This window comes from Callospermophilus lateralis, chromosome 10 (assembly GCF_048772815.1).
Source record: "Callospermophilus lateralis isolate mCalLat2 chromosome 10, mCalLat2.hap1, whole genome shotgun sequence".
Taxonomy (NCBI): domain Eukaryota; kingdom Metazoa; phylum Chordata; class Mammalia; order Rodentia; family Sciuridae; genus Callospermophilus; species Callospermophilus lateralis.
Genome location: NC_135314.1, coordinates 54081644 through 55235076, shown reverse-complemented (window position 1 = coordinate 55235076; position 1153433 = coordinate 54081644). Strand labels below are relative to the sequence as shown.

The window sequence follows — 1153433 nt, the reverse complement described above, 5'->3', positions numbered from 1 at the left end:
AGGAAGGGTTCTATGCTGAGCTAGACAAAGGTAGGCCAAAACCAAACGGAATGTACCAGGACTTCCTCAAAAACGAACATGTCAAAATGTCAGTTAAGAAGCAGTTCAGGTATGGCACTGGACACTTACTGCCTTAATGACATTGTTTATCTTATAGGGTTTAGAATGCATGCCAGAGTCACCTAGTGGGAAAAATGACCCAGATGGTTGTAGTCAGCTCAAGCAGGATCTCCACACTCCCCTCCTCCAAATTTGCAAGCACTTAATAATTTGACTTATTCTGAAGCAGGAATCTATGGGGAGTAGGTGGGTTTGGGCAGCCCCCAACAGTAGTGCATCCTGTTGGTGTTATGGAGGCAAAGGGCTGGAGGGATACCAGGAAAGGTGAAGGAGCAGGGTCACCTCTCTGTGCCAGGATTCTGCCTGCCTTCCTTCCTCCCCAGCACTTGTCAGTCTATAGAAAAACCTAGGAGGGCCCTTGGAAAAGAAGGCCCAGGAAGGAAGGGAGCCTCAGGATGCTGCTGAACAGTCACTCTGGAGCTTTGGCTCCGGTCTGGCTCAAGGTCCCTCTCTTCCCTGGGTTTGCCATCCTTCCACTTTCTGCAGGTGTGGGGGCCACCCTGCCCATGGGCTCAGCATCCTCTCTCAGCCTTGAGTAAAGGGGGTATTGGACTGACATCACAGGCCACGCACTGTGTGAAGCAAGTGGCCTTCACCTTCGCTCGGCAAAGAAATGCTTCAGCTCTGGACTTGAGTGTTACCCAATGGGATTGGGCAACCACCTTTGAAACCTTATCCCCTGCCTTATTTGGTGTAGAATATTCTATCGAATGTCTTTCCCCTATAAATAGAGCGATTCTGGGTATACTCGCTCTCTTGCCAACTTGGAAGAGGACCCTTGAGGTTGCAGAGCAGTCCCACCCTCAATCTGAGAATCCCATGTCCATGTGTTGCAGGATTTCTTCACCGTTTTCTTAGTTTAATGTTGCAGCCAGTTCCCTTGAACCCATTTCATCTTGTCAGCACAGGTCAGTGACAAGATGCAGGGACCTGGCCCCATAGGGGTGAGCTGAAGGGACAGGTACAGAGGATACTAAGCAAGGAGGGCCCTTGGATTCTGAGGACACAGATGCAAGCGAACTCTGAGAACCTGCCCAGGCCTGGCTGCTAAGCACAGTCCCTGCTCCTCTCACACAGGGTAGGGGAACCATCCATGGCCTGGTTCTCCTGGGAAAACATTAGCTCTGAGCCTGGACTGTTTTTTAGCCAATTGGAGGAGAGAGAAGGAGAAGGGTGCTTCTGTGGATGTCCTGCCCTTCCACACAGGGGCCAGAATATATCCCCTAAGGACAAGGAGCAGGGAACACTGTAGAGTGGAGGGGCAGTGAAGATCACCACAACCACACCATCCACAGTTTCTGCCGGGGCCAGAGGCAGTCACCGTCACCCTTCTGGCTCCGGGCCATTCACCATAGACTCAAGTCCCTTATTGAGAAGCCCAATCCTCCCCCAAGTGACACAGCCTAGAAAAATGAGGTTTGAGCCAATCTGCTTTATCCACTCTCTGCTCCAGGTTCTGCATTTGAGATGTGAGTTTGTAGTTCTTTCTAATTACTCCCATCAACACCATCTGCCTCCTCTGGCCAGAACCCAAGGCCTGGCAAACAGCATCATGGATTTCCAGTGTTCCTTCCACTCAGCACCGAGAGAAGCGACCAGGTGTACAGAGAAGCAATGAGGAGGTTGGCTCCTCATGCCACAGGACAGAAGGTGGGCTTTTCCCATTCAATTTGCAGGTTGGCTACTTCAGCTAGAGGGAGGACCAATTCCTATTCCAGGGTAAAGTTGAGATCTGAATGATAAACCAGTCAGGATAACCACTAGGACAAGAGTAACAATAGATTTACAACCTACATGAGATAGGTGGTGACTGCAGACATTGCTGGAATGATCACAATCACAGCCTTTGTCTAGACATACTTGAACCTTGCTTCTGCCACACTGCTGGGTGACCTTGGGTGCCTTACTTAATTTCTCTAAACTGCAATTTCCCCATTTGTAAATCCATTTTGCAGGGTTGGGTGATTAGAGGCAACCTCAAAAATCTAACACACAGTTGATATTCATAACATCCAGTACACTGTAACAGTGACAAGCAAAGTAATTTTCAACAATGCTTTGCACATATCCAGCCCTCAATAAATAGTAACTACAATCATGCCACCCAGAACAACATTTTGGTCAATAACTGTGTATATGAGATTGTTCCATAATATTATAGCAAAGCTAGAACATTCCTTTCACTTGGTATCACTGTATCTGTCATAACACCAGAGTTCAATGAGTTATATGAGGATGATTGTTATATGTTTGGGGTGATGCTGGTGTACACAAACCTACTGTGCCTCCAGTCATATAAAAGTATAGTGCATATGATGATGTATAGTGCTTAATACTTGATTCTGGTAACAAATATAATTATGTCTACATATTTACTATGCTTTTTATCATTATTTAAAAGTACACTCATACTTTTAAAATTTTACTGTAAAACTGAATACCACGTTATAGTGACAACAACATCATATGTCTCACATTTACGTCCCTTGAATGTATCATTTTTTTCTTGTGCTTGATTTAATCTGTTGTTTTGTACATCGTGGCCCTGGAAGCAACAGGGTATCCCATGTACACACCACACTGCCTAAGTCTGTCAAAGGCTGTACCACTTAGGTTTGGGTAAGTACATTCTATGATGTTGGCACAACGATGAAAAAACAACTGACAACCATTTCTTAGAAGATATCCCTGTAATTAAGTGTTACAGGACTGCATTAATAGTCAATTGTAATATGATGATGAAGAATCTGAGTATCACATTCTCTTAAATATTGTGGTTCATTTAAATATTGCAGCAATCACAAATGACAGATTAATTCAAGCCTTTAAATTAAATTATTTTTGTCAGTGATTACTAGACTAACAGTTACTACATTATAATAACAATTGATTAGACAATAAGCACTGCCTCATCTTTCCAAATTCTGGCTTACTGTTAGCACACGACAATATGTCTAGATTGCAGTGTCAGAAATAGAAGGGAACCTAAACCATTTGGTCCACTTCCTTATTTTGCAGATGAAACAACCAGGGCTCAGAGACCAGAGCAAAGATCTCTCATTTGTAAAGGACAGATAACAGGTCATGGGCTAGGCGCAGTGGTTACACCTGTAATCTCAATAGTTGGGAGGCTGAGGCAGGATGATTGTGAGTTTAAAGGCCCCAAGCAATTCAGTGAGACCCTGTCTCAAAATAAAAAATAAAATAAGAGAGAACAGGTCATGACAATCTAAAAGGGTAAGCCCCAGTGTAAAGCTGATTGTGGTATGTGTATATAAAAGCAAGGAAACTCATTTTGCAAAAGGATGCACCAAGAGGAATTTTGAAAAATGCAGTCGTTAAGTTGATTGACGAAAGGCTACCTGGGGAGAGTAATGCTACCAAAACAGTTTTTATTTAAAATTAACACCTACCTACTGATTTAATAATTTATGATAATTAAATCTCACTATATATTCAGTGAGTAAAAGTCCTTATTGTACTGTAATACCTGAAACTGAGTGTTTAAATACACTTGCTAAAAAGACTTCTCATATGATTCTGTATGTACCATGAGGTGAATGATACTGATTTATTGAATAAATGTCTGTTTTTAGAAAAAAAAAAGATTGCACTTCAACTTTGCAACATTCTGAGATATTTTATAACGCTGTTTTGTTGATGGAAAATCTGAGGCTCAAAGACCTAGTGACTTGCTCTGGTCATGCTACAGTTTGGACATGGTTTGAGTGTGTCCCTAGGGTTCATGTGTGAGGAGTTTGATCCCTAGTGTGGCAGTGGTGACAGGTGGTGGGGCCTTTAAGAGGTGGCACCTAGGTCACTGGAAGAACAGCCCTTGGAAGGAATTAAGGAAGTACTTGTGAGACCCCTGAATCCTGAAAGAGCAAGTCATTCAAAGACTGAGCTCTATCTCCAAATCACTCTCTGGTTTCCTGTTTCAGGATGTGAACTCTTCCTGTTACAAGTATTCCCACCCTTGTGACACCATCCACTGTTAGGCCCTCAACAAAGGTCAAACCAATGGGGCCACCTGATCTTAGACTTCAAACCTCTAAATCTGTGAGCTGAATAAAACTCTATTCTTTACAAAGTTAGACTGCCTCAGATATTTCATTATAATAACACAAAACTGACTAATATAGGCCATATAGTCAATAAAGCTGAACTAGAATCTAGTCCTTTTGAACTCTAGATCCTGGTTCAATTCAGTAATTTGCTCAGGAATAATTTATAAAAAGACATTAAATTTTATTATAATAAACACCATGCCAGCAAGAAATTTCCAGTATTTGTTGAAATTCTCTTAGATTTCATTGTCATGATATCTAATGAATACAAATTTGACTAATATAGTCAATACCTAGTCCAGGAAATGCCCCATATATTTGTCCTAAACGAATGGGTGACTTCATTTCAATCCCTTATGCCTAAGGGAGAGGCCGTTCATGCATAATAGCCTGTCTCTGGCAATCTGCACAGGGTTGACACCACCATCAGCACAGTCTCTCCCCACACACAGAGCTCAGACCACATTTAGAGATCATTGCTTCTGCTCACACCCAGGAATCTCTGTATCCTTCCCCAAACCTGCTGCTTTCTCTAGGTTCTCCTGCCCTCTCTTCCCACAGGCTGGGCACAAGCCCAGCCCCCACCTTGGGTGCTGCATGAAAAGTGTCAGGAGAAAATTGTGGTAGTGTGACAAGCCCTGATTTCCACACACTATTAGTCCCCTGCTCTCTCCACCAGTCTGCAGTGTGAGTGAGAAACAATGGCTTAGTGTTTTCTGGAATTTACCTAGGGTGGTAGAGGGCTGCCAACTTGAGCAGCCAGGTTTATCAGTCCAAGGACAGAAAGTCAGGCTCAGGCACATCCTGCTCTCCTCCAGCCTCTGCACTCTCCATGCCAGACAGCTGCTGTTTCTACCACCCAGCCCCATCCAGTCCCACCAGGGGTAGGGGTACAGAGAGCCAGCCTCTCTGAAGTTCCTCCAGGATTTGTTGGTACCCGTCTCAGGTCCTTTGTGGAGGAGAATTACATACCCCAGAAACCTGGAATATCACAACTAGGAGGGACCTTTGGAACTATCTAATCTAACCTCCATCCCCATAGGGGTGCAGCTGTGTGATCTTTGGGGAATTGTGAGGCTGCCTCATTCTGGGACATCAACTTTACTCAAAGATTTGGGGGAAGCATTTTTATATTAAAATCAATCCATTCATTTTATTGTAAAGAATGCCAACTGTAAGTCAAATTTATGAATAAATGTAAGAATGTAAAGAAATGTTTTCTCCAAGCTGCTTCAGGCTGCAACCCGAGCCCCACTCCCAGAACACATGCTTTTTCCTCTGTGGCCCAACGGGCAAAGCTGGAGAAGCCCTGCTCTAATCCAACCCTTCTGTTTTACAGAAAGGTCTGGACGAGTGAAGGGACTGTGAATCACATGTCTATTGTCCCAGTAAAAATAACCCATTTATTAAATGTTGACTGAAGCTATCTCTGCAGGTAACTTAGGGTTTTACCTAAGTTCACTTTAGTTCACTTTTACCTAAGTTCACTTTTATTTTCAAAGGAACTCCAGAAGATAGGTATTGATTTCATTTTAAAGATAAGGGAAAGACTCAGAAGTTAAACTGAAATCTCAAAGCTAATAGTAATAACTACTTGTGAGACCCCTGAATCCTGAGAGAGCTAGTCATTCAAAGAGTGACCAACCACATTTGAACCCAGATCTTTTGACTCCGCAGGTTCAGATCGTTGGTAGCAATTCACATTGTTGAAGATACTATGAGGACTGGAGCTGAGTGGACTGGAGTCCAAGGTCCTGGTGGTTTGTCCTGGCTCAACCACTAGGCCACATACAGCTATAGAACTCAAAGGGACTTTAGCTCACCTTCTCAGTTCACAGATAAGAAAGCTGAGGCCTAAGCTTAAGACCAGAGCCACCAATTTTTAGGGACAAGGTCTGTTAACAGGGGGGGGTCTGGGGAAGTGTCCTAACTCTCTGTCCCCCTGGGTGCACTGGCACACAATGCACACTTCCCTCTTTAGATGGCAGCTGAAACGCTCAACCTCTTGCCAGTGAGCAGAGCAACGGGTGCTAGGGACCTCATCTGACCATCTCAGTTGCTCTGCCTGAGACAGAGTGACAGTCTGCTAATGATGAGCTACGCCTGGTGTGCCAGGAAGTAGAACATACACACAGCAGCCACAAGCCAGTCCTGAAAGCATGCACAACCCTCAGCAAGGAAATTCCAGAAGTTTGTTAATTTCTGTGGTTTACATCTATAGAACGTCTTCCTCCAGACACTGCATGCTTATGTCCCTGATGTCTAAGAGCTTACTCCCCAGCCAGACAAGGTCAGCTGAGATAGCAGGGCTCCCTCTTGACCCTAAGAAGGGCCTACACTATCTGAATTCCAAGTTGTTCACTTGGACCAATCAAGCCAGGTGCATCAGGTTTGTGCTCTCGGGATAGCCTGGAGAATGAGGGCCTAAGGCCAGACACACACACCGTCTGTGTCTGTCCACCACCAGGTGTTTGCTGAGTGCCCCTAAGGTAGTAAAGAGCATAAATAGGTGAAAGGTTAAATAGAGTGTGGCAGATGCTCCCTTCTCCCACAGTGACATAAAATTCTTCAGGAAGAGCCAGGACACCCCCCTTATCTCCCAACCTCATTCTGCTCAGATTCCTATTTGTTCCCATAATCTACACTCTGCCCCCCATCCCCCCACATGCACCATAACTACCCTCCCCTCTCCCCTGCCCTTCCAAACTAGGGTAGCTGCTCCTTGGATGAAGGGTTCAATCTGTAGTCTCCTGCAGGTGACAAGCAGGGCTGGCATTCTCAGGGCTGGCCTCCTCAGGGCTGGAGTTGGTTTTGCTGGAATTCTCAGGCCCCCATCTAAACTGGCCCAGGGCCTTGGTGCACAGTCCTCACTGCTCCATTTCTGACTCCCGCCTAGGGGAGCAGCGGTGGAGCTGTGAGAGGACAAATTAAGGTCAAATACAAGATGAGAAAATGATTGCTGCCTTCAAGCGCTTATTGACTATCCAGCACCTGCTGTGCCAATCAAGAGTCCAGGATTCTTCCAGACCAAGACCAAGGGCATCAGGCCAATGGGAGGGAAGACTCACAGCATTCCAGGGTGAAGGGACAGGAGTCAGAGAAAGCAGAGACTTGGGGAGCAGCCTTGGGTGGGGATATACTCCTCATTTTGCCGCTGAGGAGGGCCCTGGACATCAGGAACCTATTGGAGGAGAGCAACTATTGGAGGAGAAAGGCTTGGGAATAGAGAAAAGGGGGCTCATGGCCCCTGCTGACTTCCTCCTGGCTCTACCCCTTGATTCCACCCACACTGCCCCAAGCTGGAGCTGGTCTGCAGGTTGCTGGGGTCTCTCCTCTGCTCATAGCTAAAGCTAGTGAAGTGTACCTGGCCTCTACAGGATGTTCTCAGACTGCCCCTGGCTCTCTGTAGAGCTACCCACTAGGGGAGCTATTTGGATTTCCTCTAGACAAAAGGTCCTCTCAATAGGCTCAGGAATCCATGACTGCTGCAGTCTGTCTGGGCACAAAATCACGAGCCACTCAAGCAGGAACAAACTTTATTTCTGAACTCCACCAGCACACTCCACACACGCTCCCGGTGGGGTGGGGGGGAATGCCGAACGCCATGCCCGACACACTCCCCAACAGGAAATCCCTCCTCCGGAATTCCCTCCTACCGCTCTTCCCCAACCAATGGGAACTCTCCGGGAGTCCCAAGAGCTCCAATGTAGCAGGCCTAGGCAGACAGCAGGGGTCTAATCTCCAATTGAATGCACATCTTAACATAATCATTATCATCTCAATGGCTTGCTGGGGTCACCTTTCAACCAAAAATGCCATGCGTTATTCCTACTTGGCTATGGCTCTCAGCATCTCCCCCCTTCTGTTTAATTAAACAAGCAATGTGGCTTAGGGACCATGCCTGTTAGGTTGTCCAATACAACACATGACACCTCTGACCTGTCCTTTGTGCTCTGTGGGTAGGTATCTGAACCCACCTGAGCTCCAGATGTGATGCCTATGGCAGGGCTGGCTGGGAGTTCAGTCAGATCCCCTGCTGGCCTGATGGGACCTCATGATGGTCCGAAGTTGGAGGCCCTTCCACATCATGTCCTGCCTGCCTCTCTCCAAAAGGATTCCCTCAAGTTCCAGTGCCTCGGAGGGTGGCCTGTGTGTTGCTAACATCTGCTCCTCACCATCAGCAACATGGCAACCACAGGGATGGACCTATTTTCTCCTTCAACAGTCTGATTTTTTTTAGCAGTTCTGCCTGTCTCTTCGTCTTCAGACTTTATGGAAGACACTGATGAAGCTAACAGGGTCCACTTCTTCACTTCTGGCTGTTGAGAAAGAAAATGGGGACCTTGGGAGCCTAGAAGAGAAGGTCTAGAGAAACTCAATGGCCCACCCTGGGCACAGCACATCATCAGGAGGGTATTAAGGAACCTCAGCTCACAGGTGTTACTCAACTGGCTCCCAGTAGTGGGAGACAGGACCTGTCCTCTTCCCACTCTCTCTCTGACACAGAAAGCCACTTGCATAAGTCCTTTCCCACAGAAGGCTCCATCAGCTGTTAGGGCAAGGAGACAGGATGATACAGGGTTGCCAGGGAGGTGAAGGGCTGCTGTTTAGTATTAGCGGGGCACATACTCGACCTGGGAGCATAGACCTCAAGGACATGGTTCAACTTCAGGGAACTTGGAGTCCAACTGGAGAAACCAGATTAATGAAAGAGGAAAAAAAAAATGGAGCCCTAGAGGTGAGGAGAGTGGGATCTAGTAGGACAATATCCTGTTCACAGGCCCTAAAACTCTTCATGTTTTTCTACCCAATCCTGACATTCTGCTGAGGCCACTACTAATGTAAAAGCAGTAGTTCATTTTTTAGCCTTCAGGCTTTCAAGAGTGTGGCATTTATGGGATGTAAATGCTGTCTCTCCCCCACAGTAACAAGATTGGTAGAGGACTCTTAAGAGAAGTATGGTGCTTACCATTCCTACAAAGCTTTAAAATATCAATTCTAGTTGGCAGAACATTTTCTTTCAGGCAACATAGGGAAGCTTCTACCTGGGGGATAGAGCAGCCACTCGCAGGCCTCTCCAGGTGTGACCGATTAGGCTTATTTATATCTCTATAAAAACATCTATTAAATTCATAATGGAGGGGCTGGGGTTGTAGCTCAGTGGTACAGCACTTGCCTCGTACATGTGAGGCCCTGGGTTCAATCCTCGGTACCAAATAAATAAATAAAAAGATAATTTTTAAAAATTCACAATGGAGGTGCTGGGGTTGTGGCTCAGTGGTAGAGTTATTGCCTAGTATGTGTGAGGCACTAGGTTCGACCCTCAGTACCACATATAAATAAATAAATTAAATAAAGATATTAAAAATTCAAAATGGACTTTTAATTATTACCCTCTATTTCTAGTTACATAGTATTTAGCAGAATGCTATTATCTGGAGCTTTTATCTTTAATGCTTAATGTAAGGAACCCATTTTAATCTTACTTTTTTTTTTTTTAATCATGAGTCAATTCAAGACTTTTCTTAGAGAAAGCAGCTGCAGCATGGGACTTCTCAGAGTCCAGCATTTGAGAGAGATTCAGGGCACCCACAATGAAAAACTCTGGGCCTCAACTCTGCTTCTTTTATACCTATTAATTGGGGATGGTTTCCATATTAATGGCCTCATCCCTTTCTGTTTCTGGGTCCAAGTGCAAAAGTGACTGTATTATTGATGGTACCCAATCCCCATAGCGCAGCTAAAATCCAAGGAGGAGCAGGTGGGCACCATCTTGCTTATACAGCTTCAGTTTAAGCCTTCCTCTGGTACTTCCTCCCTCATTACAAGTTCCCCTACTCCAGGAAGCTGTGCTTGGCATCAGGTATGCTCTGATCTTTGCAGGTTCCTGTCAATTCGATGTATAGCCTGGCCTCCAAAGTACAGTGGAGCAATGCTTCCTCCTTTTCTCTAAGCTACAGACTTAAAATAGCATCCAGGCCCCCGGTGGTGGCACATGTCTATAATCCTATCCGCTCAGGAGGCTCAATCAGGAAGATTCTAAGTTCAAGGCCAGCCTCACCAATTTAGTGAGGCCCTAAAGTAATTTAGTAAGACCCACTCTCAAAATTTAAAAACTAAAAATTCACTGGTGATGCAGCTCTGTGGTAAAGCACCCTAGGTTCAATCCCCAATATATAAAAAAAAATTACCTTAAAAATAGTATCCAGGTGCCACAAGGTAATTTCTTGCTTAAGTTCAGGAAAAGACAAAGACAGTCTGCCTCAACACTCAGCACCTGCACCCCTCAACCAACTAACAGAATGAAACATCTACAAAAATCTAGATATCTCTTTACACTAGCAATCCTGGCAGCACTAGTCTGTTGGTTCAGATACATGGTTAGCTGCACAGGTCTGGCTCCTCTACTGACTGGGAACTAAACTGAGCTGAGACTGGCTGCAAGCAGATGCGACCTACAGGTCCTTTGGCTCTTCCCTCCCAGTCCTCCCAAGATGTCCAGGCAGGCATCTTGGGGCACTCAGGGTCAGATCAGTCCTCCAGGGGGCACAATTCCATCTCACTTTTCTTGCAAGTTGAACCTAGGCTAGGCTCCCAGGCTGGTTCATGGATGGTCAACATGGCACTGTGTTCATTATGGGTGACAGGGTCAATAGAACAGAGGGTAGCATCAAGAAGTAAACAGTGCCATAGGCTAAGCCCCCATCTGCTTGAAGTGCTCATCTACCCTTTGAGCTGAATTTTGCAGGAGCCATGCCAGACTTCCCCATTAGAAGTCAAGAACTTCTGCAGGGAGAAGTGCTTCAAGGTCGCCAACAGGGGACAACTCAGCTGGCAAACTATTTACTCTTATTGCTTCTGCTCAGTGGAAATTTTAATGATTATGTATCACGGGTCTGTGGCAGGTAAAGAAGGAAGCAAGAGGAAAAAGGATCTCCTGGGTCAGAGACGGATATGAATTTTAGATTCATTCTGGGGCAGCTTAGAAATAACCACCTTGGTTCTCTTCCATCCACTCAGGAGGCATAGCTGTACCTTCTACTATACCTGGGCCACTTCTTCATCAGACTGGGTCTACCTCAGCTTCTGAACCCAGGGGTTCTCTATACTGAGTTATATCCTCAGCCCCCCCACCTTTTTATTTTTTATTTTGAGACAGGATCTCACTAAGTTGCTGAGACAGGCCTCAAACTTGAAATCCTCCTGCCTCAACCTCTCAAGTAACTGGAATTACAGGCATCTGCCACCACATCCAGCTACCATTTACCATTTTATTCATATAGATTCATGTACATATGTATAAATAATGTATATATGTGAAAAGTGTATATGCATATATTTCAAGTCTTTTGTACTGGAAAAAAAATTTTGTACATACATTATCACTGGCTTTATTTTCCATGTTTTTTTTTCAAGCAACCACAAACTTTTTCCCAGATACAGAACACTTTTTATAAATTTTATTTTCAATGACTATATAATATTACACTGAGCAGATCAACCTTAATTCCTTCAATCAATTCCATTATCAAACTATTATTTGTTTCATTAAAACAAATAATACTGCAAGTCAATGTTTCATAAACAGAATTCTTCCAGATTATTTCCCCAAGATATATTTCAAAATTTTTTATTTATGAGTCAAAGCATATGAAATTTTTATGGTTCTTGAATCTGGGTTCTTTTTAAAATTTTTTTTAGTTGTAGATGAAAACAATACCTTTATTTTATTTATTTATTTTCATGTGGTGTTGAGGGTTGAACCCAGGGCCTCACATATGCAAGGCAAGCGCTCTACCACTGAGCCACAACCCCAAAAGGAATCTTGATCTCTGTCAACCTACCTAAAGCTAACTCATGTTAAATATTTCTCCCAAATATTTTACTCTCCTTTCTCAGCTCTAGTTTGTGCTTGGTCTCTTTGATCCTGTGCCAGGGTTGGGTAAGGGATCCCCAGGCACTTTAAAGGGATGCACGCTTAGATACCCAACCAAGTGAGGCAAGACCTTGGAAGTGAGGCAAGCATTGAGCAAGACAGGAAAGCATCCAAATCTGAGAAGTCATGAAGTTCAAAACAGCTGTTGTTATCAAACAAAACAGAGGCCTCTGCCCTCTCCTATAAAATTCTGCCAGCGGAGGCAGCTGAAGCATGGATTCCAGAGTCTCTTCCACCCTGCTGGAACCTGCTCCAACCTCAAGGTCCATCTCTTCTCTAAGGACTTCCCAGGAGGATACATGAGCTGCTAATGTCTTACCTAAGACCAGGGTTCACAAGCACCTGCCACGATAAAGTTCCCACCAAGTCATAACAAGTAAGAAAAACGGGGACAGCAAAAAAAGGGTCTTCTACAGCTCAGTGCCCATAACTTAGAGGCTATCCTTCCATCATGCTAAGTGAAGTAAACCTGTCCCCCAAAAGTCAAAGGTCTAGTGTTTTCTCTGATGCGCACAAGCTAACCCACAATAAAGAGGGCAGGGTAAAAAAAAAAAAATAGAAGAAAAATCAGTGAAGCAGACAAAGGGGAATGAAGGGAAGGGAGGAGGGAACTAACTGTCTTATGTACATATGTGAATATACCACAGTGAATCTCACCATCATGTAATCCACAAGACACTAATTAAAAAAAAATACTATAAGTAAGCAGCAGGAAGATCAGTAGAATAGAGGGAACAGAACATGGGGTAGGAGGAAGGGAGGGGAAGGGGAAGTACTGGGGACTGAATTAGAACAAAATGTATTTCATGTTTTTATGTCAAAATGAATTCTATTGTCATGTATAACTCTAAAGAACCAATAAAAAACATTTTGTACCATAAAAGGTTTATTCTTAATGAAAGAAAACAGAAGATAGCAGAGACTGGAAACAGATTTCTACTGTTAACAATAAGTTCTTTCTATTTTTCAAAAGAATCTAATGTGTCATCCTTAATTTCCCTGTTTCATTAGAATTCTAAGATAAAGACTTCTTATGTTTTATTTAAATGTCATGAAAGACAAAAGACATCTTCCCTTACTGGACAAAAACACTTATAAATCAATCAATAAATAATGGTACACATCCCACTCAAAAAAGAGAAAAGTAAAAGGCACAGGAAGTCCAGATATAAAAGATGGTTAGGGCTGAGGTTGTGGCTCAGTGGTAGAGCACTTGCCTAGCATGTGCGTGGCCCGGGTTTGATCCTCAGCACCACATAAAAATAAATAAATAAAATAAAGTAATAGAATTTAATGTTTAAAAAAATAAATAAATAAAATAAAATAAAAGATGGTTAACTTCAATGTTTTCTTCTTCTTCTTCTTCTTCTTCTTCTTCTTCTTCTTCTTCTTCTTCTTCTTCTTCTTCTTCCTCCTCTTCTTCTTCTTCTTTTAAATATTTATTTTTTAGTTGTAGTTGGACACAATATCTTTATTTTATTTATTTATTTTTATGTGGTGCTGAGGATCGAACCCAGGGCCTCGATCGTGCTAGGTGAGCGCTCTACTGCTGAGCCACAATCCCAGCCCCTATTTTATTTTTATTTTTTATACTAGGAATTGAACCCAGAGGCACTTAACCACTGAGCCACATCCCCAACATATATTTGAATTTTATTTAGAGACATGGTCTTGCTGAGTTGCTTAGGGCCTCCCAAGTTGCTGAGGCTGGCTTTGAACTCACAATACTCCTGCCTCAGCCTCCCTAGCCACTGGGATTACTGTTGTGTGCCACCATGCCCAGCTTAACTTCAATTTGTAAACCCTGAATTCAGAGCTTACTCCAGATGGTTTTTAAATTTTAGAATAATAAATTCTAATTTTAAGAAATCTAAAATAATGATAATAATAATAGCTGTCTTTGTATCTAACTTTATGGACTTCATGCTTTTGGGAATTAATATGTTCTTTTGTTTATTTGTAAAAATGTCAAGGCTTTGTTTAAAGTTTGCTGTTCATCACATATTTTTCAAGAGCTCACTACTTTTAGGTGCTGTTCTGGTCCTTGGAGGTGAAGCAGTGAACAGGCAAAGCCACGGTTCTGACAGCTGAGGCTCTGCTCCCTGGCTGCAGTGCTGTGGGCAGTGCTGGGGTTGCTCTGTCTTTAGACTTCTGTGGCAGAGACTTCCCAGTCTGTACTCATTACACATTGGCCGAGGATAGGGTGATATCAGACACCAACAGTTCCTGAGGGGATAGGGGAGCATGTGCACACACAGCAGCTGCCATATGTATGCATGTAGGGCAGTGTGGAATGGGGGCTGAAGTCAACCAGCTCTGTCCCACACTGCCTGGCTTCTAATCCTGGCTCTGCTATGGAATCATCAGCAAATTCTTTAATCTCCTTTAGTCTGCATCTTTAATTATAGGATGGGGAGGGTGATGATTAGTTAGTTTTCCATTACTCTAACAAGACACCTCCTGGGTACTTATGAAGAAATGAGGTGTTTCAGCTCAGTTTTGGAGGCTGATAGTCTAAACAGCATGAAGCTTGCTCTGGTAAGGACCAAAGTTCACTGCTAGCACTGAGATTTAAATGGAATGTTGTACAGATTTAATATCAATGGTGCAGATAAAATAATGTTATGGTGGATGGCATCGCAACAGTAGGAGCATACACAGGAGGGGGAGACACATTACAAGACAGGAAGCCAGAGAGTAAGAAAGGAATAGTCTTGCAATCCCCTGCTAGGTCCCACATCTTAAGGCCCCATCACTTCTTAAACTGCCTCACTGGGGAATAAGTTTCCAACATGAATCCTTGCAAACCACACTCAAACCATATGCAAGACATAGCAGATGGCAGTAGCACTTGCCTCAAGAGGTTGTGAGAACTAAAGCCCTGAGCACTCTGGAGTGCTAGCTGGAGCATTAACAACTATAGTATCCACTGGATGCTAAATAACCAGCTATTTGGTGACTGTGTCAACCTTAAACCAGATGGAAAGGTCCACAGTCTGGAGAGACAAAGTGAAATTGAAGATCCCTTTGACTGGCCAGGGAAAGTTAAAGATATAACAGGGAAATTTTCATTTGTACATAAAAGAGGGGAGAAAAAGTACACAGACTTTCTCTTCCTTCTCCATTGATGTCAATAACAGAAATATGGCAAAATGCTCCTGCCGAATCCATATTGCTCTAATGAGCATATGCCAGAACTCAACCACAAGTGGCCAGGCTGCGCTGAGGAGGAAGAGTTGGGGGGCAAAAGCACACAGTTCAGGGACTCTCCTAAAGTATAGATATGCCACAGACAGAAAATTTCCAGTACCACAGAGAACTTGAGAGTTAAAAAGTCTGAAGGAGGCTGGAGTGGGAAACAGAGCATGGGCCACGACCAGCAGAAGGAAAAGGCCCAGTTCGCTGCTAGCCCTGGGATTTAAATGGAATGTTGTACAGATTTAATATCAGTGGTGCAGATAAAATAATGTCAGCAGACTGGATAATTAAAGCTTTTTGGCTCTCTTCTTCACTCTCTCACATTCTGGAGGGATGTTGAAAGAGAAAGGAGATGGGTCCAAAAACCAAGAATTCCTCTGAGTTCTAAGTGTATTTTTAGTGATTCCTGACATCTGGAATAGCAGAGACATTATTTCAGGATCAGCTCCTGACCATGCCCTTTACACTGGGCTAAGCATTACTTTTCAAAACTCTTTGATGAGATCGTAATTCTTTTAAAGAAATGCACAGGCTAATTAAGACCACATTGGGGGAGTCATTTGCTTCCAACAGACGATGTTTCTGGCTGAGTGGAATAGATGCCATTAAGTCAACTGCCACTGGTCCTATTCCTCACCATCTCCCCAAATTCCTCTCCCAACCAGTCCAGGGTCCCTCCCTGGACCTGCAGCTGGACCTGATCTGCTCAGCTCCAGACTGGAGCTGCCCACCACCAGGGGAGTTTCCATGGGGCCACAGCCAGGTCACTGCAGAAAGGCTGGACCCAACCACCTGTTCCCACTGGCTTTTTAAAGCTTGGGCCACTTGACAAGGAAAGAATGAATCACAGAACCACAGATAACAGTAGATAACAGTTAAGAGACATTGGAAATTTGCTAACTCAACCTCCCACCCAGGTCAGGAATCCTGTTCTGTTCCAAACTGGGCAACACTGGGCCTGGGGTGTACATGGGGAATGGCTAAGCCAGGCCCTGAGGATGGCAGCAGGGAAGGGATCAAAACCAGCAGGGTTAAGGCAGGACTTGGTCAAGATCCTGGAGATTCCCATGAGACAAAGTAGGCCTGGGAGTGCAAGGAGTGGGATCCCTTGGGAGGCAGCTGAGACTAACTCTTCTAGACACCTTTGATGGGCCCCGATTCCCAGAGGTGAGACACCCTCCACACACACACAGGAACCCTCTCTGTGCAGGTCTGACCCACAGAGTACCTAAGGTCCCCAGAGAAGACAGAAAGGGATGGCAGGGGAAGGAGCTCAGGCCACTGTGTCAGCAGGGTCATCTTTCTTAGGAAAAATCTAAAGTGGCCTCATTCAGGTCTCCTCCTCTATTGTCTAGCTCCTGCAGGGAGTAGAAACAGAGGTACTTACTGTCAGGACCTTAACAGATCCTAGCCCTACGAGGTAATAACCAAGAAAATCCTGCATGAGGAGGTACTTACACTTAAGCACCTCATTCCCACACCATATCAGGGAGCATTAAATTACTTAGAACGTTATTTTTTTTGCTGAACATAACATGTCTCCTCCTCAAAGGCTCCAATTTTGCCTCCTGCAGTCATGAAGAATAAACCTACTCTTCTATAAGACATGTCTACAAATATTTGAAGTCAGTCCTCACTTATCCTTTATCTTTCTGCAGACTAAACACAGCCCTTCAACTATTCCAACTTGGCATGGTTTCCAAATCCTTGCACATCCTCTGGGCACATACTAGTTTGACCATGACCCCCTTGCTGTGACCCTAAGGACTAAAGAAAGAACATAACAGTACAGTGAGTGGTTCAGTGCATGGACTTAAGCCCTGGCTGTGTCACTCAGTGTCCTCAGCAGCACAGGATCATCTTGGTTGTAAGCATTAAATAAATCCATTCCTAGAGAATGCTCAGAACTATACTTGGTGCCTGATAAGAATCTAACTAAGTCTTAGCTATTTCATAGCACAATGGTAAGATATTCCTAGTGCACCCCAAAATCCTCCAGCCAAATATTCTAGTTCCATTACTCACCAGTTTCCTTACTGACAAAACAACAATAAATGGGACCACTACCTATAGAGATTTAGGAATTTAGTGGAGTAAGAAATGAGAAGTCTCCTGGTCAGGACCTGGTCCTTGCCTAACAAGGATGCAGTAAACATTAGATTCCTCTCCCTTTCTATTGGGGGAAAGGGATGACTGTTAAGAGACCATGTTCATGGGTCTTTTACAATTCTGTATGTTACAAGCAGAGGTACTGATTCTTTATTCCAGACTCCCTTTTCAAAAATATTTGTATAGCTGGGCACAATGGCACATACCTGGAATCCCGTCTACTTGGGAGGCTGAGGCCAGAGAATCATAAGTTCAAGGCAATAAACAGGACAGGGTACGTAGCTAAGTGGTAGAGCATCCCTGGGTTCAATTCCAAGTGCCACCAAGTAAGAAATAAATTTAAATATGTATATATTTGCATAGCAAACAGCCTGGGAAGTGAAAGATGCTCCAACTAGAAATGTATCCCTCTAAATGGACCAAGGGCAGGTGTGCTCCCTGTCCATTAAAAAAGAATCAAGTTCCCTAAGCTCAGGATTTCTCCCCAGTATATAGGTGTCACCTGACTCTCTGTGTCAACTACGGGGTGGGAACTCAAAGAACCAATACAAGATACTCTGGTAGCTATGGGCTGGGGTTGTGGCTCAGCGATGGAGAGCTTGCCTAGCACGTGTGAGGCCCTGGGTTCGATCCTTAGCACCACATAAAAATAAATAAATAAAGATATTGTGTCCAACTACAACTAAAAAATAATTTTAAAAAAAGATAGTCTGGTAGTTATACTGTTGTGAATCATAAAATGCCTCATCTCTAAGCCATGAGTCTCATCTCCTGCCAGCTTCAAAGGCAGGTTAACTCCTTAGCTTGCAAGTAAGTGAAATCTCAGTTTCTTCACAGCTATTAACAATAACTATAGAAAAGATAGTAGTAGGGCTGGGGTCGTGGCTGAGTGGTAGAGCGCTCGCCTAGCACTCGTGAGACCCTGGGTTCGATCCTCAGCACCACATAAAAATAAATAAATAAAATAAAAGATATTGTGTCCACCTACAACTAAAAAAATAAAATAAAAGACAGTAGTAAATCAACTTCCTCACTCTAGTCCTTATCTTAAATGTCATCAACCCCATCACATCTTGTCTGTGTTTAGTTGATTTTATAAAATCCAAAGTAAAGGATTTTATACTTATTTATTCATGTTCATCTTCATCTTGATTTTAATCTAAGGTCCCAATCATTTAAGGTCCTTTTAAGGCTTTTGGCATGGGAGGTGCATCTTTTAAACTTGAAGTGCCCCTTTTTAAAGTTTCTTCTGAGATGCACAGATCGCTGTCTCCCTCCTGCATTCCTTTGACCAGACCAGACAGACCCTCCTTTTAAATCTAGATTCTCACCCATGGCATCAGATGCCTGGTTTGTACTGTGTAACTCATAACAAGTTTGAACCTTCCTTTGGTTTGTGGGCAAGAGGCCTACAAGTTCAAACATTATCCATCCTCTCCTCATTCTTTACCAGGGGCACTGAGCAGGCCTCTCATACTGACAACCCCACCCGACAAAAGGCAGAGATGCATGACCTGAAGAGTATGACATGGCTGACGGCCACCGGACACCAGAAGAGGTGAGGTGGATAGCCAGGGCCTTCCAGGAAATCTGGCCTAGGTTGTTAACGCTATACCCACAGCAAGCCAAGAGCTGAGATGCAGCTGTGTGAATGGGGCAGGGAAGTGCAGGCGCTGCCAGACGTACCAGGAACAGGAGGGAACAGTTAGGGACAATGTTAAGAAATGCACTGCAGTGGGAGGCTGGTAGATGCAGAAATTGCTGTGGCTCCACATTTTCCTCAGATGCCAGGAATTAGTGGGATCTGAGCAGCACCCTGACATCACCACCACCCCTGTGACTCATTGCTAGATCAAGGACGTGTGGGTGTTCAACTCTACCTTATAGATACCCACAGACTACTCTGCTAAGCTACCAGTGACTTGCAGTTTTCTCCCTTGGGTACTTTCTTGTTTTCTGTAATTATCCTCCCCTCTATAAAGTTGGATATATCTAGGTCTCCGCATCTGGTATTAAACTATAACTTATGATTCTTTTTCAAAAATAAACAAAAATAAATAGGCCAATAAAATCTCTTGAACTAAAAGTCTTTGCTATTATTCATCTTTTCAGTGTTTTGGTTTTTATTTTTAGATTTTACTGTTTAAAGATTTCTTACAATATTTTTAAGCATAGCAGGGTATCCCAAGACCTCAACATCTGGTCATAAGTTACTTGCAGAACTGTAGCATAGTTTTCTTTCTTTTGAAAAATAATTAATCTGAGATGGCTTTAATGGATAGCAAATAAATAAAAACAGCTTTAATCTAGACATAGTTTCAGCAGTAAGATTGGGCTTTATCAGGTCCTGTGATCAGGGATCATCTGGAAAAGTTTAGTAATTAGGTTCCAAAGAAAACTCCAGGGGATGGACCCTTGGCCTGTGAGATTATTACCAGCTTAAGCTCGGTGGGGCCTAACCTCATCCCACACCCAGAATCTCCTTTGTTAGTAGAGGGCTCTCAACTGCTGTCCTGCCTTCCCCAAGATGGCCTTCCACCTCTTCAAAGCCCCTACAAGTGTCATAACCAGAAATTATTCTTTTGATTTCCTATGATACAATGTGTCCTCTGGTATCACACTTCCATGTAAGAGCAAGACAGGACCCAAATCTTATCCCAATTTCCAGAAAACTCATCTCTTTCCATGTATAGATTAATTGTCATTTTGCCCAATCTGAGGGGTTGCTTTGCAGAGAATAAAGAATAGAATTCTACTGTTGTATCAATCAATGAATATTCAATAATCCTTCAGATCAGAGCCATATGAACACATTTAAGGGACCCAAAGTTTCTTCAGTTAGAATTTGACTCTTTATTGGATACTTTCCTACTCCTCCATCTGACTTCTCTGTCACCAACCCTTCTACTAGTAGTCTGAACATGACCAAGCTCTTCTACCCAGATTGAGATTAGTCTTGTCCTTTCTTATCAGCCCTGTCCCCACAAACCCTTGATGGACAACTCTAAAATTAGAAGAAGTGTCACTTTCGGCCTCAACTTTATACTGCAGAACTGTTCAAGTGAAGTGGTTAAGTCACAGCTTTGAGTGGCTTCTAGTGCAAACAGGAGAAGAGTAAAAATCGTCCCTGGACTCAAAGAGGTTCCAGTCTAATGGGGAACACAAGGCCCACAGGTGGACAGAAACAGATGCACAGGCACAGTCGCTCAACCCCTCCTCTGAATCTTCTTCCTTTGGTTTCTGGGATGTCACACTCTCCTCTTTTCCTCCTCCTGGCCTCCACATGACTGGTATGCTCATTCCTGAGGTAATCAAGTCCAGACTCATGGTTTTATGTGCCAAGTTCAGGCTGGGGATTCCCATATGCAACTCCTATCCCAGGCTCCCACTGACCTCCAGAACATCACACCCAGTTGCCTATTCCACGTCTCCACTGGAAATAAGATATAGCAGAACCCTCCATCTTCTCCAGTCAAACACGCTCTTCTTGTAGTATTTCCCACCCAACAGAAGGCACCACCCTCCACCCAAATGCTCAGGATGAGTGCCATCCTGCTCCTCTCTCTCTCTCGCCCACTTCCCAACCAACAGCTGGTTCTACCTTCAATCTGATGTTCTCACCTCCATTGCCACCAGCCACCAAGCAACCAGACTGATACTACAGTGGCCTCTCTTCTCCCCATCCACTTCCCTCCCCTCCAGCCAGTTCCCAAACAGCAGTCAGATCAAGACACTACTCAGCACCCTCCAATGGCTGCCTACTATCTGAAGAATAAAGCCCAACTCCTTTCCATGGTCCACAAGGGAGCCAACTGGGTAGGAAGGAGGGAGGGAGAAAGGAAGCCAAATCAGAGACAGACATGCAAAAGGGAACGTGACATGGGAGTACCTGGGAAGAGTTCATCATCCCAAAGATAAGCTTCCTTGTGTGGAAACAGGGAAGCATCCTAAAGATGACAATGGGTGGCCTACTGCACCAAACTCATGTCCTATTAAGCCCTTCCTTACCCCTCCACTCACGCTCGCTGGCCTACTTGCTGTTCCTCCAACCACACCAAGCTCATCCTGCTTCTGGGCCTCTGCAACTGCCAGACCCTCTGTCTGAAGGAAATCTCCCTCCAGATCTTCTCAAAGCCACTCACTCACCTCATTCTGTACTCTAATCACCTATGGCCCCCACAGAGAGGCCTTTCTCCACTACTTGACCATCGTAGATAAATAACCCTCTGCCTCTGCTCTGTTCTTCACAGAACATTACTGTCCTCTTCTCCCACTAGAAAGAAAATTACATGAGAGAAGGGACCTTTCCTCACTCGTCACTCAAAGAGGACTTGGTGAATGACCGGATGCCAGGTCTGATAGAACGCTATGTCATGTTAACCACAGTGATGGCAGTTATATTCTTTTCTGAAGAGATGGTTACAGTATTGATGAAGGTCCTAATGCCCACCTTTTAAATATATATGACCAAGCCAGGCAAGGTAGCACACTAATATCAGCTACTTGGGAGGCTGAGGCAAGAGGATCACAAGTGTGAAGCCAGCCTGGGCAAGTTAATGAGACCCTGTCTCAAAATAAAATAAAAAGAACTGATGCAGCTCAATGGTAGAGCACCCCTGATTTCAATCCACACATTGGCAAAAAGAGATGATCAAGCACCATATTTAATTACAAGTTATATATCAAACAAATAACGATCTCTAAAATACATATGCTTTGTAACTGGGGAGGTAAGAGTGGCAGAGGGCTCGACTAGCATGCACAAGGTCCTGGTTTAATTCCATAACTCCCCCAAATTTTTTTAAATTAAAATATCACAGCATAGAGGCACATACCTGTAATCCCAGCAACTCAGGAGGCCTAGGTCAGAGTATCTCAAGTTCAAGGTCAGCCTGGGCAACTTAGCAAGACCCTGTAAGAAAACAAAAAATGGCTGGAGTTATAGAGCACTCCTGAGTTCAACCCCCAGTACCACACACACACTCAAAAATTAAATTAAGTTAAAAAATTAAATACATGTGCTTTCATGAGAAAGAGAACAGCACTGAAGCATATATAAATATAGTTTGATGTGGTATGGTATCACAACTGAGTGTTCAAAGTTATTAAGTCCAAAGCAGAGATGAACCTCTTCATTATGGCCACAAAATTTAGACAGGAGATTTTCACAGGTGTCTCTGAACATACACATGGAGGAGACTAAAGATTACATTCTCTTTAAGATGCCTAAAGGAATGTCTATGACTATCAAGGAATGTCTGTGACTTGCTAAGGGTTCTGCTTTGCCTGGGAATAGCCCATCAGCTCAGACCTGAAGGGAATCAGAGAAGAGCATGAGTTTTAGCTGCCTCTGCACTGTGAAGGGTGGCTCCTGGACCTTGCTTCTGTTGCTCTGTTCCCTCCTTGAAGCAGAGAAAAAGGTGCTGGACAATTCCTGCAGTCCCCTTGGCTGCTAGGTTTTACAGCTGAAGTCATTTGCATATATGTACTTCTTTTCCTCCTTGCAAATTTCCCTGTCCCCAGCATAATGCTAGTGACTGAATAGAGAGGACACTGCATGGCCCACGCATCAGCACCACAGGCACCAACTTCATTCTAATTTTAGCTTCAGCAAACCTGCCCTTTTTAATGAAAAAAAAAAAATTGCACTGATCTTCCCAACCTTTGACCTTGCACCTCAGCCGCTCCAGGGTCACAAAGCCTTAAGGTTTTCCTTTAAAGGATGCCTTTCTCGCATATACAGAGTTTGCTTTGGTCCAGCTCTTCCCAGACACAGGGTTCTAAAGTGAAGCCCCCATCTCAGCCACACAGCTGCATTTTTCTCCTTTATCAGTCACTTTAGAGTCCAACTTCACAATCACTTTTAAAAAGCCTTTTAACTTCACAGGATTTATTTCCTTAACAAAAGAACAGAACCTACACACAAAGTTTGTGTTTCAAAGCAACCTAAGAAGCTGTTCTCACATCAGTGATGGGGCCACAGTTGAAAGCGGGTTTAGAATCCTGGGGAAAACATTTAGCATCATTACTCTTTTTTTTTTTTTTTTAAATCACAATCCATACTTTCTTTTACTAATTCCCATCTATCCTTCTCCCCCTGCTCTTCTCACTTTCTTGGCTTCAATGGAATTGGTTCTGGCCTGCCTATCTCCTTTGCAGTGACAGAGAACAGAGACCCTAGGCTGACACTGGCCAAGGATCCCTGGAGTCCTATAATGGTGAGACCCTAGGAAGGGGGTGAGGGTGGCGAAGGGAACTGTTCATCTCCCTCACAAGCAAAAGCTACAAAAAGCAATGGATATAGTCCTCCTAAATACACATAAGAAATCTCAAAGATGTCTCCCATTCTTGAAATATCATTTAGAATATTTGCCAACACACAGCTGCCCAAAGAAGGTGCCATCTTCATTCAACAGGCTCACTCCATGTCTGTTATCACAGGAAACTCCTCACTGGACAGAGGAAGATGACTGTGACTGTGAGGCAGTGCCTGTGGGAGCTCTTGGTCACATCCTGGAAGAACTAAGCCCCACAGAATCAGATGTAGTAATGGGACCAAATAACAGGGTTCTGCCTATGCTCCAAACCCAAAGAAGCCTGCTCTGAGTTCAGCAGAGCAGCAGGAGAGGAGGTTTCCTCAGTGTGGAAGGATGGAGGGCCACATCTTAGCAGTGTGAACAGTCTCTAGCAGGGACCAGGGCACCCAGCAGGCACTTAATCTTTGTCCTGACTTACCCAATGGCTGTTCCCACCGACTTCACCAGTTCTAGAGTTCTGACCAGCTAAGCTGAGGTCAACAGATAATGCTGCCTTCACCCCCACCTCTCTGGGCAGCTGGCTAGGTGGCATATGAGGGCACTGCTCTCTCCAGACTCCCCAGGGTGCTGGAAGGAAGAATGGTGCACAACAGAACTTTAACTGACCACTCACCAATGTCTTCTCTGCTGTTTGTTGTGGCAACTGGGTTGGGAAGCCAGGAAAGACGTCCTAAGGTCTGCTTCCTGCCCTGGAGTCTGCTTCCCGGGGCTCAGGGAGTGCCTGAGACTGCTTTGAACTGCGGCAGAGGCAGCGACTCAGGAGCCACCTGGGTGGGAAGGAGGGCAAGAAGAAATAAGGAAAGCAAAACCAAATTGAGCAGACATGCAAAAGGGATGTGGGAGTGGCCAGGGGGAGTACATTGTTCCTGAGACAGGCTGTGTAGAACCAGGGAAATGTCCCAAAGGTGATAATAGGTGGCTTTTATTACCATGTGGGGGGTTAAAGGTTTGGAGTTTCAGAACAGTAGTTACAAGGAGAACCAGAACAAGATGCTTTTCTCCCCCACTGAGGACAGACACAGAACTGTGGAAGGCAGTGCTCAGGATAGGTGGGGAGTTTGGGGAGTGGCCCTGGCAGGGGTGAGGGAGGAAGGTCCTGGGAAGCACCTGGGAACTACCTCCCTACAGGTGAGAGGGGCAGTGTAAGTAGGTGCCTGGCAGGCCTTCTGGAAGGAGTTGCCTTTTAGGCAGTCAGGAGGCTGGCTCCGGTGATATGACCAGGGGAACTAAAAGGGTAGGAAGAAAATACCCACACTCTGGGAGAGAACTGTCCTCAGAGATGAGTGACTCTCCACCCTCACTGTCCCTAGGGCTTAGCTCATGTCCTCTGTTTCCCCAGAACCCACACTCTGGCAGCCCACAGGGTCCACCCACTCTACCCAGCCTTCTGAGTTCCCCCTCCTCTCTTCAGACACTTCTGCTTCTTTCTGGAGGCAAGTCTCACTTCTTAAGGGGGAAACAAATAACTGCAGTAAATAGTAAAAACCTTTTCTCATAAGAGCAAATGACTCGTTTCTGAGCATTTGCGGCTTGTTTCTACCCTTCCAGAAGGTGTGTTGATTTGTGAAGCACAGTTTGCAAACCCAAAGGGAATCCAGCTCTCACAATGGCATTTCAGCAAGGAGACTTTCAGAACGAAAGGTCCTTACAGGATTCCCTAATAAAATACACAGGAGGCCTAGAGGGTGGAACTTCTTGGCTCAGAGTGGTGGCTTCCCTCCACATTTTGAGGCACACTTTAAAGAGGAACTGGAAGTGCTGGGCTCTTGGTGGAGAGGTGGGGTAGGACAGAATTACTCCCTTACAGTCCACTACCTTGATATCTTTTCCAACTGACAGTAACAGCAGAAAGCTAATCCCAGGAGCACCAGTCCTGTCTGGACCCAGTGACGCCCTTGAATCTATCTGGCTACAGGACCGAGTGGGAGCTAAAGCAGGGTGGGTACTTATATAAGGAAGGTTTCTGCTACTTCTGGACTATACCAGGCAGTCCCCATGAGGCTTCTCTTGGCCTTGAAGACAAAGGTCAAGCTCCGTTTCAGTTGCTGTCACTCTCTTCAATGATTCTCCACGCCCAGTGAGAGCTCTTAGTTCCTTGCCCTGACTCCACCTCCAACATGAGTACACCTGGCATCTCAGCCTCATTGGCCACATTTCCATGACCTGCCAGCCAGAGGTGCCTCCTGGCCTATTGCTCCTCCTATCCTCAGACCCACAACCCTGCTCTCTATTCACACAGGGGGACATGGGAGCTCTGACAGACCTACTCTTTGGGTGAACTTACCTGTACTATGAACCCTTTGTAGAACCTTTCTGTTTTTCAAAAGGTTTTAAATCATTGACAAGAAAGCACAAAACTATGGATTATTTGGAAATTATAACTGTATGAAAGCTGAGAAAATATGCAAAATGGTTTTCTATGCTAATTTTGCAACCTATCAAGCATTACATCTAGCCCCAAGATCTCTGACACTAACAGCAAACAAAAGAACAGCACAAGTTGCATAATTCTCCTGATCCAACAAAGATGCAAAGCCTCTTCCTCAGGAAACAGCCATCCAGTGCTAACATCCAAAGACCTCTCTACAAAGGGGAAACTGAACATCACATTGCACAATCCCACCTACTGGGTTTTCAGAAAGAAACATTTACTGTTTGATTCCTTTTAAAGTCAAAATCTGAAAATATTAAAACATGGATGGAAGGCAATGGTTTGGGCAAAGGTCTCATGGCTTAATACAAATCTTGTGGTTCTCAGTGGAAACTTGTCCTGCCCTCACCACCCATCCTGTTGAGGGTGGGGGGTATGAGTGGATGGAGGTGGAGAGGTCATAGGGCACTGGGATATGTGGTGGAACTGACTGTCATGATTTGAGGACAGGGTGAAGGGGGCTTAATGACCTACATTAAACAGAATGTTCATTATAAAGAACTGTCTTTCCTCAAATGCTAATAATACTCCTGCAAAGAAACACTGGGAGAGGAATCAGTAATTAGCATGACTCTTTCAATGCTTCCTCTTACATGCCAATTAAGCCTTTGCAGGGATTTGACAGAAGTGACCACAAGAATGTCTGCTCTGAGAAGTGTAGATGAGATGCCAGGTTTCTGATGTGTCGGGCCTGATAGTGGTAAAGTGCATATTGTCTTAGGAGGGAGGAAGAAGCCTGGCAGGCATTGCTGGCTGGATAGAAAACTGAACAAAGGTGTGCTATAGACATGCCCGTGTTAAGAAACACACCTCTCCTGACTTTTATTTCTTAACAGGTCAAAATGAGGTCCCATCTGCACATTGATATATCACAGAAGAAGCAATTTTTTCTAGAGTAATGGTTCTCAAAGTCAGATACCTAATGAGTGTTACCTGGGAACATTTTAGACATGCATATTCATGGGTTCACATCAGACCTACTGAATCAGAAACTGAGGGTGGGGGCCTGCCTTTCCAGGTGACTGTGATGCAGGCTTGAGTTTGAGAACCACTGATCTAGAAAGTTTGGAGCTAAATATAGCAATCAGCCACAATAGATATTTTAGAAATGCTGCCTCACCCTTCTATTTAACTCTGAGAGGGAGAGATTGCAACAGGTCTGCCACAAGTAAATGATCCAGAGTGAAGGGCGTGAAGAGGGAGGGACTAGGAGATGAGAAATGGGGCAAAGTCTAAATTATTAGGGGCCAATCTAAGTCTCAAGTTTGATTAACCATCCTAGAAGGATTCTGCTCTAATCCAACATCTAGTTCTCTTTGAATAGACAATGCATTGACATGGTTCAAAACTGAAAAGACACACAAGGTTATACATCCACCCCTGCTCTTTGGTGACCAATGACAATGCTCCAGAGTCAACCATGTCATCAGTGTTTTCTAGAGATATGGTACAAAAAGATTCATTTTTATCTCTACTTTTCCAAATACAAATGATAACCTATTATCATTTGGACAGAAAGCTGAACTGTTCTACAAATTGCTTTTTTCACTTAATATAGATGGGGGTGGGGAGTGTTATTATATACCAGAAACATCTAGAATCATCTAGGAGAGTTCTGAATATTTAGAAACATACAATAGCCCAGAGCATGAGCATGTTTGCTGCAGAAAAGGAACCCCTGCTTGGCTACCATGTTATGATTGTGAATTTCTTAGTGTACCTCCTAGGGAATCTGTCCTTAAATTCTCAGTTTGGAGAACTCTCCACAGGCCCTACTTATATGTTGTTTCATAACAGAAAAGGTAATATGGAAATTCTCAGCTAGGTCATTAAAATACAACAATAACACTGCCAGATAACCCCAGCACCAAGTGACCAGGCATCCTAGGACATATAGGAGAGAAGCACCTGAACACTTAGCAAGAAGTGAAAGCAAAGCAACGAACTACCACTTTTTTATCTGTAAGACTAATAACTACAGCCAATATTTTGTTTTTTCTAACATAATCACAGAATTGTGTAGTCATCACCTCAATTAACTTTGGAACACCTTTATCACTTGAAAAAGAAATCCTGTACTCATTCACAGTTGCTTCCTGTAACTCCCTAAGTCCCCTATCTCTAGGCAACCACCAGTCTGCTTTGTGTTTTTATGGAATGAAGGATGCAGTTAACAGGCATTATCCAAACTGAAAAAAAAAAAAAAAGAAAGAAAGAAAGAAATGAATGAGGGAAGAAACAAAGCACCTAAGAACTACAGGATAATATCATATGATCTAATATCTATTTAACTGAAATCTCTAAAAGAAGAAAGAGAGTTTGGGGCAGAGAATGTATTTAAATAAATAATGGCTAGGAATTTTCCAAAAGCAATGAAAGTCATCAAACCACAAATCCAATAAGCTCAGAGAACTCTAAACAGTCTAGAGAGAAAACAAACACACTTAGGCACTTCATATTCCAACTACTGAAAAATCAAACACAAAGGGAACATCTTAAAAGCAATCAGAAAGGGAGGGAAAACATTACATACAGAGGAAGAAAAACAAGTATGAAGGCACACTCCTCATCTGAAATAATGCAAATCAAGAAAAAAATGACATCTTAAAAGTGCTGGAAGAAAAAACAAATGTTTATCCAGAATTATAAACTCATGAAAATATTGCCTGAAATAAAAGAGAAAGGAATATGTTTAAAAATAAATGAAAACCTAAGAAAATTTGTTACCAAGAGACTTGCATACAAGGACTGTTGAAATAAATTCTTCAGGCAGAAGGAATATACCAGACAGAGCCTGGATCTAAACAAATAAGATCTCCAGAAATGGTTGAAATGAAGATAAGTGCTAATGACATTTAAAAAAAAAAATGTTTAGTTACTCTAAAAGATAATTGGCTACAAAAAACACAGTCATAATGTACTGTGGGTTTATGGAATACATACAAGGCAAATGCAGAATGACAATATAAAAGGTAGGAAGGAAGGATTAGAGTAGAATATTCTAAGATTTTATACTATATATGAAGTGGTATATATTATTTGAAGGTAGACTGTGATGAATGGTGTATGATGAAAACACTAGAGCAAACACTGCATTTTTAAAAAGTAGAAATAATAAGCCAATAATGGTAGATCACATGAAATAATAAAATTCTCAATTAATACAAAGATAGGCAGAAAAAGAAGACAAAAAGAAAAAGAAGAGATTAAACAAAAATATGAATGACAGATTTTAATCCAACCACAATAATAATTACATTAAATAAAATGGTCTTCCAACATCAAATAAAATTAGCAGATGGGATAAAAAAACAAGACCCAATTATAGGCTGCCTACAGAAAAGCTAATTTAAATATAAAGACAGTAGGGCTGGGGATGTGGCTCAAGCGGTAGCGCGCTGGCCTGGCATGTGTGCGGCACGTTCGGTCCTCAGCACCACATACAAACAAAGATGTTGTGTCCACCGAAAACTAAAAAAAAGAATATTAAAAAATTCTCTCTCTCTCTCTCTCACACACTCTCTCTTTAAAATATATATATGAAGACAGTAATAGGTTAAAAATAAAAGGACAAAAAAAGGTATAAATGCAAACACTAAGCAAAAAAACACAACGACCCTGAAATGACTATATTAATATTCAAAGTTCAGAACAAGGAATATCACCAGGAATATAGAATATCTTCATAATGATCAAAAGGTCAATTAAATAAGAAAGAATAACTGTCCAAATATGGATGCATTTAACACAGGTCTCCAAAACATATTATTGAAAAACTCTTAGAACTGAAAGGAAAAACTAGGAAAATCCAAAATTGTAGTTAGAAGCTTCAACACTTTCTGCCTTGGTAACTGATGAAACAAATACAGAAAGTAAGCAAGATGTAGAAGGGCTAAATTGATTCTCAGTAAATCTGACTGATTTGAAACCCATCTATCAATGCAGAATACATATTCTTTTCAAGTGCACATGTAACATTCATCAAGATAAAAAAGATTCTGGGTCACTAAACAAGTTTGAATCAAACTAAAAGAAGCAAAATAAGAGGAATTTTTTCTAATAATAATGAAATTAAACTAAAAGGAGGTTATCTGAAAAATTCCTAAAATGCTTGAAGATTAAGCAACATAATTTTAGGGGTTGGGGTGGTGGCTCAGTGATAGAGTGCTTGCCTAGCATGTATGAGACACTGGGTTCGATTCTCAGCACTGCATATAAATAAATAAAATAAAGGTCCATTGACAACTAAAAATATTTTAAAAACATAATTTTAAACAGCTCATAGGTCAAAATAAGAAGCTGCAAAGAAATATTAGAAAATATTTTAAATTGAATGAATATGAAAATACAACATTCACTTGGGGGTTGCAATGAAAGCTTAAATGGAAATTTATATCATTAAATGCATATGCTAGTAAAAAAGTAAAATCTCAATCAATGAGCTAAGGTTTCACTTCAGAAAACTAGGGGGGAAAAAAAGCAAAACTACATCCAAGTCAATCAGAAGGAAGGAAATAATAAAGATAAGGCAGAAATCAATGAAATTGAAAACAGAAAATTGATAAAACCAGAAATTTGTCCTTTGAAAATATCGATAAAATTGGTAAGCCTGTAGTCAAGCCTGTAGTCAGGAAGAGAGAGAGAAAGAGAAAACAAATTAAAATCTCAGGAATGAAAAAAGGGACATTATTACAGCTCCTACAGACATTGAAAAAATAGTAGTAGACCTCAACTGTTTCTGGCAATTGTGTGAAATCTCAAATAATACCAAACCTTATATACACTGCTTTTTTGACATATAGATTTCTGATAAAGTTTAATTTATAAATTAAGCATAAGAAATTGACAAAGCTAAATCAAACTAAAAGATAAATATTATTTTAAAATAATAAAATTAAAAACTACTATGTTAAAATGTTTGCATGTTAAAGCTATTATTAAATAAAATAAGTTACTTGAACACAAGCACTGTGATACTGGGTCAGTCAATATGACAACTGAGATGTCTACTAAGTGACTAATGGGTGGGTCGTATATACAGTGTGGTATGCTAGACAAGAGGACAGAACTGGATGATACAATTTCATCATGCTACTTAGAACAGTGCACAATTTAAATCTTACAAATTGCTTATTTCTGGAATTTTCCATTTAGTATTTTTGAAACTGTGGTTGACCTCAGGCAATTGAAACCATGGAAAGCAAAACCACAGATAAAGGGGAACTACTGTATTATGAATTAGTCTATGCCTGTAAATTTAATGATTTAGATAAAATAGTCAAATTCTTTGAAAGATACAAACTACCAAAACTCATATAAGAAGGAATATAACCTGAATTAAAGAAATTTTATGAGGTTAACATTACTTGATATGAAAATCATATAAAGACCTTACAAGGAAAAAAATACAATACAAAAATCTTCAAAAGATTAGCAAATCCAATTCAGCAATGTCAAAAAAAATACATTATTATGATGTATGGTTAATCCTGAAAATGTAAGCCTAGTCTGACATTTGGAAATCAATGTAATTCATAATACCAACTAGTTATCAAAGAAAAGTTAAGAAAGCCCTCCTATTTCACTTGCTCTTAGCTAACTTAAAAATTGCTAAATTTGGAGGTCACACATTGAGGTGATACATTACTAGTCCCCCACTAGTTTTGCTGTGGATGACACCTCTAACATGGGGGTTATTATTGTAACAGTGGCCTAGGTTACTTTTCAGGGACCTGAAGGCCACTTTTGCTGAAAACACTCTTCACTTATGTCTACAGAAAGCCCCATGAGAGACTAAAATGGTTTGAAAAGGCTTGACATCTCTGTCTCTATATTGTGTTTGTCTCCTTTGTTGCCTTAACTTTTGGGTCAAATTATACTCAGATCTGCAATGTAGATCTATTGAAGATCTGAGAAATGTTTTGTCCAAAACTATAATATAGGATTAACATGATGGAGACTTGCCATGTATGTGTGTGTGTGTGTGTGTGTGTCTTTTTTGTTGTTATTGTTTTATTTTGTTTTTATTTTTGTTTTTTTTTTCTCTCTCTCTCTCATTCTCCCTTCAAGGCTAAAGACATTTACCAGTCATCAAGACCAAAAACACCAGACCATGAAAGTAGTAAAGAGATGGAGCACCCACATTCTTGGGAAGATCTCTACTTATTCCCCGAAAAGACATGAATATTCAATAGAAATCTGCAAACATGTAACCAGTTCTGCATCAAAGTAGCCAATTCTCTATTATGATTATATTACATGTTTGAAGACTCTACCACGTGTCTATCCACTTATGCCCCATCCTCTAACATTAACATCCTCTAACCATAGAGAACTGGTTACATTTAAGTAGATTTCTGTTGAATAAAAGAAGAGTTTTACATTTCAGGCCTTGAGGCCAAGGCAGCTGCTTGCCATTTGAGGTAGTGGATTCTTAAAACTACAAATGTTCAACAGACCCTTGACAACTATCCATCAAGGATGCTGTAAGAGACCTCCAACCATAGATATAAATATCCTCGTGCTAAGAAAGAGTAGGAAAAGAAAATCCAGTTGGCTTAACTAATGTTTATTAAAAGCTAGGTAAGAAAGTAAGGGATTTATCTCCATTTAAAAAATCTAAATGCTTATCTTTATGTAGTTTCCACTGATAATTTAGTATATATATATATATATATATATATATATATATATATATATATATATATATATATATATTCCTATGATACACAACATAAAAACTCTTCCTGAATATCTCTCTCCCTAAAGAGGCTAAGTGATAGCTTAGTCCTTGCCTCACTAACATCTTCAACCATTTGTTTTCTGACCATTCTTTTCTCTCTGCTCCAAACAGACCCCAAATTAGACCTACTGCTCTTTCCATGCTATTTCTAGCCTTTCTTTCCATCAATGCTCCCAATAAGTCATCAATACCTCCTGCCCACAATTTCCTTTCCACTCACTCCTTCTTTAATGTCCTGCAATCAGCTCAGTCCTTTTATGTTCTGACCACCCACATGGTCAGAATATACTAGAGGTCATGGAGGCTAAGAATGTCATCAGGAGGACAACATTTGCACTCAAAGAGTAATAAGACTAAATTGATACAAATCATCCAAATATCAACTAGGCAGTGCCTGGGGGTACCTGGGAAAGGAGAACTCAACGTTTATTACATACCTTCCACTACTGTTATAGTAGATTATCTCCTATGACAACCATCAGAAATTCTTCCATTACTATACATTCACATCCCATTAATCCAAAATGCACTGGAAATCACAATAAATATAAGTGGATCAATTTCACCAGTTAAAAGATGATTTTATATGTATGCATATTTTGCATATAGTATATAAAATATCTATCTCTATCAATATATCCTAGTTATATACTTTTAGCAAGATGAACCTAAAACATGAAAAGATATTGACAAAAATAATTGGGAAATATATGTCAGGCAAAAACCAACAATAAAAGAGAGTAGATTAATTACAATCAGATTAATGACTTTAATGTAGTTAATCAGGAAAGAATTACTACATAATGATTAAGGAGTAAAATAAAGATGTAGAGACTATCCCTTGCATTGATTTTAGTAACAGGGACCCAGTAACAGCAACACAGTATAACAGCTCAGAATCAGACCAATTCTGCTCAATTTAATTCAATCTCATAGTTAATTATTTTTGTGAAAACATCAATATTTGTTACCACTGCAAAAAAAACTTGATTAAAGAGATAAATATGGAGCCCTATATTTGATAATTAGAAAAATATGCATTATTCTTTAAGCACATAGGAAATATTTTCAAAAATTAATCTGTAGCCAGGTGTGGTGACATATGCCTATACTCCCAGCTACTCAGGAAGCTAAGGCAGGAGGATCACTAAGTTTGAGGCCAGTCCAGGCAATGATAACTTAGTAAAACCCTGTATCAAAATTTTTAAATCTAATAAAAAGGGCTGGGGATGTAGCTCAATGGTGGGGTGCCCCTGGGTACAATACTCAATACTTAAGGGAAAAAAATTAACCTGTAAGAGGCTATGAATGCAATTCACAGCAAATTCCAATCATATAGACAAGATCAAAAGACAAGATCTACTGGTCTTGTTGGTATCATCTACCAGTATCTCACTTCTCTGAAACTCCCTAATTCATTGTTGTACTTCTTTCTTTTGACATTGCATTATGAACACTGAGTGCACTCATTCATTTATTCAGCATGTTTTTTTTTTGTTGTTTTTGTTTTTAAAGAAAGAATGAGAGAAGGAGAGAGAGAGAGAGAATTTTTTAATATTTATTCTTTAGTATTTGGCGGACACAACATCTTTGTCTGTATGTGGTGCTGAGGATCGAACCCGGGCTGCATGCATGCCAGACGGGCGCGCTACCGCTTGAGCCACATCCCCAGCCCTTCAGCACGTTTATTAAATACTTAAATTTCAGTCCTGTTTTAAACTCAGGGACACATTAATGAACAAAGCAAAACAGATGAAGATCCCACCTTGGAGGGATTTATATTCTAGTTTTACATCTTTCACTAGATTCAAACAACTTAAGGCGGGACCATATATAATAGATTTGGCTGGCTTCCAGTATACTGCTGGCTCTGGTCAGACAGGACCTACACACCCTGTAACCAAGTTCAGAGGACTTCATGGAGATGAAACCTTGTCTTGGTACTCTATGAAACATGGCTCATTAGGCAGGTATCTGGGACCGGAAGTAATGAGAGAATATAGACACCCCTCATTATTTCACTGTTAGTTATTAATTAGCTAAAGTTTCATAAGTCCATGAGTTAAGGCAGGCCAAAGTCTAGAAACCATATTGTCAAAGCAGAGAGGCAGAAGGCCAGATGGAGGTCAAAAGTACCAGAAGCAATTAAATCAGACAGAATATAAGAAACAATCGTGTCTTTTAATATGTCTTTGCAAACTGAACTGCAGTTTAAAGGGGCCACATAAGCGAAGTGACTATCCGAGTGACCACATCCTATAGGTTAACTTGGTTGAAAGGGTTCTTTTATCCTTCCCTGTGAGGTAGGAAGGAACAATCAGGCCTGAGGACATCCAAACAAGGAGAAGTACAACAAGGAGCATATGTGTAGCTTACTGCAAACAGGTTCACATTCTAACAGGAATCCGGGAAAAGTGGCTGACTTTAAAGAGATTCTGCTAAGTTTCAGAATGGCAAGTTAACAGTATACCCAAGAAAGAAAATGGCCTAAGAAAGAGAGATGCCTTCAGTTTTTGACACAGGTTTAAATAATGACTAGTTCCTTCTGCAGGGAGGTGCCTCCTTTCCAAAAGCCACATCAGTCCGGGGCGGGGAGAAAAAAAAAAAAGTGAAGGCCCCACAGTCAGGGACAGGAAGGAGGGGAGCCCCTCTCCTCCATAGTACACAATAGCTGGGACCTCCAGTGGACAATCATGGCCCCAGGAGAACCCCTCTGACCTGGTGTTTTCTGGTTTTTAAGTCTCGGTTTAAGCACTGTCACTATGGCAACAAGGCTGGGATGCTCTGCTCCATGTGAGGGGCTTATCCCTCCAAATATGCTTCTTGAATCAGCAACAAAGGAATTCGCTGAACCTCAACTAATCTCATATTCTCCTGGGAGACCTCTCTCAAAAAGCACTTTCCTTCCTTGCTCCCACACACTTCCCAGGTTACAGTCTGCATTTAGCCCGCAGCCACAGTTAGGTAGTGATCTAGGTTTACTCACATATCTGGGCCAAGCTTCCAGGAGTAGGGGATATTTATGAATGCCAGGAATTTCTAACTGGAGCCAATGATGCACCACTACTTCACTAAAGTCTGTCACTCCCAAAGACAACCATGGTGACCAAGGTAAATGGGCCCCAATCCTACTCTCTGCCACCACCAGCTGCCCTGGAGACTTGGGTCCTCCTCCTTTTATACCTAAGTCATTCACTGATTAGGCCCACTAGAACAGAAGGCTTTGGCAAGAATTCAAGAGTAATATAATTGTTACTATTCATCCAAGTATAAAAATTCTAGGTAGAAAGGGTGACATGGGAAGTGGAAAGAGTGGATCTTGTGATGAGCAACATAGCTCAAATCTACAAAGCCAGTCTTTCCAGAACAGTATTTGGCACATTGGGCCCGAGTCTCCAGTGTTTGTAATTTTTTCTTTTTTACTAAGTTATAGGACAAAAAAAGGAATATAAACTAGTTTGGAATCAACAAATGGTGAATTTACAACACTTAAGGGGTTTTCCTTCCCTTTCCCCGAGAAGGGGTTCTTCCTTGCCTGTGAGCACAGAAGGAGAGGGTCACTTTCATCTGGAACATGTTCCTCTGTAACACACTACTACCACTCTGTGTACTCACTAGGGTCTTCTGAGAACCAGCATAATCCTCAGAGCTAACCACCTGGGTAGAAGGATTATTTGTACATTTGCTTATTTATTTATTTATTTTTATTTTTTGGTACCAGGCAATGAACTCAGGGGCACTTAACAACTGACCTACATCCCAGTCATTTTTTATATTTTATTTTGAGACAGGGTCTCACTAAATAACCTAGGGCCTACTAAGTTGCTGAAGCTGGTTTTAAACTTGCAATCCTCCTGCCTCAGCCTCTAAGCCACTGGGATAACAGGCTACACCACTACACCAGGCCTCATGTGCTTATTTTTATTTTTGCTCTTGCCCTATCTAGCCAAGCACATCAAGTTTTCCATTTAGCCACATCACCCATTCATATATTTATTGAGCACCTATTGATAGCAATTGCTTTTATTTAATGGGACTTTATTCTCTGTGCATTACAATGCTTTGTATATACCCATTTAATCTTTAGACATGCAAAATCATCAAGGTTATCCTCACTTTTTAATAAACGAAATAGGGTCAGAGAAGTTCAGTGATTTCTCATAGTCACAAAGTCTAGAGCTTGAATTCAGCTATAACTTCAAAACCCATACTGTTTTATTGTAATATGATGATGCCTGTTCTTTGGCATAAAGAAGTTCTGCAACACAGGCTATGGCCATTACTGTATTTTCAACCCAGGGGCAGGGTCAGCCTAATAGCCTCTGGTAGGCCTATCTAACATCTATATATTCCTTTTCCCCTTCCACCTCAATCCTCACACTGTACTTATGGGTTCTAAAAGCCTATGGCACTCTATTATAGTCAAAAGGCACAGGGAGACCAAAGACTTAGGGGTTCCCACTGGCGTGGGTTCTGGGTCCTTTCAGTGTCCTGAGGTTTGGTAGTTTCTTATGGCTGCTGCTGCTGCTGCAGAGGCTCTGGGGAGCTGCCTGCCTGCCAAGCATATTTTTATCATTTGCAATGGTGCCCAGATCCTGTGGTATTGGCCTTGGCCTTGAAGATGGTATAATAGGCAGGAAAATGCAGAGTGTCACTTTGGAGAACTGAGAAGGTTCCAGAGTGGGAGAGGCCTCAAAGTACTGAATAAAAGAAAATTGGAGCTCATTCTCCAGAAACATGAGCAGACCCTAATCTTTCACCCACTGGTTTTGTCTCTTAGGTAATTCCCAAGAGAGCCTGGGATAGTCATAAGTCTCATTTCAGCACAGTGCTTCTCCTCACCCACACTGAAACCTCTCTTCCAGCCAGTGGGCTTCAGATAACTTCCTGTGATACTTTTACATACTTGGCATCATTTGATCCTAGGACATAGATGGGAAAGAGGTTGTCACCCCATTTTAATGAGTCTGAGACAGAGGTAGCAGCTAATAGCAGCAGAGCTGGAACTAAACCCATCCTCCTGACCTGAATCCAGTACTCTTGTTGCTCAAAGATAACCTTATTTATCACACTACCTCCAATCTGGTCTTGCCTCTGTAAAGTCTTACCTCTCCAAGTGTATTTGAACAGGGCCTCATTTTTTCACTTGAATCACTTCAACACGTAATTAGCCCCCCTACCTTCATCCTAGTCCACTGGAACCCTGTCCCCATGGCATTCTCCACTTCACTAGAGGGAGCTTCCTAAAAAGCAAATCTGATCATGTCACTTTCCCGTGGCTTGTATAGTTGACAGGATGAAATCCAAAGTCTCTAGAATGGTGTGATCTGGCCTTTGCCCACCTCACTGAATCTCATCTAATGCCACATCCTCATACACCCTAGGTGAGCCACATGCCTTCTTTCTCTGCATCTGTTGCTGATCCACTTGGAATAGCTTATTTCCACTCTATCTCCTGAACAATCATCCCCTCTATCTGCGTCATTTGTCTTAAGTTCTCCCAGAGTGCCCTCTTCCTGTCTTGTTCATAACTCTTTTATTTATTTTTTTAATTTCATTTACTCTTATTAGTTATATATGACAGCAGAATGCAATTCAATTCATATTATATAAATAGAGCACAATTTTTCATGTCTCTAGTTGAACACAAAGTAGAGTCACACCATTCATGTTTTCATATACGTACTTAGGATAATGATGTCTGTCTCATTCCATTGTCTTTCCTACTGCCATGGCACCCCATTCTCCTCCCTCCCCTTTGCCCTATCTGAAGTTCATCTATTCCTCCCATTCTCCCTGCCCCATCCCCATTATGAATCAGATTCTTATATCAGAGAGGACATTCAACATTTTTTTGGGGGGGGGATTGGCTTACTTCACTTAGCATTATATTCTCCAACTCCATCTATTTGCCTGCAAATGCCATGATTTTATTCTCTTTTAATGCTGAGTAATATTCCATTGTGTACATATATCACAGTTTCTTTATCCATTCATCTACTGAAAGGTATCTAGGTTGGATCCACAATTTAGCTATTGTGAATTGTGCTGCTATAAACATTGATGTGGCTGTGTCCCTGTAGTATGCTGTTTTTAAGTCCTTTGGGTATAAACCAAGGAATGGGATAGCTGGGTCAAATGGTGGTTCCATTTCAAGTTTTCCAAGGAACCTCCATACTGCTTTCTATATTGGCTGCACCAATTTGCAGTCCCACCAGCAATGTAAGAGTGTGCCCTTTCCCCACATCCTCATCAAAACTTATTGTTGTTTGTATTCTTAATACCTGCTAGTCAGACTGGAGTGAGATGAAAACTTAGTTTTGATTTGCATTTTTCTAATTGCTAGAGATGTTGAACATTTTTTTATATAATTGTTGATTGATTGTATGTCATCTTTTGAGAAGTATCTGTTCAGTTCCTTGGCCCACTTATTGGTTGGACTATTTGTTTGGGTTTTTTGTTTGTTTGTTTGTTTTTGGTGCTAAGATTTTTGAGTTCTTTATATATCCTAGAGATTAGTGCTCTATCTGATGTGTGTGTGGTAAAAATTTGCCCCCATTCTGTAGGCTCTCTATTCACCTCACTGATTGTTTATTTTGCTAAGAAGAAGTTTTTTAGTTTGAATCCATCCAATTATTGATTCTTGATTTTAATTCTTGCACTATAGGAGTTGTATTAAGGAAGTTGGGACCTAATCAGACATAATGGAGATTTAGGCCTACTTTTTCTTCTATTAGGTGCAGGGTCTCTGGCTTAATTCCTAGGTCCTCGATCCACTTTGAGTTGAGTTTTGTGCATAGTGAGAGATAGGGGTTAATTTCGTTTTGTTGCATTTGGATTTCCAGTTTTCCCAGCACCATTTGTTGAAGAGGCTATCTTTTCTTCCATATATGTTTTTGGCACCTTTGTCTAATATAAGATAATTGTTTGTGGGTTTGTCTCTGTGTCCTTTATTCTGTACCATTTGTCTACAAGTCTATTTTGATGCCAATATCATACTGTTTTTGTTACTATTGCTCTGTAGTATAATTTAAGGTCTGATATATTGATGCCACCTGCTTCATTCTTCTTGCTAAGGATTGCTTTAGCTATTCTGGGTCTCTTATTTTTCTGAGTGAATTTCATGACTGCTTTTTCTATTTCTATGAGGAATGTCATTGGGATTCTGGTTGGAATTGCATTAAATCTCTACAGTGCTCTTGGTAGTATGGTCATATTAACAATATTAATTCTGCCTATCCAAGAACAAGGGAGATCTTTCCATCTTCTAGTCTTCTTTAATTTCTTTCTTTAGCGTTCTGCAGTTTTTGTTTGTTTGTTTGTTTAGGCTATTGTAAATGGGGTAGTTTTCCCTATTTCTTTTTCAGAGAATTTGTCACTGATACACAGGAATGCCTTTGATTTATGGGTGTTGATTTCATATCCTGCTACCTTGCCAAATTCATTCACTAGTTCTAAAAGTTTTCTAGTGGAATTTTTGGGGTCTTCTATGTATAGAATCATATCAACAGCAAATAGAGATAATTTGAGTTCTTCTTTTCCTAGCCATATCTCTTTAATTTCTTTTGTCTGTCTAATCCTCTGGATAGTGTTTTAAGAACTATGTTAAATAGAAGTGGTGAAAGAGGGAATCCCTATCTTGTTCCAGTTTTTAGAGGGAATGCTTTCAATTTTTCTCCATTTAGAATGATGTTGGACTGGGGCTTAGCATAGATAGCTTTTATGACATTGAGATGTGTTCCTGTTATCCCTAGTTTTTCTAGTATGTTGAACATGAAGTGGTGCTGTATTTTGTTGGATGCTTTTTCTGCATCTATTGAGATGATCATATGATTCTTATTTTAAATCTATTGATGTGATGAATTACATTTATTGATTTCTGTATGTTGAATCAACCTTGCATCTTGGGATGAACCCCACTTGATCATGGTGCACTATCTTTTGGATATGTTTTTGTATTAGATTTGCCAGAATTTTATTGAGAATTTTTGCATCTATGTTCATTAGGGAAATTGGTCTGAAGTTCACTTTCTTTGATGTGTCTTTGTCTGGTTTTGGAATCAGGGTGATATTGGCCTCATAGAATGAGTTTGGAAGTGTTCCTTCTTTTTCTATTTCATGAAATAATTTGAGGAGTATTGGCATTAGTTCTTCTTTAAAGGTCTTGTGGAACTCAGCTGTGTATCCATCCAGTCCTGGACTTTTCTTCGTTGGTAGGTTTCTGATGGCTTCTTCTATTTCATTGCTTGATATTGTTCGGTTTAAATCATGTATATCATCCTGGTTCAATTTGGACAAATCATGTGACTCTAGAAATTTGTTGATGCCTTTGATATTTTCTATTTTATTGGAGTATAAATTTTCAAAATAATTTCTAACTATCTTCTGTATTTCTGTAGTGTCTGTTGTGATATTTCCTTTTTCATCACGGGTGTTAGTAATTTGAGTTTTCTCTCTCCTTCTCTTTGTTAGCATGGCTAAAGGTTTATCAATTTTACTTTTTTTTTTCAAAGAACCAACTTTTTGTTTTGTCAATTTTTTCAATTGTTTCTTTTGTTTCAATTTCATTGATTTTAGCTCTAATTTTAATTATTTCCTGTCTTCCTCTGCTTTTGGTGTTAATTTGTTCTTCTTTTTCTAGGGCTTTGAGATATAATGTTAGGTCATTTATTTGTTGACTTTTTCTTCTTTGAAGAAATGAACTCCATGCAATGAACTTTCCTCTCAGTACTGCCTTCATAGTGTCCCAGAGATTTTGATATGTTGCATCAGTGTTCTCATTTACCTCTAAGAATTTTTTAATTTCCTGTTTGATGTCTTTTGCAACCCATTGTTCATTCAATAGCATATTATTTAGTCTCCAGGTGTTGAAGTAACTTTTATTTTTTATTTTATCATTGATTTCTAATTTCTTTCCATTATGATCTGATATACTGCAGGGTAGTATCTCTACTTTTTTGTATTTGCTAAGAGTTGCTTTGTGTCATAATATATTGTCTATTTTAGAGAAGGACCCATGTGCTGCTGAGAAGAAAGTGTATTCACTTGTTGATGGATGAATATATATATAAAATATATCAGTTAAGTCTAAGTTATTGATTGTTTTACTGAGTTTTGTAGTTTCTTTGTTCAGCTTTTGTTTGGAAGAGCTACCCAGTGGTGAAAGAGGCGTGTTAAAGTCACCTAGAATTATTGTGTTGTGATCTATTTGACTCTTGAACTTAACAAGGGTTTGTTTGATGAATGTAGATGCTCCATTGTTTGGGGCATATGTATTTATAATTGTTATGTCTTGTTGATGTATGGTTCCCTTGAGCAGTATGAAATGTCCTTCTTTATCCCTTTTGATTAATTTTGGCTTGAAGTCTACTTTATTTGGAATGAGAATGAAAACACCTGCTTGTTTCCACAGTCCAGTGGGTGGTTGTTTTTTCCTAACCTTTCACCTTCAGTCTGTGGATGTCTTTTCCTATGAGATGAGTCCCTTGGAGGCAGCTTATTGTTGGGTATTTTTTAATCCAATCTGCCAGTCTACATCTTTTGATTGATGAACTTAGGCAGTCAACATTCAGGGTATTACTGAGACATTATTTATAGTATTTCCAGTCATTCTTGTTTATTTTTGGTATTTAACTGACTTGGTTTCTCCTTTGATTAGTTTTTCCTTTAGTGTAATACCTCCCTCTGCTGATTTTCATTGTTGTTTTTCATTTCCTCCTCATGGAATATTTTGCTGAGGATGTTCTACAGTGCCAGCTTTCTAGCTGTAAATTCTTTTAACTTTTTTTTTTTTTTATCATGGAAGGTTTTTATTTCATCATCAAATCTAAAGCTTAATTTTACTAGATATAAGATTCTTGGTTGACATCCATTTTCTTTCAGAGCTTGGTATATGTTGTTCCAGTATATTCTAGCTTTCAGGGTCTGGGTTGAAAACTTTGCAGATATCTTAATTGATTTCCCCCTATATATAATATGATTCCTTTCTATTATGACTTCTAAGATTCTCTCCTTGTTCTGTATGCCAGACATTTTTATTATAATGTGCCTTGGTGTGGATCTGTTGTGATTTGGTACATTTTGTGTCCTGTAAGCCTCTTGTATTTGATTTTCCAATTTATTCTTCATGTTCAGAAAATTTTCCAATATATTTCATTGAACAGATTGCTCATTCCCTTGGTTTGGAACTGTATGCCTCCCTCCCTCCCAATAACTCTTAAATTTGGTCTTTTTATGTTATCCCATATTTCTTGAACGTTCTGCTCATAGTTTCCTACCATCTTCACTGTGTGATCTACATTATTCTCGAGATTATATATCTTGTCTTTATTGTCTGAGGTCCTGTTTTCCAAGTGGTCTAATCTGTTGGTGATGCTTTCTATTGAGCTTTTAATTTAGTTTATTGTTTCTTTCATTTCAGAGATTTCTGGGGGTTTTTTTTCCAGAACCTCCACCTTCTTATTGAAGTAACTTTTTGCTTCCTGTATTTGCTTACGTAGCTCTTTATCGAAATGATCTTTTGCTGCTTGTATTTGTTCTCTGCTATCATCCTTTAATTCACAGAACATTTTAAATATGTACATTCTGAACTCCTTCTTTGTCATTTCTTCTGTTGTGCTGGTCATGGATTCTAATAAATATAGTATCTTGATTTCTTTGGGGCACCTTTTTTCCCGTTTTTTCATGTTATTCGTGTGTCCTTCTTTCTAGCACTGAGGATCCACAGCATTACTGTTTTTTACAGTTTAGGAGTATAGTGCCCCTGCAGAGTTCTAATACCTCTCCTGCCCAGCCCAAGCTGGGAGTTGCCACAATAAAAGATGGCCACCATAGAGGCGGCTGCTTTCAGAGATGTAGTGTCAAGTTGGGTAGGGGGTGCCCGGGAGGTGGTGTTGGGCAATGTTGGTGTTTAAAGATGCAGTGAGGACCCAGTGTGGGCTCTGTGCTGGCTCAGCAGGGCTGCTCTGGGCCTGCCTGTGCTCCACTCTGGCTGGCGGGGTCAGAGGGGGGGTGTCCTGGGCCTGCCTGGGCTCCGTGGGTATCGGCCTTTTTCGTATCTCTTGGAGAAGCTTTTATATATAGTCCATGTATTTCTGTGAGCTCCTTGAGGACTGTATATTATTCATCTGGGTCCCAGAATGCAAAATAGTTCCTAGGCCATACATTGGTAGGTTAATAAATAACATCTGGCTGAGGTCTGTGTGCTTGCCTTGACTATTTTCTGTGTTCTTTCTTTATACGAACACTCAGGTTTTCCTCTCCCAAGTACTTGAGGTATTTGAAGTAGGTCTTCAGACCACACCAACACGAACTCTAATTCACCCCTTTCTAACAGGATTGGTGCCATAATTATTGGAAATTTTGGTTGAAGAGTCCAGAGTCCAATTAAATCAACATGTACCAGCCAGTACTCTGTGCTAAGAATCCCTCCAAATCCTCCAACCACACAAGCAAACTTTAGAAGACAATATGGAAAGGTCAAAGGGCATAGTCCTTTCAAAATACAGTCAAAATAAATCAGTCAAATACAGCGTTGACCTCTCATAATCCAAATCCTCCAAATCCCTATAACTAATCTTTATGGACACATACAGATTTTAGACTTATCTTTTCTGGCCTTTACTATGAGACTATTTCCATACTGCTTTAGAGTACAGTCTGCATCAAACTGGTTGTTTGAAATCCCAATTGTGCCATTTACTAGCTGTGTATTTCAAATAAAGTGTCATAGAACTTCTCTTTCCCTTGGTTCTTGCTTCTAGAAAATGGAGATAACAGTACAGACACCTCATAGCATGTTGTAAACATTAAACATCTTCACAGACATTTGAAATAATGCAGACAAATCACTTAGCACACAGTAGTCTCCCACTAAATGTTAGCTAGAGTAGACCCCCCCACTCCTTTGTTAAGAGTAGTTTGGTTTTGTATTGATGCACATTATACATATCTTTCCACACTTACATACGTTAAAACAGGCAATTAAAGCTCTGATGTTTGTTTTATGTAGCTCATGGGACCCCTACACCTTCTTTAAGATTGACACATACTATTTGTACATATTTATGGGATGCATGTGTATAATTCAATTTGTGTGTACAATGTATGATAACCAAATCAGGGTAATTATCATTTTCATCTCCTGGAATATTTATCATTTCTATGTGTTGGGAATCTTTAAACTTCCTAGTTATTTTGATATATGTGATAAATTGTTATAGGCTATAATCACCTTACACGTAAGTGAGAACAAATGAGTGAGAATGTGCACTATTTGTCTTTCTGTGCCTGGCTAATTTTACGAAACATAATATCTGTGTTCCATCTGTGTGGTTGCAAATGACAGGATTTCTTACTTTTTTGTGGCTGAATAATATTTCATTGTGGGTATACACATTTTCTTTATGTAGTCTCAGTCAGACACTTTGATTGATTATTGTGAATAGTGCTACAATAAATATGGGAATGCAGATATCTATGACATAATGATTTCATTTCTTTGGATATATGTACACACACACACACACAGTAGTGGAATTGAGGATCATTTGGCAGTTTTATTTTTAGTTTTCTGAGGAATATCCATAATCATTAGCCATAATGATTGTACTCATTTATATTCTGTTAAGAGTTCCCCTTACTCCACATCCTTACCAGCATTTGTTATATTTTATCTTTTTGGTAGTAGCCATGCTAACTGGGGTGAAATGATATCTCACTATGGTTTTGATCTGCATTTCCCTGATCACTAATGATGTTAAACATTTTTCATACACTTCTTGGCCATTTGTATATCTTCTTTTTTAATTATTTTTATTTTTGTAATTGTAGATCGATAGCATACATTTATTTTATTTGTTCATTTTTATGTGGTGCTGAGGATCAAATCAGTGCCTCACATGTGCTAGGCAAGCGCTCTGCCACTGAGCTACAGCCCCAGCCCCTGTATGTCTTTTTTTGAGAAATTTTTATTTGGATCATCTACCCATTTTTAAAATTTGATTTCTTTCTTTTTTGTGAGGCTGGGCTGTTGAGTTTCTTCATTTCCTTATACGTTCTGGATATTAATCCTTGGTCAGATGTGTAGGGTGCAAATATTTTCTCCCATTCTGCAGTCTGTCTCTTCACTCCACTGATTGTTTCATTCACTGTGTAGAAGCTAGAGTAGAAGTCCTTAATAAAAGCCCCCCACTCACCAGAATCACCCTTGTAGCCAGTAATTTCTGTCCCACCCTCACAAGATGCTGACCAATGCCCCATGGTGCTAAATGCTCATATCTAAGCTGCCTCAACCTTCTGCTCTCTGCATGAGAGCTGTGTGCTTACCAAGAATCCAGCAGACTTGTCACCAAAACATTTAAGTCAATTTTATTTATTATTTAAATTGAATCGGTAAATTTACATATAATTTAAATATGATATACAGTGACTAAATGTGAATATAAAAGATTTGTTTCAGTGAAATTTGATCGATAAAGATGAAATGTTAAAAAAAAGAAAAAGAAAAGTTACTGTTGGTTTAGGTTTGGATGGCACGGCTGTAAAAAAATGAGAGAAAAATTATAAAAATTAGAGCTTTTGTGCTTCAGCTTTGCAGTTTCTATGCAGTCATATGACTCAAATGGGAAAGTGTAGAAAATGCCTTGAAGATACAGTGCAAGCAAGACAAAGAACACAAACTCCCACGGGCAGATCCAAAGGCAAAGAAAAAGTATTTCTCACAACAAAAGTTTAGAAATGACATGACATTACATATTTCAAGTCCAATTGTTTAAGGTACACATGCGTGAAGTTTTCCTCAGCTTTCTCAACTAACCAATTACTCATCAGAATCACACCTCCAACACTGTCTATTCTTTATTATATCAGACTCCAAGTCCACATGACAGGATTAAATTCTTCCAAACATATGGTTACTAAAGTTATACTGCTGAAGTCAATCCAACCTGACTCAGTCGTGTCACATGTCAGCCATTTCCAAGAATCTATTCCATGTTCAAAAGATGAAGCCATGCACAATACCAGATTTTAAAAGGATTGTACAAATATCATTATCATATGCAGAACTTCTATAACTCAAGAAGAAAAGGTCACTTATTTTAATACAAAACAAACCAAGAACAAAAACAGAAAATTCACAGATAGCTAAAAAACATGGAAATGTGCCCAACCTCCCCTAGAGGTAAGAACAAATTAACAATGGGTTAGCATTTATTGCCCATTAGATTGAAAAATGTTTAAATAACTGTTATCATCTGGTTTGGGAAGCTAGGGGAATCAAATGGTTGCCAGTAATTTTCCCCTAGGTAGTAGAAGCAATAAGTTCATACACATAATACAGTTTTAGGTGTTAGGTTCTTCAATATTTTCAGGCACAGCTGAAAAAAATTAAAATACCCCCTCAGAAAGAAGAAACTTTACTGAACTTCAAACACGATTCTGAAACTAAAATTCCAGAAACATTTTGAGCAATGGCAGCATCACTAAGTTCTCTTCACTCTCTGAAAAGAACTATTTTGAAGGACATTAGTGACTTGTACCAGGGTTAATCATGCCCCTCCTTCAGGTCTGCAGTCCCACCTCAGATGGCAGAGTGGTACCCATGTCCCTGCAGACCTGGCACTGGGCAGCCCCACAGCTGAACAGCCAGCATCGCTCTTCTCCTCAACTTCTGGTTCTTTCCCATGCTCTCTTTACAAAGCCTGGGCTGCACTTGGAGGGACGGTTTGCCTGTCACATTCTTTGATCGGGACACTGCTATGTCTCCAACCTTTCATGCTTGAAGCAGACTTGCTGGTACTTGAACCCTTATGACACCCAGAACCTGCAGTAAAATAGAAACCCAGCCCCTCAGAGGACCCCTGAGCCAAGGACATAGCGTTCTATCTATACAATGAAATGCAGATTTCCCAATAAAAGGCAAAATGCTTGACTTCAGGAGGTTGAATAGGATGGAAAATAATTCCAGCTGGTTAAATTTATGGCAGTGAAAAAAGCCCTGTCTGGGGATATTTCTTGTGTCTGAGCCCAAGATGTTGTCACCTTGCCATGGATTGTTAAAATGCTCATTCAGTGTGCTCTCATCCTCAAAGCTGTGCCCTGAAACATCCTAAATTGGTCAGTAAACACAGCAGTTTGGTCTTTCTGCCTCCTCTTCTAATATTAAGAATACTTTTGTTGAATTAGTGCCAGGGCAAAATATCCAAGAGGCCATATTTAGTTTAAAAAAAAATTGGCTGGACACTGTGATTGCATGTTAAGATCTTGAAAGAAATGTCAATAATCCTCCTTCGTGTTCCATATTTGAAAGAGGAATGCCATAAAACATAAGCCAACCAGGCTTTGATGGCCTAATAATGTAGGTTGTGGAGTGAGACTTCTGGTTTCCCACCCTCGTACCATTGCTTACCAGCTATGTGCCAATGTCAGTCTCCTGATATCTCTGTCCCTCTAATTCCCCATCTAAAACACAGGGGGACTAACAGAGCTCATGTGTGATAGTCAGCTTTCCATTACTGTAACAAATATCTGAGATGATCAGTTAACAAGAAAAGGTTTGTTTTGGCTCACAGTTAAGAAGATTTTAGTCCATGATCAGTTGGTTTTATTGTTTCCAGCCCATGACAACACATGGCAGAGCACATAGCAGATTAAAACTGTTCACCTTGTGGCCAGGAAGAGGGAAAGAGGAAGAGGAAGGGGCTGGGGCCCACTAGCTCCTTCAAGGACATGTGGACGAAGACTGGAAGACTTCCCAGGAGGCCTTGCCTCTTAAAAGTTCCACCACCTCTCAAGAGCACCAAGCTGGGACCAAGCCTTCAACACATGGACCTCCAGGGAACACAAGATCCAAGCTATAACATCACCCACTGCATAGGGTCAGCACAGGGGGCCAACTGGGTTAACACATTTAAAGTGCTGCCCCTGTGATAAAGACCCAAATGTTGGTTATTACTACTAGAAGTGAGTGAAGACGGAGGAGAGGTTGAAGGGCCTGAATGTCTGTCACAACCCACATTGAAGGCATCTATTCAAGTACTCTGCCCAAGCTGTCTTTGTCATTTCATCTATTTGGTCATTTCCATCTGGCACTTACCACAAACCCCTCTGTGACAGGAGTTTTAAGTCCTCCTATAGATACCCAGGGCTAAGCTGGCCACAGGAAACACCTACTCTCTGGTTCATGCACCTACTCACTTGTTGGCTCACTTGCTAAGTATTCATGTTGTGCCAGACAATCTTCGAGGTTCTTCAAAACACAAACCCTACCCTGAAGAAACTCAATTAGTGAAGACTGAGGAAGAGAGCCACCATAGCTCACCCTAAGCCCTGGGTGGCAGATTTCACTCCAGCCTCACTCCAGATGGGGGCATGACCTCAAAACCTTTGACATTCCTCCCATCAAGATGGGGAAGGAGACAAGTTTCCTTTGAATGTGAGCTCATAGTTTATAACTGCTTTGACCAATAGAATATGGCAGAGGCACCATGTAACTTTGAAGGCCAGGAAATAAAAGGTTGAACATCTTCTACCTGATTATCACTGACTTCCCTCCTTTCCTCTGGGAACGCTTCCTCTAGAAGCTACCCTACCATGTCCTATTCAAACTACTGACTCATAGAACCCTTGAGCATGATAAAGTGACTATTGTTTTATGCCACTAAGCGTAGGGTATTTTGTCATCAGTAATGAAGAACAACAAATCCCTATAAGAATAGGGACTACTTATGAGAGTCCCTGGGCAATAGGGGGCTGGAGCCAACAAAGAGTGACATCCCTCAAAGATTATAAGTGCTATAACTCTTTTAAATTTTTGCCCCATTTATTAAGTTTATGGTACCTTCATTTATTCAACTTTTGACGAATATATATTGAGTGCAGGTGCTATTTTAGTATTGGACTCCTCCGTCCTCAAGGAGTTTACCATTCAGTGGAGAGAACAGACAATAAGTGGGACAAGTAAAACATAAACCCTGTTGGATAGGGACTGAGGACGGGAAGAAAAACAAAAGCTGAGACAGGGGGCCTGAAGTATCAGAGGTGAGGACACAAATGATTCTAGGCTTCCCTGCCCACCCCCAACCAAGACCTCTCTGCCCTCTGGATCAGGCACATCATAGTTTTACTAGATTTTAGAGACAGTGACCAGGAAAGTCCTCCTGGAGAAGGAGGCTTGAAGAAAGTCCTGGTGGAAAGGCCTGGGAGGGAAAACACCAGGCCCATCTGGCTGTCCCCTCCTCAGCACTCTCCCCATGCCAGCTGCTCACACGCGGTCTCCAGACAAACCTCAGCACCACGCTCAGGGTCAAGGAGCTTGGGCTTCTCTAGAGCATCTAGTAGCAGTCTGCTCATTCCCCTAAAGCACTGTTTGGCAATGCGGAACAAAAGCAAAACAGAGGATCACACCTTTCAACCTGCTAGTGCTTCTCTTGGAATGTAATCCAAGCAAATGATACAACAGAGGAAATACACCATTTGGTCAAATTATAGCAGGATTACTCATAATAGTAGAATAAAACCTGTAAACCTTAACTGTGAAACAATTAAAAGAGTATTATAATAATACCTAACATTTTATGAGCATTTACTACATGCCAGGCCCCAGGCCAAGCACTTTGCTGGATCTACCTATTTAACCCTCAAAGAAATCATATCAGGTAGCTGTGGTATCCCTGTTTCTTTATAGATAAAGAGGCTTTCAGGGGCTGGGACTGTGCCTCAGTGGCAGAGCGCTTGCCTAGCACGTGTGAGGCACTGGGTTTGATCCTTAGCACCTCATAAAAATTTTAAAAAAAAAGGCATTCTGTTCATCTACAAGTACAAAAAATTTTTTTAAAGAAGCTTGTTCAAAGTCATATAATGAGGAAGTAACCAGTGACCACTATTTTATACCCTCTGCTTAGTTTGTGTCATGACTTTACTGTGGCTATTTGGTCTTGGGTGAGTTCCTTTTACTTCCCTAAACTTCAGACCATCACCTATAAAAATGGGAACAAGAGAAGAATCAAAGGATTGACAAAGATTAAATGCAAAATGTGTGAACACAATAAAGTAAACCATAGAAGTGTTATCCAAATGAAAAGTATTTATAGCCCCTCAAATGAAAACTCTGAATATCTTATACGGTAGGCCTCACTGAACCTATTTTACATGTCAAGATGGAGAGTTGAATTTCTACCTTTTATGCAACAGGGGATTAACGTTGTTTTTAGTCAGGGTATTACAAGGGAATCTGTGTTTTAAATGTTGTTTTATGGTCTAATAATAGAAGATTATCTTAGGGTTATAAAATTGGAAATGTATTTAATTCCAGATTCTCAGGCCTTATGGACTCTCTAGTAAAACCATGATGTGCCTGATCCAGGTGGCAGAGAGGTCTTGGTTGGGGGTGGGCAGGGAGGCCTAGAATCATCTGTGTCCTTAACTTACTGACTTTCTATAGGAGAGGCAGGGTCCTCATTCCCAAACAGTCCAGGGGACTAGGATCTTGCCAAGAAGAAAGCAGAGACTCCAGAATACAAGAAGAAGTGGGGTGTTCTGAAGGCAGAGATGACTCTCACTTCTCTATCACTGTTGGCCTAAGGAGGGTTGTTAGTGCTGCCAGGTCCCAGGGCCTAGCACCGTCAAATCCCAGGCAATTACATAATTGGTTCCTCCAAACAAGAACAAGCACAGCCCCACATTCCCATCCTAATGAACTTGGCTGAATAACAAAAGACAGAAGGTCCATACAACCCAAAGTATCACCCAGATCTAGCAGTCAATTCTCTTTTGCTCCAGAGTAAAATGAGGAGACTCGGTCCTTGAATTACCCCTATCTACTCTTCAGCCATAAAGCATCCAGGGAAGAAGAAAGTAACTACTACTTTCTTTCCATACCTTAGTTGTGTTAGAGGTACTTCACTATAACAAAATACCTAACATAACCAACTTAAAAAGAGAAAAAGTTTTGAAGTTTCTAGGATATGATTAGTTGGCCTTGTTGCTTTGGGCCTGTGACAAGGCAGCACATCATGCCAAAAGGATGTAAACGAGTAAAGCTGTTCACCTCATAATGAGAAAGAGAGTAGGGTCCCACAAACCCTTCAAGGGCACTCCCACAATGACCTAAAGACCTTCCACTGGCCCCACCCCTTAAAGATTCCACCAACTCCCAGTAGCAGCATCCTGGGGACCAAGCCTTTAGGTCATGGGCTTTCTGGGGTAATTCAAGCAGCATTAGTCTTCTAATGGATTTTCCCATTGGGTTTCAATTGGTTTTGTACTTCTCTGCAAACTCTTGTCCACCACTCCCTTCACCTTCCCAGTCCAGGAAAGAGTGTTGGGATGGTGGAGAACACAGTTAACAGAAGCCTCATAACAATACCATGAGGTTGTGACTATCCCCATTTTATAAGTGAGTGAACTGAAGTTCAAAGTAGCTAAATAATGTGCCCAGGTGCACCCATTTAATAAGTAGTTGAACTGGATTTAAACCCAGGTCTTTTAGCTCCAGACTCTTAAGGTAAACCCACATCCCTCCCCGCTAATCGATGAGATGGATGATTCAATCCAACTGTATAAAATCTGTTTGGCATGCTGTGTCACCTTGCCTCTATCTGATCTACGCTCCACAGACATGAAGGTCATTCAGAAACCAGACAGGCCTGGTCTTCTTGCTCTTCCCCTTCCCCTACACAGCACATCCCTTGGTAAAAAGGGCCCTCAGCCCTGGAAAGTGGCCATCAAGCCCTTTTAGAACACCAGCAGGAGGTTGGCATCAGAGGCCTGAGTTCTTGGGTCTGGCATTCATGGTCCTGACCACAATCCTCAGGAAAAGAAGAGAGTAATTAGAGGGCAGAACCCACAGACAAAACTTGAGTCCATTCCCAAAATAGCCTCTAAAATGAAAGATCTTCCTGGGACTAAAGTGACAGCACTTGAGCTCAACTCCTCCCAACCCCCATGTCCCTTATAAGTCCCGGAGGCAACCTGAGCATGGAGCTGCAGCAAAGGTGCCACCATGAGCACAGTTGTTTCCAGCCAGCCACAAATGCTCATGAGCCCTCTACTATATGCTTGATTAGAGACATGAGGTGGTACTATCACGGCCTTGCCTTGAGAAGCTCACAGCATGGTGACAACACACGGTAAGAAACAAAGACAGGGGCTGGGGATGTGGCCCAAGCAGTAGCATGCTCGCCTGGCATGCGTGCAGCCCAGGTTTGATCCTCAGCACCACATACAAACAAAGATGTTGTATCTGCCCAAAACTAAAAAATAAATATTAAAATTCTCTCTCTCTCCCTGTCTTTAAAAAAAAATAAAGAAACAAAGACAGGGCCAGATGCTCTAAACCAAGTGAACTTTATCTCAAGAATTCAATTCATCTGACTCGGTTGCTACAAATCAATGTATTTCCCCAAATTAACTGGCTAAAGCAGGGGCAGGCAAACTTTGGCCTGTGGCCCATCTTGTCTGTTTTTGTAAGTAAAGTTTTTTGGAAAACATCCATGCCCATTCATTTGCATATTCTTTATGGCTATTTTCATATTAGTGGCAAAGTTGAATTCTTGTGACAAGGATGGTACAGCCTGCTAACTCGACAATATTTACCATCTGTCTCTTTACAAAAAAAAAAAAAAAATTCACCCACCTCTAAACTATTGGGAGAGAATCCTTTCATTCATAAAACAACAGCAATTCCAGCTCCCTCTATTTTCTGCTTCTCTATCCTATAGACTATGTTGGGAGACAGATAAGCATTAAAACCTTAAACCATTAGGGCTAGCAGACCAGGCCACTGCTTCTCCTGAAGAAAACAGTCCAAGTATGACTTCTCTTCCTCCTTCCCACTAGTCTCACCCCCAGGCAGAAGCTTCAGGGCTCTATGGAAGAATCTGGCACAGGAATTTTACTAAAGCTCTCATAATAAATTCTTGGAAGTAGGAAAACTAGTTCCATACCTCTATGTGCCTCTTCCAAACCCTATTGTTCCAGAAAAGGAAAACCCTAGAGATTACTGGAAAAGAAAAAGGTCTTAAACCAATTAAGTAAGCATCCATTTTAGCAAACTAGAAAAGGAAAAGCAACTAAACCCAAAGCAAGCAAAAGAAATAATAAAGAGAATAAACCAATAAAATTAAAAACAGGAAAATAATCAAAAAAAAAATTCAATGAAACCAATAGCTGGCTCTTTGGAAGGACAATAACATTGACAAGCTCTAGCCAGATTAATCAAGAGTAAAAGAGAAGATGCAAATTATAAATATCAGGAATGAAAAAGGATTCCCAAAGAAAGACATTAAAAGTATAACAGGGGGCTGGGGATGTGGCTCAAGCGGTAGCGCTCTCGCCTGGCATGCGTGCGGCCCGGGTTCAATCCTCGGCACCACATACAGACAAAGATGTTGTGTCCGACAAATACTAAAAAATAAATATTTAAAAAAAAAAAAGTATAACAGGTACATATTCTGAACATTTATAAACATTCTCTTTAGATAAAATTACTCAAAAAATACAAACTATTGAAAATCACTCAAGAAGAAATAGATTATATAGATAGTCCTGTATTTATTAAATAACTTATTATTAAAATCATCCCACAATAAAATAAAATCTTCAAACTCAGATGGGAAATTCTACCAAAACTTAGGGGATAAATAATAACAACTTTATACAAACTCTTCCAGAAAATAGAAGGGAACACTTTCCAACTCATAAGACTACCAATACTCTGACATGAAAATTAAGACATTACAAGAAAACTATATCAATATCCTTCATGAACACAGACACCAAAAATCTAAATCTAAAAAATAATTTAAGCAAGCTGAATCCACCCAATACATAAAAAGATTAAGAATATATCATGGGCTGGGGATGTGGCTCAAGTGGTAGCACACTCGCCGAGCATGTGTAAGGTACTGGGTTTAATCCTCAGCACCACATAAAAATGAAATAAAGATATTGTGTCCACCTAAAAAACTAAAAAATAAATATTTAAAAAAATATATCATAATGACCAAATAGAGTTTATCCAGGAATTTAGGGCTGTTAAACATTTGACAAGAAGTCAATGTAAGTCAGCATAACAATAAATTAAAGCAGGGTCAGCAAACTATAACTGAGCAAAGCAAGACTCAAAGGCCAAATCCAATCTGTAGCATATTTTTGTAAATAAAGATGACTAGAATACAGCCATACCTATTCATTTGTATTTTGTCTAAGGCTGTTTTCATACACAGTGGAGAAATTAAGTCATTGAGTAGAAGAGATCTGTGAAAATTAAGTAGAGAGTTGAACAGAGATGGTACCTCCCACATATGTTAAAATATTTATTATGTGTGGCAATTATGATTTATTCTTATCTCCCACAACACATTTGACAGCAAATGTGTGGGAGTTTCCCCTTAAAACATCAAACAAGTCTCTAAGACTGCAGACACCAAATGGGAATCCTACAATTCAATTCAATTATGACACTATCTACTTGCAGTTAGCACTAGGTTCTACAAGTTAAGAGTTCAGTTTCATAAGACTATACCCACTTCAGATGCTAATCCCAAATCATGAGTCTCCATATTTCTGACTGACCACTATAAATTATGGATTCCCCAAACCCTCTCCTTGGTTCAATAATTTGCTAGAATAGCTTATAAAACTAAGCAACCCTCTTTACTTACATCTGCAGGTTTATTATAAGGGATACAACTGAGCAAAGGCCAAATGAATGAGATGAATAGGATGCATATGAGATATGCATATGAGAAGGGGTGTGTAGCTTCTATGCCCTCTCCAGGCATAATACCTTGCCGCATCTCTGTGTGCTTGCTTATCAACTTAAAAATCTCAGAACCTTCACTTAGGGTTCTTTGTAGCGGTTCCATTAAATCAGAATAATTAATTAAATAATTAGCCATTGGTTAATAACTCAGTCTTCAGCCCCTCTTCTCTTCCTGGAGGATATGGGGTAGGCCCAAAGTTCCAAATTTCTAATTATATGGCTGGTTCCTCAGACAACCAGGCCCCAACCTAAAGCTATGTAGGGGTCCTCCAAGTGTTACTTCACCAATAAAAGCTCAAATACATACATATACATCACAATTTCACACTGGCCTTTTAGGAAAACTCACAGAAGAAAAAAAAAATGTATGCTCTTCTCAACAGGTAAAAAAAGTACTTGGAAAAAATCATTATTCATTCATGATTAAAGAACAAACAAAAGGGGCCAGGGATGTAGCCTGGTGGCAGATTATGTACTTAGCATGTGCAAGGCTCTCAGTTCAATTCCCAGTACCAAAACCAAAAAGAAAACAAACAAACCTGAGAAAAGTAGGAATAGAAGCAAACTTCCTCAATCTGGTAAAGCACATTTATAAAAACTCCACATAAAGATCTAAGACTAAATGCCTGCCCCTAATATTTGAAGTAAGGCAATAATGTGTTTTTATTGTTTCAATTTAACTTTATACTAGGAGTTGTAGCCAGCACAGTAAAGCAAGAAAAATAAAAGCAAATCAAAGATATTGGATTGGAAGAAATATAACTCTTTATTCAAAGATGACATAATTATCTATGATTAAAATCTCCAAGAATCTACAAAAAAAGCTACTAGAGCTAATACAGTTTGGAAAAGTCACAAGATATGAGATCAATAAATAAAAATAAATTAAGAAAAATATGAAATAACTGCTCATGGAAATAACTTACAGATAGATAAGGGCTGAAAACTATTCTAAACTGTTCTCTGTATGCATTTTATTTATTGGCTAACTATAGTTAGATACTATTTATATTAGATCCCCATATTTTGTAGATACATATTTTGTTCCTCTTTAAATTCTTAAAAAATCCACAAAAATAATAAATCAATTGTATTATAAGTACTAGCAACAAACAACTATAAAATAGAATTTTATCAAAATTACAATTTAAAATCATACTGAAATATGAACTAAATAGCTATAAATCTGACAAAATACATTCAGTATTTATAAGCTAAAACCTACAAATCATTGATGAAGAAATCAAAGAAGACCTAAATAAGTGGAGAGATATGGGTAGGTGATTTACTGGAAGACCCAATATTAGGATGTCAATTCTCTGCAATTTAACCTATTGATTCAATGCAATACCAATGAGGGTGTTGGTTTGGCTTTGTTTGCAGTAATGGGGATTAAATCCAAGGCCTCACACAGGCTATGCAAGCACTCTACTACTGAGCTATGCCTCTAGCCTTATTTCTTTTATTTTGAGGAAGGGTTTCACTAAGTTGCCCAGGTCAGCCTAGAACATGCAGTCCCTCCTGCCTCAGCCTTCCTAGTAGCTGGGATTACCCATGTGTGCATTTGGGAGTAGCTGGGATTTCAGTTTCCAGCTAAATCAAGTATTTTATGTAGGATTTTTTGCCAAGGATAACAAGAAGATTCTAAAATTTATATAAAAGGCAAAATATCTGGAAAAGCCAAAACAATTTTTGAAAAGGAAGAAGTAAGCTAAAGAACTCAACTTTTTTTGTTTCAAAATTTATGATAAAGGTACAATAATCAAGACAGTATTGGTGGAAGGATACACTCATAAATCAATGAAAGAAAATACTCAGAAACAGACCCCCTCATACATGTTCAATTGACTTTGAACAAATGTACAAAGATAATTCAATAAGGGAAGGAGAGTCTTTCACTATGGTGAACAATTGGACATTCCTATGCAAAAACAAAACAAAACAACTTTTGCACCTTGTAACATGTAGAAATGTTAACTGAAAATATATCAGATCTAAATGTAAAATCTAAAACTGTAAAAACCTCAAAGAAAGTACTGGAAAAAACCCTAAGGACTTCATATTATATAAAAATTTCTTAGATTCAACACCAAAAGCATAATTTATTTTCTAAAATTGATAAATTGGATTTCATCAAAGTTAGAGTCTCCTGCTCTGCAACAATAGATATTGTTAAGAGAATAAAGACAAGCCACAGACAGCAGAAAATATTTGCCAACCATGCACCTGATAAGAGACTTATGTCTAAAATATAAAAATCACAGATCTGCATTTCACTTGTGATGGTGCTTACAGTTCAAGTTGTGATGGTGCTGAATTTTGTCAAAACTCAGGATCATGCACTAAAATAAGTGGATTTAACTCCATATAAATTATGCCACCTTTTAAAAAAGAGATAAAGAATCTTTAAAAATTCTATTGTGATTAAGCATTAAAAAGAAAAGTTACTGTGTACCTACATGAATAACTATTACTTGCCAAGCAATGGAATCAACAGGTAGTAAGAATTGACAAACTTATCAGAATAGAACACAGGTTTTTTAGAGGTAGGAAACATTGGAGGACTGACACAAGAGCAAGAGATGAGCCACTGAGTACTGAATATTCAGTTCTTCAAAGTTTCCAGTTAACTTTCAGAAAAGGATGCTCAACTTTTAGCAATATTGTTTACTTACAGAAAAACCAGAACCATAAGTTGAACCTAAAGGAAAATAACCCTAGCAGATGTCAGTATCTCTCAGAACCATTCTCTCAGTTCTAAAGGAGCTAAAAATGTCAAACTCATGGGCACATACAAAATTAGCCAAGGAAAACAAAGATAATAGTTTGATCTTACTTTGGACTATAGATGCAAAAAACCCAGACAAAATATTAGAAAATCAAAGCCAGCAGTGTTCTTTTTTTTAACTACACATCATGAGCAAATGTATCTCAGGAATGCAAGGATGGGTCAACATTCAAAAATCCCCAGCACAGATTATAAAAAAAGGCATTTTGTTTTGCAATCATGTGTAACTCTGACAAATAAACACAGTTTAGAAGGATCTTTATATTCTGGTTGTAACAATGATGAAGAAACTGGTATATAACATTATGAATAAAGGCATGTTACAATTTAGAAAATTTTCTTAAGTTGTGTAAACTAAAAAGAAGTGTGTTTCCTCGAAAACTATAAAGTCATATGACTCTTTCAGCCTGTGGTAATTTGGAACCAAGAAAACATGGGGATTTCAACTAATTTTTTCCTCTTCAGCTAAACTGATTAGTTTCTTAACTTTGAAGAATCATTCCTGATACACAAATCAAAGAAATAATTACATAGTAAAAAAAAATCAATTGATTCCCAACTTTGGCTGCCCTCTGAGTCACCTGGGGATGACTGTAAAACCAGAGACTCCCTGACTCCACTGATGTAGACCAGGTGAGGACTCGGAAGGCAAGGATTATTTTTCAAACAAGGATACTACAGGGATTTTGTTACCAGTCATTTCTAGAACCACTACTATGAGGAAATAAAGGCATTTGGCATGCCCCCCCTAGAAGTTTTCTCAATGTAATTATAAATATAAATTTTAGCATAAAAACTTAAATAAAAGTTAACGTTTTATAATAATATTTGATTTATCACCTTAAGAAGAATTTTACAGGGACTAATTGCTGCAGAATTTCAGAATGAGGAGGTCAGAGGCAGCCTCCATTTGGGGGAGTGCCTGACAGATGATTTGGTACCCAACTCATTCCCTGCAAACATCAAAGGATAGAACTTGTCAAAGAGGCAAGTGATTAATAATCCAGGAGAGAATGAACTCATAGTCAAAGTCAAAGAGACAGGACAGTATAAACTGGGTGAGGGACAGATCTTGTTGCTGTGGGACCCAGCAGTGTCGGGGAGACTGCTATGAGACTGGCCTTGGAATCAGATTATGAAGCCCCCTGAAGTTCAGGTTAAGTTCTTCTGTGAGAAAGAGCCACCAGAGGTTTTTGAAGGTGGAGTGACACAGCCTATCCTCTAAGATGAACAAAGCAATCAAGTGTACAATGAGTACACTTGACAGGTCATGGTTAATAGTCCAAGTGTAAGCTAGTGAAGGTCTGTCAGGAAGAACAACAATATGAAGTAAAGCCCAGGGTTTCTTTGGGATAAACAATACCCACAGGGGAGGATCTGAGTCTCTGGGCAGCTGCAACAAGCAGCCTGAAACACCACAGGTTGGAACTCCATTGGGTGCTACCTACCAGCAGCGACTGTATTAACTGCACCATGCCCACCACAAGTCACTGCTGAAACAACACAGCTTTTGGTAGTAATCAAAGGCAAACTGCAAGTGAGGACCATGTTCCTACAGACACATTCCAACAACCTGCTGCCTCCTCCTCACCATGCTAATTTCCTCAAGGAAATGATCTCTGGACACACACAGGAAAATAACAAATGGAAACTTAAACCTGGATAATGGGATAATGGAAAAGATTAGGAACAGATTAATTTTAGCTATGTTCTATGATCAGAGATGATACTTAGCTGAAAAGATGCAAAAGCTCAGGAAAAAAGTGATATGAGGTTATACCTAGCCCTAGGTAAGACATAACCGAGGAAGTGAGGTAAATGAGCAGCGCTTTCTCATGGAACAGCAGAAAGCAAAACTCTTCAAATCTTTTTTTTTTTTTTTTTTTTTTGCATTTACCCCATTTACCTCCATTTACCCCATTCACCTGTTCAATAACCTAGATGAATCGAGCACCTATAATGGCTCTGTGTGAGGACACAAAGGTGAACCATAGCCAGGAGCTCACAGCCTAGTGGACATTACACCTTAGAGCTCCATTGCAAATGAAGGTTCCTTCTTTTGCCCATAGCTTCTCCAGGTAAATACAGAGCGACTCCACTATCCACCTGCAGATGCACAAGCAAAGACCTGGAGAGACGAAATCATGCAGCAGGGGACAGTGCCAGAGCTTGGGTTCAAACCTAGGGCCTTTTCCTAGTTTTTCACACAGCATAGGAAGAATTCCATGTAGTTTAGCCCTAACGAACGAGATCAGCACTCCTGCCAGGGTTGGCAGGGTCTGCCAGACTGTTCGTCAGGGTGAAAATGTCTGTGCATTCCAGGGACAATGCTGGCCCCATTATATCAACCACAGGTTTTGAGTCTGTAAAAACTGCGGTGGGATAGGGGCGGGGATGTAGGCTGGAACTTAACAGTGGGATAGAATGTGTGATCAGACACTAGATATCCAAGGGTCCTGGAGGTAGAGAAAGGGCAGTGATCACAGAGTGGAGCCAGAAAAAGAAAAGGAAAACATCTCACAACACCCTCAGTCTAAGAGAGGACAGACAGCCTTTAAGGACTCTAGAAAGTCAGGTGAAGCACATGATGGATCCCATCTGTATCCATTCCTCTATCCTTCACCTTCCGCCTGGTTGCTATCTTCCACCAGGATATACAGATAGAATTCAGGTTGATTGACTCTATCATGCACCTTCTTAGGTTAGAGTTTCCTTCCCCATCCAATGCAATGGTAATGTGAACCTACCTCCTCCGGTCCTAATGCCCTGTGATTCCACAACCAGAAAGTGAGGTATAATAAATGAGCCACAAGACTCCCAGAATCCCAAAAATCTTATATGGGACTGAACTTTCATTCTGGCCATAGAATTGCTTCTCATTATTTTGATTCAGCATAAAATTAAAACAAATCCATTCCAGAAATATTCTGGGCAGCAGAGAGAAAACAAACCCAGAAATGAAAACCACCACCAAAATAAATCTCAGAACAAGCAGATACACATGATGGAAGTGCCACAGGGTCAAAGGTGTAGCACCAGGCTCCAGCACAGGAGGGGCTGAGAACCTTTGGACACTGTTGTAGCAAAGTGTTCTGCCCTCCTCTGTCCTGACCAATGCCCACCCTCCCTTTCTTTGAGGCAGTCCCCCGTCACTCCAGCCCCTAAGTTTCTTGCTACCCTTTAATTCTCTTAATTGAGTCTGTACCACAGAACTTGGAAATTATGTGTTGTCCCTGTTTCCTAATTACTTCATACATGTTAGCTGCTTCCCCATATAGACTCAAGGTCTCTTGGGCATAAGACCTTTGTTTTAGAATTCTCTACAGAGGTAGATGAACAGTAGGTACCTAATTATGTTTGTTGACTTATTTACAGGTCATTCCATAGACATGGAGAGCACCCAATGCATATAGTAATAGCTAGCTATTTCTTATTTTGTGCTTTTTTTTATATTAATGTTCATCTAATTTTAATAATTACTCCCCTAGTCAGATGAGGAAAGTGATATCAGCTATCAAAGGATAAAGACCACACCCAAGAACACCTAGCCAGCAAGTGAAAAGGGTAGATCTGAATCCAAGCTTGACACTAAAATTCACCTCTACCCTGCTGCTTCCTTCTGCCTGGGATCTAAAGAACTACTTTGTCCCAGAAATCCTCAATCTCTGAAAGCAAAAAAAGATAAACACATTCTTAATTATGAAAGCCCCAAACTGTAGGCATTTGATTCCTAAAGGATTATAAGAAATAACTTATGAGGTCCTGGATTAACATATTAACATCAGATCTGAGGGCCCAGAGCCAGGAAAAAACATCAAAAAGCAGATCTGAAAGAATAGAAAATCCTCTCCTCATCCCCTTTCTTTTGTCCCTGAGGGGTTTTCTGTCTCCAGAGGGCCCTGCTCTCAAGACCCAGGGGAGGAGCAGGGGTGGGCAGAAGGGGAGGGCGCAGAGGTACCAGTGGGGGATGGGACAACACTGGGAAATTTGAGAAGTAGAATAAAGACAAAAATGCCCACAGCTCCCTAGTGGGGTGCCCATTGTGAGCATTCACCCTCAAACGCCCAGGAACAGTGAGCAGGATGGCAGTGAAAAGAAGGTCATGTGAGCATCTGGAAGTCTAGCCTCCCCCAGTCCCTGAGCTTCAAACAGGGAACAATTCTTGCTGGCCTTGCTGCTGTCCCAGCCCCCCTGGCCTGGATGTCCCTGCAAATTTCCACAAGGGCTGCAGCCCTGGCATCCCATGTACACACACCAAGGCAGAAGAGATGCATCTGATGGTCTAGAGAGACTCATGTTGAGGTCTATCCACCCTGAGTATGTAAGGAGAACTGCATTTGCTCAACCTGTTAGGTCTAAACAAACAGAAAATGTGCAGCCAAAACTCAAGAAAGAATAAATAGAATTTAACTGCAGAATGGTACAGGAGGGAGAGGCCTGGCTCATGCAGCAAGCTGCTGCCCAGCACCCCACTTCATGCCTGTGTGACCAAAGGAAAGGGACAGAAAGCACATGGCATGGGAGCTCATCACTGTGGCACTGCTGTCCTCATCCTGGATTACTGCTCAGTAGGTCCTTGATTCTGTGCCTCTATGCTACCAAACAGACCTAACTTGAACCTAAGCCTTGTACAGATTTCCCAACCCCCTGCCTTGCATCCTCTGCATGTACCATTTTTTGGCCAGAGGAAAATGACTCCATACTCAGGACAATGTCTTCTGATGGGAAAGATTACTTTTAAAGGGTTGTTCTCTAAATCTCAGTACATTTGCAGAAAAAATAAGATGGGAAGCTTTTAAGAATGAATAAACTCCCAACCTGTGTTTGGTTTCAGTTCGGGCAGGGATAGCTGGGCTTCCAAGTGGCCTTAGGAAATAGTTCCCAAATATCAAGCTTTGGTCTCAGAAAGATACTGACGGAGACCCATATTCACAGGGACTCTGGACATCTACCTCCAAGCATGGCTGCATTCCCAAATTCCTACCTTATGAACCTTAAAAGGCAAAGACACACAAAGTCAATGAGTTGGATTTCACAGACTCTAGATTCATCAAAAATATGTATATGTATTTATGTTTACATTATGTATATATTTTATTGTTGTTGTTGTTATTGTTGAGATGAGTTCTCACTATGTTGTCCAGGCTGGTCTCAAACTCTTGGGCACAAGTAATCCTCTTGCCTCAGTCTCATGAATAGCTAGGACTACAGGCATGTGTCATTGCACCCAGCTGTTCATCCTGTATTTTGAGAAACAAAGCAATGAGTCATTTTAATAGACAGTGAGTCCAGGGTGACCCATTCTATTCACAATTCATGTCCAAGGTTGGAGAAGATCTACTCATCCAGGACCAAGACCTTTTCCCTACCATGAGCCCTGCAAAGGCCTTGCTCCACTCTGCACCACCTGGAGCTAGCCATCTTCTCTAACAAACCTCAGAAGAGTCCTCCCCATCTACCTGCCAGTCAGGATCCCCCTGATCTATAGTGACTCCACCTATTTACTGTGTTCCAGGGAGCAGGTGGTCTCCTGACCTTACCAGTTAGATCAGGAACTTCCCAAGGGCCTTGTCTGCTCAATATTTAATCCCCTAAAATCCAGTCCCTAGAGAAACTGTCTAATCCTGAAGGGTTCAGCAAACCTCACACAAATAAAGTTACTCCAAGGCTCTGGCCACCCTCCTCCTCAGCTAGCCAGTTACTGCACAAAAGAAACTGAACAAAGGACAATGGACTAGCACAAATCCTTCATCACAGGGAGACTGATCTCTAAGCTCATGCCTGGTGGTATATAGTTTAGATACGAGGTGTCCCTCAAAAACTCCCATGTTAGTGCAGGAATATTCAGAGATGAAATGACTGGATTATGAGAGCTATAACCTAACTAATCCATCCTCAGTTGAATGGACTGACTGGTTGGTCACTGTAGGCAGATGGGTCTTGACTGGAGGAGGTGGGTCACTGGGAGCATTCCCTGGAAGGGTACATTTTCCCTGCCGTCCCTTTCCCTTCCTCTCACTCTCACTGCTTCCTGAACCCACCATGAGGTAAGCAGCTTTCTTCCACTGGTCCCTTCTTCCCTGATGTACTGCCTGCCTCTCACTGAACCCAGAGCCATGAAGTCAGCTGTCCATGGACTGAGACCTCTGAAACCACCCCAAATAAGCTTTTTCTCCTCTAATTGTTCTTGTCATGTATTTTGGTCACTGCAACAAAAAACTCTAAAACAAGCAGCATCATTTTATGTCGTCTGTGAATGAGGGGATAGACCTATCTGTCTTGGGGAAAAGATGTTCCTAGTGTCCTGAGTCCAACCACTCCCCACCCAGAACCAACTGCTCAGGCAGACTCCTACCTGCTTGGCTCAAGGCAACCTCACCCTGGCACAGGAAGGAATATCTCATGCTGGACTAGGGCACAGTGATGCCAACAGCATCACCCTCCACATTCCCTGCTGTGTGGAGGGCAAGTAAAGAGACAAAAATGACCACACAAGAGAAAGAAGGGAAAGAATTTAAGAGAAAAGAAAAGAGGTAGTAGAGGGGAAGTGAAAAAAGTAATCAAAACAAAAATGATTCTAATAGAACTCAAAATGTTTTTTAGGAACCCAATAAGGTTATCAGAAGCACCTAGACTTCCCCCTGAAATTTGCATTGTGGATACCTAATGCTTTCACGTGTGTGTGGTAAGGGGAGAGTGTCCCTTTGTGGTCATCTCAAGCTCCTCATTTGGAAATAATTTTGACAAGTTGTGTGGTTTGGGGGGAAAAATGATTCCACCAGGACAGAGAACACAGCCCCACTTGGAAGGAGAAAGCGGCTCTCCAGTAGGCTCTGGGGGCTGGATGGGGCAACACATACTCTGCTCCTAGCATTTGGGGAAGGGAAGGATGGTGAAAGCCAGTGCCCTGAATCCTGGCACCATGCCCACTGTCCAGGTGTACCAGTGCTCTGCCCTGCTTCTTGAAGCACAATAGCTGATTTTATTCCTCAATACCCCAATGAAGAACTAGGGATATAGCACAGAGGTAGAGCAATTGCCTAGCATGTGAGGCCCTGGGTTCAATTCCCAGTTACACACACACACACACACACACACACACACACACACGGATCCAGGTCTTTCTCCTTTATGATACAGCAAGTGTCTCCCATCCCAATTTTTAAAAAAGTTCTAGAAACCCTGTCCATGACAGTCCATCTTCACATCTGCAATACCAATCCTAGAAATTCAGTCTTTTGGGTCTAAAAGGGCTCACACCTCTGGAGAATTACTTTTAACCACAACTCTCCAACTGCAATGATCTGCGAACAAGGTCCCTCCCGCAACACTGGCACCCTGGCTAAAGCAAAGAAGGCAGAGTGCGGCCAGAGGCTTGCGTGAGGAGTAAGGAGTAAGAGAGCAAGACCACAAAGTACACGTCCCAGTTTCGCCCAGGACCTCCAGATCCTGGCAACCACGGACCAACAGCCTTTGCTGCCCTATCCGTCCTCATCACATTTGGGCAGGGAGGACCTTCACGTGGCATCCCGTCCTTGTGGCCGTCGCTGGGTCTTCCTGCAAGGGGCAGGGGACAGGGAGAAGAGCCCGCTTCTCCTCCTTAATGTTAGCGGCGATTTGTACCCTTCAAAACAAATTCACCCCCTTTGGATAATTCCTATACAGACTGTCACATCGCAGTCTCCAAGTACCTTACCTCCCCCAGAGAAAACCAGGCTGCTTAGTGTCACTTAAGTCTTCCCCTCACGCCGCCAACTCCTCGCCGAACCTAGGAGGCCCTCTCAAATAGGGAAGTCGGAGAGTAGGGCCCTCGGCTTTTGGAGGGTCTCTGCCCTCACCCCAATCCTGCCCCTAGGTTATGACTCCCAGGGGCCTCGCCAGGACAAAGCACTGGGCAGGATCACTCACCCGCGCAGCCGAGGCGAACAGCAAGCGAGGCACCAGCGCTTGGCGGGCGCACCAGCTGCGGGCGCACAGCGCGGGATCCGTGCTGTCTGTGCTCGGACTGCCGACCCCGCGAGGCGGGGCGGGACTGGGGGACCCGGCGAGAAAGCAAGTCGCCCAGCGCGAAGACGCGGAGACGCTCTAGCAAGCAAGAGCGCGGCGCTTCGGGTCTAGACTCAAACTGCCGGCTGAAACTCACACGCGCTGATTTGCATGTCATTTGCATGGCGCTCGGGGAGTGGACCTGCCGCCCTCCCGTTACGCCCACCCGCGCTCTGCATCGGATTCCAGAGCGGAGGACCCCAGCACAATTCAGCGCTGGACTCGGGTGGGTCTGCCCCCGGCCCTCCCTGCCCTCCAGAGACTAGGAAGCGGGCTTTATGGGTTTTAATTTTTATTTCTGTATTTTACCCTGGAGAATCAGTAAATATAGGACAAAAGAGAAAACTATGTAGCGTAAACTTGAAATTAATTTCTTTTCTTTCCTATCAGCAACAAAAATGGACCAAGGACTAAGTAAGACTTCCTCAAAGAGATACAATTCGAGGACAAAGTATGTGAAAGACTCAATTTGATCAATTTCAAAATTAGAAATGTTACATGGTAACCCCAGCCACTCGGAAGAGCTGAGGGTGTAGCTCAGTGGTAGAGCACTTGCCTAAAATATTCAAGGCCCTGGGTTCAGTGGGAGAGTGTGAGAGAGAAAGGAAAAATAATGCATGCAGTATTGTTCAATTAAGAAAACAAAATTATGTAGACAAGATAACATAGTTCTTAAAAATGACGACTCTGAAAATGAAGACCCTACACCCTTACTTCCTAGCTGGAAAATTTTGGGCAGATTACTTAACATCTCCAATTAGATTTTCTTATCTCTAAGATAGGGATGATCTAAATGCCTCGAAGGAATAGGAGGGTTTAATGAGATACTGCAAGTAATTCATTTACACAGTGTTTAATATGCAATTACTATTAAAATTTTAATATGCAAGAATGATATAAATCTACTTACTTGAGAGGCATCCAGATGTAGGTGAGTCAAAGAGAAGGAGAAGAAGGGGCTCTCAGAAGTTAAGAGCAGAACTTCCCACCCAATTCAAAGCTAAATTTAAATATTTTTAAATTTATTTTTGGTACTGGGAATTGAACCCAAGGGTGTTTTACAACTTAGCTGCATCCCCAGACCCTTTAATTTTTATTTTTGAGTCAGTGTCTCCCCTAGCTGAGACTAATCTTGAACTTGTGATCCTCCTGCCTCTCCCTATTGCTGGAATTCAGGCGTGTACCACTGCACCAGGCTAAATTTAAATATATTTGAAGGACTTCAATCTTCTACAATTCTAACCCCAATTAAAGCTCATATTAAACCTATTTCTAGTTCCCAGTTTTGGTCAGAAGGAGCCTCTTCACTGGTTCTCCAGGATCCTGTTGGTAAGACACTAATAGTCTTGACAGTTTCCAACCCCAGGATTCCAAGCAAGTGACTGAGGTGGATGGAGTCAAGACTGGCACCAGGAGTCTGGTCCTCTGCTCCTAGCTGGTTCAGAACAACTCTGCTTTTCTCTGTTTCATGTATTAGGCCTGCATGTAAGACTTTGCAGAAAATTTAAATCCACTGTTTTAAATAGTGCAATAATATCAGCAACAGTTTAAATGTAAAAAAAAAAAAAAAAAGAACTCAAGTTATTACATTCTATTATTTTATATTCTATCTTCCTTCCCCCTTTTATTCTACTTCTGATAACCTGCACATTCTCTCTTTGCCCCCCTCACCAATCCGCTAGCACCGTGCCATGTAGACATTTGTTTTAGAAAAGTGATGGCTATCTAGGCAGGAGAGAGGACATTCTTTGAAAACACAGCACAGCAAAAATGACATTTACAAAGTTGAGCATATGTGAATCATGACTGAGAAACCTGTTGTATAAAGCAAATTGGGGTGTTTTTTATATAAGACCTATGATTTACATAAATTCTGTAAACTTAATTTTCTGCATAATGAGAATCTATAGTTAGATAATATCACCTATGGGGAAAAATAACAATTCCTTGACAGTAGAGAAAGTGGAGGGTACCTCAACCTACTTTGTAGGGTTGTTTTGAGGCCTGAAAGAGAAGATACACTGCAAAGAATATCAGCAGGGTGCATGGTATATCCAAATTTTTTACAAATAGTGAGTAGTATTGTTTAGGAGTATCAGTCCTAAATCATGCCATGCCAAACTCAATGCTGTGACTCCCAGTAGAGTAAAATACTTTCCATTTTTCTGTGCTATCTCTTTTTTGATAACCACTACCTATGTGGTTTTCATTCAGTGCCAGATTAGAGAGACCCTGAACTAAGACAAGGCCCCAGTCAGGGAGGGCCATGCATAGCAGCAGGAGAAGTGGTATAAACCTAAGTGAGTGGAGTGAACAAACCAAGGAATCTCATAGGTGAATGGAGTGGGTAATACAGATTATCTGCACTTGGTGGATCCTGATGAGGTGGGAAGTGAACCCATAGCACTTGTGAATATTCCATAAATTTTCATTCACTTTTAAAAAAACTGACTTTTATAATTGTTTATTAATGAATTCAGAAATTATTTTAATAGTTGACTATAAATATAAACAGTATGCATTTACTAATTTCTCTGACTTTAAGACATGTTGATTGCTTAATCAGTTTAGATTCTAAATTTAAAACCGCATCAGAGGTACAAATCTGGTTCTGTTGTGAAAGCATTTCTCTGTTAGTTAAGTCGTCCTTGATAATTACTGTTGGAATGTGAGAGAAACTAACCCTTGAGAACTCCACCCTTGGTTCTGTACCTTTCCTAGCCTTCCTTAGCTACTCACATGGCTTCAGCTCTTTGGCTGCCGCCAGTGACTGACTCTCCTCATGTCCTTGGACATCTCTAGTCTCTTTGCCTTCTGAGCCCCAGAACCCCACCCAGCTACTGGACTTTTTCACGTGCAATTCACATTCAATAGTGCCCTTTTCCTCTTGTCCCCATTAAACTTGCTCATGCTCCTGGCTCCCAGGTTAACAATACTGACACCCATCCAGCTGCCCAGGTTGCCTCATTCCCATTGCCTGTCAAATTTTCTACCTGCATGGATGGCAAATTCCTCTTCTCAGTTCTCACTACCACTTGCCTTAGCTGTCCCTTAGGCTATTGTGGTAGCCTTCCACGTAGGTATCCTGCTATCAATCTTGCCCCTCTAATCCATAATCTACACTACTTAGTGACAGCATGATTTTCCTCAACATCTGTTAACCCAAGTCTCCTCTGTAAGCATCAGCTGACCAAACTCCTAATCTGGTTTCTGGGCTGTTCTCTAGCTATACATCATAACATGAGCTCTAGCTTCTCACCACTTCCTGAACATGCCCTGCTAGTTCAGGACTCACTGATGACCCTTTCTCTGTGACACTAACCAAACCCCACCCGTCTTATTGAGATGCCTCTCCTTTGGCTCCAATAATGTGTGCTGAGTAAGCTGTGTGTGTATTCTCAAATAGAAAGCAAGCATCTGAGGACAAAGACTGGGTCTGTGTTTTCTATATTAGCAATAACTAGAGAGCTTGACACAAAGTGAGTATTTTCTATAATATCTGTGGAAATATATTTTTTAAAGTATTAAATGCTGTGATGGTTACTTTTAGATGTCAATTTGACTGGATTAAAGAATACCCAGAGAACTGTTAAAGCATTACTTCTGGATGTGTCTGTAAGGGAGTTTCCAAAAGAGACTGGCATGTGAGTTGGTGGTCTGAATGAGGATTCCCCTCAGTGTGTGCAGCTACCTTTCAATCAGATGGGGAGCCCAATAGAACAACAACAAACAAACAAACAAAAAGGCAGAAAAAGTTATTTCTTCTCTTTGTCTTGGGACTGAGAGACTGTCCTCATGTCCTTGGACATTAGATCTCTAGGCTTTCTGGCTTTTGAACTCTAGGGCTTATATCAGAAAATACCAGGTTTTCAGGACTTTGGTCTCACACTGAGAATTTCACCATCAGCTTCCCTGGTTCTGAAGGCTTCAGACTTGGACTGAACTGTACTATTGAAATGCCATGGTCTCTAGCTTGCCTGTTATGGGACCTAGTCTGTATAATTATGTAAGCCAATTCCCCTAATAACCCACCTCTCCTTAAATATCTATTTCTATGTCCTATTAGTTCTATCACTCTGGAAAACTCTAACTGCAAAAATAAAAAGGACACAAATGATTTCATAACAACAGAATTTATTTTTTCCTTTTATTTTTGACTAGGGGCTGTAATGGAGATTGAACCCAGAGGTACTCTACCACTGAAGCACATTTCCAGCTTTTTTTTTTTTTTTTTTTTTTTTTTTTTTTTTTTTTTTTTGAGACAGGGTCTCTCTAAATTACCTAAACTGGCCTCAAACTCAGTGATCCTCCTGCCTCAGCCTCCTGGGTAACTAGGATTATAGGTATACAACACTGTTCCAGGCAACAAAATAGAGTTTTTAAGAGACAGAGAGAAAAAATAGAAAGAAATTCTTCTTTGGGAAATGTTTGCTCTGAATTATGTCTGCATGCTTTATAATGGTTTCCTATATATCCATGTGCCCATTGGAAAAACTGGCTAGTTAGGTCAAGAATCTTCATGAGTCCTGACTTTAGGAAGTTGGCTTAAACAGTAATGTTCAGATTCCTCTTCTTTATAGGTTTTCCAGAGCTCATCTTGTCCTTCCCCCTACCTCTCAGCAAGACCATACTAAAACGGTCTTATAAAGATACATATCCACCTTTCCTTCCTAGTAATATAAGAGATATATATTCCAGTAAGTTATGAATTCCAGTGACTGGACAACCTGTCTGGAAAGTTCTTTTTTATGCTTTCATAATCATTTGTTGTTAATAAAAATCTATTCAGAATACTATAGTGACAAGAATTCTAAGTACTTATAAATAAATAAATAAATAAATTTAACAAAATAGAGGATCTATATTTTTTAAAATTTGGAAAAAAATATTAAAAGACATAAGATAGTATTTGAATAAATTGAAAGTCATACTACCATGCTCCTGGAAGAAGAAAAGACTTAATGTAAAACTTAATTCTAGACATCTTAATATATAAGTTTAATGCAAGTTCTAATTAGAATTTCAGTTGGATTTTTCTTGGAATTAAATGATTCTGGAGTTCATAAAGAGAAAGAACACAAAGAATAGCTAGTAAAAACTATTTTAAAATGTAAGGGAGAGATACCCCAATTGATTCAAATGTATGAATTGCCAAGATCATTGTAATGTCATGTGTAGCTAATAAAAAGAAATGTAAGGGAGAGAGACAGAACAAACGAAGAGGGGGGCTTACTAAAATATCTGTCATACTCTAAAGCTTGTGAATTTAAATCAACATGATACTGATAAGGAAATATAAAATATATTTGTGGAACAAAATAAACAATTATAATTATATTGGAAATTAGAAATGTTTGTGTGCCATAGTGATAATTCAATGGGAAAATTATTATTTTTAAAAAGCATCTAGACACAACCGGCTGCCCAGCTGAAAGAAAAGTGGCGGATTTAATCTTATGGTAAATTGAAAAATAAATGCTGATGAATTAAAGGTTTACACAAAAATAAAAATAATTTTAAATATAAGAAAAATATCTAGGACATTATGTATTTAACATGTAGTTTGAAGACTTTCTATCCTAAGAACCAAGGAACTATAAAAGACAGTTAAATATGACCATACACAAATAACTTTTTTGGTATGGCAAAAGATGCTATAAACAAAGTTAAAATCTATTAATACATCTGGCAAAATGTCTATGTCACTATAATCTCACAAAATCTCTTTCTGGCCAGGTGTAGTGATGCCTATAATCCAGGAACTCAGGAGGCTGAGGCAGGAGGATGACAAATTCAATACCAGTCTCAGCAACTTAGCAAGACCCTGTCTTGAAATAAAAAATAAAAAGGACTGTGGAGACAGGCGCTGTGGTGCATACCTGTAATCCCATCATCTCAGTAGGCTGAGACAGGAGGATTGTGAGTTCAAAGCCAGCCTTGGCAAAAGCAAGGTGCTAAGCAACTCAGTGAAAGTTGCTGTCTCTAACTAAACAAAATACAAAAAATAGGGCTGGGGATGTGGCTCAGTGGTCAAGTACCCCTGAGTTCAATCCCCACTACCAGAAAAAAAGACTGTGGATGTTGCTCAGTGGTAGAGAACCTCTGGGTTCAATCCCTAGTAAAACACACACACACAGAAAGATCACTTTCTGATAGTGACCGATGGTACAGTTCACATATATTTAAAGCAAGATAAATGCTTCTTGCCATTACTTGCCAATTTTCAAAATAATGAATTGTTTCCTTTGCATCCTTCAATGGCAACTTGCTTTTAAAAGATCTTTATGAAGTAATGGATTAAACTTACTTGATTTGCAGTTAAGATTTTTATTGAATCTTTCACTGTCCCATAATGATCAGTAGAAATTTTACCATGGGTATTTTTTATATTTGCCAGTGTGATAGGTATCAAGTGATTTTTATTAATTTTTTGTTACTTTCATTTTATTTCCCTGATTGCCAGTAAATTTAAGCATATTAATATGTTTCTTGGGTCTTTTGGCACTACTCATTCATAAATTGTTTTTATCCCTTACCCAACTTTCTATTCAGTTGTCTTACCAGCAATTCTGCCCCCTGGGACTCTATTCCTTAAAAATAGAAGTAGAGACACATGAGGCCTGTGAAAAGTGTTTACTATGGTGCTGGGGACTCCAAACTAGAAAGAAGTGAATGTTCACAGTAACAGATTTGGTAAATGAACCCAAACTCCTCTAGTTAACCCTTTCTTGTGAGTGATTCTGGTTTTTGCAGAAGCTGGAAAGATAAAGACATATTTCCCGGTCTCCCTCAAATCTGGGGTTCTAGACTGTGATTTAATTCACCAATCAGATGTACTAATGCATGTTGGAGAGACACATGTGGGTCTGGAGTCAAAGGTTCTGAAGGTAGCTTTTTGATCACCATAATGTAGGTACGTCTATGTGTTTCTGGAGCTAGTAGCTGAAACAGCAGCTTCTGGGGTGTGACAGAGACAGCAGTTCCCTTGGTGAGCAGGTTCTGACGGATTGTTGTGGGCGTGATACCTGGAGGTCTAGAGCCTGCTACCTGGGCTCCACTAAGGATTTGTAAGTCCCCTAGATTAAATCCCTTTCTACTTAAAAACTCTACTTTCTTTTATATACAAATTAAAAAATGGTTGAATAAATGTGTATCATATCTCCATATCATGGAATAGTAAGTAACCATTGAAAATAATAAATTAGATCCATATTAGATTACTTCCTACTCATACTCATCAAGAGTGAGTTTTATAAGGTACTTCTAAATGAGAAAATAAAAATACAAAAAAGTAATTATATGATTCAGTGTTTTATAAAACAATGATAAGCCCCCCTCCAAGGTCTGTATAAATACATGGGATTTATGTAGGATTTTATGGACATGAGGAAAAGATTAAAGTTCACACATTAGGTTTTGAATATTGATTACAGGTATAGAGCTAGGGTGAGATAAAGGAACTAATATGGAAAGAGGAGGAGAAGAGAAAATGAGTTGATGAAAAAGGATAGAAAGCATGATTGACCCTATGTATATAGAAATATTTGTATGTTCATATGTGTATGTATAAAGAATGCTAAAAGGATAATCAACTTGTTAGTTTTGAAATACAGTCTCAAGAGGGATTTATTTTCTTTATATATTTATATAATGATCACATTTTTACAATAGTATTTATTTTATAATCAAGAAAAACAGTATCTCATTGTGGAAAAGAAGAGGGGAGAGTCCTAAAATTTACCATAGTAACAAAAGCAATTAGATACTTAGGGATAAATCCTATAAAAGTTTAACAAGGTCTTTATTGGGTAAGTAAATGGAACATCGTACAATACTAATGGATTATAGATCTCAATATAATAAAGATGACATTTTTCCAAATTAACCTATAAATTCAAAATGATTCTAATAAAATCTCAAGAGCAATTTTCACAGAATTTTGTACAGCATGGACAAACTAGTCTCTGAATTCATAAAGAAGAGTAAGGATCTTTTATAGACAAGAGAGTTTTATTTTTTTATTTTTTTTAATTTAATTTAATTATTTTATTTTTAATTTTTTTCCTTTTTTTATTGGTTATACAAAACATTACATTTTTGACAAGAGAGTTTTAAAGATGAAAAAGCTGAAGAGATAACCCTCAGGTATAAAGATGTTATGAATCAGCAATAATTAAAACAGCATGGTATTGCAGAGAGAGATAATAAGTGAAACAGGCCAGAGAAAGTATAATCAGACCCAGGGGTAGAAGAGAACTTGGTGAGTGACAGAGATAACATTATATATTAGTAGAGAGGACAAGATGACAAATAAACATGTATTTCTGGATTCCTTTCAGAACCTATGCTGAAAATATTACAGAATAGGCATATAGATAACAGAATATAATTTTATAATTATAAAATTATAATTTTATAATTTTAACAGAATATAATTTTAAAACATGGAGAAACCTTTGGAAAGACAGAAAATAGATACCATAGATATATGGAAAATATCAACCTAGATGAGATGATGGTCAGGCAAAGGATGAGTTGGGGAAAAAAATCCTTTTCTTCTTCTTTAACCACCATCATTCTGGATGAGTTACTGCTCACCTCATCACTTCTATGAGTTAGAAGAAGAGCACTGCATTCAGTGTCACTGAATATATGATTAATGTTGTGGCACAACTGTAATCAGGCTGTAGGGTGCAACTGACAACAGGTACAGATCAATGTTTTGACCCTTGAGCAGTCCTCACACTTTCCCAGTCCTAAGGGAGAAAGTTCTTGAAAAAGAGTGGAGCTTAGGAGAAAAGACACAGCTAGATCAAGCCTAGACCAAAATAATGGAGCTTTCCACTCTTTGGAGTATTTCTCATCACTCCAACCACCATCATCATCATATCACACCCTCAATAAACTTATTAGAAGGAGTCTAATTTAGGATCTGGATTTCAGTTTCCTTTCCCTGGTATGCATTATATAAGCAGCAAAACCTCCCAGGGTAATGTGAGTTCATGAGGAAAATAATGATACAAATGAGGTGCACATGCTTAACAGTCTATGCTAAAGGAAGCAGACTCAATGGACCAAATAGACATGAATTTAATACATATATAATGAATATGTCCTACAAGATGAAATGTAGTACTAGAAATATGAAACAGGAACAAAAAGTATAAAGACAAACTGGTGGTAAAATCACCATTGAAATTAAGCATCATTGAAATTAATCAGCAAAATAGACATAGCTGAAGGATGAATCAGTAAGATGCAAGATCAGATCATGAAAATTTCCCTGGAAGAGCTAAGAACAGACCGAGATGAGAAGGAAAAAAAAAAAAAACTAATAATAAAGCTTTGAAGTAGAAGTGTAATAGAGATCACAGAAGGAGAGAGAAAAACAAATACTAAGAAATATTTAAAGAAATAATGACTGAGAATTTTCCACAATTAGGAAAAAAAGTAAGGCTGTTGATTTAGAGAGGTGATAAAGCACTAACGGGAAATGTTAAAAACAAAACAAAAACAAAAAAGTATATCCATTAGAGTGAAATTTAAGATAAAGTCAACAAAAACTCTCAAGACCTCTAGAGGGAAAAATCATATTACTTTCAAAACAAAAAGGATCTGCTGCATGTTGGACTTCTTAATAGTTACACTGGGAGCTATATGAAGGAAAAACGAGTTCAAACCTAAATTTTATATCAAAACTATCATACTTACATTTGCCTTCTCGTATCTTCAGTTTTGCTTTTGTTTCTGAGATGGCTTATTTTTCTGAAGTTCTGTCAACTCCTACATCATTTGCTCCTGTTCTCTCATCTTGTTCCTAAGCTCTTGCTTCTCTGCTCAGTTCTCTTGATTGCAACAAATAACTGTTCATTCAATCATGAAAATTCATGGCCAAATATTTAGTCACAATTTCTGTCTACTCTATGCCAGTATTTTTAGTTTACAGTTTTATTTTCCTGTTTTTCTTCCTTCCTTTTTTGTTTTGTTTTCACACACAAAATAGTACAGAGCCTCTGCTGGTAGTTCTTTTCTTTTGTAGGTGTGGTACTGGGAATTAAACACAATGCCCCGAGTGTGCTAGTAGTGAGCTTCATCCCCACCCCTCTAAAAAAATTTTTGGGACAGGGTCTCTAACTTGCCCAGGCTGGGCCCCAAACTTGAAATCCTCCTGCCTCAGCCTCCTAAGTAGCTGGGATTACAAATATATACAATCACATGTGGCCTCAGCTGTTCTTCCTTGATGACTTATTTATTTGAACTGGATAAGGAAGGTTTTTCTTAATCAACTATTTGCAGAGGATTTGTGCCTAAAGAAGGCTGTAATTTTCCTTAATATCTAAGTTTTGTGCATTAATTTGTTATTTACTTCTCTACATTAATTACCATCCCCCCCATACACACACACGTAAGGCCCATGGATCCTCTTCTCATTGTTACAAACTAAGGATTTAGAACTGCCCCTGTGTGTAAGCTTCCATCTTTTTTAAAAATTTATTTTTTCTAATTTGTTATATATGACAGCAGAATGCATTTCAATTCATAGCACACATAGAGCAAATTTTTTCATCTCTGGTTGTACACAGTCACATAATTTGTGTCTTCATACATGTATTTGTAATAATGATGTCCACCTCAACTACCATCTTTCCTAACCCCTGCTCCCTCCCCTTTGCCCTATCTAAAGTTCCTCCATTCCTCCCATGCCTCCCTCCCCATTTCCATTATGGATTAGCATCCTGATATCAGAGAAAACATTTGGCATCTGTTTGCGGGGGGGATTGGCTTAATTCACTTAGCATGATATTCTCCAACTCCATCCATTTACCTGAAAATGCCATGATTTTATTTTCTTTTATTGCTGAGTAATATTCCACTATGTATACATACCACAGTTCTTTATCCATTCATCTACTGAAGGGAATCTGGGTTGATTCCACAATTTAGCCTTTGTGAATTGTGCTGCTATAAACATTGATGTGGCTGTGTTCCTGTAGTATGCTATTTTTAAGTCCTTTGGGTATAAATTGAGAAGTGGGATAGCTGAGTCAAATGGTGGTTCCATTCCAAATTTTCCAAGGAATCTCCATACTGCTTTCCATATTGGTTGCACCAATTTGCAGTCCCACCAACAATGTAAGAGTGTGCCTTTCTCCCCACATCCTCGCCAACACTTATTGTCGTTTGTATTCTTAATAGCTGCCATTCTGACCAGTAATGAAATCTTTAGTTTTGGTTTGCATTTTTCTAATTGCTAGAGATGTTGAATATTTTTTCATATATTTGTTGATCGATTGTATATCATCTTCTGAGAAGTGTCTGTTCAGTTCCATGGCCCATTTATTGATTGGGTTATTTGCTTTCTTTTTGAGTTCTTTATATATCCTAGAGATCAGTGCTCTATCTGATGTGCTGGGAAAACTGGAAATCCATATGCAACAAGTTGAAATTAAGCCCCTATCTCTCACCACGCACAAAACTCAACTCAAAGTGGATCAAGGACCTAGGCATTAAACCAGAGACCCTGTGCCTCATAGAAGAAAAATAGGCCCACATCTTCATCATGTCAGATTAGGCCCCAACTTCATAAGACTCCTATAGTGCAAGAAATAAAATGAAGAATCAATAAATGGGATGGATTCAAACTAAAAAGCTTCTTCTCAGCAAAAGAAACAGTGAGGTGAATACAGAGCCTACAGAATGGGAGCAAATTTTTACTATAAACTTTCATCTTTGAGAAGTGTACTAGGCTCTTTCTGCTCTCTGGAGCCATAGCATTCCATTTCCTCTCAGAGTCACTTCTTGACAACTGCAGCTTTGGGCAGTCCTTCCAGTTATTTGGGGGCTTGGTTTTAGAGCTTTTTCTTGAGATCCCCCTCAAATGGAGCTTGTATACTTCTTGCTTTTTATAAATGAGAGGGGAGAGAGCAACTTTACATTGCAATTGTCACTTTGAAAACCCACATAAACAATCTTTTAAATGTAAAGATGAAATAAAAATATTCAAGTTCTCAGAGAGTTACTAGACAAAGATACCCCCAAATTAACATCAGAAGAAAAATAGAGTATCCAAGCTATGAGTATTATGGAAGAGACAGCAATTCAAAGCTAAAATTCTACTTGACACCAACTAGGCAGGAGTATATATCAGAGTTACGTGCCTACTTTGGGTATTAGGAGACTTCTCCTTGGAAACTTGAGTATTTTGTGCTAGAGGAGTTGTTGAGATCATGTCTTCTCATTTGGCAGGGGCTGGGGCTGTAGGTCCCTCAAAGACATTCTTTCTTAATTGCCCTTAAATGCTTAATATGTATCACATGGGAGAGAATAAATTATAAGTGAATAGTCACATAGAACATTAAGAGTCACTTAGGTCACCTGGCTTTCGATCCACTGCTATTACTCTTCTAATACACCATGTTATTCAGATGAACTTTCCCACAGACTTATCATTACTTTTAAATGTTTTATTAAAATTAATAATAAACCATGAAATTTCCTCAAAATTTTGGCAGGATATGACTACAATATAATTCTCATACCATTTCTAGGTATGTTAGGGTTTAAGAGGAGTTTTATGTGTTTAGTTATTCATTATTATCAATATCTGACTAGACACTTAGATTGGTTGGGATGTGGGCAGGGAAGAGTTGGTGACAATGGACTGCATGTATAAGTGACAAAAGATCACTAGCTTTGTAGTGGGGGAAAGGATAAAATGACAGAATGTAGCTTGTAGCTCTAAACAGCGAAGACCTATTTATTCAAATATCTATTTGAATATATAGTTTCATCTTCTACTATTTTCACCTCCCTATAAATCCTAAGACAGCAAGTATAATATTAATGACTGGTCTAAAAAAAGAGAAAGAAGAAAAAAAGATCAATCTTCTCTTCATCCATTAAGGCTATATATTTGAAAATTACTTTTCCTTTATTCCTTTCTTCTTGCCAAATCTTAAACTACTACCCTCCAAGAGGGTCTGTTCTGTTTGTTTTGGAGCAGCTCACTTTGAAAATATTTGGTTCTAGTCTCCTGTCCTACTTTAGGCCTAGAACTCAGAGCCAAGTACAGAACAGTCTGGAAAGAGTAGGATGAAAATATGTTCCTTGGCTGTGTGCTCTCCATAGAGCAGCTGATGTTTCTTGTTATACACTTGAACAAATGTGTAAGTCTGCTCCCAATCTCTTCCTGGATGGTCTATGACACTTACGTAGGTCTCCTTGGGGTCTCATGGAGAAATGAGCCTTCTTAATCTAGAGGCTAAATAGAAGGTAGTGTTGGGGTCCTGGCAACATCAGAAATCACTTTGAATGGCAGTGTCAATGGGAGAAAGGTTCATGTAACTTTATCAATTTTAATAACAAGTTTCAAAAATTCCTTTTGGTGGAATTGGCTAAGTGACAGGTAGGAAAATTGTTTTAACTAGCAGTATGCCACATTCTAAACAGATTTTCGAGAACAGTGTGTGTGTGTGTATGTGTATAAAGTAAAAGTAGAACCTTAGCTGTCCAGTGCAGTATACACATATATACAAAGACCAATTGTCATAACCTATTGTTTATAGCTTACCAAGTATTTTCGTGTTATTTTACTTAGTTCTCATGATAAATCCCAGAGGAAATCCTTTATTAGACATGGTAGAGAGAATGGCCTAGAACTAGCTTTTTATAACAGATTGGGGCCCCAAAGGTTCAAATGGTCATGGTATTCAGCTGACATAATGAGATAACATAATGAAGAAGTAGTCTGCAAGTTACAGTATCTTAAGGTGTTAGGTAGTGGCCTTAAACAAGAGTCTGAGTGTTCTTATTTGCTTCCATTTTATGTTTTATATTTCCATTATTATGGCCTTAGGAGAAGACCTGGCTTCAAGGAGACTAAGTACAGTGAGTTTGGGGTAAAATGTGAGTCCTTTTGTTAAGGATAGTTTACTACTTAGTTGATCAGAATCTAGGCCTTGAGGAAATAGCTCACATTTACTTGGACAGGACCTGGGCTCCCTGAGCTGCCCTAACATGATGCCACTCATCAATACGAATAACAATGTGAATATCATCTGGAAACCAAGCACTGTCCTAATATGATCTGTAGGATAATATGTCAGCTAAGAGAGCCATTTTTAAACATCTGTAACTAAGACTATAGAAAACGATACTTTGTATCCCACTGCAATGGAACACCTTTGAGGACAGAGAATGCCTGTCCTGTTCAGTGTGTATTTCCAGAGCCCATCATGATAGTAACTGGCACATTCCTGCTCCTTTTCTTCCCCAAGTCAGGTCCACAGAAACTGGAATTTCCTCCCCAAGGCATGTCATAAAATATACTGTAATCTTCCCCTACAACTGTCTTGGAGATGGCCATTAAAAAAATTCTCTCACCTACCTTGTCGGTTAGTAAGCAGATCATAAGACTCCCATTTCAGTCCTGCCTCATACCCAGGAGGAAGAAATACTATAGACAGGCCAAGAAGAATCTGAACAGACAGGCTTTGCTGGATTTCCCCACTCAGTCTATTAACATTATACATATCCTTTTTGTCCAACCACAGTTCTATACCCTTCAATCATATACAAAGAGGTTTCAGTAAAGCCTCAGAAGGATAAGATTGAGAGTTTCTGAACAGCTGAACACATGGAGGCTTATAGGAAGGTAAGCAAGAACTCCTACCTGTGCTTGAGGATGGTACACTCCAACTCCATGGGGACAGAAGCTCCTGCAGTCAAGGCCTATCCAGATATTGCCCTAGGTATACCTTCAGCTGGCTGTTTACTTCTATCCTTTAAAATATCATTTATAATATGTGTATGTATTTTTCTGAGCTCTATGAGTTATTTTTTGAAAAATGATCAAGTCTAAGGAAGGGGTTCCAGGAATTCCAATTCATAGCTAGTTGGTCAGAACTTCTAGAGGCCTGACTGGCCTGAAGGGCAGTCTGGTGAAACTGAGTTCTCAGTCTTTCAGTCTTTCGCTTTTATCTTCACACCGTGTCAGAACTGAACTGGATTAGAGCTATAATTCCGCACACATTTTAGGATCACAGAAGTGATCTATGTTGTGAACAAATAATAGGAGAAACACTTTATTTTCCCGCTATATCCTCAGAATTAACATAAAACACTCTTAAAATCTGCTTCTGCATATGAGTAACTATTGAAACTTGGGAGTAGAAAGATGACACAACTTTCTTCCATGCATCATTATTTTGTGTTTCTGAATTTACATATTGAAGAATTGTGGCCTATTACTACCAAATAAGAAATTAATAAATTAACTTATGAAAGCTGGAAGATAGAACACTTAAAATGCTAATGAACAATTCTGTGAATATAGTTTAGAATTCATTTACTATTTTTAGACTCCAAAAATCTCTCTCTGTAAAAGAAAAAAATCTCTTATCTGGACATATCAGAGTCCAGTGGGGTCCTTCAGAGGTTGTAACACTAACATCTAAAATGCTACCATGAAGAGACCCTGGGACCAATAAACACTCTTTAATTCTAAAGGCTGTGCAAGTGCTAAAAATAATTGTACTAAGAAGATGACTTGTACTGAGTGTTTGTGACAACTTAAGACTCAGCTTTCTAAGGGTAAAGGTGTGCTGCTTACATGGAGGAAGCTGACACTGGACAGTTAAGAAGTTCTAGTACAGAAAAGTAGAGAAACCAGGTTAGTTCATATTTATAGAACAGTGAATGTTATCAGTTAAATCCTGGGAAAAAACTGGCCCAGAAAGGCAGAATGACAACCAAGATTTACAAATTTCATTATGTTTAAAGAGAGTAAGGATAAAAAACCCAAAGATTTCTTTTTTGTTTAAAAAAAATTTTTTTTTTCAAAAGTAAAACTTAGCTGTCAGCTTTGTCAATCTGACTTTATTTTTTAAAGGCCTTAAAACACACATTCAGGGAAAAAAATTCCAAGAATTTTTAGAAACCATGTTAATTGAGAATATTATCAATGTTTTTTTTTTACAAATAACTTTATATATATGTATATATATATATATATATATATATATATATATATATATATATTTTTTTTTTTTTTTTTTGCAAAGTGGCATTAACTGGCAATTTTTCTTATAAAAGAAATGTTTATACATCTCACCAAGAGCACTGGCCTGTAGTACAGAACATTCCATACAAAAACACAATGTCATTAAGAAACACAGAGCTATCCTAAAACAGAAAAGAAATTCTAGTTTAAATGTAATAATTGTCCCCAGAGACTTTCTTCCCATTATGCTTTAAGGAACAACAAAAAAATCCTTTAACTTGAACCTTTAACCCCACAGTTAAATACTAGTAAAAGAACTCTAATTGATAAGTACTAAATTAAAATACTTTCCTAGTTATTGTCTTGGCAATTTTTAATTTCTTAAGATGACTTTTTATAAATTCCCAAGTGTCAAAATATTCCAACAGTAACTTTTTACACATAAAATTTATTATTTTATACATAATTAACAATATAAAGTTATTTTTCTACAGAAATTTAAAATATACCTTCGATATAGCCAAGTTCTAATCTTAAAAAGAGAAAATACTCAATCAATTTGCTTTTGAATTCATTTCTCTAGAAGACCAGTCCGTAAGGACTTCTGGAGCCTAGCTATGTTGGCATCCAACGCTGCTAGGCCATTTCTGAAGTCTTGTTCATCACGAGACGTAAACGTTGAAAAAGAAGAGATACTCCAGTCTGACATCAAGTCAGAATTTAAAAAGCTGCCATCACAGACAACATTGCTTTTCACTTGAACATTGGTGCTGTGACAAGCTGACAGGCCAGGACATGCAGCTTGTTCCTCTGGATCCTCAGCAGCAACAGGGATCTTACCAATTGCCTCCTTTATTTTCTTGAGGAGCTGTTTGTCTTCCGTGTCGGTTGTTCTGGAAAGTTTTTCAGGTGCATCTTCTGTTTCATTTTTTGAAGAACAAACTACAGGTACACACAGTTTATTTTCTGTTTCAGAGATAAGTGCACTATCACTGACTAGTTGTCTTGTAGCAACACTTATCTGTGGCTGGGGGGAGACTCTCTTAGAAAGTGGTAGGTTCTTCTTAGAAGGGCTTCTAGCAAAAGGAATATAAATTGTGTTATCTAAATTACATTCATCTTCTATTAAAGTCATGGTTTCACACTCAGCATCAGAATCCTGTTTTGAAAGGGTAGAAAGAATCTCAGGTGCTAATACTCTCTCCATGCCCTCAATATCACTATGTGGAGGGACTTTGGAGGGCAAAACATTTTCATAGGGTTTTTTTTCTATGGTTTTTTCATTTTTAATTGTAGAAAGTGGCTCCAAATGTGTGAAAATGTGATTTGTTTCTAACTTATTTAGGTAGCTCATAATGGAAGTGTGGGGAGGGACTGGGTCCTGTTGAAGCTGTTTATCATAAATGTTCAGAATTGATTTGGTAAGGTTATTTCCAGGCTTGCAGCAAGCAGTGTCCATACTAAGATCTGAGAGCAGCTTTGCCATACTGTTCTGTAAAGTTCTGTCAAGAAGAATTTAGTAAAGCAATTATTTTTTCTACCTGTTTCATTCATATATACATACCTTCATCTTTAAAAAGAAGGACTTGAGGCAAGGGTCTGGTTCTTACTATGAAAACTAAAAGACAAAAATTACAGGATATGCTCTGGCAAGAGTATATTAAAATAACAAAGGATGAAAGATTTTGGTTTGCATCAAATCTAATTATATCTAAAAATAAAGGCTCAGAATTTTTTTCTCTTAAGATATAGAAATGCCTTATTCCTGAGCAACACTGTAAATAAATCTTTGAGTATAAAACCATCATAATATAAGTAGGCTAAGATATAAAGCAAAATGGAAAATAAAATACTCATTTGCTATGTATTCTGTTAAAAATTATTTTTCTTGCTGGGCATGGTGGTTCACATCTACAGTCTCAGCTGCTCAGGAAGCTAAAGTAGGACGACCTGAAATTCAAGGTCATTCTGGGCAACTTAGAGAGACCCTTCCGCAAAATAAAACTTAGAGGGCTGAAGAAGTATTTCAGTTGGAAAGCACTCCTGGGTTAAGGGAAAAAAAGAAAATCTTCCATTCAAGAGATACACTCAGGATAATATTAGAACAATACTGGAATAAACAGATGGATAGAGATAATTATGTCATAATTAGGGATAAGCAACAGCTAGTTATTGGAAAAGAGTGATATAAGAAAAACCACCCAGGCTTAGAAGCTAAAAAGAAATGGAGCCAAATCCTATTGCTATCATTAGCTGTGATCTTGGGCAAGTCACTTAGCCTTTCTGAATTTCAATTTCCTCAACTGTAAAATGTAGATAATTACTTTAGAATTACAAATAAATAAGATTAAATAAAATATGAGTAAAGTGCTTAGCACAGTTTCAGTCTAAATGTGTGTTCATCTCATTTGATGACAGCTTTTATTACTCCTATTAAAACCATTTTAAAGCCTTTCGTCTATATGAATTGAATCATATGATCCTAAATATCAATGAGAAGCCAGGCATAGTGATGCACACCTATGGTCCCAGTGGCTTGGGAGGCTGAGACAGGAGGATCACGAGTATAAAGCCAGCCTCAGCAATAGCGAGGTGCTAGGCAACTCAGTGAGACCCTGTCCTAAATAAAATACAAAACAGGGCTGGTGATGTAGCTCAGTGGTTGAGTGTCCCAGGTTCAATCCCTGGTACCCATCCTCCAAAAAAAAAAAAAAAAAAAAACCATCAATGAGAAAAAGATAAACAGAGAAAAGATAGATACAAAGGATATCCACAGGTAATGAACAAAAACAAAACAAATATAACTAGTCAATAAGCATGTCTTAAAAGTTCTACTTTTTTTTTTTCCACAAATTGCTAGGCAAACACTACATCCTTGGCCTCAAACTTTTAAAAGTTTTAATGAGATAAACTCAAAATTTTAAATGTGATTTATTTTTTCCCCTTTATTTGTTTATTGAACTTAGTAAAACAAGAATTAGTCCTAGGGAATGAAACCAGGGCCTCCTGCATGCAAATACTCTACCACTAACGTCCGTTCACAGTACTTTTTACATTTTGTTTTGAGCAGGGTTTCACCAAGTTGTCAATGCTGGCCTCAAACTTGAGATCCTCCTGCCTCAGTGTCCACAGTAGCAGGGATTACAGGTGTGCACCACCAACCCCAGAATATACTATATCCTGTGACCCACAAACTTGAACTTCCAGGAATTCATCCTAGTGCTGCTATATACAAAGAGATTGTACTCAAGGACAGTTATAAAGATACTAATAATAGAAAATTGATGGATATAAACTTTAAAAAGATATTTACAATAGAAAAAATATGTATATTTGTCTATGTTTGATTTAGGTAAATTATGGATAACAGCATAACAGCTATTTTTTTTAGTTGTAGTTGGACATAATACCTTTACTTATTTTTATGTGGTACTGAGGATCGAATCCAGTGCCTCACACGTGCAAGGTGCACACTCTACCTCTAAGCAACAACCCCAGCCCACTTAACAGCTATTTTATAGTCATGTTGTAAAGAATATTTATTGATGGGAAAATGTACATTATATAAAGATAAGTTTAAAAGAGGAGGCCATAAATAAAGTGGATTTAATACCATCTTTATAAAAATAAGTAGTTAACACATGTACACATAAAATACTAAAAGGAAATCTCTATACCATTCTATATCTCTGGATATAGAATGAATGATTTTTTTCCCCTATAAAAGGGAAAGTTTGAAGGGTTGGAGGAACTATTTCACTCTGACCATGTTACCCCTCCTTCAAGCTGGTACACTGTCACACAGAGAGGAATGCCCTGGGTCCATGGTTTCTACAGTGGTAAACAAGCTGGAAGTAGATATTCAGCTTCCCCATCCAGCATCAGTGTTCTGCTTCAGGCTTCCCCAGGCCAGAAGATAAATTCAAGTCTCGGCATATCTGCGACAAGAGCATCTGGTGCCATCCAACCAGAGCTAATAGTGATGAACCTTCCCAGCATGACAGTTCTGCATACAACTTTCCTAGGCCAAAAGGAAAGTGTATCCACCCAATATGCCCATATCCATGAGGAGACCATCTAGCCTATCCACCCCCAGTGCCTGACTTATAATCCCACAAATAATCCCTTCATTCCCTAGGACTAAGATGCTCTGATTAAGGTTTTTCCAAGCCAGGAGGCAAATGTGCATCCACACATACTGTGAAGAACAGCTAAGTAGTAGAGGAGTGACCATAACCAAACTCCGAGTTCTGCATAAGGAAATGATGGCTGAAATCTTCCCCTATCTGCGGAAAGATATCAAAATCCAAGTATAGGAAACTCAGAGGTTTCCAAACCAATTCAACCCAGAGATTTGGTCAAAATCAAAGACAAAGAATTCTGAAAGAAGCAAGAGCTAACAAACATATTATCATACAAGGGAGCGATGATAAAGCTATTAGTGAATTTCTCAGCAAAATCCCTATGGACCAGGAGAGAAAAAATGGAGTAGCATACTCAAAGAACTGGAAAAAAACCCTGCTAACCAAGAATACTTTACCTAGCAAAGGTGTTATTCAGATATGAGAATAAAAAACTTCCCAAACAAACAAAAGTTAAAGGAGTTTATCACCAGGCCAGGCTTACAGAAATAACTACTAAAGGCAGTTTTTAAAGCTGAAATGAAAGGCCACTGAAAATACAAAACTCAATGATTAAAACATAACCAGATTCAGAATACTCTAGAGTAATGAAATGGTAGTGTGTAAAGCAATTTTATCTCTAATATAAAGGTTAAAAAAGACGAAACTATGCAAAACAGCTAAAGCTACAACAAGTGGTTATATTGTGTATTACAAAAATATTATATATTACAAAAAAATGTAAACATTGACATCAAAATCATAAGGGGCAGGGGAGTAAAACTGTAGTTTCTGTTTGTATGAAGCTAAGGTACTATCAGTTTAAAACAGCCTTTTATAACTATAAGATATTTTATGTTAAGCCTCATGTTTTATGTAACCACAAAACAAACCTCTACGGTAGTTATACAAAACATAAAAAGAAAGGATTCAAAGCATACCAATTCAGAAAATCATTAAATGCCAAGGAAAACAGGAAGAGAGAAAAGAAAGAATCTAAAAACTACCAGAAAAGAAATTACAGAATGGCTGTTATATGTCCATACTTATCAATTACATTTTTTAATCAAAAGGCATAGGTTGAATGGATAAAACAAATGAAAAATACTACAAGAGACTCATTTGCCAGTAAGGACAACACAAAGACTAAAAGTAAAGAATGGTAAAAAATATTTTACACAAATGGGAAAATGGAAAACAAAATAGAGCAGAGGCAGCTATAATCATATCAGACAAAATAGAATTAAGTAAAAAAAGAGACGAGGAAGGTCACTATATAACAATGAATCAACTCATCAAAAGGACATAACAATTGTAAATATATAAACACCGAATATAAGACCACCTAAATATATAAAGCAGCTATTAATCTGAAGAGACAGACTGCAATGCAATAATACTAGAGGATGTTAATACCCCTCTTTCAACAAGGGACAATTACCTAGATGGAAAATTAATATGAAAATATTAAGAGTTGAATTACACTATAGACCAAACCAAAAGGAGCTATGAAAAACATTCTAACAAACAGCAGAGAATACATATTCTTCTCTAGCAAAATGAAACATTCTCCATCTTAGATCATATGGTAGGATACAAAAAAGTTCTCAACAAATTTAAAAGAAATAAAATCTTATCAAGTACCTTTTCTGATTGCAAATAAAACTAGAAATCAATAATAGGAGAAATTTTAGAAAATTTAGAAATGTGGAAATTAAGCAAAATGTTCCTGAACAACCGGTGGGTCAAAAAAGCATCAAAAGGGAAATAAAAAAAAATATTCTGAGACAAAATGAAAACATTATATGCCAAAACTTACAGTATTCAGCAAAAGCAGTTCGTAGAGGAAAAGAAGGTATAAGAAAAAAGAGTTCAAATAATCTATTGTTCAAATGACTAGAAAAAGAGGAACCAACTAAGCCTAAAGATAGCAGATATAAGAAAAGGACAAAAATCAGAGAAAAAATAATTAAAATAGAGACTAGAAAAATAATAGAAAAAAAATCAATGAAACTAAGTTGTTTTTTTTTATAAAGATAAGTAAATAGGCAAACTCTTAGTTAGATTTACCAAGAAGAAAGAAAAAACTCAAAGTCTGAAATGAAAGAGAAGACATTACAATTGATACCACAAAAATAAAAATGATCGTAACTACTAAGAACAGTTATACCATAAATTGATAGCCTAGAATAAATAAATTCCTAGACACACCTACCAAGAGCAAATCAAGCAAAACAGAAAATCCAAATAGATCAATAACAAGAGACTGAATCTGTAATAAAAAGGCTCCCATCAAAGAAAGCCTAAGACCAGATGGTTTCACAGCTGAATTACACCAAACGTTTAAAGTAGTATTAATCCTAATACCAATCCTTCTCAAATTCTTTCAAAAACTCAAAATGGAGGAAATTTTTCCAAACTCATTTTAAAAGACTAATATTATCTTGATATCAAAGCCAAACAAGGACACTGCAAGAAAAGAAAATTACATGCCAGTATCCCTGATGAACATGGATGGCAAAATCCTCAACATAATACTAGCAAATCAAATTCAACAATACACGAAAAGAATCATTCACCATTATCAAATAAGACTTATCCCTGGGATATAAGGATAATTCAACATATGCAAATCAATAAATGTGATATACTACATTAACAAATGAAGAATAAAAACCATGATTATCTCAATTAATAAAGAAAAAGTATGTGACAGAATTCAACATCCTTGCAAGAAAAAAATCTTCAGATTAGGTACAGAAGGAAAGTATCTTAACCTAATAAAATCCATATAACCCGTATATGACAAGCCCACAGTTAATATCATACTCAATGGAGAAAAGTTGTGAAGTTTTCTTCTAAAACCAGGATGCCCACTTTCACCACAAAATAGTACTGGAAGCCCTAGCCAGAGCAATTAGGTAAGAGAAAGAAATATATATGCTTCTTGACTTTATGATGGGGTTACATCCTGATAAACCTATCTATCATAAGTTGAAAACACACTTTCATTTGGTACGAGGGATTCAATCCAGGGGTGCTTAACCACTGAGCCACATCCCCAGCTCTTGTTATTTTTTATTCAACGATTCGGTCTCTCACTAAGTTGCTTAGGGCCTCGCTCAGTTGCTGAGGCTGGCTTTGAACTTGCAATTCTCCAGCTTCAGCCTCCCAAGCCACTGGGATTACAGGCATGCACCACTATATATGGCTGAAAATGCATTTAATACCCTGGTAAACTCATGAAAAGTAAAAAATCATGAGTTGAACCACTATAAAATAAGGACTCGGGGCTGGGGATGTGGCTCAAGCGGTAGCGCGCTCGCCTGCCATGCGTGCGGCCCGGGTTCGATCCTCAGCACCACATACAAACAGAGATGTTGTGTCCGCCGAATACTAAAAAATAAATATTAAAAAATTCTCCCTCTCTCTCTCTCCCTCTCTCACTCTCTCTTTAAAAAAAATAAAAATAAAAAAATAAGGACTCCGTAAAAGTTATCCTAATACAAAGGAAGTGCTGACAATATGGACTTACATATAAAGACTTCACCAAAAAACCGTTAAAATGATAGGAAAAAAAAAATCCAGGAAAATTGCAGAACATAAAAACAATTTACAAATATCAATATTGACAGCATTCCCCCCCCCCCCCTTTTTGGTACCGGGGATTGGACCCAGGGGCACTTTACCTCTGAGCTATTTCTCTAATCCTTTTTATTTTTTACTTTAAGATAGTGTCCTGCTAATTTGTTGACAGTCTCCCTAAGTTTCTGAAGCTGACCTCAAGATTGGAATCCTTCTGCCTCAGCCTCTCAAATTGCCAGGATTGCAGGTATAAACCATTGCACCCAACTTCTTCTTCTTCTTTTTTTTTTTTTTGAGAGAGAGAGAGAGAATTTTTTCAATATTTATTTTTAGTTTTCAGCAGACACAACACCTTTGTTTTTGTATGTGGTGCTGAGGATTGAACCCAGGCCGCATGCATGCCAGGCAAGCGCGCTACCGCTTAGCCACATCCCCAGCCCTACTCCCAACTTCTTGATAGCCATTCTACACACTAACAACAAACTATCCAAAAAGAGAAATTAAGAAGACAATCTTGCTTACAATAGTAAGAAAAATATCCAAAATACTTTGGAGTGAATTTTACCAAGGAGATGAAAGACCTGTATAATAAAAACTATAGAATAATGATGAAACTTAAGAAAATACAAATAAATATAAAGATATCCCATGCTCATAAACTGGAAGAATTAATAGTTAAATGACCATACTACCCTAAGTGGTCTATAGATTCAGTACAGTCCTATCATAATTCCAATATCATTTTTCAAAGAGACAGAAAAAAAATCCTAAAATTCATATGAAACAACAAAAATAACCAAAGAAATCTGGAACAAAAGAAAAACAAAAACAAAACAAAGCTGAGGCATTAAAGTCCTGAATTTCAAAATATATTATAAAGCTACTACAAGCAAGACAAGCATGGCACTTCCCACAAAAACAGACATATCTATCAATGGAACAAGGTAGAAAGCCAGAAATAAGCCCACACATTTATAGCCAGTTGACTGCCAAGAACATACAATGATAAAAGGAGTTTCTTCAACAAATGGTTTGGGGAAAACTGGATATCCACAAACAAAAGAATGAAATTAAGCCATCTCACATACATAAATCAAATCAAAATGAGTTAAAGACTTACATCACAAAGACATCCCCTTTCACCTAAACTGTAAAACTACCAGAAAAAAAAATTAGGTAAAAAGCTTCATGTCATTGGTCTGGGCAATTCTGAGGGATATGACCTTCAGAACATGGGTAATAAACACAAAATAGACAAATGGGACTAAAAATCTTCTTCATAGTAAACAGTTAACAAGGGTGAAGAGAAATCCCAGAAGAGGAGAAAATGTTTGCAAACCATGTCTGATAAGAAGTAGACATTTCAAATACGTCAAAGACAACTCAATGACAACAAAAAATAGACAAAAGACCTGAAGAGATATTTCTCAAAAGAAAGCATGAACAGCCAACAGGTTCAAGAAAAAATGTTCAATATCACTAATCATTAGGGCAATGCAAATTTAAACTAAAATGAACTATCAATTCATACCTGTTAGTATGGCTAATATCAAAAAGATAAGAAGGGACCCCTCTACATACTGCTGGTGGGAATGTAAATTAGTATAGCCATTATGGGAAATGGTATGGAGGTTCCTCAAAAATCTAAAGTAGAACTACCATATAATCTAGCAATCTCACTTCTGGGTATATACCCGAAATAACTGAATCAACATATCTAAAAGATTACCTGTACTCCCATGATCACTGTAGCACAGCCAAGATATGGAATCAAACAAGTATCTATCAACTGATGAATGGATAAAGAAAATGTGGATATAAACACAATGAAAGGCATTCAGACTTCAAAAAGAAGGAAATTGTATCATTTGTGACAACATGGATGAAACTGGAGGACTTTATGCTAAAAAAGCATAGCACAGATGGACAAAGATCAATGATTTTACATACATGTGGAATCTAAAAATGTTTAAGGTAGACTGGGGATATAACTCAGTAGTAGAAAAATTGACTGTCACTTGTAAGACCCTAAATTCAAATTCCAGCATGGTAAAACAAAATGAACTACATTTTAAAAAATGGTTGAAATCATGATAAAAAATAGAATGGTGGTTACCAGAGGCTGGTGGAGTGGAGAGTTTGGGGGGATAGAGAAGTAAGGAGATGGGAAAGTTCCAGTTTTGACAGGAAGAATAAGTCTTTGAATTCTATCACAAGAGAGATATCACAAGATATCTATCACAAAAATTCTATCACAAGATAGACTTGAATTAACTATTATAGTGAGACATCACACTGTAGGAAATAAATATATACAATTATGATTTGTCAATTGAAATATTAATTAAAGAGAAATTAATGAGCTATAATTAGTGCCTTGTGGATATATGTAAAGGTGAGATTCACTGTGGTATATTCATATGTATTTAGGAAAGTTAGGTCAGATTCATTCCACTGTTCTTTCCTTATCCCATCCTTCCTCCCTCCCCCTCAATCCCCTTTCTCTATTCCACTGACCTTTGTAATTTGCTGGGATCCCTATGACCCTAACCCCTTATTTTGAACTAGTTTTTGTATATTAGAGAAAATACTTTCTAAGTCTAGCTTAAGCAAAGAAATATTTCTATTGACATTTCTTTCCAGACCTTAACAAAAGTGTCACCTTTGCTGTGGACAAAATCAGGGAAAGAGAGAAAGAAAGGATGACATAATAACATCAATAAAAGTTTAATCTCTGGAAATTAATAGCAGTCACTAAACTTCTGAAATTAAAACTATTTTTAATTTTTAGTTGTAGATGGACATAATACCTTCATTTTATTAATTTTATTTAGTTATGTAGTGCTGAGGATCGAACCTAGTACCCCATGCATGCTAGGCAAGTGCTCTTACCACTGAGCCACAACCCCATCCCTTTGCCTCAGAAATTAAAGGGAAAATCTCCATAAACATACGAGAATATGTAAAACTTTTAAAGGCAGCTTTTATAAGCAGCTCATTTTTATAGTACTGGGGACTGAACCCATGGCCTAATACATGCTAGACAAGCACTCTGTCACTGAACAAATACTTCCTTAGCTCTTGTTAAATTTTATTTTAAGACAGGGTCCCAGATTAGCCTTAAAAGTTGTGATCCTCCTGTCTCAGCCTCCTAAGTAGCTGGGATAACAGCATCACCATGTGTGGCTAAGCATATTGATTTTTAATGCTTAGAAAACTGGCACATCTTCATATCAAGAAATGTAATTTTTAAAATGAATTATCAGCACTTCTAAAACTGTTCTTTGAAGCTATTAAAATATGTTCTACTTACTGAAAACATTAATTTTTCTCAAATTTTAACAGTTTTATAACGTGCTATAGTAAAATCTGAAAAAAAAGTGATAAAGGTGTATTTCAAAATCACTGAAAGTGGCAAAGAGAGAAGATATTTATTTAGACATTGTATGTGTACCTTTCAATCTCATAAGTCCCCTCCAAATATCTGTGAAAGAGATTCAGAAAAATTGATAAAATCTCTTTTTCAATTATTATTTTAATTGTACAAATTTATAGGACATAATGTGATCACTTGATACATGTATACAATATATATGATCAAATCAAGGTAATTAATGTCTCCATTAATTTTTTTAAAATTTTAACTATTATGTAATAATATTTATATGATACAGTATGATATTATAATATGCATAAAATATACTAATCAAATCAGGTTGATTAATGTTTCCCTCTCCTTTCATCACTTTACATTTTAAAAACTTTTAAACTCCACTTTTCTAGTTAGAGATAGATAAAGTGTCATTTAAAACACACCCAAAAAACCTAACACCTAGCTGAGAAGGTGCATCACTACAGGGAAGAGGGACTGGGTAGATAATCATGCAAATTCACCTGTATTGTCAGACGATGCTACTTTACCTTGAAGATCAAAATGGTCACAGAAGCCCAGTCAGAGAAATGTTATTAGTTGATGAAATAACATAGGTATTCCCAAACATACTATATATCCCCAGTGTGGATGAATTTAGATACACTTAAGCTCAAAGACTATTTTTGTTTTTAAATTTAAAAGACAAAGCAAAAATTGACATTAATGTGTATACGTGGTATTTTACAACTATAAATCTTCAGAAGAATGGAGGAGTGGTACTAATGCCTATGTGCCATACTATGCTAAGCCTGCCCACCATATTTTATAATTATTTAGATGGCAGTTACTCTGACTTAATAGGTGAACTAGTAGTCATGATGTAGGATTTATGCCCAGTATAAAAAGAAGAGGTGCTTAACAGAAATGGGGGGAAAAATGACAGGAAAATTCTTCAGTCTTAAGAAAATGAGAAAAAAATAGTTGAGATTATCTTCTCCAAAGGCAGATAGTTTCTAAGAATTAATTAGTTTTTCAGTTCCTATACTTCCATGTTAGGATAAATGTGAAGAAAAGAAAGGCTCCAATTACAAGCAAACCCTTCACCATTCCTAATGAACGTTGGAAAAGGCAGACTACAAGTTATTTTGAAAGAATAAGCAAATACAAGTGTATCTTCTAAAGATCAAAGAATCCCTCATAATTGCTCATTTTTACTTAGAGAATTTGTTCCTTTACAAAATAGGAAGCAAAGCTGAGGAGGGAATTTGAAATTGGCTCAGGACCCAGTTTAGGAACCAACTATCTGGTAAAGTCAGGTAAGCTCCTTAATTTCTTTGGGCTTCCATTTATATGACTTTCTAGAATAATTACACTATTACTCTGAAAGACTGTTCTGATTTTTCTATTATCAATTTTCTTTTTGTTTGTTTGTTTGTTTGCCTTGTTTTTCTTTTTGGTACCAGGCATTGAACCCTGGGACATTTAATCACTGAGCCTCCTGGCCAGCCCTTTGTATTCTTGGAGACAGAATCTCATAAAGTTGCTTATGGTTTCACTAAGTTGCTGAGACTGGTCTTTAACTTTTAATCTTCATGTCTAAGCCTCCGTAGTCACGGGATTACAGGCATGCACCACCTCATCTGGCTTATTATCAATTGTCTAGGTAAATGAGCTACACATGTTGAATATATTTAGTCAAATTTATCCTTAAAAAATGTATCTCCCCTTTATATTTATTTAAATCACTAGAAAAAGCTTTTTGCTTGATGACATGAATATTTAACAACTGAAATAATTAAATATTTTAAGTGTGTTTTACACATATATATTTGGAATATAATATGTAAAAAATGTTTGATGAATAAGCAAATAAATCCATCCATCATCCATTTATCTCTCAGGTAAAAAATACTAAGGATTAGTTACATTAAATTAGGCATAGAGTTGTTACCAGAAAATGTATACTATTTTAGCTAAAACCAAGCCATATATAAAAGAGAAATAAAATGTTCAAATCCCAGCTTATTAACTTTCGATTAATACTTTAATTTGCAGGCCCTTGGTTTCCCCATCTGTGAAAATGCAGATATTAAAAGTTCCCTCCATAAATGAGGACAAATCAAAATAACATATTTGGGAAAGAGACGACTTTGAAAAATATCAATGTACTTCATTAATTTCTTACTTTACTTTGAAGAAAAATTGTATAGGCTAGCATTTAGAAAACTGGCCAGGGCCTAATGAATTATAATTCCACATGGACATAAGAAATGTCTTTTGTTTTTTCCAACTATTAAAATCTTTAATGAGGGCTGAGGTTGTGGCTCAGTGGTAGAATGCTCGCCTGGCACGTGTGAGGCTCTGGGTACGATCCTCAGTGCCATGTAAAAATAAATAAATAAAATAAAAGTATCGTGTCTGCCTACAACTAAAAATACATTAAAAATAAATAAAATAAAAATATTGTGTCCAGCCACAATCAACTAACTAACTAAATAAATAAATAAGCTTTAATGAGGGGCTGGGGTTATGGCTCAGTGGTAGAGTGCTTGCCTACCATGTGTGAGGCAGTGGGTTGGATTCTCAGCACCACATATAAATAAATAAAATAAACGTCCATTGACAACTAAAAAATATTTTTTTTTAAAAAAAGCTTTAATGAAATTATCCTATGAAATAAATGTAGGAAAAAAGTAGTATTTCTGTATTAACAGATTATAAATTTTAGAAGTTTAAAAATTCAAATATTAGACTATACATGTATATGCACATACATACATATATGCATACATTATTATTTAATCTATTTTTCTAAAAGTTTATAATTCAAAGTGGGTCTGTTAATTGGGAATACAATACATACTGTTTTATATTCAAAATTATCTTATATTTGGAAATATAAATTTCTAGGATCATTCAAAGACATGGTCATACCTGATGATTTTCTGGCTTAAAATAACCTCTCTTCTGGGACTTTAAACAGTTAAAAATCCAATCTTAGCAAATGTCTCAAAAGAAAACTTAATCTGCTAGGAAATGAAGGATCTTAGGAGCCACTGACAAATTCCTCATTTTATTGTCAAAATGAAGAAAATTAAGCTCAAAGAGTATAAATGAGTTACCCAAGATCATACGGCATAAGGGCTTACCATGCTAACTGCTTTTCATGAATTGTTGCTGAGTTTCTCCCAACCCTATCTATGTCCCTGCTTTACAAGAGAGGTGAGAAAGTTTAAACAATGAGCTCAAAGTCATCATCTAATATGTGGCAGAACTGAGATTTCATTCAGGACTTTGGCTTCACAGCCAGGGAGCTTACCACTTTGCTATACAGGTTGTTAGCCTCTCATCAGAGCTCATTACCTAGACTTACAGAGTCTAAAAAAGCATTTGCCCAGGTTTGGAATTTCTAAACTACCATAATTAGAACAGGAAGAAAAAATTAGAAATTAGCAAAAAAATTGAAAAAATAAGAGAAAATGATAAGGAAAAAAGGGCAGGTTTGACATTATTTTGAAGTTTATAATACATCAAATAAGAGGCCTAGGTTAGTTAAAGAAAAGCAATTTTACCTGGTTAATTCTCTCAGCCGAGTCACTTCAGCATCACGCTGACGCAGTGTTATTCCCAATATCTGATTTTCCTTTTCAGTAGTTTCTAACTTAAACCGGGAATTTTTCACATTGACCAAGGCTTCCTCCAATTCTAAAACAACAAAAGTTTCAGTTTCTCATTCCTTTCTAAAAAATCTGACTATAACAATAGCCTAAATACATACCAATTTTTATTCTTGTTATCTCAATGTCAAATTGCTGTTTATTTTCAAGAAGTGTTTGCTCTTTGTCTTTAAATATACTAGCAAATTTTTTGTTTTCATCTTTCTGATTTTCAATCACTTTTAAGAGCTCTTCATTTTTACTCTGTAGTAATTCCTGACTCTTCAGTGACTCCTGCAATTGATTTTGCAGTGACGTGTTCAATGATTGAAGGGAATACACTGCAAGACAAAATAGATTAAAAATACAAACATGGAAAAGATTTGTTTTTAGAAAAAGGCCTGGAATTTACTGATTTTGCTTAATAATGATGTGTATAAGCAGTTCTATATAAATACCAAATGTATTTTTAAAAATTGATTGGTAAAAATTATGCCTTTCTTCTTCAGTTGAAATTATGTGCATTAAATTATTTTTACCTTTTTAAATTAAAGAAAAATACATGCACAAAATAAAAAATTGAAATGCCACAAGATACCAATAGATAATACCTAATGATTCTCAAAGAAGTATCTCTCTTTTTCCCTACCTGACTCTTCTCCCAGAGGCATCATTATTAATTTTGGCTGTCTTTCTTAAAAACCTTTTGCGAATAGTATATAATCTTATATAAAATTATACATATATTTAAATATAAAAGAATTATACTATACCCAGTTTCTAACACTGCCTTTTTTCCCCCATAAGACTGTTAGGTATCAGCACATAGACTTATCATATTCTTTTTCTTAAAAACTACAGAAGTACATGGTACCATTTCATTTAGCAAACACAAGCTTCAGTCAATGTTTACCATGTATGAGACACTATATTAGAATCTGGGTACACAACAGTAAATAACATGGACATGGTCCCTGATCTCATGAAGCTAGTACTAAACAAGTAAATACAACTCAAAAGAAAAGAGAAACAAAAACAACCCAATAAAGTAAATGAATAAGAGAATAAAAAGAGAGAAGCTACTACTTAGAATGACAACCACTGATCTCCCCATTTCCATTCATGACCTTCCCTCTTTCACCTTCCTTTATCCCCCACCTTTTGTTCACAGTAGAACCAGAATGATCTATCTGAAGTTACTCTCAAGAAAACAAATACTTTCATGATATACTTGTTCTGCTGAATGCACGTATTTTTCTTATTGCTTTGTAAGAGATATTAATATATTAACAAAATTAAGCTCATGTCATATATTGCAAAAAACAAATTCCCCATTTTCTTGATGTTTTTTGAATGTACTTTGCTGTTCAGAAATCGAAAAAGAATTTTTGGAGAAAATGTTATCTGTTCCTCTGTGACATCTGCATTTACATCAGACTTTGTCCTGAGAACATTATTTTGAAAGTTCTCAATTAATAACTTCATAGCAAAGGAAACAATCAAGAACATGGAGAGCCTACCTGAATTAATCCCCAAGATATATATAAAGAAATCAAAAAGTATATCAACAACAACAACAAAAATAACCTAATTAATAAATTGGCAAAGGAACTGAACAGGCACTTCACAGAATACAAATGATTAACAAATATAAAAAAAAGTGTTCAATATTTCTAGCAATTAGAGAAATGCAAATTAAAACTACACTGAGATTTCATCTCGCACCAATCAGAATAAAAATTATAAAGAATACAAGTAACAGTAAATGTTGGTAAGGATGTGGGGAGAAGGTACAGTCATACATTGCTAATGGAACTGCAAGTTGGTGCAACCACTATGGAAAAGCAGTATGGAGACTCCTCAAAAACTTTGAATGGAACCACCATTTGACCCAGTTATCCCACTCCTCAGCATTATATCCAAAAGACCCTAAAATCAGCATACTACAGTGATGCAGCCACAATAATGTTAATAGCAGCTCAGTTCACAATGGTTAAGCTATGGAACCAACCTATGTGCCCTACAACAGATGAAGAGATAAAGAAAATGTGGTATATATACACAATGGAATATTACTCAGCCATAAAAAGAATGACTTTTACGGTAAATGAATGGAACTGGAGACTATCAATCTAAGTGAAATAAACCAATCCCAAAAAATCCAAAGGCCAAATGTTCTGATATGTGGAAACACATCAAGGGGGGCAGTGAGAATAGAAGTTCACTGGATTAGACAAAGGGGAATGAAGGGAAGGGAGGAGGATGGTAAAAAGAAAAACAGTAGAATGAACTGGACTTTACTTTCCTATGTTCACATATGAATACATCACCACTGAAACTTCACATCATGTACAACCACAAGAATGGGATCCTAATTAGAATAAGTTATACTCCACGTAGGTATAATATGTCAAAATACACTCTTCTGTCATGTGTATCTAAAAAGAACAAATAAAAAAAAAATCTAAGGAAGATAGTAGAGGAAAGGGAGGAGGGATAGGAAAGGAAAAAAAATAGAAATGATAAGGTTCTATCTAAAATGAGGGCTGGTAATAACTATTATAATAGGGGATGGTGACATAGCACAGTTGGTAGAGTGCTTGCCTTGCATGTACAAGGCCATGGGTTCAATTCCCAGACCACACACCCACACATACACGCACAGACAAAACCTATTCTAATAGGCACTGTTGACATAAAAATTTTCAGTTCCAAACTTTCATTGCTTTTTCATCCTCAATTGTATTCATCAGGAAAACAAAAAAACAAACAAAAAACCATAGGGCAGAGAGGTGGGAGGGAAAGGTAGGAGAAGGGGACTTGTAAGGATGGTGGAATGTGATAAACATCATTATCCAAAGTGCATGTACGAAGACAGGAATTGGTGTCAACATACTTTATACACAATCAGAGATATGAAAAATTGTGCTATATACGTATAATAAGAATTGTAATACATTCTGCTGTCATTTATTAAAAAAAAACCCTCGCTATTTAGGCAAGAGATTCTACAACTTTTCATTTATACCCTATGAAAATAAATCTAAACTGCGTAGTTCTTCATCAATCACAAATATTTTTCATTGACTACTGCAAGAAAGGAAATGAGGCAGGTTTTGTAGCACAAACAATGTAGTATATAACCACAGCAGGCAATAATAATAATAATAAGTCTCATTTTTTCCCTTCTAATACTATTAGTTTTTATTTCTCTATTAACCTGTGACCCATAAGGACAATTTGGTGGCTTGTGCCTGTTGTCCCAGCTACTGAGGAGGCTAAGGAGGGCGATCTCTTGAGCTTGGGAATTTAAAAAACAGCCTAAACAATATAGTTAGACTCTGTCTCAAAACAACATAAGGATAATTTAGTGATATTTGTTAAAATTGCGATTGCATATACTATTTGGCTCATCAGTTCTATTATTATAAATCTATCTTGCAAAATGCTCACATATTTGTATAAAGATAAGAATCTTTCAGGGGCTGGGGTTGTGACTCAGCAGTAGAGCACTTGTCTAGCATGTGCAAGGCCCTGGGTTCAATCCTCAGCACCACAAAAAAACAAATAAATAAAATAAAGGCATTGTGTCCAACTACAACTAAAAAAATAAATATTAAAAAAAGAAGAATTTTCATTGCATTGTTGTTTGCTTTGAGGAAAAGGGGTGAAGTATTCAGATGTCTTCCAGAAGATCTTCAATATATTATGGTAGAGCCACATAAGCAGAAAATAAGTTATCAAAGAAAAAAATCGAAAATTTATGTATTTTTATAGGAAAAAATGTTCACTATGTATAAAATGAATAAATGTAAGCTTTGAAAGAGTACATAAAGCACACACTCAATTTTTAAAAATTTGAAAGTACATATATAATTTTATTGTGCTTGGCACAATATACACCTTTAGTAGAGATGTATTACTGGGATGTAGACAGCACACTAATGTTTTATTTTCCTGCACTATTTTCTGTTTTAATATGGAGCACCATACCTATTTTTAAGTTGATTGGAAACAAAGAAAATCCACTGGACAAACTAATTTATTTTTTTAAAATCAGCATTTCCAGAGCCACTAAGATTTTAATAGTTTTAAAGTTCTTTTACCTACATTCATGGTTGCATTCCACAGGGCCAGATGTCTTTTGAGTGTTTTCTTGTTCTCTGAGTCGCTGGTTCAAAATTCTCAATTGTCTGAAAGGAAATAATGAACTATGAATTTAAGAATCCAAGCCCATTTAACAGTAAACATTATAATTATGCATACTAATGCACCAACAAAAAAATTGAGAAAAAAACAAAAGCAAACAAGACCAAACAGTGATATACAAAAACTACTCAGTAGAATAGTGGAAGTTTGGCATTTGTTTTTTGGGGATTGGCTAACTTCACTTAGCATTATCTTCTCTAACTACATCCATTTACCTACAAATGCCATGATTTTATTCTCTTTTATTGCTGAGTAATATTCCATTGTGTATATATGCCACATTTTTTTTAATCCATTCATTTGTTGAAGGGCATCTAGGTTGGTCCCACAGTTTAGCTATTGTGAATTGTGCTGCTAGAAACATTGATGTGGCTGTGTCCCTGTAGTATGCTGTTTTTCAGGCTTTGGGTATAGACGGAGGAGAGGGATAGCTGGGTCAAATGGTGGTTCCATTCCTAATTTTCCAAGAAATCTCCATAACTGCTTTCCAAATTGGCTGCACCAATTTTCAGTCCCCACCAGCACTGTATGAGTGTACCTTTTTCCTGCTAACACTTATTGTTGTTTGTATGCCTAATAGCTGCCATTCTGACTGGAGTGAGATGAAATCTTAGAGTGGTTTTGATTTGCATTTCTCTAATTGATAGGATAATGAACATTTTTTCATATATTTGTTGATTGATTGTATATCATCTTCTGAGAAGTGTCTGTTCAGGTCCTTGGCCCATTTATTGATTGGGTTGTTTTTTTTTTTTTGGTGCTTAGCTTTTTGAGATTAGTGTTCTATCTGATGTGTGAGGAGTAAAGATTTGCTCCCAAGATGAAGGCTCTCTATTCACCTCACAGATTGTTTCTTTTGCTGAGAAGAAACTTTTAGTTTGAGTTCATCCCATTTGTTTTACTTTTTATTTTTTATTTTTAGTTGTTGATGGAACTTTATTTTATTTCCTTATTTATATGTAGTGCTGGGAATCAAACCCAGCGCCTCACGCATACAAGGCAAGCGCTCTACTGCTGAGCTACAACTTTCAGCCCCCAATCCCATTTATTGATTCTTGATTTTAATTCTTATGCCACAGGAGTCTTATTAAGGAAGTTGGGGTCTAATCCCACATGATGGAAATTAGGGCCTACTTTTTCTTCTATTAGATGCAGGGTCTCTGGTTTTATTCCTAAGTCTTTGACCCATTTTGAGTTGAGTTTTAGGCATGTGAGAGATAGGGGTTTAACTTCATTTTGTTGCATATGGATTTTCATAGTGGGATAGGGAGCAGGAGCATGGACAAACTCTAGAATAGACAAACTCTAGATAGGACAGAGGGTTGGAGGGGAAGGGAGGGGGCACCGGGTTATAAATGATAATGGAATGTGATGATCATTATTATCCAAAGTACATGTATGAAGACATGAATTGATGTGAATATACTTTGTATACAACCAGAGATATGAAAAATTGTGCTTTTTACGTATTATAAGAATTCTAATGCATTCTACTATCATATATAAATAAAAAAATAGAAAAGCTGGGCAGAAAAAAAAAAGAATAGCGGAAGTTCATCTCACCTCCAAAACAAAAAAGACAAATACTGAGCAAAATAACAACAAAAACACCCTACAGCCAGGAGCCTGGGATAATTCCAGCCAGCTTAACTGCCATATCACCAGCTACTCTCTTCTTCCCTGCTTTCAGGGTTAGACTTTAAAAAAGTAATTATTCTATAAAAAGTGATATATGAAAAAATAACCCAAGATAATCTTCTAAAATGGGTGTTACACATGCTATTGCAAAATATTATGTTAAATTTTTCTCTCTCTCCCCCACCCCATTTTCTACTGTTCTCTTTCTTTTCTTTTTTGTTGTTGTTCTATTCTTTTCCCTTATATCCCTTATTGCTATTTTCTTTTTCTGCTTTCCTTCTCTGCATCTTCATTACTGTAGTCAATCATCTACTTTTTAAAAGATCAGTCACTATGAACTAGATACCTGCAGACCACTGACTACTAATAGATAACTTTCTGCTTGATGTTTGTCACACACTGGCAAAATTGGGAAACAGAAATATATGCTTCTAGTAATTTCCTTATTAGATGGAAAAGTTAATGTCTATTTAATGAGAATGTGAATAAGTAGCAACCTTGCCCAAAATGAACTTCACAACATGTAACTTTTCACCAATAGGAACATACAAAAGTGTTTACTTCTAAGAAGGCACTGCTTAAAAAAAAGAAGTTATCTCTAGCATCTTTCTAGAATAACTTACCTTGAAAATATCTGAATTAAAATATTTATTTTTGTTATTGAATCTAAAATGATAGTACCCCTACCTCATTATCATTCATGTGTATTAAATACAAAATATACAAACAACAAAGCCCAACAATGGAGTTTTAGGAGAGAAATCTAAATAATCTTTAAGTGAGAAAAGCATTCCTTAGCAAGACTCAAAATCCAGCAACCATCAAGGAAAAGAATACAGGATTTAAGTACATCAAAATTTGAAGCTTATTCTAGAATTGAAGGCTTAGAAAAAAATTCCTACCATATATATGATGGGGAAAGGGTACACAACATTTAAAGAGCTTCTACAAATATAGAAGTCAACCTAGTTAAATGTGATAAAGGACAGAATAGGCCATTCACATAAGAAATAGAAATGGTCTATAAATACTTGAAAACTGCTCAATCTGAAAATTTAAAACAAGGAAATATATTTTGATCATAGGATTGACAGAAATAAAAAGAAATAACACTTTGTTGGTGACAGAATAGGGAAATTAATGATCTCAACTAATGAGAGTCACTTTAGATAACAATTTGGCAATATTCAACAAAATGTAAAATGTTCATAATCTTTGACAAAATAATTCTACTTCTAGGTTATCTGTCCTAAGAAATAGCTGTACATGTGCAAAAGCATCTAAAACCTTGTATATATAAAGAAATATTCATTATTTAATAATGACAAGTTGGAAACACAATGTACATAATTATGGTATATACATAGACTGAAATATTAATGCACAGGCATTAAGAATAAGAAGATATCCATATACACTGATATGGAAAGATATCTCAAACACATTAATGATAAAGTGAAAAACCACAAAGTGTAAAACAACAGAATTCTGATTTTCTAAAAAGATTTTCCCTTTATAACAAAGAGTATAGAACTAGAAAAGGTAACATACACTGGTGACCCAGAACATGCTCCTTTCAGTATCTTTCAGAAAATCAGCAAGTGCCGAGGCCCTCTTACACACCAAGTGTGTAAGAGAAGCTTTGTTGACAATCTTTTTGTATGTACCTGGTCATATTCTTCTTTTCCCAAACACAGTCAATTCGTCATTCATTACAAGCCTTTCATCCTTACCCTCCTTCTCTCAACAGGATACTTTCCTATTTTCACAAAAATAATATGGTTTGAGACTGACTTTATCTGCATGCATATTAACCCTCAGTTCTTCCCTCTGGTTTCAGATAAAGAGAAGTCTCACCTGCACCCAAAATGCCATCTCCTTTTAGACTCTCAAGGACCCTGTTTCTATCCTCTTCCCTTTAGTTCTGTGTCTGCAGCTTCTCCCACTTGGCCCATTGCTATGCTTGAGATGCAAGCACAATGCAACTCCTTCCACACTGGAAGTGAAAACACTTCAGCCAGCTTAACTGCCACATCACCAGCTACTCTCTTCTTCCCTGCTTTCAGGGTTAGACTTAATTTTTCTATAAAAAGTGATATATGAAAAAATAACCCAAAATAATCTTCTAAAAATGGGTGTTACACATGGTATTGCAAAATATGTGTTAAATTAAATATACTTGATTTTAACAAAGAAAGGGAAAAACTGCTGATATTTAGGCAAATTTTTTCAATTTACTCATTTTTACATAGGTTTATTGATATAAAACTGACCTCTGATAAACTGCCAGAGTATTACTGGAGCACAGTAACAAGATCTAGAATTGAAATGTAGACTTAGAAATAATTCACTGAACACATTTTTATTGAGCTTTTACTATGGATTTAGCACTTTTATAGATACTGGAGACAACTGTAATAATAGCATGTAATTTGTTATCAGCATATAAATGGTAAATTTACCAAAAAGGTAAATTACTATACATTTTGACATATGTGATGAAACCATCACAATTAAAATATTCACCACCCTCAAGTTTTCTCATGTCCTTTTTCATAACCTCCCCTTTCTAGACAAGATTTATAGATTTTGCATTTTCCAGAATTTCATATAAATGGAATCAACATACAATGAATATTCTTATACCTGGCTTATTTACTCAGCATGATGATTTTGAGATTCAACCATTCTGTCCCATGTATCAACAATTCCTTCCTTTTTACTGTTGAGAAGTATTCTATTGTATGGACATAATACCATCTATTTATCCATTCACCTGTTGATAGACACTGGGGTTGTTTCCTCTGAATATTCATGAACAAGTTTGTAAGGATAACTTTCACTTGTCTTGAGAAACATTTAGGGATGGAATTGTTGGATCAAACAGTAGGTATATTTTAATTTCCAAGAAACTGCCAAATTGTTTTCCAAAGTAGTTGGAAAAAAAATACCATTTACTTTCCTACATACAACGTGAAAGTTCCAGTTCTTCCACAAGCTCACTAACACCTGGTATGATGTTCTGAATTTTTGTCATCCCAATGGGTGTGCCTGGTATCTCATCTTGGTTTTAATTTGCATTTTCCTAGTGATTAATGATGATAATCATCTTTTTTTGGGAGGAGGGCAGTTAGCAGGGATTGAACTCAGGGGCACTCAATCACTTAAGCCACATCTCTAGCTCTATTTTGTATTTTATTTAGAGACAGGGTCTCACTGAGTTGCTTAGTGCTTTGCCGTTGCTGAGCCTGGATTTGAACTCTCTATCCTCCTGCATCTTTTCATGTTCTTATTTGATATTCATATATCTTCTTTGGTGTAGTGTCTGTTCAAATATTTTACCCATTTTTAAACCAGATATTTAAAAACGGATAGTTTCATTATCGAGTTCTGATAGTCCTTATACTTCTAGATACAAGTTCTTTGTTAAGTGTTTTACAAATACTTTCTCTCAATTTGTTGCTTGCCTCTTCGTTTTTAGTACCTTTTGAAGAGCAAAAGTTTTAATTTTAGTGAAGTCCAATGTATGCACTTTTTCCTTTCTCTGTTTTAAAAAATCTTTGCCAACTCAAGGTAACTAGTTTTCTTTTATCATTTATTCTAGTAGTTTATTTTGAATGTTATATACGGATCTCTCCTATATTTTTTTATCTTTTCCTGGCTTTTATGACATTACTCTCTTAGCTTTCCCACTATTTCCCTTGTTGCTCCTTCTCAGGCCTCTTTCACAGGTTTCTCTTGCTGTGGTCTTCCAGTCAAGCTATTATCACCCAGCAATTCATTCTTTGCTGTGTTGTCACTCTATACCTTTTTGGTAAATTTACCATTTATATGCTGATAACAAATTACATGCTATTATTACAGTTGTCTCCAGTATCTATAAAAGTGCTAGATCCATAGTAAAAGCTCAATAAAAATGTGTTCAGTGAATTATTTCTAAGTCTACATTTCAATTCTAGATCTTGTTACTGTGCTCCAGTCTTACACATATCTCCAGATGGTCTAAATGACACATTTAGTATAGTATAAATCTTAACTCATGGGCTCTCCCATTACGTCTTCTAAATAAAAAAAATAAAGTGAAATTTAAAAAAAAATTAAACAAATCTATTCTTCTTCTACTAGCTCCCATCTGGAGGAATTATGTTACTATCTGTCAAATTATAAAGACAAGAAAATCTTAATGCCACCCATCATTTTTTTGTTCTGTGTGAGCCTACTGGTGGTCTTCTATTTGAGTTTACATTCAGGAAGTGGTCTTAAAATCTAAGTTGCCTTATAAATATTAAGGCATTTCCTAGTGTGACAGTACTTAATAATAAGTAATATCCTACCCAGCTCCCACCCAAGATATTAGTGAATGTTCCAGGGTTTTAGCGGTCAAAATAAAAGGGGCTCTACAGATATTTTATGGGTGGGGACCAGGAAAGAGAAAAATTGGTCAACTATTCCATGTCTCACATAAAATCTGTCCAATTCAAAATGCAAAAAATGCCAAGATTCCATAGAAACAATGCTTTTTTTTTTTTTTTTTAAGATGTCAATAAACTTTGAGAAAGTTCTGGGGGTCGGGGATGGGGGAGTCACTTCGGTCTACAAAAAAACATGATGTTTCCCAATGTCTAAACACAAAAAAATTTTTTTGATTGAAAATCATTTCTGAATGAGCTTATACATTCTAGTTTTATTTGTAATTATGAATGATTCCAAATAAAGATTATGAAGCAGCACAAAAATCCCTACATTGCTACTTGAAACCTCATTCTGCTAAAAGGAGCAAATTACATATCTGACCAATTCTTCATTTTTCAGTAATTTTATCTTTGAAAAGGTCAAGTGAACAACAGTGACAAGAACATTCTATATAGTCATTGCCCTTTAAGGAAAGAAGGCCTAAAAAGCTCTAGTACCAAGTCTAAAGAATTAGATTAGTCATCAATTAGCTTAATATCTTTTTAAAAAAATTAAAAATAATTGGCAGCCAATAAAATAATAAGCCTCATTTCCTTGAGTAGCTTATAAATTAGCAAAATAGTAGATTTATAAAATGCTCTAAGGAACAAAAATAAATAAGAATCACTGATATTTCCATGGTGACAATGTTAAAATACATAATATTCTGAGATTAACTTACAGTATGCTTAAGAAAACAATCCTTTGATAATCATTGCTTTAAATAATATGCATGTTTATTTTGACTGGCTTATAGTATGACTGACTCTTTCGTTTCAAATAATACACCTAAATAGTGATAGGTAAATGAATTTCCTAGTGGAGGCAATATATAAGTCAATAAATTAGAATTCTTCTCTCTAAAATCTAATTGCCTTGGATTTGAGTCTTGATTCCAACAAGAATTCAACATTTCTTAGCTATGTGATCTTGAGCAAATTACATACCGTTTGCTTTGATTTCCCCATGTATAAATGAGAATAGCAATATCTACTCATAGAACACTGTGAGGATTTAGAGATGACACATATAAAGGACAATATCCTCAGGCTGCGGTTGTGGTTCATTGGCAGAGCGCTTGCCACGTACATGTGAGGCACAAGTTCAATCCTCAGCACCACATAAAAATATTGTGTCCATGTATAACTAAAAGTAAAAAAATTTTTTTACAAAGACAATAGCCTGATCTAAATGTAGCTGCTGTTAATTACCATTATTATTTAGTCTTGGTTTTAAAAAATTAACATTGTTATAGAATCCCTTATGTCAGGACTGGTGACAGAATTTAAACTTGGCGAGTCTATCACGTATCAGATATTTTACGTACACACAAACAAGATTTCTAGAAAAATAACACTAAGAAAGTAAATCTCACTAGGTATCTCGCCTGCTTAGAATCCAATCAATAAAATTAAGCTACTCTCCAACCAAAAATCCTATTTTTTTTTTGCTTTCCAGTTTCTTAAAAAATCTGTGCAGGTCCCTAAAATCCCATGTTATACAATGATTAAAACTCCTGCAACTGTAACACTCAGGACACATTCACATTGTAGTGTTGCAGAAGCACCTGAAAGTAAATGTACTCTAATTCTCTGTGAAGTATATTAATAGACACTGGAATATTGGCCCTGATGGTCATCACCAAAAGATTCAAAATTAGGATATTATTAATATGTGGTGACTTCTTCTACATTTTGAGATAAGATCCCTGATTTACATCTTTCTTAAACAATTATTCCAAAATGTTAAGATGGTCAAAAATAAAAATAAATCCAAGAATTTAAATGAATTTTTTCCCCTAAGTTTAAATGTGATAGGGTTACATACTTACTCATATCAGGTTCTACTTTCCTTTCTAGGAATATGGAAGTCTGGAAAAATTATGTGCCTCGAACATTATGTTAGGAAGAGCCATGTACCTTGTTTTAGCCTACAAAATATTAAGTGGTCCATGGCATATAAGAATGCCCCATGGCTATATCCATATTCTCTTTTTCCTAGAAAACACACACTGATACTATGGTTTCATGAGGTAAAAGGAACCTAGATCCTGAGTCAAAAGATGAAAAAGATCTCCAGTGACCCACGACGATGTCTTGCAGTGAGGGAGAACTAAACATTTCTGTACTATGCCTCTGAGATTTAGACATATGTTACAGTAGAATAATTATCTTGTCTATACACTAAACCAGGTGACAGAGGTTTAAAAAAGGTGGAAGAAAATAGGTATTAGTAGGCAGAAGTAATGGAAAAGTTAATTAGAAAATCCTAGAAATCTTTGGGAAAAAGTGGAATACAGTAAGACAGCAAATCAATTTTTCTTATGAAGTCCTAGATTTTTCCATTGGGCACCATCATTCTAACTATGAGACATCTTTACTTACACACAAAAATATTCGAAGAGCAATTACCTTCGTAACTGAGCATTTTCACTTCTCAATGGCTGCATAGCCAGTGCTATTTCAATTTGAATATTTCTGTTTCCACTTACTGCTGGAAGCCCACATATACATGCTTCTACTTCTGTTATCAATCTCTGAATTTCTGAATCCTCTATAAGAGACAAAAGAAATGAGTAAAATTAATATTTTAAACTGATTTTGGACAAGCCCATTGGTACGTATAACTATAAAAGAAAATCTTTATAGGTATGTTCATACTTGGCTATAAATACATTTTAATTCAATTATTTATGAATTTATATACAAATCCCATTTTCCTCTTTCCTGCTTACTTAGAAAAATTCTAAAGAAATTAAATCTAGTAAATTAAAGGTTAATCTTAAATCAATAGCTTATATTTTTTCATTTGAGTCAAGGAGGACAGTAGTTTACACATATCTGCTAATTCACACTTATCAAAGGTCTATAGTGGACTTCTGAGTGCTATAGGGTTTCCTAAAATTGAATACAGTACAAACATGAAAAATTCATGTTATAAAAATTAAATGATCCTGTTATAAAAATTAATTTATTTTAGGTGACTCATTTTGCAAATACTGAGGGATGGCTTGCTAAGTTTCGTTATTTGATTTTATAAAATAGATTTAATACAGCCAGCCACAATTCTAACATTTTGGTTATTAATTGTGCATAGTAAATATTTTAAGAAGTAGCAAACAGATACAGGGGTATATTAGCTCTTTTGTCCTTTTTATTTTTGTTTCTTAATTCTCAAATTTTCTGTGGACTGGGAATATTTAAAATTACCTATTAACCAATATCAAAACATTCGATAGGTTGAAAGTATATTCAAATTACAAAAACTTATTCAACTCCACAAGCATTTTAACATCCTAATGAAAAATACATGTACACAGTAAACAACTATATCCAATCACTGAGCCATCTTCTATAGTCACTGTGGACTAACTGTGTTTGCTTATGAATTTTCAAGGGACAGACTGGGGCCTTATCCCTTCCTAGATTATAGCCTTAGTCAAATCACTTGACTCTTTTTTAAAAACTAAATTAATCTTTTAAAAAGATTAATGCATTTAAATTGACCAATAAGCATATATTTATCACATACAATATGTTTTAAAATATGTATACATTGTGGAATGGGTAGCTTTACTTCATATACTTATTTTTTGTAATGAGAACACTAGAATTCTCTTGGTAATTTTAAAGAATGCAATACATTTTTATTAACTATATTCACCATGCTGTACAATAGATCTCTTGAACTTATTCCTCCTATCTGAAATTTTGTATCCTTTGACCAGCATCTAAATTACTAACTCTTGAAGCCTGGGTCTCTTCATGGTTAAATGGAAGTGATAACAATACCTCACTGGGTAGTTCAGAAGATTAAATGAGATGCTGTTCTCCAAGCCTCAATATACTCATCTGTAAAATGGGGGAAATGATGGAACTTCACAGGGTTGCTGTGAAGATTAAATGAAGTGATTCATGAAAAATATAGCACAAGGCACAGAGTAAGTGTAAAAGAGTGATAAATAATATCATTATTACCATCATTATTATGATTAAGTATTTGGTTAGGAGAAGAGTAATAATTTGATGGTCTGAAAACACAGCAATTTTAATTTGCTAAATATGTGGCTGTTCCTGCAGTATTTTATGATTATGAGTATGTCTGTCTGCAAATGTTATATATTCAGTCATTACTTCCATAATCAATTACCATGTTTTTCATGATGACAAATTTGTAACTCATTCAAAGCAAAGCCTTACTTTGGGGGGGCGGATATATATATATGTATATATAAACATACATACATATATATATATATATATATATATATATATATATACACACACACACACACACACACATATATCTCAAATTAAATACATCCTGGCTCAAAGACATTATTTTTAAGAGAAAAATCCTAAAACCAAACTGAAAAGAGATTTGGGTTACTTCTCAAAGTGCAATTTGATGAACAATATAATAGTTATTAAAGAAATAATGGGAAGGAAATCTCTGTGTCTTTTTTAAATAGGAAAATTAAGCAATCTACTCCATGGAGTTAATCATTTTAAGGGGTCTTCTAACCACTCTAATTTTATCTCTACAAATTCTCTTTAACTGAATCTTTTCAGGATCCATTTGGATCAAATGGAATGAATACACACTTGCAAGCAAAACTTTGAATGCTTACTATTTCCCAACATGTTTCAAATTCATAGGAAGGAAGAGATCAAAACCTAAAAAAATAAGAATACCACAGAAATTTCCTTATTAGTTCAAGACATAGTTTCATGAAAAACACCACAAACTTCAGGGAAATTATTCTAAATTTGAATCATAGTTAGACAATATGACACAGCTATTTAGCATAATACCATACTATACAAAATAGGAATGGTAATAAGTATGTAGTATGAAGAAAGTACTCATCTACCTTGTTCTGCTACCAGAGCCTTGAGTTCTCTCAACAAATATTTTATAGTTCTAACTTTGTCAGCAGTCTGGTTCACATTTTTTGCCTTCTGTACATCCTTGACTGTTTTTGTATCTTGCACATGTATGTTTAAATACTTTCCTTCATTTGTGGCCTCTCCAATTTGTTCTCTGGCACATCTTTCTTCATTAGTGGCCAAGAAAGCTAGCTGTGATTGAGTGGAGCTTCGGTGTGTCTGACTGTCCGGAAGAGTTTCTTTTTCATGAGATTGAAACAGAGACATATGTGTTTGAAAACACTTTAGTAGGTCTGCTTCCTTAGGAACTCCTTGTTGTGTCAGAATCCAATTAGCAAGACTTGGCTGCTGAAATGTTGGAATAGCCGCTTTTTCAGTTTGGGGCAAGCCACATGGAACTCCAGGACTGATATTAAATGAATTCCTTGGGCCATCAGAATAGTTCACAGAGATTATTTTACTTTGTGATGCCGACTGGTTATCATCATCAGTTTGAACTTCCTGAAGCAAGGGGGAAAAAAAAAAAGCCATCAAAACTGTGAGCATTCACTTAGTGGAGGCATTAATTATAACAAACTCAAACGAAAAATATTAGAAAATAGCTTTCAAATATTAGAAACTAACTTTCTGTTATTTTCAGCTTAAAAGCAAGCTGGATTTCTCCAGTTTACAATAAAGATTCTAGTTTGCAATATGGGAACATTATAAGGTTATGACTAAAATAGATTGTTTACATACTTTAGAGGCAGCAAAAATTTGTCCACTTTTGGATCAAAACAAACATTTGCAAATTGGGAAATTGCATTGTAAGAAAATAAGCTCAAGGGGCCAGGGTTGTTGCTCAGTGGTAGAGCACTTGCCTAGCATGCGTGAGGTACTGGGTTAGATCCCTGGCACCACATAAAAATAAAAAGATGGTATTGTGCCCATCTAAAAATAAAAAAAAAAAATTTAAAAAAAGAAGCTCAAACATACAAAAAGCCTTTGCATAAATATACTTAGAGAAATATTACAGAAAAAAATTGGCTGTTACTTAAATACATATGTAGTTGGACTATAGTATATCCACAAAATACAGCATTAACTACTTATTCAGAAAAGATACAAACATGCTTATAATAAATGAAAAGCATATTTAAAGCTATAAATTTAATTATAACTCTTATTTTAAAAAGAAAGCAAGCTTAACAAACAGAAAACAAAACCTACAAAGATAATTAAATGACTCGAAAGTACTATATCAGAGTGCAGCTGTGCTTGGTTGATGGGTATGGTTGATTTCTTTTTTCTACTGATTTCTTCCCCTCATTCTCGCTATTGTTCTAAAACAAAAGGTCAAACTTTTCTAATAAAAAAATAACTTGAAAAAATAATTGTTTTTTACATACTAGCACATTAAGAATTAATAAAATTCAATATTCACTCCTAAGATGCCAATTTCTATAAGCAAACTATCACTTGTGTAATATAAAAACTGTACACACAGAATGAACCACTGGAGGGCAGGGCAGCCGCTGAGGTGACCAGGCTGGGGTAGAGGTAGAACAGCCATAACTAGAACGTGATGTTGCCTGATATTCTAAAAAGTAAGAGGAGGGAAAAGTCATTCACATATCGCATTGTTTATATAATAATGAAACAATTTAATCACAGTTTACATCCAGTATTTAAAAAACATCATTCATACTAACCAGAACCAGACTCAGTATGGCAAGGTGTAGCAGGAATTCCATTAGAACAATTCTTCGAAGCCAAGTTACTCATCATTGACATCTGAGTCTGCACATGCTCACAGAGGGCTTGGTATATTATTGGTGAATACATTCTATAATGATCTTGTATTGACCAATCTTGTGCTATGCTTGATGTGTCTCTTTCACTTCCAGCAGAAGCTTCATTAAGTATCTGCTTTTTATTATCTGAAGATACTAATGGAAAAAGGAAAAAAGTTCTTGCGATATGATTCCTCAAAAACATTTACCATAACATCTTAGGGAAAAAAAGGACTCTCAAAAGTAGTTCAATTCATCACACATTTTACAGAAGGGCTTTAGCATTATTATTCCCTAAAGAAAAACACCTGAATTATTTTTGAAAGTGGTGAATTAAGCTTTTTCCAGTCAAAAATTTATGCTAATTCTTTAATAGTCCTCACTAAATGCTCTTTGTAAAACCTCTCCTTCAATTATAATATCTGTCTTAAGGGTATTGTATTTTAAAATCCTTCACTTAGTTCCTAGTCCAGTTTATATTCTCAAGGGAAAAGGGAATAAAAAAGAATATAATAATCCTGATGCTTTAACAATTAAAAAATTAGGAGTTTTGAGATCAATCAGTAAGAGTGAACTTATACACCAAAAACAACACTTAGCAAATGCAAAAAAAAAAAAAAGATTAATTCCTTGTATCTTATCAGATCAAAATGGAATGAAATTAGAAACCAACATGATCAGACCCTACAGAAGTTATATAAACACATGGAGATTGAAAACATGGAAACTGAACAATATACTTTTTTTTAAAGTTTTCTTTTTTTTCTTTTTTGGTACTAGGGACACTTAATCACTGAGCCATATCTCCAACCCCTTTTTAAATATCTTTATTTTATTTATTTATTTTTAAATGTGGCGCTGAGGATCAAACTCAGTGCCTCACACATGCTAGGTAAGTGCTCACACTGAATCACAACTGCAGCATCCTGAGCAATACATTTTTCAATGATGAATGGGTGATAGATGAAATCAGGGGAGAAATTTAAAAATTCTTAGACTCAAACAAGAATAGTGATACAACATACCAGAACCTCTAGGACACTATGAAGGGAGTTCCAAGACGAAAATTTATAGCTATAAGTAAGTACTTACATAAGAAAATCAGAAAGATCCCAGATAAACAACCTAATGATGCATCTCAAGGCCCTTGAAAAAGAACAAACTAATTCCAAACCATTAGAAAGAAGAAAATAATAAAGATCGGAGCTGATATCAATGAAATTGAGAATGAAAAAAAAAATTCAAAGGATCAATGAAAGGGAAGAATTGGTTCTGGGGAAAAAACGAGATTTATAAGCCATTAAAATTAACTGAAAAAAAAAAGAGAGAAAATCCATTTTAATATAATTAGAGATTAAAAAAAAGGCATCACAAAAATACAGAGGATCATTAGAGACAATTTTGAAAACTTACACTTCAATAAATAGGAAAACTTAGAAGAAATGGATACATTTCTAGACAAATATGATCTACAAAACTGAATCAAGAGGAAATAAATGGAAAACCTAAACAGTCCAATAACCTGTACTGAGATAGAAGCAATAATAAAAAGCTTCCAACAAAGAAAACCCCAGGACCAGATGGATTCTCAGATGAATTCTACCAAACAAACCTTTAAAGAAGAACTAATGTCAATACTCCTCAAATTATTCCATAAGATAAAACACTACCAAAAATACATTCTAGGAAGCCAGTATCACACTCATAACAAAACCAGATAAGGACACATCAAAGAAATAAAACAACAACCCAATATCCCTGAAGAACTTAGATAAAAAATTCTTAATAACATGAGAAGAATGTACACCAGGTCCAAAGTTGGTTTTGTTCCAGATATGCAAGGATGGTCTAATATATGTAAATCAATAAATGTAATTTAACACATAAATAGAAAGACAAAAATCACAGTCATCTCAATAGATGCAGATAATGCCTTCGACAAAATTTAGCATCCATTATAATAAAAACACAGAAGAAAAGAGATAGAAAGAACCTACCTCAACATTTTAAAGGCTATATATGAAAAAAACAAAGCCAAATTCATAGTAAATGGGGAAAAACGGAAAGTATTTCCTTCAAGATCTGGGACAAGACAAGGATGTCTACTCTTAACCACTCCTATTTAATATAGTGCTAGAAATTCAAGCGACAGCAATTAGGCAAGAGAAAGAAATAAAAGGGATAAAAATAGGAAAGAAAAGTGAAATTATCACTGTTTATAATGTGATCCTATACTTAGAAGGTCCAAAAACCTACACTAAAAGACTGTTAAGCTAATAAATTTGGCAAAGTAGCAGTTTACAAAATCAACATACAAAAATCAATTAGTTTTCTATACATCAACAATGAATCTGAGAAAGAAATCAGGAAGACGATTCCATTCACAATAGCCTCAAAGAAAATAAAATACCTAGGAATAAATCTAAACGAGGAGGTGAAAGACCTCTATAAAGAAAACTGAAGAAAGAAATTGAAAAAGGGGCTGGGGCTGTAGCTCAGTGGTACAGTGCTTGCCTTGCACATGTGAGGCACTAGGTTCAATTCTCAGCACCATATAAAAATAAAGGTATTGTGTACATCTACAACTAAAAATATTAAAAAAAAAAAAAGAAAGAAAGAAATTGAAGAACTCCAAAAATGGAAAGACCTTCAATACTCATGGACAGGCAGAAATAATACTATTAAGTGGCCATACTACCAAAAAGAATATACATATTCAATGCAATCTTCATCAAAATACCAATGACATTCTTCACTGAACTAGAAAAACAGTCTTAAAACTCAATTGGAAGAATAAAAGACCCAAAATAGCCAAAGCAATTCTAAGCAAAAAAAACCAAACAAACAAAAAACAGTGCAGAAGGCATCACAATACCTGACTTTGAAATATACTACAGAGCTATAGTAACATGCATGGTACTGACATAAAAACAAACGCAGAGACCAATGGTACAATAGAAGACAAAGGGACGAAACAGTTATATGATCCTTGACAAAAGTGCCATACATAGGAGTATTTTTAAACATATGATCTTTTAAACAAATGGTACTGGGAAAACTGGTTATCCCTATGTAGAAGAATTAAACTACACCCTTATCTCTAACCCTGCACAAAAATTAACTCAAAATGGATGAAAAGATCTAGGAATTACAACAAAAACTATGCAACTCCTAGAAGAAAACACAGGGTCAACACTCCAATATCTAGGAACAGGCAAAACTTTCTCATATGTTCAGGAAATAATGCCAAAGGTTAATAAATGGGATGGCATCAAATTCAAAACCTTCTGCACAGCAAAGGAAACAATTAGGAATATAAAGAGAGAACCTACAGAATGGGAGAAAATCTTTGTAAGCTACTCTTCTGATAGAAGATTAACATCTAGAATATGTAAAGAACTCAAAAAACTTTTGCACCAATAAAATCAAATAACCCAATTAATAAATGGACAAATGAACTAAATAGATGCTTCTCAATAAAAAAAATAAAATGGTCAATACATGAAAATGTGTTCAATATCATTAACAATTAGGAAAATGCAAATAACAAATACACTGAGATTACATCTTACACCAGTCAGAATGGTAATCATCAAGAATACAAATAATAATAAATGCTGACAAGGATGTGGAAAATAAAGGAACATTTTTACACTGTTGGTGGGATTGTAAATTAGTACAGCCATTATGGAAATCAGTATGAAGGTTTCCCCAAGGACTAGAGATGAAACCATGAGCCAGCTGTATCACTCCTCAATATTCATCCTAAAGAATTAAAGCCATCATACTACAATGATACATGCATACCCATGTTTATATCATTGCAATTCACAATAGCCAAACTATGGAATCAGTGTAGGTATCCATCAATGGATGAATGGATAAAGAAAATGTGGTATATATACCCAATGGAGTTTTATTCAGTCATAAAAGAAAAATGAAATTATGTCATTTGCAGTAAAATGGATGGAACTAGATATCATTATGTCAAATTATTAAATAAGTCAAACTCAGATGGTCAAGGGTCATATGTTTTCTCTCACATGGAAACTAGAGAAGAAACAGGAAGAGGGGGAGAAATCCCATGAAAATCAGAGGGAGATTAGTACAGGAGAGGGACCAAGGGATTATAAAAAATAGAAACCTGGTATTAATAAACTAATAAATAAAAAACAAGTTTTCTATATAGTACTACTCAACAGATTGATATAAAAATCTGAATTCTACTTACCTGTCTAATAAAATGCCCTCCACAAATGTTCACAAAACAATATTAGCAGAAATGAGAGTGTTCTGGTAGATCACAGGTTATCAGAGTACAAAATAAATTTAGAAAAATACATAGCCTGTGGTAGTACCTATCAAAGCCAAACATACATATAATCTATGACACAACAATTCTACTCTCTTGTATAACCCTAACAGAAATGAGTGCCTATATCAATTTCAAAAGTTCACTTACTGAGTAACCTTGAGCAAATTGCTTAGCTTTTATTGACTTCCTCTTCCTCATTAGAAAAATGGTAATTAAAAAAGTATTTTAAGGGCTGGGGTTGTGGCTCAGTGGTAGAGTGCCTGCCTAGCACATGGAAACACTGGGTTTGATCCTCAGCACCACATAACAATAAATCAATCAAAAAAAGTATTGTGTCCATCTACAACTAAAAAAGATTTTTAAAAAAACTCTAAAAAAATATTTTAAGACTGTTGTAAGAAGTAAACACTTGCCTAGTTCTTAAATCAATGTCCAGTACACAGTAAAAATTCATTAAATGTTATAACATCAGATAGCTGCAAACTCTTAAGTAAATACTTCATTATCCATAAATATTGCTATCTGATGATAATATACCACTGAACAAGAGGTGATTAAAACCAAAAGCAGTAATTGTTATATTCACAATCTAAACAAATGAGTTACCAAAAAAAAAAAAAAAAAAAAAAAGCGCTGGTTAATAGATCCCTGTAAAGCAAGTATTACTTCTTATTACAAATATAATTTTATAATAAATTAAATGGAAAGGTACTCTTATCCAGAATATTTTAACTTTGAAATGCAATAGCTCTTATTCCTTCTTTTCATGGGGTCATTTTACAGGCTCTCATCAAGCTGAGCTACGTACAATATTATGCCTCTGCCAGCAGATGTCATCGTCCAACATAAAATTTTAACTCCAAACATACTTCTTAAAAATCAAAGTCCTCTAATAAAATGACTTATTTTGCTCCTCTAAAAACTCAGTTTGTATGAAACTCTATTGATAATGGTGAATATTTGTACATATGGTATAAAGTCTTAAAGCAAATAATCCAGGACAAGTTAGAAACCACAAATGGATATAAAAGAAATATTACATTTGAATTATTATTATACAATTTAATTTTAAAAACAAAGCAATAAAATGGGTTTGTTACTATATAAACACAAATGAAGTATATGTTCTTGCTTTTCTTAATGACACCAAAGCACCTTCCATGAAAACTTTACCTAACAGATCAGGATGACAATGTTTAATTAATGATTAGAACTCATGAGGGAGGCATTCATTTATTCAGTCCATGAAACCTTTTCAGTCCATGAATTCTAGGTGTTGTACAAGTGGTGGCCTTTTCTTGGATATATAAGCACAGGCAAGTCAGTCTTGCCACCCAAATAAAGAGCATCTAGTGCAGTTAAAAGCAACTGGATACCTATTATAATTTGAAATACAAAAGAACATCTGGCCTTGACAGGGCAATCACTGCTCAAAAGATTCTGCCTGTGTGGATTATTTCTCAAAGAGCGAGCAGATGGTCCCCAGCTTATGATGGCTCAATTTACAATTTTATTTTTTTATCTTACAATGCTATAAAGCAAGATGCATTCAGTAGAAACCATACTTCAGATTGTGAATGTTTATCTTTTCTAGGTTGTACCATATTATCTTGTGATGCTAGGCAACAGCACCAAACAGCTATAGCTCCCGGCAGCCATGCAATCATGAGGTTAAACATTTTTCAATGAATTGTGTTGCTAAGCTATGATGTTCGGTAGGCTAGGCATTTTTCTTTAAGTTATAATATTTTTAATTTACACTGGATTTATGGAAAATATACCACCACCATAGGTCAAAAAGCATCTGTATGTTATTAAAAGCATAATCACGAAAGCATTTAACAGTTATCAAATCTAAAAAGTTGTTTATTTAAGTGAAACTTTTTTGGCCAGGTGCAATGGCATAGGCCTTTAGTCTTAGCTAACTGGGAGGCTAAGACAGTAGGATCTTGAGATCAAAACCAGCCTGGGTTACACAGCAAGGTCCTCTCTCAAGAGAAAAAAAAAAAAAATTTAAAGAAAAGCACTTCATATAAGCTCAATACATTTCTCAAACTGCCTCTCTGCCTCTTTCACCAGAATGCACTGAATAGGTTTACTGACTCCACAGACATTCAAAAATCAAGTAGGTACCAGACAGAAAGTACATAAGAAGGCTGTGCCCCAGAAGACAGTTAATAAAAAAAAATAAAAAAAAAAAACCAGCAAGATGGAATATGTTAAAATTAAAATGATAGCTACTAGCTAACATGCCGAAATAGATTCCTTAAAATTCTATTTATGATTATTTCAGTTGGGAAGAGAGGTGAAAGAGAAGAATATCAGGGCTGGGGATGTGGCTCAAGCGGTAGTGCACTCGCCTGGCATGCATGCAGCCCCGGTTCGATCCTCAGCACCACATACAAACAAAGATGTTGTGTCTGCCAATAACTAAAAAATAAATATTAAAATTCTCTCTCTCTCTCTCTCTCTCTCTCTAAAAAAAGAGAGAAGAATATCACTGAGTATTAAGATAACAGAGCAAAAACCCCTACTTTACCACACATACACCAAAAAACCAAAAAATGTTCCTTTCTAGATAGCATTACAGGTTAGTAAACTGAAGAACAAGAGGAAAGGAGAATTCTCTTCTAGTGAGTTGAATTTAGGAGTAAATTAATCAATGAGACCTAATTTCTAATACTGTAACCCTAAAGAAGATTGTCCTATGGAAGTAGGTCCTTCCTTCTGATGAAGAAAGTATGGTGGGGGAAGAACAATAAGAATATTGTGTACTGATCACAGGTTAGAACTGCTGATTTGACTCTAATCCAAATAAGAATTTAATGCTAGGAGCCCAAAATGTCAGTTTTCTTTCATCTGCCACTCCAAATCCATCCTCTACTGGTCTCCATCCTGCTCTTCCAGGGATGCTGATCTATATGGATTACACTGTTAAGAGACAATTCTTCATGGGTCTCTCTTGCTCCTACACATCTTCCTGTGTATGCTGAGAAAGCAAGGTTTTTTTTTTTTTAATTTTTAATATTTTCTTATTTATTAGTTTTCGGCGGACACAACATCTTTGTTTGTATGTGGTGCTGAGGATCGAACCCAGGCTGCACGCATGCCAGGTGAGCGCGCCACCGCTTGAGCCACATCCCCAGCCCGAGAAAGCAAGGTTTTTTGACTTAAGCTCTTTACCTGGGCCAATTCTCAGGGTTGTATTTGTAGTCAGCAAACTTGAAGATGTCCCTCTGGACATATCTGCTTACTGTTTATTATCATAGTGACAGATTTCTCAAGCTCAGTGTTCCTTAGCTGCTATCCTAACCCAAAGCATGTGCAGCATGTATCTGGTTCCATCGCATTACCACCCCCTACCCCCTAATAAGGTGTTAGGGAGAACTAATGCAAATATGCTGATGGATACACTGCTTGCTATGCTATAAAAGAGTCCTTTGTCTCTGATCCAGTAACCTGTGTCCTCTTGTCAGGATTTGCGACACAATAAGACTAATTTACCAACCTGTGAGAATAAAAATCAAATTGGATAAAAATCAATCCATATCTAAGAAAGGAAGAAGAATGAAGTTAGAGTGCTTCTTCCTGCTCCCTCTTGATGAGGTAATCTTAAGCTAGTTTTGTAAGCTAGCTGCACTTCTCAAGTTAGTCTACTCTATAAACAGTATCTCCTTCTGGATCCAGTAATCTTTTGTCTCTCCTAATTCTTTAAGGCTTAGTGTTAATGACAGCTCTGCTGCTGTTGCTAGCACTAGGTAGCACAATCTCTTATGGTTTTCACTACCTGATTCATTTATTTATAATGAAACTCTCCTCAAATTATATTGGATATTGCCATCTTGTTTCTTGTTAGAACTCTGACAGAAGTCAGAATCCAACAAGTCGCTACCATGATACCCACTGTCAATCACATATTCAAATGAGAATTTCTTGAGGAAGGGTCCCCTGGAGACTGAAGGAATAGGTGCTACCAGTTCTTTCTTTATCCGTTGGGCCCCCACCCAAGGGCTTCTGTGCAAAGAGGTAAGATCAGGGTTGAGCTCATTTTTTCTTAAAAGGTCAGACAGTAAATGTATTAGGTTTAGTGGGCCAGTTTCCTGTCAAAACTCAAGTCTAACACTGAAACACAAAACCAGTCACAGAAAACACATAAATAGGGGGGTTTTGAAATGGCAAAATAGAGAAGGCTGCTTTTCTGGCTGCTACATGGCATGACCCAAATAAAGAAGATAGGCAGCTTCTTGGCAAGGGGGGTGAAAAAGCGGGGAGGTACTTTACTGGAATTTAATACTGGACATTCAAAGCAGATCAAAGACTCAGATGGTTGGTTATAATAAGAAAGAAATCCTCAATGTCACAGCCAAAGGCACCAGCCAGAGTGGTCCCTCAGCGAGCAAAGTAGAGGGACAAGGAAATTGATGGAATCTGCATTTTTAGGAGGCCTGAGTCATTGCACAATATCCGTGTGCAGGAAAGAAGCCATATATCTCCTGGCTGGTGTGGAAGACAAAGGAAGGAACCATTTAGCAGCCATGGCCTGGGGGCTGGAAGCTAAGGGACCCATTTCCTGGCTAACCCAAGTTTCATCTGAAATATAGGCCTGGCAAACCCAAAATACATGACACTTGCTATGCTACAAAAGAGTCTTTTTTGTCTCTGATCCAGTAATCTTCTGTCCTCTGTTAGGATTCATGACACAATAAGACTAATTATCAGCTTGTGAGAATAAAACTTGTGAGAACAAATTCCAGACCTCATACACATTAAGAGGGCTATACACATTAAGAGGGCTTCAGTAAGTGTGCCTAAGTGATCAGAAGAAAATCAAATGTTGAGATGGGTTTACACAGGGGAACACTAGTCGTGGCAACCCACCCAGCTCTCCCTCTCCCCATCCAAACCAGCTGCTTGTAAGACCAGCTGGGAGAGACCACCCTGCCTGGGAATTCAAAAGGGTTGGTAGGGGGACAGGAAAGATTGAGTTTGGAGACTAAACATGAGACCAAGAAACATGGGGTCCACTGGGGATGGAGTGGACTAAGAATCAGCTCCTCCACCACACAAGTAGAACCCAGGAGCGATCCCTAGGGTAGAGCCTTCCAACATGGACTAGCAAGTGCAGGGCCCTGGAGATGCACTGATTTAAAATCTCCAGACCAATTGGCATTCAGTGAAGAGCCTGGAGCCTTCCTAAACCTAAACCCTGCCTAAAGGAGTTCCACCTACAGGATTACCTCCCTCACTCCAGACACCCCACCCTGACACTGCTAAGAAGGAAAGCTGGGAATCTTTTGAATTCCAATGGAAATAATTCCTTAACTTCTCATCAAGATTTTTTTTTTCTTTTCAATGTTTGTGACCTTAATAATCCATGAACATTTATACATACTCTTTTCTTTATTTTTTTATTTCTAGCATTTTTGAAGCCAGTTGTTTTTCATGGATCAATAATTTGAGGAGTAGGATGTTTGACTATTATAGTTCAGTTTTGTTTTATACTCTTACTTTTATTTTTAATTTTTAAATTTTTTACCTTATATATTTTTTGTCTCACTTAGCTGTTTCCCTTGATTCTCTCTCTTGCTTCTGCTCACAGCCAATCTCTACTATTCTCTTTCACTCCTTTTAAATTTTTAATACTATCTTCTCACCTTCTCCCTCATAATCATCAAATCCTACATCATTCCATTCTCTCCCTGTGCAACATTTGAAATTGTAAACCCTTTTACAAACTTACTGTTTTTATTGTACTCTGATAATTTTACTCATAACTGATCATGTCATTACTGTTTATTGTCACAACTAACATTGTAGATGTCATTGCAGAAACTATTTGGTTTAATGGTATATATTGTTTGAACTGATTGTTGTTATTATTTTTCATATAACTTTATTTATTTTATTGGTGCTGAGGATTGAACCTAGTGCCTCACATGTGTTAGGCAAGCACTCTATCACTGAGCCACAACCCCAGTTCCTGTTGTTATTATTTATCTCCCTCTAAATGGTGAGGTACTGGAAACCTTCAGGTACAGATAAGTCCATAGGGTAGAAACTACTGCCTCAGATCCATACTGTTAGATGGGTAGACAAAGAAAAAACATGAAAAAGCAAGGGAACAAATTGCCTCAAACAAACCAACATACTTCAGTAACAGAATCCATTGATACTACAGTGGAAGAAATGTCAGAGAAAGAGTTTAGAATGTACATAAACTAATCTGCTAGATAAAGGACAATGTAAGGAGTAAAATCAGAGAGAAAATTCAGAAAGTGAAAGTTCACTTCAATAGAGATACAGATTCTAAAATGAAATCAGCAAAAAAAAAAAAAAAATCCTCAAAATGAAGGAATTAATAAACCAAATTAAAATTTCAATGGAATGCATCACCAGCAGACTAGACTATTTGAAAGACAGAGTTTCAGGGAATGAGAACAATATATATAATCTTGAAAATAAAGTTTACCATAGAGAAAAGATGTTAAGAGACCATGAACAGAACTTCCAAGAAATATAGGATAACCAGGAAAGACCAAACTTAAGGTTTATTGAGATAGATGAAGTCTAGGAGATACAAACCAAAGGAATGGACATGCTTTTCAATGAAATAATATTAGAAAATTTCCCAAACCTAAATAATGAAATGGAAAAATCAAATAGAGAAGGCTTACAGGACCCCAAATATATAAAATTATAACAGACCCAAACTAAGGTACATTACTATGAAAATGCCTAACATACAGAATAAGGATTGAATTTTAAAAGCTGACAGAGAAAAATAACAGGTCACATTTAAAGGGAAACACATCCAGATCTCAGCTGATCTCTCAACCCAGATCCTCAAAGCTGGGAGGTCTTGAAATAATATATACCAAGCTCTGAAAGAAAATGGATGCCAGCCAAGAATATTATACCCAGCAAAATCAAGCTTCAGAATTGCCAATGAACTAAAAACCTTCCATGATAAACAAAAGTTAAAAGAATTCACAACTAGAAAGCCTGCACTACAAAACATACTCAATAAGATACTTCATGAAGAAGAAATGAAAAACAAAAATGAAAATCAGCAAAGGAAGAAACTACACTAGACCAATAGTCAATCAAAGACGAAACTAATTCAAATTAAAAATCAGAAATAAATCAAAATAACAGGGAACAAAAATCATTTCTCAATAATAACATTGAATGTAAATGACCTAAAATAATCAATCAAAAGGCACAGACAGGGCTGGAGTAGTGGTTCAGTGGTAGAGCAATTGCCTAGCATGTGTGAGGTATGGGTTCGATTCTCAGCACCACATATAAATAAATAAAAGGTCCATAGACAACTAAAAAAAAAAAATTATTTATATATATATATATATAAAAAGGCAGATTGAATTAAAAACAAAGACTCAACAATGTACTGTCTCCAAGAGACTCACCTTATAGCAAAGACATCCACAGACTCATGGTAAAAGGATAGGAAAAAACATATCACTCACATGGATCTTGTAAACAATCAGGGATTTACATCTTCATATCATATAAAGTGGACTTCAAACCAAAATTAATCAGAAGGGACAAAGAAGGACATTTCATACTACTTAAAGGAATTATCCATCAACAAGACATAAGAATATTCATGTCCCGAATAATGGATTATCTACATACATCAAACAAACTGTTCTCAATTTCAAGAATCAAACAGACCATAACACAATAATACTGGGTGTCTAACACACCTCTTTCACCACTGAATACATTCTCCATACAAAAAGCAGCACACAGATCTTTCTCTAAAATAGATCATATCTTAGACCACAAAGCTACTCTTAGCAAATACAAAAAATACAGATAATACCTTGCATTCTATCAGATTATAATGGAATGAAATTAAAAATCAGTGATAAAATAAAAAATATAAGCTACTCTAACAATCAGATATTAAGTAATATACTGTTGAATGACTAATGGATAGCAGAAGAAATCCAGGGATGAAATAAAAAAAAAAAATACAGGTAAATGAGAATAGCAGCACAACATAGCGAAATATCTGGGACACTATGAAGGACATTATGAAGTTCTAAGAGGAAGGTTCATTTCATTGAAGTCATTCATTAAAAGAATATAAAGTCACCAAATAACCTAACATTACTCCTCCAACCCATAGAAAAAGAAGAACAAATCAACACCAAAAGCAGAAGACAGGAAATAATTAAAATCAGAACTAAACTCAATGAAATTGAAAAAAAAAAATTTTTTTTTTTTAAAAAAAGTTCAGTCTTTGAAAAAATAAATAAAATTGATAAACTCTTAGCCAAGCTAACAAAGAAAAAACTCAAATTATAAAAATACATGATGAAAAAGGAAATATCACAATGGACACAACTGAAATAAAAATGATAATAAAACTATTTTAAAAATTTATACTACAATAAAGTAGAAAAACTTGAAGACACTGACAAATTTCTAAAGACACAGGACAAACCCAAATTGAAGCAGGAGGACAGAGAAAATTTAAACAGATCAATTTCAACCAAGGAAATTGAAGACACAATCAAAAGCCTACCAACAATGGGGCAGAAAAGATGGTGAAATGAGATGGACATCATTATCCTAGGTACATGTAAGACTGCACATATGGTGCAATGCTACATTGTGTACAGAGAAATAAAAAGTTGTGATGAAATTACATACAATGAATCAAAATGCATTCTGCTATCATGTATAGCTAATTAAAATAAAATTTTTTTTAAAAAAAGGCCTACCAACAAAGAAAACACTAGGATCAGATGGATTCTCAGCCAAGTTCTTACCAGATCTTCAAAGAAGAACTAATACCAATCCTCCTGAAATTATTCCATGAAACAGAAAAGGAGGGAACTTTTCTAAACTCATTTTATGAAGCTAGTATCACCCTGATATCAAAACCAGAAAAAACACATCAAGGAAAGAAAACCTCAAACCAATATCCCTGATTAATACAGATGCAAAAATTAATAAAATACTGGCAAATCACATATAAGAACATAAAGAGTACAATATGATCGAGTGGGGTTCAAGAGAGAGTAAAAGATGATCAAGCAGGATTTATCCTCAGGATACAAGTCTGGTTCAACATAAAGGAATCAATAAACATAATTCATCATATATCAATAAACTTGAAAGATAAGAATCACATGATTATCTCAATAGATGCAGAAAAAGCATTTGACACAATATAGCTAGCATGCATTCATGTTCAAAACACTAGAAAAATTAGGGATAGTAGTAACATACCTCAATATTGTAAAAGCTATGTATGTTAAAGGCCAACATCAATCTAAATGAAGAAAAATTGAAAGCATTCCCTCTAAAAACTGGAATAAGACAAGGATGTCCTGTTTCACCACTTCTATTCAATGAAGTCCTTGACACTCTGGCAATTAGGCAGAAAAAAGAAATTAAAGGGATACAAATAGGAAAAGAAGAACTCAAACTATCCTTATTTGCTAATGACATTATTTTATACTTAGAAGATACAAAAAACTCCATCAAAAAACTTCTAAAACTCATAAACAAATTCAGCAAAATAGCAGGATATAAAATTAACACCCGGGAGGGGAAGGAGGCGGGGATAGGGAGGGTAGCAGAATACAACAGACACTAGTATTGCTCTATGTATATACGTTATATACATGGCTGTATAACCAATGTGATCCTGCAATCTGTACACGTGGAAAAATGAGAATTCATACCCCATTTGAATCAAATGTATGATATGTCAAGATCATTGTATTGTCTCGAGCAACTAATAAAAAATAAAAATTAAAAAAAAATTAACACCCATAAATCAATTACATTCCTATATACCAATGATAAATCAACTGAAAAAGAAATTAGGAAAACTATCCAATTCACAATAGCCTCAAAGGAAAAAATATTTGGTAAGCAATCTTACAAAAAAGAGGTGAAAGACCTCTACAATGAAAATTATAGAACACTGAAGAAGCCTAAAGACCTTAGAAGATAGAAGATCCCCTGTATTCTTGGATAGGCAGAATTAATATTTTCAAAATGGCCATACTACCAAAAACACTCTACAGATTCAATGCAATTTCTATTAAAATTCCAATGATGTTCTTCATAGAAATAGAGAAAGCAGTCATGAAATTCATTTGGAAAAATAAGAGATCCAGAATAGCGAAAGCAATCCATAGTTTTAAAAAAAAGTGAAGCAGGAGAATCACAATACCAAATCTTAAATTATACTACAGTAATAAAATGGCATGGTATTGGCACCAAAACAGACATGAAGACCAATGGTACAAAACAGAAGACACAGAGAAAAAGCCACATAAATACTATTAGCTCATATTAGATAAAGGTGCCATAAGCATATACTGGAGAAAAGATAGCCTATTCAATAAGTGGCGCTGGGAAAACTGGGAATCCATATGTAGCAAAATAACATTAACCCTTATCTCTCACCCTGCACAAAACTCAACTTAATGTGGATTAAGGACCTAAGCATTAGACCAGAAACCCTGCACCTACTGGAATAAAATGTAGGCCCAATGCTCCATCCTGTCAGCTTAGGAATCGAATTCCTCAATAAGACTCCTAAAACATAAGAAATAAAATCAGGAATCAATAAATGGGATAGTATCAAACTAAAAATCTTCACAATAGAGGACAATCAAAAATATGAAGAGAGCCAACAGAATTTGGGACAAAATCTTTACTACCTACCTGCACCTCAAATAAAGCATTAATGTATAACACAAAAAACTTAACACCAAAATAGCAGATAATCCACTTCAAGAAGAAATACAATTAGTCAACAAATATGCGAAAAAATATTCAACATCTCTAACAAATAAATGCAAATTAAAACTACACTGAGATTTCATCGCATACCAGTCAGAATAAAAATTAAGAATACAAGTAACAATAAATGTTGGTGAGGATGTGAGGGAAAAAGTTACACTTATATGCTACTGGTAGGACCATACATTGGCGCAAGCCTCTGGAAAGCAATATGAAGATTCCTCAGAAAACTTGGAATAGAACCACCATTTGATCCAGTTATCCTACTCCTTGGCATATACCCAAAGGACTTAAAATGAGCATACTGCAGTGACGCAGCCACATCAATGTTAATAGCAGCTCAATTCACAACAGCTAAACCATAGGAATCAACCAAGGTGCCCTACAACAGATGAATGGATAAAGAAAATGTGGTGTATATATATATACACAATGGAATATTACTGCCATAGAGAAGAATGAAATTATGGCATTTTCCAGTAAATAGATGGAATTGGAGACTATCATGCTAAGTGAAATAAGCCAATCCCAAAAAACCAGAGGCCAAATGTTCTCTCTGATAGGCAGATGCTAACACACAACAAAGTGAAGAGGGAAGAACAGAAGTTCACTGGATTAGACAAAGGAGAATGAAGGGAAGTGAGGATGGGAAAAGGAAAGACAGTAGAATGAACCAGACATAACTTTCCTGTGTTCATATTGGTCATTCATTATGGCCAACGTAACTCCACATCACATACAACCACAAGAATGGGAAGTTATAGTCCATGTAATGTGTAATATGTCAAAATACACTCTACTGTCCTATGTATCTAAAAAGAATAAAATTTTTTAAAAAAGAAAAAAACTATGAATAAATAAGCAGGACTGCATTCTAATAAAACTTTGTTCACAAAATAAAATATTATTTATAAAATAAAATTGACCATACCATGTTGACCCCTGGTTTAGACTGATGTTGTTCAGACATATAATACAAGCCATATATTATTTAAAATTCTTAGTAGCCACATTTAAAAGTGAAAAGGATAGGTAAGTTTAGTATTCATAATATTTTACATTTTAAATCAATGCAGCCAAAATATTAATATTTCAATATGTAGTACAGAGAACTGAGATGTTTTATTTTTTGTATTGGATTTTCTAAATCCAATACATATTTTACACAAAGCACATCTTAATCTGGACAACAAATTTTCATCATAAATACCTGATCTAAATTTATACCTACTGAAATTTACAGTTGAAAAAAAATAGATTCATTCACTCAAGTGATTCCAAAGATAGCTATAAATTTTATTAATTGGATCAAGCTGTTTTCAATTTTATTAATTAGGATTCAATAACATCAAAAAATTCCTTGCATTCACATTTCAAGTGTTCAACAGCTTCATGTGGCTAGTGCCTATATAGCCTCCTGAACAGGGCAGGTCAACATATGAGGCTCAAATGAATGACCTTCCAACATGGAAGGACTGAAATAAGCTGTTTTTCTTCTTTCATTCTCTAACTCATGACCATATAGAATAATATCTAGCCCTATGAATGTTTTACCTCCATTTTCTTAGCCTCTTTGCCTGGATCCTGATCTCTTAATATCCAGGGGTAGCCAGATGGTTTTCTAAATTTTATCCTTTGTACTAAATGTAAGCATGCACTGAAGTGCTGAAATTTCTGGCCCACCACAAACTGTGGAATTATTCAGAATTCTCATTGTACCCTGATTTTATCAGTACATACTCTATATACATGTTGAAATATCACGCTGTACCCTATTCATATGTACAATTACATTTTAACTAAAAAAAAAAGAAAAAAATAGAAATAGCCAGCTGTGGTGGTATGTGCCCATAATACCAGCAACTCAGAAAATTGAGGCAGGAGGATCACAAATTCAACTCCAGCCCGGGCAACTTAGCAAGACCATGTCCAAACTAAAAAGGGCTGGGGATGTAACTCAGTGGCAAAGCACTTGCCTAGATTGTACTTGGTCCTGGGTTCAATTTCCAGATTCAGAGGGAGGGAGGAAGAGAGGGAGGGAGGGAGGAAGAGAGGGAGGGAGGAAGAGAGGGAGGGAGGAAGAGAGGGAGGGAGGGAGGGAGGAAGAGAGGGAGGGAGGGAGGGAGGGAGGGAAGGAAGGAAGGAAGGAAGGAAGGAAGGAAGGAAGGAAGGAAGGAAGGAAGGAAGAAATCCTATTGTGAATACTTTATTCAATTATTATTTTGGACCACACTGTTCTATATATCTTTTTGAGAAATATAATCAAAATTTGCTTGTTCTAAACTGTTTGCTGAACTGCTACCCTTAATTAAGTCAGCAAAGTTAACCCTATGGATATAAAATACCACTGGTTGTATTAACCATCAATCACTGGCAGGCTTTCTTTTCTGTTCAACTTGGAAGGTTACCTTCTTATGTACCATAAACCTTAACTGCAGCTCAAAAAAGTTGAGTTCTGTAACCAACTTAGGATATAAACGTACAAAGTAATTTTAAAACAATTATTATTTATAAGTATATCCCTGAAAAGCAACCAATTTGTGATTATGTATGAAAACAAGTGACAGGTGAAACAAAGATAATTATACATACGCCTCCTAAATGTCATTCTGAGTTTAAATACTTTATCCTACAAACCCATAGATTCTTATCCTACTTTTCTACTTAGAAAAGTAACAATAAACAAAGTGACTACTAAGCTGTATAGTGAGAAACACAAATGCACACATATACTTAAATAAAAATATATTATTTAAATGAAAGAAAACTGCATCCTCCTGATAATTTATCAAATCCCCAGAATTAAGGATTATCTTTAATAAGAAAAAAAAAATGCTTACATGTTTCCTTCCAGACTACTGAAGGAAAAATATGTTTCTCATGTCCTTTCTTTTTAGATCCACATTTTTTGCCTTCTAAAGGTCTGGAGTTACATCTATTTTCTGAATATGCTGTTTCTGAAGCTATGAATAATTAAAACAAAATTTGTTAGCATTTATAAAAATTACTTAATTGAGAAAAGGTGATCAGGGAAGAAGCATTAAAAAAAAAATAAAACCTGAATCTTCATTTCTCAAAATGTCTCGCAGCAAAGAAGCACAACCATCAAGCCCCTGTATAGTTTCAGTCTGTAAGGAGAAAGTCATTTAAAATACATTTGTATATAAAATTATAGTGCAGAGAAAAAAATATGTATTATGCAACTTTAAATAAAATTCTTTACAAGCAATTTATTATTGGTAGAAAACATGTTTTAAAGCAATAGCCTTCCTATTTCCTCAAGGCAATTTATACTTTACCTTTGTATTTTATTTCCATTTCTAGGCTTTTACCTGAAGGCTAAGTAAAATAGTGTGTATTACAGCTGTTTGGTTTAATCTTACCTGACTTTCTGAATCAGAATGAGTGGGATAGCCAGAATTTGCATTAAAACGTGATATTTTTCTTAAATGGGTCCTAGAAAACAAGATTAACAGTGTTATAAATAATACAATTTTTCCCCCTCAAAATATGTTAGTAAGTAGTCATTTTCTTTCCACCACAGGTTGTAAAGAAAGCTTGCCTAATAATATATAACATGAATAGACATTATGAAGACTGGAAAGACTGTTAAAACACTATAATGATTGACCTGGGTAGATTTGAAAAGTTATTCCCCAGAGGATGTAAAGGAAGAGGTGCATCTAGTTTTCTGGAATAGGGAAAATGCAATCCAGCCCAAAGCTCTGAAAACTTTCTTGAGATTTCCTGAAGTTATAAACTTCTTTCTGTACTTACCCTTTCTTTCCATTTGTTAATTTAGCAGATCCAGAGTTCCTTCCTGAAGATAACACCTATGACATAATGTATTATATTATAGTAGATACACAAATACTTTTCCATCATATTTTCTATATGCTATCTTAACAAGACGTGAAATGTTATTCATATTTTTCCATTTTCCCAAGCTGAAACTCTGTACCTACCAAACAGTAAGTTCCCATCCTCTCTTCTCATCACCCCTTGAAACCACCATATTCTACTTTATATAAATTTGACTACTCTAGAGACCTCATATAAGTGAAATTATACAGTATAATGTCTTAAAGCTTCATCCATGTTGTATCATATATAAAAATTTTCCTTCCTTTATAAGGCTGAATATTTCATAGTATATGTGCAGTATTCATTCATTTTTTAAATAAATGAGATATCCTAAAAATCCACAATTATAATTTAACACTTTACAATAAATTTGCTCTACATAAAATGTGAAGCAAGCAACACATGTGTTTGTTCCTTATGCTTATTTAGACTGAAAACTGAGATATCATTTCAAACCTACTACAATTAAGTTGGAACTATACTCATAATCCCTGAACATGTTCTACATTTCCCAAATTCTTTGAAACTTAATACTTCAAGATATAGGACAGAGTTCATAACTCTGGTTCCATTTATCCACATTAAGTAGAAGGTCTAATAAGGACCAGCACATAAAAACTACCCTTCTTCTTTATCTACATTTCATTCTTTCAATCTTTCTTTTTAAACTAATATAGCAATGTTAGTTCTTCAAAAAGGTTTTATTTTAAAAGTAACATAGGTAGGCTACCTTTTATGTAGAACAAAAGGAAAAACATGCATTTGCTTTTATCTGTACCCAATAACTTCGAAGTCATGCAAGAAAACAGTTAAGTATAGTTACTTCCAGAGAGAGAAACAGGGTATCTGGGGGATAGAGTAAAAGGGGAACTTTCTATGGCATACATTAATAAATACGTATCAGATAAATATAATCTTTCAAATATAATTTAAAGACATTAAAGTCCCTAATCCTCTCCCCCTTATTCCATCCTCTAGATAGAGGTACTTCTGGCAGTTTCATTTGTGATTTGTCTTGACACGTTTACATATTTCATCCCAAGATAGCTTTGAGCAGTAACTACCAAACTTCCTGAAGTTGTATTCTATTATTTGCTTAAAAATGTACTCCCCCTTCTAATGAGAATACCTTTTTTTAAAAAATGGGTTGATAATAGTTATACCTTTTGAGATAACTTGGAATACGATGGAGGGTCATAAACCCCACAGTGAAAAATCACATCATAGAAAATACAATGCCATGTAACATAGCCCCACTGAATCCTGCATCACACTCAGGTCTTTCCCTTTGGTATATCTGTGTTGGTGTCCTGGCTGGAATAATGATACAAATCCAACCCAGGATGCTGCTATGCCCCAGATCAATTCTGAAAACAATTACCACATTTACTGCCTTTCAAAATTAAGTGGAAAAAATACACTGTCTGAAATAAATGTATGGCATAATTATATGATTATCTACAAAATATTTCTTAAAAAGAAAAACACTGACTAAAAAGAAAAATCTGGTAAAGAAAATTACCCTTAAGAAAAACACTCCAAAAGAGTATCTCTCATATTGAACATTTCCTCCCAATTCGTGGAGGTATTTTTTTATTTTGAAATAGCACAAAAAAGTCCTATATATGCTTCAATCAGATTCCACAAATTCTGACATTTTACTACATTTGCCATATTCTCAATATGTATCTACAACATTATTTCTTGTCTGAACCATTTCAGAGTAACTGCAGACAATATGCTTAAATATGCCAGGTGTGGTGACACACGCCTCTAATCCCAGCAGTTCAGGAGGCTAAGGCAAGATGATCATGAGTTCAAAGCCAGTCTCGGCAATTTAGTGTGGCCTTAAGCAACTTAGTGAGACCCTGTCTCAGAATAAAATATACAAAGGGCTGAAGATGTGACTCAGTGATTAAGCACCCCTGGGTTCAATCCCTGGTACAAAATAATATAATACATATCCAATCAAAATACTATAAATAAATATATATAAGTATATATATTTATGTGCATATAATACACACACACACACACACACACACACACACACAGACACATATATGCCTAAATATAGAATAGGTCATTCTCTAATATAATTATCAAAACCAGGAAATTAACATTGATATAGTATTACAACCTGTGATCTTATTTGCATATTGCCAATTATCCCAATACTGCCCTCTACAAAAAAACCCTGATCCATAGCTAATTCAGGATCATATTTTGCATTAAACTGTCATAGCCATAGCCCTTAGGTCTCCTTTAATGTGGAATAGTTCCCTGGATAGCCATTCATTGTCCTTTATAACCCTGATATATTCAAAGAGTAGAGGCCAGTTAGTCTGTAGAATTTCCATCTAGAAGTTTAGATGTCTGAGATGTTTTCTCAGAATCAAACTAGGTTATGCATTTTGGGCAGGAATACTACAAAGTCATTTTGGGCAGGAATACTACAAAGTCAAACATGTCATTTTTCAATACAGTATGAGCAGACATGTGATGTCAGTTTGTCCTACCACTGGCTATGTAAACTGATTATTTAAAACAGTGTCTCGGGATGGGGTTATGGCTCAGTGGTAGAGCACTTGCCTAGCATATGTGAGGCACTGGGTTCAATCCTAAGCACCACATTAAAAAATAAACAAATAAAATAAAGGTATTGTGTCCATCTATAAAAATATTTTTTAAAACAGCGTGTCTGCCAGATTTTTCACTGTAAAGTTACTATTTTTACCTTTGCAATTATTAAGCATTTTGTGAGGAAATATCTAGACACTATGTAGATATCCAATCATCAAACTTCCACCCAATTTAGCATCCACTGAGGACTCTCAATTGTCAAATGGTGATTTCTTAAAGTTTTTTATTTTTAATTTGTTCTTTTTAGTTATATATGACAGTAGAATGTATTTTGACATATTATACACACATGGAGTATAACTTCCCATTCTTGTGGTTGTACATGATGTGCCATTACACTGGTCATGAATTCATATATGAACAAAGGAAAGTTATGTCCAATTCCAAATAGTGAGGTTTTGTTTTTGTTTTTCCTTTTGGTACCTGGGGAATGAATCCAGTGGCACATAACCACTGATCCACATCTCCAGTTCTCCTTTGTATTTTATTTAGAGACAGAGTCTCACTGAGTTACTTAGGGCCTCGATAAGTTGTTGAAGCTGGCTTTGAACTGGCAGTACTCCTGCCTCAGCCTCCCCAGCCACTGGGATTACAGGTGTGTGCCACCATGCCCAGCCTTCCTAAATGATTAGTTTTTTGACATCATTCCTTCTACATTTATTAATTGGCATTTATTAGCTGAATTTCAACTAATAAATGTAGAACTAATTAGGGAAGAATTTTTCCTTGTTTCTTGTTCATTTGAATTTGTAGGCTCATGGATTCATATTTTATTCAGTGGGTTATAATCTATTATTATTAGTTATAATGATCAAAATGTGCCATATTTAGTAGTGGGAGCCTTTTCAAGTTGGTTCCTTCTTAATTTTAACAAGTCCCCATCATTTTTTTAACTGTTCCTTACCTTTTTACAACCAAGCTCATCTCTTTTTTAGACTGTCTTAAGAATATTCAATATGAGATCTACCTTAACAAAATACAGTATTGATAACTATAAGCACAATGTTGGTTAGATCTCTAGAGCTTATTCATTTTACAAAACCAAAACTTTATACCTAATGAATAGCAAGTCCCTCTTTCCCTCTTGCCCCAACCTCTGAAATCACCATTCTACTCTACTCCTGTATATTTGGCCTACACCCTGACTACTTTAGATACCTCATATGAGTGGAATCATGCAGTACTGAATCATTCAGTATTTGTCCTGGGCTAGCTTAGTTCACTTAGCAGAATGTCCTCAGGGTTCATCCTTGTTATTGCATATGGCAGGATTTCCTTCTTTTTCAGTACTGAAAAAGATTTCACTGTATGTATATGCCATATTTCCTTTATCCATTCATCTATAGATAAACATGTAGATTGTTTCTACTTCTTGGTATTGTGAATAATGAATACCAGTGTAAATATCTATTTAAGATCCTGATTTCAATTAAGATAAATACCACGAAGTAGAATTGGCTAGACCTTATAAGAGTTCTATTTAAGTTCTTTTAAGGAAACTTCATACTTTTCTATAGCAGCTGTACCATATATATTCCCAGCAATAGCTATCCATATTCTAATTTCTCAACATCCTCACCAATACTTTGTTTTGTGTTCAGTATTTAGAAACCAAGATTTAGGTACTAAATGTGCTCTTTGCTATCAGGGCCTCCAGTCTTTCTCCTATGCATTTTTTACTAAGTCATGATGACTAGATACTTGTAATTTTGATTTTTTTTTTTAGCTTTTGAATCTTTTTCTATATTAACAGTCAAAAAAGTTAATGGTGGGCTGGGTTATGGCTCAGAGGTAAAGTGCTTGCCTAGCATGCGAGAGGCACTGGATTCGATCCTCAGCACCACATGAAAATAAAATATATTGTGTCCACCTGTAACTAAAAGTAAGTTTTTTAAAAAAAAAAGTTAATGGCAACATTCCCTTGAGTAGAAGTAATATAATATGTCCTTGATTTGCTTCACATCTTTGATAATTAAAAATCAAACCTGGGGGGCTGGAGCTGTAGAGTTCAGCAGCAGAGTGCTTTCCTGACATATGTGAGGCACTGGGTTCAATCCTCAGCACCACATAAAAAATAAATAAATAAACAAATAAAATAAAAGCATTCTGTCCATCTACAATAATAAAAAATAAAATATATTTTAAAAAATCAAACTGGGTGCTGGGGCTGAGGCTCAGTGACAGAGCTCTTGCCTCACAGGTATGAGGGACTAGATTCAATCCTCAGCACCACATAAAAATAAATACATAAAAAGATATTATGTCAATTTACAACTAAAAAAAATATTTTTTAAAAAATTAAAAACCTGGGAGGACTGGGGTTGTGGCTCAGCAGTAGAGCCTTCACCTAGCATGTATGAGGCACTAGGTTCGATTCTTGGCACCACATAAAAATAAATAAATAAAATTAAAATTTTTAAAAAATCAAACCTGGAACAATCCTTTCTATATACTGAAAATAGCCTTTTTATATTTAGGATTAAAATCATAATTTCTTTGGAAAAGGTTATTAGCAGTTTAATGCCCTTGCTACAAACTGCAAAACTGCACTTAGAAGTGTCCCAAATCATAATACAGCAGCTAATCAGTTTGTTTTCACACTTACTTCCACTACTTTTCATTAAACTTTTAATTTTTCTATATGAGAATATAAGCTTTTCTTAATCATCATATTTCCTATCAAGTATAAGATAGCATTACCTTTGTAGAATAACTGGTTATATTAAAGCCTTTCCACTTAATGAACTCCCTGTCATTATTTCTGTGAAGTATAAACCTAAAATTAAGAAATTTACCTTGTCTAAAGTCATACATCTAAGAATAGTATAATGTTTAAAAGAATGGACTCTGGCTATGCGAGTCTGAATACTGTTTCCACAGTCTACCAGCTGTGTAATTAGTTAGTTGGGAAATTATTTGAATTCTCCATCCCTCAATCTCCTTATTTATAAAACAGAGATGATAACATTATTTACCTCATAAGGCTAGTATAAAAATTAAATGAGTTATTATATGTATAAAAAACTCTCATAGTATACCTGCCACATAATGAATGCTAGTTATCATCAGGATGATAACAAACTAGGTGCTTGGGGAATTAAAATTTATTGGATACATATGTCATTTGTGTGGCAGATATTTTACCAGATTTTATTTCATCTCCCCAATTCCTTGAAGCAGAATTTTACACCTATTTAATAGCAAAACGATAGGATTCTCAAAGACGCAAAAAGTACTTTGCTTACCATCATCACAATAGTGGCAGAACTGGAATCTGAATCTGATTATTGTGAATATCAAAACCATATTTTTCATCCTTGCTAAATGCACATGTTCTGAATTCATTCAATATATGAGTTCATTCATTCATTATCTGAGTTCATTAAAAAAAAATCTGTAAAAGTGGGCTGGTCTAGAAGTATTCACACTTCTAGTTTCAAGCCAAATCTTGAAAAAAGGGTGCAAGATTCACATTAATGGGGAAGACAGTAGTTTTGATAAATGAAGGAACACCAAAAACAAAACCAAATAAAGTTCTATATAGTTAAGGGAAGATCAACCTGAGCAAAGGGTCTGAGAAATAATTGATTCAATCCCTGAAAATATACAATATGCCAGGTGCTGTCCTTGACTTTGAAGATATGGAGAAAAAAATAGTCTAGAAGCAGAGGCAGACTACCAACATAGCCAGCCTGAAAAGTGGTTTGATAAGTTATTAAGGATATAAATGGGGGGCTGAAGAGCACCTAACCAATGGAGGATGCTAGGGTGTAAGGGTTCTACAGATGGTCCATGAGTTGAGGACCAGAAGATGCAAAGCGGTGATGTCAGTCTTAAAAGGGCATTCTACACAGACCAGAATGTGAAAGGGCAGCAGAGGGCCCAGAGCACTGGGATTATGTAGTTTTGAACTTGACTGGATTGGGAAAGGAGGCTGAAAAGTATAAAACATGGCAGTGTTCCCACACCAAAGAACAGGATCCACTTTGCAAAAAATGAGCTCCCGTGTTGGATTTTAAGCAGAACCATTGTATACAACGAGGAACGTATACTTGAGACACTAACCGGGAAACTTTTTTAAAAAATGTCAGCAATAGTGATGGAAGGCTGGGGTTATAGCTCAGTTGGTAGAGTGCTTGCCTAGCATACACATGGACCTGGGTTCAATCCCCAGCACCACCACACAAAAAAAAAAAAAAAAAAAATTAGTGTTGGAGGATGAGCTAACAATGGCAATAGTGGAAAAACCCAGGAGCTGGATCTGATGCGACGACTTACACAAGCAAGGAGAGATTAAGTCAAGTCACTCAACCAGCGGCGAAAGCTGGGACTCGAACCCGGCCCGACCTCAAAGCTGGCCTGAGCTCTGGAGGGCTGAGGCGACTTGCATCTCCCGACAGAACCGCTGTTAGGATGGGAGGACCAAGGGTCCCCCACTACCCAGCCTCATCATTTTCAGTGCCGCCGCGCCGTCTTGGGTTGTTGTTTTTTATTCCCCCCAAGCAGTTTTACACGCCCCCTGCCAGAGTCCTCTCAAGTCCCCGCCACCCACACAGTGGACTCCTCGAATCCACAACCCTCACCTGGCTCGGTCGGGATCCAGACCTAACCATTTCTCGCAGCCTCAGGAAATCCCAGAACCAGGGATGCGAAGCCACTCTGTAAAAAGAATTAACCGCCGCGGGTTCCCCGCCCCCTTTGGACCGCCCCCCGAGCTTCCGCTTCCGGCAACGCTCCCGCCGAACGCCGCGCTTCATAGCCTCTAGCACAGGGCGGCGACCTTTCTCTCGCCGATTGCCCGGCACCAGCGTGCGCAATAGACTCCTCCCGGCTCCACCACTCGTCACACACTGCAGTGCGTGGGAAAAGCCAACCGAATGCACGAGGGGCGGGGTCTGAGGGGCGGGGTCTGAGGGGCGGGGCGGGGCCTGAGGGCGGGGGCGGAGAGGCGTGGAGCCCAGGCTCTAGGTGGGCGGAGGAAACATCTGACAGAACTGATTGGGCAGTCTTGCTCCACAGGCTTTCAGGGGAGGACCGCGGAACCTTCACGGGTGGGGACCAAGACCAGTCAACCCCAGAGGAAGGGACTGGAGTGGGGAAAGGATGGGTTTCAGAGGTATTAGGTTCTGCTTTGAGGTTTTAGCTCTTTATTTTTAGTTCGGAACTTCGTGTGCCTTTTAAAATGATTTTGTTTTTCATATTCAATAAAAATTAAGCCTCGGTATCATTATCTTTGCGTGATTCTAATAATTTCAAATGTTGACTGTGGTCAGTGATCTCAGAATGGTGCTCATTAGTTAGGATTTTGGTTTTACTTACATATATAGTCTATTCTTATGCTGAGGCCATTACTATTAGTAAAGTATGACAGTATTCTTACCGTTGACTAACTGCACTAAATTATAATAGAGATTCGACATTGGTTTGTAAGATATTGTGTTTGGGGTTCATGTTTTAAATCAAATTGGAGAGAAATTATGTAACTCAGTGGATCCCTGTTTTTTTTAAGAGAGCTGTATTTTTTAAAATGTTAAAATTAATAAAAAGCCCAGGAACTAAAATATTTGTATCAATATATTACATACTCATTATGAGAGATTTTAGGAAACTATTTGATAAACTTGGTATTCAATTGATTATCTCTAAAATCCTATCCTTTCCTTCCCCATCTCACAGTTTTTAACATAGTCACCTTAGATTCCAGGTGGTTTTAATAATCAATTAATTAATTATTTCTGTGTGGTGCTAGGCAAGCACTCTGCCACTGAGCTACAGCCTCAGCCCTCTACGTGGTTTTTTTTTAATATTTATTTTTTAGTTGTAGTTGGACACAATACCTTTATTTTATTTATTTATATGTGGTGCTGAGGATTGAACCCAGAGCCTCACACACATGCTCTACTGCTGAGCCACAACCCCAGTGCCTCACACATGCTAGGCAAGCGCTCTGCCACTGAGCTACAGCCCCAGCTCTCTAGATGGTTTTTTTTTTTTTTTGATATTTTAATATTTATTTTTAGTTTTTAGTTTTCGGGGGACACAACATCTTTGTTTGTATGTGGTGCTGAGGATCGAACCCGGGCCGCACGCATGCAAGGCGAGTACGCTACCGCTTGAGCCACATCCCCAGCCCTCTAGATGTTTTTCTTAATTTATTTTTTTAAAACATTGATTTTTTCTTAATATATATTTGCTGTAGAAAATATAGATAAGAAAAAAGAAAAAAATCACCAGCTACCCATGTTTGGTGCATTCCCTTCCAGACCTGGGTGTATATGTATAAATTCCCTTCCCCACCTGGGTGTATATGTATAAATGTATTACAACAGTATGATATGATACATGTTACCATAATGTGTTTTAACATCTCAACATTGTTTTCTCATTAATCTACAATTATAAAATGACTGAGTAGTGTTCTATTGTTTCTCACTGTTTGGAATTGTTATTTGCTATTATAAATATCAGTGAGCTGATATCTTAAAGTAAACTCAATGAAGAGGGGAGAGAACAGTATTTTAAATAGACAGAAACAGCATGGTGTTGAATAAGAAGGACTGGAAGAGGCCCTTGTAGCTGAATATAGACAGTGAGGATGGAGATATATGTATTGTCAGACTCTGAAGTTCTCATAGGTCAAGGCTTTGAGTTATTATTCAAAAGGTAGTGGAATGTCCAAAGGTTTCAGCAGGGGCACCAGGAACTAACTGATGTTTCACAAACATGGCTGGCTGCATTGTAGAGCCAGAGTCTCCACTATGGCCCTGACCAAATCTAGTCTGCTGCCATGTTATCATTGTTGTTGTTGAGCCCATGAGGGATTGAATATCATGGCTTTTTAAAAAAGGTATAGAGGCACAAGCCTGCCATCCCAGCAACTGGGAAGGCTGACACAGTAGGGTGGCAAGTTTGAGGCTAGCCTCAGCAACTTAGCAAGATTCTAAATAAATAAATAAATAAATGAATAAATGAAGAAATAAAAGGGCTGATGATATAGCTTCTGGTTTTGTTTAGTTGATAGGAATAACTAGCAGAAGATAGGGGAGGGAGGTGAGAGAGAGATTGGGGTACTCCTCCTCTCAACCATCTGGCTGATACAGTGACTTTTGCTACTATAGCTCCTCAGGGGAGCTTTTTGGAGTCTAGCTCTCTCCTGGCTCCTAAAATATAACATCCCCCTAGTCCCTTCAGTCCAATGGGTAATAGTCTGGGTACTTCAACACCCCTTGGTAATTTCCTTGTCCACAGCTCTGTAAATCTTTTCATTATCTTCAAAATCTGGCTGTCTTCTGTTTTCTGTCAGGACCAGACTCATAGGAGACCTGGATGCCATATGAAGGCGTTGTAAGCAATGGGAAACTGGGTAGGAATGAGGAGGAAAGATGAACAGATTTGAGGAGGTGTAGGAGCTCAAATGGGTAGAATTTGGTATTAGAATTTGGAAGTAAGGCAAAGGGTAGGCATTCATTGAGGAGGGAAGCTTATAGAAACATTTTCCCCAAACATTTTATTATGGGAAAATGCAAACTAGGAAGTCATTTGGGGGCATGCTGAATTAGGGAGTGCCTTGGAAGCATCCAACAGAAGACTGAGTCAGCTACTGGGTATTTAAGTTTGGAGCCTGGCGAGGGAGTGTAGGGTACAAAACACACTTCTGTTATCTGTGGTAACCAATGCTGTAGGCTTCCAAGTTTGCCCTCAGATTATTTCCTCAAGAAAGCTTTTCCTTCTACCTCTGTCTTGCTTTGGCAAACTAATTCATGTGCCCCTAGACTATAATAGAATAACACCATTTCCACAATTACAGTTATGACTATTTGTTTGATGTCTGTCTTCCCAAGAATAATTTAATCTTGTGACAGCAAGGACTTTACCTTGTTCAGTGCAGGATCCCCAGTGCCTTGCACAACACCTTGCACATCGTAGAACTGTTTAAATCGTTTGTTAAGTAAATGAACCAACCATTGTTCGGACTGTTTTCTTGCATTGGGGCTAACAGCTACCTCAAATTCAGGTTGTCCAGGGCTAGTCCTGTGAACCTGATCTAGAAGATTAATCACTGTTATCTTGGGTGTTTAACTCCACTTGTCTATCAGGTAGGTCACTCAGCACTTTGGACCAATGACTTTTGCAATGGGCTCATCTCCAAAGTGGGAAAGTCTCTGTTCATGTTTGACGAGGTTCTGATTTAGAGAAGACAACTCAAGTTTCAAGTACATGAAAATCTAAATTTATTGCCAGAATATAAGTTTCAAAAAGAGGCTGTGGATAATGTCACATGTTGGAGGCCTGACTCAGTTCTGCTCAAAAAGATCTGACTATTCTCTTGCCTCTTTTTAAACCATTTGGTACTTTCTGGAGCTATTTCCAAACCAAAGGTTTTGGACCTTTTGAAATCATATACAAGTTTATAAGTTTTGTGATTTTTTTCCCTCAGAAAAATGCTAATGTGTACATTTCTGAAGCACATTTTTATGGAATATTATCAGAGGTGTTCAGGAACTGTTCCAAGCATTTTAGATTAAGATTCCTCTTCTAATTCAAAACTGGCCACCCACACTGGAGTGTCCAGCTCCTTCTGTTGCACAGCCCTGGTGATCCTGGAAGTTGTTGGCTAAATAGAGATGATAGGTCTCTGCTTAAACAGCATCAAGGAGAGGGGAGCAAGGAGCATAGTGAAAATGGAATTGAGCCATGATCTTTGCATTTTTCCACTGAAGCTTTAAATGTATCTTCAGTCTTCACTTTAATCAAAATAGCTTAACTTAGGAAAGAACCCACTTCTTTTTCTTTATAAAATCCTGATTTTATTGCTTCCTGAATGTTTTTCTTTTTAAAGGAGAACTACACACCATCTGTTCCAAGGATCTCAGTTTGACAGCTTAACTGGGGTCATGCTAGGATTCAGTTATTGCCAGGCAAAATAGGAAGGCCAGTGGGATGGTCTGACAAGGGTCTGTTGACAGCAAGTATCAATCTCATAAGGAAGAAACCATTTGGTACAGTGTGCCAGGTTTGTGTTAAGTGTGAAATTTAATACAGCACATGTCAGTCACTTGTTGCCCTGCAGTCCCCATGGACTTGTGCCTGACTCAAGAAGTTTCAAAAAGAGGCTGTGGATAATGTAATAATAATGATTAAAATGTTAAAACTTTTATTAAAACATCTATACAGCATACAGCAGCTGCTAATGGCTGTTTATTGTGAACACCTATGACTTCATGCCTGAGAGCCATTTTCTGGAGCAAAAGGATCAGGCTCAGGGGAATAAAAAAATGCAGAAAGTTAATGCCCCTAGAAGCAGCCCTTAGTCAATGATGGATGAAGAGTGTTCCTATTCCTCAAATTGGGATGACTCTGAGATGTCTTGTGTGCTGTATCCCAGAGTTCCCTACAGTATTGGAATCCAGGGGTAATAGCTGGACAACACACCCTTTGTGACTTTCTTCCTATCTTTTAACCTTGTTCTTCCTCATCCCTCTTCACTGCTCTTGGTATTGCCTCCAAAATAAACCATTTGCACTTGAATCCCTGTACCAGGACATTTTATGGAGTAAATCCCATACCTAGACTGGCATTAAGCATACATACAAGGCAATGAAGTTTTACCCAGATGAACCTGGATTCAAATTCTTTCTTACCAGTGACACTTAGCAAATTAATTCTCTAAGTTTGTTTCTTCATCCATAAAACGGGGGTAATGGCCCTGACTTCATAAGGTTTGATTGTCAAAAAAGTTTTGAGATGGTATGTAAAGCATTGCATACAGTGGCTCAATAAATACTGGCTGTTATTAATATAACATTTATCATATTGTTAAAATGGTAAACCCCAGTGGAGGACAAAGCTTTTTTGTAGTCTTGGAATGACTGCTGAAGCAGGTTGGTTTGGTGGATGTGCTGTGGAGGCTGTTTCTGGCAAGCACCTATGAATGAGCAACATCAATAGCTTAGAAGAAATGTTGCCACAGTGAGGAAAATGGTATATATCAAGTGTTGGCTTAGAGAAGCCATTGGCAGTGCAGCAGTCATTTTGCCGATTGAGCTTAGTTGCATCTGATGGCTGCAGAGCTATCGATAAATTCATACCTATGTCCAATACACATTTGATGGATGGAATTTCATTAGCCTTACTCTTGAGGGAATATGCTCAGGGCTACACAGATTTTCTGATTTCAATCTGCTTTTCAAAATGGACAAAGGACCTTTTTGCTTCTGTTATGATTATTAACTTAATATGATTATTTTAGAAACTTCCAGATTAGAGATACCCCACCTTTGCTCCCATCCCTTCCAACTTCTGGACAAGACTGTGTTTTAATGCCTTGGTCACAGTGAAAGAGAAACTGAGACACACCAAAAAACTGAAGGAGATTAATGGATTTTAGTCATCCTCTAATACCAGTGAATTATAGTGCCAGATTTCACCTGCAAAACGTCCCCCTTTCAAACAGCCCTAGGTCCCAGAGTGTGTAGAAATCATGGGCCACATTGGCTAGAAAGTCAGGTAGCAGACAGGATTTCTTATTGCCTACCTTTTGCAGGTGCCGCCCAATGACTCAGGGGGAAGAATTTGTTTCAGCCCCTTTGTTTCATTCTAGGTAGAAATCAAGGCCCATATAACTTCCCATCACATTCTCCTTTCATCGTAGACACTCACTAATTTCTCTCCAGTTTATATACATATATATGCCTACAAGCTAATGTAATTTTTGAGCAATAACTTTAAAAAATATTTTTAACTGTAGATGGACACAATATCTTTATTTTACTTATTATTTTATTTACTTATTTTTATGCACTGCTGAGGATTGAACTTCAGTGCTTCCCATGTGCTAAAGCCCCAGCCCTGAGTAACAGCTTTTAAAAGGAAATAGTATTACAAGTAGAAAGGACCTACCCAGACCTTGGTATGCCTGGTGTTAAGAACAATAATCACAGTTCATCTCCTCTACTTCCTTCAAGAAAGAAGACCCTTTAAGATCTAGTCAGGAGGTCTTGTACTCATGCAGGGGATTTCTCCTAGAAGGTCCCATTACATGTGTAATGTTCCAGAAAAATCAGCTGACACTGATACTTTAATACTGACAACTGGAACATTCTTGTAGTATGTCTCAGGGCCACTTACATTAAAATGATTTATGTTCATGTCTTAGTGTTAGGTCGTGAGCTCCTTGAGGGCAGAAATCAGATATGATTTATTTGTACATACCCAGCAGAGATCCCGGCTAGGGTTGCCAGGTTTAGCAAAACCAACCAACCACTAAAAAAATTATCATTTATTAGAAATTCAAATTCAACTGGGAATCCTGTATTTATCTGAAAACCTATCCCTGGCACATGGCTAGCCTCAATAAACAATGATGAATAAGTGAATGAGTGAATGACTAGCACAGGACCAGTAAATGTTGCAATAAACTGGTAAAAATGATTGACCATGTAAAAGATTATCATCTAAATTCCATCTATCAATCACAAAACATCAGAACCATGTCTGGTTAGCATTCTACCTTTCAAAATCTAAGCCTGGCTTTGACTAGAAATGTGCTTTCTATCCGTACATCATCAGCCATTTTTATTTAGTGCCCATGTGGGAAGAATACTAATCTGATATCATGTCTTGTTCTGACAGTTTTACATCTTCAGTCCACACAATTCTGATTTCATACGTTTGCCTAATTGTTTATTTGTGTGTACCAGTTGCACAAGAAAATTGACTTTGGATGGTGTATGGGGTTTAGCCATTGCGAAGTACAATCATCTCTGTATCTTCCTTTAAAATTGCCAAAACTGTGTTTTTATTCCAGCCGAACCCTGGGATTTTGGGTAAAGTCATTCACCTTGATTAAACCATCAGGACCAATTCTGTTTGGAAAAATAGATATCTGTGGTTAGTTTGTTTAACAAATAATCTTTAAAAAGATAACCTAAAAACAACTCTCTCATCCAATAGTTCTGCTTCTGCTCTGGGTCCATCACCCCTTTTTCTCTTAACTCTTAACTGCCCCTTCTCTTCTTCCTCCTCCTCCTCCTCTGGTCAAGCCTGAGCAGCAGCATCAGAGGCACCTGAAGGGATTGCTAAGACACATATTCCTGGGTCGCATCCCTAGAGTTTATGATTCCGGAGGCCCAGGGTACAGCCTGGAATTCTGCATGTCTAAAATGTTCCCAGGTGCTACTGCCTCTGCTGCTGGTTTCAAGCTCTCCAAGAATCATTGTCCCTATACCATTCTTTTCTTTCCCCTTTCTTGTTTCTTTCAGATATATATTTCACATTTCTCACAATATTTCTATGTTCTCCAATAGGTTTTCAGATAAATAGAGCATTATACTGTTTGGGGAACATCATCAGATGCTCCTTGACCTCTGATGGAGTTACATTCTGATAAACCCATAAGTTGAAAATATCACAAGTTGAGAATGCATTTCAATACACCTGACCTACTGAACGTTATAACCCAGCAGCACAGTACACTGTGGAATATCAGTTGCTTCCCTTCAGGATCACAAGCTGAATGGGAGATGGGGCTAGCTGCTGCCACCACGTGCATCATGAGGGAGCATTGAACCATATATTGCCAGCCAAGGAAAAGATCAAAATTTAAAAATTGAAGTTTAGTTTCTACTGAATGGGTGATGCTTTCTTACCATCATAAAATTTTAAAATATCATATGTCAAGCCATGGTAAGCCAGGGACCATCTGTAGGGACCACTATAACTTGGCCTATTAGATTTTTAGTTTTTTTTCCCCCAGTATTCTTACTGGGAAAAGTTTACTTACACTTCCTGTTCAATGTAGTTTAGCATTCTGCTGACATGGGATGCAGAGATTTCTCCATCCACTTCAGCAATATATGTGTAGAGAAACTGGAAGGTGCTGAAAGGGATCCGTGGAGGTCCACCATCATGGTCACTGGACAAAACTTCACACACTATCTTAAGAGTTTTGGCAATGGTCTATAAGATACATGAAGAAAGTTACTCTTCTAGGCTAGAGTTCTGAGATCAGTTTAGGTACAAGAGAGAAAACAAAAATATTGCTCTTATATAAAATGAAGTTGACTATGATTTAAGATTCTAGAAAGTTTAGCATTTTTATCCTCAAATAGCACTTAATTCATTCTAAAAACATTGATTATTGAAGGGGTATCTTTTTCTTTCCTTTCTTTGTTAGAGGGCTATTCTCAAGAAATTAAATTTACAAGCTGCTAGAAACTTATAAGTTATTTGTGACTTTAATCAGCCAATTCCTTATTAAAGATGGGGGTCATTGATTTCACAGGCTATAAAATTAGAATTAGTTCTTATTATTTCTTTCATGTCTTATTTCTAAAGGGTTGAGGTAATTTTTCCAGCCTGTTATAGTCTAATGAATTATTTGAGGAATGTCAAAGTAGGGGAGAAAAATGTAAAGGGCAATATTCTTTGGAAGACAGGAGTTCCAAATGCTAGGAAAATAGGACTGAGCATCAAGATAAAACCATTCTTCTAAACATGCAGATACATCTAAGCAGAATCATCTATATTGCATAATACTAACCCTGGTGTTGCTGGGGGGAAATGAGCAGATGATGTGCCAGTTTTAATAGAAGGTTTGCTACCAAAGCAATCACACCTTACAATGAAACTTGAACATTAAAGAATCATGTTCAGAACTGATCCTACATCTTTAAATAAATGTAGCCTTTGCATAAATTTCACAAGTAAGAGAGTTGTGAAGTGATGGGGCAAAGGAAAGGAGTGATTCAAAGAAAAGACTGTTGAGCTCTGAATTAGCAGAGATAGGTCAGCATATATATCTTGGTGGTTTACAGAAAGAGATGGTGCACAGATGCCTTACACAATTTCCAGGGAGCAGTGAAAAATCAGCCCTGCGTAGTGAACTAGGGATGAACAAATAGCCACTGTCTCTCCCATGTGCATGGCCAGTGGAGAATTGCTCTTCCTTGCAGTTGATACCCATGGTTCTACTCCTACCCTCTGCCTGAACATAACAAATGTCTAGATGGCACTTCTTTTGCTTTGGTGTGTATTACCCAGGGTGTAAGTCTGTATGTCATACAGTATGCAAAGATGTGGAAGAAAAGCCCATCCTCCTGGAGTGACAGTTTTCCTTGAAGGCAGTGAATTCAAATTTTATTTGCATTAACTAATTATTAATTTTAATTGAGTCAATATTTAAATTTCATTTCTTTCCATTTAACAAGCATTGTTATTTTATGAAATAGAATCTTCACCGTGCAATGATTTAAAAATAAAAATGATGCCAAAGAAATTTGGGGTTTGCAACAGCTGTGGCTCTGGAGGTGAAGCACAGAATGAGGCATCATTCCAGGGATTTCCACCTAAGAGAGGGGAGAGGAGGGTGGACATACATGAGGTTATCAGTGAGGATGGGACCCCATGACTGTGAGATGAGGTTAGCATGACAATGGTTTGGGGTACATTTGCAAGTATCAATGTATGTAAATTAAACTGAACTTTTTCTTTTTTCTTTTTCTTTCTTTTTTTGTGGTACTGGGGATGGAACTCCTGTGCTCAACCACTGACCTACATCCTCAGTCCTTTTTATTTTTTAATTTTTATTTTAAGACAAAGTCTTACTAAGTTGCTGAGAGTCTCACTAAACTGCAGAGTCTGGCCTCAAACTTGCAATCTTCTTGCCTCAGCCTCCTGAGTCGCTGGGATTATAGGATGTGTCACCACACCCCAGTCCTGAACTACATAATTTTTATTCACAGCTCATTCTTTTGACTTCTCTCTGCACCCCTATTTCTTTTTTCTGTCATCCTCTTCGTTGGGGTGCTGTTATGGGCTGAATTGTATCCTTCCCACTCACATGTTAAAACCATAAGCCTCAGAACCTGAGAATGTAATTATATTCCAACAAAGAACTTTTAAAAAAAGAAGTTAAAATGAAGTCCTTGGGATGGTCCCCAATTAAATATGATTGGTGTGTTTAAAAGAAGAGGGAATTAGGACACAGAGTAAGACTCTAGACATGTGGAGTCAGAGGAACACAGGGTGATGATAGTTTTTTTATAGCTATAAATATCTTTTAAAATGTGTTCTTACTAGTTGTACATGACAGTAGAATGTATTTTGACATTTTACACATATAGGGAGTATAACTTCCCATTCTTCTAGTTGTGCATGATGTGGAATTACATTGTTGATGATGGTTTTTTATAAGGCAAAGAAAGGGCCCTTGGAAGGAACCAACCCTGCTGATTCCTTGATTTTAAAACTTTTGGCTGCCAGAACTGTGAGACAATAAATTTTTGTTGTCTATACCACCCAGTCTGTGGTACTTTGTTATAGCAGCCCTTGAATACAGTGGGTGTATCATTTATTGGTTATTAAAACAAAAAACCCTCAAATTCTAAAGCTCTCATAGATTTTTAAATATTTTAAAAGATTTAATAAATGGATAAAAAAACTCTTTGGACTATAGCCTCTTTTTTTTTTTTTTTTTTTCTTTTATGTTGCTGGGGATTGAACCCAGGGCCTTGTGCATGCAAGGCAAGCACTCTATCAACTGAGCTATATCCCCAGCCCCAGACTATAGCCTTTTGATAAATTCAAACAAATCTAAAGTAAGCAGACATCTCCATTCTCATTCACAAGACTTCTCTGTGGGATAGGAATCCATTTCAGAGAGATGGCCTTAACATTTTACAAGCCTCATTTTCAAACACAGAGGCAAAAGGCCCAGAAAGGAATAGTTTGCTAACAATCGAGAAGTCATTCCTCCAAGTGAACATGATCTTCTACTCTATATGATCTATATAATCAGTCTTAGTGGAGCAGGAGGTGGCATACGCCAGCCTGGAGGAAGGAGTGAAAGGGAAGAGGGACACTGGTCTGCATGCTGAAGCTTTTGGAACCATGTGTGTTAGGTCCGGAGAGCTCCAACTGGAGTTAGTATTGTTATTACCCAGTGGAGTGAAAGTTCCTGCAATGGTCTCTTCCACAAGGAGCAAACTGCTTCTCTAGATGGCACAGAGATCAAAACTAGCCTGCAAAGGAAGGAGGAATTCCTGGCTTGTCTCTAAGGACAGCTATGTGGATTATCTAGATACAAGGCCTCCACTGGCTGGTGACATTCTGTCTTAGTCTGGGCTGCTATAACACAATATCTTAGACTAATTTATAAACAGCAGAAATTTATTGCTCACAGTTCTAGAGGCTGGGAAGTCCAAGATCAAGAGGCCAGTAGATTCAGGGGTTGGAGAGGACCCATTCCTCATGATGGTGACTCCTCACTGTGTCTTCACATGGAAGAAGGAGCAAACAGACCCCCCTCAAGCTTCTTTATAAGGCTCTAATCCCTTCCCAAAGGCTCCACAACCCCAAATACCCACACTTGGAGAGTTAGATTTCAACATATGAGTTTGGGGGGGCGGGGGATACAAAGTTTCAGACCATAGCACTGACCTAGTCCACATTTAAATTTCCAGAAATGGTCCACCATGATGCAAATGGTATAATAGTACTGATTCTTGAATTCACAGGACACTCTTTATTTACAGACTAGAACTCTAGGCCAACTTCCCCACTAGGTGCTTCTTTTATAGGTATGGTGAGTAGCAAAGTCAGATATCTCAGGATCCCTCAGAATTGGAATGGTTCACTCTTATCCAGAGGTAGGCATGAGAGTGCCTTGGTGGGAACAGAGAAGGTGGAATAGAATCTCAGAATGCTAGAGGTAAGAGAACTTCATAAAACTTTCAATCCAACCTCCTTATTTTAAAAGGGAAGTGGAAAAATATGATCACTTCATTGTTCCTCCACCCCAATTTGGGAGGCAGGTCTATCAGAGGAAAACTAGTAGCCACCTAGCAACCTAAGCACAGGAAGGGTCAGAGTGTGACTTTCCAAAGTTGCTCCTGGCTACTGTGAAGTATGAAGACAAGAGGATAACTTGGACACCTCATAAGATGGTGAGAAACATAGACTGCCAAAGCCAGGGAGCAGATGAAGACAACCTGGAAGAGATTTCAGAGGTTCCCAGCAGGAGTGACAACTGAGATGAGCCTGGGGCTGGGGTGCGGGGAGCATCATCAGACTTTGCCTAATCAGAGAGACACCAAAAACTTAAGCTGTAAGCAGTTTGTGATCAGAGGAAGGCAGGAAAGTACTAGGAGGCATGGGAACCCCTTTACTAGGCTGCTCTGAGGTCCTAAACCACCCCAGAGAGAATGGTGAGGCGAAACCTGAGAGACACAGTTACCTGTAGGCAGTTTCAATTATTGCATCAGACTAAACTCCTGGATTGAATGGAATCTACTTATCTTCCTCTTCTACCCTTTTCAGGTGGGATAAATCAAGGTCATCAGAATTAACTTTAGATAAGATAAAAAACTATACCCCACCAGAAAACAAAAACAAAACCAGAAACAAACAAACAAACAAAAACCCCACACATACATCTCTGAATATGATATGAATAAACTTGTAGGCCTGTGAGAATTTTATGTGTGATTTTAATTTTCTCTTTTGTAATTTCTTCCAATACTTGAGGTTTGGTGTCTTTTTTTTTTTGTTGTTTTTTTGGTTGGGGTGGGTGGTAGGGAAGGCACTGGGGATTGAACCCAAGCATGCTTTACCACTGAGCTATATCTCCAGTCCTTTTTATTTATTATTTTGAAACAGGGAGAGTGTTGTTAAGTTGCTGAGGCTGTCCTTGAACTTACAATTCTGCTGCCTCAGCTTCTTGGATCCCTGGGGTTTATAACAGGCATGTGCTAAAGCATCCAGCTCTTGAGCCGCCCCCCTACCCCAACACACACACAAAAGTGATATCAGTTGTGATTGACAGCTCATTTGCCCCTGCTACCTTTTCCTCTCTTCTTTGGAGGATAGTAATGTATTTGTTATATAAGGACAATAAAGAAAAAAATCAACCCTTAAGGCTCTCCTTCTCTTCTATCTAAAGAAATGATTATGATAAAGGTCACAGGGGAAACCCAAAAGTTGAACTACAGTATTTCTGCTAAATTTGCTCAGAAACAGAATGTCAAATATGTGTTCCAAGCATATTGGAGAAGAAAGAACAAGATCGTGTTTAGATGTGCTGAATAATTCAAACTACCTTTTCATACCAGTTGGTTTGGGTTGAAGTGATAATTCCCTCATTATTGCTTAAATTTGTATGTATCATTTCAGGGATAGTTTTAAAAAATGAATAATTTTGATTCTTTTTTTATTTAAGTTATCATAACAATTATTAACAAGGGTGAGTTCACATATAAGATACCTAAGCTTTAAGTATATTAAAAACTGTTTTTAGCATCTTTTGCTTCAAAACAGGAAAATAGCTTTTCTAGTTGCTAAACAAGTCAAATTTGGAAAAGGCATGAATTTGTATGAACATCCTGTATGCACAGTGATGTCATAACTGTAGTTCTAGAAATAGCCTCATCTCTCTTTGCTTGCTTTCTTATCTCTGATCATTGCATCCAATTATGTTTATCTAATAGTCATTTTCTATAATGCTACACGCCTTTTTAAAAGTCACTATTGGTATATCTTGAAGGTGTCTGGAATCTACAAGTGAGCAAGTCTTATTCTATAGCTGGCTCTTGGTTATCTCCAGGAATTATAAATGAAAGGTGTGGAGTGGGGTGAAAATAAATCTGAGGGCAATCATAAAATTTCACAAATAATTTGAACTGTCCCTAGAACCTGATGATAATTCTCTTCTCTCTCTTCTCCCATCTCCTGCTTCCAGCTGATGCATACAGAAATGCATTTCTTAATTCAGAGAGGAGGAGAAGACAAAAAGAAGCAGGCTCGTCATTAGCCCTGGAGGGGTAATAATGTGTAGATGGATTTTCCTTCCAAGTCTGGAGGAAGATTTTCCCTTAAGGAACTCAAGGGGGGTGGGGGGCTAACTTACAACTCCAAGAGAGCTGCAGGAAAGGGCTAAGAACTTCAGCCACTCGATCTCCTCCGTGAAGCGACCCACGTTCATCACACTATTAAACAGATCTGTTGGCAGATTCAACACCTTCCACATCTGAGCCAGTTCATCTGCATGGATGATCAGCCTGCCACCAACCTGCAGGGCAAGGGACAGACACAACATAAAGAATGAAGGGAAAGGTAGGAGATACCCTGATTGGCAGGTCAGTCCCCAAGTTCTGCCAGCATATGTAAAGGGGTGGGGTTGAGGGTAGGTATTAATTAGGGAGGTCAGAGGACCCTCTATGGCAGTTCTCCTTACAAGGCCTACTGAAGAGCATGCTTAGATATCATTTTATTTTAATTTTTATTATCGGTTGTTCAAAACTTTTTTAAAAATTTTTATTATTGGTTGAGATATCATTTAATATGCATATATTTTGTAACTTCAGATGTCAGAATTATATTAGAGATAGATATTTATTTTGTATTTTAATGTCTTCTGATGCTTTTTTGATTTGTTTTATTCCTAGGTTGTCCCTACATGACAGATAGGACAGACTGAAGACAAACCCAAGGCGCAAGAACTCGTTGAGACCACTAACAAGTGGTAAAATGAGAACAAGACATAGGGTCTCTTGCTTCCAAGTCTCCACTGAATTCTTTGCACTGGATCTCATTTACCTCCCATTTCCCCAGGAATGATGTGGGGAACATGGCTGATGTGTAAGGGTTGAGACTGGATGCCTAATGTTGTTTGATCTCACTCTAGAGCTCCGTCAGGCTCAATGCACAAGGAACTTGGAAGTTAAAAGGACAGGAGTGAATGACTGACTGTTGGCCAACATTGTGATGAGGGCACAGCTGCCCCAGTGCAGCCCCAACCCCTTTCCTAGCCCTCTGATTCTAATAAAACACTAAATCTCTGGAACTGAGGTCATTGGCTAAGTCAGTCCTGAATTGCCTCAGATCTCTCTGTCCAAGATCTTAGGGCAAGGAATGGTGATGCTAATCCATATTTTTTTGAGAATTGGCCAAACTACAAACTTTCTCAAGCCAATTTCTCCTCATTCATTTATCAGGCAACTTCTAGGATGACAGGGCTGGGGAGAATGTCAGGGTATTCCCTAAAAACTAGGCTATGTTTGCACTGGGGAACTACAATAAGCTCCTCCCCAAAGTGGGATGGCCGCATGTCATTGTCTTGTTGATCCATCTGGGAGACACTTTTAAGCAACTGCAGACCCATATTTTTCAGGAGAGAAGGGATTAGCACTGCACTGAGTCCCTGGACATTGTGTCAGCTTAAGGGGATCTGTGATGGCCCCATGACAAGCTAGCCCTTGGCCTATTCAACTTACCCAAGGGGACATTTACCTTCAGGGCAAGGTTTAGTGAACTTTAGGGTCCTGCTAAGTGGACAGCTGACTGGCAGAGGAACAGATGGCCTCTGTTTGTACCCAGGAGCGGCAACCTTTCCCTGCATGCCTCTTACCCGAGAATGCAGGATCTTTAACAGCTCAGGGGTGAGCTCCGCCCAGTTGGACAAAGCAACTCGCTCAGACCGCTCTCTCACTGGAGGGATCTCTCCACGGGACATAGATCCAAAATAACTGCAAGACAAAAATTAGCAGGGATAGGAAGGGCAGCAGAATAGAATAGACATTATGATTGATGTAGGTATATTCCATGTATATATTATATGTCAAAATACATTCTGCTGTCATGTATGACTAAAAAAATAATTTAAAAAGATAAAAAAAAATTTAGCAGGGTGGAGAGTGTCCCATACTTCAGCAGCCTCCAAGTTGCTTGAGGAATTTCCTCTTCCTCTCCCCCGACCCATTTTTAAGGGAAGGGGGTAGAGGAAAGAACATTTTGAAAGCATTTAGACACTGTGCTTAGTTCATTTGCATATGAGAAAAGACTAGACTGATTGTGTTACTTTAAGAAATGGAGCATGCTTAGGGTATAAAAGTTTGTTTCTAAGGATGAGGAATATTCAAACCAACTAAAGTGTGTTGTGCAATTATATTGGGGCATATTCAGTCAAGTTTTGTTTTGTTTTTCCCCAAGTCATCCCTTCTAGTGTTTCATACACAGAGGGTCATATATCCTAGGATATATATGTATAGGATATATACATGTGTACATCTGTGTTGTATCAGGCAATGGGTGGGGAAGAGAATTTGGAAGAGAACAAAAGTGATTTGCCTGAGAAAGGGGAGGGACTAGAGTAGCTCCTGGGGTAAGTAAGGAAGGGTTTCTGGCTGGGGAGAGGCCTGAGGCTTCACCAAGGAAGACAGAGAAGACTGGCAGGGCACTAAGGGAGGCTCAGGAGAGAAGACAAGCCAAAGAAAGTTTCAAGCTTAATATGATTCGCATGAAGCAAAACGCTTCTCTTTGTTTCCTCAACAATTTCAGTAAAACTATGCCTGGTCACCACTGCTTTGTGAATGAAATGGACTTTGGGGGACAATGTGGAAAATAGACTAAGTTCTATTTCAGTATTGGCATGGATGGAAAGAGGCTGTCTGCAGCAGGGAATGGGTATGAGCAGGTGACATGGTGGTTGATGCTATATGGCAGAATGTGTTCTCCATCAAAAGTCTTGTTACTGTCTATGCCTGAATCAATAACTTCTGGCCTTTATTTTCTCCAGAGAGCATGAAAAGAACAGAGTAGAAATTTTATAGCAGCTCATTTTAGGGTGAAACCATTCAATAGAGTTAACCATTGCCTGTCTCTTAAGACACAGAGCATTCAAAGCTAAAACCACATGGCCTAAAACAGCACCCTCCAGGTTCTCTCTTGGAGGATGTCAACAGGAAGGGTAGAAGAAATGCTTCAAGGGCACTTCTAACAATGTGCATGAGAACTCTCTACAGACAGGTCAGTATTGCGATGGGTATGGGTGCAGCATGACAACTGAAGTTGGGTATAACCTCAGGCTCTGTAACCAGACTTGGGTGATATAAACCGAGGGCAATGACACCATGGCACCTCATTGTACAGAAGTTACTACCCAGGTGGAGAGTAACATTCATTATTCTCAGCATTCTTCAAACATCTTTAGACTTTTTGGTGGAGCTGAGTAGATAGAGAACATGGAAATGAAGCCATAGTCATGGATTTAGTCCTCTGGGTTATTAAGCTTCATTTGAAAGTAAACAATTCTACCGTCATAAACAGTAAATTTGTATTGTCACACATGCCTACTACAGGAGAAATAATTGTATGTTCTGCTGAAATGCCTGGTAGGTAGTTTCCTCATTGACAGCAAATATGTAGGAAAATTCTTGCTTGCAATGAATTAAATACATATCTTGGAAATATTGTGTGGAGTTTTATCCTTTAAAAGGCTACAAGTTTGTAATCACATGAAACAATCTGATAAGGGCTTTTCATGTCTAAATAGGATGAAGAGTGCTCTTAGGTCATGCTCTTTTTCATTGTAGTTAAAGTACAAGCTGATTTTTCACAGATGTCTAAAAAATTTATAGCATATCATATAGTACAGGTGCTACCAGTCTACAATAGGGGAATGTTTTCTTCCATAAATGTCAGAGGCAATATTAAGAAATGTCATTTTTCTAACAATACTAGAGTAGCAAAAGAACAATAAAATGGAGTGTTAAACTATTGTATAGTATAAAACAGAGTCTCTGACTATGCTGAAAAAAAAAATCAGTCTTCTGATGCTAAAGTCCAATCTTAGAGGTAATAGATCAAATTTAGAATGGAAAACTAAACAGGATTCATTACTAGGTGAAGCAACTCTATGTCTCTTTTTATGGCACAACTAGCTCACTCTCCCCTCCATTTCTAAAAGCTTCCTCCTAGTCCAGTCAAAGAGTGCAGAACACTGGCTCAGAAACTCTGTAAGTCCCTCTTGGAAGACATTTTATACCATCTGAAAGGTGTTCACAGCTCTCCCTCCCCTTCTGCTCAGAACACCTACTCACCCCTCAGGCTGAGAACATTCTTCCTTCCCCCAACCACAGGGCTCCTCCGCAGCCTCCCTTCATCCCCCTTTCCCACTGAATTACTATTAAGGAAGTAATCATCATAGTAAAAATAGTCAGATCCAGGAGGTTTGGTTAGTTTCCAACTCCTGCCCCAAGCCCTGGTTACCCAGTTTCCAACAGGAGTGTTTGTCTAAGAAGCAATTTCATAGCTGAGAGGGTTTCTGCATAAAGCTGCTTCAGCGCAAGCCAGCAGCTATTGTGCAAGCTCCATTGACTGAGCAGGCTCTGGGGGCTCTTGGAAAAGGGGCACCTGTGCACACCGCTCACAACCAAGCCTGACCTCATCACTCTCATCTGTTGCCTTCTCCAAAATGCCTCGTGACTGTGTGGACATCTTTATGCTGAGAGAACAGATTCATTCAAAGAAATCTTAAAGAAAATAGTAATTTCCCCAAAGGTAAGATACAAAGTATCTCTAGTCTGGCTCAAGTCGTAGAGAAATGTGTCTCATTACAGGAAGGACCCAGTTTGGAAAGATCCACCCGCTCCACTCCGCGGGCCAGCTCCTGCCTCCCCCAGGTGCCCTGCCATCTAGCGGCGAGATAGGAGAACGAGGTCCAGGTTTCATCCAGGCTAATCGGCCTGGGAAATTCCGTGCTTCCCTTTTCACTGGGACAGAGGGACGGGATGCAGGCAGGGGCGGCGTGTGCTGGTGTGATGTAGAAGTCTAACTCTTGCTGTTCACACTAGGACACTTGACCTATAGCCTTGGCGTCCAGCTGCTCAGTCTAGCTCTCTTAGGGGAGGGTATCTCTCCCCATTCGATGTATTTATATGTGGATTTTAAAACATCAAAAGCAACAAGAAAACTGAAAATCTGGCATAATTTGCCAGAGATTATGCTAATCAGTCCGGACTCTCTGGCTGCAGCCATGACAACCTCAATTTTTCATGACCCTTTCTCCTCCTTTCTCTCTCCCCGAGGAGACTGGAGGTGAGAAAGGAACACGTACTCGGCAGCCCATTGGATGAGATCCTGGGGCTGGGTCCGGATGGCGGCTTTGGTAAACTGCTTCAGCAATTCCGGCAGCTCGGGCGGGATGCATATTTGCTTATCAGTCTGAGGCATTGATTGCTTGACCTATGCACAGGAGAGAAAATAAAATGGGAATCTTTGAATCATAAGATGACAGCAATCCTGAACTAGAGGTCACCCAGCCTCTGTTTGTCAGTCTCAGTATTGGGGATTCTGCTACCCCACAACACAGATGCATTCTAGAAAGTGGTTTACTAATCCTTGATTTTTGATGTAAATAATTATGTCCGTCATATAAAACATCACACTTTAAAAAGTGGACATCAACAGAAGTAAACATAATATTCCCTAATAACGTCACCCCCAAATATTGGATATCTTCTTCCCAATTTTGTTTCAATCTAACTGTATATGTGTTTGTATAAATGAAAACTGGGGTTGCACAAACCCTATTTATTCAACAGCATGTTATGAGCATCTTTCCAAGTTGCTTCAATTCTTACTAGCCAGATAAAAGTTGTAGCAAAATTTACACTCTGAATCCTCTGATTTGACATTAGGCCTTTCTAAATAAAAATAATTATTAAACAGCTATTGGACTATCTAATTGTTTTTGTTTTTAGTTGCAGATGGACACAATATCTTTATTTTATATATTCATTTTTATGTAGTTCTGAGGATTGAACCCAGAGCCTCACAAGTGCTAGGCGAGTACCCTTACCACTGAGCCAACCCTAGCCTTCTTATCTAATCTTAAGAAACAAACATTTTCACATGAAAAGTTCAAATTGAAACAAAGACAAATTGAAACAAAAAAATTTAAAGTTTATAGATGGTATATAATCCTATGCACATATGAATATAATATTATGATTCCATTTTTAATACAGAAAGGGACAAGCTAAAAATACAAAAGCTCTACCCACCACCCTTACACCTAGATTGCCAGACAAATCTCAGTAAACATACTTTTCCAATTGTCTTGCTGAATTTGCCATAGAATGAGAGAAATCTTCAAGCACCAAATAAAGTGAAGCAGAATGTAGAATAGTGACTTACTGAAGAAATGAGGGCTCACCTGAGGGCAAATGTAGAGAGCAAAAATTTGAAACTTTGAGATGCAGGGAGGAGAGAGACCAGGCCTGGCTCACAAAGAGCAAATGACTGAACTACAGCATTTTCCTTCTGGTCTAAGTTTGAGACCTTCAATGTGGAAAGGAAGGCTGGAAACATTAGCCTACAGGTAGGGGTAATCAATGAAGAACTGTCTCCTATGCTGCTTCCTGTTGGGGGAAAATAGCCTCCAAGAGTTTGTAGCTACTGATTAGATCTAGGTTTAGATTTATACCAGCCAGCAGCCTAGTTGGGAAATCCCTAGATGAGAAATTAAAGCAGTCTGAGGTTGATGGTATTTTATTCCCTTTTACTTAATGTTCTTTTATTTGGAAGTAGAGGAGGATAAATATAATGATTAATTTTAGACTTCATAAAAAGCCAAGTATGTATAAATTTTACTGTACATATGTGGCCTTGTACAAAGTATTAAAAAGTAATACTACAGGGCTGGGTTTGTGGCTCAGTGGTAGAGCACTTGCCTAGCATGTGTGAGACACTGGGTTCAATCCCCTGCACCACATAAAAATAAACAAATAAAGGTATTGTGTCCATCTACAACCAAAAAAATTAAGAATATTACAAAAGTTATATTATAAATTAATATAATCACCAAGATATGCCCCCCCACAAAAGGAGATGAGGGAGTGTAGGCAAAATGGACAAATAACATGTTAGAAAGTCCTCCCTACATGTCAGTAATCAATCAAAATAAATGGTCCTAAATGTATTAAAGTATAGAAATTATCAGACTGGATCATTAAAAATCCAGGTACTGTCACATCTGAAAAAAACCCAGAAAGACTGAAGGTAAAAATGATATAAACAGGGGCTGGGGATGTGGCTCAAGCGGTAGTGCGCTCGCCTGGCATGCGTGCGGCCCGGGTTCGATCCTCAGCACCACATACAAAGATGTTGTGTCCGCCAAATACTAAAAAATAAATATTGAAATTCTCTCTCTCTCTCCCTCTTTCTCACTCTTTCTTTAAAAAAAAAAAATGATATAAACATGCAAATAACCCAAAGAAGTTGACATTGACAAACTGATACCAGACAAAAAAGATTTTTTTAAAAGATGTAAAATTCACAGTTGGAAATCAAGAAATTCACTATATGATGATAAAAGCTTCAACTATTGAGAAGTTAGCACAATTCTCAATAAGTATGCTCCAGCCTTCACCAGGGAGGAGTCTCCAGCCTCCCCCAGGTGCCCTGCCATCTAGTGGTGAGACGGGAGAGCAAGCTACAAATATTGTTTGGGATTTGGGATCTCTCTCTCTCTCTCTCTCTCTCTCTCTCTCTCTCTCTCTCACACACACACACACACACACACACACACGCACCTTTAGTATTAAAGAGTGAATGATGATAAATACAAAACTAGAATTGGCAATTACCCCTAGCAGAAGTGATTCATCTCAATAGTGACATTGTAACTTCTAAGTTGGATGGTAACTGCTTAGATGTTTGTTTCAAAAATTTTAAACTATATTTACATTATGCATTTTGTTTTGTATATACAAAATAAAATTTTAAAATCTACTATTTACAAGTTGTTCCTCGTGACTTTACAATCCATTTATTCTAGAAAAGGGCAGGGCCTTAGTTTGTTTATATTATGTATGTGTGTGTATACATACACACATATAATATACACAATATATATTCTTTTATTGTGGTAAAACATATAGCATAAAATCGACCATTTTAGCCACTCTAAGCAGCTAGTTGAATAGTATTAGGTACATACACATTGTTGTGCAGCCATCACCATCATACTGCAGGGTGTTTTCATGATCCCATCTGAAACTTTGTACCCATTGAAAAATAACTCCCTATTCTTCCTTCTCCCTGCTCCTGGCAACCACCATTCCACCTTCTGTCTCTATGAATATAATGTTGTAGCATGTTTGAGGGGGTTCTATTTTTTTTAAAGGTTGAAGAATATTTCATTATATGTACCATTTTTTGTTTATCCGGTCACCTATCAGTGGACATTGGTTATTGCCACCTTTGGGCTATTGTAATAATGTTGCTATGAGCATAGGTGTACAGATATCCTTTTGACTTCTGCTTTCAATTCTGTTTGGTATAGACCCAGAAGTGGAATTACTGGATCATGTGGTAATTGTATTTGAATTTTTTGAGGAATTGCCATACTGTTTTCCACAGTGACTGCACCATTTTACTGTTCCCTTGTATTTTGACAGGATCATTTATTTGTTGTGCAATTAATTAATTTTTATTCTGAAGGTTGCCAAAACCTCATGTAAGTGAAAAAATGGCCCAAACCTAATTAGAGAAGCTTCCATGACAAGAATAGCAATGATAACCCTTGGTCAATATGGAGCAAAATCAAGCAAAGCCTTATTTCAGCCTGTTGCCTTTTCTGACAACTTTTCTGTGACCTCTAAACATTTGGGCAAAGACTCTCTAGTAAGTTCTTTATACCTATTTCTCAGTCCTTCTTTAACCCTTTGCATTTTTCTCCTCTGAAAAGTCATCAGTTTCCTCCATTTCTAAGCACAAGATATTATGCTAAGTATACTGTATATGCTTTCTCTTTTAATCACATATATGTGTGTGTGTGTGTGTGTGTGTGTGTGTGTGTGTATATATATATATATATATATATATATATAATTATATAGTCACCATTTTACTGATGATGAAACTAAGAAAAGGAGTAAAACTTTTGCAATGACACATAACTAAGAAGTGACAGAAGGAGAGTTTGAACACCCACACAGCCTGATGGGAGAGGTGGACTGTTAGACAAACGTTTTTTGCTATTTGAGGTCTCTCCTACTTTGATGACATATACCACCCATTCTGCACAGTGTTTCTCTGCCTCCTTCAGTAATTCTCTTTTCTTCTGCTAAGCAAGAATTAGTAAACTTCCCAGTTTTCAGCATCTGAGCTTATGTGGCTTTCCTGGAGAGCTTACATCACATCCTCCTCAGGCTTCATCTGCCACACGACTATGTTGATTATCCTCCTTTATCCATCAAATCTCTCACCTGTGCTTCCATTCCACACTTCCCATTGCCTCCAGGACACTTGGCCACTAGAATCCTTGGTTCATCTCCCAACTAAGTCTCCTTCCCACATTATTATTATTTTTTTTTCTTTTTTGCTGTGCTGGGGATTGAAAACCCAGGACCTCTCACATGCCAGGTAAATGCTGTGCCACTGAGTTACATCCCCAGACCCCAAAATTCTTTTCTGAACAAGATACCATCATTCTTTCTGTTCTTTGGCCTCAAAGCCTTGGACTCATCTTTTTTCCTCAATCTGCTGAATATCTTAATCACATTGATCTTTTCTTTGAAAAGTGTTTCCAATTCATCCCTATTTCTACTTCTATTTTTCTGGTTCATTGCCTGATCACCCATAGTAGAGCTTCCTGACTGGTATTCCTCTCTCACCTCATTTTCTGGTCCAGCCTGTCCAGGATGGCCAGATCTATCTTTAAGAGATGAGAGAGCTCCACTCACAAAACAGCATTCAGATCTGATTTTCAGGGTTCTTCGTGATTTACTCATCTCATTCTAAGCTACAAATTTTCTATTTACCAACACAAATTTCCAACACAGGCTACTCTGGCCACTTTCCAGGAAATTAAACATCAGATGTTTAACACTTTTCTCACCCACTGTTAATAGTACTCTATCCTGTTTTGGTTTCTCACTCAGCAAGTTGTTACTACTTGAAGTGCCCTATTTTCTTTCATCTATTCAACACTTATGTACCCCCAGATTTCATCTTGAGTCCATACTATTCTTTCCTAAAAAACCTGGGTAGCATCTAATATTGCTTGTAGTATACATTTTCCCATTAAATCCTATTCTGCCTTTTATTGCTCTCTAAAGCGAAGCTCCCTAGCAGTGGCCAGGAGAGAATGGGTTACAGGTGTACCATGAGAGATTGATGGTTGTAAAGTTTTTATACTGATATGAAATTTACAACCATTTTACAACCATTCACAAATTTACAACAGTTCACATTATATTTGGATGCTATCTGGCACAGTCAGTAAACTTCCAGATTTCAGTGCTTATTGTTTTGTGCTTAAGGGTTTATACATAACACCTGCCACCAGAGACGCGCGTGGAGGGCTTTCCCTTTCATCCAGCCCATTAAACCATCCAAGTCTGACTCTTGCTTTAATTGCAATGTATTTATAATCAGTGATAATCTTTGTGCATGTGTTTCAAATACTTCATTTTTCCTTTGATCTTATTTGCTCTTATTTTTCACGTCATTTTCTCCCAACAAAGCCTATGATTTGTTTTCATCATCCTCTCTTGTCTCTTATAAAAAATTAGTTTTCTTCATTTTTTTCAGTTGTGACTGAATTTATGTGGAATTTTATAATGACATTGTTTGTTTATAGAGATAAAAAATGCATCTAAAAGCAAATGATAATGGGAAACAATGTAATCAATTCAGTGGAGGAGAAGAACCACCAGAGGGGGACCTCAGATCCCACTCTGGACATCTACTCAGACATCAAAGAGAGGGAGAAGCCCTAAAACAAAAAAGATAACTACACACAAATATCCTATGAAAAAAATTCTAAATATTTTAATTATACAGCACTTGAAATTAGTAATATTTGTACGATGTTGAAAATCTAGTTTTTTAATTTTAAAATTAAATATTTCCAAATTTCCCTTTACTTACCAAATGCTTAATTTTTCAATTAATCTAGTGAATTACTTAAAAATTAATAAGAAAGGACCTTATTTTTTTTGAAAATTGGTTATAGTCAAAAGACTGATAGTCTCCTGAAGTACTTACTTTACATACATTATTTTCCACTATAATGGATAACTTAAAATTTAAAAATAAATTTCATTAATTGCTTCAGAGCTTTTTAGAGTTTCACAGAGAGTAGTCAAAATATGTTACTTATTAGTAAATGTATGAGAATTATTTCAAATATGTATTTGTTTGCCCTGTTTGTTTTGCTTTTTGTATTCTTAAATGTATTATTTTCATGGAAAAGTTATGAAATGAAAAAAAAAAAGTCACCAGGTTTCCCACTTCCTTTACTAAGTGGCTGGAAAGTGATTGGTACACTTCAGGTTCAGAGTAGAAATCCTGCTGCTGAGGAATATTCACAATTCAGTCAGGTAACAGCAAATCTAACTCCCCACACTCCTCAACATTATTTCAACACATAGAACTGGGGAGACAAAACCCCCAAGCCAACTGCCAGGCCCCAAGAAGAACCACCAGAGGGGGACCTCAGATCCCACCCCTGGACATTTAGTCATACATCAAAGAGAGAGAGAAGCCCTAAAACAAAAAAGATAACTATATACAAAGGACACCGGTATAAAAGGGAAAGGTGAATCATTCTCAACAAATGTGCAAGTTCAAGACCAATAAGTAAACAAATCTTCCCTGAAAATTCACAATCCCCCAATAAAGGATCCCACAGATATGGAAATGGATGAAATTCTAGAGAAAGTATAAAACAACTGATTATTAAAATGCTCAGTGAACTAAAAGAAGACCTATGGGATGAACTATGAGGACAAATATAGGAGATATTTCAATAAAGAAAAATATTGGAAAGAAACCTGGAAATGAAAAACACAATAAAACAATTTGAAAATACACCTGAAAGCATCACTAACAGATTAGATTGTGTAGAAAACAGAACTTCTGGTTTCAAAGTCAGAACTTCAGACTTTGAAGAATATATGAACTTGAATACTCAATATGCAATGAAAAAAATACCATGATCAGAGAATATACAAGAATATTCTGCGACAGAATAATATACCAGACAGAATAATGTCTGGGACAGTATTAACAGGAAAAAACCTTAGAGTCATTGGGATAGAAAAGCACATGGTGATAAGCCTAAAGGCATTAAGGAGATAGTAGCATAAACACTTCCCCATATGAGAAATGAGATAGACATTCACATATAGGACCCCAATAACAAATACCGTTTCCCCAGCTATTTGTTAAAAGACTATCTTTCCTCTAACATTTATCTCTACAATGACAATTATAGAAGTTTGAAAAAAAATGAAGACCTTAGAAGATGGGAAGACCTCCCATGTTCTTAAAATACATACATACACACACACACACACACACACACACACACACACACACACACACATATATATATATATATATATATATGTATTTGTAGCTGGACACAATACCTTTATTTTATTTATTTATTTATTTTTATGTGGTGCTGAGGATCGAACTAGCATGTGCTAGGCGAGCGCTCTACCTCTGAGCCACAATCCCAGCCACAATATTTTTCTTAATACTGTCAAAATAGCCATACTACCAAAAAAAAAAAATATGCAGATTCAATGCAATCCCCAACAAAATACCAATGACATTCTTTTCAGCACTAGAAAAAAACAGTCCTAAAATTTATTTGGAAGAATAAGAGACCCAGCATAGTCAAAGCAATCCTGAGCAAGAAGAGTGATTGCAGGAGGCATCACAATACCTAATCTCAAACTGTACCACAGAGCTATAGTAACAAAAACAGCATGGCATTGGTATCAAAATAGGCAAGATGATCAATGGAACAGAAGACACAGAAACAAACCCACATACAGCCATCTGATACTTTACAAAGGTGCCAAACATATATGTTGTTATCATCTTTGTATTCAATCTACTGTGATGTCACACATGTAGCTTCTGGGAAACTCCACCATACATTTTTTTTTTTTTTTAAGAAAGAGTGAGAGAGAGTGAGAAAGAGGGAGAGAGAGAGAGAGAATTTTTAAATATTTTTTAGTATTTGGCGGACACAACATCTTTGTCTGTATGTGGTGCTGAGGATCGAACCTGTGCCGCACGCATGCCAGGCGAGCGGGCTACCGCTTGAGCCACATCCCCTGCCCCCCCCTTTTTTTTTTGTACCAGGAATTGAACCCAGGAGTGTTTAACCACTGAGCCACATCCTTTTTACATGTATATTTTTTTGAGACAGGGTCTTGCCTAAGTTGCTTAGGACCTCCCTAAGTTGCTGAGACTGGCTTTGAATTCACAATCCTCCTGCCCTAGCCTCCTGAGCTGCTGGGATTACTGGTGTGCACCACCCCGCCCAGCTCCAACATACACTCTTCATAGTTTTATGATGAAAGTAATTTTGACCTGTCAGATGCCTCCCTCTCCAAAGTTTCAAGGACTTTCAGAAGTACCTAACACCACACTTGGAAACCACTACTTTGTAAAACTATTTATAAAGGTATTTACAACTACTGTCCACCAGTTTCTATCATATTGGGCTTACAGAACTAATTAAAAATCACATAATAGAAATAAAGCCAAAATGTCTCTCATAATTGCAGAACCACTCATTTTACCAAACTTCCAGTGGAATGACCCCATATCTGGGACAAAAGAAAATAGGAAAAAGGCTACTCTGGAAAAATAATATAGAAGATGTATTGACAATGCTCTGCACAAGACTAGGGAATCAAATGTTTCCTTGCAGAGTGATGCATTTGCAGATGTGAGGGCCAGCATTTAGCTAGCAGCACTAGTTAGAGTCTCTGGAGAGGAAGGCTTGGAAGAATATTACCTACCCTGCCAAAAAGTAGCAAAGTTCTACTCAAGAGGAAGTATCTAGAGTAGTTACTAAATATTGTAAAAATAAGATTTTTTAGATTCATATCATGCAAGCACAAGGGATCCTGCTGGCAGAAAGCTGTTGGGCTGGAAGGTGGGGGGCTCTACATCCTGTCTATTCTCTGCATTTTGAATCCTGAGATGCCTGTAAGACCCATAGACATGCTTGTCTGCATTTTCACCTGAAGATGTGAATTCCACCCTAAAGAATGTTAATAAAATCCAGGCTGCTGTGGTTCCATCTGTTTTTAAGTGTATGCAATGAAAGAGTTTTTGATGTTTCCTATCAAGGTATCTACCAAAGTAACAGTGGTTTTGTTTTTGTTTTTCTGGAGGCTAGGAGTTAAAAGAGGAATTTTTTAAATTTTTTCAATGATCATTACATTGCAGAGTTATTGATAAGTGTTTACTGACTTCAGAAAATTGGCCTACTTGACATTTGTAAGCACTAGAATGAATGTAATAAAAAATCACAAGGGGTGAATGAAAATATATTAAAAGTAACACTGTGTTCCATTGGATAATAGTGATGTTGTCTTGTTTGTCCTAACTGCGCTGTTTCTTTTCAGTTTATTTGCTTAATTTTTTTCTCTTCCATCACTTTTTTTTAGAGGTATTTCCCAAGGTTAAGTCCCTGGTCATCTGTGTTTATCATTTGTACTGTTTTTCTCAAATAATTTAAATAGATTTTGGTGAATGTTCCATGTGTACCTGAAAAGAAAGTCGAGTCTATAGTTATTGGGCATAATGTTTTTTATATGTACTTTTGTATATTGTATGTGTGTATGTATATCTGTATCTATTTATCTACATATCTATATATCTTTCTACCAACAGGTTTAATTATGTAGTTAAAATCTTCAAATCTTCAACATCTTTGTTTACTTTTTTTTTGTTTTCTTATTCTATTAGTAACTGAGAGAGATGTGTTAAAACCACTGTCTATGAGGTAGTTTCTGTCTATTTTAGTTGACAATTTTTGCTGGTGAAATTTTCAAGCTGTTATGAGATATATACATGTTTAGATTTTAAAGCCTATTGATTGGATTTTTATAATTATGAAATGCCCCTCTTTCATCTAACTGAACTTCTTAAAGCCAATTAGGTTTGCCAGCTTTCTTTTGTCTAATTTTTGCAAGGACTGTTTTTTGAACTTTTTCCTTTCAACTTTATTATTATTCAAAGTGTAAAAACCTGTAAAAACACACTAAAAATTTCCCAATTGGATAATTTAGTTTATTTATCCTTAAAATAATTATTAATGTATTTTTTTTTTACCTTTTTGGTTTTTGTTTTGTATTTGCCATCTGATTCTTTATTCCTTTTTCCTTGCCTTTTCTAAGCAATAAAATATTTTGAGTATTGTGATTTGTTTTTCCTCTTTATAAAGCTATACATTCTTTTTATTATCCTTTATCGATCTACCATCTTGTACCTTCAAGATTACAACATGCATTCTTCATTTATTAAGTCTACACTTAATTTTATTTTTTTAAAAAAATTTTTCTTTTAGTTGTCAATGGACCTTTATTTATTTATATGTGGTGCTGAGAATCGAACCCAGTGCCTCACACATGCTAGGTAAGCTCTCTACACTGAGCCACAAGCCCTTAATTTTATTTTTTTGAATAGGGCAAGTACTTCGTAATAATTTAACTCAATATCCCACTCTCACCTTTTGTATCATCATTTGTTTTATTCTATGTGTACTTTATTATTATTGATATATGAAATTATTATTTTTAACCATCAATATTAAACTACCTTATCCACTTTTTTACCCTTGCATTCTCCTTTCCTGATAATCAGTACTTTCTTCTGGGATGGTTTTCCTTCACACTAAATAACTAATGTTTTCTATAATTCAGTTTTTCTGGATGAAATAAATTGTCATTTTTCATTTGTCTTTTTGAAAGACATATTCATTGACTCTAGAATTTCTAGGTTATCAACATTTCCTAGTTTAAGAAAGTAATCCAATTGTCTTTTGGCTTCTACAATTTATGTTTAAAAATATGCTAATGGTCTTATTGTTGCCCCTAGGAGGGTAAATACCTTTCCCCATTTTTATGATTTTTCTATCTTTGATTTTCAACAGTCTGATTAATTATGATATGCTCACATATGATATTCTTTTATTTATCCTGCTTGGTATTCACCAAGATTTGTGGATCTTTAGGTTGATATCTTTCATCAGTTTTGAAAAGTTCTTGAGTATTACCTCCCCCAATACTGATTCTGCTCCCATTCTCTCTCTCCTTACCTTCCTTTTTTTTTTTTTTTTTTTAAACACAATGCCTTTATTTTTATGTGGTGCTGAGGATGGGACCCGGGTGCTCGATCCGGGCCCATGCTAGGCAAGTGCTTTACTGCTGAGCCACAATCCCAGCCCCTCTCCTTACCTTCTGAGACTCTGATTATAAAGACCTGTCAGTTTACTAAACATGTAGACATCAGGATCATGTATCCTGCTGTCTACATAGTGCCAAACCTATTCAATGAATTCTTAATTTCAGATGTGGTATCTTGTGTTGTAGAATATCTATTTGATTTTTTTTTTAAGAGACACAATATCTGTGCTAAAATTATATACTTTTCATCTATTTATGTATCTTTTCCCTGGGTTTTCCTGAATATATTCTTTGTAGTTATTTTAAAGTCAATGTCTAATTACTCCAATAGCCAAATTTACATGCAGCTCTCCTCTCTGATGTTTTTTTTCTTAATTGTTAGAAGAAATCTAACAGATTTTATTACCTCTTTCCTCCTTTTTTTGTGTGCCCTTTATTTTGTTTTTAAGAGGACATATCAAATATTGTGTAAAAACTAAAGAGTATTGGGGACATTTTGAATTTCAAATCTATTGTGCCAGTGCTGTAAAAAAAAGCCTTGCTGGTTTCTCTTTCACTTGGAAAACAGATTCTCTACAAGGGCCAACACATCCTCAGTATGCACACAAAGTTTGCAATTGTCTCTAAGGAAGAAAATAATTTGTAACCATTGGCTCACCTTGGGAAGTTTCTTTGTAATTTCAGTTAATCTTATCATAATTGCTACTAAAGTTTTCTGATGTCTTTACAATGTTTTGAAAGATACTATTTTGAGGTTTTTTTTTTTCCTTTCTTTTTTCACTTGCTACAGTGGGATGACTTGAACTCCTACAGCATGCCACCTGCCAGCTGGGAGGTAGATGCCTACTTTTGAAGTTTTAAACCAGAATTATATGTTGATGACTCTCAAATTACAAACTTTCAACCATGCAATAGTCCTACCCATCAGCTACCCTACTGTAGAATTCCTCTTTCTCATAAAAGCCTCCAAAAGAAACTAATTTTATTCTCTCAATTGCCTTGTTGGATGCATCATAGCCATTTTTGGTTCTTTTTTTTATTCTCTACTTCAATTCATAAAGACCTTTAAAATTTTTTATTCTCAGTTAAGAAAATAAAAAGGGATAACTTTTCAACCACCACCAGCAAGGAGGAGGCTTAACTTGTAATACAACTCACTATCTTCAATTTATATATTAGAGAATTGGATATAAAAAAGTTAAGAAGTTGGCACAAGCTGGGCACGTATCTATAATCCCAGTGGCTCAGGAGGCTGAGGAAGGAGGAACTGAGTTCAAAGACAGCATCAGCCTTTTAGTGAGGCCATAAACAACTCAGTGAGACCCTGTCTCTAAATAAAGTATAAAAAGGGTTAGTGGGGATGTGGCTCAGTGGTTAAGCAACCCTAGGTTCAATCCTTGGTACCGCCCTCCACAAAAAAAAAAAAAAAAAAAAAAAGTTGGCACAAGGTTAATAATTTATGCTAGAGTTGAACCAAGACCTATGACAATTGCTCTTTGCACACTGCCCCTCTCTGAATAAGGTAATTACACATCAACACAACTCCAATTTCAAATAGTATGTCCTCCTGTCCTCATGAATCACTTAAGTATCTTAGATAATCCCAATTGCATCACCTTGAAGTGAAACAAAAATTATGTCAGAGTATGTCTTAATTTTTTTGTCCTGAAGATATGGTCACTGTCTCTTTAACCATAGTCTATACAATTGATATAAATGCAAGGATGCCCAGCATAAAACAGGCCTAAAGGCAATCTGCACATTCAACATCTCACTTAATCCTTACAACAATCTATGCGTAGCAGGTTCTAATATCAAAAGTTCTCCAATGCCAGGAAATTGAGGCTTAGCTTTGTCAGATATTTGTTAACGATTCATGTTATTACCGCATCACTGTCAAAAACCTTTAGTGGATCTTCATTTCTTTTCTTGTTGAAATTATGTCCAGTCCATCTTTCAAGATCTCCACAATTTGCCTTATTCATATTAACTTTGCTCTTCCAAATTTAATTCACAGAAGCCTGGATCTTTCTCGTCCAAATCCATGGTCAAGACAACCCAGCATTTGGATGCCAATAGCAATATTCCTAAGAGCAATCCTGCCTGACCTTGTGCTTTTTCTGAGTAGTAGTTTTTTGGCCCTATTACTAGCCAATTTTCCAAACTTGCTTATATGTCAGGCTAGTACCACCTCTTGGAAGCCATGAGTTCTACATGGTTATTTAACAAGTGAACAGGCACCTCTCTGATTTATCCTGAGGCATGCTTATATTTCAAAGATTTCCTCCATGTTCACATCATGAACCTCAATCCCAGGGAAACATGGCTTGCTTACAGACTTCCATGTGCTCCCTGAAATTGTGCAATGTGGTTCCCTGATTTTGGGATCTGGCATATGTATTTGGTGTCACCTTAGCCTTGTCCTTCTTAAGTGTGCAATCTTTATCCTTTAAGAATGAAGTGTCAGAATACCCCACAGCATTCTCATCCTTTTACTTGTCCTTCTACTTCTCACTTAATTGTAACATTCCCATGACTTAGAAACTCAAAAGGATACATATAAAATCCTGAGAGTTGAATGTACCCTTGCTTTCCAAATAAGATCAGGACTGTATCTCCCTTGTTTCCACTGCCAATTCTGATACTCTGTACCATTACATTGTTTTTTCCCAGTACAAAATACAGGATTGCTGTCCTTCATAGCTAGATGAAGCAGAACACCCAAAGGACAGATAAAGCTCTAATAAAGAAACACTCTTGGCCATGGGACAGATCACCAGTATTCTGGTTCTGGGCTTATCTTTGACTAAATATGTGATTCTGGGAAGATCATCAATCTGATAAAACCTTATGTTTTATTAGAATTGTGCTGCATACTGGGATACAGAAATAAGTCACATACCCTGAATTCATGGCGCTTACAGGCTAGCAGAAGGTATTAAAAGCTAAATCAAATGAGGTGAGATACATGTCATGAACTCTTCACTAAATATAGGAGAAATAAAAAGAAACTCCAAGATGAGAGATCTAACTTGTCTAGAAGTAGGAGGAGATCAGAAAATACTTTTAAAAAAGTGATGACATTGGAACTGAGACTTAGGGAAACCTGGTTTGTTCATTGCTATGTCCCCAGCCTCCAGAACAGTGCCAAAAATAGGGTCAGAATTCCTTAAGCATCTATTTACTATGAGAGTAAGGAGGGAATTCCACGTGTCCAGGAGGACGAAAAGTGTCCCGTTGTCAAAAACAGTGTGTTCAGAGAACTGGAATTTTAGAGTGCTAGAGTAATGAAGGAACTGTATTTGGATCTATGGCTGGAAATACAGCCCAAAGACCAAAATGTATAAGGCCTGCTATGCCTGGTAAGGCTTTTGAATTTATGTTGAAGCCATCAGAGAAGTTTAAGCACTAGAGTCACACCATTAGATTTCAACATTAGCCTGATGTGTCAGTTAATAATTTATTGCCTCTTAGCTCCAAATTTATCCTTCATTGCTTCAGCAAAACTGGAACTAGATTCTTTAAATATTTTTCCCTTGCCAGCTGTCACGATGTTGAGCTTTGTCATTACTGGGCACTGGAGAGACACGGGAGGGAGAAGCGGTATCTTTTGCAGGTTCAGGTGTGCTGCTCTTGCTGGGCTCCCGGAGCCTGCAATTTCTCCAGTGCTGGGATCCTGCAGGGCACGGCTTCTCCAGTATCTGGTTCATGCAGTACGGGAATCTCTAATTACAGGCTCACAGTGCCCAAAGGCCAGCAGCTTCCCCTGTGATATGACTTGAGTGAGTGTCCTCCAAAGCCCATGTGTTAAATTATGGTCCCTAGGGTGGTACACTACTGGTAGAAAATGGAACCTATGAGAGATGAGGCCTAATAAAAGGTCCTTAGATTACTGAGAATATGCCTCTAAGGGGGACTGTAGGACTTCAGTCTCTTCCTCTTTTCTCTTTGCTTCATGGCTCATGAGGTGAATAGTATGGTCTACTACACATTCCTGCCATGATGTGTAGCTGTCATTAGAGGCCTAAAGCAATAAGGTCACTTTATCTTAGACTAAAACCTCTAGAATGATGAACCAAAATAAAACTTTTCTCTTTCTAAGTTGGTTGTTTCAGATATTTCATTATAGTACTGGAAAGCTAACTAACACACCCTGGTACCTCTCTTGGGAAGCATTGTAGCAGAGTGTTACCAGTGGGTGTCAAAAATGGCTTCTCTGGCATCCCAGAGAGTAGATTCTGCCTGCCCTACATCTCAGTAATTTCACTGCCTTCTAGTAAGTCCTGACCACACCCTCTGCAACAAGCTCTGGGAGAGACCCCTTTCTGGGATAATCAGTTTCAAGAGTAGTGGTTGCTCCTCATGTCTGTGATTCCTATATACTTTAGGTCTTACCTTACATCTTACTTAGCCAATCCTCTGTTACTCCAATCTCCTTAGTGTCAAAAAATTCTTTAGATTGAACCTTCCTTGTTAAAATTACTAGATGACTTCATTCTCTGTTTTGGACTCTGAAACACAAATTGACCAACAAATGGGCTGAGAGGATGAGGCCTGGTTAGGAGAACTGGAAGCACTTTGGGCAAGAACTCTCAACAGCTTCATTGCTTTGGAAGGTAATTGCAATAGGAGGTATTTAGGAGATAGAATCTACAGGAGTAGGGATAATTACTGGGAGGAAGGTTAGGGACAAGATCTAGAGTGACTCCTATTTTTCAAGCCTGGGTGATGGATGCCTGATGGTGGTACTACTGTAGAAATGTAAAACACTAAAGGAGAATCAGGTCAAATTCTCCTCCTTATGTGCCCGCCCACTTATCATCAGGAATTCTATGCATTCTTGAGTCACAAAGACATGGAATCATATACTCTTTGGGTTGGAGAAGAGCCCAAACCCAACTTTTCTTTCTTTCTTTTTTTTTTTTTTTTTTGGTCTTTAGATATTATGGGCCATTTGTTCACATCAGATTTTTAAAAATGGGAGAAAGGTCCATTTTATCTTAACATTACACTATTCCATTATTTGGTAAAGTTCTTTTTCATTCTTAAAGCTCTTGGTCTTGTAGGTCTTCTTAATCATACATTCCAGGGCTCACCTCCAATGCTTATAATAATAATACAGTAAGTTTCCTATTAGGTGAAACCTCGTGCCTCCCAATAGGGAACTGCAGGCCAACACATACTTGCTAAGTGCTGAAGAATATGGGTCTTATCAAATATCAAGTATAGGCTTGTTTCTGGAATTTCTCATTTGGTTTTATTGGTGTGCGCTAACCAGGATTTCAGCTGTAGAAATGAGAGTCTCCAGCTACATCAATGAAAGGCTCCAGAGACCAGAATCTCAGAGACAGTTTCTACAAACAGCTCTTGGAACCAAGAACCAGGCAGCAGTCTTGTTTGGGTTTGGAATATGAGGTGGTTGGTTTTGAACTTTTGCTTGGCATACATTCCCTACCTTTCACGGGTAATCCTTTCCTCGGAGCTCAGCTCATCCTTCTCTGACCTTCCCGCTGGTCCACATCACTTACCCACCTCTCCTTGGGGAGACTTAAATAACTTAATTTGTATGATTCTTTGATTACCACGTGTCTTCCAGTGATAGATTGAAAACTCCAGAGCAGAAATGGTCAGTTTCTGCTTACTATAGAATTCCAACGCCTACCCCAGTCAGTGGCTGGAACTTAGGATTCAAGATAACAGTAAAAATCAATGAATGGTATCAGTTTATAACGTGTTAGCCACATGCCCAGGGTCCTCCCATCAATCCCTCCGAAGGTATTCTTACATCCATGATACAGATGAAAAAGCAGAGGTTTGGTTCCTCACTGGGGGCTCTGAGTCCAGATTCTGTTGTGTTTCCAAATCACTGTCCTGGGTGTAAAACATCATAAAATAGGAGTTCTGCCTACGAAACACACACACATTTTGGCCAGAAGGCAATACTCTCCCACCGTCACTTTCTCATGCCCACCCCTTGCTGTGTGAGCAAAGAAGGATTCAGAATTCGGGTGGGCCCGCCGGGCAGTGCGCATCCCCCAGGGCGCTCCCTTCCTTCCACTCCCCGTCCCGGGTGGCTACCTCAGGGTCGCTCCCACAGGGGCAGTGTGGCGTCAGGCGGCACCTGGCGCTTGGCCTCAGGCGGGAGGTGCGAGGAGAGCTCCAGGGCTTGGCACCCTTGGCAGAGGGACAGCAACGAAACCTGGGCGGCGAGGGTAGCGCCAGCCAGGAGGGAGCGGAGCGGCGGGCGCGGCGGGCGCGGCGGGCGCGACCGGGCTTTGTGAGCGCTGTGCTTCGCCTGGCAACCCGCAGCCACCGCGGACGCTCACCCGCGCTCGGGACCCAGGCAACGTCACAGAGCTCCCCGACCCACCGCGCCCGCCGCGCTGGCCGCACGGTTGGGGGTCACTGCAAGCGCTCCCGCCTCGGTCTGGCGGGTCCAGAAGGCTCGGGAGGTTGGGGGCGGGGCGGGGAGGGGACGTTGGCAACCCTGGGGGAATGTGGAGCAGTTTACTGTGGGCCCGAAAGTGGAGGAGCTTATAGTGATTTTTTTTTTTTTTTTTTTTTTTGACCTGTGCAAAGTGGGCAGGTGAGGAGAAACCCTAGGGAGTAATAGCAACAAATGCCTGTTGACCTTTTTGGTTTGTGCTGGGAACTATCCTAAATGCATTGCATGTGTTAACTCTTTTCATCCTGAAAGACGCCCCAGGAGGCAAGGGTTGCTATTATCTCCATTTTCACAGATGGGAGAATTTAGCGCAGAGCATTAAGTAATTTGCCCGAGTTGACTGCTAGCAAGTGATCGGAACCGGGCTGCCTGGTCCAGATTCTTCACTCTAAGAGGGGGATGAGGCTAGAGTGGATAGGAAGAAGAGTCCAGGATGCCTGGGGACATGGGGAAAGAAGGAAAATGCCCCATAAAATGTGGTCACTGTGCTAGGGAACTTTTACAAAACGAATGGCATCAAATTCCCAAAGTAACTCTGCAGGTAGGTATTACCTTCAGATTCAGAAACAAGTTTCAAACTTTGAGTAACTTGCCTATGGTCAAACAGCCAACTCGACTCCGGGTCTATTGATTTCAAGATTGTTCTTTTTTAACTTCCCTATGGGGGAAGAAAAAACCCCTCTTGCTCTGCTACACCCTTTATCACTTCACACCCGTTTTTTAAGGTGCTCATGGCACCATCCAATCTTTCAGTCCATTTATACAATCGTGTGCATTATTCTAAATCAATGAGTTTGTTCACCTAGGGCCTTCAAAGGTTGCTCTAGTTGTACGATGAAAGCTGTTGTCTCTCCTTAAAGTAATTTCAAGCATCAGTGAGCAAGTGTGTGGGGAGCTGGGATTCAGGTTAATGTATGCAGAGGGCTTTTTACAGCTTGCAGTCATCCATTTGTAAAGGGCCCACCCTGCTGGCATTTGTCAAAGTCCTGAGGTCCTTGCACACCTGGAGAATCCTGGGTGATGTGGAGGTAGCCAGCTGTCCACAGGCAAGATCTAGGGCTGAAAGAAAACTAGTCTCATCACCTGCCTCCCCCAGGCCTATGAAGGGACCATCAGGTGATGACAGAGGCACCTGACCAGCAGGGCTTCTTCCAAGAGAAAAACATGCTCTGGCTACTGAGATCTCTTGTGTGTGTGTGCACAAGGGACGATATGCTAGTCTCTTCCTGCCTTGAAACAGACGAGAATGAATAATAACCATCTTCATGCAGAAGAAGGGGTTTATCAGGCAAAGCAGTAGCCAGCTGGAGATGGAATATGAAAAAATGGAATTTTAGTGTGACCGATTAAAATGTGAGAGGAATTTCATGATGCTGTCTGACTGAGGTGGTCTAACGTCTGTCAGATTTATTAGTCAATAAATTAACAATACAGTAAAAAGAACACTACTTCACAAGAAAATGCTAATCACAAAATTCAGGAAAATTGCTTTCTTCTAAGAGAGATGCAGGAGAAAAGGGAGGTGCACATGGGTGTGTGGTTAGTGGCTGTCTATCTCTTGGAGCTGGTAATAGTGGTTCATGGGTTTTCATTAGGCTTTAGAACTTGTGTGGATTTTTTTGGTTTTAAATTTCAAATGTTAGATTTAAGTCTTTTTTAAAAAATATTTATTTTTTAGTTGTCAGTGGACACAGTATCTTTATTTTAATATGGTGCTGAGAATCAAACCCAGGGCCTCACACATGCTAAGTGAGCACTCTACCACTGAGCCACAACCCCGCTCCCTAGATTGAAGTCTTTTCAAATAAACCTATCAAATAGGTCACACTCTTTCCCTCTGTTTTCTTGTGTTATTGAGAATACCGTATCTTTTTTTTTCATTTCATCTCATTTTTTTCCTTTTCTATTAGGTCATTCTCATCAATACACAAACATGGACTAGTTTCTCCTATCAGATTCCCTTCCATCTCTGCTCTATTTCTCTGTTCCCCTTTGTTGCAGAATTCGAGAGCTCTTTGCTGGCTTCCTCCAATTTCCCTTCTCCCAGGCTCTTGAATCATCTTAAATCAGGTTTTCATCTCCATCACTCCACTGAAATCACACTTGTCCAGATCTCCCATGACATGTCATTAAATCCAAGGTCATGTCTCAGCCTCATTTGATCTGTTGGCCACTCTCTCATGGCTTCCAGGACTCTCAGCTGGTGGTTTCTCCCCACCATTGGCTTCTCCTTCTCCGTCTCTTTGTTGGGTTTTCCCTCTTCCCTCTGCTATCTTAATCTGGGAGGGCACCCTTGGATGTCTCTTATCTGCACTTACTCTCCTTTGGATCTCATTCAGTATCATGTTTTAGATACAAATTTATGTCTCCACCTTGAACTCCATATTAGAATATCCATGTCTGCTTGATTTGACGATATCAATGATGGGCCTCCCGAACTTAACAAGTCTCCACCATATTCCCAATGTTCCTCGCCAAACAAGCTCTTCCTGACTTCTCCTTATCAGCAAATGGCAACTGTATCCTTCTAGTTGCTCAGGCTAAAAATCTTGTTATTATATCCCTATTTTTCTCTTACAGCTTACATCCAATCAGAACAAACGTTGTTGGCTCTATCTTCCAAAGGCACCCCAAATTTGAGTGCTTCCTTCACCTTCAAGATCCTGTTCTGAACAAATCTCATCTCTCATCTATACCACTGCTATGGCTTCCCAACCCATTTCCCTGTTTCTACATGTTCTTCTATGGTTAAGACTTCACACAGAGACCAGAAAACTTAAGACAAATGGTGTCAATCCTCTGTTCAGAACCCTCGGTGTCTCCCATTTTACCCCGAGTACAAGTCAAAGTGACCCACAAGGCCCTTGTACTCTCTGAACCCATTATTTTCTCCTTTTTTCCTTTCTCATTTCCCTCCAGCCACACTGGCCATGTTTCTATTCATCAGGAAGGCCTGGCCCACTACTACCTCAGGACCTTTGCACTTGCCTTTCCTCTGCCTGGACTATGACTGCTCATATATCCACATGGTTCACTCCTCTGCTCCTTCAGGATTATATCCACATGTCATCTTTTGAGGGAACCTTCTCTGACCCCTCTATTTAAAACTGAAAATAAACATCTCTTCCAGCTCTTCCCTTGCTTAACTATCACCAAATACTATCTTTTTAAAAATTTTATGTTATTAATTGTTCTGTATTCTCTCATTGGAGTGCTTGGGATTTTGTTTTTTTTTTTTTTGTTTGTTTGTTTGTTTGCTTTAAAAAAAATCACACTATTTCTGGGGCCTATACATACATGTTGAACACTGTTAATATTTGCTTCCTAAATAAAGTTTTCTCTTTTTTTCTCTCCTTCCACTTCTTTCCCTCCTGTCCTTCTTTCAAGAAGCCTTGAGGTCCATTCAGCTTTGCTTGTTCCGTATCTTAGGGGCTAAGTTGTATTTGGCCAAGTAATGACCAGAAGGTAGGGATCCTGACTGGCCTTAGTGCCACTATCATCTCCATATTATCACGCCATAGTTGGGACCTTGGCCTGGAGCTGGCCTACTTCTGAGATTTAGCTGCACAGTGTGATTTTCAGTCTCCTCTGGAGCTAGCCCACCTGGTTGCAGAGATTCCCTTCACACGTACATTAACTTTCTTTTGCTGTAGAACAAATTACCACAAATAGCAGCTTAAAACAACACAGACTTATCAGTTCTGTTTCTATGGGGCAGGAGTCTGGGTAAAGGCTAACTGGGTACTCTGCTAAGGCTGTCACTGGGCTAAAATCCAAGTGTGGCTTGCCTGTGATTTTATCTGAGGCTTGGGATTGGTTTGCATGCCCAATGGCTGTTGACAGAATCCAGTTCCTTGCAGTTGTAGAACTGAGGTGGCTGGCTCTTGCCCAAGGATTGCTCTTAGCTCCCAGAAACCACCCTTGGGTCCTAATTTCATGGCCCTCTCACAGCTCACAACATGGCTGTTCACTTTCTTCGAGGCCAGCAGAAGTGTTTGAACTTGGGGGCACTTAACCAGTGAGCCACAACCCAACCCATTTTATTTCCAATTTTGAGACAGGGTCTTTTAAGTTGCTCAGGGCCTCACTAAGTTGCTGAGGCTGGCTTTGAACTTGTGATCTCCTGCCTCAGCCTCCCCAAGTCACTGGGATTAAAAGTGCTATTGTTTCTTGTCGGTTTTAAAGGCCTACCTGGGATGATTTCCCTTTTGACTAACACAAAGCCAACTGATTAGTGATCTTAATCACATCTGAAAATTTCCTTTTGCCACATGAAATTAACCATGGGAGTGATATTCCATCCTTTTCATGGGTCCCACTCACACTCAAAGGGATGAGGTTGTCCAGGGCATGCACATCACAGGGTGGGAATCTTGAAGGCCATCTTAGAAGTCTGCCTACTACAATGTGTTTTTGTGAGGGGAAATGATAAGATCTCTCATCTCTCTTCAGAGAGATAGAACCGCTGAGATAAGAGGCACAACTACCCCTTGTGGTTTGGATCTACCTACAATGTTGCCTTTTCTCCAGCCTCCTCAGTGAGTTAACACCTCCTACAACCACTTACTTATGGAGAAAAGAGCATTTTTTTTTCCCACATTAAGTGAAAATGTTCACCTAATCAAAATCTGGTTCTTTAAGGACTCAAGGGATAAGAAAGGGAGAACATTATCCATACAGGACATAGACATGGCTCCTCCCTTGACACTCCTGTCTTCTGTGGCTGCTCTGATTCTCCTCAGGGTTGCCCTGACCCATATGGCACCTATACTTACATTAGAAAAGATGGTCCCTCAGGGCAGACATAGCCCCGTGGGTATATGACCAGGCAAGTGGGGCAGGCGGTGGACTTCAACCACTCTCATCCCTCAGAAAACTGCCTGGTTCTCCTGCCTCCAGAGCCTTCTATTTCTATTCCACATTATTCATCTTCTAAATATGCACAACACTCCTCTCCTCCCCCAACCCCCAAAAAAGAAAAAAAAAAAAAAACCCTTCAATCCTTGGCTTTTTTCTACCTCCCCTTAACTCTATCCTGTGGATGGAGGTTTTTAGTTGTCTCTCTGTGTCGATGACCCATATCCACATGAGGAGGCCAAGACTCCCTCCTCCTCTTTAGTCCCTTGTCTAAGTGCCCTGGACTCCCTTCAGACAAGTCTGCTTGGTCTTTCCCTGGCCAGTCTCAGACATTCTGAGTGCTGCCAGTTGGGACGTCCTCCTCCTTGTCATTCCACTAGGAACTTACAAATCACCCCCAGTCACTCTGCCCCGACACACACACAGCCTTTCTGCCCCTTATCTACAGAGTCAGTGCTCTTTGTCCTTTTCTTGCTCTTCCACACTGATCCAGACAACCTTAGCGTCTCCCGTCTCATGTCTGCTTCAACAATTTTCTGATCATGCTCTTTTCCTAGTGGTCTACTGTGGGCAGTTTTGTGCCTCTAGAAGACGTTTGCTAGTGACTGGTGACATTTTTGATAACCAAAACTGGGAGTGGGATGTTGTCAGCAAATAGCAGGCAGAGACCAAGGCTAAGCACAGAACAGTCAGCCCCCAAAGAATTATCACACCCAAAAAGTTACTCTGAGATGGAGAAACCCTGATCTGTGTCCATCCTCCAAGTTTCCTGAATGTTACAGCTCTCACCTCTTCTTAAGAAAATGCACTTTGTATGTATTGCTCCCTCGCTGAAAAAAAAAATTATTTCGGGCTGGGGATGTGGCTCAAGCGGTAGCGCGCTCGCCTGGCATGCGTGCGGCCCGGGTTCGATCCTCAGCACCACATACAAACAAAGATGTTGTGTCCGCCGAAAACTGAAAAATAAATATTAAAAAATTTAAAAAAAAGAAAAAAAATTATTTCCCATTTCCTATATCCACACTTCCACCTTGCCTTTCCTTTTCTGTGACAATAAATCTCCCTTTTTCCTTCAGGCCAATAGAAAAATCTCTATCTTGCGTATTGGGCTAGTCTCTAGGCTTTGTCCCTTGAGGATTCTCTATCCCTGTCTATGCCCCAGAATTGCATCTTATAGGCTCCCTTGCTCTCTGGTATCTAGTTGGATTTGGCCTAGGGAAGGTACCAGCAGGTGGCCAAAGATGAGCATTTACTCCCTGCATCCAAACCCAAACTTCCTGCCTTGCTTCTACAGTCTCAGCTTCTGTCCAGCACCCCCTCTTCCATGCGCCAGTTCTCACGAGGCTCCAGTAACATGGTTCCCTCCCTTGTCCTCTTTGGCCTGCAAGTGGTAACTGCTTTCCACCACCACTTGTTCCTGAGTTCACTCCTGTGTTGGTTTGCTAAGCTCTGCCTGCTCCTCAGTCAATATTTTCTTAGCTAAACTCTCAAGTGTGCCATCTGAGCCCTGCTACATACAGAATGATACTGTCACTTGAGGATTCTCTTCTCTTGGCTCCCATACAGAAATTGCAGTAGGGTCCACTCCCCTGTCATTCACCAAGTTCGCCCTAATAGTGCTGCAATCCATTGACAATCTAGTATTTTCTGTGTTTCACAACCACAACACAAGGTCCTGTGAGTTGGGACCATTTTACACTCTCTTGGCATGGTGCCATGCTCAGTAAATGTTCACCAATGAAAATGATGACAAGATGTATTGGAAAATTACCAGAATTCTGAAACAGAATGAATTTAGTTATTTTCATCTGTATTACTGTTATTGGAGGTGATTTTGAACTCAGTAACATTTCCAGGAGGTTTCAGATCTGGTGAAGGCCTGGGCTCTGTGACTTGAGTTTTGCCATTCAGATGTCTGGTTGTACTTATGTCCTGGTTCCTGATAGCTTTCTGTGGATTTATGGCTGCTGAATAAGGGACTCTAAGTACAACTGAGGGTTTCTATATTGTCTTCCTTCCTTGAAAGCCATATACTCTTTCTTCAAAACCCTTTGCTGCTTTCTCCTAGAGCAGATCTGCAGGGAGCAAATGTTCCACTTGCTCCCTGTCTGAAGCCTGGTGCTGCATTGTGCCCAAACACGTGCTTAATAAATGCTTTTTTGTCCTATGATTCACTTCAATAAGTTTTTATTTAAATATTTAATGATGTAAAAATTGGTATAAGTGCCTCCTTAGGGAATCTTGGGAAAGTACAGGGATGTAATCAAATGGTTTGCAAATTGTACTAATTTATTCATAACTCTAGTTTAACCCAGAGTTTTGAAAAGGGAATGTTCTCATTTCACAAAAACCTTATTCTATGGAATGAGGGGGTAATCATTCCTAAGAAAAGGGACGGGGGGAATGCCAAGTCATTGTCTAGGGTTATTGCTTCTTGGCCTTCCAGTGTGGCAATGGTTATTTGCGTGGGCAATTTAAAAAGCAATTTCTTTTGTATGCCGCTAAAAATGACTCCATTTGCCTGATTCTGCCATCAGGTTTCAGTTTAACCTCATAGTTATATTATTTTCATGCCCCAAATCCCCACCCAAGTTCTGTTCCTCTGTACCAGAATGATAGAGAAGATGAGTAGAGAGAATGGTAGGCCTTTTGGTCCACAATTCACCTTGAAGTTTCCATAGAAGGGTTTGGAAACTAGGAAACTGACATAGGCTAAGGGACTAGGGTCACATTTTGGTTTTGTGGGTCCTATGCACTTTTGCCTTCAAGGATCTCTCTTCCTTATAAAATATGAAGACATATTTTATGTCTGTGTTGGCACAACAAATACACCAGTATTACATATGAAAACACTCTGTCGACCCCTTAAAAGTGGTTAGGTCCCTATGCACTGGCTCTTCTGTGCCTAATGAAAGAATGGGGCCTGTGGATGAGTGATGGATGGAAGAAAATGTAACTTACCCCCTTCAGCAGGTCTAAAGACACCTGGGTTCTAATCTGTTTGCAATGATGCATGAGATGGGAGGTTATGATCATAAGGAAGGTGAATGGATGTTCTCCCTCTGAGAGGTTTGTGAGGTTTTAGAGGGTTAGATGGCTGTGAACTTCCCGGGTACCAGCTGCTTTCTCTCCTCCTCCTCCTTCCTCTTCTTTTTTGCCACAATGGGGGTGGGGAGGAGTGGGGATTCAACCCAGGGGGCTCTACCACTGAGTCTCATCCCCAGTTCCTTTATTTTTTTATTTTTTATTTTTTGAAAATTTGAGACAGAGTCTAAGCTCCCTAGACTGACCTCTAATTTGCAATCCTCCTGCTTTAGCTGCCTAAGTCACTCGTATCACAAGTGTGGTGTCTAGTTGGGCTTCTTATCTCTTCACCTTGTCTTAGAGTGACATCATCTTATCCACATCATACAGATGGTGTTCCAGTCCTGGAGGGCCCAAGGTGACTGTCTCATTTCACAGACAGGAACCCTGAGGCATGATGGAGATGAATGTGGATGGTTTGCTCTTCTGCAGCAGCCAAATGGGTAAACTTAATTAAAATATTTTTCTGACGATGAAAATGGTACAGGTTTATTATGAAAGTTTGGAAAATATAAGGAGTGGAGAGATTTCACAAAAATCCCAACTCCCTTCATCCCATTTCTCAGACTCAACTGCTGCTCACTGCTTCATGAGTTTGTATGAATACATGAACTATACCAGGGATAGGACAGGAGGATTCCAACTCCCAGGACCCATCCCTGCAGTGCCTGTCATGGCTGCCATTTCTTCCTGATGTCCCTTCAAATGTAAAATGGCTGGATTTTACTATGGTACCTTCTCTCAGATGCTCATAAGCTCATCTTGTTAACTGAAAAGGGCAGATTGCAAAATTTAGGCACAGTATGATCTTAGTTGTGTAGATCTTAGTTCTATATAAAACTGAGGAGAGCAATAGGCAGTTGTCAACAGTGGTATTAGTTGTCCCGCAGGCAATGGGGATGAAAGCTTTTCAGCACCAGTTCACCTCCCTGAAGGCAATTTCCTCACCTTCCTAGGAATAGTGTTGTTCCTGTTTAAAACCCTTAGAAGAGGACAAGAGGGACCGTGATGCCTCCATGCCTAAACCCCAGACCTTTGCAGGTTGCTGTCCTCGCTCATCTCCTCTGTGCCCACCCATGACAAGCGCTTTCTGCAGCCTCTCATTTGTATTCCAGACTGGCAGTGGGCTTTCCCAGCTATCCTCCCGGGAACATGATTCTATTCTCTACATAAAAGCAAAGATACAATTAAAGCTACGCATCAGAGAGCAATCAAGGGAACTAGCAACTCCACATTACTATGGAGAGGATGCTATTGAACGAGGCAGTTTCTGCAAACAGCCTCTTTTTCCTGCCGTCCCAAATGCAGAAGAGCAGCTCCTGGTGCTCTGCAGCCACTCAAGTCTGGCTCATCCGAGAGACAGGGATCTGAAGATAAAAATATGTTGTCTTCCTCAGTGGCTTGGTCCAGCATCCTATAAGTGTTTCCCTTAGTTCTTACCTACCTCTTGCCTACCACAGCATTGTCTACACCTGTTTTTCTCGATGAAGACAGAGAACATTGGCTCGTGCATTCCCATCTGCTAACCTTCCTGAGTGAAGCTGGGTGACTTGCTTTTCTGCAGCTGATTCAGCTTGTAATGCCTTGCAGCTTTCTCAGCAGCAGAAAGAGGAAACACGGATGTTTGGTTCACAGTTCCCCTTGATGATTTCATGGAAGGGCTTGGAAACTAATGAAACTGATATAGGCTTAGAGACTAAGGCCACAGTATGAGTTTCATGGACCCTCGGCATTTTTCCTTTTGGAGGCCTCTTCTCCATTAAAAATGCAAACATTTACCTTTTATGACTATGTTAGCATTAGGACAAATAATTAGTTTTTTATAAACTCAGCTTGACACTGGATGTCCTCTAAAGTATCTGCGTCAAGTCCTGAATATTAGAATAATACCAGGTTAATAAATTTTGAGTCTGAATGATACATTCAGTAATTTAGTTCAAGTAATGTTTGTTTAAGTGTCTACTATGTGCCAAGCAAACAAGAAATAGTTGAGGTGAATGCGAACCAGATCAGAGGTCCACAGCACACCTGATGCTGTGTCCAAAGGCCCCAAGTCTTCTTTTGGTTTTTAAAGTAAACTTTGACGTCACGTGAACTTGAGTCAAATTCATTATTTTGCCACTTACTGCTCATGTTACAAGGGTGAACTGCTCACCTGCCTGGGTCTCACTTTTGTTACTCACAAAATGGGGCTAATAATAGACATTTCCAAGGCTGTGGAATAAATGAAATCATTTAGGCAGAGCACAGTTCTTAAAGTAGAAGGTTTTCTGTAAATGTCACTCCATTCAGGTTTTTAAATGATTTGGTGATAGGCACATCAGAGACTTTGGGTATAATATGAAATTGATTTTTAATTTTAAAATATGAATTTTTTACGTGCAATGTTCACTTAGTGGATTCACTGTAATTCCAAATTGGCTTCCCACAAACTCAGTTTATGATTTAATTTAATATACCAGCATTCATTCATTCCTCAGTGAATATTTCTTCAGTATCTTTTATGGCACAGTCAATGCATACTTGGGGAATAAAAACCACCTTTAACGTGAGTTTGTCCAGACACGATCAAGAAAGGAAATCAGCCAGGAAGGAAATCCTGTATAAAAGGAGTTTCCAGAACAGTGGAAGACGGGCTTGGGGAAGCACAGCCGCCAGCAGACACGTCTTTCTCGAAGGCTGGCAGGAAAAATCCTAACAAACGCCTGGCTGCAGAACCCTGGGAGCTGGACTTGCTTCTCATTCTTGAATTGCATTTATTCTGGGAAGCAAGCAGAGTGCTGTGTCAATCTGCTATGAGGGAGGCAGGGTTATAAATAGAAAATGTGCTGGAAATAGGAAATAAAATGAAAGATGGCATTTTAGGCTCTCACGGCTTTCCCCCTCTTTAGCAGAGAGAGAGAAAAGCCATCCAGTTTTGGTGGAGGCAAGAAATCCAGGAGCCACTGTTTGCAGGGAAGTGGAAGGGAGGGAGGAAGCAGAAAGTATAAAAGTGGTGGAAAGTAGAGAGGTGGGAAGAACTGAGTGAGATGGGAACAGAAGGGTGGGAGGGTAAGGAGGCCCCCCTGGGCAGATGAGAGGATATCAGAGAGAAAAACCCAGCACTAGGACAAAGAGTGGAGATTTACCCAGCTGGAGAGAAACTTGAAATAGCAAGATAGTAATAACACACGACCAGCACGACAGACTGGGTAGGGAAAGAATTAAAAGGCTTAAACAGAGAAATGGAATTAAGCGGGAAGGCTGGTATGACTGTCAGATAAAAGACCCGGTCTGACCTGCAGCTCTTCCACAAAGCTCCATTCAGCCTTCCCTGAAAGTAGCCCTTGACCTTTGACCCTAAAGGGAGTACCTTGAAAAGTATTGTTGAATCTATGACAGGCTGTTCTTCCATCAGGTGTGGGAGATGTGTTTCAGCCATGGTTGAGGAAGGCTGTACCAGGAAAATCCTGGAGTCGGAGGGGAGTTCTAGTCCTTATGTTGCCATCAGCTAGACATGTGATCTTGAACAAGTCACCTGACTAATGCCTGTGAATGTAGACTCTGCCACAAACTTCCTGATATATATGTATAATATACAGAATTTTTTTTCTTTTTGTTATCTTTTGGAATTCAGGTGCATATGATTGAAATGATCCTGCCATTCATTTTGTATAACATTATCATCTATCTGTGGAAGGACCTTCTCTGTTTTTAAAAATATTTTTTTAAATTAATTCTCTTCTCCCTTTTATCTGTCACCCCCAATCTTACTGCCTTCTTCCATAGACACCCACTCTAATTCATTTAGTTTATTACTTCCAATCATCTGAAATATATTCATGTAGCTATAAGAACACCCTTACAAAAATACACAAGGCTGCTTTATGTGTGTTTGATACATAAATGGAATTGTGTTATAATTCTCATCCTGTTTTTGCTTTTTCTCTCAACTTTTTTTTTTTTTTTTTTTTTTTAGCTCAATCCAGGTTTCTCTGTGGAAATCCATTTCCTTATCCTGTTGGGTACATGCACTATGTTTTATTTGAACATTCTGACTTCTACATTCCCGGAGATGAACACTTAGGTTGCCCCCAGGAGGGTGGCAGTGAAACTACTTGGTCATACCCCATTGTGCACCCTAGGAAGAAATTCCCTAGGTTTATCAATCCAGTAGTGGGCTTGCTGGGTTTAAGGTACCCAGTTATCTTTCAGAATGGCTGCATTAGCACTGAGTGAGGGTCCTCTTTCTGCACCTATCCCCACATCCTTGCCAATGCTTAGTGATATCTGGCTCCCAAAGAATAGAGCTATGAACAACAGCTAGCTAGGAAAGGAAGTGTAGAGGATTTAGAGGAAATCATGCTGTGAATGCAGAATGAGCAGGAATAAAACAGAAAACAATTCTTGGCATGAGAGATGTCCAATAGACATCTCTAGGAATGGGCTCTCTTACAAGGACAGACACGACTGGGAAGGGGAAACCCTCCAGGTTGGGAGGATGTGTGCAGGATGCACAGGGACTGACTGCTCACCATTGGGTGGTCCTCTTCTGACTATCTGGCACTCTTTATCTCCCACCTGTCTTCACACTCTAAGAAAGAAATCTTTCCTGAACTTCTCTGGGGGTGGAAGGGGCTCTTTTAACTCTCAGCTTCTATGTCTCTCTTCTTTAACTCCCTCTTTGCCACTCAGCAAATTTATGCAATTTGATCAGTTTGGACAGATGCATACCTCCAGGGACCACCTTCATCAACACAATGAACACTTCATCCTCCCCCAAAGTTTCCTCGTACAGGTTTGCAGTTGATCCTGTCCCGTTGTTCCTAGCATCATAGAACTGTTGATCTGCTTTCTTTCACTTCAGGGAAGTTTGCATTTTCCAGAATTTAAAAAATTAAAATTATATGACATGTACTTTTTTGTGTACAGCTTTTTTCACTTAGCACAGTTAAGATTCATTTTATTGGCATATCAATAATTTGTTCCTTTTTATTGCTGAATACTATTCCATTTATGGCATTTGCTTATCTACTCACATGTTGAAAAACAACATCTGTGTTGTTTTGTTGGGGGCTATTATCAAGCTGCTAGGAATATTCATGTATACACTTTTGTGTGGACATATGCTTTATTTTTTTTTGAATAAATATTTAGAGGTTCAATGACTGGCTCATCTGTGAAGTGTTTATTTAACATTTTAAGAAATTGCTACTCTTTTCTTCAAAGAGGATGTACCATTTTACATTCTCAATAGTATTGTAACAAATTACCCAATATGTGGTATTCAGTTATATATAGCAACATACAGAAGAAAATTTAAAATCCTGAGTGGTTGGGGGCTGGGGTTGTGGCTCAGTGGCAGAGCACTTGCCTCGCACATGTGAGGCACTGGGTTCGATCCTCAGCACCACATAAAAATAAATTTTAAAAAATAAAGATATTGCATCCATCTATAACTAAAAAATATTTTTTAAAAATCCTGAGTAGTTGGTTCCCTTCTATTTAGACATTATGTAGAATGTGATTAGTTGTCACACTGAGAGCCTTAATGGAAGGCACTGTGGTAGCTCTGAAGAAACGGTGAGCAGGGGTACCAAGAGTCGATTTGGTTAAAGGAAGCAGGAAAGTTATTACTGCTCAAATACTTGGGAGGAAACAGGACTCTGAAGGGAGCCAGTATCTACCCTGGATGTTTATAATGAGCCAGGTTCTAGGGCCTCCAGCAGAAAGTGAAGGATATGATTTCACACTGATGCTGTGAAGCAGAGGAGCACAAACAGAGGTGGTACCTTGCTCGGGGGAACAAGTGCCTTCAGAGGAGGAAGAAGACCTTTCTCTCCACTTCACATAATCTCAGCGTAACTTTAACCAGGAAACACTCTGAGGAGTACAAAGCCACCTTGACCCCATGGGAGTTGGCAGCTCTGTTGGCTCCAAGAGTCACCAGCCTCAGCACAGATGTCAGTGCAGTCACAGAAAGAAGAAAAGAGATGAAACACAAGAGCCAATTTCTTCAGTGCATGAGAGATTCTCCAGAGGAATGCCCAGAAATGCAGAGGCAGAGATGGTAGCCTTAGTGTGGGTTATTGCACAAGACAGGAAATAAGGCCAGGGTAAGCTTTAGGTGCAGTTACAATGGAAATGACTGATCCCATGAAGGCTACTGTTACAGACAGCCACTAAGAAGGAGGATGTGCAGAAGGGCAAGCAAGGCACATTCCCTGATGTGTGGCCATCAATATGGGAAGAGCTGCAAAGGCATGGAGCTCTCTGAACTGCTCTGCACTGAGGATTGTTGCTTTCGGTGCTGCTTTGTAGGTGTTGGTTTACCTAAGAAGGCTAACTAGTGTCCAGATTTGGATGATATTTAAAAAGATATACTGATATCCAAGTATTATCCCATGAATTATTTAGAAACTGCAACAAGAAAATGTACTTTATAACCCAGACATCAAGAAGTCACCACTTTAATCCGGTGGTCAAACTTAGCATCACTCACAGCAGAAGCTAGATAAGATGTGTTTCTTGCTGTGATACATTATGAAGCATACTGCGTCACCTCGAAGTATTCTTGCCAAAGGTAATTAACTTGAATCTAATTAAGCTTCTAGGCCAGAACTGTCCAAAAGCTATATAACCTAAACCACATATAATTTTAAATTTTCTAGTAGCCTCTAAAAGTATAGGTAACAAAAGAAAAAAAATGGATTATAACATAGAGATGAACAATTTAAGTGCATCAAAGAACACAAAAGAGAAAAAAAGGCAAAGCATAAATCATAAATCCGAAAAAGGATTGTTATATAGAATATGTAAAGAATTCCTACAATTCAACAACAACAACAACAAAACACACTAAAAAATGGGCAAAGGACTTGAATAGACACTGGGCCACAGAAGATTTACAGATGATCAATAAGCACATGAAAAGGTGCCTAACCTAAATCACTAATCATTAGGGAAATATAAATTAAAACCATAGTGAGATCACATTCATTAAGATGGCTACTATAAAAGGGGGGGGATAGAAAATAACAAGTATTGGTGATGATGTAGAGAAATTTGAACCCTTGTGTCTTGCTAAAAGGAGTGTTAAAATGGCATAGCTGTATATGGGAAATGTCTGGCTATTCCCTCCAAAATTGAACACAAAACTACCACACAATCCAGTAGTTCCACTTCTGGGTTTTTACTCAACAGAATTGAAAGCAGGGACTCAAAAAGATATTTGAATAGTTGTGTTCATAGTAGCATTATTCTCAACAGTTAAAAGATGGAAGCAGCCCAAGGATCCATCAATAGATGGAAGAATGTGATGTATTTTTATAATGGAATATTATTCAACCTTTAAAAAAATGGAAATTTGGACACATATTACAACATGAATGAAACCTGAAAACATTATACTAGGTAAAATAATCCAGTCATAAAAAGGACAAATATTGTAAGATTTCACTTATGTGAGATACCTAGAGTTGTCAAATTGATAGAAATAGAAAGTAGAATGGTGATTGCTAGGGGCAGCGGGGAGAGAGGATGTGGAGTTAGTTTGTAATGGGTTCAGAGTTTCAGTGCCCATGACAAGCTAAAGGAGATGAAAGAAGTTGGCGGTTGTACATTAATATGAATAAAAGTACTTAATGCCATTGAGCAGAATACTTAAAAGTGGTTAAAATGGTAATTTTATGCATGTATATTTTACCACAATAAAAATAGCTATAAAAGGCATTCTTGGAACAATTGGAGATATTTGATATCCTGGAATGATTGCTTTTATTAAGTGTAATAGTATTGCGCTTATGAGTTATATACAAACAGGACAATGTTCTTATTCTTGGAAATACATTCTGAACTGCTTGAGGATAAAGTGTTGTGATATCCATGACTTACTTTCAAATGGTTCAAAACGATTAAAAACAAAAGAACTCCAAATGCACATAGGCACACACGCACACCATATACACAGATAAAGCAAATATAGCAAAATGTTGTTCATTGGTAAATCAAATCAGGAGGAGGGTATATAGGTATTCATTGGCTTATTTCTATAATTTTGCTGTATGTTTAGAAATGTTTACAGCACATATGTGGGCAGAAGGAGAAAGATAGTCAGCAGATCTCAGAAAATGCTCGAGGTCTGCCCTAAACAGGGGAAATGCCTTCTAATTCCCATGAAATTTCTAAGGACAACATATGCATAGAGAGCCATGACAAAGGCAAGTGGCTCTTTGGTGAGCTTGTGTTTGAAAGCTAAGTGCTTCTCTCTGTTAGGTGGCCTGGCAACATGGTCTAGGACAGAAGGTTACCTGTGTCTTTCCTTCTCCCTAAGCATAAACAAGTTTGGGAACTTTTTTCATGGAATGAGACTCCAAAGAGGAGCATGAGAGAAGAAAACTGAGAATGAGGTGGCTTCTGTAGCGATGCAGAGGGAAGAAGGGAGAAAGAACTGCAAAGAAAGGGGCACCACCTTGACTATGCCTGTCGGCCATGTTCAAATCTCTCCACCAAGTTGGCCAACCTCTTCCTGAGGTGCAGAGTGAGAGGTGTGGGGAGAAGGGAGACGGCTTGGATGCCTTCTCTTCCCAGAGGCAAAGTGTGGGTGGATCAAGGTCCTCAGGAGTCAGTATGTGAGGGCTACCCTCCAGCCCTCTAAGTCTCCCTTGCACTGCTCCAAACCATGTGGATGCCACTATTTTTAAAGGAATTGCACAAAGGAGAAGTTCCCACTCAGAGAGGTCAGTGCCAGGCAAAACGGTGTTGTTGCTGCCTTCCTTGAAGCCTGGTCCAACAACAAAGTACTTGACCAGAGAAGAGGTGCTTTAAGTTGGAATGTTTAGAAGCTTGGAGGGAAAAATGATGAACCCCAGTGATGAATTCCATCAAAGTGAAGGAGTCGTATGGTTATAAAGTTGGCAAAAGAAGCACAACTTATCTGAGAGCATCATATACTCCTGGTCCTTCCAAGAATGCCACCTTTCTCATTGACTTGTTTTCCATAACCTGACAAAATCAAGGTTCAGACTATAGGTATAATTCGGATCCTGTAATTTGGAATAGCATGGAGACAAAGTAACAGATCTCTTTGGCTTAAATTTTTGGCATGATTACTCTCAATTCAGCTACTTTTGCAAATTTTTTGTTAATTTTTTTTTAGTTGTAGATGGACACAATTTTAATTTTATTTGTTTTTATTTTTTATGTGGTGCTGGGGATTGAACCCAGTGCCTCATGCATGCTAGGCAAGCGCTTTACCATTGAGCCACATCCCCAGCCCCCAAATATTTTATAACAGAGATGAACTCAGAGAAAGGGCAAGGCTCTGAAGAGAGATTTTGGGGAAAGGGGATTAGAAAGTCGAAATCCTTTGAAGCAAAACAGGAAGTCTCTATCCTCCAGTTTAACGGGATGCTGGATGGTAGTCTCACACTGAATCACCATGAGTTGAACCACCTACAACTTTGCTTACAGCTTTTCCTGAAATCTGCTTTTTTGCCAACTTCCTGAAACAATCAAACCATCCTCAGTTCACAGTGAGAACTACTTTTTTTTGATGTCTCTCTGTATCTTTTCATAAATGTTTAGAAAAGAGGCAAAGCCTTTAGCTGAAATAGTTGCTTATTTTGGAGGATGTTGGCTTGGTCCGGTCAGGAATCAGTTCATCCTATGTTCCCATTACCACTTACAGTACTTCCCATCAAGGGACCTGGCATGGCGAGAGAGTGAGGCAGTTGTAAATAGATATTTTAAAAATAGACTTTGTGGCCCACCCCCATGGATTCTCATGTACTACCTTTAGAGGAATCTGACTTTCCCAACACCTTCTCAAAAAGCTGTTGAAAATCACTCTTTGTTATGAGAAATATTACCAATGTGGAGTCAGAAAGAAAGTCTGGTTGTCATTGCATCAGGGAGAGGAGGAGGAGGTGGTCGGTGCATGTTCTTGGTTCAGATATCTTTGTGACTTTGGACTATGAACTCAAACTCATACAGCACAGCCTGGACCTCAAAATACCTGGGACAGTTGCTCAGAGTGGGGTACATTGAACTTCCTTCTATTTTGGATTTTCCATCTGGAAATATAGAGCAATTATGAGAAACAGACCTGAAACACTGAAACAGACCCAGGTCCCTCAGGCCCTATCACTTCATCTTCCCACTGTCAATATCTACATCTTGGTAACTGAGGACTTTATCTAGGACCCTGGGATATCATTAGGCTCAAGACATATGGCAATTCATAAGTGCTAGAAAACAAATGTTTTCTAGCCCCTATCCCCCAGAAACATCCTTCAACAATGAATGATGGGAGATGATGGATAAATATACCAGCAACTCTGTCCTTTGGACGGGATAATCCTGAGGTGTGTATTTTATACTATTTCCCAGAGTTTTCCCACAGGATTAAGCTTTAGTTGCTTACTAGATGGTTGGCTTAATAAGTCACTTTTTATTGTCCTTCTTTCCCTCCCTGACTCACTTCCTTTCTCCCTTGTTGGTATTTCCTTAGATTATCTGCCAAGTAAACCAGTTGATCCTTATTTCGAGGTCAACTTCTAGAGAACCCCCAACTAAGACAATTCTCTAGTGTATGTTAGCACCATCAAGCACACACTGCTGGGGAGCTGCTAAATGAGAGAAATCCTTCCTCCTCCTTTTATTCCTCTGTCTTCCCATCCAAGGCAGTGCCTGTGCCCAGAGATTTGTGGGTACTGTAGGTACCATCCTCTGTATAAAGCCTGGCATGGTGAAAACCTGTTCACCTCAGGGGCATGTAAATTGTTGAATGAAGGAATATTGATCACAATGGAGAAAAAGAAGGAGAGAGAGAGAGAGAGAGAGAGAGAGAGAGAGAGAGAGATGCTATGCTTACAATGTACAAGATGTGTTATCCTTATCAAAAGTAACAACTCCCACAATCGTGTTCCATAGTGTTGTGGGAGATGCTAATAAAAAGAAATCCAAAAATAAGATTCCTGTGGTCAGAAGTTTGGGAATCACTGGATGAAGCAAAGACTATTTTATGGTAGTACTTATAAGGACTTGTAATAAGACCAAGGGCAGTGTGATTCTCTGGGAGAGGGATCCCATATATGGTGTTTTCCAAATCTCCCTGACCATAGAACTTTTGGAGAATATTCATTAATACATTTAAAACAGTTTGTGAGGTAATGGTAGAGACATTTTCCCTCTCCAAAAGGCATGTGTTTCAATCATGAATTGAATTGAATTTTGGTCTCCATCTCAGTGGTTGAAATACCTTTTTTCTGTGTGAAGCTAGACGTTAGTGCAGCTTTCGCTCCTTATTATAGTTAAGACACCTTAATCAGGAGACCCAAGCAAGTGCCTGGCCCTTGCACTCCCCAGGTTGCTTTCCCACACATTAATGTTTACAAGAACCCTGAAGATAGATCTAACAGATTTGTTTAATTGTTATTTTTTTAGTTGTAGATGATTCTTTATTTTATTTATTTATTTTTATGTGGTGCTGAGGATTGAACCCAATGCCTCACACATGCTAGGCAAATGTTCTGCCACTGAGCTACAGCCCCAACCCGTCTTACAGATCTTCACAGGCTGAGCTTCCCTAATCTGACATCTGAAGGATCCCTAAATCCAAAACTCAATGTTCAACAAATTTTGAATTTTGGAGCATTCTGGATTTTAAATTTTTGGATCAAGGATGCTTAACTAATAAAGTTTAAGAAAATATTACAAAATTTCTCCATGTATGCATGCTATGTCCAAATACATTCTACTATCCATGTCTAACTAAAAAGAACAAATTAAAAAAAAAATTTAAAGAAAATATTACAAAATTTGAAAAATACTGAAATACTTCTGGTCCCAAGAATTTTGGATAAGGGACATTATCCAAAATTATTATATTTAATAATACAGTTCTGAATCACAGTTCAGAGCTTTTCCAGGACGGCTTGGTGATAAGTACATCACTGCAGGCCAAAGGGATGTAAAATAAGCAACACGAGCTAAGGTCTCGAATTTTTTTCTCCATGGACAGAATTTTAGTTAATATAGCAGACTTTTTCAAGACTTAGGGGTTTGAGAAAGTTATTGGACCAGGCCAGGAAAGGGAAATATGAAAACACATCAAGTCTCAGAGCATGATATATAGGATCCTTCTAGGTGGTCTGTGGGCTGAGTCTATCACACACAGAAGGTAGATGACACTCTGGATAAGATCAGGGCTTCTCCCAAGCAAACTCCGGGCTTGCATTTTTGCTGTACCATTTGCCAGCTATATGACTTTGGGTGAATCACTTAAACAATCTGAACCTTAATTTCTTCATTTGTGAAACAAGAACACAAATAATATTTCTCATGGGGCTGCTATGAGGATAAAACTAGATAATGTACCTAAAACTCTTCTCATAGAAGGTGCTTGACATATAGTAGGAGTGACAGGAAAAGATAGCTATTAGCCAGGTGCTGTGGCACACACCTATAATCCCAGTGATTTGGGAGGTTGAGGCAGGAGAATTGCAAGTTTGAGGATAACTTGAGACATTTAGTGAGACCCTGCCTCAAAATTTTAAAATAAATAAATAAAAGGGCTGGGAATGTTAGTTCAGAGGTAGAGAGAGTACTTGACTAATATGCTCAAGGCCCTGTGTTCAGTCCCCAGGATTACAAAAAAAAAAAAAAAAAACGAGAGAGAGAGAGAGAGAGAGAGAGAGAGAGAGAGAGAGAGAAGAGAGAGAGAGAAAAGAAAAGAGAAGGAAGGAAGGAAGGAAGAAGGTAGCAAATATAATCATGTCTGTAACTTTTTTTGTGGCATGAATGTATTGTTGTTGTTATTATTATTATTATTTTGGCAGTACTGGGGATTGAACCCAGAGGCTTGTTAACAGGAGCAACATCCCCAGTCTTTTGTTTCAAGACAAAGTCTTGCTAAACTAGCTAAACTGGTCTCAAACTTGCAATCCTCCTCCCTCGCTTCCCTGAGTAGCTAGAATTACATATGTGTGATACCACTCCTGGTTATGAATAAAAAATTCAGCAAAAAATAGACATCGATTTTGTTGGTGTCTTATTAGAAACAGTGCTGTTTTCTAATGACTTCTAGTATACTTTCTTTTTTTTAAAAAATTTTTGGTTTTATTTTGTGTGAAAATGGGGTCTTGCAATTTTTTTCTCTCCAATAAAATAGACAGTCAATGCTCACTCCCATTTCAGCCTACCCCTGGTGGATGGGGTAACGAAAAGAACAAATTGAGAATTTGTTCTTGGGGAACCGCAAGCGAGAAACCTGAGTGTTTTTCCTTCCAGCTTTACTTGAAAAAATTTGTTGAGAAGCCCGCACTGTGGTTTTAAATGGTATTGGGATGCAGGATGCCCATCTTCTGTCCCTACCCCTAAGCTCCTGAACGTGATTTATATTTCCCTATTTTAAGCTAGTGCAGATTTATGAGACTTTAAACACCATAGTTGAAGTTATTGGAGGTTTAAAGGGATTAAGCAGGGCCAGCAGCACCTAGAGGTATGTAAGTTGTTTAAAAGATTTATCAGCATTTCCATGTTAAAACCCACTTTTTAAGAAAAAAGCAGCCGGGGTCTGAATGTATTTATTTTGGGCTAAGGTGTAAATTTTTAGGAATTTTTAGGAATTTCTCATAAATGGGGGTTGGGGGAAGTCCATCTTCTAGTATTTCTTACTTGGTTTTTCGGGCTGCCACTTGCCCCTGCCCCTTCTGTCTTTCATGAGTAGCCAGCTCTCTCTTCTCTGGGTTTCCCTTCCCTCTGTTTCTGCCCTCTCTCAAGCTTTGGTCTTTGCGTGTGTTCCTCTTTGGTCGCATAGTCATGCACTGAGCCTCTGACCCATGAACCGACCAGCAGCCCCAGGGAGCCTGGTTCTTCCTTCCTGCCCTTGACTCCTGGCTGTCCAGGGAGGGCTGCAGGGGCGGGACTGCCTCGTGGTAGGGGCGACAGATCTCCATGTTTACACCAGAGGGAGCAATGACTCCGTGGCTGAGAGGGCCTGGCTGGAGTGTCCACTGAAGGCAAAGCGCACACAGGCAGTCTGGTTTAGGAAAAACTGTTGAGTGACCTTGAAAATACGTTCAGAAAGCAAGGTAGGCACATGGCTCTGTCATATTCTACCAGTGCAGGGAAGAGCCAACATTCTTCTCATTGCCAATAATTAAGCTCATCAGCCTCCACATCTTGCCTCATAGGTTTCTTCCAAGTCCCTGCTCTGCCTACCTTCTCAAGTCAGCGTGGGTGTAAGGAACATGAACTCATTCTAATATCAGCCCGAACCAGACATCACTGGGAAGGAAATCAGAGACGCCATTCCAAAGTCAAGTAAAAATAACTGCTGTGAGCACATACTCTATGATTCCACTTAGATGAAACCCTAAAAAAGACAAATCTAAACTACGGTGACAGAAAGTAGATTGGTGGTTGCCTGGGACCAAGGGCAGTGGTTGATGGGGATGTGGCTCAAGAGAACTATCTGGGATGCTAGAAAGATGCTATGTCTTGATGGTAGTTGTGGTCACATAGGTGTATCAAATTGTAAAAACTCACTTTCATACAGTTGAAATGGGTGTAAACTATGCTTTGATTTTTAAAAGTGTATCTGCTGTGTATTCCACTCTCTCCTTCATCTCCATCAGCACAGACATCAGAGAGCTGAATCTACATCTTAGAAGGCTCCTCAATCCATGAGTGCTCAGTCAACCAGCCTGTGCTATATATCCATACAGGGCACGGATAATCCAAAGCACTCGATGAAACACTGAGTCAGTTCAATTGACTGTGACATGTTTTCTGTGCATTTTCATTCCTTGAATATAACCAGACCGACAGGGACAGCAGGGAGCAGGCAGCCAAGAAATGTGGCAGGGGAAGCCAGATTAAACAATTACAGAGGAGAGACAGCAAAAGGGTGACTGACCACACAGATGATAAAGACTTGTTGACTTTGTAATGTGAACTGTATACTGTGCAAAAATGCAAAGCAGATTTCTCATTAGAAATCAAACCAACCATACTGAATGGTCCTGGCATCTGGATAACAGGAGGTCTTCATCAATTCCATCTTTTCCATATTCCTAATTAAAATTTTGGTCTTACTTAAGCCAGGCACAGTGCCCTATTCAATCTGATGGTCAAATATCTATCTTAAAGTTGGCTAGGCTCACCCAGAGGATGATGTAAATTGATCAAGAGATGGAGTTAAGATTTAGAACATTGGATTTTTGTCCCCATTGTATGACCTTCTGGAAAATCACTTGTTCTGTTTATTTGCTCCTTTATCCAATAAAATTATTTCATACCTGCTACAAACAGGCAGTTTTCAAGATACTTGGATTTGTGGCTCTAGATGTTGCTTTTCTCATTTATAAATGCCCATTCTTGGATCCTTGAACATCCTGACTACCGTACCAGTTGTTAGCTTACTTAGACTCTGAGACCCTTAGTGTTGTGCCTCCATGATAAGACTACTAAGGAGGTATAAGAAAAAGAAATCCCCTAACTTACGCTGGTGTGTATCTTTCCAAAGGGTAGCTCCATGCCACTTAAAGCATCTTTGCCACAAGACTTCAATAGAAATAAAGTTAAGCATCTTAGTTTGCTTGAAAAACTGCCCTTAAGAAAACCTTCTAAGACAGTTTTAAAATTAATTCCTTATTGCTTCAAAGTGCAAATTCATATAGTTATAAATCAAGTGAACATTTGATCTTGTGCAGGGCAGTAGACCAAGGTTTTGGACAAGCTTTTCTTCTTGAAATGCAGTGTTTTCTGTCCTGCCTATACTGCAAGCAAAATAAAAAGTTAATAGACATATAATTGCCCCTCGTTTTAAGTCCCTCTCATAGTTGTTTTCAAGGATTTAAGATCTGCAGGGTTTTTTCAAGCCTATAAGAGCTGTTCCCTTCCAGATCATCAAACCGATTGAAGAGTCAGAGTGGGATTTAAATTCTAGTTGGCTCATTTGTAATGTGTGACCCAGGTAAATTTTTCTACCCTCTCTGTGCCCCTGTTTCTTCATCTGGACATGGGGATAATAGCATGTACTCCGAATTGTTGTGCACTTGAAATAAGATAATGGACATAAACACGGTGAAGCACGGTGCCTCACCAATATTAGGAAACCACTGGTGGTTGTTACTGAAGCCTGGCAGAAATGAAGCCTGGAGAGTGAGAAGGAAAATTCTCCACAGAATTAGAAATACTCCACTGACCCTTGGAATGGATGAACCAGAACTTCCTACCTTTGCTGAGTGAGTAGCTGCTGTAGCAGGATGGGGCCTTCAGATTGTTAAGCTCAAAAATATGCATTACGTGTCTGGGAGAATTGACAGTCTAAGAGGGAAAGTAAGTCATCCATATGCTCTTAACTCAAGAATGGCAAGTTTTTTTCTCCTTATCCTGGTGACCAGCCATAAGAGGAGTGCATTTGGAATAACAATAAAGAAAAGTCATGCCCAGCCAACTGTGATGGTCATATCAGCAGACACCAAAGTCAGATAACCTCCACCTTACCCCGGGTGGATTTGACATCACTGGACCATCTCCATTTTTGGTGCTGCTCTGCCCAATAGGTCAAAATCAGTGTCAGAACCAGGGCTGCAAACCTGAAGAGAGAGCATGGTTGCTGGTCCAAGAACAACAGTCAGCTGGCCCAGGCTCTGATTCCTGTTGGTTGGAATTCACAGCCGGCAGAACAATGGTCACATTCACAAACTGAACTTTTGCTTACTCTCCTTTTCCGAAGTCCTTCATCTTCCCTCCACACAGTCAGCCAACTGTGCTCTGAGATCTGCCGTGTTAGCACCTGCAAGTGTTGGCTGGCTTTGATTACTGTGCAGTAAAACTGAACAAAAATAATTTGAAAATTATTAAGATACAGGATGCAAATCTATTTGTAATTTCTAGGATTCCCTAAATAAAAACAAAATTTCACAATAGGCAGAGACTATAGCCTTATTTTCCACTATTTTATATCCAATAGCAAACAAAGAATTTTTCTGGGTAAACAATCAGCCTGGTTTGCACAGGATTCTCCTGATTTTAATGCTGAAAACTCCTGTGTCTCAGGATATCCCTTAGTCACAATCACCCTGGAATGACTGATCACTCCAGATTTGGCACCTAATAGATGGAATAAATTCTTGTCAATCAAAAGAAATACATAAGCTGTGGAAAGGGCAACTGGAAATAAAATGTAATACATTGGATTAGCTGCTGTGGATAGGAGTCTACCTTTAACAGACACTGATTGGAAGTTGAGTTTGGTGACACTAGCCTACTAATTTGATGATATATGGGACCAGTTTTGGGATTTTAGTACTTTCTTATTCCTGTCTCTTCTTTGGACCTTAGTTCATACATCTGGGTAACTGGTCACCAATGGGCCTCACAATTTCAAAACCATCAAAACGTGGTCAAAACAAAAGCAGGATTTCTAAAAACCTGTTTTCCTAATTTAAACTTTCTCATCTCTTCTACATCGAAGCCAGGTGTTTAAATATGATCCATAATATACACATGGGAAGGGAGGAACATTTGTCCAGTCAAAGAAATTCACAATTCTTTATTGAGTGGCTGCTCTGGGTGTTGTGCCGGTTGCTACTGAGTCTTCAAAATGAGTCCAAGAGAATTTTTGTCCTCAGCAGTTCTCAGTCTAGGAGGCTTTGTGAATAACTATACGAGAATATTGATAACAGGAAACTGATTTGATACATATACACTACTTTTTTTTTACCTTCTAAGACACATTTATTTATGAGTTTCTATAAAGATTTTTTTGTTGTTGCTTTTTAATTTGTTCTTTTTAGGTGTACACGTCAGTAAGAGTGTATTTTGACATATTATATGTACATGTATAACATTCTAATTAGGATCCCATTTTTGTGGTTGTGCATGGTGTGGATTTTCACTGATTGTATATTCATATATGAACTCTATGCTACTTTAATGATTTGAATTGCACCCTCTGGGAAACTCTGGGAGAGAGGGAGGTTGACTTTGAGACATTATGGAAGGCTTTCTTGAAGGAAGTGGAATTTTGGTGCACTTTGAAGGAATCATAGATAGGACTTCCAAAGTTGACAGTAGGATAGGGAAAGAGTGGCTTTCCAGGTAGAAGTAAGAGCATGGATATGACAATCAGTTGCATTAGGACACTCATGACATTAGCCAACTGCAGGGCCTTAACTGAATAGAGGTGATTGTTATGCTAATCCGACAAATTTAAGGCTGCTGAAACAGTTCAAGGATTACCAGTGTCCACCACCCCTCTCCTTTCCTCCTCCTCCTTCACCATCCTCAGTTTATGCCTTTGTTGCCTGAAGTTTCCAAGATCATTACTCCACCCAAAGTCCACATTTATGAACCAGAGAGGGAGAAGAAGGAAGAAGAAAGGTAGAGAAGAAAGAAGAGAGGAGAGAAAGGAAGACAGGAAGGAAGGGGGGGCAGGGCTAATTTGAGGAGGACAAAAACTTTCCCCAAATCCCTTGCAGATGTTTTCTTCAGTCATACCTCAGGATAAGAAGCAGGTTATATGGCCATCCCCAGCTGCAATGGAGTCTGGGAAGGTGAGCATTTCAGTTGGACCCACTGTCCTCCTGAATGATCCTGCATCTGTCAGTAAGGAGGCAGGGCAGATGGATTGGGGCTAGGTAGCCTGCAATGCTTGGGCCTTTGTGCAGAAGCCCAGACCTGGGAACAGGACAGGGAATGCTGTATAAAGGAAAGAATGGAAAGTAGAGTCTTGTGCCTAGAATGCGGTCAGTCATTGTATTGTATGGAAGCAGGAAAAGATGGTATGGGAGGTTTATAGGATGTGGGGAGGAGAAATCTGAAGACAATATTGGAAAAATGTGGGCCAAATATAAGAGACATGGCTTTCACCTGCCTCTTGAATTTCTCTGTAAAAGCTCAGAGCAGCCTAGATGACTCTGCTTCACATTTCATGGGATGGCATTCATTCTTTACTCTCAGCACCACCCACAGCCCCCACACCGCCCACTCATCTCACGTTATCAAGCACTTGAATAGAAGTATAAAAACACCACTTTCAAACCTACACTTGTGTATCCATGTCAGGAGAAGACGATGGAAATGCTTTATAAAGCATTTTCTTTCTAAAATTCACTTGTTAGCCATAATTCAAATTTATGTTATTATTCATACATTGATCAACTCCTTTTAATTTCCTCAACCACTAGATCGTATTAACCTTTTCACCATGACACATTGTGATTTTAGTTTTGCTATGTGCTAATCAGGAAACCCAAACAAATCTATATACAGAAACATGCTACTAATTAAAACACATATTGCATCAATTAATATAATTAATATAAATTGCTTTGCAGTTTCTTTTGTATCTTGGGGCAATTTTACATTGGTCACTCTTTAAGTTGCAGCTCTGAATGGTGTTTCTATTGTTTGAATCTTGTCTTGGTTGCATTTAGGGTGACAGTTTCTGAAGATAACTTGAAGCACAAAGAATAGTTGAAGAATCATGAGGAGCCTATTAATATTGGGGAAAATTATAACATCGTTGTTACTCTCAGTCAAGGATCATCTAACCTTTTTTTTTTCCCATACTGAGGATTGAACCCAGGAGTGCTTAACCATCCTGCCATATCCCTAGTCCTTTAAAAAGATATTTTATCTAGGGGCTGGGATTGTGGCTCAGCGGCACAGCGCTCCCCTAGCAAGGGGGGAACCCAGGTTTGATCCTCAGCACCACATAAAAATAAAGGCATTGTGTTGTGTCCATCTACACCTAAAAATATAATAAATGTTTAAAAAATATATTTTATCTAGAGACAGGGTCTTGCTGAGTTGTTCAGGGCCTCACTAAGTTGATGAGGCTGGCTTTGAACTTGCAATCCTCCTGCCTCAGCCTCTCAAGCTGCTGGTATTACAGGTGTGTGCTACTGTGCTCAGCCAGCCACTTTTTAAAGTGCCAGATAATAAATATTTTTTACTTTGCAGGCTGTTCGGTCTTTGTTGCAACTACTTAACTCTGTCTTTATTCCACAAAAGCAGACATAGACCTAAGTAAACTAATGATCATGGCTGTGTTCCCAAAGAACTTTATTTACTAGATCTTTGCTCCAAGTGAACAGCAGGGAGAGACTCCCTCCCGTGTTCTAACTCCCCCCCCCCCATCTTCTTATCACTGTCTTTCTTCCACTTTTGGCTTTATTCCTTTCTCACCCTAACTTCTCTATTTCTCACTTTCTTTTCCACATCTTGATCCTTTCTTGTCACTTGCTGCAAGACATATCCCAGGGAGTGCTTGGCAGATTCTCTTTTCCTCTTGAGATGGCATCAAGAGAAGAAGCATGACTTCTCCTTGTGTCCACTTGTTGGCAGATAGGCTCTGGGCTGCCTGGATTGTGTGTCTGGCCACCTCTTAAGTACGGGTAATTCTTCTTGGGTAGCTTAACATATGCTTTAGTTTGTTAGCTGCAGAATTCCTTCTGGCTCCCTTGGACTTGAATCTCTGAGATGACTAAGGAGATCTTTCTCTTCAAAGGTCACAACTGAGGCACAGTTGAATGCTCTTCAATCTTTTTGAGTTCCTCTACCTCTTTAGCATAGGTGAGGGCTGTCAGGGAAATGGGTTTGGAGCCTATAAGGACAACTTCCTCCAACTCTGTAGTAAATTCATACCACTTTACCTCCTGCAGACTTCCTCATTCAGGCACATTTTTTTGGTGAAGACAGGATGAGAGGCAATGGGTTTCAACCGAAGCAGGAAAGATTAAGAGTAGAGGTCAGGAAAAACTTTTGGGCTGTCACAACTGTATATCAAGCAAGGCCAGGACCAGGGGATGTTTTGGCGTTCCCTTGGAACTGTTAAAAGAACAGGACAGATTACTTCCTATCCTCACTCCAAACAGAAAATAGTGTGACAAAGGAAACAGCTTTCTGTTAGAAATTTCCTGTGCAGTTCGGACTATGGGTTGGGAATCCAGATTTGAGGCCCAAATATCTTTCCCCAGCTTCCTCTACGCAGACCAACCCTCAGGATGCTGGCTACTCACTGCAACAGGGAAGGCCGCCACCCCTCCAGTTTCTGAGTGACACTGACAGTCTTCTAGCTTCAGAGTTTTCTGTCCCTTTCTTGTTCTTTCTACTATGTCCTAGTCTTTTAAGTATGCATAGCTAGTTCCATTTTGAATAAATAAATAAATAAATAAACATTTGGAAATTTAGCCATCATGTAACAGGCTTCTTCTTTTCACAGCTAAGACTTCATGGTCAGATGATTCTGCTCCGCTGTTGCCATTCCCTTACTATATACACTGGCTCCGGACCTCCCTGTAGGGGGTTTCCATTGGCCACCTTGCTCCCTCAATACAGACTTTCCTACAATTGGCTTCTGGTCCCTCCTCTTTCTCTCATGAATATGGTTCATCACTTGCCACTTAGCCAAATCCTGTCTCCATGTCTCGGTCCCCACTGCCCCTGATTTCCTTGTGGCATCTGATGTTTTCAACCCCTGTTTGCCTCCTGACACCTTCTCATCTGGTCTCCATATGGGGCAACACATTCCAGTGTCTTGTCTGTCCCTCTGGCCTATCTCTCCTTTCAATCATCTGTTTTGTTTCTGCACCTTGCCTGGGGGGATCAGTACGCAAGCTGCTGTGGAAATTTAAGATCACAGAGCTAATCAGGTGTGGTGTTGCACACTTGTAGTCCCAGCTACTTCAGTCCATGAGTTTAAGATCAGCCTGGGCAGCATAGCAAGACTCCATCTCAAATGATCAAACAAAATAACAATAACAACAACAAAACCCTGTGCAAAACAGAAGATCACAGAGCTGAGGTCTGGGCTAGGATGGCGTTAGGGGATAGGGTGGGGAAGCAACAGATGACCTTACAAGGAAAACATTGGCTTAAAACTGAATGAATGCAGGAGAAAGAGGAGGTGGAGGAGCCCAACAAATCTCTCAGGTTGTAGTCTGTGCAATTGGAATAATAAAGTCAGGAAAGCAGGAAGAGGTGCCACTGTAAGGAAGGTTTGATTTGAATAGAAAGCAGGGCATATGAGTGGATAATTCACCCAAGGGAGAGTTAATGGAAATGGATAGAAAATCTTTTATCTCATTTTCTCTTGCTGCTTCGAGCAGCTCCTAGCTCCTTCACCAATATTTCTGCTCCTAAGTCTTCTCCCAGGCTCTATGCTGACAGTTTTAATTGCTGATTGGACATTACCGCCAGGACACCCATCATCACTTCAGACTCTTCAGGTAGGAGAGACAATGTGTGTTGCAGGGAAACTGTGTAGAAAGTGGCCCTCTGACTCATGAACTCTGGAGTCTGCTGTGTGACTGCAGGCAAGTCCTTTTACTCTCTAGTTTATAGTTTTCTCGCTCATAAAATTACATGAAGTGTGACTGGGGCTGGGGCTCAGTGGTAGAGTGCTTGCCTAGCATGTGTGAGGCACTGGGTTTAATTCTCAGTACCACCTAAAGACAAATAAATTAAATAAATGTCCATTGACAACTTAAAAATATTTTTAAAAATTAGATTAAGTAGGGCTGGAGTTGTAGTACAGTGGTAGAGCACTTGCCACGCAAGTGTGAGGCACTGCATTCAATCCTAGCACCACATAAAAACAAATAAAGGCATTGAGTCCATATGTAACTAAATTTTTTAAAAATTATATTAAGTAATATCTGTTATATTAAGTAATATCCTGTTCAACCTGCCATTGTTTTTTCCATTATGTTGTCCAGCCTAGGAGGCCTCTGGGACTCACACACCTCCCTCTTTCCTGCCTATACCTGTGGCACTCCAGGTGTAAGCCACCAACACATGCTATTACCTCCCCTTCCCTCTGCCTTTCACAGCTTTCCATTTCAGCCCACAGCCACATCCTTCTAGGCTAATTCTTTGGGTTCCAAACTCCTCCTTCCAGTTATCTGGGTTCTTTTACTTTACTAAAACACTTCTTCCAACCTGTCTTACGCTGTCCCCTCCCTCCTTGAATCATCAAAGATAGATGGAGGAAAGGGGGGTGTCTGTCAATCTCATTCAAGAGATTTTTCTAAATACTTGTGCCTGAACATCTCTCTTCTTTCCTCTACTTGGACATACTTACCACCATGTGAAAAAGTTTTCTGGGGTAATGACCCAGAAATTCCCCATTTTTAAAAAATTGCTTTTTAAAACAACTTTATTGAAGTATAATTGACATTTAGTAAATTGCACATATTTAACTGTACAATTTGACCAGTTTTGACATACGCATACATCATGACAAGATCATCCATTGACTCCAAATTTTTCTTTGTTCCTAAACCCACTCTGTCTTCCCTCCCCTCCCAGTCTCCCACTCTGGTCTTCTCCAGACTACCACTGATCTGCTTTTGTCAGTATAGATTACTTTGCTTTTCCTAGAATTTTATTAAAATGGAATAATTAAGCATATACTTTTCTTGCCTGACTTATTTCACTCAGCTAATTATATTGAGATTTATCTGAGTAGTATTCTGTTATACTAATATATCATAATTTATTTATCCAATCACTTGATGATGGATTTTTGGATTGCTTCCTGTGTTTGGCTACTATAAATGAAGTTGCTCTGAACATTTGTGAACAAGACTTTGCGTGAATATTTTATTTCTCTTGAGTAAATAACCAAAAGTGGAATGACTGGGTTACATGGTAAGTGCATGTTTAACTATTAAGAAACTGCCAAATTTTTTTCTCCAGTAGTTATGCTGTTTTCCATCCTTTCAGGAAGTATAGGAGAGTTCTAGTTCACATCCTATCCACATCTCACCAATATTTGATAGGTTGACTTTTCAATTTGATTCTAATGGATGATGGTATTTCATGATTTTAATTTGCATTTTCCTAATAACTAATAATGTTGAGCATTTTTTCTTAAGTGCTTATTTACTATCTATATATCTGCTATGGTTAATGTCTATTCAAATTGTTTTTGCCCAGTTTTTAAAGATTGGATTGTTTATTTTCTTTAAGGTTTGAGAATATTATTGTATGGTTTGTATATTCTTTGTACAGTCCTTCATTGGGTATGTGATTTTCAAAACTTTTTTCCTACTCTCTGGCTTGTTTTCTCTTTCTGTCAATAATGTCTCTTGAATAGCAGAATTTCTTAATTTTGATGAAGTCAAGTTTATTTTCTTCCTTTCTTTAAGGGATTGTGTTTTTGGTGTCCATTTCTACAAAATCTCTGGATACCCTAAGGTCACAGCAATTTTCTTTGTGGTCTTCTGGAAAGATCTATTTTGAGTTATTTTTTTGTATATGAATCCAGTTCACTTTTTTTTTGTATAGGTACATTATGATAGGCAGAATAATGTCCTCTTCCCCAAAGATGTTTATCTCTTAGTCTTCAGAACATGTGAATGTATTAGTTACATTGGGAATTAAGTTTGTGGATAGAATGGAAGTTGCTAATTAGCTAACCTTAAGATAGGGAGGTTATTCTGAATTTATCTGAGTTAGTAATCTCCAGGGCTCTTAAAAGTGGAAGAGGGAGGGGCTGGGTGTAGCTCAGTGGTAGCATGTGTGCTTAGCATGTACAAGGCTCAGGGTTCAATTAAAAAAAAGAAAAAAGGAAGAGTGACACTGCACACACTAAAAAGAGAACCAGAGAAGTGGCAGTGTGAGATGGACTTGGCCCACTTTTGCTGGGTTTGATGATGGAGGAAGGGGGACACAAGCCAAAAAATGCAGGTGGCCTCTAAAAGCTGGAAAAAGCAAGGAAACTATTTCTCCCTTAGATCCTCCAGAAAGAACACATCCCTGTTAACACCTTAATTTTAGTCCAGGAAGACCCATTTTGACTTTGGTGCTGTAACTTAGATAAGATAATAAAGCTTGTATTTTTAAAAAAAATTTAGTTTTTAGTTGTAATTGGACACAATACCTTTATTTTGTTTATTTAATTTTAAATGATGCTGAGGATCTAACCCAGGGTCTCACATGTGCTAGGTGGGTGCTCTACCATAGAGCCACAACTCTAGCCCCAGCTTGTGTTGTTTTAAGTCCCATAAAGTTAGTATATGATGGTCTTAGAAAATTACTATATTTTCAATGGAGGGGGCAGGGGATTAGCAAGGGTGGTGGAATGTGATGAACATCATTATCCAAAGTATGAAGACTCGAATTGGGTGTCAATGTACTTTATATATAAACAGAGATATGAAAAATTGTGATATATGTGTGCAATAAGAATTGTAATGCAAAACAAAAAAATATACACGTATAAAGGCATGAATTGGCGTGAACATACTCTATACACAAAGATATGAAAAATTGTACTCTATATGTGTAATAAGAATTGTAATGCATTCTGCTGTCGTATGTTTAAAAAAATAAAATCAATAAAACTAAAACAAAAGCATTATTTATAAAAATTTTCATTTTATATTGAATTCCCTTTGATATTTGTTGAAAATAGTTGAGGATACATGAACGGATCTTTTTCTGGATTACGTTTTCTTCTATTTGTCTATCTTTATACCAATACCATGTTGCCTTGATGACGTAAATGTAAAATAAATATTGAAATTGAGTAGCATAAGTCTTCTAGCTTCCTTATTTTTTTCTTAGCTGTCTCAGCTTTTCTATGTTCTTTGCATTGAACCAATTCATCAATTTCTACCAAAAAGTCTACTGGGATTTTGACTGGGATTACATTGAATCCACAGATTGATTTCAACAAAATTGCTATCTTAAGATTTTAAGTTTTTTGGTCCATGACACAGTATATCTGTTCATTTACTCAGATATTCTTCAGTTTCTTTTAGCAATGCATTATAGTTTACATGTATGGAGCTTACCTATTTTAAAAATCAGACTATGAGGCAGGCATGGTGGTAGTCACCTGTAATCCTGGCTGCTTGGGAGGCTGAGACAGGAGGATCACAAGTTTGGGCCAACCTGGGTAACACAGTGAGAGCCTGTCTCAAAATAAAATAGAAAAGGCTGGGGATGTAGCTCAGTGGTATATCACTTGCCTAGTTCTGGATTCAATCCCCAGTACCCAAAACAAACAAACAAAAATTAATCCTTCATATTTCATATTTTCCATGCTGATATAAATATTTTAAAATTTTAGATCCCAAATCTTCATTCCTAGTGTTTAGAAATTTGTTTACAGTTTTTATATTGGTCTATTATCTTGAGATCTTGCTAAACTTATTATTTCATGGAATTTGTCTAAGTAGCAATCATGTTATGTATGAATAAAGGGAGCTTTCCCTATTTGACTCAATTCTTTGGTCTCCAAAGTTTCTCTTTAATTTCTTTTTCTTAGTGCATTGGCTAAAACATTTAGTATAATGTTACATCCAGTATAATGTTTTGATGTTAGGGTAAAAGCATTCAGTCTTTGACTATTAAGTATGATGGTATGATATTAACTAGTTACTTTTTGGTAGATATCCTTTATTAAATGCAAGTTTCTTCTATTCCTATTTTGCTATGTGTTTTGATCAGATATGGATGTTGGATTTTATCAAATGCTTTTCTTGCATCTATTTAGATGATCATATGTTTTTCCTTTTAAAATATGGTACATTTGTTTCCAAAGGCTGCTGCAACAAAGTACCAGAAAGTAGGTGGCTTAAAATTATAGAAATTTATTCTGCCCTAGTTCTGGAGGCTAGAAGTCTGAAAGGTGTCTGCAGGACCATGTGCTTTCTGAGACTCTGGGTAGAATCTTTCCTCATCTCTTCCTGGTTTCTAGTGGTGCCTTTCAGTCCTCAGCATTCTTTAGCTCACAGCTGCATCCTTCCCATCTCTGCCTCTACCATGATGGCTTTTTTCACTGTGTCTCTGTTTTCCATGAAACATTTTTCTTCTCTTAAGGACACTATTAATATTGGGTTAGGCTGTACTCTAATGACCTCATCCAAACTTGATTCTACCTGCAAAAGCCTTATTTACAATAAGGTGACATTCATGGTCATCAACAGTTAGGCCCTCAGTGCATCTTTTTGGGGGCACAGTGCAACCCATAATATAAGTTACGTTGATAGATTTTCAAAATTTTTAAATCAATCTTGTATCCTTGAATAAACCCCTCTGATAATGATGCAATATCCTTTTTAATGTTATTAGATTTGATTTGCTAAAATTTTATTAAGAATTTTACGTTATGTTCACAAGGAATATCAATCTGAAGTTTTGTTGTTGTTTTCTTCTTCAATAATATTTATTTCATTTTGACTTCAGAAAACTGTTGGCCTTATAGAAATAGTTGGGAAATATTCCCTCCTCTTCACTTTTCTGGAAGAGTTTTCGTGGAAACGATATTATCCCTTCCTTAAATGTTTCATAGAATTTACCAGAAATTCCATTTTTCTTTTCTTTGGGTGGGGTGGTTAAGTAAAAACTTAATATCCTTAACAGATATATGGCTATTTATCTGTTTCTTTTTTCTTTATTAAATATACTTTTAGTTGTACATGGACATGATATCTTTATTTTTTATTTTTTAATGTGGCACTGAGAATCGAACCCAGTGCCTCACACATGCTAGGCAAGTGCTCTACCACTGAGCCACAACCCAGCCCCTATCTGTTTCTTTTTTAGTAACTTTAGTAGTTTGTGTCTTTCAAGGAATTTTTCCATTTAATGTAAATGGTCAAATTTATTGGCATAACATTGTTAAAAATATTCCCTTATTATTCTTTTTGTTTCTATTGACTCTGTGTGATGTCACGTCTCTCATTCCCGATGATAGCAATAGTTTTACTGGTAGTAATATTTTTCTTCTATATTTCCTAATCAGTCTGGCCAGAGGGTATTTTTTAAATTAATTAATTAATTTTAATTAGGTATATGTGACAGTAAAATGCATTTTGATTTATTACACACAATTACAGCACAACTTTACATTTCTATGATTGTACATGATGTAGTGTCACACCATATATGTACCTAGGGTAATGATGTACATCTCATTCTACTTTCCTGCCCCCTCCCTATCCTCCTTCCCCTCTGCCCAAAGTTCCTCCATTTTTCCCATGCCTTCCCCACTCCCCATTATGGATCAGCATCTACTTATCAGAGAGAATATTCGGCTTTTGGTTTTTTTGGAGATTGGCTTACTTTGCTTAGCATATTTTCCATCTCCATCCATTTATTTGCAAATGTCATAATTTTATTCTCTTTTAGTGCTGAGTAAATTCCTCGTGTATATATACCACAGTTTCTTTATCCATTCATCTATTGAAGGGCATCTAGGTTGATTCCACAATCTATTAGCTATTGTGAATTGAGCTGCTATAAACATTGATATGGCTATGTTACTATAGTATGATAATTTTAAGTCCTTTGGGTATAGAACAAGGAGTAGGGTAACTGGGTCAAATGGTAGTTCCATTCCAAGTTTTCTAAGGAATCTCCATACTGTTTTCCAGATTGGTTGCATCAATTCACAGTATCACCAGCAACGTATGAGTGTGCCTTTTCCCCAACATTCTTGCCAACATTTATTGTTGTGCCAGAGGTTTTTAATTCTACTGATCTTCTCAACCCACTTTTGTGTTTATTTTTCTCTTTTGTTTTCCATTTCATTGCTTTCTGCTGATATTTTTTATTTCAGTTCTCCTACTTTTGTTTTGTTGGCTCTCAAGGTAGAACAGAAGGTCATTGCCTTGAGAACTTTCTTTTCAAAACAGGGATTTAGCACTATCTATTTTCTTCTATGTACTGTTTTAGCTGCATCCCACAGATTTTTTAATGATATTTTTTCATCTTTATTCACTTTAAACTTCCTTCAATTAAGAACCCTTTGAGTTCTTAGTTGACCATGGACTATGTAGAAGTGTATTATTTAGTTCCCAAATGTTTGGGAAGTTTTCCAGATTTTTGTTTGTTTGTTATTGATTTCTACCAATAACTATTGAATGACAATAACAATTTCTATTGTTGCTAGAGAACATACTTTGTCTGATACTTTTTTTATTTTTAAAAATATTTTTTTAGTTGTAGATGAACACAATACCTTTATTTTATGTATTTATTTTTTTAATTTGGTGCTGAGAATTGAACCCAGTGCCTCACATGTACCAGGTAAACAGTCTACCACTGAGCCACAATCCCAGCTCTATATGATATTTTTGAAAACAGCTGAGGTGTAGTTTATATACCACTGAAGTATTTTAATCTTTCTAAATATACTGAGACTCGTTTTATGGCTTATTATATGACTTGCCTATGCACTTAAAAAAATGTTTTGAGTGGAGTGTTCTATAAATGTCAGTTAGGTTAAATTAGTTGATGGCATTTTTCAAATCTTCCATATCCTTACTGATGATCTGTCTCCTTATGCTATCAATTACCAAGACAGATATTAAAATCTCTGACTATAATTATGAATTTGTCTATTTCTTCTTACGGTCCTATAAGTTTTGTTTCATCTATACTAAAGCCCTATTATTAGGTACAAAACTTTCAGAATTGTTATGTCCACTTGATGAATTGAAATGTCCCTCTTTATTGCTGCTAATATTCTTATGCTGAAATCTTCTATCTGGTATTAATGTTACCATGAACATTTAACATTTTAATAGAAATTACCAAATTTCTTCTTTAAGAAGTCTGTATCATATATCTTATTCTCCCATTCTGGTCCACATCTTTTGAGATTTTGATAAGAACCTTATTCTAAACATGTAATATTTCCTGTGGATTGAGATGAGTTAACACCTTGCAAGGCCTCTGTTTGTTTATCTGCACAGTGGCAAAAGTTAAGAGCAACTGGGTATGTGGGCAGGCCATGGGTTAGGCATGGGATTAAAGGGGAAACAAGGTTTAGAAAGGCAAATGAGCAGTGTTTCCATTGTTAGAGAAGGTAGAGGCAGGGAGCATTTGGCTGCTGTAAGCCAGTTCAAGATATCAGGGTCATATGAATTAGACTTCCTGGTAGTGAACTTGGGTCTCAGAGTCACTACTGGGGTCTGATAGATATAACCAAGTTTGCAGATAGGTCTGATAGGTGTATCCAAGGTTAAAGATAAATACATTTTTCCCCCCAAAATGAGTGGGGGAAAAAAGATCATTTGTGATATTGAGTAAAGAAAATGATGAGTATGGGGAGCTGGAAAGTGTTCACTGAAAACTTGATTAATCTCAATTACTGCTAGGGTTACTTGGTGGATCTGGAAGACTCTAGGTGCTTTTTCCCCAGTAGAGAGGTAGAACAAAATTAGGTTGCTAGAGCAAACATTCGGGAGATTCTGGCTGATGGGTGGATGCCATCAACTTTAGACCAGCACTTGATTTTCCTTTTAGATTGGGCCACCACCTCTCCATCTGCCTGGGTGAGGCAGCAGCAAATAGCCCTCAACACATCACATTAAGTTCTCAGGTCTAAAGACCCTCTGTTTTGTGGGCTTTACAGTCACTAGAACTATAAACAGACTACTGACTAATTATTGTTTAATTATTGCTTAAAAACCGATTGCCACAATACAATCACGGCATTAATTACCCCATACAGCATCTGCTTTCTTTTTTTTTGCAGTCATTCCTATTCCTCCCCAGCCCCTCTCCCCACTTTAATTGAAATTCAGCTTGCTGTAACACCTCCTTTCTCAGGGCCAACTGCATTTCTTCATTCACACGGGGGAGAAGAACAAAACAGAGAAGGCCCCAGGGATTAGGGAGTTTTGACAGCTGTCCAAGAGGAGCGTTGAGATACGGCCAAGTGCGGAGGCAGGACAGAGACAAATGAGAGATCCAAGAGAGTGACAGAGGACCAGAGAGATAGGCAGGGAGACATCACAAGAGGGGTAAACTGGACAAAGAGTCGCGGAGAGGGGCAGAACTGTTGAAAAGGGCGCTGAAGCGGGGCAGGAAAAGGAGAGAGAGAGAAAGGGAGGGAAGACGGGTGGGGGGGGGGGAGAGAGAGAGAGAGAGAGAGAGAGAGAGAGAGAGAGAGAGAGAGAGAGAGAGAGAGAAGGAAATAGGAGAAATAGGGAGAGATGGTGAGGACAATCCGAGAGACTCAGCAGGGCCCGGAGACAAGGGAGCTAGCTTGTCAGGAAGAAGGGGGATGAAGTCCGGTCTCTAGGGACAGGTCAGCCCAGCTTGGGGACTGATCTGCAGATCTGAAAGAGGAGGGCGGGCAGCTTGGGGTTCCCTCACACACCTGGGAGTGGGGTGGGGCGCGGGAGGCGGCCTTGGTCCGGGGAGGAGCGCGGACAGTGCCCGCGGAGAGGCCAGGCGCGCAGCGCGGCCGCAGAGCCCCCTGCGAGCCCGGTGAGCGCCCGGCGGCCCCGCCCCCTCCGTGGCCGCCTCCTCGGCCCGGGCTTTTCCTGCGGGGCTCAGGAAGCCGGCCTAGCGCGACCGCCAACAATAGCTCGGGGCTCGGGCTCGACTCCCGGAGGGCCGGCCGCGGGGAAAAGGGCGTCCGGCCGCCGGTCGCCAGCCGCCTACAGCGAGTCCCCGGACCGGGCGGGAGCTTCAGTGGAGCTCGGCGGTGCCCGGGTCATTGTTGGCCGGGACTGAGGGAGCGGGAGCCGGGGGAGGAGCTGGAAAGACGGCGGCGGCGGGAGCCAGAGGGGGAGCCAGAGAGCGAGCGAGAGAGCGGGGAGGGAGGCAGTGAGCGAGTGAGCGGGCGAGGGAGGGAGGGAGGAGGTAGGGAGACAGGGAGGGTGGGAGGGAGGAGGAAAAATAAAGAGGAGAGAGCCGAGCAGGGCTGAACAATAGAGACAGGCAGACGGGCGAGGAGGAGAGCCAGCTGCCGCTGCTGGGGGACCGCGGGCGCCCAGGCAGCCCGGACCCCAGCCCCGGGCCCCGGCCCGGCCAGACAGCAGGCGGCCAGCGCCCCGGGGAAGGGGCACCATGGGGGAGCCAGCGGCAGGCGCCCCCAGCCCGCCGCGCGCCGCCGCCTGAGGGAGGCTCGGCGTCCCCTGCCCCAGCCCCGCCGCCCTAGCGCCCGCCCTCGAAGCCCCGCGACCGCCGGCTTGGCGGCCACGGCCGCTGCGCCCCGCGTCCTCCGCCCACCGGGCGCCGAGCCGCTCTTGGCCCCAGGTTTCGCCGGTCCCCGGTTGCCCGCTGACGCCCTCCTTCAGTCATGAACCCCCCGGAGGGGGCAGCGGAGGAAGGAGGAGCAGCCGACTCGGACGTGGACGCCTTTTTCCGGACAGGTAAGCCGGGGCAGGGCGCGGAGGCCGGGGGTGAGGGCTGTTGCCCTGGACGCGGCGTCTCGGACAAGTTTGGGGAAGGCAGGCTGTTGCTGGGGAGTGCTTGTTGGGGAGCAGTCCCCCGCGGTCGTCGGGGCTGGAGTTGCGGAGATTCTTGTTGTTACGGCAGTGGTGGTTGCGTTTTGGGGAGGGCGTGGGGGCTGGGAGCTCGCGCCCCTCGGCGTTCACCCCAGTTGCGGGAGTCTGTGTTGGGGAGGCGGGAGGCGGTCCCCTCGGGCCGCCTTCTCCCGGAGCGCGGGGATGGGGCGATGTTGGATCACTTTGCAGCGCGCCGCTCCAGCTACCGGCGTCTCCGGCCCCTCCCTCGGCTCCCGCCTTCTCCGGTGCCTGTCAGCCCGGCTTCTGGCCGCCCTGGGCCAGCACCCCTCCTCCGGCCAGGGCCCTGGGCCCTGATGTGCAAAGAGGGGCAGTGGGGACCCGGGAACGCGCAATCTGCAGACTGACAGGCAGGAGCCAGGCGGACCGGTGCGTGTGCGGAGCCAGTGTGTTGGACTTGAGAGGAAGACGGGGCAGGGAGGGCTGTGGGCACCTGGAATCTCCTTCTGGTCCCCCTCTTCTCCAGGTCTGGGAATGGATGAGCTTTTCATAAGAATCACTCGTTTCTGGAACTGTGAGTTAGCGTGCTTCTCATACACACCCACCAAATCTTTGCTTTCCTGTGATGTGTGGAACCCTGAGATACCTTTCCAGAATTTTGCTTCTCTGCCACCTCCTATGCCTGAGGTCTATAGCTCCTTCTGTTCCCTGGCTTCACAGTCCCTTCCCCAGAACAGACTGACCACCCTCATCTCCCACCACCTGTGGCCGCTTTTCTCCAGTGGCCAAGGAGTTCCCGTCTCCCTTTTACCTGTGGCTTCCACCAGATTCTCCTGTGTAGTTCCCCATCTCCCCACATGTCTGGAACCATTTTGTCTGGAGTCTTTGACCCAAGGAGTCCAATAAGTTATGGGGGCCCCACACATCTGCCCTCCCTTTGGGAAAATTGGATTAGAGGACATGAACTGGTAGGGTCAGGGGTCAATTTAGCTTTGGAGGCTGCACATCCATCTGTTTCCTAACACCATTGCCTGGAGGTCATCTCTAGGGAAGGGGGTGGGGTGCTTTGTTGGGGAGATTTGTGTCTTTGGAAGTTAACACTTAACTGACCCATATGTTCATCCTCTAGTTGGTCTGGAGAGGAAAGAACTGGAGGATAGGAGCTGAAACTAGGGCCTGGGAAACCAAAGGGAGCCACTGTCATCTTGTCCATCTCTCTGGGCTCATCCTGCCCTCCTTCCTTCCTCTCCCCCAGCCATGGATTCCATGTTCTCTCCTCACCCTTACACACACACACACACAGACACACACACACACAGAGCCCACTACCCAAAATATGGGTTCTAAAGAGGTGTCTAGCCTGAGTTTTTAACCTGGAATCTATGGAAAAGATTCTGGAGACTAACAACCAGAAATACCAAGAGGACCTAGCTGATCCCCTTGGCTTCCCAGCTGGGGCAAAAGTCTGCATTTTCTTAGTTCTGGGGGAAATTTTTGAGATGTGAACCTTCATACCTTCTTTTTCTAGATTCTACTTTCATCTTTTGGGACCCACTCCGTCTTCCTCTTTCCTACCATCCCAGCACTAGGTCCTGTCCCTGTCCCCTGGAGCTTAGTTTCTGGAGTCTTATTTATTTCTGACAAATGAGTTCACACAATTTAACATAATTAATGGCCTATAATGGTTCAATGTGTTGTTTTTCCCAAAGCCTTTCAAAATACAAAGTTTGACTTATGTTACTGGCTCAGATCACAGTAAATAGCAGACTGGGGTCAGTCTCCTGTGGGACTTCTACTCGCCATAACTTCCTATCTCCTTGGGCAGCCCTGTTGAGGGGCTGGAGTGTGGAGGGGATAGGTCTAAAGTGCTCTTAGAACAGAGGAATGTTAAATCCTCAATATATAAAGCTGGAAATGACTGATGACCTGTAACAAGTTGCAGAAGGAGGTAGGTCCAGGACTACCACACACTCTATGTGACCCTCTGTGCTCTGCTTTCTGATTCTCACTCCACTTCCAGTCTCTGAGGGTCTTGCTGGGAATTATTAGCCCTAGAAAAGCCATGTTTCTGAACTTTCTGCCTTTTGATTGCCCACCTCTGTGGAACATAGCACTATACCTGATAGTAGGTGGAATGGATTATAAACTTATTCAATTGAACAAATGAGAAACCATCAAACAGAATTTCAAAGTCTGTAACACAAGGGTTAACCCCCTTCTTTCTGGGGGAAAATTTTGCATACACAAGACTAGATTGGCAATTACTTTGTCAGAACCCTGGCACACTGTGGCTCTAATTAGGCATGTTTTAAATAATTCTATCATTTGTCATCCTCTTCTAGTTATTTTGGTATTTTAATTTTCTTGACCAACTGATTAAGTTTGATATCTCAAATCTTATTTCTCTGTATGTGCAGAGACAGACAAATCCCCCACCCCTGGCTGCTATTGTTATAGATTGATAGCTTCAGGATCATCTTCCTGGAAATTCTTTGTTCTAAGCTTGAGAAGGTGGGTTATAACTTTTAAATTTAAATTTAACTTAAAATAGTTTATTGGTCATGATTATGGGGGGAGATATGAGAACTCAGAACTGGGAATAGAAACCAATCATCTAGGACTTTTTAAACTTGATTAGGAGCCTTCTGCTGCCCAATATGCTGTGGAACACAAAAGAAATATATCAAAGTCGTTTCTTCCCTAAAAGAGCTTTTAGATTACTGCTCAGAGATTAATTAATTGTTAAATGTTAGGGTGCTATAGGTTTAAAAAGTTGACACAACTACAGAGGAGGTAGAATCTAGGGTGGCCTTTGAAGCGTGGGTCGAGAGTGTGCAAAGGCAAGGGTGTTGGAGTGTTGAGGAACCTGGGCTGACGGCTGACAGAGTGGAAGGTATAGGTGTGGAATGGGAAACACGGTTGGATAAGTACCATAAGGAATCTTGAAAGCCTAAGAGACATTCAGGGACAGTGGAGAGTCATTAGAGATCCTGGAGCAAAGATATATCATAGGAAGAGTGATGTTTGGAAAGGTTAATCTGGGGCAGTATTATTGATGAAGTAGAGAAGAAAAACAAAGATAGGGTCCAGGGAAATGCAAAATGATCCTGAGCTGAGAGGGAAGGGGCTTGGTCTGGGTTGGTGACTGAAAGGATGGGGAATCAGGGTTGACTCTGAAAGACATTTTTATAGGTGGAAATGTGGTGATTCATTGATAAACTAGTTATGCAGATAAGGAAGTAAAGCCCACAAGGAAACTGAAGTAACTGGGTTGAGAGTCAGAGGATGGACAGGGTCTCAACTAACTGAGGCCCAGTTGAGGATAGGAGCCAATTTTGCAGGGCAGATAATAATTTTTGCTTTGGACATGAAGAATTGGAGGCAGACATCCAAGAGGCATTGTTTTGTCAGGAAATGGAAATGTGGGACTCAAGGCAGGAGCATAAGCAGGAGGCTACGACTGGTGATGCTACTTTAGAAGGCCAAATACAGCTGATGCTTCCTGAATGCATCAGCTCTCAGAGGGAGGGCATGGAAGAAGAAGGGAAAGGGCTAAAGTTAGATTTGGGGGAGAAGCTTTTATTTTGGAAGTGGCAGCAAAGGAGACTTGATCCTGGAGAACCCAGGGAGTCAGCATGGGCTCTGTTGTGATGACCAGGTGCACATAGGTTGAGCAAGAAGAGTGCTGGGGCATGATCAAAAGATGACCCTGCCAGCTCCCTGTGGTGGGCACAGGGTTAAAAGAAGCACTCCTTATAGAGTGGGTATTTAAGGTAGTGAACAAGAGTCTGTTACTTGTAGGTTTTATCAGTGAAGGGAGAAACAGAAGTGTGCTAGCCAGAAAGGACATTAGTATCAAGGAGGTTTTTTTTTAAATTTATGTTTTTATTTATTTCTTTATTTTTTCAGGGTCAGAGCAGTTTTGGAAGTGCCAGGGAGAAAGCTTATAGAGGGGAAAATCTGAAGGTGCTAGAATGGTGGTTGAGTTGGACACCTGGAGAGGTGAGAAGAGTAGGTTCCACAAGTAAGAGCTAGTGAGAACAAGAGAAACCTCTTTCTTTAAGATAAAAAAAAAGGTGGATGAATAAAGATTGATGCGAGAAGATCTACCTCTACCTTTCTATAGAGCTTTGGCCTTTGAATCCAGACATTTTCAACTGGAATTTCTGCTGTTTCTTGGGCTTCTGCCAACTTTGAGCTTAGCTCTGCATGTCTTTCCAACTCCTCAAATTATCTCTTCCTCTTGACTTCCTTGATTCTGTAAGTGGCATCTTCACTCTCCAAGTTATGATGTTTAAAACTGTCTGTGAAGAATCTCTCTCCTCTAACAAACCCCTGGGATTATTTTACATAGTTAGCTCTTCCTCTCATCCACAGGACAACTGCCCCAGGGCAGATCTCATGGTGCCTCTAAGGCACCCCTCCTTCCCCCGCCCATCTTCTCATTCCTTGTCATTTGCTCCATTATCCCCACACCAATTGTACCTTTAGGCAGATTACAGTTCCTAAAGCACTACTTTCATTGTGTCACTACTTAGTTTATGAACCTACAGTGACTCCCTAGTGCTTTTAGGTTCAAGCTCATACTTCACTGTTCAATCCTTCCCACTGTTCAAGGGCATCTTGACTGGTATCCTCCTTGGTTCATCCCCCTGGTACCGCCATGTTCCTAGTTTGAGCTCTACCTTGTTCTAGGAGCTTTCACTACCAGAGGGACCACTTCTCTAAAACACTTGCTGACTATACTCATTTTCTCATTCTGTCAGTGATATTGTATTGCTCTTTAGTCCTTTCATATGTGTGGGGCTTAGCTCCTCCACTGAAGTTAAAGGTCTTTAAAACATCATATGACTTATCAGTCCTCCTTATAGAGATAAAGTAAAGATGGCAAAATATAGCACTTATGAATCTACATGAAAGTATATTTGTAGTCCTTAAACTTTTCCCTGAGGTAATAACCCCATCCCACCTCAACAGGGAAACTGAAACTATCATCATATCCAGACCATAGAGAAGGGAGATTTTAGAATAACAACCTACATTTATACCCTTTTTTTATGTGTGTGTGGGGTAAATATTATCACTCAAATCTGTGCATTGCCAGGCACCTAAAAAGGGAGGGGACTCTTACCTCCTGAGGTCTCTTTTGCAGCAAGGAAAACATTTTGTTTTGACATTATGCCCAGTGCTCCAGAAGGTAGGCAAGAAGCTTAATTCAACACTTATTGTCCTTTCTTGGTTTTCTTCCACTGCCACCCATCATGAATTGGGCATTTGATCATGCCATTTTCCAGGAACTTCCGTGAAAGTATTGAGAGAACTCTGTGGTTCTGGAAGGGGATATTGTTAATATTTCCAATTTTATACTTATATAGGCTATTTCTACATTAATATATTTTAGAACATTTAGGGCCTGGGGCTATGGCTCAGTGGTAGAGCGCTTGCCTCGCATGAGTGAGGCAGTGGGTTCAATCCTCTGCACCACATAAAAATAAATAAAATAAAGAACATAGCAGTGACATCCAGGACCACCTCTGTAAGATTTAGGAGGCTCTGGTTTATACTTGTACCACCAATGGTCAATAATTCTGTTGTTAACATTCTGTCTATTTGTATTTAATAATCCCTTAGGGATGAAAGAAGGTGTTAGGATGAACTGAATCTAAAGAAAAAAAAAAATAGGTGGAAAGAAAGATAAATCTACCTGACTGTAAATACCAATGTAACATTAGAATAGATGAGCCAGGTGTTAGTTGCCTATTGGAAAATAAACACTTCAAAGTTCCTTCTGGTTCTGGTACTTGACAGTATACTTCTGGAGATAGGCAGTGGTTCTCAACCAGTGGCAATCCTGTCCCCACCCCACCCCATGGTACATTTGGCAATGTCTGGAGATATTTTTTGATTATCACAACTTGGAGGGGACAGTTTGCTGCAGGCATCTAAGGGGTAGAGGTCAAGTGTGCTACTAAACATTTTATAATGTACAGGACAGGGAAGAATTCTCTTGTCAGAAAATGTCAATAGTGCTAAGGTTGAGAAACCCTGGCATAATTTTGGATCAGATAGGTGCAGTACTAACCAGCATAAGGTCTTGGGTAACTTACTCATCCTCAGTCTTCTGCAAAATGAAGCTTCTTTCACAGGTTGAGAGGATTAAGTAGAAAAAAGTGTGTGATGCATCTAACAGTCTCTGATACACTGTAGGAGCAAAAGAAATCCTAGTTATCTGTGTTGTTCCTGCTGTTTTAGTTATGCAGTGCACATGGTGGCACAGAGACTGGGGCATCTCGGAGGGGTGTTGGGCAGGACTTTTGACATGGGTGGGGGAAGTGCTACAGCAGCCTCGTGATGGAGGCCAGGATCCACATGTGGACTCAGAAGGCTGGGATTTGGGCCTCAGCCCTCTTTCATTTATTTGATCATTTGTTCATCAGATTATTTATCGAGTGCCTACTACAGTCAGGTACTGTGCTGGGAATGTATAAAACTATTAAAGGAAAGAATATAGAATACAAATGAAAATGGATATAAATATACCCTGTCAGAGAGCACTTGAACTTAAGGGGTTGGAAGGGGAGAAAAAAATCTGTAAAGGAGGCTGAAAAGATCAGGCAAGAACATAGGAGATGAAACTCTGCTCTGCTTATCTGAATGACTTGGGCAAGTGACTTTAAAATCTATATAAGATGAGGATAATAGTATCCCACCTCCCTCCCCTTATAGAGGTATTGAGAGATTCAAATAAGATACCTTATGTGAAAGGTCTTTATAACTTGTACAATGCTATCCAAATATATGTAGATAGTTACTTCCCAAATGAGCATTCTATTACTCTAAGTACCTCTTCTGACAAGTAGTATCTTATTTAATCTGCCCTCCATAGGATCTTTCCACTGCAGAAAGAGAAGTTCTTCTCATTTTGGTTTCCCAAGGGGACTGAATAGGCCATCTTCTTAAAACAGGTTGGGGCATTTCTGTTTTCTCTTTCTCCACAAAAGAATAAAAATGCTAGTGCCCCTTCCCTCCAGCCCTAGGCCCAGGCCTTGGGCTACATGGCTCAATGCCATCTGGAAGAGCCTAGGAAGAATGGAGTTCCTGCTTCTTGCTTCCATTGAGCCTTAGGTGGGTACAGAGAATTAGTCCCTTCTTGCTCCTTCTTTGCCTGCCCACAGTTCAGACTCCTCCTGCCACTTCTTTGTGTGTGAATGACTGGCAGCAAAATAACTAGGAAATGACTGACAGCCACGGAGCTGTTGGATCAATAGAGCTGCTTGAAATCGTGTCTGTTGGGGGAGTGAGGGAACAGAAAGAATCATCTGGGAGGACAGGAATTAATTTAGGGAGGTAAAGAAGAAACTGTTGGAGAATTAGCTTTGTCTCTTCCCCTACTACACTGTGGCATTATTAGAACACTAGCTGGAGAACATATATACAGGGCTAAACAAGGAGAAGAGTGAAAAGTGCTGGATGAGCTGTGAACTTCAGGGAATAGCTATTTATCATTGAGCTGGGACTTGAAGGATGGGTAGGCATTTGGATGGTAGGTCTTGGATGAACCTGGAGGGTGGATCTCAAAGTTAGCTGAGGGGTCTGCCTTGTACTAAAGGAGGATGCTTCTTTCTTAATACCTGGGGTGGAGGCAAGGTGGACCTGAGTGAAAGTGTTTTCCCAGGTTGGAATGGTGTGTGAACATTTGTGGCTTTTTTTGGGGGCAGCTGACCCAGAGGATGCATGTGGAGGATCAATGGGAGCTGAGACTAAAAAGGGGATGACTGCTTGCTTCATATATCAAACATTTACTAGGCTCCTAGATCAAGAAGACTTTGAATGGAGGGCCAACGAGTTTGGTCTTTCTGCAGGTGTTTTGGGAGTCTATAAAGGTTTCTAAATGTGGCAGTGGCATGATCAGGAAGAATGTGGCAGCCCTGTGGAGGGTCCTTTGGAGTGGGGGAGAGACCGCTGACCAGGGACCGATTAGTAGACCACTGTGATAGGTTAGGAGGGTCTGAACTTCAAACACCATGGTAGCAATGGAGAGGCCAGGGTAGATATGAGGGACTTTGTGAAGGTTGAGTTTATAGGACCTGGCAACTTTGTTGTAGGGGTGTTGAGGAAGAGGTAGGAGTCCAATATTATTCCAAAGTTTAGAGCCTGAATCTGGGAGGATGGAGGTGTCTTTAGTCAAAATCAAGAGTTGGGATTAGGAAAAGCAGCTGTTGGGAGGCAGGAGGAGAGGGAGGATGTGGAGAATTTGCTTTGGGACATGTTGCACTTCAGGTGTCAGTGACATAGCTAAGGGAGGTGTTGATTCAGTAGGCGGATAATGAAGGGAGTCTGTAACTTTGGAGGGAGACTAGAGCTGGAAATACAGATTTGGGAGATATCTGAAAGCAGTTGTGGCTGGTGCTATCAGAATAGATGAGATAATAAATGAAATGCTTATACAGATTTAAGGGCAGAGAGCCAAGGCAGAACTGTAGATTTTTAAGTGAAGAACTGGAGAAGAACCGGGAGAGAGCAGTACTTGGAGAAAATCAGATGATCAACAGGGTCTGATGCTGCAGGGAGTTGAGGGAGATGGAACTGAGCAAACACCACTAGTTCTAGAAACGGAGATCACTGGTAACCTTTGAAATTATAGTTTCAATCCTGTATGGGAGGTGGAATCCAAATTGCAGGGGGGAATGGAGAGTGAGTGGCTGGGGAGGAAGTGGTGGGAGTGCATATAGATGACTCTTTGGAAAGGTTTGGCTGTGAAGGGAAGGTTAAAAATAGTAAAGTAGTTGGAGATGGGGAACAAAATTGAAGGGAGTTTTTTTTTTTTTTTTTTTTTTTTTTTTTTTTTTTTTTTTAGGTAGGGAAGATATGTGAATACCTGAGGTGGGGAAGAGGGAGAAGGCAGGCACAAAAAGGAGAATTAGTGTTTAGGAAAGAGAGGAGCAATTGATTGAGGTGGATCTCAAGGTTAACCAAGGGTTCAGCTTTGGGCTGGCAGAGAATACTTCTTTCTTGGAAACTGGGAGAAAGGTGGACCTCAGTGAAGTAGTTAGCTGGCAAGGACCTTAGGGCATAATGTGCCTGACAGCTCCAGTGGAGAGAGCCTCTTCGAGAGTCAGGGGTCAGTGCTGCCATGCTTGGAGGAAGGTAGTGCAAGCTGGAAATGGGTGGGCTACTTGGTATGGATCTCTAGGCAGAGAAACTTGGAATCTAGGCAGGGGAATCCAAAGAAAACCTCTTAAGGTGGGACTGCTCTAGGCTGTAGTGTGTCTGCAGAATCACCTCCTACATAGGCTGAGTCAGAAAGACAAGTGGGGGAGGTGGTAAGTGAGGAGAAGAGAGAGGAAAGCAGACTGGAGCAGGAAGGTCTGGGAAGCCTCCTTGGGAGGGTCATCCCTGGCCATTAAGGGATCTTCCAGGATGCTATCTGCTCTTGAATTCCAGAAATCAGAAGCTGAGTAGAGGTTATGGAAGAGCCTTTTGCCCATTCTTCTCTATGAGGAGGAACACCTTACACACAAGGGAAGATGCCACGCTCTGTTGTCCCTAAGGCACTTCTTCCATCCCTTGTCTCGGGGATAAACCCGAGAACTGTCATCAAGTGAAAAGCCTCATTTCATCAAAGGCTCCTCAGGGGCCTCACACAGCCTTCCTGAGGGGTTGGGAGTAGGAATCTGGAAAGGACTGCTACCAAGGAGTGGGCTGTGGGGCACTGGGCTTATCTTCCCTAGAGCAAAAGGAGGTGGGACTTTCCTTAGGTCCCAAATCATTGAATCTTAGAACAGAAACTTACCAGCTGTGTGACTTAGTACAAGTTATAATCCCTCCAAAGTTTAGTTTCTTATCTGTAAAATGGGTAAAAAAATCCTTGCCTTTCAAGATTGCTTGATGCTTGTAAGCATACTTTGGTAGTTATATTCATATTATAAATAGTAATATATACATAATTATTAGATTACTAATTTGATGAATCCATTTTTTTCTTCGAATTATGACAATCAAGGTGCTTCAGTAAGTCCTTCCTTCCCTCACTTCACAGTGTAGAAATAGGAGGGGTATGATTTTTGAACTTGGAGTTACAGTTGCTTCAGGGCATGACAGGCAAGGACTAAGGATGTGGCTAAAATCTCTACCTTTTACATTCTTACCCTGTAGCTCAGGGACAATGGGCATCTTGTGGGGGTGGGGGTGCAGTACTGAGTTGGCAGCTGGACAGTGAGCCTAGAAGGGGGCCCAGGAAACTGACAGATGGTTAATTGGATATGACAAAAGGGGGCTGGGAGGAGGGGAGTGGGGTTCCCGAGGGATTCCTGTCTGTCTACTTACTGTCCCAGAAAGGAGGCTGTGGGGAAAGGGAGGAACAGCTCCACAAACAGTTGGGGGAAAAGATTGTCAGGAATGGATGTTGGGAGTGTGGCAGTGGAAGGAGCACTATTGGGAATAATGTCACAACTTAAGTTAGGGGAAAGTGCAACATTTTCGGTCTTTTCTCTACACCCCAGTGCACTGGCACATAACAGGCTCAGATTCTTGGGTGGAAATAGATGTTTGACTGGATATTGGAATAGTATGATTTTCTAGTTTTTCTTTTGGACCCCAATCATTGAGTTGTAACTGTGAAATATTATTCTTGATGGGAACTAGACAAAGAGCTAATCAATTTTAGCCAAATACCAGATTGTAGTGAGTGGATTTCTTTATTCTTACACTCATTCATTCAACTGTAAAACACCAGCTGTGTACCTACTAAGTGCCAGCTGGGAATATGCAGAGAAGTCAGGAGGAACCTTCATACAAGAAGGGCAGCAGTCTCGTGGGGCTGCTTGGCATGTAAGCATGAGTGCAGTACAGTCTGATGAGTGCTGTAAAGAGAACTGTGCTCTGTACGGTGAGAGTGTAGAGGAAGAGAAAAAAACCTCACCTGGATATGTGTGGGGAGAATTCTTTGAAGGCAGGATGTCTGAGCTGAAATGGATGAGAAAGTGGTACAAATAAAGACAGTATGGACTTCATTCAGCAAGTTTGGTAATAAAGTAAGTAGAAAAGCAAAATGGTAATCAAAAGGACATTTTTTGGGGGTACAGATATATTCTTTTTTTTATTAATCATAAGTGTGTTCTGTTTGTAAAATTTCAGCAAGTTGTTGACTTATATGTGCAATTTTATGTATGCATATTATACGTCAATAGAAAAATTTAAAAGGTTATCAGATCAGTTATGTTTATTACTTTTTTCAGAGTGGGAAAATCTTTGAAAGAGTCATAGGAGGAGACAGTGGTAGAAACTGAAAGTGCCAGGAGGTGGTATGAATGTGGGTAAGGTACAAGGGTGAATATCAGCTTCCTCAACAGTTGGAAAGAGCAAAGAGCCTTTCTCTTGGGTGGATGGTCACCTCTTCTCCTGTGAATATGGAAAAAGACCAGGTGATTTTCAGGTCAGATGCTAAAGCTCTAATTAAGCTGAACTCAGTCATTTTAGCAAGTGAGAGCCAAGGTCATCTGCAAGTCTGAGAGATGCTGAGAGCTGGCAAAGAGAGGAGCCAAACAGAACCATTTTCTGATGAATGAGTGAAAATTGCATGAAAGGACAATTTGTCCAGTTGAGTTCTGAGTGGGCTAGTATGCCAGGTCCTATGTGCTGCCCTGCCCTACAGGTTGTGGAGTGGGGATAAAAACATCGGACTTCTGAGTTCTTGAGTGGTGACTTGGATGAGATGTCTGGGGTTGGGGTTAGTTGTGTACACTAGCCTCTTCACAGATCCTACTGAACACCAGTAGCTCTGAGGCCTTTTGGGGGCCTTACCTTGGAAAATGTTCAAGTCTTGTTTTTTTCAGCTGTGCTTTGTCTATCTTTTGCTTTGGATTTGTCTGTGTGCTTTTCAACACCCAGTTCAGTGCTTTGCGAGAGTATTTGTTTAGTATTTGTTGGTCTGATTTTTTAAAAAAAGTTACTTATTGGTGTGTAGGCCATTTGGGAGTCTTATAATAACACAATATGCTAAGGAAATGAATCATTTTTGTGGACAGGCAATTCTACCTTGAAAAGACTTAAGAAATCAACAGCGATGTGAAATATAGCTATCTGTTCAGTCTGGAATAATCAGAAGGGACCCTATTATTACTTGCTTATAAGTATTTACATATTTCATAGACACTGAAATAATAAATAAAGGTGCACTTTCTTTTTAGAAAAACTCAAATAGGAAAGTCCCAACATGCAAGTGGACCAACTAATCAATACTGAATGAGTGTCTGGGTATGCCTTGTATTATACCAGAAACTAAGAGAACTACTAAAAGTGAGTAGAACATGGTCCTTGTCTTAGAAGAGTTTATGATCTTGGATTAGGGGGAAAAAAGCTAATTGGAGATCATTCAGAAAGGGACTTTTGTTAATGCATTGACTCATGTAATATGTATTTATTATCTATAAACTAAAAGTTTAATTTAAGTAAGTAGTAAAGATTTCAATGAAAGAGATTCATTTTTAGGTTCACCTGTATAGAATGCTTAATTTTATATGTTGACTTATTTTTTAGTATGAAGCATTATTGTAATGCTGGCTTACTGTAGAGCATTTGGAAAATATGATGAAGTATGAATTATGATAGAAAAGCCACTGTAATCTCATCACCCAGAGAGAACCCCTGTTTGCTACCTTGAAATATTTCTGTTTGGTTTTTATTTCCTATGTGTAGTCTCTCCTTTGATGCATTATTTTTAGTTATTGAATTAAGATAAAAAATAAATTGGGAGGGGACGACTTCTTTCATAAAGAAAGTCATTTTTTCCCAATTAATTTAAATGTATAATACACTAGGTTACATATATCTCATTGAGCTAAGTAAGACATCCCTAAGCCAATTAACCTTTTTATAGAGATAGTTTAGGAAGACAAAAGATCCCTTGGTTGTTTGGCAGAGTAAAGGCACTGACACTTAATTGTCATAAAAAATATTTACACGAGCCCAAAGTATGGAGTATATGGCAAAGAATGAAAACTCTTTCTCTTTCTTCCTCTCTAATGTTTAGATAAATGCAACAGATACAGGCACCTGTTGCATATACAAGTCCATGATGATACAAATGCATGGCTTTCTTATTTTATTTAACAAAAAAGAGGATTGTTCTATACCTCTTGCTCTGCAGCTTGCTTTTATCACTTTATAATTGTGGACATTTTTCCATGTCAGTACATGTAGCATTACCTCATTTGTTTTAAGAGTTGTGTTACATTCTGTTGTGGGTCTGTGCCACATTTTATTTAACTGTTCTCCTAAGGATAACCCAGATTTTCTGTGGACTAATGTTTGTTCTGGAGCATTATTTGGTCCAGACCATGCTAAGAAGGGCCACGCAGTTTTTTGATCCTTTACAAAGAAGGACAACTGTCGGGGTCAGGATATTTCCATTGCTTTTATTCATAGGAAAGAGGGAGAACAGCTAGTCCCTGTTCTCTAAAGGATAACTTTCCGTGAAATATTTAAGAATGCTTTGTTAGTGACATTTAAATGAATGATAAGAAGCTTCTCTTTGCCTCTTTTTCAGGGTGCCTGAAGTGAACTAGGAGCCAGATTTGCAGTCACAATTAGCTAAAAAAGCCACATTTGTTCTGTGGGCTCCAGTATAAGTTAATTCCAACATTGCAGTTATGTATAGAAGCACTTGAGGTTTGTGTGTGCACAAGCCATCGTCTGTGATTGCTTAGAAGAATCCAAGGATTCTTGGTTTTCAAGTCTACCCACCACTAAATAGCTCTGTGACTTGACCAAGCCAGTTAATGTGTCGGGTTTTACAGATGGGGACTCCCTTTCCTTACCTGAAGAAAGAGGTCAGCATAGTTGCCCTGCCATCTCATAGGAATACTGTGAGATAAAGTGAGGTGAAAGAAGGAAAATGCTGTGGAGAAAAATTGCTGACTAAATGAGAAGGGATGTTGTCAACTTCTCTTTCAGGGTCTCCTCTGGTTTTGAGTGTGGTTGAAAGCTGAGCTATGGGACTCAGATGGGAATGACAGCTCGCACTGTGCTTAAGGACTGTATGTTTTTTCATGTCTGGTAGGAAATTGGCAGCACTGGAGATGGAGTGAAAAGTTTCATGATATGTTCCATTTGCTTTTGGAAGAGCTGTGCATATAAGTGGAAAAGCAGCTCATCTAACTGCCCAGAATGGTCAAGGGTTTCTTTCTGCTGGGTGACAATATAGTTCAATTGCACATTTCATATTATCCAGATGTGCAAAGAAAACGTGGCTTTTAAATTTTTCTAAAGTAGAGCTAATTCATCTGTCTTTACCCAATTTTGTTAGCTTATGATATACTGTTTCTTTTCTTTTCTGGGTTATTCTCTTTTGGATGACTGTTTCTTTTAGGTAAATTACTCAAGTTGCTTAGATTTTTCTCTTGCTCCTCACTTTTCTTCCGAATATGGTTTGAGTGTGTAGAGGTGCTCATGTGCAGTTGTGTTGGTTGTGGTGGGGGCAGGAGAAGAAGGGTACCAGGAGCCAAGGTATGCTGGCTCCACTGTTTTGCTCTTTGCTTCAAGGGGCTGGTCTGGTCTGATCTCCCTAGGGGTGTTTGTGAAGGTGTGGCAGAGGTGTTGTTTTGCAGAGTTGTGCTGATATCCAGCACTAAAATTCAAGTCGTTACTATTTGCCTATGGAGTCAAGTCCCCTCACAGAGCAACCTCTTCTGCCCTGACTGTAGGCCTTTCCTTGGTCACTGACAGAGTAATATCACCAGGGAGCAAAAAGAGACGTGGATGTGAAGCTTATGGAATGCTCCCTGTGAGAGGACAGGAAGGCAGAACCCTTGCAACCAGCTTACCTAGCTAGACACCTTGGTCAGTGCCCTGGTTTTATCCACTTGTGGGTTTCATCCCACACGGATTATGGTACTGGATGGGAAAAAGCCATTCTCCTAGAAGATCCCTGCAATACTTCAGGGTACTTCAGAACCCTTAGGGTTCTCAGCTACTGTTACATCTATTGGGCTATTTCTAAAGTTGCCCGCCCCAAACCTTTGTTAGATCTTGAAGTGAGAGTGTAAACAGAAGGAGGCTGGGATCCTGCTGTCTGCTCTAGACTCAATTTTGCCCATGTTTACCAGATACCTGAGGGAGAGGGCTTTCCCCTCTTACCTTGTGGCAGGGATCTCCCCCATGTCAGAACCTCAGTGGTCTCCATCTCTGGTCTAAAATAAGCCAACTGGCCAGGTCCACCCAGCCTGGATCTTGATATGTTCATAGGAGCTTGAGAATTCAAGCTGTATACTAAAAAAATCCTATCTGAATATCAACAGTGGAACATTGACATTTTCTCTTTGCCTGCTGCTATCCTAAACTTTCCTGAGGCATATAGAGTAAGGGGGAGGTTAAATATATGTAAATTGGTGGAAAAGAGGAAAGTACATTATATTTTTAAAAATATACCCTAGTTAAAACAATAATTTTGGGAAACAGGTTTAGAAATGAGGCTTCTAAGACTGCCAGACTGCCTTCCTTGGGATTCTCACCGTTTACATGCATGTGTTTATGTGCATATAAAAATGCAAAGTCAAGGTGTTGTTGATTCTTTCAGCAAGCATTTAGGGAACACTTGGTACATAAAATGTGCTGTGGTGCAGAGGGGTGTATGGCACAGTCTCTGTGCTCAGAAGCCTCCTGGTCTTAAGAGGAATGGAGTGCTGATGGATTCTATACTGAGCTGCCCTGCAGAGACCTGCTTTCTGAGAAGCTGGCATTTTGGTCTGTTAACTATGACTAACATTGAAGGAAGGGGCCTTCACTGGGTCTGTTTTCCCCCTTACCTTGCTGGTATCTGCTTTCGGAGTCTTTTTTGCCTCCTCAAATGACTGGTTCCAGTCAGTTTTTCTGTTTTCAAATAAGGTTAACTCCTTTAACATCAGTGTAAATATGAACATATATTATTTAGAAAGGATGTGGTAAATAACATCAATTTGAATCAGTAATGGATAGAAAAGGGAAGTCAGACTTAGGGCTGTTGCTCTGTTGCTTCTGTTGTAGAGCTATTTGTACACTGTTGTCTTAACAAAAAATTTCTACTTTTTTCAACACAGGAAAGCTTCTGTGTTTATGTACTGTTCCAACTCTAGGGAACTGGGGTTCAAATCTCAGCTGTGAGTAGCGTTTCTAGTTCTGTGAAGGTGGCAGAAACTGCAAGACTGGCAAACTAGGCCAGGCCAGGCAAGTCTGGAGCAAAAATAAAGCCTCAGTGAGTGGTGGAGTCAGATGGTTGGGTTGAAGTGGAAGAACAGCGGGCTGAGTGTCAGGAGAATGGCTCTGATATCGTTCAACTTGGGCAAGTCCCTCTTCCTCTGTGAGGCCAGGGTCAATGTTGAGCTAGATGGCCTGCAGTGCATCTTTCACCCACAGTGTTCCCAGCTAAATGGACAACATGGGGGAACAGGAAAGCCAAGCAGATAGGAACCAGGGGCAAGGTGGTCTTGGGAATTTCTGTCCTGATGCTCTGGAGACTTTTTACTCATTGGAGGCCTATAGTTTCTGCATCTCAAGACTTTAGAAGTTCCCTGATACCGAAGTTCATAAATGACCCAGAATTTTTCCTTTGTGAAGAGAGGCACTGATCTCCCAGAAGGAATCATCCTGATAGTTGGCAAGTGGCCTCAAACTTTTGGCCCTTATAGTTTTTGGAAAGAAGGGCCACATTTATGGGATTTCTGGGACTGTATTAGGAAGCCTGTTCCTTTGGTTCCCACATCTGCAATTAGTGACACCCTGGTAATACTTTTTTCAGGGCCTGCCTCTCTGCCCACTCTTTCAAGGTATGAGGAGGACTAAATTACTGATCTTCCTTTTAGTCCCTGTCCTTGAAACTTTCTTCTTTTGAGTCAAGTAGAGAAGATGGTAAAAAGCAATCCCAAATCATCTTTTCCTAGAGCAGGGGCAAATCCAGCCCAACCCCATCCTCTGTAAAGGAGAGAAAGGGTAATCAAATTGCTGTCTTACTTTTACCTTTCTTTTACTTTTTCTCAAACCTTCAGAAAACTCACATTTTGGTAGAGGGAGACAAAAGAGATTTTTAAAGTACACTAAATCATTCCAGTTACATGATAGGGCCACACTAATGGCTGGCAGGGATATAATAGGGGAATGATGAAGACGATTTGGGTGGATGTGGTGGTGCTGTTAGAGTAGGGGGTTACTTGAGTGGCATTTGGAAGATGGGCGCATTATCCAGAGTGACATGGTGAGAAGGGACTTTCCTAGTAGAGGGAGAATAATGGACAAAGAGAGAGAGAGTTGAGCAAAGATCCTGGAGGATTAGAGGATTGTAGAGTGAGAGGGACTGGAGATGCATGCATGATCTTGGGTTTTCATATTCTCAGGATTTGGATTTTATCTTGTGAAGAGTTAGGGGGTTAAAAAGTATTTTAGATATTAAAGGGATAGAATAAAAATTGCAAGTTAGGCCAATTTAGGAGGTTTATAAGCTGTATCACGTTGAAAGGGGCAAAACTGGAGACAGGACTTCAAGTTAGGAAACTATTGAAACAGTTGAGGATACAAGAAATGTAATGGTAGGGGAGTCTACAGGACTTAATATTTAGTTGATGTGGAGGTTGAAGGAGAGATTGAAGTCTCAGATGACTGCCAATTTTTGGCTTAGGCTGTGGGAAAAGGTTGATGAGCTTTCACTAAGCCTGGTACCACAGGAATCACATAGGACACAGGAATATTTTTCAAGTCACTATAGCTTTCTATTGTAAAGGGATTTGACACTGCCCCTTTCTTCAAACTCTAAACATTTTGAATTTAAACACAGAAACTCCCCACACATACAGAGTGACTGATGGTTGAGCAATTATATACTTAGACAACTTTTCCCATGAGAGTAGAAGTCCGCATGCCTGTGTGCTTGCTTATATGTGCTGTGTGCATGCATGTGATGTTGTCATGCTTCGGGTGCAAATGTGTCTGCTCCGTTTATTGCACTGGGTTCTTGACACAGTATCATTTTTCAGCATTAAAATTCCCATCACCTCCCAGAAGCACTCCCTTTAGGATCCATTTCTGCTTGGCTCGGTGTACTCACACATTCCAGTGGGATTGATTTCTTGTGTCAAATTAATTTTTTCCCTTTCCAGGGAGTGTGTCTGCCATGTGCAAACTGGGGAAATCCCAAGGCCTTTTGCCAAATGCAAAGCTCAGATAGAGGGGTCATGTCAGGCTTGGGTCAAAAGTTGGCCTAGATAGCCCATACGGCCTGCATCTGGATACTTACGCTAACTTTCCCAGCATGCCTCATGACTGCTCCTAAGCAGCAGGAAAACTTGAGGCTAGGTCAAGAGGGCTGCGTAGGAGAGGCGTGGATCTGGTCAGCATCAGCTGTTGAAACACTTTTTCCTTTATGTCCATCTTCCTGTTACCGCTTTATTTAAAAGGCTATAGAAGTCTCAGGGGATAAATGGAGAATGTATTGAATGTCTATCTTTCCTAGATATTCAACTGCAGTGCAAACTTTACAGACCTCTGGGGTAGTTTTTCCTTTAGCCCCAATCCTGAAGCTTCTGTGGAAGCTTTAATTTACCCTTAGAATGTATCTTTCATCCTTCCTCAGCAGATAGCCCTAGACTCATGGTACCTAGGCAGCCAGCCTTACCACATTTGCCCAACTCCAAACAGCAGACCATGTACCTTCAGACTGTCTTCCCCCAGTTGGACTCACTGGTCAACTACCCTGCAGATGATCTGCAGTGTAGACCAGATGTGTGGTCTGACTAGACTGTGCACTGATGAACTAATTTGTATCTTGGCAGTAGAAGATTTGTGAGATATATGAAAACATCTTCCAGAGAATGGTTATGTATTCTTTTTCTATAATCTGGATTTCCAATTAGCATCTATTAATTTTAAGCTCAACTTTGTGGGTTGTATCAGTTGTTCCAACCAAACTTTCTCTAGGAGAATATCATCTGTAATCTAGCTGAATGTAACTCTTTAATTAGTACTGAAGGTTATGGCAAAAAGTTTATTCAGCTAACCATTAACCTTCAGGACCTTTGGAACTTAAGAAAGCTGGTGAATTCCTCATCCCAAATAGCAAAATGCTTTTTTTATTTGCCTTAAGAATCTTATTTTTATTTTTTTAATATATGATAGAACGTATTTTGATATATCATACATATATGGAGTATAACTTGTCATTAAACTTTCAAAGTGTGTGGTGTAACAGTTACATTTTTTGGGGAAAGGGTGTTTGGATTACATTTGCCAAAAACTTTACACAGATTAATAGCCATAATGATTTTTAGCATTTCTCAATAGATTCTGATAATTCCCATAAAATCTGATTGTAGGGACGGAGTTGTGGCTCAGTGGTAGAGTGCTTGCCTAGCATGTGTGAGGCACTGGGTTCGATTCTCAGTACCACATATAAATAAATAAAATTAAGGTCCATTGATAACTAAAAAATATTTTTAAAAAGTCTGTTTTTCAGTCAGAATAGCTGGGCTGCTAGATGGGTGCAGGGTTCACAGAGGTTTGCTGCTAGCCAGAATATTTCCTCTTCCCAGCTTCTGATGTTACCAAACATGTCTCTTGAATCCAAAAGGAGGTCATCTAATTTCTTCTTTCTACCTGGCCCAGTTTCTAAGCTCTTATAACCATCTAATTCTATCTAGTTTTTTGAGGTATTTGCTTGATTTGTTATGTATAGAGGTATTTCTCTGAGACATATTTTTAGACCATCTTAATAACTCCACCTAGAGTGTGTCTAGGCATTGAGTAAGCATGCTTGTGATTTTCTTTGTAGAGTTGTTGTTTCCCTGGGAGAAAGACCAAGGTAGCTCCCCAGATGAGGTTCTCTCTGTCAAACCCATGGTGGAGCATGTGATCATGAACTACTTAAAGTTTTCCTGATATTCCAGAGTCATAGAACTCTAGATTTGGCAGGATCTGACTGCACAAGTAGTACCATAGAATCTAGCCCTAAGTCTCTTTGCTAGAATCGAAAGGCAGTCTTTAAGATGCTGTCAAGCTTTCTGTTAGGTATTTTTTTTTTTGTGTGTGTGTGTGTGTGTGTGTGTGTGTGAGAGAGAGAGAGAGAGAGAGAGAGAGAGAGAGAGAGAGAGGGAGGGAGAGAGACAGAAAGAGAGGGGGGGGGAGGACTTTTTCTGTTCTTTTGCATTTGTTTCTGTACCCAGGTAAGTACCTTATTCATTCCTTCTAGGAGCTTCAATATGGAGGCTTTGTTCTCTGGGACTTTTCCATTTCTGGACAATTGGATTCAATTTGATCTTCCCATATATCAGCTTGAATGGTGAGAGCCTTGTGAATTCCTGGGGAGCCTTTGTGCAGGTTAAGAACAAAGGAGACAATTTATCTCTTCAAGTGTCAGGACTTTTAACCCTATGTTTTTCCTTCTCCCTTCAGGGTTGTTTGACTTTTTGCCAGACCCTGCCTTGCAAGTCCTGTGTATGCTGTAGTTGGGATGCATTTTCCAGGCATTGCTCAGCTCTTGCAAGAAAATTTGGATATGCTTATCTTTTTTTGGGTGGAAAGGAGAATTCCAAGGAAAATGATTAGTGGAAGTCTGTCCCTCTTTGAATCCAAGTAGGGACCTTCTCAAGTCTTTGGCAGTGTACCCTATGATTTCAGTGTGGTTCAAAGGGGCATGCCCCCAGACTGGAGTGGGGATCCCTGGCTGGTGCTCTCAGCTGTGCACTGGCCCTTTTATGATTTTGAGCAGGCCATTATATCTCTCGGGCCTGAGATTTTTCATTATAGTATGAGATCCTGAAATGGATAATTGCTGAGGTTTTTTCAGTCTCTAAGTCATTTTGAAAGTATATGGAACCTCCTCAGAATGCACCTAGGGGAAAGCCCTCCTCTGCTTATCTCAATTCTGTGAAAATGCTAGTCTTAGAAAGATTGTCTTATGCCTGGGAATCTCTGTTCTCAGATGTGACACACAAAATTCATAATCAACTGCCACCAGCTGGTATCTGTCCCTAGCCATTAGAAACCTAGGAACAATCCCCAGTCTTGCCAGTCTTTGGATGAGCTGTATAGAGTAAGTTCTGAGGTAGCTACACTATTCTTAGTTTATACTTTTACAGGACCCACCAAATATTTATGGGCTTCCAAGGAAAATATAGTCAACAATTTTTGGGGTAGCCACAATCTTTATATGTAACAACTGCTCTTAAACAAGATTTGTTTCCTCTCCTGGTCTGTAAAGAGGATTTTTTGAAAGGAGAAAAGTTTTGTTTGAATTGTCTCAGAACCCCCAAGTTCTCTAAATTGGATGTTTGGCAAACTGTTTTCCCTAGAGTTATCCGTCTTGGCTGGCCCTGCCAGATCCTTTCCCTTCCTGTTAGAGGGAGTTTTAACTTCCATTGATTTATTTGGCTTGGTGAGGGGCTATTGGGAGCATGACCTGATCCTCAGACTACTGCTTTATCTGGATATTGTCTCCAGGATATATCCTGGTCTTTTTTCTTAGAGTGGTCAACTCCCTACCCTCACACCATCTTCAGGTGTGAACACATTTTTCTGGAAGCTCGGTAGAGAGTGAGGAATTGGAATTGAGGGAACAGAAGCAAGATTAAAAGGTCAAGAAGTTCTCAGAGTTTATAGAATGACTGAATGTCTGAACCAGAGGAGGAAGCCAGGCCAGAGTATACCCCAAAGTCAGATTCAGGACAGCCAGGGTCAGGGATGGGGAAGGTAAAGACCAAGAAGATGAAATGGTGAAAGGTCAGTTGAGACAGGCAGTAAAACATACATTCAATAACCAGGGCATCTGCAGAGGTGAAGAAACAGAAGAGAGAGGAAACAGATGACAGTCCCAGCCACAGCAGTCCTTTGTGACTGAGGAATCACCTTCTATCCTTGCCCTCTGCATGTGCAGGTGCCAGCTCCCAAGCAGGAGGAGCCTGAGAAGGATCTGTGGAGTCGTGAGAGCACCTGGCTGGGCGCAGTTCTTGATGCTGTCAGCTGCTGTCCTTGTGCTTCTCTCCAATCAAGTCATCTTGTGAGGCTCCATCAGTTCTAGAGCTCATGGGCACTCTGTTCTCTCCCTTCAGTGAGCAAGTGTTTAAGTTTATTCCTTAAGCTTGGAGTTTCACTCTGAAGGCTCAAACTATCTGGCTACATTAAGACTTTGGGTATCCAGGTTCCCCAAAGAACATTATCCTTTAGCCCAAGGGCTTTTATATGTGTAATTTCCCTCTTTAGTTCAAGATATACAATTTATATGGGATCATCTTTCTCTTGGCTGATGCTACTTCTTTAAGTTTCTGAGTCCCTGGGCTGGATTAACTTATTTTGATGGGAGGACAGATGCTCTTTCTGGCCACAAAGAGGTTGTAAACCAAAGATGTCCATTTATCTTTTTGCTTTTATCCTTAACTAAGAGAGGCCCTTACTGTTTTCTGACCCAAACTCCCCCAGTTCCCTTTTTCTCCCCTTCACAAGCATAACAGTTTAGAAGTCACGTCTCTCCCTATGATGCCAAGAGAGCATCAGTCTTACCTGAAGCTTGGCTCAGCACTGCAGCCTTCGTAGCCTTGTCCTGCAATTGGATTTTTCTGAGAATTTCTTATTAGCCTTGATTCAGCCCCATTAAATCTGTGAGCTTCCCTCTGGAATCTGTCTTGCATCCTTTACTCACAGACTTAACACCTCCTTCAACCTTTTCCAAATTGGACCATCCAACCTCCAGGCTGAAGATGAAAGCATCTAGATTTATTATTTATTTTTTTTCTTAAACATTAAGTTAAAGTTTGCATTTTTAAGTGGCTTCTTTGAATATAATGTGAGGAACTTCACTCTGCAGTGATGGTTGTTTTGTATCTGGTTGGATCCAACTCTATTTCCACTGGATTTTTGCTTCCTTGAAATTCCCTCCTTTATCTTCTCTCGAGGCTTTCATCATGTAAAAGAAAGGGAGTGTGTAGTGCAGAGATTCCTTGGTTCTTGGTACCTTAACATCTTAGTTATTTTCTATGGCAGCTTTAATTGAAAAAAAAAATACAAGATTTGTTGATTACGTGGTTAGGTCTAAATAACTTTATGTACTCATAATGTAGTAGTCATTTGAAAATAATACACAAATAAATTGAAAAAAGTATTTTTTTGTTTTTTGATAACTTATGTATTCATGGTGTACAACATATGTTTTGAAATATATATACATGGGGGAATGGCTAAATTGAGCTAATGGACATATGCATTACTTCACATATTTATGGTGAGAACACTTAAAAGTTATCCTACTAGCAATTTTCAAGTGTACAAGACATTGTTATTAACTGTAGCTAACATGTTGTACAGTTTTTTTTTTAATTTATTCCTCCTGGCTAACTGAAATTTTGTATCCTTTGACCAACATCTCAATCTCATTTTTATTTCATTCTTAACCAACCACAGTTTCTTACTAATGAGATGTATGTGCCTGTTGGGTACTGCACAACTTCTCAGATGTTGGGATCGGATTGGATATTTCTCCCCTCATTTCCTGTTCTACATTGATTTTTGTGCTGTGCTTGCTTTTTATTATAGCAACTGCCCCCAATCTAGTTTTGCAAAGATATGATGTCATTGAAAGGAATGAGGTACAATTTAATGTAGAAACTGAGGCCTATCTTGTGCTAGAAGCTCATGGGATGTCTGACGTTTGTCAAGTATCCATGTGTTTCCCTTAAACATTTAAACATCCACTGTGACTGATCAAGCTAAGCTTGTGGTTGTGGAACCCCCTAAACTGTGGCTCATTGGCTGCGCTTACATCTCTGGAAATATTTATAGCCATCTTATATTGAATGCCCACCCTGTGTCAGGCATCATGTGAAGGGCTTTATCTACTTAGTTCTCACAATAACACCATTTTGTAGATAAAAACAAAACAAAACAACAACAACAACAACAAAAAGAATGAAAACAACCCTGAGGTTAAATTAAATGAATTGCTCCAAACCCCATGGCATGTAGGTCTGAGAGCCAGGTTTGGAAGGCTGGCAGTGTGGTGCAGAGCCACTTCTGAGTCAGGCTGCCATTCTCTTTCTGGGTGTCATCCAGCTTTTTTCCATAAAATAGCACTAAGTGCCTCTTTATTTCCTAATTCCAAATAGAATCCTTTTTGTTTGGTTCTATAAGTATTTCCAGACAAGGACACTTATTTTGAATTTGAAATTTTACTTCAAAATAAAATAATTAATTTTCTGAATGTGTTTTCAAGGACAGTATGTGGCTACATCTTTTTTAAAACTCAATTTCCATCATCCCTTCCTTCCTTCCTTCCTTCCTTCCTTCCTTCCTTCCTTCCGTACTGAGGATTGAACTCAGGGACACTGGACCACTAAGTCACATCCCCAGCCCCCCCCCCCTTTTAAAATTTTATTTTGGAGACAGGGTCTCACTGAGTTTCTTTAGTGCCTTGCTTTTGCTGAGGCTGACTGTGAACTCAGGATCCTCCTTCCTCAGCCTCTTGAGCCACTGGGATCATATGCATGAGCCAGCATGCTGGCTCCATCCCACTTTCAATATGGATGTGTTAGTATGAGTTAGGAACAGGCTTGAGGCTACCCACTTATTCTGGGCTCCACCTCTGTTGTGATTAGTGAGCTGAGCCTAGAGGCTACCAGCCATGGAGTCTGCTCCAACACTGTGTGGCTGTGGACAGGAGGCACAGACCACTTTCTGCAGCACAGTACTCATTTTAGAGAAATAGGTCACTTGTATAGAAGAACAGTTACTTCACTTACTGGGACTTGGTACTCAAAGGGCAGACAGTAGCACCAGCATCACCTGGGAGCTTATTAGAAATGCAGAGTCTCAGTATCCGCCTTGCCTGACTCAGAGTTTGCATATTAAAAAGAGCCTCAGGCAATTCATTTGCACATAAAAAACTTTTAAGCCTCTTAGTGTCTGGTTGGCTGTGTTTACTTTCAGGGACAAAGGGCATCCTTGTCCCTTAGGTTAAATATTCTACCTTGTCTTGTGTGGTCTTCAGTAGGCAGCCAAACTCCTTTGGGTTTCAGTTTGTTTGTTTGTTTGTTTGTTTTCCTCCCTTCTGTCCAATGAAGAAGTTAGACCAGATAAGTCTCTGTGGTCTCTCCCAGTTTTGTGGTTTTAGTGAAAATCTCTAAGCAATAGAGCTTTGTAACAGTTTATTACTTCTATTTATAGCCACCTTTGGGCATTTACACATTTTTAGCCTTGTGTGTTGTACCCAACTGCCAAAACCCAATCTTACCCAGAAGGTGACTTGTGGGACTACCTCAAAATCACTTGGGAATGTTGTTAAAATGCAGATTCCTGGGGCCCAGCCCAGGCTTCCTGAATTAGACTCTCTGGGGGTAGGTCCTAGAAATCCACATTTTTAAACCTCTGCCTTGGGGTGTAGGAATTAACACTTTTCTGCTACTTTTTAAATGCAAAGATCTCTACTGCTTCTCTGGTTTCTTTCTCTCTCTCTCTCTCTCTCTCTCTCTCTCTCTCTCTCTCTCTCTCTCCACATCACATACTTGGTGCCTTAGCAAAATGGAGACACAATGGAAGCAAGGAATACATTGGGAAAGGAAGCCAATTTGGAAAATGGAACACTAAATTTGTGGTAACAGCCAGTGATTCAAATGTAGGTGTCTGGAAAACATTTGAGAATGTGGGATAGAAGCACACAGTAGAGGAAAGAGATGAGCTATGTATTTGGGAGTGTCTGATTTAGAATTGGGACCAGTCAACTCACGGCATCGAGGGATGTGTAGAAAAAAGAATGAGTTACATTGAACTTAAGATGTTTCTGAATAAGGCAGCAGAGTCTCCCAGGACTGGGAGTGTGTGAGGAGTGTGGGGAGAGAGCAGAGAGGCCTTAAGTGTTCAACTTTGAAGGCTGCTGAGAGTTGGAGGGTGGGAGGGAAAAGGAATGAGACATCCAGGAAAGCTTGGAAAGATGAAGGGAGAGCCAGGACCTATCTTCTGGGAAGAGAAGAGCATGGAGGTGGCCAACAGTCAGTCTCTGAAAGGATTCAAGCATGAGGAATGAGGGCTAAGTGTTTTTAGTGGTGCCCTGTAGCCAGGTTCTGTGTGACTTAAGAGGGCAATGGGAAAAGAGGGAGAGAATGGGGACCGGCCTGTGCCTGTGGTGAGGGTACTGTCAGGGGAATCACTGGGTCACTTTGAGAGGCCTGGCCTCTCCTTGGGGAGTGGGTATTTGCCCTCTGTTCCTCCACAGTGCTTACAAGGTAGTGCTGTGAAATTACCAGCTTGGGTGGGAAGGAAGGGATGTGGGTGCCATGGAGGAAGATGATTGGTAAAGACAAACATTCTTGGCCAGTTGGCAAACATTGGGAGCAGCAAGCTGGAGGCAAACAGATGTCAGTATTTAACAAGATGTTAGGACATTTTGGAAGCAAGAAAGCCCTCTCTCAGCCCACTTCCAGGAGGGATTGGTAATTTTCTTCCTCATTTGAACTTTGTCAGCTACTTAATGTAATTCAAACACACTGTAGCTATATTTGGCAGATGGTCAACTTCTCCAGGGAGCTTGGGCTATGGACACCATGAGGCCAATGCAACAAGCATTTCTCGAGGGTGTGCCATATGTGTGGCACTGCCTTTGGTTAGTGAAGATGGGAAAGGGCTGAGCCACCCTTCAGTAGTCAGACTGTGAAGGGAGTGACGTACAAAACTCTAACAAGAGGCAGACTTATATTCTCTGTGTGCATAGTACAATTTTCTGGATGTGTGTTGTTTTCTGGTTAACTTGGTTATTAAATGAGCTACTCAAAGCAATTGGGTAACTTTTTTTTTTCCAAAAAACAAAACAAAACAAAACAAAACAAAAAAACATATACTGTACTGTGATTAGCAAGACAAAGAAGGTGATTTTGGAAGAAGTGCTAGAATTCAGTTGATTTTGAGTAACATTTGTTAAATGAATGATGTTTGACAGGGCCTGTGTTAAGGACTGAAGGTACAAAGATAAATAAGACATAGTTTTAGCCTCAGGGAACTCAGAGTCTAGAGGGGACGACAACTTTGGAAGCAGATAATTACAGCCCATGAGAATATATTCTGCAATTGGCCATCACTGAATGCTAAGGAAACATAAAAGTGGGGGGCCTAAACACAGGAGGTGATTTTGATTAAGCTTTAAGAGTAAGGAGGAGTTTAAACTGCTGAGAGCCTGTTTTTTTTTTTTTTTTTAATTAGTAAATGAGATGGTGTGATTGCTCTCAGCAGCCCTCTAGAGGCAGGACATGTGGTTTTGGTGTTTAGGGGTATGTTAAGGACCTGCAACTCCCACATAGTAGGCAGGGCAGAGTTAGATGATGCTCCCTCCTTATTGCTTTTCTCTCATCAAAGAGATCTGAAACAGAAAGTAATGACAATGACTGGTCTCCTCGTTCCCTCTCTACTTCACACACAGTGCAGCCAGGCACAGAGAGAAAATCTAAAGGTGTTTGAGAGGTGCCCCATGATGACATCTGGCCAGTGTAGGAGCTGATTAGCTGGGCTCTGAGGAAAAAAAAAACATGAAGGAAAAGAGTACAAGGATTGTTATTTTCTTTTGGGTGTTATAATCTCACAGGGGGCTCTCTTGTCTGAAAATAACCCAGCTTTGCCTTTTCTTTTCCAACAGACATTACTTAAGCTAAACATACATTGTTTTCAAGGCAAAGACATGGAGCAAATTTTGACACTTTCTTCTCCTTACTTAGTGAGCCTGCTCACCCCAGGAAGCCCCCCAACCTGTTTCTCTCTGTGGGAGCTTCCCCACTTCCTGGAGTTGCTCCTCCTGGGTATGAGCAGTGCTGTGTCTTGTGTATCTCACATGCAGCATGTTTGCAGTGGGGCCAGAACTAAGTTGTGAAGGTGGGTCTTTTCCACTCAGAAAAAACTGGTTTGCATTAGATATATAAAGAAGAAGTGGAGTGAGAGAGAAGATTCTTCATTTTCAAAGACTATTTAAGAAGAAAAAAGCATGGCAAGGAGAATGTCGCATAGTGATGATGGGGTTGGCTGCTGATGTGGGTTTAGCAGTAGCATATAAATGAAAACAGGAACAATATAGAGGAGATCAGCCTGGCCTTGTGCCAGGAGGATATGCAAATTCATGAGGGTTCTATACTTGGGGGGAAAGTTTGAGTAGAGGCTGGTTATGTTATTAAGGATTTACTGTTAATTTTATGAAGTGTGATAGTGATAATATGGCCCAAAGTATTGCACTCATATGTAAGAGATGCACATTGTAATCTTATAGGTGAAATGTCATTATATCTATAATTCACATCAAAATAATTCTGCAAAAATAATGAAGCAAATGCAGCAATAAGATAGTAATTATTAAATCTGTTTTATGGGCCATGTGGGGACTACGTTTTTTATTTCCTATATGATTAAAACATTCCTTAATAAAATATTTTTTTTAAAGTGTGCATGGAGCCACAATCCCTGGGCCCAAATTCTGGCATGTAATTTTAACCTCTGTGTATCCTTTTGTATTCTTTAAAATGGGTGGGATGATAAAAGTTCGTACTTCATAGGATTGTATGAATATTATATGACCCACAAGACGCTTAGATTGATGTCTGGTACATAAGTGCTCAATAGCTGTTTCATTATCATTACTATTATTACTAAAAAAGAAACCATGTCCAGAAGTTGAAATGTCAAGCTTAGGCTGGGGCTGAGAGAGAACAGCACTTCTCTAGAAGCTGGACAGAGGCATCCGACTGGAGTTACCTTCCAATTTAGAGTGAGTTCAGGGAAACAGGGCTGGAGATGAGCTTGATGGGGTCCTAGGGTCCCAGGAAACTCCTGTCTTTGGGAGGGTGGCCTGTGTATTGTCAGGGGAGGCTCATCTCCAAGAAGAGATTTTGAGTCACCAGCTTAGGTGGTAGAGCGGGATAGATGACAAGAAGGTTGTGTTGCTCATCTGCTCACAGAGCTGGAGTCTTGAACCATTGTGATGCTCTTCTTCTGAATAGGAAATTTTGCAGTTAGGCACAGAGAAGGGTACAGAATAGAGAGACAGCTCAGCTTCTGTCTGGAAATCCTGTCGCCCTGGAGAAAGTTCTAAGTGTGTCCAGTTGCATAGTGTAGAGATTTTAAGAGTGAATCAGTGGTTCACTGATGGGACTGGGGAGAAAATGGACTCATTAAATGTATGAGAAAGGTCTCTGCAGAAAACAGATGGCCCTGCTATGTTGAATACTCTAAGTAAGGGTTAGTAAAGGGGCTTCATAGAAAGGCATGGGCAGGGCCTAGAAAAGGGAAAGTTAATTTCCCAGTAGGTAAAGGAGTGAGATTAAGGGAGTAGCTCCCAGAATTTGCAGAAAGAGTCTGTGTGGAAGATACCTAAAGAGGAGTTGTAGCTTTGGGTTGAGGGACACAGCCAGGCCATCAGGACCCATAAGGAGATTGTGGGGAGGTAAGGGACATCCCTGTCCCTGCTTCACCCTTCTGGCTCCTTCTGATATCCTGCCAAAGTTTTCCAGTGAGTGAACCCAGCAGGGTCCTGGAAATAAATGGAGCCTTGGTGTGGTCTCTACCAGCCAGCCTTCTGTCACAGAGCTGGCTGAAGAGGGATGGAAGGGCAAATAGGAGATATCTGGTCTACCAGAAAAAAAGGAGGTCTTTCGGGGGAAAGGCGTTTTTTCCCCCGTTCTCCCTCTGTTCCTTCCCCAGCGTTGACAGAGGAGCCAGGCCATCTCTGTCCTCCACATGAGCCTCAGTAGCTTTACACAAATACCACTTCCTAAGGATTCTGTATTAGCTGTGGTGTGCAGGCTGGAAGTAGACTTTAAATCCCCAACTGGGAGATCTGGAAGGAACCAGAAGGGACATTAGAGATAATTTAGTCTATCTGACTCATTCCTTGAGATAAGAAAACCAGTTCCCAAGAGGCCAAGTGATTAGTCCACTGCTTCTTAGTGGCAGACACGGAAAGAGGAAAGAGGACGCTTGTGTCCTGGCTCTTGAAGTGATCTTTCCTTGAGGCCCTAATCCCACTCTGACCTCAGACATGAATTGGACCCTCCCCTTTCTCTCTGCATCCTTGACCTTGACTGTTCTTCCCTACCCCTTCCCATCTTGTCCTTGTTTTGATGGGAAATTATCTTGAAGCACGTGGGACATAACATTTTTACAAAAGGAAGAAAAATATCTTGAGATATGAGAGAGTTAGAGAAGGTGAGAATAGCTCTCTATTAGGAATGATCTGAGGAAGGGACAGTGTAGCATTTCCCACCTGATGCATGAGGTCGCAATGTGACATGTGATGTCACCAGGCCTTGGCAGTGTCTGCATTGAGACTGGAGGCCAAGGGCATGAAGTTGGTTTCTGAACTCCTGCTTTGGTTTTGCAGGACATGGAAGAGTCAGTAACAAGGACAAATTCATTGAAAACTGTACCTAGTATTGACTGAATTATCTTCCACATGTTTGATATAAGACTGAGCATTTCCTTTTTGGTGGGGGGCGGTACCTAGGCTTGAATTCAGGAGCACTCAACCACTGAGCCACATCCCCAGCCTTTTTTGTATTTTATTTAGAGACAGGGTCTCACTAAGTTGCTTAGCACCTTGCTTTTTTTGCTGACGCTGGTGTTGAGTTCACGATCCTCCTATCTCAGCCTCCTGAGCTGCTGGGATTACAGGTCTGCACCACCTGCCCAGCTGGAGCATTTTCATAAATATATTATTTAGTATTTAAAAATCAACTTTGTGGCCCCCATTTTAAAAATATCTTTATTTTTATTTATTTATTTTTATGTGCTGCTGAGGATCCAACCTAGGGCCTCGCACGTGCTAGGCGAGTGCTCTACCACTGAGCCACAACCCCAGCCCTATGGCCCCCATTTTTAAGGTGGAGAAACAAAGTTAGAAACTAGGAAACTGCCCAAAGTCACACAGCTATTAAATGGCAGAGCTAGGATTTGAGCCACATAGACTATATGTCTATTTCCATAGCCCGAGTTCTTTCCACTGTACTACCTGGGGGAAATAAGTTCATGGGAATCTAGTAATCATAGGAGGAAGATATACCAAGGGAACATAATTAAAATGTCTGAGAGATTGGGGGTCTCCAGAGCTGAGTCAGTGTGTATGTGTCCATCTGTGTAGTGCATAGTCAGTCCGCTGACAGTGCTAGAGAGAAACACTGCTGATCTTTTCACTGGTAGCAGGGAATAGGGCTTGCCTGAGGAAAGCAGGCAGTTTGGATTGTTGGGTGTACAGGATGAAAATAGGACTCAATCTAGAGGAAGACAAAATGAGGGAGTCCTTCATTGTGCAACATGGAGCCATTGGGTGTTTTGAGTGATGGAATGATATCATAGGGTTTCTTTAACAAAATTAATTTAGCAGTGTTTACAGTGGCTTGCAGAGTGAGTAGGGTGCACTGCTGTATCGAGGTAGACACCATTTGTAGTTGAATCTCAGAGGTTAGGGAGGTGAATTTTGCCTGGGGAATGGTTTGTAGGAAAGGTGACATTTGACTTAGGCCTAAAAGGATAAATTTCAGGAGCCAAAGTATCCCTGGAGGAGATACTGGAGAGCCTTTCTTGTTAGTCTATAATGCAAATGGGTTAGAATAGCAGACATGTATTTCATTACCACCATACTTTAAAAAGGAACACAGCAGCTTATTAAAAAATATGCACTACAACAAGATAGACTAAGAAGGTGATAAAATAGGGAAAGAGGAAGAATTAAGGTAGGAGCTGAGATGAAGATTGGATTGAGGTTAGTGCCGTCAGAGGATTTGATCCCTAAGTTCTGGGGACTTGCTCTCCAAGGCTTAGGGACAGAGACCACTATACAAAGTAGCATTTATAGATGAGGCAGTGGCAAGGCAGAGATCAGGCCCCTGGATAACAGCTGGACAAGCTTTTGTGAAGGGGTGAAGGCTGCCGTAGCAATGGCATGGTCAGAGCCTTTACTGTGTGTGTGTGTATGTGTTATGTGTGTGTATCAGTAACATGATGACTTCTGAGAAAGTTAGAGTTTTTGAGGTCTCTGCTCTGAACACCAGCTTCTGTGGTCCTGGTAAGAGGTCCAGGAAGCATCCAGGTGTGTGGTTCCCAGGTTGCTGGAGAACCTGCTAGAGCTCTCTCTTTCCTGGCTTGAGAACATGCCCTGCTCAGTCTAGATTCCAGGACGCTGCTCCAGCTGGAACCTGTACTTGAATGATTTTCAGTCCCAGGCGTAATTCATTCATATTCTATCCACTCTGCGAGGCTCCAGCATGTCCCAATGAAGAAGTCCTCCACAACCTCACTCTGGTCCCACCTCTGAGCTCTCTGAACATGTTCCACGACTTGTCATCACAAACCTCCTTTCAAATTGCTGTTTCATGTGTTTCCTATGCAGCAGATGGATGTTCAACTCTGAGAGGATGGTTGGGAATTTTTATCTGAGTCTTAATACCTATCCTAGTGTTTATGTTGTAGCAGTTAAAGAGATATAAGTTTGACCCTCCCTTTCTCTAGTACCTTGCCTCTTGTGTCCGTTTTAGTGGGTTTGTGAAGTGTAGGATAGTAAAGCACTCAACCCAATAAGGAGGTCTTTGTTTTAGATGAATCTATCATTGACTTGGATCTGTCTCTTCTCCTGTCTTTATTTTCCCACCTAGGAAACAAGAGCTTGCACTGAGTTATTGCTGAGTTCTCTTTCACATATATAATTGTTAGCTTGAAATTGTCTTAGGGATATTTCCTGCCTTGTCTGGCCTTCTCCAGCTATCATTTTTTCTCAATGTGATGATGTCTGCAAATAGTTTCTATTCATATTCAAAACTCATGTTTAAGACTCAAGAAGGCAGCATTTCCACATGAGAGGTGACTGGGAAGGGGAGGGAGGTAGCCTTGTGCCTGTTTGGACAGCATGGGGGGCATGATGTTCATGTCAGCTTGAGTATACTGGGGTGCTTGTTGATCTGACCAGCCAGGTGATACCTGTGGGTGACTTCTCTATTTTTGTCACCCATTGTAGTTGCCAAATTTTTGGAAAGTCACCCACAATAAAAGCAGCCATTGACTAAGCACTTTTCAAATGTCATCTCTAGCCAACGACTCTAAAAGTGGTGGTTACTCCCATTTATAGCTTAGAAAATCGACTCAGAGAAGGTAGGTGATTTTCCAGAAATTGTCAAAACCTAAGGCTGTCTGGCTCCAAAACTTGGGCTATTTTCATCAACATCACCTTGCAACTCAAACCTAGAAGAGAGCAGGTACATTCATGCCACAACCATGCAGGAAGGAGAATCTCCCAAACAAAAAGTGTCTCTTTAGCTAAAATTAACCCCAGGTACAGTAGTTCTTGAGCTTGAAGGATCCCCAAAAGACCACTTTAGCATATCTTCCAAACTAAGGAATCTGAGACTTGAGGAATAAGACATATTTCTATTCCAGGCTCCAAGTTTATTTCTTTTAAGGACTAAATCTGAATGTTCTTCCATGGGCTAAGACATCAGGGAAGAGAAAGAGGATATTGGCTGGGATAAATGTCACAGAAGAGGAACTGTTCCTTTTTAAGTAGTGGATATCAATTTTCTAAATACAACCTGGAAGCATGTTCCTTCTGCAAGTCTTCCTAAAGACAGCAGCTCTGTGCTCACTTCTTCCTGGACTTGTTCTATTCCGATCTGCTTCCTGAATCTGCTCTCTCTGCCTCTCTCTCTTTCTCTCTCCCTTTCTCCATCCAATTTTGCAAACTGGTCTCTTCCTGTTAATAATGTAAATGGCTGTGGCTTCATCTAGTAAATCAATCAATGCCATTGACGAGGTAGGTGCCACTGCTAATGAATACTCATTCTACTTACTAAAGAACCATGAAATAAAGTAGAAGATGAGAATTCTGGCCTGGGGGAATTTTGCTCACAGAATTGTCCTGGAGGTAACAATAAAGCCCCTTTTCTTGTCCCTGGACCTGGAAATAATAGAATTAAAAGTACTCCTGAGGGTTAAATTAGGTCCACCATACATCCCACATGGATGTGATCTGTAACTGTGAACCAGGAGATTCTGCAAATATGTGGGAAGAGAAAAGAGTCCATTAATGTGACCTGGGAGTAATCTCAGGGAAGCTGTACTGAAATGTGACTGTAATTTAGTAATGTGAAACCTAATTAATTGTACTGAGTGCAGTCTAAGGAAAACCTGTGTGCAGAAGGTGCTGATCAGCTGAGGGCACTTCTGAAAGGCAAGATAAATAAGCAGAAACTGGTAGTGCGCATTCAGGCAGTGGTCACAGACCAGGGTCCTTTGTTTCTCTGGCAGGTCCCCTTTTTCTTGGGGTAGATACATCAATGGCCTGCTGCCACTGAGCCATGATTATTGTGTGGACTTTCTTAGCCTTGATTACATGCTCACAAAAACAACTTTCTAATGATGGCTTGTCTTCCTCAGGACATCAGCCCACATTGTTCATGCTGACCTGAACACTCTAGGGCCTTGTGGCACTCATATTTTGTTGTTTTTGTTTGGCATTCAATAAATGGAGCTTCCTGGCTTATACATTAGCCTTGTGAGCTTGGTTAATATGAGTCTTCATTCAGTGATGGGCTGCTCTTAAGGTACTGACAGTCTAGTTCCAGAGAGTACACCCTTTATTTTGGCAAGTTAATCAAGGACAATGTCTTTGGTAGAGACTCTTGAAAACAGTTAATGGCTCACTTCTGTATGAACTGCAGGCTAACTGCTTGTTTCTAGGCTAACTTTCCTCAAGAATGTGCATCAGTGAGGCTGACACATAGAAGGGACTTCACAATTTATAAAATGATACACAGACAAGTCCAAACAAATGCTGCACAAGGAGATAATAAAAGGATAGCTGAGAGCCAACAGGTTGTAGAACAGAGACAGCTAGCATAAGTTACCTTTTCTTTTCTTTTCTTTTTTTTTAAAGTCGACTTTAAAAATATGTATTTACATTGAGAAAAACCAAAAAGAGATTAGATCTTCCATTTAGGAAGATGTTGTTAGTACTGAGTAATGTTTATTGAATTCTTATTATGCACTAACTACTAGCCATGCTCTTTATAAGCATCTCCACAGTTGATCTCCAGAACTGCCCTTGAAAATAGATACACTTAATTATACCTCTTTGACAAATGAGAATACAGAGCTCTGAGTTCTGTCAGCTGATAGTTAGGAGAGCCAGTATTTGAGCCCATGTACCTAGGACATTATATTAGCATGTATTTGCATTTGTAGGTGACACATAGAACTCTTTTGTACCTGCCTTCTCCAACAAAGCATTGACCTCAAGCCCAAAATGACGGAGTAAATTTCAAGGTCCTGTGATGCTATGGGATGACTGTGGAGAGAAGGTGTGTCACCCCTAGTTTTGAAGGAATGACTGACTTGGATAAGCAGAAAATGCTGGAAAAATGTTACATGGCCTCTTACCATGTGGCAGTCACCCATGTTAGAGACAGCAGAAGTAGAATAGGTAGATGGGATAGGCTATAGGGGAGTAGGGAAAGAGAGAAGGCAGGGAATGCCAAGCTTACTTATGTTTGTATTTTTATAGTCAACTCCTTGCTGTATGCCCCAAATAGAGATCCAATAACAAAAATTAACCTAAAGGAATGGGTAAATCTAATCATACTCTCTTGATTCTCTCTGGATTTATAAACCTAGAGTTGCATGAAATAAATGGGTATTGCAGGTGAAGGAAGAAGGGCTGCCTCATGGTGCGCCTGACTGGTCAGGATTTAAACAAGACTATGAACAATCTCCCTGATAGTCTAGTGAGAAGCATTTTCTGTGAGTGAAATCTGGATCTGTTCCCATTTTTCAGGCTTATGTAGTTCTGGAGCCCTTAATACTAAGCTCCAGGGAATGGAGCCCAGCATTCATCTCATCTGAGAGCAGACAAAGAAACTATCATGAAGTGGATCCCATCAAACTGAAACTCTCATCAGCTCTCAGAACCTGAAAAGACCTTCCTATCATTTCTCTAGATCAGTCTTTGTTTTTCCTGCCCAGAGGAGTATAGATCCACAGAGTAGCTCATAGTTCACTCCCTCCTACAGACTGGAAGAATGTTACAAAAGACAGTTCTAGTGCTGATACCTCAATAATCCCACTTTTTTTTTTCTCACTTCTTAATTTGTAAATGTGTCCATTTATTTATTTATTTTTTTATTTTACCTGGAGTTAAATAGTGTACAAATACTGCAGTTGGTTAATATAGCACTTAAGACTTTTAAAGTGTATACCTTCCCCTCCATTTTTTTTCTTTTTCTTCTTAAAAAGTCTTCTCTTTTTCCATCCTCACTGTTTATTCTTTCATTTTTTTTCTGGTCTCCAAGTCAATTTCCTGAAAAAGTGTTTTTCATATCATTATTCATTAATTTTTTTACAATAGTACCTTGCTAATAATTTCCTGGAAATTTATGTAAATTATAACCACAGATTCTATTTGACATTCATGTTGACTCTTTAAAAAATTCATGCTTTGCTTTTGTAAGACCCATATTGTCTCTTCTTCCAATTCATGCTTGCTTACATGCGTAGTAGACCTGTTCCTTATATCTATTCCACTTATTTTCCTGGTATGAAAATAAGAATTCTCCCTGATTCTTTCTTTATGAATGGAGCCTCTGTGGCACTCTGCCAGTGCTGGAGCACAAGTGACTTTGTAATCAGAGGTTACACATTTTGGGCAGCAGTTCTAGGATTTCACCCTTGAATTCCTTTAGGACTCCCAGGTGGATGCCATATGGTCCTGTTGATTTATTTACACCTCACTTGTCAGTCAGGTTCCCTTCACTGGTTGCAGCCTCAGTGCCGACCTCTTTCCCGTTCATTGAGGAGGGCAAGTTGGGAAGGACCTTCGTTCTCAAGGATATGTCTTATACCAGGAGCATCACCAGTTGGTTCCATTAATTCCCCATCTCATCATTTCTCTTTGGTGGAACAAAATAACATTCTGTGATTGACCTTGGCATTGGCATCCCTCAGTTTTATTTTTGGCCTGATTAATTTCCTGGGCTGTTGTTCCATTTTAACATACCATTTCTTCTCCATGTTCTCTTTGAAATTTCTATCTAGTCACGCAGGGATGCTTTTCTCTTTCAGGGTCTGCTATTTTGGGCCCTGGCCTCACCCCTTCTATCCTGGAATTCTAATACTGTATTTTAAAATAGCCTCCAGGTTTCTGTGGACTTTATAAACTTTTCAATCTCCCCTTAAAAATATCTCTCTTTCTCTCTGAAATTTGGCATTTGGGTTCAAGATATAGCTCTAGAGAGGAATTGCAGGCAGGAGCAGTATAAGCAGGGGTAGGGAGTGTTGTTTATTTTTACCAAGAGGCCCTTTGGTGATTCAGAGGGAGAGATGAGTGTGCTGTCTGGGTCAGGGTGAGCTCTGTTCCTGAGCTCTGTTCCTCTGGCAGGATCTGTACCTAGCATTCCCAAGGTTGCCAGGCCTGTGAATGTGCTCCTCTCTCTGCAGTGTGGCCTATATGCAGGTTTCTCTTCTATCCCCAACCTCCCAGAGGATGAGGGAAGTGATTGACTTGAGTATCCTGGCTTGACATGCTTCCTGAGATGAGGCCAGAATCTCTGCAGGACAGATTGAGAAAATGTAATGGCTGCAGTGCACTTGGAGATTCTGATTTTTGACATGGGAGAATTTCCAAGGAGCCAATTAGGAGGATCAAGGGAAAGTAGAACCTTTTTGGAGATATTTAGAATATCTGTGTGAACAGGAAATGCACACTAGGTAAAGCAAGGCAGTGGGAATTTGTGGGGATTCCTTCCGAAGCTTCTAGGTTAAATAAAGCTCCTGCTGGTCAGATCACTTTCTGCTCTAGCAGCAAGTGCCTGACCAGGGTTGTTAAGCTAATTGTTAAATTAGAGTGGCTGGGGATGCAAATTGCTTCATGATGGGGTTTCTCTGACTATGTCCAAGGGTGATGTCATCTGACCTTGCGCCTTCTTGGTGGGGTGGTGGGTGGCAGTGGGCAGGCCTGACATACGTGTTAATGAATTTTATCAGCTGCAGCAAGCCCCTCTTCCTCTGAGAAATCTACATCTTCCCTTGTGGGGAATTCACTGCCACTCCTCTGTGCTTCTGTTTACTATTCCTAATCCTTGAGCCTTGCAATGATGATATTTTAGATCATCTTTCCTAAGGTCTGTGAACTCATGTATCTCCAGGGCAGACATTAGCACAATGATTGAAATATTCAGGGGCAGATGAGTGGCTTTGTGTGTGTGTGTGTGTGTGTGTGTGTACTGGGGATTGAACCCAGGGCCTTGTGCATGTGAGGCAAGCACTCTACCAACTGAGCTATATCCCAGCCCCAAGTGGCAATTCTTAAGGAACAGTACGGGATGGTGGAAACTGTGACACACTCAAGGGTGGTGCCCCATCTGAGGTGGACAGCAGCTACTCAACTTCAGTTGATGGATGTCCTGTAGGAATGTTGTGGGCCCTGTGATATTTTTCTGTTCCCAGAGGGTCTTCAAATGTTTTTTTCTTGTGAAATGGCCTTTTAGGTGTGGAAGCTTATTCAATTAAAAGTGGTCAAAGTCCACTTGCAGATGAATTTGGCCCATGTGCCTCCAGTTTGCAACTTCTGCTCCAAATTCCTTGTGTTACAGATGAGGAAACTGAGATCCAAAAGCATTCAGCCTTTGGTCCAAGGTTGTAGAGAGTCAGTGAAGGAGTCAGAATTCCCACCTTGGGCCTCTACCTCCTTGGCGCTGGCTTGGGACAGGCATTCTCTGTGCTAGGGCAGGCCAGCCAGTGGAGAGTAGATCTGGATAGATGTAATTGTGTGATGACCCAGGTCACATTTTTACACCTCTGCTTTTGTGTGTGGCTGGGGCTCAAATACCTCCAATAGATGGGATACCTGATGGAGTTCCAGAGGCTTTTGTAGGGAGCAACAATGCTTAGGAGAGCTAGGGGTTGGAGGAGTAGGTTTGGAGCTCCTGAGGACTTAAAGTTGCTACATGGGTCCTACACTTCCAAATCCCCATTCTTCCAGTCTTGGGATCATCCTAGACTGTCTGTACTCTTCCTCTGGAACTCCTCAGCTCTGAACCCTCTGCCAGTCCAGCTGCCATTCTCCCATTTTAAGAGTTTCATGATATGACATTGGGACAACTGCAGTGGACTTCAAGCCTGACTGTTCCCAGTCCCTTCTTCCCCTCACTGTCTTATTAATCTTCCCTTGGACCTTGGCAGCCTCCCACTCAAAGTGGCCCTCACTGGACAAAGTAAAATTTCTTATCACGGCACCTAGGCCCTAAAGCACTGTAGCATTGCTGCCCTAGTCATCAGACTAGCCTGGCTGTGGATCCCAACTCTGCCACTTAGACACCATACACCTGGGGCATTTTTTTTTGACATCTCTGAGCCTATTTACTTTTCTGAAATAGGAAAGTTTTACCTAAAATTGTTTCAAGAAATAAATGAGATCATGAATGTAAAGCACTTAGCCTGGCACATACCCACTACTCAATTAAGGGTATATAATTTAAGGACCTCTGAGCTCTGATCCCCTGCTATCTCCTACATAGGCTTAGCTCTAGTTATTTGAACTATTTGGTAAGCTGTGTCTTTGCCCCCGTTTTCCCATTCTTTAATATCCATTCATTTTGGTGTTACCGTGTGCACTTCATATCATAGATATTTGCATATTTGCTTTGACTTCCTTACTCAGTGTGTGCTCTTTGAAGGCAGAAACTGGATTTGATTCATCCTGTACCATACCAGGCACGAGAAACCCACATGAAATTTTGCAGAATGGTCATTAACCTCAGTACAATAGCTACCTGAACTTGGGCTCCATTCTAATTTTAATTGATAATGTCTATATTTATAATAGTCTCATGGATATTTATTGGGTGCTACTATGTTTAGGGGAATCAAAGGTAAAAAGACCGGATACAGTTTAGGCCATCAAGGATCCTGCAGAATAATGGGGAAACAGGTTGTTAAAGAGCCATTGAAATATGTGTGCTAAGGATGGTGACAGGGCAGGTATAAGGCTGTGACAGGGAGGTAGGTACAGAGTGCTATCGGGGCACATGGTAGAGGCATTGCAGTCCTAACATCCTGAGGGCTTCCTGGAAGAAGAGGTATTTCACCTGGGATCAGAATGATGAATGGTACCTTGACTCAGGAACATAGTTACTGTGATGCCGCTGTGTTACCTCTCAGCTTAAAGTCTTGTTTATTTGCATTCACTTGCAAGCTCTTATTGAAACACTTCCTGAGTACCAGGTTTTCTGAAGTGATCTGTCATCTGTTGAAGATTTCTAGGGACTGAGACAAGAGTTGTTGATTGTATTCAAATTTTAAGGAGCACCCAAGCCAACAGCTGTGGGTGGAGAAGGCAAATTTTTTTTCCTTTTTTTTAAAAAAATTTCTTTTGTAGTTGAAGATGGACAGATTGCCTTTATTTTATTTGTTTATTTTTATGTGGTGCTGAGGATTGAACCTAGTGCCTTACTCATGCTAGGCAAGCACTCTGCTGTTGAGCTACAGCCCCAGCCCAGCAGGTTTTTTCTTTAAGAGGCCGGTGGGAGAGTATTCTCTTCCACTTGGGAAAAGATAATCATGTACTTTCAAGCTGTCAGGGTGGGTCCTGTTCTCTGTGTGTTTGTTGCTTGCTTCTTCATTGGCTTCAGCTGTGTGGATGCAGGGCAGGAAAGTTGGGAGTGGGAAACAACTAGGGTGCTTCTCTGGCCCTCCTGATGATGCTTCTCCCTGTGATGAGAAGAAAGATTGTAGTAGCAGATGTGACCTGCAGCTGCAGAAGAAGCAGAGGGGATTTTTGTATCAAGAGGAGATTCAGGGATCAAGAACTGTATGCAAGTCAAGAAACATGACACCAGAAAGAGGAGGCTATGGAAGATAAGGGGTCTCTATAGACCCTGTACAAAAGGAATGTACAGAGGAAGGCTTGTGGGTTAGAAATCATTGTAATGGAGTAGTGAGAAATATTTTGAGTTAAACTTACATGTTCCTTTGAAAGACTACTTTTGAACTTGTGTTCTATTTTTTTCTTTTCTTTTTTTTTAAGGATTGGAAAACTGGGCTAATTTATTTTTGACCACACCTAGCGTTTAGGATCCAGAGTCCAAGGCATCTACTGCCATCTGGTGGCAAAGTACACTACTTTGGGGATTTAGAGTCGATGGGGGTATACATTGATTGAAAATTGATTTTGCAGCTGCATTACGGAATCATAAAATATTAGTTGTTAGAGATCTTAAAGATTCTATGGTTTTTCTTCGAATGAAATCCAGCATATATTTTTTTTATAGTTTCTCACTTGAATACCTCCAATGACAGAAAGTTCATGATCTTGTTCTTCAGTTGTCATTCATTCCTATTAATTGGAATGTTTTCTATTTTCATAGAAAAAATAATTTGTGTTTATTTATCTTAGTGTTTATCTCTGGAAAATCCCATAATAAGTGTACTACCTCATCTACATAACAACCCTTCAAGTATTTGAAGGAACCTGTTTGTCTCCCTATAATCTTCTTGTCTTTAGGTTAAACCTTGGCAGTGCCTTCAGTCACTATGATGTCATGCTTTTCAGAATCCCCTAAGCTATTTATTTTATCTAGTCATGTTCTACTTTGTCAGTGTCCCTAATTTTGCTGCCAGGATTGGATCCAACACAGTGCTCCAGGCAGGATCAGTATAGCCGTCCCTGGAATTTGCAGGCTGTCCAAACACTGGACTGCTGCTGCACTCTGTGTAGCAATCTTTCCACAATGCTGACTCCTCTTAGCTTTGTGGTAACAGAAAGCTAAAGTATTTGTGCCCTCCCCTAAGTTTTTGAACTATTTTGTTTAAGCTAAAGCAACACTTTACTAAAAGACAACAAAACAAAAACAAAACAAAAGGCACCCTCCAAAAAACCCCCTTTAATTATAGTTTAATACATTCTAAATCTCAGATGTATGTATGTATGTTTGTTTGTTTGTTTTCTTTTTAATTTTTGTTCCAAGGTATTGAACCTAGGGACACTTAACCACTTACTAACATCCTCAGCCCTTTATATATTTTATTTAAAAGCAGGGTCTCACTGAGTTGCTTAGTGCCTTGTGAAGTTGCTGAAGTTGACTTTGAACTTACAAGCCTCCTGCCTCAGCCTCCCGAGCTGCTGGGATTATAGGTGTTGCTATCATGCCCAGTTCAGCCAAGACTTTTGAAACCTTTAACAATTTATTCTCTTTTGGAGGTAAGTCCTGGTTTCAGTTATTTGGACTCTTTCCAGACCTTTCTATGTATTTGCATATATCTTTATTTGCAGAAGTTTATAAACTTGTGTGTGTCTGAGGTTAACACATCATGCTTTATATATTTTACATAACTTTTTTTGTAACTTTTCTTCATGAAACCTGTCCTGGAAATCTTTTGCATTGTACATTCTCAGAATGAATATTCCAAAGTTTTCTTAGAAATTCTTCTAACATTGATTGTTTTGTTTTTGTCATACTGGGGATTGAACCAAGGGTTCTTTACCATTGAGCTACATCCCAGCCCTTTTTATTTTTTCTTTTGACACCAGGTCTTACTAAGTTGCTGAGACTGGTCTCAAACTTACAATCTTCCTGCCTTAGCTCCTTAAGTTGCTGGGATTATGTGTGCCACCACATCTGGTCCTGTTTTTTATTTTTTTAAACAATTAAAAACAGTGCTGAATGAGCATTTGTGAACAAGCATGTCTCCTTGTGCCCTTGTACAAGTGCTTCTGTAGGGTAGATACAAAAGACAGGAATTACTAGATGAGGGATATGTAGATTTTTGTTTTAAAATGTAGATCTTGGGGGCTGGGGCTGGGGCTCAGTGATAGAGAGCTTGCCTTGCACCGATGAGGCACTGGGTTCAATCCTCAGCACCACATAAAAATAAATAAAGATACTGTGTCCATCTACAACTAAAAAAAATATTTAAACAAATGTAGATCTTGGGCTGGGCCCAGTGGTGCATTGACTGTAATCCCAGCAGCTTGGGAGGCTGAGGCAGGAGGATCATGAGTTCAAAGCCAGCCTTAGCAACTTAGCAAGGCCCTAAGCAACTCAGGGAGACTATCTCTGAATAAAATACAGAAAGGGTTGAGGGTGTGGGGATGTGGCTCAGTGGTTGAGTGCTCTTGAATTCAATCCCTGGTACCAAAAAAAAAAAAAAGTAGGTTTTGGATATAAAGTTTGTCCTTATCAATTTTGAACTATTATTCGACTCTGCTGAGATATACCTACATCTTTATTTTGGTCATCTACATCAGTGTTAGGCCTGCTATATCATTTGCCCATATTATACGCTTATCTTTGATCTCATTATTTAAGGAAATGATTTTTTAAAAGAATCCAGATGTAACAATTGAGGGAGGACCAAAGCTCCTGTGTTCTCCTCTAACAAGCCCTGAAGTTTATTCACGGCAGGTGCACCGACTGTGCTCTCATTCCATTTTTTACCCTCTTATCTACAAGACTATGGTAGAGAACTTTCGTCAAAGCTTAGCAGAAATTCAGACACATGTTCTGTGACATTTTCCTGTCCATTCTAGTGGGCTTGTCATGGAGGGAAATGAGGAGAGCACACATCACCCCAGGGCAAGTGTCATTTAAAATAGATTCCTGTAACACTTTAATGAGCAATGTGTTTGTGTACCTCTGTGCAAGAGTACATTCAGTCTCAAAGATACCAGGGAGAAAATAAACTATTTATTCCCAGTTGCCCTTCTTACCTATGTGCTCCCAGTCCAGTTGGTCTCCAGGGAAACTATATCTGACGGCTGAGACTTGGCTGCCTTAGTGACAAGCTCAAGGGTTATATTTCCAAGGTGAGCCTGGCTACTTTGTCCTGCACTGACAATGGTGTACAGGGCTGTGTTCCACAGCATGCTTCCACAGGCCTGCGTCGTGTGTGTCTGTCCACACGCACCCATCCCCACGTGTAATGTTAGGTACTCAAGGTAAAAGGATGTTCTCCTGGTCTCAGGCCTTACTGATTTCCTCTGCATTTTTTAAAAAGAATGAAAATGGTGCAGAGCCAGTTTCCAGCTTACTTTTATCTGTTATTGGAATTTGTTATGAGTCTTGCTATAGATGACCCTAGTGATAGTGGGACTGGAGTCCTAGAGTGGGAGGAAGAGGGTGGAGGCAGCATGACTCTCCCCAGATTTCCCTGCAGGACAGGTGTGCAGTCACAACACAGCAGCTGTGCTCTGGAGTGCCCTTACCCACTGGGGCTGGGGACACCATTGCCCTTCTGCACGTGGCCAGGCTTGGGTTTTTCATTGAGGAAAAGATCCTGTATTCCTTCACTGTTAGGGTAACCAGGATGGAAAACATAACCTCAAGTATCTATGATGTAATCTCCAAGGGAAAAGTTGCTTCAGCTTTTTTTACTCTAAGTAGAAATTCTGTTTTCTTTTTTTCTTTCAGTGAGCCTGGGCTATCAAAGGCTTCAGGCAAAGTTACGACCAAGTAGATCTTCTCCAAAATCCCACAGGCTGCTTTACTTAGGGGTGGGGGAGTGGGGAGAGGGTGGTACCAGTTCTGCTTCAAAAGAGAAAAGTAGAGGAAACAACAAATATTCCTTTAACTCCTGGTGTTTCTTTTTTCTTTTTCCTTAGGCTAGTAAACAGCAAACTTAAAAAACGAAAAGTACTGCAGAAGGGGAGAAGTGACACAAAATGAGTTCACTGCTCCCCTTTTGCAATCTGCAATGTCACCTGACCCTGGGCAAGGCACTGAGAGGCACTTGGTGGATGGCAGGCAGGAGTGAGGTGGGACATGGAGACACACAAAGGATGAAAGGATGATTTCTGTCCCTAGGAGTTTAGAGTCTGGTGAAGACGCCTGAAGACAGCATGTGTGCAGTGAGCTGCCTAGTGCTTCTCTTGGGTGAGGTACACTTAAACTTACTAAACCACCTTATAAAGAAGAGTCCACCTTTTGTTTTTAATAGATGCAAAGCAGTCCTCAAGGGAGCCCAAGGGCTGGCTTCAAATGCAGGGATGATAAACAGCATCGGAGCTTCTGCTGCTTGGCTCAGATTGAACAGATGCACCCTAGGCCAACCTGTGTGCTTCTCTGAGACCTCCCTCTTCCTCCTGGTTGACCTCTTGCCTTGGGCAGCACTACCCATCTCCCCTTTTATCTTGAGTGACTATTAGAAGGCAGAAACTGTTCCAGAGGCTCTGAGCTCATGGAGAGCATTCTGGATGCCTATTCCTGCATGTACTCTCAGAGTCTAGGGTGTAATGCAGAATAAGCATCTTGCAAATGCTTGTTGAATGAATGAAAGCCACCCTTCACTTATTTTCCATTCATTCATTTGGTGCATATTTATTGAGTGATTCCTCTGTGCCAGGCATTATGGATGTAATAGTGATCAGGACCTGGTTGGGGAGACAGACATAGAGAGAGAACTGGAATGAAACATGGTCCTGAGGAAGTATAGGTTTGGTGGGTGCATATGCAGGGCTACCTGGCAGGGAAGGCTTCCTTGAGACCTGGAGAGTTGGTACAGACATCTAGATGAAGGCAGTGTGGGGAACAGTGCTCCAAAGCCTCAGAAGAGCACATGCAGTGGTCCAAAGGAGGAGATGGCTTAGCATAGAAAGTGAAGGCTGACCACATCTTCATACTCATGGATAACGTTAACCATAATCATGTACATACTACCTGTTGTGAGCTAGGTATTATTCTAAGCCCTTTATATTTATTAACTTATTTAAGTACTATTATTATCCTTATCTTACAGAAAACAGAGGCACAAAGGCTAAGTAATTTGTCCAGTCTCACATAGTTAGTAAGTGCTAGACTTGGCATGTGGAGGCAGTTGGCTCCAGAGTCTTGGTGGTGATAAAGGATTTAAGCACGCATGTGGGAACCCTGGCATGCTGTTGGATATGGCTAGTCCTGGTGGTAGCAGTCCATTTGGGATCTACTTAAGATTGCTAGAGCTTCTGATGAATCCTAATTATGGAGTCTGCCTTTGTCAGCAGACAATAAGACCTCTCCTTGCCTCCTTAGGGGATGGTTTTGTTTTATCCTATGAGAACAGACTGAGGGAGGAGTAACCCCCTCCTTCAGTTAAGAACAGACATGGAGCCAGGTGCCATGATGCATCCCTGTAATCCCAGCAGCTCGGGAGGTTGAGGCAGGAGGATTGTGAGTTCAAAGCCAGTCTCAGCAATTTAGCGAGCCCCTGAGCAACTCAGTGAGACTCTGTCTCTAAATAAAATACAAAAAAGGGTGGGGGGTGCTGGGGATGTGGCTCACTGGTTAAGTGATCCTGGGTTCAATCCCTGAACCATGGGTGACCAAATCACATTCTCTACTATGGATTCTCATCCCTAAATGGGGAGGAGGAGATAGAGAGTGGATCAGAACTGCCGCCCAGAAACTGGCCAGCCTCTCCCGGTGCTTGGCACTCTGTTGGGGCTACAGGTTGTGAGAGAGGGGTGAGGAAGAAGAGTGGTTGATGGCCAGTGTGGGCCCTAGTGAATGGGCCTGAAATGAGGGAGAAGTATTAATTCTGCTTTCTCTTCACCTAGTTTGGAAATCGTAGTCCGACCCTCGGTCTTCAGGGCCCTTACAGACCTGCTACAACCCCTTCCTGGGGAGGTCATGAGGGCCGAGCTGTGGTCTCTGCTTTCCAAATTCCCATCCTTTAGCAGGACTCACCATGACCACTTCCTCAGGTCCCCGCGTCCAACACAGAAGGGCATCCCCAGCAGCCTCCTCACTGCCCCGTGCCGGGGAAGAGCACACGGGCTGCACATTGGTGTTCGGAAAAATTAATGCTTTCAAGATGAGCTCCACACTGCCTTAGCACGTCTGTCTCTTTCTCTCACCAGCTGAAAGAAAAGAAGCATTCTTAGACAATTACTCCCCAAGGGAGCCCAAGGACTGGCTTTGTTTATTGAGTGTTTTTAGTTACAACACGTGAAGTTCTGGGATTTTTTTTTGGCTTCAGATTTTTTTTTCTTTCTGTTTTTGGTTATAGGGTTAGGGAAGATGAGTGAATTCCTAATTAACAGGGCACTTGGAGATTTCAAGATTGTGAAAGGCATGTTCTTACGTGGGTATTATTGTTGAGTCTTCAGGATGAGTAACTCAGTAAAATGTGGCAGATGGAACCCAGGCTCTGGGCTCACCTCAGGCCGGCATTGCACCCAGATGTTCATAGTCACTGTCTGCAGCTGTTTGGAACCATGACTCCACCTGTGCAGGGCCCCTTCCCCTTCCTCAGGCTCTCCCCATCTTCACACTGTCCTCGGATAGGCTTACCACACAATGACACAGTTATGCTCAGCCTTCACCTTCCTTAACCTGGTGTCACCTCCCACCTCCTGCAGCGCCTCACACCTGAGCGTGACACTCTGAGTAGGGATGGCAGTTTTTAAAGTGAGTCAGAATGCACTGCACAAAGGCAGGGCTGGCCGACTTGGAAGCGCCTGTGTTATGGCTCTTCCTGCTTTTACTTTGGCACATATCCCTAACAAATGGTTTCCCAGTCTAGCCTCAGAATCTTTAGCAGGAAGCTCTGGACAGCCACTGCTCCTTGATTAAAACTCAAACTTGAGATGAAACAGTTGCTATCCTTGACTAAGTCCTGCAAGGTATCTACGTAGTCGATAAATGAATGGTCTGAGAAGCTCCGAGGCTCTCACTGAAGTCTCATTAAGTTCAGGGAAAGCCCACCTGGACTCTTGTGGCAAATCAGAGATGTGGGGCAAAGTGGAGGATGGGAAGCATTTCCCTGTGACAGTGATGGAGCTCCCTCTGTGGCCACTTGAAGAGGTGGATGAGTCTAGGGTGGTGGTTCAGGCCTGTGGGCTTCCTGGAGACCATCTCACATTCCAATCCCAGGGAATTGGGAAGTCTAGAAGGAAACTGCTGTCCTGGCCCAGAGGGAGCAATCCAGTTTTCTGAAAAGATCTGAGATTTAGTCAGCCTGAATATTTAAAGGCTTTGAAAATTATCAAAGTAACAAAAGCTTATGGTTACAAATTACAACAACATAAAATTTTATAAAACACAACTCTCCAATGGCCTTCTTCCAGTCCTCGGGGATAACTACTATTAACAGCTTGATGCATAGCCTACCAGAACTCTTCCCATGCACATGGAAGTACATACTCACTCTGTGTATATCCACAAAAAAATTGGACAATTTCCAATTATTTTGAAAATTCTATTCTTCCACCCAACAATTGAGCATGGACATCCTTTCTTATCCCTACATATCAAACTACTTGTCCTAGTTAGTGGTTTCCAAGTAGCATGTAGACAGTTACAATTTATCTTACTAGTTTCTCATTGTTGGAAATTTAGGTTATGCTTTCCTTGCACCCATCCATTTACTTGCAAATGTTTTTTGTTTGTTTTGCTGTCACAGAATACTCTACAATGTGTGTAATCACAGGTACTTCAGTAGGAGAGAGGCTAGAACTGCTGAACTGAAGATTATGCATTCTAGAAATGTTGATAGGTACCTCCAAATTGATTCCTAAAAATGACATATCAATTTATTTTCCTACCAAGCTGTTCATTTGTTTTGAGAACTGGTTGCACTATGTTGCCCAGGCTGTCTTCGAACTCCTGGGCTCAAATGATCCTCCTTTCTCAGCCTATCTGGTAATTAGGACTACAGGCACATGCCACCATGCCTAGTTTCTATGTGTTTTTGCCAATCTGATAGGTAGAATGTGGCAGTCTGTTACTGTTTTAATTTGCATTTCCCGGATCATTAGTAAAGGTCAGCCTCCTTTTTCTTTTATTGATCCTTTGTATTTCCTTACCTGTGAATTGCGTGTTTATTTTCTTTGTTTATTTTTATTCAGGGTTGTTAACTTTTTCTTAATGGATTGTAGTTCTTTATAAATTAAAGGTATTAATTCTTTGTATTATATATTATTGCAAATGTGGCAAATTTTGTCTCCTAGATTGCCTTTTAATATCATGTTTTTGAAATTTATTTATCCCTTTATTCTATAAGGACTGAAAATATTTGCAAATACAACACATCTGCAATGTTCAAAAATTAATACAACATAAAGATCTTTGTATGATACTTATGCCTGTCTTCCAAACCATCTTTTCCCATAGGTAACTATTAGTAGTATGAATCCTTCCAGTGTTTCCTTTTTTTGCAAATATAAGCAAATCTGAAACTATACTTGTTTCAGTTCTTATGAAAAGGAGGTCTAGCATCCCTAATACAAAAATTTGAAACTCAAAGTCATCTACCAAAGGTTTTAGATTTTAGAGCATTTTGGATTTGGGGATTAGGGATAGATGGTCAGCCAGTAAACTCTATGAAAATGTTCCAAAATCTTTTTTTAAATTCTAATTTGTTATATATGATAGCAGAATGCATTACAATTCATATTATACATATAGAGCACAATTTTTCATCTCTCTGGTTGTACACAAAGTAGAGTCACACCATTCATGTTTTCATACATGTACTTAGGGTAATGATGACCATCTCATTCCATCATCTTCCTACCCCCATGTCCCTTCCCTCCCCCCCGTCCCCTTTGCTCTATCTAGAGTTTGTCTAATCCTCCCATGCTCCCCACCCCCAACCCCATTATGAATCAGCCTCCTTATATCAGAGAAAACATTTGGCATTTGTTTTTTTGGGATTGGCTAATTTCACTTAGCATTATATTCTCCAACTCCATCCATTTACCTGCAAATGCTATGATTTTATTCTCTTTTAATGCTGAATAGTATTCCATTGTATATATGTACCACAGAAAATGTTCCAAAATCTTAAAAACTGAAATCTGAAAGACTTTTGGTTCCAAGTATTTCAGGTAAGGGATACTCAACCTGTATATTGTTCTACGTTTTTTAATTTTTAATCCAACAATGCATCTTGAAGATCTTTTCATATCAATTCACAGAAGGCCTCACCATTCTCTTTTCGATGTTGCATAGTATTCCATCATGTGGGAATACCACAGTTCAGTGTGCTTCAAGACTTTGGTACTTTTGAATACTTTAAAAGAATATTGAAAACTGTATACCTTTATACATTAGGTTGACATTTAAATTTTTTTATGATGAGTTAAATGTTGTAAATAATATATTTTCTAGCCTGTTGCATGTGGTATATAGACTTTAAATATATTTTCTTCATAATCTTGGAACTACAGATTTACATGAATTGAAAGAGGCAAGTCTCATCAAAGCAAGCAGCCAAATCAGATGTATTCACTTCCTGTCAAAGAAAATCTGACTTCTTTTTAAAATTCAAGTGAGCATGTTAATTAGACACCCTCTGTGACAACCCTATCTTCAGAATTCTAATTCCAAGATTGGTAGACAGGTGGGTAAATAGACTAGCCATGCCTTTTGTCTTCTAGATGAAGTCAGGCACAATCCTTTTCAATACTTCTTGGTGATCTCATTCAGTCTTGGCTTTACCTGCTCTTCATGTACCACTCACTCCCTGTCCCACTTGTCTACTACACTATAAGAACCACCCCCAATCTTAGTGACTTGGAGAAGCAATTTAGCATTTCTCATGGTTATGAGGATCGACGAGGCAGTTCTGGTTCCTGCGTGTTCACCAGGCAGCGGGATGGCTGGAGGCTCCAAAGTGGCTTCTTCCCCACACTGGCCGTTGGAGCCGAGTGGCTGCTGGGACTGGCTGGGAGTCCTGCTTGCAAACAGCCACATGTTCCTTCTCTATGTGCATTAGACCTCTCACAGAATGTCAGCAAGACACCAGGAACTGTTTTATTAATTCTTGACTCCATTATTTTAAACTGCCTTCAAACATCTAGGTAGTATAGCCTAGAGATGAAAATTTAAAAAGTGTAAAATGATATACAGTGAAAAGCAATCCCCTCACTGATGTGGTCGAGCCCCCTAGTCTCCTTAGGTGATCTGTGTGCTCTTCTAGAGATTTTTAAACAATGCATACACAAGTCATTATTTCAAGCTCTCTGTCTGGTTGGGAAACCCTTTCTGCCCTAAGACTATAAAATTCTTCTTGAAGTTTTGTAGTTTGTTTCTGATGGATATCTTTGATTAGGTGTTATTGTGTACGTGACAAGAGGCCAGGGTTGATGGACTTTGAGGGACACCAAATCATTGCTGTTTACTTCATGAACGCTCCATCAGGAACTCTAAGTTTCCTATCTCCTCAGTGCTGAGGGTTATCCACATGGCTCACAGGGACATAGTCAAAAGCATTTTCATGATGAATCTCTCTTGGAACTTTCCAACCCATCATAGGCAGGAGAAAGCCAGACGAATTGGAGCAGTCAAATATTTCTACTGTCTCTTGTGGAGAGTTGTAGAAATTAGAGGAAAAGTAAGATCTAAGGATCTACCGCCTTCTGAGGGGCAGGAAGAAAGGCCTGGGAGATATGGCATGGATTGCATGAGGACCATTTGATCATCATCAGTAGCAAAGTGGACACTGTTTTTTTTTTAAGTGGTTTATCTGTCCAGATAAGTCCCATAAATTGGGAATTTCAGTCTGACCTGAGTTTGCTTACCACAGTAGGCGAATGCACTAAGGCGAATGCACTAACCTTTATTAAACACCCACTATGTTTTAGGTATAGTGCTCTGAATTTCATGTACATTATTTTGTTGTTTCCTCATGAGGAGTATTTAGTTTTTGTAAGATTGGCCTTATCTTCATACAAAAGATAAAGAATCTGAGATTTAGGGAAGTGATTTGTGCCAAGTTATTTAGTTTGCTCAAAAAAGATTTGGAATTTGAACCTAGTTGGTCTGAGTCCAAAACCTGGGCCCTTTCTCAATGCCTAGAAGGCTTAGAAATTAATAGCATAAGCATGATTATAAAAAGATTTACGGGAATTTCTGTGAATCAATTATTGTTAGGAATCATAAGAAGAATTCATTTGCTGAAAAGTAATCATTCCAATCGATTCTTTTCTTTTTGAGAATAAGAACCAAGGAAAGAGAATTCAAATTGGCTAGTGTGCAGCCAGTCTCATCACCTAGGCTGCTGTGTGTATGTGGAGGGCATTCATGAATCAGATATTCTAATTTAATAGTGGGTTGCCTTACAAAGATTACACATTTTTCAAAAAAGAAGAAAATATAGAAAAAAGTTAGCTCTAAATATATGCTAAACAAAATTTAGCCTTTCTTTGATGATACAGCGGTTTCAATCTGATCCTGTTGAACTTCACCTTTGTTATTATCAACCCTTCTCCTCACAGTGTGGTGACCCATTTTACTGGGCAGCAGTGCTGTGGGGGCTGTTGGGCAAAGATTTGGGGGGGGGGGACGGAGAAGGTCCTGGGATGAGAGAACAAGAGGGAGAGAAGCTCCACAGGAAGGCTCCCCGTGGGCAGGGTGAGGCGTGAGGTTCTAGTTGTGGTGACTAGTTAGTTAAGATTTCCACAGGGTTGAGAGATGTGAGGAACATGTAGAAGAAACAAAACCTCTTGGTGATGGTCTCCCTGACTTGAAGTGCCCTTAGGTCATGGAGTCACACTAACTCTGTGATGATTGAAGAAGCTGCCTCAATGGGAGGAGACGAAGGAGCCATGGCTGGTTGGGAGGGAAGCCTAGGAGATGATGGTGAACTCGGGGTTACCGAGGCTTTGGGTAAGGTTGCGAAGTGGTCTCTCCAGCTGTTTCCTAGCTCTCCTTTTTCTTTGGAAGGGACTCTTTGTCCTTTAGGGTGCTTTGGGGAAGGTAGCCAACCAGGTGATCATGTTCTGAGTAGGAAATGGGAGGTCAGGAGAGTGAGGTAGGGAGGGTGGAGGAAGCCCAGCTTCTGAGAATTGCCATCACTGGGATGGCCTGCTAGGGACGTGCCTGTGAAGAACTGGATGTGAAGAGAGAGAGAGTCATGGATTCTGCTCCTTGACCCTGAATATCTATTCCCACTACTGCCTCCCCAAGGCCTGGACTTCCATTTACCTTCCACTCATCTAGGGCTTTACCTTTTGCTAAAATGTAAATATTTCCCGAAGGCCTAGATAGTAAGCCCTTAGAAGAGTGGAGGTGATCTTGCTGCTTTGCCTGGGACTGAGTCTAGAGGGAACAGGGGCCCAGAATGGGTGAGCTTTATAAGGCGGAGAAGGAGGAGAGGGGTCTGGCTCTTGGGTGGGAGTGTTAGGGTGGTAGGTCCTTTGTGGTTGGAAATTCAGTGCAATTTGGGGGTTCTAGTGACTGCTGGGGGAACTAGTAATCCTCAGAGAGGGCTGGGGGGACTAGTAGTCCTGAGATTACTAGTTTTACATGTGGTTTAGAGCCCAGTGAACTAGAAGATCCTATGAAGCCTCCCCCTGCCAAGGGAGAGTTAACCATCTCAGCAGAGGTCCAAGGTGGGCAACACAAAAGCCACAGGAAAGCCTGAGCACACAGGCTAATTAGATTCCACCTTTCCCTCCTGCTGGCTGGCCTGATATTTGATGTGACATTTAAAGCCATTGTCCGGATGTGTGGTGGGACAGCGGTAGAGTGGACGCCTTCTGGAGTCTTTGCACAGAGGAGGCTGGTTTCTGTCTCTTGCTGGGCAGTGTCTCAGGCCCACCTCTGCTTTCCACAAGAGCCCCATCTAATCCTCCACCCCACCTACCTCACTCCCTGACCTCCCGTTCCCTACTCAGAACATGACCACCTGGTAGTGCCCTTCCCTATTGGACTCCTGGTGTGTACGCGGGTGGGGTAGGCTCTAGAATTCAACCAAAATAGTTAAATGAAGTCAGTGCTGAGGGTAAGAGGAGAGCAGCGACAGAGGCAGGGAGATCACCATCTCAAAATCATCTGGGGAGCTTGTTAAAAATGCAGACCTCTGAGAGTGAGGCCTGGTTATCTGCATGGATAACCAACCCTCCAAGGTGATTATGCTGCCCATTAAACTTTGAGAACCTTTGTGATAGAGAATGTGTGAGGTTAGCTGGAAGAGGCCTCCCGGGAGAGGCGGACTTGAATTTCAGTGTCTAAGTGGTATTGTTTTAGGTACTGTCCTCAGGTGTGGACCTAAGGAGCTTTTTCACCTGGGGACACTATGATGTCATAGGAGAGAATGGCAGGTGTCCATCCCATCCCCTGGGTGGTATCTCTGAGAACGTGTTGTCACTAGCTTCCCTTTGGCACTTGGTGCTAATCTCTGAGGGGACAGAAGTGCTGTGGGAGGTGGCTGAGGATGGTGTCTGCTGGAGGGTTTGGTTCATGTTGCAATTGAAGTGCAGCTTGCAGGGCAAAATGGCAGCCTGGGGGAGCCCATTTCCGCTGGTGGGGTGGGGGAAGAGTGCTATGTCTGTGGACAGTCTTCTCTCTGGTTTGCAGACACCTGAAACTGTGTGACCTCTTGTGTGACTTTCACTTGTCAGATAGCTCCCTGTGTTCGTGGGGCCAGCCAGTCTCCTGAGGGAATGGTGGTCATTTTTGTCCTGGGAGAGGAGTGGGAAAGATTTGGGATGTGATGGATTCTCTCCTCCCTCAGTGCTGCTTGCCTTCTGCTCTGTGCACTTGTGCTGGCTTTATCTGATCAGGAACACAGTGTTTTCCTGTTGGGGCGGGTGGAGAGAGGGGGAAAGAACGGTGCCAAGGGTAGGAGAAGGAGTGTCGAAGGGAGAGAAGCACGTCTCTGAGATGACACTGAGTATCCACCGAGGATCCAGACGGGCGCCTGCCCTCTGCAGTGGATGGGTGCTGCTGGCCTGCAGACATTGCCTGTCCCTGGAGAACATGTCTCTGCAGCTAGCTGGGTGGGCTGGAGGAACCATGCCAAATGGGAATGGCGGTGCTTGCTTTGACCATGGTGAAAAAAGGGGCCACTGTGGAGGCATTGTTTAAGACAAAGCGACAACAGAAACCTCCTAATAAGGCTCTGTCCTGGCCAATATCCTGTCCTTTCTAATTGCACTGCAGCTAAATGGCTACTCTGGCAGTCTCTCAGAACATTTTATTCAACTTCTAGAGGGGCTGCATTGAAAGTAAGGCTTATGAGACTCTGTGGGAGTTGGAGAAATGAGCGGTGGTGGGCTGGGGAGCACCCAGGAGCCCAGCTGGATGGGTTGAAGCCAATCTTGAGTCAAGTTCTGGGCTGAATGGGTCCCCCCTGGACTGACCCAGTGGGCAGTGCTTATGTTCTTGGGTTCACTGTGTGCGGGGGAAGTGCTTGCACCCATATTGTTCTCTATCAGTCTTTATTCCCTTTCCCCCAGAAAATGTGGCTGTGTGAAATCTTTTGCTCTTGACTGCTAGACGGAAGTGAACAGAGCCCGCTTCCTTCTCTAGGCCCAAACATGGAGCGTGGACTAGGAGCCTCAGCACCATTTGGATGCTCCGCACAGTGCCCCCTGGGGCACTGGCATTTCAGTCTCACAATCAGGTGCTCTTCCCACAGCTGTCTAGGTCTCCTGCCATGCTAGGAGCCTCTCATTTCAGATTTCTCTTGAGTTGTGTTTGGAAACATCTGTTTTGACGTTCTTATTTGGAGACATACTCTCTGGGCGGCCATGTGCTGGGGGCCAAAGGAAAAGATCAAAGTTTCTTGATTAGTAAGTGGCCACACTCAGACCCTCTACTCATCTGTGTGCCTGAGGCAGATCAGCATCTCCCTGGAGGGACCTCCAAAGGACTGCTGTTGGCAGACAGATCTGTCCCACTGTGGGGGCTTCCATCTCTCCATGAAAGATGGCCCAGCTTCCACAGGGAACTGAGCCCAGGGAACTTTTGTAGGGAGGGATAAAGACTGTACCTGGACACTATTTGACCTCATCCAAGCTGTTCAACCTCTCAGAACATGGGTTTTCTCTTCTGTAGACAGAGGAAAGTGATTCCCATCTAACAGAACTTGCAGAGCCATTAAGAGGCCCAAAGGAGATGATGGATGTGAAAGTGCTCTGTGAACTAAAAAGTACTGGCCACACTGAGTGATAGATTCTTGTTATTCACAGAAGGGGAGACTGTGGGTCACTTCTTTCTGGAGAGAGGAGGGGGGCTTTGCATTCTTGTGTTAACTGCTCGCTGGAATCTTGTCCATTTAAGGTAATAGCAAAATAATACTAACAGAGTTGGAGAGGTAGCTTCTTGGGTGGTGGTGTCTCTGCTGTATCCCAAAACTGCCCTTTGTGAAGGAACCAGGAGGTGTCAATGGGGCTGAGTAGGGGCCAGTGGGTAGAGATTGTGGCTCTGCCCACTCTTTCCCTCTACCTCCTAACTCCTACTTGCAGACATGCCCCCTCTGCCTCACTTTGAGTTCTTTAGAAATCTGTAGCCTGCCTCATCTTGGAGTTCCCAGGAAGAGTGGATGCTGAGGGAAGCCTGCTCCTGCCAGCCATGATGGAGTCCAGGAGGCTGGAAGGCCAACCTCTGTGTTAGGATGTGAGAAGCCCTTGCTGGCATGGCTTAAGCTGAACGAAACCTGCAATGATTGTGCACATGGATAGTTTTTAGGCTTGGAGAACAAGGTTGTCCCAGACTTGAGACTCCCTCAGGTTTCATTTCTCTGAGCAGAACTTTTAGCTACCAGAGTCACAGCCTCACCATGTGTATGACCAGTCTGCTATAAGAGGGGTTCTGAGGAGGGCAAGGACAGGGCACTCGGCCATCCTTCTGCAGGCCTTGCCCAGTGCCCAGGGGCAGAGGCTCCCCAGTCCATACTTCTCTCCGCCGTTAAAACCAAACCGTATGGTTCCCAGACTCCCTTTCTTGTTCATTCATTCAGTAGCAACCACGGAGCACTTGTGAAGTCCAGGTCACTATACTAAGTACTTTGGGGCACACAAAGATGAATAAAAGGCAGATGCTATCCTGATAGAATTTATGGTCAAGGAAGAAGAGACATGCCAAGGAGAAAGTGAAGTGAAATGATGAGGTGTGGAGGGGGGATCAGGGAAGGCTGCCGGTTCATGGCATCTGAGCTGGATATTGTAAAATTAGGAAGAGTTGGCCATCGTGAGACGGAGGACTGGGAATGGAGTGCACTGGCAGAAAGTGCAGGTACAGGCCCAGGAAGAGGAACCTAGGGTTAAGTGTGGGGAACTGAAGTTCTGGCATGAGAGAAAGGGTGGGAAGGCCGGAGAACCTTCTTCTGCCACAGAGTACCAGGTGCTCAGCCAGAAACGCTGTATTCCTCCTCAGAGGAGGAAGCTGGTGCTGGTAGTAAGTGGTAATCAGGATCAGAACCCAAGCCCAAGCTGTCTCTCCTCTTGTTGGATTCGTGAAGGGGTATAGGAAGAAAGGGTCTGCAGCCTTTTTCTGGGCATGGGGGACTCGCAGTCTTGGACAAGAAGTACCTCAGGAACCCAAAATGAGGCAGTTGGGCTCCCAGCCTGCTGACTGGCTCTGGAGTCTGGATGGCAAGTGTCTGGCTTCCCAAATTCTCGGTCCAGTTGGAAGAGTCAGTGGCCTCTGTGTGGGAGGCAGGGGAAGCCAGGATGGCGGGAGATACCGGAATGAAATTTAAGATTTGGCCTTGACTGTGGATTTTCATTCCCAAGACCACCTCAAACATCACTTCTTTGCAAAAGCCCTGCCTGACTCCCTCCCCCGCATCTCCGACCTCCCCTTGGGTCCATGCAGGCTCGGTCTGCACACGGCGTTGTTCTGCACTTGTTCCTTTGTTGCTGTGAAACAGGCTCCCGGCACAGTCAGCCTCTGTGTGGGAGGACTGGTGGCTGTCGTTGCAAGCAGGCAGTTGCTTAGAGCAGGCTGCGTGTGAGCCCAGCATCCAGCGATTCCGGCCTCCTCGAGTCGGTGGTGGTGGGATGAGGCTCTGCCCAGGGGACTGGCTGTGAAGGATGAGTTCAGGGTGGGATGACGGACCGCTTCTGGGACCAGTGGTATCTCTGGTATCTCCGCTTGCTCCGGCTGCTGGATCGAGGTATCCTGACTGTGTGTGTGCTCACGTGTGAGTGTGTGTGTGTGAGAGAGGGGGGGGAGAGAGAGAGAGAGAGAGAGAGAGAGAGAGAGAGAGAGAGAGAGAGAGAGAAAGAGAGAGACTGAGACTAAGATATAGAGACATAGAAAAAGATTGCAGAGAAGGGGGTGGGAACAAAAAGAAGAAGCCATGGAGCCGCTGCAAGTACCAAACCCGTGGAAAGTCAAGGAAGGCTGTGTTTGTGGGGACAGGTGTGACCCAGGGGGAAACCGGGGAGCACAGAGTCACTTGGGGAGCAGCTATATAATAGGATCACTTTTTCTGCTGGACTTCTCATTGGGTGCAGTACCTTAGTCAAAGACAAGTTAAACCCTGTCTCATCAGGCCCTCCGTGGAGCCTCTGAGAAGCTGTGAAGGAAGAATGGCACCTGTGGCAAGAAGCTGGGAGCAAGCCAGCGTCCTCCTAAACCTCAGCTCTGCCACTGACCAGCTCTGTGACCTTGGGCTGATTTGTGTGACCTTTCTGAGTTTGTTTCCCCATCTGTAAAATGGGCATGGTAGGATCTGCCTGCTGTGGTTGTTGTGGAGTTATTATTAGATTCATGCTTACAAAATGCATAGCATCATAGCTAGTATGCATAGTAGGTGCTCAGTATATTCCATGTTTCTCAACAGCACGGAACTACAGCGCCTGTCCCGAGGACAGCTGCCTGTGTCGGTTATCTGTAGAGAGACTGGTACAGAATTCGTGGTTGGTGAAAAGAAGAGAGTCAGCTTTATTCCTCGAGTTAATCTGACCTTAATGTATTTCACTGTTAATTATTAATGAGCTCAAAATCTGGAAATGTCACACAAATCCAGAAACCTATGTTAAGGAAAAGGCACTGTGAACTTTGTTTAGTAATTGATTTTTAAAAAATGTTTAATGTTATTTTTAAGATCTCTGGCTCCTTTAAGAAGTTTTGGTAATAATGAGACTAAACCCCTGATGGAAAAGATGGCCTTGGGAAAGCTCCACTGCATACCCCAAGGAATGTTAATCTCCATCAAAGGCAGTCTTAGGTGTGCCAGGAGGTCAATGCCAGGTGGAAGCAGAGAGCTTCCCAGAGAAGGAGAACCAGGCTCTTTATCGGGGAGAAATCAAAGATGGAGGAAACCAAACCAGCACATGCAGAAAGCAGTCTTTCACTAGTATTGGGAAATAGACCCGAGAGAGCCCAGACCTGGGGTGAGGTGAGGATGTTAAGAAGAGAGCCACAAATTCATAGTGGTGGATATCATAGATCGAGGAAAGGGAAGAAGACTACTCCTTTATCTGTTGACCTCTGGCAAGTAACTTAGCCTCTCTTTGCCTCCTTTCCTTCATTTGTAAGAAGAAATGATGATGAGGACAATAGTAGTCCAACCTAGAGGGGTTGCTGTAGGGGTCAAGTGAGAGGCTGTGAGTGAACACTTGTCCCAGTGCCTGGCATGAGCAAAGTACCCTTTAAATGTTAGTGTCTATTATTATTATTTTAAAAAAATTTTTTTTTAGTTGTAGTTGGACACATATCTTTATTTATTTTTATGTGGTGCTGAGGATTGAACCCAGTGCCTCACAGGTGCACAGCAGGCGCTCTACCACTGAGCCTCAGCCCCAGCCCCATTAGTGTCCATTATTAAGACAGTTAATTCTTACTCTCCTACAAACATCCTGGAAAAGAAAGGAACAGGTGGTTTTTGATAACCAGGAGCTCAGAAAGGTCCAACTCAGAATTGTTAGAGGCTTAGAGACAATTTATATTGAAATGATCCAAACTAGAATATGATGCTAATTTTAAGAAGGAATGAGATGGTAATGTATAAGTTATAATCATAACTAACCCTAACCCTAACCCTAACCCTAACCCTTGAATCTATGAATTACAAACTTGGTTCAAGTTCTGGCTGGCTCTGTTACTCTCTAGGAGCCCTTGAGTAAGTGATCCACCCTTGATTTATTAGTCTAAAAAATGGGAATATTAATAATAGTTACATGATAGAATTGGGGGGAGTGTATTATGTTAGTCCATGAAGAAGTGTCCTGCCTGGTGCGTTTATGGATTGATAGATTAACCCATCTTCCTGCTTGCCAGAACTGTGTGTTTGGTCACCATGTGTGTAATTTAATTTCAAGTTTTATGGCCTTTTATACAGTGTCTCTAGAGTTTTCCTTAATGTGAGGCTTTAGGCTAGCAGCTCCTGACTTCAGGGCCTCTGATTTCCAGTCTTCGGGGGTTGGGTGTTGATGTTCAGTTCTAGTTAATGGGTATCGGTATCGGACACGTCCAAGGTGCCTACTCCCGTTAAAGTCAAACTGGATTTTTGGATATAGCAACGCTCTTAACTAAGGGGAGCTAGAGAGTGGCAAGCTTCACAGCCTGCACCTGCTCGGGGGAAATGCTCGGTAAATACTTGTTGAACAAATGAACGCGTGTATGACGAGCCTGCCTTTTGGAGCAGTGAACAAATTTCTCTTAGATCTCTAGGGAAACAGAATTAGCTCCCTTCATCTGTTTTAGGATTTTACATCATGTTGCGCTCATCATGGTTGTGCTTATGTCATCTTGAAAGAAACAGACCTCAAGAAAGTGAGGAGGAAATAGGAGACGGGAAGAGGTGGGCAATGATGAGTTTAGCCCAGGAAATTGAAATAATCGACTGAGCTGTGTGCCAGCCTGAGTCATCCAGTTGGCTGCGAGGGGAGGATAAATGAATCTGAGACTTGACACACCTAGGAAGAGGGAGGAAACATTAGCGTACATCACGGAGCAGCAATAAACTTTACCAAAAAGTAACAGTGTGTGCCTGCTGATGGCAGACCCATCTTTCACCGCCCCATCATTGTTCAGTTAAGGGTAAGGATTTTAAAAAATAAAAGGTATTGTTCTCTAGGACTCTGCTAAGCTATAATGCAAGGATTTACGTGATAATGAACTGCCAGCTTGCTCAGACATTGTATTTTGATGATTTATTCTCATTAATAACAGATGCTGTTTCTATCGTGTGTCTCACTGGGCATTTGTCAACTCCACCGACTATGGTCTCTGCTTACAGGCATTGACTAAGGAGATGCTTGCCATCATGGGGACTGTCCCTCAAAAGTAAAGAGCTCACACAGATAGGAAACAGAAGTAATGCTGCCTGTGCTTTGGTGTATCCATGGGGACCTGACAAGTAAGGTGGGGTTTGCATTCCTGTGTTTGTATAAAGTTTTTTTTTGGTAGCGAAGGGAGAAGAGTGAAAGACTGATGCTCTTTATTCATAGAACCTCAGACAGTGTTTCCCCGGAGCAGGAACACCCACCACTGTAGCCCATGAGATGATTTGAGGTGATTTATAGATGTTGCTTGAGCTCCTCTTGCTGCTCATTGCCTGGTACAGTCTGGAGGACAGTTTATTTTGCCCAGTGCCACCTTCTGCTGGGCTGTCACCCTTGCCCTCACTCCATCCAGTCAGGCTCTCTTCAGCTGGCCTGTTTCCTCAGTTCCTGCCGCTCAGACCTGTTCTTTCTGTCCCTGCTGTTCCTTTCAAGGCCTAGCCTCATGCTACCTGCTGCCTGCACCCCCATTCCCTGGGGTTCCTCTATGATTCTCCAGCCCATCTCCAGGCTTCTACCCTTCACCGAGCCCACATCCTCTCCCCACCCTGCCCTCTGACTCTGAATGCCTTTTCCTTTCCAGAGCCACCATCTCTTCTTCTTTCATTTTCGACTTTTTATGTCATTGTGCCATCACCCCCAGTCTCCACTAGTTTCTTTTAAAAATAAATTTAAGTAAAAATAAAGTTAATTGAAAACAATACCAAAGAAATCATAGTGTAAGAGGTATGTGGAAATGGTGCAAATGGTTATACAAGGACAAAAATGACTGATGTTTGGAAAATCTAAGTGATAGGTTGAATTTATAATGTAGGTTTAGGCTGCTTATTTCTTCTTGATGCTTTGTCGGCATTCCAGTGGCTACCACAAAGTGCTTAGGACTCTGGACCAGAGAGAAATTGGTTCTCAACCCTGATGGACATTGGAATCATCTGGGAGCACTTAGAAAGAACAACGTTCACATTCTCCTTTCCAGCCCTCTCCCTAGTCAGCTGAAAGAGAATTGCTGCAGAGAGGGCTGAAGGCTGTTATCTTTGAAGAGCTCTGCAGGTGGTTCTGAGGCGGCCCAGGGCGGGGACTGCTCATTGCCATCCTTTAATATGATGCCAGAGAGTAAAGGCAGAAGACTCTGGGGCAAAATAACAAAACAATTGAGATAATCAGTCACTATGTGAGAAGAGTAAACACAGGAGTAAACATGGGAGTGCACTAAGGAACAACATGTAAAAGAACGTGGTCCTTTGGGTATAATTCATGAAACTTTCTTTAGAACAATAACCATTTGCTATCACTACTAACTAAGCCTTGACTTTCCTTCATATTCTAGGGAAATGAATTTACCTGTGTCCCAGGAGGTTGTCTGGCCCCAACTTGTTTTGGGTTTGTAACTCTCAGTTCTGGCCGCCTAGGATTTTGGACATAGGATGGTCATTTGTTATTATAGACGTCAAAACCCTTTCCTTACTTACTTAGCATAGCTCATACTAGGTTATAGGTGGGCATTGCCCATGTTCTGCTAGAATCAGAGAAAGGAAAACCTTCTATCTTCAGGAGACCTTGGAGGTAAGGAGAATTGTGTCTACAAACCTGTATGACGTTGGGCCCTACAATGGCCGGGAATTTCCTTGGGTTTTCCAGTAAGGTTCACCTCTCCCTTATTGGCCATTCTCTGTTGTCTCAACCTTCATATTTCTCAAACATTCAATGCAAGGATGGATTCTTCCCAGGTGCAGAGCAGGGTCAGAGGCAGCTGTACCACATGGCCTTGGTATCAGGGGTCCTGAACTTTGTGCTTGCCTCCTCCTTTGGTGTTATCCTTTCTGTGCTTGTGCCTCTTCCTGGCCCCTGATTCCTCTCACTGACAGGTGCCCTGTCTTTGGCTTGCTTGCTGCTCAGCTTTCTGTACAGCTCTGGCTCCTGACGAGGTCACCCATGGTATCTTTGCCTTGACCATATATACTTGTGACTCGTCCTGAGCCTGCCATGGCTCTGGCTACTCACATCTGTATGGCTTGCTCTGTTCTTGTTAACTGTTGTGTATGTGCACCCAGAGTAATATGTAGCTTCTTTGGGTCCACCTTCATGGCCTGTTCCTCCTCCTGCAGTCAGTGGGAAAACTGCACAGCATGCATATGCAAAGTGGATTGGGTGATTCTCTTGTGCTGGGATTTTTCTAATTAGAGGAGTTAGGTATCACCTTCCTGCTTGAGCTGAATATTCACATAATACAGAAAGAAGTTACTTTAACTTAGCCTCTTAACTCACAAATACCTATTATGATTATTTAATTGGCTCTTGGCACAAGATCCCTTTCCTAAAGGGATCAGTCCTCTGTTTAACAAACAGTTTGAATATAGGACCACTTGAAATACCATCACAGAAAATTTCCCTGTTGTTCCACACCAGGGCCTCCCTAGCAATTTTCACATTTTCCTGTGCTTCTTCTTGACATGCTCAAAGCTTCCCCTTCTTACAGATAATCCATCTTCCTTTTCTTCCAAACCTCTGACCCCCCGCCCCATGTCCTCCTGTAAAACCGCCTCTAGCTAATTACACCTGGTTCTGTTTGCAGATGTGAGCACTTACGTGCAAGGCCGGTGTTTAGTGATTCCCTGTGTGCTTGTGTGGTGGGTAGTAATAAGATGCACCTTGAGGAGTTGCCAGAACTGGAGGAGTTAATATGGTGCTCAGAGTGTGTGCCCTTTTCCTCCTCAATTTCTGTAGCTATTAGGAAGCTTAGTTCCTAGAGGGTCATTTCCCTTCATTGAGACTGGAGGGTGGCCCTCATTCTCATCATCTCTGTATTTTCACCTGGATATCCAGTTCAAGGTTGTATCCTAACAGGAATAACCGGCTTAGAGAATATCTGAACTCTCTAGGAAACAATTATTATCACATCATTCTTAAATTATTAAAAAGAAAATGGTAATGTTTGATAATTCAAAATATCTTGCCCCCTTTGGTCCTCTGAGATAGGCCACCTTGATTCCCATTTCACAGATGGGAAACAGGCTTATAGAGGTTAAGTACTGTGCTAAAATCACACAGTTGCTGAAGGAAAAGCCAGGATTCAGCACCCAAGACTTCCATCTAGGATGAATTGTCTCCTATACCTTCTGCATTACAGGTGGGAAGAGCTCCATCTATCTCTGTCTTCAGGTTGTGTGCTAAACTAGTCGCGAAGCCAGCTCTGCTGCCAGTAGGTGGTAGAGTATATCACTGGGGTGCCTTGTCCGTGGTGTGTGAGATCACCAGACAAGATATATCTAGGCCAAGTCCTGGGGGAAAGACACTGATAGCTGCTCTGTGAGGTCCTGGTGTGGGGTTTCCATCCAGTGGGTAGAAGTTACCACAGTGTGAGAAGAGTAAAGCGGTGTTGTGTTTGCCTAGGTATGACATGGCTTCCCAGGGCCTCTTCTTCTGTTAAGTCTTATCTACTGATTGTTGAAGGCCAAGAGCAGTGGGACAGCTGTGTCCCTAGATGGCCTTCTAGTCAGCTGAATTCCCAGGGTAAGTGATGTGTTTGTTTTCTACCTTGTGGATGGAGGTAGTTTGCCATCAAAGAAACTGTCAAAGCAAGAAATATTGTGTTCTTGCTAGTAGTAGCAGGAGTGATGGATCTACTAAGAGCTCAGGCATTCCAGGGAGCATTTAGGGTAGGAGGTAGGATTTCTGCACTCAGGCAGCTTACAATTCAACTCCTGAAAGGATCCTAAAGGATCAAGAGCTAGCAGGAACCTTTCTTGAGTCTTCTCTGGCCCCTCTATGTAATGATGGATTACCTATAAGCAGAATCACTTTAGCTCTAACAGTTATGGCTCCTTGTGGAAAATACATGCAATATATACAAAATGTCACAAGGAATTATTTCATGTTGAATTGATAAATTAGTGTCATAAATTCATAATAGAGAGAGCTAATTGAGTCTGAATAAAGGAAGAAATGCTCATTTAACACATATCTTCTGCAGACCTACTATGTGCTTTGTTTCATTTGGGGTTCTGGGAATACAGTATTGAAGAGGACAGTGCTCTTGTCTTCATGAAACTTTATAGTCTAGTTGGGGAAATGGATGATAACACAATAAGTAGTACAATTCTGTTAAGGCTTATCTAATGATTGTTGAAGGCCAAGAGCAGTGGGACAGCTGTGTCCCTAGATGGCCTTCTAATCAGCTGAATTTCCAGGGTAAATGATGTGGTAGAATAAAAAGGAGAGAACTGAGTTAAGTTCTCTTAGTAGTGCTTAATTATGAGGGCACAGAGCCAGCTCAGGGAATGGCAACTAAACTGGACCACCTAGAGCATCTGAATGGGGAGAGTTGAGGTTGGAGAGAGAGAGGGTGGGACCATTTTTGGAAGAGTCTTGCTTGTGTCACATTACAAGGAAATGGTAGTAGTGCAGTAGCATTCCTTTAAAAAAATGTATTGGTTGAATAATGCTTAAGGTTTAGGCAGCAGACTAGGTGCTGGGAATGCAAAAAAGTATATTATGGGGTGCTCATGTTTGAAGTAGAGACTCAGATGCATGAAAGAACACTACAACAAATTTTGTAAGTGAAATTAGTTAGGCCTGCATAAGAAGAGAGCATAACTCATTGCCTGAAGGAGCTGGAGAAGTATATCTTTCCAGAATGTCTTGTAGTTCAGCATTGGCATGCAGGATGAATAATAGTTTGGTGAAGAAGGTGGATGAGGCATTCTGGTCAGTAAAGCATGGGCAGAGGCACAGAGAGGGTTGAAGAAGCATGTAGCTGACAAAGAGTGGGGGCAATTAAATGTATGTGGAAGTTAAGGCACAAGAGAGGGAGAAATCTCAGGGAACTCCTGAGCACAAGAGCCCGGTGATGCCAGTAATGGTCTTGAAAGGTGAACCTGGAGGCACAAGAAGAACCACAGGAAAAGAAGACAGAAAATGAAGGGAGTGTAGGCCTATGGAAGGGAAGGACAGGGAGGATGTGGGAGATAACATTGGAGAGAGTAACAGGAATTTCTTAGTCCCCATATTTAAGAATGATGAAGTCATCCATGCTTAGGTTTGGCTGGAGGGCTGGCAACGGTTATTCTAAGTTGAAAATGGGAATTGGATGGAAAGTGTTAGCTAAGGACTTTAGAACCTTGAGTTTTTAGATCACAAAAATGTGTGCGGAGAGTTGAGGTTGGAGAGAGAGGTTCCTTCATGTAGTTGCATATATATATATCTTTGATTCTAGGGAGTGGTTAGGGTGGAAGATACATGATCTTGAGTCATCTGCCTAGAAGTGACAGTGATACTAGCTCAGGGAAAACAGTATAGAGAAAAATAAGAAGAGTGTAGACTGTTTTGGGAAAGTGTTGACATAGGAACACAGGATGAGAGAGATGATGAGAGTATTTCTCAAGGGTCAGTAGAGAGCCAGGATCAAAAACTTAATGGGGATAGAGGACAATGGGCAGTTATGGATTCCCATGTGCAGGAGATGGGCCAGTGTTGAAGGGTTTGGTGACAGAAGGCATTGTGACTACTTAACAGCATTGTTTCAGTGCCTCGATGAGGAGAAACCAGATTGCAGTGGTAGGAGGTGGTGAGGATGAGGCAGCAGCAAGCACATATTGTTTGCTTGAGAAATATGTCAGAAAATGTAAAGTAAAAATAGAATGGTGGTTGGTGGGACATGAGGGTCAGTGAGGGTTTTGTAAAGAAGGGAGGTCTGGATGTGTTTGAGACTTGGGAGGGGGCCAGGGGCAGAAGTTTAAAAATGATGAACAGAAATGGATTATTAATCTATTTAATAAATATTCATTGAGCACCAACAATAAATCTGGGCATTCCAGGCCCTATGCTGTTTGCTAGGGATATAGCATGAATAAGGCATGAAGTCTTCATGAAGTTTACATTCTAGAGAGGGAGGCAGACAATATACAAGTCAAGCAACAGTTGAATTTACAATAACAGCTTGTGGTAAGCGCTGTAAAGTGCAGCAGTGTCCTGGAGGAGGTAGGAATGGGTTGAATAAAGAGTGCAGATGGAAGTGGTAGACCGGAGGAGGGGGAACGCTTCCTCTGTTGGGAGGAAGAAAGAAGGAGTGCTTAGAAAAAGACTTTCAAGTAGAAAACAGAAAAATGAGGAAATGCAGTTCAGATGGCCTTGGTACTTTTAGCAAATAATCAGACAATGTCAAGGGCTGAGGCTGGAGAGGCAGGAGAGTTCAAGACACAGCGAGGATCCATGACTAAAACGTATGGGACAAAGGGAAGATCACCTGGATAATTTTTTTTTTTTTTTTTTTGGCTTCTGAAGAATGAACCAAGGGCTTTATACTTGCTAGCTCTACCACTGATCTCCATCCCCAACCCTGGATTCTCTATTCTCAGAGAATAGGACTGGGCTAGCTAGGATAGGACTGTCAGTATAACCAGGAGATGTGTCTCTTCTTCCTCCTCTTATACAAAGCCCTGAGCTGAGCCCCATGGGTGACCTTGAAGAGGAGGTGATCCATGCACATGGAATGGGTAATGACTGACTAATCAAGTGATCAGCATGTACTCACTATTGACTATACTGACCTTATAAGCATTTGGATCTTTAAGAATTTAGATCAAGCCAGGGAAAAGTATATATAGGATGAGAGAAAATGCAGAGCAAATACTCTGGAGATTCAGAGGAAATGAGTGATTAGAGAAAGCTAGGGATTGATTAGGTAAAAAAGTGAAATTACTGGCTCATGATATGGTATTGGGGCAAATAAGAAGTGAAGAAGTTTGTATTTATTATTCTCTTTACCTGCATAATTGTGTCCCCAGCCAAAAAAAAAAAAAAAAAAACAACTATATATATATATATATAAAATAGAGATGGAAAAGGCTTCTCATTTAAGAGTTGAGGAAACTGAGTCCTGAAGAGGTGCTTTTACTTGCCAAAGTCATATGGTTCGGTATTGAATTAACTAGATGTTAGAACAAACTCTCTCAAAGCTAAGGCCTCATTTCATCATTTTCCTCTGTGGTTTTAACCCCACTTCTAACCCCTTTTAATATACTCAGTATCCTTGATGTAGTCACTGTATGTGGAAGAATGGGCAAACTAGAGACTTCATGGGTTTGAGGAGTGTCTTGTTAGATTCAACCCTTTAAGCCTCCAAGCAAAAATTCTAAGAAGCCCCCAAATAAGGATTGTATTTCTGTCTCCATCCTTCCTTATTACTGTGAAGCCAAGTGGAGTTGGAAGTGGCATCTCCTGGCTCTCCCCTGCTACTGCAGAATCACGCTTTGAGAAGCCCAGCCCAGGGCAAGGCAGAGGAGTGTCTTCCTTATAAACCCAGGCAGAAGATTTGGCATGGGGCTTTTAATCTACATTCATGCTAAATGAAATCTGTTAGATGGGATAATGAGCTCCATATTTTATAGACTATTTTAAGCCTATCTCAAAATAAAGTACAGGGCCAGGGGTGGAGAAAGGACGTAAGTCTTGGAGACAAAATGGCATGGCTTACTCACCAGTGTTTTCATTTTAATGATCCCAACCCCAGTACAAGTCCCTCAGTGACATTGTAATGGAAACCACATTTTTTTTTCTTCTGCTGGAAGTTTTAGGATGAACACAGCCAAATGCTTTGAGACATAATTAAGGTTACAAACTCTGTATTCCTGGTAATATACAGATCTTTCATCCAGGGGTGTCTCCAGCTAGAGATAGCGTGGCTGAAACACAGTTGAAATCATACAGATAATTCTTTCTCCAGTCTCTTTTCTCCAGTCTGGCTCATCACAACTTCTCTTCTAGGTCTTCCCCACCCCCCTTCCTCTTCACTGCTGCCTCATCCACATAAATAAATAAGAATCCTGGTATTGACGCCTTCCCTGCCACAGGGAGAGAATCCCAGCTGGCTGCTGCTGTGACTGGAAGGGACTGGACCAGGCTGGTGGAGGAGCACACGTATAGCAGGAAGGGAAGCCAAGGAAGTCAGCCAACGCATGTGGGGTGCAGGAGAGGGCAGACAAGCCATGTCATCACTAGGTATAGAAGGAGGTGTGGAGGAGAATGTTCTGCACATGACAGGCTGGAAAAACCAGCTAATGGAAAGGTGTTGAGGACCTAAGAGAGCAAAGAGGCCCCTTCTGCTGAATTTGGACATGATGGGGTTGAGAACTTACTCAGGTTGGGTCTCCTATGCCTTGGAAAACTTTCAGAATTGCAAAGATAGAAGTTAAGAAACTTGGCACAGTCAGTCCACTTATATGGGCTCATTTTCCCTTTCTTAACCACATCATGAACACTTGGAATATATAAGCTAGTGAGAGGCCCCAGTACATGCAGGCACACTGTGTTTGGCCAATTGCAGTTCATCTTATCCTGGTAGGAAAGCCTTTAGTTAGCACAAGGAATAAAGAAAGGGCTAGGATATTTCCCTCTGTCTACCTTGGTTCTATACTCTGCCCCTGGGGGTGGTGATTCTGGGATTGACCAGGATGAGAAACAGACTCTGCTTGACTCCATAGAGATCACATCTCTGCTATGTTTCTCACTACCCACACACTCCACACTAATGGGCAAATAATCATGTTAATAGTATATTCTTCTGTATTACTTAGTACAATCTTTTTTTATAAAGATTTTTTTAAAGATGGACACAATCTTTTTTTAAAATTGATATATAACAGCAGAATGCATTACAACTCTTATTACATATATAGAACTCAATTTTCCACATCTCTGGTTGTATACATAGTATACTCACACCAATTCAAGGATACAATATCTTTATTTTTTAATTTATTTTTGATGTGGTGCTGAGGATCAAACCCAGTACCGCATAAGTGCAAGGCAAGCACTCTACTGCTGAGCTATAACGCCAGCCTGGACTTAGTACATTCTTAATTAACCCAATTAGCAATGAAATACCACTCTGAGTCTCAGTTTCTTCATTCGGAGAATTAAGATCATATCTATCTGTGGTAGTCATTAGTGCCATTCAGAAAACTCTTCCAGTTCTCCACCTTCAGGGTAGTGTAACCTGGTAAGATTGCACAACCTTTGGTTGTGTGACTTGCTTTGCCTAATGAAATGTAAGCAGAAGTCAGGTGTTTTATTATCAAGTGGAAGCTTTAAAGCCAGGAGGTATTATTTAATTAATTCTTCCATTGTGTTATCAATTGTAGAAGTTCTGATAAGATAAATCCTTCATTAGCCTGGGATCCTAGATGAAAATGACAGTCATTTCCTCTGTTGAGCCATGCAGAGCATATAATATGAACACATAATAATCATCTTATCTATTAAGGTATTGAGATTTTGGAATGGTTTGTCTCTATAACCTACCCAGCCTGTCTTGAATGGTTTTTAAACTTTATAAAGCTTTGTGGGGAATTGAATAAAATTGGAATACAGAATTTTTACAGTTCATATCACATAGTAGGCACTCTATAAATGATAGCTATTATATTCTATGAATATCATTTAGGATGCTTATGGCTACAGATAACTGAACCCAAACTAAAATTTACTTAATAAATTTATTTCTCTTCTTCCTTTCCTTATGTTTTTCCTTTCTTTTATTTCTCTTAAGAATTTCAGAAGTTGGAAAGTTAAATTAGAATCTCAATAAGTTCATTAGATGTTACAGTTCATCAACTTTGTAAATCTTTAGCAATTGTCTCTATTCTCTTTTCTCCTTTTGGTACGCCAGTCAATTGTATGTTGAAATTTCTCACTGTGTCTTCTACATTTCTTGTGATTGTTTCTATATATTTAATAATTTTATCTATGATGCATTCTAGATAATTTCCTCTGATCTATTGTCTAGTTTGTTAATTCTCTATTTAGCTGAGTCTAAACTGCAATTACGTAGATGAATTGTCTTCTTAATTTCAATTATTGTGTTTTTCAGTGCTAGAATGACTTTTAATTCCTTTCCAAATTACTTTTCTTAGAAAATTAAATTTCATGAAAAACTCTCAAATTATCTGAAGTTTTTGTGGTTCTGTCTCTTTTTTCCCCCAGATTTATTGAAGTATAAATGACAAATACAAATGGAATATATTTACCCTATACAGGATGTTTTAGCATATATGTGTACATTGTGAAGAAACTACCACAAATATGAACCTGTTTCTGTAGTCTGCTGTTTCTGATTGTTCTTTCTCATGGTCTTCCCTCTACCCCTTGTGTGTTATATTTGATTGTGTCCTGGTCATTATTTTATTTATTTTTTGAGTTGGGGTTTTGCTGTGTTACACATACTGGATTTGAACTCCTGGGCTCAAGGGCTCCTCCTGCTTCAGCTTCACCTTGCCCAGTTCCTGGTCACTAGTTTTGAAAAAGATTTTATGGTAATAAAAATCCCACATAATCCTCACTATTTCTTGCAGATTGGCAAATGCTCTCACGGAAAGAAAACTATTTTGTGCTCTGGGCATACCACTTTGGATTCTCAACTTCTTCAACATTTTAGCTTGGCAATTTTTGTTATTTTGTTAGCTCTCTAATGCTTTTAATAAGTTAGCTCCAGGATCCTAATTCCTTAAAGTCTAGAATAACAGCATTCTTCTGTGATGATTTTTATTTTCTTTTGACAGATCTTTGGGAATACTACCCATCTAGTTCCACTTGAACCCAAGTTGAATCTGCTTGTGATTCCTTGAACCCAGGTTATAGGCAACTGAGTTTCAAATTTGCATGACAATTGGTTTATTTTTTGGTTACCTTTACCTTGAGGTTAAGGCTCTCCTCCCCTCCTGGGAGGAAACAGGTTGGAATGGGTATTGTTTACGAGAGGCCCATAGGGGCCTCTGATTTCTGCTCCCTTCATTCTTCTTTTTCTTCCTTCTCCTCCTTCTCTTTCTCCTCCTCCTCCTATTCCTTTTCCTTCTCCTCCTTCTTTTCCTCTCCCATACTGGGGATTGAACCCAGGGGCAGTCTACCACTGAGATATATCCTCAATCCTTTTTTTTTTTTTTTAATAAGACAGAGTCTTTATAAATTGCTTAAGGCCTTGCTAAATTGCTGTGGTTGATCCTCCTGCCTCAAACTCCAGAGTTTCTGGGATTACATGTGTGTGGGCCACTGCACTTGACTCCCTTCATTCTTTCTGATTGCCAAAAGCAGAGCTTAGTTTTGCTACTGTTTCTTGGTGATTGGCAAATTCTCGCAAGGTAAAAGCTGCCCTGTGTTCTGGGCCTCTCTATATTCTCAATTCTTGTAAGTTTTAACCTAGTAGTTTTTAATTTTTATCTTATTTGTTCTTTAATGCTTTTAAGAAGATAAAAACAAACATTAAAAAACAAAGTTGTCCTCAGTGGGAAGGAAGATCCTGGTCACCTTGCCTTCTATTCCAAGGAATGCAGACCTCAGGACCACAGTTTATGCTGTCCTTCCTTTTACCATCCTTTTAGTCCAAGATGGCCACCATAACTCTGTGTTACAAACAGAAGTGACAACTGAAAGAGCCTGTTTCTTCAAGCCTGTGTTCACATAATTCTCTTCAAGAGCAAGTAAACCTTTCCCAGATGTCCTTCAGGAGATTTTTCTTTCATGGTTCAAAAACCATAATTTCACCAGTAATTCCTAAGCAAGTCACTGGAAGGGGATGTAATTTCCCAGATTAGTGTAATATAATCAGCATTTAACCTGTGAGGCTGGAAGTTCTCTTTGCTTCTCTTGAAGTGCATGGTTGCTTGATTTCTGAACAAAATGTAGGTTCTGTAAGCAGGGATGAAGGGGGAAAATGGCCACTGGGTAGAAACCAATTGTGTCTATCGTACCCTGTGCTCAGCTAGAGTTAAGGTTAGTAAGTGTAGTCATGGCTGTTGTCATGGTTGTAGGTGGGACCTGTACACTCTGAATGATGCAAGAAAATATAGAGTTAAACCTAACAAAGGATTCAGAAATACAGGGAGTATGTTCCTTGAAAAAACACTTTGTTAAAAACTATGAAAATTTGGGATAGCCTGTAACAAATTCATTTAATCAAAAATATTAAAGAATAAAATTATACAGTAGAAAGAATGACTATTGGAAATTTTTATTTATTAATGTTTTTAGTTGTAGTTGTACACAATACCTTTATTCATTCATTTATTTATTTTTTATGTGGTGCTGAGAATCCAACCCAGGATCTTGCATGTGCTAGGTGAGTGCTCTACCTACCGCTGAGCCACAACCCCAGCCCGACTATTGGAAATTTATTCACAAAACTTAATTACATTACAATTTACTTCTATAAATGCACAGTATATAAAAACAAGTGCATCTGGCCGAGCACGGTGGCGCATGCCTGTAATCCTAGAGGCTGAGGCAGGAGAGTCACGAGTTCAAAGTGAGCCTCAGCAAAAGCAAGGCACTATCTGTATAATAGTATAATAAAATAAATTAATAAAATACAAAATAGTGCTGGGTATGTGGCTCAGTGGTCAAGTGCCCCTGAGTTCAATTTCCAGTACTACCCTACCCCCCCTCCCATCCCCCACAAATAAAAACCAAATGCATCTGATCCAGGCATATGACTGTACTGGGAAAGCTGGGTCTTTCTCAGTGTTCCTAGCAGTTTTGGAAGGAAGATCATATTGAGGGTTAAGAATCCTCCTTGGAAACATGGACTTCCCTTCCCCAGGAGAGCTGGAAGGCTGTCCTTTCTCTAATATACCTACCCTTGCTACCTCAGAGCAGGGGGCATAGAAGGTGAGGCCTGAGGGTACCAAAGACAACCCTCCTGAGTGCTGGCTTACTTCTTTGCCTTCCAGAAATCAGATGGACTCCACATCCTCCCTTTGAGATAAGAGCCTCAGCAAAATTTCTCCCCAGGCCCCAGCTGGCACCTCCATAGTATCGATGCATGGAGAGGAGGTTTAATTCTGAACACTAACCTTCCACAGGTTTGAGATCCATTTCTCTTCCCTCTCGTTTCAATATATCCTTTTCCTGTGGATTTTATCTTAGAAGTTCCTCTTATTATTCTATCATTGCTCTAGATTGCTAGCTCTTAGAAGTCCCTCAAAGAAAATGCCCAGAGTAGATGCCCCAAGTAAGTCAATAATATGCATGATTTGAAACTTGGTCATGGACACCTAAGTTCAGCTGGGTTTTGGAGAGGTGGAGACGAATTGGGTGAAAGTGAATTGAAAGTACCCCTATGTGTGGATTTTGTTCCTTTTTATCATCTCCATGCTAGTTCATCCTTCAATCTCACCAGTGAAAGCTATTCATTTTTTAAAAAATATTTATTTTTTAGTTGTAGTTGGACACAAAACCTTTATTTTATTTATTTATATGTGGTGCTGAGGATCGAACCCAGTGCTTTGCATGTGCTTGGCAAGCACTCTGCCGCTGAGCCACAACCCCAGCGCCCCCCTCCCCCCCCCCCCCCCCCCCGCCCAAAAGCTATTTATTTGAATAAGTAGTATCCTTTAAAAACCAAAGAAAAACTTAATAAAATTTGGAAGTGTCAATAAACCCAATGGATGGGTTTATTTCACACATTAACTTGCTTTTTAGGCAGTATGCTTTTTAGGCAGAGGCTTTGAATCAAAAAGGCCTGGGTGAGTTCACAGCTCTGTCACTCAGCCTCTCTAGACCCCAGATTCCTCTTGCTGATAATATTGTATTTACCTCATAGCATTTGCATAAGGACTAGGTGATGTTATGTGTGTTAAATTCTCAATGTTAGCTACTTTTAACCTATGTTGCCTAAAGCCTAACTTTTGAATAAGAAGAGGGTGGTGGCATGTCAAGAGGGGACCCGAGGTCTGGAAGCCTAGGAAGGCAGGTTGTGATGGAACACATGAGGCCTGGGCTATGAGAGAGGACTTTGGAGTTGGATTGGGGGGATAGAGTCAAAAACCAACTTCCATTTGCCTTGAAGTTTAGCCTCAGGCTCTGGGGAAAAACTTCAGTCTCAGGTTGCTTCCCATACTTCATTGTTTTCAGCAGAAGTGGCACCTTTACTGTTCCTGCCTCCTCACCTTGAGGCTTCTTGCTGGGTAGCTGAGCTGTGCTTCCTCTGTGGAGCAGTTTCCCAACTAGCTGAGCCAGCCATGCTGAAGGTACTTCCTTGCTCACTGGAGTTCCTTCTCCATTAAGTAGATTAAGAGGCTGAGTGACCCAGCCCAGAATAATGAACATATTAGGCAGGCATTGAAGGCTTTAGCATTGATAATTCTTCAGGGCCTGAGCAGTATCTGCTGAGATCCATTCTATTGACTGCTTCAGGAGAGAAGGATCCAAGGGCAGAAGTAAGCATGAACCCAGAGGAGGGGCTAAGGCAGTGGGGTCCCTGGGGTTATTGCTGAAAGGGTAGAGAGTAAGCTCTGGGCAGAAATTTTAAAAGGAAGAAGGTAAGAGAAAGGGTAAGTAAGCAAAGGTGTTTGTAGTTAACTCTTCTGACTGACACGGGGACATCCCAGGCCTGAAGCAGTAGACTGGAAGAGGGCTATGTCAGAGGTCAAGTGTAGCTTCAGTCTGTACGATGGCCACTGTGGGCCTTTAAACAGGTCCTAGCCAATTCATCTGAGAGGCAAGCACCCACTGGTACCTGTTTGTTGATAAATTTGAATGGGAAGAAGGGAACTGGGTTCTGGGGAGACCACATGCTCTCTTGCAATTCCCTGGGCTCCCATCTGTCACTGAGGAGAAGAGTACTGTGCCCAAGTTTAAGGAGCTTTTTAAAATGGTGGCTTTGCGTGACGTGTGAAGACAAATGATTCTGATCTCGTGAACAGAGTGGGGAAGATGGTCTTAGCTTCCATCAGGGTTTGATCCTGTTGTAGAAGATTCCAGCAACTCAGGATGTTGGGCACTTGGAGCGCTGGGGATTTGAGAACACTGGAGCCTGCATCCTGGATCAGTTGCTGGGGTCCTTGCCAAGGACAGGCATCCTCCATCCATTGCAGGCAGCTAGAATAGAAAAGAAAGGCAGGTGTGGCTGGCAGAGTACTTCAAGAGCAGAGACGATCACCAGAGAGGTATGAGTGGCACTCCAGGACACAATGGGGTGAGACTTTTCAGGGAGTGAGATAGCACACGAGAAAAAAAATCCAATCAAAGCCACTGAAATTTGAATTTCTTCTTGCCTCAGTTAAGGGGACTTCTTGCCTATGAGTACTAGAAAACTTAAGTTACATAGGAAACTTCTTGGCCATGAAGTAGTATTCCTATTTGACAAATATCTATTGAATACTTATGCAGGCCCTGCTATGAACATGAACACGACAGAGTCTGTCTTCATGGGGGTTACAGTGAAGGGAAAGGGCACTCAGTTAGAAAGTGCTGGGAGCTGAGAAGAGGAAGTTAAGTTTGGCTGTGGACTTGGCCTTAAAGGCCTTGAAGGATAGATAGAAGCTCTGCTCATGGAGATCGAGGAAAGGGAGAGTTTAGAAAGAAGTCTTTATGTAGAGGACGTGTCTGTTATGGAATGTGTGTGTGTGTGTGTGTGTGTGTGTGTGTGTGTGTGTGTGAGAGAGAGAGAGAGAGAGAGAGAGAGAGAGAGAGAGAGAGAGAGAGAAAGGAATTTGAAATAAGGAGAGAGAAAGCTGGAAATGTTGGTTGGGTAGGTTTTATGTACCATAATAAATGCTTAGAATTGTATTTCGCAACCAATGGGCTGCCATTCGGAGATTTTGAGCAAGGGAAGTAAGTTGATCAATCCTTTCCTGCCCCTGACTGAGGTCACTTAGCAGCACGGGTATTAGGGCTACAGGCCATGATTGTTTCAACATGTTCTCTTCCTGTCCTTCTCACTGGAGCACTGGTAATTTTATTTTTACCCACATGTCTGTTTTGGGTGTGTGTCAGATTAGCAGCTCTGTGCCTCCAGTTGGAAGAGATTGTCTGTTCAAAGTGCTGGATGAGTGGGGTCTTTCTGCCACTGTCTAAGCCGTGCTGCCCATCCTGGTATTGACCTTGGCTGTGGAGGGAGCGTCCCTTGATTTAATTCTGTTTGCTTCCCTTACCTTTGTTAGCACTGTCCTGATTCTTCTGAATGACCAGGGTTCCTGCAGGGAGGTTGAGCAAGGGCAGCTTGTGGTTTGGATGTTAGCTAGGGGTTGCAACTAATAAATAAATGGTCAGTTATCTTGGGAGTGTAGGTCTTGCTTCAGCTAGATTTACCTTTATTTTATCATAACTACCAGAAGTTTTATAAGTTGAAATTGGTTTCCAGGATTAGACCCTGGTTCCAGGAACATTTCTCAGGATTGTCAACAAAGTTGGAGATGCCTTTTTCGAGATAAGATCTATTTGTCAGGATATGGTCTATAAAGAAGCAAATCCTGTGACTTAAAACTTCTGTATCCAAATGAAGATTATGGTACAGACTGATCTTAAAATGACAGTGATGTTTTAGAATATGTTATGGTGTTGTTGACTTAGTTTGTCCAGATACTGTTTTCATGAAGCCAAGGCTGTGCCCTAGCTCTCCTCGTTATACTGGTCAGAAGATGTGGTCATGGTGAGAGACCACATCTTCTGTTGCAGCTGATAATTTCTCAGTAGCATTTCCTTAGTCATACAAGAGCCTACAGATATAGCATAGATAGTACAAAAATCTAGACCTTCTCTTGAAAAAGAACCTGGCCTGTCAAAAATGGTTGTGGGTAATTTAGTTTATTAGCTCAAAGTTAAGGTGACTTATCCAAGTCATTCAGCTTATATAATGGTGTGTAAAACCAGGATTCTAACCTAGCCATTCTTATTCTAAACCTCATATCATTTTACTCCACAGTCAGGGAACTGAGATGAGACCACCTATACCCTCTAGATACCTGGAGGCAGCGCCAGAGGGATTGCTCTGTAACATCTTAGGGTTTCCTCTGGCCACCAAAGTATATTTGGCTATGACCTTAGGCCTTTTCTTTTTGGAAACAGAGTTACCTCTATTCCATTTTGAGTCCAAATTAACATCTGTTCATTGCCAAGTAGACCCCTGGAGACCTCTCTTACTCTATCTTCCAGCCCCCAATCCTCTGTTGAATTGGCTAAGGGACAGATGGAAGATCAAGTGGCAGATGGAAGATCAGATTTCAGACATTGCAGGCTTCCTTCTGATCTGCGCCAGCTCAGAGAGAGAGAAAGGGGAACTGGCTGGTGTGTGGACAAGTACATTCTGTTGACCTGCTGCCTTGTTCTGGGGGTCTTATACTAGAAATTTCTTCTATGGAGAAGAAAAACTGGTAATTTTTCCTTGAGCATATGAGAGGGAAAGAATTAAAAAATTATTTGAAATTTAAATAACTAAAACATTTATCATTTGTCGTTTCTTGGGAGGGAAGAATGAGTGTGATTTGGAAGGTGCTTGGAAAGGGTTTCCGGCCCAGAACTATTCTGATTCTGTTGGTGCCTCAGCATCTCAAACAGTTTATTCATTCCTCTTGATTAATATCACATAGGTGATTCTTTTATGAGTGCTAAAATAGTGCATCCTTCTGTTAATTTAAGATACTTCAGGAAGAAGTAGGGAACATTAAGCATGATGTGGGAGGAGTGGGAGGGAGTGGGGTAGGGGGTGTTTAGAGAGAATGGAGTGACTCAGACTTGGTGAGAGATATTCTGGGATGGCTTCCTGGAGGAGAGAAGTACTTAGCCTGATGTGGTAGCCAAGAGGGTTGTAGGTACTGTCTCTTCAGGAACTGTGGATTGAGGTATTCACCAAGTTACTCAACATTAGTCTTTAGTTTTCTCAGATAATGGAATTAGCTCTAGTAATACAAGGTTCAAAGCCATTATTAACTTATAAGCCTTTATAATTACTTTTCAGAAGCCCTTTTTACTTTAGCATAGTAAATCTTTCTCACAGTGCCAGGGATTTTAAAATTGTAGAAATGACATTTAATTATTGCAAAAGGTAAAATCCCTTTGGATTTCAAGCTTCTTGGGAAGCCACTTATTCTACCCATCCTACCTCCTCTCGGGGATCATCCAGGAAGCTTCCTTGAGGGCTAGCAACAGAGCAAAGGGCTTTCCTATAGGCTGACTGCAGAATTTTCCAGGTCCTAGAAACATTCCGTCAGGGGAGTCAAGAGACACTTCCATCTATGCCAGGACCAGATTTTGGGAGGGCTGAATGGTGGAACTCTCAGTTGGGGACAGCACAGAGGGACCACAGATGGCAGACGGCTGTGGCTGCCACTTGAAGGGGACTGATCTTGGGACTGGTGGAATGAAGGGTGGCTTTTAGTATATTCTCTGTGAAGTAAACAAGGAATGCTTTTCTTAGGATCTAGAGAACCTTTAGCAACTGAGTGAGGATTGCATCATCTCTGTGGGAAAGAGAAATGTGAGCAGTTTACAAGTGCACCACACCTCCACAGAAACCCTCTACCTGTGAGATGGGCCCTGGGTATTACTGGGACTCCTGTATATCTATGGCAGTATTGGCAAATGTTCACTTAGGCAAGATGTAAATGAGTCAGGGAGTGAGGTTTAAAATAAATAGTCATTGAATTCTAATAAAAGTAAACAAATTTTATTTCTCATTTTTATAACTATGTCTTATTTGAATGTTTATTATCCGCCAGGTTTTTCCTCAACACTGGAAATATGTCTTCTTATTTAATTTTCACAGCAATCCTGGGAGGTAGTTATAATTCTTTATAAAGCATATCTATCATCTCATTTGATTTTTTCAACAATATAGATTTCCTCATTTTACAAGAGGGAAGTGGCTGATAAGTGACAGCCTTGAGACTCAATTTATAAACTAGTTGACATTGAAACTTGAGCTCAGAGCTCTTTATTCCCATTCCATTCTCCTTTTCATGGTGCTGTATTGAGTTCCCAGCTTTCTTCCTATCCCCCTCTTATTCTAGGGAGAGTTTCTCTGAGATTCTATGTCTGGGTGTATTAGTCAGCTTTCTGTCACTTCAATGAAACACCTGAGGCAATATGTAAAGAAGAAAGGTTAGAGAGAAAAGTTTTATTTAGCTTACAGTTCTGGAGGTTCCAGTCCATTTTGGGGTGACCCCATTGCCTTGGGCATGCAGCAGTGCTTGGCAGAGCTGACTAATTGCATCTCAAGTCAGGAAGCAATGAGAAAGGGAGAGGCTGGGCTCTCAAAATCTCCCCTTCAAGGGCAGCCTCTCAACAACCCAAGGACCTCCCACAAGGCCCTACCTCTCAAAGGTTTTATCACCTTTCAGCAGTGCCACTCAGGGGCTCTTTGTGCTAAAGAGGTATCTGAGCAGGTAAGATTTTTAAGAAATATTTATGGGGTTGAGAAATGCAGGGTGAGAGGCAACAGAGAGTGGAGACTGATTGACCCCATTGGCAAAGCACTGGGGGGTGTGTCGAGGCGGTGCACAAATGTGGCCCAAGCTCCTCATTTAGAGAGAGCTGGAAGGAAAAACTCACACTTTGGAGAAGAATGAGGCCATTCCCAGTGTCTTTACATCTGTTGAGAGGACCCATGAAACAAGCAGTCACTGATGAATGGGCAGAAGTTTTCAGACCCAAGAAGATATTAAAATAAATATTTTATTGGAACAAATTATGCTGTGAATCATTAAGACAAACATAAATCTCATGAATAAGGTTTCTCTTCTTTCTCTGAATCTCGATGAAATATTTATTGAGGGAAATGAAGTCAGCTCACTGCTTTGCATGACTAAATGCCATTGCTGGCTTCCAAGAACGACTTGTTTGGGATCTGTCCTGGATCACAAGGATGGGGAAGGAAGCAGCAATACTTCCAGGTTGACTCAGCATGAGCCGGGATCAGGGCACTCAGATCTGGTAAGACTGAAGCAGAGTTTTGCATTGTGTCTGGGATAGAAAATGGGGTGTGTGTGCGTGTGTGTGTATATTATTATTATTATTATTATTATTATTGGTTATTTAATGTTGAATTTGAAGGGCCTAGAGTACTTTCTGATTTGAGGAATGGGGAGGTTGGACTTCAGGGTAAGTCTCCTGAATTTTCAAGTGGTAAACCCTGATGTATCCAAGAACTGTCTTGACTTGGGTTAATGCCTTTGTAGGTGAATACAAACACCCCAGTGCCACTCCTGAGATGCTGGTGGGTGTGCCTTGCCAGTGATAACAATGTGCTCATCAGTGGAATAGGTGGTAGGGCTCACAGATGCCCAAGGGCATTGGGAGAGCATCATCAGTCTGGATCTCACCTAGGTTGTAAAGGATATAGGCTCATCTCCCCACAGAGAAGCTCCAGTTCCCTGGCTTTCTTAGCTGTGGTTCTGTTGTCAGAACAAAGCTGGCTATTCCAGGAGATGTATTGCAAGTGGTTGAACCAAAAGACAGCATGTGTGAGTATGAGTGGCAGCAAGGCATCTGGGTGTGTGGCTTTCCTGGACTGGCTTTGGCTGTAGCTGTCTCCTTCATAGGATGGGTGACTCTGACTCCTGGGTTCAAGATCTTGGGGCAGGCAGATCCTGTGTGGGTCACATGATGGATGTGTCCTTAGGTGGTCTTGTTGTCCAAAGTCAGGCTTGCTGCTCCAGTTTCATTCTGGCTTTCTTCTTGAGGGGCACAGGTGGCTTAATCAGCCCTCGGGTTTGAAATATGACGGTGTTCCTTCCTCACACACCTGGTGCTCTGGTAGGGATAAAGTCTAGTCACGTGTTGGGGGATTGTCACTCAGGACTGAGTTGTTTTCCTTGGCCTTTAAACTCCCCATTTTCTAAATCTAGAGTGTGATTAACCATGTTAACATTTATAGTAGTGTCACTGAGTCTGATCAAGTATGTACTGAGAATTAGCCACATGCCCCAGTGCTGTGTTGTGCACTCTAGAAAATAAAGAAATGTAAACAGAGAAATCCTTGCCTTTGAAGAGACTGACAGTTCTTATGAAGAAATTAAATATGTATTTTTTCGTTCCACATAGTTACTAGTCATTTACTCAGTACCTTCTCTTAGCAGATTATAAAAGAAATCAGAAATGCTTTACCCTTAAGCTGCTTCAAAAGTCATCTTCATAATAATTTTGAAAGGTGGAGAGAAACATGAATTCTGGAGAAAGATTATTGGTGAAAGACTGTATATGATGTGAGGGTATAAACACTACTTCTATTGGTAGATCAGAGGATGGAGCCACCAGATTGAGATTTTTTAAAAAAATATTTTTTTAATTGTTGATGGACCTTTAATTTTTATTTATTCATTTATAAACAGTGCTGAGAATTGAACCTAATGCCTCACACATGCTAGGCAAGCACTCTACCATTGAGCTACCACCCCAGCCCCAGATTGAGATTTTGACCATTATGTTGTTCAATCCTCAGAACCTAGCACAATGCCTGGTACACAACAAATGCTCAGTGAATAAATGATGAATGAATGAGTGAATGTATTTTTATAGGCTGAAGTGATCAGAAGAAATGAAACTCAAGTTAGATACTTAAAAGATGATAGAATTTGAGTAACAGCTGGGAAAGCATACTGAGTTCTTCTGGGGAAATCAATGTGCCACCTCCACAGGACTCTGATGTTTATTTCTCTTTCATGTTTGTAAAATATTGTGCAAGTCAACCATGAGCATTCATCTATTTCTTACCTTCTTATCAGACCATTAGAGAAGGGTTGACTATGGGGCCGTGGCAACTGGTTGTATGATAAAGTGCAAGAAATGGTGATTTATTTCTTGTTGAAGCATTTTTATAGTCCAGGGATGCCTTTGGAGCCCTTTTGAAAGAGGCTGTGGACTGGAATTCTCCGTAAAGCCATTAATTATTGAATATGCTTTGTTGTAAAACAAAGGAGCTGCTTATAGGTGTCAGCTGTTGAAGATGCAGAGCAGTTAGTATCAGTATAAGTGCTCTTAATCACAGGCAAGCCTGTTAGCAGACACTCGGGGAGAAAGACAGGACCCTGTCTGCACATTGTTGTAGGGAGGATGGGCAATTAGTGACTTCAGATGTCACAAAGCATCCTTCTCCCTTTGGTTCTTCTGGTGCTCCCTGTTGAGCAATCCGAGATTTTAGTTATGACTCTAAGAACAAGTTTCACTGAGAGAGAATTCTGAGTCCTTCGCTTCACAAACAGTAAGGTGAGTGGTGCCAGGAAGTTTGGCTATAACGATTGTTTGCAAGTTCTCAGGTGGTGGTGCTCAAGAGAAACAGGGAGTCCTGTACAGTGGCACACACCTGTAATCCCAGCAACTTGGGAGGCTGAGGCAGGAGGATTGCAAGTTCAAAGCCAGCCTCAGCAAATTAGCAAGCAACTCACACTCTGTTTCAAAGTAAAATATAAAAAGGGTGGGGATGTGACTTAGTGGTTAAGTGCCCTTGAGTTCAATCTCTATCTATCTATCTATCTATCTATCTATCTATCTATCTATCTATCTATCTATCTATCTATATCTCGTTTTAATGATGTGTGTGGGATTCTAACTTCGAGTATGTGGTAAAGCTTGCACTGTAGTTAAGAGGGGCATTCAGTGACATTTAAACCAAATACTGATGGGCTTCGGAGTAGGCACAATCCTAGTTCAGATACTGGATTGTAAAAAGAGACATGGTCTCTACCAACAATAGCAAGAGAGTGCTTTACAGTTTCACAAATGCATTCACAGTTTTATTTCACTTGAAATCCGCAATAGCCTTGTGAGATAGGGGGGACTCCTGCAGCCTACCTTGTACAACTCCAGACATGGGACAGGAGAGCAGATCAGGGCACCATTGCAACAGAATGGTGCCGAGCTTCAACCAACACTGAAGGCTTCACTGGTTCATCCAGTCTCACTGCCCAGAAGGCAAGTTCCTCCATGACAGACAGGCATTTTTATAGATGAGGAAACTGAAGCTCAAATTCGTGAAGAGATCTGCCAAGGCTGTCCAGCTGGCAATGATCCTTGAATCAAGGACCTTGGATTGTGAGTCATCTGTTTCTGCCTTGTTATTTCATGTTGTCAGTTTGTAATCATAAAAGCAGACAGATATGCATGGCATGACACAAAATGGCAATAACATGATGACAGAAATGTCTGAGGGAGGGGAAGGCACAAGGTCAAACACAGTGTAGCGAGTAAACAGGAATTCAAGAAGCTAGTGACCCTGAACTTCATGAAAAGGGGAGGGAGCTGTGACATGGTGCTCAGAGGCTATGTGCAGCATTCCTGGAAGAGTTAGAAAACACTAGAGTTAGGCCCTCTCTTAATTATTCCTAGGCATGCAAGGGAGACCAGTGGGAGTCCAGAGGAAATACAAACACCTTGCTTTAACTTACAATGTAATCCTCCCTTCCTAGAAATGCTTTCAATACACCTTCCCATAGAAAGCAAATGACTTGGATTAATTTCCTCCACTTCTAGCCCTTGATTCCCCTGAAATCAAGGGGAAAGCACAAGAGAAGAGAAGTCAAAATCCTGGATGACTCACAACTGGGCTGTCACCTTTTCTGGTTAATTAGGACTGGGGTGATCTGGTGCTTCCACTTTGAGCAGTCCTGGCCCTGTGAGATAGAAGTACCATCTTAGTTGGGTCCTGACTCCCTAAGACAGGCGTAAAGGAAAATGACATGGCAAAAATACCCCTCAATACTCAGTAACATTCTCTTCTGACCCTAGGTTGCCCTTGGCAGCATCTCTTCTGTCTTCTTGATTTACCTTGATGTTCACTGCAGAGACATTGCGTAAAAGAGGTTCATGGTTTTAGGAATTCCTGGCTAAGACTTGTTAGACACTTCTATATTTTTGCCAGACCTCAAATTAATGATTCTGTTCTCTCTTAAAAAAATGAATTGTGAGTGAAAATTTTCTGAACTTGAAAAGACAGAAGTCAATCAGGAGGATTTTCCGGCAAGCTTCTTTTATGTTTTCCTCAAAATTATGTTAAGAAACAATGCAATATTACCCTCACCTATTTTCTCAGCCACTGTTAGTGAGGGGTATCTCCAACCATTGAACTGTTTGCAAAGTCTGAGCAAATATATGAGACCCCTTCCTGCACCCCACCACTGCTTCATCTTAGGAGAGGCTGACAGTGGAGATTTGTCTCACGACATCCCTTGGCCATTTCTTTGCTTTGTGGTGATTTGCCACCTTTTTTTTCAACCCAAGATGGTGGATAGGAATGATATCTAATTAACCCTTCCTAATCTGGGACACAAAGCTAGATTCTCCTAAAAGAGGGAGCCCAAAGTTACATGCTTGCAAGAATTTAAAGGCTACTCCCTTGCTATAACTTACGTAAATATTCTTGTGGAAATGGAATGGCTCAAGCCCTGCTGTACCATGTTCTCCAAGTGACAGTTTCATCAAGTCCATATGTTCATAGATGAAGCAATCATTGTCATGTGGCAAAGTAAGCCCCCAGCCCTCTTCAGCAGGATTGTCCAAGAGTGCTTGGCACATTCCAACCCTCAATTATTCCCATCGATTGTGAACAGATGGGCACAATACTCTTTAAGTCATAGTAAAGTGACTTGTATTTGGCCATTATCCAAGTAAAATGAAAGAAGGTGCTGTTCCATTTCTGGCTCAACTACAATATAGGATTCATAAAATAATGACCCCTGGTTAGGTAATGACAAGAGTCAAAGACTGCCCGGATGGGTACTTTTATGGTGGCAGCTCAGAGACTACCATTTGCAACTTTCAAATTGGTTACAGATTTGTGGGCTAGACTAGCCTTGTTGTTGGCTTCTTTTAATTTCCAACTCTATGGCCTCTTCATATTACATCAACTTATTAAATGTTTGATAAGACTTTTTTTCCCCCATTTCAGTTGATCCTGGTTAGGATTATTTATCAATTTAGGAAGGCTTCAATTTAAGTAGATGGTTCTGAGAATAATGTCTCTGGACCTTAAAGTTTCCCTGACATGATGGTACTGAGTGATTTTTCTTATCCCCATCCCCTTAGTGAGTTTTTTGGGCCCTGCACTCCAATATGTATTCATGGTTCTAAATGTTACCGCCTTCTCAATGTGACCCCAAACTCTCCTCTTCTAGGCTATCTATCTTGCTTAATTATCCAGCCTTGGTCACTGAGTTCTAGATTAGTTGAAACTTAGTTGTGGATGAGATCTTGGAGTCTATTTAATTTAACTTCCCACTTGAGGCATAATTTGCCTCTAGATGATATCTGAGTGATAGTAATTCATATTTTCGGTGATAGGTGCTTATAACCCCACGAGACAACTCATTTTATTGTTGGACAGATCTAATTATTAGTAAATTATTTTATGCAGTTGAAATCTGTCTTTAATTTAGATGTGTTACTGTTAGTTCAACTCCCTAGAGTAATATAGAGCCATATAATTTCATTCCTACTTGAAGTCTTTCAGATAATCGAGGGCAACAGTTATTATTATCCCTGTCTTTTTTGGCAATGTGTTATACTTTTTGGTTGACCCTATGTCTCCTTAATTTTTTTCTTCCTCTTTTACCTCATTTACTTTATTACTCTCTTTCTAAGTTTAATACAGTTAGCCTATTATAAGGCAGGCACCCTCTGCCTTATTTTGTGTCCCTTAAGAAATTTATGTTTGATGTGTACAATGTTGTAAATTACTCAATTATTACTTGGTTCCCTCAATTGATATTTATTAAGTGCTTTTGTGTGTGGCAGGTCTATGGTAGGTGCCAGTTGTAAATTACTCAATTATTACTTGGTTCCCTCAATTGATATTTATTAAGTGCTTTTGTGTGTGGCAGGTCTATGGTAGGTGCCAGGGAGACAGCAGTGACCAAGATCAACATCCTGTCCTCAGAAAGCACTTCTTGTTGATGTGTCACGCTCTGACTTTTCTCCAAGTTATCTATTACACCTGTAGTCACACTTATCAGTGGAATCAGATCAGTTCACAAACATAGAAAACCAGATGACTGGAATATTAAGACATAGATGCTTTCAACTAATGTGTGCTTGTAACTAGTGGCTGTTTTTTTTTTTGTCCCTCTCTCCATTTGTTATTTTAGGTATAATGAAAGATGTTTGTCCCTGAAAAAGATGGGTTTCCTGTAAAGATCATTTAGATATAAACTCTGAGGAAGACTCAGGTCTAAGGTGAAACTCCTGAACTGGGAAAGAAGTCTCAGCCCAATTCTATTGTACTAATAGGCAATTCAAGGGTGGCAGTTCCCCTTTGCCCCATCTGGAGGGAAGTTATTCTCTCTGAGTTGATAATACAAGGACTCAAGAAAGCCACAATAAAAATGTAAACCAGGCATCAAGAAGTAGGTGGGGGCTGGGGATGTGGCTCAAGCGGTAGCGCGATCGCCTGGCATGCGTGCGGCCCGGGTTCGATCCTCAGCACCACATACAAACTAAGATGTTGTGTCCGCCGAAAGCTAAAAAATAAAAATATTTAAAAAAATACATTCTTAAATATTAAAAAAAAAAAAAAGAAGTAGATGGTTCCTCAGGATGGGATAAGCCTACAGAGCCCTGAGAAAATTTGATTCAGGCTCCCTAAAAAATCTGGAAAAGTGAGCATGGTGGAGGGGAACATTGTAATCCAAGAAATTTCTTCATGTGGGCGGCTCTGGCATGGTACTGCAGTGTTTCCACGTGCCTCCTGCTTAGATGTTGCCTCTGCCCTCTTCAACTGGTCCTGGAGGATTCTGAGGTCTAGAGACAACTTATGGGTCTTGAGTCTCATGTGCCTGTTCCCTGTCCCTTTCTCCTCTACTCCCCAGTGCCAGTTGTCCTGTTGACTTGGTTATATCCGTGAACAGGGACAGAAACAGCTTTATAATCCAGAAAAACTATGGAGTTATTCTCAGTCATTTATATTTGACATTGAGAAAGCCAACCTACAAACTATGAGTTGTAAATTTGAGGACTATAGATGCTTATGAGCAGAACTGTGTGTAGCTCATTCACGTCAGGGTGCTTCTAAGAAAATCCCTAAAATTCATAGTTGTTGTACTCAGGCAGTTTTGTTTGAATGAGGGACTCACACCCTACCCAGGAGCACTAGCTGTCCATTTTAAATCCCAAACAGGCTTTCTCTTTTCTTGTGGCTGTTTCCTACCACTCTTAGTTTTCATTTTCAGGTTATGCAAATTCATTTTCGAACAAATAGATCCTCAAGAAGACAACTGCTATCAAAAATCTTGTTGTTTCCTAGCCAATAATATCCATTATTCTGAATTATTGATTATCCGTCATTTTGATGACCCACTGTCTCTTTGCATTATTAGTGCAGATGTCTGAAATGCCACCTGGATTTCAAAACCATTTCCCTCCAGCCTCTCTGTACCCTGTTAGAGCTGCAGCCTGACATGCCTTGATGGGCAAAGCTGTGCATTGGTAATGCTCATTTTTTCCCCTAAGGCTTCTGAGGGCAGCTCATTCAGTGCTTCCAGAACCCAGGGTGTAGAACCTGAGCCAGTGAGGATTCTGGCACAAGGAGGAGAAATCCAGGGAGGGAGCCTCCAGCACTAGGAGGTGAGCGCTTAGGTGCCATCTGAAATTCTCATTCCTCCTCTCTCTCTCTTTCTCTGGCTTCTTGCCTGAGCTTCTTAAAGCTGAATGAAAATGCAGAGCCCAGGAGGAAATATATTCTCCTCTGGCCAGCCTGGGCAAAGGTCTTATTCCACAGGAGGAAGGATTTGGGAAAGGAAGAAGAGGGGCGATGGAGTCAGGGGAGGTGACTTTGTGATGTCTAAGAAGGAATGGGGACCTTGTAGCTCAGAGACTTGGGAACAAACTTCATAGTGCTTGTATTTTTCCTGTTCCAGCCTGGCTGTTTCGGCAGGGACTTTTGCTCCTAATATTCTAAATTCTCCCGTGAGAGTTCTGTGGGTCAAAGGCCAGGCCTGGACTTGGCTTCTGAAGATACCATTTTTCCCCTGGAAGTCCTCTTTGGAGAATTGTCCTGTTTCCTGCTGCTGGACCGTCTAAACTCTTTTCTCAAAAACCAAATCCATTCTCCTCTCTAGCTTCTCTCCCACCTCCAAATTTGGCGTGGGAGTTTGGTTTCCACTGCACCTAGTAGATGATGGTATGACTGTTTCACGGACCACTACCTAAGAAGGGGGCTACTCCCAGGGGGACTAATTCCAGGGATGCCACCTACATTCTGCTGGCTGGTGGGATCTGCCTTCTGGGAACTGTTTTCAATCTGGTGGTGTAGGCTTGTTATTGTTTTAATTTAAATTTAAAAAATTATCCTTAATGGTAACAAAACTTTCTTCTTTGAATGCTAATTTGATATTTGGAAATAGTCCACCTTCATTTGGGGAAGTCTGGGAGAAAGGGAACCAAATCTGGGCAAGCTGAATGATAGTGTTTTAGTAGAAAAACAAAACAACAAACAAACAAATAAAAAGAAACAAAGGTTTGCCTATAAAGCAATGACATAGTTTGCTTTTTTTTTTTTTTTTTTTAATGACAGTGAAGGCTGTTCTCAAGAGGAAACCAAACATGTTTTTAGTGTCTGCTGAGATATGCATAGAGCCCCAGCAGGCAACTACAAGGAAGCCTTTATTTCTGTGTTCAATTCAGCAGGCCACAGGGGCTGCCTCTCCTTCAGTGATACTGTGGGGGCTGCCCAGGGCCTTCTCTGTGATTGTTGACCTACTCCTGTGCTTTACGGGGAGGGAGGAGGTAGATGAATTTGAGTTATTGCCAAGTCCCTTAATTTTCAGATATTTCGGGGAAGGGAGATTGAATAGTGAATAATTCTGCACCAGGGAGGGCTGCCCGAGGCTGGGAGATCTCACCCCGAGCCAGTGGACTTGCCTGGAACACAGGCAGAGTAGGAGACCGGACAGGGATAGGACAACATGTTCCTAGTGAAATTGCAGTGGCCTTTATCAAGTTGTTTTAAAGAGGTGCTCTTTGAAAGATTGAGGGTGTTTGAGGGCTGGAGCTTACACAGTGAGCTGTCCCTGAGGACAGTCTGGTTCCCAAGGTCCCAGCCTACTTTTCAGAACAGTGGCCCAGGACAGTAGGATTGTTAAGACAGCAGCTGAGAACTCTAGTCCCCAGCTGTGAACACCCAGGAGGTTTATTCTTGGTGAGAAAGGGGTCTTTGATGGACTGGATTAGTGGGCATTGTGAATACATCAGCCTAGCTGCTCAGGTCGGAGTCAACAAGGGCAGAAGATGGAAGGAAGGGAGCTGATGGAGACCAAGCATCGGTTACACACCTGGCATTTCCATGCATCATCTTGTGAAATACTTGAGAGTCTTTTAAAAGGGATGTTAACACTTCCCATTTTTCAGATGAGAACAAGGAGGCAGAGCTGGTGAAGCACTGGCCTGATCTCCTCCCCATGGGAGAGGAACCTTCCTACCAGGATCCTAAACATGGTGCCTTACAATGGTGTGCCCATTCCCAGAGGTTTGAATTAGTGGGATGGGCCTCACACTGGGATAATTTTCAAAGCTCCCCAGGTGATTTTAACATGCAGCCAAGGCAAACAACTTTTGTTGTGTTTAATTTCTTTTCTTTTCTGTGGTACTGGGGATAGAAGCCAGGGTCCTGAGCTATCCTAGCTAAGTAGGGGAAAGGGTCTGTGAGGTAGAGCAACTGTGAGAGTTTGGGCAGCTGCAAAGAATATGCTCAGGCAAGTGTTCTACCAATGAGTTATACTCAGCCTTAAACTGCTGTTTTAGATTGTGAGTTTTCTTCTCTCTCTCTCTCTCTCTCTCTCTCTCTCTCTCTGTGTGTGTGTGTGTGTGTGTGTGTGTGTGTGTGTGTGTGTGTGTCCAGGTGCTAAATCAGAAGTCCTCAAACTTGAGCATGCATCAGAAACACTTGAAGAAAAAATTGAAGTTTTGAGGGTTTCTGGCTTTACCCTCAAACTCTGATTTAGCAGATTTCTGGGGTGGGCACAAGAATTTTCACTTTTCATAAGTTCCCAGGTCTTCTGATGCTGCTGGTCTGGGGACCTCAGTAAGAGAACCTCTGATCCCTTTAAGAACAAGAGTAGGCACTTAACAATTGCTGAGTTTCAACAAATTGCCAAGTTCATCTAGTGAGTGGAATCAGAATCTGAAATGTATCTAGCTTACTGGTAGCAAAGCCCCCTTCCCACCATTGTCACAGCTTAGGCCAGCTCAGGGAACCTGGGAGGTGAAGTGGGTTACCTACCTAACCTCTGGGAGGAGCGTAGAGTTTGTTGGTCTCTAGAGCCTCCTCATAAGAAGAGACGATACCTGTTTTCTTCCAGCAAGCCTAGTGCCTGTTACAGACCCCAAAATTCTGGGTAGAGGTTCAAGGCAGCCAGGAGATTATTATAGAGTCCTACCCCAGGGCACAGACTAATGGTACAGGGTGTGATCTGGGGAAAGATGGTCATGGATGTCCATATCCCAGAATGTGATACAAAGCTGGGGATCCAGCTTTTTGAAGTTACACCTTGTTTGTGTCTCACAGGAAATCCAGGAGAAGCTAGGGGTGGAAATGTAACTTAGTGACATCAGAAGTAGGAACAAGGTCCTGAGGTACCCTAGTTAAGTAGGGGAAAGGGTCTGTGAGGTAGAGCAACTGTGAGAGTTTGGGCAGCTGGAAAGAATGCTCAGGGCAGGGCAGGAATGGTGTGCTCCGGGGAAAGTCAGAGGATGCTCTGCTGGCAAACACAGAGAGGATGTGGGGACATTGCCTCCCCCCCCCCCCCAGAGGGATGTGCCTGAGCAACCAGATACTTGAGTCATTTTATTCATGGTTGAACAATGAATAATAATTAAAAAAGCAACTAAAAGAGACATTTGTTTAAGTGTTCACTGTGTGCACAATACTGTTCTAGATGCTGTGGGGTTGCCAACAAATTGGTCAATGTTAAAATGCAGAGTGAGGTAAGTGCTGAATGATATGTGCAGATAGCAGGTCTTCCAGAGTAGGACAAGAGTCCTTCTGGCTGTATGGTGGGGAAGGCTTCAGGAAGAGTGAGTCCACAGTCTATAGGAGGAGTATGAGATGTACAGGGAAGTGGGGTGGGCTCCCAAAAGGAAGAGCTCATGCTGGATATGATAGAGTATTTAGGGGAGGATGGTAAGGATGTGGAAGAGAAGTGGAAGTGAATATAAGATGCCCTGTCCTGGATTATTGTCCCATCCTAGTCCCAAGCTATGAGAGATGGGACGGCTGGGGACCGCCCTGAGGACACAGGCCTCCTGGCAATGGGGTTGCTGGTAATAACTTTATAAAAGAGCTTCTCCAAGGAGACCTCACAGGCAAATTACATGTTATTTTTACCCTTTCCATAAATATTATAGGTTGGAAGAAGAGAAGGAAATCTTCTCCCTTTTAGGGAAGACTAAGGTCTAGAGAAAGGAAGGAGCTGAAAATAATGTTCTGGGGATAGGTTGGATTCAGGGGGATGGCTGAGATGGCAGGGGTGAAGGGCATAGTCTTCCCTGGACAGCACAGAGAGTGGAGGTCTGATTCTCAGAGTCCTGTGTGCAGTTTGTCTTTTTGTGGGGCTGGGAGGAAGTATGGACAACCAGGGAGATCAAAACGGCCCTGGCCAGAGCCTAAGGCTCTTTCTGGACACTCCCACTGGCCCCAACAGGCTAGTATCTCAGTTTACAAGGTCTGTCCTGAGTGCCCTGTCCTGGCACTGTGGTTTTAGGCATCCTTTCCCACAATCAATGCCATTTCTGCCCTCTCACAGTCTTCCTGTGCTCCCACCCCCACTGCTGGGCTTGGTGGAAGCTAAACATTTAATCAGAACTGCAAAATCCTCTCTCTCTGCTGGTTCACCTTGAAGACAGCAACTTTGCTGGTCTTTTACACTCCCCCTGACAAAACCATTCATGGATCCCCAAGTGTGATGTCAGCCAGATCTGACTCTAGGAGGAGGAGGGGAGAGTGTCTGAGCTTCCTGCTTTATCAGTGGAATCACCTATGAATATTTGTGCCAAGAAGAGCATTCTGTTGCCCTGGCAACTTTCTTGCATGGGTCCTGGTGCTCAGGATATCTGACATATCTCAGCATTTCACACTCAATGGACAGAGATAGAGAAGCAGATCAAAAGGTGAATCTCAATCAACGACTAGTGTCAGGCCAAAGATTAAAAGGATGAGTGGGGCCGGATATGAGATAGCTACTGAGGTCTGAAAGGATTCCTTCAGGTTCTTTTCCTCTCCTGTCGCCTCTCCCTCCGACCTTCCTTTTGCGTTCTCATCTCCCCGTTCTGTGAGGTTCCTGAGGCCTTTGACTCTTCTCATGTGCCACTCAGCCACCAGCATGAACTGGCATATCGGTGTGGGCAGAATTTTTCTTCAGTGCTGATGGGAGGTGGTGGGTCAAGGGAGGAAGAGTTGGGGTCTGAACCTGTGACTCCTAGTCTTGGCTTAGTTCCTCAGAGGGCATCCTGCTCACTGGGGAGAGCATGGCATTCACCTGCCTGGCACTTCTGTCAGGGAAAGGAAAGATGTCAACAAGAGGGAGCCCAGAGTTTGGGACTATGGTATTCTCTGATGTTGTTCATATATATGTCTGTCATGGACCCTCTAATGCAGATACAAGGTGACAGAAAGAGTCCCTTGCAAAGGCAGCTGTAAGGTGCAAGGAGGGGGAGTCTGGGGGATGCAGGAGAGCCTGTGGAAGGAGGTTGGGGCAGCTTTGTGGCCGAGAAGAGCGCTCCCTCTTCTCAGGTACCATCCATGGTGCCCACTTCCTATCCCTTTTTCTTTGTGAGAACCATACTCCTTGGATATGAAAGAGCCGCGTAATGAGGAGGCAGAGGAACTCAGAGGTTGGTGATACTCCCTTTGAGTTGTTCTTTGGAGAAAACATGCTGAGCGGGTGCGTGTGTCAGAGTCAGGGCTTATGCATGGAGTAAGTGAAGCTCCTTCAGAAACAGAATGAAGCACAGTGCCTTTTGTGGCTTCCTGTGGTGTGATCCTCTTGAGTCACACTGGGGCCAGCAGTTGAATGCATTAGCTTTCTTTATTCCATCTGCAATTCATTATGCATCTGCTCTGTGTGGCAGAGACTCTTCTGAACCACGCCCTCTTGCTTGCTGAGGACCACAGGACAGTGGGCCCTTTCCCTTGTAGGGACAGAGAGGAGAGAGGCAGAGCCTTAGAGCACAGTGAAGAGAAGGGCAAGAGGGGTTAGTGACATAGTAGGGAAGCCAGGGCACCTGGGGCTTCCCCCATGTGGGGTTTTGAGGAAGTGAGGGCATTGGAGCCAAGGATGGGGGGTAAGGTCCAACACTGCAGTTTAGAGATTGAGAGATCATGGTCATCTTTGAAGGAAAATTTCCAGGAGACTGTGGAGGCAGGAGGAAAGTCTAGATAGTCAACCGGGTGAGTTTCTGCATCGTCTGGAAGTACTTCCTGGTTTCTGACTCTCTTGGTGTATCTTGATCTCTCTTATTTTGTCTCCATGGGAGATAGGAACAGCTTTTCTGTGGTATGTTGCAGTGCTCTCTGCAGATGCCCCCCTCTGCTCCAAGTTCCACATTGTTCCCCAAATGTCCCACATTTTCACAAGGTCATTCCACATAGCAGGGTTATCTCTTCTGTGACCCCTTTTGTTTGGTGATTAGAGCTGATCCCTGGTGAAGCTGTGAAACTTGCTTTTCTAGGTTCCTTTGCCCCTCTGGTCTCTTAACTTCAGTAGCCTACCTAAACAGAGCCAGTGAATCTGGCTCCAAAATGCCCTCTACCTCTTTCTCTAGAGAATTAAAACCCTTACTTTTGCATGCAGCTGATAAACTATTGTGTACTCTTGTACTCAGAATTGGTAAGAGCTCCATAAGTAATTTCTCATAAAGTAATTTATAATTTAAAAGAAACATGTTAAACTAAAGAGGTAAATCTCTGATTGTATAATTATAGCTGCCACTAACAGACAAGTAGAGGTGATATTTGGGGGCCATGGGCAGCATTTACAGAAGAGCTCTTTTCTATTCTTGTCAGTCCTTAACTTGAGGAGTGAATTCAGTTCAAGGTGCCCCGAACCCAGCTTCAGGGGAAACATGATCAACATTTAACAAATGGAAGGGGAAACGTCCTTATTTTTTTGCACTACCCCAGAGAGTATAACTGGCCTTCTGAGCAGATGTTGATGGAGCAATTCTGTCAGTGAGAATTGAATAGTAATGGAAAATTCTTCTCTGGGTAGGGCAGGAGGTAAGTAACACTAACTGAGGCCGTCCCTTAGGCCTGCACTTGACCAGGTATTTGACCCTTCTTTGTTATTGGGAAAGGTGGGTAGTCGCTTATACTCACTCAGATTTCTGCCCAGGTCTTTCTGGCTCCAGAATCTTACCCGTGTCCTGTGTACCAAGATGCTGGTCAGGTCCCCTGTGATTTCTGTCCCTGGTGAAGGTAGATGACCTAGAGTGCAGAAGGACTGTTGTTTGGAGAGGGCAGGGGATGCAGATCTTCCAGGTTTAACCGTCTGAAAGCCCCACTCACTCTATTGATGGGAATGGTTCAGCATTGTCTCTGGGATTCTGTTTCCACCTTCCTTGTGACTTCTTTCACAGGGACATATAGTTCCCAAGATGTCCTACCTTCTCCAGGGGTTTGAAGACAAGCAGAAGACAGGATGGTGACCCTGTCTTCCCTTCCTCCAGCTTTGGTTCTTGAGCTTGAGCTTGTGATTCATGGTCATTTCATTTAGAGGTCCTAGAGAACCTTAAATAGAGCTAATATACCTCATGACTGCCTTCTCCCCCATTTTTCCCCCTGGGCCTCTGCAGTTCTGAATGTGGCATCATCACTCTCTTGGTTTGAGGCTCGGGTTAATTTGGCCCTTCTCCAGCTCCCCAGACACCCAGACTTGTCTGTTTTTGTCCTTATTGTACCCAGGAACCAGCCTGTCCTCACCATCCCTGGGGCATCCCCTAGTTCAGATTGTCCTCACCCTACACTTGCTTGTTGTTCCCCGAGTACTGCTGATTTCCTTTATTTCAACCCTCTTTTAACCATCTCTCTCCTTGGCTCAACTCAGTCAGTGGATTTTCATAACCTCTGGGTAAAGATCAGAGACCTCACCCATCAACCAGGGCTCTCTACTCCTGCCCAACCCAGCTTTCCTACACTGGTTCTCACCAGCTCTTTGTTCTCCATAAGTTGTCTTCCACAGGGCATATTTCTGCATTTTCTATTCTAGATTAGATTTTTCCTTCCCCAAATGTCCTCACCTCTCCTTCTTCCTCCCTGCCTGTCCTCTACCCATATCCTGTAAGCCCAGATCCAATTCCCTTCCTCTACAGAATCCCTTGTGGCCACTACATTCCAAAGCAACCATTTACCTATTTAAACTGTGCTATGATTTATTTATTTTCATATATATTTTTTAGTTGTTGATAGACTTAATTTTAATAAATAATTTTCACATTTTATCTCCCTGGTTGCAAATTAGTTCAGGGCAAGGACTGTTTTGTTTACCTTTGTCTTTTCTGTAGTGCTCAGCACCATAAAGGGTGTGAGTTAGTGTTGGGGCCTGGTTCTCATTCTTTTTACTTATCACGTCCTCCTTTGGGTCACAGCCAGTCCTCACCCCAGGAACTTTCCCCTCTTTTGTTAGTCCTGGCTATCTAGCCCCCATCTGCTTACTCTAATCTCCTTATACTCCCTTTACCCTCCCAGTCTCTCCACCTCACAGAACCAGTGTAGGCCTGTGGAAAGTACAGTATCTGAGCCAGGTGGCATTAGGTCTGAATTTTAGTCTTGCTGTGTGACTTTGAGCAATTTACTTAGCCTTCCTGAGGCTTGACTTTTTGAACTCTGAAAATTGGGAATCTATTCTTTATCACTAGGTAAAGGTACAGCAAATATTAGTCTCATTACGTGTCCCACATCCTACCTGGTTTTCAACCCTCCCTCTTCCATGCATTTCTTCCACTTGATATTCAACTCTGTCCTCACTGAAAACTCACAGCAGGTGTAATGCCAAGGATATCACACGTGGGAACTGGAAGTTTTGCTTAGTGTAGTTCTCCCAATTTAGGGATCTGAGGTTCAGAAATGTGGAACAACTTGCTATGGGCTTTCCAGAGTGGGCAGGTCCTGAGCCCTGTCTCACATGGAGACCTGGGTCTCAGGCAGGCATCTGTCAGTGCCCAGGCTGTCCCCTTCAGAACACCAATACATGCGCTCCTCCAAAGGGACAGGGGACTGTCACCACTCCCTGGCATCCTGCAGGATGCTGAATAAACATGGATGAGATGCTTAAGAGTATTTGGTGGTCAGCTGTGTCTATATGTGTGAGTCCTCCTCCCCTGGTGGACTATTATGTCCAGTCTTTATGCTATTCTTTGTCCCTTTTTGGTATTCAGTACAGGTATGGTTATAATACCCAAAGGTTAATTTCAGACCCCAGAGCAAGGGTTTTTCAGCAGTTCCTGGGGCTGTTCCCACAATATTCTTGCTGCCTCTGGAGAGCACGATGCTGTGGAGCATCCATTTGTGAGGGCCCCGTGGGGTGAGGCCTGTGTGTGTAGCCTTGCTGCTGCTGTGCACCACTTTGCTTCCCACTCTGTCCTCCTCCGGGCTCCCCCATTTCCGTCTCCACCCCCCACCCACTCCCTGCACCATGCTGCTCTCCCTGCTCTGGCTAAGAATAAATCATCATGGTTGCATAGCAACGAATTTGGTTTCCTTTACTCCTCCTCCTTCTTGTCTTCCTCCCACAAAAATGCCTCAGCTCTAAATTTAAGGTAGTATGTCAGGAGGTTCCATTACCACACAGATGCTTCTGAACCCCACATTGTTCCCCCATAGCAGCTGGCTTTATAAGGACAAAAACAGAATCCTTTGTTTGCTTTTCTATCATCAATGCCTAGTGTAAGTCTCAGTACTAAACACATAGTAGGTATACAATGAAATGTCAATCAAATGATGAATGAATGAATCAATCAATCATTTTCTTGGAATCCCTACAGTTGAGAGGTGCTTCTGGGAATGGGAAATGTTATTACAGACTCTGGGATGGTCTATAACTCATGTCTGTGGGCTGGTTGCCTCCCACCTCCCTTTCCCCAGCCACCTATGAAACTGATGTACCAAGAGTGAGATAGAAATTTAAGAACACAGAAAAAGACAGACTGAATCTCAAAAGAGAAGCCCCAGGAGCCATTGGAATTCAGGAAATGTCCATGAGCCTTTGAAATACAAAACAAGCATTAGTGAGCAACCCAACCCATGTTCTTAGCCAGCACCCTTGACTCATGACCTTGCCTGCAAAAGGAACATGAAGGCAATGTGCAAGCCTGGAAAAACTGGCACAAAATTGTGTAACTGCCAATTCCACCTCTAGGTCAGCCCCTAGCTACTGTCCCTCAATTAACACTCCATGTAAAGGGGTTGTGACCTCTCTCTCTGGAGATGGCCTGCATTCTCCCTTCAAAGTGTATTCCTTTCACTATCCCCAAAGTTTCTCATTCTTGAGATAGCCCACATCTCCCTTGAGTCTATTTCTGCTTTCCTAAATAAACCTTGGTCTCTGATAGGTGCATGCTATTATTATTTTCTGTTTTGAATGCCAAGGACACACCACTTGTCCTGAGTCGAGGTCCTTCTTGGACCTCTGGTGACAAAGGACACATCTTTTTTTATATCTCAAGGCCACATGGTTGTTGAGGGAACATGTTCTCTTCTTTCCGGGAAGCTGGTGGTTCACACAATCCATATAGTCTGTAGAGCTCCTTGGGAAGTTCCAGTCTAACCTGAATTCACAATTGCTGCCTTGGAAAGAACATAGTCTAAAAGGCTGGGCAGGTTACTCCTTTGGTGGTAGAAGTATGAGGCTTATTTCCATGGAAAGATGAACCTCTGAGCTTTGAAGTCAGAAGCCAGGTTTGAATCCCAGCTCTGCTGCCTACAAGCTATGTGACCCTGGAGGGGTCCCTTAACTTAGCTCATGGGTTATAAGAATTTCAGGAAGAAAACTACAAGTAAAACCTTCCAGTCTGCCAGGAAACTAAGGTACCCAAAATATGTGTTTCCCTTTCCCCTTTAAGTGGGAAGATAGAAATATCCCAGAAAATTCCTGTTAATGCTATTGATGGGAGAGCATCAATATACAGGTAGACCAGGAAAACAAAATAAAGGTAAACCAAGAGAATTGTAGCAATTTTGATATCTAAAACCTTCCAGTGAAGACTAAAAAAGCTCTAATGTACTTTTCAATAAGTTAGACCATGGCTTCCATTTTTTTTTTTTGAAAGTAGGACATATATCCTAAAGAAATAAAAAAAGCAATTTTCTATTGTAGATCAGACTCATCTGAACAATTAGAAGCTATTAGATGGTCAGGAAGGAGAGACCTGAGAAGGGTTTGTTCTGGGAGTTCTTTCCCTGGACCTAATGTATTTCCTTTTTTCTGGCTTGTAAAAATAAGCATCGGAACTCACAACTGACTGTCCAGCTGCCCTGTGTTCATCTCCTTCCAAACATCCCGGCATAGCATCCCAAATGCACTCAGTATGTGCCTCAAGGAGTGGGAAGTCCAGGGTGCTGAGGGAGAATGACAAGTTCAGCTGCTCCTAGGGGTCATGGAAAAAGGCTGGAGAGGGACAGGGCACTGGGCAGCTAAAAATAGCAGCCGCCGCCAAGGGAGCAGCCAAAGGTCAGAAGCCGTGGCAGCCCCAAGCACATATTCCTGACAGCAAATAGGAGCTCAGCTAAGCCTTTCCAGCCCCTTGGGACCAAATAGTGGATACTGCCCAATCCTGTGTGTCACCTGTACCTGGCTGCATTGGGCAGCTGGCATCTCTTCTAGGCCTGAATGTCACCTTCTCCTCATGTCCGCCCCTTCTTTGCTTTCTCTGTCCCTGTTTCCTTCAGCATTACCCATACAACATTCATTTACCAGACTTTTCACAAACCAGTCGCATCGTGTGTGGTGTGCTCAGGCCTCTGTCCTCTGGAAGTCTGCAGTCTGAGATAGCATCCTTGACTCATGGACTACCCGAAAAACAATTGAAGAGCAACCATCAAATAAACACAAAATAGATGAGATAAAGTGTCTCCATCCTGTGTGAGTTGAGGCCTATGGGATGTGTGGGGCCCTCTGGGTGTGTATTCAAGAAAGCCCAAGAATTTCTTGCCTGAGGAAGGTGAGGATAAGCTAAGATAGTGCTTTCCTAGGGACCAGTGTTCTGGGAGAGAAGAAAGCCCTCCTGTTATGGGCAAGAGGATGGAAGGGGGCTGCTTGCTGGCTAGAGCTTAAGACGGACTCTTGGGAGAAGATGCACAGCAGCTGGAGGTGAGAGGTCTGATTAGACAGGAGTGAAGACCATCTTGACATTTGCATAGGCTTCTTCCACCCATTTATCTACTCAATAGACATTTAAGGAACTCTGCTAAGTACCAGTATGGAGGAGAGGGTCTCTTAGATCAGTGGTTTTTCATCCTGGCTATACTTTGGAATTCTTTATGAAACATGAAAAATATTGACACCTGGGCTTCATCCCAGACTGATTACATTAAAAAAAACTTCTGGATTTGAGGTACAGGCATGAGTATCTTTTTTTAAAGTTCCCCAAGTAATTCTTTTGTTCATCCAGGGTAGACAACCACTTGTCTAAATGATCCCTGCGACTCCTTTATTTGACAGTGCCACTTATTGCCCCATTCTGAACGTAGCTGCCCTTACTTTCTGAGTGACGTGACCGAAGATGTGACTTATAGTCACTATGACGTAGCTGGCACTCTATGCCCAGTTCACATAGGTGCTATTGAGCAGCTATCATGTGCCCAGCATTAGAGGGACAGAGATGAGACTAACAGTATCCCCAGGAAGTAATTAATAGAAGCACTACATTTCCTTGAATGTGTATCTGGTGAGCCAGAAGCCAACTTTTCTGATGAATGGAACTTTCTGCAGTTTGTCCTATATTTTCCATCAATAGAAGGAAAACAATGACTATTATCTTCGGTATTTCAGTTACATGGAGATGAAGCAGTTAGTGAAAAAGACACAGAAGGAGAAGGGTCACAAACGAGGAGGGATACTCAGGCAGATTTTTACAAATGTGAGATCAAGTTGTCTAAGTCTTGAAAAGGTGAAAGTAAATAACATGCCTGTTTAAATACTTAGATAATCAGCAAGGCATTAAGCCCCCATGAAGCATTTGGTCCTGTGCTAGGCACACTGAACATGATCCTAGAACTCAGCATGTAGTCTAGTGAAGAATTACAATCAATAAGCAAAAAAAAAAAAAAAAAAAAAAGGTGACCTTAAGTACTTGGTTGTTAAGGTTTTACTGACTATCAGGTTGTTAGGACCTTGGAGAAAGGAGGTACTGAGCATCATTTTTATAGTGTGGTGCATTGCATGAATTTTCCAACTGTTTGTTGCCAGTCAGTAATGAAGAGGACAGAAATGGAAAGGATGCATTTAGAAATTTTACAACAATTTGCCAGAGTAATTTTAAGTCTGCTGCATCTAAAAATTTTAAAAATTAGAGTTTATATTTTATTTTAAAAATTGTACTTCTCTAGTAATGTATTTTTTATTTTCCCTCAAGTATTAGTCTATGAAAAATTTCAATTTAAAAAAAACAGAAAAACAAACTAGTTATTTGCTGCAGATTGTTTGAGAAGAATTGAACTGGGGTACCTGGAAATCAGAGATGTCCTGGCAGTCTGGAGAGAAGATGGGAAAAGGAGAGACAATCTGTGTAATACTAGGCAGGGAGTAACAGTGTGTCCTGGAAACCTAGACCTTATTCATACACAAGGGTCGAAGGCCACAAACATTTTGGTGGATGCTGGAGCTCCCCCAGCATGCTTTATATAATTTTTTAATTTCACTTTTCTCTTACAGTATTGTAATAATAGTGCCTGTTGTCATCTGCATTTTTCAGGGGCTTAAAGAGGGCAAATTATATACCCAGGCTATCACAGCTAGTGAGTAGTAGGCCTGCATTTTAGAAGCAGATGTGTTGGATTCTAGAGCTTGCTGGGGTTTCCTCTTCCTGCCGTGCAGCCTCCCCAGATAGTGGCGGGGTGGGGTGGGTAACAGGCAAAAGGCTCCACCTATCTGGACCTTCCAGAATTGGAATGAAGGATAGGCTCTGCAGATGGATCCCTATTCATGGAGCTCCATGTTGTGCTTCCAGGAAGAAGTTTGCTCTGAGGTAGGGGCAGAGTTTGAGCTTTCAGTTTTCCCATGCTTATTTTGAGCATTTGAACGGATAGACTCATCCTAGTTCAGGCCTTTCATTAGATGTTGAGCTGTCCTGTCAGAAATTCTCATCAATAGCATCTCATTCATCTATTTTATTTTATTTTTAATTTTGAAAGAATTACAGATTTGTAGAAAGCTCCAAAAAAACTTGTTGTTGGTGGGGGGGGGGCGGTCCTGTGTGCACTTCACCCAGCGTCCCCTGCTGTCAACATCTAGCACAATTATAATATAGTGTCAAAACTAAGAAATTGACACTGCAGATATAGTGCAGACTCACCCATTTATTGTTGCTCCCATATTCTGGATATCACATTTTAAGAAGAGCATTAATGACCTATGTGGAGGAGGAACAGGTGGTCAGGTTATATCTAGAAGTTCTAAGAGACTAGTGAGAGAGTCTTGTATAGACAGTCCTGTCTTAGCACCTAAAGCAGCATGAGACACATAGTTGGTTATCAATAAGTGTTTGGTTCAAAGCATAAAATATGTGTACAAACATAATGGCTGCCTTCCACATTGCTGGGCATCAAGAGTGAAGAAGGATGAGATTTATCTGTTTCCTAAAGCTCTAGGGCAGAGCTCAGGTTGGTGAATGGGGGAAGGACACAAGGGCAGCAGCCCAACCAGACGCATGGAAGAAACACTGAGTGTGTGTGTATGTGTGTGGGAGTTATCCCCTCTATCTGGAAGTGCATGGTCAGTAAATGCAAGTCTTTTCCAGTTTCTTATTTCTGAAATTCTAAGCACATGCAGCCATGGACAGAAATAGGACAAATGGGAAGATGGACCAGACTATGGTGTTCATAGAGTTATAGGCAATAGCAGAACATTCTCATGGAAGAATACCTGTAGATCTCTGAGACTGCATTTACTTTTTAAAAAAGTGATAGAAACCAGATATAAAACCCCTTCTCTTAGCTTTTCTGTATAATATGTGGAGTCTGTCCAGGGGAATACCTGGAGTTAACTGTAAAGTCAGACACTTGTCTTTTATTTCAGGCAGCTTTTGGCAACATTGGTCCTAGAGAAAATTGTGGGTGTGGATTTTGACTATAGATGACACTTTTTGTTATATTAATCAATTATTTAAATTAAAGAGCTTATTGCAATTTCTATTTCATGTTTAATCTGATTAAGTCAATCCATGTTTCACATGGATTGACTTAATCAGATTAATTCCAGGTGAAAAAGGAGAAAAAATAGGGAGAAGTTCTTAAATTAGGTCATCTGAGGTTATGATGTATTCATATATGATTATCCTATAAGGTATGAATTTAAATGATTTATGTTTCTATTTCATTCTAGTTGGCAAGGAAGACACAAACTATTCATGTCATGTGTTTTAAAAAGCTCACAAAAAGAACCCTCTCCCCTCCTTTTAATTTGGGGAATAGAGATAGGGCTAAAATTTAGTTATTGCCTGCTATATGCCAGGAGCTTTATATATATTATTTTATTAATTTTCACATTGATTCTGATGGGTAGGTATTATCATTGCTATTTTATGGCCAAGGAAATTGATGCTTAGAGCAGAGAAGTAACTGTTCTGAGGCACATATCAAGGGAAACATAGAAAGGGTTCAGAGCCAGGTCTGCTGGATGGCAGTGCCTGTGCTCATTGTGGCATTTCGTGTGGGCAACATGGGGAACCATCTCTAACAGAACCCAAGCCTACTGTGTTCATGAGTGGTGTGTCTCAAGGTGTCAGTTTCCTGTCTGTAGGAACGCCTGTTCTGATGGTAGGTGTTTCCACCTTTGCCACTGATGACCTCTCTGTAGTAGTCAGATCGGGGCATTCAAACCATTGCTCCACTCAACAAATGATCATCCCCAATCCTGCCTCCTACAACACCCGCAACCCCCACCAAGTGCCTCCATGATGCATGATTCTAAAGGTAGACCACTGTCCTTGGACTATGGCACAGTTTCTAAGTGGTCTCCTGCCCAGTGTCTAATAATAATAATAATAATAATAATGTCTATTTTTCTTTAAGTCTTAATATTGTGATCTCATTCTCAATCAGTGGTTTGGAGAGAAGCCAGGAGACCCTATGGCACAGAGGACAGAGTACTGGGCCCAATATATCTGTCCTTGTGTGACTTACTGGCTGTGTGGCTTTAAGGAGTCTTTTAATTGTCTGAGCCTCAGCTCTTTCATCACCAAAATAGTAGTAACCTTCTCTATTATCCTTTTGGGCTTAGCATGAGACTCAGATGATATTAGTATCTAGGAAACTGTAAGCTATGAGGCATGGAAGAGAATGATCCCGCCCCTGGAAAAGCCTTCCGAGGGGCTGAAAGCCAGCACACACGTCAGGGTGGGGAAGCATCAGCTTTTTCTGGCCAGCCAGACTCCTTTTCACTAGAAGCAGACTTGGTCTTGGTGTCCCCTCTTTTTCCCCGAATAGCATGGCTGTGTTTCTTGGCTTGGATCACTGAGATAATTGCTCCCAATCTTCCCTTTCCAGTGAGCACTCTGCCATTATGCCTCAACCACAGCCATTGGCTGAGGCCTTCCGCAGTTCCTGACTGGGTGGACTGTGTTCTGCTCAGCCTAATTTCTTTGCTGGTTTTATAAATATTAAGGTTGTTAATCTTCATTACAGGGTGTTAGCCAAGAATAATGGTATTAAAAATTCATATGTTAACATGGGGAAAAAGAGTAAAAAACCAAGCAAAATTGAACAATTTTGATGTTCTAAAAGCTTCCAGTGAAAACTAAAAAGCCTCTAATGTGTGTGTTCATTAAAAAGACTATGGCTTCAAATCCTTTTCTGAAAGTGGGGTATATATTCTAAATGAATAAAAGGTCAAAATTTTATTTTAGAGAAGAATATTCTGGGCAATTAGAAGCTATCAATTTTGCTGTCATTTAAAAGGTTTGGATTTGCAAGGTGGTTTTCTTTTTCTTTTTTTATATTTTTTTAGTTGTCAATGGACCTTTATTTATTTACTTATTTATATGCAGTGGTTTTCTTTTTTCTTTTCTTTTTTATTTATATATGATAGCAGAATGTATTACAATTCTTATTATACATATAGAGCACAATTTTTCATATCACTGGCTGTATACACAGTATATTCACATCAATTTGTGAATTCATACCTGTACTTTGGATAATAATGATCATCACATTCCACCATCATTAATAACCCCATGCCCCCTCTCTTCCCTCCAACCCATCTGCCCTATCTAGAGTCCGTCTATTCCTCCCACTCTCCTGCTCCCTATCCCACTATGAATCAGCCTCCTTATATCAAAGAAAAAATTTGGCATTTGTTTTTTTGGGGGATTGGCTAACTTCACTTAACATAATCTTCTCTAACTCCATCCATTTACCTGCAAATGCCATGATTTTATTCTCTTTTATTGCTGAGTAATGTTCTATTATATATATATGCCACATTTTTTAAATCCATTCATCTATTGAAGGGCATCTAGGTTGGTTCCACAGTTTAGCTATTGTGAATTGTGCTTCTATAAACATTGATGTTAAATATATATATATATTTTTAGTTGTTAATGGATCTTTGTCTATCTATCTATTTATTTATTTATATGTGATGCTGAGAATCAAACCCAGTGCCTCACATATGCTAGGCAAGTGCTCTATCAGCTCTGGTTTTCATTTTATTTTTATGCCTTCACATAGACTTTGTTCTTTAAATTTGCTCTTGTGAGTGTATTTTCTCATTACAAACTTTTTACTGAAGTGTATAACTTACATAAAGTATATAAATCCTAAGTGTACAGTTTGAGGAATTTTTACACACTAAACACACATGACAGTCAATTCACAAATAAAGAAAGGAGACATTACCAGCACCCCAGGACATTGTTCCTTCCACTCACTACTTTCTTAAGAATCATTCTGTAGTGACTTTGAACACCACAGGTGAGTTTGCCTGTTTTAAAACTTTATTCCGATGAAATGCTTGATTATATCCTGTTTTGTGTCTGTCTTCTTTTGTTCAACATTTTGTCTGTGAGATTAATCCATGTTATGTGTAGCAGTTGTATGTAATTTTCATTTCTGTATAATATTCTACTATATAAGTATAACCCAACTTATTTATTCATTTTACTGTAAAGGTATCTTGTTGTGGGGCTCTTGGGAATAGAGTTGCTGTGGCCACTCTTGTTTATGTCTAATAATGAACATATACTTAGTTTCATTGTATACTTAAGAGGAATTACAAATAAATGCTGCCAGTTACCAGTGAATACTGTCAAATATATTCCCAAGTGGTTGTAATGATTTACATCTTCACCAGCTGATAGGAGACTTCCTTTTGTTTCATGTCGTTGACAATACTTGGTATCATTTTTTTCTTCATTTTAGTTTTTGCTAGATGATAGCATCTGCTAGGTGACAATAGTGTCAAATTATGTTTATTTGTTTGTTTTTTGCATTTCCCTGATAACTAATGAGGTTGATATGTTTATTGGTCATTTGAATATTCTTTTTCGTAATGTGAATCTGCACGTTTTTGTCTCCTTTTTGCTATTAAATTGTCTTCCTTTTCCTGGTTGAGTTGTAGGAATTCTTCACGAATTCTGAATATGAGTCCTTTGTGGATTATACGGATTTTGAATATTGTTTCCCAGTCTTTTGCTTGCCTCTTTATACTCTTCTTGGCATATTTATGTATTTGTGTAGAATAATGTTCTATTAATTTTTAATAATGTCCTATTAATGTTTTATTTATTTATTCTTGGTACTGAGATTGAACTCAGGATTGCTTAACCACTGAGCCATATCCCCTTTTTATTTTTTTATTTTGAGATAGGGTCTCACTAAGTTGCTTACAGGCTCACTAAGTTGCTGAGGTTTGCCTTGAAATTGTGATCCTTCTGCCTCAGCCTCCCAAGCTGCTAGGATTATAGGCATGCACCACCACGTCTGGCTATAATTTTTTAAATTAATTAACTAATTAATTTTACAGTAGAATGCATTTTGACATATAGTACACAAATGGAGCACAACTTCTCATTTCTCTTGTTATACATGGTTCAGGGTCATCCACTAGTGTAATCATACATGTACATAGGGAAATAATGTCTGTCTCTTTCTACTGTTGGATATTATTTTTAATGTTAACCAAATTTATCAATTTTTCCTTTTAGTTCTCTTTGTGTTCTATTTAAGAAAACTTTGTTTACCCTGTTGTTTTTGTATTTGATAGCTTTATTGTTTTACTTTTTACATTAGATCAGTAATCCATTTTGAAGTGCTTTTTGTGTAGGGTGAGGGAGAAACTCTTTTTCTTCCTGTTTAGCCATCAGGCGACTGTATGTGTGGGTCTGTTTCCTGCATTAAAATTTGGAGATGACATGGAATAATTTCATATTACTTTGAGTTTGATTTACTAAATAAGTAGCTAGTCTCTTGGGATAGGCAGGGAGGACTAAGATAGGCCAGAGCAGGATCAGAGGTCTAGGAAGTTTCCAGATATGAAATCCATTGACCTATAGACTTCTCCAAGTAAAGTGACTGTAATAGAATCACGATATTAACACATAGTTAACAAACCAGGCAGTTAACTCTCCTCTCTGTTAGAGGATGTATATATCATAAGAAGTGGAATTTAGTTTGAAATCTGGTATCGCTATACCGCCTGATTCACACTTCCTGCTTAGAATTGTTTTTGCTATTCTGGGTCTTTTATTTTTCCATATGAATTTCATGATTGCTTTATCTATTTCTACAAGAAATGCCGTTGGGATTTTGATTGACATTGCATTAAACCTATAGAGAACTTTTGGTAATATCGCCATTTTGATGATGTTAGTTCTGCCTATCCATGAACAGGGTATATTTTTCCATCTTCTAAGATCTTCTTCTACTTCTCTCTTTAGGGTTCTGTAGTTTTCATTGTATAAATCTTTCACCTCTTTTGTTAGGTTGATTCCCAAGTATTTTATTTTTTTTGAGGATATTGTGAATGGAGTGTTTTTCCTCATTTCCGTTTCAGAAGTTTTGTCGCTGAGCAATAGTAACAAAAACAGCATGGTACTGGTACCAAAACAGGTGGGTGGACCAATGGTACAGAATAGAGGACACAGAGACTAATACACAAAGTTACAACTATCTTATATTTGCTAAAGGGGCTAAAAGCATGTAATGGAGGAAAGATAGCATCTTCAACAAATGGTGTTGGGAAAACTGGAAATCCATATGCAACAAAATGAAACGGAATCCCCTCCTCTCGCCATGCACAAAAGTTAACTCAAAATGGATTGAGGAGCTTGATATCAAATCAGAGACTCTGTGTCTGATAGAAGAAAAAGTTGGCTCCGATCTACATATTGTGGGGTCGGGCTCCAAATTCCTTAATAGGACACCCATAGCACAAGAGTTAATAACAAGAATCAACAAATGGAACTTACTTAAACTAAAAAGTTTTTTCTCAGCAAGAGAAACAATAAGAGAGGTAAATAGGGAGCCTACATCATGGGAACAAATTTTTACTCCTCACACTTCAGATAGAGCCCTAATATCCAGAGTATACAAAGAACTCAAAAAATTAGACAACAAGATAACAAATAACCCAATCAACAAATGGGCCAAGGACCTGAACAGACACTTCTCAGAGGAGAACATACAATCAATCAACAAGTACATGAAAAAATGCTCACCATCTCTAGCAGTCAGAGAAATGCAAATCAAAACCACCCTAAGATACCATCTCACTCCAGTAAGATTGGCAGCCATTCTGAAGTCAAACAACAACAAGTGCTGGCGAGGATGTGGGGAAAAGGGTACTCTTGTATACTGCTGGTGGGACTGCAAATTGGTGCAGCCAATTTGGAAAGCAGTATGGAGATTCCTGGGAAAGCTGGGAATGGAACCACCATTTGACCCAGCTATTGCCCTTCTCGGACTATTCCCTGAAGACCTTAAAAGAGTGTACTACAGGGATACTGCCACATCGATGTTCATAGCAGCACAATTCGCAATAGCTAGACTGTGGAACCAACCCAGATGCCCTTCAATAGATGAATGGATAAAAAAAAAAATGTGGCATTTATAAACCATGGAGTATTACGCAGCACTAAAAAATGACAAATCATGGAATTTGCAGAGAAATGGATGGCACTAGAGCAGATTATGCTAAGTGAAGCTAGTCAATCCCTAAAAAACAAATGCCAAATGTCTTCTTTGATATAATGAGAGCAACTAAGAACAGAGCAGGGAGGAAGAGCAGGAGGTAAAGATTAACATTAAACAGAGACATGAGGTGGGAGGGAAAGGGAGTGAAAAGGGAAAGTGCATGGAAATGGAAGGAGACCCTCATTGTTATACAAAATTACATATAAGAGGTTGTGAGGGGAATGGGAAAATAAACAAGGAGAGAAATGGATTACAGTAGATGGGGTAGAGAGAGAAGATGGGAGGGGAGGGGAGGGGGGATAGTAGAGGATAGGAAAGGTAGCAGAATACAACAGTTACTAATATGGCATTATGTAAAAATGTGGATGTGTAACCAATGTGATTCTGCAATCTGTATTTGGGGTAAAAATGGGAGTCCATAACCCACTTGAATCTAATGTATGAAATATGATATGTCAAGAGCTTTGTAATGTTTTGAACAACCAATAAAAAAAAGAATACAAGTAAAAAAAAAAGAAGTGGAATTTAAAGGAATACAATACCTACTTTCAATTTAATACAATTTCTCACAAGAGCCAATTGAATATGGTTGTTACTTTGTCTAATGCCAGTTCTCCTCACCGCAAGGCAAGCATTCTCTGCAAACAGGCTTGGCTCATGCCCATTTCTTGGGGTTCATCACATCTGCCTGATAGGAGTACTTAGGAATTAGACACCCAGAACATTTAATTTCTTGCTTATCTTAATTACTCTGTGGAGGGATTTTTGTTGGTGTCTAGCTGCTTCTCGCAGCCTGAAATCTTTCAGGTTTTGGAGATTCTGAAGGAGGTAGGGCTGGGAGCGCCTAAGCTAAGGAGGGTTTCCTCATATGAATGAGCACCCCTTTCCCAAGGGTCCCATCCAGTTTAAACCATGGAGGGACCTCAACTCTCTGGCAAAGCCCAGATCCATCAAGATAATATTCCTCTTCTCCATACTCACGGTGGTAGATGGAGCATACTCCTCCCTCCTAGGAAACATGGATCTGGTTCAGGCACCCTTTGGAGAGTTGCCTTCTACCTCTGCTCCTCTCTCCTGGCCCTGACCTGAAAGTCTGAGCTGCCGTCACTGGGAAACATCGTTCATTAACAAACCTCATTGGAGTAATTGCCTCTTTCTAAGTTTCCATTTGTTCAAAAAGTACAATTGAGTACCTTCTGTATACCAGAACTCAAGATCTTCCTCAAGGGAATTAGCTTACCTCTGACAGTGTCAAATGACAGTCTCTAGTTAAACTTGGGGACTGACAGAAACCTTACTTGATCATCTGACCTCAACTCTTGCCCACCCCTGTTCTCTGTTATTTCAAGCATCTCGCCTGCTTTATCTGTGCATCATGCCCCACTTCATATATCCATGTGACTTGAGATAGTCCATGTCCTGTTAACCACGGGGATGCCAACTCAGATGGCAGGTTTTGCATAGTAACATACACAAACTGGGCACTGGTGGACGCTCTGGTTACCCTACCCATGCTCTTCCACACCTTGAGATCTTCTCTGTTGCCTCAGGGTCTGCTGTCAAGCTTGGGACAGAGTGGTGCCCTGTCATTTCTGTCAGGAGGAAATATTTTTCATATAATAACACCCACATATTGGGGTCCTAGGTTCTCCCTCCTGCTTAATGACAAAAATATAACAGACACGAAGTTAGGGTCACCGTGTGATGTACTAACATTTGTCACATTTCATTTCAATCAGGAAAGCATCCTAGTCACTACAAGTCTTTGCTAGCCCAGAAGTTACATTACTTTGATCTTGTCCACTCATTTGTGTGGGAAGTTAAAGAACCTAAAATATTTCTGCTACTACTGCTACTGCTAAGTATATGTTGAATAGCTAGAGATTTTAGTTCAGGCTCTTTAGCTTCTATTCTTTTATTTTTTTATTTTTTTGAATTTTTAATATTTATTTTTTTTTTTTAGTTATCGGCGGACACAACATCTTTGTTTGTATGTGGTGCTGAGAATCGAACCCGGGCCGCACGCATGCCAGGCGAGCGCGCTACCGCTTGAGCCACCTCCCCAGCCCAATTCTTTTAAATACACATAAAAAAAAAGATTACTGTTTTGTTTGTTTTCATTTTTTATTTAATTTTTGATTAATCAATGCACGTTTAAAAACCATTGTGTATAACAGAATCACAGACTTTCAGAACACAGAGATATTAGATATCATTAGTCCAATCTTCTCATGACTAAATAATATTGTGAGATCTCTCTCCCTGGAGATATTTTTAAACATCTTTTACAATCACGGGAAGTCAGAGCTGGAAGAGAATGAAGGACTGTGCTGGGCCAGCAGTCTTTTTCTATGGACAGGAACCTGGGGCCCTGAGGAGAACTGTGCCTGGATCACATAGACGGTGCTGGGGTCAGGTCCTGGGTGTCCAGGCCCCCAGCCTGCCTAGACAAGGCTAACTCTTACCTCCAGTTCTGCTTCAAAGTTGTTACCCAGAGACAACCAGGAGTTTCTCATAGAATCTGTGAATGTGCTTGTCATGAAACATTAATCAGTGCCAGAATTTAGGGTAACATGGAAATAGTCAAAATGTCCTTTGGGCTAGAGCCATGAGTCCCAGTGGGAGTGGGCTGGGATAAGTAGTTATGTTAATAAAACCTTTCCACATTAGAAGTGTGAGTCAGATTCGATATATAAATACCATTAAGAAGTTACACACAGAGGGAGTTTAATTTTAGTCCAAATAGATCATCTGTTTGCACCCCCTTCTGAAATAGAGGCAGCAGAAGTTGTTATGTCTTTCAAATTGCATTGATCACTACCAAGAGGAAAACATCCTGGAGGAGGTCATTTTCCTTGTGGACTGCTGTCCTGGATACTGTCTGTTTCTACAAAGCTTGAGTTTCCAGAGCAACCGGGAAAGAGTCGAGAGTGTGTCTTTCTCCTCTTTGCTTTAACCCATTCAGGAAATCTCACATCAGCTCTTCCCCCTGCACGGGGGCTGTGGATCTGGGCTGGTGACGGTGCACAAAGTCCATCTGAGGAGAAGGAGACATGGAAGTCAGTCATTCTTCAGTTTCTTGGGAGCTCCCTTTCTGCTCGGGGGCTCCCTTGTTAGGAGATGTACCTGGTGGACTTCAGAAATTGATCTGCCCCCTTTATGTGACCTCCACTCTGCGGCTGCTCCTTAAGGTCTTCTCATGGATGTTTGTGGAGAAGATGAGTGTACATTACAGCCTCCATTGGGCTTGTGTCTCGTGACTGGAAGAAGCCAGATGGGAGCATTATAGGAGAGACAGCCCACCCCTCCCCGTTTAACAGGAAGACAATAGCCAGTTGTCTGGTAGACGCTATATAAAGCAGAGCTGAGCAGAGGGTCTCTTCATTATCTCTGTCCTAAGCTGCTATAGCTGTGGGAAGAAGCTGGATCTGAACCGAGAGTGTGATTCTGTTCTCCCTGGACAGGCCTTGTTCCCAAGAGGCATTCATGGGTTGATCTGCAAAGCACTCCTGAGGTCCCTTCTGCCTGTTGGGGGATTTTTATGCAAAGGGAATCTCCATTCCTGGAATTCTCTGAAAGCTCTCCCTGACATGCCCTCTGCAACTCATCAAGTTAATGGGAAGGGAGGGCTTGGAGGCCAGCCAGTATGCCCCCACCCCAGCCATGTCAGGACGGCTGTATTGATTACAGAGTCTGAGGAAGGTTATGGCAATGGATGGGGATTCACTTGGCTTTCACAAGGCCACAAGATAGTGGAGAAATAAAACTGGCCCTAGAGCCTGTCTTCTTAACTGGGCTCCCAGCCAAGGCTTCCCTGCCAACCCCCTTCCCCCCAGTGCCTATCATGCACACACAACCAGAACTAGCTTCCCTGAACACCACTTAGTCTAACTCACCAAGTGCTTAGCAACCTTAAGTGGGTTATCTTTGCCTGGACTGAAGGCCCTACAAGATCAGGTGTATATCTGCAAACAATTGCCTATACAACTTCAGCAAATTCCACTAGTCAGATGGGGCCTCCCCACAGAGCTCTGAATATCCCACACCTTTCCCCAGGTTTTCTCTTGTGTTGTTTCAACTTGTTTCCACCGGCTCAAATCTGGACGCTCCTTGAATACCTGGCTCATGCCATACTTCCCTGGCCACTGGCTTATGTAACTCTTTTTTCTTCTGAGCTTCCTACCACTTTTAAACTCATTTAGCCACATTTTGCCTTCTCTGCTCCACTAGGTGTGCAATAGCCCATCTCTGTGAAGCCCCTTGAGGGCAGGGACCTCTGTAACCTCCAACCCAGTGCTGAATGTGAGATGAGCATACACTACGGGGGTGGAGGGGGAGAGATAGATTCTTGAAACAATGAAGTCTCTCTGGACAATTTAGCATTATTTCCCTTTTGACCTGTGTTCAGGCACCCATTTTAAAGTGAGATCCAGAGGAGTTTAATGAGGGGGGTGGAAGCAGGTGTCTAGAAAGGTCTCCAGATGAATGTGTTCAAAAGCAGAATTGAGATGGATGAAGCAGGTGTTGGAGGCAAAAACAAACAAAAATCATGGAAAACAAGGAATTGAATTTGACATATCGTGGAGATGGAAGGTGAGTGTACTGGGCTTAATAAATATTCCTTGAACGTTCATGTCTACCTGGGACCCCAGAATGGGACCTTGCTTGGGAATAGGGCTTTTGCAGATAATAGTTAATGAAATAAACCCATGCTAGATGAGTGTGGCCCCGAAATTCAGTGATTAGCATCTTTATAAGAAGAGCAGAGAATGCACCGAGAAGAAGAAAGAAGCATACCTGAGTGATGTAGCTTCAAGCTAAGGAAGGCCAAAGATTTCCAGGAAACACAAGAAGTCAGGAAAGGCAAAGAAAGAATCTTTCTTGTAGTCTTCAGAGAAGGCATGGCCTTGTGGGCACCTTGATTTTGAACTTATATCCTGAATTGTGGAATAATAAATTTCTGTTGTTTTGAATCACACATTTTATGGTAACTTGTATGGCAGCCCTGGGAAACCAATGCAGTGGGGTTCACTGTATATATTAAAAATTCCAGGGAAACAAAATGATTAGATGACTGTGTGTCTCTGTTTTCAGTACTAGGACCAGCACTGAGTTTCTAATTGTGGTAAGAAATTTAAACTTGTTATTCATGATGGAATTATGACAAGAACTACATAGGGGCAAATCCACTCTTGAAAGCACCTCGTCCCTTAGGTGGAGGTGACCTATCAAATACTTGGGGCATCATGACCTTAATGGAAAGCCATGGGCAGAGCCTTCACTACTATGTGCAGGAAGAAGAAATCACACTAGATGGGGTCTATTGAGTGCTTACATTTTTATGCAGAAGAAATCTGGTTAGAATAATCACCAGGTATAGAGGAAGTATATGCAGGAGGAGGGTAATGGGGCATGCTATGGTGGTTTGTGTGAAAAGGTGCACAGAATGTGGGTAGGGTGGAAGAGGGAGAGGAGAAGGGGAAATGGTAAATGTCCTAAGCTGGTTTTTGCAGTGAGAGCTATGTAAGAAAACTGCCTTCTTTTTCTGGGACACCGAGAAGCTCTGTCTTTCAGCTAGAAGCCCATAAGAGATGGGTATGGTGGTGCATGCCTGTAATTTCAGCTACTCGGAAGTCTGAGGTAGGAGGATCATATTTTGAGGTCAGCTTTAGCAATTTAGCAAGGCCCTAGACAACTTATTGAGACCCCCACCTCAAAATAAAAAAATTCGGGCTGGGAATGTGATAAAGCACCCCTGAGTTCAATTCTTAGAACAACAACAATAACAACAACAAAAGCCCATAACATAGAGGGCAGGACAGGAGATAGTTTGACCTTTATAGCCACTCCAAAAACTTCTTTCTCTTCACAGTGTCAGAGGTGCCCAGGCATAGTGGATGCACAGTGGGAACCAAGCTGGTTCTATCCACGGTCACCTGTTCTGTGTGAGCAAGTTCATCCTCTCTCTGTTTTTTGGTACTATTTCCCTTTTATGGAGGCTTTCAGGGTTGATGTGACTATTGTGAAAAACATTTTGTAAACCTCAAAATGCTATATAATATTGTATATTGTAGTTCTCTCCAGGACTGAACAGGAATCTGGATGGAGTCCTACCCTTGGGGTTTGGGGAGGCTCACACATTGTGAGACGTAATGCAGGTTTCAGGGTGGGAGGATAGAGGTATTATGCAGATGGATGGGGGTGATGATTGCACAACAGAGTGAGTGTACTCAATGCCACCAACTTATATACTGAAAAGTAGCTAAAAAGGCAAGTTTTAATGTCTGTATCTTCCCACATTAAACAAACAAACAAACAAACAAACAAGCAACAACAAAACACTTCAAGCATTCTTCCCCTAGCTCCTGCAGAAAAGTAATACAAATACTGGATAAACTGTTATTCATGTAAATTTGACACTCCCGGTGTTACAGAACGGTTATTAACACTTTGTGGTGAGTACTCATATTTGCAGTTATTGTGAGGAATCAGCCCTGTTTACTGGGACTCAACACAATACATTATTGTTATTGCTTTTGGATGTCTCTAGAAATTCCCTCGAAAGGGGGTAAATTAGATTATAATAATTGAAATAGAAATGAACTGTAAGCTATACTCAATAACATATGATCTGAAATGACTTTGCTAGTTCTATCTCTGTCCTCAAACTTATTCTCCATCCTCAGCACTACCCTTTCTTCTTTCTCTCTTCCCTTTCATTCCCAATTTGCTCTTTATCCCAGTAGGTTAGGGTAGAAACAGATTCTCATGGCACAGAAATATATGTCTCACATCATTATCCTAGGTACATGTATGATTGCATGAATGGTGCATCTCTACACCGTGTAAAACCAGAAAATTGAAATGTTGTGCTCCATTTATGTACAATGAATTGAAATGTATTCTGCTGTCATGTACAACTAAGTAGAACAAATTTAAAAAAACACCAAAAATATAAAAAAAAATAAAAGGAAATATACATCTCATGGTCCTTGTGCATGTCACCAAAACCATTCTGTGTCCACAGACCCTATCCTCTGGCCAAGATCTGCTCCCTAAAGTGTGAGCCATATGAACACCTCCCAGATCATTTAATCCTCTGAGCCTGTGGGCATTCACATCAAAGGCTCACAGGATCACCTCCCAATTTTCTTCTTTCTCTAGCTCCAAGATGCTTTTGAAGATTAGAACCACAGGTATAAATTAACCAGGCACGGAAAGAGAAATCCTGCAGGATCCCATATCTGGAATCTGAAAAAATAGTCTCACAGATTTCATAGACCCCAAATAAAGTGTTTAAGGTTTGATGTTCAAATATTGGGACATGTATTGTGCCTCTTCCAAATCATCCCTGGAAGTGATACAGAACACCTTTAATGTAGAATGGCCCATGGTGCCAGGTGATGTTGAGTCCCACCCAGAGCCAGGCACAGCTCTTAAATGTGATGGCTGCTTGTGTTTCCAACAGGCTGCTAGGTTACTAAGAAGGGTTTGGGGGCAAGGAAAATTCAGCACCTTCTTTGTGGGCTGCTTCTTGTTGAATTTTGCTCCACAGGTTGGAGGATAAATTCCAGTCCTTCTAAGTAGGCCTTAAAAATCTGGGTGGAGTGGGCACTCCTGGAGTCTGTGGAGATTATCAGTCAAGAAGCTCATGGCCTTGAGTGGTCAGGAGAGGCAGGAGTAAGAGCCAGTGTGAAGGTGTGGGAGTCAGAAGGAACTTGCAACTCAGCTCCTTGTGGCCTTTCAACTTGAGATTCACAAAGAAAAAAAGCGATATCTCCTCACTGAAAGGTAAGAGTTTAAATCTATCTGGACTCTGAATACTATATCTATTTTAGCTCCAATGCTACATTTCCATCATATGTTTAAATCATATCTGAATTTTCATGAATCCTTGCTCTGAGGCAAAGTTGAACACCAACTTTTAGTCCTGAGGTGAGGCCTTCAGAGTGGGAATAATGCTTAGTGCCCTCTGGATGGGGCTTATCATCAGATTTATCTACAACAGAAAAGATTGTCTAGAATGTAGAGACACTAACTATAGTTTTTCCTTTTTCTCCTTAGCAAAATGGAACTTCCTTCATGCAAAGGGAAGCCCTCCTGACTGTAGGTTATTCGAGGGTGAAGAACAAACATGAGTTCCACATACCATCTAATGATACAGGCATATCTAAAGGAGACAAGATGACAGAATTCATCTTCCTGCGTGGGCAGTGCCTGCTGAGTGAAGGGAGGTTCGTGGCAAAGATGACACCAGTACCCGTGTGTAGCACTCTAAATACGCACTCCTTGAGACTGTTGTTTCTGAAGCTGCAGTATCCTCACAGGACCACAGAGGGAACAAATGCAAACTACCCACAGTTCACTTAGCTGTACTCACTACACTTTCTTCATTGATCACATGACACTGGAAGATGAGAACGATTAAGGAGGAAAAGAAAAAAAAAAGAGCATTCAATTCTGCAGCATGCTTATATGAGTGCCTAAAAATGTACCTTGGTCAGAAAGTTTCACTGAGCTGGGGCTCATACCCCAGGACTCGAAGATATGCTTGGCAAACCTCTTGTGAGGAGGTTGAACAGAAAATGGAAGCACCCATGAAGGGCAGGTAGTTGCCACAGGACTTGCCAACAGATGGTTGGCCATTCATACAGTGTGAAGGAACCATGGCTTTTGTGATAATGATATTTGAACCAGCTTTTATTTTTTTTGTTTTTTGTTTGTTTCCAGAAGCATTAGAAGTAGAATGGAACCACCATATGTGGAGTATATAAAGTTTCACAGAGAGGAAGTGGGTAAAGTATTTGTTTTGAAAAATCACCTTGCAGTAATGTAAAAACATCTCAAGAGAAAAATGTCCTCATCTAATGCTGCGTTAGGGCATGCATTTCTATAACCTAAATCTGTTGGTGAACACAAATATATTTTTTGTTGAAATTCTCCTCTTTTATTTTTTTGCAGTACTGAGGATTAAGCATGGTAGGCAAGCACTCTACCTCTGAGCTATATCCCCAGTCCTTTCTAAATTTTATTTTGAGGAAGGGGCTTACTAAGTTGCCCACAGATCTCAAGTTTGTGATCCTCCCAAGTAGCTGGAATTACAGGTGTGAACCACCATGACCAGCTTTGGAGATTCTTTGTGGATATTTACAAGCTAGATACACTTCAGAAAACAGCTATGAGAGCAAAATAGGTTCTAAAACACATAATAGTTTTTAGAATTGGATCTGCAATTCTAAAGAAGTAAGAAGAAACAGTATAGAAGTAGAAAAAGAAATGAATAAATAATACAATAGAGTACTGAACCTTACTTGGACCTTGACTCAGGAATTGAAAGAATAAATCTCATAGACATTGTAAGACTGTAGAAAAACTGGATAGGGTCCAGTAGTGTAGTTGTTTTGGGAAATTAAGACAAAACTAAAGTTATTCAAGAAAGAGGAATATCCGAGGATCTTAAAGGACTGCAAAATGTAGCTTGGAAAGACAAGCCATGTCTGGGGACCCTTATCCCTATTCCAAACCATGGTTGAGTTCTGAGTGTACTCTGAGAAGAACCTGAAACACAATTTCTGGCTGGAGAATCCTGATGGTTGTCCTGATAAATTTGGTACCTCTAAAGTCAGAAGCAACCACCGCTGGCCTAGAGGGCCTTGAGCATATTGACCTCATATTTCTGATATCCAGGCTTGTTCTGGGTCACCTTCTAAGCTCTGTCTTTTCCTCCCAAGCTTCCCTTTATATAATCTTGCTTGTGGGTCATCTGATTTTTTGATGCCTGAGAATTTGCTTCTACCTTTCCATGACCAAGCATTGGCCAAATCACTGTTTCTGTTTACTCAGTTGCAGTTATCTGCCTCCACTGGGGACTGTCTTTAGCTTTTGTAACTGACAGCCTGTTTAAATACAACCTATTCTGTGGTCATGCTGAACCACAGGAAGCACTGTCTTTTGGATTTTGCAGAACTCACCCACTTAAATGTACAGGGTCAGTTTTTATAGCTGTTGCTGCATCCACATTGGACAGTGACCTTGGCTGAGACATCCATTACCTCTGTTTCAGAAATTTATCTGGTATTTAAAATCTCCATGTGCTTCCTCCAACTTGTCCAGAGCAAAGTAAAATTAAAGACTGCATCAAGTAATGGAGAAAAGCCACATTTTGGGCCTTTGCTGCTTTATGAATCTTGGATGGTTTCAAAGGTGGCAGTATAAATGCAGATGGCACTGCTCTGCATTTGCCTGGCATAGCTTTAAAATAAGCAGTGTGTTTCAAACCTTCATTGTTGGAATGGTATTTCCAAATACAGACCCCAAAAGTCCTCAGGTGTTTGATTCTAGGATCAAGCTGGAGACTCTTCTGTGCAAATATCTCCTGTGGCATTGGAGTGGACCTTGGCTTCTGGGTCTTTTGCTTCCAACTCTTTCATTTCTGGACGCTGGTGTGAATCTACATCTTGAAATACATACCTTAACAAGAATTTCTGACCTGTAGAAAACTTGTCTTTTGTGGAACAAAAGAAACGTATGGAAATATCAAAGTATCAGAAGCAGCAGTCACTAGCGAGGTCATGAACAGAGGTCGGATAACCTGAAAAATAAAGTTCCATGTGCCAAAAGCTATATTTGATTTGTTTGGACTTTATCCTCCATTATTTTCCTCTTTTATATTGATCTTCTGAAATTTAGTGATCTTTCACTATCTGCATCATATTGTGAAAAATGCGAAGTCCAGAAATCGGACAGTGTTTCTTACTTGAGTAATAAATAGGAAGCAGCATGGTGTGGAGGAAGGAGCTTGGGTTCCTCCTCTGCCTTGGCTGCTGACCTAGTCTTTGTCATGGTATCTCTTTGCATTTCTCTCTTTATATCTGTAAAATGGGCTGGAGGACTTTCTGGGGCACCTTTCTGGCTCTAAAATTTAGCAACTCTGTATTGCTGATGGTTTCTTCTGATTGGAGTTTCTAAACCTGTCACAACTGAGAGGCCAAAGTTTAGGAGGAATGGAAAGTTATAGCTCTATTTGTAATAATGTTTAAAACTTTTCAATGCAAATGCAGATAATTAATTTATCATCATTTCCTGAACGTTTTATACTTTAAAATACTGTATTATAAAATGTAATCTCAAGAAAACCACATTTTTAAATTTTAAAATAAATGATTGTTCCTGCTTACTTGAAACCCTGCAGTGCCCCTGACCTTAAAGAGTGGTTATCAACTCTGGTCATGCATTAGCATCACTTAGCTTTAATATACCAGTGCTTGCCCTCTCACCCTTAGAAGTTTTGATCTAACTGGCCTGGCATAGGTCCTGGGTACTAGTATTTTTTTAAGAACCAAAGTTGAGAATAAGTGATCTACAATATATATTTAATTCCAAGGGCTGGTTTCTAAGGCCCGACTTTGTGTGACTCAGACCTACCCCCTCCAGACTGAGCTCATGTGATTTCCTCCCATATGCCATTTCATACTTCCTCATCTTTGCGTCTGCTATTATGGCTTGGAATGCCATTGCTCCAAGAGGCCTTGTCTTTTCTGACCCCCTCTTCCTGTACTGCAGATTTCTTAATTAGTGTAGCTCCTATAATACTTCGTAATAGCCTGCTTTGCACTCATTCTTCCTGTGCTGTAAATATTTTATCCATGATTGTAGCCATTTATATTCATAAACCTCTCACACATAACTTCTCCACACCCAAGCATCTTTCCTTTGCACCAAGAACAGCATTCGCACCTTTAACTGTGGCCTGTGTATACCTGCATGATCTGAACCTGCCCCTGGCTCAGGCGTTTCTTATGCCACTTCCTAATTGTTCACCTCATTCCAGCCTCACCAGCCTCTGTCTCTAAAGCATGCTGTGCCTCTTCTCATCTCAGAGCCTTGGCACATCTGTCCTTCTGCCTCATTTGCTTCTTTCACAATGTTCAGGCCCTGGTGCAAATGTCATCTTCCCACAGCAGCCTTTCCAAACCACCCTAAAGTAGCACATCTCCATTACACCACCATCCTTCACCCTGCTTTTATGTTCTTTATGGGACTTGGACTATCTGAAGGGATCTTGCTGTTTTGTGCACATGATTATCATAAGCCTCCCATTACTGGATTGTAGGATATATGAAGATAGGGACTTTGTCTGTCTAGTAGGGACTCAATAAATATTGAACGGATGAATGCTGTCTCCCCTGTAAGATAATGCTGTGCCCCGAGTAATGACTGGAAGAAGGTGCTCGATAAGAATTTGATGAATGAGTGGTTACCTATCAAAGACTTGTCTCTTTAACAAATAGGATGACCAAAGAGCTATAAATAACACTAATAAAAACTTGTGGTAAAAACTAATAAAAACATTTTCACTTTACTTATTAACCAGTTTTAAAAAGACAGAAAACAAATATATATTTTTTTACAAGAAAAGTATGTCTCTCCATAATTTAAAAAATCTTCTCTTTTGGGACCCCAAACTAATGGGGATTCCTTCTCTCCAGGGATCCATTTAGCAAATAGCAAAAGGAAAAAGATTCCTCTGGAAACCAATTTTGCATAGAGGCCTCAAATTTAAACAGATAACACTGCTTTCAGCTAATATGAAAGAAAAACAAATGTTTATTTGAGCATCTGAATTTGAAGGCTTTTCAAATAGGTGGCTGGACACATGAAGATGGAGAGTCTTCAAGGGCTTTAATGAACCTGGGCCCAGGGCTCCCTTAGCTCTGCCCTGCACTTTACCTCTGACCTGTGGCCCTTGTAAAATGGTTAAGGAGAAGACTAGTTAATGATGGTGGTGGTGATAGTTCTAGTTTCTTCTTCCCAGTGTGACTTTTGCCCTGGGATAACTAGAGGTAAAGAACAACTGGGAAAGTTGTCAGAAACTTTGGGAATAAGAATGGAATGGCATTGGACTCTCTAAAGAGCTCTGTCAGGTGCTCACCTGAGGAGCAAGGTGAATGGCAAGCTTGTTTCTCATCTATGGAGGGAAGGGATTGAGCTAGATGCTCTTCAGTGACTTCTCTTTTTCCAACCCAATCAGTCTATAAGCGTTTGCAAGCATTTTGTCTCTAAAGTGGTCAAAATCCAAACTGTAGGCAAAAGTAATCCTGTTAGTGTTTTATAAGGCTTTTGGCATGTATACCAGTATACTCTGTAAAATTCCATGATTCTGTTTGGTCTTCAGGACACCATGTAACAAACTGAGGTAGTAAACTACTCTTGCAGCAAAGTGTGGTAGATGCTGTGGAGCTTCATTGTCCCATGCAGTAACCACTAGCCACATGTGGCTATTAATGTTAACATGAGCTAACATATAAATTTATCTGCTCAGTTGTGTTAGCTACGTTTCAAGTGATCAAAAGGCACACATCTGCTCTCACACAGTTCCCAACAGGACAGAGAAAATATGTGCATTTCCATCATTACAGAACATTCTATTGGATATTGCTTATTTAAAGGGCATCTTGGCCTTAAGTGAGAGATATGTAGTTAGAGAGCTGCTATGGCTTCTTCCATCTTCAACAAAGACTGAATAATTCTGTGGCTTTGTATTGGGAAGATCACATTTCTGCTCTTTCTCTGCTAAAAGGTTTTTGGTCTCAGAGGTGCTGAGGCTGGTGGAGAGGGCAAAACTGTGGGAGTTTCTGTGCCTGAGGACATTGTCATTCACTCAAGAATTGAGTGAGAATAAGAGATGATGGGATGACACTGGAAAGTAATGTTAAAGAGTTACATGAGTATAAGGCATGGTGATTTTTAATGGAAAAATCATTAGGCACAAAGGCAATGCTTGGCTCCTCCTTGACTTTCATCCCTTCAAGTCAATCAAACTGAAGTTGGATCTGAAGCAGGGCAGCTGATGCTCTGCTTTGTCCATGCTCTGGGAACTAACCTGGGTTAGAAAGAATGTGGGAAAGGTTTAGGAAAGAGTAAGGAGCACTGGATTCTACTAGGAAGAGTTATGTTCACCTTGACCTTCAGAGAAAACACATGAGTATGGTTAATGGTGGTGAGACTCACAGGGAGGGCCTAGATGGATCAGAGGAACTTTGAAAACTAAAAGAAGCTCCCTAAGGAGAAACTCAGTGCCCCCACCAACTCCTGGGTAAAGACTGAGCTCAAAGGAAAGGAAAGGTGGCTCTGTCTACCCTCTCTGCATGTTTTCTGGCCAACTTTCCCTTGACTTCCTCTCATGCCCTTCATCTTGGTTTTTACTTGTCATGATAACCTAGTATATTAAATATTATAAAAAAAGGCACAACCTTTGAAGAATGTGGTAACTATAGCTACATGCCTCTGATTTGGATCAGATCTCAGTGAATCTTGGTGAAAGAGAGCTCTAGAAATGATCTGGAAGGCATCTCTTCTGTCGTCATTGTCACCCCTACCTTAAAACACATGACACTGTGCTGGGACATATAGGAAAAGTGGCAAAGGCACATACCACATCCTTGGATAGACACACACTCAAGCATAGGCAAGTATATTAGAATACATTCTAAGAAAGTGGAACGCTAAATGTTCACTCTTGAGTGGAAAGGTATAGATTTGGAGACATGTGGACCTTGGTCTAAATCCTTTTTGTTGGCTGTTTTCTTGGCCTTTGATAACCTCCATTTATCCCTATGTGACTTAGAAATAATAATGTCTTACCCTCAGGGATCTTCTAGGAATAAAATAGTGAACATGTATATGAAGGACCAGGTGAAAGACTTTTACATATTGGCTCATTTAACAGATTTTTGTCTTCCTTTTATCAGGGGTTGGTGCTATGATATGGATGAAAGTAATGGAGCAGATCTGGATATCCATGCTTAGACTCCAGGAACCATTGTATTTTACTAAGCATGCAGGCTCTCTGTGATGTTGGAATGATAGGGAAGAAATGGGGTGGATTTGGCTTACTGGGTCAGGGATGTTTTCCATAAACGACCAGGGCCTATTTCTCTTCAATCTGGAGCTGAAATTTCGGCAGCTTTAGCTTCTCTCCAGCTGTGGGCTTTACGTGCATAGGGGTTTATACTTATGGGTAATCTACAATGAACAATAAAGTGAAATCCCAGTGATTGACAGAGGGTCAGTGTATGTACTCTTAGGAGGAGCGAAGGAGGATTCTGTGTCTCCTTGGCGCCTCATGTTCAGTGAAATATTTCAATCAATGGTATTGATTGATCTCTGATGGAAATTTAGTTCTGTTAGTTCAGTTTCCTGTTTCACTTTCTAGAATACAAATGTATTTGTGTGTGTGTGTGTGTGTGTGTAGAGAGAGAGAGAGAGAGAGAGAGAGAGATCGACCTGAAAGGAGTTTGATCAATGGTAGACAATAGAAGAGCAAATAGGGAAGTGACGGGGGACAATTCTCTGGGATTCTGAGTTGCCCAGACGTGGGAGTGGGAAGAAGGAAATTAGGATTAAAGAATCATATAAAAAAATCATATTGTTTACATACAATCCAGGCCCATATTTCTGCTTATTTTAAATCATCTCTGGATTATATTTAATACTAATACAATGTAATTACTATGTAGATAGTTGTTATAATGTTTAGAGAATTATGACAAAAAAAACCTATACATGTTCATTACAGATGTCGGGTTTTTGTTTTTGTTTTCTGAATATGTTCAATTTGTGGTTGGTTGAGTCTACTGCTGCAGACCCCATGCATACAATGAGCTGACTATACTTGGGATGTACAATAAAAAACAGAAAGTGACACAGGGACCTAGTCCATCACTCTGGTCTCTAATCAACTGCATTAGGCTTCAAGACTCTCCACAGAGCCTTAGCTCCTTCTTGGCATCTCACAAAACTTTCTCTGGTGGTTTCTTTTTGAGTGTCATGGAGCCACAGGGAAGGGTCTTTCTACTTAGTTACTGCCAGAAACACAACTGGACCCCTTTTAGTTTTATAACAGCTGCATAGTCGATACATGTAAAATTCCATTTTTTTTTTTTTTTTTTTTTTTAGATTAGGAAACCAAGGCTCAGAGATATGAAGTGTCTTGCCCAGGACCTGGGCAAGACTGGTGAACACATAGCAGTGCTCCGATTAGGATCCCAGATCCAACTTTTTAGCATCAGATCATTTAGAGCCCATGTGTCAGGTTAGGAGTTTGGAATTCTTTTCAAAGGAACAGGGAGCTTTTGACTATGACCAACAGCTTGATATATGAAAGAAGACATTTTCCTCTTGAGAACACACAGAGGATTTGTAGATCAATAAAAGCAGGCTCTAAACCGCTCCCATTTTTTATGGGCCCTTGTGAAACACTTGGGTTTGGTTCTTCTTTATGCAGTCAAAACTGTTTCCTGTTTGGCTCCAGTCTTGAGGTTTTGTTTTTTTTTTCCAGCCTGCAGAGTCTCAGGGCATGAGCAACAGCAGCTGCCTTGGTTGAGATATAATTTACAGTCTTCCTCAGTCCCCACATTCTTTATACTACCCTTCTTAAGACTCAGAAATAATGAATTTGCCTATTGGGTTAATCTTCTGTAAGATGAATTGGGAAACCACTTATTTCCACATTGCCCCTTAATTCACATTTCTGCCCACCAGCCACATGCTGTGTGTGCCAGCCTCAATGGTATACCTCACATTTTGCCCTATGTTGCCACTGTTTGGGAACTTGGCTTATTGACAGCTATAATAGTGAGTTCATTGAGGACAAAGTCTTCAACTTACAGGTCTGTGATTACTCTATGCCTGCCAGCCCAGTGGGGGGCTTATAGGATATACTACATGAATATATTCAGAATGACAAGTGATTATCAGTAAGAACCTCCTAAAAGAAGTGCTTTCTAGGGGAGGATTAGGACCAAAAGAGAGTTCTCAGCTGGATAGGTGGGTGGGCATTGCTGAGAGGAGTAGGTGGGAAGGATGGATAAGTCATCTCTTGCTGTGTAACAAAATCCCAAAGCTTGGTGACTTAAAACAGCTATTTATTTGCTTACAATTCTGAGTTGGCAATTTCGGTGGGGATCAGTTGGATATGTCTTCTGTTGGTCTCCCTGGGCTGGCTCATGCAGCTGTGGACATTTGGCAGCTAGGCTGGGGCTGGGTGCTCTAAGAAGGCTTTGCTTAAATGTCTAGTGGTTGGTATTGGCTGTAGCTGGGTGTCTCTCTCTCTGATTGTTTCTTTGCGGGTCATCCTCTAGAAGACTGGACTGAGTTCCTTTACATGATGTCAGAAGGATTCCAAGAGGACAAGAGCAGAAGTGGCAAGACCTCTTAAGTTAAGCGTAGAGATCACACAGTGTCTCTTGGGCTGTATTCCATTGGTCAGAGCAAGTCACAGGCCAGCCTAGATAAAGAGGGTAGGAAATAGACTCCCCATCTCAGTGGTCAGAGGTGAAGCCAATTGCGAAGGTGTGTGCACACCAGGACAGAAGGACTTGATGTGGCCATCTTTGTAAACCAGCACCCACATGAGGACTTCTGTTTCTGTTCCTCCTGTAAGTGTAAACTGCACGCTCCTTGAGAAATTCCTGCTTATGGAGATTAAATTAGGATTTGGAATCTTATTTTCTTTATATATAAAATCAGTATGCCTATTTTGCATGACTGATTTGGGGAGTCATGCTCAGCAATGGGTGTTAATAATAAATACCCTCCAAGGGTAGCATGAACTCAAAGCCCCTCATTTAGAGCTCTTGAAGCTTTTACCTTGGCAAGCTGGCCAAACAGATCATGAGTTTCCAATAGATCATGAGCTTTTGCAGATATTCCTGTCTTATTCTGTCAAGAATGGGGCAAGCAGGGAATGTTGGGATGGTCCTCCTTGCTTATCAGGGCTGTCTGCAGGGAGCAAGAGGAACAGTTAAGAAAAACAGCCGGGAAGTCTATTCCAGATAACAAGAAATTCTGCTTGAGAGCTGGATGGAATAGCCAGAAATGACACACAGAGAGAAACTGGTCACTGTGGTCAGGGTGGGATTTGGATGTAGAAGACCCAGGCTCTGAGCCTTCTATCTTGGAGGTCTTGGGCAAACCTTTTAACTTTTCTTTATTTATAGACTAAGGACAAGAATTTTGTGAGTTTGTTGAGAAGAGGAGAAAATAATTTTGCCAAGAGCCTGGCAGAATTCCTGGAACATAGTAGATGCACAGTAAATGGTAACTTGTGGTTATTCTTAGCCCTCTTCATGCAACAAATCTGCTCCCTGTGTGCTGGGGGTATACTATCTATAGGAAGTGAGGGGGTAAGACTGTTTCATACTTCAAATGATCTACTCCCTGGGATATGATAGCTATGTCTTCAAAAATTCATGTGTCATGTGAATTTTTTTATAAACTAAATCTTATTTAATCATTGACTGACCTGATTATTGATTTCAGTGAAAGTTCATTGGAAAGTAAATGTACTAGGAGTGAGCAGAGCTGCCACCATCAGCTTCCATTGTCATTCTAATCAGGAAAGTGGTCTTCAGATTAAGTAAATAACTTGAGGTCACCACAACTAGTTAGGGACAGAGATGGGGAACCAGAATGTCTGATCCAGACTGGAAATCAAGGAAAAACATACAGCATGTAGACTAGAAGGACACACATAACATTGCAGTCAATACACAGGTGATGGAGTGGGGTTGAGACATTAGGGCATATTATTTCCTATGTTTATTTTTCAAAATTTCTATGGTGAACATAAGTAGCTTCTATAATGACTAAAATAAGCTTGATAAAGAAAAGGTGGATTTAAGAAGAAAGGTTGGGAGAACACAGCCTAAGCAATGAACTGGATCTAGATTATGGATCGAGTGTCCTAGACTAGAAGGGAAGATAGTGGACAACAGACAGACCAGATTGGCTGTAAATGCAGACTCTCTCTTAGGCTTTGAGGATGGAGTTGCCTTGCAGAAGTGATGCTTAGGTTGATCTGAGGTTGTTTGGGGGGTGGGGACTGGGTGTGGCTACACAGGGGATTGACAAACTGTGTTGATGTTTCCTCTACTTTCTTTGTCTTTTGCTTTGACCTCCTGGCCTAGTGTGGTGGGAGGAGGAATTAGGACGGAAGAGGCCAAGGTTTCCTGTCCTTTTGAATGGCCACGTGTCAGGGCCAACTAGAGAGACCAGTGCAAGGCCTCAAAAATTCCCAGCAGGGTAGGGATGAAGGTTCACTCCAGCAGGAAGAAAATACGTAAAGCTTCTTGTTACTGTGAAATGAAAAATGTTCCACTGTGTGTTATCACCAAGGAGTTCCTGAAATTCCTGTAGACTTCTGCGACTGTAAAGTGGGAATTTTTCAAAGTACATTTGTCCATTTTATGCACAAAGCTTACTTGCTTGTTAGTCACTGTCAATCTCCCCTCAGGTCTAGCCCCTCCACCAGAAACTCCCAAGTCTGGCTCTCTTCTTGGAGCCAACTGGACCCCTCCTCCACCCCAGGATCAGGCCATTGGGCAAAGTGCCCAGAAGTCAGGAATTGCAGCTGTCTCCCTGGAGAAGGGTATAAGTGCAGGATTCCCCCTGGGCCCCTGTGCATGTGGCCTGGAGTGGAATCACTGCCAGGTCCCCTCACCCACAGAGCAGGCCTGACTGGACCAGCCATCAGCAGAGCCTGTCCAGAAGACAGCCGTCTCACAGGAGGCTGGGAGTGCAGTGCGCTGGTGTGGGGGGGGTTTCCAGCTGGTATGCTCTGGGGACAGTTGCAGGTAGGAATGGAAGGTATTGCTGAGGTCTGTCCCTTGAGCAGAGAGCTCAAATTCTTTGCCTTTGCTTCTCAATCACGTGAAGAAGAAATAGGGTAAGCCACACCAGGACATACCCCTCCCCATCCCCCTGATCATGTGGAAATTCACGGTACCTCTTGTGAACAAAAGCCTGGAAGCTTCTTAGGCATTCTGTACCCTAAAAGATCTTTGCTGGGTCCTGCCTGAGACAAAGCAAAAGAGAGAGTTGTTAGAGTTGAACAAATTCCTATTTGCTTGAGGAATAGATCAGCATCTTGCTGCCACCTTTTCTGCTTGTCCTTTACCAGGTGCATTAATAAGAGAGGTACAAACCCTATTTTTCACACTGCAGGGTTAAGTATGGAAAAGTGGATAATAGAACTTTGTACCAGGATCCAAAGAGGGACAGGAATGATACATGGTTGGGAGGCAGAATTGGGCCTTTTCTCACAAGGGACCAGTATGTGTGGCCTTAGCCAAGGATAGATGGGTAGCTAGAGACTCATCCACAAGACTCTGGAGCCTGGAGGAATCTTGGCTTCCTCTGCCTTTCCTTCCTTTCTTAGTTTCAACTCTTATAGTCCCTGGCAGGGGAAGATGCTTGATGATGGCCCTGGTCCTATGCACTAGTCATCTTAAGAACTGAGAAAAAAAGTAGCAGGATTTTAACCACAGAGAGGCTTCCTTTTATGCCTAGTGTGTCTGTTTGAGGGCTTTGTGTCATCCTTCCAAGAGAAGGGGGGCACCTAGCAGGACTGATGGCCCATGGTCCTGGGCCACCTTGACTTCTAATATCATGAAAACTAATGAGGAGGGTGAGGCTATTTGTGGGCTGTGCAGCACAGGCCCAGCCCAGCCTGCGTGTGTAGCCTGGGAGGCTTCAGCTCTGTGCTTCCCACATGCCCTGTGTTGTGCACGGAGGAGGATTTGGAAAAACAGCATACTAAGTTCTATGCCATGAGGTGCTGGCAGAGCATGAGGAATGCAAGACACATACCTGGAGGTGCCAAGTGCCCAGTAGAGGAGAATGAGTACACCGTGTCCAGGTCTGCTCTCCAGTGGGGCTGTCCTGCTTACAGCCTTTGGATCTCAGTCTCCATTCTCTGTCTGCTCTGTGACCCTATCTTGTTCAACAGGTCTAAAATTAAACTAGCCTCTTCTCCCCAGGTTCACTGTCCCTCTTTTTCAGACGTGCAACCTCAGATTTCTTTGTGACTTTCCCTCTCTCCTAGTTGCCTCATCTTAATCTTTAGATCCAATATCCCTTTATACCTTCTTTCCTGTGTCCCTTCCTTCCACCCATCTCCATCTTCTTATCTCATGCATAGGCACCCTCAAAAGCCTCTTGACTAGCCTACCTGGTCCCATATTACTTCTTTATAGCTTTCCAGATCCATCTTCCTAAAACAGCAAATATTTTCAGCTGATCTCTAACCTCCTAGAGTGATGACTTAACCTGGGTCTTATCAGGGTCTCCAGGAGAAGACAGAGTAGAATGATTGAAGTCACCAGGGAACCCATCCTGCAGAGTGCCTCCTCCCACCCCAGTAGTATTTTGTGATGTGATCATTTTCAGACTCAGTGATCTCCATGAGATCACCCACATTGTGATACATTTATGATAACTTGGAAAATCCTGGGTTGGTTTCTCTCTGCCACCCAGCTGTGGCTATGGCCCTTATCCTTACCCTCTGACTGTTGTATTCTCAGGAATTTTGACTCTTTGGGATATTAACTGGAACCAAATACCCCCAGGAGGGTAAACCAGCTACTGGTACCAAAACTCAGGCATGTTCTGACAAGCCAAAGGGAGCTGATCCAAAGTGTAGAGAGAGGTGAACATGAGAAGCGAGGACTCCTGGCCCCAGCCTGGGCTCAACCCTCCATGGCATCACCTTGTGCCAAGTCACTCTTCCAGCCTAGCCTCAGGTTTTTTTCAGAGGCAAAACAAAGTCTGATTCTGTGATCTGTTTGTCTGGGTTGTTAAGTCCCCTATTTTCAAGAGAATTTGAGAAATTTCATATATCAGTTCTCTCCTTACCTCATGCCCAAAAGGCATCCTTGCGTCTTGGCTAAAAGGATTATGGAATGTAATCCGTGGGGATCATCTGATCCTACCACCTACCTGAAGGGTCTCCACATATTCATAAAGCAAAGGAGACAGGAGATTGATTTCCTGTCAGACTCCTGGGGCAGAGAGGCCCATTGGGTCCCCAGGGCTCAGAGCACTTAGTAAAGATCACCTGACTTCCCTGAGAAGAGGCAGAGGGCTTCCTCTCTTGTGAGAGGCAGATGGAAATGCCTGGGTGGACACCACTACTTGGGGCAGGTGTGCTAGTGGGCTTCCTTTGTTCTTTATCCCTTCCATTCCCTGGGACCTGGGAGTCTGTGCCCCCGCCCCCGCCACGAGTAGGATGGAGACCTTTGTGCTTGTTCAGTCTAGGGAAAGGCCGGCCACTTCTCAAACACCCAGGGCAAGGCCATTGCTTGGTGATTATGGATTTGGGCAAAGACCCCTGTTGCCCCTTGGGGCATTTTAAACACAAGCATATCCTTGATTATACCCTTAGTCAGTAAAAACATCAGGGACAACAGCTAATCAGGAGCAATGTAGGGAGTTGAGGGTCCCCAATATGTCAGGAGCTTGGGAAGGTGTCCCGAGGCCACTGAGAAGAGGATGGTGAAGTGTTGGCTGAGGGAGGGTTTGAAGTATGTTGGAGGTAACTGTATTTTAGGGGTCAGTGTCCTACAAGTTTCTAATTACCCTCTGAAGTTTTCTCAGTATCTTGGGGAGCAGCCCCAGGTAACTCCATGTATTGTGAAGTAATAGATGAGCTTTACCACAGCAAAGCAATCTAAGCCAGAGTTTCCTAATGTGGGGTCTGGACCCCTTGCATCAGCACCATCTGGGGGCTCTTTCAAAGGGCAAAGCTGGACTTACAGGTCCACACAGTGGCATCCAATGCTTATCTGATACGTGATGAGCATGTTTCCCAGCTCAAATGTGTTTTCAGGTCCACAACATATTTCTTTATTAAAGGGGTGATGTTTGAACAACACTAAGCAAATGGTAAAAAGAAAATAATTTTTCCAGAGCAAACACTTTAAAGAAATGAATGCCCAAGATACATAGCTATATGTTCCTTGTTAAGCCATGGCTTCCTCTTCATTGTTTTCCCCTAACGACAATCACAGGTATAAATCGAGACCAGGACAATGCTGAGCCTGAGCCTGGGGAGGCTGCGGGAGTGGTGTGTGCCTGGTCACTCCTGGTTTCCCAGTTGTGGCACTCTTCTTCCAGGGCTGTCCTGTGCCTCCCTTTTGGAAGGAGTGCCCCGGCTTTCTCTAACACTCTGTGCATTTCCAGACCAAGTGTCTCCAGCCCTCCAGCTCCTACCTTGAAGGCCACAGGGTTTTCCATGATGTGGGAAACAAAATCCCTCTGGGTCCCCAGAGTTTTTCCACCAGTTTACTCTCATGTTTTAGCATTTTCTTCCCTCAACTTCCATTAAGAAAAGAAAGGAGGGTATGAGTATACAGGGAACTGGCGAGAAGGTCCTTGCTGGCTCTTCAAAGAAACTCAAGTTGGAATTTTGGCTCCACTACTTACCATCTGTGTGACCTTCTGCAGGTCATAGAAAGGCCCTCAGAATCAGTTTCCTCCACAAGGGGCGATGACTTGTACAAGGACTCCCTGTAATAACTCTAGAAAACTCCAGCTCAGTGCCCAGTGCATAGTGGTTGCTCAGTAAATACCGTGCCTACCCTCCCATGCTCTTGCTCTCTTTTCCCAGACGGCTTACTTTTTCTCCTAGGCACTCCTGTCTCTCACCTCACATCCTATAGTGAACAATACCATCCTCGCTCTGTGTTTATGACTTCAACCCACCAGCGTGTTATGTCTAAGTTCATTAATAAGTGAGGTGTCAGAGCTATGCTTGTGCTTTTCTAAAAATCTACATTTATGCATAATGGTTAAACATTCCCAGGCTAGACCAACAATAATTCACCACATATCATACATTTGCAATGAAGAAAAACAAAAGAAGAGAACATTATTTTAATATAAGCATAGCAAAAACAAAGCAAAGAGGACTCCTATTTTATTTTTTTTCTGGAAAACTACTCATGATCAAAAGCAGATTAAATTAGAAGATGTGGAGGTGGGCGGTGGAAGCATTAATAGAGTCTCTGATGTTGTTTTCTGGGTGCTTTAAGGGCTTTAGAGTTGCTGCTTTTGGTTCTTTATTAGCTCTAATTTACTTCAAAATGCATGGTGCTCCCTCTCTCCTGATGCAGGTGTAAATCCCTGGCACCAATCTCACAGTTATCAGCCATGATTAGGATTATTTTTGGCTCTAAAATGGAACAAAGAAAGGAGGAGAAAGTAGAAGAGAGGAAAATAAGATTTTTTTCCTGAGTTAGTTTGGAAAGAACTGGAAGTAAAGAAGAGAGGTAAACAGGCCAAGCGTGTATATGACATGCATATGACTGCTGTGGGAACGGTGGTTACAGGGGACAGTTGGAAGGGCAAGGAGCACAGCAGCTTCCCTCTGACAGGTAAGACAGAAGAAAGTACAAAAGAGAAACCAAAGCCAGTGGGAGAGGGAGTGCTCCTGAGCATTTTAGGGCAGGATACAGCAATCTTGGGTCAGGATGAGGATCTTGCTCCAGTCTAAGTTTGGATATTTCCATTTTGGCCTTTAGTATCCCTGGAGTGCCTTTATAGTGAGTGTCCTTTTTCAGTAGGCCAATGCAATCTGATGAAAAGTATATGCAATATACAGTTATCCTAAGGGAATTAAATACAAACGTGAGATAAAAACTGATCCAGGTCAAAACAATAAGGCAGCAAATATTTGGGGACTGAGAGAAGACTTCTTGGGCAATGAATTAGTTATCTATTGCTATAAAAAATAACTCCAAACTTTATGTCTTAAAGCAGTAAACACTTGTAGTTTCTGTAGCTCAGAGGTCCAGATACATCTTCCTGGGTCCTCTGCTGTCAGGCTGCAGTCAGGTATCATCCAGGGCCAGGGTCCCATGTGAAGACTTGATGGAAGTCAGATCCACTTTTAAATTTTAAATGTGGTGTTGGCAATCCACCAGGGGTTTTTGGACCAAGGGTCTGTCTTCCTTTCTATGAGGGCCTAACATGGCATCTTGTTCCATTTAAATCATCTAGAGAGAAAGCTAGATGGAAGTCACAGGATTATGGAGTCTAACCACAGTAGTGGCACCTCATCACTTTTGTCATATTGTGTTGGTGAAGAAGTAAGTCACAAGGCCGGTGTATACTCAAGGAGGGATGGCTGGGGTGGGGGCCATCTCAGTTTCCTTGCCACAGAGAGCATTAAGATTGGACTCAGGTGTAGGGGGAGCGTGGGAGGAATAGATGGACTCTAGATAGGGCAAAGGGGAGGGAGGGGAAGGGAGGGGCAGGGGGGTAGGAAAGACGGTGGAATGAGATGGACATTATTACTCTAAGTACATGTATGAAGACACGAATGGTGTGAATATACTTTGTGTACAACCAGAGACATAAAAAATTGTGCTCTATATGTGTAATACAAATTGAAATGCATTCTGCTGTCATATATAACAAATTAGAATAAATAAATAAAAATAAATAAGACTGGACTCGTGGAGTGAGGGACCTAGTGGCCACTCTCTTGTGGCTTCACCTATGCCTCTTCAGCTGTCTCACCATCGGCCTCCAGTCCTGAAAGACGTACTTTGCGCCTGGATTCCTTGTGCTGCTCATTGTTCTGACATAGCACCTCCGTAACTGATTTTTATACTGAATATGAAACATAAAAAGAAAAAATAATGGGGAAGAAGAGCACAAAAGTTCAAAATAAGTATTTGTATTTATACATAAAGGATATTATGCACTTAATTGTATTCTCCCCAAATTCATATGTTGAAGTCCTCACACCTAGTACCTCAGAAAGTGACTGAATTTAGAGATCAAACCTTTCAAGGGGTGATTAAGTGAAAATGAGGTCCTTAGAGTGGGCCATAATCTCATCTGACTGATGGCCTTATAAGGGGGTAGGACCAAAGAGATGCCATGGGCTCATACTAGGCACAGAGGGAGAGCTATATCAGGAGGCAACAGGAGGGCAGACATCTGCAAGCCCAGGAGGGAGGCCTCAGGAAACCAACCTTATTTGCACCTTGATCTTGGACTTCTAGCCTTTAGAGCTATTGAAAAATAAACTTGGTCTGTGGTATTTTATTTTAATAATCCAAGTAACTAGTACATGGAGTATCTTTGTTTTAAAATGTTCATTAGTTTTGGGGCTGGGGTTGTGGCTCAGTGAAGAGCGCTTGCTTAGCATGTATGAGGCACTGAATTTGATTCTCAGCACTGCATATAAATTTAAAAAAAAAGGTTTATTGACAACTAAAAAAATATTTTTAAAAATGTTCATTAGTTTTGCATACATTTAATATAATAAACACCTTTGTTGTTCTAGGAACTGTGCTGGGGAGGGACTGACAGCTTAAAATATGGACCTGGATCTTACCATCATATAGGTCAAGAGGGACACAAATAAATTGGAATATAGTAGTAATAACACAATCACCCTAAGTATGTGCTGTGGGAAGAGAGGAAGGGCAATTATATATTGAGGAAATTGTGGAAATGACAGGAAAGCTGCTGCTTAGAGATGGGATGGGAGTTCTCAGGTGGAAAAGGAGGAGGAGGCTGGAAAAAGAGGCATGGAGGTTGGAAAGAGCAGTGTGAGCACTGGGACTCCAGAGACAGTCGAATCTGGATTTTAATCCAGCTCCACAATTTAGCAGCTCTGTGACCTTGGGCGAATCAGCCTCTCTGTGCCTGAATGTCTTCATCTTTATAGTGAAGTTAATTACAGTACTGCCTCATAAAGCTGTTGTAAGGATTGGATGGATTAATATGGGTGAAGAGCTTAGAAGAAAATAAGTACTATTTAATCTTTAGGTATTATAATTGCTTCTAAAATGCAAATCTTATAATGTCATTCCTGGGGGTTAAATTCCTCAGTGATTCTGTAATGATTCTGTGGGACAGATTCCAAACTCCTCAGCAGAGGCTTGTTGGCTCTCCAAACTCTCTCTTTGTCCCAGCCCTGCAGAAGGACAGTAGTGCTTGTATCCTCTCTTCTATGCATTCATGAAGACACAGGTCAATTTTCTGCTCCACTCTGAAGCTTTTCCAGGGACCCTCCTACCATCACTTCTATAGCCATCTCATGTAGATATCAATTGCATTACTTATGTTTATTTGTTTGCTCCCACAGAACAGAGACACCACAAAGGCCAGAACTATGTATTTCCCCCAAATTTTGTATCAGCATCTGATGCGTATTAGCATCCAATAAATGGTTGTTGAGTTAAGAAATGAGCAAAAAGTAATCTGTAGGTGGTAATAATAGTGTGCCTGAGACATGGACAGACATGCATGAGCCTGAAGGGAGAATTTTGAAGTGCAGGTCTATATGAATGTGCTAAAATGATGAGGAGGGGCTCACTGAGTGTAGCTAGCAATCAATTTCATTTTCCCATTCATGGAATTTAAAAAAATGCTTCAAGAAGCTACCAAAACATGACTTATGCTTATGACCAAAGCTTGTCCTACGGTTCCCTTTCTAGTTGGAAAGACACCCATCTGAACTTCATTTATTCCCTGACACTTCTGTGTTTCTCTGAAAGTTCTAATTAAAGCTCCTTATTATGGGGCTTCTGTGCTGGATTCTAGTCACTGGGCTCCCTGCAGACTGAGGGCATGCTCTCCTTAGCAGGACTGTCTGGTGCTGCCTCTTGGGTCCTATTCCTCTAGTCAGGGTCTCATCATGGGATGCCTTTGACCCAGACACAACTGGGGCATATCACTAGCACCCCTATTCCTTATTTTAGGGAGCTGCAAAGTGGACCAGGGAACAAGAGAAGAGGATCTGAGGAAGGCCAGGGCAACCCATTGGCCAAGTATTCATTCAGAGCACCTCTGTCACCCCAGCACTCAAATAGTGGTAGTGCCTCTTCCCTTGTGCCTTTCCGGTCCCTTCACCTTTTCACTGTCGAAGCCACTGATGCACTTGTTGTGACCTGCTGTATAAGCAGGTTCAGTACAGTGGGCAGATGCTGGGTGGTGCTGTTTCTGGGAGATGGAGGCAGACCTGTGGATCTGCCTGAGCCATGGGAATTGCCTGTGAGGCAGGTTTGGAGTAGCAGAGGCGGAGTCTTACATCATTAGGGCCACATTTAGTTAGTAATTTGAAATAAAGTCACCTGGCTTAAGAGCCAGCTTATGTATTATTCCTCATCAGAGGAAAAAAAAATGTGTTCTGAGGAGGATATTCGTAAGACCCTGAGGGAACGTTCCCAAAGAGGAGATGCAGGACTCCTTTGAGCAATAGCAATACTATTGGAATAATGCTGCCTCTTGAGGGGTTGCCCCGGAAGAGGACAGCACTCATAGGTATTTCATGCCACCCATCTCTTGAAAACAGTGGTTAGTACATGTTCTAGAGCCAGACTTCCTGGGTTGAGTTCTTGGTTCTTGTTATAGTATGAATGTGTCCTCTGAAAGCTATGTCTTGGAAACAATCTCCAAATTTATATAGTGTGCTGTATGGAGGTAGAACCCTGGGAGGTAATTAGGGTTAGAAATGGTCATAGAGATGGGGCTTCCATATTGGGAGGAAGGAAGGAAGACCTGAGCAAGTGTGCTTGTCTGCTGGCCGTGTAAGTCCCTTCTGTCATATTATGATGTAGCACAAAGACCGGTACTTCATGCCACCATCATGTTCTTGGACTTTCCAGCCTCCAGAACTATGAGTCAAATAAATCAGTTTTTTAAAACAAATTAGCCAGACTGTGCTTTTTTGTTTTAGCAATAGAAAATGGACTAGAACTGTTCTATTACTTCCCTTCTGTATTCCTCAGAGCTTCTGGTGTTATATGGACGTGGGGTAAAAGCACTGGCAAATGTTGTAGGTTTGTAGTAAGAATTGAATTTTAAAGATGATAGAAGCATGCTTAGCAAATGAATACCACACATTGTTTTACAAGTCTTGTTAATGTGCATTTTGCCTTTTATGAGTTTGGGGGAAAGACCTTGTTTTATACACCACTGAATCTGCAATGTCCATCCAGAACCTACTGCAAGTAGGTACCTAGATCTCTGCAAGAAGCATAGCAGCTAGAAGCATAGCAGCTTCTGTGCTCATTAGGCTGTGGCTGAGGCTAACAAACTTATTCCTTTTTCCCTAAGAGTAAAATCTCTATGAGTTCCCTTATAGAATCTCTCTGTCCAGCTGAATCCAACCCATATTTTGACCATGAAAGTAACACATTCCTTTGATGTAAGATATTTCCCTTGCCAGGCCTTACCAGTCCTTCAAGTGTGTCAGATTCCTCTTTAGTGGGTGTTTTGACAGCAGTGACTATACAGAGAGCAAGGGGACACTTACTCTCCCAGCAGGGGAGGGGCAGCACCATGGAATGATGCTGAGTGATGCTTTCAAGAAAGGGCTGGTGATTTATTTTAAGGATTGATCTTGACGACATGGCAGTATTGCCCAGATCTACCTTGGTGGAGTGGGAGCATCTTCCTGAAAAAACAGCAGTTAGGACCTACAGCATGTGTATTATGCTGTCTTTAAAAACAAACTCCTGCATAGTGGGTATGGGGTTGAGGCTCTGTATCTCTCTCCTTTCTCTGCCCCTTAAAGAAGTAAATGTCTTATATTTGGAGATGCCCACGTAACCCTCCCATTAAGCCATACTTCCAAGGTCAGAGTGAGAGGGAGACAAGGCTTCCATGTTAGGTCTGCTGAATTTGGTATCTGGGTAGAGGCTTCTGTGGTATCCTGATCACCAGCCTGACACCAAGGATGAGTGAGGAAGGCAAGGCAAGGATCTCCATCAGTGTTAGACTTTGCTCCATTGACAGAAGTTCCTAAGCCTCTGGTTTGCAGGGACATCTTCACCCAGGCTTTGGAGTCTCTGGAGATTTTCTGTGTATATGTGTGGGGTGGGGGGGAGCCATGAATGGCAGAGTAATAAGCCAGAAAACCCAGTTGTGTCTGAAGATATCTATGACAAGACATGTGGATTAATGGATAGATGAGCTATAAATGGATTACTTGCTCTGCCAATATGGAGCAAAAGAAAGGGAACAGGCCACTTTGGTCTATACCATGGAAGTAGATTTCTATTGAAAATGATTATTAGAGAATTATAAGATGGGGAAAATTCTTAAGATTTACATTTGAAGGGGAAAGAACTCAATGAATTTGTTGAAGGGTGATTACAATGTTGGAGCAGAGGAATATGGGGGGAAAGTCCTGAATATACACACTGTTACCTGTTTCCTGTTCCCAGTGGTGTGGACAGACTTGAGCTCCTCAACCCCGACTATTAGCAGACTCTCCTGGGGAAGAATTTCTGACACTTCGAAAAATGAAACAAAGTACCAACAAGCAAGCAAGCAAACAAACAAACAGTAACAACAAACTTATGCCTGGGTCCCACTCCAGAACAATTAATAAGACTCTCCAGGCTGTAGACTAAGTATCTTATTTTCACATGCAGTCAGGTTTGAGCTCACAAGGTTTAGAATAAATTTTAGTATAGCCAGAAATCACCCCAGGGACTTTTTAAAAATGGAGATTGTGGGATCTCACCTCCAGAGATTCTGATTCAGTAGGCTGGGGGCAGAGGGTGGGAATTTGCATGTTTTAAAAATTCTCCCCAGACAACTCAGATTCTGGATAGTGTTACTGGATTGGAGGATATGGACCCAGGCAGCAAGAAAATGATCATTAGGGGCTAAGGGTGGTGGAGGAGAAAAACTCTGCAGGGAAAAAGACATTTTTGAAAAGATTTCCCTTCAGAGCAAAAGCTACAGTAGTTAATATCATTATCCCCTCAGCATGGTTGGTTCTGACAGAAATTGGTGTCTAGCACTCAAGTTAGTCACTTAATTACATTTACCTTGGACTGTGCCAGCACAGGCATTAGGTCTTGTAATCAAGAGAAGGAAGTACTTAGGACAGGCAGAATGAGAGAGGATGGAGCAGGCATCCTTTGGAGGGGAGGAGTGTATTCTTTGTCGCCTGGTGTCAAGAACTGTGAAGTGTCAAGGTCTGAGATTTTACCCATGTGCAAGCTAACAAGTTAGCCTGCCACAGTTTCATGGATGCTGTCAGAAGATATAAGACTCCTGGACCAGTGATAAAGGACTTAACTACTTGTGGTAAATGGCAGCATGGGTTTCAGCATATTAGTGTTCGTTTTTCTCACCCCCAAATCCCACCAGGGCAATGCACAGGGGCCCTGGTGGAAGCTGTGCATACAGTGGCTCTTCATCAAAGCTGAGAACCCCAATCTTAGGAAACTCTAGTCTTTTAAAGAGGCTGCAAGGAGATCAGCCCAATCTTTGTCCAGAGGGAGCATTACCTTTATTATACTTGTCAGAAAATAAATCTGCCCTCTGCCTCAGAGGGAAACAATATCTCTATTTTCCAAGGCTGTTCACTACATGAATATCCTTGAAAAGATAATCTAGAATGAAAGGTGTCAGGGTCTTTGCTTATAAGTTGTGCAGAAATATGAGAGACCATGGAGAATTGCTTCCCAACACCTACTTCTGAGGTCTTCTAGCAATGGAAGCTATTCTGGTCTTGTCACGGTATATCACATGCCCCAGGTAATAACTGAACACACTGGTTAACCTTGTTGTGGCATGGAGACACTAATGAAGTTCCCACAATGTGGAAGTTTTCAATGTTATTGTGGTGATATCACTTGTGCCCTCCCAGTGTGCAATTAATTCCGGGGCTATACTAAAAGTTAGAAAAGGGACATGGAGGCAGGAGGCTCCTTCCTGTCACCACCTAATTCTTATCACTTGTTATGGTTTGGATGTGATGTGTCCCCCTAAAGCTCATGTGTGAGACAATGCAAGAAGGTGCAGAGCCTTAACCCAATCAATGAATTAATCCTCTGACAGGATTAACTGAGTGCAACTGAAGGCTGTTAGGGAGTGGCTGGAGGTTATGGGCATTGGGGGCATGGCTTTGGGGTTTGTGTTTTGTATCTAGTGAGTGGAGTCTCTCTCTGTGCTTCCTGATAAAGTGAGCTTATTCTTTCCTCCACATTCTTCCATCATGATGTTCTGCTTTACCTTAAGCTCTGAGGAATGGAACCAGCCTCCTATGGATTGAGACGTCTGAAACCATGAACCCTCAGATAACTTTTCCTCCCTTACATTTGTTCTGTCAGGTCCTTTAGTCACAGCTCCAATAAAGCTCACTGATACAACAATGAAAATTCAGATAGCAAGATTGCGTTAAAAGCAACATGTAAGGAGGAATACATATATTGCTGGTGGGGAGAAATCTCTACATATTTTGGTGACCAGAGGTGTCAAATGGTTAGGGAAAGAATAGGAAAAACCCTTTGAGATATGTAACATAAATTTATAAATAGAGCTTTACAGTTTACCAGATACTTTCCCAATCTATTTTATTTTCTCTTTTTTAGTGCATAGGTACCTAGAAAATGTGGAACATGAGACTCATTAGCACTAGCTCACATCCCACTTACTCTAGGAAGCAACTTTTGAACAGGGTCAGAAGCTGGCAAAGAGGATGGATGAAGATGAAAAGGGAAAGGAAGCGCAGAGGGCATGTGGATAGACAGCTGTGTGAAATCCCAGAAGCTAAACCATGCAGGGAGCTTCATGTAGTTGACCTTCACTCGTCTCTGAACCATGGCAGGGCTTCTGACTTTCTCCCTCAAGGAGCTGTGTGTCTGAGCACTGTCGTTTCTCTTCAAGACCCTGTCTGCTCCCCTTCCCACTCTCACCAACCCTGCCATTGCATCTGTGGGCAGGTTACTTGGAACACAGTCCAGCTTGAGGCTGAGGATTGACCAGATCACCCCTGAAGACAGCTTGGACACTGGCCAGGTGTTCCATTTATCTATTGCTGACCCCGAGACAGTGGTATAGAACACCATCATTTTGGTAGGCTCGTGGTTTGGTGGGTCAAGAATTCAGGCAGAGTACAGGAGGGTTGGCTCATCTCTGCTCTACAATAATTATGACCTCAGCTAGTTTGGCAGGGACCAGAGGGAGTAGGCTTCAACCGTTAAGGATGGCAGGGACACATGCACTGAACCATAGGTCTGGGGCTTCAGTTCTGTCTAAGGCTATAATAGAGACAGGAAAAAGAATCCCAAAGTGTTTTTCCTATTCTTGCCCTAACCATTTGACACCTCTAGTCACCAAAATATGTGGGGATTTCTCCATATATTTGAAACCATGAACCCAAAACAGCAACCAGTCAGTTCTGTTTTCCAGTGGATACCAACTGGACATTTTAAAATTCAATTCACTTCCAATACTACCTGGAGATAGTGTTAGATACTGCAGGTTAAAGCCTCAGTCCCACAGGTGGCCCCCGTCAAATGCCAGTTGCAAACCCCAAGTTATTTATAACCTATATTTCTGACTGACTGGCTAAAATGTGGAGTTCCTATGACCTCCTCGTCAGGCTCTATCAATTTGCTAGAGCAGCTCACAGAACTCAGAGAAGCACATGTACCCAGTTATTACAAAGGATTTTGCCAAAGACATATGTGAATAGCCAGATGAAGAGACATAAAGAGCAAGGGATATGAAAAGGAGTGCAAGGCTTCTTGGGTTTTTATGTAGGTTCATTTTGTAGGCATGATTGATTAAATCATTGGCCATTGGTGATCAACTAAACTTTCCACCACTCTCCCCACCCCAGAAAGTCCCAACCCACTAATTATGCCCTAGTCTTTCTGGTAATAAGGCTGTATTCTGAAGCTATCTAGGCACCCCCCTTCCTCAGCCACCAATCATCTCATTAGTATACAAAAGAACACTATTATCTTTCCAGGGATTCCATGAGTTTTAGGAGCTATATGTCAGAGAATGAGGACAAAATACTAAATATATATATTTCACAATATCACAAGCTGCATCCCTCCCTGGCACCCTCCCCATTGTATCTGCTGGGGCTGGAATGTTCAAGATGTGGTTTTCATGCCATGTCTGGTGCCTGGGCTGGAGCAGCCAGGCTGGCTGCCATTTTTCTGTATGTGGTCTCTCCACATGGCTGGCTTGGGCTTCCTTGTAGCATGGTGATCTCAGTGCAGTCAGACTCCTCTACATGGTGGTTGAGTTCCCCCAATGTTAGTGGTTTAAGAGCCCTAGGTAAAGGCTGCAAGGCCTCAGAAGTCAAAGAATGTCCCTTCTGTTGCATTATATTGGTCAAGAAAATCATTAAGTTTAACCCAGATTCAAGGGAATAGGAATTAGACTTTGTTAATGGGAGAATTAGAGAACAATTCATGACCGGGTGTACTAAACCAGGCCTGAGCAGATTAAACTATGTGTTTAACAAGTGACCCCAAGGGACTCTTGTCATCCGGAAAGCTTGATAACTTCTTGCTGTTGCAGGCTGAATTGTGTCCCCCTTAAAATTCACACATTGAAGCCCTAACCCCCATTACCTCAGGAGGTGATTATATTTGGAGACGGGGCCTTTTTTAGAGGTAATAAAGTTGAAATGAAGCCATTAGGGTAGGACCTAAAACAATATGACTATTGTCTTTATAGGAAGAGAGAATTAGATACATAGACACTGTAACCAGCCAAGAGGAAAGATCATGCGAGGCACAACAGCAAGGTGGCCATCTCTAGGCCAAGGAGAAAGCCTCAGAAGAAACCAAACTTTCTAGCATCTTCATCTCCAACTTCCAGATTCTAGAAAATATGAAGAAAAATATGGAATATTTTCCTTTTTTAATATTTATTTTTTAGTTGTAGCTTGACACAATACCTCCATTTTATTTTTATGTGCTGAGGATCAAACCCAGGGCCTTGCATGTGCTATTCGAGTGCTCTACCACTGAGCCACAACCCCAGCCTCTAGGATATTTTTCATATGCTATATGGAAGCTCCTATTGTATAAGTCCCCAGTCTGTGGCATTTTGTTTTGTCAGCCCTAGCAAACTAATACACAGTGTCAAAAGTTGAACTGTTAAACTGGAAATTGTGTTTGCCTTAAATTGTATGTGTATGAAGTATTCTCCAGAAACTTGCCAACATGTGTACAATCTATTTTAAGTATCCAACCTAATATTTACTCCTTCATACTGGCCATAGCTTGGTTTGCCTTCTGATCCATCCTCTCCTGCTGTCCAGCCCAGTGCTATTTTGTAGGGTGCCAGCCTCTGTACTTCATTACCAGGCTCCAGGACCACTGGCTCCTGGCTGATGGCCATTAGAAAGCACTGGCAGGAGTTTGAAGGGTGGAAAGAAAGGAGAAGCTCCCCACCCTGTCTAATCCCCATATATTCTGGGTGAAGAAATGAGGCTCTGCTCTTCTGGTTCTAACTTTGGCTTCTTGTAATCCCTGGGCCTCCAGCCTATCACCTGAGTAACCAGTTTCCTATTTTTAATTCCTAGAGTAACTTCTTTTCTGGTTGGATACCCTTGTTTAATATTTTCTCCTCATTTACATAACCACTTCACACCTTTCCAAACCCAAGCTCACTCCCACTAGCTCCTCTCTACAAATAGAATCCACTTTAACATTCATTCTGGAATTTCTTTGAAGTGTAATTTCTGGCATTTCCAAAAAGAAAGAAAACTAAGTGAAAAAAAATAAAAAGCAACAGTCTTTTATGGTCCTATCTTCTAGTGATAACCTTTAACCTTGGGTAGATTTCCTTTCAGTCTTTGTTTTATTTTCTGTTTTCCAACTTCTCCAATATTTTTATGCCATTTTTATACAGTTGAGTTCACAAAATGTATCTATTTTTGCAACCTATCTCTTTTAGCTTGACATTTTATCATAAGCATCTTCCCTATTTCTTTAGAACTCTTTGTAAGCATCATTTTTAACTTGCAAAAGAGACCAAAAAGGTAGAATTAGGGAGGATTCTGATTTAGAAAATTCTGTACTCCAAAAAAGTGTGCCAACTAGGTTTTGCATCTGTGTCTCTCAAATTGGTTGCACAGCAGGCTTTCACTGAGGGCTTGCAGTAGCCGTGGCACAGAGGGAGAAGGGAGAGGATCTGAGAGCAGGTAGTGACTAGAAAGCCAAGGGGACACCCGTGAGGCAATTAGAGAGACACAGAAGATAAAAAGAAATCAATTGCTGGGTGGAGTACTCCAGATAATGAGTGTAATAAAAAAAGCAGAGAGGGAGAGATCAATATGAGCTGGACTGGTCCTCCAGTCTCTTCCTGTGACATGATCAGAGTAATGAGTGAACCATGGACCTGGAGGGGAGGGAAGAACTGCCAAGGGAAGGAGGGTGTAGGCTGCAGGCTCTGGATTCTGGCAGCCCTATTCGTCCTGGCTCTGACTTCTCTACTAGCTGTGTGATGACAGGCAAGTTATATGCCTCCCTGAGCTTTTCTTTGCTCATGGTAATCATGGTTCTATCTACTTTCTGGAAGAAAATATACTATTCAAAAAAGTTATAATCTTATTTCTTCCCACCAGGATTAAAACTTTCTCCCTGGGTAACCATGGAAGTGAATAATCTTCATGAAAGCACTTGCCATTTGTTGTTACATGTAGTAAAATTCCATCGCCATGTATGGCTTGCTCTATAATAATGGGAAGTGAGTTGAATTTGCAGATGTATCTTCTGATGCATTTGAACCCAAAGGCATTGAGTCCCCTTGAAGTGTCATTTGTATGCCAGGTATTCCCAGCATTTTTTAGCCATGTGACTTCTCAGGTTTCAGTCTTGTCTTATTTCTGTTCCAGGAATAGAAGGGGTTGGGTGTGCTTACTCCAGCTCCATGGGAATAAAGGTTTGTGTGTTGGAGAGATAATGGAGTATATTTGCTAAGACACATGTTTGAGCTGGTAGATTTGAATTTTAGGAAGAGAAGGTAGTGGTGGCAGAGAGGAGGGGTTGAGAGATTGAAAAGTATGAGAACATGTGTATGTAGTTGTTGAAAATATTGCAGACCAGTACAGATGTTTGTGTCCCCAAATACTTTAGGAATCTGTTTGCAAAATTGGTTTATTACTACAAGCAGAGATTCTAGGAGAATTAGTAAGAAGGTAAAAACTTAGAAACCACATAAACACACACAGAGGTGTGAAGGCACTTTTATTATAGCTTCACATTAATGAACTTCTCTCCTGGAGCTCTGCCAAGTGGGTGAGGGCTTGCCAGACCTCCCAGGGCCTCTTCCCTCCTCCCACAGATGAACTTAACCTTTCTCAAGACATCCTATTGGATCTTCCCCTTGAGAGGCAGCCTGTTCTAACCTGATAGGCTGCTCAACTTCCCCCTTGGAAGGATCAAAGGAGGAGCACTTAGATATGATTTGTCAGTGGTGGCAAGGGGTCCTGGGGAGCTGGTTCTGACTTTCTAAGGGATATAATAAAGCATGTGGACATTTACAGCACCTCCTCCTGAGGCTCCCCTCTTTGGGCAGAATGGGAGAATTGAAGGAGTCTTTCCCTTCTCCTCCCCATGGGCCAAATGGAGCCACTCATCCTGTCCAACCAGCCTTAAAGGGAAGTTCTTAAAATACAGAGCCTCACTGAATCACTACCCTCAGATGCATTATTCCTGGGCATAGAATTGACTTTTCAGGAGCCCAACCTTACCTCCACTGCATCTACCTTACCACTCCATTGTTCAGATAACAATGAAGAGCCCGGTTTAGCAGCTGAGTGTGGGGTGCTTTGTTTATGCTTCTACACAAAAGGATAACTGCAAAGACCTGCCTACCCCCCTAAATCTAATTTCAGACACACATCCAAGTCACCTACACTCTAGCGCTCTCCTGTGACTATTTTGGTTCTTGTCTAAACTGCTTTTTTGCCTCAGGAGCAGGAGGAGCTCCACAGAGCAGAGTGGGAGGAACCTTTTATCACCAGCTTTATCCTCAGAGCTTGGGACTCCCCCCCCCCCACCTGTCCACTCTGAATAATGGAAACATGTGGGAAGGGATTAGGATGTTTCCCATGGCTTTGCTGGTCTTTTTTATTTTATTTTATTTATTTTTTAATTTACATATAATAGTGGAATGCATTACAATTCTTATTACACATATAGAGCACAATGTTTCATATCTCTGGTTGTAGGCAAAATATATTCACACCAATTTGTGTACTTTGGCTAATAATGATCATCACATTCCACCATCATTAATAACCTCATGCTCCCTCCCTTCCCCTCCAACCCCTCTGCCCTACCCAGAGTTCAAGTTCATCTATTCCTCCCATGCTCCTGCTGTCTATCCCACTATGAATTAGCCTCCTTATATTAAAGAAAACATTCAGCATTTGGTTTTTTGGGATTGGCTAATTTCACTTAGCATTATCTTCTCTAACTCCATCCATTTACCTGAAAATGCCATGATTTTTTTTATTGCTGAGTAATACTCCATTGTGTATAAATGCCACATTTTTTTATCCATTTATCTATTGAAGAACATCCAGGTTGGTTCCACAGTTTAGCTATTGTGAATTGTGCTGCTATAAACATTGAATGTGACTGTGTCCCTGTACTATGCTGTTTTTAAGTCCTTTGGGTGTAGACCGAGAAGAGGGATAGCTGGGTCAAATGGTGGTTCCATTCCCAATTTTCCAAGAAATCTCCATACTGCTTTCCACATTGGCTGCACCAATTTTCAGTCCCACCAGCACTGTGTGAGTGTACCTTTTCCCCCAACACTTATTGTTGTTTGTCTTCATAATAGCTGCCATTCTGACTGGTGGCTCCACTAGTCTTAACTGAAAACCCTGGAAATCACCCCTCAGTGATGTCTGCATGATATACATGGCCTCCTCCTGGTTGGTTCCTGATTCACTCTCTTCCTGGCCCCCATAGAGTTGTTCATCTCATTATGAGACAAACTGCAGGTAGAGTAGTTCTTCGGTAAAGTTTGTTTTAAAGACTGGTGGGGAAATAGGGCTCCGAAAACAAGTGAAATGCTCTTTTCAAGAGGGGACTTGCTGCAGTTATTATTGATAATGCTGATAGTAATGGAGACTGCTGCTGCCATTTACTGGATTGGAGAGCCTCAAATCTTGATTCAGGAATGGAAGAGAAGAGAGGAGGGCACAGTGGAGGTGGGGACAGCACTGATAGCTAGGAATTTTTTATAAGCTCACATCAAAGAAATTCCTCAGGAGCATATTGTCCTTAGGAAAAGAATTTTTTTTTTCCTGGCATATTGAAGTTGGTCTTTCTTTTCTTCATTTGTGAAGGCAGAAGTAGTTTCATATTCACCTTGGCTATTTATTTCTAAATCTTCATCTAGTTTTCTTCATTAATGGAATATATGCATAAATGATGTATAAATATATTACATAAGTATATATACAACAAAAATAAAGCCTACTATACTTTGTTTCTTTTAAAGACCTAAACACTTTGTTTGTACACATCTTTCAGTATAATTACATTTCTAGAAATTATTTTCAATAATATTCTATTTTATGGATTCATCTCGCAATGGCAACAATACTACTAGCTAATGTTTATGGAATTTTTTTTGCTGTACAGATACCTAGGAGCATACCAAGCCCTGTGCTAGCTGTCAATACTAGGAGGCAGGTGCTTGTATTGCACCCATTTCCAGGTGAGGGAATGGATGCTTAAAGAACTTCAGCAGGTTTCTATAGATCACACAATTCTTGAGGGATAGAACCAAGATTCAATCTAAGCATTCTGATTCCAGGCCCCACTCCCATAACAATGACATTGTCTGTGACGCACCCCCCATTTATTTAACTACACTCTCAGGATTCGACTTTACAATTATTTTTTGCACATATCCATGACTTCCTTAGCTAGATTTGCCTCACATTGTTCTGCTATCTTTGAAGAACATGGTATCCTGCAGACTTAGAACATGTTGAAAATTTTTGGTGTACTTGATGTTAGAATATTTGGTTTCCTGAACATCCATGACATGGGGGAAGGTGCCTGCCTTCTCCAGGTCCTTTAATCAAAACCAGCCCTCTTACTCATCAAGCCCTTGCCTCTGACCTCTGAAAGGAAACCCAGTGTGCTGGTTTATAAACAAACACCCAGAACCTGGTTTTCTTCCTCTCAGTTGATCCTAACCTGCTTTCATTCAGTTTTGTTTCCTGGATTCCAGACTTTGTACTCACACCTTGACTTTGTCCCCAGCCAGACTTGACCCTCCCTGCTGTGGGGCTTTTTCAATGCGGGCAGCATCTTTCCCATAGGTTCTCTCTTAGGTCACCTTCTGATCCAGACTAAGCATCTTCACAGTTTATTCTAATGCCATTTCCAAGGACCCACTCCTTTCTCCAGTCCTTAAGCAGAAACCTGACAAGGAAGGATTTGTTCTTGGTCCCTGTTCTAGCCCCTGAGTGTCTGAATTTTTCAGAAACCTTCTTTACTATTTCCTTGCTATACGGTTTGTCTAGGAAAGTTCTTTCCATCTGCAGATAACTCTCCTCATTATATCTTCAAGGACATTCCCCTCCATGTTCTTTTACCCTCATTCCTTCTTGTTGTTCTGCCATGTTCTCACCAAATTGCCACCTGTAGCTCTCTCCTGGTTCACACTTACCAAACAGGACATGGTTCCATGGATTCATTCTCTGCACCCAGGTTCAGCTCTGTAGGCACTGTATGATTTTTAAAAACGTTTCCTCATTTATACACACACAGAGACACAGACATATAACAGTGAGGTGTTGCTTCTTCTTTTTTTAAGCTAGATTTCAGGCTCTCTGCCACCTGGAAGAGAAAGGGTAGGTTTTCAGCGGCAGAAGGAGCTTCCCCTGGCTTACTCCTAAGGATGACCTGACCGCAGGATGTCTTGAGAGTGTAGTGCTGGGTGGAGCAGGCAGAGACCATAGATGAACCTGGGTTGACTTTGCCCTCCAAAGAAACTCTCTATTTGTGTGATCGTAGTCAAGTTCTTTAACTTCTTTATGTCTGATTTTCTTCATCTGAAACAGGGATAATATCCACTTAACAAGTTTATTGTGAAGATTAGATTTCCAGAGAGTATATGTCAAGTTCTTTGGCTTTCCACAGCTTGCTTCACCGTAAGTGTTTGGTGTTTTTCATTAAAGGGTTTGAGGTGGGAGAGATCAAGAGTCAATTTGTGTTATCACTGTTCTAAATGCTTCCCTGGAATGAGGACAAGCTGAGAGTTGCCTGGATGAGCTTCTGGGGGTTTCTGTCAGGGAGGGCAACAAAGTCATGATTTCCTCTGGACCAGTAGTTTCTATCCTGTCTCCTTGAGTGGGCTTTTGGGGAAGTCTATCCAGACCCTATAAATACACAGAAATACTGTGGATGCATGTATATGTGCCACTTACTAGGCCAAAATCTGTGGTTTTCTTCAGAGTCTCAAAAGGGTCATTGACTCCAAAAAAAAGGAATTGCTGCTCTAGAGGCTTCTGTGGCTCTGCCTCCCTTTTCACCATCAACAGTGGCTATGGAATGCAGTGAGCTGGACTGAGGGATCCACAGCAGGGCCCCCAGAATGGGTCATGGGTCCTCACTAGATTCGTGAATTACTAAGAAGACAGACATCAAGGTTGCATAATGGGTCAGTGCTTGTAGAGAGTCAGGGGCAAGGAAGGGACAGGTGCTAGGGGTCAAGGTAGTGAAGGCATGGGGCAGAGCTAAGGAAGCTGAGGAAACACTGTAAAGGCCAAGGTCAGGGAGACTTTGAAGCTGAGACCGACTGCCTGTGTGATCACTTCTGATTTCCTGAGTGGGGTGCTCGGGGTAGACCATTGACTCCTCTGTGCCTGCCTGTTCCGTGGACTCATTCTCAGCACCTAGATTCAGCTCTGTAGGCACTGTATGATTTTTTAAAACAATGCTGTATTTATACAAACCCTGAGAAACAGACATGTGACAGTGAGGTATTGCTTATTTCTTTAGCTAAGCTTTAGGCCTAAGGCTCCCAGGCTGGGCCATTTCCTATTTTCCTTCTACTCTCCTTTCTTTGCACCAAGAATCCTGCCTGCCAGAATTCTTCTTGGCTGGGAGATCCAAAATCCAGGCTTCTGAAAACTGCATCTGATAAGGGCTCATTCATTCTAGACAGAGGCTTCCCTGCGGTCTCACATAGCAAAGGGGATGGTCTCACACAGCAAAGGGGACGAGCAAGCTCTTTGGCATCTCTTTCTTAAGGGCACTAATCTCAGCCATGAGGGCTTCACCCTTATGACCCAGTTGCCTTCCAAACACCCTGCCTTCAAATACTACCACATGAGAGGGTTAGAATTTCAGCATATGAATTTTTTATTTATTCTTTTTAGATGTACATGACAGTAGAATCGGCATGAGTTTTGAGTGGACCAAAAAAAAAAAAAAAAAAAAAAAATCTAGTCTATAGCACCTGCCTTAGAGAATTGTGAGGAATACACGAGAGAATGCAGGTAAGTGACTCAGCATGTTAAATGGGAGGAGACATATCTGGAAGCCTCAGAAGCTTTTCTGCATTGGGATATATTTTTTTCACTGCTCTTCACACTGAAAGAGCAGAAGATCAAGACCCACCCCACATTATCCCTCGGGAGGATGTAAAGATCTTTTTGGTTTTGAGTCTGTGGATATACTACAGATAGATATTGGAGGTTGGTTGTACTTTGTATCTATTCATTCCCTTAACATAGAGAGCAGAATACTTAAATTTCTAGCTTCCTTTTCCCTTGGGAAAGACCACATGACATAATTCTGAGTATTGATATACAGGCAAAAGTAAGGAGAAGGTCTTTTCTTCCTGAATGAAGATAAAGCCACCCAGAGTAAAGGCCGTTTAATCTTTACCATTCTTTTCTGGTATGGGGACATGATACCAGGTGCTGCAGCCATCTTGTGACCATCTTGATATAGGCCACATGCAAGGATGGTAGAATAAGATACCAGTGAGGCCGCCCTATAGTGTCAACTCCAGACTTTTTGTTGCTTATGACGAGTAAGCACCTTACTCATCTAACCCATTTTAGCAGACCTCTCTGGATTCTCAGCCAAATGCAATCCTAACTAATGCAGGATTCTGAAGTCTAGGAAGTCCCAGCTGAACTCAGGCTCAGAGGGTGGTGGAGACACTGTGGTGTAGGCCATACCTTCCTAGTAGGAAGAACAATGGTTTTCCTTGATTCCATCTGGCTGAGCTCCTGGTCCCTCCAGTGTCTTGGCACTTCCTCTGGAGGCTTGAGCTCTGTGTGTGAGTGAGTGAGTGAGTGAGTGTGTGTGTGTGTATGTGTGTGTGTGTGTGTGTATGTATATTTCTTTAACAGAGATCACTGTTTTTTCAGAACGTTTCCCTTCCTGAAGAATCCTTTGGAAAAACAGGGATTTTAAATGCTGTCCTCATCCAATCTAAAAGCATTTATATCTCTGGGTTACCCCAGTTCTGCTGGGGTTTGTACGGGTTAGTGAGTTTGCTCCCAAAGCTCCCAGTGGGAAGGGAGGTCCAATAGTCCTGGGAGCTCCCAATCTGCTGGAGGACACCAAACAAACACATAGTAGATTTGGAGTGTTTGCTTTTTGACAGTGTTTAACTTCTAAGGATGTATAAAAAATTAAATCAGTGAATGCAGCTAAGGGAGTTGTTATAATGATGTGGCTCTTATCTTGGGGAAGAAGTGCCTTTTACCTGGGCCTGGTCCTTTTCTCTGTTTAGGCTTGGCCCTTGGAACTGTGATCAGAAGCTGCTGGAAATGAGGCCCATGCAGTTGGTGGCTAGGGCCAGCTGGTGCCTGGTGATGGGGCCAAGGGAGGCCAGGTGCTAGGGCGGAGTGGAAAGCGTTTCCTGTCACATCTCATCAGTCCCACCCTGGTCCCATCTCCTAGCTCCCTTCACTTGCAGGGAGAAACACAACAGCTTCAGGGCTAGCTCAGGTGGAAAGTCCCGTGTGTTAGACATGTTTTAGCTACACAAGTGATTTTGAAGTTTTTGACTAGAAGAAAGCCTCAGCATGAAGGTTGGAACTGCCCTCTCTGTGTGGACAAGTGGTGGCCACTCCATTCTCATCCTTTAATGAGAGGTTGGGTGACCTAGTTTCTCTGATCCCTCTGCTCTTCCTCCTCCTGGTCTCTTCTCACTCACATTTCTTACAGGCTACATTTTCACTTACTCACCTTCCCATTCCCCCATTCACAAGCCTGCCTATGGCTCTTGTGAATTTATCTACCTCCTGTGGGGTTATTTCTCTCAACAGATACAACTAAGGCCTCCACTATACTTTTGCTTCATCACCTTTTCTTCAAGACATACCTCTTTCTGTTTCTGGTAAAGAACATAGTGCTGTTCCCTTAATTCCCAGGAATCTTCCACATCTCTGAAGCTCTATGTGGTCCTCTACGGCTGTCCTGCTGCTGTCTGGCTGGCCGCATCTCATTTCCAGCGTGTTGTGCCAGCTGGCAGGCTGGCCCAGCAGTCTTAGCTTTGCTTATTTCCTTTACTCCCTCACATGTCTTGGTGGTGGCTCAAGTTCCATTAATATTTTATTTGCTGCCCCCAGGAACCTTGGTTGCATTACTCTGGGGAAATTTCCCATCCCCCTCTTATTCACTGCAGAATGTGGGCCTGGAGAGATGTTTCATTTCCCAGAAACCTGGTGTCATTTGTCATCTGCCTCCAATTAGTTGAAGCTCAGTGCAGCAGTTTGGGGGTACCAGCAACCTCCCTGACCAGGAAGGGAAAACTCCTGGGAACAGTGACAGGCTGGCTCATTATCCCTGAGCAGAGTGTCAGCCTTCTCATTAACCCATTCTCCTGGCTCTTCATTAGAGCTTTCGGCCAAGGCAGATTCTGTTTTATTGTGCCCATTTGGCAGGGCTAGAAATTAAGTCCAGGAAGCTTGTTCAGGGTCATGTAAGGAGTTGAGGGCTAAACTGAGCTAAGGCTGGAAGCTTGCTTTCTGATCACTCATGCAATGATTAGCGTCTTTTGTCAGCTACAGAGGACTGCTGGAGTCTGCTCCAGACTGCTGCTGGAGAAGGGAGTTTAAGGGACCCAGGAGCAGCTTCTATAGCTTCACATGCATTGGCTTGGATTGATGTTCCCAAAACAGAGTTAGAAAGTAAAAACAATAGTATTAGTGACCTCCCCTATGCTAGGAACTGTGATGGGTGCTTTCCTTCTCTTAATAGCCTAGAAATTCAGGACTGAGTCTTTCTGTTTCATAGATGAGAAGTCTAAGGTGCAGAGAAGTTGAGTATCTTGCCCTGCAAACATAGCTAATAAGTGGCAATTAGTCATCATCTCTTATACTCAGGGTCCTGCTGCATCTAATTGAAACCTCTTCAAACTGAAATCCCCTGTAGATCCTCTGTTTTAAGAGTTTTTCTTTTCCCTGGCTATACTTGGGTTTGTTGGTCAAACCTACTTAGGTTTCTTCTTATGATCCTTTAATTGTCATAAATATTGTTTTGCTCTTATGCTTTTATGATTCTTTCAGTTTGGTTCTGGAAAATACACGATTTCTTAGATTTATTGAATCTAAATATAAATATAGACACAAGATTCTGTGTTTTTAAAAATCTTCACCTAATTTGATGATTGGGCAGAATTGGGAACAATAGCTCTGGGCCAAAGATTAAAATAATAATAATTTCTTTATTTTTCAGATGGGATTATTCTCCACATGTGGAATGTTTACTTAAAAAGAAAAAAGTAAATGCAGGCTGACTGCCTGTAACCACTCCATAAGCTTCTTTAACCATTTTGCCACACATCAGATTGATGCATGCTCACCTAATTAAGATGTATTTTGATTCAAGAAGGTAAATCTTATGTGGTTGATCAAAGAAAAAATTCCAATAATTTATATTTGACTTTGGAATGCACCATGTGATTTTTATCTCCTGCTTTGGATTATCTGCCACTGCATTAATGTGCTAACTGCAGTTAACATGTCCACTAAAAAAAAAAAAAAGAAAAAAGAAATCCTGTTTTAGAATTTACCTCAGGTGACTTTGATGGTTCCCTCAATCCTTAGCTTAAACAAAGTCTCAAATAGCAGTTCTCCACTGCCCCATAATTTAACTGCCTCTCCACCTAAAACCAGTACTGTCCTTCCTAGTTATTTCTCATCAGCTTCTTGGGAGAATTCCATGCAGAATTGTCATAAGCTCAAGCCGTACTAGGGGAGACTACTAGGGGATACTTCTTTCTCATTCCTATGTGTCTTTGTAACATTTGCCTTTACTTTTGTAAGTTTTTATTCCCAAAATCTACAATCCAGGGGCTTTTTCCTTCTTATTCCTGCAATTTCATTAAAACTCTATTAGGACATAGTGTTGCCATACTGGTTCAGATTGGAAGGTGTAGTCAGTGATATGCTGATAATGTTTTCAAGAAGGGATAAAAGTCCTGATTGTCATGTTTGTAGCATTTGCTGATTTCCAATGTGTAAATATTCCTATAAATACAGATTTTAGGCTGGCAAAAAATACCTCAAAATGACAGTTGTTCTCAGGAGCCAGAACAAGTAGGCTCCATCCAGCACACTACCAGGTTTAGTTAACTGTTTAAGGGAGCATTCCAGGCAGCTGTGGAACTCCTGCTTAACAGTTATATGATCTTGGGCAAATCCTTTGACTTCTATGAGCTTCAGTTTCTACATTTGTGAAATGGAAATAATGATTTATCTTAAGAAAGAAGGTGAGAGATAATTGCTATTATGCTGGCATAGGCTAAGCATGAAGCAATTGATTATTCCCCCTTCCATATGAAGTAGACACAAAATAGAGGGCAGTGGAAGAGTCTGGACTTTGGGTACCATCTTTAGGAAACATCCAGTGATTTGTGGAGATGCAGCTGGAGCTAGGCAATGCAAGCAATAAAGACCAGAATTAAGATTTGGGAGACAACAATAATAGTAATTTATGTTCGTGATTGCTCTCTGAAATTTACCTGTGCATGTCAAATTCATGGCAGTAGATTAACTCTTTGGGGGAGAAAAATGGAAAGCTTGGTTAACTACTAGTAGCTAGTATCTAAGCCTTTCCAAGTTTTCCCCTCTGCTGTTCTCATTGTCCTCTTTTTCTTTGAGTTCTTCAGTGTTTGTACCCAAATCATTGTCAGATCCTTATTGCTTTTAATGAGATCATGTCTCTCTTTTATTGGATACATTAACACTAGCTTAAGATTTCAAAATGGAGATGAAAAGTCATTTCTTCAGAGTTGCCACCATTTTTCACACTGACATTTCACCAAAAATTATGTCAATAATGACAGCATTCTCTGCTTACTGATCAGCATATTTTGACAGCTGTAATAATCTGCAAATATTAGGGATAACATAATAGAATATTTCTTGCTCATGTCCTGGTTTCCATTCAGTGGCTGGGCTATTCTTAAGGGTCTTGGGGTTCTCGGCTGGAACCTTTGCTTCTAGCTATTAGAAGAGAGAGAGAGAGAGAGAGAGAGAGAGAGAGAGAGAGAGAGAGAGAGAGAGAGAATGAATATGAATGAATGAATGAATGAATATGAATGAGAATATGGAGTGATTTTAAGGGCCAGTCCTGGAAGTGGCATGTAACACTTTGTTCACATTTCATTGGTTAGAGCTGTCACATGACTGCTCCTAACTGGAGGACAGGCTGAGAAATGGTAAAAGAGTTGTATGCTTCAGAAGAGGGCATGGGCTTGTGAGCCTCTGGCCAGTCTCTCTGCATCAGCCTTACATGGACTGGTGGAAATAGCTGCCACCATGGATATAAGCCAGTCTAGGTCACCAGAGGAGATTTTTGTGCTTTTTCCTAGGGTTTTATGTTGAGAAGTACAATTTCATTCTCATGGTTAGACTGAGTTTTCTTCTAAGCCTTATTTATAGTTGTTGGGTTTGCTGTGTTACATGAATTCCCAGAACTTTCCAGGACTGGAATGTTTTGCTTGGTGTACCAGCTGGTTTCAAATCAACACTTGAAATGGGGGAAGTATTTGCTGTTGTGTTTATAATTATTGATAGTTACTAGGATTGGAGTTACATAGAACTTTTCATTTTAATTTAAGTAATTGTTTGACTTTTTAAAGTTAATTTTAGTCACTTGGCTACATGAAGAAATCTGACTTCCTGTCCCACACCAAGATTGGCACTTGGGACTCTTGAAGAGATTGGCAGAATGTCTGCTGAGTTATTGGGCTGGAAAAGACTAACAGCAGTGAAATTCATGGGACTCAGCAGAGCATCACAAAAGCAAGTTTAGTTCAGTCCAGCACCACCACCCAAAGTGAGAAGTTGTGGGGGTGGTGGTGTCACCAGAGTCCACAGCTCAGGGTCATGTGAGTCTGTGGTTCTCCACTATTCAGGCATCACTCCATTCTGGAAGGCCCCTCCAGTGACGGGGGACACAGAGTCTAAGACATCTTTCCTTCTAATCCTTGCCAAGACAGGGTCATAGCAAGGGGTGTGCAAGGTCCTAAATAGTCAGGTGGGTTTCAGAGGGTGCTAACTGCAAGGCACAGAAGAAAATTGAGGCAGAAACCCAGTGATCTGGCTATCTGGGACTTCACAAAAACTCAGGACTGGGGCTTATCACAGGCACAGCAAATATTGTATCTGAGACTGCACCAAACATAGCCAGGTCCCACCCCTGGAGAGAGAAGCTCTAGATGTGCCTTGACTAGGGTGACTTGGCTACTTGATGAGATACATCCATAGCAGAGAGGTTGTGTGTACAGGCTTTGGAATAGAATAGACCTGAATTTAAACCCTGACTTCATCCTTTCCTAGATCTGTGACTTTGGGTAAATTATTTGATTTCTCTAATCCTCAGTTTTTCATCTATTAAGTGTGGAAAATAGTATGTACCTCTGAGGGTAGGTGTGAGAATTAAACAACATAAGATACATAAAGCACTCCGGGAGCATGCACCTAGGCAGCAAGTTTTAATAAGTGGTAGCAATCATCCACCACAAAGTCCCACAAAGGCAGGAAGAACAAAACCACAGCGAGGCAGGGCTTAGGAAGGCAGGAGCTGAAATCTAGGCTCTTGTGATGCTTGATTTACAAAGCTTGTGCTTCCTGAGGTCAGCTGTCCTCAGGGGAGCTGGTCCTTGGGTGTGCCTGCTGACTTCCCCAGCTGAGCTTCCACAAACAGGTTGACTATGAGGCTGGGTACAGGCTTTCTCCACAGTTAGGTGTCTTTAAGATGGAAAGCAGGGCTATTAAGTCAGCCTACATCCTGGCCATTCAGCTTCTTTGGCATTTTCCACTTCCGGGCTTGAGGGCCTGCCCTTTCTCTTGCAACATAATTATCACACATTGTCTTTTAAGCGTATGTAAGTAGAAACTCAAAGATTCCTAAAATGGTAGGAAGGGGCTTTTCCTGTACTGGCATTCAAACTAATGGCTGGAAGGTTGAACATAAATTGCCTTGACCTTGAGCTTCAAATGCTGTGAAGTCTGGAGGGCTGCCTATTCCTTGGAAAGGGGATGGCCTTCACTTTAAGACAAGCAGGATGAATTATGAAAAGAAAGGGATGTCTTCAAGAAACTCAATTTTACAGGCCTTATACAAAAAGTTAATGGAAGGGCAGAGAACTGGACCAAAGCCAAAAGGAGGCAAGCTTGTGAACAGTAATGAGAGTGGAGGGTTTTGGCTCTCTGCTGGGGAGGATGGTGTATTATAAAGGGGGATGGAGAAGGCCAGGATGCAGGCCTGTTCTCCTGCTTCCACTATCTCCAGTCACAGGAATGTACTTCAAATTGGAAAATGAAAATAGAATATAAGATCCAGTGGCCAAGAAAGGTGAGGGGACAGTAAAAGCCCTAAATGACTATGAGTCATAGCCATGCTGGTCGTGGTGGCCTACGCCTTTAATCCCAGAGGCTTGGGAGGTTGAGGCAGGAGGATCTCCAGGTACCGAGCAACTCAGTGAGACTCTGTCTCTAAATAAAATACAAAATAGGGCTGGGGATGTGGTTCAGTGGTCAAGTGCCCCTGAGTTCAATCCCTGGTACCACCCCCTCCAAAAAAAAAAAAAAAGAGTCATAGCTATAATAACTGCCATGAAATGACTACGCATTATGTGTCACAGAGACGTCATCTGCATTGTCTCTCTGTGAAGTTGGTGTTATTAGCTTCCTTTTACATGTGTGTTTACAAAACAGAAAGAGTAAGTGTACTAGCTTCTTAGAGCTTTGGAAAATTAGAAGGTCAACTCTCCATCCATACTGCTCTGAGAGGGCTCTGCAGCCCTGGCCTGAAGGGATTTGCTTTGTGGTCACTGAGAAACCATTAAGAATCATGGAGATGGGACTGGGGCTGGGACTCCGTGGTAGAGCACTTGCCTAGCATGCATGAGGGACTGGGTTTCGGTTTGATCTCCAGCACCACTTAAAAAAAACTAAACAAAATAAAGGTATTGTGTCTATCTACAACTAAAAAAAAAAAAAAAAAAAGAAGAAGAAGAAGAATCAGAAAGGGATGAAAGTCTAGAACTTGGAAAGACAAGAATGGTGGATTTGGGAAACTGTAGTCTTGGAAGCTTGATCTTATTAACTGGCAAAATTCTAGAATCCTAGCTTTTGCATTAACTGGTTGTGTAACCTTGGGCAAATCACACAACTCCTCTGGGCTTTAATTTGTTTAATTTTGTTTTGTTTTGGCATAGGAGATTGAAGGTAGTTTATCACTGAGCTATATCCCCAGTCTTTTTTATTTTTTGAGACAGGGTCTTGCTAAATTGCTGAGGCTGGTCTTAAACTTGTGATCATCCTATAAAACACGTGCTTAAATCATATAATTTTAAAGTTTTTTTTCTAATGTATTCATCCTAGTAAGTTCCTTTAACATGTCCTGACAATTTATATTTTAGTTCTATCTCCATCAGATAAATCATTTTCACCCTTTACCAAACACCCCAGCCTTTCTTCAAAGGGCAGAGGCTTAAGAAGATGGAGTTTGGAGTAAAATAGTTGTAGGTTCAAATCTTACCTCTTATACATACAATCAGATGACCTTAAACAAATTCTATAAACCTTTTGTACCTGTTTTCTTTTCTGTAAAAATGCTGATCTTTCACATAGTTCCATTTATTTTGCAGCATTGTTTTAGGGTTACATAAACTAATATGTAGAAGACACTTAGCTCAGTGCCTAGGATTTAGCAAGCACCCTTATTTTATTGATTCTAAGATGTTTTCCCCCCAATGCACACATTTTTCCATCTCTGAAATCAGGGTGCATCTTATAGTTTATGGTGTGTGGCAGTTTAATTGGCAGCAGTTTTTTCCTTTCTTAATGGCATGTAAACTAATGATGCATTTTACAACTCATTAAATATGGTATTTCCCCAGCGTGATTCTCACCCCTGAGGTTCTCACTTCTCCTCTGGGATGCTGCCTTCCCTAACTTCTTGCAGGTCATTATCTTTTCTACAGCAAAGCAGAATTAGGGGATGGAACAGCTGGGGAGAGGACAGTCTCAGCCATCATTTTGTCTGGCTTGTTTATTTTACTGGTATTGAAAATGCAGGCCAGAGAGTGAATGAGAAATAAGAAAAGCCCCAAAGGAAACCCAGGTCTTTGGATTCTGTGTCCAAAGCTCTTTTCTACATCAACAGCACTGTTAGCATGGAACAATCTTTTAGCTATGGCTCAGTTGTTCTGTAGATGCCTGGGCCCTGGTTGAAGAGTGGGCACTTTCAAATCTACATCTGGATTTTGAGAGGAAGATTTAATCTTAGAGCTCCAAAGCTGAAATGATAGATTGTTAACTATTCCCATTTGCATGTAGAATCATAGAATTTTATAGTTGAGGGAAGATTTTTTTTTTTTTTTTTGTACCAGGGATTGAACCTTTGGACACTTAACCACTGAGCCACATCCCCAGCCCTTTTTATATTTTATTTTGAGACAGGGTCTCACTAACTTGCTTAGGGCCTCACCTCGCTAAGTTGCTGAGGCTGGTTTTGAGCTTGTGATTCTCCTGCCTCAGCCTCCCAAGCCTCTGGGATTATAGGCATGTGCCACTGCAAACAGCAAGGGGGTGGGGAGATTTTTTAATGTGGGAACTATAATGTTTTCACTTTTATAATTATCTAAATTTGTAAGGCATGCTCTCTGGAGGCAGTATATTTCTTCCCAGTTCTTGTGCCTACAATTTCAGGAGCTGACGGCATGTGGATGATTGTGTCTTAAATTGTGAATGGTTTCTGCAATTTGGCTGCTCCCAGGTTTGTACAGCTGAGACCCGTGACAAATCAGTCACACAGTCCAGACGCCTCATTGATTCATTCATTCACTCCATCACTTGGCACTTATTGGACACCTGCCATCTACCAACCACAAGCACACACATAACCTCAGCTAATTCTCACAATAGCGTTAGGAGGTTAGTTTACATGCATTTTACAGAAAGGAAAACTGAGTAATAGTAATGCTAAGTTCCTTTTTATGAGTTGGACATTGATGAATGTTTCAGATGAAGGATAGGGTAGTGCATTCCAAACCAAGAGAGAACTTTGTTGCAATAAGAAAAAATGTTTAAAACAAGAGTTGCAATATGAATTATTCTATGCAATAAGATGTGAACAAATAAAGAATAGCATGATCTATAGAAAAGAAACAGAATGTTCAATATGTACTTATTAGTGCTCAACATTAATTGTATCAGTCACTCTTAACTGAGTCAATAGGATTAAGGAAAAGTCCTTGTCTCATATATCATTAGAACTTCAGGTGTTGAAAATATCTAGTGGGTCTGCTCCTTTTCTGGCCTCTAAGTAGCTAATTTTTCTCCTTTTTGGTCTTATTTTAATGAATGCTCCTTTATAATTAAAAATCTATCTTTATTGGAAGCTTTACAACACACACACACACACACACACACACACACACACACACACACACACTCTGAGCTAATTCCCAGTCATTTATATATTTTTCTTTTCATACAGGGTCTTGTAAATTGCTGAGTATTGTCTCTAACTTGACCAGTCTCCTGAGTCACTAGGATCACAAACATACACCACTGTGCCTGGCTTATATCCAGAAATTTCTAAAACTCATTTTTTTTGCAAGGGGTGGGTACCAGGGATTGAACCCAGGGATGCTTAACCAGTAAGCCACATCACCAGCGCTTTTTAATATTTTATTTAGAGACAGGATCTCACTGAGTTGTTTAGATCCTTGCTAAGTTGCTTAGTCTGGCTTTGAACTCACCATCCTCCTGCCTCAGCCTCCCCAGTCACTGGGATTACAGGTGTGTGCCAATGCACCTGGCTTAAATTCAATTTTTTTTTATTGGCAGGAGTGTTCTTAATTAGGCTATTATGCAACCTTTTGAATGAGCAAAACAAGTGCAAACCTGTTTGCAAAGAGTTTCTTCCTCGAGGGAAATGCCCACCAGTCTTTGAGGATGTCTTGCCTTTCTGCAATTTGAGCTGCAGACTTCAAAAGCCAGTGGGCAGGTTGGCTCAGCTCAAGCATGGTAGCCTCATATAAGACACTCAGCTTTTCATTGACCCTAGAGAGGGACAGTATGAATAATCATATGTGCAAGTTTTCCATTTTTCTGTAGAAAACATTGAGTCTTTTAGCTTTGTGAAGAATTTTTTCCCGTGAGGGAACCTGAAGATTTCCCTTCTTGTCTAGGGTCCTCAGCCATCTCCCCAAGTAGCTGAGGCTCAAGGGTACTTACATGAGCCTTGGCAGTCAGTGATCAACAGTTCTGGTTCCCAATGGAAAGTTTGACCAGGTTTCAAAAGTTAATAATCAGACTTTTTGAAAAAAGATGTGAGGAGACAGAAAGTCACTTGTTTTCTTCCCTATACCTGTGTGCATAAACCAAGGAAGGCCATGTCTTTGGCTCCCCTGGGTGGCAGATGTGTTTCACGGACCTGGGTCCTTGCTGGCTGAGCCCTCATTGATTGTAACATGGGCTGTGCTTTCATTGATTCAGTTCTTGGTTATGGGGAATGGAGTACATTCCAAGGGAAACCTTGACACTGACCCTGCCCTCAGGGAACTTAATCATTTGTAGTACATTTATCTATTTAACTCCATCCTGCCAATAGGATTTTCTCCCATGATAGGCATGTTTCCTGTCTTAGCTGACCAATAATGTTAACTACTAACCACATTTAGTGTAACTCATATGACTGAGGAAGGGAATTTTACATTTAACTTGATTATTTAGAATTTCAATAGCCACACACAGCAAGTAATGAAATAGATGGCAAAGCTGGAAGCTAGCATCAGTCTATCCTGGTATCTTAATACACATGCATTGGTAGTGGGGTCCCTTCAAGCCATGTGGAGTGGAGCAGAGAATGCTTGACTGAGATGGGGGTGACAGACTCATCATGTGACTTTGAGTCTTTTACTGACTCTCAGTTTCCCTTTCTGTAAGTAAGAAACTAGAAGCTTCATAAAGACTTCTACCTCCTGATACTTTAGGTTTGATTCTGCTTTATTGCATCCCTGTTGGGGTCCCCATGGAATAGGGCATATTTCATCCGAGCCCAATATACTCAGGGAAGGATGACTGTTGCCTTTCTTCAATTCACTGAGCCTGCTGGTATGGGATATTTGTAAGACATTCAGAGTTCTTCTGGATGAAGGTAGTGGGAGAAGATGATAAGAAGACGAGGTGTTTTTGTCTGGGAGGCTGGGAAGATGTGAAGGGTGGAGGCCCAGCTTCTTCCTGGATGGTGCTCCATCACTGGGTGTGGTTATAGAGGTTTCAAGGATGCTTTTAGTTTCAAGAGAGAAAGTGGCTGATGGAGATAGGACTCTACTGTGGTTGGCATTTTGTGAAGAATTAAAAGTATTTTCCCAGGTCTGGTTCTTCTGTGTGCTGTAGTGGGTATACTGAGACAATTACATGCATAGGTATTCAGGAGGTAACTTTGGTTATTTTGACACAGACCTCTCCCCACTTTGGGAACCACGTCCCCTGGGTTCCCCAAGTGAGAACAGGAACATAGCACACAATCATCTGGCATCCTACCCCATACATACCAGGCAGACTAGTGCCTGCTAAGAGTTCAGGGTTGTGGTCGGAATATTTATGTCCTGTTACCTGAGACAGCAGGGATATGTAGGTAGGGGAAGGATGACCGGACTTCTCTGGCTGAAATCATGGACACAGGGGTCTACCTTCCCTGAGGTGGTGTGGAGGGTGAGAGGGCTTTAGCCAGAGACTAAAAGCACAGGCATGCTTCAAGTTCATATGAGTATTCCACCCATAATTGCATCCACAAAAAGGCATTATAACTCATATCTTCCTTTTGTATAAGGCTTTGCAATTTGCAAACTGATTTCCCTAAGTTGATTTGAACCATAGTGAAGCAACTTTGAAATGTCCCTTTGAGGAAGTTTTAGGTGGAGAGGATGAGGAGGTTCCCCCAAGTTGCTAAGTTCATATGAGTTGAACCCCAGTCTTCTCACTTCAAGTCTGGCATTCCTTCTGCCACCCCCAAAGACCCAGGAGCTCCATGAAGGTCATAGTCAAGAAGTGCTGGGAGAGGGCATGTCACCAAGAGTTGTGAATCCTTATCATAAGTGGATGAGACCTCCCAACAAACATCCAGCTAGAATATGGAGCATGGTAGAATGTTAGGCTGTGAAACTGGGGTTACACCCCACCAGTGTGCTATTGAGGGGAAGCTGATGGTTGCCCTCTTCTAAGTCCATAGACCTGCCCACTTCCCTTGAGCCCACCCTGGGACAGGGGCAGGAGCCTCAGTCCCAGCTTGTTGAGTGGCAGCAACAGTACTGGGAGAAGGCTGCCTGCCCTTCTATTCTGTAGGTTGTCTCTATTAAGATTTGTTTCCTTTGCTGGGCAGAAATTTTTTAGTTTGATGTAATCCCATATGTCTACTTTTGCTTCTGTTTTCTCTACTTTGGAGCATTTCCGGAAAAGAGAACTGCTTTAACATTGATTTGAATCATGACTATTTCTTTTCTTTTCTTTTGTAACTTTATTTTATTTATTTAGATGTGGTGCTGAGAATTGAACCCAGGGCCTTGCACGTGCAAGGTGAGTGCTCTACCACTGAGCCATAACCCCAGCCCCATGGTGACTGGTTCTTGATGTGGTCTTCATCTACTTTTACAACATTATAATTTTAATATATTTTGACTGTAGAAAATTAGAAAATTATAGAAAGAGTAGAAATAAGAAAATGAAGCATCCCCATAATCCCACAACATAGAAATGCATTATATATGTATATTGGATCATACCAAATCAAAATTTTAAAAGTTCTAAATGCAGCGGAGTCTCAGCAGTTTCGTTTGATTCAACCTAACCTACATGATACAGGTATTATTTTTACTTAAAATATTATATTTCTCCATGAAATTAAAAAATTACTCAAGACAAAAATTTTAATTGCTGATTGTTATTCCATTTGTACCTATCTCAAGTTTATCTAACTATTGCCTTCTGTTGGATGTTTAGGCTGTTTGCAGTTTAGGGCCACAATAAAACAGGCTGTATGAAATCTCTTATCTTCAAATATTGTCCTCATTTTCCCTTAGCTCTTTAGAATAGACCTGGGGTGGGGAGGGAGATTACCAAGTCATTTGTTATACATAGTACTATGATTGTGATTCACATTATTGAATTTCTTTCTAAAAAGATTGTAGCCATTTTACTTGTCTTAACAGGAATGGGTAACTGAATCCTTGCCAGCATTGAGGATTATTACATTTTCAAAATCTTTGTAAATTTAATGGATTTTAAACAATCTCATGGTTTAGTTTACATTTCTTTGATTACTAGTTAGGTTGATTACTTTTTCTAATGTTTATTAGTCACTTCCTTCTTTTTTGAAATGCGTATTTCTATTCTTTGTTTTTCCAATAGGAATAATATTAATAGTCTATCATATTTCTTATAAATGTTTCCCAGCTTATCATCCCCCTCCCCTTTTTTATTGGTACATTATATTTGTACATAATGGTGGGACTTTTGTTACATTTTCCACACATGAACACAATATAACAATATAACTTGCCCAATGTCATTCCTTACTATTCCCCCCAACATGGTTCTTTACTTCTACTCTACTGATCTCCCTTCAATTTTCATGAGATTCCCCCTACCACCCACCACCTTGCTTTTTTTTTTTTTTTTTTTTTTTTTTTTTTTACCTCTCTAGCTCCCTCATATGAGAGAAATCATACAACCCTTGACTTCTCAGTTTGGCTTATTTCACTTGACATAATCCTCTCAAGTGCCATCCCTTTTCCTACAGTGTCATTTGCCCTTTTAATTTTGTTCATAATCTGAGATAGAGTTTAAAATTTTATATAGATAAAGCCCTAATATTTTCCTTTCTGTTTTCTTTTAAGGCCTTTGTGCCTAAAGAATGCTTTCTCATTCAGAGATCAGTTAAATACTCATTCATATTTTCTCTTAATTTTTTAATATGTCATTTTTAAGAATTGTTTTTCTTATCTAAGATTTATTTTGATGTGTTAAAAATTAACTTGCTTTTTTTCCAAATAGTTTTCCAGTACTGTTTATTGAATACTTTATCTTTCCCTTATTGCTTTATGTTCTTCCTTTATTGTATATTAGATTTTAAAATATGCCAAATACATATTATGGCTATGTTTCAGGCTCCATTCATTTGTATGCTAATTCTTGTGTCAGTTCCACCTTTTAATAATTGTAGTTTAAAAATATATTTTAATATCTAGTAGAGCAAGCTCAACCCATTATTCATTTTTTATTTCAAAAAGATATGTAATTATTTTCATCTGTTCATTCTTCTAGATAACAGACTAGTTCAAAATCACTTTGGCACATAGTAGGTACTTAGATATTCACTTAACATATATCTGCTATTATTGATAGCTTTTAATCCAAAATTGTGTTGATTTTATTTTATTTGAGTCTTTTCAGTGACTTGCATTCCTGGAACAAACAAGAGTTGCATGTATGATAAATCTTAAAGTGATATTTAATGAAAAATGGAATTTTTTAATAGCTCATTTGGCTTTTGTTCCTTTTAGACAACTTCATCTGTGATAAACGGTAGCCATTTTTTATTTGCCACAAAATTGTATCACAGAGCAAACGAACAGCTGCATAACACAGTTGTCCTGAACTTTAAGTAAGCTTTCTTTTTAAATGATGTTTGCAGATGTTATCATAACTACAACTTAATTATTAAACTTTTAAGTGTGTGTTTTACAAAGATCTTGCATATGGAAGATTAACATAAAAAGGAGGAAATTTGCTCTTTTCCAATTATTTCAAGAAGAAAGAAGAAAAGCCTCATTCTAGATGAGAATGCTCACTGTTGATCAGTGTTCAAAGTTGGTCAATGTGGCTAAACTGACACAGGTTCTGCGTTCATCACAGTGTATGTATTGCAGTGGTGACAGTGAGACTGTAATATTTTGCTTAAGCTCATGAGTGAAAATGTGTAATGAAAAAATGTTGACATTTGAATATTAGAAATGATTAAAGAAATACGTACTATCTGAAATTAAACTTCCAGGATCCTAAAGTCAATTACTTGAAGAAATAAGATCTCAAATATTTTAGATCTCCATCTAAAATATTGTGACATCCTCATCAGTATTTCCATAATTCAAGTGGAAATAGAAGCCCCCCCCCCAAAGAACTGTGCAAGGCTAATGGGACAACTAGATTAAGCATCAGTTCTTTTAAAAAGGGGATCCTTACAGTGGACAGCCAAGGAATTACAATGGGAAATTTCCTTAAATAAAAATTTTTGACTTGATTAAAAGAAAAAAAATAAAGAAAAAGATTTTGACAGAAAAACATGAAAGAAACATTTACAAAATCAGTCATAATCCCACTTTCCAGAAACACTTACTGTGTACATGTATGTATGTGGTATGTATGTATGTATAAACAGAGTGTTTCGGATAATTTCATATATTCTATTCTTAAATCCACTTTTCCCACTGAATTATATACCCTAAAATTTCCCAAGATATTAGTTATTCTTTATTGATATTATATTTAATGGCTGCTTTGAGTGAATATATCATGGTTCATTTAACCCATCCCTTGTGATTGAACACTGAGGTTGTTTCTAATTTTTCAGTAGTATAATGTTGATAAGTACCTTAACTCCTCATCTTCATGTTATTCTTATCGTATGTGCTGTGCTTGAGCACATATGTACGTTGTCCAGAGACAAAGCAACCTCACGGCTCCTTGATCATGATAAAGGATCCTTTCTTTTCAGAAAGCTGGGAAAAACCAAAGAAGACTAGGTATCCCAGACTCCTGAATCACCTGAATTTGTAGTCTCTATTTCCTAATGCCTCTTTGTCTAGTTCTGGGTATTGAAGGACAACTTAAGTTCTCTCACATTTTTCCCTTTTTGAATCCATTCACTGACAGCCTGAAACTTCAAGGTTAAGAAAGGAAAAGAGCCACAGGGCATGGAATCTCCTTAAACTTGTTATTCTTTTGCCTTTCAGGCAGCTGTGGCCCTCCAGTGGGGCTCTGAGGTATGTTTAGAAGCAGATGTTGAAGCTACCTCATCTAGGTGGTGGCCCTGTTACCAGGATGTGATTTCAGTAGACGTGCTTTCCAGAAAACACCACCTGGACCTGTACATCTTTGTTTGAAACACACTCACAGAGGCAAGGGCACAGGATCTTGGAAAGAAGGAGTAAGGCCTGCTGCTACCAGCGGTAGCACATAGAGACTCGTGTTGGGGAAACATTGGCAGGAGATGCCCATGACCATAGTCATCTGGACACAGAAGGAGAGATGAGTGTCTAGTTGGCTGAATAGCTCAATGGCAGGCTTTCCTTTACCTCTGGGAAACTTGGCTTAGGAGAGTAGGAGTAGTAAGAAAGCTCACCAAACATCCCAGGTTGAATAGCAGAGGGAAACAATAAATAGCCAGAGTCACCACACAGATGGGTGTAAGCAGCATGGCTTAGAGATGCATGGTGGGAAGGTGAGGGTGAAGTTCTTAGTGACATTTTTCTGAGTTCACTTAAATCCACTCACTTATTTATCCACTCATTCATTCACATAATCAGTACTTATTGTGAAGCATCTACCCTGAGCAAGGCTTCATGTCGAAGATATCAAGATGAACAGGGGAAAGATAAGGAGCATTACATTTTCTTTGCATTAGCTGTGGGTCTGGAACATACAAATAGATTTTTCTCCCTTAATAACCAACCAAAGTCAGTGAAAAAGGTATTCTTATCTCAAGTAGGAAACAGAGACCCAGAGAGGCTAAGAAAGATGTCCACTGACATATGAATAATGAGTTCTGGAGTGGGGAGTCAGACTTAGTTCATCCCGAATCCAACACCTGCGCTTGACTCAACACTGTGAGCTGCCTCTTAGAATGTGCTTGTCTTGGGAGAGCTTACCATCCCCTGCAGAAGATGGCATGTTGAGCAAGTAGTCAAATAGTGTCCACATATGCCCTACTGTGGCTGCTGACTAGGAACACACAAGGAACCCAGGGCCTTGCACATGCTAGGCAAATGCTCTATTGTTAAGCTACCTCCTCAGCCCAAATAACCCCTTTCCTATCCTTTTATGACTCAGGCTCCAGGGAATCTTATTCAAAAAGTGTGCAGACCCTTCTACTGACTAACCCTGGCCAACCCAGGAGGGGTCCTGGGTCAAGTTGTCATCTTTCTGTTACCAGGGTTATTTTTAATTTGAAAGGCTTTCATGAAAGCCAGTCCAGTTTTTCTGTCCCTCAGTAACTCCATAATGAGGAAGAACCATCTCTGATAAAGCTTATCTTTAGGGTACAGGTTCTTACATACAGCCTCATTCACCTCCCACATGGTCCTCAGCTGTTGTTGTTTTTTTTTTAAATCCAAGCTAAGGAACTAAAATAATTTCATTGTTTTTTTTTTTTTTCCCTCTGCCATTGAGCCCAGTCTTGGGTCCCAGCTGAACCAGGATGATCAGAATGTGGGCCATGAGGGAGGCAGGGCTGGTGATAGAATTTTGTAGTTAGAATCCAAGGCAAGTGACAAGGTCTTGTTTTGACTTTCTTTACATCAATGGTTCTCCACAACCAAGGGAGCCATGCATGAATCCCTTTGAAAATCTTATGAAAACTAAATTTCTGAGATTCTGTCTCAGAAAAATGGACACATATGACATATGGGCAATGATATCCGTCCAGTCTCCTGAGGTTCCTGGCCCTCCCCCACCACATATGTCATGAAGGCAGGGTTAGGAGGCCTGCCTCAGTTTATGAGGTGTTCCAGGAACATGTACCTTTGTCCCCTGGTGAGCAGAGGGGAGGGTTACCTAGGCTGATATCTCCTAGCTCCTCACACTTTTCCATAGTTCTGGAGAAAAATTCATGATATATTCAAGTCATTACTGGTTTCTTGTTTAGCATTTGACACTGTTATGGTTTTTCCTAAGGAAAAGGCAGGTATCAGATGTCAAACTTTTTCCTGATCATGGCCTCTTGCCAGTTTATCTTAGATTCTGGTTATTCTAGCTCCATGGGGATGCTTTGGAGCTTATCTCTGGCAAACATTAACTCATGTATCTGTTACTCTGGGGAGGGTATAAGTCATGGGGAAAAATCCACTGTGTCTTATCTGCTCTCCTCTGTTCCTTGAGACCTACCAGGTAGACCTCAGTACTCACCACTACCTGTCCAATCCAGGACCTTGCTGATGATCCCATAATCCTTTGCATTTTCTTCTGTTACTGCTATTCACTTTTTAGGCATTTGGTTAATTATTATGTATTTGGAATTTTATGAATATCTCTTTTCCACATGTACTTGTATATTGTTTCTTACATAACATTGAAATTACATGTGGGGTATCTGTCCCCCAAACTAGAAGTCCCTTATAATCAGGAGCTCTACATTGTTTATTTTTGTACCCACAGTGATTAGAACTTTTCTTGGCTCATAGAGATTTTCAACAAATATTTTTTAAAACTAAATTTTTTAAACTATTAAAAAATTGTTTAAAACTTTAGGAATTGTTCCATGGCTAACCCATCCACATCTGATATGGTTAAGCAGTTTATATAGAAACATGTATTGGGGGGGATATATATATATTTATATATTTATATTTATATCCATCCCCATGGGGTCTCATTTTCATGGGAGTTTAGTATTTGTGTGGGATGGAGTGTATGTGCACAGACCTTTCTTTGTTGGTTACTGCAATTATTTGAAAATGATATCAAACCAACTTTTTTATTCTCTCCAATAATCTCTCATTGTCTGTGTCCTTCAAGTGCTTCTTCTCATTTGTTTATTTCTCTATTAAATCTTAACACCTCTTTCTTCTCTGCCTTCTGCCTTCTCATTTGGTTTACATATCCCAGACAGCCTAGACAGCAGCCACTCTGAGTAGCAACTTTATGCTAGTTCAGGACCAAGGACAGCAACATATATATCTTCCAAGGGTGGGAGGGTGCTTTAGTTTGCAAAGGCTTGTTCAGTAATATCATCCTTGAGTGTGTCCCTTCTCACCTACAAGCTGTACCAACAGTTCTGTAATACTGGCTATTACTTTGACCCTGATTGTTCATGTCTGACTGATATGTGCCAGCCTGTGCTTGGTATATCCCTGTGGCACTGCTTTTACCCCTGCCCATTGTGTTGAGACTGGGGGGGGGGATGTACAATTGGGGAATGAGAAATAGTGGAGGTGGGAACAGGGAGAAGCTCAAGGCTGAGGGTTGGGATGGCTCTATGGAGTGCCCAAGAGCTTGAGCTGCACAGTCATTGTTGTGGGTTTTACTGCCACACACACCTGAATTGCAGGACATGGGAAAGAGAGAGAGAGAAAAGAGATGTGTTGGAGAGGTGCTGGGTTTTTTCATATTTAGATGCCTTCCAGAGTTGCCTTCTATAAAGGCAGAACCCAAAGCCCACTCTTTAAATCATCAATTTCTTCTTTATGACCTGATTAAATTAAATACTATGGATATTCATGCTGGGAGGGAGAGGAACTGCAAGTGAGGATTCCAAGGATCAAAGTTCCACAGTATACACCTTCTGCCTATGAGCTCTTCTGTAACTCTCTCTAAATTATAATAGCAAATATATTGCTAATGTTCAGCTGGTGACCCACACGCATCACCGACAGGCTAATGTTTGAGGGCCCATCCGGGAGCAGTGGTCAATGGAACAAGAAAGACAATAAATCTTCCACCAACACCAACATCTGTGAAGTATGAGCACTTTAAATAATCTGGTCAGTTAGAAAACAGTCATCAGTTTAAAAAAAAAAGTGGTGGTAGGTGGAGAGAAGCAGTTCTGAAGTGGCCATTTTATTGTATCTGCATTGCACCCAAGGATGTCGACTTTTCTGGGAAGGAAGGGGAGGGAGAGTGAGTGAGTGAGTGAGCTTGTGTGTATTGCAGTTGAGGTCTCAATTCAAGCTAATATTAAATCTTGTGAAGAATAAACAGAAACGGTTTGCACATTAGCTGGGCTTAGAGAGGTGTTACCCACATATTTAAAGTGCTAATTATTAGTGATCTGTAATAGAGCTAATTTAGCTATGGCAAGTATTACAAACTTCTGCTCTTCAAAAGTAGCCCATTAGCTAGGACTTCATATCTAATATTGACTTTAGAAAGTTAATATTGAAATTGGCTGCGATTAGAGTTCATATGGAATCATGAGAGAGGAAGAAAGATGAAGATGGAAGTAGAAATAGGAACAGAGATAGCTCAGGAGGGGAAGAGGCACAGCAATTATTCAAACACCTTTGGGGTGGAAGACACCATTGTACTGTAGATATGGAAGACAGTCTCTGGGTCATTCCTTAAGCACCAGCTATATGGCAGGCACTGGAGAGACTAGGATAAGCATCCATTTCTTGCCTTCAAAGAGCTTAGAGTCTTGTGAAGGAGCCAGTTGTGGCTGTGAACAGTGGCACAACAGCAGGGAACATGCTGTGTGATACCCAGACAAGGCAACACCATCCCAACTCGGGGGGGTGGTGAAGCCATTAGGGAAAGCACCTGGGACTGTTTCCAGCTCACATCAGTGCAGGGCAGAAAATGTTCCTTGCAAGGAGTGAAGTTCAAATGCATGTCACAGTTGAGATAAGGTAGACATTGCTCCTCTCTAGTGTCCCTCTGGTTACCATCTCAAGTCTCCCAGCTACTGCCTCATGCAACATGCTTAGAAAAGGTCACTTCTTAGCAACTGCCAAAAGGAGAACCATTGTTGTTGTTTTGTTTTGCTCCCCATTTGCATTGAAATTAGGTTAGCAGAGGTTCCTGAATGTTCTTGACCTAGAAGTCCCTTGGCTAGGGAAGAGAACTTTATCATACCATCCCTTCTGCCTGCCTGCTGTGCAGGGGGAGAGGGGACACCACTGAGCCTGCCTGACATTTGTGGGTAGCAGTGATCAGGGACTCAGGAGTAGGCCTCGCTGCAGGTTCCCAGGTTGGGAAGAGGCATGTGGGTCTCTGCTGTATGCTGTGTTCTATTGCTGACATAAAGCTGCCCAGTAGCTTTCACTGCCAGATTTATTCCTTCCTCTCAGCACACACTTCCTGCCTTGGCGGTAGTTGTTTTAAGGAGAGCTCCAAGGAACATATTTATAGTTGCCGCAGGAGTTTTCCAACAGTCAGTTTTCTCAATAGCTCATTAGCGTCTGTAAAGAGGCGACAAGAACTTTCACCTCTATTTTTGCAAGTCCATGAGCATACAAACACACACAGCTCTTTATCTCTTGCTTTTATTACCTTTTCTTATCATTTTCTACCATTCTTGCCATGTCTCTCTCCTCTTATATCAATTTAGGAAAGAGGGGAATAAAAGATGGAGGATGAGGGGAATAAAGATCTTTACCCACTAATAAGTTCCCTACAAACCCCAGTTACACATATGTCCCAAGAGTTTTGCTCATCTGTTTTCTACACAGAAGGACCCATGCCCTTAAGTCTCTTTCCTTTATGATTCAGTCCTGTTTGGGGTCTTCATGGTCTTCTGGCCTGGCTGGCTCCCAGGAGGTAACTCAGACAAATATTCTTTCCTGCCACTCTTGAGATTTAGGGAGAAAATCAAAAGAGACAAAGTTCCAGTGCCCCTGCCCCCACATTCCACCACCAGCTTCAGGAGGAGCCATGAGTCTCAGTTTCCCTGTCTCAAACATAGAGCAAAATGTGAGCTGGAGATTGGGGACAGAGGCTACTGGGCCAAGACCTGTTCTGAGCCACATCCTTCCTCTGGGGCCAGCCAGATTCCACCCAGCTCTGGCCCTTGCACAGCCCCAGATCTCTGTGTCCTCAGAATCATGTGCAGACACCTCTTGGCCACTGCTTCCCAGGAGTCATATCACCTGCAGCCTCCTAGCCTCTTAGTCTGTTTTTCTGTTCAGCTGGTAAACTCCATCTGTGGCACTGTTTATTGGTCCCCTCCTCTCTACTTTGGCAGGTGCTGCTTCCCTTCACCTCTTGGCTCTTTCCTTGTTCAAGAGTTCATTCAAAGATACCTCCTCAGGGGAGCCTGCCTTGACAAATCACCTCCACCTCATCACACTCACCATCTTCTTGGAACTGGTGTGTGCTCAGTTTCAGTTCAATATTTTTGAGCTGCTTTTGTGTGACAGGCACTGTGATAGGTATGGGGGTATAACAATGAGTGTGACAGGGTCCTCACCCCCAAGGCTTCAGGATCAGTTAATGGAAAGTGCAATGGAAAATGTAAATGCCATTCAGGAGTGATAAGATATGGCTAGGAACAGCTCAAGTTGATGGGGAAGTCAGGGAGACTTCACAGGGAAAATGGATTAGAGATTTAGGAGGTAGAATCAACAGAACCACATGAGTGAATTGATAAATGTGCTGAAGGAGGAAGGAGGCATCCTACATGCATCTCAGGTTTCTGTTTTGGCACCTTGGTGGATAACAGCACCAATTATCAAGTTACTGTGGAATCAGAATTGCCAGGTTGGGGACAAGGTGAGGTCTTTATCAGAATCTCAGAATCTTTTTTTTTTCTTCGTCTTTAAAGAGAGAGAGAGAGAGAGAGAGAGAGAGAGAGAGAACTTTTTTAATATTTATTTTTCAGTTTTCGGTGGACACAACATCTTTATTTTATTTTTATTTGGTACTGAGGATTGAACCCAGCGCCCCACGCATGCCAGGTGAGCGCATTACAGCTTGAGCCACATCCCCAGCCCCAGAATCTCAGAATCTTACTTCATCTTTTATTTAGAGTCTGGAAGCTTCCTGGTATCAGGGGGAAATAGGAACTGGAAACTCCTAGAGGGCAGAAATTGGGTCCCCTACTCTGAGGGAGTGAATTTCATGAGATGAACACTGTGTGCTCATTAGATATAGAGCTCTTTGGATAAGGCTCCCCTCCTTTTTCTGGTTCTTATCCAGTATTGCTCAGTTTTGGAGAGTCTGCACCTGTAGAAGGAGGAGAAGATGAGCTAAAGAGGCAAAAACTGGCTTCTCTGTCCTCCAGGGCCACCTAGAGATGGCATTTTGTTCTCTTAATCATGATCAATGATGATTTTATAGTACTGAGAGTAGTTAGAGAAGGCAGAGCTTGAAGGGTATGAAGGAAGATTTGTTGTGAAATTAAAATATCTGCTGATGAAGTAGTGGCTTAATGTGCCAGATCCTGAGCAACTTGGACAGACAATTTATGAACACTCTGGCTCACAAAAAACCCAGAGTGGTCTACTATCAGTGCCCTGGAGCAGGTAAGTATCCATCTCCTAGATAGCCTTTCTATTCCAGTGCTGAATGTCAAGGATGTATTACAGGGCAAATACTGAATCTCTGGAATAGCCCTGGACAGTGGTGAGAGGTCTTCGGTAGCAGGGCAGAAGGGTTCTGAGCAGCATTAGATCTGATTTTAAAGGCCCTGTTTATACCAGGATGAAGGAGGTTCCCCCCTACCCTCCCACCCCCTGCTTCTAAGATTACTCTCTGGAACAGAAAAACATACTTTAGTACTCCAATATTTCCCCAAATGTAATGTGCACTTTGATTCACCAGGGTCCTTGTTAAGATGCAGGTTCTGACTCAGTAGGTCTAGGTTGGAACCTGAGATTCTGCGTTTTTAACAAGATCCTGGGTGTAGGCGGTGCTTATTACTTTGAGTAGCAAGCCTTTAGAACTTGCCTTTAGGAAGCCTTTCCTTTCAAAGTGGCACTGACTCACTGTTGTGCTGCAGTGCAGAGTTCTAAGAGCTCATTTGGCCAACCTCTGTTTGGGTCCAATTTTGACATCTTTTTGTTCTCAGGGTCTCATCAATTCTTCTTGAGCAATTATGTGCTAGGCCTTATTTTAGGCTTTAGTGATACTAAGACAAAATAAGAAAGGAATCCTCTTCCCAGGGGAAATCAAAGCAGAGATAGATAGACAGGCAAATAGGACAACAAACGGTTATCAGAGGCAGAACGTCACCTTGGAGGAGACCCATGCTGGAGGATCCTGGGGAGGTGGCAGTGGTAATGAATGCAAGGGGGCTCACACGCTGGATGCTCTAGGGATAGAGTGGGGAAAAAAAGACGCAGAAACCTGAGTATTGGGAAATTTGTCATCTTGTTGGTGAAACAGAGCTCAGGTCCATTTGAAACAAGATTCAAAAACTTACACAGTCATTTCTAAATGACAAATGAAGGGGGTGTGACTGACAACTGAAAGGAAATAAAGAGCAACCTATGGCTACCCTGGCAGCTTACACCTCCAAATCCCCACTCGGTAGTTTTTCTTTTCTTGTTGAAGTTAGGATGACTCTCTGAGGGAGGCTAGCATGCAGAACAAGCCACTCTGCCACCCTGGGGGATTCACTGGGTTTTCCAGACCCACAAAACCACAGACAGGGCCCTTGCCACAAGGGCCAGTTCTGCCATTCCTACTTGGGACCACACATGAGGCTGGGAGCCAGAATGAGGATGATTGGCACTTTCTAGCATGGGAAATAGTGACAAGGAAAATGTGAGGAAGAATAGGCAGCAGCAGCAGCAACTTGAGCATAACACATTTGGGGCAAGAGGAGCCAAAATGGGTCTTGGAGGAGACCCATGCTGGAGGATCCTGAGGAGGTAGCAGTGGTAATTTTTACTTCACTAATAGATGCAGAGCATTTCAACTTTGCTAATTAACAGAACAGCAGGCTTGTAATTCTGACAGCAGCAGGACATGAATAGGGTGGGATTGGCACTGAATGCCAGCGAAGCATGCCTTTGTTCTTAGAGGAAGCACAACGCCCATGACGGGTCAGGTCCACGAGGATAGCCACAGGTTTGTGTTGTTTTCCCTGATGGCAACTCCAAGAGGTAGCAAGGGGCCTGCTATTTCAACTGGCTTTTCTTTTAAAGGAGGAAGCTATTGTACCATGGATCTAGTGCTTTTGGCTTAACAGTCCTATCAAATACACCTCGTTTCAGAAATCAGAGTTGCAGTGGCCGCCTCACAAGTGTTCCATCTCTCATCTCCCACGCTGGCCACTTGTACTACCTGAAAAATGGGATGGCCTTCCCTGAGCATCCCAGTCTCAAAACTGATTCCAGGAAAAGAATGGATTTGGAAAGCCAGGGAACAGTTGTTTTATCTTCCCACAGCACACTGAGTCTCATTAAGGAATTTGATCCCAATATTTTCTTTCAAAGAAGATCAATTTGATAATCTGTCGCTCTAAAAGGCCAATAAGTGTAAAGAAAAGATTTAGAAAGTCTTAGCATGTTAGGGCTGAGTGGTACCCTGGAGATCATTGACTCAGATCACCAGTGCTTAGTGTGACAGTTGGTGCTACTGACCTTGGTACGTCACATGAGTAAGGGTTAACTTTCATTCAGTCATTTATTCTTCCATTAAATATTTATTGAACATTTACTATGAATCTATTGAGACATGTACCTGATGGTAAAAACACGTTGCTATTTTACTGGTCCTGTTTGAGTTAGAATATGCTAACAGCCGGTTTCACAAGGGCCCTGGGGGGTTGATGCATAGGATCTTCAGCCAGTGCAAATAGGTTTTATATGCAAGGTCACCAATTTCTGAGATGCTGGGCTAATTAGTTGAGCTCTACTTGGCTCTACCTAATACATCTATTATTGAAAAAAGTTATTTGTAATTCAATTTTGGGCAAATGAAAACTATTTAAATCACTAAGGGAAATTTTATTTAAAGAGACCTTGGAAAAAATCCTTTCATAATGTAAAAAATCTTATTGTTGGAAATCACTGTTACCTAGTTATGCATTTTGTAAATCTAGACACTTTGGGTTTTCTTATGGTAGGCACACAACCAGGCAGATAGCCCGGTCTGAACTGTGTGGGGAGGACTCTGTCCTGGGAATGTTTGAATAGCTCAACCCAAAACACTGACATTATGCAGAACCCGTGACTACACGTGGACAAGCTGCACAGTGGCCCTTAGGTCCTGGATCCTGGATAGAGAAGGAAGAGTTGGGGCATGAGGACTGAGGTATGAGGATGAGAGTGGGAACTTAATCCGGGGTTGTTGCCAAAATTCTCAGGTGGGTTTCTTGGAAGAGTCAATGCTTAGAAACTGAGGGGTTGGTCTATGACTCTCCTCTGTAGATTGTCAGATTTGGACCCCAAGGGAGATGCCCAGCAGACAGAGGTCCTAGAGCAGGGGATCTGTGGCCTCTGTCTATCACACAGAGCACAAACCAACTGCTTGTCTCCTGGGGTCCACCTGTGTTGTGTTCCAACTGGTGATACACAACAGATTCCAGTCACAGCTCCGGCCGTTCTCTGTGAGAATCTTGTGGGGTACTTGGGTTCCATAGGGGTCCAGTGGGCCAGCCTAGGTTTTGTATGTGTATGGAAGCTGGGTCCTTTCTTCCCACACATTTCAACCATGCCAGATTGTTCTTTGCCTCCTGAGGCCACTGTTTCTCCAGCAAATCATTATTTTCCATTTGTTTTTTGAAACCCCAGTTCTCTGCATCCAGCCCCCTAACAGGAGCTTAGCTAGACCCTAGAAAGGACTTTCTAACCAGGAAGTGTGACATAGAGAATGAGCTACAGAGTGGGCATTTCCTTCCCAGGAGCTTTTTGTATCATCATCTCCTATTTTGGACTGAACCCTTTGTGGGTGGGGAGGGGGGTGGAAGAGGAGGGATACAGAAGGGTCATTGTCATCAACTTTGCTTCCAGCTATAGGATTTTTGTGATTTACTTTTCCCATTTGTAAAATGAAACTAATGATCATTGTGCCACCAGAGTAAAAGCATAAGTAATTATTCAGGGCATTGTAATCTATCTTGATATCAGTAAACTAATCCAGCAGATATTTACTAAGCACTTACTGTGAACCAGGCACTGTGCTAGGCTCTAGAGGTATATAAATAGCTTTTTTGTTGTTTTTTGATTTTGTTTTCTGTGCTGGGGATTGAAACCATGGGTGCTCTACACCCCCAGCCCTTTTTATTTTGAGAAGGGGTCTTACTAAGCTACTTGGACCCTTTGCTAAGTTGCTGAGGCTGGAGATCTTGAACTTGTGCTCTTCCTGCCTCAGCCTCCAGAGTCACTGGGATGACAAGCATGCACTACCACACCCAACTCAAAATGCTTTTCCATCTTCAAGTTTTGCAACACCAGCAAGGCTTCCAGGGCTGACTCCAGGGCATGGGGCTTTTTAAGTGGGGTGGGAGGTGACTTGGACTGTCCCCCTCCTTGAGAAGGGCCAGGAGGGTTTGCCCCTGGTTACCCTGAGACCTGGCATCACAGGGAAGTGTCCTCTCTGTTGTGGACCCTTACCCGCATTGGCCTGGGCGGCAGGGCTTTCTGGCAGATAATGGAATGGGAGGCTGAGGGTGGGATCCAGGGGCTCAACCGGCTGGCCTTTTACCCTACTCTCCCGTTTTTGTCATCCTACAGGGTCTTTTCGGAATGATGGTTTGAAAGCTTCTGATGTCCTTCCCATCCTAAAGGAAAAAGTGGCCTTCGTGTCTGGTGAGTTTTATCAACTTTCATTTGTAAAGGACCTGGAGAAGTTCTGCAGGTACACGTGTTCAGACACTTCTCTGTGTAGTAGTAAGAGAGAAGATGGGAGTGGCCTGCCTAGAGCATCAGCTTCTTCCCTTCGAGAGGCAGATAAAGCAGGATCCTGGTTCCAGCTGGAGGTTATGGGGGACCAGACACAGGCCCATACTCACCCTCATGCCCCTTCCTGCCTCACCTGCCTGGCCTGGCCAGAGCTGCCCAGAATCTCTGAGAGAAGCTGCTGATGGAAGAGGCTTTGCTCATATTCATTTCTGAGTGGAACATGTTGAGGAGATTTAAAAAAAAAATTTCAGATATAGTGGCATACACCTGTAATCCTGGCCAGTTAGGAGGCTGAGGCCAGCCTTAGCAACTTTATGAGGTCCTAAGTGATTTAGAAAGACCCTGTCTTCAAAGTAAAAATAAAATGGAAAGGGCTGGGGATATAGCTCAGTGGTAGAACACCCTTGGATTTAATCCCTAGTGCCGATAAATAAGTAAGTAAGTAAGTAAGAAAGAAAAACTTTTTTGGCTTCTCCTTCTCCTTCTTGGCAAAGGGGATTCTTGCATGTTTGTATTTAGGTGTTTTGTTCTGACTTCCAAATATTGATTCCTGACTTTTCTCCCCCACCCATCTTGTGCACCCTACCTCTTAACATATAATTCAGGGCTCAGCAATCTTCAGCCTGTAGGATAGCCACAGATTTTTGTAAATTAAGTTTTATTGGAACCCAGCCACATGGCATTTGTTTAGGTAGTATGTGTGTTTTCCATTGGTGCTATAACAGATTGCCACACGCTTGGCAGTTCCACTTTAGACCAGCTGGATCAGAACCTCTGGCAGGGTCCGAGGTCTGGGCTGGGCTGATGGCAGTGTGAGCAGACAGGGATCCCATTTTGAGAAACACACCCAAGTGTTATGACTTGTGGGCTGAGCCTTTATTTCTGGGTTATTTTTGTTGTCTACATGGAGCGGCCCTGGAGTCAGAGTACATTCTCCTTGGCACAGAGGTTCAGTTCACAGGCATTGCTGGCCTGGCTGCTGTGCACAGCCAAAATGGAAAGGGGTGAGGAGGGGAACTGAGGAAGGGGACAATAAGCACCAGTCATCTCCTATGTCATCAGGAAGGCAAAAGACCAACGAGTCAGAATTAGGTGTGGGAGAAGAAGCAGGCATGCAACAGGATTGCAGAATCCTTTGTAGGACACTAACACATTCCTAGTAGAAGTATTATGGTGTTATTTTTCATGCCATTTTTCTGTTAGGATGACACTGACCAGGAAGCTGCATTTCCTATTAGTGTTAGTGTTGCATATCTTCTTAGGAAGTGAGTCCCCGTCACCAAACATGGGGAGGTGTAGGCTGAACAACCCCTTGGGAGGATCCTGAGCATGATTTCAGTGTGTGTGAGGCATAAGTGAGACAACCCTACCATGAACTTGGATTCAGAGTGCTTGCTGAGCATGTAGGAAGACTGCGTGGAAGTCCTGGAGACCTCTGGGCAGTGCCAAGCCCCGCATGCCTGCTGCTCCCCGCAGCCTGGGCTCAGGGGACATGGCCCATAACTCACCTTCTTCTGTTTTATGGTCCTTAGTTAACCCGAGATCCTTCCTGTCCCCTGGGTATCCTGCTGATCCTCCCTTTTCTCTCATGGGAGGTCTTTCTTCCCTGGCAGTGCCTTCCTCACACCTTCTCCTGGTTTGAACTTCTCTTCTTCTGAAGTCCGATCCTCCTACAGGAAGCCTTCCTGGATTTAATGCATAGCCTCTGATGCCATCCTGTTCTGCATCAGTTTGGAGCATATGAAGGCAGACATGGTACACTCTGACAAGGTGACCCTTGTTTGATTGTTCATGGCTCATTTTCTCCATGTGCTTTCAGTCAGGACCCTGAGGCAGGGCCAGGAAAGGAAGACCCAGCAAAAACCTTCCCAGGTAGTAGAGAATTGACTTCATGGATCTCACAGAAGCAGCATGCCAGGAAAGTAGTCAGGGATGAGGCAGGTAGAAACGGCCCAGAGCTGGAGGAAGGAGCTGGGGGATGCATAGCTCCTTTCCACGTGAGCCTAGCAGCCTAGTGAGCAGCCTGGGGTAGGCCTTGCTCAGCCATGCCTGTGAGCCAGGAGCTTTGGGGCTTAGGGAACATTGCCCTTCTGTGCCTGGGACGGGTTCTGGAGGTGTCAGGCAGTTAATGACTGGCTACGTCTAAAACATGAACAAAAATAACAACAACAAAAAGCTGTGCACCCTGAGGTTTCAGGAGACAAAACACAAAAATAAAATAAATAAACCCCAAATTAAACGATGCTGAATAACCATTGTGTTTCGTTTACGAAAAGGAAAGAACAAGGCAAGGAAGGTGGTGGGTAGAGAAACCACTGGTCGTGCTCACCCTCCCCTGCAAGCACCCCAGCTTTGGCCAGAGGAAAGCAAAGTAGCTGCCATGGCAACAAACATCTGGAGTCAGTCAGGGCAGCCCAGCCTCTTCGGCACGTGGGTGTATGTGGGTCAGGGCTGTGGCTGTCCCTCAGTGAGCTTCTGTTGTTCCTACCTTGCCGTGTGGGCCCCTTGTTCACAGCCCATGGGCTCCCTGGCCTCCCTGGCTTCCCTTCTGCTACTTTATGTCTCCCACTCACCACATCCATTGTCCCTTCCACCCCACCTGCTTTCTGGTGCAGGGCCCACCCCACCCTGGGATCTTTGTGCACATACATACCCTCCTTTGGCTACCTCCCAGGGTTCCTTTCTGCTTCCTCATCTCCCACCAACACGATTTTCTGTAGTTCCCAGGGAAACTCCATGCCACTGAACCTTATCTTTTGTACCCTGGACCCAAGTGTCTCAAAGTGTTTCCATAGAAGAGTCCCAAACAATCATTCTCAAAAAAAAAAATTATAAAAACAGAAAGAGGTTCTTGTCTTAAATAAAATTGGGAAATGCTGCATGTTAAAGCATCAGCATCACTTATCTCTGTTTTTCCTCTCTCCTTGAATAATGCAACCTGCCTAAGAAAAAAGAACAGCTCCACCCACTGGGGGCTGGACCCCTCCCCTCTTACCCACTCTGAAGCCTTGAATGTATCCATTGCCCACCTCCCTTCCGGCATAATGATTCTCTTCCTCTGTGCTCGCTCATTTCTTCCTACAGTCTTGCAAGATCTTTTCTGTTCTGGAAACTATAGGACTCCATCCTGCTGCCTCATCTTGACTCATTATCCATACTTCTGAAAGGTGGTGATTACATTTTCCCAGGCTTCCTTTCCTCACTCCCCCTCCCCTGTCATCCAGAACCTTTCCCAGCCCTGAGTTCTGAAACTCCTGTCTCTAAGGTTAGTGTAACATAAGCTTTACAGGAACAGATCAGCCAGACCTCGAAACCACCTCATCACCCTCTGCCAGTCAGAGCCTTGACTCCCCATGTTCCCATATCTCTACTTATAAGGTGTCCATAGAGGGAAAACAATAGCTGTAGCAAAAACCCACCCAAGGGTAAAAAAGCTTAGAGAGATAAGGGGAAGGCTAAGGGGGGTCAGATGCCCTCCCAGCTTTTAGGAACCCTTCCAATTAATCATTTTGCTTCCTTTTCTTTGTGTGAATGATACTTGGGAGATAGGGACCATCCCCAAAGCAGATGAGATGAAGTTGTTCATCATTACAAAGAACCAGGGCGTAGTATAGAAGGCCTTGGAGCAGGGGGCCTGGAGCTCAACTCTGAGGTGCACCTGTATGGATCCACTCTGCTGGAGGGGAGGGCTTGGTCATGCTAAGTGACTTTGACCTCATTTGACCCTTTGCCCCCTGCAGCCTCTCATTTCCTCCTCAGAGCATCCTGGGTTATTTGCCAGTATTATGGGTTGAATCTTGAATGTCTCCCCAAGCTCGTATGTTGAAGCTTTGGTCCCCAGTGCAGCAGTGTCCAGAGGTGGGGCTTTCAGAAGTGATTGGATCATGAGGGCCAGACCATCATCGGTGGAACAATCCATTGGATGGATTAATAATTGGAATGGACTATTATGAGATAGTGGGTTCTATAGGCAGGTGGGACATGACTGGAAGAAGTAGATCACTTGAGAACATGTCCTGGGGACTGTATCTTGTCCCTAGCTCCTTCTATGCCCTGCTTGTTGGCTGCTGTGAACTGAGTAGCTTTCTCCCACCTTTCTGCCATAATGTTCTGTCTCACCTCAAGCCCAGAGCAGTGGAGTCAGCCAACCATGGACTAAAACCTCTGAAACTATCAATCATCCCCAAATAAACTTCCTCCTCTAAATTGTGTTGGGTATTTTGGTCACAGAGACTAAGAGCTGACTAATACACCGAGCCTCCCTCCATTGTGTTCCTGTGATCAGAGGAAAATGTTCTCCTGAGCTCACACCTAGAAGGGCCCTGGGCCGCTCTGCTTTCCTTGTAAGAGGTCCTTCTTCAGAGGCCTGAGCATCAGGTTTCTTTCTAGCACTGATGTAGCATGTAAGCCCCTCCCCCAGCTTCCATTAGATCACTCTGGTCCCCATTCTGGGGATGTCAGCGGTTGTCTGAGATTTGGGTTGAGGGGGTATCTCTGATCAGGATGCAGAAGTGTCCTTTGTGTCATAGCCAGTGCCTCAAAGGAACATAGTCACCATACTTCAGTTTCACCCATCTGACCCTCCTGAGAAACTTGATCTGGGTTCCTAATCATGACATCCATTAATGAATAAATTTTTAAGTCATACAATAAATAGTGAATAGAAAGTCTGAAAATATAGGAAAGAAAAAACAACCATCTAGAACTCTGTCCTAATGACTACAGTGATCATCATTTTTGTATACTTCTTCTAGCATTTTCTCCCCTTCATTTGATGTTTATAAAGCATTTGTAATCCGAGTTTGTACAAATGCATTTGCACTGATTAAGACCTTGAGCATCTTTATTTCTGATAAGATTCATGTGCTTCTCCAGCAGGAGTGACAGGTGGCACCTCAGGCAGGCAGGTGGGCAGAGGTGGCTTCTGAGTTGCGTAGAAAACTTTTAGTGTCTTTTCTATGAGTCTGAAAATCTCTCTGAGGTGCTATCCTGGATGGGTGCTTTCAATGGCCTCCTCACCATGGTCACCAGTGCATTGAGAGCACTCCTGCTTCATAGAGGTCTGCAAAGAGAAGTGAAGGGAAGTGATATTTCCAAAGAACAAAGCACTTTTATCCAGCTTGTTTTCTCAGTGAGAACCATTATCATGCCCTTCTTATCTCACAAATACAGAGAGCTTTGCTCTTCAAGCTGCTTCCTCATCAGTCCTTGCAACAACTCACAATGTGCCCACTATTATTTTCATCTACTTTTTTACAGATGAGGCAGCAGAGATGTCAAAAGACTTGACCAAAGTCACACACATTACCTGCATTCAGACACTCTTGTCTTAAACTGTGACTGATTTATCTGGGCCCCACCTTGCTGTCTGTGCCAGCATTCAGACAATGTTTTTTTGTTCCCCTCTGTGGCTGACTTTCCCGGTGGTTGCTTTTCTTAAATTCCCTCCTCTTTCTCCCTGCAGGGGGCCGTGATAAACGAGGTGGACCCATCCTGACCTTCCCTGCTCGCAGCAATCATGACAGAATAAGACAGGAAGACCTGCGGAAGCTTGTGACGTATTTGGCCAGTGTGCCAAGGTAAGGTGAAGGGCAGTGGCCTGCAGGGGAGCGGGGAGCTGGGCTGATGCCAGGAAGTTGGAAGGAGCCCCTGTTTCTTGCCAGGGCCCTGGGATACATTGGATTCTAACTTTTCCTGGAACATCATTGCCCTTTGTTCACCTCATTCCCATCTTCCCCATTGTTTCTGCTGGGATTCATGAGAATGAAATGGGAGCTGGCAGTGGGAACTGTGGGCAGTGTTGAAGGTCCCAGGCTAAGAGGACTGGTCCATGCGCCTGCAACCCCAGACACTGTGGCCTGGGGCAGGGGGGTGGGAAGCTGCTGTTTACTTTTGCGCAAAGTCCCTTTGGAACTTTGGTTGATTCCACTCTGGTTTGCATAATGGATTATTTTTAGAATCTCTGGCTTGTGAATATTTTTGTGGTGCTTGGAGTTTGGGGTAAGTAATGGTGCTGATGTCACTCAGCTAGAGGTGGTTCTTGGCTCAATGTAGGTTCTGCATTTTCAGTTTCTGTTGTTATTTCTCTCTTTTTCTTTTCTATTTCCTGCATTTTAATGGGGGTAATATTGCCCCCCGATGGGTAAAAATTAGTTCCTGGGGGTAGCAAATGAATCTTAATCTTGTCTGCCTGAAGTACAGATATAAATACGGTACAGATATACAGTACATGTGTGATACAATGATTTCACTGGGTGGAGAACCTAAGGGGAGCAAAAGTCTAAAAGGCTCCTTCAGGGCAGAAAGTAATAAGGAAAGAAAGACTGAGAAAACACATTCTGGCCACAGAGGTGGGTGGCAACAGATATGCCAAGAACATGGTTTATGTCTTTAAAAAGTGAGGGAAGAGGCCTTTGACTACTTACAGAATGTGAGAGCCAGAAGGGCCCAGAGGAGCAATCTGGGCAAATAAGTATGCTGTTCTGTTTAGGGAACAGGCTGACTTGAGACTCATGGAAACAGAATCTGGAACAGAATTGTTCTAAGGACTGTGAAGTTAGGTAGGAAAGCTGAAGAACTTAGAGGGTCAGATAGTATTTGCCACTCTTCTGCCCAGCCATGGCTTTGGGAGAGAAGGGGAAATATGAAATTAACAGATAGATTAGGTGAGCTGCTCACAGGGGTCAGTGGCAGAGCTTGTCTGGAACTCAAGCCTCCTGACGCCAGTCCTTGTCCCCAATTGTTGCCTTGGCCAGCAAGGGATCTGCTCTCTGTCTCTTAGTGGGGCCAAAGCCTGTGAGGTGTTTGTTGTGGCAAATAAGAGGTGGTGCTTTGGGCTTTCAGAACCTTCATCTTGCTATTGTGCATTTTATAGGAGAATGAGTAAATTATGCAGACAAGCTATATATTCAGCTCTGCCTTTGTGAAGAGACTGTTTGTGAAGAGAATGTAGTTTTTGAATGTGCTGATTAAGTTCTTGAAGCAGGTGTCAAGTGAGGCAAGTACTACATTTCAGACAGCTACAGGGTCTGAGAAAAACATAAAGGGATTGGTGGAGGGTTATGGGCAGGTGGTAAAGGGGATTTTAAGAGCAGTCATCAAATGCTGGAAGGACGTTGAATGGAATGGTGAGCCCTGAAAAGCTCCAAACAGAAGGTTGTGAACAAACAGATGCCAAAAGGTGTCTGTTTTTTTCTTTATGATATCTACTGGGAATCAGAAAAAAATATATAAAGGGTTTTAAACTCCAGAGAAAGGGATTTGGTTATTTTCGAAGATGAACTTCTAAGATGAGTGCATGAGGCAATGAACTAAGAATATAATAGAAAATAGAAGATTTTTTGTAGGTCTTTATAGAGAAGAAATATTCCTATCTGTCTCAGAGGTAAGGAGATGGACTAAATAACCCATGATTTATCTATGTAATTTTGCAATTTAGCCATCTAGGAGCTAAACAGTTTTTAAAAGCATGTTTCCCAGGTATGCTACCAACAGGCATGGAACCAGGCACTTTCTAAAGCAATTCACAAGAGTTTCGTGGGGACCTGAAATGGACTCTTTTAGAGTCAGAAGAAATTGGAATCCCAGGAGATGTGAAGCATACGTTTTTCTGCCTTGCATGTTCATACCTGCAGCTAAGACAGGCTCATCTTTTGTTTAGAATAAAAGAGGAAAGAGTTGAAAGAACATGTTCCTTCATTGTGAGTTATTAAGCAAAGATTGGGACAAAATGAATTGGAAGCAATTTAAAAGGAAAAGATTTCTGCTGAGGTGAAGGGGAATGAAACCCAAGAGGGGCTGAGAGGAAGGACATGAAAACAAAGGAGAAACAGTACATCATCACTGTTCTAGTCGGCTTTCTCATTGCTTCGACCCAACCAGCACAACTGTAGAAAGGAGGAAAACTTTATTAGAGGGCTCACAGTTTCAGAGGTCTTAGTCCACAGAATGCTGGCTGCATTCCATGGGGCTTGAGGTGAGGCTGAACATCATGGTGGAAGAGTGTGGCAGAGGGAAGCAGCTCACATGGTGATCAGAAAGCAGAAAGAGAGAGACTCCACTTGCCAGATACAAGTATAAATGCAAACCCACACCCCAATTCCCACCCCCTCCAGCTACACTCTACTACTTCAGTTACCACTCAGTTAATCCCTATCAGGGGACTAAATCACTGATTGGGTTAAGACTCTTACAACCCAATCATTTCTCCTCTGAACCTTCTTGCATTGTCTCACACATGTGCTTTTGGGAGACATCTCACATCCAAACCATAACAATAACTGAAGGGGCATTCTGCACGCAGGCTCTCTGTTTCTCAGACAGGCTTCTTCCCTGGCATTGGCAGGGGAAGCAAGAATGCTGTTGTCACTGGGTGTGGTGGTGCACATCTGTAATCCCAGATAGTTTGGAGGCTGAGTTCAAGGCCAGCCTGTGCACTTTAGTGAGACCCTGTCTCAAAATAAAAGTTTAAAAGGTCTAGGAATATAGCTCAGTTGAACCTGAGTTCAATTCCCAGTCTGGAAAAGAAAGAGAGAAAACAGGGGAGTGAGGAAAGAGGGGGGGTGGAGAGAGAGAGGGGGGGGGAGGGAGAGAGAGAGAGAGAAGAAGGAGGAGGAGGAGGAGGAGGAGGAGGAGGGGGAGGGGGAGGAAAAGAAAGAAGAAGAAATTAGTGATCACTCCCAGTAGGAACAATCGATCTGTGATGCCTGCTGCCTCCCTCTGAGGGACTTGTATTCACCAGATGTGTGAGTGCCTGGTTGGCCGAAATCTATGAACTCGTCATGTCCACCAGTCACTTTCTATTTCTGTTGGCCTCCAGTTCCCAGACAACAACTCATGGAAACAGAATCTGAAGCAGAATTATTCTACAATAAACTTTGGTGGGAAAACTGAAGACCTGAGAAGGTCAGATGGTGTTTGCAACTTTTCTGTCTAACCAGGGCTTTTGGAGAGAGGGGAACTCTGAAAATGAACAGTTAGGTCAGGTGGATGATTTTGATAAGAAGAAATTATTTATTCTGGGTCATGGCCTGGGATGTTTAAAGGACAGGCTTCTTTTTAAAGGTGAAATATTTACTGTGGACTGGTGTAATCAAGTCTGTGGGTGACATTTGGTATTCATTTATTCATGTACTTATTTATTATTCATTTAACAAATATTCAGCACTTCTGTGTGTCAGGTAGATTGAGGCTTCATGGTAAGCAGGGAGAGACATTTTGAGGGAATTAGGGAAAACCTGGATATTTCCCTACACAGTGCCAAACCAGCAACAGCTCAGGGTAGCACAGGATGTGACTGCACTGGTAGCACAGGAGATGAGTCAGTCAGAAAACCCACTGGTGAGGACAGTGTGTGATGAAAGAGGCTCTTGGGATCTAAGGAGCCAGCCTGCATGATGACAAACTATTTTGATAATTTCTAAATGAATAGGAAGAAGTAGCCCTACTATCTGCTGTGCAGAGCAACCTTGTGTGGCCCACCAAATTCAAGTCTGCTGTGTTCAATAGCCCCATGGACCATTTAGAGTACTGTCAGACAAGAAGTGCGTTGAGGAACCCGCAAGGGAGGTTTGCTGCGGGCGTGAATATGGAAAAGTAAAGGAATTCCTGTCTTCAGATGTCAGGAGAGGTGTCCTGAAAGGAGCGGGTTGGCATGGTCTCTGTTGCATCCATGAATAGAAGGAAAAGGTCCAGATTCAGAGGTGAAGAAAGAATCTGCCTCTAGAGAGATGTGCATCAGCAGCACCGCTGCCTCCAGTCCTGTCTCTGAAGAGTGCATGGCCCTCTGTTAGGGATGCCTTAGAAAGAAATCCTCCATTCAGTTGGAGCGGGGATTAGTATTTTCAAAGTCTCTATGTTGCTGTGGCATTGGAAAAAGCATACATAATAAAATCCAGGACTTCGAATTAAAATATTTACCTCCACAGACACACCCCTTCTCAGGCTCCCTAATAACTTACAGCTTGGGATTCTGTCTTCACATTCAGTCTTAAGAGAACTGCTTTTTTTCTTGGACTCTGAGTGGGAATTTGGGGGAGTTACCTAGGATCAGGGATCATGCCAGGCTGTAACAGTTTGGATCAGTCCTGAGTTAGTTTTTTTTTTTTTAAATTTTTATTTGTTTTATTAGTTACGCATGACAGCACAGTGACCGACATATCATACATTTGAATCAGATGGGATATAATTTCTCATGTTTTTGAGTGTACAGGTTGCAGAATCATATTGGTCATGCAGTCACATATATATACACACAGTAATAATAATGTCTGTTTCATTCTACTATCCTTCCTATCTCCCCAACCCCTCCCCTCCCCTCCCATCACTTCTTTCTACCTAATCTAAGGTAACACTATTCTTTTTTTTTTCTCTCACATCTTCACACATGTATTTTGTATAATGATGAGTTAGTTTTTCAGGGTCCATCTCGTCCTGAGATGTCTCCCTTTTGCCTTCCCTGTCTTTCTCCTGATGAGTCTGAAAATTCACGTCCTCGTCCTTACCTTTTAGCATTTTTTTTCTGAGGAATTACAGAATATTCGGGTAGGAAAAGACATTTAATCTTCTAATTCAACTTCCCCTTTATTTACTCAATTCAACAAATATTTATTGAGTGTGTACTATAAGCCAGATCCTGGATAGGTATCTTGACGAGTTCTCATGTTAAATTTCCTGATTGTCATCTGTCCTACACTTACCTAACTTTTTTTTTTTTTTGGTCCTTCGGACCTCCTATCTGCTTGTAGTTACTTGTATGTGAAAGGCATGAAAAGGAAATACTGTGATACAATCAACTGATGAATATCCCTAGAAATTGAAAGAAAGGCTAGCAAATCCATCCCAAGAGTAAACATGTGCCCAGGCATAGCTCTCAGTGTGGAATATTAGGAGTTGACCATATGCTTGAAATTGGAATTTCTCACAAGCACTCATCTTATTATCTACATCTAGTTAAGAAAGCCTGAGGTGTTTTTATTGCATTGAATCTCTCCTCTTCATCATCACTGTTATCCTGCTTTGTCACGATCATCTTTCTGCTGCTCCTAAGGGCACCAATTGATGTATCTGCCACTTAACTCTGCTCTTTGCTGTGTTGCTGAGATGCTGAGTGTTCTGTCAAGGAATGCTGGTGTCATATCGGTGAGTTAAGATGACAAGAAATTAGGATGGGTTATTCTGTAATGCCAATCAAACCAAGGTGCCTTTATTTGCAGCTTATTATTTGATAACATTTGCTCTTGTTCTACTGATTCTAGCAAAAGATAATTTGGGCTTATAGCCAGAACTGTCTTTGTGCTTTATCAAAAAAAAAAAAAAAAAAAAAAAAAGAATAAGGAGAGAGCCAGAAAGACAGTTAAAAGAAGAGGAGGTTAAAAACAAAACAAAACCAAAAAAAACCAAAAAAACAAAACACAAGGGTTTCCTCTCATAGTTTTCAGCATGAGAAAGCCTGAACCATCCAAACTGTCATCGTCAAATGTGTCTCGTTGTTAGGGCCTGTGGAGTTGTGCTGTTGGTACCCTGCCTTTTGTTCTGGGACCATCAATTAAAAGGAGGAAATTGGGAGGAATCAAGGTGTAGAAGGGCCAGAAAATAAGATCAGGGAGAACACTGAGGTCGTGTTGTTATATTTGCATTTGCCTAAAACTTAGATCTTTTAAAAAACATTTTTAACCTCGTTTGTTACCTCTGCATGGAGAGTTTCTATTTTCCATTACAGTTTCCACATTTTACACACGTTTCTCAGCAATACCAGTTAAGTGTCCCTATTGTTAGTTGTACATAACACCAGCCCTGAGGAGCAAATAGTGTTCTACTACACAGCTAAGGAACATAAAATCACAATAGAAACTGCCAATGTTAGTTATCACCTTCCTTAGAGTCACACTGATCTTTGCAGTAAAGGGTAGACAGACATCTTAATATAGAGGAGGATTCTAGGCTTCCAGCCCAAGCTCCAGCACTCTGCGTCAGGGAATGCATGGCCATACAACCTGGGTAGTTTGAGAAGACTTTAACTGAGCATCAATTTATCATGATGTGGGCAGATACAGGGAAACTAGTAAGGCTGGAAACAGCATGGGGTCAGGGGATGAGGGGGAGATAAGAGCCCTTCTAGGCCTGAGGGAGCAGGGTGAGGATAAGATCCTCCAGTATGGAGGGAGAGGATTGCTGTGTGAGAGGCACAGGACGGGAGCTGTGGGCTTTGGTGGGAGATGCTGCTGGCTCATGGTGACTTCTGGGTCAGGGCAGGGGACTCAATGTCCTGACCTCACTGTCTGACTGGTCTCTAGCCTCCTGTCATTGTTTGTCACTGACTGCACAACAGGGGAGTTTGCATTAGTCCCTCGGGGCCCCAGGGTAGTAGGGAGAGGTTGGAGGATAACTTCTGAGGTACAAAAGAAGATACTTGGCCCAGAGTGAGACCTTGGGCATATTACTGATTCTAAGTTCAATATTCTAATTTTTAATTTGGGAAAATAATGTCTGTCTCACAGAGGGTTGTGAAGAAATCATCTAATAATCTCTTTTGTATAAAGGAGCATAATAATAGTAATAATAATAACAACAACAGCAGCAATTATACACATCTGCAGAGCAATATTTTCTACATAGGAAGGAATAGATGTAATGTATATGAAAGTTACAAAGCATAATAATAAGATGAGTGCTTGTGAGTTTGTCTCCAACTTGGGAGGCAGAGCATCACCCCCATCCTTGATGCTACCCAGGACTTTACCCTGTCAGCCTCTTCCTTAGAAATAATCACTATCCCGTTTTATGTTTACCTTTCTCTTGCCTTTTGTTTTTTTGGATTTAGTTTGCCATTTATTTTCATAAACAATATATTATTTGGTTTTGCTTGTTTTTGAGTTTTATAAAAATTATATTGTACAATATATAATTTTCTATGACTAGATTTGTTGACATATTGTGATAGGCAATAACCATAGATGAATCTTCAAACATAATTTTTAATAAAAAAAGCTTATCTTTTGACTTTAAGGGCTCACAACCAAATTATTAATAGAAGATTAATATGGTACTAAAATGTTTCTTGAGAAGTTTCTCTTAGTTAACTCAAATGAGGAAAATTGATCATGACTACTTTTTTCAATACTTTGAATAGATGTTGTAATTGATATCGATATCAGAGAACAAGTGAAGTTCTTTTTAATCTATTAATGATTACTGTTCAGTAAGATAAAAGATGTCAAATCCTTACACAGTGCCAGGCACAACCATCATTGGTTGGCTTCTCCTTCAGTGGTCTGAGGAGTTTGCATGCTGAAATGCAGGGTGGAGCCCAGTGCTGTGGCCTGCAGCTCACTGCACATCCTGCATTATTGTTGACTGGGAATGGAGAGGCTTCCAAAGGGAGGCACTCTGAGCAGAGGTTGGAAGTAGAAGGGGTAGGAGCAGAGCAGGAAGAGGAAGGGCTCAGGAAGTCTGAGTGTGAATTAGGGGAGATTAGAGAGTTTGCAAGTTAAGTTCCCAAAACCCAGGGTAACAGAAGCATGGTATCTTTGGGGGACGTGGCAGAAAGTCAGGTAAGAATTTCATGGATCTTGTTAAGAAGATTTACTAATGGGGAATAAAGAATAGTTGAAGAGCTTTGAAGCAGGAGAATAACAAAATTGCATTTTGTAAGATTCATCCAGTAGCTGAGTGGAAGATGGGCTAGTGAAGGCTAGGAAATGGTCGCAATACTGTAGGTTAAAGATAGTAATATGGCTAGTATTGTTGGTCACTTACTGGACCAGTTTTATAGTGCCTGAGCTTTAGAATCTCCCAGGCTAGGATTCTTTTAGCTTTCCTACACTAATATGGGCCCTCACAAGACCACACATTGGTGTTCAGAGCTGACATGATATCTAGAAAAGGCTAGAGTGTTTTGCCTTGGTGACTTTGTTTTCGCTCTGGATGTATTTCAGCTCCTTGGCTGGTGGTGTAGTCAGCCCCTGGCTTGGCGGGGCTGGATGCCTTACCTGGCTCCCTTCTGGGAAAGTCGGGCCCCCGTGGAGTTAGCCTCTGGGCAGCAATGTTGAAGGAGGTGAGCTTAGCCTTTCAATTCTCTTTCAGCCTGCCTGAGCCTACCCCTCACCAGGAGCAGGCTGATTAGGAAGCTGAAGTGTCTGGTGTCACCTTGATTAGGTAAACTCCAATATGTCAGGTGAAATAAGATCCTGTGTGCTCAGGCCTTTCTGAAGTTCATCCTAGGTAATCAGGATGATTTAAATTTAGCTGGGATTCACTTGGCTGTGATGTTGGAAATAAGACAGTTCCTTGAATGTAAATGCTGAGAGACAGCCTAGCACGGGGGTGGGGTGGGGTGGGGGGGGATGTGTTTTTCACTTGGTGGGTTCTAGATTTGGGTCTGTTTCTCTCTTCCCCATTATATGTTAATTTTCAACACATTTTCACTAGTCATTGGTTGGGTCTTATGTACCCTTCACTGGTATTTGGGATTGTGTATTTTTTCCAGGCATATATTACATACTGATGCTTCATGTTATGATGCTAGTTTTGTACAGAAATTGCCTTTATGATAGGCACTTCTGGCAGTTTAAGTATGCTGCCACCAAGTGGTGGAGTACTTCAGTTCAGCTGTCTAAGAAGACAGGATGAGTTGTCAGAAGCTCCAAACAGTAATGTTCTGTCCTGATCTCATTAAATCTGCTGTTTTCTGGTTTTACTTTTAAAATTTTTATTGAAACATTGGAATTTAAGTAACTGTAGGTGATGATTATTAATTTTCAACTATAAAATGTGTTTAATAAATCTTTCTCAGAAATTTGTAGTAAATGTTAAATAAAATAATGCTAATGACAGTGGTTAGCCTAGGTATGCAACAGTTTCCAGTCAAAAGTGGGAATTTTATGATTGTTATCAGAATAAGTTCCAGGCTGCTCACTGAAAAAAAAAAAAAATTTCTCTGGCTTGTCGTCAGAGAAAATGCCCGTTTATTGAGGCAGCTCTGCATATTTATAGAGCTGGGGGTGGTTTGACAGTTATGACAGTTTAATGGTTGAAGGGTTTCACAGTTGGCATGGGGTGCTTTCTGATTGGTGGGTAAGGATCATGTGAGCCAGCAGGGCTAGTGTGATTGGTGGGTAAGGATCATGTGAGCCAGCAGGGCTAGTGTGATTGGTGGGTAAGGATCATGTGAGCCAGCAGGGCTACTCTGATTGGTGGGTAAGGATCATGTGAGCCAGCAGGGCTAGTCTGATTGGTGGGTAAGGATCATGTGAGCCAGCAGGGCTAGTGTGATTGGTGGGTAAGGATCATGTGAGCCAGCAGGGCTAGTGTGATTGGTGGGTAAGGATCATGTGAGCCAGCAGGGCTAGTCTGATTGGTGGGTAAGGATCATGTGAGCCAGCAGGGCTCATCATTGGACGGCTCTCGGGGGATGGGGAAGTTAGTCTTTGGAGCTGGGGCAACTCCCAACACTCACTGCTTGAAGGCCAATATTTGGGGGACAGGAGTTGGTAGGAAGGAATCAGGTTTATTCAAGGACTGGCATGTTGAGAGGATGGAGGGATGTTGACCTCAAAGCTCCATCCTCAAACACTCAGGTTGCAAAGGGCTTTTATGGGGCAGAGAGGTACAAGAAGACAATGGACAGGAAAGTTGTGTGCTAGTAGGGTCTTCATCATCTAAGGTATGTGTAACTTCCCCTCACCTCCCAGCCAGAATATCACAATTGACCTTGACCTTGACCTCCCAGAACTTGTTACTTTTCTGTGAGTTAAGCCTCACACTAATTTACATGCTTTGTGTCCATTGATACACTGAACTGAAGTCTGAGAAGGGCATCACCAAGGTCACTAGGTTCTGTAAATCAAAAGAAATTTTATTTAGCAGTCAACAATGTCAGGCAAATGGAAAGAGGACATAATCTTTCCAAAAGGATCAGAGACAGGAGGTGAAAGTGACTCTGCAAAGGAACTTTTGAAGGGGCAGCCTTGTTACCTAATGATGCTATTTTTTTGGGGGGGGATGCTTAAATGTGGCATGTATATAATAATTCTTACCTTTCTTTTATAAAATCAAATATTTTTCAATCTCAAAACAAAAACAAACAAAAAACTGGGTTTGTCTTCAGTCTTGGGGGTATTGAAGTCATGGTGCCCCCCCCATGATTACCTCTCAGAACTCCCACTGCCTCCCGCAACATTTTCATCAGCCACAAACATTAAAGATAAAAGTCTTAATTTGTCTTTTCAAACCATTCTGTTCAAACACTGTTTTCTTTCTGTGAACATGAGAGATGAGAACATAAGGAAACCACGGCTGCCCAGGGCTCTGCTGCAGAGTATGAGTGGCCAGCGCTCGCGGCACCCCCCACCCCCAGCTCACCACTGTCCCCACTGAAGGAAGAATGTCTCCCCATGCCCACTCTACCCATCTCCTCTCTTCTGGAACTGCTTTAGAGGAAAAGTGTTCTGAAATTCTTTCTTAAATGTCTAGCATTATTACCTAAGAAAAACAAATAATTTAAACAAAATTTGAAAAAGACTTTTGAATCTAGAAAACTCCTCATGTTGTGGGGAGGGTCTGTCTCTTGTGAGATAAGATTGTCCACAGAGCTTTCTGATAGGCAGTAAACCTTTCAGGGGTAGGAATGGGGGCTCTTATTTCTTGCCTCTGAGTTTGCAGAGCACCACTTTGCTAGTCGGTAGAATTCAGCTAGGATGGGAGCTCCCCAAGGAGAAAGGTCAGGGCTTCACCCCCAGGTTCCTAAGGGCCAGTACCAGTGAATCCTTTTCAGATGTGAAGTCACTGAGGCCATACTGAGGTCTCCTTCTGGATGTCCTCCTTCCTCTGTAAGGGGCTGTATGCACAGCTCTGTGACAGAGAGGGAGCCTGAGCCCTCTGCTGAGGATGAAGTGTCCAGGGCCTTGTGAGGGAGCAGGAGTGGCTTTCCTTTCACCAAGGACGTGTATTCCTGTTTCTCAAGTATGACCACCAATTCTGGAACCCAGACAGGAGCACTTTGTCAGCCACAATGACTCAGCAAGGACAAATCTGTTTCTGGATAATTTACTGATGCAATCCAAGCCTGTGTCCCGATGACCCTGGTCCTTCTTTCCATTTCTCTTAAGACTCCAGCTCTCCTGACCCCCACTTGTGCTAGGTCTCTTGAGGATCAGTCTTGGTTTTGAGAGCTTCTCAAAAATTCCAAAATTGGTACATTTTTCTCCCTCTTATCTCTCAGACTGTTCTGTCCCAGCTGGAATTTTATCTGTTCCCATCACTAGTCCTTAGTTCACGTGCAGGTTTTGGCCTGGTGCCTGAGGCAAGGTCTGGGTGCTGTGACTTGCCCCACCCTGGTTCCCTGCACTGGAAGAGAATGTCCTTGATTGCCAGACAGTGGGCTGTTTTCTCTGCAGGAAATTCAGGCTTCCAACTCACTGACTGCAGAGAATCTCTGTGTTATGGGATGTGCAGGAGGGTAAGGCCATTCCTCACCCTCACCTACCTCTGACCATGATGGAGTACTCTATTAGGGCCATGGCAAATTGGCCCAGGTTTAATTCTGTGGACACACAGGACAGTTATTTAGTTCTCACACACACCAACCCAGAGGGGAATGGCCAAATGATCCTGTGGCTTTTTAGACTGTCCTTAAACTTGCAGACTCATGAGGGTGATAGTGTTATGCCAGATTCATGGGACCCCAATAGACCTCCAGGAGCTGAATCCAATGCAATCACACAAGAGTCTTTATTGCAGGCTTGAGCCTGGACTCACAACCAGCGGTCATTCCTGACACAGCGGTCCCAGGGAGTGAGTCCCGGTCCTTTGCCAGTGAAATTTTGTAAGTTTTGGGGGATACTGTGAATACTGGGGATACTGTCACGACATCACACAGCAAATCATTCCATACCGCGGGAAAATCAAACATCAACTCTTAACATTGATTAGCACATTCAATGGCCAGAACAAGTAGGGTAGGGGTGATTGGTTAGAACAAGAGGGGGATTCCTTTGAACTGATTGGTTTAGGCCACGAGGGGTGTATGTGCTAAACTACATGGTTTCCCAACATGTTATCAACCACCATAAACTATTGGGGAGTCATCTGGCATTCCAGGTATTTTCCCTGTCTCATGCTGATTGGTGCTTGCTAGGGGGGTTGCTATGGGTCCTCACCTAGCCTGACTGAGTCAAGGACACCTGCGCTGCAGATCTCTCCTGTTATTTGTAGACAAACAACTCAGCAGGGTGGGTATGTGCTTAGGAGTGCTTTGTGAGTTTTTCCAAGGATAAGGGTCACACCCACTTCCTTGGACAGGCTTTGCTTGGAGGTAGAGGCTGGTTTCTCAAAAATGGAGTCCCATCAGTTTCTCAATAGGGTACCAATTCTTACTTGGACTTAATCCAAGATCATTTATTAGAGGTAAAATCTGACCTGGAGGTAAAGGAAGGAGGTGGATTAGAATCCTGGAGTTTAAGGTAGTAAGGAGTTATAGAGGTTATGAGGTCAGCCCCTTCACTTTGAAAGAGCAGAGTCCTATCCAGAGGAGTGTGGTGCTGTGTCCAGGGCCAACCAGCTAGTGGTGTTGCTGCAGCCTAGTACCAATCCTGAGCTCTCTGCAACCTCTGACATGGACAGAGCCTATGAACCAGTAGGGTCCCCAGAGCAGCACATGGGGGTCAGGGCCTCCCTGGTGTCAAGGGCAAAGGAATTTTTCTATCAACACAGAGCTTTCAGATTCTCTAAGACAGCTATTCAGGGGAATAGCATTTTTAAAAATCTGATTTTGAGCAAAGACCCAGAGCCCACAATGCCAATCCTTCCTGTTCCATTTCAAGTTCTAAATATGCACGCCCTCACTGATCCCCTCACCCTCTTCTGCTCTCCTTGACATCTCTTGCTGTTCCCAGGGTCCCTCATCAGTTCTCTTGGCCAGAACAACTTTGGCTAGCTGTCAAACAGAAGGCAGACTGGTTACAGGATGAGGATCACCTGCGCTGAACTGGTTTGTGAAGTCCAGTCAGTGGTCATGCCCTGGAAAGTGACTTTGCATTAGGTATGGTGTGACCAGCATTGGTGGATATATTTGTGCATGTGCCTGTGTACACTGCAAGCAGAGGACTCGGGCTTTCAAGAGGGTGATGACTATTTAAGGAGAAACAGGAAGAAGGGAGCAGAGGAAGCCTATGCAGGCTATCCTGAGGGCAACTTCCTGGAGGGTTCCACCTGCCTCCCAAGAAATTGGAGCCTAGCTGAAGGGCCAGGAGGAGCGGGTGGATCTGCGAGATGGCAGGGAGAGGTGGGGATGGGGCAAGAGGAGAGGCATTGGAGATGGATGCAGAGATCTTGTAAGGGTCCGGCGAAGCATCAGAGAAAGAGACCACCAAGAGACTGCTCATGCAATTGCAGAAGGGGATTTATTGGGGATCTATTCCAGTGCACTGGGGCTCCCGGCCCACTCTAGAAGGGAGAGCAGCCAAGAGCCCTGGGCAGGGGTTGAGCAGTGCTTAAGTACACTTTTTGAGGAGGGCGGGGGCTTTGCATACATCAGAACAAATCATCATGAGGCATGGGAAAATTGAACAACAATTCTGAGACATGATTAGCACATTCATTGGCGGGAACAGGTTGGGCAGGGGTGATTGGTCACTCCTAAGTGGGGTACACATTCAAACTGATTGGTTTTGGGCCCTGAATGCCTACGTGCCAGGCTACACAGGGTCCTAGGTTATTAAACAACCAGAGAGTCAGTGGGAATATTTACTGGGCAGTTCGGGTATTGTCCTAACAGCTACAGGAATTTCAGGTTTTGGGGGTAGCAGAGGAACTTAACAATACCTGATCCTTTACTTTTTAACTCAGGCCTTGCAGCTTAGAAACTTTACAATGCCCGGTCTTTTACACTTTAACTTTTACACTTTAACTTCGATTTCTTTTACCCTTACAATCTGTTGTGAGATTTTAGGGCTTTGGACCTCACTTTATGACTACTCCTGGGAATGCTGGCTAGAACCGTGTTCTCAGTTAACACTTCACCATGCCTTGGGGGGTGGGGAGAAATGGCTACATCCCTGCTTTGTAACAGAGGGTTTTTGTTTGTTTTAACAGCCTCATTTGGGTATCATTGGGTAGCCAATTTTAAAGAGGTAGAAAACACCAACCTTTCTCATCTGGTCTCTGCTTAGGTTTTCCTGGGTATCTGACCAGGGCAACAGTTGGGTTTGCTTCTGGCAAACTCAAAGGTAGGAACTGGCTAGGGTTAGTTCCTAGACCTGGAAATGGGCAAACAGATGTCCAAGCTCTAGCTCTTTAATGGTACCTAACCATGGCTGTATGTTAAAATCACCAGGGGGAACTTTAAACTATTGAGGCCAACCCCAGGCCTTCTAATCACAATCTCCCCACTTCACAGAGGAGGAATTGGGGTTTGGATAGAGGGCAAAACATTCCCTTGTACTGCCCCACCTCCCACTCTGGCCCTGACTTCTCAAGTCAGAAGAGAGGAGGCAATAAAAAAAAAAAAGAGTTGTTAAAAAAGAGTAGAAACTCTAAGGAGGCTGCTTCCAAGGTGTTCTTTTTACCACTTGTTGTTATACCAGTTAGAAAGCTCAAAACAGGTGCTAATGTGTCCTTAACACTTTTCTTCAACACCTGCTGGTTTCTGGTTGCTTAAGAAAGTGGGTGTGGTCTGATGGGGCAATCAGCAGAGAGCTGCCAACACCATTAGAACAGTAATGCAGAGCCCAAAGCAGGTTAAGGTGGATCAGGAGATCCTATAGAAAAGGTTCTCCATGCATTTGGGAAAGGTGTAAGAATTCCAAAACAAATGGAGTCAGGGGAATCATTTTTTTCCTCAGAATTCCAGGGACCTTTTTTATTTATGTTTTGTCCTGGGGATTGAACCCAGCGGCACTTAACCACTGAGCCACATCCCAACACTGTTTTATTGTATTTTATTTAGAGGCAGGGTCTTGCTAAATTGCTTTGGTTCTTGCTAATTTGCTGAGGCTGGCTTGAACTCATGATCCTCCTGCCTCAGCCTCCAGAGCCACTGGGATTACAGACTTACTCCACCTGGCTCCAGGGACCATTCTTCCTCCTCAAATTCTGACCTGAGAATTCAGCTTATGAAAAGATTTAAAGAAGCACAGGTATAGTACAGCTAGGACAAAAAGCCAAGTGATAAAAACACTTGTTTGAAGTTATTTATTTTTTCTTCTTTTCCTGATCAGTGCTGGTTATGAACAGTCTCCTAGTGGTAAAGTCTGCCCAAGGGACTAGAGGTGTGGCTCAGTGATAGAGCACTTGCCCCACATGCAGGATACCCAGGACTGAAAAACTAAAATAAAACCCAGGAGCCATGGGTAAGACTTTTTCAGATCTTCCCCAATATTGTCCTGCACTGTTGGTCTAGCCTGTACCTGTAGGACTAGAACAACACAGTGGCATGGCCTATGCTGCCCTTATTTAATGGGGAGTCCTTAACTTACCTTGTCCCTCCTCTCTGACACTTGGTCCTCAATGACCAGACTATCCTTCTACTCCAGTGTTAAATTTGTCCCCATCCCTGGACAATTTATTGAATAGGTCTGATTTGAAGGTTCAATCTGCTCCATCCTAGTCTAAGGGGCCTTCCTGGGCTCCCACACTGGGCTTCTGACACCCCCAGCCCAACATTCTGCAAACCTCAGCTAGCACCAAGTGAAGTAGACCCCAGCAGTGCACACTAAGGAGGTAAGCAGAAATCCTTGTCTGTTCAACTGATCTGCTGGAGCGGGACATGTCGTGGATCTTTGCTCCTACACTTACCATCGGGATGGATCCATATTATATTTATTACAGCATCTGTTTCTAGTGAGGATCTGCTAGACATTCATAGAAATGGCAAATCTCAGGTTGCATCACAGGAGCTGGGACAAAAAGGGTCAGGCCATGTCTCTGCTGCCCGAGCCCAGTGGAAACCATTAGGATGGTGCTCATTCCTGAAGTGGGGTGCTAGTACTCGCCCAGGATATACTGGGCTGCCAAGCCAGATTACTGGATGCCTGCTTCTTCAAGGAGGGTTTTTTTCCTATCAGTTCTAGAGTGTTCATTGCCTAATTAAAAGCCTGGAGAAAAGCAGTGGAAACTTGAATGTCTGGCCCAGATGTCCAAGATACTCAGCAAATGCTAAACAGGTTTCTTCCCTCCTCTGGACTTGCTGCCTTTGACTGAAACGTGGGGTTGGGAAAGACTAGCAAGCATAAGCACTAAGGTTCCTCCAAGCTCAAATGTTCTCTGCCTTTGTGTGACAAGATGACATAGTACTCTCACACACAGATCCTGGAGTAAACAGACCTAGATTCAAATCCTGATTTTTCTTCTTTTATATGACTAAGAATGTTATTTAACCTCATGAACCTCAGTTTTCTTAACTATAGGGTGGGATAACCATAACTCTACCTGTGAAGGATAAATAAGATATTTCATATAAAATGCTTACCATACATAAAGCCCCAGGTGCTCAGTACAAGTTAGCTTTTATCATTAACATATGAATATGTCCCGTTTTTTTCATATAAAGAACTTCTCCAAGTTTCAGTGGTTTGGCTCTCAGTTGATATCTTTCTAACTTTAGGTTTTGAGGTCTTGGAGATTTAGAGCTCTGGCCCACCTGAAGCTGTTAGTCTCCTGCTTTCTGATGAACATCACTATTTCTGCCTCCTCCCTAGCCAAGGAGTAGCCAGGACACTATCTGTCTTTCACTACAGGGCCTTTGCATAGGCTGTTGCTCTGCCTGAAGCTTCTGGTGTTCTCTTAGATTCTTCACATAGTTTAGGTGTCTGCTTAAATGTCAGCTTCTTGTGTAGCCTATCCTGACCACCTGACAAGTTCCTAAGATATCATAACTTACATTTATGTTTAGCTACTATCTTGTGTCCATCTCTCTTTTCAGAATGTAACCTTCATGTTTGTCTTGCCCACATTTATATCCCCAGGGCCTAGTAGTTGGACAGCCCAAAAGTCAATGCTCAATAAATATTTGTTGGATGAATAAAGTAATGGATAATATGGTGCATTTGTGTTACACCATATTATTTACTAGGTACCTTCGCAACTAGGTTCTCCTTTGGAAACTACATAAAGTCTCTGTAGGGATAGAGATTGAACAGCTAGAACCTGGCTGTAGTTTCTTCCCTGGTCAGGTAAACACAGGGTTATGGTGATGCATAGGCAGAGCCCTTAGCCCAGTATAGGATGAGTGGGCAGAAGGGAATAAATCTTTAGGAGAGGACTTCTTGGAAGAAGAGGCTTATGAGTTGAGCTTTAGGATATAGTTAATATTATCTAGGCAAAGATGGGGTTCAGTGGGCAAGCACAAAGGTCTAAAGGAATGAGAGGGCAAAGTCCCTCTCAAAGTTTAGTTTAGCATGAATAATATGTTGCCTGTTTTAGATAGAGGAGTTCAGAGAAGATAGGGAAGATCAGAGATGAAGAAAAGGTAGTTATTAGGATCCAGTCTTTTGGTCAGACACTGGGAGTATCCAGGTGGCTCACTAAAATGGCCAGGATAGAATCCAGGGAGATAGTTTGAGCTTTGCTTGGCAGGGACCTGGGAAGGATTCCAGGGGCGGGGACTGGGAGGGGAACTAGAAGGAAGTGACACTTGGCTCCCTGAAACCAGACTGTATCAAGGACGAAGCCCTGGCCTGGGGTTGTCACTAATGGGTTCTCAGCCTTCCTGTCCAAGACCCAGAGTGACCTGTGGCTTGAGGCACTGGTGCCCTAGTCACTACTCTCCCAGCTGATGCATTTGAGTCTTCGAGTGTGTGAAACAGGGCTGGGATAGTAATGGCAGCCAAGACAGAAGTCAAATGCCAAAATCAACAAGTTGTGGAAGTGTGTGAGCAAGCGGGGACTGGGTTGCAGAGTGGAGGGTTTAAGCCTCTTTCAAAGACACAAGAGAGCATGACAACAACAGCAGTTGCCTCTTATAATGCCACCTGGGATGTGTTTCACTGGTGGGCTGCTAAACTGTGATCTCTGGCATGGGAGGCCACCATGAATAAAAAGGGTCAGTTGTCTCAGGCCTGTTCATTAGTTCCTCACCCACTTACCCACTGAGGCCCTGCGTAGCTGGATTCATCAGACCTGGGGCCAGTCCCCACAGAGTTCACAGTAGCCCATTTGGTCAAGAGATGAATATAGGGGTAACATACGTGGACAGACCTAAGACACCCCTAGACACACCCAGGATTTGCCCAGAAGTTTGAGGTGAAGCTGTCAGGCAGACATGCTGAGCAGAAATCCAGTGATTTCATGGCCATTTAGCAGTGGAGAGGGAACCCTGGGATTGCATCTTCATGCAGCATCTGATTGAGTCCAGTAAGCCACACTGGGAGGGCATCTGCTACACCCTTAGGGGAAAGCCTCCCCTGACCAAGTGAGGAGGAGCTCAGTCTATGCAAAAAGAACCACAGATATTGACTCCCAGGGCAGAAATCTCCCCAACCCCAGGCTTGCAATAAATGATTCCATTCTCCAGTAAATGAGAATATGAGGCTATGGAGGGAGAAAATCACTCACATTTTCCACAGGCTCCTGGATAGTGTGCTTATTGGGTTCACCTTGCAAATATTCTAACTTGTTTCATTGTTGTGCTGTCTGATATGGTTGTACATGACCCGCTGTTTATCAATGCGTATCCTAGCATCTGATTTAAGCAAAACGAGGATTATTAATCTCTCACAAACACACCTAAGAGATGAAGTGTCTGAATGATGGGGGAGACTCCTGGGCCTCATCTCAAAACAATTTTCATCAGAATATTTGGAAGTTGTCCCCCAAATCAGCATTTTAAAATAAGCATCCTAGGTGATAATGAAAGTCACTAAAATTTGAGAAACATCCACATAAAGTGGTGAAAATGCTTTTTTCAATATAGTACATGCTTGCCGAGTGAAAGCAGTCCTGGTGACATTTAATGAACAAAAGTGTAAATGGTCTAGAATTGAGTACAAGAAACAGCTGATCAATCATCCGGTCATTCAGAATATACGTTTATGACTGCCGGGCTCCAGAGCCCTAGAGAGTCTATGAAACAGTTCACGGCTCAGTTCGAAGGGACTGTGATTTATCACTCAGGGTGAGAAGCTGACCAAGGGGGCCCAGAGGACCAAGCCCCAGCTGGGAAGCAGTGGGGCAGGGTGAGGGCGGGTGGAGGGAGCCATGGCTTCCCTCTGTCCCCCTCTCAGGGACAGGTGGGCAAGGGAGACACTCATTTCTCTTTCTCCTTTGAGGAAGACGTGAAGGCCTGCTGCTCCACACGCCACTTTCCTGTGCTCCCATCCCCACCATGCACAGTGCAAAATTCTGCCCCTGAAAATTTGGCTTATAAGTATCTTTTAAAAGGTCAATCACTTAAAGGGCAAAGGAGGGCCACCTGTTAGTTATGTTCCAGTATAAATTGATTTCCTAAAACTGCCCCATCTGAGTGAGGAGAGAGGCGGGCTGGGGATGGGAGTCCTGCAAGGCTCAGGTAGCCCTGGAGCACCTGGCAGACCGCATGGCTTCTGGAGTCAGGGAAAGGGGGTCAGGGGCTGTCAGTGCACCAGAAGCAGTCTCTGCTGACTTTGATTTCTTTTTCATTGTCCCAGAGATCAACTAGCATGACTGCTTCTCTGCTTCAACATTAATTCCATCTCCACTTCCCACTAAAACTGCCCTGACCCCCGGGACTGGGACCTCTCAGGTGCCAGGTGCAGTGGTTCTGCTCTCATTATGACCTCCCCCTCCACTGCGGCTCCTCCTAGAAAAGCTCTCCTCCCTTGTTTCTTGGATTTCATTCCCACCCTGGTTCTCTCTAACCTCTGTGTTTTGTCTTCAGGCTCATCTCCTTTCTTCTCTCTTCTCTTAAACATTGATATTCCTGCCAGTTCTGTCCTTGACTCAGAAGATGGTTCTTTTCCTCTGCTTTATTTCTGTCAGGTGATCTCACCCACTTCTGGGCACATCAGCTTGTGCCTGTTCATGGATTTATTCATTCCTCAAATATCAGGCACTGTGCGATTCCAAAAATCAGAATGTGCAGCCCAGGTTTCTCTTGTCATCTCTAGATCATATATCAAATTACCTTCAGAATTTCACCTATGTTCAAAATAGATCCTTTATATTAGTATTTATAACATACAATAAAAATAACTATCCTAGGCTGTGTGCGTGTGTGTTTTTTTTTTTTTGGGGGGGGTGCAGCAGATGATTTATTAAAGGCGTGCTTTCCAGGAGAAATTCGTAGAGAGTAAGAGAAGCAAAATGGGGAAGAAGATGGACCAAGCAAGGATGTGGCCTCAGAGTCTTGCTGTAGCTTCACTGGGGACCTGGGCAGACTCTGAGCATACATCACACTTCAGAGTCTCTCTGCCATGAGGAAGTGGGGCCAGGCTTCATGACACCTGTGTAAGAGAGGCACTCTCAGCCCTGGGGTAGGGTGGTAACTGCCTGGCTCTCTGCTGAAGAAATAGTGCCATCACCCAAAGGCAGGTTTCAGAGAGAATGGCAGGTATAAGCTGGCAGGTACAATATGCAAGGAGCTAGAGAATGAAATGGTCAATAAAGGGACCCTGGGAGGGATATCAGCAGCAGCTAAGACTGATGTACCACAGACTGTGTGGCACCATTTGGATGCTTTCTGTATATTAACAAACTTAACCTTAAAGGCAGCCCCTTAAGGCAGTTACAATTCTTATTCACATTTTATAGTGAGGGAATTGAGGCCCATAGAGATTAAAAGTAATGTGCATAAGGGATTTGCAACAGTGAATGGTGGAGCTGGGTTCAGATGGAGGGAGTTTGGTTCTAGTATCCACACCCTGAACTGCTGCCTCTACCTCCTCAGTGGGTTGAGTCTTCCTACGCATCAGGCACCATATGGCACTGGGAATCCAGCAGTAAAATGAACACAAAAAATCCCTGCCCTCATTGAGGTTACTTCCCGGTGAGGAAAGATGAACAACAAATGAATAAAATATATTATCCAGATGGTAATAAGTGCTAAGGAGATGATAAATTAGGGGAGGAGGGGGCAGGGAGTACCAAATGACGGTAACAGTTTTAATCAGGAGGACTTCACTGAGCAGTCATTTTAGCAAGAACTCAAAGGAGAAAGTTTCTCTGCTTCTATTCTCACCACTCTTTTGGGTTGATCCAATCAACTCTCCTGCTCAGCTGAAGGGTGTTCTTTCCATGGTACCTGATTGTGTCTCTTACCTGGTGGCACAACCTTTAGGGGTTCCTCATTGCCTTTAGGAAAATCCAGCACTCCCACCTTGGCATACAAGTGGGTCCTGATTTGAAGCCTGCTGCCCCTCTAAGCCTTTTCTCTTGCAAGACCTGATTTAACATTGTGGTGCTTGGAACAAGAGAACAAAAAGGAAGCCCATTTACCTTTTCTCTGAATATTTAAAATTAATGTAGCAAGCTAACAAACTGTTAAATAAAACATGCTCTGTCCTTCTACCTTGAAAAATCTATCCTTGTAGCAACCTATGAGGCCATCTTCAATTTAGACTGATTGGATTCCTCTGAGTCCCATGCCAAAGCGTAGCAGCACAGGGGATCAGCCCCAGCTTGCACTCCATCTGCCTTCTCTGCCTACTCCCCAGTCTATCATACATGGCAGGGCCTCATGCCTGCATTTGGACACTCCAGCTCACACATCTTTCTAGTTACGTACTTGCAAATAGCCCATTGCCACCCCTATGCCTAGGGGTACATCTACTGGTGGTGCTAGTTGCCCTTGGGGATTGGATCCTGGAAAGAGGTGTTCATGAACCCAGGAAGTAGGCTAAGGGCCCTTTGGGCTGAGAATTTTAGAATTTCAGGTTCTAAAAGCCTGGTTTAGAAGGGGAAATGGGGAAGATGTGTAGCATAGATCTCCATGGCCTCAGCAGGGTGTATGCAGAGAAAGGCTGGAGCCCCAAACAGGGCTAGCACCAAGAGCAGCATGTGTCATTCTCTGCTTCTTATTCATGTGCCTGAACCAATGTGAGATGCTTAAACTTCCTTCATCTTCTTTTGTTTCTTTGGTTTTGTGATTTTGCACTGATTGCAGAATGGAGGTCATTCCCCAGGACTTCCTTTGCCCTAGCTTCTTTCATCTCTTGTGAGCTCCCTCAACTAATCTCCTCATTGCTGACCCCCAATGCCTGACTCCAAACACTACAGTCACACGTAGTGTTTGTGTGGTGGGTATGGAGTGATAAAGGAACCTGAGCATGGGTTTAAGTCTGCTGTGCTTGGCCACTTCCTAGTCATATGACTTTAAGTGAATGTTGTGCTTCAGTTTCATTTTTCTCTAATGGAGATAATCATTCCTAACTTATAAGGTTACTGTGATGATTAAATTAAATAATATATGGTATCACCCACAGTCCCTGGCATAGAGTAAGCAAGTGGTAAAGTTGTCTCCCCTCCCTCATCTATTTCTCTTTCCTGAAACCAGACACACCAAAAGCACCTGGGGAGATTAGGCTGTTTCCCCAGAAAGAAGCTAATTGGATTAGTTCTCAGCATTCAGGCTCTAGGCCTCTTTCTCCCTTGCCTGAGTTAGTGTGAACTTTCTGGAGAATGTTAGTACCTCATTTCTACTTTCAGTTGTCAGAAATGGTTAGTTAATAGTGTGTAACCTGCTACTGACAGCCACATTTAGATGTTAGGATAGTCAACTTCCAGGATTGGAAGTGACACTGAGTATCCATTTTTGAGGACATAGATTTCACATCTCAGAACAATATGATAACAGATGGAGCCTGAGGAACAGGGCAATGAATAAGACCCTTTCTCTAAAGCTGGGCAGAGTCCACAGTCACCTGGCAGTCCACTTACCTGATGTGAGTGGGTGTGCAACAGATGTGAGTCAGGAGAAACTAAACTCACTCACTGAGAAGAGCCTAGAAACCTCTCTAGAAAAAATGGATAAATGAACCGATTCACAAAAGAAATAATTGTGGGCTGATATACTATAGCTGGTAATCAAAGACAAATTTAAATAAAATGCAATGTTTTTTCTTAGAAATAGACAAAGATTTTAAAAATTCAGTGACGGTGCTGGGGTACTTTCAAACATTGCTGGTACATGAAAGTTGATACATTGTCTTATAAATCAATAATGACAATGACTGTGTAACAGTTTCAGAGAAGCTTTAGATATGAGAAAAAAGCTGTATGTTACAGTGCAAAGTAAACCAATATGTAGTCTGAATACTGTATTCACAAAAATGATTGAGAGGACATAGGCCAGAGTATTATAAACTCCTACCACTAGCATCTCTTATGTAGGTTTTTTAATATTTTAGCTTTATGTAGTTTCAGATATTCCTGTTATAATGGGAGATAAATGCTGTAATTTAAGCAAAAGTCACATTGCTTCAGACAACAGGGCAGAGAACATTATGAATGGAAGACCTCGGCCACTTGTGGATTCACTGAGCGTCAGAGAAGGAGAAGAGGCAACTCATTTCCTTTGGGATGCAGAATTTGGGAGAAGCAGTGTCAGCTTTACTCTCCACTGGAGAGAATCCCAGCACCTGGGGAATTTCCTAACTGAGAGCTCGAGCGTGTGTGTGTGTGTGTGTGTGTGTGTGTGTGAGAGAGAGAAAGAGAGAGAGAGAGACATCAACAGTTAAACGAGCTGCAACCTATCCATTTATTTTATAAAATCAAAGCATAAACTCTCTTCTATTATTGTTACTGGTTGAGATTTACTAATGAAGGCTGAAAAGAAGTTTTTGTCCCCTTTTGTGGCTTAAATCCTCCAACTATAGTGTCATCCCTAGTGGCTATCCACCACTGTTATGTGGTGGGCACATCTGAGGGACACGTAATACACACAGTGGTTTAAACAAGCACCATCTAGGAAATAGGGAATTAGGTGAAAGACCCCAAGGAAATACTACACTAGTACTTATATGAAATGTGAATTCACCAAAGTCTACTTGGACTTACAAATTAAATAGGTATATTAAGTAAACCAGAAATAAGAGAAGGAAAACTCCCTAACTACCAAAATGTAGACTTTCTTCCCAAAATGAGATATGATAGCTCTTTTGAGCTTCATTTTCTGCTTTCTGTTTTCAGGAGCTTTAGTCAGGGTTTAAGTATTTAAATAAACTTTGCTACTGGATATGTTACAGAGCAACATCTTGACATACTTAGTCTGCTTCTATCTTGGTTTTCAAGATGGTCCCTGTCACTTCAGCCGGCCTGAATTTTGAGAGTCACATTCCCCACCCCAAATCCTAAAACTGCACATTTTCATGCCCAAGTCTTGCAGTAGGGGAACAAGAGACAGAGAAGCAGCTCAGCATCCACCTGTTCCTTCAGCCCCAACCTTGCTCTCTGAGTGGTTGTAATGACTCAGAAATCTGGTTTTTGTAAAGTTGACATGTATTTTGAACCACAGGTAATACATCTTAAATAACAGTGATGGCAAATACATGTTATCAGCAGTTTGTGTGCTGTCCCTAATCAATTGGCAGAACCATCCTAGAGCCCTTTATTGAAAAGGATTCTGTGGCCCAGTTTGTCTTCAGCAGTGAAGAGTAGTGGTGTCTTCTACAGATGTGGACACACTGGGAAGAAGAGCATTCCTGCTGAGGATGTTCCATCTCAGATTTAAGGGTCAGCAGTGTCTCTGTCTTTAGAGAATTTGAATGCAAATGGAGAAAATATGATTCATCCTAGGAAGGAGAAGGAGACAAATTAAAAGGGAAATAAAATTGAATATGAATACACAAATGATAGACATCCCAACAAGGAAATGGACTCTAAGGAAGGTTATTATTTGCTAAGTGCAGGCAGAAGGCTGAAGGTCAGTGGGATTAGTTTAGAAAGGTTTTTGGAGGTAGTACATTTTGATCTGGGTCAGAGACCCAGTATGAGGTTGGAATGCTGGTACAAGGTAAGGAGAATGCAGGTTCCCAGGTGCTTTTTGTCTATGTGCTATTCATTCATTCATTCATTCATTCATTTATTCATTTATTTTTGGTACTGGGGATTGAACCCAGGGATGCTTTACCACTGTGTTACATCCCCAATCCTTTTAATTTTTTATTGTGAGACAAGGTCTCACTAAGTTGCTGAGTCTAAGTTGCTGAGGCTGGTCTTGAACTTACCATCCTCCTGCCTCAGCCTCCTGAGTTGTTGAGATTACAGGCCTGCACTTCTGTGCCATGTCTACCTGAGGACTCTAAAGTCTCAGGTGCCCAGAGTGACATGCCTGACCTCTGACCTCCCCACAGTGAGGACGTGTGCAAACGTGGCTTCACCGTCATCATCGACATGCGGGGCTCCAAGTGGGACCTCATCAAGCCCCTCCTCAAAACGCTACAGGAAGCCTTTCCAGCTGAGATCCATGTGGCCCTCATTATCAAACCCGACAACTTCTGGCAGAAACAGAAGACCAACTTTGGCAGCTCCAAATTCATCTTTGAGGTAAGCCTGACTTCTTTTCTACCTCCCCTTCCCTCTACTCTGCCTGCCACTCACGCTTTTCTCACTTCTCCTTTCTCAATTACCCTACAATATCCAAGATGTCAAGGGCTGAGAATTCAGGATTCCTTGGCCTCCTTGGCCTTATCAGATGGAGCCTGGCTGGGTAGGAACAAGAGGTTCAAGTGATGGTGCCAAGTGTACAGCATTATAGGACAATCCCATGGTGGTGGCATGACACTGGAATAAAAGCAGTGTTGCAATTGTGTCAAAAGCTGTTACAAGTTTATGTTCGTTGATCTAGTAATTCTTCCTCTAGGAAAAGATTCTTTTTTAAAAAATTTCTTACATACATGACAATAGTAAAAGGCCAAACAAAAAGGTGAAAAAGCTTATTAAAATTAAAACCTAAAATTGTCTACAAAGATGTTCATCATAGTATTTTACATGAATAAATAAGGACATATCCACATATCCACATATGTAATACATTAGTATATGCATGTATATATAGGTTGTAGCCCAACTTAATTTTGGCAATATTAATACACAAATATTATGAAACCATTAAAATATTAATTAGAAAATATCACAAAATGTTCATGCTATATTGTTTTTAAAAAGGCAGGTTATAAAACACTATGGGCTGTATAATTTGGAATTTGTTTTCTAACTATGGAGAATACTGAGATGTGTGAAAATATTTAGCAGTGGTCTATTCTAGGTAGCTGGATAATGGGTGATTTTTATTTTCTTCATTTTTTTAAGGATTGTACATTACTTCTATAATCAGGGAAAACATTGTTACAAATTTTTAAGAATCTCTTGAGAATTATTAATAATAACACATCAGATTAAATCAAAGATTTAAACATCCTTGTTCCAGCCAAATTTGAGCTGTTCCCATTTAAAATGCTGGTTCTCATCTGTAAGGAGATGAAGTGTGTACATATGTGCACATGCAGGTTGTAAAGGCATCACCACTTTTACTCTTTCAGCCATTTCCCATTCCAGACTGTTGTTCCCAGAAGTGGGAGTACCTGTATGTGGAGTGGTGGCCCCAGTTGGCTGCAATTTGAGCACAATATCCTGACACTTGACTGAGGAAGTTCTCACTCTCTGTAAATAGAAAGAAGTTTGTCTGGGTATAAAAAACAGTTACTACCATAGTCTCCCAGCACCTTACTGAATGCTAGGAGTCCAGTAAGGAAATGCTTTTAATATTTTTGGGTTGTTTATACAGAGGTGCTAACAATAAGCTTATGAATTTATAAACTGAAGAGACTGAAAATAATTATTTTCAGCTGGGTGCACTGGCACATGCCTGTAATCCCCATGGCTCCAGAGACTGAGGCAGGTGGTTCGCAAATTCAAAGCCAGCCTCAGCAAAAGTGAGGTTCTAAGCAACTCAGTGAGACTCTAAATAAAATACAAAATAGGGCTGGGGATGTGGCTCACTGCTCGAGTGCCCCTGATTTCAATCCCCAGTACATGTCCCCCAACCCCGCAAAAGATTATTTTCAGGAAGTTTTGAAATTTTTGCTCAGTGTAGCTGCCCTACACCTCCCATCACCTATAACTTCTTCACCCTAAATTCAGCAAACTTGTCTCTGCCTCCTAAAGAAAAGATACAGGACAAGATAGCTCAGGACTTCTCACTCAGGAAAATAATTGTAAATGCTATCTTAGAAACAGCAAAAAATGAATTCCTACCACAGACTGAGGCAACAAGACATACAGGGATGAGAGTACAGCATTGTTCAACAGCAGATACTTAATGAATAACTGGTGAGTATAATCATGGGGATTTCCTGGGAGTGGTAAATTCAAAGGGAAAAGTCCTATAGAATAGGGTTTCTCAAAGCTTAATGAACACAGATCCCCTAGGAATCTTGCTACTTCAAGACCAAGTAGGTCTGGAGCAGGCCCTGAGATTCTGCATTTCTGAAAAGCCCAAGTGATACCAGTGCTGCTGGTCCAAAGGCCATCTAGAGCAGCAGGGCTTTTAATTCTGATGCACTTTAGAATCAAGAAGCTTTAAAAAACTACCCTGCCCAAGCTCTAGTCCAATTAAATAAGAATTTCTAGGGGTAAGTTGTTTGTTTCCTCAAACTCCTTCTCAGGGAATTATAATGAGCAGTCAGGTTTGAGAAGCACTATTCCAGAGCAGCCCTCCTTCCTATGGTAGCTCCTTCCTGTGTCTCAGGAGGTAGATAGAGGGAAAAGGAAGAAGAGAAAATGCTCAGAGAATAGCAAGACAGAGACAAACTACTTTCACAGGTTCAAGCCATGATGAATCCATCAGATCATCATGGTGAATGCCAATGGGCCTGGAGCAGGTACTCCACACCTGTGAATTTACACTGACACACTTAATCCCAACAAGTTATATGGGGAAAGTAGTACAGGTTGAGTACCCCTTATCTGAAATGCTTGGGACCAGAAGTGCTTCAGATTCCAGAGTTTTTCAGATTTTGGAATATTTGCATAGACTTTACTGTTTGAGCCTCCTTAATCTGAAAATCTGAAATCCAGAATGTTCCAAAATCCATTTCAATTTTGGGTTTCAGATTAGCTTCTCAACCTGATTTTTTCTCTGTTAGAGAGGATACTGAGGCTCTGGAGGCTTAAATAGCTTGCCTCATCATGTAGTTAGTAAGTATAGGGAACTCCAAACCCAGATATTTCTTTTATAGCCTCTTTGCCAGAGGGCAGCAAAGTCCAAAGCCTTATGGGAAGGAAAAGATATTTACTGATGACTGGGTGGCTACCTGCACTGTGATTTGCTGGGGACACTCTGCTTCCTTGAAACAAACATTCTCCACTCTGTTCTCCAAAAGCTTATAGGAATGGCATAGAAAACTCAGTGCCTGGAACCTCTCCTCTGTTGCCCAGCCCTCGTTTTGTTCACTGTGCCAGTCTGACAGGAAAAGCCTCAAAGCTGACCCCAGCCTGATGCAGGAAAATGGACTATGAAATCTTTGCAATCCAAGTACCAAGTACTGACCCACATTGCTTAACCCAGCCATGATAATGCCCTGGCCGCACAGGCCTGGGTCTTACAGCTATAGAAAACTGACCCCCCCCCCCCATACATGGGGTCAATTTTCCTTCCAGCTTTTGCTTCTAGTATCTGAAGCCCTGATATGGTAGACTCAGGGTGGAGAGGAGGGAAGAGGAAGAGACCAGGATCACAAAGTTAGGCTTTCTTTAGATGTGAATGTAGGCAGGTAGAAAGGCTTATTGAGGCAGTCTGCTGTCAGGTTACACCACTGACCCTGGCTGATCCTGTGGCTCCTTAAGGGTGGGCTCCACAGTGTCCCACTTGTCTCTTCCTAGGCAAGCTGTGGTCATTGTTATGTGGACTTACCTAGTCCTTTCCCCTTGCCTTCCCCTCTTCCTGCCTATTTCTGCCCTGGTCTTCCCTGTTCTCCACATCTTCCCACATCACTGAGACTCCCACTCTGTGTCTGCCTCTTCCAGACGAGCATGGTGTCTGTGGAGGGCCTCACAAAGCTGGTGGACCCCTCCCAGCTCACGGAGGAATTTGATGGCTCCTTGGACTACAACCACGAGGAGTGGATTGAGCTGCGGCTCTCCCTGGAGGAGTTCTTCAACAGCGCGGTCCACCTACTCTCGCGCCTTGAGGACCTGCAGGAGATGCTTGCCCGCAAGGAGTTCCCCGTGGACGTGGAGGGCTCTCGGCGGCTCATTGACGAGCACACGCAGCTCAAGAAAAAGGTGCTGAAGGCCCCTGTGGAGGAGCTGGACCGGGAAGGGCAGCGGCTGCTGCAGTGCATCCGCTGCAGTGACGGCTTCTCAGGGCGCAACTGTATCCCCGGCAGTGCCGACTTCCAGAGCCTCGTGCCCAAGATCACCAGCCTCCTGGATAAGCTGCACTCCACCCGGCAGCACCTGCACCAGATGTGGCACGTGCGCAAGCTCAAGCTGGACCAGTGCTTCCAGCTACGACTCTTCGAGCAGGATGCAGAGAAGGTAGGAACCGAGGCCAAGCCCAAGCTGTAGTGCACTGGGGCATAGCTGCTTAGACAAATTGATGGAGGTTGCCGATCCACCTCTGATTAATGACGGGAGAAGTTTTGTTGAAAACTTTTTTTTTAAATGTGCCTATTAGTTTTAGCTGGTGTAAATTTATTTCTATGTTATATTTGGCCATTGATCACTGATTATTCGTAGGGCTTACCCTTGTATAGTACTTATTATGTGCCAGGTGCTGTTCTAAGCACTGTGTTAATTAATTCCTTTTAATCCTCTCAAAACTCCTAGAGGTAGGTGGATTAACATTATTCCATTTTACAGGTGAAGAAACTGAGAGGTTAATTCCCCAAGCTCTGAAGTGCTGTCTGGCTGCAGAGTCCATGCTCTTACCCACTGTTAGACACTACCCCTCTGCATGCCTGCACTTGCTGGTTCAAGCCTGCTGAGCAGCAAAAACAACAATACTAGCAGTGGCCACTGTAACATTAATTAGTGACTATTGTCCTGCAATATACTTTGCTACTTACAAAGCACGTTCACATGTGGAGTCTTATTTAATCTCCACAGTCCTTCATTCCCTGTGAGGCAGGTGGTGCCGTCTTGACACATAGGGAAGCTAACGTTCTTTGATCTTCTGCCTGCAATGGCAGACCTGATGTGCATCCAGTACCCACTCAGCCCCCAGTCGCCAGCTTCTCTGTCCATACCTCTTCTTTCTGGAGCACTTTCTCAAGTAAGATATCATTTTCCTAACAGCAAATTTTCAAAGCTTTCCCCTTATCAGGAAAAAATAAGATACGAGAAAGTGAAAAAGAAAATGGCATCTAGTGTGTCTTTGCTGAGGACACAAAAATATCTTCTCTTCAAGCTAAAGAGGAGAAAGAAGAGTTTCCTATTGTATACCCTTTAAGAAGAGTAAAACAGGCTCTCTTCTATCAGTTTTCTGGGTGTGACTTATAGTTATTGCACCATCCTGTTCTTAGGAATACCATGGCATCTCTCAGTAACTTATGAATTTTACAAACAGTATCTGATACGATGCTTTTGTGTCTTTTAAGTTCTAGGTCTTTTATTTTATTTAGATTTTTAAAAGATTACATATTGATTGATTTCATTTACTTACTTCAGCAGTGCTAGGGATGGAACCCAGGGCCTTGTGCCCCAGCAGGTACTCAACCACTGAGCTACATCCCTAACCCCTCTCTAGGTATTTTAAACTGATAAAATCAAGATATAAAACTTTCCATATAATTACAATCCTAACTTATATATAACAGGAAGAAATCTATGACAATGTTAATAGTCTTGAGATCCATAGAGCATGTTTATAGTTAATTTCTCTGTGTAAATTTTGTGCTTTCTAATCTTATAATTTATGAATACAAGAAAATCAATATATGTAGTTTTTAAAAGAACACAGATCACTTTCTACAACAGAACTTTTTAACTTCACTTGAACAAGTTTTTGGAAGAGATATGTAAAGGAGTTTCCCTGACCTTCCTCAGGGCTCCTTGCCCAGTGGCCTGTCCTGCTTGGGTGGGGCAGAGCTTGGATCGTGGAATCTATGCACACTTACTGAGTGACAAGAAGACAGGTCAGGAGCCAGTTGCTGTGAAACCAGAAGCAGGTACTTGACACCTATGGCCAATGCTGCGGAGGTTTGAAATACTTCCTTTTTACTAGAGATCTGTTCTCCTTGGGGTAGGCAAGCTTTGCAGCTTCGCATTGGTGTCTGTTTCAGTGAGCCAGAGACAGGAAGGGGATAGAAGACTTTGGTTTATGTAGAAGTGCTGCTAGATTTGGGGTCCTTCAGAGTATCCCTGAATCTCAAGCACATTTGAAGCCTGAATGGGACAGAGACGATACCAATCTCAGAAACAAAATAAGCAGTATCAGAAATCCTTGGGTAGGGAGGGCTGCCCTTTTAGAACCATCCTTTAGCCTCAGAAGTCTTTGGGTAGGGAGAGCTTCCCTTCCATTCGACTGAGCAGTCATTGTTCTCCGACATGTATCTTCTCAATTCATGCTCACAAGAATTGTGTAGTACATTATTTTTTGTATTTTACAGATGAAGAAATAGAAACTCAGATGGCATGGTTTTCCCAAACACACACTTCTGATTGGATAGCACTGGTAGTCTGTTTCCAAAGCCCACCCAGGCTCTTATCTAGTAACCCTACTGTCCCTCTGCTCCCAGAACCTGCCTCATGTTACCTGAATACCACTCTTAGCCCTTCAGTCTCCTGATCCATGCCTTGATGATTCTAGAGAAGAGTTCAAATCCCACCTTTAATGCTCACTCTTCAGTAGGGGCTCTGAACCTTTATCAGCCATGAACCTTTTTGTTCTGTTGAAGCTTATGGATTCCTTCTCAGAATAATATTAGTGAAAATATGGAAAACAATTATTTAAAATGTAGTTATTAAAAATTTTAAAAATAACAGTGACATGTACTACTACTTAATTAACAGGCTAAATAATAAGATCTACTTGAAGTCTAATAGCTATCAAAAATTTGACTTAGTGATAAGCCTAAGTCTATTTCAGGGGAGCCACCCTGATGTGGTGTGGAAACGTGTGTGTTTCTATTGGTGTCAGGTGTGGTATGGCTAATACTATTGTGGGCTTATGCTGGAAGGGAATACTAGATAATTCAGCTAGAAGTTAATGAAAATAAATTTTTCCCCATTTAAGTATACAATTCCTGAAATCTGTCTGTGGACTCCAAGTTTAGAATCCTTGGTCTGGGGTATGCTCATACCTTATAAAGAGTGTGTGTGTGCACACATGCGCATGCGCAAGAGTGGGAGGGAGACAGAATATTAAAACCAAAACAGAGGGAGTGGGAAGGATGATGGGAAGAGGGCAGCCTGGGAATATTTTGACATTGAGTCAGTGGTGAAAATGCTGCTCAAGCTTGACCCAGCTGCCACAGAAAATGTGCTGGGTGTGGGGCTGGGGAGAAAAGCAGTCCTTTTAAGTTGCTTCCAGATTAATTTAAAATATCTATGCAGAGCTAAGTGCCTCGGCCTTTGACTTATTTGGTGTTTTTGGAAAGGGGTCAGGCGGGTGATGGTTTGGAGTCAGGACTGTGTGCACATCCACATCTAAACAAGGGCTGAGGAAATAGTTACTGCGTGAGCGGCATCTCAGTCTCCTTTTGGTGGGAGGCAATGCTGGCTGGTCAGTGAGGCCTCTAACTCCAGATCTGGGAAGCTCTTGGCAACCAGAGGAGTCTAGTGACTGCTCAGCTTCCATTTTTGTGATGGGGGTGGGGCAGAGTCTCTCCTCTGGCTCTGTGGGGTGACAGCTTGTCCCCAGGGCTGGTGCAATGGGCTGGTGCCAACTGAACTTGGTGCATAGAGCCAACTTGGGACATAGAGCCACCTTGGGGCATAGAGCCACATCTCAACACCTTCCTAACCCCTGTGGCAACCCCTTGCATTTCCAATCTAGAGGAGGTGGAGAGGGAGCCATGTTCTCTCCCAATTGAACATCCAGGGAGAAGGGATTCCATCTCACAGATAAGTCACAAAGCATTCACTTAATAATGGTGATCAGCTTTATGAATTCAAAAAAGTCACTTGGAAAAAGATATGTATACCAGAGTTTCTGTTCCAGGGCAGGTTGTTATTTAATAAAGGGGGTGGACACAAATGCTCATTTAATTATTACATTTTAAAACAAATTTATTGAGGTCTAGTTGATATAAGCTGCATATATTTAGGGCATACACATTGATGAGCTTGGACATGAACATACCCCTTGCCTCCAAAACCATCACCACTGTTAAGGTAACAGGCATAGCCACACCTACTCGTTTCTTTTTGCATGAAGCTCATTTATTTGTGCTGTACACCCAGCGCTGTCCTAGACATAGCCCCTGTGTTTGGGAGTCCTGAGAGAGAAGGGAACATCACAGCTCAGGAGTGACAGGGAAGCTTTAATGAGCAATCTGTGGGAGTGCTGGGTAATACAGAGATGATTCAAGTAACGCATGATGTTTTAAAATGAACCACTGCTGCCTCGACCCAGTACCCTCTAGTCTATAACTAATGCGCCTGCCCTCCACTGTGTTCAGAGAACACAGGCTGGGTCACTCCTCATTAGCCTGGCACAGATTACAGTTCTGTGCACAGCCATGTCTCATAGCCACAGTGGACACCCACAGCTGCAGTGGACCCCTACAATGAAGGTATCAGTCCTACAATTAGCCCATTACCAAACAGAAGGGACAGGCCTCTTCCCCAGGAGTGTCCTCTGTGGTAAATGGGGAGTGCATCAGGTGGACTCACTCTAGATGTGTCTTCAGGAAGCGGGGTGGGGGGCACACTGTGGAGGATCCTCCCTGGTACCCCCTTCTGGGTGCCTTGGGTGTCATCTTAGGATGGTAGAACTGGAGGGGACCTTCAAGTCAAAAAGTCTGCCTCCTACACACTGCAAAATCTCATATCAGCTTTGTCATCTGATGACAGCCACTGTGACCTCACAATGTCCATCTGCATGCTGATGCCAATGAGAAGCATCAGAAAATACTGATACTGCTGCACTGTTGGCCTTCTAATCCAGGTGCAAGGTCCCCCATTTTCCAGTCTGTAGGAAAGTAGCCAAGCTCAGAAGAGCCCCAGTGTATAACTAGACTGAACCAATGGGGAAACCCTTGTCCACTTGGTGTCTGAATAAAGGAGGCTATTCTGATGTCCACCAGAAGGCTGCTTTTAGGCCAAAGCAAGGAGGATACTCCCATTTCCTACAGGAGAATCCCCTGCACAGCAAACAGAGCTGCCCAGTAGAGTTTCCAATATTAGAATCAGGCTTACCATTGTTTATACAGCATGTTGATTCGTTTCTTGTATAAACACAGACTTGGGAAATGCCAAGACAAGATCTTCATCAGTATGCTTGAGAGAGTATTTTGATGCCCACTTTCCCATGGTCCAGGTATCCAGCCCAAATGAAACCTCTTATTTGTTTTAGATGCTCAGAGGGGACTGTGGCTCTTGTGGCTCTGTGCCTCCTCTTCCTGCATCATCCATGAGGAAGTCTCCCTTAGAGAATCTAATATTTAAATGCTTCCCTGTATACTTCTTTTTGCACGGTAAGACTCTGTTCACATCCATGGTGCCATGGCCATTGGAAATGGAGCTACTGTGACCGGGCTTACAATTGCTCCTGGAGTGACACTTATCAGTTAGTAGACCTTAGTTAGGCACATCTTTAGCGGCTGATCTCCAATTATGTTACCAATAAAACAAAGATAAAGAATTTGGACTGACTCAGTGTTTTTAACTTCTGCTTCCACACTAAGCTCTTGTCACATGCCATATTCTTCCTTTGTGAAAATAGCTTTCATCAGGCAAAGTGGAGAGGCCAAGGTCATGATAATGGTAGTTGTAGTGTGGCAATGGAGGTGATGGTGATATACTTTTTTTTTTTTTTTTCTCAGTAGAACCCAGAGATACTCTACCACTGAGATACACTCTTTGCCTTTTTAATTTTTTTTTTTTTTTTTTTGGAGACAGGGCTTTGCTATGTTCCCCGGGCTGGCCTCAAACTTGCCATCCTCCTATCTCAGCCTCCTGAGTCACTAGGATTACAGATGTGCACCACTGCATCCAGCCAAGAATATTAAGTTTTAAGAAAGCCTATCTGAATCTCCAGAGCAGTTTGATGAAGTCCCCCTACCTCATTTTCTGATTCTTTCTCCTTTAAGACTTGCTACACAAAATAAATATCTAAGCCCTTTTACAGCTCAACAATTGTACACTAATTTTTGCTTTCTATTCTCCCCCGCTATCTTTGGTATAGTCTTCTTAGGATTGTTTCCTTGGAAGATTGTGAAAAATAAGAAACTTTTCTCAGAAAATAAAACCATAATCTCTTAAGTACTTTTCTACTTAAAAACAAACAAGCAAACAAAACTAGGCTTGCTGCCCTGGGTTGTTAAGAGAATGAAACAGGGTAATGTAGGTGCAGTGCCCTGCACGATGCCAGGCCCCGCAGAACGGCTCCCTCCATGGCGGCTTCCCTTCCTTCTCCCTGCACTATTCCAGTCACGATTCACTCTTCAGTCACTGCTGCCTGCTGAGACCATGCAGAGTGTCACCGATGCTCTCTTCTAAATGAACTTGCTCCAAATAATTTTCAATTATCCCTAATGGAACAAAATTAAGAATTGATTTTTAAGAGAAGTTGGAAATTATGATGTAGTTTCATGGGGGTCCCACAGGTCACCAGGCTGTGCAGTGTCCCTGGGTAAAGCAGAGAAGAGACATAGATCAAACCGGGGTCACACCTGATGGTCAGCATCGGAGGGTGGGGAACCTCCACAGGGAAAGGACTCTGGAAAAACAATGTCCTTGATGTACCCACAGAGGAAAGTGATTCTTCCTAACATCTCAGGGGAGGTGATTGCACCTCTGCATTCACCTTCTACATCTGAGACACTTGTTACCTGCTTTGCATTACAGCTAATAGCTAAGAGCATATTTGTCTTTTTCTTTGCAAACCTCAGACCAGAAATACTTCCTACAATCCATCATCTAAGGCATACATCTATGTGTTTTTATGTTGTTGGAAGTCTGTGCAAACAAAATAATGCTTTCATGTTAATTGCCAGAAAAATATGGTACAGGGGATCACTTGGTGAAGGGCTCAATGACAGGGAGAAGACCACTGTGTGCTTTTGTGTTTTTTGAGGTCTTTATGTCCTGCTAGCCACATTAGCATTTCAGGATATCCCCAGGATGTCCCTGTCATTGGGCAAAGTATCTACCTCTGTTTCCTGCTTTCTCCCTCCAAGGTATTAACAGTTCTGATCACTCCCCAGAGCCTGAAGCAGGGCTCAAAGTCTCATCCTGCCTGGGGTAACTGGAACAGTAGGGCCAGTTGTAGAGAGATTCCACTGCCTCTCCTTTTGCACTGAACTCTGGCCCACTGTCTCTTTTCTTCCCCATACCTCCAACCCCCATGTCCATGAGCCAGCAGTAAGCACGATTCCACAGTCATTTGTCAAAGTGAAGTGCCTTTGTAGAAGTTACAATACATAATATGTTTGTGAATGTCAGCTTCCAAAATGTTCTCACACCCATGACCTTAAGAGGTTTTCTGATCCAGCCCTTCCTTTTACGTAGAACACTTTTAACTTAGAGCAGAGACCCACCCACAAGTTGCCAATTAGTGGTTCATTATTTGGGTCTCTTATTTGCCTTATGTGATAGGCCAGGTGGACTTAGATATGAACATCATTTTGCAGATGGGAAGGACACCACGGCTGAGATTTGGTGAGGTTGAGGGCCAGGGAGGCAGTGTTAGAAAGTAGACCCTCTGAGGCTGGTGCTTATCCTCTCTCCCCAACATATACCACGCCTTTGCTGTGCAGAAAAAAACAGCATCAAGTGCCAGCAACCTAGGAAGTGGCTAAAGGGTCTGGTGGTGTAACAGAGAATAGGGGACCCCTGACATGTGTCCTTACCACTGATGTTTAGGGCCATAACCAGTCTGACCTCCAGAGGGGTATGCCAAGTCTCAGCATGATTCAGTTGCTTGAGCCTCTCCAGTTGGGAGGGAGGCTTCAAAGAGAGCTGAGACCTTCGGAAAGGCCAGAAGGGCAAGGTCTTTACTGGGCAGCTTGTAATTTCCTGCTTTTTTTGGAGAAAGGCTCTAGTGCCCTCTTGTTCCAGGCCTCCCGCCTCCTACAGAGGCCGAAACCACTGAACTGCTCCACCTCCTGTTGACTGGACTCAGGGCAAGGAAATGTGTCTATACCCCGCCCCCCTGACACAGAACACAGTGTCCTGAATTATTTCTAGCCTGCTGGTCCTGGGAATCTCTACTTACTTTTTCTCATTTCCTCCCCTTGAACATTAGAAACATTAGATTCCAAAAATAATCCAAGTCACAATGTTCTGCAGGCTATATGTGTGAATGTTTTTCCCCAAAGCTGTTTTTCTCCCTCTTACATCCTTTCTCCCTCTCCTTTTTTCCCTTGTCTGCAATTCAGTCCCATTTGGATCCTGAGATGAGCAGCCTGGTTGAGGAGTGTGGGTGTGGAGAACAGCATGGAGCAAGGGTTGGAAGGGATGCTCAGGCTGAGGAGGCGTGGCTCCTCCCACGATGCTCTCAGGAGGCTGGAGGGCACCTATACCCGAAGTACCGTGTGTGAAGAGTCTTCCTAGGTAGCCTCCACTTGTGAATGGAGCATGGAAAGGAAAATCTGATCAGAGATAAAATGTGTGTGTATGTGTATGGTGGGGGTGGGGGGTGGGGCACAGAGCAGGAACTGAGGAACATTGACTGACTCATTCATAAACAGTGTGTTGACTATACCACCAGATCCTCCTTTGCCAGCTGCTGGGGACCATGTCCCTCTACACTTATTCCAGGCATTGGATGGGGGATAGTGTAGGGACAATGATGTAATTCTTGATACCTTGAAAGAAAGAGGTAGCTTAGAAATAGTAACCACTCCAGTGGTTGGAACATGGGTGGGTTAAGATATCAAAGTCTCTGTTACTTACTGGGCTGGGGTTAGGACTAGAAAAGGAGGTCAATGTGGATAGGAGAGAGAACAGAAGGGAAAAAAAAAAAAAAAAAAAAAAGCATGTCAGCTCTTCAGCTCTGCTCCAGAAGGAGAAATAGAAAAAGTCTTAGGTAATCTTTTTGAAGAATGAAGCTCATTCCTGCACAATTCATAAAGTGAAACTGAGTCTCTATTTAGGTTTGGGAGCATCTTCAAAGTTTCTTTCTGGGCATTTCTCTTTGAATAACCCAGTCTCCTTCCTTTTCTTCACCTTTACCCTACTCTCCTGCTTCCTTTCCCATTTGTGACCTTTCTGGTTCCTGCCTGTACTTACCCACCCTTTCTTAACATCTGTTTTCTCTGATCTTGTTGCTGGGCCTCCCTTTGCCTTCCTGCCCCTTCCTTAGCCTGAGCAAGGAGGAGCTCTCTGTGTAGCTCAGGCCTCCCATGGAGGGCAAAGAGCACAGGCCAGAAAACGTAGCCAAGGTTTCTAGAAAAAACTCTGGCTTGGGAATCAGGGAGGCCTGGGTTTTAATCTTAGTTTGGTCACTTGCTAACTGAGTGAATATGGCCAGTTCGTTCTCTCTGAGCACCAGTTTATCTGTGAGATGTAGATGTTAAATATATAATGCATCTGGTATATCAGAACTCAGTAAGTTTGCAGAGACAGATTTGAGTTTGCCCATGCAGCTAGATAAGCAGAGTCCAGAGTAGGAAAAATGCAAATTGGAAGATGGCAAGAGCCAGTCCTTACCACAGTGGTTACTATTTCTTTCTTTCTTTCTTTTTTTTTTTTAAAGGAGGCTTTCTTGTGGGGATAGGGAAGGAAAGCAGGATGCCTCATTCCCAACAAGGATGCCAGAGTGGACAGTGGGCAGCATGTGGCAGCAGAACTTGGAAGTGAGGTAGGGACCAAGTGACTGAAGAAATCAGGATGGGATCTTGAAAAGGAACTTGTTAATGGATACTAGCCACAAGGTCTGTTGCTGGCAGAGAGATGGAAGCGTGTGACTGCTAGCATCTTAGAACACTGTTGCTGAAGATTGGTCAATTGAATAAATGCCAGGCCCCATGCTAGGTTGGGCAAATTGGAAGATGGGCAAGAGCTAGGCCTTACCACACGGAAGCAGAGGGCACCAGCAAACAAATCACCATTGCGAGGTAAACTCCCAAAGGTGATCAGTGGCTGCTCTGGGAACAAGATGGGGAAATATTCAGCCAGAGTTGGGATTCAGGAGAAGAAAAGAGTGTGAGCAGAGGCACTGCTCTCCAGAGTGTAGGCTGTGTTCTGGTGAAGCTGGGGCTCAGGCTCCTGTGAGGAGCAGCGCAGGAGAGTAAGACCAATGCCTTGCTGGTTATCAGGAGCCAGAGCACAACAGAGGGCCAGCAGTCTACCACACAGCCAAGGGACCACTAAGACAACTGGATTCTGATGAATGGTTAAGGCCCTGCCAGGAGCATCTGAGAATCCTAGCAGTTTTGAAGGTCTAGTTCTTTATCCAGGTCAGAGTTCCTTTAAAGCTCCCCTGACCAGCCTGCATGCTTCAGGGTCAAGGGGTTGAGGACACCACAGCTTTGTGAAGCAGCCTGTGCCACTGTCACACAGCCCCAGTTGTTAGAAGGGCCTCTTGCTATTAGACCAACAGCCCTCTTATGATTTCACTGACTTGGGCTCTAGATTCTTCACTGTGGCCTTCCTGGGGACAGTTTTTAAAATATGATGGGTTGAGAAGGTCTGCTGCTCTCTTGGTCCTGCTTGTAGAGGTAAGGAAAAGAGATCGTGTGTGTAGGTATTGCTGCTTTTCATAGCCGAGTTCAGCCAGTCAGGAACCCAAATAGCCTCCTGCAAAGAGAATGATGAGTTCTCACTCAGAGTGCCATGTGTGAGGGCTGTTTTCTCATATGTAAGCACAGGGAGGCATTTCCAGTACGAACAAGTTATATGAACAGGTTTCTGATGCCCAGGTCAATGGTGTTCTCCATTCCTTAGGGAAAAGTGTAACTCGGGGGTACCTATTGTTCTAGTCCTATCCCTGGGTCCCATGGATCTTCTTAGGTCATTCCTAAGCTCAGCCCAAACCTCATGGTCTTATCTTGGAAAGAGCCTAAAACTTGGGGTGAAATGCATAAAAACATATTAATTCCATGCTGGAGATCTGCCTCTAGCCCAGAAGGCTTTAACACCATCTTGCCCTCGTTCTGTGTTCCCTGAGAAAACCTACTGTCTTTCTTCTTTGCTCAAACACCTAACCCCTCCTTAATAAGTCTTTTATTGAATAAGAAAACTCCACTGTATATGTGTGTGATATGATAAGAAAAGACATTCCCTTACCTGGTACAGAGGAAAAATAGGCATTGGGTGTCCTGCCCAAAGATCAGGTGGACTGGCTGGTCCCACCTCAGGATGACTGTCCTGCCCAAGATTGCCCTGAGAGCTGAGTTTGTCATGAGGTGTAAAGGGAAGGTACAAGCCAGAAGGATCTAGAATGGGGAGTGAGTGAATTCAGACTTGGGCATCCAGTTTCTGACACTGAGGACATCTTCTTTTGGTCTTTGCTTCTATCTTCCCAGCTTAGTTATGCCAACCCCTTCCACTGGGAATGCCTCTTCCACTGTTTCTACCCAGTGACACCCTGCTCCAGCTGAAGGTCTGGCTTAGAGGCTACTCTCCCTACTCTTGCTCAAGCATTTACCTGCAGCCCTTCCCCAGCCCCCTCATGTTGGCCCTGTTCCATCCTCTGATCTTCTACCTATATTCTCAAAAGCCTGATTTTCCCAATTATATGGCAAATTCCTTGAGGTCAAGGCCAGTAACTTCCATAACTCTGGGTTCCAGAAAGGCACACAGTCAACATCAAATAAATGGTGGTCTAAGGTACAATCTGCTGCCTGATAGAGCTTTTGAGCTTTTGTTTCGTGCTGGCACAAGAGCGCCACCTAGTGATGAGTGGTTCAGGGGATGCTTCTCACGTCTTCACTGTTCAAAACTGTGGTTTAATCAAGTTTCTTCAAGTAGTGGAGGATTGCAGGCAGCGACCTGGTTCTTTTTAGTGAATCCAAGTGAGAGCAGGTCAGGTGACAGCAGTAGTGTAAAAGAGAACTGCATACCCTGGACATGCTCCAAAGGAAGGAAAATGGGACCAGGTGTCATACTGAATGCATGGCCTTCATGGTTAGGACCATGGCAACAGGATAGGAGTGAAAACAAATCCCCAAAATGTTTTGGAAGAAGGATGGATAACCAAATGAACTTCAAAATGTAATTTCTTTTAAGGCACAGGAAGGTGAGAGAAGTGTTGACCCTGAGTATTTACCTTACTGTGTGTTATGGGCTTGTTGCACTCCTGCCTCACTCTCGGGGACGACAGACACTGTCTGAACACAGGAGTTCACTTTAGTCCTATTAGTCAAAAGAGGAGTGAAAAAGGGTGTTAAAAGAGGAGTGATCTGGCTCAGCAAGTTCTTCAAGCTCTGCAGGGATGCTTTGCCAAAGGGGGATCTGGAAGCCAGAAACATGACCAAGCATCTTCTTGTAGGCCCAGCTCCCTGCAGGGTGCCTCACCTGCCTGCACCCCATTGCTGAGGCTGCCTCTGGAGGGAGGGGGCAGGGTGCATGGCCCTCTTCCTTCACCCTTCAGGGTCAAGCCCGCCTCACACATCTTCCTCTCCTCCCAGGGAGGGCAGTCTCCTTCTTAGCCCATGCAGTCTTGTTCCCAGATGTGCAAGTGATTGGCACAGCCGATTTTAGGATGCGTAGGAGGACTGGATGAGAACATCCAACAGACACTCCATTTTTGCAGTAACAATAATAGTTCCCATTTATTAAGTATGTTCTGTATGCCAGGAATAACCATTAGTTCATCTAAACCAGTGTGCCAAGGGCCAGGTCTCAGTGGATGCCTAAATTTACTTTGGGTACTATTTTCTCAGCATGGATTAAATGGGATTTGACCTCTTCAAGTCTACATTTTGGGAAGTGAATGAAGTACTTTCCCTCACTCTGTTCCTGAAAATATTTTATCAGCATTTGTGGTTTAAATGGAAGGAATTTGGCCATTCAGAGCCAATACCCTGGGGCTGCCTGGGCTGACTCCTGGCTTGGTTGGTCCTGCTTCTGGTCAGCTTGACTTGTTGGCTCCTGGATAACTGTTTGTTCCCCACAGGAGTATGTACATATCTTGCCAGTGCTGCAGGAAATTCAGACCAACCAGGAAAACAGACTGGAAATCAAATGCAAAAAACAAACAAACAAAACCCCCATACTTAAAGCCTGAAACATATTTATATTAATAATGGTCTTGGTGAGATTTTTTTCATTACCTCCCATAGCATGAGGGACAGGAGCGAGAAGAGAGGTCTTTTAAGGCTCAGCCTGTGCGTGTGCTTCTCCAGGCAGAGCTGGGCTGGCTCATCATCAAGAACAGGGTGTGATTTTTAGCACAGAGTTTTGCAGCCTGGATTTCTCTAATCAGAAAACAGCTACTTTCTGTGACTGCTGCTGTATCCTGTCTGAACCAGGGGAAGTGGGAAGGAGCTAGCAGGCATTTTGGGTCTGCTGTGCATCATGCTCATGCTCAGCACCTTTATATATCACCATCCTCATCTTTGCCCCAGACACTGCAGGGTTGGAAACATGATGGGGAGGGGAAAGGAGGTGGAGGGTGTGGAGGCAGAGACAAGTCAGTCAGCGAGGAGTCTGTGCTAGTGATTTTGTTTTGTGATATCGGGCCTAGCTTAGACTCCTCTTTGCAATAAGGTGTGTGTGTGTGTGTGTGTGTGTGTCTATTTGTCTGTGTCTGTCTTCCTGCCTGTCTGTCTGCCTGTCTCTGTGTAGACACCCAGTTCAGGGCTAAAAGCAAATCTAACCTTATCCTCCTAGTCAGTGGTTCCCTATTGCTACTGGATAAAGGCCAATTCTTTGCCTTGCAGCTTCAAGACCTGGTTGTTCCCCATCTCTTCTTGCTGTTGCTTTAAGCCCCCAGGCCTTTGCTCAAGGGATTTCCTTTCATTAAATTGTCCTCTCTGGGACTGGCTTATTTTGCTTAGCATAATATTCCCCAGCTCTTTCTCTGGTATGTGGTTGCTAATTCACAATATGCTGGGGGAGGGGGACTAGGGAGAAATAGTGGTACTTTGGATTAGACAGAGGGGAATGAAAGGAGGGGGGTAGGAGGGTAGGAAGAATACTAGAATTTATCAGACATTATTACCTTATGTACATATATGACTACACAACCAGTGTAACTCTACATCATGTACAAACAGAAGAATGAGAAGAGAAGTCATACTTATTATGTATGATGTGTCAGAATGCATTCTACTGTCATGTGTAACTAATTAGAACAAATTTAAAAAATTTAAAAAGATGCCCTCTCCATCTACTCCTTCACCTCTCTAAATCCTGTTGTCTTTCAAATGTTGTTCAGATGTTGCCACTTTCTGGAAGCCAGCCATATTTTTCTCTACCTTACCTCTACTAGATTAGACCAAAGGCTCTCTGCTGTCAGCCTATAGTATGCCTATACCTCATACAGCACTTTCTACATTTTGTTGAAATTAACAGAATAGTGAATGCATTTGTCTCCCTGCTAGATTGTGGCTTTAATTTTTCATTATCAGTTTTTAACCCAACATATGGTATACAGTGAGGGCCAAAGAAGTGAATGAAATACCATTCATGAGTACATGTCTATCTGGGTTGGGATGTTTTGGGATGCAAAAGAAACAGAAAACTGGACTGAAACTGCTTTAATATCAATACCATCTCGCAGTTGAGGTGGACATTCAGAGGCAGCTTGAGCTTCAAGATCAATGACTCAGTGCAGTGAGCCTGTTCTTATGAACCCCTTTTCTTTCCAGCTCACTCTTTAGCCAAGAGCTTCATCCTGAGGCTGTTTCCGCTCATGAGTGCCCATGGTGAAGAGCAACGGCTTCATTGTTTCACCTAGTGAGGAAGGTAGAGAGAGATGGAGGGAGAAAAGGAAGGAGAGAGAGATGCATAGACACTGGCTTCTCTTTCCTAGAAACCCCAAGCAAATCTCTCCTCAGTTTCATTAGTTCACGCTGGCTAAGACCTGCCCATCTCTGAACCAGCAAACAACAGAGGAGCAAAATTATGATGGGTTTGAACAAAAGACCTGGGGTGAAACGGACATTGGGATTCCAGGTAGCAGCAGCAGCCTTGGAAAGTAAAGGATGTATTTCATAATTATTTGAGGAAAGAAATGAGAAGATAGTCTCTGGGGGATGGGATGAAGAGTGATAGGAGAAGGTGATAGTCTGGATAGAAGAGACACAGCAGCTTGGGATGTAGGTGGAACATCAGGAGCACATTCTTGTTGAGTCCGTAGGCACCATGTGTTCACAGTGAATCCACAGACGACATGTGACTAGAAATAGTCTGAGATTTCTGTGGTGTATATTTGGGAAACAATTTAATAGCAGTTTAAAAGCATGGATTTTGGAGTCATGCAAATCTAGATTTGAGTGAACTTTACCAAGTGACTTTGACCAAATTACTTGATTTCTCTGGATTTGTTTCTTCACCTAGAAAAAGATGGGGGTAATGGCATTTGTTACCTCTTAGGACTATTACAGAATTGAGGTAACGTGAAAAAAGCTTACCATGTAGACCCTGGCACATATTTATTGTTGCTGGTTACCTGAGAAGTTGTAGCTAGAGGGTATCCTAAAACAGGAAATTGTATGGGATGTAGGTTCAGATGGACACTAGATTCTAAATTTATCTTCATCACTTAGAAGCTGTGTGAGAGTGGACAATTTACTTCACCTGTTACAATCATCCCTCAGCATCCATAGTGGATTGGTTTCAGGAACTCCTGAGGATACCCAAATCTGAGGATGCTTAAATCCCTGTATAAAATGACAAAATATCTGCATATTTTCTACAAACACCCACCCAAATACTTTAAGTCATCTCTAGATTACTTACAATACATAAAACAATGTAAACACTATGTGAGCACTTGTTACAAAATATTCTTTAGGGAATACAATCAAGGAAAAAAATCTATACTTTTTGGTACAGGTACATTATTATGTTTTTTTCCCCCAAATATTTTTATTTCACAGTCCATGAATCTCTGAATTCAAAGCCTTGGATATGGAACGCCAACTGTATATTGAATATTTACAAACTTGAATATTTACCCTATTTAAAATGAAATTAAATAGGGTAAATTAAATAATGCCTTAGTGTGGCATTATTACAAGGGCTATGTGAGATAAACTATGGATGTGCTGGCACAGGGTTAGGCAGGTGAAGTAGAAAATACCATTGGTGTTGTACAAGTGTTGAGCCTGCTTGAACTCTCATACAGACAGGATCTGATGAATGAAGGGCAGAGGGCTAAGGTCTGGTCTTTAGACTGTCACTGGGAGGCTGTGAGGGACACAAAGGAAACTTTTGAAGCAAGGAAAATAGGAAACAAGTTCAGATCAGTCCTTGTTGGATTGGAGGATTGGTGAACTTTCAAGATTCGGGTGTTCCTATCGTTTTTGTCATGCTGCAACTAGACATGAGGTGTCAAGGAGGAGAGTTTGAGCATGTGAAAGCACTCGTTCCTCTGAGAGAATTTGATGTTGGGTGTAGACTGTGCAAGTGGGAGAGAAGCTCGTCATGTCTACAGCCAGATGGCCTGTCGTGGACGATGACCTGGCCTAGAGGGCCAGCCAGGGTAGAACTGTCAGAAAGGATTGTACCCCATTCTGACGTGAGGTCACACTGCTGTAATCCAGAACACAGCAACTAGAAGGTGCCTGACTTTCATTGTGAATGTAGACCTAAAAAAGTATTAAAGCAGACCATATTAAGAAACTGATGGAGGAAAACCAAGGGCAGCAGGGGCAGAACACACTTCAGAAAGATGGAAGATGAAGGGCAGGAGAGACTGAATAAATCTTGAGCTCCATGGAAGGTATAGCATCAAGCTTAAGAGAATTGACACTAGAACTAGACCTCCGGGGTTCAAATCTCTATTCTGCCACTTGGCAGTGTGACTCTGGGCAAGTTAATTAACCTCTCTCTGCCTCAGTTTTCTAATCTGTAAAATGGAGATGATATTGTAAGTTAATATTTAGGTGACTATTATGAGGTTAATAGGAGGATTAAGTAGTTACCATAAGTACTTAGAACAGTGACTGGCACGTAGTGCACATTTAACAAATATTAACTGGTATAATCATTATTGCTACTATTATTGCTAATGCTGTTATAGATAGAAACTGCAAATGAAAAAGGATGGAGGAAGGGAAGATGGGGAGAGATACAGTGCTGTTGACTGAAACACCAACCAGTGAGTCTTAGTCATCTTAGTCTCTACTAAATGTTCAGGCTTATAAGATCATGAGGGCCACCTTTGGTGCTGACCTTCTGAGAATGGCATGAGATGGGATCCACAGCTCACCAGCAGAGCTGTCCTTGCAGCATCATTGGAAAGCATCATTGCAGTTTTAAAAATCTATGTCCATGAGAGCCAGTGTGTCTTATAATAACTCCATCGGCACAACTTCCAGGGTCCCTGCAAAGGACAGGCCAGTTCCAAGAGTCACCACACTCAGGAAAGCCCAAGGTATAGTATTCCCATCACGTATTTATTTTTCCTTTGTAATTCCTCTTACTCCTGATTGTCAAACTCTACTGGACTGTTTTTTACCATTTTACCATGATTTAATAATGTGTTGGCCCATACCATCTTTATCTGTTGTCAAGGAAACAGAACTTGGATGTTAACTGTAGGTCAGATTACCATGCAGAAGGGGATAGGGCTTTAGTAACCCTTCGCTCACAGTGGGACATCTGTCTGTGTAACAGAGAAATTGGGACTGTTCTAGATTATGAGCACTAGGTGCTCTCATGGATGTTGAGATTTAAGAGATTTGGGTGTAGAAAGTGAAAGAAATATGCTATGAGGTTGACAGGCCAGAGACACAGATGGGTTCGTGAAATTGTTTGGCATCCTGGCTGATTACTGAGCATATACACGAAGATGGTGTCCCACAGGTAACCAGGCTGAGCTCCCTGGAGCAGACAAGATTTATGACAAAAACCAGAACAGCTTCTTTTTATACAATATATAAAAGTATGTAGGCGACATGCCAAAGTCAAAGGAAAACAGGCAGAGCCCAGAGCACCCTCTCTTCTTTAATAGACATTTATCACACCTATGGCCTTTAGGCCCGTGCCCAGCTGCCTGTATTGCTGATGGCTTCTGAACCTGGGATCCCTGACAGCCTGCAAGACATGCAGGTACAGGAGGGACAACGTGTGAACTCTCTGCAGTGAGGAATTCTTAGAACTTGGGAACTAGGTATACATTTTAAGTGAGTCCTAAAGCCTCACCTCCCCCCATTTGGAAAAGCAGAAAAGTTCATTCCTAGGAGAGTGGATAGTTGAAAACCAGGGTCCTGAACTATAACATACACACGAGATCTGTGCATTGCCCTGTTTGCACAAGGTCAACACAGGATCGTTTGGAGTTCCTGTGAAAGCAGAATTGTGAAGTCAGGGAAATGTGCCCTTAGTTCTCACCTGCTTCTATTTTTAGGGCCTCTCTCCTTTTGTCTAGAGCCCCTCTGCCATCTCATTTAAGGTTCTATCTCTGGGTCATGCTCATAAAGATTCTATTGAGCTGTTTATCCAGGATACACTAATTCCAGGAGGGATTACAGGGGAAAAAAATTTATAACAGTTATCTCTTATGTGAAAAACTGTTAGGGGTCAAAGGGACTGAGTGTCTAATAGCAAAAAAATTAAAAAGTGGGGGGTGGTAGAGAGGATGGGAGAGGGGAATTTGGGAGCAAGGCAGGAAGCAGTGAGGTCTTATAAGGCACAGATCTTTTCTTGAGATCCTTGCTCTATGGTCATACCACCCAGGAACAGCAGGAAGGCACTAGAGTCCTTAGGCAGAACCCTGAGAGAGTGTTCAGGCCTCTGAGTTTTGTGTGGGCAAAGACACCCACAGGGCCTCTGAGTGTGTGGTGGATGGGTACCTATGGGCTGTGTCTGTGCAGCACTCTGTGGTCATCTTGGTGGTGGCTTTTTATGGGAGTGTTTATATAGAAGCTGCAGGTGTGATTCTCATTAGCCTCTGTGACTTTTTACAACTATTGTGTCTGTGACTGTCACAACTTTAAATCCACACCTTTCATCTGTTCTGTGCTTTATATAAAAACATTTGGGTAATATGTGCAATAGAGTATACTCATTTATGGTTTTAAAAAATCCATTATGAGGGCTGGGGTTGTGGCTCAGTGGTAGAGCGCTCGCCTTGCATGTGTAAGACCCTGGGTTCAATCCTCAGCATCACATAAAAATAAATAAGTGAAAAAAAGGTGTTGTGTCCAACTACAACTAAAAAATAAATATTTTTAAAAAATCCATCACGTATGTAGTACTCTACAAAGCATTTTCCTATTATCTTTTTTGACTCTCCCTTTTGCACCAAGGTTTAAATAGGGTAAATTGTTTTCCCCATTTTACAGATGAGGTTCAGATCAATGATAAAATTTGTCAACATTTATGCAGCAGCCTGTACTGATCTGAATTTGTACTCTAGCTCTCATAAGTTTTATTTCAGAATTGACTGGACACCTTGTTTCCCAGACATAACAAGGTTCACCTGCACAGACCGTGCTGGTGCCCTACAGGGCACAAGCTCTTATGGATGGGTCACAGCAGGGAACACATTGGGCACCATCCCAGCTGATACTGAGCTGTGCATATGTAGGCTATCTTTTGTCCTCTTAGTTCATCAAAGCTGAATATCAACATTTATAAAACCAATGTAATTTGTAATTAAAGAGAGTATAAAATACTAGCCATAGATACTAAGGTAGTTTAAAAGTTAAAAATGTAAATCAGATGCTATCATTAAAGTTAGCAAATAAAGATCTTTACTTAATATGTTTGCTCTATAAAAGAGTTTATGCTTCATTAAAAAAAGAACAATAATAACCTTTTAGCTATCCCCATCTTTAAAAGAAAAAGGAAAAAATGTTTTCTTATTTTCCTAATTTGCATTTAAATAGATTCCTTTAACATTCACTATTTATTAAAAACCACGCTTGTATATATTTTTACTGAATTTTAGCCAGCATAAGAAAATTACTTAGCTTAGTTAAAAATAAAGCATAAAAAAATACCTCAAGTAGTTCACATATAACATCTGTCTTCTTAATGAGACAAAACTATGTTGGTTTCAGACAAAAAGATTCAATTTCATTTTTTTAGACATGAACTTTCCTCTTGAAGAAATTTTTTGGTTATATTTCAACATTTGTAGCATCTCAAAAAAGAGAATTATATCCAAAAAATTGAAAACACTATGAAGAATTATTTTAGATTTGTTTTTTTCTTTCCAACTTTGGGTCAGCCTAGTTCAAGGTCTTCCAATGAGCCAAATTCAAATAGATTAAACCATCAAGTATCCCAACTGGAGGGAGCTTAGAAAGGATCCACTTCTCTGTACATTAGCAACCATAGAGCCTATGCCCAACTCTCCTGCTCATTCATTCATCCTTTCAGTAAGTATATGTTAAAAAAAAAAATGGAGCTGTTTGAATTGGCTGCCCCGGAATCCTATAGCTCTTCCTGATGGGGTAGCAGCAGAGGCTGCAGTGACACAGATTGGTGAGTGGATGGCCCCAGGTGAGGAAGAAGACTTTCCTTGACTGAAGTACCACAGTGCCTCCACAGCTGCTTTTGGAGGGTAACTGACTCTGACTCGCGGAGTCCAGTTAGAAGAGGTCTTTAACAGCCCCAGAGCAGGAAGCCAGCCGGACAGTCCCAAGAGCCTGGCTCACAGACACTCTGTGATTGTGGCATTGGGTAGAATGAATGAATCGTAGGCCCTGGCTTCTTGTCTCTGAACCTCTTTCCCTGTCTGTGAAGAGGGCATGATAATACCTATGGGGGAGCTGTTTTGACCATACATGTGAATGGACATTTTGAACTTAAAAGCACTCAACAAATGTCAGGGCAAAGACTAAGAAGGTGCTTTCTCTTGCTATAAAACAAAGCCAGTTTTCTCACTGACATTTTTTCCCCCCAAAATTGGAAATGTTGTAAGTTACAGCAAGAAACATACTTTCTGATCTAGGAGACTCAATAAAACTTTTTTATTTTGAATGAAAAAAAAAAAGAACAAAAAACAACCCATACATCCATAGGTTTCCCAACTAAATCTATTGTATGCCAGGGTACTCACTATCCCTTGCAAACCAGGAGCAGCCCAGAAATGAAGTGACTTGCCCATGCTGTCATGGGGTATTGGTGACAGAGCCAGGCCTGGAATCAGTCTATTTCTCATCTCACTTGACGGCACACACACATACATGCACACATGTGTCTCTGTAGCCTGTTCCATTGAATGCAGAAATGATAGTGACCCTTGTGGATAGTGGGTCTCCCAAGGATGGGAATTATATACAAGTAGGTAGCAAGTGTATATCCAGAGAAGTCTTATAGTTGTCCCTTAGGAAGCGGTCATCTTGAAGAAACCCTGATCCTGATATTTTATCACAGGATATCAGTCCCCAAAGCAGGTCTTTTCCTCTCTGCTTGAATCATGTGCCACTTTTTTAATAGTATTACCTCCTGAACAGACAGCTTTGTCAGAATGTCTGGCTACCAATGAGCAAACTCGTGTGCTCCAAAGTAGAACATGGAACCAGGTGGGATGGGATAGGTGCAGACCTCTTTCTGTAAGGAGCTGATGCAGTGAGGTGTATGGTTTCCACTCCACTCTCTCCTGTCGTTGAGTTCATTTTGCATAGCCTTCCACCCCACTTGGCCTGTGTCCAGCCCTCCCTGCTCTGTGGTCCAGCAGGGACCTGGTACCTAGCAATCTAATCATTATGGTGCTAGCCCATAACTCAGCTGCTTATTTGCATATCTAAATAGTCATTTAACAGAAAATTCAGGGAAGGTCACTTCTGGGCCAGTGAGATATCCAAGAAAGGATATAGAGTGAGCGCTTTTCATCACAAGTTCCAAGGACTTCAGACATTTCAGATTTTCATTAACTTTATTGATTCTTTTGTCAATAAGGAAAAGTGATGAGAAATTGTTTTGAAATGGGGTCGGGAGGCAGGGTTTTAAAGATCAAAAACCACAGAAGGAGAATGCACTAAACTCCTGAGGCACCTGTCTTCCTTTCCCCCTTGTCCTTAATACTTAAAGAAAATATAAATTCCTAACCCAGTGCCTGCGATGTAGCTTGGCTGTGGCTGGTGGACAGTGAATGGTGTATGCAGCACAGGAATCGACCCGGCCTCTACTGGAGACCAGCCTGGAACAAATCTTCTGTCAGGAAAAGTGAAGGATGATACTTTTATCCTCTCTTTATTGTCAGTGTAGATAGACAGAAGTGATCTGAGTAATTCAGGCGGGAGTAAAAGAGGGAGAAAAATCTCCAAATCATGCACATTCGCTTTCAGAAAGTGATGTTTTTATACCTAGGCATGAGTTGTTACAGCCCTGATGTCTCTCTCTGACCTCCAGACACATAAATATAACTGTTCACAGGACACATCTGCTGAAACTTTCATAAACCTCTCAAACCCAGCACATCCAAAGTGGAACCCACTATCCGCCCCTCCTCCCCCACTCAGCTTTTTAATTCTTGACTTTAGGCAGCCACTCTAGTGGGACAGTTAGCTGCAAGGTGCAGGGGCCATGCTAGAACCTGGCAATGTGTGTGGTGGGACAGAGCAGCATGGAGTAGGGGTATGCCAGGCTGCCCCTGTTCCTTCCTATGAGGACTTCTCTCTCCTATTTGTGTGGTAAGGAGTGGATTAGGCTTCCCAGTTTGTCCCTACAGCGTCTGTCCATAAAGCAAGCATGGGGCTGCTTTGAGGCTTTCCAAAGGTTTTCTAAGGGCAGGAACTCCAGAGACTAAACAGTTTACTCCCTATCTCCCTAATTCCCTTACTCATTTTCTCTTTTCCACTTTGGCTCTGAAGAAGACTCAGAGGTGGGTCTTTATGCTACAAGTGAGGGGTCTCCTGAGCCACCTGATGGTGGCCTGCCCCAGTGCTATGAGTGATGTTTGGGTCTCACCAGCAAGAGGACTGTTTCTTCCCTTTCAATAGCATTGACTGTTTTGTCCTGTTGAACTCCTAACTTTTCTGATTACTCTACATCTTTTTTTCCTCTCTAGATGTTCGACTGGATAAGCCACAACAAGGAGTTGTTTCTCCAGAGCCACACGGAGATCGGAGTCAGCTACCAGCACGCCCTAGACCTCCAGACGCAGCACAATCACTTTGCCATGAACTCCATGGTGAGCAAGGGGGCTGTTCTCAGCCTGCCTTTGGGGTGCTGGGGCAGATCTGGATAAAGAAGGAGGAGCTTTGAATTGAGGGACTCTCTAGCGGTCCACTCATGAGGATGGAGATGTGTGTAAGGCGTGTGGCCAGCCAGCTCTTCCTGGAGCAGAGTATAGAGCTGACATTACATTATGAAAGGAATGTGCTTGAGGTCGTGGGAGGCATTAGCTCAGCATAAGACTGGAAGAAGGTGAGTCACCAGTTCCACTCTGCTGACTTTGCTGACATTTATTGGTCCCCAGCATGTGTAAGGTACTGAGCTGTGATGGTAAAAGGCACATAGGAAAGGGTTGAGTAAGTTGGGGCTGTTTACAGTGGGAAGATTGACACATGACTGCTGCCTTAAAATATTCCAAGACCGCTTTGGAGAGAAGAGAGTAGTGCATGGTGGTTTAGGAGGCAGGGACATCCAGAGCATGGCTGTTTGAGGAGGAGGCAGTGTGGGGCTCCTTGGGCCAGAGTGGGACACAGTGAGAGTTAAGGAGCTGTCTGTGACAGGAAGTGTTTGATTGTCTGCAGAATTCAGAGAAGGCCATTGACTAGCTGTGTGGCCATAGGGAACCTACCTCTTTGTACTTCAGCTCTTTATCTGTGAAATATAAACAATAGTAGCTATCTTAGAAGGTTGTTTGAAGATTCAAGGAGTTAATTGTAAAGTAGTTAGGCTTGTGCCTGGCACATGATAAGTCACAGTAAATGCTGTATTATGATGCTGATGAGGATGTAGGAGTCTAGTCTGCATGACATGTGTGAAGCCTCATAAACTTAATACTTCCAGATACTGTTTTTTCCACATGGATGCCCCCACGGCTTTATTTTGAAATCCTGTCTGCTCTTAAAGACATTGTATTACAATGCCTGCAGCCTAAATGTTCCTAGATGTACCCACCAACCTCCCCCTGCCATCTCTTCCATCTTGTTCTTTTGGTGCAAAAGAATAGCTCCATCATTCCCCATGTATCCGAAAATCCAAGACACCTTATCGTTGCATCACCAATGTGGATCAGGTGTTAAACACAAACTCAGAGGGTTGCAGAGGCCAAGAAGGAAGAAAACTCCATTTTCTACCAGGTTGATTTAAATATGCCCTGGACTTCACACACTGCTGAAGAAATAATTCTAGCCTTGTTTTCAGTGTCTAGTTGGAGAGAGAAAAATCCAGGCAATCATGATGTAGTTTGATATGTGCAATGATAAAATTATGCTGTTAATTAAGGAACTTAAAATCTCAGCAGTTGAAACCAACAGAGGTTGATTTCTTACTTCTATCATACAACCATCACGAGCCAATGAGAGGTCTGCTCATCACAGTCACCCAGGGACAGGGCCTGATGGAACAGCCACCATTTCCAATGCTGCCATTTGCTTTGCCAGACAAAGCATGGAGCCAAGCATTGCAGGTTTTGAAATCTTCCTAAAGAAGTGACACATCTGCTCACATTCCACTGGCTTTCATGCAAATTTCATTGGCCAATGCCAATCACACCACCACATCTAACTCCAAGTGGCTAGGAAAATACAGTCCACTCCATATTGGCAAGGAGAGCTCAGTATAGTTATGAACAGCTCTAATGACTAGCATCGCCACAAAAGGTGTTAGGTAGAGATGAACATCATGGGATTTGCACAGAAAGATCACTCTGGCTGCGGAAAAGATTGAGACTAGACAGAGAAATTATAGACATTGTGTTATCCGTTTTGGCCACAGCAGTCTTGTGTCTTCATCTAAGTATAGAGACTCATTCCCTTCCAACTAGTTTCCTATAATTATTTCTCGTTTTTGGATCTCTTCAGTCACAGAGGAGAAAAACCATTGATCACAGGTGATTAAGAAAGTGAACTCAAAGCTAGTCAAATTTGATTATTTGTATGCCTTGTAGATTTCCCCTGATGAGTTTCACAAATTCTGTGCCAGAATCTTCACATCACCCAACTGCCTAAGGCAAACAAACTCATTTTAATAAGTAACAAAGCAAACATAGTTAGGGAGGTAAGTCTGCCCCAAGCCCCTTGAAACAATGTACTACAGAGCTAGGTGGAAAGAGCCTTGGCTTTGAATTATCTGCTCTCTTCTGCTAGGATGGATAATTGAGAGTCAGTGGAACATTGGAAATATTTGCTTTGACAAATTTACTGTTACCACTTTCATTTTTAGGACAAAAATGAGGGAAGAGGGAAGAAATTTGTCAGAAGGCAGTATCTTCTGGAACTAATGGCAAAAGATCTAATACTCAACAGCCAATTAGCACGTTCTAGACAATCCTGGCTTCTCTCCATCATGAATGCACCAGTACTCAGAGGCCTCTTCAAGCTGGCTCGGCTTGTTCTCCTCTCCAGCTGTAGGGCAAGTGAAGGGAAACCCCATGGTTGTTTGAGGAAATTGCCTGGGCACCTCTGTTTCATAAACATAGCTCATTGCCTTTGTTAACTGGGAAGTTTACGGGTTTGTGGTTAAAATGAACTTCCTACAAAGAGGGATGGCAGCATCCCAAACAGGTGAAAGGAGGGAATGACAATCTCCTTTTCTCTGGCCTGAGTGATGAATGTTGCTGCCAAGAAACATGAATGTGAGCAGCTACTGCTCAAGCCCAGTGACTACAGGAATGATCAGTTCTTTAGGGAAGGTTGGGGTGTCCGTGGTTCTGCAAACTCATTGAGGCATTTCTGTCCCTGTTCTTGGAATTTATACACACACATTTACATAAACCCACACAGCTGTACACATAAATAGACATGTAGCATGCTTTGTTTCAGATGATTTCCTTTCTTGAATCTTGCTCTGTGGCTGAAATAGGTACATGATTTCTTATTTTGGGAGGCAGTCACACTCCCCTTTGACATCTAATGTTGAGGGTTCTCTCCTCAGATAAACATATACACGAACAAAATCATTTTAGAAGCTTTTAAGAAATACAAGGGAACAATGAGACCTACCAGTCAGTTTTCCCAATTTAATATCTCAACAACCTCATGACTTCTTTTTTTTTGCTTATTGGACAAATAATTAAGGGTCAGACAAATTGTGTGGGATGTCTAGCATAAGGTGGTAAATGAAACAGAAGATTTTGTCCCATGGAGTGTTCATAGAGAGGAAGATGTTATATATATAATCTCATAAATAAATGCATATTTAAAAACCAGTAGTCTTATATCAGAAGAATAGGAAAGGTTGTGACACAGGGTAAGAAAAAGGCCAATGCTGACCAGGGGGCAGGATTGGGTACCTTTTTCAGTTAGCAATCAGCACTGAGGAATGCTCATTGTTCATTCATTGATACTGATGAACAATATGTGAATCAACTCTATTGTACCAAAGGACTTACAATTTAAATATATCCTGGGAATACCAATTTGTAAATTAAAATGATCAGCTTACAACTTACCTATTTTTAAAAATATTTATTTAGTTGTAGATAGACACAATATCTTTATTTATTCATTTTTATGTGTTGCTGAGGATCGAACCCAGTGCCTCACACATGCAAGGCAGACGTTCTACCGCTGAGCTATAGCTCCAGCCCCTTACCTATTTTTTTAAGTTTTGTTTTTCTGTGTTCAGTGTTTATAGACTGGTTAAAGATCCAACTCTACCTAAGATCATCACTAAATGCATTATTCTGTTAGGGCCGCCGAGCAAAATACCACAGTCTTAAACAACATAAATTTATTTTCTCATAGTTTTGGATTCTTGAAACCCAGGATCAAAGCATTGGCAGGTTTGGGTTTTCTAGAAGCCTCTCTCTGGCTTGCAGATGGTGGCCTTCTCACTACATGGCCTTTTTCCTGTGAGCTCGCACACCTCTAGTGTCTCTCCGTATATCCTAATTGCCTCATGTTATAAGGATGCAAGTCAGATTGGATCAGGGACCACCCTAAAGGCTCCATTTTTACTTAATTACCTCTTTAAAGACTCTATTTCCAAGTGTAGTCACATTTTGAGGTACTGGAGATTAAAGGTTCAACATATGATTGGGGTTGAGAGTACAGTTCAGCCCATAACATAGAGAAATGATTGTACGCCATTAAAATTATGGAAGAAAATCAGAAATTTTCCAAGTTTTATTTATGATTGAGTACAGCAAAGCCCACCAACTCTTAATCTACTGATAGTGGATTAAGGCAATGCTCTCAAAAATGCCCATAGGGATGATCTAGTGAAAGGCAAAGTGGGAGTGATACCCTGTTCTGTTAGGGCTGCCGAACAAAATACCTGTTCTGTATGTACATGAACAAATCTGGAAGAAACAAGTTAAAATTGGTTGATCTCTAGATTTTTATTATAATGTGTTTTTTTTTGTAGTTCCCGTTGAGAAATCGTATTTTTAAATTAACAACAATAATAATAATTAATAATAATGATACCCACCTACTAAACCAGTAGAAAGTATCCTCTAGCTTCCTTCAGTGCCTCGGATAGACAGGTTTCCTGAGCACTCTGGGGCCCTCATCTTTCTTAATTCTGCCTTCAGCTGTGGAAGTCTTTTTCCTAAATTCTTCCCCTGAGTGTGACCATTTCCTCTGAGTGTGAGCGGACTAAAGTAAGTCAGGTTTTAGTATGTATAGAATAGTTATGGAGCCATCCATGTTCAGGTTCTTCATGAGGAAGACAAGAGTATGTACAAACAGCACAGCTGGTTCTTTGGGAAAAAATAAATTGCTAATGGCTCCTGACTAGAGTTTTAAAATATGAAATGGTATTCATTTTCTGTTATTACAACTGTGAGGATTCACATTAGGGATGAAAACATGCAGCTGGGCAGTGGGGATCCTTTCTGCTGTGGCATGCTTGATAGCTGTTTTAATCCTATTAATTTGTTCACCAGAGGCATATATTGGCTCTTGATGATGTGCAAATCAGACCAATTCCAACAAAGACTATAATGTTCTCTCTTTGTTTTGAGGGAAGGTTACAATTGGCAGCACCTAGGAAAAGTCAGTTATGGTACAAAAGAAAAAAGATTCTAAGACAGGCTGGTCCCCACTCTGAGAAATCCTTACCCTGGAATCCCCTGTCACTGATTCCAGACAGCCCAAATCATGATTTTGCAGCTCTTCCTATAATGATTGAATTCCTAGATTGTGGCAACACACACACACACACACACACACACACACACACAAACACACACACATGCTATTATGATGTTTAAGTAGCTAGTTTTTGATCCTGCCATAACTGCAAAGCTACTAAGGTAGACAGAATCTGTGAAAAAAACCAACAATAATAACATTATCATCAATTGTCTCTGGGAGGCATTAGTTGTTTTCGTACAACTTTTTTTCCAAAGAATCATTTAGGGAGCTTGCTAAAAATGCTCGTTTCTTTTTTACTTCCATCCCAGTCCTGAGAAATAATAATCTCTGGGGTTGGGGCCCTTGGAGTCAGCATTTTTAACAAGTTTTCCAGGTTGTTTACGTGCACGTTTAAGTTGGAGAACCATTGTTCTGTGGAAATGTGTATGTATAATATAATTATTCTGTAAAATAAAACATCTTGAGTTTTGAAAGACTTCCACTTCCAGCATGAGGAGCTCTGCAAACATGCTCTCCATTGAAACTAGTGAAATTTATTTTAAAACAACTATTGAAAGTCTCTGGGAATGATCCCAAGTGCATACAGTAAATGAAGAAGCATTTATTCAGGAAAACCTACTAAAACTCAGTAAATAGTGTGTCTCTGGTATTTGAATCAAGACCCCCTCTCTCCCTCTACCTTCCTTTCTTGGTAGTATGAAAACTCCACTCCTAATGGCGGTGACCAAGAACAGAGTTCCTTTGCCTCCACCTCCTAGCTAAAGCTAAAGCACTACCTTCCCAGGCAGGGCATTTCTTATTCTGCCCCAATCTGCCTATTGCTGAGGCTGTTCAGGATGAGTGTGGCCTAAAGGTAGGTGTTCCCTTCTGCCCCCTCACTCAGGAAACAATAGCTATACCATGAGTGCAATGCTGTGAGAATATCAGGGCCCCATCACCCTTGCTGGGAAAGGCAATCCAAGAAAACCTGAGGCTACTCACCCAATTCCATTGAATTCAGCTCTTAAAGTGGGGGTATCACTCAGGAAAGCACACTACTGTCCCCAAACCCAGCTCTAGAGCTATGGCTGGAGATTCCTCCTGAGGGTGGAAACATACTATAAAACAGAAAGCTCCAAATCTTTTCCCAAAGGCTCTAACTTTATTTGCAATGAAGAGTGAAATTTAAGGCAGTGTTCTCAAAAATGCCCATAGGGATGATCCAGTGAAAGGCAACTGGGAAAAGATGGGTAGATTCATTTGAAATATAGGTTAAACTTTAGTCCTGTTGGTTTACCAGAGAGAGCTGGGTAAAGAGAAATAATGAGGAAGTTCTTTGTGCTGAAAGCAAATGATCCTGGACAGTAATTCAAATCCACACTAATAGCACTGATAAAGGCAATTATGTAACTATAAAAGAAAGGGTAAAGTGCATATTTTCTTTTCTTCCTTCTCTTAACTGATTTCAAAAGCAATTATATATAATAGCATATGTAAAATATATTTCTGGGCCTGTAACATATATAAATGTTATATATTTTCCAAGAAGGGCAAAAAGGAGGTAGGTGGGGAAAAAAATCTATTTTGGGCCAAGGAAATATCTTCACATAGTGACTGGGGTCTCCAGGGACAAATGAAGATATCCAGAAATGATAAATAAGGAGGTTAATATAACAAAAACTACAAGTGTATCCTAACTCTTAGCTTCAAGAGACATAAAATTATAAAAGAGGGATAATTATAATAGTCTAATGTTGGTTTTGAAACATTTATGGATGTAATATGTGTAACAACAATACCACAATGTGGGGAAAGAGAATAAAGCTCTCTGGGAGTAACATTCTTATGTCTCACTGGAGTTAAGTTAGTTTCCATCAAAAGCTGAGTCTGGTGTGTATGTTAAGCCCTAGAGCAGGAACTAAGGATATAACTTTAAAAAAGTGAAAAAAAAGATCAGTCAGTAAAAATATTAAAATGGACATTAGAAAATATTCATTTAAGGCAAAAGTAAGGCATAATAGGAAGATAGAGGTATAGAAAAAGATGTGTGACATTCAGAAAAAATAAAATGGCAGACACAATTTCAGGTGTGTCAGTTATGATGTTAAATGTGAAAGGAGTAAACAATTCAACCAAAGGTAGAAATTGTCAGAGAAGATTTATTAAAAAAACAATCTAGGGGCTGGGGGCTTGGCTCAGCAGTAGAGTACTTCCCTTGCACATGCAAGGCCCTGGGTTCGATCCTCAGCACCACATAAAAATAAATAAATATCGAATAAATATGTATAAAGTGCCAAACAATAAATAAATAAATAAATAAATAAATAAATAAATAAATAAGGTTATTGTGTCACTACAACTACCAAAAATAATTTTTATAAAACCAATCTATCTGTGCTTTCTATAGGAAGCATGCTTTATTTATTTATTTTTATTGATTTTATTTTTTAAAATACACGACAGCGGAATGCATTACAATTCTTATTACACATATAGAGAACAATTTTTTATATCTTTGTATATAAAGTATGTTCACACCAATTCACGTCTTTATACATGTATTTTTTTGCATTACAATTCTTATTACACATATATACCACAATTTTTCATATCTCTCCATATAAAGTACGTTGACACCCAATTCATGTCTTCATACATGTGCTTTGGATAATGATCTTCATCATATTCCACCATCCTTGCTAATCCCCTGCCTTCTCCCTTTCCCTCCCTCCTCTCTTCCCTACCTAGAATTCATCTATTCCTCCCATGTTCCCCCTTCCTACCCCACTATGAGTCAGCCTCCTTATATCAAAGAAAACATTCAGCATTTGGTTTTTTGGGATTGGCTAACTTCACTTAGCATTATCTTCTCCAATGTCATCCATTTACCTGCAAATGCCATGATTTTATTCTCTTTTATTGCTGAGTAAAATTCCATTGTGTATATATGCCACATTTTTTTTATCTAGGTTGGCTCCACAGTTTAGCTATTGTGAATTGCGCTGCTTTAAACATTGATGTGGCTGTGTCCCTGTAGTATGTGGTTTTTAAATCCTTTGGATATAGACCAAGGAAAGGGATTGCTGGGTCAAATGATGGTTCCATTCCCAGTTTTCCAAGGAATCTCTATCCTGCTTTCCACAGTGGTTACATCAATTTGCAATCCCACCAGCCATGTGTGAGTGTACCTTTTCCCCCATCCTCACCAACACTTACTATTGTTTGTCTTCGTAATAGCTGCCATTCTTAGGGTAGTTTTGATTTGCATTTCTCTGATTGCTAGAGTTGATGAGCATTTTTTCATATATTTGTTGATTGATAGTATATCCTCTTCTGAGAAGTGTCTGTTCAGGTTCTTGGCCCATTTGTTAATTGGGTTATTTGATTTTTCAGTGCTTATTCTTTGTGAGTTCTTTATATACTCTAGAGATTAGTGCTCTATCTGAAGTGTGAGGGGTAAAGATTTGCTTCCAGGATATAGGCTCTCTATTTACCTCACAGATTGTTTCTTTTGCTGAGAAAAATACTTTTTAGCTTGATTCTATCCCATTTGTTGATTCTTGGTTTTAATTCTTGCTCTTTAGGAGTCGCTTTTTCGTCACAGGAAGCATACTTTAGATTCAAAGACACAAACTGAAAAGCCAAGGATAGAAAAAACATCCAGTTATTATCTGGAGTAATTGCTTTTTGTCCAATACTGGCTGATTCAAACACCTTGTGTGTCATAGGCTCAACAATGCAACGTACACATATTATTTTATATCATTGCTTTTGAATTCAGTTAATAAAGGAAAAGGAATGTTAATAGCAACCATGAGAAAGCTACATTAAAATAGGGTTTTAAGTGGACTTTTAAAAAACCTAATTATAGCTAAAGACTATTTTTAATGGTAAGTGCATTATTTGATCAGGAAGATATAACGGTGAGAGCATATGTGCACCTAACAACAGGTGCGCTTATACATGAAGCAAAAGTTGACAGAAGGGAGAAATAATTCAATAATAATAGTTGGAGACTTCAATGCCTTCTTTTTAATAATAGATAAAACAAATTAGCAGAAGATCAACAAGGAAATAGAAGACTCCAACAAAAAGACAGAATTCTGTAAATCAAACTGACCTAACAGGTATCTATAGAACACTGTATCCAACAACAGACCCTGGGTTCTTCTCAAGAGCATGCAACATTGTTCAGGGTAGAACATATGGCTAGGCCATAAAGCAAACTTCAGTAACTAAGAAAAAAGGATAGAAAAAATATAAAGTATGTTATCTAACTATACAGAATAAAATTAGAAATTAGTAAAATGAATTCCAGAAATTAACAAATTTGTAATTTGCTTCTAAATATCCAGTGAATCAAAAGGGAAAAGGGAAAATTGGGAAATACTTTAAGATGCATAAAAACACTTTGAGATACTAAAACTCATGCAGCTAAAGCAGTGCTTAGAGAGAAAGTAACAGCTGTAAATGTAAGGAAATAATGAAGATTAGGGTGGCAATTATTAATGAAGTAGAAGACAGAAAAGCAATAGAGAAATTCAGTGAAACCAAAGTTGGCTATTTGAATAGATCAACAAAATTAGCATATGTCTAATTATAATGACCAGGAAAGAAATGAGAGGACATTATTACCAACCATATAAAAAATAAAAAGAATTATAAAGGAATACTACCAACAACTATAAGCCAATAAATTAGATTACTTAGATGAAATGGACAAATTCCTAGAAAGATGCAACTACTGAAACTGAGTCAAGAAGAGATAGATAATCTGAACAGACCTATAACAAGCAGAGATCAAATTAATAGGCAAAAAAACATGAAGAAAAACCCAGGCCCAGACAGCTTCAACAACGAACTCTAACAAACACTTGAAGAATAAGTACTAATTCTTCACAAGCTTTTACAAAAAATACAAGAGGAGGGAATATTTTGCTGGTTAGTATTTGAGGCCAGTTTAACCTGATACCAAAACCAGACAAAGCTATTATAAAAGAAAACAACACATCATTCTCTCTTATGAATGTTGGAGGGAAAACTTAAAACAAAACTATCAAACCAAATCCAGTTATATAGAGAAAAAATCACTAATTGCAATCATTCCCAGATTTTGAACTTGGTTTAATGTCAGTAAAAGGAAGGAAGGGGAAAACCCCTATGTGGTTATCTCCAATAGACCCAGAAAAAACATTTGACAAAATCCAATATCCTTTCATAATAAAAATAATCAAAAACTAGGAGTAAAGGAGTACTTCTCAACTTGAGAAGGGACATCTCATGAAAAATTCACAGCCAGCATCATGCTTAATGGCAAACAGTTATGTACTTTCCTCTTAGGATCAGGAACAAGAAAGATACTCTTGTCACTTCTGCTCAATCTTGGAATAATAAAAAGAATTATAAAGGAATACTACCAACAACTGGACAAGGAAGTTATTCAGTAAAAATAAATAAAAGGCGTCCAGTTTGGAAAGAAATAAACTGTGTCATTGCGGACATGATCCTGTAGACAGTGAAAATCTTAAAACATTGTGGAAATTATTAGAACTAGTTAGTAATTGAGTTCAGCAAGGTTTGGGGATACAACATCAATATACAAAAGTCAATTGTATTTCTATACACTTACAGTGAACAGCCTGAAATGACATTAAGAAAACCACTATTCTTTTATCAAAAAAGAGCAAAATACTTGGGAACAAACTTGACAAAAGAAGTGTAGCACTTGTACTCTGAAAACTACAAAACATTGTTGAAAGAAATTAAAGATATAAGTAAATAGAAAACTTATTATTCATGAATTAAAAGACTTAATATTGTTAAGATGTCAATAGTGGTACTGGCATAAGATAGATTAATCAAAGGAGTAGAATTAAGGGCCCATAATAAACCCATATGTCTCAGTCAACTGATTTTTGGTAAAGGTTCCAAGATCATTCAATGTAGAAGTAATATTCTTTTTGATGCATGGTATTAGGTCAATCTATGTAAAAGAATTAAGAATTACTTCACACTAAATTAAAAATAAATATATCAGACCTCATCAAAATTCAAAACTGTGCATCACAATATACAATCAATAAAGTAGAAAGACTTGCCACGGAATGGGATAAAATACATAGAAATCATTAATCTGAAAAGGTACTTATATCTATAATATATAAACTCTCTCAGCTTAATAATAAAAAGACAACCCAATTTAAAAATGGACAAGTATCTGAATAGATAGTTCTTCAAAGAAGATACACAAATGGTCAATAAATATATTGAAAGATTCTTGACATTATTGCTCATCAGGGAAATGTAAATCAAAACCACAATGAAGTATATTTTCATAACCACAAGGAGTGTTGTACTCAAAAACTCTGAAAATAACATGCGTTGGCAAGGACATAGAAATGCAGAACCCTCATATATGGCTGGCAGGAGTGTAAAATGGTGTGGTCACTTTGGAACACAGTTTAGCAGTTTCTAGCAATTTCTCAAATACTTGAACATAGAGTTGTTGATATGACATAGTGAGGCACCTTCTAGATATATACCCAAGAGACATGAAAACATATCCACATAAGATGTCCAAACAGTATACACAAATGTTTATAGCAACATTATTCACAAGAGCCAAAATGTGGAAATAACCCAAAGGTCTGTCAACTGATAAATGGCTAAATAAACGTGTTATGTACATATAATGGAATATTATTTATTTGGCCATAAAAAGAAATGAAGTGCTGATGCACTATATCATGAATGAACCTTGCAAAACATTTCGCTAAGTGAAAGAAGCCAGTCACCAAAGAACATACAAAATATTTTTATATCAAAAAGTTCAGAATCAGCAAACTTATAAAGATTAGTTGTTCCTTGTTGATGGATAAAGGATAGGAAGGTGAAAGCTAAAATATACAGAGTTTCTTTTTAATGAAAATATTTTATTTTTCCAATTATACATAATGGTGAATACATTATACATAATGGTGAAATTCATTGTTGCATATTCATATATGCACACAATATAACAATATAATTTGGCCATTATTGCTCCCCAGGATTTCCCTTTTCCTCCCCTCCTCCCTCTCCTGCTCCTTTACCTCTACTAGTCTCCCTTTCATTTCCATGAGCTACTCACACACCTTTTTTTTTTTTCATTTTTATTGCTTCTACACATGAGGGACAACATATGACCTTTAATTTTTCTGAGTTTGGCTTATTTCACTTAATACAATGTTCTCAAGTTTCATTCATTTTCCTGAAAATGACAATTTCATTCTTATTTATAGATGAACAAAATTCAAGTGCATATTTACATACACTACATTTTCTTTATCCATCTATTCATTGATGGACACCTAGGCTGGTTCCATAGTTTGGCTGTTGTGAATTGTGCTGCTAAATACATGAGTATGTATTATCTTTATAGTATGATGACTTTAATTCTTTAGGATAAATACTGAGAATTGATATAGTTGAGTGTGGTTCCACTCCTAGTTTTTGAGGAACCTCCATATTGATTTCCATAGTGTTGAACTAATTTACAATCCCACCATCAGTGTAAAAGTTTTCCTTTTCCTCCACTTTCTCTCCAGCATTTATTATTGTTGGTATTCTTTTTTTAAAATTTTAAAAATTTGTTTAATTAGTTATACATGACAGTAGAATGCATTTATACACTTTGATATATCATATATAGATGAGATATAATTTCATTTTTCTGGGTGTACATGTTGCAGAATCCTATTGGTCATGTAGTCGCATATATCCATACAATAATAATGTCTGTTTCATTCTACTTTCTTTCCTATATCCACAACTCCTCCCCTCCTCTCCCATCACTTCCCTCTACCTAAACTAAGGTAACTCTATTCTTCCCTAGTGGCCCCCCCCCCCGCCTTATTGTGAATTAGCACCCACATGTTAGAGAAGAAAATGTGATATACACACACACACATACACACATATACATACATATACATACATACACACACACTCAATAGAATATTACTCAGCTTTAAAGAAGAGTGAAATTATGGCATGTGCCAGTAAATGGTAGGAGTTGAGGAATATTGTTGGTATTCTTGATGACTGCCATTCTGACTGGTGTAAGATGAAATCTCAGTGTATTTTTGATTTGCATTTCCCTGATTCTGAAGACGTTGAATATAAATTTGTTAGCCATTTGTATTTATTTTGAGAACTAATTCATTTGTCCATTAATTAATTGAAATATTTTTGGTGGTGTTTTTAGTTCTTTATATGTTCTGGATATTAAGCCTCCGTCAGTAGGGTAGCAAGCAAAATTTTTCCTCCCATTCCATAGCTTCTTTCTTCACATTGTTGTTTGCTGTGCTGAAGCTTTTTAACTTGATGCCATCCCATTTACTAATTCTTGGTATGATTTCCTGACCTTTAGAAGTCCAGTTGATGAAGTTGTTGTCTGTGCCTATATGTTGAAATGTTGACCCTATATTTTCTTCTATGAGTTGCATAGCTTCTGGTCCACTTCCTAGGTCTTTGATCCATTTTGAGTTGACTTCCGTGCAGCTAAGAGATAGGGCTCTAGTCTAATTCTTTTACATATGGATAGCTAGTTTTCCCAGCACTATTTGTTTAAAAGGCTATTTCTTTTTTTCCTTCAACATATATTCTTGGCACCTTTGTTAAGGATTAGATGACTGTATCTGGGTGAGTTTGTCTCTGTGTCTTCCATTCTCTTCCTTTGGTCTATGTGTCTGTTTTTATCACTACCAAATAGGTTTTGTTACTATAGCTCTAAAGTATAGTTTGAAGTTGGATATTGTGATGCCTTCAGCATTGTTTTTTCTTTGGGGGGGTACCTGAAATTACTTTGTTATTCTTGCTCTTTTATTTTTCCAGATGAATTTTAGGAACTGGTTTTTATTGTTCTGTGAAGAATGTCATTGGTATTTTATGGGCACTGTACCTGCATTTGTATATTGCTTTTGGTAATATGGCAATTTTAGACAATGTTCTGCATATCCATGAACTTGGGAAGTCCTTCTATCTTCTAAAGTCTTCTTCAGTTTCTTTCTCAGTGTTCTATAGTTTTCATTATAGAGGTCTTTTGCCTCCTTGGTTAGATTTGTTCCTAGTTTTGTTCATTTGTGGTTTTTTATTAGTTACACATGACAGTACAATGATCTTGACAGTTCATACATTTGAATCAAATGGGGTATAATTTCTCATTTTTCTGATTATACAGGTTACAGAATCACATTGGTCATACAGTCACCTATATACATATAGCAATAATAATGTCTAAATTATTCTGCTGCCCTTCCTGTCCCCCTGTCCCCTCCCCTCCCCTCCCATCACTTCTCTCTACCCAATCTAATGTGACACACTTTTTTTTTCCTCCTCACAGCATCATACATGTATTCTGTATAACGATGAGGGTCTCCTTCCATCTTCCATGCAATTCCCCTTCTCCCTCCTTTTCCTTCCCACCTCTCTTCCCTATTTAGTGGTAATCTTCTTCTCATTCTCTTCCTCCCTATCCCATTTTGAGTCACGCCCCTTATATCAGATAAGACATTCAACATTTGTTTTTTAGGGATTGCTAACTTCACTTAGCATAATTTGCTCTAATGCCATCCATTCCCCTGCAATGCCATGATCTTGTTATTTTTTAGTGCTGAATAATATTCCATAGTGTATATATGCCACATTTTTTTTATCCATTCATCTATTGAAGGGCATCTAGGTTGGTTACACAGTCTAGCTATTGTGAATTGTGCTGCTATAAACATTGATGTGGCTATGTCCCTGTAGTATGCTCTGAAGATATAACTTTCCTAATGGCTAAGGAGAATGGCCATGGCAGACTGTGGCCACCAACATTAAAGGCATTCACTCATTTGTATATTCAACAAAATTTTATTGTTTTTATTTGCAGTGCCCTTTGATGCACACTGAGAACACAGGAATCACAAGACACAAAGCTATTTTTGGGGGGAACTTGCAATTTAACCACTCTCAAATTCATGTACCTATGGCAAACAGAATTTGTTCCATTGGACTATAAACTCCTAAGGGTGGAGCTTTGCCCATTTCATTCACAGCAGTATCCCTAAGACCTATAAAAATTTCCGGCATCTAGTAGGTGTTTAATAAATACTTTTTGAATGAATAAGTATATCGAGATCACCACAGCATCTATCAGCAGCCTTGAAAAAAATTTGGGCAGCGCAGTTATAGAACTGGTCAGGTAGGGCCTTTAATTTGAGAAGCTCATAAGACATAACTCCAGCAGAAGCCACATGCCCACCAGAAGAAGGTGAAGAAGAGCACTGGTTCATTAGGAATGGGCCTGAGAGATAGGGTGCTTATGAGGTCTGTAAGAGACACACACTGGTGTCCATAAACTACTGACCTACATAGTCTTTCAAGTTTCACCCTGAATCTCCTTGTTTCTGAGATTCTGATCCTAAAGTTGGGTAATGCCCCTGCTAAGTGCTCTTTTCTGCCAAGAAAAAAATCTGTCCAATGGTTGCTATTAACACTAGTGTCCCTAAGGCCAGCCTTCTAGGAAAATCTGTGATTTGCAAAGTCCTGCACGCATCACTAGCCAGCCCTGTTCTTACAAATCAAGTTGAACAGGATGTAGTGTTTGTATCTTCACAGACAGCTTTGTGGATGGAATATCCCTTTTTTTCAACTCAGTTGGAGGATGAGATTTTATTTTTTCTTCTGCTTAGGACCCTAATTTATGAATTTTGCTCTTGGTACCATCATCTACATTAAACTAGACCTGAGGACGAGCAAGAGAAGGAGGGGGAGGGAGGGCTCTTTGCTCAGCTCTAATGAGGCTGGTACATGTGTGTAAGAAAGCAGGCTTCCACTCTGGCTGCCCACTAGAGTCATGTGGGAGCTTTAAAAGAAATACCCCCCTCTCTTCCTGTAAGCGGCCTGAGGTGATCTGTGAAAATGGTTCGCTACTCTCTTGACCCCGAAAACCCCACAAAATCATGCAAATCAAGAGGCTCAAATCTTCGTGTTCACTTTAAGAACACCCGTGAAACTGCCCAAGCCATCAAGGGTATGCATATCCGAAAAGCCACCAAGTACCTGAAAGATGTCACATTAAAGAAGCAATGTGTGCCATTCCGGCGTTACAATGGTGGAGTTGGGAGGTGTGCCCAGGCCAAACAGTGGGGCTGGACACAGGGCCGGTGGCCCAAAAAGAGTGCTGAATTTTTGCTGCACATGCTTAAAAATGCAGAGAGTAATGCTGAACTTAAGGGTTTAGATGTAGATTCTCTGGTCATTGAACATATCCATGTGAACAAAGCACCCAAGATGCGTCGTCGTACTTACAGAGCTCATGGTCGGATTAACCCATACATGAGTTCCCCCTGCCACATTGAGATGATCCTCACTGAAAAGGAACAAATTGTTCCTAAACCAGAAGAGGAGGTTGCACAGAAGAAAAAGATATCCCAGAAGAAGCTAAAGAAACAAAAACTTATGGCACGGGAATAAATTCAACAAAAAATAAATGCAAATAAAAGGATAAAAAAAAAAAAAAGAAAGAAATACCCCATCTGGGGCCTATTGCACTAGAATCCAGTTTAACTGTACTGTGGTGGGACCCAGGAAATCTGTACGAGGTTGAGAACCAGTTTGAGAGTCACTGGTCTAAGATGAAGAAAATAAGCCAAGTGAATTAGCCCTGGGATCAAACCATAAAGCTGTTGATAATTAACCTGTGGAGTTGGAGGGTGAGGACTTCCCTCCGATGTCAGGAATATCCAGGGAGGGAGAGTGCTAGTCTATCTTTGCTCCCTACTCCTTGCTCCTCACCCAACCCTTCTAGATATTCCATTTGCCTTTACCCACCAATCTCTAATCAGCCATGTTTGGGGATTGAATCCTGTTCAAATAGGAAACACAGGGAAGCTTCTGGCCTTAGGCAAAGGATTCTCAGCGTCACTCTAGTGCACAGAGCAGGCTTCCCTTACCTGCTGTCAGTCATCTGGCCTGGGTCCCCTCTGGAAGTCTCACCCTCAGGGCTTGGCTGAAGACTCAGACTTCTGACTCATGGTTAGTACTGGCCAGGCTCAGCCTTCTCTCTTGATTGTTTACTACCTCCTACCCTCAGATTTCCCTTCCCTTTTCCTTCATTCCTGGTTCTCTGCCCACATCCCTGGTACATCTTTCCTGGCTTCTATCCACTGCCCTCTGGAGCTGTCTATTAGCAGGTTTCTTGCCTCAGATTATTTGTGTGCCTTCCCTGTGTTTGCTCCCTGAGTCTCATAGCTCAGCTCACCTACAGGCTTACACATACTAATCTACAGGGATGCCTGCTCACTGCCAGGTCTGCAGCTGCCAAGGAGTTAATTCGTCTGAAATCCAGCCAGAGCTGACACATGCCTCTTCTTTGAGGTCTCCTGCAGTTGAATGAAAGGCATGAAATGGTCCATAAAACCTAATGCAAGAGGAGATGATGTACATGAAAGGTCTTAAACTTAAAGCAGGGCACATATACAAAGTATGGATAGTATTAAGCATCAGTAATGTTGCAAATTCTACTCTAGGACATGAGTAGTAGCTGACCAGGAGCACCAGATGAAGGACAGAGATTGATCATGGACATGCAGATGAGTTTGCAAATCAGGAAATTCAAGTTACATAAGAGGTCAGGACAAGGTAGGCAAGTACAAAGAGCAGAGGTCAGAGTTCATGACACAGCCTGGAGCCTGGAAAGGAGGAAGAGCTAATGGATTTCCTTCAGCAAGTCCTGTCAGTTCTCCCCTAAAAATATATCTAGAATCTGACCACTTGCCACTGCTTCTGTGGCTACCACCCTGGTATCTCCTTCCTGGTCTCCCTGCTTCCATATTTTCTCCTTTACCATCCATTCTCAACACAACAGCCCAAGGGATCCTGCCAAAAGGTAAAGTACATCACACCCTGTCACTCCTCTGCTAACAGTGCTTTAATATTTTCCCACTCTTTGCAGGATAATAGCTCAAATAATTTGCCATGGATTCCTGGGGACTACATATTGTGGGCCCCAGTGACCTCTCTTATCCTCTAAAACTTACTCATCTGCCCCAGTCACCCTGAGCTTCTGGCTGTTTCTTGATCCACCAAAGACATTCCTACCTGGCGGCCTTTGCCCTGCTGTGCCCTGTACCTGGAGCCTCTTCTCCAGGCAGCCACGTGGTTCCCTCTCTCACTTCATTCAGGTATCCCCCTCAGAGAAGCCTTCCCTTGCATCTTGATCTTATGTTGCCCTCCTCAGCTCCATCACACTCTACCCTTTTCCCACCTGTATTTTATACAGCACTGAAATAAATATATGGTACATCTTTAGTAACTTGTCATCTGACTTGCCTACTAACACAGAAGTTCCATGAGCCTAAGAATTTTGTGTCTTGTCCTCTGTTTGTACCATGACTTGCATTGTTGACTGGATAGATAAATAAATACATAGCAGATTTAAGACTCAGGCAATAAAGCTAGATGTTGATTAAAGGGGAAAAGATTTGCTTGAGCTTTCTTTGTGGTTCTGTGTGGATAAATAGCTGTTCTCGAGAGTGACTAGCCTCAGGTTTTCAGGTAGAGAGGAGGAGAAGTCCTCTTGCTGAGCCTCTGCCCATGTCAGTGCTGAGGTATTAAATCAAGGGCTCATTGGGGACGCTTCAGAGATGGAGACATTTTTCTTGATTTCTCTCTCCAGAGGCCCTGTTTCTTTTGGGTATGATTTCTTAAATCTCTGGGAGAAATTCTTAAAAATATTTTTTAGTTGTCAATGGATCTTTTATTTATTTATATACAGTGCTGAGTATCGAACCCAGTGCCTCACACATGCCAGGCAAGTGCTCTACCACTGAGCCACCACCTCAGCCCCTCTGAGAGAAATGTCTCTTCATCATCTCTCCTCTCCCCTGAAGAACATCCTTGGCTAGCCCAACAGCATTCACATTTAAGACAAAGTAAAGCATTCTGTTGGGTAAAAGCATGGGCACTAGGTGCTAACTGAAGCTCAATATTTCCTTCCTCACTATGTAATCTCGGGCAAAGTAATGAAATTCCTCAGAACCCGATCACTTCATCTGAAAGCGGGGGATAAAGATGAAAAGTGGTCCTGCATTTTAGATATAAGATTTGGCACAATGTTATATTTGGCCAGTGTATAGTTGTTTATTTTTGTCAGGGTCTTGAGTGCTAGAAAAAGTCATTCTTATTTAGGGCATCTCCTCAGAGTTCCAAGCTACTGAGTTTTGAAGACATTTATGTGCATATCTGCCACCTGGGACAGTCTTGTTAAAATGCAGATTTGATTCAGAAGGTAGGGGAGGGGCCTGGGATTCTGCATTGCTGCCAGCTCACAGGTGATACTATGGCTGAAGACAGTTTGGGGTGGTCAGGGCCTGTATAGGAAAGTGCTGGTGAATAAAATCCTGACAAATGCATTTTCCTGAAGTCTTATATCTCCAGATTGCAACCTTAAAGGCAGCCTAAAATTAACCATCTCAACCCAAAGAGCTGTGTTGCTCCCTGTCACTTTCCCCACTGGTGTCCCTATGTTTAATTCCAGGTGTACCCACTCTTCTCTACCGTTTCAATCCCGCAGTGACACCTGACATAAAGACATCCATCCCTGCAAGGAGGCTCCACTCAGAGCTGAGGAAGGAGAGATAGGAGGGTGGTTTCTCTTTTCCTTAAACCTGCTCCTGGGTTTCTATGGCTCTTGAACATATGGCCAGGCGCTTGTTTTCATGGCTGCTTAATGGTTTGTGAAGCAATTGCTGGAGGAAACATCACTACTGCCAGCCAGGCCAGAGGGACAGAAGGACTCATGGGCCAATGTTATCTTTGCTGAGCACTGGACCTGTTCCTGCTCCTTTCCTTTCTCTGTCCAACAGTGACAGATGGCTTCCACATGGTTTGACCTACTGTTCATCCAGACTTGACCAGATAATCATCCATCAGCTGCCCTGTTTGCCACCCCCCACCTACCCAAGAGGGCACTGTTGTTTGTGGGATGCAGAAGTTGGAAGTTTCATTTCGAGCTCATCCCATCCCGTGGCTGTTGTAGTATGGTTTCAAGCATGGACAGTTCTTACTCCAGATGTTACCATCCCAGTGCCCATATGTTTTGAGGTGGGATCAGCAGGTTTACATGGTAATGTTAAACTAATTAATCATAAGCTGATGCTTTAACAGCTTTAGGACCCAAAGTGGGCTTGGGACTAGCAAAGATGTAAGTAATACATATGGTATTATTCAGTTGGAGAAAGGTGAGCCTGAGCTTTCTCTTTCGCTTTGGCACAATCTCTTTGTTCTTGCTGATATTAAATATTACTCACAAAGCCTCTGAAAGTTATATGGGAAAACCTCAAATACTTCTCCTCAAAGCTCTTTTTTTTTTTTTTTTTTGAGTATAACAAAATTTACAAATAATCTATAGGGCACTAGAAAAAAGTAACAATAAGCAGAGGGGTGACCCAGAGTGGGGATTAAGAGGCCGGGGTTCTGTTCAGTTTGGCTTCTTTATGGCTTTGAACACATCACTTGATTGATTTAACAAACAAGGTTTTTAAGTACCTGCTAGGTGGATTTAAAAAATATCTGGGTTAGAGAGCCCCGCTTTATCCAGGTTGCATATGAATGGAGGAGCTGAGCTCTGCCTCACAGACCTGGCCTGTCTTTACTCGCTCACATTTTCATGCCTGGGAAGCTCTGTGGTCTCTGATGACAACTAAGAGGGAGCCAGCAAGTTCCACCAAAGTCCAGGGAGGAATTTAAAATAGAGCTGTTTCTGCTAAGAGAAAAGGTGCCTTTGGGATAAAGGAAACCTAAAATGCCACTTCAAGGAGGAAGGTTGACTGGGGGCAAGGAGGTGACCCTGACAGCTGGTTTCAGGTAAGCCTAGGGGGGCTTCAGCACAAGGAGCACAATATGCAATAACATCCTAAGCATTAGGGTGCTTCCCCTTTGGGGTGGCATGGTATACAGATGCTGCTCTTGATCAAAATTTAGAATTCCATTAAAACCCAAAGCATATTCTCTCAACTATCATCAGAGAAGAGAAATTTTCATCTTTTGAGAAAGAGCTTATTTTGAAGGTAACAAAAATAAGTACAAGTTCAGTCTTATAAAATAAAGAAGATATTGCTGAAAAACATTTTTGGACCCCCTCCACCCCGCCCAATGGACCTGGAGCCTCATCTTAGCTGCCCAAGACCAGGGTCTGGATGGTTATATCAATTTGTTAACAATACCTAATGTCCTTCTCAGAGTATCTCAGTTTCTATGATGAATTTTGATTCAGTGTGCGTAAACAATGGCAGGATGTGGGGATTCAGTGCCCAGCTTTTTAAAGTGACTACTTTTAAGAACATGTGACATAAAAGTAAAAGTTGTGATATGTTGCTCTTTTAAAAATCTCAGATAATCCACCCTGTATACTTTTCTTGGCTTTATTCTAAATTCACGGGCATATAGGCAGCAGGCAGTAGTAGAATCGTGGGGTGACAATGACCAGCAGCAAACTGCCCTCCTCTCCCTTCACACACTGCCAGGATGAGCTTTTATGACTCTCCTCCTGCAGATTTCCCTTAATATTGTATACTGTAACTAGGGTTTAATCTCAATAATAATGAGGAGGAAATAAAAGAGCTTCTGTAGGTTGAGAGAGAAAATAAAAAGGGAAGGAAGGAAGAGAAATATCTGGGTTCCTTTTTTCCCTGCTAACTGTAAAAATGACATTGTTACCTGAATTTGGCTTCCAAAAAACTTTAATTAAAGTGATTTGGCATTCCTTCCCTTATAAAAGCAGTATTTGTTTATTAAAACTTGCCTCTTACTCACGATTTGTAAATTGTATTTCACTTAAAAAAAATAAATAAAAACTTTACCAAAGTCAAGAGAGGTGGAGAATTGTAAATACAATGTTGATGGAGTATAACCTGGCCAAAAATATTAAAGATACATTATAATGGTTTTTAAAATAAAAATACCTTCAAACCCCTAGCATCATTTATAATGTGGGGGAAAAAACAGAAATAACCTTTTTGCCTCTGTAAGAAAAATGAGGGCTGGTGATGTAGCTCAGCGGTAGATCGCTTGCCTAGCATGCACAAGGCCCTAGGTTAGGTCCACGGGGGCGGGGGAGGAAGAATGAGTTGGATAAAAGTAGGAATTTGAACATAAATACACATACACACACACACACACACACACACATACACACACATACAATACACATACATGATGTTGAAAGAGCATGACTCAAAACTCAAGTCATTGGTTGATTCAGAATTCTCTGATCCATCTGAGTTAAGGAAAACCTTTTAGATCATTCAGGGCTCTAGCCCTTAACCCCTGGAGGACAGGTATCTGCCAGCAGAGGGTACATGGTTAAGTAGGGCAGGAGCCTGACAGGCAGCTAGGGCAGCTCTGACAACTATAGGACTGTGTGGCAGATCCTGTAGAAAAGGCCTTTTCCCAGAAATAGTAGGGGACATTGTGACCTGCTCTCTGTGAAATACAATGGGACTTTGGATATAAAATCTGTTGGAATAGCTTTTCTTTTTGTTATACCTTTTACTGATACTTTGTACAAACTGGAGAGTTAATGCCAGTCCGTTGGTACTGGGTGAAGGAAAAGGTATGACTTTCATTGCAGTAATGGTTATGTGCTGGGCAACTGACTGTGAGCTTTACATCATCTCATGTGACTCACAAAAAGACTTTCTGATTCAAAGTGGGGAACTGTGACCATAGATATGTAAAGTTCATCCCTACTTTTAGAATAAAAGTGAATGAGATTCAAATAACACACACACACACTTGGCAATTACCTCTTATAATCAGGTTTTAACATGCTTAAGATTACCAAAATCGTAGCTTATATTAAATGGTTGTCTCTAGAAGAACCAGTATCTCTTTCAGATTATACAACAGATGAAATCTCACTTACAGAGAAAAATTGGCTGTTTTTAATGGATGGAAAGTTCTCATTTTCTTGCAAGTAACATCATTTTTTTTTTTTTTTAGCCAGTTGGGGTAAGCCAGGAACCAGGTTCAAAGTGGGAGCCCTTTTGGCAGGATGAAAGCTATCATCAAGATTCTGCAAAGTTGATTCAGTTGATTGCAGCAGGAGGCAAGGCCTTAGGCAAAGGGGTCCACCATCCTGTTATCTCCAGTTAGTGACTTTGGCAATGAAACAAGGAAATGGGAAAATTTTAAGTAGCAAAAGTGGGGCACAGTGACAATACCTGGCGGTTTTTAAGTTAGCACAATTTTACTGGAATTTAGTTTTTTTTTTCCTGCTTGTGACTAAAATGTTGGATGAAAGGCTTTGAGGTAGGATTGGTGGATGATGTAGCAGACGATGCTACAGGTGCCTTGCATTCTGCAGGATAGATCATAGTTACAGATTGAGCTATGCCACACTTTGAATCATAATAATAGCACTACATATGCATGAGGAATCTAAATTTCATAAAGCAGTTTTAAAGTCAGGACTTAAGAAGATGCTCATCAAAGCAGAATTATTAATCAAGTTACTTTTTTTTTTTTTTGGCCAGAGAAGGTGATTAGTCTGAGTAGTTTAGCTCAGGGGAAGGGCCTGAGGAGAATGAGAGAGAAAGGGCAGCTAGCCCTTGATCACCTGGAGCCTGAGAGGGTCTGGCTGCAGCCTTGGTGCCCACACTTCAGGGCAATGAGCAGAGCCAGGATGAGGTGCTGAGGCATGTGGACCTCTGGGTAGACAGAACTATTGCCCTTGCCTCCTGGGCACTGCTTACTCTGAGATCACTTAGATAAACTACCTCCCCACTCCTTCCTCACCCCATTTTACAGGTGAGCAAACCGAGATACAGAGGAGTCAGCTACATCTTAAGTGAATGCCAGACCTAGAACCAGAGCTCATGTCTCTTGACTCCTGGCCCAGTGGCTTGATGCCCTTGATGGGTGGGCAGCTCTGCTAATGGAAAGGCATTTGAGGCTGACTGGGAAGAACGAGAGTGCCAGGCCAATTGGAAAGGGTAGAGGGGCAGCTGGTAGAAGATGGAAAGGCCAAAAAGAGCCAAAATAACCATTCCTGCTGGCCATGTCCCAAGGACAAACAACTCACTGAAAAAGCAGTGACTCGCAAATGTTCTTTAACAGAGGCATAAACAGTCACTCAGAACTACTTGATGGACTGACCAAAGACCACAAAATGTCATTTATGCCTAGCAACTAAGCACCCCTATTTATTCACATGCTTTATCCATTTGTTGACCTTGCTCTTTCCTTTTAAGTAATTGGAGACCTTCCCTGCCATTCTTCCCTTCTCATTTAGTTCGCGACTGTCCTCATTCTGAGGGACAACTACAGTTCAGAATCTATCTGCCATTCCTCTCTGGTTCTACAGTTAAAAAAAAAAAAAAAAAAAAAAAAAAAAAAAAAAACTATGAAGAAGCTGATGAATTTGGACAGTGTGACTCCCCAGGGTGTTGTGATATTCTATAAAGGAGCTATGGGGTGGGAGGGACAACGACCCAATAAATGCACAAGTCAGCATTCTATCTATCCCTCTATTGTGAGGAATGCTGCCTCTACTTCTTTTGTGAAACATAATTATTTGTTAGTTTTAGTAAGCCATCTCCCTGCCCACTAGTAAGCAAACACGAAAGCATTTATTGTGCTGGTCTCCAGAATGAAGGGTAAACGTGGTCTGTTTGCTTGTTGTTAGTGTTCATCTGCGACCACAGACTTAAGTTGAAGGGAACCTGGGAGAGTAGCCACCTTCCTATACCCTTGAGTGAGCACATATAAGCACAGAAAGCCCCTTCCCAACATCCCAGCTAGTGGCTTAGATCCCTTCCCTCAGAGCCCTCACAGTGACTTGCTTCCACCTCTGTGGAAGCTTTGATTTCATTTTGTTTTAAATTATTGTTATTTGAGGGTTTATCTAAATCTCAGCTGTGAGCTCCTGAGGGCAAAGGGGTGGGTGGGCAGGAATCCTGTCTCAACTCTCTTTGATCTCCCACAACCCCCAACACAGAGCCTGGTCCACTCTCCATAAATATTTGAGTGAGTGACAAGCTGTTAACAGTCTTTAGAGGCAGCCACAGTGGGACATCTCTAAAGCTAGGAAGTTCACCTCCCTCTGTTCCCTGGGTAGGAGGAAAATGTAAACAGGTGGCGAGGATGCACCTGGGGACAGGGAAATGCCATGCTTTTATTGTTTTTAAATATATATTTTTAGTTGTATATGGACACAATGCTTTTACTTTTGATTTTTATGTGGTGCTGAGGATCCAACCTAGTGCTCACACATCCCAGGCAAGTGCTTTACCACTGAGCTGCAACTCCAGCACCTCTTATTGCTTTTCTTGCATCCCATCTGGCCAAAGCTGTACATAAGTCCTTCCTCCCCGACAGGAAAACCAGACACCATAGACAGGTCTGGACAAATGTTGAGAGTTTAGGATTTTAACCCAGTCAGGGAGGACAACCCTATTAGACTCAAAGTCCCACCTGTACCATTTAGCCAGTCCTGGAGGTCATTTGCAGATGAGCAGTAGGACCTAGTACATGAATACCCCAGATTCTCCTCAGCCGGACAGGTTAGAAATATGTTCTATAGTTTCTCAAAAGGTCTCCAGAGGGATTGAACCCCATCTTCTCAGAGCATGAACCCAGCAAGCAATACATCTTTTATTCACTTCCCATACAAAAGTCTTCTCTGTGACCTCCCAAGTCAACTATCTGCCCCAAATTCTTTTCTTAATTCAAGGTCTGCTTTGGGGAAAACCCAAATTAAGACAATGATAGAAGCAAGAAATTTGAGGGAGGGAGTTCAATGTTATTCCTCTAGAAGGTAAAACTATTAAAATCAGTACATGCTTTTTTTTTTTCTCTTTCCCTCTTCTATTTCTAAGTACAGTGTTTTTTCCTGTCAGTTCTATAAATAGAGTTTAATTTTCAGAAGAATTTGTGTTCTAACTCAGAAATAGGGCTGATAATGACTCCTAGTCTTTGAAGGGTAGTTATTTCACATAATCACGGTCAGTAATATTGTAGCTCTGTTACAGAAATGCGCTGTGTGTGTGGAAGGTCTCACACCAGACTAAAAACAGAGATGGCACACAGGGGTCATTAGACTTCAGGATGGATTTGTGTTTAAGTACCTCACTTAACCTCTTAAGCTTCCACAGAGAACTTTTAGATTAAGCGAGACCTTGTCAACCCGGCCCAGGTTTGGGATGGAGTGCTTGGAGGCTGGGGGCAGCTGAGATGAATGGGAACCATGAGGGAAGTAGCAGAGGAAAATAAAGAACCTTCATTAAGCCTCCCCAGTATTAATGAACTATACCTGAGCTAATAGAGCCTAGAGAAAATGCTGTGGTGAAGAATATTTATTATCATTTGAGAAGATTTATAACAAAGAGTGAAGGTGTGTGAATAACTTGCCTCCCTGGCCCTTCCTCAGGCAGACATGGTGTGATTCAGAGAAGCTCCCTGTGGATGCCACAATATTACTTGATTGTTTTGACACTTCAGACGATTAAATAGGAGGTAGCAGTTAAAAATAACCGGAATCGCTACTGTCTTATGTTTGTGGGGGTTTTGTCTTGTTTCTTGCTGGAGGGATTTTTTTGCTGGTCTGGTAGGAAACAATGCATATGTTCATGAATTTTTAATTGGCAAGCAAAGATGAGGATGAATGTAAACAAAACACAAGACAGAAGGAGACAAAGGGTCAAGAGAGTCCCCGTAAGTGCTCTTTGGAGTAACCACAGATGCCATCTGGGATCAGGTGAAGTGTTCCCAAGTCAGCAGTGATAAGGGGGTCCACAGACCTTATTTTTATCATGGAAAAATGTGGCTCCACATGCTGTATTTATGTACACCCTGACTGGTGGCCAGTGACTCAGCTCTTCTGACAGAGGCAGTGGGGGGTAGGGTGGAGATGGAGGATGGGAGAGGCATCTTTGGTCTGTTACAGAGAGATGTAGAATCATCATGTCTCGTGTGCTGTCTTTGGTGAGCACCGCTGCCATGTTGTAATGTCCTGGGTGCATCTCTCTCCTGAATAAGAGAGACGTCTTTGCCTCCTTCAGCTTAAACCCTAGTCTGAACCATTTATTTTCAAAGAGTGCTCTTGAATTGTGCCATCCCCCTAGAGTGACCTTTTCGATATGAGGATCATATAAGATATTCCATGGATTAATGTGCATTAATAATTGGCACAAAAACTGTGCTGGTTCTCCAGAAGGAGAAGTCTCAGCTACTGTTGCCGCCATCTACCAAGATTTTATAGTATAGAGAATAACTTCCCTTGGACCCACAATGGTTACACCAGTATGGCTGATATCAGCCTCTCTTAAACTTTTCATTTTGGGTAGCCTCCTCCCCCCAAAACATACCCACCCCACAAGTGCCCAGTGGATATCTTCTCAGCCTGCCCCACTAAACATCCACTCTCCTTTGCTTCCCAGAATGCCTATGTCAATATCAACCGCATCATGTCTGTGGCTTCCCGCCTCTCTGAGGCTGGCCATTATGCCTCCCAGCAAATCAAGCAGATCTCTACGCAGCTAGACCAGGAGTGGAAGAGCTTCGCCGCTGCCTTGGACGAACGCAGCACCATCCTGGCTATGTCTGCTGTGTTCCATCAGAAGGCTGAACAGGTGAGGCCTAGAGACCTTTGGTGGCTGCTGAAAGTGGGAAGAGAACAGGAGTGGGGGATGGATGGCAAGGTGGGGACACAAAGGCCATCTCGGCAGAAATCCCCTACTGTCTTTTTGAAACACCCAAGACCCTGCTGAACAGCTGCAGCAGTAACTGGTGTTCTACCTTTTCATAGCCTCCGTGTTCACAAAGAAACACTATTAGCTCTTGGTGGCCTTGCTTGACATACAAATAAGAGGGGGCCTGGTACAGTGGTGCACACCTATAATCCCAACATCTCAGGAGGCTGAGGCAAGATGATCTTGAGTTCAAAGTCAGCCTCAACAAAAACAAGGTGCTAAGCAACTCAGTGAGACCTTGTCTCTAAATAAAATCCAAAATAGGGCTGGGGATATGGTTGAGTTCCCCTAAGTTTAATCCCAGCTACCCCCCAAAACAAAAACAAACAAAAATAAATAAAAGGGACCCATATCCTGTTAGGAGGTAGCAGTTAAAAATAAGCCATGTCCTGCTTAGTAGTTTATGGTTGGGGTGGTGGTGAGGGTGGGTGTTGACTGTCTACTTGGTATACATTCCGAGAGACCAAAAGGATGAAAGTCCAGTGATCACTGAGTTCTGTGAGCAGGGGGAAATTAATTTACATGAAGCATTTGTTATAGATAATAACAACATAATGGGTAGAAATAAATAGTTGCCATTTACTTATTAAGTGGCTGAGCATTGGCCAGTGAGTGACCTTACTAACCCATGTTAGTAAGGTTAGTAACAAAAAGGAGCACTAGAGCTCAGAGAGATTAAGTGACCTGCCTAAGAACCTGTGATATGTTGGAGCCTGGTTCAGGCCAGCTCATGGAAAGCCAGTTATTAAGTTTTCAGGAATTTTATGAGCTACTTAAAACTAAATTATATAAATTTATAATTATGTTTTATTAAAAGCAAAGGTAGTAAGGATTCAAAACTCATAACTTCCTGATTATTCTGCTGTGTTTAGTTATTATCTATGTTCTTGAAGTTATTTTTATCTTTTTTTTCCCTGGAGGGGAAATCCTAAACAACTGCATGCTGATGGTCATCTCTTCCCTCTGCACATTTAATGATATCACACTGGTAGTTTAAAATGACCATGGTAGGAGTTTTACACCACAGAAGCATCACATGCTGCAAACCAGGGCTTGATTTATGGTTTTGTTGATTGACTAGGGTCTTAAGAAAATGAGGGAGAAATGTTTTAAAATATATACTTAGTTTTAAAATGTGCCCTTCTATAGTTGTTACATTGTAACACATAAAATCAAGGAGATATTCTTCTTATCTTCAAAAATCATCATTTGATTCAGCAAAGAAGACACAAACATCAATGATGAACAAGTGAAATGCTGACATAAGTCTTTAGGTGTTTTCATTTTTACTTTACTCTTTAATGTAAGTGAAAATATCACTCAGCATTATCAGTGTCAGAACTCTACAAGTTTGTCCGCTGCAGCCGTAGGTTGACTAGATTCAAGAGTTCAACCAAAACATCCTACAGGAAATCCATTGGCTACATGAAATTATAATAAAGAGCATTGCATATATATGCTGGTTGTTAAGTGTTTGCTCACCTACCCCTGTTAAAAATCACACAATCTATGGGGTCACTGAGATTTCAGCTCAGGTGTGTCTAACATCAAAGCCTATGGTCTTAACCTGAGTTTCTTTCTTGGTATCACATTTGGGTAACTCACAGATCAAAGAGCCTCAGACACATGGTTATACCTTGAACTCTCCTTCTATTTTAACAGAGAAGGCAATATAGGATAATTGAAAAAGTCTAGACTTGGAGTCCAGATCTGTGCCTTCTAACCCTAGTCCACTATTCATTAACTCTTAGGTGAATCACCTCACCATTCTGAACTTGTTTTCTCCTCTCTAATGTGGTGATCATGAGCCTCATAGGGCTGTTATAAGGATGTGACAGTGCAGATGGAATATATAAGATGCCTAGTGTGTACAAGATAGCAGACATTACTACCATGAGTACTCACTCTATACACTATCCTGGTATCTTTTAAATTTCTCTGCCTGTTTATTTCCACCTACAACCTTCCTATCACTGAAATAAATAATTGAGTCACACATCAAGCATAGCCCTACACTTTGAGAGCAATCTAGTCATACCTTTCCTTTTAAAGTAGTGATTGATAGTGACCACTCCATTTTTTAGGACCTTGAGGATACTGAGGTATAATCTCCTATTCTTCAGCACTATCCCTTCACACTTTATTCAAGAATTTATCTGGATTGGCAAGGAAGGCATTGTTTCCCTCTGTCTCTGGCCTTCTCTCCTCAAGCTGACCATTGTCTGGAGCTAGGACTCCTGTTAGAGTATTTCAAAGAAATCCATGGACCTGGAAGAGCTGCTCCCCACACAGTTGATACAAGAATGTCAAGTTGCTTTTGAGTTCCTCTGTAAGGTGGTTATTGGAGGAACAATAACTCAGCAAAGAAGCTTCTGAGATGTCAGCAAGTACCAGCAGTCTGATGCTGGATGGCACCTGGGCACTTTTCCAGAATTGCTGAGAAATGGCCTAATGGGTCCAAAGATATACAGGATGGAAAATCAACCTTAACAGCCAGGGGCTGAAGCTGACAGTGACACCAAGTCAAGCAGCTGAGTAGTTGCAGAAGAGAATGGAATGCCAGAGCTGAGAGGAACCGAAGGAGTTAAATTTTATTTGATATTTTCCGACTTGGATTGGTTTGGATCAGAAGCAATTTTATTTGTATCTATTTTTTAATGTGATTTCCTTGGGTATTATCAGTCCTTCAGGGAAATTCATAAACCATGCTATTTTTTTTAGCTGGGGAGAAAAAAAAACTGATTCAAGACTATTTTTTCTGTGCGTTTATTTAGGGAGCTCTTTATTGTCCTCCTATGGGCTATTCTAGGCAATGAGATAAAAAGGTATTTAGGCAATTAATTTAAATGGAGCTGTGCACCCAGGCGAAGGGAATCACAGACAGAACCATTCCAGACTGTTGGGTGAAGAATTATTTGCATTTTAAAGGTGTATTTTTCCACCCAATAAATCTGAGTGATTTCAGATAGCTCATCCTTTTGTGCACGGAGACCCATCGTCTTCCACAGTTGTTAATTTTAATTTTTAAGTAATTTGATGTCTGTTAAGATATGCGTCTATATATCACATCCCAGGAGCCATTGTCACTGTAGACACAGCACAGTCTGTTCCCCTACACTGTTCTTCCTGCTCCCACCTGCAGGAACCTGACCCAAGTGGGAGTCTGTTGAGCCTTAGTCTTCATCCCCTGTGGGGACAGTCTCTGCAGAGTGCCACAGGTTCCTGGTAGTCCTGCAGGAGGTGTTCTCTACTTCTCTTCACCTCTCAGTGTGCACACAGAGCTTAGGTGTGGAGGCCTATCATTACATTGCACGCAGTCCCTATTGGGTGCCTGTGGGTGTGCACAGAGCAAGAGGCTCTGGTGTGTATGTGGGCTGTAGTGAGCGGTTCCTACACCTGTACCTTGCATTTGTTGTGTAACCTGGCAAGTCTTTAGATGACTTGTCTGGCCTCACAGTTGTATGACAAACCTCTGTGTGGAAACGATACTTCCCAAACAGCTGCCTGGCTTGGCCTTTATCTTTCTAGGGGTTAGTGTTTGGCCAATTAAAGGAAAAAGCTGTGCCTGCTGCGATGGTCTCTGAAGACCAGTAAGTCCCTGTGCTCCTTCCCAGGGTGTCTAACCCTCTCTACATAACCCATACATCCCCATCCCAGTGTTCCCACTCTCACTCACCTGGCATCTCCTTTCAGTTCTTGTCAGGAGTAGATGCTTGGTGCAAGATGTGCAGTGAAGGTGGCCTGCCGTCTGAGATGCAGGACCTGGAGCTGGCGATCCACCACCATCAGTCCTTGTATGAGCAGGTGACCCAGGCCTACACAGAGGTGAGAACCAAGAGGGGAACCAGGGGTTCTGGGTATGCATGTATGCATATGAGTGTGTGGTAAGAGCCCTGCCTGTACATGGAATAGCCTGAGTTGGACTGAGAGGCAGGTTGTCTTCTTCCAGAGATACCTGTAGGGATCTTGGTCTGTGAACTATGGGTGTCCAGCCAGGAGCCCTTAGCAAGCACCACTCCATTGTGCAGGCATCCTCTCTCTCTCTGTCTCTCAAGGCATGTACCCACACACCTACCTCACCCTGTGGGTAAAGACTGGGCTTTCTTCTCTGTGGGGAGGAATGTGAGGAACCAGGCTTGGCTCCTGTGAATTTGCTTTCTGGTTTTACAGTTGGTGAATGAATATGTGCACACCAACCTTGCTGCCACTTCTTTTATGAAGCAGCTCCTCAAAAAAACTAATTTTCTTATTACAAGATCCAGAAAATAACATGAGTAGAGTTAAGTGTGCAGGAGTGAGAAGCTGCCATGGATATGAGGACAAACTGAAAGTCCTCTCCACCAAAAAAAAAATCAAAGGCAGGGAGATAACTACAAAGTTTGGAGAAAAACTTTTTGACATGCCCTTCAAGTATAAAGGAAAGCTCCGTATGGGTACATCGTGTGGATGTCCACAGGTAAGGAGGTTCACTCACTGGAGTGGATTCCAAGGAAGGGGCTTGAGGGATAGAAAGAGATGTGACTTGGGAAGCTGGGAGAGGAAGGGACAGTGAATGCAGATCTGGCCCATGCATTTCCTCTGGGGCAGGAGTGAGAGGAGAGTTTGTCAGAATGCATTCCCAGACCACATGTGTTAGACTCACGAGTGGCAGTTAAAGATGCAGATTTCTGGGTTTCATTCTAGACTGAAGCAGAATGTCAAGAAGTATGGCTTGGGACATAACATTTTAATAACTATTGTTTCAGGCGAGTTTGTTGCATGTGTAAAAGAACCACTAGCATTTTTGTCACAGTCAAAACTGAGTTTGTATCTCAGGCCCCCCATTTCCTAGCTATGTGACCTCAGGTAAGTCACATCCCACTGAGGTTCTTCTGTGAAATGAAGGTGGGAACACCTGCCTCCTGGGATGCGGTCAAGGGTTGTAAACAGGATGCATGTAAGGCATGTGGCCCAGTGCCTGACAGTGATCAGTACTAAACATGGCAACAGAGTTTTTCATTGTCTAAGACACAAAGGAGGGGACTTGTGAGCCAAATCAGATCTCAGAAGCTCGGATTCAAATGGCCCAAAACTTTCTTTTGACAATATTGTGCCTCTACCCAGGGGTCGAGAATCTCTAAATTTATTCCAGAATAAAGAATCTCTAAATTTATGAAATACAGAAGTAGAAAGCACAATTGAGATTAATAATATACTCACTGGTTCACACTGTGATTGTGGCTGTAATTATACAATGGAGCCTTTTCCAAGCCCACCTCAGAGGTTGGGGTGGTGCCAGCCTCCTACAGATGTGGAGACTGAGGCAGAGTCCTGGAACTCAGGTTGACTTGGATTTCCAGGACTTGGCCCTCTATCTCACACCTTCCTGTGAGAGAGAGGAAGAGGTAGAGGGAATGAGTTTGCTCAGAATTCCCTGAAGAGGTCTGTCCTGGGATTGGTCATAGGATACTTATTCACATCTCAGGAGGGCATTTCCTCTGCATTATAAGCTACCTCCCCAGCAGTAAGTAATGGCAGACAGGGGTGGGTGAGCTTGAGTGGGCAGTGGTGGTTTCCTCTCCCATTCATTCTACTCTAGTGCTCTCAATCACCCAGTCAGAGAGCGTTCTGTGGCCTCATGTGCAGGATACCAACTGCCTATGTGATCCTCAACCCCCAGCCGAGCCTGAAGAAAGGGAAAAAAAATGATGTAGGGTCATAGACTGCCCCTCCTTCCCATCACAGGGGTGGAAATGGAAGCCCACCTCCATATGTTATCTCATTTAATACCACAACTCTGTGAGGTATGTGCCAATTTCATTCTTCCTCTGCAAACAAGAAACTGAGGCCCAGAGTCTCTGATCACACATCTGGAAGTTTAGAGCCACATAGAGGATGTTGAGGGAGGAAGAGCAGGAAAGGATTTTATGGTGGTGACATATTTGGCTTCATTTGTGAAATGAAGTTCTGCTGCCTGATGTTGTCCATGAGTCATTCAAAATACTCATCCAGTGCCTGCTATGTGCCAGGCATTGTTCTAGACCTGGGGGTGGGGATGAACAAGGCAGAGTTCTTGCCCTTAGCAGCTAAAATTTATGAGGGTCTCATAGACAGCTGGCTGTGGCTCCAGGCAACTTTTTTCCTTAGGACCTTCCCTCTCCTGGGCCATGGGCAGCTGTTGCTGGTTAACATGTGTCTTGGTTTTGATGAGCCTGGAGATGACTGAGATTCTCAGGCTTAACCAGGGACCCCTGGAGCAGACTTTCTTGCCTCTCTGGTTCCTTGACCTAAACTCTTTCCTTCCTGCAGGTTAGCCAGGATGGCAAAGCACTGCTGGATGTGTTGCAGCGTCCCCTGAGTCCTGGTAACTCTGAGTCCCTCACAGCCACAGCCAACTACTCCAAGGCGGTGCATCAGGTGCTGGATGTGGTGCACGAGGTGCTGCACCACCAGCGGCGGCTTGAGAGCATCTGGCAGCACCGCAAGGTGCGGCTTCACCAGCGGCTGCAGCTCTGCGTCTTCCAGCAGGACGTGCAGCAGGTAACAGGCTCTGTTCCCCTGCAGCCATCATCTGTCCCAAGAGACAGACTGAGCTCAAGTCCCTGACCTGTGGATCAGGCCCTAGGGAAGCCCAGATCGATAGAGGGAAATGGCAATTCATCCTGCAGCTGTATCCCCACACCTTGCAAAAGAAACAAAACAAAGAAAAAAAAAAAACAACAAAAAACACTGGATTTGTTAATTGCATGCTTTTTGCCTAAGCAGCTTGGAGACTGGACCTTCTTGCTGTGTGATGTTGGAAAGGGAGGCTCAGTCTCAGGAGCAGCAATTCCTTGCAGCCATATACCATTTTTCTTTTGATGAGTTTGAACCTCACTCAGTTGGTGAGATTGCTAGATAGCTTGGGGGCTGCAGGATTATCTGAGCAATGGACCACATAAAGTGAGCTCACCTCTCCATCAAGTAGGGGCAGGATACAGGGACTTTCAGAAGATTATTGGCAAGTGAACCTGTGAAACTAGGTTTAAAACATGGGTTATCATCTGCTATCCATTCCATGATTAGAGGTTGCTTTAGGTTTTAACTGTTTTGCATCGTTACATCAGTCATGGCTTTCTCTTGACCACAAATAATGAAGAAATGGAAGCTGGGTGCAGTGGCACACTCTTGTAATCCCAGCTGCTTGGGAGGCTAAGATGGGTGGATTGCAAGTTCAAGACCAGCCTGGGAAACTTAGCAAGACCCTGTCTCAAAAATGAAAAATAGAAAGGTCTGGATTATAGCTCCATGGTAAAGCATCCCTGCGTTCAGTCCCCATTATTGCCAAAAAGAAAAGAAAAAAGAAGAAGTGGAAGACAGCCTTGCCACAAATGCTCTTTCAGAAGGAATAAGCTATTCTTTTCCCCTTTTGCTTTCTGTTTCTGTCTCCTTGAAGATCCAAGGAGGGGGCCCTGAGATCTGATATACTGGGCCTGAGATGGGGATCAGTGTCACTTCCCTCTGAGTTTACAAGAGGTAGGCCAGGGGGCTTGGGCTCAAACTCCTATTGCTAGACTTTCCTGTGGCTACCTTACAATTTCTGAATTATACAAATGGAATAGTGATTCACTTTCCTTCTGTGGTATTGACTGGGTCTAATGTACAAGTGAAGCAGATTAGGCATAGGAACCTGAGAACCCACTGTGTGTGTCTTCACAGCCGTTGCTGGGAAGGGCCCTGGTACTGGAGGCCTGAGTAGACATGCAGGGTTGGGGGTCATCCCTAACACTGTGACACCTTCTGGCGTGTAGGGGGTCACTGTATAGTCAGCCCCAGGAATAGAGGGGCCTCTAGGCTCACTTCCCTTTGTTGGGCTTCCCAAACTCCCTTGCAGCACCTTCTCCTGACTGGGACCATGATTGAGTCATCAGAGGGACACTTTATGAGGGAGGGCAGTGCTAATGTGCTGGCCTAGTTCTGAAACCCTGGTGGAGAGTGGAGAAGCAGTGTCCAGCTCCTGAAATATCAAGCCATCCAGATAAATATATCACCCTGAACACAGGATAGTAGGAGGCCATCTGTGATTGAGACAGAGTGAGGTATCAATCTTGCAGGCACAAAAGAGGGAGTATGGGATGAACTCTCCATGACTCTCCAAGATGACCAAGTTGTGGACTGTGGATGGACAGTCTCCTGGGCTTCTCTTCATCTTCCTTCCATTCATAGGTCTGTGACACTAGGCTGGCTCTGGAGAGGTGCAGAGGAAATACAAGGAGGGCAGATGCAGGGCCTCCCCAAGAACAGGGGACATGCCATGTTTCAATTCTTGGGGAATGGCTGTTATCAGACTTTCCTGTGGAAACTGTGACATCTATACTAAAATGAAGAAAAAGCATAATAGCACTGCATGGGTGGCTACATCATACTCTAAAAAATGAGAGCCTTTCAATTTATATGTTGTGGGTGCTGCACAAAAGCAGGCAGAAGATTAGAAGGTGGGCATGTGGGGACTTGGGCTTTCTTTCTATGAGAACTGAATTCCCAGGTTGGTTAATTCTGTTGTTCTTTTCAGGAGATGTGACTGTGCCTTCTGAGAGCATGACTTCATTTACTGTTGTCCCACTTGCTCACATGCTCATTCACTCATCTGTGTATCTGATGCTGGCACGATGCAAAGAAATTGTGGGAGAGTGAGGGTGGCTAAATCTGGTGATGGGTCTCAGTTGTGTACCTGACATCCCAACAGCCATTACTGCTCAACAGGTGTCAGAGATGTGCTTCAGAAGGGAGCTGGACTCACACATTTGAGGGTGAAAGGGAGGGACTTGGTCTTTGGTCTCTTGACTCCTAGCCATGCATGAGCCAGTCCTAGTTTTTAGGATCAGACTGGACAAATAATATTCCTGTCCCTTGTTTCCCCAAGGGTGTTGTGATTTTGATAAACACTTTCACCTTTGCATTACATTTCAGAATCTTCAATCCTTGAATGCTTCCCTTATCTCCTTGCAAGTAGAAACCAGGGCTTCTTCCTCTCTCTGTCCCTTACAGCTCTGAGCTGTCTCTTTCTGTTTGCCGAATTTATCAAACTATTAGAGCATCCCAATCTGGGCCTTGTGAAGTGAATACCATTTAGCCCTCAAAATGGTGAGTAGCTGGAGGCTGCCTACAAGAATTGTGATATGAAAATCGTGAGTTTCCAAGTGTTTCCATCCCGGGAAGAGGACACAGGGACACAGCCTCAGTGCTCATGAAATATAAAGAACAAGGTTACCAGAGGATGCTGATGAGGACATAAGGCAATAGTGTGTTGATAATAATAGCCATAGGCAAATGTGTGAGAGGTCAGAGGTAGAGAGATTGATAGACCTATACATGTATTCTGGACCTAAGGAACCTAAGCACATTTGGGATCCAGAGGTGTTTACTAAGTAGCTTTATGGGAATCTGGCATGTGAGCATCAGTGGCCAGGGCAATGCAGAATTGTGGGATACAAGCACAGGCTCTTGAATCTGCCTGAGTGTAAATCCTGTCCTCATGTGACTTGTCTTTGTGACCATGGGCAAATCCCTCCAGTTCATGGTGCTTCAGTTTCTTCACCTCTGAAACAGGACCACCACCAACAGTACCCATCTCACGAGACAGATTGCAATACCAGAACAGTGCCTGCATAGCACGTAGTAAATCCTCTGTGTCAAGTGTCAGTCACATCTTTGAGTGGTCCTCGGGCGCCCCCTGGTGCTTGTGCTTTCCGGGGCGCCTAGCCTGATTTTCCTGTTTCTACAACAGCAGCTGCTATGTTGGTGGGTTGATTCCATTTCATTCAGAGACAAATCTCAGAGCTGCAAAGAACTGAAAGAGCATCTAGAAACTGAGACCCAGACATATACAGTATCTTGGCCATAATCACACAGCTAGTTAGAACACCTTCTGACACAGGTGTTCTAGAGAAATGTGACTTCTGGGAGCATGGAAAAGCCACAGGAGGAAGGAGGCAGGGAGACAGAGGAAGTGAATGAGAGAGGGAAAAACACCCATCACCCAGGAAGGGGGGAGAATGAAGGAAAAGGAAAAGAGGCGTAAGACAGAGGGCAATAAAACAGGTATAGCTGGGATGGGAGGAGAAAGGAAGGAAGAAGATGAAGGGAAAGATAAGAAAGAGACTGGTACCCCATTGTGGGGAGCATGCCAGCCTCTGCCTGCCTGACTTTTTGCCCAGTTACCACTTCTGGGTGTGGCAATATTTTTTCCCCTCCAAGGATTCAAATTATAGTAAAGGAAAAAAAAGATAAAGGCCAGTAAAGAGGAGACTCTGTTTAAATATCTGCTGTCAGAGCTGGCCAGACACCTTTCCTTTGGGTCCCACCAGGTGTATTCTCAGCTTTCTCTTCCCTGCTGACCTGGGAAATGATGGAAATAAGTCTTTATTTATTTATTTATTTATTTTGAAAAAGGAATGGAATGTTTTTTTAGATAAAAAAGCATATAAATTTTTATTATAAAATGTGAGTTGCATTTGAAAGTCATCATGATGCTTACTGTTTATTTTCTTTTTTAAACTTTTAAAAATTAAATTTATCTTTAACTGACACATAAAAACAAAACTTTTTATGTTAATGAAGTTACATGTGATATTTTGATACATGTATACCTTATGTAATTTAAAACTTGTTGATTTTTAGGTATACATGACAGTAGGGTGTATTTTGACATATTATACACACATAGGATTCAGCCCATTATAACTTTGATTCCATTCTTGTGGTTAAACATGGTGCGGAGTTGCACTGATCTTATATTCACGTATGAACATAGGAAAGTTCGGTCTGAATCATTCTGGAAATAAGTCTTAAAGGTAAAATTTGGAGTCATTAAGCTAAAAGAGGCATGGATAGGGCATGCCTCCAAAACTATTGCTGGCAGAATAATTTTCAGTCCTATTTTGTTTCTCCAGCTTAGTAGAGGACAGTACTAATGGCTGTAGTGGCACTCCACGACAGCATCACTGGTCTCCCCCTTTTATTATTCTCCCCTCACTCCTCCGCTTCCCATGTGTGTGAAAGGGCTAATTCAACTCCAGATAGACCTGACTTGTGAGGAGAAACAAGGACTAACTACATGCTTGCTCTTTTTGAGAGCTGCCAATTCCATTCCATTTTCCATTAGCCAGAGCGATGTTCTCAGAGTACCCCCTACAGGCTGTCTTATTCAGCCTCCCCCATTCTTCCTTGTCTTTCCCATGGTTTTTACCCCTTTTTTTTGCAAAATAAATCTGCAAATTGTTTTGGAACATACTATATGCAAGTACCTGTTTCAGGAGATTGAAGTGTCTACCTCAAGTGCAGACACACATACCTAAGGACTTTTAAATGGCACGTGGCTATCTGGGTTCAGGGTCAAAGTAGTAAAACAACAATGAGCTGGTGGAGTTGGAGCAGAGAATTCCCTCTGGTGGGGCTGAGGTTTCACTAGTCCTTGGAGCACAGGTAGGGAAGCTGGGGGTGGTGTTCTTGAGGAGGGCCTGAAAGCAGGGAGCTAAGTTATAGGCAAGGGACAGAGGAGAGGTGTAACAGGATGCTGCCTCTTGGAAGTGATGGTGGGAGGTGAGTCTGAAGGGGCTAGGTGAATTCTTGGTGGTGTGAATATACTAGTGACACATTGGAGGCTCCTGTGTCTTCCCTTAAAAATAGTGTCTTGCTTTTAAGCTGTTCCACTCAGGTGGCAGAATTTATCAGAACCTAGTGACTTATTCTGAATCTATGAAAATTAATATTTTTACTGGATAATTTTTTTAAAATGTTCTAATTAATTATACATGACAGTAGAATTCATTTTGACATGTTGTACATAAATGGAGCATAATTTTTTTTCCTCTGGCAGTACATGGTGCTGAGTCACAACAGTAGTGTAATAATGCATGTATATAGGGTAATAATGTCTGTCTTATTCTACCATCTTTCCCATCTCCACCACCCCATCCCTCTCCTCACTTCCCTCTGCACTCTCCAAAGTTCCTTCATTCTTCCCTACCCCATCCCACCCCCCCACTATGGATCAACATCTGCTTATCAGAGAAAACATTCAGCCTTTGGTTTTTTGGGATTGGCTTATTTCCCTTAGCATGACATTCTCCAGCTCTATCCATTTACCTACAAATGCCATAATTTCATTCTTCTTTAAGGATCAGTAATATTCCAGAGTGTGTATGTACCATATTTTCTTTATCCATTCATCTGTTGAAGGGCATCTAGGTTGGTTCCATAGTTTAGCTATTGTGAATTCAGCTGCTATAAACATTGATGTGACTGCATCACTGTAGTATGCTGATTTTAAGTCCTTTGGGTATAAACCAAGGCCTGGGATAGCTGGGTCAAACAGTGGTTTCATTCCAAGTTTTCTGAGGAATCCCAATACTGCTTTCCACACTGGTTGCATCAATTTGCAGTCCCACCAGCAATATATGAGTGTGCCTTTTCCCCAACATCCTCATCAGCACTTGTTATTACTTGTATTCTTGATAATGCTATTATGACTAGAGTGAGATGAAATGAAAATTAATTTTGAAGTCCGTAGTTCCTCTACTGCAAATGGATAGGGCAGTACAAATCTCATCTGCTTCCATCAATTTTTCTGGAGCCTCATGTGAAAACTTAGAACTTTTCTTATGTCAATTCTTGCTTGCCAAAGAGTGTCTGAAAGGAATTTAAGAGTAATTAAAAAAAAAAACAAAAACTCCAAATAGTCTTTCACCAGACGTAGTGACCATAGCTCCTTAATCATTCTAAACTAAGTTGGTCATTGTGCAATCCAACTGCCAGCTTTGGATAATACACAATGAGCACTGTGGGTTGCTCTTAGAATGATTAGTGGTTAAGAAAAAAAAAGTGACCAGAATAATAATGGGTGCAGAAACTTTCTCTTCTCATAAGAAGGAAGAATGAAAATATTTAAGAAACCAAGGCTCAGGGCCATCTTCTGTACCCAATCAGATCAGAGAATGCACACATGGGGGAACCATCTTTAAAGTTTGAAACATACTGGTTAATTGGCAGTTGGATTCAAACATTAGAGGGAAGACTGGTTCCAGGCCTGAGACTCCGTTACTTAGATTAAATGTGTCTATAAAATTCATGTTGTTCAAAGCTCAGGATTCTTCATGTGTGTAAATAAATGTGATCGAACATCTAATCCCATCACTTGGTTTTTCTTATTTTATACACATGAGGCAGGTAGCAGTCCCCCTGCCTTTTTTTTTTTTTTAAATACTGGGGGTTGAACCCAGCAACTATTTACCACTGTGCTACATCCCCAGTCTTTTTTATTTTTTATTTTGAAACAGGGTTTTGCTAAGTTGCTGAGGGTCTAAGTTACTGAAGCTGGCCTTGGCCTTACAGTCCTGCCTGAGCCTCCCAAATTGCTGGGATTACAGGTGTGTTCCACTGTGCACTGCTGGTTCCCATTTTTCTGATGAAGAAATTGAGGTTTAGGAAAGATTAAATAAACTTCCAGGGTCACACAGCTAGTGGCAGGTCAGGGAGTCAAACCCAAGTCCACCTAACATCAAAGTCCATGCTTGTTAGCCTCCCTGCTTTCAGGAACTGTGCTGGGTGATGGGAAAAGAGAAACACCCTGACCTTGAGAGATTTATAATTTTATGCTGGAATATCACTGATCAAAGGGCCCTGATAGATTAATTGGTCCCAAAGGATGAGATTTGCACAACAACCTACAGCTACTGACAGCCTGATATTAATCCTCAGACTACCTGAGCTATAAGACAGTCAGACTCCAATACTCCTTTCCAGATGTCCCATCATTTAAAAATTACAGCTGTTTATCTGTAGCACAAATTACCCTAAAACAGTTTCTACCCATTCTCATTTATTTTTCAGTTACAATCACATTAACTCAGCCTTGCTGATGCTGATCTTTGTGGCCTATATCTTGAAGGATATTCATTTGCTGTGGTAGTAATCAGAAACTTTAAAGTTCTCAGCTTCATTTTGTGGTGGTTGTTGTTTTTCTAATTAGTTATACACGATGGCAGAATTCATTTCGATTCATTGTACACAAACGGAGCACAACTTTTCTTTTCTCTGGTTGTACACCATCCGTGCAATCATCCATGTACTTAAGATAATGATGTCCAACTTATTCTGCCATCTTTCAGCTTAGTTTTTTGATGGCAGTCCTCTGATCATTTGGACAATTTCAAGTAGATAATAGATGCTTTTTTTGTGGCAGAGTAAAAGCCCAGAAAGAGGGCAGGGAGGAGGCTTAGAGGAATCTGGGAGGGAGGAAGAGATGGAAGGTCCTGCTCCACAGGGTTGCTTTCTGGTTGGAGTGAGGTAGATGTCCCCCCCTTTCCCTTTGGTGTCACCATCTCCGGGCCATCTTCTATCCTTCTTCCCTAGGAGGAGGTAGAACTGAGAGCTCTGGGCTCCGCTCCTCTCTGTGTGCTCCCAGCCTTTGCAGGCTAGGGAGTGAGCTAGAGGCTCCTCACTGGCCTGCTCAGACCCTTCCTGTCTGAGGACTTCATGGACTACTAGCCCCTCTTCTCCTGATTACTCCACAGCGCACCCTGCTGGCTGTGCCTTGCCCTACTTCATGCCTGCTTCATGCCCCTTTCCTACCCCAGCCTTCTTCCTTGGTATTCATGTTGGTATTTACTTTGTTTTTCTTAATGCAAACACTATCCTGACAGAAAGTGGTCTTTCTATGGTGAGCATCTTCCAAGAAAGGACCTGAGAACCTCCTTACAGCAGGTATGGAAGGCTGGTGAGGCCTGGGACACAGTGAGAGGAGGAAGTCGCCCCAGGAGTTACCGAGCCTCAGGCCTTCCTCTCCACAGTAAATTTTTAACATCCTTAATGTCCTCAGTCATTTTTTAAATTTATTATGCTAATGCATGACTAATTGGTCACCATCCAGAATCGCCTCTTTCTGATAACCCCTGTGCTTATCATGTCCTTGACCTCAACCTGCTATTTCTGGAAATATGAATACAAGGCTAAAGGATAAACAAAAAAAGCTATGGAAGGATTCTGAGCAGAGAAAAAAACATGATCAGGGTGAAGTCTGAGGTAATCTGGGTTGGAGTGGAGAGAGACTAGGAGCCACAGTCATAGTGTGTCATAGAATAGGCATGGATCTGAGAGCATTTATTTAAAAATAGATAAAAACTGCTGTCCATTTTGTTATAGGAAACAGGAGGTGTCAAGTGTGAATATGAATTTGTATTTCTCTAGTGTGGTCCTTGGACTTCTGGCATTAAAGTCATCTAACAGAGTGGAGGTCTTGTCAAACCCACAGATCATGAGGCCCTATGCCACACATTCTGTTTCAGAATCTGAGGGTGAGTGGCATCTATATTTTAGAGCCCCGGATGAGATTCCAAAGTTCAGAACCTCTGATAAATGTTGCAAGCCTTAGTGATGAGAGGCGTACTACACCATAGACTGGCATCAAGTCCCGAGGCTGGGGAGATTCTCTCAGGGAAATACCAGTTACCCCAGCCTCAGTTTTGTTGGGAAAAGACAGGTGCAGGATGGCTGGGTATTTGCAGGGCCAGGGGTTGGGGGTGGCTGAGACTTAGGGTCCTCGGATTCTCAGCTGGCTTCTACCCAGCTTTGAGTCTGTCAGGAGAAAGGACTGCAACTCTCAGGAGAAGGAGAGTCGATATACCTGCTAATGAGTTTTAGCTCAGTTTTCTCAGAAAAGTGATGGCTTTTCCTGCCATAGTAAGACATTTATTTTGATCATACTTGTTCCAAAGAGGGAACAGAAAATGACTTACTGGTAATTGGGCATTCCAAGTGGCAGTAGCATGTGCTCGAGTCAAAGCCCGACTGGAAGTTGGGTGGCACTTACTGTTCCCTCTGGAACTAACGCTCAGTGTGCTGTGCAAGGAGACAGAAATAATGAATTGAGGGACTCTCCTGGGTGCTCTTACACATCGTGTGTACTTGAGCCTTTAACAACAAAATGTGTTACAGATGCCTGATGGCACATAAACACTCCTTCATTGGCCTCAGAATGTCGGCTTTCCAAACTAGTGGGGTGGGGAGCTGGGCACCAGGAAATAGGAGTGGAAAGGGAGGAGTTTTTTCATATACATAAAGCATCAAATTCCTTGTTTTTCTTACTGTGGATCAAATTATGACAAATTTAATAGCATATTTTGAATAAGATGCTTTATCAGAGAAAGCCAAATGAGAGAATGAGAGGATTAGGATTCTGATTCCACATTTGTTCACAAAATGTCTTCATTTCCTTTCATGGATTTGCCCTTTATTACACAGGAAGCTCCAAAATCAGATTTAAAATATATAGTTATCATGAACCTTTTTAAATTTATTTGTTTATATGCAATGCTAAGAATCAAACCCAGTGCCTCACATATGCTAGGCAAGTGCTCTACCACTGAGCCACAACCCAAGCCTGCCCAAAATGAGATTTTTAAGTTTTCTTACTCATCCAGCAAACACTGTTTGAGAACACAGCAGTGAACCAAACAAAAGCCTCTCTACCCATATAGAATCTTACACTTGGAGGTAGAAATTAAACAACACCCAAACCAAACAAATATGCACTTGCCCGTCATCTCATGCTAGCCAGTGATGTGTGAGTGGGGAACCAAATGAACACACAATGGGGATGGGTTTAAAAAGAGGGTCCAGGCCCATGGAGCAGGACCTACGAATCCCTCAAGACCAGAATGGTCTCCCATTAATTCAGTCACATTCATGGCCACTGTTCGGAGATGATCAATAATTCTCTTCTAAAAGATTTTTTTCCCTTCTCCTTGGCAACTAGAAAGGACTGTCTCCTGCCCTGAAAAATATTCCAACTTGATTGTATGCTGGTTGAAATAAACATAATTAGATGAGAAAGAAAGGGGGTGATTAAGAAATTATGGATAATGGTTTTTAGATTGGCTCCCAAATTTGGTTCAAGATGTGAGTGTCTTTCTTAGAAAAGGCTTTCTGGGAAAGGACCAGTTTCTAGTTGGGGCAAGAGAAAAGAAGTAGAGCTTTACAGGTTGCCTGCTGTAATGTTGAGTCTTGGTTGACCTGTGCTATTATTCCCAGTGACTGGGCAAAATTAGTCATCTTCAGAATGGGGCAGCATAACTTCGCCCAAGAGGAGTAGAGCAGGAGTCTCAGTCACACAGGCATATGACAATTTATAGTCATGAACATTCACCGTTTATTTCCCAAGTATGAGGTACAGGCAGGATGCTGCATAGTGGGTGATGGGAGGATTCAGTATGAAAATTCCACCCTCCTTTTGTTCCCCTGGAACTCCCTGCCAGGTGGGGAAGTGAGGACCAGAGGGTGTGGAGGTGCACGAAGACACAGCTTTGAAGTAAGGGGTGCTGAGATAGAGTTGCAGTGGAAATGGGAAGCAGGCTAATGTTCAGCCCAAAAACATATGCCAGAGGAATCCACCTGAGTTCAGTTCAGCTGAACATGTACGAAGCAACAACTCTTGTGCAGTGCTATGCCGTGTCCTGGGATTATAAGGAGGTTGGAGTTCAGCAGGAGAAGACAGGTCTGTGGGCCATAATCGTTTGAACAGAATTAAAATAAAGCAACAGCCACCCAGCCAGAATGGTTACTAAAGAATAGAGAATTTCCACAGGCAGGGATTCCGAGAAGGAGCTTAAAAGGTGACTAGGAGGCAGGCTGCAGAGTGGGTATAGGGAGAAAAGGGATATAGACATTCAAGGGAAGGGGACAGAGATGAGAACCAGCCTCTATGGTGCTGAGGGGTGAGGCAGGAGCTCTCTGGAGATGGGGTAGAGAGTGAGTGGACTTCAGAGTCAGGTTAATGGGCTGCTCAAAAACTATGCCACAGTGAAAAGCCCCTTTAATAATGTATAGGTTGATTCCACTTAAGTTTGGGGTTGTGTTTTTAAAATGGATTTTTTTGTTAGTAGTATCCAGCTAGATTAACAATATGTAATTTATTTTAAGCCTTAACGTGTAAATTACTTCTTTAAAATTAAAGGCACAGTTTGCCAGAATCAGATTGACAACTGTCATTGGAAGCCACTTCCCACTCAAGTTCAGGGGCACAGCTGTCATTTATGAAAACGAGAGCATAAGTATGGAAGGAAAAAAAAAGTCTTAGGAAAAATCTGTCATCCTGTTCTACTTCTTATTACTCATTTGCTTCTGCTCCAGTGACTAGCTTTGTCTTCTACCCAGCTATTCAAGCCCTGACCTTGCGGTCAGCCTTGCTATTGGCCTCTCCAGCATCACCACACTAAATTACCAAATCCTAGCATTCTTTCCCCAAACCTGTCTCCCCATAGTCACTGACTTTGGCCTTGTCTGAGCTACCATCAACTCTTACCAGAATTTCTATGGTCACCTCCTGTTTTCCTGTGTCTACTCTTGCTTCCCTCCAATTGATGTTCCATAAATCTTGCTAACATAGAACAAGATTTTTAAAATGCAGATCAGGTGATACCTCTCTTGCAACTTTTGGGTAGTTCTCAGAATGAACACTTAAATCTCCTATTCAGCACAACAGGACTTTCTACAGCCTGGTTTCATCTTCTCTGGGTGCATTTCTTACTTATTCCCTACCCAAGCCATGTTGGACTTTTTAATGTCTAACTTAGTTTAAGTCCCACTCTCAGATCTCAACCAAACCTTACTTCTTCAGAGAGGTGTTTCTTGACCACCCCAGCTAGGATCCAATTGTTGACATTTTACACCTTTGTAATTAATGAGGAGTTGAGTGATTTATTGACCAGTACTTATTACCTCCATAGCCTGAGTTCCTGGAGGCTAGACCATGCCTGCCTATGTACTACAGCACCCACTGTTTCTTATCTGTTCAAAGTCATTGACAGATAGTTATTCATAACTATCATTCTATACCAACATGACTATTACTGGTCATTGAGTATCTTAAATATAATCTTATATTTAAGAGAAACGAGGAGTACCTAGATGGATGATCATACTGCAGAAGCAACTAGATTTTGATTAGAAAGTCAATTTATTCTTCATCCAATAGTGCTCAGATTCTGGGACTTGGCTTGCATTAACTAGACTCACCAAAACTGGTAGATATCTAGAATTCTAATGCTGCAAAATAATTTTTGGTGCGTAATATAATTGTCAGGTATGCTAGTTTCTGCTCAGAGTCACATTTCTCTGCTGTGCAGAATCTACCTACGAAGCTGGGCTGTGTTTCCAGGGTTGGAGAACATGAAACCAGAGTCAAGAGAGTTTATGGTCTGAATGTGCACATCGAGCAGTGAGAGCTCTAAATGATCTGGCTGGAAACAAAACATTCAAAAATCAGTATTTTTAAAAAGACCTCAAATATCCATCCTTGGGTACTTTCTCTGTTTTTATGTATTACTAAAGTAATTTTGTTCACTTCCTAAATCATTTGCTTTTGTATTTGTTAGGCTGGTTTTCAAGAAGCCCCTGAATCTCCAGGTTGCACATATTTTCCCCACAGCTTCAGTTCTACCAGCAGAAGTTGCACTAAGAGGTGACAATAAAAGATCACAGAACCAAGTTATGTTTAAATGGAGGAAAAGCCTTTCAGATATGAAATAAGTAGGATTTTAAGTGGTAAAGGCATAGCTAATTAAGTAAACTAAACGCCACTAACTAAAAATGAATTGATATTTTAAAGAAAGCAATGCCACTTAGAAAGGAAACAAATTACCTAAAAACCAAAAAGGTTTAAAAGTCGTGCACTCCAGGGAGTGCAAAAAGGAGCTGTGTATGCACTAGTAGATGAAACATATACCTCTTCAGTCAGTGTGCTGTTTCTAGTTTCTTAAAACTAGAGATATAAAAATGAAATAAGATAAATTTATGAAAATATTGGGAGATAAGGTCATACTTATCTAAATTTTAAAAAAATGTGATATGAAAAATCTGTTATAAATTCCAAAAGCACTCATGAAAGGTTACAAGATAACTCTTTTATATATGAAAAAATATTTCTCAAACCTCAATTCATTATCAAAAGGGACTAATAAAAGTTTAAATATGCATCAAAATTCTGTAACTTAACCTATGATACAATATCTGGGGAACTTTGTGTCTAGAAATATTTATCATTGACCTTGTATGCCAAAGCTTTTAATTCCCTTTATGAGACAATATCATGAGATGTAATTGTGGCAGGCCAAGTAAAAATATACTCTCTTGACTTTTTTTTTTTTTTTTTTGGTTGAAATTTCACCACAAATAATTCTAAAGAAATGTAGGTTTTTCTAAGAAACACTCAAGATTTCCTTTCCATTCTGCTTACAGTGTGTGCAAAAGGTGAAATACCAGCATTATCACAATTACTTTTTACAAATGGGCATCCAGAATATTATTTTAAAAAATACATTGCCAGAATGTTATATACAGTGTTTACAATATTCATACCTAATGTTTAGATAAACAACCATTTTGGATAATAGTGGATAATTGTCTGACCTTTCATCTTTGTTACATGAATGCTTGTTAAACCTCATTTTTTACATTTACATAGATCTGTCTCTGAACTGCGCTATGTTGGTGTGGACTTTGGGATGATGACACTAAAGACTTTGAAGACCTCCGTACTTTGCACATTTCAGACATTGATTAACCTAAATGCCAGAGTAAGCGAAGTCAAAGGCTGGATTCTGTAGAGCCTGAACTCCCATACCTGTAGGCCATGGAACGATTTGTTCCACCTCTGCTTGCCACAGGGCAGTCTGTGTAAGAAACAGGAATCAATGGAAGCATCCTTTTTAACAGACACAGTTCATCTAAATCACTTCCCAAAAAGTCCTTCTAAACTCTGAGAAGTCCAAAACATCATTAATCAAATGTTTAGTTAATGGCCAGCAGGAGCAGAATGGGCTCAGTTGAGTATTGGCAGAATCCTGGCAGGTGTGTCTATACTATAATTCTGATTTACTGAGTGCCCAGCTCTTCAGAGACAAGAAATGAACTTCTTTCCTTCCCCCTGGGCTGCACACATTTTTTGTGAAGCCATCTGTGAGAATACAAAGAGAGTGTAAAGACCTTTGTCCCTGCCGTATTTCAAGGCTTTACTCAGGGGTTTCCAAGCCCTCTCCCAAGTGTCCCTTGGGAAACGTATTTTCTCACTTTCTCATTATCCCCTCACTTGTCCTTTTACTGCCCCAGCCACGTCTGCTCCAACTTTTATATACATTAAGACTAGTATCCTTGGGCCAAATCACTAGACTTATAAATTTTTTATTTGTTATGTTTAGATATACATGATAGTAGAGTGTATTTTGACATATTATATATACAGGAGTATCACTTCCCATTCTTATGGTTGGACATCATGTGGAGTTACACTGGTCATGTATTCATATATGAACATAGGAAAGTTATGTCCTATTCATTCTACTGTCTTTCCCATTCCCATCTCCCCTCCTTTCCTTTCATTCCCCTGTGTCTGATCCAATGAATTTATATTCTTTGCTCCCCCTCCCTTATTATATGTTAGCATCCACATATCAGAGAGAACATTTGGCCTTTGATTCTTTGGGATTGGCTTATTTTACTTGGCATGATAGTCTCCAGTCCCATCTATTTATTGGCAAATGCCATAATTTCATTCTTCTTTATGGCTGATTGATATTCCATTGTGAGTATGTACCACATTTTCTTTATCCGTTCATCTGTTGTGGAGCACCTCAATTGGTTCCATAGCTTGGCTATTGAAATCACTAGATTTTTAAGCCTGGAAGAACATGGCATCTCCAATACTTACTATAAGAATCATAAAGGCCTTAGAATACAAAGACCTTAACTTATTTGGTTGGTTGGTTGGAGCTGATTGGAAGAGAGGAAGAAAGAAGCCAGAGAAGGCTTCTGTGCTAGGGATCAGCAATCTTAAGCTGACTACTATAGGCTTTACTTCCAAGATTAGGGGCCCAGGGAGTGTGATGAAGCAGAATCTCCATGACTGGTCATCACTGCTATGAGCATTCTTGTGGCGGAATGAAGACAGGTTGTGAGGGTCAAGCCAGTGCCTAACCTGCCACTACCTAATTTCCTGCCAATTTGTCTGACTCTACATGACTGGAGTAGAGGCAATGGCGGTTTAAACTTTGCCTGATGGTCTTTGTAGCTTATTTAAAGCATAGTTTAGCATGTACAAGGCCCTGCATTCACTCTCTAGAACAAAACCAAATAGAAAATAAAAATGAATAAAATGATGGGATAATTAAGACTTAGAAAGCTGAAAGAATGAAGGAAGTCTATTCTGGAGATCAAGGAGTTGAATTTAGTTAAAGGTAGGATATTATATTGCCAATGACTGCTGAAATCCCTTGTGTTCATAATGGGCTAAACATTTCCACCAGACTGCTCTTGCTGAAGCTAAGGAATGTAGGACTGAAGCAGTTGCATATATTGTTATATTTATTTCCTTTTTCTGGGAATCATTGTTTTTGTTTTTCTTCTCTGGCCAGGTGTTGGATTGGATTGAAAACCATGGTGAGGCCTTTCTCAGCAAACACACTGGGGTTGGGAAGTCCCTGCATCGAGCTCGAGCCCTGCAGAAGAGACACGATGACTTTGAAGAAGTGGCTCAGGTGAGATGTTTGGGTGTGTGATGAGAGCATGTTGGTTTGATAGCCTGTGGCTACTAAGCCTGATGAAATGAGGCCTTTGTGTTCTCGTAGCTCACTAGATTAGTGGTAAAGAGACTCCCAAGTTTATGGTCTTCAAAGAAAATTTTCCTGCCAGCATCATCTAAAAATGCCTTGTCTACAAGATGGTGTTGGCAGGCAGGTAACATTATTAGAACCATCATCAACCCAGGGCTACTGCTGTTAACTGTCACTGCCAGTGAGTCTGAGCTAAAAGTCACCCTGGCTCTGCTTGTAAAGATGTGTACCTTCCAGGACTCTGAGGAAGAATTGCTGGCCACTGGGAAGAATGTGCCCAGACATTATACCTTAGGATCACTTCACAAAATTTAGTCTGTAATTCATATAGCATTCAGTCTTTTATCTGAGCTGTGCAGGTGACCCCAAAAGAACAGTTTTCTAACTTGTGCAAAGATAACAGTATGAGAGAACCCAATCATTTGTCTAATGCTAGAATAATAAAACCGGTTTTCTTTCCAGAGCCTCCACCTCAACTATTTTATCATAGATGTAAAGAATGCCTTTATTTTATTTGTTAATTTTTATATGGTGCTTAGGATCGAATCCAGTGCCTCACACCTCCTAGGCAAGTGCTCTGCTACTAAGCTACAGCACCAGGCCTATCTTTACTCTTTACTTCTCTGTTGGGGGATTTCCAAATGGATCCTGAAAAATTTTCATCTTCAAGATGAAATATGCTGTCTGCTTGTTTTGTCAGGTGGGGTTAATTGTAGTAGAAAATAAAACTCTTAAGCGTTGGGGCATGGAGGGCAGCTGTATGGGATTGAGAGGTGGGTGCTGCTGAAGCTAGGAGGTGCAAAGCTGTGTTTTGCCACATCACAGCTTTATCCAGGACTGGCTGTGATCCCACCATGAGGTAGCCCTCAGTATGGGTGCCACTCTTTGTTGTGCAAAGTCCCAGCCCTTATCCAGGGAGGCTGCCAGTCCCAGACAGACATGCTGTGGGCTCAGAAAGAGAGGACCTATGAAGAAGCAAAGGAGAACAGGGAAGCTGAGAAGTATTACTGCAACTCCAGGGAAGCTACAAGAATATGCTAAAAAGAGAGAGGCCCTACAGGAGCCAGAAACCCACATCTGCAATGACCTGAACTCGGGGGATGTGGGTGTTTTCCCACCTGGGGGGATAGGCCCCATATGGAATCCTGTGCATTGTTGTTGGGAATGGAAAATGGTGTAGCCCCTAGGGAAAACAATATGAAAAAGTTCCTCAAAAATTAAAAGTAGAATTATAAGACCATCAATTCCATTTGGTATATTCCCCAAAGAAATTAAATCAGGGGCTCAAAAAGATATTTATATATCCAAGTTCACAGCTGCATTTTTTTAATTTGTTCTAATTAGTTATACATAATAGTAGAATGTGTTTTGACACATCATACATAAATGGAGTATAACTTCTCATTATGGTTTTATATAATGTGGAATTATACTGGTTATGGAGTCATATATGCACATATGGTATAATGTCCAATTAATTCTATTATCCTTCCTACCCACTTTCCCCCTCCCCTCCTTTTAGTCTCTTCTGCCTTTTAGTCTCTTCTCTCCTTTTATTCTCTTCTGAAGTACCTCGATTCTTCCCTAGCCTCCCATCCCTTATTGTGAATTAGCATCCACATATCAGAAAAAACATTTGGCCTTTGATTTTTTGGGATTGACTTATTTTGCTTAGCATGATATTCTCTAGTTCCACTCAATCACCTATAAATGCCATAATTTCATTCTTCTTTAAGACTTAGTAATATTCCATTGTGTATATATATATCACATTGTCTTTATCCATTCATCTGTTGAAGAGCATCTAGGTTGGTTCCATAGTTTGGCTATTGTGAATTGAGCTTCATAGCAGCATTTTACACAATAGCCAAAAGGTGGAAGCAATGCAAGTGTCCAATGGTGGTTGTGGGTAAATAAAATGTGGCATATCCATACAACATAGTATCATTCAGCCTTAAAATGTAAGGAAATTTTGATACATGGTGTAAGTGTGTGTGAATTTTGAGGACATTATGCTAAATGAAATAATGTAGTCACAAAAGGACAGATGTTGTATGATTCCACTTATATCTCAGGTTCCTATCTGCAGAGAGTGGGGCTTATGATACTAGGGAAAGTCTGTTGGAGTAGAATCATCCCAGAGCTTGGGTGCTCCTGCCTCTGGGCTGCCTTGTGGCTTAGCCTTTTCTTAAGAAGGATAACCCCAAGCCACCTGTACTCCTGACCTGGTAAAGCCCTCCCAGTTCTCTTGGCCATGTGAGTCTTGGGAAAAGACCTGTGAGGGGCCTGTCATTTCTGTGTGTTGTTAAAACCAAGCAAGTCTGTGGCCACTCCAGTTTCCTTTTTCCTGCCTCCTCCTCCATCTTCTCATTGACATTTGATATTCCTTTCATAAGGGCCAATACCTTTCATTTTGTAGCAAAGATACATTAACTTAAAATCATACTAAAGAAATAAGGAAACAACGGACACATTTTTGAGAGTTACAGTTTCATCACACCAACCCTGAATGATAGTTCCAGCTTGTTTTACAGAAGACAACCCTGAGGCTCAGAAAGTTCTTCAATGTGGCCCCATCATTCAGCTTGTCCGTGGCTCTGCTGGGATTATCTGGGTCTGTTGGACCCCAGAGTCATCTTCTTACCCTTATGCTATGCTGTCCCATTTTATCGAGGTGTAGGAACTGGGTATAAAATTCATTTCTGAAGGCTCTGTTTGCATGTGAGATGTGCAGGACAAAGAACAAGAATGGTGAGAGCGGGGCTGCTCCTGTACCATCCTGTTTGATGTTCATTGCAACCATTCTGTTTATCCTGCTAACAAGTAGTCCATGGATATCATCCCCACCTCCCCGCCTCTGCATCCAGACTGCTTTTTGAGGGAGAAAAGAGTTCTAACTTCCAGGAATCCCATGCTTTTAGGAGGATTGTGTCTTCTGGAAGGGAAGACAGTGTGGACTGAAAAGGGAGAATGGAAGTGGGGGTACTGAGGTCATCGCATTGCCCTGAGAATGGGCCAGCAGACGTAGAGCCTCTGATCCAGAAATTTATCAACCCTGTTTTGTTCTTTAATTTTCATTCTGGGGAGAGTGACCAAGAGTTGTTGGTCTACATGAGGAATCCAGCTCGGACCCCATTGATGGCAGTTTGGTGTTGGTAGCAATCTGGCTGACACCTACTTGGTTCTGTGTGACCTGATTACCATGTAGTGGGAATGGGACTGATCTGGAGGAAAAGGCCCTTTTTTCTTACTTGCTTCACATGCTCTCAGTTAGGTGAGGGTCATGGGATCAGTGGTGAAGGACCATGATAAAAAGCCAGAATATGGAAACTCTTGTTTCTTCTTTAAGATTGCTGTTCCTGGGATGTGGCAAGGAAGGACACTGCACATGGAGAATAGGGGGCTGGAGGCTTGCTGTGAGCAGGACTCTAGAAGGTTGCAATTCTGTCAACCTGAGCTGATATTTAGAGGAGGTTCTAAGTATCCATTCTTAGTATTCAGGTTCAAATAAATGTCTTGAATCAGAGCAGGAAGAGAGCCACCACATCTGCTAGAACTCCTAGAAATTTCCCCTTCTTTAGGGAAAACAAGCCACCAAGCAGAGGAAATCGTTGTCTTGGAGAAGAGATAGAAGAGATTGAGGGGCCATAAAGCCCCTGGACAAATGCATCTCCACTCTAAGATAATGGGACTACCTGTGATTGGCCACTCTGAGGTGAAGACGTTTAAGGTAGCTATTAAAATAGACATAAATGATAAACTGTGAAGAATTAACACAGAAATCCATTATCCATCATTCATCTCTACCTTAAAATGTTAATAGCTTTCGAATACATTTTAAACATATTCTTCAAATCGTTTGAAGATGAAGTATTCAGGAGTCCTCAGTTCGTCCTGCAGGTGGCACTCTTTGAATAGGCTACACAGGCTGCCTGTCATGGAAAAGGCGCCACAGTCCTGACAGCCTTCCTGGGGAGGCAACCAAGGTGCCGGTGCTACACATTCTGGGATGGGGATGCACCAGAGGATCTGTGTGCATGGAACTTTCTTGGCTGAGTTCCTGAGGTTGTCCATGCTGACATGAGACCTGGGCATTAATGGACTCCCTCCTGGTTCTGGTAAACACTTGACTCAATTTGCCTATAAACTCAACAATTTACTCAGGCCATAAAATAAAGTAGGTATTAAAAGGCACTAATAATGTTTTTTCGTGGCACATTAAGTGTCATTGGGAGTATAAACAAATATAAGATAGAGTTTCTGCCTAGAATAGCCTAGTTGTCAGGGGACAGATGTGTTCATGTCTGTCCGGGGGGGGGGGGGGGAATAGAATGTGGTACTGTTATGTTGTCCTGAGATATTTACTATTACTTGGGAGGAAAGTACTCAAATGCCTGTGGTTGAGATAGCATCTGTGCCTACCCCGTTAGTGGTCTGCTTTATGGCCTCATTATCTGAAATGCCAGACTTTCTGCAAGCTAAGTTAGTCAAAAATTAGCAAGCATTTACATTCAAATATATATTACCTAGAGCCTCAAAGCACCAAATCACATTTAAGCAGCTAAAGCATGTTAACTAACATTAGCATAACATTTCTGAAAGAATAGACAATTTAGAGGAAGATTTAAGGAAAATTAAAAGCATAGGCATGATTAAGTAACTCATTCAATAATCTCTGATTAATTGTTTTGCCATATGACCTTGGATTTTTTTTTCAAACTTCAATAGAGCACACTACAAATTATTCATTACATGTTTGGGTTAAAAATAAAATATGTAGAAATGGAAGGAAAGCATTTTAGTGGATCTGTCAGTGACCTTGACCACCAAAGATATTCAAGGTATAATTAGGAAACCTATGACAGTACTAAAGGGCAAATAGAGTAGGTAATGCATAGATAGAGAAAGCAAGTGCCCTCAGAGTTAGACAATAGCCTTCATCAATATCCATGTCCCACCAAGTCTCAGTGTTGGGTACTGTGGAAATTTTTTAAAAAGAGGCATGGTTTCTATCTTAAAGAAATTCTAATCTAATGAGAAACACGTATCTGATATATTTTAATCCTCAGAGTAGTTCCAAAATAAGAGATGAGAAATAACCTTCTCCCCTTTGGACTTTTTGAGGAGAATTGCTAGTGAAAGCTAGGGAAAATGATTATTTTATCTGGAGAGCCAGTAAACATAGCTGCCAGGATGAGGTGCAGTGAACTTTGGAGTAAGTTCCATCTTGTCTTCTTGCTGGACACAATGACCATTTATAGCAGTTGCAAATGCAAGCAGAAAGAAAAGTTGAGAGAGCTTAAATAGATGTTTTTTTTTCACACTCCAGCTTCTTAGCAAGAATAAAAGGTTCTTAGGCAGATGAAAAAAAATACTGAGAAAGCCAGGAAAATGCAGAAAAGTTAATGTCATGCAGTGGGCAAGTAAAAGAATGTGAAACAGAGCATAAATGAAGGACAATCTTGCCCTTTGAATCTTGCATGACACATCTCCCATTGGGGTGGATTCAGAACATCCCAAAACCCTGGCACTGGGGAGAAGTTGTTGGTATGAGCTGATGGAGAAGGGTCTTGTGACTACTCTTAGAAGAAGGAAGAAGTCCTTTGTGTGAGTGACTTCCACCAAAGGTTTAGAAGGTCACTTTTTGTAGCTCTGATGTGGAAAATTGGGAGGGAGACGTTATGGAGAGCCCACCACAAACCTCTTATCAAGTCCACAAATTGTCCCCCTCCTTTGCTGCTTTCTTCTGGAAACAAATGACACATTCAGAAGACATTGGGACTGCATTCATAATAAGTTTAAAGTTCTGGTAACAACTGAAAGATTTGAAAGCACAGGTGGTGTTTTTATCTCTCATCTTATGTGATACATGACTATGGAAAAGAAGGAGGGCTTTGAGAAGCCAATGGCTGCCTATGTAAAGGATGTTTTAAAGTTTTTTTGTAGATAATGGGGGTATAGTTCAGTGGTAGAACATTTATCTAGTATGTGTGAAGCCCTGGGTTAGATCCCTAGTATTGCAGTGTGTGTGTGAGTGTGTATACATGATACACATATGATATATTTGTACACACATTTGAACATATTTAGTATAAAATATACATAAATACATATATATATATATATATCTTTTTTATTGGTTGTTCAAAACATTAAAAAGCTCTTGACATATCACATTTCATACATTAGATTCAAGTGGGTTATAAACTCCCATTTTTACCCCAAATACAGATTGCAGAATCACATCGGTTACACATCCACATTTTTACATAATGCCCTATTAGTAACTGTTGTATTCTGCTACCTTTCCTATCCTCTACTATCCCCCCTCCCCTCCCCTCCCATCTTCTCTCTTTACCCCATCTACTGTAATTCATATATATATATCTTTAAAAGTTTTCTGGGCTATGTCCTACAGAGCCGGCATGATGGACTTCTGATAAGGGGTGGAAGGTATCATATACAGATTAAGAAGAATATCCATTGACAGAAAACCTGGTTGATATATATGGAAGGATTTAAGTGATTTTTGAAGTGGAAGGAGAAAATTATTCCATGAAAGCTCAAGCTGTCAAGCACCACAAAAGTGACATAGAAAGAAGCACTTTGTGAAGAAAATACCCTTAGATCACTTTAAATAATCAAACAGGGAAACAACAAAAATTACAGATTGCCAACCACATTTATAGCCTTTTTCTATAAACCAATAAAAGGCATGTGTAACAAGTAGTGCACTTAGACATTTAACACAAGAAGATAAAATACATCGAACATTCCTGAGACCTTAGGATATTGAGCTTATAATTAGAAAATGGCAATAGAAGAGGATTCTTTGTTTTAAAGCCCTGCTTTAGTAGAAAGGGTGAGAATATGTCAGAAATTGCACAACTTTATGAAATCTACAAACGTGTGAGTAGAAAGCAATATGGAGAAATAAAAGAGGCAAAAGGAGCGCAGAAAGCAAGCCATCATGCTATTGGAGAGGGCCATAGTCTGTTCCATTAGGTGAAGGAAATAGAAAATGCTGTCCTGATGGGATTTCAATGTTGACTTAGGGAAAACTATGGTGGTGATGGGGGTCTTGGCATTTCCTGAAAAATTTGTGATATTGTAAAAAATAATCAGTTAAGTTAATGAAATCAAAGGATTTTACATGGCAGAGAGTAAATCATTGTAGAAAAGCTCAAAAATATAGGTTGTGTCTGAATTCCCAAGAACCTTAGCCTTCAGATGCAAGGGGTTAGACTTTATTCTTTTTTTTTTTTTTTTTTTTTTTTTGGTGGTGTTGGGGTTCAAACTCAGGGATTTGTGCATGCAAGGCAAGTACTCTACCAACTGAGCTATATCCCCAGCCCTAGACTTTATTCTTACAGCAGATAGGACTGTTAAAGGCTTTTGAGAGAATATATAAATTAAAATGGAACCTTTATATTAGAAAATTAAGAATTTTTTATGTATTCTGGCTATTTAGATCACATATAGACTTTTGTGCCTAATTCAGGAAAATACATTTTCAGGATGATACTGACAGAATATACTGCCATTGTGGGAAGGTTGTGTGATTGTGAAGTTGAAGCAGCTATATATGTTCAGTTTTGAGTAAATAATGTATTATGGAAGGGAGGGGTGGAAGGTTTGATAGTGGAAGGCTTCCTGTGGAAGAGAGAGGAATGAAAGCTATAGTGAAGCCAATTTGAGCTTAATTCAGCTCTTAACTTCTAACCCATGGGTTGCTTTTTTATGAGCTGTGCAAAACCAGAATAAAATGCGATGTAGTGTGCTTCTTGTCGCTGGAGGTTTTCCCAGAAGAGGCAACCTTTTTCCCTTAAGGAAAGATATTCTCAAATCTTTTCCATCTTAAAATAAATAAATAAATAAATAAAAGCCACCAAGATCACTTCCTCTAAACCCTACTTCCTGTGTATATCCTTCCCTTCATAGCTCTAGTTCTTAAAAAAAAGAATTTGTTTGCCATCTTTGTTTCCTAACCCCCTAAAGTCCCTTGATCCCTGCCATTGGGCATATGCCCCTGTAACCCATTTGGGTTAATCCTACCAAGGTCTCCAATAAGCCAATTTGTTGATAAATCTAAGGAATACTTTACAGATCTTAATTGACCTTTTTGAAATATTGGACACTGTCAACCTCAGTCTCTTTAAAAGTCTTTTCTCCTGCCAGACACGATGGTACACACCTGTAATCCAGCAACTTGGGAAGCTAAAGTAGGAGGATCACAAGTTTGCAGTAGCCTCAGCAACTTAGCGAGATCCTATCTAAAAAACAAAAGAAAACACAAAAAACGGGGGTCAGGGAGGCTGAGGATATGGCTCAGTGGTAAGCACCCTGGTTTCGATCTCCAGTACCAAAAGCAAAAAGGATTCCATGACATGGTGTTTCCTATTCTGGTATCTTTCTGGCTGGCCCTGCTTTTTGTTTCCCCTCATCCCCAGGATTATTCCTCAGACCTTTCCTTCTCACTTTGCACGCATTCTCTGGAATGCATTTTCCTGGCCTCAACTTCTACCCCTATTCCAATGGCTCCCAAATTCATGTCTCCTCCCTGACTCATCCCTCAGCTCCATATTCATATCCCATTCACCTTCTGGACACCACCACTTTAATTTGTCAGAGGGTTCTTCATACGTCCAAAATTCATTTTATCATCTCCCTTCCACCATTTCTGGTGTGCCCCCACTCCTGTATTACCCCTCCCAGAAAGGCACTGACTACCCAGTTGCTCAAGCCACAAACCTGGGAATCTTTCTTGACTCCTTGGTTCTCACCCGCCACTGAGTCCATTGTAAAGACCTACTGATTCTGCCCCTTTAAAAAGGCACTTTCTTCCAACCCTGTTGTAATGCCTTAGATCCGAGCTCTTCTTGATTAGGGTGATAGCCTTCTGTTTTCCTTGACTTCTGTCATGGTCTTCTTAGGTCCAGCCCCACACTGCCACAAGAGTGGTTTTCCTAAGATTCACATCACATTTTGCTATTCCATTGCCTGTGGAACCCAGAGATGATTTCCTTTTGCAATAAAATTCAAACTCTTGATTTTACAAACCCATAAGCCTTTATGATCTGCTGGTTTGTCTGGTTTTGCCTTTCCCTCTGTGTTTTCTCTTTCTTGTACCCTGTACTCCTACTATCCTGCGGTTTCCTGAAACGCGTCATGCTCTCAAGTCTCATTGCTGTCTCCCGAGTCCTCACCCCTATCACCAACCAACCCCTTTTCATCTTTGACTCTCAAGTATCCATGTCTTCTAGGAAATCTTGAGGGGTCTCCCTGTATTGAATTAGGATCCCCTTTCCTAGACACGCACTTGCTCTGGTCACATCCCTGATGTGGTAGTATCAGTGTCTTTATCAGATTTACACTAACCTCACTTCCTGGCTGAACTGTGACCTTCTTTGGGGTGTAGGAATTCTGTCTCATTGGTCTTTTTTATTCCAATGATTAACATAGTGAGCCAACATGCACTTGGCACTTGAAAAAATGAGGGAAAGAGTGGTATAGTAGGGTTGGGGTTGTAGCTCAGTGGTAGAGCACTTGCTTAGCATGTGTGAGGCACTGAGTTTGATTCTCAACATGTGTATAAATAAATAAAAGTCCATTGACAACTAAAACATATTTAAAATGAAAGAGTGGTATAGGGGAGAGTCTTTTGTTGAGTGGGTGATTAAGCCAGATAATCTCTGAGTATGATAAATGGGAGAGAGGTGGATTAGATACATTTTCATCAGATCACAGGTCCCTGAACCTTACAACCTAAGAACTGAGAACCATCCTGACAGAATGAGTGAGTCTGCACTGACTTCTTTGGAAGTATCTTTTGAGTCAAATTTTGAGTTATTTAAACTCTTTCATATTTTTAGTTAAAAAATGATTTCTTATGAGACTCTGTAGGAAACCACATTTGATAAGAAGAAACTGCAGTTCTCACTATGTCCATTTCTCAGCCCCAGTAAGTTTTCACATTTTTTTTTTTTTTTTTTTGCCCCCAAGTAGGTTAGTTACCATCATCCCGACCCATCACACCTGAATATCAGGGGAAGGTTTTACCCTATCACTCTGGTAGCTGAAATACGGGAACATCTTTGTTTGTTTGTTTGTTTTTAAGGAAAAAAAACCTCACTTTGATTACAGGTGAATAAGATTGGCCTTTTTTACTTTTATTTTTTAATTGTTCTTTTTAGTTATACATGACAGTAGAATGTATTTTGACATATCACACATACATGAAGTATAACTTCCCATTCTTGTGGTTATATATGATGTGGAATTATACTGGTCGTGTATTCATAAATGGACACAGGAAAGTTATATCCCATTAATTCTATTGTCTTTCCTGTTCCCACCCTGTTCCCTTCCCTTCATCCCATTTTGTCTAATTCAGTGATTTTCTATTCTTCCCTCCCCCACCACTAATTGTGAGTTTGCATCTGCATATCAGAGAGAACATTTGGCCTTTGGTTTTTTGGGGACTGGCTTATTTCACTTAACATAATAGTCTTCATTTCCATCCATTTACCAGCAAATGCCATAATTTCATTCTTCTTTATGGCTCAATAATATTTCATTGTGTATATGTACCACATTCTCTTTATCCATTGATCTGTTGAAGGGTATCTGTGTGTATTTCATAGCTTAACTATTGTGTACTGTGCTGCTAAAAATATTGATGTGGCTGTGTCACTGTAGTATGCTGATTTTAAGTCTTTGGGGTATAAACCAAGGAGTGGGATAACAGAGTCAAATGGTGGTTCCATTGTAAATTTTCTGAGGAATCTCCATACAGCTTTCCAGAGTGGTTACACCAACTTGCAGCCCCATCAGCAATGTATGAGTGTACCTTTTCCCCACATCCTTGCCAACATTTATTGTTACTTATATTCTTGATAAGTACTACTCTGACTGGAGTGAGATAAAATCTCATTGTAGTTTTAATTTGCATTTCTCAGAGGGATCTTAAAAGCAACAATAAAACAAAAGGTAAATTAGAAGTATACTGTATCCTGATTTTGTATTCAGTATATTGATTTTAAGTGTAAGATACCTCATCTAGTCACAGCCTTCTTTTGATTCAATATACTATGTTCACTGTTACCACTTTTTTCTCCTCCCTGATAAAGTAACCCTAATAACAATAGTAATTATGGAAAACATAACACCTATTGAGTACTTTCTTTGTTCTCAATACTGTTCTATTTTTCTTATGTTAGCTCATTTAATCCTTATAACATACCATGAAGTGGGTATTTCTCAGTTGCATTTATGACAAACAGGATAAATGACTAATTCCAGTTGACAGAGGTAGTAAATGGTGGAACTGGAATTCAAACCCTGGTAGTATGTCTTCAGAACTTCGGCTTTCAACCTCTTGCCATATGGTCTCTTGATGCAAAAGAACTTTGGTGACTCTGGGATCAGGGCTGGCAGGGACCTCATTTCACCCTAGGACCAGGGTCTAGTCTCTCTGTGTTCAGGTCTGTTCATCCCTCAGACAGCTAACTGCACATTAGCACTGCGGCCACAGAACCAATGAGCGATACATTTCCCACTCTGTCTCTAAGATTTCCCTTGGATTGTGGGACTGCTTTTCTGATCCTCCATGCAATTTTTTTTTTTAATTCAAAAACTTCATGTGACCCAAGGCCTCCAGGAATGCTATGCTTGCCCTTCATCTTTCTCTGTCTGTCTTCTGGCTTATCTGAAGTCATGTCCCAATGGTCGAAGACAGCTGGCTCTGCTCTCTGCTAGGGCTTGGCCTGTTTAACAGTTGACTCGGCTGGTGTCTGGCCTGGGTTTTCATTTCCATGTTCTACTACAAAATGGTAGACTTACTTGGCCCAGTATTGGAAATTATGTCATCCCTTTTCTTTTATCCTTTTCTAAGGCCAAAATCACTAACTAAACCTCCTAGTTTCAAAAGCATCCATTCCCTTTGGTAGGGAGAACAGAACTCCCTAAAACAGAACTCCCTATCAGTTCTGGTTTTTTTATTTGTTGGGCCACGTGGTGTATCCATTGGACCATGTGGTATAATGAAGAGCATAGCATTTGAAGTCAATCTATTCCATTTAGGGCCTTGTTCCTTACTTATCACAATGGCTTAATTTCTCTGCACCTCGGTGTCCTCTCTGAAAGTTATATCTACCCTGAAGAGTGATGTGAGGCTTAGGAATATCATATGGAAAGTGACTAATAAATAATTCGGTTTATAAAAGGTCCGTAACAAGTGGTGACTATGGTCATGCTGGTGGCTGGTGATAGAACACATCTAAGCTTGAGTCTCTTCCAGGCAAAGTTATCAATACCATGCTGTCATCTTTCAAGAGTTAGCTTGGTGTGGTCTGCTTATCTATATTGGAGGGAGTAGGCCTGTCCTTTGTGATGTCCAGGTATCAATGGGACAGATCAGCTTCAGGTACTAAAAAAGCAGTGTCTAAGGGATATGCCTTATGGAAGAGGTCGTCACCTAATTTGACCAGTCAGAACCAAGGAAAGCCAATAGAGTAAAGGCGTAATCTGCCTAAGGGAAAAGGATACCTAGCAGCTGGCCCCTAGGAGCTGATGATGGTCATAAATTAAGGTGGAAGATGGACAGTTTGCACTGGCAAGGCTCTTAACAGATAACAGGGCTCCCAAGCCCCTGGGCTGAAATTTAGAGATGGGATTCTTGGAGAATCAGGTAAGAAAATGGCCAGCTCTTAGGAATAGGACAAAATTGTAGCTACCAAATACAGGCACCAGGACAGGGCTGATGTGTGTATGGTGGGCCAGTCTGTGGATTAGATGTGTGATTCCATTTGATTCCTGAGACTGGGCTACTATGGGGCTCTAGAAAAGGGACAAGGAAAGAGAGAGAAGAGCCTGTGAAGCCAGTGAGAGCAGACTGTCCTGTCTAGAGAATTCTCCAACTCCACTCCTCCTCAGACAGTGCCAAGTGTGTAACCACTCGATTCCACAATGTGACAGTGGATTGACCTTTCACATTGAGATTGACATACAGAGGGGAAGAATAGTTTCTCCTTTAGGAAGCACTCTCCCCAGCTAGAAAGCAACAGGGCTTGGCCTGTTTAACAGCTTTTGACATCTTGTAGGTAGATGAGGCAATGAGTGTAAGGAACCAGTACCAAGAGCCCGAGTGAACAGGGAAGGCTGTTCCAGAGGACAGCTTTCTCCCCTGCCAGTATTGATTCTAAAAGCAAACCATTCCTTATGGCGTCCTCCCGTAATTAGTTTCAACACAAGTCAGGCTGCTCAGATTAAGAGAAATAGAATCAACTTCCTTTCTTTTCCCTCTTTGTTTTGGTGATGCTGCACCAGCAGGATAGGCCTTGGGAACATGCTTGCTGGCATGGAAGCCAGCACTTGCCCAAGCTGAGACTAGGTGTGAGCCTTTGTAGACCCTGCACACAGCGGGGACGAATGCAAATCCCACATCAACACTATTTTGCCTGTATAAAAAGACTTTGAAAAGGTGTTTATTTTTTTGGTCATGTTTTTAACCTGTGCTATAAATTCAAACATACAAGCGATAATAATTGTCATTTATTGAAAACATAACTTTACAAGGAAGATTTCATTTAATCCTTAAAACAACTCTGTAGAGTTAGTGTTAATATTTTACTTATTTTTCCAGATAAGGAATTGGGCCTAGAGAGGATTATTCCAGTTAAAGTAGCAAGAACCAAACCCCAGCAGGTTGACCCCAGAGCCCACACTTCCCACACACATTCATTCAGAGTAACTGAAAAAACTGGGCTTAGTCTATCCTTCTTCTGTTTTTTATTTTTTCCTAAAGGGAGTTTCTATGTTATTTTTACTTGTCTTTTTAAAAATTTACAATTACAAAGTTACACATTTTCAATTTAGAAAATACATACAAGCAAAAAGGAACAAAAATAATCTACCCACTCAGTTGTCTAACACTTGCTAATACTTGGTGTTTATTCTTCTAGATATTTTTTCTATTTATGTGTATATGGGTACATTTGATAACTATCTTTTCTTATTTAATGATTATTCATGGTAATATATGCCTACAAAGTTATTTTTCATTGCTGGTGAAGTCTTTAAGACTTATTTCTTTCCAAATTCCGGTAACTTAATAGGCTATTAAAACCATGTACAAGTATAAGTCTGAAAGAGGAGCAAAATAAGCATTAAAAACAGGTCTAGGTTTGAGCCCACACGTTCAGAATCTTTTTCCAAGAGAGAAAGCAAACAGGATGACAAATTCTGAATTTCCTCCAGTCCCTTTCAGGTCCTCATTGCAGGTGTGCATATGTTAGAAGGATGTGAGGACCTTCTGGGTCTGTAAACCTGGTGAGGGTGGAGAATAGTAATATTGACAACAGCAATGGTAGGGATTCAAAACAGTAACTTCTGTAGCCTCTTTCCTCTTCCTAGTCAATGTCATTCTCCTCCTCCTCCTCCTCCTCCTCCTCTTCTCTAATCCCCCCACCCACCCTGCCTATTCCTCCTGCCATTCATCCCCACCCACTCCTTCCTCCTCCTTCATGTCTGTCCCATCTTCCTCTGGGTGACCCTTTTCTAAAAAAAGGGCTCTAGTCAGGTTCCAGGGTACAGCCCTTGGTGGTGGCCCAGTCATTCAGGTGGGTGGTGTTTTCCAGGACTCTGAGGGCTCCCTGAGACAATGCTGTGGCATTCAGGGCAGTGGGGATAAACCAGGAGCATCTGGTCCGAAGGGTAAGAGCTTTTGACATCTTGTAGGTAGATGAGGCAATGAGTATAGGCAATGAGTGTAAGGAACCAGTACCAAGAGCCCTAGTGAAAGGGTTCAGGTGGTATGTTTTGCAGACCAAAAAATGAACACACATCACCAACCAGAACAACCCACCAGGGAGATCTGTGTCTCTTTACTCTGCCAATGAGCATCTGGAGGCATTATCATGAACCAATTTTGTTTGGAATAAATTTTTAACAGGAAAAATACCCAATGCCAAGTTCTGACAGGAACAAATCTGTATTCTTCCACCTGAGAAGGAAGCCAGGTTTGGGGCAGAAGGAACTGAGTTCTTCAGGCCTCCTGCAGGTACCGAAACATCCAAGCCTTGTTAGGATCGGTGCCCATGTTTGTCTTGTAAATAACAAGGTAGATGCCCAGCTAGGCCAAGGCACTGCCCTTTGGGTTTAAGTAGAGCATAGTACAGCTGTCCTTCTATAATGTAGGATCTAACAATATAAAATATTGGCAACCACATTTCTAATTACACAGCTCTGTGGCGTTTCACACTGCGGGCTCTTGTACAATATATCTGAGTCTCAATAATGCCAAAAATGAATTGAAATAGCTCCAGTGGACTTTGGTCCATCACATGCCTAGCAGTTGGAAATATCATCAAGGGAAGGAGGCAGTGAGAAAATCTAAAAAGGGAATTCCAAACCCATGTGACAGATGTGTTCCATTTTCATTTTTCTTCTTCACAAGGCTTGGATTCTGCCTAAAACCATGAACTCTTTAGGGTCTCAGGGATTTCCAGGAGCAGCCTTATTTGCTTAAAAAATGTAGCTAAAGAGGAGATAGGTCTACAAGTTTTACAAGTTTATGAGCCAGAAAGGCTCAAAGTTTTGGATTTGCTCTAAGAAATTATATTTCATCATGGCTTCAGGCTGCCCAATGATGTGACATCAGATGACCAGAATGTAGGATGATTTCGAAGACTTCCTTTACTCTCACTCTGTGCTTTACATAGGGCCTTTTGAACAGCTATTGCTAAAATCTCCCCCATGGAAAGAATAATAGTTACATGTTTTCCCTTACCTTCTACCCTGTGGGAGGAACAAGATTCAGTGGAATGGATACAGGGATTAGAACACCTGGGTGGCAGGCCCATAGCTACTCCACCTATATGTACTGGTTACCTAGCCTTGCGAAATCTCAGTTTCTATATCTAGAAAATGGGCATAATGTCTATTCATGAAGTAGGCATTGAGATAATGTAGTTAACAGCACTTAAAGTCTGGTGCACAGAGCAAATGTAAATTATCATCATTATTATTCAGAGGATATGATGACAGTGGCTGAACTCATATCTGGAACACACTCAGAGTAGTGACTAAAGAGATAGAAGAGATTGATGATATTGCCCCAAACTGGGAGTTTCCCAAGAGAAGGGACATGCTGAACAGTTTCTGAATTTTACTGAACTCTTGACGCCCTGGGCTGCTTTGCTATTCAAGAGCCAGATTCCCAGGCTAGCCAGATTAGCCAGGATTCTTTCCACATTCTAAAGCTCAATCTAAAGCTAATGATTTAATGAGAGAAGATCTCCCTTGTTCTGATGTTTATATAAGTTTAGGTTAGTGAGACTCCGGGAGCAAAAACAGTTGTGAGTTGTGAGCATTTAAATGCTTTAAATTTAAAACCGTCCACTCATTTTATATGCCCTTTTCCTCAGAGCAGGTAGCCTTGCTCCAGGTGCCCAACTCAGCAACAACAAACATAGCCCAACCCGTGCCCAATGCTGCAAGCCCTGGGGAGCTATAGTGGCTCTTGCAGATTCCTTTTTGAGTCTGTGGACTTGTCCACTCCCTGCTAGATCCCACCTCCTTGCTACATTGCTCTTATTCATTGTGTCACCATTTGCACGACCTCAATGTTTGATTTTCCTTATAAATTTCCTTGTGGTATTGAAGGTGGATTTGTATGGAATTTCTTATGGTTTCTGCCTTAGGTTGTCATGATTAAGAAGATTATGGGTACAGTCTGTGGCCATGGAAGATAGCTCGTGGCCCGTGAAAGCTAGGAACATTCAAGAACTCCAGATAATGTGATGAGTGATGGGATGTGAGCCCAAATCCCATGACCCTTCCTGCCTCATGGTTCAGTCTCCAGCTATTTGGATTGTTCCCTTTCCTAAAGGGCTTTATATGGTGAGACTTTGATCTCTTGCAGCTTCTCTGCTCTGAGGAAATGCTCCATTGGTTGAATATCTTCACCTTGTATCCTAAAGAAACAAAACAGGAAGAACATGTTGTTCTCTTTTAGAAAGTGGGGGTCCTGAGGTCTTGGGGCCCAGAGTCTTGGCCAAGAGTGCATGGTTCTTCAGTCTAAGAGCAAATCTCTGAAACCAGCACTGTTTGAGTAGGGTGTTCAGGTGGCATTGTTCTGAGTGTAGATCTCCTTCCTCTCACCTCTCTTTTCTCTGCGTGTCTCACATCCCTCCCCCAATCTTAAATCCCAGACAGCATTGTCTGGGGCTTGTCCCCCTGAGAGGACCAGAGAGGACCAGAGCTGGTTCTTTGACTCCCCAGCTGCTTCTCTGAAGACAGATGGGCTGCTTTTCCTGGAAAGGCATTAGTCACCTCTGCTGTGCTTCACAGCAAGCTTTGTGTCACCAGCCCCAGCTTGAAGGAGAAGCACCCTCTCCCCAATTACTGTATCTCTCCTAGTCTCTTACCAAGGCCCCTCAGGTCTTCCCACTTCCAAATCTGTGCCTTTGTAACACCAGTTCCTTGCTTGGCAGATTATTCCCTTTGGTTTTACATTTTAGACTTTAAAGTTGGCTAAAAAATTTTAAAAATAAAAAAGTTTTCTTTTGAAGCCCTCTCCAGGCTTCTCCATCTCACCCTGGTCCCTCTTTTACCTATCATGCCCTCAGCATTATATCACCAGTTGTACTAGTGTCACACCTCATTTCTTTCATGTCCTTGGAGATTGAACTGTTCTACATAATTTAATTTTATTAAGAACCAGGACTTAACCCTAAGGGCCTCCCTCTGAAACTTCAAGTTTCCTTTTTATTCATGGTAAATAAAACCCAGTTCTAAAATTCAGTTGTACTTTCCTTGCCTTATATACAGAACATTCTGGAAATAATTCATCCCTTTTTGGTGCCTTAGGTAGAAGTGTTTGTTAATTTTTGTGATGAGTAGGCTGCAGTTTTCCCTTCTCTAGGGTTGATCTTGTTTAGGGGATCCTGGTCAGGGATGACAGCCCCTGGAGCAGAATGTGCTACTCTTCAGAGTCCCACAACCACATTTCCCATAGATGATGGTGATTTGAACAGCATGTCCTGTGAGGTGAACTGTGTGGGGGAAGGCTTTCAAAAGCCAGACTGAGATCCTCATTCCAGAGTGAATGAGCTTCTAGCTCTGAATCTCTCCGTGACCCCTTTCACACCATCTTTATTTTGCTAATTTTTATTTAAATGACCATACCATTTCAGTCCACATCAGCCTGCCAGTGTCATCCATGAAAACACCCACAGACTGGACTCTTGCCTGTCACTCTCATGCTATCTGCTCTGTGCCATGGTGATAAGACTTTTGATATTTGACTGATAATGATCGGGAAGGCTTTCATCCAAAACTTACAGCCCTATTTCAGATATAGGCTCTAGGTTAAGAGCCTGCCTCACTTTTTAAGAATTTTCAGTTTTGACAAGTCTCTTATTTCTGACTGCTAAGGAAAACACCCCAGGGTCATGAGTACATGCTGCTGGCATTATGCCCGGAGAGAATAATTTCTAGGATTTCATGGATGATTACTTTTAACTCAATCTTTTTTTTATACATATGTCATAGCAAAATCATGTTTCTTCTAAGCTATGATGAGCAAAGTCATAAAGTCCAAACTGGTGAAGGTGAAATGTTTGATTGGACCACAGAGAGATTTTGCATGCTTGTGATTGCATATTTCATTCTTGTTAGCCAGGCACTAGTGTCTTCAGTTTTCCCCAAACTTAGCAAACACACTCATCTCTATGATAAATACATTTCTAATGACTTGAATTTCTAAGTGCACTCACGTTTTTCCCCTGTCAATGAACAAAAAATATATCAAATGTTTACCTTTCTCATTCAAAACTCTTATTCCTTATTTTTCAAAATGTGAAGAAATTCGTCTATTGTAATAGCAGATAGAACATTGCAGAGACAATGTGAATAAAAAGGCTAATGATCCCTCCACTTCCACTCCCCATTCCAACTTTTCCAGATAATCAGTTGTCTTGAAAATCTTTCTTCTTACAAATAGAAAAAAAAATATGAAAATAAAAAATTTCCTGTTTATTTTAAAGAATGATTTCTAAAGAGTGCCCTACATATAATTTTTATGTTTAAGTTATTTATTCCATTTTTAATAATAAAATTAATACATGTTCACCATAGAAGAGTTGAAAACTAAGGGAACAGTAGTAAAGAAAATTAATCTGTAATATCACTCAGAAAATAACCACTATTAATATTTACCAACAGATTTCCATTGAACACAGAATAATACTAAGAATTTTTTTTGCTTGGGGTCAAACACTTGTGAATTCTTGTTCAACATCCACCATTTGCTACTGTGAGAGCTACTCAAGTTCATTTGCTTTTCTAAGGCTTTAGTTTTCTTATCCATACTATGCTATAATAGCATAATCTACCATATAATTCTTACGTATATCAAAAAATTGATGGCATTATTATCAACAGTGGCTTTTTTAATAGATAAAATTAGAACTCTATTTTACCTTATCCTGACTTCTGCATTTCGTGTTGCATCAGGAACGTGTCTTCAAGTCATTAAATATTCTTCAAAAATGTAATTGTAGCAACTATAGGATACTCTCGCATGCAGATGTACCACAGTGTAGTGAACTGTTCCCCTGTGGGTGAACATTTCGGCCATTTCCAGTTGTTACTGTTATCAACCACCATTACTATATTTATACTAATAAGCAAAATGTTAAGTTCATCATAGTCTTCAGTTCTCCTGAGGTTTTCTAGTCTTCAAGTCCTTCACCATTCATTCAAAGACTGGCCACCTTAAGGCAAAAGGTTAGATTTCTCTACCTCAGAATTTTAGCCCAGGCTTTGAGCTTTTCCCTTAGATGAATGATTTTAGCGGATGAATGGCTACAATTAGAGTCACTTGGGCTTAAAATTCAATGACTGCCAACACTCCCACCGCTCCCCAGCCATCCTGATTTAACTATCATGGAGTAGGACCCCAGCACTGTATTTATTTGCAAGATCCTTTCTCTGCCCTCCCAACCTGCACTACTACCTACACCCCTGATTTGCTAAGGACCACTGGTGAGATGACTCCTTAAGGTGCCAACCATCTGAAGGATTATCAGAAAAACACTGTAAGCTGAGGGGGTTCTGTGGTCCCCTCAGTGGGACTTACTCTATGGCTTTATGATCTAAAATAGTGGTTCTCAACCCCATACCACCCTGGAACGTTTGAGAGCTTCTAGGGATATTTTTGGTTACCACATTTAGGGTATAGTTGCTATTGGCATCCTGTGGGTAGCAGCACCAGGGGTGCTGCTGAACATCCTGTCATGCCCAGGATGGTCCCTACATTTGTTTCCCAGGGTTGCCATACCAAAGTACCAGAGATTGATGGATTAAAACAACAGAAGTGTATTGTCTGCAGTTTCAGAGGCTAGAAGCCAAGATCAAAATGTCGACAGGGTTCCTTCTGTGGACTAAGGGAGAATCTGTTCCATGTTCTTTCCTTATGCTGGTGTTTTGCTGGCAGCTTTGGTTTTCCTTGGCTTCTAGCTGCATCACTTCCATCTCAGTCTTCATGTCACTTGGCTTTTTGTTTCTTCACATGGCCATCTTTGTAAATGAAAACCAGTCATGTCGTGCTATGCGTTGTGCTATTCTTATTTGAGCTCAACTAATTACATCTGCATTCACATTAGTTTCAAATAAGATTAAATTTTCGGGTGTAGACAGTTAGGACTTTTGGGTGGGACAGAATTCAACCCATTAAGACACCCTCAAAGAATTATCCACTCCCAAATATGAACAGTGTTCCCGATGAGAAACTGTTACACATGATCTGTGGGTTAAACCCAGGGAAGTTAGCTAAGGTAAAAACAGGGGCAGGTAGCCCTATGGCCAGAATGTTTGTGTTGTCCCCAAATTCATATGTTGAAACCCAATCCTCAGTGTGATTATATTAGTAGGTGGGACCTTTGGGAGGTGAGCAGGTCCCACGAATGAGATTAGTGCTCCAGAGAACTAGCTAGTCCCTCCCGTTGTATGAGGACACAGTGAGAAGGTGACATCTATCAACCTGAAAATGGGCCCTTACCAGACCCAAATCTGCTGGTGCCTTGATCTTAGATGTTTCAGCTTCCAGAACTATGAGCAATACATTTCTGTTATTTATAAGCCACTTAGTCTATTTTGTCAGAATAGCATGAGTGGACTGAGACTCGGAAGTGTGGAGTTCAGGAAGGTGGAAAATGGGCAGGGACACCATCACTAGGAAGGTCAGTGACCTAGGTCAGAGGTTGTAGACTCTGTAAGATCTGGCTAACCCTGGACCCACAGGAATATTTGTGACTATACAGGGGAACACAGTACCAACTGGAGCAAGTGAAAGTGTGGGCCAAACCCTCTGCTTTGGTCACCTTATTATCTGACCCACCTCTCCTTGGGTCACATACAGCCTTTTCCTCTCTGCCCCTTAGGGATGGAGCAGGAGAGAAAAAATAAATCCATAAGCCCCCTGGTTTTCAGCAATATTTTGAAGCCAACTGTTTCGTCTCTCCAAAGCCCTGCCTTCTCCCTCTCACACCCACTGCCTCCCACAGACAGCCAAACTTAGAATATGGAAAACAGGAAAAACAGCAACCCTGCGAAGTTACATCTTTCTAGAGAACATTGCTTTTGGTACATTTCCCCTCCTATCACTTCAATTGCCAAACCCTGCAGCAGGTGGCTCTATTCTGTTCCATGGGAATGCTCTCTCACCAACTGCTTGCTTCTCTGGCTTCAGGATTCCATGTTAGAATGGATTTCTACAGGGGTAGGGCCATGGGCATTCTGTGAATCCATGTCTGAATATGTCTGCCTTCTTCACTTTTAAACTATTTTTGTCCTAATTAGAATAATATGCATAATATGCCAAAATATGTTCTACTGTTATATATAATGAACAAATAAAAAAATCTTTGTCCCTTGTGGCTAGATGTTCCCTTAATTATTTTCCCAGTTTGATAAGAGTGAGGGAAATGAGGAGCAGGGGAAGAGATCAGAGGAATGGAGATTTTGTTATCAAATTCTGGAGTGGTGTGTCGCTTCCCAGCAGCAATGTGAATGCCAGCTGACTATATCCAGTGGGAGGGTAATATGCTTCCCTCTGGGATCTTCTGAGCTTTGTGACTCTGCATGTCATTCTCCAGCACTCAACCTTCTTTGTCCTCTATAGCTTCCTTTGGTTTGTCCCCTATGGCAGTGCTGGGCCAACTTTTGACCTCTAGTTCCCTTTCTGTCTGTACCATCTTATTTGTGTTCTGGTCTTAATGCCAGCCTGGCTCTCCAGGCTTTTTGCAGCCCTGCATCTGCTTTCCACAGCTCTCTCTCCATGCCCTGCAGGAGTTGGTGGAAGGGGTCAGGGAAAAGTCCTTACCTAATTTGTGTCAAAGTCTACTGAATGTGTTCTTATTTTCAGAAGTCTGGGATGGACTTTTCTTACAGGCTAGATCTAGTATTTTCTGTCCAATCATACATCTGCAATTGTAATTAGTGAAGATTAGATCTGATCTGTTTTGGCAACCTCTTTGATTAGCTATGACTTTTGGTCCAGAAGCAAAGTATTCCATTGTTATCATTACTATATCAAATAGATCACAGGGTAACAATTCATTCTCATCATCTTTTCTTTTGATCCCTGGCTGGAGGGTGACTAGCTATTTAGCTTCAAGTCTATAGCCAAGAGGAAATACATTGAAGTCTCTTTAAAGCATAATATGTAAATGAGGAGGGTTATTGAAGATTAGACAGAAAGAAAAGAAATCACTAAAAGAAAGAACAGGACTGAGGATGTGGCTCAGTGGTAGAGCATTTGCCTAGCAGCATGAAGCCCAGGGTTCAATCCCCAGCACAGCAAAACGGGTGGTGGTAGTGTTGTATGGGGTAGGTAGAGAGCACCCCAGAAAAGAACAACAGCTGTTCTTTCCTCTAAACTTCAAGGCCTAAGTATGTTCTTAAACAGCTAAAAGAGTGCTATGGTTTGAATGTTTGTCCCCTCCAAAGTTCATGTTGAAATCTTAATATCATCGTAACAGTATTAGGAGTGTAACACTTATGAGGTGATTAAGCCAGGAGGGCTCCACCCTTGATTATGTGTGCCACTATAAAAGAACAAGGTTGGCCCCTTGTTGGTTCTTCCTCCTTCTGCCATGGGATAATGCAGCAAGAAGGCCCTCATCAAATACTAGTCCCTCAGTGTTGGACTTTCAGGCCTGTAGAACTGTAAGCCAGTCTGTCTGTATTCATTATGAAATGCTCAGTCTCTGTTATCCTGTTCAAGCAGAAAAACAGACTAAAACAGACTATAGGAAAATAAAACTTTACTTTAAAAATTATAAATATACCATTTATAAGAAAAGGTGCTAAAATATTAGAGATAGTGGAAACCATTCTCAGGCAAGTAGAGCTGTGTATGAGAACAGGCAGGATGATGATTGCACATGTACATGTGATAGAGTTGGTGTTTAGGTTCCTAGATATAATCTCAGCACCCAGACTATTTGTGTTAGGATGTATCGGCATCTGCAGTAGTTATTTTTGGTATCAATCCCAATTATAACCGAAGATTTGTATGAACAGTCTCTAACTTAAAGAACACCCGGCTAGAACTTGTCAATAGATAGGCCTTATTTGGACTTATAAGTTGTCCTAATGGGGACAACTATTGTTTGTCCATTATTCAGAGCATGTAGGAAGATGTCATCCTTGCAGCAGATGGGATGCAGTGGGTCTGTTCATCACTAGCACCAGCAGTGATTCCTCCTTTCCTTCCTACTGCTTCCCATCATAGACCACTATTATCAGAGTCCACCCCTCCTTCCCCAGCAAGGGCCAGTGAATGGAGGAAAATTGTGTTGTTCAGGCTCCAAGATAAAAATATAAAAACATTTTCATCTATCATTCTTGTTGATTGCAGCCAATATGCTGTATCAGTGCTATATTTGAAGCATATTATATGTTTCACTGAATTTCTTTGATTTTTATCCTGATAACCTGGTATCCCATTTACATGGCAAATATATTTCCAGTGTTAAAACTGGAAAATGTGGCTTATGAAGAAACTTTGGATTGTTGTTCACTTTTAAGCTGGGACTTCCTACATTCAGAGATAAGGGAAGCGTGTGTTTTGAAGCCTTACAGTTGACCAGCTGTTGGACTGCAGAGCATTCGGGTTGAGCTACTTGCTATAGGAAGGAGAGCATTGTGCCTGGTAGGTACACTGATGAGCAGTTGACATAGAGAAGTTGAGTAAATGGGGCTCTTTCCTGCAAAAAGAATGCAGTTCTCTCTGGAAGGCAGTGTGTACACATTGGAATTGTGTTTCAAAACAGGAACAAAGTAGGTAGTTGCAAGTGAATAATTGCAGTGTCATAATCGAAGGCATAAGAGTAAGCATAATAGAGAAGCAGATGAGGTAGAGGTTTTAAACTGCATTTTAGAGAAATATGTGTTCCCTTGAAAAGTACTTGGAGGTTATAGTTAGACTTGGCTTACCATTTCTAGTTATATAACATGCTTCAGATAAGTTACTGAATTCTCTGAGCATTGGTTTTCTTATTCGTAAAATGAAATAAGTAGTACCCATCTTATGATTGATCCTAAAGCTTGGAGATAATGTGGATAAAGAGCCTAATTTAATTGTGTTACAGCCAGAAAAAAAATATTTTGTTTGATGTGCATCCCTTTAAATCTGTCATTATGACCCAGAATATGGTTTATTTTGGTAAATGTTCTGTGAATCCTTAGGAAGGATATGCATTCCGCTGTTGTTGACTGGAGTGTTCTATAAATGTCAACAGGGAGTGTTCAAATCTACATCCTTACTAATTTCCTATTTACTTGTTGTATTAATTTTTTGAGAGGGGGCATAAAAACCTGACTGTTATTGTGGATTTGTCTATTTTTCCTTGCATATTTTATCAGTTTCTGCTTCACATATTTCAAACCTTTGTTCTAAGTCATATAAATGTTAGGATTATTATATCCTCTTGATAAAATTGACCCCTTGATCAATATAATATGTAATATTTATTTGCCCCCAAATCTACTATATCTGATATTATTATAGTCATCCAGTTTTCTGTCAGTTATCATGCTATATCTTTTTCTGTCCTTTCATTTTAAACCTACTTGTATCTTTACATTTAAAGTAAAGTGCATTCATTATAGATAACATTTAGTTGGGACTTGATTCTTTTTTTCTTTCAGTACTAGGTATTGAACTCGGGATGTTCTATTACTGAGCTAAATCCCCAGCTCTTTTTTAATTTTTCATTTTGAGACAGGGTCTTGCTAAGTTGCCCAGGCCTCAAACTTGAGATCCTCTTGATTCAGCTCCTGTAGCTGGAATTCCGGCTGTGTGCCACCATGCTCAGCAGGACTGGATTTTTTCTTATCCAATTTGACAATCTCAGCTTTTTGTTCGAGGTATTTTCACAATTTATATTTGACATGATTTCTGATGTATTTAGGTTTAAATCTCTTGTTTTTTTTTCTAATTGTTTCATCTGTTCTTTGTTGTCCTCCCTTCCTTCCTTTTGATGTAATATATTTTTATGATTCCACTTTATCTCCTTTGTTGGCTCATTGTCTTACTCTTTCTTATTTTTAATGGTTGCTTTAGGGCTTATAGTATTTTAACTTATCACAGTGATCTACAAGTGATACCATTTTACACATATATGGGAACCTTATATTTAGTCTACTACCATTTCTACCTTCCTAGACTTTGTGTTATTGTTGTCAGGCATTATCCGTGTGCTCTACCCCCATACTACATTGTTATTGTTTTTGTTTAAACAGCCCAATGATCTTTTAACGGGATTACATAATATGGGAAGGTCATATTTTTCTCACTGTAGTTAGCCTTTCCAGTGCTTGTCATTCTTGTATATGGACCTGTATTTCCATCTGGTAGCATTTTATTTCTTCCTGAAGGACTTCATTTAACATTTATTGGTCATATAAATCTACAAATGAATAATTTGCTTTATATACCTGAAAAAAAATCTTTATTTCTCCTTTGTTTTTGAAAAATATCTGTGCTGATCATAGACTTCTAGTTTGAGAGTTTTTCTTTCAGCCCTTTAATGATGTTGTTCCTCTGTCTTTTTGCTTGCACTGTTTCTGGTATGAAGTTTGTGGTCATCCTTGGTGAATATAGCATATCTATTCTCTTCTGACTACTTTTAATTTTTCTTTTTCTTTTTTCTCTGCACTCAGTTTGATTTTTCGATGTGTTGGTATAACTTTCTTAATGTTTCTTGTGTTGAAGGTTTGTTGAGTTTCTCAGATCTGTGGACTTTATAATTTTTGTTAAATCTGGAAATTTTGGGTCATTATTTCTTCATGTTACCTTTTCCATTTCCATCTCCCTCCTCTACAGATTTCAGTTACATGGATATTAGCTGCTTAAAATTGTCTCGCAACTCCCTGAGGCTTGAGTTTTAAAAATTCTTTTTTTCTCTTAGCATTTCAGTTTAAATAGTTTCTACTACCATGTTCTCAATCTCAGTGGTCTTCTTCTACAGTGTCTAATCTGCTGTTAACATTAGCCAGTATAATTTTCATTTCTAGAAGTATAAGTTTTTAAATATCTTCTATTTCTTTACATTACTTTTTGAACATATGAAATACATGTACAATGACCACTTAAAATCCTTATCTAGGGACTGGGGTTGTGGCTCATTGGTAGAGCACTCGCCTAGCATGTGTGAGGCACTGGGTTCAGTCCTCAGCACCACATAAAAAAATTAACAAAATAAAGATATTGTGTCCATCTACAACTAAAAAAGAAATTCTTTTTAAAAACTCCTTATCTACTATTTTTAATGTATATATCAATTCTGGATCATTTTTCTTTCTTTCATTTTTTTCATCATAGGTTATATTTTCTTTGTATTTCTGGTGTATTATTATTATTATATGCCAAACATTATGAATTTTACCTTGTTATTTGCTGGATATTTGTTTATTTTTATAAATATTAAGCTTTCTGGGAACCAGTTAAGTGACTTGAGAAAAGTTTGATACTTTTCTTTAAGACAAAGTAGTGCTCAGTCTAGGGTTATTATTTCCACTGTTAGACAAGACTCTTCTGAATACTCCACCCATATCCCATAGAGGTTTCTCGGGCTAACGAGAGATACTATTTCTAGCCTTATGTGCACGCTGGGTACTCTCATCTCTAATCCTTTCAGGTAGTTCTTTCTCTAACATTAGATAATTTCTTCACACACAGAAGGATCCTCTAAAGATCTGTCCCAGAGAGGTAAGGAAGGGAGATGACAGATTTTATTAATCAATGGTAGCATTGCAGTTAAATGTAAGGTTTTGGACATTATCTTTATTGCTGCTGTTCATTAATGTTAAGACCCAGAGACATCTCTGCCCTCCCAATGCCCATGCTTCTGTGTCTCTTTTCCCTGTAGTGCACATGTTTCTTTTCTCCTTTCCCATGACTATCTGTTGACTCCTGCCATACTGCCTTGAAACATAATCATTATGGCGGTGGGGGTGAGAGGGTCCTCCTGGTCCTCCTGCAGTTCTGCTCTCCAGCATACACTTCCTCTTTTGAATGATAAGAGTAATTTCTAGACCTTGTCCTTCCTCATCTCCAGAACACAGAGCCATGTTGCTAACTCCCTATCACCAAGGAAGCTGACTCTGGACTCCAAAGGTGTTTTTATTCACTGTCACTCCTACCACTTGCCTTTAAAAAGCCTCCCTCTGCCCTTCTGATCCATCCCAAGAGTCTGAAATGATACCTGTGTTGTTGGAATTCCTATATTTGTAGGAAAATTATCCTTCAATGTCTTGTTTCTTCCTTGGGTAGAAAAAAAAAATGGGTCAAGGCTAAAATAGGGGATTGTAAGTTAGTTTTTTTTTTAAATTTATTTTATTGGTTCTTTTAGTTATACATGATTGTATAATGTATTTTGAATTACCATACATACATGGAGTACAATTTCCCATTTTTGTGATTGTATATGTTGTGGAGCTACACTCTCGTGCATTCATATTTGAACACAGGAAAATTGTGTCTGATTCATTCTACTGTCTTTGGCATTCCCATTCCCTCTCCATTTGCCCCATTCCCCCATTCAATCCAGTGAACCTGCACTCCTCCACCTCATCTCACCCCCACATGTCTGAGTCAGCATCCGCATATCAGAGAAAACATTCAGTCTTTGGTTTTGGGGAATTGACTTATTTTACTTAGCATGATAGCTTCCAGTTCCATCCATTTACTGGCAAATGGCATAATTTGATTCTTCTTTATGGCTCAGTAATATTACGTTGTGTATATGTACAACAATTTCTTTGGGCATTCATCTATTGAAGGACACCAAGGTTGGTTCCATAACTTAGCTATTGTGAATTAAACTGTTGTGAATATTGATGTGGCTCCATCACTATAGTATGCTGATTTTAGGTTCTTTGGGTATATGCTGAGGAGTGGCATAACTGGGTCAAATGTTGGTTCCAATTCCAAGTTTTCTGAGGAATCTCCATACTACATTCCAGAGTGATTGCACCCAATTTTCAGTCCCACCTGCTGGGAGCCATCAGCCAAGTAGGTATGACAATCTCCTTGCCAGCTTACTCCCATGCTGTCTAGTGGAAGGACTTCTGAAAGGTGACCTTGCTCAAGGACCAGGGCGGTTTAGCATAATAGGAGAGTAGGGTGTTCCCCCTTTAGAATAGGGCGGTTTAGCATAAATAGGAGATTAGGGTGTTCCCCCTTTAGAATAGGGCGTATCCTGCTGCTGAGTTCCTCTTGAGTTCTTAGGGGTCAGACAGTATATTTTGGGAGACAGAAATCCATGTGGAGTGGATTTGGGCAGAGAGTGGATTTGGGCAGAGAACGTGGATTCCCCCAGAACGTGTTTGTAGACGGCAGGTGTGAGTTCGGGAATAAAGAATTGCTGTTTGAATCTACAAGCTGTGTGGAGACTCGTGATTTGTGCCCAGCCAGAGACTGGGGCACCCACCGTCAATGTATGAGTGAATGTTTCCCCCCACATCCTCATTAACATTTATTGTTACTTGTATTCTTGATGTGCTATTCTAATTGGAGTGAGATGAAATCTCACTGTGTTAATTTGCATTTCTCTAATCACTAGTGATGTTGCACATTTTTTCATATATTTGTTGACCATTCATATTTCTTCTTCTGTGAAGTGTCTGTTTATTCCTTTGCCCATTTATTGATTGGGTTATTTGTGGTTTTGGTGTTAAGTTTTTTGAGTTCTTTATGTATCATGGAGATTAGTACTCTGAGGTGCAGGTGACAAAGGGGTTCTCCCATTCTGTAGGCTCTCTCTTCATGTTCTTGATTGTTTCATTTGCTGTGAAGAACCTTGTTAGTTTGATACCATCCCATTTATTGATTCTTGATTTTACTTCTTGTGCTTTAGGAATCTTGTTGAGGAATTTGGTTCCTAAGCCATCATGATGGAGATTTGGTCCTACTTTTTCTTCTAGTAGGCACAGGTTCTCTGGTCTAATGCTTAGGTGCTTGATTCACTTTGACTTGAATTTTGTGCAGAATGAGAGATAGGTGTTCAATTTCACTCTACTACATAGAGATTTCCAGTTTTCCCAGCACCATTTGTTGAAGAGGTTATCTTTTCTTCAATACATGTTTACAGCATCTTTGTCTAGAATAAAACAACTAAATTTAGGTGGATTTGTCTCTGTATCTTCTATCCTGTACCACTGATTTTCATGTCTGTTTTGGTGCCAATACCATGCTGTTTTTGTTACTATAGCTCTGTAGAATAATTTAAGGTCTGTACTGTGATGTCTCCTACTTCGCTTTTCTTACTGAGGATTGCTTTGGCTATTCTGGGTCTCTTATTTTTCCAAATTAATTCCATGTTGCTTTTTCATTTCTATGAAGAATGACATTGGGATTTTAATAGGAATTGCATTGAATCTGTACAATGTTTTTGGTAATATGGTAATTTTGACAATATTAATTCTGGCTGTCAAAGAACATGGGAGAGCTTTCCATCTTCTAAGGTCTTCTTCAATTCCTTTGTTTAGTTTTCTGTAGTTTCATTGTAGAGGTCTTTCACCTCTTTTGTTGGAGTGATCCCCAAATATTTTATTTTCTTTGAGGCTATTGTGAATGGGATAGTTTTCTTAATTTCTCTTTCATCATGTATGTATAGGAACACAATTGTTTTATGGGGGCTAATTTTATATCCTGCTACATTGCTGAATTCATTTATGAGTTCTAGAATTTTTCTGGTGGAGTTTTTTGGTCTTCTAAATATAGAATCATGTTTTCAGCAAACAGGGATAGTTTGAATTCTTATTTTCATATTTGTACCCCTTTAATTTCTTTCTTCTGTTTAATTGCTCTGGGTAATTTCCAGGACTATGTTAAATAGAAGTAAAAGAGGTCATTTTAGAGGGAATGCTTTCAATTTTTCTCCATTTAGAATGATGTTGACCTTGGGTTTAGCATAGGTAGCTTTTACAATGTTGAGGTGTGTTCCTCCTATCCTAGTTTTTCTAGGTTTTGAAACTAATGGATGCTGTATTTGTCAAATGCTTTCTCTACATCTATTGAGATACTCATGTGATTCTTGTCTTTAAGTCTATTGATGTGATCAATAACATTCATTGATTTCTGAATGTTGAGCCAACCTTACATCTCTGGGATGAACCCCATTTGATCATAGTGCGCTATCTTTTTAATATGTTTTTGTATGCAATGTACCAGTATTTTATTAAGAATTTTTGCATTTTTGTTCATGGGGACATTGGTCTGAAGTTTTCTTTCCTTGATGTGTTTTTGTCTGATTTTGGTATTAGGGTGATACTGGCTTCATAGAATGAGTTTGGAAGGGTTCCCTCCTCTTCTATTTCATAGAATAATTTGAGGAGGATTGGTATTAGTTCTTCTTTGAAGGTCTGGTAGAACTCAGCTGAGAATCCATCTGGTCCTGGGCTTTTCTTTCTTGGTAAGCTTTCAGTGGTGTCTTCAGTTTCATTGCTTGCATTGATCTATTTAAACTTTCTGTGTCCTTCTGATTCAATTTGAGTAGGTCATATGTCTCTAGAAATTTGTCAATGTTTTCAAGATTTTCTGTTTTATTAGAGTATACATTTTCAAAATAGATTCTGATTATCCTCCGTATTTCAGTAGTGTCCATTGTGATATTTCCCTTTTCATCACAAATTTTAGCCAATTGAGTTTTCTCTTTCAATGTTTTTAGCTTGGCTAAGAGTTTATAAATTTTATTGATCTTTTCAAAGAACCAAATTTTTCTTTGGTTGATTTTTTTAGATTGTTTCTTTTTGTTTTGATTTCATTGATTTCAGCTCTGATTTTAATTATAGGAAATCTTCTACTGCTTTTGGTGTTGATTTGTTCTTCTGTTTTTCTGAGATGTAGATTATTTATTTGTTGACTATTCTTTTAATGAATGAGCTCAAGGAAAATGAAATTTCCTCTTAGCACTGCCTTCATAGTTGTCCCAGAGATTTTGATATATTGTATCACTATTCTTATTTACCTCTAAATATTGTATTCCATCCCTGATTTCTTCTACTATCAATGCATCATTCAATAGTGTATGATTTAGTCTCCAGGTGTTAAAGTAGCTTCTATTTCTTATTGATTTCTAATTTCATTCCTTTTTGATCTTATAGAATGCAAGGTATTATATCTCTATTTTTTCATATTTGCTAAGAGTTGCTTTGTGGCCTAAGATATGGTATATTTTAGGGAAGGATCCATGTGCTGCTGAGAAGAAAGCTTATTCAGTCATTGATGGATGAAATATGTCACCCAGTATTATTGTGTTGTAGTCTATTTGCTTCTTGAAATTGTGAAGGGTTTATTTGATGTACATAGATGCTCTGTGTTGTGAGGCATAAATATTTACAATTGTTATGTCTTGTTGATATATCATTCCATTAAGTAGTATGAAATGTCCTTCTGTCCCTTCTGATTAACTTTGGCTTGAAATCCACTTTATCTGATATGAGGCTAGAAACTCCTGCTTGTTTATGAGATCCAAGTGAATGATATGTTTTTACCTATTCTTTTACCTTCAGTCTGTGGATGTCTTTGCCTATGAGGCGAGTCTCTTGGGGACAGCATATTGTTTGCTCTTGTTTTTTAATCCAATCTGACAATCTGTGTCTTTGGATTGATTATCATTATCTCATTATTGAGATAATGATTTTTATTCCTTGGATTTCGATTTAGTTCTGTTTTTTTAATTTGAATTTGTTTTCTCATTGAGTCACTGTTCCTTTAGTGTAGTTCCTTTCATTTTTGGTTCACTTTTATTTTCTATTTCTTCTTTATGAAATATCATATTGAGTATGTTTTGTAGTGCAGGGTTTCTAGTTGTGAATTCTTTCAACTTTTGTTTAACATGTTTTACTTCATCATCAATGAAGCTTAATTTTGCTGGGTATAATATTCTTGGCTGACATCCATTTTCTTTCAAGGCTTGGCATATATTATTCTAGGACCTCTTAGCTTTTAGGGTCTGGGTTAAGAGATCAGCTGAGATCTATATTGGTTTCTCTCTATTGTTATTTTTCTCTGTAACTCTTTAAAATTTTATCCTTATTCTGTATGTCAAGCATTTTCATAATAATATGCATTGGGGTTGTTATAATTTTGTGTATTTGGGGTCCTATAAGCCTCGTGCATTTGATTTTCCATTTTATTCTTTAGATTTGGGAAATTTTCTGATATTATTTTATTGAAAAGGTTGTGTATTACTTTAGTTTATATCTCCAAGCCTTCATCTATCCTGATAAATCTGAATTTTTTTTTAGGTTATCCCATTACTCTCGGAAATTATGCTCATGATTAACATCTTTTCTCCTTTGTTTTCAAGATTATGTTTTTTGTCTTCATTGCCTGAAACTCTGCCTTCCAAGTGATATAGTCTGTTGGAGATGTTTTCAATTGAATTTTTAATTTGGTTTATTGATTCCTTCATTTTGAGGATTTCTGCCTATTGGGTTTTATTTTTCCAGAAACTCTCTTTATTGAAGTGCTCTTTCACTACCTATATTTTCTCTCTGATTTCCCTCCTTATACCATCCTTTACTTCACAGATCAGTTTAACTATGTACATTCTAAAATCCGTCTCTGACATTTCTTCCACTGTGGTATCAATGGATTCTTTTATTGTGGTACTTTGGTTTGTTTGGGGTGATTTGTGCCCTTGCTTTTTCATGTTATTTGTGTGTCTACCCATCTAACAGTATGGATCTGAGGCAATAGAGTTTTTACCCTGTGGACTTAGAGTGACCATGAAGGTTTTTAGTACTTAGGGTTTTCACTATTTAGAGGGTAACAAATAACAACAACAACCAATGCAAACAATATACAGTATTAAACCAAATAGTTCCTACTACGACATCTACAATGTTAATTGCCACAGTCTCTGGCAGTTAATTATAACAATTAACAGAAATGATATGATCAGTTATTGCCTATAATAAAAAACAGCAAGTTTGCAAAAGAATACAATTTCAAATGATGGACAGGAGAGAACAGAAGTAATATAGGACGTGATGGTTATGAGGGAGGAGGAAAGCAGATAGAAATGAAAAACTAAAGGAAGAGTGAAAGATAAAACAATAGAGATTGGCTATTAGCAGAAGAAAGGAGAGAAAGAATCAGGGGAAACAGGTAAGAGGAAAAAATATATGTAAAATAAAATTTTTTTCCAAGTAAAAATAAAAATAAAAGAATACAAAACTAAAATATATTAATCAAAGATCCTAGTTCTCAAAAAACTGATCCATGAAAAATAACTGGCTTTAAAAATGCTAGAAATGAGAAAAAATATGTATATGTATAAATGTCCAAGTGTCATTAGCGTTGCAATTAAACAGAGGAAAGAAAAAAAAGGAGGAAAAAAACCTCTATTAAAAGTTAAATAATACTTTCTGTTGGAGTTCAAAAGATTCTCAGCTTCTCCTCTTAGGTATTTTAGGTGGGGTATTCTGGAGTGTGAAACTCCACCCTTCGGATTGCTGGTTGAAAGAGGTAATCTTTTTTTATGATTTTTTAAAATTTCTTACATACGTCACAATAGAGGAGTGCATTACATTCATAATTTTTTTGTATTGTAATTCTTAATACAACTTTATTCCACAATTTATCAAATCTCTGTTTGTATATAAGGTATGTTGACACCAAATTCACATCTTCATACATGAAATCTTGTAGGTGAAATTCCTGGAGACAGGGTTGAGGCTTAGGTGGGCTCCAGACACTGCTGAATGCCACTTGGTCTGGAGATTTTAAATCAGTACCCTCCAGGGCCCAGTAATTGCCAGTCATGCTGGAAGACTGTACCCCAGTGATCTCCCTTGGGTTCCATTCTTGTGGTGGAGGAGCCAATTCTTAGTCCCCTACATCACCTTCGACCCCCGACATTTCCTGGTCTTGGGTTCAGTCTTCAAACTCAATCTATCCCTCCCCTACCCTCTGAATTCTCAGCCAGATGCATCTCTCCCAGCTGGTCCTGGGGTGGAGGAGCTGGGGGGGTTTCCATGACCAGTTGTCCCCTGTGAAAACCTCTCTCCACATTTGATTTTCTCCTGGTTACTTAAGTACATTCTCTGTTGTGCAGTTTGTGTTTACTGGGCCTGTATTTTGGGCCAAATTTGGGCTTGCCAGGAATTGGCTCCCTCAGAAGCCAGCTCCTGCACTGAGGCTGCAAAAGGGTTCCTTCCTTTTCCTTTGCATACAACAGGGAGAGATGGTGGCTTCTTTCCTGCACAAGGATAATTTCCAATGCACCTTTGGGGCAGTGACCTTGGTCTCTGTACCCAGACATGCAAAATGTGGGTTTCTTTAATTTCCTTATCCCTCCACTTTGCTCACGGAGGGGGACCACTCTGGTTTCCTTCCTAACCAAGGCAGTGGCTGTACCACTGGGGAGTTCTTCCTTATATTATTATATCCAACCTCCTGAATCCCCAATCTGCTTAGAATGTTCATTTTTAAATTCCAGTAAAGATCCCCTCCCCCCGTTATTTTTTGTTTTCCCACCTTGCTGAGAGGCTGCCTGTCTGCTTTCTTGGTTTCATGCTGTGGAACAGCCAGGAAAGTGACTTCCTCTATTCCATCATCTTGAAAAACCCTGTAAGTTAGTTGTAAGGCATTTTACCTGCTTGACACTGGGATAGAGGAGCGGGGTTAAGAGGGAATACGGGCACTACAGCCATCTGTGTGGCCGAATCTCTGACTCAAGAGCTCTGGCTTTCCTGTCTGAAAGCTCTAATGATGGGGGGATCAAAATCTCAGCATTCATAACCCCTTTTTGGTATATCAATAAAGGATCAAGTCCAAGGCAGGGCTAGAAGGCTAGGAAAACAATAAATGCCCAGGAACAAAACTCAGTAAGGTCAACTCTAGCTCTGGGGCAACAGCCATTGGTGATTGGTCAAAAGGTGATCAAGCATAAGTTTATTATGATCTTTGCCCCAACTTGGGAGCAATGATAGGGATCACTATATATATTTTGATAACAAAAAGAGATAGGATAAACAAAATGGAATGATTAATGGAAAATGAATTCTAGCATGTAAGGTCTTGTACCAGGTAATTAATGAGGACAAAGGGTCAAATGTTAAGAGTGGTGGGAATTGGTGTATTATTAATTTATTAATTTGTTCGATAAATATTTCTGAAGCACTTGCTTGGTGCTAGGCACTAAGGAAGAGATGAAAGACAATATCCATTCCTAAACAGATAAGAAAAGCAAACATTTGCATTAGAATATGGCAGATACCATGGAGGAGGGCAGTACAGATCACTCTGGGAGACCAGAGGAGGGCACTTAAGCCAACCTTGGCAAAGAAGGTATACATGAAGGTGCACTCCTAAAGGAAATGATGCTCAGGCTGGATCTTAAAAGGTAAATGAGAGTTGCTTAAGTAGGAAAGTGAGGAGAAGGGCATCCCAAGCAGAAAGGAGTGTGTTCAGAAGTACACAGGCATCAGGGCATGCACTTCTAGAAATGCCATCCATTTATTTCCTAGGTTGTTTGTAGGAGTGATGGCAATTGAAGCTGAAGGGGAAAGTAGATATCAGATGGAGAAGAGCCTTCAATGCCATGCCGAGGCATTTTACTCCAAGGGTGTAGAAGCCACAGAACAGTTTAAGTAGGCATGAGATGTGCCTGGATCTGGATTTAGAAGTTCTTTCTGGTAGTAATAGGGAGAAGAGCTGGGCAAAGGTAGAGCAGGGAGCCTGACTTTTAGTGCAGACTACCCTGTAGCCTTCCCATCTGTCTGTATTGTCCTTTATTCTCTATAAAATCTGTCATAAACTCTTCCCTGTCTTACTCAACTTGAGTTCTCTAATTTTAGTCAGGTTGACTCAACTTACCTGAACATAACATTTTCATTCCCACCTCTGATTTTGTTTATTCAATGAACGTTTTACAGCCACAGTACCCTGGTGTGGGAGAACCAGAGACAAATAAAACATGGAGCCCTCCTTTAAGGAGCTTATAGACTATGAGGAAGACAGCATGGAGATCCATGATTCCCATGGCCTGGGATAGTGGCTGTGATGTGGGATGAACATAGAGCACCCTAGACACAAAGAGAAGAGAATCCTGTCTATGAGAAACCTTCCTCCTCTTCCTCCTCCTGCTCACAAAATGCTCCCCATCTTCAGGCCTCTGCCTGCACTCTGGCAGAGTAGTAAAATGGTTTGGAGCTTGAGCTCTATAGCCAGACAACAGGTTAATCCTAATTCTCCCATTTTATAGTTATGTGACTTTTACCAGAAATTCTTGTGCCTCAGTTTCTTCTCCTGTAAAATGGGTCTGATGGTTACACCAGTTTCATGGGGTTATGGTGAGGATTAAAGGAAATAGTATGCATAAAAGGCTTGAAGATGGTTTGGGGCGTGTGAAAAAATATTCAATAATTATTGACTATCAAAAACTGTTTTTAGTTTTTTACTCATTTTCTGTCCAGCCCCAATGTCATGTGAAGAAACTTTAACCACTAATGATCCCTTACTAGGTTGCTTCCCCTTTTTGATGTGTTGTCATGTGCCTGAGGAATGATCTTCTTTTACGGCAGAATACAATTCATATACATCTGTACTCCTGAGATAAGTACGGCACTGGGTGTGAATTAAGATGGACAGCAACTCGGGATTTCTGGAACACTTTTTGTGTTAAAACTAGGAATGTCCTAGGTCCTTTATACAGTAAGCACTTGGTTTTACTTTTTTTTTTTTTAATGGTCCTAAACCTAACTTGTAAGAAAGCTTACTTTCTAAGCTTTGCCACAAATTTGTGTTTATTGTTTAGAAAATATTAAGTTGTGATCCCAAAAAAGGGGATTCATGGGATTCCCTAGGATTTAAGGCAGAAGATTTGAGGGCTTTATGAAACACAATCTCTCTCATGGAATATAAAGGTCTATTTACTAGAAATTGTGTCCAATCCTATAAGAGCCTTTTGTAACTTGGCCCACTACCCCCAAAGCTTCCCCTGTCTGTCACTGCCCATCTCACCCTGCGTTTCCCTCATAACTCTGAATCAGACTTCCTTAATTTGTTTTCCAGAATTGCCATTCTTTAACTCAGTGGGGTTTAACCCTACCCCCACCCTTCTCAGCTTCCTTCCTTTCCTCCTTTCAGCTCTATCTCACCAGAACTGGGATAGCATTTACCCTGGGCAATTGCTTTCAGGAAGCATTCCTTAAGGATCCTCTGGGTCTCCCTGGGAATTCTTAAAAGCCAAGATGAATATTTGCTGACGGCCTCCCTAGCTTCATGCTCTGTGTCAGAACAACCGAGAGTCTGGGTCATCAGCCTCCCTACTGCTCAACCCCAGCGTATTAGTTCCCGACAGCTGCCATGTCAAAGCACCACACACTGCCTGACAACAGAAATTTGTCTTCTCATAGTTTTGGAGGGTAGAAGTCCAAGCTCAATATATGAGCAGGATTGGTTCTTTCTGAAGAGCCTGAGAGAGAAATCTTCCTTTCTCTTCCACAATCAATGGCCTTCCTTGATTTGTAGCTACAACCACTAATCTCTGCCTTTGTCTTCACATGGTGTTCTCCCTCCATGCCTCTGTCTTCATGTGATGCTCTTTTTCTCTTTGTCTACCTCAAATGGGGATAGACTCAGGTCCTTACACATGCTAGGCAAGTGCTCTATCACTGAGTCACAGCCTAGCCCTGTTAATCTCATTTTGAGACAGGGTCTTGCTAAGTTGTCCAAGGTGACATGTTGTTTTGATTTTAGGGTTTTTGTTTGTTTTTTTAAGTAAGGAAACTAGTCACATTGGATTAACGGCCCATCTTCCTCTAGTATGGTTTGATTTTAATGTAACTAATTACATCTGAAATGATCCTATTTTCCAATAAGGCCACATTCTGAGATATCGAGGATCAGGAGTTTAACATGGTTTTGGGGGAAACACAATCCAATCCTGAACACCCAGATCTTCAGGGGAATCCTGTAAAATTCCATGAAGACATGGAAGTCTCACATGGTTTATGAGTATCATAAACCCATTTCCATTCTCCACTCACTGTGTGTTTGAGACTGACAGTTTCTGCTTCCGGATCCACAGTAAACCACTACCGAACTCTATGCTGGCTTGAAAGACTTTCAGAAATATATGTACACCTGAATCACTGGGACAACATCCGGATATGTCAGGCCTTTTCTTAAGAAACTGCTGAGGAAAAGTGTATTCATGGCCTATAATGTAATAACTATTATAAAGTCAATGACTCCCATCCTGGTGAATAATAATTATAAGTTGGGTGCATTTTGAAATACTCTGGGGGTTGGAGGAGTGTGTGTGTGTGTGTGTGTACGTACCTGTGGTGCAAGCATGCATATAAAGCAGTAGCTCTTGATAAACAAAATCACCAGATTCCCCCACTCCCACCCACCTCCCCAGCTTTCCTTCAAACAGCCTTAGCTGAGGCACAGGGAGTAGCCTGCTTCTGCTCTCCCCAGCTCAAGCTGCTTCCTTCTGTTAGTTCCTTAGAGTGGCTGACCCTTCCCTCCAGAGAGATAGCTCCCTTCCAAAAGATAAACACCCATAGTTACAGGGAACTAGGCGGAGAGGCAAAGCAAGTCTGCTAGTTAGTGTTTTTGTGGTGTTCTCACATAGAAACACAGACCATCTCTGTGGATGCGCTATTTCTGACTCTGGAGATACAGCCTGAGATGTGAGGCAATTGGGGCTCAGGGAGAGGAGGGAGTAAGGAGCAGGAAGGATGTGGAGGTTCTCACAGGTCCCCCGCTTCTCTGCAGGGACTTTGCACCTCTGAGAAATCCCAGAGGTGGCTGGGGCCCCTAGCTAGTGCCCACTGTGCGGAGCAGCCCCACACAAGCTGCTTGCCTGCTGCAGGGCCCTGTGCCAGCTCCGCGCACAGCGTCTTGGTGCCAGATCAGGGAGCTGTCGGCTCGGCGCCTCCGCTCTCTGCTCCTGCTCACTCAGGGAGTCCCTGGGTGGGCTGTAGGAAGGCGCGAAGCTTGTTTCCTGACTGCAAGTTGACTTTGCCTCACTGTTGTTGCTGGCAGAACACATACACCAATGCGGACAAGCTCCTAGAAGCTGCGGAGCAGTTGGCTCAGACAGGGGAATGTGACCCAGAGGAGATCTATAAGGCAGCTCGACACCTGGAGGTGCGCATCCAAGACTTCGTGCGCAGGGTGGAGCAGCGGAAGCTTCTCCTGGACATGTCCGTCTCCTTTCATACACACACCAAAGAGGTAAGGGGTATGGGGCTCTCGGCCCTGGCAGGGGTCAAGTGGGCTTCCTAGTAATAGGGACTGAGGTCTGACCAGGGTCCTGGATGGGCTAGGAGTTATCAGCCTCCAACCTTGGTGATATTAACAATTTGTCTCTGATAACCTGCATTTAGTTTCTTACCAAATGGGGCAAAATTTCCTCTCATCATCTCTGGAGTGGGAGGGCAGTACAGGCAGTAGTTTCGGGGGTCTGCTGGAGCATTCAGTCTGCAGCTGGAGAAATTTGGAGATCCCTAGTAGAGAAATAGTCACTGCAGGAGGAGGTGAAAGGGGAACACAGCCATTCTGTCCACTCCATACCCATTTCTCTTGGTTGCTATTTCCTGTCATAAATCAGCCTCATAGGACTTTGACCAGGTATCTTTGCTACCAGCATCGAGCATACAAAGTTTACAAGTGTGTTCTATTTTATTGATTTTTAAAATTGGGAATTTAGTCTTCTTGAGGTCTGCAGCAAGTGGGTATTAAAGTTGATGCTTACTTTGCTTGGATATGGAGTGATAGGCAATGAAGGAAGGGTGGCTGAGGGGTCCTCCATGTAGGTGGAGGCAAACAGGGCTTAAATCCCGGGCAGAATCATTCACCAAGTGGAAAAAGGAGAGGGAAGGGTGTATTACATGAAGGGGCGGGAGGGCAGAAGAGCACCCTACAGAGGAGGAGGGTGGCAACCATGTGACTGCTTTTCATTTCTAACAGGGGACATTCTGAAATTGAGTAGGCTTCCAGGAAGGAGGCCCATTTAGCATCTCCTGCAATAACAACCTTGGCAGTGGAATTCATTTGGTGTATGCATGCTTGTGTTCCCTCAGGAATTCATTTTAATGGAGTATTAATTAAAGTTTGATTGCTGCTCAGGAAAAAAAGTTAACCCTACTTAATTAAGTTGATTTTTGATATTGGGAATGCATTAAGAAGCCTGGTTGTTACTACTTCACAGACTTTTCTGACACTTTGCGGGAACAAATGGGAATCGTTGTGGTGACTATCAGAAAAAAACATGAAAGGATAATGTTTTCTAAACTGAGATTCCCCAGGCAGATGAAGGGCTGGCGAGCTCCCTGAAGCTGGCTCAGCTTCCTCTCCGTGGAACCTACAGCCCCTCTATGATGAGTGCCTGTAAAGCAAGGAGATTAGCTTTAATCCAGAGCTTCCTGCCTGGTTGTCTGCTTGCTTGTGGTTCACTTGAGTCTTAATGATGGTCTCAGAAACCAAAGGCATGTGGGTCCTCTTTTAATTACAAGCCGTGGATGAGCAAATGCAGCATGAATGAACAGGAGTCACACTCCTCATGGGGGTGTGGGGTGCAGCTCCATGAAGAAGTGGTGGACAAGATCCATGTGTGTGGAAATACCACTCCCAAATGGTGACCCTAGCTTTCAGGATACCCATCTAGGTACATTCACCTTCTGTACACGGAACCTGAAAGTTGAGGTTCTAGTCCATACAATACTGCCAAAAAACATATAAGCTTGTACAAGTCACTTTGACTCTGACCCTGGGTTTCATTTATAAAATGATGCAGTCAGACTTGGTACTGTAAGGCCCTTTACAGTTCTAATATACCCAAGACTCCTTTCTTTTTCATTTCTTCTTCTTCTTTATTTGATGTCGATAATTAATAATAATTATAATAAAGCATGAAGTAGTAGAGATGATTCACATAGCCTAAGATTTGACTAAGAACTCTACATGTATTAGATGTCATTTCTTTTTGGGGGGATGGGGGTTGAGGGGAGGGTACCAGGGATTGAACTTAGGGCACTCAACCACTGAGCCACATCCCCAGCCCTATTTCGTATTTTGTTTAGAGTTTCACTGAGTTGCTTAGTGCCACACTTTTGTGGAGGCCAGCTTTGAACTCACAGTCTCCTGAGCCACTGGGATTACAGGCATGCACCACCACACCAGAAGACATTTCCTTTTAATGGAGTACCTACTAATTGTCATACACATATGTTATCTCAGGTGATCTTTATGATAATTTTATGGTATAGATTTTATTAAACACACTTTCAAATAGGGAATTTTCAGAAAATAACTTGTCTAAGGTTACAGAGTTTCTCAGTAGTGGAACTGAGAATTTTATCTGTCTTCTTAAATACAAGGTTTGGATTTGGGGAGCATTTTGGATTTCAGGATTTTGGATTAGGGATGCTCAGCTTGCACACACCTCCACCCCTAACTGCTGGCTGTGCCCTTGTCCTTGTTTGTACTGTGTCTCCCTCCTTTGCTCTTGCTTCTCCTTGCTCTTCTTTTCCATTTTTAGAGGAATTTGATAGGGAGGTAGATCTTGGCTAAGAAACATAAAATGTTGCCAGGGCCCCTGGACAATGGGAAGCTAGTAGTCTCTCCTAAGAAAAAGAAAAGGAGCGGGGAGAAGACAACGAGAGGAAGTCCCCATTCTACAACATCTTTCATCTATCCCAGTGCTTTGTCCTCAACTCTGAGGAGGATGAAAACAAATGAGATGAGGTCAGGAATCTGAATCGCCAAAAGAAGCCTTCCCTGGGCTCTGCACAGCAGGCAGAAGTGGATTATTAATGGGCAGAAGTGGCCTCCTTCAGTGCTCTGATGAAAGAACTCCTGTGGTTTGATTTTCCATATTCTGTTTAATACCATTCAAGACTCACCACCTCTCAAACCTTGCTAAGCATGGGTCCTCTTTGATGCTGGGACCTTTAACTATGGACTCCTTCCTCTTGGCTCTAGGCAAATCTCTGGCTTTTCATTTAAGGAAGAATTAGCAGACACATGTACTGCTCTATAAATCTGTCAGGGAATTCTGAGTTGCTGCAGTTGTTTTCTCCTTCTCCAGTAAATAGAGCAAATGGAAGAAAAATCTGCTCAGCTTTGATAATGTGGCATTGAATATTGCTAATAAACATTGTAAATAGATCCTACCTGCCTAATTATGAATGGCTCTTTCCTTCTTTACTTCCTTCCCTCTTTTCTTTCTTCCTACAATAATTTGCTGGGTTCCTACAATAATTGCCTTAATGCCATGTCATCATAGGATATAATTTTCTTGGAATGAAGGCCCCCTTTACAGTACATTTCTGTGTGGGACCCAAACATTCATCTTCATAATGGCTTAACCTAGACTTCCTATGATTCCCCTGGCTGAAGTTCAAAATTTTACTTTTTCCCACTTTTCACATCAAAAGGTTGACTCTAATTAGGATCAGAGAGGAAACAGAAGGAAAATATGAAAATCATTTCATCTGCAAATTAAAGACTCTGCTTTATCCTGTTGACTTTGTGAATTCTTTGTGACCTCAGGAGTATGAAAGGTTAAACCCATTGAGTCATTTTATTACAGTGCTATTAATAATCTTGAATGATTAGAGACCATCTAACTGTTCCTCATTGGATATAACATATAGATGCAAATCCTAGTGCGTCTGTGTAGTGAAATATTACACAGTCATTATAAACCATATGGCCAGAGTCATTAATGACACAAGGAAGGGTTATAGCATACAGTACTTAAACCATATATCTAGCAGGGTGGCAATTTTGATCACACACATAGAATAAAGATTTGAAGTAATAAACAAGAAGAATGAATTTTTAAGAATATTTTTCTGTTTAACAAGTTTTTTCAATGTTATTTTCAACATAATCAGGAAAAACCTAATAAATTATATTTTCCAAAATCATTTTTTTTTTCTTTGCAGTGCTGGGGATCCAACCCAAGGCCTTACATACGCTAAGTGAGTGCTCTGCTATTGAGCTGTACCTCTAGCCCTTCCAAAACAAACTTTATATCCCTACTTAGAGAGAAGAACTACCTGATGCAGAGGGGAAACAAACAAGTGCTTGGGATCTTATGCAGCCAGAGCCTCAGCTATTAGCACAAATTGTGCTAAACTTTTTTTTGTGTGTGTGTGTGTGTGTGTGTGTGTGTGTGTACTTTTAAACCTGGGACCAAGAGGGCAGGCAGCTGGCTTTTGCTGATCTGGAGAGCTAGGAAAGGTGTAGGGAAAAGCAATGACCTCAGTCCTCATTCTCTTTGTCCAGGGACAAGGAATTTGTAGCATGTGTCATCTGTTCTGCAGAGATTGCCCAAACAGAATTCTCTTTCTTGGCTGTGTTTCCATGGAAATGCTGCAGTCCCTGGGATTTCAAAATATCAGTTTTTAGATATTTTTGTAGTAAGAAGGTGAGAGTCAAAGGAAAGAATGTTGCCAAAGTAACCAACGTCAGCTCTTACTTAGTTTTATTAAATGCCCACTTCCATTTGTTTCTCACCCTGTGTCATTCTGCCACACCATCAACTGTTCATAAGCACATGTATATACACGTACACACACAGGACCATGCACACACCCATAAACACCAGAAGCACTCCCATATACATATGTTCCTCCACCCACCCACCCCAGAATCAGAACTAAATCAGTCTTCAAAAATGATGATGCCCTCAAGAACAAAATAACTTCATTCTCTATTTCAATTGCCAAACTGTTGTGGTATTTATTTAAAAAATAAAAGCTGGTGGTCAATGCCAAAGAAAAAATGCTCTCTTCAAAATGAGAGTGGAAGTTTACCCTATGGGAATGACACTCCTTCCTGTACCCTTAAAGGCTTTTCAACTGTACCAGCTCATTGACTGCCAGAGTGTGAAAATGCCAATCAGCAGGAGAAGTGAAGAAGTAAATAACTTCTTCCCTCAACCATTCATCCATAAAACACACTATTTCTACAGAATTTCTAGTGTCTCCCTTGCTTATCTATTTCCTTCCTCCTGCTTTTTTAGGTCTCCCTTTTCTTTGGCTGCCCAGCTATGCAGGATAGCATGGCGGGTGTGGACTGACCCTTCAGGACCTCACTGGTTTCACCATTAGGCCTAACCTGAAGACATGAATTGGTATCAACATACTTTATATACAACCAGAGATATGAAAAATTGTGCTGTATATGTGTAATATGAATTGTAATGCATTTTGCTGTCATTCATTTTTAAAAAATTGATTAAAAAGAGATCACTAAAGGCTCCCTTAACTCCAAATTAGACTCATTCTTTTGCATGTAGTTCTTTGGGCCACAACTACATGTGTTCTGAGAGAAATAATACACAAAGCATGAACCACATATACTTGCCAAGTAGGGAAAAGGACCCTGAAAAACTGGGTCACAGTACAGATCCATTTTGATCAAGAAACAGGGTCTGGAAATGACTGGACTATGGGATTCTCTCTGGGGAGAGGCAGATGGATGGAGGAGGTACAGTTCTAACACGTTATACCCTAGATAAATGGAGGGTAAAGAGGGTTCCTCAAGGAGAGAAAAATAAAATAGATGACAGAAAGGAAAAAACACATAAAGGTCACTACTGCCCTGATTTTACCTAATATGTTCTGGCAATCACTGGCTTATAGAAGCTTGATGTAAAAACTTTTTTGCTAGATCTCATCATTGGTTATCTGATAATAAGCAAATGAGTAATGATATTTTCTCTGTTATCTGTACTTTTTTACAAAGCAATCTAGGTATGCTTATCAGGGCCCATGTAGAGGAGACCTGTAGACATTCAGATAGTAGGAAAATTACAGCTTAAGGAACGAAATATCATCCCTTACCCATGGTTTAGCAATACGAGTGTTTATTTCTGACTACATTATGGCGTTGTACTAAGTCTAAGAGGTGCTTATTCAAAATTATGAGCTTGTAATTTAAGTTTGCTCCTACCTGCCAGTGACTGTGTGCACATGGTCTTATGGGATTTCTAGTCTCTCTCTCTCTTTTGAAGCTTTCCAGGTTTTAAGTAGTACCTTAACTTGGTATTACAATTGTCTACAAACTGCTGCTAAACTCTCTGAACTTTGGATGTCTTGGTGTCAAAGCCATGTCTGCCATTTTTCACACCTTCTGACTTTCTACCAATTTTTTATCCACTGGCTTTTATGCTGGAAGGGCCCTGAGTTTATCTTTCTTGCAAGCCAGATAAAAACTCTTGGTTTCAAAGTAGACACTATGCTCATCTTCCACTCCCTTGTATATGGAAATAGTCAACATAATAGTCAAAAGTGGATCCCTGTTAAAAGCCACTGGAGACCTATTTTTAGTATGTGGAAAAACTGTCAATAAATGAGTTTTTGGTAATTCAGCTCAACCCCTATCACATCCAGTGCTCATTCTGTTCAAAACACTAAGACTTTAGCTCTTTTAAACTCTTCTGATCAGTAATATCCTGGTTGCATTTCATCTTCTTGAATATCGTGTGGAAGTATCTTATACTTTTATTAAAATTAAGATAAACTGTATGGCATTCAGTTTTCTAAGCAACCATAGAAATCTTGAAAAGAACACAGTAGTTTAGCACAGATGATGCTACATTAATCTTGTTTTGATTCTTATTGAGCACCACCTTCTTTTTTGCATGATTTCTATGGATTAATGTCTAGTTGCATGAAAGAAGTATTCAGAACCCTTGCTTTTCTCCTTTCTGAAAGATAAAATAATATTTGTTCATTTGAGTCTTCTGTTTTTCTGAATCTCTAAAAGGTAAGGGATCTCGTTGCTTTGAGAGATCTGCAGGTTTCCATGAACCTTAGGGTGGTTACTTTCCTTAAGGAGTGCCAACACCAGTGGAGTAAACTTGGCAAAGATGGGTAATGAACATAAGAAAGGAATCATAAACCAACCCACAGCTTGCACAAGCACCCATAGGTGTGCTGATGAGGGCAGTCAGACTTTGCACACACTGGCTGAGGGTAGGTGGGGTGATTCCAGTCCTGATTACTTGTCCTCGGGTGGGCCTGACCTCTCCCATCTGTCCTGAGTGGAGTCTGCTGTCTCTCCCACAGTTGTGGACATGGATGGAAGACCTGCAAAAGGAGATGCTAGAAGATGTCTGTGCGGACTCTGTGGATGCGGTCCAGGAACTGATCAAGCAGTTCCAGCAGCAGCAGACCGCCACCCTGGATGCCACTCTAAATGTCATCAAGGAAGGCGAAGACCTTATCCAGCAGCTCAGGTCAGCGCCTCCCTCCCTGGGGGAGCCCACCGAGGCCAGGTCAGCATGGGCAGTGCTTTCCAGTGGGAAATGCCTCGGGCTAGACGCGAGATAAGTCATGTCCCAGTCTTGACTCAACTGCAGTCCACTTTGTGGTCTTGTGTGAGTTTCAGTTTCTTCATGTGTAAGTTATAAAAATGCCTGCACCACACCCAACTCGAGTTCTTACTGAAACAGTAAATGGAAAAGCTCTAATGTTTTAAAGTATTATTGATCCCTCAAGATGGTATTCGGCAATTGATAAGGAACATTAATACAACAAAAATTCAACATAAATGAATATCTTCATTAAGAATTCTGATGTATTTGACCATGTGGAGAAATGGACATGTGGAATACAATGTTATTTGGCATCTGATCTTAGTGAATTCTGAACTCCTGGACCTACTGGTCACATTTGCTGTCATTTGGCTTTGGCTCCCCGAGGATGTGGAGAATGTGTGGTGATGGGCTACTTAGCTTATTGTTACCACTTGTGACTCTTCCATTATCCCCTGCTACCTAGGAAATAAAACTCCTTTGTCAACTTAAACATACACAATCAAGAAGGGAAAGCCTATCAAAAGTCGTACATTTGTTTAGAATTGCCCACACTGTTGCCTCTTTTAAAAAATGCTTTTTTAGTTGTAGATGGACACAATAACTTTATTTTATTCATTTATTTTTATATGGTGCTGAGGATCAAACCCAGCACCTCACACATGCCAGATGAGTGTGCTACCCCTGAGCTGCATCCCCAACCCTGTTGCCTCTTTTTTTATTGGCATCATTATCTAGTTCCTGCTCCTGTCAAGGGCATTGACTCCTCAGATAAAGTGTCTCAAGGCCTTGGGCAAGCCCTTAGCTAACAGCCCCTTGCCCAGGTGCTGTGTAAATAGGATTTGATGGTGCTAATGATGCCTTCCCTTGGGGACTTGTTCCTATCCCAAAATCACTGAGTTCTGGGACCTCTGCCAGCTACCGACAGAAATAATCTCATCAACAAGTCCCAGACCAGCCTCGGTGCCTGAGGGAATTACTTTAGTTGGATAGGGCTTTGCCCCCAATACCAGTTGTCCAATTAAATAAACAATGAGCAATTACCTTTAGAAGGCCCTGGCATGTTTTTCTGTTGAAAATTAATAATTTCTATTCTAAACATGCACATGAGATGTTCTGAGTCCTCCTATTGCATACTAACAAGACAGCCTCTTCCCCTTCTTCCCCCAGTTCATCTTCATGAATATATAATGCATGACAGTTTTGTCTGCCTACCCAGGAAACTCCACTGTCATTTGCTTTTAATGAAAATTCCAAATAGCAGGCAGTCACTTAACCTCTCAGGGCCTCAGCTGCTTTGTCTGTGTAGTTAAGGGGTTCACTCTAGGAGCTTTGTCAGCTCTAAAATTTTGTGATGGCTTTGTGTTAATTCTTCACATGTATCCCACTCTCTGTGGGCATGTGCTTGTGGAGACACCACATGCTCTTCACAACTGCCAACCTTGCACAGTGCCTAAGGGCCAAGGCGGTCAGTGATGGTGAAAGCAGCAATGTGAGTGATGCCTATTCTGTAAGTTTTAAGTTCCATTGAGTTAGAACACCATAGGTGTGTGGCCAAAGGCACCAGTGACATTCACTCCTCCACTGGCCTAACTCTAGCCTGGGCTCCACTCCTAACCTCAAAACCAGTCAAAGAAGAAGAAGTAAATAGGGCTTGGTGGACATTAGCAGAATGCTTCACACACACCCGAGACAGGTCTTTTCTGGGTCTCCACTGTCCTTCTGATGACCTTCACTGAGTGCCTAAGGTGGTTTCACATCATAACCAAGATTCCTAGTGAGTATGACACTGACATAGGTGCAGTATAACATTGTAGACATCGTTCTCTTCTTCTGGAAGCTGAGTGATGGAGAAAGGCTTCTAGGATCAGTGAGAGAGAACAGTCAGATCATCCCAGCAGCCAAGCCCTCAACAAGTATATAATGAACAGTATTGCTACTTCTCTTGTGTTGTTCTTATGGTTGGGGGTATCTATATAATAGTGGGGTAGGAACTGTGCTATTTCATGCACAAATAGGCCAAGGCAAGGAGGTAGGAATTGGAAGGTCTCTGAATGATAGAAGGAAAGATACTTTACAAAATCTGTCTTCAGGAACAGATAGATGCCATTTCTTCTCAGATGAGTGTAGACTAAAAGGACCTAGCTTCCAGAATACCTGCTAATGACAGGAGTCAAAGCTAATGAATTACACTTGCCCTCTGACTTCTTCAGCTGTTTAAGAAACCAGTGTGTCACAAGATAGTGAATGTAGCACTCTACTTCAAGTTTTAGGACCCTAGCTAACTCAGGACCCTATAGGATCTAAGCTTCTTAAACTCTGTAGTTGTTCTCTGATGATTACCTCTTTGGAGGGCTCACTACCACCTCATTCTTAAGAGCGAATTGGTCTCTATCTTTTGGCTCCTTTCTCCCTACCACTTCTGTACAGACTGCTAAGACCTGTGGGCATCTGCTCCTTTACAGCCCAAATCAAAACTTATCCTCCCCGAGACCTTTGTTGGTTATCCCAGCCCTTGTAACCTAGCCTTGACACTTCACTGTGTCCTTTCAGGATTAATACTTACATCATATTCCTGGTCACAGTAACATGCAATGTCTTGTTTAGCAGCAAACTATGAAGTGAGTAGGGCAATGGTTATTAAGTCTGCTTTATAAGTAAGGCAGCTGCAGTTCAAGGAGGTGATTTCCTAGGGCCACAAGCCCATATATGTCAGAGTGGGAGCCTAATCCAGGTTTGCAGATGCCAGATCCCATGTTTTCTTAACTATAGCTTGAAGCCTGTTTAAGAACACCAGCCCACAACTTCAGCATAGCATTGTAAAGTGGGTGAATAATTTTGGCAGCCATGATGTCATCTTATTTTAACAATTCTGTGAGGTAAAGTTAGGAAGGTTTTTGTTTTTGTTTTTCATATGTCTTTGTCTGTTCTTATGTAATATATATATGCATGTGCGTGTGTGTATTAAAGCTATATATCATAGACTACACATATGTATGGAACCATTCCATTTCTCTAACATTTTATTCTCTGCAGCGCCCTTTCCCATACTTTATTTCATTTGTTCCCTTTCACAATTCCAAGAGCTAGTCTTTGAAATAGAGTTGTGAACCCAAATGATGATGATGTATCTCTCCTCCTAAGCAGATAGTATCAGGCTCACGGTAGGAATTTGATAAATATCTGTTGTTTGAATGACTCACCAGATTCATATCTACCTTGCTCAGAGGAATCCTCCTCCTCCTCCTCTGTCTCTTTTAACATGCAAAATCTCTCTCTCCATTTTTCCCCTACTCTGCCACAGGGACTCGGCTGTGTCCAACAATAAGACGCCCCACAGTAGCTCCATCAGCCACATTGAGTCTGTCCTGCAGCAGCTGGATGATGCCCAGGTGCAGATGGAGGAGCTATTCCATGAGCGGAAAATCAAACTGGACATCTTCCTGCAGCTACGCATCTTTGAGCAATATACCATTGAGGTAGGTGGAAGAGGGAGGATAAAGAGGTGGGCCAAGGACAGTGCTTCCTGGCCAAGGTCACTGCCATCCACAGGGTAGTAGCCTAGGGAATTTGAGGGAATTATGTATCAAGATGCCTTTTTGGAAGTGAAGAAATTCATGTTCCATGTGATATATTTCTTTCAGTCCTTCTCATCCCCTCTGCCGAGCAGAATCTCTCTGTTTTATTTTTTGTCTGTGGATTACTTCATTAGGAAGTTTTTGCTGCTGATCATTGGATTCTTATTTTGTATTTTGCTTCCTGAAACATCATGGAGTCAGCTTTGGGTTCTTGAATTCGTCATTGAATTCCATAGCTTCACAAGTGGGTAGGTGTTAAAATTTGACAGCCTCTTCGGCTGATGAATATAGACCAGTCATTAGATGAAGTCACACTGCTGCCAAGAAGTCAGAGTGGCAGGAAGGAAGACCTCAAGCCTCAGTGTGATCTCTGTGTATTAAGAAAGTAAGTCTGGGTTAAAGCCATTTGTTAGTTCATTTGATAGATTCCTCAGTTCACTTTTGGAAGGTTGTAATCATATGTTGGTATATTTATGTCACATTTTTGGTGCCAATTCATCCACTTTTTATTATTTTCTGCTTTGAAGTAGTAACTAAGATGGGCCAATAGAGTTCTGGGGTAGGAAGAATATAAAATACACACACACACACACACACACACACACACGCACATGCACACGCACACGCACAGTATCTTCTCTTTACTCCTGACTGGTATTGTAGGAAAGAAAACCAATTCTCATGTATACCAAATATGGTTTTAGTTTCATAAAGGGTCAGTTAGCTTCATTTCAACATGGACTACACCCTTGACATGAATTAAGGACAAAATAGGATGTATTTGCCTACAGTAATTCTAGTCAAATCCAATTTCCCTCCTGAAATATAATCCAAAGCATATGCAGAAAATATTTGTTAAAAACGAGTGTAAATCAAATACTTAAAGTTAGATCTTAGTTGAATGTTGCTAGCAAGGAGCTTGATATTCAAATTGTAGAATTTGCATTCTTCAACCTTTCTATGTATAAAAATTCTCCTTCTCACCCGAAGTACTGGACAGCAATTTGAACAACTTAGTATGCAGTGGAATAAATGTTGGGAAGTAGTGCAAGTGCCTGATAAAATTAGAGAAATAAAAATAGTGATTAGATTGTGCATCTTCTGACATCCCAAGTTTTGAAGGGGTCTTATTCCTCATCAGGGAGGAGACCCAAAGAGACCCAAAGCTTGGGGTAAATGTTGCATCTATAAATGGAAATCCTGCCAGACCTATGGAAAAACTGCTTCCACTCAGATTGTCAGAAGTTATTTTTGAGGGTGATGAGATTATTTCAAATACCAGCTATGCTTCACTGTGGGGATGAAGAGCAAACTCCTAGAGAAGCTTCAGAGTGTGAAACCGAGGGTGGTTTCTGTAATAAGAGCCACGTCAGTGCTAACATAAACCAGGACAGCATTCATGTTTGAAAGACCTACAGCTGTGGTTCTGTTTCTAAGGGAAGGCATTTAATGGGCATACTCCAAATTCCTCGGGATTACTGAAAAACAGAACACTCCTGATATCCTGACATCTGGAGACTCTAAGTGGGATACTCAATCATATCACCAATGACTGAGATGAGCCAGTTAATTTAAAAATTAAGATAGCACATGAGTTGCTGCACCAACCTCCTTTCACTCAATAATAATATATATGGCTTCTGCATCATAACCTGGGGTGAGATCATAGACACGCCCACATAAAGCAAACCTTGTCCCATATTTGTTAAGCAGATGTTCAAAACCAAGAGTGTGGCTACATTCCTGACATACCTTCTTGAACTTCATGGATACTAGACAAAGTAACCCAGAGTAAAACATGATGTCCCATAAAGATTTTTTCTATAGGTTCTGCCTCCCTCAATGAAGATGTTTTATATGAACTAGTTGTGATAGAAGAGACAGTACATCTAATGCTAATATTGCTTACTTTCTAGTGATTTTTTATTTTTGATGCTTTTTTGCATTTCCAAATTTTCTACAATTAGAATGATAAGAAATAAATAAAAAATGTTAGAATCAAGAATAACCAGTGGTCTCCAAACTTTTTTTTGAGTGTGTGCCTGTCAGTAAAATATTTTTGAACTTGCAACCTCCTACCTATGCATATTTATTAGTTTATAAATTATGTAACTATTCTATCACTGGCTACTAATCTCAAAATTCAATATGCCCTTTGGGTGAAGTTTAGCTTTTTCATTAGGAGTTGTGATTGCAGATTTTCAAATAGTCTTCTGATAATTTCCAATTATGCCTTTACCTGGCTTCATGACAGGTAATTAGATTGTCATTATTTCCTTATTCCGTAATGTGACTGACAGAGAGTTCAAAGTTCTCTTTTGCTTTCTTGATTAGTATTATCTTCAAACTGCAGTTTCTTTTCAGGAAATTTGTCAAGTCATGTGTCTTTTTGTAAAGGTTAGTTTAGTTTAAACTGGATAATAAATAAATCCATTTAATGGGAAATATGAAGAGAGCAAAAATTTGGAATATGCTGACATCAGTGAATATATGAACCACAGTCAGCCCCTCTGGATCAAGGCCTCTGCCCTCCCTAAGTCACCCTCACCTCCTATGCACAGCACAAACCATCTGTCCTGTGGTTCCAATCTACTAATGAAAGTCTAAGGAGACTTCATATATTTTTCATTGGTCTGATAAAACATATATGTAAATAATATATATGCACAGAAACAGGTGTATGTGTATATAGAAAGAATTCTTCTCCCTGTTATCAATGGATAATCTTGTACCCCTGAGAGGGACAAACCCGTGTTGGAAAGTCCTCAGAATGATACCAAGAAAAATACTCTAAATAAGGAACTTTAAGAAAATATGGGTCATGTATATGGTCTTTTTAAAAAATTTCTCACTCTATAATTACAAAGTTCGCTCAGTGCTCCTAAAAGTTTATCTGTGTAATTAACCTGAGTAAGAATTAGAACAACCAACTCTAAATTATGAGGTTCACATTAGAATGAGTTGGGGCCAGGCAGAACCGGGGGAGAAATGGCACTCAAAGAGGAGATTCTGCTTAAAGAAGAGAAAGCTGATTATAACTGGTGGGCTCTACTCTTTAATTGATTATGTGCCACTCAGGAATGTGCCTCTCCCGATGCACCCAGGTGAGAGGTGCCTTTTCAGTGCCTTCATGTCCTATCTTGTGTGACCTTATGCTGGTTGTTTTCTCAAGGTAAGTGCTTCCAATACACTGGCTGCTTTTTTTTAATTTTAATAATAGTTTTTTTTATTTTCCCCCCTCAAATTTTACTTTTTTTCCCCTCTACAGTTCTTTAGCCTATGAAAATAGATTAAAATTTAATTTATTATCAATAAATAATAATAAATCAAGGCTAAGGCTGTTTGAAATGTTGGCTAAGTCAGCAGGACCCTGTGATGCTTCACTGGAGATTCTCTCCCAGTGACATAGCCATTATCCTGCACAGCCACTGTCAGCTGTGGGTCCCATCAGCTCATCCAGTGTCCTCACCTTTTCTTCCATAGACACAATATGAGACTCTACAGAGCCTTTTCCAAGCCTGCCAACATAATAACATATCAAGAAAGAAACATCTTTTTGAGATCTTTACCAGTTCTTTTTAGTGATCACTGTAGCATTTTCTAAACATACCTCAGATCCTTTGGGAAGGAGATGCAGCCTAAATACAATGAGTTAAACCACATCCCTCACAAAGTATTTGTTTAATAGTTTCTTCTAAATATTTTGTGAAACTGATTTCAGAATTTTTGGGAGGTTTCCTTCACTCTCCTTTTTTTTTTTTTTTTTAACAAAACTCAAGGTTGTTCATATAACCTGAGTATTCTGACATCATCAATTTTTAGTAAATTATCAGAGATCCCTGATGGTGACTTTGGGGCAGGGTCTGGAACAGTGGACCTGAAGTATTATCAAGGTCTGTTGAGGTATGCTTTTCCTTCCTGGGAAGGATGCAGTGGACAGGAGTGGGTGTAAGCTACAGCTTAGGGGAGAAAAGAACGTTCTGACACTCAAGTAAGGTGAGGTACTAGAATGAGTGATCATTCTGTGATGGAGGAACTCTTCAACAGATTGGAGATCTTTTGAAAGCCAAATAGAGTTCCACAAGTCTCAAATTGATAAAAGGCAAAGAGATAAATAAACTCTTTCTCAGGATCACCTTCAATTCATATGTAGGTACATATATATATATAAAACTATATATAAACACACACACATACACACACATATATAACTTTATTTTATTTATTTATTTTATGTGGTGCTGAGGATTGAACCCAGTGCCTCACATGTGATAGGCAAGCGCTCTACCACTGAGCCCCAACTCCAGCACCCCCTTCAACCCTTGTAGTTATAGGTAGACACATTGTCTTTATCTTAGTTTTATGCAGTGCTGAGGATTGAACACAGTGCCTCACACATGCTGGTGAGCGTTCTACCTCTGAGCCACAATCCCAGCCCTATCCTTTCAACCCTTTTAATCAACAAATTATGACTCTGTCAAAGACCTCAGTTTCAATATAATGATGAGGAAGAAAAGAACATGCACGTGGCCATTAAAATTGTCCAGTTGTCCAAGTGATCCAACTGGTACAGGAACATTGGAACCCATCAATTACAACATTTTATAATGTTTTCTTATATTATTTTGCCAAGATAGAAAGGATTTCTTTTCTGCCAAGTCCCTTTTCTTTTCCAGAAAATTATTGCAATATCTCCAAAGGTGTTAAGCTATTTCGATGAAACTTTTAACTCTTCAGACAGATTAGATATGTTTCTGGAACAGAGAGAAATGCTATGATACCTTTCAAATAATCTGTTTTTAAAACTCTAGTACCTCGTCATTTGATAAATGGCTTAACACAAAAGAATCTAACATTACACTGGTCATGTAGAGTAAACGACTATGGCAGTTTAGTTAATTTCAGTTTCACACCCATTGTGGGTAAAGAAGCTCTTTCCAATCAGTGAGACAGTCTCTTCAGCTACAATATGTCTTGCCCTATAAGCCAGAACTTGTAAGCCAGTAGAGAATATTTAGCTTACATTTTCCTTATCTTAATGAAAATAATGGCATAAAACAGAAAAATACTCATTTTGTAATCAGCAACCCAGGCATTTCAGTAGAATCCCCTTACAATGAAATGCCACAGATCTTTCCTCTTCAATGTTATTGGAAATGGAATTGGACCTTAATAAATGCAAAACATGTAGTGTTGCTCTTAAAACTGTTTCACTAACATTACTCATTTTATACCTACAGGTAAGCTATTTAAACTCTTTGTTTTGTTGTCTGAAAAATTAAGATGACAATATTTTCTAGTCCATAGGGTTGTTGTAAGGATTTAATGAATTATTAACACATTTAATGTTTCTGGCAAAGCTCCTGGCATTTAAGCAGCACTCAGTACTGTGGTCAGTGTTGTTACTATTGTTATTCACAATACATTTTCATTTCATATACATTTACGTACACATGAGTTTGATAATAGCAAATGTATTTTATATAAAAGTAAATATATACGTATGTGTGTATTTATGAGCATATGTACCTGCTTCTGGATTTTAAGCAACTAAACATCTATGTGTCCCATTGTTCATCTCCTAATTCATTGCTGAGTCGTATCAGGAGAGTCCTGGGTATTCATATAGAGCAGGTGGTTTCTCTTGCCATGTGGAGAATCTGCTCATGCAGGGAGTAGTACATACTTCTCTACTTCAGCTTTAATCCCTCTGTTCACAACCCAATTCCAACTGCAGATGTGTCTCGCATTCATGACAAAGGCCCTTGGGGAACCAGAGAATTTGAGATAGGTAAGATTGCTTACCTTATACTAAGCAGTTTGATAGAATCGATTTAAAAATTTACCAAACCCTTAAACAAAAATACCCCATTGATGGAAGACAGTGTGTTTCCTTGCAAGTATAAATTATGCCTGGAATTTATATAAGGGCTCAGGCATATAGTTGATTTATTGATCTGTTCAAAGAACATATGTTTAAAAGGTGCATATGAAGTGAAGAAAATTGAGTTATCATGGGTTTTTTTTAAAGAAAAGAAAACATGAAAAGTAAAACTGGTACTTCTCTGATGTGAGCATAAAAAAGAAGGCTATCCCCTGGAAATCAATTCTTACAGAAGCCTTATTAATGTCACACCATGATTAGGAGCATTGGACTAGTAGTTGATGCTCAGCTCTGCCACCAGCAGCTCTGAGACCATGAGGAAAGCTACCTGGCTGCTGTGTACTTCCATTTACCTCTAGAGCTGCTCTGGGGATTAAAATAATGTCAGTTGAATGGCTTAACCCACTATTCATCCCATAATAAATGCACAATTTAGAGAAAAATGACTTCTTCAATCATTTTGTCATCTTCATCATGATCATCAGCAGCATCTAAAAATTATCAAAAAAAAAATAACTACATGATGAGATTTCCAACTTTGCAGGTGATAGTAAAGAACTAAGTTGATGAGAGCAGACCACAGGAAGTGGAAGAAAGGGGGAAGGTGAGTTCTGGTTCAGGCAGGTACAGATTAAAACACTTGAGGAAGAGAGGCTAAAGTTTTCTGTACACATAAATATGGGGGAGGACTCAGATAATAGGAGGAGCCAGTGGAGAGGACTCCCTGTGAACAGAGCCCAAGGTGACTGCTAAACCAACTCCCATGGATCAATTTTTGGCAGCAGAATACTAAATTTGGTGTGTCTAATCTTTTTAAAGTGAGACTTGTCATTTCCCACTGCCTGTTACCCTAATTTTTTTTTAGCTCCTCATCTGATTTACCTTATTACTGTGTCTCTAGAGTAGATAACTGTTAGATTAAAAATATTGTTCAAACTATATCTTCAAGAGGTCATCAGATCCTAACTTTCCAATTAATTCAGGAGAGTGAATAAGACAGAGGCCACTAGAGCCAAGGGAGGAACTGAGAAGTCCAGAGCTGAGATAGAGCTAATAGAGCAGAAGGAGAAAGCAAAATAGGTTAACTGAAAACTGAGTGCCCTCTGGGAACCTTGTATTCCATCTTTCATTCATTTGATACAGGTCCTCACTTCTTGCCTGAGCACATGCTCTCCAAATGGAGTTAGATCTCCAAATTCATTCCATTGGGTAGGTTTTGCTTTTAACAATCTTATCTCTGTATGAGCAAACTAACCCATGTCCCATGTTATGAGATAAACCAAAGGAAAAACATCTGAGTCTAAGGATGTGGTGAAACCTTCAGGCCAGAGGGTCTGTTTTGAAGGGTGGTCAAGACTTCAATTGACTGGGAGGAAAGACAGGGTTATTGAACAGGAATGGAGGCTGGTGGATGCTGATCTAATGCTCAGGACCAGCAGTAAACCGGTTTGAATGGATCTTAACAGAGAGCATGAGATAAGGTTGGAAAGTTAGGGTTGCTCATTAGCAGTAAGGTAAGCTGCAGTTTTGAAACCGATTTTTTTCTTTAAAAAAAAAAAGATGTGGGCTAGGGATGTGGCTCAAGTGGTTGCGCGCTCGCCTGGCATGCGTGCGGCCCGGGTTCGATCCTCAGCACCACATACAAACAAAGATGTTGTGTCTGCCAATAACTAAAAAATAAATATTAAACTTCTCTCTCTCTCTCTCTCTCTCTCTCTCTCTCTCTCTCGCTCTCTCTCTCCCTCTCTCACTCTCTCTCTAAAAAAAAAAGATGCATTGTCACACTCATATAATCCCAATTATTCATAAGGCTGAGACAATAGGATCTTAAGTTTGAGGTCAACCTCAGCAACTTAGAAAAATTAAAAAAAAGGCTAGGGTATATATAGCTCACTGGTAGAGCATTTGCCTAGCATGTGTGAGGCCCTGGGTTCAATCCCCAGTACCACAAAAAAAAAAAAAAAAAGGCCCCTTGTATCCCAGAAAGAAATTGGAGAAGACACCCCAATAAAAGAACACTCCTTAAGAAAACAAAAATGTTCAAGAAATAAAATAGTTTAAACTCCAGAAAACATTGAAAGCATACAAGTTAAACTCAATGAAGGCTCTGGCTATTGGCACTTGGAGAAATAGGGAAATAGAGTCAGACACAGAGAGGGTGAAGAGTATGTAGACCCCGGGGAAGCGACCTTAGGAGTCAGCCCTTTCTCTTGAAATTCAGCCCCTTGGAATTCTCATTCTTCAGGCTGCATAACAGAGTTGGCCCTTCAATTTAATGTAGTCAGTTGATGAGAGTGGAGGAGGTTAAGGAGAAGGGAGGAAAGAATATAGAAACACCAGATATAGAATGCTGGGCAGATTTCACATTCTGTTTAGATCATATTCCTAAGATACCAGACCTCTGAGCCTCACTTTCCTGACTTAAATACTTCAACCTTTCTCTGTTTCCCTCACTAGGACCTTTGACACTTTCTTTTTAATGAATTCCTGACCTTAGGACCCCTCTGGGATCTTCCTGCATCAAAAGGACCCTTTATTGAGTCAGTTTCATAGAAATTTGAAAGAAGAGGCAGGCTCTTCCTTTCATGGCTGTTGTCTTAGTTTTATTCTGATTTCCTGCAGTTAACGGGCAAGGAATGGTCTACAAACCGTGATTTGGACAATTTTATTTATTTATTTTGGTTATTTATTTCTGGATATCATTCTTTATGATTGAGGGAGAGAATCCTGCACAATAGAACACAGGAACCAGATCCGGACCTGGAGTTGGACATGTAGAGTTTTTAAAATAATGTTGTAGCCTTGACACATTTGTCAGATTTCTCTAGACCTCAGTTTATATTACTGAAAAATACTCAGTACTTAGTTTCTGAGGACCTCTTCAATTATGAAATATTTTTATAGCAACAGTTGTTGGGGATGGTGGACAAAACCTCTTTGCAGTCAGAAGAAGAACTAAGCTACTTCATAAGCTTTGCCCCTTGCTAGCAAGGGAAACCTATGACAATCACTATGTCTGTCTGAGCGAGGGTCAGTTGCTTCTTCTGTAAGGTAGACTTGGAAATCTCCATGCTGCCTTGTCTCATTGTTTCATTGTGGCAATCAAATGAGATGAATATGCAAAAGCTTTATAAACCATATATTAGAACATAAGTGTTTTCCTGCTATTCCTTTGCTGTTGTGATAGACATTGAAACAGAGAACACTGGGAGGCATGTGCACACGGATGCATGGCAGTCTTGCTTAGATCAAAGAGATCATGATCAAAGAGATGGGAAGCAAAGACTATCTGAGGATTGCGTTAGTTAGTAAGGCTTGGGATTGGTGAGCTTTAGCTTAGTAGCCTCTCAAGGATCTGGCAAGCCTGTACTGATCTTGGTGGTTCCTCACAGGTTACAGCAGAGCTGGATGCCTGGAATGAGGACTTGCTCCGGCAGATGAATGACTTCAACACGGAGGATCTGACCCTAGCAGAGCAGCGGCTACAGCGCCACACAGAAAGAAAGCTAGCCATGAACAATATGACCTTTGAAGTCATTCAGCAGGGCCAAGATCTGCACCAATACATCATGGAAGTCCAGGCTTCAGGTAGGCAGCCCCCCATTCTTCTGGCAGGAGAGATGATAGAAATGAGGATACCACTTGCCTCCAAGGACCACTCCCACAGTCTCATTCATTTATTTCTACCAAGAATAGAATTTTTACCCCCATTTTAAAGAAAATGAAAGCAAAGCCATGAGAGGTAAAATAGCTTGTCTAAGATTGCTCAGTTAGGCTCTGGGAAAGATGGGAATAGAGCCTGGGTCTCCTGGTACTGCAAAGAGAATGGGCCAACTAATGGTGGGAATTAGCTTGGTTTTTTTTGTTTGTTTTTTTAATGGTGATTTAGAAAAGTAAACCAAAAGCAGCCAGACATCCATGGAATTGTTGTTAAGTATATAGCTCCCCATCCCATCCTCAGCATACACTCTCCTCCTTTCCTCCACTCCCAGGCAGTCTTCTGTTCTCTCATGTTTCACAAGCCCTCAATTTTTTATCACTGGTCTATAAGTGAGTATAAGCAGTACTGATAAAAATTTATTGTAAGATCATATAATTTTATTGCCTCTCAAAAAACATGGCTAAGTCACACAGATTTTACTCCTTTTCTTGCTCAAGATTTATTCAAAATGTATCCACCAAGTTCATGATCCCTTAATGTACTCCTGCCACTCTCCAGGATGGCCTTTTAGAACTGGGGAAAACCATAGTGATTCCCCAAGAATAGCTGGTCCAGAAGAAAATATGCTACTTATTCTGTTAGAATGCTGGAACCCAGGTCTTCTTCACTGTAAACTTTTCATTGCTATACCCAGATACCTGACAAGAATAACTTAGAAAAGGAAAGATTTATTTTGATTCATGGTTTCAGAGGAGTCTGTCCATGGCCAGTTCCATTGCCACGGGCAGGACGTCATGGCCAAAGTGCAAGACGTCATGGCCAAAGTGCATGACAGGAAAACTGCTCAGCTTTTGGCAGCCAGGAAGCTGGGGGTGCTGGGAGCCAGGGAGAAGATAAACCGTTTCACAGAATGCCCCAAGGAACCTACTCCTTCCAACTAGATCCCACCTCCCAGTAGTCCATTTAGCTCCCAGCAAATTAATCCATCAAATGGATTAATCCAGCTGATGATGTCAGAGCCCTTTGACCCAATCATTGCCTAAAAACCCCACCTCATGAGACTTTGGGGGAAATTCCAGATCCAAAACATAACACTCCAGGTAGGTCATATGTACATTAAAATTTGAGAAGCAGTGTTCCGGCACATGAACTATGACTTTTCACAGCCTTTTCAGGGAAGTGGTAGGGGGTGGATGGTGACCCCTTCTGTGTGATTGAGAATCATACCTGGATTCAGGGTTTAACCCACAGCAGGACTTAATAATGGGGACCATGAAAGATGAAGACACAGTACTTAGGAGAGAGACTGGCCAGAGCAACTGTGCAAGGATGCTCACTTTCACCACTCCGAAGTGGATGCTCCTGCCAGGTGCAGTTCATGACCTTGGGCAAGCCAACTTCTGTCCCAGCATCCAAGTATCCATGGAAACAGAAAGCATGGATCTGGAAGTCTCTGAGGACTGCTTGTGACTGGGGGTTGGCTGTGCTTGGCGTCCACCTTAGCCATGAGGACTGAGTGGGTGAAAATACCCCCAGGCAGATGGGCTGCCCACCCCCACAGTATCCTGTTCTAGAAACAAGTTTTGTTAAAAAGATATTTGGTCGGCCTCTTCAGCCCTCTCCACTGAGACTGGCTGTTCCTCTATACCTACCTCAGCTAGCTGTTCAGTCTGGCAGAACCCATGAGGCTTCAAATGGAATGAATCCAGGCATTTCAGGGAAGGTTATTCCCTGTCCGTGACCTGGTCTTGCAAAAAAGTCATGTATCTCATCTCGGGGCTTGCAGCAAGGGAAGACAGAGTCGTGCCAGAGCTGGAGGTGGAGGTGGGTGAGGGGTGCACCCAGGGTGGGGCTTGCTCCTCTCTCATGGCTGAGGAATGCAAGACTTCAGAGACATAGGATTGTGGTTTGTCTAGTGCATTTATTTGGACTAAAGGTAAAATAACTGTCATTCTAAAAACATTACATCTAGCAAAATTAAGATTTACTGGTTTTTAGCCCCCTGCCCTAAATTAATGGTATATGCTTTGAATGTTTTTAGTAGCAAAAGCCTTGGCATAAGTCAACATTAGTCTGAGGAATAATTTCTTCATTTTTCATGTTCTTTCCTCACTATAGCATTATCTATTTGCATCTCAAGTTGGGAGGCGGTAAGTTTGACTAGGAAGAAAACATGCTGTCTGAATTCAAGGTCCCATTCCATCACTAACAAGCAGTCTGATTTTGGAAGACCCTTCTCTTTCTCTTTAGACCTGAGTTTCTTCTTGTGTCTAGTGTTGCATGGGCCTTGATTCCTAAAGTCTCTTCCAGTTCCCACTTCCCATGATTCAATCCAACTACTTTCACTGGTTACTCTATAGATCTTCTCTCCAATGAAATCTGGCTATATAACCATTACACTTGACCTCAGAAACAACAAATGCTGCTGGGCATGACTCCAGAGACTATGAAGCAGGAAGATCTCAAGTTCAAGGCTAGCCTCAACAACTTAGTGAGACCCTGTCTCAAAATTTAAAACAATAAATAAAGTGGATTGGGGATAAAACTCAGTGGTAAAGTACCCTATGGTTCAATCTCCAGTACCAAAAAAAAAAAAAAAAAAGGAAGAAAAGAAAGAAAAATCAAGAGCTGTGTATCTTACGGATATATTTTTGTTGTTTAATCAAATCCCATAAAAGTTCTCTTTTTATGCACCACTTTTAAGTGAAAAATCTTTGGAGTCTGTTGCAATAATGCCTAGAATTTACTGTGCCTAAGTACTCAGGCACAGTATTTGAAAATAGTGTAAACATATCCCAAAAAATAATTACATTTGGGAGGATTTTGAGAGCACAGCCACAAGAGGAAATCCTGGGTTGATATCTACTCCTCTTGCTACCTGGGTGTCCTTGACCATGTTACCCAATCCCCATAATGCCTCCCCTTCTTCTAAGGAAGTAGTGGTCAAAGGAATATCTACCACACAGGGAGATTGCAGGAAGCACAGTGGGATCATCCACTAGCATGGAAAGGGTTCAGAAAAGTTTGACAACTCTCCTGTTTTATTCTTGTATTCTAGCACACACTTCATTCTCTTGGGGGGTTTGTGTTCGAGCAGATTCTCCAAAAGCCTCTAACAGAAGGGTTGTCTTACACACAGCAAGTTCTCAATAATGACGTTTGCTGAATTAATCAAGAATGAACACAGTGTGAGAAGAACAGATGTAGGTTAAATTAATGGACCACAAATAATTTTATTTGTGTTGTAAAAGAAAAGAAAAGGAAGGGCGTGTGGTTTTTCAAAATGGAAGCTACTCTGGGGTTAACAGGAATGTGGACCTACTGGAGCTAAGAGGAAGAGCGGAGAGCCTTGATATAAAACAAACCTGGCTGCACATTTAGAGTCACCTGGGAACTTCTTAAAAATACCAATGACTGGGCCTCATTCCTCAGGGAGTCTTACTTAATTGACCTGGAGTGGGCCCAGGTTTTTATTTTTTTAAAAACTTCCCAGGCGATTCTGGCCCAGGCCAGAATTGAGAAAACTGATCTAAAAACCTGATTAAAGGACTTTTTAAGTTCTGACCTGAGTGTTTTATAGAGGGAGTGATACAGTAAGAGAAGTGGAAGGAGAGGAGAAAAGAAAAAACAAAAGATATTCTCTGCCTGAGGCTGATACAAATATTTAAGAACATGAACAGTTGAAACATGCTATAGGTATGAGCAGCACAGCCAGGAATCCCCGAATCTGACCCTCCACCACAGCTACCTCTCTCCTTGAGGAAACTGAAGTGGTCCCTCAACCTTGCAGCCAAGGAAAATAGAGTCATGTATATTGTTATTTGCTGTGGCCTTGTACCCTAAATAAACATCAGTGCAGAGGGTTCCATAGCTGAGTGTAACCCAGGAGCATCTCTGGTTTCTGCATGGTGGCCACTGTACCATCTTCACAATTGTAGCTGCATGTTGGAATCAGCCTGGGGGTCTTAACAATCACTGACAACTGAGTCTCACAGAGATTTTGCTGCTATGGGTCTGGGATGTGGCCAGGACTTGGTGATTTTTATAAGTTCTTCAAATGAATCTAATGTGAGCAGGGATTGAGAGCCCTAGTAATAGCTCTCAAACCATACTTTATAATGATGTGCATTAAGCAAATGCATAAATACCTGTCAGCAGATTTTATGCTTACATTTTACATAAGACATTCAACAGTGCCATAAGTAATCAACAAAAGGTATTTACACTAAAGGGAAAAGTGGAAAATGGATATTTTGAGCCAACTAGATAACTATATATAATATCTCTCTCAGTCCTCACGACATTCCTAGTAAGTTGTGATTCCCATTAGATGGATAAGAAAACTGAGGCTCAGAAAAGGTAAGGAGCCCAGAATCTCACCATTAATTGGTTGCAAAATGTAGATTCAAACCTAAGCATGACCTTTCCTAAAGCTCTTAGGTACTGTCCACCACAATATATGACCTCAGCTCTTCCTAAAGAGGCCTGTTTGTTCACTGACCAAGGATGTATTGGGTGACACGAGTCCAGCACCATGCTGGAGCCAGAAGAAACAGAGATGAATGTAGCCAACACAGGCCTGGTCAGGGAGCCCTGTTCCTGTACAATATAAATAAGTTGATAAGGAACCAACTCTGGTGGAAGTATTTTGATGAAGGGATGGGCACAGAACACTATGGGAGTACATCAGAAAGACATCGCAATACAATTCTTTTTAAAAAGACTGACAACTATTTTATTATAATTCATGACTTGATATAAAGAATACACATCTCTTCCTGAATTTCTGAGAGCCCCTTAAGGAAGATGGGTAGGTCTATGATTAGACTGAGAGCAGTGAAGTCAACATAAGCAAACTCTACTTGCTGTCAACTGGTGGATATTTACCAGTTGGTGTTTTAACTGGAACTCACACCAATGTATTGGAGAGCAGTGGAAGAGAAGGGTTTCTTTCTGTTCTAGAAGTGGGTTGAACAAGCCCTCGTGTTCCTCCTATTCACTCCACTTACAATGGTGTGTTCACAATGATGAATTCAGAGATGTAGTGGGCATCCCTTCATCTTTTGTATTTCTTGCATTCATCTCATGTAAAATAATACGGAGTAAAACAAATTAAATTGCAGGACCTGACTCTTGGGGTAGGCTTACCTGTTCTGGATGACGTCCCAAGCAGGTGCTGGCCTCCTTGGTGAGTTGTTAGGCTTCAAGTATCTATTCACATTAGTGTGGCAGGGGTCAGCTGTGAGCTTCACACAGAAAGACACCTTGACTTAGCCCAGCATGCTAAATACTAGAGACACTGCAAAATGAAGATAAGCTAGAATAAATCCTCACTGTGACTGGACATGAAGAAAAAATGGATCTAAAATTATATTTCCAGAAAGTAAACATAGGGGCCAAGGGTCATTCTCCATGCTGAGCACTGCAGAGGTAGAAATATCTCTGTTTCTTATATTTTTATTGAGAAGGAGATGATCTACCTCATCCTCCTGGTAATTGAAAATAGCAACCAGAGGAGGTTGGCTGCCAAAAGAACAAGCCTGTTCTTTTCTCTGTCTCCCACGGATATTTCGGGAGCCGGGACTTGGAATTATGAAACTGACAAAAAAAAATAAATATGAAAAGATACTGAAATTATTACCATGTAACACCAGAAAATATTTTTTCCCACTCTCCCATATTGTCCTTATATAAAACACTATTTTTGCCTCTAGAAATGAATTTCCCTAAGTGTGCACAGACTTTCCTGGTACTCCCCCAACTGCAGGCTGCAGGTGTGTTGGTGGCAGCAATGATGAAGTTCTTATGGTGTGAGTCAGAGTGACAGGGATGTCTCCCAAAGGGGATTTTTTTTTTTTTAGGTCATTTGTTAAGATTGGTGGGTTCCTTTGAATTTGATCACCACGGATAATTTGAGGACATACCTGCTGGGTTTTTGAGTCTGAATCCCATTGTGGGTCAAGTCCCTATTTTTCTGCATCTCAGATAAAGTGTCAGCATTAGAACCACAACTGCTTTGGGCCATCATTTATAGGATAAGGAACCAGGGAAAGGATTTGGATTGAAGAGGTTACAGAGCCAAGTAGAGTCAGAGGTCAGAATAGGAAAATGATTGAGTTAGAATTTTCCCAAAGCTGAGGATCTGAACAAGTTGAATCAAAAATAGGTAGACAATTAAAGAAACAACGTAAATCACAACTTGCACCAAGTCAGAGACAGGAACCCAGAGGGAATGAATGGAAGAGGCCAGAAAGTTGGAAGTTTAAGGTGAGTGCCAGGAACTAGGGAAAGCTATGGGACTAGGAGCAGTAATCTGTATTTATTATGGGTACATGGATCTACATTCATTGCATGTATATAACATATGCACACAATATGTACATGTCATGTGCTTTACATGTATTATCTCATTTTATCATCCCAACAAATTTAAGAGGTAACTTATAAGGTAGGTAGGTAGATAAGTAGATCGGTTTGCAAAGTTGTAGTTTACATATGAAGAAAATGAAGCTTCTGAGAGGTTAGATGTCTTGCCCAAGATCCATATTTTAACCCTCAGGACTGGTTCAGAAGATGGTACATTTTCCATGTTGTCTCTGAGAATTAAAAAAGGACTATAGTTCAACTCACTAGCAACAAAAGTACTGGGATAACTAAGGCAGTCCCTTTACTTTAAGAGTTTGTATCCTAAAGCAGAAATCCATTTGAGAAAGGCTACTTCCGAACCGGTGGAAATAATGTATAAATAGAAGTGTTGGCAGGGTAAGGAGAACACGTGTGTATACATCTACACTCGGGTGTTGGGAGAGGTATAGGGAAAGGGCAGACAGGAAGGTAGAGAAGGAATGGAACCACAGATTTTGGCTAGCAGATATCAATTCATGGTCCCTATTACAGGCTGGTGGTTTATTAACACTGGACGCTTGTCAGTGACTGGGCTTACTAATTGTTTTGAATTAGTAGAATAATGAACAAACTTTCCTTGTGTGAAATGGATAAGCATTCAGTATCCCTGTGATGTTGCTATGGTGTATTTATAGTATGTGTTTGAGAGCCAGTGTGTATTTCTTTATATATATATATATATATATATATATATATATATATATATATATATATATATTTATTTATTTATTTTTTAGTTTTTTAGATGGACACAATATCTTTATTTTATTTTTATGTGGTGCTGAGGATCAAACCCAGTGCCTCACGCATGCCAGGAGAGCGCACTACCACTTCAGCCACATCCCAGCCCTGCTAGCGTCTATTTCTAAGCCTTGCTTTTTTTTTTAGAGGCAAGGAAGTTGGCTAATAAAACCATCACTCCCCAGCTACTCTCATCATAGTGTACTTCCAATCTAATGAGAAATTATATCTGACCTTAAAAGAGAATGTGCCCTTGGCAGAATTTCCTGACAGGGTCCATTTAGTTTAGTTTTATGTTTTCTGATTTGACCCAGAGGCTTGCTTGTGAATATTCTGGGTGTTGGGAAATCTCCTGTCAGGGGCTAGTGGGTGCTGTTGACTAGGGATGGATTTCCAGAGCGCCAACTCTCTAATTCCATTTGGTAGTAAAGAGCTGATCACTTATTGAAAAGTAACTCCAGGCAAAGGATCAGTTAACCCAAAAGAGCTGGCGTGGGCTGAGCATCCTAAATAAGGGCCACTTACGGTGATCTGTCTAGCTAAACAGAGGGATATGTAGAGATTGGGAGGGTGCTGATAATGACCACTTCCAAATCCAGTTTTCTTACAAATATTAAGGAAATGTTGTCTTCACAGTACTATGTGGTTTTTAAATATTTACATTTTTTTAAAATCAGGAATTGAGTTAATCTGTGAAAAAGACATTGATCTGGCAGCCCAGGTGCAAGAGCTGCTAGAGTTTCTCCATGAGAAGCAGCATGAATTGGAGCTCAACGCGGAACAGACCCACAAGCGGCTAGAGCAGTGTCTCCAACTGCGGCACCTCCAGGCCGAGGTCAAACAGGTGAGCCTGGCCTGGTGCCCGCTCCTGTTGTGGGTGAGGCATGCAGAGCCACAGCCACAGGTGTAACCTCTGAGTATCCAAGCCTTAAAAAATAGATAAGGACTCATTAATTTCTGAAAGTTTGGCTGCTGTACCTAATAGACTCCATGGTAAAATGCCCCAAGCTATAGCACATTATAATCTAAGGAGAGCATTCCAGAGATTTCCCATGTTGTCCTCTGTCACTGAATCTATTCTGTTCCTGCCTATGCTTAATCCTGTCACAGAGTCCATAGGACTTAGAGTTATGTTGATAAATTTGAGGCACCTATATCCTTGTGACAGTACCTGACACATAGCTGATAGTTGTTAAGTAGTAGTCATTTCCATCATTATTTCCAATGTGTATGTGACTCTTAAAGGAACATTTTCTGGACATTTAAAAGTTGATTTTTAAAAAGATCACATAATTCTTCTCTGCATGAGGCCTTATACCAGGCATTTTACTGGAGGACACATTCAAACCCTCAGGAATATGTACCTAATGATAAGTGATACATTTGTGAATATTACTGTTATGCTTTCAGCTCATAGTTTTCAGAGGTTCAGTCCATGGCCAACTGACCCTTCTGTGGGCCCAAAGTGAGACTCTTTTGTGGTCAAGTTAGTCCCAGCAACAACCCCACTTCTCAATACCAATTTTGGGGTTAGTTAGCTTTTCATTGCCATGACAAAAATATTTGAGAACAACAACTTAGAGACGGAAGAATTCACTCTGAACTCATGGTTTCAGAGCATTTAGTTTATGGCTGGCTGACTCCATTGCTCTGAGCCCCAGGTAAAACAGAACATCATGGTGGAAGGTCTTGGCAGAGGGAAGCTGCTCACCTTATGGTGGCCAGAAAACAGAGCAATTGCAAAAGAGGCCTCAGGAAAAATGAACCCTTTGTGGGGCATGCCCCCAGTAGCCCACCTCTTTCAGTCATGACCCCACCCACCTACTGTTACCACCCAGTTAATCCATTCAAACTAGGATGGACTGATTAGGTTACCACTCTATAATCTAGTTATTTTACCTCTGAATATTCATGTATTAACCTAAGAGCTTTGGGGGAACACTTTATTTACTATAATGATTACTATTTATATCATGAGCAGACTGTAATAAATAACAATGTAATAATCATGGCATAAGCATTAGCAAGGGATATCTTGAATACAGGTGACTGAGAAATAGTAATTCTTGTGAACATAATGAATTGGCATCTTTTAAAACAAAGATTGAAGTAAAAATACAATAATAGTACCTTTTCCATCTCCATCAATCCTCATAACACTCTTTGAAGCAGATACTAGTCCTGTTTTAAGGATGAGGCTACTGAAGCTTAGAGAGGTCACCAGACTATGATCACAATGAGGAAAGAACATACCACTGCCCTCCACAAGTGTCGGAGGGCCTCCTGCAGGGCAGGACCTCATCACCTCAGTAGTTGCTGCTTTCTGCTCCCTATTCCTCTAAGCAACCCTGTCCCCCATGCTTCCTCTGGGCCCAAGTTATCCTAAGCAGAGAAATCTTTTCCACCTTTAAACATTCTTTTGTACAGTGTCTACAAGAGATTTTAGGTTTAAATGTATTAATGGAGTACAAGAGACAAAAATGTCATATTTTATTTAACTATTTCTCACCTGTATTCAAGATATCCCTTGCTAATGCTTATGCCATGATTATTACATTGTTATTTATTATACTGGGAAGAATCATCTTCCTTCCTCTTTTTCTTTCAGTCAGTGCTCAGTCAGAGCCCAGCCACATGCCATGCTAAAGGTCTATATTCAGCACAGATGAAATCAAATCACTGAGCCCCATGAAAGACTGGATCACAGAGCTGCCATCCAGGTGTTTTATGCCTAATTACAGTGGGATACACATGAGCCTCTAAATAGAAATGTTATTCATAAGGACATGTTAGAATTCCTAGCAGGCTCGGAGCAGTAATGAGTACACAAATTTTGAAACTTTTAGCATAAGTGATAGTATTTTCTTTTCATATGAGAGGCTCTTTTCCCTTTATGATCTCATTTTAAAAAGAACATTCCCATGAGGAAAATTGTGTTATGTTTTCTTTATAAATGAGGAAACTGAGGCACACAGAATTAGTGTTCTCCAGGGCGTAAAGTAGTTTGCTGAAACCTGAGCCCAAGCTGCCTAAATGCAAGTCTCGCCTCTGGGGGGCCTCATACTCACACAGGAGCATTAGAGAGAAGCCCTCCAGCAGAACCCAGTCTAAGGTTTTCCTGGCCTGGCTGATACCATGTCTGAAAAGACAGGCAGACATGGTCTTGGCTGCATGGAGAGTATGGCACCTAAAACCAGCAGGGCTCCAACAGGTCATCAAACTCCTCCCCTGCTCTCATGCCTGGGAATTTCTATCAGTAGCAGAAGACAGGATTGAGTAATCATCTGATAGGGGAAAAAAAAGTAGATAACAGGGTAGTCATTCCTATTTGACTTTAAAATGGAAGACATAGTTTTGCTTTTGTTCCTGGATTTTTAATTTTATTTATATTTTTGCTCTAGCGTCGATAGTAGAATCAGTTCCATAATTATGTTTTTCTTAAGCTGATATTAAAATTGAAATGAATTTTCATTCTTTAAGTATACATCCTATATAAAGTGGGTTCTGGGATGATAGGTAGTTTGTCAAATGGGAAACTAGATTGTTTATATCTGAGTAATCCTGGGTTGACTAATATCTGCATTTATTCCCATTCATAATTTCATGCATTGGAGGACAAAAAGTTCTTCTGTAGGGATGGGAAGATATTCTCTTCCCACCATGGCAAGAATGACACACATGGGATTATAGTTCAAAACTGTACAAGCTTGCTCAAGTCCAGCTCTGAAGAAACCTACAAAGGCCTTTGCAAAAGACAGTAGCCCTTTGATCACCAAGGGACTGCTACTTGGTTAAGCTACCATGCCTCATTAGACAGACCTGTTTTCCTTGTCAGTGTAGGCTCTTTCTTTAGGGCTTTGTCTGATCCAGTTTCAGAGAAGGCATTTGTGTTTGATGGAAATTGGTGGAGCAGGAAATATTGATTTGGAAACTGTTGACACTTGGAAAAAGCGAGTTAATTTAGATGTCAGTATTGATCAGTGAGGCTAAATTTAGACACTGGCTTGAGAGTTTCTCTTTTGAATATACTCTTATAGAGGAAAAAAAGAAAAGAAAAGAAAAAAGATACCTTAATTGAAATGCCATTAATTTAGACAGAAAGGGAGATAAAATAATGTATTAAGATACATCTCTGTTGTTGGAGCTTTTAGATTAAAGATTTAGATTTGACTGTGTAGCCATCATAATCAGAAATATAGTTACACCAAAATTATATTAAATGAAGCTTTTACAAGTGAGAAAGGTGCATAGACTGACTGAAGATTATCCAAAACAAATGAAATTGAGAAATGCAACTGACTTTCTTTCTAAGAGCTACCTCTGGGGAAATGTTGAAGGAAAACCACTCCCCCAATTACAGCATTTGGCCTAGGTCCCCAGGCCACTGATGTGCCCCTCAGATTACCCTCCAAACCCCACAGAATTCTCAGACTACTTCCAGAAAAATTACCACTCCAGTAAAGATGACCTCACATCCATTAGATAATTCAGGAAGATCGAAAAAAATGATCTAATGGGTATAAAACTAAATGAATTTCCAGATGTTATTCTTGCAAAGCAGTACATTTAGCAGAAAATAAGCTAAAATCAATTTATAAGATATCAGATTGCTTCCTCAGGTTAAATATTTGCCAAAATTTCCATATGATCAAGTATATATTCAAAATAAAGGGAAGTAATATTAGCCTGACCTTATACTCCTGTGGAGAATACTGTGTTCAGTTCTGGTGACTGTATGTAAAAGGTAGAAAGGTATTCAAGTAGATCCAAAAGATGGGCAACCAAAGGGACACGCACCATCCTTTTGTTTCAAAATGCAGATAAGTAAGAAGACACATGGCAAATGGATAGTCATAAATCCAGGAAGAATGAATGTGTACAATCTCAGAGATAGGAGTTTTTAGAAGTAAGGAATTCTAGAATTATGACAGGTTCCCTACTACCAAAAATTCCTAAGTATTTTTCCTATTTCAGAAGTAATTGTGCCTTGTGATGGGTCATCTATAATTGCAATCCTAAGAGTTGGTCGCCTTAAGTGCAACTTCATAACTTTATTGTAGGTATGACCTCAAGAACACAGTCATTGGCATGCAGCTTCCTTAGCATGCATTATTACAAGGCCTTGTCTTCCCATCTTAAATGACATCATCAGGTGTGGACATCCACGTCCAGTTACTCTAGTCCACTCTCCTTCTGATTTTATGGTTTGAAAATACTTGTATATTAGTGATTTAATTTCATCTTTACCTTTTGCTTAAGGCAAGAAAAGTGTTCACATTTTACAGATGAGAAAACTGTGCCTTGTATTAAATGATATTTCTAAGTTCACACTGCTCAAGATTAGTAGAAGCAATATTTTCTCATTTTGTTTCATGTCTCTTTTACTTAGCACATATTTGGATGCCCACAGGATAATAACTAACAAATTTTATGAATCAGGAGGATAAAAGATCCCAATAATAGAAAATTACACCCTCAAGAGTTGTCCATAATCAGAGTACAAAGGGTAATGATGACAACAACCTAAGAAACATCAGAATATGTCAATAAGCTCATACAAACTATTGAATAAAGCTTACTATATCTAAAATTTTTCTCTTTTCATTGGGAAAAGTATAAATGAAGAATCACAGCACTACCAGACATCACTAACACCAATACCATCATCATTATCAAACTTTACATTTCCAGTATGTTACATCAACCCTGTAATACAAAAAGGGAAGGCACAACTATCCTTATTTTACAGATAAGAAAACTGAGGTTCAGAGAGGTTAAGTGATTTTTCCAGGTAAGTAACAAAGTCAGGTATTCTGACTTCAAATTTATGCTTTTTCTAAACTATGCCAGTTCTACTTCTGGGGCTGACTCATTCATGGGGATCAATCTCACCATGGAATAAGCCATGGGTATAAACTACCATGTATTCTTATTTTCTTAAAATCAAATGTTTAGGGCTGGGGTTGTAGCTCAGTGGTAGAGCACTTGCCTTGCATGTATGAGGCACTTGGTTTGATCCTGAGCACCACATAAAATAAATAAATGAAGGTATTATCATGTTCATCTACAATTAAAAATTTTTTTAAATCAAATGTTTAGAACTTCAAAATTATTTTATAAAGAGTATTTTATAAACAGTATTTGGGAAATAAAATGTACAATAGGATATGATATGATTTAATAAAAGAACTAGGGACCAAACACATGATATTTCTAGGTGGAAAAGCTGGTAAATGGGTATTCCCACCACCATAGCTATCACTGATGTTTCCAGTTGGCTGAAACTAGAGAGGAGAAGAATTTTCCAGCAATACTCAGGAGGCCCAGAAGGAGCACTGATTTGTGTTGCATATAGAGAAAATGTTTTTCTGACACTCTTAAATAATCTCTAAACTAAGCAGAATACAGTGAAACATGATACATAGAGACACAGTTCAAAATACATATTATGAACTCCATCTTCCAAAGAGAAGAGCATTTGGACATGCAATCTATGAATGCAAACTTTCAGGCAGCTTTTCAAAATCATTAGCACTTCTAGCTAGCCAGCCACAGTCCACCAGTGACAACAGGAATTTCACACGTACACTCTGAGCAGTTATTTCCTGCAACCAATTGCTTTACAGATTGGCATCTCATCCACAACCTGCCAGACTGGCCATGAATTAACATCTCAATCCAAATAGCCCAGCTCCAGCAGGATTTGTGCCCCAATGTTATCCATGCACAATAAGGCATCCGTCATTGTCTGCTCAGGGATGAAATTTGAGAAAGTCCTTTGGGAGTTATGGAGCAGCAGACCAGCCTTGGTATTTTCCAGTCGTTTAACATGAGGAAGTTGAGAGGAGAAAAAATTTGAAAGCAAATCTGAAACAGATCATGGTGTCTCTTCCTTTGGCATGAGGTAACAGATGGATGGTATTTACTGACTAAAATTTCCAGAGAAGTTTCATTTCCTCACCAAGCAAAAACCTCAGAGTCCCTAGAAAAGAAGATATTTAGCTACGTTCTGGTGACAGTGCAACAGGTGTGTTTGCAGAGCCTAACTCTCCCAGGTGGACTATTTTACACAGACTCTGTTAAACTAGATAGTTGCCCATTTCACAAACTAGGACTATCTGTTAGCTGTATCTTCTTCTATCCTAATATTGCTTAGCTGAGTTTTCTTTGCCCCACTACTCATTACGTTCACCCAGAAATTGTATTCAGCCCAGCCATAGCCTCTAAATAATTTAAGTCCATTATAATTTACCCTCCCTTTTTCTGATGATCAGTGTATGACTTATTCATGCTATTTTACTTGTTTTCTCCTTCCTGCTTCCTTTGGGCTGTTTACCTAGCAAACCCCAACTCCATTTATTCCTGACTATTTTGTAAGGTATAGGGAGGTTGGACTCACCGCTCAGGTGTGACTTGGGTCTTCTCCATTACTTCTAAAACATTACTGTACCACACCCATGATAGGTAGGGTACTGTACTAGGCATCATGTGATATTAAAATATGACTAATAGATTGCCCAGACTTCAGGGAGTTTACCTTCTAAGGGGGAAATGAAATTTAGGTTAAAATAACCGAAGAAGTCAGCTGTGGTGATTAACATATAGGTGGTACATACAAAGTAGTATGGTTGTGCTGAAAAAGGAAGAGATTGCTTCTAATAGGAATGATGAGGCATGGAAGATTTCAGGAAGTTCTTGTTTGAACTGGGTCTTAAAAAAAGAATAGGATACCAACAGTTGGAATTTACTTATTTATACCATTCAATATTCCTGAAGGAACTTTAGACACACATACAACCAGATTGATGCTTAAATGAGTGAGGAAATTAGGTTAGTTAGTGGGTGGTAAAGGGAGGAAATAATATATAGACCTGGAAATGAAATTGGCACATAAAATAAACTCCTTAAGTCACAAGGTGGTAGTGAGATTGGGGAGCTGACCATCTAAGACCCTTCCTGAACTCTGTCCTTTGAATGAAGTGCCTTTAGATAAGGCAACACTTTGGGGAAGCTGCGGAAAGCCATTCACCTCTGTCCTTATCCTGATTCCCTAGGTCCTGGGATGGATCCGCAATGGAGAGTCCATGCTCAACGCCAGCCTGGTCAATGCCAGCTCTTTGTCTGAAGCAGAACAGCTACAGCGGGAGCATGAGCAGTTCCAACTGGCCATCGAGGTAACAACCAAATCTGACTGCACTGCTTTCTGTCCCCCTCTCTGCTCTGTGCCTGGGGCAGCATGATTCCCTGAGGTCGGGTGTTCCTTCAGGTGTGGGAGTCTTTACTCTTTCAGGTCCAGGAAACTTCCCTCCTACCCAGGTACTGATGGGAAAGTGAGTGCAGGGCTTCATGCCCCCAAGGAGGCCAGCATCAGAAGTCAAGTATGCACACTACAAATGAGAATCTTACTCATCAGGGCCTTCAGCCTTTCAGGGCCCTGGTACTTTGAGATATTTACACAGTATAGATTATGTGCCAGTTGAGAAATGTAAAGCTAAGTTAGAATTCACTTCCAATTGAAAATCCCTCAGACCTAATAAACAAGTGCATGAGTTTCTACTAAATTGGGATCATATTTTTTTTATCGTATTTCTAACCATTTAGTTTATAGGTCAGAATCTATCTTCTAACAAGGACAACCAGCATTGGAGCAGATCACACCCGTCTGCCTTGCTAAAGTGGTTGTTCAATAATGCTGGTAGAAGTCATATTTAGGGAGTAAACTGCAACTAGAAGATGTTACCAACTGGGACCATTTTAAAATGAAAGCCTATTTTAAACTGGGAACCAGGACCATTTTAAAATGAAAGCCTATTTTAAAATAAACTCCACTTATAATAATCTAATATAAATGTTGCCATGCTTTAAATAATACTTTAATTGTCCTTTCTATTAGGACATCCTCCTTCCCAAAGAGACTTAAGCTGATTGCTTCACAGTGGTTTGAGGAAAGAATAGGAAATGGGACATGAGAATTGTATTAAAAATAAAATAAGTTCAGTACCAATGGGAATAGAGACAAAGAGTGAAAACTTCAAAGACACTCATTATTCTGTGGTTCATCATAGAAATTAGCCCACTTCTGAGTAAGAGCTACAAAGCTGTTATTTTCTAAAAAATTATTGTTAGTAGGTATTTTGCATAACAGTAATGGAAAAATAGTAAAAATTTAACTGTCTGTGCCCATACTATGCCTTTAATGCAGTAATCCAGCTGATTGCTAAGCATTTTAAAACTAAATATTGATTGAATTCAACTATTTAATTTTCCAGAAATCATCTTGTTTGCATAAATAATAATATTAAGATGAATGACATGTTACTATAAGATACTTGATAATCTTCTTAGAAATGATTATTAGTCCTTAAAGTATGGTCTGGGATTTGAGATTTTAAAATAAACTATATGTTTTATGCACAATATGGGAAAATCACTTTCTAAGGAGGAATTAACCAGAGGAGAGAAGTTTTATTATCATCAGCTATCTCTATTGCAGTTTGCTGACACAACCAAATATGGTAGTGCTGGGACCTAGTCTCTGTAAAGGAAAGATCAGGATTGGGGTTATAATCAGGCACTTGGTGGTCAAGTTTCCACTAGGGCATAGGAAGCAGTGAGGGTTGGGCAATCAGACCAGAGGCATGAGAAGCTGTGAGGGAGGTTAGGCAGAGACAAAGCCACTCTTGGCCTCTTATTTTTCATGAATGAGAAGGTTTACATGGTTTGTCAGATGATTAAATTTCTAGTCCCTTAAAGAAATGTTAAGCAGGAAAGACCAAGTGTCATGACACACCTGAGCATCTTAGTGAGCTGGCAAGAAAGAGCAGGTAGATGAGCCATGTGTGGTGGTGCATGCCTGTAATCCCAGGGACTCTGGAACCTAGGAAGACTGCAAGTTCAAGGCCAACCTCAGCAACTTAGTGAGTTCCTGTCTCAAAATAAATAATTGTTTAAAATGCCTGAAGATGTAGGTCAGTGGCAGAGTACCCACTGTGTTCAATCCCCAGAACTGGGAGGAAAAAATAAAAAGAAGAAGAAGTAGGTAAATGCTTTCACAGTGCTATTGAAATGACTAAATTCCACACAGCTGCATATGCAGTATGTATTAATTTCTTTCAGATGCTGCAGTATTCTTGCAACACAGAGACTTGTCAGATGATTAAATTATGATTAATGCCTCCCAATCAGTCCTAGGTTTCTGTATTGGTAAAACTTGATCAATTAGTCTTTAGAATTTATACTGAGATATAGCAACTCTAAGGTTGGTGTCTGTGGTCTCAAGAGGGCAGAGCAGAGCAGATAGGATTTCTGGAAGATCTTAGGAATGGGAGGTAGGCAGGGTCTTCAGTATGGCTAGAATAACAAGAACAGAACCAGAATTTCAGCATATGCTTCTTCTCCAGGGGGTCTATGTAAGGTTCTGCATCAGGAGGAAAATATGCCAGGGAGGATGAAGGCAATTTTAAAGGAAGTCTAAGTTTGGTTTGGCTTACCCCATTTTGATAGTATTATTGGAAGCTTTTACAATGATTGCTAATAGCAAATAGGATTTGACTTAATAGACCCTAAGAAAGAACCTGGGGTTCTATAGGGGAAAATAAAATAGCTATTGGTAGGATGATCATATAATTTATTGTGTAAACTGAGACACTTTTCAAAGTGAAGAGAATTACTAAGTCAGAAGAACAGACATAGAGTAGAACTGTCCTTTATAAACCCGGATATCTGCTAACCCTAGTTTGGGCAACCTCCTTGGGTTGAAGGTTTCAGTCTCTCCAGGGAAGATCAAAATTTTTCTCAGAAGTCTTGGTTACAGTAAATCTTTCCCAGAACCACTCAGAATGGACAGAAGTACTCAGCACCCAGGTGCAGTAAAGCTCTATCAAGCAAACCTGGATTATTATATGTTAATATCAATAGAGGCAGCTGATGTTTCTTCAGGAACTTCAAAAGAAAAGCTCATTTTTAAAATCCATTTTTACTTGAAATCCTCTTATGCATTTTAGGTATAAACATTATGCCAGAAAAAAGTAGCTAAAACTAGATAATAAGAGCAATTGATTCAGTTCAATTTTCTTCTGCATACTCCTAAATATGAATGCCCTTGATAATCCTTGTCTTAAACATATAACACACAACGGGATTTGATAATAGGGAGTAGAAATAAATGCAAAATAATTACTTAAGCTTAGTGAAGCAAAGATTATGCCATATAGATAAGAGTTTATTATTTAGGAAATTAAAGGGGGAAAGGAGTTCTCAGGACTATTAAATGATAATGAGTTTCAGAGTAAGGAAGAGAATTTATTTTATACCATAACTTATAGGAAAATCCAGCCTATACCTCCACTCTCAGAGAAAGGCATGATAACAGGTTTATGATGACAGTTACATGCTGGTTTAATGTATTGAGGAAAAGCCATATAATTACCATAATCACTAATGTTCATCTTGTGAACCCTTCTTCCAAATGAGAACTACTATAGTTACCATTATATTCCTAGAGATAAGATGATGTGGTATGATATAGTAGAAAGGACATGATGAAACATGAGTCTCAATCCTGGGTTCATCACTTCCTTGGTTGTGCATTTCTGGGCACTCTGCTTCTTAATCTCTGAGATGGGAGTAGTAATATCCACATTGTAGTAGTGTTGGGAAAAGTAGAAAATATGTGTAAGCGTAATGCCCAGCACAGAGTGTGTACACTGGATAAATGACAGATGCTTAAATGATTTTCCAAACTGCCCTTGCTTTGAGAGTTTTACAGTCTAAATAATGACATGAGTAACATAGGAGTAGGGTCATTTTTCTGAGAGTCTCAGATCATCTAAAAAGGCCTGGTTGAGGAGAGCAGACCTTAGGTGAGTCTCAAAGGAAAGCTAAGATACTGCCTTAGGAGGATACAGAGGGTATCCATCATGGCAGGAAGAAGGGAGCTAGCAAAGGGAGGTAAGAAAGCATGTGGTGTGTTTGCAGAGGGTTGCAGGGGAAGCAGTAGGTGATAATGTTATAGAAGTAGCTAGGTCCAAATCGTAAAATGACAAATACCAAGTTTGGACTTAATTTCATAGCAATGGAGGAACCATGGTAAGGCTTTTGAATTAAGAGAAGGGAGTGATATTTAGCATAAAATGAGAGCTTTAGAGATGGAAAGAATGTTAGATGTCACTTATTACAAACACTTCCTATTACAGATAATTAAGCAAAACTGCCATATAACTGCAATAGCTTAGTGGTCAAAATAAATGTTTAGTATGCTTGCAGCCCTTAGTTTAATCCCCAGCACACCACCAACACACACACACACACACACACACACACACACACACTCACGCATGCACGCACACACGTGAAGGATGGATTGGGTAGATTAGAAATAGAAAAATTAGAAAAGAAAACTACTTAGGTCACCCCCCTAACAGTCTGTGTATGAAGTAGTAATGGCTGGACTGGGTGGGATGAGGGAGTGGGGCTCAGTAGTCATGAATAATATCAAGACTGCAACCCAAGTGGCAAGGGAAAGTGGAATATCAACAGAAGTGGTAGGTGAACAGGGAAAACTGTTCACAGAGAAGAGTTCAGTTTCCACTGTGGAACTCGAGGAACTGAAAGTCCTTCCCATTCACTGACAAGGGCCCCTCTGTTCTCTAGGAAGATCATTTCCTTTGCTGAGAATGTGTCTTTGTAGCAGACTGACATGGGACAGGCTGTCAGACCAACTGAATGAGTGCTGCTCACAAAGTGAGGTGTGTGTAGGTCATGATGAGGTAATAGAAGCCCGGGGAATAGATCAGAGCTCTGCTGGAGTGAAGGAAAGGCAAGGACTGACCTTAGCACCTCTGCATCTAGGAGCAGGGAAAAGACAGTGCCAGTAAACCAGGCATAGAAAACCAGGGATTTGTAGCGGATCATTTCTGCCTTTAGTGTTGATTCTCTGCTTTCATTCTCAGTTAGGAACCTGATGCCGACACAGGACAGAGGGACAGTGGAAAGGCCACAGAACCATGGGGTCTGGATTGCTAGAGGAGGTCATTCTAGGGAGCTACTGCAGATTCAGGAACGAGAAAAGGGAAGCCAGAAGGGGTCCATAGACTGTGGCAAAGGAGTGTATGGACTGCAGTCTGCAGTGTGGGCGAAGGGCAAATGTGGGAACCCAGGGGAGCGCAGGTGAGAATGAGGGAGGGCCTACCCAGACCCAAGCAGTGCTGAATGGATTCGCTCTTGAGAACAGTCTCAGTCACTGTCCCTTTTCACTTCTGGCTAAGTTGAATCTTCCTAAAAGTACAAAAGCCAAATGAGTACTATACCACGAGGCCAGAATGACCCCAGAGAGATAGGCAGCAGTGCTGTTAGCTCTTTCAAGTCACTTGGGCTCTGAAATTCTCACATGGATCATCCACACCAGGACTCTGTTTTTAGGAAAACTCCAATCCCATTTGGTTCCTCCCTGGCACCCAGTCCTCCAGCCTCATCCTACCTTGTATAGTTAGTGTGAACTCAGAGAAGGCAAACTACATTTAGCCTATTTCAAAAAGCATTAAGAAAAAATATATGTAAATATCTTAAAAGCAAATGTAAAAAAAATGTGAAGATCACAGGTTGGGCTAAGTTATCTGCCATACTACTCTGCTTCTTTGGTGAAGTAACTAAGGGAAGATGTGAGAGGCTGCTCTCTAGCTTTATTAACCTGCCAAATTTATTCCTTTTACTATAATTCTTTTCAAATGGTTAATGTTTAAAATGGCTGTATCATAGTCTGAAATTTATTTTATATGGAGTTTTTTTGGGTTTTTATGCTATATTTACTTGATCTATAAAATGGGACTGCAGCAGGGGGAAAAACTTCTTTGAAAGCTTAATGATGAACCTTTTCATAATTAGATTTGAAAAGGAAATTTAATGTACCAGAGAACAGACTTACATGCAACCTGTTTCTCTACCACAGAATCGAAATGTCCTTAAAATCCAGGGTGATGCAATTAAAAAGTAAGGTCTGGGATGGAAGTTAAGGTCCTGAGAGACCAGTTAATGAAAATGTATGATATCCTTTTAAAAAAATATGCTTTAAAACAATACTGTATTAATCTTCATGACAAAATGGATCAGTCATTTAAAGCACTTTAACTTTTCTGCATCTTTCCACTCACGCCTCACTCCACCCCCTCCCATACCACGCCTGGGTTGTTCCCACGGACCTCTCTCTCCTCCCCTTGTGCCCAGTCCCTCTTTCATGCCACTTCCTTGCAGAAGACGCACCAGAGTGCCCTGCAGGTACAGCAGAAAGCCGAGGCACTGCTCCAGGCTGGCCACTATGATGCGGACGCCATCCGGGAATGTGCAGAAAAGGTGGCCCTCCACTGGCAGCAGCTCATGCTGAAGATGGAAGATCGGTTAAAACTGGTCAACGCATCTGTGGCCTTTTACAAAACTTCTGAACAGGTGAGGGAAAGGTGGGAGGCGTGTGCACTGAGGCTGACAGAGGGCTGCTTTCTGCTTCCCATTGCAACTCTGCAATTCAACTCCAACAAGGAGCCAGTCCTCTCAGCACAAACTTGGAGAATAAAAGAATGACATGTGGAAACACCACAGTTGGCTTCCTATCATCTTTTTTCATTATGGCAGTGAACCATGTGATTTATTTCTCAAACTCATCATATCTGTACTGAGGTGTTAAAACAGAAATGAGGTACATACTAAATGCTAGATTTGAGCAATGTATCAGTCAGCTCTTGCCACAGTAATGCCTTATAACTAACTGTTAAAACTCACTGGCATAAAACAAAAAGCATTTATTTTTTGCTTAAGTATCTGGGGTTCAACTAATCTTAGCTGAGCTTGGTAGAGTGAGGTTCCAAGCTGCAGTTTGCATCCAAGGATGCTCCTGTGTTTCTCACCCTCCTTGTCCAGCAGCTACTTGAGGGACATTTATAGTTAAAGACAGAAAGAGCCCAAAACCTACTGTGTAAGAGCATCTCAAGACTTTACTTCTATCACATTCTCTAATGTTCCATTAGCCCAAACAATCACATGGCCAAGCCATCAGTGAGGCAACAATGCCTCCAATGAAATTCTGGAGAGGAAAATGAATATTTACTGAACAATAATATAATCTACTGCAACTAGTCATTATGCACTGCTTGAAAAACATATGACCCTGCCATTCCTGGGGTTTCCAGCCAATTAGAGGAAACTCAGCTCTGTCCTTGGGGAACTGTGAGCCTAAGTGGTTAAGATAGTGCAGCAGGGACCTGAAGATGCAGATATGTTACCATTACGTCAGTACATCAATATGAGCAAGGCCTAAGGATATTTTTTTAAATGATTTGGGTGCTATACGGGAATTCTTTTCATGAAATAGATGCTTAAAACAGGACTAATTTTATTCAGTGTAAAATAGTTTTCTCAATGAACTGCTCCCTAGCAGAAATAAATAAAAAATAAATTCCCCTGGGCTGGGGTTGTGGCTCAGCAATAGAGTGCTCATCTAGCCTGTGCGAGGCCCTGGGTTCGATCCTCAGCATCACATAAAAATAAATAAATAAATAAAAGGTATTGTGTCCTACTACAACTAAAAAATAAATATTTAAAAACAATACATTCCCCCTCTGGATGACTTATCGGGACCATGGGAAGTCTGCCTTGGAGCAAAGAAAACATGCCCATAAGAGCTATACCAGTGTAATAGTTCACACACTTCATGTTTCTTATGTTTTTTTTCAGAGAGATTATGCTTTTGATGGCCACAGAAGTGACAGCAGCAGATTAAGATGATAGAACTTCCCCAGTTGATCTATAATCCACACAATCCAAATCAAATCCCAGCAAGCTTTTTTGTAGAAATTGACATACCAATTCTAGGATGTCCATGGAAATAAAATGCACATGAAAAGAATGCAAATTCAAAGAACCTGGAATAGCCAAAACAATCTCAAAGGGGAAGAACAAAATTTGGAGGAGTTATACTACCTGATTTAAAGATTTACTCTAAAATTGCAGTGATCAAGACAGAATAATGTTGGTATAAGAATAGACACATGGAATAGAATGGAGGTTATAAAAGTTGACACATTTATATGGGTGTTTGATTTTTGTCAAAGCAATTCCATGAACAAAGGAAAGTCTTTTCAGCAATTGGCACTACCCAAATGAATGTCTATATGGGAAAAAATGAGACTTAATCCCAATCTAATGTACAAATTTCCATTTGAGATGGATCAAGATCATGAAGGGAACAGAGTACTATTTAAGAGTCAGAAAATCTGACCCTGAACTGACCTTGCTGAAGGTTACTTTATTTCTGTAGATTTGTTTCTTCACCTATGAAAGGATTTATACTTGATAATCATTTCGCTTTTAACTTCCACATTGATTGGCTGTAAGTCCAATCTTATCATGGGACAGATCTCAAGTAGTCTTATTCTTAATGTCTTTGTATGTCTATAATCTGTTTTATCCCAAGACAAGAGCCGCCTGTGCATATTTAAACATCTTTCTTGAAGACAAGTACTAGAGATGGGACTAGACAAGCAACCCAGGATTTAGGAACAGACCATCTCATGATATGAGAAACATGTCTGGCCATGAGGATGTTCTGTCTGAGACATCTTTCAGCTTAGTTTATAACTCAGTGAGCATCCTGTCCAATGATATAAATCCTTCATCAAAAGTGATGGCTTTCTCAGAGGAAGCCAAAGACAGTTTTAGCTGCTCCCCCAGTTGCTATATCCAAGCAAGTAGTCAAAGTCTATTGAAGGAAAGCAAGAATTTAAGTTTCGTCTTTCTGAATCCTCCCTTAGTCCCTGATACCAGACCTCTTTGAATTTCCCACAGTAGGACCCAACCCAACTTTCTCTTCAAACCCCCTTCAAAATGCTCTGTTCTCTCCCGAGGTCATTTATAAGGTCCCCCAGCATGGCTTCTCCACACTTTTACAACTGAAAGTCTTCTTAACTGTCTTTTAGGTTAACTCAAATTTATTTTCCCTGTGAAGAAAATGTACATTTTGTAATAGGGAGCCTTAAGATGTCACTGCCTTATGACAGGACTTTGGGACATTTTTCCCAGGGGAAGAGAAAGAGGACTTTCATTTATGGCTCATAAATCACACTGATTTATGAGTGGCAACTTCCTTCTTTACCTCTGCTCAAGGCTCCTTACTACAGGACAAGCGCAGATGGTTGGAAATTGAGCATCTTCTCAAAATTCCATTTCCTGTTCTGTAAATTCACAGTTATTGTGAAGTTATACCAATATTAAATATATAAAAACTTTGAAATGCCTCCAATATACTATCTTCCTTCCTTTTTTTCTACTTCATACTATTCCTTGGTAATGTCATCAACCCCCATAGCTACAGCCTTCTACTATCAACTCTAAGAAGACAATCCCCAAATCCATATCTCCAGTTGAAGATTGTCTCTCACGCTCCAGACACAGGATTCTCACTGCCTTCTGCACTTCTCTTAGACTCTTAGGTGCCCCAGGGTCACCACATACTCTAAATTGACAGACTGAATTTTGAATGAAACGGGTCACTGTGCGGAATTCTGTGGGCTGAAGGTCCTCAAAGAACACTTCCTAACTGATTAATTTACTGAGTGTTTCTCTCCATGATTCATTAGGTATGCAGTGTTCTGGAGAGCTTAGAGCAAGAGTACCGAAGAGATGAGGACTGGTGTGGTGGAAGAGATAAACTGGGGCCAGCAGCAGAGATCGACCATGTTATCCCCCTCATCAGCAAACATTTGGAACAAAAGGAGGCTTTCCTTAAGGTCAGAGCACATTTTCACATAAACTCTCAGACTCCTCCTTCAATATGTAGGTGCTTTCATGCACACATGCGTGCTCTCTCTCGCGTGCGCTCTCGCTCTCTCTCTTTCTCTCTCTCTCTCTCTCTCTCTCACACACACACACACACACACATACACACACTTGTTTCATATGGGCCTCCCAGCCCCCTGCTTTTGCTAGCTTCTTATCTACAGGGCAGAGAGGTTGTAGAGAAGATGTTGACTGGTCAGTTACAAAGGTAGTAAGGTTATGCTTCAAGCATTCATTTCTCTCTCAGCACTTTTGGTATCATTGGGCAATTAGGATATAACATTACTACTGTTGCCATATTTCAATATCCTGATATCCTGTGGACATTGTTAACTATATACTCAGTGGTTTGGTTTATAAAATTACTTTTTGATTAAAAGATAGAAAACACTTAAAATGTAAAAAACACCATTAAAAATACTTTATAAATAGATGATAATCTATTTATGATCCTTTATAAAAGTTTAGGGTAAGAATTAAGCAAATAAATTTAGACACCATGTTTATTTATCAGTCTAGCAATTGTCAATTACCAATAAATGCCATGCTATTTATTCTCCTGTATGAAGGTAGAATACCTTTCCTGGGCTTAGAGCCTGAGCCTCCCAGGGAGGAAGCACAGCCGTGCTGTGCACAGGCTTTCAATGGAGCAGGAAGATCTTTGATATTCTCTTAACCATCTGTATCCAGGCTAATCTAAAGTCTCTGTTCATTCCCAAATTTCTTGCTTTCATGTTCTTCTTCCTCTCAGGTAAGCACAAGAGAATGTTTATACCCTCACAGACTGCCACTATTTTTATGCAATTCTATAATTAACTGCCTTTCTTTTATTAGGGATTTTCTCTATTTGACCACCTTTTGGAGTTATATTTTTTGTTCTTTTTAAAGATGGCCTTCTCCCATCTGTCTAGTATCTGAAGCTATACTGGTTAGAACCTTTAGTCATCAGGAATAGGAATTTTTCCATGCTGGGCTTAAGATAGTTTAAAACAAAATTTAAAACAAAACAATTTAAGTAGAGCATATCAAGGATTTTAAATACAGAGATAAAGGTATTTACTCATAAAATTAAACATTTCTTTTGAAGAAGAAAACAAAACTTTTCTGGGTTGATATTTTTCATATGTTCCCAAAATTATAGAGAAAAACTCTCCATCGCTGTGGGAATTCTGTGCCCAACAGACAGAATGTCACACTCTGTTTGTACACATTAGTTGATCCATTTCAGATTCTTTAGCTTTAGACCACCATCAAGCTATCAAACTTATGTGCCTGAGAGTTCGTGGACCCACCAACAGACTTCTACCAAAGATCCCAGAAGATTTTGTTGCTAATTTTTATATAATCAAAAAATTATATGGTTTTAGAATTATATTAATCATATGTTAGTTATAGAACAATTTTAATCATATAGTTTATAGTATCTGAGGCTAAGTATAAGAAGGTTTAAAACTTAACAATTTGGTCTAGAGATAATTTAATTCTGGAAACTTGTAGATTAAAAATTAGTATACTAGCATGTTATTTTTATAAACAGGAGAGTTAAAACTTCTTTTTCAGAGAAATCCAGAACTATATAAGCTTGAGAAACTAGAAATACTCTGTTAGTGGACCTAAATTTTAGATCTGCCTGTGCCCTTTCTGGGCCTCAGTCTTGTCTATCAGTATAACAAGGAGAATGTGACCTGTCCTCTCTGCCCCCACAACTGACTTGAGTCTTAAAGGCTCTTAAAGTCATAATGGTTCTTATTCTGTTACAGAGATCAGTGTTTTCCAATAGTAGAAAGTTTATTGGTGATTTTAGGTAAGGGATGGATAGACATATGAATTTGAAAAATGCAGGTAAAAAAAAAAAAAACTTCCCCAAGTCTGAATCAAACAAATGTTAAAGAGGGCTTATGTTGCCTGGACTTTCACCAGTGGTCATCATAAGAAGTATTCTAGTGGAAAAGGAAAACCAGCCTGGGAGTGAATGTTATAATGCCAGATCAAGATCAATCTACAGGTAGTCAAGGTATTTTATTGATTTCTGATTTTTATCTTAAATGGAAAGAGGACAAGCACAGATAAAAGGAAAACTCAGAGCACAAGCCTATTAAATTGGAATTGGACCATCCATGAACCAGAAGTGACCTCCAGAGCTGTGCTCCCACAGGACTCCTCCAGCATCCTCATGAACTGTCAAGCCCTCAAGCTTCCTAAAAAGTGGAAGGAGGACACCCCTCTCTGGTGGCTAGAACACCAGACAGTTTAGGGGGACAGGAGCACCTCACACCTTTGTCTCTTTCAGGCCTGCACCCTGGCACGGCGGAACGCTGAAGTATTTCTCAAGTACATCCACAGGAACAACGTCAGCATGCCCAGTGTTGCTAGCCATACTCGAGGACCTGAGCAGCAAGTGAAAGGTCAGTGAGAGGCCTACCAGGCCTCAAGTTACTTCACTAGCATGGACAAGAGGCCAGCCCTTCCCTACGCTGTGCTGTGGACCTAGTCTTCATGCTATTTCAAATTTCCTGATTCTTAGAGAAGAAAAAAATCTGATGTGGGATGGTGTGGGCACTGGTGATTCATGGTCAGTTTCTTAATATGCATCAAGATTCTGAATGGAAAAATGAGGACAAATTTCCCAGACTTTTAAATAGTATCTTAAAGCTCAGGCTGTACTGCCTAGTAGAATTTTCTGAAATAATGGAAATGTACAATATGGTAGCCATTAGTCACATGTGCCTATTGAGCACTTGAGATATGGCTAATGCAACTGAGGAACTAATACTTTACTTTTATTTAATATTAATTAATTTAAATATAAATAATCATATGTGACTTGTGCTGACACATTGAATAGCACAAGACTGGGTATCTTAACCCCTGGCAATGAGGCAAGAACTGGGAATCATAAAACCAAGATCTAACTGTAGAGTTGTCACTTATTGCCTAAACTTTAAAACTTTAGTTTTCTTATTTAAAGTGGGGAGAATGTCTAAGCTCTTGCTACTGAAAAATGTGGTCCCAGACTAACAGCATTGATATAACTGTATGAATCTCAGGCCCCAACCAAACCTACAGAGTCAGAACCTGCATTTTGGCATGACTTATCCCATCCACCACGTGGTTTGTGTGCAAGTCAAATTTACATAACTACTATTCTAGATAAATTTTAATATCTCTGAATTCTATAAAGTCCATGATTATATGAAAAAATTATATAACCTTTAAAAATTGCTTATTATCCGATCATATTAAGCTCAAGTTATTATCTGTTACTACCTTAAATTATTACTCTAGCCATGCACAAATTAGCCTTTGAGTAGATGACAAGTTTAATACATGTCCACTTATAAAAGCAGACAAATACAACCCTGGATGGACGTGGGTAGGGAATCCAAGCTGACTTGGAGTGAGGAGTGTGACAAGCTTGAAGACACCATGAACAGAATAGGGATGTGTGACCTGCTTTAGATAGGGCTTTCTGCCCTGCTCAGAGAGCTCAAGAGCTGAGAAGATCAAAAGCCACTGAAAAGAATTAAACTTAGGAACCAAAGTTCCCTACAGAGAGGACGGACACACAGTTCCTTTTCCAGCTATGTTATTCTGTTTTTGATTGAGGGACCCTGTGGGTGGCTGACATCATGTCAACCTCTCCTTAAAGCACATTTCAGAGCATATGTTCTGACTTCCAAAGGCAGATGGCAGCTTGGGTGAGGCCAGCTGCTGCTGAGAGGCCACACCCCCCACCTACAATTGTGTATGCAGATAAGGGCTAAGCACCCAGAGGGAGCCAGGATGCCTACATCATCTTGGGCCAAGGGAAGGTTGAAGCCATTATGAAAGCTCTCAAAATGAAGGGGCGGGGGAATGAAACTTGAAACTCTGTAGGGGTTTTGCCTGACTTGGGTTGATTCTCTTAGCCATCACAGAGGGAGGCTGCAGTGAGCAGAGCCTGACTGGTGCACGTAAAGGCTAAAGGAGGCAGGTTCTCACTCTATCTTTCCCCCACTGGAAGCTCTCATGTGAGCAGGGACCTGGAATTCCTTCTGTATCTGTTTCCTTTTCACCTGCTGCCTGGACCCAAATTCATTGCTATATATTTTAGGTTTACCTATGGGAGCAAAGATTGCTGCATAACAACACCAAAATTCAGAGTTGCACAACTGTGAACATTTATTGTTCAAATAACTGGGATTAGCTAGGATGACCATGCTTGGCCATACAACTAACTGTGCTTCAGGCCGGCTGGCGTGGCTCCTTAACTATCGGTAAGATTCTTGTCTGTTCATGCTGAGACGTGGGGTCGAAGGCCAGAAGTTACCCAGAAGTGATTTTAAGCAAGCACATTTTCAAGTTCCTGCTAGTGTCATATCTGTTAACAACCTATTTGCCGAAGTAAGTCACATACCCGAACCAGAGGTCAGTGAGGGAGTGAGGAAGTATATACTTCACCTCTCTGGCAAAGAATAAGAAGCTAAGTGATAAAGGCATAGACAGCTGTAGGGAATGGAGAATGATTAGGACCTGTGAAAGGTCTCAGCTTATGGGAGCTATTCTTAAAGCCAGACCCTCCAAGGATATTAAAAGTAAACAAAATCAACAAAAACATTAAGTATAAACACCACAGCTTGGGTTGTGCCACGTTGGTAAAGCACAGCAATGTGTGCTTTATAACATGGAGACCAGGATGGCCAAGGGCACAGGGCTCTGAAGGCAAACACACTTGGACCAAATCTGAGCTCAACCCCTTCCTATCTTAGTGAATCTGAGCAAGTTACCTATCCTCTCTGAGCCTCAGTTTTCTTATTTGTAAAATCACATTTATCATAGGGTATTGTAAAAACATGTGTCTGCCATATAATGAGTACTTATTAAATGTTAATTATTCATATTATTATTGTTGTTATGTATTTTTTAATATCTAATATAATTAGCAGGAATCAAGAGGCAGAAATGATACAAAATAAATTTGGTTGCTTCAAGCGTAGAACATACCATTTAAACCACTTAAGGAAATCAATCTTTGTAGCCAGTTACTGCTAAAAGGAGAAGTAGGAAGGAAAAGGACTGACCCCCTACCATGGCCCCCTTATGGTGCTTCATGACTTGTACATATCCTCTAGTTTATCATCATTAGAGTTAAGAGCTTTCAGCTTTCTTATGATCAGACCCAAACAACATGGAAGCTTGTACCTAGAGACAGGACAATGTAGCTTCCCTGTGCCCTCTGTTTGGAAGCTTTTATGACCTTGCCTCTACTGTTAAAGTGCTGTATGTACAACTCCTATACAGTACAGAGAAGGTGGCCCATGATGTGAGCTGTCCATACCTCAACTCATCCCTCTCTGCACTATTCATCTCCTGCCCTTCTCCTAGTAAGGCCTCAGGAATGCCCGGGCAACATCCATCCATGTTCATTAGGCTCCAGGGCCAACTGAGTTAGTTGCTATTTTAGGGACTGCTTCCTCACAAGGTCTCTTACAACCAAGGACTAACTTTGGTATGAAGAGAATCACGGTCACTTGTAAATTGCTGGTGGCATAACCTTCGTTCCCTAGTAGATTGATGGAACCCTCAATAACAGGCTTTTGCCCTAGTCTCCCTGATCTTGTTCGCTTCTGGGGAATTCTGTGTCCCAAGATTTTGCTCCCTTGGTTCTGATGCTGGATTAGTCCTATGGGGATGCTTGAAAGTCACAGTCACCTGGTGCCTGAGCAGTGGGACTGAGCTGGTTGGAGATTTGGTCAGCCGTTCCCATGACCAGTGCTCACTTCTTCTTCCCACAGCCATCTTGAGTGAGCTCTTACAGAGGGAGAATCGTGTTCTACACTTCTGGACCTTGAAGAAACGTCGGTTAGACCAGTGCCAGCAATATGTGGTATTTGAGCGCAGTGCTAAGCAGGTATGTCCAGAGCTTTCCCTGGTTTTGTCTCAGTTGTGAGGAGTATAGAGGCCCCAAAAACCAAAGCTTGGGACAGTCCAGAAAAGGGCACAGCCACAGGCAGAGTGAAGACAGGAGGTGGGAGTGAAGAGATGAAAGAGAACAGGTTGCATTTGTCAGTCATTCAAATTTAAACAAGCACTCTGTTCTGGGTTTGGCTCCAGCAGATGTGAAGGGATACCAAGGAACTCACCATGCTCCTTGCTCATGGATGACACTGGGCCTGGCTAGGAGAGTTCCCAATCTAATGCTTTAATGGTGGGATATTCCACATGAGGGGAGAACTTATTTATTAAAAAAATAATAATAAAATAAATAAATAAATAAAATAAAAATAAAAACAACTTCAGAGCTACATACCTATCACGTCAACAGTCCTTGGGTCCAGCATGTTGGCTCAAACCAAGAACCTTCCTTGCAGTATAGCATGTTTTCCTTCCAATAGCTGCCTTCTGAGGGACTGGATGGGTTGTTTCCCCACATAGGCACTGGACTGGATCCAAGAAACGGGTGAATATTACCTCTCAACACATACCTCCACTGGAGAGACCACAGAGGAAACTCAGGAGCTGCTGAAAGAATATGGAGAATTCAGGGTACCTGCCAAGGTAGGAAACATCCCAAACCTCTCCCCAAGTCCACCTAGCACCCCCCATTCTGGCCAGCTTCACATGATGGAAACAAGCCCAGCCTCTGGAAGCATGTTTAGGAAAGCATGTTTTCGCCTTTGAAATCTGAATATCAGAAGAACTGCAGCTGCTGGGTAAAGCAGCTATAGGTGGGAAGTCAATTGCTGTACACTGCTTCCAAAGTCTCTTTGGTCCATATTCTGGGATCCGTTAATATTCTTTCAGACCAAATAAGGCAAAAGTGTGTATTCATGCTAAAATGTGCACACACCTGTGTGTATTTACACATATCCACATATTCTTAAGATTTGAATAGCTTGGGAAGTCTATCTTATGGGAAGGGCCAGTGACTGTGGGTGGGTTGTAAATTAAGTTTCATTATTTCCATCCGACCTCAAACCTGCTAATGAGTTGGGCAGGGAGAACAAGATGTGCACACGTGCTCACATCCCCATACACACTGAGGGGGTACTATAATGGAGGGAAATATGATTTTTGTCTGCTTTCACAGCTAGCATTTGATCTGACAACACTTGGGTTTGAAGAAAAATCTGATCTGTCCCAGCTCCCTATTTGTAGTGTCCCCATCTCTTACCAGGGCTCCTTGCCACATAGGACCCTTTCTTGGCATCAATTCCACACTTGGCAGTTGCTCTTCCCAGGTGAGAGCTGCTTTGGGGGCGCCAAGGAGGAGAACATATTGGTGCTCTAACCTACTTAGATCCCCTCTGTCACTACCATACATGTTCTTCCAGTTTTGTGTAACAAACTAAGACCTTAGCCTCATTCCTGAGGCCAAGTGATTATTATGATGATAATTCAAAAGTGATTATTCACTCTATAAATCCTACACTATGTACACTCAATATTAGGGTGCTGTACCTTGCATTACTCTGGTTTTTGGGGTCATGTTTGCCCAATGCAATGAACTGTGAGTTCAGATAACAGACTCATTTCAATATCAGCTAAAGCAAATAGCACAAAGGAGGTAGTAGATACACAGAACCTTGTTCAGATCCAAATGAAAATGGGAGTTAAGAAAATAAATTATGGGGTTTGGGTCTAACTTCTCCTCTCCAGATGGTACCAATAATGAACCATTAACAGGCTGAGTAGTATCAGCCCCATTGATGTTCCTACCTGCAGAGGAGGGACTGCAGCAGATAACCCGGAGCTTCTTTAGGATCAGAATCTATCTGTAACCAATGTGAAAATGTGGAGAACTATCCAGTCAATTTAGTTCATCCTTCCTTTTCCACCTGCTTCATAACTTTCTCCTCTTTTCTATTTACTGTTCCCACCCTAATGTGTCCCAGCTTCCTAAATGAGTTCTATACATGTGGCCTTTTCTGCCTTGTAATCTAGACTGTTCTTCATATCTTGAAAAGGTCACTGGTCACATTACCACCCAGTTCAAGAACTTTAATGGTTTGCCAGTGCTTCCACCTAAAGCCCCACAGCTTCTACAACTATGCCCCTCCACCTCCCCAGTTTTATCTTCAATTATTCCTTTACGCAAGTTTTGTGCTCCACCTGAATAGGTGTATTTCCTCACCCTTGGAGATATACATTATATACTTGTTTGCCTTCGTATATTTTTCATATCATTTCTCTACCTAGACTGTCCTCCCCTTCCTTCTAGTTTGTACTTTGTAAAAGGAGAGCATCTTTCTGGTCCTGTGCCATCTCCTCTGTGATCCTGCCTATGTGCCAGGGTGTGACCTGGCCCTTCCTACCCTACAGCCCTTGTCTGTAAAACCTTTAGGCTCCTGACCTAGGCTGTCTGTTCTCCCATAGACTGTGAAATGGTATCTCCTTTGTAAGCCAGCAAGCTCCTGAAGGATACTTTGTTCATGCTGTGTTCCCCCAGGTTACCTAGCTATATCTTATAACATCAAAGAGAGGCCAAAACTTGCATGAATATAAGGGAAAAAGGAAGTCTGGGTCAATTTCAACACCATCTGCCAAACTGATCTTTAAAATGATTTTTCTACTTTGGCTCTATAAGTTCTGTCTTCCTCCCAGCTTAAATATCTCTATTTATAAGGTATCATTTTTCCGTCTATCATGTTCCAGATCTCAGGGTTATTTGTATCAGTCTCTACAGGATAACAAATTCAGCTGATGAGCTTCTGAAAAAAAGGCAATAGCCCCCTGTCCCACCTCAGTCCAGTTTCCTTGGGGCAAACCTCTTTTCACTAGTCATCATTGGTTTTCATCTGTATAACCAATGAAATTAATTTAAAATGGAAACTGGATTGACTTTGAATCACAAGAGAGTTAATATGAACAGGGCAACAGATTATATTGCATTATTATATCGCATTACAAAAAGAGATCAAGTAAAAGAAACACTGATTATAAAAAGGTACTTCTATATTAAACCCCACAAATATAAGAATAAAAATGAGATAGAGTTTGGGTGAGTATAAAAGGAAAATGAAATTTCATAGGATGGTGTCATACCTAGACTATCCAATTGGAAGAATACAAAAGATATTTCCTATTGTGGGTTTCAAAATTCTAAGGGTTCACGGCACACAGTAATAGAAAAGGTTAATTATCTTGACATTTACAACTCTGTTTCTTCTAAAAGCAAAACTTGTTTTTAGGTTCTCTTGTTTTTTTTTATTACATCTCATTGATTTTTTAGTATACTCACAAAGTTGTACAACAATTGCTACTGTTTAGTTCCAGAACATTTTCATCATCCCAGAAAGAAAGCCCATACCATTTAACAGTCACTCCCCATTAACCCCTCTCCTCAGGCAACTACTAGTCTACTTTCTATCTCTATAGATTTGCCTGTTGTATACATATCATGTAATGGAATCACATAATCAAAATACGTGATCATTTGTATCTAGCTTCTTTTCCTTAGCGTATTGTTTTCAGGATTCATTCATGATTTAGCATTTCTCATTTTTTTATGACTTCCCTCATTTTTATGGCTGAATGATATTCCATTGTTTGAATACATCACTTTATATTTACCATTCATCAGATGAATGTTTTCCTTCTTTCTAGTTTGGGGTTATCACAAATAATGTTGCCATGAACATTCATGTACAAGTTTTGCTGGGAACATAGGTTTTCAGTTCTCTTCTGTGTATACCTGAGTATGGAATGAATAGGTTCTATGGTGCCTCTATATTTAACTTTGAGATACTGCCAAATTGTTTTCCAAGGTCGCCATTCTATTTTATACTCTGACCAGCAATGTCTGGGTTCCAATATCTCTACATGTTCACCAACACAAAGCTATTGTTTGTCTTCTTGATAGAGCCATTTTAGAGGATGTAAAGTAGTACCCATTTTAGTTTTGTTGCTAGTAACCAATAATGTTGAGAAAACATATTTTAGACTGGTAGTTTTATCTCTGAAATGAAAGAAGACATGAGAGAAACTGGACTTAATTCTTTTTAATACAAGAGAATAAATCAGTAATAAAAGTGACTAGAGTCTTCGCTGAACTAAATTATGTCTTCTTGGAATTCAGCAAGCAAGGACAGGGAACACTGGAGAGTTTCAGACAGATATGTTAGACTGAGAAAAGTAGAATCTAAATATTTAGTTCAGATAAAAGATGGGCATGGTTCCGTTTCTGAGAGCCTTAGAGGGCTTTAGCTCACATGTGATGGGAAATCTGGAAAGGTTTAGCTTTTCATCTATAATGCCAGATGATCTCCTGTGGAATGAATATAAAGATCTATTTCAAGAAACCTGTTTACCTTCACAAAGAGATTATTACTAAGCCCATATCTACGACAAATATACAAACAGTAAATATAAGGAATGCCAGTAATGAAAGGCAAATATGGAAGATTAGGATGAGATAATAGGACTAATATCAAGGAAATTAAACCTTAAAGACTTGTAAAATGTGCCCAAAACAAAAGAACTTTAAAAATATTATTCAGAGTAAGGCTCACTAATTAGAGAGAAAGATGGTGAAGTTTTAATTGGTCAAAGAAAATAAAAAAAGGGAGGGAGAAAAGACAAATAGAAGTGCTAAACTTCTCTTTTTAAACCTTGGTCTTTCTCAGCAGATAACATAGAATTCAAAGTGGAAAGGGCAGAACATACATTAGGGGACAGTTCTGGATTTCCTGGTCAGATGAATTATAGTTCCCAAAGTCTCCCTTTTGTCCACAGATCTTGTCCATAATTCTGAACCTATTCTTTAACAACTGCTACAGTTCGACCTCCACCTCACCAGTCCATATAAAAGTTACTATCTTTGGTGGAAAGATTTGAGTTTCAAATTTGCTTGTTATGGGGGGAAGATAGTGTATGGTTGTGTGTAGGAAGAAAGAAGAAACTATGTGGCTGGACCTCCCAGGACCTCAGAAAAAGCTGAATCACAGCCCCATTGGAAGAACAAGAAATGTGCCATTATCTCACCTCTGGAGATGACAACTAGGATGTCACCTCAATCCAAGACCAACTTGAGCAGCCACATTGTCTGGTCTTCTCCCCGGAGCAGAGGATCAGGGATTTCTTCAGTGTCCACCATTATGAGGATTCAGCTTCCCTTTTCCTCCCCCATCTCCCTTCTGCATTTCTACTCCTGCAACTCGCCACCCAAATACTGTCTCTGCAATTCAAATCCCCAGAAAGATAACCTCAAATTGGTCCAGCATTCGCTACTTTTTTTTTATTTAGACAAAACTTTCAGGCTAGAACACCTCAGAAATTACTGGCCACATACTGATGGACCGCCTTCATGGGATAAGTTTTTGCCTCTTACCAGCTATACACAAGAATGTGGCAGGTCATGTGGTGCTACTGCAGTCACCATTGCCATCACTTCAGACTCTACTCTATGAGGTCATGGCCACAATGGTGTCTCAGTGGGCCAAAGCTGACAGTTAATTCTTCCCACTGGAGACCCACAGCTCTTGCTGGTTCTAGCTCTACTCACCTCCACACCCAAGCTTTGCACCTTCATTCACCAGTTCCACCATTCAACATTTATGGCGTGCCTGCTCTTTTCTGGACACTGATGATAGATAAACAAATATGATATAATACTCACCTTTTAGGAGTTCATGGTCTAATGAGGGAGACCTAAATAAAACTCCATGACATATACTAAAATACAGGCACCTCTATGTGGTACTATGGGGACAAGGGGAAGGGCCTTGTGTCTTTTGGGGAGGAAAGGAGATGAAAGAGGGACATTGCAATGAGTGGAAGGTGAGTAGAAGCCCTCACCACAGGGAGGGGCATGTGACATTCACCAGGTTGCAGTTTAGGGTCTTGGAGAACAGTGGAGATGGGCCACTACCTCAATAGCTGGGCCCTGGGTTAGAGCTTGTCCACACTGCTTAATTCACTATTTGCTCCCCAGGCTCCTAGAGTGTCTAGAGTACTCTTGGCCACAAGCCACTCTCCTGATTGATGTTTTGATGCTTCAGGATGCAGTTTCCCCTGACGGAGCTGCCCTGGTAGAGCTGCAGCCACCTACTGGCGGCAAAACCCCATCTCATGAGTGAAATCACCTTACCAAGAGCAGAGAATATGTGTGTTTAGAATTTTACATAAAACAGATTTCTTGATATAACAGCAAATGTTAAGCTCTGATTAAGTAAATAGCAAACAAAAAAAAATACTCTTTTCATGAAAAAAATACCTAAATGCAATAATATATTATAGAAGTCCTTAGGATACCAGATTTCTTTTCTTAATCAATTCCTGTTGCAATTACTCTTCACCTTTTATGGCTGAGGGCTGTTTCTCCTATCCTCACACCCATCTCCTCTCCTCCACTCCAAAGCACTTTCACCCTTGACTTCCAGCCCACTGTCTTGAGATAGGAGCGGCTTGGTGTGTTAGAAGAGCCAGTGGAGAGCCAGCACCCCAGTCTCCCTGGCCACGTGGCAGACAGAGCACTCTGCTGGCCCTTCTAGAATTTCTTGGGAGAGTCAGTCTCCCATAGGAATGACTGTGAATGAGCCTGAAAAGGAGGGAGTAGGAGGGTTAGAAAGTGAAAACTGTGGAATAAAGTCTCTTCTGTCTTTTCTATTGCTACTCCAGTGACTTCTTGCCTCAGTTTCCTTCAAGTATCTAGATTATAGCATGATCAAAATTTTGGACCTATTTTCCTCCAACCCAAAAAGACTTTTTTCTTCTAAGAATATCATTTAGAGACTCCTTTCTTTCCCTTAAAATTTTCAAGCTTCCCTGAAGATTTTAGACTTTCAAAATTGAAACTTAAAAGACATGCAAATGTTTACATCTTAATAAGCCTTCTATTTCCATATCTTATCTAATTTGAACCTCACCTTCCCATGAGACCTCTGCCACCTTTCCATGCCACTCTACCTTTATTTTTCCCCAATTAAAAATCCTTGTGGTTTTTTACTTCTAATTTTGACATTCAATTACATGATGCCTTGAGTAATAGATTTAACTATTCTTTGTGAAAACCTTGTCTCCTCTAGTGATTATAGTCTGTTTGGTGGGGAATGAACATCTTTTTTTCTTCTTTTGTTTTCCCCCCCAAGCCTGGCCCCACAGCTGTCAGCATAAGGCTATAGACAGAGTAGACGCTGAACACATTCTTACTAGAAATGAAATTAACCCAGTACATGTCAGAGTTTTACCTCATTAGCCCTCTAACAGATACTTTTTTAACCCTTTTTTTCCCTCCCTCTCTTTAATGGAAAATAAAGACAAGATCCTTATAGTAAAGGGGATAACATTTACCCTTAGGTCTTAAGTTGGATTTCTTTGGCTCTTAGCATGTGCCAACTGGCATGATATTTTACATCTTACCTCAGGCCTGTACAGGGAAAGGAGAGAACCAAGAACAAAGGAACAGAGACCAACAGGTGCTGTTGCTTACTAAGGATATGAATTTTGACCAGCCTTTAAAACTAAACCTCAGGTTTTTTCCATCTGTAACTCAAAGAGATCCTTCCTCCACGTACTTTATAGGATGCTTTAAGAGTCACATGAATCTCAGATGCACTGATAACATACTCTATAGACCTGTAAAGCCCACTACCTTACATTGACAGTAATAATAATGGCTAGCATTTATGGCTTACTGGGTTCTTGCTATGGTTACTGTGAATGCCTGCTATACTCTAGGCCCTGCTCTAAGCAGTCTGCATTATCAGCTTATTTAATGCTTGCAGCAACCCTTCAATGCAGGTATTATTATGATTCCCATTGTGTGAGTGCAAGAACCAAAGGGCACAGAGAGTTTAAGCAGCTTGCTCAACCTCTCCCAGCTAGTGAGTGACAGAGCCATCAGGCTGTGAGGAACCTATGGCTGCTGTGGAGAGAAGGGGACTTGGGGTGAAGAACATAAGAATAATGTAATCCAATAATGTAATCCAATAATGTAATCCATCTTTTGGGGCAGCAAACCAAGGAGAAGGTGAAGCTTCTGATTCAGTTGGCCGATAGCTTCGTGGAAAAGGGCCACATTCATGCCACGGAGATAAGGAAATGGGTGACCACCGTAGACAAGCACTACAGAGATTTCTCCTTGAGGATGGGGAAGTACCGGTACTCCCTGGAGAAAGCCCTAGGAGTCAATACAGAGGTGGGTAGAGGGTGTTGCCTACGCGGGTGTCCCCATTCTCCCCCTCAACACCACTGTTCTCATCACCACAGAGGTAAAGAGCATTTCCAGAGAGTCCTTCTGAGCTGCTGAGCCCTGGGACACTTGTCTTGTGTGTTTTTCGAGTGAAGGGGGAAGGATCTTGCTAATCCATTCACCTCTAGCCCTTGTGGATAGTGTTCCATATAATGTAAAATTGGCTGGCCAAGAGCAGGACCCATTGCTATGGAGCAGAGTTTTTCTCTGTGTAGAGTAAGCTGTTGACTTGAGGACTAACCCCTTTATTTTGGCCTCATTGGTATCATCTCTTACTCAATTATGTTAATCAGCAAATGATTAGAGCCCCTAGTATGTATAATAGCAAGCACTCTTTCAAGAATAAGGGGTACAATTTGTACAAAGGCTGTTTGACATTTCAACTGAAAAATGGTACTATTTGCTATGAAGCAAAGGAAGACTGACTTTTAATATATTCTTTATAATAGGGGTCAGTACCCTATGAATTAAGAGATAAATACAGCCTAGCAATTTAATCCTGGAATTTCTAATTCATAAATCTTTAAATAGGCTCATGTTCTGAAGCAGAGCAGCCTAGAGAGGGAAATGGTCAAACCACTATGAGTTGAAGCAGTTAACATCTCCCCCAGGCTCTAATCTGAATTTCTTCTAGAGGGTTCCATCATGCATAAATACCAAATGATGGTTGAAATAAGTAGGGATGGGTAATTAGAAAGTTCAGTCATTGTTCAACCACTTAGCTTTTTATTTCCAAGGGAAATTGCTTGTTTAAATAAAAAATAGTTTGATTATTTTCCTTTGACAAATGAAACATGTTTTTTTGTCTTTATGTGTTTCTATTTCACATTATTTTGCTGGTGAAGAACCAATCTTGGACTAATTTATGACTCCGTATGTATGTTTAGATTTAATCAGGAACAAAGGCTTCTGGGACATAGATACATAATGTCTATTGCTATGGATATTAATAGTAAACATTTGAACTGAACATTTTATATCTTTTTTTATTTGAAAAGAAGAATTACCCTATAAAGAAGAGTGCTTGTGGGCAGGTGTTTGTAGGATTCCCCATCTTTTCATCCTCTCCATGATATCTTTCTGTTTTTCTGCTTTACTACCTCCCCGACCTCGGGTGAGTGATTTTTCTAAAGCTTCTCCAAGATGACCTCTGTGATCCTTCTGCATGTAGGATAACAAGGACCTGGAGCTGGACATCATCCCAGCCAGCCTGTCAGATCGTGAGGTCAAGCTACGGGATGCCAACCATGAAGTCAATGAAGAGAAGCGGAAGTCAGCCCGGAAGAAAGAGTAAGTGCTGTAGAGCTCCCACACAGCCACAGGCTCCTTGTGACTGGGCTTGGTTTTCACCGCCACCTGTCCCTTTTGGCAGCTAGTGTGTCCTTTTCCCCAGAGAGGGGTGGACAAGCATGATGCTTCCATTGAGAATATGGGCTCCCTGGAGGCTTCTCGGTCTCTCCCAGCTGCCTGGTGTCTGAGTCTTCTCCATGGATTAGGAACTTCCTAGGGTAACCGTCCTCCTCTTGGATCATCACATTTCCCTACGCAATGTCAGAACTCAACAGTGACAAAACTAGATTTTTTTTTCCTTCCCCTACAAATTTAATTCTTTCTTCTAGTTTCCCAATTCTAGCCTCCCAGCCCTGAAACTGTGAAGGTAGTTTTGACTCATCCTTTCACTCCTTATGTTAATCCTTTCTTCAAAGTTGCTTTACATCTCTGCCCTTGTTTTTGCATCATCACAGACTCTTGTTGGCTACCCTCATCACCAGAAGTCTGAATTATCTGAAAAACTTGCCATGGTCTTCCCATGGCCAGCCCCTATCCTGTTTCCCTGCACAGTGATGCCAGATGAGCCTTACAAAGTGGTGATTTATTGTTGCTAATTCCAGTGTTCTTCCAACCACCAACATCATCCAAACAGCCTTATACACATTTCTATCTACTTTTCACTTCTCTCAGTAGCTATAATTATTCCCATTTTACAAATAAGAAATCATACTTAGGAAAGCCAAGCAACTTTTCCCAAACCAAACTATATAGAAGTAATTGAGACAGAATTTAAACCAGTTCTGACTCTTCACCATTCTGTATTCTGTGATTTATTTCTATTATGTCCTCTACTAGCTTCAAATTTCAAATGGTTTTATGTTGTCCCTTAGATAATGATCAAACTCCCCAAGATATGATCATCTGGACTTACCTATGTCAGTCTTATTTCAAAATTCTTCCCAATTCAAATGACACACTTCAGTCATATCCTTTCATTGTCTCCTTTCAGGTCCACAAATAAGTTACATATTGTTGTTCATGCAGTATTCTTGGCCTAGAACCTTCTTATTTTTATTTCTTTTCCCTTTCCCATTGGTTTAGTTTTTGTTTTTTTGTTTTTTCCCTGCATGGTTTTTAAATTCCTTTTTTTTTTTTTTTTTTTTTTTTTGTGGTGGTGGTATTGAGTATACACTCAGAGACTCTTAACCTCAAGCTACAATCCCTGTCCTTTTTTTGTTTTGAGACAGGATCCTGCCAAGTTGTTGAGAAGATTACCTAGAATTTGTGATCATCCTGCCTTAGTCTCCCAAGTTTCTAGATTGCACCCAGCAATGCTATTGATTCATGTCCAATGTATCTATGAATTCTTTATATACAACTTCTGTTGTCATTGGTTCATTCTTTTCTGAACTTCTACACCACTTCTCTGTACTGATTCATCCTATTCTTATCTAATTGATTTCTGAACATTTCTTTAACTAGATTATAAATTCCTTGATGACAAGAAATATGTTATACTGTTTTCAGTGAACAACTAGATTAAAAGAGTATTGAAGATTAAAAAAAATGATCAAGAAAATCTTACAGGGTATCATTGGATACAGAAACTGAAACCTTTGAGAAAGGGTAAAAACTTATCTAAAATAAGTACCACAGTACCAGCTTCCTCACTTGAAGCTAAGGGATACAAAACTGGCAAGAAGAAAGCAAGGCACACTTTTGGAGGTATTTATGCCAGGTGGCCCAGCCTATGACTTAGTCTAGGTATTCAGATTTCAGAATCCTTTGCCTGGTGAGTAATAGGATTTTAAAAGGAAAGGAAGACATCTAGATACTGGCCCAGTGAATGAATTGTGAAGGTCACATGTAAAGCTGCCAACTGTGTTTATTACCAGCTCAACAACAGCCTGGAGGGGCATCAGCAAGAAGACCCAGAGGATGCTGGCATTCAGACATTTTGGAAGAATCCAAAGTTGCTGAGATTTTTATTAAGTGAACTCTGTTTTCTCAGAATATGAATGATACAGGGCCAGAATCAATTTAGAGAACTGGGACCCATTTAACATTAGCTTCTGGCTCTGTTCTCTACATATAATCAGCTCTCCATTCTTGTGAACATCTTTCTAAGATGTCCCATATCCTCTGATTCAACTAACCATGGATCAGAACTATTCAGAAAAAAATTGTGCCTGTACTGAACATGTAGACTTTTTTCTTGTCATTATTCTGTAAATAGCACAGCATAACTATTTACATAACATTTACATTGTCTTGGGTATTATGAGTAACCTAGAGATGATTTAAAGTATACAGGAGGAACTGCATAGATTACACAAATAGTATGGCATCTTATAGAAGGGACTTGGACACCTGCAGATTTTAGTATCCATGGGAGTTCTGGAAGCAATCTCCTGAGGATACTGAAGAGGGTCTGTATTCAAAGTAGGCAAAACTCATTTTACTTTTTTAGTTGATTGTGGGTAGCTGCTTACATACATTTCACATTAGTCAAGAATTATTGATTCTTGGATGATATGAAACAATGCTGTTAATCCTAGAAACCATTTCTTGATACTCTGCTTTCTTTATGGTGGGGTTACAGAGTCACACATATGCAGAGACCTCTGGAGGGATTTGTGAAGAATATTTTGACAGACTCTACTTGGGTGATGCTGGAAAAAATAATAGTGCATCCTAAGATTAAGAAGCTCTGCCTATTTTATTGTATCAAAGTGAAATTGGACAACAGCTTCCTTGTAGCTGAAAAAGTCAAAGCTGGTCTGTAAAGCCAGAGATTGTTTCATTTGGGGAGTGCATATGGGGAAGGCTGCATGACAAAGGTGATTTAAACAACAGAAATGTGTTGGGTCAGACTTCTGAAGGCTAAGACTCTGGAACCAAGGTGTGGGCAGGGTTGGTTCCTTCTGAGGGCTATGAGGGAGGGGTCTGTTCCGTGCCTCTCCCCTCAGCTTATAGGTGACTGTTTTCATGTTCCATTGGTGTTCATCCTGAATCTGTATGCCTGTATCCAAATTTCCCCTTTTTATAAGAGCATCAGCCGTACTGGTTTGGGGAGCCCACCTACTCTAATACTTCAGTGACTCTATTTCCAAATAAGGTCAAAATGTGAGGTACTGATCAAGACTTCATGTAAATTTTGGGAGATACAAGTCAATCCATAATGTGGAAGGAAATGAGGAGATTACACTGGGCCAAACCCTCCTCCTGAGTTCTTTGTAGGACAAAAAATAACCAGAGGAGCATAAAGGATGGGTGGATAATAAAACAAAACAGCGGTGGGGGTAGTGGAGAGAAATTATGAAGAGAGACGAGTAGAACTATAGGAAGCACATGGGGAGAAGAAAAGCACAGAAACTCAAGGCAGTGAAATCAAACACAACTGCTCAAAGTCGATCAGCTAAAGTTCCTTCTGATCTCCCTTCTTTCCTGGTTTCATAGCTATCTATAGGTTTAATCACTGAATATTTACAAAGCACCTCCTGTGCACCAGGCACTTTGCTTACATGATCTTCTTTAATCCTTGCTGCAATCCTGTGTGATCAGCTGTTTTATAACTAAGAACCTGGGGCTTAGAAAAGCAAGTCCTAGTTCTAGTAAATGACAAAGTCAATTTGGTTCCTGTTTGTCTAATTCCCAAACAAACTTTCTGCTCTTCCAGTAGTGTAAGAATAGGAAGATAACTTCTGAAAAAGGGACTTTTTTGCTTGCTGTGCTAGAGATTGAATTCAGGGTATCATGTATACAAGGCAGGAGCGCTATCATTGAGCTATACCTCCAGCCCAAAAGGGAATTTTTTTTATCAGTCCTTTAATTTTAATAGAAAGGGCTCTACTAGAACAATGTATTACTTTAAGTAAAACTCTATCAAGATAAAGTTTCAGGAAAGTTGCTACTTATGTGGTATTTCTTGTGAAGTTTCTAGAAGGGGACAATATTTCTTAAAATCATCATGTGATGGAACACCTGGAATTAGGGGTTCTCATTATAAACTTTGCAAAAAACTGATATAGGAAATGTTATATATATATATATGTTTTATATATATATATATGTAATTTAGCATAAATTATATATATATATGTAATTTATGCTAAATTACATATCATATGCCAGCTAGTAAGCATTATTTCTAATAAGGATTTGCTGAGTAAAAAATAAAGTGAATATACTACACTGAAGGCCTGGATCATAAGTTTAATAATTGTCTAAGATCATTGTGTGACTTTGGGGCCTAACGAGGAAGGGAAATCCTCTCCTTAAAGATAAGTAACACAGACTTCTTTTTATGGTACCCAAAAGAGCAGTCACTTAACATTGTTAACTTAGGCTGAGCAAGCTCAGTTCTGTGTACACCAGTTTTTGATGCAAATAAATCCCACTGGAAATAATATCTACATATGTAATAGGATAGTCTAGGTCAGAGGTCAGCAAATTGTGGTTCATAGGTCAATTTGACTCACTGTCTATTTTATATACCCTGTAAGCTGAAAGTTATTTTACATATTTAAATGATTGAAAAGTTCAAAAGAAGAATACTGTTTGGGTATATGTGAAAATTAGATGAAATTAAAATTTTAGTGTCCATGAATAGTTTCATTGGAAAAGTTTTGTTAGAACACAGTCCATGTATTTTTGTTAACATATATCTGTGGCTCCTTTCATGTTGTATAGCAGCAATATGTCAGAGATTAAATGGCCCACAAATACTTATTTTCTGGCTCTTTACAAAAAATAAAATTGCTAAACCGATATATCGTGCATTCATGCCTAGCTTTGAACTTCTGTTGCAGTTTTCTTTCAGCCTAAGCCTGGTTTCACTTATGGTACTGGGTACTGTTTTGGTATGAATCTCTAAACCCTGCTGAACAGAATTCATTCTGGGAGATGTAAGAGAGATGAATAAGCTGAGATTCAAGCAGTCTTTTTTGGTGAGATTGCATACGAACAATCCCACATCTCGTGAATCGTATGCACACATGCACGCACATGCACACACACACACAAGTGTGAGCATGTGCCTATGAACACAGAATCACAGTATTGGTGAACTAAAGGGAGAGAGACTATGGAACTGGCTGAGCACAAGAGGTGCTCCTTTGGTTAAGAGTGACCCGTAGGAGAGGGAAGGAATTTTGGGATAAAGTAGAAAAATAGGACACTCAAGAATGATAAATGTGGGTTAGAGAAGTGAAGTTTGAAGGAAGGGAGGCTTTATATCTATAACTGACTGAAAGCCCATTTGTTTCCTTCTAGATTCATTATGGCTGAACTACTCCAGACAGAGAAGGCTTATGTCAGGGACTTGCACGAGTGCTTGGAGGTAAGTCTTGCAGTAATCAGTTCACAGCTCTGTTAGAAAAATGACCTCCTTGCCATTGTCAAGTCCTTGAGAGTAGTTCAGTGCTCTTATTCTTCTCCAAAAGAGTAACAAATAAAAAAAAAACAATCAGGGGAAATTTTTCTCCCAGAGCCAATAGTAATTGCATGAGAGTTTGAAGTGCTTTTCAAAAGGAAGTCTACTTTTCTTAGACTAGAGCTAAACCCAGCACCCTACCCCGCCCAAAAAAAAAAGTATGTAAGGCATTTCAATTCATAATAAAAAGAACGACACTTTCAATGAACTTAAATTGAGTCTGAAAATTCACACCTCAGCACACATACACACATACTCTCACTCAAATCCACACACATTTATTTAATAAGTAACAAGCAAACTGAGTATGTGCTTGCTAAAGTTCAGGATAATGGAACATTCAGGTTTTATTTCTTTCTGTTTTATTTATGTAACACTTCACTTTTTGAACTCTACATGCATTCCCAGTCCATGTCTCCCCCCATACATTTGAGGGCCTCTTTATTTATCTGAATTTCTTGCAGTGTACTTGCCAATGATAAAATTGTTGCTGTCTTCCAGACCTACCTGTGGGAAATGACCAGCGGTGTGGAGGAAATCCCCCCTGGGATCCTCAATAAAGAGCACATCATCTTTGGCAACATCCAGGAGATCTACGATTTTCATAACAAGTAGGTTGTTGGTGGTGGGGGGGTGTTCAGCGGAGCACTCCTGGGGCCACAAATACCAGACCACAAGCTTCCCAACAAATAGATCAAGGCCACTGACAAATCTTACTTGATACAGTCCTACCTGGTTAGTTCTCTAAGGCAGTTGCTGTCAGACTTCTTTCTCACTAACCTTTTCTTCTCAGTTGTCCAAACTTCCTGGAACAGAGTTAAGACAGGTGTCCAGTACTGCCCCTCCACAGTTATCCTCAGGGTACTAGCAGGTAGCATTCTCATCTGCCCAATCAGAATGGTTACCATGCTTTGAAGGAACAAAAATAGCTTATCCTTTTACACCTGTGGGAATCCTCACATTAGAACTCACCTGAGGCTAATCGTCCAACATCATGGCCTTTGGGTTTCAAATTTCACTGATATTTTATTTCAACCTAAATATTTTCCCATCCACAATTATTTCATCATCCCTACCCCCAACCAAACAACAACAGAAATAATGAAAATACAAGTACAACACATTTCTTGACAATGTATAGGGCAAAGCATCAATCAACACTGTATGTTTTGTTGAAGAAAAAAAAAAACCATACAGTGTAGAATCATGGAGACATTAAGCCTCACAGCCCATTTTTCCAGCTCCCAGCTTGTTGTAAGAATCTTTCCCAGGGCATACTAATCATGTATGGTGTAAACAGAGGGTCAGCAGGAACATGAGTATGATTAGTTATGTGACCAACCAATGGAAATAACTGTTTCCAGAATGCTAGAAGAGAAGATCTTAAAACACAGGAAGAATACAGACATGAAGTCTTCTAGCTCTCAGGAGCCTGCTGTAGAGAAGGCTGAGTCAGGCTAGTTAGGGATTTACTGAGCTAAGGTGTCAATGCTGGAGAGAGAACTGCCAGCTCCAAGAGTTCCTGAGGAGGCTGTGTATACAGGTGGAGAGCTGTGTGGGGGCAGGGGCAGGACTAGCAGCACCATCCAGTGGAGATTTCTGTGGTGATGGACATGTTCCACATCTGTACTGTCCAACATGGTAGCCACTAGATATGAGTGGCTATTATAAGGAACTGAGTAATTTTATCTAATATTAATAAATTTAATTTTAAATGCCACAAGTGGAAAGTAATTACCATACTGGATAGTCCAGTTCTGGAAAATGAAACCTCAATATGGCTTTGTGCCAAGAATGACCAAGAGGCCAGTGAGCGTTGGGTGCTGAAGGATCCTGGGTTCTGAAAGTTCTAAATAAAGGTAGGGAGTCACTCCCCTCATGATAAATGATCCCTGTTATGTCATCAAATGGCATCAGTTTAAAGAAACATAAATACGTAGCTCCTGTGACATGCTAACCTTGTCAGATTGTTAAAGCAGAAAGCTCTATGTGGGGGGGGAAAAAACCTTTTGACTTTCCAGAATACTTGATAAAAGTTCCCAGATTTTTTGAATCATAAACTTTAACACTTCCCATTTAGCTTGTCTGGAAATCTCCAGACACAGAAGTTTTCTGTCCTCATTCCTATCATTAATGCTATCCCAATAACTTCATTCTTGATCATTGATCCCAAATTCCATCATCTGAGCCCAGTTCAGTATCACCCCATTTCCCCCAAAATATCTGAGAAGACATCAGAGTGGCACACGGTAAGTCATGTTATTTTGTCTGACTGATCGTCTCTAGGATTTAATCAACAAGTCTTACTTTCCCCATGATCTTCCCAAATGGACCAGGTCTAGAAGTCTCAGGATCACAACATGCACTTCCTGTGAGCCCTGCTTTTGCCAAATCACTTTATTGGGGATGAAAATATTCATTTCAAAATTGAACAATTATAACAAAATATTTAGCACCACTATGCCTCTTATTCTAGTTTAATGATATTACTCTATTTATCCATGGTAAACAATTTTGTAGTTTTTTTATAGCTAAAAAATCTACCTACCAGTTACAAAATACAATGCTAAGAAATCCTTTAAAAATCAAACCATATAGAATATTGTATTCTGTAAAAGAAGAATCAGTAAAACTATCAACTACACAGCTACCAAGCACGTGTTACCTATTTAGAATATTATGAAGAAACATGAAGGAAATGAAAACCATACTTGGAGCAACAAAAAGAAATGTCACAAAGATTAAGTTTTTGTCTTTTCATAGAAGACCTTCTCTATCAGCCATTTTCCCTCTGGACTATGTAGTTTGCAAGCCCACAACAATTTGGAAACAACAAATACTGTAGAGAATCAAGAACTTGAGCAAATAGTTCAATGGTCAGCATAAAGTAAGATCAGCAGGAAAGACAACAAATAAATGGCAAAAAATAAAAGGCAATAAAACAACAACAACAAAAAAAAAAAACCATAGTGGTCAGGGGTTGCTGGGTATTGCTGCAAAAGCATCCTTTATCTCGTAAAGTCCAATACAACCAGTCTATTACAGTGTGGCATAATAATTGATATTAGTAATAATCCTGAATCATTAGTATGTTCTGCATTTAAAGCAAGAAACTCTATAATGTATTTAGAAAGTTATCAACCAAAAGAAACTAATGTTTTAAATTATCCACAATTTAAGGGAACATCCAAGGATCTCACTCTGTATATTAATTTCCTTTGTTATCTGGGGATTCAGGATTTACTGTATTCCTAGTGTATGCTTTCTACTTAAGCCAGACAGATTTTGATTAATGGAGAACATATGACACTCTAAAATTGTTAATAAATAAAAGATAAAATGCCAATTGGCCCAACTTAAAAAAATCTAAGGGTTGTCAACTCCTTTAGAGACCATGTCTTTCACTGCATAACCCAATACCTGGCATGCAGTAAATGTTAGTATTTATTGGGTGGGTGGATGGGTGGATGGATGAGCTAAAAATAAATTTACATTTTGCAGATTTATGACTAATGCCATTCAAGTCATAATTCACTTTTTGCGAAAGTCTCAAGACCAAGAAAAAAAAGTAATATTCTAGATATTATTCCCCCCGCCCCATCACTACTAGAGCCTCCTAGACAAGCAATAGAAATTCTGGATGAAAAAGTATATAGGGAACTTTTTAATGGGAGGACCATGCAATTGTCTTAACACCTATTTATTCTTTAGGAATACAGTACTTCTCTGAAGTAGTCACTTCTTAACTGGAGAACATCGAAGGAGTCTTTTTTAACTCCAATTGTTTCTCTTGTTTCCAGAGTTGCAATTAAGTGTTATCAGAGAAACATACTCTTTCTCATTTCAGCTATGCATCTCAGGTTATCTGCCTCTATTCCAGAGAGAATAGGGGAGAGAGGTGTGAGGGGGGGGGGGCATTAGAAGATTGAGAGAGCAAGGATTGAGATTGATATCACCTGAATAATCTAATTAGCTGAGTCACTAGGAAATTAGCACCTAGACCAAGGACTATATGGTATATATGTAACATATCTCAGCTAGTTAGTATTAATCAATCTAAATCATGTCACTTGGAAAAATGGCATCCAAGTTTAGGTGTGTGAGTTATGGGTGTGTTTGAGTATGTATGATTTGTCTTAAGGACCTTTGACTTTATAGGTATTAAATGGAAAAATTGCCAAGGTTCAAAAATTCTGTAAAGAACAATTCATTATGTAGAATTCAATATCTACAGGCAGTGGTTTTGCCTCTGCCCAGAGTGGAGTGATACTTAGTTTTGTTCCCCCCCCCCCTTCCCATTTACACTACATCTCTTTTCTTTACGACTGAACATAAAGATCATGAAATGTGCCTGCCTACACAGACTTACACCTGTTTCTATTGCATTTTGTAAGCCTTCCTGGAGCACTCAGCCAAAAAAGTGTTCTCCCTAAATAGATTCCCCAAAACCTAACCTATAACTTGTAATTATTTTTTAAAATCATTTCTTTTCACCTTGCCTTGATTATTGAATATGCAGTTTTGGTTGAAACAGCTTTTTACTTTAAATACTAAGAACTTTTCGTTAAATCTGAGCTTTTTCCTTTTTAGTTATTTGGTGACACGGTGGTACATGAGTCTGAACAATAATATTTTAATAAAATCTCTATTGTGAGGTCTCAGAGAGTCCTCTCAATCATCAAATACATAAATCAAGTCCATTTATGGATAAGAAGACTGAGACCCAGAGAAGAGGCAGTGCCTTGCTCAGGGTGTGACACCTCCCTCCCCAGCTCATAAAGATCAAATTCTGTGGGTTTGGTCTCACTTCTGAGCTCTCTCTCCTAACTACTCCCTAGAGCCTCACGGTGGCTGCTAAATGCAGCCAATTTGACTTGCAGCTAAACCAGCTTTTATGTGGATACTCAAATTTGAGGAATGTTTCCACCTATTTCTTCTATGTCAGTCAGGTCCCATGCACCTATAATAAACACCTGAAATAAATATGTTATCATTAAAGACTGGAAAGGAAGGTTAGGGGCCAATAATCAAGTCCAGATGCCCCTCCTGCATGCTCTCTCCCTCTGGACGTGGCGGGAAGCTGTTAGGTTTAGCTTTTGCAATTAGTCACCACACTCCCAGCCTGGTGTTCTGGGCCTGAGGCTGAGGGAGCAGGACCAGAGCTGTGTGAGGCGTGCTTGGCACTCTGGTGAAGCCAAGGTCAGCCAGGAGCGTGAGTGGGGCACAGTAGGGATGAAAACCAGTTTGGAGAAGTGGGATGGGGGGAGATATTCAGGTGAGCAGCTGAACCAGGAATGTGTTTTGATTATCTTCCTAAGGTTTCTTCTTTGGGCTAGACCTTTGGTACCGGTGATGAATCACATCCAGGCTCTGTCTGACCCCTGAGTTCTAAGAACAAGGTACCGTTGATAAAGGAGGAGGTAGGGCAACCATGCAGTTGAAAGAAGTAAAGAAAATGGTCTCGGAGTACAGAGAAAGGCCTCATAAAGGAGGGCATTCACCACTTAAATAATGGGTGGGATCTTTACAGACAGAGATGGCTTCCTTGGTGACAGGACAGTTGAACAAGAGCCCCCAGGGAGAAGAAAAGTGAAGTCTAGTAGGCAAATGAGAGGGGGAGGCAGTTTTTGAGGGAGGCTCAACTCCACCCTGGTCTCATCTGCCAGTTAGCTTATGACTTGTCACTTAGTGTCTGTGAGGCTGAGGAGGAAAGGAGGTGAAGGGTGGATATGTTGTTAGTTAAGAATGGTGTGAGTGGGGGTGGGGGACACAAAGGAAAGGAAGAGGGCTGTCGAGATGGGAAAATGGGGTGAGATGCCTAGACAAATATAAGAGAGCACAGTGAAGCGGGTGTGTGTTCAGGGGGAACGAAGAGATAGAGAAGGATTGGAGGAGGGAAGAAGGGAGGAAAAGAGGAGGGAAGAAATAGTAGGGGGATGGGTTCCTGGGTAGGTTGATTTAGAAAGAGACACAAAACGGGCGTGGTGGCGCACACCTGTAATCCCAGAGGCTCAGGAGGCTGAGACAGGAGGATTGAGAGTTCAAAGCCAGCCTCAGCAACAGTGATGGGCTAAGCAACTCAGACCCTGTCTGTAAATAAAATACAAAATAGGGCTGGGGATGTGGCTTAGTGATCAAGTGCCCCTGAGTTCAATCCTCAGTACCAAAAAAAAAAAAAAAAAAAAGAGAGAGAGAGACAGGGAAGGAATGGAAGAAAGAGAGATGAGTATAGGTCCTAATGCAGTCAGGAGAATGATAAAGGTGGGTTTTTTCAAACATGTTTTATTATTAACCAAAATGAAAAGAAAAAGAAGGGAAAAGAATCATACATTACATCCTGACATACACATGCTTATATACCACATTTAATAAGGGAATTAAATTTTGCAAAAAACTCCTTCACTGTGTGTGATATACTGTGATATTTTCAGTTAAGTTAGGTTCTATTTATTCCTCCTTCTCCTGTTTTTAAATGCTGGTTGTCAACCATAAATTGATTTTGCTATCCCTTGAAACAGTATGTTGACCCACAGCCAAACAGCAATGTGCTGGCTCCACCAGGTGGTGAGAAAAGGCAGTGTAGCTCACAGCCCCAGGGCAGGGGCACCCTGGCTGGGAGAGCAGCTGCCTTTTCCACGCATCTCACACCCATGCTTAAAATACACATTTTCTATGCTTTTCCTCCACTCAAAAGCTCTCTGATATTAGTTTTATACATTTTTACATAAAAATCACAGAACTTCTAGAGATAAAATCTGGAAGAAATGTTTAAACATAATCTAACTCCCTTGTTTTCTAGAACTGGAATTTACAAATAGTTGTGACTTGCCCAAACCAATTAGTGACACAGCCAAAGAATCCAACCGGCATTTTATTCATATTCAGGAGTTGAGGAAAGAGGAGATAGGAAACCTGTTATGATCTTCTTGGGCCCAATCCCACACTCTAAGGGATAACTCTAGGCTTTACACAACCCTTGAGAGCCCTATAAAACTATAGCTGTGGTCTTATTACTGTTGTTTATGTTTTCAGTAAGCTGTCAACCTTGGACTGATAGTGGGGAATATTCAAAGGACGGCAAAGTCTAAATTGGATGAGTCAAAGTAGTATGTTCAATTTGTATGGGTCAAAGTAGTGTGAATTTTAGTTGTACACATAGACTTCTTAGTTGCTTACCAATAACTTAATGGTTATGAATAACATTAAATGTGGGATTTAATTTGTTTATAACATTAAACTTGGTGTCCATATGTACAGATACAAATAAATTTGTATTCATCCGATCACTCAAATTAAATAAACAAGGGAACACTGACTAAACATGCTCAGCAGGTAGCAGTGCAGCAAGTGAATGTGTGTCCCGAGGTTGGGGGCTACAGGGAAGGTGCCCAGCTTGAGCACACCTCTCCCCTCATTCCTGTCCCAGGCTGGAGTTTCTGGCCTGAAATGAAGGGACAGAGCCGAGAAATTCCCATAGCCAGCCTAGCTGATCAAACTGCTCTACCCATTCTGTGAACAATCCAGCACCTCCCTCTGGGATCTTGACCCACCATTAGTTCTGCTTCTCCTCCAATATCTAACCAGAATCTACCCAATCCCTTATGATCCAGATTCTGAATCTGGCTAGTCATTAAAATGTTCTTTAGAATGATCTCTAGCTCCACTTGTATGAATGTAGTAACCCAGCCCTACTTTGATCTGGAGGCAGTGTCCTGGGCTTCCCATAAATAAATGAGCCTTACACACTTTAATAGTTGTGGTGGCTTAACTAGTTGTGGTGGCATTGTTTAGATACTGACATTTTTTAAGTTTTATACATTTTTTTAAGTTTTATTCATTTCTCAGAGAACCCCAGACATTCACCAAAAATTTAACCCACTTTACTCATTCTTCCACAATTCATTACTTATCATTGAAATGGTGAGGGTCAAGGTGTTATTGCAGAACAACTGAGATGGGATGTTACATCAACTGTGGGGAGTGTTGTGAGCAACAAACTTACGTCTGTTGAAAGAAGTGGGATGATTTTAATCAAATGATAATCTGTTATCTTCAGAAGCTTGGAATTAAAAAGCCAGAGGGTTTAATATTCCACTTGCCTACAACTATTACATTGAGATGATAGTGAATGTCTTACCCAGATTTCTAAACCCATATGCCCAGCACAAATAGTTATTCTGATTCTTAGTTCCCCCACCCCACCCCCATCCCCCCACTCAATCATATGGATTGATGCAGGATTTGCCAACTGGACTGGACTCTGGGATCTAGAGCAGTTGTCCCCATATATGATCTGTGACTGAATGCAATAGAATTGTCCAGGAAGGTTTTCTAAACAATGGAGATGCGTTGATATGAAGATACTCATATCCTAACCCTATAGGACAATGCACAGCCAGATGCACCGACCACTAAATAGGATTTTCTGTCCTTTTGTCCCTTGAAACCATATCTGCTTTTCCTCCCCAAAGTGTGCTACCCCATGGTGGCATGCCAAAGTCTTAAAACCAGAGTGCTACACTTGCAAAGAAGCATTATATACTCTGTGTCCTTTCAAGATCTATACTGTACCTCATTATGTTATAAGATTTGGAAGTCCTAAAGAAATCAGCTTAACCCAGCATTTCCCAGACTTAAATAATAGGTGACCTTGGAATCCAACTTTTGCACAGCATCCAATCAAGACTTTCCTAGAATAGGTTTAGGTATAAAGATTCTTTGGGGGAGTGATGTCCTTCACATAGCAACATGGAAAATAGCCTTGATCATCAGAGACAGGTAATTGGGGCTGCGGTTAACCTGCTATAGAGGTTTCAATGGGGGACCTGATAGTGAAAGCCCCCTAGGTATAAGTATTGAAGAGTATAGTGTGGGATGTGTATGTTTACAAAAAAAATATGAGTTAAGATTGAGAAGCACTGATCTTGAAAAACTGTTTATTTCATGCCTACTTCATGCCAGGCTCTGGGTTGGGTTTCTTATCTTCTGTAGATTTAGTAAATCCTCACAACCCCATAGCATTGTTATTTAAAGATGAAGAAAACAATACTTTGGAAGACTCCCTCCCAACTGTGACCAGGTGTGAACACTAGTTCTTTAACTTGTGCTTTGGCAGTGACTACAACTAAGCCCCTCATTGCCTTTTCCTAATGCTGCAAGCCATAAAGATTCTTTTGGGGAGTAATGTACTTCACAAACCAATTCTGGAAAACAGCCTTGATCACCAGAGACTTGTAATTGAGGCTGCACTGAACCTGAATGAACAAACTCTGAAGTAACCCTCACCTTCCACTAGCTTCTACATCCCCCACCCCACTGCACATCTTTAACATTCCTAGAATTTACCTCCCTAGGCCAGATATGCATTCTTCCTGCTATTCTTTCAAAAAATTATTGTTCTTTGTTTATAAAGTAGAAAAGCATCATGCTTTGGTAATTATTTTTTGCACTTCACTATCCTGTGAAGATCCAAATTTAATGAAACCATTAAGTTTACCTCTTGTTTTCAAAAAAAAAAAAAGCCTTAATTTTCCCAAAAAGCATTAGTCATAGAAATCATATACCATGCGTTTAACTCAGTTTATAGCATTTTCATCCCCTTAGAATTTTCAAAGCATCTTCCCATAGATTTTTGCTGCTTACACAAAAAGTCATAATGCTGTTATAATTAAATTGGTCAGATTTATAATAAAATTACTAGCACTTTCTTCATCTGGATCAGTATCACATCCATAGGTATAATTCCCACTGTTTATTTAAATTAACTTAAATGACTGGGTCAGTTGACCTTGGATCATGAGTCAAGAATGAAATTCTAAGTCACCATGGGTGTCTCTGCAACTTCAGGAACAAAACATTTTATATTCTGCATGGGATGTCATGATGCAGGTTGCTTACCATTTCTTTGACCACCCCTAAAGAAAAAGGGCATACCCTTTTGGGAGTACCCTTATAGGAGTCAGAGGACTGGTCAAGAATAATAATTCAATGGAAAAGTAGAGTTTTGCTACAAGCTGAGAGCAACATGCCAGGGGCCTGCAGAGTCTTCCCTTATCCTCTTCCTCTCATTCCAAGCTCTTTTTCTCCTAGGTCCTCCTTTCTCTAAAACACATTTTCTTCCACTAGTTCTATTTTCTCCCACACTTGCCCAGTCATTCCAGCCCCTTCCCCAAGTGCTAATCAGCCCATAATGGCTCAGGGCTGGATTTCTATTCATGTATTCTCTAAGATTTATATTAAAAGCCAAAATGGGAAATAATCATGTAAAGAATATCTCAATTCTTTGTGAAACACTACTTCTGAAAAAATTGTGCATTATATTATTTAGTGTTTCTTGTGGAAAGGGACCATACACAAATATCTTTAGAATATATACATTCTATATATTCCATAGAATATATATATATATATATATATATATATATATATATATATATATATTCTACATATAATTTTATATATATTCCATAGAATATATATATATATATATATATATATATATATATATATATATTCTACATATAATTTTGTGTATATATATATACACACACACACACACACACACACACAAATATATATATTTGTGTGTGTGCATGAATGTTTCCCTTTGGACTTTGAATTAAGTTTGATCCTCAGTTATAACATGCTATAGCACTTTTTCCTATTTTTTTAAGAATTCTTATTAAATAGATATTAAATGTGTCACCTGTAGTCCTTTTAAAAGTAGCAATAAGTATAGCATTTTATTGATTTTAAGCACTATGTATTTTTATTTCTGAAACCCATATTGCATTATAATTTCTTCTGTTCCATGAGTCAATTCAGAATACTCTAAAATGTACACTTCTCAGGAATAGGTGATTATCACCAAATAGATACTGCTGGAAGTCCCCCAAATTTTCTTAATGATTTTTTCTTATTAGTCAAGCAATACTCATTACTTCACTATCATAAAAATCATAGAAAAAAATAAATTGCAGATGGACAAATAAAAATGTCATCTGTGATCCCACCAACCATTATTAACAATTTTGCTTTCAAATAGACGTACCAGATATTTTTTAATTGCACATATTTTAAACTCTAAAAAAAGCATTGTTTTGTGTCACAAAAGGAAGAACACAAGTTTTATGTGTGTGTATATATATATATATATATATATATATATATATATATATATATAATTCATAACCACTTATAATGAATTATAAGAAACTACCAAAATGTGTGGACAGTAGGATCCAGGTAGAGTGAGTTAAAATAAAATTGATTTTTCCTATAATAGAGGTAAGTAGTAGAATAACATGGAACCATGTCATATCTTTTAATTTGATTTTTGAAGTTAGTGCATTCATGTGATTACAAAAGCAAAATTAAAGTGAAAAGTAGACATTGAGAAGTTTCACAGACACTATCTTCCACCCTATTATTTTACATGGTTCCCTGTGGCAAGGACTTTTATTAGTTTCTTGGATTGGAAATAGAATATAATCTGCTTAGATAAAAAGTAATGTAGTATTATGTACATTCTTCTGCACCTTGATTTTTCCATTTAGCTTGTCCTGAAGGTCTCCCATATGAAAACAGAAAGCTTTGTTATTTCTTGTATAGCTATATAGTATTTGGTTCTATGGAGATACCATAGTTTAAATATTTTGTTTTTCATACACTAGATTTGCCATTGTGAACAGTGTTACAATTCATATATCTATGTCACACATGTAGAGTTATAACTTTCTGTGTCTGTTGTTACGTTTCCCAAAGCCTTGTAATTACTTTTTATTTGAAAACTTTGTGTGTATTTCGTTTGTTTTTTGTTTTGTTGTTTTGTGTTTGGTATGAGGTATTGAACTTACTATCTCTACCACTGAGCTACATGCACAGTCCTTTTTATTTTTATTTTTTTACTTTGAAACAGGATCCTGCCAAGTTGCCAAGGCTGGCCTCAAACTTTGCATTCTCCTGAGTCTTTAGGACTACAGTGACTATGGAAGCCATGGTACCTGGCTACCTTGGGGGATTTTTTTAATGGAAATTATATTTCAATAATGCTGACTTGTTAGAACTTAAATTCTCAGAGGCTAAACCAATTATTTAATACATAAATTTGAAGTTCGTGTAATTTGTTCTTTATTGTTTCTTAACATTGAAAGGAGCCATGATGTAGATATCCACATGGCAGATGATTCTGCAGTAATTCAGTTGAGCTTTAGAATATATTGTGACTTTTTCCCCCATTAAATTTCCTTCTAATGATGTCTGTATTAAAAACATTAAGTTGAACTCATGTTTTTTTAGCACAAATTGGTTGTTGGTAGAAGAAGCAAGCCAAGAATTACAAGGCCCCTGAAGGATTGAACTTTTTTTTTTTTTCACTTCATCTCTGGAGTTATGAATGGTATTTCATTTTGTTATTTTTTTACATTTACATTTTAAAAAATATTTATAGTATATTCAGACTACTTGAGTAAAAAATGGAGGCAGAGTTACTCACAAAATGAAAGATCCAACAGAAGTACAATATTTCATTTTTTATGTTCTACCCCAAGAAGTGTGAACCCCTCAGGGAAATAATATTATGTTAAGTAGCGCTAATTCTTAGTAGCTCTAAACATATATTTTAATGAAATTAGTTCCAACATAAAAACTGCATCTCACTACATTATCACTTAGAGAGTCAAACAGCCATGTGTAAATAATTGAGAGGTTACAGCTGGGTTGGCCTTGGTGTAACCCTAACGAGGTCCCCTGTACCAGTATCTCATGCAGCCTTTCTCTCCCCTTGCAGCATCTTCCTCAAAGAGCTGGAGAAATATGAGCAGCTGCCTGAGGACGTGGGACACTGCTTTGTCACCTGGGTAACCACCCAAATTCCCTCTCCCACTGTCTATATTTCCAGGAGTGCACATGGTACCACTGCTCCGTGCCTGACCAGAGGCATGGTATCGCTGCCAGCCTCACACAGGACCAGGGGCTGCAGAGAGAGCATCAGATCATCTGTGAGAAGCACCATCCCTGGGGAGCAGAACTGTCCTCGGGAAAGTCCTTAGACAGCAAGTCCAAGCACCATTTTAAGCTCTCTTTAACAATTTCCTAAAATTGAGAGATCGGGAGGGTGGAACAAGACCACCACCCCACAGCAGCTCAGCCACTAGTTATTTTTTTCAGGATGCAGATTGGGGAACTAGAACTTTCAGAAGCTCCTTAACCACTGGTTACACTTCCTTCCTTAATAGAGGACAGGCTCCTGGGGTGTCCCTCCCAATTTTGTCATACATGACAAATGTCTAGTATCCTCTTTTTTGGTGCTATCATCATGGGCCAAGTCTGTGGCCTGAATGTACCAGGTTCTAAATATATAAACCAAAAAATTAATCTTCATTAACATCCCACTGCACATTTTTCTGTGCTCAGGCTCATGGATATGAGTGCAAAGAACTCCAGGGAAGCTCACTTAGGACAGTGGGTATGACTAACATGAAACTTCTTCCCTAGGGTCAGGAGTTCTACTACATGATAATTACCTGTTTATAACTTGCACTCAAAATGAGCTAATTGCTTTTCAAAATGTCTTTGCAATTCAGAGAGTTCATGCTCTCAAAAGTTCTATGGAGTAGGCAGGCCTGTGATTATATTTTAGATTTTTAAAGTGAGATAGGAGGTTGACGAGCTCACTGGCATGAAATAAGTATTACAGCAGTGCCACAGCTCAAGACTGACTTCCAGACAAGCTTTCTTTTTATAAAATCTTAATGTTTGCTTCCAAGCATACTCTGATTCCTTTGGAAAGTCTCAGACTGCCATCTTATTTTGTCCTAACATATGAGCCAATGCCTGGCTCATATTAATGCTGATAAATAATTTATGATCCCTTGCACAGCCAACATAGAGAAAAAAAAAGAATGATCATTAATTAGAGGAAATTTGGGGCATCTTGTTTCATGCAATTTGCGGATTATCTTTACAATCAACCATAAGTATGATTTATCATTATCTCTCAGGGATGCTGCTTTACCTCCTAGGTAGTATATAGGCCCTAAAATTGGTTTCAGAAAACCTTTGGTGATTGGATAAATTATTCAGTTTCTGCCAAGAATTACTCCAAGGAGATTTTTCTTAAATCTCATAATCCTAGTATCTGAGTGCAGTGCAAGAATGAAGAGTAAAGAGTTGCTTATAATGTACTGTTGCTTTATAATGTACTGAACGGCAATGGTTCAGACCCACAACCCTTGAGTCAGATTGCTCGGGCTCTACCACTTTTTAACTATGGGAATTTAAAGTCACTTAATCAAGCTGTGGTACAGTTTTCTCATCGAATTAAATAATAGAACTCACTGCGTAGGGGTGGCCTGAGTTAATATACATAAAACATACAGAATAGTGAAGTCTGATGAAATGAGCACATATTTAGCCTGTTCTCTCTGGAGAGAATACCTCAAATGTCCAAGTACATGGTGTTTCACCATTGGGGAAAGTACTTAGTGGGCAAAATGCATATACCTTTCCAGTGGAAAGGGTGTGTAACTAACCCAGAAGGTGCTGAGAGAAATAAGAAATGAATTTTCACCCAGCCATGAAGTGACAATCTGTTTAGGAATCATTGTTCAGACCCTGCCCCAAATGGTCACCGTTATTGCCTCTGGGAAGTTGGGAGTGATGGCTTGGTTTTGTTTTTAAACTACCCCCCACCCCAGTATAGACATTTGGGGTATAAGCAGATCTACCTCTGAGATCACACCTCATTTGCATTCTTGAAAAGGGATAGAATTTGTCCTTTCTCTAGATAGGGAACACAATTGTGGGTAATTCAAAAAAAGGTGATGATAATCTCTAAATAATTTCTGTCCAGGGCTGGGGATGTAGCTCAAGCGGTAGCGTGCTCGCCTGACATGCGTGCGGCCCAGGTTCGATCCTCAGCACCACATACAAACAAAGATGTTGTGTCCACTGAAAACTAAAAATTAAATATTAAAAAAATTCTCTCTCTCTCTCTCTCTCTCTCTCTCTCTCTCTTTCTCTCTCTCTCTCTCTCTCTTTCTTTTCAAAAAAATTCTGTCCAGTGTCAGAATACAATATGATACATGAGTCAGTTTTTCTACTTCTTTCTAGCACTAATATTAAACTAAGCTTATTTTCAGCAAGCTTTTTCTCCGTAACAGGAGGAGAAAGCATTCCCAAGTTTGTTAGGGAGCCTGGGCTGGAATGGGTGCAGAACATTTGCCATAGAAAATCCAGGCACCAGTATCTGAGGGTTTAACTGTACAGCCCACACTGGGACCTAAGCCACAGGGGACAGAAGGGAGAAACTGATGAATGCTTATCTATCGTTGTCTTTGTTCTTTTCAGGCAGACAAATTTCAGATGTATGTTACCTACTGTAAAAACAAGCCTGATTCCAACCAGCTTATCTTGGAGCATGCCGGCACCTTCTTTGATGTAAGCTTTGGTTTCCCATTCTGTACCAACTGACAAGCAGGTGGAAATATTTCTCTGATCTGGGATATCGTTAGTTAGCCATCCTCTGTTCTAATTGACACCTCCAAACCTTTATCTCATGGAAAATCATGGAGAAAAGCAAAAACAAAATAGTGTTTGTCTTTTGTTTTATCCCATTCCATCTCAACTACTGTAACTTTGGACAAGGCAAATTTGGCTGTCTGCCTCAACACCATAACTAGCTAGACAAAAGAGGAAGGCTTCTATGATACAGCTGTTGGTTAAAGTGTTTAACTTCTATTTCCATATGCACCTTTCTCAAATACAGTGGTTCTCAAAGTGTTGTCCTTGGGACAGTCTCAACAGCATCACCCAAGTTCTTGTTAGAAATGCAGATTCTTGAATCCCACTCCAGATCTGTTGAGTCAGAAGCTTTGAGTGGGGCCTAATATTCTGAATTTTAAGGATCCATCATGTCCCTGTGTCTTTATGTCACTTATGCCCGATCAAATTTGAGAATCATTTCTTAATGCACTTGTTTCAACTTTAGTTATACACATTGGAATTGCCTGGGGAACTTTGGAAAATATTGTTGGTTCCTGAGCCCCCTACTTAAGATTCTGATATGGTTGGCCTAAATGTAGCCTAGGCTACAATGGGGATTATAAGGCTCTGGTGATAGAAATATGCAGCCAATGTTGAGCCCTTCTGCTGTTGTGGAAGCCAAGATAAGAGGAAGGCTGATAGTCCTTGTCAGAATCTTTGGCTTTGAATAAGAACACAGTCCTATTGGTGGATGATGGAGTACATCTGTTCAGTTGTTGGTGTCCAAAGAGAATGACTTGTTGACTCCATGGTGAACAGAATCAAAGGGTAACTACAAAATTCAAGAGATGAATTAGAAGGAAAGATGAAATTAGGGGGAAAAAGGGAAGTTTAGTGAGAGACAGACTATGGCCATTCTGATAGTTATATCAGAAGTTATAGAAAATTGAAATTCAGAAATTTTAAAAGGCCATCAGTCTATATTTCTGCCTACTTGCTCTCATTTTTCCCATAAATATTAGGATATCTATTATATGCAGGAAGTGTGCTAGGCCCCAGGAAGAGTACAAAGACATTGAAAAATGGTTTTTGTACTCAGTTTTACAAAATAAGCCTTCTCTGGGCATCTTTCTAGGCTGACACTGCTATAGCAAAATTGATTCCAAGAGTATGCTGTTGTTCAGTGAAGGAATGACACTTGATGGGAGAAGCTAGATGAGAAACAGACATGATTTTTTTAAAATGGAGACCTAATATGGAAATGGCCATTGATCTCCAAAATTAGAATTCCTGGGGTAAAACAGAAGAAGCCAAGAAAAGTCTTGTGCTCTGATCATGCCTCCGACACTCTGTGTCCTTATCTTTGCTCACACTGTTTTTCTCTGCCTAGGAAGCGCCAAGCCTCCTGCTCACATGCACGTGCATGTATGTGCTCTAGCTCACGCATTCTGTCTCTCATACACACACAGTTACTCTAGAATTCTATCTTCCAAAGGCCAAAAGCTATTACCTGCACAAATCCTTCCTTCTCTATGCAGGTATTATACTTTCTATCTCTGTTACAGCATTTTCATTGACTTGCCTTTTGGCAAGCCAACAATGTGCCTTTCTGTTATATACCTTCTCTCCACCTGAGCCTCCTGAGACCTGATGGTATGCTTCAGTCATATCTGCACACATCTGAATGCCTGATGCTATATTTCATTTACCTTAGTTCTGTGTTTCTTGAGTCCCTAGTCTCTCTGGTCAATTTTTAGACTTTGGCTGATAAGTCATATCTACCCCGCTCCTCTTCCCAAATTGCCTCACCCCACCTCATTTCTAACCAATGGGAGCCATGCTATTAGTTGGGAAGGCCAGTGGAAGCCAGAAAACCATCAGTTCATCAAATTCGGCCTGGACATGAGGAGAGCAGCAATAAGTCTTTCTGATTTTTCCCTAAGCTTTTCGTTCAGAAAGCATAGTTTTGTAGTTTATTTCCACTTCATTAGAAAGGTTTCTCTAAATTCTACACCTAGAAACCATTTGCTTTGGCTCTCATTCTATAAAAGTGACAAACCCTTTAAAAAGGCCGTTTCTTATCTATTATTATAAAGAGAACATAGAAAATTGAAGTCCTAGAAAGACCCGTATATTCACCTGATCCAGAATTTTGAACCTAAACATGAGAACAACATGGGTTCTCACAGGGTCTGGTGCCCTGTGTTTCCTGAGCCTGCTTCAATTGACCTTGCAGATGGGGGCCACCTCTTCTCTGCTCCACATACAGTCTTCCCAGAGAGGGAAGGGCATCAGCAGTACTGTGAGCACATTGTTGTGGGAACCATGTATTTAAATATCATTGTATTCCCCAAGGGGCACCGGGGCCCCCAGATAAGCCCACAAGTTCATTTGCCCAAAGAGATCAGCATCCTTTAACAAGTCCTCTTTCACCAGCACCTATAGGGAAGAGGCAAATGAGTAAAAAATATCACTACCTTCTTGGGTCATTGGTGGAAAATGGAACAACTTAAGTTTTTAATCCTTCTCATTCCCCTTCCTCTACAACCCCCATAGCAAATCCTTTCTAATCTAGCTTTAAAATATTTCTTTTATTTCTCCCAATGTTTGTTGTTGTTATTGTTGTTTTAAACTAAATGTAGCTTAGGGCAAGCCCACACATTGCACTTCTGGACTTTTTGAAGAATAATAACATTATTGTCATATAACTAACATACCATTCAAATCTCCCATTTAAAATATATAATTCAAAAGTTTTATTATGCTTATAGATATGTGTGACCATCCCTGCAGTAAACTTTAGAGAATTTTAATCACCTCATAAAGTAAGTCTACACCTTGCAGCTATTACCAACACTCCACCATTCACCTGATCCCCTAGTCCTAAGCCATCACTGATCTGTTTTCTTTCTTGTCTGGACAGTTCATGTAATTGGAATCAGGTAGTTTGTACATGGGATCTTTTGTTACTCGCATCTTCCACTGAGGTTAATCTGTGTCATTGCATGCTTTAGTACCTCTTTCCTTTTTATGTCCAAAATAATATTCCATTGTATGTATGTGATATTTTTGTTTTTGGTTCATCAGTTCATGGACATTTGAGTTGGCCATTAATAAACATATATTTTCATTTCTCTTGGGTATACACTTCAGAGCAGAACTGCTGAATCACCTGGTAACTTTTCATTTATATACCTGGGCATTTGCAGTAACCTTCTAGTTTGTCTCTGTGTCTCTATTTCCCCAATCTCCACCCCTGTGTTGCTATTGGGTACATATTATCCTTTTTGAGATATTGTTGTCATTCAAAGAAGAAATAGATCTATACTGTTTTGCCATTGAAAAACTTACCATCAAATTCTCTTTCTTCTAATTCAAGTCCTCCAATGACCTAGCCTTGCTTATCTGTTTTTGTTGTTTGTTTATGCATCCTCTGTATCATTCAGGCATTATCTAAACACATAATGGTCATTTCAGCCTGAGCGTTTTGTGTTTGATGTTCTCCCTTTAGAAAGTGTCATTCTTTCAACTTTCCTCTTAAACAACCTCTACCTATGGTCTAAGCCCCAGGTGAGTCTTGGTCTCTACTACTACTAACCTCTGTGACCATTTGACGATTCCGGAGCCATTGATTTCTCTTAGTTCTCTGGCTCTGACACATCTTCTGTGGTCCTTTGCTATTCTCTAGTTTATGTGTGTGGAGTATTCTCAGCTGAACTGTAAGCTTTCTGAGGGCAGGGGGTAGTATATCCGCTTCTTTGACCTCCATATCTCTGACAGTTTGGGGAGTATAAGATCATTTGGAGGTAAGTTAGAGAATAGATAAGAGGGGAAACCAGAGGCACCCACAGCAGCTGGAAGCCATGGCCTTGGCATAAGTGCTGAGGCTGGTGTCCATAGAAATGGAGAGGAAGGACTTGTCCTACAAAAAAACAGAGGAGAAATTACTAAAAATGACTGTGCTTTCTAGCTTAGGAGACCTGAGAAAAGAGGGAAGTGCCATTGATCACAGTGCAAAAAGTATTAAGAAATAAAGTGATGATCCTAAGTTGGGATGTGGTAAATTTAAAGAGGAGGGGTGGGCCTAGTGCAGTGGTGCACATCTGGCATCCTAGCAACTCAGAGGCTAATGCCTTAGAGGATTGTAAATTCGAGGCCAGCCTCAGCAACTTAGCAAGACCCTGTCTCAAAAAATAGATAGATAAATAAGGAGGAGGCATGAAGAAAGAGATACATCCTTATGCTAATTTAAAAGATTCTGAGGGCAGATAAAGAGTGAGAGTCACAAAGCTGGAATCAGAACCTCATTCTCTGTCTTCCCGTTACTCTCATTGTCCTTTATCCCATTATTGCCCTTCCCCATATGTTCTCTTACATCCACAACTTCTCCCCTCTTTTCTCTTTCTGTCCTGACTGACCTCGTCATTTTTTTTCTACTTTTTATCTTTCTCTATTTCTGCTTGCTTTTTACTTCTGTCTCATGAACCCGCTTTTCTCTTTTCAGCAGTTCTCCTCTTTTCTATCTCTGCACCTTGATCTCTTTTTTCCCTTTCTTCCCTCCATTCCTACCCAAGAATATTTTCTCATAACTGTTCACCTTTTTCCCTTTCCTCCTCTCTTCTTACCCTATCAGAACACGCGTACACTTGCTCTTCCGTCTCATTGTACCTTCTTCTCGTCCCTGTAGGAGATTCAGCAGCGTCACGGTCTGGCCAACTCCATCTCTTCCTACCTAATTAAGCCAGTCCAGAGGATCACCAAGTACCAACTGCTCCTGAAGGTACCTCCCTCCCCCTCTGTCACCTCCACTCACTACTGACTGGGGTGAGGGAGTCTCAGCTTTGCGCCTGGAGCTGGGAAACTTCTACCTGAAGGCCTTCTTCCACCTACAGCAGAGCTCAAAGGAAGAGGCCTTGTGGCATTGCGAGCTCTTGACTGCATTTCCTATCCCGTGGAATTCCAGATTCTTGATTGAGGGGAGGAAGAGGAGAAATGGAAGCAGGAATAAGTTCTGACTGGTTTTCACTTCCACCCACCCTTGTGCAACCTTTAAAAGTTGTCACCTCAGGTCCTGGCTGGCTCTGAGCAGCTCTTCTATCCCTCCTTCCTGAGCAGCTTCCTCCTGTGGCCTCTGCTTTTGATGAGTATTAAGGGCAGTTTATACGGGTAGTGGAGGCCAGGGTGGCACCTACCATTGTTTTAATCTGTGTTTGTCAAGATCATAAAGTTATTGAGGAAAAGTAGTCAGAGGGCGCATATTAAAACATACGGCATTTTGTACTGATAGGGTCCCATAGCTTAGGATTTTCTTCAGAGCCAACCGAGAGAATTGGATTTCCTTTAAGAATCTTTTATTTTAAAGTCAAATAAACAAATTATGTAAAATACTAAGTAATTTGACTTGAGCTTTCGCATATAAAGTATACAGTGATGCTCTGAAAATGTGGCATTTCCACAAAAACAGAAGTTGATCTTAGAGGCAGTTAGATATTATCATAAATCTATAGTAATCCCTAACATGTAAGGATGGAGTTTTTCTCCTTTTGAGATTTTGTTGGTTTTTCCTATAGTGCAAAGGATGAAGGGATAGTAAGAGACATGTTCAAAGAAATATAATTTCAGAGAAAATATGATGAAATGAAGCTTATTTCAATGCCTGATGAATATCACACATTTTAGCTTCATTGAACCCGAAAAACAGTCTGGTTTCAAATCTGGCCTCTAGTCACGATGGGGATGTGCAGAAGCCTCTGCCTCAGTGGTAGAGCACCCCTATGTTCAATCCCCAGTACCAAAAAAAAAAAAAAAAGTATCTTTGACTTTTTTTGACTTTTATCCCACAAGTGCTTCAGTGCTTCAGGCTCCTCTTTACCTTTGACTCTGGTTTCTTACAGTAAATTCCCCTCAGCCTGCATTTCTGTGCATGATTAACCTCTCCTTCCCTACCCTGCTTAATGCTTGACCCTTCTAAATTGTTTTTCTTGTCTAATAGACACTTAAAATTTGATTTTTGTTTGTTTGTTTTTAATATATCTCAAAGCCTTTGCAGGAATTGATAGGGTTGTTCTTAAATCAATTAAGACACAGTTCTAGGAGCTGGGCATGGTGGTGCACACCTATAATCCCAGCAACTCAGGAGCCTGAGGCAGGATGATTGAAAGTTAAGGGCTGCCCTGGGCAATTGAATAAGCTCCTATCTCAAACAAACAAACAAAAAGTGCTGTTCTAAGAAAAATATAATCTTTCTCTTCTCCTTTTAATTCCCTTGGCTTCTGAAGTTCCCTGGGTCGAATCATGCAATAAGGACAAGGGAGGGACATGGACATGGAATGTGCCACCCTGTGTATTGCTTTAGATATCTGGAAGAGTGGGCTGTAGGCCTTCAATCTGGAACTGAGGGTTTTGGGGAGAAGTACTGTGCGGGTAACTGAGAAGTGAACAAATATGTAGCAGGGACTTTATTGTAGGAAGATTATAAAATTATTGGGAAAAAGAAAGATAAGGTTGGCCTCTTTAAAATGTGCTGGTGGCACATTTGCCTGCTGAGTCAAAGAAAAATAGTGTGCTAAACTTTGACTAAAAATAAATAATATGGGATTTATTTTCTCCTTTAAGTCAGTTTTATTGCAAATAAATTGATATTTAATTATCAGTATCTTCTGGGGATCACCAGTTTAGGTGTTGAATGCAAGTAAAAACTATATGTCAGTTGGGGTGGTCAATATTCTTCCTGTAAATCTGCAACAGCTGTCCGTTTGGAGTCTAAATTAAATGCGGAGGTTTCTCTCTACCATAAACTATAGCAAGGATCCAAAGAGAATTTATTGGCTCTGTTGGGCAGATTGTTAGACTTGCTAAATTGCTTTGAGGGATTAAATTAATTGGTATTTTCTGTTGCACATGAAGCGTATTTCTTGTTTCTCTCATATGTTCTGCCTTGGGTTTTCTTTTGATAATGTATGAGAAAAAGATTGGGAGGGTTAAAATTAGGAAAGGGGTGGAGACATTGGAAAACTTCAGGTTGGTGGAAGTAAGTACTTTCTGAACAATGACCTTGTTCATGAACCAAGAAAGGGGCTGAGAACTCGTACTTCCCAAATATGTGTGCCTGGCAGTTCACCTCTCCCTGGATGCTCACAACTCCCCCTCCCCCCTTTCATATAGGACTATATCCAGAACAACACAAAGCACTGGATTTTTTGTGTCATAGTCTCATTAATCAAATTTCTATCAAGTATAAAGATTTACTAATAATTTCAAGGCAAGGCAGAGATGAATCAGGGGAAAATTCAGGAGAGCCATTGTGGCCCCAAGGCCTTTCTTGCAGCATCAGAATGTTCTGTAGCCCAATTAACAGGCAGGGAGTCCAAATGATGTTTGCTGCATCATTTCCCTTGCCCTGGAGTCATGAGTGCACTCACATTTTACTAAGATAGTTCCATAGTTTATGTGACATTCCAGAAAGTATGCCTATAAAGCCACAGATTCCAGGTTTGTTTAGCATAGGAAGCCCTAGACAGGCCAAGATATGTCCTGTTAAAAGCATTCCGTAGATAAGCATTCTTCTGCTGGCAAGTGTCGTGAATATATTTGCCAGCCAGCCTGCCATTAACATACTTACAGGATTTGATCAAATGAACCTCTTTTTTTGCTCCAAGTGTGTCCCCACCCAACTACCCAGCCCCTGGGCCCTCCAGGAGAACTATGGATTGCAGATCTTTCTCTCCCAATATCAAAATGAGCAAGAATAGTAAAAATGAAAAGCCATTCTTCTAGATGGGCAAATGATCTTCTGATTCCTAAGAAAGTTGGAGGTGATCTTATGTCCATCATCCAGATGCTGTATGTGTTTTCTGGGGTTGGTGATGACTAAGACTCCAGTGAAAAGAGAGGGTATGTCCCCACTTCCCCCAGGAAGTAAGAGAAGGTCTGCCCTAGGAGGGCTCAGTGAGTAAAGGATGTGGGAAAGATGGCTGGTGTGGTGGATGGAGTGCTGGGCTTGGTCTCAGAAGACCTGTGTTCCAGCCCCCACATGGCCTCCTCTGAGTTTCATAACCTAGGGGAAATCCTCCATTCCTCTTCATCACCGTTTCGTATTCTAACAACGAAAGGACTAGTCTAGAATCCCACCCACTGGCCCCAGATTGGGAGCTACTGATTTACATATTCTAAAAATACTTTGTAACTCTGAAAATATTATCAGCCTATAATGTCTCTGACCTCAGGTTCTCCTAGTAGGATGGAAGTCAGCCTCGGTGCAGTAGCGTTTATGAATAGGATTGGGTGTGGTGGCACACAGCTGTAATTCCAGCTACTTGGGAAGGGGACACGGGAGGATCACAAGTTGGAGGCCATCTCAGTAGTGTTGTGTGACCCTCAGCAACCTAGCAAGACCATGTCTCAAAATTTAAAAATAAATAAATAAGTTGTTAGAAATAGGGGTACAGAGATAGATGAGGGCCGCCTGGTGTGCAGCACCCCCTTTTTCTTCTCTTTCCTCCCTCAGTTCTCATTCTTGTGATCCCACAATACCATACCTCTTTTGTAGGCTTTGCTGTTACCCGCTTCCTTCTCCAGAAAGTAGTTCATTGATAGAGAGTGCCCTGGTTGCTGATTTTTTTTTCCAGTCATTTGAAAATTGGGTTGAGTTGACTTCATATATACTAAATAGGGCTGAGGAAGCTCAGTCTGGAAACAAAATAATGTTTGAATTCTTTGGCAGTAATACCTCACCCCTCCCCACTTGCCTTATAACTCGGGTATAGCAAGAGAGCGAGGCTGGTGTATAATTTCCTTGATGAGTTGGATGGTGGGAAGGCTGGGAAGCTGAGGAAATGACCCTAATTTTGTCTGGATTTTTTTTCCTTAGGAACTTTTAACTTGCTGTGAAGAAGGGAAAGGGGAGCTCAAGGATGGCCTGGAGGTGATGCTCAGTGTCCCCAAGAAAGCTAATGATGCCATGCATGTCAGCATGCTGGAAGGTAGCTGTCTTCCCAGTCCTTCTGGGGATGCTTCCCCCATTCCTAAGACCAGGGAGCTGGCACTGTGGGAGGGAAGTGGCATAAAGTCAAGGCCAGATAAGCTTGGGAGAAAGAAGAAACAGCAAGCCCTTAGTTGGTCCTTGGTAGAACCGGGAGAGAAGTGCCACAAACCAGTTTAGTTAACACCTGCCTCCAAGTTTTACCAGACCTAAGCCACTTAAGGTATTCGGACACCTTATTCCCCATGAGATAGTCTAGGACAGGCCACCATTTTTGCTATAAATGTGCTATAGCCCTGACCCACAGCACTCCTGTTAATCAGAATAAGGAGAAATTCTAATTATACACACACAGTATTATGTTTAGCATTATGCTCATCTTTTTAAATATATATAAATATATATAACATAAATTTACCATTGTAACCATTTTTAATTGTGTAGTTCAGTGGCATTCAGTACATTCACATTCTTGTGCAACCAGCCTTTTGTCCTTCCCTAGCAGGTTAAGACAGACTAGTCAGATAGCCCAAATAGGACTTTTGTCAGCTGTAGCTATGTTCTTGGAATCCAGAAACCTTCCAGAGCAAGGCTCTAGTCACATGGTCTTGACATTGTGAACAGATGGGCAGAGCAGCCACATGGAGGTGGGATTTGATAGATGGGTTAAGGCTTCACATTCCAGTCTGCCTGGCACACAGGTGCTAAAGGAAATAAGTATAGTCTGTTGCAAGTATATAAAGCACATTGGCTGTTTTTCTCATCTAGCCTCCATTCCACCTTATGCTATCCCATTCCACCCACCACCCACCACCACCAAGAGTCTTGGTGTGGTCTCCTGGTCAACCCGTAGCACAGGAAGCACTAATTCTTAGAGTGAAAGAATCTTGGTTATCATCTCCAGACTGAGCACTTATCATCTGACTTTAATGCTATTGTCAGAATTTCTCCACCCCTTTCTTTTCTATGTGCACCTAACCCGCAATCCTGGGTATCTTCTTCCATAAGTACTGTGCTCATCTAGCCGGTCCCTGATCTGTAGTGTAGATCCAGTTACTCCAAGTATGGTCTGCAGACCACCAGCAATGGCTGGGAAGTGGTCAGAAGTGCAAATTCATGGACTTGCTCCGTAGCTGCTGAATCAGAATCTCTTGGGAGGAGAGGGATGGGCAAGTGATTCTTAATGCACACTAAAGTTTGAGAACCTTTATAAGGACTTACAGGGGTATAAATATAAACTGGTGAAAGCTGTGCACACTCTTAGCAGGAACAATCAAAGGGAAGAGTCCTAGAAATGGAATTTAAGAAATAAGGCAGTGGCCAAGGCAGCGGAGGCAAGATACTACATCAGGCAATGTGCGTCTTCAGCCCCACTCAGAGCTCTGAGTTAGGAAAGTTGGGAGATGTGGAAGGAAGAGCTATGGGATTTGCCCTTTGAGGGAGGTCTCAGGTCCCTCCCACATGAGGGTTCTGGGAGGGAAGGTCCCACAGGACCCTTGCAGGAGTTTCCACTAACATAGCTTAAGTATACTTGGGCACAGGGAATGGGTGGGTGGGGGAGATCTAATCCCAGTTCTATAAACTTGTCTTATGTTGGTGTCCAAAAGGCAGAAGCCTGTGGGAGTCAAGGGCTAACAATTAGGGAAGACTTTCTCCCAGAGAGTGGAATTCACCCTGCAACATGGTGGTAGAGAAACTCCACAGGGTGGACATGGGTGTTTTTTCAGGGTTCGACGAGAACTTGGATGTGCAGGGGGAGTTGATTCTCCAGGATGCCTTTCAAGTGTGGGACCCGAAGTCTCTGATCCGGAAGGGGCGGGAGCGGCACTTGTTCCTCTTTGAGATCTCCTTGGTTTTTAGCAAGGAGATCAAAGACTCTTCAGGACACACGAAATATGTTTACAAGAACAAGCTACTGGTAGGTGGGGCAGGTGGGGTAGGACAAGACCCCCTGCTTTCATAGAGCCCGTGGGCAGGAAGGGATCTGGACACACTCAGCTCATCTCTTCCCCGGCCTCCACACCAAACCCTCCTGGACAAATGCAAATGGCTCCTATTTGGAAAGCTCCTACCCTCACCTCCCACCTCTGCATTTTAGAGTTCACAGTTCTTCTTTCTGTTTGCTTTTAGCACCTCCCTCTTCACTTCCCTCCCTGGTACCTGCTAATCAGGCATGTGCCTGTAGGTTCTTCATCCTGGGTAGATGAACAAAATATCCATTCTGTTGAAGTTTGATTGACAGAAGCCCCTCCCTCGGTCCTCTCCTCTTTGTTGCCTTTCCCTTCCCATCCCAGCCCTAAGTTTCCCCACTGCCCTCCCCTTCCCCGCCTCTCACAGGCATTTCCTGTCTACAGACCTCAGAGCTGGGTGTGACCGAGCACGTAGAGGGCGACCCCTGCAAATTCGCCTTGTGGTCTGGGCGCACCCCATCCTCAGACAATAAAACAGTGCTCAAAGTAAGTATAGCTTTCTGCTGGGCACAGTACCTGTTGGGGTTGGGAAAGGGGTTAAGGGAGGGATGTGAGCATATGACCCTGAAAAGCTGGGACCTGGAGACCACTGAGCCACTGGGCCTGTCTTGAGAATGGCAGCATCACATGGGTATTAAGAAGTAAATTCCATCATGAAGGTAGACCCAGAGTCAATATCAAAGACAATGTTCTCCTCAAATCCATAGAGGGAAGAGGGAAAGAGTAGCCTGCTGACTCCTCAACAAGGCTGGCTCAAGCTATGTTCTGACCATACGTCTCCTTCTGGTGGCAAGAACAACAGTTGGCCCTTTGACAGAGGCACCATGATTTGCTCCATGTTCACCTAATGTATTTCCCTAAGCACCTTCCATGTGTAAGGTATTCTGCCCACTGCTACAGGGAACAAGGATGTAAAAGATACAGACTTGTTCTCTAGGAACTTGAGCTCTAGGAGCTGTAGTTAACCCTTCTGACGTGGTTTCTCAACATGGTTGTCTCAGGTCTCCAGAGCATAGCCTGAGCCTTGAGCTGGTGCTTCTGGAAACAGTAGCCTGACTGAGCAGGGATCATGCAGATGGAGCTTCCATTGGTCACTCAGTTGTCAGGGAGGTACCAGGGAGCAGATGGTCCAGCCCCAACAAAACTTTCACATTTGTTCACTCTGAATTGCCAGTATAGCTGCTACTTGTCATGAAGCAGAATTATCTAAAACAATAACAACAACAACAAATCCAGGACATCAAATAGGACGTTCAGAGATGATAGCAATTGCTCCAGTGAACAGTTTAGCAGCCTAAAAACCCAGGACTATCTTCCAGCCAGTGTAAGCTTGTGTAGCTGTGGTAGGTGTTGAACATCCTGGCCTATGTCCATGCTGGCTGATGACAAACGCTGCCTTCAAATGCCATCCCTCCCAGTGCCCCCAGACTTCTCTAGGATCTGGCAGCTCAAGTGTTAACCCCTGCCCAGCAGAGGCCTCCAGATACTGTACCAGTCCCAGGAAACACATCAGGATTAGTCAATGCCCTATGGGTCTTGAGATATTTTGCAAATTCTCCTTGACTGAGTCTACATTGCATCTTGAAGTCATAGCTCTATTCTAGGAGTTTGAGAAATGCATCCCTGGGATTAAAGAGTCACAAGTATAAAGTGAGAAATAAACTCCCGAACTTTTGGTATCCTTGAAAATAACAGCTAAGGCCTATGGGAGGGGATTGAAATTGGTTTTCAGAGGGCAACAGGAGCTGGGGTTCTCAATCTTTCTCACTGTGGCACTCCAGGCTTCCAACATTGAAACCAAGCAGGAGTGGATCAAGAACATTCGAGAAGTGATACAAGAAAGGATCATTCACCTGAAAGGAGCTTTAAAGGAGCCAATTCAGCTCCCCAAAACACCAGCCAAACAGAGGAACAATAGTAAGAGGTAACCAGCATCTCTCCCTCCAGCACTGCCCACTCATGTGCTTCTAAGAGTGGGAGAGGGGGGACTCTGTCCTTTTGAAGGGGTGTTGCACTGTATACTCTCTCTGGAAAGGCCCACAAGTTTCACCTAATGGAGAATTATCTCATCTTTAAGCATCCCACGAGCTCCTGTTAATGAAATGCAGCAGGGCTTCATTGCCATCTCCTATTTGATAAAGGCTCTACTTGGTGATATGAGGAGAAAAAGGAAGTATCAGATGAGTCAGTTCCCTCAAGAACCATCTAACAATTATGTCTCACACTTAGACAAGTACAGGCACTATCCATAGGATGGTAAATACTGTAAGAATTCAAAGAAGAATTTAGATGGCCTTCTATGTGGAGTCTAGGGAAGTCTTTGGGAAGGAGATGGGCTGTGAGCAGGGGACTCTCTAGACTAGTTAGACAGTAGAAGAACCTTGTGCACTGTAAGAGGTGAAGTGGTATGGCCAGGTATCACTGTGGCTCTCACTGCTGTCCCCATGGAGTTCTAACCTTTATTCAGTTATGATAAGCAGTAACATCAAACAGAAGAGGACTTAGTTCTTGAATCTCTCTGGATCTTTTTGAATCACAGTTTCCTCCAAACCAGTGGATGACTTCCTAAGCATTTCTTTCCCAAGTCTCCATGTGACACCTACACTTGAAAGAAAAGTATATGAAAACTTCATATACACTTTGAAAAAATATATAACAAAAGCAGAGTTTTGAGATGATCATTATTGATGATAACAGGTTCTCTGTTCTTCCCCTGTGCACAAATAGAAGAGATCCAGGGGATTTAGTGACTTTATGGTACCAACCAGGATAAGTAGGATGGGGAGCTTCTGCAGGGGCTATGAAGTGGAATCAGTACTCCTGAGGGAAGTGGTAGCCAAAAGAAGGGAATGATTAAAGTAGAGATGCCTCCAAGGGGCAGAAGCCCCAAGACCTATATGACCAGGATGAGGTTACCTGCTCAGTGCTGGAAAGGACAGTTATGAATAATAATGGAAGAGGATTCATTTTTACTTCACGTACCCATGTCTGGAGTTCAAGTTATGGATAAACTTAGTTTAGCACTAGAGACATCCTGCTTCATGGAGCCCATACTTTAACAAAGAAGATAGAAAGGAAATTATTATAAAGAACAGATTCCCTAGGACCATGGTGAGTGAGGAAACTCAGGTGAGATTAGCTGGGGTTACTCTGTAAAATAACACACCCTTTTCTTAGTGTGGAAGAGTTGGAGTGTTTCTAGAATGTAGGAAGGGCATGTCTTAGAAATGTCCCCACCTTCTCTTTACCTTTTTTTTTTTTTTTTTTTTCTCTTTTCCATGGGAGGGGAGGAAACCTTATAGACTCTGCAGAAGAGAGCCAGACAATCTGTGCTCCCCCTCACTTGGCTCCCTTGATATGGGGACAGAGTTTACGGAGGAGGGGATTGGCTTGGGGGATGCTACCCACACTTTTGGCTAGGCCCCACACCCTACAGAACTGGCTTCATCTGGACTAGACCAGAAGGGCCAGAACAGCAGGAAGCAGAAAGTACAGCCAGCTCTCAACAGTCTAAAAAGGTGGGAGCAGTGGCCCAGATAATCAAAAACAACAGATGATCTAAAAGTCCTTTATTTTTGGTTTTGAAATGTGTCACATAATTTCTTTTTACAGCAGATTTTCCTTCCTACGAATGTATGGCTTATGTTATTAAAAAAGTCGGCATTTCCCAAACCCACAAGTAATGGCAAGAGAGCAGTCAACTTAGAAATGATCTGCCAGGGAGAAACTGCTTTTTCTGATGAGTGGACACTGTGCATGCACTCATGCACACGTGCATACATGCACACAGGTGAACACCTGCATACACACGCATATACGCATAAACTCAGATACCAGGTTATAATGTTTAGGCTCTAGAAGGTGGATTCATAATCGGTGGCATTTTGCACCTAGGCTGAGATCCTCAGGCATGGAATTCTCATCTCCCAGTACTCTCACTTTTCCATAAGCAGCATTGGGGTCTGACTTTCATAAAAGTGTCCATGGGAAAACTGGTTTTCTCTGCTAATACCCGCAACCCCAGTCCAAATCTTCCAAGTTTTTCCTGACACAGACCATTCAGCCATTTCCAGGCATTTAGTCCCTCTGGTACCCGACTCGGGGTTCAGTGCAGAATCAAGGCATAGTTCTAAAGCAGAGAGTTGCATAGTTTCATGGACATGGGGCATGAACACGTCCAAACACCAGGAGTCTAGTCAAAAGACACTGAGAAGCACAGCTGGCCCAAAAGCTGCTGTAGAATCTGTAATTCTTATCTAATCTTTGAGAAAATGCTTTGGCCTTCTGTGTCGATTTAAGATTATCACAGATAGACCTGTAGTCCCACAGCTATTTGGCGGAAGGATCTCTTGAGCCTAGAGATTCAAGTCCACCTGGGCAGCAGAGCAAGACCCTGTCTCAACAAAAGAAAAATAGTCATCAATACTGGGAAGTGAGCCCAGGGCCTCACCTATGCTAGGCAAATGCCCTACCACTGAGCTATATCCCCAGCCCTTTTTTATTTTGAGAGAGGATCTCATTAAATTGCCCAGGCAAGTCCCAAACTTGTCCTCCTCCTATGTCAACCTCCAGAGTTGCTGGGATTATAGGCATGTGCCACTGCACCAGGCTTATTTCATAAACTAGTAATAAGCCAGCCATCAACCTAAATTAAAACACATAGCAAAACTATTTCAGTGTCCTGTACTCTGAAGTTTTTGAAAATGATCCTGTCCACTGGATGGAAGCCTAGGATACACATCTTCCTACTGCCTGCTTTAGATCCATACCCAGTTAAAAAAGAAAAACCACAACTTGCCCCTGTCCAGTATGGGCCAGAGGAGTTATAGGGAGAGATCAGTTTGCATTCAGCTATCAGCATACTGTTGATATGTTTACTAAGTGCTAGAAGTGATGTTGTTAAAATCATATAGGGCTGCTCCCTTTAGCAGGATAACTGTAGACAAATCCCTGCTAGAAATGCTGAGGCACTGCTCTGCCACCTAGCTGGAAATCCTTGTGTGCTCTAAACCCACAGTTGTTTCCCCCCACCCCCACCCCTGTTTTCTTTCTCTTCTTCCTGCAGGGATGGAGTGGAGGATATTGACAGCCAGGGGGATGGGAGCAGCCAGCCAGACACCATCTCCATTGCCTCTAGGACCTCTCAGAACACAGTGGACAGTGACAAGGTAGGACAGAGTCCCAGTCTTCCTTCCCCTGAGATTTCTTGTTGGTTTAAGCACCCCTGGAAAGTTACCCTCAGAATTCCTCCCACTCAGGAGCCAGTTGTCTCTTTGTGTCAGCAAAGGGGACAGAACAGGACCAGACTCTTAAGCTGAGAGAGTCATACAGAAGTGGAAGGGTGGACAGTGGGAGAGGTGAGGTCTGGTGTCTCTGAGATGCCCTGCCTGGGCTGCTTGGGCTACTTTGCCTTATGGGAGGATGAACCTCAGAAGATCTGAGGTTGGGATAGTTTCCTGAGACCCCAGTGGCTGTGATCGGTTCATATTTATCATGATTTGAATGGGGCTTATCTCAAAATTAGATCAAAACCAGTGGTTTGGGAAATGGCCTCATTGATGCTGCTTGATAGGGGCCTCTTATCCAAAAGAACTTATGGATAAATGATGCTTTCCTGTGACCAGGTTACCAGGGCTCAGTTCCTAAGGGGCAGGAGGATCAGGAAGTTATGTATGAAGGATGAAGTTATCTTGTAAGAAAGCCTGGTCACTTGCTCTCCCACACCTTGGAGCCAGCAAGAGTTAGGAACTCTGAGAGGGAGGGAGCACAGGAAGACAAACTAGAAAGGCTCCATGTATTTGCTCAGGTGCCTGCATGAATTTTCAGCAGAGGGAGAAAAGGGTCCATGTCCCAGCCTACTTGCATTTGCTTACCTCAGAGTCCAAAGAATGTGAGGTAACCTTTTGCTGCATATTTTCATTTTATTACTAAAATTATAGGTTTTCAAATCATATTTGGCCCTAGTTTATCCAGACCTAGTATTTCAATCTGATCCTTCAACCTCAGGCAGCAGGCTGTTTCCTTGATTAATTTTAATTTCCTGAGTTATGGGTATTTTTAAAAGATGATCTGCATTCATTAGGATTTTTCCTAATTTTTTCTTTCCGGGAAAAAAAAAAATAGCCACTGAGACTTTAACAGGGGAATTGTGTCCCAGTTTTGGCACCCAACTACCCTAACCATCCTTTCTTAGACTAGTGTTCAAGGGCATTCAAAGTGATTCTGACCTCTGCCTTCAAGTTTTTAAGCCATTTTTTAATATCAGAGTGGATGGAAAATTTAGTTTTTTACACTTGTAAAAACATGCAGAGAAAACTATTTCTGTACTTTCCTGTCTCCTCTAATTTATTGTCTAGCAATATGACTAGAATACATTATGAATAAAAGGTATTCTAGAACACTTTATGAATAAAAGTGTTCCTTTTGAAACAGTTAATGGGTGGTAGGTCAGGGGCAGTATCGCCCATGTTCAGACATAGGCTATTGGTTTCCTGGTCCAGGGGCTTTATTCCTTCCAGCTGCTAATCCGTCTTCCCAGAAGCCCTGAGGTAGTCACAGACCCCTGTTCTAAGGCCCTTTATCATAAGAAGACCTTGCTCAGCTAATCTTTTTCCTTCTGGCCAGGTAAGTGAGGCTAGATTAAAAGACCTCCAACAGCAGGCATTTCGTTATTAATGAGGGATCTTATTGCTTACCCTTTTCTTGTAAGTAAGGAAACTGAGGCTCAGAGAAACAAAGTGGCTTACCTGAGAAAATTCTAGTGGTTATTGAAAAAGCAGGAACTAGAACCCAGGCTTCCTGGTTGACAGTCATGTTGTCCTTTCACTCTAGAAGTTAAAGTGTTAATCTCTCAATGCTGAAGTTCTTCTATCTGGTCAGTCTCTCTGCACATTGCTCACAAACTTCAGCCACTTGTGAAAGCACCTCACATGTGTGGAGTTCTGTGCTGGATACTGCAGAAAGATATGGACTGTTCGTTGAGTGTGAATCCCTTTTTGTCCAATTTTTTGTTTCCTGTCTGTGTCTATCCCAGGACATTGGTCTCTGATGAGGGCAGGGGCTGTGTCTGTCTGTTTCACTGCAATAATCCTGACATACAGTGTACCTAGAGGCTCAGGAGACATTTGTGAAATGAATGAATAGAGGGCACACAGTGCCTGGTCTCATGGAAACTCAGGGTTGAAAGGTAGCTAAAACCAGTGGCCTGGCTATAGCCAAACTTACAGACATTCTATTTTTAAATATACTTAGACATTTCCTTAGCTACAAGAAGAAAGTTTTAGTAAGATGAAGAACCTGACCTACTGGGGACATTAACCCTCAACTACCTTCTCTGACCTTAGGAGAGATAAGCAGAAGGTGGGAAGATGATGAGAAATCCTATGTCCCATATACAAAACCTGAAGAATCACATAGAAATAGTCACACTTTCAAAATAAAATAAAGAGTCTATTAGTGAGCAAGCACTATAACTTAAAATGTTCTCACTCTTTTAACCCAGAGCAGTGATAACTAGGCAGCCATGTGTCTTCTTGTGACCTGTTCTTCCTGTCATCAGTAAAACCATTTGTTGGCATCTTGAATTAATAGAATTCATAGATCATCAGGGTCAAATTCCCCTCTATCTGTACTAGAAGGCCATATACCCCAGTTTCTAAGTGGGCAGATGAACGGTCTCTGGAGAAAAGAAAGATAACAAAGTAGACTGATTTGGGTAAGCTGACCTGTATTCAACAGAAAGGAAACAGGGTGATGGTGGGGAAGGGAGAGGACACAGACAACTCATAGAAATCAGAATCATTTTAACAATAGATTTCTAAAAATGTGCCCCAGTCTTTCTCTTTTGATGCTGAGAAATGACAGCAGTGTGGCACTGTTGGTCTGGTAGATGAGGAGATCATAACTATTAACAGCCTAATAAGGACCCACCCGAGGAGCAGCAGGGCTACAAGGTACCCCTGAAATTGCTTCTCATGTACTTTGTATGCTGTGCTGTGGGGGAAGAGTTTGGACACACCTGGATTCAAATCACAACTCTGACACTCTCTGTGCAACATTGCATAGGTTACAGTGCCTTAGTTTCCCTACTGTAAAACATGGGCAATAATACCATCTCTCTGAGTCATTGGGAAGATGGAATCTAATGCATTCCCTTGGTAATTGTAAGATGTTCAGTAAAGGCTGTTTTCTACCCTTCTAAGAGGGCAAAATTTTTTAGCAGCCCGAGGATCTTTGCAAGTTCTTGAGCAGAGTTCTGATCTCTGGCTCATCATTATTAACATTTGTTAAAAGCTTCTTCTTTCTGTTAGACTTAAAGTGGTATAGCTTCAATTTACCTGTCTGTAAATCAAAGAACTTTTCTCCCCTTTCCATTTTTACCCTCTAGAATCTTAGGTGTAGACTTTTTGTTGTTACCATTGGCTCATGGGTTACATTTCATAATTTAATGGTTTAATATCTATTACTATCAGACACTGATTTAATGCTGAAAGTATACCACATTTGGCCAGTGGCAGCCCCTAAGACTAAATATTTGAGATACTTGTGCCTTTTTTTCCAGTAGGTTAAAAGTCCTCACATGTTCCTAGAAGTTCCTTGTATTAAGATATTTTTAGACCCTTCCATTTCATGGTTGCCTTCCTCTGGATTTCCTCCAATGCATTTTTTTATACAATGGGGTATCTAGAAGGGTATGTAACTCGTAAGTGATCTGATGATGTGAATGTAGCTCCTTGATTGAGGGCTGCTATTTTCAAAGTTCTCCCTAATGTGGTGCATCATGTTTAGTAGGTGTGTCTAATGTTGGCTCATGAAAAACCTCAGTGCCTTCTGCATAGACTGCCCTTAGTTTAGGCAGATGACTTAGTAACAAGAGTATAGGACTTTTGTGTCCCTTATATTTTCTCTTATCAAACCCCATCCCAGTATTCCAGCATTTTAAATACAATCTGTCCAGCACATTAACTACATCTTCCAGCATTATTGAATAAACACAGTCTTCTATGACTTCATCCAAGTTCTTGCTTTTGGGCAAGATTAAGGACACAAGACCAATATGCCCCTCTTCTTATTTCTCATTCAGGGTTTGGCTTGGGGAAACCCTCTTGTCTGACTCTTCTTCAAAGTCTTGAGAGAAAGAAACTCTACTAATTTTCTCTATAGGAGAGAAGCTATAAGCTGTAAATCCTCCCTTGATAAGGAAACAGTCTGTTATTCATAACTGTGCACTAAACCCTGACAAAGCCAGTAGGAGTGCCTCAATACATAAATGGCATTTATAGTTTTTCTCAGTACATAAATGGCATTAATAATTAATTACTGTTGTACCATTTCCGATGAACCTGAATATTTAGGTTTTACTTAAGCCAGTCCTATGCAAAAGTATTATTTTTTAAGGAAATATTTTTTGAAGGCTTACTTTGTTGCATAGGAGTCTGAGCCCCCTATGTAACTCAAGGAATATGTTCCTGCTACTCTGTGCAGGACATTCTACCAGAGTCTTTTGCCTATATGTGTATTATTGAATGATGGGGCTTTGCAACTCCAGATTAAAGATATCTAGAATTATAGAATTCTAGTCAAGTAAGCCTGAGTAGTGAAGTAGCAGAAAGAAGAATCTTGTTGTTTAATGTGTTGCCTGCCAAGTAATTTCTAGCTAATGGTAGAAAAGTGGCCATATGAACAGTGATGTGCCCACTGCATATATTTAGGGTAAACATGATGGAAACATTCAATAAATGTTTATTGAATTAAACATTATAAACCCATTCTATTAGGAATACTCTTCATCCAAAAATCACTATGAGTTTCTAACATGTCCAGGCTGGCTGGAGAGAGAGAAATTGGAGTGAAATTGAGTTGCAGGTACTATTCTCTGCAAAAATTGTAAGGGAAAGAACACTGCTGAAACATCCCAGGGCTAGTGTGCAATTTATATGAGGAACTTCAGTGTAAAGCCAATGTGACCTAAGATATAGTGTGGCCAATAATACTAATGTGCTAAAAGGAGCAAGGAATTTCCTGGAGAAGCCTGAAAATTTAAGGAGCTAACTCAACAGTTTTTAAACTCTGAATTGTCAAATTAATGTACTGAGTCATGACCAAAATTTCGCTTTATTGTTTGGGAAAGGAGGCTCAGTCAGTGATGGTAAGGGCCCAAATAAGGGAAAAGTCAGAAGATTCTTAACAGTGTCACTGCTACTTTGATAACAGACTGTTACATGATATCTGTGTCAAGGGGTGAGGCAGCCTAGTGATAGGAGCCTTCTGAGAAGAGACGTCCCATAGAGCCTCACCTGGTTCATCAGAAGTTGACAGTCCCTGCACCCCTATACTGGGAACACATAATAGGACACTAGATGCAAGGATGGGAGTCAGAGAAAGGTCCTTGTCCCTGTATTAATGTATTGGTGAGGATGTAGTACCTATGTTGGTGCACTGGTGAGGGCCTACCTCCTGAATTGGTACATTGGTAAGGTCTTAGCTCCTCCTGTATTGGTGAATCAGTGAGGGTGTACCCTGGTGTTGGTGCATTAATGATGACATAGTCTCTGTGTTGATGCATTGGTGAAGCCCTAACTTCTATGCTTGTACAATGGTGAGGACCTCACTATTGTATTGGTACATTTGTAAGTGCCTTGCTCCTCCTATGTTGGTGCATTGGTGAGGGCCTAGCTCCCATGTTGGTGCATTAATGAAGATGTAGCCCCTTGTTGGTGCAGGTCTAGCCCCTGCTTTAGCATATTCCCACCTCTTCCTTCATGTACTTTGTTGAGGCCTGACTTACTCTGTGGTAGGTGCTACTCTTCCTGCTGGGAGTGCTGCAGTCAGTGAGACAAAGCTCTACCAGCCTGTAGCTTACATTGTTGTAGGTAGGAAAGGAAAGTATCAGAAAAAAAATGTTGCATTACTAGTCTCCTGCTAATTGCATTGGAGATAAAAAGCCTTCTTGGTTTTTTAAATTAAATATAAGAAATTATTTTCCCCAAGGGATTTCCCCCGCCCCCATGGATAGAGGACAGATCACTAAGGAAAAGTTGGAATCTCTTCATTTAAATGAGTTCATAAATAGGAAAACATAGCCCCAGAGAACACATATGGAGATACTCCAAGGAAGCATCTAAGTTCAATTCATTAAAAGCGGAGACTGCAACCAAGATTCCTGCACACATGATCTATTGAAGTGTGCTAGGGAAGGGGCAGGGTCTAGGAGCAAAGGCAAATAAATATGCATGTGGTTTCAGCTGGGGGGTGGGTGGCAGCCCAGTCTGATCCCTCCTGGGACCCAAGGACAGGAATCACACAGACTTTGCCCTGCCTAAGGTAAGAGACCTGGACTTTCATGTCAGCTGTGAGCTATGGGCCCCCAACAGGAACAAGAGCTGAGGTGTGGCTGCACTGGCAGGAAAGGGGAACTGGGTTGGGTGTCAAAACTGCTGCGGGGAGAAAGACGATATAGTAGAAAGGGAATGGATTTTGAGATCAGGTCTGAATTCAACCCCAACCAGTTATAAAACCTCAAGAGGTCACTTCATCATGTATGATGAAGATATGATTTCTCCATCCTGGGATTTTGGGGTTTCTCTCCTCCACACATTTCCAATACTAGGGATTGAAACCAGGCATGCTGTACCACCGAGCTGCATCCTCAGCCTTTTTTATTTTGTTTTGAGACAGGATCTTGATAAGTTGCCAAGGCTGACCTTAAACTTGGAATTCTCCTGCCTCAGCCTCCAGAGTAGCTGGGATTACATGAGTGCCCTGCATCCGGCACCTTCCCCAGGCTTTGAAGGAGTAGTTGAGATTCTGTCTAGATGAATATCTGGGACACAGGTCCTGTATGGGTCTCTGTCTGGGTAGTCACAAGGCACTTCTATGCAAGACAATAGGCAGTGTGCTCCCTAGAGTTTTAAGGGGCCACAGGTTACTGTGTTTGCCACTGAAGAAAAAGCAAAACATCTGGAAATATGGAGACTCAGAAGCACTGGAATTAATAAAAATCTAGTTCATACTAAGCAATATTTTTCTCTTGTCAAATTCTTAAGAACCATCAAGATGACCAACCCAAATTAGATCTTTGCCATAGTGATGGTGTGTCCTATTCTGCTGTGCTCCCTACACAGTCCCACCACTTGCAGATGACCACCCCTTAAAGGCACTTGAGGGCCTCAAGGAATTCTGGGTCTCAAGGAAGGATCTGCAGCACTTCTGTTGCTCTGTCTCTTTACTCAGTAGGCCTGCAGGCTCATAAACTATTTCTAGATAAGGAGAGATTATGGTGCCTCCCTTTAGGAACAAAGTATTCCCTAACCCTTAAATAAATACCTGGGAAGACTGTACAATTACACTTCCTGTTACCAGGGCTTAGAATGGATATATCTGAACAACATAATCTTAATTCTCTGCCACACCCCATACCTTATAGTATATTGTATTATAATTGCCATATAAATTTTAGGCAGAAGGATTCCAATTTTTCTCAACATCTTAGTAGTCACTCCAAAGTAAGAAAAATGCCATTTCTACAATTTAAGTCCAGTTTGGGGTTTTTTTTTTCCTTTATTAATAATTCAAGTCCAGGACTGGATTTGAAAGTGATTTTTTTTTTCCTAGTACAGTTTCTTTATTACCCTTATCAGCAGTGGGTAGGTGGCTGGAGGAAGGAAGGTGGCAGCAGTAGGCAACATAAGCAGAGGAACCCAGGGTCTTGGGGACACTTGAGGCCCCCCTCTCTGCTGCTCTGTTACTTCCCCAAGGCACAATTCCATTCCTTCCAGAGTGAAGTTCAGCACAGCCTAAGTGCGCAGCTTTTGAGACCCATTGATGAAGTGTGAGGACTTGAGGTCATAGGTTCTCCTCTAAATCAAAAGCTTCTCACATCCATGACTGGCTTCTAGCTGTTGCACACCACTGATGGGTATGAGCTACACTTAACTGAAAAATACAACAGGTCACAGGGCAGAACCTCTCATAATAGTGTTATTTTACTTAATATTCTCATTTATATTCTGTAGCTTGCAAACTTCCCTCAGGAAACCCATTGGTAAAATTGCCAATACAGCAATCTGTGAGTAGTTTGACTGATACAGGCAGGCTGCAAACCTGGAAAGTGCCCTCATGCCACTCAGGGCACTTTGGCCTCCATAAAATTTCTTTGTTCCAGGTGGCAGCATTGCACAAGTACAAAAAGCAGAAATAGGGAAACCGGAAGCAGAGATTTACTAGTAGATTAGATGGATGTGTGGAAAAGTTTCGAGGGTGATGGGAGGCCAGATTCAACTCAGGAACTTTGGAATTTGGAATCGTAGAATCTTAGGGAGGAAAGAAAGTGCAGAGATCATCTGGCCCTCCTCCTTCCACCTTTTTAAAAAGAACAAAGTTACTTGCTCAGAATCACAAAACTAGTTAATGGCCTAAGACTCTAACCCAAGTCAGTCTCGTCTGTTAAATCAGATAGCTCAGCTTTCCCTTGTAGCAGAAAACAAACACTATCTTACCTGTTTCTCCAACTGCCCCTGCACCACCCCACCCAGCCCCAGGGAATGCACAGTAACCCAGAGTAAATTACTACGCGGTTCAATAGTCCAGTCCAGTGTCTCTGGGTCTGTCATGTGGCAAGTATCAGTACCTATCACAGACTCCTGGCTACCAGTACTAGCGACTCACATCATGGCCTTGGTGGGAGTGTGATTCTGCCCCAAACAGAGTCTTCTGGTCTCCCAGGCAGATTCCTGTTGAGCTCCAGAGCTTGGCAGAGAGCACAGAGGGGATGCTGCAAGGCTGATCCCTTCCTGGGAGCTGTCTGGGAGAAGTGAGTTCCCAGTACCAGCTCAGCCCTGCTGCAACCCTGCAGCAGTTGAAATTCTATTTTATTGTTAAATTTTGGATGGAAGGACAAAGCAAATCTGAGAAAAAGCCAAGATGTTAAAGTGGATTAACTGGCGACAATCCAGGGCAAACAAGACCCAAGTGAGTACTCCTTCAGCCCAACACATTCTGCTGGAGACAAGAGAGGTGGCATGGATGGAAGGAGGCAGAGGTGGAGAGTGAGGTTGCAACTTGCAGGGGAAGTGTTGCTGTGGAATATTCTGTACAGAATATTCTTGCATATTATCTACCCTTTTCTCCTTTGGCATTATTTAGAGAAAAAAGTTATTCACGTACAGGACAAAATGACTAAATCAACCTTGTCAAAGTTAACAGTAGGTGAAGCAGACTGGGAAATTATGTTCTTCAAAAGTTATGTTCCTAGAGGACTAGAAATGATGTTAGGAATATGGTATCTGGAGGTAAGCTCTTCCAGCAGGGATGAACATTAGCTTTTCTTTTCTTTTTCTTTTTTTTTTAAGAAATTTTACTAGGCAGCAACCTGTAGAGCCAAAGCAGCCTAGAATGGATGGGGCAGGCAGATAGTGGCTTTGAAGCCGTGTTTCTGTTGAAGCTGGAGCTCCCTTTTTGAGGATGTGCTGTGACATAAAATGACACATGTTATCTGAGGCCTTGATGTAGTGTACCAAGGAAAGCCTATTGGGCTGACAAGTGGATAAATACTACCCTGATTCTTGACCTTGAGCTTTCATTGAAAATTCTTGTTTAGGTTTTATCTGTCTCATCAGTTTAGTGTCAATTCTCTGTTTTCAAAGGCTTCTGCCAGCCTGTCTGCTATTACCAATGTGGTAGATGACTAATGAGGGTAGGTGGATTTAAGGGTATGTGGCTTTAGAGTGAGATGATGTGATCCTGTTGTGGAAAGCAGAACTTTGCCAAGAAAAACAAATTTGAATGTCCTCTATTGTAGCTTCCTACAAGAGACACAGTGAGGGCATAATTTTTGGCTCAGGACCTCTTCTAGGAGCAGTAAGCAGCGGGTGCCAGCTAAGAAGAGCAGTTGCTTCTGGAAGCTCTTTTTTTAAAATGAGAAAACTGTGGGAAGGAGATGCAGAACTCGGCATATGAGGCCAATTACAGATGTTTACTCCTATTTTCAATCGATTTTCTCCAGCCCCACTGCCAGTCAGTCTTTTACCGCTCCTCCTGCCTATTCCCTGTGGTTATGTTGGAGCAGTCATTTCTTTGTACCAGGACTGCTAGTTTTCCGTCCATTCGTAGGGGCTTAAAGTTGAGTCTTATGAATTCAGAATGTTCCTATACTGTTTTGTTTTTTAAATCATCTATTTGGTTCTATCTGAAATTGCTAATTGCAGACATATACATACTGACTGGAATTTCAGGAGCACAGTTCCTCCATTCTACCTGGCCCCTGTTGATAATGAACATGGGCTGCTTTGTGAAAACTCTCATCTATATTGCTTTCTCCCCTGCAAAGGATTTTAAACCTTTTTGAACTTTGGGATGTACTGGGTGGGGAGGAGGTTCTGTATGCCTATATCCTGACTCCTGCAAGCTTTGTCCTTTTAGCTGCACGAGGGGCTTTGACAGTTTCACTCTGCTGGTGCTTACTCACAGATGGAGACCAGATTGACTTAGTGACTCAGTGTCACCTGGGGCTCAAGGGGGCAAGAGGTGTTTGGGGGGGTGATGGAACTGTTCTGTACATGCTTCATGGCAGATATGAGTGATAGGCATTCTCAAAACCCTAGCATGAAGAGTGAATTTTAAGGCGTGCAGTGATTTGCTGCAGGAGACTGGGAGATGGGTGGAATGCTGAATGCAAAGATTCATCCAGTACAGGAGCCAGCTGCAATGGATGTGTGTGATCATGATAGTGAAATTCATTGTTTTCTTTTCCTTAATATTTTTATGTGTTTTTTACGTCACTTAATTCATCAACCATTTATTTGAACTCCTACTAACTGCCATGTACTATTCTAGACACAGAGGATGTGGCTGTGGGGGAAAAAATAAGCAAATCACCTTAGTTGCTTGCTTAGAGCTTTCTCTGCTGTGCTGATGTTAACCCAGATATGCTCAATTTTGAGACATTGGGAATTCAAAAAAGGAGAAATAGGAAAGTTCTTCTAAAAACAAAACAACAGAATATTCAGGGATTCATAGTTTATCATAGGGAGATACTTAAAAATCATGCAATATAAAATCTGCAATGTATGTTATCCCATCTGACCTCCCCAACCCTCTTTACCTTTCTCCACCCACTGTAAGAACAGTTTGAATTTTTAATGTCTCTTTTCACACAGCCTGTTAAAAGGGAATCTTTATTGCATTGTTGAAAAAATTATTGAAAACTCCTAAAAAGAAAGATTTTTAGGATAGGTTCTCTAACATTTAAATTTAGGATAAACTGTGAACAGGAACATGGAGTCCAAACCACTAATTATGTTATTTAGAGAACAAACTACTAGGAATTACCACTAACACATCAGCAAGGAGGAAACACTATCAATAGAAAATAATTGAATTAGTTGGAGAACAGGACATTATTTCAAATATATTGGTACATTGGATTCATTTTTTATTCAACAAAATGTGAGTGTCCACTAATGACCAGATAGGTACTATTGAGATTCTAAATGTATAGAAACAATCTCTGTCCTTGTCTTCGGTTCCTATCGAAGTATCTTGTATGGGATAACAGAGTGGCTGCCTTCGTGTCACATGTATTTATAAAATTAGACAGTTGTACTTAGTACTTTCTTTATGAAAGTTACTGTGCTAGGCGGCAGAAAAGTTACAAAGATGAGTGTGTCAGACGAGATAGTACTTACCACACAACATGCTACATTTGATATCAGAAGGATGCCTGCTTTGAAAGACGAATTTAGCCTGGGAACCAGGGAAGACTTGCACCAGAAGTGAAATTTGAAGTTGGCCTTGAAGTTTATCTTCCTTTCCACTCTTTTCCTTTGTATCAATTTTGGCCCCAAAATAATTATTCTAATCATGGACAGTGTGTAAAAGAGCAGTGCCATTGATATATGTTTATAAAAAGAAGCAATTTTTTTTTAAAAAAAAAGCAGATTCTTAGCTCTGTATGAGAACTATTCAGAAATTCCTTCTGCATTATTACCAGAATCTTTCTTTGGTGGGGGATACTGGGAATTTAACCCAGAGCAGGCACTTTACCACTGAGCTATATCTCAAGCCCTTTTTATTTTTTGAGAAAAGCTGCTTAGGGCCTTGCTAAATTATTAAGGCTGACCTCAAACTCATATCCTCCTATTTCAGCCTTCCAAGTCTCTGGGATTACAGGCATGTGCCACCACACCTGGTTATCCAAAACCTCATATTTCCTCATGCTTGTCTAATTAAACCTGTTTTCCTTAATTATATTAATTCAAGGTTTTCAAAAATGAATTTTGAATCAATAATACATATGCGCAGTGCAAAATGTAGATATTCTTCTGAAGATAATCTTTAAAAATATAAAGGCTCACGTACTCATTTATTTTTTAAAAAATTGAAAACAAGCAGTAGTATACAATAAGTACTCCTTTTTATTTTTTTCCTTGTAACAAATCCGTGCAGTTGTTTCATGGCAGGATTTGAAGCTGCTTCATTCTTTTTTTTTTATTGTTACATAATCCCCAACTGACAGTACACTTATTTAACTTATCTTCTACTCCTGAGTAGAAGGGATGTTTCTAATCTGTTGCTATTAATAACAAGGCTGTGCTTAATATCCTTATACAGATATTGTTTATTTACACTGTGAGTGTATTAACAGGATAATAATTTCCCATAAATAGACTTACTTCAAATTTTTGAGTAATATGTCAAATAACTCTCTTCAGCTATGATATAAATTTATACCCCCCAGTGTATATGTATCAGTTTCCCCCAAAACTTGTAATTTAATCTGTCATCAATGTTTTTTAATTTTTTCAATCTGATGTCAGATCCTTTAAAAATAATTCTTAATTTTTTCTCTTGTATGTCTTAATTAACTTCCAATATTACAACTGTATTATTTTCTATCATTTTTATTGGAATGTGCAATATCAAATCTGCATTGTTACCTAAATAAGAGTCATGGGCTGGTCTTATTAACATTTAAAAACTTATTTCTATGGATACAATGTATTCCTAATTAGAAATAACTGATAGATTAAACCTTAAAATGTTTTCAAAATGTTCTGGCGGGCAGTGACACACACCTATAATCTCAGTGATTCAGGAGACTGGGGTAAGAGGATCACAAGTTTGAGGCTAGCCTCAACAACTTATAGAGATCCTATCTCAAAATTTAGGGAAAAAAAAAAAAAGTAAAAAGGACTGGATATGTAGCTCAGTGGTAAAGCACCCCTGGATTCAATCTTCAGTAACCGCCCCCCAAAAAATGTTTTCACAATGTTATATATGAACATACAAACAAAACTCCATAATTTAGTGGATAACAAACTATAAAGTAATTACAAACTGTAAAGTAAGCATGCATATAACAACCATTCAGGCCATGAAATCATGTACTATCTGCCGTCCATAATCCCCCACGCCTTCCCTGGTCACAGCCCAGAGTTCCCTAGAAGTAACATTCTCATAACATTCATAATGTCCTTACTTTATAATTTGTTTCCTAAATAAGTGTCCCTAAACAATATAGTTTCAATGTGGCTGTTTTTACTGACTAGACTGGCACCATGGTTATTCTGTTGTATCTTGATTCTGTTTCTAAACAGTTGTTTTTATAGGATTCATCCATGCTGAAGTGTAGGGCTATTCATTTTCCTTATTGTATCTATTGTATGAAATAAAATATCAAGATTATTAATCCATACTGTGCACAGAATGAGGCCATTGTGAAAATGTTGCATTGGATATTCTTGTGTGTATGTGTGTGTGTGTGTGTGTATACCTGTGCATGTGTGTATACCTGTGCATGTGTAGTTTCTCTGGGGTATAAAACTAGGAATGAAGTTGCTAGGTGACAGGATGTATAAGGATATCTTTAGCTTTCCTAGGTGGTGTCAATTATTTTTTTTAAAGTACTGCTACCATATGTACACTCCTAACAGTATGGATACAATTTTCCATCTGCATCCTTACCAGTACTTGATATTGTTAGACTTCAAATTTTTGGTAAATCTGGTAGGTAAGTAATAATACCAGCTTCTGGTTTTAATTTGCATTTCTCTAATTACTAATTGAGTCAAACACCTTTTCATAGCCATATTGGGCCCTTGGGTTCTCTTTCATAATGTCCCTGCCCACATCTTTGACCTAAGTATCTAGTGGGTTGTTTGGTGCTTTTTTTTTTTTTCATGCTTTTTTAATTCACTGCTAGAAGGCTGAAACATAGCTCAATGACAGAGCACTTGCCTAGAATGTGTGAGACCCTGGGTTTGATCTGCAGCATCACAAAAAAAAATAAAAATAAAAAATAAAAAAAAGATAACTAAATAAATAGAAATACAAAAATGCTATAATATAGTAAGGATTAATTCCCTTCTAAGCACTCATATCTTCAGGATATTAGCCCTTTATTTCCTATTCATGTAAATATCTGTTCTCACTGTGTGACTGGTCTTTTCATTGTCTGTTTTGCATCTTGATAAACATATAATTTTATTTTTGAAGGTAATACATTGGTAAGTTAGAGACTTATGTGATGTGATGTATGAATGGTTTCTTATATTTAGTATTTTAAAATATAGTTTAGAAGAGTGTAGCAACATGAAGACAATATATAATGCAGGTTTCTGTCAATTTCTAAGGATACCTCTGTTTTAATGAAAGAATAAGAACTAGCTGACTTTTTTTTAATGGTATTGGAGATCAAACAAGGGCCTTGTGCATGCTAAGCAAGTGCTCTACCACTAAGCTATAATCCCAGTTCAAAAGTAGTTGATGTTTTTAAAAAAAAATTATTTGTTACATTTTGCTCTGTTCATTATGTGACATATATTAGAGTTAAATTAATGAAGTGTGATAGAAAAAAGATGACAAATACATTGGTTTTGTCACTTAGCTCTCTGACAAACAGATCCAAGACCTAGGAAGAAGGTCTTTACATAGTTTGCTAAACACCTGTACCCACAAGAAAACCTATCAAACCTTCATGCTATGCACAGTCCTTATAATCCTGATCCTCTAAGTTCCTCAGCCTTCGAGAGAATTAGAAGAGGAGAAAGTCACTTCTATGTAAGCACACTTATTGTCATGAAGGCTAAGCCATTGATAGTAAGAGGGATGCAGAAAAGTTATGAAAGCAAGAGCTGACAGAGGAGTTAAAAATTCCAACACATCTCCTGCAGCTGTTTCTCCTTGGTACCTATCACCATTGCAAACTATGTAAGTATCTGTGTGTTATGTGCCTTCTCCACCAGACTTTAAGTCCAGAAACTTGTCTGCCTCACACCTGTTGCATCCCAAATCTATCATAGTGCTGACTCATAGAAGGTACTTGATAAATATTTGTTAAATGAATAAATGAAGAACAAGCAAACACAAGGTAATATGTTGGGCATTGTGGGCAAAAGAGATCTAGAAATGGAGACTGACTATAATTATGAAAATCAAAGCTCTTGGTTTGGGAAGATCAGAGATGGCTCAGCCTTGAACTTTACTAATTGGAGGCAGCATTGATGTTGGGAGTGGGAGGAAGGTCATTCTAAATGGATCAAACCGCATAGGTGAGGCAGGGAGAAAGGAAAATATCAGATAAGTGTGGAGCCTGGAGTCTGTGTGGTTGTTTGTGGGTATAAATGATTGGTTAGGTCAGCTCATGGCAGATGTCAAGTGTCATCAGAGGAATTTAGACTTGACTCAGTAGCACCCAAGAAACACTAGGCTTGTTTTAGCATGATGGTCAAAGAGTTACTTCTACCATCACCGTGACTCATCAGTATACTTTTTTTCTCGCATTCTTTCTCTAGACTCAGAAGGAGTCCAGTCCACAACATTCTGAAGCTTACTTTGTACCTATCTGTAGTACTTGGTTCCTTACCTCTCCTCTTTCTCATATAGTCAAGCACCTCCTTTTCCTCTTCCATCTAACATGAAAGTGTTACCTCATGCTCCCAATGAGAACTGCACTTGAACTTGGGCTCTTGATTCTTATTTCTTTAGATCTTCCCTAGTTGTTTTTGTCACTTTGCTTTGGAAGTCCATGACAAGAATTCCAAGACTCTTTCTCTGAATTGACTTTACCCTGAGTGACACTTTCATTTTCATTCATTCTCCACATTTTTCTGCATACCTCCCAAAGCCATGGTGAAGATGCAACAGTGAGACAAAACAGGTGTGTCCCAACCCTTACGAACACTGCATTTTGTGAAGAACAAGAAAGCCAACAAACAAATGTAGGGCCAGAGTGCAACATAGTGAGCGCTGCTCTTACTATTACTGCTAGACATTTCAGATTTGATGCCTTGGTTTTCCTCAGTCTCAGAAGCAGAAAATAGTTTCCTTTTCTTTCAAACCAGTAACTTGATATGACTTCTCTATTTGGGGCAGAAGCAACATCATTTTCCCAGATACCCAGATTTACACCTATGGATGCATTTTTGGCCTAGTCTCTAATAGCCAGTCTGTTGCCACATTCTGGGAGTGATTCCATAAGACTTTCTGTCAGACCATCCTGAGTAGACCTTCGTTAGCCTACCTTCTTTCTCTCTGGGGTTTTGCCGCTCCATTTTATCTTTTCTATTAACACCAAATTCATCTTCCTAGAACATTTTTTCCACTATCTCACAGGTCTGCTGAAAGCCTTCAGTGGTACCCTTACTTAGGATAAAGTTCAGCCCCATCTCCAAAGATGTTTCTGTAATTTTCCCTCCTACATATGGTCTTTGAGGGAGCTTTATGTGTTATGCACAGTTTAACATGCCTGCATTTGAGTGAACCATATGAAACTTTCACTTTTGTGGATCCAAAATGGTTGGATATGGGCAATTTATAAGTTTCAGCCTAACTTCACTTTATCAATTAATTATGTCTGTCTCCCATGTTATATTGTGAGTTCCTTGGCAGGTATGTCTTGGCATAATTGATGCCTGTATCTTTACTGTCTACCACAGTATCCAAAACACTAGTAAAGGATGGCAGTGGGTACCCAGTTGCCCTCACTCCTACTGCTGCCACCTCCTGCACTACATATGACCTTGCCCACTCACATCCAGCCACCTTCACTGCCAACTGACTCATACCTCCTTTCTTTCTGGAAATGCTCATTACTTCTCCACATTAATCCACACCCCTATTACTACTGAGCCTCCTTTATCAATATTGCCCCTCCCTTCTCAGAAATCAAATATATCCTTTCATATTTGAGGCACATATATGTTTTACTTTATGTTTTCACATTCAGTAACACAAAGTCTCTCTTAATAATAAGTCAAGCCCTCTCTTTTCCTGGCCCTTGCCTTTCTCCCTGGGATCCAGTACCCGAATTCTAACTGTCTGGAGTGTTCTGCACTTGGACAACCCATTGCATTCTGCCCAACGGAACTGAAACTAGCGCCAGCACCGTCACACACCATCCCCATGATCCACGTCCTCCTTTCCTGTATGCCCTCACGTCTCTTCTTTGCTCTCTACCCTTTTCCTTGAGTAACTTTCCATCAGTTACACATCCCTCAGCCACCTGCTTCATATTTTTATGTGATAGGTAGTGGTGCCAGGAGCTTCAAGAGGAGAAACATGTCTCCCAAACCATAGTAGCACTTTATAGGACTTGGCATCTCCTGAGAATCCAGCCCCTTCTCTCTGGTCAGGTCTCCCCCTTGTCCCTTACTATCTGCAAATCCCTCCTTTTGTATATGTTTTCTGGCACATGTGTGATGATCTTCACTAAAAGATCATGAATTCTCAATTCATCATCTATTTTATCTCCAAACTTATACTGCTTCACCATGTCTCCAAAATTATTTATCTATCCTGATCGGTTTCTAGCCTCAGGCAGGATGTGGCTGGAACACATCTTCACATTGGAATGATTGCTCGAGTCCCCTCAGTGCTTTGTGATACAGTAGCTTCTTCCAGTTCCCTGTTGTCTCCCATGGATGAGCTTTTGTTCTAGCTACCAAATTATGAGATCCATGAAGACAAGGTTCATATTTCGTACCTTGTGTTATCTGCAGCACAGAGATAGATTTAGGTACTTAACAGTAAATACTTACATAATGATTTTTTGAATGACATGTTTTATATGTGTATCTTCTACTTGATTATACTTATGGATTTATGTATGTCTTTAAATGTATTTCCCATGTACTCTCTAACAAGTATTCATCAGTGTGGTTTGGAAGGAGGGTATTTTGATTTCCCCTGGCCACTAGGCCCATGACCTTATAAACTAACTAGTAGTGTGCTCCAAAAGTTCATGCCTGTGGCTAGCACAGGTGAAGAGCTTACCTGATTTCTTGACTGGACTTGCTTTTCTACTTATGTGGTGATCTTTTTCTCTTATTATGAAAGACTAATCTTACTGTTAAACATGAAAAGGGAATATATATGTGCACATACATGTGTATTTGTGCTTATATGTGAATATACACATGTTTGTACATGTATATATGCATATGTGTACATATGAAGGAAATACTCTGAAATGTAAATTCTGATTATTTCTGGTCAGTGACTTTTTTTAATTCTCTAAAATAAGATATATTACTTTTATGAGAGGCTGGGGCTGTGACTCAGTGGTAAAGCACTTGCCTAGCATGTGTGAGGCTATGGGTTTATTTCTCAGCACCACATATTAATTAATTAATTAAAGGTATATTGACAATTAAAAAATTTTTTAAAGATATATTACTTTTATGAACAATAACAACAACAAAAAACCCTAATAGATGCATTTCTTTAAAGGATAACAAAGGACAAAATTATTAGATGGTTACTGATGTCTACTCTCTGCATGAACCAAGGTTTCCTTCCTGGGGAACAGGGTGATTCACTTCTCCTCAGATTGGAGAAAGTGACTAGAGATTTGGCTTGTAGGATGGGTCAAGGTTTTAAGCTGAGAAACTGTTTGGTGATGAAGGTCAGGAGCCTTGAGCTCTGGAAGAAAAGAGAAGGGAAATCCAGGAGACGGGGGCAGGGGTGGGGGCTGTGGCAATGGGAGGGGCCCATAATGCTTCAGGATCTTTGTCTGAGCTCAGCTGTTTGGAGATGTATGGGAAAGGTGAAAGGACATCTGAAAAGCACTTTCAAGTTTATGAAGAGATATTATAAAAAGATATGCCATGGGAGAAAGAAAAACCAATTTTAACTGGTTCTAGCCCCAGTTAGTCCAGAAAAGGGAGTTTGCAGAGTGACCTGGGTAGGGACATTGGAGCCTAGGTCAGGAGGCACAGAGGACCTTGGTAGGGAACTCAGTTAACCACCGGCTAGGCAGTAGGGTTTCGAGTAGGAGGCAGCTCATTGTGAGGCCAAGACATCCCTCCCCACCCCTTCCTCCTCAACCATAGCCTAAGGACAGAGGGAATGCTTTTCAATAAAGAGGCTGTTTCGGGGCTGGGGATGTAGCTCAAGCGGTAGCGCACTCACCTGGCATGCGTGCGGCCCGGGTTCGATCCTCAGCACCACATACAAACAAAGATGTTGTGTCTGCTGAAAACTAAAAAAATAAATAAATATTTAAAAAAAATAAAAAATAAAGAGGCTGTTTCTAACCTTTCAAATTTGGAACAAAAAAGTTACATGAAACAAATATTTTCAAGGATATCTCTCCCTTGCTGCATAGGTCCAGAGATCTTCAGAGGGTTCCCTGAGCAGAGGGAAAAATGGAAAGGGAAAAACAGGGAGACTGAATATTACTGGCTGAGGCTGCTTTCTTGAGGGGTGTTGTAGAGGTGGGAGTGCCTGGCCTGTTGCTGGAGAGCAGCTTAATGGGGGGATGTCTCTCTGCACCCCTCTGAGGCCTTCCTACTTCTCACTGAGCTGCTCAGCCAGTCGCTCCTTACCCACCCCTTCCTCACAGGAAGCAGGATGAAGAGCCCTGGGCAGGAAGGGCCGGGGGTGTCAGGGTGAGCAGCAGTCATGTCTAGATCCCGAAGGAGAACTTCAGGCAGAGCAGGATGCATGAAAGAACAAACAGCCAGTCAAAATCATCAGTTTGGACGAGCTGATCTAAAAATGTTTCACAGTGTCGATGTCTTCTCTTTATGCTCTGTTCAATATTTCTGCTGCCGTGTATCTCGTTTTTAATTCTGATCAAGGAGACTTTCCCATCTGGGCTCTGGTTAGAGGTGGAGATGTTTGGAGATGTAGATATTAACTCTAAGCCAGTTAATACGGTATTTGCAGAGTTCTCTGTGTGTAATGGAGGAACATAGAGCATATAAAGTCCCCACAAAAGACAAACTCCCCTCCCCAGCTAAAGGGAGAGATATAGTCCTTTCCCTGAAAAGTCACTGGTGAAATTGGGCAGGCAGAGAGAACACACAGGCTTCCTGCAGGAGCCATCCAGATCATGCTTGACAGCAGCTGCCTTTCTGACTGAACCCCTAACGTGAGGCTGACATTTTGCGTTTGCTCTCGATCCTCCCAACAATTCTTCAAGGTAGGTATCATTTTCCTCATTTTACAGATGGCAGATTTTATGGGATATTGTACCTCATAGAGGTGAATAACTTACCCAGGGTTACACAATCAGAAGATGCAGAGCTGGACTTGAGCCCTGGTGTTACTAAGGTCTTCTATGCTCACTGCCTTCCACCAGTGAAGCCCTATAAAGAACATCATTGTATCAATCAGGCAGAAACATACAGTGTAACATTTTTGGCCCAAATAGTATAAATTCTCTCATTTTCCCTACCTGAATGAAACATTCCTAAATTTAAAAACCAAGACCAGCCCATGTCCTGTGTATATGTATCAGTTGTTCACTGTCTTTTGTGCCTGGGGAGCAAGACGAGTCAGGGATTTAGTGGAGGCTGCTTATCATTACTTAGCCACAGGAGTAGCAGTTCAGGCACATTCCTGCCTCAGTGGTTTCCTCTATGAGAATGAAATATTGGAAACAGTCAACTGAAGAGCCACTTAAAAGTCTGTTGCAAAGTAGCTGCCTCAAATTCTTTGTGGAACAAAAAAGAGTATAACTCTATCACATAATAAATATGTTCCTGATTTGTGACTAATTTTAACTTGCTGGACCTCTAATGGTGTCTCCCATACACCCGGTGACTGCAGACCATCTCTATACAGTTTAGGAAGTTCTATTATAAGAAGCTATTGATAGGACAGGGCCTACAATATGTTAAGTAAAAGTAGGGGGAAATGGGGGAGTCTCAAAAAAGCTCCCCCAAAAGAATGCTGAGGTCTGGTTAATAAAAGCCACTATCTTATAAAGTGGTCCTCCCTGATTCTTACTCCTTGTGAAAATGACAAAGATGAGTGCTTCTGGGCAGCTTGTGCTGAGTTATATATGCAGAAACCAGATTTTCTGTGGGTGGAGTAGCTGGGACAAAGGTGTCTGCACCGAATTCCAAACCAGGTGACCCTTAGAATTACCAAGAAAATATTTCAAAAAGCTGATCCCAGGCCTTATGCTGTCCTACAAAACAAAGCCAATATAGAGTGATTTAATGTGTGAATTCTAAACTGAGAGCTGTTTTCTAAATAAGAAAGATCATTGGAAAGTTTTTTTAAAAAAATGTAATTGTCTCTTTTTCACATTTCTACTTAAACTTCTACAAGTTCTACCAGTTAAAGTTTTTCTACCAGTTCCTTGCCTTAAGCCAGATTTTTAAAGTCATCTCAATGAGGTTATGAATGGCTGTCATTTTTAAAGTTAAAAGCTATGCATTGGTATTAACTATTATTTTAAAGTACCAGCTTTGTAAATATATATGTGCTTTTTCAGGTTTTCAAGGAACAAATTTTCAGTTTACCTAAATGGGGGTATTTCTTGGGTGTTTCATACATCAACCATCATTAGATTGCATGTGCACAGAGACAATCACAACTTGAGATTTCAAAGGATATAAGAAATATTCTATAAAACCTAACAAATATGAATAATAAAGTGACCCAAATCACTTTGACTTAGGTCCTAAGGCATCAGAAAGATCTTTATGTGATGGATACTTTTAAAGACCTTTAGAATCAACCATTATACAGATGCACAAAGGTTTAGCAGATGGATTCTCCTTTAGAAGAGGTAACGTACAGCAGAGGTTAAGGACAGTTTTAAAGTCAATCAAATCTCAGTTCAGATCCCACTACCCTCCCAATGCACTTGCCATTTGTGTGATCCTGGGCGGGAACTCTCTAGGCCCCAGCCTGCAAAATGGTTGTAATGCAGATGATGTGAAATGATACATGTATACACTCAGCACTTTGCCTGGCACATGGTAAGCACTTAGTAAATGTTCAACTACTAAGAAGACAAAAATACTTTTTAAATTTTCTCTTTCAGAATTTTAATTACTATATGAAAAGCAGACTATCATTCAATATTTATAAAACTATTAAATTCTGACATTCACATAAATTCTACAGATCTTACAGCACATTTATAAACTAACCTGGGAATGACAGCAAATTATGGTATAAGGGATAGTGAATGCCACCTCCCACATTCATGTTAGTATGACATTTGCAAAGGAAAATATAGTTTAAAATTGTGAAGCCCTTTTCCCCCTAGTGTAAGTGACCTCAGTGGGCACACAAGTCCCTTGGCAGTGAGTTACGTCACACATTTATGTGTACAGCTCCTGGCTTTCTTCAGAATCTCATCTCCCTTCTGAGCCCTAAGTTTCCCCTACCTTTCTCAAATCTCAGGGTAACTACAATTCCACTTGATGTTGAAGTGTTTTCTCTAACATAATGAACAGTTTTTGCCTGGATGGAGTTCTTACTGAAAGAATTTCAAATTGATTTTCTCATTTCTATATAGCAAATATGATAGCATTGAGCCCCAGTCAAATATGATAGAGCTGAGCCTTGGTCAAATATGAAATCAAACTCCAATTTATTCTGAACTTTTCTCTTGGCTAAGAGCCTTTACTATTTAGAATATTTCTCTCCTCCAGTGGTACTAGAAGTTGACTTTCTTTGACGGGTCATTTTTGCAGAGAAACATTCATTCTGTAGAAGGCTCAGTAGAGATGGTGTAAACCACTCTGGAACATGGAAGTCACGTCTCCAGCATAGTGTCCCCACTTGCTCACCTGCCAACTCAGTATTCACTCCCTCATCCAGCTTGTAGTCTGTCCAAACTAACCACCTGTCATAAAAAATTATAGATTGCCACATGTCATGGGCCCTAGCCACACTTGAAACCATGAATTATAAGTCCATTACTGATATATATATCTACTACATCTATGGGTGAACTTTTCTCAGTTTCTTTCCTCCAATTGAAAATTATACCAAGACTTGTTGGCAGGGCATCGGGCCCTAAGAGAGTTTAAACAAGAAAACTTAGTAAAAAGGGTATGAAAATAAACACTACTGATCACTACCTCTAGGGTTCTTCTTTAACATATTCCTATTTATACTATTCCTGGCTCTACTCCCACTTGTGTGTCTGGAATGTTGGAAAGCCACTGCAGGACTGGTCTACAGGGATCTAAGTGTTGAAAGCGTATGGATTTGAATTCTGACAAAGTTAGCAAAAGTGGCCAACCAGTGATCCTCATCTGGATCCTGGGCCTGGTTGGCTTCTGAACATTCAGACCAAGGAATGACTTATATAGTGCTCTGCTTCCTCCATGTCCTCTTTGGAAAGAATGATTGGGTGTATCCAGCTTGCATTGTGTGCTCTGAGTTACTAGAAATACACAGGTTTCATTGATGATTTAACTCTGTTTTCTATAAAGGGCTATGGGATCTCAAGCAGATTTTTGCAAAGTTATATGCAAATCACAGAGCCCAGCCCTTTTCTTAACAGGATGGCAACCTTGTTCCTCGGTGGCACCTGGGACCTGGAGATCCTTTCTCCACTTACGTTTAGCGCGCAGCCTGGGACTTGTCCCTGCAGCTCACCGGGTTAGCCGTGGCACCGTTGGGACCTCCCACCAAGAACTCCAATCACCCACCTCTCTTGAGACTGCTCTGGCAGGGCTGGTGTGGGGTGCAGCCTTTGCTCAGAGGGCAACAAGATCCAAGCAAAATCTGCCCACCTGGGCCATGGGGTCACCCTTCGGGCTTCCCTGCTTCTCTACTGGGTGCAATTTGAGGTTGCTGAGCTTCTCTCCAAATCCTAAAATGGTGGGGCAATAGGGACCTGTGAGAGGCCCCATGGCCCAATGCCCTTGCCCAACTCCCACTCTGACCACCAGGTACCCCCCAGGTCCTTGCTGCCCAAGGTCTGCAGCACGAATGGACAGGTTAACTAGAGGGACACACTTGTCTCTGGAGTTTTTTTCCAGGTGGAACTTTTCTATGAACAGTGGCTCCCAATTTGGTAAAACATCATTTTAATCTAGCTTGCCTCCCCCATGTCATGAGAACAAGGGAGGAAGCGGAGATGGTTTATGGGAGACAAGGCAGGGGTTAACTATAGCCTTTCCCAAACGTTGCCAGCAGCCACTTCCCCAACCAGATTGCTACTTGCTTCAACATCCCCAGATTTGGTCATGTTTTCTGGCTCCTCCTTCCCTCACTCCCTTCTGAGGGCTCTAGGGCAGAGACCACCCTCCAGCCTTCATTTTCTTCAGGATACCTGTTTGGGGGGTGGGTGGGAAGTGTGAGAAGATGTAAATGAAACAAAATGGCCACATGTTAATAATCGTCAAAACTAGATGATGGGTTCATGACACCATTCTTCCCACTTTTGTATGTGTTTGCAATTTTTCATAATAAAAATTTTTTTAAAGTCTTCCATGACACTCAAGAGAGAGAACCCCAACCCCTAACAGAGTTTCACAGAAACCCCACACCAAGCCAAGAGGCAGAGATGAGTTCATTTCATATATATACTCATTTTATAACCTTTTTTTTAAGGCCCACTGCTTTATTTTCAATAGACTAAATCTTGTTTCTAAGAGGTCCTGAAGTTGGGCTCCCTTTCCCAGGCTGGGTGATGGGGGAGGGCAGGGTAAAGGGTCCTTAAAAGTTTACACTTTATGTATCTCACAATCTTATTGTGAGGCTGTGACTTGTTCAGTGTTCTGAACTTTGCGAAGGATACGTGCTCTCAATGCAAAGTGTCATTCTCTGGAATTGCACCTGGCTCAGGAAAGGATTGTCTTTGTACTTGAATATAAATCCAATGGAGAACCTTAACACGGGCATTTGCATGACCGAGAATTGCTGCTGTCTTTTTTTTTCCCCGTATGTCACTTTCTTGAATGTGTTCTAATAAAATGATTCTAAAGCAGGCTCTTGATATACAGTGATTTATAAAATACTTTCTGTTGAGTGCTGAGGCCTTTAATCTCTGCCAAGAATCTACCCCATCCCACTTTCCGGAAAGATCTGTCAAGCTGGGGACAGATGCATTGAGCATGTGTCTGGCATGATGGCGGCACCACTGCAATTGCAGTCACTAATAAGGATCATATCAACCACAGTGATTTTGTCTTCCAGTTGCCTAGCAACAGAATTTGTTTTCCAGAATAAAGATGATCATATGTAGATGAGTGAGGGGTCGGGGGCCGGGAAGCCAAGGGGGTAGGGCAGGAACTGGAGTAGAATTCACTCTGTCAGGGAGGCAGAGAGGAAGCAAGGTTTGAGGAGAGTCAGGCAGCCAGAAAGAGAGGGCCAAGCTCAAATTTGTTCTGTGCAGTGACAGGTTTCAGCACCTTCAAATAATTATGAATTTTTGTTTTCAAAATTGGATCTTTTTGATATCAAGCCATCGCAAGTTTACAAATCTCATTAGTCAAACTGACATATTTCCAAAAGTAGATATTTTGAGAAGCACTTTGACCCCAATCCATATATCCCTTCAGCCAAGACCCACAAGGGAACTCTCATGAGCTAAGAAACTCAGGTCAATTCTGTGGTAAAGAAGGTGTTATTAGAAACCTTGTGGCCTGAAGATCTCATAAATGTAGGATGGAACGCGGAACCAGACATGGAGGCTTCCATTTCCTGAGCACCTTTCTCACGCCAGATGCTAGGAAGGCACTTGATAAACTCCTCCTATTTTTCACAACTGTCCAAAAAGGCAGGTGGTGTTGTCTCCATTTTCCAAATGAAGAGGCTGAGAGAAGTAAATAACTTGAAGCTAGAATATAGCAGATCACATCTGTCATCCTCAAATTCATGCTTTTCCAAACCACCAGGCTGGTGGCCCAGGTGCCCAGGCTAGCCCTTGCACACCTCCCACCACTGTCCATATCAGTGAGCCTTGCAGCTTCTCTGTGCCCTCAGGGTGCAGACCAGCCTCCTGCTCTTCCCTGTGTGAGTGAAGAGCTTTTTCAGGCCGAGATCTTTGCAACATACATCCCCGTACCTTGGACTTTGTTGTGAAGAGCACAGCCTGATGAGGCTGAAATCACCAGTTGGTTTCCATAGGGATTTGTTTGCTCAGCATGTATTCATCAAATGCTGGGAATTTTGAAGTAAATGAGCCAACAGACCCTGTTCTCATGGAGCTCACCAGTAAAGGAGACAGACATTAATCAAGTAACACACAAATGAATATATAACAACAATTGGAAGGGATCTTGAGATCTTTGAGATGAAGTTGAGACCCAGAGATACTATTTGCTCAAGCAGTATGCCTAAGATCATATGGCTATAGGCTACCCCTTGACCCCAGCCAATATATCAATCAATCAAGACACTATCCTGCTTGTAGCAAAACCAAGAGAGTACATTTTGAAATGATAAACAGTACAGTAAGCTTAATCCCCGAGGATGATACTGACCAAAGACTTGTTTGCAGACTTATCTCAGAGCCCAAAGCAGGAAAAGAGAGAAAGGCAAGGTTCCCCTGTTAAGTGACATTGCTTGTTAAGGAGGCATACAGGTGTTTTAGTGTTTTGGTCCAACCCCAGTATTTTCCCATCTTCCAGATCCAGCAGTTGCTCATTCTCATTAATTCAACAAATATGTATTGAGTGCATACTCAATGCCAGGGCACAGTTCTCAGAGCTAGGGACACAGCAGTGAATAAGACACAGTGTCCTCAGGGAGCATACCTTCTCGTTTGAAGAAACAGACAATAAATAGAGTAAATAAGTAAATCACACAGCATATTAGAAGGGGATAAATGCTGCAAAGAAAAATAAGGAAGAAAGGTGGGACGTGTTAGAGTTCAGGATGCATTTTTAAGTAAAGGCAGTTAGGAGAAAGACCTGAGAAAATGACGTACTGAGTCATCTTTATATACACAACATGTACACATAAAAATGCATACCTATATGTATTATGTATAATATGTGAATGAATCTATTATAAATATATTCCCTTTTATAAGTGTGACAGTGAATTTAACATGGTTTAACATGTCACTTTGAGACCAGCTCTAAATAGCCTGCTGTATAGTGTGATTTCAGAAGTCCCCAAGCCAACTCCTATGGCACGTCCCAGTGCCCAATTTCTACCTTTCATTTTTCTCCTCTGGGATACAGCAGTGGTTCCCTAAGGTGGATATACATCAGAATCAACTAGAGAGCTTGTCAAAACATATTGTTGGGCCTCACTCCAGAGTTTGCAATTCATCAGGACTGGGTTGGACACACAGATTTACATTTCTAACAAATTCACAGGTAATACTGAGTCTGCTGGTTCAGGGACCACACTTTGAGAAAGACTAAGTAATTATAAATAGAAAGTTCCTGTTAAAATGAAACTATCACATGAGAAAGAATGTGCTCATTGATTGGGATGCATAGACATTATCAAAGTAGCTGTTCTCAAAAAGCAGAATCCTCAAGGAATGGAACAAATTTTTTAATAGAATAAGTTTCAAAAGCCACAGCCCAAGACTCCAAGTATTGAGGAGTTCAGGCCAGAAAAGGAAGTGCTGAGAGTGTGTCATTGCTCATCTGCCAACGCTTTGCATTTTTATAACTGAATGCTTTCACAAGCCCTCTGCCTACTACCTCCCAACCAGTTAAACTATTAGGTAGACAGAACAGATGTCATGATTACATTTCACAGATAAGAGAGTTGAGATGCAAAGGAACTATGTGGCCTCCCTTGGGCTATCAAGTATAAGAACCATAGTCTCCTCCCTCTAGTCCAGTGTTCTGCCTCCCTTAGCCCTTTTCATAACCAGCAACAGCATTGTCCTGGGGCATCAACCCTGGGTCCTTAAGATCCAGAACATATAGTCGTACTTTGCCTTTTGTTCTGTTCAGAACCCCACTTGCCACAAGTAAGGTATCATGACCATGGGAAGTTTCAGCCTTGCATGAGTTTCCTCTGCCCAAAACACATTTTTCCTCTTCTCCTACCAGGTATTATACAGAGAAAATGCTAAAGCATTTTATTATTAACCCAAGCTAGAACTAATCATTATCAAAGCAAACCTGCTGGGGGAAAAGCACACATAATACTTTCCCAAGTCAAAGAGAAATGGCATTTTGATTACATGTACCATTACTTCCATTCCATTAGTAGAGATAATTGAAAGTTTTCTGTTTCACTGAAGGCACACAGCAAAATGAGAGTCAATTTTGTTAAATCTGATGGCTGATAAATCACATTCTCAGGTATTAAAATCTATCATTCTCTCCCCTTTTTCCTCCAAAAAGGAAGCAAAGGATAAAAATCCCAGTACTTTGCCTTCTGGTCATTTTCTCCACTTTTGCACTGACTGGTGGTGAGAGAATGGAGTGTCCCATTGAATCTCACATACAATGACCCTGTGGGTCACGAGGAGGTGTCTCTCTTTAACTTCCATATGGCCTTTGACCATCCAGGAGCCCAAGGTTTTAGAAGTTTAATTTCTAGAATTTCCCTCATCTGTCCTCTAGCTCACTGATATTCTTACATCTTCTTCCTCCCATATGGCCACTGGGACCACTCATTTATTCAGTAACCATTTATTAAGCACTTATTATATATCATACCCCATAAGAGCCACTAAACAGCCTACAAAAATGGGTTAGAGATGATCCTATCCTCAAAGAACGGATCATATGATAGAGTCACTCTCTAAATCCCATAGAATAATCAACAGTCGGGTATATTCTAGATGAGGGTGATAGTCCCACGGGAGCTGCTTGCTATTTTCATTCTCTGTATTCACGGTATGCCCAACCGAGAATAATCGATGAGTTATTTCAGCTTTAACATGGAGACACCAGTAGGAAAGAAAATATGTGGGGGAGAAAAAGGTGGGGTGAGGAAGGAACACTAGCCTGGAGCTGTGGGCACCTGCAGAGAGTTGTGTCAGCAGCCCATGAGTGCGGTAAGCAGGGAACAGTACAGGATTTACCATCTGCTGTAGCTATTCCACACAGGGCCTTGGAGAGTTGAATATATATGGGTCACAGAGCTTGGTGATTAGAAACTCCATATTGGTGAAAGATCCAGTGTGAATGTGTGTTTGCTGGGCTTTAGCCTCCAAAATGTGCTGTGGAAACAAGCATTCCTTTTAAAAAACAGTTCGTGCCAGCTGTGGCACAGGGACTGAGCGTGTCAGAAAACAGGTTGGGCTGGAGGAGAGCGCGTGAAATGCAGAGGAGTGAACTAGGGCAGGTGGTGCCAGTGTGTCCATGGGAGGGTTCTCAGACCATCATCCAAGAACAGGGGCAGATTTGTGTGTGCACGTGTGGTATGTGTACACAACTACATGTGCACAGGAGAGGTGTCAAAAAGACTTACTGAAGAAGGAAGTCCTTTAGATCCATTCCAAATTCATAATCTAGTCAAGTTTAGAAAACTCAATGTGCAGCTGGAAGTGAAGGGTAAGATTATCATTCTGGTGAGCACTAACATCTCTTCCTTCTGTTGACATTGGGCCATCCAAATGTAGCCACTTTCATGGTCTCAGAAGCTCAAGGGCCTGCCTGGCCTCTGACACTGCTCTTCTTTAGACTGGGCTTCATGACCAGTGGAATCTCAAGTCAGGGAGTCAGGGAAGACATGCAGCTGGTTCATGCATCTGTCGTTTGAAACCTGTCTCCACCAGTTCTGCAAACCTGTCCTACCCTGGGGGGAGTCTCTGCAGTGTGAGTGCTATCTCCCAGCTCATTAGTGTCCATCAAAGATGCTCCAGTGGCATGCATGACAATCTAGCCATGCCCACTGTACATAATTGTGGTCATTAGAAGCCACAGGGAGAATTTAGTGGGTCAGAAATAGCACTGAGAGGGGAGGGATTTTCTATGCTATCTGCCTTTCTAGGATGGTCAAATAAAGAGTGTTTCTCTATTTGTAAGGATGTCCAAGGATTCTGTTGCCTGTCAATGGTGACCTTTTAAGAGTCCTTGTATCTGAACATAATGTGGAGTTTTGGGTTCTTCTGGGTCCTTCTGGATGGTGGTTAGGGCATTCATCAGGGCAAAGGGATGTACCTGGGTGGGTGGAGATTGAAACAGTTGATATAGAATTAGAGTTTAGCTTTCATTAGTGTGGCACCCACTCTGAGTGTTGCGTACACATATGGCAGTCTACATGTTGCTCTGGTATCTCATAGATTCATGAGGACTTGCGTGAGCGAGCATCTTGACCCTGAAAGGAGTGAGCTTGTGATAAAACAGATTTATACAGTTGATTTTCTCCACTGCCAACTAGAAATGAGCAATGGAAATGGAAGGTTTTATCCTTCTCAGACTCTTCCTATGTTCTCCTTTGGTATTGAAGATCTTGACATATTGCTTTATTCTTTAGTATTTCTGGAACTGTCAAGTCAACAAAATAGTTAGAGAGCTGTAGGTCATAAGCCTCAAAACCAGGCAGTCACAGATGGTCTAGGTACTGTGTGTCCACTTTGCAAGGCTACATGGGCAGGCTTGGTGATAAAATAGGTCATTATAGAGGGGGACCTTACAGCTTACAAGTGATTGGTTGGTGTTGCATTAAAAAAAAAAGGATGGCATCCCACTTTAATGATCTAGCAAGACTGCTTATAGGACTAGACAGACAGGTACATAGATCTAAGAGATGCCATCAAACCAGCATTTCTGGTGTCTGAGCAGTGAGTAGTTCAGAAATTAAAGTGAGACAGTTATCAGCCCAATGTATTGTACGATGGTGTTGCAAATGTGAACACTTTGGCCATCCCCACAGCCAGTTTTCTATCATGCCACAGACCTTATAAATCTAGGTAACTGATTTCTTCTGGATTAAATATTTCATAAAAGAATATACTAGGAGTGGTGGAGGGGGGAGTATGAAAGGCTGAGAGAGGAGAGCACCAATATGACATTGGATACAGTTTCTTTGGTAAAAGACTCAAAGGAGGAGTGTCAAGGATTATGCTCAAAGTAGTATAATGACGGATTCTGGAGAGTCCCAAAATTATCAAGAGACTATGGGAATGGCTAACATGAGGGAGTCATTTGTCCATAAAAAAAAAAGATAATGAGTTTTGTTAATAATTAGTGATTCTCAAGAAGTACTGGGTATCTAATTTGTTCATTCATTTATTTATCCAACAAATAGTTATTAAATACCTACCATATGCCAGGTACTATTCTAGTAGCAAAAACACCCCCTCAAAAAAAAAAAGATAAGAATCCCTGCCCTCATGATACTGACACTCTGGTTGGACTATGCCTAGGTAAAATATGTAAAATGTCAGGTGGAGACACATATTGTAGAGAAAAATACAGCTGAAAATTGAGGTAGGAAGTGTGGTGGAGAAGACAAGGGGTGGAGGGAAGACCTGAATTCTGGTGACTGACACAATCAAGGACCAGGGATAATGAAATTAGCCCAGATGGTCTCAAGGTGGATAGTTGGTAAGGAGGCTGCGGGTGTTGGAGGAGAGGAAGAGATGAGGGTTTTTCTAGAAGCACACACAAGGTTTTAGAAATCTCTCTTCATTATTATCTCCCCCCCCCCCAAAGCATGAAGACTTAGGGAAAAACAGTTTTGTCTAGGAGGGTTGGGGTGTAACTCAAGAGTGGAGCACTTGCCTAGCATGCTCAAGGCCTGTATTTGATTTTCAGTACTACAAATCTAGGGGAATCTAGGAGCAGGCAAGAGCTCGGTGGTAAGATGGCCTCTCTCTAGCCTTCATGACTCCATTGGAGACAAGACAGTGCCCTGGAAGTCAAGTGGGAACTTCAGACTGCTCTCCCAGCCTCCACCAGGTGAAAGGAACCTAGATTCCATCCAGAGTGTTGAGGACCTCACCTAAGGTGTGGCTTCCATCTCGTTTAAGTTCATATGAGGAGATCATTGAAAATAAATCAAGTTTTGGTTCACATTCTCTTTGAATATGGGAACCAAGAGTTCATGGAATATCCAGTCCTACATCTCTAGAAGCTCAGAAGGGCACCACAGTGTCATAAAGTATTTGTTTTGTCCTTAGTAGGTTTAAAATATTCCTTTTGGTTATATCCCTTAACTCCCAGTAGACTGCAGGGCCCCTGCAGGCTAGCTTGATAAAAGTTTCAACCACAGCAGAAAACAGAGTTTCCAAGATGCCTGCTCGGAGACCCACCCTAGTCACCAGAACAGAGACAGAGAATGTCCTGTTTTGCTTTATCACAAAGAGGACAGGGTCCTAGGAGACCTGGTAAAGAGGTGCAGGAATTCATGCTAGAGTTGTGGATCATAATTCATATAGAATCTGTTCCTTAGGCTCAAGTAATAGATATTCTCAATCTAGCTTAGGGTCCCTAGCAGCAGGAAAATGGCGTACTCCTTCCCAGTTGTGGTATAAGTGTAGTTTTTCCATTACTTCTCCCCAAACCCCACTTAGAACTCATTATGTGCAACAGTCTTGGGAGTTAAGGAGAATCTGGCTTTTTCCTCCCAGATATATCAGTTTATGCCCATGAGACAAGATTTTGAGGTTGGAGCCAAATGACTGGGGGAGCTCAGGGTAGCAGAACGTACAGACTTGCTCCCATTCATGGTGTGACAGGTCCCATCTAGTACTAAGCCCTGAATCTAGCAAGACACATTGCAAGACTAAGACCAGAGAGTTTTCTGCCAGGAGGGGTATGACATTGGTTAGCCTCTCCAGTTAAGGGCTGTATGGGGCAAGTTCATCTCAATTCAGGTCCGGTACCAGATTCAAGTTGTATAATGGCAACAAAAAATCACATTCTTCTTGTGGCTGTGAGGAATTGAATGTGACATTTGGTTATTTTCTATTTTCATGTGCTCAGCAGGGATTTTCTAACCATACCTAATATACTACCTTTTTTTTTTTTTTAGTTTATCCTGATAAAAATTTAATTTTGAACATGACTCAGACCTCATCTGTGAAACACAAAAACTTTAAAACTTACATGCAGAGGTCAATCATTACTTGGATGAAGAATGAGAGTAGTCTTATAGGATCCGTGTCATATTATGCCAGTAATCAGATTGGTGATTGCTACCATTTAAGTTTTGTGAGAGCAGTTTTGTCTCCTTTTTTCACTGTTATATCCCCAATGCCTATATTAGTGCTTGATACACAGTAAGTGCAATTGCATAGTATGTATAGACTCTTTAGTGTGAATAAATACAGAGAGGTATATTCTCCATCTTTAGTCCAATCAGTAGGTAAGTGCCTCTGTTGCACTACTGAGGTGTAAGAAGGAGTTCTACAGAATAATGTCCTACCTGGGAAGAGCAAGTATCATGCTCCTTGAATTCCAGATAATATAAGAGTAGAAGACACATTTGATGCATGATCTGATGTGTAAAGCTAAAACCTAGGATGAAGAGCCAGGAAAGGTAAATAGGAAAGGCAATTGAAAACCTAGCAAAGACATTCTCATCAAAGGATCCATAATCAAAGGACCAAGCAGAGAGTGGATACCCAGGTGCACATTCAGGTATGGAAAACTACAGTATGGTTGTGTCAGTGACAATTCAAAGAATTCTCTGAAGTTCCAGCTCCTTCTCTCAACACATTGTATTTCTATTACCCATCCATGAGTTTTTAAATATATTCTTGACTTCTGAGGTTCTATGGATTATTTCTAATTAAGAATAGAAAATGAGAAGATTGAATAAATAAAAGCACCAGAGGCCAGGAGCAATGAACAGGAAAATCAACCAAACAGAGCACATGCCCCCCCCCCAAAAAAAAAAAAAACAACAACTAAACAACTGTTATGAGAAGTCACATTTGAAAAATGTCTCTCATTTGATTTGCTTCACTGAGTCGATTGCCAATGAGAAGGACCTAAGTTCCAAAGACAGTGTTGATTGAAAATGCACTTATCCTCTCTGCTGTACCCCACCCTCATGCTTATGATTCTCATTAAATATTCCGGAAGCTGCAGGGGATGAAAAGATGAGAATTGATCCATCTATTGTGAGTCAGCCCAAGAGATGGTCAACAGTGGATTCTGATGCCAGTTCCCTGATAGCAAGTGAAGCTGGCCTTTAGTTTGATTTTATTATGCTTCAGGACTGTCCCAAAAAGTACACCAAAAAATATAAAATATATAATTAACTAGAAGAATTGTGTAGTCCATTGGGAGACAGAAAATATAAATACTCAGACGAATAAACTTACACTAGGTAGGATAAGAATAGCTATTGCATTAACCAGAGTGGTCTAAATACTAGAATGATCTCTCTTCCCTCTGTATCTCTACACACCATCAAGGATGAGTCATTACACACAATGGCAATAATCTTCAGATTATTTTTTTAAATGCTAATACTAATAATCATGGCAGTAATAGTAACAGCAACAACAAGAAAATCCACTAAGTCTTCCAAAATCACATTCAGTTTGTACCTTAGTATGGGTCCATTTCTTCTCCCTCCCTTTCTTAGCTGTATCGTTTCTTGCCATTCTTTCAATGTTTTTGGACCTCAACCAATACTCATCCCCAAGACTCATCCAGAGAAGAGATTCAGAGCACATGTATCTGCCAGATAAGCTAGGTTAGGCTGTGATAATAAACAACTCTAAAATTTTGGTGACTTAAAACAATAAGGACTTATTTCTTTTTTTTTTCTTTAAATGTTGATGGACCTTTATTTTATTCATTTATTTATATGCAGTGCTAGGAATCGAACCCAGTGCCTCACACATGCTAGGCAAGTGCACTACCACTGAGCCCCAACCCCAACCCAGGACTTATTTCTTGCTAATGTCACATGTTCATAAAGTTTCACTCAGGGGCTCTGTTCATTGTAGACAATTGGGGACTTGGGCTGATGGACCAATTTTAAAGTTGCCAGTTGCCATCCCAGATAGAAAGAAAATTCTGAAGATTCTTGCACTCACAATTAAATGCTCCAGGCGACTTAACATCAGTGACCAGAATGGATCACATAGCCCTTTCAATCACAAGGAAACGGAAAAACTATGGAGTTATGTATCTAGAAGGTGCAGAGCTGGGAACATTGGGTAAACATCAGAATGACCACCTTAGCCCAAGTCATATTTGCAAATTGTGTACATTTGGCTCCAACTCAGTATTTACATTTTGGCTCTTAATTCAAACAGGAATTCAAATTTTGGCTCAGCTCAACAGATGTGTGTGCATGTGCACACGCACATGTGTGCACATATGTGTGTGTGTGTGAATTTCAAACTTGTACATTGAAGTGACATTCACATTTAGTATTGTTTTCTCTTACCCCTACTGTTCCAATCTCCACTAACCATGAATATTAAGTCCTATATGTAGTGGGTCAGACTAATGTTATTGTCTGGTCAGATAAGAAAGTTTCTCATTCATCTTGCAACTTTTACCATATTTAGGGAACAAATTTTTAGGGTGTAATGTTTTCTGTATCTCAGCTGAATTTATTATACTATCCATGTGTTAATCTGCAGAGTTATTATTATTAGCCTAAGATTCTACACATTAGATGCTACACAGTAGGGATATGAACTTACTGAATCTCCTATAGCAAAGTTACTGACCTATGTTTCAAAGGATGTTTAACCTAAGTGTAAGGACATAACCAAATGCTATGCTGCTCCTGTTGTAATTCATGCTGTCAGATTACATGGCCTTGCTCTAGAAATAACTCCATCCAGGATTGCTCCATCATTGATGAGCTAATGGCATCACTGGGAAGTCAGGTTAAGTTCTAGTGGAAAGCACAAATTGTCTGCACATACAGAGTACTGAACACAAACAGATCTAGGCAGTGGTGTGCAAAAACACTGTGTTAGAATCAGGAATTTTGGTTTTAATCCCAATTCTGCCATTGAAAAACTATTTGAACTTTGAAAAATATTTTCACCAAATCATTTATTTTCTCAAAACCTATTTTCTCATCTGTAAAACTGGAAAGTAATATCAAGTTCTCTCTAAATTTCCTTTTTGTTTAAACATTATATTTTTCTGTTAATGACTTAGTTGTAACCCATAGATCCATGGTTTTTACTGGGGAAAATTGATAAATACACATTCTAAGTAAGGTAAAATTGGAAAAAAATATTTATATATAAAGGATTACCTAACTTTATATATAATTATTATCTATACTAATGAAAGATACAGAAGTATTATAAAACTTTAATTTTTTAAAATTGTTTAGCTTTGAAATATAGGCAAAGAGGCTCTTAGAAATTAACTAAATATATGTTCCTTTTTTGCATTCATTATTCATACATTCATTAAAGAGTGTATTGAGCATCTTCAATGTAATCAGCTGGATTAAATGAGCAGACAAGACAGGGGAGTCTAGGACATTGCAAGAACATTACTGAAGTAATAGGTCATGGCATTAAGATACATCAGAAGGGAGAGGATTGACAGATTTAGAGAAAGTAAAGGGCTTCCAGAACTAGAGATCCCTGTAGGGTTAAAGAAATGTCAAAATACAGATTGAGTGTCTCTTATCCAAAATGCTTGGAAACAGAAGTGTTACCGATTTGGGGAGTTGTTTTTCTTTTCTTTTTTTTTATTTTTTTTATTTTTTTGATGGTCGTGGGAATATTTACATAGACTTCACCAGTTAAGTGTCCTTAATTCTGAAATCTGAACTCCAAAACTCTTTGAATATTATGTTGGTGCTGAAAACTTTTCCAATTTTGGAGCATTGAGTATTTCTAGAGATGCTCAACCTATATGAGCACCTGAATAAGCCAACGGAAAGGAGAGGAAGTTGCAGTTGGGAGGGAAGATGTGAGGCTTCTCCTTCTGACCAGGACAGAGAAGCAAGGATCCTTGCCCACAATATTTTTCTGAAATGAGCACAATATAAGAAATAATAATTTTTAAGATATTGGACATCAGACACCAGGGTGATACCAGAGAGACAGTGAGCAAAATATAACAAAGTAAGCCCTACAAAGAGCCCAGCATACTGTTTTGAGTTTCCAGATTTCAGTTCTGGGAAGAGTATAGTTCCTATTCCCACTAGCAAGACAAAAAAACAAAACAAACAAAATCCTCTCATATGTGGGGCATCAGAGTACACAGAGATGTCTCACTTTAGCAGTAGAAAATAATAAACCCTGATGTGAACATGGCTCTAGTTCTGCCTACAAGATTTATAGGGTCAAATGATTTCAAGATAATTTAACTGTATCACAGGACAAAGTTCAAGTATGGTAACAAGAACACAAAAATATATAGTATCCACTAAGGTAAAATTCACAATGTCTAACATCCAGTAAAAATTACAATGCACGCAAAGAAGCAGGAAAATATGACCTGTAATGAAGGGGAAAACTGATAAATTGAAATTGACCCAGATTTGACACAGATGTTAGAACTAGCAGGCATGAACATAAAAAGAGTTCCAGTGCTCCATACATTCAAAAAGCTGAATAGAGATATGGAAGATATTTTAAAAGGTCCATGTTGAAAACTACAATGCTTCAGATTAAAATTTTAAAAACTGCATAGAACTAAGGGTAGATTAGCTGTTACAAGAGAAAATTATAAGTATACTTGAAGGCATAGTAGTAGAAACTATTCAAAATGAAATATACATATAGTCTCCACCCTAGAGACTGAGATGAAATAAGAATATTAATGTTCCAATGTAAAATCTTTGTGACCTAGAATTCTCTGCCCTGCTGAACTCCAATTTAATAATGAGAGTAAAATACAGATATTTTCAGACATGCCAGAACTAAGAAATTTTACTGTTCTAAATCCTTGCTTCAAAAAAAAATGAACCCAGGAGAGAAGAATTAGATGCAAGAAGATACAGTGAGTACAGAAATGGTAGAATATTGTGGTAAATATAATGTAATATTGAGTACAGTGATAAGAAAGAAAAAATAACTATTTAAAATAAAATGGAGAGTAAACAAACTGAGATCCTTATTTGATTTGCGAACAAGCTAAAAGTGGGAAATAACTTTGATTTTGTTAGAATATATAAATGAGTATATTAGAAAATATGAGGATAGCCACTAGAGAATAAAAAATAAAATGCATAATTTTAGGACTCACAGAGGGAAATAATAAGAATAAAGTAATCTTGATCAATCCAACAGAGGTAGAGGAGAAGCAAAGAGAACTTATTAATAGAAAATACAAACAAAAGATGACAGAAATAAGCCTAAGTATATTGGGAATCACAATAAATACAAGTATAGACAATACATTAATTAAAATACAAACACTATTCAATGAGATATTTTAATCATAACTGAGGTATATACTGTATAGGAGAGATGGAAGTTTAAAGCAATATTATAGAAAACAAAATTTCACCAAGCAAATATTAACCACAAGAGAGCTGATACCAAAATTCTAAAGTTGGATAAAATATAGTCATTTTTTAAATTTTTTTATTGGTTATTCAAAACATTACAAAGATTGCAGAATCACATCGGTTACACATAAGATCTCATTCTATAAATTTTTATTATGTGTGGTACATTTCTTATTCCAATAAAGCTAATATAAAAATTGCTACCTAGAATTAGGGTATGCTATGCCAAAAAATTTTTAAAAACAAGAAAAGAACAATAAGGAAAAAATATGCAGTGTTGACATGAATGAGCTAAGGATCTGAAGTGAGAGTAATAGAGACCAAAATAAATGATCAAGAGGCTCCCAGGGTTGGAACTTATGGGACTGGACCATGGGGCAGGTCAGAACCACAGCAGGAAGGGAAAGGTATTGAGCTTACGCTTAGTGTGCTGGTGAGTGTTCGAGGACTGAGCCATCCGCCGGCAGGGTGGTTCCCAGGGCTGTATTCACACAGGTGGGTGAGGGATCACAGGCTACAGGATTGAAGTTCATCAAGGAAGAACACAGAGCAGCCAGGTTCTGGACAGAGGATTTTCTGGCTAGTTAAAAATACTGCTGACTATGTGAACAGCCAAAGGAGAAGAATCCTCCAGAAGTTTTGCATTAGGGGAAACATGGAAATAAGTGTTTCACCCAGTAAAGAAAAGCTAGCTATAGGAGAAGACTGATGGAAGTCAGGGATTCTGTTTTTTGGATTAAAGCTGAGTTCATTGGACTATGGGTGTGGTTCAGTGATAGGGTACATGCTTAGCACTTGCAAGACCCTGAGTTCAATATCCAGCACTCTAAAATAAATACAATTTTAGAAAGAAAGAAAGGAAAGAAGAAAAGAAAGAAAGAACAATTGAATTGATTGATATTTATCACTACTTAATAGGTTTAGAGTTTCCAGACCAGCCCTGTAGAGGCTAATTATCCCCTTATTGGCACTTTGCCTGCAATTTTTGTAGCTCCTGTCAGGGGACTATAGGGACTTTTAACAAATGAAATAATGACAGCAAAAGTCTCTCCAGGAATTTAAATTAAAAATTTAAAAAATCAGTACATGATTATACAGTCAATTAGGTGGGTATGGGGATATTTCATATAAAGATTTTCTTAAATGCTATACATTTATAAACACTCTCATGAAGATTAAAATTATAAACATTAAAATATATAAAACAAAGCAAATAATTTTAATTTTTTAAGTTGTTGTTGAACACATACCTTTATTTTTATTATTTTTTTTTTAATGTGGTGCTGAGGATGAAACCCAGCGCCTCACACATGCTAGGAGAGTGCTCTATTGCTGAGCTACACCCCCAGCCCCAAAACAAAACAAATTTGAAAAAAAAAAAAAGATTGTGTTCAAGTATCTTCACGAAATCTTAGTCGTTATTGGTCACTCTCCACTGTCTCATATTTACTTCTTAGGCTGAGTAATAGCTTATTTCCAATCTTTTCTTTTAGAGAATTTCTAGGATCTTCTTATACCAGGAGTACCTGAATTTTTTTTTCAGAATGCTGCAGTGTGTCCTGATGTGAAAACTTACCCAGTCTGTTTCACTCTGTCTGGTCACCTGGGTTTAGGGTCAGCTGTGTCTCAGGCACTGCTCCTGTCAAGCTTTCAGTTCACTCCATGGCATTCCCCTCCCTTTTTCTTTTGTCAATGAGATGCGATTCTTTGATCCAAGCTGCCTTTGAATTAGCTTTTCTGTTCTGATTGAAATTTTTAAAAATATTTTTAGTTGTAGATGGGCACAATATCTTCTCTTCATTTATTCATTTCTATGCCCCACACATTCAAGGCAAGCGCATTACCACTGAGTCACAACCCCAGCCCCTGATTAGAATTTTTTAAAATGGAATTTAAAAAGCATTTCCTGCCCTCTCCTATATACGTTCATAAGATCTTATCATCTTTATTAGTTAGGATTTAAAAGGCTTGGCTAATGTAAGAGCTAAGCCCCAAATGACACTAGCTTAAATGGAGAGAAATTTATTTTCCTCTCATCTAAAAGTTACCTGAAACTATGTAGTCTAGGACAGGTAAAGAGGATCCACAAAATCATCAGGTACCCAGGCTCTTTCTAGCTTATTCCTCTACCACTCTTAGGGTGTAGTAAGATTCTCATAGTTCAAGACAAGTGCTATTCCAGGGAATAGATTGGGTAAAAGGGAAGAAGTAGCATCATCCCCATATGAAGAAGAATAGTTGCACCACTACATCCCATTGGCCAAAGCTTGATAATATAGCTACAATTACTGCAAGGGAACCTGGGAAATGTAATCTTTTACTTGGCAGAAATATGCACCCCCCAAAAAAAATGAGTCTTTATTACTAAGAAATAAAGGCAAGATGGACTTTGGGAGTAACCTGGAAGTCTTTGCCATACTATCTCTTGTTATCAGAAAAAGAACTAGTAATAATCCATTATATATTATATACTAATTATATACATATTTTATATTAATTTCTTTCTGTATGATTTATACTCATTTTTTACAAAAGAGCATTCATGTATATAGCAAAGGTATCCTTGAGACTCAGAACTAATTCATTCTATATATCATAAAGGAAAGTTGACTTTTCTCTTCTTAACATTTAAAGTACATTTTAAAACAGATCATTTTTTTTTAAAGAACTATGAGACATTTTTCTCAAAATTATTGATGGCACAATGAAAAGTCCAAAGCTATAAGCCAATAAAATAAATTAAAAATATGCAATACCTATTTCCAAAAGTAAATTGAGAGAGTTTAATTAAAACACAAAGATATAAAATCTAAAAATTACACATAGGAGAGTCCAGATGAAGGAAGCAGGAGATGTAGACATTTCAAACAAATTATGAAGCAAAGTACAGAACTTTCCATGCACTTAAGCAAGTTCCAATCACCAATCATTGAAAATCTATAAGAGAAAAAAAATATTAAACCATATAGGCTCTGCTATTAAGATACTTTCAATTCAATGAAAGACACAGGAACATAAACAAATATCATCCAAGGCAAAAGAGTTCTGTAGTGGAGCTATAAATAGCATTTGGCTATCATGAAGCCAGAGGGAGAAGTTGCTTGGACCTGCTGGTGACTATGGTCTAGGCAGAGGCTGTTTCGGAGGGATCCATGTATGAGGATGCATTGGAGCTGAGAAAGTGGGAAAGGATTTCCAGAAGGTTCCAGAAGTGTGGTTTGGAAAGGGAAGGAAGAGCCTATTCCAGACCAAGAAAACATCATAAGAAAAGTCAAAGAGTTGGGGAGATGTTGGGTGTTATGGGAATCAGCAAGTGCAGATGTGATTTGGAATGCAGGATCAGTCTGGGTAGCAGACTGGTTGTTTGAAAGATTGGCTCCGCCAGGCCTTCAAGCATATGCTCTGGGATGTGGACCTGCTTCCAGGTGGAGTAGGGAAAGGAGAAGGTGAGCATTTTAGGACTTCTGTTTCCTCAGAAAGGAGTGAGCAAGACTACTATTGATGAGGTGTTGTTGGTTTGTAAAGAAGGCAAATGGTTTAGAAGAGGATCATGTGCAAGGAATCAAACAGGAAGCAAAGGAGTCATGAGAAAACTTAAAGTCTCTGTGAAAGTGTTGGAAGTGAATTTGTCTTCACATTCTGTGACAGCAAGAGCAAAAAGGCAAGTATGTTGGGTTAGGGGTTTTGCTTTTGACCAAAACAAGTATAATAATATGGAAAATGCACATGGGCTCTCTCCACTGCCTTCTTTCACCACAAGGTGGTGGGGAGTGATTTTGAGTGATCTTGATATAGGAAGCAAGGACAGTGACATTGAATAACAGCACATACAAAGAAAGATGTTGTGTCCGCCGAAAACTAAAAAATAAATATTAAAATTCTCATTCTCTCTCTCTCTCTCTCCCTCCCTCCCTCCCTCCTTCCCTCACTCTCTCTTTAAAAAAAAAAAAAAAAGAATAGCAGCAGTGTGTGTGTAAGAGAGAAAGTGGCGGGGAGGATGGGGGATTACAAGAGCAAGAGATGGGACGAAAGGAAAGCTGTTATCACATAGTTGAGTGGTTAACAGGAGATGATCTCTGGGTAGTAGTTTGTGGTCTGAGGAATAGGATATGCATGTGCATTATGGATAAATTGGTAAACATTTGGGATAAGTTCTTCCCTGCCCTCCCCCGCCCAGCTTTTTTTAAACTAGGGATTTTATCCAGGGGTGCTCTACCACTGAGCTATATCCCCAGACCTTCTTATATTTTATTTTGAGATAGGCTCTCACCAAGTTGCTGGGGCTGGCCCTGAACTTGCAATCCTGCTGCCTTAGCTTCCAAGTAGCCAGGATTACAGGCATGAACCACCATGCCCAGCTTATGTGGGATAAATTCTTAAAGTAATGCTGAATATTGCAGGACACAGTAATGCTAAAAGTAAAGAAGATACTTTTCTGTAAAGTAACTTTTAGTAAGAGAAATTTGAGCAAGAATTAAGAGATGCTATCTAGTGGAACAGGAGAATTTCCCCCTCATTCCTTTCAAAAGGGCCTTATAAAATTAAAGATAAATATGGAGATTTGGGTAAGATACCTTTCTAGATGATATCCTCTGTAGCAGAGCAAACTGTGGGGTCCCCAAAGGCCACAGAGCTCAGAGTAGCTGGAGCAGCTCATCTCCCCACTGACACTCCAAGTCCTCAGCATCTCCACCATGGGATTCTTTCAGGAGCAGGCTGTGGATCAGAACACCAAATTAGAGGTGAAGGATGCTTTTAGGTGTCTTTTTCCTGATTTTATAGATGAGGAAATAGTCCAGAAAGACCCAGTGGCTTGCCCAAGTTCACCATCCACTTGGGGACACAACCAGATGGCTTCCAAGGCTCTTGACTCTCAGCCCAGGGCTGCCCCCACTTTTCCTACTCTGCTGCCATATAGGGAATGGTGGAGTCCCTTTAAAAGCACCACTAAGGTCTGTGTGGGTTCTGATGGCTGGGCACATCACTGCCAAAAAAGATGGGCCTGTGGGGGTGTGATTTCTAGCCTGCCGGATGAAGAGGAGCCAGGGGAAGCAGTCAGATGGGGATTTTAGGAAATATTCTAAAATGGTTTTAGGAAAAAAATCTACTTACCACCCTGTTTCAGTGATATTAAAATGCAGCGCAAACCTCCCTCTTGCATCAGGCTCTCTATGCTTTCTGGGCACTGATAGATCTCTCCAAAATGCATTGATCCTCTGAAGTAAATAGACCACAAAATTCCCAATCCTCTACCAACTAAGCAGTAGAAAAAGGCTGGAAGCTTTAAAACATCAAATGATGTTCCATTAGGAATGATGAACCTACAATAATTACATGAATAACTTTCCCGCCATCTGACCATCACTGTCCCTGAGATCCACCAGGGCCAGAGGCCGCAACAGGCAGCAGGGCTGAGGCCCAAAGCCAGGCTGGAGAGGAACACAGATACTTTCCCCAGCGTGCAGCAAGGTACTGCATAAGGAAGAGGATGTGGCCAGGTTTGATTTTATACAAGACCTGCAAGAAAGAAGCTAGACAATCCAGGGCTTTCCAGATACTTTTCAAAGGAAGGAAGGGAGAAAATAGCAAGAGTAACAGTTATGTACATTTTTATACATTTGATCTTATTTTAAGGGTACATAAGAAATGAAAGAACTTCCTTTGATTTTTTAGTCACCTAGTTAGGCTCTTTTAGAAGAGTAAATACGTGGGTTGCTGCGTGCTTAGATCTCCACATACAGTATTTAAAGGAGCAATTCTGCTTTTAAAGAAATCTCTCCTAGAGCCAAACCATGTATCCTGAATTTTGGTTCATTTGTGGTTTTTTTAGACATTGTGATATAGTTACCTTGTGTCTAGAGTGCATGGCTAGTGGAAGAACTAGTTGTGCACAGGTATGTAAGACTGAATCACACCTATAGAAAATTTTAGAACACAAATGGACCTTGAAGGTCTTTTAGTCCAGCCCTATGGTGGCTCAGAAATTGCTTGTCCAAGCTGAGAGCTGGGAATCCTATCCAGGGCCTTCACTTTAAGTCTGGAACTCTTGACCCAGTCTCTCTCTGCCATGGTGCTTTGAAGGTCAATTTTTTGCAGATCAGGGGACACCATTTAGCAAATTGCAGCCTTTCGTGAGGCTCTGGTTTATGTGTATCACAGATGACACTTTGGGGGGTTCACAAGCTGGTCCTCTGTGTGCCAGTTAGACCCCTGCAGAGTTTAGGATTGATATGTGTTTTAATTGGCCTTTTGATTACCCTGGACTGTCCACCCCTTTAGCACCATTTGGAGCAATTTCTTAAAAACTGCAAAACAGTTGGTTAGTCCTTCATCACAGCCAATTCTGTGTGTATGGGGGCCGGGGGGCGGGGGGGGGTGGGAGTAGAGCAGCTTCCTGTTGGGTCTCAGCACTGTGAAACACAAGCAGCCTTTGGTGTCAGAAGTGGTTTTGTTGCTTCACTGTCAGAGTCCACAATGTCTTCTTGTGTCCGCACTTTGCCTTAGAAAACCCTATGAGCCTTGGAATTTCATAACTGCCCAGTTTGGTTTTCTGAAATTTTACATCAGCCATGCCAGCTTTAGTTAAATTCATTTAGATATCAGGGAAAGAGCTCTCCTAAGATAGCTCGAGTTAGGGGTGAAGATTACCGGGAATTGATGAGCAAGATGGAATCTCATACAAATTGAGTGCTTGTAGCCACAGTAGGTCTGGCCCCCGTTGAGCATGGGTCCTAGGATCCTCCTAGACCCAAAATGCCTGGAGGGCCCTTGCTTGGGGTTCCCACACAAGCTCGCCTCTTCCTGCCCCCCACCCAGCCTCTGCACATTCTCCACATATCTTTGCTTCTCATTGCCTCTGCTTATTCTGAGTTTCTGTCACCTCCAAACCTTGGCTTGCCTAAGGCCCATGGGGGCCCCTCTGCCCTTTCTCCCTCACCCCACCCCTACAAAAACATTTACTCACCCTAAGTAAGTAGGTCATTTTCTGGCTATCTTCTAGTTCACATTCTTGACAGATGGGAATTAATTGGCCCAGCCCATCTTTTTACCCCAGGCCATGTCATTTGTCACTGATGGACTTTAAAATAGCTTTCCATAGGCCAGATGCCCAACCTAGTCCAATCTCCTGCAGGCACAGGGACTAGACCTATGCATAGCAGGTGTTGCTGCCCATGGCATGCCCCGTCAGCTGGATAAACAGGGCAGCTTCTCATAGGAGAGGGTTCAGACCTGTCAGACAGTGCCATTGGCCTGCTTAATAAAACATGTAGTCATTGTAAAATAAGCTGATTGATTATCAGGGAGGCAGGTGAAAGTAATGAAAAGTAGAATTTAGCAGCAAGAGTTTGTGATTCAGTCCTCAATTCCAGAAATTAGTAGCTGTGTGACTTTGAATGAGTTACCCAAATTCTCTAAGCCTCAGTTTCCTATATGGAAAACAGAAAATTGTGAAGACTAATGATACAAAGGATATAAATGAAAACATTTTGTCAACCATGAAGCATCCACAAAAGATTTTATCTCCTCTAAGCTCTTCTGAGCATTAACCTTTCCACTCAGGGGCTTTTTCTGCATCTTCTTCTAAGTTGAATGTGACCTCCCCTTTGAAGCTTGCATTCTGCATATCAGTAATGACCCTTATTTACTGAATCTGCAGAAATAGTCCAGGAGAGCTGGGCACCCATGGTAATCCCAGCTACTCAGGAGGCTGAGACAGGAAGATCACACGTTTGAAGCCAGCCTAGACAACTTCGTGAGACCCTATCTCTAAAAAATAAAAAGAACCAGGGGTGCAGTTCAGTGACAGAATGCTTGCCTAACATGTGTGAGGCCATGGGTTCAATCCTCAATACTGAGAAAGAAAAGAAAGAGCCAAGGAGGTCAAGTTGTATGTTTTACATACAACTGCCCTAAACTGCTCTACGCTACTGCTCATTATTTCTCAAAAGCATTTTGTTCAGAAAGCAGAGGGTTTTAGAACTGACACTCCATATAGTCTCCTGACCCTGCCCCCTTCCAATTGCAGAGAAGGGCTAGAGAGGTTAATTGGCTTCCTCGATGTGAGCAATAAAACAGAACAGAAGTCACTCAGTTTATATTGCTGCCTAATAAGTTACCTCAAAATGTAAGGACTTAAAAACATACATTTTTTTTTTATCTAGTAGTTTCTGTGTGTCAGGAACCAAGAGTGGCTCAGCCTGGCGGTTCTGGTGGGTTCTGGCACAGGGTTCTCCAGAGGTTGCAGTCAAGATGACCACTGGGACTACTGTCCCTGTGGGGATGAGGTCTTCTCAGACAGCTGGTCCACCTGCTGAGGGCAGGAGACCTGGCCTCCTTGCCTTGTGGACCTCTCTCTAGGGCTGCTTAAGTGTCCTTATGACATGGCAGCTGTCTTCCCTCAAAGTGAGTGACCAAGAGGGCAAGGAGGAAGCCTGGACACTTTTATCTCCCAGGCTCAGGGGTGGCACATCAACACTGTCACCATATTCTCCTCACTAGAAGCGGCCACCAAGGGCAGCCTGTGCTCAAGCAGAGGGGAGGGGAACCAAACTCCACCAACCATGGAAAGGGAAGTAGCTAAGAACCTGTGGACATATTTTTAAAACATCTCACCTTTAATATTCTACTTTCTCTGCCAATGAGTTTTCATAAGACATCAACTTTTTTTTCAGTTGCTTGGTGAAAGATAATTCAGAAGTAATTAGTAGAGAGGAAATTAATTTATGAGAATGCCATCTCAGGAGAATGTTAATAAAAATCTCTGTTGTAAACAAAGAGTAAAAACCAGGAGAGAAAGGTATAGGGGGAGGAAGCCAAATAGGGAAAGACAGACGCAGGGGTGAATTAAATTCTGACTTCTGTGGGTGGAGTCTCCTGTCAACTCAGGAAACACTGAGTAAACAGATGCTGTGCAAGATGTGTCCATGGGGAGGGTGTGAAGGTGCAGTCTCCGGGGACCCCAGATTGAGTTGCAGATCTATACATAGCCCTATTGGAAATCCTGAGGAAGTGTATGTTAAAGTCTGGAATAAAGTGCATTAGAAACACTGAGTCAAGAAACAGTCAATTCTGCAGTTGTGGGGTTTTGAAAAGTCTTGCAGAATATATGCAAACCACCCCCACCATCACACGCATGTGTGTGGTGCTGAATACCCAGCACCTCCAAGTCGGCCTGGCATGTGGTAAGCTCTCCATAGGTATCTGTTCAAGGAATAAATGAGATATTATTCAGGTTTGGTAGTTGAGCTCAATTTTTAAAGGAGCAGAACAGCTTGACAGGTGGGGACTGGAAGAATGCTCCAGGCAGAAGGGACCACTGGCCAAAGGCACTTGGTCACCCAGGGCCTGGCCATCTGTGTGACTGGGGCTATAGATTGTAGGTTGCTTCAGTAGAAAATTAGATTAGAGATGCAGGTCGTAGAGGACGTCATGGGATCCGATTGTCTCACACACAAAGCAGGTCCACTCAAGGGCTAAGGGTGGTAGTTAAGTCTGGGCATGATCTCTGTGGCACTGTTTTCTATATTATCTAACATATGATTGGTGCACATTGACCGATAATCTTATCTCTTTATGGAGCAGCTAGCTCTTTTTATTTTTCACCATCTCTTTCTTGGGTAGGAAGGGGAAGACTGTAAACACTGGGGTCTCATATGTCCTTCCTCCTTTGCTAGTGAGTCTGAGATCAGAGAGGCCCTGGGAGATTCAATGGCGTTGATGGCAGAGGTGACACAATGGTTTCATGCTGAGGGACTGAATCATGAATTTCTTGCTGTACCTTTCCGGTGCCCTGATGTGTGAGGTGACTTTTCTTTTCTCAAACTACACGTGCTGAGATTTTTTTTTTTTAAGTCCACCTCAGAGCTGGTAGCAGCAGCTGTGTGGAAGTATGGGAACCTCACACAGACATGGATATGTTCTGGAAGCACAGTGGATAAGGACCTCTGCTTCCTGCCCTTTGCCAGAAGAAAAGCAGTTCCCAGCAGAGGCCAGGGCAGGAGGTTAGATTTCACCTGTTGCAGGGACTGTCCCATCTCGATCATAGATGTGTTATTTGTCTCTGCTCAGCTGTCACCATGAAAGCAGGTGTGGGATTCTGGCTGAGATTGTGTGCCTCACATACCTTCCTTCCACCCTGGTAGAGCTACTTGTATGTCCTAGAGTCCAGAACACTGCAAACAATGGCAACTGTCTGAACTCAGAGATCTCTCAGCTCAGGCCCCACATACAGCCCCGCCCACATCGGAGCTGAGAAAGGTGATCCCTTATGGTTGAAAAGGCACAGACCACACACACAGGAGAGTTTTTGTCTTAAATAGTCTCTTTGTTCCATTTTCCTCTATTTTATTTTATTTATTCTAATTTGTAAAGAGTTCCGTGTAAATGGAAAAAGCAACCATAAAATCTGGAGCGTGCAGGTTAACCTGGGAAAGGGGAGGTAGCCAAACAGAGAGCATGCGTCAGCTACTAATCCCATTTAAAATGAATGAAACTCATCCTGAGATATTGAAGATTTAATGCCATGTTCCAAACAAGATAACCACTATTATTGTGCTTTTCATTGACAACTCTTTGTTATCTTGTCAAAGTGCTTAGCCACTGAAAGGCAGTGGTGATTTAAACAATGGCTTCACTTATAGAAATAGACTGAGACAGGGTTCAATATAGAAAGAAGAGTGATGGTGTGGAAGTTGTGGATGGGAGGGCGTAAAATCAGAAGGCTCCTTCTCTGGAAATCTCCTACCTTGGCTTAGGGGATGGTCCTAGAGTCAAAAGCTCCCAATCATAGATATAGCTGAAAGGAGGTAGGGGGCTGTCTAGGAAGGATCCCCTGTAGGTCTCAGAGCCCAAAGAAGCCTCTCCTACTGGCAGGAGGAAGAGGCTGGTAAGAGTGCAGTTGGGGAGGATCTTGACTATGAGAGGGAGCTGTGAAAATGTAGACATCCTTGCCCAAATACGCAGGACAAAGGTGTGGCTCGGGGCCGGCATCTGGGGATTGCATCTATCCTGACGGAATCCAGAGGCAGAGGGTTTCATACAGACCTGTGGAATGAAGGAATGCAGAACTTGAGGTCAGCCTTAAAGGAGAAAAATGACCTAAGTTATCTCTTCCTTTCAGAAACCAAAGACCTTCCAGAAGGGTGGTAGGAGCACTGGGAAGGGCTGTCTCTGATTGGAGCACAGTGCAGGAAGGTGGGGAGGGATTCTGAAGTCTCAATGCGGCCCTGTGGTGATTCAGTGGTACATGTGCTGTCCTACTTGTGGGCCATTTCAGCTCAGTTGGGGCTCCTTTTTTTCCCTTTTCCTCTGATGTAATACTACACACATTCTGAGTTGGATGCCAGTGGCCATCTTCATAACTAAGAACTCATGCTTCTAGAGTGATCCCAGGGGCAGTTCCCAGGTTTTCTATAATTTCCCCAAGGGCCACCCATTTCTGTCTTTTCCTAAGGATATAAATCTCCTTTCCACCTAAATGTTGCCACCAGGAACATGCAGCTGGAGCTGGGTGCTCCCCAGGGCCTGAGGCTTCCATCCCCAGGTCCTCATTCACTTCCTTGAAATTCTGTCCAGGACATGCTTCAAGTCAAACTGGCCTTTCTAGCTCCTACACTCCTAAGTGGAGGAGCTAGAAAAATTATAACACAGGAAAAATTATAACATTTTAAAAAATGTTTCAAGTAGTTTTTCCTCTACTTTCTCTGAAACTATCTCCTACACTCCTACCATATCTAGTATGATTGGTTTGCATTGAAGGAGAATAAAATTCCCCTCTGTCCCCAGTTCCTGGAGAATCTACATTGTCGATTTAGCACTTTACCATTATTTTAAATCTTACAACTGGCCCACACATTCTAATTTGGACCTCTAGTTTAAATTTCTTTCATAATATCTAGCCCCATCTCCTGCAACTTTGGAAGAAAAACTTGAAGGAAGACAAAACTGTCCAATCCTTCTGAACTCTTACTGCTCAGCACTACTGAATTATACAGCAGAACATAGGGTCAGGATGGTGTAGAAGGGAGTTCTCCAGCCAGGCATGGTGACACACACCTGTAATTCCAGCTACTTGGAAAGCTAAGGTGGGAGGATTACAAGTTCAAGGCCAGCCTCAGAAACTTAGCAAGACCCTGTCTCAAATTAAAATATTATAAGAGGGCTGGGGATGTGGCTCGGTGGTAGAGCACCCCTGGGTTCAATTCCCAATATTTCTCTCTCTCTCTCTCTCTCTCTCTCTCTCTCTCTCTCTCTCTCACACACACACACACACACACACACACACACATTCACACACACATGAAAGAAAAGGGAAAGAAGAAGAGACTATTCCATGTAACCTCAGTGACTCACTCACTCACCAAATAGTAACACCAGCAGCCATTCACATGTATCAAGCGTTCACGTGCATTATAACCTTTAATTGAAATAGCAACCCTATGAACTTGGTCCTTGTCCCAATATTTTGGACAAGGAGTCAAAGCCTAGTGAGAGACTGCATACTCTGATGTTTCCAAGGTAACATCAACAGCCAGTGGTAGGAGTTGGATTCAAACTCAGGGTTGCTGAGTTCAAAACCCAGGCTCTCCAGCACCAGGCTATCTTCAGTGAGCTCCCAGCTTGCCCAGTTCTCTCAGCCACCCCTGCCTCATAACCACCAACTGAAAAATGGTTTGTGGAATAGAAATATTGACATACATTTGATAGGAGAAAAAAAACCAAGAAGTCACGAATTGTGTAGAAATACTAAGACCCCCCTCATCTCTTAGGAAAGGCTGTGGCATGGTACATGTGCTCACAGTCCTTTTGACTGACATAAGACTCAGAGCTCTAGAATGCCCATTGCTGAAGGAAGCAGTGCCACAGAAGAGGACACACATACACAAGTCATCTACTTTTTTTTTTTTCAGTAGTGGGGATTGAATCCAGGGTCTCACATAGGCTTGGCAAGTACTCTACATCCCCAGCTAAAATCTAAAATATGGGATTTGTCCTTCTCATACTTAATTGTTAAAATCTACAGGATGGACTGTAGATGTTTCAGGAAAGGGAAATCTCCTATAGAGACCTCTGTCAAGGAATAGAGATGTGGGTACTTGACCTCAACAGGTGTAAAAACTATTTGAATTGTAATGTCATCTATCCACAAGTTCAGAGGCCGAAATGATAGGACACATTTGGGACAGCATCCAGAGACCAGGCAGAGGAAAAATATGGACAAGTGTAGGAAGTTGAGTGGGGAGTATCCTGAAGAGCCTGGAATACCAGGATGAGGCTGGTAGGGCTTGAAGGGGCAGACGTGGCAGAGTTAATAAAATTCTGAAATGAGAGTGTTCTGATGAGGGTGGAGAGTGGCAGATAAGGTGACACCTGCAGAGAAACAGGTGGGAGATGAGGGCCTGGGTTAGCATGGGGGGCTGTCCAAAAGGCAAGGGAAATTTTTTAAATAATTTGGCAGTGCTGAGCAACAGATTCGATATAAGGGATAGAGAAATGAATCTCAAATTATGATATTTTGCCCTGGTTTCTGGTTTCTCATTTTCAAAATGAGGAAATCCTTTCAGGAAACATATTGAGCACCTATGATACACCACTTACTCTATGCAGCGGTGTGTCTTCTCTTCCCACGTAGCCTGCAGGTCTCTGACCTGGACAGCGCCAATCTCTATGGAGCCAGCTTGCTGTTAAGCAACTCACAATTCCTTTGATAAATCCTAACCACTGCTTCCCTCTAGTGGCCAAACTGTGCCTTTGCACTTCTTGTCCCTAGAGAGCAGGTTTGAATGGAAAAGATAAGAAATTAAGATGGAACTGAATTGTAAAACACACACGTAGTCAAGGAAGCAGTAGCAAATGGTGCCCAGAGGGCATGTCTTTACAGAGGTAACCAGGCAGGGCAGGGTCAGGAGAGAAGTAGTGATAAGAAAGCATGACGTCATGAGCCAGACAAGGCATGGGGCAACAAGCAAAAGCAACCAACAGCAGCAGATAAAAGCAGAAAATCTCATCAGGACTTACCTAGTAAGTGGGTTAGGCGAACAAGTAGAAGCATGGGGCCATAGAGGATAAAGGGAAATCCTAACACTAATTCAGGGAGGGCAAAAACTTGACACCGTTTAAGGGAGACACTGGAAGCCCTTGCAGGTGTTGCTGTCTCTGCTAGTGGCTGCTGGGTACCTGTCTCCTTTCAACCACAGGACTGGAGATGGCCTGATGGGGATGGGGCTGAGCAGATCTGCTGGCACAGGAAAGAGGTGGGTGCTCCTGTTTCCCTCTGGCTCATAGCTAAGCAGGAGTGAAGATGCCGTCACCTATCGAAGGCAAGAGAGAGCCCAGAAGCCAGTAACACAAACAGTTCTGAGGAGACAGGACAGCTGGATCCTCTGGCCCAGTGGGTGAGGCAAATCACTTTCTGAGAGATGCCGTTCCTTCTCTCTGGGCCAGCACCTCCTGTTCTCACACTCAACACACTTGCCAGATGCATGTTTCCCAAAAGACTGGAAGTGTGGGCAGGGTGGGACATCACTGTGTGGGCCTGCCTGCCCTGTGCCCATGCCAGGGACAGTGGCTGGCTGGGAAGGAGGGAGTAGGCCCATGGATGAGGGAACTGGATTCTCAAGACTTGAAGACCTGTCTCTGCAGTTTGCCTTTGTATGATCCCCAGCAAATCACTCACCTCTTGGGGCCTCAGTTTCCTCATCTATAAACTTAGATAATGACAACCTTCTGGGATCCTGGAGGATCAAATAACATCTGTGAGAGTTCATAAACCATAAAGGGCTATACAAGTTAATCTGTTGATTTCTCAACTCTTACTCTGAAGTTGAGAAATCAACAGATGTCCACTGCATTTTGTCCAGCCCAGGTGGCAGTAACTAGAGGTGTTTGCTTTCTGAAGCAAAGCCACTTAAAGTAGCTGCTCCTCCCGAGCATGACTTTGCAAAAGCCTTACTGAGACTGGTTCTTTCTCACGTGCTCAGTTGCACACCCCTGAACTGGCCTGTGCTTTCTTCCCAGCTCTGGTGCTGGCAGTGCTTGGATTACCTAACAGTTAGACTGACTGGGGTTTCCTGATCAGCCCTGAAGGCGCTTGGCCTCTTTCCAGGGATCTCTTTGCCAAGTTCCTATGTGGACTGTATACCTTGACCTCTACCCTGACTGCAGTGTGAATGTGTTATCCACCCTGATTTGGCAGTCAGTTCCAAGAATTCTCTTCCTAGCCTGAGTCCATTCTGTTGTTTCTGTAGGAAGCCTGATGGAAGAAGAGAAGGAGGTCATATCCTTGGTCCTACAAAAGGAAATTGTAGCATAAATCACACCAACACCTTTTAACCTAAGGATTAGGAATGTGATTGCTTTTAATTTTTTTGTCCAGTCTGCCAATTCTTCTATATCATTGATAGCACTTTGGAAATGCATGTCTGTTCCTTGGACACAAGGTATTATGGCAGAAAAACATCTTCAGTCACGTTCCAAGTCAGGATGACTAGAGAAACACTAGTGATGCTTGAAAGGCACGTTACGTGTCTGGGTTTCCCTATTAATCTGTGCAGTCCTCACAATGACTCTGTCTGGTGGGAATCAATACCATACCTATTTTACTGATAAGAAAATGAGCCAAAGAGAAGCTAATTAACTTGTTCAAGGTTACATAGATAGTAACAATGGAGACAGACTCAAACCTAAGCCATCTGGCTCCAGATCCAGTAACTCACAAAATAGAAAATGGTGACCCACATCTGAATAATTGAGGTTTGATAACATTTTGCACTTTGGAAAAATAATTGTCTCTGCTCTTTGGCCTGGTTCCCTCTGAAGCTAAACTATCCAGTGTTGTACAATCCACACAGTGGACAGTTCCAAGGAATGCCGGGAGGCCATTTAGAGGAGCCCGAAACTTCTCACCTTTCTCTCTTCAACCTGAGGTTTTCCCAGCCACCTCTCTTCCTTCTTCTGCAGGTCAGCTGAGGTTTTCAGAGATATTCCCATGGGCTTTTTGTCTTCTTTCCTAAGTCCTGGGGAGTGCCTTCCGGCTCAGTCTTGGGAGAGCTCAAGGCATGTGGGAGAGGCCTCCCTCTCAGCAGGACAGATACCTCTACCAGTGTTTTAGAGGCCCAAGTTCATTGCCCTGTCCTTGCTCCTGCCTCTCATTCTCATTCTCTCTCTCTCTCTCTCTCTCTCTCTCTCTCTCTCTCTCTCTCTCTGTCTCTCTCTCTCCTGAATGAACACATGGAAGCATGCACTTTAGGTTTGCAGGTGACACACAGCTAGAAGGAATCACCATTGTGATAGACAAGACAACAAGAACCCTGTGCCTTAGCTAGAAAATTTAATTGAACAATGATCAATAAAAGATTCTATGAGTTAAAAGCCTCAGTAGCCCAAGGACAGAAAGGGGAGGAGCTGGCTTGAGGAGCCCTATAAATGAGAGTGTGGTTTCTTTTTTTTTTTTTTTTTTTTATTGGTTGTTCAAAACCCTACAAAGCTCTTGACATATCATATTTCATACATTAGCATACATTAGCTTCAAGTGAGTTATGAACTCCCATTTTTACCCCAAATACAGATTGCAGAATCACATGGGTTACACATCCACATTTTTACATAATGCCATACTAGTAACTGTTGTATTCTGCTACCTTTCCTATCCTCTACTATCCCCCCTCCCCTCCCCTCCCATCTTCTCTCTCTACCCCATCTACTGTACTTCATTTCTCACCTTGCTTATTTTCCCATTCCACTCACAACCTCTTATATGTAATTTACTATAACAATGAGGGTCTCCCTCCATTTCCATGCAATTCCCCTTTTCTCTCCCTTTCCCTCCCTTCTCATGTCTCTGTTTAATGTTAATCTTTTCTTCCTGCTCTTCCTCCCTGCTCTATTCTTAGTTGCTCTCATTATATCAAATAAGACATTTGGTATTTGTTTTTTAGGGATTGGCTAGCTTCACTAAGCATAATCTGCTCTAGTGCCATCCATTTCCCTGCAAATTCCATGATTTTGTCATTTTGGGGTTTTCAGTGCTCAGCAGAAGCTCACGGCGCTACTTGACTACATGTCTCCCAGGCCACTGTGAGAGAAGCATAGTGTTCAGACAGAGAAGTGAGTGCCCGCTGGGCCTGCTCTGGGCCATCCAGTTCCGTTCTGGGTGTCCCCATTAGGAGGATAGTAACATGTGTATCCAGAAAAATAGAAAAACATGATGGTGATAATGGAAATTGCTCCTTTGAGAGCCAATTCAAGGAATATTTTGGAAAAGGGAGAACTTAAGGAATTCGTTTCTAGCATGCACATGGGTGAAGCTCTGGGGAAGAAGGAATGATCTCTCCTGCAGGACCCTGGAGGGCACACTAAGAACAGTGGATGGAAATTCCAAACACAGAAACGTTCTTATCATTACAGCTCTCCAGCAGGAAGGGACAGCTTCATAAAGCATAGACTTAGATATTTTGGAAATATCTAAGTATGCATGGAGTAGGAAGGTAGGTTAGAAACTCACAAAGACCCAGGACAGCTTCTGAGTTTCTGTTTTCTGGGATCTTTGCTGCTCTCCCAGCTTTGTGTCCTCTGCAGTTGTGTCCAGCAAGATCTGGAAAGCCCTCTGTCCACACAGTCACTGGTCCATACACCAGAGAGCACAGTGGTCTCCATGACAACATGGAATGTCACTCAGTCCATGCAGAAATACCATAGATGTTAGCATGGACATTCTCTTAGCCTGATAGTCATTAACCTGGAAAGTTTGCAGAAAGGTGTTCTGAGCCTAGATTTTAAAAACCTGAGTCTGGTCCTTGCTGCACTACCAACTAGCTTAGGGTCCTTAGTTTTTCCACTAACAAGTTAAGAGTGTTGGATAATCTTCAATTTACTAAATTACAAATTCACTAATTCATTCAATAAATATTTATTACATACTGCCTTCCAAACACAGTCTTCCTTAGATAAGCCCGCTCCTCTTTGGAGTTTCATTTACTTCATCTGTAAAGCCAAGGGGATTGGATTATGTGAACTTCTAATAGGCCATGAATGTGCCATGAATTCAATACCATCATTTCAATCCACATTTCATTGTTTTGGCTAAAAAGTTTTCATGCAAGGTTCAGATGAATGCTTTGCTAAAATCAAAAACTATTTTGGTGAGGCATTTCTTCAACCTATTTCTATTTTTAAAATGAAAGGATCAATTTTAATTTGTATCTATCAAATATATATTGTATTAAGAGAAGAAGAGAAAGGAGAAAAAAGAGGGAAAATTGAGAAGATAACACATATTAGTCCTAATAGTTAATGCTTATTGAGTGCTTTTGAGGCTTTTGAGACTTTGAAGGTCTGAAAATGACTTTGGTGTATTCTTACTCTCAACTGGTAATTTGTCTGAGTATAGAACCCCAGGTGGGAAATAATTCTCACCAAGAATTTAGAAAGAATTGCTTCACTTCCTTTATGTCCTAATGTTGGTATTGAAGCCTGCAGTCATTATGATTCTTGATTTATGGGTTTTTTTAATGATCTTTTCTCTCTCTCTCTCTCTCTCTCTCTCTCTCTCTCTCTCAGCTTTTAGAATGTTCTTTTTCTAAAAGTATGTGCTAATACTGTGCTTTAGAATGGGTCTTTTAAAATTCATTATACCATCCACTTAGAGCATCATATCCATTTAGCAATTCTTGCCCTTCAATTCTGGGAATTTTTCCTGACAAGGTATTCCTTTCCATTCTGTCTGTCAGGAACTTGTTAGATCGATTCTCTAATTTTCTTCTGTTTTCTCTCTTATTTCCTCTCTTGGTGCTCTTGTTCTAGCTTCTGACCATTTTCTTTGACATTATCTATGAAATGTTCCATGTCAAGCTTAATATCCTTAATTTCTAAGAGCTTTTTCTCATTCTGTCATTTTCCTCTCTGTAGCAGCGTGTTTTTTCACGAATGTAGTATCTTCTCTCAGCTCTCTAAGGAGGGGATAATACAGTATTGTTAAAACTTCTACTGTCCTGCTTGCATTTGGCTTCCTCTGAGTTCCCGGACCTTCTCGCTGACCTATTTTGAACTGTTAGAGAGGCTTCTTTGAAAAGTCTGGTGCCCTGCAGCTGAAGGTTCTCCAGCTGTGTGAAGCATAAAGGCTGCCTGGCTCTTCCTCCTACTGGGGGGGGCGGGGGGGGAGGGGGCTCATTGGCTGGAAGCCTCACTGCATGCTGTGTGACCAGGAGGGCACCAGAGGGTTGGGTGGGGAGCAACCTCCAAATGTCAGTATCTGAGTATCTGCACATCTTTTCCAAGGAGTAATTGCCAAATGTGCCTAAGGTGTTTATATGTGGCTGCTGGTGTTCTGGGACCTGTGAGACAACAGGGTGGCAGCCATCTCCCCATTCCATATGTAGGCCTTCATTGAATTTCAGTGTTTTAGGACAGAGTGCACAGAATTGAGGAGGGGTCTTGGTGTCTTCTCAGACTCCCAATCCATTTTCTGATTTTATCCCCAAATAGAAACCCATCCTCAGTGTCACCTGCGCCTGTGGGAAGGCTGTACAGAGCTCTATGGCAGGAACCTGCATCTCGTCTTCTCCATTCTACCAGCTTAGATATGGCTCTTGCATCTACTTTCTGTCATTTAAAACAAAAAGTTTTTGTTTGTTTGTTTTACTTCTCTTATCCACTGTTATCTCCCATTGGAGGTAATACCCCTTTTGTCATTTCTGTCAGGTTTTGGGGTTAATGAAGGTACAGCCCAATACTAAAAAGGTGAGATTTTGTTTTGTTTTGTTTTGAAAAGAACAAACTAACTGGTGGGAATGGGTGGGCAGCCAGCTAGAGAGACCGCTCCACCATTGTAGCCAGACTGCTCCATTACATGTGAGGTAATAATTCATGGAACAGGTTCACACGTGCACTCAGCAGGAATTTATTGATCATCTGCTGCATGTCAGGCATTGCTCTAGGCTCAGGAGATACAAGAGCAAGATAGGGACTGTTCCTGTTGTCTTGGATCTTATAGTCAGATGTGGGATATGAGCAACAAATGACAATAAACCAGACATCATGTTAATGATAAGTGCTCAAGAAAATTAAATAGGGCTGAGTGTTGGTGAATGAAGAAACCACTCCACTCTAGAGTACTAAAACCATCCCTGAAGTCCTGTTGCCTCATCTTAGGAATGAGGAAATATAGGTATGGAAAAGGAAGGGATTGGCCCAGTGTCACATGTGGGAAAACTTGACCAAAGCCTCCCAATTCCCATTCTCAATCCCCACTCCCAATCCCTCCCACTATTAATTACTGTGCAATTCACGAGGTCTTATGAGACCACAGTGCTCCTTAAAGCACCACGGGAAGCAACTAAACCAAATAGCTCCTCAGGTGCAGTAAGCAGCAGCCACCCCAGCTCCAGTGAAGAAGGTAAAACACATTAGTAAGCTTTAGATTCAGTCTTCCAGCATGCAAAGTGAAGAGGTCCCAAAGATCCACAGTATTCCTAAATTTGCTTCAAAGTTATAATCAACTGAAGATAAAACACAACACTAAACTCTTGTCAAGGGATCTCATTCCTGGAGAGCCCAGACATCTGACTTTCCCAATATCACAGGGACATGGGTTTAGTAAGGGAGAGATTTTGCATTCACCACAATGAGGTCTCATCAACAATGTGGACTTTCCCAAATCTTCCATACTATCCTAGGAAAAATTAGGAACTATCCATCAACTACCCCTTTAGACTCAGTCTTCCAGTATGTAAACTGAAGTATTATGTCCTCTTGGAATAGTTGCATTTTTTCCCCACTATATTTGTCAATTCATTTTTTAGGTTGTTATTGTTGATGTTATTGTTACTTTCATTATAAAATAACACTTAGGTTTAGAAACATTGGGCAGTGTTAGAAATAAGAAAGCAAAGTGGGGCTGGGCACAGTGGTGCACTCCTATAATTCCAGCCACTTGGGAGGCTGAGGCAGGAGGATCCCAAGTTCAAAGCCAGCCTCAGCAACTTAGTGAGACCCTGTCTAAAAATAAAAGGGGCTGGGGATGTGGTCTGTGGTTAAGCACCCCTGGGTTCAATCCCTGGTACTGGAAAAAAAAGAGAGAGAGAGAGAGAAAGAAAGAGAGGAAGGAAGGAAGGAAGGAAGGAAGGAAGGGAGGGAGGGAGGGAGGGGGTAGGGAGGGAGGAGGGAAATTACCCAGAATCTACTACCCAACAAAAACAGGGTTAACATTTTGATGAATTTCCTTCCTGTTTATTTTGAATAGGGTTGTTAAGTGTTGATGTTCTTCACAGAGTTATATACGCAATAATACATCCTGTCCTTTTTAACTTTCTATGTGATAGGCAGTTTCGAAGCTATTACAAAGCTGCATGGACATCTAGTGGCTACCTAATTCATCATTCAATTAGTGGATGTGTCATAATGACTAACCCTTCCCTTCTTGTTGGGTTTTTATATTTTAGTTTTAAGGGGCTTTCATGTTATTGTTGCAAAGTTTCCCCTCCTTAAAAAATTGCTATTATAAACATCTCCACATTTATAGACGTGTAAGGGCAGCCACATGTCACTCTGGTGCTGTGTCTCATTTTTGTGTACTTGGAAGGGAATCATGTAATATTCTGCTTTGAGGCATTTTGTGGAAGGGACGTTACCTAATTCAATGAAACCACCCTCTGAGGGTAGAAGCCAGATAGCAGCAGCAGGTGCAGGGAGTGGAGGGGAGGAGGACGGTCTTTCTACAGGAGCTGACAGGACTCCTCAGTGCCCTTGAAGCCATGCCAGGTAGACGTGCTCCAACTTCACATTATGCTAGGGCCCCTCTGGCCTCCGGCGTGCCATAAATATATAGATGTTAGTTCGTGTGAACTCTGCCTCGCATCGGCTGCGATCTGTGGAGGAGTTAGGTGGAGGTAGTGAGCAGGCAGGCCGCCAGCCAGCAGAGGAGGCGGAGGCCTGATTTATCTGATGGGCAGCTTGAGCCTCCGCTCTGTCATATCAGATCCAAGCTCTTGGCAGAGCAGTGTCAGGAACGGATGTGCGTGGTTGTCAGCAGGCTCGGGTGGCAGATATTGTGGGCAGTTACCAGGCTCCTGGGAAAGAGGGGTTTCTTCACTTGGAAGCTCCCTGGCAAGTAATGTGAATGAGGAGTCACGAGCAGATCCTCATTTTTCATAAAAGCATCTTGGGTCCCCACCATTTCCTTGTCAATTGTAGCAGGAAAAAAAAAAAAAAAAACATGTCCTGGCTTGGGGGGGCCCTTTAAAAATGTCCAAGTCACCTCCCCTAGACAGCCTTAAGGCAGGTCCTCTAGTTGGCCTGGATTAAAAAGAGATTATCAAAAAGGAAAGATGTGATTCATTTATATAATAGTGTGTATGTATATATACAGTCTGCTCCCAGACAACATCAAAATCAATTTCTTTTTATTTCATCTCTACTCCTTTCTTCCCAAATTTAAATAATAATTAATACTTCCAGAACTTATTTAAATGAGCGTTTAGAGAATTAATGCTGCTAACAGCACTGTCCAGGGTGCTTTATAATTATCATCTCATTTAATATTCATAACAACCTCTGCAGTCAGTACTGATATTGTCCTCATTCTACAGATGAGGAAACTGAGATAAAGAGGTGAAGCTACTTGCCCTGGGCACACAGATGGTGAAGAGAACCAGAGTCCATGTCCCTAACCCCTAGGCTGAATGCTTACTTAGCTCTTCATCCATTCAACACTACCCTCCTCCAGATTCTAAGACCAAACTTATTCCTATCCCCAGGGAAATGCTGGGATTTGAGCTGATAGCACGGAATGTCAGCATGAAGTCAAGTGTGTGTTTCTAGTTCTTCTCTGACCTCATACAGCACTTCTGAAATCTTCTCTCATTCCCTACACTCTCTGAGTCCCTGTCTGGATCCCCTTCCTGGGAGTGACACAGACATTTTCTCGGCTCAGCTTTCATTTTTCCCCCACTTCTTTCCAGTGCTGGGGATAAAACCCAGGTCCTCATGCATACCAGGCAAGCTGTGATTCCAGCTACTCAGGAAGATCACAAGTTTGAGTTTGGCCTTGGAAACTTAGTGAGATCTTCAGCAATTTAGTAAGACCCTGTCTCAAAAATAAAATAAAAGGGCTGGGGATGTAGCTCGGTGGTAGAGTGCTTGCTTAGTATGTGTGAGGTCCTAGGCTCAATCTCTAACACCTAGGAGAAGGAGAAGGAGAAGGAGAAGGAGAAGGAGGAGAAGAAAATGTAGCATCCATAACAGATAGTAAAAAATATATACCACCTGAGGGCAGGGTGTGATAGGGCTTCCTGGGGACCAGGGAGTCATAGCTCCCTTCATGAAGGAACAAAAAAAAAGGAAAAAGAAACGAAAAAAAGGCAACCCACTGGTGATCTTAAATTAGAAACTCACTAATTTAAGAAAAGCAGAAATTTTACTTTGAGGTGGATAGAAAGGGTCTTCTCAGGAGCACTTCTTTTCTCTTGAGAATATTTGAAGGAAGATGAGAAGCTGAGTGCTGGCTTGTTTCTTTTTAGGATGAGTATAACAGCTCAATGAGGAGTGGGTTCAGTATGCAAGTTGCCGTGTGTAAAATCTACCTGGGAAGATAGATTTTACACATGATGAAATCTACAAGTCACAGAGGGAGGTCGCACCCCATGCAATATTTATGGACAGACAACTACAGACAGCCAGAGGAAGAGCATGTAGCTAGCATGCAAAGACGGGGTCAGAGGCTCTTTGAAATGATGAACTTGATTAGGAAAGAATGGGTGGGGGAGGAAAGGAAAGACACATCAGGGAAGTGGGAGGGGAGACCTGTGAGGGAGGAGGCTGTGTGTACTCTGGACTATGTGGATGTCCAAGGAATTGACAATTTAAAATAACTGTTGGTGTGTAAGTCAGGATGTGGGGAGAGGTAGAGCAGGTTGGGACCAGGGGGCCTTGCGGGCTGGTCTGGGAAGGGTTCTGCCCCAGGAGGGATTAAGTGATCAAAAGACAAACCCAGCAGGGAAGTCAGGAGAAGCAAGGGCTTCACAGCTCCTGTCTGTGTGCCAGTGGTTAATACGTCAAGAGGGGAAAACAAGCCAGAGGTGAGCTGTGCATTGCATCAGGCCCTGTGGGTAACTTTGGAAGGAATGCTCTGCCAAGAAGAAAAGTCAGGAAACACAAAGGGGCCATCTCTCTGAATAGGAAATATTGGAACATGAACCAAATGTGAGGAACCTTCTGAGGGCCTAAAAGGGAGAATTAGAAAACAAATATGCCAAGAACTAGAGAATAAAAATCTAAGCACTTGCCAAGGAAAAGCCTTAAAGTAATGGTTAAGAGGCTGTGGGGAAGAGAAGAATTAGGACCAGAGATGCCATTGGCACTGTTTTCAACAACATCAACATAAAATTGATTCAAACTCCTGGGACCAGAGACAGCTGCTGGACATGAAGGGGAGCTTTCAGAATGTGCCGTCGCCATGGACTGGGGACTAAGGTAGTAAGGGGGAGGCCCAGGGGAGTGGACAGGCATTCACTACTAGTCCTTTTGAAACGGATGAAAGAAGCAAAGAAAATAACATCCATAGGGTTGTGGAAAGGGTGACTTGCTGAAAGACACGGAAGACCAGGGCCATCAGGAAGAAAAAATGAAAATGAGCAATTCTAAGAAACGATGGCTGAGTGTATGTGAGGAATTGGGTCTTATTGGTTAATCGGGGGTTTGCTCCGTGTAACTAATTTTCATTAGGTGTGAGTTCACAATGAAGGAGAAGACCTAAAACACAAAACACAGATAAATCACGTTTAAGGACTGCTAGTGAAAGTCTCATAAGTGTGCCAAGAGCATTTGACCTCCCTACTCTTGACCTCTACTCTCCTGGTCAGCCTCTTGAAACTTTCCCATAGGATTCCAGTCCTGGATTCCTGAGCAGGGCTTTTCAAGTGTGAGCCCAGGATCCCCTGGGCACCCTAAAGCCTCCTTGTTACTCTGGGCAGAAGATGAGGAGGGTCTGTTTCAGGGCCAGCCCAGCCTGACACCATCTCACCATTTCTCATATCCGCACCCTTGGCTGCCCCTCTGGAATTCCCTTTGCACCATGGGGTGGAGACCTGCCTTAGTAAATCTTTTTGACCAAGTGAAAAGGTGAAGTGAGCTGCACCAGGACATTTATCCTGTACTTTAACCATAATTATTTTCTTGACTAGCTTTAAAGCTTGCACATGGCTAACTATCAGGTTTGTGCTCCAAAGAAATTGCCCACTGATCCTCTATCCACTCCCTCCTGCATCTTAGAGGTCTGGGCGATTTATAAGAGGTAAACACCACCATCTAGTGGTGCTTCTCTGCAGGTACTGGATCTTGAATTGTAGACACAAAGCCTCTCCTATTCCCTCCCCTACAAGTTCCATCCCTCTCCTCTCAATCTGCCCATGGGGCTGGTTGCAACTTACTCTAGGGTTCATAGGCCCATGAACTCTACGGTTCATATACTATCTAGATAATGCACTGGGCAGTTTGAAACCAGAGCCTCAGGTACCCTCTGCTCTGCTCAGCAATATGCTGAAAGGGCTATACCCATTCCTGGCTGCAACCAGGTTGCCCTGAAAAGCATGTGTATGCTGGTCAGGTATGCCCAGCCTCAGGAAAGAATGAGAACTACCTGGTATTGACCAGAGGAAAAGCTCTAAGAGGGTGTTGAAGCTCAGCAATAGAAATCCTTCAGGTAGCCCGGCACATGGCTCATGTTTGTAATCCCAGCAGCTGGGGAGGCTGAAGCAGGAGAATCAAGAGTTCAAAGCCAGCCTCATCAGCTTGACAAGGCCCTAAGCAAATTAGCAAGACCCTGTCTCAAAATGAAAAATAAAAACGGCTGGGGATGTAGTTCAGTGGTTAAGCACCCCTAGGTTCCATCTCTGGTACCAAAAAGAAAAATAAAAAAGAAACCCTTCAGGTTGGAAGGAACTTTTCTGGTCATCTAGGCCAGTGTTCTATAAGTACATTAGTAGGAGATGGAATCTATTTAGTGGGGTGTCATCAGCGACTGAGAAAAACAATGAAATAGACTATCAGGGTGAAACTTATGTTTCAGTGAAATGTATGTTCACATGTGGTGTATACCATCAAAATAATATGATGTGTTTCTTAGAGAGGTTGCAATCCAGAGAGTTGAAGAGACATGCTGTAGGCCACACCAAGGACCAGGAGCTTAGGCCACTGCCTCCCACCCACTCCATCAAACACACCCAAAAATAAGGACGGACCTTGCTTAATGTTGTGTGGTTTAAGGAGCATGGGATTCATGGTCAAGTCTGGCAGGGCAACTGTGGGAAAACCATCTAGCCAGTGTTTCCCAATGTCCTAGAGAACCCCTTTCCAGAATCACAGCAAATGTTCTTATTAAAAATAGACCTCCCTGGGCCCTAACTCTGGCCTGTTGCATCATAATCTGCAGTTGGGGCTGACACAAGGGAGGAGCAGCTAGGAAATCTGCATTTTATAATTCTCAAGGCAATTTGTATATAACTCCCCTGATCTGGATATTTCTGAATTGATATCTACTGCCATGTGGGATGGTAATGATCACATTACCTGGTTGGGGCAGGGACTTTTCTAACTGTAAAGCTGTCTACAGATATGAGCTATTACCATCCCATAATAACCTGCACTGAAAGATGTCTTGGGGAAGACGGGACTAGGAGAGCCATGGTGCCAGAGAGTGGGGGCTGTGCATTTATGTAATAGGACCAGGGAAGTTAAATGGAGTGAAGGAGCCAACAGCATGTTTTCCTCTTCTTCTGTGTCTTCCGGCTTCCACCTTCTGTCAAACAGATTCCCTTCCTGATCTATCCTGGTGGCAGCACCATGCCCGCCCATGAGATGTGTTCAGCACAGACGTCCTGCTCTGTGGCTGGTGGGGCTGCATACTGCCAGCCGTCTCATGTGTATGCTGGTCAGGTATGCCCAGCCTCATTTTAACCTTTTCAGGCCCACTGTGACAATCAAGTCCCTTTAGTGGAAATTTCTCACAATCCCTGAATGCTGAGCTTTTGCTCACTGTGGGGCCGCTGATGTCCTGCTCACTGTGATGTTCCCTGGGCCTACCACTTGGCAGATCTTCCTCTCCCAGAGTGCATGTGAACTGCTAACCCAACACATCAGGACTCACTAGCATGGCTGCTGGTGCAGATGGTTTCACTCTGAAGGCTTTAATCAGAGGTGCACAGGATAAAGTCCCTGGAGATGATCTGGTGTGGACTTTCCCTTTGTACCACTGTTTGGGGATAAACCTTAGAGAATAAGAGGCCAGAAAACTGGGTCTCAGCCTCCTCATTCCTTCCCTTCCCATCGCTGTACTCCAAGTGCAGCAGCTCTTAGTACTTAAGACTCTAAGTACTTAGTACTCTAAGCAGGCGCCCTGTGCTTGGTTCTGTGAGCTACATTGATAACCAAATGGGTTCTCAGGAGATGGAGGCCAGAGGGAAGGGGTGGTCACACCACCAAGGGAAAAGTGAGCAGTCTCAGTGCCTAGCCAGTAGGGTTTGTTCCTGCCTTCAGGGTTGCTGCACCTGTTATTGGCGCTGTCCCAGGATCAGTGCACATGCAGGCCTAGGGAAGGCTGAGCCCAGTACCAGGGAAGGCATAGGTTCCTAAATGAGATCCACCCCTCCTCTTTCCTGCCCCACAGTGACCAAGCTGATGGCCCGTTCTCTTTTGGGCACCAGAAGCCCCTATTTTAGTCTAATGCCTCCAGTGAGGGGTGGGAATGGGGGATGTCACAGGGGTTAGAAGGAAGGGAACTCTTCTGTTATTCCCTCTAGAATAGTGAGTGAGTTAGAAACCCATGCAGCACAGTTGCAATCTGAGGGGTGGCAGTGGGGACAGGAGAGGGGCATGGAGTGGACCCCTTGGAAAGAGGAAAGGGACATACAGGAAAGGGTTGGAAGCACATTTGGCTGGAAGTTTGGCAAAGGAGTCATGGAAAGAACGCTAAGGAAGCAAGAAAGACTTAGAATGAAGCCCTGGTTCCTGGCAGGCTCCAGACTGGCTACAGCTGGAACTTATGAATGACCGATGACACACTGCTAATTGCCTTTTCTTCCCCCCTGTTTTCTCTCCTGTTCCCAATTCTTTTTTTTTTTCTATCTTCTGCCTTTTCTCCACCCTGAATCCCATCTTTCCCCTTCTCATTCCTCCCATTCCTCCTTCCTCCGCTCTCACCCACCTTCTCCCACATTTTCTCCTCCGTCCCCCACGCCCTCACTTCTCACCTATCACCATCATCGCTAAAGCTCTCTGGAGGGTGTGAGCTGACCGTGGTCCTCCAGGACTTCAGCGCAGGCCACAGCAGCGAGCTGACCATCCAGGTGGGACAGACGGTGGAGCTGTTGGAGCGGCCCAGCGAGCGGCCCGGCTGGTGTCTGGTCCGAACCACAGAACGGAGTCCCCCTCAGGAGGGCTTGGTCCCCAGCAGCGCCCTATGCATCTCCCATTCCCGAAGCAGTGTGGAGATGGACTGCTTCTTCCCATTGGTGAAAGGTAGGGAGAACGGAGGGGGAGGGTAGCACGGACCATGAAGAGCACCAGGGAACTGACATCTTGTGAGCCTACTTTGTGTGGGACTTCTCTGGGAGCTGGTAATGGAGGGAGTGGGTTGGGAGCTTGAAGAGAAAGAGCTACTGGTGGCTCTGTGACTTTGGGAAAGTTGTGTAACCTTCTGAATTCATCTTATCTTCAAGAGCAAGGTTGAAGTCGGTGGCCTCCACGATCTCTCCCAGCTTTCCCACTGTATCACAGGGTATTTGGGAATGCCCTCTTCTACCTGTGGTCAAGCATGACCCAGACTCCTCCCTTCTCTGCTGATCCACTCTCCTACCGTGGCAACTGCTGGCTCTCTGACCCCCCAAGTACTTGACCTGACACAGAGAATCAAGCAAACCCAGAAACCAACCACAGCAGAGTGGGTCTTGACCCTCCCCTGGCTCTGCTGGGCTTTGAAGCCCAACACTCATTGGCTACCTTTGATCAATCCATTATTTGGGCCATAGCTCCTATTTTACATCTGCTCTGTGTTTGTTCCCTCCATGTGCTCGTTTATTCACTTTTTCTCATACCAAGGAGATTAAACTACTTAGAACTGTGGTTCTCCAAGGCTGGCCCTGCCCTGGGAACTGGTTAGCAAAGCAAATGCCCAGGCCTAGCTCTATACCTGCTGGGGGTTTAACCAGCCCAACTCACACATGACTCTGATGCACAGTCAAGTCCAAGGACACCAGCTTCCAAGGTCAGAGTCATCAGGGCCTCCAGCTTGTGCATTTTACATTATGGAAACTGAGGTGCAGAGAACTATGCAATTTGGCCTTAGTTCTGAGTCAGTTTTTGAAACTTCAGTCATCAACATCTGGGATACCTTCTATGAAGACCTGTGCTGTTTATGGGAAAAGTCTAAATATCTTGAGACCCTGGAGACCCCATGAAAGCTCTCTGATAGTTAGTATAAGCTGATAAAATGTCGAAGCATTCCGGTCTCTCCAAAGCCTGACTTCCTCCCTCTCTCCGCTAGATGGCAGTGGCAGGCTGCCCCGTTCTCCCTTCCAGCCTCCTTGGTGTTTTCCACCAGAAGAAAAATGCAAACTAAAATAAAACCTCCTCCCTAGTTCCCAACACACTCCTGAGACCCTCCCCTAGTTCAGCCACCATCTGCTTTCTCCCTGTCCTCTGGAGCCAAAGGAAGGGCTGTCAGGAAGTTGTCAAGAGTTTGTAATTGCAGATGCTTATCCTCAGTCCTTTGAAGTAGGCTGTTAGAGAACGTCTCATACCTGGGAAGAGGAAAATCAGGAAACTCAGGAATTCAGTTCCATCTGGAGTCCAGCCAGGAGAAAGTGGGACTCACAGAGGGCAGATTGTTGTGGGGGAGAAATGAAGTATTCAGTAAATAACATGACACTGCCTGGCACTTAATGCACATTAGCTGACATAAGTTGTTAGGTCATTTGTCATATATTATTTACCAGAATACCTACAAACTCCCGCAAGTTGAGAGACCCCATCTACAGACTCAAAACCAAGGACAAAGAGGCTGGGAAGGCTAAGTTCCTATAGATCCCCAGGTGTGAGTTGTTTTCATTGAGAGTACTTTGGAACTTCCTGACCTAGCCTGCCCTCCCTATCCTGGGGCTAGGTATGATGTGCATCCCCTCCCCGCTGGCCCCACTACATGTAGGGACAGTAGCTGTGACCCAGAGATGGGTAGTGGAGGCATTTAGGGTAAGAAATCTGCAGAGATGAGGTTCTCTCTACTATTGGATAGGTTAAGAGGATGATTAACTAAATATGGGAGCTGAGAATATGGGATGGAAATGAGAGGCAAGAGAGAAAGAAGAAAAGCAGGCTGTCATAGAATTTTCCAGCTAGCTTAACCAGTCAGCAGGTCTTCCTAAAGGCACTACCAGTGCCTGTCTCCATGCTGTTGGCTCTTATTCTTTGCAAGTTGGTTCCTCTCTCCCCAAGCACAGACTGATTAAACTGGGCCTTCAGGGGCAACCTGTGAGCTCTCACTATCAATTTACCCATGTAGGCTCAGAATGAGGAGTGCCTTCCTCAGGGTCAAAATCTCTTTTCTGCATGGAGCCTCCTTTGTGCCCTTAATAAGACCTTGTTTTAAAGTAGCTGAGACTCCATCAGCTGTTCCTGCTTGTATTACAGCTTGCTGCCTACGGACAAACTGGCCTTTTCTTCCCTGTGGTGACTGTCTCCATTGGACCCTCTATCTTTGAAGTGATGCAGAATGCAGGGTTCTTCTGGAGGTTGTGGGATCAGGGTTCTTCTGGGGTCATGGAGGTCAGAATCAATTTCTTTCTCAATCCCTAGGAGGAATTGGTCCCCTCAGCCTCTCAGTGAGTGCCGAGTCAGCACTCTATGTCTGTCACACGGGCTGTGCAAAGCAGGGGACATCTGGGATATGCTGAGTGCTATGTGAGTGCTCAGGCCAGAAGTGGTGCACCAGGACCACAAAAATGTTAGCACCAGGGAGGGAACTTGGAGAAGCAGTGGATGGGAGTCCTTACCCCTGACTGCATAATAGATTCACAGAGGAGCTTTCCAACTGTCACCCTAAGGCCACACCTAGAACAACTAGACTCAGAATCACCAGGGTGAGGACGGGGGTGGGGGAGGAGGCAGGTTTTTTTGTTTTGTTTTTGTTTTTGTTTTTGTTTTAATGCTCTGTAGGTGAATCTAAGGTACACTATGGGTTTTGACCACTGCACTAGCTCAGTCTCTTCCAAGGAGACTTCGGGGCACAGGAAGGCAATAAGCCAAAGGAAGTATTGGTGCCAGAGCAGCAGCAGACCAGGACTTGACCTCCTCGCCCACACTCAATGCCCACTCCACTCGCTGGGCTTCCCGGTAGCTATAGTAGGGCTACAGGGTTCATTCTCTCCTGCACCTTCTCTGGGGCAGTGGTGGATTTTTTTCCTCCTGGTACATCTGCAGCATGACTCATGATGGGGTTGGTGAGAAAGAGCACTGCTAGGTGGCAAAGTTGGGGTGGGACCTGCCCTTCCTATTGCTTTCCTGCCAGCCTGACATCTCAGGGCTTCTCTGTGGAGTTGGGCCCTCTGGGATCTAGCCATTCCTTTTCATGATCCCCTCTCCACTTTCTCAGCAGCTAGTGGTGGTGGGCAGCACCTCCCAAGTGACAAAAGACTTTGTAGAGGTTTTCAATTCCAGATGCCTCTTAGATCCACCTGCAGGATATTTTTTAAAACACATCTCACCCTAGAACAACTCAGAGTCTGGACATCAGTGTTCCTAAACATTCTTGTTGATTCTGATATTCTGTAAGGGTTGAGAACCACTGCTTTATGGGTTCAGCACCCCTACCTGTTAGACTTAAGAGCTACTTAAAGATGTGCAGGAAGGGTTAAGTCCCAATATTTAGATTATATAAAGAACTCCTGCAATTCAACAACAACAAAAAAAAAACTGGATTCTAAAATGAGCCAAGGACTTGAATAGACATTTCTCCAAAGAAGATATATAAATGGCTGATAAGCCCATAAAAAGATGCTCAGTATCACTAGTCACTAGGAAAATGCAAATCAAAACCTCTCTGAGATATCACACCCATTAGGATGGCTGTTATTTACTACACACAAACACACACACACACACACACACACACACACACACACACTACACACACAGAGGGAGAGAGAGGGGGAGGGAGGGAATAACAAGTGCTGGAAAGGATTTGGAGAAATTGAAACATTTGTGCATTGACAGTGAGGCTGTAAAATGGTACATCTACCATGGAAAATAGTGTGAGGTCCTCAAAAAATCAAAAACAGAATTATTATATGGTCCAACAAACCCACTTCTGGGTATACATCCAAAAGATTTGAAAGTAGGCACACAAACTGATATCTATACACCCATTTTCATAGCAGCATTATTCATTATTCACAATAGCTGTAAGGCAGAAGCAACTGAAGTGTCCACAGACAAATGAATAGAGAAGCAAAGTATGGTGTATATTTACAACAGAATATTATTGAGCCTTAGAAAGGAAGGAATATTTGACACAGGCTATATCACAGACAAACCTTGAGGATGTTGTGCTAAGTGAAATAAACCAGTCACAAAAAGACACAAAATACAAAGTATTGTTCCACTTATGTAAGATACCTTGAATAGTCAACTTTACAGAGGCAGGAAGTGGAATGGTGGTTGCCAAGGGCTGGGAGGAGAGAATAGAGAGTTATTGTTTCATGGGTACAGAGTTTCAGTTTTGCAAGATGAAAAATGATCTGGAGAGGGATGGTGTTAATGATTGCACAACAAAGTAAATGTACTTAACGCCACAGAACCGCACACGTAAAAATGGTAAAAATAGTAAAAAGGAAAAGAAAAAGTTGGTTCCAAATCCCTCTACCCCAGACTCCAAACACCAGTCTGGTTGAATAGGACATCTATGGGTCTTTTCTTTTCCTGTGCACTTTATTCCTGGCTTGGGCTGGGCATCTGGGAATTGTAAAGAAATGCCTCTTTGCTTAGTGAAACCCAGATCAGAGCTTTCATGGTGAGCCCTAGAAGCAGATGCTCCTTAACACAGGGACAGTGGCATGGCATCATGGGGGCATACTCAGGCTTGGGCTCTCCTGATGATTTCTGCTGTAATTGCCTCTCTGGCCAGAGGAAAGTTCACCAGGCTGTGGAAGGCAGTTTAGAACAGTGGAGAAAGCTTGGGGATGCGGAACTGGTCTGTGATTATTCAACTTAGATTAAGTTTGTAATCAATTTACCAAAAGATCTAGCATTTATTGAATCTTATTACGGACCGGATTCTGAGCTGATGCTTTAATACTAATAAATTAGTTGTCCTCATTGTACAAACAAAGACATAGTCTTAGAGAGATTAGGTGACTCGCTCAAATCACATAGCTGACATGTGGTGGGCCTAGATTTGAACGCAGACTATCTATTCCCATTCTCACTTTTTGACATGTTCTATGTCCTCCCAAGTCTGAAGGCTTCCAGACAATTCATTTAGTTTATCCTCCATCTCACAAGGTTCCCCTGCATTAACCAATCTGGCTGGATGAGAATTTGAAGAACATTAACCCCATTACGAATACCACACACCACTGTCTCCCTCTCCTTCTCACCTCTGGACCCATGTGCTTCTCTCTTGGAGTAGGATTAGCAATCAGAGACAGATCCTGTCCTGTGTGTGCTCAGCCCCATAATAAGATCCTGTTGTCCGTAGCTGAAGCAAAACGACTCTGCACAGCACTCTGGATAGCAACTGAGCTTGGTCCAGCTCTGATAAGAACCAGCCAAGCCCTGGAGCTGGTCCAGCCTGTCCAGCAGTTTCTGCAGGATGGGAGCTTCCTGCACATTATGCTGCCAGGAGCCCAACGCCTGAAAGTTCAGGCCCCTTGCCTTTCTTGTCCCTCTGCTATCAAATCCAGGGAATAAAGCCTCCTCTGCCTCTCAGGAGAGCCCTCCAAAATCTTTTCTGTCACATACTTTTTAGTGTGATTCTGCGTAAGAAACAACAAATCTCAGGTTTTTAGTTGACTCCATGATGCCTGACACCATAAGAAGCTAAAAATCGAAGATTCCCCAATAATTCCTTTCAGGTATGAATGAACTTGCTACAAACTATAGCTGGCTGGTCCAAAAATCCCTCTTTATTTGTGCAGGCTTGTGTCTGTAATTGAGCAGACGTAGCCACTTTGAACTCCCTTCCTCACAGAAGCAAAATTATACATGGGAGTATGATGAATGAGGGTAAGAACAGGTTTCTACACTAGCCTACACACTCCTATCTCATTATAGGTTGAATTCTTGTATGTTTGTGATAAAAAATAGTGATGAGGCATTTTGAAGAAATGTGTTTAAAGATACATGAAGACATGTTGGCAGACAGTCTAAAAGGAGCTCCTAGTCATTTTTCAGAGTGACAGAAAGTTAGAATTGAAGTTTTCTCTTTTTATAATGGAATATAAGTGGTTCTTGATTACATTTAATTTTAATTCAGATAATTTGGGCTTTGGGCTCTTAGACTCCTAAAATCAAAGAATAACTGAGGGCTGGGGTTTTGGCTCAGTGGTAGAGTGCTTGCCTAGCAAGTGTGGGGCACTGGGTTCAATCCTCAGCACCACATAAAAATAAATAAATAAAATGAAGTTATATTTTTTAAAAAGAACCTGAAAGATGTTTAGGTTCACACTTTCCCTTAGTACAGCTAATCCCTCCTATAGTGTCCCTGATAGAGAGCCAGCCAGCATGACTTGAGCACTCCCAGGGACCTGGAACAAATTACTACTAGAAGAAGCCCATTGCATTTTAGTACATTTTTGATGCTAGAAAATTCCTCATAGTTTAGTACTGAACTCAGGACATGTCCTGCTTATCCCTCCTATATTCTCCCCTCCCAGACCCCTAATTCACCGTCTCATCCCCCCACCCCCGCTTATAATCTTTTTTTTTTAATTTATTTTTTATTTGCAGTTGGACACAATACCTTTATTTATTTATTTTTATGTGGTGCTGAGGATCGAACCCAGGGCCTTGCACATGCTAGGGGAGCGTTCTACCACTGAGCTACAGCCCCAGCCCCCCTTCTAATCTTTATCTGTAACAAAGTAATATATTTTGCTCTTAAAATGTTAGATACTTCTTTTCCTGAGGTATAAGCACCTAGCAATTTCTCCATAAATCTTTTAATTAATTTTTAGAACAGAACAAAGAACGTTAATTAAATTCAACACTCCCAACTTATTTAAAATGATTTGGCTGTGTGCATTCATAGTTCTTTTAAACTTCCTTGATTTAGAAATTTCCACAGTATATCCTCACCCTTATGGGGATGGGACACCCCCAGTCTCTCACTCAGACTCCTAACCTGGTGTTCTCTCTGGGCACGAGGCTTAGAGATGAATACCTTCTACTCAGAGACACTCTATGTACTGATTAGCTTTTTCTCGTTATTCTTGACAGTCATTCATATTGTTATTTGTTCTAAAATAGCATTTTTATTCTTTCATCAATGTCTTCTTGAATTACCTCTTGGACCCCATCCCACTTCTAAAACTGTGTGGTTTGTTCTTTCCTCTATCACATCAGGTAAAATAACCTTTGTTAATGTAAATTAGCCTAAGTATCCTGTATTTAATGCATTTAAAGTATAGCATAAATATCTTAATTGTGAGGTCCAATGTATTAGGTTGGACCACATGAAATTTCCATTTTTATAATAAAAAATTATTGACTATCAGCAATCTCAAATGTTTCAGTCTAATAGGATCCAATCAGCCTGCCTTTTCCTTGGAAGGGTACTCATAAATCTTGGTAGAAACAAAGGAGGATCTGGTCCTCAAGTAGTCAGACAGGCCAAAAAGAAGACAGGATGAGGAGTGAGAAACCACTTGTTTTGAATGAAAAGTCACTTCATCTTCTTGGTCTTAGTTTCCACATCTATGTGAAGGGAAGCTGGTAAAACGACTATCTCACAGAGTAACTTGGAGGTGCAAAGGTGGCAATGTTAAGTAAAGGTACTTTTTAAACTGTAAGGTTGGTCTTACTGGCATGTGTACAGCCTGGTATCTTTAGAATTAAAAATATCAATAAAAGTGACATGAGGCTTTACCATGGTACATAGCAGGCCACGGAGAGAAGACTCTTAGAGTAACTAAGAGTCTTGGGGTAGAGTACCTGAGTCTGGGTCCTGACTCCACCACCGACTACCTAGCTCATGACCTTGGGCAACATGCTTAGAAATCTATAAAATGGCTTAATAGAGCTGACCTCCCAGCCCACATGCCATGCTAGAGGCAGTCAGTTAATGCTCCTTTCCTTGCCTGCCCTTGGTCCCAGTTTACCTGTATCTGAGTCTAGGTTGTCTCCAGGCTGAATCCTCTCCAGGGCTGAACAAGGGTCAAGGTTCTGTTTCTGGTTTCATGCATAAGGTTTTCAGAGACCCCAATATTGTCTCCAGTCTGCACCTCCTCTTCCCTCAGTTTCTTCTATTCCTGGTCTGTCTGCCCTGGACTCTTTCCCCAGTCGACCCATAGCAGGTCCATCTGGCTCCATGGTTTCCTGAGAACTGGTGTCTGTTTCCCTCTTCTAGCCCTTTTGCTTTCTATCCAGAGCTCTGAGATCATATCTGATAGATTTGAGCTAAAAATCCAAGTTTCCCCCTGCTTGCCCCTCTGGCACTCTGACCTTCTTTGCTGGTTAATTCTGGTGATTGAAGGTAACATCCAGGCCATGCCCTCTTGGTGACGGTCGACCTATGTGATGGAGGGCTTTGCTGAGACTGTGTCAGGGTGCATGTGATGGTGTCACTCTTCAATTCAAAGAAAAGTAGAACAAAGGAAATTTTGTGAAAATTGCCTTTCATATGTCCATTTTAACTGACTTGCCTCCACTTGCTTGTCTGTTGGGATGGGCCAAAAATGGCTTTATGATTATCGACCAAGGGGATGGGAACCCTCCCAGGATACGGTTTCAGGAAGAGGGAGACTCAAGTGCCTTCCAATTCACTTTTTTTTTTCTCTTTTTCTTTCTTTCTTTCTTTCTTCCTTCCTTCCTTCCTTCCTTCCTTTCTTTCTTTCTTTCTTAATAAGGCAGCAAGGACAGTTAGAAATTGTGCCCCAGGCCTACCTTGCTGTGTGTTCTGGGTGAGACATCCTGCCTGTGGCTACCATCCATCTAATATTACTTAGGACATTAAAAAGTTTGGAATCAAGGCCTCAGAGAGGAACATATGAGCCCAGGCCACATCCTCCTCTTCACACACCTCAACCAGGCTGCCTCCAAGCAGAAATGAGCAGCAGGAGGTCTCAGCCTGTCAAGAGAAAGAGCTGGTTTCTATGGCTCCTCCTGCAGAGATATTGTATTTTCCTCTTTGTAGTTGGCCTGCTGTGACTTAGTTTATGCTACATGTCAATTTCAGCAGCTGTATGTACCTGCCTGCTGGTACCCACTGTAAATTTGGGAAATCTCCATGATGATGGTGTTTTGAATAGGATGATGTTTTGAATAGGATCCTTGTGAGCTGGGCATGGTGGCCCATACCTGTAATCCCAGAGTCTCCGGAAGCTGAGGTAGGAGGATCATGAGTTTCAAGCCAGCTACAGCAATTTAGCGAAGCCCTGAGCAACTTAGTGAGACCCTGTCTCTAAATAAAATATAAAAAGGGCTGGGGATGTGGCTCAGAGGTTAAATGCCCCTGGGTTTGATCCCTGGTACAAAAAAAAAAAAAAAAAAAATAGGATCCTTGTTCCTTGACGCCTCACCTGCCAATGGGTGGAGCTCAAAGCAGCAGTGAGCACAGTGGGATTTAGTCCCACAGCAGAAATCCCCTTATGATGGTGCTTTCCCAGGGAAAGCTAGAGGTGGTCAGTACAGGTGAGGACACCCCAGACAGCAGAGTGTTCCTTTTCCCCTTGCTTAGAGCTAACTAAGCTGAAACTATCTTCCTCCTAAAGGAACACAGGAACCCAAGAATGTTGTGAACTGACCTGGCTTTGGGAGAGAAAGAAGATGTGGCTGTGGTCTGGGTGGCCACCTTCTCTGCTCAGGGAAGTTCAGGGATGGGAGGGCCTCAGACCTTGAGGAGCAGCCCTTGTACACCCTGGCTTGAGGAGCTCTCAGCAATGAGATTCTGAGGCTTCTGAGCAGGACAGAGCAGTCAGGACCCTGCTCACTGCCTTCCTGTGTCACCTGCACTTTGAGAACAACTCCTAATTGAAGTCTGTGTAGGCTTAAAACTGCAACCTTAACCCAGACATGCAAACATGAGTGGGAAGTGTTTCCATTTACAACTACTGACATGTATAGGACCAGCCCTCTGCCCCCTAAGCACTCACTGGGCAGCCTGCCCCTTTCTTCGACTTGCTGTTGAAGCTGGCCTGCATTGCCTCATGTTCCCATCTTGGTCCCCAGCCACAGCAAGAAACTCTGATTCTGATATTATTTCCACTTACCTTCCTTGCCACATGGCCCCATAGGCCTCAGGAAGTTGGTGCCTGCCTTTGTACACAGATAGGCAAAGAGGCCATTACATTGCTGACCCCCAGCACAGGGAGAAGGCCCAGGCCAAAGACCCTCCTTAGCTCACATCCTTCCAGTGTGTCTGGTCTCTACCTCACACAGACAAAAGTCCTTCCTGTGGCTTCTGAGTGCTTCAAAGGCCTGACCTAGAACCTGTTCTGACTCTACCCCTATGTGTTAGATTCCTGAGGCTGCTGTAACAGACTTCTGTGAACCTAATCACTTCAAACAAAAGCATTATCCTGTAGTTCAGTGAGTTACAATCTCAGAACAAGTTTTAACAAGCTAAACTCAAGGTGATGTCCTCTGCCACAGGCTCTAGGGAAGAAACCATTTCCTGCCCTTTCTAGCTTCTAGAGGCTCCCAGCATTCCTTGGCTTGTGGTTCCTTCCCCCTTCTTCAAAGCCAACAGTGTTGCCTGTCCCTAGTAGTCGCATCTCCCTCAGACCTCAGTAGGAAGTTCTCTGCTTTTAAGGGTGCCCATGATTGCACTGTGCCCACACAGATAATCCTGAATATCCTCCCATCTTAAGGTCCTTCACTAAATCACACCTGCAAAGTCCTTTCATGTAGAAGGTGTTGTATTGACAGGTTCTGAATATTAGGATGTAGACATCTCTTGGGGGCTCTTCTTCTGCCTACCTCATCCTAGCATCCTCTTGACCAGCCTGCCTAACCCCTGCAGAGTTCTTGTGTGAGGAACCAGGCTCAGTGTGTTCATTCCCTAAGACCTGTTGAGGAAACTGGCCTAAGTCTTAGCAGGAGGGCCTGAGGATGGGGACAGGGAGTAATGTCTTGATGCTAGAAGTTCTGACTGAGGACATCTTTAAAATCCCATTTCCTGTGAAGTTTTTGAGGACAGATGAGCTAAGCATCTCTCATTTGTTTGGAAGGTTGAAAATTCAGAAATAGGAGAACAGTATCTTCCACTGGAAATTTTCAATAAACTGAACGGCAAAATTTGCTCCATTTAATGCACCATAACATCTTCAATGGACCCAACGAAGCCACATGATGCTGTAATTGCTCCTTCTCCTGTGGGAGGGGAGGTGGCACTGACAGTTGGAATTAAAATGCCATCCCCTATGGTGGACACTGGGCAACCGCAAGCCCACCTAAATTGAAACTCAGTCCAAGTGATAGACTGACACTTCTTACTGCTCTCCTTTGGGAACACTTTGACCTACTTACAAGTAAGTGTTTTTGGAAGTGGCTAGAACCTGGAGGGGGTTGTTTTTAGCAACTCTAGCTGCAGCCATCTTTCACTTTGATAAATAGCTCTCTCCTCCTGAGCTCAGGCCAGCAGTGAGGCTCAGCATGGATCTCTAGAACATGTCCTTACTACTAGCAGCTCTATCTCCCTATCTCCCAGAAGAACATGAACATTGGCCATGCTAGGGAGACACTGGGTCCTTGGTGTAATCCCACAATCTTCCCCAGTATTGCCTGGATGATCCCCCTACCTTGGGCCCGGTCCAGACTAGAAGACAATCAGCAATCCTTCCTTCCTGAACAAAAGGGGCTGTTTGATGAGATGAGCTGGGGCTTAACTCTCTTGAAGATAAGTGAGAGCTAGAAAGAGGCAGGCAGGGGTCAGGTGCGCAGGTGCAGAGGAACACATTTATAGGCCTGTGGTTAAAATCATGTCAGATGGCCTAAATGATGGTTAACCAATGAGTCCAGGAGCTACCCACCAGATGGATGGTGGTACCCAAGAGGCCAGCAATGGTGTAGTGGTTACCAAGCAGAGATAATTAGAGATAACTATGCATAATGGTAACAATCAGGCTTTTTCTATGGACATTACTATTAAAAAATACATATCACCTGGGAATAGTTACCCATCTAGAAGTCCCACAATTTTGAAGAAAACATATATTTGGAGTTCAAACTAAATGTAGTATCAACACATACATTGCACCTCCCCTGTTTAAACTCAGGCTTCTGGTCACCAATGACTACTGTCTCAGTTCCTCTTTTCACATAAAGAAGATACCTTTACCTTATGTCAAGGACTTGTCTGTCTTCAGTTTCTTTTATCTGCCAAAGAAAACCAAGCCAACTGCTTTTCTTAGAATTCACCCTGTTGTTCTTTGCCTTTACCTGGGGAACATGTTATCCAATTTGTATTTCCCATATAAATGTCCCTGTACAGTTAAGTTCAGTGACTTGCAGGTAGTAGATGTTCAAACACCAATTACTTGTTGAGTAAATGATTAATACTTGGCTTGAATTGCATGATTGTAAGCCATACCCACAAATGGAAGCCAGGACTGGGTTATTTGAAAAAATACATACTATCCTGGTATCAACAATCCAGCAGATCAGAGGTCTGAAATCTACACAGGGAACATGCACTTAGCTGCTGAACAGCATGACACGGGCAGAATGCAAGCACCATGGCGTGCACCTATAGTTCCAGCTACTTGAGAGACGGAGGGAGAATCACTTGATGCCATGGGCTTGAGGGACCAATCATGAGAGTTGAAGAAAGCAAAGGTGTGTGTTCAGGGGCTTCCTAAACTCTACCCACTTAGCTGACACTCTTGCTGGAGAGTGGGAGACCTTGAGCCCCGAGGCCTGAAGTTCTCAGATCTGACTTCACATTGAAACTCCCTGAACAGTTTTTTTTAAAAAAAAAACTATAGATATGAATCTGAATCAAAATCTGGAGTGGGTGATGGGGGAGAGAGTCTCTGTGAGTGGAAGAGGCAGCTGAGTGAGGAATTGGAGTGCAGATGGGGCAGGCAGGGTCTGTGGTCCATATTCACCAGGAACCACCCTCACAGACTCCACTGAGCCTGTGAACATCTCGGGGGATATTCTGTAAAAGGTCTGTAGTGTACTTGGCACAGAAAGAAGGTTCTCACGTGAATCCTAGCTTGAGTTTGGGCAAAGTTGCTATTCCTTATGTCTCTGGCCTGGACTCTCACTAAAAAATGTGGAAGTGCCGTGATCCAGAAAACTTCTGTCCTGTAGATCTGAAGATAATAAGCCTGAAGGAAAAAAAGCTGGGCATATGTCTGTTGCTGGAAGGGGCAGATGCCTGAGGTCATGGTCCAGTGTCACTGAAGCTTGTAGCTAACCTGGGTGGGGGACAGGCAGTCACACTAGTGCCCAATGCCAGGCCCAACATTGAGGTATCCTTGATCCAGCACATCTGCAGGCTGAGACCAGGGATTCCTGGTGTTCATTGTTGTGGAAAATGGGAATGAGACCAAAAATGGACTTATAGGCAAGCAGAAAGCCCGATCCATGTAAATGGACAGGCTGCAGCCACCACTGGAGACAAACTCTGCCAAAAATAAGACTGTTTCCAAACAGCCACCTGTTTTGGGAATTAAGAACAATCTAAAGATATTGCTACAGCTCAGTGGCTTTTAGACTGAATTTTAGGAGTTGGTGGCTGAGTATTTGAAACCCCCAAATTGGGAGATATTCCATTGGGTTACACAAAAAGGCATGTACTCCCCCCACCACCACCCATGGAAAGTGGTGATAAACATTTGGGGAAAGGTACATCTAGTTATTCAGGTTATATCACTAGAAAGCTCTCATTTCTCTCTCTCATCAAGTACATTGGCTTCATTCCCAGGCAGCTTCTCCAGCATGGCTTGGGTATAGCAAGATTGCCTCCACCTGCTTTAGGCTAATATTTCCCCAACTTCAAAATCTTGTGGGAAGATATTGCTGCTTTCCCAGTAGCTCTTGCTAAAGTTCCTGCTCTTTGCATGAACTTGGGTCACGTGCTAAATCTCATCCAATCCCTGTGATTGACAGGCAAGACCAGGTCTTGGGCTCTTCCTTGGAGTGTGGGGTGGGCAGGGGGAAGATGTCAGCCACACCCAAAAACATGGTCTGGGAATGAAGGAAGGATGGTTCTTCAAAGAAAATCAAGGTGCTATTACAAGAAAGAAGAAGGTCTAGATGGCAAATAGGGGAAAATGCACTCCATGGGGGGTTCTCAAAGTGTAGTCCCTATAGCCAACAATGCCAGCATCCTCCCTGGGAACTTATGGGAATGCAGATTCTCAGGCCCCACTCAGACCTACTAAATCAGAAACTCTGGGTATGAAGCCCAGTAATCTGTATTTTAACTCACTCTACAAGTGATTCTGATGCACACTCAAAAGCACAAACCTTTTATAGAACAACTCCTGGAGATGTCCACAGGCCATGCCACACTAGTGGTTCTCCAATTATATTACACATTAAAAACACCTGGGAAAATTTAAACTCACTGATCCCAGCTGAGAGTCGATTTGAATCTCAGTGTTTGTCGGGGAGGGAAGACTCAGGCACTAATGGTTTTCCAATTTCATTCCACCCTGGAATATCTTTGGGAGCCTGAACAAACACTAATGGTTAGAAATTTTTAAAGCTCTCTAACAATTCTCATTAACACCAATATTTAAAAACCATCCTTCTGGTTAGCTTTTCATCACTTTGACCAAAATACCTGATACAAACAACTTGGAAGAGGAAAGGTTTATCAGAGATTTCAGTCTGTAGATGCTCTGGGCCTGAGGTAAGCCAGAAAAATGGTGAAAGGTCATGACAGAGAAAAACTTCTCAGCTCCTGGAAGCCAGGGAAGGGAGGGAGGGGGATGGAGAGAGAGAGGGATGGAGAGGGAGAGGGATGGAGAGGGCGAGGGATGAAGAGGGGGGAGGAGGAGGAGGAGGAAGGGAGGAAGGGGAGGGGAGGGGAGGGGAGGAGAGGAAAGAAAGATTCAAGGGCAAGATCTAGTCCCAAGGGCATACTCCTGCTTACCTACTTCCTCCAATCATGCCCCACCTACTCACAGTTTCCACCATCTCCCAATAGTCCAGTCAGTTGTCTATCTAAATTCTCTTGAAGACATTAAAATGTCTAGACTCAGGCTGGAGGATCTGGGCGACTATTTTCTTGAATCCCTCAACTTAAAATTTGCATACATATCTGACATTTAGTCACTTTTGTTTCATATTCTTGGTGAGTTTGTCCTAGGGGCTAACTTCAAAGAGACTAGAATTGGTTTTGTTCACTAATGCAGACCCAGTACCTTGAATAGAACCCCTTACAGAGAAGGCACTCAATAAGTATTTGCTGAATTAAAGCAAAGGTCCACAGCCCATGTCCCCATGGTGCCCAGTGGTGCTCAGGAGTTCCTTCTGGGGCAGAGACATTGGCTGGTCTCATTCTGGGATGCCTGTGAGGATGGCAGTGGGATTCTTGGGTTATTGGTGTCTATGCTCAGCATGAATCTCCAGCATAGCCAAAATGTGCTGACCATATCAACTGAAGAAGGGAGAAATTCCTAACGCTCTTATGTCTTTATGTTGAGAGGAGGATAGATTCTTGGGTTATAAGGCCCGGTGTAAGCATGCTGATGGATCCATTTTGCATATATAGGCCCACCCTAGAGTGTCCTGGCACTCTGATTTCTGAAGTAAAAGCGGGGTCTTCCTCAAATATCTCATTCAAACCAGTGTCTATAAGATGATACCATCAGCCTTTGTAAAAGGACTGTGACAGAAAAAGTGATCTAGTGTCATATGAACATAAAAGTCTGAAGGAAGACTTTTAAAAAGAACTGATTATTCATTCAGCAATTTTATTTGTGTATTTATTTATTATAATAAATAATTGAACGTAGGACCTCCCATGACCTAAGCAGGCATTCTACTACTGATCTACACTCCCAACGCCTAACCTAGAAATTTGTTTGGTTTGGTTTGGGACTGGGGATTGAACCCAGGGGCACTTAACCACTGAGCCATATCCCCACCCCTTTTTATTTTGTATTTTGAGACAGGGTCTCTCTAAGTTACTTAGGGCCTCACTAAATTGCTGAGGTTGACTTTGAACTTGTAATCCTCCAGCCTCAGCCTCCCAAGTTACTAGGATTATCAGTTTGTACCACCATGCCTGGCTTACCCAGCAATTTTGAAGCATGTTAAATTCCTATCAGAATATTCTATGTTGAAATATCACATGGTATACCACAAACATGAATAATTTTATATTTCAACCTAAGAAATTAATTAAAAAATAAAACTAAAGAATGCTCCAAAGTGTCCATTCAAGATGAGATATTGACAGGGACCACAGCACCCATGCCATAGATTACAAGCAAATAAGTTAACTTTTAAAAGGGCTGAGGTAACAGGGTGCTTTTTTTCTGGACTTCCAAATCTGTGTATCTGTTGTCTTTGGTGACATGGAAAAGAGAACCAAACAATTGTGCTTGTTGCCAGGGATCAGAACTGGAACCCAGGGCAACTCTGTGAGGATCAAGCATCCTTCAGCAATTCAAACTGGCAAGATGAGACTGACCAACAGCCAGGATGGTGTGGGAATCATGAATCTTGAACGCAGGCTGCCTGAGCAATTGCAATTTTCATTTTACTGTTTTTGCATGTGTTAGAAAGTGCCCCAAAGGCATATTTCCAGCTTGATAATGAGATGATTTTGTAACTCTCTCTGGGACAAGCCATCAAAAAGATAATAGGAGGAAAAGTAGAGGTATGATTTTGACTCTAGATTCTGCTGGACTATGAGGTGAAGCTTTTTGGAGTTTCTCTTTAGAGTTAAACCATGAAACCCTCATCATAAAGTCATTCATTCACTTTCCTCAAATATAGAAGAGAACCCTGATTTATAAGGGTTTTGTTATCAGGATAAGTGAATGACTGCATGGAGAATGTGGAACTGTGGAAACTGTTTGGCTTATGACACTTATCCTCAATGTTAGCTATTATCACTCACTGTCTTGCCACTATCATTTACCAAGCATCTACTGTGTCCTAACCATGCGGTAGACGCCTTAACACATAAATAGGTCCAAATCTAAGCATGGTTCACACTGGGAAAGGAAGCCCCAAATGCTGGCAACTTCTAAAAGTTTTGACCCTTGCCAGTCTTTCATCCAGATGGGAATTAGGTGATCAAAGTTTTAGTTTTTATTCCTCTCACAAGTTCCCTTTTTTTCTGATGAATAAGCCCTCTTTATGAGTGTTATATGCTTCCTGAAGACCCATTTCCTTAAAACTGGACACAAAGAAATGGGAGAGACTCTGAGTGAGACAATGACTCATGCAAAGGTCCAGAGTGGCTTCAGAGGACTTACAGAAAGTAAGTTTGTGCCTCTGCTTGCACCACAAAAAAGACTTAAGACGAAAAGCATAGAGATATAAGTAGAGGAACAAGAACTTCCCAGGGCATGTTGTGGGGAGATGGTGAATGGAAGTCTTCCACGATAAGTAAGATGTTTGAAGATTCTCTAGGGTGTTCATTCACCTGGAACTATTAAATGTCATCTGTGTAACAGTACTGCCATGGATATCTTTTAAAACGCTATTAGCAATCCTGTAACATAAGGATTTTTTCTATTTTTTTTAAAATGAAGAACATAAAGATCAAAAAGTAAAGTGACTGGACTAAGGTCAAACAGCTAGTTGATGGCAAAACTGAATTTTAAACTTTGGTTTTATGATGCCAAACTCAGAATGCTTTTGCACACCATCATTCTGGCTTGGAAGCCAATGAAGAAATGAGGCATTATCATTTGATATAATAATAATTATCATTATTATATGATAATAATGATAATTATCATTATTAAAGCTCTACAAAAAAAGAAGAAAAAGAAAAGCGTTGGGTGAAGGTGTTTTTAACACATTGGAAGTGAGGAGCAGGAAAGAACTAATCTGTTAGGGAGAAAGGGCATTATTAAGCCAGCGCTGACTATGGTAGCCTTTGAGAGGAGGAGGCTGCAAATGAGTACCTGTTTTGTGCCAGGGGCTCTGTGGGACCTGCTCCCAGCGCTTACTGGGCACTCACAGCCACAGGCAGCGTTGCATAAGGCTCCAGTAACCACTGTTGTCCTGGTCTCCAGCAAACAGCTGGACTTTGGAACTCCGCCCCCCTTAGGCCCTCCTCCCCGCCGGCTGTTGGGGCCCCGCCCCTCCTCCCCAAGGTGGCTCTGACTCCCAGTAAGTCTGAGCCTTGGCCGCGTGCGGGAGAGGACCGCAGGGCGGGAGCGCGGGAGCCAGCTCCCAAGCGCGGCGCTGAAGTTTCCCTCCGGCTGCGCTCTCACCCCTGGCTGGCGCTCGTGCCATGCGGGAACTCTGGGACCGCGCGACAGCATGAAGGGCGGCGACCGAGCTTATACCCGAGGTCCCTCTTTGGGGTGGCTCTTTTCTAAGTGCTGCTGTTGCTTCCCTTGCGGAGGTGAGTGGCTGTTGCCATAGGTGCCTCATTTGAGCCTGGCTAGTGGGACTGGGAGGGAGGGTGGGAGGGAGGAAGTGGAACCGTAGGGGGAGGCTGCTGGGGTCGGAGTATGGGGGTGGAGGACGCCGGGCGGCAAAGAAAGAGGGTTTGCTGTGAACCACGTACATTTCAGTTTCCCAGGCAAAACGCGCGCGCTCTTTTGGTGAGATTTTTGACTTGGATACGGAGCTGCAGTTTGGGGACGCAATTATTTCCCAGGGACTTTGGATGTCTGGGTGCCAATATTCTGGCGGGGGGCAGTGGGCGAATGGGGAGAGTACAGTAGAGGGATTCAGCTGCGAATGTCCCAGAAGTGGCAGAGGGACAGTTCTCTGCTCATTTACATATGGGTCTCAGCTTGAAGACTAACATGACTCCTGGTTATAGGAATGTATTTGACACTTGTCTCTACACCAGGAACTATTTTTGCCAAGTGACAATTTTCTTATGGGACTGAAGCTTGGTTTTCTCTGCCTGGGCGTTCACAGGCCAGCGTGAATTTGTAGCGCTGGGCCAGAGGTTGGCTCATTAATTAACTGAGAACTCTCTTTGTACCCAATTAGGACCGTGTTTAATTATTCTGCTAATTTTAATGTCGTTGAGGAGACTTGCAGGAAGCAACCAATTTCCCCAAAGCAGCCTGCAAATCTGGAGGGTGAGAAGCATCTCAGAGGGGGGATTATAAATTGTGTAGCTTCTCCTAAAAAAAGAAAGCAGAACTTTCCTGGACAGAGGGAACAGTTATCTCCAACACTGTTAGTGTCACTTTAACACTTCAGCTGGAAGAGTGGACAAGAAAGAATGTTTTTGTGCACTCTGAAGTGAGAACATAGCTTCTTACTTGACATTTGCCCCTATCAAAAGTTTCACCTATGGGGCCTCTTCCCTCCATTCCCATTTACAGTGCCCCAGTTTCTAGCTTCCCATCTTCATCTGTGTAACATCCGAATGGAACTTGTGGTCGAGTTACTAGTAAATAATCTTCATCTAAGTGACCCTTCACCCTTCTCTATCTCACACACACACACACACACACACACACACACACACAAACAAACAATATGTATTCTTGACAAATTCTCCAGCCTGAGCAGATTTATGGTTACAAAAACTAATTAAATCTCTAGGACCTTTCCCCGGGTCATTAAAGTTCATAATCCCAGCATTAGAGTCTCTCCATCTCTGCATTAATTAGAACAGCCTGGAACTGTGTGGTATCCAGTTCTAAACGTCTGAATTCAGATGGAGAAGCGATCTGAGGGGGCAGGGACTAGCAAAGCCTAAGAAAACCTAGGCTGGGAATCCAAGCAAGGGGGTGTAAAAGGGGGAGGCAGCAGGAAATGGCCAAAGGGAATCTGAGTGGGTGGGTTTGCTCTGAAGGCTGCGCTGCCTTAGGAGAGAAGACTTTCCAGTAGAATTTCCTGGGAGTCCGTTTCCTGTCTGGGCGGAACCTGGGGACGGGGGCAGCGCTTATCCAAAGCTCCTGCAGCTGTCCTTGGGTCCAGATGTGGTAGCTCTGGCTTCCTAGCAGGGTACACCTCCCCGGGTCTGTCTGGCCAAGCTTTGTGAATTGCCTCAGCCGTTGCCGGCAGACAGAAGAGGGGTGGGGGTGGGGGTGGGGCTGCCCTGCCTGGGGACCCAGCTGCACTCTCTGGCTAGCAGAGGGGGCGTGCAAGTGGAGGTTAGTGGAGCCAGAGGTGCAGGAGGCCACTGACCCTCCGCTGAAGATCAGGGGAGGCAAAAGGTCCACCGCTTAAGAAAGCAGTGTAAACCAGCTCAAAGGGGAAAAGAAGGGTAACAAGGTGGGTCCATCCTCGCCAACTCTAGCTTTCCTCTCTATTCTTTCCTAGATCTAAAGTGTGTCTGAAGATGGGCATAGCGGTGATGCACACCGTTATCCCAGCTATTCGGGAAGCTGAGGCAGGAGGATCTCAAGATCGAGGCCAACCTGAGCAACTTAGCAAGACCCTGCCTCTAAAAGGCCAGCATGCTGGGGGGCATGCAGAAACTGGGGATATAGCTCAGTGGTAAAGCATCCCCATATTCAATCCCCAATACCAAAAAATCTGAAGCATGTTGTGGAGCCCCTGCGGAAAGGGAGTATCTGAGGCGTTGGCACTCCCTGTGGCTCCCTCAGAGTAGGTTTGGCAGAAAAGAGAGATGGGAGTCTCCATTCAGCTGGAGGGCATAGATTGAGAAGCTGACTGAGAAGATAAGGCCTGTTTTGAGTGCCAACGCATTGTCCAGAGCCCCAGAACTCTGGGAAAAGGCTGGCCCAACCCCAAGGTGGAAAAGGGCTCAGGGACAGTCTGAGGTTGGCTGGAGTGGAGGGTGTTCACAGCAGAGAAACATCTACCTCTTTTCAGCTAAACCAGTTTCTCTGGTCTTACAGACCTACTGCAATTGAAAGGCAGCCTCCCTACTCCCTGTTTCAAATACAGGCAGCTGGTTACTTGGCCTCTTACCCCTGTTCCTGAGAGCAGGCTTTCTCCAAATGCTTAAGAAGCTTCATGCTGGAGCTAGTGGGTCAGAGCCCCCCTGTTGTGCTTCCCCAGTCCAGGGCTCTTGCCTGCTTCCAGTCATTCAGGATGTAGAGGTGACCTCCATGTAAAATCTGAGGAGGACACAAGTGAAAGGAACCAAGAGGAAGAGGAAATGGAATGTTCTGGTTCTTTTTGACTAAGAAGCTATGTGAACCATACTGAATTCTCTGGAGAATCATAAGTGGTTGTAGTTGTTGTTACTAGGTTGAGTCAAGGATTTAGTAACAGTACCCGTGTGGCCTTTAAATATCACATTTGAAGAAAATATGGATGAATATAGTGTTAGACTTTCTCTCTCTCTCTCTCTCTCTCTCTCTGTCTCTCTCTGTGTCTCTCTCTCTGTCTCTCTCTCTGTCTCTGTCTCTCTCTGATACCAAAGATTGAACTCAGGGGCACTCAACCACTGAGCCACATCCCCAGCCCTATTTTGTATTTTATTTAGAGACAAGGTCTCCCTGAGTTGCTTAGCACCTCGCTTTTGCTGAAGCTGGCTTTGAACTCTCAATCTTCCTGCCTCAACCTCCTGAGCAGCTGGGATTGATTACAGGCATGTGCCACTACTCTGGCTGGAGTTGTCTTTTGATTTGGAAAAGCAAACAGTGACTATCTTATGTTTTTCCTTTCCTTTTTTTTTTTTTTTGGTTCTGTTGAGAATGGGTATGGTAAAGGGGATTGAGGAAAATTGGTCTTTCTTCCCTACCTCAAAAATGGTCCTGAAGAAGAGAAAAACTGAAAAACAGGAATACAGAAGAAATAGAGATAGATAAGAAAAAGAAGGCAAATACATTTATAACTGACTCTTTGAGAAGTGAAAAGCAACAAAAGTGAGGTAATGGCATGCGTGTGTCTGAAAGGTGATAAATCATTGCTGTCACCCTCTGTGGGGAGTTGAGGATTGGTTTGACTAGTGAGACTGTCCTTTTGAGCCTGAAGAAGTGGGTCACTTCTGAAGACTTCTTTAGTTATCTTAAAGTTAAAACACACACAAACACACACACACACACACACACACATACACACACACAATCCTTGTTTCAGGGTGACAGAAAATTTCACTTAGAAGTTGCTAATTTAGGTGTCCTACTGGCATTTGTGACTTTTTAGATCATGGAGCCTAGAGGTTTTCCTGATCTTTATAGTTTGTAGCCAGTTTTAGAGCATTCAATTTTCTGGTCCACTTGTAATTAACTTTGGCTATGTGGACCAGAGTCCCTTCTTGAAAGCCTCTCATGATCAACCTCCTCCTCTGCCCCTCCACCATGGGCATGTGATTTGTTTATACATATTTACTGCTGTATTGATATCCTTGGATCCAAGCCACGTGCCATCATGATTTTTACATTTGCACTGAGATAGTTCAGCAGTCTGAGCATCTCCGAGGTGAGTGCCGGGGGTGGGGAGGTGCTGGGATCACATGCCTGTGGTTCTTTCACAGCAAAGTTAGTTAAGGTCCTGCTTGACTCTGACACCAGAGGGTATGGATGAGATCACAGGGGTTCACGGGGCATTTAAAGTCAATCTCATCTTTTTTTCCTCCCTTGTCCCACCAGAATCCCTAATCAGGAACCTTATGACTTGATGTGAATGTCTTGTCCTTGGCCTTAAATTAATATGGTTCATTTTATAAACTGAATTTAATGTGTGAAATTGTGACACCAAGTTTCTTCAGAAAGGTGTTGGTAACCTTGATGAGCTACCCTTGTGACACTCTGTTGCTTTCCTTTAAAGGACAATAATCCTTGAGACCAGGATGCCTATCCTTTTATTTCTTCATCTTCTGAGAAGTACCTTTATTAATGGAGAGAAATCAGTTGGCCATTAGTATGTATTTGTTTTTCCATTGCGTCTCAGTTTTTCTTTTTCTCCTAGGGATATACTGTAATCTGGGGAGACATACCATATATACATATTGTCTCCAACCCGGATCTCAACTGTGTTAACTATTGAGTAGTAACAGGATATCAGTTACTATGCGGAGTAATAGTACTAACTGCCAGGCGTCATGGAGCCTAGTGGAAATGGGAGGGTTTGATTTGGGCATGGTGCAGTAGAGACTAGGAACTGAAGCCAAACAGCCCTCCTTTGGTACAGTTGAATATCCAAAAATCACTACTAATCCTATGGGCATGTTGTCCCAGGGTGTGGGTCCAACTTCAGAACAAAAAAGATAAAAAATAGGACTCTGTTTTTCTTTTTATGAAAAAAGAATTTAAAAGTAAAAAAGCAAGTGAGCATCTGGGGGTTTATTTACACTTGAGCCCATCCATATGAATACTGTGGACGTGATTGACTCCAGAGATATTGGAATTCCATTTTGTGATGTTCTTTTTGAGAATCTCAATAGTGTGCTTTTCTGCCCTGAAAATATGACCCATCTTTTTTCAAATACTGCTTCTCTTTCAGTGAGTGGCTGCAGGCTCTGCCCTCTCCTTCAGACCAAACCCCAGGCTAGCCACTCCTATAGGGACACCCCAGAAAACACATGGGTCTGGAACCTGGGGGTAGGAGTAGATTCTCAAGCCGAAAATGCTGATGGGGAAGTTAGAACTGGAAGGACTCATTATCTGTGCCCTTTTCTAAAGGAGGAAACTGAGACCCAGCTATTAGTAGTAGGTAGGAACCAGAACCCTTTTCCTGTGCTCCTTCCTTGACTCCATTATTCCCAGACACGTTGGCATCTCTAGACAGCCAGTCTGACCACACTGACGAGCAGATGCGGTCCCCAAGCTGAAGCTTGGGTGTTGACTGTGGAATGATTTGTTGTTCTTGGGGTGACTACACTGCCTGACTGGCCACTGGAATTGGACCTGACTGGTCTGCTTTAAGGGACTCTTCTGTGCCAAGATCATAGAAGACAGAGTAGGTACCAGTGCAGTTTGTGCTTGTGGTTCTTAGTAAATACCTATTCATGTTTCTTCTTTGGTTCACTTTAATTCAAAAGGTCCCTTTTTCTCCTTTCTTTCTTGTCCCTATAATTTTTTTTTTTTTTTGAGATAGCATCTGGCTATGCTGTCCAGGCTGACCTCCAACTCATAAGCTCAAGCTATCCTCCTGTCTCAGCCTCCCGTCTCAACCTCCCACCTCAGCCTGCCTCCCAAGTAGCTGGGACCACAGGCGTAGACCACGGTACCTGGCTTGTCCCTGTACTTGATGTGTGCCCTTTCAGGTGGAAATGAATCAATGAAATACATTCCTATCATTCCATCTTGGATTGTCCCTGGTTTTTATGTAACACACAATGTTTTAATGCACTTGACAGATGTTTATGTGCCGACTGCATACCAGCCCTGCACAAGGTCCCTGGGAGACGATGGGAATTGTTGGGCTGTTGTGAGGATTGGTTAAGGTGATGTCTTTAAAGGGCTTAGCATAGCACCAGGCATGTCAAGTACTTTCTGAAAATGCTGTTATTAATTATGACAGTAATTCTACACATAGACTCCATCCCAAAGAGACTCCCAACTAAGTATTTGTGGGTCCTCTACATGATGATACTGTAAATATAAGCTCCTAAATGACTTAAGGGTCTTTTCTCAAACCACTGTCAACTCTGCCTCAGTATATTAGCTTTGTCACTGTAGAGGAAGAAAGCTTGTCATCCCCCACCCCTTTTTAAAATTAAACCAATTCTTAAAGTACATAACACTGACCATGGTCACTCCATTTCATTAAAAAAAAAAAAAAAAAGCAGAAGCTGTCAAGAAGCCTAAGCATCCCCAAGTTGTCCTCTCGAGGGAGAATACAAGGTTTGAGAATTGGAGAATAGATACAGCATTTGTTTGTTTTCATGCTGAAGATCAAGGGCATTCTTAATTCTCCCCTCCCTCCATTAGTAACTTCACTCTGCCACCAACCTGCACCTTAAACCAGCTGCACCATTTGGGGTTCATATCCTGAGAACCTACACTATATAAAAAGCCTATTGCTTTCTTGCCTGCCCCTTGACTTCGGCTAGCAATCAACTTAGATTAGCCCACATTTGCTGCACATTCTTCATGTGTGAGGCCTTGCTGGTCCTTCTCAAACTGTTTTGCTGAAAAAAAATTACAACCCATCCCCCCCCATCAGTTGTTATTCCAACCCCTGAGGTTCTGGATATTTCACTAAGTTTGGCCAGTGTCTTCTGTATCACTCATAAACGAGAGACATAGGTGTCTTGGCTCCCTGCCTGGTCTATGCTGTGACTAATGGGGCACATCTTTTCATTTCTTGAGGTTGGTACAACCTTCTGTACTCTGCTTCCTGGAAGGAGGGTAACTCTGGTTACACCCGTGAGGCACTTAGGAAGCTGCCAGGTGACTTTTTGCCAGGTAAAGGAGCAAAGATCAGAATTCTAAACAGGTTCTTCCACATTCTGCTTGCCCTCATGGTGACCACAGTGAGGAAACTGTCAAATTGAGAGGAAGGGAACCTCCTTCTGCACTAGGCTGAAATAGTGCCTTGTCAAACACTGCTGTTTCGGGTGATCTGCTCTTCCCTGGGACTGGGTGGTGTTGGCATGCGCTTCTCTCACACCACTTGGTGTGGAGTAGGCTCTCAGGATGTTCTCAGTTTCTCTCCTCCCTCCATTAGAACTTTCATAGTGCCCCCGTGGATAAAGGGATACTATCTCCCTATCCAAAGGAGAACCAAACCTCCATGTTGAAAACTCTTGCCTCTGCCTCAGATTTTGCATCCCAGTCTCACAGCTAGTTGGTATGTCTTCTCTCCTGTCTCTCCACTGACAGAATGCTGTAGAGCAGAAGTTCTCAAAGTGTGGTCACCCAGGACCATGGTGCACACTGGGGTGGTACTTAGCAACCTGTGATTTGGCAAGCCTTCCAGGTGGCTGTGGCTCATGCTCAAGTGTAAGAACCACAGATTTAGTGTTACTGTCAAAGAAAAGAGACTTCCTCTCAGTTTTTTTTTCCCCCCTTTAATAATGCTCAGGCCTTTCTCATTTTGATTTGGTCTTTTCTCAGTCATCCCTCCCTCCCTCCCTCCCTCCCTCCCTCTCTCTCTCTCTCTTTCTCTCTCTCTCTCTCTCTCTCTCTCCATTCTTTGCTTTTCTTCCCCTCCCTTCCCCCAACTCCAGCAAGAAAAAGCATTCTGTAACGGAAGGCCATTTGCTCCCTGGGGAATTCTTGTTTTGCGCAGTGTGGAGGCCTTAGCCATTCACTTTCACCAGCTGGGGGTGGGGTGGGAGTAGGAACCATCTATGTGAGGTTCCTTCCTTGAGCTTGCTGGTCAAGGGCCTAGCAAGGGGAGAATCTTTGCATCTTCTCACTAAAGATTACATTGCTTTTAGTTCCTTTCCTTACTCTTAAAGCAAACTGTGCTGACCACGGGAAAAATATCAAAAGTTAGGCAAACAGGGGCTGGAGTTGTGGCTCAGAGGTAGAGTGCTCACCTAGCATGTGTGAGGCACTGGGTTCAATTCTCAGCACCATGCAAAAATAAAATAAAGATACTATGTCCACCTATAACTAAAAATAATAAAGTTAGGCAAACAAAAGATCATAATAACATAATCCTAACCACCTACAAACAACCACTGCTTAACCACTTTATCCTTTCAATGTAATTAGGTTTATCTACTGCTTTGGAAATAGGTTTTACTTAATCTCCTGAATATCTTGTAGATGTATTTCCAGGTTATTTTTGATGGCTGTCAAGCATTTCATTGCAGACAATGAAATGTGACAACTGTTGGTATAAGTTTAATGTAGTGGTTAAAAGTTTGGTGGGAAGGTATGAGGAAGAGTCTTGGATTAGGAAACAGATCTTTCCAGGATCAGAATATATAGACAGATGGACTCTTGTCCTGGGGTTTGGGTGTCTCCACTCACCTTCCTCACCTTTCCTCTGCAGGGGTGGGATTTACTGGGTGTAACCCTCTGCTTCCAGAGATCTGTCAGTGCTACAGGGTTTACCCCTTCCCTCTTCTTCTTGGTCATATGGTGCCTTCTAATTGTGTAGCTGATCTCACTGAGAGGTTCTGGGATTTTTCTTTCTTTGAGACATACCTTGGGAAATAGGTCATTAAATTGTTTTAACTGGGAAAGAAAGCCTTGATTAATTTTTTTTCTGTCTAAAAATCATGCCTCAATGGGAAAAACTTTTAAATACAGAGAAATGAAGATAAAATGTCATCATCTTGAGATAACACATATTAATATTTTGAACAAATCTTGCTGGTCTTTTTTTTTCTGTGTGTGTGTGTGTGTGTGTGTGTGTGTGTGTGTTTTCAGAAATATTATATAATAGTGCTACAAAGTTTCTTCATTTAACATAGTGCACAACTTCCACATTGTTTTAATGGATGCATTCAGTGGTGCACTGGAGCAGCTCATCTTGGAAAGGGATTGTTAAATATTCAGTACTTTGAGAACAAATTATTCAACCACTGGTAGTTTAAGATTGGTCTTGATAGTAGTGTTCATACCATGAAAGTCACCAAACAGCTCTGCTTCCTGACTGTCATGTCTTGAGCTGCTTTCCTGCACCATATCCTTCTGCCATCATGTTCTCCCTCACCTCAGGCTCAGATCAATGGAGATGGTCCTCCATGGTCTGAGACCTCTGAAACTGCTAATTGGAAAGAAGTGTATTTAAATGTAGACATTACTCAGAATCAGTTGTTATATTTGGCTATAACAACTGATCAGTATCAATACTGATTTACAAAGAATCTTAATTACACATAAGGGTATGTAAGATGAAACAGAAGAAAAACCAATTAGAACAATCATCATCTGCATCATCATTATTATCATCTTCATCATCATCATCATCACAATGACATCTTTTTAACTTTCATAGATTGCAAAATGCTTTCATTTCCAGCACCTCTCTACCCTTCATAATCACCTTGAGAATAGGTAAATTTGTATCATTTAATTCCCCTACAGTTGGAAGTGCTGGAAATGTAACAAAATAAGAAGATATTTCTGTTGTCTCTATGTTGTGTGACACTTCAAGAGATAAATAAAAAAGAAGGGCCCATTATGGAAGGAAAAAAGTAAACAAGATGTGATACTTGTTAAACCATAAGCTATGTTCTAAGATGATTAACCATCAGTTTCTAATGTTTGGTTAAGAAATAGCTCAAATAACATTAAAATACATGGAGGAAATTAAAAAAAAAAAAAAAAAAAAAAAAAAAGACGGTCACCCAACAATGCAAGTCAAGGCTCTCTGATCCAAAGAGCTGATTTATCAGCATACTTTTAGATGCACAGATTATCATGTGTAAATACAATTTGTTCTTATTTAGTCAATCTCTTTATTTGGGTTGTTTCCAATTTTTGCTATTATAAATAATATTGTAATAGTCACTTGTATAGTTGGCTTGGCACATACACAATTTCTTCCTTAGGTTAAATTCCTAGAAATAGGGGTACTGAATCAGAGAACATTTAGAATTTGAAGACTCATTTGTCGCCAGTCACCCCCAGTTTCACACCCTCTGAAAGAAAGGGTGCACTGTTTTTGTTTTAGGAGAATTTATGAGAAACATCCTCTGGGATAGGAATGTCATGTCTCTACAACAGTTTGCTTCTGTTTACATTTTCTGATTTAATTTAATTCTTTTTATATGAATAAATACCCTGGCTGAGAATATAAAAAACTGTGTAGTATAAAAATATCTATAGATTTGTTTTGTGGTTCTGGATTGTGAGGCAATATATCACAATTATTCAAAGCTTAGATTCAGAAGCCAGAATGAATGTGAATTTTAGCTCTGCTACTTATCTGTATGACCTCATGTAAGTTACAAAAACTCTGCATCGGTTTCCTCATCTGGAAAATAGAGATGCTCATGCGGTCTATTCATGGGATTTTGCATATGAGTTGACATATGTAAATATGAATTGACATATGTAAATCACTGAGACCTGGCACATAGTGCTAGGAAAGTATTGGATTACTGTTACTCATGAGTACCTAGAAGTCTCTGTGGACTGTGCCACTGCTACATTCAAATGCTTTCATTAGATTTGGTTTTTCTTTATTCTATTTTTTAGGTTCATTCTCAGGATTGAATAAAGAGCCTTTCACATGCTGAGCAAGTGCTCTACTGAGAAGCTACATCTGCACCACTTTTCATTTTTTAATTTTGAAATAGAGTTTGCATAGTTGCCCAGACTGGCCTTGAACTTACCATCCTTCTGCTTCAGCTTCCCTGGTAGCTGGCATTACAGATGAGCACCACCATATGCAGCTTCCTTAGTTTCTTAATCATTTGTGTCATACCCAAATATTTGAGTACGGTATGGCAGGGAGAAAATTAAAGAAGCTTCCATGCACCCAGAGATCTTACAGTCCAAATTGTGAGCTGTGCCACAGTATAAAACAGTAGTAACAAACAAAAAATTAATTACTGAAGAGAGTGATCAATGCTATAGGTTTCTACCTGATTGCTGGCTAAAGTACCAATGGAAGCACAATGACCTGGGGTCATCCAAGAGGAGTTCCCAGGGGACACTCAAGTTTGACCTGTACACTAAAGGACAGGAAGGGGTTTTTAAAGGGCTGAGGATTTCATGTGAGTAAAGCAATAGGGACATTCAGGGAACCACAGAGGAAGCTGGTAAGAGCTGCCTTCTAGATCTCTGCTGGCTAGTCCAGTAGTCACTGGCCACACATGGCTATTAAGGACTGAAAAGGATTTCAAAGACTTGGTACCAAAAAAAAAAAAAAAAAAAATGGAAAATATCTTAAGTTTTATATTGTTTACATGTTGAAATGATTGTATTTTACAGGTACTGAGTTAAGTACATATGTAAAAAACTAACTTCAGCCTCTTATTTCTTCTTTTAATGGTTATTAGGAAAATGATATCATGATATCTGTAGTAAATTACTTGTGTCTTTATAGGGGAGATCTTATTTTGCCCTTTTGGTTGGGAGCATAGGGAGTGGATCAGGCTGATGGGGAGACCAAGATATTTGGAAGGAATCTAGGAGAGTAGGGACCCAGTGTCTTTCTCCAGTTCCTTAAACTATGCTTTAGCTATCTTTCCACATTTGATCTTTTAGAAATTTATTCCACAGTGGCCACTTGCAATTGGTGTTTACAGATGTCCAGAGGGATTCTGGGGACTTGTACCACTCTAGAGGCCCAAGTGCATCTGAGATTACAACTTGAATCCCAGAACCCAGAGCTGAGAGCTGGATCTAGCTGGTCCTGATGACATCAGGGTATGTCTCACAAGCCTAGAAATCCACCCAAGCCCTGAAGGCTTTCTTGATACCTCCCAAGGGGCTTCCTTGGACAGATGGAAGATCTTCCAGGACAAATGGAAGGTCAAGGCTGATCTGTAGCCAGGTCTGGACAGCCAGAGCCTTCCAGTCTAATCAGAGTCCCACGAAGCCGTCCCAGAGGCCCAGCAAGGTCTGTGGCTGCCAGAGTTCTCTTGGCTGAGGTCTCCTGACTCCTGATTATTGATGATTCCTCTAAGACTTGGGTTAGAATCAGAAATCAAAATGGAACAAGGTGCTAACCTTATAAGCTTACAGTGTAGAGAGAGCTATTGTTTGAGCTAGTGCACGTTCTCTCTCTCTCTCCCTCTCCCTCTCCCTCCCTCTCCCTCTCCCTCTCCCTCTCTCCCTCCCTCTCCCTCTCCCTCTCCCTCCCCCTCCTCTCCTCTCTCTCATACACACTTTTTCAGTGTTCTCAAGGAGGGAAAAGAGGACACTCTGAGAATATCTGGTGGGGAGGGAGAAGAGATTACATTTGGTTTGAGCAAGGATTCTGTCTGAGAAAGTGATATAAATATCAAGAGTCTTATTGCTACTGCTCTTCTGGCTCCAGGTAGGTATAGTTTGCATTTTGGACCAAGTTTAAAGAATCTTTCTGAAAAGTTTTGCTAAATATTATGGGAGAACATGAGTGTGTTATTCAGCTTTGCATCACTGACACCAAAATATGTGACAAGACTTAGAGGAAGAAAAGTTTATTTTGGCTCATATTTTCAGAGGTCTCAGCCAACTCCATTGCTCTGGGCCTAAGGTAAGGCATAACATCATGGCAGAAGGGCATGGTGAAGGGAAATTGCTCAGCACATGGCAGCCACAAGGCAGAGAAAGAGAGAGGGAGGAACAGAAACAGACCAAAGCCATACCTCCAGTAATCTACCTCCTGTAAGCATACCCCACCTGCCTACAATTACAATTTATAGTCCATTCAGCTATCAATGGGTTAATCTAGCAAATGGATTAATTCACTGAAGAGAACAGAACTCTTATCATTGTCTAAAAGCCCCACTTCTGAACCTTGCTGCATTGAGGATCATGCTTTCAATGATGAGCTTTCTAGCAGATACTCTAGATCCAAACCATAAGCAATGAGGGAAGCCAGGTGGCTTTATGGAATTTAAAGTTTTTAGCACCTTGTTTGCTGCTGGTTTGCTTCAGGAGCCCCTGTGGTATGTCTGTATTACCACCTACTCAGGAAGCTGAGGCAAAAGGATCGCTTGAGCCAGGAATTGGAGACCAGCCTGAGCAACATAATGAGGCCCCATCTCAAAACAAACAATAAAAACTCATGAAGCTTTCTTTGCCTGCAAAAGTCTGAAGCTCCTGTACTCTGGCCACAAAGCATCATTGTTAGGACCCTTACTTCCTAGGTTAGAACCCAAGTCCCTGTAGAGCAGTTATCATGTGACCAGAGCCCCTTCTCAGATATCTTGACGCTGTGATCTGAATGAATAGAACCAGAGTTCCATTCACCATTATCCACCTGACCCTTCCTACTTGGTCCTTATCCCTGTTTCGAGGTCTTGCCATCCACAGCTATGGCCTTATGAGGTGACACACTAATCATGACCCCATGACAGGTGTCATCTGAGTCTGGGTGTCTGTCTCTGGGAAGTAGTTCTAGACCTGATTCTGTGATATGGGGGGAATTGTACGCAGTCTCCTTTACAATCTTGTCCAGTTCTCCCTCCACAAAGAGTTCTGAAAATTGAGAGAATCCTGTTGGTTCACTTGGGTTATACTTTGAAAGCAGAAGACCTCTGTAGCCTTGTAAAGTATGTATTAACCATTCTGGTGTTTAAGTTTCTATTTCTTTGAGCTTTACTTTAGAAAGTCCACCTTCTTCCCAATTGAACTTTCAGTCTAACCATCAAATAGTGTCCCACTTGAGAGTGTCAACATCCAGCTCTTCCAGAGGGACTCCAGATCTCCTCATACAGCCTGTGCCCTAGCTCATGCCCAGTGAGGTACTCAGGTCTAAATTTAACTATGACCCTTCTGCCAGCTATGCAAGCAGGGCTGCAAGACCAGAGTCAGGGCTGGAGTTTTCAAGGTGTGTGTATATGTGTGTGTGTACGTGTGAGTGTTGAAAGAGAAGGTGGGCAAGGCTTCCCTGGGGGAAAAAAAAGGAGGCATTCAGGGTGGGGAGGAGGATAGTCATCCCAGAGGATGACTGTGAGAGTTTATTCTAGCTTGTCTGGATCCCTTGGAAAATGGCCACCAAGCTCTCCACCCTGTCAGATTCCTCCTACTGGACAGTATCAATGACATAACTCTACTGGATTTGTAATGACCATGGCTTCTTGCCAAGCCTTATGCTCACTTTTATGTCTTATTCCAAAGTCACTGATCCCAGGTTTATGAGATACAATCTGCCCACTGTGTTCTGTTGATTTCAGCTCCTGTGGGGCTGCTGGCTTGTATCTTTTTCTTTATCAATGGATACACAGCACAGAGACAGGACAGGGGCAGTGTCCAAAGTCCAGTTTGGGAATGGCTTCACCAGGTACTAAAAACGAAAAATAAGCATTGAAAAAGATTGCATTGGTAAAGTTTAGCTCATTATGATTTAATCACATTTCCAATTTCTATATATAGTCCTCTTAGCACCCTATACCTTGAAATTCATGCATGTGGCATTTTTAGAGTGACATCAGATTATTACTCAGATGTAATAATCACTCTCTCTTTTTCCTGTTTGATCTCTAATAGACATTTTGGAAGTAGTCTAGAGGCAGGTTTGGAGAGGCTGCCTTGAATGTATGTGTCTATCCAAAATGTCCTTCTGGAAGTTGAAAGGAGAGGCCAACCCCAAAGCTTCTGGAGCCAGCCAGCGTTCTGGTTGGAAAATGTCCAAGTTAGTATGACAAATGGACTTGACAAAGAAGTGAATGTGGGCCAGTTGGCTCTATGATGCTTTTCTGTCATTTTTTAAATGTAAATTAGAGCTGTTTGCAAGCCGTTCTCTCTTTAGTTTAGATTTCTAAGACAGAGCATGGATCAGAAAGGATCAGATGTTTTCCCACCCTGGCATTAGAGTGCACTAAGCATGTGTGTTGGTTACTTAAAATCTTTATGTCAGTTTCTTCTTCTGTGCACTTGGAAAAATTCAGGTATCCAACCCCGAGGGTAGTCGTAGAGATTCAAAAGAAAATGTGTGTGTCATTCCGTATAGTTCCCCGGCTCCCTGGCATATATGATGCACTGTATAAATTCTAGCTTGGGAGCAGTAACGTTCTTCTGGTGGTCAGACATGCCTGTGTCTTATAGGCTGGAGTCTTAGATGAGCCATTAAGTAGCATGGGGTGAATTAGTGACTATTTCTCAAAGCTTTTGAGGAAAACAGACTTAAAACTCAGGCCTCATACTGCTGGGCTTTTGCCCAGTTTTTAAGCCTCTAGAATGTCCCTGTTCCAAACAAGTTGCTGATCTGGTAGATCCTAGGGCTGATTCAGGGTGATAGTTTTTATTAAGAAAGAGATGAAAGGCCTCCTCACTCCTCGAGGCCAGCATGTTGGGTTCTTAAAGAGTTCTTCAGCAGGTCACTAGTGAGGGCCTTCAGATGATCTATGGGTTTCGTGGGTGCCGTTACCCTGTATTTGTGTTCAAAGTTGAATATCTTGGATGTGTTCCTTTAATTACTACAATTATCTGCCATGTCTGGTAAGTATCTGACCTGCCAATTATGGCTTAGACATTTCTGTTCTGTCAGTAACTGATCACAGCTTCTTGTATTCCCTATCTGCATTTATCACTTTTACCTCCACCACCCGCCCCACCCAAAAAGAAAATTGACATTTTGGTTAAATGTACTATTGGTTAGACTTACAGTTTACATTAGACTTTTTGCTATAATGAGATGCACGTGCAGGCCTTCAGTGGGAGGGAGAAAGTCTGAAAACCCCCAGATTGACTTTCCTTTTGGCTCTCTGCCCTGATTTGGGTCGTATCCCTGTGCTGGATTAATTCCCATGGTCCAGAGAGTGAAATATTCAGGTTACTGTAGGACTTGTCCTGGGCTCAGGGTCGAGATGAGACAGGGTTTCAACTCACAAAGCTGTAAAACCTGGGGTAATCTTAGGGAGCACGTGGCTGCTGGGGAGACAGTCAGCAGATGTCCTCTAAGATAAATATCATCCTAAGACTGATGAGAAACTTCAATTTAAGGACAACTGAAACCCCTCTGCCTCTTCTGTTGCAGTACTCAGAGGACAGCAGGAGCCCTTCTTCTAGATGGGGGAGAAATATGTATTCAGGTCGTATGAAGAGGGGAGGTAAGCTGGTTCTTGAAGATCGGGAGGGATTTTTATCAACTAAGAAGTTAGGCAAATGTAACAGCATGAGGAAGGACATAGAACCTTGGGCGAGTGTGCAGTGTGCCCAGGAATGATGAATGCATAACAATTTCTGATGTGCCTCCATCGTGTCTGTGGGTCTTCAGCTTGGGAGATTCAGCCCACACATTTCACAGGTGAGAAGACTGAGGCCCAGAGAGATTAAAGAGCCTGCGGTTGATAAGCTGAGTGCTGGCTACTTCTCCCTCCCTTCCCCTGCCGCCTGTTTCATTCTAATTCTTGGATCAAGTTCTTTTGTGTTTTTCATTATTGCTCTGGTACACTTTTCTATTTTGTGTCCCTTTTACCATGGGCTAGGTTAGCAGTTCCAGAAGCAGCTTCTTCTATGGGGTATTAATTTTATTTGCATGTATAAACCCTGTGCCGCCAAAGCTCTTAACATAAGCATTGCCTGGCACGCACACACTCTTTCCTACCCTAAATAGCAGAGGCCTTGAAATGTTTGTCTACTTTTGCCAACATCTGACTGTGATTATCTTTAACCACAGTCACACTTGTTTGTCTCTTAAAATAGTATTGACTCTCTTGAGGAGGCGGCCACAAGCCGTCACAGCCTCCCCAGAACCCTGTGAGTTTTACCTGCCTTCTCCAGGTAGCCTTGGCAGCAGCAACTGACTCGTTAATGTCCCCACTCCCTCCTGTCCACACTCCTGAATCCTTCCTTCGGTGGGCAGACTTCCCCTAGTGAGAGTGGTGAATTTTACTTCCTGGAGCCCCTCAGGCAGCTGAAGGTATCATCTCTCTCCCTGAGACATTTTAGCAGCCATCCTTCCTTCCAGCCCTGGCTCTGCCCATGGCCTTGGCCAACATGCCGGGTTCAAGTTCTCCCAGATGAGAGTGGTCTTTAGGCTGTGTCTGTTCTTTGGGATGCACCCACAGCATGGATACTCAAAGTATGCTCATCTGCGGGTCTGTGGTTTCCTCTGCTTTAAAATAAACATTGCCTCCTTTTGACTTTGAACTCCCTGGGGGTAGAAGATTTTCCCTGCAGTTTCTCTGCAATAACACAGCATCCGAGCCAGGAACAAAGGCACCAGGTGGAGCCTGCTGGTCTTACTTGAGAAGGTTTTCCTCAGAGCCTTCACTAGTAAAGAACATAAACCTGCAGGTGCGTTCTATGCCTTTAACCTGGATTCTGTCACTAAGAGATCCCTTTTCTGAAACAATTGGGGTGACATATAGGTGGCAGAATAAAATACCACAGAGTAAGAACTCTCATATTGGCCAGGATTGCCTCCTTTGTTTCAGGCTCATTCTGTGGTTGGAGCACTGTGTTTCCAGAGTGGGGGGTAGAGCTCCCTGACCCTTTGAGCCCCGGCAGGAGCCATTTTGGATACCACTGTTGGACTATATTTCTCTTCCCAAACCATAAAAGTCATTTCTGCATAACCTTGTGACATTAGATTTAAAAATTGAGGTGCTTTAATGGTAGAAATAGATTTCGGATGTGAAGGTTTCAGAAGAACTCCTGAAAGCCCTATAAATATTTTTATGATCCTTAAAATAAATTATCCCATTAAATAAAGAGAATGAGTACCAGGCAATTTTCATTATATTGGATTAGAAATATTTCAGACCTTTTTTTTTTTTTTTTTCCTAACTCAAAATTTGAACCAGATATTTTAAAATATCATGTGTGTGTGTGTGTGTGTGTGTGTGTGTAGAGAAAGAGAGAGATAATAGGTACATTAAAAGACTCATCCCCCTGTGGTTCTTGATCCAAATAGGACTCAAAACTATATAAGAGTGTAGATTTTGGATACCTCCAGATCTGTTTGAATACCAGCTCTGTCATTTACTGGCCTTGTGATCCACAATGGGGAACTAAACCTCTTAATGTCACAGTCTCAGTAAAATGGGATAACCCTCGCACCCATGTACATGGAGTACTTAAATGTTAGACAAAAATGGCAGTGAAATGATTAGCCTGCCTGGCATGTTGTATGTTCTCAGGAAAGGTTAGCATATAAAGGTAGGTGTTCACAGCATTAATGGCTATTCAACATTGTGAATGTACTTAGTGGCACTGAATAGTACATTTAAAAGTGGGTAAGCCAGGCGCAGTGGCACATTCCTAATCCCAGTAGCTCAGGAGACTGAAGTAGGAGGATCTTGAGTTCAAAGCCAGCCTCAGAAATTCAACAAGACTCTGTCTCTAAATAAAATATAAAAAAGGGCTGGTATGTGGCTCAGTGGTTAAACACCCCTGGGTTCAATCCCCAGTAAGTTCCCCCCCTTCCTAGCCCCCCTCCAAAAAAAAAAAGATAAAAAAGAAATGAAAAGGAAATTTACCAAATGTGCTAAATGGAAGGATTCTGAGTGACTTTTAAAATTGGCTTATTTAAACTCTTTTGGTTTTCCAAAATTCTAGCAATGAGGATGACTTTTTTTTTTTTTTTTTTTTGGCAGTGCTGGGGATCATACCCAGAGAATTTATGCTAGGCAAGTGCTCTTTATCCACAGCCCAAAGATTATTTTTATAATTAGGAAAAGTGAGTTACAATAAAAGCCAAAAAGAACAAGAACATAAGGAACATAACCTGAAAACAGACCCCGCACACTTCCCTGCCATCCCAGCGCTCCTCACCTCTCCACCTGCCCTGGTGTTGCTCGAGGGTGATGGCTATGGGATGTGAGTACAGCCTCTCCCTGCCCGAGTACAGACCCCTCCATCAGTCAGCTCTCTACCACTTCCATGGCCACTGTACTGGAGGAATTGGGTGAGACCCTGCAGGTGATTCCTTGTGGCTCTACCCCTCAGAGCCACAGTGACTAAAAGTGCCACATTGGTACCATGTCAGTTTCTGACTCAGTTTCTTAGGTTTTTAGGTGTCATCTATTTGGTAAAGGTGACTGTGCACCAGGGGTCTTTTAAAGCCCCTGTGCTTAATCCGTGACAGTGTGATTTGTTAGAACACTTAAAGGCAAAGTGGCAGTGGGATCTGCCTCCAGTGCCTCCCCTTCCTTTACCCAGGCATGAGATTCCCTCTGCCCCAGACTCACACCACACAGTTGTCCTTGCCACAGCTTCTAGAACCTTTCCCAGGGATTTACTAGAAAACTTCTGGTTAACCACCAACTTTACTCTCCTTTATTGTCTCAGATCCTTCCAGCTCCTTTACATTATCCCCATCATGAATGGACTAAAGGTTTGACATAACATATTCATGCATTCATTCAGCAAATAGTTGTCAAACCTAAATATACTGAACCAACACTTGTAGAAAGCACAAGTGCCAGACAGGGTAGCACACACCTACAATCCCAGCTACTTGGGAGGCTGAGGCAAGAGGATTGCAAGTCCAAGGCTAACCACAGCAACTTAGGAAGCCTGTCTCAATAATAAAAATTTTAAAAGGCTGGGGATTAGAGATGTAGTTTAGTAGGTAGAGCATTGCCTACCTTGTATGAGGCCCTGGGTTTAGTGTCCAGTGCAGCAAAAAAGAAGGACAAGAAGAAGATGAAGAAAAGAAAAACAAAGTTGAAATCACAATTGTAGGAGTTTATACACATGAGGAATTGTGCTTTGGAGTAGTTGGCGTATTGACCTTGTTTGAGGCATTCCTAGGTCCTGAAATTTTGGCCTTAAGTGAGAGTTAGACTAAAGTGTCTCCAGTCTTAGAAGGAGGTCCTTGTTAGTGATGCAGAGGAGCATAGGGACTAAAGAGCCAAAGATACACTCCTTACCTGTCTGACAAGCTCAGTGCCCATGCAGGGCAGCACCTTCACCATGTTATGAAAATGCCCAGGCTGTGAGATATGCCACAGACTTCTTCATCCTTTCTCATAGTCTTGTCTCCTTAAAAATCCCATAAATGTCATTTATAAAATATGAAAAGTTCCAGGCACAGTGGTTCATGCCTGTAATCCCAGTGACTCAGGAGACTGAGGCAGGAGGATCGCAATTTCTAGGCCAGGCTCAGCAACTTAGCGAGATCCTGTCTCAAAATTAAACAGGCTTGAGGGTGTAGCTCAGTGGTAGAGCACACTGAGTTCAATCCCCAGCACCCCCACCCTACCAGAAAGGGAAAGCTTTAAAGACATATATAAATATAAAATATATGAAACAGAATTCTTTAAAGTTTCAACTTTATCATCTTTTCCTAACATTCAAGTAAGGTAAATTGTATCTCTAAATCATATTATACATAAAAATAAGTTCCAGATGGCTTTCAGGCAAATGTAGACACTAATAAAGGAAGTTAAAACAAATGACAGACTAGTAAAAATACTGGCAACCTACATGATAGGTAAAAGATTAATATCCAGAATACATAAAGCATTTTTATAAATCAATAAGAAAAAAGCCTATAACCCAACAGAAAAGTGGCCAAAAGTTATAAAGAAGCAAGACTTTTTTTAAAAAAGGGAATCAACTTTTGAAGAGGTAATAATCAAAAAATCACTATTATTACATTTAACATTAGAATATTAATATTATAAACTATATTGATTACTATTTACAAATAAAAACAATAAGATTATTTTTCACACTTCTTAGTGATTGGCAAAAGTATTGTCAAGGCAGAGAGAAATAGACATTCATTTACTGATAGGATATAAACTGAAATAATCTTTCTGGAGGGCTATTTGATAGAATCTATCAAAACTGAAAATGTGAGGGCTGGGATGTAGCTCAGTGGTAGAGGACTTGTCTAGCATGTATTAGGCATTGGGTTTAGTCCCTAGCACCATGAGAAAACATTGCAAATGTGTGTCTTTGGACCCATCAATACCACTTCTTGGACTGTACCCTAAAGAATTTCTCCCTCAGGGTGTTCCACTGAATTTCTGTAATAGCAAGCAAGAAGATGGGCAGTTCTCATCATTTCCAGTAGGGGAATGATTGTGGAATCAGTTCTCTGTGGAGTAGTATGCAGCCGTTTAAAACAAACAACAAAAAGAAAACACAGACCTGGGAAGATCTCCCACTCGTTAAGTGAGAATAAATCCATACAGAACCATTCAGCTTTATAGCATGAAATACTTGGTGCAAGACCAAACCGAGTATCTCTTGAACGCATGGAAAATGGCCGGAGAGGTATAGGCCAAATCATATGGTTACTTCTAGGTAGGAGAGTCGAATTGGAATGTGGGGAAATAACTGGAAAGAAGTTGGAAGAAAATAGACTTACTGCCCTATAATCTTCCAAGCTTTTGCATGAAATCTTATGAGCATGAATTTGTGTGTGAGATATTTTTAAAGCAATAGTATTTACTTATAGCAGGTAATTTAGAAAATATAGGGGAAAGTAAGGAAAGGATACTACCTATGGTCCTAGAGACTTTGACTTTACTTATTTTCCAGTTTAGTCTTTTTTCTATATGTGTTTAATTTAATTAACTGATTTTTTTTTTTTTTTTGGGTGCTGGTGATTGAATCCAGGGCCTCGCATGTCCCAAGCATATGCTCCACCCTCCCTACCATGTGCGTTTTTTTTCAGTTTTTATATTTGATATTGTGTCTTGCTTTTTTCACTAAATGTTATCTAAGCATTTTCCTACAGTTTTACAAATTTATAGTCTTTCATGCAACCTTTAAATATTTATTATAAATTCATACACTATAGGGCTCTGGAATAGGTGGTGGGTTTTTAAGGATCATGAAGAACTACCTGGGGACTAAGCCCTTGCCCTGCCTATCTAGTAGGGGTGGTAATAAGTAGAGGACAGCTGAGCCCAGGCCCAAGAACCCAGGACACGCTGCTGGAAGTCAACAGAAACCATCCAGCGTGCCTCCTCCCTTCTTGCCTTCTCTCCTGTTGGCCAGCAGACCCTGTGTTTTTGCGTCTCTCCTGCTTAGGTTCCAACTCTGGCTTCTGGAAGCTGCCTTCTCTGCAGCAGGTCTGCCTGAGACTTGGGGGATTTGAAATAGTGCTCCCCACTCAGAATAATAGTGTCTCAAAATCTGCCCAGAATTCATATTTGAATCTTCTTTTTTTAATATTTATTTTTTTTTTTAGTTTTCGGCAGACACATCTTTGTTTGTATGTGGTGCTGAGGATCGAACCCGGGCCGCACGCATGCCAGGCGAGCACGCTACTGCTTGAGCCACATCCCCAGCCCCTTGAATCTTCTTTATCTCCAAGGCTTAAAGCAGAAAGGGCTGGTAGAGAGGATGTTGACCTGTTCTTCCTTTTTACAGATGAGTACTTTGGAACCCAGCAGACTGGGGCTTAGATCATACTGCATTCAGCAGTGAGGCTGGGAACCACACCTGCGTTCTGGCTGGGGCCCAGTGCTCCTCAGAGTGTACCACACAGTCCTTTTAGTATGGAGCTAGGGGTCCACCTGCCATGGAAGGCCCTCTGGGTCCCTGAGACTTATCTAGCAGGTCAGTGGCTAAAGAAGGGTCACCTGGGCTGAGTTTTACTTCATTAATTCCACAAATATTCTTTTTACACATACAAACACTTCATTTCTTTCACTTTTTCTTATAATGACTATGTGTTATTTTTGAAGTCTTTCTATTCACCAAAGTATTTTTGTTGAGATCATAAAGTACTTTTCTAACTCTGACATAAGAAACAGGTGGAAACTGTTATGAATCAGATAAATCCCCTCTTCTGTTCGAGCCTGATGGTTCTGGGGTCTCCCACTTGAGTTCATGGCACTTCTGAGGGTGTCCTTTAACCCATGTACTCACACCTGTCAAACATGCCTGCAAGTGTGTGTGTGTTTGCACTGGCCAGGATCTGCTTCTGCATCTGTGACTGAGGAGCAGCATGTTATCACAGAGTAAGGGGCAGGGAGCTGCAGGGAGGAGCACCTTCTCCCCAAGCTGCTGTCCTTGGAGGGAAGGGAGGGAGGACCCATCTGGCCTGCTCAGAGCAGGGCTGATGCAGAGGACAAGGGCTGGCTGTCCTGTAGGCCTGAGGCCCCCAGGGCACTGCTGCAGCAGGCTTTGCTGTATTGTAACACAATACTGTTTATTGTCCTTCAACATATCATCGCTGTTTATTGTCACATACAACCTTCCACTATTGCCTTAAGTAAGTATTGTTATTTCAGATGTGGGTAGAAACTCTCCCCATTTTCTAGATGAGGAAATTGAGGTTCAGCAAGGTTAAGGGGCAGGAGCTGGATCTCCAGTCCCACTTGGCTTCTGTATTCATTCATGCAACACATAAACAGACACCTTGGCTTTCTCTTTAGTCATTAAATATTTAGAATATAGCTACTGAACACTTTCTTTTTTTTTTTTTTTTTTTTAATATATGATTTATTTTTTATTTTTTTTTTTTTTACTTTTTTAAAGAAAGAGTGAGAGAGAGTGAGAAAGAGGGAGCGAGAGAGAGAATTTTAATATTTATTTTTTAGTATTTGGCGGACACAACATCTTTGTCTGCATGTGGTGCTGAGGATCGAACCCGGGCCGCACGCATGCCAGGCGAGCGCGCTACCGCTTGAGCCACATCTCCAGCCCCTGAACACTTTCTTTGAAATATTTTCCCCCAACATATGTTTGAGTGTTTTAGTTCTGTGTCAGACTCCTCTGGGTGCTGGGAGCCTAGCTTTGAACAAAAGCAGACAAAGGTCTCTGCCTTCATGGAGCTTATGTTTTAGTGTGGGGGGAGGAGAGAAATAAGAAGGAAATTTTATAGTGTTATTGCAAAATATAGTATATTAATAGAAAAATTTGAGGTTTGGTAATGCCAACCAATCACAATTGCTATTGAAAAGACAGTTTGTGACACAAGGTTCTCAAGAGGAGGTGCATGCCATGCTAAGCACCGAGGTTGGTGCAGGCAGAGAGCGGGAACTAGTGGACTAAATAAAGCCTTGAAGGAAGGAGGCAGGCTAAGCAGGTTTAGGACTGGCTGGTTTGAATAATTTCAGAGTACACTGTGGTCATGGGAGCTGTCTCTGGTTTTCTCATACCTGACCCTGGAGGGATTAGGGCAGGTGGATCATGGCCAGAAAAGTAAGAGGCCCATAAAGGAGGTAGTTGGGGTTATGGGATCTGGGTTAATGGGTTTTTATATGGAAGGCACAAACTTATCTTTAGGAATTAGGTATCTGTGGGAGGGTCTGTCTCTGCAGATCAGCAAGGCTTGAGATATCAAGGTGCAGAATGGAGGACACTAGGAAATCAAAAGACATGGTTAATAGGTAGTGATCCATGCTACAGGGGAAGGGAATAGTGAGGTCAGTGTGGAGGGTGGGGTGCTGCAGTTTTAAATAGGGCAGTCAGGAAAGTCCGGACTGAAAAGGCAGCATTGCAATAGCTACCCAAAAGAAGAGAGGGGATGTGGGATCTGGGGAAGAACTTTCTAAGGAGGTATAGGATGGCCAAACGTGTGTGAGCTGAACAGAGAGAATTTTGTACAGAGACCACATTTGAGTATCCTGAGTGCTTTGGTTCATCCATGTCTAGTGAGGGATATTTCTTCCCATGTCCAGTACTCTTCACTTGAGGAAAGGGTGCTTCTTGATGGGAAGGTGATTCTAATTCAGGAGAAATTTGTCCAGCCATACAACAAGGAACAGTCAGAATTAAAGATTATCAGGTAAATCCTGTCTCATCACCTGTGGCCAGCCCTGTCTCCTTTTAAACCACTCTGGTGACTTCCCAGCATATTGGCATGCAGTGCCACCTCTCTGTGGCCTACAAGGCTCTGGGTCTGGTCCCTGCATCCCTGTCTACCTTCATATCATGCCACTCCACCACCATGCAGCTCCAGCTGCAGGTGACTTGAACATCCTACACTCATTTCTGCCTCAGGATCTCTGTGCAGTCTGTGCCCTCGGCAGAAAACCTCACCCTAGTCTTCATAGGGCTGGTTCCTTTCTGTCCTTCAGGTCTCAGTTTAAAAGCCGCTTCTCACAGAAACTGTCACCAGCTGCTCATTCAGAAGAAGTCATCCAGGCCCCCTGCAACCCATTAGCCAGTTTAATTCTCTAAATACTGTTGAACACCACTGGAATGTTCTCTAATTCGTTTATTAGCTTATTACATGTCTCTTCCCTGACCCCCACCCCAACTAGACTGCCAGTGTCCTAATGTCAGGACTTGGTCTCTCCCCTCTGCTGGAGGAACACATGGGCAGCACCTGGAACATGGAAGGCACTCAATAGACCTTGGTTGGATATCTAATGATAACATAATATCTTCAAGCATAAAAGTTACATAAATTGAGCGTATGGGACCCAGCACTTAGGTAATGAAAGAACCATCAGGATAGGGCAGGGTCTAGGCGAGGCTTCTGGAAAGAAGACCTTCCCTTGGAAAGAGGCTAATTACATCTTTCCTTTGCAGGGTGATCTGTGGTGCTGGGTGATGCTCCATCCAGTTATGCTGACCATGAAGCTGGGGGTTCTAGCTGTAGTCTAGCTATAGTAAGGCAGAGATGGACTTGCCACCCCTGGGCAGGCACAGTGAAATAGCAAGCCTTTGGTCTAGATTTGTGATATTCAGTAGAGAGTGTTTGGTCCTTTTAAAAAATGTGAACATGAATAGCACACTTAAACACGCTTTATATTGCCACAACCTATACTTCTTCTGACTGTCTAGTATCTGGTTCTCATATTTAGCTTACATATTGATCCCTGTAGACATCTGAGCTTTGTCATTTGCATTAGGTAAGTAAGTGCCTGGTTCTATAGCAACCCAGTGGGTACCTCAGAGGTTTTTCCTGATTGAAGAGAAGTTAAAATTCTGCTAGTAAATCATGGGACCTGGCTCTTGGCACCAGGGCAGGTGTTGGCTTGTCATGCCTGCCCCAAGGGTAGTTAAAGGCAGTTTCTCTCCCAATCAAATGAGCTGCATGTTATAATTGGGAAATGACCTGTCTTGTGGCATCTTGCTAGTCTACCCTCTACTCAGCTTTCCTATTCCCAAGGCTTTATTATTTGCTAGAACAGTTAGGTAATCTAATTCAATATTTTCTAAACTAAAAGCCAACACTTGAGCCTCTGAGGTTCCCACTGATCTACTCTTATCACCCTCTGGCCATTTCTCCCACCTTTAACCCTGTTTTGACTTGTGAAACTGGAAATGCCTCACTATCTACCAGAAGCTTAGAATCCTATTCTCATCCTTCAGCCTTCCCAGAGATCAAGCTCTCATGCTAATTACTCAGGAGTGATTCCCATGCTAAGGATGGGGATCTTTCTGTATTTATTAGTAACACACTATAAGTAACAGAGCCAGCCAGTATATTGAACCTCCCCCAAAAGCTCTAACACTATTTTCAGTGACAATTTCAAGATCCATAGAAGAGGCTCTTGGCTTGCCCATTTTCAATCAAAATGACTGCCTATATTCAGTATCTTTTGGTAAACTACATTTTGTGTGTGGGGGGTGGATAGGGAAAGTGTGAAGGTTCAAATTCTCTTAGACTTAGCCTAATATGAGACTCTGCAGTCTTAACCTGGCCCTGCTTCTCCCAAGTACCTCTGATCATTCTGAACAGCTTTCAGAATTCCTATTTAGGGATGTGTTTTATGTGGAAAGTTCAATGTGGTACATTCTGTATGCCTAGGAGGCTTAAGTCAACCATAGGTTACATGTCAAAGCACAACTTATAAAATTATAACAAAATCTAGTTCTAGACTTCAGCATAGTAACCACTTTTATTATACATTGTTCTGGTTGGTTTTCAAGGGAAAGGAAAATTATTATTTTCTCACATGTAACCAGGAAGTTATTTCATGAATGGAATTGAGTATTTTACATAGGAATTGTGTTCAAACATTATTCATGCTTTGTCACATGTATGCCCAAGTTTAGGCGAGGCAAAATCGTACAAGAATTTTAACATACCAGGACTAAACAAGTGTGTCTTGGGAGTTGGTGGGTTAGGACATCATGCCAGTGACAGATATCATCTTAATGAGAGGATTAAAATCAACTTTACTGGTGCAGAATCAAGTCATTCATGTATGCCTCCTGAACTGAGCATCATTACGGGGACTGTTTTGACCCAGAATTCACACCCTAAATTTAATGGTAAGGAAATGTCATGTAAACCCAAATTGAGGGACATTATACAAAAAGCTACCCTATCCTCATAAGATGTGCAAATCATGAAAAACCTGATTTTTTCTTATAAAGAACATTATTGGATAATTTGCAACATTTAAATAGAGTACCTAATCTAAATTTCTGATTTTGCTCACAGTACTGAAGTTATATGAGAAAATGTTTTTGTTTTAAGAAAACACACTGAGCCAGGCATGGTGGCACATGCCTAATCATTCAAAGGACTTGAGAGGCTGAGGCAGGAGGATCACAGGTTCAAGGCCAGCCTCAGCAATTTAGCAAGAGTAAGCAACTTAGGGAGACCCTGTCTCAAAATGAAAAATAAAAAGACCTGGGGATAAATATAGCTCAGTGGTAAAGTCCCCCTGGGTTCAATCCCCAATACCAAAAAAATAAAAAAGAAAGAAAGAAAGGGAGGAAGGAAGGAAAGAAAAAGAAAAAAAGGAGGGAGGAAGGTGACAAAATACACTAAAGTATTAAGGGATAAAGGTAAATCTTTTCTGTAACCTATTCTAAATTCAGTGAGAGAGGAGAAAAAGCAGGTGGTGAAATGTAAACATTTCGGGAATCTATATAGGGAATCTTTGTATTACTCTTGAAACTTTTGTCTAAATCTGAAATTATATTAAAGTAAAAAATTTTTAACAACTGATGCCAGGGGGATCAGGTGGGTTGGACAGAGGGTTTCCTAGCCACACATCCACTTAGTGCTGAATCTGAATCTGCTCCTGGAAACTAGAACAGAGAGCAGCACAGGGCACTTTTGCATGAAGAGCACCTAGAAAAGTGGAGACATTGCCCTGGGCTGCAGGCTGAGACTGAACTCAATCTTGCTCATTACTCTTTTCCAAGCCAGGGAGGGAAGGCCTAGAGGAAGACCTACTTGGCACAGGTACTTGGGACAAGCAAGGCCAGGTTAAGACTGCAGAGTCTCAGGTTAAGTCCAAGAGACCCTGAACCTTCACATTTTTCCCATTCCCCACAAAAAAACGTAGTTTACCAAAAAAGGACACTGAAAATAGGCAGTGATTGACCTTCAGCCAGCTATTTCTTTCTCCAGATGGGCAGTTTCCTCTTCTTTCTTCGTTTCTCAGGTTCCCTAGGAGAATTTCCATTGCAACATTTTCAGTTAAGCAGCACTTAATTACAGACTTGAGCTTTCCAGAATCACCCTACTTAACTCTCCCTCATCCTCCATGGTGAAGCCTTGCAAGTTACCTTTGGTTAAGGTTACTACTGAAGGACGCATTTTCAGTTGAATCCAGAGCAGGCTTTACACTGGCTTCTGAGTGGACTTTGATGTGATAGCACATAAGCCTAAAATAACTGGACTGGACTGGAAGTTATCTCCTACTTTGGCCTTCATGACAGGTTTTGAGTTTGCCCAGCAATGCTGCTGTCAGAACACTATCCCCAGAAGTCTGATTCACCTTTTGTATCCCACACTTGGATGGAATCATAGCCAAGATCAATGCCAACCACACTGATTTCTGTGCCATATTAATAGCAATTAAACTGATCCAAACTGTATGTTCCTCTGGCATCAGCATCTGCATTAGCATATTAAAGATTCTGAGAACTCTTGCAGTAAAGAAGCAGTTGACTTTGTGGACCTCATTTTTAATTTAAAGGACAGCATCTAAAACATCTTAAGGAACACAGGAAACACATGCCTAGATGGGGCCGTGATTCCAGTGAATTGGTGGGGTGGCATATCACAGCGCCTGTGTTTTTCAGGTGTGCTCACTTGGGATGGGCAGGGTAGTGCCCTTGAGGGTGCTCCTCTGCCTGCCTCAGGCTCAGGGAGATGATTATACAGGGGAAACTGGGACCAACTAGACCCCGAGGACAAACAGTTGGGAACTTTATCATTTTACCCTCTGCTTCCAGTGACATCCTGCTGGGAGCTGAAGCCTGGGACCAGGAGTGGACAGTGGACAGCACTGAAGGACCAGCAGTAGGTAGCTGAGGGAGATCTGGACTGAATTAGATTTCAGAATTCATGAGACTTAATCTAAATGGAAGCCAGAGGTGCTGACTCTTCCCCTCTGTGGGGGTTGTTTTGTGAATCCACAAAAACCTTTCTAGTAAGGATTAATGTTCCAGACTGACTGAATCAGAAGCTTGGGGGTGGCCCAGCACTCTGTGTTTTGTCAAGCCCACCAAATGACTTTGATGCACACTAAAATTTGAAAACCACTCTTTCTATCCGAACCCACCAATTGAGTACAACTGTTCAGTTCACTGTATCCACTGCACTGAGGCCCTCATTGCTCATGAAACCCTCTAGCTCTCAGCTTGTCTGAAGTCTACTTAGGGCTTCTTAAATCCCTAAGCCCAGCATGTTCTACTCTTCCTCTGATGGCACCTTTTGGCCCATTCACTGGGCACTGACAAATGCTTGTTTATGTATTTTTCCTTGCTAAGGAAAGTCCTGGAGGACAGAGGTAACCTCCATCTTTTTCTAGCACAGATTTTTGAGTCATTAAATGATGAATAGCTAAAGACAAACAAAAAAGATAAATCATTGGAGTCTTGGTATTTTTTTGGCCCAAAGACCTCTAATAAAAGTCAGTGTTGGTGAGTACTCATCTTTTAAACTTAGCAATGTGACTATTAATATAGGCATGTGTTTCCTGTGCTCCTTAAGATGTTTTAGATGCTGTCCTTTAAATTAAAAATGAGGTCCACAAACAGAGATTTGGACGTACAAAATTTGTAAAAACACATAAAGCCTAGTAAAGTGTTGGTTGGTAAAGAGATTCCTGAGCTAAATATAAGAGCTTTGGCATAATAAGCAGGAGGCAGGGCCTTGTACTGTGCATTGGAGATTAAGTATGACTAAGAAATGGGAGAAGGAATATCCTGAGCCATGATGTGTTTGCCAAGTTTAGTCTAAAATTGTAACAATACATTGCAAGAGCAGCAAGTTTCCTAGTGTTCAGAAAACCACGTTTGTCCCTCATTTCCTCTTGCTGTCACCATAGCAGCTTTCTTCATTCTCCAGCACCAATTGCCCCTGCACCAAGATGGCCAGCCAGCTGGTTTGCTGGGAAGCCAGCCATGCCAGGAACTGGTGGTACATAGCCTTCGGACCTTGGCTGAATATACAAACAGGAGCTTGGCTTTCACAAGCAGACCCCTAGATGACCTGCCAGGCTCATTATCCTGCCATGCAGGACATATTAATTCTTATTGTGAGTTTTGTACTGGCCGTGCTTACAAACAAACATGGATTTATGTATTTGTTATCCAGAGAATTTTTATTCTTGGCCCTCCCTTCATATGTCCTTCTCTAGATGTACAATTTCCAGTATGAAAAAAACTTGGCAAATTATTTCTAGAAAGTCAAAGGAAAAATGAATTTTTTAATATGGAATCTCTACAGCAGATGTACTGATGTGCACTGTCCTTATATAGCTCAATTCATGGATAGCAGTAAGGATGAGTTTACTCTTGTTTTGAGCTTATTCCTAAATTGTTGGAATCAAAGCAACACAAAAGAACAGGAGATTAAAGGATCCTTCTATGAACATCTAGTGGATGTTAGGAATCTTTGTTATTTCTTCTGATTTCAGACATTGAAGCCAAAGTTTCCAATAAAATATTATGATGAAAACCAGAGGGACATTCATAGTCTTATTAACCATTTAGATAAAGTAGGTATTATTGGGCTGGGGTTGTAGCTCAGTGGTAGAGCGCTTGCCTCACATGCATGAGACCCTGGGTTTGATCCCCAGCACCACATAAAAATAAACAAATAAAAATAAAGATATTGTGTCCATCTACAACTAAAAAAAATATTCTTAAAAAAAATAGGTATTGTAAATACAGAACAACTGTACCACGTCTTTTTAATAATTATATGACACATTATTTGAAAGACGCGAGGTATAATTGAATGTAATCATTGAACTCCAGAAGAATGGATTGAGAAGGAGTTTTCCAGTTTTGAGTTATGCCATTCGAGCCAGTATAGAAAATGGTATGTCAAGCCAGGTGTGGTGGCGCCCACCCATAATCCCAGCTACTCAGGGGGCTGAGGTAGGTGCACTATAAATTCAAGGTCAGCCTGGGCAGTGTAGTGAGACCCTATCTCAGAATAAAAATAAAAATTGCTGAGGATGTAGCTCAGTGATAGTGTACTCGCCTAGCACATTCAAGGCCCTGGGTTCCATCTTCAGCACTGCACAAAAAAAGAAAATGGTAAACCAACTTAATAAGTTATGCATTTCCGGATGCTCCCAATCTATTGAAGCCTTGGCTGCTATCTGCACAAATGCAAACTGCAATATTGGCATACACTTTTGGCCTTTATCTTGTTTCCTGGCAGAGAACTCCTATAATCCTTGGAATCTCTGAAGTGATAGGTGACTTTTTGTATGCTAATGAATTGACTTTATGCCTGGGAGTCCCTCAAAAGCTTCAGAATGGAGGTTAGTCACCTTAAAGATCCAGGCAGGATTAGAGAGTTAGGACTTTCAGTCTCGCCTCCACCTTTGGGGAAAAGAGAGGGAGATTAAAGGTTAAATTGTCCAATGATTTAATCAATTGTGCCTTTGTAATGAAGCTTCCATAAAAATCCCCGAAGATGGCCAGGTTCAGAGAACTTCCTGATAGTCCATTGGTAACAGGTTCCTGGAGATCAATGCACCAAGAAGAGGCATAGAAATTCCACACTCCTTCCCAACTGCCCTGTGCACTTCTTTATCTGTATTCTTTGTAAAAACCTTTAATAAACTAATAATAGTGTTTCCCTGAGTTTTGTAAGCCACTCTAGATAATTAATCAAACTCAAGCAAATGAATCAGATCCAATTTATAGCCAGTCTGTCAGAAGCACAAGTAAAATAACTTGGATCTTGTGATTGGGGCCTGAAGGAGGAGGACATTACTGGAGACTGAGTCCTCAACCTGTCATCTTTGACTCCATCTGCAGGTAGATAGCACCAGAGTTGAATTAGGGAACCCCCAGCTGGTGTCTGCTGAAGAACGGATTACTTGCTTGGTTTGTGGGGAACAACCCCATACATCTATCAGAAGTGTGTTGAGAAAGTCTAATGAGAGGAACTGAATTTGTTTGTTCTACTCAGATACTCTCTGGGTCTCAACCTAGCCCTTTCCAGAGTCCTAGTCCTGGTCTTTGGAGATAAAAACAAAACAAAACAAAAAAACCACAAAGCTGATAGAATTGACTTCTCTTTCTGTCAAGGAGGTATAATCTTTCTTTAGCTTCAGCTCACTTTGAGGGGAATTGAAATGAGGCTACATTGGTATTTTATGATTAGAAAAATGGTAGATAATTGACTGTGAATGCAGCCATAGGACATTTGCCAGATTCTATGTTTACACTCCAGTGAATAGGCACAGTGTATTCTACTCTCAGAATAGTTTTGCAAACTGTACACTAGACCAATGAAAGCAGAATTTTTTTCAGGTATGACATGAAAATGGAATCATTATGAGTTGAAACTTTTAAACAGGAAATTCAATTTCTAAATGAGCTGTATTAGGTATAACAGATATCTAGTGTGTCCATTTATGCAGGTGTCTTCTCTTTTGGTTACTAATGAAGGGCTACCCAATAAAAGGGCAATTTTGCCATAGACAGTGGGCCTGGTAGGATGTGTTCAGTGAGCAAGTTCTCTTGGACTTCTGTTCAATTTGCGTGTTCAGGTAAAGTGGACAGCATTTACTTACCTCCTGTGCTACTTAGACACATGCTATTGTGATTAGACCTGAAATGAGGACACCCTGACCCTAAGGTGCAGGCTAATCACATTGACAGGTTATTCTAACTTCGGGGTGATATCTGAGACTCTCCTCTCCAACAGTTGTTCAGCTGCCTTATCCTATGTCCATCAGAAGCTCCCAAGGAATTTGAGGGATACCCCACAGTGCAGGAGATATGTCATCCCAGAGAATAACCTGCCCCACTTGAACTTCAAAATGGTGAGGGAGGGCGATTTGAGAGTTGTAAAATGATATCTACATTATAATAATTATGCAAAACACAAAATACTATATTTGCATGTAAAGAAAAAGTCTAACAACATGGATATGAAAGATGCATGTCAACTTCAGAAGAGACTTGAAGGGCCACTGGAGAGTGGGATTATAGATGGGCACAATAAATAAGTAAAGCCTTCAACTTTGTCATCTTTTGCTTTTTAAAAAGCTGAAGCAAATATGGCAGAAATGTTTACATTCATCCTATCTAGGTGATAAGTACATTGTTGTCAATTTTTTTCTGTATTTAAAAAATATTTTCTAGTAAACTTAGTCTTAGCAAATGATTTTAGGGACTTGGGTATAGCTCAGTCATAGAGCACTTGTATAGCATGCATAGACCCTGGGTTTGAGCCCCAATACCACATATATTCATATTTTCTCTCTCTCTCTCTCTCTCTCTCTCTCTCTCTCTCTCTCTCTCTCTCTCTCTTTCTCTCTCTCTCTCTCACACACACATACACACACAAAAAAAAATAAATAAATAAAAAGGGAACTTTTTCTATTAGCAATGTTACAGGGCATGTTGTTTTTTTAAACAAAAGATAAAAACAAATGATTTTATTTTTTAAATCTAGAAAACAAGTTGTGACTACCAGAACATCAAAGGATCTTTATTACTTGCAGTATCTAGGGATATATTTGTCACACTTAAAACCAGTTATCAGTCTTAAATTCAGTTTCTAAGCCTTTGGCTAAAGACAGGACATTGATCCAGAACTCTGGATCAGATGCTTGGATTTTTGGTCCTAGTTTTGTTACTAATTTGTAATAGTGACTTTCCCATATGTTAACCTTCATTTTCTCATCTGTACAATTAGGTAAACTCAGGCTCTTTTCAACATTGAAATTTTATAATTTACATATAAATTCATATTTGAGACACTGAATAGACTAGCAATTGGGTGCTCCTTTTTTACAATAATTGTAGAGGTTAAAGGAATATATAGAGTGAACATAGATATAGAAATAAGATTAAATAGATATGCAGTGGAATCAGTCTTGAGTTTCAGTTTGCCCCTGCTGCATGCTACAGTGGGCCTCAGTTCCTGAAACACTCTCCTTTCCAGTTTCCTAAGATGGGAATCATAATAATTAGTACCTATCTTGATTGGGATGATTCGATGAGAGAACAGTGTTATTATAGTTGTTGCAAATTGGTCACCAAACTTTTCTATTGGGACAAACACTAAAACATTCTGAAAAAGCTACTGGCAGTCATCTTCCAAAAAATGACACAATCACAATATGCCAATCTTTCTCTGAAGAAGCAATTAACTAGGTAGATATTTCTGGTCTAAATGATGTTAAGTTCTTTCATAACTATGCATTTAAAGTGACTTGGAAATAGTCCTGTCTCAAGACAGGACACCAACAAGATGATGATTCATGAATTGCTTCCAACTCTTAGATTCCCTTTCTTAGACATGGTTGGGTGGGCTCCAGTTGTTTACCTAGAATAAACTTGAAATAAGAATATTGGGAATACTCTTGATTTTTAATTTTCTTCTGTTGTACTTTTGCCATTAGTTTATACAGAAAGTACAAAAGCAGAACCAGATGACAGCAGGGGAAGAGGAATAGTTATTCCAAATTTGCATTTGCAAATCTCAAAGACAGGCTGTGTGCCATGGAAGAGGAATCTTGGACTGTCTCCTGTCTTGCCTGGTTACACAAGGCACAGCTAACATGGCTGGACCTCTAGTTCTGTTGTCACAATACGTTTCTGGTGTATCCCAGGGGCCTGGTGAATGATATGTGTCTGCTGCTTATCAGCAAAAGATAGCGGAGGCCCTGTTCCTACTACCAGTGCTCTTGGAGATGTTTATCAACCGGACCCTGAGGACAGGAGTTGACCCATACCAAACACTTCAAAAATAATGTCAACACACCCAAGACTACAGCCTGCAAGGAATTTTCTGAGATAAGATTACAACTTTGTCCTTAAATGGTTGCCAAACAAGTCAGTGGATCCCCAAATGTTCCCTGAGTAGAGCAACCCTGTAGATTATCCTTCATACCAGGGAATTTTAGGAGCTCAGTTGTTGTGCTGCTAAATGCAAATGCTCAGCCATTGTTTTCCAAAGTATGCACAAAGCTCTAGTAAGACCTAAGAAAGTTCCAGCAGAGTGGAGGACGGGAAGCCTGAACTTGGAGACCGTAATGTCAACTCATGGAATAAGCTGGAGACTGATCTCCATTGACAAAAGCATTTGTTCATCTTACGTCAGGATTTCATTTCTTCTCTTTTGGCTTTGTCTAAGCCAGAGGGCCTTCAAGGCCAGATTTGAGCTCTAGTGTGGGGCTAGGGCAAAGTCATTATAGGAAAAGATGACTCAGTCTTAGAGTAGGTTTGAAAGGCCACTGTAATCATTTGTTTGAACATTTAGTCATGTGTTCAGTTTAAACACCAGTATGCAAACTGGCACTGTCAGGCACCCATGGGGTGAGGTAGAGCTTGTCAGGCATTGTCCTGAGACCAGGCTCTGGACAGGCATTCTCTGGAGACTACATTGGTGAAGCCCACATGGAGACAACTCACCTTTAATTTGTCATCCTAACATTAATGAAATCATTTGTTTTGGCATGTCCCACATTCCTTCCTTTGTGCTCAGTCCTCATGTGAACTTCTGGATTCTAAACCCTTCTTTCTGGGACATGTTATATATATATATATAGTGTCCAGATTCATTTTAAAAATGAAAAAAAAAAAAAAACACCTTTTTATCATGTTGTCTCACAGTAGAGTCTCACAATAGGGTTCAGACTCCTCCATTTTATTATTGAATCCTCACAAGTCTTTCCATCCAGATTCTTCGTCTCCATTCATTTTTTTTCATGTAATTGCATCCATTACATCTTATTTTATCTACCATAGGCTGGTTGACTTGCTTTTCAGTTTTCCTAGCTCTGTGCTTTTGTTTTGGCTACCCTATTCCTTTGGGAATACGCCCAACCCCTGCCACCCACCTTCTGTATGGCTGCATCTCTTCCAGGAAACCTTTTCAGACTAATCCCACCCTTACTGATCTGACCTGCCTCTGAACTCTGTCCAGGCAGACCCTCGCGATTAATCACATACTGCTCACATACTGCCAAGTGAATTTATCTTTATTTTGCCTTCTCTGTCTTGCTTTTTTATTCTCCCCCCACACACACTCACTTTGCCTCTCTGTATTATCATGTGTGGATGAATGTGTGAAGCTAGACAGGACGTCTCTGAAAATAAAATCTATGTCATATATTTTTAGAACACACAACCTGATCCATGCTCCATAACATTGTTATTGGTTAGTAATTCTTGCTTAGCATCTGGATTTGCAAACTGATGTTCTCATGCTGCTCTGCAGCTTCTGAAAGCCTTGGGACCCAGCTTTCTCACACTAATAGAACCAAGAACAGCATCTCTAAACAATAGGAAGACATTGGAAGTGGGCTTAAAGAGCTTCCTTTGTAATAAAACTCAAAGCTATTCTATAAGCCAAGTTAGGTGGAATCTAATGCCAATCACCTCAGAGTTTAAGGGGTTTTCAGATGTCAAGGATTTGGGGGGAAATTAAATGAGATTTGCCTGAGGTGCTCTTCCTGTATGCTCACATCTGCCCAGTACCTTTTCTAGCCCCTCTGCCCCACAACAATAGTGTGGCTTTTTTTGGACTTGCTCTACCTCCACCCTCATCCTTCCCCCACAACAGGGAGGTTGGAGAACTGGGTGAGGCACCGGCTTTAAGGGCCCAGGAAACACTAACAGGCATTCACAGCTCTCCCTGTTCCTACAAACTGATGTTCCTAGGCAAATTGACTGGTTTCTCCAAGTCTGAAGTTTCCTCTTCTGTGAAATGAGGATAATAGAACTTCCTCATAGAGTTGTCCTGAGAGGGAAATCAGATAGGCCATGTAAAAGGCTTAAACCATTGCAAGCACATTATCACACTGAAAATAGTCAGCTCATGGCATAACAGCTTATAAACAATATGCTGATTTCTCCCATTTAAAAAAGACAAAACAAACAAAGTCTCTTCATCTCCAATCACTATCCCTTTAAAACAAAACAACTCCCCACTCTGACTCCTTCCTCTCCCATTCTCTGGCACTCTCTCTAATCAGGCTTGGCCCCCTCCACTCCATTACAGCTGGGGTTTTTTGCAAACTCACCAATGACTTCCGTGTTGTTAAGTTGAAGATGTAATGCTCAGGTCAGTGCTCTTGACCTGGCAAGTAGCATTTAACACAGCAGATTTCTCCCTCCTCCACAAAATACTCACTGGGTCCAGTCTCCAGGAACACCCACTCCTCTGCCATGACTGCCTCCTTGTCCTTCCATCTCCCTGCTTCTGGCCTGGTCCTCCAGCTTCTTTTTTATCCCTATGGATGACCCTTGATGATATCACCCAGCCTCATGGCTTCCAACGCCATTTCTACACCAGCATCCAGCTCACCAGCACTTTCTCCCCTAATCTCTAGACTTGTATCAAGCTGCTGCTCAGCTTCTCCACTCACATCTGGTACGGACTTTCAGAGATGTCTGAAACTGATCTCCTGTCTATCTACCCTCCCCAAAACCTGTTCCTTCCATAGTCTTCCCCATTTCAGGAACCTATCCTAATAGTTGTTCAGGGTAAAACCCAAAGTTAACCTGATTCCTCTTTTTTCATTTATCATGCAGTTTGTCAGAAAACTCTCTCTGCCATGTCAAAATATATCCAGAATCTAATCCCTTCTAAGAAGCACTTGTTCAGCCCTCCTAGTAGCCACCAACGTCCTCCAGCTAGATAGTATGGCAGCCTCAGCCCCCCTCCCTGTTTCCACTGCCTTCAACCTATAGACACTAGACTGACCTTTTAAAATGTAAGGCAGACCACATCACTCTGGCTAGTATTCTGATGGTTTTCTCTCCAGGTAAAAGCCAAATGCATAATGCTGGCCACCCAGCCCCTTTGGCTCAGTACCTGCTGCTTCTCTTAAGTCCTTCTTATGCTGTCCCCCTCATTCACTCTGCTGAAGCCACCGCCAGCACACCCTAGGTCCTACCTTGGGACCTCTGTACTGGCTCTTCTGCCTGCCTGCCTGGAAAACCCTCTGCCAGATGACCACATGTTCACCTTCACTACCCTTAGGTCTGCACTCTACAGTCAAGTCCCAAGACTTTCCCTGACCAACTGTTTTATTTTTCAACATAGCTCTTCTCATGCTTTACATTTTACTTATTTTATTGTTATCTTGGTCCATTGTTCTAACCAGAATGTAAGCTCCATGGAGGCAGGAGTTTTTATCTGCACAATACCTGGATGGTGCTTCGCATGTTAAAAATCAAATGTCAGCCATTATTGCTGGTCCTCGCCTGGAGTCCATGGCTGGCCTTGACCTTCTGTCTTGTGCCCTAGCTTCCTGAGGATGGAGCTGTCTTACTCCCAGATCAGCATCCTGCCTTAACTGCCTCTGATGTGGCTCTGTCTGTCTGTTCTTCCTCCTCAGATGCATACTCTCATTCCTCCAGTGAAAATGGAGGCAAATCTGAATCCGTGGCCAACTTGCAGGCTCAGCCTTCCCTGAACTCCATCCACAGTTCCCCTGGTCCCAAGCGTTCCACCAACACCCTGAAGAAGTGGCTCACCAGTCCTGTGCGTCGACTCAACAGCGGGAAAGCAGATGGAAACATTAAAAAACAGAAGAAAGTACGCGATGGTCGGAAAAGCTTCGACCTGGGCTCTCCCAAGCCTGGGGATGAGACCACCCCTCAGGGAGACAGCGCTGACGAGGTACTTAGGGGTCCCCAGAGCCCTCCATCTGGAAGGCACCACTGACATGCCTCCTGCACGGTTCTGTAATCTAGCCAGTCTCCAAGAGCTTGTCATCTTGAGCCTCAGTGAGGAGTTCGATCTGTGACCCATTCATCAGAGAATAACCAATACCGGGCATATCCAGCAGCCAGAAACCACTTTGCCATATTTAGAGTTAGGGGCCTGGCCTGAGGGTGGCAGTTGGTCACCTGCCTCTACTGAGGACTACACCAAAACTGTCCAGACCTATTCAGACTAACAGTGAAAGAATGGAGACCATTTCATTATGAAAATAGAAGACTAAGCTGTGCCCAGGTGTCTGGAGCAGTGCCATGTATAAAGGGAGTAAACAACTCCAGGTTGCTGCAGAGGGGAGAGCTGTGATGGAGGTACGGGCAGTCTGGTCGCCCGCACTTCTTGTTGTAATTTTATGCCCTCTGCCATTTCTTCCTCTGGAAGTGGCATAGGGCCTGGTGACATTTCAATTCGGCTCTACTAGCCCTTCATAAATTTTTAAAAAATTGAGCTCTCTTGGCTTTTCTTTCAGCGTTCTCTTTTTCTGACTAATCAGTGAGATAGATTGTGAAGCGTTCTGAGGGTTTTTTTTTTTGGGGGGGGGGTATATTTACCCCCATTTGGTTCTCACTGTCCTTTGAGATAAGCAGGGGTATCTACATTACAGAGAAAGAAACTGCAGCTGCAAAGAAAGGCCTGTGTGTCCAGAGGAACCCTCCTCGTGTCTTATGTTTTTGTATGTCAAGTCTGAACCCTTGGTATCTTAGCTCTATGAAACAATAGCTAACGCTGCTCTTTTGTTCTAGAAGAGCAAGAAAGGTTGGGGTGAAGATGAGCCAGACGAAGAGTCACACACACCCCTCCCTCCGCCCATGAAGATCTTTGACAACGACCCCACACAGGACGAGATGGTAGGACCTCTGGCTTCTCGGTGGAAAAAGTAATGCTTTATGCCCTGGACTTCATTCTGTGTGTGTGTGTGATGAGAGAATGATGTTCTCTCTCTCTTGTTATCTCTTACTCCACGGGAATCCACAGTGATAGCGATTCTAGGTGTCCTCTGCCCCGATCCTGGAGGTCTGGCTTCATTCTGGGCAGTGTAGGGGTGTATGTAGAGTTCTTAAAATGGATATCTGCCTGGAATCTCATTCTGTTGATATAAGTTAATGGCTCTGTCTTTGGAAACAGCAGTCTTAAAAGGAACTGTTTGTCCCCAGAAGGAATCTGTGGTGGTTCTAGATGGCAACCATGTTATTGTGCTTGACCATATGATCTGTTTTAGTTGTCTTTTCTATACCCAACTCTAAAATAGAATCATGGTGACTTCCAGTCAAGTCCTGTGCTATTAACATTCTGCAGTCTCAGCAGACAGGTAGAAATACTGCTAAGGGAAGAGTGGGGTGTCAAAGGTAGGCAGACCTAATATGCTCGGTTGCCCAAGTTTTTTGTTTTGCAAAATTCCACAGCCTGTCCCCTGTGCCTCTGACCCGCTAGGGGTCACCTCAGTCATTCTGGAGCAGAGGCTCAGACTGGATGGTTGGAATTGACCCCATGGTACTAATCTGGGGCATTGGGCCACTTTCATTGGCTATCTGTCCCTCTCTCTTTTATAGCCATGCCATTAATCAGTGGGGTTTTCCTTGCCTTCTCTATGGTATGACCGGTACCTTGGACTCTGGAAGTGGTTTTGTGTTTGGTTGTCCTTTCCATTTGCTTTAGGAGCATCATTTGGTGGTGGTGGTGGTGGTGGTGGTTACTTGTCTCGCTGTCCCTCAGGCTTCCCCTGTGCCTTCTAGTTTCTCTGTGGGGCAGCCTCCTCCAAGGTGGTGGGCCCACCATGTGTGTGCAGGAAACAAGCCTTCATGATCCCACCTAGGATGAGATTCAAAGGAGGTCTGCAGAGGCTTTTGTGTTTCTAACATTCCAGCTCTTATATTAATTCTGTCTGCCTTGCATTTAATTATTAATACACAACCATTATTTCAGGTCTTCCTCTTTGCTATGCTAAAAGGACAGTCTAGGAATAGGACAAAGACTAAGAGGTGGTGACTGCCCCTGGGGCTTGCACATGAGAAGCACACACAGTTATGGCCCCTCCTGAGGTGATGTTGGTGGCTCTGCTCTCTGACTCTGGACTGTTGGGAAGAAAAGTAGTAGGAAGTATGGCATTCTGCCCATCCTGGATCCCCAGAGGCAGAGAGGCCTGCACTTCACCTTGAGATGGGAATGAGGACAAGCTTGCTGGTGTTCCCAGAGTTCTGCCCTTGTAAAATGTTCTGTAAACAGTGACATGTCTATGGGAGTGGGGTTCTCATGTCCCAGTATCTGCCATCCCACACAGCCCTCCACTCAGAGGAGCCAGCTTGCATAAGATAAGAGGTCACGCACCCTCGCCCTTGGATTCCCTCAAATGTAGTTTGTTTGGGAGAAGTGGATATTGTGCTGTTTCTGGGTAATTTTTAACCAAGAGTGTGATGTACCCCAGATATTTGGGTGGCCCTTTTCTTAGCCAGAAATAGGACCAATGGCAACAGTCCCTTTTATTACATTAACTCTCCTCAGTCCTGCTTGTTTGACTTCTGTACACAATATTTGGAATTGGGATGAGCATCAGAACTTCTAGCAAATGGAGTTAGACTTATTAAAAACAATTTTTGCAGCAGTATAAAAGAAACTTTTAAAAGTTCAACCATTGCACTATTGTGCAATCATCCTCCTTGTTTAACCATTGTTCACATGCATGCGTGTTTTACAGTTACTGTGTGTGTGTATGACGTGCTCCATGCTTTATCTGCTGCCATTTCCTAGAATCTTATTAATTTTACCTTCATGACTTTAACTTTATAATACCTGGAGAATGTTTTACTTTTTTGATGTTCCATAATTTGCTTGACCAGTCCCTTCATGGGACATCCGAACAGGGTGTTTCCAATCCACTACTTGAAATAATACCTCTGCAGATCACTATGTGTATATAGTATTTGTTCTTTTAATGTCAGTCCTTGGACTAAATTCCCAGGAGTAACATTCCTAGATCAAAAATGATATCTTTGTTTTCCAAACCATGAGCATTTTCCTGCATCCCCAAGAGAGGAAAAAAAGATTGTTATAATTGTTCTTAATTGTACTTATTTGATTCTTCCACATTTCAGAAGCAAAGACTGAAAAGGAACTCTTACATTAGAAAGGGAGTTTTCTTTGAAATTCTTCCCCTAACTTAAGGGAGAAACTTGAAGTCAGGACAAGGCCAGGACAGTCAACTTTCTATGTCCACAGTGGTTATTCCCGTGCGTTGGCCTGGGTACCACTGCCCTCCACTCTGACAATACATGCAGGCTTGGCCATCTCTCCCCCAGCTTCTCCTCAGGTAGAGGAGAAAGGAAAAATCAAGCAAGCAAACAAAAGCCATCATCCAGCGAGAGGTTATCCCCAGCCCACTGAGCAAATAGCCATACCGACAAGTCCTTACCCCTGGTGTAGGTGGAGGTAAAGACTAGCTTCCAGGTCTCTAAAGTGCCCTGCCCCTAGCATTTTTCTAGGCACAGTAAAGATCCATAGTAAGGCAGTAACACATTTGAGACTGGGTTGATGGATTGCTTGCGGACCCTGGAAAGCAATGGGCAGCCATAGTGGCTTAAGTCCTATTTACCCTTGGAGCATTTGTCCCTGCCTCCTACCATTAGTAGGTATTGCCCTTGCCTATTGGCCCCCCTAGGAACTCAGTGACCCTTCCTCTCAGCTCCTTTGGAGGCCTGCCTAAGGAGAGGCAGTCCCATCTATGCTTTGCTGCTGCCAAGACTTCCTGCCCAGGGGTTGGGCAGGCCTGCTCCACCCCACTACTCTTAACCCCATTTCCGTCTGTTGCCTCTTCCCTCTAAACACAGAGCTTTCCTTTCCTTGCCTGCCTTGAGCTTTGGACTTTCTGTTTGGCTTTCTAATTGCTGTTCCTCATTCCTTGCTAATCTGCTTTTCCTTTGCTGCCCAATGTCTTGCAGTCCTCCTCTTTGCTAGCAGCCCGGCAGGCTTCCTCAGAAGTACCTACTGCTGCAGACCTTGTCAGTGCAATAGAAAAGTTGGTCAAAAGCAAGCTGGTAAGTGGGGGTCCAGTGGAGGCAGTTCTGTGTGCGTGTCACCTCCATGCGGCTCCCAGGGCCTTGAATCTATTCCAGGTTCTCATTTGCACTTATCTTCATCCCTCCTGTAGAATTATTTCCAATAATGATGGTTTTTGAAAACCTGTGCCCCAAAATCCTTCTTGGCTTTGTTTTGGAATGGGCATGGGAAATTAATAGGCCTTTATGGGGTTGTGATATTAGCAAAAGACATAAAGTATCCCATACAAACAAGCCTCACAGTAAGCCTGACCCGCTGGCCCCCAGGCAAGTGACCTTTAGTCAGTGACTGACGTGTCTGGATACTCTGAAGCTGGTCTGGATACTCTGAAACTGGCGCACTGGGCTGCTGAGACAGGTGGGTCTTTGAAAATACAAAATGTTTTTATTTAGGAAGTTTCTAGCTTGCAAAGTCTTGCAAAATTAAGATTGCTGGTTCTAAAGGGGAATGGGCAAACATGTATAGGTATCTCACCACTAAAAAAAAACAAGGGAATAGGGTATGGTGGCGCATGCCTGTAATCCAGAGCTCAGGAGGCTGAGGCAAGAGGATCGTGAGTTCAAAGCCAGCCTCACAAAAGCAAGATGCTGAGCAATTCAGTGAGACCCTGTCTCTAAATAAAGTACAAAATAGGGCTGAGGATGTGGCTCAGTGGCCAAATGCCCCTAAGTTCAATCCACAGTACCCACCCCCCCAGAAAAAAAATCAAGAGACCTAGTGCCTGTCTCCATCGTGGGAGGAAAAACTGAACATAAGCACTGACAGCTGGTCTAGCCTGTTACTATCTAGTGGACCCATCACACCACCGAGGGCAAGGTGGTCAGTCTGAGCTGTCTCGGGACTTTGGCAAAGTGCTGGTGAAAATTCATTTCTGGATGGTTCATTAGGACAGAGCTGCCCTCCATTCCCAGGCTTTGATGTCTAAGTATCACTGTAAGATGACAATTTGAAGCATTTTCCTTTGTTTCTCATCTGTGTCACCCATTTGGCTTTTCCTGCAATCTCATTAAGATAAAAGCCTGTGCTCCTACCAGGCTTCTGCTGGGAAGTCTTGTTAATCACCACTGTTTAGACCTTTCTCCGCCAGGCCCAAGAATTAGAGGGAGATGGAGCGTCCTCTCTAGAGCAAGCTGCCGATAATTTTGATTCCAGTGACTTCCTTTTCAGATATGCCAGCTTTATAGTGTATAAATGAGGTTTAACACATATGATCTTATTCTTTTCCTACCAAATTTTCCTTTCAAATTAGAAAAAAAAAATGGCTGGTGGTTTGAGTTACAAGCGTCAGACTCTTTGCGCCTGCCCATTTTTCTGCTGTCTCTCCTTGTCCTCCCAGCGGGAGTCAAGGGCTCTCATGGTCACCACTGACTTTTCAAAGTCACACGTTTGGCTTTGCTCCCTTTGCATTTTTGTTCCTACCACTTCACTTCTCCAGAGTGTTCTGCCTCTTGTGTTTGCTTATCTAGTGCATAATGGACCTTCAAGGTCCCACTCAAACTCATCTCTCCACAAGGACTTCCCTGATCACTCCAGGCCAAACGTCCTCTGAAATCCAGCTGCAGTTTCAAATGCCAGATGCTACTTGGGGCACCTCTTAGACGGCTCTGTTGTGCCATTTGTTAAAATACCATGATGTTTTCACTTGCAGTTTACCTCCCCAGCTAGATGATAAGTCGTTTAGGACATTCATATTTTTTCCTCCAGTTGTATACAGGAGTCTTTTATACTTAATGGGTTCTTCATGAATACTTGTTTCAAAAAAATCCAGGGGCTGGAGCTGTAGCTCAGTGGCAGAATGCTTGCCATGAGACACTGGGTTCAATCCTTAGCACTGCATAAAAAAAAATAAATTCAATAAAGGCATCTACAATTAAAAAGGAAATGTTTTTAAATCCAGATTTTTTTTAATATTTTAGGTTACCTTTCCCCTGATATTGCTGACTTGTGCTATTGAGAGTCTCCTCAGTCCTCTAGTTTGTGTGATCAGTGAATCTGTTATGCCTCTGAGCAGAGTTGTTGACAAGTCCCATAAGAACAGATTTCCCAAAGAAGGGGAAGAGTGGGATGGCATTGGAGTTGATCAACCCTGTAACCAGCTGTCAATCAATGTCTATTGAATGAATATTGTTACTGCAATGAGTTTACCATAACAAGGGCTTTAACTTCCACCAATAACTGCTCCTTAAGGACCTCCAGTGAGCCCAGAATTACAGAGATTTCTTTGGCTTAACATATGAAACCAAGTGCATCTTAAGAAAGGAGTAAGAAAGTAGTGGCTTTGTTTCTAATCATGTCACCAAAATTTGATTCTTTTACCTTCCCTCCACTTTCTCTTTCTTCCCATCCCACTGTGGGACAGCAGTGGAGCAACAGAAAATTGAGACTATTCCAGCCATGTGTGAGAACACTAAGTTGCCTCTTCTCCTCTAAGACTCCTGTTCCTATTCCTCATCAGTTCCTTGGCTTGGAAGGAAAAAAAAAAAAAAAAAGTAGAGCCCATAAAAGTTTTGGAATATTTATTTGATCAAATAAAACAGTGTGAAAGCTGCCAAAATATCCAATGTTATCATAGACTTGGTTAATGAAAGTACAATGTATAGGTCAAGAGAAGTAATAGTTCCATTGTGCTATTCAGACCACACGTGAGTGGTGTGTAATACATTGTATTCTAAATGCAGCATTCTAGAATGATCTTGAATAAACTGGAAGAGCCCAAGAGGAGGTAAACAGTACCATGTTGTCCATGTCAGGTTAAAGAGACAGAGACTCTGTTTGGGGAGAAGTTAGAAGCATGGCAGAGCCGTCTTCCAATTACTGAAGCACTGCAGTGGGACTGAAGGGTTGGTCTGCCTGGGCTGCTCCAGAGGGCAGGACCTAGGTGCGCAGGTGCGAGTTTTCTTAGGGTAGGTAAAGAAGAACTATCAAAGTCCTTCTCAATGTGCAGAGTCCATTTTACAGAAACATCAGTTAGCTTAAACCTTTATCCATAGTTGTGTTTTTTTTTTTTTATTTCCTTATTGGTTGCTCAAGCAGTGGCCCCAAATTCTGCACTTAGAATTCAATTGCCCTATAGCTGTACCTGAGGGGCAGGAGTACCTCCTGTCCCCATGCACCAAAGCTGCTCCTGTTGCTTTATGGCCACGTAGTCATTGTTGCATCAAAGCTTCTGCCTCAGTGTGAGCGCTGATCTTCATTGCCCAGGAACCACCAACAGAGCTAGCATACTAACATACTTTCTGGTTTGTGTGTTAAGGTATTGTCTTTAACTTTGAGCCAGGAGTAAGATCTCCCTCTGCTATCCATGTGTGATTTTTTTTTTTTTTTTTTTTTGGAGGGGGTCCTGGGATTGAACCCAGGAGTGCTTAACCACTGAGCTACATCCACAGCCCTTTTTAAACATTTTAAAATTTGAGACAGGGTCTCACTAAGTTGTTTAGGGCTTTGCTAAGTTGCTGAGGTTGGTTTTGAACTTGCAGTCCTCCTACCTCAACTTCCCCAGTTGCTGGAATTATAGGTGTGTGTCACCACGCCCAGCACCCCATATGATTTTTAATAAAGTTTTTTTCCTAGATCTGTGGACAGCTATCGCTGGTATAAAGTATGTAAGGAACCTGAAGACCCAGGTTTCCATTCTACTTCTGCTACCTGTAATATAGCCCTGGGAAAGTGTATTGGGCTCTCCTTTATCTCGCTTATCCATGATGAATCTGTTCACCTGAATCTAATCTCAGAAGAGTAATTCTGATGGTTGAGTAGGCAGAAACGTGTTTTACAAACTGATAAGCAGGCACCTGCAAATGTTAGCTCCTGGCCACTTCAGCAGCCTTGTGAGGGCAAAGGGAACTGCATCATCCTCATCTCCCATTGCCCAGTGTGGTGCTGGGAAAGTGAAAACTATGGCTGCTAATAGATTGGCCATTGGGTAGATATTGCAGGGTAATTGTTTAGCAGTCTGTAGGACTTGTGTAAGGAATGACAAGTGTAAGGAATGAGAGCTTCCTGGCCATGTGAGAGTGTATCTCTAAACTGTGGTCCTGAAGCCCCAGGATTCTACCCTGCCTGGCACAGAAGATCACACTTTCAGAAAAGAAGCCCCTCTCTGAGCTCATCATCAGGTGGCATGCCAAAACAGGTCACTGGACTCCAGATGACCCTGCTGGATGCTTGCTAAGAGTCCTCTGCCTCTAGGCAGCACTGAGCCAGTCGTGAGCTCTTCTTGAGTCCATCTGGTGGCCTGGCATCCTGACAGTGTGCCCTGTCTGTGTCAGCAAGGCTTGCCACCCTTTGGTTCTCTTGCTGTGCTAGCATTTACTTCCCTGGCCAGCCTCATGGGCCACAGAGGAACCTGGCAAGGACCAGGCTGTACTTGTACATGTTACATGAATTGGCTTGTTTTATAAGTTGCCTTGGGAAAGTGAATTGGTCTACTTGGCCTCTCCTTTATCTCACTTATCAGTGATGATTCTGTTCACCTGAACCTAATCTCAAGCAAGTAATGATGACTGAGTAGGCAGGAACGTGCTTTATAAACTGATAAGCAGGCCCCTGCAAATGGGGTGGAGTTAGCAAACTTTCTGGTCTAGATGGAAAAAAAATAATGGTCCCATCATATCCACAGTGGAGGTATACGTTTTTAGGAACTGGATTCATTTGGAATTCCTTTGTGGAAGAAATTTCTAAGATGCTTGTCAGAATAGAAAAATTTAGAATTCCATCAAAAATAAAAAAAATTCAACCCCCAAATCACAAACCTGAAATGTCATTTGTCTGAAAAATCCACACCTCAGTTTTTCCACTATCAGTTGTTCCCATACCCACCCCAAGTTTGCCTAGGAATGACTTAAATCTAATGTTTATTGGCCAGAGAATATTATTCAAGTTTTAAAAAATATTTTATGTACATATTTGAGGTTACCACAAAATATTATGACATACACATAGATGGTTAAATAGTTACTATAGAGAACAAATTAATATAACCATCATCCCACACATTATTTTTCTTATGTGTAGAACAACTTAAATCTACTTATTTGACAAAAACCCTTAATATAATATACCTTTACTAACAATGGTCCTCAGATAGTGCATTAAATCTCGGGATCTAGCTTGTTACATCTTATATATCTGCTACTTTGTATCCTTTGATCTGTATAGTTCCTCTTTTTTCACTTGATCTCTCTCCTCCCACCCCCAAATAACTATTTTATTCTCTCTCTCTCTTTCTCTCTCTCTCTGTCTCTCTCTCTCTTTGGTACTAGGGATTGAACTCAGGGGCACTTAACCACTGGTCACATCTCCAGCCCTTTTTTGTATTTCATTTAGAGACAGAGTCTCATTGAGTTACTCAGGGCCTTGTTCAGTGGCTGAGGCTGACTTTGAACTCACAAGACACCCAGTTCACTATTTTATTCATCTCTATATATTTGACATTTTTTTAAAAGATTCCACATATAAGTGAGATCATGCAATAATTTCTCTTTCTTTAGATGTTTATTTCACTTAGCATGATCTTCACCCATGTTGTGGAAAATGGCAGAATTTCCTTTCTTTTTTTTTTTTTTTTTTTTTAGAGAGAGAGAGATTTTTTTTTTTAATATTTATTTTTTAGTTTTCGGTGGACACAACATCTTTGTATGTGGTGCTGAGGATCGAACCCGGGCTGCACGCATGCCAGGCGAGCGCACTACTGCTTGAGCCACATTCCTAGCCCTCCTTTCTTTTTTTAAAATATTTATTTATTTATTTATTTTTAGTTATAGGTGGACACAATATCTTTATTTTATATTTATGTGGTGCTAAGGACTGAACCCAGTGCCTCACGCATACTAGGCGAGTGGTCTACCTCTGAGCCACACCCCAGCCCCAGAATTTCCTTTCTTAAGGCTGAAAAATATCACATACACACACACACACACACACACACACACACACACACACCCTACCACAGTTTCTTTATCCATTCATCCACCAACAGACACTTAAGGTTTTTCCACATCTTAGCTACTGTGAATAGTACAGCACTGAACATAGAGGCGCAAATATGTTTACAAGGTGCTGTTTCATAACCTTTGGGCATGCATATACCCAGTCCTGTCAATTGTGTGTCTTGTGACAGTTTTATTTTAATTTTCTTTAGGAACCTCCATACTGTTTTTCATAATGGCTACACCACTCTCCATTTTCATTCTCACCATTCTTTCCCCTTTCTCTTTGCCAGCACTTGCTCTCTCTCTTTTTCCACTCCTTAGCTCTTTCTTCTCTAGCACCTCCTCATGCCAGCACCCATAACATAGTCACTTACTGGTCCCTCCTCTCTCCTCTGCCTGCCCTGGGGCTTGCTGCTTCTGGGCTGCCCCACATGGTTCATTCACCCCATGACTTTACTCTCTGGGCTGCTGCTGCCTGGAATGTCCTCCCATTTCATTTCTCAATGACTGTCCCTCTGTATCCACAGGTTCTACATTCATGAATTCAACCAACTACAGATTGAAAATATTTAAGAAAAATTTTGTGTCTGTACTGAACATGTCATTATTCTAGTCTTTATTCTCTAATCAATACAGTATAGCAACTACTTATTAGCACTTACATTGTATTAGATATCATAAGTAATCTAGAGATGATTTGAAATATTCAGGAGGATGTGCATAGGTCATATTGCAAATCTTAAGTGGGGCAGAAGTTCTCACTGTGGCAGAAAACTGGCCTGTTTCCTCCAGGAGAAGCACTAATTGCAGGTCACCTTTACTTGCCCTTGATTGGAGCCTAATATCCAACTCTAACACAGGTAACTAGGTCTTCAGAGGGAATCACTCTTGAATGACTGCCAGCATTATAGCTAACTCCATGATTCAAGGCAAATTACCCAGCATACCGATTAGCCAAGCCCTTTATTTCCCTCTTCCTGCTCTCACTGAACTACCATTTTAACTCTGTGCGTGAGAGTACTGCCCCAGTAGTACTTAGGCTTCTTTGCTCACAGAACAATCTGAAGGACATGGAATGCATTTTACTATGTGACACTTTGGACTCCTTAGATGTCCTTCATTCTCTAGATGGGCTGAGAGTGGTCCATGTCAAGCTGGATGTGCCGTGGGGGCATCTTGTAAGCAGAGCTGTAGGCCTGCTTCCTGGGCCTGGCAGTCTCCTTCCTGCCATCCAGCAGGCTAAAGGACAAAGACTGAAACAGACAATGGGAAGAGGAGGAGAAAGTAAGAGGCACTAATGGGATCCGTCACCAGCTGGGTCCATCTGTCTAGAAGCCTGTCTCTGGTGATGGCACCAGGGGACATGTCACTGGAAAGCCTGCCTGTCCACTGGCTTGTCAAGCCTCGGCACCAGACACTCTAATTTCCTTAATAACAGGTTACAGACTCTGTATCTATAAATGTAGCTCAACCCTCTTCGACCTTTCTTTATTTTTAGCCAATACTGCTGCTCTGGATGTAACGGCTTCCGTAGCTGATTACTTTGTTCTGTAAATACCTTTATGTCAAGTAGAAAGAAATTCTCCCTGTACAGCTGGAAGACCCTGTGCTCTTAATTCTAATTTCTAGCCTTAGTGACAAATTCATGTTTGGCATATTGTGTCTATTTGGGAGGCCAGGGAAAAGTGGATATCTCTTTCAGTGTTCAGATTTTCAGATTCAAGTTTCCATCCTTTGTCACATAGTGTCCCATCAGGATCCTCATTCCTTTTATTTTTCCTTTCTTCAGACTTTCCTGCCTCTGTTTGGTCTATGTTGAAATACAGCAGCTAAACTGGGCATGGTGGCACATGTGTGTAATCCCAGCTCCATGGGGGGCTGAGGTAGGAGAATAGCAAGTTTGAGGATAGTCTGGGCAACTTAATGGGATCCTGTCTCAAAATTTTAAAAAAGTGGTGGGAATGCTGAGGATGTAGTATCAGTGATAGAGTGGGATCAATGCCTAGTGCCACACACACACACACACACACACACACACACACACACAACAGAAAAACAAACAAAACCCAGCAGTTACTGACAGATGATGTCAAGTGCAGATCATGTAAGATCAGGCTGAGTCTGTTGTTCCTACTACCTTTTTGCATGACACTTTTTTGATCTTTGTGACTTTAGGGCCATTTTCAGAGACTACTAAGTGAAACCTCTCCGTTTAGCCACTGTGGCTGGGGTAGACAGGTGCCTTGGGTGGTTTGGATTTGTCTCTCATGCTTGTTTTACATTTGCCCACCTTGACCTTGATCTCTCATATTACCGTTTTCCATGTGGCTTCTGTCAGTTCACATAATCAAATAGTAGGTGTCGGTTGGGTCTTCCCAGGGCACTAGTGAAAGTATTAGCTTGGACCCTCTTTGAGTGTTCTTACTGTTACTAGTGACGTCCGTGGGGGAAAGCGGCTCACCATTGCAGAGCATTTTTAACTTTTCAGAGAGGTTGACAACTGTTGTCTCTGTCTATTTCTCAGAAATCTGTAGAGAGAAGGTTTGATTTGAAAATTGACAAAAACTGAAGCATGGAACCATTTTAGCTGTCCATATAATATTCTGAAATTAGAATTTTTGTTCCTCACCCTTAGTTCCTTCTAAAGTACTGTATTTTTTTGAGTTTTTTTATTTGTTCTATTTAGTTAGACATGACAGTAGATTGCATTTTGATGCATCATACATAAATAAAGTCTAACTTCTCATTTGTCTAGTTTGAAGGACTGTATTAAGCCATTTAACTTCTTTTTTTCTGATTCTATAGCACTTGATTTAAAAGAAATGAGAAGAATTAGTAAATGAAAGGAAGCCATTGGTAAATAACCTTAGCAGAGATGTTTTTTGAAAAGGTTAAATCTACAGATTATTTCTTGTCCTCTTCAAAAGATTTATAACTGATTTAACAAAACCCTGCTTGTTTGTTTTGAGGTCTATCCCTCCCACTCTCTTATCAATTTGCATTTGATGGCCTTACAACAGATTTTCTTTTCTAACTCCTTATTTGGTACAGAATTGCAATGATTAGCTTTCCCTCTGGAGCCCTTACACAGAGATAAGTTGCTTTGACAATGGGCAATTTCATTAGGCCTGGAAAGTTGGCCAAGGACATCCTGATTGCCTAAGAAGGCGACAGCTCAGAGCTCCCTGCTGCAAGAGGGTGGAAGTCTCTGGTGTCCTAATGCTTCACTGTGAATCAGTGAGAACAGCCTTGGCTGTTATTTCTCAAGCTGGTTGTGGGCAGACTGGGGGACACAGGGCTTCCAAGTGACTTTTCAGTGTACAATTCTCTGAAGCTGTTTGTTCTTGTCTTTTTAGACTCTTGAAGGAGGCTCCTACCTGGGGAGCTTGAAAGACCCTACAGGCTGCCTAAATGAGGGGATGACCCCACCCACTCCTCCTAGAAACCTGGAAGAAGAACAGAAAGCCAAGGCCCTTCGAGGCAGGATGTAAGTAACTCCCAGATCCCACTCTTGCAGGTGTGGCGGACCGTGGTGAAGGGCTGGGGGTACTTAGGGATTCCCCACGCTGTGCTTCTACTGATCTCAGACAGAAATGAAGGTGACTCAGATCTATTCTGTGAAACAGTGGTGAACAGTGAGCTACTTTGGCACTGTCTTGAAGAAGTTAAGGCTGAAGTGTCTTCTGTTAAGTAGCAGCTATTAATGACAAAGTATGGTTTTAACTAAGATCTGATAGAAATATTAAACATGCTGATAAAAGGGAAACTGTGGGACCACTAAAATGGGTCTGTAGTACCAGAGAATCCCTAATCATGGCAGAAAATCTGGTGGAAGTCATCTGGAGGCGATATGCCCCAAGTATAGGCAAGTGAGAGATTAGAAGAGGAAGCTGTAGTACTGCCAGGTAGGGCTCATCTCAACCCCTCCCCAAGGGCTTTAATTCTGCATCATTTAGTTCTACAAAAACTGCCTTTCCACTTTGAAGGCTAGTGGTAAAATACAGTTCACATTGCAGTCTGTTTCACAGAGATCCTTGTGCAATGCAAGGTCCGGGTTATATGCCTCCTGTTACGTGAGATGGTAAGGAAGATATGGATGCCAGTAATACAGAACCATAACTCCTCCCTTACTTTAGTTTTCTTATTCAGAGTTTGGCTGAGCTGGAAGCCAGCTGCCAATAAGTCTTAAACATGGCTCAGTGTGAAATCGTGAGCAGCAGTGAGAGTAGGGTAGGCAGATGGGAAGGGTCTCTCTCTGCTGTTAGTCTGCCCTTCTCCTTCAAATTAATCACTCCTTTTGCCAAGTCACTGCAAATTGATAAGGGAGTAGGAGGGATAGACCTCAAAGCAAAAAAAGCACATTTTGTTAAATCAGTTATAAAAAAAAAAATAAGTGGGGCTAAATCCTTCTGTTACTGGGAAATGTGTCGAGTGAACATTTAGGACTTTGTTTCCTAGGAAAAAAAAAATAGAAACATCTTAGCAAGAGCCTTGTGTCAAAGCAGGACTGTCCCCTCACAGTGGGGAAAAACAAGAGGCATGCAGACTCTGTAATTTCATACTTACTCCCACAACTTTATGGGTGCTTAGGAAGAACCCCAAGAAGTTGGTAAATGGAATCAAGATTGAGAAATGTCATTTCCACAGGGAAATTTCCTAGGACTTTTACAAAACTGGTTCTCCTTAGCTTACATCAGTCAAGCCAAAACAAGGCTTATATCAGGGAAACAAAAGTTTTCATCAGGGAAGTGACCCACAAGGTGGCCAATGGTCCTTAGCAAAGACAAACACTAGTCTCACTCATGTTGACCAGGCCTATGAGAATTATGTCAGCCATTGTCCAAATATGATATTGTCTGATTTTGCTACCATGGACCACAAGAGTGTGTTGCCTTTTTACCCAGGGACCCATCTCTCCTCCCTCATCTCATTCTCACCAAAGCCCCTATTTCTCCACATCCTGAGCTATCCTGAAATCTACCCTACAGTCTCATCCCTTTTACTGTATATCGTCATTTTGATATATATGGCAGAAGTAGGACAAACAAAATTAATTAGGTGGTATGTCAGAAGCTGGAAAAAGAAAAGAGCAGTGTGAGGGAGATCAAGAATGAGGCCAGGCTTCAGTTTTAAGTGGTTCTGCCATTTGCACAAAAACCAGAAGGAGGTAAGGAGTTAGCCATGAGGAAGAGTGTTCTGGGTAGAGGGAACAGCCAGTGCCAAGGCTCTACCGGGTTTCCTGTGGGAGACCAGCCCTTCCCTACCACTATGAAAGAGAGAGGGTTAGAAGTGGGCCCAACCTGTAGCTGGAAGAATTTCACAGGGACCAAAGAACAACATTTATTTGTAGCTTTTACTGATAAGAATTGAACATGGACAGTAATTTATTATTCATTCATTTGGCAATTAATCCTGTACTGCCTTAAGATGAATATAATTTAAATCTCTGAGGTAACTTTTCAGAATGTCTTTTAATGTGTCTTAATCTCCCCCAGATACTTCACCAGCCCCTTAAGGGAAAAAGGCAAGGCTCCCAAGCAGACCTGGTGCAAGTCCCCTTCCCTAGAGGCTGACAAGCCTAGCCAGCCCCAATGTGTCAGCAAATGGCTAAAGATAAAAATATCACGTGGAGACAGAGCAGTAGACCTCATCTCCACAGGCCCCTCCCAGCCCTAAATTCCCACTCTCATTTTCCTATGGTTTTCTTTAACCACTGTCTTCCAAGCGGTACTTGGGTCATGCTAAAGATATATTTGAATGCTTTATATATTTGGCCTTGCCAGTTCCTTCCTGTGGCCTGAAACACTCGCTGGTCTGGGCTGGAGGGAACTGGTTGGAAGTGTTGAGCAGGCTGATAAAGAAGCATGTGTTCCTTTGCTTCCTTCTTTGGCTCCCAAGGCCCCTAGACCCTGGGGATTTGGTGGCTCCTCAGTGTCACACAGAACAAGAGTTTCAGCTGAATTGCTTCCTGGGTTCAAAATGGTTACAACCCCGGCACTGGGGTCCCTGGTTGACATCTCAGAACTTTACCCTTTTTGCCACTTGGGCCAAAAATGTACTTGTGTGGCTTCAGACAAAACCTTTTCAAATCAGATAGTAAAGAGTCAGACTCCAGTAGACTCAGAGCAGCCCCTGCCCTGTGCACAGCCAAAAGCATTTTATGGATAGGTCTTCACTGTTGGACAGAAAAAGAGTAGTGTTTGGGGCTGAGGCTTCTGGGACTCCAATGAACCAGTCTCAGCCATTTGCCAGGCAGTGAGCTACAAGAAGGAGCTCAGTCTTTGGACTCTTGAACTACTGGGTTCAAATCCCATTTCTGTCCCTGACTTTGTAATCTTAGGCAAGTTACCTAATCTTTCCATTTGAGTATTTTCATTAAATAAAGTACGCTTTACAATACCTATCTTTTTACAAGAATGAGAAAACCCAGATGAAGTAACTGGCCTTATAGTAAATGCTCTAAGAAGTAGAAATAATTAACAAGAAAGCCAGGAAAGTAAATGTCCTTGTCATTGTTCAATCCTGCATCTTGGGACTGAGCGCTGCCTTAAAAGTTGTGAGTGAGGAATGTCTGCAGTCAGCCTTTCTGGCCTTGACTGGGATTTTCCAAGCCAGTTACCATAGATACCCATGTGAATGATTGTAGCTTCTAGATTATAAAGTAAAAGTTTCTCTCCATATCTGCATTTCTGGGGCCTTAACAGCTTGTTATCAAACAAGTGTCTCTCTCCTCTCTTTAGGAAGAATGGAACTCAAACGAAGGAATAAGAGTCTCATGTTGATCCTTTGGCCTCAAAGCTTTTGTAACTCAGTTTTGCCAAAGTAGTTGTTGTTCTTCCTGCCCTGTGTCTCTACAGTCATTCAGGGAGAAAGAGATATAGAAAATAGAAAGAGGATTTCAAAGCAGTTGTTCATCTTCCTTGACTGACTTGTGTGCTGGCTAAGGGAAAGTCCTTGCTGGCCTCATGCCCTCAGAGAGCAGCAGTGAGCAACTCTGGGGTGCTTTAAGGCGTTTAAGTAACTTTACTGTGACCCTAGTGTGAAGACTTCTTGCTTAACAATAAAGAGGAACCCTCATTGTTCTTCATCTCCTGCTCAGGTTTGTCCTGAATGAGCTGGTACAGACAGAGAAAGACTATGTCAAGGACCTGGGGATTGTGGTGGAGGTGAGTATCTGGTGCAGAGTGAGTCTGTGCCACCCAACTAGGAGCAGGTTGGACCCTACATGGGCAGGGGGTTAGCTTGATGGCTGCATGTATTTTACTCTCTCTGGGTATTTTCAGGAATGCATATTAAAATGATAGCCAGGTGTGTAATCCTAGAGACTCAGGAGGCTGAGGCAGGAAGATCACAAGTTCAAGGCCAGCGTTGGCAATTTAGGGAGACCTTGTCTCAAAATAAAAAACACAAGGGGTGAGAATATAGCTCTGCGGTAAAGCACCTCTGGGTCCCCAGTACCACACACACACACACACACACACACACACATACACAAACACACACATACACACACACACACAAAGATGATTTAAAGGGTATAATTCAAATGTAATATGCAGGCACTTTTTTCTTTTCTCCTTGAAACATTTATGATATTTAGAGAGAGGTAAGGGCACAAATATTATAGCATTTGGGGAGCTTCTTGATTAGAGTTGCATCCATTTCACCTTGTTTTGGGTGACCAAGTTGTGATCTTAAGAGGCTATTGGATGTTTCCTCATGTGAACATATATTCTTCAGAATTCTGAGCACCCTGGGCACAAACCAGGTAACTTTGAGTAGAATCTTGGGGCTTACACGTTTCCTTAGAGTTCAAGGAGAATGTCATAGCTACCAAGGAGACAGACAAAGAAAAAGCCACCAATAAGCAAGAGTGACACGTCCCCAGTTAGGAATCAAATTGATAATAAATACAACAGCTCCAGCTCCATAGGGATTAACTTTTGAGGAACTTAGACACTTTTTTGGAGGACAAAGCCTAAGGAAGTAAATGGATAATTTAGATGGCTTAGAGCCCTTTTGTTTAGCATCTTAAAAAAAAGATAGGAAGTCTAAAAATTGAATTCCTAATGTTTAAATTGCCTGCTGGTTCCTAACAGTTGCCCTTTAAGTCCTCATCCTGTGAACTCTGCTGATAGATGGCTCTGTATTTGCCAATCCTGAGCTTTGGATAAAGAGACTAACCAGGCAAAGAGAGGACCTGAATTCTAATTTATGGAAAGTCACTCTCCCCCTTGGGAATCTGGAGATTGAGAAACTGAAATCCAGGAAATTCAGACATCAGTGGTGTGATTAAAAGTAATGTAACATGGGTACCTTGGGTTTTTTTTTATTTGTCTCTCTGATTGGGCCATGTGCTGCCTGTACAACCTCACAACCTGATTTTACAGCTGAAATGAGATGACATAGGACTGCTACAGAGCCTAAAGTGTTAACATTTTATGATTTATTTATAGGCCAGATATATCAAGTTCTGAGTCTTTAAAAATATAATTAACTTGAGTTAGGAGACAGGGAAGGAGAGAGGATCGTTTTCTTCTTTGTTCGGCTTTCTTTTCTTTTTTTTTTTTTTGGCAGAGCTGGGGATGCAACCCAGGGCCTGGTGCATGCTAGGCATGTGCTGTACCACTAAGACAAAGAAAGCACCCAGAAACTTCATAAAAGTTTTGACTCTCACTCTGCCCAAGGGCAGAGTCTTGGCTGAATAGGAAAAACTACAGCAGCATCACCCTCAGACTCACACAAAGCATGGGCTTCTCTGGGTGCTCCAGGTGGCCTTGACCCTTGACCCGCAGGTGCTTTCTCAGGAGCATCCTCTTATAACTACTGCCTGTCCCCTGCAGGGCTTCATGAAGAGGATAGAAGAGAAGGGCGTTCCTGAGGATATGCGAGGGAAGGATAAAATCGTATTTGGGAACATTCACCAGATTTATGACTGGCATAAGGAGTAAGTGTCCCGGCTGCCCTGAGGGTCAGGGCATCCTGGGAAATCCTGGACTCTGGAATCCTTTTCTTGCATCTGATGTAAAAGACGGAGTTTGAAGGGAATCTCCTGTCGTTTATCTCCCATTGAGAGGTAATGAATTCCAAGCAGTGTGACTTCCTCCTTTTATACTCTTTCCCCTTTTAGTTTTTTCCTGGCTGAACTGGAAAAATGTATCCAAGAACAAGACAGACTGGCCCAGCTCTTTATTAAACATGTGAGTGACACACTGACTCCTCCCCATTCACTTTAAAATTCCTTCTTTCTTCCGCTCTTCCTGGATTCACTTTTCTTCTTTCCCCTCTCTGAGGTTGTTTTGTGTTTTGTTTTTTTTCTTAAACCATCTTGGCCATGTGGAAGTGGGGGTCTGGCCCACTACATTTCCTAACTGCCTCAGTGTTCTTCCAAGTGTGGGCCACCCCTGTTCCCACCTCCATATGTAGAATAGCTCAGCACTCAGAGAGCGAGCACAAGGCACAAGACACCTGACTGTCGCATTCCCCATCTTTCCCTGTGCTTTGTCAGGAGCGGAAGCTGCACATCTACGTGTGGTACTGCCAGAATAAGCCGCGCTCGGAGTACATCGTAGCTGAGTACGACGCCTACTTTGAGGTGAGCTGCTCGGGCTTTGCTGAACAGGAAGGGGAAACTCAGGCCAAGAAAGCCACATTCAGAAACACCAGCCATCCTCCACCCACAGGAGTCGCTGCCTCAACAGAGCCATTAGCTGCTTACTTTAGTTCCCCTGAGCTACTTTGTTTGCAAGGAGCTGAGTTGGCCTCAGCTGTGGACTGCGGGAGGAGCTTCCGTTAGCAGAATGATTCTGAAACAGAGACTGATTGGAAGCCCTGATCCTTCCCCAATGACCCCAGAACAAACTGTGCCCACATTCTTCTGCACGGCCCCCTGGGCTGCTTGCTGAGGCCTCTCCTTGGTTGAGGGGTTTGCAGTCACTTCATAGCCTTGGTTTCTGTTCCCAGAGGTTTAAGCCTGGATGGATTGACTTTGTTGGTAGAGAGGCAGCACCTTCTCCCAGAGATCAGGGCTCAGCTGTATGGGTCACTGTCCTTAGGGCAGCTCTTCTTGCCTGACTCTGCTATGGAGAGATGAGAGAACCTGTTTCAGCTTGTCTCCCAAGACTGACAAGAGGACCAGTGTGACAGTGCTTGCTAGCCAGGCAAGAAGGCTATGGTAGCCTGTGTGATGTTGTAGTGTTTTTAACAAACAAGCGGATGTATAGGCAATTCTACCTTTTTCTTCACTTGAAGATGCTTGAACTTTATTGGGAAACATGAGGATGGGTGATCTATGCCTCGGAACCCTGACCCAGAACACTCAGCTCTTGGATTCCTTTCTTTCTAACATAGCACCCTTGTGTTTCAGGAGGTAAAGCAGGAGCTAAATCAACGGCTGACGCTTAGCGACTTCCTTATCAAGCCCATTCAAAGAATAACAAAATACCAGCTGCTCCTCAAGGTAAGAAGCTGGGAGCCCAGGCCAGGGCAAGAAGAGCATCTCCTTAGGCTACAGCCAGTAGCACACTGTGAAGGGACAGTGAACTGCGTGGGCAGGTATGGGCTTTGGAGGTGCAGACTTTTCTTTCCTCTACTATATTACTCTGTAAGCTCTGCCCCCAGATAATTTGCATAGCTCTTGCTTCTGCCCTTAAAACTGATGGTTACTTGATTTTTTTTTTCCAGTTCACTTTTTTTCACTGACTTAATACCTTTCAAAACTAACAAATAATGACATAAAATCAGAGTGGAATATGAGTGCAAAAAGAAAGGAAAGGCAAAGCCCTAAAGACCTTAGATGAGTAATACCTAAAACTTGATCATATTTTATTTTAAATAATAGTTTGACTTGATTTTTTTTCTCCTATGGAATTTGAGACTAACTGGAAAAGTCTGGACTTCCCTTCCTCTCATCCTGTCCTGTCATTATCCCCTTTACTTTCCTCCCTTCCTTCTTCCCTCCCCATCTCCCCTCGCTTTGAAATGTTGAATGTCCTGAGGGGGGGGGGGGTGTCTTCTTTATGTCATTACATCTAGCATGACTCATAATTTCATTTCTCAGCTACTGCAGACCATTGTCACCTCTGCCTAGAAAGAAACTCCTTAGGATGTTATTGCATTTTTACAATAAGTTTTTTTATAGCTCTCTGACTATATTTCTAACGAATTGTACCCCTCCCTGGACTCCTCCCTGCTTCCCCTCCTTGCTAGGACTTCCTGAGATACAGTGAGAAGGCTGGCTTGGAGTGTTCAGATATCGAGGTGAGTTTTCTGCTTGTAATGCTTTCTGTTCTTAGGGACTGCATTAGGCCCTGAAGGGAAAAGATTGTCTCAGGAAAACCAAGGGTCCAGGCCAACTCCTCTCACTCTTAGCAGCATGAAAAATGGCTAGTTAATGTGCAAAGTGTTGTTTTCTAGAATTCAAGAATTCTGTCCTGGGCCAGCCTAGCAGTTAGCCTACTGCTGCTCTCTTTGTGGCTGCAAGAGATCTGTATTAGGGAAGGGTGATTTTTGTCACCTTTAACATCTTCCAGAGAGTGGGCAAAATTGCAAATCCAATATGTAACTTTATCCACAAATCCAAGTAGTATTTGACTCCAACATATAAATATTCCACTTTCAGTCCCCCACCTCCATTCCAAGGATTACTCTCTAGGTGAAGTCCTTTGTGTCGCCATGGGGATTATTTTAAGCCAGAGAGGTTATAGCCTTTCTGGGCAGGCTATTTTAGGTCAAAACCTCAGTGTTTCCCAAGCCAGGCAAAGCTGTTACTTGGGCTATCAGGAAGCAACAGAAAGAAGAAAGAAAAGATGAGGAGGGAAAAGCTGGGAGATGGGATAAGAATGGACGAGGTAATGATGCCCCAACATGGGTGACTGACATGGAGCCCCTGCACCGATGACCAACAACCCCCATCTAAACAGAGCCCCATGGTCCTCTGAGAGTGGGCAGCAAGGACCACATGCTTTCCTAAAATAAAGGCACTAACAAAAGTCAAGGTCCCTGTCTTCTAGCCCTGAATTGCATGAGCTTCCTATCTAAAGGTTGTTCTCTCTCCTGAGTGACTGGTGTTCTTTCCCGCAGAAAGCTGTGGAATTAATGTGCCTTGTTCCCAAACGCTGCAATGACATGATGAATCTAGGACGCCTGCAGGGCTTTGAGGTGAGCCCTTGGAATGCTTCCAGCCCTCTCTCCTCTGGGTGGGAGTCCTGCCGAGTACTGAGGCCTCTTCCCTTTGAAGCCCCGTGTCCTGCCGTCTCTGCCTAGGCCCCTGGTTCCCAGGCCTGGAAGATGCATCTATTTAGGAAGTCCAGTGATAGGGCAGAAATAGAACTCTTGGCCAAACTGGAATCAGAATTCCAATGAATTTAGGAAAACCCAAAGTTCTTTATAATTAAAGCTGGCAATGACCTCTTCCCTCTTCCTTCCTGACTGAGAATATGAGAGACAGCTGGATAGCAGGATATATGATGGGCATAGATCCTAAGTGGGAAAATGAACAGTCTTTTTTTTTTTTTTTTAAAGAGGGTGGTTTCTCTTAAACAGATCTATGTAGTGAGTGAATTTTTAGATCAGTGAACATTTCTAATTCTAAAACCTCTCAGGACACATTTCTGAACTTTGAAGAGAAGAACCATGTCTTAAGGAACAAAGCCAGATGTCCCAAGGATAACTGAACACACCGGTTTGCTAGGGCTGCCAAAAGAAAGTACCACAAATTGGGTTACTTAAACAATAAAAATTTATATCCACAGTTCTGGAGGCTGGAACTTATTCACCCAAACCTATATTTCAGGTTTGGGAGAATAAGTTGGGCTCATGACATTCTTGAGCCAAATTGTCTTGTCTTCCTTATCCTGTGTGTCCTTGTCTGGTTCCCATGTTTGTTTGTGATAGGAACTAGGTAGAGGGTCTCTAGCTGTCCATTTTCTTAGATTCCTGGCTGTCCAAGGCAGACCTGACCTGTTAGCTTAAGCAGAGTCACTCAGCAGAAATACACTCTTTGAGTATGTGTGTGGCTTCTCTTTGGTCATACTGGAGGGACTTTTACACTTTCTCCCTTGGCATTATGCCAAGTGTGAGGCTATTCTGGATAAACCAAGTAATCCCTTTTGCTCTAGGATCTTGAAGCCCCTGTGTTTTCTGAACAAGAGTCTGACTGGTCTTTCTCTGGGTCTCTGGAAGAATGGCATCTGATTGTGCCATCCGACCCAAGTGAGCCTTCAGGGTGCATGTGTGTGTGTCCACGTAAGCCCACACACAGGAGCATGCAGTTCTTTTCTCTTTGAAATCAAGCAGCACTGACCTGTTTTCATCAAGCTGCAGAGAATCTGCTTTGCTTTCCTTCAGCTAATTGAGAAAGACAATGAATGTGTGTCTCTTCCCTGAATCCATGGCTTGGGACTGGGGAGAAGCTGGAGCCCCCTCTTCTAATTCCCTCCCTCTCCAATCTCTGGCTTTCTCTTTAGCATTGGCTGCCTCTATCACACGATCAGGTTCTTGTGTAATATTAATAGAGCTTTTAGAGCTTTCCTGGCTAGCTGGTCACTGGCTTAATATTAACTTTGGACCAGGGTAGAGATAAGCCTGTTTGGCTGTCGACCTTGGCAGTGAGAAGCCAAGCAGAGGGCAGGCATTTCTCAGGCACACAAAAGAAAAAATGACCCCTATGCCAGGTCATGTTTGGAATAAGGCACCAAGTGCAGAAAATGGTCCATGTTTGCACTAAAGGGTAAAAGTCGTCACCTGAGAAAGAGCACAGTGCAGAGGAGGGCTTCTGACCTCTGTCTCAGATGCCAGGGTCTTTTTGTGCAGGCTTTCTGATAGCCTCTGTGCAACTTGCTGGGTTGGGCATATTCCCTTTGACAATGTCTTTGAAAATCACATTAGAAGCTAACAAGCCAAATATACTGTACCTCTTCAGCTATGTAGCTTGTGGCCTCTTAGCTGGAGATATTTGACAAAGAATCACAGGACCCAGAGAAATATCTCCCATCTGATGTCGAGCCTATATATATGGTAACCCAACTTCCCCTTCTGACCTTATCAGGACACTTAAACTTCAGACTCTCCCCATCCTAAACAATCGAGGAAGGAGAGAGGGTCTTGGCTAGTCAGATTACTTGAGGCCTGCCTGCCTCACATCTCTTGGCCACAGGTTGGTTCCAAGTTTCTGGCTACAGAGTGCCCCAGGTGCTTGGCCCATGCCACAGGGGAGGCAGGCACTGTTGTCAGAGCTGCAAGGACAGAAAGGTCACTTCTAGTTCCAAGTGTTGCCTACCTTTTAGTCTCTTATTTTGGGGGGAAAGGGGGAGTACCAGGGATTGAACTCAGGGGCACTCACCCACTGAGCCACATCCCCAGCCCTATTTTGTATTTTATTTAGAGACAGGGTCTGACTGAGTTGCTTAGTACCTCACTTTTGCTGAGGCTGGCTTTGAACTCATGATCTTCCTGCATCAGCCTCCCAAGCTGCTGGATTATGGCATGCACCACTGCTCCAGGCTTATTCTCCTTTTTAATAAAAAACATGAAGGGCCAGGATAATTCCCATTCCTTTTTAGCTAATAGTTCTACCTTTCTCTGGCATTTCCTGGGAGCTATTTTTTAATGGTTCTGTTACCCTTTTATCCTTTCCCTCATGGGCCCTGTATGAATAGGATAGTGGCCTCAATCTGTCCCAGTGGGTGGGTCCCAACTCAGTGTCTTACTAGACTCCCAAGGCTTTTAGTGCCTGTCAGTTTTCCATGTTCCCAGAAGGGAACGTCATGTGGCCCAAAAGGGCTGTGTCCGCCTCGCTTCTTACTGGCTTCTGGCTTCTGTCTCCATCAGGGCACCCTGACCGCCCAGGGCAAGCTGCTGCAGCAGGACACATTCTATGTGATTGAGCTGGACGCCAGCATGCAGTCCCGGACCAAAGAGAGGCGTGTATTCCTCTTTGAGCAGATTGTCATCTTCAGCGAATTGCTCAGGAAGGGCTCCCTTACACCAGGCTACATGTTCAAAAAGAGCATCAAGGTGAGGGGCCAGCAGGCATGCAGAAAGGAAGAGCCAAGTTCTTGGAGCTGTGTCCCTCAGATAAGGCCCTGGAGTGGTGAGGACCCAGAGCCTCAAGGACCTCTCAGCCTAATAGCCTTCCAGCAAGAAGGCTGAAGGAAAAACAGTGATCACCCATGGGATACAGTGACAGGCCCCCAGCTGGTCTCCAGCAAGATCCTGCATGTTCTCCGCCCCCCAAAGGCAAAAAACAGAGTATTTCCTATTAAGTCCAAAGCAAATTTTGGAAACTTCTCTGAGATAAAAGAACTTTGACGTACAGTAATAGGTACTTGTTTTGTACAACTTCAATATGAAAAGGATCAACTTGTTTTTTCCAGATGAATTATTTGGTCCTGGAGGAAAACGTGGACAATGACCCCTGCAAATTCGCCCTCATGAACAGGGAGACTTCAGAAAGGGTCATTCTGCAAGCTGCCAACTCGGACATCCAGCAGGCCTGGGTGCAGGACATCAATCAAGTCTTAGAAACACAGCGAGACTTCTTAAATGGTATGTGCCACTCCTGCTTCCTGCAGGGCCTTTTCAGGGAACCCCACACCTCTTACCTTCCTTGGGTCTAAGCTCTTGGAGAGTTACGAGCTCAGAACACATTTTATATGGGCTCCAACTGTTTACTTTTCAGAAACACTTTAGAATTCTTTTGAACCTGAATTCACAAATGGAGCAGATTGGGTGTGAGAAAGAAGGCCCATCTTTCCAACAGAAGGGATCTTCTCTTCTAGGACATACCATGCATGCTTTTTGGCCACCACTACCAGCTGGTAATAATTTTAGAAAAATTCTGAGATGGGGACATCCTGTCTCATGGGAGCTGGCTGTCCGTGATGTGTGTTTTCACACTTGGTGGCTAATGACTGGTACTCTCTCAGGCTATTTTTTTTTTCCTATTTTTAAATTTTTTGTGCTCTACCACTAAACTACACCCCCAACCCCTCACTAGGGTTTTGTAGAGATAACAGAATTTGGCAGATCAGTTCAAATCCCTTTTCTGTTCCCAGCACAGCAAGGGCCCAGATAAGCCACCTTCCTAACTGACCTTGCCCCTGTCAATTGAGAAGTGATCACTACCTCTAAATTTCCAAAATACCCCCAACAAATTGATTATGCAGAGAATATAGCTCTCTATGACCCTCCAGGAATCTCCTAACAAGTGGAATGAAGGAGAGTCCCTACCTTCTTCTGTTTATTTTTGCCCTGCTGGGATTTCTTGACATTGTGCTTGGCATGTTAAGGAAGCATACATTTTTACACTAGTGCTGATCTGCTGAATTGGTGAGCTCAGAAGTCTCCCGAACAGAAATGCAGCCTGAAATTGAAGGCAAAATGGAACCAGTAGCAAAGTAAATCTGGACAGTCAGCAAATATATCTGTCTGGATGTGTACACACACACACACACACACACACACACACACACACATATATACACACAGGACCTCCTCCAAATGTATCACCTCTTCTTGCCTGCCCTGAGACTTGACTCCACGGCCCTATGTACTCACACTTGTATGCACACATTCAAACACACACAAGACCAGCCCAAGGTGTCCCATCCTTTCTTCCCAGTACAGTGCTGACATCTATATCACATGCCTATGTGTTTATGTCTACACACACACACTCGCACACACATGCACACATATCCACAGGTCCACCTCTGCATATATCACTTGCCTGTACTCAGGCTGGCACTAGATGGTAGGTGTACTCACACATGTACATACACATGTACACTCACACATGGGCCAACCCTTGGGCCTGTCACCTCTGCTTGTCAGTACTAGATCTAGACTTTCAAATGATAAAACATAGCATTTTCTGGGTGTCTAGCATGGAACTGAATGCTGTGGAGAAAGATAAGAGATGACATCCTAGTTGAGGACTTGGTCAAGGCATGATGTATCTCTGGGCCTCAGTTGACTTGTTTTCTGAGAAGGAGAGTTTGGGGCTAGGATGGTGGCTCAGTGGTAGAGTGCTTGCCTAGCATGTGTGAGGCCCTGGGTTCAATTCTTAGCATCACATATAAATAAACAAAATAAAAGTTCATTGATGACCAAAAAACATATAAGTAAATAAAGAATAAAAAAGAAAAATAAATAAAAGGACAGTTTGGGGCTAGATCTACTCTACCCATGCTGGGGTGAGCTGAGGTGGGCCAGCAGTACTGGCTACAAGGAAGCGTGGCCCACTGCCCTGAAGTGTCAGTTTTCTCCATGGTAAAGGAGTAAACACAATGTTTTTATTTTTAAAAAAATAGAGATTATATAGCAGGATGACATGACTTTTTAAGATAGAATATGAGTAGTCAAAGCAACTGCATATTTACAAAGATTTTTGGGGCCATGCCCTCTGCCCTCCAGCTATACAAAAGGTTGGTAGAAAAAACTAGACTTTCTAGGGCTCTTTTCCATTCTAAAAAAAATCTAAAATTGCCCCCTGAGGGATAGTAGCAAAAGTTGTATTTAACTTAAAATTTCTGTATATACAATTTTGGATTAATATTTTTATTGACAGAACAATTTAATGTCAAGACATGTAAATATACAAAATATATTCATTTAAATCGCATCCTACTGATTAGTAATCTCTGATTCTAAGCTAGAATGAGGATTTTAAGTTCATCAACTTAAGACCATAGAAAAATAAAGTAGGACAAAGATTTAAAGCCAGAAATTGTTTAAGTAACAATAACCACTCTCATATATTGAGTCCTTACTGAACAGCAGGCACTATATTAAGCAATTTTACCTGGTTTTTTTTTCACATTTTATCCTCACATCAACATGGAAAGATAAGTATTATCATCCTACTCTTTTTCAGGTGACAAAAGGGAGACTCAGAGAAGTTAAGAAACTTATCCAAAGTCACAAAACACTAGATGATAGAAAAAGTGAACCTAGAACTACAAGATTTCAAATTAGGCTCTTAACCACAAGACTGCAATGTAGTTGCTAGTGTAAGGACTTAAATTTATCTGTGAGCTCCCTAACAAGCAAAGCAAAGAAAGAAACAGACTATGGCATAAGACACTGAACCTGTGAACCTATCAGAGATACAGTTTTTCTGATCCTAAGACCTAAATGATGCAAATTGAGGCTGGTAAAAGAAGGTAGGGCTTTGGGGCTGGGGTTATGGCTCAGTGGTAGAGCGTTTGCCTGGCATGTGTGAGGCACTGGGATCGATTCTCGGCACCACATACAAATAAATAAAATAAATGTCCATCAACAACTAAAAAAAATTTTTAAAAAAGAAGAAGGTAAGGCTTCTATGTCGCTAACTTAAGAAGCATACTTCTTTTCGAATGCTTTAGCACAGTCATTGCAGATAACCAGGTAGTAACCCAATTTCACATGCTAGGTATTGAGTCATGGATTAGATTTGATTATTAACTAGATTATTGTTACCTAAACATTTAATGCCCCTAGAAGATTCCCCAGGCACAAGTCTCAGCTCTGTAATCCTGTTGCCTACTTGGCCACACTCGAGAGACAAGGCTGTGGTAATGGCCCAGGGCCAGGCTTTTATTTACAGAGACACACACAAGCATCTCAACCCATCTTTTCCTGCTAAGACCTCAAATAGAAAAGAGTTTGGCCCTATGTTGAATCCTATGCGGACCTGTCACTGTGGAAATACCTTTACAACTGAAAGTTCTCAGGGTTCCTGCTGTTAACCCATTTAAATAGCTGTCACACTGATTACTGACCAAAACAATGTCATCATGCCAGTCCTTGAAGTCATCCAGCATTCTACCTGGATGGCATTTGCCTGGCTGTACCTCTTTAGTGATCAATCCTGGGGATTTGATTATCTTAAACTCAATAAAACAAAGCTCATGTCTTTCTCTTCAAGTTAGCTTGTTCTCCTGTCTTCTGAGTTGCACTGACTACCATTTTCTCAGTCTCCAACCTAAGCCATCTTCCTTTCCTGCTAGCTGATCTCACCTAGGCCATCAGTTTCATGTCTGCTTTATATTCACACAACCCTGCTCTCGCTAGACCCTCTGGCCTCTTGCTGGTTACTGTCTCCTAGCTTCTGAATTAGACAGGAAGCCTTTTGTCTCTTCCTCTTCAACCCCTCTGCCAACTGCTACAAGGTTGATGTTCATAAAATGTGTCTCCAGAGATAGAATCTGAATTTACAACTTTAAAGTTCACTTTTTAAAATATTTTTTAATTGTAGATGGACACAATACCTTTATTTTATTTATTTATATGTGGTGCTGATGATCAAACCCAGGTCCTCACACATGCTAGGCAAGTGCTTTACCTGAGCCACAATCCAACCCCTTAAAGTTCATTTAATCCAGTCACTTTTCATGATCTGCAGAATTAAATCCAGCCTAAGAGTCCTGGCTTTCTAGATCATCACTTCATCACCCTCAACCTCCTTGCTTGTCTGAATCTTCTCCATGGAAACCCAAGGGCTTCAGCTCCTGGGACATCTGACTCCAGCCTGTTCCTTGAAGACCTCTCATTTGCTTCCTTCCTGCAGAATCTAAATATCAGAGGGATAGCCAGCCCTCTCCCGAAGCTCTTTATTCCTAATCCCCTATCCCCAGACACACACACCTGGAAGCACATCCCACAGAGCCTGCTCTCCTCCCCTCCCTTTGCACACTTGGCACCTAGAATGTGCTGCCATTTTGTTTTTTTATTTTCCTTATTTAGGAAGGTGCCCTGGTTCTCATAGTTCTGTAAAAACAAAGGTGGTAACTTCCTCACATATCCACACTCTGCCTAGCACAAAGCCCAGTACCTGGTAAGCCTCCAGATCCTCATGGGATTCCCAAAGCTTAGGATGACCGGCTGCCCTTACCTTGCAGCACTACAGTCGCCCATTGAGTATCAGCGGAAAGAAAGGAGCACAGCTGTGATGCGGTCCCAGCCTGCTAGAGTTCCCCAAGCCAGCCCCAGGCCCTACTCCTCTGTCCCCGTGGGCTCAGACAAGCCCCCAAAGGGCTCCACCTACAACCCGCCTCTGCCACCCCTGAAGATATCTACCTCCAATGGCAGTCCAGGGTTTGACTACCACCAGTCTGGGGACAAGTTCGAGGCCAGCAAGGTAAGTGCCAGCTTTTCACTCCTGCCTTCACCACCCTGCAAGCACAGCCTCAGAGGCCACTTTAGGAAACAGCATCTTTTTGTGCTAATTATTTTAGCAGGAACACTCCACTTAATACAGTCTAGTCTCAATTATTTTCCTCTCTTCTCCTATAAATTGAGTTAGACCAGTTCCCTCTGACTCAGACACTCTGTGTTAAAGGGCTATTATCAGCTACAAAAACTTCATAGATGCAAAGGATTATTGTGATGGTAAGCATGAAAATGGGTGAATTTTACCAAATAGAGTAGTTGTGGTTATGCGTAATCTAAAAGCCATGACTCCAGTGTGTGCCATCTGCAGACAGCCCTATATTTCCTCTTTCTTTTTTTTTTAATTTTTTTTAGATACACATGACAATAGAGTATATTTTGACATATTATACATACACAGAGAATAACTTATTCTAACTAGAATCCCATTCTTGTGGTTGTACATCATGAGGAGTTTCACTATGGCGTATTCATATATGAACATAGGAAAGTTATGTCTGATTCATTCTGTCTTTCCTCTTCCCATCCTCCCTCCCTTTCTTTCATTCCCCTTTGTCTAAACCACTGAACTTCTGTTCTTCCCTTCCCCCACCCCCCCCATCATGTGTTAGCATCCACATATCAGAGAGCATATTTGGCCTTTGGTTTTCTGGAATTGAGGAGCCAGCCCTTTCTAATGATGGCCTGTCTTGAGCACCTAGGGAAGCAAGTTCACAGTTCTTCACCACCCAGTGGCTGATGTGGCAAGCAGAAGTTGATCATGAATGTGTGAACGGAGAAGCCAGTCTCCACAATCCATGCTTCAGATATTACTTGAGGATAATTGTAGACCTAACCATAGAAGTAGTCTACACAGCTGGTTTGACCCTTAAAAAAGTAGTAGGAACAAGAGAGAAATGGGGAAAGCACTAGGTTAGGAATTAAGTGATCTGGTTTATATTCCACATTCTGAAACACACTTGCTTTAAAACCTCAGCAAGTTTGTTTGTCAGGCCTCCGTTTTCCCTAGAGCTCAATGAGTTTGCGAATAGGGCAGCCTACATTGATTACCTACATAGTCTGAATGTGTCAATTTATTTTCCCCAAAATTGTTAATTGATATTCCTCTTGTTAAAATTAATTCTTAATGTCCAAGTTCAATTTTGTTCATATTGACTGTACCAACCTATTTCATCATATCACCTGGAAATGACTTTGTCCCTTATAAAGATACAGCCCTTGTGAGTCATCTTGGCATTTGGTCAACCATATTGAAGAGTTTCTGGTTCCCAGCATGCTGTAAGAGGCGCAGGGCCTCCTGGAGAGGTACAGGTCTATCAAGAAGCAGCAGCCCTAGTGGAGACTCAGGTGAAAAGGTGGAATAGGCAGCACCTTCCCTGTTAATGAGGGCAGGAGGTGAGGCATTTTGTTCCCACAAGGAATTGGGCTAAGGTAGGCCATGGCATTGCCTTCAAATGGGGCAAAAGTGTATTCTTAACTCCTGTCTCAAGGAGGCTCAGAATGTAGAGCAAGGTCAGTTGATGTTTTTTCAAAAGGTAAAAAAAAATGTAGTAGCAAAGCATCTGTATTCTTTCCACAGAGGAGGATGGTGACCCCTGACCTGAGCTTTGCTCTGACCGTGCTATGCTCAGGTACTTATGTGTCCCTGGGCTAGTGCCAGGTTCTTCCTGCCATTAGCAAGAGAACACCATCAGGAAGGTTGCATACTAGGAAGGGGCTTTCAGGTTGAGGGTATTTCACACCTTTGCTTAGTCTAGGGCTGGCAGTATTTATACCTGTTCACCCTTTGCTTTACTATCTTATGAAATGTGAGAACATGTTTATGAGTATATTATTACTGAAGGAATGTTCTGCCTGCTGATGGCTTGGCCTTAGCCATGCAGTAGAGTTCAGAGCAAGCACATCTGAACCAGCCTCCTTGTGTTTGTGTCCTTTTCATCCTTGGCTTTTAGCAGAATGACTTGGGTGGCTGCAACGGGACCTCATCTATGGCCGTGATCAAAGATTACTATGCACTGAAGGAGAATGAAATCTGTGTGAGCCAAGGTGAGGTGGTCCAGGTCCTCGCCGTCAACCAGCAGAACATGTGCCTGGTGTACCAGCCTGCCAGCGACCATTCCCCCGCAGCTGAGGGCTGGGTCCCCGGCAGCATCCTGGCGCCCCTCACCAAAGCCACAGCAGCAGCAGAAAATAGCGATGGGAGCATCAAGTAAGTGCCTCGTTGGCTTCCCCGGGAAAGGAGTATGTGGATTAAAAAAAAAAAAAATTCAAACACAAAAGAACACAAAAATGCAAACACACAGTAGGGAATTACTGCTGCTTATCCTCGACAGTGCCACTGGAACCAAGGGTTAAGTGCTGGCACCTCCCGCAGCGTGCGGCATCCAGGCCGGATTGTTCTGGTTTATCTGTTGGTGGTGGTTGTGGTTTTTCTTTGCTTTTTGTTTATAATTTTCTGGGTTTTTTTCCCTCTCTCCCACCCACTCATTAAGACAAGAACCCTACTGAAACCCTAGGTGACAAAAGGCATGCCTTCCGTTGCTACATTTGACCCACCACGGGACTCACTGGACTGGACTTCTATTTATATTGTATGAAGTTACTGAGATATATATATATTTTTTTTTTGATTGACACCAAAAAATGACCTTAGCACAAATGCCAGACCTGAGTAGGTCAGAGCCCGCTGCTTCTCCCAGGAGAGAGGGGACTTTTTGGTTGTCTGTGGCAAATCCTCTGTACAGATTGTAACTTTTTAAAAAAATTTCTCCCCCTCCCCTGTCACTTTAATATATGTTCATGGTAATTTGTAAGATATTTCTTTCCTTATTTTCGTTGCGAAAACCCTTCCGAACACATTCCTGTATAAAATATTTTGCACTATTTAAAGAAACCCATATGGATGAAGTCAGGTTGTGCAATATGATGGAGAGTCACAATGTTCATCATTGTACCTGTAATGTAACTAATAATTTTAAATGTACTATTTTAAATATGTAAAATAAATTTTCACCATGAGCATGTTTTAATGAGGTTAAAGACTAGTTGACCCTTTTTCCCCCATCTCATATTCTTGAACTCTTAAATGTACAAATGATTCTCCTTTTTTTTCCCTTTCCTTTTCTATATTTTAGGAATTGGTTGAATGCATTGGCAGTTTTTTTTCTACATAAGAAGTGTCATTATCACTAAAGCTATGACCATAGCCTTCCCTTCAAAACAGCCCTTTTTGGTTTTCTCTGATTTCTAACATGAGAAATGGTGCAGATTAGATGCTGTCCAATGGGTTCCTAACAACTTGGCAACCTTGAGGTGCTGACATAAATGAATGGCTAGAGGAGAAACAGTGTTTGGCTTGCTTTTCATGCTGCACAGTCAGCCACAGAAGGGGCCCAAGGCAAACCAGTGAGGTACCTGAGCAGTGGCACCAGCCAAACCATGATGCTTTGGCCCTTCTGGATCAGGGGATAGAAGCTACTGATCACCTTGGCTTTGTCAGGTAAATGCAGATCCAACTGGAAATCTGTAGTGGCCCCTAAAACAAACTGGGCCCAATCCATTGTATTCTAAAGACACATGATTTTGGTGCCTTTTAGGAAACTCTGGGAATAAAGCTCTCAAAGCACTGACGTCCCCATTAACCAACAGCCTGGCAGAGCTAACTCTTAGTGACCTATGCCCTAGTTACCCAGGCATTAAGCACTGCTTCCTCCTCCTCACTGGGTCTCTTGGTCACTCATTCACACTTTCTATTGGAGGGAAGGGAAGAGGAGGCTCAGGCTGAGGAAAGAGAACAAATTGAAATACACACTGGTCATTTTGGTCCTTACCATCCTCTCTTGTGTGAGAATTGGTGGAGGTGGAGGAGAGAAACTGCCTAAAAATGGTGTTGGTATTTATCAGTGATGGCTACTCCCATGCTAGGACCACAGGGGTCAGAGCTGGTTGCAGTGCCTACTGGATAAATGTCACAGGAACCCTGTGTCCACATCAGTCCCCAGGCTTGTGGCCAAGAGATGGAAGCTCCCCAGAACATGATGACGAGTGCTTCTGGGAAGAAAAATTGAAATTGAGCCTGTCCTGCCACTTACACTACTCTGAGTGTTCTGAATGCTATTTTTAACATTTGTCATTTCTTACCAAGCGCACTGAGGAGCCCAGAGGGTGGTGATAAATAAGAACACTCTTCCAGGTGCACACACACATATACATACACACCATGCTGACAGCCCCAGGGGACCTTTTCAGCAAGGACCTCCCTGACTTGAGATATTCTTAGAAGGAGCCAGGGACATGGATTTGGGAGTAAAAGTTTGAGCTGAAGGTTTGCTCCATGCCTGTTCTCTCTGAGAGAACAGCTGGAGCAAGGTACTAGAACACAGGCCATCTAGAGAGCCTGCCCAGCCAGGAGGTCCAGGCAAGCTCTGGCCTTCTAAAGGAACTCACTGTGCCAAAAGACCTAGGAACCTGACTGTGATTGCATTTTCCTCTTCAGGTTAATTGTTGAGCCTGTGTGTTAGGTGATGAATTATTTTTGGAACACCTCCCTTGGGACATCCTGGCATATAAGGAGTGTCAAGGAGATGCTCTGTGTTTTGGAGTACCTTCCTTCCCCCTAAATCTCACCTATCCCTCCCCCTTAATGAAGATTCTCTTCCCCATGTTTGACAGGAAGACACTGAAGGGATACCAAGCCTCACTTAACTGCAGACAATGAACGGAACTTCACCCAAACCCTGTGCCCACACGCAAAATTGATGCTGCCTGCTCAGGGTCTCTGATGCTGTTTTTGCCTTGACTTTTGCTGTCTTTGCCTTTAAGTCTGATAGATGTGGAACTCTAGAACTCTGCTCCAACCTTCCCTTTATAGCATCTCTGAAGAAGGAGCTCCCAAACTCCTGGTGGGAAACAAAGAAGTTAGAAAGGCATGAAAAGGCACTGCCACTGTCATCTCCCTGGGAGCACATGTTGGGTCTTGTCTCAGCAGGGAAACTAGAGGACCTATATTCACAAACATTGAGTGATACAGAGAATAGTCCAAAACCCTTTGTCCTAAAGTACCCAGATACATGAGTCCTGCTCAACCACTTATTAAGTCAGCTGCCCCAGAAATCCTGTCTGTTCTACAGTATTTGGGAGTGGCCATACCCAAACATAAATAATAAGATGGAAACCTCAAAATCATCCTTTTGGTTCATTATATCTAGGCCTGGGAAACTGTCAGTGGCTCATGCACAATAGAATACACTTCCTTTGACTTCCCTATTCCACTCCGACTCATTGCTTCCCATCCACCCTGCCCTCATGAGAAGAACTCAGTCCTAGAAGCCTCCATCAGATGATCTGCAAACCTCCCAGGGAACTTTAATGATCCAGTCCTCATGTTTTCTCCACATACTGTAATCACTCTTGTACATCCCTCAGGAGGGGTCAAAGTTCATCCTTGCTCACTTCCAGTGGGAGATGAGATTAGCCACCAGCCACTACCTGGCGTGCAGGATTGGGGCCTTGGAAGCCAGGGCTGGACTGGAGCACCTCACCTGACTCAGTGGCGGTGAGCCCGCCCACCGCCTCACTCTGCCCCAACCTGCCGTTTTGACTGGTGCATTTTTTGGTACAACAGGAAGTCATGTTCATGGCATACTCTACGCATGAGAAAGCGGGCAGAAGTGGAGAACACGGGTAAAAATGAAGCCACAGGGCCTCGTAAACCCAAGGATATTCTGGGCAACAAAGTCTCTGTTAAAGTGAGTAAGGTATTCCAGAGCTGTGTCCCTCTCATCTACTCCCACCCCGCAGCATTCTCACAAGGCAATTGGGGTGGATGGGGATTTTTATTTTTTATTTATTTATTTTTGTGGGGCCCAGTGTCGGGACCAGAGGGGAAGTAGTTTAGCAGGATTTTGCATGCAAGATCAATTTATTTTTCATTTTTTATTTCTCCTGGCAACTTCAATTCAAGTAAGTACTTCTTTTGTTTTCTTTTATACTTTTCTTTTTATACTATGCAGATGTTTTAAAGCAAAATTATCTGCAGCATTATTCTCTTAGAAATGCAAGATGCTTCGTTCATATTAAATTTCTCAAAGCTGCCCATTCAGTATCCTAGGTTTGGGAATACATGCAGGTTAAAGGGATTAGGGATGCCCTCTAAACCCCTAACTCAGTGAAAGGCTGAAGTTGGGAGTTTAAGGGCCACTGTGTCCTTGGTATAGTTTTATTTCTTTTCCCCAGGGTTCAGACAACATCACCTTTAAGCATTTTACTTGCCTCCCCGAATGCACAGGCAGAGAGGCACATTGGTAAAGCTCGAGTTATTGCTTTGTAATAATCCATCTATCACTTTGAAATCACAGGTCCTGAGTTTAGCTGACCCTTGTTTTCCCCAACAATATAATATCCATTGTGTAAATTGAGCCCTCTAAAAAGACCTTCCTCTGGACAATGGAAATTCCACACTCATTGATTTTGTGAAAATGTGTCATTGTCGGCCTGGCAATTGGTTTGCCCCCTTAAGCAGAGTAACAGCAACTAATACCCATTCTAACATCCTTCTTGGGGAAAAGAAATTGTGTGCTTTCCTTGGCCCCCATCTGAGAAGTCCAGCCTCACAGGAGAGGACAGTTGAAATTCCACAGCACTCATGCTTCATTCAGCCGCTTCCATTGCTCTTTCCTGTGAGATAAGCAGCTGTCCACAGTGCCAGCCTCCTCTCCCTTAAAAGAGCATGCTGCTGCCCTGGTGACTCATGCCCCCATCTTCAAGGCACTTGGTTGTTTCTCTGCCCAGTTTTCCATCACCCATGCTTCTCTGAATTTCTCCTCTCTCCTAGCCAAAGCTACCTGCATTCTAACTGTGTTCTCTTTCTTCCCCCTTCCTCATGCTGCCAACCAAGGAGACGAACAGTTCCGAGGAGTCAGAGTGTGATGATCTTGACCCTAATACTAGCATGGAGGTAGAAGCAGCTATGTTGTCCTATTTCCTACCATGATTGCCTTTTTTTGATTTTTGTTCTGTAACAGTGACCTTGCTAAAGTGGCCAGCCATTCAAGGATAAATTTCGATGTTAGGGCACCTCCCGGTGTCCCCTCCCAACTAAAACAGCAACAACAGCAGCAACAAAAACTGAATTCAGTTCTATTTTGGTAGAAAAACTCTTATCTTATTTTTTTTTAAATTACCTAAGTGTGTAGTTCTCTTGAATGCTTGCTTAATATTTTCTTCTTTGGCAGATTTAGCATTGTGTTGAAAATATTCAACCTCATTATTTGAATCAGAACTCTTTTTTTTTTTTTCATGGAAAAACAGCACTGTAAATAGTGGCTTTGTTTCTCCTTTTTGTTCACTCCTACACCCCTTTTGGACTTATTCTTTTTCCCCTTTACCTTCTTCCTCTTGTCCTTCTGCTGGAATTTATTCCTCCTTCAATGCTCCAGAAAAGTCAAGGTTTAAGTGTGGTTTTGCAGGTGATTTGGCTCCTGGTCACTACATGTAACAAGTTGGTCACAAATGAGGTGTGATAAGAGCAACTTGGGGGCACACTTTTGCCCCATCCCTGGGGTCCATGGGCAGTGTCTATATCATCACATGAAGGAAAAGAAGCCTGGGGATGGCCTTCCTCCCAGAGCGTGGGCAGAGATCTCTCTGGAGATTGTGAGAGTGGAACACCACATGCGGGACCTTTTCTGCTCTCCAGGTTTACAGGGCTGAGGGAGATGAGCCTGTGCTTCTGCCAACAGGAACATTCACTTCCGACTCCTTCTAGTCCATGGGGTTATAGAAACAATGGCTCTTCCACAGTTTGCACTGAAATACAATCATCACAAATTCACAAACCACAGAGAATTAGATCGAGTGTCGAGCTGGCTGTCCTTGTCACGTTGTCTTTCAGAGTAGATGGCAATGCTTTTTTCCAAATCTATATCCTCATTCCCAATACCAGATAAAAGTTCCAAGATTTCCTGTAAATGCAAAATAGGGAATGTTTTTCAAAAAGCTTTTCCTTTATATAGCCCTAAGCTTTTCATTTAACTGTATGAGATGTGATAGGACCTTAAATTATTATTCTTAAATTTAATTTAACCTAATCTCAAAGAAGTCTGCCATATTCTTGACAACCCCCACAAAACCTGAGAGAGCCCATAAGGCCTGAGATGGTAAACCAGCTGTGGAAGAAGCCAACTGTGTGGAAACAGACCAGAGACAAATGGTGGAAAATGGGATTTCTTCCAGAATAAAATAGTCCCCTGTGGATGTGAGCATTGCCACTGAGCTAAATCCAGCAGGTGGGGTCAATACAGCGCTCCACTGTGGGAGGAAGTGGGTGTGGCCATTGTAGCCTAAATGTATCTTAGAGAATAAGGAAGCTGAGGGAAAATTCTGTCCCTACTTTCCTTGCATTTTATAGGATAGGCGCCAGCATCTGTGGGTTAGGCAACTGTCAACTTGTAGATGCCAGTGGCACTTTATCTCCAGGCCAGGTGTTTCTGGCATGTGTCAAAGATACCAGCTGCAAGCAGGGTGGGCTAGTGAGACAGAGGGGGAAAGCCAAATATCCGTGTTCCAGAAGGCAGTTTGGGACCTTGTCCAGCTCTGGTGGCTTAGAGGGACAAACATGACTTTCCCACTCTCTGAAGGAAGAGATGGGTGCAGAGGGCCGTGCGACCAGGTGAGTAGCACCCACTGAAAAAGTTAACCCATGTAATCAGATGCTATGTTCTACATCTAGGTGAGAAAAATGCACAGGTACACACATGCATACCTTAGTGCTGCCTTGCCAATTGAACATGTTTTTAAGGTTTTTATTCATGGAGGCTGATGGCCCTTTTGAGAGCTGAGGTGGCTCCCTTGTAGGTGTTACTAGGTGCATAAACAAACACATTATGATGTATGTGTGGAAAAGAGAAAAGCCAAAAATTGTGTTGATGCATGTCCAAAAAACGTTCTTCAAATACAATGGTCAAGGCACAAAGTTTCTTTTAGACAGAAATTTCAGTTAACTCAAACCCTTAAGGGGCATGTGATCTGAAGCTGCAAACATCCTGGTTAATGTTTCTGTAGTAGTCATGCTTGTAGCTCTGGCACATTCCATGTAGATCCTCCTAAGCTTCAGTGTGCTCTTCTGAATATGTTACCATCTTGAAATTAACTCTGGGCATATGAGCAGCCAGGGAAAAACCAGCTTTATGGCACTGCTAGTTTGGTATTTTCAGACACAAATAACAAACTGGATGTGGGAAATTAACCTGTTTTGTTTGTCATGGCTTGAAAATTTCTGAAGGGATATGCAAGTGGAACTTTATGGCAACAAACATGGTAGATGAAAAAATGACCAAGGGGACATAGTAAAGACCAACTTGGAGTACAGGTGGACAGGCCACCTCTTGAAGTCTTCTTGCTGTTAAAGCGATCACTTAGGACCTCATTCCCAGAGCCAGGCTGGCCCTGACCTCACCCTTGTCTTCTGAACATGACATTGCAATAGGTGTTGGCTCTGGGAGCAGGTCCTATGCTCTTGCTGGGCTGAACTACAGCCTCCTCTGTTACTGGAACCCTGGCTGTCAATCTGGCATTGTGTACCCATGCGTTTGCTCAGCACCAGGTCTCCAGATGTTAAATCCTGCCCTGCTGACTGACTACCCTTGACCTGGTTTCATCATGTTCCTTCCAGTCCCAGCTGTGGACAGGCTCATCTCCTGCCTCCATGGGAATGATGTCACCAAAGCATTCTTTACTTTCTCTCAAATGGTGAACTGAAGGGTCTACTTAAGGCACAGTTTCCTGGGGATTTTGCTTACCCGCTGGGTGCCTGCCACCCCAAGGCTGGCATATGTCTCTAACCACCCTAGTATTTGGAGGAGCTAATAGGCACATCCTTGAAGGCTAATTAAGAGAGAAATATAGCATGTTGAGTCTTAGGAATCTGATTGACAAAAGACACCCTATTATGGAAAGGGAGCAATTAGCTCTGCTCTTTTCCTCCTCTTCCTTCCCTTGCAGAGACAGCTTATGGATTCTCAAGCCCAGCCCCACTCACCAGCCATTGCAAGGTTGGCTCTAGGTCCATGTGGTTCCCTGGTGGCCTGGTCCCCTGTCCTTCTGTGACTATCCTTATCGAGAACAGATCTCAAAATGATGACCATCTGTCTCTAGAGCTTTTCCTTGCACAGATAAAACTTTGAGAGTGAGAGTAAAGGGGAGTATCACATATGAGAGAAATGTTTCTACATGGAAGAAGAGTCCAATCAGTGGGAATCAAACACTAGGACACCTTGGGAACAAGTTAATTCATTTTTTTCCTGGTACGGGTTGGACTGCTGATTTCCATTTCCTGGTGCCAGCTTCTCAGGCCTGCCTCTGCCATCATGTCTGTGCTGACACTCAAGGCTGGAGCCAGTGCTTGCGTGTCCAGGTCGGCATCTGCCCTCACGCAGCCCTCCCCTGTCTCTAAGGAACCTAAATCCTTTCTGCACTGTACTGAGTTTCCCTTAGGACCCAGGCAAGGCTGGTTGTTCCCACATCCATACACCATGGAAACATTTTTTTGAGGACTGTCAATTCTTGCATTTTGACACCTAACTTCTCAACCCCAGCATTGCCACCTGGACAATGGGAAAGGCCAGGGTCAACCTCCAGGCTTAGACCTTTGTCTTCAAGAATGTAGAATCTCAGCCCAGCATTTACATCAAACCCAATTAAATGCTTGCATGTTTATTTTTTAAAATCTCAATTCTACTTTTAGAAGAGAAGCTCAGTCCACTAGAATAAGAAATTTTAAGGATTCCAAGAAGACTCCATGTCTGCCCCAGCTTTTCAGTAGTGCCAGCCTCATTCATGACACAGAACAAGTGCAGACATTTTTCCCCAGGGGCCCCATGCCAGCTGCCGGGTATTTAGCTCAGGAATTAAGAACAGATCTTGGAAAGGGCTCTGAAAGACAAGCAAAAGACAAGCACTTGGAAGTTGAAGTTAATTTTGGAGGAAATTTCCAATCAGAGTAAGAAGCAGATTTTCAGAATCAACAGAACCTTTGACACTTTTAGTTAACTCCATCCCTCTTCATTTATTTTTACTGTTGTAAATCATATACAATGTAAAGTTGAGCATTTCAACTACTGATTAAGTGTATAGTCTGGTGGCATTAAGTGCCTTCACAATGTATGTCCATCCATTTCCAGAACTTTTTTATCATCCCAAATGTACTGTGTGCCCACTAAACATTAACTCCCTCCTCTCATCTGTCCCCACAGCCCCTTCCATTAAAAGGGGGGGGGGGACTGTGCACAGGAAATTATAACTTTCTGTTAGAAAACTAGAAGGTGGCTGATGCACATCTGTAATCCCAGCATCTTAGGAGATCGAGGCGGGAGGATTGCAAGTTCAAGATCAGCTTCAGCAACCTAACCATATGCTTGACTCATAACAAAAATCCCCTGTACTACAAATTTTAAAAAGAAAAAGAGAAAGAAAAAATAAAACTAGAAGGTGCCCTGAGGCAGCTTCTGGTTTTCCCTGGTCATTACTCTTCCCCTCTCTCCCTACCACACACCATCCTGTAGCAGCCTGGCACACCCCATCTCCAGGTGGCTTTTAATCTAAAACACAGATCCTGGCAGAGGAGAAGACCTCCCTTCTAGTGCCAATTTTTCTGTGAGAATATTTAATTGAGTTTTCCAGCTCAACAAAGAAAAATATCATTTCTGGCCATCCTGGCTTTCCAAGGCTCAAGTAGAACTTAAATGAAAGTCACATAAAAACAGGATCACATGGAAAGGGAGTCAGAAATTTTGGATTCTGGCATGGATAGTGCCAGCGGCGTGAGCTGTGGCCAGCAACCCTCCCTGAGCCTCAGGTTTCTCTGGGCAGCTACACAGGTCAAGCATACAGCATGTGCAGCTCTTTTGAACACTGAAGATATAAGGTGTGGCACCAAAGGACTTTGCTCTGGAGCACAACGGCCTCAGAAAGCAAGGAAACTGCGACAGAATAGGAGCTAGAAGATTCAGTGCCTTGCATTTTCAGGGACTGTGAAAAGAATGACCTGGGCAGATTTTCTAACTGGAGTTGGGTCTGGGGAGGGTATGAGTAGCCAGTGCTGAACCTTCTTTCCTTCACCAAATCCACAATTAGCAGTGCCCCGTCTGTAAAGAGCCAATCTTTTGCTCCCACCTCAGCTGCTCTGGCCTCCTTGTCCCAGATTCAGAGCTTCAAAATAACCTGGCCAGACAGATTGAAGGAAATTTTTACACCCCTCATCAGGTGACCCACCTCCTGGCATTGCCAGACTGTTTCCACCAATGCCTGTTTCTGTATTTCATCTAAAGTATTTTTTTAACAGAAAGAACCCTTTGGAGGAAAAGCGAAGCATTGCATTCCTCTCATTTTGACAAAATATTTTCTTTGTAATGGATCTGATGGGTTTGGCTTGGAGACTCTCTTCCTGCCCAGCTTTGCTCTGACTCTCTGTGCAGACTGATTTATATGCTGCCGTGAGAGAGGGAGCTAGCTGCACTGGCCTGTCCCTCGTCTGGAGAATCAGAAGACCATCCACTGCATGTCCCCATCTGTTATGTTTTCTATTCCTCACATCTACCCTGTGAAATCAGTAGGGTGGCACTTCCTACCTTCCTAGAGGAAACAGGTTCACGGGGTCAAGGTCACAAACCGGTTAAAGAGCAGGTCTTGCAAGCTCTTTAGCACATTGAGAGCCCCAGCCTGGCTTGCCATAGGAGGAAGCTGCACTCCAAGGCTTGGGCCCTCGCTCTTGCACGTCTACTTGTAGGAGGAGAATTTCTACCTCAACAACTTTTTGAATCCCTTGACTGTTGGGGTGATTACTGGGCCTCATACACGCCCTTTCCCAGTGACTCAGGAGACCAGCCACAGCAGCCAAGAAAGGAAGTTCCGTTGCCTGGTGGCAACGTCTGAATTGGTTTCTCACGCCAGCACTCCCATTCAGCCTGCTTCAGGCATGCGTGTCCTGCGGACCTTCACCCTAGTCTCAAGGCCTGGCCCCTGTCATTGATGTTATACACCACTTACAAGATGACAGGTACCATTGGCTCAGGAGAAGTTGCTGTTGGAACCTGCTATTGGAGAAGAGGTCACCATGCTCCATTCTCGCCCTCGTGCTTTGGTTTGGCCAGGTTGAAACCAGGAACAGACAAATCTCCAAATCAGAAGTCATACCGATGTGTTGAGAAATTTTTATTTTATATGTTTGCCCTGCTGGGTATTAAACCCAGGGCCTCCTCACGGTCCTAAGCATGCAGTCTACCACTGAGCTACATCCCCAGCCCAGAAAGTGGTTGGTTTTGGGTTCGTTTGTTTTTCTTTTTTTCTTTCTTTCTTTTTCGTTTTTCGTTTTCTTTTTCTTTTTTTTTTTTTTTTTTGCCAAATCTTATCTAAAATCCCTTTTTCCTACTCTGCATAGATTCCCATGAAACAAGCAAACAGGGAATAGAGAGGTAGTCAGAAATGTTGGTTCTGCAGCTGAGTTGGTTCAGGACATTTGGTCTGAGTTTCTTTGGACCATTTTTGTTTCTTTAGCATCATCAGTATGTAGTTTGAACTCAGTTTTGTGACTGGGTGATGCAGGATTTGGCAGAAATGGGTGTCAGGATATTTCTCTACTGGAATCAGTTGATAACTGATTTTCTAGATGGAATTTCTCCCTCACCCTTGGACATTGACTAGACTTAAGTTTTCCTCAGTTTATGTTACTCAGTGCTGGTTGATTTTTACCTGCAACATTTCCTCTTACCTGGCAGCTATTCCGTTTTGAAGAAAAATCAAAATGATTGGATTTCTCACCAGAAAGAAGAAACTAAGTTACTGATGGGCTACATTGTAGGTGGTTCTTATTTCCAGGCTCGGAGGAAGCCCTACTATCTATCGCCCTCTGCTGTTCAAATAAACCAGATTCCTGAGCAGTCCTCTCCCTTGTGTGCCTGCTGCCTCCTCTTGGACTTAGCCCAGCATTTTCCGCTGCATCTCCCGGACAGACAGCATGCATTTTTCTTTTTTTTTTTTTTTTTTAACATGAACCACATCAGGTTCCCTCCACAGCCACTTCTCATTGTTCAGATTCCAGTTCACTACCCCTTACTTGCTACCATTTTACATTGACTCTCCACCTGTTTCTAAGGAAGGAAAACATTCAATTTCAAGAAAAGTGTGAGGCTTATAATTAGCACTACAGGTCCATATGCACACCAACAATGGTCACTAGACAGGTGGCTAGAGGTGGCTAGGAGACCCGTTCATTAATTGACCTCAGTTAATTTGATTCAACAAATACTTGATCTTCTGCTAAGTGAAAGATACTGTGTTAAACACTGTGACTGATGGTACATAACATGTGAATGAAGGGGTTACTGTCTTCCAAGTCTGCCCAAATCTGATAGGGCAAGATGTTAGGATACCTGCAGCTCAGGAGCAGAACCCAAGAAATATGAAGAGACAGAAAGATCACTATTGGCTGGATCTTAGAGAATGACCAATAGGATTCCTGGGAAAGTCACATTCTCAGTTCAAGAAGATGGGAAAACATTTCAAGTTCATGGCAAGACATTTTCTCAGCCCCAAATTAGAATCTTACCACTTTAAATTTTCATTGATTTGACAAATATAGAATATTTATGTGCCAGGGTTTGTGCTAGGCTTGGAGGCAATAATAGTGAACAAAACCATGATGATCCCTGTCCTCACGGGCCTTGTAGTGTGTAGAGAGCCATAGACAACATAGGCAAGTTGGCCACTGTGGGAGAAGCGTGTCATGACCCTCTCTAGGTCATACTCTGATTTGCTTCAAGGTAGAAAGAGAAAAATGAGGAATCTTCTGTCACATAATCCAGAGTCAGAATTAGAAAACACATTAGTGACTAGACAGGGTGGTCCACATGACTTGCGAGTCTGAGGCAGGAAGATCACAAGTTCAAGGCCAACCTCAGCAAAATTTTAAAATATATAAATATATACTTTTAAAAAGTATATATTTAGAAAAGGATTGGGGATGTAGCTCAGGGGTACCCCTGGATTCAATCCCCAGGACTGCCAAAGGGGGAAAAAAATTAGGATGTATCTTGCCCAAGTTCTTTGGCCTTGCTGGGGAAGTTTAACAAGGAGAAATGGAAAGAGGTAGAATAGAGAGGCAGGGAGCAAAACTAAGCAGGTAAGCCTCTGACATCAACGACAAAGCTCCACAGGCTTTTCCCAAGCCTCTCCTGCTGCACTGAACTGCCATGAAAAGAGCCCTGGGCTCTTGGGTGCTCTCCAGTCTATCCCTCTATCACCTCCAAGGATCTTCGGCTTCATTTTCCTGATTCATCTGAGAAATGGGGAGAAATATCACTGACTCTGCACTTCGTTCAGGGTTTTGGAGGCACTTGTGAGTAGCTTATGCCAACTATATAAGGCCACACAAATCAGTAATGTCATTACCATTATCAACAACACCCTGTACTGAGTTGGACTCGCCTCCCCTGGGCCAGCCAAGAAGCGGAGGAACAAAGACTGATGTCTTCCACAAGACCCTTCCTGATGGAGACCCTGCAGTTAAGCCTATCTCCCCATCACCCCCACTAATGTCTACACTCAAACTAGGAATATTTGCTTCTTAAACTGTGTATTCAATATTATGCATAACACAGTTGGGATTATGTGATGAGAAAAAGGAATAGGACAAATTTTTTAAGCTGCAGTTTTTGTTTTTCGTTTTTTGTTTTTGGTATTGTTTTGTTTTGATATTGGAAATTGAATTGAGGAGTGCTCTACCACTGAGCTACATCCCTAGTCCTCTTTCCAGGGTCTCACTAAGTTTCCCAAACTAGCTTTGAACTTGCAATCCTCCTGCCACAGTCTTCCAAGTCGCTGGTGAGGTGTTTTTTGTTTTTTGGTTTTTTTTTTTTTTTAAGAAGTTAAAAACCTGCCAGTCCAGGTTTTTGGAGCCCTACTTAGAATTTTGTAAGGGTGGAAGTGTAGTTCAATGGTAGAGTGCTTGCCTGGCATACAGGAAGGCCCTGAGTTCCATCCTCAGTATCACCAAAAAAAAAAAAAGAGAGAGAGAGAGAGAGAGAAGTAAGATATATTAACCTGCTACTTGTCCCTTTGTCACTTGTCTCCTCTGTGAGACTCCTGGCATAGACTCAATGGCTTGCTCCCTGTGGATCCCCATTCTGATGGGAAATACAAAGTTACTGGTTCTAAGTTGTTTCCACCCTAGAGTCCTATGATTGAGCAAGGGTGGAATGGGAGAGTTTAGAGCTCCATGTTTGTTGAAGGCTGGTCATTAATAGCCGTTGGGCACTGCGTCAAATGCAGATGCCATTTAATTTCATCTTCCCCAGGAGACGGTTGGCTGTTGAGGATAAACATGTCCTTGCCTGCTACCACTACATAATTAAGGGTCAGCTCAGTAATTTTCTTTTTAACCAGGGATTTATCCCAGGGGTGTGTAACCACTGAGCAATATCCCAAGTCCCACCCCCCTTTTTAATTTTTAATACCTTTATTTTGTTTATTTATTTTTATATGGTGCTGAGGACAGAACCCAGTGCCTCACATGTGCGAGGCAAGCGCTCTACCGCTGAATCACAACCCCAGCCCCCACCCCCAATCCCTTTTTGTATTTTATTTAGACAGGGTCTTGCTGCTTAAGGCTTCACTAAGTTGCTGAAGCTGGCTTTGAACTTGGATCCTCCTGCCTCAGCCTCTAAGCTTCTGGGATTATAGGCGTGTGCCACCGTGTCCAGCAGCTCAGTAACTTTTCATCAAACAAATTGAGTCCTTATGTCAAACAACCCTTCCATGTTGGCATTATTTGCCCCAATTTACAGATAAGACTGAGGCCCATGTTGCTTAAAATGTTGTCCAAGACAAGAAGTGTATGTGGCCTTGGGTCTGGACATTGTGCCCTGTCTGATCCCAGAGTCCACACTCTGCTGCACGGCAAGGGCTAAGAGCCTCCTCCCTGAGAGGTGACGGGTTGAATTTTTTTTTAAATCATTTTCCAAAAAGTTTGCATCCATCTGCGTTTAAAAACAGGCTCTAATCAAATCTAATTAGTCGGGGCTGGGAATGTGGCTCAAGCGGTAGCGCACGCCTAGCATGCATGCGGCCCGGGTTCGATCCTCAGCACCACAGACAAACAAAGATGTTGTGTCCACTGAAAACTAAAAAAAATAAAATAAATAAATATTAAAATTAAAAAAAGAATATCTAATTAGTCATTTACCCAGAGGTAATTATTTTTATTTTATATAACTTTTGGTCCTCTTTTGAGATTTTATTTATGAACCAGTGCTAAATGCTTGGGAGAACTGAAGTGAGGTCCAAAGTTAACTTTCCATCCACCAACATGTATTAAATGCCTAATGTATGGCAGATTCTGAGTCCTGTCCTTGAGGAGCTTACAGTCTAATGGGGAAAACTTCACCTTTTTTTCCTTTAAAATTTTTATGAAGTTGAAACATGTTGACTAGAGAATATTTGGAAAGTCCAGGTAAGAAAGGAAAGGGGAAAAGTCACCCAAAATTCAGATAATGTTTTATAAATCCTGGGAGCAGGGTCTGTGTCTTAGTATTTCTGTTTCCGCAAAACTGTTTACAGGTCTTAGAGCAGAACAGTCAATACGAGTTCTGTGTGTGTGTATGTGTGTGTGTGTGTGTTTACACATAAACACTTATATACATACATGTATAAATATATGTATATTTGTATATTCATACGTGTGTGTGTATATATATATATATATATATATATATATGAATATTTGCAGTACTGGGGATAGAACTCAGGGGCACTTTACCACTGAGCTACATCGTTGGTCCTTTTTTTTATTTTGAAACAGGGTCTCACTAAGTTGCTAAAACTAGCCTCAAACTTGTGATCCTTCTGCATCAGCCTCCTGAGTAGCTAGCATTACAGGCATGTGCCACGTGCCTGGCCAGTCAATATTTTTTGAGTAGAAAGAAAGCTACCCTGAATCCCCCAACTGGAGATAACCACTGCTAACATTTAGAAAGTATTCTTAGGCTCAGCTAAGTATGGTGGCACACACTTACAAATCTGCTGCTCTCCAGGCTGAGGCAGGAGAATCACAAGCTCGAGGCCAGCCTCAGCAATTTTGTGAGATCCTATCTCAAAATAAAAGAGGCTCGGGATGTAGCTCAGTGGTAGAGTACCCTGCGTTCAATCCCCAGTACTAGGAATGGGGTGGGGGGAACCATTCTTAGCCTCCTTTTCTTTCACATCAAATGACTCACCTGGATATGATTGCCTAATCCAGGTTGATAAATATATGGTCTCTTTAGTGCCCCCTACAGGTGCTGCAAGTGCTGCTTACCTGTTTATTGATCGTTGACCCAACTGGTCAATTGGAGCAATCTTTTACATCCTTCCCCCTGCATAGCCTAGAATCTTCACACAAAGAAGGGTCTCTTAGGTATGAAAAGAGCAGTAGCTTTTACCAAATGCCCCCAACATGCACCCCCCACCACAGCGCATGAAAGTTTCAGGAGCTGGAAGTTGATTTATCATAGATCAGTTATTTGGATAGAGGGGAACTCAAACCAGGCTGTGTGTTGATTCATTTGAAAGTTCCTGAAGGATCGTTCAAAACTCCAGATGTCTAGGCCCCACTTGACACCAATTAAAACAGAATCTCTTGGCATGAGGCCCAGACATTGGTGTTTTTGTGCTTTTAAAGCTGCCCTGGTCAGGAATTGGGAACCATGGATTTAAAGGAAGGTTGGGCAGTGACCTTTTGAGACTAGCAGAGTAGTGCACTGTGGTGGCCAGCAAGGGCACACTTCAACCCCAGAACTTGGCATCACTAGGGTTTTCTGCAGCCCACTTCATGAAAAACTTGAGTGATATAAGTGGGAAATTGGTTTGCAAAGGGAAACGCAAAGAAGTAAATAACATCTGTGTTCCAAAGGGCTTATGTAAGGAAAATACACAGAGAAACCATGGATGTACACATAAGGCAGGGACAGATGGAGGGAGATAAGTGTGAAGCCTCACTTGGGCTCTTCTGGAAGGCACATGAGTTTTGGGGGCTTCATTATGAAGGAAAGAATTCTCCAAGGTAAACTGTAAGAGATAAGCTTCTTTATCTTAGCAAAAAGAAAATGCTAAGAATAAATTGATCTTGAGAGCCTACAAAATGGGAGAAAATCCTTGCCACCTGAACCTCAGATAGAGCATCAATCTCCAAGATAATATTTAAAAACTCAAAAATCTTAATACCAAAAAAAAAAAAACCAAGCAAACAACAAATAACCCAATCAGTAAATGAGCAAAGGGACTGAACAGACATTTCACAGAAAAAGAAATATGAATGGTCAACAAATATATGAAAAAATGTTCATCATCTCTCTCTAGCAATTAGAGAAATGTAAATTAAAACTACACTGAGATTTAATCTCACTCCAGTCAGAATGGCAATTATCAAGAATATAAATAACAATAAATGTTGGCAAGGATGTGGGGGAAAAGGAACACTCATACATTACTGGTGGGACTGAAAATTGGTGCAACCACTATGGAGAGCAGTATGGAGATTCCTCAGAAAACTTGAAATGGAGTCACCATTTGACCCAGTTATCCCACTCCTCGGAATATACCCAAAGGACTTAAAATCAGCATACTACAGTGACGTGGCCACATCAATGTTTATAGTAGCTCAATTCACAATAGCTAAGCTATGGAACCAACTCAGGTGCCCATGAATGGATAAAGAAAAATGTGGTATATGATATACAATGGAACATTACTCAGCCATAAAGAAGAATGAAATTGTGGCATTTGCCAGTAAATGCATGGAACTGGAGACTATATTAAGTGAAATAAGCTAATCCCCACAAAACCAAAAACCAAATATTCTTCCTAATATGTGGATGCTGACACACAATGGGGCTGAGGGAAAGAATATAAAGTCACTTGCTTAGACTAAGGAGAAAGAAGGGAAGGGGGAGGGGATAGGAAAAGGAAAGACAGTAGAATGAATTGGACATAGCTTTTCTATGTTCATATATGAATACACAACCAGTGTAACTCCACATCATGTACAACCCCAAGAATGGGAATTTATACCTCATATATGTATAATACATCAAAATCCAATCTACTGAGATGTATAATTAAAAAGAACAAATAAAAATATTCTTAAAAAATAATTGATCTTTATTTGAACAGGTAAAGTACTTGTTATTTGCCAAGCATTGTGCTGAGCACTTAATATACATGATTTCATTTAATCTTTGTGATAACATTGTACTAGGTACTATTTATCCTCGCTTTAGAGTGGAGGAAGTGGAAGCTAGTCAGTGTTAAGTTATGATCGTACAACCACATGAAATGAAACAGGCAACCCCAGCCTCGTGGACTCTAAAGTCAGTGCTTCACCACGCCAGGCATTATGACCTGAACCTGCACTTGCATGATTAGAGGTAATACAAAGATGGGGTCCCCATCCTCTCAAGAAGGGGTAACTTTCCAGAATGGCTAGTCAGCTAGAACATTCTCCCTTCTGTGGAAGATCAGGTTGCCCGAGGCAGGCATCTTGGTGTATACAAGAGCTCTAGCAGTTTCTCCCCCTACGTGGGACTAGCAAGTCACTCAGTGAGCCATTTGCTCACCCAGGCATTGCAAAGGGTCAGAAGGGTTAGGTCAGTTGTTTTCAGGTTACCCTGTGGAGGCCTGTGCTGTTAAGAGGCTGTTCTGGGACAGGATGGGCAGACTGGGCCTCTCTTTTCCCCTTCAACCAGAGAAGATCTGCATTTAGCTGCTTGGAGGGAAGTTCCCCCTGCTTGGAGGTTGGGAGGGGTGGAGGGAGGACCTTTGCCCAGGAAATCACTGAGTGAGTTCATTTCAGTGACCCGTGCAGCTTGACAGGTCTTAGGTACTCTGTTTTTGGAATTTTGCTGGAAGAATCGATACCTTGATTGCCTCAGCAAATACTGAAGGGAGGAAGGCCACTGAGGAGCGGGCAGCTAGCCAAATTCCAAAGGACCATAAACCTGCCTGTCCAACCCAATTACCAGGAGAGTAGCATAAGTGCCCTCATTGTTGAGGAGGGGTCTATCACTGTGACAGCAGTACATCATAGCAAGGGACAGGCTAGGCTCCAGGCTGCATCTCCCTGAATGGTGACTTTCTTTTTAACTTTCTAGAGTAAAAAATTTCTTGTCCTCTCTCAGTAGTTTAGGATTCAAGCAATTTTCTATTTCTTTGTGTTTTTCAGATCTTAAATCCAAATTTCATCCAAGAAGGTGAGTTAAAAAGGGGTGGAGTTGAGAATGTGGGATTAGCCAAATTAAGTATGGGACATCGAGCATAAGGTAGAGACACATGTACGTGATGGCACATGCCTGTGATCTCAGCAATTTGGGAAGCTGAGGCAAGAGGATTTCAAGTTTAAGGGCAGCCTACCTTAGTGAGACCCTGTCTCAAAATAAAAAATAAAAAGGATTGGGGGGTGTAGCTTAGAGGCTAAACCCCTCTCCCAAATAAGGTAGAGACTTTAAGCAATAGTGACATAATTCTGTATTCATGGAAAATTTTTTATGATAAATTATTAAGTGAAAATAACTTGCAATAAAAAATATGAAATAAATTTTGATAAAAAATTTTTTATTGAAAGCCTGAAAGAATATATGACAGGGGGCTGGGGTTGTGGCTCAGCAGTAGAGCGCTTGCCTAGCACATGTAGGGCACTGGGTTCAATTCTCAGCACAACATAAAAATAAAATAAAGGTATTATGTCCAATTACAACTAAAACAAAATTTTTTAAAAAATAATAATAATATATAACAAAACATTCACAACTGTTATCTCTGGATTATGATATCATGGAGCTCCCCCACTTTTTGTTTTTATATATTTCCTACCTTTGTACAACAAGTATTTACTTAAAATACCCTTTAAAGGGACACAGGTGACCTAAAAGTGTTAGATTGCACATTATTTGAATTGGTACACAACATGAGTGGAGATGAGAGTACTGCGTTTAAAAATGCCTGTTTTATTCTAAATTTGTTGTGAATGATGTGAACGTATGTTGATTTGATCACAGTGGCCCCAGAGTTCCTTGTGCCCTTAGTGGATGTGACCTGCTTGCTTGGGGACACAGTGATGCTCCAATGCAAAGTCTGTGGGCGGCCGAAACCCACCATCACCTGGAAGGGTCCAGACCAGAACATCCTCGACACTGACAACAGCTCAGCCACATACACCGTCTCCTCCTGGTAAGTCGATGGCCCCAAACTTGACACCTTGGTGAAGCACCTAGAGGCTGAATCAGGGTGCAGCCTCTATTCTGGTTACTAGTCTTTCCAAGGCAAGAGCTGCTGTGGAGTCTATTCTAGATCAAACTCTTGGCCTTGATTAGGAGGGATTGGGTTAGCTCAGCCCCACTGAATAGAGCACTTGGTGCTGCAAGTGTTCAGCCTGGCCCTGCTGCCCACACTGCCACCTGCCTCTCAGCCTGGGTCTCTGGGGCAGCTCCAGCATGCGTTGCTCATGTTGCTTGGCACCATGTAGACACACCTGGGGCCAACCAGAACCATTTGGAAAGACTGTTCTGGACCCACATTAAACAAATGCAGAAACAAAGCCACCTGCAGGTCAAGCATGCACCATACATTTAGAAAGCTTCTACATTCCCTGCCTTAGAGTCACCCTATTAGATGATCTGCCCTAAGGATTCTCCGGGTCAGAAGTGGTGAACACTCCTGACCAAGGGACAGGCTAGGAATTAGGAATTATTAGGAATTAGTTATTAGTATTAGGAATGTGGTCTGCAAATCGGGACATCCTGATGAGTTTTGTGCCTTCAGGGATGCTTTGAAACAGTGATATAGTTAATTCCTTGCCTAAGAAAAATTTTATAAGAAGGGGAAAAAATCGACCCAACACACAATGCACAATAGAAAATAATCCACCAGCCTGCTTCTACACAAAAAGCCTGTTTTTGTCAGTCAAAACTTAGTCACTGCCAGGCTCTGTGGTGCATACCTATAATCCCACTGGCTCAAGAGGCTGAGGCAGGAGGATCTCGAGTTCAAAGCCAGCCTCAGCAACAGTGAGTCCCTAAGCAAATCAGTAAGACCCTGTCTCTAAATAAAATACAAAACTGGGTTGGGGATGTGGCTCAGTGGTTGAGTGCCCCTGAGTTCAATCTGCAGTATCCCCACCCCGCAAAAAAAAAAAAAAAAAAAAAAAACTTAGTTACTGCCTCCCAATCATTCTGCTAACATTTATTGCTGTTAGTTAGGAGCTTTGTTGTGTCCTCTTGATTACAGTGGACAAGAGAAAGCCCTAACGGCAAGCCCTAACAGCCTAACAATCACTAAGGGAAGGAACACCTAGAATCGAGAAACTTTCATTCTTTGACTTCCTTTGTGCACATTTGAAATGGAAAAAGGACATTGTTCCTTAGTGTTCCCAGCAGACTCCCAGCAGGTCACAAAACTCCATGGGCTCAAGATTTAATGCCAGTCGGTGCTTGATGAGGATCATGAAGAACCCAGAATGTCCCAGCCCAGGGGGAGGGAGTGGGACTGGTGTGGCTTCTGATTTAACTCTTTCAAGTTTCTTCCCTTGGGGTGTTCCTGACCCCTACTGGGGCCAGGGAAGAAGAGTTATCTTTTAGGTGGAGAAATTCACCTTTTTAATTCACTTAGTTATTTTGAGGGTCCCACAGGTAGGATTTTAAATATTTGAACATTTTCATTATTTAGTCTTTCCATTTTCTCATACCATTCATTATTCATCTGTGAGATTGAAGTTATTTTTAGGACAAAGTTGCCAGTGGATATACTAATTATATTGAAGACAGGTACTTGAATGGGACTTTGTGTATTTCTTTTTTTTTTTTTTCCGGTTCTCACTAAGTTCCTGAGCCAACTTTGAATTTGTCAGCCTCCTTCCCCAGCCTCCCAAGTTGCTGGGATTACAGGCGGGCGCCACTGAGTCCATTTAGACTTTATGTATATCAAGCCATGTTTCAATTTCTTCTTATTTCATTCCTTATTTTATCCCTCACAATAAATTTGGAAGATGGGCCTGGCCATATAAGGAAATGAGGATAGAGGCAAGGTGATCCTTCAAGGTGTGTAGAAAGGTCACAGAACAGGTCTAGACCTTGGGCCTACAGACTCTCGGGTCAGCACATCTTGTGCCAACCTTATGGATTGTACCCATCAGTCAACTGTCTCATTACTGGAGTCTGAAGGACATCCCTTTGGTGTCCCTAGTGATTCTGGGGAAATCACCCTGAAGATCTGCAATCTGATGCCACAGGACAGTGGGATTTATACCTGCATAGCAACAAATGACCACGGTACTGCATCCACATCTGCCACAGTTAAAGTGCAAGGTACAGTCTTTTTCTTTTATATGTATATATGCTATTTTTTAAAAATATATTTTTAGTTGTAGATGAACATAATACCTTTTTTTTTTTTTAATATGGTGCTGAGGATTGAACCCAATGCCTCATGCGTGCAAGGCAAGTGCTCTACCACTAAGCCACCACCCCAGCCCTAGATATGCCAATTTTAACATGAGTTTTAATTGTAGTAATGCACAACATAACACTTGCTGTCCTAACCATGTTCAGACAGTTCAGTGGCACGAAACACATTCACATCTTTGTGCGGCCCTCGCTGCCATCTCCCCCCAAAACTCTTGTCAGCTTCCCAACCTGGAATTCCCTCCTCTCCATTAAACAGGAGCTCCATGTTCCTCCTTCCCCACAGCTCTTGCCACCATCATTCTACTTTCTGTCCCTATGAATTTGTGTTAGTCAAACATTTTAAATGAACATGACAAGGACTCCTGAGACCTGAGATCCTGTGTGAAAATTCCAAAATAGAGTTCTAGCCAATGGGGAGAGAACAAGAGCATTTTTCTAAGAACTGTCTGTGCCCTACCATAGCCTCCTGCATAGTTCCAGAAAAAGCTTCACCCCCAGTGTGTGGTATTTTGCCTGAGAAAGACATCAGAAAGCAGAGGGCAGCTCCCAGGTCTCCCTTGGGTCTGGAAACAGGTATGCTACTTGGTGGAGAAGGTCCCAGGAAATATTTGAGCCAGGTCACATTTCCTGGGTACACTCCATCTGGGTGTGAAATGCAAGCTCAGAAAGCAGCTCTGGATTCTACTGTCTCCACAGGTGTTCCAGCAGCCCCCAACCGCCCCATTGCCCAGGAGAGGAGCTGCACCTCTGTGATTCTCCGCTGGCTGCCCCCAGCCAGCACAGGAAACTGCACCATTTCAGGTTACACTGTGGAGTACCGGGAGGAAGGTGTGCCACCCCGTTTTTCTTCTGTCTTGGCTCCCTCTCTCAAGGTCCTTCAGGGTTATGAACCTGAGCTGCCTCCTCTTTCAGAAACTCTGCTTGTTATGGATTTATAATATTTTCTTCCAGTCTAATTAAGCACTGACCTTGTGTTCCTGTATAAAGTCAGTATTCTCTATGTCTTTTCGCTCTCACACATTTGAGAAGGAACAGAAATGACCATGAACATTTATTTAATAATTTAAGACACTGGACCCAAACCTGCCACCCATCTTAGTCCACAGGCTTTCAGAGCCTGGAGCAGTGTCCAGGACTGTCCCTTGATTTGAATGTGTCCATTTTCCTTTCTTTGTTTGTTGAAAGTCTTTGAAACAATGTGACTTTGGCTTTGTCTCATTCTCTCTCCTTGGAAACTATGCACTAGGTTCCCAGGTCTGGCAGCAGTCAGTAGCTTCAACCTTGGACACTTATCTTGTCATTGAAGACCTCAGTCCTGGGTGTCCCTATCAGTTCAGAGTCAGTGCCAGCAACCCCTGGGGAATCAGTCTTCCCAGTGAACCCTCGGAGTTCGTGAGACTTCCAGAGTACGGTGAGTCCCACCTGGCCTACGACCCCTGTGTAGTGGAGGCCAGCACCCGGCCCACTCTCCTAGACACACTAGCTGCTCAGTGTCACATCAGCCCATCATGAGAGGGGTGACCCAGAGCTGCTTGGCAGCTTCAGTCAGGTAACCATCTAGAAGATTGATGAAGTGTTTCCATGAGGCATGACTGTAGGGATCTTGGAGCAGAGGTTAGCTGCTACCCCTGCTAACCCTGGGCCTGCCAGGCTCCCTGCAGGACCAGGTGTATTTCCAGGAACAGAAAGGGACAGGCTGGGGTCATGAGTCATAGGGGTGCTATCTGGTCTTCTTCTGAGAGAAGAATACCAAGCCTGCTATTCCCTGGATACTCTGCCAGGCTGAAGCACTTCTCATAGTGCCAGGGACAATCCCACATACCAACTTAAAGTAAGAAAAAAAAAAAGCAACCTGGTTGAGGATTTCACTACCAGATGAATATTTGATACCTGGCCCACCACACTCTACTGGAATTTCTTTATTCAACATGAATATATTTTTATTTTAGATTTATTTAGAAATTATCAAAGATATATATATATATATATATATATATATATATATATATATATAGCCAAACATGAATTTTTAAAAATCTTTATTTATTTATTTATTTTTAGTTGTAGATGGATACAATATCTTTATTTTATTTTTATGTGGTGCTGAGGACCGAACCCAGTGCCTCACACATGCGAGGCGGGCACTCTACCACTGAACTACAGTCCCAGCCCAAACATGAATATTTTATAATAATATTTATTTAGTTTACCCACCTTGGTCCCAGGGACATTTTAAAAGAAGAAACTTGCAACCTGGAGAAATCTCCAGAGTGAGATTTCAGGCAGTGCAGGGAGGTGATCTGTATGTGTTGGGACAGGAGAGAGTTGAGTGTGTCACTGTACTTAAAGGCAACAACAGGCCTGTGGCTCTTTGGGTTAAGGGAAGTCCAGAGTCCCTCAAGCATCTTGGGCTACACCCTCCCCTGATGAATCTGGAAATCTGTCCGACAGCCCCACCTCAGCCTAGTCAGTTCTCTTCCAGCAACCTTGACTTGTTCCCAGGGACCTGGGACTTGCTGGGAAACCATGGCCTTGGATCTTGGTGTCCTCGGCATTCAATATGAATAAGCTACCTTCTGCCTTGGCCAGGTTGCCAGTGGGCAGCCTGAGGTAACTGCTTGGCTCATCTCCTCCCAAGCCACTAACTCAGCCTGGCTCACAGTGCCCAGTGCCTTTCATGTTTTGCTAATTTGGAGTCTTGGATCCCGGCAGACAAATACAGATGGGCATGCATGCACACAAGTGTGCATGAATAATTAGCAGGAAATTAGCACATTATATATGGTGAAGCTGCTCAAGTTGGCTCAGGCATGTTTGAGTTAAATCATTCAATATACTGGCTAAGCTCATGAAGGCCTGAGGACAGTGGGGTGAGTCAGAGAAGTTTGTAGAAGGCCATGGACACACTCCTTTCCTTTTCTCCTTCCCTGACCTTGAAAGCTCCCCCACTCATTCTCTCTTCACATCCCCTTATAGTTCTGGCTCTCACTGACCTCTCCAGGCCTTCAAAGTGTTTTCACCTCTCTGTACTTATATTTTCTACTACATTCCTATTTTAAAACATTCATAAGCTACATTTCTGATTGTCTGAGTTTTCCCCGTTGATTAAGTAGATGACAGAGGGAGTCTGTCATGTTGGTTTCCCCTGGGATATTTTCAAAATAACATTCCAGAGAATTGTAGCATTTTCCCACTGAGGTAGCCTCCATATTTAGTCATGAGAATTGCCTTAGAGTTATGCTGGAGCTCTTCTGCTGACCTTTTCTTTATTCTCATGTGACACCTCAATGTCACAAATGGATTCTCTCCCAAAGATGCAGCCGCAGATGGTGCCACCATTTCTTGGAAGGAAAATTTTGATTCCGCTTATACTGAGCTGAATGAGATTGGAAGGTAAGGACACAGATTTCTGTGAATACCCAGCAACACTATAGCAGAAGAAAGACTTGTTTTGTTGTTGTTGTTTGTTTTATAAATGCATTCTCTCTATAGTAACAAAACAACTAGAATTTTTTTATTTTATTTTTTTTATTGATTGTTCAAAACAACAACTAGAATATTAATGCATATTTTCTACTATTCTTTTTCTTATTTAAATTAGATGCTTCCCTTATCAACTCTCAGCCTTTCCTCTTTTCTTTTTTTAAAGATATTAGATTTATTTCTGCAAATCAAAATATAATACAAATATGCATAAAATAAGCTTTTTACTTTTTTTCTTTCTTTTTTTTTTTTTTTTTTTTGGTACCAGGGATTGAACCCAGGGAGCACTCAACCACTAAGCCACATTCCCAGCCCTTTTTATTATTTTTATTTTTTTCTAATTTGTTTTTTTTATTCTAATTTGTTTTTTTTTTTTAAAGAGAGAGGGAGAGAAGGAGAGACAGAGAGAGAGAGAGAATTTTTAATATTTATTTTTTTAGTTATTGGCGGACACAACATCTTTGTTTGTATGTGGTGCTGAGGATCGAACCCGGGCCGCACGCATGCCAGGCGAGCACGCTACCACTTGAGCCACATCCCCAGCCCCTATTCTAATTTGTTATATATGACAACAGAATGCATTAGAGTTCATATTACACATGTATAGCACAATTTTTCATATCTCTGGTTGTACACAGCCTTTCCTCTTTTCTAATGTAAGAACTTAAGCCTCCAATTTTTCTTTAAAGTACAATTTTAGAGATGTCACAGGAGAAGAGATGTCTCTGAAGAAGGGTCGGAGGAGTTCCCAGAAAAATGGGAAAGTTGACCAGGGCCAGCTGGGTTCTTGCATACATGACAAAAAAGAATTTTAGCAGGCCCCAGTCAAAGGCATAGACAGAGGTTTATTTAGGAAGCAGATACATATTCAAGGGAGAATGTGGACAATCTTAAGAGAGAGAGACGCCTTTGGGGTAAAACAGGAAATAAGCATTCAAGGGAGAATGTGGGTTGCCTCCAGAGGGAGAAACAGCAACCTGTTGGTATGGGGTGTTAATATTTGGAGGGAGTGGGTGCTAGGGGCTGGGAAGAGGAAAGGGCAGGGTGGAGCCACACAATTTTACACCAGTGCATTTCCCTTATTTCACAAGGACTGGCCTGAGGGCTTGTCACCCAAGATTTACATCTGGCTTTCTGCATCTCAATGACTCCTGGGCATTTCCTTTACAACTCAGTACATCTGTCTTTATTCCAGATCCCTATCTCAGTTACATTGCCTGAGTTTTGACAAGTGGCATTTTTCATTATCATTCAGTTTATCTATTTTTTCCAACTATGATTTTTTCCTTGACACTCAATTATAATGGAAAAAAATGTTTTAATATGTAGGAGATTTTTAAATGTCCAAGATTTTTTAAAATTATCCTTTTTTTCTGATTTCTGATGATTTCATTGTGGTAAGAGAACTTAGTGTATATGATATTGATTCCTTGATTTTTGTTCAGACGTGCGCTATGTGTAGTATATGGTCAATTTTTGTAAAAAGTTTCATGTGTTCTTGAGAGGAATATATGACTAATTATTGAGTATAGATCTCTAAATATGTCCATGTGTCAAGCATATGAATTGTTCTCTGGGTGTTTCTAATCCAAATATACCTCCCCCTTTATACACTCTATATCCCTCCCTCTTTCCCTCTCTCATTTGTTCTCTTGATTTTTTGGTTAAAGAACATTTAGTATATCCTCAAAAATAAAAAGGATAAAAATATAACTTTAAACAGAATAATGAAAATCTATCACCTGGTCTACAAAATAGTTGCTAGAAAGAAAAAAAAAGAAGTCCTCCTTGTGCATACATTGGTCTCAGATGGCCTGGCTGAGAGAATGTGGGTACATCTTACAAATCTCTACCAACCTCAGCTATATAAATAAAAGAGCACCAAGGAACAATGGCACATTGGTCTCACCTCTAGCTCTGATGTCACTCCCTGAAGCATGGACGGTACTAACTGGAGTGGTTGTGAGAGGCTGTGTTGTTTCTGATTCTTAGACCAAGTCACAGTGGAATTTGCAGCCTTTCCTTATAGTATCTTTCATCAAAGACAAACTCTAGGTCTGCTTTCTTTGCTCCTTTGTGTAACCAAAAGAAGAAACAAGAGCCAAAGGAAATTTATATGCTGCTGCTGCTGCCTCTCTCCAAATACCTATAGTGTTCTGAATACAATGCAGATGTTGCCAAATCTAATCTGTAGAGCAGGTGAGGTAGTGTCTAAGTGGATTTCCAATAAAGGAAATTTGGGCTCAAGGAAGATCAGCAACTTCCTCAGGGTCCCATGACTAGGAAGCACACAGAGCCAGTCGGCCACTGGGCTCCCTGTCTCTTGGCCTGTGTTTGTTTCACTAGCACATTTATAACACATGGTTCTCACCATAGCAATTATTGTGTTTTTGTTTTTTTTAAAAAAAGCTCTGGTCATTGAAATCTAGCTTGCTCTTCTATGTTGAAAATAGATCTGACCCCAATAATGAGCAAATAAACCCCCCAGCTTGTTCTAACTGTAATTGGTTCCAGCATCTGGATGTCCTGGTTAATTCTTCCCTGAGACACATATTTGCTATTGATAGCCATAGGCTTAGGATTTTTTTAAAACCCAAAATGGATGTTTTGATATTTCTTAGAAGGAAGATCAATTTCCTGATCTGTTTAGTTTGTTTTAATCCCCAATAGCCTGAAACTTTTTCTCTCTTCTAAATATAGTCCTCATATTTTCAGAAGATCCTTTCAAAATGTACTAAACAGGATGGAAATAAAACATGGAGATTCTTACATGAGACACATGAAAAATATCTGTGCCAGGGCCATAGAAGTGAGCTGATTTTCTCATCACATCTGACCCTAGAATTCTGGGCTAATATGACTGTCCTGTTAAAAAGAGCTCCCCAGTAATTAAATAGTATAAAAATTATGGTGCAAAAAAAAATCACTTCTTCAGCAAACCCATAGAAGGAAAGAGTACTTTAACATGTCATATTTAAGCAAAAATAAGCTACACGGGTGCCCTTGCAATTTGAAGAAGCCTGGTGGGCATCACAGGAACGCTGACCAGCTGCCTGCAGCAGTACTAGGCCTCCAGGTAAGGGTGGCAGGGGAAACACAGACATTCACGAATACTGAAATTCAGGAAAACAACAATACAAGAATCTTTTAAAGCAAACACATGTGATGAAGAGAACAATAAAACATTAGAAGCAGAAAAAAACGAAGAAAGAGTGACATGGGACCTACGAGAACTGTGAATGCTCAATCCATGTCAGTTGTGGGGTCAAATGAGAGCCAGTATGACTTTGCAGCAGAATTCCCCAAAGCTCAGGCCTCAACAGCACTGAGCATTTCTGGAAGTAGGTATAAAGAGAATGCTAAATTCAAAGGGCTGCCTGAAGTCCCTGTCACTCAGGATGGAGTGACAATAGATGCCTGTGTTAGCCTGCCATGCCTACCTGCAGGCCTTCTGGGATCCTGTCCAGGCAGGTGTAGGTCCTGGCTACAGCCTCCCCAGCTGCAGACACCTGCACCACCCAGGAAAGACTGGAGTTTTATATTCTAGGAGGGTAAGACAGCATATCTCTGTTTGGGATGCCACCAGGCCCAGAAAAGGCAGTGGAATCACACTAAAAATAGAGACACTGCGACAACATGCATGCTGGAGACTGAGAACCCCATTCATATCTGTGGGGCCTCCAGCAGTAGCTCACCAGGCCTCCCCACTCTGGGCAGAAGAGGGAAGCTCTTTCAGTGGAGAATCTGCCCAGTCACAAAGTAAAGATTGAAGACACTGATCCTGGAGCCTTTTCCAATTTCATAGTTTAGACAGAGCACCCTACAATAAAGGTCACCAGACTCCACCTACATGCTTAGAGCTTCTAAATGACATATTGGTCCAGGACTTTTAAAAGGAGCCAACTCCCAATGCCAGTCAAAATGGAGTAAGCCCACTGTAGCCTTTATCTCCCATGGATGACAGCTGGAGTCATGGACACATTACAAAAGCCGTTACCCAAGAATTCTGGTAAAAGTAAACAGCAGGGAAACTACAGAGGGAACTAAAACTTAAAAACAATGACAGTGGGAGTGAGTCAGTCTTGCTCTCTCCTTTTTTTTTTTTTTTTTTTTTTAACCCAGGGGCACTTAACCACAAAGCCATATGCCCTGCCATTCTTTAAGTGGGTGGTACCAGGGCTTGAACTCAGGGACACTCGACCACAGAGTCACATCCCCAGCCCTACTTTGTATTTTATTTAGAGAGAGAGTCTCACTGAGTTGCTTAGCTCCTCACTTTTGCTGAGGCTGGCTTTGAACTTGTGATCCTCCTGCCTCAGTCTCCCCAGCTGTTGGGATTACAGGCATGTGTTGTGCGTCACTGTGTCCGGCTCTCTTCTTTCTCCTTTCTCTCCCTACCTTTGACCATAAGGGCAGGCCAAATCAGAGAAGTGTGCAGCAGGCAAAGAGAACAAAAGCACCAAGAAAAGCCCACATTCTGGCCAAAGCAAAGATAAAGAGTATCCTTTGAGCTGAAGGGGGCAGAGGAATGCCTGGTCTTTTCCCCTTCGCCCCAGGGCCGGCTGGCCTTGTGAAAATGTGTGATGATGCAGGAAGCTAAAACTCTGAGGGAGTCCCATCACTCTGGCCAGATAACCACATAAACAGGCCCCTGTGAGCCAAAGGATGTAGGAGAAATCCCACTGAGGAGAAAGAAGAGAGGAACCCCCTGATTCTGCATATGAAACAGCACAAATCCTGGACTGCAGCCAAGTCATGCCAGTACAGAGCACACCCAAAGAAGTACAGCAAAGTTTTGAGAACTAATAAAGACATAAACCACAGCTCATTACCCTGCAGTGATGAATTAGTCACAGGCTGATCTTTGAGTGGTGCCCATGAGGGACAGATCCAAATGGCATAGCAAATACTTTGAAAACTGAACTGACAATAGAACTGCGTCCCACGGAAGGTGAGTTGGAACCTGCAGTGTGGACCTATCCAAGTTCGTTGCTGATTAAACATTACAAATAAACAAAAAGTCAGCATTCTCCAGAGGATTTTATAGGGTCCAGATTCTCACAGGATAATGCCATAAAAGTTCAAGATCTAATCTAAAATTACTCAACAAAACAAAAATCAGGAAAATCTGAAAAATTCTCAAGGGAAAATAATAATGAACAGATGCCAACTCTGAGAGGACCCAGCTGTTGGAATGATCAGAGTTTAAAGCCACTGTTTTACCCATCTTCGATGAGATAAAGGTGAACACTCTTGAAATTGAATAATGCAAAGATGGGAGTCATTGGTAGAGAAGTGGAGATTATTTTTAATGGAAGTTATATAAGTAAAAAAGTGCAATATCTGAAATTTTAAAATTCACTGAATGAGTTCTACAGCAGAAATGAGATAGTAGAGTCAATGAAACTGAAGAAAAATATAAATCATCCAACCTGAAGAACAGAGAGAAAAATATTTTTAATATTAAACACAATTGCAAGGATCTATGGGAAAAATGCCCAAAGATCTAAAGTTCACTTCATCAGAACCCCTGAGGGAGAGGAGGAGGTAATTTGTGCAGGTAAAAGATTTTGAAGAAATAATAGCTGAAAATGTTTCAAATGTGGTAAAAGATACAAATTTATAAAGAAGCTCAGTAAACCCTAAACAGGAAAAACTCAATGAAAAGCATGGCCAGACACATTATAATCAAACTGCTGAAAATCAATATAGGGCTGGGGATGTGGCTCAAGCGGTAGCGCGCTCGCCTGGCATGCGTGCGGCCCGGGTTCGATCCTCAGCACCACATACAAACAAAGATGTTGTGTCCGCCGAAAAAAATAAATAAATATTAAAAAATTCTCTTTAAAAAAAAAAAAAAAGAAAAGAAAATCAATATAAAGAAAAATATTGAAAGCAGAAGAGAAAAAGATAATATAATAACATTTAGGGGAACAGGGACTTGAACACATTCCTCATCAGAATCCATGGATATTGGATGGTAAGCAGAACCATATCCCCTAATGCTGAAAGAAAAACCAGACAACCAAGAATTTTTAATCTAGCCAAAATATTCTTCAAAAGTGAAGATATAGTAAATGAGTCAACAGTTAAGAAATAGATAAAAGGAAACACTATATAGTGAAAGACTCCAAAACCTCTCGTTAATATCCTTAGATGCATAAGAGATGACACTGCACTGTGAAACAAGAATATAATACTACAAAAAATTTAGAGGACAATAATGAGGTCGTGAGAAAACTGTATTAGAAGGATGGGAAGGCAGAGTTGAGGAAATTTCCCCAAAGTCAAAGCAAAAAAGAAAACAGATGGGAAATAGAATAGGAAAAGAAGAGTTAGAGGACTAAACCACAAGATTCAGTGTCTGAAAAACAGAAGTTCCAGGAAGGGAGAATGAAGAAAAAATATAACAGAGAAGGAATTATATCTTAAAAAATTGCAATATTCTCAGAATGAAAGGGTGTGAGTTTACTGATTAGTGAGTGAGTAGCCTGAGGGCCCAACCTGGTGGATGAAAATAGACCCACATCAAGGCACATCATTATGAAATTTCTCAACACAGAAAGTGAGAAGAGCCCACAAACTTCATATACAAAGGATTAGGAATCATCTTACTTTGAACATTAACAATTAACATGGTCAAATAACACTAGGAGTTAGAAGATAATATAATAATTCCTTAAAAATTGTGAATGAAAAATTTTCTAGCCTAGAATTATACTCAGGTAAATTATTAATCAAGTGTAAAGGTAGAATAAGTACAAGTTTTCAGATATGTAACTCTCAAGTAATTTATTTCCCACATACTCTTCAGAAAGTATTGAAGAATACATGATATCTGGATTTTGCTTAAAATACTCCAGAAAAAAAAATGCAAGTAGGAAAAGGAATAGATGAAATAAGATTGGTAAAATATTGATGAGTCTTGAAATTGGAGTATAAAACATCTATTGTCTTCACTTTTGCATATGTTAGAAACTTTCCTTAATAAACATCAAATAAAATGAAAATTTTGCCTCTTTCAGAATGTTTTAAAACATCATTGAATAAAATTCCTCCTCCTTTAATGTTGTTACTGTTGTTATTATTGTGTTTTATAGAAATATATTCTGTTCAGAAAAAAAACTGAATCTGTGGTTGATGTTCAAAAATGACAGAAAAATATACTGGCTCAAAAATGGTATTAATTGGTCTTTTGTATCTCAAATAACCCTGAAATACTGAGGAAGGAAAATGGGGTTTCTGCATAATAATATAACTTAAAATAGAGGAAAGGATTCCTAACGCAGGTTGAATATCCCATATTCAAAATCCTTAGGACCAAAATTTGAATTTTGAATTTAGGAAATATTTTTTAAAAAAATGCTTTGCATGGCGACACATGACTATAATCCCAGTAACTAGGGAGGCAAGAGACAGAAGGATCACACATTTGAGGCCAATCTGGGCAACTTAGTGATACCCTGTCTTGAAATAAGTATAAAAGGGCTGGGGATGTAGCTCAGTGGTAGAGCACCCCCGGGTTCAATCCCCCAGAAAGAATGGTAAATAAATATTTGTATATCTATAATGAGATACCTTGGGAATTGAACCCAAGTCTAAACTGAGGATCTTTTCTATTTCATGCACACCTTATCCATATAGCCTGAAGGTAATTTTATGAAGTTATTTTTAATGTACCTGCATTTTGACTGTGACCCAATAAGTGAAGCCAGTTGTGGAATTTTCCAATTGATGTGTCAGTTAGCACTCAAAAGCTTTCAGATGGAACACTGTAGATTTCAGATTTTTTGGATTAGGGATGTTCAACCTGTAAGGTGTTATTGTCTGAGCGCTTCACACACAACTTAACACATAGATAAAATGACACCTAGTTGATTCATGAATCTTGGAAAATTCTTTCTTTTTCTGTTTTCCAGAGGCCGTTTCTCTATAGTGAAAAAATGCATTCACAAAGCCACCCGCAAAGATGTCGCTGTGAAATTCGTGAGCAAAAAAATGAAGAAGAAGGAGCAGGCTGCCCACGAGGCTGCCCTGCTTCAGCATCTACAGCACCCCCAGTACGTCACTCTCCATGACACCTACGAGTCCCCCACATCCTACATCCTGATTTTGGAACTGTAAGTATAGATGTTGTCTCTCTGGGTGGTCCCCATCTACTTGGGTTATTTATTGCTCACAATGAATGGAAAAGACAGTCATATTTTACACAGTGTTTTATAGTATGTAACATGCACTCATTCCATTTTATATAAATGCTATTCGCATTCTGGAGATTAGAAAATCAAGGATAAGAAAAGGATAAGAAAACTAGCTCTTTAAAACTATGAAGTGGATAAACTGGACTCAAACCTACATATGTCTCACTCAGTTTGCTTTTTTTCTGTTTTGAGTTTTATTTTTTCCAGATCTTTTTATTGGTACTTTATAATCATACATAATAGTGGGATTCATATTCATAGTCATACATGCACACAACATAACAATGTAATTTGGTCAATATCATTCCCCAGTATTTCCCATTTCCTTATCCTTCTCACTCCCCTGTTATTCTAATGATCTCCCTTCAATTCTCTTGAGGCCCCCATACCCCACACCTTTCTTCTCTTGCTTCCATATGTGAGAGAAACATAGGACCCTGGACTTTCTGAGTTTGGCTTACTTGTTCTAAATATAATCCTCTCAAGTTCCATCCATTTTCCTGCAAATGACTTAATTTCATTCTTCTTTATGGCTGAATAAAACTCCATTGTGTATAGATACCACATTTTCTTTATCCATTCATCCACTGACAAGACACTTGGGCTGGTTCCATAATTTGGCTATTGTGACTTTTGCTGTTGTAAACGTGAGTGTGTGTGTATTGCTATAGCATGATAACTTTACTTCTTTAGGATTAACACCAAGGAGTGGTGTAGTTGGATCATATGGTGGTTCCGTTCCTAGTTTTTTGAGGAAACTTCATACTGATTTCCATAATAGTTGTACTAATTTCCAATCCCACTAAAATTGTAAAAGTGTTCCTTTTCTGTCCACATCCTCTCCAGCATTTATTATGTTTGCATTCTTGATGGCTGCCATTCTAACTAGAGTGAGATGAACCTTCAGTGTAGTTTTGACTTGCATTTCCCTAATTGCTAATGATGTTGAGCATTTTTTTCAAATGTTTGTTGACCATTTGTACTTCTTGTTTTGAGAAGTGTCTCTTTAATTCATTTGCCCATTCATTATCATTTGTGGTGCTTAGTTTTTTAAGTTCTTTATGTATTCTGGATATTTATCCCCTTATTCTGTAAATTCTCTCTTCACATTGTTTTTCCTTTTCTGTGCAGAAGTTTTTAATTTGATGCCATCCCATTTATTAAACTCTTTTTTTTTACAAAGCAAACTATGATTTTATTGTGAAATTCTCATAGATGGAAAATTAAACTGAATATTTATTCTCTCCATTTCATTTTTACAATAATATTACCACTTATTTTTGTACCATGCATTTCAACTGCCTGTTTAGTGAAAAAATTTTTTTAAAAAACTAGAATTTTTGGCTTGTTTTTAACTTAAATTTTCTCATTAAAGACCCCACAATATGGGGCTGGGGTTATGGCTCAGCGGTAGAGTGCTCACCTCGTACCTGCAAGGCTCTGGGTTTGATCCCCAGTCCCATATATAAATAAATAAAATAAAAGTTATTTAAAAAATAAGGCAAAAAAAAAAAAGAAATAAAATCATGTAAAGGGAGAAATGAAAATTTCTTTTAAAAAAAAAGACCCCCCACAATAAAATGTGTTGCCAATAGCCACATCCTAAGCCTCTATGTGAAGAATGTTTTGGCTGCTGCTTCACCCTAAAGAAACAATCCTTGACTTCTGTCACCTTAAAATGGTAGTGTTAGCCAAAGACTCATTTTCCACAATAAAATAAAAACAAAGCCTCTAGAACCTTGAAGGACCTATTTAACAAAATTTCCACACATGCAAAATTTCACTGAAAATAAAGATATTTCTCTCATTTGTAATTCCCACCCGGCATGTATGTTTTCAGTTAATTTTTAGGGATATAATTTCTAAAATTAGGGGACTCAAGTTTCCTACTTTCTACTTTAATGTTAAACACTCTGACATGAGTTATACAATTGGGAAGGACAAAATAGTTGTCATCTGACTCAGAGGATGGAAGAAACTTAAGCACACATTATCTGATCATTTGCCAGTTAAGAAGGGTGTGCCGCTCTTCACTGCTACCACAGATAAATTAACAAACTCTTGATGAGTGGAGCCATTTCAACTGGTTTTAGAGAAGGATCAGAGATGATGGACTAGGCAGCATACATTCAAAACTTGTTTTCCATACAATTTGAGTTTCTTGAACCACTAAAATTGATTAAATCCATAGTAGAACAGAAGCTGCCCTAGGTCATTTATCAGGTCTGTTATCTAAAAAGCAAATAACTGCATGCATGCTGCACTACAGGTAGGCCTAGATGCCCTGGTTGCACACAGAAATGGCTGTTTTCAGTATAATGCAGGGCTCTATTTCCCTTTAACCATAAGAATTAAAACAATACTTATCACCATACAGTTTGATATTACTGCCAATAAGTATAATATTTATTAAACATATCTTCACTTGTTTTGTTACATAGTGTGCAATAAATTGCAATATTCTGCATCCACAAATTATATGCAGAGTATGAAGAAACTATTAATCAGATATTGTAATCTTTCCATTTGTAACTTTACAATGAAGAACTAGCAAATCAGAACTTAAATGGAATGTCTCACTAAACTTTATGCATGGAAAATGACGGACACTGATTGTGCTGTTTGATACAAAATGGCTGAACTTCATCTTCATAAGACTAAACCCAACATCTAAACATGCCCATATAAACATCAAAACAAAATATATTCTAACCAACCACAGGAAACAGTCTTGTATCAGGAAAGCAATAAGGATTACACACATTATTTTATAAACCAGCACACAAAGGTTCTGAAAATTAATTTAGCTGTCTGAGTCAAGGGAACAAAAAAAAAAAAAAAAGTCTGTATTGACCATTTACAATCTCTGACCTTTGTGGAGATGGTAAGAATCTGTTGTGTACAGCTACATACAGTACAATTCAGGCAATTTTGTTTTTTCACTTGGATTCAGATTGCAAATTCATTGCTGTGACAAAAGGACAGAACCCAATTTTAGCAGCACTCTCCACCTGACTGCTTGACTGGAGTGCTCTGAATTTTAACATTGGACTTTTCTGCGCCACCAGCTGTTGCTCCAGGTCCCCACATTTTAATCTCCGCTGCTATCGTCATAAAAGACTGTTCTACATTTTTCTATGTTCTTAGCGCTGGTTTTCAAAAATGGAATTACAAGCAAATTAGCAAATTCCTTTGCTGTTGTATAGTCTACTAGTTTCTTTGTGGTCAGATCTCATGGGTTCCCTACCAACAACTAGTTGACATTTTCACTGGCATAATGATCTATTTCCTGCAGCCACTGTTTAAGATTATTGAAGGACTCCTGATCTGTCACATCATACACAACCATGATGCCATGGGCTCCTCTGTAATAACTGGAGGTGATTGTTGGGAATCTTTCTTGGCCTGCTGTGTCCCATATTTGAAGCTTGATTGCTTTCCCATCCATAGTTCTTATTTTGAAATCCACACCAATTGTGCTGATGTAGCTTTCTGTATATGTATCATCTGCAAACCTAAGAAGGAGACAAGACTTTCCAACCCCAGAGTTGCCAATCAGAAGTAACTTGAATTAATAATCATATTTGGGATTCATGCTGGACATGGTCACTGCAGCTGTCACTGCTACCACTGCCACCCTTACATCATCTCTCACTCACTCCACTCCTTTAGAGCACAATCAGCAGCTGCCACCACTCAGCTATTGCTTCCACCCAAAATCCCATTTATTAATTCTTGGTATAATTTCCTGAGATTTAGAACTTCTGTTAAGGAAGTTGCTGCCTGCATCTGTATCTTGGAGTGTCAACCCTATGTTTTTTCCTAGAAGTTGCAAAGTTCTGGTCCAATTCCTAGATCTTTGATCCATTTGGAGTTGAATTTTGTGCAGGGTGAGAAATAGGGACTTTGTCTCATTCTTCTTCATATAGATAAATAAGTTTTCTCAGCACCATTTGTTAAAAAGGCTGTCTTTTCTCCATGTGTGTTTTTAGTGCCATTGTCAAGGATCAGATGAGTTTTATTTTTTTTTTGATTGACACATGATAGTACCTATTTATGGGGTACAATATGATATGCAATACATGTATACATTGTGTAACGATCAAATCAGGGTAATTAACATATCCATCACCTTAAACATTTATCATTTCTTTGTGGTAAGAACATTCAAAATTCTTTTTGGCTCTTATCACCCTACTGTGCAAAAAGAAACACCAGAACTTATTTTTCTAACTGAAACTTTGTACACATTTCTCATTCCAATTTTCATTTTCTTCTATTATGGGTTTTGGGGTGAGCAGGAATTTAAGAAGAGTTTATTGACAGTGGGCCAACTAACAGGAATTAAATTGAAATGAAAGAGAGGAATTTATACATCATTCAACTGAATTGGCATCCCCAGTCTCCTACCCAAGGAATTCTTTTAGGATAGACCTTGACTGCCAAAAGATTTCATTCATTCCAGATTTTCTAGAGAATAAAGGAGAAAAGGTATATAGTTCTTGTCTTCAAGAAATTATAAGTCTAATGATTAAGACCAAGAGAGAAATGGATGATTTCAATATAGCATGGTAAATACCAGGAACCGTGCATTAGAGAAGGTTGCCATAGAAATAGAAAGGTATGTGGTTGGACTTGAGGTTCAGAAAAGATTGGTGGGGAGGCAGTGCCTGAGCTGAATTAACTGAATCTTGGTTGTGCTGTGACTGTGAGTCTCCCCTTTGCTATTAGAATTGCTGATAGAGCAGGACACGGTGGCGCACACCTGTAATCCCAGCAGCCAGGGAAGTTGAGGCAGAAGGATCATGAGTTCCAAGTCAGCCTCAGCAATGGTGAGGAGCTAAGCAACTCAGTGAGATTCCGTTTCTAAATAAAATACAAAATAGGGCTGGGGATGTGGCTCAGTGGTTGAGTGCCCCCAAGTTCACTCAACTATCAAGCCCCTGGTATGGGGGGGAAAAAAAAGAATTGCTGATAGAACTGCATGACCAGATTCTGAGATTCTGATTCCCTAGTCCAGGATGGAGTATGGGCTATTCATTATTCTACAGCTCTAAGGTTAAACTCAGTGTCTGAAACTTCTGGTTGGCCATGACTGGTTGTGCTTGGAGCAGTTCTACTATAAATTTCTCCATAATAGCTCCTAGAAGTTCAGGGGGGTGCATTTAACAATCCGACTGCTGCTGCACTCTATTCTTCCCATTCCTTTTTTTTTTTTTCATTTTAAGAATTCATGTATTTAATAACACAACAGAGTAATGCTACTAATATATAATTGTTTGAAGATTATATAAATTTCATTTTGTACATACTGATTACTGAACCAATATTCCTTATCAGTTCTAGCCCAAGTGTTGATATGGAAATTTAGAATCCTTCCCTCCACTGGTTCTCTTCTTCTCAATACATGACTTCCAAGTTTATGAAGCTTGTATACATCAAGCCAGTGAAAAAGGAAGAAACAAGGGAGACACTCAACCTTGACCTTTACCTTGAATAAGAGTTGATAAACTTCAATTCAAAAACTAGTCTTAAAAGAAAAAATAAATAAAAAAAAACTAGTCTTAGGTTAATATTTAAACATAAGCAGGAGTATATACCTACTTTCTAGTCACAACTCTGTACTATGGATATTCTTCCCATTCTTACACCACCCCCAATAGGATCAAAGAAAGACAAATGAGCCCTTAATCAATTCTATGCTCCCATCAAGAAAATAGAGGGAACCAGAGGAAGGGAATGAACTAGAGGACAGAACTGGAAACTTGGCCAGAGAGGTTTCAGTTGGGTTGAAAGCAATTTGTGACCCTGGATCAAGCTCCTCTGCCTGGGCATTTCCTTGGGATGTGGCCCTAAAAGCCCAGGCACATTAAAACTTTGGTCACTTCTTATGATAAAAAGACACAGAGTACCTGAAAATAGAAAATAGATACAAGTGCTACCAATCATGCTTAAATGCCTCATTATCTCACTTTATCCTTGCACAATCCTCATAATGAAATAGGCAGTATTATCTTCTGTGGTAACTATTATTCCTACTTTAAAAATGGTATTCTTCCAGGAAGCCAAAACCCAGAGAGTTTAAATGACACCAGGGGTCAGGGGGCAGATCCAGGATCCAGATCCAGGCATGGCACACTGCACTGTTATGTCTTCAATGATAGTCTTTAAAGCTACACAGTTGCTGAAAGGCAAAGGATTCAAAAAGAGATCAAGAACGCCAAGAACAAGCTTTCCCCAACTAAGAAATTGACAAATAGGGATAGGGGTATAGCTCAGTTATAGGGATATAACTCTCAGTTGGTAGAGTACTTGCCTTGCATGCACAAGGACCTGAGTTCTAATCCCCAGAACCACACACACAAAACAAACAAACAAAAAAACAAAAAAACCAAGAACTAAGAAATGGACAAATAAAAGTGGTTTATAAAACATATATGGCACTAGTGTAGGCACTAGTGTAGGACTCCAGTTAATCAGAATATTGCTGATATCTTGGTTAAGTCTTTCTTTATTTTGCAATCTAACTTCTAAAAGGGATGTCCAATCTCTTTCCATGTGAAGAATCTTAACAGTTGGGCTGGGGATGTGGCTCAAGCGGTAGTGCGCTCCCCTGGCATGCGCACGGCACTGGGTTCGATCCTCAGCACCACATACAAATAAAGATGCTGTGTCCACCGAAAACTAAACAATAAATATTTTTTAAAAAAGAATCTTAACAGTCAACGAAACAGTATTTGTTTTTCTTTTTTTCTTTTTTTTTGTTTTGCGAAAGTATTTTTTAATTGATTTTTAAAACAATAAATGACAGTGGAATGCATTACAATTCTTATTACACATATATAAGCACAATTTTTATGACAGTGGTAGAGCGCTTGCCTAGCATGTGTGAAGTACTGAGTTTGATTCTCAGCACCACATATAAATAAATAAATAAATATCCATTCACAACTAAACAATATTTAAAAAAAATATGAAACAGTATTTTTTTTTAAAGAGAGAGTGAGAGAGGGAGAGAGAGAGAATTTTTAATATTTATTTTTTAGTTTTCGGCGGACACAACATCTTTCTTTGTATGTAGTGTTGAGGATCGAACCCAGGCCGCACGCATGCCAGGCGAGCAAGCTACCACTTGAGCCACATCCCCAGCCCCCTGAAACAGTATTTCTTAAACAACTGTTGCATTGATTGCTTCTCCAAAGCTCATCACGTTTGTAACTACATTTAGTTCTGAACACTACATTTACTCTGAACTCTAATACATGCATGTGTTGCAATATTGATCTTCACTTACAAATAAAAGAGATCTTAGAGGCTTTGAGTTTTCTACATGTTATTTTTCTATTTCTTCACAAATATTTCCTTTACCTTTTGCTCCCCACTTTCAGGATGGATGATGGCCGGCTCTTAGACTATCTTATGAATCATGATGAGCTGATGGAGGAAAAAGTAGCTTTCTACATTCGAGACATCATGGAGGCTCTGCAGTACCTTCACAACTGCAGGGTTGCACATTTGGACATAAAGGTAATAAGAAATAACAACCTTGACAGTGAAACAGCCAAGTGCAACTTACCAGTCATTACCCTTGAGGAATGCAAATTTGAATTCATTTCATTTACTTAGATTAGGATCATTTGGCTATTAAACAGAAATGAGGTTTTCCCACAACTTAGTGCATTATTTATGAATGAATGAGAACACACCAGAGGCTCAATGACAACTGAGGTGAGACAGGGGAAGAAGCTTTGACCTCCCAGGATAGCTTTATAGAAGGAAGCCCACAATGTACCCTTCTCTTTCATGCTGCCCCCCAAAAATCCTCTGGCTAGGCACAGTGGCATATGCCTGTAATTCCAGCAGCTCAGGAGGCTGAGGCAGGAAGATCACAAGTTCAAAGCCAGCCTCAGCAACTTAGCGAGGCCTTAAGCAACTTAGTGAGACCCTGTCTCAAAAGACTAGGGATTTGACTCAGTGTTTACGTGCCCCTGGGTTCAACCCTTGGTTTAAAAAAAAAAAAAAAAAAGCCCCTATTCTCCAAAAGAATAATTTCTTCCTTTTTTGATTCAATGATGAAGCAAATGGTAGTTAAGAGGATATGATATTTGGGGTTGGGACTATAGTTTAGCAGCTCAGGAGGCTGAGGCAGGAGGATCCCAAGTTCAAAGCCAGCCTTAGCAACTTAGCGAGGCCCTAAGCAACTTAGCAAGTCCCAATCTCAAAATAAAAAAAATAAAAAATAGGCTGGGGTGTGGCTCAGTGCTTAAGTACCCCTGGGTTCAATTTTCTGTACCCAAAAAAACAAACAAAAAAACCCAGAGAACTCAACTTCCTTCTCCTCTCCCTGGATCCCTGCAGCCTGAAAACCTACTCATTGACCTACGGATTCCAGTGCCTCGGGTGAAGCTCATTGACTTGGAAGATGCTGTCCAGATCTCGGGCCACTTCCACATCCACCACCTGCTGGGGAACCCTGAGTTTGCTGCCCCAGAAGTGATCCAAGGCATCCCCGTCTCCCTGGGCACAGACATCTGGAGCATTGGGGTTCTGACATACGTCATGCTGAGTGGGGTCTCCCCCTTCTTAGATGAGAGCAAAGAGGAGACATGTATCAATGTATGCCGGGTAGACTTCAGCTTCCCCCACGAATACTTCTGTGGTGTGAGCAATGCTGCCAGAGATTTCATCAATGTGATCCTACAGGAGGACTTTCGGAGGCGACCCACAGCAGCCACTTGCCTGCAGCATCCCTGGCTGCAGCCCCACAATGGCAGCTATTCCAAGATCCCCCTGGACACCTCACGCCTGGCATGCTTCATAGAACGCCGCAAGCACCAGAATGATGTGCGTCCTGTTCCCAATGTCAAGAGCTACATCGTCAACCGGGTGAACCAAGGGACATAGCCATCTCCCAGCCCCAGAGGTTTCACATAGAAGTGCGGTGTGAACCAAAGCAAGACTGAACATGTCTGTACATAATTCTGTTTGTGATTTCACCCCATGCAGTTCTCTGAATTGAGAGATGTCCTCTTAAATCTCATCAGTGGTTATTCAGGGTTTGAGCAGCAGTAAAAGTCACCCTAAATCCAGGGACTTTGCAGAAGGTCATCCTGAAAAAAAAATAAAGATGCAAAGAGTTGCAGAAAGTATTAAAAGAAAGGGCAAGAAGAACAAGAATATTAGCAGCTATAAAATTTTAATTGTACATTCCAAAAATGAGTGGCTAAGTGGGCAAACCTTAAGCTCAGAAGGGTGAGTGTTATAGGTTTCTGACTTTGCTGAAAATTTACAAAAAAAAAATCTATTTAACAGAAATGTCATATATGTCAACTATTCTGGTTTAAATGATTTAGATATAGTTTCTTAATAGGATACATATACACATACAGTATAATAGATCCCATTCAGGTTTCAGAGTTTTATAATATAGAGTTATATATGAAATCAATCATAAGTAACTTTAAGTGCTCCAGTTAAGACAATAATTTATTTACCGAAGCATTACATTGTTTTGACTAAGCACAATTAGATGACAAGTTTTTTAGAGCATTTTATAAATCTTGTATAGAAATCTTTTACCAGAACCTGTGCATAAAGAGAAAGCAATGTTACCCTTTTGCAATCTGTGAATGAGAAGAATTTTTTTCCTCTCAATCATGAGTTATTTGATTAAGATAGGTTCTGTATATGAAATGCTACCCCTGAATGTACTGGAGGCTCAGAGTTCACCTGGCAAGAAAACCTGCCAGGAAACAAGCCCAAATCCAGTAAGAGTTGTGGAGTTATTTTTATGTCTACACCTGGCTTGAAATAGGTAAACCGATACCACAGGTTCGTACAAAAGGGCAAACAGAAACCTTTCTACAGTCCAATGAACAAGGTACCAATACTTTCTGATTTCTTCTACAACTGTAGAAAACAGTCTTCAGAAAGTTGGCTTGTTTTATTTCTAACCCCTTTGGAAGCTAAGGGGTGCTTACCAAAAGGAGGCAGCCATACAAGCCTTTTAAAGGCCTGGTCCTAAGTCCTTTATGAAGCCATGAAGCAAAACCTGATACATCACCTGAACAGAGCGTTGAGTTTTAACTGAGATTGCAATACCTATCACCACCTAGCCACCAATATTTCTCTGGACTAAAAGGACTAATTGTATTTTGAGGCCAATGCTGCTTTCTGATGTATATTCTCCATACAAGATTATTAACTGCCCTTTTCCCTTCTGATGGGAAAACAAACTTGGGCATTTCATGGTTTTTGCTTTTTGGGGGGTGGGTGAGGGGATTGGTTTTGTGTTTGTACATGATCCACTTCTTGTTTTCTGGAATGTGTTTTGAAAATTGCTTTTATTCAGATAAAATTCTAAAAAATATATATATAATTCAAGTGTTTGTTCAAATCAGGTTAAATGGCATTGCTTCTCTCCTACTAATGGGATTGAGAAAATTAAAATCATGCCACACCGAAGTGCAAGCAAAGTATCCACAGAGGGTCAATACAACTACAAAGCTAATTAGATGAAAAGGAAATGATGGAAACTAAGCCTGAACTTTAATCTATAAAGACACTTATTCCCACAGTGGAAACATAGAATGAAAAATACTCATCGTTCTTCTCCATTGGTTTCAAAGTCAGCTTACTCATCCACTCTCCACCTCATACCATCCAAGATTATAGACTTAAAAATTAGTAGAAAGTACAAGCAATAAGGCTAGATAGCACTTAATATTTTGGGGATTAACCAAATATATGGAAACTGACTCCGACTGTCTTGTTTCCTAGTTTTCAAATGGCCCTGGGTCACCCAGCCTCACCCCTCCCAGCGCTCCAACCCTGCCCAGTCTCCAGTGAAGCTGTTCTGTATATACACACATGATCCCATATGATACAATATTTTAAAGTTTAAAATATGTTTACTAAATAATATCTCTTCATTATGGGATGTAGCACAACAGAGGGAAGCCTGGTCCATAGGGATTATCAATGGGATAGATTGCAGGATCTGAGCATTCCAAATATCCATAAAATGTGGCTTGACCAGTTCTTTCCACTGTAAATAACCTGAATAAACAGCTTCATTTAGAGTTGTTAGGACAAGCTGAGTTTCTACTGGAGAGGGGAGGGTCTAGGGGGTGCTCACACTGCTACAGGAGGGCAATATTGAAATCCTGTAGCAGAGCTGGGCAGGGTGGGCGGTCAACAGAATGTTAGAGCCAAAGCATATTCACTTTTCATGTTCATATTCACTTTTACATCTGAGATAAGATAATCCAGATGCGGGCTGCATGGAATCCGCCCCCAAGAACATGTATTGGGAAAGACAAGAAAGGAGAGACATAGAAATGATAAGAAATGTGACTTTGTTAACTGGAGCCAAAGTACAATCATTAGAATAGAATGAACTTAACAGAGGCCCTAAGAGAAAGGGAGTATATTTTATATAGTTTGATAACTGAAGAAAACTGATGGAGAGGCTCCCTTTCTGCAAAGCTCCTGGTTCCTTCCAACAGAGATAAAATAATGGTCTTGTTTCAAGAATTATCTATAGCAAAATAAGACAACCTGAAAATAAGACAACCCAGAAGATGAGGCTGGGAAATATAGTTTAGGTTGCTCTGTGGGCAACCATAGCAGGGGAGAAGGATCAGGACCTCTCTCTTGTACCTGTTTTGGCAGAGAGATTTATCACTTGGTAGCAGAGAAAAGGGGAGAAAAGAGAAAATAGTCCACTTCTATAAACATGGTAGTGCTTAGTAGGAGTGAATGTTCAGCTGAAAAATGAGAAAAACAAATGTTGGTTAAAGTCACAGGTGTCTTGCTTGGCTTACATTCTTGCATAGGGTTTAGAGCTTTTTTTGTTTTATGTTGTAGGGGTGGGATGCAGAATGAAGGAAAAGATCAGGGACAACCCATGGTCACTTGTAAGAAGTGTAATAATTTCCTATGTCTTTTACATTTGTTTCAAATTAAATAGATTTTTATCCACTTACAGCTGAATGTGGTAAAATTTTTAAGAAAAAAAACTTGTAATGTTAGAGTTGTCCTTCAGGTCTCTCCCAGCCATAAACAATCTAAGGGGGAATGAAGGAGGCAGAGGAGAAAGCTGGCTTCGCTGCTTTGTGGTCCACAAAGCTTTTATAAATAGTAGTGCCTTTCAGAGGGGAGGATGGGAGATGAAGAAGTTCATTGCATTTAGATTTACTAATATTGCAGTATTTTTTCTTTGTTTTAAAGTATGAAAACATCTGAATATAGGATGGGACCAGGAATTCTCGAGTTTCAACCTCAGCTATTCCAGATTCATCCTTTCTTACAGAAAGTCTTTTTTTTTTTCTGCCCCAAATATACCCATTGGTAAAATGGGAGTTAGGGGGGAAGGAGGGAGAACATTAATCTCTTACAAATATTGAGAAAATAACTATAGTTGGGACGTCTATAAAATACTTTGATTTTTTTAAAGTGCTACACACTGCCAGTGCTAAGAGTTTTATTGATAGTAACTTTGAACATTCCAGGTTTTCAATATTCATGTCTTTAGATACCATTTACAAACTCGTGAGGTTAAATCTTATAAATTGTTTTTAATTGGAAGTACTAGGTGCTCTTTGTCTAAATGTGATTTGGTCTTACCTTATAGTTTTGATCATTTAAGAGCTTATCGACAGAAAAGGATTAGGAGAGCTGATGAAGTCTTATGTCCACACAGTTTTATCCAATATTTCTTATGGCAGACATGAAGAATAAGATGCCCTTTAAAGCTACTGTTACCTTCTCTTCTCAAAGTTTATGCTCTGGAAAAATGGACAGAAAAGAACCCAAATAGTCACTTTCCTCACTGGGAAGGCAGAAGTGGAATAGAATATCTCCCTATAACAATTCATTTCTTCAAAGTCTCAAAAGAATACATCAGAAGCGGCGAATTAAATGTGCAGGTATAGAAATGAATTGGACTATGGGTTCTTGGAGGAAATGCTTTGTATCTATTTTTTAGATGGTCAGGTTTTTTTTTCAGGAGTAACATATTTGTTGTTCCAAAGCCTCCATAATTTAGTTCCTGTAAGTTAGTCATTAATTTTTCTTGTCTATGTAGAAGAGCATGGAAATTCAGTTTTGTGAGAATACAAGGGAGCAAATATGATGTAAATGAAATGGTGGTTATTTCTGTGCATTAACTAAAAATTTGTCCATGCATTTGATAGAGGAGGAAATATTTTGAACTGATAGGGTCTCTTAGTAGGGCAAAAGTGCAAACTCACCACATCCTTATTCTGGGTAGCCCATGAATTGTACTGGATGAGTTTTGGGGGAATGTAGACCTTATTTCTTTCCCTTCTGGGTAGCATCCCTTTGGAGTCTGGGTTTGGCAATCACATCGTATGAACTTTCAATGAATTTATTTGTAAAATTGCATCATGATATTTCTTTGCTGTTTAAAATGTAGGGCTCTTTGGGAAAGAATGATTAGACCCAGGGTAGGCTGAGGGAAGACAGAACTCACACGTGCTCCATCAAGAAAAAGGAGGCTACTTGGTTAATATTTATTTTCTAAAAACAATAAGGCTCACAAATGTTTCATTAATTCTAGAGGGGTAAAAAGGGCTGAAATTTGTCAATAGCACTAGATATTTTCCACTTGAAATATTACCTACATGGAAAATCTATACAGATATAGTAGAATATAGAAAATCATAAGGCCATGTTTTTAATGAAAGGCATTTCTTCCTCATTTCCATTATATATAGAAGTTAGAGGAGAGAAATAAAACACTCTAAGACTATGTTTCATCTTTAAGAGACACTTATAGAAAATCTGAAGTTAATTCTCACAGGGTATTATGTTTTCCCATCAGCCTGTTTAAGAAATTCTAAAATGTTGTTGGTTTTAGTTTTTATTAAAATGATGAAAACAACAATTTAGTCAGTTAACTTGTTTCAGATGGTAAGGTTAGCTGAGAACAGGAGGTGTGTTGGAAAAGTGCAAATAGCAATTCTTAAAATGTCAACTGTTTTAATTTAACCAAGTGAATTTGCTAGCCAGGGGATAACCAGCATAGGAGTTCCATCAGTACCTTTCATCAAGAACTGAAACCACATTTTGGAGTATTATGGAGACTGTTACCATGACCTCAAAGACTATGGCTATGAATTTGAAATGAACAAAGTATACATCTTCTCTTACTAACTTAAGCCATATCTATCATCTCTGTTTTTTTTTTTTTAACCCTGGTGCTTTTACTTCTGTTTCTGCCAAACTTCAGCCTATTCTATGGGGAAGGTGAGTAAAACTTGTAGTAGGACAAATATGAAGACTCTTAATCATACTCTTGAGAATGAGATCCTATTCAGAGAACAGTGATTAAAATGCAAACTGTTGGAAAATATAGATATATGTACATCTGTACATGTATATAGTGTATTATATGTATGTATATGTTATTGCTCATATGCAGAAATCTATCCATTTGCAGACAGCCCAGGTGGGTCTGTTCTTCTATTGGAACACCATTTAGGGCCATTCAAAACCACGAGGGCTAATTCGTGGAGACAAATTCTACTCATGTAGGAATTCATTTGCTGTCTTTTGAAGTCCACAAAGCCAAAGTAACAAAGTGTGAAACAGTGGGACCATCATTCAGTCTATTCTGTTTCCCTGGAGTCAGATGTATCTTTAGAGTTGAACTATTATTAGTGGGTTTGCAAACTGCATTGGCACCTTTTGGTTTTGAGTGATCCCTTCCCCGCCCCAAATCTTTTGAGAATTTGCAGTGGGCTTCTCTGGTCATTCAGATAAAGGGCCTTATCCATAAGTGGACAGGTTTCCCCATACGGATCATTACGCATATACATATAAGTACATACTTCCATCAGGCTTGTAACAATTGAGTTTAAATCACTCCACAGTATTGATAAATAGCTCTATATTTTCAAGGTGCAGAAGAATTCCACAGCCTTAATTATTTCAGTGTCTTGCTGGTCTGCCTTAAGTGTATCTTCTGGGTTTTTGGTTGTTTAATTTTTTATTTTTAAAATTTTCTGCAGTTGTTCATTTTGTATGCACACAACGTCGTTTTGTAAAGGTAGGTTGTAAATATTTTATTTGTAAGTCAAAATCACTCATGTGTAATGTTGTAAAGTGATGACCTGCTGTCTTGTTATTATTACTACAGTAAATGTTATAAGTTATGGATGAAACTTCAGATATACATCTCACATGTTATGCATTCCTATAAATATACTATACTAAAGATACTATTTCTGGTGGTCTTTTTTACCTCCAAATTAAAACCTCTGTTCAAAGAAAAGTAATTTTTCTTTCCTTAAACATTTGAAAGCCTTTGACAAGCTGAAAAATCACAGTATTATTGTTATTTTTAAATACTTTTTTTAGTTGTAGATGGACACAATACCTTTATTTATCTTTATGTGGTGCTGAGTATTGAATCCAGCATCTCACCTGCTATGTGAGCGCTCTATCACTGAACCACAACGCCAGCCCTCACAGTATTATTATAGCACTTTTTGCCCAGCTTTTAGAAAGATGCTTTTATGTCCTAGAGAAGTATTCTAAGGCAATTGCTATCAAAAAATGCCAAAGAAGCCTCAGGTGTGCTGTCAAAGTCATTCTGATGTTTCCTGTTTTGCAAATTGGCAGGCCATTTAGGCTGTTATATCTCACACGTTTATGCATCCTGGAGTGGACTTCAGGAATCTGGGGGTAGACTTGCAGACATGATTGGTTTTGAAAGCCTGCAGGTGCCACCCAGGTGCAAATGAGGCCGCGGTAATACTACACTGCTATCCTGCTAGAGTTTAAGAGATTGAAGTGTTTTCATTAGTCTTACTTTGTCAATAACAACAAAAATATTTTAACATTTGGCTTCTGTTTCATCAAAATTTTATTGCATTTATCTGTAATGAGAAATAACTATCCAAAGCATGGGCTTTTTATTTATTTATTTTATTTTTTTTGATACTGGGGATTGAACCTAGGGGTGCTTTGCCACCAAGCCACATCTCCAGCCCTTTTTATTTTTATTTTTTAATTTTGAGACAGGGTCTCACTAAATTGCTTAGAGCATCCCTAAATTGCTGAGGCTATCCTCCAACGTTCAATCCTCCTGCTTCAGCCTCCCGAATCCCTGGGATTACAGGCTTGCACCAGCAGGCCAGCAGCATGGGCTTTTCACAATCTCTTCAGAGCAAACAGAGAATATAGAAAGGAAACCAGAGTCCAATTAGTGAATCAGGATCACAGGTCCTATGGTTTCAAGGACGATTTTCCTTAATCTAGGATAAAGTGTTGCCTTCTACACCTAATGAAAGGCTTCTCTGCTTTAAAGGATTTTCTTGTAAACCAAAAAATTGCTTGGGTTTTCAGATTGGCTAGCAACATTATCCTCTGAGAACCCTAATACCGATCAACTCAATCTTCTTTTAACTCTCCTTCCTCCCATCCTCATCTCGTGTGCTAACACTTTAGATAACTCTAACAAAAATAAACAGCGCCTCTTCCTCCAGTTCTCAGAGTGCTGCAGAGAAGGTAATGAACAATTATCTACCTGCTAAGGACTTTATATTCTTATATGCAAACTGCTATGGAACTCTCAAGTGCCATATGCTGTGACGTTAATAGGAGAAAATGATCCTCGTCTTTCATAATTTCTACTCTACTTGAAGAAACACTGGGGGACGGGGAGAGTAGAGGCATGGAGATAATCAAAATAACTAGTTAAGGGGACGTTCAGCAAAAAAAAAAAAAAAAAAAACGGACAGGATTCACAGAAACTTGTCTTGAGAGAGGCTGAGCTTCATGATCCTAGAGTCAATCTAGATGTTCAGGGCTTTAAGCCCTAACCACCCACTGACCCCTGCACACGCACACCCTAGCGTTAAACTCGCTGACTCCGTTCCAACCTTGCGCAGTGGGCCGGAAAGGGCGGCGGAAAAGGCGGGGTTTCACGGTGACGTCACCGGGGCGCCAGGGACTAAAAGCGCGCCTCAGCGTTTTGGAGCAAAGTGGAAGCGCTACAACATGGCGGCTCCTGGCACTGCATTGGGGCCGTTGGTGACCGGTCTGTACGACGTGCAGGCTTTCAAGTTTGGGAACTTCGTGTTGAAGAGCGGACTTTCTTCCCCCGTCTACATAGATCTGCGGGGCATCGTATCTCGACCTCGTCTTCTAAGTCAGGTGCCAGCCCGAAGGGTGGCGGGAAAGGGGACCAGGAAGTGAAGGGAGGGTGACACGAGTTGGGCTGTGGGTGAGAGCAAAAGAGCAGGCAAGCCCACCCTCTGTCGCCTCGGGGAGTAGACTTGAGAGGCACAGAGGCCAAGGGTTGTTGGGCTCTTTAGGACCTTAGTAGCCTGTTCTTAACCCATCACCTTTGACTCGTGCTTTGCGGGAGTGGAAAAACACACTTTGGGCTCAAGTCCGCTAATGAGTTCTGTGTATTTAGCCCCCAGAAAGTTAGACTTAAAGAAACAAAAAGACGAGTGGGACGAAAATTGAGTAGCTGGTCACGTATTTGGAAGGGCTCTTGCTTAGAAGGGCAAATTCAGTTTTGTATTGTGTGGCCAGAAATTAAGGACAGAGGTAGGCATCAGAAGGCTGAGTCTTTTAGTCAATATCAGGGTAAACTTTGTACACGTTAGCTGTTTTTAGCATGGTGCTTCTCAGACTTTATATATATATATAAATGGCAGATAGCAAATCACCATTTGAATCACCTAGGAATTTTGTTAAAACTCAGGATTGGGCTCGGTGGCTCTGCGGTAGTACCTTGAGGTTTTGTATTTGTAGCCGCTACCAGCTGAATCTGCAGACCATAGTTTGAGGAGGAGGGTCTAAATATACTATCCAAAAGAGTTGCTACTAACCACATAGGGACATTGAGCTTTCTGAATTTTAAGACTGAAATAGTCACATGTGACCAGTGGCAAGTATATAAGTTCCATAAATTCTTTCCACCCACTTAAGGTTTATGTTCCTTGGGCATCCACTTTTGTAATTATTGTAAAAAGAACTGAAGCACCAGTGGAGGTGGATGGACTGCTAATCATCCAGAATCTCAACATTCAGAATCATGATAAGATGCAGAATTTTGCTATAGTGTATCTCATCAGTAGAGAAAGTGAATTAGTATGAATTTTCTAATGAAAATTTGGTTTATTTTAAAAAGTCATTGGTTGATGACAAAATTATTTTTTGATGCTACATCGTGGTGTGTATGTGTGTGTGTGAGGGAGAGAGACTTGGTAGTTGATTGAGGAGGAGTTCAAAACTTTGAGACCTGGCTGTTTAACAAAAAAATTTTCTTGTCACAACTGCTTATTTATGTAAATATGGCTTTTCCGCAATTACACTTCCTAAAAGCAAAATTTATGCTGACCTTTAATTTCCTAGTAATAAATAATGTTTAATTACCATTTTGTGTGGACCTTAGTGACCTTAAACTAATTGGAGGCGAAGGGTATCATTTATATAAGAAATGTGTTTCTAAAATGATGGTTTTATACTTCTATCAGCATTTGCCAGGTGCTTTAATTAACTGCCTGCATAGTTAATGTAACTATTCTGTTAACTTTTAATGTCTCTAACACTTAGAGACTTGTGATCATGGGAAGTTTTTTAAATTTACAATTTTAAATTCCAATGTACATACCTTTCAGTTTACATACATTTAGAAAAATATGGTAGAAGAATCAGTAAAAGCTATTCAAGCAGAAATATATTGGAATAAAATTCTGTGGACACAGTGGAGTGAGAATGTGAGTTTGAAAAATATATATTTTCCAGCTTTCATAGTCTAGAGTTTTTGCTTTTTATTATTCTTTTTGTTTGTTTGGTTTTGAGGTGGAGAGGATCAAAACCAGGTTGTTGAGCAGGCCTGTTGTAATGGAAATAGCAGATAGCAAATCACTGACAGCATTTGGATTCCAAGTATATTCATTAAAACAGTAATATAATAGTTTTAGGCTATATTAATATTTTTAATACCAGAAATTACATCCTTTGCACCTTAAAAGTATTCATAGATGTGAAAACATTTAGAAGTATAGGTGTAAAATATTTTAAAGACCTCTAGTCTGTGAAGGAACTCTGATTGCTTTTCTTTCCTAATGGATAGCATTGAGTTGGGAGTATGCATTCTAACATTACAATGTGATTATGTGAGAAAAGATCATAAAATATATTTTATACAGTAGGCTCTATATTTGTGAAACTTCGTATTTGAAGGCTTCCTTCAGAAAATACAACTGGCAAGTGGTAGGTTTCAATACTCAAATCATAATGGATTACTAAAGGAAATTTGGAAATCTGGGGACCATCTTTATATTTGGTGTTCAACACCATGACCTTCCCCAATATACTCATGTTGCCCGAGTCCAGTAAGTTCATTCTGGTGTTCATGCTTGTATCCCAGGATTTAAGATTTTAGTAATGAGTCTAAATGAATGTTTTCCCTTCTGAGTTTATAACTTTAGAAAGTGTATTGTTTGTCTGGTTTTGAATGATCCATATGGACTTAGATATATGTATTCTAGGATTTAATAAAAAGGCATTTATTCTGTCTCTCTACCTCCATTGGGTTTGACACTCACCTCCACTGGGTTATTTCTGTCTTTATGTTGTTACATGATTCACATACCATTTTAAATAGTAATGATAACAAGTAGTTTATGTGTTCATTTTCTTGCAGGTTGCAGATATTTTATTTCAAACTGCTCAAAATGCAGGAATCAGTTTTGACACTGTCTGTGGAGTACCTTACACAGCCTTGCCTCTGGCTACAGTTATCTGTTCAACCAATCAAATTCCGATGCTTATTAGAAGGAAAGAAGCAAAGGAATATGGTAAAATTAAAGTACCATAAGTGTTAATATGAACCTGTTGAATTTTTTTCTTGTGTACTGATGAAGAGTTGTGTTGAAAATATTCTTCAAAGGTTCTTTAAATTGTTATCATTTATGGAATTTAGAGTCAAGGGCTAAAGTGATTTGGGTAATTGTTTTTTCATTGGAGTTTGTGTGCACTTTGTGTTATTAGGCAATGAAAAAACTGCTTTTTTTTGGTATGCTATCCATGAAATCCCAACATTTATATTGACCCTTTCCTCTCAGAATGTTCTGAAAGCATATGCTTTTCCAGTATATTTGAGATATTTAAACTGCATGAGTTATTAGGGTTTTTTTTTTTAATCTGAAAACTTAATCTAAGAATGTTGAAACTGTTTAATGATATTAAGGAATTAATGGTTTGTTTTGTTGCAGTGTTAGGAATTGAACCCAGAAGTGCTCTCCTACTGAGAAACCATTTTGAGATGGGGATTTACTAAATTGCCCAAGCAGGTTTCAAATTTGATTCTCCTGCCTCAACCTCCCAAGTAGCTGGGATTACAAATGTGTGCCACCAGACCCAATGGGCTTTGTTATTGTTTTATGTTGATGTAATATTGTTTTTTAAAGAGATGTTTTCTAGATCTATTCTGAAAAAATTTTTTATGATAAATCATGTATCTGGAATTTGCTTCTAAAAGTTGAGGGGGAAGGAATGAGGATATTGATGAAATAAGATTCATCTTTTTTTTTTTTTTAGTTGTAGTGGAACATAACTTTTATTTTTATGTGGTGCTGAGGATCGAACCTAGTGCCTCACATATGCTGAGCCGTAACTCCAGCCCCTAGATTCACCATGTTTTAAGGAGTGGATTTCTGTATTTGTGGATGTTTTATTACTTTCTATACTTTTGCTTGAAATTGTCATTATAAAAAATATTTAATTGAATTTTTGCTACTTAAAGGCACAGTGGTAGTTCTGTTGATCGGTGCTAGGGCTTGAACCCAGGGCCTCATGCATGTTAGACAAGTGCTTTACCACTGAACTACATCCCCAGTCCTTAAATATCTTAAATGTTTCTAGAATGAACTCATTCATTTATTAACATACCTATAGTACTGTCTTGTATATTAGTCTAAGCTGATTCAGTTAAATCTGCCAATTCTGCAAGGGGAGGAAAGGAATTAAGAGAAAAGGGGAAAGGTTAAAGATAGTATTTGTTGCAAAGCTTAAAGTGGACAAAATGCCTACCTGTTCTATTTGTTTCAAAAGAAGATAAAAATTGAGTCTATAACGTCCACAAGTCTGAGTTAAACATTATCTGAAAATAGTTTTGTCAAGGCTTTGAGGGAGAAAATAATGCAATGTGACTAAATCTACTTTGGTAATGGGTCTAAAGGGTTACAGAATATTTTCCTTCTGAATTTGTTTTCAAAAGGCCTACTGAGTGTGGTGTCATGCCTATAATCCCAATAACTCAGGAGGCTGAGGCAGGAGGATTCCAAGATTGAGACCATCCTGGACAACTTAGTGAGACCCTGTCTTGAAATAAAAAAGGACTGGGGATATATCTCAGCAGTAAACTACCCCTGGGTTCAATCCTCAGTACTGCAAGAGGGGGTGGGGGGAAGCAATTATTTGACCAGTTTTGAGTCATGAACTTGTAAAAGTTTGTCAGTGGATAAAGAATGATTTCATTGATGATACTGGATTGTTGTTTCAGAACTGCTTAATTGAGGTGACCTTGCTTTAAGAAATCATATTTGAAAATTTGATCATAAAACAATAAGTTTTACGATGCAAAGTAATTTGCTAGTTTTATGTAAACATTCTGTAGCTGACAATTTTGGGATACAGAGATACATTGAAGAGTCACAAGAAATAAGGTAACTGATGAGAAAATAAGATTTAGATCATCCACCCCTTCATAAATACATACCAGATTTATACAATAAGACATCTTGAAATGACTGAAATATATCATTCTAAAATTGAGACAACAGAATTTTTTCTATTCTAGGTACTAAGCGTCTTGTAGAGGGAGCTATTAATCCAGGAGAAACCTGTCTAATCATTGAAGATGTTGTCACCAGTGGAGCTAGTGTTTTGGAAACAGTTGAGGTTCTTCAGAAGGAAGGTTTGAAGGTCACAGATGCTATAGTGCTGTTGGACCGTGAGCAGGGAGGCAGAGATAAGTTGCGGGAACACGGGATCCGTCTGCACTCAGTGTGTACATTGTCCGAAACGCTGGAGATTCTTGAGCAGCAGAAAAAAATTGATGCTGAGATGGTTGAGAGAGTGAAGAAATTCATTCAAGAGAATGTTTGTGTGTCAGCTTCTCACAATGGTTCCCTCTCTCCTGTAAAAAATGCACCCAAAGAACTCAGCTTTGGTGTGCGTGCAGAGCTGCCCACAGTCCACCCGGTTGCATCAAAGCTTTTCAGGCTTATGCAAAAGAAGGAGACCAATCTGTGTCTGTCTGCTGATGTTTCAGAGGCTGGAGAACTGTTGGAGCTAGCAGATGCTTTAGGCCCCAGCATCTGCATGCTCAAGACTCATGTAGATATTTTGAGTGATTTCACTCTGGATGTGATGAAAGAGTTGACCACTCTGGCAGAACAACATGAGTTTTTAATATTTGAAGACCGGAAATTTGCAGATATAGGAAACACAGTAAAAAAGCAGTATGAAGGTAAGTGTATTATTCAGGAATCTGCAAGAGACAGAAATTCAGCTTAAACTGGCTACAGGAAAAAAGGAAAGGTATTGACTCACGTCACTGAAAGTCTAAACATAGAGCAGGCTGTCAAGTGTGGTTGGATCCAGGAGTTCAGGTGATGTCTTCTGTGAAATTGTTCTCTGCATCTCTCAGCTCTGCTTTTCTTCTCTGTTGACTTCTTTCTCAGGTAAGCAAACTAACTGCCTGCCCTAAACCAATCACTCTGACCTAGAGTGTAGAATGCGTTCATTTTCTGGCTCCTGCAAATCTTAGGTGGTTAACACTATTAAAGTCTTGCACTGAGGACCCTCTAGGGGTAATTCTAATGAAAATGAGATTGCTGATATCAAAAGAATGATGCAAGGGTTATAGACTGCAATTTTCTGCTGTCATTTTTACCAAATATAAAAAACAAAGAGCAGTATGTCTATTGATATACATTTTTTTTATTTTTTAATGTCAAATAGGACTCAGTGCATGTTTTGGTTGGAAAAAATGCTTACGTTCTATTACCTGTTCTGTGCACATAATCTGTTTTTACAAAGATGTGATCTGTATGTATCTAATGCTTTTTTCATTTAGCCTTATAACATACTTTGGTCACATTATTTAATACTCGGGCATCTTGAAAGTGAGTTCTTTTTTTCTTAAGCTAATGCATACACATACACACACACACACACACACACATACACTAAACTATTCCTTTAGAATAGAACTGTGAAGGTCTTCACTTGGAGATGAGGACCTACCTTTGTCACATTACTTAGTGTATTAGTTTATCTGACTGAAGAGTGTCACACCCTTCAGTTTTGCATGTAGTTTAAAATCAGTTTTTAACTGTTAGCTTTTAAAAGCTATGTGGTTGCCTATTGAAATTTGAATAGCTAAGGAGAACTAAGGGACAATGTTACAAGCATTAAAAGATAGTAAAGTTGCTGAGATTGCTCCAGGGTGAAAATTTGTCATCTTAAAGAGAAATTTCAATATGTCACTACCCTTGACCTCAGTAAATGCCTATCTTTACTGGAGTCCCTTTCTGAGTGTATGAGCTTTGTTGGGATCCCAAACTTCAGCCTGCAAAAGCCAAAATAAAAAATTGGCCTGCCAGTGTTCTTTATAAACCAAGTACAGAATTTTCAAGAATTTTTTTTCTCTGATCTGTTGCTACTGGGTGGACAGATACATTTTTCACAAATGGAACCACAAGTCTACTGATATTCATTAAAATTCTTGACATTGGGACTCTTCATTAACATGTTAGTAGGAGTTTATTTCACATTGGCTGGTCAGTTGGGCAAAAGGTTAGAGGTTCTTGTTTGGCATATGTTTTTCCCTCTTCTTAGGTGGTGTTTTTAAAATAGCTTCCTGGGCAGATCTAGTAAATGCCCACGTGGTACCAGGCTCAGGAGTTGTAAAAGGTTTACAAGAAGTGGGCCTGCCTTTACATCGGGGATGCCTGCTCATTGCAGAAATGAGCTCTGCGGGTTCCCTGGCCACTGGGAACTACACTAAAGCTGCGGTAAGTGTTTGGGTCCTGGGGTGAGAGATGGCCAGAGCTATTAAAACTGCATTCTATGGAGCAAGAAAAAAAATATCTTCATCTAGGATCTGTGGAACCCCTGCCTACCCTCAAATTCCACTATTGTTAGTGTCATAGTATTTTAACATCAGTTGGATAGAATTCCTTGAGAGTATATTATAGCATTTTATATATTGTGGTAGACACTTAAGGGTACTTCAGATTGTACTCCAAGGGAAATATTAAAACACCTTAGTCAAACATCTACCTAGTTGTTTTCATCTTACCATGAGCTGAAGATGAAAAGAGCTTCTTAGTCTCCCAAGTCCTACATTTTCATGACAGCAGCACACAGGAATTGGTTTCCTTTTATTTATCCTTTGACATTGATTGGTACTGTGTAGGGAAAGCTAAGGAGACTATCTACATTGTTTCCTCCAGTATTGAAAGTTCTTATAACACTGTAAATGTTAATGCTCACCCACTCCCTACCCCATTCCAACCCCTGCAAGTCAACCAAGAGATCGATAGTTACCCAGCTTTAAAGTTCCTCGGGGGCTGGGGCCAAGTTCATTGGTAGAACACTTTTCTAGCATGCACAGGGCCCTGGGTTTGATGGCTAGCACTGTAAAAGAAAGAAAAGGTTCTCTTCACATTTATATTTAGGTAAAATTTATAGATGGATAGACACTAGAATTGTGGGCAAATCATTTTTATGATATATTAAGGAATATTAAAATGTGCCATGGAAATTTATATTTTTCCATATTTCAAAGACTACATGGAGCTGTTAATATACATGGACCTAGAGTTATATTTTAAGCCCAACCATGAATGAACTAAAATTGATTTCCCAAATAACAGAGGGTTCAGGAGTTAGTGCTAATGCTGGTATTATGGGAGAGTGCATTTCTCTCAAGGACAAAACATCACTTGTTGTTGAACGTAGCTAGTGGCAAGAGTGGAACATTGTAAGTCTCAGAGAAGAGTGATCAGAAAGCCACATTCTGTATATGTGAGGACATAGCACAGAAAAGGGGAAGCCATTTAATAGCAGATGCTAGGAGGAGAAGGAAAGCAGTGGAAGTAAGATTTCTTTAGCTCTGAAATGTAGCTGTTTTTAAATTATGGGAAGTATCTCAAATCTTTTTTGGAAGTAGGTGGTTCATTAAGCATTATTATAAATAAGTAAGGGTTTAGGAGTTATGGCTCCTTGGTCAAATGTTATGCATGGTCCTGTGTTCAATCCCCAGCACCAAAAAACCCAAACAACTGAGTAATTATGTAGCATCTTCATTTGAGATGCACATGGTATAGGATTTTTGATGTTTTCAAGTATGGTTAATTGGGGAAAGGGTTTGGAAAGGGTCACCTCAGGGACTTAATGAAGCAAATATATATCATAATTGTGGTTCACATATAAGATGATCTGTTTCAGATAGAATGAGTTTATGTGTGTATAACATGAAATGAGAAAAGGCATCTATTCTATGGCAAGTTTCAAACTAGTTAATATGGATTTGTCTACTTTCATAAAGTTTTATGTGATTAACTATTTTCTTGTAATATGGCTCTTACGATCCACTTAGGTTAGAATGGCTGAGGAGCATTGTGAATTTGTGATTGGTTTCATTTCTGGCTCCCGAGTAAGCATGAAACCAGAATTTCTTCATTTGACTCCAGGAGTTCAATTAGAAGCAGGAGGTAAGTTTGTTCACTGGTCATGCCTTCCAAAAAAGCTGTTTTACCCATGTTATGTAAAATAAAACTGTTAAAAAGTTGCTAGAGAACTCTTCTTAGTCTAGAACAATAATGAACAGAGCAGTCTAATTTTAGGATAAAAATTTTAAAAGCTACTTGAAATACACCCAAAAAAACTGATACATTAGGTTAGTAATGTGTCAGTTGATGTTCAACTAATATATCAATGGATGTTCTGAATAAGCTGCCAAAAGAGAGATTTTGTACTCAAGGAAGTTTGGAAAGCCCAAGGCTAAACAAAATTAAACATCTGTTTCTTTGTTAGAGGACTTACACGGCCTTTGATGTTCCAGTGTCTGTTGTTTCCAATGGGGATTGACACATTTCCCAGACTTACTTGAACTTGACACTTTTCAGCAGTCTGAAAAACACTCCTGGGTGATGTGGTACATACCTGTAATACCAGTGATTCCAGAGGTTGAAACAGGAGGTTCACAAGTTCAGGGTCAGCCTGTACAACTTGGTGAGACCCTGTCTCCAAACAAAGTAAAAAGTTCTAGGGGGATATAGCTTTGGTAGAATGCCCCTGCTTTCAATCCCCAGTACAACAAAATTAAAAGGTAAAATAGAAACAATATGCTTATCACCTCCACAGTGGATTGTCACCCTAACAGCTCTGACTTTGCATTAGTAAAAACAAAGTTCAAAAAGACACTTGTACAAAGTGGATTTTATTGCTAGCCATTCTTACTTATCCATCCTTCCCCCTGTCCAGTTTCCCTCTCCAGAGGGAGCCACATAATTGGCATAATTTGGCTGGACTCATGCTTGCATGAGAATTTGGAGGGTATAGTATATATGTGCGGCTACTTACATCTCCATACCTGGAGTACTACATTCCTTTTACAGCTTCGTAGTGTTTCTTGATTACAGTTAGGATTTAACATGCTTGGAATACTCAAAGGTCAGAAGCTCCGGAGGATGAGAGCTTGTTCTGAAGATTACATTTCCCCAAGCACTGCGCAGATATTGAAGGAATGGACAACATGCTGTGTAGACATGAAAGAATTAGTGTTAACATTTGTAAACCTTAGTATTGTTTTTAAACCCTGAATTATTAGGACCAGTAGATACCCATGGAGCTGTTTTAGATAGTTAATATAGCCATCTTATGAAAAAGGAGCTGCTTTTATTTAAAGAAAATATTATAGGTTAGGGAGAAAAGACTCAAGAGAATTTAAATTAATAGATTAAAAGATCATAAGAGGTTTCCTATATGATCTTCATTTGTCATGGCATGGGCCTAGCACAATACAATGGCTTGCTTACCTAAGGCTTCAAAATAGTTGCTTTAGTATTTAACAATTCTTGATATTTCTTAAACTCTATATTTGTGCTGAACACTTGGGATCCTGGCCCTTCTGTTAACACATATTGGACAAGCTACTTCATTTTTTGGTCTTGTTTGGTAAAATGGGAATAACGGTACTAATATCATAAGGTTGTGGAGAACCATCATAGAGTTGACATATAAAATGTTTGACATTGTGTCTTGGCCTAGAGTAGGTATTGTTAGCTGCTAGATTGTGAGCTGCAGCAAGTCTTTGACTAGCTAGTACAGTCAGGACCTAAGCTTTTAGGGATATTTAAAGTACCAAATGTCATTTAACAAAATGCTTCTGTAACCAGCAGAATGTAATAAAGAACAAATCGATCGTTAAGGATGAGGGTCTGTGAGCACTTGCTAGGATGGTAGGAGAAAGAGTCATGTATTTTGTGGTGGTCAGGTTAGGTGCCCTGGGGGACTTTGCCAGTAGTATAGCACAGTGATTCTGAGACGACTAGTAAGGTCATCTTCTCCTGGGAGGCCAAGTTTTATTATAAGTTTTCTGTTGTTGAACTTTTCTTGGCAACATAGGAGATTTGCTTTTTTTCCTTAATGATTATATGCTTAAGGAGTTGGTGGGCATCTGTCTCCACTGTAGAGGTCTTTAGCCAATTCATTGAGTGTGTTCTCCTCCTGTATTTCCCATTTGCTCTGCAGAAGGGAAATGGAAAAACATTTTTATTTCAAGTTGGTTAGATAACTGTTTCAAAGGAGTCATGGCAGGTTTCCTGGGTTTTGTATTATGTTAAATAGTAATTTTTGTTTTTCTACAGGGGATCATCTTGGCCAACAATACAACAGTCCACAAGAAGTTGTTGGCAAACGGGGTTCTGATGTCATCATTGTAGGCCGAGGCATACTTTCAGCAGCTAATCGCCTAGAAGCAGCTGAGATGTACAGAAAAGCTGCCTGGGAAGCTTACTTGAACAGGCTTGCTGTTTAAATGCCTTAGATACATTTATGTAAAAGTGCTGAAGATATGCGAGTTGCTGAAATTCACTGGCTTGAAATGATCATCAGCCTTTCCTACTGCTTGAATTTTCCATGGACCTATGGTGGGAGTGTTTGCTTTGCAGGGGCTTTAGGAAGTACTGAATGACTTGTAATCGCTGCAGTGATATAATAAAGGCAAGCTTGAGAATGAACTTATTAAGACTGGTGTTTGTTGGGCAATCACAAATGGGGAAGCCCCCTTCTCTAGTCAGGGCTGGATTGCTTTATTTCTCCTCAGTACCAGGGATTGAACCCAGGAGTGCTCTACCACAGAACTACATCTCCAGCTTTATATATATATATATGGAATATCATGCTCCAAACATTTTTATGTGGTGCTGAGGATTAAACCCAGTGCCTCACCTTGCTAGGCAAGCACTACCACTGAGCTACAACCCTAGCCCAGCCCTGTTTATCTTGAGATAGGACTAAATTTCTGATGCTGGTCTCAAACTTGCAATTCTCCTGTCTCTAGCACCTGAGTAGATGGAATTACAGGAATGTGCTACTGTGCCCAGCTGCTTTATTATTTTAATCAGACAAAATTCTAGGACATATGATGCTGTGTATCCATTCTAATGTGATGCCCAACTAGCATTTAAATATTAACTGTTCACTTAAAAGTGACAGTCCAGGTATCCAGATGACGCGGCTTCCTAAAACTGTTCTAAAGAGCTAGGCAGGGGAGATGTCTGGCTGAGCCTTTAATATCTGGCTGTTGTTTCAATAAATGGAGAGGGCTCATTTCTTCTAGCAACAGTTGTGGACCAGAGGATGGAAATTGGTTAACAGCTTCCTCCTACCTTATTTGGATCACAAATGGGAAGGTGCTGCCTTATTTATTTTTTATTTTTATTTATTTTTACCATACGATTTATTTTTATTTTTTTAGTCATACATGACAGCAGAATATATTTTGACATATACATACATGGAATGTACATACATAAATCATATTGTCTATTCTGCTGCCCTTCCTATTCCCCCACTCCTCCCTTCCTCTCCATCCTTTCTATCCAATCTAATGTGACACACTTTTTTTTTTCTCATCACAACATCATATATGTATTCTGTATAACAATGAGGTTCTCCTTCCATCTTCCGTGCAACTCCCCTTCTCCCTCTTTTTCCCTCCCACCTGTCTTCCCTATTTAGTGGTAGTCTTCTTCTCATGCTCTTCCTCCCTATCCCATTTTGAGTCACCCCCCCTTATATCAGAGAAGACATTCGGCATTTGTTTTTTAGGGATTGGCTAACTTCACTTAGCATAATCTGCTCTAATGCCATCCATTTGCCTGCAAATGCCATGATCTTATTATTTTTTAGTGCTGAGTAATATTCCATTGTGTATAAATGCCACATTTTTAAAATCCATTCATCTATTGAAGGGTATCTAGGTTGGTTCCACATTCTAGCTATTGTGAATTGTGCTGCTATAAACATTGATGTGGCTGTTCCCTGTAGTATGCTCTTTTTAGATCTTTTGGGTATAATCCAAGAAGGGGACTAGCTGGGTCAAATGGTGGTTCCATTCCCAGCTTTCCAAGGAATCTCCATACTGCTTTCCAAATTGGCTGCACCAATTTGCAGTCCCCTGCCTTATTTATTTAAAGACAGTATTATCAAGTCATTTGGGGTTGGTTTGAGGATCCCACATAATCTTCCCAGATATCATTAATAGAGGGAAAGTAGCCTTCACTATTATTAGAGAATTACTTAGACCAGTTAGGATTAATTTGAGCAAAGGAGAAGCAGGGCATGGTAGCACAAACCTGAAATCCCTGTTATTTGGGAGACAGGAAAATGACAAGTTCAAGACCCTGTCCCAAAATAAGGTAGTTCAGGGCTGGGGAGGTAGCTAAAAGAGTGTTTCCCTAGTATGTGTAAGGCTCTGGGTTCAATCCCTAGTACTGCGAAAAAATTAATTAGGCAACTCCCAGAACCAGCAGCTATTCTGGGGAATGCCAACAATATGATATGACTAGTGTTTATGGAAAGATGGAATTAGAAATTAAGTTCTATAGGAAAATAGGACTCCATTGCTACAGCTTGATAGTCTATTTACAACTCAATTGGTTACGGGACCTCCTGCAATCAACCAAAGCTCAATTACTGCAATTAAACTCTATTTTCTTTTTGGACCCAGTGCAAGTGTCTATCCAGGATCTCCCAGAAAATTTAACAGTTCCCCTCTTGTTTGGGGCCTCTCACTGAGTCACCTTTGGTGAAGGCGTTCCTGCACCTGCTGTCTGACAAGGTCACAGCGTGGGGGATGCTGCAGCAGAGCCACACCATCTGGAAACCGGAACCATTAGGAATGTTAAGTGTTTTGTTTATGATATCATGATATGGATAATAGCGCATACTCAATCAATAATAAAAGTACGTATTGCCTGAGATTGCAGGAAAACTCCCAGAACGAGACTAAGGATACAATTGAGACATGCCATGAGGTGTGTTTCAGTGTCTCAGGATACAAACAATAGTGTTATTCCTCAAGCCTGAACAACAAGAAATATTTATCCCATGGTTAACAATTTACACTACCCCCCCCCAACCCCATCCTAAAGCCATAACCTGTACAACAGCCTAGCTACAGAAAAACAATTGCTGTGCCAACAGTACAGGGATCACCATATGTAGCTTATGGTATTCCCCCAAGGACAAGAGGCTAATAAAAATACATTCCCCAACCAATAGACCCTCCTTTGCCTTACACAGAAACTTAAGATGAAAATGGAAAACACATAGTTAATATAAATGACAAGTGGGTTGAGGTGTAAATCTTGTCCTTTAGTTAAAGATTACAAAGACATAAGGATTGGTGTGATTTGACCAAGAATCAAGGAAGTTCTTTAAGAAAGCAGTTGAATAGGTCATATGAAAAAAGGAAATTACCTTGGAAATTAAAATAGAATCATGTAAAATTAACATATTTTAGAGACACTTCAGAGTAGTAGGCTTTTAAATAACAGAATTTCACTAAGTGTATTTTACTGGGATTTTAGAAGTAAGAAAGCTTACCATAAATCATAAGTATGCTTTAAAGTTAAAGGTTAATGAAATAATTACAGGTATGCTTTAAGATAGAAGTGAATAATAGGTCAGGAGTCATGTAGTCTAGTTGCGTTGCTTAACACCTAGTAATTGAGGTGAAAACGTAAAAGCTTCATCATGATTGACTAAGGTTACAGAAAAATATTTTGAACAATGTACTCAATATCTTAGGTAATCAATGTACATTAGAAAAGATCGTAACTCTTGAAAATTATGTAAATCAAAAGTTTCAAGCTTTGAAGCTATCTATTAAATCTTGAAAAAGCACCTGTAAAAAAAAGATTAAAATAAAGGTCCCTCCAGGGGCAGCAGAGATTTCTTCTGGAGGCTGCTCATAACTTGCAATCTGTCGTCCCACTCTTCTTCTTTCGCCAAAGCCACTCCTCCTTCAGGACCCCTGGAACCCCACTCCACCACCCACCCCCCACCCGGCCAGGGCTGGACTTCGGCACACCATCATCTTGGGTCTCTGGTCTCTGTACCTCAACTGCACTTCTTTGAGTTATTCTAACTGAAGAGAACATTTTAGTACTTGGCAGATGATAGCTACACATTGAACCAAACCAGCCAAAATCTAACAATCAAAAAATGAGCCAGTTGAGCCTGTCCATTAACAAAATAGCCTAGTAGTTAATTGTAATAGTCTCTGCAACACCCAAATTATAGATCTATAATCTACTGAAGTATTAGCAACTGCAAACTCCTCCCTGTTCAGCTAGTAAATAATCTAGTACTCTATAATCAGGTTAAATAAATGAAGTAAGAACGATTGCTAGAAGGGCCTAGAAGTCTGGTTACAGCATAATCCCATCAAGTGAAAGAGGTAAACATGAAAATTAAGAGTAAAGAGTCTCATGTTGAGTTTTGGGGTCAGCCATCCACATTTAAAGACATTATTTACTTTGGGGGGAACTTCCCTGCTTGGCTTTTCCTTAGTCTCCAACAGGTGTACAGTTCCAGGAGTCTGGAGGGACCCCCATAAACTAACACAGACTTGGGTTAAGAATGGGGCTTGACTACAGTATGGGCAGTAAGAAGAACCTGAAGTCCCATCCAAGCAGTCATTGATTTACTTCTAGACAGTTGATCTTCAGGTTTCAGATTGTGAAAGGTATTGTTAACAGTTAAAGAGAGCATCTTTTGCCTGGTGAAAATATTTTTTGCTGGGGCTGTGGCTCAGCAGTAGAGCACTTGCCTGGCGTGTGTGAGGCACTGGGTTAGATTCTCAGCACTGCATATAAATAAATAAAATAAAGGCCTATCAATCACTAAAAAATAAAAAACAAGAAACAAAAAGAAAATATGCTTTAGTTCAGTGCATTAAAGCCCTGCAGTATTTAGTCATGTCAGAATTTTGGAGAAAAGGACAGACTCTGCAGTAACTTTTGTCCATTAAAACTAGTACCATTGTCCAAAACAACCCAATTTCAATGTCAAAATGCTGTCAATTTTTTTTCCAGAATACTGAGCATGATAGGAGTAATGGCAGAGTCCCTATTTTATAACACTATATTTTAACAGTTTAATAATTTACCCAGTGAAGTATTGTCACTGGAAATTGCCCCACAAGAAAAACATGTTCGTCAGTATCCGTTTAACTACTTACTGTCGTAACATTGGCATTCCTAGTTGGAAAGCTTTATGATCAGGGAACATGAACTATTGCAAGAATGTACAGGTACTCCACCAAGTAGCAAAATATACCATCTGAAGTTTTGGTAGTCTTCTCAGGATTATGGGCTTGACAAACCAAATGTTGGCTGTAAGTCATTTAAGCAATTTTAGAACAAAAGACCTGATAAAGTTTTAGATCCCATTAGGAACAGATGAGTCTGGGAATTCCACCCAGAGGTCCTGTGTCATATTCCCATCCCCACCAAAAAAAAAAAAAGAAAAGTAAAGGCAGACCAATTCTGAGAAACCTTGTTTTAACTTAGGAAAACAAATTTAATTTTACATACTAACACAACTTCATTTGCCAAAAGCATCCCTTGTACTCCTCACATAAGGAATTCTAGTTTTTATTACCATGTTCCTAATAACCCTAATTTCTAGTGGCAACCAGCGAGTAAGCTGTTTTAAACTTTTATATCAGCATTTTGAAGAGCATCGTTTCATGATTTTTAGAAGTATTTCTTCATAAGACAGCATTTTTCATGTCGGTTAACAGAATCAAATACATCTTTTTCCCCCTGTACCACTTAAAAAAAATAGATGTCCCACTAGAATTTATTCACTAACAAATGTGAAACTGTGAAGACCAGCACTGGTGTCAGTAAAGGGAAATGGCTGACCCAGGAGTTCAGTCAACCCATTCACCTAGTTGCAGATCCCAACAGTAGCAGCAGACAATCCTTGTTTTCTTCATAGCACTTAGCACATGGCTAACTTTCTGTATTTTCTTACTTGTGCTGTGTGTGTGCATCTCTTTCTCCTAGGACACTCCATGCAGGAGGTAATTGCATCTACCTTGCTTGCCATTACATTCCTGGCCCTAGCAGAATGTGTCACACATATGATCAATGTTAAATGAACAATTACATGACTTTTCCAGTTAACCAAGACACCACATCTTCTTCATGGAAGTGGGAACAACTATTTTCTTAGGACAGTTTCTAGTAGCCTTCCCCAGTTAAATCTCTACTAGTCAGAAGCATGTATATGCTATCTTCAGATGCCTCCCCCAATGCAATATAAGATTAGAATGGTTAAGGAACAACTTTCAGCATTTTAATCTCAAAAATGATCCAGACATTCAGACATTTCATAAGTATCCATCACCGAGCTCTCCAAGACCTGAAGTTAAAGATCTAAAGATCGAGACTATAGCAAGTTCATTTACAATTTTTTTTAAAAATATCATCTTTATTTATTTTTATGTGGTGCTGAAGATGGAACCCAGGGCCTCGCCCATGCTAGGTGAGCGCTCTACCGCTGAGCCACAATCCCAGCCCTACAAATTTTCTTTTGTTTAATTTACTCATTAATTATGCTTGAATTGTTCATTAAACAAAGCCATTGAATTAGTTAAGAAAAGCCATCCTAAAATATACTGCTTTTGTATATTGATCAATTTCAAGGTACCTGAAGAACAGCAAAATGCAAGGCTTTCTGCCCCTCCCCCCCCACCACCACTTTCCTTAAAGATGAGTCCTCTAAAGGGACTCAACCATTACCCATCCTCTGGAGACCAACTTCCAGTAGGCCTGTAGAGCTCACTCCATCTGGACAGACCTTGTGACAAGCCATCCTCTATCCTTCATCTTTCAAAAACTTTACTCTGAGGATACCTTCTCACTCCTGCCATTTTACTCATTTCAGCAAGGGGCATATTGAGGGGCCCTTGCCTTTTCTTTCATCTAGAGCAGTACTTACACAGGTCTATCAGATTTCAGGCCTGAACACCACTGCCCGACCAGACAGAAGTAGAAGTTGAAAGTCTAATGGAGACAAAAGAGTCAAAGGTGAAATTTGTCACCCAGACCTAAGTCTTTGCTTCTAAACTGTAAAAGCTTCCAGTGACTGGTCTCCCCTTCCATGTGCAAAGGGAGGCAGCCTTACAAATGGAGCTTCCTCCCACAGGTGGAAATTTCCTTAAATGAGCACAGGGCTTAGTAACTGAAGATAGGTAGCTTCCAAGCCATCGGGTCTTAACTAAATCACTGAATTCAGGGCAGGTGGCCCATTAGAGCAGACAAAGCCTCCTCTATGCTGCCAAGATACTATCTGCAATTATTCTAAGGTGCATTGAGAAGCAGACTTCACTGACCTAACCATTCCTTTTAAAACAACTCCAAGTCTTAGAAGCTTCTGTGTGCTGGTGAAAAAATACATCCCACTTTTCTATGAGGTCTTTGGCCTTTCCTTTTCTAAGGTACCCTACAAATTAAAGTTTTATCCAAAGCAAAACTCCCCCACTGTGGTCACCATTATTCAAAGTTATTTAAACTTCACCCATTTCTAGAAATCAGGCTCTGGGAGTTCTTATATGTGAATTGGCTGGAGTTACAAATGAAGGAGTTTCTGATCCAGGACCCAGTTTAGTTTCTGCCTGTCCCAAGAAGCCACTACTCCAGGAGTCCCAGGCCAGAGGCCTAACATTGGAGATTCAAATCAGGTCAGGTCACTTGCTCCAAAAACCAAATAGAAGAGGAAGCAGTGAAAAACACAAAAGGAACTTTAACCAGTGAAGACCAGGAAGACAAAGGGACCAGTGTCCTTATCCCTAACTTCAAGGGACTGATGGTAGCATGGATGTTTATAGAACGGGGAAGAATCTGGGCATGGTGGCTCACACCTGTAATCTCAGCAACACAGGAGCCTGGGGCAGAAGGATCTCAAATTCGAGGCCACCCAGTTTTAGAAAATAAAAAGTATCCCTGAGATCAATCTTCAGTACCGAACAAAACAAAGCACAAAGCGGGAGGGCAGGGGGCAGGGAATAAGGCTAGAGGTGGGTGTTTGCCTTGCTGGAGGCTTTTCACAGATGCCAAAGCAGGTGATCTTGGTCAGGGTTGGTCTGTTCAGCATTATCTCAAGATGGGTCAGGTGAACCTTGACACAAAGTTGCTCTGGCCTGGGGACTAACTTTGACTTATCACCAGATGTTTATCCATCAACCCTGTTGTTCCTGGAATCCAAGGTGACTCACATCAAAGGAGACAGAGTGGAGGCAGAGAGGCCAAATCTTGAATCCTGCATTTAGCCACCCATCCACATTTGCAGACAAGATCTAGTTACACCACCACAAACCCTCGGAAGGTCACATGTCCTTTCTTAGCACAAACTGACCTCACGGTTACACACACTCACACAGTATAAGCTACTATCAGCTGGAGTTAGTAGGTAGAGGTCTAAACTCCCTGCGTTAAGATGAGCTTGGGAGTCTCCATCAACTTTCCAGTGACCTCACCTACCTACTGGTAGTCACTTCTTTTTTTTGTCTGACTCAGACACCTGAGTCCTCTACAGGACCCAATCCTGTTCCTACTGAACCCAGTCCAGACACTTAAGACTTCCCTTACTCTGGAGAGGCCCAAAGTCATGAAAAGAGGTATTTTCTAATAAAAATCTTGCCGGAATCTCAGGTATCTTCAAAGTTGCAATGACCAGAGACTGAGAAGACTTTGGAGCAATGTGCAGAGAGCAAGTGGCTCTCCTGCCTTAGCCTGTAACCCAGTTATGGGAGCCTTGTTCCAGCGCATGCTAGCCTTGCTGAGCCTGGGTAGCTGTGGGGTGTGGCTTGAGAATTTGCATTTCTAAGAGGTTCTCAGCTGGGCTTGACTTTAAGAAGAGTGCCTTAGTTAGTCACATTTTTATTTTTGTAATGAGATGGCCTTGGGGTCTTCCTTCCTCTCCTGAGAATCTGGTACTGAATCCTGCTGGCACTGTGACTGGAACTGTGGCTCACCCAGGGCCCCTGCCTGAACTAACTGAAAGGAGCTCAAAGAATGATCTGGCCCTTCCTGCTTACCTCAAGTGTAAATTTCTGTATCTTGTACTCTCATGCAGTCTACTTGGACAGATTTTGGGTGAGGCTTAGGCAACTGCATTTCCCTCCCTCTGGTACTAGGGATTGAGCCCAGACCTTGCACACTGCCAGGCAAGAAATCTACCTCTGAGCTGGTGTGGTAGCACACGCCTGTAATCCCAGCAACTAGGGAGATTGAGTCAGGAATATCCCAAGTTCAAAGCCAGCTTCAGCAATTTCGTGAGGTCCCGAGCAACTTGGCAAGGCCCTGTCTCATAGGGCTAAAATCAGTGGTTAAGCACCCCTGGATTTATTCCCCAGTACCAGAGAGAAAGAGTGAGAGATAGAGAGAGGGGAAAGAGAGAGAGGGAGAGAGAAAAATCTACCACTGAGCTACATCCCCAGCAGAGCATCTACATTTCTTTTCTTTTTTTTTAATTGGTCAGAATCTGATGTATTTAATAATAACATTTGATATTTTAAACTTTTCAATTCCCGGATTGTATCTCAAAGAAGATACTTATTTAACTTTTTAAAATGAACTTTAAACTTGCAAGTAGAAGCAAACTGCGTTTCTCACGGATGCCCCAGGCATTTTGCATTTCTTAAGGTGCTTCAGACCTCTTTAAGCAAAAATCTCAACAGTCTGGGCTCAGGAAACAGGAGCACAAGTTGATTGAGACAAAACCCTGGGCTGTTGGGCTCTGAAAGTGCTGTTCTTGTGCATGGAAGTGTTTGGAGGCATTAGATAGATACTTGAGACCTTTCTCAGCTGACAGAGCATGACCTAGTGGGGAAAATAGGAACAGTACTAACAAGGTTCCCAGAATAGCTGTTGGGCTAACAAGGTGGAGAACTTCACCCTTGGCCCTTCCATTACTCAGCTACTCAGGGCATTTTGTAGCACAGACACTCACAGATTTTTAGTACTGGAGGAGGAAGCTACCTAAACAATCTGGTCCTGATCCCCCTGTTTAGAAATGCAGAGCATACACCTGGGTCTGCTCAGTCCCAGCCAGTCTATGGCCAACACTGGCCTGGCGTCTCAGCCCAGCTGTTTCACCCTCACTCTTGCTAATAGGAGACAGCTGTGCAGAGAAAGCTGCAAAAAGTAGTGGCAGGGCCTGAACAAAGCCTTTCTGAGAAAAGGCCAGTGAAAACAGAATCTTTCAGATGCTAAAGTGGCGACTATATCCAAAATTTTTGGAAACTGAAATTGCAAGCCCCTTAGAGATCAGAGAATCTAATCATCCCATTTCACAGATGGAGAAATCGAGGCCCCTTTCGAGATGATTTGCACAGGATGCAGAAGAGCTGATTTCAGGCAGACAGGGAAACAAGAATCCAGTCTCTTGATTCCAGTTTGGTATTTTTGTCTTATTTGTTTTTTTGTTTTTGTTTTTGTTTTTAGCTCCTGCAAGAGTAGATACATTTCATTTCATTTTTTTAACCCCCTTTTTATGTTTGCATATAGATATTCTGCTATACACATGTTCTTTCCCCATTCAATCAAGAAGTATTTGTTGAACACAGGAAGTGAATGAGACATTTGTTGCCCCAGTAATTATAGGAGTCAGTCTCTAAACTTTCAAAAGGATTTCCCTAGCTCGACACAGTGGCACAAACCTGTGACCCCAGTGACTCAGGGGAGTGAGGCAGGAGGATCACAAGTTTGAGGCCAGCCTCAGCAACTTATCAAGACTCTATCTCAAAATAAAAAATAAAAGGTCTGGGGATGTATCTTAGTGATAAAATGCCCTGGGTTCGATCTGCAGTATCAAAAAACAATAACAAAATAAAAACCAAACACTTTCCTCTTCCCATCAATCACAATTCAAGAAACAGGATTCAATAGACCAGTGAACTGAAGTAGCAGACTATCTTATTGTCCCCAATTCTGTCTCCCTCTCTGAATCCATATCCTTTGCTGCAGGACTCAGCAGTTCCTCCCATTCCAGACACAGAGTGTTCCACCCCACTTTGGCTACGGGACTCACTTTGACCTGTTGTGAGGAAGGACGAGGCAAGACACCAAAGACAGCAGGAACAGATTTATTTGGCTGCAGCCAGGTTCAGAAGGCAAAGCTTTCACTGTAATCAATCGATTCCCCTGAACCCTGAATTCAGGCAGCTTCAGAACTTCATACCGGGTGTGTAGGGGGAGGGGCTCAGAAGTTCAGTCTGCAGAAGTTCACACAAAAGCAGTTGGGCACTTAACCCTTCCAGGACAGAGCCTGAGAAGGGGAGAGATTCTTCTCCCCTTTCTTTCCTCCCCCTGCCAGCTGTAACAATGGAGCCTAATTAGTAACATCTTTGTTTACATCTCTGTGAAGCTTGGCCCAAGGACAGAGGCCTTGTTTAAAGGATCTTTCTTTCCGTATATAGAGCACAATTTTTCACATCATGGTTGAACACAAGTTGAGTCACACCATTCTTGTCTTCATACATGTACTAATGATGTCCATCTCATTCCACGTCTTTCCTACCCCATGCCCCTTCCCTCCCTTTCCTCCCCTTTGCCCTATCTAGAGTTCATCTAATCCTCCCATAGCCCACCCCCAACCACATTATGAATCAGCCCCCTTATATCAGGGAAAACGTTTGGTATTTGGTTTTTTGGGGGATTGGCTTACTTCATCTAGCATAATAGTTTCCAACTCTATCCGTTTACCCGCAAATGCCATGATTTTATTCTCTTTTAATTCTTAGTAATATTCCACTGTGTATATGTACCACATTTTCTTCATTCATCTGTTGAAGGGCATCTAGGTTGGTTCCACAGTTTAGCTATTATGAATTATGCTGCTATAAACATTGATGTCCCTGTTAGTATGCTGTTTTTAAGTCCTTTTGAAAAACCAGCCTCTATCTCAGAGCAAAGCCTGTCCAAGGAAGGGACATGACCTTTGTCCTTGGAAAAACCCACAGAGCACTCCTAGGCACATTCCCACCCTGCTAAGTGTGATCTCTACAGGAGAGATCCGCTGCGCCAGGTGTCCCTGACTCAGTCAGGCTAGGTGGGGACCCATAGCAGCCCCCTAGCAGCCACCAATCGGCATGAGACAGGGAAATACCTGGGATGCCAGATGACCCTCCCAGTAGTTTATGGTGTTGGGAAACCATGTAGTTCAGCACGTACACCCCTCTTGGCTTAAACCAATCAGTTCAAACGAATACCCCCTTTGTACTGACCAATCACCCCTAGACAACCTGTTCCCGCCAGTGAATGTGCTAATCATGTTTTAGAGTTGTTATTTGATTTTCCGAGGTATGTGATGATTTGCTAAAGGATGCTATGATGTATGTAAAGTCCCTGCCCTCTCCAAAGAATGTATATAAACTCTGCTTAAATTGTTCTCGGGGCTCTTTGTTCTTTGCTCCTCTGAAGTGAGCTCAGAGCCCCAGCATGCTGGACCCCCAATAAACCCTTTGCTGTTGCATGAGACAGTCTCTTGGTGGTTTTTTCCTCCGACGTTCGCCTGACCTTTATACTTTGGGTATAGACTGAGGAGTGGGATAGCTGGGTCAAATGGTGATTTCATTCTCAGTTTTCCAAGGAAGCTCTATATTGCTTTCCATATTGGCTGCACCAATTTGCAGTCCCACCAGCAGTGTATGAGTGTACCTTTCCCCTCACATCCTCGCCAACACTTATTGTTGTTTGTATTCTTGATAGCTGCCATTCTGACTGGAGTGAGATGAAATCTTAGAGTAATTTCGATTTGCATTTCTCTAATTGCTAGAGATGTTGAACATTTTTCATATATTTGTTGTTGATTGTATATTATCTTCTGAGAAGTGTCTGTTCAGTTCCTTGGCCCATTTATTGATTGGGTTATTTGTTTTTTTGGTGTTAAGATTTTTGAGTTCTTTATATATCCTAGAGATCAGTGCTCTATCTGATGTGCATGTAGAAAATTTTTTCCCAAATTTTAGACTCTCTATTCACCTCACTGATTGTTTCTTTTGCTGAGAAGAAACTTTTTTAGTTTGAATCCATCCCATTTATTGATTCTTGATTTTAATTCTTGTGCTATAGGAGTCTTATTAAGGAAGTCGGGGCCTGATCCAACTTTTTTGGACCTACTTTTTCTTCTAATAGGCACTGTGTCTCTGTTTAATTCCTAGGTCCTTGATAAAGGATCGATCTCTCTTATCACACTTTACATTTGCAAACACACTTCCTCCTTGAAAACTTTTACTAAATATATATATATATATATATATATATATATATATATATATATATATATATATAGTTACTGTACTAGATAGTACATAAATGTGTGTGAAAAACTAGTAAAGGGGTGTTCAGCACCTGAAGTGCTAATCTCTTTCAGGCCCGTTGTCAAATTTCATTGTTGTAAAATAGAGCAACAGGAAATATGAAGTTAACTACACTGAACTCTTTTGTAGGGATTCTTTTGCTGATGGTCTTTAGATCAATTATGGTATGGTAGATTTCTGGAAAAACTTAAGATTTTCTGTGGAGGAGGGGGGTGCCACTATAGACCAATAGCATGTGGGTGGAAGTCACAGGGTACCTGTTCTGAGTCCAAGCTCTTGTGTGTCTGCTCACCCCTCTTTGACTTCCACCACACCATGAGAAGAGCGTGCCCTGGTCAGCCCCAACTCCAGGGAAGGAGAGGAAGGTAGAGCAGGGCCTGCTGTGACCTCGCAGGCCTGCTGCCCAGGCAGATCTGTGGCTGTGAGCATGGTAATAAGTGCGATCACTGCATGCCACAGATTCGGGGTGGCTTGTTATGCAGCAGCATCTTCTTAAATGCATTTAGCCATGTGCTGTAGCTTCCTGGTTACCGGGAAGCCAAAAACTGTTCACAAGTCAGTCAGCCTTCCTTCAGCCTTTGTTTCTGGCAGCTTCCAGTGATCTGTCAATGAAACAGCCATTTGGCTCTTGTGGGACTCCTGAGTCTCCATGGTGAACCCGGTGAAAATGACAGTGGATGGGCTGGGGATGTAGCTCAAGCGGTGGCGTACTCGCTTGGCATGCGTGTGGCCCAGGTTCTATCCTCAGCACCACATACAAATAAAGATGTTGTGTCCACTGAAAACTAATAAATATTAAAATTCTCTCTCTTTAAAAAAAAAAAAGAAGAAGAAGAAAGAAAAAGAAAATGACAGTGGATGACTCCACACACTCTTGACTTTGATTCCTTTGCCCTTAACAGGTGAATATGCTACCATGCCATCAGTGCCAGGAAGAAATTCCTTTTTGAAGGAATCAAATATTAAAAAAAAAAAAAAGTATGGAAAAATCAGGACTCACTGGTGTTCTTTATTTTATGATTCATGTTGTTTTTATTAAGTGCTGATTTTATTTTGGATTACAGGATGTGGGGGTGACATATTTTTCTTTTTTTAGAGCTCAGGGTTTTGAACATTTGTAATCTGGCCTTGTATGAATTAAGTGATTTTTTTTTCGGGGGCGGGGGCTCTTGTAATCCCTTTGTTTTCTTCATAACCTTTCCAAGTTCATACTTGGCCTTTGAGCCTCAGGAAAGGGAGGCCACACTAGAAATACAAAGAGAAACAAAATAGTTGAGTATGTTTTAATGTTGAAAGTTCAAGGTTTTGGAGAAAGTACTGGTTTGAAGAACACTTGCCTAGCCCTGTCTCCTGCAACCCAGGGGGCGAAATCTTTCTCTGCACTGGAGAGAGGAACAAGGGATAGAGGGAACCTAAGGGTCAGACTGTGCTGTGATCTTTGAACCCCAGGGAGGGAGAGCGGAGTAAATGTGGGAATGACGGCAGAGGAGGCCCATGCCTGGCTTTTCTAAGAGGGGCCCAGGAAAGCAGTCAAGGTCCAGAGACCACTCCCCCACCCGACCCAGGTTGGGGTAGGGCAGTGGGTGCAAAGGTTGTGTTTGTATCTGAGGCAGAGCCTGAGGAGGCCTGAGCTTCCTGTGACTCTAGAGAGACATGACAGAGAAGTTGCATGTCCCAGTGTCCCTGAAAGGAGCATGGGAGTTAGCTGAGAAACACACCTCGAGGACCTGAGTCTCCCAACCCTCAAGCCAGGACTCTTCTGTGGAAAGTGGAATGGACTAACAACAAGGTTCTGACGAGGACCGAGCATGTTAACCAGTGTCAGAGCGCAGGCTTCATGCCCCAGCTCCAATGTCCTCACCAGGCACCGTCTCCCTGCATTTAGCAGCCCACAGGCCTGCTGTCCCTGTTTACCTGTAACCTAGTAACATGTTTCTGCCATCAATTGAATAGATACTTGAAGTAGAGATGATGCTGAGTTTAAACAAACAAACATAGAATTATATCTTCATAACCTGAATGAGTGGCCTAAAGTTTCATATTTGCCTCATAAAATTTGATCAGGAAAAACAGCATTAGTAAGTCCCCCTTGTCCATGGTTTTGCAGTCAGCTGTGGTCTAAAGCTATTAAATGGAAAACTCCAGAAATAAACTCACAAGTTTTAATTGCATGCTGTTCTGAGAGGTATGATGAAATCTCACACTGTACTGTGTGTCTTGCTTGAGATATGAATCAATCCTTTGTCCAGCATATCCACCCTGTATAGGCTACCCTTCTGGTAGTCACTAAGTAGTTGTCTTGGGATATCAGATCGACTGTTCTGGTATCCCAATGCTTGTGTCCAAGTAACACTTACTTAGTAAGGTAACCCTACATCACAATACCTACATCATTCACCTCACTTAACTTCATCACGCAGGTATTGTTTCATCTCATATAATCATAAGAAAGGTGAATGCAGCACAAGAAGATATTTTCAGATATATAACATAACTTTTATTATTTATATATTTATTGTTAAAATTGTTCTATTTAATAATTCTAACTAATATACTCTATCACTAATCTGTATTATTAATTTGTATATATTAATTACAAATTCAGCCTTATTTATAAAATAAATTCTATTATAGTTTTATATGTGCATGGAATTTGATATCTGCACTTTCACGCATCCACTGGAAGTTGGGGAGGTGTCTGTCCTAGTTAGTCTCCCTTTTCCCCCTCTCTTTTCTTCCCTCACCCCCACCATCTTGCTGTACCCTCTGACTTCTACTCTTGGGCTATGGTATCACCTCTTTCTTCTGTTGTCTTCTCTCCTTTTAAACTTTGGATCCATCCAGCAAGGGACGTCTTCCGGCTTAATCAAGCCTGCAGCCCTGGTGGTTTGAGCTGAAAAGGTGCTTCGGAGGGGGAGCCTGAGCCTCCCTGGCCTCCCTGTCTTCCCGGGTCCTGTGCAGTTCGTTTGCCCACGCGGAGCTGCTCACTCGAGGTACCTCCCAGATGGCCCTTAGTTAGCTGTATGTTTTGTTCAGTGTGTGCTTTTTTTAAAAAAAAATTTATTTCTGATTTGCGTCAGGACTTGAATTGCAGCCAGCACACATGTGAGCCCCCCAGGCTAGCTGAACAGGCCCACCACCAGGGCCCAGGCCAACCTGTCTCCTCTTCCATGGAGAAGAATCTTTGAAGTATTTGGGTTATGTTCCAGGAATCATGAAGTTCCTGTCAGTTATCTTCTTCAGGGTTTTTGTTTTGTTTTGGTACCTGCAACTGAACCCAGAGGCGCTTAACCACTGAGCCACTTCCCTAGCCCTTTTAAATTTTTTAAAGACAGGGTCTCCCTGAGTTGATCAGGGCTTCACTAAGTTGCTGAGGCTGGCTTTGAACTCGGGATCGTCCTGCCTCAGCCTCCAGAGCCACTGGGATTACAGGCATGCACCCTGTGCTCAGCCTTCTTCAGTTTTTAAAGTAGAAACATTCCTTGAACTGGACCTGGATTTTGGGTGGGACCAAGTGTAATTGGTGAGGCTTCTAGGATGATTTTGAAATCAAAGCAAGATGATAATCCTGAGAAATAGGCTGGATTTTTTAGTATCCTCCCTATTACACGTGTGTAAGGTTTATTCTGATAAGGGGTATGCAGCACTCACCAGAACACCAAAGGAATCCATGACACAAAAAGTTGAGAGGCCCTAGACCAGAAGGTGGCCCAGGTTTGTGGTTCTGATGGTTGTTCCCTTATAGTTTGTATCTTGTTGTTTTTGTAGTTGTTTTGGTACCAGGGATTGAACCCAGTGGCACTAAACCACTGACCCACATCCCTAGCCCTTCATATTTATTTATTTTTTATTTTGAGATAGGTCTCACTAAGTTGCTGAGGCTGCCTTGGAACCTGCGATCCTCCTGCCTCAGCCTCCTGAGCCGCTGGGATTATACGCATTCACCACTGAGCCCAGGTGTGTCTTGTTTTTTGCAACAAGAATTTGAGGCACCTTAAAATGAAGTTGTGCAGCAGGACATTTGTCAGAAGGATCAGAAAGTTACACAGAGAGGGGAATGCTGGGACAGCATGTGGGTCAGCATTTGGCTGAGAGGACAAAGAACACACAGTCCTTTCTCTGTAGCCCCCACCACATGAAGAGTCTCTGGAACATCGAAAACACGGAGCTCCCAGCTCCCTAACAATCCAGACAGCAACAGGCCGGGGCACGCGGGTCCCACTGTGTGACCATATGCACCACCAGTCGCGGGGCAGAGAGACTTTCTGGCATTAAACTCCATGAGACATGAATCCAAAGTGAAGGCCTTCTCATGTGACATGTCATCCAACCTATCTGGGGAGTGGCTCTGTCAGCCGGGCTGGCCAGGCAGTGACCTCTGTCCCTGCTCCCACCTGCCCCTCCCACAGCAGCAAGCCCAGCTCCCCGGGAAGCACCTCAGGCCTGGCAAGACTACTCCTCAGGCAGCTCAGCCTTCCCTCCTGTCCCCTTGCTCTAGTCCAAGTCCCCCAGAGGGCCCGGAGGGGCCCCAGAGAAAGGGGACAGGAAGCCAGGTGGGACTGACCTAGCTCAGCCCTGCCAGCCTGCAGAGGGACCAGAATGGCTCACTGCCAGGGTGACAGGCCACTCTGAGTGCTGCAGGTGCCAGGTGGTGGACTGCTCGGGGCACATCTGTGTCATCTAGCTCTGTAGTACTGTGGCTGCCCCTCATATAAGCCTAGCTTCCTCAGACCATGGCCAGAACTTTCCAGGGCTCCTCTTTCCTGCTCCCTCGGCCATCACAAAGTGCCTCTTGCAGCTGGCTCAGTTTCAGTCTGCTCAGGCGCCCTCACCACTTACCATGGCCTGGTGACTTACAGTGGGAATTCATTCCTTATAGTTCGGGGGGGCTGGGTGACCAAGATCAGGCAGCAGCACGTAGGATTTCTCCTGAGACCCCGCTGCTGCAGACAGCCGCCCCCTCACTGTGTCCTAGTGGGGTCTTTCCTCTGCATCCCTGGCACCTCCTCCTCCCATAAGCACACCAGTTGGGTTGGAATGGGGCGCCATCTTATGGCCTCATTTAACCTCAATTCCTTCTTTAAGGGTCCTACCTCAAATCACCATCACATCCGGAGTTAAAGCTTCATGTATGAATTTGAGGGACAATTCAGTCCATAACAGCAGCAGAGTGTACGAGGCTGTCCTCAGGAGCAGGTAAGAGCCACATGTGCTGGAAGTTTTCCAAGAACAGCTGCTACTCAGTTAAAAGTGCAGTGCACTCCCACGGAGAGAGGCCTGGCCTCCCTCTCTGTCCATTTGAAATACGAACAAGTTTCATGGTAATCACCTTGAACTTTGATCCCAATGAAGCAAATTTTAAAAGTCCATTTCTTCTCCAGAAGAGGTGCTATTGGGTACTTTGGTTTGATGAAATACTGGGCAACCAAGCAGAATGACAATTCCCTGTCCTTTTCAAAAAGACTGACAGTATAGTCCCAATTGGGTAAAAAATGACAAGTTTGTGTATAGAAAAAAGACTGAGACGCCATCTACAAAAAAAGGTTGTGTTAGTCAGCTTTCCACTACTCTAACAAATACCCAAGGTACTCAATAAGTGAGAAGGTTTATTTGGGCTCATGGTTTTGGGGGTGTCAGTGCGAGACCGATTGGCCCATTGCTTTGGGCCTGCAGTGAGGCAGCACATCACGGCAGGAGTGTGTGGTGGGACAGTGCTTGCCTCATGGCTAGAAGGAAAGAGAGAGCAGAAGAGCTGGGGTCCTTCAGGGTGCACCCCCCAGTGACTGGGAGTCCTCACAGTAGGCTCCAACTTTAAAGTTGTCACCAGCTCCCAATAATGCTGAGCTGGAGACCAAGACTTTAACATTGAGACTAGAGGATATTAGATTGAAATTATAGCTAAGGTCAAGAATAGTTACCCCTGGGGGGTGTGATTCTGAAATATTTTTATTTTATGATTTTCTCTGTTTGATATTTTTCCATCTAGAATTTCATTATTAGAAAAATTCAGTAAGTTGCCAGGTGTGGTGATGCACACCTGTAATCCCAGTGCCTTGAGAGGCTGAGGCAGGAGGATCAGGTTCAAAGCCAGCCTCAGCAATTTAGCTATGCTGTAAGCAACTCAGTGAGACCCTGTCTCAAATAAAAAACAAAAAGGGCTGGGGATGTGGCTCAGTGCTCAAGTAGCCTTGGGTTCAATCCCTGGTAGCCAAAAAAAAAAAAAAAGCAAGTTGTTCAAATCAATCAATAAAATTACCATTTGGAAATATGTAGTAAATGCAGTGCTTTTTAATCTTTTCAGACACTAGAAAAATGTTTTTTGTTTTTTTTCTTTTTTTTCCTGAGACTGCCAGGTGGTCCTTCAGGGTCATGTGGCACAATGGCAGCTCCCTCTGCAATAGAAGGCTCCCTCCAATCTGTGTGTCTCCATAATTCAGAAACAAACAGGAAGGGCAGTGTCAGTCCCCTGCTGGGGAGAGCCCTGCAGCCCACTGTGAGCTCCATCATCTTGTGTTGTTATGGCAGGGAGAGTGGCCAAATAACTGCTAAAGAAAGGTATTTTTTTTTTTTTTTTTTTTGTACTGGGGATTGGAACCCAGGGTGCTTTATCACTGTGCTATATCCCCAGATCTTTTTATTTTGAGACTGTGTCTAAGTTGCTTAGGGCTTTGCTAAATTGCTGAGGCTGGCCTTGAACTTGTAATCGTCTTGCCTCAGCCTCCTAAGTCGCTGAGATTACAGGTATGTGCCATTATACCAGGCCTAAAGTTACATTTTGATAAAAATCTCTAAAAATTATAAAACTACAGATCTAGGGTTGGGTTGTAAAATGAATCATTTGGAATGGATGGTCTTTGCAATTAGCTCTCTTTATAACCTTAAGAAATGAGGGCTGGGGATGCAGCTCAGTGGGAGAGCACTTGCCTGGCATGTGTGAAGCCCTAAATTCCATCCCTAGTACCACACACAGCACTCCCCTCTTCCTTCAAAAAAAGGGAATGGTACTGATTAGAACCTCAGAAGTCAGGGCTCCAAACAGAGAGCTTCCAGCAGAGGGCAGCAGGGCACTGTGGGTAGCAGGTCCCATTCACACATCTTTCCTGGGGTTGGGATGAAACACCCCAAATTCCATATCAGGTAGAAACCAGGGGTCGGTTATTCCGCCTTCTAATACAGAGGGAGCTGCCATAGGGTATGTGGCTCCAAAATGTTGTGCACACACAGAGCTGCCTATAGAAAATGGGACTTTGAACAAGTTAATGTTTTATCTCCAGGAAATCTACAACCAAGTGGGAGATGCCCCAAAGCTGCTTAAAAGATCATCTATCTTGGGCTGGGGTTGTGGCTCAGTGGTAGAGAGCTTGCCTAGTTTGTGTGAGGCCCTGGGTTCTATCTTCAGCACCACATAAAAATAAATGAAAAATAATAAAGGTATTGTGTCCAACTACAACTAAAATTTTAAAAGATCATCTTTTTCAATGTAGAAAGCCTCAAAGTTACCATTTTATCTATCTGTTGTATATTTTCATTACATTTATCTTTATACTGAACAGCACTTAAGGCAGCTTCCTCAAGTTCTCAAGAGCAAGGAAAGTAAGAATATGTTCTTTTTGGAATCACTAAATCGGATGCCATCAAATTATAAAGCTTCTACACAGCCAAGGGAATGATTAAGAGTGAAGAGAGAGATGAAATCGTCTTTGTCACCTACTCTTCCAACAGGGGATTAGTATCCAGAGTATATGTAGAATTGAAAAACTTAATGCCAACCCCCCCACACACAAATAACTAATCAATAAATGAGCAAAAGAATAGACATTTCTCAAAAGAAGAAATATAAATGGCCAACAAATATATGAAAAATTATTCAACATCCTTAGCAATCACGGAAATGCATATCAAAACCACACTGATTTCATCTCCAGTTAGAATGACAATCATCAAGAATGTAAATAACAATAATTGCTGGTGAGGATGTGGGAGAAAAGGTACATTCATAGACTATTGGTGGGACTGCAAATTCGTATAGCTACTTTGGAAAACAGTGGTAGATTCCTCAAAAGATGAGGCATGAAACTACCATATGACCCAGCCATCCAGCTCTTTTGATTCCAAAGATCTGAAATCAGCACACTATAGTGATCTATGCGTCTCAGTGTCCTCAGTAACACAATTCACAATAGTCAAGTTATGGAACCAGCTTAGGTGTCCCTCAACAGATGAATAAAGAATAGAAATAAATAAAATATTTTTAAAAAGAAAGAAAATTTGGTGTATAGATACACGATAGAGTTTTACTCAGCCATAAATAAGAAATGATGTCATTTGCTAGTAAATGAATGGAACATCGTGCTGAGTGAAATAAGCCAGACTCAGTCAAGGGTCAAATGTTTCCTTTCACATGTGGGAGAAGAAAAGAAGAAGACGACAAAGGAATTGAAAAGGGATCTCATGAAAATAGGAAGGAAACTAATAGGGGAAGAGGTTGGAGGAGGGAGGAGGGAGGAGGGGAGGGCATAGGGAAGTCCTGGGGAATGAAATCTCTCAAACTATGCTCTGTCCATGTGCGAACATGATACAGTGAATCTCACTTGTATAATTGTAATGTAATAATTAAAATAATAATGGAAGGGAGATCAATCAGTAGAGTGGAGCAATCAGATGGGGGAGGCAGGAGGGAAGGGAAAGAAAAAGTCCTGGGGAATGAGACTGATCCAATTATGTAAAGTGCATGTGAATATGGCATAGTGAATTCCACTCTTATGCATAATTATGATGTACAATAAAAAAGGAATCTGTTCTTTTTGCTCCATGTAATCAGCCCTATTTGCTGACAGGCATTTGTCTTAGTCTTGGTAAAATGAAGTCAGGGGAATTTAGTCCAAGATGGAGAACAGATGAATTAGGAACGAAGGCTTGATAGCCGTGAAGTGACACAAACAGCAAAAATGATCAGTGAAGAGGTTTGTGGAGGGAAGAGCAGGCGTCAGAGGCTGCCACTCTGGATGGTCTTGAGCCGGGGGTCTTAGTGCCAGATTGTCACAGTTAGACAGTTAGCCTGACACTTGGGCAAGACACTTGCCTTCTCTGTGAATCGGCTTCTTCTTCTGTAAGTAAGGCTATAGGATCAGAAGACCTCTGGGGTCCCATCCATCTCTGACGTAAGAATCTGAGGGGCTTTTACGACTCTATAGGAAACAAAAGTGGAAATGAGTTTTGTGTTTGGGGTCTGGGCGGAACATAGGAGTTGGGTGGGGGAAATGTCACTGAGGATGATATATAAGAGGTGGTTTTGGGAGGAAGGCATAGCTTGACCCTTTTTCATCTGTACCTTCTATTTCCAGTTTCAGCACCTTAGAACAGAACAGGACAGAACAGGGGAGGTGAGTTTCATGCCCGAGTGGTGGTTTTCATGTCTACAACTCTGAGCAAAACCTGGGAGGGGCCAAAGGCACCTGCTCAGAGCTCCCTTGAGCTACCCTGACTTTTCTGACCTCAGGGAGCCCTGTCTGAGGAGCCTGCTCTGGAGTATCAGGCTGGCTAGAATCCCTGTCACTGGGGCAGCAGACAAGACCATTCATTAAGGAACACACATGTCAGAGAGCATCAGGCGGACACCAGCACATTTTGTTTGAATCTTTACTTTCAATTGCAGACAATCTTTTTCCATTTCATTACAAAAGTACTAAACAAACACGGACAGGAGAGGAAAACAGACGTTCGAAAACTATGTACCTTCAACAGGCACCTAACAATCCATCACCAACACCCACGTGCAGGGCACAGAAACCAGGTGGAGGATTCCCAGCCCTCAGAACTACGCCATAAATGCATGATCTTTTTATTTCATATAAAAATGACCAACGGGAAAAAAAGTCAGGCCGCAGGTTGGCTTTGCACACTCTGGCCCTTCCCAGTAGCCTTCTCTCTGGCCAGCGAGGGAGGCAGAAGCAGCCCAGCATCTCAGCAGTTCATCAAGACAAGACGCTGGACATGGCGGAGAAAGCCAGGAGCGCCAAGTCCTCTTGTTTTTCCAGGCTTGGAGGGGAGGTGCCCTTGCGTGGCTCTGGCCCAGCAGCCAGGTGGCATGGCCAGGCACCCTCCTGGGCAGGTGGTGGGCTCCTTGCCCAGGCTGGCCAGAAGGGCTTCTCTGTGCTTGCCTATCTAGGGAGCCGAGATCACGTGAGCAGCTGTCCGGGCCTGGCAGTCTTTTTTGTTAGTCCCTCTGCACCTCTCTGGGAGGGGGCGCTGTCAGTCCACGGTGCCGTTGTAGGATTTGTTGAACTTGTTGAAGGTAAAATCCACTGTGTGAGTGGAGATGGGCTTTCTGTAGAGGGGGTTTGAAGCCTGCAGGGTGTGACAGTAAGAGGACTTGTGTTAGTTCTCCCACGTAAACCAACAGACTAGATGCCCTTCCCCTCATGGTCAGCTGCCAGGAAGGGGGCAGGCAGAGCATGCAGCTGGGGGACCACCATCTGTGCTCTAGGGCTGGCTCTGTTTCTGACTTGCTCTGTGTCCCTGGGAGAGTCTCTTGCCTTCTCTGAACTTTTACTCTTTGTCTCCGAAATGAAGCATCGGGTCAGAGAGTCTCTGAAGGCCTTTTCCAATTGTGACAGACACTCTCTCCTGGGATTCAGTGGGGGCTTCCCGTGTGCTCAGGCCTCCACAAACCTGCAGTCTGCCTGGGGAGACGAGGCTCCCTCAGAAGAATTTCCTAACAGACCATAACAACTTACTTGAGCTGCCCACTGTCTCTGAGCTGTGTGGACTCTTTCTGCTTGAGTTGTGCCAGGTGCCCCTGCCCCACAGCACTCCCAGCCTGGGCCTGGGGCAGGACTCTGTGCACTGTCGTTGTCTAGACTGGGCACAGCCCTGTGGGGGTCAATTCTTAATTTTTAATGCTAAAGATGCCAGGGGACCTCTCTTGCTAACACACGGCTGAGCTCAGACCTGCCACCGGCCTGGAAGGCTCTTCTGCGCCCCCGTCCCCTCTGCTTACCATCTCATAGCGCGCCCTGGAGCGTTCACTTTGGAACTTGGCAAATTCTCTTCGGTCATGGATGGTGACAAGCAGCTTCCAGATGGCCAGGAGTGCAATCCCAATCAGGAGGATGCTGCCGACCACGGCCAGCAAAATGGTCATGGCGTTGGGGGCAGTCCCACACTCTGAAAAGAGACCAGGAACATGGGGCGTTGGCAAAGCCACCAACATCTTGTGCCCCTCCTGCCCCCAGCCTCAGGCACACCTGAGATGAAAGGTGTGCCTCCCCCAGAGCCTTCTCCTCTGCCCTCTCCTAGATCCCCTGGTGCCTCTGTGTGGCTGACAGTGGCGGGGGGGCAGTTTTCCCCAATTGTGCAGAGAGTGAAAGATCCAAAGAGGGGCAGTGACTGTTCCAGGGTCACGTGGCTAGTCAACAGCCAAGTCTCCATGAGAGCCCTGGTGCACAGCTGCACGTCCCCTAACAGACCACGCCCTCGCCTTGGCCCGCCCAGGCTCTAGTACAGGACGCTAGACCTTGGCTCAGTGTTCATGTCCGTGGTCTCAGGGACAGACTACAGAGAAAGGGGGGCATGAACCATTTCCACAAGGGCCAGGCTGGCCAACATTTCTAAACCCTTAATATGAAGGAGCCCCTTGGATCAAATATGCTTCTTTTCTTTTTTTTTGGGAGGGGATGTGGGTACCAGGGATTGAACTCAGGGGCACTCAACCACTGAGCCACATCCCCAGCCTTTTTTTGTGTTTCATTTAGAGACAGGGTCTCACTGAGTTGCTTAGAGCCTCACTTTTACTGAGACTGTCTTTGAACTTGCAATCCTCCTGCCTCAGCCTCCTGAGCTGCTGGGATTATGTGTGCTTATTTTCAACAACCACAGAGACAGTGCTTGAAAACAAAGCCTTGTTCTGACAGGCACCTGTCCTGGATTGGGACTGCAGTTCCCTGGGTCTCTGGCCATGGAAAGCAGGCGAGATGATTTGGTTCAATTTGGAATAAGCGTTTGCAATGCTGTGAATTGAAGAGAGCAAAACTTTTTCTGCTCCCTTCCCTCCATAGAAGAATAAAAGCGGGTAATCTAGAAATCCCAGTTACTTCAAGGCTGTTGGTCCTTGGGCTCAACACGCAAGGCTGAGTTGTTGTTCAAATGAAAGTTTGGCCCCTGCAGTGGCTCAGGACGCCGAGTGTGGCGGCCAGCAGCAACACTGCCCGCGGCGCTCCAACTTCCCTCCTTGTCATCCACCCTGGGAAGCCTGAGCAGCTGGCCAGGGCAGTGTGCACACCCGAATGCTCCCCGACTCGAGCAAGGGCCCAGCCCTGATGGGCCAGACCTGGTACCTCCCACCCTCCCTGCAGAGCACAAGGGCTCCTTCCTTATTAGCTCTCTGCATGTCCTGCCCTACTATGGCTCCCGTTGCCCCCACAGCTCTGCCCTCATCCCAGGCCCCCAGCTGTGTGCCCATCTTTCTTCAAGCCCTAGGAGTCGGGCAACAGTGGCCTTAGATCCTGATCTTCACAGTGAACTGTATGCCTGGTTTGGGAAGGATGGTGAGGCGGGTGTTAGGGTGGGAATGGGCCACAGCCTCAGAGCAGGGAGCAGCATCAGACATCTGGGCCCAGGGGCTGGGCTCTGGGTGGGGTCCCTCGGGCTCCCACCTACCTGGCTCCCTCAGCATCGTCAGGTTGGTCTTCCCACTGGGCAGGTCTGCGTAGCTGAACGTCATGATGCAGTCCTTGGCAGTTTTATAGAAGCAAAGCACAGCCTCCTGGTCATCTTTGACTAGAAGAAAAGCAAACAGAACGTCCTGAGCCTGTCTCTGGGCAGCCCAGAGCTCTGGTGGTCAGGGCGGGGAGCACAGCACCTCAGAGAAGGAGGAGGAGACAGCCACTGAGAGGGGTGGCGGGCTTTCCAATGAGTTCAGGGGTCTCACAGCGGGATCGCAGGCCCCGGGTTGAGTTTATTGCTCTGGTGACATGTGGATCACGTCAGAGTCTTCAGCCCCCTGAAGTGTTTGCTGGGGATGAGGTGAAAAAGGCAGCCTTGAATGGGTGTGGGTGGGAATGGGTGAATGGAGTCGATGGAAATTAGGAGGATAAAGAAAAGAAAAAGCCACCTTGACCACTTTCTCCCCAGTCCACTTGGGTTGAAAGCTGGCTACAGAGGCCGAGAGGCAGCTCTTCCCTGAGATGTAAAACCAAAAACAACCTCCGGAGGTGAGGAGGATGTTTGAACGCAAGGCTGGTCTCCTGGGTGATGCCCATATCCAAAGATAAAGTGAGTCAGTGGTGGAGGTCGGGCCATTCCCTGGCCCTGGCCTGGATACCAGCGGGCCCCACTCCCCAGAGTTAAGCCCCTTCCTCCCTGCCCCATGCTGCCTTTGACCTGTGGGAAGGAGTCGCCGTCCCCTTGTCTAGGCGTGGCGTTCTGTGGCTTCCCTGGGGTTACAAGACTGATTTTATTTTCCCCTAGTACCTGGGATTGAACCCAAGGCTTCCTGAATGCTAGGCAAGAGCTCTGCCACTGAGCCACATCCCCCGGCCTTTGTAGTTTTTATTTTGAGGCAGGGTCTTGCTAAGTTGTCCAGCTGGCCTCTCCCTTGTGATCCTCCCGCCTCAGCCTCCTGAGCCCCTGGGATTACAGGCATGTGCTCTGGTGCCCAGCTGCAAGACTGATCTTTAGGAGGGAAAGGAACTAGAGAAAAAGGGTGAGCAGGGAAACAAAGGAAAAGGAAATTGGGCAGCAATCACAGGTTGGCCTGAGCAGCAACCAAAGGTTAATGTTATGACATGAAACGCTTTTCCACTCTTGCCCTTTGAACCTGGTGGATCAAAGGAGTTTTAACACGGGAGCTGATACATTAGTGTGGTTATCAAACACAAAGGTCTGGACTTTTCTCTCAGCCCCTTCTCCAATGCCTGGGATTCATGAGGGCAAACGTTTATTTTAAAAGGGTAAATGATGAGCTGGAACATGAACTTTATCTGCTGATTCACCTCAGAAAGCTCGATTGGGAAGCAGCTGTGCATGGACCAAGAGAATCACTTCAATGGACGCTAGAAGGCCGCTTTTCTTCTTTGACCACTTGTGCCTGGCTCTGGGGAACTGGCCCTGGGTCTGCAGGCAAAATGTGACATATACCAGGCCCCAAGTGGCAAGTCAGAGGATGGGTAGGAAGATGGTATCTCAGGGACTATGGTGAGCTCCCTGCTGTCCCCTCAGGCATAACATAAGCACCTGGCATACAGTAGGTGCTCAAGGAATATGTGTGGAATAAATACAAGACCTGACATTCTCTGAGGCCATCATTTAACCAAGCAGACAGTCAAAATCAGGGAGGGGGGTGAGCTGCGGTTGTGGCTCAGTGGTAGGGTTCAATCCTCAGCACCACATAAAAATAAATCAATTTTTATTTTTACAAAGGTATTGTGTCCAACTACAACTAAAAATTAAAAAAAAAAAATCAGGGAGGTGGGAACAAGGAAGTCTACAAGAGGTAAGCCAGGACTGAGACAGACAAGAGGCAGGGGCCGGGAGTTTGCAGAAGCTGGAGTCAAGGCAGAGGCAGGTCTACAGCCTGAGGTCTTTGGGGGCACATTCACTTTCCAGGTATGTGGTCTCTTTTCCCTCCCTCCATTTTAACCATTTTAAAATACAGAGTCAGTTTAAGTAAACTCACCATGTTATGTAACCATTCTCATTAACGCCAGACCATTTGCATCATCCCCAAAAGAAATCTATCCATATCAGCAGTCAATGCCAATTTCTCCCTCTCTCCAGTCCCTGGCCACCCCCATCTTCACTCTGTCTCCACAGGCTCTCTCTCTTTGGGACATTTCGAATAGAATTATGGAATGCTTTCTCCTGTTGGCATTGTTTCACTTAGTTAATGTTTTTGAGGCTCACCCACCTTGTCACATGCGTCAGGTTTTCACTCCCTTTGATGACCAATGTGATTCCACAGCATGGACAGGACACATTTTGTTTGCCATTCATTAGTGGGTGGACATTCGGGTGGTTTCCAAGTTTTGACTCCTGTGACTAATGCTGCTATGGGCATTTGTGTGCAGGTGTGTGTATAGACCCAGTTCTCTTGGGTATAGACCTGGGAGTCAAATTCTGGATTGTGTGGGGATTCAATGCTGAACTATTTCCCAATCGCCAAGCTATTTCCCAATGTATCTGTACCATTTTACAGGCTTGGGGACTCAGCCCAGGGTCTCTATGCAGAACCAGAAGTCATGCCAAGGAAGCCTAGGCTGGACTTCCTAACTCGCGGTTAAGCCCACCCTCCTCTCCACAGAGGAGGAAATCCCCAGCGGCACCCTGTCCCCACCTTGACACTCACCGATGGTGTCCACCCACGTGATCACCTCATCTTTGCACAGGTGCTGGCAGGTCTGATTGTCAGGTTTCCCTGAGTGCAGCAGCAAGCACTCAACGCAATCTCTTTGGAAAAGAGGAAATAAATGTGGCTGTTAGATTCTGTGTGTCGGTCCCACCCAGCTCCCAAAAACACAGGGCCTGAAGGCTTAGCTGGTCCCAATTTCAGAGGTCTAGTCTCAGGGACTCTCTGCTCTGCCTTCTTGCTTCTGTTAGTGGGCAGCCCCAGGGTCCGTGGAGGGACACAGGTCAGCTTATAGTTGTGTCTGGTCTGGGGAGTCACCTTTGGAATTCTGACGACAGGAGCCAAATCCACCTGCACCCTGCCATGCCGAACACCTGGCTGAGGAGATGGCTTCAAGCAAGAGGTTTCTGGGGGATAAAACTAGTCCTGGCCCCTCTGGAGGGTCCTCAAACTCCCACGGCCAGTGCTTGATGCCCCTGCTTTGTCCCCGTCATCCCCCGGGGCAGGGCTCCGGCCCCTCCCACACACTGGACTCACCCAACCACACCACAAAAGCCACATCTCTGAGGTTGGGGCTTCCTGGGCAATTCTGGCACCCACGGAGGCTGAGAACCACTGTCTCAGGGTCCTTCAGGCTCCAGCTCCTTCCCCCTCCAGGTGGAACCCTGCTGCCAGGCTCCCCAGGGCCTGGCTGGACGTGTACCTGGTAACTGGTCTACCTTAGAGTCTATCCAGGCTACGGAGACCCCAGGTGGTATAACAGGGGCTTCTCTAGAAGAAGGATGAGAAGCCAAAGAGAGGCCCTATGAATTCTCCTCCTCCCAGCCCAGATAGCAGCCGAATCAGACAGTGAGTGAAAACGCCTAATGACAATGCCCCCAGGTGAGTGGCTGTCACCACACTTCACAGAGTCAAACCTGATTCAGACATCCTCCCCCGTCTGAGGTCACCTCAAGGAGACCAGACCTCTGAAGGTGCAGGCTGGGAAGCAGGCTTTGGCCGAGGAGTGTAACACTTGGGGGGTGGTGTCCTATCTCTGAGGGTGGGCTGGGGGGCCACACAGAGCACACAAAGGCCAGGGAGAAGCTAACTCCAGGGAGGAGAAGGTCAGGCCAAACAACCCAGCTGAGGGGTCGCAGGTGGTCCTCAAGCCGGGTGGGAGCCCCCAGGAGAGTGCATTTGGAAGCTGGGTTAGGGCTCAAATCTCTGTGTCCCTGTGACTGCTGTTGGCCCCAGAGTGAAGGGTGACCTCACAGCACCTCAGCTACACAGGGACAACTATCCTGCTCACCCCAAGACCTGTGGGGACCCGGGGAGCTCCATGTCTGGAGATCCCTTTGACAAACTGTGGAGAGATTGCACGTGGCCCTTATTATCTGCTCTTTTTTTTTTTTTTAACATCTTATTTTACCTTCATTTACTTCTCTTTATTTTATTTTTATGTGATGTTGAGGATTGAACCCAGTGTCTCATGCATGCTAGGCAAGTGCTCTACCACTGAGCCACAACCCCAGCCCCTATTATCTGCTCTCTAATTCCAGGGGATGGAGAAGCTTCTAGTGTGGGAGCTGCAAAGTGGGACATGAGAACAGGAAGGGAGCTTGTGGGTCATTGCAGCAGGTCCCCTTGCAGGGGAGGCACATGAAGCCCAGATGGTATTTATGGCAGAGCGGGCCCCACACCCAGGCGTCCTGCCTCAGACACACCCCTCCCACTTCCTCGATATGATTAAGGAATGGGCAAGGAGTGGATCAGGGAGAGAAAGTGGCCAAGCCTTTCTAATGAGAGTAATGATATGCTTGAGCATTCAATCACCCTGGAATTGTTCACAAAAATCCCACTCTCCTAGGCCTGACTGTGCAGAAGCATTCTGGAGCTGGGAACCTGAGCGTAAAGACTGCATTTCTTCTGACAGTCCGAGCCCTAGACAGCAGGCAGCGGGGGCTTGGCTGGGGGCTAGGCAGGGTAGCTCCAGGGCTGTTCATTCAAGTTGGCCTGGCCTGCCCGTTGGCCAGCCTCCTGGATTAACCCACAGCAAACAGAATGGATGCTTCCGGTCAGGCTGGGATCTATAGGGCCTCTCTGCCCTGCTGTCTTAAACTACAGCCCCAGGTGCCCTCCAGGAAGGACTCCCTAATTATCCAAGTGGACAAATCAGTTTAGCTCATGTTGCCCACACTGGCTGAAACTTGTGTTATGTTTTAAAGTAAGTCTGACCTTTTAAAAAAAACAAGTTGCCGAGAGAGAAACTTTGCTCAGAGCCTGTTAATTGAAATCAGCTGGCGCCCAGGGTGAACTCACCCAAAGTGAAGGGTGTGTTTGGTTGGTTTTAGAAGGTGGAGACTGGTTGCCCTGAAACCCCAGGGAAAAAAAAAAAAAAGGATGTAGGACATTCAAAGCCTGGCGGCCCTCAGCAAATCAGCAAGTAGAGAACTGGCCTGATATATGTCACTGTCAAAAGAACTTTGTTTAAAAACAAAATTTTAAAGTTGCAAGTAGGTTGTGAAAGAGAACCGAGGATCAGTGTGGTCTAAAGACAAAGACAAAGGAACAGTAATGCGTCCTTATGGCATCATGGCTCTCCTTGCCCCTTTGGTGCTAATAAATCATCAAGTCTATGTCTTCTGGGTAATAAGTACTTTCAACATTTAAAGCGATGGCTGTTTTCCCCTGAGGACTTTTAACAGACCCAAGCCAATCCTGTACTGCCCTGCGGCTCCGTAGGAAGGGACGACTGAAGTTTGGGCTCCTTTTTATTAATGTCGTGTGTGATGCCCTGGGTTGCTTCCACTCTGCATAAACCTCATGAGCCCCCAGGTCTGAGAGCAGCACTCCGAGGTCTCTGCTAGTGGGAGCTGGGGGCGCATCCCTTGGATACCATATGCTGTGATGGCTGTGACTCCAAGCTCACGTGGGGACAGCTATTTGGGCTCCAGTCCAGGACACCAATCTCCTTCCCAGTCTGTTTCTATCTGGATCTCTGTGTCTTCAGTCTCAGCAGGTCTCAAGAGGATCTGGCTTCCCTCTCTCCGACGCCACCCAACCTCTCCAATTAAACAAAATAAGACCCTGCCCTGTCCATCTTGCCTTTCCACCATTAGCCAGCTTTCAATTACCCGCACTTGGGCTTATCTGTGGCAAATATCCAGCCCGAGGCCCTGCCACCAGATCATTTCTAAACACAGACTGACCAGCAGCCACGCGGCCCCAGGGAGCATGAACTCTTCATGTCCGCCTAGGCCAGGCGTGTGGAAGGGAGTTCTGCCAGCAGAAAACCACCCAGTTGCATTCCCCAGCCAGAGAAACACTGTCCGTGTTATTGCTGCTGTCATCTGTCTGGGTCCCTGCTTCACCACCCCCCCCCCCCCCCCCCCCGCCAACACACCCCGGCTTTTCAGCTGCTTCACCAGCAAGTTTCAAGAGCTTTCCAGGGAGCACCACAGCTTGAGCTCTGTGACTCCCCACCTCGAACTCTGGTAGGGTCAAGGCAGGGCCATGGGGAGGCCAGCGTGCCAGGCCGGGCCACTGAAGGCCCAGTCGTATCTAGAGAATTTCTACATTCGGCAGCAGCACAGAGCTCAGGGCCGGCGCTCCATTATCAGTATAAATGGAGCAGAAAATTCAAAAGCCATTGCGCTTGTTTCTGGCACGCCTTATCTAGGTCGGGTGCCTTTCTATCCTATTTACCTTCTGATTATGTTTTGTTTCGAGCAGCAGTTCCCATACGGTGTTCGTGAAACTGCGTTGGGAGATGTTAATGGGGAGGATGGAATTCATCTGGGAAAAGATGCATACCGCATTTCCTTTGGAGAACACACAATAGCACACTCAGGGCTCTGAGAAGGCACTGCTTTTAGTACCAACACCAGTTTAATTTCATTCAACTCGGTAATCTAGTAATTTTTAAACTTGCTTAGGAACAGAATAGCAGTCTTGTTTGTGTATGTGTATGTGTGTATATGTGTGTGTGTTTTCTTCTTCTTACAATATACCCATGGAACCAGCATTTCAAAGCTACCATTTCAGTGACTATTAGAAAGAATTTTGTGGGCAGTGGGGAGTGCAGCTGGCTGGCCCTGAGGGCTGCCTGGCTGGAAGACAGGCATGGGCTGAACGCGGGGCTGTTACCTCTTGGTGCTGCAAGCGTCTGGGCAGGTTGGACACTTCTCACATGTCTCCCCAAAGGCTCCGGGCTCTGTGCACTGGCATTGCCCACAGATGCAGTTCCCACGGTTGCTACAGATCTGCCCATCCTTGGCCTGGCACGTGCTGATGTCTGTTGAGCAGTTACAATTGTCCCCAATGTAACCTGCATGGCACTTGCATTCTCCGCAGTGACACTCACCATGGCCTGAAAGAGCACACGAGACACATCAGGGCTACCCTTCTTTATGCAGGAATACATAATTTCCCAGCACTGGCCATGTGTCAGCCTAGGGATACCACAGAGAACAAGACTGCCCGTGGAGAGTGTCGGGAGAGAGAGCCAGAGAGGGCCTGGTGCTGACATGGAATAACATGCTGGGCCTGGTGGGGTCTGGGCTAGGGTTCCAAGTGGTCCAGAACTTGACCAAGTCATGCCACAGGATCAGGACTCAGGAAAGCTTTCTGACTCAGTTGTTGTATGAGTCATGGTCCCCAAATACGTCTACACCTTAATCTCCAGAACCTGTGAATGTTATAAGGTGAAGTTTGGCAGATGAGATTACGTCAAGGGTTTTGAGATGAGGAATCCTCTGCTTTGTCTAGGCAGCCCCAAATGCAGTTGCAATGTTCTTATGAGAAAGAGCAAAGGAGGTCCAACTACAGAAGGTGGTGGCTGTGAGAGACCAGAAGCAAGATGCTCTGTGGCTGGCTTTGATGACCACAGAACAAAAGGCCATGAGCCAAGGAAGGCAAAGAATGCTGCTCTAGAAAGCCAGAAGAACAAGGAGTGCATTCTCCCTGAGCCTTGGGAGGGAGTGCGGCCCTGCAGACACCTTGAGACCAGCCCATGACAATGACCGCAGACTTCTGACCCCCAGAACCGCAAGCAAATCAGTCCGTGTTGCTTCAGGTCACTAAATGTTAATTTGTTACAGCCACGACCAAACTTCACAGTGGTCCTCCCTTAGCCCTAGATGCTGACTCCTTGTTTTGGCCCTTGTGACCTGCAGCCCCCGAAGGAGGAGGAGCAGAAGCTGAGAGCAGAGAGAGTAGCACCAACTAGTGCCCTAAGTCCTCAGGTTAGGAATCATTTGCCAGGCTTTCAACTCCACTGGTTCTTACAATAACCGGATGAGGTAGGTTTTGTTCTTCTTTTCCTCATTTGATGAGCCATGAAACAGAGGCAGAAAGACAAAGCAGCTTGTTGAAGGTCGTATAGCAGTGGCACTATAGCCCGAGGCTTCAACTCCAGGCTCTGCCACCTCCTATGAGCAGGCCCTGGCCAAGACGAGAGCCTACTGTGGCCAGTGGGCTCTCCCTCTTTGGGGGTTGGGGGTGGCCCTGTCCTCTGCCCACAGGGCGTTGGGCATTGCTTTGGAGTTCTGCAGGAGTCTAGGGCAGGGGCATCATGGCTCAGAAGACTGTGTGTGTGATGTGAGAGTGGCTGACTGTGGCAGTGTGTGTGCTGGACAGAGGAAAACATGGACACTGTCATCCTCCCAGGAACCTCCCTGTGACCACTAGACAGTGTGAACTGAGTGTGACCGTAACCTAGGTCACGACCTGACCCCAGAGCCTCTTCACTGGCTACTTAACTTCCTGGCCCTGCTTCCCTGGCTCTGTGTGACCTGTAGTGTCTACGACCTGCAGGGGACAGGGAGACTGGAGAGGCCAGGCCTCCCAACCCTCCCACGCAGGACGGCCTCTCCACTCACCCAGGCAATTCTGAGCTTCAGCACATCTCACAGGCAGAGCTGAGGCATATGGCAAGGGCCCTGGGAGGGGAAGATGTGGGGCCTTTGTGAAGACGCCAGGCCAGGAGGAGGCTGAGGCATGCAGCTGGCATGGGATGTGGATGCCACAGGAGGGCTCAGCGCTTGCTGCTCCAGGGTTACAAATAGGGAGGGACAACAAGTGGCACGAGGCCATGGACTTGGGCATGGGATTAAGGACTGCCCCGCCCTCACCACACCAGAGTGTGGCCAGCACCGTCTGGGGCCGGGGGCAGCAGAAAGCTCCACAGGAAGTCTTTCCAGATGGAATGGACACGATCTCTGCACAGCTCCCCCACGCTCTGGCCTTGGGACCACACTGCTCAGGAGCCTGGTTTAAATTAAAATGGTTCACTGTCTGGGGCAACCACCCCCCACTAACATTTCACTGTGGAAATTTCTTCAGCAAAGGATCATGCAATGAACTTCCATACACCCAGACTCTCCCTCAGGCATGCACGTGTTGCTTATCACATATCTACCCATCCATCAACCTGTGTTTGAAAAATAATGCTTTTTCAAAGTGAGTTTTCATCCAGGGTCACTCCAGGGTAAGTTTTTCTGTGGCTCTGGCACTTTCCAACGGCTTGCGCAGTACCTCATCCCAGAAAGGAAAACTTGAAGAAGTAAGAGGCACAGTCAGGGCCATATTTACAACCTTTTTTTTTTTTTTCAACCTTGATTCTGGCAGCAATATAAATTTATGCAAATAGAATCTGACACAATACTCTCAAGTGTGGATATGTGAAAGGGAGGCAGGGATCACTGTAGAGGGTTTGGATTTGGGGTGCAGTAGTGAGGGAAGACCTGCTTCTCTGGGATGGGCTATCTGGATGAGAAGGACCGCTCACCGCAGAGGGACACACTCCTGTGACTCTGTACCTCTCTCGACCCCACGATGGTGGGAGCAGCAAAGAAGCCCCACTGCTAGGGGCAAGTCTGATACCTCGTGGGTCTCCCAGTCCAATCAAGGTCAATGTGTTAAGTGGGCCCTAGCTCAAGACAAAAGGAGTTAAGAGTTAAGAGTGGGCCCTAGTTCAAGATAAGAGGAGTTAAGAGTCAGGGACAGGGTTGAGGGGGAGCTGGGGATTCATGGGAGGTCACCCCCCGAGATGAAAGCTTCCTACAACATGAGCTCAACGAGGATGGGGCAGGAGAGCAAGGGGGTGCAGAGAAGCTATGGGGCAAACACAATATGAACAGCCCAGCCCCTTTGGTGGGGGTCAGAAGATGGGAGCAGCTGAGGGGTGTACAAAAATCCTCATCCACGTGGCTTTCTGGCTTCTTGATGACTCTGAAGGAAAGTACCAGACCAGAAGAAGGTTCGAGGTCTATACGTGGGAACCCACTAAAGCCACAGAATTCTTGCCCGTTGTACTGACTCTTTGAACAACTCTAGTTTGGCATGTCATTGCCTTTCAAAGACACTTAGGGGTTGTGGCTGTGGCTCAGTGCTAGGGGGCTTGCCTAGTCTGCTCAAAGCCCTGGGTTCCATCCCAAGCACTGAAAAAATAAAAAATAGAAAGGTTTAAAGCAGTCATGGCAAAGATGTGGCACATGCCACTGTGTCCTCCTTCACACTTGCGTCTGACATTGTCATCTCATAATGGGGTTCTTTTCCAGGGAGCCTGGGCTTAACCTCAGAATCCTCCTTAACACAGTAACACCCAGGAGTTAAGGAGTAGGTGTACAAGACAACTACTTGCCATTTTGGCTTAGATCTTCTAAGTCTCGTTTAGAAAGTGTAACTCACACAGAGTGTCAAAAACTAGATCCTTTTCTTCTGACCCATATGACTTGATTCCTGCAGCTGGACTTCCACCTACCCTTCCCTGCCTCTGCATGCTCAGAGATTCAACAGATCTTCTGGTAAAAGATCTTTTTGGTAGAAACACTGTTACTAAAATGACAAGCTCATTTGGTCCTGTCCCAAGGATCAATAACCTATCAATCACCAGCCGTGGGGACTGACAATGCCCAGAGGACCTAAGTAAAGACTCTTCTTCAAAACAAAGCCAATTTCTACTGCTAATTTCTGGGCAGTGAAACGAATTTAACACTGCTTGCTTAATATCGAACAGACATAAAAATATTTTCACCACACAGACGGGGATTCTGAAGGCCACGCCAGAGCTCTGTGTAGGCTGTGAACCGCGCTACACGTGCAAGTTGTTATTAACACTACCTTTGTTAGAATGATGGATAGCTAAATGGACAGGAAGTTGTAAATGTGCCTATTTATACGGAATTTCAGCTCTGCGGAGTTCAGCAGCTTTCTATCAGCAAAACAGTGCTTGTGTGGGCAGCGGGCCAGGCCTCTTCGCCTCTTTTATAAAGTAGAATGCCGGCTATTCAGAAGAGGCCTGGGCCAGAGGAGGGGAAACCAGTGGCCTGGAAGCCAAAGGAGGCTGGAGAGGAAGCCCAACATTAAAGCTCTGCAGAGGTCAAGGAGGGCAAATCCCGCAGCGGCTGCGGTTCTTGCCACACACTGGTGTGGGGGATGCCAGTGGAGCCTGAGGGCAGCGTCCAGCCTGCAGGGAGGTGAGCAGGTGGCCACTTCCGCAGGCAGGCTGGCTGGCTGTGTTGGGCGGGAAGGCTTGGGGAAGGAGATGGAGGGTTTTGCAGACAGGATAGATGGCAGCATTCTTCTGACAGAAGAGAAAGATTCAGGAGGAAGTTCTCGGGGGAGAAATGGAGGGGCTGAAGAGAGTAGCAGAGAGGAACGGGAGACTGTGCCGGAGAGAGATGCTGGGGCCCGGGTCTGATGGAGGCACTTAGGCTAACCGGTGATCAGCTCCCAACGAGCTGAGGGGTGTGGGCTGGAACCAAAGTTAAATCTTCCTCTACCATTTGCTGTCCCCCTGGGCAAGTCCCTGCACCTCTCTGATGATCCATTCCCTCTCCTTGTCAATTCTTTGTGGCAATGTCATGAGAAATATCAGCACTGTTCAGCAAAGCTCCTGGCATCGCCTCTGGCACATGGGCACCCAGGAAATGGGAGCCGGAATCCCTGTGACATCCCAGATCTGGACATGGGACTCAGAGACCTCTGTCCACAGGGAAAGGCACGGTGCCCACGCAGAGTAGGAAGGGTACAGAGTAGGAAGTGCATGAGGCAGGTATGGAGGGGTGACCAGGAGGTCAGTGACGGGGATAGTCGATCCTACAGTGGGATGGCACTGCCTCAAAGGCAGGGGAGGGAGTCAAGGGGGAAGGGAAACAAAGGGCTGAGGGCTGAGGGCTGAAGTCGTTGCTGAGGAGTCCTCCCCACCACGCTCTCAGGGACAGTGGTGTGCATTTTTTTTTTTTTTTTTGTACCAGGGATTGAACCTAGGGCTGTTTAACCACTGAGCTACATCCCCAGTCCTTATATTTTATTTAGAAACACGGTCTCACTGGTGCTGGGGATTGAACCCAGGGCCTTGTGCATGCGAGGCAAGCACTCTACCAACTGAGCTATGTCTCCAGCCCTGCACCTCACTTTTGCTGAGGCTGGCTTTGAACTTGCCATCCTCCTACCTCAGCCTCCTGAGCTGCTGGGATACAGGCATGAGCCACGGCACCTGGTGCGGGTGTGCATTTCTGTGTAAGTCCCTCCTTCAGAACACCAGGGTTTAAGGGAGCTGCTGGGTCAGTCCCCAGAGCCTGGGTGGGGAGGGCAAAGACTCCCAGACCCCACTGAAGGAGCTCCCCGCTGTCCTTCCTCCACATGCTGCAGGAAGCCCCCCGGTGGAATACAACTTGGGATCAGTTGGGAAGGGAAGTAAGCCTGGCCCTCGGCCTGGCCCCTGAGGCAGGGTGCAAGTGGCTCTCACTCCCAACCCAGGAACGAAACCCCTGCTCTGCCTCAACCTCATGCTCGACTCCATGTCTGATGAGGCCCAAGATGGCCGTGGTGACCGGTGAAGACCAGCTGGAGGGCAGAGGGCCTGGAGGAGGAGGGAGCCAGCTTGGACTGGGCAGAACTGAGCTGCTGGCATCCTCTTTCGTCCTTAACTCAGGAGCAAGGGTCACAACCAGGCAGACGATGGCCCCATGGCCCATTGGGGGTACAAATCACCTCTAAACAGCTGGTTCAAAACACGTTCCCATCCAGCTGTGGAATGCACTGTGGTTTCCCAGCTTCCCTCAGGGCCGCCTCTCTCCCTGGGGAGTCCTTTCTGACTGAAAGGCTGAGGAGGAGAGGACAGCTCAGCCCCCAAGACAGGAAGGGCCCGTCCTTTCTCTCCCCTCCTGGACCTGTCCCTTCTCTCTCCTACGCCCACCGCAGATGTCCCTGCCACTCCCACTTCTTCCCTCTCATTTCCTGGCAGTTTCTCCTCTCCCCTGGAGTCCCTATGGAGGTCTCTCCCCCTCCATGTCCCCTCTCCCCATTTTCCCTCTTCTCAGAACAGGCGGGGGTGTCAACAGGAAGTGGTTAAAGAAATTGAAGGGGTGTGTGCTGGAGGCCTTGGCCCATCTGGGGTGATTTCCCTGTGCGCTCATGTCGGGTCTCACATGTGTTCTAGACCTCTCTGGATGAGACCTTGGGAGCGGCTTCTGGAACTCTCCAACAACTGTCATCAGAGGGGCAGGAAACCAGATCAGCAGCTCTGTGTGCTTCAGTCACAGTGTCTGTCACTCTGGGGCCCTGCGATGCCCAGAGCCAGAATCACAGCCCAGTCACTGTGCCTGAGGAAGGGAGAGTATGGCAGGCCCCAGACACTGACATTATATGAGGCTGCAGGCCACCCTGCAGGAGCACCTGACCTAGGGGCAGGCTGGACTTTCTGTGGCCAGACAGATCCCCAGGCTTCCAGGGGAGATGGCCTCCGTCTGCTGCTTTGAACAGGAAGGGGAAATCCCTCCTGAGCTGCGCTATTCCTGGTTCTCCGTTGACAAGCAGGCTGCAGTTACATAACAGCCCCTCCCATGTCCTCACATGTCCTTGCCTGGCCTGTGTCACCCAGTCTTGTTCCTGTGAGAACGTGCCCATCCCACTATTCTACCTTTCCCTCCATGCACGGGCCTTGCTTCCAGAAAGATAAAAGAACTGGGATTCCTGAAATGCCCAGGGCACAGGACAAGCTCCCAGGTCCTGCACAGGCCTGGGGTCAGCAGCTGCGGTTCCTCGGCAGCAACTAAATCAACCTTGGGGGAGGACAGGTGGCTCTGGTAGCTTTGCTCTTCTCAACACGGGTTCCCTGAGCCTGTGAGCACAGTATCATCTGGGTAAAGGGAAGAGATGATAGAACTAGCCAGGTGAGGGCGGTTCCTCCTGCGGGAGAACCCTGCACACAGTGGCTTAAACAACCCGACTAGCCAGCCAAGAGCCTCCCTTGCTCGGCTTACTCCCTTCCCATCACTGCCCTGAGGCTCTGGGACTGCAGACCATTGTCCTTTTTTTTTTTTTTTTTTTTTTCTTTTTTTTGGTGGGGAGGTACCTTGGATTAAACTCAGAGGCACTCAACCCCTGAACCACATCCCCAGCCCTTTTTTGTATTTTATTTAGAGATGGAGTCTCTCTCTTGCTCTCTGTCTCTACCAGGGATTGAACTCAGGGGCACTTGGCCACTGAGCCACATCCCCAGCTCTATTTTTTATTTTATTTGGAGACAGGATCTCACTGAGTTGCTCAGCCACTCGTTTTTTTTTTTTTTTCTTTTTTTTATTAGTTGTTCAAAACCTTACAAATCTCTTGACATATCATATTCATACATTAGCATACAATAGCTTTAAGTGATTTATGAACTCCCATTTTTACCCCAGATACAGATTGCAGAATCACATCGGTTACACATCCCCATTTTTACATAATGCCATACTAGTAATTGTTGTATTCTGCTACCTTTCCTATCCTCTACTATCCCCCCTCCCCTCCCCTCCCATCTTCTCTCTCTACCCCATCTACTGTAATTCATTTCTCACCTTGTTTATTTTCCCATTCCATTCACAACCTCCTATATGTAATTTAGTATAACAATGAGGGTCTCCCTCCATTTCCATGCAAGGGAGGAAGAGCAGGAAGAAAAGATTAACATTAAACAGCCACTCATTTTTTTGCTGAGGCTGGCTTTGAACTCACGATCCTCCCACCTCAACCTTTGCCTCTGGGATTACAGGCATGTGCCACTGTGCCTGGTCAGTGTTTTTAATGGTGGCGCTGTGCGCTCACCCACCTGCTTGCTGCTCTGGGCAGTGGCCCAGTGTCCTCACTGGTCAATAGGGGTAGCACCTATCTTACAGGGTTGGGGAAATGCTTTGCAAATATGCAATAGAGAAATGTACAGTTTACTTTGCTGAGGGAACTTCTAATTCCATTAAACCATTAAAATCTCTTCCTAATAGTAAAACTTTATGGAACATTAAACATATTTGGATCCTGAATGTCGCCAAGAGGCCTAGGTGCTGAAAGCTGGCTCCTAGGTGGTTCTATTGGGAGGTGGTGGAGGCTTGAGGAGGTGGGGCCTAGCGGGAGGAAGGTAGGTCAAGGGGTTGTGTCTGTGAAGGGGATTTAGGACCCCAGCCCCTCCTTTCCCTCTTTGCTTCCTGGCCCCATGAGGTGAGGAGCTCTGCTCACCATGTGCTCCCCTATATGATATGCTGTCTCATCACAGGCCCCCAAACAACAGGACCAATAGACCAGACACTGAAGTCCCTGAAATTGTGCCAAAATAAACCTTTCCTCTGCTTAACTTAATTCTCAGGTATATTGTCATAGTGGCAGAAAGCTAAACAGTCAGGTATTCCTCTAAACACTTGATACCAATAATCTCATTCCTCTTAATAACCCATGCAAAGATACATTACCTAATTTTTTCGTATGTGGAAAATGAGACACAGAGAGACCCAGTAAGCTATCCAAAATCACACAGCAGGCAGGTGATAGGGCTAGAATTTAAATGATATTTGTTTGACCCACTAGATTGTACCTCCTCTCCAGTCCAGCCCAGTCAGGATTAAATGATAAAAATGTAAAACAACACAGGCGATAGAGGCTTAAGGTGTTGCAGGGTGCAGAATAGTAAAAAATGTGCAGCAGTCCTATCCATAAAAGTCTGGCTCTTTTCATCAGGGATCCCTATGTCACTCTTGGTCTCTCTTCTTTTAGGACAGGGCAGTGGCCTAGATGAGCTCTCCATCTCCTCCACTGCCCACATGTGGCTGCTACGTATTACCTCTGGGGAGCTGGGACAGTCCTGGGTCAAGTGCAGGTTTTGAGATGGGGAGGTGGGGGGGCTCTGGGAGAGGAGGATTAGCAGGAGTTCTGAGGTCAATCTGTAAGGAGGCCTAGAGTCAGCCGGCAGCCAGAGAGAGGGTTTCTGGACATAAGTGAGAGAGAAACTGGAAAGTGCAAGGGGGGGTCCTGCTGGGCTTGCTATATGGGCAGTACGTGGCTGGGTGGAGGGGGCCACGAGCCTTGGGGTAAGGGGGTTCCAAGTGCCTGCTCCAGGAGCTCAGGTTTACCGTCAGTCCCAATTCACCTGACAGTCAACTCCTGGCACTGGGCACTCCCCAGGTCCACTTCTCTGTGGCCTCTTCCACTGTGTTTTCTAAAATGTGAGCTAACACTTTTGCTTAAAATCCTTCAGTGGCTCCTTATCACTTAAATACAACTCTATCTATCTATCTATCTATCTATCATCTATCTATCTATCATCTATCTACCTACCTATCTACATTTTGGTACCAGCAATTGAACCTAGGGGTGCTTAACCACTGAGCCACAACTCCACTCCTGTTTTTTATATTTTATTTAGAGACAGGATCTCAATGAGTTGCTTAGGGGCTCACTGCTGGCTCGAGGCTGGCTTTGAACTTGTGATCCTCCTGCCTCAGTTCCCGAGCTGCTGGCATTACAGGTGAGTACCACCATGCCCCGCTGTAACTTCTGTATTTTCACTCTGGGCACAATATACATGGATTATGGCAGCACCCAGCCTACCTCTGAGTCTCTCCAACTCCCCTGTTTCTCCAGGCATCCCAGGTTCTGGACATTTCAAAGCCTTCACAGTTTCTAAAAGATGCTGAGCAGATTTTTGTTTTGAAGCAATCACTTTGACTAGCAGCAGTGTGAATAAGACACAGGAGGGTGGGAGCAGAGATGGAGAAAGAAACAGAAAAGATTTAGTGGATAAACCCTGGAGGCGCATGCAAGCAGGAGCTGAAGGGAAGGAGGGTGGGTATAGTACCTGGGTTTCTAGCTTGCATGACCAGATGGAAGAGAGAGAAACAAAAAACCAGGAGAGAACCATGGCTAGGAAGAATAACATGAACTCTGTCTGAGATGTACTGAGACGGGGGTGGTGGGGTGGGCTTGCAGGTGCACAGAGGGAGCCCAGGTGAAATCGTGGGCAGCAGCTGGAGGGGACTCCATAGAGACTGTGGTGAGAAGGTGTCGAGGACCAGCCCTGACCCTGGGAGGCTGGCTGGAGGAGAGGGTCCTGCAAAGGAGACAATGAAGCTGTAGCTAAAAGGCAGAAGAGAACATTTCTAGAAGGCGGGTGTGGTCGGCAGAGTCGACTGTAGCTCAAAAGTCAAAGTCGATGAGGGCCAAAAGTCACCTTTATCAAGACAAGGCCATTGGAACCTGGGAAGACCCTTTTTGGTGAATCCCAGGGCTTAATCTAAGTGAGACTGAGTTAAGGGCCAAGTGGCAAATGTCCAGGAGCATAGACAACTGCTTTGAAAAACCTGTTTGTGAATAAAGAGGAAAGAGAAGCCGCCTGTGAGTGACATGAGCTCAATGGAAGGGTTTTTCTTTTCTGTACTTTTCTTCTCTTTCTCAGTATTAAACAGACAAGAGCATGCTCAAAAGCTGACCAGAAGGCTTAGTGAAGCGGGAGAGTGTAGATATAACCATTTATCACTCTGCTAGCCCCACCTCGAGAGCCTACAAGCCCATTCAAAATTAAAGAATATTTTATTTGTGTGTGCCTACACCAACCGTGGTGTCAGGCACCCGGAAGATACTCAGAATATACTGCTTGAGGTTGGAGGTTGTGAACATTATCAGGACAAATCTCAAACCCTGGGGGAAAAGATCCATGCCGGCAATTAGGAAAGGAACAGAAGTGTCATTGATTCCTATGGAACTTAAACATGATTCTTGAGATATTTCAAATTCTTAACAAATGTCCAAGAAACCCCAAGACTTCACGGCAAGAAAAAGAGGATTAAAGAGTCTCTTCTCTTTGGCAGGACGTGGTCATGGTCGGGCAGAAACCGAAGGCTTTGCACCCTCTGCTGTTCCAGAACACGTCCTGATTTCCCCCACACAAGGCTCTTCAGAGATGTAAACAATGAAGCATCCTTGGTTCCAAGGCCAGCTGCGCCTCTGTCATTGGCTTATTGTCAACCAAGCAGCCCAAACAGAGTCAACTGACAGTGCTGCCCGACAGCGACGCCCCCACGAGAACTTCCCCTGCCTCTCAGCAGCTGGACCACATGTTACCTTCTGTACCCGAGCAGCAAAATATGACCCCTACACAACAGCAAGTAATGCTGTTTTAAGCCAAGCATTTCCAAAGCTCAACCTTCCTCTCGGAGACAACAGCACTGGCTAGAAAGCCAAGACTCCACTGTCAGAGGTGGAGGAGCCCCCTCAAGGGCAACTCTGCCTCCTAGTCATGGCCCCCAGTTCCTCCATGCTGATGGGCACCTCTGACAGCTGCTGCATTCTGCCTGAGACAGGCAGGAGACAGGCCCAGCCCCCTCAGTCACAGGCAGATTACGGCAATGGAGGGCAGGTGGAAAAATCCCACGTCCTTTAATGAACTCACCTTTCCAGTTTCAGAGAAGCCTGAGCCCTGCGGAGTGCAATGCACCACAGCCCTCCTCTAAGACCCTGAGAATGCTGACTCGCGGAAATCGAATGGCTGTTGCCAAAAGAAACAGGAACCCCAGGTCCAAGCCTTGGGTTTGGCTTAACCTGCCCAACACGTCCAGTAGGTACCTCTGGGGAAAGCCAACCACATCTGGAGAGCGTGAACTCGCCACGCTCTGGGTCGCTGCCACAGGATGAGAGGGTTACTATTTTCAAACTGGAAAACTGTCGTGTTGTTGTGGTTGGTGCACAGTTGCCAGATAGATCCCAGCCGGAGCTGGCCACCAAGCCTGGTGTAACATTCCTCATGGGCAGAGTTGGTTCAGAGTGTCACATGCATGGGCCACATTGAGGCCTGGCTGCCAGGAGCCCAGCCAAGCCGTGAGATGGCAGCAGCCCCCGGGGCAGGGAGAGGAGACTTTTCTTGGGTGTTGGCGAGGAAAACGGTCCATGTGTTAGCCTGCTCCGCCACAGCCTCCCCATGTGGCAGGATCGGTAAGGGCACATTAGTGTCCCGCGGGGCAGTGACTACTCGATGAGCTCATTTGCCACCAGAGCATTTTATAAATGAGACCAGGCTAACGAAGGTTCACGTAAGGAAAGTGGGCTCTGCACAATTAATAACAAGAGCCAGACGCCTGCTGAGCACATAGAGGAACATTCTGTGTCTTCATCAGACGACAGTCATAAAACGATAGGGACCTTGGCCGGTGTCCTGGCCCACGCAGGTCCTTCAGCATTTGTCTGCTGTGTCTGATATCCTTACACAACTCAAAGAAACTCAGAGGAAAAGAGGTTAAATGGTTCCTCAAACGTTGAAAAAGATAAAAACCAGTGAGGTAAGATTTGGAAAATGTGGGCAAACACTCAGAGTGAGAGCTGAGCTGGGAATTCAGAGCTGTGGAAGGGTCTAGGCCAATCAAAATAAGTCAAACTGGGTGGAAATGGGCTATTTGTTTGCAAAGGCAATGCAAGGTTCTTCTGGTCTGAATCTATAATTAAGAATCACCTGTAGTCCCAGCAACTTGGGAGGCTGAGGCAGGAGGATCCCTTCAACCTGTGAGTTTAAGCCAGCATGGGCAACTTAGCAAGAGCCTGTCAGAAAGGAAAAGAGGGAGAGGGGAGGGGAAGGAAGAGGAGGAGAGGAGGAAAGAAAAGAAAAGTCAAGGGGAAAAAAAAAGAATCAAAGTATCTTTAGTACAGGTTCTGGACTCAGTTTCCAAATGTAAGCAGTTGAAGCAAGCAATACATAGTTGACCCACTGTGTGTGATTGGCACTGTTAGGAAAGGCAGGTGATGTAAAACAATCCTGTTTAGAGCTTGCTTGTGATGAATAAAGTTAGCCCATTTGTTTCCAAGGAAACAATCTCAATAGGTAGCAAGTACATTAAAATCAATTCTTGTTGCACTATGACATACTAGCCTATTGTCAAAGGCCAACTTTGTGATGTCAAGTAACACACCTTCCTGGAGAGCATATTTCTTTAGCATAGGAACAGAGGGACCCACCAGAAGGACTTGGGAGGTTGGGGGAATGGGGTCAGAAATAAGGAAGGGTCAGAGCAATTCAGACTCAAGGGAGCACTGGGATCAGGACAGAGCTCTAAGATCAGTATTCAGAGAGGCAGCGACACATGCCCAAAGGACAACAGGGTTCCCTCCCATTCTGCCCTGCCCTGCCAGAGGTGTCAGAGAATCCAAAATCAAGACAAAGCTGAGAGTGCCTGATGCACTCCTGAGATACAAAGCAAAGAGTCTTAAGAATAACTATTTCAGCCACCAGAGGTCTCTCATAGTTTTAAATTTTCTAACAAGTTGTCCTATTATATCAAAAAGCTAAAGCCATCCAAACCTACGTGACTAAGGGGTTATCTCTGGCATTCTCGTGGCCTTCCTGGGGTTTTCCTTTGCTTTTTAAATTTCATTATGTCCTTCATAAGCCCGACTGCAGGGCCTTAAGGGTCAGGCCTGAAGCTTCAAGGCACACCGGATCCTCATCAGTCTTCTATTTGCACGCTTCTCTCTCTAAGTAGAGAAAAGAGGACATGGAAGGGAGACCCAGTGCTTAGATCATTCCCTTTTCAGAATCACTGAACTGTTGCTTAAGAAGTTTCTGGATGTTGGGCACTGTGGCACATGCCTATAGTTCCAGCAATTTGGGAGATGAGGCAGTAAGATTGTAAGTTTGTCATCAGACTCAGCAACTTAGTAAGACCATGTCTCAAAATTAAATTAAAAAAAAAATTAAAAACAGGAGGGGCTGTAGCTCAGTGGCAGAGCACTTGCTAGTAAGTGTGAGGCAGTGGGTTCCATCCTCAGCACCACATAAATAAAATAAAGGCATGCTGTCAATCTACAACTATAAAAAAAATTTAAAAACAACAAAAAAGGGCTAGAGATGTAGCTCGGTGGTAAAGAACTGGCCTAGCATGCACAAGGCCCTGGGTTCTATCCCCATTACTGCACACACAAATACACACACACACAAACACCTACACACACATGGTTTTGAAATAGGAGCTCAGCCATGAGAAAACGCTGTTCCCACAGATAAGCTCAGAGCATGGGGCCAGGCTGGTTCTCTAAATGCTCACAATTTATCTTTCAAAATCTCAAGAGTCTGGATAGCGATGATGATAGTGATGATGATCATATTTAAGATGATTCGTATGCCTAGTCCTCAGCCCAAGAAAGTTTCTGAGAGGTGGAAAATTCTAGGGGCAACAAAAATTTAGAAATTAATTCAGGACTGCAAGCATCTCCAACTTTATCCCTGGTACACGATGTAACACTTGGCACATGAGGAGTGCTGAATGAACTCTTGCAGAATGAGATGAATGTAGGACCTTCCTAAGACAAGATGACCCTGAGAGAGATCACTGCTGCTCCAGAATCGCCATAGATCAGATGCTATCAAGCCTGATTTTCTCCAAACACTTTCGCTGAGCACAAGCTGCAGGAGATTGATAGATTCCAGAGAGGTGTACCTGCTCCCCTGGTCCCTGGGACTAATTTAAAGGATGCATTGTTTCCTTCTAGAATCAAGCCCTAACATTTTGATGCCTTTTTGTCTTTTTTTTTTTTTTAAAGAGAGAGTGAGAGAGGAGAGAGAGAGAGAGAGAGAGAGAGAGAGAGAGAATTTTTTGATATTTATTTTTTAGTTATCGGCGGACACAACATCTTTTGTTTGTACATGGTGCTGAGAATCGAACCTGGGCCGCACGCATGCCAGGCGAGCGCGCTACCACTTGAGCCACATCCCCAGCCCCAGCCTTTTTGTCTTTCAAGTGAACTTGAGCAATGGCTAAAAATAGATGAAAGTCTTAGAGAAATCCTGAACTGAGATGCCCATTGAGAACTTTCTGAAGGCAACCTGCTTTGATATCACAGTTGTTTCTTCTTCTTCTTCTCCTTCTCCTTTACTGGGGATTGAACCCAGGGTCTCTTAACCACTGAGCCACATCCCCAGCTCTATTTTGTATTTTATTTAGAGACAGGGTCTCACTGAGTTGCTCAGTGCCTCACCATTGCTGAGGCTGGCTTTGAACTCACAGTCCTCCTGCCTCAACCTCCAGAGCTGCTGGGATTACAGGCGTGTGCCACCACACCTGGCTGATGTCACAGTATCTGATGCTTATCTCCATGGAAGACAATGTCCCTCCAGGGTGGAAAGGCCAGAGATCAGGATGTACCTGAAGCCCCGGGTGGCAAGGTATCCTGCAAAGAGCTTTGCAGACACTGTTCTATGTGAGTCTCATAGAACCCTCTGGAGCAGGATTTCCCCTCTTTTGACAGAGAAGAAAAATGGGTCTCAGAAAAGTTAAGTGAAGACCCCCGGTCACAGAGGCAGAAAAGGGCAGAGCCAAGTTAGAACACAGGTTTGTCTCCCTCCAAAGCCATTTCTTTCCATTATATAATGATGCCCCAAAGGCTCCTGCAGTATCCCTGTAGAGGGAACAAGGAGACATACCTCTGTGCTGGTTAACAATGGCTTCTGGCAGTGTTGCCTGGGTTAACAGTGTAATACTGAAGAACACACACTGTCCTCTACCACCCAGTAAATGGTGTCTGAGGAAGATCTTTACCAACTACAGGATTATCATTCCTTTTAATAACAGCGAAGAATCCTGTAACAAATTTTATTCTCAGAGCTACCATACTGAGTACTCCAAAATGGAACAGGATACTCTCGGCTCTCACTGTTGTGTGCATAATTAGGATTTGTACAGGACAGTGCTCTGCAGTTCCTGAAACTCTGCCAGAGGGATTCCTTTGGGGCAGAGGGGTCCTCCCTTCTCTGGAAGACATATTTGGCATTCTTTTTTTTTTTTTACTATTAGTTACACATGACAGTAAAATGATCTTGACAGTTCATACATTTAAATCAAATGGGGTATAATTTCTCATTTTTCTGATTGTACAGGTTGCAGAATCACATTGGTCATACAGTCATCTATGTATATACAGCAATGACATATTTGGCATTCTTATATCTGCCAATAGCATCTGGTTAACAACCCAAGCAGAGATTAATAAATGTGAAAAAAAGCCTGATATTTTTCTAGGTGCTCCTGCCTGAAGTACACAGTGGTGACAATCCGATTAATAGAATCCTTTCTGGAAATTAAGTAGGTACAATCTTGGTTCATTCAAAAGGAATTTTTGAAGACCTCTGCATGGAAGCCACAAAATATGATCTTGTAACAAGTCATTTATGAAATACGCAAGTTATAATGCAATGAATGACAGAAGGTACATCAGTGTCCAGAGCCCCAGGCTTATGATTTTGAGTGTGAAAATAACATTTCTAAAGAAAACTATAAATATGGTGCAAAGTCCCTTTTTATTTTTGGTCAACCACTGTTTATTGTCTACGGCATGCAAGCTCTGGGTTTTCAGCATGATTCAAGCATGGCCTCTGACCTTCCTGAGCTCTTGGTGAAGCCTAGGAGATAGAAGGCTAACAGATAATTACCAAACTCTGCAATGAGTGATGTGAGAGCCACACACAAGGACCTGTGAAGCTCAGGGGGTGGGGGCGGGGGGGGGGGGGAATGGTGATGGTGGGAGTCTCTCCAGATCAAGGTCATCCAGCATTTCCTGTTCTGGCCTAACAAGTAGCTTGGGGTCAAACTTCACAAATGGAAGATAAGAAAAGCAAGAGGTCAGAAGCAGAAGAATAAGAGGTCAGATCACCTCATGCTCCAGGCTAAGAGTGTGGACTTGTAATCAACAGGTCCTGGGAGGGGCTTAAGCTGGTGCGAGCATCAGATTTGCCTTGTAGAGAGGTGGCTCTGGGGGGTGGGGTGGGACTTGGGTAGAGGGAGACACCTCTCAGGACATTCTTCACTTCAGTTCTCCTGTGGGTTGAGACCCATACCCTGCTTCAGTGTCATGACGGACAAGGACTCAGGAAGATGAGACAGAGGGAATGGCCCAGACGACCTCTGGGTTTCTGCCTCAGGTTATAGGTGTCAGGCCGGAGATAGAGAAATATAGATGGCAGAGAGGCAGGTTGTTGAAAGAGGGCTTCCACCCTGGGCATGCTGGGTTTGAAGTGTTGTTTACCGAATTAACTATTAACTCTTGGCTTTTAAAATGTTTCACATTTAAGCCCCACTTACTTCCTACTCTTACTTCCTTACTCGGTCTCCTGTTCTTACCCCACAGTCTGCCAAACTTGAGTATCTGCCACATTCAGACAAAAATAACTGCCATGTCAGCCCCTTGCACATGGGTCCCCTCACCCCGCTCACCCTCGCCTCTGTCTTGGTAGAAAACTGTCTATAGACTCTTCTTGGAAGCCCTACTTATCCTTGTAAATTGAGAAGTACTTTTAAATGTATTTGGATGATGTTGCCATGGAAAGTGTTTCATTTGGTGAGAATCCAGAGCCTTGAACTAGGCCATACCCTAAGGAGCCCCTTTATCTGTAGAAGGTTGACAGAACACTGTGAGCTCGGCTGGGAGCTGTCAGCCCACACCTGGAACCTGTGCTTGAATCTGTCTCTGACCTTTGAAGAATGATGCCACTAGTGTCATGCTCCGTGTTCTCATGTTTAGGAGAGACCTACAGATGACCCTTGACCTCTAAATGCCCATCACATAGTAATTTAAAGCTACATATGATGTAAGCTTATCTAGATGTACTTTTGGGGTCTCACAGTTAAGTGTCCTACTCAGAATTCTACATCTTTCATTTACATTTTCTCATTATATGAAACCTGAAAGGTAGGTTAACGATTAGCAAATTATACAGTGTGGTCATTTATACACCGAGACTGCAGAAGTCCCTAGGCTGAGATGCACTGTTTGTATACAAACAGCAAAGAACAAAGTTGAAGCAAGAATCTTTTATTACATTATGAACAACTAAACAGACTATGTCCTGCTTCTCGTATTCAAAGGGACTCTAAAGCGTCAACACTTTTGCAAGATTCCAAAGAAACAGAAACCCTCACAATAGCCCATAAAGCTCCCCTCACACACAGAACTAGACTGTGGACAGAACCATTCTCTATGCTACGCTGCTTCCAGAAACCAGTGGAGCCTCGAGGGACCCATCACACATGCGTTCCCACAGCGAGAGTCACAAAGCAACCACAGAGCTGTTCAATTGCTTCCAGATCTGCGTCTGATCTGCTTCACGACTCATTTTTATGACAGAAAACCTATTCCAAATCTGTGATCACTGCGTTTCGCCCGCAGTTCTGGCTCTCAGTAGGGTGCAAGGACTCTAAGCCTCTTGTAGAAGGCAAGCCAGAGGGGTGGAAGGAGCTTCTCTGGGTCTCCCCAATGATTCTGCTGCTGCCTCAGCGGCTTTTACAAGCGTACCCCTCAGTTCCCCTCTGAAAACAAACCACAACCACACGATCCTCTTCTAGAACAGGCGCCAGGGAGAGGGGTGAGAAGAACTGAGAGAGGATGCTGAGGTCAGCTGCGGTGGGCCTCAGTCAGCATCTGCAGCAGCAAAGCGGTGGTTGGGAAATAGGCTTTGCTCCCTCAAATGCCCCGAACCACCCAGCAACCCAGGGCTCGAAACCAACTCAAACAGTTCTAATGGTGCAGGAGCCCCCACTGACCACGATGCCCAACAAGTGGATGTGGGAGCTCCAGAAGCCTCCACTCACAGAGGCCTCCAGAAGGAGTTGGAGGGTTTGAGACACAAGGAAGAGCCCGCCACAGCGTGTGGGGAGCCGTGGCAGGAATCTGTGTCATCGAGTCCTGCCTGGAGCTGGACTCGGCTTTCAGTCCTTCTTAAATTAACAGCAATGATCTCATTCCAGAAACCATTTTCTCCCGGAGACTTGGATAGCGGTACATGTCAACTACCTGTGGCTTTTAAAGTAAGGGGGTAAAAAAGGCTAGTTGGTTGTGCAATGGAAAGAAAGTCAAAATGTTCTAATAGATGATTTACCAAAGCAACTCAACTTCCAATGCTTCTCCAGATGTGATATTATCCAGAAAAAAAGCAAGATATGAAATTATATGTATCCCCCCTCCCCAACTTAGGAAAAAGTTTGGAAGGAAACTTCTTCTCTAAGGTAGCCTGCACTGTCTCTTTCCCTTTGAGTGCATAATCTTTGCTCTCCTAAATAAATCTCTGCTTGTGCCTTAACAAAACAAAACAAAACAAAAAAAGGAAAAGAAAAAAAGTTTGGAAGGAAAGAAACTAACCTTGTAAAACATGAGTGATGAAATTATGGATGATTTTAAAAATTTATTTCTATTCTTCAGAATATTCTGGATCAAAGAATAACCCGTTAATTTCCTGGAAATGTTGTTCTCTTGATTAAACACACACTTTAAAAGGGTGCACGTGAAACAGAGAGGGTGAAAAAATGCCCTTGACTAGTTTACCAGATGGTCCACATCAATCCTGCTCACCAAGAAGGAGTCAGATGGCCCCATTGATGGCACATCCATCAGTTTCCTTATATTTTGCAAGCTTTCTTTACTGAATAAACATGGCTTTTCCAATAGGGATGGCAGTGGGGGCTCCATCTCAGCAATCCCAGGAAGTTGTTGAAGCAACACTCACACGGGAGGCTCCGGGGTCCAGCAGCCCTCCAATTCCCCCACCTCATGATCTGTGAGAGCCTCCAGAGGTCACAGGATTGTACAAGTGAAGGTGAGAGAGTGGGTTCCCAAGGGCTTTCAGACACGGGGTTTGGTAGAATTCTGAAATGTAAAATTAACTCAGAAGAACTGTAGATTACAGTGGTTGAACCAAAAACGTATGTGCTCACTCAACCTCAGAATATTTGTTTCCAAAATGATAAGTTTTCTCCACTGAGGGCCACTCACACCTCATCCACCCATTGCCCTGTGCCTGCCGGGCTTTGTGTTCTATTCAGGTCCTTCATCCATGCCTTCTTCCATTCTCAAAGTACTGCAGAACCAAATGGAGTTGGTCCCATTTTAGAGAGGGGAAAACAAAACGTCTAGCACAACCTAAGTCTGAGGGTGATAAACTGGAAATGGAGTAGGCACAGGCAAATTTGCTCCAGGCGGCATGGATGTGAACAAACTTCTGGGGCGAAAACATTTCAGAAGGTTATTTCTGGCTCCTGAGGTGGAAGGAGGGAGCACACAGGGATGTTTGATAATCATTGTTTAAAGATGAACACTGCTCGAAGTCCATTACCGACACAGCTGGGCTTCAAGGAGCTCTTACTGTGGCTGCTAAGTGGAATGGAAACTCCATCCCACCACGCTGGGCTTCCTTAGGCAAAGCCTAGGGATTCACCGGGCAGGGCTGGCACCACTGCACACTGGGCATCAGCTGCAGCTCCCCAGGGGCTGTGGCACTGACTCGGGCAGGAGCCAGTGGTGGGTGAGCCCCTCTTTTGTGCCAGGCAACATGTGAGGTGCTTCCTGTACCTTCTCCTCTTTTACAACAACTCTGCCCAAAGTCTCACCTCAGCATGTGGCGTTAGGGGATTCAGGCAGAGGCCTGGTGCTCCTGAGCTCATGCTTTTCCTGCTAACCCAGACAGAACTATCCAGCTCATACCAATCCATCATCACCAGGATGGAGAAAAAGTCGAACTAATTCCCTGTTGCATATTTTACAAAATCCTAACTGGTCCACCCACTTTACTCTATGACATTCAAATGTCCTGTACTTTCCAGGGCAGTTCCAGTTTGGAGCATTTTGCCACCACCACACCCTTGGGTATATGCACACTTGTCTCCAGGAAGCCTCCCTTGCTCACCCACGTCTGCAGCCCTCGGCACTTGTTTCTTCCATGGGAGGATAGGTACTCCTCTCAGGGGACATGTCGTTTACATGTTCCTGATTTGCTACACACACGCCTTACTTCATGCCTTCTTTTGCAGCTTAATCCCAAGTTCCTTTCAAGTCAACCCTTCCCAACTAGAAGACTACTCTCAAGGAGGGAATCCAAGAAGCCACAGAATAAATAATCCATAGAGGAAACTATAGTCCTATCTAAAATTTTCTGCTTATTTGCAGGTGGCATGGTGTTGAGTGGAAACGGCTCTGTTGAGACACAATTTTAAGTATCTCATCAGAATGTAACTCCAGAATAGGAATTGCCAATTTGTAATTGAATGGGAATCAGTGAAAACCCCTGTGCTTAGATTAAAAAGAAAAAAAAGTGCTCAAACATCACACAATAAAAACTTAGTTTGGCTAGAGCCAGACACAGTGGTGCATGCTTATAATCTCAGCTATTTGGGAGGCTGAGGCAGGAAAATTCCAAGTTCAAGGCCAACCTTGGAAAGTTAGCGAGACCCTGTCTCGAAATAAAAAGAACGGGGGATGTAGCTCAGAGGTAGAGCACTCCTGGGTTCCATCTCCAGTACTGAAATAAACAAATAAACACCATAAACTTTTGGTTTCAAGTTAAAAACAAGCTCAAGGGTATAATGTGACTGTCGAATGGAAAGGAAAAGTGAATGTATTGTTAGGATGCAGGATGGCAGCAGGGTGTCCGCACCACAGGAAGTGAATGCTCTCACTGAGCCTTCATTATCCAGAGCGAGCGACAACTCATGTGCTCCATTCTGTGAAGCCTGAACAAGTGACAGGGCCCTCAGAGAAAGGAGAGTCCAGCCTGGATAAGAGCCAACAGGGAGGCATAAAGCAGCTTTCAAACATCTGACAGGTCGCCATGTGGAAGAGAGTCTAGAACGTGAATCAGTAGGTGGAAGTTACTGACAAACAAGTTTCTGTTTGATGCAAAGAAGAACGTCTAACCCAGGCCTCTGACCTGAATAACAGCTGCCCCCAAGATGGCCTATCTAGTCCCTGGCACTTTACACAACTGTTACCTTACATGGTAAAGGGACTTTGCAGCCGTGATTCAGTTAAGAAACTTGAGAAGGGAGACTGTCCTGGTTATCTAGAGTTCAAGATACCCACAAGGTCTATGAAAGAAGGCAGGGGCATCAGAGGAAGAGATGTGACAACAGAAGCAGAGGTCACAGGTCAGAAGAAGACCTGAGCTGGCTGGCTTTGCATGGAGGAGGAGCTACAAACAAGAATACAGGCAGCCCAGCAGCCGGAAAAGAGGTTAAAAAAATGGATTCTCCTCTAGACCTTCTGGAAGGAACGAAACCCTGAGGACACCTTGATTTTGGCCAAATAAGATCCATTTCAGACTAAAAGAAAATAACTGTTTTAAGTCATTTGGTTTTATGGTGACTTGTTAGAGAAGCAATAAGAAATGAATACTATATCTAACAAGGGGAGGCCATAACCAGCCCAGGCCATAAACAGCCCTGTCCCAGGAGGTGATCAAGGGAAGTTGAACATCTCCACTGTCTTGCAGGCAAGTCCTGCTGAAGTGCAGTATGGGCTGGATGACCCACAGGCACAGCTCCGCCATGTGGCAGTGCCTTCTGCTTTGTATTCCATGCACAGGTCCCCACCCCTGTGCCTAGGGTTGGCAAGTCTTGTCCATTGTCACCTCTTGGCTGTGGCAGTGACACTTCTCACAGATACCCTGAGAGACAGGCAGGCTTTGGGAAGATATCCTAGCAGCCTCTGGGCCTGGGTGCGGCTCAGAGCAAAGCTCTGGCCAGGGACGCCTACCTGAGCAGAGGACGCCCTTGTTCCTGGCACAGGAGAAGTTGTCACACTCGCAGAAAGGCCCGTAGATCTTCCCGAACTCGCTCTCGAAGCAGGAGCACTGGTTGCAGCTGCACTCGCCGCGCCCGCTGCACAGCGGCTTGCCCTCTGCCTCCCGGCACAGGTTCTGGTACACGCTCTGGTTTTCTCCCTCCTGGCACTCGCACCTGGTGCCCAGGTAGCTGGGGTTGCACTCGCAGAGGCCGCAGATGTAGGTCCCGTTCCCGCTGCATCTGGCGCTGTCCGGCTCCAGCCCCGCGCTGCAGCCACAGGTGCAGTTGTAGGTGACCCTCACCTGCAGGCTGTCCCGGAACCCCACAGGCCGCAGGGTGAACGCGTGCTCCATGGGTCTGCTGGGGCAGCTCCGGGCCTCCACTGACACCTCAAAGGATGCCTGGGAAAAGGGAAGAGAGGGGACATTGTGGCCATGGCAAGCCTGAGCCTCCCAACCACTCAGTGGTACGGAGGAGGCCCAGCCCCTCCCCACACACAGGGAGAAGCCGAAGAGCCACAGAGGAGGCTACAGGATAGGCAAGCCCCTGCACCTGCTGGCTCACACTTGACAGGCACTGCGCTTGGGTCTTTGGGTTCTTGAGCATTTATTATATGATCTTGGCTCACCACTCCGAGGAGAGGGGCATCCAAGAAAGGCACAAGGGGTCACTGAGTTGACACAGTTCTTATTCTCCCTTTTCACTTCTATCCTACCCTCTTCCCACAGTACACCTCTGTCCTCCCATTTCAAAAGCACCTCATCTAGCAAATATCTTGTGGGCACTGTCTATGCCAGGCTATGGTGCTGGATGCAGGAGGTCAGTGGCACCTGCCTGTCCTTCTGAGGCAGGGGCTCATCCCCTGCTAGAGAAGGGATGGGCTGATGCCTGAGATCTCCATAGATACACCTGAACCCTGCCCTCCACCCCATGCGTCAGTTCTCTGGGAGTGGTTCCCACAGCTGCCTCTTGCCCAGTCAGCCCATGGCCCTTAGGTCTTACAGTAGAGTCACTGTCTGATGAAACATGCCACAATGTGGATAGACTTTCTTTTTAAACAAAGCATGTAAGGGCCGGTTTGATGGTGCACACCTATAATCCCAGCTACTTAGAAGGTAGAGGTGGGAGGATTGCAAGTTTGAGGCCAGCCTGGGTAATTTAGCAAGACCCTGTATCAAAATTTAAAAAAAAAAAAAAAAAAGGGCCAGGATGTAGCTCAGTGGTTTAGTATTTCTGGGTTTAATTCCCAATACGGCCAAAAAAAAAAAAAAAAAAAAAATCTCGTAAGGAAGTGTTTCTAATTTGGGAGCTTCTCACAGGTTGCCTTGGAGTCAGGCAACAAGGTGGACCTAGGAGGGCGGCAGAGGGTGGGATGGCAGAGATCCCTGTCAGCTGCCCACCAGGCTGGAAGGGGAGCGAAGCAAGAATGAGGCTCACTCTGATTCTTCTAGGAACTAGAGCCTGACTCCCCACCCTCTGCCTCTCCCTGCACTGAGGGAAGGAGTCATGTGGAGATGGAATCACCCAGAAGGACCTCAGAGCAGTCACTGTAAATTCTATGGAAATCCAGACAGGGAGCTGGCTTGGTGAAACACCAGGGTGGAGCTCTCCCCGCTCCCCAACAGACAGGCCTGGCCCAGCCTGCCCCACCCCACAAACTGGCCCACTGTGTCTGGGCCTGGATGTCTTTTTCCAAAAAATTTCTTAAATTCATTCTGAAACTCCAGGATGGGTTAGGAACCTCTGTTAGTATTGCTATTCTTTTTTTTTTTTAATTCAAATTATTTATTTGTTTATTTATTTTTAATACTTTTTAGTTGTTGATGGACCTTTATTTTATGTACTTGTATGTGGTGCTGAGAATCGAACCCAGTGCCTCACGCATGCTAGGCAAGTGCACCACCACTGAGTCACAACCCAGCCCCAGTATTGCTATTCTTGATTCTATCATTTGGGTTGGAGTAAGGCTGATCTTAAAAAGTTACCAATTACTTTACTTTACTGGACACTCCTCAGGAAATAATGTTATTTTTTGAGAACACCGAAAATGCCTATTTCTTAATGTTTTACAGATCCTTATTACTCTGAGAGCTTTACCTCAAAAAGGTTTCTTCCCAGATTCTGTGACATTTAGGGACACCCAGGGTGGTGGGACTGAGCAGGACGGATTAGACTCTCTGGGTCCTGAAAAAAGTCCTACTTGGCAGCAAACCATGGCCCAAAGCTCTCAGCAACAGACAACCCGAGTTCAGCACTGGTCAAGACACTGGTAGGAGGTACTTTGGGGTAAGTGTGCTGAGAACAATGGCCGGGTACACAGGGTCAGGGGACACTGGGATGACCAGCCAGCTATACCCAGGCTAGACTACCCTACTTCACCCTCCATGGGGTAGGGAGGTGGGGGACAAAAGGGGAAAGACTGGCAAAAACAAGTTGAAGGTTCAGTTTCTCGGCCCTGAGGTCCAAAGAGGCACGTTCAAGGTGAGGAAACAAGATGGGGATCTGCTGGGCACCGGAATCTGTTGATGACACTAATGGTCAGCAGCAGCTGAGAGCCTACTATGCAGCCAGCACTGTGCTGAGCAGTGTCTCAAGCATCTCTTTTAGGAGGCCTCCTCATTTCACCAAGGAGACCACAGGGTTGGAAGGACTGTGAACTTGGCCATGGGCACACAGCAGGTGGGGATGGGGCTCACCTAGAATCAGGTGTGTGTTCTCCTTAGCACATAGCCTGCTAGAAGGAGGCACAAGGTGGAAGCCAGTGTCCATATCTGGGCACAAAGGGAGTGCCAGCCTTCTTACTATAGTGATCCCAAAGTGGTGGCCAGAGGCTTCTCCAAACCTATCTGCCTTGGGCTGGGAATGATTTGAGCCTGTAGATGGGAAGGGGCTGGGGGCTTTGTTCAACCAGTATCACCCACAGGGCCATCAGGAATGCAGAGGGAAGGGCCGGGGATGTAGCTCTGTGGTAGAGCACTTGCCTAGCATGCACAAAGCCCTGTTTTCAACCCGAGTACCCCCCGCCCCCAAATAGTCAAAAATAAAGAGGGAAACAGCCTTCCAGGGGCCAATGTCTCCCTCTCTCTGAGACCCAGCGAGAAATCCAGAGAGAAAGTGACGTGCTTGAAGCTGCCACATCCTAGAGCTACGACTTGCTTGTTAAGTGAACAGCCTCTGCCCCACAAAGGCATCTGTAGGTCATAAGTGGAATAAGAGCCAAAGGCATTTAATTACTGAGAGACTGTGGGGAGTGTCCATCTGTGAGCATAACCTTCCCCCACGCAGACGGCTCCATGCCGAGGGATAAAGTAAGGAAAGAGAGAACCAAATCTCCCAAGTCTGGCCAGTGGCTTGTGTTTGTCCAGGGTAAGTAGAGGTGTCAGGGGACCTCTGAATCTGAGCTGGCACCCACATTGCCCAGGATGTGGAAACTCTCACACCACCTGCCTAGCCTGGCAGGCAAGGGACCAGTAGGTCCTGGCGGCCCTCCTCAGCCAAAGCTCTGCTGCAACAGAAGTGCTATCTGTGTGACCCCTCGCTGCGGGGCCTGCAGCTTGTTGCCTGATAACCAGAGGACACTCTGTCGGGCCCCAGCTCCTGCTGGACACAGGAATGCTATAAAAAAATACTTGGGGAACAGCAAGTAAATCTGCTCGCTTACCCTTCCTTTCAGAGTCTGGTTTCCCTACTGAATTGGGAAAGACTCCAGAGAGGCTGGAATGCAGCTGGAACACGGCTTCTTTGCTGCTCTCCCCTGGCGACTGAGGACTCCAACTCAATACTGATATTGAGGGCCCCATGTTCCTGGAGACTTTCCGGTCTCCCACTCCAAGATTCCAGAGGAAGGTCACAGACGAGGTGGCCCTCCTGCCCAGACTGGTGATTTAATCTCATTGGGATGCTCCTGGTTCCCTGCAGGGCTGCTGGCCTGGTCTACCCTTTCAAAAGGGCTGCCCAGCCCCCACCCAAACCCACCAACCCTGGGGCTATGCGGATGCCAAGTCCACTCAGATCTCAACAGAACAAAGAGCTGGGGTGGGCACAGGGTATAGAGCCCAGAAGAGTGGAAAGGGGTGGGAATGGGGGTGCTGTGGGAAGCCGGTGACAGGCGCTCACTGGGCCTCTTGTGCTGGGCGGTGGTGCTAGCCGTACAGCCAGTCACTTGCATACTGATTTGTCAAGGACCTGCTAATGAGAACGACTTCCAGTGACTGGGTCCACTCAGCCTTGCTGGACCAGGGGAGGAAAAGTAGAGGAGCCCCTAAACCCTCACAAAGAGAACCTCGTTGAATGTAAACAAAACCTCAGTTTTATTTAAGGAGGATTCTTCTTCGATGATATTCTTGTCCCTCACTTCCTGCCACCTCTCCTACTTCTTGTTGGACAAAAGTCTTAAGCCAGAGAACATAGGGTGATCACAGAACAGACACCCCTGTTTGGATGGGACCATAAGTCACTGTCTGAGCCTCTACCACTTCTGTAGGAAGCTGCGAATGCGAAGAAATGAGATGCACGTGAGCCAGCTGTCCCCCACTCCCAACACGGGCCACAAACGCATCCCCAGGCCAGACCTGAGATACCTGCTGAGAGTTGAACACTGTCTGCTTTTCCTAATCCTTCTTCTCCTAGTGAGTTCCAGATTCCTGTCTAGCCATCCCTATTCCTGGAGGGGTAGTTGTCCTTAGCCTTCCTAACCTGTGGCATCTAAGAATGGAACCCACCTGCCAAAAAGGGCCAGGCCTCTTAGCTTGGCACTTATGTCCTATCAGTGTGGCTTGGGAGCCACTCTCCCCTCAGTCCCCAAGCCCCTCCTTTTACCTCCATGGAAATCACCCTCAGCTGCAAAGGGCGATGCTCTTCACACCCAGCAGACTCGTCTTGCTGCTTTGCACCTGCTACGCCCACCAGTGGGAGCACGCGGGAGCACCCACCCTCCCTTCCTATGCCTCCGTCCAGACAGCACCCACCTTCTGTGATGCTGGGCCTTTTTTCCTGGGGCTCCTGAAGCACCACGCCCTCTTTGTCATGGCCCTGGTCATGATACGGGGTTGATTCATCTGCATAGTGCCTCTGTGCACAGGAACCTGAGCCCCTGCTTGTGGGCCTCACCTTTACCTCCTGGGTGAGCACAGTATTTGGCACAATATTTAGTGAACACAAGTGGATTTCACCATCTTGGACATGTTCTGAAATGTGTTTCCTTCAACAAATATCCACAGGGACATACCCATATACTCACTCGGTAGCACACCTGGTTGCCAAAGACCCACTGTAAACCCTGGAGAAAGATCAGCCAGAGAGGAGGGGCATTTGCATTCTGGGAGGCTAAAAAAATCACACTGATCCCAACTGGAAGTGCACCCTTACCTCATCTCCAGGATCAGAAAAATGGACAGACCCCTCTCTTTCAGCCAAAAGGGGGCAGGCCCCCTGTCATTACGGGCTGGCCTCCTGGGCATGTGCCATGAAGTCCTGCTCAGAAGGTTGGGAGCTTAAATTTAGTCTCTGTTGTTGGGGGTCTTGACATTTCTAATAAATTTTAACATAAACTGTACCATTTCATTTTGCACCATGTCCCACAGACTTTGTAGCCAGTTCTGCCCCCCACGGCCTCCAAGACCCTTAGTGAGCTCGGCCCCCATGGTCTGTGGCCTGGTGTGGCCCTTGTGAGAGACATCATGTCCAGTTCAGACGAGCAGAGTGGCCGCTGCTCTGTGCCAGCCTGTCTTCATCTACAGAAAACAAAACCCTACAGCCCTTGCAGCAGGGCCAGGGGCCATGTGACCGTGGCCCTTGGACAGCACTACAACACTGGGACAGTGAGAAGACACAAAGACCCAGCAGGGAGGCTCGTCTCAGGGCTGCTGCTGTTTCCATAGGGCCACGGCTATTGGATCCCAAAGGCAGAATGCCAAAGGTGCCAGCGTGGGAAGGGGCACCCTGCCTCTTTATTACTGTTTCAAGTGTTCTCAAAATCATCCCAATCCCCAGAGGTTTTTTTCACTGTTGTAAAAAACTGCGATTTAAAATCTTTTTCTGATTTCTGGTCAGTGCCTATTTTTCTGAAATATCTCAGCAAAAATCAAAAGCTGTCCACTACAGTGTCCTTGCCTAAGTGGCCTCTTGGAAGCTTTTACTTGCAAAGTGCATGAGGCCTGGGGGAAAGGCCTGGGCTGTGGCGCTGCTCTGGGGTCAGTCTCTGATTGGGTGTCTGCAGCTCACTGGCAGTGGGACTTCTGGCCAGTTTTCCAGGCTCTTCTTCAAGTCTGATTCTTGCACACTGAAGTGGAGAAGTAAATGCTACCTTGCAAGCTGCTGTAAGAAGCGGGGAAGGCAGCAGCAAAGCCCCCGCTGCTACTGGGCGCCTGCCAGTTCCCATTACAGGGAGGCTGATACCACTCCCTTGGCAGGAGAGAGACTCTGGTTAGTAACAGGATGTGGTCTGGAGAGGAAAGATGTTGGTTTGGGCCATGGGTCCAGCACTTCTTAGCTGGGTGAGCTTGGGCAGGCCACTCCCACCCCCAAATCTCAGGCTGCCCATCAGCAATGAGTGCGTACTTCGTTCCCCGCCCATGATGGATGGCTGTGGGAACTGACTGTGATGAGGGGCACAGAGGCGCTCAGGAAATCACTCTCTCCTTGAAGGCTCCCATCCATTATCATATTTCATTTTGATGCACATCATTTGAAACAGGTAAGAACAGGATCATGGGTATTAAAAGGCTCAATAAAGGGGCTGGGCACTTGCCTACCACGTAAGAGGCACTGAGTTTGAACCTCAGCACCACATAAAAATAAATAAATAAAATAAAAATAATAATAATAATAATAATAAAAAAGACAAAAGGCTCAGTAAAGTAGTGTAGGGTGCTGGCTACAGAACCAGAAAGCCCTGACGATTACTTGAATTCTGTATGCCTTGGTTTCCTCATCTGTCAACGTGGATAACAATGTTATCCAATGTCTTCCTCAGAGGGGAATTGGTGGTGAACACAGAACTATTCATTGTCTAGTTTGTCTCTGGTCCTTCTTGGGACCTAATGTATTTCCCTTTTGGCTTCCAAGGGGACCCCCAAATTTTAATGATTTCCCCAATTTTGCTTAAAGCAGCATAAGTTGGCTGCTTTAATGACTTCATAGTCATTATCAACACACACCAATTCCTTTGACTTCCCTGGTTTCTAGTCAACTCATGAGAGTTTTGATTGTCACTTTCCTTTTTAAAAACACTTGGCCATTGATTTCCACATGCAGTCTGGCCCAAGCAAAGAAAGGTGGCACCATTTCTCTGGGCTTTCAAAAATAATGCAATCCCAGTTGGCATCCCTGTCCCCTGCCTTTTTTTTTTTTTTTTTAAAGCAACACTAGTCATACACATCAAAGCTTTGAGCCACTACAACCTGCTAGACCTTTTAAAATTACTATCAAACCATGTTCCCTTTAGCCTAAATGTGAACTAAATATATTAATCCTGAGTATTTCACTCCAGCTCAGTTTTTTTTTTTTTTTTTTTTGGCGGGGGGGAGTAAAATCTTGTGTTTTTTTCCCACTTTATGAGATAAGCTGTTTTCTCCATCTCTGTGACCTTCCCACATTTGATAGGCAAGTCTTCCATAAATTCAACCCAAGCCAATAGTTAGCACAACAGACAAGAGACGTCTGGAACCTCAGTCAAGTCCTCATAGAAAACATGTTACTTCACTCAGCAACAAATCTGCCTGACTGTGCTGTCATCACCCACATTATTTGTCCTACTCATAGGATGCCATTAGAAACATAGGGCCCTGTGTTGCATGTCCTTGCTTACAGATTGAAGGCCTCTCTCCTGTTGTAACTATTCCTCCAAGTAAAGGGCTTGTTCCAGTGTGTTCCACGTATCATTTTTTTCACTTTGATGACACGGTGCAGCAAACATTCCATACTCAGATCTACAGTCATATGTTGTTTTTTTCTGGTCATTTCTGCCTTTTTCCACTTTCTAAACTGGATTTTTGTATATGTGTGTGCAGTGCTGGGGATTGGACCCAGGGCCTTGTGCATGTGAGGCAAGTGCTCTACCACTGAGCTACATTTCCAGCCATTTTTAATTTTGATACAGGGTTTAGCTACAGTGCTGAGGCTGGCCTCAAACTTGTGATCCTCCTGTCTCAACCTCCCAAGTAGCTGAGATTACAGGTATGCACTACTGTAGCCCGCATAATCATCTCTTTAAACCCTACAACTTTAAGGCTTGAGTGTTTTTTTAAAATTCATTTTGATTGAGTAATCATTATAATTGATCAAAACAACATTGATACATTATAACGCTTGACAATTATTAAAAATAACAATTAAAATTTTAATGAAACTGTCTCTTTAATGAGATCAGGTCTTTCCCCCAAAGAGTTGATAGGTATGTAAAATAATATTACTTATTGCTAAAGAAGGCAGGAATCACAATCAATTATATTTATATTTTTGTACAGATATAAGCACAAAAAACTTATGTGCATTAAATAGGAAGATGGAGACGGGAAGAGTTTTTGTTATGGTCATGGCTTCTTGTTCTACAAATGCCTTCCTCTTCTTCCTTTTTTCTTTTATTTTTCCCTATGAATTCCCTCTGAGTGAAATGCCATCATTTGTAATGACTTATCTGACATCTTGATCAGGCCTTCTTTCAAGTTTGTTAAAAAGCCAAAGACACTTGTAAATAACCTGTCTTACACGATGATTTGTTTCCATTACCGAAGTAAAGAAAGAAAAGGATTTGTTCCCCAGTCATTAGAGATCTTGACTCTCTCAACTTCCATGTCATCTTCCAAGTGTCTCTTTGTTGGGGTGCGGCTCTGTTGTGAGATTTGGAAGGGGTGAGAGGCTGGCCTGCGTGTTGTGAGTGGGCAAAGGGCAATGTGAGAGGTGGCGGGGAAGGATCTTTGGTGGAAAGTGAGAAGACCCCAGAACACCACTGCTGGGGTGTGAGCAGCCTTGCGGCCACACCCACGTCTCCTTGAGTCAGGGGAGAAGTCAGCTCACCCAGCCTGGGCCATGATCAGTGCTTACATGTGCCCTGAGGACAGAGTCATCTATTTTTAAAAAGTCCATATACTTTTTCTAACTAGATTCTCTGAATTACGGAAGAGAGCTTTCCTTCACTCCCTTCCGACATTCTGAGCAACAGAGCAAGTCAGGAACGGATCTCCTGTTCTTCCCCCAGAAGCACGGACCTCTGGTGGGCAGCCCTCCATCACCACTCTGCCACCTCAGCACCAACATTGGCATGTGTTCGCAGCACCCATAAAAGCCGTTCCCGGCTCCCACTCTCAAGTCCTTGGTGTGGCATGCAGCCATCCATCATTACATACATCACTTACATCGATTATTTGGCAAGCCACCTGTTCCCTCTAGTACTGTAGAGCCGGCCATTCATCTCATCAAATCAGAACACCTGGGTGGCTTTCTTCAACTTTTACAGAAAGAAAAAGCATGGAGCAGATTATGTATCCAAGGCACAGAGTAAGCTGCAGAAGAGCAAGAATGGAGGCTGGGTCTCTCAGGGTCCACTGGATCCTGAGATCCCTGTCGTGCTCAGAGGATAAAGGTTCAAAACTCCAGGGGCACAGTGTCCTCTTGAGGAAGGCTGAGGTGGCAGTGCACTGAGGGTGGCCTACCAAGCAGGGCTCCTTAACCAGCCTGCCTGGGACTCTGAGCGTGAAATGCAGAGCAGGCTTAGGAAACGCCCCAGGATCCTCAGTTGGAAGACAGAACACACACTCCCAGAGGACAACAGTAAGTACAAATCATTAGAATCCTGAAGACTAATGGCCAAGGCTAACAAGAGCTCAGAAACCAGAGGTAAACACTTACCATGTCCCCAATCTTCAGGTCTTCACACTTCCTCTGACCTGGGTAGGATACGCCATCTTGGCAGGTGGCAGTGAAGAAGAGATTGAGATCCTCAGGCTGATCCCAGACCGACAGCTCCACCTTAGACCGGATACTCTGAACAGAGGGAGACAGCAAAGCCCAAACCACTTAGTAAAGGCCACAGCTGAGGTGACGTTGGTGCTGGTTTTTGGATGCCACATGGCTTCCTCTAACCCAGGAGGCTTAGCCAAGGAAAGAGCCAGCAGGCTTGGTTCCCTGCCTTCCCCCTTTCTCCTCTCTACACCCACACACCATCTTGGTGGAGCTGACTTGAGATCTCCCTCAATGAGCTTGGACACATTAATAATGATCTACCTGCCAAATTATATTAGTATCTGTTTCAAACGGTTATATTTGGTCTCCTGCTTCCCTCTCCAGAGCCACCTCTCATCCCCCACCCCCAGCTTCACAGGTACAGTTTCTAAAAATCCCGAATGTGCTCTCTAGGATTTGGGCCTTTTCAGGACCAACAATCCTTTGATCATTCCACACTCCATCCAGCACCTTATCATCCTGCAAAACCAGTTCAGCAGGCACTTTCTCCAGGACCCACCCTATCATCCTTCACACTCAAGCTTGCCCCCACATTGCCCCCTCGTTCATAAGTCTGAAACTACATTATGAGAGACCCATCTTCTGTGTAGGTTAAGATGGTGCAGGAAACAAAAAGCAAGTCAAAATGATTTACTGGAACAGAAAAAATAAAAGACTGAACACATCGGGTATCATCAGAAAGCACATGGAGCATCGGGGTCTCTCATTCATCTGGTTGGAGTGTTAGTTGGGAGAGCCCTTTAGAAACCATTAGGCAATATCTCCTAAAGGTCAGGCCATCCTCAGACCTAGCATTCACCAGAGGATTATCCCCAACAGAAGGGTTTACGTCACTAACAGACCTAGGCAGAAATGTTTATAGCAATACAGTTTATAATAGCTAAAACCTGGAAACTACGCAAAAGCCTAGAATAGTAGAATGGATTTTAAAACCTGCGGTGTTTTCACATGGTAGGGGGCCTTACAATAATGATAATGAACCAAATACAACTACATGCAAGGACAGTGACAAATCTCATGAATGTAACACTGCCTGAAAGAAGCCAAGACACAAAGGCTTACATGTTATATGGCTCTATTTACAGTCATAAAGACATTTTGGTTCACAACAGACCACATATGCTAATGTGGTCCCATAAGATTATAAGAGCTGAAAAATTCTTTTTTTTTTTTTTAAAGAGAGAGAGAGAGAATTTTAATATTTCTTTATTTTTTTAGTTTTCGGCGGACACAACATCTTTGTTTGTATGTGGTGCTGAGGATCGAACCCGGGCTGCACGCATGCCAGGCGAGCGCGCTACCGCTTGAGCCACATCCCCAGCCCTGAAAAATTCTTAATACACAGTATTTTTACCATACTTTTTCTATGCTTAGATATGTTTACATACACAAGTACTTCATTGTTTTACAACTGTCTACAGTATTCAGTAAAATAATAGGCTGTTCAGGACTGTAGCCTACAGCAAGAGGCTGCATCACACGGCCTCGGTATGCAGTAGGCTCCATCATCTGCCTTATGTAAATACACTCTATGATGACTTTTGCACAATGAAGAAGTTACCTAAGGATGCGTTTCTCAGCATATGTCCTTGTCCCTGTTGTAAAACAGTGTACAATTTGCTGATTAAAAACAGGTAAAACTAATGGTTACCCTTGGCAGACAGAGAGGGACTTCCTGGTGTTGGAATTTTCCTGTGTTTTTGACCCAGGTGCTGGATACTCAGTTTGTGAAAAGTTCATGTGATTTTCTATATGTCCATTGGTTTTGAAAAACTGCCTTTGAAAATCTCTAAGGAAGATGTTACTCTGGAGACCAGGGGCCAATGGAGTAATTGGCTTGTATATAAGAGTCATATTTTATCAAACATTAAGAAAACAACCATCCTAACACTAAGCACTCTGAGCAGAGCAAGACACCATACTCTGAGAGACACATGGAACCAAGACCAGGCTCCCACGGCCCTTCTTTCTCAGGTGCACCCCCGGGGAGCACAGCTGTCGAACAGAGCAGCAGGCAGAAATTGCCTCTTGTGGGTTTTCTTTTCTCTTTCTCTTTTTGCTGAGCATATAGTGTTAAACTTGAATAAGTGAAATATTCAGTTTTCCAAACAAATTAACAGCTTGTTGAAAATACTCTGCAAAAAAAAAAAAAAAAAAAAAAATGTCTCTCTCTTTGCAGGCAATTGTTTAAGTGCTTCTACACTCTAAAAATATGATTCTTCTTAAATCTACTTCCTCTTGTAAGTGGCAGCTTTAGCTGGTCAAGGGTCACAAAGGCAGTACTCAACACGGCATTCTCTAGCTGAGCAGCTCTTTGCAGATCTGTCTTCCAACTGTATGTGAGTTCCCAGGGCCATGACGCATACCTCTCTGAGACTCAGCACAAGCGTTTTTTGAATGATGGGATGGACGAAAGAATGAATGTTTTAATAGGGGCTAAATGACTTAGGCCAAGCTGATGAAAATTAAACTTATTTTTAAAGACAAATTAAATTTAAAAAAAAATTTATTTATAATTGTTAATAAGTATGAGGATGAGCTAAAACAGCATACCATAAAAGAGTTAGGTAGACCAGAGCTACACCAAAAATTGAAAACAGTCACTTGAAATATGAGGGCCCTGTGGTCCAGCAGCAGCACAACGTTGGAAGGAAGCACTGGCATTTCCCCACCGAGATCTGCCAAAGCTGACGCTGATCTGTTAATGGAGGACTTGGCAAGAGGAGAAGAACACCAGGGATGGGGACTCCTACTCTGTGGTTCGGTAACTGCAACAGGATGGAGATCCAGTCCTATCCTCTACTTAGGCCACAAGACCCTAAGCTTGTGCTCTGACCTGAATTCCTGCTCCCCACAGTGCTGGGGAGTCAGAAACTCTTGGGATGTTAGAGGTAGCAGAAACCATGGAGATGACTGAGTTCAAACCTCTCGTTGAAAGTAGCAAAAACCAAGGCCCAGGCTTAGCTGCTGGAGGCATGCAGGACCAGCAGCAGACTCTCTCCATCCCCCCGGTACGTACCCAAACCCTCTCACCAGAGACACACTTTTCTCTGTGGAACTGCTTCTCTGACTTTGGGAAGTGAGTACCCTGATTGGAGGTATGGGTTGGTCTCCCCCAAATGGGTGAGTTTCTGGAGGGTGGGCTGTGTTTGGTTCACTACTACATTGCCATGGTGTAGCATGACGTCTGCCACCCATCAGGCCATTAGGGTACATCTGTGGACGAAGGAAGAAAGGGCAAGACATAATAGAGAATCAAAGCTGCAGGAAGTTCTTACGCAGGAAGGCCTTTATATGTGGCTCACTGGAACTCAGTAAATTCCTACCAGACTTCCCTCTGGACATGATTCCTATTCCCCTTCCTAGGAAAAGGAGACAATGTCAAGAATGTCAGAAGTTTAAAGCCTATTCTGTAACGTACCCGGTCAGGTTAGGTCACATCTGTAATTGCTTTAAGTCAGGCCAGCTGTGCAGTGGGTGGAGCAGACTTTATGGCAACAACCAAAAGAGAAACATGTGCCCAGCTAGGGGAAAACACGCCCCGGCTCTGATGTCACTCCACATGCAGCCCAAGTGGTTTCCAGCTCATTCTGTCCTCTCCCACTTTAAAGAGGCCCATGATTTCTGTCTGAGTCCTACCTCCCCCTTGTCAGTGGGGCATGCTGCTGGCATCTGTGAGTACGGACCCGGGGCCTGTGGCTGAGCCCTGAGAGAGAACCTGTCACCAGGACCTGCTCCAGGCCAAGTTCCAGGCTGCCAAACTCCCTCAGGAGGAGGTGGTGATTTCTCACACTGAAGAACTGGGGATAGCAAGAAAAAAATGTATAAACCCATGAGCTGACAGATGCACATTACAAAAGCTGCATGCAACAGGCTGCTTCCACAAGACACCACCTTACACCTTCCCTTTGCGCTCGGCTCCCTCCTCAGCAGGCCAAATACCACGGCCATCTCATCTGCTACATACGCTCCAACCCAACCTCAGAGTGGCCCACAGAGCACTGGCCAGCTGTCCAGGGGAGGAAAGAGTCGACACCCCCGCCTAGTCATGTGTTGTGTTGACTCACACGAAATCCACCACAAATTGCTCCAATGGGAAGGTAACACCGGAAATGCAATAGTAAAACAGAGCTGTGACCAGACCCTGGCCAGAGAGCAGCAGGCAAAGGGCTGTGGAGAACCTCTCCTGCTGGCCAAAGTGCACCCCACACACAACAGCCAGGGCAGACTCGCATCCAGGGCAAGTGCCAGGAGCCTGGAGCCCAACCTGGGCCTCCCCACTGCCACCCGACAGCAGCAAGAGGATGGTACCTGAAGGAAAAACAAGTCTCCACACCATCCAACATGACGCGGCTGGCACCAGAGGGGTGGAAATCCCTCCACCCCGGACCCACACACCAGGCAATCCTCCATCCAGCTGTGTGGCCTGTAATTCAAATCAATTCAGTTCTGACACTTTCTACCTGGAGACAAGTGTCAGATGCCTCAGGTGGGGGGCTCAGTTCTATAAGGACCCCCACACACTTCGGATGTCAGTTATAAGTGGTGGGTTGTGACTTAATCTCTGACCCACTGGCTATAAATCTGGGTTCTCATCCAAATTATGCTAGGTTCATGTATGAATATACCACAATGAATCCTGCATATATATGTAATTATGATACATGAGTTTAATAATAATAATAAAAATAAAAGGGAGATTAGTAGAACAGAACAAATGGACTCCTGAATAGGGAGGAGGAAGGAAGGGAAAGGGAAGCTACTGGGGAATGAGATTGATCAAATGATGTAATGTGCATGTGTGAATATGGCACAAGGAATCCCACTATTATGTATAATTAGACTGCACCAATATAAAATAAAATTAAATAAATTAGAGTTTCCATGATGTCTTCCTCAAGTTCAATTGATTTATTAGGATGGGCTTAAAGAATGCAGGGAAAAACCTAACTTATGTTTACAGGTATGTTAATAAAAGCTATAATAAAGGATATATGATCCAGTATGTCCATGCTTGTGTGTAATCTCCATACAAGCATGGACATCCAGATCCCCTCAGCCACAGGAAAATGCTGATGTACAGAGCTTTCCCTGTTTCTGGCAAACTCCACCCAGCCAGTTCTATGGAACTATGTGTCATCATGCTCTCTTTATCAAAGCCACAGGGGCAGAGGGCCTGGGCCCTCACCAGGAAATGCTCTGAGGGAGCCCAGGAGGTCTGTCGGCTGCTGTTGGGTCTGAACTTGAGCTGAGGATGGAGATGCCGGGAAGGAGCTTCTCCCCAGAAGCCCAGCAGGAGTCTTCTCAGTACCCCACAGAGCCCAGATGAGGCTGCTCCTTTGGTCATGATTCCTTTAGTTCAGTGTCCAGCGCTTGAGACCCGAGAAGCTTCCAGTGAGGAGAGATCCCAGGAAAGGGGTGACCTTGCCAGGCCTGGGTCTTCCCTCACACTCCCTTCTCAAAGCCCTCTCAGTATGTGGTGGTTCAGCAGATCTGCTGTGCCCACATAACCAAGCAAAACTGTTCTCCCTCTTTCTGAAATGCAAACCAAATTACTCCCTGCATAATCTGAAAACCACTAAAGTATAAGTCAATTTGGAAACACTGTCTCACTGGGCTCCGGGCTCCGAGGCGGCCACTGGATCTAGTGAGGATTTAAATGTCAGAGGACGTTAGTATGTGGGGAACTGAGTAAGGGAGGAAGAGGAGCCCGAACTATCACAGGAGATGGGCTGACATGGCCAGGAGGAAGGGAGGGCAAACTAGCCAGAAGTCCTCACACTGCCCAATCTGCTGTCATCAGGGCACTGGGTCTCAGAGAGACAAGGTGCCGCGCTGGCTACACCCTGACTCTAAGGTCCCTCAGTGACTCCTGGTTTGGCTGAGCAGCACTTTATAACTCAAAATAGGGCCACATCTGTAGGTGGACAAAGTCAACACTGGGAAAGGCAGGGTTCCAAATTACTCATTTATAAATCAGTCACTGCAGGGAAAGCAAGATGATTCTCATCACAGATATGTAATGCCTTACTGAGAGGTTCCCAGGTTAGCCCACAAGTCTATTTTATGTAAATTTGGGACTAATAGTGTTACTTCATGATACTTTATTTCAACAGGCTGATGATTCTGAAGTCTAATCTAGAAATTACCCCACCCCTGAGGGCATGGTGGGCACTGGATGCTGCAACCATATTGGGCCTAGGAGGGAGGGGATGGCCAAGGGAACATACTTCCCAGTACAAAAAAATTGTGCTCACCATTTCCTCAGAGAAGATGGGTCTGAGTCAAGTGTTTCTTGGATGTTGTGAACTGAGGGAAAGGATGGTGGAAAGAAGAAAGATTTGGGAAGTGATTCCTTGAATGATTGGTTTGAGATATGGAAGTGACTCCTAAATCATGTCCACGAGCTCCTGCACTTACACTAGAGCCATGAGCCCAAGATGAGTTTCAACAGCACAGGATCTCATGTGCCATTCAGAATCCCTCCGAAAGGGCTCAATTGCAATCAGGTCTTCAGTGTGTGGGCAAAATGATATTGATTTTTTTCTTGTGTCCCCTTTGTCCCTGTTAGTCTGCAGTTCTCTGCTGAGTCCCACAAGCATAAGGAATTCCAATTGACCTGCTTGCTGTGAGGCAAAGGTCGGAGCACAGGCCTCTCACTTCTCACAGCCTGCAGCTGTGGCTAGCAGACGCCCTGTTGGCCTCACCAGGGAATAAATGCTCTGCAAGACCATTTGGGCAACTGGATGGGTAGAGAGCACCAGCATTTGCTCACAAGAGGTATCAGAACTGGAGGTGACCCCGGGCTGTGGGCCTGAGTCTCACTGAGCCACTTGCCTCACTGGGACCAGCCGAGGATGAGAGGGTGGAGACTGTGGAAGGGAGCAGGGTCAGAGCAGAGCTGAGTCCATGAGCACGACGCACTGCCCCCCTGAACCCACATCAGTCCCCAGGCCCTCAGTAGGAGTGAGCAGGATGGAGGAGGTGATGGGGGCCAAGGCAGAGACTTACATTGTATGCATTGATAATCAGCTGGATGATGTTCTTGGAATCTCCATGTAAAATCTCCACCGTGGTCCCAGGTATCAGGGCTGTAAAATTCTTGAAAAAGAAAGAAGGAAGTAAGTCCATTTTGCCTTCCATTCCATTAGAGTGAACACTCCTCTACTGACTAGAACACTAAGGGCCCGGCCCTCTTGGGCCACCCTCCTGAACCACACGTGGGAGGAGCTGCCACAAGGGAAGGTGAGAAGAACTGGTGCAAGGACCGAATTGCTGCAGTAGCCGAGGAATCCCAGCCCCTGGGGACCTGTGGGGAGAGGCTGACACACCTGCCCTAAAGCACAAAGTCTTGGAGACCTTGCCCCTCTGGCCCGTTAGGGACATCCTCTGTCCATCCTCTGAGGAGGACATGTTTTTCTTGCCTCACTCCTCTGGTCTACACAGGTGGTCCCATGTTCGACTTCCAGATATACTGTCTGTTCCCAGGAGTGCAAAGGGCAAGTTTCCCGAGGATCTCAAGTACACTTTCTTTCCTCAATAGGGAGCTGAGGACCAATAGGGTGCCCTCCCAAGGACCTCTGGATACCTCTGAGTGTGGTCTTGGGACAAAGCAGGCAGCCCTGAAGGACTGGCTGCCCTCTTCCCTCAGTACTAACTCCTAAACACGGCTCTTGTAACAGGGATGGAGCAGCCACTGCCCTCAGCCTGCAAAGTCCCTTTTATATATATATTTAGTTTTTATTGCATGTAACATACTCCCTGGCCTCAATCATGTTCCATACCAAAAAGTTACTGATGATGGCAATCTGACAAATCCACTTTCCAAAAACAGAAAGTCCACATTTATGGCATTCTGCAGAGTCCCTTATGAGGCACTTCCCTGAGCCAGGGGACTTGGTTCTGGGAAAGGATGGCTAAAGCTGAGTAGGATTTCTTTTCTCTTCTCATAAAACATCTGGAAGCCCACGACAGTACATACCCGTTAATCCCTCTAAAAATGTAGTTTGTAAAACGCATCAGCCTGCCATTTTCCAAACAAACGAAACAGCAACAACAGATTGTCCTCCCTGTTTTCATGGTCTAGAACAGACTCACACTAAAAGAAGCTCAAGAATTCCCAAAGACACCTGTGGCTTTTCACCAGGGACAGTCTTCACAAGAGTCATAGAAAGACAGGATCAGTCAGGATTCTTTGTGAATATTTAGGGGATTCCTGGTGAAGTTTCCTAACCTCTCAGCAAAAAGGACATCAGAGGTGAGGGTGGGCTTCACTTCAGCTCACAGAAGTTGTGTATCTCGGGTTTCGAGTTCAATGTGTGACCTGCCCATTGTGGCAGGAAAGAGTGCTCACAGGGGAGCTGATGACGATGCATGACAGGACAACCTGGGAACAGTCTCATTAGACAGAAAGGACCCTACAGATGGCTCCGTGCCATCAGGACATTGGCCGTTCTCTTGGGGAGCTCCTATCCCAGACGACCCGCTGGTCTCCCACTCTCTGCTAGTGATGCAGGCTGCTTACTTGAATATTTAAGTGCACATCTGCACTTATTTCCCTTCCCTATAGAGTATGCCCCTCCATGTTTCCATTTCATCAACAGAAAAGTGGGGATTCACGCCATTTTCAAGGATTCTCTCAGAATCAAACTGAATACCATAAGTAAAGATATTGTAAAGATATTCATGGCTGTGCGAATGCTTGAGTTTTCCTCAATATTAAGATTTTTTCCTCCTTTGTCTCTTACCACACAAAGCAAGGCTGCGAAGACACCTTACCACACTCCCACCCAGTTCTAACCTCCCTTAGAGTCAGTGAGGCCCCAGAACCAGGCCACCCTCCATCCCCACCCCAAGGCATACCTTGTAGAGCATATAGTGGTTTTTCGTCACTGCAAAAATGAGGTTGATGTTGTTCTCTGCCAGCTTCTCTCCAAGCAAAGCAAGGGACGGATAGTCCTAGGGCCAGGGCAAATCAAGGCTGTGACACTTGGGATGAGCTGAGAGCCCAGCACCTGCTTCAACATCCACTCAGCTGCTCCACATTCACCGTGAAAAGGAACGTTTTCCCTTAGGTGGCCCCTCAGGACCCCTCAGTGACCAGTCCCCAGTGGTACCTCCTGACTGAGGGACTGTGCAGAGGTGCACAAAGGACCCTGAGGTACTTGCCAGACACCCCAGAGTGGGAAAATGAGGACTGAGGCTTCTCCAGGCTGCTGTGTCTCCATCTTCCAGCAAGATGCTGAGGCCCCAAGGAGAACAACCACTGTTTCCTACCATCTGCCTTCAGCACCCTGCGCTTCCCTCTCTGCCCTAAGACCTTCCCTTGCCCTATTTTCCATTTCCTGTGCCCAACCACAGCCCTGCTCATAGCTCCGAACAGGAGGAGGAGGCTGCTGACCACTGGGCTAAAAGCTGGCCATGGGGTGGATGCAGAGCCAGGAGGCAGGAGGAGGCTGAGAAGCAGTTAACAGGGTCCTTAGGATTTTAAGGCTTGCTGAGGGGCACAGAGGTTGCCATCAGCTGAGGTCCTACAGTCTCGAGTCTTCTCCAGATTCCACCACTCCTGGATAATTTGAAAGGCTTCAACATGATCACTTCTTGAAACTGGAGAAAAATGGGCTTGTCTTACAAAGAAAATTGGGAAGAACTCCTCCCTGGCCAGACACCAGAATGGATTTGAGAAAGAGGAAGGTACAGATTTCTGGAAAAGGCCGCATTTTATGTGTGGCAAGAGCCCGAGAGTTGTTGGGGCTGGGTAATGGGTATGCAGGGGTTCGCCGAGCTTGTCTATTACTATATGTGTTTGAAATTCTGTATAAATTCTTTTAAATTAAGTGGCCACTGTCACAGGCTATTGGGAGTGGAGGATCCCTGAGGCTCCTGGTCCAGCAGTCCACCTGCTGCCCCTCTGACACTGACAGGTAACTCACTGCCTCAGGGAGCCATTTCTAGAAGCCAGGATTCCTCCCTGTAACTTCCATCCCAGTCGTGAGCTCTGTAGGAAACCATTCCTCACATTCCTTTAAGATCCCCTCTGCCCATGGTCTGTCCCGACTCCCTCGGTTACCTTCTTCCTCCTACCAAAAATCTCCCCACTTGGATACATAATGGCAGAAAGATGAACCTGCTACAGAAATCCCTGGGAAATGTCCCAAGTTAATGAGGAGTTCCAGAAACCCACTTGGAGAAGAGAGAAAAAAAAGAATGAGACCAAGAACCGACCAAAGGCCAGTGAGGACTGAGGGCCAGAGAAAGGATCAGTGGCGGGGTGAAGAGTTAGTTAGACCCCAGGAGGGGTCCCCCTCGGAGCCTGGCTGCCCCTCACCATCTGGTTGGACGCAGTGTACTCGTTGGCCTCGTTCAGATGACACTGGCCATCGTGTGGCTGCACCAGGCCCCCCAGTTTTCCATCCAGCGCGATGTGGGGCACGTCGTCCGTTGTGAACACCAGCAAGTGCAGGGCGTCCTTTCGCCAGCCGATTTTCTCCTGCAGGACAGAAGGTGGAAGGTCAAGAGTCCTCCTGCCCAAGTCTTCCCTGGAGCATCCGTGGGACACTGGCCCATGTCCAGGGCTTGTAGTCTAATTGCAGGCATGCCCTGGCCATGCGCCCCTATTGCTCACTCTTTAAGCCTCTGGCAATAGGTTCTGCAGAGGCTTAACAGACCTATAGCCCAGGCCCAGGAAACCTAGATGCACAGACAAATCTCTAAGCCTTTGCCCACACAAGCTCGTGTGCCTGGACCCCACCCCACCCCAGGTCATCGCATTCGTCCTGCTCCTTTCAATGACATCTCCTTCCTATCTGCCCCTCTTTCACCTCACCTATTATTCCTTCCCCAGATCCACTCCAGCCACCCCATCACATGCTCTGGCTGGGTTTGTCTGAGATAATAGTTAAATAATAGTTAAATAAACATCTCAGTCCTCCAGTTAGACATGAGTCACTCAGGACCAGAGTTCAAATGAACAAGAGATGGGGAGACAGGTCTGACGTCTGAGGAGTTGGTAAGAACTGCCGTTTATTCTGGTAGATGTAAACCATTCCAATTATTAACAGAACCATTTCATGTCTCAAGTCAGTCAGATCAGCTCTTTTCCTCCTTCCTGCTTCACTAAATGGAATTTATCCAATCTTTTTTTTTTTTTTTTCCCCTTTGGTACTGAGGATTGAACCCAGGGATGCTTTACCACTTAGTCACATCCCCCACATTTTTATTTATTTGTTTGTTTGGAGACAGGGTCTTGATGCATTGCCAAGGCTGACCTCAAACTTGTGATCCTCCTGCCTCAGCCTCCCAAGCTGCTGGGATTATAGGCATGCACCATCATGCCTGGGAATTTACCCAGTCTTTGGGCTGTACCCTTGCTAAAAGAAATCTGTGTGGCAAGGGAAGGACTCTATGCGGCACATAAACACTCCCAATCATTATGATCAGAAGAAGCTAGACTCTGACACAGAGCAACAAACAAGTGGTATATATGGCCACTTCTTGCTAAGAGTGAAAAGGCAACCCAAGATGTGTTGGCAGCCGGGTGAATGGATGCGGGACTTCAACACTGCCCAGAGTCACCTGCGCACCTCTAACGCTGAAATAAGAGACTGGGTCACAGACTGAGCAGGTGGAACGCTATTGCTCTTTCACTGCAGATGAGGAGCCCAAGCTCTCTCACTCGTCTCAAAAGTGATTCAGAAAAAGCTTGATGAGCTATGATACTGTCTTGCTCCAGAAGCAGCTTGGCCACAGAGAAATACATCACCAAATGTCAGGGAACACAAGGGAGTGAAAGGGTTGGACGAGAAGCCAGTGAGGACTGGAAGCTGGGGGACCTGCTGTGAACAAGGACCTCTCTCTTTTGGGGAATCGGTTTCCTAGGCACTCAGCATTCACCCAATATACAGCCACTCATCTCCTGCTGTATGACCCCCCACTGAACATCCTGGGTCTACAGAAAAGCTTGCTCCAGGTCTCAGAAAGTTGAAAGCCTCAACACGCCATGATGAACATGTCAACAAAGGCAAATGCAAGGTGGATGGAAGCCGGGGAGGACAGGAGGACTTCCTAGGGAAGCAGAACTTGAAGAAGAGGACATTTTGAGGAAGCTGAAGGAAGAAATAAGGAGGGAGAAGGCCGAAGTGGGGTGAGCATTTTAGGGACTAGCAAAATACAGAAGAGAAAGAAGCACAGCAAGGAGGTGGGACCAGAGGTAGGTCCCTCACAGCTAAGCCCTGACAAGCAGAAGTTGGGATGTGGCTCCTCTTGGCAGCACTGGCAGGGGTCACAGCGAGGTTTCTGGCTTGCTGCCAGTGTTCTGTTGCTTGACCTGGTATTTTCATTTTGAGAATATTTCTCAAGATGTACTCTTATATATATAGTTTATTAAGTGTGTATTTATAAAGAGTTACAAACTTCAAAAGAAATGAAACAATGTATCACAAGCCACTGAGTATGGAAGTGAGGGGGCAAAAGGCTTGGGAGAGAAAGCATAATGAGAGAGCTTTTGGACAGGCAGGGCAGCCCATGCCTGTAATACCAGGGACTCAGGGGGCTAAGGCAGGAGAATTGCAAATTTGAGGGCAGCCTCAGCAACTAGTAAGGACCCTGTCTCAAAATCGAAAATAAAAAGGTCTGAAGACTTAGCTCAGTGGTAAAGCACCCCCGAGTTCAATCCCTAGTTAAAAAAAAAAAAAAAGAAAGAAAGGGGAGAGAGAGAGAGAGAGAGAGAGAGAGAGAGAGAGAGAGTGTGTGTGTGCATGCTTGGCAGGAAAATGTTGATTTATTAGCCACAAATCATGTACTAAAAACAGTGTAAGATAGTAGAAGATCAACCTTCAATTTGACAAAATGTATAAAGAACCTTACAGAAAATTGAGACCTAAATAAATGGACAGAGGTATCAGTTTCACGATCAAGGAGTTAATAGTGTTCAGATGTCATTTTTCCACAAAGGGACTCACAGACCTGACATGTGCAAATAAAAGGAAAATTACTTTGAAAGTGACACATAAAGAGCATTTCAGAATGGTCCTGGGAGGCCAAGAAAGGAGCAGCACTGTGCAGGATTCTACCTGCTGCCTAGGAATCCACCCTTAGACTCACTGGCATCTGGACTAGTCCTAATGACCTAAGGACCAGACAGCTACATTGTGCCCAGAGGCTCAGAATGCATATCAAGAGATTGAATTCCTGTTTTATTAACACTTCCATTCTGTTCATGATTCTTTTCTTCACCTTCCAACCTCATGTAGCCCCTGTTCCTCTCAACATTCAAGAGCTTGTATTAGCTCCCATTTATTCTGGCTTCCAGAGAACACTGATTCAGAACTATCTGAACCTGTGTCTCCCAAATGGCAATTTTGGGTACCAGGGATTGAACTCAAGGACACTCACCACTGAGCCATATCCCCAGCCCTTTTTATTTTTTTATTTTCAGAGAGGGTTTCACTAGGTTGCTTACAGCCTCACTAAGTTGCTGAGGCCTAGCTTCAAACCTGCAATCCTCCTGCCTCAGCTTCCCAAACTACTGGGATGACAGGCACATCCAGGCCAAATGGCAATTTTTAAGAACCCAAATAAAGTCCTTTTTACTTTTACAGTTATCTGAGTTTGGACTGAGCCACACACAATCACAATCAAAAACCCAGAAAGCCTTTTTGAGAAAATGACAAGCTAACTCTAAAATGTACATGGAATTGTAAATAATGGAGACAAGCCAAACAATTTTGAAAAGAACAAAAAAAAAAAAAAAAAAAAAAAAGGAGGAGTGTCATCTAAGGTCAAAACTGATTACAGAATTACAGTAATCAAGACAGTGTGCTACAGACAAAATGCTACCCTCCCTATCTCGTACTGCCTAAGTGACCCAGCTGAATTTCTAACCCACCCAACCTTTTTCATCTTTGAGAAAGGTTGCCTATAGGCCAGAAGTTCCAGAGCCAGCAAGGTGGACAAAACTGTGTGGATCTATGACCACCAGACAACCTCTAACTGCATTATAATCTATCTTCTTAATAAATGACCCCCACCCAACGCCATGACAGTTAACACTTGCCAGGCAGATAATCAGAAAGAACCAGAAAAGGAGCAGAAAGAGGTGGTGCCTGAATTCCAGAGTAATTTCCAACCTATTCCCAGAAAATACATGAATATTCCTCCCTTTATTAGCCCTTCCCTGCCCTCATTTCCTTCCCTTTCCATCCATAAATCTCCAACCCACAATGAGCTGAGAAGTTGATTTGCAGGTTTATTCCCCACTTCTCCTGCTCTTGACCAGGAATAAACCATCCTTCACTGTTCAGTTGTGCTCAGTCCTGTTGTTGGTTCCATGATCCCAAGAGGGAAAGAAAACCCAGTGTGGGGCCAACAAATCGGTAACAAAATGTATGGATACAGAGATCAGATACAGACCCACACATGTTTAATTTGGCAGAATACTGGACTCATTAGACATTCATATGCAAAAAACAAAAACAAAAACAAAACAATGAAATTCAACCCACACAGGTCATGTACAAAAATTTACTCAAAGTTGATCATAGACCTAAATGTAGCTTAAAGCTATAAACTTTAAAACCCTTGTATGGGCAAAGATTTCTTGGACTAGACGAACTATGGGATAAAAAAATTGATGAATTAGACTTCATCAAAACTAAAAACTTCTGTTCTTTGAAAGACAATATTAAGAAAATGAAACGACAAGGCACAGACTGGGAGAAAATATTTATAAAAGGGGCTGGGTTGAGGCTCAATGGTAGAGTGCTCCCCTAGCAAGTGCGAGGCCCTGGGGTCAATCCTCAGCACCACATAAAAATAAAAAAATAAAGATATTGTGTCCAACTAAAAAATGAATATTTAAAAAAAGTGTTAAAAAATAAAATATTTATAGGGGCTGGGGATATGGCTCAAGCGGTAGCGCGCTCGCCTGGCATGCGTGCCGCCCGGGTTCGATCCTCAGCACCACATACAAACAAAGACGTGTGTACGCCAAAAACAACAAAAAAAAAAAAATTAAAAAATTCTCTCTCTCTCTCTCTCTCTCACTCTCACTCTTTCTTTAAAAAAAATATTTATAAAAGGTTAAAAACTAATAAAGGATTTGTATCCAGAATATATAAAGAACACTCCCAAGTCAATAAGAAAACAAACTACATTTAAAAAGTGGTCAAAAAATTTGTAAAGATACATCACCAAAGAAGAAACATGATTAGAAATAATGTTGTTAAGGCTGGCCTGGAACTTGGGATCCTGCAGCCTCAGCTTCCCAAGTCGCTGGGGTTACAGGTGTGTGCCACCACCACTCATCTTAAAAAGGATGTGTCTTTTGACTCAGTGATTCAACTTCAGGAGAATCTATCCACTAAAAGCTGTATGAAATTACACCCCAAAATATTTTTATTAATAGTAAGAAAAAGGGAAACTCATGAATATCCTTTTTTAGGAAAAGGTAAAAAAATTAAGATATCCTCTGCATAGCTGTTAGAAATTATGTATAACAAAGTGAAGACAAAAACTGAGCACTACAATTGTATTGTGATTACAAACTACTGTGAAAGAAGCATAACTCTCTATTTAAAAGGGAGAGAGAGAAACAAATTACACCATAGAATTGTAGGGGTTAAGATCATGCGTAATCTCTTTTATCTTTTTTCCATTATTTTCTGAACTGATTTAAATAAACAAGCACTACTTTTGCAAGACTGGGCTTTAATTGCTGGTTTTGTCACTGAAGTTCTTCCGTCTCCATTTCTTCCACGCTAGCATCCTGATGGTCTTTTGGGAACATACACCATGGGAGCAGCAAGGGGACCGAACAATGTGGAATGCCTCATGATGAGCACTGGAATTTTGCTGCTGCCCCTGACTACCTGTGTGACTTTGACCCACTTATTTAACACCTCAAAAGCTTTTCTTGTCAGTAAAACAGGAATAATAATAATACTTAACATGGACTGAGCATGGCCTGATTCCATTTATTCTTCACTACAACCTTGGTGAAGTAAGTCATAGATTGCCATCTTGTAGATGAGGAAACTGCTGCTCAGAGAGATGAAGTAATCCACTTACTTAACAAGAAAAGGCCAGAAAAGCCAGACTGAAATGGCAGGCATCTTATCCTCAGAGCTAACCTAGCTAGAGCCAATCGTATAGGGAGAGGAGGTCATGTGTGTGCACAATAAATCAGACAATTCATACAAGAGCCTGGCACATGGCAAGCTTGCGACTAATGACTGAGCATCCAAAATAAATGTTTGTTGAATGGAAGGCGGCATCTGAAATGGAAGTAGCTCCACAAGTGCAGAGTGGCACAGCTTAATCATAGTAATTCTGTTTTCTCTGAAGTGGGCTCTTGTTCAGTGAATGGTGTTAATAACTGTGGTCCAGAGGCCGGGCTGCAGGAATGCGTCAGGACACTCAGCCACCCAGGCACGCAGGTCTCACATGTGGTGACTGCACAGGGTATTTACATTGAAAATACTTTCCCTACAGTAGGCTTGGCTGGTAGAGCCCTCTGTTTAGAAGACTTAAGTTCGTATTGTATGTTCAGGGCATGGAACAATAGCGAGAAAGAGGATTTTTTTTTTTTTAAGGGAAATCACTGAACTATAAAATGGAACATGACAGGGAAGTCAGACTCCACAAACCTTAGAACAGATGAGTCTGGGTTCAACTCTCTGCCTTGTTCCAAGGAGGACACTGAGTCAGCTCCCACCCACTCTCATTTGTGAAATTAAGCTAAACTTGTCTTTCAAGGCTAGTGCTAGGTTTTTAGAAATAGTGTATTAAAAAGTACTTAGCACATGAAAGTAACTATAAAGGGAATCTATAATTATCACTTTAGGACCAGTAATAACTTTTACATCTCTTTTTTTACTACTTGATGTGTGAATCTACACCATTGTTACAGGGAATACTAATTACTGCACAGCAAACAGTTTAAAAGCCCTGCATTAATTAAAAACCACAATGAGATTCATACTGCATGCCTATTTAAATCACTAAAATTAAAAAGGCTGAAGACACCAAATGGTGATAAAGATGTAGCAACTGGAACCCACCCTGCTGGTAGGAATGTAAAATGACACATGAATTTTGGAAAATAGTTGGGCAGTTTCTTGGAAACCAGATACAGTGATACACGCCTGGAATCCTAGCAATTCTGGAAGTTGAAGAAAGAGTCACTGAGGCAGGAGGATCGAGAGTTCAAAGCCAGCCTCAGCGACAGTGAGGCACCAAACAACTCAGTGAGACCCTGTCTTTAAATTAAATATAAATAGGGCTGGGAATATAGCTCAGTGGTTGAATGCCTCCGAATTCCATCCCTGACACTAAATATATAAGTAAATAAATAAAAATGGGGATATTGATCAGTGATAGAGTACCCCTGGGTTCAATCCCCAGTACTTCCCCCCCCCCCAAAAAAAAGAAAAGAAAAGAAAGAAAAAGGTTAAACACCTATCATATGACCCAGTCATCGTCTTTTGGGTATTGGTCCAAGAGAAATGAAAGCACACTTCCATACTAAGACATGATCACAAACATTTATAACAGCTCTCTCATAACAGGAAAAACTAGAAACAGCCCATGAGTTCATCAACAGGGAAAGCAGGTAAGTAAACTTCTGGATATCTAGGCAACTCAGAGACTAAAAGAACGAATGGATAAATTCAAGAGCACAATGAGTCTCAAAATAAATGTGTGGGTTGAAATGAGCCAGGCCAAAAAAAGGGAGTATATATTATGTATATAAAAATTTTAGCCAATGAAACCTAATGTATAATGAAACCAAATTCATGATTGCCTGGGGTGGAAGGGAAGGGAGAACTGACAAAGGGGCACAATTACACTTTCGAGGTGAAGGATATGTTCATTATCTTGGTTGTGGTGTGGTTTCTTGAGAGTGTATGTATGTGTCAAAATCTGTCAGACTGTACACTTTTGATATATCATTGTGTATATCAATCGTACTTCAATGACTTTTTTTTTTAAAGAAGTCTTGATTTGTTCAAAATATCATTTAATACAATAAAAGTACCTGCACATACTGATGGTCGGGAATGTTCTGAGAACATTGCATATGAATATTCTTTAACTGGGCAGCAGTTGTGGGCTGGGACTCAAGGAACTGGCAAATCTAGGTTCAGCCCTATCGCTGCCTCGTCTTGTCTTTGGACCTCGGGCAAGTTTCTTAATCTTTGCCAGTCCCAAATTTTCAACTATAAGAAGGAGCTAATAACAGTATCGATAAGATATAGCTGTTGAGAGAATTAGACAAGATGATACACCGGGAGCACCCAGCCCAACACCTGGAATACAGTCAACAGCCAGTAATTAGACTCTTTGTCATCAGTATTTCCACCGGGCTGAAAAGTCTGACTCATGTCTATAATTCAGAAGCACACCATCTCATCCTTGAATTGTAGTGAGAGGGGTGGTGTTTAGCTCTTTTGCTTATTTTCATTTGCTAAGTTTTTATGTTGAATACATTCTCTCTCTCCCTCTCTCTCTCTCTCTCTCTCTCTCTCTCTCTCTATATATATATATATATATATATATATATATATATTTTTTTTTTTATTTATTTATTTATATAGAACTTTTAAATGAAAAAGAAGAGCTGTTTACTTAGCTAAACTCTTCTCCACATCTCTGAGTAAAAACTACATCTAAACAAAACTGATTTCACTGAGATGACCGAGGTTGAAAATGTCAGGGTGGGCGGGACGGAAATGCGCTGGCCTAAGGAACAAGAAATCCAGTGTCTGGCCAAGACCGAGATTCACTCAACTTTGATTTTGCTGGTCAAATCTGAATCTGATTCAACACCAGGTCTGTTTTCAGCCTTCAAACTCACCGTCTCACATTCACTCACAGGGTGACCTGGGCCTTTGCATCACCCAGAGAACCAGAAAAGAGGCCCCCCCCCACCTGTTCCCAATATCTCCCAGTGTTGGGAACCCCCACCCCACTGGGATATCTTTCTGTTAGGACCCTGCTCTCCATCCTCAACTACTCACTGTCCCAAAGGAAGGCAGGCTCCTCCCTCCCTGAGGAAACAGCCCCACAAATCCCACCCTCTTTGGAGAATGTTCCATCAGTCAGTCTCTCGGGGATTCCTTATCATGTGTCTAAAAATATGCTCAAGGCCCAGTTGCCATAACCCTTGCCTTGACCTGGCTACTCCACCAGGGTCTCGACCCTCATCTCCTCTTTAAAGCTAGCAGACGGATTGCCTCTATTTCCCTCCACCCCTTGGTTTCTTATAATCTGACCTCTCTCTCAGCCATAAGAAAAAGTGGAAACAGGAACCAAGAGGGAAGACCAGCCTTTCCCAGCTTTTGAAAAGTAAATAAAATCTGGCTTCTCCCAAGAGTCAAGACAGACTTTCTGGCTTGTTCACCTACAACAGCTGGCCCCACAGAGAGCCTGGTGCCCAGGGGAGAGACAAATGGTTAGAGAGTAGTTTGAGAAAATGAGGCTCCAGCCTGTGGAGCAATTTGGCTTCTTGGAGTTGAAAGGAATCATACTCGGTGGCTGCAAGGTCTGACAAAAGAGGAAGGTCCCTCAAAGGACCAAGAACAGGATTCCAAAACCCTCCCTCTGTCCCACCTCCATAGTCTGTCCCTGGATCCCTTCAGAAGTCCCCCTACCCCAATGGTAAGGAAGCTCCCTGGGAAGCCACAGGAGCCAGGGGAAGATTTTCTAAATGCCAGCTCCAAGCAAGCTGTGCTTGACAAACAAAGTGAGTGTGTACAGTAGAGTTCCTGGTCACAGTGGCCAAATACAAATGCAGTTCAGAGGGTGCACTGCTCAGAAGACAGGATCAAGGGGCTACTGCAGGACAAAAGCACAACCCAGGTTAACCAGGAAGAAAATAGAGCAAATAAGCAGCGCTGAGGTCTGGAAGGAATCCCAGCTGTTCAAGACCAACCTCTATCAGCTGCGGGGGTCTTTCCTCCAGCACCCACCACCTGAGTAGAGAGCCCTCCTCCCCAACTCACCACAACATCCGACAGCCTTGCTCTGCTGCTGAGAGCAATCCTTACCAGGAAAATCTTCCTTCCTTGGACTCCAAGCTGCTTACCTGTAGCAACCCTCCTGCACCCCCTGGTCCAGCCAGAAGGGTCTATTCCCACTTAAATCATGACAGCCAGGGTCAGTTAACAAGCTTCTTCTCACAGTGTCTCCTCAGAGTGAGATAGGAATTCAGGAATACAGAGAGCACTGAGTCTCAAAAGAGAAGTGTTGGAATGCCCAGTAAATAAATCATGAGCAACCTGGACTGTGTCCTTGTGCCTGTCTCCACAACCATAAGGCTCCTGGAGGAACCACTCCTGTAGGGAGTCTGTGAATTAAAGAATTTGGTGACCAAGAAATGACCCTAGCTTCATGGTAAATAGTACAACATACACCTTGGTGGAGATTTAAGGCAGTGTAGGAAGTAGCATGATCAGAACATATGAGGGTATGTCCAAGCGCAACCCCATCCCCTTCCACCCCTAGTTCGGCCCCAGCTATGGCCCTTCTCTAAATGTTAAAACCCCAAACCAGACAGGCAGCTTGCCCTGAGATCATCCGTACTCCTGTACTCAAGTGTAAGTTCCACTTTATAATAAATTCCTCGCTCTGTTATTCACACCTGACTTGTCCATAAATCTTCTTCTTCGAGATGGTCAAGAACCTGGAAGGTCTTGAGTAGAGGTCTCCTCTGCTCCTGAGGCCTCCTCGCACACCCAGGGAGTGACAAGAGGACAGGGTTCGAAGCCGGGCGCCATCTACTCACCCACCTCTGCTCTCTCACTATCAACATCTGTATTAAACAGTCCCCAGAGTCCCGAATGTGCTGTGGCCTGCAGAAGAAAGCAGGGCTGCGACAGTGGCCAGCAGGGCTCTAACTGGGCCCTAAGCACACGGCCAATGTCTGGACAACTGAATTTTCCAGGCTCACAGTAAGTCTGTGGGTCCCCAGAACCATTCTGTAATAATTCATTTTCACACAACAAGCAAATGTTGGAAGAGCATGACAAAGAGAGACTCGGGGACACCCCTTGGAGAGTCAGAGAGGTCTGAGAAAGCCATGGCCACTCTGTGGTCAGAAAACATAGGTGGATGCCTGCCGGCAAGTGGGTGGCTCACCTGATCTGGCTCACTGTGCAGACAACACTCACAAATCCTCTCTATAAAACTGTGCAAACACAGGGGCACCCTAGTATAAAGATGCCATCACAACCAAGTCTCAGTGATGACACAAACATCAGCTTGAACTCTTCTTTTTCTTTCTTATTTGTTGACAGACCTTTATTTTATTCAATTATTTATATGCGGTGCTGACAATCAAACCCAGTCCCTCACACATGCCAGCCAAATGCTCTACCACTGAGCCACCCCCCCAGCCCCACCAACATGAGCTTTAAATGACCAGGTTTTCTGATCTCAAAGTCAAGCCACTAAAATTAGCAATGACCCAAATGAAGGGGTCTTCAGGCCACATGTCAACATAGCCCACAGCCTCATTGTCACTGATGAGTCACCAGGCACACGCTCTCCCTTTGCTGATAAAGAGCCACCATGTGAACAGCAGTCTCTCACCTCGAGCTATGGGAGCCTGAGGGAGCAGAGCCAGTGATTCTGAGGGGCTCTCAGAACTGGGAAAGGCAGACATTAGAGCTCCCGTTGTACAGACAGGGAAGCCAAGGGCAAGACAAGATGCTTGCTGGAAGGGCCGGGCTCCATCAGCATACTGACCTTGGGACCATACTGGTGATCACCCTGGCAACCCTCAGGACTGTGAGTCACGCTACAACTGTGTCTGATAAGCAGGACACAGACGGCGATTCCCAAGGACCGTTTCTGCCCCGTTCCACAGTCAGCAAATGAGGTCAGGCAGGTCACTGTGATGGTTCCTTGGGCTAGGACTTGGCTCTCTTTGGAAGTTCACGCCTCCCACTCCTCTGCTCCTGTGTGACTTCAAAAGATGGCAGATGCTCTAATGTCAAAGTTGAGTATACCAGCATGAAGGTCCAGTTTCTTTCTGTAGCTATGGCTCTGCCATTTCTAACTATAAGACATTTGAGAAGCTACTCATCTTCCTCATCAAAAGGGAATGATACTCCCACCTCTAAGGAGAGAAAATAAGCTGGCGGAGTGTTTTTGCACAGAGCCTGGTCCTCAAAAGTGCTCAGCCAATGAGAATCAATCACATCATTAGCATCTGAGCCTCACGGGGACACAGAGAGACCAGAGTGAGCTCCTGAGGGAAAGAAATACCGTGATTCCATCACAGGGTCCTAGGAGCCTATCCTTCCACAGAGCCTGCACCCTGCTAAATCTCAGATCTTGCTCATCATCCATCTTTCTACTGGAATGAAGTTTATGGAGGCTGGAGCTGTGGTTACTGCCACTGCGCATCCACCACAGCACCTCACAGGGGTCTCATGCCCAGTAAGTACTCAACACATTTTCAAACACAACAGTAAGACATGCTGTCCATCAACCTTTCAGGCAAGCACTGGGGACAGGTTTCAGAGAAGAGAGAGCAAAGAAAGGGAGCTGAGCTGGCCAGCCAGTGGGCAGATCCCACAGCAGATCTGAGCTTGGGGACCAAGGATTCTTAATTCCAAAGTGGCACATGAAGAAAAACAAGGTTAGACTCTCTGTGACTGGTTTCCAGAACCATGCTGACATTCAAGCCTGTTTCTATTGCTTTATAACAATAAACATGTTCTCATCAGTAGTTTGTTTTTCCTGCTTCCACATACTTTGCAATGAAATATCTTTTTTTTTTTTTTTAAATCTGTTCTGTGGTTAAACTTAATGTAGCCAAAAGTGTGATATTTCTTTCCCTGGGGAAAGACATCTTGGCCTATGACTCAGGGAATAAACATCTACCTCAAGCCCAAACCTAACAATGTGCAGCAGGACATTTTTATGTGGGCTCTGTGGCAAGGTCCACTCTGAGCCGAAGACAACTTCAGAATACATAAGGTTGAGTCAGGCATGCATTTTCCACTTTGTTGGATAAAATATTAATAGGCAAATATCAATTATCACTGACAGTTAAATACTGGTCATTTCATATAGGTCAACATAATATGGACAAACAGGTTGTTTTATTTATTTTTTAGTGAATCTGCAAATTCAAATCAAATCCCTGAGCATAAGGACTTTTTCTCATTTTCTGTTGTTTCCTCCATGATCCAGACCATAGTGTTGGATAAGAAACAGTACTTCAGGTTCCACTTGTAAGGACATGCATAAAGCACAGTGGAGCCACAGAGGCAGCATGATATGATGGGAGGGTGGACAGTGTGGGTCACGAGGACCTGGGAGCTCCTGAACTTCAGAAACACAAAGGCACCTATAAACACAAAGCGTTTGTGGGATCACAGATGTTTAATGAACACCTGTTATGTGCAAAGCGGTGAGCTTGGTGCTGGGGGTACGTGGTCCTGAGAGAAGAGACACTGTCCCTGCCTTCAGGGACTTTACTTTCTCCAAGAGGAGGTACACATCATTCAAGTCATGCTCAAGTAAAAATAAAATGATAACTGGGATAGGAGTGACCAAGGACCTGGCAATGGGGGACCCTGACTAGTCAGGATGATCAATCAGGGAGGTTTCCCTGACAGACAATTATGCTGATGTCTGCAAGATAAGTAGGCCTAGGTTAGACATGAAGAGAAAAGCAGGTTTGGGGGAAGAAGGGAGAGATAAAAATGTGAGCACAGGGAATTTCCAGGGCAGGGAAAAAATGATACCATAATGGTGGATACACGTGGTTTTACATTTGTTAAAAACCCATCGAATGTACCACACCAAGATTGAACTGTAATACAAACTCTGGACTTTGGTTGATGATGATGTGTTAATGCTGGTTCATTGATTGGAATGAATGTATCACATGGACACGGGACGTTGATAGTGCAAGAGGCCATATGCTCTGAAGGATAAAGTCTACTGCTGGGCAAGGTGATGCACGTCTATAATCCCAGTGGCTCAGGAGGCTGAGGCAAGAGGATCATAAGTTCAAAGCCAGCCTCAGCAACTTAGGAAGGCTCTAAACAACTTAGTGTCTCAGAATAAAAATATAAAAAAATGTCTGGGGTTGTGGCTCAGTGGTTAAGCCCAATTGGGCTCAATCCCTGGCACAAAATAAATAAATAAATAAATAAAGACTACTAATAAGAAAAGAAAGAAAGTAGGACTACAGGAGGGGTCTTTCAAGCATGGGAACAGCATGTGCAAAGGGCCTAGCAGGAGTCAAGAGTAGGTGACGCCAGGTCATGTGGTTGGGACCAAGCACCCCGGGTGAAGGCTGGAGGGGGAGCAGCGCCAGAGAGCTGAACTCTAAATCCCCGCCTCTTAGCCAAATGCACATTCCAAGCAAGAAGAAGCCCCTGACTTGAAATGAAAAACTGACATTCTCCCCAGTTCGGAGATGTAGCCTGAGTCATCAAGAGACCTCGCAGCCTCTCCCGGGCTGGGTCTTCCCCGCATCGGTCAGGGAAGGGGCCACCACATGTATGCTTCTAACTCAGCCAGGTCCCACGCCCCCTGGGACAACAGGCAGCTGTCAGCAGGAGGGTGAAGCCCACAACACAGTCAGCCACGGTGTCACGGACTTGGGATGTCACCCCAGAGAGCAAACCAGTGATTCAAAGCCTGTGTGAAAGCAAGACCGTCTGAACACGGAAGGCCCAAGGGAGCCGGCACCACCAGACAAGGACACGGCGAGGCCCAGGCGCTGCACACCTGTTCCAGGGTCCTTAAGGTAAACCCACGCTTCACTGGAATGTCCCCAAGACACTCCAGCGAGGAAGAGTAAGCAGGATGGCGCTGGATGAGCCCCGGAAACCTGCTGCAGAAGCAGCTCCCACACTGAGACAACACAGAGCGCGTGGAGAAGCCCCTCCAGGGCCTGCCCAGGCCTGGTGAGTGACGGGTGGGGTGCGGGGGTGCCTTCCCCAAGGAAGGGAAGGCAATTTGCTACATTTCTCAATCCATGCTTGGAAAAATGACCAAAGTCTATGGTCTAAAAGAAATCAGGCGAAAACCCAGAAAGCCAAAGGCTGAATGTTTTCTCTGATAAGTAGATGCTGATAGGGAAGAACAGAGGAACTTTGGATTTTGCAGTGGGGAGTGAGGGGAGGGGAGGGGGTGTGGAGATGGGAAGGACGGGAATGAGACGGACATTATTACCCTGTATCCGTGTATGATTACACTACTGCTGTGACTCTGCACCATGTACAGCCAGAGGAAGGAGAAGTTGTGCTCCATTTGTGTAGAGTGTGTCAAAAAGCACTCTATTGTCATGTATAACTAATCAGAACAAATTTAAAAATAAATAGAAAAAAAAAAAGAAATCAGGTAACGAGTCAAAAGAGACCAAGTCAATTCCCGGAACTGGCAGAGGGAAGGGTGCAAAGAGGAAACCCCTCACAGCTGTGCCTGACTGTGGGGCTAGGAAATTTCCCACCCCTTCCAGATATCTGTAGTAGCTTCTTCAGGGTCTGAGTTTCAGACCTGAACCAGGAAAAGAAAAGCCTGAGCAAAGGGGCATTAGGCTGTGACCAGGTCCTTTGTGAAAAGTGGCACTCACCAGCACAGCTGGAAGGCACTCTGGAGCTCCTCCCCCTTACTCTCCTCTATTTCCCAGAGGAGCCCAGAGCCAGCCAGTGAGCAGCAGAAGAGGGAGATGCCAGGGCAGAATGACAGGGCTCTGCATTGCACTATTGATAAAATAGCAGCTGTTGATAAAATGGCAGCAGCTCCTGAAGATACAGGCACTTCCTATTTGGGGAGAATAGGAATAGTTCCAGTCTGAACCACCCACCACACTTCTACCTGTGCAATTCAGAAACAAACAAATTAGAGACAATTTCCAGAAGGCCCAGTCACTGGGTAATGGAAAGGCCCAGGGCTTTAGACTCAACCAGACCTGGTCCAAGTCCTGATCCTACTCCTCACTAAAAATAAGTGTAATTCCTGTGATACTCTGTTTCCTCGCCTGTAAAATGAGAACACCACCACCAATATACCATAGGACTCTTAGAAGAACCAAAATTAAGCAAGGACCAGTGGCACACATCTGTAATCCCAGAAACTTGGGAGGCTGAGGCAGGAGGATCATGAGTTCAAAGCCAGCCTCAGCAACTTAGCAAGGCCCTGTCTCAAAATAAAAAAGGGCTGGAGATGTGATTCAGTGATTAAGTACCCCTGGGTTCAATCCCTGGTACCACAAAAAAAAAAAAAAAAAAAAAATCAAGATCGAGGCTGGGGGTGTAGCTCCATGGTACAGCACTTGCCTAACATGAGACCCTGCACCCAATTCCCAGCACCATAAAAAAAGTAAAGAAAAGTATACAAAAATTATCTGGCATATGAGTGACAATCAAGCAAGGGTAGCAGTCACTTCTGTTTCTCAAAGCCCACAGATTCTGTATTCTTGTGGAAAGTCTATCAGTGTGAAGAGGTTCCACCTCTGGGGCTGTGGTCTCCATTTTAGATTAGAATGCCTTCACTTGCAAATAAAGGGCTCAATATACATCAGAAACAATTTATTATTCACACAAAGCAACTTTAAAAATTTACCTCTCAATGCAAAATTAGAGAATCAGGATTAAAACAGAAAGTCCGTCTAAAGGATACAGAGGCTAAATGCCAGGGCAGTAGAAGCTGAGGCACACAAGGAAATGCACTGGGCCACAGAGACCTTATTTTCTGGCTGACTGGAGACAGCAGCCCATAGAATCCCATGCAACAGCAGGCACCCAGCCAAGCCCAAATGCACAGGCAACTTCTTTAACCTGAAAGCCATGAAAGCAGCCAAGTGGGGACTGGCAACTTGGAACCAGAAACTCTTTGGCAGCAGCTCCTGAGGATACAGGCACTTCCTATTTGGGAAGAAAAGGAATACTTCCAGCCTGAACCACCCACCACACTTTTCTACCTGTGTAATTCAGAAATAAACAAATTAGAGAAAACTTCTAGAAAGACCTGGGAAGCAATAAGACTAGTATCAGGAGAAATCATTCTGTATTTAAACAAGTACAAACAGGTTCGATCATAGGCTTCAAAGTGAAGACAAGAAATTAAGAGCAGTGGCATCTCCCATTCCAACCCAGATGGTAATGGATGCAGTTGAACTGCCTCTCGCAGCAACGTGACCTGCTGGGGAAAAACAAAGCAACTTCAAACGACCACTCACAGAACAGGGTCCTTATCCTGAATAGAATCCTAAATAGAAATAGGAATTTCCTCCTTTTTGCAAAGAACAGATTTTCAAGGAATATGCAGCAGGTCACACGGGTGGGATTTAAAATCAGTCACGTGGGCTGGGGATATAGCTCAATTGGTAGAGTGCTTGCCTCGCAAGCACAAAGGCCCTGGGTTCAAATCTCACCACCACCAAAAAATAAATAAAAAAAATAAAAATAAAATCAGTCACGTAAACATTCTATAACCCTGTCCCACAAGTTGATAACCAATAGTTCATCCCAGAGAAACCAGGGTGAGAAGGAAACCAGAGGCAGGAGCTTCCCGTGGCAGTGAGATAAGGCCTGTTTTTGGCTCCATCTCCAAGGGCATAAAGTCAGGGGAAGCAGAGCATGCCCCGCTTGGAGCCCGGGGGACTGTCCAGGCAATTCCAGCCCTTAGGAGGCACCCAGTCAAGTACAAGAGATTCCAGGCCTCCACCCCTCTGTTACACACAGTTTGCAGGATTAAGTGGAAAGGCTTTCAATCTGGGCAAATGGAAAGAGCCAGAAAACTCAGTAAACAAAGCAAAGAATGCTTAGGACTTCAGAATGATATCTGAGATTTATTTCAAACAATAGGAGATAGGGAGGTTGTGAACACATATGAAACAAATTGGCCAAGGATGCATAGATTGTTCTTCCTACTTTTGTGTTTTGAGATGTTCCATAATTTAAAAGAAATACATATTCATTGTGGAAACTTAGGTAAATACAAAATTAAAAATCGCCAAGAAAAAATAAAAACCACACATAATTCAACCACTTGAGACAATTACTATTATACATTTTGGTCTATTTCCAATGTTTTTCATATATTTCTCTTTCTTTTGTCTGCCAAACAGGATCATGCTGTCCATTCTGTTTTATAACTTGCTTTCCACCCCCGCCTTAGTTTGTCTAAGGTATTACTCAGTCATTAAATATTTTTAATATTATGATTATTACATAATCTTTTACCAAAAGGGAGACCATAGTCTATTTCCAATTTTTTGCTACAATAAGCAAGGGTGCAATAAACTATGGAAAATGGTATTTACTATAAATAGATGACTTCAAATGAGAGAGAAATGGCTTGATGTGTGCCTAAATATAAACTGGCAGCACAAAGGAAAAGCAAAGGTGAAGATAGGAGCTGGTGGCTGCCACACTGCACAATTCTAAACAATTATTAACTTTCCCTGTACTCCCTGTTGCCCAGGCCACGTGAAAACTGCAGGAGGTATAAGGCTGTTAACATGCTCATAAAGTACCTCCCAGTTAACAATAATTCACCAGGTTCGGACAACCTGCTAGAATCCTCTCTCATACTGACTATTGCAAAGGCTAGAATATTCCATTCATCTGGGATGGCACAGGAAAATTCTGCTGGCCCAGGGTGTACCCAATGGCTTTTCAAAGACCATTGTGGATCCAGCACTCGAGACATTGTTAATCTAGCAGAATTAATACAGCTGGACATGGCTTATGCCTGTTATTGGGTTCGTCCCCCACTCACCAACCTTAGACGATTTCTTCCCCTGAAAAAAGAAAATCCACATAATTCTCAAGATGGGGAGATGAGGAAGATCTATGTTTTCCCTGTTCCATTTGTTTTCTGCCAAGAAGTAGAATTTGGATGAATGTCTGTGAAGACAAGGCCTCGTACAATCAATATCTGAATGCCTGTCAAAAAGTGGGAGGTTGGGGCAGAAGGATTGCAAGTTCAAAGCCAGTCTCAGCAACTTAGTAAGGTCCTACGTATCTTAGCAAGACCCTGTCTCTAACTAAAATGTAAAAAACGGCTGGGGATGTGGCTCAGTGGTCAAGCACCCCTGGGTTCAATTCCTGGTACAGAAAACAAACAACAACTACGAAACTATTTTTGTGATACGTTTTAAAGATTCAGAGCTGAACATACTCTAGTTGTGTTCCATCTGGCTTTCAGACTGCCAAAACACACCAGGGACTTCTGAACCAAACCATGTGTTTCTGGCCAGCAGCCATCCTAGATGGGCAGCCACTGCCACCTTCCGCTCCAGGAGGACCGCAGGATGTGCTGCTTTCTTTCCCTTTTTTCCTTCCCCTTATCCATCTCTATCATTTTGGGTTTCTTATTTCAAAAAGGACAACTGTGGCTCTTTTCTCGTCCTTGTCAAGGACCGAGTGGAGAGAAAAAACGAGCATGTCACCCTGAACATGGTCTCCGAGCTCAGACGTTTGGAAGGGGGCGACGAGGTGCTGACCAGTAAGTGGATGGCAGCTGCCACATGCAGCCTCTCTAAACTGGGTTCCCTTCCCAAACTGAAGAGTCCCCAACACCCACTATTGATGAACTTGCCTGGACTTGCAAGAAAGCATTTCCAATTCCACATACTCTATGATGATCACTACAGAAAAATGCTCAGTGTGTGCACAAGTTATCAAGGCATGTGCTGTGGTCATGAGCTCAAGACACTTCTTTTTATCATTTGTGGTTGTTGGGCTGTTTTGACAGTCGAAAATTATTTTAGGAATAAGTTATTACCACTTATCTATTTTTCTGAGATTGCAACCGCTCAAAACATGAGTTCATTTCTGACCTAAGTGTATGTCCTCAACCTGGATTCACACATCATAGGGAAGCAGGAGAAACACAAATAAAGAGAAACGCAACCAGAGATGTCATGCAATTCTCATTTTGGGCTGGATTCTCCAATAGGGCAGTCTTTAAGGTCTATCAAAATTGGGCCAGAGAGCTCTATGAGCTTCTCTGTATAAGGGTTGACATTTACTTTTTCCCCTGGTAATAAGCAAAAAAAAGCCAAATTCATAAACACAGAACAGCTGTCTCCTGGCAAAGACAGTATCCCATTGCACTATGGCCACACCCTGACAGACACATACAGCCCAATCTGTCCCCAGCTCCAGCTGACTTGACTGCTATAGATTTTTCCCAAGGTGCCACAGAGCTCAGCCTCTGGTGGAAGAGTAGACAGGACCCACATGCCGGTGTGACTCACACTCTGCCACCTCCTGCAGGAAGTGCCATCACCGACTCTCTCTACCTTGTCCTCTCTGCACCAGGAGGGGACCAGAAAGAAAAGTTACCTTGCAGACAGCTGCCTGGAGGACTGCGTCAAAGCCTCCCTCCGGGGCATCTCGGTTGCGGGACACCCTCTGCTTCCGAACTTCCTCATTGAAGCTGTCGACTCTGTCAGTGAGAGGCAGCAGATGGCGGAACCCAAAGGAGGGGACGCAGTTTGGAAATAACTTGTAACTAGAGAGAAAGAAGAGAAGAGTCACTTTCCCAACATCACCACTGAATCTTAACCAAGTGTTCTGTGCCTTGGGGGACATCAGTAAATATTTATTCTGCACCTACCACAAGCCCTGGGACAGGCGTTGTGGAAAGAACAAAGACAAATAATACAAGCCCTACTCTCCAGACATCCAGCCCTAACCACAGGCAAGACAGCCTAAGCCACGCAAGTGAATGGTACGGACCAATGACTCAAAGGAGGTGGAGATTTTGCAGGCTCCGGTGGACAGAGGAGAACTTAGCATGGGCCTCGAAAGATGACCAGCAGCGTGGGCAAGGCAGACCACGTCCACCAAGGGCAACATAAGCAGAGTTCCTCTAGGAAGCCAGGTTCTCACATCCACTGTGTTGCGGCTGTGTGACAAAAGGTGCCATAATCTCTATGACAACCCACTCAGTGACCACCTGGGTGTGCTGGTACAAACAAATGCTAAATGGAACAGGCATGAAAACATTCTATTTTTTTTTTTATTCATTTATAAACACTTCTCTGATAAACTAGCAGCTCTCCTAGATGCTGCAGAAATCACTAGGAAATTAAGCATCTTCAAAGGGGAAACTGTATCTGGAAACTTGGAAGGGAGAAGAACTGCATGTCAACAGAGGGATAATTTCAGGCTTTTCTCCTGAAATATTGGGCAATGTCCTCTTTAGTCTGCTGTGGAAACCTCAAGTAGCCCCATTCCTGGAGGAAGTTAGCTTTCAATGGCAGTCTAGGAGCTTCAAGTTGATATAGCTAATGCAATAGGAAGAGAAGCCTGATTTTACAAATGGGTTCACCACATAAAGGGGAAGAAGGGAGAGTGTGGCATCCAAAGAGAGGCACATGTGCAAAAGTCCTGTGGCAGAAAGGGCACAGAGGAAGGCTGGTGGCGCTACAAGTAGAGAGTAAGGGGTAAGGCACCCTGGCCCAGAAACACAGGGTCTGTGGACACATTAAAGGAAGTCTCAGTCTCTCTCTCTCTCTCTGAAAAAAAAGATGAAAAATAAGCTCTAACAGAAAGGTCTGGGGGAAGGCTTTGGATTCTATCTAAGCCATGTGCATGGGAAGGGAAACAGGTTTAGTGGCTGCCAGGAGGACCCTGGCTTTGCTGCTGCCAAGGCAACCTCAGCAGGGCGGGTCTGGGCAGGTTCCTCTCCTCTACAAAAGGCAGCTGTTGGCTCTCTAAGTCCTCTTCAGGGAGACAGTCCCTGCTCCAACTGCCACCGTCACACCACCCTGGCACAGAGCCCTCGCAGCAAGCCAGCTCCAGCAGGACAGAGTCAACCCTCCTCCCAGGACAGCCACGGTTCTCCTGCGCAGGCAGCAGCCAGGCCTCCCACCTGCCCTCCCTGGGTTCTCCTCCCTTCTCCCTCCCCAAATCTTCAAGAACACCCTGTGCTTAGACAGGGCACGCTCTTTTTGACCCCAGGCCACCATGACTCTTCACGACCTCTTCATTTTGTCATAGGAGAGTCATGGAGATGACATTCCCTCTTGGAGTAGGAACGGTGGTCCCACGTGACCAATGGACAGGCTCAGAAGGAAGCCACGCATCCACAGTCTCACGGCCGTCTCTCTTCCTCCAAGTCCCTTCTCCCCACTATGTCGTTCTAGCCCATGACTTAGGACCTCAGGCATGTGTCCATTGTCACAGTTTGTGGGAAGAAAAGAGAAAAACGGAATAACTGCAGTCAAATGAGAAAAATCCGGAAAGCTGTGAGCCGTGCAGCTAGAGCTCAGCATTTTCTACATCTTCCCTGTCACTCCTGCAACCAGCAACAAGCAGAAACATTTTTTACTGTGTAGAATCACCGTTCAGTAATTAGGAACTAGGAAATATGTTTGCCAGAGAGAAGCCTGCATTGCAGAATATGTCTATAACCAAATCAGAGACACTTCTGAGAGGAAAGCAGCTTTGCCACACAGACCCTGGGAATATTTTCATCGTCACTGAAATAGGATGTCACCTGTGACTAGTTCTCTGTTATAACCTCTGGAATCGTGGTCTGAGTGGCCTGGAGATCTGGCTGTTTGGGGTCTCCTGCTAGGAGACTATCTCACTGCCACTGTGTCTGTGTTATAGGATACCAGTTTAGGGTTATTTATAGGGAGTTACAAAATTAAAGGTTATTAACCAGGCCAGGCTCAGTGATACACACCTATAATCCTAGTGACTTGGGAGGCTGAGGGAGGAAGATCACAAGTTCAAGGCGAGTCTCAGAAACTCAGTGAGACCCTGTCTCAAAACAAAAAGGGCTGGGGATGTAGCTTAGTAGTAGAGCATTCCTAAGTTCAATCTTTAGTCACCCCCTCTCCCCCACAAAAAGGGGAAGGATGTATGTGTATATAAATAGCAAATCCAATTTGAAGACACTAGATCTAGATAAAGCCAGAAAACAATATAATGTTTAGGACCAGAGTGTGGATTGATCTGATGTGGAAAGGATTGCCTGTTACTCTAGACGTAGAGAATTTCTGGATAAAATACAGTTTTTTAAAATTTAAATAGATAGATAGCCAAGACTAGAAGCTTAGAATGTAAATCCCAGGCGTCAGAAATGAAGAAGGAACCATTCCACAGATGAATGGACTAAAGAGCATCAGGAAATGTGCGGGAAGGAGCTGGGATGTGTCAGGGCAGAACAGAGGCCCTACAGGCTTGGAGTAGGCCTCTACCGAGCAGGTGACGAGCCCAGGCCTGCAGAGGCCAAGCCCTGACACAGGGCTCTCTGCAAAGATAGAGCCAAGTGCCACGAGAGCTGCCACACACTAAACAAGCACAGGACATCTCCAGCCACCAGCCCGGGAAAGAGACAAGGAAGCTCACCTCCCACTCTAAGCCAGGAGCAAGAAGAACCCCAGGTCTGAGCAATCAGAATCCATGACTTTAAGGGCAAAGGAAGCCCCAGCTGAGAAATTAACAGGAAAACTAGTTCCACAGTGAATGCTGAAGGTTCCTGGCAGCAGCAAACCTCAAGCTGCTCTGTAGGGGGCCAGCACTCCAGGGCATGTGGTCCCCGGATGGAAAACAGCCTCCAAGATGAACTAAGGAAACAGCAACTCCAAGAGAAACAAACCACCAGGAAGGAATGTCAGCAAATCCAATGCACTGAAGGACCACAGTTCAAGAAATGGGGAGAACAAAATGATCTGAAATTCTTTACAAGAATATTTAAGATATTTAAAAAGAGGAAGAAATAGAAGCCAAAGGTTAGAAAAACAAAACAAAAAAAAATTAAATAGAAAAAAAAAATAGAAGGCTTTAAGAAAAATCGTATAAAAAGGGCTGAGGCTGTGGCTCAGTGGTAGAGTGCTTGCCTGGTATGTTTGAGGTCCTGGGTTCAAACCTTGCCTGCCAAAAAAAAAGAAAAAGAAAAATAGAAGCATCTGAAAAAGAACCAAATAAAAATTATAGTAGTAAAAAATATATATAGTCACCGATGTTCAAAAATGAAATTTTAGTGGGACTGGTGCTGTGGCTCAGTGGTAGAATTTTTGCCTAGCATGTGCGAGGCACTAGGTTCAATTCTCAGCACCACATAAAAGTATAAAATAAAGATATTGTGTCATCTACAACTAAAAATATTTTTAAAAAATGAAATTTTGGTGTCTGGATTAAGCTGAAACTGAAGAACAAAAGTAAACTAGAAGAAATTTTCTATTATGTAACTAAAAGAGAGAGAACAGTAAAATTATGGGAGAAAAATTAAGAAACGTGAAATTTAGAGTGAGAAGCTCTGCCACCTAACAGTGTCCAGATGAAAACAGAGAGAACATGAGAGAGGAAGCAGTCAAAGAGATAAGGTCAGAATTTTCAAGAATAAAGATCGGTGGCGCATGCCTATAATCCCTGCAGCTCGGTAGGCTGAGGCAGGAGGATGGCAATTTCAAACCCAGCCTCAGCAAAAGCGAGGCACTGAGCAACTCAGTGATTCCCTGTCTCTAAATACAATACAAAATAGGGCTGAGGATGTGGCTCAGTGGTGGAGTGCCGCTGAGTTCAATCCCTGGTACCAAAAAAAAAAAAAAAAGATGTGCTCCCAGAAGAAAAAAGAAGACCAAGCTACAAGCGGTGTAGATAAAAGCAAATCCACCTGGACACACGGGAGTGCATATCACTACAGAAGAAATTAAAAGTCCCTAGAGAGAAACACAATGACTAGAAAAACAGCCGATGCCATATCAGCCACAAAGAGGCCAGAAGAAGTGTTAACACCTTCAAGGTGGCAAAGGACTGCTGTGATTTTTTGGGAGAAATACACAATGGATAAGAAAAAATATAAATAATGAAGGATGAAATGTGTTGGCTCACTTGCAAATGCTTCCATATGAGATGTATTTCAACAGCCTAATATAATAGAAAGAAGTGTTCAGAATTGGAAAGAACAAATCCTGTGTCAGCGAGCATCAAGTGACTCTTCCCAGTGAAACTGTTCCTATTATTCAAAATAGCAACTGGACAGTTCTCCACTATGACATTTAAGTTACTCTGTGCCCCTTTTATTCCCATGGCAGCCCCTCTTACTCCAGATTTGGCATTTCTGGTACATTCTACAATGGGAAGGGATGAGTTCAGGATTTGGATCCCTTGGCAGAAATACCTGGAGCAGAGGAAGAAGGGACACACCTCAGGAACCCCCGAGTGTATGGCTTTCCTTCCTGAGATCCCCTGCACAGGTATCAAATCCCCTGACTTACCCAGCTGCCCCAAACTTCCTGGGGGCTGCCATTGCTGCTCCTACCACCCCAAGGGAGAAAATCCTAACTGAAGGTGCTGCTGGAGACTGGGAATAACCGTGGTTCTACTCTGCCCATTAGCTGGAGGAAATGGATGGTCAGAGAAGAATGCCAAGCAAAGGTCTCCCTAGCTCAAGCACGGAATGCAAACAGCAACAAGACGAGAGCATGGGTGTGGACTGCGGCACAAACCCAACGTTCCCGGACCTCCTTGTTTTCCAAGAAAATCCAGTGATCCTAGTTATTCTTGGCCATATCTTGTGTTTTAAATGTTGGTAACTACCAATTGGTATAGAATAGAAGACACAGAGACAAACCCACACATCAAGGTCACCTGATCCTTGATGAAGATGCCAAAAACATAATTAGAGAAAAGATAAACTCTTGAACAAATGGTGTCAGGAAAACTGGTTATATCATAGGTAGAAGTATGAAACTAGACCCTTATCTCTCACCCTGCACAACAATCAACTCACAATGAATTAAAGACCTAGGAATTAGACGAGAAACTATGCAACTCCTAGAAGAAAACTTAGGGTCAACACTCCAGCATACAGGCACAGGCAATGATTTTTTTAATGGGACCACTAAACCTCAGGAAGTAATGCCAAGAGTTAATAAATGGGATAGAGTCAAATTAAAAAGCCTTTGCATAGCAAAGGAAACAATTAGGAATGTGAAGAGAGAACATACAGAATGGCAGAAAAATCTTTGCTAGCTACTCTTCTGACAGAGGATTAATATTCAGAATATATTAAGAACTCAAAAAAACTTACCACCCCCAAAAAATCAAATAACCAAATTAATAAGTGGGCAAATGAATTAAATAGACACTTCTCAAAAGAAGAACTACAAATGGGCAGCAAGTATATGAAAAAATGTTCAACATCATTAGCAATTAGGGAAATGTAAATCAAAATGACACTGAGATTTCATCTCACACCAGTCAAAATGGAAGCCATCAAGAATACAAATAATAATAAATGCTGGAGAGGATGTGGAGAAAAAGGAACACTTTTACAATGTAGGTGAGACTGTAAATTAGTATGACATGGAAAACAGTATGAGGTTCCTCAGAAGACTTGGCATAGGATCACCATAAGATCCAGCTATACTACTCCTCAGAATTTATCCTAAAGAATTAAAACCATCATACTATAGAGATATATGCAATTTCTGTGTTTATAGAAGCACAATTCACAACTGACAAACTATGGAACCATAAACAGATGAATAAAGTGTCCATAAACAGAAGAATAAAGAAAATGTGGTATGAATACACGATGGGAGTTTTATTTATCCATAAAAAAAATGAATCATGTCATTTTCAGGAAAATGGATAGAACTAGAGATCATCATGTTAAGTGAAACTCAGAAGGTCAAGGGTCATATGTTTTCTCTCATTGGGAAACTAGAGAGGAAAATGGGAAAGAAAGGGGGGAAGTTCAGGGATCTCATGAAAATCAAAGCAAGAGCAATAGAGGAAAGGGACCCAGAGGTGGGTGACAGGGAAGGAGATAAGTGTTGGGGAGTGATATTGGCCAAATTACACTGTTATATTGTGTGCATATACAAATAAGTAACAAAAAATCCCATCATATGTAAAACTATGATGCACCCATTTAAAAAAATGTTGAAAGAGGGGTGGGGGAAACAGTAAAGGCTAGCTGAAAAAGAAAAAAAAAATGTTGGTAACTTATTTGCAGTGCTGTTAAAACTGAAAGGCAAACAAAAGCCACATACAGACTGGATCAGCACAGGGACAGCCAGATTACCTGCCCTGGTTTGTGCTATTCTTCCCAAGCAGTGGCGAGCATATCTGAAGAAGAAGCAGGATGCTGCACAGCCTGGATCTGGGGAGGGAAATCTCAGCACAGTGACGCCCCACCCTCCTACTACTCAGCTCAGAGGACAGAGATTTCTGTCACAGAGAACTGATGCTTCCTTCGAAACTCCCATTTTTCACTGGATTTCCTGTCCTACAAGCAGCTTTTCAGTGTGCCTTGTACTCATAGCCGGTCAAGAATCTCACTGTCTGCGACTGGTTCTGCCTTGGAGGGCTTAGAGAGCGAGCTCTGAATAAGCAATGCGGAAAAGCCTTGCGTATTCAAATGATGAGTGCCCATGGCCAGTCCTTGATCCTCTGCCAGCTTCTAATCCAGCATCTCAGTTAGTGAGACACACCCTGTCTGGAGATGGGGCATAGGCAGGGCAGGGAAGGAAAGGAGCAGATAGGATCATGGGTCCAAATGATTTGAAAAAAAGTTTTGCGTATAATGCTGCTCGCTGCTCCTGGTAAGCAGGAAATCTCCAACAGGACATTTGGCATGGGAACTGGCTGATAAGGGCCTTGGAGATGGCACATAAGAATGCCAGTGGCCCCCTATGGCCTAGAGGAAGCAAAACCCGACAAATGATGACACCTAGCACTCTTCGTGAAGGAACTTAAAGAGTCTATTTGTCCTTAAAAGTTTTTATTATCTCATTGTTTTTCCACCATTATGTCACTTCTCAACCCCTGGAGAAGATCTGAAGGGGCTTCTAGGAGAGTAAACAAGACCAGGAAGTATTCGCTGGAGCACAGGCCACCAGCACATTGTCACCTCACCCAACCACCCAACCCGACTCAGACCTGGGAGCTGTTGAGCTGCCAAAGATGACCTGGAGGGAAAGGCAGCCCAGGGGCTTAAAAACGGCTCTCTTCCCCTGGGTGGTGGCGGGAGACCAAGAATTGAAAGTGACGTCACAAGATGGAAGGAGGCTAGATCCCTGAGTCACGGCTTGAAGGAGAGCTGCCAAGGAAAGCAGCTCAGTACTCATTAGAATTTGTTCAAGTAAGAAAAAGCTGGATTGTGGGGAGGCATGGAGGTCTGGGGGTTGCTTGTTACTGCAGCTCAGGTAGCCCCTAGGTTTAGTGTTGGGTGACTTTGAAAGTCTCTGGGTTGTAGGGTGACATGCATGGGGAAAACAGGCTTTATGTTAATGAGAATGCAGAGTCTGAAAGTAATCTGTCTGGATTCACACCCCAGGTCAGCCCCTTACTACCTGTGCACTCTTAAGTTATTTGCTTTCTCTAAGCCTCACTTTCCCCATCTTTAAAATCTGGCTTACATCTACCTTAGAAGCCCGAAAAGGCTGTTCTGATACGAATGAAAGAATCTATCTGAAGTGTTTAGTATGGTGCCTGACACTAAGTAAGAACTTAGCTGTTCCTTAGATAGTGACTACTTTGGGACCTTATAATCCAAAACATCACTGAAGTTGTAGAGATGAAGCAAGAAAAAGGTGTTATTTACCACTTGTATGAAGTCACATTGCATAATGTATTTAAAGGGGTACTTGAAAGACTAGAAAAGAAAGAAACCAACCTAACAGAGGTTTTGTCAGGGGCACTGAAGATTGCGATCCCCCAACACACACCTCCACATGAAAACCCCATGCAGAGACCAACCTTGAGGCCCATTTTCTCTTATTCCTGGGCATGCAGCTGAACAAACATCCCATCCTTACTAGAATTCAGTTGTGTCTAATAGAATGTGGGGAACAGAAGTGGGAAGGGCACTTCAGACCAGGCTCATCTAATCCTGCTATGCCTGATCCTCCAGGTAGGATGACCTGCAATCCCTACACAGAAGATGGAAGGACACAGGGTCCCTGAGTCACTGATCAGGAGACCCCATTGGACTTAGATAAGCAAGAACCAAACCCTTAGAAAGCTTGAGCTATTGTACACTTTTGAATTTTATTTTCAGCATTAACATTCAGAAATTTCTGTTCTCTAATAATTCATCAAATATTCTTTAATTCAGGTATTGAGTTACATTAAAAAAAAAAGTTCATACCTTTAAAACACAAGGTTTTTATTCAGCTTTGTCAAGATAAGTTAAGTTACTTACATAAATAATAGGGACTGTAGGAGTCTGTAAACAAGTCAGGATGGCGCCTGGCATTTTGCCAGAGAAATGTTAGCGTCTGTAAACAAGTCTGGATGGTGCCTGGCAAAATGCCAGAGGGAGTGGTTTGTGAAGTAACTCCACCGAGTCATTAAGTGTGGAGATTCCTTATTGGTTGACTGATGTATCTAGTTTATGCTAATTAAAATAAGCTGTGTGGAATGTATAAATACCACTCCTGTCCTACAATAAACGGCTCCTACTCCTGCTGTATCAACGTACACAAGTTGTTCATCACCCCCCCCCGGTTATTTTGCTGCAGCCAGCCTGACTGTGGCAAGGGACAATTCTGAATTCATTTATTCAAATATCTTTCTTTTATTTATTTTTTTATGTGGTGCTAAGGATTGAAACCAGTGCCTCACACATTCTAGGTGAATGCTCTACCACTGAGCCACAACCCCAGCCCTCAACCTGGGTCCTTGACTCCCTAAGAATATTTTCTAAATTCTATTAATGTAAGAAAATGGTGCTGAGTGAGGCAGGCAAGAAAATTAATGAGCTATGAACCTTGTTTTTTTTTTTTTTTTATAATTTGACTGGTTCTGTTAATCCCAGCACATTCAGACTTTTTTTTTTTTTTTTTGAAAGAGAGAGAATTTTTTTAATATTTATTTTTTAGTATTCAGCGGACACAACATCTTTGTTTGTATGTGGTGCTGAGGATCGAACCCGGGCCGCACGCATGCCAGGCGAGCGCGCTACTGCTTGAGCCACATCTCCAGCCCAAGCTATGAACCTTGTAACAGTTCACTTCTTCATATGTAGGGCAAGGACAGAACTTGGTCATCACTAATTGGATTAAATGCCTAAGCCTAGTCAATGCTCCTAAACATCCTTCCTTGGGGGTAAGTTTTCCACTACTCCATCCCCCCGCCCCTCCCCGTACCTGACAGTAGAGCAGCGGCCACTTACCCAATGCATGGATTGGTCTGGTATCTCGGTGCCGTGTAGGAGAAAGGAGAGATGTCCTTGTCAACAAAAGACCCAAAGCCCAACCGGAAGTTGCTGGTGAGCTTTCTCATCTCCTCAGCGAGCTTGGTGCCCAGGCTTCGGATGTTGTCCAAATCATCCTTCATGGACAGGGAGAGGTCCATCAGGTAGTACAAGTCCACAGGATAGTCCTCCACCTGGCGAACTTGCAGCTGGAAGGTGGTCTGGTCACCTGTGCCAACAGAGAGGCCACACACCTTAGAGGCCACCCAACTTGCTGGGGGCTTTCAAAGCTTCTCCACCTCTTGCTTTTTTTTAGTGATGGTGTACCTCCCAGAAGAAAGATTTTTCTTAGAAGTAGAGTGCTTGCAGGGAATAGGTGCCTCAAGTGAAGACCCTGATTCTCCTCCCCAAACGCCTGAACCAGCAGCGTCTCTAATGAAGCTCTTCAACAACCAGACTCCCGAGTGGTATTCTATTTTCTCAGCCAAAGACCCTTAGATAACTGGCAGACAGTGAGCCAGACGATTCCATGGACACAGACTGGGTGGAGAGTAGCCCACCAACCACGATCCCCTCCAGAGAAGGAGCCAGCCCAGATGGGAAGGAGGTGTCAGAAAACAGGGAAGGAATTAACAAGAGGAGTGGACACGAGTAAGAACCAGTGGGGAAGATAGAGACACACAATTCACGGAGGGCGGGCAACAAAGACAGCTACTTAAAATACCCCAAAGGGCAAAAGTATCTAGGCCTGTGCCACATCACCAGTCTCGATTTCCCCAGCCATTCACCAGACAAGAGTGCTCAGTTCTTCCACATATTTGACATTTGGGGACATCACAGACCCAACTCATTATCCGAAATCATATGTATAAATACAGGAAGATGGATTCCAAATTTTAGCTTCATTAAAAAGAAAAGAAGAAGAAACAAAAAGAGAAGAAAATAAAAGAATAACTACCAAAAACAACAGAAAGAAAAAAAAAAAGACACCACTAGATTTGTTGACCAGTTATAAGAAAGAGAAAATGATTTTTGGCTCTACGATAAGAGAGCTCACAGAAAGGGGGAATTCATTCACAGAAAGAGATCAAGGAGAAGAGCCAATGTCTGAGTGTGTCCATTGCTACCTCACTGTCCAGGGTTTAGAGACAGGCCCTAGTCAGGGTAATTATCAGAAGATAATGATCCTTATATCATTTCATAATCTCCAAAAGCATATCACTTAGAACCCACTTCAAGGTTCAGTTCATACCAGGTAACTCAACCTGCCTTGGCTTATTAGCCTTTCAGGAATACTAAGACATGCTCTGTTTATCCCAGAGCCGAACTGTCCATGCACGATTCAAATTTGGATATATTCTTCACATGCACCAGCCAAGGTGGCCTTGCTTGTGCCCACAGAGTCTACATAGATTAACTGCAGCCACATCCAAAGAAGCTAATCTTTCATCTCTAGCTGATAGCCAACAAGCCAAAGCCTCCCTGCACCTGCAGGACAGAAACCCCATCCAATATGCTCCCTCTCCTCCCACCGCATACAAGACATATTTCATGAGCTAAACCAGGAAGAATCCAGTGATCAAAAGATTTCAGTTCAAGTTTCACTTCTGTCCCTCGACTAGAGGTACAATCTCAGCCTTGATTTCCTCAAATATGAAATAGAAATAACACCACAAAGCTCACGGCACTGACTAAGGCTGTGAGGCAGTGGTGTGGGAGAGAAAAGTCCTATAGCAACAAAGCCTTCCATAAATGAAGTATGCTTATTATAATTACTATTTGCAGCCAAAATGGCAGCTCTAAGCCTGCTTCCTGATATGTTTTTTCCATGCACTGTTATAGCTACCTCAGGACTGATGTAGTCTGCATTGCCTGTTGGTATGAGTCTATTTTTAAAAAAGCATGCGCCTGACTCAAACAGAAGAAATGTTTGAGATTTCTTCCAGAATGAATTCCGGACTGCTGCAGTATGTCTCTGGCTCCCATCAGGCAGACAGAGCAGGTCCCTGCATGGGGGCTCTTGGATGCCACCCCACAGAGGGAATGAAGAGGGAGGAACTGGGGCAAGGGACACCCCCATTAGCCTTTGCCTGGGCAGATGAACCCCAAGTGGACAGAGCCTGCAATCAGATCCCCTCCATCCAATTCCATCTCCTCTTGGCAGGCTCTCCCACATTTTCATTCACCTGTCTACCTTCTCCCCAACTTTTTTTCTTCTTTTTTAAAATCTAGAATCTACTTCTACCTTTTTGCAGATTATGAATAATTAAGACAGGTGATTTAAGACCAGTAAATGGGGAATTATCTTAGATTCAAGGAGGCACCCATAGACATCACCCTAGGAGTGTCACTAGGCTTGGAAACAACAAAGCTGGGTTTGATCCAGGCCTGAGTCACCAAGGATTTGGGGACCTCAGTTCCTTCTAACGTGCGGCTCCACTCCCGTTTAGTGAAGCGGGGAGGATATGAACTATCCTGGGGATTCGAAGGGACAATGTATATAAATACCACACAAATGCTTCTACACAAGGAAATCTTTGACCTCAATTCCCCAAAAGGTCAATTACTGAAGCAATTTCCTATGGGAATGAAAAAGAGAGGGAAAATTCTGCCAGAAACTTGTGTTTGAATGGCTACAGCCATGGGCCTATAAATTCAACTCCAAATTTTCCAGACATAAAGGCAAAGACAGAAACAAGATGTGATTTTTATAGGTCCCAAACTCTGCTAAGAAGATTATCTATCAGTGAGAAATTTGTTGGCATTAAATTCTAAGATAAATTGATCACTAAGAAAACACACACACACAAACACACACCCCTTTTCAAAGGGGGGCTATAAATTATTAAAAAGGATCATTTCTCCTGGTTTTCTAAAAAGAAAAAGAGATGTAAGAAGAGGGAATGCCATTCATATTTGGAATGAAGTTTTATTGCCACCTCTACTATGCTTGCTCTTAAATACCACAAATACCTGAATAGGCTTTGGTAACGATGGAATGCTCTGCCAAGAGATTTGGGAGGATGGACATTCCTGCTCATACTCTTGACTTGGGTGTCAAGCTTCTAGAGCACCAAAGTCCCAGCAGGAGAGGCCTTCAGCCAAAGGCGAGTCTGTCACCAATGGTGAAGGGCACTCTCTGCTGGGAGGTCTGGAGCACATTTCCCACCCAGAGCCACACAGGCTTAGACACAGTCTGCCCTTCCGCCTCTCCTCCTTCATGCTGCTCCCCAGCACTACCTGAGATTAAAGTGGCTCCCTCCACATACCCAGCAGGGGGAGAAGTGCTTCTCACCTTCACTGGCAGTACCCAACTCTGGTGACGCCACCCAGGCCACATGCCCAGATCTGTCATCCCTTGCTGTCCCTCTCCACATAGGATCCCTTCAGGCTTAGATCCCTTCTCTTTCAGGTTGCTCCACGTACCCCCTTCTGGGGACCAGTGGTGGGATCAGAGAGACAGGTAAAGAAAACTCCAAAGAAAAGCTGGTCTACAGGCACCTGTGAGGATGAAGGTGCTCTTCCAAGTGGCCCCTCACGGCCTTCTGGGTTTTCCTGCTCCCAAAGCACCCAGCTCCAGCTATATTCTGCACAGAATTCCTTTCACGTCTCCATTCCTAAGTACAGGCTCTCCTGCTGTAATCAAGTATCGGCTAGCGATCCATCCCAAACACATTTTTTAACACTTTCTTCTTTCAGCTCTTCCTTCAATAGAAAGTGAGAAATTTGATTTTTCCTTAGGAATATGTCTCCGCCGACAAACATTTCTTGAGAGTGAATAAAAAATTCCAGCAAGAACTTTTAAGATTCATTGTTCTTCATGTGTGAAGACGAAGTGGTATCTCAGCCAAGATTCTTGCCATCCCCAAATAAATGTGTGTGGCTTTAGATTGCCTAGAATTACTCTTCTAGGCTAGAAACTAAAAGAAGGGAAACATAAAATCACCTACATGGAAACAGGATTACAGATGAACACAGAATTAGGGCCCTAGTGCACACCTTAATGCCTACAGCTCTTCTGTTCATTATAGCAAAAGGTAAATAAATTGTATCCAGACCTAGATCCAAAGAATCATCTCCCTGGTCTAGAACAAGGCTGCTGGGCTGCACAGGATCTCACTTGCCACCTCAAAATCCTGACTCCTGATAGATGGAATCTTGGAACAAGTCATGGTGGCCTCCACAGCGCCCGCCTCCAAGCAGAGGCTCTGTAGTTCCAATTTCCTTAGAATAGCCCCTTGTCCATCCACCATCAAAAGTCCTTCACCCTTTTAAGTATGTACAGTGTTAGTCCAGGGGCAATATCTATGTCAGTAACTGGCCCCTCCAAAATGGAACTTAAAGGCTGGGGTGTAGCTCAGGGGTGGATCACTTGCCTGGCACGTGTGGGGCATGGGGTTTGATCCCTACCAACACAGAACAGAACCTGGAAGGAGAGGGGAGAAAAACCCATAAATAAGGGCTGGCAGGAAAACAGCCACCACCACCTGCAGCTTAGTTGACACGATTGTACCAATAGCAATTCCCTGGTTTTGATAACATACTCCTGTTAGGTCAAACGTTATCACTGGGGACAAATAAGAAGGAGACATGGGAAATACAATTATTGTTTTTGCAACTTCTTATGAGTCTAAAATTATTTAAAAATAAAAAGTTTAAAATGCACACATACAAAAGCTAATGCTCAAAGTCGTAATTTAAGAGCCTAAAAGGTTGAGATGAATAATGACTTTAAAAAATCCATTTCCAACTATCCTAGAGTTTCAAAACCACCTCTAGCTTTTGACCATCCCAATAAGATTTACTTTAAAGTTTTATGTCTTCTTAAGAGTTTTATGTCCTTTGTTAGGGATTTTTTACAAAGTTCTTATCCTGACATATTATTTCCAGTAATGAAATAAAATGGAAAACATGATCCTGTGTTTATACGAAATCCTGCTTAAAGTTTGGCAGTTCTTCAAAAAAATTTAAACATAGGATTACCATATGATCCAGCAATTCCACTCCTAGCTATATACCCAAGATAACTGAAAACATATGTCCCCATAAAAACCTATACTTGAATGTACATAACTGCCCAAAATGGAAACAGCCTAAAATGTTCTTCAGCTAAAAATGTGGTGTTAACTACATGTACACAATGGACTATTATTTGACCATAAAAAGGGATAGTGTATATTCTACAACATGAATAAATGGCCACTTGCTATATGACTAAAAGGAAATACCCAGCATAGGCAAAAATCAGAGATATGGAAAGTGGATTAGTGGTCACCTGGGGCTGGATGAGGAGGGGAGAGGGTAGGATAAGGAGTAACTATTAATTGGTACTGGGTGTATTACTGGGGTAATGAAAATATTCTGGAATTAGACAGTGGTGATGGTTATGCAACCTTGCAACTAAGAATCACTGAACTGTATACTTCAGAATTGTGAATTGTTTGGTATATGAATATTAATTCAATTTAAAAAATTTAAACGTGTTGCTTAAAGAAGGACATTTTTCTTTTTCTTTCTCATTTTCTCCTTTATTTATCCCAGAACTAAAGCTTGGCCTTCATGAAGCATCTTTCATGTCATGCTGAGACCTGTCTTGTACAGCTGGCAAAGGGTTGCACATTTCAACAAATACTTATTATGAGGGGCAGAGCAGAGAGCAGGGGAAAAGACAACATTTCAAAAGTATAGAGAAAAACCAATCCCTACCTATCTGAAGAACCCCTCAGACTCAGGGGAATGTTCCTGAGGTCAGTATGCACTTGGCAAACAGAAAATTTTGCTAATTGCAACATAACATTCCCATTTTCCATAATAAATGGGGTTTACTTTACTCCTCTTTATAAATATTAAGGTTATATCTTCAAAAACTAAGAGACACTTTTGGTTTCCAGTATTTCTATATTTAGAAACACATTCACAATGGTTCTAGAACTTTAGGGATTCATCTTTTTGTTGGATCTCTTCCTGGTCTTCATCTGTACAGACGGAAACATCCTCTTGGTTTGGTGTCTTCCTGGGGCAGCCAGCCCCTCTGTCACCTTACACCCTCAGCCCTGGGCCCCCGAGGGATAACCTTCCACAAGACTGACCTTCACACAGCACCTGCATTTTGTATAAACACAGGATCATGTTTCCCTTTTCATTTCCAACACTGGAAACAATATCAGAATGCTTAGCAAGAGAAGTGACTATACCCAGTAAGACTGATTTCTTTTTTCTTTAATTGAGCATACATTGGCAAATGGCGTAAACCTGCTATTGCTCAAATAGCTTCTCTGACTCCTCCATGGGGCTGTTTTAGAAGCCAGCTGGTCAGTTGAGCCAGTCTCTCTACTTACTGTTGCGCTTTAATTTTAATTTTTAAAATGGGAATCATTAAAACTGTAGCATCTTTGGCTTTGTGTGGCATCCAACTCTTTCCTTAACTAAATCTACCCTAAGAAATAAGAATTTGCTGCCACCGAGGGTATTTCTTGGAGAGAACCCCACAGGTTCTGAGAGCTATTCTAGATGCCAAGCTTCAAAAGCCTCCCAGGATGTTGACGCTGAAACTACAAATCCTTTAGGAAATATGACTTTTGCTCCTTATCTTCAAAGATTATTGAATGAAAATAGCACAAGATTACAAATACATTCTGACTATAGGTATACAAAAATATGAACACAGGTAAATAAAGACAGAAAGTATAGTAAAAGTACAAAATAATGTGTTAAAATGGATGATTTTTCTAGAATTTCTTTTAAATTACTGTTACACTATTATTCTGATGAAAAGAAAGATACAGCATTCACATTCGTGGATATCCATTCCTATACTACACCATGTTCTAATATCCCAATAGTCCACAGTAAGACCTACAGCCCCTGCTCAGTTAGAACCCCCACCCTGAACCTGTGTGCATGTGTATTCTTTTCCCCAGGGTACATCACTCCACATTGGGGCTCAGCTGACTCTGCTCCCACCCACACAGTGCTGTGAGGACTCCTTCCTCTCCTCTTTCATCCTAGTATCCCACCACACAAACAGCTGAGTGACACTTAGAGTGAGAAGATTTTCAAAACTCCCAACTTAATCCTACCCCTGATCTCTGGGCAGGCAATCCAGGAGTTTGGGCATCCCCATTCAAACCTACATCTAGCATCTTTGGTCATTATCCTTTGAAAATAATATTTTAACTTTTTAAAGTCCTTTAAGACAAAAAGGTCTCATGTAAGCCTCTGAATGTGCCAGTCGGGGTCTAGACAAAGATCCTGAAATGCTGAGGGGAGGAATAACCTGCTGTTATGGTTTGGATGGGAGGTGTCCCCCAAAAGCCCATGTGTGAGACAATGCAAGAAGGTTCAGAGGAGAAATGAGTGGGTTGTGAGAGTTAACCCAATCAGTGAATTAATCCCCTGATAGGGATTAACTGAGTGGTAACTGAAGGTGTGGAGTATGGCCTGTAAGAAGTGTGAATGGGAGCATGACTTTGGGGTGTATATTTGTATGTGGCAAGTGGAGACCTCTCTGCTTCCTGATCACGATGTGAGCCACTTCCCTCTACCACACTCTTCTGCCATGATGTTCAGCCTCACCTGGAGCCCCAGAAAATGGAGCCGGCTGTCTATGGACTGAGACCTCGAAAACCATAAGCCCTTATATAAACCTTTCCTCCTCTACAGATGTTCTGGAGGGATGGACACTCCTGCTCATACTCCTGACTTGGGTGTCAAGCTTCTAGCTCACCAAAGTCCCAGCAGAAGAGCCTTCAGCCAAAGGCGAGTCTGTCACCAATGGTGAAGTGTACTCTCTTTCAGTCACAGCAGCGAAAAAGCTGACTAAAACACCTGCCCAGGGCCTGTGAGCTAGGGATAGAGCCAGAGCTGAAGCCCAGAACAGCCAAGCAGATCCACAATCATCCCACTGTTCCAAGCTGCCCTGAAGCCTAAAACTTCACCTAGAAATAGTTATTGCCAGTGGTTTTCTAGACAACAGGATAGATGAAATGTCCAAAAGCAAGGGAATTTGGAAAAATTCTGCCCCTTTCCAACAACGTGACACTTTCTAGTTTAGCCACATGAACATCTACCCTTTCACACCACAAGGGTTCTAAAACGCAGAACGTGAGATGAGGGCAGAGGCAAAGTAGAAACAACCACGGGCTTGTAGTCACAAAGGCCTGGCACTGAATCAGATTGGCCATTTCCTGAGAGACCTCAGCAGCTTATTTCCTCATGGGCACAATGGCAGGTCAAGTATTTAGCACATGGTGGCTATACAGAAACTGTTAGTTTCCTTCTATGACCATCGACTGTAGGGCTCGCAGGGGGTCTGGGGTCCTAGAACAAAATATCGCTAAAAACTTGTCCTTTTAGAATGCCACTGACTCAAATGGAATTTGCTGACAGGAGAGAGTAGCACTTTTTTCCTAGAAGTAGCACTTTCCCTGAGCAACCTGCCTGAACTAGGGAGTAAATCCACCAGCCCCAGAAAAAAACCACAGCACTAATCACAAGAGCCTGAAGGTGGAAACAGCCCCAATGTCCATTCACAGATGAATAGATAAACAAAATGTGGACTATCCATACAATGGAATGTCATTCAGTCTTCAAGAGGAAGGAAATTCTGCCACATGTCATGACATGGATGAACCCTGAAAACACACTGGGTAACAGCAAAGGACAAACGTGTGGTTCCACCTATAGGAGGGACCTAACACAGTCGAATCCACAGAGACAGAAAGGAGATACAGATTAGCCCTCGGAATGAAGATCTACTGTCTGATGGGTACAGAATTTCTGTTGGGGATGATAAAAAAGTTCTGGATGATGAAAATAGTGGTGATGTCCCCATATGGTGAACTGAACTATACACTTAAAAATGGTTAAGATGGTAGATCTTATGTTATATATTCTACCACATTTTTTTTTTAAATAGGAAAGATATCCCATTCATCCAAAAGGGCCTTGTTCTCTGCTTCCTGGGGCCTGAGCCTCTCCTCCCTTTTCCTCATTTCCCCACGTCAACATGTCCCACATCTCCTGTGGGCTTTCCTCAGCCCTGGCATCCAGCCCATCCTGAGGGCAACTCACCAGGCCGGAGGCTCACGGCAATCTCCTGTGGCGCCATCTGAATGACATCAGAGCCTGCAGCACTGGAGCCCTCGCTGCTGAGAGGCAGGTTCCGCAGGACACGGGCGCTGCTGGCCGGGCTCTCGATCTCACCTCCGCAGCCATTTCGGATGAGATTTGCCCTCAAGTCACACCGGGAGGTGACTGACCGAGGGCTGCCAAAGTCCTAGGTGGGGAAATAGAGGCAAATATAGGAGGTGGTCAGGGCAAATCTCCAGAACATCTTGGGGCCTGCTGGCCTTCAGCTCTCTACATTCCATTTCCATTGTCTGAAAATGGAGACAATAGTAATCTTGTGTGTGTGTGTGTGTGTGTACACCAGGAATGGAACCCAGGAGCACTTAACCACTGAGCCACATCCCAGCCCCTTTTAGTTTTTATTTTGAGACAGGGTCTTGCCAAGTTGTTTAGGGCCTTGCTCCAACTGAGGTGTTGGATATGAAAGCATTTTGTCAACTCCAAATGCATAATAAAATTGGCTTCATTGTTATTTTAATGATTAAAATGTTCCTGTCGACCTGATTAGCAAGGAAAAGAAACTAAACTGGTCACAGGGTATATAGATAAAATTCTTTTTAAAAGATACACAGAGTGAGGGATTGATTCCAGGACCCATTCACAGATACTAAAATCTATGGATGCTCAAGTTCCTTATGTAAAATGGCGTAGTGTTTGCATATAATCTATGTATGTTCTACCATTACTTTCTAAAGGCACCCCTAGATGATTTATGACACCTAATATAATGTAAATGCTACATAAATAGTTGTTATACTACAATACTGTACTGTTTAGGGGATAGTGACAAGAAGATAATTCTGGATGTGTTTAGTACAGATGCAACCTTTAAAAAAAATAGCATTTTCCACTTGCAAAAAAAAGATACACACATGATGGAGAAGTCCTTGCTCAGGTATTCACAAGTGAACTTTTGCTGGGCCCACACCTATAATCCTAGTTACCCAGGATGCTGAGACAGGAGGATGCCAAATTCAAGGTCAGCCTGGCCAAATTAGCAAGACTTTGTCTCAAAATAAAAAATAAAAAAGGGCTGAGGCTGTAGCTAAGTGGTAGGGCACTTGTTTAGCATGCAGGAGGCCCTGGTTTCAACCCCCAAGGTCTCAATAGAAAAAGAAAAGTGAATATTTGAGCTTCTCACACCTCAGCTTTGTGGGCACTGGATATTACACAGCCATTCTCCAGAACAACAGGGCAGCATGTGGGGAATGAAGACCCAGCAGTCTAATCCTAGAAGTTTATCATAAGAAAATAATGGGAATAGGGGGAAGGTCTATAAGAAGATGTATATTGCAGTATCATTTATAATACCATGAACTTATAAACTTGGAAACTTAAATTGCCTAAACCTACGAAAAATATGGCCCTTCAATAGTCATGACAAATAATTGTGAAGATCCAGCAGAAATTTCAAAATGTTGACAATAAGGGGGGGAAAAAAACAGAAAACAGAATTGAATCTGCAGTAGAATTTGAAAGAAAAATGTTAAATGAGATGTTACTGCAGAGGTCCCAACATATTTTTGTTTTTATCTTTATTATTGTTGGTATAACAAAGATCTTTTATGTCCTTAAGTTGGATTTGGGAGAAAGCGGTGCCTCGGAATGAACTGGGGCATCAGAAGTCTGAGGCATTAAGTTTAAAATGAAATAATACACTTTGTTATAAAATCTGGCACCTGTAAGTGTGGATCATTTTCAGGGAAAGGGTTTTTTCAATGACAAAGCAAGCCTAGGTTCCTCTCCGAACAAGACCTGTCACTGATGGATGTAAAAAATATATCTGCTCCTCCAGCTGGCGGGAGGCCAGCTCTATGTCCCACAACCTGTGATTGTCTGGAGGAGCTAGGACACTGATCTGTTTCCCTCCCTCTGTAACACTTTGTCACAAAGCCTCAGATGAGTCAGTGTCCCTAGACGGCTGTGTGAGAAGCCAGACTGCTGGCAGAAGCACAGAAATCAGAGGGTCACACCCTTCACCGAGGTCTGGCTCCCCAGGACTAATCAATGCCCTCATTTGCAAAATTCAAGAACAAAAAGTCAATAAGATTGTGCAGTATTTTAAATAAGTAGAACCAGATGTATTGTCCTGGGCCTGCATGGTAGCTTTTGTTTCTTTGTTTTCTGGATTCTTAAAATAATTGAATGATTTTTTCATATGGGTATTGATCCCCTGGGGATCTGGCCTGTCAACAACCTCAGGGAATGCACTCATACAATGTGATTCCACATTTTATGGAACAAAGGGGGGGGGGTGGAATTATTATTCTGGGCCTGTATTTCAAACCTAGGGTTTCCAAACTGGGTTCCAGGTAGTCAAGCTCGGCTCTAAAGCAGCAGTTCTAATGAAGCAATGAGGAAAACACAGGGATTGGGGGAAGAGAGTGAACTTTTTAAAGACCCAAAAGGATTGGTCTGCCGTTCTGAGCTGTCTGAGGCAGAGATCTAATTAGGTGCCCAGAGTTTGAAGGGCTCAGGGTTTACCTGCCCAGAGCTTACTCAGAGAATTTCTGAACTCCCTGCTGGCTCCTCCAGCTCTAAAAAGCTACAGTGCTTGGTCCCATTCTGATGTTCAAGGTGCCCCTGTGTTGATCAGTCTTGGACCCTACCACCAGCTCAGCCATGAAAGCAACTTTGTCTCACCCCGAATGATGGGAACCCAACACCTCCTTTTGGTTTGGACCAGCTTACACTCTGGAATAGACTTAGTCTACTGGTCTTGAGCCAGATAGGTCACAGAGCCAACCTGCTTCACCAACAGGAAGCAGTTGGTGGTTCTTCCACAGCCTCAGCCACTCACTTGGGTTGGTCATCCTGACCATCTCTGACTGCCTGGGTACTTGAACTAATGGCAAACCTCATCTGAGCTTCCCAGACATCCTGCTCAACCAGATTGTTGATAGACACTGCCAGTCCATGACAAAGGAGTTGAACAGGGCTATCTTCTGGCCAGGGAAAATGTACTTGCCCGGATCATCAAGAAACTAAAGTCTAGATGGCACAACTCTGAGGCACCCAGATTGTGCCAATTGCAACCTTAGTAGGGCTTCTTTATTCTCTAGGTTGTTAGCAACAAAGCCCTCTTCAGTTCCAGCACCCCTGGATTCCCTGTTCCCTGCACAAACAGCTACCATCATGAACTCCTGCACTGTCACCTGCATTGCCATTGTAAGAGCCACCATTGATTACATTAAAGCTGCAACTTGCAGGGTGACTTTGGGAGTGCCAATCAAGTCAGCAATGTGACAGTACAAGGGAGTATCATGCATCTCCATCATCAATGTGTCAACCTCCTCCCCTTTCACAATGTTAGTGGCTTGCTGCTTGGGGCAGGCCCAGGGGTTTTATTGATGTGCTTAACCGTCTCTGAGACATCTTTACCTGTATACCAACTCTTGTCATCTTCCCCGAGCTCTAGGGTCCAAAAACCATCAACTGAGGAAGTACTGGTCAGAGTAAGTCTGAAGAAATGTGGAGACAAAGGCAATCACCTGAAGAGTAGGATTCCAAAGAGTGTGACATCTTTCTGGCTTGGTCTGAAAATAGCCATGACTAGTTTCTAGCCATAGGTTCTTGTTGCCCAAGAAAGGGACAGAGTGCCGCAGATCCCAGTATGGAGTGTTAACCCCATGACAAAGAACTTCTCCTTTCGCCCGGATGTCCTTTCTAGATATTTTAATTCCAGAAAAATGAATATTTAAAGAGAGGAAACCAAAACCACAGAGACCAGGGGAAGATCTTTCTGACGGGTGTGACCTTTTAGGTACACAAACAATATGAATCAAGAAAATATCTCAGGGCCCCTAATTGTGAGCACTAAGCTCAGTGAATGCAGCTGCCTCAAATTATAAACCTCTGGGGGAAAAGAAAAAATCATGATTAAGAATAATCCTCCTCACATGACACCCAAATGTTTAATGTCCTAAGGGCTTCTGATCCCAGAGACCCGACACCCAGACCTCTGCAGGGAACTGGACACAGCACATTCCAAGGGGAGGGGCTCTTAAATGCATCACTTGGTACCACTTCTACTTGTGAGGAACCAGAGGTCCACAAGCCTAAATTCACCAGAGAAGTTTGGGTTCGTCTGGCCCTGGCTTCCTGGGCCCGAGTTTGGTGCTTTGCTGCATCTGCTTCCAACTCAGCCAAGGCCACGTGAAATTCTGCAGCAGGAAACTGACCAGGCCCTCGGATTCCTGCCGCTAAATTTAATATTTATTTGCTGCCCCAACTGCAGAGATCTTCCTGCCACCTATCACACTGGAAGAGTAAACATTCCCTTGATACAGAGAAACAGATACAGAGGGGCAGATACAGAAACAGATACTCTTAGGAAAGGGGAAGGGGAACTTCTCTCAACATGGAAAAGGAGACAAGTGAAGAGATGAGAAACTGCAGGCCCTGGAAGAAAACAAACCCAGCCTCATGCTGGGCCTCTAACCAGTCACCAACACTGGTGTTTGAACTTGATGTAAGTCGCCATTCGGGGCTCGACTCCTCCATGGCCTGGAATGTGGAGAACATAATGCCATCCCTATTTGTTGTAACATGGTAACTCCTGACTCCCTGGACATTCTGTTCATGGAAATCTCTTTCCCTGCAGTCAAGGCCAGAGCTCAGGAGCATTAAGGCATCCGGCACCAAGGCCAGTACATTCAAGTTCTCCTATCTGTGCCAGGCCAGTGACTGTGCTATTTGAATACTACCCTGCCCACTGCTGCCAAAGCTAAAAAACTCTAGCAAGATGTGGGTCTTTGGGAGAGAACAAATTTCCATGTGTCCCTGAAACAAGTGAAGAGATGAGAAACTGCAGGTCCTGGAAGAAAACAAATCTAGGCAGGAAAGGGAGACTGCTGGGCCCAATCCCTGGGATGAGGAGGGAAGAAACAAACCGACAGACAGGCAGAGGGCCAAGGTGGAGAAGTGGGCACAGGCAGGGAACCCACTGCAATGGCCTTCTTCCCTGGATGGGCCGTCTGACCAGCCAAGGCTGCAGCCCTGCTTGGCAGAACCCTCGTGGATTTGAGGGGAGAGTAACTGATGACAAACCGAAATTTGTGTTGTGTGCCAGCAACACACTGCTATGCATGCTGCCTGCCTGGGGGACAGAGATCCCTTTGCCAGCTTTCAATCGGCTCATTTAATTCACTGAACAAATACTTATAAGACACCTATAATGGGCCAAGATTATCCATTCATTTGGTCTGAGCACAAAAAAGATGTTCTCTTAAAGAATCTTTTTTTTTATTGTGAGCTGGAATGAACGCTGACTCCATTTCTTCCTTAGCTCAAACGTAAATCCACTCAAAGTGTCTCTTGTCCATTTCCTGCCAACATCACTGCCCCAGAAGACCCAGCTTGCTGACCCGCCTCTCATCTCTCTCCCTCCTCACTTGCGCCTCCAATTCCATGGAGCCCTTCATTCTTTCTTCTCCATCTCTGCCTTCAAGGGCAAGGACCCCTGCCCAGCCCAGGCCTCACCAGTCTCCTCCATACCTGACCTGCTTCCACCCACCCAAACACCCCTGGCCTCACCGCTTTTCCCACAGGTGGTGGCTGTACCTTCTGGATTTCACGACAGCCTGGTGTCCTCCAGGGTCAAGTCAGTTCAGAGTCTCACTTTCACCCTCACAACCTCTGCACATAGCCAGCCCTGAGTGTGAGCTTTCCTGCCTTTGCCCCCTGCCTCCCTCCCCAGCTCTGCCTCCGGTCCTCCCTGGGAACACCTCAGCCTGACCTTGGGCAGGCTACCTTGGCCTGCCACCTGTGGATCAGGCTGCCCTGGGCCTCGCCAGGAAGCACCCACACGCTCTCCTCCATGCATGCTCCTTGGTATAGTGGCTGGGTTGTGGAACTTCTCATCTTGGGAGAGAAGCAAATTTTTCATTAAAAAAGCAACAGACCAGGCTGAGGCTGGGGCTCAATGGTAGAGCGCTTGCCTAGCGTGTGTGAGACACTGAGTTCGAGTCTCAGCACCACATATAATTAAGTAAAGGTCCATTGACAAGTTAAAAAAAAAATTTAAAAAAATACAAGTTTATCAAAAGAAAAAAAAAAAGCAGTGGATCAAGTAGGTAATAAACTGCTGGAGTTTGTCGTGTGTTCTATGCTGAGCAGGACAAACAGTAGCGTTAAGTGTTCAAGTGGGCCAAAAAAATGTGGGGCCAAGATAGGCTAGAATAAGATGGGGGGAAGATGAGGGGCAGGGGGAGTGTGGACAGGTGAAGACAGGCAGCAGTCCACCTGGTGTCAGAGTAGAGAAGGGCCTAGAGACCCCAGCCATGAAGGTGGAAGGTAAGTGTGAAGCCCCAGCAAACCACAGTTAGGAAACAAAGGCAAGAGGGCCAGGGTGAGCAGGACCACTCAGGGGAATGCAGCAGAGAGAACCAGCAGGAAGTGCTGTGTAGGGGGCAGTAAGGAAGGACACAGGCTGACTCCAATACAGCACCTGTGGGAGAGTATGGTTCAGAGGAGGTGGAATTAGGGTACTATGGGTGTGAAGTACAGAGGCAAGGAGTCCCCTGGGCCAATCTCAAGTAAAAATGAGGAGGCCATTATGGGATCTGCAGTGGGCAGAAACCCACAGGGAATGTGCTATGGATTCATGAAGAGAGGAGGGAGGTGGCATCACAAGAATGCACTGGCCAAGAGACCTGCCCCTCCTGGCTGTCCACTAGGTACCAGCCCTCAATGTCCTCTCACATCCTGTGTGCCTGGCAGAGACCTTATTCCTCCAACAATGTCCCAGGATGTGGTTAAGAAGGCACTGGCTGACTTATTCCTTCTTGCTAAGGAACAGGATGATAGAAATCATTCCCAAACGCTCTGAAGAGATCCAGCTCCCTGAAACACACTCATGCCCTGGCGAAAGTTCACCCCAGTAAAGATGGGAAGCTGCATTCCAGGGCAGTCACAGGGAGGTCTTCAGCCAAGAATGAGGCCCCTCGTAGGCAGAGGAGGAGCTGGTGGGCTAGATAGGGAACCCCTGTGTGGGCTGGGCCAACAGTATGCTCCTCAGGAGAACCTCATTCACTGTCAACATCAGGAGGTCAGACTTGTGGAAGTACTAGCACAAGAAAGGAAGAAACTTAAGTAAACAATGGACTCTGGGTGCTCACATCTCACCAGGAAATAAGCATGAGTGACAGCAGCAGTTTGCTGGATAACTTATTCAGGAGATGCAGGGAACTGAGCAGTCCCACCCAAAAGCCCTCCCATGCATTGACCTCACCACATACTCTGTGTAATGCTGGAGGCTAGGAAACATCATCTTCATTTTATACATCAAAGTATTAAGAGGAAATCAGGGGCTGGGGCAGTAGCTCAGTGGTAGAGTGCTTGCCTTCACGTGTGAGGCCTTGGGTTCGAGCCTCAGGACCATATAAAAAATAAATTGATAAAGATATTGTGGGTTCATCTACAATTTTAAAACAAATTTTAAAGAGAGAGAAAATCATGGCAAAGCTGAGATTTAAACTTTGCTTTCTAACTCCATGTTTGTTTAACAGTTTTTTTTAAAAATCAAATAGGAATTTCTTCCAGATTCTTGGCTGAATACTGGGTATGCCAAGGTGAATAAAACCATCTAATTTTGCAAAAAGATGATGATTTAGTTGGAAACACATATAAAAACAAATTAACCCAGTAAGGAGTTATAAGTGCTATATAAGGAATACAGAATAAGGGGAGACAGAGTGTCACAGCCTGTAAGAAATAAACAGCCGTCCAGTGAAATCCTTCAACTAATATTTATTGAGCAACTTCTGCGTGCTGGGCACTATGCTGAGTGCTGAAGATAAAGCAATGATGTTGTTCTTCTCTTTTGAGATAAAACTCTTGCTGTAACATTCCAGTAAAGCTGGGGGTTTCATTCTCATGTAAAAGGAATGGATGGATGGATGGATGCAATAGACAGATGCATAGACAGATGGACAGGTGTGTATGAAGGGAAGTCATGAGAGTTTTCCGAGTAGATGGGTTTGAATTGGAAAGAGTTGGTGAAGAGAAGGTGGAAAGCTGGTAGCTGTGAAGGGAGAAGGAGCAGATGGGAAGTCATGAGGGGTTCCTCAGCAGGGCTCTGAGGGTTTTCAAGTAGCTCCCTCTGGTGAAAGGCAGGAGTGAGGGTGGGCAAGGGATGACAGCAGGCAGAAAGGCAGAGGCCTTGGGACTTGGATCCGTCCTGTAGGTCAGAGGGAACCAAAAAGGGTTTAAAGAAAGTTTGTTACAAAGACACTATAAGTGCAAATATGATTCAGGGTTTATACATGGAGGAGATTCCTCTCTCAAAGTAACTTGTTTAGTAATCTTGCTCCCCAGTAGAAAAGGTTGTAGAGAGTCTCGAGGGTAAGACGCAGAACCTTCTAGAGGAAAGGGCCTGGGCCCAGAAGTACAAGTAGGAAAATTCAAACCCCAGCTTTGATACACCTGTGTGGCCTTCGACAAATCAATTTACTCAGATTGTCAATAAAATGGGTGTGTTTACATCCACTTGATGGAGCTGTTGTGGGGGTTAGAGACACTATAGATATGATGAGTGGCATCCAGCAGGGGTCCACACATGATGGGTTTGGCAGTTCTTAGACAAAGGTCAAAAAGCTGTAAGGAAGTCCCATTTGCTTTCCACAAAAAAGGGAAGAAAAGCCTTGTTTCCCCAAAACAAGATTAACATTCAACACCATCAAGAGGCCCAATAAAACTTCTCATTTCGTGAACTCAGATTTGTCATCATTCTGGATGGAAGCAGAAGAGGCAGCTTGTAGGATCTGCACATGCTCGTGTGTGTGTGTGTGTGTGTGTGTGTGTGTGTGTGTGTGGTGCTGGGGATGGAACCCAAGGCTATGCAAGCGAGGCAAGCACCCTACCAACTGAGCTACATCCCCAGCCCTGTATGTGCTTTTTATGTACACTGGATCTATGTGCTGTGCTGTGGTGTTGTCCCCTTCCTTTCCTCTCCCCCATAACACTCCTTCCCTCCTCTCCCCTGTCCCCCACCAGCCCCCGACATACCTCTTTGGAGCACCAGGCACATTTTGGGTGGATTAGCAGACATTCTTCACACGAGGTGGCACTTCCACTGGTGCAAATGTTGAGTCCTTCAAAGCAAGATAAAGATGCAATTAGTTCCTGACTTTGAATCTGAGTGATGAGACCTTTGAATGGCTTGGGGTGTATGTATGGGGGAGGGTTGCTTCCTTCTTTAACAGCAAGTCTGAGGCTGAAGGGTTCCCCACTGCAGATTGCAAGTTAAGGCTTATTTACTGAGGCCAAACATGGAGTTTTTGAAGCATCTACCCAGCATGCACACTTGTGTTAGCAACCCCCTTCTCTTCTGCTGGGCCTCCTTGGATTCCCATCTGTTTTCTCCATAACTCAGCAAACCCTCCCTCATTGAGGGAGAAGAGGACCCCCTTACACTTGGTCTGTCCAATAAAGGCAAAATAGTATAAGTAAGAAAAAGAATGGATTGGCTTCATTCAGGCATAAAAAAGAAAATCCTAAATTAGATACTATCTAGTCAAAATCTACAGTATATTGTCAGGGCACAGGGGTGCATGCCTCTAATCCCAGCTGTTCTGGAGGCTGAGGCAGGAGGATTGGGAGTTTAAAACCAGTTTCGGCAATTTAGTGAGGCCCTAAGCAATTTAGCTAGACCCTGTCTCAAAATATAAACATGGTCGGGGATGTGGCTCAGTGGTTAAGTGCACCTGGGTTCCAATCCCTAGTATCAAAAAGCAAAAAACAAACAAACGAAAAGAAAAAACAAACCTATGGTACACTAAAAGAAGCTGGCAAGCCTCTTAAAAAGAAATGCAAGTTAAGATAAAGGAAATTCATTGACTCAAATATCTATTAACAGGTCAAAGAGGAAAAATCATATCATTGCCTGGTAGGTAATGAAAAAGCTCTTGATAAAATTCAAAACTCATCCTGATAATATTTTTTTTAAATCAGAAAATAAGATTATAAGGAAACTGTTTTATCACTAGTAAAGGTTACTTAATTCAAACCTAGGCAAGTCTTCTTCCTCCCACCCCACTAACTGGGAAGGGGTCTCCAAAACCAGGCTCAACTGTGAGGGCAAGAGTAATAAGTCCACAGCCCTTTCTCCTGTGGACCCCCCTCCTACTCACCCACCACCAACAACACAACTCTCCTGGGTGAGATTCACCATCTCTGTCTTTCCCTTCCTTTCTGAACCATTACTTCTACACATTACTTTTGACTAAGAGCAAATCTTGCTGGTCATTCATTCATATTCCCTGGATGAGATTAATTCTATTTGGTCTTCTTGGCACTATTTGGTCTCTCCTGATCATTGTTTTTGCAAAAAGAAAAGGAGAGAAGCACACTGGATGGATGGAAAGGAAAGAAACCCAGGGCCACCACCCTAGGAAGAGGGTTCAGATGGTAAGGGGGGAAAATTAAAGAAAGTAGAGAAGAAAATATAGGAAGGTAGAAGATGGTTACCTAGTTCCACTAGACACCATGAAAATGTTTTGTAAGATAATCAATATCATTTCTAAACACTAACAATGACCTGGAAAAGAAATCAAGAAAGCAATTCCATTTATGATAGCATCAAAACCACAACAAACAAAATACTTAGAAATAAATTTAAGTATTGAGGTGAAAGATCTATACACTGAAAACTACAAAAACTGATGAAAGAAATAGAAGAAGACCCTCTGAAATAGAAAGATATCCTGTACTCACAGTTTAGAAAAATTAATATTGTTAAAATGTCCATGCCACCAAAAACCATCTACAGATTGTTCAATGCAATTGAACAATCAATGAACAATGCAATTGAACAAGCAATGAACAATTCAATGCAATTCCTACCAAAATTCCAATGGTATTTTTCACACAAATAGTAAAAAAAAAAAAAAAAAAAAAAAAAAAAATCTAAAATTCACATTAAACTACAAAAGACCTCAAACAGCCAAAGCAAAGCAATCAAACAAAAAGAATAAAGCTAGATGAATCACAATATTTGATTTCAAAATACACTTACTATAAAGCCATTATCAGCTACTTGGGAAGCTGAAGCAGGAGGATCATGAACTCAGGGCCAGTCTGAAACAGGATGAGACTCCATCTCAAAAAAGAAAAAATAATGATAATAATAATAAAAAGTTGCCAGGTACAATGGCACAAGCTTGTAATGCCAACAACTTGGAGGCTGAGGCAGGAGGATCGAGAGTTCAAAGAGAGCTTTAGTAACTTAGCAAGGCCCTAAGCAACTTAGTGAGATCCAGTGTCAAAACTTTAAAAAATAAAAATAAAAAGGGCTGGGGATGTGGCTCTGTGTTACACATCCCTGGCTCAATCCCAAAGCAACCTACAAAACTATAGTAATCAAAGCAAAATGGTACAGCATAAAACAGACATAGACCAACGGAACAGAATAGAGAGCCCAGAAAAAAAATCCACGCACTTATGGCAAGCTGATCTTCAATAACAGTGCCAAGAAAACACAGAGAAGAAAGGCTGGCCTCCTCAATAAATGGTGTTGGAACAACTGGATAGTCACATGCATAAAAATGATATTAGACCTTGTCTCACCCCATGTGCAAAAATCAACTCGAGATCGATTAAAGAGTTAAAAAGAGCTAAAACTATAAAGTTGCCAGAAGAAAACACAGGAAGAAAGTTTCACAACATTGGTTTCAGCAGTGATTTTTTTTTTTTTTTTTGGATCCTATTTCAAAACAGACCACAAGACCAAAAATTGACAAATTGACAGAAAATAAGATTGTAAGGAAACTGTTTTATCACTGGTAAAGGTTACTTAATTCAAACCTAGGCAGATCTTCTTCCTCCCACCCCTCTAACTGGGAAGGGGTCTCTAGAGCCAGGCTCAACTGTGAGGGTAAGATTATATCAATCTGAAAAGCTCATGCACAGTGAAGGAAACGCTCAACTGAATGAAGAGACAACAAACAGTATGGGGGAGAATATTTGCAAACCATAAATCTGAGAATGAATTAATATCCCAAATACTCAGGGAACTCCAACAAGTCAATGGTAAGAAAACAAATAGCCTAATTAAAATATGGGCAAAGGATCTCAACAGATATTTCTCAAAAAGCAAACAAATGGCCAAAAGGTGCATGAAATGTTCCACATTACTAATCATCAGGGAAATGCAAATTAAAACCATAATGAGCTATCACTTCATACCTGTTAGAATGACTATTATCAAAAACAAAAGATAAAAAGCATCATAGAGGATCCAGAGAAAGGGTTGTCCTTGTACATTGTTAATGAGAAAGCAGAAAGCAAGAGTTCAAAGAGAGCTTTAGTAACTTAGCAAGGCCCTAAGCAACTTAATGAGATCTGATCTAAGTCCACTGTGGAAGTTACTCAAAAAAAAAACTAAAAATAGGGACTGGGGATGTAGCTCAGTGGTAACCGTGCTTGCTTAGCATGCCTGAGTTGCTGGAACCAACTCCCAGTACCAGGAAAAAATAAATAAATAAATAAATAAATAAATAAAACTAGAACCACCATATGATCCAACAATCCTGCTTCCAAGTATAGATCCAAAGGAAATGAAATCAATATTTCAAAAAGATACTCATACTCCATGTTCACCATAGCACTAGTCACTACAGCCAAGATACAGAATCAACCTAAGTGTCCATAGGCGAATGAATGGATAAAGAAAATGTGGTGTATACATATAATAGAATGTTATTAAGCTTTTTAAAATGAAGGAAATCCTTAAATGGATAAATCTGGAGGACATTATACTAAGTGAAATAAGCCAGTCACAGAACGACAAACACTGTGTGACCTCACTGATACCTGAAACAGTGAAATCTAGAACCATGGAAATCATAGAAGCACAGAGTAGAGTAGAAAGGCAGTTTTTAGTTACCAGGGACTAGTGGGGGTGGGGAATGGGGAGATGTTGGTCAAAAGGTACAAAATCTTAAATGGTGTGAATAAGTTCTGGAGGTCAGTTAGTTGTACAGCATGGTGACATCGGGTAATATATTAAATACTTAAAAATTGCTAAGACAGTATAATTTCAACATTCTTACCACACACACACACACAAAATAACTGAGGTGATAAACATTTTCATTAGCTTAATTGTGGCAATAACTTTATAAGGTATACCTATATCAAAATATCACATTGTAATCCCAATGACTCAGGAGGCTGAGGCAGGAGGATGGTCAGTTTGAGGTCAGCCTCAGCAACTTAGTGAGACCCTCAGCAACTTAGCGAGACCCTGTCTCAAAACAAAAAATAAAAAGGGCTGAGGATGCAGCTCAGTGGTTGAGCACCCTTTGGTTCAATCCCTGATTGAAACAATAAGTATAACAAACAATTAATAAAACACACTGCATATTGTAAATATATATTATCTGTTACTATATATTTGTCAAGTATACCTCCATAAAATGAGAAAAATAAAAATTTATATGAAAAAAATATAAAATAAATATATATAAAATGAGAAAAAAATAAGAATATATAATTTTAAAACAAAATGTTAAACCGAAAAAGAGAAGAAGTATCAAAACAGAGGGGCAGAAAAGGCCTCTGGAAACTCTAACCTTTCCCCAGTTTGCTAATTTCAACTTCCTGCTTCTCCTTTGTCATCAGAAGTAAGACCCAAAGGAATCATAAATGGCAAAGGAACCCGCTGGGCAGGATAGGGGCGGGTGAGATGCGCTGGGAAACTGCACTGGTGTCTTCCTGAGGGGCATTGGAAGGAACACTAGTTGGGAGAAGAACAGCAGCTGAGACAGGAGGAGGAATAGACAGAGCCTGCCATGCTGGAAAGGAAAGAGGGAGGATTTGTGAGCCAAAGAGGGTGTGAACAGCGGTTTCCGCCAGCCAGGGACCTGACCCTAAACCCGGGGCCCCTCGTCTGCCTCACACCCAGTGAACCAGGGGCTCCAGGGCAGGCATCCTCAGACACCTTCTCATACCAGGCCTGCAGCCAGAGTTCCTGGGTGCCACTGAGACCTATGGCCCCGCATGACCTTCTTTAGCAAGAAGAGTCCTCCCAAGTCTCAGAGCACAGTCCACTAGGAAGCTGGGCCTGCTGCCTGCCCTCACCCACTCCTCCTTTCTAGTTTTAAAATGAAACCACTCAGTGATTTCCAAACAGGCACATAAGCCTTCAAAAATGAGAGCCTGAGGGCGGGGGTTGTGGCTCAGTGGTAGAACACTAGCCCAGCATGTGTGAGGCACTGGGTTCGATCCCTGGCACCACATAAAACTAAATAAAATAAACATATTATGTCCGTCCACTACTTAAAAAATATTTAAAAATGTTTAAAAAAACAAAACAAAACAAAACAAAAAAAAAAAAACCAAAAAACGAGAGCCTGAGTTGGAAAAGAGTTTCAAAATGCTGGTTCCATTTTTGGGTCAAATCCCCTTTCCTGTCAGAGGGAAGAAAAACATCTAGAAAAATGTTACTGTCCTTCTCCTTTCTTCAACCTCATCAGATACAAATTCAGGCCCTTGTGACATCTTTTAACTATGAAATCACTGCAATAAAATAATAGAATTGCAGCTGAGCTCAGTGGTACACACCTGTAATCCCAGTGACTAGGGAGGCTGAGGCCGGAGGATGGCAAGTTCAAGGTCAGCCTCAGCAACTTAGTGAGGCCCTGTCTCAAAAGTTAAAAGGACTGGGGATGTAGCTCAGTGGTTAAGTGCCCCTGGGTTCAATCCCCAGTACCAAAATAAATAAACGAATCAATAATGGATTGCAGAACCTTGAAGCTAGAACAGTTTTAGATGAGCTAGTTCAGTGGCCTCATTTTACAGATGAAAACATGAAAAAAGCTGAGTAATGCCTTGAAACAAGGAGCCCTGGGTCTGAAGAGGTCACAAATGGAAAGTGCCCAAATGGGATGCCTGCCAGGTAATCCCTACACCATCCTCCACCCAGGGCTGCCTTGGCCACTGAGTTCCAGGGCTCCTGGAGGAGATCTCTAACAGCCCTTTGGTCAAAAAGGAATATGAGGGCAGAGGCCTAGTTTAGGACTCTGCTTACAGCCACATAAATTCACCAACAATCCTCCCTAACTACCAAAGCCTCCTCTGGGAACTTGGGCTGGGGATCCAGGGCCTAGAGTGGTAAGAGCTCCTCGGGTCTAATCAATCCAGACCAGACAGGTCTCTAGTCTTCTGGTCTACCAGCCTCAAAGACCTTGGACACATATGGAAAGGGTGCAATGGATGTGACAGACACTGGTATGAAATATATTGAAAAACTAAAAAACTTAAGTGATAGTGCATTATTAATTATTTTATATTATTAGTCTATATTCACATGCAATAATAAAGAAGTTTTACAGCCCTCAAAACAATCGCCCTAAAATTAGGTTGCTATTGCGACAGATTCAAATTCAAGACACCCACACCAAGTACATCCTAAATGCTGAGCACTGGACTGGAGGAGGCTGGAGATTCACAAATACCCAGCCCCAGGCCCTGCTTCCCAGAGCTCACCATGTGCCAGTTACCAGGTACCAGACAGGAGCTCCAGGACCACAGGCTGTGCGGATGTGTGTCCTAGGGCCAAAGTTGCTCCCTTTGGCATCTCTCCTCTCTCCACCTATTAATATTTCAGAGACTTTGGATTTGGCTAGATGAGTCACTCGGCGCCAATAAGCGGTTTGAAAAGGAAGCAATGAATAAAAAGCTGAGCAGCTGGAGTTCACAAATGTCAGAGTGTTGTGTCTAAGTCATGGAGATAGGCACTAGTGGCCCAGATGGCAGCCACATCTTTCCTTGGTTGGTGTTTTGCACCGTGGCTATTCCCAGTTCGGCTTCAATTCCCTGTGGCCCTCTGGCTTTGAGGATCTGAAGTCTGGGGTTTACTGTAAACTATCATCTAAAAATATGCTCTACTTCCGAAACTCATGGACTTGCCCCTTTCTTTCATCAGTCATATCCAGGCAGCCACCATGTCCGGCTGATCATTCCTTCAAGATGCACGGAATGTTTCTCCTAATCCAACCCTTCCTGCCTGCCCCCTCCAGTGTCAACAGCTCAAGCCAGCCCTCTGGTCTAATTTCCTGCAGTAGCCTCCCGTCTGGCCTCCCTCCACTCAGCCTCTCCCACTTCTGTCCCACCCCACATCTCCAAGGTCATAAAACTATACTCAAGCATAAATCGGATTTGCCTGATCCAAAAACACTCAATGGGATAAAAAGTGAGTGCTGAAGTGGATGTCAACCTGGAATGACCCTTTGCCTTGAAGGTGACAAACCACTGAAGTGCTTGTCCCCATGCCTGAACTATGCCATATACATCTGTCACACAATACACAAAAGATTTCCAGTGTAGAATCTAACAACTAAATAACCAATGTCCAAAGTTATTACCATGATACAAGTATGCCCTAGGAAGTTTCCACCTCAATTAGTTCCCATCTGAGACTGCCTTTCTGAATATCAGACTCCTGCCAGCCAACCAGAAACATTGGCTTTACAAATATGATTTCTGTCTTTAAAACAGCAATTCGTGTACTGTATGGTATTCAATACTGTATTCCATTGTATGGATTCTATATATAAATGAGAATGGGCCTGTTCTCTGAATATTAAGACAAAGCTTACTCCAATATATTGCCAAATTTAAAATAAAAAGCAAGATGTAGAACAGTATGTTCACTGTTACTTTTGAATAAAAACACATAAGAGATATTTGTAACATGAGTATAGAAATACTTATACATAAGGAACCTAACAGGGATCCTCTGTGCAGGGAACGCAATCATCAGGGGACTATCCTGAGCTAATGGACAACAAGAAGGAAGAGAGGCTTCTCACTGTACCCTAGTTATACTTTTAAGAAATATGTATGTTACGTATTCAAAAATTAATTGAAAAAGAGGCCATTGATTACCAATAATTCCATCTAATCATGAAAAAAAAAAAAAAACATCAGCTAAACCCTAATAGGACACAGTCCTCAAAATAACTGACCAATACTTGTCAAAACTGTCAAGGTTAGCTGGGGATGTAGCTTAGTGGTAGAGGACTTGCCTAGCATGCATGAGGCCCTGGTTTCAATCCCCAGCACCAAAAATAGATAGAAAAAAGAAGAAAAAGAAAGAGCATAAAATAAAAACCTGTCAAGGCCATTGAAAACAAGGAAAAACTGAGAAACTGTCATTGTCAGGAGAAACCCAAGGAGACATGACAACCCCACATGGTATACTAGATAGGATCCTACAACAGAAAAAAAAAAAAAAAAAGTAAAAACTAAGGCAATCTGAATAAAATGTGGACTTAGGTTAAGAGAGTATTATCAATGTAGTTCACAACTGCAACAAACGAGGATGCTAACGGCAATGGGGGTGGGGTGTAGAACGGATAGCAACTCTATGATATTCTCAGCCTTCCTATAAATCTGAAATCATTCTAAATTTTTAGGACTTTTTTTTTTTTTAAAGCCATTGAAACCACAGGATGTGGAGTGTGTGGGGAATTGATAGAGTGCTCAGCACTGATGACCTTGGGCAAGTCACGTAGCCCTCCCTCAGCTTCCTCATAGGCAGTCAGATAAACAGGCACATTAGACAGCAGAAGTACTAAGGAGGAAGACAGAGGAAGGAAAGGAGATAGGAAGCAAGAGGCTGACGCAGGAAGTGGCAGCTTTGGTTGGTAATGGCTGGGGATACCAAGTGATTGAGCAGGAAACACTTGAGAAGAGATTTTGGGGATTGGGGGAAGTGGAAGGGCCTGCCCCGGGGGCCTGGCTGGCTGCTAGAAGATCAGAGGCGGCACAGGCTGCTGGAGTGAAGTGCCTGAGGGGAGAGTAGTGACGGGTCAGAGCAGAAGGGTAAGCATTCCCATGTGAGGACTTCGCAAAGCCACCAGAAAGTTTTAAGCACAGCAACACGATCTGACTTAAAACACGATCTGGCTAAAGTTTCAACAGGATCATTGTGAGAGCTGAGAATACCTAGAAGGGTCAAGTGCACGAATCCACCCCAACTCTACAAGAGACCACCTCTGAACAATTCAGCTGAGGTCGGGAGGGGATCCTGCAAGGAGAGGGCAGCACATCTAGGCACCCCCAAAGTACCAGCCACAGGGGATAAGTCAACCTGTCCTGGCACAGACTCTTCACCCCATGGCCCTGCAAGCAAGAAGCCTCACCAACAAATGGATGCTTATAAATAAAGGGGTCTGTTTAGAAAGCCCACTAATCCCATTCCAACTGGAAGGAAGGAAAACAAAGCATGGCCATCGGTTTTCCAAAGCCCCAGCCTGGCCAACTGAAAATACCTGTGGAAAGGCCCCATCCCAGAAACCCAGCTCCACACGCCCTGTGAAAGGAACCCTATTATTTAAGCACAGTGAAATTGTCCCACATTACTGATATCTTAAAACTTCTCCGAATATTTCCATAATCAGGCTAAAGAAGAAAAAGTTGTTAGCAGGGCAGGCGGGTACAAAGGGTCTTTTGCCAAACTACTTAGATATTTTAATTCTCTGTTGCCTCAGTAGCTAAATAAGCATGGAGAACAAGCAAGAGAGGAATACTAATTAGAGCTAATTAGGTCCTGCCCTCTTCTGCCTCAATCTCCTTTATAAAAAGCACCCCCCATGACTCAAGGATGATGAAGTTAAAAATGCAAACACATAGGGTAAATAGCAGTCTATAAACCAAGCCCACTGTTTGCATATTTCATTGACTGTCCTGCCATTGCCACGCCTGGGCCTGGTTACCTGAAGAGAGCAGCAAATCCAGCCAAATTCCAACAGCCCATCACAGACCAGCACTAGGCCTGGGATGGGTGAGGGCAGAAGGGAAGGGCACTGCCAGTGTGAGTCTGCTAAATAAAATGAGGGGCTCTCTTAGTATTCAGAGCATTTTAATTTTCAGGGCATTCAGTAAAAGAAACATTTGATGGCTTAAAAATATAAACTATGATATAAAACGTGACTGCAGTCGTATGGCAGGACCAAGAGCACAGTCCTTCCTCTTAGAAAGCAAGGGTGGCATGGAAAAGCCAATGAAACCTTTCCCTGGTTTTGTGAGAGGACCACTTCTTAGGGTTCCATCTGGAGACTCTTGTGGCCATGGATAAGCAAAGATACTCCTGGTGGGGAGGGGTCCATTGTTGTCAGCCTGAAGGAATACTTGTTTAAAATGAGCCCTTTAACCCTGCTCAGTGACATGGACCTATAATCCCAGCTACTCCCCAGGCTAAAGCAGGAGGATCACAAGTTCAAGGCCAGCTTTGGCAATTTAGTAAGGACCTGTCTCAAAATTTTTTTAAAAAATAAAAAGGGCTGGAATGGAAACCAGTGGTAGAGCACCCCTGTGTTCAGTCCCCAGTACCACAAACTAACAAAAAAATGAGCCTAAGGTCAGTTTCCTGCTGGATTTGTCCACTAGTCTAGGAACACCCAGGCAGGCAGTGCCTTGCAGGTCACCTCTTCCTTTCTCTGGGTGACTTTTTTGTTCAAATCATATTCCTGGTAGCAAGACAGAGGAGAAAGTACCTGCAGTGCTTAAAAGAAAAGAAAAAAGGAAGGAAGACCAAAATAGAAAGCTTGAAGTTGGCTCCGTAACATTGAGAAATGGAGAAATCACATGGGTGAACCAGTCCATCTAACCTTTTGGGGTCCCAGGGCACTAAGAGAGAGGTGGCCAGTGTTCTGCTTGCTCTGCTGCTGTTCTGCTGATCCCTGGGAGCTGACAACTCTAACAGGAAATGGCAGAAGACAAGCCTGTGGTTATAGAGATGGGCAATGGAAAAAAAGGAACCCTGAAGGCATTGGAACCACCAACCTCGATGCTTTTTCCTTATGTTGAGGTCATGTAGGATAAAGGGCACTAGACCAAAAGCCATGGTCCCTGGTCCACTGCTCTCAAACTAAGGCAGGTACAAAGTAGCAAGTGGCTTTGCCCTCTTGGGACCCTCTGCAAAATGAAGATCCTTGTGGGGATGCACATGAACTTTGAAAATGGGGAATCACAATGCAAGTGGAAAATAATGCTTTTAAAAAATTCTTTGCAACTGGAAATATTTGAGTTTTATAAGAATCACAGAATGTCAAACTGGACTGGAACTTGGATCTCCTTTAGCAGTTCCTGAACTTTTTAATTTTACAGAACACCAACACTGAAAAACAAAAGGAAAAAAAAAAAAAAAAAGAAGCAGAAAAGGAGGAAATTAATAAGGGTTGCTGGATATTTTGTTTGCCAAAAAACTAAAAACTACCATCACTAAAATGTATTAAAGAAAAATTTCTACCAATAGATAAAGGGGCACAATTTGGGGCTGGAGTTGTGGCTCAGTGGTAGAACGCTCCCCTAGCATGGGTGAGGCACTGGGTTCCATCCTCAGCACCACATAAAAATCAATGAATAAAAATAAAGGCATTGTGTCCACTTACAACCACACACAAAAAAATTTTTTTAAAGGGGGTCACAATTTCAAATTAAAGAAAAGTCATCATGAAGCAAGGGACAGTTGACAAAGAGAGGCTCCTGTATGCCACATCTTCCTCCTCTCTGCATTTCTCTAGGGTCCTATGAAAACACCAGGGATAGGTCCTGGTTGTCAGATGGGTATTTGTACTCCAGTGATCTACTCCAAGCTATGGATTGAGTATTTTCCCACAAAAGAAACCTTGCTACAGTATGAAGTTTGAATTAGGGACTGGACAAAGTTTTTGTTTGTTCAGACCCCTCCTCCACTCTCACACTGAAACCTCCACAGCCTTCATGTAAATGAGACACCGTAGGGGAAAACAGTCCTAGCCTTGGGCAGCCAGGCAACCACTTGGCTCACAAGAGCAGACCAAGTTTCTGGGGCTTGAAAGTGAATGGAGCACACCGACACGCAATTACGTGTGCAGAAAGTGTGCAGCCTGCTCTGGGTTTGTTTGTTGATTTGGAGTAGGAGGAGGAGGAGATAGGCTAGCTCATCTGTCTGGCAGCCCACAGCGCCAAACAGAGCATCCTTCCACTAGGAGCCTCCTAAATGCCACTCCCAACTCCGAAAACTTAAAAGTAGCTTAAGAGTCGTCACACAGCCTCCGGCCAGCCCAGGGCAGTGTCCGGAAAAGGCTACTTCAACACCCCCTGATCCAGAATCCTCCATAGTTAGGGCCGTGTGAGCCTCGAAGTGTTTGTGAGTTGCGGGATAAAATCAAGCAGAAAGAATCAGATTGGGACGTTCCGGTGGGGCAGTGGCTCGGGATGCTAGTCTCCCCTCGGGTTTGCAGTGACTTAGGGAGCTCAGGGGCATTACATCTTTATAGGAAGGCAATTGGCCTAGGCGCAGTGAAACTTTGGGATTCGCTATCGGGTTCTGTGCACCCGCAGTTCCAGGAGACCAGTCCTCCAGAGTCGCAGGGCGCCACGCTTTGGCTCTAGGGAAGACCCTACGTCTCGCGCCTCCCGCTGCCCTTCACCTCCCCGGGACCAGGGCACCGGCTGCATTGCTCTGCGCCTCCCCGCCCGCCCCCGATCGGTCACAAGGGCCGCTTTGTGCCCACGAGTGGAGCGCCCTGGTCCCAAAGCAGAGCTGGCGGCGGCCCTCCCGCGCCCTGGGCGCGGGCGCTCGCGGGCTCGCTCGGTCAGCAGACGGGCCAGGCTGTTTACACAGGAAGGGAAGGCTCCTCCTCGGCCGGGGAAGGGACAGGAGATCGAGACGGCCCGGCAGGGCTGCAGGCACCGGATGACGCACGCATTTCAGAAGCACCCGCGGGACTGTCCCGCGGCGGCTGGCCCACCTGAGAGTGCCCCGAGGGCACCCTCCACTGAGGCAACGCCCCCGCAGCGGCCCCTCCGAAACGCAGGCAGGCTCTGTGTGCGCTACAAAGTTTCTTTCCACTCAGTTGGAGGCGCAGCTTACCTGGGAGCCTCGGCACCAGTGCGCAAAGCCCGAGGAGGCAGGCGTACAGGGGCGCCGGGGCCCGCGGCATGGTGGGGCGCCCGGCCTCAGCGGCGGCGCGGGCGACAAACTCCGCAGGGTCGCGTGGCGGGGGCCGGGGCGCGGGGGCCTAAGGCCGGGGGCCGCAGCCTCATGCCCCGCTCGCAGTTCGGACTCAAGGCGCCCGCAGCCGAGCGGGAGGAAGGGGCGGCTGCGCTGGTCCGCGCCCGGTCGCCACCATCTCTCCCGCAGCGCTCGCAACCAAGTCTCCGGGTCGCCGCTGTCCTAGATGGCAGGCCAGGACGCCCGGGTGTTGCGGCTCGGGACAGCCGGTGCGGGCTGCTCTGGGCAGGGGAGGGACTGGCTCCGCTCGGCGTCTGCGACTTGGGCTCCCGGACGCGCCCCGCGCTGAGACTCCCCCGCGCGCCGGCACACTCTGCACTTCGCCTCCGCCCCTTCCCTTCCTCCCTCCGGCCCGCCAGGCTCCACTTTCCTCCCCTCCTTTCTCCTCCCCTTCTCTCCCTGCCAGGCCCCCGCCCGACAGCCACACGGTCAGCTTACGGCCAGGCGGGGCGAGGCGGGGCGAGCTCCGGGCTGGACCAGCTCCGCCCAGCTCCCGGACCGACCCGGGACGCAAAGGCCCTCGGGCGCCCAGGTGGAAATCCCTTCCGGCGCACTTGAAGAGTCGGGGTTCGGGGCTACTGGGTAGGGGGGCTCGCTCCGGCGCTTTAGCCAGGGAAGGGGGGTGGGTATGCACATTCCACTAGGCGAGCGGCGATTACTTGGGCCAAAGGCGGTTTTAGACTTAAAGAAGGAGAGCAGGTATGGCGCGAACCTGCCTTATCCGTCTCATCCTCCCAAAGCTGCACCTCCAACCCCGGCCTCGCCCCAGGTGGCCGTGCCTGCAGCTGCAAAGTTAAGCTCTGGATGTGGGGGAAGGGGAACACGTGGGGCTTGGAGGCACAGATGAAGGACTCCATTCAATCATTTACACTTTGCCCCTTTCGAGGATTTGAGACTAGCCAATATGCCGCTTATCAGTTTTCGTTACCAATACACTGGCGGTTTCAGTGACCAAACTGATAAACTCAAAAGGGATGCTTTATCATTTACATCTGCACCGGATCAGAAATTGCCAATAAGGGGCGCTGGGGGACTTCTCAGGAAGCTCATGCAAAGGATCCAGTGGAGTTATCAAGATCATGACGAATAGGTCGAGACTGGAATTGGTTATAGTCAAGAGAAGAAGTGGTATTTATGTAGAAGGAAGTAATAATGACACCCAGCACGGACATTGCTAACCAGGCACTGTGATAAATGCTATACTGTATTAACTCGTTCACTCAGATCAAGAAACAGGCACAGAGCGGCAAACTTCCCTGAGGAAGTGACAGCTGGAATAACTTGTCCAAAAGTTCTGAATGGCTAGACTAAAAGCAAAAGCAATAAGGAGTAAAGAGCAAGGGGGTCCCACCTTTGCAGGTCAGGAAACAGCCGGAACCAGTTGGAGAGGCACGTACAAAAGTGTTCTAACTGCCCTGCATGAGAAGTTTGGATCTTTATTTGAGCCCACTCTCACCTCCCAGACTAGCAAGGTGGTGTCCATTGCTCGAGTAAATAAAGGTATTTTTGTAGTGTGGTGTGTGGAGACAAAAATGAAATAGACCACAGCAGGCACCTCCAGTTTCACTGAAGGCCAGCGTTTCATTCTTAAATCTCATACAAATATCATGGAGTGCTATTACATCCACTCTGAGGTAAAAGTCAAATTTGTCCTCGTTTTCCAGAAAATTAATGCTACAGAAGCTACCCCCAGTTTATCTTGAGATTACCTGCCCCTCAGAGCAGTGGCCTTGGGGCTACTCACCCCAGTTTGAAAAGCAGTGATTATAAATAACGAGAAGTTAGTGAAAGAGTTTGAAACGGGAGACATCATGTGCCAAATGATTTAAAAACACTCTACTGGCAGGAATGTGTGGGGTGGATTAGACGGAAGGGGAGTCTGGTCCTGGAAACTGTGTAAACACTGCATTAATAAGTGCAGTAATGACTTGCATATGCCAAGCATTGTTTAAGTTTAGGCCCTGCACTGTCAGATCTTCTAGGCACTTCTCTACCCCAGATTGGGTGTTTCCTAACTGTTGAAATATCTCACTTTATCCCACATCCAACACAGACCACCATTTATCTTAATTACACCTGGAAGGTACTGTGATCCAACTTGTCCCTGCTGTCATTCTTACCTGCCCCCTCCCTGCCTCACCTGGTGCTTCCCAACCTGCCTAGACCTGACATAAGCCACTGAATCCTGAGTGATCCACACTCCATTATCTGAAAACAGGTATGGAGGTACCTTTTCTAATTCTTAGCTTCTGCTTTCTGTGCCTTTTTCCCTAAGAACCCCTCATTCTTTTAAATAAGCCTGAGAGCGGAGATGCCCTTCAGTTCTTTATGTCCTCCCTCTCTGCAAGTTGACCTGTACTGATGACTCCCCTTCAGGCAGGGGACAGGCAATACTTCCCATAGCCACCAAAACACTATTCTTTGTGGTTACCTCAGGCACATTCCATTTCTGATCACTGCTGAGCTGCTGAGCTCAAGGGAGGCTGCTGGGTGGATCAGTTTGACTCTTAGGGTTGGAACAAGGAAAACGCAGAGAAAATGTATGCTTCTTATTGTTAATTTTTAAATATGATTAATTTCTCTAGAATTAGCATATGATCCAACTACTCCAGTTCTTAGTGTGTATCCGAAAGAATTGAAGGCAGATTATGTGTACACCCATTTTTGTAGCAGCATTATTCACAATAGCCAAAAGGGAGAGATGACCCAAGAGTGTCCATGAATGGATGAATGGCTAAACAAAATGTATATACATACAATGGACTAGTATTCAGTCTTGAAAAGGAATGAAATTCTGACACATGCTACAACATGGATAAACCTTGAAAACATGCTAAGTATAATAAACTCAACCCAAAGGCACAAACATTATATGATTCTGCATATATACAATATCTAATACAGGCAAATTGATAGAGACAGAAAGTACAACAGAAGAGAGAATGGAGTAACAGAGTTTCAATTGGTATCATGGAAAAGTTCTGAAAATGGATGGTGGTGATGGTTGCACAATGTGGAGACTGGACTTAGTAACACCAAGTGGTAAGCTTAAGGTCTGGGGGTACAGTTCAGCAGAGCACTTGCCAGCATGTGTAAGATCCTGAGTTTGGTCTCTAGTACCTCAAAAACAAATAAGTGGGGCACTTGAAATAGTTAAAATGGTAAATTTTATAATATGCATTTTTATATATATTTTATATCATTTTTTTTCATCATTAAAAAAAAAACTTATGGCTGAGATGTAGCTCAGTAGTAGGACACTTACCTAGCATGCTCAAGGCCCTGGATCCCCGAAAACACAATAACAAAACAATACTTAAAACATCAGTTTAGGGGTTGGGGCTGTGGCTCAGCAGTGGAAATGCCTCCTAGTATGTGTGAGGCGCTGGGTTCGATCTTCAGCACCACATAAAATTAAATAAATAAAATAAAGGTATTGTGTCCAACTACAACTAAAAAAAAAATTTTTTTAAATATCAGATTAGTTAAAACTTTCCTACTTAATTATTGAGTTTTGTATCTTTTCTATAGTGAGTTGTCATAATGAGCAATTAATTTATATAGCCCAGGTTAAATATTCTGATACACTGTTGGATGTGGTGTCACATACCAGTGACTCAGGAGGCTGATGCAAGAGGATAATAAGTTCAATGTCAGCCAGGGCAGCTTAGCAAGACCCTGTCTCAAAATAAAATTTATAAAAGGTCTGGGGAGATGGGTATGGTGGTGCATGCCTATAAATCCCAAGGTCTTAGTGGCTGAAGCAGGAGGATTGAAAGTTCAAGACTAACCTCAGCATTTAGAAAGATCCTAAATAACTTAGTGAAACCCAATCTCAAAAAAAAAAAAAAAAATATATATATATATATATATATATATATACACACACACACACACACACACATACACACACACACACATATTTTTTAAAGAGAGAGAGAATTTTAATATTTATTTATTTTTTTTTTAGTTTTCGCCGGACCCAACATCTTTGTTTGTATGTGGTGCTGAGGATCGAACCCGGGCCGCACGCATGCCAGGTGGGCAGACTACCGCTTGAGCCACATCCCCAGCCCTATATATATTAAAAAAAAAAAAAAAAATGCTGGGGATGTCGTTCTGTGGTTAAGCACCCTTGGGTTCAAACACCAGTAACTCCTCTCCCTGAAAAAAAGGTCTGGGGATGTAGTTCAGTAGTAGAATACTTGCCTGGATTCCACAAGACCCTGGGCCCAATCTCCAGTATTAAAAAAAAAAAAAAAAAAAAAAAAAAGATTCTGACATATATCTTCAGTTTAATATGTAAGAGAAAAAGTTGAAAGAGATAGAAATAATAATGCAGAGTATTCACCCTAGTCTAGGTAATATTCTTAACTTACTCTTTTACTAGTCACACCTGAGTTTTGTATAAGAAATGAACAGTATCAGTGTCATTGTTGATGGACATGTTTGGGTTTTCTCTCCTTTTTGGCTACTGTGAATAATGCGGCTATGAGCATGAGTGCCGTCAGTTCTTTTGAGTTTATACCTAAAATGAATAAATGACAAAATCTTCAGCAGGGATTCTTAGGTTTAGGGCTGGGGATGCAGCTTAGTGGTAGAGTGCTTGCCCAGCACTGAAAAAAAAAAAAAAAAAAGTGTCTAAAATATATGACAGATTATTAGCCTATGAAATATGGATACAATTTAATGTCGAGGTTAACTTTTTATTAGGAAAAATACCAGATTATATTCCTTTTTATAGGAAAATGTTCTGACAGTTTTTCTCTCCTCATGCACTATTGTCTACTTGTTAGGACAATAATCCCCAGGACTGCTGAGGACAGTCCTAAAAGTGACACCCAGAAGCCTGCAGCACATGCCTGTAATCCCAGCTACTGGAGAGACTAAGGCAGGAGGATCTCAAGTTTGAGATCAGGCTGGGCAACCTAATAAGACACTGTCTTGAAATAAAATTATTTTTTAAAAGGGGTGGGGGTGCTGGGGTGTGGCTCTTGCCCAGGCTGTGCAAGTTCCTTGGTTCAATCCTCAGTAGGGCAAAAAAAGGAAGGGGAGGGATGGGGAGGGGTGGGGAAAGGTGGGGAGGGGTGGGGAAAGGTGGGGAGGGGAGGGGAGGGGAGGGGAGGGGAGGAGGGGAGGGGAGGGGAGGGAGGGAGGGAGGAAGGAAGGAAGGAAGGAAGGAAGGAAGGAAGGAAGGAAGGAAGGAAGGAAGGAAGGAAGACAATGACATCCAGATAATAGATGAACACTGGAGATGGCAGATGACACACCAGGCTTCCTGTCAATGAAAATAGCTTATTATGTGAGCTGGCATGCAGAAGATCCTCAGTAATCTTTGTTTATTTTTAGGTTACGCTTGCACACTGTGGTTATGCTAAGTGTGACAGTGGAATTTCACATTAAGAGATGGAATGCCAAGTGTGTATTGATAGAACATTTCATCCATTGGGCAAGGTGTTTCTGTTTGTTGCTTTTAATGCACAAACGTAGCTGTCAATTATAGAACTGTCATATTTCTCTGATTCTATTAAGCACACACTGGCATTTTTAATTTATTTATGGAGTAGCTAACATACCCTTGGTACTAAGCCATGTGTTTTCATCTAATTAGCGATTCTGAAAATGCTCATTACTTATGTCTTTCAGAGAGCAATTTGTCAAAGGTTAAGATTGGAGAATATTTTTAAGATTATGTATTCCAGAGGAAATGTATGTTTTTCAGCTCTTATGAACTGAAATATTTAAAAACAGTTATAGTAAAGGTTAGGATATTTTTATTTATTTATTTATTTTCTTTTTAGGAAACATTTCTTTGAAATCATCAGCAGGATTCAGGCTCAGAGGAAGTCTCTGCTGGAGTCTTTTTTTTAAATGCCCCCTTTCCAGTCCAGCAAAGCAATCACACTTTATCTTTTCCATAGCACTAACGGGTGGAGATTCTTTTCCAGTTATTTCTGTAACAAATACAGTGAATGAAAACAGCTAAGTGTGTGCGTGTGTGTGCATGTGTGCATGCGTGCGCGCGCGCACACGTTTAAGTCAGTCATGTTTAGAGACTTAAAGGTCAGAATTAAAGGAGTAATCAAGAGATAGAGAAGGGACACAGAACAGGTATGGTCCATGCAGCTGTGACTGGAAGAGAAATGCCACAGACCTGGAGTGAGAGGACAGAGGCCCTGAGCTCAGAGCAGAGACAGATATCTGAAGACCACAAGGAAGCCATTTGGAGAGAATGCTCTTGGAGGCTGAGCCAGCAGTCCCCCTCTTTCCCTTGGCCACCTCAGAACCACTTTCTTTTTAATTCTCCTTTCCACCTCTACTCCACACTCTCTTCCCTGCACCTCACCTCTCTCCAGTGCCTTGGGGTAACAGTGGTATGATAGTGGCCTTTAAGACAGTGCTCAGGTAGCTGTTCAGAAGCCTTTTAAATGGCAGGACAAGATTCTGCCCCTTACCCTTCTTGGGGGAGCATATTTGAGGGTGGGTAGAAGATGGAGGCTGAGCAGCTGTTCCAGAACCAGGTCTGCAGGAAGCTAAGAGTCACCTGCCAGCCTGGAACCCAACTTGGGCCTGTTTACATGACTGCTGTTCCTTTTGTAAAATATGGCCCCTCATATTCAATTACTAGTGGAAGAGCACTAGGAATCTCCCCCCAGGATCAGAACTGAGTTCCAGTCCTCAGTGCCGTCAATTAGCTCTCAGGCCCTCAGTTTGCTCATCTAGAGAGCAAAGGCTTTGGTCCCTGCCAGAGCTGCCTCTGTAATTACTACTGGTAAAGTCAAATGTGTTCAGCACTTGGCAGCAGGTTCTGGTGTACATAACCTGATCTACCAAGTAAAAATTGTTCTTCAAAAAACCACTGCCCTTAAATAGAGGGTGCAAGTCCTGTTTGAACATGCTCTCTCTGTGGGAAGACTGTTTTGTGGGTACACTCTGAAAATATCACCTTTCTTCTTTAAACGATGTCCCGAGGGCTTCCATCAGCTCCCATGCTAATCCACCTCTATTATTTAATCATCAATCACAGCAAATTCTTCAGTCCATGAAAACCGAGATCCTTTGATAGTTTTTTCTTCTCCCAGCTTTAGTGGAGATCTGGTCCCTGTGCCCCGCAACATTTCAGAGGCCCTACAGTAAAGCATGATGCCTGCCATGCTCACCAGAGCTGCTTCTTGGGTTCAGCTTCATGTTCAGACTCACAATTCTCCCAGAGACCACACTCGGCCTAGATAACTCAAAAAAACATAGGAGGAGTCACCACTGACCCACAGGACAATGTCAAGAGTTCATCTCTACACAATGCATATATGTATTAAAACATCACATGGCACCCCACAGATGTGTACAATATTTGTGTGTCAATTAAAAAATAAGGAGTTAAATAAGAAGTTCATCTCATGGGAGCATTGCTATCAGTCAAGCATTACTAGTCAGCTCAGGTGTTAGGCAGGTATAGACTTCCTCCCATCCTCCGATTTAGAGGCCAGTGTCTTCTATAGTACCTACATGGGTATAGATTCCAGGAACCTCACAAAGGACAAACACTGCTGAAAGAATCACCACACTCAGAGAGGACCAAAAGATGGTGCCCCACCAGGTATTTAGAGGTCACACAACTCAACACCATAAAGCATGCCTTATTCTCCCCATTTGGACACAGGTGATGATAAACAATAATGTCAAGAATTCCTGTCTCCATGATTCTTTCTACTATTTTACAGCTGCCTCATTTTGAGTGGAATTTCTGATCTTCAGTATGACTACGACAGAGTTTTAACACAATTTGAGTGTATTTAAAAGAAATATAAAATCCTAATGTGCTCTAAAGTATAACAGTGTTTCTCATATAATAATAATTAGTCTTTTCTGTAATTATTTCAGAACATATGTACAGGCTAAATCAGCAAGTAGAGTTGGGCATTGGAGAGGCATGATTATATTTGCAGGTAACTAGGAAGGCTGAGGCAGGAGGATTGCATGTTCAAGGCCAGCCTGGGAGACTCAGAAAGATTCTGTCTCAAAAAAAAAAAAAAAAAAAAAAAATGGTAAAAAGGACTGGGGATGTGGTTCAGTGGTAGAATACTTGCCAAGCATATGCAAGGCCTTAGGTTCAATCCCCAGTACTGCAAAAAATTAGCAAATACATCTGAAAATGCCTCACATATACTAGATATTCTGTAAATGTTCATTGAATCCGCCTTTTGTTTCCTAAATTGGGAAATCCACATGATTTGTAGCTTTGACCACTACTCTTCTAAGTCATGTGACACAGGGTCACAGCAGGCCTTTAGCTATGTGGGGCTCCAAGTTTTATGGGTCTCCTTGCAGAGTTCATTCCTAAACCACAATTCAATCTTCACTGACAGCAAACACAGTGCCTTTCAACCCTAGATCAATAGGCAACAATGTAGTAAGCTACGGGATTCTGGCTCAAATTAGGCCATCCAAATCACTGTCTTCCAGATGCAGCTGTAGGACAGAGGCACGGCAGCTATAACTGGAGCCTGAAGGGCCTCTCCTTCCAGAGACCACACGGGCACCAGAGAGTTCCTCTACACCAGAAGACAGGGCTCGAGGAAACGCCTTTCTAATTATAGTTGTTCCGATGAGCAGGCAGAGCACACACCTGCAACAACTGAAGATCAGTAGACCAGGAATCAGAGGAGAGAGCAACTCCAGGCCCTTCATAGCCTGGCCCACTCCCAGGCTCACAGACACGTTCTCACCTTTGCACCTCCTGTTCCTTCTCCATGGAAGGTCCCACCCCTCGCCCTGTATTATATTTTATTTTATTTTGTACTTGTGATTGACCCAGGAGTGCTCTACACTGAACTACATCCCTTTAAAAATTTTATTTGGAGACAGGGTCTCCAAATTGTGGAGGCTGGCCTTGAATTTGTGATTCTCCTTCCTCAGCCTCTCTAGTCACTGGGTTTGCAGGCAAGCACCACTGTACCTGGTCCTTACTTATCTTTAGATGAGTGAACTACCACCAACAGAATGCTTTCTTCCCTGCTCTTCAAGGACTTGGCCCTTATCTCTTGAGGCTTTTATGGAGTGATCATATCTCTGATGTAATTCTCCACCCTTGATAGTGGTCACTTAAAGAAGTGTTCATTTATTCTGCAAATATTGGGGTGAATATATATGCCAGATACCACTCCAGGGTGAGGGTACACAGTGATGTGTGTGCCAAATCTCCAAGGATGAGAAAACTGGGTAAGGGGAGAGGAGGGAGAGGAACAGAGTTCAACATCTGTTCATGCCTCCCCCGGTGTGCTGGGTCATAGTTCTGAGACCAAGTCTTAGGCAGAGTGATGTGGGGGCACATGAGGTGCATTCATACCAGACGAGAGACACAAAAACCTCTTTTACAGGGTCGTCCATGCTCTTTAACTTTCTCCTGGGCAGATGCAGATAGGTGGAGACCTTGGAGCGGCATCACTGGAAGGAACTGAATTATCACTTTGGTTGGGGTGGAGAAGGAATTATCAGAAAAACATATGAGCAGAAATAGATACTGCTTGATTGTAATATTCAGGTGGGGGCCATTGTCCAAAGGTCTTTTGTATTTACACTTCAAGGATCTTATTTTTTTAAAAAAAATTGAGACCTAGGATAATATCAGAAATTTAAAATATCCTTGGAAAACAACAAATGTTATATGATGGAATGAATATTATGCACCGTTTGGAGCATATTGTACCAGTTAATTATCTTTAGTAAGAAAATGGTAAAGATTCTTAACTTTGGGCTACAGAGAGATACTTTCTATAGCTCTGTTTCTGTAGATTTGCTTCCATATTCTAAGACATTCTTTCCTCTAGGATGTCATATCATTGAAACAGGGCCACCGTTCTTACATTTGATAAATATTGTCGAGGACTTTCTCCATAGAGGAGAAATCAGACAGAGGGTCCTCCTTCAGGACGCTCAGATCAGCAAGGGGCTGGCTGATAAAAGCAATCAAAGGATGGGCCGGGTATTCATGCCAGTCCACTGGAGGTTGAAGTTTTTGGCTTGGACCCAATAGGGAGAGCTTTTTATCTCCACCAAAAGAAAAGAAACTTCGAGGATTCCTCCCATCGCCACGTGGAGGCAGGACACCACAGCTGGTAGGAAACTGGAGAGCCTGAGAGAAGCTGGAGTCCCCAGACAAAGAGGGAAGCCATACCTGGGCTAATAAACAACATGCAACAGGCACATTACAGGCAATTTTAGATGAATAACTTTAATGGGGAGACTACTTTGCAAAATTTGTACAGCATGGATTTTTCACTTTGGGAACTACAGGCCCATTAACGTGAATTCCAGAAGGATAAGGACCATGTTCTATCTATTGCTCTATTTCAGCCACCAAGGCCTAAGAAATAGAGGAATAAATAGTCATGTATTTGAAACTAAGAAACTCTTAGTTTCAAATACATGACTATTATCCTTGTTGACCACTGGTATATCCTTTCTCTTAATAAATTTGGCATTAAGTGACACAGAGGTGGACAATAGAGTCAGACTGCCTGGGGTCAAATCCTGGCTGAGCCATTTGCTGCCAACTAAGTGATTTTGGACAAGGTACTTGTCTCTATTCACTTAACTAGTGAACAGGGATAAAAATAGTACCTACTGCATATTTATCATGAGAATGAATTAAAGACACTAAGATACCTGAGGCACTAAGAATTGTGCCTGGCATATAGTGAGCAATCCAGAGTATGCTGTTATTGTTGCTGGTTTTCAAGCTCTCTCTCTCTCTTCTGGAAGCAGCAGAGTATCTCCTGACTGGTCCACAAGTCATGATTGTGCTGCTCAGAAAATGTTTCCAGGTCTGCAGGAATGATGAGGCCTTTAACGGTTTACCCCCAAGCTCCTGCCTTTGAAATCAAAAAGCACATTTCCCAGCCCTGAGGGTGAAGAGCAGACCCCCTCTAGTGCTTCAGGCTCTCTCCAGCCTCTTTCCCTAACCTTACTTTTTGCACTGTAGGTTGTCGTCAATTGACAACAAATCAGAATTCTCAGAGAAGGCTCAGGGGGACATCCCAGGGACCTTGCTCACCTGAGCAAAGCCTTTATTTTGTTTTGTTTTAGCTTAACTAAAGAATTTTTCAATGAAAATTGATTTAGGTCCTTTTTTTTTTTAAATTTTGTAAAGTTAGCAACAAATAAAAATTTGATTAACTGAATAATTGTACCAAGTTTTCTGCACCACCCATATGACATTATTTATACTTAACAGTTATAGAGACTGGGGGTGTAGTTCAGTAGTAGAGCTCCTGCATAGCACGTCTGGGTCCCTGGGCTTAATCCTCAGCACCATGAATAAGTAAACAAATACTTACATTTATGAGACTAATAAAAGTTACCTCTGATGATCCAGTAAAAATGATGCAAATATGTCAACAAGATTAAACAGAAGAGAGAATGGGGTTACAGAGTTTATGCTTCCCTGGAAAAAGAGTGAGAATGAAGAGACCAAAAAAAAAAAATCAAGAAGAAAATTATTTAGATTGGTACAATAAAAGTTAGCCATTACAAACAAGCCCTTTAAAAGAACAGGGGCACTGGAAGGTGTCTCTTCTGCAAGCCATAGGAGACAGCGCCACCTACTGGCCATAGAATTTGCCCAGCAGCTAGGAGGGGCCAGAGGTCGTTGGTCAGAGGCAAAACAGTCCAAAAGACTTACCTCTCCAGTGGTTTTGGTGTTGATGCCACCTGGATGTCTAATCACCTCCACAAGGAGGCTTAGAGCTCACTAAGACTTCTTATACATAACAGACTTGATGTCTAATTATCAAGGGAAGGCATGGACAGTGTTGTGAGTTGGGCTTGACTGTGAAGAGCCAAACCGCTATCTAACATAGTGGTTCTCCAGTTCCCCTGCACATTAGAACCCCTGGGAGTTTAAGTAAGCCCCATTCTCAGACCCACCAAACCCTTGGAATACTTGGGGGTGTGACCCAGGCATTAGTGATTGATAGATATCCCCAGGTGATTTCAGTGTGCTTTGAGCCTGGCTGCTCTCAGGTTAGCAGCCCGTTCCCAGCTGACTTCCCACAGCCGACCTCAGAAAACCTTCAGCCTAATGCAGAGTTCCAGCAGAAGGACATGGAGATGGGCCTGTCCTCTCCTAGATCTGTCTTAGGACTGTCTCAAGGGGACACCTCCTCCAAGGTTGAAGTCCCTACATGATAGTTCACCAACACAATAAACATAGCTTTATTAAGGTATAATCGGCCAACTGTAGATTATATATTATATATCATATATATATATATATATATATATATATATATGATATATTATATATCATATATATAATATATAAATGTACAGTCTGACAAGTTCGGACATGGGTAAACATGTGAACCATAGCCACAATCAAACTAATGAACATTTTCTTCAAGATTGAGCTGGAGCCATGCACAGTGACATGTGCCTATAATCCCAGCAACTCGGAAGGCTGAGACCAGAGGATGGCAAGTTCAAGGCTGGCCTCAGCAACTTAGCAAGGCCCTATGCCACTTAGTGAGACCCTGTCTGAAAATAAAAAATAAAAAGTGCTGGGGATGTGGCTCAGTAGTAAAGGACCCTTGGATTCAATCCCCAATACCAAAACAAACAAAGAGTGAGCAGGAAGTGTCCTGTCCCATCCATGCTCCTGTTGCATGGTTAAGACTCCTTTTGTGCCAGGCATTGTGCCAGTTGAGTAGGAAACAGCCTGACTGAACATAACCTCCCCTGGGGAAACTGACTACAAGATGACACAGTGGGACCCAAGAGGAGGGGGAGAGGGAAGGGTGAGGAAAAGCTGGCCAGAGGAGATGAGAGGTATTTGTCTGGTGCTATGGTTTAAATGTTTGGTGCCCCCTTGTGGTATAAACCTGATATAAGTCAACTTGAAAGGAGAAAAGTTGTATTTGCCTCGGAGTTTCGGAGGTTCCTGTCCATGGTCACGTGGCCCTGTTGCTGTGGGCTCTTGGCAGCACCACATGTTATGGCTGGAGCATGTAGTAAAACAAACAGCTCACTTCAGGAGCCAGGCAGCAGTGAGAGGAGGGCCAGGGTCCCAACATCCCCTTCAAGGGCAATGACCTAACTTCCTCTAACTTTCCTCGTAAAGTTCCACCAACTCTCAATACTGCCCTGGGCTGGTGACCGAACCTTTATTTAACACAGGGGCCTTCGGGTGATGTTTCCAATCCAAACTACAGCACCCCATTCATGTATGCAATCCTAGTGTCCAATATAATGGCATTAGAAAGTGGGACCTTTGGGGTGATTAAGTCTTGAGGATGGAGTCCAGAGTGGGAAGCATGCCCTTACAAGAGAGGCCCGAGAGATCCCTTGCCCCAGTGTGTGAGGTCACCATGAGAAGATGGCCATCCATGAAAGGAGCAGGTCCTCACCAGACACCAGATCTGATGGCACCTTGGATATGGGACTTCCAGCCTCCAGAACCGTGAGAAAGAAATTTTTAACCATTTGAAAGCTGCCCAGTCTTTGATAGTTTATTATGCCTAAACAGAAGATCTCAGGCAGCTGAAGGAAAGCAGAGCTCCAGGAGGAGGGAAATCATGAGCAAAGCAGTGGAGGTAAGCAGGACAGGTGTGTTTAAGAAACAGCAGGTGGGCAGAGGGCTAGCACTGGTGGGGACAGCTGGTGAGCAATATCAGTGGGCCATAGCCTCATGCCCTGGGGTCTGGCTGATGCTATGAGCTGCAGCTGTCAGTAGAGGATTCCAGAGGCCCTGGGCGAGGGAGCACCCTGACCCGGTCTGCATCTTAGGTGGTTCACTCTGGAAGTCCTCCAAGGTTGTAGGACAACCAAGAAACCTTTGCAAAGGTACCAGCGAGCAGAAATAAATACATTTTAGGCCATATTATATAGGAATCAAAAGCAACCAGGAATGAAAATCCCACACTCCAGGAGCGTTTCTCTTCCTCCAAACCACCTACCAGAGTTGAGGCCTTATTCTAATTATATCCACTGATGCCACGCGCTCACTTGTAAATCACTCCCTGTGATTTGGGCCAACCTCTGGAATGGGGAGAAGGACCGGACCCACTCAAAACACACGGCTGCTTTGCCAAGGTGGAGGAGTAGGTTACATGGGGTGGCATCCAAAACTGTCTAAAACTTAGTAAATATCATGTTGGGTAATTCAACAGCCCAATGGGGATAGCAGATGTCAACGACTCCAGTTTGTCATGTGTCATGTTTGCTATTTAAAATGAGACTCACCATGTGTACCACAAAAGCCCCCAACAAGGGAAAGGACACCATTTACCAAAGATATTTATTGTGTTACCTTTCATAATTAACAGTCAAGAACAAATAATAATAAAAAATAAAAACATTTTGCAAGGGGACTAGACATCAGACATACACAAGAGCTCTTCCAACATTAAAAAGCCTGTTGAACATGCTTGCCCTTATTCTTGGTGGCCACAGCTAAGCATCTGTCACCAGGACAGGCTTTGGCCCCTGTCCCCAGGGTGCCCCAAGCTGGCATCCCATGGTGGATATTTCTAGCCTAAGCCTTCTAATTAACATCAAAAGCTTCCTGGATTCACAAGCTGATAAAGCTGCAAGATGTGTCTTCCCTGTCTTGTTGGAGTGAGACCAGATCTCAGCTCCTGGCAGCTCAAGGGTGACCAGGAGGGATAGAAGCACTGTCCCCATTCTCACCTGTCAGAGGGTGAACCTTAAAGGATGGCAGGTTTTCCCCTCCCCTGGGAACGCCACAGCTGAGGAGTCAGAGCCTCCCAGGAAGAAGGAGGGGGGTCACTGTGGACTCAAGAGCAACATTCTCCCAGGAATGAGTAATGGCAGGAGCTTTCCTCTAGATGGGAAATGGTTCTTGTTGCCCCACCTCGAATAATACAATACAACAAAAACCACAGATCATTGTCTTAGTGCGTTGTACTGATTGGAGAAAATCATCTTACAAGTGCTAACAGCTGTTCTAGGTGCATTTAGCTTGATTTTACACTTCTCAGCGAGTGGTATTCCAGCTTCAGGGAGGCAGTGGGTGTCAGGAGAGGGAGGCTGGACCTGCAGCGGGCCTCACTTCTTTATGTCTTTCCAAACACTCAAGGTAATGGCATGAACATTGGGCCAAGAGCCATGGAAGGTTCCAAATTTTTATCATTCTAGACAGAAAAAGAATGAAATAAAACTCTAAGAAAAGAAACATCCAATAAAAGCATACAAGAAAAATTAGATTCATAAATTATTTACATGATTTGAGATCGTCAGCCTTTCTCCTATTCTTTGTGTTTGTTTGTTGTTGTTGTTTTCAAGTTTTGTTTTATTTTGTTGTTGTTTTGTTTTGTTTTGTTGTTGTTGTTGTAGTGCTGGGGGCGGGACCCAGGTGTTCTACCACTGAGCCACATCTCAGCCCTCTCTTTGTTCTTTTAGTCACTTCTTCCCTTGCCCTGCTTCCATTTCCTATCTTTCCTGGTCCCTTTCTTCTCTTACTCATTGCCCTTTCTTGCAACTCAGTCCCCTTGTCACTCTTTAGCCCAGAGTCTCCTCTCCCAGGTTTCCCTCTTTTTAACATTTCATTCAGCTCACACTAAGCGGTGCACCTATGATTATCCAATCCAAATCTCATGAGTACAGCTATTCTTCTTGAAAATCCTCCAAAGGGAAATAAGATACCATCTGCCTCATTGGCCTTATCTTTTGAAACAAGTTGAGTTGCCAGGGTTGGTGATGTAAGCCTGTAATCCAAGTGACTGGGAGGCTGAGGCAGGAGGATCATAAATTCAAGGCCAGCCTCAGCAACTTAGGGAGACCCTGTCTCAAAATCAAAAATAAAAAGGGCTGGAATGTAGCTCAGGGGTAAAGCACCCTTGAACTCAAACCCCAGTACCAAAAAAAGAAGGAGGAGGAAGGAAGGGAGGAGGAAGAGGAAGAGGAGAAGGAAGAAAAAAGGAGGAAGGAGAAGGAGAAGAAAAAGAAGAAAGAAGGAAGGGAGGAAGGGAGGGAGGGAGGAAGGAAGGGAGGGAGGGAGGGACAAAGGGAAGGAGGAAGAGAAAGAAAATAAAGGACTGAATTGCCTCAAGGTCTGCAGGAGGAGAGACTGGCAAGGATGGAGCAGAACTACCCTTATATCCAACAGCCCTTTTCTAGGCCTGACCCAGGACCCAGGTGCTTCACAGCTGGGAGTTGGCTTCACAACCACTGGAATCAGAGCCATAGAAGTTGATAATTTAAAGGGGCCTTAAGGACATCTAAATTAAGTGGTTCTTTTTACATGTGAGGAAATAGAAGGCCTGAGAAGTTAAGTGTGGGTCGGAAGGCTCAAGGACAAGCCAGTGATGGCTATTTACAAGAGCAGGGCGCTTCCTCCTCCTTCTTTCTCTTTTGATTAAAAATGAAAACAAAACAAAAGCCCACGGAGCAGCCAGCCATGATTTGAGGAGGTTGCAGCCCTGGATTGAGGGGCCCTTATTCTGCCCTAGGGTATTTCATTCTTTTTTTTTTTTTTTTAGTATTTTTTTTAGTCATAGATGAACACAATATCTTCACTTTTATTTATTTATTTATTTTTATGTGGTGCTGGGGATCGAACCCAGGGCCTCATGCATGCAAGGTAAACACTCTGCCACTGAGCCACAACCCCAGCCCCTAGGGTGTCTCAATCTGCAAAGCCAAAAGCCAAGCAGAAGGCCCTGGACTCACCTAGTAATCGGTGCGAGGCTCTCTTCTCTGGTTTGCGTAGGGGTTTTGCGACTGGAGGTCTTTGGAAGCCGTCGTTCTGACTTTGGGGAAGATGCTTCCATCAGCTTCGAGGTTGCTGAAGCCTGTCGACTGCAGTCTCAGATTTTGAAAGTCATTGTCAATCAAGTTCTCTTCCTCAATATCACTCTTTTTGTTCTTTGACCTGTAATCAATAACAGGAATTAGGATCTAACAATGGCAGAGAGTTCCTCAAAGTAAATGTTGATGTTCTTTCTTTAAAAATGTTCTTTAAATTTTGAAATAATTTTAAATTTACACCATAAGTTATAAAAAGATATATGTTACAGAATTCTCATGTACCCATCACCTAGATTTCCCAAATGTTAACCCTTCTGAATCCATGAAGAATAGGATGCAGACCTGATGTCCCATCACTTGTAATAAATATTTTATTATTTCATTCAATGTAGATCCCCTACATTTAAGGACAGTCCCCTCATAAGTTCTCTTTAGCCCAGAGTCTCCTCTCCCAGGTTTCCCTCTTTTTAACATTTCATTCAGCTCACGCTAAACGGTGCACCTATGATTATCCAATCCAAATCTCATGAGTACAGCTATTCTTCTTGAAAATCCTCCAAAGGGAAATAAGATACCATCTGTCTCACTAACATCAGCTGACCCAATGTTACCATCTAATTTCACTAGCTTTCTTTAAATTTTGTCAAGAATTTCAGTTTTTTTTTTTTTTTTTTTGAACACTGGAGATTGAACCCTGGGGCACTTAGCCACTAAGCCACATCCCCAGCCTCTTTTTTATTTTTTATTTTGAGACTCACTAAGTTGCTTAGGACCTTGCTAAGTTGCTGAAGCTGGCTTTGAACTTGCCATCCTCTTGCCTTAGCCTCTTGAGCTGCTGGCATGACAAGTGTGTAACATCACACCGAGCAGAATATCAATAGTCTTAAACATACTTTTCAATTATTTATGGAAATCATATCCAAGCAGATCCAACATCTACACCTTTCGAATAAGATGAGTTCAAGGGGTCAAGGTCTTGAGTTGAGAAATAGGGCTCTGCTGTGATCTGCTGTGGCCCCCCCAAGGTTCTCAAGTATAGGTATTGAAAGTCAAGAGTAAGCACGTGCCATGAGGGAGGCATTGTCCCCAGATAACCCCTGATGGTGACCCCTCTTTCCTTCCTGGTCCCCAGGCCTGGTCTTGCTTCTGCAGTACCCTGGACAGTGGAGTGGACAGTGCAGACGTGGTCTGTGACGCTCACAGTGTACTTCCAGGTGTCAGTCACCTAAGCCTCGGTCACATTGGGAATGTCCCTCAGCCTGTGATCCTGATGGCCAGCACAGCCCATAGCAGGGCCCCTGCCCTTCAACACTCTCTTGTGTAAAGTGGCTGAGGAAAGGGCTTCCCTTCTCTACAAACTAGCAATGAAATTAAAAGCTGTGATTCATTGTCAACAATCATGACTTTGTAGCTGGGTTAAGCAAGCTTGGCTCTGCGGCAGGAAGGAGGACTGAGCTTTGTGGCTCTCATGGGGCCACAAGCTTCCATAGCAACTCTTTTTTTTTTTTTTTTTCTTTTCTTTCTTTTCTTTTTTCCCCCAGTACTGGGGATTGGGCCCAGAGACACTTTGTCACTGAGTTACATCACCAGCCCTTTTAATTAAATTTTTTTTTTTTTTTATTTCGAGATAGGGTCTTGCTAAGCTGCTGAGGCTGTCCTCAAATTTGTGATCCTCCTGCCTCAGCTTCCTGAATCACTGGGGTCCAAGACAATCAATCAATCCTCCTAAGAATAACCTTGCTCCAGACCCAGAAATATTCTGTCTCTCTCTCTCTCTCTCCCTCTGGAGAAGGGAATATTGGAGACCAGGGGAATGAATGCTCACACAGCGAGTTCCCAGCTTTCATTCCTTATAACTGAGTCTCTGGGAAGAGATAACATCAAAATGGAATACAAGGAAAAAGAAGAAATAAAGTATTTTAGGAACCTAAAATCCATTGATTCTCTCCAATTATAGTGGGAAAACACCTATTTTCCAAAATATAAGGTATGAACTAAATGTTAGAAAAAAAGTAGCTTTTTTTTTTTTTTTAGCAAAGTGGATCCCCCTTGGCACATGTAAAATGGAAAAGAGATAATGGCAATCTCTGCTGACAGGAGGAACTTCCACATACCTAAATATTTGTTGAAAAAAAATGAATGGACCCTACTCTACCTCCCTAAGGCACCAAGCTGAGAAACAGCCACACAGATATGGGCTTCTTCCTCTTTAACCCCAGCTGGTTCTGTGAAGGCTCATTTTAGGCCATTTGCAGCAAGGTCCTGGGCAGGGGAGTGACTTGGTAAAAATTGTATTTGACAGCATCAGTGGAGTTAAAAAACTGTCCACAGAATTCTTAATGACAGGAAAATGACTGCTATGTCCTCAACCAAAAATAAACATTAACAGAAATTTTTAAAAACACAAAGGATGCAACACTATGTATATAACATCTTTTACGGAGCATCTGGAAGGATATATACTAAAATGTGAGTTGCCTTAGGATGGTGGGTTCTGTGGGTGACTTTTTTACTCCGCTCTTTTCCACATTTCTGTTTTTACGATTTTCTTTCATGATCATGTATACTTACACAATCAGAAGAAAACTAAGGAAAGAAAAAATAAGGCGGCATCAGAGAGGCCTCCCCTCCTATGTCCTCTCCCCTGCCCAGGAGAGGCCGGTGTGTTTAGAAACCAGAGTGTCCACAGGAAAGGGGAAATTCCATACCTTGTGGAGAAGACCAACGAAATCAATAAGGCGAGAATGAGGACGGCAGCAATGGTGCCCACAATAGTGAGGATCAGCTGAAACTCTGAAAGGAGGAAGAATAGAGTAGGAACAGGCTTCAATAATCCACTCCCAGTGTCTATTGCACAGGTCCGTGTGCTCCCAGGACCCCTGGTTATGAGGATGATCACACTCTGGTCCCTGACCCCTCTAGTGCCAGGGTGGGTAGGTGGCTCATCTCCTTTAGCAGCCCTCCTCTAACCCACTAACCATGTCTTCAGGACTCAACCAGAACAGGCATCCTTGCATAACAGAGCATAAATACAAAGGAGGCTGATAGCTTCGGAATCTTCCGGGGCTTTGTGGGAAGTAGGGTCTCAACCTTTCTTCCCTACCTTGATTCCTTTGCCTGCCCTCCAGCTTACTCATAAGCTAGGGACTCCAGTTTGGAGTTAAATTTGTCATACTGGATGCACCAGATAATATCTTGACAGCATCAGTTGAGGAAAGAGTCTGGAGTAGTGTCATGGATACTGAAGTGTGGCTATAGGGTGACATGATTGCAGCCTACATACCAGATTCCAAACACTTAGCATGAAAAGAAAGTTAATACTAATATTCCTACCTGATAACATTTTAAGGTGATAAATGGAATTTTATTGGGTTAAATAGAATATGTCAGTAAAATCAAATTCACCTGTTTCTTCTTACTTTTAAAATTTTGCTTGAAACTTTTAAAATTTATAATGAAATTTGCGACTCACATTATCTTTCTTTTTTGTCTTTGTGGTACAAGGGATGAAACCCAGGGGTGCTCTCCCGCTGAGCTACATCCCCAGCCCTTTTTATTTTTGATTCTGAGTCAGGGTCTTGCTAAGTTGCTGAGGCTGTCCCCAAACTTGTGTTCTTCCTGCCTCAGCCTCCGAGTCACTGGATTACAGGTGTGTGCCATGTGCCCAGCTTCATATTCTCTCTCTATTGGACAGTACTGTCACTGTATCTTCCTGCCATATCATTGCCACAAATCCACTGCAACCTGGGCCCACAGGGCCATAAACCACAAAATCAGGAAGAGACCAGAAAGGTCATTTGGTCCAAATGCCTCATTTGATAGATGTGGAAATTAAAAGCCCAGAAGGACAGTCTGTCCTTGCAACAAAGTACAGTGGCGTCTCTCCACACTATTTCTGTGGCTGGTGGTGAGCTGAAGGGCATATTTCCTGCACCTTAACCATTGAGCTTTGTTTCATTATGTACATTTAAAAATCACTTAAAATTTCTAGTTAGTATTGTCCCAATGTGGTGGCAGTAAAGCATAGAAGGAAATGAAGCAATCGAATTTTTCTTAACACAACCCACACCAGTAAATAATTCTGAGATGAAAATATTTGAACATTTAAATGTCTGGTGCCCAGGTCTGTTCTCCTATAGCCGCAGTTTTGATATATATTTTTATCCATTCTAGTAGCAAAAACTTCATATTTCAGCTCATGTAGGAATCAATATAATGACTTAGGATGCCCTTCTCTGGGTTGGAGTAAGTTCAGAGGTACCAGCCCAACCCTTGGTCTGAGTATTATTATTATTATTATTATTATTTTAGTTCTATTATTTTTAACAGCAGAGGTGCTGCTGTCCATAAGGGTGAACATGGGATGCATAACCCAGAAGACAAACTGCAAGCAGATTTTTCTCTTTGAAGGAAGTGGAGACTTTGGAGAACTGGACAGCCTTTCAAATATGGTGTTTATATGTGTGTGTTTTCATTGTAAATGGACACAATATCTTCATTTTATTTATTTATTTATATGTGGTGCTGAGACTCTAACCCAGTGCCTCACACATGCAAGGCAAGTGCTGTACCACTGAGCCACAACCCCAGGCCCTTAATGTTTATTTCTTGGGTGTTTAATAACTTATTTATAATAGCAAGACTCATACTCACGGTCTTTGCAGTCCACACCACCGTAGCCAAATGGACACCTGGAATAGAGTGAGAAACAGGAAGCCATGTTCAAGAGCCCTTGTGGGGAGCACGCTGGAGTTCCCACCCACATCTCCATTTCTTCCTTTCATTCTTCATTCCTTTGCTCCTTCTCCTTCTCTCATCTTTCTCCCACTCCCATTCTTCCAGGAGAGCACCATCCATGGGGCTCTGGAAGGATGAATGGCATACAATCCTGGGCGGTCTCACTGGCTTGTGTTCTTCCTGCCTCATCTGAACTCCAGGCAGACTCAGCAATTCAGTTAAAGTTGAACCTAAAAGTTATGGCGTCACCTTGCAAGGGGTGACACCACAGGGTGCTGCCACCTGTTTGCTCCCCTGTGAGCAAGGACATGTCATTTATATTCAGTTTCAGGTCCCTCATCTGAAAATAGGTAACTGATAAGCTTCTGACAGTTGTTATGTGATTGGTACTACCTAGTGTGGTTCCTGGCACCAGGAAATGTCAGCAGCAGCTTTATACCTCCTACCCTACCCCAGCTCCCCAACTTCCTGAGTCTAAGCCCATATACGTTGCAAGATCTATCCTCTCTGCCTAGCTCCAGCTATGGCAAAGTAAAAATGGAGAGATTTCTCTTACGCTTGACAGACATCATTAGCATCTCCCTCGAAGCCTGGCAGGCACACGCATTGAAGCTCTTTGTTCTCCTTCTTTATGCATTGCTTATTAAACTCCGCACTGCAGTTTGCAGAACACTCCAGAGCTTCAAAACAAAGGGATTTATAGGTAATTTTCAGAAACAATCTCTTTAACCCCAATGTACATGTGACAACACAGATTTTTTTTTCACATTGCTTTTTCTAAGTAAAAGGAAGTACCCCTTGGCTCCACACATGACAAGCTGCCCATGGGCTGCTTCACCCATTCCCCCACCCTGGCCATAGGTCTAAAGACCAAATTCACATTACTCAGTCACTGGAATGCACATGGACATTCAAGCAGTAACATTTGTACTTTGCAAACACAAAAGGTGGGGGGGAACATGAGCATTGTGAAGAACATTTAGAAGTGGGTGGAACACTTACGAAGACAATAAGGGGACAGCATGTTGGGTCTCTGCAGCCCAGGTTTGCATTCACATTGTAAACTATTGCTGCAATCTTGATCCTTCTTCACACAACCATAAAATTCACATGAATCTATAGCTGGGAGAGGCCAAACAATTCAAAAATATATTCAGCAAGATAGTAGATAATTTGTGAAAGCACTCCCTTCCCCCATCGTTGTTGTATTTTTCTTTTAATACATTTTAGGATTTAACAAATGAAAACCTGGGATTCTGAAACCTGGCTCCCCCATCCTCTCTTCATTATTTAGTTTAAGTTAATTCCATCCAAGCAATAAAGCTCAAGTTCAAAATCTCTTCTGCACCTTTCTCTGTGCTAGGTTCCCCCAGAGCCGCTGAAGCCATCTATTAAGCTCCATCTTTATAGAGTCCCAGAGTCACGTCAAGCAACACACAATTCAGCTCTAGGCTTTGTGGTTCAGACTTCAAAGGCAAGAAGAATTTAGTGGCTCAAATAGCTCAAGATAACAACACAGGGAAGGAGGAAATTGAATAAGTCTTTAAAGATAGGAAGATTTGAACAACCAGGGAGAGGCAAAGTCTATTTAAATGGAGTAAACAGGCTTGAAAGGGAGCCCAGATTTCTTGTCAGGGAGCAGTGAGCTGTGCTTGTGGTGAGGAGAGGGAGTTTGGAGAGGTGGAAGAAAACCCAGAACTGATGTCTTTGATGTTTATTGGTTACAGGTTCTCTATTCAATATTTGATTTGGGGTGAGTCCAAGTTCCCTCCATCTATAAGGGGGATAATAATCCTTGTTCCCCCTGATTATGAGGGGAATGGAGTGAGCTAGTGTAAATGACAGTGCCCTTGCCAGGCTCTTCAACAAATCTCATTGTCTTGTTCACTCATAGGTATAGCAGAGTTTGGATGTTAGGTTAAAGACACCCAATTTGATTCTATAAGCCAAAGAATTCTTTGGTAGATTTTAAGCAGGAGCCTGGCATGAGAAAGCAATCCTTTTAAGAATGTTAGCCTAGCTAGGGGTGGGGATGCACGCCTGTAATTCTAGCAGCTTGGGAGGCTGAAGCAGCAGGATTGTGAGTTAAAGTTAGCCTCAGCAACTTAGCCTAAGCAACTCAGTGAGACCCTGACTCTAAATAAAATAACAAAAAGGGCTGTGAATGTGGCTCTGTGGTTAAGTGCCCCTGGATTCAATCCCCAGTACCAAAAAAAAAAAATAATAATAATAATGTAGGGCATTGCATAGCACATCATGCCAGCACTGAAGGCTGGAGGTGGGTGGGCAGGAAGAGTAGTCTTGAAGTGGACTGGCAAGCTTTAGGGATAAAAAGACGAATTTGAGAATGGATTTGGAGGAGAGAATAAATGCAGGTAGAAAAGTGATGTGATTGCTCTCTAAACGTCTCAAACTATAGCTGACCTTCCTTCCTCAACTGCAACTTGAAAATAACTCCAGTTAAAATCTAGAGAATGAGAATCTACACCTTTGGGCACAGAAGAGACAATCTACTTTTGCCACCGAGTCTGGACAGCAGGAAAAGTCGTCTTCCTCTTAAGAGTTACGAGGCTCTCACTTCCACATGGCTGGCTGGTTTGCTCTCGAAGCTACCTCGAGATGACACCATTTGGCATTTTGTCAGTGTGTCTAGGAGGGAATGCCTGGTTTCAGAGTGGAAGGAAGTATTGAGAGGGGTTGTCTAAAAAGCAACTTTCAGGGCTAGAGCCAAATGGTTTCAAGTATGTCAGGACTGGTAGCCAACACAATCACTCTGCAAAGCCCAAACAAGAGAACTGCATGGCGACCCCAACATTATCTTGAGGAGCGCACGAGTGTTTTTAGCTGGCAACCACCCTGAGTGGTCAGTATGCATGCTGAAGGGCACCCTCAACTTCTTCACACTTGTTGCAAGTCTCATCTAGTTAAAAGCAGAGTGTGCTAAAGGATCTGATTGCTACTCTTAGCCAAAATTCTAACCCCTACAAAATGATTGGCAGGTAGAAGTGATGGGCCTCTTAGGAGACAAGGACCAAGAGACGGTCAGAGAGAGATGCAAGGGAACAGACAGATGCATACTGTAGACTTGGAGAGACAGTAAATATTGAAACATTCAGAAAAGAAAAAGGTGCTAATTCCATGGCATGTGATTCTGGAAGAAGAAAATAGTTCAAGAAGGTGAAAAGCTTTGAAAATGTAAATTCTCAATGTGCAAGCTACAAAAAGACGCTGTAGAAACTCTGGGGCTTGCAGGAAGGAGATAATGTAAAAACTAGTGTTATTTTCACAGGAAACTCTCAAATGAGAAAAAAAAGTACAGAAAGAGGGTCCCATCACCAAAGATGAAATATTTAAAAATGTGTCAGAGAAAGTTGAGCCTCAGATGACCTCAGGCTTGCCACAAACATAATCCAAAATAAAGCAACAGCAAAAAACTCCAATGACAAAGTAAGAAGGGTTAAAAGGTTTCCCTTTTAGTGAGCAAATAAGTAGAGGGGTGGGTGTGTCTATGGGAGGGGTAAGTGGCTTATGGGAAGGCCAGGGCTGACTCATGTATTATTGACAGAAGACATGAAAAAGACAGAATAGCTCCATGATTGTTTTTCTCCAGTCTCTTTTGCAAGGAAATTATATTTATTTTATTATTTTTTGATTTTTTTCACCACAATACCTTTATTCTAGTTATTTATTTTATGTGGTGCTGAGGATTGAACCCAGGGCCTCACACGTGCTAGGCGAGTTCTCTACCACTGAGCTATAGCCCCAGTCCCAGAAATGATATTTAGCTGGAAAAAATTGAATGGGTGTTGTTAAAAGGCAATCAAACCCCAAGAAGGAGGTACAGAAAAAGAGCCCCCATGTTTTCCAATCAGTTATAAGAATTTTATCACAGAGCATTTATAACTCCAAGCCCTGGGACATTGTGAGAATCATTGTAAAAATCTCGAGGAAAGAGAAAAAGTGTTAGAAAATTATAAGTGAGCAGGATTTGTATTTGCAGAAACAGAAATGAGTTTTACAAACAAACAAGGTCAGGGAGGTTACAATCACTAAAAAAAAGTAAAAGAGTAGGGAATGAATGTGGAAAAAAAAGACAGATGAGTCTGAAGGAGGCAGGAAGGGGATTGGGAGAATGGTGGGTGGGGGCTCAGGAAGAAGGGGACTAGAAGAAGAGAAGGATGTTGGTGTCAAAGGCTACAAGGAAATTAAATTCACTGTGGCTCAACCAAGGCCTTTGGCAACAGGCCTAAACAGCACTTGTATCTCCACGGGGGCTGGCCCTAACGGTCACTTCCAAGGAGAGGAGTTTCCGATGGCTGCAGGGGTGGGTTGACTGCCTTTCTGACTCTGTGCCCTTCCATAGGGCCCTTCCATGCTGGATTTGGTCATGTGAATTGCTCTGGTCATTAGGACAGTTGAAAATGCAATGTAAGCAGAGACTGGAGAAACACATGTGCACTGAACTATACCCTCTTGCTGCATTAATCCCTGTAGACTAGCCTGCTGGAGGAGGAGAGACCATGTGGAGCAGAGAGGAACCACCCACAGAGCCATCTGAGATCAGCCAGTCTCCAACTGATCCAGCAGTAAAGGCAGATGCTTAAGCAAGTCTAGCAGAGATCCGTCAAGCCTGGCCTAGGCCAGCAGAACTTTCCAGTGGAACCCATATCAAGTTCTGACTCACAGAATTATGGAGTTGCAAGAAATAAATGGAGGTATTTTAGGCCAGCCACTAGGTTTTGAAACGGTTGGTGACATGGCAAGTGGGAGTTGTTACAGCTACCCATGCATCAACCTAAGGGGGAAACAGTACGGGTGAAGTTTTCATAACATTCAGAAAACTATAACTTGGCTCAAGCCTTCTTATTCTTTCTCTTCTCATCTTTCCCTGTCCAGAGATGATGTGTCTGGTCATTTATACTTTCCAAGGGAAGAACAAATTTATTGGTCAGTTGATGACTTGGAGATGGTTAGGAAACTGGAGAAGGTAAGTGAGAAGAAGGGAAAGGGAGAAAGAATGGACTAATTAAAAGGAAATTTGGAGACACCTGATGATTCACTTCTATAGTTCTTACCCCCTCCTCACATCTACTGTAATGTAAAGGTTTACCAAAGTGTAAGTAGAACTCTAGGTAAAATTCGAGGGAAATTATTTAATACTTACGATTATAGCTTTGTGTAAAATTGCTTTTCTTGACTGCCTTCTCAATCTCATCATTTACATCTTTTTCAGTTAGATTTGTACTCTCTTTTAAAATGTTTATTACTGAAGCATCAACAAGCTTCATATCGGCACGCATTTCAGATCTTCCTGACAGAGAAGGGAGTAAGCTGAAAATGAAACAAATCTGTCAACTTGATGAATTGAATTTAAGGGTCAACAAACAGGTCTTCTAACTTCCTAGAGGCACAGATCTCCCAGCCCTAGTCCTGACGCACTGTCCAGTCTCCACAGTGGGTCCTCAATATGGAGGTCCAGAGCCACATACCAGAAGACAGCAGATTTGCAGCCTGGAGGTCTGTATGTGTTCAGAGGAAGCCCATGGAAAGAATTATGTCCTCTTGGAGTACACTTAGCAAAATTGTTGATATTCGTTTTTGACAAAATAGTGTACAACCATTTTTAGGATTTAGGAGCCTGGAGCTAACTACAAGTAGAACAAGTAACATCTGAAATAGTAAATTGTTATTTTCGGTAGAACAAGACTACGTCTCTTAAAAGCGAGGTGCAGTGACACACACCTGTAATCCGGGTACACAGGAATCTGAGACAGAAGGATCACAAGTTCAAAGTCAGCCTGGGCAACTTAGCAAAGCCCTGAGCAACTTAGCAAGACCCAAAATTGCCCCTATCTTTGGTGGCCCAAGGCCAGTCATAATTTCTCTGAGCCTGAGTTTTCTCTTCTATTCCAAGAGAGATTTGAAGGAGAGAAATTCTGAGTATCCTACTAAGACTAATGTTTGTAGAGTAGTAGAGAGTTTGAGCTGGAGTTTAAGAAATGTCTTCATAGGTGAGACCTATGAAGGCCTGAGCAATGGCTCTGGACCCCTCCATGACCCTGGAATAACAGGGAAAGGTTTGCCTCTTATTGCTCATGGTTCCCTTCTAGTAACTCCTGAAGAATAAAAGGAATGCCACAATTTGGGGGACTCCCCCCCAGATGATCTTATGGGACCCAGTCTCCATGACACTGCAAGGTCCCATTTTTTTGAAAAGGAAACAGACCCCCTGTGTTGAAATCAACTATGTGCAAGGAATCTTCCCAAGGTTATCTCATTGACTCCTCACCAGGTGCTGGGAGGAGATAGCAAAGATTAAAACACCTGAGCTGTCATCCATTGAAGAAGTGCTAAGGCCAGGATCAAAGCCCAGGTTTAGCTGATTCAGCTGCCCCTCGCCATTCTTGTTTCCAACCAGTCATCCTCTACACAGGAAATGGCTGTCATCCACTAAACCAAGCCTAAAATCCTGGAACAGTTTGTAGTCCTCCAGCCCCAGTCTATTGTATACCTCCAGCTTCAGAACCCTGTGTTTGGGCCCAACCTTTCTGCTCTCTGTCAGCTTCTGACCATGCAAACCCTGTACCTCTGCCTGCCAGTCAGAATTGCCCCCAGGCAAGACCCAGCTCAGAATCTACCATCTTTAGGAAGGCTTCTCTGAATTTTTTTTTTTTTTTTTTTGGTACCAGGAATTGAACCCAGAGGCTCTCAATTACTGAGCCATATCCCCAGCCCTTGTTTGTATTTTATTTAGAGACAGGGTCTCACTGAGTTGCTTAGCGCCTTGCCTTTGCTGAGGCTGGCTTTGAACCAGTGATCCTCCTGCCTCAGCCTCCAGAGCCACTGAGATTACAAACATGTGCCACCGCACTCGGTTCTTTGAAACTTTTAACACATATACATACCCTCAGTATCTTTGGGGGAATTGCTTCCAGGACCCTTGGAAGGAGTCCCCTGGTGGACACTCAAATCTAAAATGGCCTAGTATTTGGATATAATCTACAGACATCCTCTCATATTCCTTAAATTATCTCTAGATTATTTATAATACCAAATGCAAAGTAAATGCTATGGAAATCACTATTATTCTACATTGTTTATGGAATGATGACAAAGTCAGCATATGTTCAGTACAGATGCAATTTTTTTCAAATATTTTCTATCTCCAGATGACTCCTCAAATGTATAATCCACAGATACAGAGGCCAGCTGTCTATATGTATACTGTATCTTATTCCACAAAGGATTTGACATAACTCACAGAATAAATACAATAAAAAACTTCAAACATAAATATTACACTGTGCTTCCTTTTCTGCACAACTTCATTCATCTCAGAGCATTCTTTCCTTGGCCTGACTACTTGCATATTAATATGCATTAAAGAACACAGAATTGTTAACTTCCTGAGAATCCTCTGCCTTTTCATGTCTCAAAATAGCACTGAGTATTTGTCATTATATATTGCAGTGCACAAATAAGTGCTGTTCTTAGAGCAGGAAGAGCTCACTATGGGCCCTTCAGAAATCAGGTGTATGATCTGAGTGTTCTCATCCCCCTCACAACCCCATATGAGAGAGGAGATGACAATGAGCCACTTCTCCTTCTCCGGCATCCTGGAAAGCACATCCCAGGGACTGACTAAGTATGGTTTGCAGCTGAGGGGATCAGACCAAATAAACTGGTACCAATGATGCCTGGGACCACGTGCTCCAGTTGCTAAGTAGCCATGAGCATCCTCCTTCTCCAGGCCATACCCTGCCTGTCCTGGCCAGAGTCAAAGGCAAGGCAAGGGCTGGGGCTGGGGCTCAGTGGCAGAGCACTTGCCTAGCATGTGTGAGGCACTGGGTTTGGTCCTTAGCATGGCATACAAAAATAAATAAAATAAAGGCATGCTGTCCATCTACAACTACAAAAAAAAAAAAAAAAAAAAACGCAGGGGCAATGCACAAAGTCCCCTTCTTGACTTCGACTTGCCACCAGAGGGCCTTAGTGTCACATGAGGAACTCAAGAGAAGACCAAAAGTGAGGCAAACACACACTGCCTCCAAAGCACCCCTTTGGCCCATAGCAAACTTACCTCACTTGAAGAATCACAGTCTGTCCGTAATCAGAATGGCCAAATACGTTTTGAAACTGTGGCAGAGAACAGATTTAAAAACAAGTTGAAAAAAAATTAAATATATATGGTTTATCACAACAAATTATTTATTCTTTGCTTGCTAACAGTAATCTTTGCTATGAAGTAGCAAGAGTCTAATATAACTCATAGTTACCCGGGAAAAAGATGGAAACCTAAAACACTTAGCCAAATCAATTATCTTACTCTTAAAAATAAGGTGACTGGTTGGGGTTGTAGCTCAGTAGTAAAGTGATTGCCTAGCATGTGTGTGGCCCTGGGTTTGATCCCCAGAACTGGAAAAAAAAAAAAAAGTGACTTATTTTGACTTAAGTTTTGTGTATTCGTTAGTTTTATCTATATATGTGCTTCATGCATTTATCAATTTATCCAAGGAACATATATTTGCCTCCCTTGCCCAAGGCATTATGCTAGGGGACTTTATGCTAGGGCTCTCTCAGTCTTGTGATCAGGTAGGGGAGCATGCTGTGGAGTTGAGAGAGGCAAGTGCCATAGAGATACCTGGTTTTGTAAGCCTGTCATTCCAAAGAAATCTCTTAATTCCAAAGAAACGCTTGAGAAATTAGTATCTAATATGAAAGAAAATGTGTTTCCTCTTCTTTTTTTCCTTCGATGTCCTTCTCTGAGGAAGCATCTTCTAACCTGTGGCTGCCAGGTTGGGCAAGAAGACAGGAGCTGTCCACACAGGCCTGCTGGCACCACAGTCAGCAAGTGAGGAGAAGCAGAGGCAGTCCTGTGGGCAGGCAGCTCTGGGTTCAAGTCTCAACCTCCTCCACTAATCAAATGGATGACCTTCAGTCAGTAACTCACCTTTCCTGATCTTCAGTTACCACATCTGTAAAATGGGCATAATAGTACTATCTCCCCTGCAGGGCTGTTTTCAGAATTAGGATCATTGCCTATAGAATGCAAAAATAGCCCCCCACTGAGAAACCCCAAACCCCTCTGCAGACTGCCCAGTTGGTCTGTTTTTTACCCTAACAGGGTAAAAAATAGACCCTAGGAGACTTCTCATGGCCTGATCTGGAACTGTCCCATAAGTCTATTAAGACAGCCCTGAAGAAGTTAGGTTGTCTCAGTTTTCCTAACTCTGCTCCAGGGGTTTCGAGGGAGTTCTGGTATATCCCTTTTGGATTAAAGATCCCTTTGAAACTATGAGAATGCTCCATCTCTTTACTGGTTCCTCCAGGAATATCCAGCCCAGGCTGAGCTCAATCTGTAAACTGACTTGGAAGACCAGGGGACAAGCCCTGTAAAGTGGAGAAGGCGTGTGTGACACTCAGACCCAAAGCCAAATCTGGTGAACGTGGTGGCCACAGCAGTAGTGTTCAGTAAAGCCACTCGAGGCAATCTGGAGGTTCCCTGGTAGTAGGACCATGATGCTGTTGTCACCTACAATATACGATATATCACCTAAGCTGGAAAATTTGGATGCCGATCCAAGATAACAGGGCAAGTCACTGCAAGATGGCCCATCATGCAGAGGTGGATGGAAAGAAGGGGCAGGAGCAAAATTGTGACAGCGAGGTCATGGGTTTTAGCATTGCTAGGTACTGGCTGTGCAGCCAGGAACTCTAGCTCTTGTTGCACAACCTGTGGAATCGTTTCAATAAGAATTTTTTGTACTTTATCAGTTCTAAAATAATACCACATCCTTTTGTATTGATATAGTTTCAAGTGGAAAGATATTATCATAGAACAAGAATTTAGTCTTTAAAAGTATTTTTCTACTGACCAGGTTGTGGTGGTACCTGCTGGTCATTCCAGAGACTAGGGAGGCTGAGGCAGGAGAATCACAAATTTGAGGCCAGCCTCAGTAATCATCATCATCATCATCATCATCATCATCATCCTGCCTCAAAATAAAACATTTTTGTTTTGGTTTGGGCTGGGGATGTAACTCAATGGTAAAATGCCCCAAGTTTCAATCCCCAATAACAAAACAAAACAAAATAAAAATTAAAGTTTTTTTTTCCTTTTTCCCCAACTAGAGACCTAAGAAATACTTAAGGCTGGTATTATTCCCTTTAAAATTAAACTTTGAGAAATATTGGTGGGATGTTGCCTGCAAGTTCTTCCTGGCCTAACACATATGATTCCAGAATAGAGATACCCGCTCTCTCCATGCCCATACCCTACACATAAGAATCTAACTGAAAAGAAACTGATTCATTCCAATATTTTTGACAATGGAAAGAAAATATAACACTTATAAAATTCAGATGTAATCCCTCCTATAGTTTTTTTAAAAGCCAGACTAATATAGAAATACATGCAAATTTGAATGTGAAAAGCAAAAAAAAAAAAAAAATCTTTAATTTTTTTCTCTCCATGATATGGAAATTTTATTTTATTTTTTTCAGTGCTAGACATTGAACCTAGGGTCTCATATATACTAAGCAGGTATTACTGAGCTACAATCCCAGTCCAAAATGTTTATTTCTTTATGCATTTTTAAATTATTTATAGTACTGGAGATTAAACCCAAGTCCTTTTTCATGCTAGGAAAGTGCTCTACCACTAAGATGCATCCCAACCCACTCTGAAATAATTTATTTTAAGACACCACTATATTTCCTGTCCATTTAAAACTATGGCAGGAGCAGGCTTCCCTAGACCCTCTGCCTTGCTAGCTGCTCTGCCTCTAGGTACAAGCTCAGCAGGGAGGTCCCAGGGCCTCAGGAAGGGGACCTGAGCAAGAGGGCAGTGGTAGTAGCTGCCCACCAACCAAGAGGGGTATGTTTCACTATTTAACAACTGACACAACTGTCCCAGTGTGTCCCACATGAAGACCAGTCCCACACTCTGTAGCTCAGCGTGAGAACAAAGAACACTTCTACAGAAAAGACTTACAGAAAATACTTACGAAGCTAATTATGTCATCATGTAAGCGTTCATAGGCTTCAGAATTCTTATTGTCCAAACCAGTTGTTTCTTGGACTTGTACTGTAATCTCTCCAGGGAATGTCTTTCCTGAAAATCAAGCAGAATCTTTCTGTACTATTTAACACAAAGAGAGTCATTTCCAATTTGTTATAAAACACTGATTATTATTTTTTCAATTGTTAATATCACATGATGACACTACGGGAAGACTAGAAGTATTTTTTAAAAATTACTCACCATACCCCCTAACCTAGCTTGGCCATTTTCGTTTGGTATATTTCTTCCCCCCTCCACCCCTCAAGGTTTACATGGTTATAATACCAAGTTTATAACATACCTCACTTTTACTCATTATTACATCAACAAGTTTTTCAAATCATTTCCTCATCTCCATAACTACCATTTTTAAAGTCTATATAACATTCTGTAAAGTATGTGTCCCCTTGGCTGATGTGGTCATTTGTGGTGGTGGTTATTGGACTTGGCACTTTTCATTGTGTAAAGGGCAGGGGGATGGTTGCAATGGACATCTTTATGCATAAGCCTTTTTCTGGAGTCATTTACGTAGAGCAGATTCCCAGAAATGAAATTCTTAGTGCTAAAAATATGGATTTTGTTTGGCTTTTGGCATATCCCTAACTCCTGTGGGCAATACAATGCATTCATTTCCTATATAACAGTCTGATCTGGCAAAATGTTATATTTCTCATTTATTAAACAGAAAAAGAAATGTGTATTTCAGACAGACAGGCCTTGAGCCTCAGAGCAACCAGGTCATCTAACCAGAAACATATGAAGGTAAGAGTATATTGTTGTGTCCTCAAAAGTTAATTTCCAGAGCTAGAAGGCTGTTACACTCTAATAGGGGGCTTTGCTACCAAGGAACAAGCAGATCCTGTGCCAGAAAACTGAGCCACAGTCACAGACCAGACTTCCAAGCCATGTCACCTTCTTCTGCTGTCCCCATGTTGTAACAGGACTTTGTAGACTAACACTTCATAGTTGTGTGGTCTTACAGTAGTTTTCCAGGGGCTTCAACAGTTATCACTTCATTTTGTCGCCACAAAAGTTTCCCCTCCAACGGCAGATGGCACCCCTGACCCTTAGGCCTACCTCGTAAATCTGACCTGGTCCCTCTCCTCTCCCATTGAGTCACCCAGGACAAAGGAGACCCTTTCCCTATTTGTCTGGCCTTGGTTGCCTCCAATTCTCTTCTGCCTCTCATATTCTGGAGCCTCTGTTTGCCATGGTTTTGAGTTTTCTATTCCACTTTAGGTAGGAGATGGAGCCCTGCTCTGGCACATCCTGGTCACTCACCTTTCAGACACGAGGAAGTGCTGTAGTAATACCCTTCCGCACACAGGCAGAAATTGTTGTCATGCAGGTTAATGCAGGCAGCACCACCTCCACAGGGTCTTACTTGGCAAGGATCGCTGGAAACTTAGATGGAAGAAAGACATTAGAAGTCCACAGAAATGACAGCAAATAACATTTAGAAACACAGTGGTCAATCCTCATGCCTCCCTCCTGGGTGGTCTCCATTCCCGGGCTGTGTGACTCCACAGCACACTCTTAAGAGAGCTAGAAACCAATGTAGCTTTCTGTCTCTGGGGAGTTTGGTGCTGAAATTTGGGGCCAAGAGCTTATCGATGGCAAAAATTACAGGTGGGTGGACAAAGGCCTGCTTGAGGAAGAAAGAGAAATCGATAGAGCCTTCTACTTCCCAGGAGTTGGGAATCTTCAGATTTCCAGGACCCTCCAAAACCTCAGTACCTAGTTCTCTAATGCTAAGTCAGACCCCCCAAAACTATTTGGATAAAGGGTCATTCTTTTTTTTTTTTTTTTAGGATGGCGTGGATGATCGCTTTGTAGGGAGGGAACACTCAAGAAGCTCCACAAAGGAACTAGATGTCCTAGTCTGGCTACCCTGCCTGGTGTACATATCCATGAGGAAAGGAATGAGGTGGTAAAGGAGGAAACGCGGATGAACCCAGGGGACAGTCTAAGGGAGGTGGTGAGGGGACACTCCAGCCTCTGGCTTTCTGAGTGGATGCCTTGAAAAATGGTGAGAATAACATTGCAATGGCTTCTGTGCCAGTGGACAAGACTCCTGGGCCAGGCAGGGTACAGTGTCTTCCTTCTTTCCAAAGAATTGATGAGATCTGAGGAGGAAATTTCAGCGAGTGGCCAAATGTTGATCTTGGTTGGCCAGCTTCTTCACTTCCATCAGGAAGAATTCTGAATTTTGATATCAGGATAGCTTAAGTGTTTGATACCCTTTGGAGACAGCTTGAGATTCTTAAAAACCTATGGTAGATATGCTAGTTGGTTTTTAAAAAAGCTATACACAAGTTACGTGTATATATGTATATAACATGTTATGTGTAACATACTTTCCTTTGTGATTAAAAAGGGGACACAAACACACAAATATATATGCTTTGTATTTGCATAGATTATTTCTGGAGGAAGACACAAGAAATTGGCCACTGAGGGCTTTGAGGTTTGGGATTGAAGGGAGATTTTATTTTTATTGCACATATTTTGCCCTGTTGGAGCTGCTTTTTTGATAATCATGATCTTAATTTACTTTGTTAAAAAAAAAAGATAGCTGGGCACAGTGGTATAGGCCTGTAATCCCAGAAATTCAGAAGGCTGAGGCAAGAGGATCACAATTTGAAGGCCAGCCTAGGACTGGGGATGGTAGAGCACTCCTAGGTTTAATCCCCAGTACCAATAAATAAATAAATAAAATTTAAAAATTAAATGGCTTTCCAGTGTAGCTCAATGGTAGAACACTTGCCTAGCATGCCTGGGACCCTGGGGTTTGATCCTTCAGATGGCAAAAAGTAAATAAATAATTAGATAATGAATCAAACCACTCTTGGTGGAGTTCTCACCAAGAACAAGAACTCTCATTCTTCGTCAAAGGAAGTGTAAAATGTCAGCTACTTTGGAAGACAATTTGTCAGTTTCTTGCAAAACTAAACATGCTCAACATATGATCGAACAATCATGCTCCTTGGTATTTACCTAAAAGAGTTAGAAACATGTTCACACAAAATCCTGAACATAGATGTTGACAGCAGCTTTTGATTCACGATTACCAAAACTTGGAAGCAACTGAGATGTCCTGAAGTAGGTAAAGGGATTAAACTGTGGTACATCCAGGCACCAGATCACTATTCAGCACTAAAAAGAAATAAGCTATTGAGCCATGAAAAAACAGAGGACATGCATGTTACCAAGTGAAAGAAAGTACAGAGGACTTTCAGGGCACTGAAACTACTCTATATGATACTCTAATGATGGACAGCTGTCATGAAACATTTATCCAGACCCATAAATGCACTAATGTAAACTACGGACTTTCTTAAGATGTGTCAATGTAGGGCCACTATTGTAACCAATGTACCCCTTTGGTGGACAATGTTGATAACGCACATACGTAGGGGCAGGGGGTATGTGGGAGACCTCCATGCCTTCCTCTCAATTTTGCTATGAATCTAAAATTGCTCCGAAAATAAAATCTAATTTTTTTTAAAGGGAGAAGAAAAAATATAGGCTATATGGGACAAAAGGAGGCACATTCATTACCCCTAAACAAGAGTAATCATCGCCCCTGTAATAAAGCATGAACCAGAATTGGGTGTGGGGGCGCATGTCTATAATCCTGGTGCCTTGGGAGGCTGAGGCAGGAAGATCAAAAGTTCAAAGCCAGCCTCAGCAACTTAGTGAGGCCCTAAGCAATTTAGCAAGACCCTGTCTCTAAATAAATCATTAAAAAAAGAAAGGGGGTGAGGGCTGGAGATGTGGCTTAGCAGTTAAGCACCCCTGGGTTCAATCCCTGGTACAAAAAAAAAAAAAAAAAAGCATGAACCAGTATTCTAAGTAAAGTAAATGACTTAAAAAAAAAAAAAAAAAAAAAGAGCCTTAGACAAATTTCAAGGAGAATTTGGAAAGTCCTAGGGAAGAAATTGAGTGCAGTTCCTTTCTGGAGATACCCAGACAAGTCATTCTTGGTGTGCTCTCTCTGCAACGATGAAGGACAGGCTTGTTAGCTTGTTCTGTAGTCAGGAATTGATTAAGTCACAGGATGTTACAGCTGGAAGGGATTTTGGTGACAATTTAGTTTGGTCATACCTTATTACAAATGAATACCAAGAGAGACATGGTTTGCCCCATATGCCACACTTTGTGGTGGGCCAGGACACAGAAAACTGCCTTCATCTGAGAGGATGTTTGGGGAAGCAGAACAGCTAAAGAGCTGCTCCCTTTCCTGATTCTACTAGAGTTGATGGTGTAGCTGTGAGCCACCTGCAGACTTTAGAATGACCCCTTCAAGTGTAAGAAATCTGAGAGTAGTCTAGATATAGGCTCTGGACTTTCTTTGCTTAATCACCCATTTCTTAGCTTTACCAACAAATACTGGGAAAGCCATCAGAAATATGTGTAGAGAAAGAGGCACCTGCATCTAATACCAGCAACTTGGGAGGCTAAGGCAAGAGGATTACAAGTTCAAGGTCAGCCTGGGCCATTTGGTGAGAACCTGCTGAAAAAAGGAGGGGGGTGGTGAAGAGGACAAAGAGGAAGGGAGAGGAGAGAAAGATGCTTAGGAAGACACCAGCTTGATCTCTGACCTTGGACAAGTCACTGGTCCTCAGATTCACTATCTGAGGAGGACATGATTTATCTAGACTCTTCAAGTTCTAAAGTAAGAGGATTCTTCTAGATCAGGGGTTGGCAAACTATGGCTCATGAACCATATCTGACCAGTGCTCTGGTTTTACAAGCACAGTGTTATTGGAAAATAGCTAAGCTCATTCATTTATGTGTTGACTATGTCTGATTTCATGTTAAAAAGTGTAGCAGCTGCAACAGAGACTACATAGGCCACAAAGCCTGAAATAGTTTCTATTTGGCCTTTGCTGCTCAAGTTTCTGGCACCTGTTCTAGACCAAGCTTGGGAAAATGAGACAGGTGATTTCTGTTTCAATAACTTCAGGTTAAAGTCAGTTGTCATTTTTCAGTATCCCCCAAAACATGTTGTTTGGACAATTGTCTGGTCATGCCTAGGACTGTCTGAGCATTGCTGTTCTTTGGCTTCTCATTCTTCAGGTTTAAATTCTGTGGCTTGGTTCAATTTCCAAATTGTGATTAGCGAGGCCCTGAAGTCAGGGTAGCACTGACTTGGTCCTTAGGTAGACAATATGGCTGGAAGCCAGTGCTTATTTGAACCTGGGCTTCTCAGAGAAGCCTGAAATTGTGTCCAAAAATTTCCCAGAGTATCTTTCACAAAGATCAAGTTCATAAAAAATATTCTACATCTGGCAAATAGCTTGAGGTAGGATGAGCAGGAAGAAAAGAACAGGATGGAACTTAGGTTCTCTGCCTACTAGCTCTTGTGACTGAGGTTTTAAGTGCATGGTTCATATGCAAAGAAATTCAATGTCTTTATGCCTATTTCCCTTTCCCACCAGCACACACTTAACTACCATGCTCCACAACTGTTATGTGCCTCAGAGAGGAGTCACTGAGGGGGCCACTCTTACCAAGGTTTGGGAGTGCTGGTCTCTGATGAAGAAAGGGTACCTACCGCTGGAATTCACTTGTGGTGTAGGTGTAGAACCAGTGTTGGGGGGCGCTTTTGTCGTGTTGGTGGGGGGCGCTTCTGTCACGTTGGTGGGGGGCCCTTCTGTGGCGTTGGTGGGGGGCGCTTCTGTGGCGTTGGTGGGGGGCCCTTCTGTCGCGTTGGTGGGGGGCCCTTCTGTCGCGTTGGTGGGGGGCGCTTCTGTGGAGTTGGTGGGGGGCGCTTCTGTCGCGTTGGTGGGGGGCCCTTCTGTGGCGTTGGTGGGAGGCGCTTCTGTCGCGTTGGTGGGGGGCGCTTCTGTCGCGTTGGTGGGGGGCCCTTCTGTGGCGTTGGTGGGGGGCGCTTCTGTGGCGTTGGTGGGGGGCGCTTCTGTCGCGTTGGTGGGGGGCCCTTCTGTGGCGTTGGTGGGGGGCGCTTCTGTGGCGTTGGTGGGGGGCGCTTCTGTGGCGTTGGTGGGGGGCCCTCCTGTCGCGTTGGTGGGGGGCCCTCCTGTCGCGTTGGTGGGGGGCCCTCCTGTCGCGTTGGTGGGGGGCCCTCCTGTCGCGTTGGTGGGGGGCCCTTCTGTCGCGTTGGTGGGGGGCGCTTCTGTGGCGTTGGTGGGGGGCCCTTCTGTCGCGTTGGTGGGGGGCCCTTCTGTCGCGTTGGTGAAGGGCGCTGGGGAAGAACTGTTTGCTATAGCTGTGAATAAAGAGACAAAGGTGCCGAGTTTCAGAAGTCAGCACATTAAATAAATAAGGGCACTTACTATTACTTAGTACTAATTAGTACTCAACTTTCTCTTTTCTGGAAAAACTAATAAAGATGAGTATATTGAAAATAGAAACACACGGGCTGAGGATGTGGCTCAAGTGGTAGCGTGCTCTCCAGCCATGCATGAGGCACTGGGTTCCATCCTCAGCCCCACATAAAGATAAATAAGTGAAATAAAGATATTGTATTCAACTACAACTAAAAAATAAATACTTTTATTTAAAAAAAGAAAATAGAAACACAGGACTAATTCTAAAGAGAAAATAAAGTTAAACAGTCAAAACTGGAAATGTTATTGGAAAATATAACAAAGATTTAATGTTTATTAAAATGAGAAGAGGGGGCTGGGGATGTGGCTCGAGTGGTAGCGCGCTCGCCTGGCATGCGTGCGGCCCGGGTTCGATTCTCAGCACCACGTACAAAGAAAGATGTTGTGTCCGCCGATAACTAAAAAATAAATATCAAAAAATTCTCTCTGTTTCTCTCTCTCTCTCTTTAAAAAAATTGTTAAAAAAAATGAGAAGTATCCAAGAAGTAATATCTTTTAAGCCTATAACGCAAAGCTGTCAACCTGGGTTTTAATATTTTTGACAATTCTCAGTGAAGATAATAGAAGATGCCACAAGGTGGCGCTGTTACAACCCCCTCTGACGGCCCTAGCCGCGCAGGCCTGGCGCCTCTGCCGGCTCTGTCCGGGCCACGGAAAGTTAAGTTTGAAGAGAGGGAATGAGGGGAACATGGACTTGAAAAGGAGGATCCACCTGGAGCTGAAGAAACCTGTTCAGGAACTTGTCTTGGACAATTGCAAATCAAATGATGAAAAAATTGAGGGCTTAACTGCTGAATTTGTGAACTTGGAGTTCCTCAGTTGAATAAATGTGGGCTTGATTTCAGTTTCAAATCTCCCCAAGCTACCTAAATTGAAAAAGCTTGAGCTCAGTGACAATAGAATCTATGGAGGTCTGGATATGTTAGCAGAAAAAGTTCCAAATGTCACACATCTAAACTGAAGTGGAAATAAACTGAAAGACATCAGCACCTTGGAACCTTGGAAACAGTTGGATTGTCTGAAGAGCCTGGATCTGTTGAACTGTGAAGCCACTCATCTTCACAGAGAGTGTGTTCAGGCTCCTGCCCCAGCTGACCTACCTGGACGCTATGATGGAGAAGACTCCCCCCACTCAGATGCCGAGGTGGATGGTGTGGATGAAGACGGGGAGGATGAAGAAGGAGAAGATGAGGATGGTGAGGAGGAAGAGTTTGATGAAGAAGATGAACATGTAAAGGGGAAGACAATTAAAATGAAGTCAGCGGGGAGGAAGAAGAATTTGGGTACGATAGAGAAGTAGATGAAGATGAAGAAGAGGAGGAAAAAAGTGGGAAAGGTGAAAAGAGGAAGAGAGAAACAGATGATGAGGATATGATTAAGACCCCAGATAAACTGCAAAAACAGAACTGTTCAGTATTGGTTGGACTGCTCATGGATTTGACAGCTGTTTAAAAAAAAAGGTAGCTGTGATACAAACCCCAGGACGCCCACCCACCCAAAGAGCCAAAGAATAGTTCCTGTGACATTCCGCCTTCCTCCTTTCAGTCCCTCTTGCTAATCCATCACCAAGCTTGGGGACTTTGCCCCAACAAAATTGTAAGCATTGTTAGGTTTTTTGTGTAAGATTCTTGCTGTAGCATGGATAGCTGTGATTGGTGAGTCAACCGTCCGTGGCTACCAGTTACACCGAGATTGTAACAGCATTTTTACTTTCTGTACAACAAAAAAGCTTTGTAAATAAAATCTTAACATCTTGGAAAAGAAAAGAAAAGAAAAGAAAAAGTATGCCCTGACCTGGCTCTTCCTAGAGAACATTTCACAACCACCACCATCCAGGGAAAATCCACTTTTCTATTCTAAGCTCACTGAAGTTCACAATAAAATGCCTTTCTTACAAATCTAAATCCTTCAATATTTTATTTTTATTTTTTAGTTGTAGTTGGACATAATACCTTTATTTTGTTTATGTTTATGTGACCCTGAGGATCAAACCCAGGGCCTTGCCTGTGCTAGGCGAGTACTCTACCACTGAGCTCACAACTCCAGCCCCTAAATCCTTCAATATTAAGAAATGTTGGTTCCCAAAGTTACTAATCAGATGCTGTGAAATAAAGCAGCCCTTATCGCTCGAAGAAAGCAAAAACAACCTGGAAAGTTTTGCCTGTAAAGGGACTTTGAATATTCTCTACACATCTATTCTTCTTTACGGTACATTCTTATGAAGGGGTTACTGCGGGAAAAGTCTTTGCAAGGAACTGGGGCTGGGGAGAATGGGAAAGTGCAAGAGGCACTTCCTGCCCTTGGTTGTTAGGATTCTGAGATGGAACTCATGTTTGAAATAATAATTCCTTCCACATCTGCCAAATCCTTAATATTTCCTAGAAAAAGAAGCTTTTTGCCCCTTTTCCTCCCCACAAGAAACAAACCATTGTAATCACCAAAACTATCAATAGTAGTCTTCTGGGTTTGAGTTTCTAGAATCGGGACAGATAGATAGAAGGGCAGGTCAGATGTTCACTTTTTATTTCATACACATCTGTATTGTCTGAATTTGTTACATGGGTCTGCATTACTTGTATAACTTAAAAAAAGAAAAGCAAAAACAAAACCAAAGTTTAAAAATTGGATATGAGGGCAGGCATAACAGAAAGCATCCAGTGAGCCTACTATGTGCCCTACAGGTCACACACCTTTCTCATTTACCTGCCCCAGTCACTCTTCAGGACAGGGAGATCTCCTCTGTTACTCCATAGGGAGGATCTGAAGCTCAGGCACCCCAGAGCTCATTAGCAGCTCATGGTGTTTGGATAACCGCCCTCACTCTGGAGCACACAATCCGCTGAGCTCTGAGCCCTTCCCCAGGGCTCTGTGAGCCAAGAAAAGTCTTCTCCATGTTTTCCCCACCCCACCCTACCCTGCTCCAGAAGGGACCTTGAGAATGAGTAACTCCTGATTCTCTGATCTCTAGCCATTTCCCCACCCCTCTCAGCCAAATTTCCCGTCCTATCCACCCATCCTTTCTTATATTTTACATAGTATGGCAAGCCTCCTTTAGCAGTGGCTCACGAAACTCATACAGACCTCACCAGTTCTTACTGGACCTGAAGGTTTGGTTATGACAGCTGTCTCCAGGGTTGACAGGCAGATCTGGTGAGGCCTGCCCCTCTTCTGAGAATAGTTTTCCCCACCTTCCTCCTATTAGCAGGGGGAACATCTTAAAAAAAATCAAATCCTGACATTGCCGCTCCAGTTCTCTAAAGCAGATTCGATTTCTTTTCATCTTTCTGACGTATCAACACGACATCTCTTTCTGCAAGCAAACTCAGGCTGTTAAACCCTCACCTCTCAGACACACAGGTGGCCTTCCCTGCCACTGGCCCCCAGGGAGCCCTTCCAAACTCAGAAGAGAAGCACCTATCTGCAGTCTAATCAATGTTGCAATTGCTCCTTGCGGTTTAGTACACACAAAGACCTTGGTGAAAGGAGGGCTTTTTCCTGTGGCTGTTCCTCTTATATTCAGAGGACAGATCCAGAATGCTACGGCAGACCACTGGGCCCAGGAAGACGACCGAGTCATTCTTATTTAGTCTCAGACAAGTCTCTGATCCTCAAAGTCCTAGTTCATAGACAGTTTGCTGCAGCTCTCTCTGTCTTGCCTCTTGTAGACTAAAATGCCTGCATCTTTGAGCTGAGTCAGACAGGAAAACCTACTGGATTCTATCCCATGATGACAAACATGTTGGAAGAATTAAAATTAAAAAAAAAAAAAAATTCTTACCCGAGCTGATGAAAAGGAGAGCGAGAAAAGCCAGAGACGTGGAGGCTTTCATTTTAGCTGCTCTTGCCTGGTAATCAAGGAGGAAATGATTCCTCTCCTGAACTACCTTGGGTTTTAACTCTCTTTCAGGTGCAAAGTCCAGTCATTAACTGACGTCAGAGGCTATTGGCCGGCAGGATTCGGTCATATATCACAGGGCTCTTCCCAGCTTTTGAGATACACTGGGGGAACCTAGCCTCATGGATTACTTTTCTAAGTCAGAGTCCAAAATAAGTCAGGATATTTCAAAATCTATTTCAAAGTTGTTAAAAGGTCCATGGTAGGTGAATTTGCTTAAATTCTTTATATTCCCAAATATCCCTACACTACCACCTTTTCGGATTGAACCCAGGGGCACTCAGTCACTGAGCCACATCCTCAGTCCTTTTCATATTTTATTTTGAGATAGGGTCTCGCAAAATTGTTTAGGGACTCACTAAATTGCTGAGGCTATCCTCAAACCTGCCATCCTCCTGCCGCAGCCTCCTGTGTCACTGGGATTATAGGTATGTGCCATTGCACCAGGCAAGGACACCATTCTTTTTTTTTTTTTTTTTTTTTTTAATTGTTGGTTGTTCAAAACATTACATAGTTCTTGATATATCATATTTCACACTTTGATTCAAGTGGGTTATGAACTCCCATTTTTACCCCATATACAGATTGCAGAATCACATCAGTCACACTTCCATTGATTTATATATTGCCATACTAGTGTCTGTTGTATTCTGCTGCCTTTCCTATCCTTTACTTTCCCCCCTCCCCTCCCCTCCCCTCCCCTCTTCTCTCTCTACCCCCTCTACTGTAGTTCATATCTCCCCCTTGTATTATTTTTCCCTTTCCCCTAGCTTCCTCTTGTATGTAATTTTGTATAACCCTGAGAGTCTCCTTCCATTTCCATGCAATTTCCCTTCTCCCTCCCTTTCCCTCCCACCTCTCATCCCTGTTTAAAGTTAATCTTCTTCTCTTGCTCTTCGTCCCTACTCTGTTCTTAGTTACTCTCCTTATATCAAAGAAGACATTTGGCATTTGTTTTTTAGGGATTGGCTGGCTTCACTTAGCATAATCTGCTCTAATGCCATCCATTTCCCTCCAAATTCTATGATTTTGTCATTTTTTAATGCAGAGTAATACTCCATTGTGTATAAATGCCACATTTTTTTTTATCCATTCGTCTATTGAAGGGCATCTAGGTTGGTTCCACAGTCTTGCTATTGTGAATTGTGCTGCTATGAACATCGATGTAGCAGTGTCCCTGTAGCATGCTCTTTTTTAGGTCTTTAGGGAATAGACCGAGAAGGGGAATAGCTGGGTCAAATGGTGGTTCCATTCCCAGCTTTCCAAGAAATCTCCATACTGCTTTCCAGATTGGCTGCACCAATTTGCAGTACCACCAACAATGAACAAGTGTACCCTTTTCCCCACATCCTCGCCAGCACTTGTTGTTGTTTGATTTCATAATGGCTGCCAATCTTACTGGAGTGAGATGGTATCTTAGGGTGGTTTTGATTTGCATTTCTCTGACTGCTAGAGATGGTGAGCATTTTTTCATGTACTTGTTGATTGATTGTATGTCCTCCTCTGAGAAGTGTCTGTTCAGGTCCTTGGCCCATTTGTTGATTGGGTTATTTGTTATCTTGTAGGACACCATTCTTTAACACTCAATAACATAGTCACTCCCATTGTGTTCCAAAAAGAAGAGTAAACACAAAACCAAAGTTTAAAAATTGGATATGAGGGCAGGCATAACAGAAAGCATCCAGTGAGCTTACTATGTGCCCTGCAGGTCACACACCTTTCTCAGTCATCTTGAGATTTTCTCCAGGGGTAGTCCTGAGAATCTCTGAGAAACTTCTTCAAAATGTCACTTGGCTTTTGTCCCCTTTCACTTTGGACCACTGGCACTATGCCTCTCTAATGATCAGTTTTTTGCAACTTTATAATTACATCTCCAAGCTTCCATGGCTCTCCATGTTGTTTATCTGCCTGGACACAGACCCCAAACCATGTTCCCAAATGCTGTTCACATCAAATTGCAGCATTTAATCTCATTTTACTGAAGGCTTGTGGGTGACAGCCAAGGAAGGGGAAATACAGTGCCATCAAGGAGGAGAACTGGGACAGACCGTTTGACCTCTCCACTCCTGTGGTGGGGTTTTGTGGCCAAGCACCCCACCCCTGGTTCCCTCACCCGTCCCCTTCTTCCTCAGCCCCTGGCCTCTTACTGTGTTTCAGGAACCAGCTTTTTCACTTGCCTTAGAGTCTTTTAAATCCAGTCCTCTGTCCTTAAGAGGCCCCAACACTCCCAATGCCTAGCCCCAGCCAGAGCCAAAGGAATAGAAACTAAAAACACCTTGTGGATTCCAGTTTGAGTTTTAACTCTTGACTTTAGATTTTAAAAATTAGATTACTGCCCAGCAGGTTAGCTCCTTATTGTCCCAAAAGTCTCCATTTAAAAACAGGATTGGATGGCTGGGGTTGTGGCTCAGGGTAGAGCACTTGCCTAACACATGTGAAGCACTGAGTTCGATCCTCAGTACCACATTTAAAAATAAATAAATAAAATTATTGTGTCCATTTATAACCAAAAATATTTGCTTAAAAATCGGATTGGGGGCTGGGCATATGGCTCAAGTGGTAGCGTGCTGGCCTGGCATGCGCAAGGCACTGAGTTCGATCCTCTGTATCACATAAAAATAAAATAAAGATGTTGTATTCACCTAAAACATAAAAATAAATATTAAAAAAAACAGATTGGGTTTTGTTCTCTTATGGCTGAAAGGTCCCTTTAAATATTTTTGTTCTTTTAAGGCCCATGATGTGACATCAAACATTCTCAACATGAGTGACTTCTGGCACCAGGATTTAAACTGATGCCTATGTTGATGTTACTGGGGTGCTCTACCACTGAACCTAGGGATGCTACCTCTCCAGCCTTTATTTATTTAAAAAATTTTATTCTGAAACAGGGTCTCACTAAGTTACCCAGGCTTTCTTTGAACTTAAAATCCTCCTTCCTTAGCTTCCCAAATACCTGAGATTATAGGAGTGCGCCACACCAAAGACCTGTTATTATTATTATTATTATTATTATTATTATTTATTTATTTTCTTTATAAACTAACTTATTAAGATATCATTTATAATCATAGACTACCTGGTTAAAGTATACAGTACAATGGGTTTTGTTGGGTTGATATACACAGATGTGAAACTACCTCACAACCAAGATGCATTCCCATCACATCTGAAGGTGTCTTCTTGCCCCTTTGCAGTCTATCCCTTTCCCAACCCCATCCCCAGGCAACCGCTTATTCACTTAGTCTCTGTAGATTAGTTTGTATTTTCTAGAATTTTATATAAATAGAACCATACCGTTGTTCTGGGTTTGGTTTGGCTTGATTTTGTTAGTCTGGCTTCTTTTTCTCAATGTAATCATTTTGAGATTCATCCATGTGGTAGTTTCTTATTTCTGAATAGTATTCCATTGTATGGAATGTACTATAGTTTATTTATCAATTCCTCTGTTGATAGACATTTGGGTAGTTTCTAGTTTTCTACGTTGATCAATAAAAGGGTTATGAGTGTTCGTGTATAAGATTTTATGTGGGCATATGCGTTCATTTCTCTTGGGTAAATATTTTGAGTGGAATAGCTACATCATATTATAGGTTTGTGTTTAACTTTTTCATCAACTTTCAACTATTTTCCTAGTTTGTTGTACCCTTTACATTTTCATCAGCAATATGTGAGATTTCCCGTTGTTTCTAGTCCTTGCCAACACTTTGTGTCGTTAGCCACTCTACGTGTTTGTACTGGCATCTCACTCTGGTTTTAATTTCTATCTCCTGATGGCAAAGTATTTGAGCATCTTTTCACATGCTTAGGAGACTCTCAACTCTCTTCTTTTGTTCTGCATGTGTTCCAATGGTTTGCCCATTTTTAAACTGAATTGATTCTCTTGGTTTTGAGTTGTAAGAGTTCTCTATATAAGAGTTGCAAATATTTCTCCTTTCTATTATTTTTACATGGAATTTTCAACCTACTACTTTTACTTTATAAAAGTTTAACCAGGAACCTAGGAAAACTGAATGTAGACTAATGTCACATAATTAGCATAGGATCTCAAATGGAAGGTCTCAATCTTATCTCCTAAGCCAGGAAAAGCCTATTGCAATTTTCCTGTCTTCAGTTTAGATATCAAGGGAGACATGCTCACCGTACTCTACGACCAGCTTCTGCTAATGTCACCATATTACATCAATGCCAAAGTCTACCATGGCTGGGCATAGGACAATATGACCAGGAAGGAATGGAGGACTCCAAAACATCTGGATCCCTGACTCTTTCCTGGTCTTACCTGGAAAAGTATGAGCAACAAGAATGTCAAGCAGTCCTGAAAGTATGAACCAGCAACCAGTCTTTCTTATGTCACCTCCTAACTCAGCCCACACCAGACTTCCAACGTTCCAGAATCAGAGGTGAGTTCAGAGCTTCTCTCTAGGGGCAATACGTATTCCCCATTGCTGGGGCTTCCTGTGGAGGGAGCTCGGCCTGGCCACGATCCTGCTTCCTGATGTGTCTTCATGCATTTTAGCCTACATGAGGAGTAGAGAGTTATTTCAGAACAATAAACTCACCTTAGACCCTGAATATTCCTGTGGTTCATGCCCGGGAAGACAAGATTCAGAATTTAAAAGTCCTAAGCCATATTCTTCAAAATAAACTCCTTAATAATATACTAAAACAATAGGTTACCTTATATTCCTTGTCTTCTCACATGATTCAAAACCTGCACAGAAAAAAGAGGTGATATTTATTAGCACAACTCAGCTACAATATTCATCTATAAGTTAAGAGTATAGATTCCATTTTTATATAGATACTTTGCATAATTGCCTGTTCACCAGAGAACTATTCTTCATGGGTATTTTATGGATGATTCTATCAACTATGAAAAGGAATGGGGCATATCCATTAATCTAAATCAGTGCCTAATCTACAGATATAAAGTATTTGTTTTATCTTTTTTTGTTATAAAGAGAGCTATAGCAAAGCCATTTAGGATTGGAGTTTGGGGATTCTAGGAAGGCCGAATAGAGATGTCCAGCCCTCACCTCCTCCTCTGTAATAAGAACCAAAGCAACAGGTGGATAGAGACATTTTGAGGTAAGCAACTATGAGAGAATGCTAGAACTCAGCAAGGGAGAGACTGGAACCGTATAGGATTGGAATTGGATCTGTCAAGAGCCCCTTTTTAGCTTCTTTGGTTCTGCAACACCACAGTACCTTGATAAGGTTCTGGAGGATTATGACCCACCTAAAATAACCAGACCCATAGAATTGTTTTCTTTTTCTATAGAATCAAGCGCTATAATACATTTTAAGCCTTTATCTGATTCTAATTTTAGCCCCTTGGTAGAGGCATATGTATAGTCTTCCCATTTCACAATTACTAATTGTCAATATCAGATTTAGATAATAAATGAAACTGACGAGCATTTGCCTCTCTAATTCAGGAAGCCATTCCCAGAGAAAGGGTTTGTGAAACAAAGCAATATTCTCAATTTAAACGTTTAATCAATGATACTATGACAAAACCATTCCCAATCCTGGCATTCACATCTACTGAGATTAACTTTGCGGCTCTTGATTACCCTGCGTGAATAAAGTTCAGGTGGCTGGTCAGTTGACACCCGATGCTCCAGGCATCTCCACACCAGATGAAGCCATGAGCTGGACGGTGACATCTCTACTCTCCTGGCGCTTCCATGAGCTGATGGATAATAGGGCTCAGCAGAAAACAAACAATTAAATACAATTGTTTTGGAGAGTGATAAATGCTATAAGGGAAATAAAACACAATAATGGGATGGTGACTTGTGGGGTTGGAGATGCTACTTTAAATAGGATGGCCAGCAGAACTTTCTTGCAGGAGCTGATATCTGAACTAGGCCTGATATGGAAAAGAAGGTTCTATGAGGAGAAGGGCATTCCAGGCAGAGAGAAGGGTGAGGGCAAAGGCCCCGAGGCTGAAACATATCTGGCAAGTTTGAGGAGCACCCTAATTTAGAAGGAGATTGGGAGGAGGTGATGTCAGAGAGGCAGATGGGAGCCTTATCCCAGGGTCTTACAGGCAGCTGACAGGAGTGTGGGTTTCATCCTGAGTGCAGTAACAGGAAGTCATGGGAACATTAGGCAGGAGAATGGTAACAGAGGTCTTCCTTAGTCACCTTATCTAAAGGAGCTGCCCTACCCACCCACTCTCCCCAGCCCCAGTGAGTTTCCTCCGAAAGCTTCATCACAGTGTGACGTTACTTTGTCTTTTTGTTGGTTTAGTTGTTGGTTGTCCCTGCCCTGTTCACTTCCTGATCTCAGTACCCAGGACAGCTGGCAGATAGCAAGTGCTCAGCAAATATTTATGGAATAAAAGAATGAGTGGATGAATGCCCTCTGATTTGTTCTGGGTGCAGGGAGCAGCCAGTGAAAAGCAAACAAGACATAGTCCTGGGTCTTCATGCTGACAGTGCTTTTGATCATTTGTTTTCCAAATGTGGTTGTCATGATCAGATGATTCAAAAAAGGTGAGGAAAATACTCAGTGTTTCACTCATTTTAAAGACATGCAAATACGAAAACAATAATGAGATGATATTTTTAAACTCTTAAAATGTGTAAATTAAGCCAGATGTGGGTGCACACCTGCTATCCCAGCAGTTCAGGAGGCTGAAGCAGGAGGATCGCAAATTTAAAGCTAGCCTCAGCAACTTAGTGAGGCACTAAGCAACTTAGCAAGACGATGTCTCTAAATAAAACATAAAAGGGCTGGGGATGTGGCTCAGTGATTAAGCACCTCTGGGTTCCATCCCTGGTACCAATACATATACATATAAATATTCAACCCCCTAGCAAAGGTACAAATAATATGATTACAATTGCTATATGGCTTCAAAAGCAATTTGGCAAGAGTTATTAAGAGCTATAAAAATACTCTTAAGAAATTCAGTTCTTGAACGACTTTATCATAAGGAAATAATTTCAAACAAAGAGAAAATTGTATGTACAATATGTTTGGGGCAGTGTTACACTTAATATAAAAAAAAATTGCCAACAAGTTTATTCAACAACAGAGAATTACATCTAATGACTGTCCTCAGTGGGAGATAAAACCACATCACGTGAGTTAGGATGCTGAACATGATGGACAGCAACAGGGCAAGTGCTGATTCTTCTAGGATAGCACATGAAAAAGATAGAACCCATAGTATGTGTTCTCTAATTAAGTAAAAAAAAAGTGCCTCTATAAAGATAAATGCTAGAAGGAAACAGAAAAATGAAGATGGCTTAATTTGTGGGTTGGCAGGATGAGCTGAACTCTTCTGTGTTGACTTCTTTTTTCTCTCTAGCATGCGTGCACACACACACATACACACACACACATACACACAATGTAAAGAACTCATGGAGGTTCAAATACCAACGTATGGCTTTTGTTTTTGCATTACTGGGGATTAAACCCAGGGATTAAACCCAAGTTTCTTCACTCCTAAGCTATATTCCCAGCCCTTTTCTAAATTTTTATTTTGCTAAGTTCAAGGCTGGCCTCAAACTTGTGATTCTCCTGTCTGGAGCTGCTGTGTTTATAGGAATACGCCACTGCACACCATCAATGTATGGACTTACAATCACTGGATATATATTCTTAACCTCTTTGGTCTTCAAAAGGAGCAGGTATTAACATTTGAAGTCTTGGCTTGTAAAATTTCACAATCATTTATCTGCCCATGCCACTGAGTTTAGTCAGCACTATAAGGAAAATTTTATGTCATGAGAAATTTTTATGTGCTTTTTAATTGCTTTCTATTATCCGTCTTCTGGAATTACACTCTCAGAGAAGTTCTATAAAGGGATTTTCCCCAGGAAGTAGTTTTCACTACTTTACTCACAATTACCACCTGGGATTATGAGAAGCTGGAGGTCAGAAACTTTCTTCTGGAGACCACAGTTTTACTTCAGATCTCCTCATCAAGGAAGTGACACAGTCCCCAGGGATGCTACCACTGACCCTGGGCTTTTTGGTTTTTGGAAGGAATTAGAAACAAAAGATAAGCCATTACACATCTGTAATCCCAGTGACATGGGAGGTTGAGGGAGAGGGTCATAAATTCAAGGTCAGCCTCTGCAACTCAGGGAGAGCCTGTCTCAAAATAACAATAAAAAAAGAGCTGGTGATATAGCTCGGTGGTCTAGTGTCCCTGGCTTCAGTCCTTGGTACCATGGCAGGGGCAGGGGAGGCAACAGATAGATAGGAGTAGGTTGGCATCTGTCTGGGGTTTGCAATTGTACTGGTTAGTATAAAAAAACACAAACAACTGTATTTAACAACAGTGGATTACATCTGGTGACGGTCCTCAGTGGGAGGTAACCTACCCCAGTCCAGTTATTCCTAAAAAGGCAGCCAAGAAAACCAGGGCAGTGGTTCTCCAGATGTGTTCTCCAGACTAGCAGCACCAGCATGATTTGGGAACTGGCCCCGACCCAGACCTACAGAGATCAGCTGTCTGTGTTTTACCAAGGCTCCAGGCTACTCTGATATGCAGGTTTGAAACCACCACACTGGAAGCACACAGAATGGTTTGAAATGTCCCTGGACACAGCATTAGGTAACATCACTCAGAGAGGAAAGTTAGGACTTTCCAAATGTATTTCAGAAATTCTATTTACAAGGGGAGAAAAATCTCATTGATATTAGTGTATCTTTAACTCTTTTCCAATACTGGCTTATTTCCTTTCATGAAGGAAAAGATCAGGCCTCAGGCACAAAGCCTTTGACAATCAAAGATAGTCACCTAGAATCAACATTTTATTTTATTTATTTTTGTTTGTTTGTTTATTTTTTGGTACCATGGATTGAATCCAGGGGTGCTTAACCACTGAGCCACATCCTCAGCCTTTTTAATTTTTTTTTTTTTTTTTAATTTTGAGACAGAATCTTGTGAAGTTGCTTAGAGCCTTGCTAAGTTGCTGGGGCTGGCATTGAACTTGTTATCCTCCAGCCTCAGCTCCCAAGCTGCTCGGCATATGCCTTTGGGCCTGGCTGGTGTATTTATTTTATGATTACTTTCTATTTATAGTCAAGGAAACTAATTCTGTTCTATTTGTGGTGGTGATATCATTTATTTGAAAAAATAAATTCACTTAGATTTTAAAAAACAAGTCAACATCAAGAAAAATATTATGCAAGAAAGAGTAGAGACGATGTAGGGTTTGTCAGGAATCCTGAGGGTATTATAAAATTGCCTGGGAGACACTGTGCTAGGACACTTTGAATGGCAGAGAAAGGACCTTCAAAAGTGTAGGAACCGGAAAGCAAACAGTATCGCTGTTAGCTATAGACAAGTACAAAGTTTCAACCCCATGAAAAATGCCACATCACACCAGTCAACAAGAAATCTATATGAAGCTAGAGCTGCAACTGAACTCTGACCTGTTTCCTGATCAACTTTAATGCATAAGAGCCCATTCTGGAAAGTCTCTCCCTCCCCACAGCCATCTGTCTTGGGAGAACAAAATGACGTTGGAGTAGACACTCAGAGTTTGAACTCAATGGGCAACTATGCCACTAACCATAAACCAAACCGTTTTTTTATTGTTATTCCAAGTCGCCTATGAAAGTTCTCTTTCAGAAAAAAAAATCCTTTATTTGACTTTCTCAGGAAACTTTTTATTTTATAGGTGATTCAAAATAATACATTAACACGTACTCATAAGCGATTCCTTAAGAGTTAAATTGCCTTAGCACTAAGAGATACAGTGATGCAGAGGGTTATTAACTGGCAAAAAAGGAGACATTGACTGAGCCTGTTATTCCCAGATGGTTGTGGAAATAGGACTTATACAGAGTGGTAGGGAGGGCATTTACGTAGCTTTCGGGGGAGGGATATGGGTAATATGTATCATAGACCTTTAATGTTCATGTCCCTTGACACAGCAATCCCACTATAGTAATTTATCCTATGGAAATAGACAGAAATATGCTCAAAGACATATGTACAAATATGTCATTATTATTTTTCCTAGAAAAATAATATAAAGGGACTTGGTTAATACAAATTAGGTGAATTCATGACAGAAATATTATGCAATCATTAAAATTCAGCTTGGACAGTCTGGAGATTCCTCAGAAAACTTGGAATGAAACCATCATTTGACCCAGTTATCCCACTCCTGGGTATATACCCAAAGGACTTAAAATCAGCAAACTATAGAGATGTAGCCACATCAATGTTTATAGCAGGCCATTTCGCAATAGATAAACTATGGAACCAAACTAGGTGCCCTTCAACAGATGAATGGATAAAGAAAAATTGGTACATATACACAATGGACTATTACTCAGCCATAAAGAAGAATGAAATAATGGCATTTGCCAGTAAATGGATGGAACTGGAGACTATCATGCTAAGTGAAATAAAGCCAATCCCCCAAAAAACAAAGGCCGAATGTTCTCTCTGATATGTGGATGCTGACTCACAATAGAGGGGGAGAGGGAGGAGTGGCGGTTCACCAGATTGGACAGGGAGTAATGGGGAGAAAGTAGGGGAGATGGGAATAGGAAAGACAATAGAACGAATCAGACATAACTTCCCTATGCTCATATATGAATACACCACCATGAAACTCCACATCATGTACAACCACAGAATGAGAAGTTATACTCCATGTATGTATGACATGTCAAAGTACATTCTACTGTCATGTATAACTATAAAACCAAAATTTAAAAAAATTCGGCTTAGAATCAATAATAATGAAAATTTCAACAATATTATATTTTATTGTTTAAATGAATGATAAAACAGTCTACATAGTGAGATACTGTACTTGGAACCCAGTAGACAATATTGGGTTTATTTATTTTGAAGCTGGGGATCAAACCCAGAGCCTTGAGTACTCTATCACTCACATACATCCCTGGCCCCTGTGCTGGGTTTAGACTCCTTCCTTCCTTCACCAGATACTTTAAACACCTAGGAGTGATTGACACTGTTTAGGCTCTGAGGATATAACAACCAACTAGAGACATATTAACTCCCATACCAATTTGGTAAAGTGACACACTGAGGGATGGTGATGGTGTGTACAACAGGAAAACTGGCTTCCCTGAAATGTCCATAAGTACCACACCCAGCAGAGGTGGGCACATTAGGCATTCAATAAAGAGCCCACGATTGACTGACATTCTTTGGGAGCAAACATCCTAATTTCAGTACCACCCTGGTCAGCTGCCGTGTAGGTCAGGACCAGAAACCACCCCTCTCTCTGACGCCCTGCCCTGAAACTGGACCTGACTGCTTAGTGAGACTCTTTTCCTTCATGGTCACTCTTCACAAGGGGTTCTGGTTCCTCCCTTGCAACTTAGCCTCAGCCAAGCAGTGTTTGCATTGGCTTTAGTGCCATTTGCAAACTTCACGTCCCCTTCCTTCTCCAGAAAGGAAGAGTCTCTGGAAACCAGAGGAAGGAGAGTGAGAGGTGGGAGGTAGGGCTGGGATGATACTGTCTACAGAACTCCTCTCTAGAAGAGATCATGTTCTAGCTCCTGCTGAGTCCAGATGCCTTGTAATAATCTGCCCTGTATATATTTGAAGTTCCCTTGAACTTCCAATAATCAGTTCCCCATCTTCCAACAGTATCTTCTTAGAGGGTGGTAAAATGTTTGGGCTTGTGAACTGAGAAACTAATTGCCAATGGAGCAGAGTCTTAAGGATCCTTCTCTTCCTGAGGAAAATTTAGATTTTCAGTAGAAATACTTATGTTCTTGCAGAACTGTGCTCCCAGGGTGGTGTCTTGGACTGTTATGGTTTGCATGTGAGGTGTTCCCCAAAAGCTCCCGTGTTAATGCAGAGATCTTCAGAGTTAAAATGCTTGGAGTATGAGAGTTGTGACCTACTCAGTCCATCATAGTTTGAATGGACTTAACTGGATGAAAACTGTAGGTAGTCGGGGTATGAATGGAGGAGGTGGGTCATGGAGACATGCCTTGGAAGGGATTTTTTCCCCTGCAGCCCCTTCCCCTTTCTCTGCTTTCTGGTTATCATAAGTAGAACAGCTTCTTTCTGCCATGATGTTCTGCCTCACCTTGGGCCCAGAGCAATGAAGTCAGGCCCCATGCACTGAATCTCTGAAAACAGGCTAAAATAAACATTTCCTCCTTTACGTTGTTCTTGTCAGCATTTTGGTCATAGCAAGGAAAACTTCACTAACACATGGACCAAGTATGGAGTAGTAGGAAGGGTAGTTTTTCCTACCACACTATGCCAGAGAACTAAAAGTGAGCTGGATGCTACTTCATAGTCACTAGATTAGATATGAATGAAAAAGTCATCATCATCTGTTGGTGAGGATGAGGAGAAATTAGAACTCTAATACATTGCTAGTGAGCGGTCAAATGATATGGCCAACGTGGAAAACAGAAATATGATATTTCCCCAAAATGTTAGATATAGAGTTACTCTTAACTCAGCAATTCCATTTTTAGGTCTACGCACAAGAGAAATGAAAGTATGTCCAAACAAAAATTGATACATGAATGTTTATAGCAGCATTACTCTTAAGAGCTAAAAGATAGAATAAGCCAATATCCAACAATTGATGAATGAATAAACAAAATGTTATATATTCATACAATGAAATATTACGGTACAAAAAGGGAGTACTTCTACAATGTACATCATGGACAAACCTTGAAAATATTAGCTAAATGAAAGAAGCTAGACACAAAACACTATATTTGTTTGATTCTATTTATATTAAATGTCCAGAATACGCAAATCTATGGGGACAAAAATTAGGTTAGCAGTTGCCTAGTGCTTGGGGAATGGGAGGACTAGGGTACAATGGCCAAGAAGTATGGGTTTCTCATCAGGTTGATGGAAATGAGCTGAAATTGACTGTAATGATGAAGTTATATGGTATGTGAATTACATCTCAATAAAGCTGGAAGAAGGAGAAGAAGAGGAAAACAAGAAGGACGATGAGGAGAAAGAGAAAGAGGAAAGGATTTTTAAAAAGTGAATAGATAGAAACCCTTCCAGAGCAATTTTCGGGAGGACTGTCTTAAAGGAAATTTCTGCTCCGAGGAGGCTTTCCTCTGCTGTGTGTAACTTTTTGCAATTATCACGTTATGGTTTGCATGTAAGTGCTGTTTTACCTTGTTATTATAAGTTGAATTAATTAAGAAACATGATCAAACTTTAGCAAAATATAATTTAAGAAGCCATTTGGTCCTCAGTAATAGTGGTTGAGATAAGTCCTCACTCAGAATTTAGTTTTAACCCTGTGCTCAAATATTCATAATAAATTGTTACCAAACAGGTACATAGTAGGGTAAGTAAGGATCTTCGGCTTCTATACCTGACAAAAATTCAAAAGCTCAGAGAACCAATTTACTAATTCAATAACACACAATATATTCAAATATATTCTTTTTTAGTATATTTTTATGTATACATGGACAAAATATCTTTAATTTGTTTTTTCTTTATTTTTGTGGGGTGCTGGTGATCCAACCCAGTGCCTCACATGTGCAAAGCAAGTGTTCTGCCACTGAGCCACAAGCCCAGCCTCAAATATATTCTACAAAATATCTGCTCATTGGGCAGAGAGTGTAGCTTAGTGGTGAAGCACTTACTTTGCATGGATTAGATCCATGTTAAGACCTGGATTCAATCTCCAGCACCACAAACAAAACAAAACTTGCTCATGAATAATACAGTGAATAAACAAAGCTTTAAATATCTCACATTTTCATAGTTTTGTAAATGAGTCCAACTATAGATTTTTCTGTTCTGACATATTTCTACAACCATCAATTGTAACACATCTTAGAGGACTGTACCTTAATTAATACTGAAACAGTGTTTTCTCAACTTTTTTGAAAACATTTTTTTCTTAAAAAAAAAAGACAAAAAACCCTACTTTATTAAGATTTAATTCATAGGCTGTGAAACTCACCTTTTTTATTTATTTTTTCTTGCGGTGCTGGGGATTGAATCCAGGGTCTTGCATATGCTAGGTGAAAACTCAATATAAAACCATATTTTATTTTGAGACAGGGTCTTACTTAGTTGCTCAGGATGGCCTCAAACTTGTGATCCTCTTGCTTTATCCTCCCTGGGTACAGGCACATGCCACTACACCCAGCAAAATTTACCCATTTAAAGCATATTATTCCATTTTGAAAATATGCTTTCCTATAGTTGTTCCACAGAGACTAGTCATAAAGGCAAATTCTCTAGTCACTTCAAACTTGTCATTGATTCGTCAAATAACACTTGAGTGTGTTGTGACATTGGTAACAACTGTTAGCACATTAAGACCCAAGGAAAACCACTGAAAATTATTTTCCTTGTTTTAAAATTAACTATTGATACTGTTCCCAATGTTCTCAACTCTCTAGTGACTATTCTTGCCAAAATAGTCTTAAGCAAGTTTTGAATAGTCTCGAAAAAAATTTTTTCCCTCTAGGCCCATAATTTTTTGGATGCCACAATCCAACATAATTCAATCAACCCATACTTACATGGCTTTTTTTTTTTTTTTTTTTTTTTGGCACGGTGAGCAAATGAGCCACTCAGAAACTTGCTTTGGTTGTAGCCTCACTCATCATTTAATCTTATGAAGAAATTCTGGTGTAATGAGATATTCCACTTTAAATTTTCTATTTTTTTCCCTGCAGGTTGCTTTTCCATGAGTTGTGAATATTGTATATGTGCTTAGTGTAGTAATGTGGACATAATCTACTATTTTAGCCACCTATACTCACAATGCTTTGCCATCTAATTTCATATGATGATTCATTCTCCACACTCCATGATAATCCATACTGTCACTTGAAAGCATAATATTTGATAAGTCTATTTTCCTCTTCTTGTTTTGGCATGGTGGGTATGTATTGATAATCTTAAAAGAGAAAAGAAAATGTCATGGTATGGCCATATACACGGTGCTTGAGAAATTGTTGAGTTATAACCACATCACTGTGATGTGTAGTGTGCCAAGTGAAGTGACTTGAATATCACAGGTAATCTCTGTGGGTTAGATTGGGTTAGATTCAGCTCAACTGTTTTATCATAGCCCCGAAGCAACTAACTGTAGGCAATATGCAAACAAATGAGTATGGCTATGGTCCGATAAAACTTCCTTTGCAGATACGATACTAACATCTGGATTCTATGTCATTTTCACATTTTACAAAATATGATCCTTTTAAATTTTTCCAGCTATTTAAAAATGTAATAATCACTCTTAGCTTGTGGGTCCTAGGAAAGCAGACAGCTGCTGAATCTAACCCAAGGGACGTGGTTGCCAACCCCTAATCTTGAGGGCCATCAGCTCATTGGGGAGAAGTTCTCCCTGACCAGAGCTCACCCCTGCTAAAAGAATTGTGAAGATTTACAGAAGAATGGGTGCTCACACTGAACCTCCTAGAATGAACGCAAGACTCGACCTCCAAGTCAAATCACAAACTACTGCCTTCCAGAGCTCTTTCAGTGTGACAAGATATCCAGTCTCCTTTACCTCAACTCAGAGAAGTCAGTTCTGCAGGCGAGTTGTTTCTTTTTTCTTTTTTTTTTTTTTTTTTTGAGAGAGAGAGAGAGAGAGAGAGAGAGAGAGAGAGAGAGAAAACTTTTACTATTTATTTTTTAGTTTTTGGCGGACACAACATCTTTGTTTGTATGTGGTGCTGAGGATCGAACCCGGGCCACACGCATGCCAGGCGAGTGCGCTACCGCCCAGCCCAGCAGGCAAGTTTTTATAGACTAAAAAATTGGATCATAGAGAAGTTAAGTAACAAGAAGAAATGTGGCAGGTGTGGGATTGTCCCCCGGATTCAAAGTCTGTGCTGTCTTTACTATACGACCCTATGTCGATTTCATCCAGACACTTGTCTATGTCGGCCCCATGGCTCTGCCCATGTTCTCCAACCAGTCCTTCTCGCAGAATCACCAGTGACTTCTCACTTCACTATGGAGTTCTGCCTTGTCAGGCAACATAGCTGGGCTGGTTGGCCTGCCTTCTCCCGTGCACTTCTGTGGCTCACATGCTTTTATGACACGTAATTTTGATGATAAGAAATGCTCTGGAAAGTCTAATAGACTGGATGTTAGACCCTGGACTCTTACTATAATCCTTCTGTGAAACAGCTGATTAAACTCTTAATGGAATTCAAAACATCCTCCAAATGTTCATGTGGTGAAGGTGTGGCTTCCAGTGCAGCAATGCTAAGAGGTGGGGATTTTGAAAGTGGTTGGATCATGAGGGCTGTGCTCCATGGATGGGTTCCTACTTGAATGGACTATGGGGGGGGGGTAGTGGAAAATGTGGGAGGTGGGTCTAGTTGGAGGAAGTGAAACAATGGGGGTGTGCCTCTCATGTATCTCTCATCTCTGGTCCTTTCTCTCTCTTTGCTTTCTGGTCACCATGAGGTAAACATCTTTGCTCTACCACACCCTTCTGCCATCGTGTTCTTCCTAACCACAGGCCCACAGCAATAGAAACAGCCAACCATGGACTGAAACTGGACTGAAACCTATGAAACCATAAGTCAAAATAAATATTTTCTCCCTTAAATTATTTTTCTCAGGTATTTTGTCACAGTGGTGAAATGGTGACTAACATAATAACCATGCAAAATATCCCCGATTTTCTGACATTCAGTTTCCTTGTCTATAAAATAGGAGTGGGGGTTGAGTGATACCATCATTTCCTGAGCTCCTTCCCTGATTCCTTGACATATTTTATTACCCATATGTTGCCACATCTTTTTATCAGCAAGAGTTATGAGAAATTCTTACCGCTTATTGGGCCAGAGAAGCATGGATTATGAACTTTGTTTTAGGGTTCCTGACACAATAGTCTATTAATAGACATGGCACCCCTGAAATACCAACTCCTGGCATGTTCACAAGGACACCTGAGAATAAATTAACCAAACAAAGAGGTTAACTTGATCTTCGGCCACATACACAGACAGAATAGAGAATAGGGCATTATGGAACAAGGAAGAGCCGAAATGAAAGCCTGTTTCACAAATATTTAAATATCTACTCTGTGTTCACAGAAGGGAGTGGGGGTTGATAACAGAACAAACAGGTAAATAAGACTGAAGTATCTACTCTAGAGGTGTCTCCATTTTTTTTTGGTTCTGGGAATTGAGCCCAGGGCCTCGTGCACGTGAGGCAAGCACTCTACCAACTGAGCTATATCCCCAGCCCAAGGAGTTGCCCCTTCTTAATAGTCAGGGAGTTCATAATTTAAATTTAGAAATAATAAAAATTTGGGAATCAATAACATTGAAGTCAAGAAGCCTTTTGCCCTAACTATCACTGTAGAGAAGTAGGTCCAGAAAATGTACTTTATTGTGATGCCCATCAATCAGGGGACAGGGAGCCTTTGAGGACATTAATGATCTCAAGTCCCATTTTACTGAAGGTTAACCTCACAGTTCTTTGGATCCGGGCACGGTATTGCACAGCAAGAGAGCAAGAAGAAAGTACTTCTTTCATTTTAATTCCCAACTTGTTTCATGGTTTAAGAGATGTCAGGAATATGATCCAAAATAAATAAATGGCACTATGTGAAACCCAAGACACAGTTCCGTTGCTTTGTTCCCCGTGTGAACTGCGAAAAGTTTTACAGTTAGCAAATACTTAGATAGCATTTGTCATGCAAAATAGCGTTGTGGTTAATAGATATTGACTCATTGAATCCTCAAGGTAACTTTAAGAGGTGAATTCTATTATTATACATCTAAGGAAACTGAGGCCCTGTCTAGTGTCACTGGGCTAGCAAGGGCAGTGTGCACACAGAAAGGGCACAGATAGCCAACATCACCTGCCTCTCCCACTAACTCGGCAGCCTCTGTCCTCCCCACCATGGCTGCAAGCTCAGCTGGGGAGAATTTATGGAGGTGAGCAGTTCCTTCTCCTCACAGATGAGCAGGAAGTCCTTTCTCCTTATGTTTTCGAAGTTACTTTGGGATATTGGTTGTAGCTGCTTGAGACCTCACCCTGGGACTAGCAGAATCTGCATCCCCTGCTACAGGTGTCTCAGCACCTGAAGCCCACCCTGCCCTCAGACAGCAGAACTGACCCTCCTCTCCAACCTTGTCGCCCCCTTCTCTCCTGATTAACTTAGTTCACATCTGTTCCTGAGTAACCCTGACCTACTCTAGGTCCTCCACTCCCTCTCAGCTCCTTGTCCTTCCAGGAGGACTCTCTTCCAAGCCAGGGGAAATACTTGGTTGAAAGTTCCTCCAGTTGGAGTTATGGAGATATGAAGGGGCTTCCTCAGGGATAAAAGAGTACGCAGTTCCTAGAATATTTACTCAGATGAGAAGGAATTTAAGTATTTTTTTTAAGATGTTGAAATAGATGTTAGCTCTCTTTTCTGCAGGGTGCTGGCCTTTGACTTGGTTAAAGTCAATAAAGTCCATAAATTAGAGGCACTTGCACCAGACTTGCATTTAGAAGACAGAAATGAAAAGAAGCAAGCACAAATCAGAGTCCATTTTTCTGGCTTTCAGGGGGAGGGAACCTGAGATGTAAGCATCCTTCCTGGGGTCAGTGATGGGGGCTGTGGGGCCCTGTGCTGGGTGGCTGTGGTGGCAGGGCTGTCTCCACCGGAGTACTCCACTGGCTGAGTTGGCTGTTGTTCCTGTCTGGGGATCTTCCAAGGCTCTCCCAGAGATTCTGTGAGCCACTTGAACAAAACCAATTGGATGTTCACTTCAGCAACTAAGAACACCTACTAGTACAGGAGGTTATTACAGTTAGGATTTAAGGCTCTGTTTACACCCCTTACACACACCCCCCAAGAAAGCAATAATAATAGTCCCAAGCATCATAGAATGCCTATACTATGCCAGGAACTGTGCTAGAAGATCTATCTATCTATCTATCTATCTATCTATCTATCTATAAAAAATAAGTGGAAGGATATCTCATTCTTCTCATACCTCCTGATTCTGTGGCTCATATCATTTTTTATTTTTTCAGGTTTTATAATGTGTATTCTATTTCCAAATATTTATTTTTTGGTAATGGGGATGGAACCCAGGGTCTCACACATGCTAAGCATGTGCTCTTACCACTGAGATATATGCCCAGTCCCTATTAAAAAATCTTAATTCTTTTTTTTTTTTTTTTTTTTTACTATTATGTCTATGTCTAAACAGACTTAATATTTGTCCCTCATGGCTTTTCCATTCCCAAATTCTGTGTTGTGATTCTTCTCTGAGTTGGCAGCACCTTACCATGAAGCCAGGATCCTTGGGTGCTGACCCCCATGAACTTGCATGCATATTTAAATGAATAACCTCCTGGCCCTTGTTTCATTGCTCTGTGGCTTTGCATGTTGCTATGAAGAAGTCTAAGGGCAGACTTGTTCTGCATTTTTAACCACTGAACCACATCCCAGCCCTTTTTCATATTTTCTTTATGGTCTCACTAAGTTGCTTAGGGCCTCGCTAAATTGCTGAGGTTGGCTTGGAAATTACAATCCTCTTGCTTCAGCCTCCCAAGCCACTGGAATTGCAGGCGTGCGCCACCATGCCCAGCTAGAACAATCCTCGTTTTAAAAGGAGCAAAAAGTAATACCTAAGATCCGAGGGCAGCTATGGCTTCCCAATGTCCTGTCCTACTAAGTAGCTCATCTGAGGCCAGAATTTGCATGTGAATCTGTCTTTGAAGCCTGCATCCTTCTGTCCCACCTCATGAGGGTAGTATTTCTGTCCACCTAGGAGGAATACAACCAGGGACATTAGGAAACTGGGGAAAGTAACTCAATTTCCTTGGGCCTTAATTTCCTCTTTTGTTGATATGACAGGCTAGACCAAGTCAGTGGTTCATAGATTTAAAAGTTTTTTTTTTTTTTCTGTTGTTGTTGTTTATTTTATTTTTTTATAGAGCTGGAGATCAAGCCCAGGGCCTTGCACATGCAAGACAAATGCTGTACCACTGACCTACAACCTCTGGGTCCCTAAAGGTTAAAAGCACAAAACTAGTGATGTATCAAAAAAAAAAAAAAAAAAAAAAAAACAACAAGGTTGTGTGTGGAGGAGCTGACATATGAGCTGCTGCCTAAACACAGGTATGGAGAAGTGCCTTCTTCTATTACTATTATTCATAAAATAGACAGTATTTATACCCCCCAGGATATTATCTCATAATAATGAAGTAGCATTTAAATTGAGTAAATGTTGTTTTTTGAAAAACTCCCTAATTACTTCATGTATTTGGCCTCAGTTTTGATAACTGTCCTCAGAAAACTCCCTTCTGATTCAGCACCCCTAGCACTCAGGACAAGATGTATATATCTGTACTGGGGATTGAATCCAGGGGTGTTTTACAATTGCGCCATATCACCTTTTTATTTTTTATCTTAACACAGGGACTCACTAAATTGTTAAGTCTGGCCTCGAACTTGTGATCCTCATGCTTCAGTCTCTGAGACAGGATTTATAAATTCTGTCTAGAGGTAGATGACCTCTCTCAAAAAGTCTTTCAAGGCTCATGTTCTGTGATACTGTGTGAGTAAAGGTGAGAGCTGCTCTCATTTTCCCAGGTTAAGATGATTGGGACCCTATCCTTTGGTTTTTAGAAAGGAGTTACCCAAAAGTGAGGAATAATATATTCCCCTTGGGTGTGGGGTGTGGAGAGACAGAAAGTTGCACTTCATTCCTTGATTAAACTAGTTATCACTGGGCTAAATATAGACTGAGTTGTATGTGTAGCATGAAATTATGGTATAGTATCCAGAACAACTGTTTTATCGATGATGATAGTGTTACAGTGATAATACCTTGCAATGGGATTTGCACAACTATGAAGTTAGTAGGAGGGTGGGGCAGAAAAATCAATAATTTTTTTTCTACTTACCACAATTTCTTCAAGCACTTCTGCCACAGAGCCTGGTTCACATTTATTCCACATGTTCTTCATCCATTTGCCCAGAACCTTAGGTTCATCCTGCCATTTACATCTACACTGAAGACATCACCCCTTGACAGACCTCTGAATTAGGTATTTCATTTATTCTATGTTATAAAGAAGAAACTAATTATTAAATGGGATTGGTTATGAAATCCTTCAAGGTATCACGGCAAATAAGCTGTAGAGGTATTTCAAACCTAGATCCTTCTTATTCAAAAACTCAACCATACCACAAAGCTTCATACAACAAGTGTGGTAAATATTAGCCGTGCAAAATGTATTTTTTATTTGAATTCTTTAAAAAAAATTAAAATAGTTGAAGAATTTTAGCGATAACCTCAAATGTCCCAGAGCACTTAACAAGGAATCAAACAGTTCTCATGAACTGCAGTAACTAGTGTTACTTTTAGTTGTCAGGGTGGACCCAGTAATGCTGCAAAACAAGGAACTCGAAATTTCAGTGCCTTCACCACAAGTTTATTTATTTTTTTCACTCATGCCCAACCCTGACCAACGAAGGGCTCCATTTTTCTTAGGCATTTAGGGTCCCAGGCTAATAGCAGCTCCATTCCAACATGTATTTCCAACATGTATCCAAACATGATTGTTGAAGCTGGAAAGTGAACATCAGATCCTGGCTCCTAGAGCGCCTTCCAGAAGTGACACATTTCTTCAGTCAAAGCCAAGTCTCATGGACACACTTTAAAGAAATGGGGAAGTGCATCCTCCCGTATGCCTGGAAGGAGGAATGATTTGATGAACAGCAGAAACCACCTTCCCCACTTCCAAGTAATCATCCCTCTGTTTTCTGTCCTTGTGGTTTTATTTTTTCCAAAATGTAAGATAAATGGAGTCATACAGTCTGCGGCCCTGTGACCAGCTTTTTTCACTTAGCAACTCTTTTGAGATTCACCCCCCTGTGGTTGCCTGTTCCAGTCGTAGTTTATTGCATAGCTGTTCTATAATTCTGCAGGGAAAGGGTTGTCTGGTCTACTTTTTTTTTTCCTTTGCATTACTGGGGATTGAATCCAGCAGTCCTATGCCAGAGCTACATCCCTAGTCCTTTTTAGTTTTTGAGAGAAGATTTCACTAAATTGTCCAATCTGGCTCCTAACTTGCAATCCTCCTGCCTGAGCATGCATGTGGAGTTGCTGGAATTATAGGTGTGCACCACCAGGCCTAACTGTCTAGTGTATTTTTAAAGTATTTTCTCCCCAAATGCCTGCTTGAGCTTTGTTACAAGAAATCTTTGCTAAAGGTTCCAGTTCAGTTACATGTCATTGCTATATATTTATTCACTAGCAACTAATTATCAGCCTCCTCAGCCTTGGGTTACTAGAGGCGCTGGATTTTTAAATTTTTTCAGACATTCATCCACCCACTTACCTATTCTTTGTTTTAGTGAATGTCTAAGAGGTGCATGCCAGGCACTGAGCATAAGATGTTTTAAAAGGACAGTGTTGATTCCTGTCCACACCCAGTTATGATTCTGAGCACATTCATTCCTTCACGTTTTTGGGAGCAGGTTAAGGAATGAAGAGGGAGATGGCAAGAACCTTTAACAGTAAATCCAAGATGTCCAGGGGCTATTGCTAATGAATCAGCATTATAATAACAAATGGATTGATTTTTTAATTGTTTCCTTTTTCTAGAGACAGGAGGCCCTATTGAAGAATCAATATGCATTTTTTCTTTAAAGTTTACAAAGTGTTTACAAAGAACTTTCCCTTTTCATTTTCCCAACTCTGCTAGGCAATAACTAATATCCCCACTTTACTGACCAGGACACTCAGGCTCAGAAGGCTGGAAAGATTCGTAGGCCTGATTTCATAATTTGAGGAAAACATCGGAGAATGTCTTGTACCAATTGACTGTGCTGAAGGATTTTTTTTTTTTAAGGTTAAAAAAAATCAACATAAATATTTGTTTCTGGTCTCTCTCTTACTTTCTTTGTTGTTGTTGTTGTTGTTATAGATAGACACAATAGCTTTATTTTATTTGTTTATTTTTATGTGATGCCAGGGAATGAACCCAGTGCCTCACACATGCTAGGCAAGCAGTGAGGCGCTGGGTTCAATCCCCAGCACCACATAAAAATAAACAAATAAAGTAAAGGCACCACAAGCTACCACAGAGCTACAACCCCAGCTCTTCTCTCTTACTTTCTGATCTGAAGTTTCTGCTCACAGTGTCAGAGGCTGCATGATGTCATGATCCAGTTCTTCAAATCAAAAGCTTCCATGGCCATTTCAATGTCTGATACAGGAGGACTCTGACTGAGATGATCTCTGTATCATATACCTTATCTTTTTTGGTTTTTATTTTTTGGTAGCAGGGATTGAACCCAGGGCCACTCTACCATTGGGCTATATCCCCAGACCTTTTTATTTTTTGAGACAGGGTCTTGCTAAATTGCCCAGGCTGACCTTGAACTTATGACCCTCTTGCTCAGCCTCCAAAATTGCAAAGATTAAAGGTATGTGCCACCAAACCCAGCATCCTTCCTTTTTTTCTTACTTCCCAACTTACTGGCAAATGGATCACAATGCATTGCTGAAGTCCTGCCTTTTTTTTTTTTTTGAATCAGGGATTGAACCCAGGGCCTCTTAACCACTGAGCCACATCCTCAGCAATTTTTTTTCTTTTTTTTTTATGTTTTGAGACAGAGTCTCACTTCATTGCTTAGGGTCTTGCTAAATTGCTGAAACTGGCTTTGAACTTGAGATCTTCCTGCTTCAGCCTCCTGAGCCACTGGGATTATAGGCATGCACCGCCACACACGGTGCTGAAGTTCTTTGAGTCTAAAAATACTTTGGGCATCTTTACTTGCTGGCAAATCAAATCCTGAGGTGGAGACTCAGTTAGGTCAGAGGCACAAAGAGGAGAGGGCCTGGGTCTACTATGTTTAGCAGAAGGGCTTCCCATTTTAGTTTCCAAACAATGATCATAACCAAGATATGACAATTACCTAAGTGTCCACTTACAGATGAATAAGGAAATTGTGATCTATAAACAATGAATATTATTTGGCACTGAAAAAGGAGATACTGTCATTTGAGACAACATGGAACTTGGAGGATATTATGTGAAGTAAAATAAGCCAGACACAGAAAGACAAATATTGTATGACTTCACTTATGTGTATTAGTGTATGTACTCGTTTCTAGTACAAAATATCAGAGGCTAGATACCAATAAAGAAGCTTATTTAGTTTAGTTCTAAAAGCTCAAGGGTGCAGAGACAGCAGTTCTAGGGAGAACCCCGTTGGCTGTACATGTCATGGCAGCATCCAGTATGAAGAGATCACATTGCAAAACAGGATTGACAGGGAAAAGTGGGGAGACTGAGGTCCCCCAGTCCCTTCCAAGGGTACATTCCCAACCAACCCAGGAAACTTCCACTAGTCCCTACCTATTAAAAGTCCCACCACCTCCTAATATGGCCACACTGAGGACCAAGTCAACGCATGAATCTTTGAAGGATGAACTACATTGAAACCATACCTATGTGGAATTTAGAAAAAAAGAAAAAGTAAGTCAAATAGATAGAAATAGAGAATAGAATGTTGGAAGAAGAAGTCAACGGAGAGTAGATTAAAGGATACAAACTTTCAATTGTGTAGGAAGAGTAAATCTATAGAGATCTAGTGTACAGCACAGTGCTACAGTGAATAATATTACATTGTATACTGAGAGATTGTTGAAAAGTAGATTTTAGGTGCTCTTCTACATACACAAAACTATGGGAAATGACAGATATGCTAACTTGTTTGACTATAGTAACCATTTTACTTGTATATCAAAATATCATGCTGTACGCCTTATATATAAATTAAAAAATAATTATCAGTGGAGAGAAAGTCTGGATGAGGTGATGCTCACAGTGTCTGGCTGAGCTGGGCAGAAACGAGAAGGGGTCAGTACTGGCTTCCTGTTAAGATCTCACGTAGCTAGAGGCCATGAACTATCGGGCTAAGAAAGCTGAGAGGAGCTGGTCAGAATAGGAGGAGGTTAGATTCCACTGCTGCCAGCCTGAGATCGCCTGGAGGTCTTCTTTCCAGGTGCTGCTGCCACAGAAGAAACCGCTGCCCTGGATGCAACTGAAGCTGACACTGCTGCTGACGCCCAGAGATCACCTGGTGACACTGCCCCACAGCTGCAATTGTAGCTGCCACTGCAGCCGCTGCTACTGATGACTCACTGCTTGCTGCTAACCACCACCACCAATGTTGCTACCACAGCATAGAGGTCTGTGTGGGGGAGTCTCCAGGTTTGGTTGCACATGGCTGCGCCCATTTTGGGACACCAGCCAGGGACTGGGTCCTGGGTGCCAGCAGGTTTACCACCACAAAAGCCTCTGTCTGGAGACTCCAGCTGGGACCTGCAGGTCCAGTGTGGGGGTGCTTGCAGGTATTCCTGCTTTGGCTGTTACTAGCCCTTGTCTTGCTGCTGCATCTCAGGGTTGCTCTCTGCATGAGTGTTTCCCTGGTGGTCTATCTACAAGTAGGAAAGCAATGAGATCTTGGGACTGCAGCATGGCTGATCCTCAGATATCTGAAGCCTAGACCGGTGGGATAGAGACTGATTGGGTTGGTGAGGGCTAATTTGGGTTTGGTGATCCCAAGAGACGTCAGAGATAGGGCTGAGAAACTGTTGATCACTGACAGAGACAGTTCTACTTTCCAGCAAAATTTATTGTATTTTATTTTATTTTTTGATTCACTAATCTCTCTACCATATTTGGAACAGGATGTTTTTTATGCATCAGTGTGTGGAGGACAATGATATGTGAATGGTGTTTTGCATTTTTGTTGTATTCTTATGTCTTATTTTTTCTGTTTGTTCATATTCTTCTCTCTCTTATCTATTTTCTTTCCAACTTTTCTCCAACCAACAGCCAATCTCTGCCAGCTCCTCTTCCACTCTTCCTGTGAATTTTTAATTCTAGCTCCTCTCTTCCTCCCTCTCTAATATTGCATACTATACCTCTGTTATTTCATCCACCATTTGAAATTGTAAATCATTTTAACAAATGTTCTGTTTATACTATAGATAGTTACTGAACTCATCATTTTGGGTTAATGCAAGAAAGTAGTAGATGTCTTGGTGGGAGCTACTAGATTTAAGGTTATATATTGTGTATGCTGGGTGCTGTTGATATTGGTCTTACCAGTAAAGGTGAAGTACTGGAAACCTTCAGGGACACTGTAGGTCTACAGGGTAGACCATACTTAGATTCATACTTTAGGTGGGAAAACACATGAACAACATGAAAAAGCAAGGGAATAAAGAGCCCCAAACAAGATGATTCAACAACAGAAGCCACTGATAACACAGAAGAAGAAATATCCAAGAAGGAGTTCAGATTGTATATTCTTAAACTGATATGTGAAGTAAAGGATAGTGTAAGGAGTGAAATCAAAGAAAATATACAGGAAGTGAAAGACTACTTCAATAAAGAGAGATTGTGAAAAAAAAAAACAAGCAGAAACCCTTGAAATGAAGGAATCAGTAAACCAAGTTATAAATTCAATAGAAAGCATCACCAACAGACTAGACCACTTGGAAGACAGAACCTCAGACAATGAAGACAAAATATATAATCTTGAAAGTAGAGTTGAATATATGGAGAAGATGGTAAGAAATCATGAACGGAACACCCAAGAATTATGGGATAACATGAAAAGACCAAATTTAAGAGTTGTCAGAGTAGATGAAGGAGCAGAGATACAAACCAAAGGAATGCACAATCTTTTCAATGATATAATAGCAGAAAATTTCCCAAACCTAAAAAATGGAATGGAAAATCAAATACAAGAGGCTTACAGGACCCCAAATGTACAAGACCCACAACAAGACACATTTTAATGAGAATCACTAACACTCAGATTAAAGATAAAATCTTAAAGACTGTGAGAGGAAAAAAATCAAATTACATATAGGGGAAAACCAATTTGGATCTCAAATGATTTCTCAACCTAGATCTCAAAGTTAGGATATCCTGGAATAATATATTTAAAGCTCTGAAATAAAATGGATGTCAACCAAGAATTTTATATCCAGCAAAAATAAATTTCAGATTTGGAGGTGAAATTAAAACATTCCATGATAAACAAAAATTAAAAGAATTCACAACTAGAAAGCCTACACTACAGAGCATCTCAACAGAATATTCCATGAGGAGGAAGTGAAAAAAAAAATGAAAACCAGCAAAGGGAGGATCTATACTACTGGGACATTCAACTAAAAGAGAAACTAAGACAAATCAAAAACCAGAAATAAATCAAAATGACAGGGAATACTAGTCATATCTCAATAATAACTTTGAATGTTAACGACCTAAACTTATCAATCAAAAGACATAGACCGGCAGATTGGATTAAAAAGCAGGACCAAACAATATGTTGTCTTCAAGAGACTCACCTCATGAGCAAAGAAGTCTACAGGTTGAAGGTGAAAGAAAGGGGAAAAAATGTATCACTCATATGGATTGCATAAACAAGCAGGGGTTTCCATTCTTATTTCAGAGAAAGTAGACTTTAAATTAATCAGAAGACACAAAAAAGGACATTTCATACTTCTTAAGGGAAATATATATAAGCAAGACATAACAATTATAAATATTTATGCCCCAAACAATGGAGCATCTATGTACATCAAACAAACCCTTCTCAATTTCAAGAATCAAATAGGCCACAATACAATAATACTGGGTGACTTTAACACACCTCTCTTACTACTAGGCAGAACTTCCAAGCCAAAACTTAATAAGGAAACTATAGAACAAATAATACAATCAATAATTTGGACTTAACAGTCATATATAGAATATTCCATCCATCAATGAACAAATATACTTTCTTATCAGTAGCACATGGCTCCTTCTCTAAAATAGACCATATCTTATGCCACAAAGCAACTCTTAGTAAAAAAAAAAAAAAAAAAAAAGAGAGAGAGAGATAATACCCTGCATTCTATCAGACCACAATGGAATGAAATTAGAAATCAATGATAAAATAAAAATAGAAGCTACTCCAAACAAATAGAGACTGAATAATACACTATTAAATAATGAGTGTATGGTAGAAGAAATCAAGGATGAAATAAAAATTCTTAGAGATAAATGAGAACACTGAAACAACATATCAAAATCTCTGGGACACTAAGAAGGCAGTACTAAGAGGAAAGTTTATTGCATTGCATTTATTAAAAGAATAAAAAGTCAACAAATAAATGACCTAATACTACATCTCAAAGCCCTAGAAAAAGAAGAACAAATCAATACCAAAAGCAGTAGAAGCAAAAAATAATTAAAATCAGAGCTGAAATCAATGAAATTGAAATAAAAGAAACAATTGAAAAAATTGACAAAACAAAGTTGGGTGTTTTTAAAAATAAATAAAATAGATAAACCCCTGGCCATGCTAACAAAGAGAAAACTCAAATTAATAAAATACAAGGTGAAGAAGGAATATCACAATGGACGCAACTGAAATACAGAAGATAATTAAAAACTATTTTGAAAATTTATACTTTAATAAAATAGAAAATATTTGAAGACATCAACAAATTTCCAGAGATAAATGATCTACCCAAACTGAATGAGGAGGTAATACATGATTTAAACAGATCAATTTCCAGCAATGAAATATAAAACACCATCAAAAGCCTACCAACCAAGAAAAGCCCAGGACCAGATGGATTCTCAGCTGAGTTCTACAAGACTTTCAAAGAAGAATTAATACCAATACTCCTCAAAGTATTCCATGAAATAGAAAAGGAAGGTACCCTTCCAAACTAATTCTATGAGGCTAATATCACCCTGTTACCAAAACCAGACAAAGACACCTCAAGGAAAGAAAACTTCAGACCAATATCCCTGATGAATGTAGATGCAAAAATCCTCAATAAAATCCTGGCAAATCACATACAAAAACATATTAAAAGATAGCATGCCATGATCAAGTGGGATTCATCCCAGGGATGCAGAGCTGGTTCAATATATGGAAATCAATAAATGTAATTCATCGTTAAACATTAAAAACAAGAATCATATGATCATCTCAATAGATGCAGAAAAAGTATTTCACCAAATACAGCACACCTTCATGTTCAAAACACTAGAGAAACTAGGGATAGTAGGAGCATACCTCAACATTGTAAAAGCTATATATGCTAAACCCAAGGCCAATATCATTCTAAATGAAGAAAAATTGCAAGCATTCCTGCTAAAAACTGGAACAAGACAAGGATGTCCTCTTTCACCACTTCTATTCAACATCATCCTTGAAACTCTAGCCAGAGCAATTAGACAAAAGAAAGAAATTAAAGGGATACAAATAGGTAAAGAAGAACTCAAACTATCACTATTTTCTGATGATATGATTCTATATCTGACAGAAAACCCAAAAAATTCCACTGAAAACTTCTAGAACTAATAAATGAATTCAGCAAAGTAGCAGGATATAAAACCAACACCAATAAATCAAACACATTCCTATACATCAGTGATGAATCCACTGAAAGAGAAATTAGGAAAACTACTCCATTCACAATAGCCTCAAAAAAATAAAATACCTTGGAATCAATCTAACAAAAGAGGTGAAAGACCTCTACAATGAAAATTACAGAACACTAAAGAAAGAAATTGAAAACCTCAGAAGATGGAAAGATCTCCCATGCTCCTGGATAGACAGAATTAATATTGTCAAAATGACCATACTACCAGAAGCGTTATATAGATTTAATGCAATTCCTATTAAAATCCCAATAACATTCTCTATAGAAAGAGAAAAAGTAGTCATAAAATTTATTTAAAAAAAATAAGAGATCCAGAATAGCTAAAGCAATTTTTAGCAAGAAAAGTGAAGCAAGAGGCATTAGAATACCAGACCTTAAACTATACTACAGAGCTATAGTAACAAAATGGTATTGTATTGGCATCAAAATAGACTTGTAGACCAATGGTACAGAATAGAGGACACAGAGACAAACTCACATAAATACAGTTATCTCATACTAGACAAGAGTGCCAAAAACATTCACTGGTGAAAAGACAGCCTATTCAACAAATGGTGCTCGCAAAACTGGAAATCTGTATGTAGCAAAATGAAATTAAATCTCTGTCTCTTATCCTGCACAAAACTCAACTCAAAGTGGATCAACACTTAGGCACTAAACAGAGACCCTGCGCCTAATAGAAGAAAAAATAGACCCAAATCTTCACAACATGGGCCTAGGATCTGACTTCCTTAATAAGACTCTTAAAGTGGAAGAAGTAAAATCAAGAATTAATAAATGGAATGGGTTCAAATTAAAAAGCTTCTTCTCAGCAAAGGAAACAATAACGTGAGGAAAGAGCCTACATATTGGGAGAAAATCTTTACTACATGCACCTCTGATAAAGCATTAATCTCTAGGATATATAAAGAACTCAAAAAATTTAACACCAAAAAATCAAATAACCCAATCAATAAATGGGCTAAGGAACTGAACAGACACTTCACAGAAGAAGACATACAATTGATCAACAAAATATGAAAAAGCGTTCAACATCTCTAGCAATTAGATGCCGCAGTCTGGCTGGGCACAAAATCACGAGCCACTCACAGCTTTGTAGATTCAAACAGCAATTCTTTATTCCCGATCTCACACCGGCACTCTACAAAACAGGTTCTGGGGAAATCCACGTTCTCTCTCAAAATCACCTCCTCTGCCTCCCAAATACTCTCTGAATCCCGGGAGAACTCAAGGAGAATTCAGGCAGCAGGATACGCCCTATTCCCAGCAGGAATAATCTTAAACCTGGAACCACCCTAAACCTGGATTGTCCTAAACCCCTAAACCGGGAATGCCCTAAATCAAAGGAGAGCCTTAAACCCTGATCCGCCCTAAACCCGGATCCGCCCTGGTCCTTGAGCAAGGTCACCTTACATGCAATGTCACTGCAAAATGTCTAAGGCAAGTCCTATTTCCACGAGTCCTTCCACTAAGCAACATGGGGTACGCTGGCAAGGAAATTGTCATACCTACTTGGCTAATGGCTCTCGCAATTAGAGAAATACAAATCAAAACTACTCTAAGTTTTCATCTCACTCCTGTCAGAATGGCAATCATCAAGAATACAGGCAACAGTAAATGTTGGCAAGGATGTACGGAAAAAGGCACACTTATACATTGCTGGTGGGACTGCAAATTGGTGCAACCACTATGGAAAGCAGTATGGCAATTCCTCAGAAAACTGGGAATGGAACCACCAATTGACCCAGCAATCCCACTCCTCGGTTTATACCCAAAGGACTTAAAATCAGCATACTACAGTGATGCAGCCACAACAATGTTTATAGCAGTTCAATTCACAAGTCCAGCGACTATAAAACCAACCAACCCAGGTGTCCTCAATAGAAAAATGGATAAAGAAAACATGTTATATATACTGAATGGAAAATTACTCAGCTTTATAGAAGAGTAAAATTATGGCATTTGCCAGTAAATGGTTAGAATTGGAGAATATCATGCTAGTGAAATAAGCCAATCTCACAAAACCAAAGGCTGAATATTTTCTCTAATATGCAGATTCTAATTTACAATAAGGTGGGGGGGGCACTAGGGAAGAATAGTGTTACCTTAGATTAGGTAGAGGGAAGTGATGGGAGGGGAGGGAGGGAATGGGGGATAGGAAAGATAGTAAAATGAAATAAACATTATTACTGTATGTATATATGTGACTACATGACTAATATGAATCTGCAACATGTACACTCAGAAAAATTAGAAATTATATCCCACTATGTATGATATATCAAAGTGCATAAATGCAATGTATAACTAATTAAAACAAATAAAAAATAAAAAAAAAAAAGAATAGGAGACGGTTGCCAGTCAGCACCATTCAGGAATGTTTGATGGGCCACTTCTCTAATATAATCTGCCAAAAAGTCACTTCCATGGATCAAGCTACTTGCCGCAGTCTGGCTGGGCACAATTCAGGAGCCACTTGTCAAAAGAAACTAGATGTTGCTGGGGCCACTGTGAGCCAATCATCAGCTGGCAGTCTGAAAGTTTGCTGGGGCCCCTTCGGCTGTGGCTCTCAACAGCTACTATCATTGGCCTTTCCTAGCGCCAAGATTTTTGAGGTTTTTGCCATAAAGCAGGTGAAAAGTTCAATTGTCCCTGTCATGTGAGGCATCCAAGGAAACGATTGAACATATAGCTAACCAGGCAGCCATATTCCTTGGCCACTGTATGTGTAAGGTCCATGGCCCACTGTCTTAAAGTTCCATAAATCCTGTCCATCAGAGCACAGATATACTTTTCCTTCTCCTCCAAGATGTGAGGAGTTGGCATGGAGTGGTAGAAAGAGGCATTCAGGAGGAAATTCCCAATGTCTGAATTGGTTACTTATGTCCTCCAATTCAGAGAGGAATGTAAAACAAAAGCAGGTGTTATATCCAAGTTAGGCCTTTTATCATTTAGATTCATCTGTCCTTCCATCTGTCCGTTCATCCATCCATCCATCATCAACAGTGTCCCATCTTCTGGGCACTGAGGGTAGGAAAATGACCCACTGCCTACATTTGCTGTGCAGGAGTTCACTGTACACTTGTATTGTTTAAGCAAATGCCCTCATAAAAAGTAACTTGTGATCCAGTTAGTTTACTTATTATTAAGATAAAACCACAAAATGAGAACGATATTATTTTATTGCATCATTTTACTGACTAGAACGCCAGACTTATAGTGGATACAAGTAGAAAAATAACCGAATTCTTACAAATAATACTTTGCTACTACAGTACTGAATAATTAGTGAAGGCTGCAATTATAATACAACTTTAAATAACATTCTCATAATGTATTTAACACAATCAACCAGGGGCTAAGTTTAAAGGTTTACAAACACAAATCCAGGACAATATGAGAACTCAAAAAGTTCATATTTCCACTACATGCTCCATTTAACCACAATTCCAGCAACACAAACATTTAAAAAACTCACAGCAACTCTTCATGAAACAATCATTTTTTTTTTTTTAAGAACAAGTCTAGGTAATACAGAAAGGTAAGTGAGTTGGATCAGTTTCCCAGACAAACTGGTATGTCCCATCCCTGTCCTGTCCCACCCTTTCCACCCAGGGACTTTGCACTGAAGTACACTAATATCATTTAAAAATTATAAAAACAGAATCTAATAGCAAACTCCTTTGAAATATTGACTTGAAAATGCCCATGGGACAGATCTAGTCTAGGATCTGTCTCTTTTTAGAACTAAATAGTCTCCTTTGGTTTCACAGGCTTTTCTGCGAGCTAAAATTTACATCAGATAGGGAGTATAAGATTACTAAGATACTTTAGAAGAACAAATTAATTGTCATTTAATGTTACTACCATTTTTTACTAGTTTCTTCTTTGGGGTTTTAAGAAAAAGAACACCTACTCAAAGGTGAACTCTATAAAACCCTATTTGTTTCCAAAAATGCACACAAGAATCTTAGAATGATGCTTCATCAAGAAGAAATGAAATGAAATGCCCCTTCCTACCTCCACAAAAGCTTTCAGATAGAAAAAATAATCTCTGATATTAAGAGCAGTTTTAATAAGATACAAAATACTGAAATACTAATTTTGCTTTCTTCTTCTCTCCAAAGAAGTGCTCAGGTCTTCTAGTCCCAAAGTCAAAGTTTATTTTAGAACTATGGATCAAAGTCTAATTTTGGGTTCACTATACAGACCTACTTCTTCAGGCAAAGTCAATGAGTTAAAGTGCACCTGAGCACTTTACCAGTGGGCAAAGTAGCTTAACGAAGCATCTAAAGCCTTGTGTAAGGAAGGGGGCACCCTAAATATGACTGCTCTACAACTTTCACATCTGAATAGCTATTATCTTTCACAGACATTTTTGGGTAGCAATCCAGCCTCTTATTGCAAAGATGCTGCCCTCTCCTATGGGCCAACTTCCAAGAGTTACCTCTTCCAAAACTCAATAGTCACATCTTACTTTTTGATCTTTTTATCATCCAGCTTGACTGCACCATCCAGTCAGCAATTCTGGCTCTAAATAACTTACCTGCTTCTGAAAATTACCTTTCCCTTAAAGGAGCAAGGTTTATCAGCATTTAAACTATGTTCCCAACGCTGATGATGATTCACAAAAAATATTCTCCCAATATTTGGGAGCCATGGTCTTACTATGGGAACAAGACAACCCTCCAAAGGAAGTGTATGTCTGGCCGTGTTTGTCAAAAACCTACCCAGATCATCACCTTAACTTCCTGCTGCTAAAGACACATACCAATATGCTTCTTGCCAAGCATAAGCCAGCCGCTATTTTCTTAATGAGACCACAAGCACCCAAGATATATATATATACACACACCAACCTGAAAGGACATCTTCAAAAGGATATTCGACACTTTTTTGCACTTTATATCATTAGTTAGGATACTGTTTAATATTAAGGTTCTCTAAAAATAATTTATTTTTAAGTCCAATCTCTCTTGCCCTCATTGACATTTAAAGTACACTGCATGGTGAGATGCCTGCCAGGAAGGTGAGGCAGGGAGACCTAGTGGAAAGAACAACAGGGTGAGTCAGGCTGACTAGGACTTGAATTCTGCCTCTACAGAATTGTCCTCTCTGAAGGTTTCTATATCCAGGAAATAAATGCTCTCATGGTCAACTAACAAGGATGCCGTGAAACCAAGTAACCTGTATGGAGCCTAGTCATGGCAGGAACATGAAAGATGTTATTTATCCTCCTAAAGAAATAGTTCATGGAGCAAACAGGGAAAAAAATGGAAATAAGACTTTTAGGAGCCTAAACAAAACCCAGAGTGGATACTGGGAAGCCAGGAAGTCAACCCCTCCCTAAGTCATGCTCTGTCATATTCCAGGACACACAGATTCCACCTGGCCTGACTCTTCCCTCAGAAGCATTTTGAGGACAGTTAGTGTCACTTTTCCCTTCCTCCCACTTTCCCCTAGCTGTGGGGTTCCGAAGCAGAACCATGACATTGTTGTGCACATGAATAGTGCATCCCAGATGTGAGGGCTGATGCTAAGCTCTTGCTCCCTGATTGAGATCCCCCATGTCAGGTATACACACACCCAGACCTGTTCTGTCCATGGGCTGCTAACACCATACCAGTCATTTTCTCTTGGTACAAGAGAGGTATTAATCTCAACAGGAGTAGACCCAGTCCCTAGCTTCCTCATCCAGGGTGTTGTTAGCACTGGACAACATGCATGCTCCTTTTCATGCTTTCTTAAACCTCAGGATGCTTTCTACATCCCATACCTCCTGGAAATTGTAGAGATGGTGTGAACTCAACCTTGTTTGGTGCTTTTTTTCACAGTTAACAACAACAACAACAACAAAACACCCTTAATCAATGAAACACTCAACACTTGACAAAAGCCATGAAGAGGCAAACTTTTGGAACTCAAAGGACACACTTTTCTGGACTTTGGGATTCTTCCCAAAAATGCTCTTCAAACACTTCATTTTGTGGGACTTAAGGCTTCTGACCCTGAGATAGGAGATGATTTGCCAGCTGTGACATCAGCTCAAGGCAGCAGAAATACATGTCAGGAAAGAGCTTCTATGGTGGCTCCTCCCATAGCTGTGGGGCCTAGGGAGGAACAGGGATGCTGCGTAAGAGGTGCAGCAAGTCCACCTCACAAGGGATCCAAGTCTGTTGGCTCAGGTGAGCTGAGTGCAGGAGCTCGGAGCTCTCCAGTTGGATAGGAGGCAGTGAAGCACAAAAGGCCATTTGGTTCCACAGAGATACAAGACCCAAAGTTTCAAGACGGTGATACTTTGAAATTTTAAGTTAACATCCATTGATAACAGAATTATTTTTATATTTATAGGTGCAATTTAACCGTTAAAATTCATTGCCCCTTTCAAGTGTTCCTGCTATAGCAGATGATGGTGAGTTGCAGAGACCAAGGGACACAGGACTTCACACTTAGGGAGAGAACTGAATGTGCTTTGAAGAAATTAGAGAACCCTGAAGAAACAACCATGCCCAGGGCAGAATTGTCCTAACAGTTGTACCATTTCCAGAAATGCGTGCCATTTAACTCCCAGCTTCAGGGTGAGAACAATTCTTTTACCTCTGTGTTCCCATCACTTCATCCAAAATCAGGTGTTCCATAAGCAGATAAATGAATATAGTTCCACAGAGAGCAGTTAAAGACACTGAGTGCTGAACATGCCTCCTTTGCAGGACCCATATCACAGGCATGATAAATAAGACATGTAGAATCTCCTTCCCAAAAGCAAACTCTCAGATCACTAACCTGCCAGGATGTAGTTCTCCAATGCTGCTTTGAACTACAACTGTGTTTCCAAGGGACACTGCACAGTCACATAAAGAGGTACAAATGATTGGATTTGAGAAAATAAGTTAGTTCTTCAATGAATAAATAGCTCTGAGTGGCTGAGGTTTATAGTGAGTTTGTGGATAAGGATATGGATATAAAGATGAGCAGGTTAGCACACTTATCTGAGGCTCCAGCCTAGGTTCCTATTCTTCCCACAGGAATCCCCATGGCTTCCCAAAGCACTGGCGATCTAGGAAACCAACATGCCTATTCAGCTCCTTCCTCTAACCACATTCTGCTGCAGGGACAGCACACTGCTTTTCCTTTACTGGTGAAATAACAGCTAAAACCCTACCAGCATTCAACTCTCCATTTCCATCCCATCCTTTGTAGCCTCTGGTCTCCACAATGGTGGTCAGAGTCCCAGACCTCAAGAAAAGTCCTCAGGAATGGAAAGTACCCCACTGCCTGTAGGGTAAACCCCCAATTCTGCCTGCTGGGCCTCATTAGGGGCCAGTGGATGTCTCCAACTAAAACCAAGTATAAATTGTTTTGCCCTGATGCAGACTTGCTTGAAAAGGTGAGATTTAACTGCCAAAGTTGAGTGGACATCTTAAATAAATGTGCCACCTTGCCTTGAAATACAAATGGAAGTTGTGTGTTGTGCCTCACAAATGTCAATTCCTGATTTTGGGAGGTTGACTTAGAAATCATAGCATACAACATGGAAATCTTAAAATACTGTACATTCAACTTTAGCATCTTCAAACCTTAGTGGTATGTTTATCCCCAGCTATTGTTTAGCACATAGGCACGGAGCAGGGAAACATAGAGCTAGCATCTAGCTACAAATTAATCACCAAATTGTGGCCTATGGAAGTGTCTCAGGAAAGGAAACCTTCTTTCCTGAATCATCTTGAAACAAATTCAGGAAACCTCCCTGCCCAATTTACTAAAGTGCAAACTAAGGGAGAATTGGGTCCTCACAATGATACCTAGCTATGGTTAATGATTGCCCCTACTGCCAGTACTATGTTGTAGTCACTCAGAAACTCTATTGGTACTGGCCCATGTTCATGTTCACAGTAACAACAAAGGTGCTGAACAAGCAGTCTGCAGTTCCACATCCATCTGTCCCCTTCCATTGTGGTCATGCCCCTTGTGCCTGTCTCTTTTCTGCTTGCCACTTAAGCGTGGCTCTGATAAGTCCTGAGAGCAGCCAGAGTGTCCTCTGAGCCACAGAAATCCTGGGAAACTAGTTCAGAGTAATGGGCCCCTTTCTTTCCTGGACTCAAAAGTAGTCTCTTCTCCTGCTTTCATCACTAATGAAAGATGGGTTATACTGTCCAGGGAAAATGCAAGAATGCCGTGATCCAGGCAATCCAGTGTAGGCAGGGTACAGTCCATTTCGTTCAAGTTCAGGATTTCTCACACTTGTAGGCTGGTTGCAAAGAGAAAAGAAGAAAACTCAATTAGTGATTCTTGGGTTTAAATTTAAGTGCAAAAAAAGCATTCTACATTTTCATAAACTTAAGGTGGAGGTAGCTATAAATAGCAGAGCAAGGTCTGACCTATAGGTAGGGACCATCGCAGGTCTCTATGGAACATGGGATACATTACATTTGCCCCTATTTAAAAAGGGGATTAAAAATATTAAGGACATCCAGTAAATTTATATCAATAAAGTAAAAGACCTGGGTTTATCCTGTATGAAGTGGGTACACTGATTCTTAATTTTTTAAAGTATCTTTCTCTGTGGAATATAAGCAGCTCAAGTCCTCCCTGGCATTTAGCAGAAGGCTACTGTCCCTGTCACTTCACAAACGGCAACTGACACAAATTTTGCAAGGTCCTATGACCACCTCCAGGATGGAGTAAGGACCCCAAACCAGTAGGCCAATAGCAATTTTCAAGTGTCTCTGACCAAACACTAGTTTCATGGGTCATGAACTACCTACCTGATCTGCACAAAAGCTCCATGGGAATAACAGAGGCTACTTTGAGGAGACCCTCATTGAAGCACCACAGGTAAATGCTTTCTCAGCAGAAATAAAGCACTGGATACTGCACATTATAAACTCAAATCCCATAAGAGCCCAATGTGGGAATCACCCAGACCACCCCTGAGCCTACCAAGGAACAGCTCATCTACTCAGGTGACAGTTCCATGCTATAAAGCCCAAGCTCTCTTTCTATACACTGTTCAGCCTACTGTTTTGAAGTGAAAATGAGGCTCATTTAAGTGCTTAACTAAATCTATTGAAGACAACTCTTCAGCTAATTCCATGGAAGCATGCAGTGAAGTTGGGTCCTACCACATGGAGGTCTACTTGTTGCCAGTTATCACATGATGCTGGGGCTCAGGAGTCCCTACAAAGGATGTGGGTTCATGCCTGGGTAAAATACTTGTGTAGTTATGGCTACAGTTAAGAAAGGAAAAGGGCTTTCCTGCCAGAGGAAAAAGCAGAGCTCTATATAGAAAGCAATGGAAACATTTTAACTAGAGTTATGTTGGAGATATTTATCTTTCTTTTTATTTCTTCTTGTTCTTTCTCTAGGTTCAAAATTTTCAAAGAACCAGTTGAAACCAACAACTTCTTAGCATGAACAAACCTGCCCCTCCCATCCAAAGTCTGATCCTCATGGTCAATTCCTATAGCAACCAGAGGGATTGTGGTTCCTGTAACAGGACTGTCTAGAGCCATTAAGTCTCCACAGGGCAAGGTTTCATGTTTATTGCTATACCTCAAACTAATGAGAACTCACCTGACATGTTTAGTTTTCAGTTCAGATAGCCAGTTTGTATTTGCTTTATGGTTGACATAGTGTAACATGAAATGAACTGGCAGTATAGAGGAATAAGACCTGGGTTAAATTCAATGTGGGACAGGAGAAGCAGGAGCTCAAGGTATTGTCCTGTCTTCTCAAAATAAGTATCCATGGATGGACAGAGCAAATTATTTAATACTTCCTGAGTTTTATAATCTTCTAAACCTCTGAAAAGTGCTTGTTGGGGATGATGTTGAAATGTTCTCTTCATGCCTTTTTCCAACCCCAGATTTTAAATACCTAATTACACAAAGCAAGCTAAAGGTTGGCAGATAAGAAATAAAAATAAAAGGCTCAAGGGCTTACTATCATAAAATTTTTTCTCTAGCTTTTAGTTTTCATTCCTACAACTCAAAAGGAATTTCATGGATTACTGCTTACAATCCCATAAAGTAATGTGCTACATGGAATAGCCTTATGTCAACACCAAAATTAATAAGTATCATGCAAAAAGATCATAACTAAACTGAGTGTTAAAATATGCAAATAAGAGGCTCATTCCATCATTCTCTTGAACCTTTAACTAGCTATAATGCTTTTACTACAGCAAAACAGAATTTAACTTCTCAGAGGAGACTGGAGCCCTGAGGCTGCTCTTGGGCATGGGAATACACACCGAGTAATACACATCTGTCATCTGGAGGAGGTTTTTGGTGCTTCCATTTTCATGCATTTCAATAGCTTCTCGGCCCCATTCTTGTGAGCGAGGGTTCTTAGGGTACTCAGCATATGGGGACATTTGGAAATCCCCACTTTTGAAGATAAGTTTGCTTATATCATTTTTATTCTTTCTGTGGGATGAAAATATTTGGAAAGTTCCATGACTAAGTTCTGTAAAGAAATTATATATGTAAAAACACCAATTATTTTCCAACAAAAATTAGACTGTGTGATACCATTGTGTAGCTACCCACTGAGGAATGTTATTATGGTTATTATTTTTAGTGTTTGCCCAGAGTAAGTAAAAGTGCAATTAGGTACCAAAAAAGATGCAGAAAGTTTTTTATACCAAAGGACTAGATTAGCAGGGGCAGAGAGGACAAAGACAGCTACATTGGAGCTGTTAGATTCCCCTGGGGGACAGAGGTCACTGTATCTTGGGGGTTTCCAGGGAAACAAGGATCAAAAGTTTACAGAACAGTGGAGTCAGAAGGAAGTTCAATGTCTCTCAACTGGCCTATGCGCCAGAATTTACATGGAAGTGTCTAGGTCTCACCCAGCTTTACTGAACCAGGAACTGTAGGGAAAGGGCAACTCTGGCTTATTGAGGAGACCTGACTTGTCTTTTGGGTTACCTTTTGCTACTAGAAAAGCTGGGACTGGAATTCAGTCTGGTCTTTCAACTCTCCAGCCAGTGCTCTTTCTACTACATGAAGCTACTTCACAAATTATGTTTAAAAAAAAAAAAAGGATGGTTTGTTTGTATATAAAAAAAAATAGTCCAAAGTTTCTTCCACACCCTGATTTCAGGGGGTCAGAGGAACCCCATAGTGATGTTTCAATAAATAAAAATTATTGGAATATGAATTCTTCACTTAGCTAATGGACCTAGGACCAGAAAATTTTAAATGATATTTCCCTTGAGTAAGATTATCTGAAGTTTCTTCCTTCTCACTCATCTGTAAGTAAATTTTCTGGGGGAAGTTACAAAATAACTCAGGGTCATAAAACCAAATGTCCAGTATGTGGTTTAGGTATTGGTCTTTCATGCAAGTTCAGTCCTGCTACTGCTCTTGTAGGTGTGGTATCTGGTCTTAAACAATGACTGACTTATTTGTAATTATCTTCTCTCCTCAGCAATGAATGTCACAGTCTCTGTTCCAAAATGGCTACACCACATGGTATTGAACACATCACAAATATGAGGAATACATTGCTTTGAGCTCTCAGATTTTGACCCTCTAGGTAACTGCTTCTAGTTTCATGTCCAGGAGTTTATTTCTACTCATATGGATTATCATTTTTTGCGGGGAGAAGTACCAGGAATTGAACTCAGGGGCACTCAACCACTGAGCCACACCAACCAGCCCTAGTTTATATTTTATTTAGAGACAGGGTCTCACTGAGTTGCTTAGTGCCTTGCTTTTGCTGAGGCTGGCTTTGAACTTGCAATCCTCCTGCCTCAGCCTCCTGAGTCTCTGGGATTACAGGTGTGTGCCACCATGCCTCATATGTGTCATCTTTGATGGCATTTTTGTAAAAGATAGGCAAAGACCCGAATTCCTGAATGGGCAGTTATGTAAATTGTTCTCCATGTTCTTACTAGAAATAAAGAATATCTTAAAATGAACTTCAATGTTGATGGTAGAAAAGACTGCCCTTTTGGTAGGTTCTCTCAATCTGTTATATATAGATAATTGTTGCCATTTATTAGGATATAAATCAAAGGTCATAATTTTCCTTTATCTCAACCGATAGGAGGATCAATGCCATCCTTCCTCAACAGAAACCAAATCCTATTGGCTTCCAGGAAGCCTACAGATAAATTTACTGCTCAACTCACACTGCAGTTACAACTTCTCCATTGCTAATATTTCAGGTAACTGCTTTGGTTCTTCTTTCTTTTTTTCTCTGTCTATATATGCATAGCTTTACTGAGCTATAATTCACATATCATATGATTCATTTAACAGTTTTTAGCATATTCAGAATCATGCAACCATCATCATAATAATTTAGGACAGTTTCATCACTACAAAAAGAAACCTCATACTCCTGAGCAATCACTCCCCAATTCTCTCTCTCTCATTGCCCCATTACCACCCCTAGCCCTAGTCCTCGACAACCACTAATCTATTCTCTACTAGATTTTCCTATTTTAGACCACTCACATAAATGGAATGACATACTAGGTGAACTGTTGCAACTGACTTATTTCACTTAGCATAATATCTTCAAGGTTAATCCATGTATCAGTATGTCATTCCTTTTTAATAGCTGAATAATATTCTACTCTGTGGCTACATCACATTTCGTTTATCCATTTGTTAGTGGATAGACATTGGGGATGGTTTCATCTTTTGGCTATTATGAATAATGTTGCTATGAACATCCTTGTACAAGTTTTTGTGTGGCTACAGATTTTCATTTTTTCTTGGGTATAATACCTAAGGCTAGAAGTGCTATAATTAGTTTTACATTTTACATTCCCACCACATGTAAGAGTTCTAATTTTTCCACATCCTCATCAATACTCATTATTTTAAACAGTCATTCTACTGGGTGAAAAGTGGTATCTCACGGTGGGTTTTGTTTGTTTATTTTTTTGTACTAGGGATTGAACCCAGGGGCACTCAACCACTGAGCCACATCCCCAGTCCTTTTTATATTTTATTTAGAGACAGGGTCTTGCTAAATTGCTTAGGGCCTCACTGTTGCTGAGGCAGGCTTTGAACTTGTGATTCTCATGACTCAGCCAAACCACTGGGATTACAGGTGTGTGCCACCACACCCAGCTGGATTTTCTTTTTTAATAAAATAAATAAATAAATAAAGTATCATTTATTCCCTTTCTTTTCCCTAGGCACCAATTACTATGAATTTCCCCTTTTCCTTCTTTTTAATGGTTCAGTTACACACTACGATTTAAACCACCTCAGGTATTCTTTTTTTTTAGCCTTTTATTTTAAATTTTTTTAGTTTTATTGATTTTATTTTTTAAAAATACACAATAGTGGAATGCATTACAATTCCTATTACACATATAGAGTACAATTTTTCATATCTTTGTATATAGAGTATGTTCATGCCAATTCATGCCTTTATACATGTACTTTGTTTTTTTTTTGCATTACAATTCTTATTATACATATATACCACAATTTTTCATATCTCTGTTTATATATAAAGTATGTTGACACCCAATTCGAGTCTTCATAAATGTACTTTGGATAATGATGTCCATCACATTCCACCGCCCTTGCTAATTCCCTGCCCCCTCCCATTCCCTCCTACCCTCAAGTATTCTTTAAAAGAGTAAAACCTGATCCTTGCAAAGAATCTGACCCTTCCACACAAGCAAAGAAACAGATTAGAATTTAAACTCTCATCACTTACCTGCAGCAGGTAACAATCAGTGCAATGCCTAGGATAAGCAGAAGCCCACCTCCTGCTGCTGCAATCACCACAGTGATAAGCTGATAGGCTACATATGTCAAACAAACAAACAAGGGGATTGGTAGGAGGTATAGTGAATACTGACGAACAGTCTCCCCTCCCACAGCCACCAACCTTCCTCCGCTGGAGACCTTCTAATTCTTGGTCTCTGGCAATAGATCCTTAATGGCTATCCCTTCATTTTCTCTGTATTACAAGAGTTTCCCCTTCTAGCCACTCCTAGAATGGTAGGCCCTAAATTGTACCTGCAGACCAGCCCCTTATGACATTTTCACTAATTCATGGCCAAAAGTGAAAAATAAAAGTCAGTGAGTTTTTCACACACTTGTTTCATTTCAATAACTGTTCTATAATATTTTATACTTCTAATTTTTTTCTCAAAATTGTGTCTTTCACCATGTATAAATATGCCTTGGGAAATGGTATTGTTTTTAAAGTTATGGAGAATCTTAGTTGTTTACTACTTTTGATATTAATTGTTGTTTAATTTTTTTGAGAGTAGACATAAAAATGCATGAGTCAGTTTTAGGATCTTACTTGATAAAATAAAAAGAGGCAAGTTAAAACTCTCAAATTTATCCAAAACATTATTGGGCAGTTAAGTCTGGGGTCTGGGAATCAGTGCATAAACCACACTAGGAAGTAAGTAGATGCCTCAATAAATACACATTGAATTTAATTACCAGAAATTAACAGTGATATAAGCAAGCACATATCATATGTACTAAATACTACTAAAAGTTTTCATTAATCGGGTTTTATACCTGTATATTTCTGGTGAAATTATTTTTAATATATTCTATTAAATATTCAGGTTGATTTTTTATTGTGGAAATAGAATTCAAATTGTGTTCTCAGGTTGTAAGACCCAGGATGAAGGCCTACAACCACATTTTCTGCATAGAATTAAGATTGGCATCATGCTTTCTAGGCATTCAGGTAAAGTCAAAGGGTCAGACATGGGACTAATGCTCTAGTCCCCTTTCTGGCTAAGTCTCCTTCTCCCTAAGCACTGGTTGAAAATAAGGGCAGTAGAGAGCAAACAGTGTAAAAGACATTAGGCAACTTTTCCCAATCCTTTTATTTAAATAAATAGCATAGAAACTGGATTTTTATGGAAAACTCTCATGACTGAGTTACATAGGGAATAGCCAATAGCTCATTCTCTCCTCACCTCCTGACATGTATTCAGAAGTTTCTCTTTTAACAGAAGTGAAGATAAAGGACAAATCTCTTGAATGTATATACTCTTCTTCATTTCCACCAACAATGCCCTAAGCTAACATCATCTGTTGTTTAAACAATGGCAACTGCTTCCCAACTCAGCTTCATGCTCCCAGTCTTATCTGCTCATTATAAAAAGCAAGTCTAATCGTGCCATTTCTCTGCTTTAAAAAACTTTTGTGGCTCCCTCCATTCCTAAATAGAGACCAAATTCTAGTTCCTGCTTATTCCTCCTCACCAAATTAAGTTTTCTTACTTCCAGTAAAGCAAGCAAGCATCCATTTTAGAAGTGCCTTTGCAGGTGGTTGCAGGTTGTAGCAGGTTCTTCTTTGAAACAAACAATTTTTTTAAAAAAGAGACATGGACTATGTAGACCAGTGCTTCTCAAACTATGAACCAGTTTTTGTTCATTTCCTTGTGTTTTGGGATATATTTTAAAAACATAGAACAAAAATAAAGGTTCAAAATTCACTTTCTTTTCTTTTCCCACAGGCACAATAATCATGAATTTCCTTTCTGTCCTTTTTTTAAAAAAAATATTTTTAGTTGTAGATGGACACAATACCTTTGTTTTGTTTATTTAGTTTTATGTGGTGCTGGGGATTGAACCCAAAGCCTCACCCATGTTAGGAAAGTGCTCTACCATTGAGCTACAACCCTAGCCCTCCTTTTTGTCCTTTTTAAAGGAGTTGACTGTGGACTGATACCTTTGTAAAATACAATAAAACTATTGGATGCCACAATCATATTAAATTAATATAAACACTTCTAAATACTTTTGTTCAATTTTTGTGTTATCTGTTCCCATTACAGACTGCACTTAGAGTAGCACTGGTATAGACTATGCTTTTCAAACTTTCATGTCCATCTGAATCACCCAGAAGCCTTGTGAAATAGATTTCTGGTGCCTACCCTAAGAGGTCTGATTCAGTAGGTATGTGCAAGGGCTCATAAGCTGTATTTCTTAGGGAGTTCCAAGGAATGGTGATGCTGCTGACTTGCAGACCAGACTGGGTTGCACTGGTATACAATAGAGAGGAGAGGAAACAACACTGGGCTGAAAGCCAGCAGATCTCCTTGCACAAGAGCATAGAGAAAGAACCTAGGAGATAATGCATCAAAATGTCCAGGGAAGTCAGTACTGTTAATACCTATGGCTTAACTTTTATTTTCTTATTTTTGTTTCTCTGTATTTCCCAAATTTTATTTATATTTTACACACACACACACACACACACACACACACACATACACACGGGCATGCACTTCTCCAAATACAGAAATTGTGTTAGGTATACATATTGTAAAAAGGGCATATTTCATGTTTTTTTGGGAAGCTATGTTACTGGAAACTTATGTGTATGAACAGTATCACCCACTTCATCTTTTTTTGATCCTTCCTAACCTGATCTTTTGAGCTTATGCACTGACTTTAAATTTATTATGATATGAATAACATGGGGTTTGAATCAAGGCCAAGTGTAATATTTACCAGCTTTGCAAGTGTTCTGAATGTTTATTGAGGTGGGAAAGAAGTAGTGAATGTCATTGTAGGCTTGTCTGGCCTATTCCTTCTTATCTGAAAAGATTCTCCAGAATGAAGAATTTGGAATTCTCAGTCCTACTTCTTCAGAGCCATTTGTTGACATTTTAGTGTTTCACCCGCAGTGGCTCTATTTTTCCCTTTACCTTCACAGCTTCACATTGTTTTAGTCATTGTTAGCACTTTTCATCAAACCAACACACTCTGGGCCTCTACCTTTCCTGTAAGTTCTATCTGTCTTTACATATGTGCTTATTTAGAAGGAACCTTAGTCTGTCTGCTTAGGCAAACTCCTGAGAACTGTTTACCCTCCTCCATCTGCAGTGATGGGAAACATATTTGTACATGTATCAACATCTCCTGGTCATTGCTGATTAGGAATAAACACATGATTCAAACTGGATCAATTAGTTCCTTCCCAGAAAAAAAGAGAGACTTCTCTTTCAAAATGACTGAGCAGTGACACACAAGAATCATTTGGCAATATGACTTTCCATCATATTGTCTGGGAAGGAGAGAAAGCCGGACACACACATAGCAAACATCAGAGGGAAGATATGAAGATGGAATCACATTAGCTTGTGCTCTGAATAGAAGGCCCTGACTTCCACTGCTAGATTCCTCACAGTTCCATGATTCCTGCCACTCTTAATGCTAGAATCCAGAATCCTTCCAATAAACTCTCTATTTAAACTAAAACTAGCTAGGCTTATTTACTCCAGAAAAACTTTAGCCAACTAATACACCATCCTTTTAAACTTTTTAGGTAGTCATATTAATTTTACTTTAAAATTAAATTGGTTGTGTTTTCCCCTTACCAAGTTCATTAGGGATGCATAGTTAGATTTTTGCCTTTTAAATCTTTCCTTCCTTCTTCCATCTCTATTTGCAGTATTCTCCTTCCCTCCTTTTTTTCTTTTTTTGCACCTTTTGAAATTTGCCTTCTTCAAGTCTACAGGCTGCATGTGAACATACCCAGTGCCCACTGCTCTTCATTATGACAATTTCCCATGTGATTCTTTCACTTTGTTCCAGTTTCTCTCCCTTCCCTCTCACAGAACAGTGCCTGCTAATGGGAAGATCAGACACAGAGCAGCAATCCTCTTGCCTCAATCCCCGATTCCCTTCTATTCTGACATGAAAGGAGTCTAGTCCAAACTGAGTAAAATGACTACTTTCAGTTGAACAAAACTTTTAGCTGACTTCTGGATAATTAATGATCTCTCCTTCCTCATAAGCAGTTCATGGCCATCTTCCTGGACATTTCTTTGGAGTAACTGCTGCCAACACACAGCATTTCCACTGGTCTAAGTCTTTTTTACAGTCCCATGCAACCACAGGGTATACACAATTAAAAGGTACTTTTTTACACCTGCCATTCAACTGTGGGTTGGGGTGGGAAGACAGTGTGGAATATCTTTAAGCAGAATGTTCTGGTTTTACTGTAAGAGGACTATAAATAGGGAAGACAGGCTCTAAATCCTCTCTGGCCATGTTGGGGGACTGAGGGGAGGAGGGAGTCACTTCTGAAAAGATCCAGAACCCTTCAAAGGAAAGGATGACCTCCAAAAGGACATGGGATGAATATGAAAGGACAGAAATATCTGTGGCCTGAAAAAAAGTAATCTGGGAAAATATGTGGGTTTTATAATCATAAAGTAATAACCATAAAACAGAAATGATTTGGAGGATGAGAACATAAAAGAGATTCTTAAAAGGTAATTAGAAGAGAATGGTTAAGTAAATTATAGTATAAAATAGTATAGAACTTTCAAACGTGACATTATAAAATTATGGAAATGGAAACATTCCACAGTTTACTAGGTTTAAAAACAGGTATATTCAGTGAGATTTAATTCCTTTAAAAGAACACATACATACATATCTCTGGAAACATGGACAATACCAGTGTTTCTCAAACTTCAATTAGTAATTGAAGTAATTAGTAATTCTACATACTAACCAAATCTCTGAGTCTGGTAAAATCCAGATTCTGATTCAGTAGGTCTGGAGTCAGAAGGCCTGAAATTCTATTTTTCCAATAAGCTCATGGATAATATTGATGCTGCTGGGCCCATGGACCACACTTAGAAGCAAGGACAAATACTATGTAATGTGTAATGAGATTGTTTACCTTAGTTTTCTTCTTTCATTACCTTAAACCTAAACCTATTTTTCTAATTCATTTGGAAATTTTTTCTAAAAAAAAGGGAGGGGGGAAATTAATGGTATATATTGTATTATGCTATGAAAAATTAATTTATTTCTAAAAAAAAAGGTGAAGCAAACAAGTATCAAGGGAGATATTAAAAGTATGAGGAGGGGCTTAGGGTTGTGGTACAGCGGTAAAGCAATTGCCTCATACATGTCAGGCACTGGGTTGGATCTTCAGCACCACATACAAATAAATAAAATAAAGGTATTATTCCATCTACAACTAAAAAATTTCAAAAAAAGAAAAAGTATGAGGAGGAACCAACATAAAATTCAAACAACAGAGAAAAAAGTGAGGAGAAAGGGTCATATCTAATAACAAATCTGTAAAAAAAAAAAAATTCTGGTCAAATGGACAAAAGTGTAAGAAGACAGAATTATTGGAATCTGACCTGTAAACAGAGATAAATTTCTCATGACCAGAAAATAAAGAGGGGAGCAGTTATAAAACAGGTACAGACCTGGGCTGCTCATGTGTGGGTGGCCCTGTCCTGACCATCCAGTTGGCCCGCATGTCTTCAGGAACTAAAGACTTGAGAGAAGGGCTTGTTTTGCCCTTTTGAAGAATACTCTCTTCAGAAAGGAGGAGCAAGGAACGAAATGTGGGTACAACTAGAAAGTGAATGAAAACTTTTAGCAAGGCAGGACTATGCCTAAGCCCAGAAAATGCTGCAGCTGGATAACTGCCAAGAATGCAGGGGTGAGGAATCTCAAGATCATATGCATGGCTGGGAAAATTGCCTCCCTATCTCACTGGATTTGAGTACAGCACGTGCCCCAAGAGGTTTGCACAGAGAAAAAGCATTTCTATGTTGGTGAAAAACCTAGCCTGAGTACCAGGAGGTACTCCAGGGAGGTACCTACTGTCTTTGGTGGCACATAGTAGAAGTAATAGAGATAGGCAGTAAGAGTTCTGTTATCTGACACCAAAGAGTGACGAGTTACAGACTCCCAAGGTGTTATCATCATACCATGGGGATGAAAACCAGGTGTTCTCAATTCCTTAACCAACACCCAGGGCTGGGCCTAGACCTCAGATAAGGAGGCAGGTGGCAAGTGTCTCTTTAGTATATGTGCAGCTGAAGCAAGTACAGCAAGTCCCTCTTTATATATTATTATAAGTAATAATAGTTATTAGCCACTTAAATTGTTTTGCAACACTAATGGTAATATATCAAAATCATAAAATGATATTCAACCATCATGTTTTAATGATAAATTGTCAGTGCCAGTTACTGAAGGTGGCTGGGAGCCAACAATTCAGATGGTTGTCTGCCCTCTGCTGGACATAATGACAGAGACTTGGATAAATGCAGAGGTAAAAGAAGTTTCAGGGATCGGAAAGAAACTCTGGTTACTTCCAGGACCCATAAACATAATGGGGATGACCTTTTTCCTGACGAAATAACTTACAGAACATTCAATGGATGCAGGGTCATCTCCATACATATAGTAGTTAATGATCTCTAGGGGTGGGGAAAGCAGCAATACCACTTAGTACACTAGAAAGTAAACACAGGCAATACTGCATCCCAGGAACACCTTTAAAAACACAGATATTTTCACTAGCTTATCTAGAAGGTGATTTTCATTTATTTTATTTTTCTGGTGCTGGGAATCAAAACTAAGGCCTTAACATGTTCTCTACCACTGAGCCATAACCTCAGCCCCCAAAATGATTTTTAGAAAGAATAACTATTATTACCAGACTGTTTTCATGGTCATCCCCTTATAAGTTAAAGCACTGACACAAGAATCTTGACTACTTTCTAATTTTTTAAAGATCTAAAAAATGATAACATTTCTTGCCTTACTACACTGAGTATTCTGAACATCATTTGCTGTAGGGATGACTCAGGTGTGTCATAATGAACTTCTGTGTTTATATGGTGTTATGCACCTCAGCATCCTTAGTCACCACTAAATAGCATGGGGTTATTCACACTGCACCCAGCAGCCTCGGGTTGCTACTTCTGTTGAACTGAGCACTAATTCTGTGAGTTCCTCTCTCTGTCTATTCCTATGACTCTAAATATATTTGTTTCTAGAAGGGATGCCTCAGTCCTTCTCGCAGGTTTCCTATTGTAAATTCTTGCTAGTTGCAGTCAGGATAAATCAAATGACCAAAGTCATCAGTAATCCTAAATGCAGTTCTAAGTCTCTAGACTGACTGAGCTACAGTGACTCCACGCTGGAATCAAAGAGAGTTTATGTCAGTTTTGTACCCAATACTGAATCTGTTTTATTTTATCTCTATTCTTTACTTATACTCAAATTTTAATTATAAAATTTGCTAACAGAAAAGCTTTATAAATAAAGAAAATGCCATTGAGGACATAAAAGATAAAGTATAATATTAGGAAATGGAAACTGAGTCTTTATACACAATAAATAAAATTATGTCCACTATTAGACATATGTCTACTATTAAACAAGAAAACTTAGAATAATATGCCATTTGAACTTTTATCTATAGAATGAGGGATAAAGCTACATAAAATGAAATCTTGATTGTTATTATTCTTGGTATATCTATCCTATATCTCAGAATTTCTTTATTGATTCTGAAGATAATTTAAATTTGTAATGTCTTGATACCTATAAGAAAATGTCAGTGAACGTGATTTTAAATGACTCATAAAAGAGCTGAATTAGGGCTGGGGCTCTAACTCAGTGTCAGAGTGCTTGCCTAGCACGTGTGAGGCACTGGGATCAATCCTTAGCACTACATAAAAATAAACAAAATAAAGGAATGCTGTCTATACACAACTATCAAAAAATTTAAAAAAACTGAATTAGGTGTGCAGTGCACCATGCTCCCAGTCCCTATCAGCATTCTCACTGCTCTGTGTTCCATTTTCTACTTCAAGATGCAGGCTTCAGCTTTAAGCAGATGACTCCCAAGGTGGTCTCTAGCACTGACCCCCAGTTGGTACTATACTGGAAGTCTCCAAACCACTCCCATGTTCTCCTCTGTCCATTCTCTCCTCCTTTCTGCAGCCCAAGGTACTCTTCTCAATCAAGCTGCTTTCCTGTCCTAAGACTCTTGCCAGATCACCAGTTACTGATTAGAGTCAAACTCCTCAGCCTGGTGATCAAATCCCAACAATTCTTTCTGCATTTCTGTATATATACTATAGCAATATCCACTTAAAAACTGTCCCCAGAATACCTTAGGCCTATGGTTGCCCCTGAGACCTTTAAGTGGTTTCCTGTGTCACGCTAACAAAGAGAAGAAGAGAGAGAACCCAAATTACTAGCTTACGGGATGAAAAAGGCAACATCACAACAGACAATTCAGAAATACGGAAGATAATTAGAAATTATTTTGAAACCCTATACTCTAATAAAATAGAAGATAGTGAAGGCATAGATAAATCCCTTGAGACATATGAACTACCCAGATTGAATCAGGAAGATATAAACAACCTAAACAGATCAATATCAAGGGAGGAAATAGAAGAAGCCATCAAAAGACTACCAACCAAGAAAAGCCCAGGACCGGATGGACATACAGCAGAGTTTTACAAAACCTTTAAAGAGGAACTAATACCAATACTCCATAATCTATTTCAGGAGATAGAAAAAGAGGGAGAACTCCCAAATTCATTCTATGAGGCCAATATCACCTGATTCCCAAACCAGAGAAGGACACCTCAAAGAAAGAAAACTACAGACCAATATCCCTAATGAATTTAGATGCAAAAATCCTCAATAAAATTCTGGCAAATCGTATACAAAAACATATCAAAAAGATTGTGCACCATGATCAAGTAGGATTCATCCCTGGGATGCAAGGCTGGTTCAATATACAGAAATCAATAAACGTTATTCACCACATCAATAGACTTAAAGATAAGAACCATATGATCATCTCGATGGACGCAGAAAAAGCATTTGACAAAGTACAGCATCCCTTTATGTTCAAAACATTAGAAAAACTAGGGATAACAGGAACTTACCTCAAAATTATAAAAGCTATATATGCTAAGCCTCAGGCTAGCATCATTCTAAATGGAAAAAAACTGAAGGCATTCCCTCTAAAATCTGGAACAAGACAGGGATGCCCTCTCTCACCACTTCTATTCAATATAGTTCTCGAAACACTGGCCAGAGCAATTAGACAGATGAAAGAAATTAAAGGCATAAAAATAGGAAAAGAAGAACTTAAATTATCACTATTTGCGGATGATATGATCCTATACCTAGAAGACACAAAAGGGTCTACAAAGAAACTACTAGAGCTAATAAATGAATTCAGCAAAGTGGCAGGATATAAAATCAACATGCATAAATCAAAGGCATTCCTGTATATCAGCGACAAATCTTCTGAACTGGAAATGAGGAAATCTACCCCATTCACAATATCCTCAAAAAAAATAAAATACTTGGGAATCAACCTAACAAAAGAGGTGAAAGACTTATACAATGAAAACTACAGAACCCTAAAGAGAGAAATAGAAGAAGATCTTAGAAGATGGAAAAATATACCCTGTTCATGGATAGGCAGAACTAACATCATTAAAATGGCAATATTACCAAAAGTTCTCTATAGGTTCAATGCAATGCCAATCAAAATCCCAACAGCATTTCTTATAGAAATAGATAAAGCAATCATGAAATTCATATGGAAAAATAAAAGACCTAGAATAGCAAAAGCAATTCTAAGCAGGAAGTGTGAATCAGGAGGTGTAGCGATACCAGATTTCAAACTGTACTACAAAGAAATAGTAACAAAAACAGCATGGTACTGGTACCAAAACAGGCGGGTGGACCAATGGTATAGAATAGAGGACACAGAAACCAATCCACAAAATTACAACTATCTTATATTCGATAAAGGGGCTAAAAGCATGCAATGGAGGAAGGATAGCATCTTCAACAAATGGTGCTGGGAAAACTGGAAATCCATATGCAACAAAATGAAACTGAATCCCCTCCTATCGCCATGCACAAAAGTTAACTCAAAATGGATCAAGGACCTTGATATCAAATCAGAGACTATGCGTCCGATAGATGAAAAGGTTGGCTCCGATCTACATATTGTGGGGTCGGGATCCAAATTCCTTAATGGGATACCCATAGCACAAGAGTTAATAACAAGAATCAACAAATGGGACTTACTTAAACTAAAAAGTTTTTTCTCAGCAAGAGAAACAATAAGAGAGGTAAATAGGGAGCCTACATCATGGGAACAAATTTTTACTCCTCACACTTCAGATAGAGCCCTAATATCCAGAGTATACAAAGAACTCAAAAAATTAAACAATGAGAAAACAAATAACCCAATCAACAAATGGGCCAAAGACCTGAACAGACACTTCTCAGAGGAGGACATACAATCAATCAACAAGTACATGAAAAAATGCTCACCATCTCTAGCAGTCAGAGAAATGCAAATCAAAACCACCCTAAGATACCATCTCACTCCAGTAAGATTGGCAGCCATTATGAAGTCGAACAATAACAAGTGCTGGCGAGGATGTGGGGAAAAGGGTACTCTTGTACATTGCTGGTGGGACTGCAAATTGGTGAGGCCAATATGGAAAGCAGTATGGAGATTCCTGGGAAAGCTGGGAATGGAACCACCATTTGACCCAGCTATTGCCCTTCTCGGACTATTCCCTGAAGACCTCAAAAGAGCGTACTACAGGGATACTGCCACATCGATGTTCATAGCAGCACAATTCACAATAGCTAGACTGTGGAACCAACCCCGATGCCCCTCAATAGATGAATGGATAAAAAAAATGTGGCCTTTATACACAATGGAGTACTACGCAGCACTAAGAAATGACAAAATCATGGAATTTGAAGGGAAATGGATGGCATTAGAGCAGATTATGCTAAGTGAAGCTAGCCAATCCCTAAAAAACAAATGCCAAATGTCTTCTTTGATATAATGAGAGCAACTAAGAACAGAGCAGGGAGGAAGAGCAGGAGGAAAAGATTAACATTAAACAGAGTCATGAAGTGGGAGGGAAAGGGAGAGAAAAGGGAAATTGCATGGAAATGGAAGGAGACCCTCATTGTTATACAAAATTACATATAAGAGTTTGTGAGGGGAATGGGAAAAAAATAAGGAGAGAAATGAATTACAGTAGATGGGGTAGAGAGAGAAGATGGGAGAGGAGGGGAGGGGGGATAGTAGAGGATAGGAAAGGTAGCAGAATACAACAGTTACTATTATGGTATTATGTAAAAATGTGGATGTGGTTTCCTGTGTCAAAAATGTCCTTCTTCCCTCATATCTGCCATTCTTTCCAATTCTCCCTCCAATTCCATCCCCTCTAAGAAACACTCTGGGGGTCCCTGCATTCTCTTCTAGGCATGGTCTCTGCCTCTCACCTCATGCCTGATTTATAACACTAACACTCCCACAGTTGGGGCTATTTAAGAATATTTGTCTTCCCTCTCTGGCTTCAACCCTTAGTGAGCACCAGGCAAGTCTTTCCCCATTCCACGCATCACAGGTCCTAAGAAGATAATGGGTTTAAACTGAGGAAAATGGGACAAGACTGATACTCTATACACTGATACCAGTCCAGGACCCTGCCAAGTGCAATTCTCCACTTTTATGTACTTACGGTTTCCACAGTTGAGACCCCCGAGGCCGAATGGGCAACTGGAAGTTCAAGAGAGAAAAAAAGAACAAGAATCAGTTTCAAATCTAAAAAGAAATAATGGAGGTAATTTTACATAAGTAATTTCTTAGGCTGTTTTGGGGTTTTTTGTTTTTGCAATACTGTAGGCGACCTATGACCTCCCAAAGCACTCTATCACCTATTTTTTAAAATTCAAGAGTCTTGCTTAGTTGCCCAGACTGTCCTTCAACTTGAAATACTTCTGCCTCAGCTTCCTTAGTAGCTGGGATCACAGGTGTGTGTCACCATTATTAGTTAGAGTAGTTCTTTATTAGGATAGACTTTGTTTTAGAATAGTTTTTATAATAAGATTTGTAACAATTTCATCAGAAAAAAAGAACATGGACCCTACCTCATACAGGTTTCATTTTCAAGCCTATATCCATCCTCACATGCTGAAAGAGAAAAGGAAACCATGAATGTATTTATTTATCTCTCTTCCCCATCTTGAAGTCCACAAGCATATTCCAGAACCAGAGTCTGAAAATAGATTTAAATTTTTACTTATTTATTTATTTATTGCAGTTGCAGATGGACAGCATGCCTTTATTTTATTTGCTTATTTTTGTATGCGGTGCTAAGGATTCAATCCCGTGCCTCACCCACACTAGGCAAGTGCTCTGCCACTGAGCCCCAGGACCCAGCCCTTGCTTTAAATTTTCTATAACCTGACCTAAACACTGCTGCCAGCTCACCTCTTGACATAATCAAGAAACTTTTGCTAATCTCTTTGTGGCTGTTTCCCATTTAATAGAAAGAAAATTATAAATAGTTACCTTATAGTTTCATGGACAAGGTACCAAGTGTTTCAGCATAGGCCTGGCACATAGTAATCACTATGTAAATGTTTATAGTTGTGATTATTATCCCCAAAATGCATTTTTTAAGGAAGTTCTATATACATACAGATAAGGACTGTCTCTGGTAGAATTATCGTTCCATATGCTCAAAGACAAATGTTTCACCTTCTTTGATGTAAATCAAATATTCAGCCAGATATTGCCTTATTAGCCCTCTTCCATAAGGAGATAGAAGCGGTGGATTACACTCTCTGAGGCAGAGTTGTAATGGGCATCCAGGTTTTCATGACAGTCTGCGAAGGGGATTCTGTTTATATCTAGATGTGTCCTAACTGGTACCCAAGAACATAACTTTGAACCCTCTGGCAATACTACTTCCGGAACATGCTTTACTGAAAGGACAGAAGCCCAGTTCAGTTATTCCCTTGGATCAGTGGTTCCCAAATTTATATCATCACAGAATACTTTCAACGTTACAATAACTCAACAGAATACCACAAGCTACAATGCATGCTTGAATGAAAGCAGACAATGAAAAATGGCCTCATAGACAAATTCCTTGATACAAAGAATGATAAAAATTTAATTCATTATTAATGTACAATAGACACTGCATAAAAATGCACAGATAAAAAGGTACAGAGCTGCCAGTCGCCATCCCTGAACAGATAGCAGACATGCACTAATGGTGAGTTGTGAATGCAGCAGTGTGTGTGGCTGGAAGTGAGATGAAGGAGGGAGGAGAACGTCCTGCAGGCTAAGTCTAAAGGTCTCTCACAGATTCCTTAGTATCCTCTATTCTAGAATTGTGCCTAATAGTGTTAACTGTGTAATATGTTTAATATTCTTTCTTCTTATACATTTACAATGTTAGAAGCTAAATCTATTTTACTGTTATAAACTATCTTTGAACATATTACTGGAGTTTCATGGAACACTGTTCTGGAAAACAGTGTTCTAAATTAATTTGTAACTTAGATTGCAGATCACTAAAGAGCTGTGAACCTGGATTACACTGTTTGGGCCCCACAGAAACACTTTTCCTGAGATACTTACTCTTGTATTGAGGGACATACACATATGCACGCATGTGTGCATGTGCACACACACACCCACACATACATATATATTTAAATAAGAAACCGCTATAGGAAAGTCATATAGCATTTACTACAGGATGATACAGACCATGTTGCCACAATACCACTCAGTAACCTCTTGCTGTAGATGCCCAGAGAAATTTCTCTCTGGCCCTACTGCCTAGAAAGATGGATATTTTCCCAGTTGCTCTCTGAATGACTGAGTTTTATTTTATGGATCCTAATTATTTTCTAAGTCATGTTCCTATTTTTACTTTAGTATCCAGGAAGCTCAGAACTTAAATGAAAGGCTTATTTTAGCAAACTTACAGGCCTTATGGTTTATCTTTCTGCATATTCACTTTCCTTCCAGCCTCAACAAAGTATTTAATTTTCTCTTCAACCTAATTTATCTTTTTTAAGTATTTTAAAATTTTGTTTCATCATATGATTTTCCATTAAGTGCTTCAACTCCTTTATGCAACAAGGTAGAGTATAATCATCTTACAATTCATTAAACCTTTGAGTTTTCTGCTGCCTTTACTAGAGTGGGGCCTTCTCTTCGGAACAAGCAAGTACTCTTGCATATCACAGACTGACACAGAAAGCATCGAGCCCTGATGATCTTCTTCTCAATGCATCAATCTGCATCATGTTATATCAGAGATGTGAAAGTGAGGGAACCACCCAGGTGTGACCTATGGCTCACACTACAGGGCAGCTACACAAGGACTGCTCACTTCTTCTACCTCAGCAGTCTGTTGTATTCTGAACACCACTTCCTGGAAACGTTTTTACATCAAATCTACCTACCTAATCCTCGTCTGCTGGGTGGGAACTTACTACTCTTTGGCTGTCCTCCAGTCATGTATAAGGTCCATCTGTTGTCCTGACTGAGAGTTAATGGGTTAGGCTATCTTCATTTAGCTTCAGAAGTAGCCTAATTCCCTGAAGTAATGACATTTCTCCATTTCAAAAGGAGTCATTCAGTCATTCATCAAAGACTGAGTGCTATGCTACTGTGTGCTTAGTATGCTAGGGTCTTAGGGGAAACCTTGTCAGTAAGGCACTCCCCATGTTCCTTAGGACTCAGTTTCTCATTGCATACACCCCAGAGGGACTCACCACAGAGCACTAAGATGAAAAGAATGTGATTAGAACTTGCTTATGTGCTCAATTGGGCTTTTCCTATTGCTATGGCAAACAAGCAAATTCAAGCATTATGGACTTAAATAAATGGTGGGGTCTTAATGACTCTTTTGTTCCCTTGTTAGAACCTAAGTCAGGATGTTCCACTCTTTTCCTACTATGTTTGTTACCCTACTGTCCTTGTGCTTACTCAACAGACATTTGTTGAACCCTCCCATATACTAGGCCCTATTCTAGAATATGGTTCTGGTTTTCAAGGAACTTGTAATCTGGTCAGATGCAAATGGTTCCTTAGAATTTCCCATGCATGATGAAAGGAAGCTAAGAAACCTATAGGAAGAATATCTATTTTTTTTATATACCTTTATTTTATTTATTTATTTTTATGTGGTGCTGAGGATCGAGTCCAGAGCCTCTCGCATGTGCTACGCAAGCGCTCTACTGCTGAGCCCCAGCCCTAGCCCCCGGACATCTATTTTTAATTTTATATTTATTTTTAATTTTATATGTAGCTTTGAAAGACTGGTAAAGATGTTTTATGTGAGACATTAAGAAGTGTGCATGGTGCTTGGGATGTGGCTCAAGTGGTAGTGCACTCGCCTGGCACGCGTGAGGCACTGGGTTTGATCCTCAGCACCACATAAAAATAAAATAAAGATATTGTGTCCACCTAAAACTAAAAAATAAACATAAAAAAAGAAGTGTGCATGTGTACATGTGCATACAACAGAGAACAATACAGAAACTTACTAATATACAGCCCGAATTCCAGTGATTAGAAAAAACATACACATATCCCTACCCTTCACTTACACAGACGACTGACCAGATCTGAGGCATCCGAAAGAGTTAGCATTTAAAATATGCCTGTGCTCCAGCACTGATGGCCAGAAGATGTCACTGCTAATCTATCAGAACCTAGCTGACAGGAAGTTCTAATCCAAGAAGTTCTAGATTCATTCACCATAGGCCTCATGGCCACAGGTACTGCTGAGAAGAGGCTTCACAGGGCCTTGGCAAGAGTCCAAAAGTTATTCAAGATTTCCTTATATTGCTTCTCAGGTCATCACTTGGTAAACATATGGTTGTTGGTGTCTGTACCATTACCTTTGGTAAATCTCTAACAGCTCTGCTATTGCTAATGCTAGCCTATGACACAATTATAAAATTGCTGACTTGGCAGCAAAGAAAAATGGCTCAGGACAGCCAAAAGCAAGGGTAGCAGGCAAGATTGTTCTTGAAGCACCACTCACAGGGGCTATCTCCCCTACATGCCAAAGCTGCTGCCCACCTTGTATCCCTTCCTGCCATCTGCATACCCCAGCACACATGGACCTTAAGCTGGGTTTAACTCCCAATTTTTAAAAGGGGCAAGGCACATTCGCATTAAGCCAGATAAGAGGGAATTACAAAGCATTATCTCTTTGTAGCTAAGCAGCAGTCTGGCACAACATTGAGAAGGGTTGTGTCCCAGTCATGCATCAAAACTGCTGTGTAACTCAGAGATCTGGCCTTCCTCTTCAAAACCTATCACAGGTCCTACCTGGAGAACTGACGATGTATACTTCGGATCTCTATCAAAACACAACAAGGGCAGAGAGTCTGGAGCTCAGGAGGAGAGTACAGCCCCGAAATATATTTTTATATTCTTCTGATGGAACAAGGCCTCTAATAGGAAGTCCTGACAGAAATAAGGGGCATTTCACCTTGCCCCAGTATGTGATTTTTACTCAGATCCCAATATATCTGTCACCATCAAGGTGCTAACTGAACAGGAAATCTGTGCCATCCACATTCTAATGGGAGGCAATACTTAGAACTACATGAAAAACTAGCTTTTATACTGGCAGTTTTTCTAATGATCACAAATTAATAGCAGTCTTTTATGTCAGGGTATACAGTGCTCTGGACATGAATTTATTCTATTTTAAAGTAATATTTAGATTATAGTCATTGAGCAGTTTTTATTCTAAACTGAATAAATTTAATCCTCACCTAAAAGGTTAGTAGAATTAGACTTTTGCTCTCAAACACTTCATGAAACCTTTAAAACTACAACTCATTAATTCAACAACAAGGGGCGGGGGTTGTGGCTCAGCAGTAGAGTGCTCACCTAGTACATGCAAGGCCCTGGGTTTGATCCTCAGCACCACATAAAAATAAATAAAATAAAGGTATTGTGTCCAATTACAACTAAAAAATATTTTTTAAAAATTCAACAACTTGGGCAAATACAAGAGGGAATGCTGATAGCTAAAAAATACCTCTATATACACTGCCTTCTTTAATTCCTAGAATATCTAAAGAAGCACCATTACACACATTTCATGGAAGAGGAAACTGAGGCTCAGAGAAATGAAGTGACTTATCCAAGATGAAACTCGGAACAGTGAGGCCAAGTAGGGTGCTGACTCAGGTCTTTTGGGCCTTAGTTGAGTACACTGTCTACTGAGCCACAAATGTCCCTAAAAGACACAGACCTGACTCCATGCTTGTATTTCCACTTTAAGAGATTAGCAGGCAACCGATAAAAATTAGAACAATAATTTTTCTAACTACCTCTAAGTGGGAAAAAAAATTGTAAAGGCATTGCTATCACAGGCATTCCATTCTCTTTTCTTTTCTTTTGAATCAATTGACCAGACCAACATGCACCAGTGGGAAATATGCTATTATTCCAAGGAGATAAAGTATTCAATCCAGCTATGAGCAAAATAACAAAAAACAGTCACCCCCAGTTAAGAGGAGTCACATCCAGAGCAGAGGGATAGGGAAGGAGGGACAAAGGGAGGGGGAGGGGGAGAGGGGAAGAGAGAGAGCGCTCCTGTACTGGGCAGAGAAAAGCATCTTCTTGTCCCCAGAAACACCAGCAAACCTGTTGCTACCTCGGCAGGAGTGATCCATCTTGTTGAACTGAAAATAGCCTGACTTGCACTGGCATAGTGCAACACCATCCAGATCAGTGCAGATGGAGGTCTCTTTGTCACATTCTGGACTCTTCCGTTTGCACAAGCTGCCCGCTAGAATAAGAAAAACAAGACAGTGAAACAAAACAAAACTTCAAACTGTAAGATGCATGAACTTGCTATTCACAGAATCTGAGAATTTCCCAAAGAGTCTCTATAGAGTAACATTCCTCTAGATGTTCACTCTGCAATGCCTTCTGCAGTTCCTTCCCTGTATCAGTCCCAGACCTATTTACTAAATGGTCACAAGTGTTCCCCACTGAGAACACCCACACAGAGAAACCAAACTGGAAAGAAATAGGGTGCTGCCCCTCTTCTGTCACCTATTGCAAATGTGATTCCACTGTGGTGTCCTTCACACTAAAGGATAGAGTGGGACAGTGGAAGGATTAGAATAAACCCAGAAATGTGACCACGCTCTTAGGTAGCTTAGAGACTTGGACCAAAAACAACTAGTGTTGGTCAGACCTGCCTCAAGTGTATCTCGGTTCTGTTTATCTGTATGACTTAGAAGGCCCCAGCACATTCCTCATGCTAGAGTAGCTTGCTGCCCTGAAAGTAAATTAATCAACAGAGACCTACAAAGAGAGGCACAAACAAAACTCAGCTTGCCCAGGGCTAGAGCACAGTTATGTTTATCTGGCTGTTCCCTTCACTACAGCAATGGTTTCTTGGGCCTTATTCACTTCTGGGGTCTTTGGATCCTTGTGCAGAGAATGCTAGGTACATATATGCCAAAGATGCTATCATTCCATTAGTCTCTTTGCTGAAAGAAGCAGGGGCAGGCAGGGAAGGAGCCCATCTTTCAGGCTGCTTCCACATTTATTCTAGGGCCTTATTCATTTCATGGATGACAAAGAATCATTTCATTACTATCAAAAGGCATTCACTATTGATTGGTCCATGGTCCTCTATGAGGCTGTATATAGCAGACACAATAAGGGTGCATTTTACCATCTAAGATAAGCCCAGCAAAAAGGGCATGTGTAAATGGGGGTACAGAAGCAGTAAGACAAAAATATGAAACCAATTGGATAGTGAATAGTAACTTATCTATACTCATGTACAGGGCCACCAGGTAAGATAGACATGTGCTTTTGCTGTTGTTGGGAGGCAAGAGCAAGGTCACATGGGAAGAGAGCTGCAATGGGAAGGACAATGTGTATAATATGCTGTGAGGAGTGTCTGCCAATTTTCCAGGTATGTTCTCCCCTCCTCTACCTTAAAGAAGATCCCAACTTATTCAGAAACCAGATACCAGTTGTTAATTATAGCAAAACTGCCTCTTGGCCAGGCAGATTATAGAGATGGGAGTTGACACTAGGACTCAACAACCCACACAGGACATGCAACATCTACCCATTTTGTAAGTCTTAGGGCACAGCCTAGATGCAGTGAGGTAAGTTTCAGACACAACTTTAGTTCTCATTGCTGAGTTTCCTGTCTTTATCAGTGGAAGTTGGCATTACAAATCAGAACTCTGTTTGTAATGTGATGGAATTTCCTTTGTTTATTGTAAAATTTTTGCATTTAATGGAAAAAATTTTAAATGGAAAATATCATCAGGCAAAGTCTGCAAAGCTGGTACCAAGGAGGTACTAAACTTCAACAATTCACTATCTGAATTCTTTGGATACTTTGCCAATCCAATAGCCTTAATAAAAAGAAATATCTCCAGGTTAGACAGTTTTGTCCAGGCCATAGTAGCCTTGTCTAGTAGCCAGCATGAATTGCCTGGCCTGATCAGATATTTCTGGGAGCCAATGTCATGTTTTCCTTCCATCCTGCCCACTGATTCAGTGCTGAAGCCATCATTCCCTGCATAGAAGCAGATTCATATGAAAGAGGGAAAGCAGTCTGCCTCTGCAATGGAGACTGCTTTCCTAAAAATTCTCAAAGATTCTATTATAAATCCATCCAACAGAACCACAAATAGTCTCATTTTCATTGAAAGCCTGGTGATGTGATTTTTCTTCATTCACAATTCCCATGGTCTTTCCTGGGTATAACATCCGCTAAAACAGACAATGGACACTTAAAGTAAATCTACGACTGAGACATTCCATGGGGGATTTCCAAGGTCTCTAAATCTCTGGAGATCATGAGAACTGCATTTCTCTGAAAGGCAGGGAAGTAGACATTTTGTGAATCAAAGGGTGAAAACCCTCTTTTCCAATGGGAATGTCCAGAATACACAGTGCTGCCCACATGCTGGAAACATCCAGATGTCAGAATCGCACAGCTCCTGGTAGTCAAGTTCACCTCTCCTGCACTTTCCTGTTAGCAGGTGACCAAGTTGGGTTTGTTGGCAAAATCTGAAGAAGTCCTCGGAGGAAAAAACAGGGAAGTGATCCCATTTCCAGACAATATGCATAACTGTCTTTGTTCTCAAGTGGTGGGAAAGGAGAAATACAGAATGAGTGCCTCAGCAAGGAAGCAAGGACGACAGGCACCCTCCCATAAGCCATATCCAAGCAGTCTACAGAATGGGGGTCAGAGAGAAGGTGGGACTGCTGTGAACTCTTAGAAATTCAAATATCTGGCCACCTGATTTGCAAGACACAAATGCATTTATTGGTGAAAAAATAGTAACATGGTACAATGCTGACCACACATATAAGTTTCTCCATAAATATTTAGTGAAATGAAAGGGACCTACCTCATTGGGAAGGAAAAATTGGTACCCTTGAATCTTTAGCAAGAGAAACAAAAAAGTAAAACCAAAGTCCCAAATTTCCAGCACAATATAATGGGGCATAAACTTTTCAACTAACTCCGTAGTTGGTAGTCCCTTTGACTCCAAAAAGTTTAGTCCTTTCCCCTACCCCAAATTAATAACTAACTAGCCCTTAAATAGGCCAACCTCCAGTGCTTATCCCAGAACAAAAGGATAACTATTCAGCTCCCAAGCTCCACGATACAGAGGCCTACATGGGAAAGCAGTTACAAAACCCTGACCCATTGGGAGTGTCCCAGATTGACCAGCAGATAGAGTGCCAAAATTTGATACCTTTAATTTATGTCCAACATCTGGATACCAGATGGGGAGATTTTGACTAGATTCTACATCCTCTGCCAGACTAAGCTGTGTGGTAAAATGAGCTAACCAGAGTCCACTTTGATCACTTATGATGTGCCAAGTGGGACTAGTCCCCTTGGCGAAGAAGCACTTTTTATTCCACACAGATTTCCCAACCCAGAGGTAAAACTCCCCCTTCAAGACCCAAATTTGCCTTCTGAACTTGTCTCTAAACTCTTTCTTCATTTGCCTTACCCTATATGCACTGTAGAAGCTTCTCATAAAACAGACAAAGCAAGAACAAGAAAAGGAAAACTCTCATCATTATTGGTACCATGGGGAGCATTTGGCCCTACATACTACCAGTCTTGTTATGTGTTTATAATTTATTTTAAAAAAACAACCCACACACCCATAGGTAATAATGCACATTTTTTACTTTATAGTTATCATTATGAAGGTTTTGGGGTCACTGACAAGCACATATACTTCATGTGTGAGTTTCTGTCTCCTCAGGGAACAAAAAGAGTTTTTCTTTGTAACATCAGTTTCTATGTTCCTTCTCCTCACATCCTAATATTGTAACAGTAGGGACCACATGCCAAAGACCAGGTGCCCTCAAGGCTGTGTGCCCACAGGCTGTGTGCGAGTGTGCGCCTATTCGGGATTTGAACCCAGAATACCTTCAGGTCTATGCCTGACTACATGGGCAGAGTCCTCTTAGAGGACCTCTACTTCTCTTACCTCTAAAGATCCGCCTCTGAGATCCCAAGAGCTGGCAAACCTCAGCAGAGGACCTGCAGGAGTTGACACATTTCTGGATCCCGTCGGCCAAGTCAAACAGCGTCACATTGGAAGTCAGGGAAAAGGAGGTTTGCAGTGAGATCACCACTGCACTGGATTCCCTGTGGGCACAGTTTTTGAGTCTTTAATTGACCCAAAATGACCTAAAATTATATGTGGGCCCCAGGGCTTTTGGAAAGTAGGTATCATAGCCATTTTCCAGTGAGGGAACAGGGGAACATAAAGTCCCATTTGTCTTGGGTCACCCAGGGGCTTGGTCAAAACAGAGTCCAGTTTTGTTGCCATCACCCATCTTATAACAGCCCCCCTTTTCCACAGACTGGATCATAAGCAAATATAATTCAGTTTCTTACCTAGATGCATGAACTGTGGATCGGATATAACCAGGTAACGTTGAAAAACACACATTTAACTGCAAAGAAGAACAGTTTGTCATTAACTGTGATTTAGACAAAAGCTTTGGACCAAGAACCAATTTCCTATTTTCAGGATAAAACAGGCATTTTCCAGCCACCAAGTGATCAGCAGGCAGCTTTACACAGAAATGGTGTCCTTTATTTGTTCCCCTCTTAAATGATTTTCTGTTGTTCCCCAAGTACAAAGGGAGAGAGGCAAATAGTAAATCAGTGGGGGAAATCTTGGCAGGAAATGATGTTCAGAACAGCACCCTTGGATGCAAAACATCTTCAAAGAAGCAGATTTCTTCTAACACCCAAGGTTTCAAAAAACTTAGAGGCAACTGTTTATTTGGACTCTGCATAGAGAACAGGCTCCTTTCAGCTTCCCCAGGTCTGATGGGTCCTATCAGACCCCTCCTAATATACAATGAGTTGACCTAACTCAAAGATAGGTCTTCTTCAAAAAGGCTCTCCATGGGAAATTACATTATGTGGGTCAAGAGCTCTTTTGCTGAGAGCAAATTAAGAGCCACTCTCCCTGTGTTTGCCTTGTGCCCTCAGAGCACAGAAAATATTTCTACACCATAAAGTATCAGTATCGTCTATACTTCCTTGCTGCCCTCTGTATTAGGGGCTATAGATTCCTTTTATGGAGCAGAGGGTCTTAATATGTGTAGCCATCAGTCTTCAAGCCAGTGTCTCAGAGCCATCTCACTGGTTAGATGATGGACTCAAGGGGCTGGGATTGTGGCTCAGTGGTAGAGCACTTGCCTAGCATGCATGAGGCACTGGGTTCAATCCCCAACACCACATAAAAATAAACAAATAAAATAAAGGTATTGTGTCCATCTACAAGTAAAAAAAAAATTTTAAAAAAAGAAGATGGAGTCAAGTTTGGAGTATTATCAAATGATTTTTGGCTTTGCTTGACATTTCTTTATATAGTCTTATAGCAATGATTTGTTATTTCTGTTTTATTATTAATTTTTCTCCCAGGTATTATTTGACAGAATGGCACCTTAGCAAAGACCAAACAAGTGGCTTCCCCAGCTGCTGTTTAATTCTTCACTGTTTCTTGGGGGCAGGTGTGTCACATCATTAATAAATTATACTACAATGCTGGGCAGATAAGTCATTGAGTTCTGTGTAATGTAAAGAACCACACTCCTACACAGGGTTCTAAACCCCTGTACTACCTTAGAAGGAAATATCTGCCTATAGCACAATCAGGAGGCAGCAGTGATGGAGTGACAAGGTATAGGGTTAGCAGACATAAAATCAGGCTGTGTAGCAAAGAGGCCATGCCTTTGCAAGATAATTTCTAAGCCCTTGGACTGTTTTGTCTACTATAAATGTCTCTGGAGAGTGATACTGGCTAAATAGTATTGTTATATTGTGTGCAAGTATGAATATGTGTCAACAAATCCCACTATTATGGACAACTATAATGCACCAACTTAAAAAGGAAGAAAAAATATAAAAACGTTTTTGTTTACCTGGGGGTCCTTGGCCATATCAAGGAGTCTAACACTATGATATATGATGAGGGCTTTAGGTGACATAGTATTAGCTAGACCTCTAGAGGTGCCTGAGACTGAGGTCAGCCCAAATAAAGGCTTCAGATACCTAGGCTCAGGTGAGCTTCCTGATTGACAATATACTGCCCATGACTCCATAGGGACAGGACAACTAGAAATAGCACCTGGAGCCCTCGTGGACTCTGCCCCATGACTGTTTTTAACCTGCAACCTTTCACTGCAATCTTTACCATAACAATGAGGATAATAGCTTCTAGTAAATTACTGAAATTAAAGGTGGTCTTAGGGATTCCTGAACTTGCAATTGCTCTCAGTTGTGAGATTAGCTCATGAACTGTTTCCCAAATTTATACCTATTCTGTGTGAACTCAGGCAATGCCATTAACTTCCAGAGCCTCCCAGTTTTCTATCTTCAAAGGTTTTGACAATACCTCTAAAAAGAATAAAGTATCTGGCATATTTTATCTACTCCTGTTATGGAGTAGATGCTCAATAGATAAGATATGGAATTGGAATCTGTATTTTACACAAATAAAATCCACAGTCCTATAGATACATAATTCTTAGCTAATATACTATCTCTCACCCATGGAGAACAAGTACAAATGAAACTAGTTATCAATTAATTTCTAACCTATTATAATGACAAATTTCAATTTTCTGAACATCAGATCTTTGACTTGTGTAGGAGTTGAAAACTAAATATATTGTGAGTTTCATTTTCATCTCTTCTTTCTTCTTCATTTTTTCCTTATAAAAAGCAGGCAAATAGGGAAAGAAGCAGAATCAAAGATCCCTAAATATCTATACAGTAAATTTTCAAGCCTTAGATAACCAGGATTAATAGGTCTTTGGCATTCCCTTGAGTAGAAAAAGTGTCATTATCCAAAAACTCTCAAACATAGGAGGAAAGTCATACCATATGTAAATAGCAGATAAGGCACAAGGATTTTCTGGGTTTTTGCTCTTCACCAACAGCCCTCTGGTGCATGTCACTTCTGTCTATGACTAAGTTTGCACATGGAAAAAAACACTATGGCAGATAACGACTGCACATGAAGATTCATTTTAAAAAACACTTCTACCAGGCATCACTAGTTCTCAACACCTCTCTTCTGTTTCTAAGAGGCTTTCTGCTTTACCATGAAGTTTTTCTTCCCAATATAAAAGAGGAGGCCCAGGAGAAATACAGGTGACCCCAGGAAGTCCCCAATTCTCAATGAAATATGTTGGAGAAAACAAAGGATTCGCAATGAATAGTCCTTTCAAGAAACTTACTGTTTTGGTGATCTCATTTTCAACTTCATGTAGGTCTGAATGTTTTTCCATGGTAGTATTAAGAAATGTTTTCTTTAATTTAAACTCTGTCACGAAGGTTCTAACTGCAAATGAAAATGTTACCTATTAGACCACATAACAGATCAATCTATGCAAGGCTTTGTATTTGTAAATCTCTAGAGTAACCACCTTTACACCACCCTCACCCCAGGACAATCTGTGTGCATTTCTTTCTCTGTGAGGATGGAAACTACCCTTGCCTCTAGTTCCTCTCTAGCAAAGCAAACATCTACTGGGCTGAGCTGAGGCTTAGACCAAGTAAACCTTTAAGTGGGTGACTATAAGGAGCTTTTTACACATGTACAAGTACTGCTGAGAGAAGGAGCCTTCTTATTCCTCTGATGGCTTCCCACATAATATATGCTCAATAAAGCTATGACCAAGAAAAATAAGCTGGTCTAAACAACATAATCATAGGAGGGAGGGAGAGAAGTATGGTACTAGATCCTAAAATTGTTCTTCAAGCCTCATAAGATGAGATCAAGGAAAGTTCTTGTTCTCTAAGCTCTTTAACCAATTTAACTTCAATTGACTTCAAGGGGGTACTCTGGTTTCTTCTCATTAAAGCCACTCTCATCCAACCCCCATTCTTCTTGTTCAGAGGAAATGTCTGTTTTATCATTGATAAAAGAGGTTTCCAGAAGTCAGATAACTTCCAAAGAAAGATCATCCAGCTCCCAAGGGCCAAAATTAGCATTATATTCATGGGTGTCCATCTTCAAAGTTCTTCTTTCCTCACTATATTCTCTGCACCCTCAGGCATCTGATATTCTAAGAACAACCAAGGAGATATAGAGCAGGGGGCCAAATATTTGTAGTAGGCATGTACTCCAGGAGGCTTGCTGGACTCCAAGATTATATAACAAAAACTATGTTAAAGACACTGTTGGGTTCAGAAATGAAAAAAGTAGCCCCATTTTCAAGGCCCATTTCACTCATAACATTAGTTAACACCAATTTGTGCTGATTGGGCCTGAGGGTAATGAGACTTACAAATGGGCAGACAACCAAAAATTAGTACAAGCTGCTTTATATCTGGTTCTTATCTTCCATTACATTAAATTCTTATCTTTCCCTCTGGAAAGGAAAAAATAATAATAATAACCCAAAACAGAGAAGCCCATGAAGCTGCTCTTTCATGGAAAACTTGCATGGTGAATTAAGAGAAAAACCCACAAACGAGCCAGGGAAAACATTTAACATCTTATACTTAACTGTCTAAAGCCCTTAATCCTTATTTAACATCTTTTTGCTTGTTCTACAGTTCAGTGAAGCCAGCTGCTTAGGACTCTTTCTGAGCAGCAGGGAGCTCTTTGAAAACATTCTTGGCCAAATGAAAGCATTTCACCATGCTCTAATTTGCATGTTTCTCTGATGTTTATGAACAATGAAGCTAAATGACTTGAAAAAAGGGAAAGATGATTGTTAACACAATAGAACTGTTCTCCTCCTGATCTGTGCTACCTGTGGGACTCTGTATACAGGCTTCCAGAACAATCTTTCTACTCCTTCATCTTTACCTCTCACCTCTCACCCAGACTCTCCATTCAGAAATACATATAGCTAAATGTTAGGTACTAGAATTTTTCTGAATTATGACAGTCAATGTGGCCCCGCTTTCAATGTGAATAAGAAGATGAATCAAATCCTATTTCTTTCCAGGGATTTTTCTAAAAGACATTTACAAGTCATACCTATAGTTTTATCATTTAACTTTAAGACAAATTTTTCTTCAAATTTAAATTTAACTTGTTCAGAGGAAATATCTGTTTTATCACTGATAAAAGAGGTTTCCAGAAGTCAGGTAACTTCCAAAGAAAGATCATCCAGCTCCTAAGGGCCAAAAGTAGCATCATATTCATGTGTGTCCATCTTTAAAGTTCTTCTTTCCCCTCTATATCCTCTGCACCCTCAGGATACATATTATCTAATTATTCTTTTGGAAAGATCCATAAGATTGTTTTGTAATCAGAGTGCTCTGTTTTCATAGCTTTCAATCTGGTCTAACAGTTTGAAGACTAATGTTAAATAATATTTCCCATCAGGACAATTCTTTTAAAGCTTGCACAAATATATTCTTTTATTTGACCTTCACAATACCCTCAGTGGGAAGCAGAGAAGATTATAATCTGATTTTACAGGGTCATATGCTATAGGTGGTGGTCCTATAACTACCAGGAATTTGATTCCTGGACAAGTGTACTTCTTACAATGCTTTAAACTAAAATTATTTTCATCTTCTTTGTTCTTAAAATGAAAACTCTTGGCTAATTTCTTATATGGTGTGGCAAAATGGAACAAGTTACCCAAATGCAAATAAATTATTAGAATAACAACTAATGTCTATATTTCTACATTCTTCTTTGTTTTTAAAAATATTTTTTATTGTTGATGAACCTTTATTTTATTTATTTGTATGTGGTGCTGAGAATCAAACCCAGTGCCTCACACATGCTAGGCAAGTGCTCTTCCACTGAGCCCAACCCCAGCCCTAGATTCTGCTTCTTAAAACAATGCTTAACTGTTATATTTCAAACATCTTTCAAAATTCTACTTTTGTTCTAATAGAATACCAACTTTCTTTAAAAGTTCCTTCTGCCTATAGGTAATAGAAATCCATGAAGATAATATTTTCAAAAGAAACAGATATTTACTCTCTCAAAAACATTACTGAGCACTTTTTGTGTTTTAAGTATCATACTTCACAATTTAAGATGATTCAAAAATGAGTCATTTTACCTGTCAGTTTCCTTATCCAGCTTAGAAACTCTAGTGTTCGTTCTAATTTCTTCAGCAAGTTAGGTATTAAACTCAGCATCCTAATAAGGGTTATACCTTGCATGCAAGAAAGTTCTTACAATCAATACATTGTTGTGTAATAGAAAGTACTGTGGGCTGGAAACCAAGTATCTCATCAACTGATTACATAAGCTTGGCCACTTAGCACCTTGTCAGGGCCTTTGTTTTCATTTGGTTTGTTTTTCTGCTTTTTAACCTGTGAAATGGAGATTGTATTAATATCAACCAGCTTCATGAATCTATCAAACTAGGGATCAAAATATGATAAATAGTGTGATACAGTTACAGTAGCAGCTTTGTCAAAACATATCTATCTGTAGATAAGATATGAAGATCATTTTTTAAAATAAAAAACATATGTGAATGTGGTAGGACAATCCGGATTTTATTCTTTTCTCCCTCTAAAATGTTTTTGTTTTTTTAAGTGATGTAATCAGAATATTTTAAAATTTTTTTTCCCTAACTGCAGGGTAGAATGGTAAAGCAAATAACAATAGGCAATGTCTTCCATTTCATTTTACATTCCTTAAGTTTATATCATGGAGAAATATTAATTGTGATTAGGTAGAAAAACAGTAAATGATGTTTTATAAAATATATTGTGAGACAGAATAAATTCTAAGATAAACTCTCTTACCCAAATTACATATTCCTTTTTCCAACTGGTACCCAATTGGGCATTTGCAGGTAAAAGATCCCTGAGTATTATTACATGTGGCCAGAGGTGGGCAGGGGTTTGACAGGCATTCATTCACATCTGCAAAGGAGGGGGGAAAAAAAGACCATATTGAGTCTGTGGCAGACAGCAAAATCATACCCCAGTACAGTAAATACTTACTAAGGACCACTGCACTTATTAGATACAGTGGGGCCCCAAAGATGAGTAGGAAACATCCCTGTTCTCAAGGGGCTGATCACCTATTGAAGGCAGAGGCAGTCAATAAACAACTAATTATAAATACAAGATATGATCTGAAGTACAGAGAAAGTAACAAATTTTGATGGAGGAAAGAATTAAGACTATTTCAAATAACATCCAGATTAAGACTGGAAGAATTTTTAATAAACAAATTTGGGTAGGATAATTTTATATTGAGGCAGCAGTACTGTGAATGCCAAAGGCAGGAAAATGCAGGTGTCTTTAGGGAGCAATAGGTGGTCTAGTGTGGCAGGAACGTGGGGAGAACCAAATCAGGAAGTTTGTCAGGACTACACTATGGTATTTCATGTTACTCTGCAGATAACACACAAACATGCTAACTCTCAAGTAAGCAGGGTATTAATTAAAAGATCTTATTCTTCTACATTTTGGATGAAAAGGCATTTATTGAATAACCAAATGTGATACTGCAGACTACTGGATATTATTTTTTCTCTTACCCATACTGCAGTTATCCCCTTGCCAGGAAGGTGAACACACACATCGATAGCCATTGCTGGTGAGGTCCACAATGCATTTGCCATCATGAAGACAAGGGTTCACAGCACAGCTGTTGACTAAAAACCCATCCAAGAATAACACAGTTAATCACAATGGCAATGCAAAGACAACCCTAGGTAAATATTTAATTCTCTCAGCTAATATTTGATCCTTGCTTATTTCTATTTACTTGCCCTGAAAAGACATACTACTAAAATAGAATGAGGTCCCAAGAGGTGTAGAAGATTGGCAGTGGGACTGGGTACTGGTAATAGTTTGTGTCCATACATAAGATAATTGGATTCCTGAATTCAAGAACTGATTCAAATCAAATGTTGCTTATTCAGTCACTCAGTTCAGGACTGATGATTGTATTACTTTTGTGATACTTAGAAAATTCTACTTGAATCAGTGCCAATTTAAAACACACATTAAGAGGGGGGAAAGAATCTCTGATCAATTCATCCTCCCTGATGCAAGATTTACTCTGTGTATATGGGTGCCTTGCCTTTTCTCCTGGACATAGCAACCTTTATCCCAAAATCTCCAAATATAACTGGAACTCCACATATTGCACATCATTCAGAAAATGATCAGAGTTGAGCATTACAATGACCTCTCTCTTTAAATAAAGCAAAAAATGGGCCTCAGCTGAATTCATGGAGGCCCTTATGACACACAGACTTATATCCCCCAAAGGCAATGACCACAACTCTGTTTTGCTCTATATAACTGGAAGTGTCACAATCCAGTTATGTAACATCTGCTTCATAAAGGTTTTAACATAAACCTAGAAAAGTTGAAACCTACAACGTAACTGTGTCATCTGCAAGGAGGAAATTAGTGGGAGAATGCAAAAAAAGAGGGCAGAAGTCAAGAGTTCGCCAAAAGAAAATAAACAGGCTAAACCTAAAGATGATATTCTTAATCTTACTCTTCACTGTAAAATCATCTATTCAAGTAGTGTACCTGTATAACCAATACCCATGAACACATGATACAGAAAAAAATTCTTAACAGCCAGTAAGAATGTCCCTAAGATCTGTCTACATTAATTACAATGGCCATAATTTACTTTAAGGAGCCTTGTGAATTATGGTACATTTAGTATTGAAATTCACATTTGGCCTTTGGAAATAAAGACTTGTCTTAAAGCAAGGCCAAAAAAGCCATCTCTCATCTTCCAGAGGTACCCAAATTACACATAGAACACCATAAGGCTGGTAGTGAGGGTGCTTTATGACCTCCACCCTAGGGTTGATTGTGACTGATAGCAGGAGACACCCCTGTCTGATATAGACTGACCACATAAATCACTATATCATTCAGTGATATAGTGAAACTATATCACTGAGTTCCATGTTCCAGTTAATACAAAGCATTTCCTTTCTTTTCTTTTTCCTTAAAGAATTAGTCTCTGTCTTGTGCCTTCCTCCACAGCAGTTTTCTCTTTGTGGATATTATTTTTTCCACAATACCAAAACTACAATTCTGAACATGATATCCAACAATATGTATCATCCTACTTCCTTCTACTTTCCCTTAAGTGACAAAGAATCATTTGGATGACCTTATTTTTTTTCTGTACCATCAACTTCAACATGACTTAAAGATAACCATACATACAACGTAAAAAATCCCTGATGATGTAGTCACTGTGGGGAAAAAGTTCATTATCTTTTTTATTTATATGTCCCTCTACTGCTGTTTATCAACTAGCAAAATAATCTTAGAGAGACAAAGTAGCATGAGTTTTTCTGGACCAAGAAAAGCCCTCTGATCCTTAGATGCCTCCTGGTGATTGGAGAGCCAGATGACTGACTCAGAAGCTTTGGGCTCTGATCTGGGTGCATGCACCTGACTCACTCCCTGTTTCACACAGGCTACCTAAAGCTTCTTCAGTTTCTCTACCATCCAAATCTACACCTTGTCTGGTTCTAATCCAAGAAGTTAAGGGCATGCTTGAAAAACTATTGTAATTAATTACAGGGCATTAAAAGCTTCAACTGCCCTTTACTAATGTCACACACAACCAATAAGTCCTCTTCTCTTCAGGAAGTATCACCTAACTTGGGGAAAATAAGAAAATGAGAGTCCACCGTGACCTTATTTTATGCTTTGTTTTCAACAGGAAGTATTAGTCACAAAACTGAGATTATTTCAAATACTAGCTATTTCTACACATTCACTTAAATCCTGAGCCTCATGCAGTTTACAGTGTTGCACAGGGTCTAGCAGTTGATATGTGTTTGAAAGATGCATTGTACCTGATGTTGGAGGTGACAATGCCATTGGGGACTGTGTGTTACTCTGAGTAGCAAAGGTGGTAGGTTTAGGAGTTAACACTTCAGCTGTAGAAACATCTGTGGTTTGGGAAGGAGGAGAAGTTCTGAGGAAATGTGAAGTTGAGCTGTACTCTTCTGTGATACCAAGCCTTGTGGTCAATTCTTTTGTTGATGTTGGTACACTGGTCAGAGAGATTAAGTGGGTGGTAACATCAATATGCACATGGTTCTTTTCTGTGGTAATGGCACCTTCTGTTGAGATTTGTGGCACCCGAATTTCAGGATTGGTTGGGAAGAGCTGTTTTCCAGCTGTAGTGTGTCCAGATATGGGGTCAGTAATCAGAACTTCTGTACTTGACAAGGTGCTGGGATTGGTCACAGAAGAGTGAGAGGTCTTCAGAGTGGTAGCTGTCAAAGTTGGAGACATTTGGGTTAAGCTGGTACTCATGGCTGGAAGGGCTGGCTTAGTGAAGGACTCAGTTAAGGCTGGAGGCAAAGGGTCCCCTGAAGGAGCACTCACTGTTACAACTTTGGTGTATACTGTGGGCAGAGACACCAGGCTTGGTGACTTTGCTTCTGTAATGATTTTCTTTTGTTGTGGGATGGTCTGATTCTTGGGATCTGCTGTGTTACTACTATGGAGAATTATCATGGATGATGCCATTGTTGATGTCTGAACTGAAGTCTTAGGCATCTCTCTTGCCCTTGGCAGGACTGGGGTAGATGAATGTGGTAAGTCTGTTTGTGAGACAGAAAGTGGGGCAGGAGAAGAAGCTGTTAAGGACACTGGTAAAGGTGATGGTGAGGAAGACAAAGGTGTAGATGTCTCAGAGGTAGACTTCAGCTGATGAGCAGAGGCCTTGGTTGATGGTAAACTTGATGAGAATAACTGGTGGGATTGTGACACTGAGGGCAGAGGCAAATGGGGGCCCAAAGCAGAAGATGAGTCACCAACAGACCCAGTCCTGGCATCCACAAAAACTGAAGTTTTTGGTATATTAATGGTAGAGGTGTAGGATGGAAGGCTGGATGTATGCAGAGCCAGTGACTCAGTGGACGGCTGGACATATTCCCCATCATAGGATGAGATGTTTCTTTTTTCAGAGTGAGGATGAGAAGAGGAAGAATAGTCTGAATATGGAGAGTCTGAAATCTTAATATAAGAAGTTGAGCTCTCACTGATGTCCGAGGATGAACCATTATCTGTAATGGACAATAATGCCCGTTCTCCTTTGGTGAAAGTAGATGAAACATAGGTGTGGTCTGTGTGGTCACCAGAAGTCCTTTGTTCAGTATCTGTGCCACTCACTTGACCATAGCTAAGTCCAGTAACTGCAAAGGAAAAAGCCAAAGGTCAAGTTAACAAAGAAGCAATCTCTGAAACATGCACCAAAATCCAGATTTTTCAGTATCCTTGAACTCAAGTGAGTAAAATACTTTCCTTGGACAGGGGGTTTTCAGTGGTGAACACACTGAATGGCAACATGAGAAGTCACTGTCTACAGGGTAGATTTACCTCCTGTGAAGGCCAAGGTGGCAGCAATGAACATGGTAATACAAGAGAAATGGCAGGGGCCTAAAATAGGGAATAGTTCCAAATTCCTTCCACATGCCTTTTCTTTGATAAAAGCAAATTTGTATGTGAAAAGCTCTCAAGATCCCAAATAGAATCATTGTTATGCTTAAATGGAAAAAGGAAAACCCTCCCAACTTTCCATTCTGTATAATGAGATATTTCTTTCCCAGGAGACTGATCTTAGCCACAAAGTGACTGGTCTTTTATTTTAAGCCTCCCAGCAGACGTCACCCCATATGTCTCATCAAGTGTGTGAGGGGATGAGGGGTGTCTTCCTGAGGTGGGAGAACCCAAAAAGTCCTGTTTACATAAAGAGCTTGTAGGATTTTCTCTGGATTGCCAGCCAACTTAATCATCCTAGAACTGAGTAAAGTGCCAGGTGGGCTGAGGGGCTGTGGAGAGAATCCTTGCTGGGGAAGACACACCACCTCCAAGTGTAGGCTCAGAGGCAGGCGACTCTGAGAGCAGGCCCGCCCGCTCTGTCACATTCCCGCGTTGAGTGGCGCCCGCAGAACTCCCCACTTCCGCAGAGGTGGCGCCGGCAGGGGCGAAGCTGAGTGACCGCAGAGTGCGCTCCCCACTTCCGGTGAGAGCAGCCCAGGTGTGCCCGCTACGGGAGTGAGCCCCGGAAGTGCTCCCCTCTGCAGCGGAACTGTAGGCCCGCGCCAAGCTGTGTTCCTGGGCTGAAAGTAAAAAGGTAACACACAGAACAGGAGACAATGCCTGTCAATCATACATCTGATAAGGGACTAGTATCCAGAATATGCAAAGACTTCTTACACTCTAGAGTAAGACAAGCCAGTTTCAAAATGATCAAAATATCTGAATAGACATTTTCAAGGAAGATAAAACAAATGGCCAACAAGCATGTGAAAAGATATTTGACATCATCAGTCGGCTGGGAAATGCAGAAGAAAACTAATGAAATACCCTTCAAACTGACAACATGGATATAATCAAAAAAGATGGATAATAACAAGTGTTGGTGAAGATATGGAGACACTGGGACTCTTGTACATTGCTGGGAGGAATATAAAATGGTGTACAACTTTGGAAAATCGCTTGGCAATCCCTCAGAAGCTTAAAAATGGCGTTGCTTTAAAAATGTGGCAGTTCCAAAAGGGCACATGTCCACATAAAGCTTGTACATGGAATGTTGACAGCAGCATTATTCATAAAAGCTAAAAGGTAGGGGCTGTAGCTGTAGCTCAGTGGCAGAGCACTTGCCTAGCATATGTAAGGCACCACATAAAAGTAAACAAAGGCATGCTGTCCATCTACAACTACAAAAAAAATTAAAAAGTTAAAAGGTGGGAACGATATACCAATTGATGAAAAGATAAAATACAGTGTATCCCTATAGTATAGAATATTGTCATAAAAAGAAATGAAATACTAATATATGCTGGAATATGGATGAATCTTGAAAACATTGCATTACATTAAGTGAAAAACAAAAGATTATATATTATATGATTCCATTTACAGGAAATGTCTAAAACAGGCAAATCCACAGAGACAGAAAGAAAATTAAGTGGTTGCCAGGAACTGGAAGGAGGGTAAAATGGGAAGTGACAGATGATAAGTATGGAGTTTTTTTTTTTTTTTTTTTTTTTGGGGGGGGGGTGATATAAATGTTCTGGAATTAGATAGTAGTGGTGATTTAGTATATTTTGTAAATATACTAAAAATCAATTGTACACTTCAAACAGGCACACTGTATGGAATGTGAATTATATCTCAAATCTATTTTAAAAAAGAGGAGGGGAGAGAGTATTTTTCAATGAATGCTATGAATGACCTGGAGTGAACAACAATTCATGAGAAGGAGATATTTTCATCTTTCAGAAGCTCTATGATTGAGGCAGGTAAGGGGATACAGGGTGGGCAACAAAGAAAAGGAGTACATAGACAGACCTTGAGTTGTATGTGAGAAGATATGGAATATGATAGGATATACATGTACATCTGTCAATCAGCTATAAGAATGTCCTGAGAGTAATGATACTAGAGGGGCCTCAGGAGATATTTCTTTAATAGATGGCTTAATATGCCACAGTCGGTCATAAGCATTGTTAAGTCTCTCACCTTCCATGTGGTACCATCCTGTGAAATGAAAACTTACTTGAATTTTCTCCACGTAGCGTTGAAGAACCTAGGCTTTCTGAGGAAGATATAAACGAAGACTCTGAGTAACTTCTCTCATCTGACACTGTGGTACCTCTTCTGGACTGTTGAGCAGAATCTGAAGCTTGGGTCAAAACTGAAGAGTTCAAAACTTCAGGATGTGAAGCAGAGCTTCCTGTCACATCTGCAAATGTATTGCTGTTGGTCAAGGACCAGTGTGCTGTGCTCTCTTCGTGTCTAATGGAGGGAACTGACCTAGACACAGTCTCACTCTGAAGCCTGAAACTTCCATTTTTCACTTGAGAGCTGCTGGCAAGCTGATGTCCTCTAAAGGCTGTAAGATAGTATATAAATAAAAATGCCATTATATGGGTATGAAAAAGATCCTCCAACAACTAAGAAGTGAGTCTTCTTTAAGATATCCTTTCCCACAGAAATCTTGTTTAATATTTATTGTATGTGACATACATTATCATATTCTAAATCATTATTTTCAAACTCTTGGTGTCGACAAGATAGCAATACCAAAAAATAAAAGTTTTTTGAACAGAGGACTTTTAAACATTATGTGCAAATAGCAAAGTAATTTATACTTGAGTATTTTATACTCTGTCCCTTGAAAAGTAGTTTGAGGAAATGAGTACGGCATTATATCCAACAAATACGATGTGCATAAATATAGCACATACAGCATTTTTCTAAAACAGTTGTAATATTAATAAAGATTATCCTAATCCTGAAGTAGTTTTTAAAAAATCAACTATAGGGAGTAAACCAAACCAAGAACTTGAGAACTATATTTATTCTGTACATTTATTTGTAAAGATCTGATCATAAAAGCACTGAAGCTAGTTGTAAGGATTAGGTCAGCTCTCACTTTGAAGACAATGCTGTAGGGTTAAAAACAAGATAGAATCAAGTGACAGCCCTAAGGCTCCGGTCTCAACTCTGCTGTGTGAGCCAATGCATGCATTACTTAAACCTCCTCTTCACCTATAAAAAAAAGCTGGAGGGGTGGCACCTATCCAACTAACTTCACAATGTTTTCATAAGAATGAAAATCAAAATGCAATAATGTGATATACTAATGAAGGAGCTGGTGTCATCAAAGAGTACATAATTTTTCAGAGGCTACAAATGTTCTTAAAGAAATCCGCTATTTAGAAATATCCTTACAGATCAAGTAAAGATAGAATACTTACTTGTGGAATCATTTTGCCAATGTAAAGATGTAACACCAAATTCATTTTCTGTAGATGGCTCAATGAATTCTCCATCTTCTGGATTCTTGGTTACTCTACTGTTACTTCTTGATTCTACTGTAGAGGGTGAGGAAGGGACTGAAACTGAAGTTGTGGCAATTTTGGAGTCCTTAGGGAAACTCTCTGTCTTGTTAATAGGTCCCAGACTGACAGTCAAAGACCTGAGAATCCTTGAGACACTGTCAGTGAATGTGGTGGCAACATGTGTACTCTTTGTCTGGTTGACTAGTGGACTTTGGAGAGCAGTAGAGTTGTTCAGTTCCTTTATACTCGCAGAAGCTAAAACAGAAGAAAATATGTTTCAAAACTACTCAAGGACAAGAAAATCTGGCACTATCTAAGTAAAAAATAATGTTTATTATATTTTTGTATATAAATCTAAACACTATTGGACCTGATGTAGATACAGACAATTGTGTATGTTTACACACATGTACAACTAGAACATACACCTTCACCCCCTCCTCACTAGTTCTGATTCTCATGTAGCTTAGTGGAGAAGCAGTGATGTTCCTCATGCAGCACAATGCAAAGCTTTCTGTGCAAGCTAAAAGGAAGATAGGAGAATCATAACAGATACATTATTTGCTTTTTTGGTTTTTATAGAAGATAAAATTAGTACTACTAAATTTCATAATATTGCTTAAACAGGACAGGCTATTGTGTTAAGGCTTTCATCTTGTTTTATTTTATTTTAACTACATATCTTTTTATTCAAGTATTATTATAAATTAAAATCCAATTAACAAATGAATAAAAGTCACATGGTGCCAAGCCTAGCCCCCTGGTCACCAGTGAAGAGGCCTTAGGTTCTGCAGAATACAGCTAGGACACTACTGCTTTAGGACAGTAATTCCCATCCTTGTCATTGTCAAGGGCTCTTTATTTTTCCCCAACCCAGGCCCACCATAAATTTTGTTTTGAAATAACTATCCAAAAAAAAAAAAAAAAAAAAAGAAAAGAAATAACTATCCACCAAAATGAATTCATTAAGTAACAGAAGGTCTTAACATCAGGAGATACTCATTATTACCCCATGAATTTAACTTAATTTCATCCGAAATCAGAGGGCCTTCATTATTATAATTATTTAGTCTCATTAAACATTGGAGACCAGCTCTTAACCCAACATGCTACTCCAATAGGTCCCTTAGGAGATCAAGAACTGCAGATGAGGAACGGTTTTTCTGATCCATGGATGGAGGTCACTGGATAATTGTCAAGAACCTCAAGAATTGAATTACATGCCATTGGTCAAAATGTACAGTCTGCTCCACATTATAGGTTGCTTGGCTTGCTAGTGGCTCCCTTTCACAGAGAATTTTTCAAAGGATATCTTGAGAACTGACCTCCAGAATGGTATATTAATACCCTAATCCAAAAGGCTAGGGATGTAGCTCAGTGGCGTAGTGCTTGCCTAGTATGCATGAGGCCCTGAGTTCTATTCCCAGCACCACAACAACAACTACAAAAAAATACTCATTCCTAAGTTCAAGAAAGCCCATGAGCAGGAAGAAACATGGCAGGGAAGAAAACAGACTCCTTTTTTCTTTAAATCATTTTAAGCTAAAAACAACAAAAAGTACTTTATACATAAACATACTCTAACAAAAGGCTTTGAGCTATTAATTATGATCCAGAAAGGGGGGAAAGGAAGTTGTAATTATAAACAGTTTCTTAAAGATCAGACTTGTGTGCAGTTGTGACCAAAAGCACAAATAAATTTTTACATATAATTATAGAGAAAGAACATAGGAAGCAAAAGGTTCTTCTTATCCTCATACAAAACCATAGACCTAGCTAAACCTAGAACACAGCATGCAGCTCTGTTTACTGGACTTAATAAAGTCAAAATGAAGATGCAGGTTATCCATAAAACTTAGGAATTGAAACAAAGGAATAGAAAGATCCAAACAGAAAAGTGTAGGCATGGCCTACCCCAACTAACCCTACTTGAAAACAAAAAGCACTTTAGTATGAAAAATGAAAAGCATAATAAATACTGGCCCAAAATAATTATCTCCAAGGAATGACTTCCAAAACATTTTTATTCCTAGTAAATTGCCTTATTTCTTCCATTTGATGTTTCCATCAAAACAGGTGATTAATTTTGGTGGTTTCATCAAATAAATGGCCACAGAAATATAATCACTAACGTCACAGATACTGAGTCACAAAAGGAAAATGGCTGTTCTCCCTGACTATGGGCTCTGTAGCACATTGCTTCTTCATCACATCATTCTTACAAAAAGTTATCATTAATTATAATGTGTCAAGAATTGTACTAAGTATTTATATACTAGTCACATTTAATGCTCTCAGTAAAGCAATGAAATTTGTCTGAAAATTGTAGAGTTAGTGCCTCTTAATAAAGAAGAGGAAATATGGGGTCAAATTAGTCTATAATTGCTAATTATGTTACTAAATGAGCACCAGCTAAATAACCTAAGAAAAAATTTACCACACTTCTAATCAACAGGCCAGTATTATTAATTTTTTAATAATTTCCCTTCCTCACTCGCTTCTGCCTCTAAAGCACCCATTCAAAAATGGGAATACCAATGAATCAGGCAAAATTTTCCTATGTTCATACATGAATACATGACCAGAGAAACTCTACATCATGTATGACCATAAGAATGGGATCCTAATTAGAGTAAGTTATGCTCCATGTGTGTAAACTACGTCAAAACACACTCTACTATCACGTATATCTAAAAAGAGCAAATAAAAAAAGAAACATTTTTTTAAAAATGGGAATAGCAGGGATGTGGATGTGGGTCAGTGGTAGAATGCTTACCTAATATTTGCAAGATTCAGGGTTTGATTCTCATTACCACAAAAACAAAACAACTAAAATGGGAAGACCATTCATCCACCAGGAGCAGACACAAGACAAGTTCCTAGTCTTTATAATAGAAGGTGAAAAGAATGTCTGGTAAAGGTATATGGGTCACTCCCCAGTCACCGCACAATCACAAGTATGCATCAAAATGTTCAACCTTACCTTGAGTGCTATCCAGAACTTGGCAAAAGTATAGATGAAGCAGCTGATATTTGAGAAGGATAGGCTAAATCTAAAATCATCTAAGTTATTTATACTTTCTCCCTTTACAAAGTGAAATCACCACAATGCCATTTACCTGGACCACATCAGCTCAGCTACCCACAGAAATACTTTCATAAATTGAGATCCATTTTAATACTTTCCACTCCTATTGAGAATCTATATAAAATATCACCTTTTAAAGAACATGAGCCCAATTTCCACAAAACAGCAATTGAAGGCATTTTCCATTATGATTCTCAACATTCCTTGTAAATATTCCTCTTAGAATTACAACCCCCCAAACACTTATGCCTATGGATTAAATTGTATGCTTACTTTATCTGACAACAATCGCATGCCCCACCCAGCTTCCTTTTGTGCCCTGGTTTCCAGGAAGCTCAGACTAAATTTAGTCCTCAATTGTAGCCATTCTCACACAGTTCAACATACACATATTTCTTCCTGCCTTCCAAAGAAATTTTTCCCCTTTGTTTGGTTGTTTTGTATACTTTTCCTCCAATGATCAAATAGTACATGATTGATATGGAAAATACAGAAAAGTAAAAAGCAGCACAAAAAATAATTTTAAATGGTTTCTGATCTGTTTTTTTAAAGTCTGATTCTGCTGCCTGCTTTAGTGATGTAAGGCATACAGTTTATTTTCAGAAGCAGATAAATCCTGGCTATTCCAGCCTGGAAAAGGCTAGGCTGCACATGTTTCTGGGTGGATCAGTAGGAGTGAAAGGAGACAAAGGCCGAGTGTGTGTGGATTCTCAGATGGTGAAATTAGAAAGGATCCTTCAGATCATCTGGTCTGATGTTTTCAATGAGGAACCCCATCCTCCCTGTACTAGGCTCCTAGCTCGCCATCTTCATGTCCATCTTTGAAGAGTGTCACTAATCTGACTAGTCTAAGTGCCAGGCTTTTCTATGGGTCACATTTACCAGAGGATGGAATGGACATTTAGCAGAGGATGCATTGGACAAGTGCCAAAAGGCTCAAGCCTTGGGCTGGGGTTGTGACTCAGTGGTGGAATGCTTGCCTTGCACATGGTGAGGCATTGGGTTCGATCCTCAGCACCGTATAAAAATAAACAAATAAAATAAAAATATTGTGTCCATCTATAACTTAAAAAAAAAAATTCTAAAAAAGGCTCAAGTCTCTACTGCACCCCTTCACTTCTGTTGTTCTACAGAGCTAGCCCAGCTGGGCCAGGCCAATTCCAGGTCTCTCCCAAGTACTTACATCAACTTTATCATGGGAAGGTAAAGGGAGAATAAAAGCTCAATATTTCCCCTCAGGGTAGGTAAGAGGTATATAGAGCTCTGTTTGGTGGATTGACAGGTGCCAGCCCAGCCTTAAAAGTAAAGTAGAACTTGGGCTGGGGTTATGGCTCAATGGTAGAGTACTTGCCTTGCAAGTGTGAGGCCCTGGGTTCAATTCTCAGCACCGCATTAAATAAACAAACAAATAAACAAATAAATAAAGGTGTGTGTCCATCTACAACTAAAAATATAAAAAAATTAAAAAAAAATAAAGCAGAACTTTGTTTCTCCTTGGACTTCAGATTCTGTTCCATGTGTCTTCTTCCCAAAAGCCCTCTCCATTATCTAAGAGGGTGGTCTGACTTTACCTAGAACAGAATACCTAATTCACCAAGGAAGAGAAATTCTCAGTAGAAGGCTCGAATATGAAAGATGTGATAGAAATCTCCTAATATTAGAATGCTAAGGTTCTAAAAGGACAATTGCTCGAAGAATTTGAGGGCAATATTTTTTTTAAGTGTTGAAAAATATAGGTGAGTAGATAGTTGTATCCAGTAAAGTTAGAAACATGGGCTGATTTTCAAATAAACCACATACTGGGTTAAATTTAAATTATAAATATTAAATGACCCTGACTAAAATCAAAGTGGAGCTTCCTAGGAAATGCTTCCTTTCCACTGTTTGGTAAAGTTGGTTATAAATCACTGAACCACAGAACTTTGAATCTGCAAAGAATCATAGCTTTTATCCAATCCAACCAATGTTTATGAATAATCTTAAAAAGCAATCTCCTAAAACATGAATCATAAATTATATCCAAACCCAGTCAGCAGGAAACTGTCTACAAAGTATATGGAAGAGGAACTGGCTGCTTTAAATAGGCATTACAAAAAGGACCTTTGGGTTCAGTTTTTGCTTTGATGACATAAACCCAAACTTCTAGTCTTACAAAGCACTCTAAAAATCTCTGACACAAGAATTTTGAAACAGCATTATCCGAAGCAACCTAACCTCAATTTTCCAAGAAGGTTCCTGACCCTCTCCGTTCTGCTCCCTATTGCCTGAGTATGAAAACAAGCAGTAGACACCGACCCCAACTAACACCTGAGAAGAGAGAAAAGGCATTTTCCAGCAGTCTATTGGCAGCATGTGCCCTGTGAGGGTATTTGGGCACATATTAATACCTATTTCTTTTTAATTGTACCTTGTTCTTGGTCTGCAGGGACCCTAGGAGAAGTAATAGAAGTAGCATGTGTTCCCAAGAGGACTACAGTCTCTGAGTGGGTAGGCTTTGGATGACCTGGTATGACAAGGTGTATAGCACAGAGGACCAGAAGGTGTAGAAAGGCTCATGGAAATGGAATTCTTGAGCTGAGACTCAACTGATAGTTGAGTAGGAAGTGGAATGGCAGAGAGGAGTACTCCACAGCTGTAGTGACTAATATCATGCCCTGCAAACACCTGCAATGCATTTGTTCCCCAAAATGAAACCTAGAAAAAACATATACCCATGTTTTCTTTGACAACTAAAGAAATGTTTTTGCAATCTTGAAGAAATAAAACTAATTCCTAATCAGATGGTATGATGCTCACCATTTCTTACAAGCACCCTGGCATGTACCTTGTTGTGTAAGAATACACACTAGTAACACTTAAGCCTTTGTTTTTTGTTTGTGTGTGTGTATGTGAGAGGAGGGGAGTGTGTGTGTGTGTGTGTGTGTGTGAGGGGTGGGGGAGTGTGTGTGTGTAGGGGAGAGGGATGGAGGAAGCATGGGTTGGTGGAGAGAAGTCTCATCACACCCACCAGACCAACTATTATTTTTTTCTTGTATAGTTAAAGAAAACATATTTTAAACATACTGAAATAAGTTCTGTAGATTATACTTCTACCCCAAATACTTAGCATTAAAGGAACTTTTTTTTTAAAGAGAGAGAGAGAGAGAGAATTTTAATATTTATTTTTTAGTTATTGGCGGACACAACATCTTTGTTTTATATGGTGCTGAAGATTGAACCCGGGCCGCACGTATGCCAGGCGAGCACGCTATCGCTTGAGCCACATCCCCAGCCCTAAAAAGAATGTTTTTAAAATTTTTCTTGTTTTTGCTTGCTTGTTTGTTTTTGGTTTTTGCTTATTTCCCCCTTAGCTCCTGTTTAGGTATTTAGCTAGCTAGTTATACACATTTACTTGTGGCTATTTTGAATGACTGGAGAGGTGAGCTGGGAACTCACCTGAGGAATGGTCTGAGGAAGGAGGGTAAGCAGTTGTCTTGGAGGAATGCAGTACGGAGAGCTCTGATCCTAAGGAATTTCTTTTCCTCGACAGCATAGTGGGTTCTCCTGACTCCAAAGCAGCAAAGGAAGACCGGCTTGAATCTGAAGTGCCAGCCATTTGGGTGTGCACAGATGCTTCTTCTGGCATCCCCGTCCCCTTCTCCAGGGAGATCTGGGGTGTTCTGCTCTCTGTTTGAGAAGAGGCTGTTCTTCCTTCTGACCCTGAACTGCTGGATGGAAGGTGAAGCCGTTCCAAGCCTGAAAGCAGAGGGCAACAATTAAAATTCCAAATGTCTTCATAATCTTTTAATGGGCTCAACTCTGAGTTCTACAAAGTATATAGATGTGAAGAAATCAAGAACAATTTTTCATTCTATGGAAAATGAATTCCTGAAAGGGAGGCCACAAAACAAGACAGAGAGTTTACATTTTTGGATAAAATTACAAGCAAAGGGACAGACTGAAACTAAGTAGCAGACGATGTGGACCTTTGAGACCAGTGTCAGATCATCATTATTCATCACCCACATTCCACAAAGTTGGTCCCAGAATTGGCTTGAATTCAACATAAACATGAGTTCCCAATATTTGGATGACCAACAAAACCAGGCAGTTTCATGTACAGTTTCTAAGCTCTGTAGCCACCATTCATGCATGGGACACAAAATCCCTTCATACGTTTTTCTTTTAAAAACCGAATGTCCGCAGTCAGACCTCTTGTCACTAGGTCATGAAACCACAGAGTGACCTTTGCTGGCTTTATCCTCTATTTTCAGTACCTCACTAACTACCAACTTCCTTTTGCTGAGTCTTCACCAAGCCCTTTCTCTTCATCTCTGTGGCCACAAGGTCAACACCTGGATTTGTGTCTACTTGGGTGGTTCCCCCCACTCTAGATTCCCCCTACCCTCTCACGTCCATACCAGACATCTTGTACCTGGCTGCCGGATGAATCTTCCCCAAATCTGCTTTACCAGTATCACTCCATTGTGCAAAACTCTTCAGTGACTTCTCACCACGCCAAGTATAAACTGTCTGGTTGGCAAAGTCCTCCATGATTGTCCCTGCCCCATTCATACAACTGTCCCACTGGCTGCTCTGTGCTCATGCTTCCCCCAGGGAGGGTGCTGGTCCTACCGCCCCACAAAGAGGCCACCTCTGTCTTTGTCTCTTCTGTACCTTCAATCACATTGAGCACTCCACTCCTTAGTCAACCTTCTCACCTCACTCAGCTACACAGGCTCAAATTCTAGCTTTGAGCCCCGTCAACTGTTTGACCTCCAAACGTTGGGCTAATAACTTCTCTGAGTTTGTTTCTAAATCCCTAAAACAGCGATAACCTGCTTTCATAAGGATTTAAACATAGTTATGCTGGTATCTAGTAGTACCTAAACATTGCTATTTTGACTTCTCTTCCTCAATTAAGTCTGATGTGTGAAGCCCTAGCCCCCTTTGAGAGCCTTTCCTAAAAATAGCAAACCTCCAAGCTGTGCTGACTGGACCAAGAACAGATATTTGAACCACATGAACACAAACAAAACCACACCAACACAACAAACATAAGCAAGTACAGTCTTCCCTGGCCACACATCCCACCAGATCTGTGCCCTTGAGATTGGTATTGTGTGGCAGAATCTATGGAGGAGGGATATGGTTTGAATTCAGGCTGACTGGAATGTAGATACCACAGAGTGGGCCAGATTACTTAGCAAATCTGCACCCTCCTCTGATCTGTATTACAAGCAAGCCACAGCCAGGGGCTTAAGTCACAGGTCTGATCCACTCCAGCCCAGGACCCCTGGATGGTCACAGTTGCTCAAGATGAGGAAGAAGGCAGTAGCAGAGATTGTTATTTTCCAGCACTGGACATACATAAATGAAATGAGCACCTTCAGTACAAACTCACTTAAAGTGCTGCCCTGGGATGTTAGAGTTGTTGCAATTTCAGGTGAAATTTGAGTGAAGTTTGTTCTACTTGAAGACTCGTTCCTTCCTTCAGCAGTTGTCGTTTCAACTAGGAAAGTACGATTTTCTGGAGCCTCTGAAAATGCAGGGCTCATTCTGGAGGTCTGAACCATCATGCCCTCTTTGGAGTCCACCGTTGAAAAGTCCTCTTGATTCTGATAAAAGACGGTATTTTCTATGTGGGGTTCAGTCTTACTTTCTGGCCAGTGGTTACTTTCAGCAGCTGCAACAATAAGAAAATGCATCAGTGAGAACTTGCTTGTTTCTGTAAAGAAAAGTGAACCTTCAGAAAAGAGAGCATACATAGACCATTTGAGGATATTGCTAACGACATGGCTCCTTGAAAATCTCATTTTTATTTTCCGCATTTAGGAATATTTCTCTTTCTGCTTAAGATGGAGAACAGCTGGGGACTGTTGAAAAATCTCTGCAAGGATGAATGAAGTCACTTCCATCTCTATGAGTGAGGCAGCAATGTCAAACCATCTGACAAGCAGAGGCTGCAGGCAGGCAGAACTAGTTTGTATCTAAATATTATGTGGTGCATGCCCAAATACACAAAAAATAAGAAAGTTACCTTTTAGTTTAGTGCTTCCCAAAGATAAAGAGAACAACAAACACAATCCACATAAGTAACTTTAATATAGCCACACTTTTAAAATAATGAAAGTGAAATTAATTTTAATATTTGTATTTCATTCAACATATCCAAAATACTATCATTTCAACATGTAATTGATATAAGAACTATCAAGATATTATATATTTTTAAGAATTAAAACTAAAATTCGTTGAGTTTTTTACTAGACACATTGAGCTCTTGATAACCACATGGCTGACCATTAGCTACCCTATTAAACAGTGCAGTTCCAGATCAACATTACCAGAAGCAGTGGCTCACTTAATTGGGATCGGTGAATGGTGACTACAAAAACTTCCAGAAGAGATTCTGACAGTTTCCTAAGGGAATTCTTTCCTTCCCAAATCCCTTAAGAATTACTGGTTTTATGCCTCCTATTATGTTTTCTGGAGGTGATAATTAGCAGAGGCTTCCTGGAGGGGGAGGGAAGTTGCTCAGGCAGCTGGGCTCCTTTGGGGCCCAGCCCCAGACAGGCAAGGCCCATACTTGGCTAAAAATGGGATTTAGAGTGGTATTTCCAGAGGCAGCCACCAAGTCCATAAATTGAACTTGGGCAGTGGACAGCAGTGACCCACATATCCTCCCTTTGAGGAGTTCCTATCTGAACTACAAAGGCAAGCTAACTTCTCCAGAGGAGGTGAAATGGTTTAAGGAAGCTTTCTCTATCCTCTTGGTTAATTGGGAGCAGTGGAAAAATTATCCTCAAAGGAAGCCAGAAAAAAGTGATTGTGGGGAGGCAGAAGGGACTCAGATTCATGCCCAAAGCTGGCAAGCCACAAGCAAAGGAAAGGAAATGAACTTAGCTTTAGTATGGTCTTAAAACAAATGTGAGACATCGCCACTGGGGGGTGTGGCTGGCCTTAGAGGAAGCAGCTATGTCCCCTTCAGAGAACAAAAGTAAAAGTCCTAGACCCTAGTCAGCTCAAGGAATTCCACTTCAGTTTCCAAGAAGAAAAGAATAGCCACACACAGACAGGACGTGGCTCCCAATAAACCATGCTCTCTCTGCAGGAGTAGACTAAGGATGTAAGAAAGAGGCTGGGGGTGTAGCTCGGTGGTAGAACACTTGCCTATCATGTAAGAAGCCCTGGATTTGATTCCCACCATTACATATACCTTTTTTTTTTTTTTTTTTTTTTTAATGTAAGAAAGAAAAAACATACACTATGAACAAAACTAAAAGGCAGACCATAGTCCTGCAGTATCCTCAATAATCCTGCCACTACCAACAACTAAGATGCTGAATAAAATAGTTTTTATAAATATGTCTAAATGTATTGCTGAGTTGGTAAGTTAAGAATCAAATCTTCTGAGATCCCAAATGAACCAAAATTAGGAATACAGAGAGAAGAATGAAGACTGAAATTGGTACCTGTTCAACATTTGTGACCCTGAACTTTTGTTCTGATGCCTTCAGGGATGCAGGAGGTTAGAGACGCACTCTCTAGGAGGGAATCTAAAAGAAAACCACTGTGAGAGAGCTGGGACTCCAAACAACTATCCCTGGGGTGTAGGGCAAATAGAAACAAACCTGCCATGAAGTAGGGACAAAAAGGAAACCTGTCCCTTTATCCTGGTGGTAGGTGAAAGAAAAACTTCATCTCATCAAGAATTTGAAACCATAAAGCTAGCCCTCATGTGGGTGTGCAGCACAAATTTATATTACCTGTGTAGTCTGAACCTAGAGTTGAGGATGTACTTAAAAGTGGTCTTAAACCTTGTGAATATACTGAAAATCACTGAACTATACTCTAAAAAATAAGAATTTATAATATGTAAATTATATCTCAAATGTGCCTACCTGGCTACATTCATACTATAAATAATGAAGAGGTAGGGAGTGATCCTGATAGTGCCTCCAAGTACCTGGCAGAAACAAATGTTAATATTCTCTAGAAAGCATATCTTCTAACCAATTTCTACCAATAAAATCTTTTTTAAAAAAATATTTTTTAGTTATAGATGGACACAATACCTTCATTTTATTTATTTACTTTTATGTGGAGCTGAGAATCGAACCCAGGGCCTCACATGTGCCAGGCATGCACTCTGCTGCTGAGCTACAGCCTCAGCCCACTACCAATAAAATCCAATGAATAAGAGATTGCATCAAAAATCATAAAATATACAAGAAAGTAAGGCATCCATGAGCATAAGTCAGCAAAGGAGGCAAGCAAAGACTTCTAATTCAGAACAAAGAAAAAGATGCCATAAATAATGCCAAGGATGTTTGAAATAAGCCTTAATTAAAATTCTAGAAATGAATAATATAATTGAAATTAAATTCAGCAATAGATTAGATATAGCTGAAGAAAGAATTAGAAGGTAGATAATGCCAAGAATGAGATAAAAAGAAAATATGAACAAAAGGTTAATAGATGAGGAAGGAAGAGTGAGAAAGTCCAACATGGGTCTACCTTGAGGTCTAGGAGAAGAGAAGGAAAGCAGAAGTGGAAATATTCAAAAAGACAGCAGCTGAAATAAATCCTGAAATTAAGGAAGTCCAACAAAATCTTAAGAGAATAAATAAATGCACACGTAAACACACACACACACACAGTCAGCAACCAAAAGAAAAATATGGAAGATTATCTATAGAAGATAGCAATTAGGCTTACAGATGGTTTTTCAACTATAATAATGGAAAACCAAAAGATAGTAGATAAATATTTTCAATGTGCTAAGAAAGAGAAGAAACTAGAATTATATACTCAGAGAAACTACCTTTCCAAAAATATCTTGAAATTATCAAGTAAGAAAATGTCCAGTCAAAACTGAGTTTATCAACTACACTTACTAAAGGAAATTAGAAAGGACTGATTTCAAATAGAAGAAAAACAATTGTAGATGACAGATATCAGATACAAGAAGACATAATGAGCAAAGAAAACACGGAATTCATGAAAAATTATAATTTCTCATTAGTGGAATTAATAAAACAAAATGAAACAAATCCTGGATAACAAGAGTCTGTAAGAGGTCTGTGCTGTAGAAGGATAATTTTGAGTTGTGTGAAAATGCATTTAAATTACTCAAACTGATCCTAAAGGATAGAAGCTCTTCTAAATTGATAGAGCCTGGAATGACATGAAACATCCATTGAAAGAAATCAATGAATATTGCCCAAAACAATACAAAAAATCAACAAATAAGCATGTTACTTAGTGATATCGAGAAAACTACTAAAAGAAGCAATTAAAAAGGCTGAAAGTGGTTGATTATGGAGAGCAGAAAATTATGATGGTGGAGTGATCAGGGCTTTTATAATAGCCTTATAAAATCTGTTTGATCTTTAAACTATATGTGTAAGTTTGATAAAAATAAAAACTAAAAAATTTTAAAGTTGAACAGCATAAATGTCTGTAGTGCCAGCTGAAAGGTTAACTTTTTGAAATCCCTGAAGTATACATCTCATAGACAAAGAACATGAAGGTACAATTCTCAAAGAGAAATAAAGAAAGACATGAAAGTAGTGTTTAAAAGCAAGGAAGTACAATCCCAAATGAGAAAAGATCCTTTTGAAGTTTTATTTATTTCTGCCTATCAAACTGATAAAAAGTTAAAAATAGTATCTAACGTCATTGCAGGTTCAGAAAATGAACAGTTTCATACAATGTTAATAATGAAATTGACAGTCTTTCTGATGATAAATTTTGCAATCTATTTCAAAAACCTTAAAAATAGGCATATATTTTGATCCAGGTTTCCATTTCTGGAAATAAATTCTATGGAAATAGTTAAGGAAGTTCAAAAAGTTGTTAAGTACAAGAAAGTTTATCACAGTCTTTTTTATAATAATGAGAATTGAAAGAAACCTAAATTTCTGCAATAGGGAGTCAGTTTACTTAAGTATGAGACAAAAAATTGTAAAGGACTGACCAAAATGCCATTGATACAATTTTAGTTATATATTATGTTTAGCCCAAATTGTTAAGTGTCAGCATAAATTACAAAACGGTACATACCATTTGATCTCATTTTATTAAATATATATCTAATTTAAATTGTGTTTCCTGAGCTGGGCATGGTAGCTCACACTTATAATCCCAGCAACTTGGAAGGCTGAGGCAGGAGAGTTGCAGGTTTAAAGCCAGTCTGGGCAACATAGTGAGACCTTGTCTCAATTTAAATTTTTAAAAAGAGGGAAGTGCTTAGGGATTTGGCTCACTGATAGAGGGCCTGCATGAAGCCTTGTGTTCAATTCCCAGCACCACCATCACCAAAGGGGGTAAAAAATGGCTGTGTCTTGGTAAAATAACTCCAGTGCTGGAGACCTAGAGAAGTCACTTTGAAATGGGCTTTCGTTGGTTTCCAGATGAAGTTTATATACCTTAAAGTTGGCTCGTGAAACATGAAAATAATGATGTGTGTAGGTTGGGACTCCAGTGACATTCTGAAGTATAATCATGTGAGTGGTTTTTAACTGTACAGCAGAAAGACTGATGAGTTTACTTGTGCCTGGGCCTCTTGGCCCTTTGATGCCTGACTACTGCCAGTACCAGCTGTGGCCATTACTGGTGGCCTTATCAAAGAGAGCTGGCCAATGACCATCTCCCTTTCTCTAAGCAGTTAGAGACAAGATACACCCTTTGTCAGTGGCCCCACTGCTGGGGCCCACTAACCTCAGAGACCTGCTAGCTCATGATTCTACCTCTACCCTTTTCTTAGTGGGTACCACAGCTGCCTGGATTGGTGAAAAACTAGTAAGTTTGGTGGGATCTATGCCTTTCTTTCCTCAGGAACAAAAGAGGCAAAATTTAAACATTGCTTGTTTTTACTCATACCTTGTGAATCAGTGTTTTCCATGTGAAGGAAATTAACCTGCTTTCAGCTTTGGGTTCTGGATACAGAAATTCGGTTCTCAATAATGCACAGACTGTGATGAAAGTCAGACCACCTAGGTTAGACTTCTAGCTCCACCACTTACATGTCCTATGACCTTAGGTGAGAAATAGAATTGTTTGTGCCTTGGCCTCTTATTTGAAAGAGGTGTATAATAACATTACCTATTTCACTGGCCTGTTATGAAGATAATAGAGTATATTTGTGTAAGAGCTTACAACAATCCCTGATATAGTGAGTACTACATATATTATAGCTACTGAATCGATTTTGGGTTATCAGCCTTCAATACATAGTTGCAGGATGACTGTGGCCGGAACTGCTAATCAGTCATGGCTCTGTCTCCCCATCTTTCTCCAGGCATCTGGTCAGAGATGATACCAGAGCTGAAACCCCCTATACTGCCCACAGTCCCTCTTGAAAGTTGGAAGTCTACTTTTATTAAAGGACCGAGGCTGGCCGAGTGGCTGCTGGAACAGCTTGTGCCTGTTCGAGTTCTGCTCCATGACACCCATCTTAAGAAAAACCGGGAGCCCAGGGTAAGGTCAAAACTACCTCCAACATAATAAGCTCCTGGTGTCACCAGCTGTGGGTTCCAAGAGAATAGTAAACCATAGCCCCCTGGATGCTCCTCTATTTCTTTTATTGCCTATAAATTCTACCTTAGAAAAGGGATTAACACATCGTGCAGGCTGGGGCAGGCAGCACCCCAGCCCACCCCCACTGCCACTTGTTCCTGCTGGTTTGAGCATCCAAGCACTTTTACACTGTTCCATGTATCTCAGGAGGAATGATGGGTAAATGCTAAAATATTTAGTAAAGTCTAAGGACTAATCCTTTCCAAGCCCTGAGTCATTTTGGTTCTACTGTGGATGAATTTTGCTGTGGCATGGCTCCTATTCAGCATCTGTGTAAACCCTGAGTAGGACAGTAATTTGGAGTAAACTGGAGAGGACTCTACAGGGACCTATCCTAGGCATGGAAAGGGATCAGAGAGACTGTTCTTGCCCTGGGTGGAAAAGAGAGATGGCCCTAGAGATACAAGAAAGGAGGGATGCCTCAAGCTGCAGAGTCTGGGCCAGCTACAGGGTAACAGGAAGAGGCTGTGTCCTATCAGACACTCTTGGAGAATTCTTTGATGCAGGCAGCATCCTGGAGACTCAAAGGAGGATGGCACTGCTCACCTCACCCAGGCCAGCTCCCCAGGTGGTCAGAGCTGATAATTCAAACCCCAGTCACAGACCACCGCAATTGAGCCACAGCAACTAACTGCACACTGGAGCTGGGATGCTGGAAATACCATCTTTCCTTCTGCACCGAGGCCATAACTTTCCTTTGTACCATGAATGGAGGTTAAATTAACAAGTTTCGTTGCTTTGCCTGGCTTTTTTCCCCTCAAGTTGACAACTTCCACTTCTGTAGTGTGTTAATGTTCCCAAACATCTGTTTGTGAACCAGCATCATCAGGGATGCTAGCATAGCCTGGAATAGGAATTCCTAATTAGCAACTGCTACAGTCAACTCCGTCGCCACCGCCCCCGCAACCCAGTGATTGGGGGATTTTCAGCTTGTATTGTTTCTGAGCAGTGCAGGGGGAGTGTACAGGGAGTGTGCCCTGTCATCTGAAGAGGCAATTTCCTCCCAGAGGGCCTACCCTGCCCCCACCCCTCACCATCAAGCGCTGCAGAGGGCCAGATGTCAAGTGCTGCCAGCTACACGCTTGTGTTTCTGAGGCACACAGATGAAGAACAAGCCCTTTATTTTCATGTCCTTTCATTTGAATTCAGATTTCACTAACATCTATTCAGTGCTTACCAAATGTTTCCATATGCATTGTCTCATTTAATGCTTATGACAGCCCTGTCAAGTGGATATTATTATCCTTATACAGCACAAGGGGAAACTGAGGGCCAGAAAGATTAAGTGACTGTTCCAGGTCACATTCCAGGTCACACACTCATGAGCAGCAGAGACACGATCTGAACTTCAGTCTTGCCCCATCCCACTCCAGCTTATTCATGAGGCTTCAAGGCACCGGCCAGTAGAGCCAAAGCAAAGGAAAGTCCCACTGGCCTGCAAACTTCAGTCTTCAACACAACTACACTGACCTTGCTTCTCCCTCAGAGGAATGAAATAGTGCCTATCACATGGGCTTTGGAATCAGGCAGACTTGGTTTGGCAACAGCTGCACACTATTAGCTGGAAGACTGAGCAAGAGGATTTCTAAATGAGCTTTTCAGAGGTGATTTTTATACATACTGAAAAGAATGATAATAAAGGGAAAGCAGAGCCAGAATGGAGAACAAGTTTGATGGAAACAAGAAAAGTCTTTGTCAACCAAACTGTGAAGGTTGGGGTGATGTTACAACTTCGAAGTGAAAACGTCCAGTAGACAGTTAAAGATAAAGAGCAAGAGATGGCATATGACAGGAAAGTCGGAGGATCAAGGGCTGACTGAAGGGAAAATTTGAATCTGGAGGAAGAGGCAGAGCCAGTGACAGGCAGGGATACAAATAACAAGGAGAGAACAGGATGAAGTTTAAAGTAGAGGCTAGGGCTGGGGTTGTGGGTCAGTGGTAGAGTGCTCACCTAGCACACGTGAGGCACTGGGGTCGATTCTCAGCCCGCCCATAAAAATGAAATAAAGATATTGTGTCCGCCTACAACTAAAAAATAATATTAAAAAAAAAAAAGTAGAGGCCAGCAAAGAGGAAGCCAATGAATGCTGACGGGCAGCAGTGGACTCCATGGACAACACGCCTACAGAAAGGCTGTGGAGAAGCCAGGGAAAGTTCCTAGGCCTTTCCAGTGTGTCGCTAGGTCAATGAAAGGTGAAGGTCACAGTGCTTGGGTGAAGGTTCATGAGGAGAGGTTCTGGGACAGTACAGTACTCATCCCCAGTCATGGAATTCCCCATTCCTGCCTCCCCTTGGAGATGTCCTGGGATCCTGAACTTGGAAAACCCCTCTTAGAACTATGGGGTTGGTGCCCTGTTCCTACACTGTTGTGTATTCCAGCAACAGACAGTCAAACCTATGAAAATGAGTTTCTCTGTAATTTTTAAAGATTTTTCTGAAATTCAGTTGCTCACCCAGGGAGGGGGGAAAAGTCTTTAAAAGGTGAAGAGAGAATTTTAGCCCCCTCTATTTGGTTCCTTTGAATATGACATGTGGTGCAGACTGAAGAGAAATGGAACGTTGTTCACAGAGACTTCCCAGAGAGTGAAATTATGCTTCTATTCTCAGAGATCCAATTAATAATCCCACACATTTTCCAATCTGCAAAGCACTTTTTACAGGATAATTTAGGAGGCCTAAATATCCTTTTAGATCCTGACAGTCTAAGTGGCAGTCTTGAGGGTAATTCTTGTCCTCTTTTATGGAAGAAAAGACTGAGGCTTTAGCGTTTAAGTCACCTTCAGAGGTTAACCCAGAAAATAGGTGACAGAGCAGACTGAAGCCCAGCCCTTTAATTCCAGTGTCCTCAATTAACCACACTCAGATGAAAACCAGTGAGGGCCAAGAAGAGAGAAGCACAACCAGCTCTTACTAAACTAATTCACAGCATGAGTCAAGCTTCACTAGCTAGCACCCATGCTGCTTTGCACCATTCATTCTGGTCAAAGTGACTGGGCTGTCTTTAATGCCTCTATGCCCCTCAAAGGTGACCACCACCTTAGGACCATAGCATCCAACTATTCTGACCCTCAGATGACAGGACTAAGGAAAAGAAAAGGAGTAATAGTTTCAAATCTGCAACACCGTGACAATGAATTTAAAAAATATTTGCTTTCACACCCATTAGAATGGCTACTAACAAAAAGGAAAATAGGAAGGGTTGGTGGGAATGTGGAGAAATAGAAATCCTTATACAATGCTGGTGGATATGTAAAATGGTACAGTACCCATGGAAAAAAGTTCAACAGTCCATCAGAAACTTAGTTATCATTTGATCCAGCAATTTCACTTCTAAGCATATATCCAAAATAACTGAAAGCAGAGACCCAAATAGATACTTGACAACACTCATGTTGTCAACAATATTATTCATAATAGCCAAAAGAAGAAAGCAACCCAAGTATCCATCAGTAGATGAATGGATCAACAAAATGTGGTATATACATACAATGGTATATGAAATGAAAATAAATGAAATTCTAATACAGCAACATGAGGAAACCCTGAAAACCTAAGTTAAATAAGCTAGACACAAAAGGACAAATATTGTATGATTCCACTTATATAGAGTTCCTATAATAGGAAGTTCATAGGGAGATAAAGTAGAACAGAGATTACCAGGAGTGAGAGCAGGGAGGTATGGGGATTTATTATTTAAATAGTTTCTAGGGGCTAGGGTTGTGGCTCAGTGGTAGAGTGCTTACCTAGTGCTTTGCGAGGCCCTGGGTTTGATCCTCAGCACCACATAAAAATAAATGAGTAAAATAAAGGTATTGTGTCCAACTACAACAAAAGAATAAATATTTTTTTAAAAAAAGAGTTTCTATTGGGATAATGAAGAATTTCTGGGAATGAATGATTGGTGATTTTTTTTTTTTTTAATATAGTGCTGAGGATCGAACCCAGTGCCTCAAACGTGCAAGGCAGGTACTCTACCACTGAGCTACAGCCCCAGCCCTGGTGATGATTTTAACAATACTGTTACTGTACTCAGAGCCATGGAATTTTGTACACGTAGGAATAATTAAAATGGTAAATTTTCCATTTGTGTATATTTTGCCACAATAAAAATATACTGAGCACCAATCACAGGCAAGACACTGTGAGGGTTTCAAGGACAAATAAGATATGAACCCGCCTCAAAGAGCTTTTGCTTTCAAGGGAGATAAACCATAAATACTTAGAATGCCTCTGGGGGTATGAGAAGTGGCCCAGAGAGGCAGAGTTTGCAAGGTACAAGAAACCCATCCTCCCTTCTGGGCTGCCTGGCCTCTGGTCCAGACAGTGGGGGTCCTTCCCCAATAGGGTCCTCACAGCCTTCCCCCAGGATCTCTCCAAATGAGGGAATTTCAGGCTGGATGGCCAGGGGTGAGATATTCTGAGGCAGTCAGGAATCTCAGGGGTTTCTGGGGAAGGTGACAGTAATCTCTCCAGAAAGGTGGCAGCCTACTCTAAGCTGTGTTTTGAAATGGTGCTGCGGATGTAATGATTTGGGGTGGAAGACTTTTAGAAGCCAAATGAGTTTGTGAGAACAAAAGACTGAGCCCTCAATCTGGACTGTCCAAGGCTCTTGGGGAGTTTCGTTTCCTTCCTTGTTCTTACCCTAAAAGGAGTAGCCCTAAGAAAAATCATACACATTGCAAAGTGTTTGGACTTGAGGTCCAATGATCAAATTTTTAAATAGCTTCCCCTGCAACAGTCTCTAGAGATGAGTAGTGCAAGGTTTACAAGGCACCCCACCCTCCTCTCCTGTGAGGAAGTCACTTTTGTTCAGCAGAGCATCCTCTCCTCCTGGGGAGAAACAGATCTGCAGGACTGAGCTGAATGAGACCCAGGACAGGCTAGCCTGGAGCCCTGAGCCTGGGCTCAACCTTCCAGAAACAGAAGGAGCCTGATGTGGCTTTAGGAGGGGGCACCCGGGAGGGCTGCACTAGGGAGGGCTGTAGCCTACACAGGCAGGAGGGAGAGATGAAGATCTCTCATGTGACCTCAAGATTTTTGCTTTAAAAATAATTCCATAGGGTTTTTTGTTTGTCTTAAAGGCCTTGAGAAAAGACACAGGGTTGAAGGCCAGGAGATTTCCATTCAGTTAAACAAGAGAATACAAAATCTTTTGGCAATGGGGTGGTCACCTTATTTCTAGGGGCATCTATCTTACTGCCTCCTTTCTTCCCCTCTGGTCCTTTGAAAAATAAACACCCAACAGAGTGGCTTGAGGAGGTTCCTCAACAAAGGGGCTGCTTCAAGAAAGAAGCTGAAGCCACAGCCCCTGCCCCTCCTGACTAGGCAGGCCCAGGGTGCAGGCCTCCCAGCCTGCGTCTCACTGTAAAGCTCAATCACACCCAGAGAGGAAGCCAGTGGCGGGGCTCCACCAAAGGAGACCTGCCAGGTTAGCGAAACAATAAAAAGGCAAGGAAAAACATCCTGGTTCCGAGGAGGAAGAGGGGGAGAGAAGTGCGCTGAGGAGGGGCAGGAAGAATCGGCCTGTTTGGGGCGTGTGTGCGATGGAACCGCCAGAGCCCTGTCCCGGCCTTTAAACATTTACATAGCGCTGGCGGCTGACTTTTATACGTTCTGCAGTTAATTTATTCTTCAGACCTCTGTGAAGTGGCTCAGGACTCGAAGGAAATCACAGAAAAGTAATTGGAACATTTTACGACTTTGAAAAATGGACACAGCGGAAAGATGTCTCAACACAAAGGACTCAGAGGCCTGGGCTGGAGAAGGGAGGGAAGCTTGGGCACTGGCTCTCCCTGGGGTGGGGTCCACCATGGGGACTTCCAGGGATCCAGCCGCAGGGAGTGAATGAGTACAATCTAGTTAAAGAGAGAAATGAAAAGTTTGCTAATATGCTTTTAAAATTAAGATCAGGAAATGTAACACTCCTATTCAAATATAACCAACATGTGGACAAATCAGTTGTATACCATAGCCAGTTAAGAAAAAGGGAAAATAAAGGGAGAAGAATGGAAGGGAGCTGAAAAGAGAAACAAAGCAGAAAGCAGAAAAAAAAAAAAAAAAAAAGATATGCCAAAGCAGGATAATAACAGGAATATAATACATAATAGTAATGGCATTTTAGATATAGATATATAAAAAATAATCTATACAGCATTTGCTCCATGCCAGGCACTGAGCATCTCACGGGGATGTCTCAGTTCAACCTCATGACAACCCTATGAGGTCGTCTCCTTATCCCTGCTTTTCTGATAAAGAAACAGGTGAGGTTAAGTAATTTGCCCAAGGTCAAACAGGTCATAATAAAACTGGACCCACCCATTCCAAAGAAAATCCAATTAAAAAAATATAGAAATAGAAAAAAAAAAAAGAGTGAAAGAAAAAAGCCAAGGCAGAGAGCATCAGAGAAATAATCACATGTGCTAAAAGTGAAAGCCAGAAAGGAAGTGCCATTTCTCCAGGTGGGCTACAAAGGTGCCTTGTTAAGGATACTAGAATCCAAATGGGGGTTTCATGGCACAGATGGAGGTGTTGCATCTTGAGACCCTACTTAGCCCACTATCCAATGGGGTTCAGTGTTCTGGTGGGATTTGGAGAAATGGGAGTTAGGACAGGAGAAGGGAAGGAAGGGAACAGTCGACGGCGACTACTGTACATGTAAGAAAAGGCAAGAGACAAAGAGGATTGAGATTTGAGCAGTGGATTGGAAATGAATGGGCCCACGAACAAGCAAAGGGAAGGCAGGTTTGCGGGAGTAAAGGTAGTGAGCCTGCTTCCATAACTGTAATCTGACAGTTTAAAGCGACACACCATAAACACGTGTGCCTGGCAGGTGGCTGAGGCGCACAGATGGATTGCTGAAGGGAAGATAGAAATTCTGGAAATCACCCACTCAGAAAAAAACAGGTGACGCTGCCCTGCATCTTCCTTCCACACCTTTGTCCTGCCATCCTTCCAGCCTAGAATGTCCTGCTGCCTGCCCCTTGGCCTTCTGGTAAAATCTGATTGATTGGTCATGACCTGCTCAGGCACCAGCACCTCCAAGAAGCCTTCCCTGGAGAAAACGCTTTTCCTCTGGAGTCATTTCATCTTGTTTCACAATTCTGGCTTATGTGATCACATTCCTAAGTGTCTTGTAAAAGAGACCATGGCTCATTAGAGATGCCCCCCAAAATGTCCACTGAACCGAGGTGAAGTAGAAGGCCAAGGGTAGAACTATGGACAATATCTCACTCGGAGGGAGAGAAGAGATGGAAAGGAGTCAGTCATGGCAAAGAGAAGGAGGTGAGACAGGTGAGAGGGCAAAGAGAAGCAGGACGGAAAAAGTCCTCTGAGATTTTCTAGAAATGTCCTCCTTTTCCCCACGTCTTCTCCAGCTTTCTACTCGTCCTTCATGTCCACCTTCTCTCTAAGCCCCTCCTCACTTCGAGTAATCATAAGGCCTGATGGGTTCCCAGGAGCATTAATGATTGACACAGCGTGGACGTGTTTACAAAGCATGTCCACGTGGATTAACTCATTTTGTCCTTACAACACTGTGAAGCCAACAGGACTGGTTCTATTACCTCACCTCAATTTTCCAGATATATGGAGATGAAAGGACTTGCCCAAGGTCATAGTCTGTTCACTATATTCTGACTAAAATCCTTTGCAATGCCTATAAGGGCTCCTCCTCAAAAGAAGCAGGACAGACATTATTATCCCATTTTTAGCATAAGGAAATTAAGACCTAGCGACATTAGACAGCTTCCCATACTACATAGCTTCAAAGCGGAAGGGGTTAAGACCAAAGACCTCTGACCCACATCAGGGCTCTTAAGATTCCATTGGCATCTCTCTTTCCTAACTCTGTCGGTGGCTACTGATAGCAGCACTCCATTACACCAGGCATGACTATACTATAAATAATTCCTAACAAACCACAAGAATTCACCTACTCAAGTGAGTGTGATCCTCATCAAAGAAGTCCCATTATGACCAATAATGCTGTTATTCCAATAATGCTGTTATTATAAACCACTTTTTAAAATTTGCTTTCAATAGCCTACAGAATATTCTCTTGTATTTCCTAAATAATGATAAATTTATTTGGGATGCATATAAAAACTCAAAGTCCAATCTGATGAATGATGCAGGAAATGAAGACAAGTGATCCTTCTAAGCTCTTGACTCATAACCCCCAACAGTTCTGATCCGAGGGAAAATACCCATTGACCAGAGGTCCAAGTCTGATTGATTTTCAAAGGCTTATTATTTTGTGGTCTCTCTCCTGCAGTCTGACTGCTTCAGTCCAAAGGATGGAACTGGCATGGCCACCTGAAGAGCTTTCTCTTGGCTACTTCTTCATCCATCTTCCTCTTTGGTCTTCACCTTCCAATTTATCAGACATTGAGGAGAAACTTGTCAACTTATCATGTCTACCTCTTGACCTCCAGCAGTTGAGAGCCTCACACAGAGACATAGGAGCTTCTGTTACTTAGGGTCTCCAGCAAGATCAGCCCTTCTCTCATGTCCCCCCAACAATCCTAGGAGTTGGGTACACGGCCTCTTGTGTGCCTATCATGTCATCTGAACTGTAAGTTTTCTTCGAAAACGTCTTTATAACGGGAAAGACAGCCTAGTACCATGTAGCGCCACTACCCCAGAGCTAAAATACAAAGCAAAAGGAGTGTGTCCATTTTTAACAGCCTCTGTAGACTTAACAGATGGTCTTCGAGCTCCTTAAGGGATCTTACTACCAGAGCCTCCGGAGCATTTACAAGAAAATCTGACCTCCTTACCACACTTCTCATGGCCCTTTGTGACCCAGCCACTGTGACCTGCCTTCCTCCTAATCCCATGACAAGGCAAGATCAGTTCCTGCCTTAGAGCATCTACTCTTACTGTTCCCTCTGCCTCAGGCTCTTTCTGCTATAGGCAGGGGGACACCTTGTACCAAATCTCCAAAACAGAGTGAGTTCGAAATGCACACAAATGTGGGGAGCAAGTAGGGAGATGAACAAGAAGAGCCAGAGAGGTATAGGGACAGACACTACGGACCTTGAATTCCAACAAGCCGGGGGTGGGGGTGGGGGTGGACTTTATTCCAAGTACAATGCAAAGCTCTTGGAGGGTTTTAAGCCCGAGAATGAGGTGACCTGAATTACATTTTAAGAAGATCACTCTGGCTTCTGTGGCATTGATTAGAGAGAGAGAGCAAGAGTGGGTGAGGGAGAACAGAAAAAGAGCTGTAAAGATGAAGAGGACAAATTCACAATGTATTTTAGTAACAGAATCAACCAGAATTGCCCCCTCCCCTAAAACAAAGCAAGAAAGAATGTAGGAAAGGTGAGGAATGGTGTAGTGTGGGAGGGGTGGCTTCTAGGCATCTTGTATAAGTTAGCAGGTGGATGGTGTTGACCATTCCTGACATGGGAAGAGTTGAGCAACTATAATAGGTTTAGGGAGTGAGAATCAAGAATTCTGATTCTGATTTCCTTTTTCACTTTACTGTCAAAACTTACCACAGGGAGGACCACATCTGCTGTCTCCCAGGCTTACCATACTCCTGGCAGGTTGCTTTCTACCCTCTTGACAGTCCTCACTAAACAGCTCAGGATCAAATCCAAAGGCTGTTCTCGGGTCTCATCCTCCCAGATCTCCCTGTTCCCTCTAACTTGGGCAGACAGCACCTGGAGGTACGGCCAAATCTAAGCCAAAACACGTGAACTCGTTTTTGACCTGGCTCTCACTGCAACACCATGCAGAGCCAGCACCTGGGCTGGGTCCTCCTCTTTCCCACTGCCCTTGGTCTACATGGGGTGTTCTTCACCTAGCCAGGGTCAGTTTCCTCTGCCCAGTGGCTTCACCAAATACCCTCCAGGCTGAATCCGGCCCTGGCTTCTCCCAAGTTCAGTTCCACATTCTCAAGGGTTCACAGAATTCTTCCACTGAAATCTGCAACAGTCTTGACAGTGAGGGAAAGTCTAAAACAAGTAGGCTCCTTAATGGCAAGGTAGTTTCACCCCCACCATGGTGGCCCTCCAACCCAGGTCTGCCTGTCTTACCCTTTGAAATGGCACTCACATCTCCCCCTTTCAATTTCCACCCCGCCCCAACCCCCCCAATTCCAGTCCATGCCATGTTTTCAGTCTTTTCTTTCCAACATATCGACACACTGCCCACCAGCATCCCACCTGCTGTGCAATAGATATTGGGCTGGTGCAAAGGCAGACCTGTCTGTGGTTCATCTGTGAGTCCCCAGCACCAAGCACAAAAGAACAATGAACAGGCAACTACAGTGCTCCCCGCTCCAAGGCCATTAGGGGTTCCTCAATGTGGGTGTGATAAAACAAACACCTTAAACAGGCCTCTAAAGCCTTCTATAATTGGCCCTAGTCCCCTTTTCAGGGGTCTCTGGAGCCCTATTCATCAACCCAAGTCCTTTCCTGAACTTTCTTGGTTGTTTATCACCTCCATTTAAAAAGTCTCAACCTTTTCAACATTTGGGATTCTGCTGATGCCAGTCACCTCCTTCACCTCTCTGTATATCTACATTTGTCAATTTTCCAAAGCTAAATCAACCCCTTCTTTCCCCATGATCTCCCTGGACTCTCCAGTCCCCTGCAGTCTCCACCTCTACCTGCTGCTGCAGCTCTCTCTAGCCACATCATTCCTGTGGTCTGTATGATCTTCTTGTGGTATTTCTTCAGTTACAAATCATTAATGCATCATTACTTCACTTTTTACATCTTTGATGTTCATGCTTCAAAAAAAGTTTCCCTGGGGGCAAGTTAGATGTGCCTCCTTATTATCTGGCACAGCTCCTCACACATAGTAAGTTCTCAGTAAATATTTCCTGATTTACAAATCAGTCAAACAGGACACAGATGGAGACATCTGTCACACTCCAATAACAGAAAGAGGGAAAGAGAAGATAGAAACATCTTTGTTTCTGCCTATGATGGAGGAAATAGCGAGTGGGCAGACAAGAGCATAGACATTAAAATGGCATTTAAACAGGGCACCATTTAACCTCTCCCCCCTGTAAATGGCATTCATAATGACTAGCAACAGGCTCAACATATCAGCCACTGCTCCTGCTTCACAGGAGAGTACCCACCAAGAAAGTCAACAATTCAACTTAGTTTGGTTGATAATTAATGGAGTGACTTCTGACACCAATAATCTATGGATTAGCAGAGAAGTAGGGCATAAATCACAATCTCTGTGTAAAATACATTTTTATACAAATATAAAGACTTGAGGTGTTGACACAGTGGTGGACATCTATAATCCCAGCAACTTGGGAAGCTGAGGCAAGAGGATCAAAAGTTCAAGGCCCACCTGGGCAACTTAGTGAGACTTTGCTTCAAAATAAAAAAGGGCTGGGATATTGCTCAGTAGTAAAGCATCCCTGGTTCAATCCCCAGTACATTAAAAAAAAAAAAAAAAAAAGATTTTAAGTCTTTTCTTGACAATTAAAGACAATTTTTTTTTTAATTTCTCCTCTGCAGGTTGTTCCCATTACCACTGACATCCCTTCCCAATCATGTCCCTAATCTCTAATATCTAACAAATGGCAAGAGCAAGGACCAAGGAAAGGAGGAAGAAGACTGATGAGCTGGAAAAATCTTAGATCTAAAACTGTCATTCCATATTACAGATGAGAAAACTGAGATTTCATATTTTGTGGAAAGAGCCAATGGGTTTGGCCAAAATCAGTTTCAATACTGCCTCCTCCATTTTCTGTGTGACCTAATGTTACCAGGCTTCATTTTCTATGACTATAAAAGGGAAATAACCGCCCTTGCAGGATTGTTTTAAGGATGAAATGGGATAAAAAATGGAAAAGCACCTAACTACACATAGGTGCTCAAAGGCTAAGGATTTGAAAGAGAGATCAAATTAGTCTCCTCCCCTGTTGTCCCCCTAGGATTCTGCAAAAAAAGAGACATTTTCTATAGCTGCAACCTCTGTTCATACAGAAAGGACACTGGGGACAGGGAAGCTGCTGAAGAAGTCAGAAAGTAGCTAACAAACAGCATCTGCCATCTGTTCTTTGCTTTCTTTCTGAGCATCTCCGGACAAGGACAAGTTAGCTCCAGGACACTTTCTCAGCCAGCTGGGCAGGGCCACTGGAAAGCAGAGGGATCACCAGGAGGGCAGAGGCTCCTGCCCTGGCTCTTCAGGACTAGGAGGCAGTAACTACCCAGCTGGCATTGAGCACTATCCTGTCTCCCTCTGGCCACACCAGTCAGCTCCTGGGCAGAAAATATCAGCTCGGCATATGCACACATGCTGAGGGAAGCAATAAACAGGTACTTGCAAGGTTAAAAGGATGTGGCTTGTAAGTACACATGCCCCATGGAGAGCCCTCTCCCCACAACCTTCCTTCTATTTAGGCCACCTTCCATCAAAGCAAGCAGGCAAGCAGGCTTCCCAGGGTCACCTCCCCCAGCCCCAGCCAGAAGAGGGCTGCATTCCTGGAGGAAAGCCACTCTCCCTTCCCTTCCTGAAGGGCTGCCTTTTGCCCAACCCAGGACTTTACTGCACCTTGTAATGGTTCTCCAGGCAGCCAAGCTCAATGACGAAGTTGGCCCACAAAGTTAGAGCAATTCAGGCGACAGCTATTTAACAGCTCATAAGGGGCTGGGCTCAGAACACTTCCTTTACTCTAGGGAACCGCATTTTTCTAAGATTATTATTCCTTGGGCTGGCTGCTCAGCTACTCAGCATCCTTTCCCATTTGGGTGGGAAAGTATGTTGCTTCTGCATAGATTTTCATTATGATTTCAGCCTTTCCGCCCCCGCCCATCTGCAGATCTCACAATTATAAAACATGGCCTATGGATCTAAAAACCAGGGCATATGAACCTAGTACCCAGCTTAGAATTCTCTCGCTCTGAAGCCCTGAGTAGCAGGAAACCATGCAGAAAAAGGAAACCTCTAGGTCTCAGCCTCCTCCTCTCACCACTGGCTGAAATACCAGCAGTAAATGGCAACTGAACAACCAGCAGGGTGACAGGTGGGTGCAAAAGCTTAACAATGGCTACACAAACAGGGGGCGGCTGTCCAGGGACTTACAGTCCAATACAGGAAACCCAACCATATATGGAATGTAATTACTCAACAGAGAAACCTTGAACTCTGCCAGGAGGAGGAGAAGGGCTAGAAAGGAAGGAAAGAAAGACCTGGTCCCTACTGCTGACAAGGGTGTATTTAGAAGCCAGAGCTTCAAGGCTATAAGAGCCAGGCACTGACCACCAGCACCTCCCCAGTGTGAAGGGGCTACAGACAGTTTCCCTAACAACCACATTATTTGTAAGACTCAAGACTAATTACCAGCAGGAGTACTCACCTCCCCAAATACAGAAACATGGAGATAGAGCCTGGGTGACCCTCTACCAAAGGTGCAGGAGAGGGCAGGCAGATATCAGCCCAGGACACAGTGAATGCTACAGGACCTCTGGAAGCCCTTTCAGCCTTGAGACTTTGCTGCCTTGTGGAATAAGTGGCAGTACCTAATGATGCATGGTGGCCAAGCAAAACAAGCCAGACAACTCCTCAGAGGTTATTAGAAAACCTGGACTCACTGAATTTACCTAATGCTGGTTTTCTTCTTTGTTGTTTCTTCGTTCTCCCTAAGTGACAATGTTTGAACCACTAACAGAAAATAAGCATAGGACATTCCTAGATCTTCAGCCATATTGGTGGCTTCTAGCAATTTTCAACAGGTAATAAAAATCAACTCTTTTAATCGCACCTTCTAACATCCCACACAAAATCAGGCCTTAAACCAGCAGAAGGGCAAGCACTCCTTGGGTGATTTTGTGGGGACACCAGGAAACCTTAGGTAAGAAGGTTTAGACTATTCCTACTCCTCCTGAATTGCTTTCTGGAACTCTTTCATATATGAAAAGCCTCCATGAAATAATTCAAACCTTCCCAAATGATTCAAACAAGGAAAGTTAGAGAGCCACAGCCATAGGAGAGTTCAGATCACTTGGGGCCCTGATTCTTACTTTATTTCTCCCCTAACCCAGTTGCCTCCACAGTTCCTCCCTCAGTAACACCCACCTCACTATGACCTGTGGAGATTCTCAGTCTTAGGAGAAAGGAGACTCCTGTGCCAACCTCCTCTAGCCAGGGCCCCACAAGTCAGCATCCCTCCCAGCTATTCCCTAATAAGATTGGCCTCTCAGCTAAGAAGGCCTATCTATATACAGCCAGAGACACCTGCTTCCATTCCTGAGTATCCCCTCTGAAATGTCCTCAACTCCTTACACTCCACTGACTATCTAGAAAACCTCTCAAAATACCATACAGTGTTCCTCAGTTACTTTTCTACTACGACAAAACTAGAAATTTTTCTCTTTCATGTTCTTGATTCCTCCCTCCAAACCTAACAAAACAAAGTTATTAGTAATCTGAAGTCAGAGTCGCTCCAGGATGGGTCTCCTGAAGGTCTTCTGAAGGTCTACCAATCTCAGGCCAGTGACAGATTCACAAAGACAAGGCAGTTTGCAATGAGAGAACTGTCAAATATGGAGTTGAGGTTTTATGGGGGGCAAAAAAATCTTTTTCATATTTAACTCTAGCAAACATCCCTTGGATGAAGCAAGCTATTTCACTTACTAGAAAGTTGTGAGATATGAGAAAAGTAACTGAACTGAAATTCAGGCAGATGAAATCTTCTCAACCTTCACCTAAACTCCAAATGAATGGTCCAGTATAGCAACAATCTAGCCTGTCCCTGCTTGTACGACCTTCCTCACTCACAGGAAGGCAAAGGCTACCACCACCACGTTGCTGACTTTGTTCAAAGCACTTTCCATTATTTTTACTTTCATTTTGTCACATCATCACCAGGAGGTTAGGAGAAACCTGGGTCATTTCTTCCATTTCAAAGACAGAGATACTAAGACCAGAAAAGAGGCCATCCTAAAGGTCATAATGGCATTATGGTTAGAATTCCACCCAGTCCTGGGTATTTTTCTTCCAAATCAGAAAAAGAAGATAGACACAAGAGCAACCAGAAGAAATCTGTTCCCTCTCTCTGATTAGACCAGGCAGCGGCTGTGTATAGAGCACTAGCTCCTTGAGAAAGAAAAGGAGAGGGAAAAAGTCAGCGTTTGCCTTACAGGGGTTCAAGTTTGTGGACCCTTCACCAAGTTCCTCTCTTTCAGAGTTCAGTCAATAGATCGCTTGGTTTCAAACTACATTCTTTGTCCTTTACAAAAGCCTTAGTGTCAGAACCCTTTAAAAATCCGTTATTTATACTGGGAAGTCAGGCTCTGTACCTGCAGAGACCAGTTCTGCATCTACTGAGAAAAAGAACAGAATTGAGGGAAAACGGCCTGAAGTTAATCACCCGCGCGGTGGGAGAGGCAATTTGGGGGTTTTGTTGTTCGTTTTTTTTGTTTTGTTTTGTTTTTGTTTTTTTAACGGTGGGTGAGTAGCATTTGGGGTACCCATGGGAGAGAGAAGTTTTCTTCCAAGCTGGGGAGAGAATGGTCACACCTCCCAGTCCAGCCACCGGGGAAGCTTTCTTCCCTCCCAGCCGAGTCTCAAGAGTCCCACACGCGCCGGGCAAGCGGAGCCCCGGGCCAGGGTCGAGCAGCGCCGAGGGGCCTAGGGTTAGGGATGCGGCCCGGGGCGCCCCCCAAACCAAGGCGGCTCGGTGCTGGCTCCCCAGCTCTCACTCACCCGCGCTCCCGACTCCGGGGGCCCAGCCGGAGCGTCTCCGCCGTGTCGCGGCGCCCGGCGCGGGGACAATGTGGCTGGGGCCGAGGGGCGCGGGCTCGCGGCGCTTCTGGGGCGGCGGCGGCGGCGGCTGCAACTCGCGCTCCGGGCCGCGGTCAGGGGGCCGCGCCGGCCCCACGCTGGACAGGAGCGCTGGGCGGGCCGGAGAGGGAGGCTGACCCCGTGTCCGGGAGGCCGCCAGCGGCGGCAGCAGCAGCAGCAGGAGCGGCAGCAGCAGCAGCAAGAGCGGTGGCGGCCACCGCGAGGCGCGCGGCGAGGCCATGGTGGCGGCGCCCGCCCGCGCTCACATGCCCGGCGCGCGGGGAGGGCGCGGGGCGGCGCGGGTGCGAGGGAATCGGGCGGCCGCTGCCGCTCCGGGCTGGGGAAGTGAGCCGAGTGAGGCTGTGAGCGCGCTCCACGCCTCAAAAGTTGTGGGAGCCACGGGAGGGCGGCCGGGGGCCGGGCGGGCGCGGCGGAGGCGGCCCGCGGCGCCGCTACATGCTAATTAGCCCGGGCGGGTCGCGGGGCGGGCGGCTCCTCCTCGGTTGACATCACCGGCCCCGCGCAGCGGGCCCGGGAGCGGAGGGAGGGCAGGAAGGGGGCGGGGGCCGGCCCCCGAGAACCACCCGGGCTGGGACAGCTTGATGAGGTCAACCGAGCCTCTGTGCAACTTTGATCACACGCACACGCCCTAGAGCATCGCTTTGCATTTTGGAGAAAAATTAGAAAAACGGAGCCTTCTGAATCAGGAACCACTTTGCCAAGTCAAACGCACAGTAAACCTGCAAAAAGCAGGTCCTGGTAAGATGATTGGCACTAACTAGTTAATATACCGAGTGCTTCTATAGGAAAGGGAAGTAGAGCTTGGCCCATGCGCCCCATTCAGCCCTGTCACTGCTCTTACTAATTTTGAAGTACCCCTACCCCCATCACCAACACTGCCCCTTCAGGTCCCCAGCACTGATGCTAAACTTGCTTTTGCCAAGCCTAACACCTGGCACTCTGACCAGGCGGAAATCCTAATATTCCCCTGTGCCCTCCCAAACCTGGATTCTGTTCCATCTGCCTTTGGCTCACACCAGAATTCTGCAGAGATGTCACCACCAGGACACCCAAACAGGCTGCAGGGAAAAGAAAACTGTGAATTCAGGCTCAGCTAGGGCAAACTCATCATCAGTGAAAGAATTGCGGATTGCAAATTAAACAAAATGTTGTGCATCAGTGAATTTTAAATGAAAACTTCAGGAGGTAGGTTCAAAGATTTAATGTGAACAAATTCTCTTGGTAAATAATGTTTCATGTACATCCATATCCATAACCTTTCTCCTCACAGTAAATAAACAAAATGTCTAAATTTTAGGACTGCAAGACTTTTCATTTATAAGGAAGAAGGAGGGGCTCACAAAGAAGGGGAAATAACTCGCCAAGATTTTGAAGTGAGACCCAAAGATTAAGTGATTTATTTGCAAATATCTGAATATCATTAATTCTTATCAGAATTTGCAATTCAGACAATGTCTCACTGCTCTTTGGTGATTTTGTTGGGTATCTTGAGATCTCCTGTCTGCCTACCAGATGCTCATGAAAACCTGAGTAGGGATTGTCATACTTCTTCCCATTTCCCTGCTCCTTTTTGCTTCTCTATCGCCAGATTTCTGTGATCAGCCTCCAGGGGAATGAGCAAATTGTGGTGTGCAGGGTGGCTGCAGATTCACCTAGGTCCACTTTCTGGTGACTCAGTACAAATGAGTCACTTGGCAGAAAGCATTAAAGATGCTGTGTATAAACAAGCTCACCTTAAATGAGAAAGTAACGAGTAAATATTTGGTTTTATTGTTTTATTTCTGAAGAACCGCAAAACAAACCCAACTTTCTAAGTCTCATGTAGAGTTCCTGGGTCTCTCCAAGTTACAATTACCCCCCAATATGTAACTTGGTTTGCTTTCATGGCCTCAGCTCAACTTCTCTGGACACGGTTCCCATATTAACAGGCAGGACTGCACAGGTGCTAAGACCCAATCAGACAGATCCTAACAGGCCAAGACACTGTGTTCGGAGGTTATGGTCACTGCCACTCCCTTCCTTTGGCAGAGAACACTTCATGTAGCACTAGTCACCCTCCTAGGCAGAGGTTTAAGGATTTAATGGCCCTTCCAGGATTCTTGTGTGGATTCAGGGATCCCACTTGAGAATCTGTCTTTCCTACCATGGCCCAAGGACAAACATGCACTCGCCACCTGCCCCTCCTCTTTCGGCATAGGTTTATCTCTGTCTAATCTTCTTTCTAACTTCTAAGTCAAATGACCAAGTTCAGGGTAATTGTCAGCTGGGTAGTGCTTAACCAGTGGATTAGTAAGGAGAGAGGAAGAACCTGGGATGACTGATGAACACTGTAGATAGGTTCAGCACTTTTCATCTCTTCCTAGGACAGAACAAAAGAAATCAGCAAGAGAGTTGGAAGCAGTATAGAACCTGGGACAGGGTTGACTTGGTTTAAGAACCCTTGCTTCTTTCTCCAACTTAACCACTGTTTGTGTTCTGGACCTCGGTTTCTTCATCACAGAGTGTCCTAGATGATATTTTACAATTCATTAAAGCTCTTCTGGGGACTGGGGTTGTGGCTCAGCGGTAGAGGGCTCACCCTGAGAGGTACTGGGTTCAATCCTCAGCACCACATAAAAATAAATAAATAAAATAAAGGTATTATGTCCAATTACCACTAAAAAGTAATATTTTTAAAGCTCTTCTGGCATAGGAGTAAGAAGGTATAAAGCAGGCATCTAAGGACATTTGTTATGTTTCCATTCTAGGGAAGTGAAAATCCAGACAATGTTCCTGATC

The 1153433-nt window shown here is 41.6% G+C and overlaps 6 protein-coding genes, 3 non-coding genes and 2 pseudogenes across 31 annotated transcripts; 5 read left to right on the top strand and 6 right to left on the bottom strand.

Annotated features, from left to right (window-relative positions):
* Positions 1-83034: 83034 nt before the first annotated feature.
* Positions 83035-140506, bottom strand: Ccdc14 (coiled-coil domain containing 14). Of its 3 annotated transcripts, none has more exons than XM_076868301.1 (13): positions 140414-140506; positions 133101-133156; positions 132707-132779; positions 132382-132451; positions 132164-132286; positions 114134-114370; positions 113927-114021; positions 112427-112943; positions 109965-110106; positions 101365-101447; positions 97377-97595; positions 97171-97303; positions 83035-84021 (listed from the first exon to the last, which is right to left on the bottom strand). In XM_076868301.1, the coding sequence occupies exons 1-13, from the start codon at positions 140441-140443 to the stop codon at positions 83091-83093; spliced, it is 2709 nt and encodes a 902-aa protein (XP_076724416.1). In that variant the 5' UTR covers positions 140444-140506; the 3' UTR covers positions 83035-83090. The 3 variants fall into 3 exon arrangements, with proteins under 3 accessions (XP_076724416.1, XP_076724417.1, XP_076724418.1); XM_076868302.1 differs by having other exon boundaries at positions 101377-101447; XM_076868303.1 differs by lacking the exon at positions 132164-132286 and having other exon boundaries at positions 140414-140478.
* Positions 140507-147627: 7121 nt separating this feature from the next.
* On the bottom strand, positions 147628-159833 carry Ropn1 (rhophilin associated tail protein 1). The gene is made up of 5 exons (XM_076868803.1): positions 159718-159833; positions 156232-156349; positions 154732-154893; positions 148612-148787; positions 147628-147694 (listed from the first exon to the last, which is right to left on the bottom strand). The coding sequence occupies exons 1-5, from the start codon at positions 159831-159833 to the stop codon at positions 147628-147630; spliced, it is 639 nt and encodes a 212-aa protein (XP_076724918.1).
* A 57036-nt stretch (positions 159834-216869) lies between these two features.
* Positions 216870-844770, top strand: Kalrn (kalirin RhoGEF kinase). 17 transcript variants are annotated; one of them, XM_076867942.2, is made up of 58 exons: positions 216870-217333; positions 396925-396999; positions 402557-402671; positions 428349-428541; positions 432022-432534; positions 455240-455362; positions 482885-483076; positions 486890-487021; positions 489485-489715; positions 505618-505740; positions 545393-545584; positions 552433-552602; positions 555985-556159; positions 565535-565730; positions 573627-573793; positions 581004-581123; positions 587197-587388; positions 590571-590720; positions 593060-593174; positions 596544-596659; positions 597184-597306; positions 604703-604885; positions 606111-606229; positions 611486-611552; positions 612147-612256; positions 624433-624502; positions 626994-627083; positions 631816-631908; positions 635998-636109; positions 637836-638026; positions 638463-638564; positions 639860-640002; positions 643144-643246; positions 709859-710105; positions 766987-767270; positions 768113-768217; positions 780706-780836; positions 784449-784515; positions 786193-786296; positions 786480-786549; positions 786858-786944; positions 787716-787808; positions 788558-788608; positions 789431-789508; positions 792179-792364; positions 792724-792895; positions 797230-797468; positions 799453-799709; positions 803124-803247; positions 818745-818772; positions 819577-819748; positions 821759-821880; positions 822676-822807; positions 823226-823390; positions 825294-825372; positions 833382-833582; positions 841052-841190; positions 842022-844770. In XM_076867942.2, exons 1-58 carry the CDS (start codon positions 217261-217263, stop codon positions 842565-842567), a joined length of 8748 nt encoding a protein of 2915 aa, XP_076724057.1. In that variant the 5' UTR covers positions 216870-217260; the 3' UTR covers positions 842568-844770. The 17 variants fall into 17 exon arrangements, with proteins under 17 accessions (XP_076724057.1, XP_076724070.1, XP_076724056.1 ...); XM_076867955.2 differs by having other exon boundaries at positions 552433-552641; positions 768116-768217; positions 799456-799709; XM_076867941.2 differs by having other exon boundaries at positions 552433-552641; positions 768116-768217.
* Positions 384358-384487, top strand: LOC143409050 (small nucleolar RNA SNORA1). Its single transcript, XR_013092564.1, has one exon. It is a non-coding gene; the product is annotated as a small nucleolar RNA SNORA1 (small nucleolar RNA).
* On the top strand, positions 759179-759251 carry Trnav-cac (transfer RNA valine (anticodon CAC)). The gene has a single exon. It is a non-coding gene; the product is annotated as a tRNA-Val (tRNA).
* On the bottom strand, positions 836658-837267 carry LOC143408726 (ras-related protein Rab-1A-like; annotated as a pseudogene).
* A 5880-nt stretch (positions 844771-850650) lies between the features above and the next one.
* Positions 850651-861971, top strand: Umps (uridine monophosphate synthetase). Its single transcript, XM_076867690.1, has 6 exons — positions 850651-850847; positions 853357-853510; positions 855514-856185; positions 857559-857734; positions 859324-859438; positions 861596-861971. The coding sequence occupies exons 1-6, from the start codon at positions 850692-850694 to the stop codon at positions 861763-861765; spliced, it is 1443 nt and encodes a 480-aa protein (XP_076723805.1). The 5' UTR covers positions 850651-850691; the 3' UTR covers positions 861766-861971.
* A 22283-nt stretch (positions 861972-884254) lies between these two features.
* On the bottom strand, positions 884255-998379 carry Itgb5 (integrin subunit beta 5). Of its 2 annotated transcripts, none has more exons than XM_076868025.2 (15): positions 997877-998379; positions 985021-985106; positions 975958-976162; positions 966865-967114; positions 957066-957234; positions 937073-937234; positions 935608-935703; positions 933757-933846; positions 926632-926766; positions 916757-917186; positions 894101-894323; positions 889973-890073; positions 887287-887406; positions 885658-885795; positions 884255-884976 (listed from the first exon to the last, which is right to left on the bottom strand). In XM_076868025.2, exons 1-15 carry the CDS (start codon positions 997944-997946, stop codon positions 884846-884848), a joined length of 2406 nt encoding a protein of 801 aa, XP_076724140.2. In that variant the 5' UTR covers positions 997947-998379; the 3' UTR covers positions 884255-884845. The 2 variants fall into 2 exon arrangements, with proteins under 2 accessions (XP_076724140.2, XP_076724139.2); XM_076868024.2 differs by having other exon boundaries at positions 885629-885795; positions 997877-998378.
* On the bottom strand, positions 899284-899359 carry Trnav-cac (transfer RNA valine (anticodon CAC)). Its single transcript has one exon. It is a non-coding gene; the product is annotated as a tRNA-Ala (tRNA).
* Positions 998380-1037621: 39242 nt separating the features above from the next.
* LOC143407828 (acidic leucine-rich nuclear phosphoprotein 32 family member B pseudogene) lies at positions 1037622-1038385 on the top strand (annotated as a pseudogene).
* A 23818-nt stretch (positions 1038386-1062203) lies between these two features.
* On the bottom strand, positions 1062204-1151002 carry Heg1 (heart development protein with EGF like domains 1). Of its 4 annotated transcripts, none has more exons than XM_076868781.2 (18): positions 1150557-1151001; positions 1128694-1128975; positions 1126746-1127045; positions 1120139-1120477; positions 1118935-1119270; positions 1117238-1117492; positions 1115216-1116565; positions 1112909-1113025; positions 1112166-1112285; positions 1108670-1108773; positions 1105809-1105867; positions 1105396-1105556; positions 1101552-1101686; positions 1095991-1096033; positions 1095582-1095619; positions 1083954-1084041; positions 1080514-1080688; positions 1073426-1078509 (listed from the first exon to the last, which is right to left on the bottom strand). In XM_076868781.2, the coding sequence occupies exons 1-18, from the start codon at positions 1150873-1150875 to the stop codon at positions 1078360-1078362; spliced, it is 4371 nt and encodes a 1456-aa protein (XP_076724896.2). In that variant the 5' UTR covers positions 1150876-1151001; the 3' UTR covers positions 1073426-1078359. The 4 variants fall into 4 exon arrangements, with proteins under 4 accessions (XP_076724898.2, XP_076724896.2, XP_076966560.1 ...); XM_077110445.1 differs by lacking the exon at positions 1150557-1151001 and adding an exon at positions 1130765-1130828; XM_076868782.2 differs by lacking the exon at positions 1117238-1117492.
* Positions 1151003-1153433: the final 2431 nt, after the last annotated feature.

Coding starts and splice junctions, on each gene's coding strand:
- Ropn1 (XM_076868803.1), bottom strand. CDS start 159,833: ATGCCTCAGACTGATAAGCAAATATGCATCCCGCCCGAGCTGCCGGAA. Junction 148,788..154,731: donor CCTGCAGCTCTCTTGGAGTT/GTAAGTTAGCCC, acceptor TGTATCTTATAG/ACCATTGCCAAAACTCTTAA. Junction 147,695..148,611: donor AACTACATTGAACAGGAAGT/GTAAGTAAACTT, acceptor TTTTCCAAACAG/AATTGGTCCTGATGGTTTAA.
- Kalrn (XM_076867939.2), top strand. CDS start 217,261: ATGAACCCCCCGGAGGGGGCAGCGGAGGAAGGAGGAGCAGCCGACTCG. Junction 587,389..590,570: donor TTTACAAAACTTCTGAACAG/GTGAGGGAAAGG, acceptor ATGATTCATTAG/GTATGCAGTGTTCTGGAGAG. Junction 786,945..787,715: donor AGTACGACGCCTACTTTGAG/GTGAGCTGCTCG, acceptor CTTGTGTTTCAG/GAGGTAAAGCAGGAGCTAAA.
- Heg1 (XM_076868781.2), bottom strand. CDS start 1,150,875: ATGGCCTCGCCGCGCGCCTCGCGGTGGCCGCCACCGCTCTTGCTGCTG. Junction 1,113,026..1,115,215: donor ATTGTCACCTCCAACATCAG/GTACAATGCATC, acceptor ATGGGTTTTTAG/TCAACAGCTGTGCTGTGAAC. Junction 1,078,510..1,080,513: donor TGACAGATGTGTATTACTCG/GTGTGTATTCCC, acceptor CTTTGCAACCAG/CCTACAAGTGTGAGAAATCC.
- Itgb5 (XM_076868025.2), bottom strand. CDS start 997,946: ATGCCGCGGGCCCCGGCGCCCCTGTACGCCTGCCTCCTCGGGCTTTGC. Junction 894,324..916,756: donor CAAGGGCGTCCTCTGCTCAG/GTAGGCGTCCCT, acceptor GTGCTCTTTCAG/GCCATGGTGAGTGTCACTGC. Junction 884,977..885,657: donor AGAATTTGCCAAGTTCCAAA/GTGAACGCTCCA, acceptor CACACCCTGCAG/GCTTCAAACCCCCTCTACAG.
- Ccdc14 (XM_076868301.1), bottom strand. CDS start 140,443: ATGGTTAGGTCTGGATCCCGACCGAGCCAG. Junction 132,287..132,381: donor TTTGAGAAATGAAGATTCAG/GTTTTATTTTTT, acceptor AATTATTCATAG/CTTCAGAAACAGCATATTCA. Junction 114,371..132,163: donor AGTAGTCTGGAAGGAAACAT/GTAAGCATTTTT, acceptor TTTTTCCATTAG/TATCTTCAGATAATAAAAAG.
- Umps (XM_076867690.1), top strand. CDS start 850,692: ATGGCGGCTCCTGGCACTGCATTGGGGCCGTTGGTGACCGGTCTGTAC. Junction 850,848..853,356: donor GACCTCGTCTTCTAAGTCAG/GTGCCAGCCCGA, acceptor ATTTTCTTGCAG/GTTGCAGATATTTTATTTCA. Junction 856,186..857,558: donor AGTAAAAAAGCAGTATGAAG/GTAAGTGTATTA, acceptor CCCTCTTCTTAG/GTGGTGTTTTTAAAATAGCT.